The sequence below is a fragment of the Pinus tabuliformis genome, chromosome 2_1, assembly GCF_031772625.1.
Source record: "Pinus tabuliformis cultivar Carrire ecotype Pingquan chromosome 2_1, CPIR1, whole genome shotgun sequence".
Classification (NCBI taxonomy): domain Eukaryota; kingdom Viridiplantae; phylum Streptophyta; class Pinopsida; order Pinales; family Pinaceae; genus Pinus; species Pinus tabuliformis.
In genome coordinates this window covers 931591366-932744798 of record NC_142299.1, presented here as the reverse complement: position 1 = coordinate 932744798, position 1153433 = coordinate 931591366, and the positions used below count along the sequence as shown (strand labels likewise).

At 36.8% G+C, this 1153433-nt stretch overlaps 1 protein-coding gene, 1 long non-coding RNA gene, 1 other non-coding gene and 2 pseudogenes across 3 annotated transcripts; 4 read left to right on the top strand and 1 right to left on the bottom strand.

The window, feature by feature from the left end:
• Nucleotides 1-113253: 113253 nt before the first annotated feature.
• LOC149203707 (U6 spliceosomal RNA) lies at nt 113254-113353 on the bottom strand. Its single transcript, XR_016254090.1, has one exon. It is a non-coding gene; the product is annotated as a U6 spliceosomal RNA (small nuclear RNA).
• Nucleotides 113354-742294: 628941 nt separating this feature from the next.
• LOC149203706 (uncharacterized) lies at nt 742295-743343 on the top strand (annotated as a pseudogene).
• Nucleotides 743344-744100: 757 nt separating this feature from the next.
• LOC149203705 (uncharacterized) lies at nt 744101-745461 on the top strand (annotated as a pseudogene).
• Nucleotides 745462-762724: 17263 nt separating this feature from the next.
• On the top strand, nt 762725-763034 carry LOC149203704 (uncharacterized). Its single transcript, XR_016253636.1, has 2 exons — nt 762725-762817; nt 762848-763034. It is a non-coding gene; the product is annotated as an uncharacterized LOC149203704 (long non-coding RNA).
• A 138990-nt stretch (nt 763035-902024) lies between these two features.
• On the top strand, nt 902025-905372 carry LOC149203703 (uncharacterized). Its single transcript, XM_089400234.1, has 4 exons — nt 902025-902649; nt 904080-904192; nt 904286-904407; nt 904900-905372. The coding sequence occupies exons 1-4, from the start codon at nt 902301-902303 to the stop codon at nt 905066-905068; spliced, it is 753 nt and encodes a 250-aa protein (XP_089256360.1). The 5' UTR covers nt 902025-902300; the 3' UTR covers nt 905069-905372.
• The last annotated feature ends 248061 nt before the right edge of the window (nt 905373-1153433 follow it).

The window sequence follows — 1153433 nt, the reverse complement described above, 5'->3', positions numbered from 1 at the left end:
TAACCCAACTAATTTAAAAGCTTTACTGTGATGTATCGCTTCTCCTCGATATAGTTACTCCATAACTGATAGAAAGATGGACATCAACAACAATATTATGTATCAAAACTTTTGGATATCAATGTTTATATCTCCGCGATGAGTTGGAAGACACTCTTGGATCCAAATCTCAATCTACACAAAATTCCAATGTATCATAATTAAAGAAAAGTAAATATTAAAGTCATTTTAAAGGCCTAAATCTATGTGATGTTTTAGTTAGAGAAAAACCCATTGGATTAATAGGTTTTAAGTGCAATGCTGAGAATATTAATTATGGCCTTCAATGATATGCGAAGGAATCTGATTTTTTTTTAAATAAATTAGATTAGTATTATTTGTTGGGTGTGTGTTATATTTTTTTTCACTATTAGCTTTAAGCGGATTTTTTCATTTCATGTGGAGTTAGTAATAGTTGGGCAACCCAAGGATGGGGCACAGACCCAAAGATGGTGTGTGTACCTATCCATGGTTTTGTGCATGGAGTTTGCACATTGTTTTGGGTATGATGGTTTTCTACCCATGGTATTTTGTAGATCCGGTCAAGAGATTGGTGTTTCTGAATGGTGTGTGTACCTATCCATGGTTTTGTGCATGGAGTTTGCACATTGTTTTGGGTATGATGGTTTTCTACCCATGGTATTTTGTAGATCCGGTCAAGAGATTGGTGTTTCTGAATGCTTCAACACATATATATTTGTATTGTAACATTGAAAGGAATATAATGAAAAATCAAAGATTTGTTTGTATGTAATTTTTGTACCGGGTTAAAGCCTAACCTACATTATTTTTATGGTGGCTAATTAACCATATAAATCTTAGAACTCTTTAGACAATTTGTTTATCCTTAGAGCATGAGCATGATTCTATTGATAAATATAATGATATTTATATATTTATAGTCAACATCCATTTTTTCTTCTTATTGTAACCTAAAATTTTTTATCTTTTTTGTGCGTAACATAATGATATCTCCCCATATTAGGTTCCACAACAACTCCCACTGCAATCATAAAATACTTTGAGGGTATATATTTTTACTTATAATTAAAACATAATATTACAAGTACATTGCTTAAAAATTGAAATGAACACATTGAACATAAGTTGTTTTTTAAAAATAATGATATCATAACTAAATAGAAAAATAAGAACTATGCCTTACTTATTATGGAGTTATAATAGACATTATCGCTTTTGAATGGTTATGACAAGAACTTATTCTTCCTACTTTCTACTCAACCAACATAAATTCATATTAACGTTGGTGTATCAAGCACCAAAAGGGATTAAATCTCTCAAGGTGCAAACCATTTTTAAAGTTCAAAACTTAGAAGTCCTCACAACATTCATAATAATAATCCACCACAAAAAATGTTCATCATTAATATGTATAATTAAAATCCATTATAACCCTAAGATATTTTATTTCCATAGGTAGGGATTTGAGTCATGATTTAGAATATTATTTTGTGAATAAGTGAGTGAATTTAAATGAACATATAATGAGTGGATTGGAGGAGAAATAAACTAATATGAGCAAACTTAGTTTAGTTTAAAATTATTGACTTTAGAGACATTAAAATTTATATAATATAATCAAATCAAATCATTGTAAATAAGATAAGCACTATTGTAAGCCTCCAGTATTAGTTAAATTGGTGAGTCCCAGTCATTAAAAGCACCATCTCTATTGAGAGATCACGGGTTCAATTTTCTCCACACTTTTAGAAATAGGTTCTTTGGTTGAATTGGCTATAAATGATTACCTGGCAAGAAATGATTGAGTTGGCGAGAAATGATTACCTAGCAAGAAATGATCACCGCTTGAGTTGGCGAGAAATGATTACCTAGCAAGAAATGATCACCGCTCTCGATCTTCCTTGAACCACACAGAAATGATTACCTAGCAAGAAATGATCATAGCTCTCAATCTTCCTTGAACCACACACAAAAACTGATCTTATCTTTGGAATTCATGAACCACACAAGAAAAAAAACTATTATTACAACCTTGGAATTTGATGTTGAACCACACAGAAATGATTACCTAGCAAGAAATGATGACAGCTCTCAATCTTCCTTGAACCACACACAAAAAGTGATCTTATCTTTGGAATTCATGAACCACACAAGAAAAAAACTATTATTACAACTTTGGAATTTGATGTTTACATCATACCTACATGGTATGGAATTCATGAACCACACAAGAAAAAAAATACTATTAAAACCTTGGAATTTGATGTTTACATCATACCTACATGGTATTAGGAAAATTGGGAAAATTGAAAAATAAAAATAATCTAAAATTCTTTACTAAATAATAATTTTCAAAAACACTTTTTTATTAAACAAATGGATATATATATATATGTGTTAAAAAACCCCAAAAAAGAATATTTTTAGTTAATTTTTTAAAATTTATTGTATTTAAAAAAGTAACCGGAGTTAATCTATGAATATGAATTCAAAATCATATAGATAAGAAAGGAAACTAAAGTTGCATATAAACTTAGTGGGTGACGATATTTAAATATATAAGTACTTACAAAAACTAATGTAAGGAAAAGACAACATGAGACTATGGAGATAGATTAATTTTATTTCATGATAAACAAGAACCATAGTAGTGGCGGAATTCCGTACTGAAAAGGAAAAGGACCATATGTAACAATTTTTTTATATGCGCTGGAAATGGATCTAAGATCATTCAAGCTTTATTCAAACATTTGTTTGATCAGCACTTGAAAATGGATCTAAGATCATTCAAGTTTTATTCAAAGGCAAAGAGTTTTTATTTGGATAGATCTAAGATCATTTAAGCTTTATTAAAAGACAAAGATCATTGAAGCTTTATTAAAAGGCAAACAACTCTTTTTTGGATAAAAGAAGAAAGAAAGAAGAAAAACTATATTTGACATCTTTCTTTTACAAATTTGCACGAGCCATTATTGGTTAAAGTTCCAAAAAAGTCATCCATATCCTTGTACCAATATAAATATGTTAGAAAAGAAAAGACTATTGTAATTAAATAAATGAATTTAACAATAAAAAAACATGGATAAGATAGACCAACTACGTACAAAATAGAGATAATGAATCTCCATAATGATCTACAATATATATAATATAATAGATAATTCATAATTCATTCATAATAGATAATTCATTCATTTGTGATAATCATGTTCCTCTTAAATAGATATACTATTTAGTTTATATTAGTACCTATATTGTTTTTTTTTACATAGAAATGCGCATAGTTATACGAAGACACAAAAAGAGAAAGATATAGATATTTACGTTGTTACAGTAGATTAGAGAAAGGAACACTTAAATTACATAAGCCCTGTGATGCAAGCTTCTTGATTGTTGTTTTTTGTTTGATTGTTGTTTTTTCCTTGTTTGTTGTCTTTTCCTTCCCATATGAAAATTAGGCACAACGCATATATGCACAAGCAGATTACACATTATCATACCAAGAATTTGAAAATAGAGCTCCGGAAAGTACAAATCCCACAAAGCATCTATCTTCAACCATGTGCATGCTGCTTGAGCCCTGTGATGTGAACTTTTTATGACAATATGACACAACTCATATTCATAATATCATTGCAAGAAATCGAAGAGGTCGAAAAACTACAAATCCAAAATGGCATCTATGCTCAAGAATATGTTGGTTGAGCCCTGTGATCAATGTGAACTGCTTGTTTGTTGTAAATGCACTCTAAAAGAGTTGAATTAAGGATGTTTTAGAACTTCATTACTAAGATTTGTTTGTTGTAAATGCACTCTAAAAGAGTTGGATTAAAGATGTTTTAGAACTTCATTACTAAGATTTTTTTAATAGCAAAAGTTTTATTGTAAATTTTTACTTCATTAAATAAATCTTATTTTGTCAACATTAAACGGATTGTATTCTGCCAACATTGTTGAGAAAGAGTACGTCACGAAGTCAAATGAAAATCACGCCAATCGATGCACAGTTGTACAATACAAAGAGTACGTCATGAAGTCAAATGAAAATCACGCCAATCGATGCACAATTGTACAATACAAAAATCAAAGTGTATTTCCACATCACATAACTGGATAATAATATGTTCAACTTATATAACCAGATTCTCATTAATATCTGGAGTTTACGTAAGTCTTGCTTAATTTCACTTTGCCAAAAACATAATCACAATTGAAAAGAATCAGAAAATAAGATTTGTTCATTCGAAGGATGGCGCAAACATAAATATATAGTTTTACCACGGATTGCAAAGTGATATCTAGCGTTTTGGAATTGTTGAGGGCAAATATTTATGAATTGGCTCCAGCTGCGCAGCATGGAAAAAGCAATATAATTATAACACAAACATGGTATGATGAGATGAGAGTTGTTACCTATTTCAAAATTCCATTCCATTAATAATTCTATTCTTGAGGGATCGAGTAGACAACCTGTCCACCCCTGGTTATCAATTCAAAAGGGAGTTGTAAATGGCCAAGCTATCCAAAAATATGGACACCGGTTTATAATGTCTGATTTCTAGACAGAGAAGGTGCCATACATCTTAATACTCTTTCATTTAATACTATTTCCCTTTGACACATGGAGAAGCACACCGCCAGAAAAGTAATTGATCAACTATAAAATACAATCGGGGGCCATTTAGTGACCACTTGTTTGGCCTGTCGTAAAACATTTCATGCATGTTCGCTTGCTAATCAGCTACCTTAAGATCATCATGCGTGTTTGCTAAGGAGCACCTGCCCGAGGAGCACAAGCGACCTAGAGAACCGCTCTTGTTCTCTGGTTTATTCATTAGTTTGCCGTTGTCAATTATGCAGTTTAGTCAAAATGGGGTTTTACGAAAAAATATGATTTTTTTTTTGGGCTTTTGCTAGTATCACAGCCATAACAATTTTCTAAATGTAATTGGAGTGTGGGATTCCTGAAGGCTTTTGTCATCAACGCTTTCTATATGTAATTGGAGTGTGGGATTCCTGAAGGCTTTTGGCATCAACGGAGGGTACACATAAAAGCTAGACATGGGCAGGTGTCTTCATGCTTGTAACCAGAATTGCAATCAATGGCAGTCCCTGCCGATTCGAAAGAAGAGCCAACCACGGTCTTCACGGTCTGCTCCACTATATCAACGCCGGGCTTTACAGGTCCTGCGTTCTCCCTGGCAGAGAAAGGAAAACAGTTGCCCTCAACACGGCAATTTGGAAAATGCCTAAATATAATAGTCTTTTACCATGCCATCTCTCCTTTACAAGGAGAGATATGTCTCTTATCATAAGCATCACAGTTATACACGAAAGCTGCCACCTGCTAGCATATGGCATTCTGACAGCAACAGTTGGCTGTTGTGCACGACTGAAAGCTGCCACCTACCCTAAGTCGGATGGCTGTTGTGCACGACTGAAAGCTGCCACCTACCCTAAGTCGGATGACTACAAAGAAAATTCCACGCAAATAATCTTTCTTGTATTATAGTATTGAGAATCTGTTCCAAACAAAAAGTGCCACAATCTGAGACACTACGTGATTTATTCACACGCCCCAACATGGTTTTAAGGTGGATGCCATGCCATATGTACTGGGGAAGATGGTTTAATTTGGATAAAGTAAATGCCCATTGAAAACCTTTCAATGCCTCGAATGTTAGATTCTGGACTAACTGAAAAGTGATTCCTGGTATTTGCTGGCTCCACCAGGTCTAGTTAAGGCAAGTGAAAGGAAGAGGATTCAGATATTAAGCCACAAAGTGATAAAGACGGTTCCTCCTGTGAGAAGGTGAGCAAGAAGGACGTGTGCAGTAAGAAGGAAAGCGATAAAGACGGTTCCTCCCTCCAGTGATAACACTGTGATAAAACTTGCACGAATCCTCCAATTATAAGACATTTCCGGAGATTAAATTTCGGAACTTTAGCATTTCTCTCCTTTGCACGTTCCACCATATCTATTAACTTCAACCTAACACATATATATATATAATGTTACAAATATTATATTAAAAATATATAAAAATTAATTAGAAAGTATCGATAAATTCAAACTAAAAATATGGAAAATAACAACACTTTAAAAACTCTATAATAATTTCAAAACGTTACACCACTTATTTATCTAACACACAAAGAAAACGAGACTTTAGGGAAGAAAATAATAACAGACACCAAGAAACGTTAAATATATGTGTATAAATATTACGTGTCATGCAACCCTCGTTATATGTGTATGAATTTTACGTGTAAGACACCTCAACAAGAAATTTATGCTTAACACTCACTAACCATCTACAACGAATCGATAATACACACCGTATCTTACAGGTATTATAATAATAAGGTGACAACCGCCATTCATGGAAAGCGTCCACACCAGCTGAATTAGAGGCGACAGGAAGGTGGCACTAATCAAAACATGCATTACGTTGAAGGTGGCAATCATCAAAACATGCATTACGCCACATGTGAGTATCTAAATCTCAATTCTATTGTTTAATGTTTGACAAAAGTCTTATCGCTCAGATGAATTTTGTTTAAGCCAGAACGAGGGTTTACTATCACTTCACCTATTTCACCATGGTAACTGTAAGCAGAGCGGGCATGCAAAGCCAGTGAAACCTGCGTATGCTACACCCTATTTTGACCAATTGCTATTTCCACCAATTGCAATTGCAGGATTAAAAGAAAGAAAATAATTACATTCTTAAATCCCTTTCTCCGCCCTGATTTCCATTAAGCTGAAAACTTCTAGGAATCTCTTACTCAAAACTGCTTAGGAGTGTGTTTGATATAGCAATAACATTAATGAATCTAGAAATATTTTCTTGGTTAATAATTTTACTGTGGTGTTTTTTTTTTTCACGATGCTTTTTCATAGGGTGCATGTACTATTTGCAGAAAATTTTAAAAGAACTCAATTTCAGAGAGAGTTTTGTCTTGCTAGGAACTCTATCTAGCGTGAAGAGTTGTTAAATATTATTTCAACCCAAGGCTGAATAATCATATCCCGCCCAGGGAATGGACTTGGTAACTTAGTATTCTGTGTTTTTGTGTTCTAATATTTAGATGTGGGGATGCACGCATTCCAACTGTGGTTTTGTGGTACTATGTTGCAAGATTTAGAGGTGCCTATAATGTCATGAAAATCAACCATAATTGATTTTATTCCTTTAACTGTGTTGTAATTACGAGATTGACCACTTCCTCATTGTCTCGTCTTTTGCTCACAGGGATGATGTTGAGGTGCAATGCAACATACATAAGTGTATGAGAAACTTCTTCGAATTGTAGTTAATTATTAGCCCTAGGTTGTCCCGAGGTACCTATCGCTGCTGCAGTCACCACACTCCAGGTATGCAAATCTTCTCATCTTAATTCTGCTACAACACTCCAGCTATCTTGATCTTCTCGTGTTAATTCTGAAGGGGGCATTATCATGAAGAACCTATAAACAAACAGAGAATCATAATATTCATAACAAAATGTAACTAACTAATAACATGTAACTAATTAATTATTGCCAAGCCTCTTCCGGATATCCATCTATCAATTCTTCTCTTTAAACCCATGGAAATCCTAATATCCATCGATTCATTCTAAACCTGTGAAAACTTGTTTATAGCTAATAGCGAGGGCTTGAAGACTGAGTAAATACCACACTTGTTTATAGCTAATAGCCAGGCCCTGAAGAATAAGTACCTCCTTGAAATGATGGGCGGCTTAATTTTGTATTTTATAAAAAAATTAAAATACCCTAGTATCAAAAGGATAACAGAAGCTTTAGAATACAAGAATCAACTCCATGAATTCCATGGCAATTGCAGTGCTCATATTAATGATTACACAGTTTTTGCAGTGCAGTTGATGGCGTGTAAATTGTTGTGAAGGTGCAGAAACCAGTGACAAACAACAATAGTAAAGTAGCAGGCCATCTCCAACTAGAAAATATCAAATCTCAAAAAGCCAAGACAGAACAGAACATATACAAAGGTCTAAAAGGCCAGAGCTATATATTTCCAGAGCAATATATTTCCAGTACAGCAATTGACCAAAATTGCATGAAATATATAGGTATAACTAATTAAATTCCCAAGAAAGCATGTGTTTTAAAACTAATATTTCAATGGAAACAATGAAGAGTGTGGAAAATTTGTGCACATAACAAACTTAAATAATTACAGTCAAAAACTTGATGAAAGAATCTTGCTATTTCTAACCATTTTTATGTTACCTCATTTTTTTCCATTCATCAGGACTTGGAGCTAGTCTTCTCATGACTAATGTATGAAGAGTCCAGAATGGGAGTGCATGAATCAACAAAGAAAGTAGAGAAACCAGAGAATTACAAAGCTGCAAGATGTAGAGAATTACAAATCTGCAAGATGTATTTTGAGATGAAAGGTCTCTGCAGAAGGGCGGTAGAACATGCTGGACAAAGCGCATAGAACAAGATGGCAAACCAGAAGTCTAAGATGAAAGGTCTTTGTGGAAGGGAAAAGCGCATAGAACTAGATGGCAAACTAGAAGTCTGAGATGAAAGGTCTCTGCGGAAGGGCGCTGGAATTGTGCCAGGTGGAACATGTGGCAGCTTGTTGGACAAAGCGCATAGAACCAGATGTCAAGCTAGAGAGAGAATTTTAATGATGCCAAGCTCGGAGAAGTTTAATCGACATCAAGTTGGAGACAGATGAGAATTTTAATAAGCATCAAGCAAATTGGACTTTGGATAAAATTAATTGTCACAACATTTTGCAAATTCGTAAACTTAGGATAAATTAAGTTGCCCACACTAAAAACATCGGGGCAGGCGAGGCCGGCAATAAGACCTCCAAACAGAAACATTGGATAAAAATTTGTTGAGCCGAACATTTTATTTAAAACATTGGTTTGAACCTCAAATGTACGGGTAATATTATTTGGTCAAAGTGAATTAATAGGAAGTCAACTATTGATCCATCGCTATAGTCCTTGCTACGACGGAGGCAGGGACTAATAAGAATGACAAAATTCGGGTGGGGATTTGTGGTTGGAAATAATAATCCCAACCACCGGTTAACACACTGACAAATACCATGTTTTCCCAATCAACCATTCAGAAAATCATTTACTATGTAAATTGGCCCAGGTTGGGTATTAAATATTTTCTTTGTCATGTAATTAATGTCAAATTTATATGTTAAGATAAATATGCAAGTAGAAGTCATTTGTAATGTTGGGCATGTTGGGCAAGTTAGAGAGTGAGAGTGTCTTAGGTAGTGAGGAGAAAATCGTGGAGGAAATTTTGGTGGGCGTGTGAAAACCAATTTTACGGAGTTTTATAGCCGCTAATGCTTAAATCGCAGTAAATTTTTTGTGTTTTTCACTTGGAGCTGCAACCTCCATTTATCACGGGAATGTAATTTCTTTATATTTTGACATATAATATAAAGTGGCTCGTTGTGTTATGGCACTAATCTTACACAAGTAAATTTAAGGCAACCCTCTTTTGTTTTACTCTGTTCCATGAGAACTTCCTGCGTGTGAGCTACTCCTTGCGTTTAATTAAGTCCATGTGTACTCAACAACCTAAGATTTACCTTGCTGCAAATGAAGTTGACTTTGCCTACTTTGCCGCAACGGATTTCTGAGCTCTTTTGCCCTCGTAAAATTTTTCTAACATGGTATCACAGCGGGTTAAATATCGTTAGTGTAAAAACAAATGTTTTTTCCTAGCCATTGAAAATTGTTTTGAGGGCAGATTGTTTTCTCCTTTGGAGTGAATTTACCAGTAGGTAAAAAGTTTTATTCACACTGAGAAATGGAAACATCAAGCACAAGCTTGACTAATCCTTAGATACCTCAGTTTAATGGCATAACTTATGATTATTAGGCTATAACAATGAACACCCTGTTTTCCTCTCAAAACATTTGGGATTTGGTGGAGAATGGTTTTCCAGAACCATTTGGGATTTGGTGGAGAATGGTTTTCCAGAACCAGCAGATGCAGTGGCATACAATGCCTTGTCTCAAGTAGAAAGAGATTTGTTAAGGGACAACATGAAGAAGGATTCAAAAGCCCTGTTCTATATTTTCCAAGTTGTTCATGAAAGTATTTTCCCAAGGGTTGCAGTAGCAACGAAGTCCAAGCAAGCATGGGACACCCTCCACACAGCCTACCAAGGCATGGAAAAAGTCAAGACTGCAAAGCTGCAAATGTTGAGAAGATATTTTCAAACACTTTGTATGAAAGAGTCTGAGAATGTAGACTCGTTTTTTACACATGTAACTGGGTTGGTTATTCAAATCAAGTCTCATGGTAAGACACTTGAAGAAAGAAGAATAATTGAGAAAGATTTGAGAAGTTTGTCAACAAGGTTTGATGCCATTGTTGTGGCCATAGAAGAGACAAAGGATCTCTCACAGTTCATAGTGGATGAGCTTCATGCATCACTGATTTCTCATTAACATAGACTGAATAGAGAAACAAGCTCCTCATTGGAGCATTCCTTCAAGACACAAGTTTCCTTTGGTCAAGCTCGAGGGAGAGGAAGATCCTATGCTAGAGGAACAGGAAGAAGCCCACACAGAGGTGGAAGAAGCAGCCCTTCAAGCTCAAGTGGAAGGGGCAATAATCAAATTCCAAGTCAAGGCCCAAGCCAAAATCAAGCACAAGGTCAGAGGTATGATAAATCTCAAGTTCAATGTCAATACTGCAAGAAGTATGGTCATTATGCAAATGAATGTAGGAAGAAGCAATATGACATAGGTAACAAATCAAGTGTAATTTCACAAAAGAAAATTAGAACCAAGATAGCATGCTTTTAGCTTGTAATGTGGCACAAGAACAACAAAGTGATATATGGTATCTAGATTCAGGGTGTAGCAACCACATGTCAGGGAACATATAAATGTTTTCCAATCTAGATGAAAGTATGAAATTTGAGGTGACATTAGGGACTCATAGAAAAGTCTCTATCATGGGAAAATGAAGAGTTAATATCCTAACAAAGAAGGGGAAGAAGAAGTACATCTCAGATGTTTACTTTGTCCCCAGTCTGAAGCATAACCTCATAAGCATTGGACAGCTCATGCAAAAGGGCTACAATGTTTTTTTCAAGAATGATGTATGCACAATTTTGGATAGGCCTCCAAGTAGACAACTGATTGCAAAGGTTCATATGACAAACAATAGAATGTTTCCCCTAAAGATAAGATCAGATTTGAAAGAAGAAGGTGCACAAGCACAACTCTCAATGAACTCACAAGAGGATGGAAGAAAAGATGCAGTTGTCACACAAGTAAACTTTCAAGCAGAGGTCAAAGATGAAAATTGGTTATGGCATTTGATATTTGGACATCTCAACTTTGGAGGTTTGAATTCATTACATAGGAAAGGCATGGTGAAGGGACTACCATTCATAGAAAAACCAGACAACCTATGTGAAGGATGTATCATAGGCAAGCAACATAGAGAGACATTTCCAGCAAGAAAGTCAGTAAGGGAAAAGACACCTATGGAGATTGTCCACTCATATTTATGTGGACCAATGCAGACACCATCAATTGGTGGAAGCTACTATGTATTGACCTTCATAGATGACTACACAAGGAAGACATGGGTCTATCTCCTAAAACAGAAAAGTGAAGTGTTTGAGCGCTTTCACCAATATAAGGTTTTTGTTGAGACGCAAAGTGGACACTACATCAAAGTCCTCAGGGTTGACAAAGGTGGCAAATACATCTCAAATGACTTCCTTCGATTTTGCAGGGAGCGTGGAATTCACAAGCAATTTACAACAAGGTATGCACCTCAGCAAAATGGTGTAGTAGAAAGGAAGAATAGGACCATTATGGAAATGGAAAGGAGTATGTTGAAGGCAAAGCATTTTCCAAATGATTATTGAGCTGAAGCTGTCGCTTGTGCAACATATATCTTGAATAGATGTCCAACCAAAAGCATCCAAAACATAGTTCCTAAAGAGGCATGGAGTGGAAGAAAGCATAGTGTCACTCACATGAGAGTCTTTGGTTGTGTGGCATATGCACATGTCCCGGATGAGTTGAGGAAGAAGTTGGACAGCAAGGGGGAGAAATGTATATTTGTTGGATACAATGATGAATCCAAGGCATATAAACTCTACAATCCATTAACCAAGAAGGTCATAATCAGTAGAGATGTGCAGTTCATAGAAGAGGAAGCATGGGATGGAAGTTTAGAGAATACAGTCAATGTGAAAGCATGTATACCACATGAGGACAAAGAGGAATTTACAGCAGCAAGCAATTCCTCAACAGTGACTCCCTCTACACCTATTCAAGCACAACAAAACAGGCAGCAAGGAACACCATCAACAAATAATAGGACAACGTCACGCAGTCAAGCAAGTGCTTCTCCAAGCACGCCACAAAGCGCAACACCAAGTGACATGTCAAGCCCATCTTCAGCAAGCACAAGAAGACCAAAATTCAGAAATTTAAATGAAATTTATGAGCAAGATGAGGTTGATAGCAGCATTGGTCTGAATTCATTATTTGCTTTGTTTTGTCATGTAGATGACCCAATCCATTTTGAAGATGCAGTCAAAGATGAAAAATGGGTTGCGGCAATGGAGGAAGAAATAGAAGCAATAGAAAAGAATGACACATGGGAGTTAGTGGACTTGCCGCAAGGAAAACAAGTCATTGGAGTGAAGTGGGTCTATAAGACCAAAAGCAACATTGAGGGAAATATTGAAAGGCACAAAGCAAGGCTAGTTGTCAAAGGATACAAGTAGCAGCATGGAAGAGATTATTCAGAGACATTTTCACCAGTCACGAGGATGGAGATGGTGTGTACAGTTGTGGCGATTGTCGTGCAACATAAGTGGAAAGTGTATCAAATGGACGTAAAGTCATCATTCTTGAATGGAGTGCTGAAAGAGGAAGTGTATGTTGCGGAACCGCCTGGTTATGAGGTAGAAGGCAAAGAAGACAAAGTGTATTAGTTGAGGAAAGCTCTTTATGGGCTGAAGCAAGCACCGCATGCATAGTACAATAGGATAGATGCCTACTTGTTGGAAAATGGTTTTGACAAATGTGACGGTGAGCCTACCCTTTACATCAAAGAGAGCGATGGTAAGATTCTCATTGTTGTCTTATATGTAGATGATTTGATTTTTACAGGAAATGATGATTTTCTCATCGCTAATTTCAAACAAGTCATGAAGAATGAGTTTGAAATGACTGACTTGGGATTGCTAAGATATTTTTTTGGGCATAGAAGTAAAGCAAACAGAAAATGGAATTTGTATTTCTCAAGCAAAGTATGTAGCAGACATTTTGGAGAGTTTTAAAATGTATAACAACAAGCCCGCACCAACCCCAACTGTCATGGGGTTGAAGTTGAGAAAAGAAGATTGCAGTAGCAATGTCAATCCGACATTATACAAAAGCATGATAGACAACTTGATGTATTTGACTGCCACTAGGCCGGATATAATGTATGCAATGAGTTTGGTGTCGAAGTTCATGGAGACACATTGGCAAGCAGCGAAAAGAATTCTAAGGTATGTCAATGGGACAAAACAATATGGAGTTTTATACACCGCAACAAATGATTTCAGGATAGTTGGTTACAATGACAATGATTGGGCAAGAAGTGTTGATGACAGAAGGAGCACGTCAGGATATGTTTTTCATTTGGGTTCCAGAGCCATTTCATGGGCTTCCAAGAAGCAGCTAATAGTGTCACTGTCAACAACAGAAACTGAATATGTCGCCGCAACGACAACAGCGTGTCAGGTAGTTTGGATGAGAAGGACATTGAGGGATCTTCACCGTGACCAAGAGGGAGCGACAACTATTTTTTGTGATAACACATCTGCAATTGCATTATCAAAGAATGCCATTTTTCATAAGAGGACCAAGCATATTGATGTTAAATATCATTTTATTAGAGAGTTGATTAACAATGATGAAATTGTGTTGTAGCACTGCAAGTCACAGAAATAGTTTGTTGATATTTTCACAAAGCCATTGACACGTGAAAGTTTTGTTTATCTCATATATTGTTTGGGAATTGTCAATGGTGACAGTTGTTATTAAGGGGGAGTGTTGGAAATAATAATCCCAACCACCACCTTAACACACTGACAAACACCATGCTTGCCTAGTCAACCACTGCACGGTTGAGTTTTTGTTTGCAAGGAGAAGGGTAGAAGTCAGAACAGAAGTTCACAGCGGACCATTCCACAACACATCACAGAAGTTAAAGCATTTAATGAAGTTTAATAAATAAGTATGGGCAAGCATTCATTCCGAGATTGTTTCCCACACTCCACAAGTAAAAGTTCAGAAAATCATTTACTATGTAAATTCGCCCATGTTGGGTATTAAATATTTTCTTTGTCATGTAATTAATGTCAAATTTGTATGTTAAGATAAATATGCAAGTAAAAGTCATTTGTAATGTTGGGCATGTTGGGCAAGTTAGAGAGAGACTCTATGAGGTAGTGAGGAGAAAATCGTGGAGGAAATTTTGGTGGGCGCGTGAAAACAGTTTTATGGAGTTTTACAGAAGTTTACTCCGCAACCCAGTAATGCGTAAATCACAGTAAGTTTGTTGTGTTTTTCACTTGGAGATGTAGCCTCCATTTATCACTCGAATGTAATTTCTTTATGTTTTGACATATAATATAAAGTGTGTCTAGTTGTGTTATGGCATTAATCTTACACAAATAAATTCACCACAACCCGCTTTTGTTTTACTTTGTTTTGTCGTGACCTACTTCCTGTGTTTAATTAAGTCCCTGTGTGGTTGTGATATCCACTCTACAACCTAAGATTTACCTTGCTGCAATTGAAGTTGACTTTTCCTACTTTGCCGCAACTGATTTCGGAGCTCTTTTGCCCTCGTAAAAATTTTCAACTAATTTTTCAACCTTTGTTAGTTGATGGACTGAATGCAAAGGTGATCAAGAGTGAGGTGGCTCGATACTTCAAGGTGGATGATCATATTTCCTTCTTTACACAGAATTTCTAGGTGGGAACTACTATGTTTCTCATGGTGGCATACATCTTGCTTCTCAATGGAAACTTTCTCACTGATTTGGTCAGTACAGTTGCCAACAGCACGCCCCCTTGTAGTGACTCGTGGGTACCTGTGGTCGTGTACGATCCCAAACGAGACAACGTCAAGCTTTGTGATTCCAGGGGTCGAGTGCAAGTTTCCGCCTGTTATCAAGTACGAGGGTTTCTTGGAGAGAACGAGGAAGGACCTGAGGAAAAAAAGCATATTTTTCTTATACATTTGTGGGTTTCTGTGGCCCTAGTCCATATTCGGCCCTGTACAACTAATACTTAAGGTAGGTTTATTTATTTATTTATTTTGTATTGAAATCTGAAATAAAAATTTAATAATAAAAAGGCTCCCTAGCACCCTGGCGTGCAAGCAAGCTACATGCCCCAACTTTTCTTCTTATGTAAATTTTATATGACCTGCCCTTGTCTCATCACTATACGTTTGGCCCCAATCGAGTGAAGCTACAACTTGATGGATTTGTTATTACTCTGACATAATATAGAAGAAAATAAATTGAACGCTAGTGCAGTAACTGGAAAAGGAACCTACCTGCTTCAGGTCTTTGCTTGAAGAAGTGGCATTCAGGGTTGAACCCCAGGAAGTACTTGACAGACACACAATCATTCTTCCATTGTGGTGCATATGCTACCATGGCTCAGATGGTTTGATACCATCTGAAAATATCAAGGATTCAGTGATATGACTTGCAAAATAAACCTCATAAATGAGTGCCCAAGTAAACCCCAAATGTGACTGTCTTCCCCTGCCAAACTAGCGTCTCCCACATTAATTGTGGGGTTATGCGACTCGTTGGTTGAGTAAAATAGATATGGACAAAGTAAATGAATCTAAAAAGAAAGAAACAAAAATAGTGCATTTTGTTGAACACTTTTTTATGCTGGCTGGTGATTAGAATTTGTGAACCGCGAAATCAATAAATTTTACTTACCAATTCTTCTCTGTAATATGTTGACAGGTTCACTTTGTCTGTCTATGCTTAGAAGAAAGAAGTCCACTGAACCCAGCCATTTTGGCCACCTCTGGTGGGTAATATCTTATCCTGATAACAGAGCTACATCGCTCATCTCCCCATGAGTCTTTGTGGTAATCTTCTCCCAGTGAGCCTCTCTAGTAAGTTTCAGTCTACTCGCATGTATCAGTTGCTCCACGAAGTTTCAGTTTACTAGCATGTATCAATTGCTCCACGAAACAAGGATATTGCGGTGGGAGCCGACACGCGCTCTGGAGCATTCCTGGTCATTGAGGATGAGGCCGCTCAAGGAGAAGTTGAAAGCTCGAAAAGAGAGATGAATGCCATGTTTCTTTGTTCCCTATATTGGTTCAAGAAGGACGGGATCAACATGGGAAGCTGTGGTTGAACCTTGAATCTTGATAATCAAGAAGTGCTCATTGCTTGGTCTGGTCATGGGTTGCTCTACACAGATGCCTAGTGCCCTCACACTATTCCAGGTGATGATGACAACGATGATTCTCAGTCTAGTAATGCAAATGTTGAAAATATCTATTCCAGGTGATGATAACAACGATGATTCTTAGTCTAGTAATGCAAATGTTGAAAATGTAATAAGTCGTGGGGAGCCATATGGAAACAAAGGAAAATCTTGTTAGCCAAAAATTAACAACAAAAGCAAGCCAAGTGGCACGAATAAAAAAAAAACAGATTAGCCATGTGGTGAGGCCAGTGGCCATTATAGCCAAGTGGTGGGGCGATGAGCCTTCAAACTTTAACCATGTATATCACTCAAAAGTTATTCTAGCGTTTAATGTCAAAAGACTAATGCTAGCATTAGTCTAGATATGTAGATATGAAAAATATATGAAAAAAATGAATGAATAAATAAGTGTTTAACCTAAGAAGTGCAATATAAAGTTTGTATATCAGCCTAACGTTGCCTCGATAGAAGTGAAGTTTATAATAAGAAATTCAATAAAAAACTTTGCTTAAATTTTAGTTAACCCAAATTGCCTAGGCGAAGTTTGGTTAAATTTTAATAAAAAAACCGGTCAACACAGATTAATATAAGTTCAACACTCAAGCGATTGCAATAGTCTTTGCATATCTGTAGGCAGGGACTAATAAGGAATTATAGAAAGTAAAATAGGTGTTATAGAAAGTAAAATAGGTGTTACAACATAAGAATGAAGCATATTAATATGATGGATTAATGTGAGAAAAAGAGAACATGAGACTTTGGAGATAGATTAATTTTATCTTATGATAAATAAGAATTATAAAAAGTAAAATAGATGTTACAAGTATGAAGTAATTTATAAAAAGTAAAATAGATGTTACAAGTATGAAGTATATTAATTAGCATATGGTGGATTTTAAGTGCTCAAATTTATAGAAATAAGGAATTAGATTTTCATAGATTAGATATACAATTCAATTAATGTTAGTTATTTATTTTACAAGAAGATCATAATAGTTGTGAGAAATTAATGTTTTTAGCTAGTAATGAAAAAAATGAGTTTGGATAATGTTTTGACGAGATTAAAGGAGATAATTAACATCTAATATGATTTATTAATCATTTGTTAATTTAGGATGAATATAAAAATTAATTAGATGGATTTCATTACTTATTAGTCCATGTTAAGGCAGGACTCTAATAACTGATTTTTACTCATTGACCACTATTAGTTTAGAATTGACAGATGCAACATATAAACATATAATGCTTAACTTTGAAACTTAAATATTTATTTTTCAATATTATTAAAAAATATATTTTTCAAACATTTGATTGGACCATAGCTTGAAAATTTTATTGTAGCCTTTATACAATATAATTCCACATAGAAAATTTCCTCACTTATTTTATATCATAATTTATGGATATGGTTGCAATATCCATGCATGCTTTTTAGATATTTGTGTAGTAATTTTTTATTCTTAAGCTTTATAGGAAAACAATCCAAAAATAAAATCTTTGAAAATAGCTTATATTCAGGTAATAATCTACCATGAGTTACTTCCCACCTTAGTTTAAGCAAGTATTTACATAAATGATATATAGAAATAAGATGTAAATAAATGTATTTACCATGAGTTACTTCTCACTGTTATTTATGTTTTCTTCAATGTTTATGTAGGAGTAAAATTGTAAATGTGTAGACTTACTAGTGGGTACTACACACCAAAATATATGCCCTTGTGCCTCTGCAAGAAATTTATTTATCCACTTCACATCTCAATTCATTAGTTCCTGATAAAGAAAGCCCAAAGAATTTGATGTGCCTATTGAACATTATGAGTGGCAATGAATAACCTAGCTTACAACACTTTTCATTTATCGTTGTTTTACTATATTTTTATTGTTACATATTTTTTTTGATATAAATGTTTTTAACTCATATATTAATTATTTTTATAATTAATAAAATAATAATAATAATATTTTTAAAATAAAGCTGTAATTTAGTTAATTTTATGACTTTTTTGTAATCTTGGCAATGTGAAATGTATATGTGGTAAATGTTTTGATAATCATTAGTCCCTCCCAAGGCAAGACTCTACCAATCTATTTTCCTATTTTCCTATTATTAATTTAAGCAATGCAACTTATAATGTTTAATTCTAAAAAATAAATATATTGTTTTCAATATTATTATAAAGTTAGTTTTCAAACATTTGATTGGACCATAACTTAAAGGTATTATTACAGCATTTACACAATATAATGCCATGAAAATAACCACCTCACATATTTTGTGCCATTATTTATGGATATCATCGCATTTATGCCTGATCTTAAATATTTGTGTAGTGATTATATATTCCTTAGCTTTGCAGGAAAACCATCCAAAAATAAAATCCTTAAAAATAGCTCATGCTTTTGTAAATAACATACCACCAATAACTTCTCACCATAATTTAAAAAATTATTTGCATGAAAAATGAATAAAAATAAGATGTAAATAAATCTACTAAATTGCACTATAACACTTGTTTATTTAGGAGAATAAAACAACATAACTCCATCATTGTAATTCCCATGAATAAATTAAAAGAAATGGCATATTCATCCTAGTTAGGTCTACTCATAAGACTATGAACAAATCTAATATGTTTACGAAGGAATTAGCCAAATAGCATGGAATGTCCAAGGGGATCACCATAATTCACATCAATATTTTCTAATATTTTATTCCAAACATGTAGGACTTAATCGAATTTTAATAGAACTTATCATCCAATAAACATATGAGTATATAATAATTTAGTATTTAAGTATATAAAAATTCAGTGAATAAAAATGTTAAAAATATTATACAAATATATTCCATGGACAAGATTTTTGAAGAAATTAAATACTTTGATTTAGTGGAGATTACATATAATACTAGTCATCAAACATCACTAGAAATAACTCCAACTCCATTAATTAAAGCTTTTGTACGGAGAAAAATATGACACTTTCAATAATTTGAGACACAAAGCAAGCAAGACCACACTTTGGACTATGTAGAAAGAAATGAAAGAACAAGTTCCCAAATGTAAGTTCAAAAAGCTTTTGTATGGAGAAAAATACGACACTTCGATAATTTGAGACAACAATTGCAAGCAAGACCACACTTTGGACTTCTATGTAAAAAGAAATGAAAGAACAAGTTCCCAAATTTAAGTTCAATTTGAAGGAAACGCATCGTAGGAATATAACTCATAAGGAGTTACAAATAGGTGCTCACATGTGTATTCCTAAGTACGAAGTTCAATATGAGCAAATCAATGAAAATAGGAAGTTGTACTAAGTTAGCATATGAACCATTTAGAGTTATAAATAAAACAAGATGGGTTGCAAGTAGGTAGTCACTGCCTTCACAAGGAAAGCTACAACTCGACAACGGAATAGATGATAGAAATAAGAACAACGGATCAAGATTGGAACCTAGGGACTGCTACAAAGCGACGGAGGAATAGATAATAGAAATAAGAACAACGGATCAAGATTGGAACCTAGGGACTGGTTTTTTACCGTAAAAAATGATGGCAAAACAGAGTTCTTAAAGTTAGTTTTCCAAAAGAAGTTCCGCTCGACAGAAACTCGTAATATAATGAAGTTGGTAATGCTTCCTCGATCTGGCAATGGTTAGCAGTGATGCGACTGGGACTGGTCTGGTTCTGCCATAAAATTCACCTCTAAATGTGGAATATTTTTGGTAAAAACCGTGAATCTAGAACCTGCAGCGGAAACATAGTAGGCCAGAATAAAACGTTGGGTTTTCTTTATATAGATACAAAAGAGGCGGGAAAAAACCATAATAATGGGCATTTTTGTGGCATGCATCGTAATAAATATATCGATGACGCTTGTCCCTGTCTTGGCAGGTTTCAGTGTCCCGTTCCCAGGATCCCAGGATTGAGCCATGTGGAACCAAATATTTAAACAATGAAACATGTTGAGAACCATCTGGGCTCCTCACGAGGGCACAACCTTATTTTCCAGAACACGAGGGCCACTTGCCTCACGACCCTATTTTCCAGAAATTTCCAGAAAACAACATGCAATACGTGGATGAATTAGCAACATTCCTTCCAGGTTTTATATAGTTCAAATTGTGTTTAAGAATTTTTTCAGCATTGACCACTCCATCTCTGGTGCATGTTTCAAATTCAGCGAGCAATCATCTTTGGGGGCACTATAGCGTTCTCTTTTGTAATAGAGTCCAAAGATCAAACTTTTCCAACATCTGAAGCCGGCACTTCCAAGGTGTAAGCAATCTGGCTACCGTTCCTAGGATCCCAGGATTGAGCCATGTGGAACCAAATATTTAAACAATGAAACATGTTGAGAACCATCTGGGCTCCTCACGAGGGCACGACCTTATTTTCCAGAACACGAGGGCCACTTGCCTCATGACCCTATTTTCCAGAAATTTCTAGAAAACAACATGCAATACGTGGATGAATAACATGCAATACGTGGATGAATTAGCAACATTCCTTCCAGGTTTTATATAGTTCAAATTGTGTTTAAGAATTTTTTTAGCATTGACCACTCCGTCCCTGGTGCCTATTTCAGATTCAGCGAGCAATCATCTTTGCGGGCACTATAGCCTTCTCTTCTGCAATAGAGTCCAAAGATCAAACTTTTCCAACATCTGAAGTCGGCACTTCCAAGGTGTAAGCAATCTGGCTCTCAAATTTGAAGATTTCACAATTGAAGAAATTGCCGACAATGAGATGACGATGAAATTGATTTTTATTTCTTATTCTGAGCAAATTGATTTACTCGACAGAGAGATTTAGAGAAGGTTTGCTCAGCATGGATAGTGGGATGTTGGAATGGCAATGGGATTTTTGGTCATCGCCGAACATGATATTGGATGCTCTCGGTTTGTGACTGAAACAACAACGGCTAAAGATCATTTCACTTGGTTAATGGTGAGAATGCATCGTACAGACAAGCCTATTCAACTCTCATAGCTCGATGGCTATTTGACTGAGCTTGGCATGCTCGTAAGTAAGGTGGTTGGCTAGGATAGTGGCAATGGCTTGGCATGAGGTGCGGCATGCATAATGCAGACAATGGTGAACTTATTATGTTGAAATAACAGAATGCCAACCCTTATTATGTTGAAAGAACAGAATGCCAACCCGGTAGGGAACCCACTTGCTGCTTTTTATAAAACATACATAGACCTGAAAAACTGTTCTTGGTAGAGCCCGACGATTGAGGGCTGGCACTTGAGAATAACTTCAATATAGGGGTAGTCGAACTTGCAACTTCTAGCCCAGCTGGGGCTAGTCAGTGCCGGAAGGGCAGTTGATAGTCAATCATCGCCAGTGCTCATTACCGTTGCCGAAAGGTAATAATCTAATAATCTGGTAATATTCTGCATGTAAGAACTTCCAAAAACACAGTCATTAATAATCTGGTAATATTCTGCATGTAAGAACTTCCAAAAGCACAGTCATTAATAATCTGGTAATATTCTGCATGTAAGAACTTCCAAAAGCACCGTGTTAATCATTAAAAGAATGCATTTTTACTTTATTTAACAGTGATAAATTGCTTGTTTATTCAGACAGAAGGCTAGAGCCACAAAACAGGCTTGGTTTGAGGGTCACCATACATTTTTTTGTCTGCACAGGTATGTTTTTTTACAGTGAATCTAATTATATACTTCAGATTTAACATTGATACAATCTGAACATTGATACAATAGGTAGAGTTGAAGGACGCTTAAAACACCTTACCTTTTCTTTTGCTGAAAGATTGAGTGTTTGAGTTCACAATAGGTAGAGTTGAAGGACACTTAAAACACCTTACCTTTTCTTTTGCTGAAAGATTGAGTGTTTGAGTTCCCTTTTAATATCCGCCTCTATATACCCGTCTCTGTTCTCTGTGATGACTCCTCTATATACCCGCCTCTGTTCTCTGTGATGACTCCTCTATATACCCGCCTCTGTTCTCTGTGATGACTTCTTTGGCTGTTATCCAGAGGATCCTCTGTTCTCTGTGATGACTCTTCTATATACCCTGACTTAGTGCCCACCGGCATACCCGAGGTCTCTACCAGAATGAGGTCCAACTCTAACTATGATCTTCATTTATTCCATAGACACCACAACAGCATGCAGAACATCTGTTCCGTAGACACCACAACAACATGCAGAGTAGACACATTGCAACAGGTGGCAATTTCAGAGACATTGTTGCTGGCAACTTCAAAGAAAGCCCATCAGTCCCGCATAAACAATATCCGGGAGCTAGCATTTCATACTACTAGATTAATGTTAGCATTAATCAACAACTCCGAAAAATGAACAAGAAAGAACCAGACAAATGCAAGATAATATATGCTTTTAGCGTCTCTGCCTCAAGAAGAGGCCAAATAAGACCGTAAATCACTATGGACTAAAAAACTTTGGTTATAGTCGATAAACAGGCGCGAGCAAGCAGGTCAACTAATGTTAACTACATCGTTTTCGATTACTATAGTCCCTGGCCATTGCCAGATGGCAGGGACTAATAAAACTATTTGCATATAAATATGTGTTGCTTACTAATATTAAGACATAATGATTTTCATGTATTTGTACTTAACAAATATGCACACAATCCTTGTTATGCACTTAGTCGAGCTTTATGTTTTGAGGGAACCAAATGGGGAGTTCAAAATAAATCTCTTATGCATCCATAACAAGAAAGGAAACCGAGGTTGGGTGGAATTGTTCTTATGGGAAAAAAAAGTTTCTTGTAAGACTGCTACGGTGGGGAGTGTCAAAATTAAAATGTTTGATGTTATTATAAGAACATTAACATATGATAGACGATTTTTTAATTTGCTTCGATAGTGTAAAGAAAAAAGGAGACTGCGGGAGCGCTGAAGACGAACGCTTAGGGCTAGGGTTTTGGAACGGTCTGCCTCTGGTGGACCTGCACCTGGTCAGGGTGCAGGGGGAACCTGAATCCACCTGCACAAGATCAGATCAAACAATGTCGGGTCGATTGGAGGAAGAAATCCTAGAAATAGACAGGACTGACAACAAAAATGATGGAGCCGGATGGGGGGGGAGAGATCCCCTCCTATAAAAATGTAGCAGCAGGAGAAACAAGTCGGAATAGATCGAGTAGCGGTGCAGGGAGATGTAGCAAGGACACGTTGGTCATGGGGATAGTATGGTAAGCAAGGACGGGAAATAGATGCTTGCTGAGAGCAACAAAAAAACCTAGGTTTGTTATTCCAAACAATAAACTTGAGGAGTACAAAGGATATATGAAAGATCACGCTCTAATCTGTAAGTTTGTAGGCACATGGTCGTCTAAGAAAGACCTAGCTAAATGGATACAATAGAGATGGAAGTGCAAGGGACATATTGATATAAAACTAGAGGCAAAAGGATTCTTTACAGACATTTTCGCTAACCTGGAGGATAAGGAAAGGATCTTTGAGGAGGGACCCTACTTCTTCAATAATACAGGCCTTTTTATGAGACAATGGGAAGAATGCTATAATCCAGATAAGGAGAAAATGTTAGCAGCACCAATATGGGTTAGACTGTTTGGGCTTCCAATAGAGTTCTGGGATCCAGAGATTCTAGAGGGGATCGGGAATTAAATCGGGACTTTTGACAAGGTGGCATAATCTACAAAAAGAGGTAGATATACGTCATATGAGAGGATCTGTGTCTACTTGAATGTCACAGAACCGCTTCCGGACTACATTGAAGTGGAATACCATGATGAGGTATGGCAATAACCAGTTTATTATGAAAATATTACATTTCGATGTAGACGATGCCATGAATACATCCATCTGTACAAATCCTGTCCGATGATTGCCAATGGAACACCAACAGATTTGGGGGAAAATAAGGAGAATATTGAAAAGGAGGATAGGAAAAGAGGAGAAGACAATGAAGGGTTTACAGAAGTGCCGCGGCGAAGAAAATCCCAAAGAGAACAAACTAAACAGAACCCACCCTCTCCAGAAGGCACTCAGAAAAGTCAGAACCAGTTTGAGATATTACAAGAAGAGGAAATGGAAGCGGAAGGTGAGGATGGCGAAGATGAAACAGTGGAGCATATAAAGGAAGACAAAGGAAAAAATAAGGTGCCAACAAATATGGAGATGGAAAAGGAAGGGGAGAAAACAGAGAGGCCTCAAGATCAGAACCAAATGGAGATAGACCCACAACAGGACAAAGGAAGCGAAGAAGAACAGGTCATGAAGAGACTTCTACAAGAATGGAGGCATTTGGATGAAAGATTCATACCAGAAGACCAGAAACAATTATATAAAGACATGTTCCAAAGATACAAGGAGAAACGAGGGATAGTAATAATAAATCAGCCAGAACAGCTAGGGGCGCAAGGAGGACAAAGCACAGATGTGGGTACTATAGGGAAAGGAGGAAGGAAAAGAGGAAGAAGACCTATGAGTGAGACCATCCAAATGGTTGGAGAGATGCTAGTAAACTTAGGAAGAGTGGTGCCCTTGTCGGAGGTATTCCAACAACCCCTTAAATTGTTAAAATGATCATTACAACCTGGAATATTAGAGGGTTGAATAGTAAGGGGAAACAAAGATATCTGAAAGAGAGACTTAAAAAAGATAAGCCCAATATAATGCTAGTTCAAGAAACAAAAATCAGAGAACAAAAATTAAAAGATGTTATGAGCAATTTCAAGCCGCATTATGAGATAATAGGTCAGGATGCTATAGGTAGCGCGGGAGGCGTGGCAATCCTCTGGAACCCAGAGGAGATTCAATTTGAAGATTGGGTTAGCATACCTCGAATTCTTTCAGGAAGATTCAGGAATATAGGATCCCAGGAATGGGTTCTTCTATCAAATGTATATGGTCCTCACATACCGAGAGAACGCAGGATCTTCCTTCAGAATCTGGAAATTATACGCTCCATGTTTCCAGCCTCTCCATGGATTGTTGGAGGAGATTTCAATATGATTACATCTCTAAAGGAGAAAAGGGGAGGCCTTAGAAGAACAGACTCAGATATGGAAGCTTTTGGAGATATGATAGCAGAACAAAGGCTGGTAGACATTCAAACAACAAATGGGATCTACACATGGAACAACAGAAGGGGAGGTATACACCAAATTGCCTCCAGACTAGATAGATTTTTATTATCAGAACAGATCATAAATCGGGACATATTCATTGAAGCAATGATTCTACCAGGAATGGGATCGGACCACTGGCCGATTAAAATAGAACTTGACATCAAAGCCAGCCCCAAGAAAAGGCCCTTCAGGTTTGAAGCCTTCTGGCTAAGGGATCATAAGTTTATGACGAAAGTAGAGGAATGGTGGAAACAAAGTCAACAGAGGGGAAGAAGCAGGATGCAGACCTTCCAACTAAAATTGAAGGAACTGAAAGAAAAAATTAAAAAATGGAACAAAGAGGAATTCAGAAACATCCTTAAGGACCAACAACTTCTAGATCAGAAGATGAAGAAAGTCCAACAAGAAATTATAATAGCAGGTAGAAGCGAGGATCTAGCTAGAGAAGAGGGGATTCTGATAGGCCAAATGGAAGAAAGAAGAAAACATGAAGAGATTTTGTGGAGACAAAAATCTAGAGTGAATTGGCTACGAGAAGGGGAAAGGAATACAAAGTTCTTCCATCAGGCAATGATCCAACGAAGACAGAGAAATCGAATTTTCTCCATAAAGAATGAAGAAGGAATTCGAGTAACTCAGCATGAGGAAATGGAACAGATTCTGGTAAATCACTTCAAAGATCTCCTCACGGAATCTAATGAAGATCGAAGAGAAGCCACTGAGAGAATATGCAATGAGATTCCAAGCATGATTACCAGGGATCAAAATCTAGCTCTCATGAGGGCAGGAAGAGGTAGAAGAGATTGTGAAAGGGATGAAGAAGAATAAAGCCCCTGGACCAGACGGTTTTACAGTTGAATTCTATTAGGCTGGATGGAAATTTTTGGGCCAAGATATTTTGGACGTGGTGGAAGAATCTCGAAGAAATCAGAAGGTATGTACAGGCTTAAACTCAACTCTCTTATCTCTTATTCCCAAAACTGCTAAGTCTGAAGATCCCCAGGGCTTTATACCCATTGCTCTTTGCAACGTTATTTATAAAATTGTTGCTACTCTAATGGCTAAAAGACTTAAGCCTATTCTCTCTAGTATTATTTCCCCGGAACAAACAGGTTTTGTGGAAGGTCGCCAAATTCTGGATGGTCTAGTAGCCTCCCAAGAAGTAGTGCATTCTCTAAAAACAAAAAAAGAAGCGGGTATGATGATAAAACTGGACCTCTCTAAGGCTTATGATCATTTGAATTGGGAATATTTGAAATCGGTTTTAAGGGCCTTTGGTTTTTGTAATAGATGGATTGAATGGGTTTCCGCCATGATCTCTACCCCAAATTTCTCCATTCTTTTGAATGGAGTGCCTTCTAAAACTTTTAAGGCCTCCAGAGGACTCCGTCAGGGGGATCCCCTGTCTCCCTTCCTGTTCATCATTGCGGCGGAGGGTTTAGGAAGATACATCAAAAAAGAATTGAGGGAAAGGAAAATTAAAGGAATCCAGATCTGGGGGAGTAACATACCAATCACACACCAACAATTTGTGGACGATATCATGCTGTTTTGCGCAGTGTCTCTCAGAGAAGCAAGAAGAATAAAAGGGATCTTAGACCTCTTTATGGAAGCTTCTGGTACACAAATTAATAAGGAGAAGTCTTGTACATATTTCTTTAACACAGCAGGAAATATCAGAAATTATTTAACAAGATTATTGGGTTTCCGCTCAGGAGAGCTACCCACAAAATATCTAGGTACTCCGCTAGCCCTGAATCCGCTAAGAATGACGAATTGGCAACAAACCATTGAGAAAATTGCAAACAAATTAGCCAACTGGTCCTTCAGAACACTGAATATAGCAGGCCAAGTAGTATTGGTCAAGGCAGTCCTACAATCGATTCCGATCTACCAACTCTCGGCAATGGCCACCCCTAAAGGTGCGTGTGCCAAAATGGTGGAGATTTTCAAAAAATTCATCTGGGGAGGACCGAAGCAACAAAGAAAGTGGGCACTGATATCCTGGAAGGGCCTGGTGAAAAGTAAAGCTGATGGAGGATTAGGCCTAAGAGATCCTTACTTCTTGAACCAAGTAATGGGGGCTAAGCTTTGGTGGAGGTGGATGAAGGGAGGGGACGACCTATGGAAAAGAATATGGACAAAAAAATATAACATGCCAACAAGTCCAGAGGAAATCTTAAGACTAAGGGAAACCCTGAAAGGTTCGACAATATGGAATTTGGCCAGTCAAAACAGGGAGATAATATCTAAACATGCTTTCTGGGAAATCAGGAATGGAAGTTCAGCCAAGTTCTGGGAAGAAGCCTGGCAGCAAAGAGAGAGACTGAATGGTTTTCAAGCTTTAAGTGGCACATACCAAAAGGAAAAAGAGGAAGGGATGGATTATGTAAGGGATTTCTGGAATGAAGGAAGCCAAGAAGAATCTTGGAGAACCTGGAAAAACCCGGAAGAATGGGATGGACATATTGCTAGGGAGCAAAGAGAGATGTATATAAAAGAAATGCAGACAAGGAAAATACCTATAAGAACAGGCCCAAACATATTGAGATGGGGTTATACAATGAAGGGAAACTTCATGATTAAAGAAGCATACCATCTCTCCACCCAGCAAGAACAAGATGATATGGCATCTATATGGAAACAAATTTGGAAGAGCAACTGGTGGCCGAAAGTGACTCACTTCTTGTGGATGGTATGTAAAGGTCGCATTCTGACTTGGGACCAACTTCAAAAACGCGGAATTAAGGGCCCTCCCAGGTGTTGTCTCTGCAAACAAGATCAGGAAACATAGGAACATCTCTTGAATTCCTGTAGTGAAGCATAGCAGCAATGGGAAGAAGTAAGGAGACTCTTTGGAAGGACAAATAGAGACCAACAGAACATCAGAGAAACAATTAAACAATGGGGATGAGGTCAATTCATGAGCCCAGTGGTTAGAAGGGCTTGGAGTCTAGCAGCAGGCATGAATATGTGGATGATATGGAAAGAAAGAAACAGGAGAATATTTCAAAACAAAGAGATATCTCAAGAGCAGGTCTGGGAAAAACGTTGAGTCATATACGAGAGACCATTCTAGCGGAAACATGGAGCACAGAGGATTGGAAAATGACTCCGGAAGAAGAAAAATTTTTAAGTAAGCTGAATCTAAAACAAGGAATGGTTGCACCGCAAATGTGGAAACCCCCTAGTATAGGATGCAACAGCCCTATTCACTTCTCTCGCCCCACGGCAGGATTTATAAAACTGAATTTTGATGGAGCCTCTAAAGGCAACCCGGGCCCGGCGGGGTTTGGAGGCCTTTTCCGGGATGACCAAGGCAGAACAAGATGGATTTACTCAGATAATGGTGGCATCATGAGTAATAATGAAGCAGAACTGATGGCAGTTTATCAAGGACTGAAGATAGCGATAAGAAATGGCTACAACAATCTGGAAGTTGAAGGAGATTCCCAAATGGTCACATACATAATAAGAAAACTCATTAATGGGACATCATGGGACAAAGTTACGCAAAGCTGGAGGACGGCTAGCCTGGTCCAAGATCTGGAAACTATCTTAAAGAGATTCGAGTACATGATCATTAAGCATGTAAGAAGGGAAGGCAACAGAGCAGCGGATTTCCTTGCAAATTGGGGAAGTAATGAACAAGGAGGCAAGTTGGACAGTATTTGGGCGACACACTCAGAGAAGCCAGAATTAGAACCTCTCAAAATGATATTAACCCAAGATTATCATGAAGACATGATCTAAGGATAATAGATACAGGTGGCCCCCGATCGGGGTGAGAAGGAAAGAAGGCAAGGGCAGAAGGATAGCTCATGGGAGTGGTAGGATAGAGAGACCACCTTCTACCTGCAGCACCGTCCAAAACGCCATGGTGGAGTACTGCATGTTAGCACGAGTCTCGAGAAAATGGAGTGGAAAGAGTGGGAGGAGAGAGAAGTGTAGAATTGGCGGCGGTAGTGGGATGGGAAGTGGGACAGGTGGGATGAATTACTTGAGGGTGGCGAAGTGGAGAAGGAAACTTAATCTGCGTCGAGAGGAAGAGGAGCAAGGTGCAGCGAAAAATGTTGGACGCCTTAATGGGAAATTGCGATTTCGGGTATGTCTCCTTTGGCCCTCCTTCTGAATTTCACTCTGATTTGCTTGGCATGATGGAAGAGAGCGGTCTGTTGGCAACCTCCAGGGAGGAAGGGAGTATGAGCGGGGTAGTCTTTTACTCCACCATGCAAAGAAAAGAAGAAACAAGGGTTAAGCAAAATGTTACACAAGATGGGCAGAGGATGAATGATCCAGAAAACCTTCTGGGGAGAAATACCAAAGACCAGACTGCTCATACTATGACAAATGGTAAGAGGGGGGTAGAGAGTCTAGATGCGAAAACTATGAACCTGGCCCAGGCGTTGGTTAGTATGACAGAGGGTTTACTTACCTTCCTGCATTTGGGAGAAGAAAATCAAGGGAATTCTCAGAAAAATGGAGAAGATTGGAGTAAGGTAGGAGGGATTAGGGACAAGGAAGTGAAGGAGGATGGAAAGTCTGTAAATCATAGAAAACTAACTTCTGTTGATGAAAATTGCAAACAGGCGACAATAAAGGGGAAAATGGCATGCCTGGGCAGAGGCAGGGGGCGTGGAGGCAGAGGGCGACCAAGCCAGCAAAACAGAGCTGACCAGCCAACCACGACGCCTGTTAGTCAGCGGCGGGGGAGGAGATCCATGATGACTGCAGTCCAGGAAGCCGCTAGAGCCTACCGAGAGGGGACAGATGAAGACATCCACCAGCTTATCCAGGAAATGGAGGAGAATGTGATGGAAGAGCAGTCAGATCCTGAGATAGAGGAATGGGCAGACATCATCCATGACCCTGGCAACACCCGAGGATGTATGACGCTCTATAGGCAAGCACTTCATGTGTACTGGGTGTTAAAACGGCTTCTTGCGAAGGCTCTTGAGCAGGTGGCAGGAGAAGTGGCAGAAATTGCCCAAGGAATGCCAAACCTCAAAAAGGAAATGAAGAATTTGCAGGTGATCATGATAATGCAGGACAACAAGCTGGATGAGATCCAACAGAGGCTGACTCAGATGACCCAAGCACCCAAGGATTCCATGGCAGCTCCTGCTAACGCTGATCTGATCACTGATGACCGGAAGGAATAATCCTTCACTGTTTCTTCTGTTTTTTTTGTAGATAGCTCTTTTTTCAGACGTTTATATGGTAGTTCTTAGTTTGTTAAGTGTTTTTAACTGCATAGTGCATATAGCTTGGATGGAAAGACTGGTTAAATTTTGTTACTGGATGGCTTATAGCAAACTCAGGTGGCCAACAGACTTGGTTTCCCTTTTGGGCAAGTTGAGGCCACCAAAACGTTGTATTTGGTTTTATTGGCTATTATAAATAGAAAAGGAAGGTACTACCCATGCTTACAAAAAAAAAAAGGAAAGGACACCGAGCTTAAGAACTGAAAATATAGATAGGTCAGGTTCTAATGAAGCATTGTACACAAGATTAAACAACTTGATATATGGAAGATGCCATGTTGAGGTAGTACGCATTTTTGTTTATAATTTGTAGTTGTATTAAATGTAATGCTATTTCAAGAAAGTTTTATTTTTTACACATGCAATGCAATAGATTGATATCTAAATATTTTAAATAGATGGATATGTTCCTGGGGTGTGAAGCAGTGTAAACTTTGTACCAATAACACCTAAAACATATTTTTTTTTATAAGTGGTGTCTTCATTAATAAATAATTAGGTACGTAAGTTTTTATTATTCAAATTGAACATGAAATTGTGACAATATAAGGATGCAGTGGTGAAATCTATGTTAATATATGATGTATATGAAATGATTTAATTAAAAATAAAAATAAAAAGAAATTATAATGTGGATAATAATTAAAAGGTATATAGTTAATTTTTTTATTATGGTTATAAGGTAGCACAAAAAAATTGGGAATGATTTTTAAACTTGATATCTCCATATACATAGTCTACATATTCTTTATTTTCTTATTTTACAAGGTTTTATTTATTTTTTTCCCACTTATTTTGTCTCTATGTTTTCATCATCATAATTTGATTTTCAAGTACAAATATTTGGCTCATCATTTTGACTATCAAAAAATGGGAGGAAAATTTGTGAGTGAAGATGAATACCCTATATTACTCTCCTATATCAAGTTTTGATCCATGTAAAGCTAAATCATCATTATAAATCATTAAAATGATTTACTTCCCTAATTGAGCAGAGATTATATAAATTTAGAACTATATTGGAATTATAATTTTGTCAATAACAAAGGTTTCACATTTACTTGTGAAAAAGGTGATCATAAAATTCTCATATTAATTAAAAAATATATATTTATAAACATAATATTAATATAAATATTATTTATTTAATTTATAATATTAAAATTTTGTTAATTTTAATTTATAAATTGAATGTTTGAAACATTATATTATTTTATGTTGGAATGAAATTTTATTTTTTAAATATGTAAAAAAGTGAGTTTATAGGTAAACCCTTACCCAGCCCATATCATAATGCAACTTTAAATTGCTATAGTCTTTCAATCCAAATTTTGAAGTGTTCGTATAAAAATTAAAATGTCTTCATATTATATGTATATGTATATGTGAAGTATTGTAAAACCATTTAAATAATTATTTGAATGCATGTAAAATATTTATTTATTTGGATACACATTTTATTATTGTATTTTACAGTTGTTTATTTAGATACATATTCTATTATCGTTTTCGTTTTGTATTAGTATTTTTAAATCATGCAAATAATTATTTCAATGCATATTTTATAGTTGTTTATTTGGATACATATTTTTTTATTATCGTTTTGTATTTTTTATTTAATAATAATTGGTTGTAATGAATTTATATTTACAGCTAATTTTGAATATTTATGTGTTCTTTTTAAGGTGGTTTAAATATTTTTGCTTTTTGTTTTTAATCAATATTGATTATTAAAATGTTTTTAATATTTTAAATTTATCAATATATTTTATGAAAGATATTTTAAAGTTTTAAATTTATTTATGTTGTACGGAATTGTTTCTAAGAGTTGGGATATCTATTTTGGTGTTTCTCACGTTCCTTGAAATTTTGGAGCTGCACAAGAATGTTTATTTTTAAGAGGGAACGACAATGGGAGCTTTGGACGGTTTTCAGAGCTTTGAAGGCACAAATTGGGAACTTGGGAGTGGACTTTGTAGCATTCCCACTGTTGAATGGATGGAAATTGGTGGGAAGACTGTGGACGGAAATTGGTAGGAATATTTTTTGGCACCAAAAAACCTCTAGTTCCTCCATAAATGCTGGTTCCTAGGCCTCCTTTCACTCCATCGCTGAGGTTGTTGTTTGTTGTTGAGAGAAGGATAGTTTGTTGTTTTCGCTGAGGTCTGTTGTTTGGTGTTGAGAGCGGGAGAGTGAACAGTGTTGTTTGGTGTCGAGAGTGGGAGAGCGAACAATGGCTAACAACCCTTCAACAATAGACAACCTGTTGTTTCGCCCCTTAGAGGTTTAGGTAAGATCAAGCATATTTTATGTGTAAATCATTCGACTTCCCGACCCACACACGAAGGGATATGCAGAGGAAAATATAGTGTGTTGTAGCTTCTTCCTATATCCGTCTTTTAGATATTTATAATTTATTTTGTTTGTAGCATCAATTGAAGGTCCAATAGTAGTTTGTCTCATATATGCATTATCCTCCAGCCAGCATTTCTGCGTGTTCAATTGTGAATTAGCTTTTCTTCGTGAGTTATAGTTGGAAGAGAGCCCCCTTTTTTATTATTTAAAGTATTTTGACTCAAATATGGTTGGATCGAGCAGGTTGTAATGTCGAACATCCAACATTTATGCGTGTTCACTTATAGTTAGCTTCTTTCCACGAGTACTTGGGTGTAAGCCCTTAACCACTTAAAAGTTCAAAGCAAAGATTAGTTTATGCTAATTTATTTCATTATTTTTATGTCAACACTTTTTTTTATAACTAAATGCAAAACATCAAAGTTTTTCCATTTTGTTTTATTGGTATTATCCACATAGATAGTAGTTTTTCCAGTTTATTTTATTGATATTATCCACATAGGTAGATATGTAAACAAAGATCTCTTCCACTCTAACAATGTAAAAGAAACTTCCTTCTCTAGATAATGAAATTTATTTCCTTTCATCTTCCTAGACCCTGTTTTGCAGTAATTTATATGTCATGCAGTAACTTAACAAAAAATTAATTGAACATAGAAAGACTGCATTGTGTTTTCCACTTTCTTTTATTGTAAATAAACAACTAAGTGAGAAAAACATTAAATACTTCAAACATATATGTGATGGTGAGAGTGGGATTTCATATTGGTGATAATATTAATATTTTAATACTTTTAAACATAAACAACGAGGATTCACTTTATCTCAACATGCCTTTTCATTGCTTCTAATAATTTGACAGAAAACTTCGATTGAATATATGTTGGTGTTTCCCTGTATTTTTTGCATAGAAGAATAGATTCATAAGCCATCATAGTAGAAGTATAATAGATGTTTTTTCATTCATTTCATTTTCACTGATGTATTTTAATTGTTGTTAAGTTTTATTTTTGATCATTAGGTGGTGTGCAATTTTTGTTTCATAATTTATAGTTGGTATTCATCCAATTACATTTTCCCTAATCATTGATATTTGACCTCTTGATGGTTTCAACTCAACTTTATTATTCCATTGGCTTTGGTGCTAAAAAAAATTACTTAGTGTGTTTTTTTGTTAAGCCTTATTGTTGGTTCAAATTTTGATTCACAAGCAGAACTAAAAAAAAATTACTTAGTGTGTTTTTTTGTTAAGCCTTATTGTTGGTTCAAATTTTGATTCATAGGTAGAACTTGATAGGTACATTTGTATTTTTGTATATAAGTACAAGTTATTTTTTTATTTCTCATTTTACATTGTGTTTATAATGTTTTTTTTGTCTCCTGTATTAATTAGGGAAATCATGGAGGGTGGTAGTTCAATACCAACAAGTGGATATGAAAATTATTCTCTTCCTCCAATTCCAAGTGGTCAAGTCCAACAAAGCACAAACCCCAAGAAACCATTGTTAAAGTTTGTGAAGAAAATTACTAAAAAAAGAAAAATAATAGTGGTGGTTGTGAAGAATGGATGTGCACATTTTGTAACTATGTGTTTAAAGGAAGCTATACTAGGGTGTGGAATCATCTTCTATCCCTATCTGGTGATGGTGTAAAGGGTTGTACATGTACTATTTTGAAAATAATGGAGTTGACAAAGCATCATATGGCTTCCCTAGGATCCAATGTAATGAAATTGGATAATGATTGTAATATTAAAGTACCTAGATCTTCTTCCCATGATATGGAAGATTCAGTTAATTAAAATGCATCAAACTAATTTGAGTATGTGGGGGGGTCTACTTCTAGGAGGAGTAATAGGACCGCTAGTTTTTCTCAGGAACAAATTGCTAAAATCTACAGAGTAGTACATAGGGATGAGGTTGATGATGATATTGCTGATTTTTTAATGGAAAATGGAATTTCATTTAATGCTACATGTTCTCCACATTACAAAGAAATGATGCGAAAAATCATAGCTGTTGGGCCAGGATATACACCTCCAAATTACAACAAAATGAGGACATCATTGTTAAATAAAGGGGTGACAAGAATGCAGGGGCTTATGGGCCCCTTTAAACAATCTTGGATTTATTCAAGATGTTCAATAGTTATGGATGGTTGGAAAAACATTCAACAGAGGCCATTGTTGAATATTATTGTTACATCTCCAGCTAGGCCCTATTTCTTAAGAGAAGTTGATTATAGTGGGAAACTAAAGGATGCTACCTTCATGTTTGAAGTATTGAAAGAAGCAATTGATGAGCTTGGTCCTTCAAATGTAGTACATGTAATCACAAATGCAGCCCTGTTTGCAAAGTAGTGAGTTTCATGGTTAAAAGTCGATATAGGCATATATTTTGGACCCCTTGTTGTGTACATGCCTTGAATAATGTCCTCAAAGACATTGGAAAAATATCTTGGATTGAAAAACTCATTTTAGATGCAAGAGATGCACAAATGTACATTTTCAACCACCATGCCTCTTTAGCAATCTATAGGATGTATTCAAGGAAGAGTTTTTTGAAACCCACAGAAACAAGATATGCTACATACTTCATTCTTCTTCAATGTATGGTTGAGGTGAATGCATCCTTACAAGCCATTGTTGTTTCCCAAGAGTGGAATGCATGGTCTGAATCTAAATCAATGTAGACAAAGAAGATAAGAGAGCAGCTTCTCAATGATGATTGGTGGTTTGATTGTAAATATGTTGTTTCTTTCATAACTCCAATTGTGGAGTTGATTAGGTATGCAGATTTTGATTCCCCCACCCTTGGAGAAGTTTATAAATGTATTGATAACATGGTAAGCAAGATAAGGCACATCATTAAGGATAGAAAACCCTCTTTGGAGTTCTTCAATGAAATTCATAAGATAATAGGGAAGAGATGGATCAAACTCAATACCTCTCTTCGCATGGTTGCGTATGCCCTTAATCCAATGTGGTATATGGAGAGACCAAACAGAGTTCTACCCATTGATGATGAAGAAGTGAAACAAGGCTTTCTTGAAGCCATATGCAAAATTTATACACCTAATGAAGCAATTGTAATGCAGGAACAATTTATTGATTTTGCTACCTTAAACCCTTCTAAATTCTCTCAAGATGCAAGGGTGGACATCAACATTTATGCACAAAGGAATCCCATTGGATGGTGCAGAATGTATGGGGAAAAGCCCAAGATCTTCAAAATCTTGTCTCACGCTTGCTATCTCAGGTTTCTAGTTTAGCGATAGCTGAAAGGAAATGGTCTACTTATAGTTTCATCCACTCTGTTAAGAGGAATATGCTTACCTCTAAGAGAGTAGAGAAATTGGTTTATATGCATAGTAGTCTTCGACTTCGCTCAAGGAAGCTACCTGAGTATTTAGAGGGCCCTCCAGCAAGATGAGATGTTGATGCTAAGGAGGCTTCTCAAATTGATGATGATGGGGATAATATTTTACCAAATGCAGGTTTAGTTGGCATACCTTTGGGTAGCATTGCAGGTGATCTTGATATTGATGATGGTGATGATGAAATTGGAGTGCCTAACCAGGCTCAAGGTTATATGGATAGTCTTGATGTTGAAGATTGCACTTTATGATCATCTTCAACTTTAGTCTTTAATGTTATGCTTTGGCCCTTGAGCATTTTTGGACCATGTATTACTTTGCCACTTTGAGCATTTGTCATTTTTTTTATTATGTACTACATTGGGCATGCTAGCAATATAAATATTAATATGATGAGTTCTTTTATTTTCACTATGTTTCTTAAATTCAAAGTGTCTCTTGAATCATTTACATTTTCGAATTTTCATTTTTGAATTTGATATTCATATAATGAATTAAAATTTTAAATTGATTTTAATATTTGAATATTTTGATTATTATGATGATGATGATGATGATGATGATGGTTAACGTATGCTGAGACCAAATAATGGTCTATCGGACCTAAAGAAACAAATTATCTATTTTGATTTAAGATTTTATTCCCATGCTCAAAAAGCTTGGAGAGAAGCCTCCCGAGCTCACTATAATTTTGACATTGTAAAAGGCTAGGAAGGTCAGTATTGTAACAAAGATTGTGAAACTGAGATCTAATGTGGTTATACGCGGGGCACTCTAAGAGGAAGTGGTTTTCATCCTCGATGTTCCTATTCTCACATATATGGCAGATCCTTTCCGTCCGTGGCGTTTTAGGAACTGCCCAATGACCTGTTTCACTATGGAGCTCATGAGAATTCGTTCTAATCTTTGCTATATTAATTTTCTTCTTTGAGCTAGTTAAAATAGAGAGATACTTTTGATCTTCTAGGGTGGGGTTGATGACCTTCTTATAATAACTTAATTTTCTTTTAGCTGCTAAATCTTTCTCACACCACATTTTTTCTTTGAACTTAGAAGTAACAATATCTTTAATGTTATTTATGTTTTGCAATGCATCATTTTCGTTGATCTCCCAATAGTTTAACCAGGCCCTTGTGTCTTTATGCCACCCTCGATTGAGCCTTAGGTGGTTTTGGCTAGAATTTAAAGCTATCTTAGGAAGTCTATGATCGTCTATGTCACTGATTTTGTGCTTGTACAACAGAAACCTAAGCATAGCTAGGCTCTCAATAGGGGAAAGCCCTGCTTCTATAAGGATAATATGATAGGGTGTATTACTTTTAATTTTCAGGTTATAAGTTATAAAACACTTCTGGATTTGCTCAATCTTTCTCCATGATTCTTTGGAGACGCTGCAACCCCAAACCTCACAACCATATAAGATAACAGGGGTGACTAAAATTTCAAAAAAAACTTCTTTTTATTATATAAATTATATAATAAAAAAATAAATAAAAATAAAAAATGTTCCTTGGAAATTTTGGAAAAATCTCTAATCGTTATGAATACCGATACTCAAGTTCCCAACATTCCCATGATTCGAAAAAATCATTTAACATAAATTTAAAAGTATATTTCAAGTAACCAACTAATAAAAAAACAAAGATAACAATCACACACATCATCAAAAATATATTTCAAGTAACTAGCTAGGAAAAAAAACAAAGATAACAATCACACACATCATCAAATTAGTACATTAAAAATAGATAAAACGATTAAAATTCCCCGTTATTTTGTAAATGTCATTTTACTTTCATATTTGTCGGTTGTGGCGATCAGGAGAAGATGGATACCCACGTCCACATGAACAATCAATCACGCGATGGAATGTGCCAGAAAGGGTTGTGGCATTATCCGGCAGTCACAGTTCTAATTAAAGCAAAAAGGCGCGAAATTCCCCGTATCAAAATATCCTTATCTCGGAATACTTATTCATCAGTTGACTCTCGCTTGAAGTACAAACGACTGTATCCTCACTCACGACAATATGTCAAGTCACCCTTACTGAATAAAAAGGCACGCTCTCAGATAAAAGTTGGCAATACTTGGAAAACAACAGTATCGTTAAAAGTGGGCAACCCTTAGGACATACTCACGTTAAAATATTGCATGTATAAATTAATGACACGTTGCATTAAAATAATAATTGATTTAATGGTACCAATTACATTTTCCAACAAAACTGTCAATTCATGAAATATTTCATAAGATTTCTTTAAAGTTGACGTGGAATCCACTCAATATTTTAACTGTCAGCCACGTTTTACAAAGTGGGAGGGTTGAGAAATTGTGAAAAGGTGGCAGATATATGCATAGTACATGTCGATTTTCCGACAATGCATTGTCATAGGCTTTCAGGTTCAAAATGAGGTTGGGAATTGTTTACACGGGATAGATGGTAGAATTGTTTACAGTGTTTTGGATAAATGGTAATGGGTGAGTTGTTAAGTCACTTATAAATAGAAAAATATAATTATTTTTATTTTTAAGGAGTTTAGATTTCTGTGATCTAGAACATTGTTTAGATAATTTACGGCAAAATCACATAACCAATCTTTTGTCTACGCGTTTCGAACCAACCAGTGTAGTTCATATTCTATTTTGTAATTTGTTAAATAGATAACGATCAATCGATCATTAAATATGACCACCAAAAAATAATATTCAAATAAATTTAAGTTTTTAAAAATAAAAATATAAACGTTCAACTCAAGAAATGTTTTTAAAGGATTTCATTAGCATGCTTTAAACTTCACATGAAGTCCACACATTTTTGAGCTTCTGCTGCTTCTACGGGAGTACAAGAGTCCAGAAAAGTATAGAATCTGAAAAAGGAGGCACATATATGCAATGTACACCTCGATTTCTCAACAATGCATTGCCCACTGATCAAATATGAAAACGCTTGTTCACATGATCTCGCCAAATCTTCCAAAAAATCTTCCAAAAGCCGTCCCCAATAATACATACGGGCAGAAAGCGATGGGAAATATAGAGGTAACTTGCTTTGCTTTTACACTTACCAACAAAAAAATTCATAATTATTTTTTTAACTTTAAAAAAACGGTGTTTTTTTTTAAATGATTTTAGAATAATTTTAATACAAGTGGTCATTTTCATTTTTCATTAATTTAAAGGTTTTTATTTTTTTTAAGTAATTTTTCCATGATTTTTGGATTCCAAACTTCTTAGTTATCTTAGGTTTTAAATGATGGTGTTTTCTCAATTCTTGGATCAAGCTAGGTTTACTTTAATCAAAAGTCTTAACTCTCTAATCATCGCCTCCAACAAGCTATTGTGTGCCTTAAATGAACATTGCATTGAAATTGTGATAATAAACTATTGTGTGCCTTAAATGAACATTGTATTGAAATTGTGTGTCCCTAGGAAGTTAATGTAACAACTAACCACCTAGAGGCCTACAAATATTTCATGGTGCATCTTCTAGGGTTAGGGTTTTGGAGTTGTATGGTTTTTTATTTATGTTAAAATGTCATTCTTTCAACCTCGTGTAACAGCTTTTGCAAATGAGTGTAGCAACCATCTTTTGCAAATGGTTGTAGCAACCATCTCTTTTTTTTAGATAATTACCACCATTCTATCCAATTTGTGTTTTACAACATTATGTTATTTTATTTATTAATAGAGTTATTATTATTAAATATAAAAAGAATTAGTCTATAAATTAACCATATTCTAACAATGTATCTCACTAGGCAAGGTAAATTTTCCATGGTTTTTGGGTTTCAAACTTCCAAGCCATCTTGAAGCCTTAAACAATTTTTTCACAATTCTAGGGCCAGGTATGTTCTGCTCCAATTAAAAGTTCTAATCCTCTAATAGTACTGTCCATCAAGTTACTGTGTGCCTCAAACGAACATTGTATTGAAACGTTGTGCCTGAGGAAGTTGATGTACCAACTACAAATTTTTTGGTGCTTCATCTTCTAGGGTTAGGGTTGTGATCTCTATGGTTATTTCTTTATGTTTAAAGGTCATTATTTTGGCCACTTGTAATAGCTTTCGTAAATGTGTGTAGTGACCATCTCTTTTTTAGAGAAGCAATCATAATCAACCCTATGTCACACAAGTACAAAAATTGGTTAGTTTCCAATCCCCTATTAACAATACACACACACACATATTTAAAAATAACAAGTAACAAAATTCTTAACCATGGAGATTCACCCCTATAACATGCCCCCTCCCACATTTACCTGCTTTTACAAGCCCTCTAGGCAAATGTGAAGTGGAGTGCCACTATGACATGACCGGACCTCCTAGTTCCAGTTAAGGAACTGGGGCCTACAACTAAGACTTACTGACCATAAACTGGCATCCTACAAGGAATATAAATCACTTAGGCACTGAAGAAACACCTCAAGTGGTCAATCCATAAGTTGGAACCTTATTTCACTAACATAGAGCCCCAAGTGCATGCATGATAAGGACAGGGTGCGATTATAGACCTCCAACTGCATGGACAACACTGCCTGAGTGCCAGGGAAAATTTTAAGGATGGAAAATTATCTTGAAGTTTAGAAACATTAGCGAATCTCACTAGTCCCTAATATGTAAACTATCAAATCTTTATTCATATATTTGTGATTTTTTTCAAATTTATAATGATTTTGTCTATAGTCTCTATATAATTTTGCGATGTTTAAGATAAAATAATTTTATATTGTAAAATTTGGGCGAATCATTTTTAGAAAAAAGGGAAGTTGGCGAATCTTTTTTTTGTTAAAATCATGGAAAATTAGCCCACCTCCAAATATTAGCCTCTAAAATTTTCCATGCTGAGTGTGGTTATAACCCAAAATGTCTAGTTCAGAGGGTGTGGTCTCAAGATCTAAACCACCTTTCTAGGTTAGCCTCCATACCACTTCGGAGAATTGCCTATAACTTCTTAGAATGATAAATGACATAATGACAAAGATAAACATACAAACTTGAGTCATAAACTTGACCTAAACTGACCAAAACATGTTAGGAATTTCGTCAAACTCATGGTAAACATGTAATCTACAGGTCATGAATGCATATTTGAATATTGTAAATATTTTTTCTTTAGTTGTGAATCACCGAGAAGGTTTAATGCCCTCTCAAGTAGTTGTAACAACACTTGTTATCGAATGCATTCATCAACCATTCACGAACTGATCAAAGCATAACAAGGGCCATAGCTAAAACATGTTATAGAACCATGCTTATAACCAGCATATAATCAAAATATTAACCATGATAGAATAGCCATCAAAGTCACATAATAACAAGTATAAATGTCCACAGAGTACAATGGAAAAATAACTCTTATTAACTTATGCAAAAGTCAACCAAGTCAGGGACTTCTACATACCACTCCACCATAGATTGAGTTGAACTAAATCCTTCTTTCATCCAATCACCCTAGTGCCATATTCCAAGCATGAATGTGGCATCTCACGAGATAAAGTAAGACATAAAACTAAGGCAATTGAGAGGTTAAATCACCTCCACCCTCGAACTACTGAGATCTCACCAAAATTGGTCAAGAGATCGTGAAACCAAAACAAACTTGGATGCCTCAGAATTCCTTCACCATCCCTTAAGGAATTCACCTGTCTTCACCCACTTGTCAAGGGCTTCCCGGAGAAAACCATCTCCACCCCAAAACCTTGAGAATTTTATTGTTTCCACCTCACCCAATTCCAAAATTTTCCAGTAACCAAATCTCAACCAAGAAATGAATCCCATCAACCCATGGTTATCTAGGAAATGAAAAGGAAAGGTTGAAACCATTGTCAAACCCGACAAAACCCATGTCAGTGACAACAAATGAACCAAATAAACAAATACATGTACCATGCATTCACACCTCAACTAGGAAATCACACATGAAACCTGTTACCTACAAAATCCTCTCGTTGAAGTTTTTGATCCAACTTTATCCTTGTTTTCCTTGCTTGTCATTTTCCTTCATTTTCTTACTTGTTTGCTTTATCCTCTTAGTGCTCTCTCTCTCTCTCTCTCTCTCTCTCTCTCTTCATTAATTTCAAAATAAAACTAAAAAAAGGTTGTGAATTGATTCTCAAAATCCTTTTTTTATCATTGACGCCTCTATTTTCTTCGTTTTCCTTCATTTTTCCTCTAATTTCCTGATCATGAAAATTTGTGTCTCTTTACCTTCATTTTCTCCTATTTCCTTTATTTTCGTAAATAAAATGTCAATTAATGCCTCTTATCATTTACCAAATTCCTTAGCCATTAATAAACCGAAAGTGATGCCCACTATAGTGCTTTACCCAACATTCATCTTGGAATACGTGTCCTGTGACCTTGGTCTTATTCTTATTGTCTTTATTATACTTTATTACATGACCTTTTAACCTGGGGTTGTTGCAAACCCCTCCCCCTTATGGGAACACCATCCTCTTTGTTTTATGACACCTATGACCAGTAAAACTGCTGAAAATCGAAACATACTACCCATGGAGCTTTATAACATAGCTCGATGTAGTATTTTCAATGAAAAGCTACTGCAAAACACGGCCAACATGAAAAATATGACAATCATACCACTTATTGGAGCTTTATAACACATATCATTGTGGTATCTACAAGCATATTCATATATAGATACCTATACCAAAACTCATTTGCTTGACCTAGAAAATAATGAAGGATACATAGCCCGCATCTGATCCACCGTCTCCCATGTAGCTTCATCAGGGCCAAAGTGCTTCCATTGCACTATAACTTGTTCAATTTCTCAGTTTCGGAGCACGAGTTGTTTCTGATGAAATATGCACTGAGGCTCTTGTTGGAATTCTCCCTTTGGCTCCATATGCACTACAGACCATTCAATCACATGATCAACATCTTAGATATACTTCTTAAGCAATGAAACATGGAAAACATCATAGAATTTCATTATCAGAGGCAGTGCAAGTCTATAGGCCACTGGTCCAATCCTCTCAAGGATCTGGAAAGGACCTTAATACCAAGGTGCCAACTTGGCTCATGATCTAACCCTTAAGGATCTCCTCTTGAGATTGATGCGAAAGTACACATGATTACCAACTTGAAACTTCTTAAATACCATGTGTTGATATGCATAACCCTTCCTATTTTCTTGTGATTCCTTCAAATTTGTTTTAATAACCTACATCTCCTACTCCATATTTTGCAACATATCAGGTCCAATCAACACCCTATTCACTGGATCACTCCAACTGATAGGAGTATTACAACTCTTCCCATAAAGAACCTCAACAAACTCATATTCAAGGACTCCTGATACCTATTATTATATGCAAACTCTACCCATGGAAGATACTCCTCCCACTTCTTCTCTTGATGCATAACGTACATCCTCAACGTGTCCTCAAGATTCATCATGTTAACCCTCTTTGTCTATCCATCTGTCTGTGAATGATAAGTTGTTCAGAAAGCCAAATCTATCCCGAAACCTTCAAACAACTCCTTCCAAAACATGGAAGTGAACTTGTCATATCTATCTGATATGATCTTCTTAAGAACACCACGGAATCTCACTATCTCCCTGATGAAAATCTGTGCTACCTCACTAATTGAATTCATTGACTTAACTGTAATGAAGTGAGCTACCTCACTTAACTTGTTAACCACAACCTTGATGGAATCATGTTGCTTTGATGTCCTTGGTAAACCCATAATAAAGGCCACGGAAATGACCTCCCATTTCCACTCTGGAATCGAGATCAGTTGTAATAAACCACCTTGATTCTTACACTCTGCTTTTACCTGCTCACAGTCCAAAAATCTCGCAAAAAGGTCAACCACCTCTTTCGTCAAGTTCGGCCAATGGTATAATTTCTTGATAGTTGTCAAAGTCTTCTAATATCCTAGGCGACCTGAATACAGATTGACATGAAACTCCCTTAAGATAAGCTTCTTGAGATTACTTTCATCTGGTACATAAATATTTTTCCTGAATCTGACCAAGCCATATGTTGTGAGATGATATTCCTCATCCCTATTACCTTCACCCTTTTGTTGTAACTTGTGCCTCAACTGTTGGTACATGTCATCATGTTGTCCTGCCTGCAAGATCCACTCCTGCAAATATATATCATCATAACTCATTGTTACAATGTGATTTGTCTAAACTCTTCTACTAACAACATATATGACCGTCTTCTCCTTTCCCTTAATGTACCTAATATATAAATCAAACTCACTGAGAGTAGTGAACCATCTAGCTTGTCTGGCATTCAGATTAGGTTGGTCAACAAAGTACCTCAACCCACTGTGATAACTCATCAAGATGAACCTCGTGCCAAGAAGATAGTGTCTTCACATCTTCAATGCATGAATGATAGCTTCCAACTCAAGATCGTGAGTCACATAGTCCTTCTTGTGCTCATTCAACTTCCTTGACTCATGGCATACCACCTATCCTTCCTACATCAGGACTCGAACAATTCCTCTCTTGCAAGAATTTTTACATACCATGAACTCTTTGTCTGGATCTACAATCTTCAAGCAAAGAGAATTTGTAATAAAATGCTTTAACTGCTAGAAACTAGCTGCACACTCCTCGGTCCATTCAAACTTTTTTCCCTTCCTCTGAAAGGATATAATAGGATAGGCAATCCGTGAGAAGTTCTTGATGAATAGTATATAAAAAACTTCTAAACCCATGAATGATCGAACCTCATCCACATTCCTAGGAACTTGCCACTCCATGATATCTTTGATCTTTTCTAGGTCCACTTCTATACCTTCCTTGGAAACAACATGTCCCAAGTAATGACGTTTTGTCTGAAACAAACTACACTTACAAAGATTATCATACAATTGATGCTCTCTTAGCAATCTCAACACTGTTTCTAGGTGCTCCACATTCTCTTTGTCATTCTTAGAATATATCAATATGTCATTAATGAATACTATCACAAACTTGTCCAAATAAGGATGCAACATACTATTCATCAAACACATGAAAGTAGTTGAAGCATTAGTAAAACCAAATATAACCATTACAAACTCATAATGTCCATACCTGGTATGGAATGTTGTATTGTGGATGTCCTCTTCATTGATGTGTACCTGATGATATCTTGATCTCAAATCAATCTTTAAAAACATTGTTACTCCTTTTAGCTCATCAAACAAGTCATCAATCAACGACAAAGGGTACATGTTCTTGATCATCACCTTGATCAACTGCCTATAACCAATACACAACCTGAGAGTATTGTCCTTCTTCATCACAAACAACATTGGTGCACCCTAAGGTGACACACTTGACATAATGTATCCCTTATCAAGCATTTCCTTAAGTTGTTGTTACATGTCGTTTTGTCACCATTAGGCAAATTACTGCAAATCTGGATCTCCCACTATTCGATGAACTCTCGTAAGTAATCCCCTACAATGTTGGAAGAAAAACCATTCTGAAAATAATAAGAATGATGGATTTCATTGCTTAAAAACATAGCTTCAAGCACTGTAGCACTTTTCCTAGTCATTACCTACACAAACACAATTCAAGTCCTTATATCTTACACAATTTTGTGCTTTGTCTTCCATTAAAATTTGTGACAACCTTTTAAACTAGGTGAAAATAAAAAGAAATTTCTAGAAGCCTTGTTGGGCAATATTATACCAACAAGAAGGACTCGATCCCATTCATATTTAGGCCTCATCCCATGGTTCATGAATCTATTCCCTCTCATTATGGAACCATAATCCCCTTCTTTGTGGATCTGTTTAGAAAGAGGATCTCTAACCCTCTCCTCTTGGCTTATAAATTCAACACAGACCAGAGGGGAAGGGGTTGACTTTTTTATGTAAACATATGTTGTCAATTTGAGGCTAGAGGCTTGTCACTTAAGGGAGAATTGAAGGCTATTGGAAGGATATTTTCAACATCAATGCTAGGTTGTATCTCTCCTTTTCATTCAAATATAATACAAAAGAGTATTACTTTCTCACTATATTTTCCATTGGATTTGATGTATTGCTTGTTTACTTTCATTGTCCATTGGTTATGATATTAGGTAGTAGTCTCCTTGATCACTAGCATAGGCCATATTGAATCATTTATATATCATGTGCCTTTGATCTTGTGTTTTTTAGTGCATTTGCAGGTCTAAATTTTGAACATTGGGAAGTTGCATCAAACCATATCAAGGATATTCATCAGGAATTTCATTTGAAAGGTATGGATTTCATACTCATTAATCCTGCTTATGATTCAATAAAATGGACCTAGTGAAAGATTTACTATTTTTCTTGTTTGTTACTAGATTCTGTGATTGAGTCTAGGGAGATTTCTCTTTTCTGCAAGACAAGATTTGTCCACCTAACAAATTGGCAGCCAAACTGGGGAATGATTAAGGTTCTTCAGTGGCTTCCTTTACTTACTATAGCCTTCCAGTACCTTAAGGGTTTTGTTCTGATCCTTAAAATCCAATTTTTTTAAGGCTTGTGAAGTGTTTTTTGTTTTTTCTTTGTGTGTCTTTGTGTCACACTTTTCCTTCATAAAAAGTGTGACATTGTGCACGTTTCCTTCATCAAAAAGTGTGACACTACTCAATTTTCCTTCAAAAAAAGTGAAACATTGCTCACTTTGTCTTTAGCAACAATGTGACATCGAATAGGTGTACATTGTGTATGTGCGACAACCTTAGAAAAACTCAAATTGGTAAGGTTTAACCTTTGGGTTTGGAAATTTCTTTTTGCTATATTTTTTTGGGTTAGTTATCATTAAATAAAATTCAACCTTTGACTTAGATCAATGTGTTTGGTTGTCTTTTTGAGAAAAATCACTTATCTTTACAGTTTAGGGGTTTGAAATTTTTGTTGGTTTACTAATCTATTAAAAAATAATATTTCGCTTATGGAATTGGTTGTCTCAGTCTCTTTTCTTTTAGTGAATCTTGTCATATATTTGTTTATGCTTGTTGTAAAAAGTTATTTTATTAATTGAAAAGTTAGTGCCTCTCATTGAAAGATAGTCCTTATTTGAATTTGTATGTTTTTATACTTGTTTTAAAGATTAAAATGAAAAAATTTATTGGAATTGATTTGCATGAGTATTTTCCTGCCAAATATTAGTGCATCAGAGAACTTGTTATGTTTTCTATTATTTATCAACTCTTTCATTGTTGGAAATGAATGAAACTTTCTCCTTTTCGTAGATAAAATTTCACTAAATTGAAGAGGTTGTAATTTCATATTAGATGCATCAATTCAAATTAAGTTACTATACCAGTTGGTTACCGTACACATTTGACTACTTTAATGAAAAGTGTAACAATAAAAATCACTTAAAATTTACCAAGGCATTAATTAATCACATCATATTTAGTGGATCTAGGTTAGAAGATGTGTTTTGACGTCTATAAACATAGGAGTTGTCATTAATAATCTATGTTACATTCTACGTATAGTCGGTATTCCATGTACATAAGTATATGGGGTCATTCTCCACGTACTCTAGGGTATATCGGATAATGCTCCATCTATGATAAGTATATAAAAATTATTCTTATCATACAAGATGTACTAGATAGCACTAACATAGATTGAGCTTCCATATACTCTCTGGTATATCGGAAGACTACCTCTAGGTTGCAAACCTACCATAGGTAATTGAGTCAACCACCTTGTTGTTTATCATACACCGAACACAACATTCAGGTAGATTTCCTACACGTACATAACATTATATTGCAGTTCACAGCAGCTTGGTGACATTTTATACCTAGTATCTCATTTTTATTGCTCTTGTTTATTTTGATTGATACCAATTGTAAAAATAACTATCATACATTATTAAATTTTTAAATAAAATTCACTTTTCAGTAGACCTATGGTTGAATCTGATGGAAACAATTCCTGAATTTACCAACCAAGGAACCCCTCTTAACGGGGATCCTAGTCCTTTTCCTTACTTTGGAAATGTTGGCCCTCCTTATATGGCTACGCTGTCTCTTCCCAGATTAACAATAGTTTTATCAGTATGGTTGTTTTCAAACTTGTTGGTTTCAAATACTCAAACTACCTCACCTCAACCAGATACTTCTCCTCAACCTCAACCAGATCTTCTATCTTATGTTGATCATTTACCTTCTTCACCTATAATTTCTTCTTCCTTTTCTTCTTCTTCACATGTTGAAAGTCTTAATTCTCGTAACCAACAGGCTAAGACGAAGAATAAAGGGAAGAAGAAGAAGAAGAAATATAAGAAAGAAGTAAATCAATGAACATGGTTGTGACAGTTGAGAATGTGGAAGAAACCTCCAACATGCATTGTAAGACCAAATACCCTTGAAATATTTGTAAGGCAGACCACTTCCTTATCAATTTTCTTGGTATTCCTAAGGTCTTGGAAGTATGGTCTAAGGATTCTCATCAAATAGTGATTATAATGTTCTAGGGAAAAGGGGTAAGTAATTAGGTTTCCTTGTAGGTTATGCGAAGGGAGACATCAAACTCACATTTTCCCTCACATGGATGAAGCCTCAAAATTGTTGGAAAACCTTACTATTTATCAACAATATCTTCCAACTGGTTACCATAATATTTCTCTCAACCTGTCATCAGTTAATGAAGTGATTGATCTAATTCCAAATTCATTCAATTCCACTCTTCCCTTAAAAAGTGAAACCTATACCACTCATGTTGATGAACCATTGGTTGATGAAGTGCTTGACTCAATTTCATATTAATTCACTCTCCCTTTAGAGAGTGAAGTAAATGTCACTCAGGTTCTTCTTGCTACTTCAAATTCTACCACAAAATGCAACATTTCATCTGTTTCCATGGATTCCCCTCAAAGTACTGAGGTTATTTCCTTTGATTGGATTAGAGTGACAGAGTCTCATCTCCCTTCTTCCACCCCTTTACAAATCATTGTGAAGGGTTGTGGTAGAAATGTGCATTGAATAATTGTAGATGAAGGAGATTTGGTTAATATTCTATGCTCAACCACTTGGCAAGCTTTGGGATCCCCTTAGCTTGTGTTTGTTACATAGAATTTGTTAGCTTGTAACAAGAAAATATTTTAACCTTTAGGGATCTTTCTTAGGTTGGCCATTACCTTAGAAGGTAAAACTATTTGTATTGATGTCATGGTAGTCCAAGGCCCCTTGTATTTCAATTTTATCCTTGGGCGAGACTATGTCTATGCTATGAAAGTTGTCACGTCCACACTTTTTCATGTGATATATTTACCTCATAATGGAAACATTGTGACTATTAACCAAATTTTGTTTGGTATCCCTGATATGACTACCAACCATCTAATATCCTTGAATGCTCCCTATATGCACTTGGTATCCACCCCATCACAGGTTAATTGTGTGGTAACTTGTCTCATGTCTTCACTTACCGATGAAAATGAGTCTATGGTTGGATGCTCAACTTCTTTTGAAATAGATCCGGTAAGTGACATGATGAACCCATCAATGGGGAAATTGGACCTTGATCTTCTTGCCCCTAGTGATCCCCTTGATATGTATTTATTCTATAGAATTGTTCTTCCATCTGATGAAGACCTCTTGGAAGAATGGTAGAGTTGTGTCCCTTAGCATGTTTTCCTTCAATAGCATTTTCCTCTTGGAATCCATGACAAGGTTCCATGAGCATAGCTCCTCTTCTTGTGTCAAGCTCGTTAAAAAATGAAACAAGGTCTGAGCATAGTTATTTTCGTTTCAAGCTCGCATAAAAATGAAACCAACCTATAAAGGTGATATGAGCATAATTCTTTTCTTGCTTCAATCATGTTAAAAAATGAAACAACTCGCATGATCATAGTTCTTTTCCAGTGTAAAGCTTATTAAAAAATTAAAACAAATCCCCCTCTAATTGATTTGAGTCTTTGACTAGATCTCATAAATGTTGATTCGATTCTTTCATCTGATCTCGTAAATGAACCTTCCTTTCATCTGCATATTAGTAACCAATAGTCTACTTAGGCAGATCAAATGAAGCTTGGGCGGCATGTGCCTTTTTAGGTTATGCTAGGAAAATGAAACCTATTTCAAGTCCATTTTGGTTATTACTTTCAAGACTCATTAAATCATGGAAATCCCGAGCTTCTTTTGTTGTTTCCCATGCTCATAAAACACATATGAAAATGTTGAGTTCTTTCCATCTTTTCCTGCACGTTAGTTAAATTGAAATTCGGAAATGACAAGTATACTTTTGTCACTTTTTCGAACTCTTTAAACTTGCGAAAAAGTGAAATCTTGCAGTTACCTTTAAGCTCCTTTTTGAATCTCAAAATATGAAAATATTGCCCACTACACTTGATACTTTTGAACTCGTAAAAGTAAATGAAAGGACATCTACCTAGTATAAGTTTACCCCTTTTACTGATCAAGTAGACTAGTGATGAAAAATATATGCTTGTTGGGTTGTGTTATATTCTTTCCACGACTAGCCCACGTAGTTCACCGGGTGGTTAGAGGGGGGGTGGAGTCCCCCCCTTTGTTGCGTCGATTACATAGCGGGGGGGTTGTAGGGGGTTTGAGGGGTGCAGGTAACCCCCTCTAAGGTGTCCAGGGTAGCGGCCCAGAAAATTTTGTTTTTGGACCCTATATTAGGTTGGGCAGACCTATCTATGGTTTTGTCCATGTTTTTCACACATGGTTTTGGACGCGATGGTTTTCGGTCCATAGTATTGGATGCTTCAGCATGTATAAATATGTATTGTAACATTGAAAGGAATATAATGAAAAATCAAGTTGGTAGTCCTGGTTTTGGGATCCAGGGGAAATCTCTGTGTATATGTTTTTTATGTTTTATGCTCTCGCATTGTTTATTTTTTTGTGTTTTAGAATTCGTATGCAGGTAATTTCTGTACGGGGTTAAAACCTACATTTGGTATCAGAGTTGTTTTGGCTTCAAGGGGACGCCTTTGTTGCTGAGGGGTTTTGCTCGGGCCTGTGGTAGACCCTCTTCAATGCGAGATCTACGAGATCGATTCTGGTGGTGAAAGAAGATGGCGAGCAGTGGAAAGATAGGGATCGAGAAATTTAATGATCAGACTTTTGAGTTGTGCAAACTCAAGATGGAGGATCTGTTGGTGGATAAAGATCAGTGGATTGCGGTAGATCTAGGTACTCAACCAACAGGAGTGTCTGATGTAGAGTGGAAGAATTTGGATCGGAAGGCAAAGAGAACAATACGATTCTGTGTCTCAGATTCAGTATTGCTGAATGTATCAGGGGAAGCTATGGCGAAGGCTTTGTGGGACAAGTTAGGGACTTTGTACCAATCTAAGTCTCTGGTGAATAAATTGTTCCTATGGAAAAAGCTGTATAACTTGAGGATGAAAGATGGAGACTCGGTGACAGAGCATATGAACACATTTAATACTGTGGTAAGTTAGTTATTATTTGTTGATATTAAAATTTTAGATGAAGATAAGTGCATCAGTTTGTTGTGTTCTCTACTAGATTTGTGGGATAGTCTAGTTATTACAATAGGTAGAAATACAACTGCCTTGCATTTTGATGAAATAATCTAATCCTTGCTAATGAAGGAGATGAGACGTAAAAATATGGAGAGCTAGAATGGTGATGCCTTGTCTGTATGAGGATGGTCCCTGAATAGAAACAAAAATAAGTCATCGAGTGGGAGATCTAAATCTAGAGGGAGATCTAAATCTCCAGGAAAACTTGTAAAGGTGGTGTGCTGGAAATGCGGAAAGGAAGGGCACTACAAAAGGGACTGTAAATCTAAAGCTCCTGATAGAAAGGGATCTGATGATGCTCCTTCTGCAGAGGCGAAAACCAACTTAGATGAAGGTGGGGATGTGTACTTGGCTTCTTCAAGTACACATGTAGATCATGAGGCATGGTTGATTGACTAAGGTGCATCCTTTCACTTCACTCCCCATAGAGAGTGGTTCTGCGAGTATGAGAAATACGATGGTGGTGATGTCTTCTTAGGGGATGATAGGAAGGCTAGAATCACTGGTCGTGGAAAAGTAAAGTTGAAGTTGCAAGGTTGAAGGGTTAGAACACTTCTGAGTGTTCTGCATATTCCTGCATTGGCCAGAAATCTAATTTCTATAAGCAAGCTGGATGATGCAGGTGTAAAAATAGTGTTCGAGAAGGATACCTGCAAGATGGTTCGGGGAGCACTGATATTGATGCGGGGAGTTCGGATTGGAAATCTGTACAAGCTGCAAGGTAGCACTGTTGTTGATGGGTGCAACAGTTTTGTGGTTCCTCAAAGTGGAGCAGAAAATCTAGCGGTCTCTGGAGAGAAGACCATGCTGTGGCATTAAAGGCTTGGACATATTGGAGAGAAGGGCCTTCGAATACTTCATGGTAAAGGTATGGTAGAAGGTATGAGTAATAGCTCTCTGGATTTTTATTTCTATGAAATTTGTGTATATGGGAAGCAGAATCGGGTGAGTTTCCCCTCTGGTTGTAAGAGGGCGAAACAAATATTAGAACTTGTGTATAGTGATGTGCTTGGACCTGTGAAGGTTCCATTGCTGGGTAAGTCCGTGTACTATATATAATTTATAGATGACTTCTCAAGGAATACATCGATATATTTCCTTAAGAAGAAATCTAAAGTCTTTGCTAGGTTTAAAGAATTTAAGGTTCTGGTGGAAAACCAGACAGAGAAGAAGATAAAGGTGTTGAGGAAAGGGATTTTGGGCAGAGGCGGTGGAGATAGCATGTTACCTGGTCAACAGATCACCTTCATCAGCGTTGGAGGATAAGACTCCACAAGAGGTATGGACTAGTAAGAAACCCTCTCTTTCACATCTGAGGGTATTTGGATGTGATGCATATGTACATGTTCCAAAGGAGAAACGAAGCAAGGTGGATAGTAAATATAAAAAGTGCATATTTATTGGGTATAAGGATGGTTTAAAGGGTTATAAGATTTGGAATCCAGTAACAAGGAAGGTTGTGTACAGTCGAGATGTGGTGTTTAGAGAGGTAAAAGATGTTATTAAACATGAAGTCCAACCAAAGGAACCTGAGAAGATAGAGTTTGAGTTTAAGGAGAAAGAATCAGACTGTACAACAAAGGAGGAATTAGAAGATGAAGAGCCACAAACTCTGGGTGTGAGAAGATCAGATCAAGAAAGAAGGCAGCTAAAAAGGTATAGTCCATCTACTTTCTATTCAAATTTTGTTTTATCTATTACTGACGATGATCCCAAAACTGTGAAGGAAGTAGTAGATTCAGAGGATGGAAAACTCTAGAAAGAGGCCATGGTTGATGAAATGGAATCTTTGCACAAAAATGAGGCTTTGGATCTGGTGGAGTTGCGGTCTGGAAGGAAACCCATTGGTAGTAAATTGGTGTTCAAAAACAAGACAAATGCAAAAGGAAAGGTGGAGAAATACAAAGCTCGGTTGGTAGCAAAAGGTTATTCCCAGCTGTCAGGATTTGATTTTGGTGATATTTTTTCTCCTGTTGCCAAGGTAGCTTCTATTAGATTACTTTTATCTGTTGTTGTTGCTTTTGATTTTGAGGTAGAACAGATGGATGTGAAGACAATATTTCTTCACGGCTATCTGGAAGAGGAGATGTACATGAAGCAACTTGAAGTTTTTGTGGTGAAGGGTAAGAAAGAAATGGTATGCAAGTTAAAGAAGTCTCTATATGGGTTAAAACAATCACCAAGGATGTGGTATCATAAATTTGATACATTTATACGAGGACTTGGCTTCACTAGAAGAAAAGTAGATCACTGTGTGTATTTTAAATTAATTGGTGACCATGTTATTTATCTGGTCTTGTATGTGGATGATATGTTGTTGGTTGGAAATGACAAAGAAATTATCCAAGATTTGAAGACCCAATTGTCCTCCAAATTCGACATGAAAGATCTTGGTGCTACAAACTATATTTGGGCATCGAAATTAAAAGAGACCGGGAAAAGAGGAAGCTCTGGTTAAACTAGAGGAAGTATGTCGTGACAATATTTAAAAGGGTTAATATGTAGGATAGTAAACTGGTGAAGGTTCCTATTCTTGTAGGTGTGCGGTTATCTATTGAACAATGTCCCAAGACATAAGAAGAGGAAGAGGACATGTCCCGTGTTCCATATGCAAGTGCAATCGGTAGCCTAATGTATGCAATGGTCTGTACTAGACCAGACATTGCACACACAGTGGGAGTATTAAGCAGGTTTATGTCAAAACCAAGGAAGGAGCACTGAACAATAGTGAAGCAGGTTTTCAGGTATTTGTGTGGCATTAGTGATTATGGTTTATGCTACCAAGGAAGACCAGGATTGGACAGAGTGTTGGATATTCGTGGCTTTGTTGATGCAGACTGGGTTGGAGATCTAGATCAGAGAAGATATACAAGTGGGTATGTGTTTAACCTATTTGGAGGTGCAGTTAGTTGGATGAGTAAGAAACAATCTTTAGTGGCACTATTAACTACAGAGGTAAGATACATGGCAACCACTCATGCAAGCAAAGAAGCAGTTTGGTTGCAGAGATTGTGTTCAAGTATGGGGTTAGTACAGGGAGCTATAAGGATAGGCTGTGACAGCCAAAGTGCAATTTTCTTGTCAAAGAACCCTGCATATCATTCAAAGACAAAGCACTTTGATGTTCAGTATCACTTTGTGAGGGATATGATAGAAGATAAAAAGATGTTGCTGGTAAAGGTGGACACTTTGAAGAATACTGTCGATGCATTGACAAAATCTGTGGGCTCTGAGAAGTTCTCTTGGTGTAGAGAAACAATGGGCATTGTAGGGCTGGATAAATGACTAATCTCTCTTGTGGCCCCCTTTGGAAAGAAAAAAACAAGTGGGAGAATTTTGGATTGTGTTATATTATTTCCATGACTAACCCACGTAGTTAATTGGGGGGTTTCCGCCACCCCCCCCCCCCTCGTTGCATCGATTGCCTAGCGGGGGCTTGCAGGGGGTGTGAGTGGTGCAGGTAACTCCCCTCTATGGGGTTCAGGGCAACGCCCCAGAAAATTTTGTTTTTGGACCCTATATTAGGTTGGGCGGACCTACCTATGGTTTTGTGCATGTTTCTTGCACATGGTTTTGGATGCGATGGTTTTCAGTCCATGGTATTGGATGCTTTGGCATGTATAAATATGTATTGTAACATTGAAAGGAATATAATGAAAATCAAGCTAGTAGTCCTGGTTTTGGGATCCAGGGGAAAATCTCTGTGTATATGTGTTTTATGTGTTATGCTCTCGCATTATTCAGTTTTTCTGTGTTTTAGAATTCATATGCAGATAATTTTTGTATGGGTTTAAAACCTACTATTACACAGTAATTTGTCACCATTTGTCACCGTCCTTGTTACCCCTCTCCCGCACTTTGGAGGAATCATTCCGGGACCTGTGAGAAGTGACATAACTTGAAAACACTTGCATTATGTTCCCCCAAGTATGGACTTCATATGCCCTGAAGACATCTCCTGCAAAATATCCTTAAAAGGTTCCCTTTTTCCATTAGCACGGATCCAAAGTGTACTACTCGCGCCAATAGGGGAAATCCTCCAAATAGGACGCGCCAGTTGGCGCTCTGTCTCAGATCTATACCTGCGCCAACCGAGTTTGGGAAAGCTTTTTAACAAACGCACGCGCGAAAGTTTTTTCCTTTCGACTCATGAAGCTTTTTAAGGATAATGCCAATCTCATGGATGTCGAGATTCATCGTATCCCCCTTTCCTCTATCCATGATAGCTTTTTGAGGATAAACCCAATCCCATGGATGTCCTGATTCATCATATCTCCCTCTCCTCCATCTATAAAAGCTTGTTCCATTACCTTTGACAAGCTAGTTTGAGCATAGGGAGAATTATACTTTCAGAAGTCTAAGAGATTGCTGTAAGAGTCTTCTTTGCATTCATAATCAAAGAGAGAGAGGCTTGTTCCCAATCCCGACAAGCTTTGCAAGGCATATGTAGCTGATCACCTAGCCAAAGGAGGATTTGAAGTCAGAACTATGGTTGTATTCTTCTTTGTTGTTTATCAATAATAGATGACTATCATTATGGTTCCACTCTTGTTGTTCATTGTAATGATGTTTGAGCTATATCTTTTCTAACCGATATATAATTACATCTATTGGATTTTATGCTTGTATTTGTGTCATTCTTTGCATGTGAAGGTGTCCATTCACGAAGATCGTGAGGATCGTGACCGGCCGGAGCAAAGGAACGGGAGTGTCGACTCTTCTACAACACTAGTGTTGGAATCCAAGTAGGCTCTCATCATTTACCTTTAATTTGTAATTAGGAACCAGCGTGTTAGCATTGTTTGATTGTTGCTAGACCCATTCTGGGCTAGTGGGGATCGCCTCTGTCCACAGAGGGGATTTACCTCGTCAACAATTTGGCGACTCCGCTGGGAAGTTAGCTTGTTGTTTGATTTGTAAACTTTAGACGGAGCCTGAAGTACGGCCAGATAGCCTTCGAAACGCTATTGCTTTGCATTAGCGAAGTAGATCAATGCCACTTCACTCAATCTCTGGTTTGGTTTACGAACTAAACAACTTGGAGTTTGTCTTGTCTCTTTGGTTTTCTCTTGTTTTGATTGCTTAGATAGCTTTCTGGGTTGGATTATTTGTTGTCTCTTGCTGCCTGGTCTGTCTGGATACTGCTGGCTTAGTCTTGGATTGCTTGTTTTTTATTTTAGCATAAAAAACTTGATTGGCGCTCTTTTTTGCATGACAGTCGCACCAATTGGCACCACTTGTCAATGTACAGCGCGTGCCAATCCTCAATTGGCGCTACTTTTAGCCTGAAAGTTGCGCCAGCTCAGGGAAACTTTTAGAGTTTGCTTGTTTTGAGCCTTCCAAGTTTTTTTTTTTGTGTCTGGATACTATTTTTCAATCACTTGAATGTGTTAGAGTCTTGTTTGATTGGTTTTTGGCCTTTACCCTTTGGATGTTTGCTTTTTTCCACCGATTTCACATTTTCAGCCCTAGGGCATCTAGTGGCTTTATGCATTGAGCCTTCCTTAGGAGTTTTGGTCTTTTGTCGATCCAGTCGACTTTTTGGTTACTCTCTTGCACTTGTTCAGTGATTGTTAAAGCTTTTTATTGTGTTATTCGAGTGATTTACCTCTTTTTCGCTTGGATTTCACTTGGCTTCGTTTGGGCTTAGATCACATAGCTCATTGAGGTCTTTGTGATTTTTCTTGGTTTGAAAGATTTCTTTGGTGTTTCAGGGACTTGATTTTGTTTTCATTGAGTGAAATTCGTTTCTTTTACTCTTTATTATTATCTCTCAAAATTTGTTTAGTGCATTTTGCCATCGAAAAGAAAACGAACAATCTCTTTTGCGTTGCAGTAGTTAATGGAAATTAGAGCTTTTCATTGTTATTAGTGATTAGTGACTTTAAAGAAAAGTTTTGTTTATTGCCATTAGCTGCATTAGAGTTATTGTTGATTGTTTTATGATCATTTTGTTTGATTGAAAGATCTCAACTCTCTCGTAGCTAGCGTTCATCGAATGAAATGATATATTTTGGCATATAGCTTGCATTTAGGAAATTGTGAGAGATTACATACGGTAGGACTTGGAAACTGAAACCTAATCAAAGATCAACCGTAAAATGAACTGAATGAATCTAAAAACGCATTGGAACTTAACGCATACATCTAGAGGTCTAGGCTAGAGACGTGTTTCGACGTCGTTAAACCTAGTCACTGTTGTTTCACATTAAGGTTGGGTGATTCCTCCTTTTGTGACTCAATAGTGTTCTAGCACGGATTTGTGCTCCCACGTACCGTCGAGTATATGGGGAGACCCCACTAGGTTATCATCCTTTATCCACAGGAAGCCGTGTATGCCACCTTACAAGCCGTAACGCACTGAACACAACATTGAGGAAGATTGACTGCCGTACGGAAAGTCCTTGGTTTTCATATGATTGCCAAGGTGTATATGCAGTTTTACGGATTTGTTTGGTAAACCCTTTGCCTAGTTTCTCCAGAGTAGTCACTTTTGATCCTTTTCGGACTCCCTAAAAGAAAAGGCTCACTTGAGCATTTGTCACTTCGGGCTCACTAAACATTCGAAGGCGACTAGAGTCACCTTTTCGTCCTTTTCTCAACTCTTAAAACATGAAAAGGTCAAGTTCAGTTCCTTTGTCTTAAAATTTATTCGGCCGCGATTCACATTTACCCGGTTAGATCTTGTTTGCGTTAGCTTGAGTAGGCTTCTTTTTCGATGGCAACCTTTCCGGGGTTCACCAACCCAGGGATCCCCTCTGACAGAAACCCTGGTCATTTCGATCCTTTTGGGAATGTTGGTACTCCTTACATGGCAATGTTGTCCCTCCCAGGGTTAACTGTTGGGTTGCCTGTTTGGTTGTTCCCAACCTCTTTGGTCCCTGCCGTCTCAACTTCTGGTCAATCAGTCCCTCCACCTGAACAACATCATGTTGATTCTAAGGTGGACCTCTCCCCTTCTTCGCCTGTTTCTACGTCCTCATCTTCTACTTCGCCTGGTGAAAGTCTAGATTCGAGTAACTAGGTGACTAAGAAGAAGAAGAAGAAGACGAAGAAGAAGAAGTCTCCTAAGGGAGAGGCTAAAACTGCAGCTAGTCCCTCGAGTACACCTCCCATCGGGCCACCTTCTGCTCCTCCGCGGAAAGTCAAATTTCCTTGTAGATTATGCAAGGATGACCATCTTCTGCGCGATTGTCCTGGCATTCCCAGGGTCTTAGAAGTATGGTCTCACGATCCGGCCCGCCCCTCATCGTCCTCTGAAGCTCACGGTGATGCTACTCTATTAGCTGGAAATGGTAAGGGAAAAGGGAAGATTCGAATCCCTTGTAGACTTTGTGAAGGCAATCATCCCCTTCACCTTTGTCCGCTCATGGATAAAGCCTCCGTTGTCTTGGAAAGTCTTACAGCTCCTTCACCCCAACTACCCATTGGCTATCAACGTCTTTCTGCAGCCGCAGATCGTCCCCCTGTTGACAAAGAGATTGATTCAAATTCTTCTCTTGTCCAGGCCCCTCTTCCCGAACCTGGCTGTGCCAAGCCTATTCCAGACCAACCATTGGTCGGAAAGAGTGTCGACTCGGGTTTCCCTCCCGTCGATCACTCTGTGTCGGAAGAGCATAATTCCCATGTTCTTCTCGTCTCCTCAGATTCTCCTGAGTCCGGAAATGACTCTCCTATCCCAGCTGCTCCCGAAAGTCCTCCTTTGGTTCCTTTAGAGCATGGGGGCAATCATATGATTCCCCCACCAAGTAGTTTGGCCATCTCCTTTGACTAGAGTCACCTGACTGCTTTCCGCCTTCCATCCCATGTGCCTTTCCAGATTACAGTACTTGCCTATGATAAGGCAGTACCTGGCACTGTTTTGGATGAAGGTGCGTCTGTCAGTCTTATGCCGTTCACTACTTGGCAAGCTTTAGGTTCTCCGCAGCTTGGGCCGGTCGCACAGAATCTGCTAACATTTGACGGGGGAACCAGTCAACCTCTAGGGGTCCTCCCAAAATTTCCTATTACTTTGGGAGGCAAAACCGTCTATATGGACGTGCTGGTTGTCCAAGGTGCTTTAGATTTCAGTCTTCTCCTTGGGCGTGACTATGTTTATGCCATGGGGGCCCTGGTCTCTTTACTTTTCTGTGTGGTTTGCTTTCCACATGATGGAAGGATAGTGACTATAGATCAATTATCGTTCGTTCAAACCCCGGGTACCTCCTGCACAGTCATCATCCCCTCCTGGTTTTCATCCACCAGTTGCATTTGCCCCACCACAGATCAACTACGTGGCCACTTATCCCGTGCTTGGATCCAATGATGCCGCCATCGTGCATAGTGTCCTGGGGGTATTGGGTCCTGACTTCCAAGATATTACCCTTCCACCTGGAGTGGCACTCTTGGAAGCCCCAACTTCCTGTTCATTCTAATGAAGGTCTGGCAGAGCATAGTTCGTTTTCCTATGTCAAGTTCCTTAAAAAATGAAACTAGGTGTCGGAGCATAGTTCGTTTTCCTATGTCAAGCTCCTTAAAAAATGAAACTAGGTGGCGGAGCATAGTTTGTTTTCCTATGTCAAGCTCCTTAAAAAATGAAACTAGGTGTCGGAGCATAGTTCGTTTTCCTATGTCAAGCTCCTTAAAAAATGAAACTAGGTGTCGGAGCATAGTTTGTTTTCCTATGTCAAGCTCCTTAAAAAATGAAACTAGGCTTGGTCGGAGCATAGTTCGTTTTCCTATGCCAAGCTCCTTAAAAAATGAAACTAGGCTTGGTCGGAGCATAGTTCGTTTTCCTGTGTCAAGCTCCTTAAAAAATGAAACTAGGTGTCCGAGGATAGTTTTGATCTTGTGGCGATCTCGTTAAAAAATGAAACAAGGGTTATGAGGATAGTTCTTTTATTGCGTCAACCTCATTAAAAAATGAAACAACTCGCTTTCCAAATCGAGTCTTTTGATTAAGATCTTGTAAAATACAAGTCGAGTCTTTCCTAGATCTCGAGAGTGAACCTTCATTCCATCCACTTTGTTGAATGCAATGAAGCTTGGGGGGCATGTACCTCGATTTGCGTTATTATGCTGGGGGCATGCGAATTGATAACAAGCATAGTTTTTCGTTTCAAGCTTGTGTAAACATGAAACCGAATCCAAGCAGAGTTCTCCATGGTTCAAGCTTGTGTAAAAATGAACCCATACCCATTTTACATCTCGTGATTGCCGTTATTTCGCTAAATTCTGTTAGATGAGCCTTGGTTGTTTCATTCCATTGCTACCATCTCTTTGGCTGATCATATGCTTTCACTTGGTTATTTATCCTTTCCTGAGGAACCGCAGCGATGAGCGGTTTTATTAGCCAGCCTCTTCACCATTATATGTTTTGAGCAGTTCCACCATTACCGGAACCAGTTGCTACCCTTTATACCACTCGTTCCTCCAGGACGAGTCTCCTTTTAAGCTCTTTTCTGACTCGTAAAAAATGAAAAGTTTGCCGAGTATTTTTCCCTTTTTGACTCGTTAAAGAGAATAAAAATGGAGGTCTGCTTTTAGCTCTTTTCCGACCGTTTAAAGACGAAAAGATTGCCGAGTTATTCCTCTTGACTCGTTAAACGTGAATAAGGGGTGGTCATCTTTAAACTCTTTTCCGACTGTGTAAAAACAAAAAGATTGTCGGGTCCTTGTCATTTCAGGCTCATTAATGGTTATGAAACGACGTGATTTCGGTCGCTTTTCTACTTTTTCAGGTCGAAGTCACTAAACATGAAAAGTACTCCTCGAGCGTAATGGTCGGGCAGTTCTTTCGAGCATTGTTTTATACTTTTTCGGGCTTGAGAGACACAACCTTACAAAAAAGGACAGCCTTGGAGTTTTCTTTTCTGCTGTCTTTTCAAACTCTCTAAACATGAAAAGATGCCGAGTTCTTCCTCTGTCAGACTCGTTAAAACCTGATGACATTGGATTCTGTCAAAATGACGCCTCACAAGCATATGCTATCCCCGTCAAGCTTGTTAATAAAAATAACTAGGGTACTCGCCAGAAATGGTGGGGGAAAATGGAACCATAATTATTGTTGTGTCGACAGTATGTCGCTCTTGAACATGGCACTTGTCTGCTTTCATGTCTGGGTGGGGACATCTCATCTCATTTTTCTCTTGCCTCCGTGGATTTGGGTGATCCTGTTTGACCTCTCATTTGCTCATTGCCTCGTCACCATGACCTTTGATCCATTGATGTCAAATACTACCAAGTCCACTGTCGTGCCGCCGATATGTTCAAGAGAAGTTTACCTCTGCAGAATAACAACCTCCCTCTGATATCTCGCATAATTCTGATTCACCACAACATTCTTCCTCTGTCTCGTGTCGATGATGTGAGAAACACTATGGCCCACCTTCGATCAAGGTCACTTCCTGTCGACTTCAGCTCATTATCCAGGAAGCTGATCTAGAGACTCCCTTCTGGTTCCTTGGAGCCTGCATGCCTGAATGGCAGGTTCTTCGTGTTCGACGTGAGGTTTTCATCATTGGCCTCCGATCGAATGATTCTACAGGTGTTCGACGCCAGCTCACTGATTCACACGCCGTAGATTGTATCTATAGTACCTTGAGGGCCATTGTCATTATTGGTGGTACCTCTCGCGTCTGTTAACAGTTTTCATTATTGACTGGTAATCAGACAATGTTCATGCATGTTCGACTTCAACTCATGTATTCGCATGATTGAACTTGTACTTTTTTTCGGGTCGAGATGGAGCACAAGACCCTAGATTTTGTCTGTTGGAATCCACGTTGCGATTTTGTGGATTATTGTTACATGACTCATTCACTGGATGGCTGCGACCATGCCTGAGTCTATTCATCGATCCTCACCGGATGGCTGCGCCCATACCTTGGATCTAGATTATTATGTACTCTGTTATGGATGGCTGCGCCCATACCACATATATCATGTACTTGAGATATCAGTTGTACCTCTCTATGCAGATTCTCCGGCGGCAGCATTTTCAGTTGCATGTGTTCTTGTAAAGCATTTCACCCCTCTCTCTCTCGGGCCTCATTCTTTAGGGGGCATCTGTTACACAGTAATTTGTCACCATTTGTCACCGTCCCTGTTACCCTTCTCCCGCACTTTGGAGGACTCATTCCGGGACCTGTGAGAAGTGACATAACTTGAAAACACTTGCATTATGTTCCCCTAAGTATGGACTTCATATGCCCTGAAGATATCTCCTGCAGAATATCCTTAAAAAGTTCCCTTTTTCCATTAGCACAGATCCACAGTGTACTACTCGCGCCAATTGGGGAAATCCTCCAAAGAGAATGTGCCAGTTGGTGCTCTGTCTCAGATCTATACCCGCGCCAACCGAGTTTGGGAAAGATTTTTAACAAACGCACGCGCGAAATTTTTTTCCTTTCGACTCATGAATCTTTTTAAGGATAATTCCAATCTCATGGATGTCGAGATTCATTGTATCTCCCTTTCCTCTATCCATAATAGCTTTTTGAGGATAAACCCAATCCCATGGATGTCCTGATTCATCGTATCTCCCTCTCCTCCATCTATAAAAGCTTGTTCCATTGCCTTTGACAAGCTAGTTCGAGCATAGGGAGAATTATACTTTCAGAAGTCTAAGAGATTGCTGTAAGAGTCTTCTTTGCATTCATAATCAAAGAGAGAGAGGCTTGTTCCCAATCCCGACAAGCTTTGCAAGGCATATGTAGCTGATCACCCAGCCAAAGGAGGATTTGACGTCAGAACTATGGTTGTATTCTTCTTTGTTGTTTATCAATAATAGATGACTATCATTATGGTTCCACTCTTGTTGTTCATTGTAATGATGTTTGAGTTATATCTTTTCTGACCGATATATAATTGCATCTATTGGATTTAATGCTTGTATTTTTGCCGTTCTTTGCATGTGCAGGTGTCCATTCACGAAGACCGTGAGGATCGTGACCGGCCGGAGCAAAGGAATGGGAGCGTTGACTCTTCTACAACACTAGTGTTGGAATCCAAGTAGGCTTTCATCATTTGCTTTTAATTTGTAATTAGGAACCTGCGTGTTAGCATTGTTTGATTGTTGCTAGACCCATTCTGGGCTAGTGGGGATCGCCTCTGTCCACAGAGGGGATTTACCTCGTCAACACCTACAATGCTTTAGTAAATCATGTCTAAACGAGTTCTCTCCTGCATTATTTTACCCTTTTTTGGGGTTGAAGACTAAATTTACAAAAAAGGACATTTTAGAGTTTACTTAAGTTTTTCCCTTGACTCCCTAAATAGGAAAAACACCAAACTTCACTTTCTCTGGGCTCATTAAAATTTTACATTGAAAGAACTACATGAGTTTTATTTTGCCTCTTTTCAAACTCTTAAAATATGAAAAGGATTTGAGTTACCTCTATATTGCACTCGTAAAATTAAATAATTTAAGACTCATCAATCATGATGAGACTGAACTAATCCTTCCTCGGGTTTGTTAAAAATACTCTGAAGGACTCATCTGAAGGATGATCTTACAGGAAAAGCATATGTTATCCTCCTAGAGCTTACATAAAAATAAAGACGTACTTGTCAGTAATGGTGGGGGGAAATGGGAAAGAAATATTTATTTTTGTATTGTGAAAATGTAGTATGTTTCGCTTGAACATGACATTTCGTCACCTTTTTTGTTTGTGTTGGGAAATTAATTTGCCTCTTAGCATATCATATCTCATTGAAAGTCTTTAGAGTGGTTCTTTGAGTCAAATGTTTCCAAGTTGACATGTAGTTTTTCCAATATGTTTAAGAAAAGTCCAACCTATGTCAAAATTATCTTGCAAATCATAGCCTTCAATCACGTCAGTCATCCCTCAGTTAGTCTTGAATTACTCTAAAAATGTATTCTTCAAAACTTGACATGAGTTTCATGTCATAGGCCCTCCTATGACAGATCATTTAATATCAAATTTAGCTCATTATCTAGGAATTTGATATAGAAACCTCCTTTAGTGGCTTGGAGTCTACATGCCTCAATGGCAGGTTTCTCGCTTTCGACAATAGGTTCTCATCATTGACCTTAAATTGGATGAATATTATATGATTGTTTGAATCCAATACATCTATTCATGCTTAATAGATTGTACTGAAGTACCTTGAGAGACATTATTATTATTGGTGGTTCCTCTCGCACCTATTAACAGTTCACATAATTAACCGATAATCAGGTGGTTTCTACCATGTTTGACTTTGAGACATTCACTTGCATGGTTAGATTTGTACTATGGATAAATAGGGATGAATACCAACCTAGATTTAGTTTCATCCATCCAGGCTGTGTGGAGTTTAAAATATTCATGATTGTAAATATATATCCATATTTATGGTTGCATCCATACTAAGTCTATTATTGATGTGTATATTTGTACATTTCCATAATTTTTCTTTGAGATATTTATACTCTGAGTATGGAATGCCTACATCAGTGATGGTTATGTGAAAATCTTGTATTATAATCTTTGATTTTTTGTTTCAGGTCTCTGACTAGTTGGTCTCTAATCCCAACTTTTGCATGATAAAGCGCTTCAGTCCTCAAACACCTATTTCTGACTTTTCACTTTAGGGATAAATTTGTTACATTTAATTTTGTCACCATTAGGAAAATGACTAAAAAAGTGGATCTATCACTATCCAACGAACTCTTGCAAGTGACCCCCTACAATGTTGGAAGAAAAACCATTCTAAAAATAACAAGAATCATGGATTACATTGCTCAAAAACCTAATTTCAAGCATTGTCGAGCTTTTCCTAGTCATTACCTAGGCAAAAAAATTTATGGTCCTTATAGCTTGTGTAATCATTGATCTAACATCCATTAAAAAGTGTGATAACCTTTTAACGTAGGTAAAATAATAATTAATTTCTAGAAGCCTTTTTGGGGAATATTATACCAATAAGGGCTCAAGCCCCTATGTATTTGGGCCTCATCCCATGGTTCATGAATCTATTCCCTTTCATTATGGAACCCTAATCCCATTCTTTGTGGATCTAATCCTTAGAAAGAGGATCTATAACCCTCTCCACTTAAGCTATAAATTCATCACAGACCAGGGGGGAATGGGTTGAGTTTTTTTATGTAAAATTATGTTGTCAATTTGAGGCTGGAGGCTTGTCACTTAAGGGAGGATTAGAGACTATTGGAAGTGTTGAAGAAAGTGTAACTAGGTTCGGTATCCATAATAACACATTCCAATGTAAGTGATGTAAATTGTATCTAGCAAAATATTTTGAAAAATTGAGTCATGGGTTTCATGCTCAAAATTTGTTTTTAGTAGCTCCCATTGAGAGATCTATGATATGTGATAGGTTTGTGTATTTAACATAAACAATTACACTTGTAAATTATATAGTTTGTGTCTCCAAGATCAAGGGCAAAACCATGTGGAATATCTCCTCTAATTCCAAGTAAAAATTGCCAGTAAAAGTCTCCTCCAAGCGAAGATAAAAATACATTATATTTTTGGAAAACATCCACTATATTCATGTCGGCTAAATAAATTATGTAAGTTGGCCTAAGCAAAAGTCATGTCAGCCTAATGAGCAACCTTGAGAGGAATATAAATAAGGGCCTCTCCTCCCTCATTCAAACACACTCTCAACACATCAATTCGCTCTCTCTCCTATGCGAAAAATTCGGTCTAAGAGTGCGAAGAAAGGGTCAATTCAAGGAGCCGTAGGTCAAAAAGAAGGAATTCCATTCTGCCATCTATAACCATAGGAAATCTATCCACATGTGCGAGGCTAGGGCATCATCTTATATGCTTTCTTTGGCAAGGAAAGAGTTCGATCTTGGGGCTATTTGAAGGGCATATTTACTTGAAGAGAAGACACAAGGAGTGTGAAGGTTTAGGAGGGTTAGAGGAGCCCTAAACCTCTCACACGTGCGAAGGAACATGTCACAATTAGGGCTAAATTACAGTCCTAGGGCATCTTCATGAAAAGGGTTGATTTAAGGCCTAAAGAGTTCGATTATTCATCTAGAATGAAGCTCTAAGTATAGCGAGAGAAGGAGGAGGCTGCAAGAACCCATAGCTCACTCACACGTGTGAAGCAAGTGATATATTTAGGTCTTCTGCTAGGGTTGTTGAACACTTCAAGTAAAGGAAGAAGATCATCTTTTTTAAAGACAAATTTTGAGGACAATAACTTGTCTAGAGAACTATTTTTGACAAGTGAAGATTGGAGGAAGAAGAAGGAAGAGGGAAGTTGATCCTACCATCTAGAGTTGCCGATATGATCTATGGTGCAGCATGCTAGAGGACAACAGTAACATAAGGTATTAGCCTTGATCTTGAAGACATAAGTGTCAAAGATTCTTTGTCTAGGTCTTGGAAATTTTTTCAAGTGAAGATTCTATAAGAAGAATTACCATGGGTTTTCCTCTCAGGTTGGAGAGGTTGGAGGGACTTGTTATAGATCTAACCCAAGAATATTATAGATCAGATACGAAAATATAAGATAATGCAAATAAACCCAGAAATAATATGAAATGATTCTTTATAGATCAAACCTTTAAGGTAGGGCAACACCATACATTCACTCCTTAAGGAAGGAGAACACTCCACAAGCCATATGCCTGTTCATACAATATTCCTTGACACTCTTCCTTGACATGGAGTCTCGAGCCTCTATATAGGCCTCATACATACAATACCATGGGTCATTACCATGGTTTCCTCATACCATCAATTAATACCATGGGCCCATTACATTATTATTAACTACTTGTGGTCCCTTACATGATATGGGTTAACCACCTTATTTATTACTATGGCCCATCCCATTATTACATTATTACCTTGGGTACCTCCCTTGGTACCCCATATTATTCCCTCTAGGTATATAACACTCCACCCCGCTTAGCATGTTTCGTCCCCGAAACATGGGAAGAACACAAATAATAAGATCTACTCAAAAGAGTAGTCCACTGGTACCATGCACGTGCATCTAGCCATCTAAGAGAAAGGTGAACCCTCGATCTCGCTGGTGCCTCGCTCGCTTGAGATGGAAGTTGACCATGGCAGCTCTTCTGTGTTGATGTGTAGTAGGTGGATCTTCGCTCCTCGCTATCTGTCATACAGGGGTTGTTGTCCTTGTGGCTAATTGGTTGCCATTTTGTTGGTTGTTTTCTTGCGGGGTGATGTGGGTGATGATATGTTGAAGTTTTAACCCACGGTGTATTTTTCTTTAATTCACCCTGCTGTGGTGCTTGTTGTGGTGTCTTCTTTTCCAATATGACTTCAACCATTGAGCCCTCCTCTGATGTAACAGCACCTGTAACCTTTTCTGCTTCAGCCTCTGTTTGTGTTTGATTGTCTATCATCACCGGCTCATCATCTAATATGTCATACCCTAGAACATCTTCTCCTTCAGCCTCCTTGGACTCTACCTGTTTATTAATGGAAATATCCTGTAATGTAATTTTCTTCTTTTTATACCAGAGCTTCAAGAATTTCTTATGCACATTAATGTTAATAGTACCTGTAGATTCCATCCAAGGATATCCCAAAACAACATCCATATTATCCATCTCTGAAGTATAAAAATCACCTTGCAACACATACTTATCCATAGAAAGTTTCAAATCCTTATAAATTTGAACATCCTCATCATCAACCTGTGTATTTTCAATTTGTTTTGCTGGAACTTGCAATTTGTTTGCCAAATTAACATTGATGAAATTATGCTTGCAACTAGGATTTATAGAAACAATGATTTTCTCCTTCTGAATCAATCCATGAACTTGCAATAAGGAGATACCAGCAGAAAATAACCCTTTAGGTTCCTTGGTTTCCTTCTTTCCTGTAAAAATAAAATCTTTGCTAGGTTGTGTGTCTGTCTATGTGAGCTTATCCACAAGATTAGCTTTACGGTCAAAGTGGTCCATAAGAGCTTTTGTGAATTTGTCCCAAGTCAAGGGCCTTCGATAGCAACGTTGATTCCCTTGCCACCATTGCATTCTTTCATTGTCCAAGTACATTGTTCCCACACTCAGTTGAGTCTCATCATCCATGATTTAATTCAATCTAAAACATTTCTCCATTTGTGCTAGCCATTTGGTTGGATGAGAGCCATCAAATGGATACAAGTCCCTCAAATTCAGATCTAGGCCCGCCATCACAAAAAAATTGGCGAAAATTTGAAATGGTCACAATTCCGTCAATATTGCTCAGAATCCCTATTATAACCTGTTTTCAGAAATGGAACAATCATTCTGCATCTTCATGTGATAGAAATATTGATCCAGACACTAGAATTTCAGATTTGTGCTGCAACTCTCCCGCCGTCACCCAAAATTTATGCAAAAAAGAGCTGATTTTAAATCAGAGATATCTCCTTCATCCGGACTCTGATTCGACTGATGTTTTTTTGAAGTTGGGTATTTTTTCACAAAGAATCCAGATCTACAAATAGATTTTGCAGATCATGCACCATGATGTCCAGATCTGCGCCGCAAACTCGTTTCCCTGAAAAATTGTCTGCAACCCCACTGATTTTTAGATTAGCGGTATCTCCTTCATCCGGACTCCGATTCAACCGATTTTTTTTTGAATCGGATATTTTTTCACAAAAAATATAGATCTGCAATTAGATTTTGCAGATCTTGGACCAAAACATACATATCTGATCTGCAAACTCGCCGCCCCCGAAATCCTGCAAAAAATTAAAAAAAATCTCCACTTTTGTGCCCAAGAAAGTGCTCTGATACCAAACCTGTAAATATTATAGATTTGATATGAAAATATAAGACAATTCAAATAATCCCAGAAATGATATGAAATGATTCTTTATTGATCAAAACCCTTATGGTAGGGCAACACCATACATTCACTCCTTAAGGAAAGGGAACACTCCACAAGCCATATGCATGTTCATACAATAATCCTTGACATTGTTCCTTGACATGGAGTCTCTAGCCTCTATATAGGCCTCATACATACAATACCATGGGTCATTACCATGGTTCCCTCATACCATCAAACTAATACCATGGGTCCATTACATTATTACTAACTACTTATGGTCCCTTACATGATATGGGTTAACCACCTTATTTATTACTATGGCCCATCCCATTATTACATTATTACCTTGGGTACCCCCCTTGGTACCCCATATTATCCCCCCTAGGTATATAACAGCCTTGATCTTGAAGACATAAGTGTCAAAGATTCTTTGTCTAGGTCTTGGAAATTTTTTCAAGTGAAGATTCTATAAGAAGAATTACCATGGGTTTTCGTCTCAGGTTGGAGAGGTTTTTCCCTGGCTGCTGCTTATATCCTTTGTTATTTTTCTTTTGCTTATTGTTTATGGTAGTTGGTTGATGAAGTTAACAAATACACACATAAGAAAGATATTGTTTGAATAAGTAAAAGGGTTAAAAATACTTCACAAGCAGTTATCTAGATCAAGAAATCATTAACATATCAAAACCCTAGATTTCTCAACATGCTATCAGAGGGATGGTAGCACATCAAGGAAGGGATGACAAAGAACATTAAAGAAGAAGCAAGGAAGTTTAATTTGAAGGCAAAGCTAGATCTAGATCCACATTTTAAAACTCCATATTTATGAAAGATAAGACAAGAACTACTATTCAGGAATATCTATAAGAGGAAGGTATCAAGAATCCTCTCACTCTAGTTGAAGAGCATATCCTCAAGGATAGAATATCAAGTTTCCTCACATTCAAGGATAGACAAGCCTCCTCAAAGCTCATACAAGGCATCCATCCAAAGTCAAGCTTCAAGGATCATCACATCAGGTAAGTATCTTATTTATTTGAGTAAATCTAATCTTGAAAAAGATGTCTTCTTGCAAGAAAAGAAATAAGTTAGTTGGAGTTGCCAACTTCCTTGCTTGGAAGAAGAGAAGTGACATCAATTTGAAAGAACAAGAAGTTATAGAACATGTACAAAAGAAAATTGTTGTTCCTGCTGATAGTCAAGAATTGACTAAATACAACAAGAATGAAATAAGATCTCAAAAGATTCTCATAGAATCTATCAAGGACTCTTTGATTCCTTATGTGGTCAAGCTTGAAGCAATGAAGGAAATCTATGATAAATTGATAGAACTATTCTTCGTCAGCACTGCAGGAGAAGGGATCTCTTTAAGGATTGAGTTTCACAAGATGAAAATCAATAGAGAAGAAGGTATAGCTCCATACTTTATAAGAGCTTCTGAAATAAGAGATCAATTACAGGATCTAGGAGAAATCATGTCTCATTAAGAGATGACTACTATAGTGTTGAATGCACTACCAGAGGATTGGGGAAACCTTACAACCAACATATGGGCTAAAAAGGAGGCATCCTCACTCAATTATTTGTTGGTGATATGCAAAGTGGAAGAATATAGATTAAAGGCCAAGGAAGATATTGTAGTTGGATCCAAGGAGCAAGAATTTTCTACCAGGTTCAAGAGAAAAGGGAAGTTTAGGAAGTTTGAGAGATCTAGTCATTGACAACATCCCAAGAAAGACATGTCAAATATTCAATGCTCTGGATGTCACAAATATGGACACTATCAAAGAGATTGTCCCAAGTGAAAGAAGAATCGCAAGAGGAAACATGAAACATCTCATGTCGCCTAGGAAATACAAGACAATGAAAAGAATTCAAAGAAGGAGGAGCCACGACATCTTTACTATGATTAAAAGATCACCTCCTGTTTTCTTTCATAGGTCTTAGTTGCATACCAGATTGTATATAATTTTGTGACATGTTGTGATTCATGAACATTCTTGTGTCTTGATAAAGTAACTCTTTAAAGGATGTATTGATTGATTATGTACATCGTATTCTGTACCATCCATGGATGAACACTTGATGTATGAGGATATGTTGAATCCTTTGTAAATACTGTTAATGGTTATGATTAAAGTATGTTGTATAGGAATTTCGTTGTAAGGATTCAAGGAAGGAATAAAATTGCCATGTGTAGGAAACCCTAAGATGAGAACGCTTTGGTTCTTCGAATCTTTGAAGAATTTTTATAGGAAAATATCCTCTATGAAGAATCCATGTTCATATAATTCAGAATGATGGTATTAAGAGAAGCTTTAAGAATCAAGTCAACTCTGTTGCAGGTCAAATATCCCTCAAGAAGTATGCTGCAAGAATCATGGTATTATTCAAGACTGATGAGATATGTATATTATTATATTTTAAGATATCATGTAAATTTTTTGGTATAGAATATCTCTTTCTCTAGTTTTGCAGGTGAACATAACACATCATTAGGGAAATGAGGTGGAGCTCTGAATTAAATATGAAGAAAGAGATCCAAGAAGATATCATGATGTTAAGGATTCAATACCTAATGGATATGTCATCTCCCGATAGAAGGCATGAAGCACTATAAAAGAAGAAGAAAACCCTTTTACACTTGAACAACCTTGGAGATAGAAGCATGAAGGATATTGGTACAAGATGTCACTAGAGAAGGCCATAATTAAAAAGGTAATATGTGATTTGTTTTTTATTTCTGACTTATTGGAGAAAGTATGGACATATATGCAGGGTTGTGGAAAGAAAAGGGGTGAAGGATTTCACAACCATGTACGCTGTGATCTAGAGAAATCACTGTTGAAGGAAAAGAGAAGATAGATGGCCCTCTGAAGGAAGCTCCACATGCAAAGCCAAGAAGGATACTTTCCGGGAAAGAAGGAATGCCATGATGGATGGCTAGACCCTACATATGAAGAAATTGATGACATCAAAGTCTTGGATCATCAGGAAAATAAAAGACCATATAAAGTGTTGGTGATAGAGTCCCTGTGTGAGAGGGAGCTCTGGGAGGTTCCTATGAGAAAAGGAAGTTGAGAAGGTTTCTGAGAAAAGAGGAACTTGGAACTATTGCCTGGTTAGGAGGGAGAGTTAGACACAAAATTCTTGGCTTCAGTTTGGAAGAAAGAATGGAGGATTGTGTAATTATCTGGCATCCAACACTCTTTGAGGATGTGGTAGGGAATCCAAGACAAGAGTGAGCAAGGGGACCTATATTCTTGAGGGATGGGAAGCCAAGATGAGAACAGTCCTAGTAGGGCATACTCGGAGAACACCTAGGTGGGTATGAACCTAAGAGATACAATGATGACGTGTGTCTATCAGTCATTGGTCTCGCCAACGTTATGCTTTGATCTAAGTGAGAGATAAAGATATTAGTCAAGGCCTTGCTATATGAAAACAATGTTGGTTGAAATGATGCTATAACAGATGGATTGCAAATCTGATCTTCTTATGAGAATTCTTCTGTGAACTTGAAAAATTGTCTAAGTACCATATATGTATGAATACCTCCCTAGTTAAGAGGGAGTGTTGAAGAAAGTGTAACTAGGTTCGCTCTTCATAATGACACATTCCAATGTAAATGATGTAAATTGTATCTACAAAAATATTTTGAAAAATTAAGACATGGGTTTCATGCTCAAAATTTGTTTTTAGTAGCTCCCATTGAGAGCTTTAGGATAGGTGATAGTTTTTGTGTCATTAATGTAAACAATTACACATGTAAATTATATATTTTGTGTCTCCAAGATCAAGTGCAAAACCAGGTGGAATGTCTCCTCCAATTCCAAGTACAAATGGCTAGTAAAAGTCTCCTCCAAGTGAAGATAAAAATACATTACATTTTTGACAAAAATCCACTATATTCATGTCGGCTAAATAAATTATGTAAGTCAGCCTAAAGACAAGTCATGTTCGCCTAATGAGCAGCCTTGAGAGGACTATAAATAAGGGAATCTCCTCCCTCATTCAGACACACTCTCAACACATCAATTTGGTCTCTCTCCTATGCAAATAATTCGTTTGAAGAGTGCGAAGAAAGGATCAAGTCAAGTAGTCGTAGGTAAACAAGAAGGAACTCTATTCTTCCATCTATAACTGCAGGAAATATGTTCACACGTGTGAGGTTAGGGCATCAACTTATATGCTCTCATTGGCAAAGAAAGAGTTCAATATTGGGGCTATTTGAAGGGCAGATTTACTTGAAGAATAAACACAAGGAAAGCAAATGTTTAGGAGGGCTAGAAGAGCCCTAAAACTCTCACATGTGTGAACGAATGGGTCACGATTAGGGTTTCATTACAGTCCTAGGTAATCTTCATGAAAAGGGTTGATTTAAGGTCTAAAGAGTTCGGTTCTTCATCTAGAAGGAAGCTAAAAGTATAGCGAGAGAAGGAGGAAGCTGCAAGAACCCATAGCTCACCCACAAGTGTGAAGACAGTGATATATTAAAGTCTGCTGCTAGGGTTTCTGAAAAATTCAAGTCAAGGAAGAAGATCATCTTGTTTAAAGACAACTTTTGAGGACAATAACTGTCTAGAGAACAAATATAATACAAAATAATATTTATTTCTCACTGTATTGTCTATTAGATCTGATTTATTTCTTGTTTACTTTCATTTTCCACTGGTTATGATATTAGGTACTAGTCTCCTTGATCACTAGTATAGGTCATATTGAATAGTTTATATATCATGTGCCTTTGATCTTGTGTTTTCTAGAGTATTTGCAGGTCTTAATTATGAACATTAGGAAGCTGCATCAAACCATAGCAACGATCTTCATCAGGAATTCATTTAAAGGTATGGATTTCATACTTTGTTTCTCCTGCTTATGATTCAATAAAATAGACCTAGGGAAAGATTTACTAGTTTGTTTGTTTATTACTATATTCAGTCATTGAGTCTATGGAGATCTTGTCTTGTCTGCATGAAAATATTTTTCTTCCTAAAAACTACAACTTTAGTTCCACCAACTTTGTAGTACTCATCCTATAAGGTTCCTTAGATGTTGGTTTTTCTCCTAGTACCAACTCAATAGAGAAGTCCGCTTCCCTATGAGGTGGTAACTCTAAAATATTTGCTGGAAATACAACTTCAAACTGTTGCAAAATCGGACACCTCTTCAAGAATTCAACATCCTCAACCTCCTTCCCTTTTTCACTAGAAATATGAACTGCAAACAATACTCACCCTTTCCTACAATTGTGCTTTGCTTGCATAGCTGTAACCATTCTCACTGATGTCAACTTCTTCTTACCCTACAATATTCTCTTCTCTCCATCATCATCCAAGCACTCAATAGCCTTCTCATAATAATATACCTCAGTCCTATGAAGGGACAACCAATCCATACCTAAAAGTATATTGTACAAACCCAAAGGAAGCACATTCATATGCACTGATGTAGGCATACCATTCAATGTAAATGCACAAGATCTCACACAATTATGAACTCTTCTCTTAGTACATGTAGCCAACTGCACCAACCAAGTCTCTGCATGCACTTCTTTACTCAGGCCACACTTATCCACCAGGTCAGGATTAACATAACTATAATTTATCCAGGATCAATCAAAATGGAAACAAATCGATCACAAATCTTATCTTCCATCTCAATAATGGATGTCTGGTGATCCATCTACTTGTTATCAAATGTTGCAAAGATCCGAGGAATACTCTATCCAATATACTTAACTACTTGTGCCTCCTGAGCATTGTACCTTGATACAATGGAAAATCCTTCTTGTGATGATCCTTGCCACAAATCCAACATTGCAATGGTTCTCTCCTACTACCATTATTTTGTTTCTCTCTAGGATAAGATCCATGTCCCTTCTTTTTTGTATTGAACTTCTTATAAGGAGTCACATTCTCTTTCTCACCTACATCTTGAGGTATTCCCCACTCTAGAGGACATTTTCCTTTGGTATTGTCATTTCCTTTCCAGTCACGCTTAGGCTCAGTATTTCATTTTAATTTCTCATAATAGTGCTTCAAATTCCAAATGACTTCCTCCAACGATCGAGGCTCATCATACTCAATCCAATCCTTCAATGCTAATGGTATTCCATTGATGAATATTTGAACCATTTTCTTCTCATCTTTAAGATATGACACATACCTTAACAATTCCAGAAACTTAGTCATATATTCTTCATCTGTAATAGGTCACATATTCAATTCATAGAAATATTTATCCTTACCATCATAGTACCTATCTAACAAACACTTCTTCCTGAAAAGTCTCTTGAATTCATGCCAACTCAACTCCTTTGTCCTTATACCTCTGACACGCTTCACATCTTCCCACCAAATGTTTGACTTTCCCTTGAGACTGAAAATAATTATTCTAGCCTTCATATTCTCTGTATAAGTATGCAGATCGAAGAACTTATTCATTCAAAGAAACCATGCTTCTGCATCTTTAGGTTTCTTCAACTCTCCATCAAATTTATGAGGCTTGGATTTCTTGAACTCATTTAACAAATATCCCCTCTTACTCCTCCTATAAGGATGATATTGATGATGACCATGATGTCTATATGAACTAGAACTAGAGTAGAAACCATGACCACTACCTCTCTTTTTAGGTGTATCCATCTATCTTCCACCTCTAACTGTGTCATCCCTATTCAACTTGTGTCCTCCATGAGAACTGCTACCATATGCCCCATCTGTGATGTTTTCATTTCCATAACTAATTTATGGTTTTTCCTGTCTCTGAAAATATGAAAAACTCTGAAGGATCTCTACATTGACCTCTACTATTTTTTTCTATGCCCTAGAAAGTCTTTCCTATGACTGAAGGATCATGGCATTATCCGCCTTACAACTCCTGATTTCTACCTTCAAACTTCTCAAGGTATCTATTATTTCATGAGAGTACTCATCTCTTGGATTCTCATATGATCTATAAGGAGAGTCATGTGAAATTTAATCCACCATTATGTTTTTCATCTCTGATCTTCGTTTTGAAAACATACCATGTCAGATAACCGAATATAAACCTAATAAAACTTACCTTAGTGAAGTTTAGGGGAGGCTATCTCATATGCGCAAACTAGTCTAGATTAGCACGATACATATATATACATATTCATATCAACATGTAGACATCATGCATGCTAACACTAATTTCATATAGTGACATCATGCATGACAACCATAACCATGACAATGCATGCATAACAACATGCATAGATCCTATTCAGTCCAAATGTTTGAACCTGGAAGCTCTGATACCAATCTATAACATGCCCCCTCCCACATTTTCCCATTTTAACAGGCCCTACGGGTAAATGTGAATTTGAGTGCCACTATGAATTTACCCGACCTCCTAGTTCGAGTTAAGGAACTGGGGCATACAAGTGAGACTTATTGACCACAAACTTACATCCTACATGGACTACTGATCACCCAGGAGTTGAAGAAACACCCCAAGTGGTCAATTCCTCAGCTATACCCTTATTTCACTGACCTATAGGCCCAGACACACGCATGACAAGTTTAGGGTGTGGTTATAGACCTCCAACCAAATGCCCAACACTGCTTGAGTGTGGTTATAGCCCAAAATATTTAGTTTAGAGGGTACGATCCCAAGATCCGACCCACCTTTCCAGGTCAGCCTCTAGACCACTACCTAAAACTTCCTGTAACTTTTCAGAATGATAAGTCGCATCATGACAAATCTAAACATATAAACTTGAGTCAGAAACTTGACCTAGACTATCCAGAACATATTAGGCATTTAGTCAAACACATGGTAAACATATAAGCTATAGGTCATGAATGCATATGTAAGTGTAAATCTCTATTCTTTATATGTGAATCACTGAGAAGGTCTAATTCCATCTCAAGTAGTTGCAACAAAACTTATAGCCCATGCATTTATCAGCCATTCATAAATTAATCAAAGCATAACAAGAGCCATAGCTAGAAATCATTATATAACCATGCTTATAACGAGCATATAATCATAATATTAACCATGAAACAAAAACCATCAAAGACACATAATAACAAGTATAAATGTTCATAGAGTACAATGGAAAGATAACTCTTATTAACTTATGTAAAAGCCAACCAAGTTAGGGACTTCCACGTACCACATGACCATAGATTGAGCTGAACCAAATATTTATTTCATACAATCACCCCCATGCCATATTCCAAGCATGAATGTGGGATATCATGGGATAAACCAATACATAAACAACCAAGGGAATCCATAGATTAAACCATCACCACCCTCAAACTACTGTGATCTCTTCAAAACTGATCAAGAGATCATGAAACCAAAACAAGCTTGGATGCCTCAGAATTGTTTCACCATCCCTTAAGGAATTTACTTGTCTCCAACCACTTGTCATGACTTCCCAATGGAAACCATCTCCACCCCCAATCCCTAGGAATTTTCCCGAGATCACCTCACTTGGTCTCAAAAATATTTTGACAACCAAAGATCTACCAAGAAGTGAATCCCATCACACCATGGCTATCCAAGAAATGGAAAGGCAAGCTAAAACCAATGCCAAACCTGACAAAACCCATGCCAATGACAACAAATTAACCAAATAAACAAATACAGGTACCATGCATTCACACCTCAGCTAGGAAATCACACATGCAACTTGTTACCTACAAAATAGTTCTGTTGAAGTTGTTTATACAACCTTATCATTTCTTTCCTTGCTTTCCTTGCTTGTCCTTTTTATTCCTTTCCTTGCTTTCATTGCTTGTCCTTTTTATTCCTTTTCTTTCTTTCTCCTCTTGGTGCTTTCTATCTCTTTTAACTAATTCTAAAAAATAAACTAACAAAAGGTTATGGACTAATCCTCAGAATCCTTTTTATCATTGAGGCCTCTATTTTCTTCATTTTCCTTCAATTTTCCTCTAATTTCCTTCTCATGCAAATTTGTCTCTTTTCGCCTTCCTATTCCCTATTTCCCTTATTTTCATAATTAAAATGTCAATGTATGCCTCTTTTCCTTTGACAGTTTCCTTATCCATTAATAAAATGAAAGCGATGCCCACTATAGTGCTTTGGCCAACATTCAACTTGGAATATGTGTCCCATGACCTCGGGCTTATTCTTTTTGCCTTTATTATCCTTTATTACATGCACTTTTAACCTGAGGTTGTTACAACTCCCACTTTACCATGGATATTGTAAATATGCTTTGTTACAATACCATGCACCAATTCCATTTTTTATCAATAACACATGCCTAAAAAACCATAACTCATTTCATATGATATTTGTTTTAATTAATCAATTTAATTGAAAGGAAAAAAAGGAATAACTACTTTGGAGATAAGTCTCAACCTTTGGTTTGTGAATACTACTAAGAATATTATAAAATATTTTTTGGATGTTAAATCCCTACCATCCACTTATTAATTATTGATAATTGACTTAAAATTTTGGAAGCCCTATTCCAAAATAAGCATGCCTATAAGGGTAACAATGATCATGATTAACATGGGGTGGCAGGTGGGCGAAGGGTTATCACTAGTCATGGAGGAACATCAATTTATACATATGAATGGAGTTTGTGTGCATGTTCCAATAACGAGTATAAATCCATCTTAACCACTGATCTAGCCAAGAATAAGAGGTATCAAACTCTTGAGGTGTAAGAGATTTGATCCCCCATCACAATCTATGGTTAATATGGATCTATAATTATTTTATGTGTGTGTGTGTGTTTGTGAGTGCAATTTAAATTGTATATTTGAATGCATAATTGGATTCAATGCCTTGAAAATCTCCTTAAGCACTTTGATTGTGTAGACTACATAATTTCAACTTGTAATTCAAATAAGTCTTTACTCGATTGTAGATAAAATTGATAAAAAAATATATGTAAAAAATGTAAAATAATGAGACTACTTGAAATATTTCAATTGTTTTATATAATATATATGCATAGTTTTTTTAACAATATATAATATATAGATATTTGACATTGAAATATTTTACTTACATGTGCACTGAAATATTTTATTTATAGAGTACATTCTCTACGATAAAATGTTTTCATTCCTTATTCATATATTTATAAATAAAGTTCAATAATACATAACCCTATGTATTGAAATATTTTATTTATAACCGACATTTAATTTTATTATTGTTTTTGTTGTTTTCTAACTGCCACACATTGTTTTTTATTAACAATTAAATGAATTACACATATTTCAGAAGAAAATGTTTTCTTTTACTTATTATGGTAAATGTTGAAATAGTTTCTATACTAAAAAAAAAAATCTATACATATAATGAAGTTGATATTGAAATAAATTAGTTAACATACATCTTTCTCACACTAAGTGGAAATACAAGTTTTTTTTTTTGTATATATATATATATATATATATATATATATATATATATATATATATATTCTCTCTAAAGTTGATATAAAATTATGTTGCTTCACATGGACTTAGAAATATTTTATATGGATGAGTGTGAGAGAGAAATATTTTTATCACAATTTGATATAAAATTTTGTTACTCCACATGGACATAGAAATATTTTATATGGCCAAGTATGAGAGTGAAATATTTTTCCCACGTCTCCTTTATACTGGGTTGTATAATCAACAATGAAGTGAGCATAATGAGAGTGGAATTATTGATGTTTACGAAGTGAGCATAATGAGAATGGAATTATTTATGTTTTATAATGCTTTTAATTAACACTGACCAAAAATTTCATTTTTGTTTTTTATTATAAGCAACAATTTTTTTTATTTCCAAATTATTTTATTTTAATTTTTAAAAGGACACATATCAACTCAAAATTGAGCAAGGAAGGAATTACACATCTCCTTCATATTGAGAATACACCTCTTAGTGCAACTAGAATGAATCTTATGCCCTCTTAGAAAAGTTTATTCAAAATTTAACTATATTAAAGGACCAAAAAATATTATAAGACATATGGTCTCTGACATTGAACCATTGGACTTCATACTTTCTTCATATTTAATAAAATCAAACAAGTCATGCATTTCTTTCCCACTCTCCTTCTAACATGCGCTTAGGGAAAGCAATAATCCCTCTTATTTATATATAAATAAGGAAATCCTTAAAAAAGGGAAATTATTATCATTAGCGACAAAGTCTATTGTCAACCCTATTCTTATTGTTAATTGTAATTTAAGTGGGCATTTAATGAAGGGTCATTAACTAATTGTCAAGGTGATGGGCTCATTGGTCTCATTTACATGACATGACTATTCCCATGATTCATGCCTTAGATACATTCATTCTCAATTATGAAACATTTCTCTAAATCCCATGACCTCTCGATGGGTTTATTCTCCAAGTTATGGATCCATTCATGCATAGGTCTAATAATTTCCACTATGGGAACTAGATCATGGATTACGGTTATGTGTTTGGAATAATGGAGAGTCATTTATTTCTAGATGTTGCTCTTGGTAAGAGGGCACTTCTCATCCTCTCCTCTCTACAAGTTATAAATCTTTTAGGAGGCTTTCATTTTGTAAGTTGGAAATTTTATTTGATATTATTTCATGGATTTTGTTTCCTATGTTATGTCCTTCTCGTCTTTGATGGGTTCTTCTCCCATTGGTTTGACTTAGTCTCTATCTTCAATCTGGTAATTTTCTATTCAATAACCTCTCTATGGATTATCGTACACAAGGTGCTAAGGTGGCATGAAGGGTTAATAAAAGAAAAATGTCAATACATTTAGGCTCTATCTTGAAAATTTTGGATGAAGGACACTAACTTTTGGGATTCTATTGTATCAAAGGAATTTACTAAAGGTGGTCGAAGATAAGTGTGTGGTTCTTCAAAATCAAGTGGATAAGTCTTCTGATGAGCATTAACTTGGAATATGGAATCAAATCCTCTTGGAAAATTCCACTTTTGGACATAATTGACCTGTGTAATAGCTTTCCAATTTAAATTCAAGGTACTTGAGACTCAAAATGAAGTAGGTGAAAACGTTAATAACAAAATAAATGCGGTTATAAGATTCAAAGAATATTTTATAAGTTATATATTCTCAAATACATTTTTTTATTTTGATATCTAAAACTATTTATACTAACAAATATAAGATATACCTTTTTGTTTTATAAATTTATAGGATTCTATACACTTCTTACATTTACCATATATTTTTCAAATATAAACACTTCTATACACTTCTTACTTTTTACAAATATCTACCAATTATCATTGTTCAATGGGAAAAAAACATAACCTAAAATAATCTAATACGAAAACCTCAGTTAATTTTAGTTAACATATTTATTCTCTAGAATTGATGATGATGAAATATACCTATATTAGAAAAAGTCTTGTTCCTTTAAACAAAACATATGAAAAATAAATCTCACTGAGATGGTATGAATCATTTATAAAGAAAAGTTGTTTATCACTTTATGATAAAGTGAAAACTAAATTAAAAACAAATACTTTCCTATTAAGAAAACAAAGCTATTTCAAATCCAAAGATAGGTGGAGATTAGGAATAAAAATATATTTATTTATATTAATTAATATAAATAAAAAATAAGAAAAATACTTTAAATTATATATATAGATATTAAAATGTTATATATAAAATAAAATAGTGAATGTTAAAGTATTTTTTTGCTTAAATACGATTAGTTGTTGGAAAAATAAGGTGATTGGAGATAAAATATATTAAAGAATTACAAAAAGGGGTGTAGAGGCATTTACAAAACGAGGGTGTTGCTTTGAGTGGGGAAGTAGTTGATTCATAATCTTTGTGTTTTGATCTTCTTAAAGCAGACCAATTGGAGATTAACTTACAAATAATTTTCAACTATCATGAATTTTTTACTCCCACAAATATCTTCAAAAGGATTGGATTTTCTACATTTACTGTTTGCATAACCCATGGAGAAAAACAAAGAAATGGGCACAACAACTCATTGTTGATAGGAAGAATGAAACCATAGTCTAAGTGGAATTCACAACCAGTAAAATTTAACATAATTGTTGATTAAAAGAATAAAAAAACGTTAAGGTAACATAATACATACAAGTGCATAGCTAGGTGCAGAAGTAAGAGCACACTGTTGGAAATGACAAGGTACCCAAAACAAATCCATGTCCATGTCAAGTGCTACAAGTAAGGTTACATTGGGTGTACCCAAAACCAACCTATGACGTTCTATGATTTTATGTTGTTAGTACTATTGTAAAATTTAGCATTCTATATCATGACTCTAGCCCAATAGCTTAGTTGTATCCCTTACTAACTACTTCAAAAGTTTGTATCAGATTTGTAAAGTAAGGCAGTGACCTCGATAATTCTATATATTTTATGTACTTTCTCTAAATCTTTGAGTTGAGAAAGGCTCAGTACTATTACGATTGAACCCATCAAACATTATGGCTTATTCATTGCTTCATTCCTTTGAATTTCAATTTCTATTGGTTAGGACAACAAGAGGAAAATTGTTATGACAACAATAGTTTGTTTTTAGAATTAGCCTAACTATATTTGTCACACAAAAAGAAACTACCTAAAAGATAATGCAATGTTTGAAGATGAGTATGACAATTTTGATCTAGTTTTCTCTCTTTCACCTCCACTGCCAAGCGTACTATTTCCAACTCCACTACCGCAACTAGCTTTGGAATGTTTGGGCATTTCTTCTTAATAAATATGGCATACTACCTCCCACACTAATTCTTGTATAAAAGACTCCACAAATGAATGAGTATCAAATAACCATAGCATGCAGATGCAAACAAATTACTCTTCCAAGAAGGTTGGTGCATCCATTATGTAATCCAACCAAACATTTTTCAGTTCAATAAAATTACAGTGAGGAAGAAAAAGGCAAAAGGGACGAGAGTACAAACGATGGTAACAATAGTAATCTCATATTGAAACAGTTCATAGATAACCCAAACCTCATTGAACACAATTTCTGATAATGTGCGAGAGAATCAACAACAAATATGAATTTCACTAATCTCGTTAATCATTGTTAAACCTGTTATATAAGTTCAACTTAAACTTTGCATTTCTGGTATACATATGGAGAGCATGAAGGAAATATAATATGTAACCCTATTATTTTCTTGCTAACACTTAAGAAACGGTTAAGAAATTATCTGACTTCAAGATTATCCTACCCTACATGTCCCCCTACTTGTCACCCTTTCCTAGTTAGAACAATAGCTAAAAAGATGAGCCAAAGTTTTCAGGTATATGTCAGAATAAACATTGAAAAAATCTAAAAGCATATTAAGAAAAGAGTATGGCGAAACACCCCTAAAAAGTCAAAATGTGGAAGAATGCAATACATAAATGCTTTCTTTTGTGGTAAGTAGAGAGTAATTAACTCACGTATAAGTCCAAAGTGATAAATTAAATTCATGCAATAGTATGGAGAGATTTCCCTACAAATTTGAAAATATAGAAGAATCCAAAACAAAAAAGCTCTACTGTGTTGTAAGACTAGAGTAATTAACTCGCTTGTAGTCTAGAGTGATAAATTCATGTCGATCATTAATTTAATGCCTAGAGAGTAGAGTCCTTGTCAGTGAATACTTTGTCAAAAGGGGCCAATTAGGCACAAGCATTCCCCCAGGAAAATGAGGCAGTGTTTCTTTCAGGAAAATGAAAGTATTAACACACCAATTTCTTTCATGGTGATACAATGTTTTGTAATACTGATTGCTTCCTTCCATAGGCCAAATTTGTGTATCTAATCCATGTCTCCAAGTCATACATGACTGAAATTTGGGTTTTTAATGACTAAAAGAAAATATAACAAATTTGCACAAAATTTGAGGCAGTAGAAAGGTTTGTTAGTGCTAAATTGTTGTTGTGTAGGGAAAATTATATAATGACCCTTGCTTATTTGAAGCAAATAAAATATTATTATTAATAGACATGACATGTTGAACAATGGTGATTTAAATATATATCCATTATGATTTCATTGAATTATATTGTACATGAGCAAGTTGAGGAATGAGGTATTTACGACTTAGAAAGTTCTGAGAAGAAGAAATGGTGATTTTGTAAGGTAGATGAGATCTAGGTGCTACAACAACAAACATGTATTTATTCGACCTCAGTAGGGTAACGCATAAAATCTTGTGGTAAGCCCTTAAACCTGAAAGCAGTTGGTTGTATGTGTGCCCAAGATCATGCCATAATGCCTCAATCACTAAGGTATGAATGACAATAACCCATTATGTGTTATATATAAGTATTTGCATATTTAATTTTTTCATCAAGTTCAACAGGGATGGTATTGGCTCAAAATCTTCATAATGGGCACATATGGATTGTATTAGACAAATAATACATATACACTGACATGCCATGGGTTTGTGTTGTTTCTATTTTCTTACAGATTTACAATTGAAAACAAATAGCCCTCTACTAGAATAAATCCAACAATTTGAAATGACTGAAAAGCTAATAAAGCTAGCAATGCTAATGAGAAATCATAACAAATACAAGACAATTATATATAAAAATGTGAAGAAGCTAGAGCACTAAAAGAAGAGGGAACTTAATGTTGAAACTATTGTGTTGAACGAGAGGAAATGATGTCAAGAAATTCCCATGTGAGCTGCCGAGGGCAAGCATGGAGACCAAGTCTCACTCTCCAACTCATCAATGACTCTAAAATCATTGATGCACTAATGAACGGTGTTCTCTAGAGTATAGCATGGATTAGGGGAGCTTGTTGTATGATCCTTCGGGATTATAGTAACAATGTAACCTTGCTCTTCCAAGGCCAAGGAGAAGAAATTCTAGATGGAAGCATGGCTTTGCTTGGTGGTGAGCGTACCATGCCTTTGGGAAGTCTTGAACTGAGTCGTCTATTAGACTCTCTGTCATTCTGGTAGTGTACAAGGATGTGCAACCTGGAGAGGATGCTTCGTAAGGATTTCATGGACAGAGTAGCAATATATAGGTAAAGAAAAAGAGTAAAACTCTAAGAGGAATAAGGCCCTAGCTAAACATCAGTATCATAAAAAAATTTGAAGCAAAGATATCTGAAGAATATTTCAACAAATATAAAGGGTTTGGAAAGAACCCACAAGATAAAATCAATTTTCTCTTAATCATGACAGTTGGATCAATTTTAGAAATCATTATTCCATTTACAATGAATATGCAAAATCAAGATTGTAATAGTAATCCTTTTGTATAGCATGGGATGGGAAGATGATAGATAACATTTAAACATGGTTGATGCATAAATAGTGATTAAAATAACTAGAAGACATCATATGGATTTTCTACATCTATTTTCAAATATTTCCACATTTGCATAACATTCAATTAGCCAGCTGACATACTCAGTAAATAGAAATTTATATCATATGCAATGACTCCTAATATTTTTAGACTCAAATTTTTATGAGAGAATTTGTGAATCATATTTGGAGAATGGTCAGTAAGAACACATATACTCTCAAGAGAGCACGCTTGCTGAAGGAGCTGCGTAACCCTAGCTAACAATCACAGTAAGAAGCTTGCAACTGCCTCCCAGCGACCTCCTGTTGCTGGGGCTTGAGCTCCATGGATGCCTTAGAGGATGAACAACTTCCTTCAGATCAATAGCAAGAAAATGAAGGAACAACAAAAGCTTTTGCCTCTCTCATTTCTGCAATGGGCCTGATAAAGAACAAACCATCAATCACCAAGTTTGTTAAACGACTGGAAGATATTCCTGAAATCTCACTCCCTCCTGCCCTTCCCCATAGAGCAACACTTTCCCAGGCGGAGCGTGGATTAGTGGGGAGTTCACTGGGTTATGGCCATCACCCAAAACTATGCAAAAATGGGTAGAAAGGAACTGGATTGTGTCAATATATGGGAAAATCTAAATCGGGTTTTGTGGAAGAGGTTACTTCACCTTCCACTTTGAAACCAAGGAGGATCGAGATCTGATATTTAGGAATGGACCTTACTTTATGGATACTAGGGGTTTGTATCTAAACAAATGGACACCGGATTTCGATTGAAAAATGGATGTTCCCAATGTCGTCCCTGTTTGGGTCAGATTGCCACACCTTCCCCTTCACTGTTGGGGGGATGATTCAGTCAAAGCAATAGGAAACGCAGTTGGGAAATATATAGACAGGTGCGAGCCAAAGGAAAATATGCATGCATGCACCAGAATATGTGTAGAAGTGGATCTTGGGAAAGGGCTACCAGAAGCCATCAAAATCAAAGCGGACCAGTGGACGCACATACAACAGCTGGATTATGAACAAATCCCCTTCAAATGCAAGGTATGTCATCAATATGGTCATTTTGCAAATAGATGTACAAAAAAAGAAAAGAAAATGAAAATGAAAAGAGTGAATATCCAGCAAACAAATGGGAACAGTTAAAAAGAAAGAATACTATCTACAAATAACCAAATCTCTCTTCCTCGCAACCCTCCACATCCTCTAACACACATCCTCCATCATCCAATGTCCTTCTTGCTAGCCCTTTTGAACCTCGGGATTCTTCAGCCCCCCATCCCCTAGACCAAGATCCAGATCCAGATCTAGATCCCCACAACATGCCCCCAATCCCCCCTCATCCCCTCTGCTTTCAAACACTTATACCCCTCCTCCCCCCTAGTAGATAGAATCCTAACCAGAAAGCAGTCAAAGGAAGTACCCCCAAATGTAGAATACCAAAAAAAATCAAGAAGAAAGACAAAAAAAGAAATCAGGGATGAAGCACCAACAAAGGAAATAGCATTAGGAACACAACCACCTATGGAAACCTTCTTAAGAAGGAATTCAGGAAACAACGGAAAAAAGTCAGCCAAGAGGGAAAGGAGCCATGCACCACCCACCAAGTAAATAATGACAGTGGTCTCCTGGAATTGTAGAGGAATGGGATCGCCCATCTAGGAAAATTCCATAAGAGACATTTTGGCAAAAGAAAACCCAGACATCCTTATGATTCAGGAGACAAAAAAACAGCCAAGAAACTAAAAATATATATATATTTTTTAGAAATTATGAAGGGGAAGCAATACAGGCAACAGGAGCATCAGGAGGCATATGCACAATATGGAAAAAATGAACTTGGGAATTAATAAAATACAAAAAATATCATCACTGGATCCAAATGGATATAATGCAAATCAGTACAAAAGAGAAGTACAATGTCATAAATATATATGCCCCAAATCATTACAAGGAAAAAGAGCAATGTTGGGACACCTTAAAAGAAGCACTAAAAGAAGTGCAAGACGAGAAAATAATACTAGGAGGAGATTTAAATTTGGTAAGAAGCATAGAAGAAAAGTTTGGAGGAACATATCACATAGACCCATCTAGGGATACTCTAGAAGAATTAATGGAACAACACAACTTGATAGATATCCCACCAAACAATGGGAAATACACTTGGAGAAATAAAAGAGTGGGAAAAAGTAACAAAAAAGAAAGGCTGGATAGAATTCTGATATAAGAAAATATAGCAACAGTGCACAGCTCCATAAAATCAAAAATTTTACTTACCACAACATCTGATCATAAACCGGTGATAATAGTCATTGGCAAAATGGAAAATCAAGGTCCGCTCCCATTTATATGTACCTCAATTTGGGACAGCAATGGAGAAATCAGTGACTTAGTCAAGGAAGCATGGGAGACAAGAGTAACAGGATCACCACAATATATTTGGGAAACAAAATTAAAAACTGCAAGAAACAAATTAAAGGAATGGGCAAGAGCAAATGAATTAAAAAAAAAGGAAAAGAGAAAAGAGTTACTCCAGAAAATGGATAGCATGTAAGTTGAAAAAGAAAATAAAGAAGAAAGAAAGCAAGATTATCTAAGAGAGAAGGAAATCTTTTGGGAAATATATAGGGAAAATAGGAAAGAATAAGGGGAGGTAAGATTGAAATCAAGAAGTTTGTAGCTCAAGGAAGGGGACAAAACCACATCATTTTTCCATAACACAATGAAGATAAGAAGAGCAAGAAACCAAATAGAAAAAATTCATGTTGAAAGCCAAGAGGTCAAAGGAGTCAAAGAACTAAAAAAAGAAGCCTATAAGCATTTTAAAAACTTACTTTCAGCCAATGAAGAAATGGTAGAAAGTGAAGACTTCTTAAAGCACAAAAAAAGAAAAATAAAAAAAAACACAAAATGCAACAATGTGCAAGGATCCCACAGAAGAAGAGGTAGTGATGGCCATATGGAGCTTGCACCTAGATAAATCCCCAGGGCTAGATGGCTTCACAATAGCATTCTAAAGATTTCATTGGTATACCATCAGAAAGGATTTCTTCAGAATGGTGAAGAACGTTTTCAAAAAAAAAAAAAATTGGAGGCAACACTAAATCCTCTTATCTTGCTCTTACCCCAAAAGAAGAAAACCCCTCAACTTTCAACAGGTTTTGCCCTATCTCTCTCTGCAATTCATCATATAAGATAATAACAAAAATAATTGCAAATAGAATCAAGGAAGTACTTCCAATAATCATATATGAAAATCAAGGTGGATTCGTGCCCAATAAGAAAATCATAGATAATGTAATTATTGTACAGGAAGCGGTTCACTCTAGTATACTAAAGCAAGAAAAAGGCCTCATAATCAAACTAGATATGGCAAATGAATTTCACAGGGTTATTCATCCTTATCTAATGATTGTCATCCAGAAACTTGGATTCTCTAGAGAAATAGTGGAAGTCATACAGGCATGCATCTCTACTCCATGGATTTCCCCCCTCATAAATGGAAGGCCTAGTGACTTCTTTCAATGCACAAGAGGCCTTAAGCAAGGTTGTCCTCTCTCCCCTTTCCTATACATTATAATGGCGGAAACATTAAGCAGGGCTCTGGAAAATCAAAGAAAGGAAAGAAATATCACAGGGATCAGAATAGCAAAAGGAGTAAAAACAATAAACCACTCACTCTTTGCTGATGACACACTGCTGCTGGGAAGGGCATCAACAATAATAGCAAGGAGGTTCAAAAAAGTTTTGGATGACATTTTACAGGTTTCAGGTGGGATATTAAACAATACAAAATGCAGGATATATGTATGGGACACCCCTCCAAGAATTATGCAAAGGATCTCACAAATCTTAGACATCCTTGTACAGGAAAAATGGACTTTCTTCTTTTACTTGGGACTTCCAATTTCAAAAGAGAACATGAAGACAGAAATATGGACTAAACAAATTGAAAAGATGAAAAACAAAATACAAAGTTGGGGTATGATGTGGCTGAATATAGCAGGAAGAGTAATTCTAATAAAAGCACTCCTTGCAGCACTACCTATCTATCAATATGCCATAATCATGGCCCCAACAAGTGCCCACAAACAAATGGAGCTTATTTTAAGAAGCTTTCTGTGGCAAGGGGGGAAGCAAGAAAAAAAAATTTAGCCTGGTCAGGTGGGAGAAAGTAGTACTAACTTATGAACAAGGAGGCCTATCAATAAGGAAACCTGGGCTCATGAATGCAACACTAGGAATGAAAATAATATGGAGACTAATTACAAGAAAAGGGAGCAGGTGGAAAAAGACTCTTATAACAAAATATATGGATGGCACTAGGAAAACACTGCTCAATGGAAATATCCCAATAAGACCATGTACCCAAGTATGGAAGCTAGTCAAAAAAACAATCCCATTAATGAGTAGATATATTTCTAAAATCCCAGGCAATGGAAAAACAACTTCAATTTGGGAGGACAGAATCATGGGAAAAGAACCATTACAGACTCATCCAGAAACTGAAGACATACAAGAGTGGATGAAAGATAAAGGTTTCAACACCTTACACTCTATATCTCTTTGGGATCAAAAGGAGTGGAAAGATTGGAAAAGCTTAGCAATCCTGATAGATCTAGAAGGGCAATGGAGCAAAATCAGGTAGCTCTTAAAAGGGGTAGTGCCAGTACACTTTAATGAGGAAGATGCTTATCTTTGGGACACAAGCGGTGGACACTACACAGTTAGGACTAGATATAAAATCCTTCAGGAACAACCAAATCAACAAGACTGGGATTCTTGGAAAATGGCTTGGAAATCAAAAAGTCTGCCTAAGATCAAAATGTTCATCTAGACTCTACTAAAAGGGAGAATATTGAACAGTGACAACCTAAGAAAAAATGGCTTTCAAGGCCCAACACGATGCCCATTATGTATGCAGGCTGAATAAAATATTCAACACTTATTCCAAGAATGCACCTTTGCTAAAGAATGTTGGCACTAACTGATAAGTGCTTTGGAAATAAGAATAAATTTTGAACAGCCCTTTCCGAACTTTCTTCAGACCCTCGTGAAGGCCTATCCATACACAACAAAGAAGAAAGTCACAATTTAGAGGATATGGAAGTGCATCCCAGTTGTTCTATGTTGGCAAATTTGGTTGACTCGAAATAAGTGCATTTTCAAAAATCAAATTCCAAGGATAGGGAAGACCCTCTCAAAAACATGGGGTTTAACTTCTGAAATCCTCAATGTCAAAGGAAAAGCACCAACAGATCATAGCACTCTTCAGTAGGAAGAGCGAGATTGACTCAACAAAGCCATAATAAACTATAATTGAGAAAAAGGAAATAGGAAGATAAACTCAGGAAACATTTGGAAAATAAGAATGAGTGAAGAGGAACTGACAAACTGGAGGAAAAATCAGAACAGATAATATCTATACTTTGATGGGGCTTCAAAGCATAACTCGGGAAAGGCAGGGGTAGGGGGAATAATCCTAGATCCTGATGGGAAAGAAAATGTCACATATGAATGGGGATTGGGACAAATCTCAAATAATAAGGTAGAAGCATACAACTTGCTGATGGGAACAAGAATTATTAGAAAAAGGGAAATTCAAAATCCTATCATAATAGTCGATTCAACCATAATAATAGAGGTAATGGCAAGAAAAAAAAACCCAAGAAATGAGTTCATGAATAGAATTCTTAGAAGAATAAGGAAGAACTTGGAAGGCTCTCACAATGTAATCTTCAGACATGTCTTGAGAATTCACAATCAATAGGTGGACTATTTTGCAAACCAAGCAGTGGAAAGAAATGAAGGGCATGTTCATGAAAACCAGGAATAATACCATAACTCTGTTCCTTAATAAGCAACAAAAAGCACAAGTATAAAGATCGCCAAAATCAAGGAAAAACAACAAGGATAAAAGCAATAAATAAAAAACAACAATAAAAAAGGAAAAAAGGACTCATCACTGCAGTAATAGCTAGGAAGTCACAGAAATGAATAAGAAAATCCATGAAACTTTAGACTCTGGCATGAGAAATAACAGGAAGGAAGATCACAATCATGGCCACAAGAACCATGTTGCAAACTATTTCATCAAAGGCAGGGATCGGGTGGCATTAAAGCACTATAAGAATAGAGGGTGCAATCATCGCAGAAGCAATATCAGTGAAGAAATCTTCACCTTCCAGGTCAGTATAGTGCTTCTTTGGCTTCAAAGCCCCTTCCTGCCTTATATAATAGCCCTCAGCATTACCTCTACTAAGCGAGTAGACTTCACATTAAGCCCTCTCCCCTCTTCTTACCCAGCTCGTTCACCCCATATCCCCCCATCCCCTCCGCTCCCTCCACCCAACACCCCATTGCAGCGTAAAGCCTCTGTTATGTCTAGATTTTGGTCCTCTCTCTGGGACCTCATTATTACCGAAATACAATGGAAAATCAGGACTGAGAGCTTAATTCGAACTTCAAATAAGCTTTCATTTGCACCTAAAATTATCTCCGGGTCTGCCCCCCCAAGCCTTCATCGCACCGCTTCTCCCTCCTCTCTCTGATCTCTGATCAAATCTAGATCGTTGATTTGGTGCCTGATCTGACATTTGGCGATCAACCTGCCCTTCCAAACTTGTGCGACTTTCTCCCACTGTCAATTTGTCCCCATCGGATCTGACAGTTCTTATCAATTTCGGGTCGACAACATGCTCAGAGATTACCCACCTGAAAAGCAGTTTTCTCTCTCTCCTCTGCTGCTACGTGTCGCCCGGTCAATGGAATCAGGCACCCTCCCCTTTTTACCACTCATGGTTTCTTATCCACCTGAAATACCACCTTCGCCTTTAATCCTGCCTTTCTCATTGATTATCTTTCGAACCTTTTCGCGCCCAATGACCATTGATTTGATTCATCGACAATAGCGACGGTTCCTCCAAACTGTAGCACCTCTGGATAATATCTACCGTCCTTCCCATGATTCCGATCTTTGTGACTTAATTTGGGTAGTTACTAAACTGAAAACCTCGTTCGTCGATTCCAATGGCCCGAAAAAAGGAAAGCGGTCAACACCAGAAGAAGAAAAAGCACCTCAGGCATTACAAATCCAAGGAAGCACAACAAACAAGGAGCAGAATGCAAATCCAAAGGAAGAACAGGAAATCAACTCAAATGGAACCACAGTGGCACATTAAAAAATCAACATCATAAGTAATGAAGGAGAGAACTCGATCAAATATGAAAAGAAGAAATAGCCAACTCAGGAGCAAACAATTTATAAGCCTTGAAAAACCGTTAGAGAACCCATGGCTTGTAAATTTTCTCTTCCTAATAGGTCAGTTTGTTAGGCAGTACACTAGAATACCCATAAAAGTACATGAAGTCTTGAACACTAGCCTAGGAGAAGAGACTACGTTCCTATCTCCTGGGTTAGATGCTTTTCTTTTTGCATTCATTTGTAATAGGAGCTTGCTCCAACAAAGCTTTTGATAATATATCAACTACCCGACCTTGTTAAAAAAATAAAGAACACCTAGACTCTCAAAATACCACAAACTTTTTATAGAAGCCTCAAGTTTCATTTCTAAAGGCATTAACCATCTAGTTATCTTTAGATTAAATAAGAATACTTCTTTCTCACACTTTCCTTCCTTTTATGGGTATAAAAACAATCAAAACAATAAAATATCATACCTACATAACAATAATTTCATAACCTCTCTTGTATAAACTGAAAATGATAAGCGATCATATTGTTGTTGCATGATCGTTTTAATAATCTTGAAAATGTCACTATTTTCACTAGATTTTCCTACCTGTAGGACCTTTTTCCACTTCCCATTTATTTTGTTTCTATTATCAGAAATATCTCCAAGAGCATTCATTGTTTTCTAGAAATTGTCTTACCAAAAAGCGTCTTTCTCATCTATCACCAAGAATAAGGCATCTCCCCCAGAGGGGAAGAAATAGTGCTGCAAGGGTGTGGGCCGATAATCTGTATAAATAATGTGACAAGGCTATTGGTGTACCTATAGTGGCAAAAAAACCAGATGCAAAGGCATTTTATTTTACATGAACTTATATTTCTTCAATTATGCCAAGAAACCAACAATAAGCATAATGCACCATATCAAATGATGGCCACCATTTGAAACAGTTCCAATACATTAATGTATCCATCTACTATGATTTGACATATGAAACAAAAGTAATGCAGAAATAAATAACCAGAGAATCACTCGACCTACATATCCCCTTTGACAAAATGCAATTAACAAGCAAAATAGAACAATAAAAGAACCATCAATGGTTAATCAAATGCCACAATTCTAAAGAAAAAGGCAGTACGTATTATTTTAATGACACATTCTTTGAATCAGTAATCTAAAGCTATCATGATAGAAAAAACCCTGAACATGCAATGTTATAAGGAAAAAATCGACCTAGATGGCATAAGATAAGAAATTTCATATGACCAACTTAGGTGGAAATAAAGTATCGAAAGTAATCTATTTCAAGAAAATAAATTGATCGAGTATTTCAATAAACTTTTCTTAGCGGTAGAGCATTGCGACATACTAAAATAACAAACAACCAACACATTTTGTAAATACATACTTTTATAATGTACATGATGCTACAAACCCTGACCATCACGAAATTACAAGCAAGCCTCACTAATATTCCCAAAAATGGAAACCTTAATGGCTTAAAATGTGCACATGCCCTTATCATCCTACCAATGGAGAAATAATGACATAAAATACTTCCAAATCGCCAACAAACCCTGCAATACCAAAAAATCCTAACATGGAAACATTGAAGAGACTTAAAACAATTTCAACTCAAAACATGTAGAGATTTTGCGGTCGCCATTCCTCAATTACAATTCTCTTTTGGAAGAATCTGAGCCTCTATTTTGCTATCGATAAAATACTTGAGAGAGGTAGCTTTCGCTTTTTTGACATTTCTTGTAATCCACCTACATGAAAGAGTAAAGTTGTTGGTGATCATTTTTTTAATATATGTAAATTAAAAACAAAATTTTTAAGTAAAATAAATAAATAAGAAATATAATAACTAATAAATAATTTTAAATGAAATAAAATATGAAAGGAACTATCAAGTGGGGCTTGCATGTAGCCACTCTCCATGACTATGTTTTGAAATACATCATGCCTTCTTAATTTCATCTGCATGTTTCCACTATGCCAATATGTCACGTCATGAAGCATAACACATAGAGAAAATACCATGACGCAGAGAGAAAATACACAGAGAGAAAATACCAATTCATTGTTTTGAATATGCAAGGGACATCGAGAAGAAACAAGATTGGATTTGGTAGAGTGGTCTAAAAATCTCCCAAAATAGTTGACAAGGCCCTTACTAGGTAGAAACACAAATTACAATGCATGGCACTGAAATGGGACTTCAATTCGTACAACTCGCTTTCTATCTTGCTAGAACTAAACTGGTCCTTAGTACGCTTTTACGATATGGAGCCATTCAGTAATGGAACTCATAGCTAACCTTAACTTGTAGAAAGTTAGAACTTCTCCCAGGTAGCTTTCCCTTCCTCCTTGAAGATTTCCCTGCTGACTATGTTGTGGGGTAAACTATTTCTTCAACTGCTTCGTTTCTTGCTTATCAGATGTCGTCGCTGCCCTTGCACATGATCAATTGTGAGTTCCATTGCCTCTACCAATAGGTAAGTTGTTGTTTGATGTATCTTAAAACTAAGATTATTATGTGTAGGCCAAACTTAGCAGTGTTTCCTAGCTCTGTCTTTTGAATCGGTCGGGATGCTCGAGCTGTAACTGGCTTAGAAACAAGAAGTTGTTATGGCGGGTAAATGATTGAATCAACAAGCTCTAGATTTCAAACCGACACAGATGCTCGAGCTCTAATTGTCTAGAAACACAAAGATGTTATGGCTCTGTTGTTGGGCGGGCTACTGGACTTCGAATAGACTCTACTACTATACTAAACTTGAGGGTTTTAAACCACACTGGTACATGCACACAACCATCTGGTGTGTCATGAATATACCAAGTAACTACAAACATTCTCAAACAAACATTTAATACCTATTAGTTAATGCTAAAATTACTTTCTATTTCTAAAAACATGAATGAAGTAAGTCCAATGAATGCCAATGAACCCAGAAATAGTATGAAGAATATAATGTTTTTTTTGTATGTGCCTCGGGAAGAGGCCAAATAAGATGATGAAATATCTTATTGGTCCTATGGATCATGAAAAAAACTTGATAAGTTACTAAACCACACTTTATGAAACACAAAAAAAAACTAGCAAAAAACTTTAGGTTGATTTCATCAAGACTAATGCTAGGTAATAATATCGATTACTATAGTGCCATGTCGCATGCAACAAGGACTAATAAGACATCTAGATACTATCAATTCTTGTGAGACAAATGTTGTGCGAAGTGTTAGTGAGGCTCAGGAAAAATATAAATATATGTTTCCAAGATGGAGTTCTAAAAAGGAAAAGATAAATCATAATATATGTATGAAGTGTAGAAAATGGGATTTTTACACATGAAGGTCTAATGCATGTGACCAATTGTATAAAGATAAGGAAATGTATCCATGAAGGCTTAATGCATATGATCAATTTTATAAAGATAATAAAATGTATCCGATGATATGTATGATGATTTTTATAAGAGTTATCCATGTTATATTTTATGTAAAAAAATAATTGAATAATATATTTTTGTTTAAATATGTATATGAAAATACTGAAAATTTTAGGTTGTAGAATAATGGGAAGATCAGATTATAGTAAAAAAATGCATTCTTTGTAGAGAAACATAGGATATCAAAGTACTAAGAAATTCAAAATTAATCATATAGAAATTGAAACGCGGGTCTTTTAGTCTAAGAACTAAATAGAGAAAACAAGACATGATGAAACCAAGACATAACAAGAGATTAGGTAGAGGGGTCTAAATCAATAGCTACGACCTGGATATGATCCTTTTTCTCTTGGGGTGGCTCCAATAGGGGGAGGGATACTAAGGCATTGCTTTATGTAGTCCAACCACTAATCCAAGTCCTTCATGTGGTGATGCAAATGTTCCAATGAATGGAAAAGATTTTCTAGCTGCTCATACCTATCTAATAGGACCCTTCCTAAAAGGAATATCATATTCCAATATAAATAAACCATGTGCATTACTGGATGAAATGTCCATGTGTATGGTTGATGACAGGCATCTAATATACTAGCTCACCTAGAACCTTTGTGTTTGAGAGGTTATTCCTATGGGAGGTTCCTTCTCTCTTAGCCTAGGTATGCTCATCCTGAATGGGGATTGGGGTAATATACTGGAATTGGGAAGTGGTTTCCTCCAATCAATGGTATGTATTTGTGTTACCTTGACTGGCCTATTCCTGGTAATATGTTGCTCCCATGTGAACACAAGCTCGCTGATGGGGAACGATGGGATCATAAAGAAGGAAAAGGAGAAAAATAGATGGAAGAGGGATGCTAGAGGGTTGTCAAAGATCCATGCATAGGAGAGAAGGGATTTTGATGGAACAATGAATGTGGAAAAGATAAGAGGAAAATGCATACTACTAGCAGAGGATAAGGTAGGGGAGTGCGCCAAGGAAAGAGTTGGGAGGGATACTCAGTACCAAAAAAGGAGAACTTTGAGGGGAGATGAGAGGGAAAAAGAGGAAGACTATTGAGAAGCCACGTGGGCACTAACACTAGACAACCAAAAGGAAAAGAAGGACAAATCAAGACATAATGTAGAGAAAAGAAATACGAACCATGGAGGAAGAGGTGAGACTAAGTAGAGAGGATGCTTTGTTATGAATACATATTCATAACACTGCATATATAAATATTCATAAATTAAATAGTAATTAAATATTAAATCTTAAAATATCAATAATTAATAATTTAGTTAATTGAATTTCAATTAATTATGAAATGGAATTATTGTCAAAAGACATGACTTTTAAAAGGTACCTTGTGGCCTGTCAATTCCTATTAAGGTGAACTGCCCAAGGAATTGTAATCCATCATTCATTATTCAGCTTTAATAAAAAATAGTGTAAATTTACGGTGTGTAAATATGAAGAAAATATAGTGCACATGACTCGTTTTCTTAACAATGGTATCAAAACCTTCCTTCCTGGGCGGGTAGCTACACAAAGACATTGTTCGACCACTTCTTGTTTGCGTTTTGTCCCTTCTTATTCAATGGGAATTATTCCATGTCCCCAATCACATGTTGTTTTCCACCAACATAATTTGGAAAAGGCCAAGATAGGATAATTAATACTCAAGACCAAATGGAAAATAATATAAAAAAATAGAGAACATGATGAACTAATTAATGGGAGGAGTCAATCCGTTTTTTAATCTCTTAATCACTCAAGAATCGACACAAAGTCCCAAGACTCTAGAAGACGAAGTTCTTACTAGTCATGAGTTTTCGTTGATGCACGAAATTGCACAAATATCACATATACAGTTCCGAGGAAGTGAGTACTATACAAAGTTTGTCGAAATAGACTATCAAAAAATTAAAAGGGAGTTTCCTAAGTATGATGGTAAGGACCATAGAGGCCCCATTGTGTGGGTAAATAAAATGGATGTCATTTTTGGGGCGAACCCACCAATAGGAGAATAAGAGAAGATCATGAATGCATCCAACAACCTAGTAGTTGAAGCATACAATTGGTTACTATGGTGGTCCAACAGATGTGAGGCTCGTGCGTTCAATTGGAAAAGTTTTGTGGAAGCCCTACTCAAAAGCTTTCATGATGAAGAAGAAGACGATGTTTATGAATTGGAAGTATTAATTGTGAGATAAAGGGGTTTCTCCGACAAAGAACAACTAAAAATATATAGATGTGGGCTTAAAGAGTATATTCCAGGAATTAAAACTATACAAACCTAAATCCATTGAAGAAGCTAGACATGCAACAGTAATTATTGAACATAAGTATAAATTCCATAAAACACCATATGTCAGTAATGAAAAATCAAGCAACTACTCAAAAGGAAATTCAAGTAAGTCTTCTTCAGAAAACATTGGTAAGTACATTCCACCACTGATGCGAAAAGGAGGAAAACAACAGTGAAATTTTGGAAGAAAAAAAGATGGAAAATGTTGGACATGTGGAGATAAATACTCTCCAGGACACAAATGCACTAAGCAAAAACTTTACATCTTCGAAGTAGAACAAGAAGAGGAATCTTCATATCGTAACTTAGACAAAGAAACTAATGAAAGAAACAAGACTCCTGATCCAGATTTAGAAGAAGAAAATATGCCAAGAATTTTGCTATCAGCTATCACATGGATAGATCAACCACAAAATTAAAGCGATTAAAGAATGACCAAAACCCAAGAACGTATCAAAACTAAGAGGATTTCTAGGTTTAATAGGATATTACAAAAGGTTCATAAAGAACTATGTACATTTGACTGCGCCAATGACAAACATGTTAAAAAATAATGCTTCCTACTGGACTAAAAAATCACACGAATGCTTTGAGAATCTAAAAAGGGTAATATCAACCATACCGTTATTGGCGACTCCAGATTTATCCAAACCATTTGTAATCAAATGCGTTGCTTCAGGATTTGGAACTAGAGCAGTGTTATTGCAAGACAACCATCTTATAGCCTTCGAAAGTAGGAAGCTTAACAAATGGGAAAGCTTGAATTTGACTTACCAAAAGGAGATGCTTTCCATCATACATGCATTAACTAAATGGTGAAAATAGCTTCTCAGAAGTAAGTTCTCAATTCGAACTGACCACAATAATCTTCAATTCCCACTTCAACAAAAAAACGTTATCAACATAATAACAAAAATAGATGGAGAAGCTTTCGGCATTCAACTTGGAAATACTACACGAAAATGGAAAGTAAAATGTCATAGCTTATGCGCTCTCATGAAAGGATGATGACAACACAACATGCGTCGCCTTGGTAGTTGTTCATGACTGGTTAGACAAAATACGAGTTGAATATGCCAAGGATTTGTACTTTGGTTCTCTGATTAAAAATATCAGTCAATATGCCAACTTTGAATGGAAAAATGACATATTGTGATATAAATATATAATCTATCTAATTCCATCATCCACATTTAAGATGAAAAATTTAAAAGAATCTCACAATTCTCCTGCATCTGGACATGTTGGATTCTTCAAAACCTACTACAACATTCAACAATCGTTCTATTGGAAAGGTATGAGTAAGGAAATCCAAAATTATGTCATTGAATGTGATGTTTGTCATAGAAATAAGAGTGAAAATATTCCAACTCCTGGGTTACTACATCTATTACATATTCCAAATAAAAAACGGGAGCAAATCTCAATGGATTTCATTGAAGGACTAACTATGTTTGGTGGTAAGGACAAGATATTTGTCGTAGTAGATAGACTTGTCAAATATTCCCACTTCATGGCAATCAGAAAAACAGACACAACCAGGCAAAATTGTGGAATTGTTTTGTAAAAACATTTACAAACTACATGGTTTTCCCAAGGTTATTGTTAGTGACAGAGACACAAAGTTTAAAGGAAATTTTTGGAAATATTTATGCCACCAAGCAAGAATATATCTCAACATGAGTTCGCCTTATCCTCCCCAGACAGATGGTCAAACTGAAGTTGTAAATAAATGTTTGGAAACATATCTCCATTGTTTCGTCGCCGACAAACAAAACAAATGGTCTCAGTTGATACACCTAGTAGAATGGTGGTACAATACCACCTATCATACTTCAACCAAAATGACCCCCTTCCAAACCCTATATGGCTATGAACAACCCAAGTGGAAGAATTTTGCGCTACACAATTCTAAGGTTCAAGTAGTAAGGAACCACTTAGAAGACAACCAAAGAATTATTGACTTGTTAAGAGAAAATTTAACAATGACACACAATAGAATGAAGCAGTAAGCTAACCAACACCACACGGAAAGATAATTTGAAGAAGGAAATTGAGTTTTCGTCAGAATTCAATACTATAGGCAATTATCATTAAAAAAACACGGGGAAAATAATTTATCTCCTAAGTATTATGGAGCATACCAAATAATAATAAAAATAAGTAGTGTGGAGCTACCATACATTTGTTGAATCCACAACACATTTCATGTATCAAGTCTCAAAAAAGTACTAGGTAAAAATCAAATAGCTCAAACAAAGATACCTAAGACTAATGAAGAAGGAAGGATCATATTAGAACCTGAGAGCATACTCACTACTAGAGAAAAAGTACTACGATCCAAGACTATTAAATACTATCTTATCAAATGGAAGAGACTGCTAGAAGAAGATTCTTCGTGGGATACATAACATTTTCGTCAACAACACTAAACCTTACCTATGCTTTGAGGACAAAGAATTTTAAGGGAGAGGAAATGTTATGAATAAATATTCATAACACTACATATATAAATATTCATAAATTAAATATTAAATCATAAAATATCAATAATTAATAATTTAATTAATTGAATGTCCATTAATTATGAAAGGGAATTATTGTCAAAATACATGAATTTTAAAAGGAACCTTGTGGCCTATCAATGCATATTAAGGTGAACTGCCTATGGCATTGTAATCCATCATCTAGTATTCAAGTTTAATAAAAAATATTATAAATTTACAGAGTGTAAATGTGAAGAAAATACAGTGCACATGATTGATTTTCTTAACAGGCTCCTGAATGGGTGCAATCCAGTTCCACAACTACGAAATGCATTGTCTAATGGAAATAGGTGTCATGATCATACATGCATGAAAATTGAGCACAAAAGTTGTGAAATTTCCTTTGAACTCATAAGGAAAATTTGAAAAGGTGAAATCAAGCTCTCGAGTTGCCTGGTGGTGATTGTCTTTAGAGTTTCAATCCAAATTGGAAATGTGAGAGTCTTCCTTATCGAAATTTCAGATATACACTAAAAATTGTAGGTGTGTACCAAACTAAGTGTTAATAAGATGGGTCAATAAAGGGGCCTAACAATATTTAACAAGAGTCGAAGCTTGCTTATGGAATAGAGAGATTAGGTAGTTGGAATCAGTATAACTATGTATCACTTGAACAAAAATATGAATTTCCATACTCGATGTTGCCTCAGATGGATACTTTGCATGGGAGAAGCTTTGATGTATATTCTAGAGAGACATGTGTCAATCAAGGAAGATTGTACTGGTGTATGGAGTGCAAAGGAGTTTAGTTTCCATAGTAAATGTTTGCAAGTGGCATCACCTCAAATTCATTTAGACCATTAACAACTGCTATGTGGGTGTGTTGCCATGTCCTTCGGTCTCTTAGTCAATCCCACCCTCACCCTCGTCTCCCCCCTCTCTGCATTTGCTTAGAAAGCACCCCATCGAGAACTATTTTATGGCAGATTTCAATAATAATAATAATAATTATTATTATTATTATTAAAAATGAACATAATTGTAATTCGATTATTTTTTGATTTTAAAAATGTTAAAATATAATATTGTTATTAGATATGTTTGTTATATTATTTATTATTTTTAAAATAGAAATGGAAGTCAGTTAAAATTATATTTTTTTGCATTTAGAGGAATAACTAGGTTGGGCTCATACTCATGTGATAGTTCCCATTTTAAATGCATTACCCACCCCCTAAACGTAGTACATGGGCTAGACAAGGTTTGAACCAGAGATAGTATAAGCAATGCCTAAATAACACACATTATTGGTTCAACTACACATTCACACTACCTCAAGCTACCCCATAGCTTAAGGCTAGGCCCTTACTAGAATTGAACTTTGCCCAATAATAAAAAAATCCATATTTTCCACCAATAAATCTAGCCCTTTTAAAAAGAAAAACATAAACTAAACTTTGTTCTACTTACATATAGACAAATAAAAAACCATTTAATATAATCTTTTTAAACAATGAATTCTATTATTAATTTAAATAGATATAAATTAATATGACTCTATCATGACACTGGTAAATATATTGGTAAATATATGTTACACAATTAAACTAATATAACTAATGTGTTTTACTTATAAGATCATGAACATGTAATTGACATATTTCTAAAAGTTGTAGTCATGTTGGGTGGAGTTTCGAAGATGATCATTTCACGTCAAACTTCCAAAAAGATTTGTCCCATGCCTTGGGTGCAAGGTAGAGTATGAGTATGGTCATAATTCCTAAAAGTAAAAGGAAATAGAATATGGAAAGTAAAAATATATGTTTTAAAATTTATCTTACAATTTAAAAATATTGAACATAATGTTTTTTATAATTTAGATGGGTTAAAGGTTGATATAGTTATAAAGTGTTTTGGATTTTAGATTTAATATAGATATGTATAAGACACTTTAAAGAAAAATAGTTTTAGTTATCCACATTTTTTATAAGAGGATGATAATTTTTTTTCAATGATATTCAAGAATGCATTTTTTTTTTTTTTTTTTTAAGTTATTTAGAGTATAAATATATTTATGAAATTTTATATGGAGATTAATATTTTAATCTTTTTCCATACCACAATTTTCTTTAAATTTAAAAATGATATTATTATTAAATGTTTATTTATTCTTCAATGATTTAACTAAAATTTAACTCTTCTCTATTATTATATTTAATTATAAATAATTTGAATAAAATTCAAAATAATATTAAAATTTACTTTCTTTTATAAATTATTTTATAATTTTGTTTTAAATATTCAATTATAATTATACTTCAAATATAAAAAAAAAATCGATTTCATAGATTATTATTTAAAAGAAAAAACCATCTTTATTACAATTCTTTTTTTAAGTATGGTAGATTCTTTCTATTTCATTCCAAAAGTAGACAAGGTATACATATCCAACAAGTGTTAGATGGCCTCAACTCGCCTACTAGGAAACCAAATTTGTTGCTCATCTAATTGCATGATAAGCCGTAAAAAATTTAAATGTTTTCATATTGTCTATCAGTGCAATTTACGTCTAAATATCCTTAATACTCCTATAGCTACATATCTAAGCCAAAAATTGAATAACTGTAAAGCCATCTACTCAAAATTTTCACAAAACATGAGCATGTTGATCCTTCAATTACTCATCAAAAGAGTCTACAGACAACAGATCTTTGGTGCTATAACCCAATAACTCTGTCTATGGGAGGCAAGGAAAGTTCTTCTCGATTTGACTGAGGCAAACATTTTGGAGTTGTATTTGACTCTGGATCAAATTGAAATTCCACGTGAATTCCCTGGAGATCAAAATTTTGTTTAGATGGCCCAGTTGAATTGGACCCAATTGCTTTGGCCACAATGTTCTTCATTAGCCAATAGAGATAAATAGTTTGTTGGAATTGGGTGTATCTTCCACGAGGCTGACCAAGATCCTGGACTAAGGACTTCCATTCTTCTAAGGCCAAATCATTATTTTAAGCTTTCTACTTTAGCTCTGATTCCTAAGCTGATATCATCTTACCGACATGAGGAGACATGTTACAGTGTTAAGCTTGAGCGTCTTCCTATGTCTTCCCTAATATGCCACGATGCCCTCTACCCTTGGATTGTGGAGGATGAGCTTGCCCTTCACCATGCCCTCTACCTCTGCTACATCCTTGAGCTTGACCTCCTCGACCCGTATTCCTTTTATGCGAAGCGAGTTGGGCCATAGGGCTGACTTATAGACCATGCAGGGGTAGACTGAACCAGAACTAGAAAATTCTAATAAACACCAATTGAAAACCTGATCGAGCTGACACCTGACCCACAACGAGATAGGGAAGCACAGGAGATTTACCAGGGTGGAGGTGGTCTGAACCTAAAAAATAAGAAAACATGATACAATATGATAATAAGCAATAAAGTTAGAAAACACAAAATCCACAATGACTTTGTCGATTTTTGGGTAGCATCGATGTGCTCTAGCTCTGAAATTTTATGGAGGGGCTAGAACACATGAGATCTCGAAGAATCAGAAATCGTTTGGAGAAATTCCACCCAGAGTACATGTTATTCAAATAATTAATTATTTTTAATGGTGCCTAAGTTAAAACTTAGGAAATTAAAATAATTAAAGTGAATTAATGTAAATATGGGGGAGAACCTTCTAAGTGATGAGGACCAAGTCTAATTTAATATTAGCCATCGATTAGAGATTAGATCATGACCATTGATTTATCAACAGGAAAAGTATGAAGGAAGGCTTGGGGTCAGTTGGAAAACATACACAGGGAGAGCAACACTTGAGCTAGATCAAAATTCTAGGGTGTGGTTTGTTGAGAATTTCAGAGTAAGCTTCTAGTGTAGAGAGGGGAAATTCAGCGGCGAGACTTTCGTCCAAGGATGAGAATGCATAAAAGAGAGGCAACACAGCACCAGGGAGAGATAAAAAAACTCCAGGAGGGTGACATAGAGGCTGGAGGGCTGACACAGTCACACAGAGGCAACGCTCAAGTTTTTGTGAGGCAGATTGGGCATCAATTCAACAGACCGATTTCTGACCTGTGAAGGCTCACCGAGAGGGTGACACAACTCCTAGAGGAGGTGACGTAGTCCCATCACAAAGCTGGGAGTAGCCACCACTGCATGACACTATAGACAACAAAGTCACCTGTGGGTTTGTTCATCCAATTGCTAGATCCGCCAAAATATCTGTCTCCGGATAGAGGGAGTTTTGTCGTGTTTATTCTCTGTTGGGTGAGCTGAATTTGGCACCCTAGTTATATTCATAAATATGCATAATAATAAAACCCTCATGTCTGCTACACCGGTTTTCCCACACTGAATTTTTCTAGGGACGTTTAGTCCAAAAATAAGTGCGTCCTTTGTGTGGCTTCCTCATTTATTTTTTAGTACTTGATCTGTATATTGATGTAGGTTGCTATCTAAGTAACTGGATTTGTTGAAACCCCCTGGCGAATCCGAATCCTACGAATCGGATACAATTCGCCAGGAATTCGAATCCTAGAACAGGATTCGACTTGTCCGTACAGGATTCGTATGAATCCCATACGGGCACATCGAATCCCGATTCTGGGATTCGTATCCCAAAAAAACGACTTCCGCGGGTTAAAAAGCACGCTGTTCCTTTATTCATTCACGCTGTTTCTCATTTCATTTTGCATAGTTTGAGCTGTGGGCAAGGAGCTAAGGGTTTGGAGCAAGGAGCTAAGGGAGTAGAGCATTTGGCAAGGAGATTCAAGCACCAGGTAAGTGCATTTCAGCTCCATTTTTTTGCATTTCTTATTCTATTACAGTAGTTTGTATATGATTTTTTGTTTACAAATTTGTGCATGTTTTGTTCATTTTTTTTTACAGTATTCATGGCTCAATCAAAGGCAACAGTTAGGGGACAAAGGAAGGGGAAGAATTTCTCCATTGGAGATGCCCCTCCTCCCCCAATATCATTAGAGTCTGCTGCAAGTAATGTTGAGGGAATAGGAGGACCTAAAGACAACAATGAGAAATATCCCTTGTGGAAATATGTCACAGGAGAGGATGGGACAAGCACCAAGGGGAAGGGAGGAGGCAATGTGCAATGGAGATGCAACTTTTGTCACATTTCTTTCAAAAGCGCATATTTCCATGTGAAAGGCCATTTGTTGGCTTTACCAAGTTGTGGAATTGGAGCTTGTAAAGTTGTTCCTTTACAAAAGAGGAAAGAAATGGACAAGGAGTCTAATGTTGGTATGGAAAATGTGGCTGCAAAATCAAGAAAAACAAAGAACGAAGACCCCATTCCATTTTTGAGGAAAGGCACCACCAAATTTCCATTTGAGAGTTCTACTTCTGTTGGGGGACAAGCGGCAAAAATAAGAGAAATTGCACTTGGTCCAATGGACAAGATTTTCCAAAAAGAGAGACGAGAAGAGCTTGATCTCACCATTGCCTTCTTCTTCTATCAAAACTTCATATCATTTAATGTTGCACACTCACCTCTATTTATTGAGATGTGTTGAGCTCTAACTCAAGGGGCTCCATCAGGGTATGTGCCTCCTGGGTCAGAGAAGCTGAGAACCACATTGTTGACAAAGGCAAAAAAAGAGGTGAAAAAAATGCTTGATCCTATTGTAGCATCATGGCCAACATCTGGGGTTAGCATTGTTTTTTATGGATGGATAGATCCAGCACGACACCCAATCATCAACTTCATGGTGTCTTCCTTGAATGGTCTATTTTTATTGAAAGTAGTGGATACATTTGGAGAATACAAGGATGCACAATTTATTGGTGAGTTATTTATTAAAGTTATTAAAGATGTAGGTGTTGATTCTTGTGTGCAAATCATTACAGATAATGCACCTATTTGCAAGGCTGCTGGCATGATTGTAGAAGCTAAATATCCACAAGTGTTTTAGACACTTTGCATTGTCCATTCATTGAACTTAGCATTGAAATCCATTGCTTCTGATGTGCTTTAAATTGGTAGCATTATTGAGGATGCACGACATATCCGTAACTTTGTGCAAAATCATACAAATGCCCTCACTATCTACAAGGAGTACACCAATATATCATTGTTGAAGATTGCTGATACATGGTTTGCCTCTTCATTCATGATGTTGAAGAGGTCGAGGGAGGTCAAGACCGCTCTTGGGTCCATGGTTATTTCTGAGTTTTGGTCTTTTTGGAGAAAGACAGATCAGGTAGCCTCTAAAAGAGTGAAGGACATAGTGCTAGATGATGCTTGGTGGGAGAGGGTAGATCTAATTATTCGGATCATAGACCCTATCATTTCTTTGCTTCGATTTGCAGATACAGACAAACACATCCTAGGAGAGGTCTATAAGGGATGGGATTCCATGATTGACTCTGTGAGGAGCATTATTCTACAGAGTGAGTTCCCCGAGTATGAGACATCACCAGAGGCCTTCTGTGATACTATACATAATATTCTTGTTAGCAGATGGGATAAGAATTGTACACCTTTACATTGTTTGGCTCACTCATTGAACCCAAAATACTATAGCCATGAGTGGCTGAATGGTGGACCTTCCCATAGATTCCCTCCTCACATGGATGGTGAAATCTCACAGGGGAGGAAAGAGGCATTCAGGTGGGTTTTTCAAGATATTGCATTGCTTGATGAGGTGGAGGATGCCTTTGCAGAGTTTTCCACTGGCACTGGTCGATTTGTAGGATATGATGTGATTAGATATAGGGAGGCTAAGAAGCCTTATTCTTGGTGGGCAAATCATGGGGCAAAAAGCACTCCTCTTCAGCAGTTAGCCATGAATCTCCTCTCTCAAGTGACTTCATCCTCTTGTTGCGAGAGGAATTGGAGCACATATGGGAATTTGTATAGTGTGAAGAAGAGTAGGTTTGAGCAGTCCAGGGCAGAGACAATGGTGTATGTGCACACCAACCTTCGTCTTATTTACAGGCAGAGGGAAGAGTGGTTGAGGGGAAAGAAAAAGATGTGGGGTGTCTTTCCTGATGATAAGTCTGGACAACAATGTTGAGTTGGCATTGGCCAACATGGATCTCAATGATCCAGTGCTAGAGCTTGTTAGATTTGATGACTTAGAGGGGTCATCCTCCACACTAGTAGATGCATAGGTGACTATGGATACAGGGGAGGAGGAGGATGCAGAGGAGAGCAGTGGTGACCATGATGATGAGGACATTGATGCTGATTCTGATGATGACTTTGAGGATTGATGGCTACCTATTGCCTTAAGGCTTGTATACCTATAGTTGTTTTATATTTTCTATTTCTATTTACCATTGGCATTGCACCAACACTACCTATGTAACACATTTTGATTTGATGACTTAATGAGAAAACTACAGTCGTCACTGTCTTTATCTTACTATCTTGTAGTTGTAAGTTGTCTTTCATTTATGAATTATGAATCATGATTTATGTGACCATTTACAATGACATGTATTTCAATTTTCAATTTTGTATGTACTATGCATGCTATAGATGAAGATCTATGTTTGAAATCAATGAATTTGTATCATTAATTAGAATTTGTGTAAGAAATATCTATTTTTTAATATATATATATATATATATATATATATATATATATACCTATCTATATATATATATATAGATATATATATATATAGGTATATATGTATATATATATATATATATATATAGATAGGTATATACATATATATACATATATATATATATATATATATATATAGATAGGTATATACATATATACATATATACCTATATATATATATATATATATATATATATATATATATATATATATATATATATATATATATATATATATATATATATATATATAACGAATCCTACATGTCCTGTTCCGGAGGGTCAACGTGTCCGAATCCGACACTCGAATCCCCGAATCCTACAAATCCCGAATTCCTGTGTCAGGTGACTTAGGTTGCTATGTATTTGCATTAATATTTTCTGAATAATTCTGAAAATAACTTGTTAAAATGAAGAACACAAGTAGGTAATGAAAATCAGTTTACTGCAGTAGGATTTATGATTGTTAGATTCTGAAATTTTCACGTGGTATTAGAGAAATTGCAGATCAAGGAGGACTAAATCCATCAGTGAAAGGAAAAAGGAAAAATATGTGCGTGAAGATATATGTCCCAAGAGATAGTGCAGTTTCAGGCCAAGAGAGCAGAGGAGGGGTGACGTAGTCACCAAGGGAGGCTCACGTAGAGCCTTCTTTAGCCTGATTGGGTGACGTTGTTGTTGTAGAGGGCAGCGCAGTGGTTACTAGGCCAATGCAAATATTGTTGAGTCTCGGTTTTCCAGTTGCTATGGTTGGGGGTGCAGTGCAGATTTTATCTAGAGTTGCTGGTGGGGTGCTGATTCTGTTGGTGCAGAACAATACCTAATGGGGCAGAAGCAAAGTAGAGGGAATCAGTTCCTCAGAAGATTTCTTACAAAGAAATATAGATCTAGTGCTGAGCAGCGGTAAAGAGGGATCAGAGAGGGGTGGTTCGATAGTGGTTGGTAGAAGGATTTCCGTGAAGGAAATCAAAATTCAGAGGGAGCTTGTTCCTTCGAGGATTTCTAGCGCCAAATAAATCCAGATTCGAGTTTTGCTGGGGCGGCAGTGAAATAGGGAGAAGAGAACCAGTTCGACATTCATTAGAGCTAGAGAAGGGAGAAGAACGAAAGTTTGACTCAAAGGCTGCTCTAGTGTAAGCTCATGGAGAGGATGATGATGATTGCACCATAAGTACTCATGCACCTCTAGAAAAGAAGTGGGGAGATATAGAATTGTAGTTGGAGCTACAGTGAAGTGTGGGGTAGGATCCTTGAGGTGCCCAAACTCTTGTATCACATACGACTACGAGAGCCCTTAATGATATTAGTAGAATAACAAGAGTCAATTGGTGTGAGGGATGATGGAGAAATAATGGCACAGTTAGAGCGCCAAAGTCTCAAGCAACGCAATGGAGTGTTGTAACAGTGCGGAAGGCACATCGCATATACAACATCAATGCAATAGCATCATAGGTTCAACAAAAATTAGCAGCAGAGGTAGCTTCAATGTCAAGGGGCATCTATATTGACTAGCATATCAGCTTTTGGGTGGATTTTCAGTTGCTTACTTCTCAGCAACTGAGTTGCAGTGCAATAGTTAACAGTGGCAGTGCTATGGGCAACATGACGTAGCATATTGAGCATATTGAGAGGGAGTTGCAGTACAGATACGATGTGGATGTGGTAGTGTCATGGGAAGTAGTACATATTGCAGCACCACAGTGGATGAAGGGCAGGAGGTCAAGCATCAACATCGTAGAGGACTGATGTCGTGGATCAATGTGATACTTTTGCTGGGAGGTATTTCCAGAGCACATTCCTCGCTAAGAGGGAGTGTTGATTTTTGAGTAGCATCAGATGTGCTCTAGCTCCAAAATTTTATGGAGGGGCTAGAACCCATGAGATCTCCAAGACCCAGACATCATTTGGAAAAATTCCACCCGGAGTGCATGTTATTCAAATAATTAATTATTTTTAATGGTGCTTAAGTTAAAACTTAGGAAATTAAAATAATTAAAGTGAATTAATGTAAATATGTGTGAGAAGCTTCTAAGTGATGAGGTTCAAGTCTAATGTAACCTTATCCGTTGATTAGATACTAGATCACGACCATTGAATTCTCAACAGGAAAATTATAAAGGAAGGCTTGGGGTCAGTTGGAGAACATACACTGGGAGAGAAAAACTTGAGCTAGATTGAGATTCTGGGGCGTGGATTGCTGAGAATTTTGAAGTAGGATTCTAGTGCATAGAGGTGCAGTTTGACAACGAGACTTTCTTCCAAGGCTGAGAATACATAACAGATAGGAAACACAACACCAGGGGGAGATAGCACAGCTCTAGAAGGGTGACGCAGAGGCTGGAGGGTTGACGCAGTCATGCAAGAGGCAACGTTGGGGTTTCAATTCAACAGATCAATTTCTGAGTCAGGAAGGCTCACCAGGAGGGTGATGCAGCTCCTAGAGGAGGTTACATAGTCCCAGCATAGAGCTGGGAACATCCATCGCTGCACAACACTAGGGACAATGCAGTCACCTGTGGGGTTTATTCATTCAATGGCTAGATCTGCCAAAATATTTGTCTCCAGATAGAGGTAATTATTCTGGGTTTATTCTCTATTGGGTGAGTCGGATTTGGCACCCTAGTTGTATTAAGAAGGTTGCATAATAGTAAAACCCTCATATCTACTGCACCGATTTTCCCACATTGGGTTTTTCTAGGGATGTTTAATCTAAAAATAAGTGAGTCCTTTGTGTGGTTGTCTCATTTATTTTTCAGTACCTGATCTTTATATTGGTGTAGGCTGCAGTGTATTTGCATTAATATTTCCTGAATAATTATGAAAATAACTTGTTAAAATGAAGAACACAAATAGGTAATGCAGATCAGCTTACCATAGTAGGATTTCTCATTTGTTAGATTCATAACTTTTCACAGACTTTGACCCAGTCACGGCCCAATGAGTTGTAAGTGTTTGCCTTTAGAACCCAAAAACCCTCTGCAGATAGGTTTATCCACCGAACAAGGATTTTATTTACCCAGTTAACCCAAGCTGCTTGGAGCAGCTAATGAATACTTAAGGAGACAATTTGTTAAGAAGCCCACAAACCCAGAGCATTAGATAAAATACAGACAATAATGACAAAATGTAGAGCCATGAGGGAGAGAAGGATTCGATAGAGCACAAAGAGACTGTCAAGAAACACGATACTTGGTTCACAATTGACAAAGCTTGCTTTAAAAATGAACTAGGGATCCTCATAACTTTCCCAATTCCTTAATTTAGATACAACCATGTTAATGTTCAAGCAAAGACAAATAACTAGGCATGAGAGGGTGAGATAAGAGCTAACAAAAAAAGCATACCCACACTAATCGCCTGCCGACTGGGCATCAAGGATGTGGAGGAGCCACCCATCCTTAGCTACTCTTGAACCTAGAGAATGCACTTAACCACAATCGATGAGAAAACTATTGCTCTGGAGCAAAAACATATAGCTGAGCTTGATAATCTAAACCCACACCTACCAAGATAATTTACTGTGAACAATACCCTCTTTCAAATGCAGGAAGGTAATTATAATTCGTTATCTGGCCATCTCACTTTATATTCCATTAATGCACTGTCCTTGGCTTGGATCCAACCAAGGCCATTACATCGTCTCTCACCCCAATCGAGGACATCCTTATTACAATTTTAATTAATATTGATGAATTATTTTTTGTTTTATTCTTGGTCACATTGTCTACTAAAGCACAATAGACATTGAGGAATCCCCTTGTCCTTGCCCACATTGTCTACTGAAACACAATAGGTGGGAGAGTTGGGTATGGTGACCTGAGACTTTGAAGACTGAGAAAGGTAGTTGAACAAATATATAAAATGACATGGAAATCGATCACTTAATATTCCATAATTTTCTAGTTTTTTCATCTGGTAGTTGGACTATGCGATGGTGGGAGAGATGACACATTAACCCACACTATGAGTAGATCATTGAGAATTTTGTTTTTCTATTTTCTTATAGATATGTAAATCTTACTCATTAAAGAGTTTTTTTTGTTTGCCTTTTTTATAATTTGGACCATTTCTTGATTTTTGGATGTCGTCCTCAAAGGCCGTACTAATTTTTTGTGTATCATTCCAATTTTATCAGATATCTTTTAAAAAAACTCATTAAAAAATTAAAATAATGATTTCTGAGTAATTTTAGTTTTTCTATGCTCTTTTAACGTATATATATTTAAAAACATAATAAAAATTATAAGTTATAAATCTATATATATATATATATATATATATATAATTAATTATTTAAAATCAAGGTTAGAGTATCTGCCCTTCTCAACCCTTTAATTTACTTTTTATTATCTTTATTTTTTAATATATACAAGTTAAAAACAATTAAAATCAATATAAAAAGTTTTTTGAATTATTAATCTAATAGAGTTAAATAATAATATTCAATAAATTCAATATTTTAATAAATCTATTAAATTAACATAAATAAAATAAAAATTAATTTTAACCACAATGAATAATATATATGAATTTCAATCTTAATTTAAAAGATAAAGAATGTAATCCCTCTCAATTTTCCAATCCTTTCACATACTCAATTTTTTTTTGTGACATTGTGGTTATCTATGTATGGTAGTTGATTTTATATGTATTGTGAAATTTCATATATTGAACCTTTTATTATCAACCTTCACCAAAATTTGTTATTTAAAATATTTTTATTTATTCGCTTTTATTAAGTTGTATTTACCCATTCATGGAGAGAAGGTATATCATTCTTCATAATGTTATTATACATATGGTAGGTAAGATATATATTAAGTTGTATTTACCCATTCATGGACACAAGGTATATCATTCTTCATAATGTTATTATACATATGGTAGGTAAGATATATTGTGTTTAGTTTTTTGTTTAATTTTTTATTAATTTCTGGTTCGCTACCATGCAATGTCAACGTATGGGAAATTAAAGAGGTGAAGGGGGTCGAGGCCCTCATGGATGCAACCTAGACCAACAACAAGGTTGAGAGGTTGTAAAATCCTTTCATGAGACCACCGTTGTTGATGTTCACAATGAAATTTAAAAGTTGGAGAATTTGGTTCTTAGGGATTGACATGTTATGTCGGACTCAAAGTTACTAGAGGAGTTGGGGAAGTCGATTTTGGACCCTGGTCACACCAAGGGCCAAAGAAAGCAAGACTTACAAGCTTTCTTCCTCTAATGGAGAATAAAGACTCTGATGGGCAGAATTCTTATGGAGATGCAAGCATATCAATACAATATCTTTTCCAACCTAGTAGACCTCAAAAGAGAGAAACACAATATGATATTCTATATGGAGAAGATGGAAAATCAGTTGGCTCAAATTAATCATCATATCCCTTGCATTTCTTCTTCATCAACCCCTCCAAGATCCAGTGTAAGAGATCCAATACCAATGAGCTCTTTCAATTCATAGTTGTGTGATGGGTTTTACTGATCTTTTATACTTTGATGTTTCTATAGACTCTTTAGTGATGTTGCAAATGATGCTAATTTGATAGTTTTGGACTTGTTATTATATTAAAATATGGTAAAAAATACTTGGTTTCGAATTAAGTTGGTTGAAACCATCTATTGTTAAGTCTTGATGATAGTGATGAGTTGAATTCTAATATCTTTTGGTTTAAGAAAGACAATACAAACTAGCTTACAAAAAAAATAAGTTTTTGGGAGATTTTATTCTACGCATCAGGGACTTAATTCAACTTTAATACAACCTCTCATTTGTATACATGGGTTAATGAAAACTTAGTTAACATGATTATTAAGGATATCATATGTAAATTTGTGCCATGAACAAGTTGTCTTAGCGGGAAAAGTACATGCACATGCATTTAGTGGACTTTATATATGATATCAAATAATGTATCTTAATAATAATAAGTTCATTAGGGAAGACCACACTTGGTACATAATTGAGGAAGAGGAAGGGAAAAACATGATAAGTTTTCAAAATAATGCAATCGAAAACATCTCATAATTATAGAAAGTATATTCACACCATCATGAATATAATTCAAAAAGAAATACATATGTGTAATTATGTATTCATAAAAATGAAGTTCAATAATAATAAATCAATAAAATTGAAAAATTATGCCAAATCAATATTCATATATTGTGAGTCATTTGAAATCCTAAGTATAATAAAATTGATTATATAAAAACATATGTTATTATATTTTTATATGTATTTTTTCTTAATAAATCTTAATCATACATTTCATGAGAATTTGATTTAAAAAAAACAAATAATGTGTATACTTATGCATAATCAATAAGAAAGTGATCGGCTTAAGAATCTAACAAATCAATAAGTAAACTTCCAAGCTTCCAAGGAAGACATTATACAAGATGAAAAATGGCATACATTTATATTATGAAATACACTAAAACTAATATTATTCTAAGAGACAAGGTAATGCCATCCCTAATTTTTACGATTTACATAGTTTGATGTTTAAATATTATATTTTTAACTTTGTACAAGTAACCACCATAATATATATTTTTCCATGAATGGAATCGTGCATAGTGGTGCATAAACTTACCAATAAAAGTGCAAGGCCTATTAGTGTGCTATTAGATACCTATATTATTTACCTTATTCATATTTCACATAAACCTATGATGCCATTGTGACGTAACGTAATTCTTAACGGCATGTTAGTTTAAAATGTATATGTTAGTTAGAGAAGAGAATTCACCAGGCTGAGAGGGCCTATCAGCAGAATACAAACCCAAAGGTCAGAAGAATTATTCAGAATTTGGAGGAGGAATCTTTACAAGCCCAATCTGATTCAGAGATGGAGGATTTGGAATTCTTACTGCATGACCCAGGCAACACCAGAAGCAGAATGTCTCTGTTCAAGCAATCTCTCCACATTTACTGGGTAATGAAAAGGTTATTGGCAAAGGCATTAGAACAAGTTGCAACTGAGATGGTGGAAATAGTGCAGGGAGGCCCCGAATTGAGAAGGGAACTGAGGTTCATCCACATTTCTTTAGAGATGCAAGAGAAGAAACTGGATGAATTACAACAGCTATTGAAGGGAGAACATCAGGGAGCAGACAGAGGAGCAAACCAGCAACTTGCAGCCGAGGATGTTTGAGAAAAGATATGTATATGAAATTACATAGTCTAGATAATTATAGTTTTTTGCATGTTCTAGATAAGGAAAAATGCTTTATGCAGATCAGTAGGATTAGGAATTCTCAGGACTGTTTAGTTCATCTTGCAGGGATAATCAGACTTTGGTCCTTTTATTTTTGGTCGGCCATTAAAAATTTTAGATGGCTAAAATACTCGGTTTCCCCACGAGGGCGAGTTAATGTTTTTTGATACTCTGTACTATTTTGTTTTCTTTATAGTAATAGAAAGAGATCCATCTCGGCGTACAAAAAAAAAATGTATATGAAAGGAGTTGTTTATGGAGTGGAGGAATTTTATGGATGGGCAAAAAAAAATTAATTTTTTTAGTAGATGCAGTGTTTGAACCATGTTTTTGATGGTCGAAATGGATTCAGCACCATCAATAACTTTTAAGGCATTTAAAATTATGAATTTTGAGAGCTTTTACTTAGATTTACAAAAATCCCTATTAAATTTTTCAAAATATAACTAGAATTTCCATAACTTTCAAAACAAAAAAACATAATCTTCAGATTACATCTTTATAAAATGGTTCCCTACCAATAAAATGGGAGTATGATACGAAATGTGTTGAAAGGGTATGCCCCAATGCGTCAATTCACATTGGTAAACTCGTCTTCTATGATTAAAGGTGGCTAGCGGTTAGTGTTTAAACCTCTTTTTAGTTTTTTCTCTTTTTTATTTTTTAATCCTTGAGGGACTATTATAATAGATATGTCTTGACATTTGAGTAAATAAAAAAAAAACACATGATTAAACCTAAAGTCTTTCTTGCAGGTAATAATTCACCATTCATTTTTTTCGGCCTATTAAATACCTACAATTTTTTTTGTTTGAGGATAAATGTTAGGAAGTTTTATTTGGCCTCAAATGGAGGCAAAACTTAAGATACGTTTAAATGATAGAGAGAAATACCTATTCAAATGGACCAATGCTACTTTAACTTAATCATTAATTTCTTGGCATGGCATGGAATTTTAAGTTAAGTAAATATTTTCAATACTATAATATGACTATTTTCGTTTTGTAAACAGATAAACATATGTTTTGCATGTGTCAAAACTCTTCCATGGCCATGTCAATATGTTCTGTATACATGTATGTCAACACTCTTGCATGGCTCGGACGTGTCAACACTCTTGCATGGCCATGTTGTCCCCTTTGAACCTGTTTCATGAGTCTGTCACCTGTTTCCGTGAGTTTGTGACCTATTCTGCTTTGAAGCCATCCCTTCCATTACCGTTGTTTGAAGTCTGTTATCATAGACTTGTTTGAACGTAGCCATGTTGTTTTATTTTTCTCTGTTCAAGAAGTTGGAACAATGTTGTCTTAATTTTCTCTGTGTTGAAGAAGTTGGAACGAAGGAAGTCTTGTTTTGCCACTCTTTTTGAGAGATATTAAGCTTTCTGCATCAACATCAATAATTCAAATAATCTCAGGTATCATTGTTGTTTAAGTTTTAATTTATCAGCGTTGTTTTATTTTTAATTCCTCTAGCCCTAATCTGATTCGCTATGTCAACTTTGTGTTTGGTAGTAATTTTTCTTTCATCTATACTTGTATTCTTCTATATTAATTAGATAAATAAAGCCATCTTTCAAGATTATTGGTAATAAAGAACTGAATTCACTTGAGAAATAGGAAGTTAACTTAAAAAAAATAAATCAAATATTAACATAGCTACAATTGTGGTGGTTGAAGTCGGTAGGAATTCAGCCACTAGTGCCTAGTCCTATGTTTAAGGAAAATAAAAATCAAAACTAAAATCTGATTTTTTTTTCAATAACGGAAAGTTCAGAACCAAGTGTTAGACAATCTACAATTTTAACAATGATTCTGCATGCGGAATAAACTCAAAGAATCATTAAACCTTATTGCCCAGGGATACGAGTTACCTCCAGCCATTGGTGATGTATTGATGCAGGCCACAGTCCACAAGCTTCTCCTTCAGCACTCCAGCTTTTGTCCAAACAAAAGAACAAAATTCTGAAGGCACTTCCGAGCTCTGCTATCTCAGCTAGATGGTGTAGAACTGAAGGGGGTTGAGATATGAGCTTGGGGACCAACAGATAAACATATAGCTAAGCTTCCATCAAGCTTCTAAAAGCTATGTGTTAGAAAAACCACAAATCAAGGTAGAGATGAGATCAAAGTAATGGACCACTTTAGTAGCTCCCAATTATTAATTTAGTAATTGCAGTTGATTTTCTTAACTTAAGGAAACTACTGCAGTTGGTTTCCATAAGTTAAGAAAAGCTGCAACTCCATAAATCAAGGTAGCTTTTGTGTTAAATTAATGGAGCTTAACATTCTCCCACTTGGTCCATACTTCCAAACTTAATGTCTCAACTTAAAAGCCATTGATAATCTGTATTAAGTAATAGATACATGAATCATGGCGATAAGTCCTCTAATGACGAGTATTACCTTCCATGTATTACTATGCATTTATTCTTATTATAATTTATGTGGCAATAATATCTTAATGAATAAACCCTATGTTTATTCTTGGTCCTTCTTAAATGAATTTTCTCAAATCAACTTAAGGTGCACATAATATGAGAAAAAAAATCACAATAATTAAGAATTTCATTAACATTGTCCATACAATGAAAAAACTGCATAATGGAACCAAGTCCCATATTCAATACATGATCCTTGAAATTAACTGTGGCATGCCCTTAATCAAAGGATCATTGATCATTAACTCAGTGCTGACGTGCTCAATGACCACTTTATTTTCTTTAACACGTTCCCTTATAGCTAAAAACTTAATGTCGATGTGTTTATTTCGACTCCCACTTTTTTAGCCATAAAACCAGCAGCTGAATTATCACAATATATTCTCAATGGCTTAGATATAGAATCCATAATTCTAAGCCCAGAAATGAAATTCTTAAGCCATACACCATGTAAAGCAGCCTCAAACAGGATATACATAAGCATGTAGTCTTTGGTCCCTTGAAGGTACCTCATTACTTTCTTTGCAGCTCTCTAGTGGTCTAAACCTGGATCACTCTGACATCATCCCAACATTCCTACATTAGGCTTCCGACAGCAGAAGCATATGGAATGTTCTTCATTTGTTCCCTTTCTAAGTCGTTCTTCGGGCATTGGTTCAAATTGAACCTATCACCCTTCACAATGGGAGCTATACTTGGTGAACAATCCTTCATCTGAAATCTCTCTAAAATTTTTATTAATATAGGTTTCCTGGGATAGACCCAAGATGCCTCGAAATCTGTCTCTATGGATCTTAATGCCAATGACATAAGATGCCTCACCTATATCCTTCATATCGAAACTTTTTAGAGAGGAATTGTCTCACCTCATGTAGCAAACCCTTATCATTGGTTGCTAGCAAAAAGGTCATCCATTTGTAAAACAAGAAACAAATTTTACTCCCACTAACCTTCAGGTATATACATTGATCCATAATGTTTTCTACAAAACCAAAAGAAGAAATTACATTATGGAATTTCAAATACCATTGGGAGGATGCTTGTTTTAAACCATACAATGACTTCTTGAGCTTGCAAACCAATTTCTCACCATGACTAGAGGGGAATCAATGAAGATGTGTTATTCATGAAGAAGTGTTATCAATCATTAATGAAGAAGTGTTATTAATCATCATCTTTTAGTGCCAGTGTGAACATCCATTGAATCATATGTGACTTTCTTTTGCAGTAAAGACCATTAGACAAAATACCATTCCCAACATAATCAGATTTATAGAATAGACTGAAAGATTCTTCTGAAAAGTTTAAGGAATATCCAAAAGGTACAAGCCTTGAAACTGAAATCAAGTTTCTAGAAAAACTTGGAACATAAAAGGTCTTTTCTAACTCCAAAACAAAGCCACTACTTAAAGTTAAATAACATGTTCTTATAGCTTCCACATGCGAGCCCATCTTGTTTCCTGATAAGATGCTTTGCTCACTTCTCACTGGCTATTAACGTTAACCATATTAGATTCATAACAAACAAACGAGATTACTTCCTCAAGTTCGGGAATGTCAGAACGAATTTCAGAGAAATTTACAGGTTGTACTACTGCATCAAAATAAAGAATCACATGCTTATGTTGAGGCTTAATAAACTTTCATGTTCTACCAATGTAAAACATGGTAAAAAGAATTGAATCAAATGACATGAAAATTGCCTGTGGGCTAAATTTTCAACTCAAACAGATTCAATAAAACTTTATGAACTTTCATGTTTTACCAATGTAAAACATGCTAAAAAGAATTGAATCAAATGACATGAAAATTGCCTGTGGGCTAAATTTTCAATTCAAGCAGAGTCAACAAAACTTTATGATCTTTCACGTTTTACCAATGTAAAACATGCTAAAAAGAATTGAATCAAATGACATGAAAATTGCCTGTGGGCTAAATTTTCAATTCAAGCAGATTCAACAAAACTTTATGATCTTTCACGTTTTACCAATGTAAAACATGCTAAAAAGAATTGAATCAAATGACATGAAAATTGTCTGTGGGCTAAATTTTCAATTCAAGCAGATTCAACAAAACTTCATGATCTTTCACGTTTTACCAATGTAAAACATGCTAAAAAGAATTGAATCAAATGACATGAAAATTGCCTGTGGGTTAAATTTTCAATTCAAGCAGATTCAACAAAACTTTATGATCTTTCACGTTTTACCAATGTAAAACATGCTAAAAAGAATTGAATCAAATGACATGAAAATTGCCCGTGGGCTAAATTTTCAATTCAAACAGATTCAATAAAACTTTATGATAAAACTTATTAATTCATAACTCCTGTGGGTAGGTTATGAAATTTTATCCTAATTAATCACATAAATATAATAAAATTCCTGTGGGATAAAATTTATTATATTCAGTGTAATTAATTACAATTTAATGTCTAAATAATCTTTATGTGATCTTGCCAATCAATATATAATTTTATTTAATTAAAGATGCTGTGGCTACTCTCTAATTAATTAAAATTACACGGATCACTAGACATTAATTTTGTTGCATAAACAAAACTTAACCAGAGAGAAAAATAATGTTTACTGAAAGGGAGTAAGTCAAAATGACATTTTAATCAACTCCATAAAACTGTAATAATTCTCCAGCAAAATCAAAAGCAGGTTAAAGCAGTCAGTATGACTACAAATTGATTGTTCAATTTATAAACTTAACCCGGAGTTTATAAAACAACAAAATAGACCAGCAAACAAGCTATTTTGCTCACAAGATAAATGGAATTAAAATCAAATTTACATTCCTTAGTCTCACTGTCCCATAATTTATTTAAGACTAATTCTTAAATCAATTACTAAATGGGCTCTAAACAATTTGCAAACAAAACTGCAAATTTGAAATATTCAAACACTAAATTATTTCAAATATTCAAATAGTGAAATATTCAAATATTTAAGAATGTATAACTATTTCTTTTAATTTGCGAACACGCATATAACATGTTTCAAAAACCATTAAAAGAAGTACTAGACTATACATCATGTGTCTGATATATTAAAATATGTCAATTATATGCTTATGACGTCCCCACCACATGCACCCAATGTGCGAGTGTGGAGAAAGAAATAACAAGCAAAAAAAAGGGCCACTTCGCATGGCTATGTAATTCAAAAGCAAAACTTTGTTAAAGGCATCCAAACCCTCAGGCAAGAGCAGAAAAAATACTCAGATACAAGTTTAGGCTGTAGATAGGTTTTCGGTTGTTGAAAGTGATTAGTCAACCGCAGCGATTTGGCAGCCCTTTTCCCTCATGATAAGGGAAAAGAAGTAGAAGTTATTTTAATTCCCGTCTACTTTGCATGCAAATATTTTGTAGAGATGTGAGGTAAAACTTTCGTTACCACAATGTTTTATATAAACATACTCTACAGGCAGTCTTCAACCGTAAACCCTCTGCTTCAATTACTCCTTTCAAATTACAAGCCACTTCTTTTATCTGCGAATATATAGTGTCTCCACATACCAGACACATTCATACTCATACCATATGTATGTTGTAATTCATGTATTATTAAATTCTAGTTTCTGCATATACCATTTTCTTATACCCTCGATATTTTATTAAGCATACATCGATAGAAATTACATCTTAGTAATCCAATTACTATTTTCCATAACTAATATTATGGTCAAACTAACATCTTAACAAAACACCATCTTCAAATATTTATTACCATGTTAACAAAACACAATCTTCACAAACACAATATATTAACATTATTGTGATTTAAAAAATTGAAATGTTACCATCTTAATAAAACACAATCTTCGAATATATGTTGAAGATTATCGTTATAGTAACATTATTGTGATATTATGATTTAAAAACTGAATAGAGTGAGATGGCCTGCCTCCGAACCACAAAACAGAAAAGGAAGACGATTTCCGGACTTCCAGAAAATTGAAGGGATTATCAAATTGAACACGTATTTGGCAAACAATTTGGCGAACAAATTCAAAATATTAATGAACGCTAGCACCCAAATAGAATCACCCAATACGGAAAAGCCTTCCAAAACCCTGATAACCAAAATGGGTAAGGCTCCAAAATTCCGCAGATTCAGTTTAATAATGCTCCGAATGTACACACTAAACCTGTCTGGTCCGGTGGTATAAACATAAGAGACATTGTGCTTTCGGTTCGGCTCTTGATGATCATGATGATGATGAAAAAATTTAAATGTCAATTTGACTGGCTGACCTTGAAACACACCCTTTGATTTGATTTCTGAGCATCCATCTAATTTATTGAAGGTATGCCTCGTTATATTAGTCATATAACAGACATAACGTTATATGGTATATTAGGCATATAACTCATATAACAGGCATATTAGTATATAACGAGCATTGGTATATAACAGACAGCGAGCATTGGTATATATCTAGTATAACGATATAACGATCCATATTTACTGAATATTACTAAGAAAGATATTTACTAAGAAATTCGTAGTAATTTCTGAATATTACTAATGATATTTAATGAAGGTATGATTCGTTCCACGAATTATTACTAAGAAAGCCGCAGAGGGCATGTGAAACCCAATAATGTGTATTCATGTTTGATAAATTTATTTATCGTGTATAACATTTAATAGCTTTTGGCATATTATATTGTCTGCAATATTATTCTCAAAACGTCTTTATTCTTTGGCTGGTAATGAGAAAAGGTAGAGACTTTTGTAAAACGCTGGCAAATAGAAAACTTAATTTATCTTAAAGTTATACCATCATCCTGATACATCAGTTCCATATATATAGTAAGAACTCTTTTTTTCTACGGAAAAATGAAGCAAACTAATACAGTAGAAAGGGGACGTTCGATTCAATTAACGTTTTATTGGATCATAATTGCCACACAAACATTTCCTTTCGTAAAAGCTTTGAACCTCGCATCATGAACCATGACAACAAAACTACAAAACGTTTGGACAAATACTTAGAGGTTCAACCTAATGGTTCCAACAATCTAAGTATCGAGGATGTTCAACATTGAAAAATTCTCAAGTATTACAACTAGCAAATTCTTCGATCTATAAAATTTTTATGCATCTAACTTACGACGCAAATTTCATTTGCCGATTGGTAAAATCTCTTTACGCATTTGGCCAAACATGCATATGCAGAACTAAGGTGCTATGGCCAACTACAGCAAGGCAGAGGTAAAGAGGCTCTGATACCAACTGTTAGACAATCTACAATTTTAACAATGATTCTGCATGTGGAATAAACTCAAAGAATCATTAAACTTTATTGCCCAGGGATACGAGTTACCTCTAGCCATTGGTGATGTATTGATGCAGGCCACAGTCCACAAGCTTCTCCTTCAGCACTCCAGCTTCTGTCCAAACAAAAGAACAAAATTCTGAAGGCACTTCCGAGCTCTGCTATCTCAGCTAGATGGTGTAGAACTGAAGGGGGTTGAGATATGAGCTTGGGGACCAACAGATAAACATATAGCTAAGCTTCCATCAAGCTTCTAAAAGCTATGTGTTAGAAAAACCACAAATCAAGGTAGAGATGAGATCAAAGTAATGGACCACTTTAATAGCTCCCAATTATTAATTTAGTAATTACAGTTGATTTTCTTAACTTAAGGAAACTACTGCAGTTGGTTTCCATAAGTTAAGAAAAGCTGCAACTCCATAAATCAAGGTAGCTTTTGTGTTAAATTAATGGAAATTAACACCAAGGAAATGAAATGTAATAATACAAGTCAACTCGCAGTAACAACCAAATATATTTTACTAATTAATAATGGATCTACATTCATTTCATGTTTGTTACAGTGCACATAACAAACACTAATGGCTCCAAAGAACTTTTTTGTCGCCCTCTACCACTAATTCACTACTTCAAAACCGCGTTTTCTTAGTCTTACCTTGTCAATTGTATTAAGTTGCACAGTTCATGTTGATAACTGATGACATTGATCTGTTTCGCATATTTAATTAAAAATGAATATCTTGATTCCTGAAATCCTTAACACAATGCTATCAATACTAAAAGTGTGAAACTTGATAAAAATAAAATAAAATTTCTTGGTCATTTCTTTGTCGGTGAACAAATATACGTTGAAAGATTCGACTTTGCCAGTTGCTAAATGAATCAGTGTCATCTTAATGGAAGTTTCATGCAAAATTTCTTTAATCAATACATGATCATGTCAAAAAAATTTCTTATTAGACGTTACACAGCAATAGCTATAAATATGTAAGCTACATCCTTTATGCTCTACCTGCAAGTTGGGTATTCACGACTCTACATAAATCTCCACCTCTCTCCACCTCTCAATGCCTATTAATTGATCTATCAATATTCTATTCATCTATTTTCAATGCCTATTAATCGATCTCAATATTCTATGCATTTATTTTTTCCGAGACATGTATTCATATGAATTTCTAGCATGAGAAATTAATGCTATGTTAATTTAAATTCATTTTATAGAATATATTAATAGCCATAGTCATCATAATAGTCATAGATTAATAGTCATCTTTGACAATAGGGTACACTTTTTCAGGATATGGTTCTCTCTAATAAGAGATTATTGGTTTCTTCAAACTTATTCTAACCGTGAATGCATGTCCAAATTTACCATTGCGAAAAAAACTCAAACACAACTGGGCTTGCATATAGTCAGGTAAGGGCAATGGCCTCGCTTTATTCTCCTTATGCAGATAGGAATAGAAATATTGAGAACTACACGTCACTGGGTTGTCATTATTATCTATCGAAAGCTCTTGCTCAGGGTGGGCTTTATTCTCAGGGTGGGCTTTATTCTCCTTATGCAGATAGCAATAGAAATATTGAGAACTACACGTCATTGGGTTGTCATTATTATCTATCTAAAGCTCTTGCTCAGGGTGGGCAGCCCATCTTTGTGTTCAGCATAATCCATTCTCTTTTTTGGTCATGAGGGGCTAGCGTTTTATCCCTCCCAGTTTTCTTGCAGAATACTACAGTTGTGGCTCTATTTGTGCGAGCGCCCGTTGGATACTACAATAGACCCAATCTTTTCTTGCAGAATACTAGAGTTGTGGCTCTATTTGTGCGAGCACCCGTTGGATACTACAATAGACCCAATCTTGCATGACAATTCAATTAAGGCATAAGCATATTATTATGACAATAAAATTTGACTAAGCCAGAGGCCCGTTGCATACTACAATAGACCCAATCTTACCTGACAATTAAATTAAGGCATAAGCATAGTATTATGACAATAAAATTTGACTTAATTACTGTAGCAACATTTCCCATGTTCTCATGCAATTTATAATCACGGAATGTGTAAAAGTCACCTCACACAGTCCTCTTTCATAGTTGTAGAATCAAGCTTTGCAACTAGCAAAATAGATGCAATGGCATAGACCCATAAGGGTTGAAGGAAATGAAATTGCATTAATTGCTGTCGCAGGAAAACACAATATTCCAAGTGCAATAGTCCCCACGATGAATCCCACTGTAGTCTAGAAATTTCTCAGATTTCCTAAATCTATTTTGGATTCTTCTTCATACCAGTCTCTATACTTATTGCATGAGATTCAACCCTGATTCAAAATTTCTTTTGGTGGTGCTGCGCTTCTTTATCTCGATCTCAATCTGGTTATGCCATTAGAAGGTATGCTGGTAGGCTAAGACATATTGATAGGTCAGGAACTGCCACTACTCATCGTGCTTATAGCTTTGTTGTATATGATCTCTTAGTAGGTTTTGATATTGACCTGGCATTGGCTTTGGATCTCAATCTATTAGAGATGGAAGAGGTGCTACACCCTGGCTTTAGCTACCGCTGCTTTCCCTAGTGCTTATTTCACTAATACTTTTAGGCAACCAACAAACTTTTCATGGCACTAATACTTTTAGGCAACCAACAAACTTTTCATGACATGACTTTAATTTGTCTATACATAAACTTGCAGCATTGGACATGGGCCAAAGTAGAGTTGTATTCAGGTTTTAATTTGTCTATACCCGAACTTGCAGCGTTGGACATGTGCCAAAGTAGAGTTGTATTCAGGCCCATGACACAATTAAACAGAGCAACTCTGAAAGGAATATGCACAAGTGGGTATCACGGTTAGCTGTTTTATGCAATTACCATAACCAAAGGTTTCTCCGGATGTGATCTACTTTGTAAAATAGAGTAAAAGTAACAAATGGAACTCATGCATAATGATGTCAGATGGAGTTGACAGACATGAGAAATAGACAAAAGCTCCACCATTAAAATAAATTCGTTTTAACATTTCATTTCTAATTTGTCAAAATAAATATTATTAAAAAATAAAATAATACCCTTAACTTTCATAATTTAAATATTATAATTATAAAAACTAAAATAAGTTTAAAATAAATCATTAACTCCTTTCTCACACTCTTTTTAAAACATCACTTATTTTTTTTTTCCTTATATATTTTCTTTTTATCGGAGAAAAAAAACATAAACCATTAACAACTTTCAACCATTTATCCTGTGATTGAACTTTATTTTTTCATTAAAAAAAATTGGTTCTCCCTCGGCCAATTCTTTGGGTCATCCTCTGCCCAAATGTTTTTATCATCCTCTAGCATGAGTGCCTGTGGATCTTTATAGTTCGATCGTGGATTTACCAGTTCAATGTCAAACGCTGTATTTTAAATATTTTTAGTACCATGTTCTATTACATTAATTTCACAACATTTAACAATGAAGTTTAGTTTCATGATAAAGTTCCATTCCAGTTAAATTGGACTGATTTAAAATAAACAGACAAAGGAGTTTATGTCTTTTGCAATTACCAAAAGCCAAAGCTTCTGGTGATGTGATATGAGTGGAGGTCACAGAACGTTGTAATCTGGACTAATAAGAACAATCGGAATTCATGGATAATGAAGTCAGATACGGTTGCCATTGATGTCAGCTCGAGTTGCCAGACAGTTGGAAAATGCACACTTCACAATTAACATAAATTTGGTTTTTTGCAAAGTAAATATTATTAACAAATAAAATAATAAACTTTATTTTTCAGAATTTAAATTTAATATTTATAAAAGCTAAAATCAAGTTGACTCTTTCATTAAAATAATAAAAATTATTATAAAGTTTATCTTTCTGGAGACTATTTTCACACACTTTTTTGTTACAACGAGGTGTAAGTTTTTTAATTAATAATTATATTTTATTTTTCTCAAAAAAATTGATTCGAAAACCATTAACTGCTTTTATACACACTCTCAATCGTTTTTTATAAAAGAAAAAAAAATCGAAAACCATTAACTACTTTGACACACACTCTTTAAACTTAAGAAATTTAAAGCATCATCTTTTTTTAGGTTAAAGAGATGTAAATTTTTTTTGGTATCATTTTAAATCTAAACTAAAATATGATAATTATATTTTCTTTTTATCCAAAAAAAATTGTGTTTTTTTTATATAAAGAAGTGGTTTTCCAATTTTTTGTGTTGACCAATTCTTTGGGTCATCCTGTCTAAATTAGTTTTTGTGAAATTTAAAGCATCATCTTTTTTTAGGTTAAAGATATGTAATTTTTTTTATATCATTTTAAATCTAAACTAAAATATATATATTTTCTTTTTATCCCTTTGCTTTTTTATATAAAGGAGTGGTTTTCCATATGATATTTTCTTTTTATCCAAAAAAAAATTGTGCTTTTTTATATAAAGAAGTGGTTTTCCAATTTTTTGTGTTGGCCAATTCTTTGGGTCATCCTCTGTCTAAATTAGTTTTTGTCATTCTTTGGCATGAGTTTCTATTGATTTTTATAACTCGATTGATTTTTATAACTCGATTTATTTTAAGTCATGGATTTACCATGTTAATGTCAATATCAAATGTTGTACTCTATCACATTACTTATATTATGGAATTTAACTCTATTTAATATATATATATATATATATATATATATATATATATATATATATATATATATATATACTATCACATTACTTATATTATGGAATTTAACCCTATTTAATATATATATAGATGAGTTCAAAACCATTCATTGAGATCTAATTTCATGATAAAAGCTAATTTGGAAAAAAAAACTAGAGAAGGAAGTTTCGGATACGTGGGATGAACCAGGTAACCATTTGCAAGGGAAAATTCTTCCATCAAAATAAATGGGTGTCCTTATTGGATGACACTACCGGTTTACTTGAAACGCTCTCTGAAATTACTGTATAAGCACATCTCCACCGGTTTACTTGAAACGCTCTCTGAAATTACTGTATAAGCACATCTCCAAAAAGACTATTATAGATAGAGGAGATAATAATTTGCTCCTAAATTATTGTGCAAATAAACATTAACTTGATTATTATTATTGTTTTCAATAGATTGATCCTCATATTAACAGTGTAGTATAATAATAAATTTTAATTTCTTAACCATTTTATTTACAAAGTAAGTTTCTCAACATTCTAGCAAAAATTATCTGACCATGACCATGACCTTGTTGTGCACTGTTGTTCTCAATTCATAAGAGATGAATAATACTTCTTTCAACATATTAACTGTGTTATTTCTTTTCAACTCCTCGTGTGTCTATGACTCTATCATTGAAATATCAAAATTTCAAGAAAGTATCATCCCTTCCAGGATGGCTGAGTGGCCCACATCAACCATTGGTTTTCTTCTTTGTTGCGCATTGAATAAAGAGCCGAATCTATTCCCACAATCCCACTAACAGTAAAGCGAGATATCTATTCCCGGGCAATCCCACAATCGCACTCACAGTAAAGCGAGATATCTGTTCCCGGGCAATCCCACTCACAGTAAAGCGAGATATCTATTCCCGGGCAATCCCACTAACAGTAAAGCGAGATATCTATTCCCGGGCAGGGACTTGGTGCTTTGCAGCTTATCTTGTTATCATTATAAAATAACACTAACCCTTTGCTTCCATGTACATAGCATATATTCCTCATTTTTTTCTTCATTAAGGAGGATTTTTTTCATGGATATTTTTAAAGCGATTTTTTTTTAATAGCCATTTTCATGTTGATTTAGGTTAGATAGATAAATTTAGTTCGTCATTTGTAGAAAGAGTTTCAGCGTAAATCACATGTAGATAACCTTTGTCGAAGCGTTTCGAACCAACTAGTGTAGTTCATCGTCAAGACAAGTTGAGGAGTCAGATCATAGCTGCGAGTTAAATAGGGAGAGCAGCGCTTCCAAACGGCTAGATGTGACCATTAACAGCTATAAAAACGGCTAAATTATATAATAATATTTAATGATCATTGTGGGTCTGTTCGTAATAAATAACTTAATAATTTATATAATATATTAAATAATAGAATCTTGTAATATTTCATTTTTATTTTTAGAAATTCAATAATTAATATATTATAACATTTTATATTTTTCATTAATAAATTTTATTAGTAATTAATTTAATTATTTAAGTTCAAAGTCAATCAAGGTTGAGAAGAGTGGTCTCCATAACATTTTATTAAAATTATTATTATTATTATTATTATTATTATTATTTTAATTAATTATTTTTTAATATATTTAAGAAAAAAACGAAGGTCAAGTGAAAGGCTAATTTATTTTATTTATTTATTTTGGGGAAATAATGAAAATTATTAAATAGAATTAATAAATTATTTTTAATTGTTAGTTAAAAATATTATTATTAAATAGAATTAATAAATCATTTTTAATTGCTAGTTGAATTTTTTTAATTTATAAGGGTTAGTTAAAAAATAAAAATAAATAAATAAAATAAAAATAAATAAATAATAATAATAATAATAATAATAAAAATTTTTGGATTAAGGAAAGGGTAAAGAACATAAAATTAAAAATTATAAGAGAAGCCATATAATAGTTCTAATTAAAAAAAGGAACGAGAGACAAAAAACTAAAAACAAGAAGGTCGAGAACATGACCAAAAATTAACCAAAGGAGAAACGAGGAGGATCGAGAAGGATACGGGATAAAAAAAAAGGAACAAATACGGGGAAACCTAGAAAACTAGAAAAGGTCAAACAAGGGAGGAGGGGGAGGGAGGGTAAGGCTAGACTAAGAACAAAGGGCAGGGATCCAGCAACTATTGATCTTCTAGCCATCATCTCTATTGAGATTGTTTGGCCTCCTTTCAATTTCGATGGCTTCCCTAAATTTACGGTGATGGAGCCGCGCAACCTTGGCAATAACCTTGGCCTCCTCAATACAAACCTGATGCTTGGTCTTTTCCGCATGCTCTGCTAACGCTGAAGACTTGGTTCTCCCGTGTCTTAGGTCAGCTACATGTTCGTTGATCCTTTGATGGATGAAGCGTCCTATTTCCCTGATATAAGGGGTCCCACAAGAACAAGGAATCATGTAGACACCCTTCATGTCCTTAGGGTCAATCGGATCCTTCACCGATCGAAGGGATTTACGAATGGTGTTGAGGGGCCTAAAGGTTGAGGGAATATTATACTTCTTAAGAATTTCAACAATCTTGTTCATGGTTCCCTAGACATAGGGAAGATGGACACTTAGGGGATGCTCTTTGGGTTCTTTTTTAATAACAGGATTCTTGGAGGCTTTAAGGAAAGCCTTTAGACCAAGGCACCTACTATAGAAATTCTCCATAAAGACATTAAGGAGATGGGATTTCTCTTGATCGAATCTCTTATTATCAGAAATCCTCAGGGCACGAGTAGCGAGTGTGTTAAGAACACCCAACTTTTGTGTGGGGAAATGATGGGAATTGGCATGAAGATATTGCTCAGTATGCGTTTTCTTCCAAAACACTGAGTGGGAGAGGGAACCATCAACATTCTTAGAGATAAGAATATCAAGGAAGGGGACGCAACCATTAACTTCTTTTTCCATGGTGAACTTAATGGCAGAGGATTGACAGTTAAGGTGATTGAAGAAAAGATCCAACTCTTCTTGGCCATGGGACCAGATGACATTAGTGTCATTGACATACCTTTTCCATAGCTTAGGTAGGAGACAGGCTGAGGCTAAAGCTTTGGCTTCAAAATCTTCCATAAAAATATTAGCGACAATAGGGGATAGGGGTGAGCCTATGGCAACACCACAGGTTTGTTCAAAGAACTCACCCTCGAAACAGAAAAAAGTGGAAGTAAGACAGATCTCAACCAGCCGAGCATTATCAGGATCTGTTAGGCGATAGATCACTTCTAAGGCCTCCTTTATAGGGATACAAGTGTAAAGGGAGACCACATCAAAATTGACAAGAATGTCCTCAGGGTTAAGCTTTATATCCTTAAGCTCCTTGATGAACGATGCTGAGTCCTTTACGAATGACTCTGTACGACCAAGGGCTTAAGTTTAAGGGCAAAGAACTTAGCAAGAAGGTAGGTTGGACCACCAATGGTGTTGACAATAGGCCTCAGGGGAGCCCCTTTTTTGTGAATCTTTGGCAACCCATAGATTCTAGGAGTAATGGGACTGCTCTCAATGAGCTTATGGCTAAGGGAACTAACAGAGTTACTGGACTTGATGGCAAGAGCCACAACCCTAGAAATTTTCTTTAGAGGGTTCTTGGGCAGCTTCTTATAACTGCCACTATCGTAGAGATGATCTAACATCGTCCTACGATAATCATCCCTGTTGAGGATGACAACAACACCTCCTTTGTCAGCCTTCAGAACCACGATTTCTTTGTTCTGGTTTAAGGATTTGAGGGTGACGAATTCCTCATTGTTGAGGTTCTTCTAAGGGGGCTTAGCTTTCCTAAGGACGACAACACAATCTTGCCTAATAGTGTCCTTAATGTTAACAAGAAGACCTCTAATCCCATATTCCACGTCGCAAATAATGTCATCAACTGGGATTTTTCTAGGGGCAAGGGCAAAGTTTAAACCTTTGCCTAAAAGATTAAAAACAGAAAAAGGAAAGGAGAAACTAGATAAGTTAACCACTTTATTATTTAGGGACGGAGGAGGAAGATTATTCTCAAAAGATACCTTATTAATATTAATGTTATTGCTGATTGATTCTTTATGATAATCATTATTATTATTATAAAAATCCCTATTATCATTGATATCATGGTTATTAATATTATCGCATAGCAAATCATTATTATTATTATTATTCTCAAGAGATACATTATTAAAATTAATGTTATTTTTAGTCGATTCTTTAATGTTATCATCATTATTGTCTTCGTTATTAATCTAATTATTATAATCGCATGAATTATTATTAATATTGTTACTATTATTATTAATATTAATATAATCATATGAATTATTATTAAAATTATTATTAATAATATATAAAAAATTGTTATTATTATAATTATAATTATTATTGTTATTATAACATATATTATTATTATTATTAATCTTATTAATATTATACTTCCGTGAACCATTCTAATACAAATTCTGCACTAAACGCTGGGAGCCCTGAACAAAACTACGATGCAGAGGTAAGTTCATACCTTCACTCGGGCTGGCAGCAACACCATTGAGGGCAGAGTAATGGTCTGGCGGCCATGAAAGTTTAATATCACGCTGAGAAAGTGAAATCGAGGGAGAGAACAGGTCATTTGTTGCCTCTGCAAACTGAACAGTGGAACCGATCTGTTCGGACGCGCCAGAACACTGGCTGACAGGCTGAAGAGGAGAACACGAAGGAGAAGCCAAGCAGGAATCACTCATACCAGGTGTTGAAACTGCGCAGGGGGCGGTCAGACTAACTGCATCCACTGATGACAGCTTGCCTTTGCAAAATGAATGAGAGCATAATTTAATGCTAGGAGCAGTTTGTGTTGGAAGAAACTGGAAGTAATTCCAACTACCCAAAACCAATATTCAATAGTGATTTTAATGCTGGTTCTAGAAATTGTTGACAAAGGGGCAAACTTCTTCAGGAATCCACCGCTCGAATTGATATCCAAAACCTTCTTCATCATGTATAAATACCCATTTAATCGATGAATGAAAGCAAGTTGGGAGTTCAAGTTCTGTATTGTGTTAATGTGTTTGCGTCCCTGCTCTCTCTGTCATGGTATCAGAGCGAGGTTGAGGGCTGAGTATGAGAGCCCGCTGTGCATGAGTGTGAGGAATCATTGTGTTGCTTAAGGTGTTCTGTGGTGTGTTCTGCATAAGAGCGAGTCAAGAAGCTGGTGAGTTGTGTGTTGTAAGCTTGGGAGGTCCTGGCTGTACTGGCAGTGGCGGTGGCGGCAGAGGATGCACCTTGGACTGCAATTGCAAGTGCCGTGCTTACTGTTAGAAATAGTACTCCATATGTGTTTTTGTTTGCTTACTGTAACGCCCTTATTGCTAGAAAAAGAGTGCCATCTATGGTTTTGTTTGCTTATATCCTGTAAGTTACTGCTTTTATAAAATGTACAGTTTAATCTGATGGGGAGGTTGGTTGAGTTTTCTCTGGCTCTGGGACGCTATAAGTCTATTATGTGCTAAGTGGCCTTAAACTCTGTCAAGTGTTTATGCATACGTGGCATATAAATGTGGTAATGGATTTTTTTTATAGAGATATGTTGTTCTGTAGTATAAAGAGAGAGTGAAGGTGCCAATATAGTGGAGAGGTAAACAACTATGTGTAACTATAGTTCAGAGTGTTTCATTACGTGTGGTAAACGTAGATCAGAGTGGTTCATAGCTGCTGGTAATAAACGCTTATAGTTTGTTTGGCAATCATTTTTATTAAAATATGAAAAGTATGATTATCTTTTGTTGAGTTATTAAAAAAAGGAGGGGGAAAGTGTTATTATTGGTGATATTAAAAAAGGAGGGTGGTTATTATTGAGTAAGGAATATTGAAGTTGTGAAAAAAATTTGCATTTTGGTGATTGGAGGAAGTTTTTTTTCATCATGGAAAATTTGTTGCTTGATACTTATATGAATGAATCCACCAAACTTGATGGAGAAAATTATGTGAATTGGAAATTCAAGTTAATGACTATTTTAGAAGGAAATAATTTGTGCTCCAATGTGAGTGGGGATGAGCCCAAACCCACTATTGCAGGTTCTATTCCAGATTGGGAGAAAAGGGAGACAAAAGCAAAGGTGTTGCTGCATATGTCCGTAAAGGAAAACATTATTCCTCACATCAAAAATTGCAAGACATCAAAAGAAACATGGGATACGCTGAAGGGTTTGTATGAAACAACAAATACAAACCGAATCTTGTTTTTGAAGACTAAGCTTTTATCTCTAAAAATGGAAGCAAATGAAAATATAAGCAATTTCATATCTCGTGTCAAAGATTTAAGTGATAAGTTAGGAGATATTGGTGAAAAGGTGTCTAGTACTGACTTAGTCACCATCATATTAAATGGCTTAGTGCAAGATTATCAATTTTTTGTTTCAAGTCTTGTAGCTAGAGAGAAACCCCCTACATTTGATGAATTGACAGGAATTCTTCTACAAGAGGAGGAGAGGATGAAGAGTTTTAATTTGGGCTCTAGCAGTTTAGATTTAGCATTAGTGGCCAAGGGCAAATATCCATATAGAGGCAAGCCATGGGACAAGAACAAAGGAGGCAAGTTTCAAGCAAAATAAAAAGGTATGACACAGTCTAAATTTCCAATCCATAAGAGAAATGATGAGTGTTATTATTGTGGCAAACCTGGGTATCATTCTAAAGATTGTTATAAAAGGAAATATAATGAGTCTAGGCAAAGAAACAGAAGGCATAATGGAAATTTTTTGGACAAAGATACCTCAATCAGTGATGGATTTAAAAATCTTAAATGTTTTGTTTCTGATGCTGTATTGTCTGTGGAAAATGATGATAAGAATTCTTGGTTCATTGATTCTGGTGCATCACTCCATATGTCTTGTAATAAGGAGTGGTTTGATGAATATCATGAAAACATTGATGGAACATATGTTTGCCTAGGAGATAACATATCACTTAAAGTTCAAGGTTATGGAGTAATAGGTGTGAATTTGCCTAATGGACAAGAGAAACAGATCCATAATGTGATGTATGTTCCTGATATCAAAAAGAATTTAATCTCTGTTTCTACTATTACTGACCAAGATTTGAAAGTGTAATTTGTTAAATCACAATGTATAGTGAAATACATTCAAGATAAGTACATGGTTATTGCCACAGGAACCAGAGTTGGAGGCTTGTATAAGTTTGATGTGACCAGGAAAAGTCATCAAGCATTCACATCTACAACAATATCAACAATAGATTTATGGCATCAAAGGTATGGACATATAAATCACAAAGATTTAATGCTACTTCAAAAGAACATAATGGTTGAAGGTCTTCCTGTCTTGAAGAATGATCATGTTGAATGTGAAGCATGTGTACTTGGCAAGAAACATAGGGAGGAATTTCCTATACATAAAGAAAAAAGGTAAAGGGAAATACTTGAATTAATTCGTACTGATGTATGTGGACCTATGCAAACTAGATCTATTGGTGGAGCATGGTATTTTCTTATTTTTGTGGATGATAGATTTAGGTATACATGGGTTTATTTCATAAGAAAGAAGAGTGATGTTTTTGAGTATTTCAAAGAATTTAAGAATATGGTAGAAAAAAAAACTGGTAATTACATCAAAATTTTGAGATCTGATCAAGGGGGAGAATTCAAATCAAGAGAATTTAATCAATATTATAAAAGCAATGGGATTCTGGAACAATTTATAGTGCCACATACACCTCAGCAAAATGGAGTTGCTGAGAGGAAAAACAGAACACTAGTTGAATGTGCACGTAGTATGCTTCAAGGTAAAAATATCTCTAATGTTTTTTGGGCTGAAGCCATTAATACTGCTGTTTATTTGAAAAATAGGAGTCCAACCAAAATTTTAGAGCTTAAAACACATTTTGAAGCATTTTATGGGTACAAACCAAAAGTGAGTCATTTAAGAGTTTTTGGTTGCAAGGCATTTGCTCATATTCCAAAAGATGAAAGAAGAAAACTTGATGCAAAGTCAATTAAGTGCATATTTATTGGTTATTGTGATAAACAGAAAGCATACAAGTTTTTTGATCCCAGTACTCATAGACTGCTTGCAAGTAGGGATGTGGTGTTTCATGAGAATAAAAATGAAGGTGATAAAATAAATAATACTAGTGTATGGCATGATATTGATGATTATGTCAAATTAGACACAAGTGTTGAACAAGAATAGGAACAAGCACAGGAACGGGTACAAGTTCAAGAACAAGTAGCATCAAGCAGTCATGACACTCCAAAGAGAGGAGAGGAGACTCTGCAAAGCCAAAAGAAATATGAAAGCAGTAAAACTCCAAGAAGGTCATCACGTCAAAGTCAAGTACCTATAAAGTATAAATATTATGCATTAATGTCTCTTGTTATGAATGTTGTAGAACCTTCAAGCTATGAGGAAGCTAAAGAATATGAAGAATGGAGAGATGCAATGAATGAAGAATATAACTCTATAATGAAGAATGACACATGGGAATTAACAGAATTGCCTAAAACCAAAGTTCCCATAGGATGCAAATGGCTTTATAAATCTAAATTTAATGTTCATAGAAGTATTGATAAACATAAAGCTAGATTGGTTGCAAAAGGATATTCACAAAAGGAGGGAATTGATTATGAAGACACTTTTGCACCTGTAGCTAAGTTGGACACAATTAGAATCATGATTACATTAGCTACAAAATATAATTGGAAAATGCATCAGTTAGATGTCAAATCTGCATTTTTGAATGGTGAGTTAAAAGAAGAAGTTTATTTAGTTCAGCCTAAAGGGTTTGTAAAACAGGGACATGAGCATTTGGTTTGCAAGTTAAAGAAAGCTTTATATGGCTTGAAACAAGCACCAAGATCATGGTATGTGAAAATTGATTCTTTCTTTTATGAGAAAGGTTTTATGAGAAGCAAAAATGATCCTAACTTGTACATCAAGGAAGATGAAGGCAAGAATGTTGCTTTAATATCTGTATATGTTGATGATCTTATCATAATAGGAAATGCATGCAAGTTGATTGAAGAAATTAAAAATCAGTTGTCACATGTATTTGAGATGAAAGATCTTGGTGAATTGCATTATTGTTTAGGTCTTGAAGTTTGGAGAGAACCTGGTAAGACACTGATCACACAAAGCAAATATACAAGGGAAATCCTTAAAAGATTCAATATGATTGAATGCAAGGCAACATCTACTCCTTTAGAACAGAATGTCAAATTGTGCAGTGATGATGGAACCAAAGAGGTGAATGGCACTATGTACCATCAACTGGTGGGAAGTCTAAACTATCTCACCACTACCAGGCCAGATATAGTATATTCTGTCAGCATACTTAGTCAGTTCATGGCTAAGCCTTGTGAAAGCCATTGGAAAGTAGCAAAGAAAGTCGTTCGATATTTGAAAGGAACAGTTAATTTTGGTAATATGTATACTAATGAATTTGATGTTGAGTTGGCAGGTTATTCTAATTCCGACTGGGCTGGAAATTTAGATGATAGGAAATCTACTACTGGATACATGTTCAATATTGGTTTAGGACCAATATCATGGAGTAGTAAGAAACAACCAACTATTTCATTGTCATCCACTGAAGCTGAGTATAAAGCATTATGCAGTGCAACCTGTGAAGCAATATGTCTTAGGAGGATACTTGAAGATGTTGGAGAAACACAATAAGCACCTATAGTAACCAGATGTGACAATCAAAGCACTATCAAATTGGCAAACAATCCTATATATCATGCAAGGACAAAACACATTGAGACACAACATCATTTTGTAAGACAAAAATTGCAATCAAAAGAAATTGACTTATCATATTGTAATACAAATGAAAATGTGGCTGACATATTCACCAAGCCTCTTGGAAAGGCTAAATTTGAAATATGTAGAAGTAAGTTCTGCATTGTAGAGAATCCAAATTATATTGTAAGCCTAGCTGAGACTTAGACCAGCAGGCATGACAATTAAGAGTATAGTGTCTTGTTTATTGTACTAAGAGTATGTTTGTTATATAGTTGGAATTAAGGGGGAGTGTTGGAAGAAACTGGAAGTAATTCCAACTACCCAGAACCAATATTCAATAATGATTTTAATGTTGGTTCTAGAAATTGTTGACAAAGGGGCAAACTTCTTTAGGAAGCCACCGCCCGAATTGATATCCAGAACCTTCTTCATCCTGTATAAATACTTGTTTGATCGATGAATGGAAGTAAGTTGTGATTTGTTTGTATGTGTTTTCTGTTCTGTGTCTCTGCTCTCTGATAGTTTTCTAGATCGCTGGATCAGAGGAGCGATGAGCACTATGAACCACATGATCGTCTAAACCGGAGGGAGCAGAATGATCAAATGCTAAGGAGGACCTGTCTCCTTGAAGGCGTGAGCCAGAAATCAATGAAGAGATGGCTTTTATATGCAAACTGTCCGAGATTCCTTGAATTGCTTTATCAATTTGAAAACCTAGGAAGAAGATCTTTTCCTTGAATTGCTTTATCAATTTGAAAACCTAGGAAGAAGAACTTTGAGTGACAATTAATATCTACGCTATATTTTGATATGGGCGAAATTAATTATTATTAATATGATTTTTTTAGTTAAAAAAATATTTTATGGATTTGGAATCGTATCAAAATTGTAATTTTGATTAGTATTTTTTTAACAAAAAATATGTCATTTTTCTGAAAGATTCTTTGAGTAGGAGAGATGGATGATTATGGAAATGTTAAGACAATAAAGTTAATATTGAAATGATATAAGAGCATGTTTAAAAATATATATTTTTCTAAGTTTTTAATAGAGTTATATAGAATTTTGGACTAGTAGTGTATTGAGAAATTGCTAAAGATTATTGTAACAACCTCCATGTCTTATTTTGAGATAAAAATGGGGATTTTATTTAAAATTGAATGTTGAAGAAGAGGAGTTAGTGTAGCATTTCTTTTTATAATAGAGAATAAAACCTTATCTTAAAGATTCTAATTATTTTTTTTAATAGGTATAAATTAAAATTCTAAAGTGTAGAAGAGAAGTGCAAAAAAAGTGTAGGAGAGAGAAGGGAGACTAACATATCATGAGGATTGAAAGCATGAATGTTTAAGAGAATAAAAGAAGTATGTATTTCTCCATTGATGTAATCCTTGTTGTTATTGATGATTATTGAATGAGAATTTTGACGGTTTTCTTGATGAATGATTTGCTATGTAACACGTTGTACATTATGTAATTGTGACATTTGATGACATTGTATTTTTACTAGTTATTAGTTTTGTGAACATTAACCACATTAATATTTTTTGGCAAAAAAGAAAATATAAAGTTTAAAATTGTAGGTATAATTGATGTTTGTAAACATTAACCACATTAATCCTTTTTGGCAGAAAAGAAAATATAAAGTTTAAAATTGTATGTATAATTGATAAAATGAGATTGAAGAAGTGAAATTTATCCAATTAAATCAGAATTTAGTATATATAGAAGTGGATTATCCAGATATTGGCATTCATGTTCAAGGTTCCATTTAGAGTTCTAAAGTTGAGCCATCCATTAAAATATTTAATAAAAGGAAATCTAGATTTCCATGAACCTTGATTGATGGTTTTGATGGTTAGAGTTCCAAGCTATATCATATCTAGACTTCTTAAAGAGATTAAGTAGAAGGTAAATTTGATAATATAGATCCATGGATTATACAAATCATCCAGATCCAATCACATGTTATAGAACATTTTAAAATATATAGATATATCTCCATGGATTATACAGATCATCCAGATCCAATCACATGTTATGGAACATTTTAAATATATATATATATATATATATATATATTATATAAATATATATTCCATCACATGTTTTGGACATTTATATATTAGTTCCAATATATTTTTTTTTTCATTTATATATATATATATATATATATATATATAAAGGATTATATGAGTAAGGTTCCAATGATAATTAAAAGTTGATTGGATGAGAAATAAATTTCTCAAAGGGTGAGTCTTATAAGCATTCAAATTCCAACCCTTTTCTTAACTTTTTAGAGTTGATTTTGATTGGTGCATGGTGTTAAATATCTTCTTACTTGAGGATAGCTTGGATTGCATATTAGTAGTCATTTTACTTTTGGCCATCCACCATGGGTACCCAAAATGTAAAGTTATAATCATGGAGTTGCAAAGGCAAATTTAGCCATTTTCTTAAGTTTTTAGAGTTGATTTTTATTGATGCATGGTATTAAACATCTTTTTACTTTAGGATAGCTTGGATTGCATATTACTAGCCATTTTACTTTTGGCCATCCACTATGAATTCCCAAAATGTAAAATTATAATCATGGAATTGCAAAAGCAAATTTAGCCATTTAGAAATGTACAAACTCTAACATGGTTTTCAAAGATCAAAAGTATAACCATAAAAAAGGCATACATAACCATAAAAAAGCATACAGAAACCTACCTTATAAAAAAATCTCGAAAAAATATTATTATATATATATATAAATTCTGAATCCTAAATATATATAAATTCATCTATAAATTCCATATCCTAAATCTTACCTTAAATTCTAAATATTTAGATTACAAAACATGATAACATGTCAATCTATACTTTAAAAAGAGTCCAAATAACTCAATTTTAAATTTTAATTAAAAATTAAAACATAAAAAAATATATATATTTCTTGAAATTTATTGTTATAGTCCTTACGACTCTAAAAGTAACTCAATTTTAAATTTTAATTAAAAATTAAAACATAAAAAATAAATATATATGTTCTTGAAATTTATTGTTATAGTTCTTACGACTCTAAAAGTGGAGACTAATAAGCCCTTATAATATATATGTGTCCATGATGCATAAATTTGAAATTAAAGGTCCAAAGTTTATAAGTAGACACCAATACGGAAATAATGATTTCCTATTAAAACGATAAAGGATTGACGAGCCATAAAGTAGGCGACACTCTTGTTCATTCATTCGCAAAACTGTGATGCGATCATGATGTACACCTCACATGTATGTTAAAATAACAGTTATGCGATCATGATGTACACCTCACATGTATGTTAAAATAAAGTAAATATGAAATGTTAGATATTATTTTTGGGATTCAACTGTATTAAGTCATTCACGTATGACCATTTCTATGAGAGGTAGTCGTAAGTGACTAATTTCTCATGATTTGAATAGTTCACTTAGCACTCATTGCATCGGGTGATGCTCACAGGGGTGAAGAAGTGGGATTGAAACTGGTGAAATAAATCACACAGCGTCAATCATCACTTCCGGGGCTTGCACCCGGTAACCAGGACTTCCTGGGGGTCACCCATCCCAGATCCTCTGGCTCAAGCGCGCTTAACTGTGGAGTTTTCCCCACAATCAAGCCCACTTAGCTTGCTACCCCATTTGCAAAACCTTAGCAAGTATTGTGCCTCATAAACCATTCAAGTAGAGATCCCTTCACTCTTTTTGAATTTAAGAATAAGGAGTTTAAAGATGAAATGGTTAGAGATCCCTCCACTTTTTTTGAATTTAAGAATAAAGAGTTTAAAGATGAAATGGTTAGAGATCCCTCCACTCTTTTTGAATTTAAGAATAAGGAGTTTAAAGATGAAATGGTTTCATAGAAATAAAAAGAAGACACGAGATGTGATTTAAGCCAGTGACTTATTTATAATAAAAAAACATTTCAATTAATGTTAATATTAAACATACATTATAAATGATGTTGATTTTTCGGTTTGTTCTTTATGAAAAAATAAAATAAAACCTTACCCTTCTCATTTTACAATATAAATTGGAATGGTATACGCATCAAATGTTTATAGTTGAACAATAAATTGTGTTGGTCTTTAATCAGAAATGTTTAAGTTATTAATATATATTTTTCCTTAATTTGTCGTATACAATGTTTTGAAATTCATCTAAACTTTTATTTAAGTATTTTTATATTTTACATTGAGATGCATTTACAATTTAAGTGAATATATTATATTTATAAGATTTTTTCGTGTGTTTTTTTATGACAAAAAAAAATTAAACCTTACCCTTCTCATTTTACAATATAAATTGGAATAGTATACACATCAAATGTTTATAGTTGAACAATAATTGTGCTGGGCTTTTATTAGAAATGTTTAAATTATTCATATATATATTCCTTAATTGGTCATATACAATGTTTTGAAATTCATCTAAATTTTTATTTAAATAAATTTATATATTTACATGGAGATGCATTTATAATTTAAATCAATCTATTACATTCATAATATTTAATTTACATTTAAATGCTTTTTCAATTTAGATCACTATATTACATTTATAATATTTAACAAAATAAATCGAAAATAATTAACAAAATTAAATAATAATAATAATATAATTAAATTAATTAATATTTTTTTAAAATAATTGTTTTTATTTTTATTTTTATTTTTTAAATATTAATTATATATTTTATATTATTTATTTTTTATAATAATATAAATATAGCATTATCAAAATTAATCAATATAACAAAAAATTATAATAGGATAGATTGTAGATTATATATATTTATTTTCTAATAAATATTTCATAAAATGCAATGATAGGATAGATTTTAGTTTGTCATATCATTACAAAATTTTCTTTTATTATTTTTATTTTAATAATAATTATTTAAATGATTATTTTTTTAAAATTAATAATTATTTAAATGATTATTTTTTTAAAATGTATTTTTTATTAATAATATAGTTTGTATTAAAATGTTTATAATTTAAATAATATTGTGAGTTTTTTTTATTCAAATTAATAGATGATGGTTCATGGGGTCTTGTATAGACGATGATTTGGCACTTTGTTAAGACACTTCTTGATGTGAAGTCACTGATTCAATTCCCCACCCCAATTGGGGTGATATATTGGACATGATGAAGATGTAGTCTCACCAAGCTTACAAAAGAAAAAATTAATAGATGATGATTCCCAATGAGGGTGAATGAGCACATTTTAACTAAGCTCGGGAAGGGGGCAAGTAGACACCTTTTGTCCCACTAACTCACATGGAAATTAAAGGGAGGTTGGAATGGCCTGCCCCCATGCATGATACATGTGAAATGTACTTTTGATCAAAAAAATAACTTGTGGGGTTCCATATTATTCCATAGCCTCTTGTTGAGAGCTAAACTCATTTACCTGGTTATTCGAACTTGCTGGATGCAAGTGATAGTTGTAGACTTTCATGGGAGTCCAATTGTGTGGAGATGTGGGGAAGATCAGTGGGAGAAGGGTGTGGTGAATTGGGAACTTCTAATTTGGTTATGGAAAAATGGTTTTCATGTTCATGTCATGAGGTATATTGGAAATCCTTCCTTGTTGGTTTGGTCTCATGGAGAAGGTGGTAAATTTCTTGAAGTTAGTGTCCAAGATAGAAATTTTGGTTTGAAGGTTAGGCACGAGAATATAGTTTCCCTTACAAAAGGCTAGTGGAACCCTGTGGTACAGGGAGTTTTCTTTGGCCTTTGATGTCAACATACCACATTCTCCCCAAGTGAGGTGCATAAGGTAGTTATATTTCTCTGTAATCATTTACTTCATGTTTTAATTTGTTGTTGTTTATGGGGTTGTTTAAGCCTTGGATTTTAAGTTCTGGTAGTGTTGGTGTCTACTCTAAGTGGCTAGTGTAAGGGGTTTCAGTTTGCTTGGGAATTGGTTATTTCATTTGGGTGGATGGTGTACAGTTAAGCCAAGGGATTCCTAAGATTCTTTGGTTTAGGACTCTATGGTATTGTCTGGTGGGAGAGGTGATTTGGTTGATCTTGATTCTCTGGGCTATGGCAGGGGTTGTGGACGGTTACTCTAATAGTCCTCTTTATCCTTTGTATTCCATTGAGGGGATACCATATCTTTGGAATTCATGGAGAAGGTGTTTTTTTCTATTAATATTTTGTGGGTTATTGGTGGTGGATGGGGTTAATATGCTACGGTAACATGGACATGACAATTGTGGAGATGGGTGGTGTGGATATCTTAGTCAGTCTCGGAAAGAGGTGCAAGTTCAGGAGGCGATGACTACTTACCATACTAGAGCCTCTCTAGGTACCCAAGAAGAAATCCAAATACTAAAGAAAATTGTCATGGGTCTATGCATGGAGTTGGGTTACACTTTTTGGCAAGCAAGGGCACATTGTGGGTAAAAAAAGAAACTTGTTCGAGCCTTTTTAAGTGCTTGATTGGGAAAATTTTAAGCCCTCAATTGAGCTATTTTAGGGCTTAAATATTGCTCATTCAAGCATTAAAAAAAACCCTAGATTGCGCTCTTGTGTAACTCGAGGTTAGGGGCTCGATCGAGCCATTTTTATGAAATTTCCCGCCAATACATCTTGGGCACGAAATTAAAAAAGGTGGCTCGATCAAGCCTTAAAGCTCGATTAAACCATTGCTTAACCACATTAAAGGCCTGATTGAGGGTTTAAGAAAACCCTCGATTCAGCTATTTGAATTTTTAAACACTCAATCAATCATTTTAAATGCTCGATCGAGTTACTAAAAGCCTAAAAAACAGAGTTCTAGCTCCCCTTCTGCATCTTTCTATACAACATCATTTTGTAGCCTAGCAGACCTAAGGCAATACTTGTCTTTAGGTGGCAGAGTTGATCGTGTTGGATTCGTGAAGGAATCCTCTATCTAATGACATATGAGTTTGACATTTTTAAATTCATATTATATTTTTCATCTATTTGCTTTCAAACATTATGCTTGAATTTTTTTGGGTAGTTTCAAAGGGGCTGAAAGAAAATTCAATAACATAAAATATACACAAAAAAAATTCAAAAAATACCACTATCTTCATTTACGAGTCATCTTCAAAAGAGTACTCTTGGTTTTTCAATTTATTTAAACAGTTGAAAAAAATATCATGGGAACACATATGTCTGCAAAATCCAATTGAAATATTACTTCATAAACTTCAAAAAATAATATATATATATATATATATATATATATATATATATATATATATATATATATATATATATATATATATATATTTATTTATATTTATTTATGTTATGAAAAACTTAGTTCTCTTTGTGTAGATCATGTTTATATATATATACACAGAGAGAACTAAGTTTTTCATAATATATATATATATATATATATATATATATATATATATATATATATATTGAAAATTACACATTTTAGACAAAGTTATGCTACACGAACACACACATACCTCTTAATATGTGCAAAAATTTGCAAGGACAAGATTATACGACACTAATTTTTTTGCAAAAATTATAATTAGGACAACAAAATAATTCTCCACAAATTGTTTGTTTAGTATGAATAAAAATTCACAATATTTGTATGAATTTTGAAGGCTTCAATTCGATAAAAGAGTAAAATTTTGAAATTTCAACGCCACATTTGACAAAAAAGTGTAACCCATATTCATGCATTCACTCTCATGTAGGACCGATAGGCATACTTAGATTCTAAACTATTGAATGAGGTCTCTCATTAGCTTCCTAATCCTAGACACATGAGGGGGAGGTGAAAACAATATATGTATGCTATTACTCTTCACTGGCAACTCAACACTATACTGGGACAAGTTCTTCGGGAGAAACATGAAGACATGAACAACATTATTTAATTTTTGAATAACATCCAGAGGAATCAATGACAAATGCAGAAAAGCCTAGACAAATTATAAACCCACTTGGCTCATATTGAGAAAAACATTTAGTGTGAGTTCAAGCCCCTAGTGCCTCGCGGTATGAGTGCAAAAGATTCAGATCCTATAACATTGTTGGATTCCTAAAATGGCCGTTTGTTATGATCTAGCCTCAGTTGTCTATTTTATATGTTTTGGTTATGTGGTCTCTCATGTAATGTTGTTATGTTTAGTATGCTATAGAAACTCAGACTTAGTATACATTGACTAAACTCTGGTTCTTTTTTGGAAGAATGAGGTTGGTTGGTTTTGTAAAGGGGCCATTAGTGATGTAATATGGTTTTCAATGAAATACAAACAACTTAAAACAAAAAAAAAGAAGATGATTGTAATTTTGTTGTTAATAAATTCTCATCAATTTAAAGAGTTATACCTTATAATAATTTAATCAACATCTAATAAATCATTTATATTTTCCAACAAATAGTCACTTAACACATAGATGTCATTATTAATGTGGAATGAGATTTCAATATCATATAAACTAGCACAATTATATATAAATTAAATGGTTGGTAAAGATTGATAGACGTCAACCCATGATATGCGTCAAAACACTTACTTTATGATACATCTCACAATGCCAAGATTTTAAAAATTATAACTTTATTATTATAAAAAGAATTAATATATGAGTTAAATATATATAGATGTAAAAAAAATATAACAATATTCTTAATTTTGGAGATTCTCCCCCACTTTATGTGGATACTCGTAACCTATAAATAGACTTTGTTACAATAGCATGGCTTATCAATACCACATGCAAAAAAATGCATAAACTCATTTCATAGTCAAAATATTTCATATACATTCTATTTTAATTTAACTTAAAAAAAAAATTACTTTAAAAGAAAATAATGTAACATAAATACCATGCAGATAAATCTTAACCCTCTATCATTGACTACAATTAAAAATATTCATTGAATATTTTGTAAGGTTAAATCCATACCATCCACTTATTAATTATTGATAACTAAATTAAAATTGTGAAAGCACTATCCTACAATATATGTAACTATCATTATAATTAAAAATCACTCATAAATTATAACATTAACACTATGTTCACCTAAATCCGGGTGTCCATCAACCATCTCCTAGCCATTAAAGTATGCGTGATGCAACAACTAGATCTTTCCTTTGAACATAGTTACTCTGCTATGGAACAAATTCCTTATTGATTATTTACTTAATCGTTCTCATCGCAATTTCATTTCCTTGGTGTTTCCTTACCATCGCAAATTCCCCTTCCTTGTTCTTTATGCGATGTGATCATTGCAATCTTTAATCACACCTTATGTGATCATTCTAGTGGCTTAAATATCGAATGCCTTAATCCGAGTCTTCTCTTGTTGGATCACAATACTATTTACTACTGTGAGTCTTAATAGTAATGCCATTCCTACCATGTCATACATAGTTCTCACGATTTCATGTTCCTTTAGATTTATGTGGCAAGATCGAGTCTACAATTCTTTCTATCTCCACGGTAGTTGCTAGCACACAACGACTAGAATATCGACATTAAAATACTTATTGCATAATTGGTAGCGAAATATGTGACCATTTCATCCCCTCAGCATAAACAGTCACTACATAACCACTGTTATTCATCGCAACTAACCCATGAATTCTTACGACCGTCACTAATTCTTGTGTTTCCCTGTGAATACTTTTCTTTGAATGTTGTGAAGACCACTATAGGTCGAACACTGCCACAAGATTTTCTTGAACATAGTCAAAGGTTCCATGGGGAATTCTTCATACCCTCTCTAACAAACTCGTGTTCCTTTGTTTCCTAACACAATTTCCCTCTAGCAATTCCAGATCTCATCGTGTTGTTAACGCCTTGATGCCTACACTTTATAGAGGTTTGACTTCACTTTGTAGAATTTATATGTGTTGGAAAAAGTAACTACGTTCGGTCTTCAATAATTTACTTGAGTCATCATGTAATGTACTTGTGAAAAGAATAAAGAAAAGTATTATTATTATTATTATTGTGACTTATTAAAGCATGGGTTTCATGCTCAAGTCACCCTATTTTAGGTCAAAGTCCCCATTGATGGTTTCCAAGATTTATTTTGAGTCTATAGAATTATTTTACATTTAAAGAGACCATTCGTGGGCTTTTGAATCGTGTAAATTGGTTTAGTATTGAGTCAAATATGAATTATGGAACCTCCACACCATGTCGGCCTAAAATAATATCAAGTCGGAATAAGGATCCATTCTAACCCACAAGAAGCCTATAAAAGGAAGGACTACGTATTCATTTGGAGTATCACTTCTCATTCTCTCTCTTCTATGCATAAGTGCAAAAATCTATTTGTCAGGCAGAAGTGCGAAGTAGGAGACTGGGAAAGTTTGCTGCCGAGAAGCCGAAGTGAATGCGAGATTGGGGGAGTCTAAGGAGTCAAGGAAAATTGAAATTTTGGTCGTGGTCTCTCTTTGTTTCATGCTTTGGATTGGGAGAACAAAGTCTCCCAAGTTGGACCACTGCCAAAAGCCATAAACTGGTGCAAATTGCTGCATAGTCAAAATTGTTGGAAAGAGATCAATCTTTTGGAGGCTGACTTGGTGTGGAGGGAAGGTCTGGTCAAGGTCTAGGGTGAAGAGTCTAAAAGAATACTATTGAAAGGAAGAATTAATTTGATTGGGGTTTCCCCTCGAGGGGGGTTTTTCCTTGGCATGTACCTACATCTTGTGTTCACTATTTTGTGTGCTATTTTTTTTGTGTAATTACTTGATGAAATACAGAAAGAACATATAAAGAATCGTAATAATAAGTATCATCACATGTAATTATCAAGATTGAGAAAATATTTAATGCCTTTATGATTTTCCAACAAGATGTGCCCTATTCTTTTCCCTCGACCTGCAAGCTTCATTTGTCCAACATCTTTAATGGATCCACAAACAGGTCCAAGAATTCAATGAGAGGGACTCATTAGATAAGAATGTCAAAATCTTGTTTCAACTTGCAATATTTCTCAATCAATAAAATTGACACTACTGTAATTGTGTTGAGTAGTGAGTTCCCACTCTGCAAAGGATGATTTAAATATCATGTTCCTTGTACGTTTCTCATTCCCTTAACATCTATTGAGTTGAAAACCATCACTTTCAACCTATTTAAAATTCCATAAAACATACAAAACTCTGCCACTAAGATTCTATACAAGCACTTGTCACATGTCAATCCATTAGTTCTTAATTTTCATCAAGCCACTTAGTCATACAAACATTCAAACCCTTCTATAGGAAATTCCTATATCTGTCTCCAAAACAAGTCATTCAATCACTACAATTCATTTTCTCATTAACTTAATCACTTGTTAATCATTCATAAGACACAACAATGGTTAGATAAAAACACACATAAAGGCTTCATTCGATCAAAATTATTGGATAAATCAATGGCATCATTATGCCAAATTGGTGTGTTATGTGTTTGGTCATTATTTTCTATCTAACACATACCCTCTCTAATTTCAGCCTCTCATCCCTATCTTCCATTCTCATTTTCTAAAGTACAAGAAGAATTTGAAGTTCCGAACTACAATCATTTTAGATCCACAAAATCTTCAACAAACCCCTATCTTTAAAATCTTTAGATCCACAAACCTTTCAGGAGATCTAACTACCCTCAATTCTCTCTAACTCTTCAAAATATTATCATAGAGATATGATTAAAATACTAATCATATTTCACTTAAAACATAGGAAATTCAATTAATCAATCAATTACACTCAATTAGGGAACGAACTCCCTTGGTAATCAAAAGATGTCTAAGTCCAGTCAAAATGTGTTTTCACCTAGAAGTAAGATGCTCCTGCATCACACTCCTAACGTGGAAAAAAAATTCATGATCTTCTGACCATGTGTTTTCATATGCTATTGGAAGTCCTCCTAGATCAAAATCTCTCATTTGTAATAGATATTTTTCCTTGTTGTGTTGATGTTGTATTTTTGCCTCTCATTCTCTAGGCTTCCATGTCTTATGTTGTTTCTTCCCATTTTCTTTTCTAATGTAAAGTTCTTCAACCAATTTCTTCTCTTTTCTATCAGTCCTCCTATGTTTGTTGTGTCTTCTTCTAGATGTCTTCCTTATCAGCATCCATAGTTCATCGATTAGTTGATCAATTTCTATTTCTATTTGAACTTTATTGCTGCCACTATTCTCTAGCTGTTGCATATTCTCCTATTTCATAAGAGTAAAACTCTTACTAATCTTTTGTTCACACTTTAAAATCCTATCTTCATTGTTTTTGAACAAATGTTCTCTTTCCCTGACTCTGTTTTTGCAAATTGAATTTGTAGTTTTTAAATTTCTATCCTCTGCTATAAGGAATTTAATTCTTTATACAATTCAACAAAATCACTTTGACTTGTATCCATGTCCTTCATGGAATATCCTTTGTTTGAATTGTCTATTAACCATTCCTCCAAAAATTCTACCTCATCTTCGTTTGTGCTTTCTTCCTGTGACATGAGACTTTCAATTGATATTAAAACTTCCTCAAGGATGTCTTCATGGAGTAATATTTTATCTTCTAATGTTTCTCCATCCTTTACCCTTGCATAATATTCATCAGATGATGTTGGAATAGTAATTATGGCATATTCTCCTTCACTTTCCTTTATCACAACAACTTCACCATCTTCCAAGTTAATAAACATATGTTCACAAAATTTCTCCATTTCATTCATCTCCTCTAGAAGTTACATTTCTTCATCTATCTACATAAGCACATCACCTAAGGGTTGGTCACCATATTTCAAATATGCAAACACATTCAATATGTCAGATTCAAAAACATAAGGCTCCTCTTTCAATGCTTCATTTGCCTCATTTCCATGTTGATCTGAACTAATCACATAGTCCATCAAACTGTCTATAGATTATTCCTCAACATTTCTTACTTCATCTGCATTACGAAACAAGCTTTGTTCAGAAACAAATATTTCATACTTAGATTCTCTGAGTTCTTTCTTTAGTCTATCATGCATCCTCTGCCTCTAATCCTTTTACATTGAAGCCCATTTTATCTTCTTTCTCTCCACTATCCAACTATACCTTTTGTCTCTCTCCCCTTCTTCAAACCACTTTTTTATCCTATTCAACTCTTCTCTTATCTCAGCCATTTCTTTCTCCCTTCCTTCATCACTCATTTTTTCTTTCATGCCAGCTGCTTTGGCATTATTTCCTTTCTCATTATGACCTTCCTATAAACCATTCACATGACTATCAATAGCCATTTTATCATTCCCTCTTGTGAACTCTCCTTGTTCACTTGTGATCTCCAACAAGCCTTCTCTATATCGTAACAATTTTGCTACTTGCTACCAATACTAAGTCTCCCTCTTGCTATCCTTTTCTTCTCTCTCTTCATCTGGGCAATTCTACTCACACTCTCCGTGGAACTGCCTTCAACAAATTATACCCAACTTATGCTTGTTGGAAGTCGTCCCTCTTTTGGTTCTTTGCAATAGAAACTCTTCTCTTCCTTCTTCTAGAGCACATATGCTCCTCCGCTTTCAAAGTTATCAGGACCCTGCACCTTTATCTACTCACTTATCCCTTGTTTTGATAACTTTGTTGTTCTCCCTTCAGCAATCTTGTTTTGCAATTGGGTTTCGTCAGAATTCTCATTTAAACTTTATTACTACTCTTTCTTTCTCTCCATACCTTCTTTGTTATATGGTTGTTGCTCATCTTCTCCGATTTGCTACCTATAAACACTTCTCTAGGACCAAAAGTAGCATAAGAACATCATATTCCCATAGTATTTGTGCCAAGATATTATGTTCAACAATATTTCTTTTGTTGCTCACTCTCCTGAACCAATCCTACTTAAAATCACATCTACTTTATGCTCTTCAAAACAATCAAATTTTAAGAGCACATTAGTTCTCTCAAACCTTTGCAATCACCTTCAAATCCTAATTTTAAAACCTCTAAAGAACTTCAATGTTATTCTCCTTTTCAACTCTATTCCTTTATCTTTAATCAAACTTTATTTCAATACAGAATGTACATAAAACAATTTACCTTCCTCTAATTCCTCAATTTGTTGCTCTGCAAAATCCTAATCTTTCCGAGGGTTGTCACCCTCTTGTCTGCAATTTCCAGCTTAGGCTCACAAATTCTTTGTTTATAAAAATTGTTCCAAGAGTATACCTACAATGTGTTGTAACCTATGAGATCTCTTTTATTCTACGTGTTATTGATGAAACACCCCTGAAATTATGATCCCATTCAATTATTCTTTGAGTTCACTCCATGAAATTTAGATATGTTACTTCTTCTGAGAAACAAACACATCGAATGAGAAATTACTACTTAAAGTATCCAGGCACAATTAATCAATTTTCCTTGCTTTGTAAATAGTTAAGGATCATTGTACATGATCTTTTGTAGATAATAAACTCAACTTCTCCCTTCTCTCTTTAGAAGAAAGTTGCACCAAGAATCATTAACTAAAACCTGCTTGGAATCATTCAATACAACACACTTGTTTTCCCAGAACTCAAGCTACAAAGTGTGAGAATTATGTTGGGTAAAAATCAACAATTTTACAATTCCTTCATTTTAAATAAACTCTTCGATTCACATGGATAACTCAAGTCAAAATTGTCACTAAGGATTTTACCAGAACACCCCATCAACTGTATCAAATCTCTGTTTCTTGAAACCATAAAATACACAAATTTAAATTACCTTTACCACTAAACTTTCCACCAACGATTTGGAGAATACCTCCCTTAAATTGGTTCAAAGCTTAAAGGTAATGGCTCCAAGATTCTACATATTTAATTTCTAAACAACGATTTCCTCGAGTGTTTCATCCCAAATTGTGTGACCACTTCAACGATCTAAAGCATGTTAAGACCAACATTGAAACCCTTTGGTTCAAATCAATATTTGATTCCTATTGTCCCTTTGATGACTAACGAACAACCATTCCCAAATCTTGCCATATCTCGATTAAATCCATTTGATCTGTATCTCATCACCGCTTAGAATCATTCAAATGAGCAGGTTATAAGCGTGCTCTGATACCACTTTGATGTAACAACTAGATCTTTCCTTTGACAATAGTTGCTCCGCAGTGGAACAAATTCCTTATTGATTATTTACATAATCATTCTCATCACAATTTATTTTCCCCGGTTTTTCCTTGCCATCGCAAATTTCCCTTGGTCATTCTTTATGCGATGAAATTGTTGTAAGCTTTAGTCACACCTTTTGTTATCATTCTAGTGGCTTAAATATCGATTTCCTTAATCACAGTATTCTCTTGTTGGATCACGATGTGATATGCCACTGTAAGTCTTCCATTCCTACCATGTCAACGATCCTTTCCATCCCCACGAAAATGGTTAGCGCGCGATGACTGGAATCCCCTCATTACTGCAGAAAATTATTGTAGCATAATTGGTAGAATGATATGCGACCATCGCATCCCCTCCGAATAAATAATCATTGCATAACCACTGTTATTCATCGCAACGGACCCATGAATTCTTGTGACCGTTGTTGCTTCCCGTGTCCCCCTGCGAATATTTTTCTTTGAACGTTGTGAAGACCACTAAAGGCTGAAGCCTGCCTTGAGATTTTCTTGAGCACAGTCCTAGGTTCTATGTTGAATTCTACATACCCTCTCTAACAGACTCGTGTTCCTTTGTTTCCTAATATAATCTCCATATAGCAATTCTAGATCTCACCGTGTTGTTACCGCCTTGTTGTCCATGCTTTATAGTGGTTTGAACTCACTTTGCAAAATTTAGATGTGCCTTATTCTTTTCTCTAAACCTGCAAGCTCCATTTCAACATCTTCGATGGATCCATAAACAGGTGCGAGAATTCGATGAGAGGGAATCAATAGATAGGAATGTCAAAATCCTCTCTTAACTTGCAATATTTAGAACATTTCGCAAAGCATACAAATCTCTGCACTAAGATTCAATACAAGCACCTATCGCATGGATTGCATGTCAATCCATTGCTTCTTAATTTTCATCAAGCCACTTTGTTATAGAAACATTCAAACCCTTCTATAGGAAATTCCTGTAGTTGTCTCCAAAACAACTCATTCAATCACTACAATTAACTCGCCAATTTACTCATCAACTTAATCACTCGCCAATCAGTCACAAGACACAACAATGGTTAGATAAGCGCAAAAAATCATTCGATCACAATTATTACATAATTCAATGGCCTGATTATGTCAAATAGGTGTGCTCTTCCTTTCGCCCCTATTTTCTATCTAACACCCACCGTCTCTACTTTCAACCTCTCATCCCTATCTTCCATTCTCATTTTCATAATTATGTACACTAAGAATTTGATGTTTTGAACTACAATCAGTGCAGGTCCAAAAAATCTTCAACAAACCTTTATCTCTACGATCTCTAGATCCACAAATCTTTCAGGATATCTAACTACCCTACATTCTCTCTAACTCTCCCAAATATTCTTGAAGAGATTTAATTATAATCCTAATCATATTTCACTTAAAACATAGGAAATACAATTAATTAATAAATTACACTCAATTAGGGAACCAACTCCCTTGGCAATAAAAAGAACTGTAAGTCCATTCAAATGAGTTTTGAATTGGAATTAATATGCTCCTGCATCAATTCAATTCTAACATGACTCTAACTACCATCTAGTAGTGATGCGAAAGGGACTCACCTACTCTTAGGAATGCGAAAATCACTCTTGCTTAGAAAATTGATTTTCCCCTCCTCACCTATGCCATCTCGATGGTTGTTCTATGGTGTGGCCTCACGTGCCTCTTATTGATCCCAACTATGTTAATTCCCCTACTTCGTCGTCATTCACCTCATTCCTCAACATCATTCTCTGAAGTCCAGAGTAGTTGGACATACCCAACTCCCACATCTACTTTTATCCAAATTCAACCCTCCTGCATTCTTTTTTCCTACAAGCAGCCATGGTTAGAGAATGTGGGCATGTTCGTCATGGCAGTAGGGTAGAAGGTTTCCTCCCAATTCTTCTTGGTGCAACTATCACATAGTTCTCTTCGACCCAGACATTCCAAACCATATCAGAAGAAGTGTTACCACCCTGGAAGCAGCTGAGAGGAGAAGAATTGGGGATGAGATTTGGGTTGTCCACAATGCTCTAGCAAGGTAACTTTGGGACCAGGAGCGGGAATGCAACCATGCTAAACACCATGTATATGAAGCCAAATTATATGCTAGTTGTATCATAACCATGCTCAGTTGCCTTTCAAAAATCATTGGTGTCAATTTCCCAACCAACATGTCATCATCCACCTCTTCCAGTGCTCTAGATAGGTCTTTTGAGAAAATGTCTCGTGACGTGCTCTCTCATCGAGTCTGCTCTCTGGCCCCTTCCATCATTTTGGCTGGTGATGGTTGTGACAAAGTTTCAAACTTGTGCAATGGTTCATGGTGACTGGGGAAGGAAGTTGTCAAAGGTCTCCAACAATGGATACCCAGCTAGTTGAAAGGCATCCTCCGCCCCCGCAACCATAGCACCTATAGATGCCTCATTGTGAAGGAAACACTGGATATGGATAAGGAAAGCGACAAACTTGACTACACTCCTAAGCCCAAAGGCAAATGTTCACCATGACCATGTCTTCTGGTTCTCTAGTTTTGTCCATCTTTGTTCTCTATTATCGCTTCTTCCAATCTTAAATGTAGGTTCACAACTCAGATATGACTATATTATGGTTAAGTTTTTTCTTTTTTGTATACATTATAACTCAAAACCAAATCATTGTTTTTCTCAGTAGCCCTTCTAGTTTCACTAACATGGGAAGAAGGCAGGGTTCAATCACCTGAACCTAGAAGGACTTTATGTAGAAATTTTTTGCTAATATAATGTCCCATACTTGCCTACAAAAAAATCATTAATATTATGTTATCACATCGATCTAAAAAACTTATTTTTTAAGGCTAATTACAATATCATAAATGATCTATTATCATGAACTAAACTTTTCAATTTATTAAGAATGTTATAACAAAATATTTTCACATCAAATCCAAAAACTTATTCCCTAAAATAAATATTGATGACAATGATGGTTAATGTCCACGAAGACAAAATATGGTCTATTAGACCTTAAGAGGGTCATAGATTACCTAGAATTATTTATAATTTTATTTCTATGATAAGAAAGCATTGAGAGAAGTGTTCCAAAATCACCATATTTTTGTTGAGTTAAAAATTTGAGAAGGTTGGTAATGTCACAAAATGAAATTTAAATTTATTCTATGTATAAGCTAGACAATCTAGGAGAAAGTGTTTTTCATTTTCAATCCTCTTAGTGTCCAAAGGTGAGAGGCTCTTTCATCCCATGGTGTTTTGGAAATTGACTAATGCCTAGTTTCATTATGAAGCTCATGATAATTTATTTTTATTTTTGCAATTTTTATTTTCTTATTTAAACTAGTCAAGTTAGAGAGATACGTTTGGTTTCAAGATTTGAATTGGTTGTGTCTTTATAATATCTCAATTTTATTTTCCCTCTGAGCCTTTATCACCCCGAAATTTCTCATCAAATTTTGATGTAATAATATTTTCAATATTATCTTTATTCCACACAATAATCTCTTCCTTTAACCCCCTAGTACTCCAGCCCAGCCCGAGAATAGGGAAAATTTTAAGAACCCCCCCTAAATTTATAAATATAATAAATGGGCGAATATCCATGGTATATAGGAAAAATGGAAGGCGATTTTATCAATAATATAATATGTATATATAATTTTTTGGCGAATCTCTCACCAGGCATGGCGAATATTTTACTCAATTATAAAATCTTGTAAGATCTTGGCGAGTCTTTCACTAAATAATAAAACTTTGTAAAGTTCTAGTGAATCTTAGCATAGGCTACATGCTGGTTTAATTCCCCCATTTAAATAGGCTACATTCCAGGTGAATACCATGGGTCAATACCATGTGCCATTTTTAATAATGGTTTTTTGCATGGTATTAATAACAATCTAGTCCATGGTATTTGTCCCATAGTATTTTGGCCATAGGTTTCACCTAAATATAACCCATTTTTTGACTGTTCGTAAATATAAGGTGACTTATGGAGTAAATATAAAAAAATGTTTTATTTGTTTACCATACCTCTCGTTTATTTATATTTTTATTAATTTACCATACCTCTTTTACAAATATGGTATTTGGCCCATAGGATTCACTTAAATAAAACCTCTTTCTTGAGCCTTCATAAATAAATAGAATGAGGGTTATGGACAAAATATAAAAAGAGGTTTTATTTATTTACGATACGTCTAGTTTATTTATATTTTTATTTATTTACCATACTAAGTATAAAAAAACGTTTTATTTATTTACCATACCTCCACTTTACTTATATTTTTATTTGTTTACACCCTTACATGTATGTAAAGTGACTTATGGAGTAAATATAAAAAATGTTTTATTTATTTACCGTACCTCTCATTTATTTATATTTTTATTAATTTACCATACCTCTTTTATAAATATGGTATTTGGCCCATAGGATTCACTTAAATAAAACCTATTCTTGAAAATGGGCGAATGGATTCACTTAAATAAAACATATTCTTGAAAATGAGCGAATGGAAGGTTGTAAGTCCTAATTTCAAGGGCTAAATTTACCTTTTTTACCCTCTCCCTTAAAATAAGGTGGGCTATTTGAGGTGATTTGTAAAATGTACTATGATACAAAATATTCGCCCACTAAAAATTTAAAACCCCTTAATTTCTCCAAAGGGCGAACATTCGCCCCTAAAATTATCCTTGCCCGAGAATCATTATGTCATCCTTGATTTATCTCAAGGTGGTTTTGGTTAGAGCTAGAAGAATTTTTATGAAGACTCTTGTCATCCATGCTATTTAACCCCTTCTTACACATGATATACCTCTTTATAGACATAATTTCAATGGGAGAAAGGTTCTCGTAGATGAGGAGAATATGATACGGTGTGTTTCCTTTAATCTTGACATCATAGGTTGTAAACCACTATTGGATATATTTTATATTCCTCCAAAACTCTCTATAGACCTTACATCCCCAAAACTCACATCCATATAAGATAATTGGAGTGGCACTAGTCTCAAAAAGGGTATATATATATATATATATATATATATATATATATATATATATATATATAGCTTTGGATCCTCCATTTATCATTCTCTCAATGCTATAATTCCACTTGATGACAAATATAAATTTAACATATTTATCTGAAGGAAATTCCTCCAAATTGTTGTTTTCTTATATGAAGGTGTTGTATGTGATCTTTTTGAATTTAATTGCCATGAATTTATTTTATTAGTATTAATTTTCATACCCATATTGAAACATAAATATTATAGGACTATTAGATGATTTTCAAGACCATAAGGATTCTTTTCCAAGAATACATTAGCATCAACATAAGAAGTAGAGTGATTATTATATGACTGAGAATGAGGCATGCAATGTCCCTGGATCCTAGCTGGGAAACACCACTCAACCAGTATTACTTACACATAATTAAAATTAACTGTGAAAGCTTATACATTCTCAATTTTCCATAATTTTAATGATTAACCTAAAATTTATATTTATTATGTAAGAAGGACTGCATTTCATGTATATATATGCATTATACATCACATATAATTGTAATTAACCACAACGGAAATAATGAAACATATATAATGCATCTATAAAAATCCATGTACAAGAAGTATGTACCATGCCATAATTAATGGTTTATTCAAAGATTATATCAGTTAAACTCACACAATGAAATTATTACACACACACACATGTCAAACCATGGCTAGGGTTACAACCCAATGGCACATAAATAAACACCTGATACATATATCTGACAAATACCCATTTAGGGTTTATTATCAAAAACACATATAAAATTACACATAAAATGTATCATAAAGCACATCATAACAAAAGGAACACTTATGTATATAAAAACCAACTGAATGTGAACTCTCTGCATTCCTCCCAACCATAGATTATGTGGTTCATAATCTCAAACCACAAGTACCCCTCGAGTTAGGACGACAAATCCAGTAAATGGTTGGAAAAATAATGACAAAACCCTAGCCATGAAAAGCAACCTCAGTATCTGAAAATATGCTCACGTCTCCTTGAACAACACCAAAGTGGCGCAATCTAAGTCCCTTGGTGGTGCTCACCCTCAAAGGTGACTTATAGTTGGAAAAAATGGTCGCATCTTGAAACTCCAAGAGTTTTGTTGCTCACCTATGTCTAAGTACCAAACATCCAAAACCGAATAACCCCTTAGTTAGTTCCAACATCCAAACCAAGACTCACCGACTATCCCCAAACCAATTTCCCCACCAAAAATACATGGTCTCCAAGCCATAACGAGAGCTACCAAGCCCCTGGAGCCACTAGGATCACCCAAACATGATGCATCCAATTTGGTATGGTTAACTAAATAACCACACCTCAATTTCTCCACCAAAATGTGCAGAAATCTAGGGGTAGCTATATTAGGTGATTTATCTTACTTTCATAACTGCAGGTGGTATAATTTTACTTAATTTGATTAACTTCTTCTTTCACTTAATTTTGATTAGTGTTCTTATCATCAAACAACTACCAAACATTAAATAACAATGAGGCAAGAGGACACAAGATATAGGCTACCATCCAGGATCAAATCCTCTCCTCTTGAGAGGAAAACACACAAGAACTCTTCTCTTCTTATATAATTTCAAATGATGAATTCCAAGACCTAATACCCTTGTCAAACTCCCCACCACTTCCAAGTCAATAATTCCTCCTTTACGAGCTTTCCTTCCAGCAAATTCGATCCCAACAAATTCTGTAACTTTGACCCTAGCAGTTTCTTCTACAACTTCAATCCCCAATAGTTTCTTTGACTCCAACAGTTTCTTCTACAGAAACCCTAGCACTTTCACATGTGGGAAAGATGGTGATTTCTTCCTCTTTTCTCCTTAGCTTGAATTGATCCTTTCTTATTGGAAATTCAACTTGTAAAATATGCCAATTGATTCCCTTACTTGGCTTCTACAATTCGGTTTTAGTTGTTGTAATAAATGCCCTAGTTTTCTCCCAGGTGTGAAGAAAATAGCCCAAGAAACAATTCCAAAACTTTTCTTTCTTCTAGTCTTCAATTTTTCACACCTTTTTTGTCTCCTTTTCTTTCTTGATCGAGCCTCTTATGTAAGTGAGTGAGTTCCCTTCAAGTGAAGTCAAAGTCTCTAATATATACGCTTCTCTTCTAGGTAAAATTGTTGTCTTTAGGCTGACTTATCGACTCATGGAGGTCGTTTTGTTCTTTTGATGATGAAAAGGTCTTAGAGGGTCTATTTGACACTTTTGACTTTACATAAATTTTCTTTACAATATGTAAATGCCCAAAAGGGTCTTCCATACATGACAATGACTCAATGGAAAGCCCTAGAAGCACTCAATGGGTGCTTGACCAATAAAAATAAATTTTACTTGAATTTTGAAACCCATGTTGCAAGAATGAAAATAATAAATTTATTTTTTTCTTCACATCAAATGCATAAAATCATGATTACATATGTCATTATGAAGACCGAACCTAGTTACACTTTTCAACACTCCCTCTTAACTAGTGAGATATTCATAATCCATATAAGGCACTTGGAAATTATCAAACTAAAGAATTCTCATAAGAAGAGTCATATTGGTAAGCCATCTCATAAGTTATCTTATCAACTTATACTAGAGCATATCATCATATCAACCAACATTGTCACATAACAAGGCCATGACTAACAATTCTATCTCTCCACAAGATCGTAGCACAATGTTGCCGAGACCAGTGACTGATAGACATCATCATCATTGTCTCTTAAGGCACATACCCAACCTAGGTGTTGAAAGGGTATGTCCTTTTAGAACGATTCTTGTCTTGGAATAACACATCCTCAAGGAATTTCCTCTTTGACTACTCTTACCTATTGGATGTCCTACCACATCCTCAAAGAGTATCAAAATCAATCTCATATTCTTACTCAATCCTCCATTATTTCTTCATAACATGAATACAAGAATGCAGTGTTTATCTCTCCCTCTCAACTAGGGAGGATATACTCATTCCTTTAGAAGGAATATACTCAAGCTCCCTCTTAAGCAAGGACTTTCTGAAGCTCCCTCTCAACTAGGGACTTGTTTCCAACAACAACTCTTTGGTGGAGATCATGTTACTATCAAATTCTTATAGATCTCCTTCTTTCGATTTCATGAACATCATCTTCTTCATTATGGAGCCTTCATCTTTTAGTTATTATTTTTGGGGCATCGACCATCCATCACTTTCCTTCAACGAACCATAGGATTGAATCAATAGTCATGTCATCCTTATTTTCATTGGAAAATGATCTTTCAGTCCACATCTGGATTTTTCTTCATATGGCTACCTCTTCCAAGTCATGTTTCTTTCAAGATCTTCCATCCATTTCCATGAGTACTAGTTGCAGGTGACATCTACAACCCCCTTTTGGTAGCCCTGTCTCAACCCAACTAGATGTTGTTCAAAAGTCAAAATGAATATTAAATCAAAGTTACCTTCTATGATGAAATTTCATCTTGACATATGCTTCTTGCAACATCAAGATCTTGCACATTGAAAGACACATCTCCAAGACATTCAAAGTCAAGGGTCTTCTTCCTTTACAAACTTTATCAAGGTCTTCATATATTTCTCTATGGAGATGTCATAGGTAGTTATTCTAGTCATCAAATGTTTATTTATTATCTTATCTTACATGACAATAGTTGCATCTTTCATGAACTCTTCTTCCTTTCTTCACATATTTCTTTCCCAGGAATTTCTATACATAGTTCCTTCATCTTGTCTTCCACCTCATATTCCATATGAGGATATATTATGTTGATTTCATATTATTAATATGTGAACTAATTCAAGGTATATTCCTTCATGCATCTTTCTAAAGAAACACATCCTTCTTCTTTGATCATGCTCATGAGATAGAGGATCATGCTATATGCAACTATATGATGACTTAATCTATCAGATATATACATACCTCTTTTCTCCTTTTGGGCATCTAGACTTCCTTCGACAATTTCCTTTCCTTGCTTGAAAGTACTTCAACCACCTTGACATGCTACACTCCTTTGTCACCATACGAATCATCTTTCTAAACCACAGGTCCCACAGAAGGTAGACCGTAGACTATCAACAAGGCACTTTCTTCTTCTAAGTAGAGGTGAACCTTCTAATAAAGATTCCAATGCAGGATCTTTATTATCCTCATCCTGCAAGTGCTCCTTCCTAATGATGATGATGTATGATGATTTCTTTATCTTCTAGATGACATTCTTCAATCATATTACCATTTCGGTTGACCCTTTTGATGCTTTCAATAAGGTTACCATGAGCTACTTCCTTTCTATCATGATGACTGCTACAACCATGTAGACTTCTACTTCAACTATCCTTTCAAGCTCCTATAATGATGTAATGAGATCTTTATTCAATCGTATGCTTTTAATATAATATTAACTTCTAATATGATGCATCCTATCACACTTACAATGCTTCCTACCATGATAGCTATCTTTTACAAAATTGAAATGAACTACATGAAGGAAATTATCTCAGTCATAGTAGATATATTTCATTTCCTCCTTCTTTGATTTCTTCTTTTCAGGTTCTTCCATTTCCTCAATGACATGGGCTTCATTCCTTTCTTTCCTTTTCTTGTTGTCCTTCTTGAGTTTATGACAATATCTCTTGAAATGCCCATATTCCTGATAATCATAGCATTGGATCTTTTACATATTGATATTCTTCAATAATGATCTTTAAGCTACCTTTTCTTCTTTTTGTAGTCACCTTAACTCTGATACCATGTTGAGAAATCTAGGGGCAACTAGATTAGGTGATTTCTCTTACTTTGATAATTTATTTTGATATAATTTTACTTAAATTGATTAGATTCTTCCTTCACTTGATTATAATTAGTGTTATTATCATCAATAAATTACCAAACAATGAATAAAAATGAGACAAGGTGACACAAAATATAGGCTATTAACCAGGGCTAAAACCTCTCCTCTTGATAGGAAAACCCACAACAACTCTTCTCTTCTTATAGAACTTCAAATGATGAATTCCATGGCCTAGGACCCTTGTCAAAGTCCCATCCAAGACCAAGTCAATCCTTCCTCCTTAAAGAGCTTTCTTTCCAACAACTTCGACCCCAACAACTTATGTAACTTTGACCCCAACAATTTCTTCTACAACTTCGATCCCCAATAGTTTCTTCTATAGAAACACTAGCACTTGCACGTGTGGGAAATATGGTGATTTCTTCCTCTTTTCTCCTTCTCTTGAATTGATCCTTTATTCTTGGAAATTTGACTTGAAAAATATGCCAATTGATGCCCTAACTTGACTTCTGCAATTTGGTTTTAGATGTTGCAATATATGCCCTTGTTTTCTTGCATGTGTGAAGGAAATAGCCCAAGAAATAGTTCCAAAACTTCGCTTTCTTCTTCCTCTTCTAGTCTTCACTTATTTGTACCTTTTTGGTCTCCTTTTCTTGCTTGATTGAGTCTTATGTGAGTGAGTGAGTTCTCTTTAGGTGAGGTCGAAGTCTCTAATATATAGGCTTCTCTTCTAGGTCGAATTGTTGCCTTCAGGCTGCTTTGTCCACTCATGAAGGCCGACTTGCTCTTTTGATGATGACAAGGTCTTGGATGGTATATCTGACACTTTAGACTTTACATAAATTTTATTTACAAGATTTAACATGCCCAAAAGGGTCTTCCATACTTGACAATGACTTAATGACAAGCCCTAGAAGCACTCAATGGGTGCTTGACCTATAAAAATAACTTTTCATTGAACATGAAACCTATGCCTCAAGAATGACAATAATAAATTTATTTTTCTCTTTACATTAAATACATAAATCATGATTACATATGTATTTATGAATATTGAACCTAGTTACACTTTTAAACACAAAACTCCATAACCACCAAGCCATAACCAGAGCCAGCAAGCTCCCAGAGCCACTCGAGGCTCAAACAACCAAAGCCCCAAACTCTAAAACTGAGATGCATTCAACTCAGGTGGTTAATTGAATAACCGCATCATCATCTAGTTGTAGAGTCCAAACCTCAGGACTCCATTGGATATCAGTCACCAAAATGAATAATAATTGAGCAACTTCCTTAATCCATAATAATAATCCTTCTCAGGAAAACTACACTTCTCTATATACATGGCTCAACCTTGCCTTTTGGCACCCTTCAGAGCCACATGGTCCCCCGGGTGCACTTTTCATCCCAAAGAAACACCCAATTTTTTATTTTTTTCTTTGGAGTTGTGCTCCCATACTCTTTCTATGGAATGAGCTTCATATCCAACCTTATTTTATAAATATTTTGAATAATTAAATTTTATTTACAAACTAGTCTCTTTGGCCACTTAGCTAAATTAGCATAGATATATGGGTATTGTGGCCCCAAAAACCTATCTAACATATCTAATATGACTACATGGGCATGTAGGCCTCATAATGTAACTTCAAATCATTAGCCTAACAATTAAGTACATCCAAATCACCAACTTATGTACCCAAGTACCTATAATTACATCAAATTAGACAAGTGGGGTATTGCATTCCCCCCCATTACTTTATGCATTATCCTTCGGTAATCAAATGTTCACAATCTAAACTGCCGCTTGCAAAGTGACTTTAACTCATAATATGTAGCTACAAGTCCATGTACTCATGTATGGCTCCTTCTTGGGGCAAACTCCACCCTCCTAGTTCCATTTGCACATCAATAGGATCTGGAGGTCCTTTCTCTACACTGTCGAGTGTACAATCTCAGCACCACCATCATGAAACATAGAGGACAACAAAAAAATAACATTAATGTTGGAAACAACTAACTTTATACATATATACATTTTATTTCTTTATAACAACAACCATTACAATCATTAATAAAATATGATATGGAAATCACATTTTTTGTATAACGCAAAAGCCATAGTTGCGCTATAATATGCCAAAACCAAAGGCACTACCCCTGCATATGATATTTGCATACAATCCCTATATACAAACATATTTCTCTAGCTTTTGTGCTCTCTTTTTCGGTTTCCCTCATTCATGTTGTTTTGTGTAAATCCATATAATAACCCATTTTCGAAAAATTGTAGCAAACTTGTTACCAGTTGTTACAACCTATCATAACACATGTTTCTCCTATTATTCATGCTTATTATGACTTGTCATGAAATCTGTCATAACATATCATTGGTCCTGCCATAACACTTGGTTTAGCCATGTAAAAATTGTGTTTTTCACCTGTCAAGACCTGTTGGATGGCATGTTAGAACCTGCATACCAAATCTATTAAAAGACTCATTTTATACCTACTACAACCTACTATCATCTTGTAATAAATTAGTCTCAAGACCTATTATAGTGTGTTATAACCTGTTATGACCTTTTCATCCACCTACAACAAAATCAATAATAACTTGGCATTAATTTGTTAGTAACTTGTGGAAAATCTATAACAACCTATGTATAAACTAGTTGTAGAACTTGTCACTACCTCTGGACCATCTACCTATTGTAGCTTGTTGTGTCTGTTATAACGCTGTCACATCCTATGAGATCCTGTGACATCCAAATGGTACCTATGATCACATCCTGTTATAATTGTACTATGCCTATTAGCTACCTGTGACTATATGGTATAAGTTGTTATAAATCTATCACCACATGTAACCAATTCACTACAAAGGGTTTGTCACCTACCTGCGACCAATTCACCTGGTGCAATCCTATCATGATTTCATCACCTGTATATGAAAACCTACTATAATATGTTATCAATCTTGTATTCTGGTTATACTCCCCATACCTAGTTACACTAGTTTTCTCCTTGTAACAAAACTATACAATATTACATTACAATTTTTTCCTAGATCGTCACTATCCTTGTGGAAACCTATTATGGATTGATTATAACTTGATCACCCACTGGTGACAAAACCATCTATGGTAATATGTCATCTACTTATCATAAATTTGTTACAAACTTGTGCTAATATACCTGTTAGATAACCTATATTTCAACCAAGTGTTCTAATTTTCTAGCACTAATCATGTGTTATTGCACAACTACCTTAATTCTCATGGTCTTTCAATTTCTAACTTGGAAAAAAAAATAGTATTCCCAATGGTATATTTACCAAAATCAAATCCTGAATTTGTGAGAGTTAATGGTAATTTTCTTGCCAAAAGTCCAGTAACCAATTCACAGGTATTCTATTTTTAAATTTAAATTTATAATTCTTACATTCGTAACACAAAAGCATAAGTTATGCTAACTAAACTAATACTTATATGTAAGAGTAAGTATGACGTTGACTTCATGGGGCAGTGACTTTCCAATCATCAGGTACATACTTAGCAGCCTCCACTGGCCAAGGTACCAAACCTCAACACCTTCCAACTTTCTGCTTTTTTGGGGTCTCTAGGTTCAATGAAGCCATATCTCTCTTTTCTTCTCTTCTTTTCATACTCACCCTTCTAGGTTCAGGCATCCATTTCACTAATTAATATTTCCTTGGGCGATCCATCTTGCCAAGCCCTTCGTGTGAAAGAAGAAAGTAGTGCTGACAACTGCATCATCTGCAACATGACAATTGCATCATTAAAAACATAACAACCATGATTAACTTCTATATGAGCTATTGTATAAACACTTCAACATATCGCTCACACACAACATTCAATCATCACACACATGCTCATACATCACACACACATATGTGCACATACACTCAGACATAACATTTAATATCATGAGACAAATAACAAGCAGAATGTTTAGAAAGATTTTCCTGCTCAATGGATGTCATGTTCAAATTTATTAGCCACAAGTACCTCATATAATTTCTATTTTTACAGTTGTACCTCTATCTACTACCCTATTATAATTTAGCCATTTATCCCATATTTACCTATACTAGCAATTCATCCTGAAACTGTTATAACCTATAAATTTCTAGGTAATTTTCCTCAACATTCCTACCCATATCAAATTTTGGGTTCACCAATATGTTATGTTATTCAATAGCTTTCTATTGACTATTCTCTTACAAAATTTTGATTCTTGGGCTAAAGGATATGCCCTTTAGAATTTTTAATTGAACTGCTTACTTTTCATTACCTATAGCTTCCTATGAGAATTTTCTTCACAAATCTCACTCTAATTTAAATTTTGGTTTTTCTATAATATTATCCTTGTCAATAAATTTCTATTTTCTATTCATTTGTGTTATTCTGATACTCGAGTTGAAAGTTACACCCTTGGGAATTTTACAACTTTTTAGGCCATTTTGGCCTCTTTAAGACTCCTGTAGCTTTCCTCTAAATTTTTAGCCCCAAATAAAACTTTTGGGTGGATGATCATAATCAAGTTGAAATTATCTTTCTCTCAACTTGTCATATGTCAAATTCTAACTTCCAAGAAGAAAATTGTGGGCCCATAAGATTCTATCTATTTTACTCTACTTCTTCCATGTCTAAAATTTCAAATGTTGCCTACTTCCAACAAGTCTGTAACTTCCTTTTTTCTAACTAATAAATAACTGCACTTTCAGCATACAAAGCCCTTCTACTTCCTCCAATACTTCCCTGTCCCGCTCAACTTTCCTTCAATTCCTCATTGGAGGCAAATTGGCTTTTACTAGCCTCCTTTTTCTTGCATATGGCCAATATACAAGTCACATATTGAGTTCTTTCCATAGGCATTTTCATATTATATATATATATATATATATATATATATATATATATATATATATATATATATATATATATATATATATATATATATATATATATATATATATATATATATATATATATATATATTTTTAAACTATTAAAATTTCACGTGACGGTCTTGGCCTGCCATGCCACTATGGCCTCCACCTTAGCATCCATTGCATGCCACAAGGTCCACCACATTCCTGGGCCCAAACTATAACCAAAGTAATGAACTATATAAAATAAAATGTGCAAGGGATCCACACACTATAACTATATTTCAATATATATAGATATGAGAGGGCCCTCCCCATAACCTCCACGACCATCAATTCCACCATAAGACATGTTATTATGCAAATAATACATAGTATATATATGGTCAATCCCACATAACCATACATCCATACCATCAATGGTAGCAGAGGGTTCCACAAACATATAATATATATATTGAATGGTGGACCCTTCCCTTCCCTCTTGTTAACATCACTAAGGGGAGAGGTCTACACTATTGGTTCCAAAACCAAGTTCCACTACTTCCATCTGATGGAAATTTGTAGCCCCCCCAATCATATGCTTCATGTTAAAACACATACCCCCCCCTCCCCTCACTAATGTACCAAGGGGGGAGGGGGGGATGGGTTCCACTATCATGGTTCAAGTCCCCCATCAAGGTTCATGTTTTTTGATGTGGAACCATGTCACCGCCATATCCTAAGACTCACCTCCATCGCATCTTATGGCCTATGCCCTGTGGCCCACTCCTCGAGCCAGGCTCACTTTGGACATGACCACATCATGCCCATGGTATGACTGCTCTATTGTGATTGACTCGAGTTACACTCTGCCTGTGGCCCTGCCACGTTGGTCCAATTCCTCCACAGTCATGGATTTTATCAAATGGGCCAACCACCATGTGATGGTCAGCCCACAAAGTTTTATGGCTCCATGACCTAGAACCACACATGAGATTCAGGTCCTAGTCGTCATTGGTCATGGATTGTGGATTTTCCATGGAACCCCCAAACGACACTTTGAACGTCTCGGCTCGATTTGCTGTTGGTACACCACATTTTATTACGTTTTGGTGGGGATGGAAAGAATTCCACCTTGGAACCTCACCCCTATATAAAATTTTATACATGTGTATAAACCAATACGCCTTTTGTTGATTCCTCCAATTCAACATTTAAACAATACATGCACCAATTTGTAACACTAATAAGCCCCCTTGTATATATGCGACAGTTAAAAGGGAAAGGGGGGCTTCTACTCTGGAACCTTTCCCTTCAATGCAAATAAACACTTTATAAATATACACCATTTCCATAATTCTTATATCAACCCACTTTTGGCCCTTCTCTTACATATAATTGTACATGTGATCACTAATTGTAATCGAATTTAAAATTTAGACATTTTAAAGAAGGAAACAAGCTCGTAGGGAAGCCATTAAATATTTCATTTCTAGCATTGGCATTATGTAAAATTCACCCTTGAAGTGATTTAAAAGCTTAGAGAAAGAAAAACCACAAATTAGAGTGAACGTGTTTGATTTCCTCAACAATATGCAAGCTTGTGGTTTAAATCTATTTCATTTTTTAATATATATTCAATAGGTGAAATCCATATGGAAAAATACCTATGCATATCATAATTTGAAACCATTGAAAAAACCATAAACACCACCTTTACTAAAACTACCAACATCATAATGAAACACCACAAAAATATGCAATTATATGTCTATACATGTAGTCCTTTCAACCATCCAATAAATACTACAAGGTGAAAGGAAATAAAACCTAAATTTACCATAATAATGGCAAAACATTCACATTCCCCTCTTGAAATAAATATCAAGCTAAAACAACTGAGCCGATGTGCAATATTTTAATTTTTTGAAGTATAAGTACAATTCACCCAATGCTACATTCCATTTTAGACACTTTTTCGAACAATTGGAAACCCTTCTTCAAACATTACCCCTGTGCATAATTTTGGACCTTTAGGGCATAAATCAACCATTTTTCTTCAATCTTTCCCTATCATTAATCTAAATTACTCATTATCCAAACTTTATTTTCATCTGTAATCTAATTATGAGGTGAACTTATGTCATTCTTGTCATTGGAGATTTTGTCAAATGGTTGATAAAAAACCTACAATTCTTTAATTCTACCTTGAATTTGACCCAGTCAAGCCCCAAATACCATCAATTCTAACCTATAATTACTTTAAACTCTATTATATATCCTTTGAAGGCATCTTCTCTAAAAATTACAAAAAATCTATTATATCCACCATATAACACTTTCGTCAAACAAATGGTCAACATCCTATAAATTTGGCCCAATTTATACCAAGTGTTGTAATCGGGCTTCGATACCACTCTGTAATATCCCTGGTTCCCATCTCAGAAATGCTACTCAACCGGTATTGCCTACACATAATTAAAACTAATTGCAGAATCTTATACTATTCAATCTGCCATATTTTTAATGGTTAATCTGGCATTTATATTTATTATGTAGGTAGGAATACATGCCATGTATACATATGTGTGTGTGTGTGTGTGTGTGTGTGCATTTATACATCACATATAAATGTAATTAACCACTACATAAATAATGAAACATACATAGTGCATGTATAAATAACCATGTGTAAGAACTATGTGTCATGCCATAATTAACAATTTATTTACACAATATATCAGTCAAACATGCATAGAGAAATTATTACACACACACACAAACCAAACCCTATTTAGGGTTTATAACTAAATGACACATAAATAAACACATGATACATAAATAAAACAAATACCCATTTGGGGTTTATTATCATAAACACATAGAATTACACATAAAATGTATCATAAAACATAACATAACACAAGGAACACTTATCTATATAAAATTCGTCTGACTATCAGCTCTCCACATTTCTCATAGCCATAAACCATGTGGCTCATAAGCTCAACCATAGGTCACCTAAAGCTAGGACAACAACTCCGGGAAATGGTTGGAAAACCAATAAGAAAATCCTGGCTATGGCACCAACCCCAACAACCTTATTCTTTAGCCACAGCCTCACATACCCTTGACCGACATCTATGTGGCACAGCCTGAGTCCCTCAGCATTTCCCTCCTTACAAGGTGACTTATAGCTGGTCATAATGGTCTCATATTGCAACTCCAAGGGATCTGTTGCTCACCAGCATCTAAGTACCAAATAAACAAAACTGAATTACCCATTAGTTGGTGCCAAATTCCAAACCGAGGCTCACCAACAATATCCAAACTGAGTTCCCCACCAAAACTCCATGGCCTCCAAGACATAACCAAAGCCATCAGGGTTCACCCAAATAGGATGCATCCAATTTGGCGTGGCTAATTGAATAACCTCACCTTCGAGTTCTCCACTAGAATTCCATGAAAACCATGCCATAACTTGAGCCACCAAGCTCCTAGAGCCACCCTAGGCTCACACAACGAGAGAACCAAGCTCTAAAACTGAGATGCATCCAACCCATGTGGTTAACTGAATAACCACACCATCAACTAGTTCGAGAGTCCAAATTATTGGCAAGAAAGAGTCATCAGGGAGAAAAGACCCTGGGTTCAGGCACAGAGGGCCAAGAATGGTCCGATGTAGTCTAGGACAACGTCGACATTTTCACCTTACCCAAAGGGTAAGGAGTCTCACCCGAGGCATGCCGTGACCGGAAGTAAGAAAGGTTCAACATGGGGTCAAGGGAACACCAACTGAGGCATCATCCAATAACAAAAGTATATCCATTACACGCGAAACAGAGATACAACATAACAACGATTACACAAGAACTACTAAATACATGCATTTGATGGAACATTTAAATTTTTTAGAAACTCATCACACCAGGGGATCCATACACATCATGATTTGCAACCAGTCTAGCTTTCTTTCTATTAACTTAACAATAAAACAGTACAACATGTCTTTGGCATTCACCACAAGAAACTACAAGGAATACCCGGATCAGATCCATGAGTTCGATCTCGACCTCAAGGGCCCAGTTCGCATGGACTCCTGCGTCCTGCTACCCGTCTATCACAACCAGATATTTGCTGCCAGCTCCAACAACCTTGCCCACTATCCCATTCACCAACCAACCTCTCTTCCTTTTTTTCCCTCTGCTTTTATGTTCCTTTCTGCCGCTTGAACTGACAGTTCCCACACAGCTGCTCCTTCACCTTCCCGCCCACTCGGCTGCCTTTGTCTTTTGTTACCACCTTGCCGCAACTACCTATTCTTACCTTTCTGTCTAGCTGACTGTGTTGTTGCCACCCGCTTACTTCTCATCCTTCAGTCAGCCAAAATTGGTGAAAACCTTTTCAACAATAAATGAAGTCCCCAGTAGGCCCCGACCACAATCCTTTGACTCGTCCATGAGTCAATTCATTTTGACCTTGGCCATTTCTGTTGGTATTTATATTGGTTCTACAAGTGGCGGTTGTACTGTCGATTGTGCTGGTTCTACTAACGGCTGGTCTGGTGCTTCTTTTGCCTCGACCATTGCTCGCGAAGTGGCATCTGTCTCTACTACACTTTCCTGCCTATGAGGGCCCCCCATTCTAAATGAAGGCTCCAACTCTGGAACAGTGACCATGGTCTACTGCCTGAACTCTTTGTATCTTTAAATGGCAATGTCCCACGGGCGAGGATTGTGTCAACACGTTGAGCAAATGCCTCGGCTGATTTCGACATTAACTCAGTGGGCCATTGGTTTTGAAGGTCGCCCCATTGTTTTTTGTTGGAGTCACACACCTCCTTCAGGGTCAAAACCTGTATTCACGTCGGTGGCTGTAGATCTCTAATTACCTTCTTTGTCTTTGTATACTCCCCCTCAATATGATCAACTTGGGCCTGAGTGGCATCAATTTGATCGTTGATTTGCTGCAGTTGGGTGGGGTCTGTACAGTCGTTTGTGTTGGAAAATAGGGTCTGTATTTTCTCTCTCATCGGATAGACCCAATGATTCTTCAGTGTCAGGCTTCCTTTCCAGTCATGGAATTTTTTCATTAGAGCGTAGCCATCAGCGAGGGCGTCTGCTAAGGCTTGTTTCTTTGCTTCTCCTTCTGCAATTGTTCCCTCGACTGTTCTCGTGTAGATCTCTATTGGGTCTGTTAGTGTGAATATCACCGTCTCCCGCTTCTTCTTCATGTTGTTATTCGTAGCTACCAGGTTAGATCATGCCGTGTGGATGTGATCGCAACATTTGACCAGCATGCATGTTGTGATGTTCGTCGATGCCTCTGTGTTTTCCTCAATGATTTCTAGCCACAATGTTCAGAACCGCTGCATGATTTGATCAACCTGGGCTTGCAAATCTGAAGTTGCTTACCGCAGGTGATCACACTCTTCTGTTACTTCCTGCAACTACCTTGCTTGTCGTTCATGTTCCTTGGCCAGATCCTCATGGATCATTTCGGCCTTGTGCAGTACTTACTATATAAATGTACATAACTGGGTTGACAACCAGTGTTGGAGTGTGTCGGCTTACATTGTATTGGGTTCAGGGAACTTCTGTCGGATGGGTAGGGTGTTGGCGATGGATTTGTTGGAGTGGGATCTGGGCGAATGAGCTTGCTGTGACTGCGGAGTGAATTGTGGAGCGGGTGGAATGATGCTATGGTTTGGGACTATTGTGAGCTTTGTAGGGAAAGATGGCAGGTACAGTTCAATCCTTGCTTCCTGCAGAATAGTATCTAGGCTTCCCCCTTGCAGTGGGTCTGACCCAAGTGTTGGTGATGCAAGTGATGTTGGTTGTGTTCAATTGGCAGGAGTGGTGCCCTCTGTCCACTCGACTGACTGAACTATTGTTTCCACATTCTCCAGCTTGCCGGGAGGGTCTATGACAGGGTTGTGGAGGTGGAGGCTGTGTGCAGGGAAGACTCTCGCGACTGAGGTAAAGCAGTGGAAATGGAGGGGACCTCCTCAACTATGGGGGTTGCGGAGACTGAAATCTTGGTCTCGCCAGTAAGGTCGACAATCAGGGCTGGTGCAACAATTTTCAGCTTTTTGGTAGCCGGACTACGGACAACTTGTTTTTTCTTTGGCTTGGGGATCGTTGACTGGGAGGGAGCCTAGGCTACTCCGGTGGGGAGTTTCATGGCCAGTGGGGTTTTTATAATAGGAGAAAACATGGTAGAGCCCTAAAATTAGGTAGGGTAATTGCTCTCACCTGATTCGAAACTGGCAATCCATCTGAGTTCAAACATCTTCTCCTCCATATGAAGCACCATTGGTTGGATTTCATCATTGGCTGATCACTTTCTACTACTCTTTGCCACATCTCCCCCTTGCGCCTATTGCTTCAAGGCTCCGAAAAGATAGTTGCATTTCCCGTTTGTGATTTTGCAAGCCACTCCCGACCATGATCCCACCTCTTCATGCAACGCTTTTGCCGTTAGTACAAATCTCTGCGGCGTCATCTTAAATGTCTCTGGGTGGACACATGGTGGCCTCAGGTAGGTGTGTGCATGTGAGGCCCCGAACCAGAGCTCTTCTGAGAATTCATCTAAAAGAGTCTTTGGTATCCTCTCCGTCGACCTTATGGTCGCCATCATCTACTTGTACCAATCTTTGAAAGCTATTTCATTTATCTCCTTCATGCTGGGGTCTCCCAATGCCCTCCATGGGTCGTAACGGAGTGCTATTAGTTGGCCTTCAACAATGGTCACCAATTCCCTCTCCTTCGGCGACCTCAACTTCCACATTTCCAATGACATCAAAATGAATGCAAACATGAAACTGGTACCCTGCTTCTACACATATTCACAAGCTTCAAATAGCTTGTTGAAAACAAAGGTGGACCAGTTCAGTACCTCTCGCCGGCAACAATGTTCCACCACCGAAATGGCATTGAACATGCATTCATTCTTCGTAAAGTGATGCATTGTTTTGCCTGGTATGAGGTAGCAGGCAAACCTGATATCGACCTTGTTGATTATATCCAGCTTCACACCTCTCCCACCTCGCTCAGTCCCATATCTAGCATAGATATTATCCTCAGACTGCTTCTTGGCTCTCTTAGCCCCTATCTAGAATGCTGAACTAACTGTGTTCCCTCCCACGGACAGTCCTATTAGTTGACTAATATCCTCCACATGGATGGGATACTCATTGTCCAACCACAGTGATCGTCTGTGAATCCTGCTCACCAAAAGTTTGGTACACTACATTGCGGCAAATTGGGTGCCGAACACAGGTAAAGTCCTCAAATGCAATAACGTCGATCTTTGTAGCCTTTTAAACTCCTCCCTGACCCTGGAGGTCTTGGTTCCATCCTCCTTCTGGAAATCATCCGCATAAACTTCTCTTTTCATGGTTGGGAACTGTAAATAGTATATAAAATCATTGTCGACCAAATTCTCCTTGTCATATTTTCCATACAGGTTGTCGACCACTGAAATTATTTCATATAATGTGTCCTGTGGGATAGATACAATTCCTTTCGCCATCTCCTTTTGCCTATGATAAACAATCTGCACCCGAGGTTTCCTACTTCTTTATCTCAGCAAATGTTGTTCAAAACAACTCTGTAATTCTTCTGCTATCTGCAATTGAAGTTCTGGAATGCTCTTCATTATCCTGCAAATTTAAGTATCTGGACTTGACACAACGTTTCCTGACTAACTAGACCTTAGCAACTAATTACTCCGACAACTTTCCCATGTGTTCTAGCTATACCTTGCCGCCGTCGGCCGACCTGGACATGACAACCATGATGTGGACTAGGAAGTACAAAGTGGGCTACATGGCATAATTATTTTGCCATGATGGGGTTATTTATTAACTAATTTTATACTTAATGGGAAAATATTTTGCGGCTCCTAATTTGACAGTTTCATTATTGGTTACTTAATATGGAAATGACTATTGGTATGGCGGAAAGAATGGGTACAGCGTGTGATCATAATGTCTAGAAAAAGTGCATGCCTATGTGTACCTTGTTGATGGGGATTACATGTGTGACTACTAACTCTACCTCTTCTCCCCCCCCCCCGACCACAAATGGGTTGTAGCGTGCTGAAATTGTTGTCGCAAGCTTATTTTCCTTTTGCTCCTTTTTATGACATGACTAGACTGAACCTAGTGGCTATTTTTGTTTTTTGTTTTGTTTTTTTTTTAATTATGCGCTGCGGAAGGGCTTCAGGCAAGCGCCATTTACCCATACATGTAGTAGGAATCCGTCCAATTGTGCGAGCCTTACTACTCCCGAATCTTTGATTTACGTGACTATAAATGGGCCTAACCAATGCATCTACAGTTTCCATGGGAACTTTTGGAACTTGCTGTCATATAGGAGTACCTGTTCCCCTATTCCAAAAGAATTCTTCCTGATGTTCCTATCATGCCAAGATTTTTTCCATATCTGCTTCATTGACTGATGAAACTCGACCAAGAAGCGAGTTTCATCAAGTTCCAACAACTGACCCAGTCTGTCCCATAAGGCTATGTTGTCCGTCATTCCTATGGCTTTAGATATGAACATACTTGGTAATATAAATTCCGTTGGAACCACAACTTCTCTTCCATATACTAGTTGAAACAGAGTTTTCTTATGAAGTCTCTTTACTATTGTCCTGTACGCCCATATAGTTGCAGGTATTATTTCATCCCAGTCATCCCTATTAGCTGACGCGACCTTTGTTAGCCCTTTCTCCAGAATTTTGTTGAATGCGTCAACTGCGCCATTGGCCTGTGGGTGATAGGGGCTACTCTTGTTATGTTGAATCATGAAGGTATTCAACAGAGTCTCAATGGTTTCATTCAGAAAGTGTGTTCCTTGGTCGCTTGCGAGGCTCCTCGGGCATCCAAACTCTAAGACTATGTTCTCAAAAATAAATCGTGCAATTGTTTCCGCTGTACATTCTTCGGCTGCTACTACTTCTACCCACTGGGTGAGGTATTCTTTTGTTGTTATTATGTATCTTGCTTGCGAGTGCCTCGCCGGTGGCATAATGGGTCCAATGAAATCTACCACCCATTTATCAAAGATTTGCCCTGTGTGGGTAGGGTGTAGGGGAAGCTCATCCTATCGCGAAGGCTTTCTGACCCTTTGATAAACGTTGCAGGTCTTAGCAAATTCCTTAGAATATTTATGAATAGTTGGCCACCAGAGTCCTGCGTGTAGTATCTTTCTTGTTGTGGCTTTACCTCCCACATGGCCTCCTACAACCCCCATGTGGCATTCCCATAGCACATCATTTCTTTCATGCTGGAGGATGTAGCACCTCAGCATTTGATCCAAGCCAATCTTGTAGAGGTGTCATGTGATCAGCTGGTAATCTGTTGCCATTACTACCAAGTGTCGTCTTTGTGCTACCATATATCCTTCTGGGAAATGACCCACTTTTAATAATGTGGCAATATATTCTAGGTGGTCTAGGATTGCCTCTCTTTTGAATAAGTTGACGTCGGGCAACTGATCATCCACTGCTCCTTCATTCTCCCCTGTCTCTAGTCGCGAGAGGTGGTCTAGTCCCACATTCAGTCTGTCGGGTTTTATGACCACCTCGAAAGTGAATTCTTGGAACAGCAACAACCATCGACATATTCTCCCTTCTAGTACTGGCTTGTTTACCAAGTATTTGAGCGCGGAATGGTCTGTAAAGAATTTGAATGGTGCACCCAATAAATAATGCCTGAACTTTTGGAGAGAATAAACCATTCCCAAGGCTTCTCTTTCGGTTGTTGTGTAGTTTATCTTCGCATTTTACAGCTTTCTGTTAGCATAGTACACCAGTTCATCCATATTCTTCTCCCCTGGCTGTGCTAAGACTGCTCCCAGCGCTATACTCGACGTGTCGATATGCACATGGAATATTTTGTTCCAATCGGGATATACAAGTATCAGTGCGCTTACCAGTCTTTCCTTTAACTTATTCAGAGTTGTCTGACAATCCTCATTCCAAACGAACTCCTCTGTTTTCTTCAACAATTTTTCCAGTGGGGTTGTGATTGATGTGTAGTTCCTGATGAATCGCTGGTAGTACCCCATGTGACCTAGAGTTGATCTTAGTTGTTTTATGTTGCGCAGTGGTTCCATGTGGATGATTGCTGCAACCTTCGTTGTGTCTACACATACTCCATCCTTGCAGACAATATGGCCTAGTAGTGATCCAAACATGATTGCGAAGATACATTTCTTGAGGTTTAAAGAAATTTGCAGTTGCCTACACCTTTCAAACATTACTCTTAATAAGTTGGTGTGTTGTTTTAATAGACTATACACTGTCTAATCATCCATGTACACCTCTAGAAATTTGTGAATATAGTCTCAGAATGCAGCTATGACAATCCTTGAGAAGACTGCTGGTGCATTCTTTAGTCCAAATGGCATCACATTGTATGCATATGACCCCCACTCAGTAGTGAATGTTGTTTTTCTTTTATCCTCCTTAGCTATTCGAACTTGGTGGTACCCTGAAAATCCATCTGTGAATGAATATGCTTCGTTCCTCACCACATTGTCTAGGACTTCATCACTGAAAGGCGTCGGGAATGGGTCATGCACACATGCGTTGTTAAGGCTTCTGTAATCAACACATACTCTGATCTCGGTTGCATCCTTCTTATTTCGTATGACTATAAGGCTTATCCATTCAGCTTCATCTACCAAAAATATGATTCTTGTTTCTAACATTTTGTCGATCTATTTCTTAACTTTATCCTTCACCCTTGGGTTTAATCTGTATGGTCTGTGATTTACCGGCCGAGCATTCGGTCTTAATACAATCTTCATTTCCCCTATATTTTCTTTTATCCCCTTCAACTCTGCTACTGAGGTTGGGAACAGGTCCTGATATTCCTATAGTAGGTCAAAAATATCTTTTGTGGTCTGTTCATCCCAATAGTCTCCCACAGATACTATTTTGGGCTTATCCTTCGTCCCAACATTTTGTTTCCTTAGTTTCACTGGTAGAAGGTGGGAACCTCCTATTGAGGGGCTTTCCTGGATGTCCCTCTCTCCTTCTATTTCCCCGAAGGTTAGGTGTCTCAGTCCATCCAACCCATCCTCCTCTGGCTCTGCTTCCACCTTGTCATAGGTCACATATCTTAGCGACTCCATGTCGTACAAATATTCCAAAAAAATTTCTTTGGGCCCTCCTTCAACCAATGTCTCTAGGGTGAAAAGAACCTGCTTTATCACCTGGAGTGCCTCTGTCATGTGTGCTTCGTTACTTCTGAATGAAAAGTTGCTAACAAATTGTAACTCCAAAGCATCCCAATCTGTCGTCCGCCGACGGAGCTCCTCTTGTACATACCAAGCTTGGGGAACTGTTCCGAGGGTATGTATAAATGTGTGTACCCATCGGTCCTTCAACATTCCTTGGCTCTTCCACTTGGTTATGCAATCTTTGATGTGCTTCTTGGGACTTGAATCCCCCTGGTACTTTGCCTTATCCTATAGCTGATCTTCCTCCTGGGAAAATCTATTCTTCGTGGCTTGCTTGATGCTTGTCCAATCTCTTAGTGCATTGCGGTGTGCCTTCCACCATCTTGCCGGTGTTGCCATGAGGGAGATATCAAGAAAGGGAATCTTTTGATATTTTTTTATTTCCTGGTCTATCCTGTTCAAGAAGGCGTCCACTTGTTCAAGGCCATAATATTTGGGATAGTTTCCCATCTCCGTTCCTATCCAATTTACTCAGGTTACCATTGCACATCATCTAGTATTTAATTCATACCTGCCTTGCTGCCATGCATCCCATGCAGCTTCCGAGCCGGTCTCTGAGATTTGGATACTTCTCCAGTTGACAGAACCTTGTGCTATGGGATTTATATAATCTTCCCTCTTCCCCGTTGTGAGCGTGTAAAGCTGGTCTAGCATTCCTGGTTCAGCCTTCTCATCTACCAACTTTGTGAACTTAGGTCCTTAATAGGGGTCCAAGGATTGGATCGCCCTTAATCCTTTTACTTCAAAAATCATCAGTTCTTTCTTTAGGTCGATGACAACATAGTTTTCGTAGGCCTAATCGATCCCAAGGAGCACCGGGTATGGGTCCTTGTCCCCCATGATGTCAATCTCCTCAAATTTAGTGTGTGTCTTCACCCCCGCTACGTCGACTTCCACATTCTCCAACCACCCAATGGGCAGTATACAATATTGATTTTCCATCCTTAGTTGAATTGGTGAGTATTTTAGTTGTGGCTTCCGCATTGCCTCCCATGTTTTTCTAGGTAGGATGTTTACATCCGATCCCAAGTCTAACATTGTGTCCCTTATCTGGAACCCTGCAACCTACACATTAATTCAAAACTCTTTGCCACTTCTCCTTTTGTTCCGTTTCACTCTTCTAGAGTTCTTTTCTGGAAAATTTGTGAGTGATCGCTCCACTTCCCCTTCTTCTACAAATACCGCAGCCTTCAAACTTTTCTGCAACCCCTTCAACATGCCTTCATCCTCAACAATCTTCGGGAATATTTTAAACCATTCTTCAATCGTCTGGTTGCGCTCACACACGTGATATTTCCGTTTCTAGTTGTCTCTTTTCTCGATCATCTCCTCAAACAGCTTAGATGCCTCATGATAATACTGCCTTTGGCATTCGGGCTGATATACTTTCTATGGAGATGCTGCTTTAACAATCAAGGGTGGGTTCGTTGTGCTATGATCCTCCCCTGTCCTCTTTCCTCCTCAAGTGACTATATTAATATTGGCTGCGAGAATACCGTCATCGATCCACGGTTCAACATTGACCAGGTTATCCCCCCTCTGCTTGGTCCTTTCTTCCCACTTTGCAATGAGTTTCGGACAATCCTCTGTGGCGTAGATATTAATCTTGCATTGTGAGCACCAAGTTCTCCTCGGGAGCGGGAATTCCTTGGAAACATGCCCCTCCTGGTTGCAGTTGTAACACCTCACGTGCCCTCTTCCTCTAGCTCTCCCTCCTCGCCCTTTTCCTCCTTGTCCTCCCTGATTTGACTCATTAATTCTGAATGTAGATTTGTCCAACCATTCTGCTAGAGCATCCAGTGCTCTGCACTAATTAGTGTGATGCGTTGTAGATGCACAGAACTCACAGTTGTTGTTGGGGACATTGGACTATTTTTGTAGTATCAGGCACATATGCGGCAGATGTCCATATGCGCTACAGATTTCACAAAAGTCTTTGATATTCCTTCCCGATAAAGCTCCTTGTGCTCCTATAGCTGCAACTCATGCGGTCGGTGGTGCCCCTCACAACCCCGCGACTCCCCCTGGATGATTAATCCTTCACAAACTGGGGCATTCTATCACAACGTTCCCTTCCACCATGCAGTGGGTGCACCATACATTGGGTCTGGCTAGTCGTACCGGCTGAAGATCCTTCAGCTTCTCCGTTAATGTTGCAATCTAGTTCTAGAGACCCATGATCGACGGGTCTTGCAAGCTCGTCCCTCCCCTGTATTCATGAGGATACCTAGCCATAGCCTCTATTCAGGATGCTTGCTCCAACGCATCTTGGAAGGTTCATATTTTCTGTTCCATCAGCGGCGTTGTGGTTAGGGGCAAGAATGCCTTAATAAACCAGTCCCGTTGGTGATTTGGGTCCAGGTGTAACTCAACTTTGCGATGGCATCCTTAAACCTTTGCATGAGCTCCCAAGCCATCTCACCCTCCTTTTGCTTAATTTCCCACAGCTCTGACAACCCTTGCTAGTCCGTCTGTGGTACTTTAAATTCCTGCACAAATCCTCTCTTGATATCATCTATCGTGGGGTTATGGTTCTACTCCACCCACTTTATAAACCAACGTAGAGTCCTCTCCCTCAATGTGACCTGGAATTCCACTGTCCTAACATTGTCTGGAGTCTGACGTGCTCTCCAAATAGCCTCACAGAGATACCAGTGTTGCTTCACATCGTCGTTTCCCCTTCCCACAAATTCTGGATATTTGGTAAAAGACCTCGCCATACTGACTTGGGTGGAAGCTAGTAGCACAAACCCTTTGTTCCCAGGATGCTGGGATCCCTGCAATCCTAAGTTATTGATATTGTTGGCTCCTTTGTTTCTCCCAATATTAAAACTGGCTTTCTATTTCTCACATGCACTATGTACCCATATTGCCTTGGCTAAGCTAATAACAAATTCCTTCGGATTGTAATATGGTACCAGGGGATGATCGAGGGAAATGCCACCAGTGTCTCGGGGTATTTCTACTGATTCTTAATGGATGGATCTCCTTCATTGAATAATCTCCTCATCGCATCGCCCATGTCTTCTTCTCTTTCCTCTCCATGCCCACTTGGCCTCTGCTCTTGCGATCCACCTTCCACAACCTGTAGGGAAGGTCCCTCTTTATTCCTCTGACTCCTATGTCTCCCGTCACTGCTCTGGCTTTGCCCAGTGTCTTCCTCTTCTCCCTCCTTGACTTGGGGTTTTCCCATCACCACTCCTACTTGGTGGGGGCCCATCCTCCTCTTCCCTAGAGTCTTAATCACTCTCATCTGCCACTTATCCACTAGCAATGCTCTTCTTTGCACTCTGACATCTCTAGCATTCTTCAACTCTTCCACATCCATCCCTTCAGCAGCATCTCTATTCCTCAACTAGTAGCATTCCCCCCTCTACGTCCTTCCCTTAGTACTGGGGTTTTACGCTACCATCCCCTTGGTAGGCGAGGGCAGTAATCCTTCTTCTACGATAAACATCTTAATCCACATCGGGACTTCCTTCATCAACCTCCCTCTTAATCTGGAGCCGAATACAGCTTCTACCTTTGAGAAAGATTGATAACTCTCCGCAAAAAATTCGACTATATATCCTTCCACCTTAGTATTTACCCAAAAATTGACTACTCTTGTCATATCGTTGTCCAATTGTTTGAGCAGTGCGATATCCAATGGAGTCCAGTTGTGGCGAATTGTCGTTAATCCCCCAGACTGGTTCTACCCCTTCAACCTTCTTAACCAATTGTACAAGTCTTCGGGAAACTTTCACCAGAAACGCTCATGCTGATCATTGGTACCATCAGCATATAAAATCCCCTCACTTATCTTGCCAATCGATTGATTTCTATGGGAAGCTTGCTTTGCTACAAAATAATCTACTTTATGATTCCACCAATCCTTGATCTCTCTCTTGAATATCCTCGACACCATGTTCCAAACCAGTTCGTGTAACTTCAGGACCCAAAAACGGAACCATTTGTTGGAACGAAAGAGTCACTAAGGAGAAAAGACCCTGGGTTCGGGCATAGAGGGCCAACAATGGTCTGGTGTAGTGTAGGACAACGCCGACATTTTCACCTTACCCAAAGGGTAATGAGTCTCACCCAAGGCGTGCCGCGACCGGAAGTAAGAAAGGTTCAGCATGGGGTCAAGGGAACACCAACCGATACATCATCCAATAACAAAAGTATATCCATTACACGTGAAATAGAGATACAACATAACAACGATTACACAAGAACTACAAAATACATGCATTTGATGGAACATTTAAATTTTTTAAAAACTCATCATACCAGGAGATTCATACACATCATGATTTGCAATCAGTCTAGCTTTCTTTCTATTAACTTAACAATAAAAAAATATAAAATGTCTTTGGCATTCGCTACAAGAAACTACAAAGAATACTCGGGTTAGATCCATGAGTCTGATCTTGACCTCAAGGGCCCAGTTCGCATGGACTCATGCATCCTGCTACCAGTCTACTGCGACCAAATATCTGTCGTTAGCTCCAACAGCCTTGCCCACTATCCCATTCACCAGCCAACCTCTCTTCTTTTCTGGCCCTCTGCTTTTATATTCCCTGGTTCCACCTAAGCTGATAGTTCCCACTCGACTGCTCTTTCAGCTTCCCACCCACTGGGTTGCCTTTGGCTTTTGCTACCACCTTGCCACAACTCTTGCTGTGTTCTTGCCTTGTTGTCCAGCTGACTTCGTTGCTACCACCTGCTTCCTTCTCATCCTTCGGTCAGCCAAAATTAGTCAAAACCTTTTAAAAATTAAACGAAGGTCCAAACACAAACCCTCAGGACTCCTTAGCTATTAGTGATCAGATTGAATAATAAATTAGAAACTATCTAAATCCATAATAATAATCCTTCTCAGGAAAATTACACTTCTTTATATACATGGATTGACCTTGCCATGTGGCACCCTCTAGAGCCATGTGTGCACCAGGATGCACTTTATACCCCAAATAAACACCCAACTATTGTCTTTTTCTCTAGAGTTGCACCCCCATACTCTTTTTGTGGAGTGGGATTCACAACGAGATTTATTTTATTAATATTATGAATAATTGCATTTTATTTACAAACTCAACGCTCCAACAAAACCAACATAGATATCTAGGCAGGGTGGCTGCAAAAACATATCTAACATATATCTAATATGACTACATGGGAGCACAAGCCTCATAATGTAACTTTGACTCGCTAACTTAATAATTAAGTACGTCTAGCTCACTAGCCTAAATACCCAAGTACATATAATTGCATTGAATTAGACAAGTGGGGGTATTACATGGAAACAAAAACTATTTCTTCTAAATATTCTTGTAACTTATCAATGGATATTCCAAAAAAGGTAGGGGACAAGGGATGCCCTATTTGACTTTCATATTGAAATTAATTTCTTTTGAACAACTCTTAGTGGACCTAACCTCAAGGAAATAACATTAGCATACAACCTTGTCACAACAACCCTCAAATCAAGAGGAATCTTTATCTCTTCCAACATCTTCAAAAGGTTTGTCTGAGGAACCATGTCAAAAGCCTTTTTGAAATTAATGAAACAACAAATAAGATCAATTTAATTATTACAACACTCCTTCACAATGATCTTGAGAGTAAGAAGGTAGTCCACAATAGAATGATATCTATGAAACTAGGCATGACCTTTATCTCTTTAATAATGGCTCTCTAGCTATATGGTAATCTTATCTTCCGAAATAATTTCATATTACTTGGCTAAAATGAGGCTAATTATAATGGTCCTATAATTAAGAGGGAACGCCTCAATCCCCACTTTTAAAAATAGGTACAATGAGGCTTTATGTCAAAAGCATAGGGGATCCTTGCCCCATTGCTAAATTGGAGAGCTTATGTATATGAGGGATGGCGATAGACCCTTCAATTTAAATTTATTAAACAACAACAACAACAACAAAAACAACAAAGCCTTCAATGTTCTTAGCTTTATGAGCCACTTAACCCCAAATTCCATATCTTTTTGAGAAAATATTTCATCCTCTATAAAAATATTATAAATATTTTTTTTAAGGGCGGTTCACGGACACTGAGTAGCTGCTACATCCACAGGAAAGTCCAGGTAAATCAACCTAAAGGGATCTACTCATCGGCCAAACTAGCAAGGCCTAACCCAAAGGGCGTCGAGGAGATATGACACCGTGACCTCCTAACAAAGTACTTAGCAATAGTAACTCGACCAACTGAGCTATCTCTTGGGGCTAAAAATATTATCTATGCAACATTAAAGAATTCATAAATATTTTTAAAGTAAAAATTCCATTCATTCAAAATATATGTGTGAGAGTGATAAAAAAGACGATATTAATCTTAATGAATATTAATCGTCATATAATTAAAATTTTATTAAAATATTTAAACTAATGTAATACTTATCACCAATCTCTACTACTATAATAATATTAATAAAAACAAACAAACTTCCCTTCAATTAAAAAACTACATTCAAAACGTACTTGAATGGAAAAAAAATAACTTCCACATCCATGCAAAAACTACACCCCAAAACATACGTTGAAACATTAACATCAACCCTAAAACAAATGTCGAGGATACACAAAATACCATTCACGTGCGACTTCTCTATTTACCAAAAAGAGATTTCTAGGGTTTGTCATGAGTTTTGGGGACCAGCAGTGTCGTCCATCCGTTGATGGCGGGCTTGAAGTGTGGCCGCTCTTGACATTCCACATGAAAAGTAGAGAGTGAATTATGGAAAGATGTGCAGCGATTTCCATTTCATTCGGCACTTTTGTCCAACGGATGCTCATCAATCAATTACACCCACTCAAAAGTGGGGAAAAAAGTATGTTAATGTGTGCTTAAAATTTCAAGAAAAACTCGGTTTAACATAAAATATATGTTAGTTTTTTTTTTTTAAGGAAATATGATGTTGAAATCTGGTTAAATCTGGTGAACAAAAGAGAAAAAAAACAAACTTCAAATATACACTATGAGAAAAAAAAATGTGCAGAAATTGAACACGATTTGAAATAATTCATAAAGGTCTTGGAATTATTCATCTCTCTGATTGGCCAAAATATATAAATCCAACCAACCAAACTTCATATGCTCTGAAGCCCTGAAAGTCTTGGGGCATATTAACCAGCTTTCTCACCAGTTGATGAGTTTAAGTCGATACATTGGCCCCAGCTAGGGGACTTTCTCACAGGCTGCTGAGAAGTTTTGGTAGAAATGAGACCCCAGCTAATTATGTCATCCTAAAACAGATCACTAACTCATGATGGTTAGAAGTACCCAATTTTAAAAAAAAATAGTGATGGTTAGAAGTGGCTTTTTTTTTAAAAATACGACATATTTATATTAAATATTTTTTCTTGTATGATGTTGTATTAGTGTAATTACATAAATTAAATGATTTTATTTTTTTATAATATTATATTAGTTTAGTTATATAAATTAAATGATTGGTAAATGATGATATGCATCAATGAGAATTAAATTCAAAAAATTCATACAAAACTAATTAAATTAATTTTTATTTTAAATTTTTATTATTATTATTAAGTATAAAAAATATTATGAACATTGAGATTCGCCCTTATTTTACCATGGAATGTTTTAACTTGCAAGTAGTTTTTGATACAATACCATGGACCAATAACATTAGTTATTAATACCACATGCCCAATATAACATGTTACAAGTAGTTTTTTATACAATACAATGGACCAATAACATCGCTTTTTAATACCACATGCCTGATATGACATGTGTTGACCTAACATTTTCTTTAATTTAGAAAAGGATGATTAGGATTTTCCACAAAATAGTTTGAATTTTGTCCATGTTTCAAATCTCAACGAGGATCCATCTTGTGATTCAATCACTGTCCTGAAGATGGATCTCGGTTGCGATTTGAAATATCACCAAAATTCAAACTATACTGTGGATAATCCGAATCATCATTTTCTAAACAAAGACGAGATAAATTTGAAATCTAACATTTTCTAAACAAAGACCACATAAATTTGAATTCTAACATTTTCTTTAATTAATTAAATTGAGAAAAAACACTAAAAAACATAACTTTGAAGATAAATATTAATCCTCAATTTGTCAATGCTACTATGAATATTGACACATTTGTTGAAGGTTAAATATCTATCGATCACCTTAATTACTAATAATTAAATTAAAATTCTTGAAAACTTATTCTAAAATAAAGATATCTATCAACATAATTATAAAGTGATTACATTTTCCACATCAATAAATTTAGCCAATCAATTTCCCAACAATAAAGTGCCAACTCATGAAATATTATAAAAACTGATTTATACTTGGCATGAATTGACACATTTTATTTTAAGAGTCAATCACTTCATTACAAATACGAGAATCCAAAAAATATAAATTGAGATATATCAAGATATATGCATACAACAATATATTGTTAATTCATGAAATTGAAAATGCTTTAAAGTTCTAATGAAATCCAAGGATTTTCCACTGTCAACCACTTTGGTACCAAAATAAGAGAAAAAGATATTTGCACACCAAAAAAAAAGCTATTGCACATTTTTTTCAATTATTAATAGGATACATTTATATAGTTGGATTGAGATCCAAATAGTTCCAGTATTGGAGATTTTTTTTGAGAGAATATCTCAATAGACCCAAACCAACTTCAAACCAATTCCAATGTAAGCATTATTTCCAACACCCAACTTTCATGCTTACATTTCAAATACATTATAGAAAACACATTCAATAGTCACATTTCTCAGATCATGTCTTCATCAACACTTACATCCACTCTAGAATCTCGTAGACAATGCTCTTTTTTCACCACCACAACTTCGAGTTGCCACTTCACCTCCATTTAAAATATAAATACCTTGACCATCATTGATAGATCATGGTAAAAATGGATCATGACAGTCTTAAATACTTTTTAGAACAACTATTATCTTTAGAAGAACAGAAAAAATGTGTCACAAATATGTTGGGTTATGACTTTGACATCATCTATAGAAAATGGAAGCAAAATTTTGTTTCAGATGCACTCTCAAGAAATGATGAGGATCTGAAAGCATTGTTTTGTGCTATTTCTATTATCCAACTAGATTGGATAAACGAAGCAAGTGATGAATGGAAGAAGGACGAACAAGTATGAACACTTATTCAAAAGTTGCAAAAGATCCCAATTTAAACAATATTGCCAGAAATTGAAGAGGAAGGAAAAATCATATTGGAACCTGGCGCAGTCACATAAACAAGAACCCGACAGCTACGAAATCGATCAATTTCAGAGTATCTCATCAAGTGGAAGAACTTACCCGCTGAAGATTCCACATGGGAGGACAAGAATTTTATACGAAAGCATCAAGAACTACTCAAGTTTTGAGGACAACACTTTTTGAAGAAGAGGGGCATGTTAGGCCCCTATACTACTAGTGTAACCCCTTATTGTTATTAGTGCAGCCCCCTTATTATATTGATGTATCCATGTAGTCCCCATATTGTTACTATTGTGCCCCATAGAATCCCACTATTGTTATTATTGTGCCCTTACATTATTATTGTTATGTCGACTCTGATTATATTATGACCCCTTAGACTCCTATATATAGAAAGGAGGTATTTTCATTTGTATCATCCAGGAATTGTTCTTTTGTGTAATGTAAAGGAGGTTTCCCCCTCGAAGAGGCTGAATTCTAAGGTGTTCAACTATCTTTTCTATCTTTTTGTGAGCTGGTTTAATATACTACTTGTAGGGTTGATGTTTCCTGACGACCCTGAAAAATAGTCTCAATATTGAACCACTCTATGGACATGCTTATATCCTAGTAGTATGCATCGAAATACATATTTCTAGTTATAGAGGTAAGCAGTCTATATACTAAGTGTATCTAGTAGTCAATCATACAACAAACCCTTTTTTTAACATACATATGTACACACAAAGATAATATATAATCGAAATACAACAAGAACCACTAGCAATATATCACACACAACTAATAATATATTCTTAGAGGAGTCTGAGAGACTTTGTATTGAACTCACTATCACTATCAGAATCTAAAGAATATTCAAAGATAGTATTTGGTAGGTCATGAGAGTTGGCTATGTAAGAAAATTCTTTTATTTTTCCTTTGAGAAGATCTTTGGCATGGATTTTACAATTCAATGTTGTATGCCCATTTTTTTGGCAGTATAAGCACTCTACTGAACTCTTGTTTTTATTTATTCTACCCTTGGAAAATAATCCAATTTCAACTTGTGAACTAACTTCTGGTTCTGGTTCTCGTGTTTTCATCATATTCTCTTCTGTTATAAGTGTTGTCATCATTTCATCCAATGTTTGAGAGGATAATTGACTTAATGTAAAAATGGCATTTTCATACTTACAAGATAAATTGTTTAACAAGATTGCCTTGGCATCCTCATCCTCTACTCGAGAGCCAATTTTCACCAACTCCCTTATAAGTGAGTTTAAATATTTTATGTAAGTAGACATAAATGTTTCATAATGCATTTTAAGTTTGAATATTTGTAATTTCAATGAAAATTTTGTATTGACAACTTTTTCACCAAATATTTTACTCAATTTTTTCCATATTTCCGTAGATGATTTTTCTAAGTCTATCAGGTGTAGATGTGAATCTGAAAGAGATATTCCAATAATAGATTTAGTTCTTTCCTCCCTTTTCTCTTGTTCTATTAATTGCCTTGGATCTATAGGTGCTTTTTTTATACCTTTGACTATATTCCATAAATTCCTATGCTTCATTTACACTTCTATCTTTACTTTCCATGCATGGAAATTATGGCCATTAAGTTTTTCCACCACTGCATTCTCCATTTTCAAAGGAAACTAATTTTAAAAAAAAATATTACCTTGTGCAATAATAAGGGAGGCAATGACTTCTTCGTGGCAAGCACAACACATAGTGATTCAGCGATTTCTCTGGCCAATAATGAAATTATGGATTGTGGCTGATATAATTGTTGCTCACACCCTTCACATAGAGAACAATGAATTGGATCAGAACTAGGTTTTAACTCGTCAACACATCCAAAACGAAATCGTTTGAATGACAGACACAAGGGATATATGTTAGAATCTCAAATAAAGCAAGCTTGAACATCAAATCAAAGTTTGTTTGAGTGTTGTAGACAAATCTATTGATAGGCTATAGCAAGCATGCTTTTACGAAGCTATTGGGCTCGACAAGCATTCGAATTTCACAACCACCACCAAGTCATTATCTTTCCTTACATGTATTAGACCACCTTTTCTTTAGCATGGGATGGAAACAATCTAGAGATTTTTCTTCATCAAATTAGGCCCACACAACAATTCCCCCACATGGTCTCAACTCCATTGACTTTGCACATCCACGTGATCTAGCTCTACAACTCCTTACACAATATTGTACCACACTATACTACTCTTCACAACACCAAAATTGCACTGTGGACCTCTAATTACATGCACGCTCACATGCCAATTCACACTCACTCTGCCACATTGGTTTTCCAATTGAGAAAACAACAAAATATTTCTCAATCAAAGTCCAACGATGCTTTCCCACGTTACATCGAAAACCGCAGGTGTTAGTAAACTTTCCAAGGTAACTAGGATCCCCAGGGTGGAAATTATGGATTCCACAGAGGTGTGGTGATTCCTCCAACACACCCCCCCAAACGTAGCTCATAGGAATTGAACCTGGGTCTAGGCTCTGATACCATGAAGAGGTTTTCCGTTACACCAAAACACATAGGTGTTGGTAAAATTTTCAAATCGGTAACTAGGATCCCCATGGTGGAAATTATGGATTCCATAGAGGTGTGGTGATTCCTCCAACAAACAACCTTCAATTCTATAGACCAGGGTTTTCCTAATGTAGGTCATCCCTTCACTTATATTAACAATGATTCAAAAAATTCTCACGCTCCAGATATCCTAACTCCCATGACCTCGACCTTAGACCCTACCCATGGAAATATATTCAAGAAACCCTCACATTCTCCCAGCCCTTCTTGTAAGGAGTGAACCCAGAGCAGATAACCAACTCTGATACCAAGACAGATAAATTTTCACACCAAAACAACAAATTATTGCACCATTTTTTCAATTACTAATAAGATACCAACTATTTCACTCATTTTCCATTACTAATATGGTACATTTATATAGTGGATTAAGATCCAACTGGTTCTAACGTTGGATATTTTTCTGAGAGAATATTCAACAAACCCAAACCAACTTCAAACCAATTCTAATGTAAGCATTATTTTAACCAACAGGTAAGAAAAAATACAAATGGTAAAAAAAAGAAAAAACATGGCTCACTAAACTTCTAAAGATGTTCTAAACTAAACATTTTTTTGTGTCATTTATGTCTTCCCAATAATTATTCACCCTTACACCTCACCTTGGGAAAATGTTGCGGAAATATAATATCATTCATTGTGAAAGCATGATATAAACCTATTATTCTAAAAAAAAATGATATTAATTACAAGATTTGGACCACCACATACATGAAAATTTCAAATTAATGGTTCACAAGCGTAAGATTATGGTATTCAAATTACATGTGCTTTATAAAATGATGTTATAATTAACGTAGATATTGTATCATCTTCTATCATATTTTGAATATTATTATTTATTTTAACATTACATTTATCAAGTGCCAAGAGAAATTAAATTTCTGAAGGTACAATTTTGTTTATATTGTGAAACTTTATTGAGGCCTTGCACTTTGAGGAATTTGATTTCTCTCAATGTTTGATAATTTCAGAGTTGGAGTTAAGATTGATTTAGGTTTGTTCCATTTGTATCTAGCTAGTGATAATTTTAAATGATCATCACTATGTATGTGTATGTTTGAGATGAATTTTATCATTTAAAATTTACTAAATATAATTTATAATACAGAGAGCATTATTAAAGGGCCACTTGGAAAATTACATGATGAATAAGTTGAATAATAATAAAATTGTAAATAATATTGAATGATAAAAAATGTAAATAACATGAAATGATAAGATGTATATAGTCAATAGAAAATATATTACATTGTGATAAATCTTAATATATCTTCTTTAGCTTTATTTGTATGCGCATATGTTAGTTTTTTTTATTCTGGACCTACTATTTTTTAAATCTTTTCATATTGATCATATAAAAAGGATGGTTTAAATGGAAAATCATTTATAGATTTAACTTGAGATATTGTAGTATATGTTATATCCGTGATAGATTTCCCCAAAATCAATCCTTATGACATATATATTGTTTAGCCCCAAGTGCATTTCAAGGAAATTACTTTTTATTATCTCTTTCAATATGTTTAAGAAGATTATGAGGGAATGATCATCATAAGGAACCCAGACATAATTATCAAATATTACTAGAACATATATAGGTGGTTTTGGGGGTAAACTTAGATAGTTATATATAATTTGTTTTACAACTTCAAGAGCATCATTGAAAAATCTTACATAATTCTATATGTTCAATGTAAGCATCACTCTAGCTCCAACTACTATAAGTAACTCAAGTTCCAAGTCTTACACATTCGTTTTGATAAAATAGTATCGTCTTACTCTTGTAACAACACCAAATGTAATCAAATAATCTAGTTATCATACACAATGACTTTTATGATTTTCCACATCATAGTTTATCACAGACAAATCTATGACATTATTAAATGACTTTTTTGTGGAATCATCCAAGGACATATTTGTACAAGTCATAAGTAATTTCTAGTGATCTATAGTTAGCATTGCATCCCCAACATTCATAAATATATAATGAAAATACTTATGTTGATTGCTTTGTCCATTTGTTGAAACACATCAAGGGTCACAAATGTTGTGGATGATTTCAATAATTATTTTGCAATGCCTTCAAATGCATATATAGGTTTATCCATAATAGGTGGAAACTATGTCAAATCCCAAACAATATAAGACCTCTCTCCAAAAGAAATAGTAAAATTTTTGAGTAAAGCCTGGAGGAGTCTTGAATCATTTTTTTATTAGTAGATTTCTATTTTTATTTTTCCAAAAAAACATTTTCATCCATCAATATATATTTTACTTGTTCATATCTTCTTGTAAAGTAATTATATGTGATACTTGGAAATTATTTATCTATTTTTCTAGGTATTAATTGCATAATGGACACTTGTTTTAGATGTGTTGAATGTTACAACCCGCATAGGAGCTAAAACAAGGGACTCTTCTATGGAAAAAACTCAGTTTTAAGGGTATTATAAATAGTTCCAATCAAATATGGTTTTCAAGTAACTAGAGTTCCTTGGACTATCATACATATTGGCTCACCAACTATTCCATAATGGCCAAGGATAATATCATAAGTGATTTTTTCTTAAAGCGCCCCCCCCAACAGCAAAAAAAAACTCAAACGAATAAGAATTTGCGTGCTCATTAGGAAGAATGGAATTCAATTTTTTCTTTTACAATTTGAAATGAATTACATTAGTGGACACATTGCTACAAAATTGTGCCAAATTAGGCTATTCAATATGGAAATTAAGAAGTTTTATTTGGTAAATAAATTATATGGTGTAATCCAGTTCAGTTAATTCATGAAATTCATCGGTAAGCTAAGTAGTTGACCTTTACTTTCCATCCACAATCAAACTTTTGTGCCCGCCTTCATTCCTATAATTCGGTATTTCATCACCCAATCAAGGTGATAAAAGGTTGAGTTATTCCCATTTTCTAGTGTCCCTCATCAACTATTATTCTCTTTGCATTGATTACACTAAATAAAATGAATCATATGTATCTAAATATATAGGTATATGAAATATGGTCCATGTCCTTAGATATACCCTTCCTCAACTTAAACACATTTGATATTATCTTTTAGAAACAAATGGTAAAATGAAAATATCTCAATGGAGAAAAGTATTTCAATTAATTTTCAAGAGTCTAATAAATATAATGAAGGGAATAGAGATTTTTATCATTACTATGGGTGGCTTAGAAACATAAAGAAACTCAATATTTTGGCTCTCATTGTGGAAGTTGTAATTATTAAGTCCTATTATAGCCATGATTGTTTAGTTGATTGATAAGAAGTGATGTTTTTGTCAATACTTTGCATTATTTATATTGAGTTTATTCTTTTGTGTTTATAGAAGATATATGAAATATTTTTATTTAAATTTTTTTGTAAATTGATAAATAGTTACCATAAAACATTACAAAATATTCCCTATCCTTTACTGGATTATATTTGAAATAGTAACTCATGAGTATATACTAATGAACTTTCGAAAAAGAAAAACTTAAATTGAAAAGTTTTAATATATCTTTGTTTTGTGTATCATATTGATTTCAAATTCAAACTTAGTCAATCTCCTCATCCACAAAATTAATTTTTTGATTATGCATAACATAATGATCATATATTCGAGCATCTCAAACTCATTGTGAGTTATTAATTTCTAATTTACATGATCCAGAAAGGATCTCCCCCTAATGCTTTCTAGAATCTCTATGCACATCTCCTACACACCTTTCCTAATCCACAATGGTTTTTCACAAAAAAACTCTTGCATGCATGTGTTCTTGGTTCATTTCGATTTTCAATAGAAGAGACATGCATAAAAAATTGTTGAATGCCTCTAGTCCACTTTTATATTTTTGATACATAGTTTCTATGGAATCAATGACTGAGCACTTTGAAATAACATGTTTCCAAACTATTTATCCCTCCACATCGTTAATTCACGATTATGTGTATTCAATCTATCATTATTTCATGTAGGTTCATATTTTTTTTCCATTCTCATAAACATAAATTTTTGACTCGTCAGATAGATCCCATGGTGCCTTGTATCAAGAGATACTGATCTTCTTGTCTTCATTCGGAAGATTTATCATTGTGATTTATGTGACACTAAGAAAAAATAAAGAATTCTTCGTAATCTCTCTTTGGATGAAATTGAAATATTTTGTTGCCTGCACTTTAATCAATGAAGATCATCATCATTTAATATAGCCTAAATATTTATTTGGTGTTGATTGCATGGATTCACTTCATGTACACATCTATCAAACTATTTTTTTTAGATCTAACTTGTGCAAGGTTTTCCCAGTTCAAAGTGTCCTGTAATAGTGTGTTTTAACCATAAAATTCCATGTATATGTGGATATATGAAATGTTTCTATTCATAGTGAAAATAATAATTTTTAACCCAATGAAATGATAAAAAATAACATCTTGAAATATTGTATGTGTTGAGTGCATATAATGTGCTACAATATGAGGATCATATCTTACATTTTGAAGTATGTATTTCCTTGCTTCCGTTGGATCTACAAGGAAAGTACTAAACATACATTTATACGAATTTAATCAACCACTATATATGTTGCACTTAGTGTGAAGAATATAGTGGGACACCGAATTTTCTTAATCAAGTAAGATAACTCTACACAATACTTACTCCAATATGCACATGTAACTAGTAGTACACTTCCAAATCTCATTAATTGTTTTGCAAAATGTGAATTTGGAAGATTGTGTAAAGAAAAATTATAATTGATTCATTTTTGTAGGTAGTTATATCATAACTTAAAAAAAAATATAATAGAAACTTGAGCACAATGTCTCATATTGATATTAAACAAAAAAAAAAACTCTAGTGAAGGTTTCCTTCCAAACATGTTGTCATGATATATGAGAATGTGTCTTGCGTACTTGTGAAGATGAAATTTTCCCATCTATTGTTGTAACCATACTTCACCTCTAGGGAACATTAATGCTATAAATTTAACATCAAACAAACCCTTAGTGTTATACTCATTCATGGGAGATGAGTCAATACTAGGCCAATTAAGCACATTTGTTGATCTTTCATTTAGGTTATTTTCCTATGGATTAGGGTTATTTACCCAAGCTCTAATAAGATCAATATCCCATTGTGTATTTGGATGCCTCGTTATAAAACATGTTTGTAAGTCATCTAACATACTATTTATCACCAATATCTCTTCCAACATGACAATTTCTATCATTTTCTATCATTATTAAAGTAACCTAATTAATCATAGGGGAGACATTGTTACAATTTGAGGTAACTTATCTAGTTCATTGTTATCAACTTAAACATCATGATAATACGGACTGTTCTAAATCTTATATAATAATGCATCCATTACTATTTGTTTGTTGGTAGTAAAATCATTACTTGTTCTTATCATCCTTTCTTCCATACAATAATCATTAAATATATAATACTTTAATATATCATGGTAATGTCATGACAATATCTTTAACCTCTTTGGGAAAACTAATGATATGTCCTCTGTATTTGAGTTGTTCACCTATTGACTGTATAAACTACAAACTTGGAATTATGTATCATATTAACATCTCTTCATCATGCGTGACCGTTACAAGGACTTGAGGTTGTTATCCTAGATTCATATGGTTCCAAGATGGAAAAATGTGATAACCTCCCTCTATTTTACATCTCATTCACTTCAATGGACTTGTATCTGTATTCATTACCTAAATTTCAACATCCAAGTCTTCATGCACACAAAACATTTTAATAATAGCTTAATGATTAATCCTCTCATGGAATTTTTGATGTGTAATATTTGCATCTTAAAATACTACTAGTATAATACCCTCAATTTGAATTTCTTCACCTTGGATTATCTTAGTAGTTTGAATTTCTTTAGTTGGAACTATCTCAATATTTCTTGCATCATTTTTTTCATTGAGAGTTAGATTTTGAGGTTAGGTGTGTATGTTTCAACCATGTATAGTTAATTGTTGAAAATAGATTCTTAATAAAAATATAAAAGATGCAATGGAACACAACACATTAACAAGGAGGTTTTACATTGAAAATCCAAACCTAAAATACCAGAAATATTTTTCATTATACTCTTACTTTATAATGTTATAATAAAATACATATCTTCCATGACATCCATAAACTACCAATCCATTTACCCTAGATTATATTACAAATCTATGTGCTATAAAACTACTCAAAGTAAATGTAATGTGCCAAAACTCAACAAAAACTAACATAAAAACCACCCAAAGATAAAGTTTTCAAGGGAACTTTCACCCGACTATGACCCCTCTATTTCAACTAGTTCAATGTACAACACATGGGGATAATCATGAAAAAAATAAAACTCATACCCAACATTCCCCCTCTTGTTGCTTTCTTTCATATTGGGGGTTGCAAGAGTACATTATCAAAAATCCAAGGTAGTAATGCCCATTATTTATCTACACAATCAATGCTCACATATTGTGTTAATGAGTATGCAAAACTATTCAAAATGTCCACCTTTACTATAACGCTTTCTTCTTTTCAATCATCTCTCTCACAAAGTGATACTAAACATCAATACGCTTTTTCTTCAAACAATAAGCTAGGTTTTTTGCTAGGAAGATTGCACTTTGACTATTTTAGCCTATCCTTATATCTTGATGTACCAATCCAATACCTAAACATAATATCTTTAACCATATTTCTTGCATGGTTGCATGAACACCTACTATGCATTTAGCATATATAGTTGAGAGTGTCACTACAAACTATCTCTTGCTAATCCAAATATTTTCTCCTCCAAATTATTTAAACACATGTCCACTTGTAAATATTTTTCAACCCAAATATCCATGCTAGTCTACATCAATAAAGCCATGTATTTTCAGCTCTCTAGCTAATCCTAGTCTTCCTTGGAAGCACTTTCCATAACCAATAATGCATGAAAATACCTAAAAACCCTATTTACTACAATCCAATGTTCCTTCCTTGGTTTTGACATATATCTACTCAATACTCCTATTGAATTTTCAATGTTTGATCTAGTGCATACCATTCCATATATCAAAATTCCAATTGAAGTGGCATTTGGAACATGAGAAATATCCTCTTGCTCTTCCTATGTATTCAAACTTTGATATGTAAATAAAACCAATGGGAACAAGCACCTTTACCAATTTTCTTTCCTTCATATTAAACCTCTACAATATTGTTTCAATATACTTCCTCTAATTTAACTAGAGTTTCCTATTTTCCAAATCTCTCTTAATTTCCATGCCCAAAAATGAAATTTTCAACACCAATATCCTTCATGTCGATTTAGAGTCAATTGATATTAATATTCCTAGATGATTTCCCTATCATTTCCAATCAAAAAAATATCAACCACATACAATACCAAATAAATGAGATGATCACCAACTAATTTGAAACACACATAGTGATCCACTTTTCTCCTCGCAAAGCCAAGTCCAAAGATAAAGTACCAAATTTTTGATACCCTATCCTTGGTGATTGGTTTAACCCATGTACAGTGTTAGGGTCCTGTTATCACTCTAGGAAACTCTCCTAGGTTGCAGCTCGGAGATGCCTGGTAACATATAATCTTCAATATTGTTCTCTGAACTATTGGAATGAATGATGGTTTGGATCAAGCCAGATAACCATTTCAACTCTGTTTTTAACTCAAGACACGCATGAACACCCTAAGCTTTACAAGGCTTTAGACCACTAATGCTCAATGGTTTATAAATTTTATGAATAGATGGAGAACACCACCTATACCAGCAGATGCATATATAAACACCTATGAATGGCCAACTACAAGAAGTGAAAGAGGCTTGCAAATATAATTTACCAAAGCAGAGATAAGATGACAGTTATTTGGACTTAGACATAAAAGAACACATGAACAAACTGTTCAAGAGCAAGCTTAGAACAGAAGAGGAAATGGAAATTGAACATATAACATAAAAAGAAGCTTGTATTCACTAGAATGAATATTAGAAGCTTGAAGGAAAAGAATCTCAATCATCTCCAGAGGTAGAAATTTTGTTACATTTAGTTTCCAGCCTTTTATAGGCCTTTAATAATGCTCCTGAGCTCTCTAAGGTTTGGAGTCTTAATCTGTCTTATATGTCTTGTTAACTGACTGATGCCCTGACTAGGCAAGCCTGGGTTTCAAAGGTTCCTTCTTCTGACAGAAGAGTAATCGCTTTAGGGTAGTTTTCTGCACTGTCTGGGAGCTCTCTCATGCTAGAGATGCTCCATGATCATTTATTGGCTTTGGATAAGCTGTGTTGTTGATGCTTCAGGACTGATTCTGTTTCGGGCTATGTTACGCTATTAATGCCCATGATTTTTATGTTTTGGGCTAGTTACGTTGTGCTGCTCCATGACTGCTTTGTCGGTTTGGGATGAGCTACACGTGCTATGGCCCTTGTTATCCCCTTTAAATATTTAGAATGACTGTTTTTTATGTTTAATACAGAGAACACAACAACACTGTAAAAATCTTGCCAAGCTCTGCTCTCCTGGACTTCAAAAGTCCTTAATCATGGCCTATCTTCCTATTGGGTCCGCCTTTGTAGTGATATTACCTCTCCACCGTTGATCTCGGAGTTCAAGATTCAATGGTTGTGATCCATTTTGGGCAGCTCTTTTGTATTGGAGTTAACCGCTCAATGAGGGTGGTTTTCTCTCTCCTCATCCTGGACACGTGGCATCCATTGTATGTCATTGGGCGGAGCTCGACCTAAACCACTTATCACCTTTGGCACTCCCAAAATCCTGCCAGTTTTGTTATTTTTCCTTTATATTGGAAAATACATAAAAATGTAAAAATCCCACTTTATCGGACTTGAAATGGTGTTCAACCACCTTAATAGACCCTTTCGGGTCCATAAGGTCGCATCGGTGCTGCTCCCATGTTCCCTTTGTATTTCGTTAAATAACGAAATACATTAAAATTGCATTGAAAATGACTTTGGCGCGGACCTCAAATATTATATATTTCCTTTCCCGGACCCTTTTGGGTCCGGGTCTTATCGCATATTGCAAACCAAGCATACCTTTGTATTTCATTATACAACGAAAATACAAAAAAATGCATTGAAAAAGGCTTTGGCGCGAACCTCAAATATTATATATTATCCTGTATATAACTGTCAGGTTCGGTTATCGCATCGCTCATATGAATGTGTAAAGGCCCCGCCCCTTGGTGCTGCTCCGCTATGATATAGCGATGCGACTTGTCGCAATCTCATATCGCCCATGCCAAAGGTATTTCATATAACACGACCTATGTCCCCGCTGATTGCGATCCTGCGACGCGATGTGGGCCGTTGATCTGCATGCGTGATTGACAGTCCATGTTTAATCGCTGATCACAATCGTAATGCCCATATTGTAATCGTTGATACCTCCGCCGATGCGACCCGCCGATCCAATCATTGGAGATCACTGATCAACAATGTCTTGTGCCCGTTGCCATTGCCCGCTGATCAGATCTGCCAATTGCGATTTGCTGCTTAGATCTAGGCTGTTGATTGGCTAGATCTAATGATTGTTGTGCATTGCTATGCTGAGGCCTGCGATTCGTGTTTTTTCACTGTTTTCCTTTGGTTTCCACCTCCCAATAGTGCTTTTCCGCCCTTCCAAGGGCTCTTGGCATGTGATTGTTGGGATTTTTAAATGATCCTTAGGTGAATTTCGAAGCCTTCAGTAATGTTTTGGATCCATTTTTTGGGCCAAATGCTTCCAAGGCTAACAGGTCCAACCCTAACCCCTTTATTTATGTAATAATCCCAAGGGGCCTTGTCAAAGTCATAATTAGTTAGTTAAGTCAATAAATCCTGTAAGAGGTTATCCGTGTTAATAATGATTGTAAGTGGTTGACCTGCATTATGGAAAAGGGGGCACAATTAGTTACAAATGGGCCATAGTTACTAAATAAGGTGGTTAACATGTGTTATGCAAGTGACCACGATTATTTATGGTTTTGGATGTCCTTAAGCTATATATATTCATAGATAGAAAGGGAGGTCTCATCAAGTTTTACTATAATTGAGCTTTGCTCTATTGGAGGTTGCCCCCTTGAAGAGGCAAGTGAACATTGCATTTGGCTTATGAATAATATATATATTTGTAGCTTGTCTCAATTCATGTGATATTTATGTGTTTCTCGCAATATTGTTCCCATATTTATGGAATTATGATAATATTCACAAGTAAAGTGCATAACAAGTGGTATCATAGTGCTTTCTCGGGCCAATTGCACCTCCAATTTTAGCAAAATTTATTTTTTAGGCTAGCGATGTATTCTAATGTACACGGGATCTGTTTTTGAACACATAAACCTTCGTATTTGGGGAAGCATGCATGCAAGAACTACAAAAGGTGGTCACATTTGTTGGACTCCCTTGTAACCCTTGTGGGTACCCCTTCAAGTAGTAGTGCATTAGATAGAACCGCGCTCGAACTACATTTCCACATACCTTTGGGTATATCAGAATCCCCCCTAGGTTAACCTGAAACCCAACCCTAGATAATTAGTTAGTTGTCTTGATGCTATAGTAAATTGAGAACAACACTCTAGGAGATTACTCGCACGTACAAAGGGCATTTTGGTAGTACAACTAAGGGTATCGTCGATCCTCCTTAGTTGGTGCTATAAAATATTCGACTAAGTAATATTGTCATAACCCTATGTATATCGTGATCTATAGCGCTTGACACTCCTTGTGACCATAATTCCCTTTGTTATCTAACAATCACTCTCTTACATTTCCCAGTGCCCAATAGTTTAGCTTTGGCTGTCGACACCTAGATCAGATCTAACAATTAGGTTTTCAACTGTTATAGTCGAGATCCAACAGTTTAGGTTTTAGTTATTACAATCCATATTAGATTGTTGCAGAACATTGTGCAGTGCCGAGAATTTGGGGCTTCTATTGTTACAACCAAAATTTTCTTAGGACATTTTGCAGTATCAAGTATGTTTCTTCCAAGAGACCTAGCCCATAACAGTTGGGAGGACGAGCTGATTGTAGTGGTACCATTTTCTAGTAAGACCCCAAATTTTCACGTCGCCCAAAATTTCTTCTAGAAGTGACTTCAAGTGACCTACATCAATAGACTCCTAAACGTGACCTATTTCCAACCATGCTACTCTTAAGTAAGCTTAAAATTTTCTAGGAGAAGTGTATGGTAACCCAGGCTCAAACAATGGCTCTCGACAAAGTGGAACACTTAGAGAAAAAATTCCATGACTTAAAAGAGTCCATTGGAGCCAGAATACAAGTAGCAGTACTAGACACTTTGAAAAAGGCTAAAGAAACCATGGGGGAAGAGCACAATGTTGATGCACGTGTAGAAGGAAAATCCATCCACCACCTTCATTTCAATGGGGGTCACCAATATTCGAGCCATAGGACACCCAATCTTAACATGTACAAATTTGATGTCTCTAACGCCACAGTATAGGTGGCACAAATGGAGCAGTATTTCCAACTTAATAGTATCTAGGATGATAACACTAAACTACATGTAGGACCTCTTTACCTGGACCAAGAGCGATGACAGTAGTGGAAGTTGTTGGGTGCTAAAAGGTGTCTTTTAAAACTCCTAGTTACCTCACATTAATCATCAACCCGTGCAAGTCATTTTATTCCAAGAGTGTACACAACCTGTGTATGCTATGAATCCAGAGAGTAATGTTTCTTCAAAATGAAATATAAAGCTCTGATACAAGAGTAAATGGATGCATTTATAAAAATCAAATTGCAACTTGTTAAAGGAAATATTACATCTAAGCATCAAGACTTAATCCTCTACTGAAATCATAATCAAATCTCAAACAAGCAATTCAATTGACAATAACATCAACCGAGAGCGTAGTAGCATTAACCAATCTCTTCTAGTTGATTCTATCTAAATCACACTCAATCTCAATTAAGCAGTTCAAATGGAAATGATGTCAACCGAGAGTTCAGTAGCATTAACCAATCTCTTTCAGTTGATTCTATAATAACCACACTCTTACAAAATTCAATGCCTTAACTGATAATCAATTTAATCTATAGTAAGCATGAATAGAATCAAATGACAATGCTACGAAGCATGTAAAGAAAACGTACCAACTTCAATATAGGAAATCAGTAAATAGAAAATAATATAAACTCACAGAAAATGGGAAAAATATCAAACCACACAAACTTGCGTGAATTAGAAATATATAACACAAAGGATAGCAGTTCGATCCACCAGAGGCCAGGCCCTTAGCCACCAGCAAATACTGTTGATCTACTTCAGAGAATATGAATGAACAATAACGTAAATTATATATTAACCATTGAACTCAAGTCTCATTACAATACGGTCGTGTTCCTCCAACAGCACGAGTCTGTAAATTAAAATTACAATTTGAAATAAACAGAGATCGATCCCCTTTCCTCCTACAGTATTTTTATTTTATAGTTAGAAAGAGGTAAAAGATAAATGTGATCCCTTAGGATCGGGAGATCCTGAGGGATTCGCAACTCAATGCTATCTTCTGACACCCTTCATATTTAGCGTTGATCCTCCTGGTTCATCCCCTGACCTGACCGCAATCGATGCGCCCTGTTCTTCCTTTGTTGGTTTATGTTGTTCTATCTTTGGGGAACAACAACTATTCCTTTTGTTGTTTCTCTACATAAAAAGGAATAAGAGTTAGTTACAGTGGCTAAATATTAATCGAGATTAGTTCATCCGTTTCTTGTCATAATCCATCAATATGTTAGCATATCAAGATATGAAAGAGATAATAAAAGAGGAAAAAGGTGATAGAATTAAGAGTAAATACATACCCATGTCATAACTCAACATACTCCCCTGCTTACCTTGTTTCATGCCCTCATGGAAAGTAAATAGTTCTTATGCAGTGCAGTTAAGGAGTAGGCTGGAGAGAAAGTGTAAAAAATTGGTCTAAAACCATGATGTTGAGCCAGGAGCGCAAAGGTGGGCCCTTCCTTTCCTTTAGGCAATTTGTAGTCAGCCCGATACCCTTTAGGGGGATACCAAATAATGCGGCTCCGAAATCGGCATCCTAACCAATAAGGTCCTTCTCTCAAAATAAGATTGTTATAGGTGACCATACGGGCCACAGTAGCTTTAAAATTTCTGTAATTATATGGTTCCCTATCTTTCATACTATTAGTGGAGATTTTCCATCTGATCTTAGATGCAGTTAGAGATCTTTCTTGAATGGAGAGGAAATATGATATTCCTTTCTGCACAATCTCCTTATGTATGGGCCCTAAAGTTTTAATCACCCCTTCTCGTTTCATCAGACTCTTATGGTTGGCAAACATTTGTAAGGGGTGCTTAGGTTCACTTCTCACCCAAAGATCCAATCCATGTTCCTGTCTTTGAAATGCATTATAAGCTTTAAACCATTTGAGTTGGTTAACTGCAAATGAAATAAAAGCCTAGAATTGAACATCTCCTACAAAAGGGTTAGGGTTCTTTTCCACCTTGTTCTCTAATATAAAATTGTGCAGATAAAACTCACAAAGAAGCCTTTGGACCTTTACACCATGTTGCTTGCAGCAATTTATAAAATCTTCAATTGTTCCTAATTCAATTGGTTTACCAGCTCTTACGGCTTTGATTTTCAATAACAGGTACCATTCTAATAAAAACAAGGCATAATTGGTGGCGGGAGACCTGCATGCTAGGACATCCGAATATAGTGAGCAGATGGTGTTTGTCTAACTTATGACTCTGTCTAGCTTGAACTTGATCTTCTCCATTTTTTCTTCTGCCTTTCTACACCTGTCAAAAGTCTCGCTCTCTGTTATAGTCATTTCCCGAAGTTGTTTCTGCAGCTCTTGATATTTCTACCGGGAAATGGTTTCTTGTTCAAATCATTCCAATGTGAGTCGGGCTTGTGCCAATTCCTCCTGAAGATTTAGTAGAATGGGGTCATGGTGCGTCATAATGTCTTTGGCTTGTATGTTCGTCTAAGTGCCTATGTTATAAGAGGGGATATATTCTGTCTCTACTTCTTTATTGTAGGAGGTCCAAACCTCCATCTAAGTAGCTACGTCTACTAAATCTGCATGTGGTCCTTCTTGAGTGACAATTGTTTTGAGTACGCATGAGCTCAGTTTGAGTTCCTGCAGCCCTACCTTCATATAATTCTGTTTGCACGGCCACATTTACTACCTCAGGGGTATTGTTCGGAACCTTTCCCATTGTGATTTCTTTTATTTTTCTTTGGAGCCTCTTACGAGGCTTCTGGTGTTCTTTTCATAGCTTCTTCAATTTCATTATGGATATGTACCTTTTCTGAGGAGTAACTGGTCTGCTAATAGTCTCGTTAATAGCTTATGTCTCTAAAAAGCTCTGTTGTTCACCCTGGCTTTGTTCCAATAAGAACATGTCTCCAGATTGATTTTCAGACTCCCGAATAACCTATGTCTCTGCTTCCTCTTCTTGGCCTATGTTTTCTATGTCTATACCTTCATGATTGTTTTCCACTAGGAGCGTGTCACCAGATTAGTTCTCTAATTCCTAAATAGCCTCTGTATCTATTTCCACTTCACAGTTTATATCTTTTGAGGAAGACAAAATTCTGGTGTAGCCAGAATTCCCTGGAGATTAGGTTTCTCCTAAGTTAGGATTAAGCGGTTCTTCAGGTTGCATATAGATGTTCATGTTGGCTAGGACCTGGGCCATCCCTGCCTCGAAGTCGTGCAAAATATTGTCTTGAGAACTCATATTTGGTGTTGGAGGAGGCCCCACTTCATTTCTTCATTCATCATTAGGATGCCCTGCCTTACTCAGATTCTGGTTCAGGGTTATCTTGTCCTCCTGACTCTGGTTACAAGTCTTGTACATTTACTGGGTTGGATAATTCTATGGGCTGACTAGCGCTACCTTGAGGATTTTGAGATGTTCCCTGGTTTGACTTCAACCTTGTAGATCATCTGCGTTTGTGAGATTTGTTTCCTGAAAGGGCAGTCCTTTTTCTCTTTGGAACATTGTTAGGTGCTGGCAGGTTTTCACCTCTTTCGAGGGCTGATATGAGATCATCCCAGACTAGTTGTTGTTGGGCAAGGTTGTGACTAACTTAACCTGATCAGAAAATGGTGGCTAACTACTATTTCTATATGTTGAGATCATCTTAGCCTCTTGACAGTGACATGCAATAATGAATTCAACAGTGTATGCAAATTAATAGAGCATTTTTGTTTTAAAACTGCTAAAAGTTTGAGTTGTTGCGGCCTTACCACGTCTCTATGCCCATCGCAGGTAATATAGTTCTGGACAATTCGTGCCAATTATCCCCATGGATCTCCGAGAGAAGATGGCCAAATTCCTTTACCCTTCTTGATTAGCTCTTGTCCTTCATCCCTAAAAGCCTCCATAGCGTCATGTAGCCTTAATTTCTTGTCAGCCCATATTGGTCCTTCTACTGGCAACCCAGACACTTCTATTATCACAGCATCTGTTGCAGTGATTTGTCTACCTCTTACCAAGGATTGTCCATTCTGTAGATGTTGTAAAATTTCGATGTCGATTTCCTCATTGGGAGGTTGAAATCTTGTAAAATATGATGTCCATCTTGTGTGAGCTAGAATTTCCCTGGCTTCATCGGAGACAACCAGTGTTAACGGTTCTCGACGCACTGTTCTTCCTCCCATGATGCTTGAATTTTGCAAATGACTAGTGTAGTGGAGAAAGCATAACAACGGGCAGAGCCGAGAGATGGAACAACAAATGGTTGTAATGGCTCTATCAGGTGATGTTTTATAAACATAAATTTCAGAGGACTGTTATAATGCCACACACTTTGTGATTATGGGACGTCATATTATTCTATAAAATCAAATGAAAAGATGAAAGCGCACACATGAGTATACTGGAGGTCCTTGCCCCCTCTCGAAATGATAGGTCACCTACAACTGAATGGATGAAAAGATGACGTGTTGGCGGTGAAGTACAGGGGTGATGGATTGGGTAATGAAAGTGTTAGGGTACATACATTAATGAAAGGATCATAAAAGGATATTGGAGTAATGAAAACAAGGCATGTAACGAGAATTATTAATAAGTGATAAGATGTCATGAGGTGATGCGATAAAGAAAAAGGACAACATACGCAGGAGATGATACTTTACCGCCGTTATTCCACTTGAAAATGTTGTGATTGATTTTAAAAGATTAACTCATGCATAAAGGTTCAAGGTAAGTTAGGGAAATAATCTCTCCGTAGAAAAAATAGAAACATAAGAAGAAGGCATTGTAATAATTATTGATGTAGAAAATAAAACTTCAATACCATAAGCAGAGCTTCTGTTGCCTGCAGGCATCCATAGCCTCGACAGAGTTGCTTTCTAACCCTTGGGAGCCATGGTCCTCTATGTATAATTGGGGAAGTGCATTATGATGTCCATAGTAGAGACCAATGTGCTAGCATGGTAACCAGATGAACACTGCCATTTACTGGGAAGTAGGGAAAATGGTCAGGGTGGCTCGTGATGAGACCTCCTGTTCCAAGGACTTTGTTTCTTGATGCATCCATTTGATCATATCCCTAGTGTGGTGGCCATAGTGGGAATGCCACTTCGCTCCTTCCTTATGATCATGGTAGGCTGGCTTGTGATGAGACCCCCTATCCTCCATCTGTGGAAAAAAATCATAAAATTGTTAGTGAGTATATATATATATATATATATATATAGATATATATATATATATATATATAGATAGATAGATAGATAGATATAGATATAGATATAGATAGATAGATATAGATATAGATATAGATATATATATATATATATATATATATATATATATATATTTATTTATTTATTTATTTATTTATTTATTTTAAACACCCCCCATTTTATATATAAAGGGTGGATCAGTACTCCTTAAGAGTAGGGATGGCGGAAGAAGTTTGAACATATTAATAGAAAAAAAAATATACCCATAATCTTATTGATAATAAACAAAGAGAATTATATGAAATGGGGGAGAACCAGCATGGTAAAATAATCAATCAGTTTCATTTATAGCGGAAATGAGGACAATGAAGTGATATAGTTAATTGTGTCCTTTCTTTTTCGATCATCACAAAGAAATCTTGTTAAAGATGATAATATTCAAGATATTGGCCTACTTCAGTAGACTCCATACTTGTCCTTAGATATGTATTGCACTTTTATGCCATAAAGAGGATCATAAAGATTGAACTAGGATGGGCTAGGAATGATCATGCAAGGGGGAGAAAGGGTGTTCTAAAAAATAATCACAAGGTGTTGTTCCCTGAAGGGAACAACAAAAGAAAACACACGCAAAAAGTGTTGTTCCCTATAGGGAACAACAGCTGTTCCCTATAGGGAACAACAAAGAAAAACACACACGAAAAGTGTTGTTCCCTATAGGGAACAACAGTTGTTCCCTGTAGGGAACAACAAAGAAAAACACGCAAAAAGTGTTGTTCCCTATAGGGAACAACAGCTGTTCCCTGTAGGGAACAACAAAGAAAAAAATACACGCAAAAAGTGTTGTTCCCTATAGGGTGTTATCACTCACGTTGTCCCCAGGTTGTAAAAAGGGATATGGCCGAGGTAACCAAAGACCAACTTTGGACTGCAGGTTCTAGCCCACCTGCAATCAGAGAGGGCTCTCTCTTTCAAATTTAGCTTTGTTGAAAAGGATTTTAGGCTAGGTTTTGAGTTCAAAGGGTTTTTGTTTTGTTTTTGGTGGGAAAATTGATGTTTTCAGGTAAAGAGGCAAGGCATAGTCTGAAAGTTTCAAACCATTGGGCATGGAGTCGAGGAGGAGAACTGCTGGTGCATTTCTTCGGTCACAATAAGGGAAAAATGGAGCAAGATAGTTGCGCATGAAACAATGTTTCAGGTTTAAATGATGGAAAGAATGCTAAGTAACGAGAGGCAGTTAAGAATCTCCCAATCAGCTTAACAGATGTAGGTAATAGAGCTCTACCTAGGGGCATTTAAGAATCCCTAGATAATTGGCAAACATAGGTGAATAGGGGTAAATATGAGCCAGGAGGAATTCATATTCATAACCAATTCATTCAGAGGAAAACATACAGAAATAGCAGAAATTGAGCATAGAGTGTATTTAAACAAATTCTAAGCTATTCTTTCTTCCTGCTATTTAGACGGTGGTAAACAATAAAACAGAGGTAAGATGCACTTATTGTTTCAGGCTGCAGCACAAGAATTCCATCTTCATTTCTTCAAAACATTCATTAACAACAGGCAGTTTTCTCTCCAAGCTTTCAGCAATCTTTGGTCATAGAAAAAACTCAGGTATACAATGCGAGTCTCTAGTGAAAATTCTCAATTGACCAACGCTTGAAACAATGTAGAGAGCGGTATATATAGGGGAAAAACTCTCTACAACTGCTTTTTTTTACATCTTGACCTAAAACAGGTCATAAAAAATGATTAATTTGACCTAATTCTATCATAAATAAATGCATGAAAATATCTCGGGCTGCGCTGAGGGCGGCCGTATCAAAACTGAGTAAATGATGTAGTCCTCGGTGGCTTGGTGCAGTGTTTTCTGCAATAAATGTGTATGGGTTTCTGCTTCTTTGCTGTCTGTCTACATTTAAAGCTTTAACTGTGATTTGAGGGCAAGGATGGGCTTATGCCTCTTAATTTGACTTTGCTGAGGGGGTTCATCAATGCTCAAGTGCTTCGAGCCCCTAAAAAATCTTCGGCTGATACTCTTTGGCTCTTCTTCCTTCTCTGATACTCTTTGACAATAAATTGGGATGTTGTTCTGATGTGCTATGCGTTAAATCAGCATTTAATGGCCACTGTTCGGCTCTGTCTTCCTTAAAACTGTCTTCGGCTCCTTTTTGAATGCTTCGCGAAGAAAAACGGGTCATTCAGCGCCTTTCGGGCTTGCTGGAGGCTGCATGATGAAAATATTCCCCATTCTGGCCTAATTTATCTAGCGATGAGCGATTTGCGCAAATCACTCATCAAAAATTGCCTCAGAAACTGATTCCGGGGCTCCGGAGTGCGATTTTCGCCCTTCACGCTAAAAACTGATGATGACGTCAGCATGACGGGACTTTGTACGGCGGGTGACGTCAGCAAGATGACGTCATCATGTACGAAGGTGACGTGGCAGTACGAGAGATCTGATGATGTGGCAGGACACGTGGCAGGTGACTCGGCGGTACAGTGGCAGGAGGCCACGCAGGCGGATGACGTGTCATGGTGACTGGGTAGGGGGGTGACGCAGGCAGGTGACGTCATTGCGCATGATTGGTAAATGGTTTTGGGCGCACCACCTTAGCGCCTGGGCGGTTTTGGAGGGAGGGGCTCCGCCACAGCCCAGAAGGCGACGCGTGGCAGGAGTACGGCGGCAATACCGCCCATCTCCCGGACGCTAACCTTCGGGCGCGTCAGGGGACAGGAAGGCCTGCCAGTCGTTTATCTGGGCACAGGACGATCGGACGGCTGGCGGGAAGGACGGGGCGACGGCGGGTTAGTGGGCGGGGATATCCGTGGGAATATTCTGATTTAAATATAGTGCGGCGGGGGTTTTTAGACTTAGGGAAAATGGGTTACATGGTTTAATGAGCGCGGGTTAATGTATTTATGCACAAAAACTTAGGATAAGTGCGAAGTGTGGATTTTTTGAGGATTTTTAGGGCTAGGGGGGGAGGCTATTAGCATGACCAGGTGTCATCTAACTCCTGCTATGACATGGATGGGCTAAAAACAGCCCCAGAAGGACTATTTTTTCCCTGACTTAGAAAATATGGCTATATTGCCAGGGAGGGGATATTTACATAGGGGAGTTTTATATAAATATTTTTAGTAGGGGAAGGGGAAAAACTGATGGGGAGTTATATAGTAGAGTTAGTGGTTAATATGGTGATGATAAGCAGGCGCTAAGGTGGGGGACCTTAGGCTAATTTTGGGAAAAATAACTTGTAAAGAAATGAAATCCTTGAGCGAAGCAGATCTTCACTAAGGAAAATGGCATGGAAAATGATGAAACTAAGAGGAATCAAGCAGATATTGACCTCTTTTGGGGAAATTAGTAAGTGACTTGGGGAATTAGAAGAAGGGGAAGTTAGTGATATCTAGCTTGAGCTCCTCCAGATGAAAAACTGTTTGCACTGTGATCTGAAGAGATAAAACACTTTGTAACACAAAACTGATCATAAATCATCATTCTGCAACCTCATAGCTACCTACCCAGCCTACTCACCTAACATTTTTTCTTCTTTTGATTTAGGTGCACTTAGACTTGCAGACCCAGCTTTACAATTTTTCTTTTGAATATTTCCTATCTAAATCTACACTTATTTCTGTCAGGGCCCAGATTAAGCAGTTGGGTCCCTTTGATTCTCTACCTATCTACAGATCTGCCAAGATTAAACTGTTTGGTCAGATGCATTCTCTACATTCTAAAACAGGAAATTGAAACCTAGGGAGACCAAGGTTAGACTGTTTGGACCTCCCTTAAAAAACTCTTCAAAACTGGAACAACTCATCAAAATTGGAATATAGCAGTGGCATTTGGACTAGCACACTTCATGGCTTTTTGTGGAAATATGGAACACTGCAGCCTGCAAAGTATGACATATTTGGCATGTAAAAATGTCAATCATGAAAGATGAAACCCTGTTGCAACAGGAGGCTAACAGTGGCTCCACTTGGGGATGGCTTTTCCTTGTGAAAAGTCAAGAACAACAGGTCAGACTGCCTTGATCTTCTATGGTTGCTGTAGACTGGAAACATTTGTTCTGGCTGCTAAAAATGTAAAACTTTGAACTATGAACAACCTCCTCCTCAACTGAATTACTGTGAATTGTGTAACATCACCTGCTTTCTTCCGCGTGCTTGATAATTATGCACAATGACTGCAAATAGTTCTTTTCTACCATGAATTGCTTGTAATGTGACAATTTTTTCTCTTGATACTTTGCTGAAAACTAGTGTAGAAACAGAGCTTTAAAAACTGTGTCTTTCACAAATTTACTGCTTTTCCTTAAACAATCGGCCTGCTTATACAAAAATAAAAACAGAGTGTTGATATATACACACAACACTGTACAAAGATATATACAAAACTGCATTGTGTCCCTTAAAAGGGGTCATGCTAATGCTTCAGCATACGACCATTGACAGGGCCTTCTTCAACAGTGCTGTCCTCTATAGATCTGAGAAAATATGTGTTATTTTCCTGAACAGCAGAAATAATCAATGGTCCTTTCCATAAAAAATCAAACTTGGCATGTTTGCCCTTGTCTTCCCTTCTTGAGTCACATCTCAGAACTTTGTCACCAATATTGAAATCCTCAGCTTTAGCTCTCTTATCAAACATCTTTTTAAGCTTTTCTTGCAAAATTTGAGCCCTTTCATAAACTTGTTCTATGGTTTGTTGAAGATGAATGGTCTGATTGATTCTCCTTTGAATGTCATTTGGTTCAGCCTGAATTTCTTGTAACAATTTGATAGTAGGAATGCCCAAGGATGAAGGAAATTTAGCCTCCATGCCATATACTAGCTCATAAGGGCTCATCCCAATGGATCTTTTGCTTGAGAGTCTGTCTACCCACAGGGCATTTACCAGCTTTTTGTGCCAGTTCTTCTTGTTTTCTTCTATCACTTTCTTTATGATGTTGATGAGGCTTTTGTTAGATGATTCGACCAAGCCATTACCCTGAGGGTAATAAGCTGTAGAGTGGCCCAAAGTAATATGAAATCTGTGGCAAAAATTGATCATCTTTTTGGACTTAAAGGCAGCGGCATTGTCAGTGATGATTTTCTCAGGGTAGCCAAATCTAGACAGGATATTGCACTCAAGGAATTGGATAATGATGGTGTCATTGGCTTGTCTGGAGGGAATGGCTTCAACCCACTTGGTGAAATAGTCAGTGGCTGTTAGGACTCATTTGTGCTGGCCTGAGGAAGAGGGATGGATTTCTCCAATGAAGTCAAGACCCCATTGTTGAAAAGGTTGTTCGGTTGAGATGGGTTTCAAGGGTAGGGGTAACAACTTTCTCTTGCCCTCAAAAATTTGGCATTTGTGACAGGACATGGAAAACTTCTTTACATCTGCAAAAAGAGAGGGCCAATAGAAACCAGCCCTTAGAATTTTATCAACAGTGGACTTCCAATATAGATGTCCTCCACAATCACCTGCATGGAATTTTTTCATGACATTGTTAGTTTCATTCATGGTTAAACAATTAAGCAGTATACCTTCATGATTTCTCCAAAATAATGCACCATCTATAACACAAAACTTTAAAGCCTTCATTTTCACAAATCTTTTCTTGGTTCTAGACAATCCTGGGGGAGCACATAGGTTTAACAATACAAAGAAAATATCACTATACCAAGGGCATTGCAGAAATATTTCACTGATCTGTGGAGTCGCCAGCTCCGGTTCATTGTCCAGCTGGTTTATGTCTAGGGCTTGAAAGTTTGTTTCGGACATCAGTTTAGCTAAACCTTGTCCCTTTATCAGCTTGGTTGGTTTTATTTCTATATCATACTCAAGGATTCTTGCAATCCACTTGCCTCTTTTGCCTTCTAATCCCTCTTGGGTCAATATGTCTTTTACAACAGCGTGTGGGACATAGGCAATCACATGTGAACATAAAATGTACACTCTGAAATCCTTGATGGCCTTAACCAGTGCGTAGGCCTGCTTTTCCATGATTGGGTATTTCAAAGGGGCGTCTCTTAAGGCTCGGCTGAAAAATGCAATCGGTTTTTCAGCTCCCTGTTCATCCTTCTGTAAAAGGACAGCTGCTATCGTGTGATCAGATGCAAACGAAAATATGATAAAATCTTTGTCAAACTGTGGACTGGTGAGTACAGGGGTTTGTGTCAATGTCGATTTGATAATTTCGAATGCTTGCTTGGTTTCCAGGGACCATCTTACCTTGGCATCCTTTTTTAACATGTTGCTTAACAGTCTTATTAATTCAGCTAGATTTGGGATAAATCTTCTTAGGAAGTTGGTTTTCCCAAGGAACGCTTGTAGCTCTTTTATGTTTCTTCGATATGGAATTTGGAGGATGGCCTGGATTCTTTCAGGGTCAATTTTGATCCCATCTTTTGATATGATATGGCCAAGTAACTTGCCTTCTTCAAGGCCAAAGAGAGACTTTTTGGGGTTCAAGGAAATGCCATATTTCCTACATGTCATAAAAATTTGCCTAAGATGCTTGAGGTGTTCTTCATCAGATTTGGAAAATGGGGTCAAGTCATCAAGATAAACAACTAGGAAGTCATGTATTTCTTTTGCAAATGCAATGTCCATTTCTCGTTGAAAAGTTGCACCAGCGTTTTTAAGACCAAATGGCATCTTCACATACTTAAATGTTCCCCAGGGTGTGGTAAAAGCTATTTTGTCTTGGTCGTCCGGGTGAACAAGTATTTGGTTGAAACCTGAAAAACCATCTAGCAAAGAAATTCTAGATGACCCCACTACTCTCTGCAAGATGTGATCCATTTTAGGCAAAGGGTAATGGTCTTTTAAGGAGACTTGGTTTAAATTTCTGAGATCTACACAAAGTTTGATTTCACCTGTCTTTTTTCTTGTAGGAACAAGATTGGAAACCCATTCAAAAAATCTGATGGGTGCTATGATGCCTGCTTCAAACATCCTCTTTACTTCCTTCTCAATTGGGGGAAGAAGCATAGGGCTGATTCTTCTAAGTTTCTGCTTGAAGGGTTTCTGGTTCGATTTTAAGGGGATTGTGTGTTGGATCACCGAGGTGTCATAGGATTTCAAATCCTCATAGCTCCAAGCAAATACATCCTGAAATTATTTGAATAGGTCAATGTACTTGGGCTTTTGATCAGGTGGTAAATTTTTGGATAGTTTGATCATTTTTAGATTTTCTGCCGTCCCAATGTTGTGTTCCTCTATATCAATGTTAATGGGTTGCAATTTTGGCTTTCTAGGAACGTCATTGGCGTCAAACATGTCTTCTAATGGGGTTAGGCCAGCAGGCAGAAAGTTATCTTTCAGTTCAATGATTTTTGCCTCTGCTTTGTCAATTTCTTCCAAATGCATTTGTTTCAGGTGTTCTATGTTTTCTTTGTCAAAAATAGTTGGTTTCAGGATTTGTTTGGCTGTTGCAGCTGTTACTGTTTGCTGATTCTCATTTGTTTGCTGTTCTGGATATGTCATAGCATCCATGTCAATGTTGATTTTCGAAAACTCATGCTCAAGGGTGAGGAAATTATTGATCTAGGCATCATTTTCGAACACTTGCCAATCTTTAACGTTATTTGGGACAACGGACCTATGTTTTATTTCAGCTATGAAGTGATGGTTTGGGTCAAAAGGAAGCTTGCATGTACTAGCAAAGGTGGCTAGGCTGTGTGCATGAATGTTGTGTTCTCTTGAAATTTTGTCAAGCTTGAATTCAGTGAATGCATTGAGTATATTAGTGGCAGCAGTCCTATAGGCTCTCATTCTATTGTCATTGGTAACAAAATTACCTTTCATCTGTTGTATGATTAAATCAAAGTCTCCTAAAATAGACACTTTAGCAGCTCCTAGTTCTTTGAGCATTTTAAGGCCTAACAACAAAGCCTCATACTCTGCCATGTTATTTGTGCATTTAAAATTCAGTCTATAGGCATGGCCTTCTGCATGATTGTTACATGTGTTGTGAATCCAAACACCTGCCCCTGCTCCCAACTTGTTAACAGAGCCATCAAATTCTAAATACCATGTGATTTCTTGCTTGTGGTTGATGCCTAAAGTGTCAATCAACTTAGGATTGGGCAGTTTTGAAATTTCTGTTTGGGGAGGTTCTTCTTGCATACTGGTTGCAATAACTGTTGTGACAGTTTCATCAGTGTGTGCAACTGATTCTTCATTAATTTGTGCTTGTTGTTCTTGGGCCAAGGGCTCATTCTTGGTTGGAGAATTTGTGTCGTCATTAAACAAAATAAAGGAATTCATATTGGAATGGATTGAGTAAATGGGAAAATTTTCTGGCTTGCTCTCACTACTTACCACATATTTCATGAGCGTTTCTCTATACAGTCTCTTTGGTTGCCCAAAGACTGAAATGGTGGCATAGGAAAGGTCTAATTGAAGGGATCCTTGAAGCTTTGCTCTCCATGATCTTGATAGGAGCATACCGTATTTTGGTGGAATGTTAGCAACTACCACATCCATGAGGATGGTCTTATTCAGATATTGAACTAAAGAGACACACAAGTCTTTGATGAGGCCTAGACATTTCACTTGACTTGAGTCAAATGAGTACAAGTCTTTGTAAGGTATTGTAACATCAAGGTTCAGTTTTTCCATAATTGCTTTGGGCATTAGATTGTGCGATGCCCCTGAGTCAAACATAGCATTGTGTAAAACTTTGTCATGTGTATGCAGACTGACATAAAAGGGTGGGACAGGTCCATGTGTTGACTTTCCATTAACTTCTGGACCAAACAACAGTTTAGGGGAATCATCCAAAACATTTACATCGTCCTTGTTTTCTGGAATTTGAAGTGACCTTTGAATTTGTTGCCTATATACATCGTGTTTGGCAAGTTCTGAGAGGGGGATGGATATTTTCAACTTAGATATTTCTGCCTCTAAATTAAATGGTTTTTCCAATGGAGTCTTGGTGTTGATAAAGGCAGTTTTTTCCTTTTCATTTAAATTATCTTCGATTTGCTCTTGTTTATCAGCGTTATGAGGACTGATAGCTTGCGGTTTTTTAGTTTCAGGAAAGTTTTTTGGAACACTGTTCAAGCTTTGTTTTGAGGGAGAAGGTGGCAAGGGCTGATCTTTGGAAGGCTGTATTTCTGTTATGTCTTCTACAGTCACTTGATGCAGGTTTGGAACATTTGTATCAACGGGTTCTGTTATGGTAGCCTTGCCTTTGGTCTTGTTGGGCTGTTTGCCATCCTTTGTTTTACTAGGTTCCGAAATGTCAATGGTCCTAGTTCTCATCTTATATTGTTTGTGTACTTCATACACAGCAGTATCATATCCTTGTTTAAAATCAAAAGACTCACCAGATTTAGTTTGAAACTAATTGTAATCGAGTTCATTTTGGTCTTCTCGGGACAGGACAGTTTGGTGCTCACCCTTTAGATCCATCAGGTTCATGTGAGTGTCCTCTATGGGTTCACTAGAAGTAGATCCTTCAACATAGTTGTCTTGAAAAGGGGGTCTTATGTCATGGTCTTGGGTAGACCTACCAGCATTTGTGTTCTGCGTTTTCCTAAAATTTGGATTCCTTATGGTATTGGACTGTTGTCCTTCCCATGATGCTTTTCTCTCAACATTTTCTACTCTTTCTCCTAGCCTTTGTAGGCCATTGATAATAGAATCAAGCTTTTGATCAAAGGCTGAGGGTTCTTCCTTAAAGGTGGTTCTTCTTTCCATTCTAGCTCTATTTCTTTTGGCAATTAAATTGGCTTCTATGCTGACAGCAACATTTTGCATGTCTGCAAGGGTCTGAGGAGCTCTTTCTTTTAACTGATATGCCATATCAAGGTCAAAACCATCCAGAAATTTGTACAAGGCTAGATCAGGGAGAGGCCTTAGGTTCTGTGGTATTGCGTTGTAAACATTATTGAATCTTGCACAGTACTCCAAAATAGTCTCTTGAGGACCTCGTTTGATTGTATCATATTCGGCCAGTATGTGCAAGGGGTCTTTCTTTTTCTCCCATCTGTTGGTAAAGGATTGGTAAAGCTCATCTGGGGTGGTTATCGAATTTGCAGCAAGTGATCTGAACCAAGTTCTCACATCACCTGTCAGACTCTGAACAAAAATTCTCATTCTCACGCTATCATCATCTATTTCGTAGTTTTCAAAATAGTTTTGCATATTTTTAGTATGCTGAATGGCAGTAAAAGGGCCATTACTATCAAAATATGTGATTTTAGATTGGTACTCTTGAGGTAAAGCTCCAGCATTAGCAGGTAATTGCAGGGGTGCATATCTATTAGCCATATTGGTAGGGATAAGTGGGACAACGGGGATAAATGGAACAACTGGAGTAACGGGGATCACAGGAGTAACTGGAAAGCTGGAAACCACAGTAGTGGTAGTATGTGCATTGAATGAAGGTGTGGAAGGAGGAGTTCGAGGTGTAGATGATGAACTAGGGGAAACAGGGGTCGAACGAAACAAAACCTTGACAAGAGTCTGAATACAGCTAGAGTAAGCTATTTCAGGACTTAAATCAGCGAAATTTTCCTGTCTTTCTTGCTTCCTAAGGATTTTCGGAATTATGTTAGGGTTTTCAAAAACAGCTGGAGCGTTTGGATCGGGATTTGGCCTTGTATATTGTGGATTCTTCTTGGGAGCCAGCTTCCGAATTGTTTTTTGGGTATTTTTATGGGAATATTTTTGTAATTAACAAGGGACAGATCAGATTTTGGAATGGCTGTGTATATCTTAAAACTCGCATGAAGATTGACTGAAGCAGCTTTTATTTACTTCTGCTAATGTAAAACAGAAACGGTTTCAAAGGCTTCCTGGCTGACATTCAGGCTTCATCTGTAGTTTTAAGAAATATACAGCAATTAGAAAATTGACCTTTTTAGGGGATCTTTCCAACCTTCTTCATGAAATTTAACTGAGGATGGTCTCCAATGGAGTCACCATTATGTTGTCACTCAGGTTGTCCCCAGGTTGTAAAAAGGGATACGGCCGAGGTAACCACAAACTAACTTTGGACTGCAGGTTCTAGCTCACCTGCAATCAGAGAGGGCTCTCTCTTTGAGATTTAGCTTTGTTGAAAAGGATTTTAGGCTAGGTTTTGAGTTCAGAGGGTTTTTGTTTTGTTTTTGGTGGGAAAATTGATGTTTTCAGGTAGAGAGGCAAGGCATAGTCTGAAAGTTTCAAACCATTGGGCATGGAGTCGAGGGGGAGAAAAGCTGGTGCATTTCTTCGATCACAATAAGGGAAAAATGGAGCAAGATAGCTGCGCATGAAACAATGTTTCAGGTTTAAATGATGGAAAGAATGCTAAGTAACGAGAGGCAGTTAAGAATCTCCCAATCAGCTTAACAGATGTAGGTAACAGAGCTCTACCTAGGGGCATTTAAGAATCCCTAGATAATTGGCAAACACAGGTGAATAGGGGTAAATATGAGCCAGGAGGAATTCATATTCATAACCAATTCATTCAGAGGAAAACATACTGAAATAGCAGAAATTGAGCATAGAGTGTATTTAAACAAATTCTAAGCTATTCTTTCTTCCTGCTATTTAGACGGTGGTAAATAATAAAACAGAGGTAAGATGCACTTATTGTTTTAGGCTGCAGCACAAGAATTCCATTTTCATTTCTTCAAAACATTCATTAACAACAGGCAGTTTGCTCTCCAAGCTTTCAACAATCTTTGGTAATAGAAAAAACTCAGGTATACAATGCGAGTCTCTAGTGAAAATTCTCAATTGACCAATGCTTGAAACAATGTAGAGAGCGGTATATATAGGGGAAAAACTCTCTACAACTTATTTTTTTTACATCTTGACCTAAAACAGGTCATAAAAAATGATTAATTTGACCTAATTCTATCAGAAATAAATGCATGAAAATATCTCGGGCTGCGCTGAGGGCGGCCGTATCAAAACTGAGTAAATGATGTAGTCCTCGGTGGCTTGGTGCAGTGTTTTCTGCAATAAATGTGTATGGGTTTCTGCTTCTTTGCTGTCTGTCTGCATTTAAAGCTTTAACTGTGATTTGAGGGCAAGGATGGGCTTACGCCTCTTAATTTGACTTTGCTGAGGGGGTTCATCAATGCTCAGGTGCTTCGAGCCCCTAAAAAATCTTCGGCTGATACTCTTTGGCTCTTCTTCCTTCTCTGATACTCTTTGACAATAAATTGGGATGCTGTTCTGATGTGCTATGCGTTAAATCAACATTTAATGGCCGCTGTTCGGCTCTGTCTTCCTTAAAACTGTCTTCGGCTCCTTCCTGAATGCTTCGCGAAGAAAAACGGGTCATTCGGCGCCTTTCGGGCTTGCTGGGGGCTGCATGATGAAAATATTCCCTAAAGATTCCCCATTCTGGCCTAATTTATCCAGCGATGAGTGATTTGCGCAAAAACTGCCTCATAAACTGATTCCGGGGCTCCGGAGTGCGATTTTCGCCCTTCGCGCTAAAAACTGATGATGACGTCATCATGACGGGACTTTGTACGACGGGTGACATCAGCGATGACATCAGCAAGATGACGTCATCACATACGGAGGTGACGTGGCTGTACGATAGATCTGATGATGTGGCAGGAGGCCACGCAGGCGGATGACGTGTCATGGTGACTGGGCAGGGGGGTGACGCAGGCAGGTGATGTCATTGCGCAGGAGTGGTAAATGGTTTTGGGAGCACCGCCTTAGCGCCTGGGTAGTTTTGGAGGGAGGGGCTCTGTCACAGCCCAGAAGGCGACGCGTGGCGGGAGTACGGCGGTAATACCGCCCATCTCCTGGATGCTAACCTTCGGGCGCGTCGGGGGACAGGAAGGCCCGCCAGTCGTTGATTTGGGTGCATGACGATCGGACGGCTGGCGGGAAGGACAGGACGACGGCGGGTTAGTGGGCGGGGATATCCGTGGGAATATTCCGATATAAATATAGCGCGAAGGGGGTTTTTAGACTTAGGGAAAGTGGGTTACAGGGTTTAATGAGCGCGGGTTAATGTATTTATGCACAAAAACTTAGGATAAGGGCGAAGTGTGGGTTTTTTGAGGATTTTTAGGGCTAGGGGGGAGGCTATTAGCATGACCAGGTGTCATCTAACTCCTGCTATGACACGGATGGGCTAAAAACAACCCCAGAAGGACTATTTTTTCCCTCACTTAGAAAATATGGCTATATTGCCAGGGAGGGGATATTTACATAGGGGAGTTTTATATACATATTTTTAGTAGGGGAAGGGGAAAAACTGATGGGGAGTTATATAGTAGAGTTAGTGGTTAATATGGTGATGATAAGCAGGCGCTAAGGTGGGGAACCTTAGGCTAATTTTGGGAAAAAGAACTTGTAAAGAAATGAAATCCTTGAGCGAAGCAGATCTTCACTAAGGCAAATGGCATGGAAAATGATGAAACTAAGAGGAATCAAGCAGATCTTGACCTCTTTTGGGGAAATTAGTAAGTGACTTGGGGAATTAGAAGAAGGGGAAGTTAGTGATATCCAGCTTGAGCTCCTCCAGATGAAAAACTGTCTGCACTGTGATCTGAAGAGATAAAACACTTTGTAACACAAAATTGATCATAAATCATCATTCTGCAACCTCACAGCTACCTACCTAGCCTACCCACCTAACATTTTTTCTTCTTTTGATTTGGGTGTACTTAGACTTGCAGACCCAGCTTTACAATTTTTCTTTTGAATATTTCCTATCTAAATCTACACTTATTTCTGCCAGGTCCCAGATTAAGCAGTTGGGTCCCTTTGATTCTCTACCTATCTACAGATCTGCCAAGATTAAACTTTTTGGTAATATGCATTCTCTACATTCTAAAACAGGAAATTGAAACCTAGGGAGACCAAGGTTAGACTGTTTGGACCTCCCTTAAAAAACTCTTCAAAACTGGAACAACTCATCAAAATTGGAATATAGCAGTGGCATTTGGGCTAGCACACTTCATGGATTTTTGTGGAAATATGGAACACTACAGCCTGCAAAGTATGACATATTTGGCATGTAAAAATGTCAATCATGAAAGATGAAACCTTGTTGCAACAGAAGGCTAACATAGGGAACAACAGATGTTCCCTGTAGGGAACAACAAAGAAAAATACACATGAAAACTGATGTTCCCTATAGGGAACAACAAAGAAAAATGCACACGAAAAGTGTTGTTCCCTATAGGGAACAACAGTTGTTCCCTGTAAGGAACAACAAAGGAATAAAGAAAAAAAGAAAAAAAAACCGACAAACAATCATCTCTACTGTTCTAAGCAAATACAATCAAATAGAAAGAAAAACAATTGTATGTACAGGTTTCAAAAATGAATTCTTTACGGGACTGGTGTTGTCAAAGAGTTTCCTTCTTCAGTGAGAATTTGTATCATAGAATCTCCGCGTATCTGTTGGCAAAAGGATTCCCTTGTAAGCGGTTTGTGGTAGAGGCATACCCGATTCCCATTTGATTTAAAAGAGTAGCCAGATCCATCAATGGTGGCTAATGTAAGGGTGCCATTATCGTCTACCTCTTTTATCTCATAGGGACCTAACCATCTATTCTGGAGTTTGCCTGGGAAATCCTGGAACTTGGAATCGTACAGAAGTGCCCTATCACCTTCGTGGAATATATTTTTCTTGATGAGGGTGTCATGCTATTTTTCTCTTTGTTGTTGAATAAGTCCAGTATGCTGAAGAGCTGATAGCCAGATTCCATCCAATTCATTTATTTGTTGTAGTCTATTAATCTGTGCTTCATTCAAACCCAGCCCTACTTCTTGGGCTATTCTCAATGTCTGAATTTCAAATTCTATGGGGAAGATAGGTTCCTTACCAAACACTAGATGATATGGGGAGTATCTTGTGGTATTCCTCCAAGTCGTGTGATATTCACACAGGGCTTCTGGCAATTGGGTAGCCCAGTCGCGTCTATGCAAGGCAACTGTCTTTGTTAGAATGGCCTCGATGACTTTGTTGGTACTTTCTAGCTGGCAGTTTGCCTGTGGGTGGTATGGAGATGTGATTCTGTGCAAAATGTGATGATTTTTTAGTGTAGCAGCAATCTTATGACCTACAAATTGTGGCCCTCCATATGTAATTATTTCTCTGGGCAAGCCATACCGCACAAAAATTTCGAAAAGTAAGTGGATTACTATGTCCTTTGTTGCTCTTGGTAATGCTACTGCCTCCACCCATTTAGTCACGTATTCCGTTGCAACTAGTATATATGACTTTTGATTAGATGATGGATTTATTGGGCCAATGAAATCTAATGCCCAACATTCAAAAGGTTCGATGACTAACTGTGGATGTAGGGGCATCTCATCAGACTGGCCAGGGCGGCCCATTCTTTGGCAGCTGTCACATGCTTGGAAAAATTTCTTGGCGTCCTTAAAAATCGTGGGCCAATAATAGTCCATTTGTAAGATTTTATGTCCATTCCTGTGGTCTGCAAAGTGTCCACTGCAAGGTCCATTGTGGCAGGATTTTAGGATATCGTAGATTTCGTCTTCCCTGATACACCTGTGGATATGCATATCGGCTCCTGTGTGAAAGAGGTATCCTCCAATCCAGGAGAACAAAGTGTTGCGTTGCACTATTAATTTTCTTTCTTTGGGTGTCAGGTGTTTGGTTAGTTTTCCCACTGCTAAGTAACTTGCGACATCTGCGTACCACAGTGTTTTCACGGTCACAACAAACATGTGCTCATCAGGAAACTAGTCTTCTACCACCACTGTGTCATCTGTTCTTGGCACACGTGAGAGGAAGTCTGCCACCATATTTTCCTTTCCTGGTCGATCCTTGATCGTTATGTCAAATTCCTACAAATGGATTAGCTATCGTGTCACTCTTCCATTCGTAATAGGTTTATTAGCTAAATATTTGATAGCAGAGTGATCAGTATACAGGACCACAAGGTATCCTGTTATATAGTGTCTAAATTTTTTAATAGCACAGATTATAGCTAGAAACTCTTTCTCAGTCACTGTGTAATTCAAGTCAGCAGGAGTGAAATTTTTGCTGATGTAGTATATCGCATAGGGTTTCTTGTCATCCTGGCCAAGCGCTCCACTGCCCGTATCTAATGCATCGGATGAAATTTGGAATGGTAAATCCCAGTTCGGACCCCGTAGTACTGGAGTTGTTCATACTAGTTGTTTTAATTCTGCAAAGGCAATGTCACATTTTTCATTCCATATAAAATTGATATTTCCTATCAAAGCATATAATGGTGCAGCAATTTGGGAGAAGTTTTTTATAAATCTCCGATAATATCCAGAAAAACCCAAAAAACTACGTACCTCTGTTTGAGTGCAGGGGGTAGGTAGTAAGAGGATTGCCTGAATTTTTGCTGGATCTACCTGAATTCCAGCTACTAAGATGTAATGAACCAGGATCAGGCCTTCGGTCATCATAATGTGGCATTTCACGTGACTTAAGTAGAACCTAGTAGCAATGCATCTTTCCAGGAATTTCTCTAGTGTCTGTAATTCTAGCTCGAAGTCATCTCCATAGGGTGTAAAATCGTCCATGTACACCTCTAATCCCTCGTTTATCAAGTCTGCAAAAATACTGAGTATGGCTCTCTGGAATGTAACAGGTGCATTGCAAATTCCAAAAGGTAATACCCTGTAAGCAACCATCCCCCAAGGGCAGGTCAAGGTAGTCTTATCTTGGTCTTCAGGGGCAATTTGGATTTGGTTGTAGCCACTGAAGCCGTCCAGGAAAGAGAAGAATTTTTTACCTGCCGATGTGTCTAGAACCTGGTTGATAAATAGAAGGGGAAAGCGATCTTTTTGCGTTTATTTGTTAAGCTCTCTGTAATCGACACATATACACCATTTCCCATTCTTTTTAGGAGCCACAACTAATGGAGAAACCCATTTACTACCAGATATAGGATAGATGAAATTTACATGTAACAGTTTCTGTAGTTCGTCTTTAACAACATCCTTTAGGTGAGGGTTTAATCTTCACTGAGGTTGTTGAATGGGTCTCGTATCTTTTTCAGTGTATATGTGGTTCATACATAATTTGGGGTCAATCCATTTCATATCTGGGTAATCCCAAGCGAAAGCCCCTTTATATTTTCTAAGGATTTGAATAAGCTTCTACTGCTGGTCATCACTCAAATTTTTGTTAATGTTAAGGACTTTCCTTGGCTCAATTTCAATGGGTTTTCTATTATAGACAATTGTTGTTGGCATTGTTTGGTCATTGATATCTCTTAAAGGATCTTCTTCAATTTCATTATCAAGGACTGCTTCAATCATGTGACATTTTAGATTAGATATGACAGCTAGGAGATTAATGTAAGTGTTAATAATATCATCTTCTATTTGATTCTTAAATTCAAGAGCATATATTACAGTTAGTGGTGATCGAATATTTTTGGTTAAATATGTTATAGCTTGCTTCCTAGTTTTTATTATGGTTAGGCTTAGCTGAGCTGGAGGGTATAAAGCTAGGTTCTTCACATTATTTCCTCTAGCTATAGTCATACTACTTGTTCGACAGCTTATATAAGCATCTGCGGTCGCTAGCTAAGGTCTTCCTAATATTAGAGGATGTCCATCTAGCCGGTTTCTAAGATTAATAATCAAGAAATCTACTGGGTACTCCCAAGAATCTACAAACACTATTACATCCTGTAATGTCCCTTCTGGTTTAATAACTGAACGGTCAGCAAGTTCTGGCAAGGTTGTAGTTGGATCTAAGGCTGTGATGCCAAGTCTCTGACAGGTTGTTGTTGTGAGAATATTAATGGCTTCCCCTAGATCGACTAATGCATTGGGAAAGGATCATCCATTTATTTGTACTATGACAATAGGGTTTCCTGGGTCTTCATATTTCACCAGTATCTCTCTTCCTAATAATAAATCAGAAAAAGTTCCGACTACGTGGACAGTTGGTGTTACCTTTATTTTCCTTGTAGGATTTTTGGTACACAATTCCTTAATGGTTTTTTGCATAGATTGGAATGTCCTGAATAGCCTGGAGGAGGGGTATTTTTACACAAATATTTTATAATTCTCCCAGGAGATTGAAGTCAGGATATTCGAATGGGCGAGGTATAATTAATCTTTATGGGAATGGCGGAGAAGACGTAATAGTTTGTTCGTGGCTTTTCTGCTTGACTGTATTCTCCCTTTGAGGTGTTTGTTCTACAGGTAGTGGTTCTTCCAATTGTATATTTTTATCATCCTCTGGCATGATTATTCGTCCAAACCTCAATTTGAGTTCATTACATTCTCTCAACTCAGTTTTCAGATTCAGACCTTCAATAATTTGTCCTGATTGGATTGGTCTATTGTTAGGATTTGGGTTGGGCTGGGTCGGGAGTTGCAATCGTACATTGGGTTGAGGATTCTGCTACAACGTGTAAGGTGTTGGTAGTGAGGTTGAGGTAGGGGGATGTCCCTACTGGCTGGTTCATAGGTCTTTGCCAGCTTGATTTCTAGTTTTAGTTTTGTGAAGTGAAGAGGGACCATTGAGATGGATATGGATTGTTCTGCTAGAATGATGGAAAGTAAGAGGAATTTGGCCAACTATTGTTCAAATTTGACTGATTGGACCAAGGTGGCATAGAAAATGCTTGTGGTGACCAATTAGGAAAAGGTGGTTGGTTCTGCCATGTAGCTCCTGTGTATTGCTGAGAATTATATTGTGAAGGCTGAAAGAATGAAGATGGGTCGGTAGGCATACCTGTTTGTCGTGCTTTCCATTGGCGACGCTGGTTTAACAGGTAGACTGGTTCCGCTTCTTCCTCTGCCTCCTTGAAGACCGCTTTTAATCCTGGGAGCGATGGGCAATTTTCTATGGCATGTTCTTTAGTGCATATGGCATAGGTCTATACCATATCTAGTGGGCATTCTTTATGACTATGTTTCTTCCTGCATCGAGGGAAAAAAATAACCAAGTTTTTTTCTTCTTCGACCTACTTCTGCTTGGCTTGCATGATGTCTAATTGTGTTGTCAAGGATCCCAAGATATCCATTTTGAAATCTTCCAGTAGGTTATCGATTTTAGTACGAGTAATGCTTCCGCCAGAGAATTTGTTGTCCCCGGTGATTGCATCGTTTAGCTAGTTTCAACCTTGTACTGCCCCTCAAGCACCTGATACACAAATAAATAATGTTAGGATAGTATTCTTGATAGATATCACCTTTACCCATGATATTTAATGTCTCTATCCACTGGTATTTCATCCCCTTAATCAGCGTGGTTTTTAGCACATGATCAGGTAGAGGCAGATTTGCATAGGGAGACCTTTGGAGGTTATATTGGAAACACTCCACATACTCTTCCAAAGATTCGCTAGGCCTTGCTACCATTTGGAACATCTCATCTTTTGGCTCTCTAAATCTGCAATAATCTTGATATTTTTTAAGGAATGCAGTTTTCATTTGGTCCCAATCATTGATGGTGCCTCCACCCAGTCCCATAAACCAATGCAGTGCTGCTCCCTTTAAGGTGGAGGGAAACAACTTTAGTTTCTGGTGGTCGGTGGTGTAATATAACCCCGACATAGGACATCGAACTCAAACAGGAACGCATCCGGATCTTCTGAAGTGAGTCCATGAAAGCTGGGAATATTTTGAAGAGGGATAACTTTCATGGGGGCATAGACAGCTATGTCAAAAATAGGATATTGTAATGTAGAGGTCTGGGGTGTTTGCGGATTATTAACCATTTGATCAAAGATATGCCAGTACCCTTCTGGGATCTCTGGAGTTAGATAGTTATCCCTATGATGTCTAGAAGAGGCGGGAATGATCCTAACAACACTCCCTTGATCTATGACACTGGGTGTCCTCTTCTCAATTACTACCTCAGGGGATCTTGGTTCCTCGGATTCCCCTGTTTCTCCTTCTCCTTCACGGATGTTGCAAGAATTCCCTTCTTGTGAGGGAATTGATCACGAATTTTCAATATCTTGAAAACTTTGTTCAATCCCTTCAGTTTTACTGTGGACCTCTGTGTAGGCTACATATGGTGAGCCTGTGGCCTGAAGGGAGACAGTAGGTTGTCTAGAAGCAACGGTTCAAGGACCTGTTGATGGCCGAGATTCAGCTTTTCTTACGATGTCGTCGATAAAATTTGATCATCCAAGGGTCACCAGTCCCTTAGATTTTTCAGGTTTGGGATGTTGGATTGTATTGTTTTCTGGTCTTTTCTTCTTAGTCATTCATGCAAAAATTCAAATGTTTATTTCTACCTTAAATTCCTAGAAATTCTGCTGGAAAGTGGGTGGGGGAGCAGCCATTTTTCTTGCTCCGTACCCAGGTTCTTGCCTTCCATTTTTAATACCCAGTTCTCTCTCAGTAGACAAACATCAAACGCCTACTTCGCTTTTATGTAATTGTGTTGAAAAGCGGGCAGAGGAGAAAGCACTTTACTTGCTCGTTACGTAGGTTCTTACCTTTTGTTTTCAATACCAAATTCTTTCCCAACAACAATTATTAGATATACATCAGTCTTTGTAAAATGGAAAACCTCTCCCCGGAAACAGAGCCAAAATGTTGGGTGCTAAAAGGTGTCTTTTAAAACTCCTAATTACCTCACATTAATCATCAACCCAGGAAACTCCTTTTATTCCAAGAGTGTACACAATATGTGCATGCTGTGAATCCAGAGAGTAATCTTTCTTCAAAATGAAATATAAATCTTTGATACAAGAGTCAATGGATGCATTTATAAAACTCAAATTGCAACTTGTTAAAGGAAATATTACATCTAAGCATCAAGACTTAATCCTCTGCTAAAATCGTAATCAAATCTCAAAGAAGCAATTCAATTGACAATAGCATCAACCGAGAGGTAGTAGCATTAACCAATCTCTTCTAGCTGATTCTATCTAAATCACACTTAATCTCAATTAAGCAGTTCAAATGGAAATGATGTCAACTTGAGAGTTCAGTAGCATTAACCAATCTTTTTCAGCTGATTCTATAATAACCACACTCTTACAAAATTCAATGCCTTAACTGATAATCAATTTAATCTACAATAAGCATGAATAGAATCAAATGACAATGCTGTGAAGCATGTAAAGAAAATGTACCAACTTCAATATAGGAAATCAGTAAACAACAAATAAGATAAACTCACAGAAAATGGGAAAAATATCAAACCACACAAACTTGCGTGAGTTATAAATATATAACACAAAGGATAGCAGTTTGATCCACCAGAGGTCGAGCGCTTAGCCACCATCGAATACTGCTGAGCTACTTTAGAGAATACGAATGAATAGCAACGTAAATTATATATTAACCATTGAAATCAAGTCTCATTACAATATGGTTGTGTTCCTCCAACAGCACGAGTTTGTAAATTAAAATTTTGAAATAAACAGAGATCGGTCCCCTTTCCTCCTATAGTCTTTTGATTTTATAGTCAAAAAAAGGTAAAAGATAATTGCAATCCCTCAAGATAGGGAGATCCTGAGGGATTCGCAACTGAATGCTATCTTCTGACACCCTTCATATTTAGCGTTGATTCTTCTGATTCATCCTCCGACTTGACCGCAACTGACACGCCCCATTCTTCCTTTGTTGGTTTATGTTGTTCCGTCTCTAGGGAACAACAATTGTTCCTTTCATTGTTTCTCTGCATAAAAAGGAATAAGAGTTAGTTACGGTGGCTAAATCTTAATCAAGAGTATTTCATCCGTTTCTTATCATAATCCATCAATATGTTAGCGTATCAAGATATGAAAGAGATAAGAAAAGAGGAAAAAGGTGATGGAATTAAGAGTAAATACATACCCATTTCGTAACTCAACAGAAGTGGCATTAGAAATTATATCTAGGGAGGCCAACTTGGAACATGTTCTTAAGATCCATTTGTGCCCATTTTGATTTTGAATATCACTTTCTAGGTCACCTCACTAAGCTCATAAAAACTAGGATAGTATGAGCCTACATTATAGCCTTTGAACAATTGGCCATCTGGACTAAGGGCCTAGGAGATGCCTTTTACATGGAATGTTTTAGCATCGACCTAAAGGAATCAATCTAAGCCCATGTTCTAATGCGTCAACTGACTACTTGGTTGGAAGCATGCCACAAGGCCTTATATGAAAATTTTTCTCTAAATCCCCAATCCAACGATCCAACTTACGCCTCACGAGCATGTCCAAGCCCTACCACAGGTCCAACCCAACACTTAAGGTTCAAAAGGTGTCACCAAGATAAACAGTTGAAAGAAGGAAATAAGGAATCTTCTACTACTGTGATGACAGATACTCCCCAGGACATAAATGTAAGGAACCAAAATTATTTCAAATCGATGCTACTGAAAACATATCTATTGAGGAAGTTTCGTCAACTGAACTAAATGAGGAGGAAGAGGGTAAAACTCAACCAACCATAGAAACTGATATGGCATATACAACAGATGAGTTAATTATCTCACTCCATTCCTTAATAGGCATTTCTTCTCCAAAGATGCTCAAAATCAAATATTTTATTAAGCATATGTCATTGGTGGTGTTGATTGATAATGACAACATGCATAACTTTGTCCATAAGAGGGTAGTTGAAGTTTTTCATTTTTTTGTGAGGGGGGTATCAAACTTTCAAATCCTTATCGTTGATGGGGGGACCATGAAATGTAAACGATGCTATGAAAATATTAATCTTTAGATGGGGGATTATAACCTTAAAACCCACATGTTTTCCATTTAAGTGGGTAGTTGTGACATTCTTCTTGGCGCTGAATGTCTTCGCACACTAGGCCCTATCACCATGGACTTTTAGGATCTATATTTGAATTTTAAGTAGAATGGACAAACTCATTCACTATGGGGAAGATAGGCAAGTGATCCTATTATCATTAGCTCGCATCAAATGGAGAAGCTTTTAGAAAAGGGCCAACATGGGACACTAGCACAATTCAGTGTCATTGACACCATTGAATCCACTCTTAGTAAGATTCATCCTGATATGCAATAGGTACCAGATCACCACCAACAGGTTTTTTACAAACCCAAGGAGCTTCCACCCTCTACGGGTGAACATGATCATAGCATCCCTTTGTTTCCAGGTATGCAATGTACACCCCGATAGATATCATTTTTCACAAAAGAATGAGATGAAAAAAGGAACAATGAACTCCTCAAAGAAATTGTTATTCGTCCCAACACCAACCCTTATTCATCCCCACTGGTCATAGTTTTAAATAAATATGGTGTATAGTGCATGTTTCTAGAATTTCGGGCCCTTAACAAGCTCACCATCAAGGACAAATTTCCTAGGGAAAGTTGTTAATGATCTACTTGATGAACTACATGGTGCCAATTTATTTACCAAGATGGACCTTCGCTTGAGATATCACCAAATATAGATGAAGGAAGTTGGCATTCCCAAGACAACCTTCAAAACCCATGAAGGCCATTATGAATTCCTAGTCATGTCATTTGGTCTATGTAATGTTGCATGCACGTTTTAGAGCCTCATGAACCACATTCTGAAACCATATCTCATAAATTTTATCCTAGTATTGTTTTATGGCATCCTCATCTACAACATAACATGGGACAAACATCTTCAGTGTGTTGAGAAGGTATTGCAACTTTTGTAGGATCACAAATTATTTGTCAAATTATCCAAGTATTCTTTTAGCATGGAAGAATTAGAGTATTTGGGACACATTTTGGGTCATGACAGAGTGAGGGCTAATCTTAGAAAGATTAAGGAAATGCAATATTGGCCCCAACCAAAAACCCTAAAAATCTTGATGGGATTCTTTGGTCTCACGAGTTACTATCAAAAACTTGTTAACAATTATGGATGCATTGCTAGGCCCCTCACTAATTTTCTTAAGAAAAAATCATTTCTATGGACTTGTGCAACTCAGTAGGCCCTTCTTGGCTCTCAAACAAGCCATGTTCTCCACTCTAGTATTGACCCTACCAGACTTCACAAAATCTCTTGTGATTGAATGTGATGCTTCAGGTACGGGTATTGGAGTAGTTTTAATGCAAGAAGGTTGATCACTAGCTTTCACTAGTCAAGAACTCAATGCCAAGCATTTGGGTCAATCTACGTATGAGAAAGAAATGATGACCATATTACAAACAGTAGACACTCGACGACCATACTTATTGGGGTGACATTCCCAAATCCACACTAACCATCATAGCCTAAAATATTTCCTAGAGCAGCATCTATTGTCACCACAACAAAATAAATGGCTCACAAAAATGTTGGGATATGATTATGAGATAGTATACAAGAAAGGATGTGAAAATGTTGTGGTTGATGCCTTATCTCACCAATTTGAGGAAGATGACACGCTTTTATCCCTCTCGCTACCTAGACCAACTTGGATTGAAGAAGTCCATCATGAATGGGTCTGCGACCCCTCTTTGTCCCATCTCATAAATAGGTTATGAGAGGACCCTAATTCCTCAAAGGATTACTGTAAGGATCATGTAATTCTCTCTCTAAACTCCACCCTCAAAACATGCATATTCAAAGAGCTGCACTCCTCTCCTGTTGCAAAACATTCATGATTTTAGAATACTTATGCACAAGCACACCCTTCTATTTTTGGACTAGAATGAAACAAGACATTCTCAATTTTGTAGTTGAATTTGAAGTCTGATAGTGCAACAAAGGGGAAACAAGCAAGCTACCCAACACCTTAAATTCCTTTCCACTTCCTACTTTTGTATGGACAAATGTCTCCATGGATTTCATTACAGGTCTCCCCAAGTTAGGTATCAAATTAGTCATCATGGTGGTTGTTGACAGAATTTTCAAATATGCTCAGTTTTGTGCTTTACCACACCCGTTTAACCCAACATTGGTCGCTGAAGTTTTCATGGATCAAATATTCAAACTGCATGGCATGCTAAATTTCATTGTGTCTAATCGACACCCCACTTTAACCAGTAATGTTTTGCAAGAACTACTCAAGCTATAGGACACGCAACTCCAAATGAGTATCGCTTATCATCTCCAAACATATGGCCAAATAGAAGCAGTCAACAAATGTTTGGATACCTACCTGTGGTGCTTCATTCTAGACAAGCAACATCAATGGGTACAGTGGCTTCCCTTAGTTGAATGGTCGTATAATACTGACTATCATGAAGCCACCAAGATGATGCCATATGAGGCAGTGTATTTCCAACTCCCACCTTCACCAACTTATTACCTCCTAGGATCTTCCAAAGTACAAGCAGTTGATAAGCTCCTTTAGAACTATGCCACCATGATCACTCATCTAAAAAATAATCTCCGTCAAGATCGGAACCAAATGAAGAAATAATTTGACCAACATCGTTTAGAGAGGTCATTTCAAGTGGCTTACCAAGTCTTTCTACGACTCCAACCTTATAAGAAGACCTCTCTCAAAGAAAAGGGCTGCCATAAATTAGCCCCAAAGTTCTATGGGCCTTATTAGGTAATTCAACGTATTAGTGCAGTAGCTTACAAACTGGCACTATTGACCACTTCAAAATCCCACCCAGGCTTCCATGTATCCTGCCTCAAGAATGTTGCGGGGAACAATTGCAAGGTTTAGACAGTTCTTCCAGAATTGGACGAGGAAGGTTGAGTTTGGCTTAGACCTGAACATGTCCTCGATACTAAAAAAAATACGTCTTCGTGGTCACATGATCAAGGAAGTCCTCATCAAGTGGAAAGAAACCTCTCCAGAAGATATAACATGGGAGCCAACTGTTGGGCTTCAGAATTGATACATTCTCTTACCTTGTTTCCTTATCCTTTTATTAGTTTTCTAGTATTTTTATGCATATAATATGGTAATTTCTGTGATATGAACTTTAGAAAGAGGTCAATAATTGTTTCATCATTTTATTCTCCAAAAGAATTGATTTACCTATGAAAAGGTGAGTTATTCTCACGATTTGAAGTGTTAATGGACAGGGAATTTTGATAGTGGATGTTGTTTCGTGGGATAGATGGATAGGAACTAGTTACATGAAATTGGTTGGGTTAGTTATAGCTTGATTGGGCAAAACCAACAATCATCATGGAAAGATTAGTTGTGAATGATATCTTGGCCACCTATTCCAAGGAAATATGGGAGATTTTGTAATTCAAATTAAGCATCCTAAGAATATCGAGATTCTCAAGATCGCTTTTTTATTTTTAAAATAGACTTGATTGTAATATAAAATCAAGGAACTAAACCTCGGTAGGTTAGGTGGAAATTATTGTCATTTTGATCTATGCTATAATTTTCACCGACATCCTTTGTAATATTGTTCTTGATTAATTTATTGGAGATTTTCACGATTCATATTTAACTCTTTGCACTAAATTAGCTCTAAGGTGGTTGAATTCCAATGATTGTGGGCCCATTCTGGGAACAACTACTTCCCTTCTTTGTGTTATTAAATTTACATTTAAGCTTTCAGTTCTTGCTTTGCTATTATTCAATCACCTTGTAGATCTGATCATTGGTTATTGGATTGCTCATTATAGTGATAGTTGCTACAATAGTTAGAGTGAAAGTCATGAGATTGGATGCCTGATAATTGATTTTTTGAAGCGTTATTTGTTTTTCCATTTCATGCGATTGATAAAGAATTGTTAAGTGCGAGATTTGATATTTCTTTTAGCATAATCATTTCTATTCAGAATTGTTGTTCCATTCTTATAGCTACAGTTTCCTAAGAAACAACTTGTGTGTAGAATAATTGTTTCAATATTCACAGTAGAAGATTCAATTTTCTGATCATCTTAAAGTAGATTTCATTGTTTATGTTTTAATTCTTGAAGTTATGAATAAGTTGTTCTTTTAGGAAATCCTAGTTGTTCCTTTTATTTTACATGCATTTATCTTTTAATAGGGCTAGGCAGATTAGATCACATTAGCACTACTCTTTGCACATACTCTGTGGACATCCTTGAAATAACTAAAAAAGTTCTAGGTTGATAATTTAATGAATGGAAGTCAATTGGTCTTTTAAAGAGAAGTTGAGTAACCCAACATTTTGGCGTCATTGCCAGGGAGGTTGTAAAATAAGTGTTAGTTGTACCCCTGTAGGGTTGGGTATGAAATACTGAAGGTAAGAACCTATGCATACACTATGTAAAAATCTTGTGCCACTGCCTACCCTCAGCTGATACTTTTAGATTGTTTAGTGTGCATGACTAGGAAAATGCCTAGGACTACAAATCAAGTAGCTATAGATTCAAAACCTTTCTCAAAAACCATCAAAATTCACGGTCAGTCTGACCTTGGAAGAAATACCTTAATAGATGAAATCATTCACCATTTTGAGTCTCATGCATTGGTGGGTCCTCAAACAACATCTGGGAAGGGTTCTATTGTTTCCCCTCAAGTGGCAAGATCATCTACAACAGCTCACACTGAGATTCATGAAAAGAATGTAAGGTCTGAGAAAAGTTTCCAAGATACATCCATTAATAATCTCAGTCCTTCCAATAAAGGTGAGGGGAATTCTTGTCATTTAAGAGAAGGGGAGGGTGAGACAATTGAGCCAAATCCATAAATTTTTGAGTCTGAATTTCCAGTGACACCTATTGCAAAGGAAGAAACTAAAATTCCTAATCTAAATAATGTTGTGAGACCTACTCAAAACCTAGAGTTTATCCAACATATAATTCTTCATATAAAACCTCATGAGCACGAGATCCCTGAGGATTACTAGCATATTTTTGACTAAATGGAAAATGCAACACCAGAAGGATAGAATTTGACCATCTAATACCCTCTTGTCGACCCACAGGGCAATGCACCAATGAAAGCCATCCCATTATAGAATCTTCAATTTTTCATAGAATGGCTTCTGAGGACCCTGGTGCATTTTTGTTTGAATTTGATGTCTTATGCTAAGGTTATGAATATACCACTGATCCTCAAAAATCGAAACTGTTTCCTTCCACCTTAAAGGGAGCAGCTCTATGTTGGTTTATGGGATTAGGGGGAGGAACCAGAACTTCATGGGATCAGATGAAAAACACCTTCCTCACTAAATACCATGAATATTGTTAGTCTAGGGATATGAAAGAAGAAATATTTAAAATGATGTCTAAAGAAAATGAGAATTTAGAGGAATATGTCGAAAGATTCCAACATAGCCCACAAAGATCACCTTATACCACTTTACCTAGAGAAATACTAAAAGTTTCTTTGATTAGAGGAATGAAATATGAATGGATAGAAAAACTTAATTTAATGGGAAAAGGTGATATTTCTAAGGAATAATATGAGGACATTGTAAAACTGTGTATCAGGTGTTCACTGGAAGTACACGAACCAAATCTAGGATTTGGGACCCCCTTAGCAGGACCAACAGGACTGCAGGAGGAGGAGTGACTCGTGCAAAAAATGGTAATCTCTGAGAAGACTTTAAACTAATATTTTAAGTTCGTTAACTACATAGTTGGATGTCCTACAGGTGAAGAAAAGACAAGCAAAGGATATACATGCCTTATCTATTTTCTTCCCTCGTTGTTGAAAGAAACATAGCCACAAAGAGTGCCTATCAGACACAGTTGATGTGCCATATGCACTAAAGACCACTCAACGAAACATTATCCCTCATTCCCAGGACTGAAAGTTGTATTCAAGGAGGCAGAGGAAGATCTTGAGCCAAGTTATCTCATGGGATAATGACGGTAGTGGTAAAAAAACCCTCAAGGTATGATCCAATATCCTACTTTATCTTATTCTGGATGATATACCCAACAACAGAGTCCTGGACCACTGTTATAGGGCCATCAACCTTTTAATACCACATGGAAATCTCAATCATACCCTACACCTCCATGGACAAATCAACCATTTATTGGACCCTCATGGCATAATCAACAATATTCTACATCTCCATGGCAAAACCCATCGAATAACTTATACCCATCACATTGGGAAAATTAAACTACACAGACACCAATGTGGTCTCAGAATTGGAAAAACCATGCAGGACCAATCAATCCATTTGTTGGTTCATTGCCTTAGTCACAACCAAAATTACAAACTCCACTCCAATTATCCCCAAATGTTCTGCCTCAATTGCATCCTCAACTACCTTCCCAATTGAATCTGAATCCTAATAATAGACTCGTCCAATATTTGGAAATTGTTCAAAACCTGCATTATGACTCTAGTTCCTTTGAATGTAATGAGATGTGGTTAATATATGGATAGACGATATTTCCAGAAGATGGAATAATGATTTTTTTTTAAAAGAAACCCTTAACAGAGCACTCTTTGTTCACCATAGTTGTTGCTGAAACAGAGACGCCTAATAAATCGACCAAACAACAATATTCCACAATAACTACGGATGTTACTCCATCATACCCTCAGAGACTTACTATAATTAAACCATTGATATATTATGATTTTGATCTTGTAGGGGAATTAAAAAATTTATGTATTAAAATTCCTCTTCTCCAGGCTATTCGAGATGTTCCAATCTATGCTAAAACTATTAAGGAATTTTGTGTTGAAAAGCCTGGAAAAAAACCAAAAGGCCCTCCCACATTCCATGTGTTAGGAACACTTTCTGATCTTATCTTAGGGAAGAAAATACTTGTTAAATATGACGATTATGGAAATCTAGTGGTTACTGTCCAAATCCAAGGACATAACTTCCCAAACACCCTTCTGGACTTAGGAGCTATAATAAATATCTTGATTGTAGAAACTTGTGGGATCCTTGGGATTATAAAATTTAAACCAAACACCATTATGTTGGAATTGGCTGACAGATCGGTAGTCAAACCAGAAGGCACTCTGGAAGGCATTATCTTTTTTGTATATTCCTAGGAGTACCTAGTGGACTTTCTATTCATCAATCCCAGTAATCGGTTGGATGGAAATCTTATGATACTAGGAAGACCATGGTTGGCAACTGTAGATGTGTATATCGAATGCGGAATAGGAAATATGACAATTGAAAAAGGGACTGTTGTTAAAAACCTCATCCTATATCCACCTACCAGACCTAGCCTATCAATTGATAATTATCAATCTTTCCCTCCAAAATATCAGGAAGAAAATTTATGTCCTCCTCTTACTTTAGATGAGGCTCTCACTTTTAAAAGGAAGACTGAGGATGATGTAATTAGTGGCTTCATTAACCAACCGTCTACTATTGGAAATCCAACATGCCAAATGTTAAAAGCAATGTTCGACAATGAGGCCTAAGAAGATCCATTGAATGTTCTGAATAATGATCATATACCCACAACTACAGTTCATAACAATATTCCCATTGAAATTGAACCTGGAAATACTTTGAACATTAATGCTAATCTGGATGAACTACAACGTGAAAAATTAATTTAGATCCTCCAGAAATATAAACAGGCCTTCGCTTGGGAGTATTCTGATATGAAAGGCATTGATCCTCAATTATGTACACATCACATCTATATAGAGAAAGATGCCCATGCCATTTGCCAACCACAAAGAAGATTAAATCCACATCTTAGGGATATAGTAAAACAAGAGCTACATAATCTTCTTGATGTTAATTTTATATATCCTATTTCTGACAGCCAGTGGGTTTCACCTCTGGTTGTGGTCCCTAAGGAAAATGGCAAATGGAGAATTTGTGTGGACTACAGGGAATTGAATAAAACTACACAAAAATATCATTTCCCTCTTCCTTTTGTAGATGAGGTCCTTGATACTCTTATTGGGAAGATTTTTTTCTCTTTCCTGGATGGTTTTAGTGGATACAATCAAATCCAGATTTCTCCTAAAGATCAAGACAAAACCACGTTCACCTGTTCATGGGGAACCTTTGCATCATGAAGAATTTTAGGGGCTAATATTTTTAGGTGGGCTAATTTTCCATGATTGTTCCAAAAAAAATATTTGCCAATTTCCATTTTTCTAAACAAAATCACCCAAATTTTACAATATAAAATTATTTTACCTTAAAAATCGCCAACATTATTTAGAGAATATATATAATCATTATAAATTTGAATAATTTTACACACATATCAATACACATTTTATAGTTTGTATATTAGGGACTAGTGGGATTCACTAGTGTTTTTAAACTTCAAGATAATTCTCCATCCTTAAAATTTTCCCTGTTTTGCATACAGTGTTTTACCATTTGGGTTGTGCAATGCACCAACCAGCTTCCAGAGAGAAAACTTCAATAATTTTTTTTTATTTAATCAGTAAATAAATTGAACTCTACATGGATGATTTTATTCCCTATGGTATTGAATTTGAGCAAGCCTTACAAAACCTGGAGAAAGTTATTGAACAATGCATCGCCACTAGATTATGCCTTAGTAATGAAAAAGGTCACACGATGATGACATAAGGTGTAGTTCTGGGGAATTATATCTCTGATGCAGGTATTCAAGTAGATCCAACAAAAATTAATGTGATGCTTATGCTACCTACTCCTCGTACACAAACATGGGTGCATAGTTTCCTTGGTTATGCTGGTTATTATCGTCTCTTTATAGAAAAAATTTCAAAGATAGCAACACCTTTTTATGTATTAATGGGAAATGTGGAGTTCAAATGGAATAACAAGTGTGATGTTGCTTTTTCAAATCTTAAGAATTTGGTCTCACCAACCCTTGTGTTACGAGGGCCAAATTGGAAATTACCATTGCACATTTCAACTGATGCATCTGATACAACAATAGGATTTACATCGGCGGAGCTAAATTATAAAGTGACGGAAAAATAATTTTTGTCTATTGTTTACTCTATTAATAAATTTCGTCACTATATAACAGGATATCTAGTTTTTTTATATACTGATCTTTATACCATTAGGTATTTAGTCAATAAACCTATTACTAATGGTCGAATAACACACTGGCTTTTGTTATTACAGGAATTCGTTATTACCATAAAATATTGTATGGGAAAAGAGAATCTGGTTGCAGATTTTCTATCCAGAATTCATATAATGGCTGACTCTTCACTTGTGGAAGATCAGTTTCCAGATGAGCATCTATTTTTCGTAGGTTAAAACACCCTAGTATGTAGATGTGTCAAATTATCTGGAAATAGGAAAACTACCAGTGCATTTACCATCACGGGAAAGGAAGATCATTGATCAACGCAGTGCATGGTTCTCTTAGATTTACATATATCTTTTTCACACAGGATCTGATCTTCAAATCCGTAGATGTATCAGAGATGATGAGGTTTACGATGTCCCTAAGGATTTCCATGATGAACCATGCAATGCGCATTTTGCCGACCAAAGGACTGGGCATAAAGTATTGCAAATGTGTTATATTGGCCTACAATATTCAAGGATGAAAATAAGTATGTCAAGACGTGTGATAAATGTCAGAGGATGGGTTGCCCCATTCAAGCTGATGAAATGCCCTTGCAACTTCAAATTGTACTTGAACCCTTTGAAATATGGGCATTAAATTTTGTGGGCCCCTTTAACCCACCATCGAACAAAAAGACATATATTTTGGTTTGCACAAACTACGTAACCAAATGGGTAGAAGAAGTAGCTCTTTCAAAGGCTACAGAAGAAGCAATTATTAAATTTTTGTTTGAACTATTTGTGTGATATGGATTTCCTAGAAAAATCAGAACAAATGGAAGTTCACAGTTCATAGTGCACAAAATTGATGCTACAATGAAAAAGTATCACATCAAACACAGGGTTACTTACCCTTATCATCCCCAAACAAATGGACAGGTGGAAAGTACCAATAAAGTTCTAGAGGCAATTCTAATTAAAATTGTATCTACAAACCCCCAGAACTGGGCCGCCAAACTCACTGAGGCCCTATGGGTCTATCAAACAACTTGGTGCAACACTTATGATTATTCACCATACCAGCTTGTTTCCGGGAAGGAGCCCATTTTTTGGATAGAGTTTTAAATCAAGACACTCAAAACCACAAAGGAGGTTGGACTAGATTTGACAGAAACACAGAAAATACACCTGCAACAACTTAATGAACTGGACGAAATGTGGCTAGTGTCCTTACAACGCATAACATTTTTTCAACAGCAAAGGTACAAATGGCATGATCAACTTATTAAGAAGAAAAATTGTCAAAAAGGTGATTGAGCACTATTGTATGATTCTAGATTTCAGGATTTCTCGAGGAAGGTTCAAACTAGACAGTTGGGACCATATGAGGTCACTAAAGTCCACGATAGTGGTACAATGAGCCTCACTACTATTGATGGGTTTGGCGTCTCTCTCCTTGCCAATAGACATTGATTATGCCTCTCTCACCGGCCGCTTACATAGGAATATTTTATTCATAAGGTAAACAATGATTCTAATTTGCAGGTTTTAGCTGACTGGGAAGGTAACCCCAAAGCTACAACCAGTTGAAGCATTATTTTTTGAAATTATTTTTATTTTGTACAAATCTATATACTTGTTGTGAAAACCAGCTTTAAAAAAATGCATGTAACATATATCACAATAAAACACATATGGAGAATTTTTTTTCCCTTAAGTAACAACTGCTACTCCCTTGGTCATCGTTGTTGTTCCCTTGGTCACCATTGTTGTTCCATTAGTCACAATTGTTGTTCCCTTAGTCACAATTGTTGTTCGCTTGGTCACATCTATTTTTCCCTTGGTCATGGTCGTCGTTGTTCCCTTCGCACAATTGTTGTTCCCTTGGACAAGGTCGTTGTTCTCTCAGTCACGGTTGTTGTTACTTTTCTCATAGTTGTTATTCCCTTAGTCACAGTTATTTCTCCCTTAGTCACAGTGATTGTTCCCTTGGTCGCGATTGCTGTTCCCTTCATCACAGTTGTTATTCTTTGGTCACAATCGTTGTTCCCTTCCTCACAGTTGTTGTTCCCTTAGTCACAAATGTTGTTCCCTTAGTCACAACTGTTGTTTCCTTAGTCACGACTGTTGTTTCCTTAGTCACGATTATTGTTTCCTAGTTTTAATTATTTTTCCCTTTACTCTTGATTGTTGCTTTCCAACCATAGTTGTTTTTCTATAAATAGTTATGCTTTCAAACTGATTTTGAAATCATCCTTTGATTTATGGTAAAATTAATAAGTTCCTTGAATGATTCCCATTATGTTAGGTCCCTATACTACTAGTATAACCCCTTATTGTTATTAGTAAAACCCCCTTATTATATTGTTGTGCCCGTGTAGTCCCCATATTGTTATTATTGTGCCCCATAGAAGCCCACTATTGTTATTATTGTGCCCTTACATTATTATTGTTATGTTGGCTTTGATTATATTATGACCCCTTAGACTCCTATATATAGAAAGTAGGTCTTGTCATTTGTATCATCCAAGAATTATTCATTTGTGTAATGTAAAAGAGGTTGCCCCTTCGAAGAGGCTTATTTCGAAGGTGTTTATCTATCTTTTCTATCTTTTTGTGAGCTAGTTTCATAACATTTGGTATCAGAGCTTTGGATTCTAGGGTTTCACTGCTCCAAACAGGTCATCATGGAATTTTGGCTATAACCTTTTTTTTGCGACATTTCAAAAGAAAAAAAAAACCCATTTGACACAAAATCGCAATGAACCTCGGGTACGAATTTTAGATCTTGTCTCGCTATATTTTCAAAGATATGATTTGAGGAAGTTAGGGTTTTTGCAAGCTCCATAATTTCATCTAAAACCTGTCATCGTGGAATTTTCACTATAATGTTTTCGCTATGAAGTTTCAGAAGCTAAAACAAAAACCCATTTGAGAAGAAGTTGGTCTGAACCTTGGGTCCAAATTGTAGATCTTGGCTCGCTATATTTTTGGATATATGATCTGAGGAAGTTAGGGTTGTTGCAGACTCCAAAATTACATCCTAAACAGGTGACCTTGGGAAAATAGTCATAACTTTCTATCTGAGCATCATATTGAAATTTCATAAGAAGTTATAGAAAGAGGACAAACTTTATTTAGCTTGGGTATAATTTTCAAAACCTAAAGTTGAAACAGTGCCACGTGGCATGTCGTACAAGTTCACTATATTGAACTAGTCTATAATTAGGTAATCACGGGAGATTGGGAATAAATATTTCTTTGGGAATCCAATTGTGATCAGACTTGCGGTGTTAGAAAGAGGACTCAAAGGGCTATTACAGGCCAAAATTTCAGAACTTAAAGATCCGAAATGACAGAGTTATAGTTGTGTCAATATCGAGATCCTAAAATCAAGAAGAAGCGAGATGAGGAAGTTTGATGGCAAGGATCCGGTAAATTGGATACTATAGATGGAGAAATATTTTGATCTAGATGTTGTACCATTGTTACAAAAGGTATGTATTGCATCTAATTATTTAGAACTGAATCAATTTTTATGGTTTAAAGGACTTTGTTCTCGTAAACCACTTTTCATGTGGTCAATTTTCATAGAGGAAATGATAGCACATTATGAGGATACCAAGAGAAGCACCCTCTTTAGCTAGTTGATAAATCTCAAAAAAAGGGTTCAATGGCAGAGCACATTGAGGACTTTCAAAAATTGAATATAAGAGTAAATGATATTCTAGAGAAGCAAAAGATAAATAGTTTAATCTGTGCCATGGAAGCTGATATCAATGGTATGAAAGCATATTGGAAGAAAGGCATAGAAGATTTGAAGAAAGACATGGAAGGTTTGAAGGAAGGTGGGACAAAGCTACTACAAGAAAGGCCTCCTAATGACAAAAAGGATCAAGAAACGTAAAAAGAAGAGGATATACACTGGGAAACAACCATAGAGAAAGAACAAATGAATCTTACCATATCTTGTATTGCAATGGAAAGAATTACCACTCCTCAAACTCTTAAGATAGAAGGACATATCAAGAAGAAGAAGGTCCAAGCAGTGAAATATCAGGAAGAAAAGTATCAAGAAACATGAAAAGAAAAGGATACTCACCAGGAACCAACCCCAAAGAAGGAAGAAATGAATTTGACCATATCTTGTAATGCATTGGTCAGAATTACCACTCCTCAAACTATAAATATAGAAGGACATATCAAGAAGAAAAAGGTAATAGTGTTGATTGATTTGGGTAGTACCCATAATTTTATTCATTGTAATATAGCCAAGGAATTGAATTGCTTCCTATATCTAGCACCAGAGTGTCAAGTGATGGTTGTAAGTGGAGGCACCATTTAATTACTCTGGAAAGTGCCATAATTTCAAGCTATCCATGGGAGAATATGTATTGAATAGCCCAACGCTTTCCGTTCCAATGGGTGGTACTGATGTTTTACTAGGAGTCCAATGGCTACAATCCTTCGATACAATAGATTTTAATTTTGAAGAACTTTTCATGAAATTTTCTTCGAAAGAAAAGGAAGTTGAATTAAGGGTATCATAGAGAAACCAGGAGAGATAATCAGATCTAACATAATGACAAAGATTCTAAAGAAAGAAAAATGAGGTGTAATTGCACAATTATGTTCGCTAATGGTTCCCACATAGAAATCATCTATTTCTCCAAATCTCCAAAATGTCTTGGACAATCATTCCAAGGTATTTGAGACTCCCAAAGGTCTCCCACGTATTCATGCTCATGATCATGCTATTCCAAGATGTGTTCCTCCAAACATCAAGCCTTATAGATATCCATATTCCCAAAGGAGTGAAATTGAACATATGGTTGCAGAAGTGGTAGAGGCTAGTATAATTATCCAACCAAATTTGATAAACAAAGCAAGGGATGAATGGAAGAATGGCTAAGCGGGGTGGGAACTCATTCAAAAGTTACCAAAGATTCGAGTTCCAACAATATTACCAGAACTTGACAAGGAAGGAAAAATCATATTGGAACCTGAAACATTCACAGAATCGAGAAGTTAATAGCTACAAATCGATGAATTTCAGAGTATCTCATCAAGTGCAAGAACTTACTTGCTGAAGATTCCACATGGAAGGATGATAATTTTATACAGAAGCATCAATAACTACTCAAGCGTCGAGGACAACACTTTTTGAAGGAGAGGGGCATGTTAGGTCCCTATATTACTAGTGTAACCCCTTATTGTTATTAGTAAAACCCCCTTATTATATCGTTGTGCCCATGTAGTCCCCATATTTTTATTATTGTGCACCATAGAAGCCCACTATTGTTATTATTGTGCCCTTATATTATTATTGTTATGTCGGCTCTGATTATATTATGAACCCTTAGACTCCTATATAGAAAGGAGGTCTTGTCATTTTTATCATCCAAGAATTGTTCATTTGTGTAATGTAAAGGAGGTTTCCCCCTCGAAGAGGCTTATTTCTAAAGCATTTATCTATCTTTTCTATCTTTTTGTGAGCTAGTTTCATAACACATTAGAGAATATTTTATGAGAAAAAATTAAAATAGACCTTGAAAATATCCTATTTCTATTTAAACAACCCTGATATTGTGAATTTATAAATATATTTATACTACATTTCTTCAAAATACAATTGGAAGAGTTTTCTTTTTTTTCAAAGTTTCCTATATTTATTTGATCTCCTTAAAAAATAAATTTTGGGAAGCAAAATGGAAAACTAAAAGGGTAATCATTGCGATACTTTTTACACCATCCCTAACTCCTAAGAAGTTGATAAGCCACCCCATTCACTAATCCTCTATCATTCAAAAAAAGTATAAGAAGAAAATGGACATAGGATAGGAGGTCTCATCACAAGCCGACCTACCATGATCATAAGATTTAATGTGGCGACATTACCACTTTGGTCACCAAGCCAGGGTAATAGCCTCTGACCATTAGGTTGAAGGAAAATAGGTATCATCATGATTCAGCTTGTTCATCTCATTACCTCTCGTGAATGGCATTATTATCAACTGGTCATCATGCTAGAACAATGGCATTTTGTCGATAATTGAGAAATAATAAAAAGTTATGAATCATTTTTAAAGTGGGATGGGATAGTGTCATATCAATGGGTTAAAATGAAACCCCGTCGAGGTTATAGACGCCTACTGGAAGCAGAGGACATGCTTATGGTATTGAAGTATATCTGAAATTACCATATAAAAAATAGCCATTTTGCTCTACCTCAGTAATAACAAAGGAAAATCATTGAATTACTATCGGAACTCATTTTCTCCCCCTTGGAAGGTGGTAATGATGAATGTGTATTAATAATCAACTTTTTGTTCTACGTATCAAGGATGTAACCTTAGAGAATTATTAAATCTATTTTAAATTTCTTCCATTTTCTTTCTTTTTTCTCTAAACGCAATCTTTCATTGAAATTTATCTTATCCATGATCAGGGCTCAAAGATCTCTCCACATGCTTTTTCCTAATTTTAATGCTTTGGGCATCACAAATATCCAAGTATTCTCATCACATTCCACAATCAATCCCTCCAATAAGTATGTCATATGCCTCACCATTATTTCCATTTATCTGGTGGTTTCTCCATTATGCTGAATTAATGCATTCTTATCTGATTAATCATGTCAACTATCTTACAAAATCAAATGCAAAATGAATGGTTGAGGACGAACATTAATTTTATTTGGGGGGGGTGAAAAGTAAACACATAACCAGATTCTTATAAACTCTACAACAATCATTGTATGCTATGTTCTTTGAATTCTCTACTCTATGCAATATTTTTGACCCTGTATCTACTAAGATTGTTGTTTCTAGTTTATTTCCAAGTTTCTCTCAATAGGGACAACTGAAATGGGTGGTCACTTGGTACGAAGTGAACCTACACAGCTGTAAGTTTCTGAACAGGCACGAAGTATTCTGGACCAGGTGGGATGGTCAGAGTATTTCGTAAGGTTGCAAGGTTTTGATAGTGAAGTGACTTTTGAATTCACGAAGAATATGAGCAATGGAATGACAACAGTAAAAGGCATACAAATCTAGGTTAATGCAGAAGTACTGGGGGAAGCAATAGGTCTACTCTCAAAAGGAAAGAAATTGTTTGATATGCACACTCCATTACAAAGTGCATCATCCTTGTTTGTAAATACTAGGAAGAATTGGTGAGAAAAGGGAAGGATTACAACCCTACCTCATTACTAGAACTGTGGAAAGAACTAGCAATGGTGGTCCAAAGATACATTACATGCGACGATCAGTATGATGTGGTAAGGAAGCAACACCTAAATCTATCAGAGGCACTAAGACGAAAGGTAACCCTGAGCCTACCTCATTTTCTAAGTTCAATACTGCATGATACCACTGTAAGACTTAAGAGGTTGAAGGATCAGCCTTCAGTGGTGGGCCACCATGGGCTAATAAAATTGATAATTGTTAGAAATATGAACCAATCACAGTTAAACTGGGAAGATTTCTTGGGAATTCCTAAGGCTCCACCAAGAAATGAAGCACTCAGTGAAGAACTCAAAAATATATTATTTGATGATAAGCAATAAGAAGGAAATAGAGAAACCAATTAAAATGAGAATGTTATGACAGAAGGGAATTTGCAGATCCCTTCCCCTCAATAATTAACAAGGATAGAAAAGAAGATGGCCTCTCTCTTAGCCTCCTTACACATGAAAATAAGGACATCGACCAAGTTGGCTAAGTCCCAAAATTTCATAAACTTTACAGAACAAACATTGGAGGGCAGTGAACCTCAAAAAGTTCTAAACATATCGGAAACTCACGAGGAGAAGCCTCAAGAACATGAAATCGAAGCAACCCAAGTTTTAGAGGGATTGGAAAACTTTTTGAATTCTATGGACTTTGAAGGAGTTGTAGGTTGTTCAAATTATTCTCCCGATCAAAGGACATTGCCCATATCTCTAGCCTCTCCTTCCAATTTCGTCACTATTGTTATTTTAGAACCTTCAGGAGATCCCGAGAATATGTCTCTTTGGGAACACTGTTGATTTTGTTGCAACCGCCTGGGAACCCTCCTCTTCTGGAGAGGTAGCCTTACAATCTCCTTAGGAAAGTATGGAACAAGAAGTCAACGTAGACTCTCTAAAGGGACCCCAGGATGGAAGAAACATTGTTGAATATATAACCGATCCTACAATTGAGCCTGCTAAGGAACTGATGAGTGAAAACCTAGTAGTCTTTGTTGTTGTTCCCTCTCCTCCAATCACCCTAACCAGAAATTTTACACATAAGGTTAATAGAGGATTGAGAAACAAAAAATAAGGTCAGAATAATAAAGAGATGGAGCTACTAAAGAAATAAAATTAGAAATTGCAAAGAAGGGTTTGAAAACTTAAGAGGTGGTTGCGAAATAGTAAAACCCAAAAGCAGTATGAGAAAATAGATGAGAAAAAGAAGGAAGTTCAAGAAAACGAGACCCAAAATGAAACTGAAAATTATGTTTTTTCATTTACTCTAGGGACTCAAACTGAGTCAGACATGCCAAATATTGTTGTTTTAACTACTGAAGTTGGAGCTCAAACAAAAGTACCAATTTCTATTACAAGAGAAACATAGACTGAGCATGTGCCTCTATACAATCCTCTGATTGTGGAAGCTACTATTCAAGTCTTGAATAAGAAAATAGAAGAAAAACAAGAGATTATATTATGATATCAAAAGGATGTAGTTCCTAAAAAATAACATCATGAGCTATTGAAGAAGTTCAAGGCATTGTTAGTCACAAAAGATGAAACTTATGCCAAGTTGTGAGAAGCTAAGAAAAAGGTTAAATCTTTGGAGAAACAACTTGAAAAGCTACAGAACAAATGAAAGAAGTCTTCTCTATATACTTGGTTGCTTTGTCATGTATGTCCCCAGCCAAGAATTACACCTTATTTTTGTTGGAATGATACTTATTGCTCAAGGTTAAGGCTATCCGGTCTGGGAAACCTTACGAATTTAGCAATGTTCTAGAATTTGTTGATTCTTTCCATAAATGGGATGATAATACAAGGTATTTCTTATGCGAACTTTACATGCACAATTTTTTTATGGAAGAACAAAGAGATGAGAATCCCACCCCTTTTATACGGGATGTATAGTTCCAATATTTCATATATTTTTCTAAAAATTAGATAAGATGGGAAAAATATTATAATGTGTTCCAGAGGAGAGAACTTAGCCTCAAACTCTAGGTAAGAGGCGAACCACGAAGCCCTTTACGAACACTCATTCACCACAAGAGATTTGTGTAGCAGTTTGGTGTTGTCAACGATGTAACACCTTAAGAAGAGTCTTTTCAGTAGAAATCACATAGGCGAAAAAATTTTCGATGCGTTTCGAACCAGCTAGTGTGGTTCATCATCTGGTCCTGATGATGAACCACACTAGTTGGTTTGAAACGCATTAGGAAAATTTTCTCCTATGTGATTTCTACCGAAAAGACTCTTCTTAATGTAATATGGATCACAGAAGCCTGAATTCAGAGATTTAACACCTATTCATAATTATGTATTGCGGTCAAGGTTAGAATATCTACTAGATATCATGTTTGAGGCTTTACAAGGGGACAAACAAATGTGGCAGGCCTCATCTAGGGAAATAAAAAACAGAGAACCCTTCAATTATTGAAATTTCTAGGCCGGAATGGACAGAGAATAGGATTGTTCTCATATGGTATTAGAAGAAGGCCCTAACTGGATAGGGTGTAGGTACAAGTGTCCAATAATTTGGTGTCCTCAAAATGATTATAAGTTTGAGTATGATTTAACTGAAGTAGGTAAGTATGTCGCTCTCCAAGAAATCTAAAGAAGAAAAGGTTTCCGGCATTATGGAGAAGATTCTTACCCAAATTATTATTTAACTTCCCTCCATGTCAATCATTTGTTTGCATGAGGTCATGCAAATAGGTAAGCTGGGGGGTGATGTTGGGATTCAGAATTGATACATTCTCTTACCTTGTTTCCTTATATTTTTATTAGTTTTCTAAGCTTTTTATGTATATAATATGGTAATTTGTGTGATATGAACTTTAGAAAGCGGTCAAAAAGTGTTTCATCATCTTATTCTTCAAAAGAGTTAATTTAAGTATGAAAAGGTCAGTTACGCTTACGATTTGGAGTGTTAACTAACAGGGAATTTTGATAGCGGATGTTGTTCCCTGGGATAGATGAATAAGAAAGAGTTACCCGGAGCTGCTTAGGTTAGTTATAACATGATTGGGCAAGATTGACGGTCATCATGGAAAGATTAGTTGTGAATGAGATCTTGGCCACCTATTCTGAGGAAATATGGGAGATTTTGTAATTCGAATTAAGCATCATGAGAATATTCAGTTTCTCAGGATCACTTATTTATTTTTAAAATAGACTTGATTGTAATATAAAAGTGAGGAACTAAACCTCGGTAGATAAGGTGGAAATTACTGTCATTTTGATCTATGACATAAGTCTTACATGCATCCTTTGTAATATTGTTCCTAATTAATTTAATGGAGAATTTCATGATTCAGCTTTAACTCTTTGCATTGAATTAGCTCTAAGGTGGTTGAATTCCAGTGATCGTGGGCCTAATCCTAGAATGACAACTGCCCTTATTTATGTTATTAAATTTACATTTAATCTTTCCATTCTTTCTTTTCAATTATTCAATAACCTTCTAAATCTAATCATTCGTTATTGGATTGCTCATTATAGAGATAACTACTACAATAGTTTGAGTGAAGGTCATGAGATTGGATTCCTAATAATTGATTTTCTAAAGTGTTACTTGTTCTTTCGTTTCCTGTGATTGATAAAGAATTGTTAAGTGCGAGATTTGATATTCCTTTCAACATAAATGTTTCTACTTAGAAATGTTGTTCCTTTCTTATAACTGCAGTTTCCTAGGGAACATGAAACAACTTGTGTTTAGCAGAATTGTTTCAATATTTGCAGAAGAAGATCCAATGCTTTGATCATCTTAAAGTAGCTTTTATTTTTTATGTTTGAATTCTTGAAGTTGTGAATATGTTGTTCTTTTATGAAATACTAGTTGTTTCTTGTATTTTACATGAATTTACCTTTCAATAGGGCTAGACAGATTAGATCATATTAGCATTATTTTTTCACATACTGTGGGGACAACCTTGAAATATCTAAACAAGTTTCGGGTTGACAATTTGATGAATGGAAGTCATTTGGTCATGTTAACAACAATTCAGTAACCCAACACCTACTATTATTCTTCAGTAGTTTCCATAGCTTCATCCTTGAGGACAATGTTTATTTTGATGGGGGAGGGCATTTTAGGTTCCAACCCCAACCCCTTTATTTATGTAATAAGCCCAAGGGGCCTCATTAGAGTCATAATTATTTATTTGAGTTAATAAAGCCAATAAGCAGTTATCCGCTTTAATAATGATTGCAAGTGGTTGACCCACATTATGGAAAGGTGGCCACAATAAGTTATAAATGGGCCATAATTGCTAAATAAGGTGGTTAACATGTACTATGCAAGGAACCATGAGTAGTTATAGTTTTGGATGTCATTAAGCTATATATATTATTAGATAGCGAAGGAAATATCTTTGATTTTTATTTTAATTGAGCTATGCATCGTTGGAGGTTGGATCCTCTAAGAGGCAAGTGAACATTTCATTATGATTCTGAATAATGTAATATATTTACGACTTGTCTTAATTCATGTGTTATTTCTGTGTTTCTGGCAATATGATTCCTGTATTTTTGGCATTTTGATATTCTTCACAGGTCAAGTGCATAACATAAATACCTTTTCATCCTACATAAAAATAAAAAATAAATATATATATATATATATATATATATATATATATATATATATTTTTTCCTTCCCCATAAAGTATTTTGGGTTCTCCATGTAGATTAATTATTCTAAATCCCCATGTAGGAATGTTTTCTTCACATCCATATCTTTTTTTCAAAAGTAGAAACAAAATATAAAACAAATCTAATAGAAGTTAACTTAGCAATAGGAAAAAAATTATCATCAAAGTTAATTCCCTCTACATAGGAATAACATTTTGCTACTAACCAAGCTTTGTACTTTCCAAGTTTCCTTCTACATTCAGATTCTTCTTAAACACCCATTTGTTTCTAAAGGCCTTTATTCTAGTCAGTAACTCCAGTAGATCCAAAGCCTCATTTTTGTCCAAGTCTACCACTTCTTCAACTATGGCCTTTTACCAAAAATTTTCATCCTTTGAATTCACTACCTCCTTTACATTTCTAGGATCACCATCAATAATATAAAAAGAAAAATTGGATTGAAAATCAGATGGAGTATACCTTGCTGGTTTCCTTCTTTCCTGAACCAAACTCCTCGATACCATAGCATGTGGCTCTTCTTCTTCTTATTCATGTTCTTTTGTAACATCAAGTTCATCATCCTTTGATTCAAACTCTATCTCCTTTGGTTCTTTTTCAATAAGTTGGACTTCCCATTTGATAATATCTTTGATTTCTCTAAATATAACATCTCAAATATACACAACCTTCTTAGTTTGTAGGTTTTAAACCTTATAAATTTTCATACCATTTTTATATCCAATAAAGATACAATTTTCAACTTTTTTTTATCTAGCTTACTCTTATTATCTTTTGGAACATGTGCATAAGCATCGTATCCAAATACCCTGATATGTTTACACTAATACACATGGGAATCAAATCCGATGGTGGAATACGATGGTACGAATAAAATAAAAAAAAATTGTTAGAAGTTAAATGTAGTTTTTGTTTTTTGTTTCTTTAAATCTTGATGGTCATCAGATATCCGATGTCACTTCTGTTAGGGTCCTATAATAACAGGATTCATAATTTTGAATTGGCTATGATTAGTCTTGTAATATTCTACATACTTTTACTTTCTATAAAATGTTTTCCCATATTAAAAAAAAAAAAAAAAAAGCGTAAAGTGGGTAAGTCTTAAAACAAAATTCAAAGGACTAAAAGAAAAGGATCAAAAATGAAAATAAAATATCAACCCCACCAAAAAGAGATAAAAAATAGATTCTAAAAGTGATGCAAATTCAAATGCCACTACTTTTTACTTTACTTGGCAAAATAACATTGTGTGCAGCTTGTCAAAAATTCCACAATCCATGACGGTCAAATAGTTTAATCTTGATTCATTCATGCTTTAAATTTCAAGTTGGTAGATAGAGAATAAAGATATAGCCAAACTATTTAATCCTGGTAGATTAGTAGTTAGGTAGATAATAATAATGAGCTCATCAGTTTAATTTGAGCCATTGGAAGTTATAAGATTAGAATTAGATAGTTTTCTTATCAAAGAAAAAGAAATAAAGGGTCAGAAAGCTCAAATGCACCCAATAAACGAAGAGAAATGCTATGGTAAATAAAGGGTAGGTAAAAGAGGTTTTGGAGTGCACAAGGTTGCAAGCTCAAATGCACCTTCATTATGCTTAATCCTATGTTTATGTGCAGGAATTATTATCAAAGAAGAAGGACATTCACAAAAGTCATATATTACTTTGGTTATTTACCCTCAAAAATTCTATATAATTTTGGGCCTGGATACTAAAGCTTATTCACTAATTTCCCCTCATTTCATTAAACCCTTAAATGTCTAAATTATTAATTTCCCTTCATTACCCCTTCCCCTGCTTGATTCAAAGGACCCTTCCCTTTTCATTTCCCATTATTCTAACACATTTCCATTGTAAAAATCATTTCCCTTCATTTTAACCCTTTTTCCTTTATTTCACACCTTTCCCTAGACATTTTCCTTTAAAAATCATTCTCCCCTTATCAATTTCCCTTTTCCATTTAAACCCACTAAAACCCTCTTATCCTAAGTTTAAATAATGTATCAGGCCCCATTAAACCCCCCCGATACCCTTTTTTAACTCATCCTAAATGTTTTTCTAACACCTGCTCCCGTATTCCCCAAACCCTTTATATTCTTTTAACCTATTGTTTCTATACATTTATTCCCGCTTTGTATATTTCACCCTCCCACTATATTATATTCCCGATCCCAAAAACCTTTGTATATGGGTTATAACCCTCCGTCGTATAACCCATGGTCCCCACCTTTTAATACCCACCGCATATATTATTTCCCCATACAATTAAATTAAACCCGACCCCACACCCCAACTTAGCCATCGCAACTCCACCACGCGATAGCCCTCTAATCACCCACTTCCATATCCAACAACCCATACCCATATCGCGCGCTCCCATCGTCTGACTATTAAAATCTCAAACGCATGGGAGATTCGAGGTTTTGCCTGATCACCTTTTTGCTATGTGGCAACCCCACGTTATATCGTGTGCTCTAAAAAAATACCACACTACTCTCAAAAGTGGTGCGATAAGCCATAATACCGTTCCCCCACATAGGATGAGACTACCTACTATTCAAACATTAACTCCACGCCCAAAATTAACTGTTGTTGGTTAAAAACAAAAAAGCCGCCCTTTTTACCCTTTTCGCTGTTATTTTGTTGCCAACAACCTCTGTCAACCAATTCTAATGCCTGAAAACTCAGCTTGACCGTTTTAACCCATTTACAACCAGAAGATGCCACAGACTCCGAATTGAAGTAGCATAAAGACCCTTCAAGCCTTAGAAAGCCTCCGCTGCTCCCACAGAACCCTGGTTGCACACCAAATCTTTGTTTTCTTGGTATTATTGAAACAACCAGAACGACCCCCTACTCAAGCTCTACACAGTGAAGGTTAATTAGTTGAACTAATTAAAAACCTTGCCAAACTAAAAGAACCCCACTATGCATCCGAAAACCCTTTTCTGCAGACTGTATTCACCTTTTGCACTATTCCAGAAGTCCTGAGCTTACTCCTTAAGCCATATAGTAATTAATTCAGTAAAATAAACAAAACTATGGCTTCCCAAAGCATTCTAAATGAAAAAACCCTGCAAACCCCTCACCTGGATATTGACCACCTCCCATTGGCCGACAGAGATTTCCAAATCAAAGACACAGTTTCCCCTAGCCATCTATTGAAACTCCACTACTGGAGTAAAGACAAATTCCTCAACCACAGTGATGATATTCAGTTATGGGAATCAAATTTTCCCAAATACTTGTTCCCACAAGTATACCAGTTCCTTGAAATCATCCACCTATGCCAACTCTGTTATATCCCAAGCCAAAGAGCCATAGTCTCTCCTAACCAGCAGATTTTATTTACAATCACTGCAAAGTCAATAAACCAAATGTTGCAGATCCAGCCAAAGCCAAATGAAACCCCATTTTCTATTGAAAACCTACTTGAACTATACTTAAAGTTGGACCTGCCTAAGAGGTCTCACATTTTTCAGACTTTCATCCTAGAAGAGGCTCATATTCCTACAAATAGTCCTCCATACTCTGCCACCATTTTCTCTGAGAGGGCCAGACAAATTGTAACCATGCTCTCTTGTATTCTAGGATATACCACTAATGAGCATGTAGATGAGCCTATACTTGCTTTCCTCTCTATTTTTTGCCCAGGCAAGCCTCCAGCTACAGTTTTCAATTTTGCCCAGTTCTTAGTAGACAGAATCCATGATCAATTGATCAGATTCCAAATGAAAGAGTATTCAAATACTCTTCAGTATTGTTCCACATGTTCTTATATTTCCAATCAGACAGGTTTCCAGTCAACATCCAAAAGTTGGACACTAAGGGCCATCCTATATGTGTTATCTTTTGACACCCTTAATCCAAAAGTATTCCATTGTTTTCAGCTATAAGGAGTTAATTGAGTCATTTTTTCACCCAGTTGTTAATATGCTAAGCAGTAGCAATCAACCCAGGATTAGTGATGAGATAAAGAGAGTTTTACAGTTGTCTAAAAACAATACAATAGGAGACTAGTATTTATACCAGGACCACACTGAAATTAGGGTGTATGGATGCCAGTTCAATCCCTATAACATGCCCAAATATCTCCCCGTGAGAATATTTGCATTAGAATATATGAGGCAGATTATAAATTCAAATGATGTGAATTTTCTATCTGTTAGGAAGAAAACACAGTTCAAAATAAAAAACAAGCTTTGTCCTTTTATCTGCAATAATAGGGAAGCTGGAGAAGAATCAGAAAAACGTTTATAGGAAATGAAGTTCATCAATAGCTTCAAATGGCAGTGTGATCCTTTAGGTTTCATAAACAAACTTATACTCAAATTCAAATTGAGCCCTTTTATGCATGAGTCTAGGCCAGAAATTGAAAAATATGCCAACTAGTCAGAGTGGTTGGAAAACACCTTGATAGATATGGAGAAGTAGGTGGGTACTAGTTCCATTCTGCACACTCTAGCCCTACAGGATAGAAATGAAAAAAGCACCAGGGAAGAAGGTTCTTGCTCAAACATAGATACAACAAATGACAGATTTGAAATCATGTATAGGAAGAAGCCCAAGCTAAATCCTGTAAATGAGAAAGAAGAGACAATTGAGACAGTTGAGACAATTAAAATCATTGATACAGATACAATGGTCATAGAGAGTACAACTCCAGCAGTTTCATAGGAAACTCATCAACCACCAACCTCCAATACTCATATTATTCAGAAGCTGCTTAGTATTGAAGTTTCTTCATCCAACAAACCAGTGGATAAAGAAAAAGATATAAAGGATAAGTATAAATAAATCAAGTTGAGAAATGAGGCATTGAAAGCTAAAACCTATGCCCAATATTTCAAACAGACTCCTAGCAATCAGAATAGGTTACTTTCAACTTTTGACATTAAAACAGGGAAAATGCAAATGACCTTTTTGCAGCCCATAGTATAGCAGCCTAAGTCATCATCAGATTACAACAAGACATAATTTGAAGTTTTGGCCAAAAATTTTCATCCTATAGATCAAATTGAATTTCATAAGAAAGTAGGAGAAATGATATACTCAATAATGACCAAAAAAGCTATGAGTCTACAAAAACTTCAAACTTCTCTAGAAAATATCACAACATAATTTAAGCTAGAGAAGGCATCCTCACAAGCAAAGGATAACATAATTAAATCATTAGAAGAATTGGTTATTGAGATTGGCTATAATCCAAATGACATCAAGGCAGTATAAAAGCTCATAAAAAAGAAGAATGAAGACATTGCTACATTAAAGAAGCAACTAAAGTTTCCTCCTTATGAACATCCACAGACCAAGTTCTAGAGAGACAAAGCCAAAAATATGAGATGATGGACCTAATTCTACAGTTAAATGCTCAGTTAAAAGAAATGGAGAATGAGATGGATAAGTTAGTACAGGATAAACAAGCCACCATGAAGCAGCTACTGCTACTGCTATTCCTATAGTTACTACAATAGTTCCTTCTACTTTGGCAGCCTCACTGGCCACAACAACTCTAGTAGCTACAACACTTCCCATTGCATCAAAAACTACATCAGCAACAGGTTCAACAATAGCAGCAACTCATCCTAGTGATGAAGCAAGTAAACTAATCAAAGACTTGGAAGATATGTCCATCCAAACGACTAAAATAAATAGAATTAAGGAACAAATAAAAAGTCTAGAGGATGAAAATAAACTGGCTCAAATCATGCATAAGAATGAAGCTCAGAAGTCAAACAGGTTGAATGAAAGGATACAGAAGTTGGAGAAAGAATTAACACTGAAAGAGCCACTAGCCCAAGCAAAACAACTTTTATGGGCCAATATCATTGACTCAATCAATGATATTTGGCCATCTATACAGGTGATATTTGAGCAGAATGATTTGGTCAAAGAGGCTGGTGAGGCAATTCAAAGGGTTAGAGCTGAACTTGGAAATATGCCAGAAGAAGCCTCAAGAATAATCCAGTTCCTTAACTCAAAGAACAAGTATGAATTGCAGGAGCTTGGAATAGCTGACAGAACTGGGACCATACTAGAGGTAAAGAAGGTAATCACCAAGAGGAACCTGATGATACAGCTTGAGGAGAAGTGCCAAACAATGGAGCTAGCAATAGCTAGGTTTATGGTGAAATTTGATGCTTTGAGGCAGAAAGGTTTGCCTAATCCATTGGTGATTAATGACAGGTTGATGCCACATGAAGACTATGATAAGAAAATCAGAGAAGTGGCAAAGGAACAAGCTAACAATTCCTCCATGAAAGGGATGCCTATAGGAAAATTCCTTTACCAGAATTTCGAGAACCTCTTTTACCTCAAACATGAGGTAAAACATATTTTTGTAAACAACCCCACTTTTGCAAAATACATAGAAACTGATGAAGTCTATAGAAGAATGGTAAATATTAAATTACCAAATGTAGAGACTTGGGAAAAGTTGAATGATTTACTGTAAAAATGCAAGGTAAACAGTGAAATACAGAGTAGTGAAGGTAAAACAACAAATCAACTAATTCAAAGAGTATCAGATGAAAAATAGAGTTTAAAGATGAAAGAGTATCAGTCAAAGGTAGAGTAAAAGGACAGCTAGCGTAGAGCAACAACTAAAGAGAGAAAACAACAAAAGATCAAAACAACAAACAATAAAAGAGGGACAACTTGCATCAGTTACATATCTGTCTCTATCTTCTTGCATGAAGATATTTCTTTTTCCTTGAATAATTCCTAAAACAGTTTAGGATATTTTGTAATAAGTTTTTTTTGGTATAAATACTTCATAATTCGAAGTATAGTGTGTGGATTACTAAACATTTCTATAGTTACATTGATCTAAAACCTGAGGGTTTATTGTAACATTTTCAAGTCAACAGACTGGACTGAGTAATAAAGGCATTGCATTACAAGATTCATGTGTTGGGCCACTTCAGTGAAGTATCTTTCATTTGTTAAATTGTTATTTTCTTAAGTATTTCACATACATACATGTTTTCCAATTTGAATGAAATAACTAGAATGTTACTTCAGAATTTGTTTAAGTACACTCTGTCTTGAACAATTATTCATTTTGATGTTTTATTCTGATATCTAGAGTAGTGAATTATTCATTACTCCCTAGTTTCGATTGACCTCTTTCATTTCCTTCATTATCTAGTTTGAGGAATCCTTAACTGCTCCTTGACTCCGATTGAAAAACCACTTCACCATCCAGCCTAAAAGATTTGAATTTACTCAACTACCTTACCCTGTGAACACTATTTTTAAAACTTGATTCAGTCCTGTTTTCTTGACATTTGGACTCCATAGCCCAATGGTAAAAAGACATTTATCTATCCATCTAAATCAGTGATTCCACCACCAAATCAAATAAAAAACCAACCAAGCTTAAATAACTAGCCTAAAATCAATTAATCCAACAAAGTTAAATCATTAAGAGAGAGCCCTCTCTGAGCATTAGGAAGGCTAGATCCTGATCTCAAAAGTAGGTTTGTGGTTACCTCTATCATTTCTTTAAATGCAACATGACAACCCTAGGGAAATTTTAGAGTGATAACAACTTCCTTTACCATCGAATATCCAATGTTACTTTGACAGCGTCAAACATTCGACGAATGTCAGGTTTTCATTGGATAACGTCAAATTCCACCATTAATGGATTTTTCACTGAATATTATATAACTTCAATGTAGTTACTATACCTGCGACAATTTTGAAAGGTTGTAGCCCTATTTTGAGATTTATTTTTGAAGAAAATCATCACTGAAAGTTTGGTGAGGAAAAATGTCGCATAACATTCCTTAAGGATGCCATGGAGACGTGGATTCGAGATCAAGGGCTTCGAAGGATCGATATTGCACTTGTAAAAGATGGAACGGCTTGGAGATAAGGAGACTTCTAATAACGACAACTAAAAAGAATTATAGTGAGTATGGACAAGCTGAAGGCATGCATGAATATCATCCATTAGTAAGTTATTCATTATATGTCTTTGTATTGTAGATTATTTTTGTAAATGTTTATATGTATATTGTATTTTAGATTATATGTCTTTATATTGTAAATTGTAAATGGGTGAATGCATGAATATGGGTTACACTTTTGGGCCAAATGTGGCAATGAAATTTCAAAATTTTACTCTTTTATGTAATTGAAGCCTTCAAAATTCATATAAGCATTGCGAATTTTGATTTAGAGTAAAAAGAAAATTTTTGGAGAGTTATGTTATTGTCTTAATGATATGTCAATTTTCTATTAAATGAAATGCTTGTCCTTGCAAATTTTTGCACATCTTAAGAGGTATGTGTGTATTCACGTACAACATACTTAATCTAAAATGTGTATTTATATATATATATATATATATATATATATATATATATATATATATATATATATATGCTTTTATATATATATATAAACATGATCTACATGAAGAGAACTAAGTTTTTCATATTGAAAATTTATTTTTTATGCAAAATAATATTTTTAATTATTTTTCGAAATTGGTGAAGTAATATTTCAATTGCATTTTGCAGAGACATGTGTTTACGTAAGATTTATTCTATTATTTAAATAAACTAAAAAACAAAAGAGTACCCTTTTGAAGAGGACTGGTAAACTAAGATATATATATATATATATATATATATATATATAGATATATATTTTAAATTTCGTTTTGTATATTTTATGTTATTGATCATTTATTCAACCCCTTTGAAACTGTCCAAAAAATTTCAAGCATTACGTTTAAAATAAATTAGATAAAAAATATCTTATGAATTAAAAAATGTCAAACGCATATGTCATTAGACAGAGGATTCCTTCCCGAATCCAACATGATCAACTCCGTCGGTTAAGGACAAATTATGCCTAGAGTTTTCTTAAGTACAAAATGGTGTTGCAGAGAAATCTATAGAAGAGGAGCTAAAACTCTATTTTTTAGGCCCTTAATAGCTCGATCAAGCGCTTAAAATTCTCGATCGAGTGTTTGAGGTAAAATTTCAAATAGCTCGATCAAGTTTTTAAGAAACCCTCGATGAAGCCCTTATTGTGGTTTAACAGCGGCTCGATCAAGCTATCATAGTTATCTAAAAAAAGAAAAAAAAAATGAAACCTCTCAATACTTGTCTTTAAGCGAATTATAAAATTTATTTATTCCACAAAAATATTTTTTATAAATATTCAAATATATTCCAAACTCTAATTTTCCTTAATTATAAATCCAAATTTTATTTTATTTTACCAAGAAAATAATTATAATAATATATAGATAACTTTCTATAAAAGATTTTAACTTTTCTTTTTCAATTTTGAAATTCTTAAAAATGATAATTTGTTTATTATTTTGATTTTAAATATAACATATTTTTATACTTAATCATTTTATAATTCTTTTTGTGTAAAAAACTTCAATAAATTGAAATGTAATTACAATATATCAAAAAGAACAATAAAATAAACTAAATTATTTCTCTCATTAAAAAATTTCATATATTATATTTTTTCAAATTATTACTTTAAATTTTTGTAAATTTTATAATATTATTATTTTAAGAATAATTACTTATGCACATTTAAATATAGATTACCCAAATTCAAATTAGTCAAATAATATTTTAAAATTTATGATTTCGTTATGTTTTTATTATTTTAAAAATATATATTGTAAATCTAAGTCATGAGTAAAAATTTATATATGTACTTCGCACTTGTACAACTAAGGCCAAAATTGAGTGCAATCACATTCTACTGGTTGAAAGAGATTTATAACCGCATATCCCATTGCATCCATTACAACTCTATTAATTATAACTTACAACTACGATAATTAATATTGCATTCGTTTCTTTCCATGAACAAGTGGATACTACTGCATTATATATATATATATATATATATATATATATATATATATATATATATATATATATATATATATATATATATATGACCGAGGGAATCGTGACTCATAATTGATTAACTCTTCAGTGAATTTTATAAATTATACATTTCCAGCAGTTTCAAATTCAAATTTATTAGTTACACCTATCTATACAAAAATTATAATATTTGTTAAAATCAAATGGATATTTTTTCTTATGTTTAATCAATTTATTATTTAAATTATATTTATAATTAATTTATTATTTAAATTTTAGCATTGAAAATTTAAATCATATTAAAAACTAATTTTTAAGTTACCAAACTATAAATATAAGAATATTACAATTTCAATTGCAAGTGGAATATAATAATTTTTCAAATATATACACCACATTGCTAGAAATGTAATGAAACATTATTTCACACCACTATTAATTACCTATTTAAATGAAATTAGTAATTAAATTTGGTTGTTGTTGTTCTTGTTTTTAACTATCAAATACTTACAATTTTAAAGTCTGCATATCATTATTGATGTTTAAATTTTAAAATTGTTAACGATGAGAAAAATATAAATGTTATCAAGCTTTAAGGTTCAATAAAGATCCTATCCTAGGGTTACATAAGAGCTTGATCGAGAGTTTGTTTTAATGCTCGATCAAGAAATATTTAAGCCCTCAAACAACTCGATTGAGGGCTCAAATATTGCTTGATTGAGAGCTCAAAAAGACTCGATCGAGCTGCCTTTTTCACTCACAGCACACCCTGTCTTGCCAAAAAGTGTAACCTAGCTTCATGCATAGACCCATTGTCTGTGTATTTTAAATGTTTATATTATTTTAGGAGATATTTGACATATGTTGTCATCTTGACGTGGACAAATATTATTGGATTATTATGGTTAGGGTTAATTAAGGGGTTAGGTCGAGTGAGGGGTTAATTAGTTTATGGGATTAGGGATAAGGGGTTTTTGTTTAAGGTTTTAGGGGTTAGGGGTTAAGGGCGTATTGGTTAGGGGTTTAAGGGCTTAGGAGAATGAGGTTAAGGTGTTAGGGGTTTAATGTATGTTTATGGGGTTAATTAGGACCTAGAGGATTTAGAAGTTAATGGGCTTTTAGGGAGAATTATTAATAAGTTTTTAAAGTATATTATGCACATTTAAAAGATGGACATAGTGAATACAATTTTATTGGAAAGAGGAAAATAATTATATAATATATTGTAATAAAATTTTATAAGACAAAATATATTAAAAAAAATTATACCATTAACAATTTAATGAGATAAAAGAAATTGATTAAAAATAAAAATTATTATAAAAAAATATGATTGTATGAAGATAAAAGGAGCCGATTTTATTTAGGTATGATGATAATTAATTAAAAAAAAATGAGAAAATATCATATAAAAAAAGAGAATACTTTATTAATAATAATAATAAAAAAAATTATAAATCTTTTTATAATATAAAATAATATTGTTTTTGTAAATTTAATTTTCTTGTTATAAAATTACATTTTTTAATTAAAAAATATTACTTGGAAAATATTTTATTACATGTAAAAGTAGAATTTTGTCTCTAAAATAAAAGTGAAGTAATGTTTTATAATTAAAAGCATTGCCCATTTTAACTATTTCTAGCATGAACGTAGATTCACATTGATATCCATGGTTCAATGATATATTGAATGTGAATGGAATCTATAAAATATTTGGAAAAAATATATATTGAAAGTGGATAGTAATTAAAATTATTTTACCATTTTTTATGATGTTGTTTAAATTTGTCTTAAAATAGATAGTTTCAATATTTGGAAAATAATTAATTGTTATAATATTTGGATTTTTATTATAATTATTTAATTAATTTCAGTTATAATGTATGGTTTAATTATAATTCAATGAGTTATCTGTAATAGTGGTTAAGTGTTATGAATTGCAAGTAAGAGATTTAGGAATTAAGTATCTAGGGAATTTACTTAATATTTGATATTATAGACCTAACTAAATTTTTAGAGAAAAGAGAGTTAAAAACACATTGATTTTTTGACCATTATGAAAAAGAGAGAAAACAAGAAGATGTAATGGCTTTTATACTCTTAGAATATGGTTAGGAATTTTTTTCTAAAGTCAATTAGGGTTAAAACTAACTAGCCAAATAAATGTTTCAGGAGATGTTATAAAAACAAAAGAGTCAAAATTTCTAATTGAAACTACAATATATTAATTTCCTATAGTTGATTCAGGTGGAAATAAGGAAAAAGGGTAAACAAGAAGTCGCTATCACCTAGTTCAACTTAGGAAACGCACAATCATAACCTACAAGCAATTTTGGAAAACTATAAATGATTTGGGTAAATAATGTAAGCTTTCAAACTAAAATTTGAGTACAAAAAGGATGTTTAAACCAACATAAAATGAGTTTCCTGTATAAAAATTACCCCAAAAAATTAAATTTACATTTCACTTTGACTTTCTTCAATTTAGCGATAATTTATGGTAGGGGATACGAATTATTGTGTGGTGTTTTTTTTAAATGCAACGACTATGGATTTATATTTTATAAAATTTTGAAGGACCTATTAAACTCCAGCTACATCATCCAAAAAATTTCAAATATAACAGTCTAAAAGTCTAGGAAGAAAGCTTTAACAATTTCCCATAGTTTAGGATTCCATAAGAGAACCAGATTTAGTACCCTAAAACTATAAATTATTCAAAAAACTTTTAGAATCATCATAGTGTTAATCATTGTAGTCCTCCTTTCCCTATATGATAACATTATTGGATTTGTTAGATAACTATGAGTGAGCCACCAACAACTGTTACCTTGTGCATCTTTTCTTTTGCTAGTAATTTAATGTAACAACCCAAAATTTAAATATACAACTAATTACATAGATTATGTGATTTATAATCAACACACAACTATTCAACTAATTAGCATAGAATTTCAAAAGATATAAGTAGAGACAACTTACTTGTAGCGATGATATTCCTTACTTGAAATTCCAGAGTTGAACGCTATTTGAATCCTGCTAATTGCAACAAATTTTTGGGGATGACTCTCCACCCAACTATAGGCTCAACTTCACATTGATCTGAAATGATCATAAACTAAAACTGATGTAGAAGTGATTAGCCATTTATGATTTGAATGTTAGCTCAAAGCACAATAATCGAGGAAAACTGGTTGAGAAGAATACTTTACGACAGCTGATTAAACACAAGATAGATGCATAACAGAAGTGAAAACAGCAAAAACATAGTTATACTAGACAACGATATTGATGACAAAGTTTGTCCCTGATGGACTACATCTCCGGGTCTACTTTCAAGATGGGCGATCATTTTTATTAGGAATGAAAATAAGGAGTTGATTACACAGAGATTTGATCAATATGAATGTGTACTCAGGCACTTCTTATTACTATCATCAGATAACCCTCTAAACCATCTTTCCAACGCCTATCATGGTTCCCAATTCTGACTCCGGATGCTCCCGTAACACAGAAAACAAAACTACCTATGACCTCTAGAATCTGCATAAAAAGACCAAAACTACTCTCCTCCTAATCAATGAATGAAATCTACCTCTTATAGGCCTGTAGATGCATCAAAACCGCCTTGGGCTGATTTCAGGATGAATTGGTTGCTTTAGGATGTGTTTTACAAATTGGTCTTGTTGTTTCATGACACCTAGGCTAGATTCCTAAGGTGGTCGAATTAGTTTGTTGTAACAAAACTTCAACAAAAACCCCAAAGATACCATATTATAAGATATAACCGCAGGCGGTCAGCTAACAAGGCAAAAGGCTAATGGTTTACATGTGATCGACGAGTGGTCGATTGCATGACTGCCACCTAGTGGCTTATCCGCCTGACGTTCACGCCTATTGTTATGTTGACGGTTTACCATGTGTCCACTTCTGTAGTTATCTGTTGCTTTCCAACTAGCGGTTTCGAGACCTAGCGGTTAACCATTACTACATTCACATGTGGCTTGTCACAGTTTCTGAAGACCTGGCAGTTAGCATCTAACCTCTGCGGTTCTGAAGACCCCGATGGTTAACTAATACCCATTTCACATGTTAGACCTCTGATGCGGTTAGGATTGTAGTTGATGTTAACCCAACGGTTCTAACTCAAAATCTTCAGATGACATGACCTCCTCCGACGCGGTTTAGGCTGACAGTTTAGGTGGCGGTCAACTGTGTATTTATATTGTATTGTTTTACAATGTTTAACAACATAGCCCGAGAGCTAAAAAGGTTTTTAGACTTTAGGTTTTAATGTTAGGTTTTTGTATTAACACATAGTGTTGGTGTTGCGATAGCTTAAGACTTAGGTTTTAGGTATAGCATTAGGTTTTTTTTAATGTATTTTGGTTATAATATAATTGTAATGTATTAGGGTTGCAAACTTAGGTTTAGGATTACATTTGTTTTTCACAAAACCCATGTGCAACATATTGTCACAATGTGACATAAAACCATATACATCATCGACATCAGCTACCTTTGCGATGATACCCCTAACGACACATCGAACCTTTGCAATGGATGACACAACCCATGTCGACACCAAAACCTACGAAGAAGAATGACAAAACACATGTCGTCGACCAATCCTAGCAAAACTTTTGATGAACACAAGTCGACAGCCAGGTACACCCATATCAAATGAACACCATAAACATTACCTGAACAACTTGATCCATAACCACATTGTCGAAGTTGAACTGAGTTAACAATGACACTTGAACACCTATGCAATGATCTGACGAGATCCTCCTAGATCATTCCTCTCCACTTGAAACCTTTTGGACCACAAAAGCTTGACTACACAAATAGTCGATGAGTGTAGAAATCCTTCTCTTTCCACCTTGATCTGATGATGTACTAATACATTCGATCACTAACCTGCAAGTGATGATCCTGATGATGCTAACCATGGCACTTTTTAAGTTAGTGACCTGTTTCATCCATCTGCACTATACACAACTTGTGACGATGGGAAAACAACCTATTATCAACATGGAAATTGATTTCTTTCCATGAAGAAGCATCAGTTAGTGATTCATAATCTTTGAAAATAGTCTCTACTGGACTTTGTTTAATACCATCAACATGTATAAACAATCTATTTTGCGAAATGATAGATACAATCAAAGATATACTTGACCCCAGCTATACTTTCCTGATTGTGATTACTAAGTGAACTTGCTACAATGAACCCATCAAATTGTAAGGTGAAATTTGATGCAACTTAGTTTGTCTTTGAAAGTAATGAATTAGCTGTTGATTTATTTGAATCACTTTTTCCTTATTCATTAAATGATGTTTCCATTGATTAGCACTTTCCTCTCATGCATAAGTTCCCATTAGACACTTTGACACTGCTTTAGGAAAGGCTTGAATATGAAAACAAATAGGTTTCCTCTCCACTTAAAAAGATTTTTTCAAACTATTTGAAACATGACATGGCGACACAATACAAGAGAAATTGAACATTGATTTTCCCCAATATTGTTATGTATCCCTGTAATTGTTAAGCTCCAAACTTAAACTGAATTGATTCATTTTGATATTAGGAAGAGGAGCTTTAGGCACACACTGTAATTCATCTTGTAATCCCTACTTATGAATAAGATGTTTGGATTTTCATAGAACTGGAATAGTTTCTATCTCTTTAATCAAAACATCTTTAAGTTGAGTCTCATAACTTAAACAACCATCATGTCCATTGTTATGTTGTCCTTTCATACACATGATTACAAATCTCTTGTTTGAACTTATTAATCGCTTCATCTGATTAACATTAACTGAATTCAAGTGATTTTTGTTTTGATGTGCCCTGACAATAAATTCAACCTTGTCTTTCTTAAGGTGATATTTATGTTCTCTCCTGTAAAATACTGCATCACGATCATAAAGATAAGTACTTCCTAAGACAACTCCACATATGTCTACTGGAACCACGTCTAATTCCACTTCATCAATGTAATCAGCTGTTATGGAAAATCTTAATCGACACTGTTTGGCGACTGTTATCTGAGTTGATTTATTTAGCCATCCTAATGGGTAAGGTCTTGGATGATTCCTTGTTTCCAAACCAAAAGTTTTATCTAAATATTTAGAGATTAAATTCAGCTATGATCTACTGTCAAACATTGTATCTATCTTTGTATGCTTAGAAGTTATCCTTATGTTAAACAACTCAACTCTTTTATCCTCATTTGAAGGATTTATGTTTGAAGAAGATGCAATAGTTTTCGAACTTGAACTAGTGTCAGAATTTTTACATGTTGTAACCATGGCGGTTATCCTCCTTTCATCACCTAAATCTGAACCTGGATCTTGTTGGACTGCTGCAATGGCCTTGTTTTCATCCTTCTCCTTAAGGAACTTTTTAGGCTTAAGTTCTGGATGAAGTTTCCAACACTTAGATTCATCATGACCGATTCTTTGGAAATGAGAACAGGTAGGTCTTTCCTTCTGAACGATCACTGATTTCTTTCTCTTTGAAATGTTCTTCCCCTTACTGTTAATGGAATATTTGGTTTCCAACTTTTTGGATGACTGCGATGAAAAATTGAGTGGTCCGCCCCTTGATTCAATATGTATGGCCTGAACACACACCTCATCAAAATCATCAGGATTAAAAATCAATAACATATGCTATAAATATGAATGTAAATTGTCGATGTATTTTAATAAAGTTTCACATGTATCCAATGAAATACCAAGCGCCAATGCTTTCTTTTTGAACTCCTGAGCAAACTCGTGAACACTCTGCCTTTTACCTTGCCTCAGATGCTGCCAATCAATAACAGCTTGCTGCATGTATCCTAAAGGATAGAATTGTTTCCTAAGAGCTTTTAAAAGCTTAGACCATGAAGAGATGACTTTTACTTTATGCTCTACATCTATCTGAGTTTTACTTTCCCACTATATTAAAGCTATTCCCCCCATTCTAAGTGTAGCTAACTGAATTTTAGTTTTATCGCTAGAAATGTTTTGAATGCGACAATACACTTCTAACTGCTTAATCCAGTTATCTAGCTTTTCAGGATTCATTTCACCATCATAAATAGGTAACTCAAATTTCACATCAAGTTTCAAAAGAGATGTTTTCTTAGGTTTCTTTTCTGTTTTAGATTCTGCAGTGGAAGAAGAATAAGAAGAAGAAGATGATGGAGATGATGGAGGTGAAGGTGGTTTATCAGCCTTGCCTTACCTTTATCCTTCTTCGATGCTTTTGAAGAAGAAGCTGCATCTCTTGCCTTCTTGTCTTTGTACAATTCTCCCAACATTTGCTGCATAGTTAAGAATGCTTGCTAAAAAATTTCTTCGCTCATCTTAGTTTCAACGTTTCACCTGCATCAAGTCCTGACATGGTTGATTTATAAACGACCTGTTGCTTTCCAATCTCTGGGTCGATCTGCTCAAGAATTCCTTCTCCTCGTTGCAACTTTGACTTGGTTAACATTCAATTGCAAATTATACAAATTCAACTTGCTCTGATACCAAATTATATGATCTAAAATGATCATAAACTAAAAATGATGTAGAAGTGATTAGCATTTATGACTTGAACGTTAGCTCAAAGCACGAAAATCGAGGAAAAATTCTTGAGAAGGAGACTTTACAATAGCTGATTAAACACAAGATAGAAGCATAACAGAAGTGAAAATATAAAAAACAAAATTATACCAGACAGCGAGATTGATGAAGAAGTTCGTCCCTGATGGACTACGTCTCGGGTCCGCTTTCAAGATGGGCAACTGTTTTTATTCAGAATGAAAAGAAGGATTTGATTACACAGAGATTTGATAGTATGGATGTACATACAGGCACTTCTGATCACTATCATCAGATAGCCCTTTGAACCATCTTTCCAACGCCTATCACAGTTCCCAATTCCGACTCTAGATGCTCCCGTAACACTGAAAACAAAATTTCCTATGACCTCCGGAATCTGCATACAAAAACCAAAAGTACACTCCTCCTAATCAATGAATGAAATTTGCCTCTTAGAGGCCTATATATGCATCAAAACCACCTTGGGTTGATTTCAGGATGAATTGGTTGTTTCAAGATGTGGTTTAGAAATTGGTCTTGTTGTTGCATGACACCTAAGCTAGGTTCCTAAGGTAGTCGAATTAGTTTGTTGTAGCAAAACTTCAACAAAAACCCCAAAAATACCCTATTATAAGATATAGCCATAGGCGGTTAGCTAACCAGATGGAGGGCTGACGGTTTACATGTGATCAACGGGCGGTGGATTGCCTGACTGCCACCTGGTGGCCTATCCACTCGACGGTCACGGCTACAGTAATGCTAACGGTTTTCAATGTGTCCACTTCCACCGTTATCTACTATGGTTCCAATTGGTGGTTCCGAGACCTGGCGGTTAACCATTGCTACATTCCCATGTGGCCTATTGCAGTTTCTAAAGACCTAGCGGTTACCACCTAACCTCTGTGGTTGTGAAGACCCCGACAATTAACCAATACCCAGTTCACATGTCATACCTCCGATGCGGTTAGGATTGCAGTTGATGTTAACCTGATGATTCTAACTCATCATGTTCACATGACATGACCTCCTTCGATGCAGTTTAGGCTGACAGTTTAGGTGGCGTTCAACTGTGTATTTATATTGTATTGTTTTACAATGTTTAACAACATAGACCAAGATTTAAAAGGGGTTTTATACTTTAGGTTTTGATGTTAGGTTTTTGTGTTAACACATAATGTTGTTATTGCGATAGATCAGGACATAGGTTTTAGGTATAGCATTAGATTTGTTTTAATGTATTTTGGTTTTAATACATTTGTAATGTATTAGGGTTGCAAACTTAGGTTTAGGATTACATTTGTTTTTCACAAAACCCATGTGCAACATATTGTCGCAATGTGACATAAAACCATATACATCATTGACATCAGCTACCTTTGTGACAATAACCCTGATGACACATCGAACCTCTGCAACGGATGACACAACCCATGCCGACACCAAGACTTGCAGAGATGAACGACAAAACACATGTCAGCAACCAATCCAAACTGTCGATGAACATAAGTCAACAGCCAGGTACACCGATATCAACTGAACACCATAAACATTACCTGAACAACCTGATCCATAACCATATTGTCGAAGCTGAATTGAATTAACGATGACACTGAACACTCACGACGACACTTGAACACCTATGCAATGATCTGACGAGATCCTCCTGGATCACACATAGTCTTTCTAAAGTTGGCCACCTGTGAGCCCTCAATCAACCTACTACTATCAGGGAATCCTTTCCCTCACAACACTTTTCTCCGAAGAGAATGGATGAAGGAATGGATGAATCTCATACTCCTCATCATGCATTAAATAGACCAAAAATTAAAAGAGGTATGCATGCACACATTCCATGTGTCAACATACAACTTTTATTTCTTTATTATAAGTTTTACTTAATTTAATATTTATCTTAATTTAACTCTTTCTTATTTTATTCCTTTTTAATTTTTGTTAACTTTACTTATTCTTGGTATTTATATACTTTACTTTTATATAGTTATTTAGAACTCTAGTTTACTATTTACTATTTATTTATTTATTATTATTATATCCACTTAATTATTTATTATTTATTTACTATTATTTTCTTTTCTTTATTATTTACTATTATATCTTTTCTTTATTGTTTATTATTTATTTACTTATATTTTAATACTATATTAAAATATTTTTTATTATCTTTTATATTATTATTAGGGGCATTACACACTCACCCTCTTTAAGGAAATTTGTCCCGAAGTTAAGTTTAATCATTTAAAATTTTATTTTATTTAGTAATTTATTACTTCAGATTTTCGCTACACTCTCTGCTAAACTAGTATACCCAGCGGGCATCAAAAGTTTCCACAATACCCGGGAAATCCCAAGGAACCTCTGCCCTTTTTCCCAACTTTCAAAACTACGCATAAAGCCTCATCAGTATGTACCATAGCCCAAGGCTAGTCCCAAGGCTCATGATCGGCTTAAACCTCGTCTACCCCATGGTAGACACCCAACTAAGTAATCCATGTAGTATTACTCCAGGCATCTTGAAAGGTTGGCACACTACCTCCACACTCACTAAGGTGCACAACCCAGGGCATCAAATTCCTTACACTACCACCAGACTTCGACATCCCAGTCCATTATCAGGAACTTGACCTACAATATCAGGCATTTGGCCTCCTCAAGATGGTCCCATAGCCCCTCAAGAGCTATACAAGACAAAGGAACCACTGACATATGTAGTCTTGACTGAGTATGTCCCCAGGCCCATATGGTTTTTCATATTCTCCCTCACAGGTATGGGCTCCCACGAGATCATCAAATAAACCAACCCTCTAGGCCCATTTATGGATTTCCTATCAATCACCACATTTCAACATACATCCAATGTATTAGCTATAACATCATAGTATCATAAAAAATAATCCACATGCCAAGTATTTCATGCCATCATGAGAACATAACATCATTGTTATCACAAAATTTTGATGTCATAAATCTACATACAATTACCACATGCTTCACATCATAATATCCTCCTAAGTCATAACATCAACATTCAACATCAAATACATATCATCACATAATAAATGAATTGCATGTTAATATACCTCAACATAACATCATAATCCATATGCATATCATGTAAGCATACAACATCATTATCATAAGAAAATAAATGAATAAGAACCACATGTGCATCATTATCCCCACATCCAAAAATTATACTTGAATAGTCCTGTGTTGACCTGGCCATTAATTGACACCATATTGAAATCATAGTGTATAATATAGAGATATTAATAAAATTTTAATAATAAGACATGATTTAGGCATTTCACAAAAGTATCTATCTAATGAAACTTATGCAATCTTATCTGGTTCATAACACAGTTTAAAAGAACATAAGGAACATTATGATGAGTAGTATCCACATCCGGTGAAATCATCACTTGGGCTAACATCAATGCCAACAAAAAATAGTTAATGGTCAAGCAAAACACATAAATCTTGTCCATATATGACTTGAGCCTTAATGCTCATGTATCATTATATCATACACACTTATATGTTAAGACCCTTAAGATCATTTTTTTTCTTGTTTAAAGGATTTCCTCTTGTTGTAGTCACTACAACAACCCTCCAAAATTTTACCTTAGCTTGTTTTGGAGCCTCCCTACCAACCATGCACACCACTTTGTCTTGGTTCCTCAAGTACACAAGCTTCAGTGTTTTTCATGCACAAAGGAAGCCTTTCGAGCATAGTTCGATCCATTCCCTTCACACGTTGTTCACCCAGACTTGGTCCAGCTGCAGGCTGAGTAGCTTCCCCTTGAAAAATGCACATTTTTGGAGGGAAACCAACCTTCCTTCCAAAAATTGCACAATCCTCTTAGGCATCCTGCTAGGCTCCAAGATTGCGCAATCTTTCTAGTCAACACTCCTAGCAGGACTTGCGTAAATTTCCCTAGCAGGGATTCTCAACCCAGGATTTGCACAAATCTGGGTAGCAGTCAGCTGCTCTGCCCAGAAATTATGCAATCCTCCTGGGCAGTCAGCCTAGCTCCTAGCCAGGAATGCGCATTTTTCTCAAGCAGTTGAGCAACTGCATGCATGATCAGTCTGGTTGACCAGTTCCACCCGGGACCAAGGAAACTTGACTTACATGAATGCATGAATTTCTCTTCCTGAAATAGCAATAGGTACATCAAAAAGGCATCCCTTGATTTAGGAAGCTATTTTTAGTAGCCAGTGGTTACATCCAAATTTGTTTTGGAAGTTTCCCTCCAAGTCTCTCTTTTTCCTAGATTTGTGGCATGCGCATCATGAGACCAAAATTATTTATTCGATGCATCAGAGCTCATTCATTCACATCGATATTGGAGCTTTTACATCCCACTGCACATCCAGGACTCTTCGACACATCTGGCTCAGCTATTCACGGGTAAGATGCCTCAACTTATCTTTTTCAACATTTCTGTCTCTTTTTGTGTATTCGCTTGTGTGAGTGTTGTTTTCTTGATTTCTTTGAATGCTTTTTGTCGTTTACATGTACAATAGCATGTCCTAGCTTTGTTTCAGTTTTTATTTCTATCTCACTGATGTCGCGTGCATTAAAATGTTTTGCACGGACGTTCGCCCAACCGGAAAACTGCCTCACCCACATGCATGTTGATCTGTTTGCTAAATATTTCATTCATGTTTTTCATGCACTATTAATCACTTCTGTTATCACTTAGTGTCGGCATGCATTCTGTCTTATTTCCTTTCAGGTTCCCATCGGCAAGTCAGGCCATCCTTGGCCCAGACTCTGCCTACACCTAGGCTGCATTGCGTAATATGGGGAAGGAAGGCTCACCTTCCTCTCCAAAAATGCACATTCCTACCTAGCACTAGCCTCCAAGACTGTTTTGCACATTTCTGGAGGACAGTGGTTGCTTGGCCCAAGAAATTGTGCAAATATGTCCTTGGGCCAGTAGTCCTTCCCAGCTGGAATTATCCATTGCACAATCCCAGTAGCCATCAGCCTGACTGGATTGCACATTTCACAGATCCCAGATAGCCCAGACTGCCTTTTGCGTAGTTCTGGTAGCCAATCATCCAACCTCCCAGTAAAATTTGCGCAATCTTGCTCATTAGTTTCCCTGGCATGTGTTGTGTACTTCCCTGGATTTTCTTTGTTTTCATTGACATATTTCTTGCAATGCATGTTTCTTGTCTCCAGATCTTTCAGGTGTTCATTTGTCTCAATGGCTTCCAAGAGAATAGGATCTCAAGACACTAATGGTATTGTAGTTGGAGCATCAGCTGAGCAGATGTCCTCTATCCTGTCGATCTATGAAGACATGACGTTGTATCTAAACAAGGACATCAAACTGAAGTGGCAAGAGGTTAATGAAACATTCTCAGGCAATTTTGGGGAAGACCTCGAAGACCATCAAGTGTACGTGAACATTCACAAGTCCAGCTTGTACTAGATTGCATGCAGATACCCCGCATTCCCATGCATGGACATGATTCACTGGATCGTCTCTCACACTAACCCCGAGACGATGACCTTAAGCAGTGTAAGTAGGACGAAGCTTGTAACCTTCTAGGCACGAGATTATGATGAGATGTATCAGATGTTGGAGCCTGTGACTGTCATGACTCCTCCATTCATCTTGCCCAATAGGAGAGCTAACTCCAGAGACATTTTGAAGGATTGGGTAAAGGATCTAGCTCATTTCAGGATGACACCCAACCAGAGCTACAAGATGAAGATATTGAGGAAGGTGTACCAATACTTGGTGATTGCATTGGACCTACTGGATAGAGAAGGAAAACCATGCAACTGGTCTGGGATAATGGCTCATCAGCTGAAGGAACAAGTCACAAAGAATAAACAGTCACCTGAAGGTATGCATGCAGAGATTTACATGTCCGCCTACATCCTAGATGCAGTCTATGCCCGACATGAGTTCTCTGGCCTTGGAGTGGGCATGGTCACCAGCAAAGACTGGTTTGAACACATATTTCAAGTTGTTGCCTGAATGCAGCTTCAAAGGAGTAATCATACGGTTGTCCAACCATTTTGTCACCCCAATGTACAAGATGATATTTGAACAAGATCTACCCTGTGTGCCAGAGGAAGCGATGGAGGCATTGTTAGGCATTACAGATTGGTATGCCTCAATGTCCGGCACTTTCATCCGAATGTTCAGTGCGGAGAAGCCTCCACAAGTTCTACCAAAGTTTACCTTGGACATACTTGTCATACAAGAAGTAGCATATCACATCAGCTAGACTGTAGCAAAAGAAGAAGGCACCTTGGCCCACTCTTCCATTGTGGATTGGGTTATATGAGATCTAGAGTATCAAGCAAGCGGATGTCGAAGTAGAATAGATGAAGAAGTGGTTGATCTAAAGATGATCTAAGGTTGTCATTGATGTCAACCCAAGAAGCACCAGGGGCTACCCTGATCTTGCAAGGGAATTTTGACTTGACAAATTACTCTATTTTGAGTAAAGGATCTTCTAGATGGATTCTACTCATCGAGATGTTTCCGTTGATATATGGCATGCCAAGTAATTCTTCATGGTTTGAGAGATATTCATGTTTGAAGTTAGTGGGTTAAAACCCTATGGGGCTGTGGCATGGCACTCATAATTGGTTTTGGTCATTGAATAGCCAATAATTAATAATTTTTTAAGCTTCTAAAATCCCTCCAACATTCTCTATAGAAGCCCCTCTCAACCCTGTAAAAAGAAATCTCATATATCCTCCAAATGGAGTGATCGTGGGATTTTCTCTATAACTTCATTTATGCGACATCTTAGATTCGGAAATTAAAACCCATTTGATTCAAAATCTTAATGAATGTCATGACCGAATTTCAGATCTTGGTTCGCTATATTTTCGGAGATATGATCTGTGGAAGTTAGGGTTTTGGCAGGCTACCGAATTTCGTCTCAAAGTGACCTTGGGAAAATCGTGATAACTCTATTTCTGAGAAGAGGATTCAAATTCTGTAAAAAGTGACAGATAGTACACAAACAATAGTTTTCTGTGTAGTAATTTTAGAGCCAAAGGAGGAAATAATGACACGTGGCAAATCGTACAAGTTCGCTCTACTGAACTAGTCCATAATTAGGTCATTGTGAGAAATTGGGCATAACTTTTTCTTGAAGAGTCCAAATCGGGTTAGACCTATGGCATTGGAAATAAGACTCAAAGGGCTTCTATAGGACCGAAGATCACATGTTGGGGATTTTAAATTGTAGAGATACATTAGTTTAAATACCATGCTCCTAGAAGGCAAGAAAAACTAGATCATGTGTTGTCAAGGGGTGCAAAGGACTAGACTTTCTAGGGCAGCAAAGAGCAAGGTGCAGCAAAATGATGCAGCAGAGGTAAGCTACATGTAAGTATATTCTATATATACATGTTCATTTCTTAATTGCACTAGGTTATTTTTATTCTAGTTTGTTGTTTTTGTTTAGCACTGACATATGCTCTACAGGATGAGTTATGTTTTTCTATTATCATGTCATGGGTATTTCCTTGAAGATTTTTTCTCGGTACTATATATTCATAAAGCAAAGACTCAATGCATAATGTAATGTTTTGAAGAGTGAGGAAGGGTAGCATGACAAGAGCAACAATCAAGGTGAAAAGCAACAGCAAGAAGTTCACCATATGAATTCTTCAAGTGGGAAGCACTACATACAGAAATTGTAAAAGTATCATTGTACAAAGTCATTGTAAAAGCATATTTGTAAAATTTGTACAAGTGTCTATCTGCCAAGTGTTGAAGAGGCAGTGTCGGGAGGTATATGATCATCATTAGGTGGTTGTGTCATAGTTGGGGTTGTGGTCTACTGTGTCTTCTTCTTCTACATCATCCTATATCATTGTAAAATGGACCATTTTCCCTGGTACGGGAGTCCATTCTTCTTTTATTCTTCTATAGGGTGGTAGGGTGGTGCTAGGAAGGTGCATGAAGTTACCAACAGGTTCAAGCCTGTGAAAACTTCAGGGTGGTAGGGTGGTGGTAGGGTGAGTTGTAGCTCATTGGGTGTTGGGGCATCCGTTTAGTTAACTACTGAAGAATCTCAGGCATTGGAGCGTCCATCCAGTGGGTGCTGGAGAAGAATGCTTTTCTATATTCTAGGAAGTTGGAGCTTTCTTTTCAATTGGAGTTGAAGATTAAAGAATTATTAGAAAAGCGTTTGGTGGTTTTTGACCTGGTTGGGGTTTTCCACCTAAAATATTTGTGCCTCCTTGGTTCTTTTATTTACTGTTATTATTGCATAAACGTTAATAATAATTGAAGATTAACTAATTCTCTGAAAAGATTTAAAAGTGATAATTGCTAAGGAATATTGATTAACCCCCCCCCCCCCCCTCAATTTTTTCCAACAGAAGTACCTATTCAACCTCTGAAGTTGTAATCCATATGAACCACATTGCATTGTGAAGGATCATTGCACGAGAGTTCAATTCAAATGGATCCATGGGGAATTTTATTGGGACAAGTAAGACTCATGGAGGTGTTGCTATAATTCTTCCAGGCCTAATGAATAGGTCGGCTTCGCCGTGGAGTGGGTAGAGAAGCAACATGAAGCAACATCAAAGAGAGCACCAGCAGTAGCAGCAACAGTAGAAGCATCATATCCAAGCATACCTATGTGCTACAAAGGGAAGAGGAATATTTTCGATCACATGGAGGAGGAGCAAAGCTGCAAGTTTCGAGCAAATCCACTTATAGAACAAGTAGTTATGGCTATTCAAGCAAAGAGGCAGCAATGCGACAAGCACATCGCGCAAAGGCAGAGGGATAAGAAGAGAATGGAAGAAGTAGAGAAGGAGTTGCATGGGCTAAGGGAGCAACTCCAGAAAGAACAAGAGCTATGCCAACAGGAGAAGGAAGCGCAACAGCAACAGATACAACAGGGGTGCATCATGTAAAGACAGATGAATTAGTGTCCGTGTAAGTAGTTGATTCATTTGAAGAGCTGGCATCAGGAAAATAGGGTGAACCATCACAGGGGCAAGACTTTGCTCATGAGATATAACATTCACTTGAACAGTTGGATGCAGACATGGAGCAGTAGGAGTTGGAACAAGACACCAACCTGATGCCTCACCACAAAGAGGTTGACTCACCTACTTCAATGCATCCAGATGATGAGCAAGTCTCAAATGACCAAGGAGGCACTGAGATCCTTGGAGGTCAGTCGAAAGAGGAGATGCACAACATCTCCTTTAATGAATCTCATCATAGAGCTATGCAGTCTTAGAGAGTACCGACTCTGAAGGACCAAACATCCCCTATGCAAGTTGAAGAACAAGCGATCGTGACTGATGTGCACAAGCATCTAGATAAATTGTCCGGTGCAACTAGAGTGTATGTCAAAGCCACTAGCTCAAGTGTTTGTTTCCTTGTAATTGAGAATGAGTGAGTGGCGAAGGAACTACGTGTGGACAAGTAGGGAGGAGACTTAGTGACAATGTCTGCCCAAGCTAAACTGAATAAGGCAATATTGGACAAAGTATTGTCCCTTGATACAATTATGCGAGCATTGTACTCCATGTTTGGTACCGTGCACCAAGCAGTCGTCCATCTCCACGGATGGCAACAATGATGTGCAAGAAGAGCATGCATCTTGAAGAACATACATGATGTTGTTGATAACATGCAATCATGGACAATGAAGTACAAGGGAGCCCCACTACACTTTCCAAATATGATGAGGGCGAATGCAGTTGAGCTGCAAACACATATTTGGAGTCAGATCCGGAACTATGAGGACCTACCGCAACTCATCACTAGCATACAGGCTTCCCATGTGTGATTATTCAAGAGCATGGATGTTGTGGTGCATTCACATGCAATCCCATCACTTGGGACTCTCACCCAGGTGAAAACAAAGACGCAGGTCCGACAGGAGCTTGACTCATACTTCAACGAGTTGATGCGCATCACCACCATCCCAGACTTGTCTATCAATGTAGACATCACGCGCAAGTATGTTGCTAGTCTAGCCACATTGAATACAACCGTGCACATGCTTTCAGACAAATTGGATAGAGGGTCCTGAGCAGTGTACCCGAATGCTATGGAGGCAAGGTTTAGGTTTCAGAAAGATGTCACAACGGAACACACAGACACTATTAAGGACTACAAATCTTGGCATCAATATGTTAGTATTGATCAACATGAAGATGTTGAGCAATTGGGCTTCTATAGTTGTCTAAGTCAGAGTGATGTCTAGTTTGGCTTGTTCAAGCCATTGTTCACATGGGTACATGCGCATTGTAATGTTAAGTCATGTCAAGTGTAAGTCAAGTGTCAATAGTGGATGTAACAGTCATAGAGTAGGTGAAGAGTCATGAGGGTAGTTGAAAGATCACAAATTTAAATGTTAAGGGTCACCCCACCCTTTTCTATAAATAGTCCCTCATAACCCATTGTATAGGCTTTTGGTCAGCCATGGTTCTATTAAGACTATCTTGAAGAAAGCTTGGACAATGTTGTAATGTGCCTTGGCTTCTCCACTGCATGGAGATAGTTCATCTCTTTGGAGGAGCAAGCAGATGTGGCTATAACATTCCACTAATGGGTCTAGCAAGTTTACATGGATGTATTATATGATTGGAACTTACACTTCTTTATATAATAAGAGCCAACACATTTTCATGCATATGCTGTTATTGTAGTTGGACTGTTCCGGTTTCCTTAATGATATATGTTGTTTAACTTACGTATTTGTGTATGAACTTATTCATATGTAATGATATGAATCTTGTTGCAAAAGTGTTGTTGGTTTAACCATCACTTTGGATTGTCGACTGCTCTACTTTCCAACTTGTGATGCATCTTCGCTCATGTGTTCCCATCCCAACTAAGTACTGATGTAGGTTTTCAAAGGGTGCACTCATCCCACCCACATTATGTTAGAACCTTTCATTCACCTTCCTTGACTCACTGCAGTAGTCACACCCTTTCTACTGACAGGGTTATCTTACTTGCCTCTGTGCGACATCGAAGTCAAGGCATTACCTTACGACCCACTGCCGGGACTCCTACACCAAACAGTCTAAGGTCTAATTGGGTCTTCTTACCAGGGAGATCCCCTTAGCATGTTGGTGGGTCCAGCACCGTCAACACCTCTTTAATTAGCACATTCATTGAAAAAAATTCTTTATGAGAGAGAATTCTTCGACGAAAATCACATTAGGATGCTCATGTCGACGCGTTTCGAACCAACCAGTGTGGTTCATCGTCAGGACAAGTTGAATGAACAGATCTCGCTTTGCATATTAAATAGCCAGAGCAGAATATCCAACGGCTATATTTCATAACCAGGTAACGGCTATGATGGCAACAACTAAATTTGACCGGGGAACAGTTAGTTTGACTAGGGGGATAACCTTTATTTAATTAAATACGTTAAATTTGGAAGGTTATATTCTTATTAAAGTAAATGGACCATTTAATAATTATAAATATAATTCAAAATAATAAAAAAAACTAAATTATAAAATAAGTTAATAAAGAAATTATTAAATTAATTAATTTAAAATTAATAGTTAGTTGACAAGGTAATCATATATATATATAAATAATAGAGTAATTAGTAGTTTGTTGCAAAAATTATTAAATAAATATTAGAGTAAAATAGTCAGTTATACTTTTATTCAAATATAAGTTAAAGGGACTATACTTATATTTTTATATATTTTAAACTAAATTAATTATAAAATAAATTAATAGCTATTTACAAAGGTTATAAATGATCAAACTGACAAGAATGTTCTCATAAATTTTTAATTTATTAAAATTATTAAATAATAATTTTAATAATAAATTAATATTTTAAACTAAATTAACTATAAAATAAATTTATTTTAAATTAATAGTTATATATAAAGGTTATTAAATATATATAAATATAAGTATAGTCCCTTTAACTTATATTTGAATAAAAATATAACTGACTATTTTACTTTAATATTTATTTAATAACTTTTGCAACAAACTACTAATTACTCTATTATTTATATATATGATTACCTTGTCAACTAACTATTAATTTTAAATTAATTAATTTAATAATTTCTTTATTAACTTATTTTATAATTTAGTTTTTTTTATTATTTTAAATTATATTTATAATTATAAAATGGTCCATTTACTTTAATAAAAATATAACCTTCCGAATTTAACTTATTTAATTAAATAAAGGTTATCTCCCTAGTCAAACTAATTGTTCCCCAGTCAAATTTAGTTGATAGTCGTTACCTGGTTATGAAATATAGTCGTTGGATATTCTGTTCTGGCTATTTAATATGCAAAGTGAGATCTGTTCATTCAACTTGTCTTGACGATGAACCACACTGGTTGGTTCGAAACGCGTCGACATAAGCATCCTAATGTGATTTTCGCCGAAGAATTCTCTCTCAAACTTGATATGGATCACAGAAGCCTAAATTCAAAAATTCTTTATATCTTACAAATTAATAACATAACTAACTTTAACTCAGTACTCTATACACTCATTAACAATTTGTATCTACATATAGCATCTATTTTCACTTCATTATATTGTTTCAATACAATATTAATATGCTCATCTTTTAATCTTCCTATCTGAACAAAATATTTACTAAAAGTGGTTGTATTTTATTTTAAAAATATATATATTTATTACTTTTAATTTAAGTTTAGTTAATATATACATTCAAAAATAACCTTATTATTCTCGTAATTTAATTAAATAAAAAAATATTTTCTACCTGGAAAAATATAATACAAAATTATATCTACTCATAATTTTTGTTTTTTTTTTTAAATGTAATTTCCAATTAACTCACATAGATTTACATACATTCAAAAACTTCATTCCTAATTAAATAGATTAACAACACACTTATTTTTTAATATATAATATATATTAAATTAATTAAATATTTAATAACGTTTCAAATTAATGGTTTCAACATGATAGTAAGGGTTTCAAATTATAAACTAGGTTAATGGGTAAAGTATGCAACTCACTCTTCTCTTTTTTAAACCAATGGCTACTCATGCAAGTATTGCAGGGCTACGAAGCTTTTGCATGTGGTTGAGTAGTTATAGCCTGAGTTTTTTTTGTTTTTCCTTAAATTATATTAGAAAAATTAATAAATCATAGAAATTTTATTCTGTAGTCACTTTGGTCCTTCATGTAAGTTATGTGCTTCGGTTTCATTCTTAAAGTTACACTTTTAACATGCATATTCAAAAGAAACTTTATGAAATAAATAATAATAAAAAATGGAAAAAAAATCTAGAAAAAGATTTTTTAAAAAATACGTTAAGTATAAATGAAATAATTAAATCCAAAATACTAAACCATAAATATGTTTCTAACTCTACATAATGTTTATTTATATATTTTTCACTTTATATAATATTGGATTATTGTAAAATTGTTTATTTATTGAATATGGGCAAAGTGAGTTTTTAATGAAAGTTAGCAAGAAATGAAGCACTCAAGTGAGAAGCTCTGCAACTTGATCCAGGTTGGTGTTAGGGTTTTGACGTTGAGCACCATGGCGGAACGCACAAGGGGGAGTGTTGCTCCCTCCTATAGTCAAGTAGTTATGGATAGAAGCAAGGATGTGGGAAAGCAGCATTTCAAGAAACCTCTAAAGAAGGCAACAAAGGTAAGTAACACAGAAATATTGGGAAGAAACAAACCTCATGAACAGGAAGGGGATTAGCAGGAAGCTAGTAAGGAGAAGGAGAAAGGGGGTAGTAGTCAAAAACCTACTTCCATAAGGACAACTGGGGTCTGCAAACCCAAGTCGAACATCATTCCTTGGGTCATCTTAAGCGACCCAGCGCTACAAGCGCATAGGGATCATATGATGGAATATGCGGTCATATGCAAATTCATGGGGATATGGCTGATAGAGAGGGTGTTGCATGTATGGATACGTAGCCACTTGAAGCCAAAGTGGGAAATACACCTTCATATGGGATCTAAGGGCTTCTTCACAGTAGTACTCACAAGCCTAGAGGATAAAGACAGAGTGTTCGAAGGAGGACCATATTTCTATGTTGCTGCAGGCCTCTACATGCGGCCATGGATGATGAACTTTGTCCCGAAATGTGAGACATTCACATCGGTACCGGTATGGATCAAACTATACTCCCTTCCTCTGGATTATTGGCTACCGGAATCTCTGAAAAAAATAGGCAACAAATTGGGGCATTTTCTGAAGATCTCATATGCAACTCTGAAAGGAAAATACACCTCCTTCACCCGGATATGTGTGGAAATGGACTTATCTGGAGCACTTCCGGATGCGATAATTTAGAAGTATATGATGAAGAATGGGTGCAGACGGTGGACTATGAGCACATCCCATTTAGGTGCCACAAATGCCATGAGCATGGGCCTCTATATAGAGACTGCACAACAAACAACATGGAGATAAATGTGAAAACCACTATGGATAGAAATCTCGAGGGTTTTACCAAGGTTGGGGGCAAAGGGAAAGGCGGAAATTGGTCACAAAAGAAGATCAATTAGGAAATACAACCGAGCCATAATAGCTTTAAGATCCTAGAAGAAGAATAATGAAACAAAGAAACAAACTAAGAAATGGAAAACATTATCACTGAGAAGGAAAGGGATGATAGCATGGAAGACATCATAGAAAATAGCCAGCAAAAGGATGATCTGCCAAGCATTATGGAGATAAATAGGGACCATGAGATGACTCCAAGTGAGGTAGGAACGGAGGACCATGAACTGCAGGAGATTCTAGATAGGGAAAATCTAGATCTAGAGAAATTTCTGGAACAAGGGACGACCAAAGGAGTGGACTCCCTGCCAAAAAGGGAATACGATAGGGTTCAACAGCTCTAACTATGGAGATCACAATCAAAGGGATCTAGAGTCAAAAGAAATCATGAAAGCCAGGAGCATAGAGGGGTCAAAATGATGGAGGAGACACAGGCACAATCTCCAAAGAACCCAGGTAGGAAAAGAGGAATAAAAAGACAGAAGGAGTTGTTGAACGAATGTGGGAAACTATTGATTAACTCAAGTAAGATGGAAGATCTCACCAGTTACTCCTTTACAAACCTTTCTTAATGAAGCTGACAACCTCAAATATTAGAGGCATAGGAAATAGAAGGAAACAAAGAAATCTCAGTAATAGAATAAAATAAGAAAAACTAGATATGGTTTTTATTCAGGAGACAAAATGTTCGATGGATAAGATTAGATAAATTCATAATAAATGGCTAATAAAGTATGAGTATCTAGAGGTTAAAGCAAAAACTCAATGGAGGGGATTCTCGCACTGTGGGATCCCCAGAAATTTGGAATCCTGGATGCTGAGGCATCTAGAAACTATCTTTCTTTGGTATATCAACCTTTAGGTGATGAGATATACATGATCACAAATGTCTATGGACCTCAAAAGCATGAAGAAAAACTCAAGCTTCTCACCTCCCTTGAGGAACTAAGAGCAAGACACCCTAATATGCCCTGGATTGTTGCAGGAGATTTCAATATGATAAGATCTCTTACAGAGAAAAAAGGCGGTATCGGACATCTAGGCAGAGACTCCATGGCCTTCTAGAACTTCATAATGAGCATGGGGTTAGTGGTCACTGAAATAATAAATAGGAACTTCACCTGGAACAAAAAGAGGGGAGGGACTTTACAAGTCGCCTCTAAACTATATAGATTCATTATTTCAGAGGACCTCTTTCTCTCAGGCCTTGCCATGACAGCTTCTATTATTCCCTTTGGAGGTTCGGACCATTGGCCTGTACATTTGGAAGCCACTTTTATGGGTACACCAAGAAACAGACCTTTCAGGTTTGAAAATGCCTGGCTCTCTCACCCTGAATTCACCAATAATATTGACAAATGGTGGAGAGAGGATTTGAACATTCAAGGCACTAAAATGTTCTTGCTCCAACAAAAACTTAAGCATATCAAATCCAGGCTTAAAGATTGGAACAAAAAGGAATTTTTCAATATCTTCAAAGCCAAAAGAGAAGATGAGCAGAAACTCCAGGAGATCAATCAGATCAGCATCACAAATGGCTTTACCGAGGAGCGAAAAAAGCTAGTTGATTCTTTGCAGGAAGAATGGGAAGGTTGGCACTTGCAAGAGGAGATTTTTTGGAGACAGAAATCAAGGATATAGTGGATTAGAGAGGGAGAAAGAAGCATGAAGTTCTTTCATAAATCCACCATGGATCATAGGGCACACAACAGAATCACAAAGCTCAAAGATTCTCAAGGGAGAGAACTCATCTCTCACAAAGACATGGAATCTGTCCTTGTACAACATTTCCTCAGTATAGCAAAGGAGCCTCTGGAGGATAGATCCAGTTTCATCAACCATTTCACTCCGTCTATCCCTCAGCTGGTTACTAGAGAGGACAACCACAATGTTAACAATCCAATGTCGGAAGAGGAGGTCAGTGATCAATGAAATGCAAAATGGAAAAGCTCCAGGCTCGAATGGGTTCAATGTAGACTTCTTCAAAGCCTACTAGAAAACAGTCAAATAGGATATCCTTGAGGTGGTGGAAGACTCAAGAATATCCAAAAAGGTTCTAAAGGCTTTTAATGCTTCCCTCATAGCTTTGATCCCAAAACAGGAAAAAGCCATGACTCTAGATTGTTTCAGACCCATAGATTTATGTAATGTGGTGTATAAAATTATTTCCAAGGTGATTGCCAATAGACTCAAGCCCCTTTTACCAGCTCTCATCTCAGAGGAGCAAATGGGCTATGTGGAAGGAAGACAAATCCTCAATAACATCATCCAAGCTCATGAGGTGGTACACTCTCTCAAAAGCAACAAACAAGCTGGTATGATCATTCAGTTGGACCTAGCGAAAGCTTATGACAAGCTAAGTTGGTCTTATATAAGGGCAGTTCTAAGAGCCTATGGCTTCGACCAAAACTGGATAAGATGGGTTATGGCACTAGTTACCATGACTAGTTTTTCCATCCTACTTAATGGTGCTCCTTCAAGACTCTTCACACCCTCCAGAGGTCTTAGACAAGGGGATCCGCTCTCACCCTTCCTCTTTGTTCTCATGATGGAAGGGCTAGGCAGAGCAATTAAAATGGCAAATGTTGAAGGAAGAATCCAGGGTATCAAACTCACCTTGGATGGAGCGAAAAACACTCATCAACAATTTGTGGATGACACAATGTTGCAGGGCATACCCACAGTTAGGGAAGCCAGAACGATCAAACATATCTTAAATGACTTTGCTATGGCAGCTGACACAGAGGTAAGAATCAACAAATAAAAAGTTTTTTCTTTAACATTGACATTGCTATTCAGAGAAACATCACTAGAATTCTTGGGTTTCAAAGGGACCAGCTACCTTCCAAGTATCTGGGCATACCTCTCACAGATAAACCTCTAAGCAAGGAAGTGTGGGAGCCAATAATAAATAAACTTCAGGACAAGATCAGAAAATGGACATGTGGGTCTTTAAATTTCACGGGGTGCCTTGTGCTCACACAGGCTATCCTGTAGGTAATTCCCATGTTCATGTTCTCAACTCTTCCTGCTCCTAAAGGAATTAAGCAATAGATCAGGAGCATGCAAAGGGATTTTCTATGGGGTAGAAGAGAAGAGAAAAAGAAATGGGCTTTATTAGCCTGGGACAAGATCTGCAAACCAAAGAGCCATGGTGGCTTGGGGCTTCATGATCCTAAAACCCTTAGTAGAGTTTCGAGAGCTAAACTCTGGTGGAGGTGGATCAAGGAATCGAAAACTCTCTGGGCTAAGATTTGGAAACAAAAATATGCCAAGAATTTGCAGGAGAAGGATCACATTAGAATTTCAAGACATATTAAGGGCTCCCACATTTGGAACCTTGCCTGGGAGAATAAAGGTATTGTTCAGCAACATAGTTTCTGGGAGATTCGAGCTAGGAACCTAGCACAATTTTGGGAGGATAACTGGCAATAGGAACCCAACTTGTATAAGGATGAATTAGTAGCTCTCAAGAATGACACAGACAACAAAGGTCTACTTATGGTAAATGACTTCTGGGACCAGGTAAGGAACAATGGAAAATGGAGAATTTGGAAGGATTTAGGCCACAGTGAAGAGAGCCCTCTGAAAGCTCAGGCAAACTCTCTTACTCAAGATCTAGAGCATAGGAGGATTCTGGTATCCTCCTTGCCTGACCAACTAAGATGGGGACAGAACACCGAAGGAAAATTTAACCTCAAAGAAGCTAAATAGGTAGTAACAAGATTTAACTACCTAAACCCTTATTAAGTTTGGAAGAATATTTGGCAGAGCCCCCACTAGATGAAAATAAAGTTATTTATTTGGCTAGTTCATCAAAGGAAAATTTTAACTTGGGAGAATCTCCTAAAAAAAGGCTTCACTGGACCATCCAAATGTTACCTTTGTGGCTCACAAGAGGAGACGATGGATCACCTTCTCAACCTCTTCCCTTTCACCTCTACCGTGTGGGAATGGCTGGCCTCAATGTTTAGGCACACTAATAGGGATAGACTCAGCATCTCCAACACTTTGAAGAATTGGAGGAAAAACTTCTCAGGGAATGAAATCATTAATAAAGCCTGGACTCTGGTTCCAGGCTTTGTCATCTGGGATGTTTGGAAAGAACAAAATAGTAGGATCTTCAAGAACAAAGCAAGCAAGCCCTGGCACATAATTGACCAAATTTTAAGGTAGCTCAAAGACACAGTCAGAAGCTTTTTGAGGAAAATTTCTAAGGACCCTCCTCTGCCCCAAGATGTGTGTATTCTACTGTGTTTGGGTCTCCAGTCTATAGTCCCACGAAGCATAATCAAGGGTGTGGGCCAAACAATTGCAGATATAAATATTTGGAAGCCTCCTTCACATGGTTTCTTAAAGGTCAATATAGATGAAGCATCTAAGGCAACCCAAGATTAGCTGGTTTTGGGGGTGTTATAAGAGATGAACAGGGTCAAATAAAGGAGATCTTTCATGGCCACTTGGGGAAGGCTACTAATAACATGGTGGAACTCATGGCCTTAGAGAAATGCTTGGAAATCTTGATGGATTCAAACTCACACAATGTCATCATTGAAGCAGATTCAGAATTGATTATTAAAGCGGCCAAGAAAATATGCAATGGTACATCACCAGATAAAGTGTCGAAACATTGGAGGCTATCGCAGGTCTTTCACCGTATCTATACCCACCTGCAAACCTTAAAATCTGTAAGCTTTTTCCATGTGAAAAGAAAAGCTAACATCTTAGCTGGTCATCTAGCAAATGAAGGAGTGATTAATAAGGAAAGGGACACTTGGCACATTTGGGAGTTGTTACCCCCAGGAAAATTGTTAGAGGATTTTCTCTGTCAGGCTGCCAAAGATAGGGATTGATGGATTGATAGGATGGATTGAAGAGGCTTAGGAGACAGGCGGGAGGATAGGGAAGCCTAAACTATTTTCTTGTTGTTTGGCAGCAGTCCGCAGATTGTATTGGCATTAGTATTCCATTGGATTTGAGCGGATGGTTGAGATCAGCAAAGGAAGACTAAGGATGCAGTGGCATGAGGACTGATTCTAGACCGATAGATCTTGGTTGAGATAGATCTATGGTGTTCGGGTGAGGAAGTTACCCAACAGTTAATGAGCAAAAGTGGGTTGGAGAAAACCACAAGTGGATTTCGAGCGGAGGAAAGGTCGTAAACGGTATTTCCCTGTTGGCTCCGATTCCACTCACATAGTGACAAGTAGCAGCGAGGTGAGAGAGGGAAACCACTTTTTCTGGGCGGACTTGGAGTGCGCAAGTTCACCGTGCGAAATCCATGTGAGCCGTTAGATTTGGGGGAGCGAGATCGAAAGTTGACAAATGAGGAGCAAGTCTCGAAGTCAGGAAGTGTTCTGACTGTTGGATCTTGAATAGATCAACGGTGGAGAAGAGCCGATGTTTCTTTAGTGGGGCGGATTTCAAACTTTGTTGAGAACTATGGTTTATGTTTTCGTCGGGTCAGGGTTGGTAGTAGCGGGTTGGAGAAACCCATGAGTGGATTTCGGGCGGAGGAAAGGCAGTAAGAGGTAATTCTGCTTTGGCTTCGATTCCACTCACACAGTGACACGTAGCAGCGAGGTGAGAGAGGGAAACCACTTTTCAGACGGATTTGGGGTGCGCAAGTTAACCATGCGAAAAATGTGTGAGCTGTTAGATCTGGTGGACCAAGATCGACGGTTGATAGAAGAGGGCAAGTTTTGAAGTCGGGAAGTGATGGGACCATTGGATCTTGAAAAGATCAATGACGTAGAAGAGTTGACATTTTTTCAGAAGGGCAGACTTCAAACTTTTTAACTGAGGTTTGTGTTACCGTCGGGTCTGGAGCAATGGTCTAGAGCTTAGCAGATGCCGTTCAGTTATCTGTGGATGACAGAGAGCCCTTGGGAGTTTAACACTCCTTCCTATTTAATAGGTTTTGAAAGTCCGGGGGATTTGGTTTGTTTCCTGTTGTTGGCATTCCCACAACAGGCTAGTTCTTGTTTTGGTCTCTGCACTTGCATAGATGTGTAACATATGTAATGTAATAGTTCGATTAATAGAAGGCTCCATTCTTACTTGACCAAAAAAGGTAAATGGGCAAAGTGACACGTGTTTCAAAAAATAATTAATATATAAAAAAACTTATGCATGCACTACTTATGTGACTGTTGAAAGAAAGAAAGAAAGAAAATTATTCTTACGTCCACGAGTCTAAAGATAGCGTACGGGACAGATTGCTTCTGCATTTGCTTGATGTATTCGACCCTTTTTTTGTGAAGCCTCACAATAAATTCTCCCAGCGTCTCGAAAAACCCCTCACTAAATAGATTATCCCAAGAACTAGCTGCCAACATATCTGCATAATTTTTCCTATTGTCTTTGAAGACCTGACATTGTAAAATGAAATGATTTTCTCTTTCCACTTTTCTGGAAGAACAAAAAATACATACTCTTTCCTCCCACACATCTTTTGGCCTTTTCCAGTGCCTTGTTTCACAACAGAGTTGATGTTTTTCTGATGTATCATTCAATTATATTTTTGTAGGAGAACTTCCAATTTTGGAATTTATATATTTGAAAATTGAATTAAAATAATTCCAATCTTTGCCTACCATCATCATTCTATTTGTTTGAAAATTGAATTCTGGTAAATTAAGAATGAAAAATGTATCTTTTTGAATCCCTTTTTATTTGAATTTGTTTGAAAATTGAATTTTTGTAATTTAAGATTGAAGAAAATTTACCTAATTTTATTTTTTCTATTCATGCATGGTAACTTAGATTTCTCAATATACTTGTTTTCTGTATCTTTATTAAAGTTACAAGATATAGACATCCAATTTGACAACAATTGATGTTGCTTTATCTAAGAGAGGAAACCATGGTTTTCTATAATACAACTATTATCATTAGTTTCTTTTATCATTCTTATAGTACATATAATAATTTCGCTATGAAATGTGCATGGAATTTTAGCTTAAAATTTTTTACTCCATAAATAAATGCATATTCATGCAACGTGCATGAAGAATAAAAAGAAACACCCACTCAATATAAATAATTATTTATTGAATAAAAATAATTTAATATTAATTAAAATATTAACCAATCATAAAAGAATACCTAAACGTGCAATAGAGTTGAAACCTCACTCTGATACCATATGTAACATCCCACAATTTAAATTCAACCATACCTATTCAACTAATTAGCATAGAATTTTGAAAAATATGAGTAGATACAACTTGTAGCGATGATATTCCTTACTTGTGATTCTGGATTTGAACTCTATTTGAATCTCGCTAATCACAAAAAAAAAAATTGGGGACGACTCTCGATCCAACCATAGATACAACTGCACATATTATTTCTATAGTTGGAACCCCCGACCCCTCAATCAATGTACTACTGTCATGGAATCCTTTGTCTCACAACACTTTTCTCCCAAGAGAATGGATGAAGTAATGGATGAATCTCATCCTCCTCATCGTCCATTAAATATACCAAAAAATGGAAAGAGGTCCGCATGCACACTTTCCATGTGTTAACCTGCAACTTTTATTTATTTATTTTAAGTTTTACTTAATTTAATATTTCTTTTAATTTAACTCTTTCTTATTTTATTCCTTTTTACTTCTTTTTTTTAAATTTACTTATTCTTACTATTTTTATAGTTTACCTTTAGATATAGTTATTTAGAACTTGATTTTATTATTTAGTATTTTATTTATTTATTATTATCATATTCTCTTCTTTATTTATTATTTATTTACTACTATTATCTTTTCTTTATTATTTATTATTATTATCTTTTCTTTATTGTTTATTATTTATTTACTTATATTTTAATATTATTTTATTTTATTTATTATTATTATTTTTATTATTATTAGGGGCATTACATTTAATTCCATGCCATAGAGCCTAAAACTCGCCTTGGTTGGTGGCTTCCCCTAGACCGCATAAAAATTGTAATTTTTTTCGTTCGTTGGGGAAATGGATAACCCCTACCACTCTTGCCACCCTGAATTCGCTCCCACTCATACCACCGTAAATTTATGAGTGATGTTATGTTCCTAACCACAATTTTTTCACTCATAAAAGAGACTCTCTCATATTTTAAGGAAAAAAGTATGGGACACAAGCCTTGCACTTGGTGTTTCAAAATGTTTTAGGTGACAATGAACTTTTTAAGTCCAAGTGATATAGAGTGAAGAATTATATATATAAAGTCTCTTTTTGTGATAAGTAAAGGGCCTCATTTTTTGTAAATTGTCAGAAAACTTGAAGTAATATCAAAGTTGTAATAGTTCTAGGAAATGTGTAGATTAATAAAATGTTTGATAAATCATTAATTGTTAGTTTTTCCAAATATATCTTACTTATTATCACTCATGCAAGGTAGAACATTCCATTTTGAATGTCCTTTTAAGTAGGCGTAATGTTTTTATTCTATAATATTCACTTACCACTAAGTACAAAGGAGTGATTTTTTGACATTTTGGTCAAATCAACCAAGTAGTCAAAAAGAAAGAATACCCCATTTTGTGTAGAGGAAGAGATTGACCCCGTGCTTTAGTAAAATAGGGTTTTCTATGAAAAATGTCTTTAGTAAGTTCCCTACCACTCACCTAAATAAAAAAGGGGATCCTATCTAATTTTCTTGCATAGGTTATTGGTTTCAAAGTTTATAAGTGAAAACATCTGATGAAATTACAAAATAAAATGCAACTAATAAGTTATATCAACAAACACATTGTCGCCTTGATTTTGATAAGCTATCTTAAAGAATATGAGACCTAGATATTTAGGAGAAATGATGTGAAAAATAGGAAATTAGGCATAAAAGTGTATATAAGGGATAATTAGAGAAAAACACAAGACGAAACAATAAATAATAAGAAAGACTTATATTCCTCTTGTACATTCCTAGACCCATCTAGCCACCAACTAATTTTAGTAGTAACTTTCATTGTGAGAATACCTTTCATATAAGATTAAAAGTACATATTCTTTTTATAAATATTTTTTTGATTAAAAAATGATTAAAAAAGATAATATAGATCCACCCTCCACTTTTCATAATCAAATATTTGAGATGAGATGGGGATAAAATACATTTTGTGTCCTTTCTCCTCTCATTATCTTGCCCTATGGAAGGCATTATGAACAATATTGTAGTATTTATCTTGAGGTTTTCCTGCTTGAACTTAATTGGTATTGTGTAGATTCATTGATATTATTGTTGTAATTTGAATGCATTTGTAAATGTGATGGAATGAAAAATGTTTTATGATTTTTGAGTGATTGTTCCTATATTTTTTCAACATAATCTTAAACATCTTGTTAAATTGCAAAAGCTTCATGATCACATTGATTTGTTGTATTTGTTTCTTGCTCTCACCCAACCTCATCATTGCTCTATATAGAATACCAACTCCTAAGTACACTTGACCCTTGGATGGCCAATAACCTATTAAACCCTAAGGCATTAGCCCTTGAGCCCTTATAAACCCTTAAACCATTAAGTACCCCTATTCTTGACCCCTAATTACCCCATCTTAAACCCTAACCTCTATTGCTCAAACCATTGGCATCTTATCCACATACAAGCACATGTTCAAGAACATGGAGTGAATATTCATGATCAAGCTAATGATCCGATGGAAGAAGATAATGATTTTGATAACACAATTGAAGAACATGGGACAAATAGATTCATCCAGGAGACATTTAATAATGTTGGAATGGATGATGATGGAAATCGGTATTATGGTTCTTATGATATACCTGTACTTGAGAGGGAAAATCAACCTCTTTATGAAGGCTCATAAACGTCTCTTCTCTTTATTGTATTGTTGTTGGTCAAATTAAATGTGTGAATGGTTTGTCAAACACCTGTGACAAAGCTCCTAATGTTAGTATGTTGATCATAATTTAATTTATAACATTTGGATGCAATATGTATGATTAATATTGTTTACATTAACCAGTATTATTGATTTTTTTCTGTTGTAGATTGTTAGGTGAATTTATGTTACCACCATCAAATGTTTTACCTCGTATGTACCGAGATTTGCATGCCCTTATGAAAGACATTGGAATGGAGTATAAAGTTATTCATGCATGTCATAATGTTGATATTCTCTATTATAAAGAATATGTTTTGAATTTGATCACCTATACCTATACCTGTACCTGCACCTATGCCTGTACCTACACCTGTACCTGTACATGTAACTATACTTGTATTCTGTTGTAACTTGCATAATCTCCATATAATTATCATCATGTCGTCCTCCCTGTAAGATCTTATCTTTGTAACTCTGTCCCATAAGAGCTCATAGCTGCTATATGATTCACTTGTACCTTCTTGCTAAGAGCATTTGCAACCTGGTTCTCCTTTCCCTTAATATATCTCATCTCGAAGTCAAACTCACTAAGGGTAGCTAACCATCTAGCTTTCCTGGCATTTAGATTTGGCTATTCAAACAAGTATCTCAACCCACTATGATCGCTCATTGATACAAATATATTACCAAGAAGATAATGCCTCCACATCTTCAAGGCATGAATAATAGCTGTCAACTCAAGATCATTATTCATGTATCTCTTCCTGTGCTCATTCAAATTCCTTGGCTCATAGCACACAACCTGTCCCTCCTACATAAGAACTCCACCAAGTCCTCTTTTACATGCATCGGTACATGCTACAACTTATTTATCCAGATATGCAATATTAAGGACTTGAGCATTGGTCAACAATTGCTTAAGCTACTCAAAACTAGCTGCACATTTTTTCCATTCAAACTTCTTACCTTTCCTCTGCAAGGAGGTCATAGGATATGCAATGCATGAGAATTTCTTGATGAACCTCCTATAGTAACATATCAATCCCATGAATGATCTCACCTCATCCACATTCTTAGGAGTTTCCCACTGCACGATGGCCCTTATCTTTTATGGATCTACTGCTATGCCTTCCTTGGAAACAACATGTCCGAAGTAATGCACCTCTATTTGAAAGAAGTTTCACTTGCTAAGATTTACATATAATTGATGCTCTCTTAGCAATCTCAACGCTGTTGCTAAATTATCAACAATTTATTCTTCATTCTTGTAGTATATCAAGATGTCATTAATGAATACAATAACAAACATTTCCAAATAAGGATGTAAAACACTATTCATCAAACACATAAATGTAGCTGGGGCATTAGTTATATCAAATGGAACTACAACAAACTCATAATTCCCATACATGGTCGTGAAGACAACCTTGTAGATATCCTCTTCCTTGATGTGCACCTAATGGTATCCTAATCTCAAGTCAATCTTAGAGAACACTGTTTCTCCCTTCAACTAACTAAACAAATCATCAATCCTCAGCAATGCACACCTATTCTTGATCTTTACCTTATTCAATTTCCTGTAATCAATGTACAATTTGAGAGTACCATCTTTCTTCTTTACGAACAACACTTTTGCACCCCAAGGTGATACACTTGGCCTAATGTATCCCTTGTCAAGCATCTCCTTTAACTGCAATTTCAACTCTACTAGCTCTGGGGTACTCATCTTGTAAGGTGCCTTCGATGTTGGTGCTGCCCCTAGCACCAACTCAATAGAGAAATCTACTTCCCTATGAGGAGGTAACTCTGGAATCTCTGCTAGAAATACATCTTTATACTACTTCAATACAGGGTACCTCTTTAATATTTATGCATCTTGAAAATATTTACCCTTGTCGCTAGATATATGCACTGCAAACATCACACAACCTTTTATGCAACTACGCTTAGCTTGCATAGCAGTAACCATCCTCACTCATGTAGGCTTCTTCTTTCCCTACAAAATTATATTTTCCCCATTATCATCCAAGCACTCAATGGCCTTGTCGAAGTAATCCAATTTGGTCCTATCAAGGTACAACCAATCCATACCCAAAATCATGCTATACAATCCCAGTGGTAGCATATTCAAATGTGTTGTTGTAGGCATACCATTTAACTCAAATGCATAAGATCTTAGCCAATGGTGAACTCCCTTCTTTCTACCTGTATCCAACTGTACCAACGAAGATTCTGCATGCACTCCTTTTCATAAACCACACTTATCCATCAAGCTAGGATTAATATAGCTATAATTAGATCTAGATTCAATCAAAATAGAAACAACTTGATCACAAAGCTTACAGTCCATCTCAATGATAGATTCCTGATGATCCGGCTGTCTGTCATCCACAACTGCATAAATCTGAGGAATGTTATAACCAACATCCCCAACTGTATGTGCCTCATGAGAACTATAGATATGAGGTATATCACCCTGATACTACAGACAATCCCTCTTAGGATGATCCTTCCCACATATCCAACACTATAACCATGCTCTACCATTGCCTCTAATTTGTTGCTCTCCATGTCCCTTCTCAACTGTATTGATCTTCTTGCAAGGGATGAAATTTTCTTTCTCACCTGCATCTTGAGGTCTACCCCACTTTGGTGGCCATTTTCCTTTAACTCTCTCATTTCCTTTCAAGTCATGCTTAGGCTCAACTTTTCACTTCGACTGCTCATAAAAATCTTTTAGCTTTCAGATGGCCTCCTCAACTGATCTAGGCTTGTCAAACTCAATATGGTCTTTGTATGCTACTAGAAGTCCATTGATGAATCTATGAACCTTGGCCTTCTCCTCCTTGAGGTAAGGCACATATCTCAACATCTCCAAGAACTAGCTAGTATACTCATCATCTGTCATGGAACCCATATGAAAATAATAAAACTCCTTAGCTTTGTCATCATAGTACCTTTATGACAAATACTTCTTCTTGAAGAGACTCTCAAACTCATTCCAGGTCAAGTTGTCCTCCCAAATACCTTTAACATTATTCACATCCTCCTACTAGATATCTTCTTTCCCTTTAAGAATGAAAGTGACTATATTTTCTTCCATGTTCTCTGAATAATCATGGAATCTGAAGAACTGCCTCATACCAAGGAACCATGCCTCTGCATCCTGTGATTTATTTATCTCCACATCAAATGTAGGTCGTTTTTCTTTCTTAAACTCATTCGAAAAATATCCCCTGTCACTCCTCCTGTAAGGATGATAACGCTGACGATCATCATTCCTCTCAGAACTCAAACTTACCTATGTATATCACCTCTCCTATCCGGAGTGTCCAAAGGCATTTCATCTTTGATCGTGTCATCTCTATCTTACCCATACTCACCATGAGACCTATTTCCATATGCCCCATTAGTTTTTCCCTCCTTCTCATGGCTAATCTGAATGGGTCCTTGTCGCTGCAATTCTGACAAACTTTGAAGTATCACTGCATTTACCTTTTGTTGTTTCTCCTGTGCCTGTATGATTCTATCATTGTCTATCTTAGAACTCCTTATTTCTGCCTTTAAGATTTCTCAGCATGTTTGCCAAATAAGAAGAGTGTCCAACATCACACTACTCATATGATCCATAGGGAGAGTCTTGAGAACTGTAGTCTACCGTCTTGCTAGTCATATTTGATATTCTTCTTGCAAGGTATATCATGTAAGCTAAACCAAATCACAAGAAACCAACATAACTTAGCATATTTATGGGAGGATACCTCATTTGAAAGGTCAAAAAATCAGCGTAATATATGTATAACATAATCATGACAACATATAGAAATATAACACATAAGCATATGAGCACATAACCATTATTTTGTCTAGATCCCAATCATCAATGCATGACCATATCAACTACACATACCATGATCTCATGCATGACAACAACAACCATATCAATGCACATTTGATAGAATCATAACCAATCATACACTCATGATGACACACTTCACAACAACAACATCCTCTTTCACATGGCGACATCACTACCACCATGATCGACACCATGCATATGCAACAAGTATACAAACCAAAAGGATGATTAACATGTGTGAAACTAACATGAATGCATGACCAACACATAACCCATCTAGTCCAAGGGGTGAACCATGCTCTGATACCACTTTGTAACGACCCTCTTCTCACATCTACCCAAGTAACTGACCAATTGAGGTAAACATGTGATGATAAGTTACTATGATATGGTTTGACTTCCTATGTGACCTTAAGTAAGTGGAACCGATAAAACACACCATACCAGACCTTCTACACCTACTACAAGACTCACAAAATGCATCCCAATCATTCCCCTGACCAGCCCCTAGGTCCCACTGTGCTTTTAGGCCACTAAACCCCTCGACTCTCCCTTTATATGGACAAGGGTGCATCTGGAAACCTCCAGACGCACACATAGTATGGGTATGCATGTGTCTGGGGACTTTACCCCTTAGGCCTGTGCCTATGACTCTGGGATTTGTGCCACTTTTAATGCCTAGAATCTAGGTCACTACCCAGAAACCCCCGTAGTTTTCAGAATCCATAAATTACATAATGACAAGACTTACAAATCCAAAAATTGACTCCAAGACTAGGCTCGACCATCTGCAACTAGGACTGACTTTTTGTCAAACACTTGGCATCAATGCAATCTATAGGAAATTAATACAAGATATAGCATAAATGACGATAACTCATATGAGGCTTGACAAGAAATATCGCCACCCTCTTCATTTAACTGTTTTGACATCAATTGGGTCTTGCATCCATTATCCTTTCATTTACAAGTAAATACATGAAATAACCATGACAATAACCAATCATATAACCATGCTTATAACCAACATTAAACCATGTAAATAACAATGAGATAAAAACTATTAAAGCCACATATTAACAAGTACAAAAGCAAGAGAACTTAGAGTTTATTCAACATAATCAAAGCCAATGAGGTTCAGGACTTCTACGTACCACCCGATCATAGACATGGGTAAATTAAATCTTTCTTTCAACCAGTAACCTCCATGCCATATTCTAAGCATGAATGTTGGATCTCATGGATAAACCAATATAAAAAAAAAAAAGGGAATCTATAGGTTAAACCACCTCCACCCTCACCAAACCATGATCTCACCAAAACTAGCACCAAGATCACAAATCCAAAACGATCTAGGAATGCCTCAAGAGCCTATCACTATCCTTGATGAATTTTCTATCTCCTTGTCTCTCAGGATTTACCACAATCCACACCAGATCACTAGCCCCTGAACCAAGAAACCAATCTCTCAGGATTTACCAAATCCACAATGGATCACTAGGCCCTAAATCGAGACTCCACCCTCAGGATTTACAGTGTATCCCACAGAAACTGGTCAAGGGATTCCTAGGCCTTTGGGAATTTCTTGAGACCACCTCCACTTCGGATTCTGAAACCATCCAATAATTCCAAAGCTAAAAACTAAGAAAACAATCCCATCACACCATGGCTATCCATAAAAAGGCAAGGCAAGGCTGAAAACCACTATCATAACTCAACAAAACTATGCCACCAATATCAAGAGAACCATATACCAACATGCAAAACCATGCATACCAAAACCAACTAGGAAATCACTCATGCAATATGTTACCTGCAATTATTCCTATTGAAGTTGCTTGATCTTGCTATTGTTTGCTTGATCTTTTCTTTCCTTTCCTTTCCTTGTCCTTCCTTTTCTTGCTTTTCCCTTCCTTGCTCCAAACCTAGAATGCTCCAAGAAAACTCTAAGTGTCCAAGAGTGAGAGAGAGAGAAAATAATGAGAGATATCTAAAAATGAACTGATAAAAAGTTAAAAACTGATCCTCATAATATTTTTTATCAATGAGGCCTATATTTTCTTCATTCTTCATTATTTTCCTTCAATTTCCTCCTCGCATGCAACCTGTGACCTTTCGCCTTCCTTTTCTCCTATTTTCCTTTATTTTCATTAGTAAATGTGCCAAAAAATACCTTTTTTCCTTTTCTAATGCCTTAGCCATTGTCGTTGCCAGTTTCCCTTAGCCATAAACACGTCCAGTAATGCCCACTAGGATATATTTGCCCAACATTCATCTTGGAATACATTTCCCTTAACTGTGGTCTTAGTTTTACTTTATTAACTTTTAACCAGGGGGTGTTACAGTCTCTCTCTCCCAAACTCCATCGCTATTTCCCTCCCTCTCTCTTTCTCTCCCACCTTCTCTCCATTTCTCCTTATTTTTCTCTCTATCTAACCCCCAAACATACATACTCTCTCTCCATATCTCCCTTGTCAACCCCTCTCTCTCTCTCTCTCTCTCTCTCTCTCTCTCTCTCTCTCTCTCTCTCTCTCTCTATATATATATATATATATATATATATATATATATATATATATACACCATCCAACCCTATCACTATCTCCCTCCCTCTCTCCTTCTCTCTCTCCCCCTCTCCCCCCTTCCATATTTGTGTCTCCCTCTCTCTCTCTCTCTCTCTCTCTCACCCTTCCCTCCCTCTATCACTCCTCTCCTTCTCTCTCTCTCTTCATTCCTCCTCTCCCCTCCCCTTCACTTTATCTTCGTCTCTCCCTTGTCACTCCATCTATATCACTCTATGTCTTTCTTATTCCCTCCATACATATCTAGAGTTAACATATATAATTATATATTAGTATATATTATAATACAACAAATTTATCTTCGCCTTCCCTCTACACCCCCCCCCCACCCTCTCCCTCTCCGACCCTTCTCTCCCACATTCTATCTCTCTTCCCTCTTGCTCTTCTCTCTCCCTCACTCTCCATCTTCTTTATCACTAAATCCCTATCTATATTCTCCTTTCTCTCTTTGTCTTTATTTTTACCTCCCTCTCTCCTGTTAGAATTATGAATTGGGTGTTGTCCTTGATGGAAACCTACGTGATGAGTTGTCCTTGATGACAACCTACCAGATGAATGTAAACCTACTTGATGATTGTCTTTTGATGAAAACCTACTTATTGAATATGTAAACAGGATGTGATAGAGTGTTTTATAGATGTGATAGAGTGTTTTGACAAAGGCATAGAAGTTCAGAGGAAGAGGTATAATAAAGTTGAAATTTAAGAAGTATATGCGGGTTCTGTTAAGAAAAGTCATGTACACATATGAGTATGAAGAAGAAAAGGCACATACAGTTTCCGCACCATGGTATTCCAAATACCAAGGGTACTTACCATGGTAGTGCCTTATGGTATTGAGCCCAACAACAAATGTTTTGATCCCGTCTAAGAAAACCATTGGCTGGAGTATGTTTTTGACCCGTGGTATTGAAAAAGGTGAAGCTATATAAGGTGATGAAGATCAATGTGATAGTAAGTGTGTAAGTGATAGAAATATTATGAATATTTAGATCTGAAGCAAATATGCATGTTATGGGCTATTGATGCTTTTCTTTATCTAAACTAAGCATGCACCAAGGAGTTTGATGTTGGATCAGATCCAACAGATATGAGATGACAATCATGATTATTATATGATTTGTTTTGTTTCAATGCATCATTTTTCTATGTATGTCGAGATCTGGGTATGTCTGAATTTATGTGTTACAACGAAGATTTGACTCTGATTTTGCATATTTGTATGCAGGTTTTATAGCCTGCAAGGTGCGTACATACGTATTTGTGTTTATGGTAAGTCACATACACGCGGGTTTGGTTCTTGAAAAGTGGGTACATATGCGGATGTTCTTTGAGGAAAGCAAGTACATAAAATAGGGTTTTGATGAAAAAGAATGTATGATCAGTTAATCAGTTTTTGATGTGCTTATGTTGTCTGTCAATGATAGTCTGGTTGTGAATTGATTAATTAAAAAATGTTGAGGTTACTTTCTGATTCAGATTAAATATCAAAGAAAGTTTTGTGATTAGTTTAGATTGTTGTAATAGATCTGTGTACGATTCAATATGTGTTTTAGAGTGATAGTGGTTCAACTTTCAGTTTTTAGAAGTTTAAGGTCTATAGGTGGGTATGATTCATGAAAGGCGGGTACACATATGGGTTTTATACTATAAAGCAGTGTATACATTTTGAAATATTGTTGATCAGGGTTTACAGTAATTAGATCTGGTTTCTGTGATGTGCAGTATGATATCTGATATTCTAGTTACAGTGTTCTGACTAACTGGTTGAGTTTTGATTGAGTTTTAATTGATTAAGTTTTAGTGATTCGTTGATTTAGTTGTGTCAAAGTTTGATGATTGAGTTATAGTGATGAGTTACATTTTGATGATTGATATTGAGCTTAAATGTTGGTAGTGGGTCTAGTTTGAAAACTTGATGAAACGTGGCATACAAGTTATGATGTGTTGTAGCAGGTGGATCCAGTACGAAAATTTAAGAAATTTGGTCCCCGAAGTTGAGGGAGTTGGATCTTCCTTCCAGTAGTTGTCGATAAATCATATCATGGGTTTGGAGATCCCTTCTAGTAGCAAATAGATTACGAGTGAAGGTTGCATCCTTCAACAGGTTGGTGCCTGCATACTGGTACAAGTTTATGCCAGTACAAGAGCCAGGGGTTTAGAGCTCCCTTCCAGTAGGAGTTGGAGAATGAGAGAAGGTTGTATCCTTCCGTTGGTGGGTGCTTGCATACTAGTATTAGGTCTGCACCAGTACAAGATTGTAAAAAGATTTTCTTTATATTAAAATAAGTCATAGATGACAACAACATGTGGTTTTTTCCTGCATTTGGTTTCCACCTTAAATCCTAGTGTTCATGTGTGTGTCTTATGTGTGATGGTTTATTTTTTTCTTATTGCACATGGTTACTGTCTATATAATATTTAATAAAGTACTGATGCACTAGATGAAGATAAGTAGATGATGAATTAAATAAAACATAAGTTTAATAGATGTACACTAGTTATCTTTAGAACAATTGCATACACATGCGTGTTCCTTTCAGAAAAGTCACATATAGAAATCAGAATATAAAATGAAAAGTTTGTGATTTTGAAAACACTGATTTACCCCCCCCCAATAATTTTCCCAGCATCTCCCCCCCTCCAAATCCATCTCTTTCTTTCACTCCCTCTTTCATTCTCTCTCTTCCTTTCTCTCTCTCCCTTTCTCTCCTACTTCCCTCTCTCTCTCTCTCTCTCTGCCCTCAAACTCCATCATTATCTCCCTCCCTCTCTACTTCTCCTCCCCTTCTCTCTATCTATCCTTCTTTTTCTATATATTTAACACACAACCATACATACTCTCTCTCCATATCTCCCTTGTCACTCCCTCTCTCTCTCTCCAGTTTTATCTCTTTATATATTTATTCTTCCCTCCCTCTCTTACCCTCTAACTCCATATCTTTGTCCCTCCCTCTCTCCTCCTCTCTATCCCCCCTTCTCTCCTCCTCTCTCTCATCCTTCCTCTCTCTACCTTTTTGTCCTACCGCCCTCTCTCCCCCCCATCACTCTATCTCTCTCTCTACCCTCCAACCTGTTAGCGTTAGAATTTGCCTCAGGTTGAGGAAGGCAAAACTCGAGGCAACATCAAACCAAGCTCAGCCTCGTAGCTAGCCCTACGAGGACAGGAGAGGGCTCTCTTCGGTCAATCTCGGCAAAAGGTAATCAAAGAGGCTCAAGATGACTGAATTGATGACTAATTTTAGGCTAGGTATGAAGTACAAGGACTATGGAATTTATTTTTTGAAGTTTTGTTGAATTCAAGGGAAAGGCAGTTTTGGGTGCGGGGATGAGGCACAGCTTTTGCAGAGGTCTACTTGGGGCAAGATAGGCGATTGTTTTGATGCCTTAAAAGCAATGAGGTGAATAGATCAGACAGGTGAGGAGCTAAGGAGAGCAAGGAAGTCTCAAGGATTCTCCTTAAACTGAAGAAAACATGGAAAATTAAACAAATTTAAAGGCAGAGCATAGCAAATTTATGGATTCTACCTTAAAACTTCATTTGTTTAATTGCAGAAGATTAAATAAGGAAAGTGGTACAAATACACAACTTACAAGTACTGAGAGAAAAACACCATCAACACATAAGGCCACATGAATCCCAAATAGTGCTGCAAAACCCTAGTCTATCCTTTGCCAAAATTGCAGATAAAATATGTACAATAGTGTATCAAGCTATTCCCAAGAGTCCAACCCTGAAAATGACTAAGAAAATACATAATATAGGCAAGCTAACTCATTCCCTTGCCTCTAGGGGTCGAGCTCATCATCCTAGGAGTTGTTTCAACCAATTCTAAACAAAGCACTACAATCTAGGCAGTCAAAACAACTTGCCTCTATAAGCTAGGAAACCAATTCATTCATTAAATTTTTGCTATTTTATGAATGAATCATCTAGAATAGGTAAATAAGTGTCAAGTCAACATAAAGTTCCATTAATTACATCAAGAAGGGTGAAAAATCCCATCACAAGTCAAAACTGGTCAAACTGGCTACGTTTCCTGAGCTGAAGGTGAAAATTGTGCCAAAAAACCCTGATGCGCCGCGCGCCTGAACCCTACGCGCCGTGCGCCTTTCCACCTGATTTTGGGGCACTTCCAGGCATCCAAATTCAGCTCAGGTTGGCTTGTTGGAAAGCCCTGGATATCTACTTTCTAACCCAAGTGGAATTTTCTAATTTGGTGTCCATTTGCCCCTCCAAAAGTTCATTCTCCCAAGACTGCTTCCTGTGTGTCCAAAAAGGTGCAGTGAGGTCATTTTTTGCATGTTTTTTGACCTTTTGGGGACCCAAACCTTGATGAAATGCCTTGGAAATAGCTGAGCATGTGTATTTCATCATGAAAAATCCAAAAATGCAAACCATTTGTGATTTGGACCTCCCAATCTTATGGGTCGCGCGCGGCGCGCTACGCGTTGAGCCAAAAAACCTGTTTTTTAACCAAAAATTTCACAATTGACAAAATTTTCTCCAAACTTGTTGAAATTTGGGCTGGGGGTCCCCAATCAAGTACCATGCTCAGCCAGAGAAGCCTTGGCCAAAACTCGAAGTGGATCTAGCCTCTTTCGCCGTTTTAGTGCTTTGCTCAACCTCCTTGGATCTGGCGATTGTATTTTTGACATTTCTCTAAAACCATGACACCTGTGTAAAAAGTGAAGGAGGTTTTTCTTCCTTGGCATGTTGTGGACAAAAACCTCTCTCAGGTTTCCCAAATTCATCTTTTATTGCTCAAAAACATCATGTGAGTAAAACCTATCTCGATGTGTGAAACAAGGGATTTTGTCGAAATGAAGCGAAATGAAGGGGATAAGAGGCTTCTAAATTCTTGGGGAAATTTTTAGAAGTAGGGAGGGATGTTAGGAAGCAGGGGAAAGTAGAATTGTGGAGATCGAGTGAGGGGAAGGGGTCAAAAAGGGAAAAACACAGGCCCAACCTAGAAAATTGCCAGGTTGTGGCAAGAAATTAGGGTTTGTGGAAAAATGAGGAATTTGGGGAATCTCAGTGATGGGAAGTGTTTAATAAGGTACATTAATGATAGGGGAAGGTGTATGAACATCAGGATACAAATTTTTCCGATGATTTGACCCTCCAAGAGAATTTACCTCCAAAACCCTAGGAGAGGGAAATGACCTTACCTAGGCTCAACTAAAGCATGAACAAGGTGTAAAATGACCCATTGGAATTTGACATGATGATGGCAACCCTCTAAATGATGATACACTCAGCTGAATGATGACATGGACTGCCATTTGGACAACTTTGAAAAGAGTGAAAACAAACCCTAGACCTAATGCCTAGTGACCAAATTTTTCTTGAAGACTCACTGAAATGAGAAAATTTGACCTTGACACCTTAAAATCACTTTGTAAGAGCATATTTGATCACTGGAGGAAGGCTAGAAAGACTGACACTAACACAACCCTATCACTATCTCCCTCCCTGTCTCCTTCTCTCTCTCCTCAGCCCCCCTCCATATTTTTGTCTCCCTCTCTCTCTCTCTTACCCTCGTCTCCCACTCTCGCTCCTCTCCTTCTCTCTCTCTCTCTCTCCTCATTCCTCCTCTCTCCTCTCCACTTTATATCGATCTCTCCGTTGTTACTCCTTCTATCTCTCCACCTTTATCACTCTATGTCTTTGTTATTCCATCCATACATATCTAGAGTTAATATGGATCTATGTTAGTTTAAAATCTTTGCTAATGAGTCAGACATTTTAGTGTTTCAAATTTTTAAATGCTACTGGTCAATGGTAGTAATTTCACCTGTGGTGTTGTGAAGGGAAATCTTGGCTAAGAAACTGCAATTGGGGGGAACCTAATTTGTAGCCTGCCAAATGTGCTTTGGGATTGGACTTGGCCCCATCAACATGAAAGTTGAAACAACTCCCTACAGAGCCAAACTGGCCCAATGAGGGGCAAGCATGTCATTAGTTTGGGTTGAACCTAAGTGGAGCAGATATAATCACTTTGATTTAACCACCCATGCTAGCCCTTTGGTTGGGCCATACAATTCTAAAAATCTAAGTATATGTTGATGTTGTTCGTGAGACATAGAGGTTTGCATGCAACTATAAACCAATTATGATGCAGTCTTTTTATAAGCCTCAGTGTAGGTCCTTAGGAAGTAGATATGTTGTTCTCCAAGCTATTGCATGGAACCAAGAGAACTACCATGTCCAAAAACATTGCAAAATGGACCAATCTATTGGCTTATTATGCAGACCTAATAATCTATCCCTTTCAAAAATATAAGATGCTTGGGAAGATGGCGAGTGTTAGGGTTTTCTCCTGCAGAGTCTTGTCTGTCGCCACAGCCGTTCCTAAGCCTGCTACAGGGGCCGATGGCGATCCATGGCTTGGGGTTAGGGTGAATGTTTCTCTTTACGATGCTGAAAGGGCTTTCTTAGTGCATTCGCCTACAGAGAAATGGCTCCTCTCTTGCAGCCAAACACTTCAAACCCACCCAGGTCAACGCGAGTATGTATCTGTGGGGTTTTCTGCCACAAGAAATCATGTGAATGTGGACTGGGAACGACCTGCGCGTATGAGCGCTCTCAACCACAATGCCATGATAGCGACCATGGATCACGAATTCAGGGCTTTCGCAAACGGGGCTCTATTTAGAAAATCCGATCAGATCCACGCAATCGGTTCTTCTTCCTTTATTTTGAACCAATTTTTAGCTGAAACTGCCGAGGTTATTGATCTTTGTGACCGCTTTTTGCTGTCAGGATTCCAACTGGAACATGTGGCGAGCTGTGACCTTGAACCATGCCGCCATCATGATGCAACGAGTTTAGAGGCCAGGTCGCGCCATACCCAGAACACACGGAGCAATGGCAGGGGGGGATTGCATGTTACAGATCTGCTCCCTCTCTCAATGCATTGGCCCAAACTTTGCAGATCCGGCCTGGATCTACCTGATCTAGCCAACATTCGAGAACAGCCAGATCCCAAGCAGCAGATCGGTGGCAACCAGCATAGATCGAATAGAAGGTTTGTAGATTTAGACATGCACAAGTAAAAACGACCCAATGCAAGGCCAGATCTGGAAGATTGTTTACAGCCAGAGCAGGTAACAACAACTCGTTTTCAGATTTTTATTAAAACCCCCTGAGGGGAAAACCCGTTTAGTGTGGGTTCATGCAGGAAGCACCATCTTGCAACTGAAACAGCAAATATGGGCAGAGACGGGATACCCAGTTCAGATCCAACATCTGCTCAGTGGTAGGCGGTCCCTCCAGGAGAGTATAACGCTGAAAATCTATGAGATTAGTCCAGGAACAATCATTACTTTAAACCTTAGGCTGAGAGGAGGGGCTCTGCCTCAGGGACAGCCAAGCTCCTCAAGGGGAGACAAGGGGAAAAAGACAGCACCTCAGCACCAACCCAAGGGAGGTTCCTCCTACAAAAACATTTTACAGGGCAACAGAGACCCAGGGTCCTCTCCAGATCAAGGAGGATATACACCTAGGCCATACATAGTAGATCAGCTAGGGCAAACTCCAGCCCTTAACTTTGATTCTACAGGGCTTGATGATTTTGTTAAGTCCTATGAAACGCAGGCCTTAATCTGCCGTTTTAACAGTTTTTGGCCAAAACCAATGGATCTATTCCACTGGACCTTCACCAGCTGGACCATGGAATGTGATATACATCTATGCTCCAAGGGGTTTTTTATCGTAAGATTTGCGTCCAAGGAAGTCAGAGATACAGTCATCAGTGCTGGGCCTTGGTTTTGGGGAACATCGGGGTTGTTTATGACCCCATGGTTTCTAGATTTCGATCCAAACAAAATGACTGTATCCAAAGTGTCGGTCTGGGTCCGCCTATACAACCTTCCCCTTCACTTTTGGAGTGAACGAGTACTGGAAGGCGTTGGGAACAACATAGGGAAATATATCAAAACAGATCTGGAAAGGATTGATGAAAGGGTCTACACTTTCGCACGCATTTGTGTGGAAGTAGATCTAAGTAAAGGGCTGCCGGATAACATAAGGCTGATCTACAAACAACAAAATTGGTTACAAGCACTAGACTATGAAAACACCGCTTTTAGATGCCGGCTCTGCAGGCAAACAAGACACTTGCAAAGCACATGTCCAGAAGCCAAGAAAGTAAACAGTAAAAAGAAGCAGAAAGGGAAACAAAGGAAAGGATGGCAATTTCCCGCCCCAGACTCAGAGGACGAAGAATCAGAAGCAGAGGAGGAAGAGACCCCCGCAGAGAATGCTGAGGATTCACAAGAAATGGAGACTCAGAAGGGAAACATATCGAACAACAAGGCTTCACAGTCTCACTCAAATCAGGCAGAGAAGGCAAGCGAGGATCTGAATACGGGAGGGATCAAAAGGCATCACCACTCAGACACTTCAGACTCAGACAAGGAAAAAGCCTCACAAAAAGCAGAAACACAGTTAGTCATAGCCTCGATTGAGCCCACTCAAGGAGAGTGGCGCAAGGTCGAAAAGAAAAAGGGGAGAAAAACTTGAAGGGTGAGTCTTTACTCACTACCGGATTCCAGTTTTTCTGCCTCTTTCTCCCTTCTTCTCTCTCTCTTTTATTTCTTCTTCTTATACAAATTATTTTTGTAATGTTGCATGGGGTGCGAAAGCACTTGAGCCCAATGGGCATCTTATGGAAATGCTTTAATGCATCTGCTAGTGTAACTTTTCATTTTTTAATAAAAAGTTACCGATTTTTTCCTTGGAAAAAAAAAATTAATCTATTCCTTTCTGATGGTCGTTGGGATGGGGTCCTTGGGGTAAATTTTGTTGAGTTTTGAGTCATGTTTGTAATATATTTTCGTAGCGAAGGTAATGTTTCCATGAAATGTGGAAAGTGAAGCGTGAAGCTAAGTAGATTCAAAGGGGCTTTAGTCCATTAATTGGGTAGGTGATAGAGTTGTTTTGAGACCCACCCATGGTCTGCGAAGCATGGTATTTTAAGCAAAGGCTATATAAAGTTGAGTCATAGCGAGTCTAACTAAATAACATTAAGGGAAGAATCATTTTAAGGGAAAGGTGCTAAGGCATGATAGGTCTATTTCCTATACTTAAGCGAAAGGGGAAGGCTCCTGCAATTGAGTGCGTGGAGACCTTGGTAAGTCAGCAGTTGAATGCACGGGTCCCTGTAGGTGAGTGCGTAGGGTTAAAGAGTCTGTATCTAAATTCTTATACTTAATAAAGACTATTTTGGGCCGAAATTGATGTGTTTGTGTTATTCTATTTACTTTTGTAAAGTTTATGTATATTCGCTATGTAATCTGTTTTATATGAATGAATTTTTATTTACTGCATGAATCTGGTAAATCTATATTCTTTATGCATGATAAGTAAATTAAATACCTTCGTGAAGATCTGAAGGTCATTTTGATAGAATTGCAGTAGTTGACAGTCAGAAGGAATAAATCTGTGCGAAGGTAGATCTAAACCCTAAGAACCTTAGGAAACCATCACACGGTCCTCTGGATGCAGAAACTTGGTTCTAGCATCGCCCAATACTACTTCAGGTGAGGTTATAGCCTGCGCTACACAGGTTGTTGCCACAAGGCCCAGCAGTTAGGGTTTTGTTGGTTGGCACAATTAAATATGAACCTGGGTCAGGCCCCATCAAGCCAACAAATGGTTCTGTTGTCGGGACAAGCTATCTATTATAACTGTGGTGAAGCTGGACATTTTGCGCACAACTGTCCGAACCCAACACATCCATCTTGTCAATATTGCAGACAGTTCGACCATGTGATAGAAGATTTCCCGATACTTATAGAAAATATGAAAGAAAAGAAGACACAGACCCAACAACCTACGCAGAATATCCATATGATGAGGGTGGAGCCTCACGAAGAGGATCATAACATCAATATCATAATGTGCAATGGTATGGCCACAGCTGAAGATATAGGAAAGAAGCCAGAAACTGAGGAATGGGTGCACAAGGCTATTGAAAGGGAAGTTGGATTTGACCTCAACTAGGCTAAAGAAACATTCATGGAAGCTAAGAAGAACTTTGTTAAGGCTTATACATCGGGGATTCAGGAAAAACCGAGTGGAAATAGTGAAGTGCAAGATGTGGATCCTTCATTGTTAGCCACTTTTCTCAAAACTTGTATGAAATTGTTGAGGGCTCAGAAGGCGGTAGAAGGGCTCTAGGAGCTGATGGAAAACTGCACAGGAAAAATTAAGGTTCCTTCATAACAGTGTGTTGTGAGGAAACTAGGTAAACACAAGAAGTGAACCGGGCACGAGATGAGGCTAATCACACAGATCAGGGAGTATGAAATGGACCAAGTCATCCTGGATTTGGGTTCGGATACGAATGTACTCTCGAAGAAGACATGGGAAAGGATTGGGATACCTGCACTACAATGGTCTCCTATACAACTATGCATGTCCAATCAGCAGAAGATCATTCCTATAGGGCGCCTATATGGGGTAACTATGGTCATTGAAGGAGAGAGTGTGTTGGCTAACTTTGAGGTAATTGAAATAGCGGATGACAGTGATCCTTACCCTGCGCTACTAGGAATTGACTAGGCCTTTGACATGGATGAGGTGCTTAATCTGAAGAAGTTGAAAATGACATTTGAGAAGAAGGTGCTCAAGGTTATTGTGCCAGTAGACCCTGCTGAAGGAATGCGGTACACTGAACCGGTCCGCAACTATGAGGAGGATAATAATTTGGATCAAATCTACAAGATTATTGCACATGATGAATATTGGATCAATCCCATTGCAGATGGGTGGATGGTGGTGGGCTCCAGTATTGTAGCAATAATGCTACAACTCCTGGAGCTTCATATCTCTAATTTTATCAACCCGATAGTTCGTAACAAACTTGGAAGCGACGGTGCTGTATGCACAAGTACTAGCTCTTGTCGCAGCTGTCACTTGGTCAGCTGGCACAAGTCCGCTAGGGCTCAAGCCAACTTCTATATGCTCACAGAAGAAGCTTTATGAGTGATGGATGAAAGCTAACTCAAAGGAGGCTAATCTATTTGCAGAAAGAAACTGAAAGCCAACCAAAACATGGAAACCCTAGTAAACCCTAATCTTGACTAGCTTAACCTCTATGATGCAATGGTGGGAGTGCAAGTGTCTGGAAATGATGCCATTACTTCTAATGATGTGAAATGCATGAACTTAAACTACTTCTATTGAAAAGAACATGTTTTTGTATTTTTGCTTAAATGGTTGGAGTGATGATGATTTTGTTTCTTATTAGGGTTTGGTTGTGCAGAGGTGGTGCGAAGGGAAGGAAAGCTTGGGAAAGGTCAGGGGGGCTAGGAGAGGTTCCAGGGGATCTCTAACATCATCCCACAGAAGTTCCACACGTTCAGATGCTCAGCAACCGAGTTTGCAGGCTTCTACAGGATGTCTGCAGGGGTTTCTACAGGATGTTCAGAGATTTCTACAGGATGTTCTGAAAAGAGGATTTTGGAGCATGGATGGAGGGAAAAAGATGATAGAATGAGTATGGGGGTAAAATAGGGGTGTGAAGAGGTCTAGGACTTGGAGGATGGAGTTGAGGAGAAGGTGTGGATGGCTGGACTTGTTCCAAGAAGACTGGAGTAATGTTGCACAAAAAGATGAGAATCATGGCAAAGTAAGCCAATGAGGTAAATGCAAGGTAAGGGTTCTGAGTGAAGGATGAAACATGTCAGTTGGATGGGGTATGTGCAGGTAAGGAAGGGTAATAGGTACTCTGCAAGTGGTTTTCCAAACTAAACGAACACACACATATAAAACCTATGACCTAGTTACTTTAATCTAATCTGACCTAACAGCAAAAGGAAATGGATAGAAGTTTATTCACAATGAAATACGTGAAATGACTCTACAACTAAGCAATCATAAACTGAAGCATGCAATCAAAACTGATATCAAGTTCGACCACTAAAAATCCCACACTATTAACTACATGGTGAAGCAAAGAATGTGTTTTTGGGGGCAGCAAGGTTACATTGGTCCCAGCTCATGATTCCACTGAAGGGGAGGTGAGATCCAAAGTACTTGGTAGCCTTTTTCTGAATATATTCCCTGTGATTAACATATCAAGTAAATCTGAACATGAAAATCTATTTTACTCATCAAAAAGACAAACTAAATAACAAAACAAAATAGCAGATTTTATTCTCAGAATGCAGCAAAACACATAAAGATAAACAAGGGAGGTACTGGGCGCTTGAGATGGGCCCAACCCCAAGAGCTACAACCTCCCAAGAGAGATTTAGAGCTGGTGCAAAGCTGGATTCATCTTTATTAAACAAGAATGAAGAGTTACATCAAAACTGTCCACAAGGAGAACTTGAAAATGAGTTGACAGCAAAACTAATCTATTGCATAAAAATCGAACTACAAACTAGCTAACTAATGGCTAAACAAAATGACTAACTAGCTAACAAAAATGACCAACCGCTAGCTAACCCCAAAATGACTAACTGAAATGAGGTCTCAAGCCCTCTTATTTATACAATTTGAGGACCCAACAGTCCTCCTAAAATTTAGGGACTTGGCTGCCCAAGACTGGTAGTTAACAGCAGTCCAACTTGACTTGCTTGGCTGCCCTTGTGCTCATTGATTTGGTGGCCTTTGAACTCCGATCTGATGGCGGAGAATTCGAGGTAAGGGCCCATAAATGAGGGGGACACCTTCCTACAATCTCTAGCTTGTTCTCCCACGAATTTGGCTGCCAAGTGCTCATTAAGACCTTCAATTTTGTCTCCAAGTTGACCAAAAAGGCTACACAAAGCACCCATTAGACTTGTTGGCATAATGACTAACCAAATTCACTCTATTAACATAAAAATAATCAAAAACATGCAATAAACAAATGAGAATGGTGGACTAAGCCAAATTAGGAGGTTGAATGAGCCCAAATAATTGTACATTTTTGGGGCTCATCATCACCCCCCTACTGAAAGTGTTGCTCATCCTCTGAGCAACCAATCTTTCTCCTCGTCTTTGATGGCCCTGGTGGCTTCCTTGGCTAACATCTCGGCTGATTTCTCCTTTGGCTTCCCTCTTTTCAAACTTCCTGTAGAAACAGTTCGCTGGCTTCCTGTAGAAACAGTCTGCTAGCTTCCTGTAGAAACAGTCTGCTAACTTCCTGTAGAACCAATTTTCTCTGATTTTGCCTGCGGTATTGTCTCAACTTGTTCTGTTTTAGTGGCTTGCTGAAGGCTTACATTCACAGGTACACTGATAGTTTCACCAGATGGATTGGACTCAGACACTGCATCATTCAAATCTGAAACTGCTTTTTCCTCTTCTCTGGAACTTTCACCATCAACTTTTTGTTCAGTTGATAATGTCAAAGATCCATCTACTTGCTCTGCAATGCTGTTTGTTAATACATCCTTTGTCTCAGAAGCTTCAAAATTTTCAGTCTCTTTTAGATATGCAGAATCATTTGCCAAGACATCCTCCATTTCTGCTGCTGTAGAATCCAAAACCTTCTCTTCATCCCCTTGTATGTCACTGATTTCGCTTTTTAGTATTTGTTCAGTTCCTAATCTAACTGATTCATCTATTTTCTCTGCATTTCCATTTGTTAATCCATCCTTAGTTTCAGTAGTTCCAGAGCCTTTATCCTCTGTTTTTTCTGGTATTTCAGGCATCTCCTTCTCTGCAATTTCATAACCAGCTTTCTCATTGGATACAACTTCCTCCTCAGAGTCAATTGTGCCAACAGGTGCTTTTACCTGTTTATCATAATTTTGTTCTTCAGCCTCTACCAGAGGTTTTTCTGATTTACCAGATTTCTTCAGAGTCTCCTGTTCTTTTAAGAAAGCAGAAATAACAGGATTTTTACGGAAAGCCAATTCAAAAGGATTGGAAGCAACTTCAATCTCACCTTGGTTAAGTTGCATATTCAGACCTGCAACATCTTCCTCTCGTTTCATAGTCAAATTCACCCTTCCCCTCTCAATACGCAAAACTCGGACAGTAAAATCTTGCCCAATTTGTAGATCCATATTTCCATCAAGATTTCCATAGCCCTCAGATACTTCAGATGAGCGAAGAAAACCCTCTTCATCATCAGGAAGTGATATAAATGCTCCAGATCTGATTATATTCTTAACTTTTCCTTCTAGAGTTTGTCCCTTTTGGAACTTGGATCTCTTCTGAGTCTCGTCTGTCTTCTTCTGGCCTCATGAGAGAAATTAATTGAGAATGATCTCAATGATAATATCTTATGTGGTAGCACTAAATAAGACCTAGATATTTCAGAAAACGAAGAGCTTCTTAAATGCTTCTTGGCCCTTGAAGTGACGGTTCTTACTGGTGGGTACTGGATAGTCCCAATGGGACAAAGTATTGCAGGAACCATGCCGGGTGAAGCTTTATGGTGACCTGAGATGTATCTTGGGACCTATGAAGCTCAATCTCCTGAGATTAACTTTCTTCAAGCTCCAAACTTGATGAAGAAAAACTCGGGCTTTTCTGCTCTGGACGACTTTGCCATACTTTCCTGTAGAAGACCCCACCCGTTTCCTGTAGAGTGTGATTCTGCCTTTGAGTGAGCCCGATGCACGAGTGAAATTCGAGAACAGGCCGCAAATCTCCATGGAGGTTGATGGGTTAACCGATTGTGGGAGCAGAGGATGCATACTTCAGCTAAGAATGTCACAAATGCAAATTAATCAGCAGATGGTGAGAGTCAGCCGAGCAATTTTTTTAATTACGGCATGATTTGTGGTGAGGGAGTGAAGTGGCCAAGTGTACGTGGCCACATGCAGACGGCAGTGCTGTGAAGCTGCATGTCCTCTTCCCGTTAATCAACTGCACTGGAGTTAAACTCTCTATCACTGTTTTTTTCTTTTAATTTTTTTTAATTTTTACGTGAGTCCATTGTCCACGTGCACTGCGTGACTGCCGGCTGAGTTCTAAAGAAGACAATCAGTTGAGCCTTGCTAATCCGTGGCTTAATTCCACCATTCCATCAATTCATGCAGTTTCCAAATTAAATCTATGCAATAGAAGAATGAGATCAGTCACATACCTCGAAGTTGAATGGCTGCCGTGAAGCTTTTTGCTGCTGCATGCTCTGATTCTGCTGCTGCATGCTTGGATCCTTTGATTGCATGAGGCTTGGCTGATGATTTTGATTGCTTTTCCTTGTGCAGGTGTCCTCTGGTCGGATCTGAGCTGCATGCAATTGTTTTCACGTCCAGATCTGCACCTTCAAGCTGCTGCTGCTGCATGGTCACAAAATCAGAACTTGTTTTCGCCATTGCTCTCAAACGGTAACCCAGATTGAGCTGAAACTCGGTGAGCATGTTCCTATCATCATTATGCATCTCCCATAGCAAAATCGTGATCAATGGATGCACGGATTTCCAGAAAAATGGAAAATGGCTGAAGATTTCAGAGCTTGATTTCTCGGAAACCGTGCATCGGAATCGGCTGAAACTGCTTGGGTAGGTTACTATCAACCATGTGCATCTCCCCATGAAACAGGTTTTGAAACGGATGCACGGATATGGAGAAAACGCAAAAATGGCTGATGGTGATGGAGGCTAATTTCTTGGAAACCATGCACCGGAATTGGCTGAAACTGCTCAGGCATGTTGTCATCAACCTTGTACAATTCCCCATAAAATGGTTTGTCAAATGGATGCATGGTTTTCAAGTTATGGCAAAAACAAATTTTGCTCTATGGATTTTTGCTTCAAGGCACTTTGCATGTGTTTGCATGGTATGACAAAATGAATTTTGGCTGTGATGCAGGTATGGAGATGATGGAGGAGGAGTTGGAAGATTGCATGAGGACTTCTGAACCCTTGAGGAAGCTACCATGTTCGCCAAACCACTTTTTGAAATGCATGCCTAGTTTCCCACAATTTCTACAGGAAGTTCCTGTAGAAGCACAATGAGAAGCACAAGGAGGTGGAAAAAATGATGGATGAAGGCAAGGGATGGACACACAAGTGCTTGTAGGCCTAATAAACAGATTCCCACCATTAGATTCACTTTTGAAATTGGATTTGGCTCGTCCAAAGGTTCTACAGGATGTTTCCTGTAGAAATACAGAGCTTCCTGTAGAAGGCAAGAAAATTCCTTTGACCTTGATTTGAGTGCTCCTCCTGTCATGAAACGTCCTTCTTGCAACCTGCAATGTCACTGCTGCAACATCAAATTATTAAATGGAGATTAGCTTTTCTTTTTCTTTTTCTTTTTCTCTTTTTTTGAAAAACAACTAGGGCGCCTCATGGAGGTTTTCACCCTAATTTCCTGCCTTGGGTGCTTCCAAGGGAGGTTTTCACCCAAAGATCTTATTCTCTTTTCTCTTTTTTTTTCAACCCATTGACCGCCTCATGGAGGTTTTCAATCAATGAGCCAATCTAAGGCGCCTCCAAGGAGGTTTTCACCTTAGATTTCTATTTTCCTCTTTTTTCATTTCTTTTTCTTTTTCTTTTTTTTCTCTTTTTTCTTTTTTCTTTTTTCTACCCTACCCTACTTGAAAAACAAAATCGTTTTCAAGTATAAGAATACTTCCAATGGAGCCATGTGCACATCGAGATTAGAGAAAAAATGATGTGGAGGCTCGAAATGCATGCTTTGATAGGTATCCAGATCTCAGAGACCAAATGATCTGATCTTGAAGGGATCAAACATAGCTGAGGAAGAGAGTACTGCTGCAACTTAGTGACTATCTGGAACCATGTCTCAATATAGCTTTGATATTCTTGGTCCTTTTGCTGATCTGGATCATTCTTCATGTCACCTTCTATCATGATTTTCTCATCTTCCTCTTTTTGCTGATATTTCTCTTGAGTACATGGAGGATTTGATGGTAACCATGAAGGAACTCTCTCGATCTATGATTCTGATCTCTTCTCTTCATCAAGTGCAATCAATGGTTCTTTGATCTCCTCTTTTGAATCTTCTTTTGCTGGATGTGATCCTTCAATGCTTTCAAGATGATCTCTTTTTTGCAATGCTTTTCCTGAGCTATGGTGAAGATCATTGAGCTCAAAAGGAGTCATTTGCACATGTTGTGCCTCAGCTTTGCACTTGTGTTGAGCTGCTCCAATGTGTGGGTTTGGAGATGATACGGGTAGTTGAGTGGAGGTGTGAAATTGAGATGGAGATGGATGGCATTGTGGTTGGGTAGGCATTTGGGGTTGCCTTAGTGGAGGAGGAGGCGATGGTTGTGGATAAGCAGGTGGTGGAGGAAAATGAGCGGGATGAGAGTTGTACTGGGGCCTCCACTCCTGATAAGGTGCATTCCACTGAGGCTGTGGCTAAGCATAAGAGTGAAATGAATGAGCAGCTGGTTGGGCATAATATGGATCTGTGAAGGAACAAGGAGGATATGACCAAGGAGGAGGTGTAGACCAGGAAGGATGAGCAGGGGGACCCCAAGAAGGCATGAAAGTGGCTTGATAGGGGTCATAATAGGTCTCGGTTGTCCCTTGCAGTTCCTGCTGGTAAGATCTAGGTCCATGCGGCCAACTTTGGTTCATGTAATAGAGTGGTTCAGTGGCTCCTTTGGCTCTCTGATATGCAACTTTAAGTCCAGGCAAGGAAGGGCACTGATTTGTAGGATGGTATTCTTCACAGATGAAACACACTTCTAGGGAGTGCATTGGACATTCGTTCCTAGGATGCTTTCTAGTGCACCTAGGACAAAAAATGGCCAAAGCCCTCTTGGCTTCTTCTTGCTTCTTTTGGATCCGCAAGGAATCCAGTTGCATGGCAAGAAACTGCCTCATATCACTCTTGAAATCTTTGATCTGATTTTCAAATTCATCTTTGGACAAGATGTTGCTCCCAACATTTCTGTTTGTAGCCATTTGCTCCAGAGGAATGGTTTCTTCTTCTTCTCCCCTAGAGGTTCTTTAAATATGCCTTGATGTCCACCCAGGGGTTCTTCAATCACAGCCATCGAAGAAGAGAGAAGGCTGTGTGAAGCAGTGGGGGTGTTTTGCAATCATTTTTCTAACTTATCTCTACTCCTACAAGGCATGAAATGAAATCTTTTTGCTTGATTTTTGCTTTTTTCTACTTCTACTTGCAAAACTGAAATAAATTGAACTGCAACTAACTATCTCGCTAAAATGAACATGCGGAATTGAAATGAAAGCAGGAAAAGACTAATCTATTTTGCTCAAATGAAATTGCAAGAACGAAATGCTAGTCTACGCTTGCGGAATTGAAATGCTAATCTACGCTTGCAGAAATGAAATTGCGGAATTGAAATGCTAATCTACGCTTGCAGAAATGAAATTGCGGAATTGAAATGCTAATCTATGAAAGCAAGAAATGCTAATCTACTTTTTCATAAATGAAATTGCATAATGGAAATGAAATAAACTACTTAGCATAAGGTTGTAGTAGAAAATAGAAGAATAGCAACAATCACCAATACTCTGCCGCTTCCCCGGCAACAGCGCCAAAAAGATGGTGGGCTCCAGTATTGTAGCAATAATGCTACAACTCCTGGAGCTTCATATCTCTAATTTTATCAACCCGGTAGTTCGTAACAAACTTGGAAGCGATGGTGTTGTATGCACAAGTACTAGCTCTTGTCGCAGCTGTCACTTGGTCAGTTGGCACAAGTCCGCTAGGGCTCAAGCCAACTTCTATATGCTCACAGAAGAAGCTTTATGAGTGATGGACGAAAGCTAACTCAAAGGAGGTTAATCTATTTGCAGAAAGAAACTGAAAGCCAACCAAAACATGGAAACCCTAGTAAACCCTAATCTTGACTAGCTTAACCTCTATGATGCAATGGTGGGAGTGCAAGTGTCTGGAAATGATGCCATTACTTCTAATGATGTGAAATGCATGAACTTAAACTACTTCTATTGAAAAGAACATGTTTTTGTATTTTTGCTTAAATGGTTGGAGTGATGATGATTTTGTTTCTTATTAGGGTTTGGTTGTGCAGAGGTGGTGCGAAGGGAAGGAAAGCTTGGGAAACGTCAGGGGGGCTAGGAGAGGTTCTAGGGGATCTCTAACATCATCCCACAGAAGTTCCACACGTTCAGATGCTCAGCAACCGAGTTTGCAGGCTTCTACAGGATGTCTGCAGGGGTTTCTACAAGATGTTCAGAGATTTCTATAGGATGTTCTGAAAAGAGGATTTTGGAGCATGGATGGAGGGAAAAAGATGATAGAATGAGTATGGGGGTAAAATAGGGGTGTGAAGAGGTCTAGGACTTGGAGGATGGAGTTGAGGAGAAGGTGTGGATGGCTGGACTTGTTCCAAGAAGACTGGAGTAATGTTGCACAAAAAGATGAGAATCATGGCAAAGTAAGCCAATGAGGTAAATGCAAGGTAAGGGTTCTGAATGAAGGATGAAACATGTCGGTTGGATGGGGTATGTGCAGGTAAGGAAGGGTAATAGGTACTCTTCAAGTGGTTTTCCAAACTAAACGAACACACACATATAAAACCTATGACCTAGTTACTTTAATCTAATCTGACCTAACAACAAAAGGAAATGGATAGAAGTTTATTCGAAATGAAATATGTGAAATGACTCTACAACTAAGCAATCATAAACTGAAGCATGCAATCAAAACTGATATCAAGTTCGACCACTAAAAATCCCACACTATTAACTGCATGGTGAAGCAAAGAATGTGTTTTTGGGGGCAGCAAGGTTACATTGGTCCCAGCTCATGATTCCACTGAAGGGGAGGTGAGATCCAAAGTACTTGGTAGCCTTTTTCTGAATATATTCCCTGTGATTAACATATCAAGTAAATCTGAACATGAAAATCTATTTTACTCATCAAAAAGACAAACTAAATAACAAAACAAAATAGCAGATTTTATTCTCAGAATGCAGCAAAACACATAAAGATAAACAAGGGAGGTACTGGGCGCTTGAGATGGGCCCAACCCCAAGAGCTACAGCCTCCCAAGAGAGATTTAGAGCTGGTGCAAAGCTGGATTCATCTTTATTAAACAAGAATGAAGAGTTACATCAAAACTGTCCACAAGGAGAACTTGAAAATGAGCTGATAGCAAAACTAATCTATTGCATAAAAATCGAACTACAAACTAGCTAACTAATGGCTAAACAAAATGACTAACTAGCTAACAAAAATGACTAACCACTAGCTAACCCCAAAATGACTAACTGAAATGAGGTCTCAAGCCCTCTTATTTATACAATTTGAGGACCCAACAGTCCTCCTAAAATTTAGGGACTTGGCTGCCCAAGACTGGTAGTTAACAGCAGTCCAACTTGACTTTCTTGGCTGCCCTTGTGCTCATTGATTTGGTGGCCTTTGAACTCCGAGCTGATGGCGGAGAATTCGAGGTAAGGGCCCATAAATGAGGGGGGCACCTTCCTACAATCTCTAGCTTGTTCTCCCACGAATTTGGCTGCCAAGTGCTCATTAAGACCTTCAATTTTGTCTCCAAGTTGACCAAAAAGGCTACACAAAGCACCCATTAGACTTGTTGGCATAATGACTAACCAAATTCACTCTATTAACATAAAAATAATCAAAAACATGCAATAAACAAATGAGAATGGTGGACTAAGCCAAATTAGGAGGTTGAATGAGCCCAAATAATTGTACATTTTTGGGGCTCATCATCACCCCCCTACTGAAAGTGTTGCTCATCCTCTGAGCAACCAATCTTTCTCCTCGTCTTTGATGGCCCTGGTGGCTTCCTTGGCTAGCATCTCGGCCGATTTCTCCTTTGGCTTCCCTCTTTTCAAACTTCCTGTAGAAACAGTTCGCTGGCTTCCTGTAGAAACAGTCTGCTAGCTTCCTGTAGAAACAGTCTGCTAACTTCCTGTAGAACCAATTTTCTCTGATTTTGCCTGCGGTATTGTCTCAACTTGTTCTGTTTTAGTGGCTTGCTGAAGGCTTACATTCACAGGTACACTGATAGTTTCACCAGATGGATTGGACTCAGACACTGCATCATTCAAATATGAAACTGCTTTTTCCTCTTCTCTGGAACTTTCACCATCAACTTTTTGTTCAGTTGATAATGTCAAAGATCCATCTACTTGCTCTGCAATGCTGTTTGTTAATACATCCTTTGTCTCAGAAGCTTCAAAATTTTCAGTCTCTTTTAGATATGCAGAATCATTTGCCAAGACATCCTCCATTTCTGTTGTTGTAGAATCCAAAACCTTCTCTTCATCCCCTTGTATGTCACTGATTTCGCTTTTTAGTATTTGTTCAGTTCCTAATCTAACTGATTCATCTATTTTCTCTGCATTTCCATTTGTTAATCCATCCTTAGTTTCAGTAGTTCCAGAGCCTTTATCCTCTGTTTTTTCTGGTATTTCAGGCATCTCCTTCTCTACAATTTCATAACCAGCTTTCTCATTGGATACAACTTCCTCCTCAGAGTCAATTGTGCCAACAGGTGCTTTTACCTGTTTATCATAATTTTGTTCTTCAGCGTCTACCAGAGGTTTTTCTGATTTACCAGATTTCTTCAAAGTCTCCTGTTCTTTTAAGAAAGCAGAAATAATAGGATTTTTACGGAAAGCCAATTCAAAAGGATTGGAAGCAACTTCAATCTCACCTTGGTTAAGTTGCATATTCAGACCTGCAACATCTTCCTCTCGTTTCATAGTCAAATTCACCCTTCCCCTCTCAATACGCAAAACTCGGACAGTAAAATCTTGCCCAATTTGTAGATCCATATTTCCATCAAGATTTCCATAGCCCTCAGATACTTCAGATGAGCGAAGAAAACCCTCTTCATCATCAGGAAGTGATATAAATGCTCCAGATCTGATTATATTCTTAACTTTTCCTTCTAGAGTTTGTCCCTTTTGGAACTTGGATCTCTTCTGAGTCTCGTCTGTCTTCTTCTGGCCTCAGGAGAGAAATTAATTGAGAATGATCTCAATGATAATATCTTATGTGGTAGCACTAAATAAGGCCTAGATATTTCAGAAAACGAAGAGCTTCTTAAATGCTTCTTGGCCCTTGAAGTGACAGTTCTTACTGGTGGGTACTGGATAGTCCCAATGGGACAAAGTATTGCAGGAACCATGCCGGGTGAAGCTTTATGGTGACCTGAGATGTATCTTGGGACCTATGAAGCTCAATCTCTTGAGATTAACTTTCTTCAAGCTCCAAACTTGATGAAGAAAAACTCGGGCTTTTCTGCTCTGGACGACTTTGCCATACTTTCCTGTAGAAGACCCCACCCGTTTCCTGTAGAGTGTGATTCTGCCTTTGAGTGAGCCCGATGCACGAGTGAAATTCGAGAACAGGCCGCAAAGCTCCATGGAGGTTGATGGGTTAACCGATTGTGGGAGCAGAGGATGCATACTTCAGCTAAGAATGTCACAAATGCAAATTAATCAGCGGATGGTGAGAGTCAGCCGAGCAATTTTTTTAATTACGGCATGATTTGTGGTGAGGGAGTGAAGTGGCCAAGTGTACGTGGCCACATGCAGACGGCAGTGCTGTGAAGCTGCATGTCCTCTTCCCGTTAATCAACTGCACTGGAGTTAAACTCTCTATCACTGTTTTTTCTTTTAATTTTTTTAATTTTTACGTGAGTCCATTGTCCACGTGCACTGCGTGACTGCCGGCTGAGTTCTAAAGAAGACAATCAGTTGAGCCTTGCTAATCCGTGGCTTAATTCCACCATTCCATCAATTCATGCAGTTTCCAAATTAAATCTATGCAATAGAAGAATGAGATCAGTCACATACCTCGAAGTTGAATGGCTGCCGTGAAGCTTTTTGCTGCTGCATGCTCTGATTCTGCTGCTGCATGCTTGGAACCTTTGATTGCATGAGGCTTGGCTGATGATTTTGATTGCTTTTCCTTGTGCAGGTGTCCTCTGGTCGGATCTGAGCTGCATGCAATTGTTTTCACGTCCAGATCTGCACCTTCAAGCTGCTGCTGCTGCATGGTCACAAAATCAGAACTTGTTTTCGCCATTGCTCTCAAACGGTAACCCGGATTGAGCTGAAACTCGGTGAGCATGTTCCTATCATCATTATGCATCTCCCATAGCAAAATCGTGATCAATGGATGCACGGATTTCGAGAAAAATGGAAAATGGCTGAAGATTTCAGAGCTTGATTTCTCGGAAACCGTGCATCGGAATCGGCTGAAACTGCTTGGGTAGGTTACTATCACCCATGTGCATCTCCCCATGAAACAGGTTTTGAAACGGATGCACGGATATGGAGAAAATGCAAAAATGGCTGATGGTGATGGAGGCTGATTTCTTGGAAACCATGCACCGGAATTGGCTGAAACTGCTCAGGCATGTTGTCATCAACCTTGTACAATTCCCCATAAAATGGTTTGTCAAATGGATGCATGGTTTTCAAGTTATGGCAAAAACAAATTTTGCTCTATGGATTTTTGCTTCAAGGCACTTTGCATGTGTTTGCATGGTATGACAAAATGAATTTTGGCTGTGATGCAGGTATGGAGATGATGGAGGAGGAGTTGGAAGATTGCATGAGGACTTCTGAACCCTTGAGGAAGCTACCATGTTCGCCAAACCACTTTTTGAAATGCATGCCTAGTTTCCCACAATTTCTACAGGAAGTTCCTGTAGAAGCACAATGAGAAGCACAAGGAGGTGGAAAAAATGATGGATGAAGGCAAGGGATGGACACACAAGTGCTTGTAGGCCTAATCAACAGATTCCCACCATTAGATTCACTTTTGAAATTGGATTTGGCTCGTCCAAAGGTTCTACAGGATGTTTCCTGTAGAAATACAGAGCTTCCTGTAGAAGGCAAGAAAATTCCTTTGACCTTGATTTGAGTGCTCCTCCTGTCATGAAACGTCCTTCTTGCAACCTGCAATGTCACTGCTGCAACATGAAATTATTCAATGGAGATTAGCTTTTATTTTTCTTTTTCTTTTTCTCTTTTTTTGAAAAACAACTAGGGCGCCTCATGGAGGTTTTCACCCTAATTGCCTGCCTTGGGTGCTTCCAAGGGAGGTTTTCACCCAAAGATCTTATTCTCTTTTCTCTTTTTTTTTCAACCCATTGACCGCCTCATGGAGGTTTTCAATCAATGAGCCAATCTAAGGCGCCTCCAAGGAGGTTTTCACCTTAGATTTCTATTTTCCTCTTTTTTCATTTTTTTTTCTTTTTCTTTTTTTTCTCTTTTTTCTTTTTTCTTTTTTCTACCCTACCCTACTTGAAAAACAAAATCGTTTTCAAGTATAAGAATACTTCCAATGGAGCCATGTGCACATCGAGATTAGAGAAAAAATGATGTGGAGGCTCGAAATGCATGCTTTGATAGGTATCCAGATCTCAGAGACCAAATGATCTGATCTTGAAGGGATCAAACATAGCTGAGGAAGAGAGTACTGCTGCAACTTAGTGACTATCTGGAACCATGTCTCAATATAGCTTTGATATTCTTGGTCCTTTTGCTGATCTGGATCATTCTTCATGTCACCTTCTATCATGATTTTCTCATCTTCCTCTTTTTGCTGATATTTCTCTTGAGTACATGGAGGATTTGATGGTAACCATGAAGGAACTCTCTCGATCTATGATTCTGATCTCTTCTCTTCATCAAGTGCAATCAATGGTTCTTTGATCTCCTCTTTTGAATCTTCTTTTGCTGGATGTGATCCTTCAATGCTTTCAAGATGATCTCTTTTTTGCAATGCTTTTCCTGAGCTATGGTGAAGATCATTGAGCTCAAAAGGAGTCATTTGCACATGTTGTGCCTCAGCTTTGCACTTGTGTTGAGCTGCTCCAATGTGTGGGTTTGGAGATGATACGGGTAGTTGAGTGGAGGTGTGAAATTGAGATGGAGATGGATGGCATTGTGGTTGGGTAGGCATTTGGGGTTGCCTTAGTGGAGGAGGAGGCGATGGTTGTGGATGAGCAGGTGGTGGAGGAAAATGAGCGGGATGAGAGTTGTACTGGGGCCTCCACTCCTGATAAGGTGCATTCCACTGAGGCTGTGGCTAAGCATAAGAGTGAAATGAATGAGCAGCTGGTTGGGCATAATATGGATCTGTGAAGGAACAAGGAGGATATGACCAAGGAGGAGGTGTAGACCAGGAAGGATGAGCAGGGGGACCCCAAGAAGGCATGAAAGTGGCTTGATAGGGGTCATAATAGGTCTCGGTTGTCCCTTGCAGTTCCTGCTGGTAAGATCTAGGTCCATGCGGCCAACTTTGGTTCATGTAATAGAGTGGTTCAGTGGCTCCTTTGGCTCTCTGATATGCAACTTTAAGTCCAGGCAAGGAAGGGCACTGATTTGTAGGATGGTATTCTTCACAGATGAAACACACTTCTAGGGAGTGCATTGGACATTCGTTCCTAGGATGCTTTCTAGTGCACCTAGGACAAAAAATGGCCAAAGCCCTCTTGGCTTCTTCTTGCTTCTTTTGGATCCGCAAGGAATCCAGTTGCATGGCAAGAAACTGCCTCATATCACTCTTGAAATCTTTGATCTGATTTTCAAATTCATCTTTGGACAAGATGTTGCTCCCAACATTTCTGTTTGTAGCCATTTGCTCCAGAGGAATGGTTTCTTCTTCTTCTCCCCTAGAGGTTCTTTAAATATGCCTTGATGTCCACCCAGGGGTTCTTCAATCACAGCCATCGAAGAAGAGAGAAGGCTGTGTGAAGCAGTGGGGGTGTTTTGCAATCATTTTTCTAACTTATCTCTACTCCTACAAGGCATGAAATGAAATCTTTTTGCTTGATTTTTGCTTTTTTCTACTTCTACTTGCAAAACTGAAATAAATTGAACTGCAACTAACTATCTCGCTAAAATGAACATGCGAAATTGAAATGAAAGCAGGAAAAGACTAATCTATTTTGCTCAAATGAAATTGCAAGAACGAAATGCTAGTCTACGCTTGCGGAATTGAAATGCTAATCTACGCTTGCAGAAATGAAATTGCGGAATTGAAATGCTAATCTACGCTTGCAGAAATGAAATTGCGGAATTGAAATGCTAATCTATGAAAGCAAGAAATGCTAATCTACTTTTTCATAAATGAAATTGCATAATGGAAATGAAATAAACTACTTAGCAGAAGGTTGTAGTAGAAAATAGAAGAATAGCAACAATCACCAATACTCTGCCGCTTCCCCGGCAACGGCGCCAAAAGGATGGTGGGCTCCAGTATTGTAGCAATAATGCTACAACTCCTGGAGCTTCATATCTCTAATTTTATCAACCCGGTAGTTCGTAACAAACTTGGAAGCGACGGTGCTGTATGCACAAGTACTAGCTCTTGTCGCAGCTGTCACTTGGTCAGCTGGCACAAGTCCGCTAGGGCTCAAGCCAACTTCTATATGCTCACAGAAGAAGCTTTATGAGTGATGGACGAAAGCTAACTCAAAGGAGGCTAATCTATTTGCAGAAAGAAACTGAAAGCCAACCAAAACATGGAAACCCTAGTAAACCCTAATCTTGACTAGCTTAACCTCTATGATGCAATGGTGGGAGTGCAAGTGTCTGGAAATGATGCCATTACTTCTAATGATGTGAAATGCATGAACTTAAACTACTTCTATTGAAAAGAACATGTTTTTGTATTTTTGCTTAAATGGTTGGAGTGATGATGATTTTGTTTCTTATTAGGGTTTGGTTGTGCAGAGGTGGTGCGAAGGGAAGGAAAGCTTGGGAAAGGTCAGGGGGGCTAGGAGAGGTTCCAGGGGATCTCTAACATCATCCCACAGAAGTTCCACACGTTTAGATGCTCAACAACCGAGTTTGCAGGCTTCTACAGGATGTCTGCAGGGGTTTCTACAGGATGTTCAGAGATTTCTATAGGATGTTCTGAAAAGAGGATTTTGGAGCATGGATGGAGGGAAAAAGATGATGGAATGAGTATGGGGGTAAAATAGGGGTGTGAAGAGGTCTAGGACTTGGAGGATGGAGTTGAGGAGAAGGTGTGGATGGCTGGACTTGTTCCAAGAAGACTGGAGTAATGTTGCACAAAAAGATGAGAATCATGGAAAAGTAAGCGAATGAGGTAAATGCAAGGTAAGGGTTCTGAGTGAAGGATGAAACAGGTCGGTTGGATGGGGTATGTGCAGGTAAGGAAGGGTAATAGGTACTCTGCAAGTGGTTTTCCAAACTGAATGAACACACACATATAAAACCTATGACCTAGTTACTTTAATCTAATCTGACCTAACAACAAAAGGAAATGGATAGAAGTTTATTCGAAATGAAATACGTGAAATGACTCTACAACTAAGCAATCATAAACTGAAGCATGCAATCAAAACTGATATCAAGTTCGACCACTAAAAATCCAACACTATTAATTGCATGGTGAAGCAAAGAATGTGTTTTTGTGGGCAGCAAGGTTACATTGGTCCCAGCTCATGATTCCACTGAAGGGGAGGTGAGATCCAAAATACTTGGTAGCCTTTTTTTGAATATATTCCCTGTGATTAACATATCAAGTAAATCTGAACATGAAAAGCTATTTTACTCATCAAAAAGACAAACTAAATAACAAAACAAAATAGCAGATTTTATTCTCAGAATGCAGCAAAACACATAAAGATAAACAAGGGAGGTAATGGGCGCTTGAGATGGGCCCAACCCGAAGAGCTACAGCCTCCCAAGAGAGATTTAGAGCTGGTGCAAAGCTGGATTCATCTTTATTAAACAAGAATGAAGAGTTACATCAAAACTGTCCACAAGGAGAACTTGAAAATGAGCTGACAGCAAAACTAATCTATTGCATAAAAATCGAACTACAAACTAGCTAACTAATGGCTAAACAAAATGACTAACTAGCTAACAAAAATGACCAACCACTAGCTAACCCCAAAATGACTAACTGAAATGAGGTCTCAAGCCCTCTTATTTATACAATTTGAGGACCCAACAGTCCTCCTAAAATTTAGGGACTTGGCTGCCCAAGACTGGTAGTTAACAGCAGTCCAACTTGACTTGCTTGGCTGCCCTTGTGCTCATTGATTTGGTGGCCTTTGAACTCCGAGCTGATGGTGGAGAATTCGAGGTAAGGGCCCATAAATGAGGGGGACACCTTCCTACAAATCCTCTAGCTTGTTGTCCCACGAATTTGGCTGCCAAGTGCTCATTAAGACCTTCAATTTTGTCTCCAAGTTGACCAAAAAGGCTACACAAAGCACCCATTAGACTTGTTGGCATAATGACTAACCAAATTCACTATATTAACATAAAAATAATCAAAAACATGCAATAAACAAATGAGAATGGTGGACTAAGCCAAATTAGGAGGTTGAATGAGCCCAAATAATTGTACATTTTTGGGGCTCATCAGATGGCGTGGGATAGAGACAACTCTTGTACCTCAAACTCAGATGAAGAGCTCGAACAATGGCATAATAGGCTACATGAGGTCTCTACGTTACGTTGCAACATGATGACAAAATCATTGCAATGTGTATCTACGGAGGTAAGGAAACTTCCACATTATGATGGCTTAAATGATGTTAATATTTTTTTGAATGAGTTTGAAAGGAAGGTGCCTAAGGAACATATTTTCCATGCACTTGAATTGGCACTGCACACTACGCCTTCCCGTTGGTGGGGTATGCATAAGGAAAGCTTCGTTGACTGGAAGGAATACAAGTGGATGATGAAGCTAAGGTTTGGATATGCTAATACCTGGATGACTGAGAAATATAGTGGGAAGGATGATCCGCATGAGCACTTCGCACAGTGGACTAAAGCTTGGGGAGAAGAGCCTCAACAGGAATGGGTACATATCTTATGTCATACCCTCGATACTATCCCAATGAACCGGTATTTGGAAATAGAGCTATGCCATGGGACGACTGAATGGGATATCTTGAGGGAAATCTTATTATTGACTTTCAGCTTTGAGGATGGACTCGAGTGCATTGATGAAGCACTTCAAGAAATTAAGGCCACTATCCTTAGAACTCCTAAAGAGCTGGTAGAATGGGTTCAACCGAACTGCAGTACACAGCTACACCATGCACTAGAATGCTACAATGTGACTAGAAATGAAGAAGAAGATGATCCATGAAAAATAAATATTCCGGAGACTTAAGGACAATGCGAGGTTGAAGGACCTAAATCAGAGAACCCTGATATATCAGAACCTTTGAATACTAGACAAGTAAACATTGGATTCGATGCTCAACCTAAGTTGGAAAAGGTAGGAGATTATTGGGATGAAGATACAGTTGATAAAGTCGCAGAGTTGCTTCCTACCAAGACTTGTTGCCTACCAAGTTCTCAGACCTGAAGGGAATAGTAGGGGATCTGGGAGTGATGAAGTTCACTTTAAAGCCCCATGTGAAGCCCATGAAACAGAGACCTTATCAGATGAATCCTAAGTATAAGGAAAAGGTGTGCAAAGAGATAGACAAAATGCTGGAAGCAGGAATTATTGAGCTAGTAGAAGAATCTTATTAGGTGAGCTCTATGGTAGTTCAAGAGAAGAAGCAGTAGGGTGAAATCAGAATATGCGTAGACCTAAGGAAGCTTAATTATGCATGCATCCATGACCCATTTCCAACACCATTTACAGATGAAGTTTTAGAAAATGTTAGAGGGCAGGAAGCTTATTCATTCACTGATGGGTTCTGAGGGTACCATCAGATTAAGATTGCATCGAAGGATCGTAGTAAAATGACCTTCGCGACAGAGTGGGGATGTTTCCAGTACACAATGATTTCATTCGGGATGAAGAATGCGTCCGTGATATTTTAAAGAGTTTTAATTGCAACATTCAAAGAATTTGTCCATAAATTCTTAGAAGTGTATTTTGATGACTGGACTATGTTTGGCTTGGTAAAATGCCATGTTGCAAGTCTTCACCTCATGTTGGATACTTGTCACAGATACCAAATCCCCCTACATTTGAAGAAGTGTATATTTTGCGCACCTTATGAGATACTAGTAGATCATGTGGTCTACAAGTAGGGATTAATGGTAGATCTTGCAAAGATAGTAGTGATTGTCAATTTAGAAGCTCTGAAGAATGTGAAGCAGTTGTGCACAACGTTGGGGAACAATGGTTATTAAAGAAAGTTCATCAAAGATTATGCACAGATAACTGCGCCAATGGAGAAATTACTGAAGAAGGATGTGACCTTCTGCTGGGATGAAGAATTTCAGCTCAGTCTGGATGTGTTAAAGGAAAATATGGTGACTATGCCGATTTTAGTGTTCCCCGACTGGAATAACGAATTTCATGTGCCTGTGGATTCCTCTTGTATTGCTTTTGGTACAGTATTGAACTAACCGGGTGAAGGTAAGATAGATCACCCTATAGCCTTCATGGGTAGGAATTTATCAAAGGCTGAGAATAATTATGCAACTACAAAGCGTGAAGGATAGGAAATGGTCTACGTGCTACAAAGGTTTTGACATTATTTGTTGGGTGCACATTTCAAAATGTATACAAATCACTCTGCTCTCAAGTACCTGGTCAACAAGCCTATGTTTTGGGGGAGATCTGTAGGTGGTTATTATTGTTTCAGGAGTATGACTTCGAGGTGGTTGTGAAGCCTGGATAGTTGAATGCGGGACCAGATCATTTATCTGGAATTGAGACAGGTGAAGAACCAACTAGATTGGAAGAACAGTTGTTGGATGCGCAGCTCTTTGCTTTACGAGTTGCGGATGATCACTTTGTTGATATAATTCAGTTTCTAACTACTAGAACAACCCCAGAAGGATATTCTACTTAGTAGAAGAAGGAATTGGTATTCCGTGCAACTAAATTTTCTGTGATTGCGGGACACTTCTATAAGATGGGTAATGATGAAATACTGCACCAATATGTTCTGGGGTTTGAACGATCTAGTATCCTCATAGAAGCACATGGAGGAGTGTTGGGAGGACACTATGCAGGTAAAGTGACCGTGCAAAAGGTTCTGTGCATAGGATTATGGTGGCCTACGCTACATAAGGATTCTAAGGCATGTGATGCATGTCAGTGGATGGGAAAGCCTTTGCGAAGGGATGAATTTCCTTTGAATCCTCAGATTTCATTACAGGTGTTTGACAAATGGGCTATTGACTTTGGGTGGGCCCAATAGAACCCCTAGGGGAAAAGGCTGGTGTGCGGTATATTATTGTTGCGACTGAATACTTGATGAGGTGGGCAGAAGCACAATCGGTGAAGGATTGCACCACCACTACAGCTGTGAGGTTCCTATTTAAGTATGTCTTGACAAGGTTTGGGTGCCCTACGATATTGATGAGTGATAGGGGTATGCACTTTCTGAATGAAACTATTGTTGTGATGTTCGAAGAATTTTAGGTTTATCATCAAAAGAGTACGCCCTTTCATCCTCAGGCCAATGGTACGGTTGAGGAACTAAATAAAATCTTGGAGAACGCATTGACGAAGCTCTGCAATGCATAGAGAAATGATTGGGATGTGCGTATACCAGTGGTCCAATAAGCATATAGGATGACATGCAAGAAATTAACAGGACAAACCCCATTCAGGTTGGTCTACAGGATAGAGGTTTTGATGCCAATGGAGTATATTGTGCCGATTTTGTGAATTACAGCATTGACTGATATGGCGGACCTCCAGCCTATGGAGGAGCACCTCGCGCAGTTGTTGGAGCTTGAAGGGATAGGTTTTTAGCAGGATTTCACCAACAGGTGCAAAAGGAGTGCGGAAAGTCATGGCATGATCGACATATTAAGTTGGGCATCTTCAAGGTGAATGATTTGGTATTACTTTACGATACCAAGTTCACGAAGTTCCCTGGAAAGTTTCAAATGTGCTGGTTGGGGCCCTATGTAGTCAAGGAAATTACAGATGGTGGCACAGTTCAACTTGTGAAGCTGAATGGGGAAATATTTCCAGGAAGAGTCCAATGGGAGTAGAATGAAGTTATATCAAGGGGATCCAACCCCTGCGCAATGACTACATGATAGTAGGACAGTCTTAGCACTCTAGATAGCTGCAAGGAAGTACAGGACTATAAAATACACTGCTAGAGGAATGGGAAAACAAAGTAAGGGGGTTGCGTGAGGGAAGCTAGAAGTGCACCAGGAGAGCTGCGCCATGGAGGTTGGTGCCACGAAGATGAGTATAAACTAGCCATTGAATTTACTGTATCTAATTGGATGGTGAAAATCCCATTAGGAGGAGTGGGAGGTGACATTTATGGTGAAAATATTTGGCAATATGCTACAAAATATGCATTTATGACAGGATTTTTGAGGGAACGATCCGATTTTAATTTAAAATTTCATATAAAAATGGCATGTTGGCCTGCAGTAGAACACTTGGCCTTCTAGAAATTAGAACTCTATTGTCTAAAACCTTTGAACTGAGAATATTGGGAGAAACTTGTATCACATCCAGCGTTCGTGAATTTTCCTGAGTGGAACCATGAGCTCATCCTTGAGAAAATGACTACAACTAATTCTGCAGAAGCTGCAAGTTCTAAAGCCACTATCTTTGAAACCGCTATCTCTGATGCCGTAGCCCCTAAAATTGTGTCACCAGTGGAAGCTACGACATCTATTCCTATGGTGTCAAGGTCGCCTAGGGCTAAACAATCCACTACTAAGGAGAAGCAAAAGAAACCATAGGTTTTACCGGTGAGGGGGCAGCAAGGAAGAACCCTGCAGAGGTTTGGCAAAAGGGAAAAATGGATAAGGAAAAACAACCATACGAACCCCTAGGTCTTGAAAAATAGGAGCTTCGTGATAGGGTTGAAAAGTTAGATGCTGAGGAGGGCGAGCCTATCACTAGGCTCCCAGAGTATATCCCTCCATGAAAGGGAAAAGTGAAGGTACCCAAGGATCCCGATTTAGGAAAATTTATGGTCTCTACCCCACTATTACCAGAGAAAGTTCCATTTGAAGGTGCATAATTAGGATGTATCCCTGCATTGAAAATGGAGGATTGGGATCTTGCTAATCACGAGAAATTCCCGCATTTGGCTACAAACAAATATCTGGCAAAGATATATTATGAGGAGACCAGAGTCACATGACTGGAGACTATGAAGTGGGTCGCGGGGGTTGAAAAAGTCGAGTTGTTGAATATGTTATGGGTACCACACTTTAGTCGAACCACTATCAACACGGTGTGCATACACCAACTGCTTGTGCTAGTGCATGATGGGTGTCTCTGGCTGGGAGAGCCCATCCCCATCATAGATATGTTGATCCACCATATCACAAGGTTTCCCTACCAAGGGTTGGATCCCACCAAGGAGTTTGGAGGCAAGAGCCAAGAGAAACAAATCGCATACAAAATGAAGTGCGAGTATGGCTTAGTGAAGAAGTCATGCGAATATTATATCTGTTCCATCACCAACAAGGTGGTGCAGTTTTCCACCCAGATATTGGCTTGCAATATTATGAGAAAGTGTCGCACGGATGAGGTGCCAACGCTAGTCATTTCATTGGCTGCACAGTGCTTGAAGTGGGTACAGTATAATTGGGCGCAATACCTCTACAAAGATTTCATGTTGAATGGTAGAAAAGTGTAGTATGACGACAAGGCATTCCATTATGCCTGGTTGCTATTATTGATTTTCCTCATCGCATGGAGGCTCTGAGAGGATAGCCAGTTCCCTCCAGAGGAGGATGAATTACCGAAGGCCGCAAAGTTTGCTTCGCTATGGGCAATGAAGGACCCAGAGAGGGTCATGGAGACGAAAGTATTCTGGGTGCTGGTCGAGATGGACCTTCGCACCATGATCAGCCAGAGGCCAAGGCTATCACCAACATTGTTTGGGAAATTGGAGGCCTACGCAAAGTTTAAAGCAATTTTTCATAATGTATCCATCTGCGCTAGGAGAGACCCTAAGAAAGTATGGTACAAGTTACCATACCTAGTAATGGACATAGATGTACAGGAAGTCACAGGAAAACGGCATGCTAAGTGAAGGCAACCATCAGATCTCAGTGTAGGAACAAGCACGACCAGGGAAAGTTCCTCTATGAAAGCCACAACAACACAAAAGAAAAAGGAAGATGAACCAGCTACTGCTCGTGAGAAGACAGTGTAGAAAAAGAAAGAGGCTAAGCAGGCAACAATCTGAGAAAAAGAAGAATAGGAAAAGAAGGAACTTGCTGCTAAGGCAGCCACTGAAAAGGAGCTTACCACGAAGGAGGCTACGCAGGAAGTTGAGGAGTCCACTTCTGAACATACTGTCGACAAGGAAGGGTCCCAGCAGGAAGGAAGGTGGTGAGGAGCAGAGCACAAAAGCGGACCAGAGAGACCACTTCTAGGTCTAGGAAGAAGAAGAAATCAGACAAGGATGCACATGTGAATCCGATGGTCCTCACTGAGGGGGACTTGGATGAGATTAGCGACAAGGTTTGCGACACAATGACAGAGTTATGGACACAATTTGAGTAGCAGTACATGCAGACACCAGGGAGAATCCAGAAGGATCTTTGTGATTTGCAGATTCAAATGGTTTGAATTCAGGCAAGTGTGGGACAAGCGAGCGGGATTGAAGCGATCTTGCATCTTGCCATCATGTCAGTACTAGACACAGACATGACTCTGGACCTCAGATTTATTCCGTTTCCAGAAGGATCACTATGCGCAAAGGAAGATGAAGCAAACACCCAGCTCTGGAAAATCAAGGATGTGGGTGCCAACTTAGTTGCGTTGCATATTCAAACCCTCGACAAGCTTCATCAGAGGGTCTCAGACAAGCTCAGGATCAGAGAGCAGTGTGCGCTATCAGTCATAAGTGAGTTCAAGATGAACAATGAGAAAATCTTCATAGAAAAGGCTCAGGTGTTGAAAGAAAAGGAAGAATTGGCCATGTGAATCCAGCACTTGGAGGCATCCACTGCACAGGCATGCAAGACACTGCCAGAAATTTACATTCCAGAGGATGCAGAAGGAGCATCGAAGATTCAGAAGTTGGCTACCGCAGTCAGAGAATCAAAGGATGAGATCGGTCGAGTAAAACTTGACTTTCAAATGAAGATCTTAGAGCTGCAGTTGAAATTTCAGGCAACCACTCCACTAGAGGTCCGGGAGCAACGCGAAGCCGCCATTAGGGAAAGCATGGAAAATTTGGATGCAGAATTCATAAGTTACACACTGATATTTGAATAAGCCATGGAGCTATGGAAAACTCTATAGGAGGATCCAAACCTGCATAAACTTGGCATAGACATCCGAGAGACACAACGACAGTTTGATGAAATCAGGGTGACTGTGCACACTTTTACGCCAGTCTAGTGCCTCGCTTGATTGTAGAAAGGAAAACAACTCCAATCACAAATTGAAGAGATGCAGAGAAAAGAGGTTGTTTTAAAGTCCAGAATACAACCATGGAGAGGAATCTTGTCAGCTTACTCTGTTAGTCTAGGACAAGTTGAAGACACTCCAGTAGACACAAATAATGATGCACCTGGCGGTGGAAGGCCTGACTACAAAAAAGCTAGTAGAGGAAGTGCAGTAGGCCGTGATACAGGGTTCTGTTGACTTCACAACATTTCTGATTGAGTTCAGTGAACTCCACAACAAGATCGAGGCACCGGCCGGGTGACTCGAGGATGAGTCACCATATTTGTGTTGGGGGCCTATTGGGATGGGGTCCCTAGAGTAAATTTTGTTGAGTTTTGAGTCATTTTTGTAATATATTATTGTACTGAAGGTAAAGTCTTCGTGAAATGTGGAAAGTGGAGCGCAAAGCTAAGTAGAGTCAAATGGGATTTAGTCCCTAAATTGGGTAGGTGATAGAGTTGTTTTGAGACCCACCCATGGTCTACTGACCATGGTATTGTAAGCAAAGGCTATATAAAGTTGAGTTATAGTGAGTCTAAGAAAATAACTTTAAGGGAAGAATTATTGTGTGGGCAAGGTGCCAAAGCAAGAAAGTTCAGTTTCTAGTACCTATGCGAAAAGGGAAGGCTCCTGCAGCTAAGTGCGCGGAGACCTTGGTAAGTCCACAGCTGAGTGCGTGGGCCCTTGCAGCTAAGTGCATTGGGTTAAAGAGTCTGTATCTGAATGCTTATACTTAATAAAGACTATTTTGGTCCACAATTGATGCATATGTGTTCTTCTATTTACTACTGAAAATTTTGTGTATCTTCGCTCTGTAATTTGTTTTATATGAATGAATGCTTTTTTACTACACGAATATGGTAGATCTGTAATCTTTATGAATGTGAAGTATAATTAAGTACCTTCACGAAGATCTGAATTTCATTTTGATAGAATTGCAGTAGTTGACAGTCAAAAGGAATACATATACGCGAAGGTAGATCTAAACCCCAAGAACCTTAGGAAGCCATCACATAGGCCTCTGGATGAAAATACATGGTTCTCGCATCCCCCAATACTGATTCAGGTGAGACTGCAGCTTGTGCTACGTAGGTTGTTGCTAAAAGGTCCAACAGTGAGGATTTTGGCGGTTGGAGCCAAGGATAATTTTAGGGGCGAATGTTCGCCCTTTGGCGAAATTAAGGGGTTTTAAATTTTTAGTGGGCGAATATTTTGTATCGTAGTACATTTTTACAAATCACCTCAAATAGCCCACCTTATTTTAAGGGAGAGGGTAAAAAAGGTAAATTTAGCCCTTGAAATTAGGACTTACAACCTTCCATTCGCCCATTTTCAAGAATAGGTTTTATTTAAGTGAATCCATTCACCCATTTTCAAGAATAGGTTTTATTTAAGTGAATCCTATGGGCCAAATACCATATTTATAAAAGTGGTATGGTAAATTAATAAAAATATAAATAAATGAGAGGTATGGTAAATAAATAAAACATTTTTTATATTTACTCCATAAGTCACCTTATATACATGTAATGGTGTAAACAAATAAAAATATAAGTAAAGTGGAGGTATGGTAAATAAATAAAACGTCTTTTTATACTTACTCAAAAGGTATGGTAAATAAATAAAAATATAAATAAACTAGACGTATGGTAAATAAATAAAACCTCTTTTTATATTTAGTCCATAACCCTCGTTCTATTTATGAAGGCTCAAGAAAGAGGTTTTATTTAAGTGAATCCTATGGGACAAATACCATATTTGTAAAAGAGGTATGGTAAATTAATAAAAATATAAATAAACGAGAGGTATGGTAAACAAATAAAACATTTTTTATATTTACTCCATAAGTCACCTTATATTTATGAACACTCAAAAAATGGGTTATATTTAGGTGAAACCTATGGCCAAAATACTATGGGACAAATACCATGGACTAGATTGTTATTAATACCATGCAAAAAACCATTATTAACCTTAATATTAGAATTAATAAAAATAAAAATGGCACATGGTATTGACCCATGGTATTCACCAAAATGGCACATGGTATTGACCCATGGTATTCACCTGGAATGTAGCCTATTTAAATGGGGGAATTAAACCAGCATGTATCCTATGCTAAGATTCACTAGGACTTTACAAAGTTTTATTATTTAGTGAAAGACTCGCCAAGATCTTACAAGATTTTATATTTGAGTAAAATATTCGCCATGCCTAATGAGAGATTCGCCAAAAAATTATATATACATATTATATTATTGATAAAATCGCCTTCCATTTTTTCTATATACCATGGAGATTCGCCCATTTATTATATTTATAAATTTAGGGGGGGTTCTTAAAATTTTCCCTGGTTGGAGCAGTTAAAGTTGAACCTGGGCCAGGCCCCATCAAGCCAACAATGTTGGATTATACTAAGAGCATGACAGGAATGAATTTTCTAACTAATTCATTCCTTTGTTATTTCTTGTGACAATGGATCATCTAGGCAAAGTACAAAGAGTAATTTCAGCATGTTACTTGGTTTTGTGGGGAATTCAAAAGTTGAGTCTGCATTTTACACTTTGTTGATATTCTTACTCAACTAGAAATAAGTCTTTTACAAAGATATGTAGATAGATAAACAATGAAACAAATGTTAGTGAAGGAAAGTATTATTTGAATTTCGCTTCGAAGGATAAGAGCATCTAAGAAAGTGAAGCTTGGATTATAAAATAAATTTAGCTGAGACAAGGCCTAAGGAAGTCGAAGTTCAAGAACACTCTAGTTTCTATATAAAGAGTTGTTTTTTATTTAAGTTTGCAATTGTTTTCTATATGGTTGAGATTATTAGACTGATGAATTCAATAGGATCTATGGAAGTTGAATGAAATTACATTTTGGTTTTGGGATATACGGTTGATTTTTAAGGTTTACAATTGTTGGTTATATGGTTGAGATTGGTGGATATATGAATTGACTCTAAATCAAGAAAGTAATTTATTAAATATTTCGTTGTGAACAAGAGGTATCATTGACTTATTTCTGGTTTTGGACAAGCATATGTTCAACAACTAGAAAGTAGTCGACTAAAGATGACTCAACTAGAGCAAGAGCTTCAACATGCAAGGCAACAAGTCTGAAGCTTCATTTTTTAAAATAATTTTGGTTTTATAGACACCAATGGTTCAACCTTTTGGAAATTTAATGTTTCTGGAAAGTTTGCATATTAAAAAGCATTATAGAAACAAATGACATGTATTTACACATATTGTTTTCTTTATGCAGAGAATTTTCATTAGAGGAAGTTGTGTTGGGGATCAAAGTCATTCAATGAGTGGAAATGGTATCCCTTGTTTCTAAACTAATGATTTTGAAAGGAAAAAGTAAACTATTTTGGGATGGTTGTTATTGATTAGAATAAAAAAAATTCATGGAGTTTTTACTATCTCCTATTTGTATGAACTATTAAGAGAGAAATTACTGGTGTATTTTAGGTGTGGGGAAAATGAGATATAGATTTTCCACACTTCTTGTGTGACACCATAATTTTGCACATATATATACTTGTACTAAAATAAAGTTGTCTTCTAAATTTATTATTTATTCTAGCATTCCTTTCACTTTTGTTTGGCAACAGTGGTGACTTTTCATGGATCATAGGAACTTCTTGATTCTCGTGACTTGGAGAAGCAATTTAGGGAGGAGATGCTAGAATTGATGAAGACAAATTTTCAATGAATCCTTCTTGTTTTACCTGATATCGACACCAGAACCTTTAATAACCATAAGTATATAGGAGAGATTAACTTCGTGCCTGTGGTAGAAGGAAGTCTATTTAATGACCTTGCATGCTAATGGAACTCCATTCCATGGGATTCATTGGTTTGGGGCACCCAATTTTATTAAAAATATTACATGTCCAATTGATGTTTTCTTAAAATATTAAAATGAAAGTAACTATGTTAAAGAGGCTAATAGACTTATTGTCATGTACATTTCCTCTGTTGTATGAAATAAAATGAAATGATTTGGCACAAAACATGCTTTAATGTGAAAAGAACTTATTTGTGTATTGTTTTTCCCCACATTTGTGGATGACATCACTAGTAAGCAAGTTGATGTAGACTAGTTTGCCTGACCTGAAGGGATTCAAACTGGGCACTTGTTAGCATGGAACCAACCGAACCAGTTGAACACTTCTCAAGAGAAAGATACCCAAAGGTAAGAAATTTTGTTTAAATCCAAAGAAAAAAAAATCTAGAGCATTCATTATAATTGATTTGATTTGTCTATTTTTTTCATTCTTTCCCTATGCTCGACATGAAAAGAAAAATATATCATTAATCACCTGTAGATAAGAATTCTTTTTTTTTCTCTAGAGTAAGGCTCTATTAGGATGCTCATATCAACACCATAAAATTCATTGGTATCCTCAATGAAGTTATTCCATTCAACCATAGCATTTTCATAGTCTAGCAATTTTTTCTCCCCCTGACCAGACCTGATTGGTGCTAGCCAAATTCGTGCATGATTGGGATACCTACAACATGCAAATGTTTTATGCTACTAGACTTAAAAAACATTCTCATTTTCTCAAAATTGTCCTCCCAAGGGCAGAGTATCTCAGTGAACAAAAAAATAAACAATTTAAAAAGTGGCCCCTTTTGCAACCCATAGAAATTACTTAAGAGTAAAGTGACAACTACGTAGAAGATAGATATCACATGTTATAAGATGAAAAGGAGCACATCCTTATCAGCATATAATATTATAGATCCTAATATATGGCGTTGTGGACTTGACAGTTGAGAGGGGCTTTCATCTTTCTTGGGACCTCCTTTGAGGCTATATCCTTGGCTACACCTATTGGGTGAGATCACAGTTTTTGGTTTTCAAGGTCTCATGTCTTGCTTGGTCATTTTGCTGATGGATTTCCTCCCTCTTTTCAGGTATACTTTGGATATTATTGGACATATTTCGTTTAATAAACAAGTTATGAACACGTTCATCATGCTAGTTTATAGAAGTAAGGTCATCTTGCTCTGTTGGGTCCATATAATACTAGTGATTACCCTATTACTATTGTAGTTATACCCCTTATTAATATTTTTGTGCCCCTATTGCCCCCATATTGTTATTACTATGCCCCATAGAATCCCTCTATTGTTATTTTTGTGGCTTTATATTATTATTGTTAGGTCGGCTGGATTATATTGTGACTCCTTAGACTCCTATATATAGAAAGGAGGTTTTGTCATTTGAATCATCCAAGAATTGTTCATTTATGTAATGTAAAGGAGGTTGCCCCCTTGAAGAGGTTGAATTCTAAGGTGTTGATCTATCTTTTCTATCTTTTCTTGAGTTGGTTCCATAACATTCGGTATCAGAGCTTTGGATTCTAGGGTTTCGCTGCTCCAAACAGGTCATTGTGGCATTTTCGCTATAACTTTTTTTTTTGCGACATTTCAGAAGTTGCAAAAAAAACTCATTTGAGAAGAAATCGCGTTGAACTTCGGGTCCAAATTTCAGAGCTTTTCGCGCTATATTTGCGGAGATATGATCTGAGGAAGTTGGTCTTTTTGCAGACTCCTGAATTAAATTCCAAACAGGTGACCTGGGGAAAATCGTCATAACTTTCTCTCTGAGGATCGGATTGAAATTTCATAAGAAGGTACATAAAGAGGATGGACTGTAGTTTCTTGTATGAATTTTTCAGATCCAAAGGTCGAAACAGTGACTCTTTGCATGTCGTACAAGTTCTCTCTACTGAACTAGTCTATAATCAAGTCACTGTGGGAGATTTCGCATAACTCTTCCTTAGAGAATCCGATTTGGGTTAGACTTGTGGCATTGGAAAGAGGACACAAAGGGCTACTGCAGGTCACAAATTCAGAACTAGATGATTGGAAAGTACAGAGATACATCAGAGGCAATATCGAGCTCCTACAAAGTGAAAAAAGGTGTGTATATTTTCTTAAATTTTTGCTTAAGCTTGGTTTGAAAATTTATTTTGAAGGAATTAAAAGGGCATAATAGAGCATTATTATCGGTAATTGATGCACCGAGGAAAGAAAATGCAAACACCTAGTAAGGAACCTGAAAGCTCTAGGAAGCAATTCAATTCTTTTGCTACCTTACAATGAAAATGCATATTTCTTCAATAATTTTGTTAGAGGAATATGTATTGATTAGCCCAATTCTTTCCATTCCAATGGGAGGTGCTGATGTTGTACTAGGAGTCCAATGGCTACAATCCTTGGGTACAATAGCTTTTAATTTTCAAGAACTTTTCATCAAATTTTCTACGGAAGGAAATGAAGTTGAATTAAGGGGTATTACAGGGAAACCAGGAAAGATAATCAGCTCTAATGATATGACAAAGCTTCTAAAAAAGGAGCAAAGAGGTGTAATTGCACAATTATGTTTGCTAGATGTTTCCACATCGGAATCATCTATTTCTCCAGATCTCCAAAAATTCCTAGACAATCATTCCAAGGTATTTGAGACTCCCAAAGGTCTCCCACCTATGCGTGATCATGATCATGCTATTCATCTGATTCTAGGAAGTGTTCCTCCAAACATCAAGCCGTACAGATATCCCTATGTCCAAAAGAGTGAAATTGAACGTATGGTTGCAAAAATGATAGAGGCTGGTATAATTCAACCGAGTCAAAGTTCTTTCTCTGCTCCAGTAGTATTGGTGCACAAAAAGGATGGATCATGGCGCATGTGTCCGGATTATAGGGAGCTCAACAAGCTCACTATTAAAAATAAGTTCCCCATTCTTGTCATTGATGAATTACTGGATGAATTGCATGGATCAATTTACTTCACCAAGTTGGATATTCGTTTAGGATATCATCAAATTAGAATGAAGACTGAAGACATTCCAAAAACAACATTTAGAACTCATGAGGGTCATTATGAATTTTTGGTCATGCCTTTTGGCCTTACCAATGCACATTCAACATTTCAAGGTTTGATGAATTCAATTTTCAAACCATTCCTTAGAAAATTTGTGTTAGTATTTTTTGATGATATACTAATCTACAGCAAGTCTTGGAAGGATCATGTTGAACATGTTGACAGGGTGCTACAACTATTGGAGGAGAAACAATTATATGCAAAAAGATCCAAATGTTTCTTTGGAGTCTAGGAGGTGGAATATCTGGGTCATATTGTATCTCACAAAGGAGTTAAGGTAGACCCTAGCAAAATTAAAGCCATTAAGGAATGGAAAATCCCCACATCCATAAAGCATCTGCGAGGATTACTCGGGTTGACAGGGTATTATCACAAGTTTGTTAAGAATTATGGGAGAATAGCAACACCTCTAACAAAATTATTGAAGAAATATGCATTTTCATGGACTCCAGAAGCAACAAAGACCTTTGAACATCTTAAAGAGGCAATGTGCCAAGCACCGGTCTTAGCTACACCGGACTTCACAAAAACCTTTATTGTGGAATGTGATGCTTCAGGAAATGGAATTGGTGGCTGTTCTAATGCAAGATGAAAGACCCATTGCTTTTGAAAGTCATCCAATCAAGGGAAAGTTTTTAAGTAAAGCTATTTATGAGAAGGAAATGTTGGCAATACTCCATGCACTTAAGAAATGGCGACCCTACCTAATGGGAAGACACTTCAAGGTAAAAACAGATCATGATAGCCTTAAATACTTTTTAGAACAAAGATTATCCTCTGAAGAGCAACAAAAGTGGGTCACAAAGATGTTGGGTTATGACTTTGAAATCATCTACAAAAAAGGGAAGCAAAATGTGGTGGCAGATGCACTCTCAAGAAAGGATGAGGATGTGGAAGCATTGTTGTGCGCCATTTATATTATCCAATCAGATTGGATAAACGAAGCAAGGGAGGAATGGAAGAATAACGAAGAAGTGTGGGCACTTATTCGAAAGTTACAACAAGATTCCAGTACGTCTGATACATTTAGCTGGAAAAATGATTTGTTATGGTACAAAGATCGCTTATACCTCTGTAAGAATTCCCAGCTAAAACAAAAGATTCTTATGGAATTGCACACTTCTCCCTTAGGAGGGCACTCAGGATTTTTAAAAACTTACCACAGGGTTAAGAAGGAATTTTTTTGGGATGGCCTTAAATCAGATATTCAAAAGTTTGTAGCGGAATGTTTGGTTTGCCAACAAAATAAAGTTGAAACTATTAAGACACTGGGTCTATTACAGCCTTTATCCATTCCAAGCCAACGTTGGGAGGAGGTTTCAATGGATTTTATCACAGGTTTACCCAAGCCTGAGGGAAAGAGTGTCATCATGGTGGTAGTTGACAAACTTACCAAGTATGCACACTTTTGTGCATTATCACATCCATTTAAAGCCAGTACAATTTCTACTGCATTTATGGAAACAATTCAAAAGCTACATGGAAACCCAAAGATTATTGTAAGTGACAGAGATCCCATTTTCACTGGAAATTTTTGGACAGAATTATTTTCTTGTCTTGGTACTCAGTTAGCTCATAGCTCATCTTATCATCCTCAATCTAATGGGCAAACTGAGATAGTAAACAAATGTTTGGAAGGATATCTTCGTTGCTTTGTATCTAATAAAAAGACACAATGGGTCAAATGGTTGCCTCTGGCTGAATGGTGGTATAACACTTCCTTCCATACAACAACAAAAATTACCCAATTTATGGCACTTTATGGGTATCAACCACCATCCATCACATCATATTTAAGAGGAAATTCTAAGGTTCAGGCAGTGGAACATCACATCTAACATCAACAACAAGTCCTCCAACTCTTAAAGGATAACCTCGTGTTGGAACAGAATAGAATGAAACAACAGGTAGATCAACATCACAGTGAAAGAAGTTTTGATGTAGGTGATTGGGTATTCCTACGGCTACAACCATATAAGAAAATGTCCCTCAAGCAAGCTAAGAAGGATAATAAATTATCACCAAAGTATTATGGTCCGTACAAGGTGTTGCAAACGATTGGTACTATGGCATACAAATTGGAGCTTCCTGCAGCTTCTCAATTGCACCCAGTTTTCCATGTTTCATGTTTAAAGAAGGTTATAGGCGACAAGCTCCCAGTTCAAACAATATTGCCAAAACTTGACGAGGAAGGAAAAATTATATTGCAACCAGAAGCAGTCACAGAAACAAGAACTCGACAGCTACGAAATCGATCAATTTCAGAGTATCTTATCAAGTGGAAGAACTTACACATGGGAGGTTGAGAATTTTATGTAGAAGTATCCAGAACTACTCAAGCGTTGAGGACAACAATTTTTTGAAGGAGAGGGGCATGTTGGGTCACTATAATACTAGTGATTACCCTATTACTATTGTAGTTATACCCCTTATTAATATTGTTGTGCCCTTATTGCCCCCATATTGTTATTACTGTGCCCCATAGAATCCCTCTATTGTTATTTTTGTGGCTTTATATTATTATTGTTAGGTCGGCTGGATTATATTGTGACTCCTTAGACTCCTATATATAGAAAGGAGGTTTTGTCATTTGAATCATCCAAGAATTGTTCATTTATGTAATGTAAAGGAGGTTTCCCCCTCGAAGAGGCTGAATTCTAAGGCGTTGATCTATCTTTTCTATATTTTCTTGAGCTGGTTCCATAACATGCTCACTCGAAAATGGACATCAAACCATCCAACAAATCCACTGAATCTCCCCTGTTCAATTATAATGGGAGTTGTAAAGTTTGAATGTACACTAGCAATTTCATCTAGAGTGGCTATGAGGTAATCCATTTCTTTGATGATAAAAGGAGTGCCAATTACTTGATGTGGATGAAGATTGTTCCAAAGAGATGTCTACACAAAATGTTTTACTGTCCCTTAAATCCAAGATACACTTCAAGATATTTAAGCCAAATCAAAAACATACATAAAAGATACTAAAAGGATATATAAAAAGATACTAAAATACCCACTACAAAAAAAGGTACTAAACTTTCATGAGTCCAAACAATGTCTAGGCAAGCAAAGCAAGTAGAGACAAAATACAACACTCTAAAATGAACAGAAGCCCCATTGTCAAAAGATCTAAACACTCTAGAGAGTCAGGACCTTATCAAATGAAGTTCCAAAATACAAAACAATTTAGTGGAGTGAAAGAATCCTAGTTATACTTGTCAAAATTGGTTTAAAGTATTTATCAGAGAACTTTTCAATAAATATCCAGTGGTCTTACACTTCCTTAATCTTTTCCCTAAAATGCTCCAATGCACAAGCCAAGGCCCTTTCAAGGAAATCATTTAGACAAAAATGTGTAAAGAGTGCCTACCTTTGAAGGACTACATCCAAACTTCAAAGCAAACTTCAAATGTGAATCATTCACAAAGAATATACTCTAGAGTCCAATCCATGAGATATCTCAAGATGTGCCAATCTTGTGGCAGTACCAATGTTGAGATCAAGGAGGGAGGCTCTATATATTAATAAAGATAGGACATATTATCATCAACATAAACTGTGTCCTAGACAACAAGTACTGGTATAATGGGTGTTATATTAGCAACAAGTAATCAAGCACGGTAACATGCAAGAATTAAGACACTTCTGACCTTTCTAATTCAGATAGTCTGCGACTTTACTTCTACAGGTTTTTAACAGGTCTTGGATTTTTGAGAAACAAATTATAATATAGATTAGGCAGAACTTGTGGACTCAAACACTTCTCAAGAGAAACATACCCAAAGGTAATAAATTTTCTTTGAATCCAAAGAAAAGAAAGTTTTCTAGAGAATTCATTATAATTGATTTGATTTGTCTATTTTTTGCATTTTTTCCCTATGCTTGACATGAAAAGAAAAATATGTCATTTACTCACCTGTAGATAATACTTCTTTTGTTCTCTAGAGTAAGGCTCTGTTAGGATGCTCATATCAACACCATAAAAGTCATTGGTATCCTCAATGAAGTTATTCTAATCAGCCATAGCATTTTCATAGTCTAGCAATTTTTTCTCCCCCTGACTAGACCTGATTGGCGCTAGCCACATTCGTGCATGACTAGGATACCTACAACATGCAAATGTTTTATGCTACTAGACTTGAAAAACATTCTCATTTTCTCAAAATTGTCCTCCCAAGGGCAGAGTATCTCAGTGAACAAGCAAATAAATAATTTAAAAAATGGCCCCTTTTGCAACCCATAGAAATTACTTCAGAGTAAAGTGATAGCAACATAGAAGATAGATATCAAGAATGAAAATGTTCATGCAATAATCAAGGTGGCTACTTTATATGGGTTGCAAGAAACTGAAGAATATAAAAGACACAAATGAAGACAAGCTCCAAGAAAAGTAGCATTTCAACAAATAGATAGTAACAAGAAAGAAAGCATAATCCCTTTTTGAAATGGTAGAACACTGCACCAAGCAAATTAGGATGAAGAACAGGAAATCAGTACTCTGGGGCAAACCACCTGCAGCTTATTGTAGGAACAAACAAACTACATAGGTAAACCAATCATTGGTTCAGATAATGTAAACCCTACTAATTGATATCAGCAGCGTCAATTTGTTAAATATAGTACATCATTTAACACATCAAATTGGGGAAATCATAACAATGTGCAAATGACTGTAAAGGAAAAACCACAGGAAAGGCTGAATGTGATTTGGATGTATTCTACATGGTTAGGGATAGTTGTTTTTCCTACTGATATGTACAAGTAAAGGGAGTATGGATAGTTGAGAACTGAGATTGGGAGGTTTTAGAATATTGTGAGTTCTGAGATGCCACTAATGTTAGTGGGTGATATAGACTGCATATATGTCTGTTAGATCAATATCACATGTTATAAGGTGAAAAAGAGCACATCCTTATCAGCATATAATATTATAGATCCTAATATATGGAGTTGTGGACTTGACAATTGAGAGGGACTTTCATATTTCTTATGACCTCCTTTGAGGCTATGGCCTTGACTACACCTATTGGGTGGGATCACAGTTTTTGGTTTTCAAAGGTCTCATGTCTTTCTATGGTCATTTGGTTGATGGATTGCCTCCCTCTTTTCAGGTATACTTTGGATATTCTTGGACATATTTTGTTGAATAAACATGTTATGAACACATTCATCATAGATGACATATACAAGTAATATATCTAGGTCTCTTGGCTTGAACCACTAGGATGATTGAAGCCTAAGATGACCTTCTATGCATTTCTTAGAGACATGTCCTCTTTGTTTGATCCCCTTGTTGTGACACTAGATGCATGCACTCTAAGATATCTCTGGGCTAGTTTTGAGTGGGGTTACATAGGCTTTGGTGGAGGCTAAAAAATAGATTCCTCAAGAGAATAGGATTTTCTAATTGTCATATAGAAGTGATTGAGATGGAAAAAAAAATTGTTCTCTTATATACTACGAGATATAGGGATGGTTATGTCACCTTTTTAGTGAATATCAAAACTCTCTCTCCATCTTTTTTTGGTACTTGGATCAACAGTGCTTAGCATTTTTCATGAGGAAGGCATTGGTCCTCCAATATTCCATAGGCCACTACTTTATCGGGCATTACTTGGACAACCACATCCTTTTATTTGGTGTTCTTAGTAGACAAAGGCTTTGAGCAGCAGAGCCACAATACCCACTAGCGAGTGTAGAAAATTATTGTGTGTCTTATAGCCCCACCTGGTTTTAGTTTGTTTTACACATCATGTTTAATGCCCACATCCCATGGTTAATTGTTGATATAACATGAATATAAAATTCAAAAGAAACATTGTTAGGCTACCATTACTCTTTCACTTATACACACAAATTTTTGGACTCTAGTTTTTGGTCAATCTCAAACCTTGGAAAAACCCTAAAGGGGAAAGCCAGTTTGAAGGAGGATTTTATTTTTCTTTTCTTAGAGAATTAATTACAACATTAATTACATCACATAGAGTACTTATCTCTCCCTATTGTTGTCTATGAAATCATGCCATTGTCCTTGAAACTCGTTCATTGTCCAACAATCACTACTTTGGAATGTGTGCCACTAACAGAATTTCTCTGCTTAGAAAATCATCATTGTCCTTGAAACCAGCACCATGAATTTCATGCCACTAACAGACCACTATCCCTTGAAATTCATGCTGAAAGAAATCCTTTTGTTCCTTAAAAAATGGGTTGTCAGACCAGGATTAAATGTCTGAAAATGTGTGCAACCAGACCAACCTTTCAGCCTAGAAATCGGTGTGGGAAAAATTTTCTTGTTCCTTAGAATTTGTGATTCTCTTCCAACCTATAACTCATGTTGCTGATGGTAGGAGCCTCCTCAGTTTGGTGTTGTGGAATCTCTCCAAGCTGCTATAGGTCTCTCCTTGAGAAAAAATCTATTATCTCAACCTCTTCTCCTATAAAGTGGCACTTGTGGCATCATGAGTAGAACTTTCCATCAATAGTCAATGCAGAAGGCCAATTGGAAAATCCCAAGGTAGAAGTAAAATCTACAAAGGAGAAGATGAAACAAAAGTATCAATGAGTGGACATCCTCATCATAATATCTTGGAAATGTGTGCAAGGTGACTTCCTCTCATATAAGGTGTCCTCTCCATTGACTAACAAACTCCTCAAAGGGGTAATGACCCTCAAAATATTTGTTGAAATTGTGAGTGCCTTATAATCATATGTTTGGCCAACATATCAATTTTTTTCCTTGATGAACATATCTAAAAAAGGTGTTTGAATTCCTGCTGGAGATGTAAGTGAGACTTGAACACTGAAATAGATTAGAGAGAAAGTCATATCTTCTTCCCATATGTAGAAAAATTAATCACTGAATGCTCAGAATGCATGTATGACATCTTACCATATTTGTTCTAAATGTTGAGTATAGTTTGTTGGAAATTATTAGCTATTCACTAGTGGCTTGGCCTCTTCAAGTGTGTAAAAACACATCAAATTGTCCTCAAATATTTGCTACAGGTTGTATAAATTTGTTGATTTGTAAGCAGTGATGTGTTGAGCTAGAAACAACCCCCTACACTGTTTTAATTTCCACATCTGATGAAGTCAAATTAGTATGGGGATTCTTCATTTTGTTTTGGATTTCTTAGCCTACATGAACTTTGTCTTGCTTTTATTTTTTTTACTTTGATTTTTTTTGTGAAATTAACTTTAGTTATTTTTGTCGAAACTCATTAGGCTCTAGAAGATGTGCATCAATATTCTCCTTCCATGCTTGAGAGTTAGTTTTGTTTGTAGAAAATTTCCAAAATTTGTCCAAAACTCTCTTTTTCACAGCGTGCAGAAACTTACCTATCTAGTCCATTCAGGCCAATGAACTACTTATGCCAATGAATAATACTTGTTTTGAATGTGCTCTCTAGTGTCATTCTTTTATGATCTAGATTCCAAAGCTATTAGCATCACAAGGAAACTAATTATTGTTAATAACGGCTTGACTATAATCTTGTTGTGCTTTGTTTGCTTCTTCCTTTTTATCCTACACAAATTATAATTCACTGGAAGGCATCTTTAATATGACTAGTGAGAATACACAGGAAAATTATTGTTTTCTCTCTTGCCTTCATCCCTTACTCTTCCGTGTGCAATTTGCATGTGCCTCACATTGCTTGGGCTGCTAATGGATATGAAAAGAAATTTGTGTATGATTTAGTGGGATTCTTAGGTGTATGTTATGTTTTATAAATATTAATGAATTTCATGCATTACCTCATATGGCATGCAAATTATTCTATAAGTAGACCGCATGTTGATTCTTTCCATGCAACTTAATTGATGCCTGGAAATCTAGCATAACTTACTTCTTGAAAGTACTCTTGTCGGTACATATATTTATCTCTTGAATTGGATGAATTTTAGGATTAAACAAGAAACTAAGTAGGATAGTCAGAGAAGCAAATTTGCAATCATCTCACTGTGCCATGGATGTGCTTTATGGATTATGCCATCCTTACTTCTTTAAACAGTCTAAAGACAACATAATGGAAAGGCATCTCCTTTTTTAGTGGTAAGAGTACAAGCTACCAAGAGGTCACTTTTCCTCTCTTAATCTCTTCTCAACTACCATTACACATGGTCGGTGCTATACATACATTTATATGATATTCATAGACAAGATTGTGCTTCAACTACTTTATTATATTAGATTATGACATATATTACCAATCAAAATCCTATTTGATTTCTTTAGCAAGTAGCATCATGTTCCTTCAATTGTGGAGAAGTGCATTGCATATTTTTTAGTTGCATTTCATGTCATCATATGGGACACATTGATGAGCGGATGAGAGTTGCAAAAATTAACAACTTTTTTTTTCAATAAAATTTTGTCTTGTTATAATTCCTTGTTGTTGAACATATATAGATTTATCTGAACAATGAAAAAAGATTGAGAGTCAACAACATATTTACTCTTACTAATCATGTTTGTGTGGATTTCTACAATTTAAGCTTTCCATTTGTTCTTTAAAGGATAATCTAATAATAGAGATATTTTTTTCCAGTTTTGAAAACAACCCATGCCTCTGGGGTCCTAAATTGCAAGGGGGAGAAACATATGATTCAGGATGTTGATGGAAGCAAGCAAGATGCAAGGAAAGTTTTGTGGAGATGTCATTTTGTAAACAAGGATAAATTTCATTCTCTCATATATATTCTCCATGTTTGATTGAAAAGAAATTTCTATGGTTAATGTTCCTTTGTATGCAACTACATGTAGAAAATTCCCACCAACTTCCAGACCTGCTCTATTGGTCTATGCAATATTGTAATTGAACTAGATATGAGATTTACTAAGAAATCATAGAAAATATTTCCAGATACTATGTCTAAGTAGTACCAGTTCTCTACCATATATTGATGTATAAGACATGAATGCTAATAGATAATTAAAATCCTACTACATTAAATGCATGAGAACTTGTGCTCCTATTGTTATGTGTTCAATTGCAATTATGATCTCTCTCTCTGAAGAAAATAATTTAACTCTTCATTTTTTCTTGTCCTTGGTGACATCAAGCATGGAATGTGTCTTTTATTTAGCTCTAATGACAATTCTCAGACTGGGCCTGAAGTTGTTTGTCTCCAATTATATGATTAAATCAGCTAATGGAAGTGATGGGGCAACATTAAGGTAAATAAATTGCTCAATTCAAAAGCATCTTGTAGTTGTGAAGGAAGCAACATCTTTTCTTCGATTTTAAATTTAAGTGTTACATTAATGTAGACATGCATTTGTATGCACTTCCAAAAGGGATGATCACATTGAAGTCAATTTTACAATTTCTTGTATTATTTAGTGTCAATTTATTCCAAAAAGTCAAAAACTATTTTCCTGAATTGTATGAACTGTGGACTAATAAGATTGTGGTCTCATATAACTATGAGGTAACAATAGATGCAACCAAAAATATACATAATAGGGGATTTTTCATCCTTTTCATTATTTCAATATGCATGTCATCTTGATTTGTAGCTTGTGCAAATGATGTGGCATAATTTAGTAAAGAATAGATCCAGTTCTAGAATCTAGGGCATGGTAACCTATTTAAGATCTAATTTTTTGTTTAAGACAGTCTAGTATACGAGGCTATCCTATTATTGTATCCTTTTTACTTCATTTCATTTTATTCTAGACTTAGCTTTGACATTTTCTAGGAGTTTTGTTTGCACTACCACATTGTATAAGTAATCTACAACTTGAACTTTTTAGCATGTAACTTAGTTGGCATGATTGTGCCTAAGCTTTCCTTGAATGTTTAATACTTAGTAGGTGTTATTTTATATGGTGACGTTTTATTTTCTTTGTTTATACAGGTCATCTAGCCACATAGTGGTCACTATTGCCCAACTAAAGAAAACTTTTTGAGTTTCTTGCTTTTATGGGGAAAATGGCATTGACAATATTACTGATGTTGAAGTATATATCATATAAATCCTTTATATTCTTATTTAGTTTATATTCCAATATTCATCATATTTCATGTCTTATACTCTACATTGTATCTTCTTTCCTTTTCAGAAAATGAACTCAGTATTGATGGTAAGAAGCAGGAATTGAAGAAATAGGAGAGAAATAACACTAGAGTAACAAAATGCAAATTAAAGAGAGATAAAAGATAACTCATCTAGTGGTACCTGTAGATCCAATATTTTGCATAATACACACACATAGAGACTAATGGTCAAGTCTTCAAAGTTGGTGAATTCACCTTCAATGTCTTGACAACACAATGACAATGTTTTGAAGTGATGAAACAATATTTAAATTGTATTCCAACCAATATTAAGTTAAAAACTCATATTGTAATACTTTATAGTTGAAATTATTAATATAATATAATTTATGTGGTTGAAATTATTTATAGTTGCACTTGATTTGGTTTAGTATTGTAATTAACATATGTAGCTTTGGGTTTTCATATTAGATTAACATGTACATTGTATGATATTTTGTTTTTTAATTTAGTTGCCAAATCATACTAATTAATCTATGTTGATTAATAATGAACACAAAATTAATCTAAAACTACTAAATTAGTAGTTTATGTTGATTAATTATGAACATAAATAAAATGAATATACAACTAAATTAGTTACTTATAATGATTGTTAATAAAAGTAAATAAATGAATATAAACTACCAAAGTAGTCATTTATATAATGAATATGAAACTACCAAGAAAACATAAATGACTATTGCAGATGATAAATTTGTGATTACAAATGATGACTAAATTATACGACTATTAGTAGCTAATTTAAAGTATCTTATAACACAACCAAAATTTAGTCATATTTCTTTGGTTATTAATTGCTATCAAATGGTGACTAAAATTTGCATATATATAACTATTAGTAGCTAATTTATAGTATCTTATAACATGACTAACATTTTGTCCATATTTCTTTGGTCATTAATTGGTTTTGTTGAGTGATCATTTAGTAGTATATTTTTTCATTAACTATGACAATTAATGACTAAATCATTTGTTAAATGAATAATCAAATTTATGATTAAATATACTACTAGACAATAAAATTGAAACAACCAATTAATGACTAAGCTAAAAACGATTAAAATTTAGTCATGTTATAAGATATTGTAAATTAGCTACTATTGGTCACCAACCGAAAACTAATCGTTTATATGCAAATTTTAAACCTTTTTTTCCTAACTAATTAGCCATTTTGTACTAGTGATAGTCAAATAAGAGATCATGAAAGGAGAAAGGAATTAGACATACCATTGGCTCCATGGGAAGGATCTAGAGTTAATTTTATTTCCTCCCTCAGGGACCGAGAACTAGATGTTACCTGGAAGCAATGTAAGTCCCTCTTTCGATCATTTGTCAGGTATGCAGTTGAATTCCTAGTGCACATGGGAGAAGGATACTTGTTGGAAGACTCCCTTGATTGTGAGGATCCTATTCATCTAATACTTCATGAGTGGAGGACTGAAATTTGATCGCTTATTGATCCAGTCCATGGTTGTTTTGGAGTCTCCAAAAACATGCAACACATCAAGGTTTAGCCACCTGGAACAACACAATAGACCCTAAAGAGCATTAACTTTCGCTCTATTTTTTGAGCTTTTTCCTCCATTCCATCTAAAATTGAAACATAGATATTGACTAGTAGTTATGCTTGCACCACATCCAAAAAATTCATTATGAGTTACTCCATCCAAATAATAGGCACAAAAATAAATTGGAGGTAGAGGATTTAGAACAGGCTATTGTTTGGAGCTGGTGCCTTCCCGTATTCAAAGAATAGTGCATAGGTTTTGGAACCTGTAAATCCTATATCAAAATTTTGTTCATAAAAAATGGATGTATTGTGTCCCTTCCAAATACCCTTATAGATCATGAAGGACAGAATGTTAATTTGTTTGCATTGAAACAGTTGAGTGCTTGATTCTCACCTCCACAGAAAGGAGGTCGCAGTTTAAATTAATTTTTAGATGTTGGGAGATATAAATCAAAGTTCCAATTGCAAGTGGATATTTAAGAAATAAATACAAGGTACTCTCTTTTGCAATTTGACAAAGACTACATCTGTCAGGGCTTGAAAAACCATGCTTGTATAAGTTTTCCCAAGTCAAAATTGCATTCCTGCATAACAACCAGCAGAAGAGTAATATTTTTTTGGGCATGTTCCAAGTCTAGGCCCTTTGAAACCATCTGCTACCCTAATTATTACCACTAGAGTCCTCAATGCGTTTATAAATATTTTTGATCGAGTGGATTCCTATAGCAGAGTCTAGTTGCCAACAATTATTGTGAGCATGTTGATTTAATTATAAGCATGTCGATTGGAGTTCAAGGGTATATTCATTCCATTTAGATGATAATTCAGCTCTGAAGCCCAGGTCTGAGGCATTCAGCCAAATTTGGAGAAAGCATAAAGGATTTTGGTCCTTCTTAACTTGAGACAAGAAAAAAAATATGCAGGGTATTCCAACTCTTCAAACTGTAAATTGGGTCTTTTCCAATCAGGGTATTAGTACCTAACCCAACAAACCACTTCATATTCTCGGTCATTCAACACCTAGTCTCCATAAAACTTTTCCAAATGTATGAGACGTTTTTGGTTTTCATTGCACCTTGTCTTAACCAATTTTTGGCTCTCATATTCATTAAATATTTGTCACTAATGATGTCATGCTAGATGCTTGTGCTAGAAAAAACCTTCCAAAATTTGTTTGATATAAGCTCCAACATGAATAATTATGTTCTCTTGATACCCCATCCACCCCTTTCAATTCTGATAGAAATCTAGTCCATACTAACCAGATAAATTTTCCTGCTTCCCGAGAGCCATGCCCAAATAAAAATTTGAATGATAAAGACAATAAGCCTAATAATAGTCTTTGGGAGTTTATATAGGTGTATCCAATACACCGAGATGTTTTGTAGGATAGATTGAGCAATAGTTAATCAACCACCTAAAGACAACCATTTGTGAGTTGATTTCCCCACTCTTGTTCTGAATTTGTCTAATAATCATTGTCAGTCTTCCAGTTGGTATATATTGGGCTTCATCCTAAAACCAAGATATTTGAATCTAGACCCTAGAGGGGTCAGATTGACTCCCAATATTGCAATAATCTTCAAGACTCTACCTGGCTCCTCAGATGCGTAGATTAGTTCAGATTTTTCAGGATTCATTTTTAGGCCTGGAGCTTCTCCAAAATCCTCAATTATTTGATGTAGATGTATGATTCCAATGATCTTCTGAAACCTAACCAAAGCATAAGACATTTTCAACAAACATTAAATGGCTAATATAAACTCTTCTTGTGATCTAGATGCCTCTAAAAAGACCTTGATTTTTATCATCCATTATCCATAGGCATTCGATAACAAGAAGGAAAAGTAATGGTGAAAGGGAGCATCCCTGCCTTAACCCCATGGATGCCTGAAAGAACACTGAAGGAGCACCATTGATGATGAAATCATAAGAGAACGATTGGAGACATGTCATAATCCAATCTGCCACCGACACAGAGAGCCCTATCTTGTGTAAAATTAGTCTTAGAAATGTTCCATCCAGGTTGTCATATGCCCTGTGAAGATCTAAATTTAGAATGATCATTTCCCTTTTTTGAGTGTTAATGGTATGTGTAGATTCTTGAGCAACTGAAACCGCCTCGTGTATGTTCCTATTGTTTAGAGAAACAAGTTGTGTGGAGATGCTATTTGAGAGACATCTCTTGATCCTATTAGCTATGATATTTGAGATGACCTTGTACACAATGTTGCAAAGTGCAATGGGTCTTAAATCCATGAATGTTTTGGAGTCTGAATTTTTGGGAATCAGTGTGATGAATGTCACATTTATAGCACCCCATACCCTCTTATGGACCTTGGTTTCCTCCACCATCCTCTATAAATCACAATCCATTAAGTTTATAAACTGGATGAATATCTGGATTCTCTAGCCATCTGAACCTGGGCACTTGTCCTTTTTAAAAGATTTAAGAACTGGCTTCATTTCCTCTAAAGTGACTGGGGAACCCACCAAATTTACTTCCTACTCTTTAAACATTTGTGGATAATGTTCAATGAAGGATAATTGATTCTCTATATCAGCATCCTCATTTTCCTTAAGAATAATTTTAAAAAATCCCACTGTCATTTTTTGGATTTCGTTGGTCTTTACAACTTTGTGTCACCTATCATCCTCCATTTCACAAATAATATTTATTTTCCTTATAATGGTGGCAAATTCCTAGAAAAAAATTGTGTTTTTATCCCTTCTAGCAATTTAAATTCCCTGACCTTTTAATCTCCATTTTTCTTCTTGCATTGATAGAATGTATCTTTTTCGGGTCTCTAGTATAGTTAATATTTGGTGTCAATTGAATATGGAAGTGTCTTATTTTTTAAATCCCCAGTTCGGTAAATCTCTACCTCAATATCCTTCAACTCTTATATGTGTTGTATTTTCTTCTTTTCCACCCAATTTCCAATAACCCCTTTTAATGTTTTAAGTTTGGAGACCATCGCGTCCATGCTCAACTTATCAGGGGGAATCAAATAGGTTGTCCCGAATCTCTCAATGAACTCACATAAATATTTTTCTTCTAACTAGGTGTGGTTAAATTTAAAGGGGATACTAGTCCAGACTCTCTCTCGCTACCAATGAACGAAGATCAGATCATGGTCCGAGATTATCATCGAAGAAACCTATGATCTGACAAATCCTAGTAATTCTAGAAAATTTTCATGCATTAGAAAGTGATCCAGTCATTTATATATGTTATGTGGCTACATCCTCTTGTTTCCCAGGTTGGCCTGGTAGGAATAGGGCATATGTTTGTTAAATTGTTTTTTTGTAAGCTTGATAGATGCTTCCATTTTCATTAAAATATAAGCAAGTTACATCCACATATGAATAGTTAGGTGGCCTCAACTTTCCCAAAGGGAAACCAAGTCTGTTGGCCACCTAACAATATGATAAGCCATCTAATAGAAAAAAATAATAAGTTTCTACCCAAGCTATAGGTTTGTATATATTTACCTTGTCCAAATACTATTTTCCTATGAATATATAAAACATCATTCTAAAAATTAAAAGCTACCCACATATATACTAATCAAAACTGAAACTACTCTTCTCCCTTGTTAGATGCAAATTCTACTGAGGTCCGATCCTTAAGATTGGAACCCGATAGTACTGTCTACAAAGGAAGGAAAGGAAGGTGATCCTCAATTCGATGTAGGCTTCTATCCTGTTTTTGCAGCTGGAACTGAAGTTTCTAGAAATATTGCTTATAGTTGGGTAAGTCTTGTACCGTTGTCGCCATACTCACTAAAATATGTTATAGGGCCTTTCCCAAGAGACGTTTCATGGTCCAATACAAATATAAACTCTGTTTGAACTGGGTAACTCACCCGTGGATATGCCCAGGGTTTGGCACAATCGCCCATCAGTGCTCCATCTCAATTTCCGTTGAGCCCACCTGGCGGTTCAAATCTGCTTCTCACTCCTAAATTAAATGCCTAATTTCCTCAATGGTCCCTTCACGATAAGTAGTGGATGCATTGTTTATGATTGTAGCTAGTGAATTGTGGCCCCTTTCTCTGCCGCTTGAGGATTTGAGCTGCTCCTCTTCCGCAGTCACCTGAGTTCTCTTGCCACAACCCCTAACATTTAGAGCCCACACCATTGCTTCAAGCTCACAGTGCCCAATGAAAATATGGGTGTGGCGAGTTTCCTGTACAAGTGGTAGCCCAAGCCCAGAAGCCTTTCGCTTCCAGGTGACCCTACCGCCTGCACACCTACCATGGGAGAACGAAACAATAATTCCCATGATATAAAACATTGAACCTCCACCGGTCTTATCCCATACACCACTTCCTTTCCGCCCATCCCACATAAGAACTCAGCTTCCACACCCCATAACCAATTTTCATAGTAGCCATAAGAAGAATCTAAAAGACCACCATGACCCACAGCATTAGTGTAATCCATTAACCTAGACCGTTGTAGACCTTTGACTGTAACCCCGCGAAAAGGTCCACAGAGGCCAGGGGCACGGAACTTAGCAAGACAGAGAACGAAAGCATTACATTTACAAGACCAACAGTTGTGTAGGTAGGTAAAGTTTCCTCCCAACCCCATGAATTACAATAAAACAAATCCTAGAGATAGAGCTGAAGGCAACCCAACCCCAAACCCCAGGATTATCAAACCAAACTAGACAAAGGCGGGCCCAAGGGCTGGCGACAAAGACACACATCCCATATAACCCCATCCGAGACAAAAGTATTTTGAAACAAACCAACATAGAGGCCATGCTAGTCAGCATGACATACTGCATCAAGGATATAGGCACTGACGGCTGCTAGAAACCCTAATTTCTCCCACCCACAGCAAATTCAACCCCATGTAGACCCAAATCCCATAACTAGACAAGATGATGCATGGAGGAGGGAGAGAAACAACAGTTAACATACTAAATTACCCTCGTCCAAAGAAGATTAGTCCACCACCTTTCCTGGAGCCACGATGTTTCTTTGCATTCAACATCACCCTTCCACACTTCTTTCCCCTAAACACTGAACTAACTAACAATCCTCACAGAGCGCTTGAAACTAAGCCAAACCATAGACAAAATGGCACTGCCACCTCCTGTGGGGGTGTTTACCTCTTGCATGCAAGGAGCCACCGCACCTATCCCCTCGAGCATGTGGAGGGTGGTGGGTTTGTACCATGATGTCCTTCACATTTAAACTATATTTATGAGAGTGTCTTCCAACTCACACGCCGATCAGGGGATATGTTTGTCAAATTGTTTTTTGAGAAGAGCTTGTTGAAAAAACCCCCCAACAGGTCCATTCTTCCAATAGTACACCATACTTCCTCCCTGGAAATGGTTAAGTTTAAATCCTCTACCAGAATGAGGGATATGATCTTTAAGATGCACTAATGTCCAATTTTTCCCAAAATTCCTTTCCTTTAGAGTATGGGGTGTAGATGTTCAAAAGATGAACTTTGTGTGGTATTCCATAGATGAAACCTGCCAACAAAATGCTACAAAAAATTTCAATGTTTTAACCTTAACAACTGAAGGATCCCACATTTAGAGCATGCCTTCGGATAGCCCTTCTAGCTCGATTAATGCCATTTCCCATCCTAGGAAGATGACAAAGAAGTAATGATGATCCTTTTCCCCTTTCACCATGGTTTCCTCAATTAAAATAATAGCAGAGCACAAATAAATAATCAAATGTCTAAGAGAAAGCCATTTTGAGTTATTCCCTAGCCCTCGAATGTTTAAATATAGAATTTTCATCATCTGTCCATTTGAGAAGGTGATTTTCCTCTAAGATATTGAGATGGATTATTGTCAAAGACTGAGACATCACACAGGTTCAGGTTGCCTAGAAAATCTAGGGCTTCTGATGCCTTAAGGCATGAATCTTTTTTAGATTTGCCTCACCTGTTCCCCTTCCTCCAATTTGTGACATTCATCATTGTTGAAGGGTTGAAATAAATTCCTACAAGTGAGTTGGAATGTTTGTGAATAGTGGGGCGGTAGGTCACAACTCGAGTTATGGATAAGAAATTCTAAATCACTACCCATAGATTTTGTAGTCGAAGGGGCAGTCAAAGAGGTTTTCAGATTTGAGGGAAGCTCAGAGTTGTTACCAATCAATAAGTGAGGAGGAGAGTCTAAACTATTGTCTGCAGCCCAATGGGTTTGGGGAGAAATGATAGAAAGAAACACATCCTCTGAGAATGAAAGGGTTTGAAAGATAGTCGAACAAGCAATATCATTTTCCTGGAATCAAGGGTTAATATGCTTCAGGGATGTATGGCCAGTGGCCTGTCTCTAGGAGTCTTGATAGATTATCTTTGTTCGAGACTCAGAAGAAAGATTTTTATTGACAGGGCATAAGGAAAGAGATGAATCATAATTAATAGAGATTGTTTGGATGGGATCTACAAAATTTTGTTAATGGTCTAAGCTTGTTGAAAGAGGGTGTAGAGAGTCCTTTGATCCCTTATGATTTTCTCCTATTTTCTGGTCACCTCAACTCTGAAAATAGAGAGGCAATTTGGATAAAACATGCACAATCTAGTGGTAGATCGGACAAAAAAAGGGGATTCCCCACAAATACAAGCATTTCCACAATCAAGAGTTCCCCATGACTAACTCCATATCCACTGGCATACCTCCGGAAAAACTGAGCTCAACCAAGATCTAGGTGACATGTTTGTCAATCACTACTAGCCCTGCCTTGTCAAGGAAACAAATTTGCCCAGAGCATTAGCTATAGCCTCTAATACTTTGCAGATCCATAATTAGAGTGGTAACCTTGGTAATTTCACCCACACAAGTTTCTGACATAAGATGGAGGAGAGTTGCTTGAACCCAACAAACCATCGACTGAGATTTAAGAAACTCCTCCTGATAACCCAGGGAGACTGCAAAATTGTAGAAGCATCCTCATTGTATTAAAAGTGTATCCCATACCACCCATTCAAAAGGATGTTGACCTTTGGCTTGTAAGAGAGAAGTGGCAACCAAGTGCGGTTTAGCCATTCCTACATCTCTGGTCCGTCCATGTTGTCAACTTCCCATCTTCCAACCAGTATGCCCTTCTCCAAACTAGTTATTCTATCCCAGTATATAATAAAATGAAATGAAATGATATTTTAAGGTGCACGAGACTAAAAATAGTCTATGAGACCATTAGTTCCTTTTTTTTCGCTTTTTGCAATTCAATCCTTTTCCGATTCAAATTGATGATGAGATGACCCAACCTTCCAACAATCCCCTCGCTAAAAAGACAATGCCAAGAAACTGATTTTAACATGTTCTCATAACTTTCTTTGATGTCTCTGAATGCATCACATTCCAAAATGAAAGGTTTTTCCGATTCTACAGCCCCAGACGTGCAAAATGTATACACCCGTTCTTCCCAAGCTTCTTTAGACCTTTTCCACTATCCTCACAACGAAGTTGATGTGAGTTGGTCCTTAATTGAGTAATAAGAACCTTTGCCCTCCACGAAATGCTAGTGCCAATGAACTCTTTTTGTTGTAGATCACACATAGAGTTGAATTCCTCAATGTAATATTTCTTCTTTCTACCCAACTCTTTTCCCTATACCTTTTTACAAAATCCAACCTCATGAACTATAGAGATATTCACTTGTAAAAAAGATGATCATAAAATTTTCAAATTAATCCAATATTAATATTAATAAGAAAGAAATATTCATAAACATAGAGTTAAATGTTAGTATTACCTATCTAATCATAATGTACGATTATCAACAATGTTATGTTTTTGATAGTTGTGTATGAACGATGTTAAGTTTTTTATAGTTTTGTTTACATTGATTTTGGAGTAAACCTTATTTTTTTAAATACGTTAAAAAGTTAAACCGATAGGTAAACCGTTACCCTTCTTTTATCATATTGCAACCTTAGATTGTTGTGGCTTTCAGTTGTTACGTGGCTTTCATTCCAAAGGTTGAAGTGTTTGTATAAATAAGATTTCACTTGATATTATATGTGAAGTATTTAAAATTCATTTAAATATTTATTTTTATAAATATGGAATATTTTGTTTTATGTTTTGTATTTCATAATAATGGGTTGGGATGGATTTATATTTGAGATTAATTTCAAATATTTATATTTTATTTTTAAGGTAGTGTAAATGTTTTATATTTTTGTTTTTTCTTATCATATTTTTTATAATGAATTTTATTTGAATGTGATAAAAATTTATTAAAATAAAAAATTTAAATTATTAAGTTAGTATAAATTAAATATTTCTAAAAAAAATTATTGCTCTAAATTTATTTATTATATTAGTATTTTAAGTTTTTTTTATTATGTATTACTTGGTCTTTGCTATTTATTTATAGTTTAATATTATGAATTAATTTTTTGTTACTTATTATTATTATTTAAATTTATTTATTTGTAAAGTGATTGGTTGAGGTCTTATTATGGATTGTTTAGTAACTTCAATTTCTATTAGTTATTAATTTTTTGTTTTTAATTATATTTCTTTTTTATTTAACTTTTTTTATTTTGATTTTTTCCCTTTTTCTAATATTTCCATTTTCATGAAATATAATTTAAAAAATTCCAATAATATTTTTTTTTTAGTTTTATCTCTTTTTAATTTGACTTGTATTTTTATTTTTTTTGTCTTTTTCTATGGATTTTTTTTCTCTATTTTCAATTGAAATTTCATTCATCATAGTCTTTTTGTCTTGTTGATTTTTAATTTAACGTTTTTTTTTCCCCTTCATCTTTCTATAATTTTCTTTTCCTCGATGCAACAACTATACAACAAAACTTATATTTGATTGAATAAAATTAAATTAGTAAAAAACAATTCTAAAAATAGGAATTTAATAAAATTAAAATAAATTTGGGTGTAATTTTCTCCCGTTGTCATATATATGCACCTCTCATTCTTCATTCTATTTAAATCTTAAAAGACTTTTTGTCATTATTGTTTGCACTCAAATATTATATTAGAGATTTGGAAAATGACAACTTGTGAAGTTAAAGTTGGCAATGTGATTTCTATGATTATTGGGTTATTAATATTCGACATAGATTTTGTAGTCGTTATAAGTAATACAGTTGATATTATTTTTTATTTTTATTTAGAACTAAATATTTAATATATTCATATTTTTATTTACATCTCTATGTTGCATGTTTAAAAAAATATTTAACATATTCATTTTTTCATCTATATTGATGAGGATTTAGTTGTGTTGTGGTGTGACTATTTATATTTTAGCTCAAATATATCCTCATTGATCATTCCAAAATTGTGAATTAGTATATTCACGCAAAAATTGTAATATAGGCAGGTCATGCATTATAAACTAGTCTGATATCATTTTGTGTAACACAAGTCAACCTCAACGAGTTCACCTCTTTTAATAATATACGAGCTATTGCTATGTACTGGGCATTAATATAAGTATTATTATTATTATTTTACATAATAATTATTTGTACACTGATGTGTCTTCAAAGTAGTTTTTTTTATAGAAAATTGTAGCTCTCATTTGAATGATGGCATTGTGGACATTAAAAATTTCATGGGACAACCATGGGTTGATTGCAAATTTTTCTAGTCATCTTCTTCATTATACATTTGTTAAATTATACATATATTTTCAACTAGAAAATGTGTTTTAGTAGCTGGGAAATGTATGGTATAACAAGGTTTTATTTGTAGAAATTTCAACCATCTATTTCCTCAAATATTTTCTATCTTTTGCATGTGCTTTCAGCGAGAAATCATATTGTTTATCCTGGAAATTGTATGGGGCATCATGCTGGAAATTGTAAGGGACTTTTGTAAATTTCATTTATTTTTTATCGTTACTATAATTGCATTGTTTGCCATTGCCATTGGGGCTAGAGTCTTATTTGGTGTATCAAATCACTCGCTACTTAATGATTACCATAATGTTTTTGTTGCAAAAAATGGAGATTTTCAACTTATTTTTTTCCAACTTTTCACTTTGACAAATCTAATTCATTGAAAATTTAAAATGTTAAAAAAATGGCGTTAGATATATTTAAATTAAGTGGAAGGTATTGAAAATTCCACTTTGCATAATACAGATTGTGGTTATGTGTCAAGCCAAGTTGGTCGTGAAGTCGAATTTTGCTCATTCACACCAATTGAGCTAGGGTCCATCTTATTTCAATGCACAAATGCCACTATGAACAAGTTCCTAATTGAAGAATCTTTTCATTGTAGTGTTTTTGCATCCAAATATGATGCACCATAAAAATAGTAATGGCAACATTTTATGCGGAAGTGAGATTCAATTTCAATCAATAACATCGAATGAGATAGCAACAACTTCTCATTGAAGAACCTTTCTAGTATTTTCTACCTTATGCATGTTTACATTTTCTGTAGAGAATATCCTTTGGATAATACATTAGCTTTCAAGCATCAAGATAACAGTTACTTTGCACCCAACAAGTGATTGTATAAGTAACATGAGTAATTAATTGTTCTCAGATGTAGTATTAGGTTATTTTCTTATGCAAACAAGCATGATTATCTTATTGAGTATTGAAGAATTTTATGTTTTTCACTTGAACATATTGAACAATTTGATATTTTTTTCTTGAGAGTGTTGATATTAATAAAATAGCTTCCATATGCATTGAGGATTCAAGCATCAAGATAATAGTTACTTTGCACCCAATAAGCGATTGTATAAGTAACATGAGTAATTAATTGTTCTCGTATGTAATATAATGTTATAATCTCATGAAAACAAGCATGATTGTCTTATTAAGTATTGAAGAATGATTGAACAACTTTATATTTATTTCTTGAAGGTGTTTATATTAGTAAAAGAGTTTCCATGTGCATTGAGGATTCAACATTGAATTATATTATTTAAGAAAATCGTAGTATTTTCTAATTAATATGTGTTTGGTCCCTATGTTATCAAAACAGCTCACAAAAAGATAGAAAAGATAGATCAACGCCTTAGAATTCAACCTTTTCGAGGGGGAAACCTCCTTTACATTACACAAATGAATGATTCTTTGATGATACAAATGAAAAGACCTCCTTTCTATATATAGGAGTTTAAGGGGTCATAATATAATCAGAGCCGATATAACAATAATAATGTAAGGGCACAATAATAACAATAGTGGGCTTCTATGGGGCACAATAGTAACAATATGGGCACTACATGGGTACATCAATATAATAAGGGGGTTGTACTAATAACAATAACGGGTTACACTAGTAGTATAGGGGCCTAACATGCCCCTCTCCTTCAAAAAGTGGTGTCCTTAACGTTTGAGTAGTTCTTGATGCTTTTGTATAAAATTATTGTTCTCCCATGTGGAATCTTCAATGGGTAAGTTCTTCCACTTGATGAGATACTCTGAAATTGATCAATTTCATAGCTGTCAAGTCCTTGTTTCTATGACTGCTCCAGGTTCCAATATGATTTTTCCATCCTCTTCAATTTCTGGCAATATTGTTTGAATTGGGAACTTCTGCAACTTTTGAATAAGTGGCCATACTTCTTCATCCTTCTTCCATTCATCCCTTGCTTCGTTTATCCAATCTAGTTGGATAATAGAAATAGTACAAAACAATGCTTCCACATCCTCATCCTTTCTTGAGAGTGCATCTACAACAAAATTTTGCTTCCATTTTCTATAGATGATGTCAAAGTCATAACCCAACATATTTGTGACACATTTTTTCTATTCTTCTAAAGATAATAGTTGTTCTAAAAAGTATTTAAGACTATCATGATCCATTTTTACCTTGAAGTGTCTTCCCATTTGGTAAGGTCGCCATTTCTTAAGTGCATGTAGTATTGCCAACATTTCCTTCTCATAAATAGATTTCTTGAGATGTAGCAGTAAAAATACCCAATCACCTACATCAAAACATTTTTCACTACGATGTTGATCTACCTATTGTTTCATTCGATTTTTCACCAAAGTGGCGTTATCTTTTAAAGTTGGAGAACTTGTTGTTGATGCTCAATGTGATCTTTCACTGCTTGAACCTTTTTCTTCTTGATATGTCCTTCTATCTTTAGAGTTTGAGGAGTGGTAATTTCTTCCAATCCTTTACAAGACATGGTCGGATTCATTTCTTGATGCTCGATGTGATCTTTCACTTCTTGAACATTTTTCTTCTTGATATGTCCTTCTATCTTGATAGTTTGAGGAGTGGTAATTTTGACCAATGAATTACAAGATATGGCTGGATTCCTTTCTTCTTTCTCAATGTGATATTTCACTTCTTGAACCTTTTTCTTCTTGATATCTCCTTCTATCTTGAGAGTTTGAGTGGTAATTCTTGCCAATGCTTTACAAGATATGGTCGGATTCATTTCTTCTTTCTCTGGGGTTGGGTCCTGGCATATATCCTATTGTTGTGATGTTTCTTGATCCTTTTCTTCCTCCTCTTCATACTCTATGTAAAATAATTTCTTCTCAACACACTTATGACCTTTAGTGCATTTTCTATCACAATTGTAACAAAACCCTTTTTCTCTTTTTTCTTCCAATTGTTGTGGTGTAAGCCTTGTAGGTTGTGGAAGGCTAGGAGAAGAGACATTTCCATAATTATAGTCATGAGTGGTGGGATTCCTTGTTTTCATAATTTTGCTTTCAATTTTTCTTTCCAACTTGAATGCCTCCTCCAATGAATCATGTTCCCAAAAATGAACCTCATGTTGAACGTTATCCTTTAAAGTCCCTATGAAGACATCAAGCCTTTGCTTCTCTGGAATATAATTTACCCTTCTATTCAATTTTTGAAAGTCTTCAATGTGATCTTTCATTAAACCCTTTTGTTTGAGATTTATCAATTGGCTAAAGAAGGAGTTTCTCTTTGTATCCTCATAATGTGCTATCATTTCTTCTGTGAAAATTGACCACGTGACAAGTGGTTTACAAGAACGAAGCCCTTTATACCATAAAAATTGATTTGGTTCTAAATAATTAGATGCAATACATACCTTTTGTAACAATGGTACACCATGTGGGTCAAAATATTTCTCCATCTTTAGTATCCAATTACCGGATCCTTGCCATCAAACTTCCTCATCTCGTTTTTTCTTGATTTTAGGAGCTTGATCTTGAAATGACTGTAACTATGTAATTTTGGATCTTCTAGTTCTGAAATCGCGACTAGCAGTAGACCTTTGTGTCCTCTTTCCAATTCCACCAGTCTAATCCAAATTGGATTCTCCAAGGAAGAGTTATGCCAAATCTCCCACGGTGACCTAATTATAAACTAATTCAGGAGATCGAACTTGTATGACGTGACACGTGTCACTGTTTTGACCTTTGGATCTAAAAAAATGTACACAAGAAACTACAGTCCATCCTCTTTCTGTAACTTCTTACGAAATTTCAATCCAATTCTCAGAGAGAAAGTTATGACGATTTTCCCTAGGTCACCTGTTTGGAATGTAATTCGGAGGTCTGCAAAAACCCTAACTTCCTCAAACTATATCTCCGAAAATATAGCGAGACAAGATCTAAAATTTAGAGTCAAGGTTCAGACCCGTTCCATCTCAAATGGGTTTTTTTTTAGCTTCTGAAATTTTGTAGCGAAATAGTTATAGTGAAAATCCCACGATGACCTGTTTCGAGCAACAAAACCCTAGAATCCACAACTTTGATACCAAATGTTATGAAACCAGCTCACAAAAAGATAGAAAAGATAGATCAACGCCTTAGAATTCAACCTCTGCGAGGGGGAAACCTCCTTTACATTACACAAATGAACAATTCTTAGATGATACAAATGACAAGACCTCCTTTCTATATATAGGAGTCTAAGGGTCATAATATAATCAAAGCCGACATAACAATAATAATGTAAGGGCACAATAATAACAATAGTGGGCTTCTATGGGGCACAATAATAACAATATGGGGACTACATGGGCACAACAATATAATAAGGGGGTTGTACTAATAACAATAAGGGGTTACACTAGTAGTATAGGGACCTAACACTCTAAACAAGTAAAAAAATTGGTTTGTCACTCTAACATATTATTTTTGGAAGAACATTACAAAAAACCTCTTTTTTATACAATAGTAACAATGATGTGGAAACTTTAGAAACAAGTTAACACAAAGTTAAATATTTGTCTTTATTGTTTTTACTTTAATTTATCTATATTTAAACTAAGTGGTAGGGACCAACTATAATGTAGCATATTTTGAGCACATCTTTATTAAAATAATTTATTTAATAACATCAAGTAAGCATAAAGGAACAAAGGTAATAAATAATAAATGTAACAATGACTAGTACATTCTTTTTCTAAATGAAATTGTCTTCTTGTTACAAGATGAGGCATATGTAATTTTAGTTCTTTATTGTTTTTTAATTTAATTTCATTGTATTTAAACTAAATGGAAGGTACTAGATACTATGTAGCAACTATTTATTAATATATTAAAAAACTACATTTCAAAAAGCCAGATAGTAAAATAAAAAATAAAAAAATGTCACCATTATCAAATTTTTACTCAACTGTTAGGTCCCTATACTACTAGTGTAGCCCCTTATTGTTATTAGTGAAACCCACTTACTGTATTGTTGTGCCCTTACATTATTATTGTTATGTTGGCTCTAATTATATTGTGACCCCTTAGACTCCTATATATAGAAAGGAGGCCTTATCATTTGTATCATATAAGAATTGTTCATTTGTGTATTGTAAAGGAGATTTCCCCCTCAAAGAGGCTTGTTTTGAATTCGTTGATCTATCTCTTATTCTATTTTGTGAGCTAGTTCCATAACATTTGGTATTAGAGCTTTGGATTCTAGGGTTTCGCTGCTCAAAACAAGACATCTTGGAATTTTTGCTATAATTTTTTTTCTACGAAGCTTAAGAAGCTGAAATTAAAACCCATTTGAAACGAAATCTTGATGAATAACGTGACCTAATTTGATATCTTTTCTTGCTACATTTTCGGATATACAAACTAAGGAAGTTAAGGTTTTTACAGACTCTAGAATTCGATCTCAAACATGTGACATTAGGAAAATAATCATAACTTTCTCTCTGAGCATCAGATGCAAATTTTGTAAAAAGTGATAGAAAGAGGAAGAATGGTTGTTTTTTGGGTATCATTTTCAGGGCAGAAGGTCGAAACGATGACACGTGACACTTCATACAAGTTATCTCTACTGAACTGGTCTATAATCAGGTCATCGTGGGAGATTGGGAACAACGCCTTCTTGAAGAATCCAATATCGATCAGACCTATGGGGTTGGAAAGAGGACTCAGAGGGTTACCATAGGACGAAATTTCAAAACTTGGAAATTTGAAATTACAGAGTTACAATCGTTTCAAGACCGAGCTCTTAAAAGAAAGAAAAATAGATATGAGGAAGTTTGATGGAAAGGATCCGGTAACTTGGATACTACAGATGGAGCAATATTTTGATCTACATGATGTGAAACTGTTACAAAAGGTATGTATTGCATCTTTATATTTAGAACCGAATCAGTTTGTATGGTATTGAGGGCTTTGTTCTCGTAAACCACTTGTCACTTGGTCAATTTTCACGGAGGAAATGATAGGACCTTATGAGGATACAAAGAGCAACACCTTATTTAGCCAATTGATAAATCTCAAACAAAAGGGTTCAATGGCAGATCACATTGAGGACTTCCAAACATTGAATATAAGGGTAAATGGTATTCCATAGAAGAAAATTGATGTCTTCATAGGGACTTTAAATGATAACATTGAACATGAGGTTTATCTTTGGGAACCTGATTGATTGGAAAAGGCATTCAGGTTGGCAAGAAAAATTGAAGAAAAATTATGGAAACAAGGAATCCTACCACTCACAACTATAAATATGGAAGTTTTATTTCTCTTAGCCTTCCACAACCTACAAGGTTGACACCACAACAATTGGAAGAAAAAAGAGAAAAAGGGCTTTGTTACAGTTGTGATAGAAAATACACTAAAGGTCGTAACTGTGCTGAGAATAAATTATTCTATATAGATTTTGAAGAAGAGGAAGAAAAGGATCAAGAAATGTCAAAAGAAGAGGATATACAATAAGAGCCAACCCTAGAGAAAGAAGAAGTTAATTTGACCATATCTTGTAGTGCATTGGTAGGAATTACCACTCCTCAAACTTTCAAGACAGATGGACAAATAGAGATGGTGAAATTTCTTTTAGAAGGATATCTTCGTTGCTTTGTATCTGATAAATAAACACAATTGGTCAAGTGGTTACCTTTGGTTGAATGGTGGTATAACGCTTAAGCAAAAATGACCCCATTTATGGCACTTTATGGATATCATACACCATCCATCACATCATATTTAAGAGAAAATTCTAAGGTTCAAGCAATGGAAGATCACATCAAGCATCAACAAAAAGTTCTCCAACTCTTAAAGGATAACCTCACTTTGGTGTAGAATCAAATGAAACAACAGGCAGATCAACATCACAGCGAAAGAATTTTTGATGTAGGTGACTGGGTATTTTTATGGCTACAACCATACAAACAAATGTCCCTCAAGCAAGCTAAGAAGGATAATAAATTATCACCAAAGTACTATGGTCCTTACAAGGTGTTGCAAAAGATTGGTACTATGGCATACAAATTGGAGCTTCCTGCATCTTCTCGAGTGCACCTAGTTTTCAATTTTTCATGCTTAAAGAAGGTTATATGTAACAAGCTTCCAATTCAAACAATATTGCCGGAACCTGACGAGGAAGGAAAAATCATATTGGAACCTAAAGCAGTCATGGAAATAAGAACCCAACAGTTAGGGAATCGATCAATTTTAGATTATCTCATCAAGTGGAAGAACTTAACCGCTAAAGATTCCACATGGGAGGATGAGAATTTTATACAAAAGCATCCAGAACTACTCAAGTGTTGAGGACAACACTTTTTGAAGGAGAGGGGCATATTAGGTCCCTATACTACTAGTGTAGCCCCTTATTGTTATTAGTGTAACCCCCTTATTGTATTGTTGTGCCCATGTAGTTCGCATATTGTTATTATTGTGATCCATTGAAGCCCACTATTATTATTGTTGTGCCCTTACATTATTATTGTTATGTCGGCTCTGATTATATTGTAACCCCTTAGACTCCTATATATAGAAAGGAGGTCTTGTCATTTGTATCATCAAAGAATTGTTCATTTGTGTAATGTAAAGGAGGTTGTCCCCTCAAAGAGGCTTATTTTTAAGTCGTTGGTCTATCTCTTATTCTATTTTGTGAGTTGGTTGCATAACACCAACAAATATAAACAATTAAAATTCCCCACTATTTTGTAAATGTGATTTTACTCTCATATTTGTCATATGTGACAATCATAAGATGATGGCAATTCCACGTCCACATCAACAATCATTCGCACACAATGGAATATACCACAAAAAGTGGTGGAATTATCATGGAGTTTTTTCAGAGGAAAAAGAACTTTCTTTTCATTTATATAAAAAAAGAGTACACAATCATGGATTTGTCTATTTTCTTTCAAACAATTCTTATATGAATATTATGTTAGATTTCTTATATTCCTGTGTTTCTATCCATCTACTTCCCCTCTATATTCTATTAGAAAAGTATTGATCCTGTATACATTGGTAGCCAGTTTATGGCCCCTACAGATTGTCAAAAAAACCAAAATGTTACAGCATACATTCTCATCATCATGTCTCCCCAAAAACTACATCAGAGCTCAGAGATAATGCAAAATTTATACCAGAAATCACCTCCTAAGAGAAATTAAAGCGGCCAACATTAATCAAATCATCCTGAGCAAAAGTAGCAAAGTATAACTTGGCGAGTTCCTTAGAGATACCACGTTTGGATAGGAGATCTGCACTCTGATTTTGTTCCCTGTAAATATGTCCAAATTCAATATGTTGAAAAGTACTTACCAGGTTCCTTATTCACAACATCTAGTTTGTTAATATATGAGGATTAAATAGTGAATAGTCCTTGACCCAATCGATGATGCCTTTAGCATCTCCATAAACCTATAAGTTCCCTAGCCCCGACCTTTTTGCACCTATGAGTACACCCCATAATGCTATTATTTCTGCTCAATTGTTAATGTCGTAGCCACTCTCCCACCAAAAATGATAATAGTTGTCTGGCTCTAATACAATGAAAGCTCCACATCCACTTTTTCTCTACATACATGCCCCATCAAAAAGCCACATCCACTTTTTCTCTACATACATGCCCCATCAAAAAGCCTCAAAGGAAAGTCCTCCGAGATATCCTTGTACATGATCTGCCTTTTGTTTGTGAGTCTCTTAGTCGGCCCAATTTCTGCGCAAAATCCCCATTGTCTTGACCACATCTTCCCAAACCATTGCAACTTTTAGTAAAAAACAAGAGCATTCCTGCTTTGCCAAATGGACCATATAATGTAGAAAGGCAGGGATCAATATTGATGCTAAGAGTTGAACTAGTAATATAAGCAAGATTTCAGTTACTGATGTTGTCTATTAGGAGCTATATTTAATGCATCCAATACCCATCCCATACCGCCATAGTGTATGGGCAGCATAGCAACAAATGATCGACATCTTCACAACCCCTCATGCATATAGGAAACATATCGTGAGCTATAAAGACCTAGAGTTGGAGGTTTTTCCAAGTGAGCAGTAGCACACGGTCGTTTAGTGCTAACCAGCAGAAACATTTGAGCTTTTGTGCTATCTCCCATTTCCATGACGCTGGAACCACAAGAAGTAATCGAATTCCTTCCGGCAATCTGTGATAAATTTCCTTAGGTATTGTCGTGCAGTTACAGTTTTAAGAAAAGAAAAAAGACATGAAATTGCACCGTATCGAAATATCTGTTTCTTGAATAATTATTCTCAGTTGCTTCCCGCTTGAATCACGCACCACTATATCCTCACTGACTACAATATGTCAATTCACCCTTACTGAATAAAAAAGCACGCTCTGAGATAAAATCTGGAAATACTTAAATAACAACACAGTATCATAAAAGTGGGTTGCTCACTTAAAAAGAAAAAGTGCATGTTGCATTAAAAAAATATTTGATTTAACAGCACCAATTACATTATTCAACAAAACTGTCAACTCATGAGAATGCTTTAAACTTCACATGGAATCCACTCATTTTTTAACTGTCAACTACTTGTTTACAGGTACGAGAGCCCACGAAACCCTACATTGTGAAAAAGGTCACAGATATATGCATACTACTAGTCGATTTCCCGACAATGCATGATCGTCCAGACAAATATGAAAATATGAAACTGCTTTCAAGTTCAAATGATGTCGAGGAATTTTCCACCGAAATCACTTTATTATAAAAGCAAGTCCACAAAAATAAAAACAGTGACATAGGAATTGCACGGTGGCTGCACGCACCATTGGTCCGGCAACCACACAAAAAAAAGTGTGAACGATGGAAAGAAGTGTACCCATTTTCATTTCATTCTGTAGTTTGTCAAGCGGATGGCAATCAATCAATCATGGAATGTGAAAAAAGAAGGTGGCGTTCATGTGGATTTAAGATTTTAAGAATTGAAATATAAACTGTCAAGTCATGAAATATTTTCGGATGGCAATCAATCGATCATGGAATGTGAAAAAAAAAAGGTGTCATTCAATATGGATTTAAGATTTTAAGAATTGAAATATAAACTGTCAAGTCATGAAATATTTTTGAAGGATTTCATGAGAATGCTGTAAAGTTCACATTAAGTCTACACCTTTTTTTACTGTCTGCTGCTCCTTTGCAAGTACGAGAGTCCACAAAAGTATAGATTCTGAAAAAGGACGCAAATAAATGCAATGTACCCGTCGATTTCTCAACAATGCATTACCCAATCATAAATATGAAAACGCTCGTTCACATGATCTCGGGAAATCTTCCAAAAGTAAGTCCACAATAATACGTACCCGAAGAAAGGGATTAGAAATATAGATGTAAGACGCTTTGTTATTACACTTTTCAAAAAGATAAATCCTATAATTAATTATTTTATTACTTAAAAACAAATTATTTATTTATTTTGAATATTTTAACATTAATTCTCATCTAAGTAGGCATAAATGGTTGTAATTTTTCGATGGTTTTTGGGTTTCAAATTTTTAAGTTGTTTTGAGGTTTTAAATGATGTTATTGTGTTAATTTTGGGGTTAAGGTATTTCACGCTCCAATCCAAAGTCATAATTCTTAGATACTTTTTTCCAAATAGCTAATATGCACCTCAAATAGAGATTGTATTGAAAAATTGTACCCGTGGGAAGTTGATGTATCATCTAAACACCTTGAGACTTGCAAATTTTTTAGTGCTTCATCTTCTAAGGTTAGGGTTTTGGACCTCTAAGGTTCTTTCTTTATGTTAAAGGGTCATTCTTTCAGCCTTTTGTAATAGATTTTATTAATGCGTGTAGCGACCATCTCTTTTTCTAGAGATAACTACGGTCATTCCATCTAAATCATGTTTTACGACATTTTGTTATTTTATTTATTAATAGAAATTGGATTCTCCCTATGTTACTATGCTCTCTATTATATCTTTATATGTGTGAGTTTCATATCCTTTCCTACCTTCAAATTTCATTCCTTGTACAACCCAAATCAGTGGTATCAAAGCAATTTGCTCCTTGTTGTTTCTCAATGCATGTCCCTGATGAAGTCAAGGTACAACGAATTGGGTCTTGAGCTAATTGAATTGGGAACAAATGCTCTAGTCAATACAAGCAGTCTCCCATGGTAGAATATTAGAGATATGTCAAAGCAGGAGATTCTATCAAGTTTTGCTCGAGGAAGCACTTGCATGACAAAGAAATGAGATGGAATTTTTTTCCCAAATCCTTCAATGACTTCCAACAAGGCTTGAGACACCCTCAAGTAGTATCGATTTTGGAGGTGAGACACCTTTTAGGGTACAAGTTAACAATGAAAAGGTTACATTTGCACTCCTAAAATCCATTCAAATCCATGTTAGAGATTAGTGAGAAGGTTACTTGGAGAGACACAACAAAGATGAGTCTACGATATTTAAGGCAGGACCCACTTGGAAAGAATTTTTTGATGCCCTTGAGGAAGAATTCTACCCTATAGGGAACTATAATGCCCAATACACAAGATGAACAACCTTGAAATAAGAGAGAGAGAGACTAGATGGTGCTAGAGTACACAAATATTTTCCATACCTTGTGCTCAAATATTGGTATCGAACACTCCAAGTAGCACCTAGTTCTGAAGTATTGCAATGTTTGACACATGTACATCCAAATGGAGATGAATTTCCTAGACACACCTCATTGGGAGCCACTTATCAATATGTTATTGAAATTAAATAGAAATTGAAGTGGAGGAATAAGTGAGAGTTTGGGTCTGGAAATTCACTATAAGAGAAGCTTTGAAAAGGTCACCCAACCTTGCAACACTAGGGATTGAGAAAAAGGAGTCAACCTCAAGATAACCATCCCAAGTCACAGAAAAAAAAGGATAAGGTGAAGTCCAAAAATGATACTAAAAGGTGGTATGAGTTCTATAAAAACCTATATCGCAACATTAATGAATTTCACTCAAAAAAATCATTGTTGGTAGAGATTAAAGAAAAAGAAACAAACTTTGTATTTAATTCTAATTTAGAATAGTATAAAGGAAAGTGGATCATTGACATAGGACCTAGTGGTACCATCCCAACCATAAAGAGCTAACTAAAAGATCCAGAAGAGCATGAAGAATGGTATCACCCCTTCTATTCATAGATGTTTGTTAAGGTGACCCCACTACATTTCATCATTGACAGTTGGAGACAGAAGAACTTGATCTTAACTGAGGTAACCAAGATATTGAAGTTGTCACTAATGACACATTCCCAACCATACACCATTGGTTGGTTGAACCATGGATGAGACAGATGGACAAACATAAGTTTTCAACTAGATTATTCTTCATACCTTGTGTATGCACAACTCCAAGAATCCATGTACATAGGATGAAAGCCTTCCATATGTCCAACATATCTATAATAGAGTCCTCCATAGTTCTATTAGTCACAGTCCTTTTTAGATGTGCTTAATGTTCCAACCATTCATCCCAATTAATGTAGCTATCTCCATCACATCTTCACTAGAAAAGTCTTCCCATGCTTTGGTTGAGGCAGATAGAGTAGCCAAATTTGTTGAACATATGCAACACCTCCAACATTAGGTTCATGATATCTTGTAAAAATCCAATGCTAAGTACAAGTAGCAACATGACCAATGCATGATTCCACCCAAGTTTCAGGTCGGTGATAAGGTATGGTTTCATTTACAAAAAGAAGTGCCTCACAAGCCCCATAGGAAGCTCATACTACTCCAATATGGGACTTAACATGATTAGAAAGGCTATGGGTGAAAGCACTTTTGAATTGAGTATTCCCCCTTTCCTTGGCTTGCACTCAATATTTAGTGTGGAGTTGTTTTGACCATATTTTCTATCTCTATTGGACACTTCTGAGGTAGATGAGCAACTATCTCCCACAAAACTCAATCCTAGCTAGATAGAATAGGATACAGTGGATTGGATCATGGACACTAAGACAAAGGATACCCTCAAACAACATGATTTTTGAAGAATGAAAACTTATTCACAAAGGCAAGTGGCTCACAAAAACCAAATTCAACAAAATTTTCCCCATCTAATGAGGGAACTTGACTCAGTGGAGAATAATTTTTCCTACAAGGAGAGTATTGATCTAGGGGGATATTGATCGTTGCGCACCTCTTTCTTTGACTCAATATTTATCTATCTTCTTCACATTTTTTCCATGGTTTTCGGGTCCCAAACCTCTTGGGGCATTTTAAGGGTCTAAATGATGTCCTTTGGAAATTAAAAGGGCAGGAGTTGCAAGGCATTCCTTGGACCCAATCTAAAGTTTTAATCCTTGGATGCTTCTTTCCAAGGAGTTATCATGTTCCCCACATAGATATTATATGCAAAAGTTTCACCCCTAGGAAGTTAATGTACCAACTAACCACTTCAAGGCACACAAACGTTTTGGTGCTTCATCTTCTAGGGTTAGGGTTTTGGACCTATAGAATTTTTTCTTTATGTTAAAAGATCATTCTTTGAAGTTCTTACAATGGCCTTTATAAATGTGTGTAGTTGCATCTCTCTCTTTAGAAATAACTACCACCATTATAGCCAATTTGTGTTCTTATTGTTCTACTAATTTATTTATTTATTTATTAATTAAAGTCTAATTTCAATATATTTATGTGATCTCTATAATATTTATTTATGTGTATTTCATTTCCTTTCCTAATTTTCATTTTATTCCTTATACAACCCAAATCAAATTTATTCATTTTAAAGCATGTTATCTTACTATTATTTTTAAAGATCAATTGTGAAATCAACATCCATATTCATTATTTTTCAAGGATTTGATTTCATATATTTGCATAAAAAACCTTGTCTAAATTTTTGTTTTTGTTAATATTTACATCACATTGTGTTGTTATATTCAATAATACAAACAGGTTTGTGACATTGTGTCACCTTTGTGAAACACTACTCTATAATTTTATACCATTATATGTTACACTAATTTTGAATTGGTTATTTAGATGTAATTTGTATTATAATGTTAGTAAATAACAATTTTGAAATCAACATCCATATTCATTATAACTCAAGGATTTGATTTCATATATTTATATAATGGTTAACTAAACTAAAAAACCTTGTTCTACATTTTTTTTATTAATATTTACATCACATTGTGTTGTTATATTCAATGATACAAACAGGTTTGTGACATTGTGTCACCTTTGTAAAAAACTACTCTATAATTTTATACCATTATATGTTACACTAATTTTGAATGGGTTATTTGAATGTAATTTGTATTATAATGTTAGTAAAGATCAATTTGAAATCAGCATCCATATTCATTATAATTCAAGGATTTGATTTCATATATTTACATAATGGTTAACTAAACTACCCAAAAAAAAACCTTGGTTTGTGTTAATATTTAACTCACATTGTGTTGTTATATTCAATGATACAAACAGGTTTGTGACATTGTGTCACCTTTGTGGAACACTATTCTATAATTTTGTAGAATTATATGTTACACTAATTTTGAATTGGTTATTCAGATGTAATTTGCATTATAATGTATTATTGGGGTCACGGTTAAATTATGTTATGTATATTTTTGTTTGATATATCTTATGGTGTCAGTTTCGTGTTGTATGTTGGGCATATAAGGTTTTAATAAGTGGAGTTTAGCATGTATATTAGCTATGTAAATTAGGTGTTTGGCCCCATGTTTGGATTGGGTTATTTGATACTTGTTAGGCCATTGTAGTCGTTTCTTAAAACAATGGCTTGTGAAAAATCGTTCCCACATAATTATAGATAATTTTATTGTTCAAAGTGTTGTTTTAATCTTAGTTTATGACATACTAAAAAAAAGCATTTTGGTACATGGAGATAAAAAATGAAAAAAAGAATGAAGAACTATCATGGGTAGGAAATTCAAAACTTGACCGTAGTGTTATTACATCAAAAAATTGTCAAATATAAAATTATAATTTAACATCAAACCTAATTTTATAAATTAAAGGGCGGTAAAAACAAGCACTTAATTTCTAGAAAAAGTAGCAAATAGAACGTGTAGATTTTGGGAAAATTCATAATAGTTGGAAATAATTTTCGAAAGTTCATAATAGGTGGAAATATTTTTCAAAAAAAATATCATTTTATAATTAAATACTTTAAATATGTTTTTATTGTGTTAAAAAAATTCACACTATAGGATTTTTTAGGCTAAGATTTGAAATTGATTTGTTGACATGGATAAATCTTAGGATGTAGTAATTATAAGAAAATAAACACAACGAATAAGTGAATGAAAAATATCTTGAAATGAAAAATCCAATGGTCATAGGAGCCAAGAAATATGTGAGAAACTACCAAAAACTATGAAAATTTCAATGAAAGATTTCTAATAATTTCAAATGAAAAGAACTAAATTATTTAACTAGAAACTTTGATGTTTGAGAAAAAAGTTAAGGATATTTACATTATAATAATGATTATGATTGACCTAGGGTGGTAGGTGTGGAAGGGGTTATTACTAGTCTTGAGGGAACAGAGTTTGGGTGTCTTTTTCAACAACTAGGCTGAAGCCTATGCCCACTTGTAAAGGTTGCATCTTAAAAAACAATCTTTGTATTCAAAATTTAACTATTTGTGAGGGCTGGAAAAACATTATAATACATATGGTCTTAGACACCAAACCATTGGACTTCAAAATCACTTCAATCTTCAACGAAATAAAACAAGTCATGCATTCCTTTAACATTATTTCCTTTTGACATGTGCTTAGGGGAAGCAATAATCAATCTAATTCATATGCCAATAAGGAAATCCTAGAAAAAGAGGATGCTCTTCTCATTAGCATCAAAGTCTATTATCAACTCATTCCCTAATGTTAATTTTCAATTTATGTAGACATTTAATGAAGGGGAATTGGCTTATTTCTAAGATGATGGGTTCCTTGGTTTCATTCACATGACATGACTGCTCCCATGTTTCATGCCTTAGCTACAATTCATTCTCAATTATAAAGTATTTATCTAAATCATGTGACCTCTTGGTGGGTTTATTCTCCAAGCAATGAATCCATTCATACATAGGTTTAATTATTTCCACTAGTGGAACTAGATCATGGGTTATGGTGAAGTGTTTTGGATAATGGAGAATCATCTATTTCTAGAAGTTGCTCATCGTAAGAACCACTCTTCATTCGCTCCTCTCTAAAGTCAAAATATGTGTGGAGGTGTTCATTTTACAAGTTGGGAATTTTGTTTTGGACTTTATTCTATGGATTTTGTTTCCTATCCTATGTTCTTCTTTTTCTTGTTGGGTTCTCTTCTTTTTGGCTCATCTAATTCTTTGTCTTTAGTCTCGTGGGTTTTGGACCGCCTAGTATGGGGGTAGATCTCAGGGTGGTTTTTGGGCCGAGAGGCACTCTACAACCCAGTATGGGGATAGATCTCAGGTAAAAACGTAAATATAAATATAAATGTAAAAGTGATGTTTAAAATTTAAAATTTAATATTTTTACTCTAATGTTGGCCCTATTTAAAAACAATCTAATTATTATTATGCATAAACACAATATAAATTTAAACTAGCATTCGCACCACATGTTTCTAATTATTATTATGCATAAACACAATATAAATTTAAACTAGCATTTGCACCACATGTTGCAAAGGAAACGCCATATGTTATGTTTCACGAAGATTCCAACCAGTATATGTTCAAAGTGAAGGTAATGCAAAACACTTCACTCCAAAGGATTTATGAAAATGCTCTTTATTAAGATTATGGAACCTTTATAAGTAAATGAATTAAGTCAAACATTTCATAATGCCCAAGACCCATGCTCATATGGATCACATTGTAAGTGTTTTCATTGTTAATTGGTGTTTTTTTAAGGGGTTGTTAAATTTCTGATTGCACAACCTGTGGTTCATATTGAAAAGCAACTATACCTCAATCTTTTCAAATGTGTAGAAAGCTCCATGGCAATTAAAATTACAGTTTGAATGCTATTCACTTGAAAGATGCAACTACCTCAATCTTTTCGAATTGTAAAAAGCTCCATGGAAATTAAAATTATAATTTGAATGCTATTCACTTGAAATACGGGGTCCTAGATATTGAGTTTGAATGTTATTCACTTGAAAGATGCAACTATACCTCAATCTTTTCGAATGTCTAAAAAGCTCCGTGGAAATTAAAATTATAATTTGAATGCTATTCACTTGAAATATGGGGTCCTAGATATTGAAATGTTTATGTGTAGAGCTTGACATATGCCTTTTGAGGTCAGTTCATATTTATGTTTATGCTTGCTTTTAAACAATTTGGCAATTTGTCATAGTGCATATTTGTCTTTGGCTTCAATAATCAGTCAAATATCATAATTTTAATAATGGATTAATTGGTTTTAACATCCAAAAATCAAGCATATAAAAAAGAAATAATTATGTGGGTTCCTTTCACGCTTGCTTTTAAACAATTTGGCAATTTGTCATAGTGCATATTTCTCTTTGGCTTCAATGTTACTATGAGAATTTTTCGATGGATAATCAGTCAAATATCATAATTTGAATAATGGATCAATTGGTTTTAACATCCAAAAATCAAGCATATAAAAAAGAAATAATGATGTGGGTTCCTTATTATTCAATTGGATTTAACATCCAAAAATCAAGCATACAAGAAAGAAATAATGATGTGGGTTCCTTTCACGCTTGCTTTTAAACAATTTTGCAAGTTTGTCATAGTGCATATTTCTCTTTGGCTTCAATGTTACTATGAGAATTTTCCGATGGATAATCAGTCAAATATCATAATTTGAATAATGGATCAATTGGTTTTAACATCCAAAAATCGAGCATATAAAAAAGAAATAATGGTGCGGGTTCCTTATTATTCAATTGGTTTTAACATCCAAAAATCAAGCATATAAAAAAGAAATAATGATGTGGGTTCCTTTCACGCTTGCTTTTAAACAATTTGGCAATTTGTCATAGTGCATATTTCTCTTTGGCTTCAATGTTACTATGAGCATTTTTTGATGGATAATTAGTCAAATATCATAATTTGAATAATGGATCAATTGGTTTTAACATCCAAAAATCGAGCATATAAAAAAGAAATAATGATGTGGGTTCCTTTCACAAGTCAAGATGATCGCTAAACTATGCTCTAATATGGGGAATTGAAGTGCAAATTAGATGGGTAGTCAACCATATATAAACTATGCTCTAATATGGGGAATTGAAGTGAAAATTAGATGGGTAGTCAACCATATATAGAATTTCATTGTAATGCACATAAAAATTAAATGTCATTATTTAATAAACTAAAATAATGAACATTTCACAAGTCAAGACAATCGCTAAACTATGCTCTAATATGGGGAATTGAAGTGCAAATTAGATGGATAGTCAACCATATAGAATTTCATTGTAATGCACATTGAAATTAAATGTCATTATTTAATAAACTAAAATAATGAACACAATTATAACAAACCGAATTTTAACGGGTAAAAATTGATATTTTTCTTCAAAGTAATATTTAATTTTTTTTAATGAACTCATATTTATATTTTAACTTCAAGTAATAATTCATTTTTCCCCGAAAATAAATTCTTTGGGCCAATTGCGTATTTCTCACACCTATGATGCTTTTCTCCAAATTGTTATTTAGTATTTCTGACCGGTAAAAATTGATATTTTTTTGCAAAGTAATATTTAAAAATTTCTAATTTATATTTTAACTTCAAGTAATAATTCATTTTTCTCCAAATTGTTATTTAGTATTTATTGATATTTTTCTGCAAAGTAATATTTAAAAATTTCTAATTTATATTTTAACTTCAAGTAATACTATAAAATCATATTTACAACCATAGAAAATTACCTTACATACAAATATTAACCCTTAAAATTTCCATATTTATAAAATTTGAGAATTATCACATTTTAGTATATTTTTATTTTTGTATTTAAAAGAAAAATTAACTCAAATTATTTTTTATTGATATTAATGTCATATTTGATTTAATTTAATATTTTTTAAATATTATTTTGAATATTTCGAGGAAGCCGCCCAAACTGAGAAAAGTGGGAAAATAGATTTAATGAGAAAATGACCTAAATCCTTTTTTTTTTTTTTAAAAAGGGAGGGGCTAGTTCCCAATTAGAAGCATCATAGGGCCCTCTTTTTTAATTACAATATATGCATATCAGCCAAGCTGATAGCTATCACATCAAAGTCAACATATAACCAAGCTGTCACATCCACATTCGCATAATACGCTGCTGGGCAGCTACACCATAGGGGTCGAACACGGGCGGGGTGCGAAGTATCGACTTACCTGGTGCGAAGTATCGACTTACCTGACCGCTGCGTTTCATTTACTGTAACTATCAAGTACCAAATAAAAAAAGAAGACTTGCTATTAAAATATGTGGATAGATTTAATGAGAAAATGACCTAATTCCTGCATTTCATTTACTGTAACTATCAAGTACCAAATCAAAAATGAAGACTTGCTATTAAAATATGTGGTTAATAATTTCAACCCGCAAACTATGCTAATCTACATGGTATTATGCTGTATGTTATCATGTATGATATCACGAATCTCCAGAAAAATACCAGATGAGGCAACCAGAAAACCCCAACCAAGCATTCCTTATTAAACTTTAAATCTAGAGAATACTTCCAATATAAAATAATAATTGCGTAGAATTACAATCGTATGGTCTAATACCACCATCATCAGAGCAGCGAAATCGAGGTCTTTTGTACAAGCAGAGAAGCAGACAATGCTTTCTGGTCTTCCGAGAGCTCGGCAAGTTTAGAAAGTGAGGCCGAGGAGGCTGTGTCAGCTGAGCAAGAGACTGCTGGAAACTGCTCCAGGGATCAACAGCGCATCCTTCCAGGATAAGGTTGGTTAGCGGGACAACGAAAGGGGAATACTTGTAATTGACACTGTATCACCCTCCTCTCTCCTTTGGTGACCCAGTCTGAACCGTCCCAATCTCGGCCAAGAACTCCCAACCGCAGAACCATTGGCTAGCAGGACAATGAAAGGAGAATTACAAGCCTTGTAATTGACACTGTATTGCCTTCCTTTGGTGGCCCAGTCTGACCGATAACTCCCAAGAACTCCCAACTGCAGAACCAGGTTGTGAGAAAAGCCCACAAACCCAAATACACACCAGAGCCATTGCCAACATCAACAAAATTTTTCCAATACTTCAACCCACAGCGCAACAACAATCTTTCAAAGAATGGTAGGCACAAAGCATTTAGTTTAAAAAAGAAGTTCGCGAATCGTTACAAGTAACCAATGCATACCACTCCACAACCAATTTGTAACTATTCCCAACGAATTTGTAACTATTTTGATCGAACGGTTGAAGCTTTTGTAATCGTCTAACATTTAATCGTATGGCGCACAAGGATGACAGGTAGGCAAAAAGGGGAGTGGATTTCAGAGCGGAGGGGAGTGGATTTCAAAGGGGAAGGCTTTATTGCGTAAATATAAAGAGGTTTACGAATACACAAAAAAAGTGGTATGGTAAATAAATATAAATATAAATAAACCAGAGGTATGGTAAATAAATAAAAATATAAATAAACTAAAGGTATGGTAAATTAATAAAAATATAAATAAACCAGAGGTATGGTAAATATATATATAGATATATATAGATATATATATATATATATATTTACTCCAGAGGTATGGTAAATAAATAAAAATATAAATAAACTAGAGTTATGGTAATAAATAAAACTTCTTTTTATATTTATTCCATTAACCTCTTTATATTTATGAAAACTCTAAAAAGAGGTTTTACTTAGGTGAAGCCTATGGGCCAAATACCATATTCATAAAAGAAGTATAAAGAGGTACGATAAATAAATAAAAATATATCAAATAGGATTAGAAATCAACATCTAATTATATACCAAGCCTATGGGCCAAATATCATGGTCAATAAAAGAGATATGATAAATAAATATAAATATAAATAAACAAGTGGTATGGTAGATAAATAAAAACTATTTTTATATTTACCCCATAAACCTCTTTATACTTACTCACACTCCAAAAACAAAGTTTTTATTTAGCTAAAGCCTATGGGCCAAATTATTATTAATTCTATGCAAAAAAACATTATTAACCCTAATATTCATATTAAAAGATTAATATTATTATTATTATTAAATATAATATTCATATTAATATATTATAATATTAATATTATTAACGTTAATAACTTTGGATTAATACGATATTAAATATTTTTTATATTATAATATATATTAATATATCATGATATATATTAACTCTAGATATTTATGGGAGGGAAGAACAAAGACAAAGAGATAGAGGTGGAGAGATAGGGGTAGTGATAAGGGATAGATGGAGATAAACTGTAGGAGAGGGCTGAGGAGGAATGGAGAGAGAGAGGGAGAGGAATGAGAGAGGTAGAGAAGGGTAAGAGAGGGAGATGGAGACACAAATATGGAGGAGGGGAGATAAGGGGAGAGGGAGTGAGATAGTGAGAGGATTGGAGGGCAGGGAGAGAGAGATATATATGGGGGAAGAGAGAAGAAGGTAGGAGAGAAAGGGAGAGAGAGGAAGGACGAGAGAGAGGAGGAGAGAGGGAGGGATAGAGAGATGGAGTTGGAGGGGGGGAGAGGGAGGGAAGAAGAAAGACATAGAGAGTGAGAAGTGGAGAGAGAGAGGGAGTGACAAGGGAGAGATGAAGAGAGAGTGTGTATGTTTAGGGGTGAGATAAAGAGACAAAGAAGGAGAGATAGAGAGAAGGGGGGAGAGGAGGAGAGAGAAGGAGAGAGGGAGGGACATAGTAACAGAGAGAGAGAGAGAGAGAGAGAGAGAGAGAGAGAGAGATGGGGAAAGAGAGAGGGAGGTAAGAGAAGGAGAGAGGGAGGGACATAGTAACATAGAGAGAGAGAGAGAGAGAGAGATGGGGGAAGAGAGAGGGAGGTAAGAGAGAAAGGGAGAGAGAGGAATAATGAGAGATGAAACTTGAGAGAGAGGAGGAGAGTGATGCGAGAAGAGAGAGGACTGGACGGGAGAGAGAGAGAGAGAGAGGGAGAGAGAGGGAGAGAGAGAGAGGAAGTATGAGAGAGAGGACTTGAGAGAGAGGAAGAGAGAGGGAGGGAAGAAGAAATACATAGAGAGTGAGAAGTGGAGAGAGAGGGAGTGACAAGGGAGAGATAGAGAGAGTGTGTGTATGTTTGGGGTGAGATAAAGAGACAAAGAAGGAGAGATAGAGAGGATGGGGGAGAGAAGGAGAGAGGAGAGAGAGAGGGATAAAATAATAGAGATGGAGGGTGGGGAGAGAGAGAGAGAGGTGGGAGAGAAAGGGAGAGAGAGGAAGGAAGAGAGAGAAGATGTGAGAGAGTGGAGAGAGGGAGAGAAGGAGAGATGTATTTGGAGGGGGGGGAAGAGGGAGGTAAGAAGAAAGAAATGGAGAGAAGATGTGAGAGAGTGGAGAGAGGGAGAGATGTATTTGGAGGGGGGGGAAGGGAGGTAAGAAGAAAGAAATGGAGAGAGAAAGGTGGAGAGAGAGAGAGGGAGTGATAAGGAAGATGGAGAGAGAGGGAGAGAGGACAACAAGAGGGAAGACAGATAGAAGCGGGGGAGAGGGAGAGAAGGGGAATAGAGAGAGAGATAGGGAGAGGAGAAGGGAGGGATAAATAGATAGATTATAGAAAGAGAGTATGTTTTGGGGGTGATATAGAGAGACAAAGGGAGATAGAGATATAGATGGAAAGTGAAGAGAGGGAAGAAGAGAGAGATGGAGAGAGGGAGGGAGGGACAAAGAGATTGATAGATATGGAGTGAGAGAGCATGTGTGTTTGGGGGTTTAGATAGAGAGACAAAGAAGGAGATATGGAGGGAGATATAGATATAGAGGAGGGGGGGTGGAGAGAGAGAGGGAAGAATATTTTTTACACTAGATGCATTGATTTCAAAGTAGATGGTGATTTCTAATGCTATTTGATTGCTTCCACTATATGCATTGATTTTAGAGTAGATGTTGATTTATAATGATATTTGATTGTTTGCACTAGATGCATTGATTTCAATGTAAATGATTTCTAATCCTATTTGATTGCTTGCACTAAATGCATTGATTCCAGTGTAGATGGTGATTTCTAATCCTATTTGATTTCTTGCACTAGATGCATTGATTTCAATCTAGATGTTGATTTATAATTATATTTGATTGCTTGCACTAGATGCATTGATTTCAATGTAGATTTTTCTAATCCTATTTGATTGCTTGCACTAAATGCATTGATTTCAATGTAGATGGTGATTTCTAATCCTATTTGATTGCTTGCACTAGATGCATTGATTTCAATGTAGATGTTGGTTTATAATCCTATTTTGTTACTTGCACTAGAAGCATTTATTTCAGTGTAGTTGTTGGTTTATAATCCTATTTGCTTACTTGCACTAGATGCATTGATTTGAGTGCAAACGTTGATTTCTAATCCTATTTGATTGCTTGCATTAGATGCATTGATTTTAGTGTAAATGTTGTTTTCTAATCTTATTTGATTGCTTGCATTAGATGCATTGATTTCAGTGTAAGCACAAAAAATTATTGACAATGTACATTGATTTTTGTGTTATAGTAATTCAACCTATTAATATTGGAGAGAAAGAGAGATAAGGTATGATGTTTACTACAATAGCTCGAGCAAAAGATTTAGGTGATTTACAATTTAACATGTCCTTTTCATATAATCGATATTAAAAGATAACAAACGATATGAAAATATGACAAAAATAACAAGGGCGACAATAAGAATAGTAGAAGAAAATAGTTTGAGATTAATCACAATGAAGACTATTTTTAATTGACTATATTCTTATTATTCACATTTTCTATCTTTGAATACTATTACATTGTCAATTTACATTCAAAATTTTTATTTCATCATTTTTCATCATTAAAGTTATTAACAATATTTATCATCTCAACAAACTGAATTAAATAAGCAAATTTAAAATTAAAATGAATAAATTAATCTGCGACATATTTAGCATACTTAAAATGATTATATTAATATTAGATGAATTTACATATTATTGATAAAATTAATCATATGTTCGTTAGATTTTCTTTGGCCGCACACAACTGAAACCAGCCTAGATCCATCTTAACTCCGGATCTATCAAGCATCGAGAGGGATACAATCTCTCGAGGTGCAAACCTTTCCTCAAGTTTTGCACTAAAAAAAAAGGTTTGCACCTCGGGAGATTTGATCCCTCTCTGCGCTTAATATATCCGGAGTTAAAATGGATCTAGGCTGGTTTATTCAACAACTCATTTATGGATTATCAAGATTTATAAGAAACACACATGGAATTAAAGTGGCATGATAGATTAATAAAAGAAAACTATCAAAAAAATTTAAATTGTGTCTTAACAAATTCAAGTAAAAGATGTCAACTTTTTATTTCAGTTAGAGAACATAATAGGGATTTTGGTGCAACCTAGGAAATTACTAAAAGTGATTGAAAATAAGTATGTGTTTCTTCAAAATCAACTCGACAAATCTTCTCATGAGCATTAGGTTAGACTTTGAAATCAAATTATCATAAAATATTCCACCTCTAAACCAAACATGGATCACCAATGTAGTGGATTCCCAATTTAAATTTGAAGGTGCTTGAGATTTAAATAACGTAACTAAAAAAGCCATAACCAATAATTATGGGCTAATTCTCGTGTATTCAGGGTTTTATATAAATTATATATTTCCAAAAAAAATATAAGCTCAATTTTTATTTTTATTTTTTTTATTTTATATAAAGTTGTTTTGTTAACTAAATATAAAATAGACCTATTTATCATATTAGATTATAAGACAAATATTTTAATATACTCTTATTATATGCATTACCATAGGATTTCAATTAATACAAATATCTACCAATTAACAATAAAGCCGATCACGATTGAAAAGATGGAAGAGTGATTAATAATGGAAACAACTGTGGTATGAGATCCTCTTCTAATCTTACTTAACGTACTTAGCACCCTTATTACCTAAACTTATTAGTAAAATAAACATATTTTTTTTTTAGGAAATCACATTCCCATGGGAGGAAACTAAGAAAAATCAATTCCCGTAGAACGTAGAACATATTGCAAAGGATAATTTTATAAAACAAAGTCGTCTGCCTTTTGTGATAAAGTGAAAACTAGATTAAAAACTAAAACTTAAATGTTAGGAGTACAGAACTATTTCCAAATCCATGAATGTGGAGATATTATGAATGAAAATGTATTTATTTATAATATGTTTTATTAAAATTTTGTTATAATAATAAACAAATTTGTCCTGACGATGAACCACACTGGTTGGTTCGAAATGCGTCGATAAAGGTCTTTCTATATGTGATTTACGCCGAAGTTCTACTTATAACTATTATGGATCACAGAAGCCTCAATTCAACAATTTAATAAACAAACGTGTAAGGAAAATCAAGAATATTAAAAATATTTCAAACCATACAATATAGATATATTAAAATTTCCACATAATGTTTTAGGGGTAGCTCAATTGGTGATCGAACGAATGTGAAATTTGTGAAAATTGAGAGATTGAAGGTTCAAATACCTCTGTTGTGACCTGATTTACAAAGAGGAGGACAGATTGTAGACCCCCGGATGTTTACTAGTAGTTTTGTGTCACGCAAGCTGCTAGGTTCATCTCGGATACAAAAAAAATCATAAAATATTTTAATTATATATAAATTAAAAATATAAAAATTCCAATTCAACTAAGGTAATAGTTTATATTAATTTTTTTAATTTTTTAAATAAATTTTATATTTTCATATATATATATATATATATGAATCATGAATATCCCCTAATGGGGTGAGTGTTGTAGGGAAAAGTATCCGACTCGGATGACCCTAACCCACTCTAAGGGTGACAGTTCCTTAGCAACAACTGTAAAGCAAACTACTGAAGGTTTTCTTCTTTATGAAAGCAAAAGAGAATGGAGGAAGCACTAACCGTTGCCTTGCGCTTAATGTCGAATCCAAACTCTCCTCTTTGGCCGCTTGCTCCTAGCTCTTTGTCCTTCTGCTCGCCCAGCTACAATGAGATCCTGCACAATGACAAAGAAGGAAACTACAAGAGGCATGCAATCATAACTGGTTCATGGATTAGTGTAAACCAAACATGCAATCATCACAATATATAATTGAACAAAAGCACATAGAAGAACCTCAATAGCTTTTATTAATGAAGAAATAAAGGTTCTGAGAGGATTACAACCATTGCAGGCTCCAACCCAGCAACACCTCCCAGCAGAAAGAATTGCTCTTCTTCACCTCTCTCAAACAATCACCCAATAACTCAAGAATGAAACCAACAGCATATCATTACTTTGCACAAAATTCCAGCCTCCTGAGCTCATAGGAGAGAGCTCAATATATAGATGAATTGAGAAAGGATGAGTCAGCTTGCAACTGATGTGTAGCTGCCTTGTGTCCTCTCTCTCTTCAGTTAATCTTCAGTTGATCTTCAGTTCTTGAGTCCACTTGGTGAACCTTGCTTCCACTTGGAGAAACAAAGCCTCTGACTCATCACAAGGCGAAATACCTGATCCAAGTGTCAATTTTGGAAGATTCCAAAGCTATGACTCACTCTGCCACATGTCCAAACTCGCCCAACGCAGGTGGGCTTTGTTCTGCCTGCTTTGCAACGCAGGTACACCATGGAGAAGTTGTGTTTCAGCGCAAAAACCCAGTGGAGCACCTGCTTTGATTTCAGGATTGCTTGTTTTTGAGTGTTTTCAGGTGGAGAACTGATCTGAGAGCTGTTGGTTTGCTGACCTTGTTCCTCTAGGGGTAGGAACATCATGTTTAGGGAACTTTGGATCCCTTGGATTATTGACAATTCATGCTTGTTGCTGTAAGGCACAAAATTGTCTATAACAGATGCCCCCTAAAGTATGAGGTCGTTTATCGGGTGAAATGCTTTATTGAGAGGATCCGAAGTTCATTCAATCTGCTGAGAAGTGTCCTGTAATAAGATACAATGCAATACATTATTTTTCATACATTTTTCATGATCTAGCTGAGGCGGGCATTCCCATGCTCAGCTTTATAAATACATTTTGGTACATAGAACAGACGATCGTCTGATGCTAGACTGATAATTCTCTGCCGAACTTATCGTCCTTCACTGATAATTCTCTGCCGAATTTATCATCTTTTGAGAAGGATGATCATCTGTTGCAATGATGTACATATCAAATGTCTTTATGTCCTGAATATATATCGCAGCCCGGATGGATGAAACTAGATCCGGGGTCTTCAATCTCTTCTGATCTTCACTCGATGTACAAGTCGATCCATGTGAGAATTTCTTGAAGTCGAACATGGAAAGACATCGCTTGATTACCGGTCAATAATGTAAACCGTTAACAAGCGCGAGAGGAATCACCGATAAGGATGATGACCCTCAAGGTACGGCAGTACAATCTACATGGTGGGAATAAAGGACTTGGCGTCGACCACCATGCAAAATCTTCTGGTCGAAGGTCATTGATGTATACCTGTCGCCGGAAGTGAGAAACTTGCCATTGAGGCATGCAAGCTTCAAAGTACTGAGGGGGGTGTTCCTAGATCAACTCCTTGGATAATGAGCTGATGTCGACAAGGAGCGATCTGTCAAAGGAGGGCCTTAATGAATCCCACATCAGTGACACGGAACGGAGCTAGTGATAATGATGAGGTGAAAACAAACTGTGATGTATGATTCAGGGTGGCGGTCATGAAATGGATGAAGGATAATGTATGGCAGTGGGTGGAACAGGGTTGACTCTTTACAGAACCACATCTCTTGAACATATAACGACACTGATGTGATGGATTGGTAGCATTACCCCAATTGTGGATGGTGTGGCGAGGACCATGATTCTGCGACCGGTGAATGAAACAACCCAACCCGATGCGGACGGAGGACAAAGTGTCATGTTCAAGAGCGACTTGCTACCATTAATACTGTGAGGTTCTCCCAATTTTCCCCAGTCATTGCTGACCAGTACCTCTTTATTTTTGTCAAGCTTGAGGAGGATAACATATGCTTGTTCTATAACCTGCCCTTCGGGCAAGCCCATCGCTATGTTTTAACGAGCCTAGCGATAGGGAAACTCGTTCTCGTCTAAAGACAAGTTTGTCGCTATTTAATCATTTTAACGAGTCTAACGACAAGGAAAACTCGGTCCTTTTTCATTTTTAGAGAGTCTGAAAAGGTACGAAAAGTTAACTCCAAAATTCCTTTTTCGTCATCTAATCCCTTAAGTCCGAAAAAGTTTAAAACAATACAGAAGGGATGAATTTTCGGTTGCTTTAACGAGCCGAGCAAAACAAGCACTCGATCTTTTTGTGCAATAATCCCTCGGGTCCAAAAAGATTAAAATCTAGAGGAGGGATAGCTTTCCGGTCGCTTTAACGAGCTGGAAGGCCAAAACTCGGCAAACTTTTCATATTTTACGAGTCAGTGAAAAGAGCTTAAAGAAGACTCGTCTTTTGAGGAACGAGTGATGAACAGGGATAGCAGCAGATTCCAGGTACAGGTTGGAATTCTCCAATCACGGCAGTGTCACAAGGATGGCTAAGTGAAATCACTCTTCGCAGCTGTTCCTCAAAATGGGTAAACAAACATATGGAGGTGAACGATTGGCCAAATGAACGGATGGAGGTGATGGCATATAAACACGACCAAGGGCTTTTAATATGGCTTTCAAAGGTTACATTTCTCGAGGTTGTTTACCGGTTCATTTTTTATGCGTGAGCTTGAACTGCTAGGGAAAGATTGCTCACATTCTACGTTTATTTTTTAACGAGCATGAACTTCTGCACAAAAACTGCTCGATTCTTGTGTTTATTTTTTAACGAGCATGAACACCGCTAAAACTGCTCGATTATACCAGTCTTAATACAAGGAATGCTTTAGGTGAGGTAATCTTATTTAAGGAGCGATACCTCACTAATTACTCCAATTTGGCAGGTTTTAACTTTTGCCCCTCATCCTTTCTTTATGCAAGCTGGAAACGGCTAATCCTACGAGTTTAACGGGTTAGACCTACAGGTTTAAAGGGAGGACCTAAAAATTTAAAAAAATAAATAGTCGTCCCGTGCTTGCATTCCAAAAGGTTTGCATGCCCCCAGGTATAAAGTATAATTTCGAGATTCTGCCATCTCTTACTTATTATCCGAAAAATGGTTTTGTTTGCTGCCGCAAGCTAAACTCTCTTTTCGGCGATGTCTATCATTAGGTTGCTAAGGATGGTGACCACTTGTTGCAGCAATTTCATCTCTTTCTTTGAAGATTGCCCCTACTTATCCTTCAAAACAGCTTGTTTTAATGGGTGAGGCTTGACATTCAAAGATGGTGGCTTCTTGCTGCCACAAATAGACCCCCTCCTTAGGAGAGCCCACTTCTTTAGACAAAGGGAGTGACCGCTTCGCTCACATAACTTTGACAAAAGAATTTTATCCTAGAACAACCCTCCCTTCCACTGCCGGACGGGGTACGGACTAGTCCATTCTTCTGCGGAAATTAACTTTATACCCAAGGTTTTCTCTGCCCAAGGCAGGCCAGGGTGCATGCCCCCTGGGTCCCAGTTCTTTCTTTCCGAATTACTCGCATTCATCGGGAAGTAGAACCGGAGGCGGTGGCATTCCTTGAGTGAATAAACCGTTAAGGGATGGTATTTGACTATTTGCAATGCGTGATCCTGGAAATGAAAGTTGGTCTACGAGCTGGACCATTCTTCCTTCGTGCGGAAAACACATGACTCTAAAGAGTGAGGACACTATTGCCTCCATGCAATATATATAGTCTCGTCCAAGGAGTAAGTTATATGCCAAGGGTCCCTGGACGACCATGATGTTCATGCGAACTGACTTCCCTTTCAATGTAAGCGGAACATTGGGGAGAATCCCTAACGGGTGACTGGTTCCTTTATCGAAACCTGATAGATTTCTCATCTCAGGTAAAAGCGCCGGGCAACCCAGTGCTTTCCAAGCAACAGAGGAAAGGATACTCACAGATGCCCCTTCATCAATGATAGTTTCAGCCATCACCATTCTGTAGATTTGGACTATGATTCTGAATGGGATACTGGCTAGTAACCGGGGTCTGCCTAGTTGATTCCAATCAAAGGATACAACTAGGTTGCTTGGTGGTGGGACCGAATATACGGCCGGATACGACCCTGACGATGTTCCTTCCTGCGATAAAGGAATGGGCGCATTGCCCTGATGCTCATCGGAGTCTGTGTTGATGAAAAGAATATGGACGGTGTCATCCTTATCCTCTTCAGTGAGGGTGTCATTTGAAGATGGGTCTTCAATGACGGAGTCATTGGACGATGAAACCTCTGAAGGAAGAACCGGGTCAACTGCCGTTTCGACCTTTAAATTTTCGTCTGGTCTGGATTCAGTAGGTTCATTCTCAATGACCGACACTTCAGCTGACCACTTGGGCGGGTCAGCTGGATTTTCAACTATCGAGGGATTAGGCGCAAGTTTTTGGTATCCAGGAGGAAGTCGTAACGGCGAAACCGGACGATCTTCCAAAACTCTCTTTGCCTCATCTAGGAATGGACATCTGTGGATGGCATGCTCGCCTTCACACAATATACAAGGTGATCTTGGTCTCCCTCTTCGTCCTTCACTCTCGCTAGTTGACGGACTGCAATCAACATGACTGCCAGAGGTTGATGCTACCGGATTGTGCAATCTTGGGGACCAGTCCCTTAGTATCCGAGGAATACAAGGACAATCACGATGGAAGTGGGCCCCTTCGCAAATGACACATGGCGATTTAGGCCCGGTCGGTGCAGTGTGTCGGTTTTTGTCAGCTGTCTTTTGCTTGCCCCCAGTCGCCTTCGCCATAGGCCCCTTCTGCTTCTTTTCCTTCTTCTTCTTTTCCTTCTTCTCCATGGGAGGTTGACCTCTGCCGGCTCTACCTCGTGAAGATGAAGGATCAGAGGAAGAATTGTAAGAAGTGGGAGGCTAGCGGGTAGCTCTAGACTGGTCTGACTGTTGATTCGACTGCTCAGGATTAGTGGCGATCTGGACTACATTAGTTGAAAAGAGCCATACAGGTAGGCCGATTGTCAACCCTGGAAGTGACAATGTTGCCATATGAGGCGCACCAACATCTCCCCAAGAGGAGAAGGGATTTGGACTTCCGCCAAGGTTGCCTCCTTGGTTGGTGGGCTCCATACTTTTCAACTGAAAGATCAACGTGGGAATAACAGGTGATTATGTTCCGCTTAAAATAAATTTTATTAACGACTCTTTTAGACACAAACTTGCTTTTTCATGTTTTAAGAGTCGAGAAAAAGCTAAAGATGACTCTAGTCGCCTTCGATGTTTTAACGAGCCCGAAGTGACAAATGCTCGGATGGACTTTTTCAGTTATAGAGTTTGAAAAAGGCCAAAAGAAACTGCTCTGGAGTTCTAGGCAGAGGGTGTGCCAAACTTTTCGCGAAACCACAGAATACGTTTTACGGTACGGGTGGTCGATCTTCGTGAATGCTGTGTTCACTGCATCGCGATCAGTAGGGCGGTCGACACGGCTTCCTATGGATAAAGGATAATTGCCTATAGGGGTCTTCCAATATATACTCGACGGTACGTGGGAGCACAAGTCCGTATTAGTGCCACCGACTCTCAGGAGGAATCACCCACCTTCGTAGAGATCGACAGTCACTATGTTTAACGACGCCGGAACACGTCTCTACCTAGACCTCTAGATGTTTGCGTTATGTTAAAAAGCGTTGTTATGTAAATTGGGTTCATTTTAATGTTGATCTTGCTTATCAGTTTGCCTTTAAGGATCACCACGAGATGTATATAACAAATTCCTGAATGCAGTCTAAGATGAGAAGCAAACTTTTCAATCTTTCAACTTTGAAAACCTTAACTACTGAGGGAAAAGAAAGGCAAATCTTTTCGCACAGATCATAGAGCACACACTAAAATGCAAATTTTTCCTAAATCGTCAAGCATACAGTCAAATGCAAAATGCACAATGCATGTATTTTCTTTTCCCTTTCTTAATGTGGATGGATACAAAAAGAAAGTGGTTATATAACTTTGATTTCGATTTAAAGCGAAAGTAAACAAGCTTGTCCAAAATCAAAAGACACCTTAAGATTCACTTGCTTAATCACTGGAAATACATGAAATCAAACCAAACTAACGAAAGTAAAATGACTAATCAGCTATGGACAGCAAACAAGCTAACTCTTTAGACCAGCAAAATGCCTAACACAGGTTCAGATCTAAGAGGCCAAAAGCATGACTAGTTTACTTTTCGTTATGGGAAATTGTAAATGAGCAAGAAATACAAAGAACAAGTACAATTTCGTTATATAACAGAGGCTGAATGATGGCAAGTAATATTGGTTTCAAACAAGGTACAAGACTGACACTTAGCAGCAAAACTAAGTGAAAACAGGCAAGAGAAAAGAGGAAACCCCAAATGCACTAAGAAAATTTGGGTCAACGCAGGCTCTGCACAGTCAAACTGGCTCTCAGCGCAGGTAGTCAGTTCGGGACCTGCGTTGCAAAGCAGGTAGCCTGTGTACTACCTGCTTTGGAAAACGAGAGTTGCGTTTTCACAGTCTCCGGGTCATAATTTTCTCAAAAATGCACGGTTTTTGCTCAAATCAGAAGCATTCAGTCAAGCACACTCAAAGGGATGATTTAGAAGGTGCAAAGCTATCACTAAGAGCTTACAAGGATATTTGTAGATCAGCTCTTCAAATCATGAATCTGCTCAGAAAATGAGCAAGAGTAGCTGCCCCTCTACTTCGCTTTTGATATAGTCAAAAGCTTTTCGATTCGGTACTCTTTGGTTCAGGATATGAATAGCAAAGATACTACAAACACAATCAAACGGATACGATCCCCAGTGGAGTCGCCAGTTTGTTGTAGGGAAAAGTATCCGACTCGGATGACCCTAACCCACTCTAAGGGTGACAGTTCCTTAGAAACAACTGTAAAGCAAACTACTGAAGGTTTTCTTCTTTATGAAAGCAAAAGAGAATGGAGGAAGCACTAACCGTTGCCTTGCGCTTAATGTCGAATCCAAACTCTCCTCTTTGGCCGCTTGCTCCTAGCTCTTTGTCCTTCTGCTCGCCCAGCTACAATGAGATCCTGCATAATGACAAAGAAGGAAACTACAAGAGGCATGCAATCATAACTGGTTCATGGATTAGTGTAAACCAAACATGCAATCATCACAATATATAATTGAACAAAAGCACATAGAAGAACCTCAATAGCTTTTATTAATGAAGAAATAAAGGTTCTGAGAGGATTACAACCATTGCAGGCTCCAACCCAGCAACACCTCCCAGCAGAAAGAATTTCTCTTCTTCACCTCTCTCAAACAATCACCCAATAACTCAAGAATGAAACCAACAGCATATCATTACTTTGCACAAAATTCCAGCCTCCTGAGCTCATAGGAGAGAGCTCAATATATAGATGAATTGAGAAAGGATGAGTCAGCCTGCAACTGATGTGTAGCTGCCTTGTGTCCTCTCTCTCTTCAGTTAATCTTCAGTTGATCTTCAGTTCTTGAGTCCACTTGGTGAACCTTGCTTCCACTTGGAGAAACAAAGCCTCTGACTCATCACAAGGCGAAATACCTGATCCAAGTGTCAATTTTGGAAGATTCCAAAGCTATGACTCACTCTGCCACATGTCCAAACTCGCCCAACGCAGGTGGGCTTTGTTCTGCCTGCTTTGCAACGTAGGTACACCATGGAGCAGTTGTGTTTCAGCGCAGAAACCCAGTGGAGCACCTGCTTTGATTTCAGGATTGCTTGTTTTTGAGTGTTTTCAGGTGGAGAACTGATCTGAGAGCTGTTGGTTTGCTGACCTTGTTCCTCTAGGGGTAGGAACATCATGTTTAGGGAACTTTGGATCCCTTGGATTATTGACAATTCATGCTTGTTGCTGTAAGGCACAAAATTGTCTATAACAGTGAGGCTCAAGGTTTATGGTGATGTGGAAAACATAGCCCACCACCCTGAAGATGGAGCAGAATGAAAATGATTAAAGGCCCCATGCATGCAAGCACATGTGAAGTAAGTATAATACGACCCTTTGTCATTTTGACAATGTAAACCTCTAGAGTAAGCGACAATATTGGCGGCATCGCTTCCCCACTAATTATTGGGTTTCAACCACAATGTAACAACCTCATCCCACACTTACCCAAGTTCACCAATCCGCCAGGGTAAATATGTGATGTATAGAAATTAATGTGTAGATTCAATATTTCTCATGAAAGTTGCTAAATCACAAGACTTGAATCAACTCTACTGATTTGCGGAAGTTAATTCACCATCTAAAACAAGAATCATAGACATGCAAACATCACATATGCACATAGATTTATCTAGGGGGAAGCAACTGCTCAAAACCCCTTACTATCTATATTGCATTAATAAGAGAATAGAGAAGAAATGCAATGCTTGCTCAAGCTTCAACACACCCTGAAAGTGTATAGTTTATCCCTTTGCCTGACTGGCTGGATCTGGCCAACACTTAGCCAATTTCAAGCCTTCCCAAGTCCCTATTTCCTCGCGTTGTTTCCTTGGAAAATTGCCCCTATTTTTTAGGAATTTCACGCCAAGGAATTGCGCAATTACCTTAGGTCATTCTCCGACTGCATGCACCACCTATACACATGAGAATATGCTACAACTAATAGTACACTGCCTTGGAATCTCCATCTTAACTAGGTAACTCAAATTCTTTGTATGCAACAATTATTTTGGGTTGATTGATCAATTAATTTGTTGATCACTAAGTATGGTTGAAGTTCCACTTTCACAACTTAACCTTCACTAGTTCTTCTGACAGTTAGAACTACTTAAACTGACAATAACTCAAATTAACATAAACAGATTGCTACAAATTAGCAATCAATCATGTAGAACTGAACTCAAGATTCTCCAACTCAAATTTACTAAGTTAACTGAGTGACAAGTGCCATGTCACCTCAGTTAACTATCTCTAAGTATTCTACTCAAATAGAAATTCGAATTTTAATCTAGTTTGACCAAGGCAAAGTCAAAACTATATTTTCTTGTTGCATTTTCAACACTCCCTCTTAGCAAGAAATGGATTATCAACCACCCCTATCTTGCACCTGTGGAACTCAAACTTCCCTCTTGAAAAGGCCTTTTTCAAAATATTTGCATCTTGTTCCTTTGTCGGAATGTATTGCAACAACATAATCCACCTTTGTACACAATCTCGTAGATGGTGATATCAGATATCAATATGCTTGGATCAATCGTGAAAAACAGAATTTTCAGAGACTTTGATACAACTCTGATTATCACAATAAGTCATAGTAGGATCCATCATTTGACTAAACAAGCCAACAAGTATCTTCCTCATCCAGGTCACCTCACATGTTGCTTGAATTGTAGTCATGTATTATGCTTTTGTTGAGCTAAGTGCCACTCATCTCTGCTTGTTGTTGTATTAAGAAACTCTTGTGGATCTGTTGTGGCCAGCAACACCCCCCCCTTTTTTATTCATTTAGTATCAAATCATGACTCCAAATGAATGGGGACCCTTAGATAAAATTTTTGGGAAAAGCTAGACTTTCTTTTTGAAGTTACAAATCATAATTTAGAAAAGGCATCTTAGATATTTTTCTATGGTAGAAAATGGGTCTTTTAAAAGTCACGTATGCAAAAAGATAGGAAACATCTCCGTTACTCTTCTAAAATCAAAATACGCGCCACCCTCATGATTAATAACGACATCGCATCGCACCATACTAATGTCCATAGCGAAAAGCCAAGAAATTCACCGATCTGTGATATTGAGATCGCTAGATCGCATATCGCAGAAACAAGCCAGACGAGGTTTGGCAAGCACTAAGTTTTGCGATCTGCGATACTGCGATCGTGCGACATGCAAGGGTACGTCAGCAAATCATAAAATCACCTTAGTACGAATCTTTCGGGCGCGCCTTTCAAAGGAAAAGCCACTTACCATAACATGACCTGAAATCATGCGCTTTTAATGTTAGTAAATGAATTGGTTGTCAGTTATTAAGAGGATTAAAGATGCGTGCCTTGTTGGATATTTGCTTCACGTAAGGTGGCGTGATTGATTTATCTCTTGCATTTAAAACTCTCCCATCACCTTTTTGATCAGACATTCCATTTCACTTGTAATCTGCAGGAACAAAGTGCAAAGACAACTCAGAAAGAAGCACGAAGTAAAGATGGGAAAGAAGAACAAAGCTCAAAGCTCCGAAGCAAGAGAGAAGACCAAGGAGATGGCGCCCCTATACACAGATACAGCCTGCAACAGAGATGCAGGAATCTCCACATGGGAAGGCATGTACAGGCTATTAGAAGAGGAGAAGCCGAGAATAATGAAGGTGACTACCGTTGCAGGTGCACCACGCTCCTCTGAAGCAACCCTAGAAGACCTAGCATGTTCATTCCTTCACAGAATAGCGGCAAGGCCTAAGATGCTACCATACACAGATATGGTCAAGTGGATTCTGGATGATGCAGAATTAAACAACAGACAATTCAAGATTCAGGGACATGGGCTCGTGGGATCTTTCGCCGCCCAAGATCTGAAGCTAATGTACCATCTGCCCGAACCGCAAGTGACCTATAATGCATAGTTTCTTAGGAAGTTCGCAATGGAGAACCCAGATCTATTGGACACCACTAAAGAATGGTCTAGAAGAGATGAGCCGTTAAAGAAGGATAAGAACGGTATGTACAGCACTGGTTCCCTTACTTCTCCACATTGTTTTGCTGCAGCCATGCTGTGTAGGTTGTTTGGTATGCCTGATATCAACAAGTTTTCATCTGAGTGGCTGCCATTAATTGACGCTGCCACAAATGCTGATATAGTAGATTGGGCTAAAATTCTTTCCGATACTCTATATACGCCTGTGGTTAGTTACAGGTCCAAAAGATCCTTTTCTCAAAGGGTCTATCCTCCTTTCTATTTGGCTGCCTATGTTATGGATTCTGTTTGCCTTGTATCTAATTTCCCCATTATGGGATGGAAATGGACTACCCAAGACCCGTTGCCTATTCACGTCTATCACAAAGTCTCGTGGGATTCCCAGTTTACCCCTCATTTTTACCAGATTTGCAATGGGCTTATATTGCCCATATATAGAATGATATATGATAAGGACCCCCCAAGGTGCTCTCTCGAAGCCGAGACAGACATCATCCCCATCGCAAGATGGTTTGGGGAAGAATGGTTTACTTACATTCGAGTTTATGGAAGCACTGTACCTCCACATGTCCTACCCTTGTATGTCCCAGATAAGCTTTTGGCTCAGGAAATCGCTTATCAAACCTGCTCTGAAGGCGGCTTAACCAAAGAATTAAAAGATAAGAAAAAGGCCATTTGGCCTCAATTTCCCGTCAATTGTGGGGCCTTCTCTTTATTCGATGTAGGACACGCTTTTGGTGAGGTGGAAAACGTGACGTGCCTTCAATTATATAAGTTCCCGATGAGGCCATTCGACCCAAATAAAGTTGCCCAAGAGTTTACTACGAACGTCAAGATAAGAGTGTTCTTCGGACACAAAGATTTGTTTGACGATCTCTTTCAGGGTAAGAGCTCACTCAAAGATATTTTGCAAGAAGCTCAGTCAAGGTTATCTCCAGGTGAACTCCAGAAATTCACATCATATAGAGATAGAAGGCTGGCCAGCATTCCACTAGAAAGGCTGCGAATACCTACTAGAGAGCCAACTCCGAGCATCAGCCTCAGCGAGAACTCCAGCACTTCCAGATCTAAGTCCAACGCCGCGCGAGAAGGTTCCGAACATCCTGAAGAGTCTGTGCATGACAAAAGAATTAATGAAGAAGCAGTCAAAGATACAGCTCGGTCCAGTGTAATGTTTCAGCAACAAGTTATCACCTCGCCACCAAGAGATGTTCCCCCTCCGGTTATCGAAGCTCCTCTTGTCACAGCAGAGCTAGATAAAGAGTGGGAGTCCTTCAATGAATTAATCAACCTCGAAGGGCAAGTCCCAAAGACGCCTATGAACGATACACAGGAGGTGCAAGAAGCTGCTCCAACCATAGTCAGCGTTACCACAGAAGCAGAAGATCTCTCCATCACTCCATCCTCAGAACTTCTACTTAACGTAGAAGAAATTCCCCCACTAGATGTGTTCTACAGTCCCCAGCACAAAGCAGTTGTGAGAAGACAGAGAAAGAAAAGAAAGCTCGAAAATGCACTGTCTCAAGACGCTGAACATTTAGACGTCTTGTGGAAAGACCCAAATAATAATCCAACAGAAAATCTTACGAAGCTGTCTCAAATTGCAGGAGCATATGCTTCCAGCTCTTAAAGGAACAAGAAAACCACATACAACTGCTACAACAACAGTTACAGCAAGCCAACGAAAACAATGAAGCTTCCAGACAGTTCGAAAAGCTCCAAGAAGACTTCCAACAGATGCAAATAGGCTACCAAAAGAGTCTTGAAGAAAAAGAAAAACAACTGCAGACGAAGCAAGAAACGCACAAAGATGAACCTAAGCTTGCAGAGTTTATCTCAGAGTCCATCGGCTTGAACGAGCAACTACTGCAGCAATAAGAAGAATTGGGGCGTAAAATATCACAGTGGAGGCACTTCTGTGAGCTAAGCGACAAAATCACCAGTCAGGTGGTGGAATTGCGAAGTGAATATGATCAGAACGACAAGAGAGTGACAGAGTATCTGACTTGGCAAGACGATGAGGAGGGAAAAAGAGCAGGAGCACCTAGAATTAACGAAAATCATAAAGAAATGCTCTTTAATAAATGGGACGAGCAGATCACGCAAGCAGAGCAAGCAGCAGAGACAGCGATGACACAGGCAAGTATTCTTATCAACTGTGTAAATGAAAATTTACACAGGGCCAATTTGATTTCAGAGACCACCCCGGGATACCTACCAAACAAGTTGCAACTGGAGACAGAATGGAGGCAAAAGGCACAGGCAAAAGGGAAAGCTATCCAAGCACTGGCTAGACTAAATTGGGAAAGTTACTGGATGTACCTGGTTAAACCACATAGCCAATGGATGACGGTAAAGTGTATCATGAATGCAGCCGAGAAGGTAGCGCCAGCTCTTATAGATGCCGTTTTCGCAGCCCAGCTCAGAACAGAAATTAACCAGCCGACTCTTCTCAAGCCTATGTTAGAAACATGCAACTTCAAAGACCAAGTCCACAAGTAGTTTTATTTAGAATGTTGTTTCTTTTTGTTTTTAGTTATATTAGAAAAAGGACGGTCGTTTGAAAACCGAATCCTTAATTTTGTAATAATACTATTATTAGAATTAGGACATAGTATTTTAACCCTTCTCATTGCATTGGAGAAGGGTCCAGAAATTTGTCAAAAACTTGTCCTCAGAACATGCATTTCTGCACCTCAGAGGAGGTTTTGATGAATGGAAGGATCGGATTTATTCATATTTGCATCTTAATGTCTGCTACTGATGTTGCATTTCTGTACTCTTAGTAGGTGTTAAAATTAAGTAGAAGTAAATCATTATTGCTTCAAGTTTGTGAATAAAAATCAGTGATAAATGGTACTTTTATCTCTTGATGAATTTCTACTTATTTGCTTAAAGTGATATACAGCTGATGTTATTTATATGTTAATGTATAAATGCGTGGTTACCATTTGGCACTTTTGTACGATGGAGTCATTTGTTCATGCTTGACATATGAATGATTTATCATGCGATATGCAGTCCACAACTGTCCTGTTTAACTTCTTATGCAGAATGGTTTATCTTAAATGGTTTATATTCTTATAGTAGCTGAATAATCTTCATTACCAATTATTATATGAAATCTTTTTAGATCGCATGATGGAAAAGATATACCCCTGGTTAGCGTAGATTGCATATGTTGTTTTCATTAGATTTCAGCAGCTTATAGTCAAATCATGAGTTAGATTTAAATTAGCTCTCAAAAGTTCTCAAAGAAACAACATAATCAAACCCTACACACACACAAACCCCTTAGATCGGGAAGCTGGTCCCGTTATCCCCAGTCGGACCTGCTACACCAAACGGGCATGGAGCCGCCAACCAGGTTCCTGACCGGGTGGGTATCCCCCTTGTTGTTGACCCGATTTTAGGGCCCTCAACATATTTGGCGCTAGAAGGAGGGCCTGAGCATAATACCTGTTGGAATGTTTTTCGAATTATAAATCTTGAAACAGGATGACTACTCATGAAGTTCCTATTTGGAGTTGCATCTATGTTCATACCTCTTCCAACATTCCACCAGACGTGGTAAGGCTATTGTCTCAGGTAAAGTTCAATGGTAAGAAAAACTCTTCCGCATTCAATCACGCCCTTCAGTTCATGCAAAAAGTTTCAACTTCTGATACTCAGAAGATTGATGAAGGCGTTTTGTGCAGGATTTTTACTCTTACCTTCACAGCAGAAGCTACAAAATGGTGCAGAACCCTCCCAGTTGCATCAATTCACAGTTGGGACCATTTCGTTAAGATTTTCATCTTGGAATTTGATTGTTATGATTACGACCAGATATATGATGAAATTGATTATCTTATAGAACAAGATGAACCCGTAAGGGATTTCAATATGCGATTTCATCTTAAATGCCTACAGTATGATCTCAAGAATGAGCTCACAGACGAAGAATCTTCAGATTACAATGAGTATTTCCTACCTCCTGTGTCTGACCAATCAGAAATTAATTCTACCTTCGCTAGCTTTTCTTCTAATATGAATGATCATTCCAAATCAAATACACAAAGCATCCATAATGAAGAAAATCTACAAAGCCTGGGAGTCATGCATGCTCTACTACCAGAAAAGAGAAATGAGGATGCTAAAAAGAAAATTACCTTGGAAACAAAAGATGACTCTGACAATATCATTTCAAGTCAACGAATGCACATGCCAAGGTTAGATCAATCAACTGTTTCTCTTTCAAAAAGTATCAGCACAAAAAGGTATGATCTAAAGCCCGACATTTGTGATGGATCTGATGAACAAAGTTTCTTTTATGACGTTTTCAAATGCATTGTTCCAGATTTACATTTTTCTCTTTATCCTGATGTTTTTAGTGATGACAATCTTTCCCCTCTTAATATTCAAGATATCTCAAAAACTACAGAGGGTTGTTTAAATGACTCATCATTAGGTTTTCAAGTTAAAGAGATCGCATTAACACAACTTTCGATCAATGATAAAAAGGGGTTTCCTGACCTCCCTTGTCAGAAAACATGCAATGAAAAGGAGGAACCTGAGGAAATCTGTAGAGTCTTTTGTGATAGTTACTTTGACAATGATGATGTTGTTGAGTTTTCTCAGATAACTCAACTAGGGTCAGAAGATAAAGAACATCTTAAATCAGAAATCATGCCAGTCCACCCTCATCTCGAAGTAGAAGACCACTTTAATGATTTTACTATCCCAGGTAATACCCCGATCTATGATTCGTATCATGAAGAAAGCTCCATCCCTGTTTGTAATCATGACCTAGTTCCCTATTCACAAAACCTGGCCAGTTTTTGTGAAAAACAAGATGTCAAAAGTAAAACCCAGTCGTGCTGTAACACTATTTGTATAGATTCCCAATCATTCCTTTTTCACTCAAACTCATTATGTACAAAAACGGATTTCTTTTCAAATCTTCAAACTTTTGATAGATTATGTTTTAGCGACTTACATATGAGAATTTTCTTTTCGAACAAAATCACAAAAAACTCGAAATTAACAGATAAAAGGTTACAAGTCATTGAAATAAAAAAATCTTGTCCACCATTTGACTTGTTATCCTTCCTATTGCGACATCATCAATTCACAACTGCAATTCATTCTGATTTTTATGATCCAATAGGTACCCAGTTGGAAACAACTTTGCATAAGAAAAGAAAATCAACCAGAATTCCAATTGAGGTTCTGTGTTTTTATTTCTTAGCCAACAATTACGATCCAAGAAAAATTCGATTCTTTTTATTAATGCTTGGAAGATTCATTCGGCTAAGGATAAAAATGAATAGATGGTTCCATTGGAAATATCATTTCACATAGTTATTTCCTGTATATGGTTAGAGTAGGAGTAGGAGTAGGAGTAATTTAGTTAGGTTTTTGTTTTTAATAATTGATAGGCAAAGCTATACATATTCCCTTCATAACCTTAGAAAATATTTGCCTATCATTCCTTTTTAATTTCCGCCATAATAATGTTTGTTTAGGTTCAATGAAATTTGACATTTACTGAAGATACCTTGTCTCTGTTGAAAATTTGGAACTTCTGCTACTATCAACAACGAATCTTTTAAAAATTTGGTCTTTATTATCATTAGAACTTCAACCCATATATGATGATAGTTTCAAACTCCAAAATTTTAAAGAAAGCTATCTCAGTATAGGATTTGTTTTAAGTCAGCACAATGAAAGGTATCAATTTTAAGATAAGTATTCTCTGTCAAAACAACCTTTATTGCCCTATCATTGTCGTCCAGAACTTTCTTAAGGAAAAACAATGACTTCCTCCCTGCTAAAAGGGAATTACAGCATTCAGAGAAACAACCCAAGAAAAACACTATATCTCAAAGAATAAGAGGTCTCATCACGAGCCGGCTTATCATGATCACAGATATTATAACTTGCTGACTTTGCCAATACTGTCTATCAAAACAGGGCAACGACTTAAGATTGTTGCAATCAAAAGACAAGAGGTCTCATCACGAGCCGGCTTGTTCAGCAAAAGTGTAAATCAAGTGAATGACTGTGTCATAATTTGGCCACCAAACCAAGACATTGTTCTTTAGAGAATTAAAAAAGGAAAAGTGTGTCAAAAAAGGATTTTTCTCTGGAATGTTGTGAGTAACCTCAAGCAGGATAAAGGGTCATTGCTGGTTAAAAGGTAACCCTGTCGAGGCTATGGACGCCTGCTGGCAGCAGAGGCTCTACCTGCGACTAAGGAGCATACTAAAGGACTGATAAACAGAGAAGACTTTATTTTATGTTTCACAAAGACCAAGTAACAGCTGATTTAAATGCAAAGACGAACTGGGTGTACAAACATCATAGGCAGTTTGAAGTCTCAGTTGTCTTATCTTTTTATAATAAAGCTCAAATTTTTTTAAATCTTTCAGAAGTTAAAAAAAAAAAAAAAAAAAAAAGTGTCAATAGAAATGTAGAGATAACTGGTTCTCCCAAGTGAATCGCCAATTGTTGTGGCCAGCAACAACCCCCCCCTTTTTTATTCATTTAGTATCAAATCATGACTCCAAATGAATGGGGACCCTTAGATAAAATTTTTGGGAAAAGCTAGACTTTCTTTTTGAAGTTACAAATCATAATTTAGAAAAGGCATCTTAGATATTTTTCTATGGTAGACAATAGGTCTTTTAAAAGTCACGTATGCAAAAAGATAGGAAACATCTCCGTTACTCTTCTAAAATCAAAATACGCGCCACCCTCATGATTAATAACGACATCGCATCGCACCATACTAATGTCCATAGCGAAAAGCCAAGAAATTCACCGATCTGCGATATTGCGATCGCTAGATCGCATATCGCAGAAACAAGCCAGACGAGGTTTGGCAAGCACTAAGTTTTGCGATCTGCGATACTGCGATCGTGCGACATGCGAGGGTACGTCAGCAAATCATAAAATCACCTTAGTACGAATCCTTCGGGCGCGCCTTTCAAAGGAAAAGCCACCTACCATAACATGACCTGAAATCATGCACTTTTAATGTTAGTAAATGAATTGGTTGTCAGTCATTAAGAGGATTAAAGACGCATGCCTTGTTGGATATTTGCTTCACGTAAGGTGGCGTGATTGATTTATCTCTTGCATTTAAAACTCTCCCATCACCTTTCTGATCGGACATTCCATTTCACTTGTAATCTGCAGGAACAAAGTGCAAAGACGACTCAGAAAGAAGCACGAAGTAAAGATGGGAAAGAAGAACAAAGCTCAAATCTCTGAAGCAAGAGAGAAGACCAAGGAGATGGCACCCCTATACACAGATACAGCCTGCAACAGAGATGCAGGAATCTCCACATGGGAAGGCATGTACAGGCTATTAGAAGAGGAGAAGCCGAGAATAATGAAGGTGACTGCCGTTGCAGGTGCACCACGCTCCTCTGAAGCAACCCTAAAAGACCTAGCATGTTCATTCCTTCACAGAATAGCGGCAAGGCCTAAGATCCTACCATACACATATATGGTCAAGTGGATTCTGGATGATGCAGAATTAAACAACAGACAATTCAAGATTCAAGGACATGGGCTCGTGGGATCTTTCGCCGCCCAAGATCTGAAGCTAATGTACCATCTGCCCGAATCGCAAGCGACCTATAATGCACAATTTCTTAGGAAGTTCGCAATGGAGAACCCAGATCTATCAGACACCACTAAAGAATGGTCTAGAAGAGATGAGCCGTTAAAGAAGGATAAGAACGGTATGTACAGCACTGGTTCCCTTACTTCTCCACATTGTTTTGCTGCAGCCATGCTGTGTAGGTTGTTTGGTATGCCCGATATCAACAAGTTTTCATCTGAGTGGTTGCCATTAATTGACGCTGACACAAATGCCGATATAGTAGATTGGGCTAAAATTCTTTCTGATACTCTATATACAGCTGTGGTTAGTTACAGGTCCAAAAGATCCTTTTCTCAAAGGGTCTATCCTCCTTTCTATTTGGTTGCCTATGTTATGGATTCTGTTTGCCTTGTTTCTAATTTCCCCATTATGGGATGGAAATGGACTACCCAAGACCCGTTGCCTATTCACGTCTATCACAAAGTCTTGTGGGATTCCAAGTTTACCCCTCATTTTTACCAGATTTGCCATGGGCTTATATTGCCCATATATAGAATGATATATGATAAGGACCCCCCAAGGTGCTCTCCCGAAGCCGAGACAGACATCATCCCCATCGCAAGATGGTTTGGGGAAGAATGGTTTACTTACATTCGAGTTTATGGAAGCACTGTACCTCCACATGTCCTACCCTTGTATGTCCCAGATAAGCTTTTGGCTCGGGAAATCGCTTATCAAACCTGCTCTGAAGGCGGCTTAACCAAAGAATTAAAAGATAAGAAAAAGGCCATTTGGCCTCAATTTCCCGTCAATTGTGGGGCCTTCTCTTTATTCGATGTAGGACACGCTTTTGGTGAGGTGGAAAACGTGACGTGCCTTCAATTATATAAGTTCCTGATGAGGCCATTCGACCCAAATAAAGTTGCCCAAGAGTTTACTACGAACGTCAAGATAAGAGTGTTCTTCGGACACAAAGATTTGTTTGACGATCTCTTTCAAGGTAAGAGCTCACTCAAAGAGATTTTACGAGAAGTTCAGTCAAGGTTATCTCCAGGTGAACTCCAGAAATTCACATCATATAGAGATAGAAGGTTGGCCAGCATTCCACTAGAAAGGCTGCGAATACCTACTAGAGAGCCAACTCCGAGCATCAGCCTCAGCGAGAACTCCAGCACTTCCAGATCTAAGTCCAACGCCGCGCGAGAAGGTTCCGAACATCCTGAAGAGTCTGTGCATGACAAAAGAATTAACGAAGAAGCAGTCAAAGATACAGCTCGGTCCAGTGTAATGTTTCAGCAACAAGTTATCACCTCGCCACCAAGAGATGTTCCCCCTCCGGTTATCGAAGCTCCTCTTGTCACAGCAGAGCTAGATAAAGAGTGGGAGTCCTTCAATGAATTAATCAACCTCGAAGGGCAAGTCCCAAAGACGCATGTGAATGATACACAGGAGGTGCAAGAAGTTTCTCCAACCATAGTCAGCGTTACCAGAGAAGTAGAAGATCTCTCCTTCACTCCATCCTCAGAACTTCTACTTAACGTAGAAGACATTCCCCCACTAGATGTGTTCTACAGTCCCCAGCACAAAGCAGTTGTGAGAAGACAGAGAAAGAAAAGAAAGCTCGAAAATGCACTGTCTCAAGATGCTGAACATTTAGACGTCTTGTGGCAAGACCCAAATAATAATCCAACATAAAATCTTACGAAGCTGTCTCAAATTGCAGGAGCGTATGCTTCTGCAACTATTGACAAAGCCTCTGAAGTTCAACAGCTCTTAAAGGAACAAGAAAACCACATACAACTGCTACAACAACAGTTACAGCAAGCCAACGCAAACAATGAAGCTTCCAGACAGCTCGAAAAGTTCTAAGAAGACTTCCAACAGATGCAAATAGGCTACCAAAAGAGTCTTGAAGAAAAAGAAAAACAACTGCAGACGGAGCAAGAAACACACAAAGATGAACCTAAGCTTGCAGAGTTTATCTCAGAGTCCATCGGCTTGAACGAGCAACTACTGCAGCAACAAGAAGAATTGGGGTGTAAAATATCACAGTGGAGGCACTTCTGTGAGCTAAGCGACAAAATCACCAGTCAGGTGGTGGAATTGCGAAGCGAATATGATCAGAACGACAAGAGAGTGATAGAGTATCTGACTTGGGAAGACGATGAGGAGGGAAAAAGAGCAGGAGCACCTAGAATTAACGAAAATCATAAAGAAATGCTCTTTAATAAATGGGACGAGCAGATCACGCAAGCAGAGCAAGCAGCAGAGACAATGGCGACACAGGCAAGTATTCTTATCGACTGTGTAAATGAAAATTTACACAGGGCCAATTTGATTTCAGAGACCACCCCGGGATACCTACCAAACAAGTTGCAACTGGAGACAGAATGGAGGCAAAAGGCACAGGCAAAAGGGAAAGCTATCCAAGCACTGGCTAGACTAAATTGGGAAAGTTACTGGATGTACCTGGTTAAACCACATAGCCAATGGATGACGGTAAAGTGTATCATGAACTCAGCCGAGAAGGTAGCGCTAGCTCTTATAGATGCTGTTTTCGCAGCCCAGCTCAGAACGGAAATTAACCAGCCGACTCTTCTCAAGCCTATGTTAGAAACATGCAACTTCAAAGACCAAGTCCACAAGTAGTTTTATTTAGAATGTTGTTTCTTTTTGTTTTTTGTTATATTAGAAAAAGGACGGTCGTTTGAAAACCGAATCCTTAATTTTGTAATAATACTATTATTAGAATTAGGACATAGTATTTTAACCCTTCTCATTGCATTGGAGAAGGGTTCAGAAATTTGTCAAAAACTTGTCCTCAGAACATGCATTTCTGCACCTCAGAGGAGGTTTTGATGAATGGAAGGATCGGATTTATTCATATTTGCATCTTAATGTCTGCTACTGATGTTGCATTTCTGTACTCTTAGTAGGTGTTAAAAATAAGTAGAAGTAAATCATTATTGCTTCAAGTTTGTGAGTAAAAATCAGTCATAAATGGTACTTTTATCTCTTGATGAATTTCTACTTATTTGCTTAAAGTGATATACAACTGATGTTATTTATATGTTAATGTATAAATGTGTGGTTACCATTTGGCACTTTTGTACGATGGAGTCATTTGTTCATGCTTGACATATGAATGATTTATCATGCGATATGCAGTCCACAACTGTCCTGTTTAACTTCTTATGCAGAATGGTTTATCTTAAATGGTTTATATTCTTATAGTAGCTGAATAATCTTCATTACCAGTTATTATATGAAATCTTTTTAGATCGCATGATGGAAAAGATATACTCCGGGTTAGCATAGATTGCATATGTTGTTTTCATTAGATTTCAGCAACTTATAGTCAAATCATGAGTTAGATTTAAATTAGCTCTCAAAAGTTCACAAAGAAACAGCATAATCAAACCCTACACACACACACACCCCTTAGATCGGGAAGCTGGTCCCGTTATCCCCAGTTGGACCCGCTACACCAAACGGGCACGGAGCCACCAACCAGCTTCCTGACCGGGTGGGTATCCCCCTTGTTGTTGACCCGATTTGAGGGCCCTCAATAGGATCCAACACTAAAAATTCCACCTGATGTACTCTTCTGTCTGATGGACTTCCCTCCCAATATGCATCAGTGAAGCCACACAACTTCAACCCCTTTGTCCGTCTGTACCAAATTCCAAACTGGGTATTGCCTCTGAGGTACCATAGAACATGTTTACTTACCCTCCAAAACAATTTTGTTGGCCTAACCATAGCATGAAAAAGTTGGTTGACTACATAACACATGTTTGGTTGTGTGTTCACAAGATATATGAGTGAACCCACCAACTACCGGTAAACAATTGCATCCACTTCCTCACCTAAAGTGGCATCCTCTTTCCTCCAATTGGTTGCTAGATGAGTCTCGATGGGTTTGCACCTGTCCATGCGGCACCTCTCAAGTATCTCATTGGCATACTTTCCCTCAGAGACAAATAGTTCCCCACCACCTTTACATACTTCCAATCCAGGGAAGTAGTGCATGAGGCCCATGTCCTTCATCTTGAACTCTCTTGCAAAGTCCTCCTTGCAAAAAGATAATCAGCTACTCATCACCAGTAAGGATGGATTCATCAACATATAAAAAAAATCAATAATTTACCTTCTACCAAAATATGATATAGGTTTGCATCTGCTTCACTTTTGGTGAGGCCCAAATCGGTGAGATAGCTATCGATCCTAGTGTACCAAGCACAAGGTTCTTGCTTGAGACCATACAATGATTGCTTGAGTATGCACACATGAGACTCTCGGTCATAAGTCTCAAAGCCTTTGGTTGCTCGATATATTACTCCTCCTCAATAACTCCATTGAGGAATGATGTTTTCACATCCCTCTAGCATATCTTCCACCCCATTTGCACAACCATAGCAAACATTGATCTAATGGATGAGTGCTTTGCTTTAGGAGCAAAGGTCTCCTCATAGTCAATCTCCTCCACTTGAGAGTACCACTTGGCCACAAATTTGGGCTTGTACTTTTCTATGCTTCCTTATGCTACCTGCTTCACCTTGAAGATCCATCTCGAACCCACAACTAATTTGTTTGCTGGTCTTGGGACCATGTCTTGAACACTGTTCTTCACAATGGATTCGTACTCCTCCACCATTGCATCAACCCATACTGGTTCCTCTAATGCTTCCTCAAAATAGGATGGTTGAGTCTCTATTAGCTTAGTTATGAGAGCCATGTAGCCAGTGTACTTATTTGGTGACCTTCTTTGCCTACACTGATTTGAAGGAGCACTCACATTTTCCCTCGCATCCTACACAAGTCTCTCAACTCCTTTGGTTCTCTTCCTTCCTTCTCTGGATGGTTATGCTTGATTGGTTTAATCCACTCTCTTCTCCTTAGCTTGTGGCTCCTCCACAACATCCTAAGGCTCCTCCTTTAGAGCTAAAATCTCCTCCTCTAGTGAGATTTAAATCTCCCTCTCAAGAGAGAACCACATGGCTTTGTCTTCATCAAATTTGACATCCCGTCGCACAACTGTCATTCTGATGGATGGAAAGTACACAAGGTATTTGTGGGTAGTTTCTGTGTATCCCACAAATACCCCCAACACTGCTATCAATTCCAACTTCTTCCTTGATTCCTTTGAGACATGGTAGTAGACATAGGCTCCAAAGATCCCAAAGTTTGACACATTTGGATTCCTCCCCAAGAAAGCCTCCTTCGGTATGATCATGCTAAGAATCCGATGAGGACTCCTCCTTTTCAAATAGACCATTGTGTTGTGCGCTTCAGCCCACAAGTACAAAGATAGGCTTTGGTCATGCAACATCACCTATGCTTCTGCCACAATTCTTCTATTCTTCCTCTCAGCTGCCCCATTCTGCTGTGGGTTGTGGGGTGCTATTAACTTTCATTGAATGCCTTCTTTTGAAAATAAATTTTTAAACTCATTTGACACATACTCACCTCCATTATCACTCTTGAGATCCTTCACCTTATTTCCTGTTTCTTTCTCCACTTGTGCCTTGAACTCTAGGAACTTGGAGAAATTCTCACCCTTCTTCCACATGAAGAAGATCCAGCACTTTCATGAATAATCATCAATAAAGATAACCAAATACTTGTGCCTGGAAGTGGTAGTTGTCAAGAAAGGTCCATAAACATCAGAATGGATCCTTTCAAGGACTGCACGTGCTCTGTTGTCCCGATCATGGAAAGTGCCTATTTTGTACTTCAACAACATACACCCTTTGCATGTGTCCTGCTACTCTTGTGCTTATTTAAGGAGGCCTTTGGTAATATGTTGCATGATCTTCAAAGCACAATGATGCAAATGGAAAATTCTTCTACGTCAAATTTCACTGACATTGCAGCTCTACACCTTCTCCGCCTTTATGCTCAATGAAGCACAATCCTCCACATCTAGCTTGTAGAGGTTATTCAGACAAACCCCAATTGACTTCACCTGTCTCATGGCTATGTGTCTCAGGAATTTCTTTCCTTTACTGAAGATCACATTGTAGCCACAATCATCCAAAACTATAATGGAGACAAGATTCTTCTTTAGACCTAGTACAAACATCACATCCTTGAGCTTGAGAGGTGAGCCCGGCTCCCTTTGAAAAGTGATTGTACCAATATCGCTTGCAATGTACCTTCAATCACTCCAATCTCGATGTGTATCTAGATATCCTTCTCCTCCAAATCACTGAATTTTTTATTTATTCCCTATCATATGGAATGAGGCACCGCTGTCTAGATACCTCATGCTTCCCATCACTATGATTTCCATGCATGCAATGAGAGTAAAATCAAGCTCAAACTATGAAGCCAAAGCTTCACCCATTGCTCCTCATGTGGTCTTCTTGCTTACCTTCTTGTGTGGACACTTCATTACATAGTTCCTGAATCCATGACAGTGAATGCACCTGATTCTGGGAAAGTCTTCCTTCTTGCCCCCTTGACTCAATTATGCTTTGGATTGGGATTTCTCCCCTTTCCTTTTCTTTGACTTTCTAGCCAAGGCATAGTTCTCCTCTTCCTCATCCTTGGATGAAGTCATGTCTCTCGTATTCTGCCTTATCTCCTCCTATACCAATTCAAAACATAAGAATTCCCAATTTGGTAGTTTCTCCCTCTTGTTCACTGAATCTTGGTGGTTTTTCCAACTCTTAGGAAGGCTCATAAGGGCTAGGCTCACCAAATCATCCTCTGCTACAGTAACAAAAAATTGACCAGGGTTATCACGACACTGTGTAAACCTACTCAGGTACTATGGAATGGTCTCGTTCCTCTACATCTTGATGTTTTGAAGTTTGTCCTTGAGTGCCAATTTCCTATGGTCACTACTTTTTGGGTTCTTAATATGTCATATTATTCATTATATAAAGTCTCTATTCATAGGACACATTCCCGCACTCAGAACACATTTTATAACCATTATACCACCAACTTCTGTTAAATGTACATCTTCTAACATATAGTTAATTATGATATATTTCTTATATTTTTAATGGTTAAACATGTTTTTAACATGATTTTATCAATGATGGTTTAATAATATGGTTATGTGGCCATGAAGCATGTTCAAGTACGAAAATTTCCATCTCTATATCAGTTCTAGTAGTTAGTACCAGTTCAGTCCAGTCTGACAGTTTGGTACTTAGTCCGGTACTTAATTCGGTAATTAGTTTAGTACCAATTCAACAGTTTAGTACCTAATTTTGCACCTGCGCACAAATAGATACAGGTAGTTATGTCTAAGATTCGTAGTTACATATAGAATTGGGAAAAGTCAAACTAATGCCAAGTGGCATCGTTCCCATCTTCAATGAAAGTTCCAATATGATCTTAAATCATAACGAATTTATTTAAAATAATATTTGTTATTTTACTTTAGTATGGTGTTAGATTTTCATGGAAGTCGATATGATCCTCTTTGATCATCGCTTCCTTCACTCTATGTATTATAAAATAAATAGATTTGCATGGTAGTGAGAGGAGAGGATGTAGAGAGGAATTGCATCATTACTCTGAGTTGATTCATTTGTAACAGATTTTAATTTATGTATGTAAAGTCGATGATTGAATTTTTTTGCAATAAATATTTAATTATTTTAGTTGTGCATATTGTTCTGATCTGATTTAGTCTCTAGGCACGTTGCCAGGTTGAGAAGGGCCCCTCAACTTAGGTAGCATCCCATATTTCATTCGTAGAGTAGAATATTAGTTAGATTCAGTTTCTTTCCATGCAACTATATTGATTTTTAGATTTTGTTCAATATTTCATTCATAAATATCAGTTTATATTAGACTTACATTTCAGATCTACTAGTATAGTAATTTCAACACGTTGTGATTAAATTCAAATTGTTTTTTCTTAGGCTTAAGAGTCAAACAAACTTAAAATTGGTTTCTTAACACGTTTTGGTACCCATAATTTTAATCTACAAAAATTTTGTACTTAATTCAGTACTAACATTCAGAAGTTCAATTTCCATACTTTTTGTACTTAATTCAGTACCAAGTTTTAGGATTCTTTAATTCATTAAGATCTTTTAAGTCACTTGGTAATATATTCCTACAAAAAATAAGAACCTACAATATATCATTATGACTCTAAGCCTGCTTAGCATTTATTTTTGATATTTTATTAATACATTTCTTGTAGTTTATTGCCTTGTCTTTTTTACTTGCCTCGCATGCTTTTGCTTATAGTTGTCCACATTTTCTTTTTTGTAATTTATTTTCCTGCAACATGTTTAATGGGTTTTCATCACTAGAGGATTATAATCACTGAAGTCTCAAGACCTAATAAGCTACATAAACAAAACCACATGAACATTCTCTATTTGTAATGAAATATTGTGGTTTAGAACCCGATAAGCATTAGATTCCCATAGTCCAGTGACAAGTGATAATCCTCAGTAATTAGTTCGTTCTAGTGTTAGTTGTTAGCATAACCTAGAATAGGCTCTAATCCTGCATTTCCCGTGCTTTCATCTCTAAGTCTTATGATCCCAGATTCGATAATTAAATGTTGGAATTAGAATACACATAATTCCACCAACACTACTATTTTGGAACAAATATGTTAGCGCTTTCCACATTGCATACATAGTCTCTTTCTTGTGGAGATTTGAGACAATATGGTCTCGTACTCCCTCCTATATGATCCTCCTCACCTTAGCAACACACTTCTTCCATTCTGCTGGATCCTTTGCATTAGATGATGTTGGTTTCAGAATATCATTATCAACGAATTCATTCAACCCATTATCCTCTGGTACTGCCTCCATGCGGTCCTTCCATGCAACATAATTTGAGCTTCCCTCAAGTGAATACTAAAGCCTTAGTCCATTGAAATCCATCTTCTTAGTCCTAAAGAAAACCTGCAGGTTGATCTACAAATTTGAATTTCCTGCAATGACAACTTTGAAATCTCTTCTCTACAGTGATTCAAGCTCTTATACCATGTCGAAATTAATGTGCAGATTCAATACTGCTCATGAAATTTTCTAAGTCACAAGACTTGAAGCTACTCTACTGATATGCAGAAGTTAATTCACCATGTAAAACAAGAATCATAGACATGCAAAAGGAAACATCACTCATAAAAAAAAATTATCTAGGGGAAAGCAACTACTCAAAACCCCTTAGTATCTATATTGAATTAATCAGAGAATAGAGAAGAAAGAAAAAGCTTTCTCAAGCTTAAGCCAACCCTGCAAGTGTATAGTTTATCCCTCTGCATGACTGACTAACCCTGGCCAGCACTTATCCAATTCAAGCCTTCCCAAGCACCTATTTCTTTTTGTTGTTCCCTTGGGAAATTGCCCCTGTTTTTTCGGAATTTCACACCAAGGAATTGCACAATTACCTTACGTCATTCTTTGACTGCATGCATCACCTATACACATGGGAATATGCTACGATAGTACACTGCCTTGGAATCTCCATATCAACTGGTAAATCAAATTCTTTGCATGAAATAATTATTTTTGTTTGATTGATCAATTAACTGGTTGATCATTGAGTGTGGTTGAAGTTCCACTTCCACAACTTGACCTCCACTTGTTCTTCTAACAGTTAGAACAAGTTAAACTAACAATAACTCAAATTAACTAAAATAAATTACTACAAATTAGAAATCAATCATGTATAACTAAAATCAAGCTTCTCCAAATCAAATTTATTGAGTTACCTAAGTGACAAGTGCCATGTCACCTCAATTAACTACCTCAAAGTATTTTGTTGAAATAGAAATTCAAATTTTAATCTAGTTTGACGAAGGAAAAGTCAAAACTATATTTTCTTACTGCATTTTCAACATGATGGAGAGTTACTATGATATGGCTCAACCTCTTAGGTATAGTTAAGGAAGTGGAATCCTCCAACCAAAACTTTACTAACCTTCCCCAGGTGCTACAGGATCCCCAGGAGCTAACCAACCACTCCAGGTGCCCAACCCCTGAGTTAACTTGAATTTTTAATAATATGGACTCCCAGTCGCTCCGCTGACAAGAAAATCTAGTGAGTGCAACCCTCTAGTTTCTCCCATAAGCCTGCTTCCCAACGACTGTAGACTAAACTACTCAATTTTTTGTTGGCTACCTCGATATCTGAACCACTTTTTCAGGGCTAGGATCCAGACCTCTGCCCAGAACTTGATGAAACTATGAGAAATGATAAATGACACGAAAAAAAGCCTTTAATTCTAAATTTGATCAAGGAATTGATCTGACTTATCCTAACCATGACAGACATTTCATCAAACACATCATCGACATGTAATCTACAAGTCATAATTACATATCTGAACATAGGGGTCTCATTCTTATATGAGAATCGTCAAGAAGGTCTAATTCCTTATCTTAATAGCTGTAATGTCATATAATAGGACATGCACTCATTAACCATTCATTTGCTAATCAAAACATGATAAGATCCATAACTAAAGTCTGTCATAAACCATGCTTATAACTAGCATATAACTAGAATAATAACAATAATAGAACAACCATCAAAGCCACGTAATAAAAAAATATAACTACTCATGAAATACAAGGGGAAAAAGAGCTCTTATTAATAGATGAAAAATCCAACCAATTCAGGGACTTCCACATACCACCCAACTATAGATTGGGTTGAACCAAATCTTTCTTTCAGCCAATCACCCCCATGTCATATCTCAAGCATGAATGTGGGAGTCACAACAAAACAACCAGGGATTTCTTAGGTTTTATCGTATATCCCACCATTATCGACCAATGGATTTCTAGGCCTGAAAACCTCATCTATAAAACCATACTTTACCACAATCCCTCCATCACTGGTCAAGGGATTCCTAGGCCTAAACAAAGAAACATAAACTATCAGGCTTTACCGCAATCTTGCCAAATCCGGTCAAAGGATCACTAGGCCCTAAATAAGCTTGGATGCCTCTGGATTTCTTCACTAATACCTTGAGGAATTTTCTCGTCTCCACCCTCAGGATTTACCGTGTATCCCAACATTACTGGTTAAGGGATTCTTAGGCCCTTGGTAATTTTGCTGAGACCACCTCACTTGGTTCCAAAACAATTTGGGAATCCAGCTAAACCAAATGAAAGAAGCCCATCACACTATGCCTATCTAAAAGTGGCAAGGAAAAGATGAAAACCATTGTCACACCTAGAAAAACCCATGCCAATGGCAATAAAAGAACCAAATACACACATGCATGTACCATGCATGCCAAACATAGCAAGGAAATCATACATGCAACTCGATACCTGCAAGTAATCTCATTGTAGCCGCTTGATCCAACTCTTCATTGCTTGATATTTTCTTCCCTTTGCTTCGTTTTCCTTACTTTGACTTCCTTTCCCTAATGATAGAGTGCTCCAAGAATGCTCTAGTCTGAAAAAGTATCATAAAGAGAGAATAGAGAGAGCTCCAACCCAAAACTGTCGAAAGGTTGTGAATTGATCCTCAGAAGCCTTTTTATAAATGACGACTTTATTTTCTTCCAATTTCCTATATTTTTCCTTCAATTTCCTCCTCACATGTAACATGTGACCTTTCACCTTCATTTTCTCCTATTTTCCATTATTTTCATAGATAAAATGTCAATTGATGCTTCTTTTCCTTTTCAATGCCTTTGTCATTGCCTTTGACAATTTTCTTAGCCCTAATAAACTAAATGAACACCCACTAGGATGTTTTTCCCAACATTCAGTTTGGAATAAGTGTCCCATGGCCTCGGTCTTATTTTTTCCTTTATTAACTTTATTACATGAACTTTTAACTTGGGGATGTTACAAACCCCTCCACCTTAGGGGAACATTGTCCTCAGTTTTCTATGACACCTACAACCAGCAAAATCGTTGAAATCCAAAACATACTGCCCTTGAGCTTTATAACTTAGATCAATGTCGTATTTACAATATCAACCTACTGAAAATCAAAACCAGCATGACAACCATAACAACATGACAACCCTATTGCTTATTGGAGTTTTATAACACAACTCATTACAGTATTTACAATAACAATCATACATAAATATGTATATATACCAAGGCTCATTTTCCTTCAACTACAAATAATGAAGGATGCATAGTTTGCATCTTATCAACCATCTCACATGTAGCTAGATGGGACCTAAAGTGGTTCCACTGCACTTTAACTTGCTCGATTGCTCAATTCTAGAGCATGAGTTATTTTTGCTGCAAAATGCATTGAGATTTCAGTTGGAATTCTCCTTCTTTCTCCCCTTACAATACAAACCAATCAATAACGTGATCAACATCCTTTACATATCTTTTAAGTAATGAAACATGGAAAATGAGTCATGGACTTTCAATGTCAAAGGCAATGAAAGTTTGTAGGCCACTGGTCTAATCCCCTCAAGTATATCGAAAGGCCCGCAATACTAAGGTGCCAACTTCGCACATGATCCGATCCTCAAGGAGATCTTATTGGGCTTGATGCGTAAGTACACAAGTTCCCTAACCCGACACTGCTTAAATTCCCCGTGTTGATCTGCTTAACTCTTCTGTCTATCCTATGTAACCTTTAGATTCTTCTTGATAACCTGCATTTCTTGTTCCCTCTCTGCTAACATATTTGGTCCTATCAACACCCTATTCATCGGATCACTCTAACTAATGGGAGTAATATAAATCCTTCCATAAAGTGCCTCAAACGAACTCATCCTCAGTGACTCTTGATAACCATTGTTTTAAGCAAACTCTACCAGTGGAAGGTACTCTTCCCACTTTTGTTTTTGAATCATATCATACATTCTCAACATGTCCTCCAAAATCCTATTGACCCTCTTTGTCTTTTCATCTATTTTTGGATGATAAGTTGTGTTGAAAGCCAAATTTGTACCCAAACCTACAAATAACTCCTTCCAAAACCTGAAAGTGAAATTGGCATCTCTGTATGACATAATCCTCTTTGGAAAACCATGCAACCTTACTATTTCCCGGATGAAGACCTATGCTACATCACTAGATGAATAAGTAGACTTTGCTGGAATGAATTGTGCTACCTTTGTCAACCTGTCAACCATAACCATAATAGAATCATTTTATCTAGATATACTCGATTAACTTGTAATGATCCATGGAAATGACCTCCCATTTCCACTCTAGAATCATAATCGGTTGTTGTAGACCACCTAGATGCCTATACTTTGCTTTTACCTACTGACAATTCAAACATTTAGCCACAAACTCTGCCACTTTTGAAGTTTTGGACAATAGTAGAACTTTTTCACCATTGTCAATGTCTTATGATATCAGGCCGAGTGACCTGAATATGACTTAACATTAAATTCCCTCAAGATAAGCTCCTTGAGCTCGCCCTTTTTTGGCACATATATCTTGTCCCTAAATCTGACCAAACCATCCACTGTGAGATGATAGTCCACATCCTAATCACCTGTATCCTATTGTTGTAACCTATGACTACACTCCCTATACCTGTCATCATGTTGTCCATCATGTAAGATTTGATCCTGTAAATCCATCTCTATAGTACCCCTTTGTGCATATGTAAATATTATTTGATTATGATGAACTAATGTTGGTGTGATGGCTATGAAGCCATAATTAAACTCAATTTGAAATAAGTATGGTGATGTAATAAATAGAATTTGATAGTAAAAATGGACTAGAGATTTAGTTGAGAAAGAAAAATTGAGTTAGTGAGATCATTATCTAGATCCAGAAACTAATGTGGATGGAAAAGGTTTAAAAAGTTCCTTCAATCTACTCCTAAAATCCTTAGGGGTTGCTTGATGAGATTTAATATGATTGGAAGAGAAAAATCTATTAAAACACTTAGTGTGGGAAAAAAAATTAGTAATGGTAAATAAAGCATCGTGGGAGACAAAGGTAGGATTTAACGAAAAAGAGAAGATACTTTTTCGAAAAATAGGAAAAAAAAAAAGCCTAGGATACAAGGTTGGAATACCCTAAAAAGTAGGATGTCACCAAGGAAAGAATGCTATCGAACCAAAACATAAGAATACCTTGTCCAGAATCACAAGAGGTTGTTGATTTCGGGGAAAGAAGATCTCATCTCGGGGGAGAATCTGGGGCAAAGGTTCATGTTTGGGTGGAAATCTATTCATCCCAAGTTGTTCCAATTGATTACGGTTAGAATTTCTGGTTGATGTGTTAATTATTCTACTGTTATTTCATCTACTGTTCTGGTTGTTTATAGCTGAAATGTTTGTTCAGTACTGAGTTATAGAAATGTATATAAAGCTTTATATCTATATATTCCCATGAGTGAGATGTATATAACCATCTATTGTGCGGTTCTATAATTTTTGTATGAATGACTCATAGGTCTTGGAATGAATTGGTTATAATGCCTTTGTTTAAATTTTCCAATTGAGTAGTAATTTTATTAATGGGAGTTTTGTTCATGTATACCAAGAAATGTATGCAGAGTATGATCGTTTATGGGTATATTGGTAAGATCGGTGACTGGAACTCTAAGGTAGTGGAGTGTACAATAGATGTCATATCCAGAGGAAATAGACGAGGAATAAGAGATTAAGTAAGTGAATTATTCGTAAGGTGAGGGTCTCCTATGGGTCATTTAACAGTCGATAAATCATTTAGCAAACTGTCGTTGCAGTTTCTCCTTAATTAGATAGGAAAAGAAGAATTTAAATTTATCCTTAAAGACAGGAAGAGTCATGCAGCTAGGTACGGTATAATTGAGACAAAATAGATCCTACTTGAATTGAAAAGGCTCTTTCAAAAGAGTCATTTTGAAACGTAAATAGATAAGTATAACTATAGTCACTACAAGCGTTGTAAACTGGAGAAGGAAAAGAGTTTCGCCAACCAAGAGTCACGCCCGGTAGTCCTTCTACTCATTATAAATTTTATATATACAAAGGAGAAGCATCTATTGGAAAACTGATGAAATTAAATATAACCATTGAACACTTATAAGTTAACCTTTAGCCATTATTTGGAAAACACTAGATTATAAGTAGAAAATCAAATCTGAAAGGTTACCGTACATGCAATAGCTAAACCCCATATGTAAATTAAGGTAGTTAGGATACCAAGAGGAATTTTTTTCCAGTATGTGTCTAGGAAAAAAAGAGGGTTATAACAAGTATATAATTATGATACCTTAACTAGATGTACTTCAGACAGACGATAATACTAATTGAATGAAGTGCATGAGTTGGGGTATTTTTAGCTATCTGGTTAATAAAAAAGCCATTTCATGATATATAATGTATTAAGGACATAGGAATTTAAAGGCTTAAATAGCGAACTACCATGAACATGGGTGCATCTTCATCATTCTCAACAGAGGATGTCAATTAATAACCAAACATAAGCAATATTCCTAGGGTTCACATTACAGAGCCAATATTAAGTAATTACAGTGCAGGGGAAGAATTACGAAACAACAAACAAGTAATGCCATGGAGTATGCATTAATTTAGCAAGCAACTGAATTGTAACTACATCACTCAGGTCTATAGACCCTTCACTATAATGGTTGTTGATGACAGTTTCAAAAAAAAAAACGTTACATTAATCAATAGTGGAATAATCCTACAAAAAGAGGAATAAACAGTAACCTCGTATATTGGATAAAAGTTTTATCCTCAACAAATAGTTATACCAGGCTTAGATAAGAGCACTTAAGGGTTTTAACTATGGTGATAAGAATATTACAAGTGCCCTTCTTCTAAGAAGAAATCTCTTTCACAGACATTCAATAAGAAAGTCTATCACAAGACATAACATTATGTATAAAATATGGAACAATCCTAGTGTGCTAACTCTCGTGAACACTCTTTAGGCAAGTAGGTACGACGATCCGACCTGTAGTAGTGCAACGCACTATTAGCCATGGATTACATAGCCATGATGAGATAATGGAGTCAATTCAAACATACATAGGATTACCTTACCTGTACAAGGGAAAGAAAACCAAACAAAGATGATGGTAAGTCAATCGATAATAATAGTCGGACTGTAAAGGTTTCACAATCTCAAACAAAATAAAACAAGTCAAAATTTACCTACTACAGGTGCCAATGTCGGGGTATTCGCCTCTCCCATCTAAAGAGGGTTTAACAAGAAGAACAAACATCCATTAAGCTTGCTTACACTAGAAAAAAAGCTGGACAGGAAGGGTTCCTTTTACATTATACAAAATAAAATGATCAATGCAAAATATTAATACCTCATTGAGAAATTGTTGAGAGCTTCGAGCTGAAAAGGTTGTGAGATAGAGCACCTGGTAAGCACCCAAATCCTTGATGCACTTCCTTACTAAGTCATGGTGAATAACTAACCACAGATTAAAGAAAAGAAAAATTTATGAAGAGGAAATGACAGAAACCAGAGTAGGGAAAAAAGAGAATTTTTTTCTTAAAAACAGACGGACAAAGGGATTATATTACCTCTATTGCCTAAATAGACTATTTTCCATAATGGGTAGTGCCGAGCACCTAATGACCAAATGTTGGTATTTAAATCCACAACCCACTCCGTCATCCCCTATGGAGTACAAACCTTTCCCTGGACCTTTGTGGATGAAGCTCATAATAATGTAAAAGGAAAACTCAAGCAGTCATCCACCTGTGAAAGACAATCCATGACATAGAGATGGGGAGAACCAGGCAACTAGTAGTTTCTATGAGCGCTCACTTGGCTTTGCTCAGGAGAGGACTTTGGCAACAAATGACCAAGGAAACCTGCCCAAAGGGGTTTAGGGTTTAGAGACAAGCTCTGTGAACCTATGGATCACCATATTTCATCTCAATTATTCACATATACTAAGACTGCCAAGCCATGTGAAGCGCACATGGCTTAAGCTAAGATGGACGACAAAGATTGGTTCGTGGTTCCCCAAGCACTTCGAAACCCAAACCATATGATTGCTACGCATATGAGACTTTATTATATGAACAAGGGTGAATGACAAAGCATGGTATGTGAATTTTTTATATGACCAAACGAAATAACACCTTTTCCCAACTTACAACATATAGAGAGTTAGAACCGCAATAAGGTAGAGGACCACACGTATCATAAACTTATCCATAATAATAAACATCTCACATATGCAAAATCAAGTGACCTGTTATTTTCAATAGGGGTCATAATCAGTACTTGCCCCTAGGAGATAGATTCATAATTGTATTAACCAAGAAAAATATCAATGGATAACAATAGAAGCCATAACATTAATGGATACTAGTGATAAAACATAAGACTTAATTAAATAAATTTATGTATAAGGTAGGTGAATACCCAATGAAAGTGTCTCAGAAAATTACCCTTCTTGTTAGGACAGATACATGTTTCCTTTGTAAGTCCTTTCAAGAAAAAACAATCTGTGTTATGGAGGTACATGACAAGTGGTATCATAGCCCAATTTTAATATTGGGCCTGCAATTGACCATCACAGTCTAGAAAATTTCGTGTTTAGAAATGTTATTACAAAAATATTGATAGTAGGTTGCACTGGTTTATAAGGTACATAAGTGAAGCAGATTGATCAATATGGCCGAGGAGTCTCCTCCAACCATAACAGGCGGCGAAGAGTTATATGTTGATTTATGAGGAGGCAACACTACACCAAATTCCCAGTTTATGGAGGTTATTAAAATCCTGCAACAAGAACTAACTCAAATCATAAACAACAATGAACAACTATTGAGGGATAGTGAGGAGTAGGAGCATATGTTAAGGGAGTTGACAAAAAAATCCAGTCATAAATTGTAGAACTAGAAGGGTTGAAAAGAAAAGAGGCAGATACAAAGTCAAAAAAGTCTAAAAGCGCATGAGAGTTAGATAAAATGTATTCAAAATCATGAAAGAAAAATAAGAGAAGGGAGTTGTAGGGGGAGTTTAGAAAAATTAAACCCCCTGATTTTGATGGGGAAAAAGAGGAAGACCCGAAAGACCGGCTTCTTAACATGATCATATATTTTTAGGTATACAAGTACGAAAGTAATTTTAAATCCTGACTGGTTATATACTAGATACATGGCAGACCTACTTTCTGGTGGGAAGAGGAAAAAATTTCACATTGGTTGGACTTGAATACATTTTCTTGGGAGGAATTTCAGAAACAGTTTAAGTCTTGATACCTGAGTGAATGATTTATGATGACCGTGCTAAGGAATTCCATGAGTTAAGTTTGGGGAAGCTTATTATGGATGAGTTTGTAGCGAAATTTACAAAATTACTACAGTATGTGCCCTATATTAAGGAGGATAAAGAAAAAGTACAACGATTTTTGAACTATTTACCAGCACCTTACAAAGAAAGGATTGAGTTTGACAATCCTAAATCAATGGATGAGGCAATAAGAAAGGTTAGATTGCAAAAATCACAGCGAAGGCATGAAACCATGGCAAAGTAAGGACAAGACCATATCCGCAATAAAAAAGTAGAAACCTCCTTGTTGTCGCACAAAATGTCTAAGCACCGCGACAACGGCTTAGATCGGGGGTGGTCACTGTGATCCCCATTCTCTCCATTTAAGTTGTCTCCCTATAGCAGGCTAAGGGGGGTAGATCCTATGGAAAAGTGGAATGAAGAAGAACTAGTTGGGAACCAGCCAGTTCGGGAGACACTGTGAAGAGATCAAGTACTTGATTAAGATTTAGCAAGACTTATAGGATTTGATTTGATTTTAAACGATTGATACAAGTCCTTATGGAGTCAACGATCTTACTAGGGAAATTAATACCAAGTAATCGATTAGCAACTACTTCTTAGATGAATGACTATTTTATATGAAATGCAGATCCTAAAACTAATCTGAGATACAAGAATCTTGGTTAATTTTAGTTAAATGCCTATTTAAATGTGAACCCTTCAATCCTTTATGTGTTGATCCTGATTTCGTAGTAATTGGCAAAGAGAAGATCAGGAGAAGCACACTAAGGTGTGATTAACGATACCTCTCCTGAACTTCTAACATACCCGGTGCCTTCGGTGCTACAGAGAACTGTGGCTCTGACGACTGCAAGGTCACCGTTTTAAGTACTATTAAAATAGGCTTCTCAAGCAAAGATTGATGGATATCTATCTCTCTATCGACCAAGATTATGCTTGGAAGTAAATTTTATTTATGCAAAACTAACTTATATGCAAATGCACCAGATGATGAGAAGATGATATGAAGTTCGATTCAAGGATGAAAAGATGCTTATGTCGCAGAAACTTCCAATACCCAAATGAAATGTTCTATTTATGAAATGAAGACTCAAAATTAAACCCCTGAAGATATTACAATTAGTACACAAGCTTATTTCAAATCTTTCTGATACAGTTATAGCTCAAAGAGAACAAAAAATTATTTGTAACTAATATCAATAGATGCTAAAAAAATACTCAGTTTATGAAACAAAGAATATGCATTTTATCAAAATTTCATGACAGAGTACTTAATTTTCAGAAATTAATTTTTAGGACAGTAGTAAGAAAAACTTTATGACAATAGAAATATGACAATGAAAATAGTAAGCTATCAATGATATCTTTATGGCAAAAATTTAATGAAAAATTTCCAAACTTGCCCACATGAATTATTGAAAAATTTCAGCCTGTTGTGATGTGATTTATGGAATTATATTAGATATGATATACTTATTACAGCCTACAGTTAAAACATGAAATACGCCTAATGATGAATGCCCAACTCAAGAAATTAATTCCTTAATGTATTAGACAACTTAGGAACTGATTTTAGGCTAACCCACATGAAATTTTGCCACTGTTATATTTCAGACTTCAGAAACAGAATTATTTAGAGATAACAGTCACCCAAAATGTATATCTAGGCCAAATTTTTGATACACACCAAACATAAATGACTTATTAATGTATTTAGCAATTTTTTAGTTAATTTCAATCCACTTAGATGTGTCTTTCACCACTATTAGAAAGGTATATGAATGTTGTAGCAAACATTGGGGAAATAGATGGTTTAGAGATCAAACCCTTAGGCCCTAGGGCTTGAAGATCACTTGCCCAAGTTGCCAAAAAAATTTCAATATCTGAAACAAAAATTTATACCAAGTTTTCTGCAAAAACCCACCAATGATTAGCTTCAGAAAATAAAATATTCAAATTAGAAATGGAGCAAGGGAATCTAGGGCCAATGAGAGCTAGCACTAGACCCAATAAAACTAGTGTTGGGCTAGGAGAAGGCAGGTCTGGGCTTAGGAGCCCCAAAACTTGAAACCCTTGTTCTGAAAAAAATTATTTTGCTTCAGATCATCAGATTTATTGCAAAATCTTTAATGGCTTGCCTTGTAAAAAGATTTGGGATAAGATATTGCCCTCCAGGGCCTAGATCTGTCTCAAAACCCCCAAATCTGTTTGAAAAATCTCAGATCTGAAGATTTACTTGGCTGATTTCTCATATTTATTCCTACAAACAATCTTTGAGCCCAGATCTTGCCCTCCAGGGTCTATATCTAGCTCAGATATGAAGATTTACTTGGATGATTTCTCAAATCTATTCCTGCAAACAATCTTTGAGCCCAGATCTTGACCTATAGGGTCTAGATCTAGCTTAGATCTGAAGATTTTCTTGGTTTATTTCTTAGATCTATTTCTACACAAGTGAAAAGAGAAAAACCCAATACCCAATATGTACAAAATTAGAGAAAATCCAAAAAACCCAAGTTAGAAAACTGAAAAAAATTACAGATCTATGTGCATAAATGGCAGATCTATCAGATCTAGGGAGTGTGAGTCTAAATCCACTCCCAGATCTGATGATATGAGCCTCTCAACAACCAGATCTAGTGATTTAGCACAGAAAAAAATAATTTTTTTGAATTTTAAAGGAGGCACTGAGCTCATAACCCTTCATGAGTCACCCATAAAAAATATATCTTATGATAAGCCCGGGATCAAATTAAAACTGGGCTCTTCAGAAAACACAGATTGGGAGTTAGCTGGTTCAGTCGAGAACTTCCCCGAATGCCTGATGATCTAATAATCAAGGATTTCCTGCAAAACTCAATTTAACCATAAACACAAAGCAAGAAAACAATAATAAAATTTAGATAAATAGAGATACCTGCTATTATCTTCAAAACTTAAATTATCATTCAGACCCCAACGACTGAGTAAGATAACTGTACTCAAATCACTCTTCAGAAAGCTACATCAACGGCTAAAAATAAATCTTTACATGAAAATGACACATCTTATAGTATTTCCACGAAGAGTAACACTAGCAGAAATTAACCCCAAAGTCTTTCTTTATTGCTCATAAAAAGATTACAAGAGAGCTTTCTCTTAGTACACGATCTAGAGATCAGATGAATTGACTGACAACTTACCTCCTGTTTAAAGATAAATCTTCCAACAGCTAGTTCGAGTGATCTTTGTCAAAGTGATCTCGACCATTCATGAGGATCAAAATTTCTTTTAATCTCATCCGTCGATTTTTTTTTTTTGTTGACTAACGTAATCGGCAACGACGGTGGTATTGTACTCGCATTACATGGCGTTGAATCCCACCGGCTGCCACTATAACCTCTAGGAGGAACCGCCCAGCTCGCAAGAACAACCCTCGGTTAAGACGAGACTCGAACTCGAGACCTTCATCTGTCGAAATTTTAAATATTGAGGAAATATTGAATTTTTCAATTAAATGCATTTTAATTAATTCAGAAATTAAAATTTTGAATTAATTTCCTCAAAATTTTGACTTTGACTTAACCCTAGCGACCAAAGGCATAAAATTTAGCAAAATAATCAATTAACCTTATTCCCTGGACCTCTTAAAATTCAATTTTTTAAAGGACCCACGAATTTTGCCTTTGGAAAATTTAAATTTACCTAGGACCTATAATTAATTAAATTTATGGCTTAGGATTTTGATTAATTTTGTCCAGAAAATTTAATTAATTAACCTATGAGGGGATAAATTATTTTTCTAACCCTCAAGACACTTTACATCATGATTTTACATTTTTTACATCTCAAGGGGGAAAAACCATTTGCAAAAGACCCTCACAGACTACCCAATTATGCGACACAAGTATAATCTAGCAGATCAAGCAATTTGTAATAAAATAACCTAACCAAATAGTTAGGATTATTCCCAAATCACTTTTACATCGACTCGATCTAGAACACTAGGACTCCCCTAAGATCCTAGTGACAAAATCCACTCTGGCTTTGGGGTAAGGCTGAAGGAAAACTCTGTCGACCATTCGAGAATGGATCGGTGAGACAAAAAACCTCTCGGAATGTAGATCGTCACTAGAAAAATAGATTTACCTAGGCAATTACATACACGACACAAATATGCTGAGATTATTTACAATTTACACATATAGAAGGGGTTTAAAATATAACATGATGATCAGGCTGATGATGATAGCTGGACGACACGAACACATTGATCAGGTGCTATCCTTTTTGTGAAAAAGGGGGTGTATTGCTATGAGTTGTCGACACATAGTGGTCAACGTTTGGCTCTACTTGGGGACACGTTGCTACAACGGAGGAATGTGAGAATCCAGAATCTGCATCCACACAACACACAATATAACATAAGTAGTGTCCATCCAATAAATCATCATATAACGTTAAGCACAGGAAATATATAAGCTCTTCATTTATTAACTAGTCTAATAACATGAAAAACACAAATCTAACTACAAAATGAAATAATGAAATAATAGGGCATAAGGTTAGAAATACAATACAAAGATTCCCCAATGGCATCAGGTGCGTTCAATATAGTGCATACTGAGCATTTGCTTGCTTTCAGGTAAATCTATCGGCTGTTTCTCGGATGTGCCATGTCCAATTCTGCATACGGTAGGACTTTTTCCTATCCGAAAATCTAGCTGTTCGTGACCATCTGATGCATCAAATCACTTTCTCATTCACTTTCTCTTGTGCTTTCTCTTTGTGGCAGGCTATATCACTGATGATGTGGAACATTCTACTTCAAAACTCTCAGACGAAGTATGTAAGATATGCATGACATGTCTTTCTTCATTCTGCATCTTCTCTATTAAGAATGATGGATCAGTCTCACAGGTGTCATGAGTTATAATTTGATCTTTTACGACCGGTGGATCAAACATGAAAGCATCAAACCGACTCTTATTAATTTCCATTTTATCTGAGTCACCTTTAATTAGCCACTTTTCAATGGAACAAATGACCTCATAATAAGATGGATCTTGTTGCAAGAGATAGGGAGGCTTATGATCTGTTGACGCTTCCTAGTTTCTTTCATCCTATGACTGATGCTGAAGTTTCTATACTTGTATTGTTATGGCATCCATCTAGGTAGAGTGTTCAACCTTCATAGCATTGACATCCTTGGCATGGTTTTCCTCCATGGTAAATAACTTATTCTGAAGACATATCTGACCAACGTCCATATTTTTTATTACTTTGTCATTATCTGCTTTTAAGGTCAGCAAGCAATGTTGCATAGAGTTTATATCTTTCTCATGATTTACTTGTATGATAGCTAACTAATTATTATAATCGAATCTCATGATGGTCATTTCTTCATCCATAGCTGACAATTTTTCTGAATCGAACTTATTTCTTCCTGATAACTTGCTTCCATGGCAGTCACTTGATTTGAATGATTGAATTCCATGATCATCATCTTTTCCTCTAGGGCTAATAACTTGTTTTGCATAGAATTAATTTCCTTGTCATGATTAGCTTTCATGGTTTCCATTTCCTTAGCATGTTGACTTTGCATGTCGGTTACGTTATCAAAGTGTTTAATTTTCATGATTTCCACCTCCTTATCACGTTTTTCTAGGTGGGTGTATAAAGTTCTCATATCCTTGATGTAATCAGTTACAAATTTTTCTTGATTAAGCTCCATATTTTTTACCAGCCCCATTAGCTCTTCTATAATTTTCTTATCATTTTCCCTTTCATTGTCGACACTGATTTGAAAACTTGTCCCTGTTTTTCCACTGTCATGGATTTGATCTACAACAATACAAGTGGATGGCACATTCTGATATGGAGAATTGTCTTGAAATCTTTCATCGACAACTGGATGCTTCACAAAATCACTTTCATTATGTTGCATAATTTTAGGGGCACAATACAAGCTACCTTGATAACCATATATATCTTTAAAAGCATTGACAATATCTTGTAAAGAAGCGAAAGAATCTTCAGGACAATTATTAAACCAATTCAAAGCATCACCCTCTAAAGAAAAGGAAAATAGACACATTTTAACATCTTCATGATCATACTGGGGAAAACGACAATATCTGAGTATTGTATGAGTAAGCCTGCATAGATGTTTTCTTACAGCGACTAAATCACCACTCGAGAACAAAGACAATTTATGAATGGCCACTTCCGGAATATCATGGAGAACATCAGTAAAATGACATGGGGTAAACAAATCATCCATGATGAATTGCCTGAAGGAATAATGAGGGACCAAATGGATGATAGAGAGAGACCCCTGTTCAAGAAAATCAAGAGATCCACAAGAAGCGAGCTTCTAGTAGAAATTCTTGTAAGAAATGAAAGAAGTGGAGTCGCCACTTGAACATGAATCTAACTCTAGGATCCAAAAGGCAACAAACAACCAGATATAAGGGAGGGCTTCTTGTCTGAGAAATAATAAATGGAAGAAGTGGAGTCGCCACCCAAACAAGAAACGAACCGAAATTTCTAGGTGCTAAAAGTGCAGATGAAACGTTTAACGAGATGACGAAAGATAGGGTGATGAAAAGATCAAATGACGCTATGAAATGTTGTGTCACTTGACCAGCTAATGAATGATGGAAAATATGAGATGATTAAAATGTTGTCGAGAAATCAAGGACAGAAAAACTCTATCCCCGACAACAGCGCCAAAAATGTTGTCGTTTCCGGCTCAAATGAAAAGATGAGAAATGAGAAGAATGATGTCATAAAGCCAAGGCCCAATAAATCAGTCCCCAGAAATGGTGCCAAAAATGTCGTTGTTGGCTGAAAAGATGAGAAATGAAAAGTCGTTGAAATGACGAGAATAATATGTCCCTGGCAACGACACCAAAAGATTGTCGTTTCCGGCTCAAATGAAAAGATAAGAGAGAAGAATGATGAGGAAATGTCGTTGAAATGCCGAGAATAAAATGTCCTCGGCAATGGCGCCAAAAAATGTTATCGCATACAATTTCTAGGTACCACGACAATGGCTCATATCGGGGGCTTTCATTGTGATCCCCAATCTTCATTTAAGCTGTCTCCCTACAACAGGCTAAGGGGGGTAGACCCTATGGAAAAGTGGAATGAAGAAGAACTAGTTGGAAACCAGCTAGTTTAGGAGACACAGTGAAGCAATCAAGTACTTGATTAAGATTTAGCAAGACTTATAGGATTAGATTAGATTTTAAACGATTGATACCAGTGCCTTATGGAGTCAACGATCTTGCTAGGGAAATTAAGACCAAGTAATCGATAGGAAACTGCTGCTTAGATGAATGACTATTTTATATGAAATGTATATCCTAAAACTAATATGAGATGCAATAATCTTGGTTAATTTTAGTTAAATGCCTATTTAAATGTGAACCCTTCAATCCTTTTTGTGTTGAGCCTGATTTCGTAGTAATTGGTAGAGAGAATATCAGGAGAAGCACACTAAGGTGTGATTAACGACACCTCTCCTGAACTTCTAACATACTCAATGCCTTCGGTGCTGCAGAGATCTATGGCTTTGACGACTGCAAGGTCACCGTTTTAAGTACTATTAAAATAGGCTTCTCAAGCAAGGATTGATGGATATCTATCTCTCTATTGAGCAAGCTTATGCTTGGAAGTAAATTTTATTTATGTAAAACTAACTTATATGCAAATGCACCAGATGATGAGAAGATGATATGAAGTTAGATTCAAGGATGAAAAGATGCTTATGTCGCAGAAACTTCCAATACCCAAATGAAATGTTTGCTTTATTAAATGAAGACTCAAAATTAAACCCCTAAAGATATTACAATTAGAACAAAAGCTTATTTCAAATCTTTATGATACATTTATAGCTCAAAGAGAATAAAAAATTCTTTGCAATTAATATCAACAGATGCTAAAAAAATACTCAGTTTATGAAACAAAGGATATGCATTTTATCACAATTCCATGACAGAGTACTTAATTTTCAGAGATTATTTTTTAGGACAGTAGTAAGTAAAACTTTATGACAACAGCAATATGACAATGAAAACAGTAAGCTAACAATGATATCTTTATGCCAAAAATTTACCGAAATTTTTCCAAACTTGCCCACATGAATTATCAAAAAATTTCAGCTTGTTGTGATGTGATTTCCGGAATTATATCAGATCTGATATACTTATTACAACCATCACTTAAAACATGAAATATGCCTCATGATGAATGCCCAACTCAAGAAATTAATTCCTTAATGTATTAGACAACTTAGGAACTAATTTTAGGTTAACCCACATGAAATTTTGCCACTGTTATATTTCAGACTTCAAAAACAAAACTATTCAGAGATAACATTTCCCCAAAATGTAGATCTAGGCCAAATTTTTGATACACATCAAACATAAATGACTTATTAATGTATTTATCAATTTTTTAGTTAATTTCAATCCACTTAGATGTGTTTTTCACCACTATTAGAAAGGTATATGAATGTTGTAGCAAATAGTGAGGAAAAGGATGGTTTAGAGATCAAACCCTTAGGCCCTAGGCCTTGAAGATCACTTGCCCAAGTTGCCAAAAAAATTTCAATATCTGAAATACAAAATTTTACCAAATTTTCTGCAAAAACCCACCAATGATTAGCTTCAGAAAATCAAATATTCAAATCAGAAATGGAGCAAGGGAATTTAGGGCCAATGAGAGCTAGCACTAGGCCCAATAGAACTAGCGTTGGGCTAGGAGAAGGCAGATTTGGGCTTAAGATCCCCAAAATTTGAAACCCTTGTTCTGAAAAAAAATTATTTTGCTTCAGATCTTCAAATTTATTGCAAAATCTTTAATGGCTGGCCTTGTAAAAATATTTAGGATAAGATATTGCCCTCCAGGGCCTATATCTGTCTCAAATCCTCCAGATCTGCTTGAAAAATCTCAGATCTGAAGATTTACTTGGCTGATTTCTAAGATCTATTCCTGCAAACAATCTTTGAGCCCAGATCTTGCCCTCTAGGGTCTAGATCTAGCTCGGCTCTGAAGATTTACTTGGCTGATTTCTCAAATCTATTATTGCAAACAATCTTTGAGCCCAGATCTTGCCCTCCAGGGTCTAGATCTAGCTTAGATCTGAAGATTTTCTTGGCTGATTTTTTAGATCTATTTCTGCACAAGTGAAAAGAGAAGAACCTAATACCCAATATGTACAAAAATAGAGAAAATCCAAAAAAACCCAAGTTAGAAAACTGAAAAAAATTACAGATCTATGTGCATAAATGGCAGATCTATTAGATCTAGGGAGTGTGAGTCTGACTCCGCTCCCAGATCTGATGATCTGATGCTCTCAACAGCCAGATCTAATGATTTAACAAGAAAAAATTCATTTTTTTGAATTTTAAAGGAGGCACTGAGCTCAAAACCCTTCATGTGTCACCAATAAAAAATATATCTTATGATAAGCCCGAGATCAAATTAAAATAGGGCTCTTTAGAAAACACGGATCGGGAATTAGCTGGTTCAACCGATAACTTCCCCGAACGCCCGTTGATCTAATAATCAAGGATTTCCTGCAAAATTCAATTTAACCATCAACATAGAGCGAGAAAATGATAATAAAATTTAGATAAATAGAGATACCTGCTTAAATTATCATTCAGACCCCAACGACTAAGCAAGATACCTGTACTCAAATCACTCTTCAGAAAGCTACATCAATGGCTAAAAATAAATCTGTACATGAAAATGACACATCTTAAAGTATTTCCACAAAGAGTAACACCAACAGAAATTAACCCCAAAGTCTTTCTTTATTGCTCATAAAAATATTACAAGAGAGCTTTTCGCTTAGTACACAATCCAAAGATCGGATGAACTAACTGACAACTGACCCCCTATTTAAAGATAAATCTTCCAATGGCTAGTTCGAATGATCCTTGTCAAAGTGATCTCAACCGTTGATGAGGATCAGAATTTCTTTTAATCACATCCGTCGCAATTTTAAATATTGAGGAAATTTTGAATTTTTCAATTAAATGCATTTTAATTAATTCAGAAATTAAATTTTTGAATTAATTTCCTCAAAATTTTGACTTTGACTTAACCCCAGGGACCAAAGGCATAAAATTTAGCAAAATAATCAATTAACCTTAGTCCCTGGACCTCTTAAAATTCAATTTTTTAAAGGACCCATGAATTTTTCCTTTGGAAAATTTAAATTTACCTAGGACCTATAATTATTTAAATTTCTAGCCTGGGATTTTAATTAATTTTGTCCAGAAAATTTAATTAATTAACCTATGAGGGGATAAATTATTTTTCTAACCCTCAAGACACTTTACATCATGATTTTACATTTTTTACATCTCAAGGGAGAAAACCCATTTGCAAAAGACCCTCACAGACTATCCAATTCTACGACACAAATATAATCTAGCAGATCCAGCAATTTGTAATAAAATAACCCAACTAAATAGTTAGGATTATTCCCAAATCACTTTTACATGGACTCGATCTAGAACACTAGGACTCCCCTAAGATCCTAATGACAAAATCCACTCCGACTTTGGGGTAAGGCTGAAGGAAAACTCTGTCAACCATCCGAGAATGGATCGGTGAGACAAAAAACCTCCTGGAATGTAGATCGTCACTAGAAAAATAGGTTTACCTAGGCAATTACATACACGACATGAATATGCTGAGATTATTTACAATTTACACATGCAGAAAGGGTTTTCAATATAACATGATGATCAAGCTGATGATGATAGTTGGACGGCACGAACACATCGATCAAGCGCTATCCCTTTTATGAAAAAGGGGGTGTACTGCTATGAGTCGTCGACACGTAGTGGTCAACACTCCTTATTTGAAAACTTTGGAAAAAATCATCATAAGAAAAATTTCAGTAAGGGAAATGCAAGTCAGCCTGCACAGTCCTACACTGGGTCAAAGCCCATGGACCTGAACAACCAAAAGAATAGTGGGGTCAAAGAAAGGGAGTTGTTAAAGTGTTGGGGTTGCGGCGAACCCCATTTATTAAGGGATTGTCTACATAATCCGTCGTCTATTTAGAACATTCAAGCAGTTAATGAAGCATCAACAATGAATGATGTCGCTAGAAATATTCCAAAGATGAGTGCGACATTTGAGGATAGGAAGGATGAAAATCAATCTACCATGATAGAAATTGAATGTATCATCTCAAACGAGTTTGTCTCTATTTTAATTGATCCAAGGGCTAGTTTAAGTTATATTAGTCCCCAAATTGTAGAAAAATGTAAATTAAAATTAGAGAAATTTAAAACTGCAAGGTAGGTTGAGTTAGCAACTGGTACCAAAAGAAAGGTGACCAACCAAGTAAAACAGTGCCCCATTGATTTAAATGGTTACCCTACAGAAGCATTTTTAAATATTCTTCCATTAGGATCTTATGATCTATTAATGGGCATGGATTGCTTAGAAAGAAAGAGGGATGCTATAAATTGTTTGGAAACAATGGTGAGTTTTACGAGTACGGATGTGTAGAACTGGGTAGTTAAAGGTAAACCAAAACTAGTATCAGTCAAGAAAATATCAGCTTTACAGTTAAAAAGTACTGCAAGAAAAGGATGTCAAGTATACATGGTGCATGTGGAAAGGGATGAGCAACAAAAAAAAAGAAAGGTTAGGGAATTTACCAGTCATAAGAGTTTCAAAATGTTTTTCCGGAGGAAATTCCCAAGTTACCCCCTTGTAGAGATATATATTTCTCTATTGATTTAGTACCAGGTGCTACCCCCGTGTCTAGAGCCCCTTATAGAATGAGTGTACTAGAGTTACTAGAGCTAAAAATGCAGCTAGAGGAACTGTTAGATAAGGGTTATATCGGACCTAGTGTATCACCATGGGGGGCCCTGGTACTATTTGTCACGAAAAAAGATGGCACATTTAGAATGTGCATCGATTATCGACAACCAAAAAATCTAACCATTAAGAATAAATATTCGCTGCCCCGAATTGATGACTTGTTTGATCAAGTAAGGGGAACAACTCTTTTTTTAAAAATTGATTTAAGGACTGGTTATCATCAACTACAAATTAAAGAGGAAGATATTCACAAAACAACTTTTAAAACCATATATGGTCATTATGAGTTCGTAGCGTTACCCTTTGGTTTCACTAATGCACCAGCAACCTTCATGCGTTTAATGGATATCATAATTCACAAATACCTTGACAGGTTTGTGTCAGTATTCATAGATGACATCCTAGTGTACTCTAAAGATGAAGAAGAGCAACAAGAACATCTCAGATTGGTGTTACAAACTCTAAGGGAACATCAACTTTACGCAAAATTCAACAAATGTGAGTTTTACAAAAGCAAACTACAGTATTTAAGACACATAATTTATAAGTAAGGATTATGTGTAGACCCTAAAAAGGTGAGGGAAATTATGAACTGGCCCGCACCTAATGATGTATCAACAGTTCGTTCATTTATGGTGATTGCGGGATTTTATCGTAGATTTGTGGAAGGGTTTTCCAAGGTAGCTTACCCCATCACCTCCCTTCGAAAAAAGGGAATAAATTTTGAGTTGACAACCAAATGTCAAGAAAGTTTTGACAAGCTGAAACAATTGTTAAAAACAACCCCTATACTAAAATTTACAGATCCAAATAAGGAATTTACCATATGTACTGATGCAAGTTTGGAAGGACTTAGGGGTGTTTTGATGCAGGAAAATGTGGTAGTAGCCTATGAGTCCAAGAACCTAAAACAACACAAAAACAATTACGTTGTGTATGATTTAGAGCTGACAACAATAATACACGCTCTAATAATGTGGAGGCACTATTTACTAGGAAAAAAATTTGTTTTGGTAGTAAACCACATCAGTCTGAAATACTTCTTTAGTCAACTCGATTTAAATGCTAGACAAGCAAGATGGCTAGCTTTCCTCAGTGAATTTGAATTTGATATAAAACACATAAAAGGGAAAGAAAACAAAATCACAGACGTTGTAAGTAGACATGCCCATTTAGTGATAGGGAGGTCTATGAGTAGCTATAGTAGAAATTTCGAGGAACAGATAAAAAATTAAATGCAACAAGATCCTCAATATTGAGAAATTCAACAGAAATTACAACATGAAGAATTTCCAGGATATGATGAAAATTTTAAGAAATTGTTAACCTACCACAACAAATTGTGCATTCCTAATGTGGCTGAGCTAAAACAAAATATATTAGATGAGTAACATAAGAAACCATATGTAGGACATCCAAGATACCAAAATATGTTAACAACATTAAGAAAAACTTGTTTTGGTCATGTAGGAAGAGTGATGTAGCAAAATATTTAGCCATATGCATAGAATGTCAACAAGTAAAGGTGGAACACCAACATCCTGCTAGATTGTTAAATCCATTACCCATTTCTGAATGGAAGTGGGAGGTAATTTCAATAGATTTTATTACTGGGTTACCCAGAATAAAGCACCAAAATGACTCCATCATGGTGGTGGTAGACACCTTGACAAATGAAACACATTTTACGCCAGTACAGTCTACTTTTGGATTTGCCTAGATTGCCAAAATTTTCATGAAGGAAATCTTTCTACTGCATGGTATAAAAAATGATAGTGTCGGACAAAGATGCTAAATTTACCTCCAAGTTTTGGAAAGCTCTATTTGGGGCATGGGACTCAATTAAACTTTAGTACGACATATCATCCCCAAACAGATGGACAAACAGAGAGGACAATCAGATCCTAGAATATATGCTACGAATGTATGTCATGAACAGGCCTACTAAGTGGGAGGTTTTCTAAATTTAACATAATTTTCCTATAGAAACAACTACCAAGCTTCCATCAAGATGAGCCCTTTTGAAGCCTTGTATGGAAGAAAATGTCATACGCCACTTAGCTGGGGGAAACCAGAGGGTATATTAACATTGGGTCCAAATGTTTTGCAGGAAATGGAGTAGACAGTGCGAAAAATTAGATAGAATATCTAAATAGCACAAGACAGGAAAAAAACGTTATGTAGATAGGAAAATGACTCATAAGGAATTTAGCATTGGAGATCATGTCTACTTACCCATAAAACCCAGGAAATGTACTCTCAGAACTGAGACTTGTGAAAAGTTAGCACCACGGTTCTATGGGCCCTTTGAAATTTTGGACAGAGTTGGTCTAGTGGCATATCAGCTATCTCTGCCCAGTCACATTAAATTTCATAATGTATTTCATGTGTCCTTATTAAAAAAATATATTCATGACAAATTGCATGTAATTGATTGGAACTTGGTGAAGGTGGAACCCGAAGGAGATTTTCTGCCAGAGCCACTCTATATCATGGATCGGAAAGAGACCGTGCTCCGAAATCGAGTCTTCGCTTGGGCTAAAGTGCAATGGAGGCACTTTAATCCCGAGGAGGCTACTTGGGAATGAGAAGATATTATGAAAGAAACCTACCTCGCATTGTTCAAGAATGCGACAACTGAATAATAAACATTGTAGACAATGTTATTTCTTTTAGAGGGGGGAGATGTAATACCCCTCTGTGAATATGTGAATATTCTTTGATTAGGATGAACCAATGTTGGTGTGATGGCTATGAAGCCATAAGTAAACTCAATTTGAAATAAGTATGGTGATGTAATAAATAGATTTTAATAATAAAAATGAATCAGAGATTTACTTAGGAAAGAACAATTGAGTTAATGAGATCATTATCCAGATTCGAAAAGTAATGTGGACATATAAGGTTAGACAAAATTCCCTCAATATACTCTGAAAAATCCTTAGCGATTGCTTGATGAGATTTAATATGATTGGAAGAGAAAAATATATTAAATCACTTAGTGTGGGAAAAAACACTGAGTAAGGGTAAATAAAGCGTTGCGGGAGAAAAATGTGGGCTTTAACGAAAAAGGGAAGATACTTTTTCGAAAATAAATAAATAAATAAATAATAAAAAAATAAAAATAAAAATAAAAATAAATAAAAATAAAAAATAAAAAATCCTAGGCTATAGGGTTGGCAGACCCTAGAAAGCGGGATGTCGCTGAGGAAATTCTTCCAGGGAAGAAAAGCATAAGAATACCTTGTCCAGAATCACAAGAGGTTGTTGATTCCGGGTAAAGGATAACTTAGCTCGGGGGAGAATCTATGGCAAGAGTTCATGGCTGGGTGGAAATTTGTTCATCCCAAGTTGTTCCAGTTGATTACAGTTAGACCTTCTGGTTGATGTGTTAATTATACTACTATTATTTCATCTACTTATTAACTGATATGAGATTTTATTTTCTAGTTGTTTATAGGTGAAAATTTTGTTCAGTAATGAGTTATAGAAATGTATATACAATTTTATATCTATATATTCATATGAGTGAGATGTAGATAACCATCTATTGTGCATGGTTCTGTAATTTTTGTATGAATGACTGACAGGTCTTCAAATGGATTGGTTATAATGCCTCTATTTAAATTTGCTAATTGAGCAATGTTAAATTTTATTAATGGGAGTTTTGTTCATGTAAACCAAGAAATGTATGCAAAATAAGATCGTCTATGGTTATACTGGTAAGATCGGCGACTGGAACTATAAGGTAGTGGAGCATATAGTAGATGTCATATCCAAAGAAAATAGATTAGGAATAAGAGATTAACCGAGTGAATTTTTCGTAAGGTGAGGGTTTCTTATGGGTCACTTAGTAGTCAAGAAATCATTTAGCAAACTATCATTGCAACTTCTCCTTAATTATATAGGAAAAGAGGAATTTAACGTTATCCTCAGAGACAAGAAGAGTCATGTAGTTAGATGTGGTATAATTGAGACAAAATAGATCCTACTTGAATTGAAAAATCTCTTTCAAAAGAGTCATACTGAAACATAAATATATAAGTATAACTACAATCACTACAAGGGTTGCAAACAGGACAATAAAAAGAGTTTTGCCAACCAGGAGTCATGCCTAGTAGCCCTTCTACTCATTATAAACTTTATATATACAAAGGAGAAGAATCTACTGGAAGATTGATGAAATTAAATATAACCATTGAATACTTGTAAGTTAAACTTCAGCCATTATTTGGTGAACACTAGATTATAAGTAGAAAATCAAATTTGAAAGGTTACCATACATGCAATAGCTAAACCCCATATGTATATTAAGGTAGTTAGGATACCAATATAAATGTTTTGCCAATATACACCTAGGAAATAAACAAGGTTGTAAAAAGTATATAATTATGATACCTCAACTAGATGTAGTTCATACAAATGATAAGACTAAGTGAATCATGGGCATGAGTTAGTGTAGCTCTAGCTATTTGGTTAATAAAGAAAAACCATTTCATGATATATAATGTATTAAGGACATGGGAAAATTAATTCTTAACTAGCGAATTCCCATGATCATGGGTGAATCTTCATCATTCTCAATAGAGGATGTAAATTAATAACCAAACTGAAGAAACATTCATAGAATTCACATTACAAAGCCAATATTATGTAATTACAGTGCATGGGAAGAATTAGGGAACAACAAACATGCAACGTCGTGGAGTATGTAATAATTTAGCAGGAAGTTGAATTGTAATTACATCACTTAGGTCTATAGACCCTTCACTAGAATGGTTGTTGATGATAGTTTGAAAAAAAATATTACAATAACCAATAGTGGAATAAACAGTAACCTCGTATATTGGATAAAAGTTGTATCCTCATCAAATAGTTATCCCAAGCCCAAATAAGAGCACTTAAGGGTTTTAAGTATGGCGATAAGAATATTACAAGTTCCATTCTTATAAGAAGAAATATCTTTCACAGACATTCAATAAGCAAGTATATCACCAGACATAACCTTATGTATAAAAAAAATAAAAATTCCAGTGTGATAACTCTCGTGAACACTCTTTAGGAAGGTAGGCACGAATCGACCTATAGCAGTGCAACGCACTGTTAGTCGTGGAGTACATAGCCATGATGAGAGGATGGATTCAAGTCAAACGTAGATAAGATCTGTACAAGAGAAAGGAAACCAAACAAAAATGATGGTAAGTTTATTGATAACAGTAGCCAAACTATAAAGGTTTCACATTCTCAAACCAAAGCAAATAAGTCAAAATTTACCTACTACAGGTGCCAATGTTTGGGTATTCATATCTCCTAGCTGAAGAGGGTTTAACAAAAATAACAAACATCCATTTAATCTTGATTACAATATAAAAAACCGGACAGGAAGGGCTCCTTTTACATTACACAAAATAGAATGATAGATGCAAAATAGTAGTACCTCGTAGAGAAATTGATGAGAGCTTCGTGTTGAAAAGGCCGCGAGACAGAGTAGCTGGTAAGCACCCAAATCCCTTATGCACTTCCTTCCTAAGTCATGGTGAATGCCTAACCATAGATTGAATAAAGGGAAAATTTACGAAGAGGCGATGACAAAAACCAGAGTAGGGAAAAAAGAGAAAATTGTTCTTAAAAATAGTAGGACAAAGTGCTTATATTACCTTTGTTGCGTAAATATACTATTTTCCAGAATGGGTAGCGCCAAGTGCCTGATGTCCGAACGATGGGATTTAAACCCACACCCTATTCCGTCATCCACTGTGGAGTACAAATCGTTCGGTGGACCTTTTTGGATGAAGCCCATAATCATGTAAAAACAAAACTCAAGTAGTCATCCACTTGTGAAATATAATCCATGACACAGAGACGGGGATAACTAGGAAGCTGGTAGTTTCTATGGGAGCTCACTTAGCATCGCCCAGGAGAGGACATCACTAGCAAACGACTAAGGAAAATTGCACAAAGGGGATTAGGGTTTGGAGGCAAGCTCTATGAACTGATGATGACCATATTGCATCTCAACCATTCATATATACCAATACTTCCAAACCATGTGAAACACACATGGCTTAAGTTGAGATGGAACACAAAGATTGGTTTGTGGTTCCCCAAGTGCTTCGAAACCCAAACCATACTATTGCTACGCTTATGATACTTTAATATATGAAAAAGGGTGAATGACAAAGCATGGTATGGGAATTTTGATATGACCAAATGAAATAACACATTTTCCCAACTTACAACATATAAAGAGTTAGAACTGAAATAGGGTAGAGGACATGTATCGTAAACTTATCTATAATAATAAACATCTGACATATGCAACTTTGAAGTGACCTGTTATTTTCAATAGTGGTCATAATGAGTACTTTCCCCTAGGAGATAGATTGAGAATTGTATTAACCAAGGGAAATATCAAGGGATAACATTAGAAGTCATAACATTAATGGATACTAGTGATCAAACAAAAGAGCTAATTGAATAAAGTTATGTATAAGGTAGGTAAATACCCAATGAAAGTGTCTTAGAAAATTACCCTTGTTTTTAGGACATAGACATGTTTCCTTTGTAAGTCCTTTTAAGAAAGTAAAAAAAAAAAATTCTATGGAGGTACATGACAACCTCATATTAACTCATATCTACTATGTGAATTACCTATACTCTTTTGCTAAGAGCATATGCAACCCTATTCTCTTTTCCTTTAATTTACCTGATCTCAAAGTCAACTCACTGATCGTGGCCAACCATCTAACCTGTCTGCAATTTAGATTAGGTTGGTCAAGGAGGTACCTCGGCCCACTATGATCACTCATCAGAATGAACCTCCTGCCAAGAAGCTAATTCCTCCACATCTTCAATGCATGAATGATCGATGCCAACTCAAGATCATTTGTCACATAGTTCTACTATGCTCATTTAATTTCCTTGATTCGTGGCATACTACCTGCCCCTCCTGCATCAGGACTCCACCAAGTCCTCTCTTGAAAGCATATATACACACTACAAACTCTTTATCTGGATCTATAATTTTGAGAATTAGATCATTTGTCAAAAACTGCTTCAACTACTTAGAACTAGCTGCACATTCCTCTATCCATTCAAATTTATTTCCTTTCCTCTGCAATGATGTAATGGGGTAGGAAATCCAGGAGAAGTTCCAGATGAACTTCCTGTAATAACCTGTTAATCCCATGAATGATCTAACCTCATCCACATTCCTAGGAGTTTCCCATTCCATGATAGCTCTGATATTTTCCGTATCCACTGGTATGTCTTCCTTGGAACCAACATGTCCCAATTAATGTACCTATGTCTAGAAGAAACTGCATTTACTAAAATTGGCATACAACTGATTCTCTCTTAGTAATCTCAATATTGTTTCTAAGTGTTCAGCATGCTCTGCCTCATTCTTAGAATATATTAATATGTCATCAATGGTATAATAAAAAACTTGTCCAGATAAGGATGCAACGCACTATTCATCAAGAACATGAAAGTACTTGGATCATTAATCAAACCAAAAGCAACTATAATAAATGCATAATTCCCATACTTGGTCCGAAAAGCATTCTTGTAGATTTCCTCTTCTTTGATGCATACATGATTATATCTTCCTCTTAAATCGATCTTCGAGAACATTGTGCTCCCTTCAACTAGTTAAACAAGTCATCAATCCTTGGTAAAGGGTACATATTATTGATTGTCACCTTGTTCAACTACCCATAATCAATACACAACCTAAGAGTGCCATCCTTCTTCTTCACAAACAATGTTGATGCACCCCAAGGCGACACACTTGGCCATGTGTATCCCTTGTGAAGCATTCCCTTCAACCAAAACTTCAATTCCACTAGCTTCAGAGTGCTCATATTGTAAGGTTCCTTTGATTCTAGTGTTTTCACTAATACCAACTCAATAGAAAAGTCCAATTCGCTGTGAGGTGGAAACTGTAAAAAATATTTATTGGAAACACCTACTGAAACTGCTCCAAGACTAGGTACCTCTTCAATACTTTTACATCCTCAACATCCTTACCTCTATCATTGGAGATATGAAATGCAAATAACACACACCCTTTCCTGTGATTATGTTTTTCCTGCATATTTGTAACCATTCCAACTAATGTTTCCTTCTTCTTACCCTACAATATTATCTGTTCTGCATTATCATCCAAGCACTCAATGGCCTTTTCACAAAAATATACATTGGTCATGTGAAGATATAACCAATCCATACATAAAAGAATAATGTACGAACCCAATGGAAGTAAATTCATATGCACTGATGTAGGCACACTGTTCAACTCAAATGCACAAGCTCTTACCCAATGATGAACTCTTTTCTTAGTACCTGTAGCGAACTGCATTAGCCAAGAATTTGCATCCAATTCCTTTCTCTAACCACACTTATCCACAAGGTCAGGGTTAACATAACTATAATTAGATACAACTTGAACACAAATCTTACCATCCATCTTGATAATAGATGCCTGTGATCTTCCTTCCTATTATCCAATGTTGCATAGATCTGAAGAATTCTTTGTCCAATATCCCCAACTGTCTATGCTTCTTGTGCATTGTATATTTTAGGCCTCCCACCCTGATACAATGCCTAATCCTTCTTGAGATGCTCATTGCCACATATACAACACTGCAACTGTCCCTTACCATCACCTTTATTTCGCTTCCCTCTGGGCTATGACCCATGTCCCTTTCCAACTGCATTAAACTTCTTGTAAGGAACAACATTATTTTTCTCACCTGCATCCTAAGGTCTTGGTCACCTCGGTAGCGATTTACCTTTAGTCTTGTCTTTCCCTTTACAACGTTTGAGACTTTGTCTTACGCTTTGATTGCTCATAACAATGCTTCAACTTTCCAATTACTTCTTCAAGCGACCGGGGCTCATCATACTCAATCTGATATTTAAATGTTATTGGTAATCCACTAACAAATATGTGAAATTTTACCTTCCCATCCTTAAGATACAGTACCTCAAAAAATCAAATAATTTAGTTGTGTACTCCTCATTTGTCATCGATCCGATAATCATCTCATAGAAGTCCTTAGCTTTACTGTCATAGTACCTCTCTGAAAAGTACTTCTTCCTAAAATGTATTTTGAATTCATGCCAACTCAACTCCTTTGTCCTGATGTCTTTGAACCGCTTCACGTATTGCTACTATATGTCTTCTTTCCCTTTGAGGCTGAAAATAGCTATCATGGCCTTCATGTTCTTCGGAATAATCATGCAACTCAAAGAACTTCTTCATTCCAAGCAACCATGCCTCTGCATCTTCCGGTTTCTTCAACTCTCCATCAAGTGTAGGTGGCTTGGCTTTCTTGAACTAATCCGACAAATGTCCTTTGTAATTCCTTCTATAAGGATGATAATGATTATATCCATGGCACATGTCCGAACTAGAACTAGAATAAATCCCATGTCCACTTCCTCTCCTATTAGGTGTATCCAAGAATCTACCATGCCTGACGGTATCATCCCTATTTGACCTGTGTCCATCATGAGATCTTCTACCATAGGCTCCATTAGTCATGTCCTCCTATCCATGAATGACCCTAAGAAGTCCCTATCTCTGCAAGTATGATAAACTCTTAAGGATAATTGCATTGACCTCTACTTATTTCTCGTGTGCCCTAGAAAGTCTCTATTGTGACTGAATGTTTATGTCATTATCTGCCTTCAAACTTCTCAAAGTATTTTCTATGTCAGGAGAGTACCCATCACCATGCTTCTATTCTTATCTATAGGAAGAGTCTCGTGAACTATAATCCACCAATTTTCTAGTCATATTTGATCCTCTTCTTCTTAAAACATATCATGTCATATGACCAAACTTAAACATATCCAACATACCTTAGTATAGTTCAGGGGAGGATATCTCGTCTACAAGATCAACCAAATTAGCATGATACATGTGTAATCATAATCATAAAAATATATCGACATCTTTTGAATCATCATCTAGTTACCATGCATGATTTCATAAACTATAACAGTGACATGCATAACAATTACATATACAACTGACATGCATTCATGACAACCTCATCCCAACAACAACATCATCAACTTCTACATGACAACAAAACTATAACAATGACCACCACCATCCATACAAAACAAGCATGTATAAAACCTGCATGCATGCATGAAAAAAACATTTCATCGATCCAGTCCAAGTGTTGTACCATGATTTGATACCACTTTGTAACAACCTCCTCCCATACTTACCCAAGTTCACTTATCCACCAGGGTAAATATGTGATCAAGAGTTACTATGATAGGACTCAACCTCCTAGGTACAGTTAAGGAAGTGGAATCATCCAACCAAAACTTTACTACCCTTCCTCATGTGCTACAGGACCTCTAGTTGCTAACCAACCACTCCAAGTGCCCAACCCTTGAGTTAACTTGAATTTTTAATCATTTGGATTCGCAGTTGGTCCCATGACAAGGCAGGCCAGTGACTGTAACCCTCCAATTTCTCCCATAAGCCTGATTCCTAGCAACTATGGACTAAATTACTTAGTTTTGTACCAACGGCCTCGAGATCTGAGCCACCTTTCTAGGTCTAGGATCTATACCTATGCCCATAACTTGATTAAACTCTCAGAAATGCTAAATGACACAAAGACAAAGCCTTTAGTTCGAAACTTGATCAAGGACTTAACTTGACCTATCCTAACCATGACATACATTTGGTCAAATACATAATGAGCATGTAATTTATAGGTCATAATTACATATATGAACATAGGGGTTTCATACTTATATGAGAATCATCAAAAATGTCTAATGTCTTCTCTAAATAATTGAAATTTCATCTAATAAGACATACATTCATTAACCATTCATTTACTAATCAAAACATGATAAGAGCCATAACTAAAGTCTTTCATAAACCATGTGTATAACTAGCATATAAGCAGAATAATAACAATAATAGAACAACCATCACAGCCACATAATAACAAGTATAAATACTCATGAAATACAAGGGTAAAAAGAGCTCTTATTAATAGATGCAAAATCAAGCCAAGTTAGGGACTTCCACATCCGACCCGACCATATATTGGGCTGAACCAAGTATTTCTTTTAGCCAATCACCCCCATGCCATATTCCAAGCATGAATGTGGGACTCACAACAAAACAACCAGGGCTTCCTCATGCTTTACCGCATATCCCGCCATTACAGTTCAAGGGATTTATAGGCTCGAAACACTCATCTATACAATCAATCTTTACCGCAATCCTATGATTACCGGTCAAGGGATTTCTATGCCAAAACAAATAAACATACACTACCGGTATTTACCGCAATCTCGCCAAAATTGGTTAAGGGCTCACTAGGCCATAAACAAGCCTAGATTCTTTCGGATTTCTTCACCAATACCTTGAGTAATTTTCCCATCTCCACCCTCATGCTTTAGTGTTATCCCGTCATTACTGGTCAAGGGATTCTTAGGCCCATGGGAATTTTCTTGAGACCACCTCACCCGGTTCCAAAACTATCTATAAATCCATCTCAACCAAATGAAAGAACCCCATCACACCATGGCTATCCAAAAATGGCAAGGGAAAGTTGAAAACCATGGTCACAGCTGGAAAAACCCATGTCTATGACAACAAGAGAACCAAATACACACATGCATGCTAAAACTAGCAAGGAAATCATACATGCAACTTGATATCTGCAAGTAATCCCATTGTAGTCAATTGATCCAGCTCTTACTTGTTTGATATTTTTTTCCCTTTACTTCCTTGTCCTCCTTTTTCCTTCCTTTCTCCAATGCTAGAGTGATCCAAGAATGTTCAAAGCAAGAGTAGGAGAGAGAGATAATAGAGAGATATATCCAACCCAAAAATGTCAAAATGCTGTGAACTAATCCTCAAAATCCTTTTTATTAATGAGGCCTCTATTTTCTTCAATTTTCTTCCAATTTCCTCCTCACATGGAACATGTGACCTTTCACCTTCCTTTTCTCCTATTTTCCATTATTTTCGTAAATAAGATGCCAATTAATTCCTCTTTGCCTTGTCAATACCTTTGCCATTTCCTTTGTCATTTTTCTTAGCCAGAATAAACCAAATGAACACCCACTAGGATGTCTTGCCCAACATTCAAGTTGGAATAAGTGTCCCTTGACCTTGGTCTTATTTTATCCTTTATTAACTTTATTACATGAAATTTTAACTTGGGGTTGTTACACACAGGGAGAGGGTTCTGGTTAAAATCCTGGGTAGCTAGTGGCTTAATAGGCAGAGCATGCCCCTCTTAGCATAGTAATTTTGGCAGCTTACTAAAATGGAGTGAGAACATGATTTATCTAAACCACCAAATATTTGCCTTTACTAGTGGAGAGATAGAAATTGACAATATGTAGCTAAAAGGTTTTGTGAGAAGAGAAAGAGATAGTAATTGATGTAGGATTATTCCACTTCCAAGTCAAAAAGTACTTTTGACTAGACGTAGGGGTTTATTTACCAAGGGAGTTGGTTCCCTAAGTGAGTGTCTTTGTTTAAATTATTTGTATATCCTATGTATTTAAATATTTCTAGAAAATATGTAATTAAAGAAAGAAATTGTAATCATATCTATTCCATAGTATGGATCTCGAGAATATTTGAGTGAGTTGGAGAGATTTGAGAGTAGTTGGATTCCTTGAAAGATTTGTGGATCTAGAGAATCGTAGCTTGGAGGTTTAGGTGGGATTTCTGTGAATCTGAATTGAATTAGTCCAAAATTCTCTTTTAATAGTGTAAATTAAATTAATGTGTGTAAGGGATATAGAAGTATAAGCGTGCGGAGAGGAGAGTAGAGAGTATAGTGGTTAGTCCAAAAGGGTCGAGAGCGCCAATTTTATGTAAATCAGGTCAAGGAGAGGACATTTTTATAATTTTGTATAGAGAATTAATTTAATAGAAGAATTATTTTGTTCGAGTGTTCGAGATTAATCTATGTGGAAATATTTCGTTGATTGCATATAAAAGAGCCTTGTAGGTTATATTGAGTGCAGATATATTATAGATAAGCACATATGAGTATGTAGAGGCCGCAAAATCAAGCTCAGTAGGGATAAGATAGATAAGACGAGAGTCCCTTTTCAGTGGTGGGAGTCCTTAATCGATTGATTAATCAACATAGTATATCAACTATCTATTTTGATTATAGTGGCATAACGGAAGCCATAGACTATAAACTCTATGAACAAAGGGGCCGAAGATAGGAAAAGGAGAGAAAAAATTAGTTTATTTATAGTATCATGCTTGAAATAAGTATGCCTATTGACGAAGAATGGGAGACAAAACTTAAGTTCTTTTAGAGAAAATAGTCACCTAATAGTGCGAAGCTGGAGGATCCATCCAAGTGTTCGAGGAAGGAGCACATCAGGAAGGAGGCAGACAGACTAGACACTGGGTCACCCAAGCGTTGATGAAGGTTGCAGTTGACCAAACCATGAGTCCTACCCAAAGGTTCTACCCTGCTAGTTTCCATAAAGATATTTTCACTTGAGTCAAGCCAACGAAAGTAGGCTGGAGAACAGAAGCAGAGGAGTAAGTCGGTCCCTCCCTGAGGGTTCCACCTCGACAGGTTTTGTAAATATTTTTTTTTATAGCATCAGATCTATTGAGGGCGAGGAAGAGGAATGGTGATAGCGGAGAAAGAGTAGAATTGGGATTTTAAGGACATGACCATGAGGACGATTTAATGGCCGAGCGTAAAGGAGCCAAACTAAGCAAGTGGGTGTTGAAGATTTGGAAAAGGGCCTGCGCTTGTGTATTTGGAGAAGCTCTGCTGGTGGTGGTTCTTTGGGGTGGCCTTAACGCCTCCCCTTTGGCTTATTTATATAAACCAGCTTGGTCACGGTGGTTTTGTTATTAATTAGGTTATGCATTTGTATGCATGTTTTGGTTCTGGGGGATGTTTGAACAACTCTTGAATTCGGTGGGATTTATGTCCCACTTAACTTTTAAAAATTAATTTTTCTCCCTAGTTTTAGGATTGAAGGAAGCGTCTTTTGAGGACAGGTTTAGGAACTGTGGGGTTTCAAGCAGACTCAAATTTGGGTTTGCATCATGTGGTATCAGAGCATAATTGCTTTGTAAACTTCAAAATAGAGAATTTATAAAGGAGGAATGAAAGATATAAAAGATATGATCTAGAGGAGCCCAATGAAGTAATTTTATTTTATTTTGAAATTTATATTAAATTTGAGAATTGATGGTTCAAGGGAAGAGTTTGAAGAAATTGTGGAGTGTTTAAGGAGTGAGAGGTCCCTGGGACATGACAGCAAAACCAGAGGTGTTGGCTTTGTAGGAAGGACAAAAAGTGTAGGAACCCAGGATTGAGGACTTGGCAGAAAGAAGAAGGAGTGATAGCCTTTGGAGGGACAAAAACAATGTTCAGGCTTAGAACTTGACATTTAATCATTTTGTCTTGACTATTTGAATTGAATTGAGAATAAAAGAGTACAGAGCAGTTTTGTAAACCTAAATTGAAGATTGCAGACAAGGGGAAATCGAGAGAATGATATCTCTTGAAAAGGTTACAGATTAGTAGAGAGGAGGGTGAAAATGGCTATTGGTTAAAGGAGGAAGTCACAATGAGAAGGAATAGCATGCCAAAGTAGCTAGCATGAACAGGATGATGATTAATGTAGAGAAAGAGGAATTGGTTGAGTTAAGAGAAGGTTTTTGATAAGTGTTTGTTGCTAATTTTGCCTATTTTTACCCACCTTTTTATCCCTTTACTGAACTCATTTCATGCCCTTGTTGGTCGATTTGCATTCTAAATAGTGAAGGTACACCTATTTTCATGTCTTTGTGAAATGTTAATTAATGAAGTGTAGTCATAGGGGATTATTGCCTAAAGTGGCTTGCTAACTTAAGTTTTCATTCAGATTTGGAGGAATGATGATCAAAGGCATGATTCAGCATATGATGACTATTGAGCTGGCAACACTATCTTTGGATATCAGTTGTAACTGTGGATCAACCTATCGACCAACACAAGTGCTATCTTTGAATTATGTTTTATCTCAAGAAACCGTTATGTACTTGTAGGTAGACAACTGTCGTAATCTTAGGCATTGTCAGTTAATTAATGAAAAGTATAAGTAGTGATTACAGGGCTGGGAAATCCACCGCTAGGAGATATACAATATTTGTGAGCTGTAACAACATAAATCTTTAATGATATTTTGATTAAAACAATTGTTGATCCTTTGAGTATTTTATAGATCTCGATCTTTCCACAACCCTGATCAGGGGGTTGGGCCCACTCTCTTGACCAGGCGTTGTTGGATTAGATACGTGTGTAGGTTTATTTGATGTTGTGTTATCTCTTTGTTGCGTAATGATTTCAGTGTGTTACTGTGATTCTTAACTTTTTGTTACTCTTATTTGCTGTTACAATTATAACTTGTTGTTACACATTGTTATGTTATGATTGAATGTTAACTGTTGGGTAGGGAACTTGTGGCTTGCATATACCTTGCATGATAGCCGTGAAATAACTAGTCGAGCCGAAGGTTGACAATTAATGTGGAATTGGATGAATTGCATTATTCATATATGAACACCAACATTTTGGCGTCGTTTTTGGGGAGGCTATCAAAGGCGCGAAAGTATGACTAGTATTGACCATAGGACCATTCTCTCATCCTGGGGAGGGAAGTTTTTTCACCCTGCTCTAGGTCTTGAACATTAGATTGTGTGTTTCTTTCATTAGAAACATTCTCTAGTCCTGGGAAGGGAAGTTTTTTTTTCACCATGTTTCAGGCCCCGAGATTAGAATTTTGTGATTGGTTTGCTTTCCTTATTTTTCTTTCTTTTTAGGGGCCACTTTCTCATCCTCGGGAGGGAAGTTTTCACCCTGCTTCAGGTCCCTAGATTTTAATTTATTTGAATGTTTTCCTTTTATTTTTTGATTGCATGAATAGAGATACAAATATAAGGGGTAGATGAAGACCCCCAAAAAGAGGAAGGAAAGATCTAGGTAGAAATACCTATATCCAAGAAATCATTTCAAGAGTCAAATTAGGGGCATCATCACAAGCTTCTGTTAGGTTGGGATCTCATACGATATCTAGAGGGCAGTCAGTTTCACAACCAGAACCTCCCCTAATAACAGAAGCACAATTCAAGGAAGAATTAGTAAGCAAAGGATCAAGGGAACTGAACACAGTGAGTTCAAAAGAAGAAGAAGACTTAAGGGAATTCACTGCACCATTTGATCAAGGGAGTGTTGTTAAACAGACTCAGCCACACATTATAGAACAACCAAAACCTATTGAGATTCCAAGTGAATATTGGAAGATATTCATAGCTCCTGCAACTTCTTCGATCGAGTTCCTCTGACAACAATACCTAACTTTCATGGTCTTTCTTCTGAATATTCAGACACCTTCCTGTTTGAATTCGACGTTATCTGACAAGGGTATGACTATATTTCTGATGCACAAAAATTGAATATATTCCCCACCACTTTGAAGGGAACAACTTTGAGATGGTTTATGGGTTGAGGAGGGAAATCTATTACTACATGGGATGATATGAAGATGATTTTCCTCGAAAAGTATCAAGACTACTGCAAATCCTGAGATGTTAAGGAATAAATCTTTAAGATTATGCAAAAAGAGGATGAGAACATGGAGGACTTTGTGGAACATTTCCAATACATTTTGCAGAGATAAGGCCATAGTGAATTGGATAAGGACATCTTGAAAATATTTTTTCTTTGGGCACAAAGGGAGGAGTCTTCGGAACTTTTGAATGTAGTAGGAGAGGGAGACATATCAAAGGAATATTTTGGCACCATCTGCGAATCGTGCAATAAGTGTTCACATGGAGCTGTAAGGCAGAGGCAGGGGATCTGAACCCTTAAGACATCCAACGGTGGAGTTACAAAATTAGAAATTGGAAACTTGCTGAACAACTTGAGGACTGATATCTTGAGCACATTATCCTCATAGCTGGACATTTTATAGGTGAAACGGAAGAAGATGGAAGCATACAAGGCCATGTCTATTTTCCACCCTCAATGCAGAAATAAGCACCCGCTGAAGGAATGTCCACCGAATATTGTCGAAACATATGTAATATGTGGACAAAGCCATTCTACTAACACCTGTCCATCTCTTCCTGGGCTGAAGGTAGTTTTTCAGGGAGCAAATGAAGAAGTAGATCAGTTGTACTTCATGGGATCAAGGAAACCATGGAAACCACAACCATACAACATGAATCAAGGTATGCCTCAAGACCCTTCTCAGTATATTTTTAATAATTTAAATTTTGGTCTTGAGTTTGTACCTTTTTGACCTTCATGGTCACAGTCCTATCAATATCCAATGCCCTGGAAACCACGGTTCCCTCAGTTTGGTCCAACTCCTTCATGGTCCTAGAATTGGCGTGGACCTCCTCTTCTTCCTTCAGGGCAATTCTACCAGCCTATGCCACAAAAGAAATTACAGCTGCCCTCTAATGCTTCAACCACTAATTCTCCTCTTCGTCCACAACTGCCTATTCAATCCAACCCAAATTCAAAATATAGGGAGGATCAATAGGTTGAGACACTCAACATTCCTACATACTGTATTTCCACCTCAGAATGTAATGAATTAAATCTTTGGTCCAGTTGGGTGGTAAATACTTAGACTTCACCAATAAATGTTGAACACACTAATGATGAAGTCTCAAAACCAGAATCTAGGAATTCTGTTGGAACAGCTGGGGATGAGTCAACACAAATTCCTATGGAGCAACAACCCCCTTCTCAAACAATTGTTACTTGAGGATTTCAGACTCATCCACCTTACCTGAGAGGCTATCCTTGAGCAAACATAGTCCTCATCCTAAATTTCATTTTTTAGGGGAATTGCAAAATTTATTTGTCAAAATTCCCTTACTTCAGGCTATGAAGGACGTACCAATTTATGCCAAAACAATCAAATAATATTTCTCTAAGAAACCTAGAAGAAAACCAAAGGATCCACTCACTATTCATGTTGTGGGAAAATGATCAAATCCAAGGAACACAATTCTTATAGTATAGATTAATGGGGTTGATATCCCAAATGTGTTGGTAGACTTGGGGGGAGAAATTAATGCTATAACTTATGCAATTGTGATTACATTGGGTCTACAAAACCTTAAACCAACTCCCACCGTCCTAGAATTGGCAGATCGGTCTATTATAAGACCGATAGGGAAGTTGGAAGATATAACTATTTCAATAGACTCATGGCAGTACCCTATTGATATTTTAGTATTACATACCCAATCCCCAGCCAGTGGGCATCCTTTGATTTTAGGAATACCTTGGCTTGTGACCACAGACGCTTACATCGGGTGTCGGTCGAGAAATATGGTAATATCCAATGGGGAAGTTACAAAGAATATTATTCTTTATCCCCTTGTAGAACTGAGTTCGTCAGATAAACCAGGATTTACCTTAACACAAAAACCTCTACTTGCAAAAGAGATCGAACCTGAAAATGAAGAAATTAGACCAACTCTTACTATTGGTGAAGCCCTTTGTTTTAAGGATGAAATGGGGGATGATGCCATTAGTGATTTTATCAACAACCCCAATTTTATTTCTGATTCAACCCTCTAGGTATTAGAATATGTTATGAGTTGCAATGTTCAGGAAGCTATTGAACCAGAGATTGAAGTTGAAAACGTTCCTATAATTGTACCCCGTAATAGTATTCCTGTAGAAATTGAACCAAGGAAGACATTGAACATTAATCCTAACCTTTCACCTTCCTAGTTTGAACGGTTGCTAAAAGTCCTTCGGGAACAGAAAGAATCCTTCGCTTGGGAATATACAGACATGAAAGGGATCTATGTTGATTTATTTACTCATCACATATATAATAAAGAAGAATGTAGACATGTTTGGAAACCACAAAGAAGAATGAATCATGCTTTAAAGAACATTGTCAAAGATGAATTACAGAAACTATTGGATGTGGGATATATTTACCCAATCTCGGGTAGTCAATGGGTATCCCCAGTAATCATTGTTTCGAAAAAGAATGACAAGTGGAGGATTTGTGTTGATTATAGGGAATTAAATAAAGCAACTCAGAAGGATCATTTTCCCTTACATTTTGTTGACTAGGTCTTTGACACTTAGCCAAAAAGAAGTTATTCTCCTTTCTGGATGGATTTAGTGGGTACAACCAGGTCCAAATAGCCCTTGAGGATCAAGATAAAACTATCTTCAAATTCCCATCAGGAACCTTTGCATATCGAGTCCTCCCATTTGGTCTCTGTAATGTTCTTGCTACCTTCCAATGGGAAATATTGGGGATTTTTTCTAATCTAGTCAATGATAGTGTTGAAATCTACATGGATGACTTCACCCCGTATGGGGATTCCTTTGAAGAAGGTCTAGAAAACTTAGAGAAAGTACTTAAGAGATGTAATAAAACACGTGTTTCTCTTAATACAATAAAATTCCATATGATGATGAAGGAAGGAATAGTGCTAGGACATCTGCTTTCAGTTGCAGTAATTTGGGTTGATCCTTCCAAGGTAGAGGTAATATTAAATTTTCCTACACCTAAGACACCAGCGCAGGTACGTATTTTCATCATTTATGCTTGCTATTATAGACATTTTATAGAAAAAAATTCTAAGATAGCATTTCCACTTTTTCAATTGTTACCTAAGGATGCAAAATTTGTGTGGATAGATGAATGTGAAACAACCTTTGTGAAAATCAAAGAACTAGTTTGCAAAGCTTTGATATTACATGGTCCTGAATGGAAGCTCCTGCTTCACATCTCTATAGATTCTTCTCACACAGCAGTAGAGGCAGTCTTGGGACAACAGGAGGACAAGAAACTGTATGTGATTTATTACATCAGCAAGAATTTGACTCCTGCTAAACTGAACTATACGGTAACTGAAAAAGAGTTTTGGCTGTTATTTATGCTATTAATAAGTTTCGGCATTACATTATAGGGTATCCCACTTTCATGTACACTGATCATACAGCCATCAGGTATCTGATGAATAAACCGATAACTCTTGGTCATATTAAGATATGGTTATTACGAATTCAAGAATTTGATATTACCATTGTAGACAAGATAGGGAAAGATAATGTAGTTGCATATTTCCTACATAGGCTGGATACTAGTGATGAAGGTGCACCTGTAGAGGATATTTTTCCATATGAACATCTTTTTGCAATTTCTACTCACACTCTGTGGTATGCAGATATTGCTAACTATCTTGCTACATGAAAAGTACCTCAACACTACCATACTGAGAGCAGAAAAGTATTATCCATCATAGCACCCACTATTTGTGGATAGAGGGATACCTCTTTTATACAGGACTTGATCAACAAATCTGGTGTTGCATAGGTGAAGATGACATCTATGATAATGTAAAAGCTTCTCATAATGGCCCCTGTGGGGGTCATTTTGCAGATAAGAGGACATGTCATAAGCTCTTATAGATGGGGTACTATTGGCCATCTATTTTTCGTGATGTAGGGAAATATGTCTGAAGGTGAAATAACTTCTAGTGAATGGGACAACTTGGTCGGTTGGATGAGATGTCATTACAACCTCAACTAGTTCTTGAGCCCTTTGAGAAATGGGCTATTGATTTTGTTGGACCATTCAATCCATCCTCACATTAGAAAATCCACATTCTGGTATGCACGGATTATGTGACAAAGTGGGTAGAGGCCAAGGTTGTTGTGGAAACAACATAACAGGTTGTCTTAGATTTCAAATTCGAACAAATGTTTGCTCGGTATGGAGCTCCTAGCGAGATAGTTTCAAATGGAGGGGCACAATTCACATCACATCGGATAGCAGGACTTATGAAGAAGTATGGAATCAAGCACAAGGTGACATATCCATATCATCCTCAAGTGAATGGTCAAGTCGAGAGTACAAATAAAGTGATGGAGAATATCCTTACGAATATTGTAGCAAACCATTGTCGAAATTGGGTTGAAAAGCTTCCTAAGGCACTTTGGGCGTATAGAACAACATGGCGGAACACAACAGAATTTTCACCATACGAGCTTGTCTATGGGAAATCCCCTTTTTTTCCAGTGGAATTTGAAATTAAGATGCTAAAGATAGCCCTTGAAGTAGGTTTGAATCTTTCAAAAGCCCAGAAACATCGACTTGAACAGTTAAATGAGTTGGATGAAATTCGTTTGGTAGTTGTCTAGAACACTGTTGCAATTCAACAACAATGAACTAAATGGCATGATAAATTTATCAAGAAAAATGTGTTTCAAAGAGGAGATTTGGCATTGCTCTATGACTCTTGGTTCAAATATTTTAAAGGAAAACTCTGCTCTAGATGAATAGGACCATATGAAGTTGACACGGTGTTTCATAATGGGACTGTTAGACTCGTAACAATCGATGAGGCACATACTCCCCTAATTATAAATGGACATCACCTCAAATTGTATCACCATCCAGTTTCCAAAGACTCCTTTATTAAATATCTCTCTGATAATTCTAGTTTTTAAATTGTTAATGCAAAGAATTCTTCCTTTGAACCTCTTGTTAAAAAAAAAAATATTGTATATATATATATATATAATAAAATGTTGTTACTACTCTATCATTATTTTTGTTGCATGTACTTTGCTGGTATTGTTACTCCTCTCTTGTTGATACTCTGTGAATGATGATTTAATCTAATTACTTCACTGGTGTTGTTACTCCTTTGGTGTTGTTATTCTATGGATCTTGATTTCACCTAAGTACTACACTGGCGTTGTTACTCCTCCGGTGTTGTTACTCTGTTTGTCGTGATTTTGTCTAAGTACACCGGTGTTGTTACTCCTCCGGTGATGTTACTCTATTCATCTCGATTTCGTATAAGTACACTAGTACTGTTACTTCGTCAAGGTAAGTTGACAGGACATCCCCAACTGAATTTGCGGATTTGATTGACATTTCACCTATGACATGACCAAACATGACCGTGGATGGTCATCCCTTAGCTCGAGGGAGGTACCATATTAATGTTAAACATGTCGTATTTAATAGCAATAATGATTCTTCATCATTGTTGTTGAACCTCGCGCCAACTCGTACACTCTACATTAACATTTATATCTCCACCATACCTTGCGCAATTATCTATACGCATTAGAACTTGAGCTATGTATGATTGAATTAAATTATGGTCCTTTCCAACTCATTGTAATAATTGACATTATTTACCCATTAGGGGAATGAGGAGGTCTAAAATTGGCCTCCTAAGAAAAATGTACAACCAAAATAGACTTTATAAGAACCAAAAGGATTCAAGATGATGATGTCAACCATGGGGGATGATTCACCATTTTTGGAGTAAAAAAGTAAAAAGATTAAAAAATAATAAAAGTACTTTTTCAACTCATATTTTCAACTTATCTCCATAAGGTTTTAGTCAAATTTTGAGCAGGAGTACTTGTTGGATGCAAAATTTAATTCCTCATCCAAGGAGTACCCATGTTGCCTACGCTCGATGGACCTTGCTACATGTAAAATAAGAAATACATGAAAAACCATGATTGCAATCATGTTTTTGATGTATTTGTCATTTTTAGTTTAGTAGGGTCCTTTGAAAGTATTCAACATGCATACTTATTGGATGATGAATCAAATTTTGCATCTAATGAGTGTTTCCACTCGAAATTTGAGAAAACCCATAGGGAGATACGTTGAAAAAATAGTTTTTTAATTTTTCCCTCTAAAATTTGATGATGTAATCTAATCTTATTTTCTTATTTCCACTATTATTTTATAATTTCCTTAGGAGGCCCATTTTAGACTTCAAAATTCCCCTAATGCATAATCCACCATGGATTTTTCCATAATATTCACCCATATTTTCCTTTTACTGCATCCCTTGCAACTGCAATCCCTGTCATCGAAATGTTACCAGCTAATGCTCTCATCAACGGTTTTGTTGCTACTCCAAGTTCTGCTACAGAGTAATTTGCAGAATGGGTGGGAAATATGTTAGGCATGAACCTGAATATACAGTGCAGCTTTGACGCCATCCGGATGTATGGCAGGTTTTTTAGAATGCGGGGTGGCATACCTATTTTGAGAGGTTGCAGGGATTCGATGAAGTTATTACAGTCGAATTTGCGTTGAACTTGGACGAGAATTATTCCAGAGTTCGTGGGCTAGACATTCCTGTCACAGAGAAAATTATTTCGACTGTTCGTGAATTTCCGCAATGTGGGCAGAAATGGTTCACCTAGAAATCGCCTCTACTAGAATTTCTGAAATTATTCTTGCAAGCAGGGGAGATTGTGGTTCAAAAGGGAAGGGGATATGATTGGAAGTCTTTTCCACATCCATGGGTCGAGGTCGCGTATTTTATGGTGCGATACATCACTTGTGAAGGGCGGCTTGCTACCCTGTTCAAATATCATTTTAAATTTCTTTCATGCCTTCGGTTCCATCATGTGCATTCTCTGGATATGCCACATTTCTTATGGAATACTCTGCAGTTAATGGCATAGCCTTCTTGTCGATCGCAGCAACCATTGGCGGTCCTCACAAACCATGGGCTTGTCAGGTTGCTGGTGGTGCATGCCCTATCACAAAATTCTATGGCTTGGCCACAATTCACTAAATTGACAGAAGAAGAACTTGTTGCCATGATGCCAACCAGAGAGCAAGAGGGATTCGTGGTAGAAGAAGAAGCCACAGATGACAGTATTACACAAGAACTAGCATCGACTGCCAAATAAGTGGAAGCATTAGTGACAAAGTAGGCTGCAATAGAATCTCCAATTGAGAAAGGGGCCATAGACGATGTTGTTACATTAGACCTGTTATCACCCCAAGAAACTCTCCTAGGTTGTATCTCTAAGATGCTCAGGAACATTACAAACTCAACAAAAATGTTGGAAAAATGGTGGATGAATGAAATGCTTCATATTCATGCCAAATAACCACTTCTACTGTGATTGACCCTAGACATGGGTGAACACCCCTAGACTACAAGGCTTTAGACCACCAATTACTCACAACTTGAGGATAAGGTGATAATGGAGAAGACTGACCACACCAGCAGATGCACAGGACCCTGTGATGGCCGGTTGCAACCAGTTAAAAGGTCTGTAAATCTGTTTCCTTATACACAGACAGGATGACAACTCTCTGGTATTAAAACAACATAAACCTGATAACAAATTCAATGATACATGCTAAATCCTAACACAGAGGTGGGATGACAGCCCCTCTAATGTTAAACATTAACAGCACATGAATAAATGTAAAACAGGCACAGCCTGGAACAAGAAAGAGAAGTGGACAATGAGCAATTAACAACAAAAGAAGATTGCATTAGCTGAAAATAAAGACCAGACGTTGCAGGTATCGCAACAGTTACAATCTCTAGAAGTTGAACCTTACAGCAAAATAACACTCATCAACCTGATTACATCGTTTTTTTGGGTATATATAGAATTTGTTTACAAAATTACTCTGTTAGGCTATGCGTGGAGGTGTCTTAATTGACCACCAACCACATTTACAGTTAGATATGGGTCTTCTGCTACAATCTGAATGTTTTAATGAACAAAATGGCTCTTTCTGTACTCTGGTGTACTCCTTGAATAGGTGAAGTATTATCTGCATGACTTTCAATAACTGCTGCAGTCATTTATCTGCTCAAGGTGGTCCTTTTTGTCCTTCGGAGGTACACTGCGTTGAATATAGTAGCTGAGGGCTTTAATGCGTAGGTCGTTGGATCATGGCTTCCCTCCTTCTCTGCGTGCACGAGACAAGCCGAAAACACTGAAAATTGCATGAAACTGGACGATGACCTGCAAATGAATATTGACCGTTGGATGACAAAATGGACGGCGGAGATCGGAAGTGGGAGGAATCGGGAGGCGGATGATGGAATAAACGAGGACCGTCAGATCATGTAATCAGACGGTGGAGATCATTTGACAGAGGATATCGGAAGATAGGCGGATGAAGAAATGAGGGTCGTCGGATCTGGACGCGGCAGATCCGACGGTGATCGGGAGCGAAAGGAGCAAGCGCGTTAATGGCCGGGGAATAGGCAGGACGGGCGGTAAAAGGTTTTCCCCGCACCACTTTCGGGCTATGGCGGTATTCGTACAGGGCGGTGCGATGGAACAAAAATGTTACGTGTGTCTGACGGGACGACGAGGAAACCGCTTTCCCTCCGCGTAACGGACGAGCGTTCACGGGAGCATGGGTTGCGTATGGTGTTGGATCATCGGATGGTCACGGATTAACGCTCATGTTTGTTGGTTGATTTGACAGGTCCGGGCGGGCCCGGGCTTTATTAAAGCTTAGGGTCATTAATTTTATGATATGTGCAGTTAAATGAACCGATGTTAAAACTTAATTGCCCAGGAATAAACATATAAGGTTTATGTGGGGTTTAAAAGGCTTTCGGGCTTTTATAAAAAGTAACGAAGTTTATAAAGGGTAAGCAGGGTTTGATAACATTGGAGTAGGTAAAAAAGGGTTCAGGCGGGGCTTTAAGACCAAAACAAGGATAAAGGGGTTTAAAGAGAATAAGGAGGATTTAAGAGGAGGGAGGAAACGGAGGTTAGCAGGAGCTATAAGGAGAATTAAATAGAAAAGGAACTGATCTCTGCGAGTCTTCATAAGACATGAAACAAGGTTGCCACCCCTGCTCTCCATCCATCAGATGTCACAAAATGTAGCAGAGCTAACACTGGCTCCTTCTGGGGATGAGATCCTCCCTGTGAGGTCTCAAGAACCTGTAGACCATTGCCTTTCCAGCTGAAAACCAATTAACCAAAATTCCTAGTGTTCCATTGGGCATGGAGTCTACTTTGCCTGCACAAAACTGATAAACACAAAATATTTACAGCCTTTAAGGCCAAAAGACCTTAAACAACATAATTTTTCAAAAACCGCCCATTAATAGAGCCATCAAAAACTGTCTCTCCTTCCATACTTTTCAGTATGAAGGTGTTGTTCCCTTGAACCTATGAAATGATGAAAGGCCCTGTCCAGAAAGCATCGCATTTCCCATGATTGCCTTTCTTCTCCTTTAATGCATCCCACTTCAAAACCAAGTCACCAACCTGAAAATTATTTGTTTTTTCCCTTTTGTCAAAGGCTTCCTTGACCTTTCTTTGATGTGCTGCAACTTTTTCAACTAGATGTTCTCTAATTTGATGTATTTCTGCTAGATCAGTGATCCTTCTTGCCATGTCTTCATTCTCTTCCTGCTCTTCTTGAAGGAATTTTGCCACAGGGAGAGTTAGCTGAATTGGAAACATAGCCTCAGTACCATATACCATCTTGAAAGGAGAATTGCCTGTGGATCTCTTAATGGTCACTCTGTCAGCCCACAACGCATACTTGAGCTTTGAATCCCAATTCCTTTTATTGTCCTCTAACAGTTTTTTAATTATCCTGATCAGACTTTTATTAGAGGATTCTGCTGGACCATTTCCCTGTGGATAGTATGAGGTGGAATGAACAAGCTTGATACCCATTGAGTAACACATTTCCACCAACTCTTTGGCCTTGAAGGCTGCTACATTATCTGTGACTAATTTCTGTGGACAACCAAATCTGGTGAAGATATTCTCTGTCAAAAACTTCATGACCACATTATGATCAGCCTTCCTTGTAGGGACTGCTTCAATCCACTTTGTGAAATAATCAGTGGCTACTAATATCCACCTATGTTGGCCACTGGAATGTGGATTAATTTCCCCAGTGAAATCCAAACCCCACTGTTGAAAGGGTCCTTTTGCCTGAATTGGTTTTAGGGGCAGGGATTTCAACTGCTGTTTTCCTTCAAATCTTTGGCACCTGTCACAAGATTTAACAAAAACAAATACATCAGAAAATAAAGTGGGCCAATAGTACCCAGCTCTGAGAACTTTATGGGCTTGTAGTTTTCTAATAATGGTGCCCTCCACACATGCTGTTATGAAACTCCTGCATAACTTCTTTTGACTGATCTTTGTCCAGACACCTTAAAAATACTCCAGATGGATCCCTCCAGTAGAGCAGATTTTTATTGATGCAATATTTTGCTGCCCTGAGTTTTAAAGTTCTAGCTTGACTTTGAGTAAATTCTAAAGGGATTTCTAGCTTCAACAAGAAATTAATTATTGCAGAATACCAACCACACGAAGCTAGATTCTCGGCCACTGATTGTTTTTTCTCTATTTTAGCTGTTTTTTCCTCTTCTACCTGAAAATCTTTTGCATTTTCATATAGGAAATCAATGTCCAAAGACCTGCAATTTTCTTCAGCCAATAACTTGGCAAGCCTCTAACCTCTTACTAGCTTTGTGGGCCTCAGCTCTATATCAAATTCTATCATTTTAGCAATCCATTTTTCCCTTCTTCCATCAGCATCAGGTTGTGTCAAGACATATTTTATTGCAGCAGAAGGCACATATGCAATTATTTTTGAATGCAAGATATAAACTCTGAAAGCCTTCAAGGATTTAATAAGAGCATATGCCTGTTTTTCTATAATATCATACCTTAATTCAGCATCCCTCAAGTTCTTTCTGAAAAATGCCATTGGATGTTCTGAACCTTCTTCATCTTGCTGCAATAAATCTGCTACAATGGTGTCTTCAGAGGAAAAAGAAAATATGTGGAACTCCTTGCTGTAGTCTGGACTTATTAATGTGGGAGCCTCCATAATAGCTTTTTTAATAGACTCAAATGATTGTCTTGTTGTATCAGTCCATCTTACCTCTGATCCTTTTTTCAACATTGAGGTCACATGCTTAACCAATTCTGCAAAATTTGGAATAAACCTCCTGACAAAATTAATTTTTCCCAAAAAGGATTGGATATCTTTCTTTGATCTAGGGACAGATAAAGTCTGAATTGCTTTGACTCTTTTTGGGTCAATCTGAACACCTGCAGTGGACACAATGTGTCCTAACAACTTGCCTTCATTTAAATCAAATTGAGATTTTTTGGGATTGACTGATATTCCAAACCTTTTGCACTTCAAAAACACTCTTTTCAAATGCTGCAAATGATTTTGATGGTTGATGGAGTAAATTGTTATATCATCAAGTTAGATAAGCACAAATTTTTCTTTATCTCCCACAAATGCTATATCCATAGCTCTCTGAAAGGTGGCTCCAACATTTATCAATCCAAATGGCATTTTGGCATACATAAAAGTGCCCCAATGAGTGGTGAATGCAGTTTTTTCTTGATCATCTGAGTGAACAACAATCTGATTAAAGCCTGAAAATCCATCCCAAAATGACATCAGTTTAGCTCCTGAGACTTTTTGCAGCAAATGCTCCATCTTTGGCAGAGGATAGTTGTCTTTCTTTGAGCATTTGTTCAAATTTCTGAAATCAACACAGTCTGATTTCACCACTTTTCTTCCTCACCACCACTAGATTGGCTACCCATTTTGAATACCTGAGAGGAACAATGATCTTGGCAGCCAACAACTTTTTAATTTCTTTTTCAATTAGAGGAAGAAGCATAGGATTTATTGGTCTCAGCTTCTGTTTGAAAGGAATAGTGTCTTTTTCCAGAGGGATTTTATGCTGAATTATATTCTTATCATAAGTTTTCAGGTCACTATATTCCCAGGCAAACACATCAGCAAACTGCCTCATTAAATTGCAGTATTCAGCACTTTGATCAGCAGACAAATGAGTGGACAGATTTACATATCTAGGCTAACCTGGACTTCCTATATCATGCTTACAGACTGCAGATTGGTCTTCTTTTTTGGCAGCTTTGTAAGGGACATCATTTTGGTCAAACAGTCTTTCAAGAGGAATTAGACCCTTAGGAATATGGTTACTAGGAAGTTGGACAATGTTGTCTTTACCAATTTTATTTCTAAGCTGAGAGTGGTGGCTTTCTTCCAAGACTTCATTTTCTTGGTCAATTTGCATTTCAGAAAACTCATCAATGACTTGCAGAAACCTATTTATCTCATCATCATCTTCAAAAACTTTCCAATGCTGGACATTATCAGGCAAGGAAGGCCTATACTTCATTTGGAATTCATACACTAGTTTGGCAGGCATGGGAGGTATAAACAGATTGGAAGAAACAGCAAGGGAATCGACAAGCTGATTTTGACCTCTAGGAGTATATGAAATATAGAAAAAATCAAAGGAATCCCTGATTCTCCATACCTCATTTCTGTATGCTTTCAGCTTTGGGTGCTTTTTTTGAAATGTTTTATTTACTTGTTGAATGATTAAGTCAGCATCTCCAAATACCTTTATGCTTCTAATTCCTCTGTCTTTTGCTGCATTTAGGCCCAACAGCAGTGCTTCATATTCTGCTATGTTGTTTGTGACTTGAAAAACCATCTTATAAGACAGCTGAATGCTTCCTTGTTGTGGAGATACTAGCACCACCCCTGCTCCTGCAGTCTCCCTAGAACATGCTCCATCAAAGAACATCTCCAAAATCTGACTTCCTTGCTCTTTCTCGGCCTGAACTGTTGGTTTCTTACGCTGCATTGAGTCCTTCTAAGATTCTTCTATTTGGAGAATGCATGCTCCAAAATCAGTGTCCACTGCATAAATGGGATGATTTGTAGGATTCTTCTCATCACTAATGATGTATGCCAACTGTGCTTCTCTGTAAAATCTCTTGCTTTCTCCTCCAAACATTGGGACAGTTGCATAAGATAGATTATTCTGTAATGTCCCACCTAGTCTCTTAATCCACCCTCTGGACAGCAACATGCCAAACTTAGGAGGGACATCTACTACCACAATATCCATCATCATACTCTTCATGGGCAGCTGAGTTAAAGTAATGGCCAGATATTTGATTAATCCTAGGCATTTGACTTTCCTTGAATCAAAAGAAAATAAATCATGATAGGGTCTAGTGATACCAAAGCCTAACTCTTCCATGACAGCTTTAGGAATTAAATTATGGCTGGCCCCTGTGTCTAGCAGGAAATTGTGGAGGATTTTGTCATGAATGGTCCATGAGACATAAAAACATGGGGAATTATTATCAGCAGGTTCAATCATGGGGTTGAGCACAATAGCAAGCTTGTCATCTTGCAAATTAACAGAGTCAGTGGAGGTTTGTTTGGTTTCTAGCTCAAGGGCTTCAAGGATGGGCTTTCTAAACACTTCACTCTTCACCAACTCAACCAGAGGCACAGATATTTTCAATTTTTGAATTTCTAACTCAAAGTTGAAAGAAGAAGATAATTTATCAGAACTTTTTAACTCTTGAACTGGAGCTTTGAGGAAGACTGGATCAGCTGCTGGTCTTCTCTGCTTCATATTCTGTGGTTCTGTTTAAACAACAACTCTTTGGGGAGAATTTTCTTTGACATTCTTTGCATTGGATCTCAGATTATATCTTTGCTGGTCACCAGTTTGTAGAACAGCTCCTTTGTCCCATTCTTGGCTGTCTTGTTCATGCAGCAATGATTGTTCATACTCAGCCAATGTAAAAAATGTAGCGCCGCCTTTATCTTCCATGCAGTGAATTTCATCCTCATCTTCTTCAAATTGTTCCTCCTCCATGACTACATTTTGGAAGGGAGCTTTTACTTTCTGATCTTCTTTTGATTCTTCACCCCTCTACATAATCTATAACTGCTCATTTGCTCTTCTGAATGGATTCTGATTTCTTGAAGCAAATGTATTTTGCTGCCTTGTTTTCCCTGAATTCTGCTCAATTTTCAGCTTAGAAATTTCAGCAGCCAATGACTCTATCATCTTGGTCATTTTATTCAATTTAGGCTCTGAAGAAGAAGCAGAAGCCTGATTTCTCTGTATTCTCCTATCAACTTGACTTTTAAGCTTTTCTGTAGCCATGATATTGGATTCTACTTCTAGGGCTGCATCCTGCATATCTGCCAGCGTAGCACATCTCCTTTCTCTCAATAACAGGTAGAAATCAGAGTCAAAAGCATTGGCATAAGTGAGTTTGGCTGAGGTAGGAGTAGGCTTTACCTTAGCTGGTATCTTACTATACATTCGATTGAACCTTTTATTAAAATCAGGTAAAGATTCACCATTTTCCCTCTTCAGATTACCAAACTCAGTATGATAATACAACAAGTCCTTTTTATCTCACCATTGCTTCAAAAATGCATCATCTAATGCTTCAATATCTATTATAGATCTCTAGGGTAATTCTCTAAACCACTTCCTAGCCTCTCCATCAAGGCTCTGGACAAAAACTCTCATCCACACATCATTTTCACTTATATCTAAATTATCAGCATAACTGTAAAAAGCTTCAAGGTGTTCCTCTGCTGTCACTCCCTCTGTGCCAGTGAATTTAGGCATATATTTTTTATATTCTCCCACAGGCATAGGATTTAAAGGCACAGGCAAGACTAAAGGTCCATATCTGGCTCCTACAATTCTTTCTATCCTCGTAGGTGCTTGTTGCCCTGCCATGATTGGAATATTGGGAAGAATACTGGCAGATTGAATGATAGGCAGTAATGTGATGGATGGTAGAGATAAAGGGATGTTTTGGACTGAATGGGATGCTTTCTTTGGACTAAGATTCAAAGGGGAACTAACTGCTCAAGGGGGGGAACAAATCCCTGAAGGTTTTTCCTTATTAACAGTGTTGATTTCAAAATCTTCAAACTGTAAATCTTCAGCAATAACTTTGTCTTTCAGAGAAGAATGAGATTTTTTAGGCTTACCTGATCCTGATGCCCCTTTTTATGAAGATTTCTTTCCTTTGACAGTCCTCTCAAGTTTAGGCATTGGTTCAGCTGGTGATTTCTGTGGATTTCTTCAAGTTTGTCTCACAAGCTGAGCCAGAACTTCGGTGTGGAGTCGCCAAATGATGTTCTTCCTCCAATGGAGCCGCTAGACAGATAATTACAACTAGAAATTGTGTTCAAACCTTGTCTGTCATCAAAGCTTGACACTAAGTCGTTCTCCAGGGAAGCTGAGCTTCAATTCTCCTCTCCCTGGCAACGGCGCCAATTAATGTTATCACCCCAAGAAACTCTCCTAGGTTGTATCTCAGAGATGCTAGAGAACATTACAAACTCAACAAAAATGTTGGAAAAATGGTGGATGAATGAAAGAAATGCTGCATATTCAAGCCAGATAACCACTTCTACTGTGATTGACCCTGGACATGGGTGAACACCCCCAGACTACAAGGCTTTAGACCACCAATTACTCATAGCTTGAGGATAAGGTGATAATGGAGAAGACTGACCACACCAGCGGATGCACAGGACCCTGTGATGGCCGGGTGCAACCAGTTAAAAGGTCTGTAAATTTGTTTCCTTATACACAGACAGGATGACAGCTCTCTGGTATTAAAACAACAGAAACCTGCTAACAAATTCAATGATACATGCTAAATCCTAACACAGAGGTGGGATGACAGCCCCTCTAATGCTAAATATTAACAGCACATGAATAAATGTAAAACAGGCACAGCCTGGAATAAGAAAGAGAAGTGGACAGTGAGCAATTAATAGCAAAAGAAGCTTGCATCAGCTGAAAATGAAGACCAGACGCTGCAGGTATCACATCAGTTACAATCTATAGAAGTTGAACGTTACAACAGAATAACACCCATCAACCTGATTACATCATTTTTTTGGGTATATATAGAATTTGTTTACAAAATTACTCTGCTAGGCTATGTGTGGAGGTGTCTTAATTGACCACCAACCGTATTTACAGTTAGATATGGGTCTTCTGCTACAATCTGAATGTTTTAATGAACAAAACGGCTCTTTCTGTACTCTGGTATACTCCTTGAACAGGGGAAGTATTATTTGTATGACTTTCAATAACTGTTGCAGTCATCTATCTGCTCAAGGTGGTCCTTTTTGTCCTTCGGAGGTACACTACGTTGAATACAGTAGCTGAGGTCTTTAATGCGTAGGACGCTGGATCATGGCTTCCCTCCTTTTCTGTGTGCACGAGACAAGCCGAAAACATTGAAAATTTCATGAAACTAGACGATGACCTGCAAATGAATATTGACCGTTGGATGAGAAAATGGACGGCGGAGATCGGAAGCGGGAGGAATTGGGAGGCAGATGATGGAATAAACGAAGACCGTAAGATCATGTAATCGGATGGTGGAGATCATTTGACAGAGGATATTGGAAGATAGGCGGATGAAGAAATTAGGGCCGTCAGATCTGGACGCGGCAGATCCGACGGTGGTCAGGAGCGAAAGGAGCAAGCACGTTAACGGCCGAGGGATAGGCAGGATGGGCGGTAAAAGGTTTTCCCTGCACTGCTTTCGGGCTATGGCGGTATTTTTACAGGGCGGTGCGATGGAACGAAAATGTGACGCGTGTCTGACGGGACGGTGGGGAAACTGCTTTCCTCGCTCCCTAACGAACAAGCAGTTCATGGGAGCGGGGGTTGCGTATGGCGTTGGATCAAGCAATGGATCATCGGACGGTCACAGATTAATGCTCATGTTTGTTGGCTGATGTGACAGGTATGGGTGGGCCCGGGCTTTATTAAAGCTTAGGGTCATAAATTTTATGATATGTGCGGTTAAATGAACCGAGGTTAAAACTTAAGCGCCTGGGAATAAACATATAAGGTTTATGCGGGGTTTAAAAGGCTTTCGGGCTTTTATAAAATGTAACAGAGTTTATAAAGGGTAAGCGGGGTTTAATAACATTATAAACAAAATATGCCCGGGAGTAGGTAAAAAAGGGTTTAGGTGGGGTTTTAAGACCAAAACAAGGATAAAGGGGTTTAAAGAGAATAAGGAGGATTTAAGAGGAGGGAGGAAACGGAGGTTAGCAGGAGCTATAAGGAGAATTAAATAGAAAAGGAACCGATCTCTGTGAGCCTTCATAAGAGATGAAATAAGGCTACCACCCCTGCTCTCCACCCATCAGATGTCATAAAATGTAGCAGAGCTAACAAGACCCAGCAATGACTGCTAACCTGGAAGAAGAAGAAATGGAGGTAGAAGGAGGTGCAGGCAAAACTGCTACAAAAGAACTAGCATCGACTACCAACTTGGAAACAGGGGCAATCTAAGTGGAAGGAAGTGTAGTCGATGATGTTAAACAAGAACCAACATGGACCACTAAGCTGATGGAAGAATTTCCAGTAGTAGAAGAAATTGCAGGCAGTGTTGTTACATAAGAAGTAGCTGATGAGCCTCGGTATTGCAATAAGAATGCTACAACTCCCAAGGCTACTAACTTTAATTATCAACCTGGGGTTTGTACAAACTTAAGATGTTTCAGAACTTTATGTGCAACATACAATGTGTCCTTCCTTTGCTATCATGATGTAAGGGAGTGCATGAACTGAAATCAAATCCTAAACTAATTGAGAAAATGAACTGCTCGAAATGGAAACCCTAACCTATTGCAAGAAATAAAGTACAAGGAAAGAAACATATTCTAATTTCATAAAGATCATGAACTAAATGTAAAAGAAACCTAAATCAACCCTATTTATCACATGTGATGATTTAAACTAACTAAGCATGGAATCTAATCTAGGGAGTATTAACTGTTGCATGCATGTGCTAATTAAGAAATAAAAAGAACTATTTTTCTTTATCTTTTCATTTTATAAATGCAAATGCTAATCTTTCCTTGTTCTTTGTCAGGGGAGACATGTGTGGAGGAAAAGGGGTACAATGGTTTTGATGGCTTGGAGGTCAATTAGATGCCTAATCCTAGCTTCAAGGATGATTTTTCTCAATTCGGGCTCAAAACAGGCCGCTACAGGATGTCTACAGGATGTACTAGTTCCTAGAGGAGCCCCTGTTTTATTACAAAAAACAGGTTGAAAGCTTAGGAAGTGGTCTAAAAGGTGGAATGGAGCTTGGGAAAGGTGGATAATAGAAGAATAAGGCATGGAGGTGGTGGACACTACCCAGAACTCAAGCAAGGGCTTCAAGATGGGTAGATTTTCTCAATGGAAATGTAAATTTTTATTATAAAACAAGAATTCAGATTGAGATTTTAGTGGATTTTGGCGACATGGGTGGATGAGGCTTGGATGAGGCGAATGAGATGAGGTCTCCCTGAAATGTAGAATATCCTGCAACAACACACATTATTTTCTGCATCTATCCACAAATTCATCTATAGATGGGAAAGATTTATTAAATAACGGAAAATTACTAGTCTAAAATCTAGAAATTCGAGAGCTAGTGAGCTAGTAAATCTATCAAATGCCTAACCTAATCAAGTGCAAATGCAATGAGGTAATTTTTTTTATTAAATAGAATGTTTTTGTGATATAATTCAAGTGGAACCAACTCAATTTAAGATCGTTAGCGTGCTCTAAAAAATAGTAGAAATTTATTGTTCTTTGCCACAAAGGAGTTCCAGAAATCTAGATTTGGGAATAATAAAACTAGTCCAAGTAGCTCAATGATTAATATGACCTTCCAAATATTTTCCAAGAATGAAATTATGTTGTGATCCTGCAAAAGAACTTACATTAACAATTTAACCAATACTACAACAAGAAATCATTAATACTAAATGCAGAAATTGAAAGAAGCAAGAACAAAAGATACATGTGAATAAGAAGTGACAAGAAGAAAAGAAAATGATACAAAAGGGATCTAAGGCTACTAGGTGATGAGCCCCAAAAATGGGTAACTTATTGGGCTCATTTTGCCTATTTTTCTTCATCAATCCACCATTTTTCATAGTTTATGCATGTTTTTTGAGTATATTTATGTTAGTTGAATGAATGAGAATAGTCACTTGACCAAGAAGGCTAACACGTGGTTATTGTAGATTTTTGGACAAATTTTGGACCAAGGCCAAGCATTTATGAGCCAGATGACAGCCAAGCATGAAGAAGCAAGGGTGAGGATTCGTAGGAAGGGTGTCTCCTGCACTAAATGGCCCCTTCCTTGAATTCTCCACCCTCAGCTCGGAGTTCAGTAGGCCACCGAAAAGAATTCCCAAGGGCAGCCGAGCAGTTTTGTGTAAAGTGACTGATCACTGGCAGTTAGAGCAGCCGAGTCCCTCGAGTTAAGGAGGGCTGTTGGAGACCCTCGTAGTGCATAAATAGGAAGGCTTTCGGCCTTCGTAGGTTACTTTTTGAGCAGTTGTATTTTGCACTATAGTGATGTTAGTCTTTCAGCTCATTTTGTGGTTTCTGCTATAGAACTTTCTTTGTGACATGGTTATTTCTGAATAATGGAAAGCAGTTTCATTTGGCATCAGTTCTGAGCTTTTCTTAGGAGCCTGTAGCTCTTGGGGTTGGGCCCAACCCAAGTGCCAAGGCCTCCTTCGTGTACTGTTATATGCTTTTAATGTCTTTGCAAAATAATTTCTGTTAAGTAGATCACAGTCTTGTTTGGTTACCTAGTTCATTGTTGATGATTAAAAAGGATTTTCATGTTCAGATTGTTTTGATAGGTTAATAACAGATAAGATCTTCAGAAAATGCCATCAAGCACCCCTGATCTCACCTCTCCCTCTATGGGACCATGAGCTGAGACCAAGGTGTCCTTGCCGCCACCAAAAACATTGTTTTTGCTTCATCATGCAATTGTTAGTGTTAAATTTTCATTTGCAGAAGTTGATACCAGTTGTGGTTACATGTTCAGGTTCCTGATTGCTTAGTTTGCATAGCTATTTCACATGATTTCATTGCAATAAAATTCTATTCATTTCCTTTGTTGATATTCAGGTCAGATTAGGTTAAAGTAGCTAGGTCTTTGGTTTTTCGAGTCTTCGATTGAATAGTTTGGGAAAATAACTTGCAGAGCACCTGTGATACCTCTTTGCCTACCCCTACTCCATCAATACCATCTGCTCTGTCCCCCAACTCTGATTCTTTCCTCACAATTGCCACGTTCCCTCACTTTGACCTAATTTCCATATTTTTGTGCAACATTGCTCTACCCCTCCTTGAACAAATCCAACCATCCTTATCACTCACTCGCTTCGTTCGCCAGGTCTTGGACCCCTCCACATCATCATCCAACCTCTATACCCACTTCTTCACCTTTCTTCCACCATCAACCCTTCAAAATTCCCTTTCGGAACATCCTGTAGAAACATCCTGTAGAAGCCACAGAACATCCTGTAGAACCCCTGCAAACTTCCTATAGAAGCTCACGAAAGAGGTTTCTTGGATCCGAGCACTGTGAAACTCTCTGAAAGGGTGCTAGGGACCCTTTAGGCCCTTTTCTAACCTTCCCAACTTCTTGCAAGCACCTACTCCATTTCCTTTCGCCAATCAACCTCTACACAGTAAAAAACAGTTAAAGCACATGCAAAATAATTCTGACAAATTAATCTAAAATGAAAAATGATGTCTTCTTCATATTTCTCTTTAGAAGTAGCTTAGTCACATGCATTTTACCTTTCTAGAAGTTAATGGCATCGATTTCTATAGCTTTCATCCTTTTACTTGCACCAGTAGGGTTAGTCGGTACAACTAGGGTTTGCTAGGGTTTGCGTTCCTTTATAGCTTTCAACTTCTTTCTGCAAGTAGATTAGCCTCTGGTTGAGTTAGTTTTCATCCATCACAGTTAAAAGCTTCTTCTAAGAGCTCATAGAAGTTGGCTTAAGCTCCTAGCGGACTTGTGCCGCTGATCAAGTGATAGCCTGCGGCAAGAACTAGTACTTGTGCATATAGCACCGTCGCTTCCAAGTTTGTTATGAACTACCGGGTTGATAAAAGTAAAGAAGGGAGTCCCAGGAGTTGTAGCATTATTTTTGCAATACTGGAGCCCACCATCTTTTTGGTGCCGTTGCCGGGGAAGCGCCAGAGCATTTGTGATTGCTGCTTTTCTTCTATTTTCTACTACAACCTTCTGCTAAGTAGTTTATTTCATTTCCATTCTGCAATTTCATTTATGGAAAAGTAGATTAGACCTTTCCTGCTTTCATAGATTAGCATTTAAATTCTGCAATTTCAATTCTGCAAGTGTAGATTAGCATTTCAATTCCACAATTTCAATTCTGCAAGCGTAGATTAGCATTTCAATTCCGCAATTTCAATTCTGCAAGCGTAGCTTAGCATTTCATTCTTGCAATTTCATTTCAGCAAAATAGATTAGTCCTTTTCTGCTTTCATTTGAATTTCGCATTTTCATTTCAGCAAGATAGATTTTAGTTAGTTGCAATAATCTATTTCAGTTTTTCAGGTACAAGCAGAAAAAAAAGCAAAAGCAAACAAAAATATTTCATTTCATGCCTTGTAGGAACAGAGACAATACCGGAAAATTCCTACCCAACACCCCCACCACATCACTAAGTCACCCTTCTCTCTTCTTTGGTGGCAGTGATCCAGAAGAACCTATAGGTGAACCTCCTAAGATATACGAAGATCCTATAACAGAAGAAGAGCAAGAAAACATTCCTTTTGAGACCATGGATGAAAATAGAAACGGTAGAGAAGATGAGGAGAGAATAGAAGGTGCCTTTCCCATCCGAGAGACCAACGGGGACATGAAGATGAAAAACATAAGTCCCTCAGCCTTACCTCATTTCCATGGATTGACCACTGAAGACCCTGATACCTTCCTGTTTGAGTTTGTTGTCCTTTGTCGAACTTATGACTATGCAGAAGATGAGCAAAAGTTGAAACTCTTTCCCTCTACCCTCAAGGATGCAGCACTATGCTAGTTCATGGGGCTACCTGGAAACAGTATCAAAATTTGGGCTTAGATGCAGCAAGCCTTTAACAACAAATACCGGGACTACTGTAGGTCAAAGGAAACAAAGGGAGAGATCTTTCGGATGACCATGGGAAGTGATGAGTCTTTAGAAGACTACGAGGAAAGGTTCCAACTTAGCTATAAACGGGCCAGGTGCACGCTTGAACCTGAATCTATAAAGCTGGTTCTGCTCCGAGGAGTCCCCGAAGACCTTCTAGATACCCTCCATCTGCTAGCTGGAGGAGACATCTACCAACTACCTTATGAGGACATAAAGACTGTGTTTAGAAACCACTCTAGGGCAGCCCAGAAACGAGGTAGGGGGAATCCACTCTTAGCTAGTACCACCTTCTCTAAGCATGAGTTTGCTAATCAGATGGAAGACCTCAAAAGTGAGATGAGACAGACCATTGCCATGCAACTAGATACTTTCCGAATCCAATAGAAGAAATAGGAAGCTGAGAGGGCTTTGGCCATTTTTTGTCGCAGATGTACAAGGAAGCATCCTAAGAACGAGTGTCCATTGCACTCAGTGGAGGTATGTTTCATTTGTGAGGAAGACCACCCCATGAACCAGTGCCCAACCTTACCTAGACTTAAAGCCATGTACTAAGGGGCTGAAGGGGCCACTGAGCCACTCTACTTCCTTAACCAAAGGAGGCCGCATGGGTCCAGACCTTACCAGCAGGGGATGCAAGGAACATCCCAAACTTATTACAACCCCAACCAATCCACTCACATGCCTTCTTGGGGGTCCCCTGCTCATCCTTCCTGGTCCACACCTCCTCCTTGGTCTTATCCATCTCAATACTATACTCAATGTGCTGCTCATTTGTTTCACTCTCATGTCCAGCCACAACCTCAGTGGAATGCACCTCAACCGGGGTGGAGGCCCCAATACAACTCTCCTCCCGCTATTTTGCCTCCACCTCCTACTCAACCCCAACCATTACCTCCTGCTCCTCCAAGACAACCCCAGATGCCTACTCAAATGAACCCGAACCCCAACAATAGATAGGCCCAGTAGGTATACACTTGAGAGACAACATGCCCTACCTATGCTGTGGAGATTCAGGAGATCAACCTACGATCTGGGAAGGTCCTTCCAGATCACCAGCCTCCTCCCCTGGAGGAAGAGGAAGAGAATCAGGAAAGTGAACCCAAAGCCATTCCACCCTTTCCTGAGAGACTAATAGTAGCCACGCAACCAAACCTAGAGGAGACCGAACTTTTGGGAGAACTTAAACAGTTGTGTGTGAAAATCCCACTTCTCCAGGCCATAAAAGATGTACCAATCTACAACAAATTGATCAAGGAGAAGTGTTTCAGGCACCCAGGAAGGCGCAAGAGAGATGCCCCGACTATCAATGTCATAGGACAACTGTCTGATCTGATGTTGGGACAAATAATCTGTCCAAAATATTTCGACCCTGGGAGTCCTATAGCTGATGTCCACATCAATGGCACCATAATCCCCCACACCTTGATTGATCTAGGGGCTGCCATTAATGTGATGACCAGGGACACTATGCTTAAACTTAACCTTCAAGGTTCCTTAAGAAAGACCTCGACAGTACTGCAGTTGGCAGACCGCTCCACCGTGACTTCTGAAGGGATTGTGGAGGATGTCCTAGTCTCTGTTGATTCTTGAGAGTACCCTGCGGACTTTTTGGTCCTTCAGCCAAAGGCAAAACTCACTGGATACCCCCTCATTTTGGGAAGGCCTTGGTTAGCTACTGCGGATGCTTACATCAGTTGTCGAGTGGGAAGCATGACCATTAAGAATGGGCCTATGTCCAAACAGCTAGTCCTATACCCTCCTGCCCAACCTCTGTTAGAACATGACTTACCACTCTGGTTGGAGGATGAAGATGAGGGTGAAGTCTACTCAGCACCATTGTGCATAGTAGAAGCCACCAGGGGAGGTCCTTTGACCGAGGATGACTTGATCGAGAATTTGATTCAAAATCCACCTCCCAGTGCACTATCGTTAGAGGAGTTAGTGGAAGGTACCCAAGCCAATGCTTTAGTGGACGTCTGTGTGGCCGATCCGACCTCACCCAGAGTTAAAAATGTGGAATTTGGCCCTGAAAGAACCTTAAAGATCAGCTCATCCCTATCTTCCACTCAGGAGAAGGAGCTCTGTAGCTTATTGAGCCACCATTTGGATGCTTTCGCTTGGAGCTATAAGGAGATGAAAGGAGTCCACCCTTCGGTCTGTACCTATCACATTTACATTAAAGAGGATTGTAAACCAATCAGGTAGCCTCAGAGGAGAATGAATCCAGCCCTTAAGGACATCGTTAAAGAAGAATTGAAAAATTTGTTGGATGTAGGATTCATCTCGGACAGCGAATGGGTTTCTCCTCTGGTGTTTGTACCCAAGAAAAATGGGAAGTGGAGAATCTGTGTAGATTATCAAGAACTTAACAAAGCCACCAAGAAGGACCATTTCCCTTTGCCATTCATAGATCAAGTGCTAGATGGGTTGGCAGGGAAGAAGTTCTTTTCTTTCCTAGATGGGTTCAGCAGGCATAATCAAATCCAAATCAGCCCGGAAGTCCAAGATAAGACCACCTTCACTTGTTCTTGGGGAACCTTTGCCTACCGGGTCCTTCCCTTTGGGCTATGCAACGCTCCTGCCACTTTCCAGAGAGTAGTATTGAGCATATTTGCTGAGCTGGTTCATGATTCGATGGAAATCTATATGGATGACTTTACTCCTTATGGGTCTAACTTCCAAGAAGCATTGTCTAACCTGGGAAAAGTTTAAACCAAGTGTATTGAGATGAACCTATCCCTCAGTCCTGAAAAATGTGAATTCCTGATGACTGAAGGGACCGTGTTAGGTCATACCATTTCTCAGCAAGGATTACAGGTGGATCCTAACATAATTGCTATCATCCAAAAGGTTCCACCTCCTTAAAAGGTAAAGGATGTTCGGAGTTTCCTAGGCTTAGCAGGATATTATAGAAGATTCATTAAAGATTTTAGTAAGCTAGCCTCACCATTGTTTGGCCTCTTAGGGAAAGATGTTGAGTTTAAATGGACTAACGAATGTCAAGGGGCTCTAGATGAGTTGAAAGATAAGCTAGTGTCCGCCCTGATCTTGAGAGGTCCAAACTGGGCCCTACCTTTCCACATCCACACTGATGCTTCGAACAAAGCCATAGGGGCAGCCTTAGGGCAAGTTGAGGAGAAACTACCATATGCCATATACTTTGTCAGCAAAAACCTGTCTAAGGCAGAGATGAACTATACTGTAACCGAAAAAGAGTTCCTGGCTGTAGTCCACTCCCTAAACAAGTTCAGACACTACATCACTGGTTATCAAACATTCGTACACACTGATCATGCTGCGATTAGATATTTAATGAATAAGCCTGATGTAAATGCTCGTAACATTAGATGGTTACTCTTGTTGTAGTAATTTTATCTGACCATTGTGGACAAGCCAGGTAAGGAAAATGTTGTTGCTGACTTTCTGTCTAGATTGGATTTGCCTGTAGGTGAAGAAGGGACAGTGGATGACCAGATGCCAGACGAACACCTGTTTTCTATTTCAGTACTCTCTCCATGGTTTGTTGATATAGCAAATTACTTGGTCCCAGCACAGTTCCCTCCACACCTATCCTTAAGAGAGAAGAGCAAAATTGTGAGGAAAAGCATCCCATTCACTTGGATCGGGGGAAACTTGTTTAAACTTGGCCCAGATCAGATCTTGAGGCATTGTGTTAGGGAGGAGGAAGTTTTTGACATCCTCCTGACCTGTCATGATGGGCCCTGTGGAGGTCACTTTGCAGCGAAAAGGACTGCCTTCAAAATTCTATAGGAAGGCTACTATTGGCCCACTCTTCATCAAGATGTCAGAAGATACATCAGCCAATGTGACCGGTGTCAAAGGATAGGGAAATCGACTCCAAGGGATGAAATTCCCCTCCAACCTCAAGTCACCTTCGAGCCATTTGAGAAGTGGGGCATGGATTTTGTGGGTCCTATCAACCCTCCTTCAAAGAAAAGATCTTACATCATTGTGTGCACAAACTACCTGACAAAGTGGGAAGAAACCAAGGCAATCAAGGCAGTGACAGAAGAAAAAGTGGTTGAGTTTTTAAGGGAAAATATCTTCTACAAATTTGGCTACCCAAGAGAGCTAGTCACCGATCAAGGAAGTCAGTTCACCTCTAACCTGATTGAAGACCTGCTCGCTCATCACACGATCAAGCACAAAACTTCCACCCCTTATCATCTGCAAGCTAATGGGCAGGTGGAAGTTACTAATAGATCATTGGAAGAGATTTTGACTAAAGTGGTGAGCAGTAGCAAGAAGGATTGGGCAGATCGCTTGGTTGAGGCCACCTAGGCCTACAACACCACTTGGAAAACTACAACAGGTTTCACACCTTATGAGCTGGTCTACAGGAAGAAGGCTCTGCTGTCCATAGAATTCGAGTATAACACATTGAGGGTGGCAGCTCAGCTGGACCTAGATCTCAACCATGCACAACGGGAAAGATTACTGCAGATGAATGGATTAGATGAACAGATAATGCAGGCCCTCCTCCACTTAGAAGTAGTTCAACTCCAGAGGAAGATATGGCATGACCGACACCTTAATGAAAAGCAATTCTAGCCAGGAGATTGGGCGCTACTGTATGACTCAAGATACAAGGATTTCAAAGGGAAACTGAGGACAAGGTGGTTAGGACCATATACAGTGGAGAAATGCAATGACAATGGTTCAGTCCTTATCAGGACCATTGATGAAGAAGCCATCCCCATGCTCGTCAATGGGCATCGATTGAAAATCTACAGGAAACCCCTTTTGAGGCAGGAGTTCATTGAAACTTTGGACAAATCAGTGCTGGTAGTGGAGCAGGGCCCTGTCTCTACTCCACCCACACCTTGAGCATCAAAAAAAAAAAACAGAGAAATGAAATAAAAATATCCTTGGGTGAAAACTTCTTAGAGGCACCCGGGGCAGACAGTGAGGGTGAAAACCTCATGGAGGCACCCCAGCTGTCTCTCAAAAAAAAAAAAAAAAAGAAAAAAAAAGGAAAAAACAGGCCTAATCTTTGTGGAATAATTGCAGGTTGCAGGGAATATATTGCAGGTTAGGAAGGTCGCGCAAAACAAGGACAGGGGTCCACACCAGGCTACAGGACACCCTCACAGACACTTCCTCCATGACCACTCGCCTCTCCTAGGATTTGATCACATTCGGGAGCAGATTTCACCTTCTACAGGAAGTTATGCCTATTCTACAGGCAGTTTATGTCTTCTACATGAAACATCCTGTAGAACCTTCGGGCAAGCCAAAATCGATCTTGGAGGGGAATCTAAAGGTTGGAATCTGTTTTTTTAGGCCTGCAACCACCCTTGTTTCTAGCCATCACCATATGGCACCCTGTTCCATCTCTTTACACCTCCGTCACCCACCTGGTTATGTGTTCCTGCACAGTCATACAAGAAACCCTGTTTCCTCAGATTGACAACAAGAATTCTTAGTGACAAGTCAAGTAACAAAGTCTCGCTCACCCTACCTGTCCAAACTCCATCTAGACTCTTCATCAGCGAATCCCTCGTCTGCAATATAGCCCTGCTCGTTTAGCCTGCATCCCAGGAGGAGAAGCAACTACAGGACATCCTACAGTGATCCTGTAGCAGTTGATCCCTCTGGAAAACATACCCTGGAGGCAGGGACAACCGAGATCAACAAAGGGAACATGCAGAAGGCTCCTATTGGATGTGGAAACATCCTCGGTAGCCGAAACCCAACAGAACCTGTGCATGCAACGTTTACAACCGAAGGATCGGGTTCCAAAACCCGTGCATACAACATCAAAAAATGAAGGAATGGGTTCTAACACCCGTGCACGAGGCAGCAGTAAGCGAAGCAGTGGTTCCAAGGCCCGAAGTCTGCATAATGTGTCCACAGCCACGCAGGTAAATGTCTAAACTCATTCGTCAATTGCATAAACTATATTTTGAAAACTGCATGACTGTGAAAATGGTTCAGATTGAACGGGATCAGTGGCCAGTCAACTGGCCACCCTCAGCCAGTTACATAGCTTCGTGGGATCTGAACAAGCTCAGTTACGTTCAAATTTGCCGACGAGACGTGCAGCCGACACATGTGGAGTGTCCAGTCGGGGAAAATCATCGGGACTGGTAGTGGTGGCGGCGGTTAATGGTAGAGGGGAGGTGATGGCGGTCAGAGACACGCAGAAAAATGATGGCTGTGATGTTGGATCAATGGTTCAGTCCAGCCACCTCATCCCCTCGCAACGAATTGCGTCGTAGTTAAAAGATACTCTGCTGAAGACTCTCACCACCCATTGTTCATTTGCACTTGCAACGTCCTTGGCCGAAGTACGCGTCGTCTGCTTCTAAAATCTGTTAACCCGTCGTCCTCCACCGAGTTTTTCGGCCTATTTCAAAAAATCTCCCGCATACCGGGCTTGTTCAGAAGCACAATGACATCCTACAGAAGCTGGCAAGAGTTCCACAGGAAGCAGCTCTACAGGAAGTCCGGCACAGCTTTCCGAAGTAGAGAAGCCTGGACTTTTCTTCGTCGAATTTGGAGTTCCAAGAGAGGTAGGCTCAAAAACACTCTTCCATGCATGGTATGTTTCGAAAAGGTGGTGAATTGAACTGTCTCAAATTGGGGAGTCCGAGAAAAATCCGCCTGTGAGTTGGAAATAGCAGTTTTCCTATGTGTTGCACGATATTTCTCAGTCGTTTTTGCGTCAAAATTCTCCTCCATAGTTCTTGTTAAAAAAAAAAAAAGAAAATTCTCCTGTAGGAAAGATACGCAACTGTGAGGGCTAGCTTGTGTATGAAGAATTTGAATTTGCATGTTTGTATGTATGCTGGGAATAAACATTGAGCTCTGTACTCTGTCTGTGGAAACCCAATTTCTTCCTTCATAATCGGACAACCGAGTTCTGGGCAGCAACAACCTTAAAGCCAGGAAATTGGTGCTAATTGATAGTTGAAATCCCTTCTCAGAGTTCAGGGGAGAGGTCCATAAACAACATTTCCTTTTTCTGATCAGAGCATAAAACAGGGCACCCTCACCATACTAGGAGGGTTTATCAGGAAAGAACCTTCGGATCCCAACAAGCTACGTGAGCATCCGGAGGTGGTGGACCTCTTCACCCGTGCCAATTGGATGTCCTTTTGTGACAAAATTCAGGGTCATGACGATGAGATAACGGAGGAATTCTTAATGTCCCTAAAACCTGAATCAAAGACACAGGCCACAGTGAATTTTAGGGGTTTGACCCTAGAAGTTACCCCTGAGCTCATCAGTCGTGTTACTAGTCTCCCATTAGGGCTCCCTTGGAGTAAAGAAGAAAGGTCATTGGGCCAGGTAGCCAAGAAGGCATTCTTCATGCTTGAGGAACATCCTGTAGAAGACAAAAACGGGGTCCGGAGAACCAGCTTACCTCCTCTTTGGAGCAAAGTCATTTTCCAAATCATGAAATACATTACCTGTGAAGGGAGGTTCAGCATTGTCTATGGCTATCATTTTAGGTTACTGAATGAACTAAGACATGGAATGGATTTACCTCCAGAAGAGAAGTTGAGCATCCCCTATTTTCTTTTGCGGTCATTAAGTGAATGTGGGACAAAATTGAAAGAAGGGACACTGGATCAGTTAGCCCATCATGGGCTCATCTAACTTTTAGTGGAAGATTCCCTCCACACCTACACTGTCCCCCTCTCTTGGGAAATTTTCTGAAACATGACCAGAGATGACGATATTAGAATTCTGGCCAAGGAGCTCACCTCATCCAGCAGTGAAGAAGGGGAACACACTGAAGCAGGAGAGAAAACCAGTGGTAAAGAAACACAGGAAAAACAAGCACAAGCAGGACAAAAAGAGAAAGAGGGAAAGGGCCAAATTGTTGAGCCTAAAACAGAGCAAGGAACAACAGCACGAACACCAAGGGAAAAGAGACTGCAGAGGAGAGCAGAGAAGGCAGAAACATCCCAAGTAAACGCTGGCATAGCCACAGCAGTCACACCAAAACAAAAGGCAAAGACAGATCCTGAAATGGCTGCAATACAGGCAGAAACAATTGACACAGAGGCTTCTACAAGAAGCATGGAAACAGAACAGCAAAGAGGGAAATCACCGAAAATATTGGCAAGAGAGGCAGCAGTTGTGCTGGCCACCTTAAAAACACCTCCAAAACAAAAAGGGAAGTGAAAGAGGCAAACCTCCATGTACTTTAAAGCAAGAAGGAGCACACGGATCAAAGTAGGTAGACCCCAACCGCAATCAAAGGAGCCAATTATCATTGAGGACACAACCCCTAAACCAAAGGAAGGGTCTCCTTCAAAGATTTCCGTCACCTATGAGCGAGGAAGCCCAAAAACTTCCACCTGGAGAGAAAGACTGAAGACAATGGACTCAAAGACAATTCTACAGGAAGTTGAGAAAGCTCTACAGGAAACTCGGGCTAAGCTAAAAGAGACCGAGACATTGGAGGAAAAGGCAACCAAACAACCACAGGAAGAAGAAAGGATAGAAGAAATATTGGAACCAAGCCCTCAGCCCAGTTTGGGCTCATACTATAACCTGTTAGAAGCTGGGAAAATAATTCCCCGAAAATTTGTGGTGCCACTATTCTTTGCACTGGAGGAAGAAAGAATTAGGACTCATACTTGGATGAGGATTTCCAAGTCCAAGGGTGTGGCAGACATAGGCCCCCTAGAAGAACAACTCAAGGAGTTAAGGGGAGAATTGGCCATGGTGAAGCATGTGGGAAGCATTCAGAGGGCCAAACTACAGGAAGAGAATGAGTTGCTGAAACAGTAGCTACAGCTACAGGAAATCCATAAGGAAGACAGGTCCTCCACTCTAGGAGAACAGCAGCAACGGGAAAAGCCTCCAACAGACAAAGAAACCTTGGATGAACAGCAAAGAAAGGATGGGCTGCAGGCTGAGATCGAGGCACTAACAAAACAACTACAGGAGAAGGAGTTGTAGGCAGCAGAGGAGATACAGTCTCTAAGGCAACAGGTACATGAGAAGGAAGCTCAACTGGCCTACATGGCCAGCTGGGCAATAGAGGCCATACAGTGTAGGTAGCCTGCCAAGTCATATGCTTTGTACCTTAAAGATCAATGGTTGCAGTTCCAGATTAACACCTTGGCCCAAAGGGGCACTACTCCATTTCAAAACTATCATCAATTTATGGCTTTATGTGACAGTAGCTCATCAGAGGACAAGGCTAAATTATCAGAGTTTTATTTGCACAACTTGGCCCTTCCAAATATGAATTCGTGGGATCCCAATGCTGTGGTAGGAGATGTGCAACTTATGGCCATGGCCTCTTGGTTGAATCATGAGGAAAAAAGGGCAGCAGAGGTCCGAGATATTATGAACAGGGAACTCAGTGAACCACTAATGATCAGAGCAGAGCCGGAGGATCCCTCAGCATTGATAAGTGCCCACCAGCACTTGGCCAACAACCCTCAGGAGTTACCAGATTACATTGAACGACAAGCTCAAGCTATTGCCCACTTTGAGGACATGGAGAGACTATTGGGGGATAACTGCCTTCATGCTTTCACAAGGAGGTGGAACACACTGCCCCACAGTTTGAAGATAAGAGAATACCACTCTCCAACCAGGATGAGGGAGGCCTTGGCAAGGGTACCCCTCTATAAACAGTCAATGCAAAATCTACAAGCCAATTGGATCGGCCTAAAGTTCAATCCTCCCTTGCTTTTGGGATTGCTGGAAGGAGTTAAGGAAGAAGAGGAAAACAGGCAGTGGGAGGAAGTGGAAAGAAAAGCAGGATTTCATGACCGGGAATAAAACATCACCTCAGAGGCCTGGGACATGAGAGAGGCAGTCAAAGCTATCAAAGATGATGAGCTAGATTAGTTGCTCAGAGGATGAGAAACCCATTTAGCAGGGGGGTGATGATGAGCCCCAAAAATGGGTAACTTATTGGGCTCATTTTGCCTATTGTTCTTCATCAATCCACCATTTTTCATAGTTTATGCATGTTTTTTGAGTATATTTATGTTAGTTGAACGAATGAGAATAGTCACTTGACCAAGAAGGCTAACACGTGGTTATTGTAGATTTTTGGACAAATTTTTTACCAAGGCCAAGCATTTATGAGCTAGATGACAGCCAAGCATGAAGGAACAAGGGTGAGGATTCATAGGAAGTGTGTCTCCTACACTAAATGGCCCCTTCCTTGAATTCTCCACCCTCAGCTCAGAGTTCAGCAGGCCACCGAAAAGAATTCCCAAGGGTAGCCGAGCAGTTTTGTGTAAAGTGACTGATCACTGGCAGTTAGAACAGCCGAGTCCCTCGAGTTAAGGAGGGTTGTTGGAGACCCTCATAGTGCATAAATAGGAAGGCTTCCAGCCTTCGTAGGTTACTTTTTGAGCAGTTGTATTTTGCACTATAGTGATGTTAGTCTTTCAGCTCATTTTGTAGCTTCTGTTGTACAAATTTCTTTGTGACATGGTTATTTCTGAATAATTGAAAGCAGTTTCATTTGGCATCAGTTTTGAGCTTTTCTTAGGAGCCTATAGCTCTTGGGGTTGGGCCCAACCCGAGTTCCAAGGCCTCCTTCATGTACTGTTATATGCTTTTAATGTCTTTGCAAAATAATTTCTGTTAAGTAGATCACAGTCTTGTTTGGTTACCTAGGTCATTGTTGATTATTAAAAAGGCTTTTCATGTTCAGATTGTTTTGATAGGTTAATAACAGAGAAGATCTTCAGAAAAGGCCATCAAGAACCCCTGATCTCACCTCTCCCTCTATGGGACCATGAGCTGAGACCAAGGTGTCCTTGCCGCCACCAAAAACACTGTTTTTGCTTCATCATGCAATTGTTAGTGTTAAATTTTCATTTGCAGAAGTTGATACCAGTTGTGGTTACATGTTCAGGTTCCTAATTGCTTAGTTTGCATAGCTATTTCACATGATTTCATTGCAATAAACTTCTATTCATTTCCTTTGCTGATATTCAGGTCAGATTAGGTTAAAGTAGCTAGGTCTTTGGTTTTTCGAGTCTTCGATTGAATAGTTTGGGAAAATAACTTGCAGAGCACCTGTGATACCTCTTTGCCTACCCCTACTCCATCAATACCGCCTGCTCCTTCCCCCAACTCTGATTCTTGCCTCATAATTGCCACGTTCCCTCACTTTGACCTAATTTCCATATTTTTGTGCAACATTGCTCTACCCCTCCTTGAACAAATCCAACCATCCTTATCACTCACCCACTTCGTTTGCCAGGTGCTAGACCCCTCCACATCATCATCCAACCTCTGTACCCACTTCTTCACCTTTCTTCCACCATCAACCCTTCAAAATTCCCTTTCGGAACAGCCTGTAGAAACATCTTGTAGAAGCCACAGAACATCCTGTAGAACCCCTGCAAACTTCCTGTAGAAGCTCACGAAAGTGATTTCTTGAGATCCGAGCACTGTGAAACTCTCTGGAAGGGTGCTAGGGACCCTTTAGGTCCTCTTCTAACCTTTCCAACCTCCTGCAAGCACCTACTCCATTTCCTTTCGCCAATCAACCTCTGCACAGTCAAAAACAGTTAAAGCACATGCAAAATAATTCTGACAAATTACTCTAAAATGAAAAAAGATGTTTTCTTCATATTTATCTTCAAAAGTAGCTTAGTCATATGCATTTTACCTTTCTAGAACTTAATGGCATCCATTTCTGTAGCTTTCATCCTTTTACTTGCACCAGTAGGGTTAGTCGGTACAACTAGGGTTTGCTAGGGTTTGCGTTCCTTTCTAGCTTTCAACTTCTTTCTGCAAGTAGATTAGCCTCTGGTTGAGTTAGTTTTCATCTGTCACAGTTAAAATCTTCTTCTAAGAGCTCATAGAAGTTGGCTTAAGCTCCTAACGGACTTGTGCCAGCTAATCAAGTGACAGCCTGCGGCAAGAGCTAGTACTTGTGCATATAGCACCGTCGCTTCCAAGTTTGTTACGAACTACTGGGTTGATAAAAGTAAAGAAGGGAGTCCCATGAGTTGCAGCATTATTTCTGCAATACTGGAGCCCACCATATTTTTGGTGTTGTTGTCGGGAAAGCGCCAGAGTATTTGTGATTGTTGCTTTTCTTCTATTTTCTACTACAACCTTCTGCTAAGTAGCTTATTTCATTTCCATTCTGCAATTTCATTTATGGAAAAGTAGATTAGACCTTTCCTGATTTCATAGATTAACATTTCAATCCCACAATTTCAATTCTACAAGCGTAGATTAGCATTTCAATTCCGCAATTTCAATTCTGCAAGCGTAGATTAGCATTTCAATTCTGTAATTTCAATTCTGCAAGCGTAGCCTAGCATTTCATTTCTGCAATTTTATTTCAGCAAAATAGATTAGTCCTTTCCTGCTTTCATTTCAATTCCACATTTTCATTTCAGCAAGATAGATTTTAGTTAGTTGCAATTCAATCTATTTCAGTTTTGCAGGTAGAAAGCAGAAAAAAAAGAAGCAAAAGCAAACAAAAATATTTCATTTCATGCCTCGTAGGAATAGAGACAATACCGGAAAATTCCTACCCAACACCCCCACCACATCTCTGAGTCACCCTTCTCTCTTCTTTGGTGGCAGTGATCCAGAAGAACCTATAGGTGAACCTCCTGAGATATACGCAGATTCTATAACAGAAGAAGAGCAAGAAAACATTCCTTTTAAGACCATGGCTGAAAACAGAAACGGTAGAGAAGATGAGGAGAGAATAGAAGGTGCCTTTCCCATCTGAGAGACCAACGGGGACATGAAGATGAAAAACATAAGTCCCTCGGCCTTATCTCATTTCCATGGATTGACCACTGAAGACCCTGATACCTTCCTGTTTGAGTTTGCTGTCCTTTGTCGAACTTATGACTATGCAGAAGACGAGCAAAAGTTGAAACTCTTTCCCTCTACCCTCAAGGATGCAGCACTACGCTGGTTCATGGGGCTACCTGGAAATAGTATCACAACTTGGGCTCAGATGCAGCAAGCCTTTAACAACAAACACCGGGACTACTGTAGGTCAAAGGAAACAAAGGGAGAGATCTTTCGGATGACCATGGGAAGTGATGAGTCTTTAGAAGACTACGAGAAAAGGTTCCAACTTAGCTATAAACGGGCCAGGTGCACGCTTGACCCTGAATCTTTGAAGCTGGTTCTGCTCCGAGGAGTTCCTAAAGACCTTCTAGGTACCCTCCATCTGCTAGCTAGAGGAGACATCTACCAACTACCTTATGAGGACATAAAGACTATGTTTAGAAACCACTCTAGGGCAGCTCGGAAACAAGGTAGGGGGAATCCACTCTCATCTAGTACCACCTTCTCCAAGCAAGAGTTTGCTAATCAGATGGAAGACCTCAAAAGTGAGATGAGATAGACCATTGCCATGCAACTGGATACTTTTCGAATCCAACAGAAGAAAGAGGAAGTTGAGAGGGCTTTGGCCATTTTTTGTCCCAGATGTACAAGGAAGCATCCTAAGAACGAGTGTCCATTGCACTCAGTGGAGGTATGTTTCGTTTGTGAGGAAGACCACCCCACGAACCATTGCCCAACCTTACCTGGACTTAAAGCCATGTACCAAGGGGCTGAAGGGGCCACTAAGCCACTCTACTTCCTTAACCAAAGGAGGCCACATTGTTATAGACATTTTTGTGCTTTACAGCCTCGAGCATGAAATGTCCATAATCTAAGGGATCCAAAGTCCCTAAACATGTTGTTCCTACCCCTAGAAGAACAAGGCCAACTAACCACAGCAATTCACAGAAGTTCTCCACCTGAAAACACTCAAAAACAAGCCAATTCTGGATCATGTCAACTGCTCCACTGAGCATCTGCGCTGAATGTCAACTGCTCCACTGTCTACCTGCGTTGAATGTCAACTCCAACAAAGGCTACCTGCGCTGAGCGTAATTGGACAAGTGGCAGGCTCATTTCTCAATGTGTCAATGCCCAGGAAGCTTCCAAAATGACACTTGCATCAAGGAATTCGACTGGTGATGAGTGAGAGGTTCCAAATCTCCAAGTGGAAGCAAGAACCTCCAAGTGGACTCAAGAACTGAGAGAGGGAGAGGACACTAGTCAGATCTCAAGCTGACTCATCCTCTCTCCAAAACATCTATATATAGATCTCTCCTCCATGAGATCTGAGGCTGGAATTTGGTGATTGCAAAGAATTTCTGTTGGTTTGTGGCTGGAAATATTGGGTGCTTAATGCTTTGAAGGGAGCTGAAGAAGGAATTCCATTCTGCTGGGAAGGAGATGCTGGATTGGAGCCCTATGGGTTGTATCTCTTCCTGAACCCTGTTATCAATCAATAAAGCTATCTTGATTCTTTCCTATATGCTGGTGTATTTTGTATGATTGCATTAGTGTATTTGATTTACTTCTAATCCTGAATCATTTATGAATATGTATATTTGCCTTTGTATTGTGTTCTTCTCTTGTCGCAAGTAGCTGTTCTCTTGTCACAGGTAGCTGTTCTCTTGTGATCTCGTGGGAGTCAAGTAGCTGTTCTCTTGAGCAAGCGAGGAGACAAGTAGCTGTGGACACACAAAGAGAAGAGGATCTAGATCGAGGGATAACCGGAAGACAAAGGTAAGTCTGCCGATCTCCCCTCTTTCACATTTCATAAAGGAAGAAATCATAATAGCTGTATTCGTTTGTTGCTAAGGCACTGTCACACCTTAGGTGGATAGGATCGTCCTGCATAGGCATTTTTCCCCACAACAAATTGGCGACTCCGTTGGGGAAGAACTTGTTTATTCATTTCATTTGTGTTTCCGTCATTTGTTTACTTCATAGAGTTGACAGCAACTATTGAACTGCATCTTTCCTGGATGCAAAGTAGAAAGTTGCTGCTTTGATCCAGTTGTTGGACTTGTCTATGATCTAAACTAGATCCACAAATGATTTGATGATCCTTCTGATAGTCTTTAGTACCCTATCAAAGTATCCCTCTGTTTATACCTTGCTTGTGTTTCTGATTTGGCATGAAACAGTTGATTTTTGACCATTTTATGACCCAGAACCCAAGGGAAACGAGAGTTTCTCTTTCAGCGCAACTGCTGTGAAGGCAGTCTGCATTTCAACGCAGGTCCCGAAGGGGCTACCTGCGCTGAATTTCAAGTCCTCAGTGTTGAGGTTGCACTGAATCAGTTTGGCCTTGTGCAGCTGGGGTTCTTTGTCCTCTATTGCCCTGTTTTGATCTCTGTTTTTTGCAGCCTTTAACCAGCATAAGTACCAGTCTGATAAACCTTTTTCTTTGCTTAGATTCTGCCTCTTTTTTGTACAAAAAGACTGTGAATGTTTTTATGTGTTTGTGACGTCATTTACAGTTTTCCTTTGCATGAGTAAAGTAGTCATCTTGTAGCCTTTGATTCAGATCTGATTGATAGTGATCTTAGAAGAGAGTTCATTGGCTGTTTTCAGATTGATTATAGATTTACTTTTGCTTATTGGTTTGAATTTGTCTCTTTCAAAGTGTCAAAACAAGTCTTTATTTCGAAAATCGCAAAGTGATTGTAATCTCTTCTACCCTTGTTGATTTCGAAGAAAGTGAACTTGTTTGTATTGATCATTGTAAAAGAAAATTCAAAGTTGTGCAAAAAGCTTTCTTTGTAGGCATTTATACTAAGAAAGTGGAAAACAAACACCTGCATTGTGCATTTTGCATTTGATAGTTTGCATGTCGGATTTAGGGAAAGTGCATTAGAGTGTGCTGATTTCTCTTTGAGAAAAGATAGTGTTATTCTCTTCCCTTAGTACTAGGATTTTCAAAGTTGAAAGATTGTAAAGCTTGCTTATCATCTTAGACTGCATTTAGGAATTTGAATCATACATCTCGTGGTGAACCTTGAAAGGCAAACTTTAAAAAGATCAACCTAAAATAAACTGAATGAACCTAACAACGCTTTGTAACATAACGCACAACATAGAGGTCTAGGCTAGAGACGTGTTCCGGCGTCGTTAAGCCTAGTGACTGTCGATCTCGAAGAAGGTGGGTGATTCCTCCTGAGAGACGGTGGCGCTAGTACGGATTGTGCTCCCACGTACCGTCACGTATATATTGGGAGACCCCTATAGGCATATATCTTTTATCCTTAGGAAGCCGTGTCGGCCGCCCTACTGATCGCAATGCAGTGAACACAGCATTCACGAAGATCGACCACCCGTACCGTAAAAAGTATTCTGTGGTTTTGCGAAAAGTTTGGCACACCCTCTACCTAGATCTCCAGAGCAGTTTCTTTTGGCCTTTTTCAGACTCTATAACAGAAAAAGTCCATCCGAGCATTTGTCACTTCAGGCTCATTAAAACATCGAAGGAGACTAGAGTCATCTTTAGCTTTTTCTCGACTCTTTAAAACTGAAAAAGCAAGTTGTGTCTAAAGCGTTGTTAACAATTTATTTTAAACGGAACAATCACCCTTTAATCTTGCGTTGATCTTTAAGTTGAAAAGATGGAGCACACCAACCAAGGAGTTCCCCTTGGTGGGAATCCTAGTCCCTTCTCCTCTTGGGGAGATGTTGGTGCGCCCCACATGGCCACATTGTCGCTTCCAGGACTGACAATTGGCCTGCCAGTTTGGCTCTTTTCAACCAATGTCGTTCAGAATACCACCATTCCTGAACAGTCGAGTCAACAGTTAGATCAGACAAAAGTTACCTCCCAGCCTTCCACTTCATCTTCCTCCCCTCCTTCCTCTTTGCTTGACGGAACTGGTCGAATTAAAAACCAGGTTCCTAAGGAGAAGAAGGAGAAGAAGAAGAAAGAAAAGAAGAAGAAGGAGCCTAAGGCGACTGGGGGCAAACAAGTGTCATCTAACAAGAATCCACACACCGCACTCGTAAGGCCTAAATCGCCATGCGTCATATGCAAGGGAGACCACTTCCATAGAGATTGTCCCTGTATCCCGCGGATACTAAGAGACTGGTCCCCCCGTTTGCAAAATTCTGTAGCATCGACCTCTGATAGCCATGTCGACTGCTCACCGTCAACTAGTGGGAGTGAAGCTCCAGGACAGAACGAGAGAGCTAAATTTCCCTGCAGACTGTGTGAAGGCGATCACGCCATCCACCGTTGTCCCTTCTTAGACGAGGCAAAAAGAGTTTTGGAAGATCGCCCGATTTTACGAGGCTACGAGCGCATCTCCCTCCTGGATATCAAAGACTCCTGCCAAGTACCTCGCTAGTTGAGAATCCGGCTGAGCCACCTAGGTGGTCAGCCGAAGCACCTGTCATTGAAGAAGAACCTTCTGGATCCATGCCTGACGAAAGTCAAAAGGTTGATACGGCAGTTGACCCGGTTTTGCCTTCAGAGGCTCCATCTTCGAATGACACCATCACGGAGGAGAATAAGGACGACACCGTCCAGATTCTCTTCATCAGCACTGACTCTGATGATCAAGGGGGCAATGCCACCATTCCTTTATCGCAGGAAGGAAGTTCATCGGAGCGATATCCGGCCGTCTATCCGGTCCCACCACCAAGCAACCTGGTTGTGTCCTTTGATTGGAACCAACTAGGCAGACCCCGGTTGCCAGCCAGTATACCATTCAGAATTATTTGTCAAATATACAGAATGGTAATGGCTGGCACTATCATTGATGAGGGGGCATCTGTGGGTATCCTTTCCTCTATTGCTTGGAAAGCGCTTGGTTCGCCAGTGTTTTTACCTGAGATGAGAAATCTATCAGGTTTTGATAAAGGAACCAGTCGATCTTTAGGGATCCTCCCAATGTGCCTATAACATTGAAAGGGAAGACCGTTCAGATGAACGTGATGGTCGTTCAAGGACCCTTGGATTATAACCTACTCCTTGGACGAGACTATATATATTGCATGGGAGCTGTAGTCTCCTCACTCTTTAGAGTAATGTGTTTTCCGCATGAAGGAAGAATGGTCAAGCTCGTGGACCAACTTTCGTTTCCCGGATCACACTTCGCAAATAGTCATGTACCATCCCTAAATGGTCTATTCATGCAAGAAGTGTCTCAACCCACGGTCCGTCCTCCTGATGAGCGCGAGTAATCCGGGAGAATATGACTGGAACCCAGGGGGCATGCGTCCTGGTCTGCTTCGGCAGGAAAACTTTGGGTATAGGGTAGGTTTCCGCGGGAGAATATGACTAGTCCGTACCCCGTCCGTTATTTGGAAGAGGGGTTGTTCTGGAATAAGATTCTTTTGTCAAAGTTAAGCGAGGAGGCGGGGGTCGTCACTCACCTCTGTCTATTTCGGTAGAAATTGCCGAGGAAGTGTTTTGTTTGAAAGATTAACGAGACAATCCTTGGGTAACCTGAAAGAGGTACCTCTCCCGGTGAAACGAAAGTTTCGATGGCAGAAAAGTAGAGGTAACCTTGAAACTCTGTTTTATACCTGGGGGCATGCGGACCTTTTGGAGTGCAAGCAAGGGGCGACTATTTATTTTTTAAATTTTTAGGTCCTCCCTTTAAACCTGTAGGTCTAACCCTTTAAACTCGTAGGATTAGCCGTTTCCGAACTTGCATAAAGAAAGGATGGGGAGCAAATCTTAGTGAGATGAAGCTCCATAAAAAATAGAATCTTGATGAGACACTCTTATCAAATGACTGGGTAATCGAGCAGTTTTAGCATAAAGTTCATGCTCGTTAAAAAATAAACGCAAGATCCGAGTAGTTTTAACGCGGTCTTCATGCTCGTTAAAAAATAAATATAAGCAGTGAGCAGAGTTTCCTCTAGTGTTTAAGCTCATTTTTAACTAAAAAATGAACCTATCCCGGTAAATAACCACTGTGATCGTAAATTTATCAGCTGTTAAAGCCTTGGTCGTGTTTGCACCTGCCACCTCCACTTTTCATTTGGCCGATCATTCACCCCCATATGATTGTTTACCCATTTTGAGGAACAGCTGTGAAGAGTGATTTCACCTAGCCATCCTTGTGACACTGCCGTGATTGGAAAATTCCAACCTGTACCTGGAATCAGTTGCTATCCCTGTTTATCACTCGTTCCTCAAAAGACGAGTCTTCTTTAAGCTCTTTTCAATTGACTCGTAAAATATGAAAAGATTGCCGAGTTTTGGCCTTCCAGCTCGTTAAAGGACAGGAAGAGCTATCCCTCCTCTAGATTTTAATCTTTTTGGACCTGAGGGATTGTTGCACAAAAAGTTCGAGCGCTTGTTTTATTCGGCTCGTTAAAATTATCGAAAACTCATCCCTTCTGTATTGTTTTATACTTTTTCGGACTTAAGGGATTAGATGACGAAAAAGGAATTTTGGAGTTAACTTTATGTACTTTTTCAGACTCTCTAAAAATGAAAAGGACCGAGTTATCCTTGTCGTTAGACTCGTTAAAATTATTAAATAGTGACAAACTTGTCTTTAGACGAGAACGAGTTTCACTATCGCTAGGCTCGTTAAAACATAGCGATGGGCTTGCCCGAAGGGCAGGTTATAGAAAAATCATATGTTATCCTCCTCAAACTTGACAAAAATAAAGAGGTACTGGTCAGCAATGACTGGGGAAAAATTGGGAAAATCAAGAAAACTTTGATGGTAGCAGGTCGCTCTTGAACATGACACTTTTCCTTCGTACCACATTCGGGTTGGGTTGTTTCATTCACCGGTCACATCACCATGGTCTCGCCATACCATCCATATTTGGGGTAATGCTACCAATCCATCGCATCAGTGTCACCATATGTTCAAGAGAAGTCGTTCAGAAAGAGTCAACCGGGTCCCATCCACTGCCATACATTATCCTTCATCCATTCATGACCGCCACCCTGAATCATATGTCACAGATCATTTTCACCTCCATTAAAATCATTAGCTCCGTTCCGTGTCACTGATGTGGGATTCATCAAGGCCCTCCTTTGACGGATCGCTTCTTGTCGACATCAACTCATTATCCAAGAAGTTGATCTAGGAACAACCCCTTCAGTACTTTGAAGCTTGCATGCCTCAATGGAAAGTTTCTCACTTCCGGCGACGGGTATACATCAATGACCTTCGACCATAAGATTTTGCGTGGTGTTCGACGCCAAGTCCTTTATTCACACCATGTGAATTGTACTGCAGTACCTTGAGGGTCATTATCATTATCGGTGATTCCTCTCGCGCTTGTTAACGGTTTACATCATTGATCGGTAATCAAGCGATGTCTTTCCATGTTCGACTTCAACGCAATTCTCGCATGGATCGACTTGTACTTAGAGTGAAGATCGAACGAGTTTGAAGACCCCGGATCTAGTTTCATCCATCTGGGCTGCGATATATATTCAGGAAAGATAAAGACATTTGACATGTACATCATTGCTGCAAATGATCATCCTACTCAAAGGATGATAATTTCGCCAAAATTATCAGTCTACCATCAGACGATCGTCTGTTTTATGTACAAAAATGAATTTATAAAGCTGAGCATGGGAATGCCCGCCTCAGCTAGATCATGAAAGCAGTATGAATCATAATGTATTGTATTGTATTTTATTACAGGTCTCCTCCCAGTAGATGGATGAACTTCGGACCCTCCTGGATAAAGCATTTCACCCGATAAACGGCCTCATACTTTAGGGGGCAACTGTTATAGACATTTTTGTGCCTTACAGCCTCGAGCATGAAATGTCCATAATCTAAGGGATCCAAAGTCCCTAAACATGTTGTTCCTACCCCTAGAGGAACAAGGCCAACTAACCACAGCAATTCACAGAAGTTCTCCACTTGAAAACAATAAAAAACAAGCCAATTCTGGATCATGTCAACTGCTCCACTGAGCATCTGCGCTGAATGTCAACTGCTCCACTGTCTACCTGCGTTGAATGTCAACTCCAACAAAGGCTACCTGTGCTGAGCATAATTGGACAAGTGGCAGGCTCATTTCTCAATGTGTCAATGCCCAGGAAGCTTCCAAAATGACACTTGCATCAAGGAATTCGACTGGTGATGAGTGAGAGGTTCCAAATCTCCAAGTGGAAGCAAGAACCTCCAAGTGGACTCAAGGACTGAGAGAGGGAGAGGACACTAGTCAGATCTCAAGCTGACTCATCCTCTCTCCAAAACATCTATATATAGATCTCTCCTCCATGAGATCTGAGGCTGGAATTTGGTGATTGCAAAGAATTGTTGTTGGTTTGTGGCTAGAAATATTGGGTGCTTAATGCTTTGAAGGGAGCTGAAGAAGGAATTCCATTCTGCTAGGAAGGAGATGCTAGATTGGAGCCCTATGGGTTGTATCTCTTCATGAACCCTGTTATCAATCAATAAAGCTATCTTGATTCTTTCCTATATGCTGGTGTATTTTGTATGATTGCATTAGTGTATTTGATTTACTTCTAATCCTGAATCATTTATGAATATGTATATTTGCCTTTGTATTGTGTTCTTCTCTTGTCGCAAGTAGCTGTTCTCTTGTCACAGGTAGCTGTTCTCTTGTGATCTCGTGGGAGTCAAGTAGTTGTTCTCTTGAGCAAGCGAGGAGACAAGTAGCTGTGGACACACAAAGAGAAGAGGATCTAGATCGAGGGACAACCGGAAGACAAAGGTAAGTCTGCCGATCTCCCCTCTTTCACATTTCATAAAGGAAGAAATCATAATAGCTGTATTCGTTTGTTGCTAAGGCGTTGTCACACCTTAGGTGGATAGGATCGTCCTGCATAGACATTTTTCCCCACAACACACATGGGTCGAGACCTTACCATCAGGGGATGCAAGGAACATCCCAAACTTATTACAACCCCAACAAATCCGCTCACATGCCTTCTCGGGGGCCCCTGCTCATCCTTCCTGGTCCACACCTTCTCCTTGGTCTTATCCATCTCAACTATACTCAACCTGCTGCTCATTCGTTTCAGCATTATTGTTGCAATAATAGAGCCCACCACTGGGATGGCCAAGCCTAAGGAAAATCAGATACCTATGGAGGAGAACAAGACTTAGAAGCTGAACATGACACCAACCTTCATTATTTTCATCAATACAATTACATCCCTGCAAGAAAATACAATGGAGCTGCAAAAATACGAGTTCTCTCCAAAAGAAGACTAATCAAAATCTACCCCTAGAGGAAAATTTGACTTGGTACTTATACAAAATGATTAGGAATCATTCCCCATGAAAGGTGGAATATTTTCCCACCAAAATCCCTTGATTAGTGGATTTGGTTCTCAATGCTAGGAAGTTGCATTAAATGGCAGGGAACACATTCCTATATTTTCTCAATCATTGGAATTCCATAATCTGTGCCATAATTCCTTAATATCTTGTTGATTTATTATTTAATATTGATCCTCCTATAGTAGGGAGAAAGTCCCTAAATTATATCCTCCTCCAAATCTTCATAATCTGCCCAATATTCTCATAATATTCCACAAAAATAAATAATATTAGGCACAAATATGCAATTATTCATAAACCTTCCTAACGAACATATTAAAGTTAAAAATACATTATCCAATGCAAAAAGAGAGGTTTAATATGCTGAAGGATGATTAGATGGGCCTTAATTTATGTTTAATTTAGAGACATGGGCCTTAATTTATGTCTAATTTAGAGGTCCATCATACCCCCTACTGAAAGTGTTGCTCATCCTCTGAGCAATTTAGTGACCTCATTGTGCCTCACTCATGGCCCTGGTGGCCTCTCTCTTGTGTATTCCTCAGTCCTTTCTATTAAGAATCTTGCCTATAAGTTCTGCAAGTACAAGCCCAAAAATATATTTGTGCATAGAAAAATCATTGTTTCTTGAGACCATTAGGTTGCCTTCTTCTTTTCTTTTGAGGCCTAGATGATTGCCTAATGACCTTGCAGTTTTCTGTTTTGATTAGGTCTCTCTTAGGCACTGCCTTTTTTTTTTTGGCACCATTTGTTCATTTCTTCCTTCTTGTAGCAACATTATGTTTTCTTGTAGCTGTCATTCGTTCTCTTTCAGAGTCTTTTAACTGTATGGGAGTGATCAGAAATGATGTAGAGAGTTTGGAGGATGATGCTAGGGCTCAGAGGGAGTTGTGTAGGTGTGTGAAAATGGAGAGGATGTTATGTTTGTTTTTATTTTCTATAAATTTTCAGGGTGAGACAGAGTGTAGGGTTTTTTCTTGAAATTATGAAATGGGATGGATGAATGATGGATAGATAGTGAATATGAAGTGGATGGAGGGCTTGGAGTGCTGTGGTGACTTGGCCTTTGCAAAAATTCTTTCTTTTAACTGTTTTCCCCATTCCTTGAAATCATCACCCTTCATAATTTTACTTTTCCACATTGCATAAGTGAAGGAGTGAGCTGCAATTAACTAGTTGAAGGCAACTGAGATTGTTCACCCATCCTTAGCTTACAAAACCTCATCTCTCATGCACTAACAATAAATTTCTAACTATAATATGCTTAAGAGACGAGGTCAAGAATATTGCATACCTGTACCTACCTGATGTCTGTTGGAGAGACATGCATGATGCTACTAAGTTGATGTTGTTGTGCTGCTAATGACTCAGGTACATCTTCTTGTCTGCCTTTTTTTTTTTTTTTTTATCTCAATTTTTTGATGGGTTGTCTTCTTGTTGATGTGCATGTGTTGGGGGATCTATATCAAACTTCCCTAAAGAATACCTGACCTTTTTACCCATTTCTCCGTCACACTGCCTCTTGTAGCTTCTTCTCGACCTTCCTGTAGAGATCCTGTAGTATTTTAGGACAACCTCTTGTAGCAAACTTGTTTTGTCTATATCTCCCAAACGGTAGGATGGATTGACCTGAAACTTTCTGAGCACGTTTTCATCATTATTATTCACCTCCCCATAAAAAAATGTTCGTCAATGGATGCACAAATCTTGACAAAAACTAAAAATGGATGAAGGTGATGGAGGTCGATTTCTTGGAAACTGTGCATTGGAATTCACTGAAATTTTTTGAGCATGTTACCATCATCCATATGCATCTCCCCCTGAAATAGTTTGAAAAATGGATGCATGGTTTGCAAGATATGACAAAAATAGTTTTCTGCTCTATGTATTTCTGTTTCCTATAGACATCTTGTAGTAATTCAGGACACCCTCTTGTAGCATACTTGTTTTGTCCATATCTCCCAAACGATAGAATGGATTGACTTGAAATTTTCTGATCGTGTTTCCATCGTCATTATGCACCTCCCCATAAAAAATCTTGGCCAATGGATGCACGAATCTCAAAAAAAACTAAAAATGGTTGTAGGTGATGGAGGTCGATTTCTTGGACACCGTGCTCTTGAATTTTCTGAAATTATTTAGGCATGTTACCATCATCCATATGCATCTTCCCATGAAACAAATTTTTAAATGGATGCACAGATATTGAGAAAATTCAAAAATCGTTGTAGGTAATGGAGGTTGATTTCTCGAAAACTATGCACTGAAATTTGTTGAAATTGCTTGAGCATGTTACCATAATCCATATGCATCTCCCCCTAAAACCGATTGGCAAATGGATGCATGGTTTGCAAGATATGACAAAAATATTTTTTTGCTCTATGTATTTTTGTTTCTTGTACTAAAACAGAGCATTCCTGTAGTTTTTTAGGACAACAAGGAAAATGAGTGGTAGAAACTTGGGAATTATGAGTGGATAGTGGAAATAGATGAGGGTGATGTATTTGCATGGCCTTGGTCATGTTGGAGCATTTGAGCAAAGGAGGAGAAAGTCAAAATTTAACTTCTTTTGACTAGGTTTGACCTATTTTTTCTTTTGTTGGTGCCAACTTGTTTTTTTTGCTTGCAGATGTTGGAGGGCACCTACATTCATTAGAGAGATACATCAAGCACATTTTTTTTTTCTCTTTTTTCTTCTAGGCCTACTAGCCGCCTCAATGAGGTTTTCAACTAGTAGGTCTGCCTAGGTGCCTCAAAGGAGGTTTTCACCTAGGATCTTTTCTTTTTCTCTCTTTTTTCTCTTTTTCCCAACCCATTGACCGCCTCATGGAGGTTTTCAATCAATGAGCCAATCTCAAGCACCTCAAAGGAGGATTTCAACAGAGATTTTTTTTCCTCTTATTATTTTTTATCTACTCTACCCTACTTGAAAAACAAAATTACTTTCAAGTATAAGAATACTTCCAATGGAGCCATGTGCACATCAAGATGACAGATAAACTGATGTGTAGGCTTGCAATATATGATTTGACATGTACCTAGATTTCAGAGACCAAATGATTTGACTTTGAAATGATCAAGCACAGTTGAAGAAGAGAGTGTTGTTGCAACTTAATGACTGTCTGGAACCATATTTCAATATAGTTTTGATGCCCCTGGTCCACTTGTTGATTTGGATCATCTTGGATGTATTCTTCTTCCATGACCTTCAAATCTTCTTCTTTTTGCTGATTGTTCTCTTGAACACATGGAGGATTTGATGGTAACCATGAGGGAGCTTTCTCAATCTTTGATTTTGTTGTCTACTCTTCATCAAGTGCAACCCATGATTCTTTGATCTTCTCTTTTGAATCTTCTTTTTCTGCATGTTGTCCTTCAATGCAATCAAGCGATTTTTTTTATTTTTTTTTATATTATTCATGAGCTAAGATGAATACCATTGAGATTGAAAGGAGATATTTGGAAGTGTTGTACCTCAACATTGTAAGTGGGATGAGCTACTTCATTGTGCGGGTTTGGAAATGGTGGTACAAGTAGTTGAGTGGGAGTGGATATTTGAGATGGATGTGGTTGTGGTGGAGGTGAATGGTAGGGATAACATGGAGTTGGGTATGGAGGATATTGAGGATATTGTGGATGGATCCCATAAGTTCCTTTCCAACCTTGTTGCCAAGATTCGTTTTGGGGTTGAAAAGGCCAATGTTGCCAAGGAAAGGGTGTGTTCCAATTACTTTGAGATGGATGTGCATAAGATTTAAATTTTGAATTAGGTTCTTGCGTCATACTAGGTTGAATAGGTTTACGTGGTCCTCTTGGAGCTACATAAGATAACTGCATTGGCAATTGACTTGCTCCATTGTCTTCTTGGTAAACTTCCTTCAACCTTGGTAATGAGGGGCAATACTTAACATCATGTGATTCTGCATGGATGACACAAATATCAACATCTTATTTTTTTCTCATTTTGAATTCTTAACTTTTTTACTTGTTCACGTAGATTGCTAAGAATTTTTGTTTTAAAGTTATCATGAAAAATTCCAAGTTTAGCTTGACTTACCGATCTTGATGTTGATTTACTTACTCTTGCCCTTCCTCTTGATATGTGCTTGCATATTTCACAAATTTCTTCAAATGATATTTGCTATGCATCACCTCCACTCATGAGATCAAGGATATCAATCCACTAATCCCTAATTGTTCTAAGTAAGAGGGTTTTTAGTGTGTCGGATCCTAAATGATATAGTTTTTCCCTCTTAACATTATACATGAACCTCTCTATTAGATCCTCTAGACTCTCATCTTATCTTTGGTTCATTCTAAAGATTTCTTTTTTAAGATCATGTTCTTTATATTTTTCTAGAAATATCTTTTGCATATCATTCCATGATCTTATTGAATTAGTCCCTAAACTCATGAACCATTTAAGAGCTCTATCCTTCAATGTTGCCGAAAACAATCTCAATTTTTGAGTGTTTAATAAGTAACCATAAGATCTACAAAGGATTTAAAATTCAAAGAGAAAGGTTTCCGAATTCTCTGACCTTAGACCATGAAATTTTGGAAGAAAAGATGGAGGGATGTTCTTCATGTTCACACTAACATCAGTATCTTGAATGGGAAATCCAAGAGGATCTTCCTCATTGTCATTATCTCCATCCATTTCTTTTATATTCTTTTCCATCTCTTCTTCTTCTACCTGCAAAAGTGGGTGTTGGTGTGGCTCTTACTAAACCACGTGATCAAATGGGGGGGTGGGTTGGTGTTGGAGAATTTTTTGTTTTTTATGATTGAATGGAAACATTAATGCAATGCACTTTTCTATTTTTGAAATGAAATATGCCTAATGCAAATATTTTTTTGTTTTTTTCAAAAAGTAAAAAGAAATAATCAACTAGGGAAGAAAAAAATGCATACTTTGACACCTCGCCAGCAACTGTGCCAAAAAGTGATGAGCCTCGTTATTGCAACAAGAATGTTGCAACTCCCAAGGCTACTGACTTTAATTATCAACTCAGGGTTCGTACAAACTTAAGAGGTATCAGCACTATATGTGTAGCATACAATGTGTCCTTCCTTTGCTATCATGATGTAATGGAGTGCATGAACTGAAATCAAATCCTAAAATAATTGCAGAAAATTAACTGCTCGAAATGGAAACCTTAACCTATTGCAAGAAATAAAGTATAAGAAAAGAAACATATTCTAATTGCATAAAGATCATGAACTAAATGTTAAAGAAACCTAACTCAACCCTATTTATCACATGTGATGATTTAAACTAAATGAGCATGGAAGCTGATCTTGGGAGTAATAAATGTTGCATGCATGTGCTAATTAAGAAATAGAAAGAACTATTTTTCTTTATCTTTTCATTTTATAAATGCAAATGCTAATCTTTCCTTATTCTTTGGCAGGGGAGACAGGTGTGGAGGAAGAGGGGTATAATGTTTTTTATGGCTTGCAGGTCAAGTAAAGGCCCAATCCCAGCTTCAATGATGTTTTTTCTCAATTCGGGCTCAAATTAGACCACTACAGGATTTCCTACAGGATGTCTACATGATGTACTAGTTCCTACAGGATCCCTTGTTTTATTACAAAAAACAGGCCGAAAGATTAGGAAGTGGTCTAGAAGGTGGAGTGGAGCTTGGGAAAGGTGGATAATGGAAGAATAAGGCATGGAGGTGGTAGACACCACCCAGAACTCAAGAATACGAATGGAGATTTTAGTGGATTTTGGCAACATGGGTGGATGAGGCTTGGATGAGGCGAATGAGATGAGGTCTCCCTATAATGTAGAAGATCCTACAATAACACACATTATTTTTTTCATCTATCCACAAATTCATATATACATGGGAAAGATTTATTAAATAACGGAAAATCACTAGTCTAAAATCTATAAATTCGAGAACTATTGAGCTAGTAAATCTATCAAATGCTTAATCTAATCAAGTGAAAATGCAATGGGGTAAATTTTGTTATTAAATATAATTTTTTTTTTATCTGATTCAAGTGGAACCAACTCGATTGAAGCTCGTTAGCATGCTCTAAAAACTAACATAAATTTATTGTTCTTTGCCACAAAGGAGTTCCAGAAATCTAGATTTGGGAATAAGAAAACTAATCCAAGTAGCTCAATGATTACTATGACCTTCAAAATATTTTCCAAGGATGAAATGATGGTTGTGATCCTACAAAAGAACTTACATTAACCATTTAACCCAATTATACAACAAGAAATCATTAATAATAAATGCAAAAATAGAAAGAAACAAAAAAAAGAGATTCATGTGAATAAGAAGTAACAAGAAGAAAAGAAAAAGATACAAAAGGGGTTTGAGGATTCTGGGATGGCCAAGCCCAAGGAAACTCAGAGACCTATGGAGGATAATAAGACTTAGAAGCTGAACATGATACCAATCTTCATTATTTTCATCAATATAGTTACATCCCTACAAGAAAATACAATGGAGCTGCAAAAATATGAGTTCTCTCCACACGAAAAATAATAAAAATATACCCCTAGAGGAAAATTTGATTTGGTACTTATACAAAATTATTAGGAATCATTCCCCATGAAAGGAGGAAGCTTTCCCCACCAAAATCCCTTGATTAGTGGATCTGGTTGCCAATACTAGGAATCTGCATTAAATGGCAGGGAACACATTCCTAGATTTTCTCAATCATTGGAGTTCTATAATATGTGTCATAATTCTTAATATGTCATTGATTTATTATCTAATATTGATCCTCCTATAGTAGGGAGCAAGTCCCTAAATTATCTCCTCCTCCAAATCTTCATAATCTGCCCAATATTCTCGTAATATTCCACAAAAATAAAGAATATTAGGCACAAATATGCAATTATTCATAAACCTTCCTAATGAACATGTTAAAGTTAAAAATACATTATCTGATGCAAAAAGAGAGGTTTAATATGCTGAAATATGGTTAGATGGGCCTTAATTTATGTTTAATTTAGAGGCACAGGCCTTAATTTATGTCTAATTTTGAGGCCCATAACCAACAACGCCTCCCAAAGTGATGGAGAAACTAGTGGAAGAAGTGGAATTTGTGGTCGATGTTGTTACATAAGAACCAATATCGATTGCTGAGAAAGCGGCTAGAATGGAAAAGCATGTGGCATGGGAAAAGGAGAAGGAAAGTGCAGAAAAGCTAGGGGAAGGAGAAGGAATTAAAGCAGCAGGTGTAGAAAGGATGGAAATCGAGGAGGATATCCCTCGTTCTCCACTTTCTGCCTCCCTGCCAAGAGGGGCAAGGAAATTTCACACCCCTAAATTCTCGGTGAAAGAAAAGATCTCTCCCCTGATATTGAAATTTTTAGGGACAACTAGAGGCACCATTGTTGACATTGTCACACAAGAACCAGTGTCGACGGTGGATAAATTGGACAAATCGAAGGACTGGTGGTCGACATTGTTTAACAAGAACTAGTTTCAACCGAGGGGAAAGTTGAAGAAACTGTGGCTAGTGTTGTTCGCACAGAGCCATTAGAAGAAAACACTACTATTGATATCGACTCGCCAGAGCCAGAACCAATTTTTGAGAAAATGGAGGAGGATAACCAGACAACAGAGAAACCAGAGCAGCCACAGGAAAAAGGTGATGAAAATGCTTCTCTGCAAGGGCTTGCAGTGGCTTCAGAGTCACTCAGGGAAAATGTAGAGGTTTCAAGACCTGTGGAGGAAAATGTTGGGGCCGCCCCTCGAGTTGAGGAGTAGAGAGAGGAAATAAGGGTGAAGCAGGCATGTGGACAATTTTCCTGACATCAACTCACCAAATCCAACACCAGCCACAAGACTAGTGGAGGTGGTTGTTATCAAGCAATAATTTATTGAAAAGTGTGAAAAAAGAAGGGCATCTATCCAAGAAAGGTACTGGTCTCAATTCAAAGAAAATATGCAATTAAAATTGGAGATTATTAAGTTAGGGAAGCAGGTGTTACACTTATAGAGGTAAGTGAAGAAGCACAAGAATAAGTTTTGTTAGGCTACTGTGAATCCTAGAGCTAAAACCACTTCAGCAACAGTACATAATGAACCATTGTCACATTTGTTTAAGTCGCGAGTATACTTATTCATGTTGAAATTCAGAAATGGTAGGTTACCGCATCTCGTCTTTAATGGGGATCTATCTCTCTAGAAGTACACTCGGAAGGAGTGCGACGACTTTGAGAAAAAGCTATGATAGTAGTGATTGATTACACGACTTAGATCGATAAAGCCAAGAAACAACAAGAAAAGCAGAAGAAAAGGATTGAGGAACTAGAAGAACAGGTGCAGCTACTGAAGGTTGACAAACATGAAAGGTTCACTCTAGCGCAACAGGTAATGGCATGCCAACCTCTTGCTCATAGTTATGCTCTATTCCTCGACAAAAAACACATGTTCTTCTGTTCGGAGAGCATCCATTAGGAGATAAGTCAAGAAATTGAAGACCTGATATAGTTTTTGCGGATCTTGAAGGGACACAAAATTCTAAACTAGCACTTGATGTGCGAAATCTACATGCATGACTATTTCTAGGGACCGATCAATCGTTCAATCCAGTGCCAAATGTGGGGGATATTCAGTTGAGATCCTTCACCTCCTTCGCTCTTAACCAAGTTAAGTGGAAGAAAGCCTTCGACATGTTCGAAGAGAACCAAGTGAACATGCCACTTGTAGTTCGGGCAGAGTATTGTCAGGCTATGAATATTTTTAACAAACATCATACCTTATTGGGAATAGAAGGATGAAGGGGTCAGATGTTGGTAATGCAGAAGTGGTGTGCTCACATGTGTACAAAACAAATTTTTACTCGTCAAGAGGAGGCCCGAGCTAACTGTTAGAAACGATGATGTTATCGTCAGCTGCAGTACCAGGAATACGCGAACCTTTTGGGGCCCCTAATTTATTTTGAGCTTTGGACAGAGTACCATGATATATCGCATGTATTCATACCTTTGGGACTCAATGGATGGGTCTGAGATTCCATTTTCCCATTTTTTGGTTGCCATCCGAAGAGTACACACCATCTTATGTGGTACACAAGGATTGGTGGAAGGAAGTCCTTCATATAAGTGGATACAAGGTTCCTGTAACAGAAATGGCTGCGAAGTATGACCTTGCACAACTCCATGCTGACCATAGTGGCTCTAACATAGATCTACACAAGAGACGAGTTGCATGAGAACATGCAGAAAGGCTAGTTGGGGGGAGATGTTAGTTGCAAATTTTGCTTATTTTTACCCACCTTTTTATCCCTTTCTTGAACTCATTTCATTCCCTTGTTGGTCAATTCGCATTCTAAACAACGAAGGTACACCTATTGTCATGTCTTTATGAAATGTTAATCAATGAAGCGTAGTCATAGGGATTATTTCCTAAAGTGACTTGCTAACTTAAGTTTTCTTGCAGATTTGGAGGAATGGTGATCAAAGGAATTATTCAACATATGATGACTATTGAACTGGCAATGCTATCTTTGGATATCAGCTACAACAGTCAATCAACCTATCGACCGACATAAGTTATATCTTTGAATTATGTTTTATCTCAAGAAACCATTATGTATTTGCAAGAAGACAATTTTCATAATCTTAGGCACTGTTAGTTGATTAATGAAATGTATAAGTAGTGATTACGGGGCTGGGAAAGCCATCGCTAGGAGATATCCGATATTTTTGAGCTGTAACAGTAGACCTCTATAATTATATTTTAATTAATACAATTGTTGATCCTTTGAGTGTTTTATAGATCTCGATCTTGCCACAACCCTGATTAGGGAGTTGGGCCCACTCTCCTGACCAAACACTGTTGGATTAGATATGTGTGTATGTTTATTTTCTGCTATGTTATCTCTTTGCTGCATAATGATTTCAATGTGTTTCTATGAGTCTTAACTTGTTGTTACTCTTATTTGTTGTTACAATTATGACTTGTTGTTACACATTGTTATGTTATGATAGAATGTTCAATGTTGGGTAGGGAACTTGTCGCCTGCATATACCTTGCATGATACCCTTGAAATAACCAATCGAGCTTGGGGTTGACAATTAATGTGAAATTGGTTGAATTGCATGATTCATATATGAGCACCAACAATAAGCTCAAGAAACAGTTTGTAGAGTGGAGAAGTTATGGCTGAATAATGAGGAATAAAAAGCTAAGATAGCCTTCATTGCAAGAGAAGTAGAGACATAGGAAGTATAGCAGGCTGACAGAGGAATTCATAGTAGTTGAGTTTGAAATAAATGTGTTTTTTGGTGCAGAAGAAGCCAGAGATATTGAGGAAGAATTTATAGAGAGTCTGCAAGAGGAAGAAAAGGAAACTAGAACCTTGGAAAAGGAAGAATATACTTATGTTTTTTAATCTAACATTTTGTGTATGTATGTAGATTTGGTAGGTAGTGATCAATGCATGACTGATGGATTTGTGTAGGCTAGTGAATAAACGAGACTTCTTTAGGAGAAGGAGAAATTTTTTGAGGATATGTATAATAACTTTGAAGTGGTCAAATTTAATAAGAACGTTGTTATGCTAGAGGAAATCAAGGGAGCATCATCCTTGATTTTTGTCTTAGATGAGGATGAAGCAACATCATTTGAGGAATATGATACAATTTTAGAAGAAGGAGAAGCCTCAGAGGATGTAGCAACAATTGAAGAAGGAGGAATATTTCAAGAAGTTATGCTTAAGGAGATTTTAATTGGAGGTCTCATAACTATAGAAGAAGACATAAGTGAAGATGAGGAGGAATGGTTGGAAAGGAATTCAAGTATGGAGGAAATGGAGACAATTCAAAATAATCTTGAATTGTTTGAAGAACTTAATTTCTTGGAGGAGAAATTAGAAAGCCACCTATTGCACATACCAATTGCAAAGGAAGAATTAGCTAAGGAAGAAATTGACTGCAAAAATAGTGAAGAACATACAACAAATTTTAGAAAAGAAACTAATAAAGAGATATTCAAACCATAAATGAAGATTATTTTTATAACTTTTGTAGAAGAAGAGGGTATGCAGCAGCCTGGGGACAATGAATGCAGTGGAGTTCAACCAAAATTGGAGATTGATGAGGTAATATAGGAAATGTGGATGTTTATGAGGAAGACATCCAAAAAAAGGTACCCCAAAAGGAGAAGGACAACTAAAAAAGAATTGTAGTTGATTGAAGCAATGTCTATCAGCAGAGAAAAATCACAACAACAACATAAAGTATGGAGACCTAGATAGTTGGAAACAGTAAAGAAACAACAATATAGCAAGGAGGAAGCCCAGTTACAAACAAAAGTTTGGGATCCATGAGGATTTTTCATCAGCATATGGAAGCACATGATCAGGAAACCATGATTATCTTTTACCTTGGGAGTCCGATGCAGGAGCATTCCACTTCCAAGTCAAAAACACTTTTGAATAGACCTAGGGGTTTCTTTACCAAGGGAGTTGGTTCCCTAAGTGAGTGTTTTTGGTTAAATTATTTGTATATCTAATGTATTTAAAGATTTCTAAAAAATATGTAATTAAAGAAAGAAATTATAATAAGATATATTCCTTAGGATGGATCTCAAGAATATTTGAATGAGATTGAGAGATTTGAGGGTAGTTGGATTCCTTGAATGATTTGTGGATCTAGAGAATCTTAGATTAGAGGTTTAGGTGAGAGTTTCGTGGATCTGAATTGAATTAGTTCAAAATTCTCTTTTAATAATGTAAATGAAATTAATGTGTGCACCGGATATAGAAGTAGAAGTGTGTGGAGAGGAGAGTAGAGAGTACAAAATTTAGGCCAAAAGGGCCAATTTTATGTAAACAGGACAAGGGGGGGACATTTCTATAATTTTGTACATAGAATTAATTTAATAGAAGAACTATTTTGTTCGAGTGTTTGGATTGATTTGTGTGGAAATATTTGTTGATTGTGTATAAAAGAACCTTGTAGGTTATATTGAGTGTATATGTATTGCAGATAAGCTCAGGTAAGCACACAAGATGAGAATATATTTTCAGTGGTGGAAGTCCTTAATTGATCAATTGATCAAGATCAATGATCTATTTTGATCAGAGTGGCACAGTGGAAATCATAGAATATAGTATTTGGGGTCAAAGATAGGAAAAGGAGCGCAACACTTAGTTTATTGAAAGTATCATGATTGAAGAAATTACGCTAATTGATGAAGAAGGGGAGACAAATATTAATTTTTGTTAGAAAAATATTTCACTTAATAGTGTCGAGCCAGAGGTTATATCCCACTGTTCGATAAATGAGTGCATCAGGAAGGAGGAGATTTGACTATATGTCGAGATAACTAGGCATTCATAGAGGTTGCAGTCAACCAATAATAGAGAACATAGGGATGATAAGGATTGGGCTCATGTGGAACCATGAGTCCTGCCTAAGGTTCTGTTGGCATTATGATTAATGTGTTGTCCTTGATGGAAACCTACTTGATGAATATGTCAACAGAATGTGTCTACATATGACAGAGAGTTTGGACAAAGGAATAGCAGTTCATAGCAAAGGAATGATGAAAGGGATTTTTTGATAGGTACACGTGGATTCTATGAAGAAAAACCACGTACACACGTGGGTATGAAGAAGAAAATATGCGTACAGTTTCTGTACCATGGTATTCTAAATACTAAGGGTCTTTACCATGGTATTGACCCATAGTATTGAGCCCAATAATGGATATTTGATCCCGTTAAAGAATGCCATCGACATTAGTGTGTTTTTGACTTGTGGTATTAGATAAGGGCTAATCTATATAAGGAAATGAAGATCAAAGTACTTGTGTGTGAAACTAATGAAGATTCATATTTAGATATGAAGCAAGTGTGCATGTAATGGGATATTAATGAATATCTTGATTTGAAACTAAGTATGCACCCAGGAATTCGATCATGGATCAGATCCAATAGATCTGAAATGACTGTATTGATAATGGATTGATTAGATCTATAATATTTATGTATGACATGTGTTTTTTATGTATTTCTAGAGATGGGTTTGTTCTGAAGGTTTGATGTGCATCGAAGCTTAAGTCAATAGTTGCAGATCAATAAGCGGGTTTGATAGCTTGAAAGACGCATACATATGTGGGTTTAATTTTGGTAAGTCGTGTATCAATTTTGCACTTTGGATAGATCTGTATGTGGGTTTGATTCCTGAAAAGTGCATATACATGCAGAAGTGTTTTGTGGAAAGCACATATATAATATTGGCCTTTGTTGAATAAGATGTTTGATTAGTCTACTCAGTCTTGTTGTGTTTATGTTGTCTGTCAATGAAGTTTTACTTGATGACCTGGGTTTAAAAGTGATTATTGTAGTTGAATTGATTGATTGAAGAGTGATGATGCTGCTAGTTGTATGTGATTGAAGATCTGTGATGGTTCTATGATTATTTTAGAGTAATTTAGTGGTTCAGGGTGTAACTCAGTGTTTGTTTTAGAATGACAATGATTCAGTTTCAGGGTTTAATATCTTGAGATCTATACACATGTATGCTTGAAGGAAGTCGCGTATACACGGAGATTTTCTAAAGTAAAGTGTAGTATATATTATGAAATTTTATTAATCAGGGTTTTCAGTTGGTTAAGTGAGTTGATGTAGTGTTTGGGTTTGGTATTCGTATTCTGGTTACAGTGAACTAACTCCTTTAGTTGTTTGAGAATAAGTTGATTGATTTGGGTCTCAGTTGGTTCAGTAATTGGTTTATTAAGTTGGTTGAATGATTGAGTGATTTGGTGCAGTGATTAGTTTCGATTTTGATATTTTGTATTCGAATTAAATGATGGTAGTGGGTCCAATATGAAATTTTGATGAAAATTGGCCTATAAGTTGTGATGTTTTGTATCGGGTGGATCCAATATGAAAAATTATGAAACACAGTCCACAGTGGTGTTGAGGGCTGGAGCCTTCAGTAAGGGAGTCAAAGCTTCCTTTCAATGGTAGATGGTAAATCAGATTAGGGGGTTAAGATCCCTTCCAGTGGGTGTTGGAAAATGAGAGAAGGTTGTAGCCTTCTTCAGGTGGGTTCCTGCATGCTGGTATGAGGCTGCACCAATACAAGACTGTAGGAATTATTTTATCATAATAAAAATAAAACAAAGACGACAATATTGGTGGTTTTTTTCCCACATTATATTTCCACCTAAAAATCATGGTGTTCTTATGTGTTGCTTACGTGTGATGATTTATTAGCACATGGTTACTATATATCTAATGTTGATGAAGTACTAACATACTGGTTCAACATAAAATTGAATGAAAAACTAAGTTGACTGGATATACGCTAGTTGTCTTCATTAAAGTAGCGTACATATGCAGGTTTACTTCAGAACAGTCGCGTAGAAAAATCAGAATAAGAAAAATAAATCAAGTTTTATTAAAATACTGATTCACCCCCCATCTCAGTATTTTTCCTAATAATTGGTATCAGATCTAGGTTCTTCGGAAGAATCTTGATCGCTTGAAGGAATATTCATCAAGATGAGAAGTAAAAAGGGGATAACATCTATCAAGCCACCATTGTTCAATGGAACCAATCTAGTTTTCTGGAAGGTAAGAACAAGAGCTTACTTACAGTCACTTGGAGCATATGTATGGGGAATTGTTGAAGGAGGCTATCAATATCCATCCTCCATTCCCATAGATGAAGTAGAAAAGAAGAAATATGAGACCAATGCAAAGGTTTTCGATGCTCTATTAGGAATTTTGGCAGAATCAAAATGTTTCAAAGTCATGCAGCTGAATACGACAAAGACTATATGGGACAAGATCATCCAAATATATGAAGGTGACACCAAGATAAAAAGTGTCAAACTTCAAACTCGTAGAATTCAATATGAAACTCTCAGAATGCACAATGATGAAAGTATCGTAAGTTTCTTTCATAGGGTAGATAAGATCGTGAATTCTATGAGAAATATTGGTGAAGAAATAAAAGAATCATCATTGGTTAAAAAAATATTAAGGTCTCTAACTCCCAAATTCGATTTGAAAGTTCCTACCATAGATTAAATGCAGGACTTGAAGAATCTTACTATTGAACAACTTCATGGGATTCTAACAACCTATGAAATGAGAAAAGTGGGTCCCTTAGATATCAGAGAAGCTGCATTCAAAGCTACTACAAAAGGAAAAGAAAATAAAGAATCAAGTTATGTATCAGAAGAAGAAGAGGAAAACTTCGTAAAGAAACTCCAAGTGGGTACTGGAAGATTCATAGTGTTGACGGTGCTGGACCAAACAACATCAGGGGATCTCCATGGTATGAAGTCCCAACTATACCTAACACTGTTTGGTGTAGGAGTCCCATCCGGTACGATGGCCCAGTTGTCATTATCTTAAAGATATGCCTTAACTCTTTCCTGTTAGCACGTGAGAGTGGTCTGCTTTGTCTCCAAATAGCGAGGCGCGCGTGCCTAGTGACTGCTAGTGTTACTTGTGTTGAGGTTCTTTCATCGGAGAGAGAGGGTGGGAGTGAGTCTCAAGTCGGATGGGAGGAAGCCCCAAATCTGTTAGAAACACACAACACAATAGGACGTGTGCAACTTCCAAAGGAGAAATCCACACGGATGTGGAAGTCACAACACACATGGGAAGATAGCACGTACACCACTCAATGGGTGAATCTGCGCAAGTGCGACGGTCACTATAGCAAGTTACGTGAAATGTTTTGTTTAATGCCCAGGGAGGTAACCAACATGGGCAAGACAACATTAACAACTTATACACCACATTCTCATAAATATATGTATTAGAACAGTTGAATGAGTTTAATTGTTTAACATGGGTTAAAGCAACATGTATAACAAGTGTTCAAGATAAATCTTACAAACAATTACAACACATGTGTGAAAACGTGTTTTCCTATTAGCAGGATTCTGAATTAAGTGAATGTTCCAAGACACATTGGTACACCATTACATCACTAACCCCGTGGGCGGGGCGTTGGAGCCATTGCTCGATCCTCAAAGAAAATATTACAGACTCTCAAGGCTATGTGGGAGGAGCCAAGGTGAAAAGTCCTTTTGCATTTACAAATGAGGGCTATTTATAGCCAAGGGTAAAACTAACCCTTGTCACTGTTCGACTTTCATGACTTTTAAAATTTACATGACTCTTCAGATTACAAGTGGGTCTCTTGGACTTCCACGTTACATTACATTGATTGACACAGTATGGCCCATAGTAGTGATGTGGTCGACATGACTCATGACACGACTCGAGATGACAGTGCTGGTACATTTGTGTTGCTGCTAGTGTGCATGTCGAGCTGAAGTGATGCTGAGTGATGAATGTCCTCACGGTATATCACAACTTCACCTCCGAATGGCAAGGTGTGCGGAGTCTTCAATGGCATTGGGTTCTCTTGATGTTGAGTTCACAAGTTGCTCCTTTATTGTACTTTGGCATGCTTGACATGTTTGTCCGTTCACGAAAATTGCATGTTCATCCATTCATCCATCAGCGAACACATCTTCGCATGTTCGGTTCATCCATCCGCGAACACATCTTCGCATGTCCGTCATTTTGCGAACACATCTCCTTGTATGGATCGTTTGTTCATGCATTCGCGAACATGTCCTTTTGCATGAACTCTCCTTGTTCATACCATCTATCATTGTGTCATGTCTATTAATGTACCTGTATCTTCAATCACTCATGACGAGATGACATCAAATCCATAAACCTCCTAGTTTACCATGATGCATGATCGATTTCGGATGTAGATGACCAGGAGAGAGGAAAAGGTTCTGAAACCGAATGAGGCAAGTTTCAAGCTGGGATGCAGGCTCTGGGCACTACTGGTGAAAATTACTCAGAAGTCACTCGGAGGCGGAGATGGGCAATCTGGATCAGCAACGACTGTTCGCAATATCTGGCTCGGTTGGAGGAAAGATCTGCACAATTTATGGAGGGAACCAGTGTGGGCTGTAGGAAGGCTTGGTAGGCAAATTTGCACAATTTTTGGAGGGAGCAGGTAGCAGCCTGCAGGAGCTTTGCAGTAAAAACTACACAGTTCCTCGAGGGAGCTAGCAACGGGCTATTGGGAGCTGCTGGAGAGAAAAAATGCGTAGTTGTTGGGAGGATGACCTGCTGATCACCTTTGGGCAGTTTCTGAGCTGATAAGGATGTTGGGCTACAGAAGGCTTTCTTATGAAATATGCATAATTTTCTGAGCTGACTGGATGATTGGTTGGGAAAACTGCACAATTTTCTGAGGGAGACAAGGAAGAGCACTAGGTGTCTATCCGGCTTGTCTATGAAATTTTCTCTGTCAGTGGAGCAGGTAAGGTCTACAGCCTCTACACAATTTTTGATGGGAGTGGGTCCCAAGGTGATTGCCCGGTCAAACTCTTTGGTTGATCGATAGGAGGGTTGATTGATCAACTTGCGGGCATCGCAGCTTGAAATGGATTGATGGATGCTTCTGCTTTGTTTTGGGTGACAATCGGTGGAGTCGATGGCAGGCTGAATAAGGTCCGGCTGTTAGAGGGTGATTTGGTTGTAAAAACTTCAAAAAAATGACTAAGTGTGTGAGAGAGTGAATTTGTACATACATGACCTTGCAAACATACACTCACATGACTTGACGACAAGATGCCTCAAACCATTAAGACACACATGCTCAACATGACTGACCGAAGGTGCGAGTGACAAGTGCGATGCTTGTGATAGATCGTTGAACGATGCGACGATGCTTGCGTGACAGTGCATACAACTTTGTGTGTGAGCCTGACAGATGTTTACATAGTGAACACAACATGTACACATGAAGCGAAGACCTTGTGCATGACTAGAAATGGTCGCAAGCGAGATATGGTTACCAACATCCAAAAGTTGTTTGTTGAACAGTCAAGCAAGGTGGGTGGAAAGACTCAACATGAGCCTATGGGCTGAGCCCAAGTTCTTGCAAGCATCAAGTAAAAACTCAAGGGAGGCTCCAAAATTGGATGCGGGCCAAACTTTTGGAGGGTTTTGTAGCCGCTACAACACTTGGCAACACACTGGTAGAACTCCAACTTCTCTGTTTTGGTACATTGACAGCACAGGGCCTTGGTCTTTCGAGGAGTATTGAATCACCGTGCTAGTTAATTCGGATTCCTCACTTTCCCTATGGATAGACGTGGTTCACCTTTTGCCAACAAAGTGAAACACAATAAAAGTTTCAGCTTGATCACAATGTTTCGAAATTGGGAAGGGTAGTTTGGCTCGTGAGTTGAAAATTTTCAGGGTATAAGTTTTCATCTCTGGTATTGCTCCGCTGCTAGCAAGCCTGGTCAGTATCCTGACAAAGTCATGCAGGAACACACACATTGCTCCACTGCTAGCAAGGTTGGTCAATACCCTGGTGGAGTTGCATGCTTCACCTCTCCGCACGGGAAGCCTTTCTCTTATTTTTCCTTTATATATATATATATATATATATATATATATATATATATATATATAAGAGGATTGTGCATAGGCACTTATTTATTTTTGGGGTGGAAGAGGGATCCCGACTTATTGAGATCAGAAGAGGTTGTTCCTTCAGAGAAGCATGTAAGACCTCTGACATAGGTTTTCTCGTTTAGATTTTCCCCTTCTCCGTTTCTACTAGTTGGATGAGCTTGAACACACAGAGTAGAAGGCTGAGTATAGGCATGAGGTTTCCCAGTGTGGACATAGGTTCATGGTTGGAACCAAGCTCCCCTTGCAGACGGCTCGTATTTTCCATCAAGACTTCATTGGTCGAAGGTTACAACCAAGCACAGAGAAGACAGACACAAGACTGACCAAGTGTTGCAGTGTCACAAGACTCTTAGATCTCAACCACATACTCATTCAAAAGGCAGAACTCAGTAAAGGGCAGTAGTTATTTGCAAAACTAAAAATAGCATGATACTAAGCAAACAGAACAAAACAAAACAAAAATAGTAAGCAAAGCCAACAAAACAACAAGCAAGAAAAGAAAACAAGCACACAAACTAAACCAAGTCAGCAGGCAAACAAACATGCAAACCACAAAGCAAAGACAAGCGAAAAAGCAAACACTACTCCTACTCCTACGCTAAATGGTCAGGATTACGTGAAATGAAATTTCCAATGAAGCCACCGTAGGCGTACCTGACATGCAATCACAAATATACGAGAGATTAAAACAGATAAAAAATAGTGTGTAATAGAAAACGCAAAAACTTGACAAACTTGCACACGAGGGAGAAGGTATTGCCTGTGGGCAGAAGAATTTGTCACAACCACCCAATTACCTCTTCGTGACTACCATTTTTCAACGAACCTCAAAGGCCCCTTGCGAGTGTGTGTTGTTCTACACCAAGTTTCTTAGTGAGTGCAAGGAAGGAATAAAGTGTGTTACCTACAACACGACTCACCAAGTAAGATTGTTCTAGCCATTCAATGATTGGATCATAAAATTTGTGATGGCTGTTTTGAAATATTCGTGATCTTTGAGAAGATGGATTCCTAATCCGAGAGAGGGGATCACGATATGAATATGATATCGATAGATATATCTGGACATTCTCGTCAGTCATGTCAAGATAGTGAGGGCCTGCCATAGCCGTCGGTGTAGGACAAAGTTCCTCACTTGCTTGACAGAAGTCTAAGAAGAAAGATGTTACATGGTGAAGATCACAGTGTGCGAAGCAACTGTCATTGGATGTAATGTTGGGAAAATGATAAACTACATGACAACCGCCCAAGATAGAATAAAAATCATACCAGTCGGTCGAGATGCCAAATTCCGAGTTTGACATGAACAAAGAAAATTTTTGAACAATTGTGTGAACACTTTGAATGAGGGAACCAAGCTCATTGTGCGCTAGACATGATAGAACACCCACCTACAACTGGTGAAAAAGTGCACAAGCATCATGGTCATCACAGAAATGTAGAAAGGATGCCAACACTGTGAATGTGTGAAACCAGTTGGGGTGTGGTGAAATGAGAGTAACTTGATTCGTGCAATAGGTTGTGTACTCGTCATCACATAGGGAGATTGTTGGTGTGATGAGTGGGCATATTTGACGTGCAAAATTTGAAAAAAGACCAAGGAGTTGATTACAAGAGAGAACATCCAATAAGTATGATTCTAGATAAATATATTCTTTGAGATGATCAACTTTGTTGTCCCATGATTGCATGAGGGACAAACACTGCCAACCCGAATTGGATCTAAGAGAGGTGCATGAATATAGACATGCTGTAATGGACTTGTGGATTCGATCATTAGCGAAATATGAAATTTTGAAATATCACACTCAAAATAGTAAATATTCTTTACACGGGGATCCACATCGAGTGCAACCATGCAGATAGATGGATTGTGCATGAGAAACAAGATCTGATTTGGTTTGACGGGTTACCAGAGTCACGAGGTCCTGACATAACCATCAAAGGATGTTGACGTGCCTTGACTCCCTGATACGTCTCGAAACTTTCTAGAATTAAAAAATTGCATTTTGAGATGTGAACCAGATCATGCATGGCTTGAGGATGGATGTTGCTACTGATTTCAAAACTTCTCTTAGGATGACAGCCATCTCTATCACAGGCTTCATCAAAATTTTCAACAAGTTGACTTGACGAGCTGCCTTCATGCAACACACAAGATGATGACGAGTGGGAATATTCCTGTGTGTTGAGACTATTTTCATCATGGAAAACCTCATTGCCTTGTGTCAATCAAGGATATAATTCATAAGATGAAGAAGCAAGAGAACGTGGAGTATCTCCGACGCATGTTGATGTGTTGTGAATGATAGGACACACGGGCAAGTGAGGTGTAGAGGAAGCTTCGATATGGATGTTTTCTTTGATCGGTGCACATTCTAGATCTGAGTTAGAGTGTACATGAGATGACATTAGATCATATGATGTGCTGAGGTGGAAGCGTGGGAGTGATGGCAGCCCAAGACTGGAGGTTGATCGAAAGAATTGATTGTGCATGATGTTTCACCAAGATTCGTAGATCGAGAATCGATCAAGAATGGAAGCTCAATGTTTTGAGAGGAATTGATTGTGTCTTCACCATCCTTCTCCTCCGCTTGTATGATGAGATTACCTTGCACATGACTGCAACTTGAGCCAGCAGCTCAAGAATCAAGAGTGTGCAGAGCTAGCTTGTGAAGCAGATCGCTCAAGTGAGTCATGGTGCAAGGAGTCATGGCTCGTAGATGATGGAATATGCTAGAGATGTAGATTAGACTCAAGACTTGGGTTATGAATGGTGATGTCCTCTTGCAGAATGGAGGGATGAGTTTTCCATAGGTTTTCTGAACAATTCTGGAATTTCCTTTGTTGGGGCAGGAGATAGCCGAGCAGATGGATTGGGAACATGCTGCGCTTATTTCTCAGCTTTACAACCACTATGAGGGGTACCCAGTGCGCAGATTTCTTTGCTTTGCGGTCATTGCGAGGGGGCACCTTCTTCGAGACATGAGGTGTATCGTGATCCGCAAGGGTTGAGGAAGAAGGGAAATCGGGAGGTTCACCATTTCGGGAGACATGAACCAAGCATTTCAGCTCTTGTCTCATGAAGTCAAGGTCCACAAACCATTCAGAAATTTTGTGACAGAGGTGAAGGAATTGGGTAGCAAAGTCCTCAAATGATTCGCCAAGCTTCATTCTTAAATGAGACATTATTTCATAGACATCTTGGTGGTCACACTCATCGAAGGCTTGATGGAGATCCTTGAGGAAAGTGAGAAGGGAATGGATGGAAGCAGGTGGCAGGGTATGACACCACCAATTAGCATGACCTTCAAGGGTGAGGAAGAAGAGTACGAAAACAATCTCATCATTATCAATTTCATGAGATTCACAGAAATGAAGAAAATCATAAATGTGCTTGGTTACAGACATTTTTTCCTCACTGTTAAACTTTAACAAGGATAATTGATTGAGAAGCTCATGGGGATTGATAGCTGATTAAGGGAGAAATGAGAGAAACACCTCGAGAGCATGAATTGTGTATGATTCATTGGGTAAGAGATTCAACCTAGATGTACGGGCTAAGCTTGTCACCTGTCCCTCCTTCTAGCGCTAAAATGTTGATAGTGTTGGACTCGCCAATATGAGGGGATATCCCCGGTATGAAGTCCCAACTAGACCTCATAATGTTTCATGTAGGAGTCTCATTTGGTATGATGGCTTAGTTTCCATTATCTTAAATATATGCCTCAGCTCTTGCTTGTTAGCATGTGAGAGTGATCTGCTTCATCTTTGAACATCAAGGTTCGCATGCTCACTGAGTGCTAGTGTTACTTGTGTCAAGGTTCTTTCACCACAGAGAGAGAGGGTGGGAGTGAGTCTCAAGTCAGATGGGAGGAAGCCCCAACTCTGTTAGAAACACACAATGCAACAGGATGTGCACATCTTCCGGAGGAGAAATCCACATGGATGCGGCAGTCACAACACACAAGGGAAGATAGCACGTACAACACTCAGCGGGTGAATCCGCGCGAGTGCGATGGTCGTTATAGCAAGTTTACGTGAAAGGTTTTGTTTGATGTCTAGGGAGGTAACCAACACGAGCAGGACAATGTTAAAAACTTATGCAATGAATTTTCATAAATATATGTATTAGAACATTTGAATGAGTTCAATTGTTTAACACAGGTTAAAGCAACATGTATAACAAGTGTTCAAGATAAATCTTACAAACAGTTACAACACATGTGTGAAAATGTGTTGGCTTGTCAGCAAGCTTCTGAATTAAGTGAAAGTTCCAAGAGACATTGGTACACCATTACATCACTAACCCCGTGGGCAGGGTGTTGGAGCCACTGCTCGCTCCTCAAAGAAAATATTACAGACTCTCAAGGCTATGTAGGAGGAGCCAAGGTGAAAAGTCCTTTTGCATGTACAAATGAGGAACAATGTAAACTTTGAAACGGGAACTGATACTGTTACCCGTTTCGTAGAGATAGCTAAAAAGTGACCTGATTTTGAAAATGGGTGATGCACAACGCACATGTTTTTTCTAGAGCATAGTTTTTGGCACTTTAGTTTTTTTTATGTACATCACGTTTTAGAATGGTAGTGATTTTCATGCTGATTTTAAAAAGTGAGCATTCTGCATCACACTCCTTTTTTAAAAGCCCTATTTTTTGGCTTTAAATTTTTTAATGTATAAAATGTAAATAATTATTTAGTAAATTTGATAATTTTTGAAGTGGTCGTTTTCTTCAAATTTTCTTGTTTTTTATTATAATTTTAATTTTTTTTTCGTGAGGTTTTTACTGTTTTGCATTTTTAAATTAGAAGGTCGATATTTAGACTTTTCGATATTCTACATATTTATACATCCTTAATTAATTTTTCAATCGACATGAAATAATTGTTTCTAAAAAACAATATTTTTTAACAATGGACATAAAAATAACCATTTTTAACATAAATATAACTAAAAAACTACACGTTTTGATAATTTTTTGTTAGAATTGACATGTCAAAATCACAATTTTTATACGATAATTTTAACTAAAAATGGTTAAATAATAGCTTTTTCTATGAATTTCATGTCAAAAAAATAATAAAAATCACTTTTTTTTTTCAAAAAATAATGATTAACTTAAAAATCAATGCAAAAATCACATATTACCAATATTGAACGTATAACAACCCTAATTGAGTGTTTATTCTTCTCATAAAATGTCAAAGTCAAAACATTGCAAAGCTTGATTTACAAGCATAACTTAAATTTAATCAACAATGTCACGTAATCCAAACTCTTCGTCCTCTAGAGTTTCATCATTGTCCTCTTCCACAATATTTTCTGTTTCATTTTTCTCATTTTCCTCTTCTAATGGGTCTTTGATGTCTGCGAAACTCCCAATGTATGTCTTTCCAAAAATTCCATGTAATGGTGGTTGGGGTTCCTTTGCCTTTTTTGCCACACGTGATTCACTAAAGTCCCCTTTCTTCAACCCAATTTCTTGCATTGCATCTGGAAGAAATTGAAGAACATTAATTCTTTGCTGAATGAAATTGCACTGTACTGGATCTTTTTCAATTGCAATGCAATTTCTTCCTTTTTGAAGGCAACATGCTAGTGTTGTACCTAATTTTCAAGCACAAAAGAAATAATGAACTAAATTAGTACAATGACATATTAATTAAAAAAATAACATATTGAAATTCAATTCCATATAATAAAACTTACCTGAGCCAGAAAATAAATCCAAAACCCAATCTCCTTCATTTGAACAAATGTCTATAAGATAGTTAATCAATAACTGTGGTTTTTGATAAATGTTAACTATCTCTCCTTTTGCTTCTTTGTCTTCATATGTTAGTTTTCTCACAACAGCATCATAACTCAGTATTTGGCTATGACTCTTTCTGTCTAGCCGATTAAAAATCATAGACATATGGCTATCATCTTTTGCCCAACTATCAATATGAATGAACTCACAATCATTTATAAATTGTTGATCTTCATTGTGAAGAAGATTTGACTTTTCCCTGTAACATGAAATAGTAAAAGTTAAATTAACTTGTACATAAATAAATTTTTCAACATTAATCAAATATACATTTTAAACGTCTTACCACGTAAGCTGCATCCTTGAATTTGTTTTCCCCTTGAAGCTTGACAATATCATTGCCAATTGTGTGTCTGAATGAAATGTCACAAATCTCCATAATGGTGATGACGTGACTTCTACAAATCCCGCAACCACTTTACTAAAAGCTTGATAAGTATAAGGGTCACTATCATAGTCAATGTTTGGAATATTGAAACCATGGGGAATATCTGCAATGACTAGGGCATAATCCCTTTTAGGTATGAGTTTAGCAATGTCTTCACAGTCGCCTTGTATTACTTGATATTGAATAGTGTCTAGCCCATTCCAAATGAAATTATTAAGAGTTGGATCAAGTTGAATATCCTTAATACGTTGCTTCCTCAGTCTTTCGATCTTTATCTTTTCGATAAAGGTTTTGAAACTATCTGGCACTCCATTATCATCCTTCCTCATATTTTATAAAATAAACAAATATATGTGTAAGTTATAAATTAAAAACAGTACACAGGTGAATAAAAATGAATGTATAAATCAAGATACCTTTTTAAATGCAAGATAAAAAGATTTTAATGTTGATGTAGAACTTGAATCTGGATAGTTGCGTACGACATCATCCCAACTATCTTCATTCAACAATCTAACCATTTGTTCTTGAATTTTCATGTAAACTTTGTCACTGCATAGATAAAGTAACAAAAAGTTAATATAATGATATGTATAACAAATACTACCAAGAACAACATGTTTTATTTAAAATATAATTATAATCTAGAAATAAATAAAAATATTTCAAGAAACTTACTTTTGAAATTCTTCAGACATTTCCTCCAATGATAATTCCCCTGACCTCACACGAGATAATATTGTTTTGACAATTTTCTCATCTTTCACTCCTTGCATCGCCCTCCAAGGTGTGATAGTCATATCGTCTGGAAGATGCTTCATTTCAGGAGCTAATTTACTGTTGCCACATATGAATGGCTTAGACTTTTTGACCTTCTGGTTTTTAATGGCAATGTCTTCCCACATGCCAAAAAACTCATCAATCAACCTCCAAACATCTCCAGTTCTAAATGCCAATTGGAAAATGTTATCAACACCTTTGAATAAATCACTATGTTTGTTGCCCTTTCCACCTTTTGAATTGGTTTTCTCTTCAATTTGATATCCTATTTCCATACAACATTCCTTTCGAAACTCTGCAGTAACTTTTGTCCTATCCCCACCACATTTTTCTTCAAATTCACTATGAATAAATCTAACCCTTTGGATGAAAGTCATAGACATCCTATATTCATTATCTGAATTATGATCCCATGCCACTAACTTTGCTTCTGTATCAGATAAACCAGTGTAAATGATACATTTCATTGTTTCAAAACGTGGGTTATTAGGATATTCCTCCATCAATTGTCTTTGAGCTTCTACAGAATGGTTCCCCCCAAGCACATAATAATTGTATTCAAAACATTTTGACTTATCAAATGCTTCTTTGTTGGGAACTTGAAGTGGATCAACAAGAAGCACATAACTAACCACATGAGCATATGGATTGTACCTCATCAATGTCTTCAAGTTGTGAACATGCAGATGATGTGGCTTTCTAACTTGATATTGACATTGTCCTTCACTTGCTTTATAGGTTTGCCTGACATTAAGCTGAAATGTGCGACCACCATCAATTAAGTTTCTCTTTGTCAAATTCTCTCGAATGACATTTTGTTTTGTTTTGATAATGCCATCTTCTAAATCAGCTCCTGGTGTAATGATTTCTCTGCTTTCTTTTGAAGTTTCACTAGGTTCTTGACTGCTGGTAATGACTGCTTCAAAATCATCAACTCTACTTTTCTTGGTCATAACATTCCCACCAGAGTTATTCTTGGGCATTGTTACTTTTGGATTTTTATGGCTCTTCTCAGTTCCAATGTCATCTTCAGTAATGACAACATATGTTTCATCGTCAATTTCAACTTCATCGTTCTCAAAAGTAACTTGTTTACCCTTGCTAGATTTATCCACCAGAGACCTTTTTTTTCTGATTCTTTGGATGTAGTTTTGTAGCATTATCAATTACTTCATTTTGCCTTTTTTCCATATTTTCTTCTGACACTGAGTAAAAACTGCTGACAACTTTCATGATATCATTCTCAATGAAATGAATGCCTCCCAACCTAATTGAACAACTTTCAACGAAATTCTGCCAAACAAAATATCATATGTCAATAAAAAACAAAGTTAAAAAATATAGTGAGACACTTTAAAAAACGCAAAATACAAATATAAATAATAATACTTACGATGTTTTCTGTCATCTCATTTACGATTTGACTACACAACTTTGTAGATACCTCTCTCGTGTCATACAATGAATATGATAGTTGGTATTTAACCCTTTCATGTGACTTGGGAGCTTTTGTAAGTACGTAAACAACTTCAGTGTCCGGTACCGAACACATATCTACGACTCTTCCCATCACCTCAAAAATTCCATTATCATTCGGTATATCGATATATAGATATATATTCACATTTGCGCTTTCTCTTTCTTTCACATACCACATTCTTGATGGAAATTTCACCTCTTTCGAATTCTTTCAGTCTGAAATCATCTTCTTATCACTTGTGGCACTTGAAAGATTTGTAGTCATGAGCTCAGGTGGAGTTTGTTCACCAATGTTTCTTTTAGATGCACCTTTATGAGTCTTTGGTCCAGAAAGATTCACTGAAATTCTCTTTGATGCCATTTTCCTGAAAAATAGAAACACATAAATCAGTAAATAATAAAAACATATTAACTTAAAGTAACAACGAAAACATATCATAAATTTTAATCAACAATCGCCCCACCCACCACCCCTCATATTCCAAAAGGACATGCATTAACATTCCAGTGTAAAAAAGTAAATCATGAATAAAACATTTTGCTGGGGCGCCCTCACCAACCCACCACCCCCCCGCATGGCATGGGAGCCCTCACCCACCCACCCTCCCAAGCATCCCAACCCCCCACCCCGGCGGCCCGGGCGCCCCGGCCCAACCCCCACAACCCTCTCCAGCCCGGGCGCCCTCACCCGCCCGCCCACCCCAACTCTCTCCCTACTCCGCCCGCCCAACCGACCGACCCAGGTGCCCTCACCCACCCCTCTGGGCGCCCTCCCTACCTCTCACCCAACCTGCGCGCCCCACACCCCCTCACCCGCCCGCTCCAACCCTCCCGACACCCCACCCCTCCGGGCGCCCTCGCCCACCCGCCCGCCCCACCCCTCCGGGTGCCCTCACCCGGCCCCCCACCCGCACCCTCACCCACCCGCCCGCCTCACCCGAACCCACCTCCGCCCGGGCTCCCTACCTCTTCCACACCCGCCCACCCCGCACCACCTCACCCGCCCGCTCCAACCCTCCCGGTGCCCTCACCCCTTCGGGCGCCCTCGCCCGCCCGTCCGCCCGGCGCCCTCACCCACCCACCCGCCTCAACTGAACCCCCCTTCGCCCGGGCTCCCTACCTCTCCCCCAACCCGCCCACCCCGCACCCCATCATGCACCCCTCACCCACCCGCTCAACCCCTCCCGGCGCCCTCGACCGCCCCCCCGCCCGGTGCCCTCACCCACCCGCCTACCTCACCCGAACCCCCCTCCGCCCGGGCTCTCTACTGCACCCCCTCACCCCGCACACCTTCACCCGCACCCCCTCACCCCCCGCTCCAACCCGCCCGCCCCGCCCCTTTAGGCGCCCTCACCTGGCCGCCCGACCCAAACCTTCGGGCGCCTTCACCCCCCCCCCGGCCCGATGCCCTCACCCGCCCCCCCAACCGGCGCCCTCACCCACCCGGCCGCTTCACCCGAATCGCCCTCCGCCCAGGCGCCACCCGGGCCGCCCGCGCCCTCGCCCGGCAGGCAGGGCGACCCTGCCTGCCGGCGAGGGCGCGGGCGGCCCGGGTGGCGCCTGCACGAGGGCGCCCCCCCTCGCGCAGGCGCCACCCGGGCCGCCCGCGCCCTCGCCCAGCAGGCAGGGCGATTCCATGAACCGCCCTGCCTGCCGGCGAGGGCGCGGGCGGCCCGGGTGGCGCCTGCACGAGCCCCACTCATGGGGCTGAGGGAGGGTGGGTGAGGCCGAGGGCAGAGGGTGGGTGACGCGCGAGGGCGGGTGAGGCCGAGGGCGGAGGGTGGGTGAGGCGGGCGGGCGGAGCGCGGGTGAGGCGGGCGGGTGGGCGGGTGAGGGCGCCCGAGGGTGGGTTGGGCGGGTAGTTGAGGGCGCCCGGGTGTGGGTCGGGCGGGTGGGTGAGGGCGCCCAGGGGTGGGTGGGTGGGGCGGGCGGGCGGGTGAGGGTGCCCGCAGGTGGGGCGGCGGGCGGGTGAGGGCGCCCGTGGGCGGGTGTGGCGGGCGGGCGGGTGGGGCGGGCAGGTGAGGCAGCCCGCGGGTGGGCGGGCGAGTGAGGGCGCCCGTGGGCGGGTGGGGCGAACGGGCGGGTGGGTTCGGGCGGGCGCGGGCGGGCGGGTCGGGGCGGGTGGGGCAGGCGGGTCAGGGCGCCCGCGGGCGGGTGGGGCAGGCGGGTGAGGGCACCCGTGCCGTGCGGGCGGGCGGGTCAGGGCACCCTGGGGTGGGTGGGGTGTGCGGGTGAGGGCGCCCGGGCGGGGGGGGGGTGGCCCACTCGAAGGGGTGAGGTGCCCGGGTGAGGGCGCCGGGAGGGGTTGGGCGGGCGGGTGAGGGCGCCCGGGCCGGGCGAGCGGGTGAGGGGGGCATGAGGGGGGCATGGGTGGTTCGACTGGAGGGGTGGGGCGGGCGGGTTAGGGCGCCCGGGCCGAGCCGGGCTGGTGGGTGAGGGGGGACGGGGTGTGTGGGCCGGGCGGGTGAGGGGGCCCGGGCCGGGCAAGGGGGTGGGTGAGGGGGGCAAGCGGGTGAGGGGGGGCTGTCAGGGCGCCTGGAGGGGCCGGGCAGGCGGGTGAGGGGGGGCGCTGTTAAGGCACCTGGAGGGGGCGGGCGGGCGGGCGGGCGAGGGGGGGTGTGGAGCACCCACTGGTGTTAAGAAAATGAGGTTGACCGGGCCCACCATGCTCACGATTTTTCATGAAACTAATTTAATATGAAAGTTTTCAAGAAAAAAATTTAACTTACCTTTTAATTGTGAGAATTCTTCGTTGATTATGTTGTTGATAGCGATTTAGCTGCTCCACAAATTCACGACCTCTTTCAACGATTTTCAGAAAGCCTGGATGTGATGTTAGTAATAGTGATAATGAAATTTTAATATGTAAGTGAAGTTACAAGGATGTTTTACTGTACGGTTAATATGGGATAATTTGTTTTACAATATTATAAAGTGAATATTATTGATTTGTTTTACAACGGGTTGAATGTGGGATAATTTGTTTTAAAATATTTTAAAGTGAATATTGTAGTATTGGAAAGAAAATATTATATGGTTTAACTATTATAATAATTGTAGAAGTTGTAGTGTATAATTTTAATTATGATTTCATAAAAAAATTTAGTTTACATTTTCCAATAAATTGTAGAACAAAGTAATAAAGGTAAATAAATTTAACAGATTTTTTGGAGGGAAATATTTTCGTGAAACTTTTTGGAGGGACATATTTTCGCGAAATTTTTTGGAGGGAAAATTTCATTCTTTAAGCTATATAATATCTTTAGAGACTCTCCATTTGTATCATTCAACATCTTCTATTTGAAAGGGATGGATTGTTCTGATAGTGAAGTTTCGATTTATACACCATCAACTTCTGCATCGCGTAACAACTCTATTCATATTGATGAACATAGCGGGAATTCTTCCACTATGAATAGAAAGTCACTTCTTCCACTTAGTCCTGATTCTAAGGACTATGAGAGCAGCACTGATGAAAGAGGGGATGGAGAATTTCAAATAAATAAAGAGTCACAGATTCCACTTAGTCCTACTTCTAAGGACTATGAAAGCCGCAGTGATGAAGAGCATGATGGTGAAGTTCAAAAGAACAAAGTGTCACGATGTCCACTTAGTCCTAATTCTAAGGACTATGAGAGCAGCAGTTTTGAAGAGCATGATGGTGAAGTTCAAAAGAATGGAGGGTCATGGTGTCCACTTAGTCCTAATTCTGAGGACTATGAGAGCAGCAGTTTTGACGAGCATGATGGTGAAGTTCAAAAGAATGGAGTGTCACGGTGTCCACTTAGTCCTAATTCCGAGGACTATGAGAGCAGCAGTTTTGAAGAGCATAATGGTGAAGTTCAAAAGAAGGGAGTGTCACGGTGTCCACTTAGTCCTAATTCTGAGGACTATGAGAGCAGCAGTTTTGAAAAGCATAATGGTGAAGTTCAAAAGAAGGGAGTGTCATGGTGTCCACTTAGTCCTAATTCTGAGGACTATGAGAGCAGCAGTTTTGAAGCACATGATGGCAAATTTCAAAAGAATGGAGTGTCACGGTGTCCACTTAGTCCTAATTTTGAAGACTATGAGAGCAGCAGTGATGAAAAGCATGATGTTGATTTTCAAAAGTATGGAGTGTCAAAGTGTCCACTTAGTCCTAATTCTAAGGACTATGAGAGTAGTAGTGATGAAAAGCATGATGTTGATTTTCAAAAGTATGGAGTGTCACGGTGTCCAGTTAGTCCAAATTCTAAGGACTATGAGAGCAGCAGTGATGAAGAGTGGGATGATGAAATTCAAAAGATTGCAGTACCACAGTGTCCACTTAGTCCTAATTCTGCGGACTATGAGAGAAATAGTTATGAAGAGCGTGATGATGAATTTAAAAATAATAGAGTGTCACTGTGTCCTCTTAGTCCTAATTCTACGGACTATGAGAGCAGCAGTGATGAAGGACAGGATGATGCACTTAGTCCTAATTCTAATGAGTATAAAGGTAGCAGTGACAAAGGACGGGATGTAGCATCTTCAATAAGTAAGTCACATTTTCAACGTAGTCCTAATTCTATGGATTATGAGAGTAGCACTGGCAATGCATATGAGGAAGAATATCCATTAAACATCGAGTCAGATTTTCCATTCAGTCCGAATTCTAAGGACTACGACAGTAGCACTGAAGAAGCAGAAGATGAAGAATATCCTCCAAGTCAATATTTGAAAAGCAAGGATGATCATAGTGTGGATAACATTCCTCTTAATGATGATGAAAAGCCTTATACAAATGATGATCAAATGATGGATATGTTGCCAAGAAACATTGTATCAAGGAGTAGGAGCAGACCTTTTCGTATCAATGCAAGTTGTTCTAGTTATACAAGGGGTAGAGCAGAATATCTGACGAGAAGAAGTTCTATCAGTGCTCTCATTTCAAGTGAATGTTGCCAAAAAGATTGCTTGAAACATATGGATTTCAAATTTGCATTAGAAAGCAGGAAGAGATATTTGTCAATGAATAAAAGCATGCAAAATTCATATTTAGTTGGGTGCATGCAATCTACATTGTCAGGTTATGATTATCATATTGGGACTTTTTTTATCTGTAGAAAAGGTTTCAAAATGTTTCATTCGATTGGGAATTTTCGTCTCTCGAGAATTCAAGAAAATTTGGAAAAGGATCCCACATTTTATTCAGAAGTACGTCATAAAAGACAGTTTGGTCCATTATCAAATACTGCAATGTCATGGATGAAAGATTTCTTTTCAAAGCATGGAGAGTGTATGCCAAATGGAGAGACAATACATATTCCAGATAATTTTTCAAGACGAGAAATCTACAACTTATACAAAGAAGATGCAGAAGGTGCTGAGGGACATGGCCAGTTTATTACATATCAATATTTTGTGAAGGTATGGAAGAAAGAATTCAACAATGTCCGTATTCCTAAGAAGACAAGGATGGGGATTTGCAGTACATGTGCTTCTCTTAAATCAAAAAGGGACAAAAGTGAAGGCTCAGAAAGAGGTAAGCGTTTATAACTTTAACTTTTAAAATTGTATAGTCATCAACTATGAAAACATATTTCTTAATGAATCTCTTTTATGTTGTGTAGATTTAATTGTCAAACAACTTCAGGAGCATCGCGAACAACAAACAAACGAAAGGAAGAAGTTGTACAAGCATCGAAAAAAGTGCTATGATAATCCGAATAAATATTTGGGTTTGATAATTGATGGTATGGACCAAAAGAAAACACTTTTACCACATTTTGTTCGCACACCCAAAAATTTACAGGAGGAAAACTTTATTCAATTTCACTTGGTCGGTTGTATGGTCTTCAATGGGAAAATGTTTCCAAGGGTGTACTTCACAGCTCCAAATATTCATAATGATGCAAATCTGACCATAACTATAATTCATGATGTGATTTCTCATTGGTCTGGTAATCTTCCTGAAGTTTTGTATCTACAATTGGACAACACTTGCCGTGAAAAAAAAAATCAGGTTGTTTTTGGATATCTAAACATGCTTGTTGAATTGGGAATTTTTCAGAAGGTAAAGGTTGGTTTCCTTCTTGTTGGGCACACTCATGACCATATTGATCAGATGTTCAGCCGTTTTTCACTCACATTGAGGAGGAAGGAAGTTGGTAGCTTGCCATCACTAATTGAATGTATTAAGAAATCATACATGCCAGAGCCTACTTTTGATGTGTTGGAAGAAACTATTGACATGCGAAGGTTTATTCTGGGATCATATGGTGATGGGAAATGCATTGAACAACTTAATGACATTAGCTTCCAACATCAATTTCGTATCAAAAAAATTGATGGGAAAACACTAATATGGGGCAAGAAGTATTCAACTACTACAGAATGGGCACCGTCATCAGGATTGCAATTTTTGAAGTTCATTCCAGATCATCCAATATTTGCATCAAAAATATTGTTATTACAATCAGTTGGTGAAGTTCAGAATGCACGTAGACAGAACAGGGCTATAAATTATTCTGATTGCCTGGAAGAAATTAAAAAATGTATTAGATATACATATGAGTACTTTGACATTGCTGATTCAGTTTGGTGGGAGTCGTTTTTCAATAATCAAAGTGATATCATTTCGACAACAATAAATGAAGATATACCTTTGAAAAATCCATTTATTTGGCCACATAATGTGTCGAATGAACATGAGGAAGTAAACATTGTTGAACAACAACAATCTCAAGGTATTATTAATTCTTCACAGGCAGAGGAAAGAGAGATGTATATTGGTTCCAGAAGATCTCATGCACAACGTGAAGCCATGGAAGACCTTTATAGGGGTTCAGTATAGGATATTAAGGAGGGTTGCATGATTGCAGTGCTAGCAGATGGAGATCCCAATGGCTATCCATTTTGGGTTGCTAAAGTTATAAAGGTCTTTACAGAAAATGAGGATGTTACAAGTGTTGAATTACATTGGTATGCCACAAATACACACCCATTTAATGGTGTGTATAAGCCAGAGATGGTAGTTGACAAAAAAAATCGCGGAAAAAGAAAAAGAAAGGGTACAAATGTAAATCGCTGCCGCACAGACATATTAAAATTGGAGGATGTAGACATACTTGTTTATGACTTCAATTTAACAAAGACAGGAACTCTTCGCTTCAAGACGATAGAGATTCTGAAAAGGTTGTTACCAGAAGGAACAATGTTGACATGGGAGTCACCTGAAACCAGTCGTAGATCTAGAAGAATTTTGAAACCTGAAATGTTGGGCATGCATGTGGACTCAGATGGGGCACTAGTTGATGAAAGAGAAGAATATGGAACATCTTCGTCAGCATCCAGTCACTCATCTGAAGATGTGAATTCTGATGGTGTGCTAGAAAACATGAGTGATTTTGAATAGTTGTTTAAGACAGTTTATATAACTGATGTATGCATCGTATCTTCAAATAAAATTAATGTTTTCCATATGGTGTTAAATGAGAAGTTATGAGGCATTTTTATGTTGTTGGATTATATGTCTTAGTTATGATAAATTTTATTGTTTAAAATATCTACAATGCAATATTAAATTAGAGATATAAAATGTGTTTTATTCAATATACAAATAATGACTTTTGAATGCATTTAGTGATGTAATTTGTTCATAATGTCATGGTTTTTTTTATTTTATAGTTGAAAAAATTTCAATTTTTTTGTATCTAGCATGTTATGGTTGAAAACATGTTAAATTTATACTTAGGAAAGAAAAATGATATTCTACCAAAAACATTAGTGTGTTTTTTCCCGCATAAACAACTTTGTTTGACACATAGAAATTTGGTTTTATTAGCATTTTTTTTAAATACTGAAAATTGACCCTAAAAAAAAAATCATTGTTCCAGTGTCATCAGTTTCATTTTGAAGCTATATTTTGCACGAAAATTTCATAGTAAATTTTGTAGTCACTGCCAATTTTAAAACATGTTCAAAATTGACGCCTAAAAAATAAAAACATCGTTCCAGTATATACACTTTTCGTTTTGAGCATTGTTTTTGATGTTTTTTTGGGGTTTTTTGGCCAGAGTTCCCGTTTTGAGTTTATAGTTCTCGTTTCAAAGTTTACATTGTTTGAAGGCTATTTATAGCCAAGGGTAAAAATCAACCTTATGACTGTTCGACTTTCATGACTTTTCAACTTTACATGACTCTTCAGATTACAAGTGGGTCTCTTGGACTTCCACGTTACATTACATTGATTGACACAGTATGGCCCACAATAGTGATGTGTCCGACATGACTCATGACACGAATCAACATGACAATGCTGGTACATTCATGTTGCTGCTAGTGTGCATGTCGAGCTGCAGTGTTGTTGAGTGATGAATGTCCTCATGGTGTATCACAATTTCATTACGCATAGCAAGGTGTGCGGAGTCTTCAATGATCATTGGGTTCACTTGATGTTGCATCCACATGTTGCTCCTTTCTTGTACTTTGGCATGCTTGACATGTTCGTCTGTTCGCAAAAATTGTATGTTCATCCGTTTGTCTGCCAGGGAACACATCTTTGCATGTTCATTCGTTCGTCCATATGTGAACATATCTTCGCGTGTTCTTCCGTTCGTTCGTCCGCGAACACATCTTCGCATGTCCATCCATTTGCGAACACATCTTCTTGCTTGGATCGTTTGTTCGTGCGTTCGTGAACACATCCTTTTGCATGTACTCTCCTTGTTCATTCCATCTGTCATTGCATCATGTCTATTCATGTACCTATATCTGCAACCACTCATGACGATACGACATCAAATCCATAAACCTCCTAATCTACCATGATGCATGATTGATTTCGGATGCAGGTGACTGGGAGAGAGGAAAAGGTTACGAAACCGCACGAGGCAAGTTTCGAGTTGCGATGTGGGCTTCGGGCACTGCTGGTGAAAATTGCGCAAAATTCACTAGGAGGTGGAGACAGGCAATCTGGATCAGCAATGACTATTTGTGAGATCTAGCTCGACTGGAGGATAGATCTACACAATTTCTGGAGGGAAGCAGTGTGGGCTGCAAAAAGGCTTGGAAGGAAAATTTGCGTAATTTATGGAGGGAGTAGGCAACGGGTTGTGGGAGCTTGGTAGCAAAAACTGCGTAGTTCCTGGAGGGAGCTGGCAGCGAGCTGATGGAGAGAGAAACTATGTAGTTGTTGGGAGGCTACCTTGTTGACCACCTTTGCATAGTTTCTTAGCTGAGCAGGCTACTGAGCTACAGAAGGCTTGCTCATGAAATCTACATAGTTTTCTGGGTGAGCAACCGGCCAGCTGACTGGGTGACTAGTTGGGAAAACTGCACAATTTTCTAAAGGAGACAGGGATGGGCACTATGTGTTTGTCCATCCTGTCTGCACAATTTTCTTAGTCAGCAGAGAAGGCAATTTTTGTAGCCTCTGCGCAATTTTTGAGGGGAGTGAGTCCCGGGGTGGCTTCTCGGTCAAACTATCTGGTTGACCAGTAGTAGGGTTGATTGATCAGCTTGTGGGGAGCGCAACTTGAAATGGCTTGCTGGATGCTTCTGTGTTGTTCTGGGTAACATTCGATGGAGTCGATGGTGGGGTGAAGGTCCGATTGTTAGAGGGTGATTTGGTCATCAAAACTTCAGCAAAAATGACTAAGTGTGTGAGCGAGTGAATTTGTACATATGCGACCTTGCAAACACCCACTCACATGACTTGACTACAAGATGCCTCAAACCATCAAGACACACATGCTTAACATGATTGTCCGACGGTGCGAGCGACAAGCGTGACATTTGTGATAGATCGTTGAACGACCGCGACGACGCTTGCGTGACAGTGCATACAACTTCATGTGTGAGCGCAATATATGTTTACATAGCGAACACAACATGTACACATGAAGCGAAGACCTTCCACATGACCAGAACATGGTCGTAAGTGAGACATTGTTACTAACATGCAAAAGATATCCGTGGAACGATCAAGCAAGATGGGTGTAAAGAATCAACACGAGCCCACTGGGTGAGCCCGAGTGCTTGCAAGCATCAAGTAAAAACTAAAGGGAATCTCCGAAATTAGATGCGGGCCAAAATTTTGGAGGGTGTTGCAATCGCTACAACACATACATAATATTCCCTTTAAGTGGTTTTCTTGTGGTAGAGTTGGTCATTACATTGCTAAGTGTCCCTATAGAGAAAATCATGAGAAAGGGAAAGCAGTCGCAAAAATAAATAGGAGAAGGTTTCAAAACAAGAGAATTTTTATACACATGAATACAGTGATGATCTTTCAAATGGTGAAGAAGGTGAGTCTAATCAAGAACATCAATTACTTATGGAATTTGAAGACAAAAGTTGTAATGAGTATGATAATAATTTAATGGATTCCCTAGAAGAAAAGGATATTTTTATTGAATAAATAACTCAGATTAAGATTTTTTTAGAAGAAACTAAATTAGCAGAAGAAACTTTGAAGAAACAAATCATAGAAAAGGAGGAGCACAATGAAAAGCTAGAATGTGAAATAGTAAGTCTAAGGAAAGAACTTGAGAAAGGAAAAATGTATTAATCTTAGATTTGCTAAGGGATCTGAAACCTTAGATGAAATCATCAAATTTCAAGGCTCTCATCTTATAAAGAGAGGTCTTGGATATAGTGAAGAAACATCAAAGACTGTAAAGTCTTCTACAGAAACAGGAAGCTATCTCAATGTAGTAAAAAGAAGCAGTAAAAAAAACTCCAGCCTACAACTAAAGAATAAAGGACCAAATACTTCTCGAGTAAATTCTCCTTGGCTCAATCAAAAGAAAAACAACACTAGAAGGTGATATGGTCCCATAAACTTCTACTTTAATGGACACTTTTTCACTTGTCACAATTTTGGTCATAAGGTTGCTCAATGTGTTTCTTACAAAACTATCATGACTAGAGAAGCAAGAAAACAAAAGAATGAGATTGGGGTAAATAAATACTCTTACAATGCCTTCTCTCCTCTTCAATATGAAATCATATGCTCTTTTTGCAATAACTTTGGGCATAAAGAATCTGAATGTAGGAGCAAAGGATGATCAACACCTTAGAATGAGCAAATGGCAACAACATCTAAGGTATGGAAGAAGAAGACCATCGAATCTGAGAACTGTGGTCTAGATTTATATGTAGGAGATCAAGAAAAATTGTGGTACATTGACAATGGATGCTCAAAACACATGACAGGTGATAAAGATAACTTATGTCTTTTAATGAAATAAAAAAAGAAAATAACGTAACCTTTGGAAATAATTCACCTATTATTATCAAAGGAAAAGGAACTATTTTGCTAAAAGAAAACGTTAAAGCTAGAAATATTTTGTTTGTTGATGTGTTGAAGCATAAATTCTTTAGTGTTAGCCATATGTGTGACCATGGGAATGATTTTGTTTTCAAATAAAATAATTGTGTGGCTCAAAATCTCGATATAGGCAAAACTATAATAAAAGGAACAAGAACTCCAGGTAATGTCTATGCCTTGGAAGGCGGTCTAGAAAAATGTTACTTAAGAAAAGCAGAATAAAACTGGTTGTGGCACAAAATATTGGGACATCTAAGCTTTACTCAAATACATAAGATAAGAAATCTAGGAGAAGTTCATGATTTTCCCAACATCTCTCTACCAGAAAATACTATATGCAAAGCATTTCAATTCGATAAGAAAACTAGGGAATAATTCAATGCCAAAAAAGGTTCCACACGTAAGCCACTTGAACTTATTCATACTAATTTGTGTCGGCAAATGAGGAAAATATCACCTAGAGGTGAACAATATTTCATCTTATTTATTGATGACTTTACAGAATGTTTTGGATTGGTTTATTAAAACATAAAGATGAATCATTTGATAAATTTAAGGCCTTCAAAGATTTAGTAGATAATGAGTTAGACTTAAAAATAAAATTTCCCAGATCTGACAAGGGAGGAGAACTCATATCAGATGATTTTTTCGACTTTTTTGAACAACATGGCATCAAGAGGCAGTTCTCTATAGCTAAGACTCCTCAATAAAATGGGGTAGCAGAAAGAATGAACATAACAATTCAACAAATGGCATGTGCCATGCTTGATGAGTCTAGGACACCTCATACCTTTCGGGGACAAGCAACACATACATTGGTAACTATTCTCAACAAAGCTCATATCCGTGTAAACAATGATAAAACACCTCATGAACTTTGGTTCAGTAAGCCTCCAACTATCAAGCATTTTAGAGTCTTTGGAAGTAAATGTTACATAAAGAATAATAATGATAAGCTTGGAAAGTTTAAAGCTAGAGACAACGAAGGAATTCTACTTGGTTAATCCCCTAGAAGTAAAGGATACAAATGCTACAATAAAAAACTTCAAAAGATTGTTGAATGTATTGATGTTGTAACCGATGGAGCATGCACAGGTTCCAAAAGTGAAACACCAGTAGATGATGAATGTATTTCCACAACAAGCCAAAGGGATGTAAGGGAAGAAATTAGTGAAGCATCAAAAGAAGGAATTAACAATATCAAAGCATTAGAAAAGACTCCATCCAGGTATGTTCAAAAAAATCATCCAGAATATCAAATCCTAGGTGAAAAGGAAATTGGAGTACAAACTAGAAGAGCCCTTGTTGGAACTCCTAGTTATCTAGCCTTAATATCCACAATTGAACCACAAAATGTGAATCAAGAAAGCAAAGATGAATGTTGGATTAAGGATATGAATGAAGAACTTGACCAAATAGAAAAGAATCATACATGGGAATTTGTACCTAGACCTCATGATAAGAATGTGATTGGGAAAAAATGGATATTCAAAAATAAATTGAATGAGAATGGAGAAGTAATTAGAAATAAAACAAGACTAGTTTGCAAAGGCTATGGTCAACAAGAAGGAATAGACTTTGAAGAAACATTTGCACCTATCGCTAGACTTGAAATCATAAGAAGTTTCTTGCCTTTTAAAGCTTTCATCATTTCAAAGTCTATCAAATGGATGTTAAATATGCAATTTTAAATGGGAACCTAGAAGAAGAAGTCTATATTGAACAACCTGAAGGATTCATTCTATGAAATGATGAAAAACTCATTTGAAAAATCACATTATATGGGCTAAAACAAGTCCCCCTCGTGCATGGTATTATTGCCTTGACAGGTATCTTCAACAACAAGACTTCACTAAGGGGTATGCAGATAGCAACCTATATATAAAGGTGGATGATGGAAAACCTTTAATTGTTGTTGTTTACATGGATGACATCATCTTTGGTAGCAATGAAGAATCCATGAGTCAATGGTTTTATTTTGTTATACAACAAGAATTTGAAATGTCTTTACTTGGTGAACTAACATACTTCCTTGGTTTACAAGTACAACAAGCAAAGAATGACATATTTATCTCACAAACAAAGTACCTCAAGCAGATTTTGAAGAAATGTGGAATGGAAGATTGAAAATTGGTATGCACACCAACGGTGACATGTTGTAGTCATAGTTCAAATGATGATTCTCCCGTAGTCAACCAACCAGAATACATATCCATGATCAGAAGTCTACTTTATCTTAGAGGAATGAGACCAGATATCATGCATGTAGTTGGGATTGTTGGATGATTCCAATCTAATCCAAAAGAAACTCATCTTCAGGCAGTGAAAATAATATTCAAATATCTACAAGGCACTCAAGACTTTGGTTTAGGGTATCCCAAAGATGCAGATCTTATTCTTCATGCTTATACAAATAGAGATTGGGCAGGAAATATTGATGATAGAAAAACCACTAGTGGAGGAGCATTCTATATGGGGCCCCGCTTGGTATCATGGTTTATCAAAAAATAAAGCTCAATTGCTTTATCTACTATAGAAGAAGAATATGTTGTTGTTGCATCTTGTTGCACACAAATTCTTTGGATGATGCAAACATTGCAGGATATTCAAATCAATTGTTATCCACCCATTTCCATTCTATGTGATAATACAAGTGCCATTAGTATTTCGAAAAATATTGTTATGCACTCCAAGACCAAGCATATTCCAATTAAATATCATTTTCTAAGAGAACAAGTGCTTGAACAAAAGGTCAAACTGGAATATGTTCACTCAAAAGAACAAGTTGCTGACATATTTACAAAACCACTTCCACGTGATGCATTTGAATATCTTAGACATAAATTAGGAATGGTCCCTACTTCATCACTCTGTTAATCCTTCAAGTTTAGGGGGAGTAATGTATATGTTATCTTGGTGATGACTCTTATGGTTTCTTTTGATATCCATCCTTTTATTACTAACAATGCATCTGGTATAGTCATAGTGAACAAGATCATATATTACAGGCTTAGGGGGAGCCATAGTTGTGAAGTTTCAGTACTTTATTTTCTATATGCGGATCCTATGAATAACAGTCACGTGTATACGCCAGTTTCCACTTAAAAAGTCGTGTATGTTTTACTATGATGAAGAAAAAAGCTCCAATTTTGCTTGTTGGTTCTGGAATTGGTTGAGTACAGTCTGTTGATATTGCTTGTAGTTCAGGAGGAGAATTTTCATTGCTGGTATTATATTTACTTGCAAATGTATTGATTCTTTATGTTGCTGAAGTTACTCATATAGTTTTTGTTGTTGTTACCTCACTCTTTGAGGTCTCTTTCGTCTTGGTTATAAATGTCATATATGTCTCTTGATGTAAAGGTCATGTAAAGACCTATGGTGTAATAATTATAACATTTAGTCATGTTTGAACTATTGGGGTCAAATCAATTATGAATGTAACCCCAATTTGGGTGGTTGATGTAATAATGAAGTAAATATGTAATAATGAAGTCAAATATGTAACCCCTATATGATTGGGTGATTGATGTAAGTTTGTGTCCTTGGTTATAGGAAAAGTCATATTCAATTGAGTCATAGAGTCATGTACTTTATTGCAAATCTTTCAGAAGTTTCAACATATTCTCACGGGGGGCATGGTAAGTATATAGCGAAGATCAACAGTGCTCATGTCTCTACAAGGAAAGAGAAGTCTTCATTAATCATTGGTTAGCCCTTTTCCCTTGATGTCAAAGGGGGAGAGTAACTTGGTGCTTGAGTTTCCATCAAGGCCAAAGGGGGATATTGTTGGCATTATGACTAATGTGTTGTCCTTGATGGCAACCTACTTGATGATTTGTCTTTTAATGGCAACCTACTTGATGAAGATGTCAATAGAATGTGTCTACATAGGAGAGAGAGTTTGTATAAAGGAATAACAGTTCAGAGACAGAGGAATGTTGAAAGAGATGTTTTGATAGGTACACGCAGGTTCTGTGAAGCAAAACCACATGCGCACGTGGGTATGAAGAAGAAAAGGCACGTACAATTTTCGCACCATGGTATTTTAAATACTAAGGGTCTTTACATGGTATTGACCCATAGTATTGAGCCCAGTAACAAATATTTGATCCTGTCAAAGAATACCATAGTTAGATTTGAAGCAAGTGTGCATGTAATGGGCTATTAATGAATAGTTTGATCTGAAAGTAAGTATGCGCCCTGGAATTTGATGATGGATCGATCCAACAGATCTGAAATGACTATATTGATAATGGATTGACTTGATTTGTAATCTTTATGTCTAATGCATGTTTTGTTATGTATGTGGAGAGATGGGTTTGTTTTGAAGGTCGGAAGTGCAGCGAATCTATAAGTCAATAGTTGCAGATCTATATGCGGGTTTGATAACCTGAAAGACGCTTACATATGTGGGTTTAATGTTGGTAATTTGTGTATCAATTCTACACTTTAGATAGATTTGTATGCGGGTTTGACTCCTGAAAAGTGCGTATACACATGGAAGTTTTTTGTGGTAAGCGCGTATATAAGCTATGGTTTTGTTGAATAAGATGTCTGATCAGTCTAATTAGTCTTGTTTTGTTTCTGTTGTCTGTCAATGAAGTCTTACTTGATGATCTAGGTTTAACAGTGATGATTGAAGTTGAATTGATTGATTGAAGAGTGATGATGCTACTAGTTGTATGTGATTGAAGATATGTGATGGTTCTATGATTATTTCATAGTAATTCAGTGGTTCAGGGTGTAACTCAGTGTTTTTTTCAGAATGACAGTGATTCAGTTTCAGGGTTCAATGTTTTGAGATTTGTACATAGGTATGCTTCAAGGAAGTCACACATATACACAGATTTGCTAAAATAAAGTAGTGTATATATTCTGACATTTTATTGATCAGGCTTTTCAGTTGGTCCAGTTAGTTGATGCAGTGTTTGGGTTCAGTATTGGTATTCTGGTTACAGTGATCTAACTACTTTCGTTGTTTGAGATTTAGTTGATTGATTTGGGTCTCAGTTGGTTCTGTGAATGGTTGATTCAATTGGTTCAATGATTGAGTGATCTATTGGAGTGATTAGTTTCAAATTTTATATTTTGTATTGGGCTTAAAATATGGTAGTGGGTCCAGTCTAAAAATTTGATGAAAAGTGGCCTACAAATTGTGATGTTTTATATCAGGTGGATCTAGTGTGAAAATGTATGAAATGCGGTCCACGGTGGTGCTGAGCATTGGAGCCTTTAGTAAGGGAGTCGAAGCTTCCTTTTAGTGGTAGCTGGTAAATCAGATCAGGGGGTTGAAGCTCCTTCCAGTGGGTGCTAGAAAATGAGAGAAGGTTGTAGCCTTCTTTCGGTGGGTGCCTGCGTGATGGTATGAGCCTATGCAAATACAAGACTGTAAGAATTATTTCATCATAATAAAAAGAAGACAGAGACTACAGTAGCAGTGGTTTTTTTCCCACATTGGGTTTCCACCTAACAATCACGGTGTTCATATGTGTTTCTTATGTGTGATGATTTATTATGTTCTTACTGCACATGGTTACTGTATATTTAATGTTGATGAAGTAATAACATATTGGTTCAAGATAAAATTGATTGAAAAACTAATTTTACTAGATATACGCTAGTTTTATACATTAAAGTCACGTACATATGCAAGTCTACTTTAGAACAGTCACATACATAAATCAAAATAAGAAAATTAAATCATTTTTTCTTAAAATATTGATTCACCCCCCCTCTTAGTATTTTTCCTAACAGGTTCTACCTCGACGGTTTCCATAAATTTATTTTTCCCTTGAGCAGGGCCAACAAAAGTAGGTTGGAGAATGGAAGTGGAGGAGTAATTGGGTCCAGCCCAGAGGGTTCCACCCCAACAAGTTTCGTAAACATTTTTTTGTTATAGTGTTATGGTTATTGAAGGCAGTTCAGAGTCACAGTGATAGCAAAGAAAGGACAGAGTTGGGCTTTTAATGATACGACCATGAGGATGGTTCCATGGCAGAGTGTAAAGGAGCCAAACTAAGCAAGTGACTGTTGAAGATTTGGAAAAGGGATCACTCTTGTGTATTACAGAGAAGTTCGGTTGCGGTGGTTCTTTAGGGTTGGATTAACGCCTCCCCTTTGGCTCATTTATGTAAACCAAAAGTCACAGTGCTTCTATTACTAATTGGGTTATGAATTTGTATATATATTTTGGCTCTCGGGGCTATTTAAACAAATCTTGAACTTGGTGGGAATTATCTCCCACTTAACTTTTAAAAATGGGCTATCTCCCTAATTTTGGGATTGAAGGAAGCGCCTTTCGAGGTCAGGTCTAGGAAATGTGGGGCTTTAAGTAGGCTTAAATTTGGGCTTGCATCAGTAATTATGGAAGTGTGCTGGTGGAGGAGGGCAGAGTTTCATCGTCTATCAACCACCTTGTTCTTTAGATAGTGGCATTTCTACCCTACATGCAGCGTCTAGAGTACTGCGTCGAATTGATAATTATTAAACCTCTCATGTATTCTTATATTTTAGCTGCTTTGTTTTGCAGTGCCTAGTTCATTAGTTTGATAGTTCCCTCAAGCTTTGGTAGTGTGATTTAGCATAATGCTTAGCTTAATTCAACTAACTGGGTCAACTGCAATTGCTCTATGATTTGTCTTGAGATCTCAGGAAGTGTATTTGTTGTGAGGGTTGTGGTACTATGTGATTCCTTCTTTGTTTCAGGTTGTTCCTTTAGCACACTTGACCTTAGTTAGGTTTGTCTACCTATACATTTTGTCATTCCATGAGCCTGATCAAGGTTTGAACATTGGTGCCTTTCCCATCACCTGTTACTCCTTAGTCATAATGGGGCCATCTTGCTTCAGTTCATCCCTATGCAATGTTAGTGCATGAGGGGGCCGGGGGGGATGGTTTCCAAGTGTCCCAGGGCTGCAATCGAGCCTATATTCAAGCCTAGGAGGTTATCGAGTCCTTTCATTTAGTTGTTGCCAGTGATATTCATAGAAAAGTTCAGACCTTGGGAAATATGGCAGCCAAAGATGGGAATTATTTTTGACTTGGAGTTATTAGAAGAATTTGGTCAGATGATTTCAAACGTTGGGCACACCAAAGGTCAGAAAAAACAATATCTCCAAGCTCTTTTTCTTTACTAGAAGATGAAAACCCTGATTGGAAGGATTCTAATGGAAAAGTAGGCAGACCAATATAATATTTTTTCCATCCTTGTGGACATGAAAAGGGAACAAAGGAATATGAGGTTTCATATGGAAAGGATGGACACTTTCTTGGCTCAAATTGAGTGCCACGTCTCGTGCCTAGCTACCTCTTTTGCACCACCAAGATCTAGTGTAAGAGATCTGGTTAAAGTTACATGTTTTGATTCTTAGTTGTCATATGGTTATTGTCATTGTTTTATGGTTTGATGTTTTTGTAGATACTTTTGTTATTTTAATGATGGTAAAACTTTTCCAGTTTTAGACTATTTACTTTATAGATAGACAGTCAAAAACACCTAACTCCTATTGAGCAAGTTGAGACTATCTGCAATAAAATACACTAATAATACATAACTAAACTGTATCCTAAAAACATAACTTAGTTATGTCTTGAAACTTGATTTTAACACAGTAATAAAAATTAAGCATAACAGCTATGTCTTGAAACTTGATTTTAACACGGTAATAAAAATTAAGCATACATATATAATATGTGTTAAAACAATTCAAAGAGTATGTTATATACATCTTTCCATCATTTCATTGAATTTTATTTTTTGAAGGCAGGTTAAATTCAAGAAAATGCTTAAAGTACTTATTACTATTTACACTTTTGTTTGGAAAACGAAGGTGATTGGAGTTCATCCATGAATATGAAGGTAAAATACATTAAAGAATTACAAAATAAGGTTGTATATGTATGTAAAAGATAAGACATCTAGCTAACTATCAATGCTTGTGAGACTAATGTTATGCAAAGCGTTAATAAGCCTCATGAAATATATAAAACAAATGTTATGTAAAACGTTAGAGGCTCATTAAATATATAAATATTTGTTTTAGGTGAAGGAGTTATAAAAAGGAAAAGAGAAATCAAAATTTAAGTATGAAGTTTAGAAAATGGAAATTTGACATGAGGGTGTAATGCATCGACCAATTTCATAAAGATAAGGAAATGTATCTTTGTGAGATGCATTATCGATTATATAAAGGTTGTCAGACGGTTATGGTAAAGTTAAAAAGAAATTAATTTTAATTATAGAGGAATGTAAGTGTAATTGGATATATTTTTAGATGTTTAAAAATTTAATATCTAAAATATAATATCATGATTGTTATATTATTTATTTATTATTAATAAAAATTAGTTAAAATAATTTTTAGTAAGACAATGTGGGCGGAGAGAAGGGCCTTTCTCACTTCATGCCACCGCCGGGAAGACTACATTGTCTACTAAATATAGAATACCAGTCTTTATGATCTTGCGCGCATATATATATATATATGTATGAGAGTTTGAACTTTGCAAATTTAATTTCTTTTCGCAGTTAATAAATCTAAAATTAAAATAAATTTTAATTATATAATATTTAAAATTTATATGATATATTTTTTATATATATAATTGTGTATGATTATTAATTAAATTTAAGTATGAAATTATAAAATATTATAATTATAAATATACATTATTAATTTCTTTTAATATAACATACATATTATATATATTTAATAGAATATTTGTAATTTTATTAATAAAAATAAAAATGCAATATAATAAATTGAATTTAGTCAATTTATTATTTTTATTATTTTTTTTATTTTAATTAATATTATGTTTTATGATAATGGTTTGTAATCACTTTTAAATTATTGAATAAACCATTTTTATGCGCTTTAGTAAAAAAATAATTTAAAAATATAAATTTGAGAAAATATATAAAAATGGCATGTGTACACTCTGTACAATCCTTATTATATCAATCTATACTATAATGACATGACATATGTACTATAATTATTATAGTGTACCATTTATTCTTTAAAAAATATATTTTATTTATTTACCTTTTTATTTAATAATATTTTTTTATATTATAATGGTGGAGCATTGAAGTTGAGAGTGGCCTCATTAGTGTCACATAAATAATTTTTTGTTTAAATCGTTATATATATTATATATATATAGAATTAGATTGTGACGAGACCTCTTTTAAGTATATGTTTTTCCATGAGTTTTTATCTAGATTTTACAAATAATATTTATTATAAAAAAGATTTGTACTCTAAACTCAATATATTAATTAATAAGCTTGATAATAAGATATATTATAAAGATTTGTACTGGAAAGTTAATATATTAATTAATAAAAATAGATATAGTTATTGTATTATAATTAATCTTTAGATTATAATAATCATTATTAATACATTAATTAATTAATAAAATCAATAGCCTGTAATTTAAATTATATAAAACATAATCTGTGTGTGTGTATATATATATATATATATGAAATTATTCACCATGCATATTTAGTGACGATATTAATAACATAATATTTTATTGAAAAAATATATCTTATTATTTTTTTTGGTCTTCTAACTAATTTATTTTTAATATTTAAATTGAAAATTATATAGATTTAGAATCAAATTTAGAATAACTTATTAATGGGGATTGTTGTGTCATTTTTTTTTTTATTTAAATAGAATACTATATCCTTATAGTATTATTGTAATGTTAATAACAATATTTTTTTATAAAAATATTTTTTATTTTTATTGTTTATATTAAAAGTAATATAATTTTTAATAAAAAGTATTTTATTATTTTTGTCTTTTCAAATAACTATAAGAAATGATTATTTCTATGTGCCTATATGGTCACCAAAACTATAACTTGGATTTGTATCTCAAACATATCATAAAACATGCTTCCTCATGGAAGTTAGTGCCATTATAACTCCTAATTACTATAGTATGTTAGTTGTCCTATAACATAGGATTTGTTCTATGTATCTTTGTGATCACCAAAAACTATATCTTAAATTTGTGTCTCAAGTATATCACAAACCATGCTCAACCATGGAAGTTAGTGTCATTTAAAAATCCCAGTTAGTACCTTATGTTAGATGTAAAAAGATAGAAATATACTTTTAAAAAGTAGGTTAAAAAATCACTATAAATATAGACATTTTTTTGCATAGTAGTAGTATTATTTTTATCCTAGTTACAATAAGTTTTCTTATCAAAGTAGGTTAAAAAATCATTATAAATATAGGCATTTTTCTGCATAGTAGTAGTATTATTTTTGTCTTAGTTACAATATGTTTTGTTATCAAAATAGGTTAAAAAATCATTATAAAAATAGGCATTTTTCTATATAGTAATAGTATTATTTGTATCCTAGTTACAATAAATTTTGTAATTAATTATACATAATAGAGAAATACTAAGCAACAACACTACATATTTTACTTATTATTATTATTATTATTGTATTTGACACTTCTTCACTATAACATTTTATCTAACTTTTGACTCTAATATCTTTTCAATAATAAAACTTGCATTAATTTTATTTAAATCTAATACTTTACTGATTTAATACTCTATTACAATATCTCTCACTATAAAAATATCATTCAATAAATTTAATGATTAGATAAAAATTTTCAATTAACATAAATAAAAAACAAAACAAAAATTAATCTTAATAATGTCAATTAAAATTATAAAAAAATTAATAAATCATTTTTAATCTGAATCTCAAAGATCAAGAATGAGATCGTTTACATGTTCCCAATAAGTTCCCAATAATGAAAATATATCGATCACGAATGGGAAGTGTAACGTACCCGGTAACCTCGCATGTAAAAGCAGGGAGTTAGAATTTTTTTATACAAATTACCCACAAGTAATTATCAAATTCACAATTCCACAATTCCTCATTAACCATTAGATATAATGTTCATTAGTACATCAGGTAAATTGCAATAGAAGACAGTAAGTTGCATAACCATTTGCATAACCATCAACCACCACTGTGGTAGTGTAATAATATAAACTGTCTCATGAACCTTTCATCCATTTTATGATTTTCCTTAACCATATTAAGTAATCACGTACTAGGAAATTATGATTATCACATCAAATAAAGAAACATCATCATCAAGGATTCAACATCATCCAACTGACACAAAAGGCAATCACACCATTGGACACTGATATACCCTAGAAACCCCGTAGGGTGAAAACCAACAAACGTTTAATCTTATTATTAAACGCTCGTGAGGGATTTCACCCCTCACTCAATGGCTTATAAGGGATTCCATCCCTTAACCATTGTTATAAAATTATTACAATGAATTATCATTAAGTTGTCACATAACTAGCTAAAAGCTAATACAATTTCCATGTAATCTTTTACTTACATACCGCCACATGCAACATTCCTTGTGGCATGATTGTTCTAGCAATGTACGATTCCCGCAACTCGTACTTATCTGCATGGACCATTAATCCTTTTCCTGCCACAATGTTAAACATCACTTTTCTTTGGCACCAACCGCCATCGTTTCCTGTCAATGTTGTCATCAACAAGCTTTGGCAACAAGATTAGATACCATATTAATCAATCAATAATCAACCTCTAAAAGAGATCTTTAAACATCTACTCATATGCATGAGCAAGCATGACATACTATTTAACTAGTACATATACTCAAGTAAATATTGTTTTACCTCCACAATGTTTATCCACACTAATGCATAATTCTCTTTAAGAGATCTAACTCATTAGTTCTACTAACATGTATAACACAATCGTTATATCTTCATACATGTAATAAACTGTTGTTTCTATGCTTAAGCACACATGTTATTTTCACACAATTATTTTTCGAGAACTCAACATAGTTTATGTATCATACAAAGAACATAAATCTTATATCACAATGACTATTCTTTGTGCATACATTAACTTATCATAATAGCAATTCTTTAATGTATGCAACACATATTCCCTTCACTAGAATATTAACATCATTTCATGTAACAAATCACGTACTTCTTTCTTAAAGGAATTCAATATAACCCCATTTCTTTATCTTCCTATAAGTAAGTTCCTCATGTTTTCTCTTTCAAGAAAATATTGTGAATACTCATCTTTATGCATAAAAATCAAGAAACAATAACAAGGTTAACTTACCCTTTTTATGCACCAAACTAGAAATCGACCCAACTCATCTAGCAAGACAATATTTTCAAGAGATTAATATCTCCAAGAAGGTTAACTTAATACTTTCTCTATGTACACCCAAAATCATATTTCCAATTGTCACAATAGCTACCCTTATGTGCATGCAAAATGTGTTTTTCCTAACACAATTACTTTTACTTTAATGCACATAATCTTTTCATGAAACAAGTATGGATTCTTGATATGATATGAACACTATTCATAGGTCCTTTAAGGAAGGAACCTCTATTTTTGTTTCCAAGAAAACTCTCATAGAAGCCTTCATCTTCATACATGAAGCAATGTTTTTAAAACCGGAACCGGTGACCGGACCGGTCCACCTAATGAACCGGTTTACCGACCGGAACCGGTCTAACCGGGACTGGTTTGGTCTAAACGAACCGGTTTAAAAAAAAATACATTAAATAATTAATTTTTAATGAAACAAAACTATTTTTAAGATGTAAAACCATGATTCCAAGCCAATAGAGACAAAATATGCAAAGTTTGCTCATTTATATACTATGCAAAGGTGAATATATCAAAATGGCACCGAGTGCAATACATATCATTGACAAAATAGAAAAATACATAAGAAATGAGGCTCTAAATGGCCTATAAAGTCCAAAAACAATGTTGCAAGCTATCAGGCCATTGGCCTACTACAAGTCTACAGTGTACACATGATCAATCATCAAGTCCATCACCACTACTAGACACAGGATCATCATCAGGAGCTACATAGACATCATCTGGTTCAGAGTTTGAGGATGCCTCAGCCTGATCTGCAACCTCAGTATCAATGCCACCAATGACAATAGAAGTGGACCTAATGGAAGCACGAGTTTGTCGACCTGCATAACTAGTGCCTTCCATTGGTTCCTTGCCTTTCCTTGATGCCGCTACTGATCCTGGTCAGGAAAAATTTTAAGAACCCCCCGTAAATTTATAAATATAATAAATGGGCGAATCTCCATGGTATATAGGAAAAATGGAAGGCGATTTTATCAATAATATAATATGTATATATAATTTTTTGGCGAATCTCTCACCAGGCATGGTGAATATTTTACTCAATTATAAAATCTTGTAAGATCTTGGCGAGTCTTTCACTAAATAATAAAACTTTGTAAAGTCCTAGTGAATCTTAGCATAGGCTACATTCCAGGTGAATACCATGGGTCAATACCATGTGCCATTTGGGTGAATACCATGGGTCAATACCATGTGCCATTTTTATTTTTATTAATTCTAATATTAGGGTTAATAATGGTTTTTTGCATGGTATTAATAACAATCTAGTCCATGGTAATTGTCCCATAGTATTTTGGCCATAGGTTTCACCTAAATATAACCCATCTTTTGAGTTTTCGTAAATATAAGGTGACTTATGGAGTAAATATAAAAAAATGTTTTATTTGTTTAACATACCTCTCGTTTATTTATATTTTTATTAATTTACCATACCTCTTTTACAAATATGGTATTTGGCCCATAGGATTCACTTAAATAAAACCTCTTTCTTGAGCCTTCATAAATAGAATGAGGGTTATGGACTAAATATAAAAAGAGGTTTTATTTATTTATGATACGTCTAGTTTATTTATATTTTTATTTATTTACCATATCGTTTGAGTAAGTATAAAAAGACGTTTTATTTATTTACCATACCTCCACTTTAGCTATATTTTTATTTGTTTACAACGTTACATGTATATAAGGTGACTTATGGAGTAAATATAAAAAATGTTTTATTTATTTACCATACCTCTCATTTATTTATATTTTTATTAATTTACCATACCTCTTTTATAAATATGGTATTTGGCCCATAGGATTCACTTAAATAAAACCTATTCTTGAAAATGGGCGAATGGATTCACTTAAATAAAACCTATTCTTGAAAATGGGCGAATGGAAGGTTGTAAGTCCTAATTTCAAGGGCTAAATTTACCTTTTTTACCCTCTCCCTTAAAATAAGGTGGGCTATTTGAGGTGATTTGTAAAAATGTACTATGATACAAAATATTCGCCCACTAAAAATTTAAAACCCCTTAATTTCGCCAAAGGGCGAACATTCGCCCCTAAAATTATCCTTGATCCTGGTTCTGATGCCAGCACATAATCTGCCTCATCCCCCGCTAAAACCATGTCGATATCAAAATCAGTCTCAAACACAGGATCTTCAGTCTCCTCCACCCATTCTGATGTTGGATCAATGTCGTCCAACACAATGGGATCTAGATTAGGTGATTTGCTCATCATTTGGTTCCTCCTCAGTCGAAGGTTGTATTGCACAAAAACAAGATCATTTAACCGTTTTTGTTCCAAACGGTTTCTCTTCTTCGTGTGTATGCGCTCAAAAACAGACCAATTGCGCTCACAACCTGAAGCACTGCAAGTTTGACTGAGGACTCTAATTGAAAACCTTTGCAATTTAGGACACTGGCCACCAAATGACTCCCACCAATGTGCTGCAAAGAAAAAGACAATAATTAGTAACTTAGTTTATAATTTGAATTGTAAAGAACGTAAACAATTTTAACTTGAAATGAAAAACAAAATGGAAATTGGAATTGCTTACCTGGTTGGTCCACATCTCTTGCCATCTTTGCCAAGTTTTTGCCAAAAGTACCACTTGCCATATTGAAAATAGTAAGTTGTCTATGTATTTCCAACTGGTCTACATGGTTAGGGACCATGCGCTCCAAGCAATCAATCAATCCAGCTCTGACCTCCCCATCATGCTGATCTCCTAGCCGATTTTTATAGTGATACCTTGGGTTCAAAAAATACCCGGCTGCATGTATAGGACGATGGAGTTGATTGTTCCATCTGTTATCAATGATCTACCATATACGGCCATATTTAGCTAACCTGTCCTTGTAAGCTGCCCATATCTGCTCCTTTGCCTGATCCATAGCTTCATAAATGTAGCCCATGGCCAATCTTTCCCCATCCACCAACCTTAGCACCTTAACAAGGGGCTCGGTAATTTTCACAAGCTCTACAGACCTTTTCCAAAAATAAGTGTCTAACACTTTCTTTTTGGTGTCTTTTCCATCTGGTCTACGAGCCCACCGAGATTCAGACCATTCTTCAGAGGAAAACATTTTCTGCAAGTTTTTATGTTGACCATTGAGACATTGCAACGTGACGAAGTGAGTTGCAAATCTCGTAATTGCAGGCCTAACAAGGTCTTTGCCTCCAGTGTGTTTCCTCATTAGGTTCAATACCCATGAGTGGTTGTAAATGTATTTTGTAATGCACTTGGCATGCTCTACAGTGTTTTTTACCCACTCCACTTTCCCTATATCCTCAAGCATTAGGTCTATGCAATGTGCAGCACATGGAGTCCAAAATATGGTCTTATATTTGGCCTCAACCATCTTTCCAGCAAGAACATAGTTTGAGGCATTATCAGTGATGACCTGCACAACATGCTGCTTCCCAACTTCCTGAATAACGTTATCCAAAAGCTCAAATAGAAGGATTGTATCCTTGACCTTATCAGATGCATCAACTGATTTCAAAAACATGGTTCCTTGAGGGCAAGAAACAAGGAAATTAATGATAGTGCGGTTCTTTCCATCGGACCATCCATCTGACATAATGGAACAACCTGTTTTGAGCCATGACTCTTTAAAATCAACCAAATACTCATCAATGGAAGATATCTCTTTTTGCAAAAGAGCTCCCCTCAAGTCATGCATACTAGGGCCTTTGAAGCCCTTTCCTACAGCTATAACAGAGTCCCACATAGCTTGGTAATAAGGTGAGCGAGCAGCATTAAATGGGATATCTGAATCATACCACCATCTAGCAATGTATTGGTGAGAAGTTTCTTTGCATTGTCTTTTCCAATGTTGATCCAAAGTGGGTTGAGAACTTGGCTGGGAGGAAGTGGGATTAGATTCAGAATAGGCAATGTTGGCAAAAGATGAGAAATAACTTTGGATGTTTGTTCTCTTTGTTCCTTTTGATGGTTGGCCAAGTCCAACAGAAGGATGAACATAGTGAAAGGGGTCATTGGTGGAAGGGATAGAAGTGGAGTCTTGAATCTCATAATCATCATACCCACTCTCTTTCATGGCTTCTAATAATTCCCTCTTCCTTGCAATGTCATCTTGGATGGCATTCTCCCTAGCCTTATCCTCATAAAATTTTTCAAGCTTGGGAATGTATTATGCCCTAATAGGACCTAACAGTGCATTTGGTGCATCACATGGCTTTACTTGGCCTCTTATCCCAGCCAAGTGTTGTTTCAACCTAAGAATACCCCCACCTCCAATAGATTTATGGCATAATTTGCATATCATTTTTCCATCAATTACATCACAATGAGCCCATGCACTATCCTTTCCTTTTGGAGCCATGTTTGCTTTAAATAATAAAAATTTGCAAAGAAATCTGCCATTTAAAAAAAAAATTGCAGCTAAGCAAAATGGAAAACCAAAGATAAATGTAGGAAAACAAATGCACATGCAAGGATCAAGCTACAAAATTTGATAGCATAGAGCTAGAGAGTTTATAGCATACATGATAGATCATAGAAGTGAGAAGTTTATAAGTATAACACATTAAAAAAAAATTCATGGATAGCAGACTCAAATGAGGAATTATCAAGTGCAAATCCTTACCTGGAAATGCAAACTAGCTCCCTTAGCCTCCTCTTGAAGATGGCAACTCCACTGACAGCTACACACTATCTCCAAAATAGCTCCAACTCCAACTCCAAGATGACTACTTCAGCAAAAAATCCACACTCTCCAAGCTCACAAACAAACTCACAAACATTCACAAACACTCCAAATCAGTTGTGTGAGACAAATGAGAGTGAGAGGGGTCTCTTATAGCTTGGAGAGGGTGTTTTTGGAAGGAAAATACCTTTACCTCCCCCCCAAAACCCCTAAACCACAAACCACCAACGCCTTTTTCCAAGATTCGGTGGGCATGCCATAAACCGGCCGGTTTAGGACGGAACCGGCCGGTTTTCACCGGTTAGGGCCCAAAAACGGAGAAATGAAGGGTCTGACCGGGTTTTTTGGCTGGTTCGGACCGGCCAGCTAGCTAACCGGCCGGTTTGACCGGTTACCGGTTTTTCAAAACGGTTTTAAAAACATTGACATGAAGTGTGCACTCTTTTCTCGAAAAAAAACTATAGAAATGAATATCTATGTGCCTAGAAACACATCATTAGCTAATTCTATCATGCATGTAATGCATAATTATTTCACCTGAACTTAGAAATTAGCTAGTATCACAATGCAATTAGCATATATCCTTTTTCAAGAAACTTTTATAAAAATACATATTTTAATTCAAGAAAACTTGGCCACTTTTCACGCTATGTCCTCAGGATGTTTATATGCCTCATCTTCTTTTCTCAAGAAGATATTTTGGTTACATTTAGCAAGGATTTTATTCCAAGAAAATGACAAGAGACAAGCATTTTACACACACAAGACTCACATGTAGTCTTTCTAAGAGGAACTACCTATTTTTTTTACCAAGAAAACATACAAAATAATCAATCTTTAACATATTTTATTTACCAAGAAAACATATTAAATATTCAATCTTTTACTGCATGCACTAACATATTTTTCTTTACCAAGAAAACATATAAAATAATCATTCTTTTACTACATGCATTAACATATTTTCTTACCAAGAAAACATATAATTTAATCATTCTTTTACTACATGCATTAACATATTTTCTTACCAAGAAAACATATAAATTAATCATTCTTTTACTGCATGCATTAACATATTTTCTCTACCAAGAAAACATATAAATTATTCAATCTTTTACTGCACATAAACAAAGAATATTTCAAGAGATCAACTTATCTCTTTCCTTCGACAATTCTGTTGCAGTCTCCCATTGGAAAACCTCCTGGTTGGTTGGTGATCGATGAAATCTCTGCCGTAGGGAGCATAGTTACCACTGAACCCAGACCCTAGCCATCCTCCTTGGCTTTGTACTAAAAGGATTGACGGCTTGTTTTTAAGCAGCTTCAACGGCGCGACTGTTTTAACCTTTCTCCCTCTTCACTTAGGTTTACAGGATATGAAAAACATCAAGGGAAACAAATACAAACAACTGATACCAATTCAATGAAGGGAAAATGATGGATTGGGATATCAAAATGGGTGTGCTCGGAATCCTCAGCATATCCTATAAATTCCTTAACCTCTCAGAAATCTGGATTCCAAAAAACTCATTTCATTCAAGGAATTGGCCGAACATTAATTTCTCCCGTAATACTCCCTCGCCTAGCGAACCAGAAAATGGTTTTCCAAGATCCGTTTCTCCCCGGCCATATCTTACAATTATTGCAAGTGTAGAGGACCAATCGACTCCATGCACAATTCCCCCAAAATATTCCCCTTAATTAGTTTTTACGAATAACAAGAATTAGTTTTTGAAACTAATTCACAACTTTTTAAAAATTACTATTTCATAAATGATTTTACCTTTTTAGGGATGTTACAGAAGTCATTTCACATCAAAACTGATATCTAATGGGAAAGGCATAGAGCACTTTTGACATTATATTGATATATTCATAATATATGTTACTTAAATATGTATGACCATAATTCATATACTAAATTTATTATTATATCAAATTATATTGAGCTTCTTCTTATTATAAAACATACTTTAATTTTCAATACAAGGTATTTAGAATTTTAACAATTACACATTAACCTAAAAATTATAATTTTTTATATTTTTATTTTTTATTATATATTTTTTCAAATTTATTATTTAAAAAGTATTTTAATATTTAATTTAATTTTTAAACTTTAATATTTAAATTTTTTAATTGAAATTACTACATTCTTAACTTATTATTTATCATTCTCATTAAACTTCTTGTCTACAATTCTCATTAAACCTCTTATTTTTAAGATATTATTTACCATTCTCATTAAACTTCTTATTTACAATTCTCATTAAACCTCTTATTAGAAAAAGTCATGACACTTTGTTATTTACCAACAATGTCTTGAATCTCAATATTATTTTTAAAAGTTCTCAAATAGAACAAGAGAATCTCATGATGGGAGTTAATATAACAAACGGAAAGAGAAAGTAACTCAACCCTAAAGGTTATCATTACAGAGCATGGAGATAATGACATCTAATATTTAGAGAAAACTAATAAATTGTCAACTTTGAAAAGATAAGATGATAGCACAAGTATTTATTTTGAGAAAACTCATGGACCTGATTGTGATATTTTTTTGAATAAAAAATATAATTACATAATTAATCATATTAACTTTATTTGATATGTATATTCAAACTTTCAAATAAGTCTATAGATTGGATTGATATGTATATTCAAACTTTCAAATAAGTTCAGAGATTAGAGATTGATTTCATGAGAATACTAATGAGTAAATGTGATATCCTTAAAACCTCAATATTGCGTTTTACCATTTATCAAACTATTGTTGTTGTAACTTGAATTGACATTACGTTAACGGAGAAACAGTTAGGGTTAACAGTTTTTGATAACGACCTTTTCATTCATTATTCACCGTGCATCTATGCTCTAAAATGTTTTTTTATCGAGTGATGATGGATACTCACACTGTGATCTATTTGGGTAAGATATTGTTTTATACTTTCCATTAATTACTTGGACAATGCAGATTCTAGCTCCGCTTACAATCGGTTTGGCAATATCCATGATGCATTTGGAAACCATTCCATCACCCGGATGGATCAATCCTGTAACAAGTAAACTTACTTCGTTGAATTTTAGCCTTTGGAAATTTCATTTTCCTTTAACTGATACTTCATTTTTTATTATGGGTTTTGTGAGATTTTTATTTTATTTTAAGTTAGTGTGATTTTTTGGAAGTTTTTCTGGTGATTTTTTTTTGGGTTTAATTTCTCGAATTTATTGAAATCACAAGTTTGATCGGTAACTTTGAGCAATAAAAATGCCCCCGAAAATTTTCAAAGTACAGAATAATCTCAAAAAACTAATTTAAATAACACAAATCAAAATTTCAACACAATTTTTTTCCACCAATTTTAATATCATAAATTCTAAAAAATCAACTTATTTTAAGTTACACTTCATTTTTTCATTGCTTTTTGTGAGACACTTCATTTTTCATGGCTTTTGTGAGACGTCTTCCTTTTTCTTTAAGCGACTGCCTGAATGATTTATCATCCATAATGTGGATTCCTTGGAACAAAGATCCTAAAATAGATTTAAAGGCCATTTGTTAGAGATTCTCATTATCTATTTGTAATTTTTTTTTTAATCATAAAGAATCTCAACGAGCAACGAAGTCCTCATTTTCAAGATATTCCATAGAATCTCAACCTACATAAATGAATGTGGTACATGTAATTGTTTATATCATCTTTGGAGAAGCATGTGCTTCTATTATTGATATTCAACCATATATTTAACATTTCTTTATGTGTGTTTATTCAGGTTCATAATCATGTTTAATGTCATACTAATCTCTGGAAGAAAAACAATAGTTAATAAGAAAAGTACAATTTTTTAAGTTAAAAATCAATTATATGTTTTTAATTTATGTATTTTTAATAAGTTTATTTTTCTTTTACTTCAAAATCAATTATATGTTTTTACTCTATTATCTAAAGAATATATTTACAACCCCATGCGGGTGTCATCAACAACATCTAAATGATAAGATGGATCGCCGGCGGGTTGGGAAGCCATCTGGCTAAGCACTTCATCTTGAGAGCCCACCGTAGATGGAGAAAACACACCTTGCAGGCGACATTTATTGTCTCCGAAAGCTGCGACGAGCTTATTTCCTTCAACACCATGGCCTCTGCAAACCATATAGTTTCTCCTCCCCTTCTCCATGGCGTTTGTTCTCTGCACGCAGCTGAACCTTGGTAGTCGCTGCCTGATTCTCCCTTGTCAGGATTTTGGTAATGGTATTCATTTCTCGCATTCTCGTCATTGTCATCTTGATTGCGGATCGCCCTCCCTTGCTCTCGCTCAACGTCGCCTTCCTCACAATACTTCTGCTGTCAACTCAATAATGCCTCACCTCAGGCACCGCATGTGCTGTAGACGCGAAGGTTCACGTGGAGGCTTTAACCGCTCGCGAGCTTCTACCAGCTCCTCCTCTGACTCCCCGGACTCAACTATTGAATTGCCCAGCTACCCAAATACCAGAAGTGGGAGAGGTTGGCGGGACAATGTTGTCCACACTGTGGAGCTCCCACTCACTCCTCTTTCTGGCCCTCACAGCACCCAATTTCGTTTCTATAGTTCCCTAAACAGGCCTACAATTATTGCTACCATCATAATTTCTTTCAAGGAGGAATCTGCAGCGCAAGCTACTCTGTCCGATCATGGGAACAAGCAAAACAAGGTAGAGCCAAGAAGTCATGGGATGAGCAACATGCAACAAGGTGAAAGCAGTTAGGCTCTGCATGGCAAAAACAAAGTTGGGGATACTGGTAAGCGACAGATGGATGCTGAGGGCACTATGGATGCTCCAAATGTTTAAGGTTGAGGCGCGTCTGAAGAGGAAGACAATTGGTATCAGTTTGCCTACCAGATTGAGGAAGAGCTAGCTCCGAAGGAACCTCCAACCTAACATGTGGCCTCATGCAAAGGCCTTTGGCTCCTAGATGGATTCATCACACTGTTTTGTGGTTTCTTGGTCTCAAGCATAGGACTCTAGCTTCCGGGTGGATATGTTTCTACGTTTTGTGGTTTTGTGGTCTGTTTGTGTTCTGTCTCCACGCCAAATGTCTTGTTTTCTCTGGTTGTCTCTCTGCCAAGTGGAAATTTCATATTGTTCCTTGGCTTTGTTCCTATCTTTTTGGTTCAGGATTTGCATTGTTCCTGTCTTTTTGGTTCAGGATTTGCATTGTTCCTATCTTTCTGGTTCATTTTGGAAAACCAAGGTTTACTTCGAAATAGTTGTTATGGTTCAATCGCTGGTTTCCCCAATAACAGGGGCAGTCCAACACCAACAGTTACATTTTGAGATGATGACTGATGCTTAACTTCTCTGAGATCAGGTTTCTCTATAACTTTTTTGTATTATATTAATAGATCAATACTACTTAGAAAATATATATATGTTTACAAACTATCATGGGTAATAATAAAATTCGAAGCTTAAAACGATAAAGCTGAAGAGAGAGAGTGCAAACAAATTTGTCAAGATACTTCTAGCAAAGAACTAGATATGGAGGCGGAAACTAATGGAACAATTGGTAGATTTTTTAAAGAGAGAGTACAAACAAATTTGCCAAGAGACTACTAGCAAACACTAGGGAAACAACTAGTAGAGTTTTTAAAGAGAGAGTACAAACAAATTTGCTAAGGCAGATGTGAAGGCGGAAACTAAGGGAACACATGAGTAATTGTGCTATCTTTTTTGAATAGTTGGCATAGCTAGTACACATAAAAGATAAGTTCATACATTTATTCTTCTTGAAAAGAATTTCGTAGTTTAATTTTTGAATATATTTCATAGGTTTGAAAATAAGTTAATGAGTTTTTTAAAAAAAAGTCATGAATAACGTTATTGGATGCAGTTTAGGTTTGACTTTTGGAAATAAATAAAATAGGAACAGAAACAAGTAAAATTGTATTTGCATACATGAAAGAGTGACTACTATGCTTTTGATTTCTTAGAAAAGAAATATGTTCTTGCATGCACAAAAATAGAATTATTAGAAATATTGTAGTTTATCTTTTGAAAGGAAATTTGATCTTTGCATCCATTAAAAGTACAACTATGATGTTGGATTTTTTGAAAATAAATTTGTATGGAAAAAATAATTATTATGAATTCATTTGGAAAAGAATATCTATAGAGGTGCATAAGACTATAACCATGATGTTAATTTTCATGAAGGGAATATGGGCTATTATGTTAGTATTATTTGGGAAGAATTTATATTGTATGAAAGAATGTGTTAATTATTTTGTAGAAAAGATTATGCATTTGCATGCACGATGTAGTTAACCTTTTTTCGGAAAGGGAGATTTAAATCTTCTTTTGTGAAAAGGAGATGTGTGTTTATGCAAGAACAATAACTATCATATTAATAAATAAGTGGTTGCATGCAAGAAATAATTACTAATGTGTTAACTCTATTTTGGAATAGGGCATGTATTTTCATGTACTATAGTTATTGTAAATAGTTCTTCTTTGGAAGAAAATTGTCAAAATGTTGTTGGAAATAACATGCAATTGCATGCATAAGCATAGTATCTAGGGAAGAACATGTAGTCACATGCATAAGAATAATATCTAGTGTATTAGTTCATATGTAAAAGAACACATAATTGCATAATTGAGAGGCTAGTTTCTCTTAAGATATATAATTACATGCACAAATATCAAAGCTAAGATGCTAGTAAGGAATGTGAACAATGTAGTGGTTGTCATTTGGAAAAGAGAAAGAATGTGTGTGTGTGAGGGGAATAATGGTTAATGTGGTATTTATTTATAGATACGTTGTATGTTTTTTTTAATGCCCATGAAGAAGGCAGGCATGTCTTGATATTCGTTTATGTTGTTTATGTTTTATTGATGCACATAAATAGATGTTGAAGCATCACCAATAATGATTTGCCTGTTCACCTTTTGATTTCATCATGATATCAAGTTTGTTGTTATTACTTGATGCTGGAAACATTGCAACATATGCAAAAGATGGATTGGATTAAATGTTCTGGCAGGTGATAAACTAGTGGTTTATGCAGATTGAAAGAATGTCAACTATAGGATGACCCACATAATGGTTAATGTTGTATTTATTTATAGACACATTGTATGCTTTTTTTAATGCCTATGAAGAAGACATGTCTTGACATTTGTTTATGTTGTTTATGTTTTATTGATGCACATGAATAGATGTTGAAGCATCACTAATAATGATTTGTCTGGTCACCTTTTGATTTCATCATGATATCAAGTTTGTTGTCATTACTTGTTGCAGGAAACATTGCAACATATGTGAAAGATAGATTGGGTTAAATGATCTGGCAGGTGATAAACTAGTGGTTTATGGAGATTGAAATAATGTCAGCTATAGGATGACCCACAAATATAAGCTTATAACTAGTGATATTTCATTTAATATGTGTTTCTTTGTAAGATTTTATGACAATGGTCAAGGGATGGACTTTCTTATAACAATATGTATTTCTTTGTAAGATTTTATGACAATGGTCATGGACAAGTTTCTTATAACAATTGAGTGAGCACAAATGTTTAATAATAAAATTAAATGTTTGCTAGTTTTCACCCAACGAGGTTTCCAAGTTATATCGGTAATTAATGATGTGGTTTCTTGTTATACTATTTTTATGATGTTGATTCCTTGCATTATGAGATGTTTATATTATCAATTATTGATTAACTAACCTAGATAAAGAATCATATCATCATGCATTGATATGAAGTTAGGGGTTACAACAGGAAGTTTACCACTGTATACTACAACAATCGTTGTTAAGTTAATATAACTATTCTTTTATTAAAGTTACTATATGTGATGATAAAATTTGATATGGTAGAAAGATTATGCGATAATAATTTGGAAAGTTACATGTGGGTAAATCCTGTAAAAAAATGTAACCTTATGTGTTTTTCCATGAGATTGTATTTTTACATGAGGTTTATGAAAGAATGTTACATTTAATAGGAAAGATAATTACATAGCTAACATTTTCATATGTATATCTTAATTTAAAAAAATAAATAATAATAAAATAAAATCTATTAATCATAACTTGTGAGATTAATTTGAAGAGAAATACCAATAAAACTAGCAAAGATTTAATTTGATATGATTAAAAGATTATGCTATAATAATTTGGAAATTTACATTTGGGTAAATCTTGTAAAAAAAAATGTAACCTTATGTGTTTTTCCATGAGATTGTGTTTTTACATGAGATTAAAAAATGTTACACTTAATAAGAAAGATAATTGCATAGCTAACATTTTCATATATATATCTTAATTTAAAAAAAATAAAAAAAATCTATAAATCATAACCTGTAAGATTAATTTGAAAAGAAATACCAATAAATCTAACAAAAACTTATTTGAAATATACTATTTATCACATATATATAAAAAAAATACCCTAATACCTTAAGAATTATAAATTTATATAAAAAAAATAACCTAATACCTTAAGAATTAAAAATTTATAAGAAATTTATTAAAAATAACTATAAATAAAATATAAATATAAATATAACTATATATATATATATAATATAATATATAAAAAAAAAAATCAAAAAAAAAAAAAAAAAAAATTATTTATTTAAAGTTTTTAATAAAAATGTGAAGACAATTATCCCTCTTATTTCATAGCATTTCTCGTTCTCTTAACTAATCCAGTTATCCCTCCAATCCAATTAAATCCCTCTTGGAGAAGACAAAGAGAGAAATCTCACTCGAAGCCTTTTGGGTTATATTAATTATTATAGTTAAATTTATTATATATATTTTAAATATTGTGATTTTTAAAAGAAAAGATTTACATAATTATATGAATTATGTGGATTTAAAAATTTAAGATTATTATATTTTTTTAATATTTTATTAATAATAATAAAAATTAATAATTTGAATAAAAAATAAAAAATTATGGATGATTATTATCTTGAAAAAGAGTAAATGAATTCCATCTTATAAAAATGAATGAATTAGAAATAAATAACTTCAAAAAATACATTATTTATAAAGGCAAGAAATAAGAGTGAAATTACTTCATTTATTAAATATTGTTTTAAAATATGGTACATTATATTTATGAAGAAGAGAAGATGGAGATAAATTTTTCCTATTTAAAATTTAATGAATTTCATCAAATCATGGTACATTACATATGAGGAATTTGATTTAAAAAAAAAATGAATAAATAAAAGATAGTTTTAAAATATAGTACATTATATATCTATGAAAAAGAGAGGATGGATATAAATTTTTCTTGAATTTCATCGAATCATGGTACATTACATATATGAAGGAATTTGATCTTTTAAAAAAATAAATGAATAAGAGATAAAGAACTTCTAAAAATACATAATTTATAAAAACGAGAAATAAAAGTGGAATTATTTTATTTATTAATTATAGTTTTAAAATACGATACAATATATGCAAAAGAGAAGATGGAGATAGATTTTTTCTATTCAAAGAAGATGGAGATAGATTTTTTCTATTCAAGATTTAATGAATTTCATCGAATCATGGTACATTACATCTATGAAAAAGAGAATCGAGGTAGATTTTTCCCATTCAAGATTTAATACATATATGAAAAAGGGAATATGGAGGTAGATTTTTCCCATTCAAAATTTAATGAATTTCATCCCCTCAATAAGGAATCAGGGAGTAAAAGAAAATTAGTGAACTTTCTAAAAATAGAAAAATGGGGTAAAGTGAATTTATCAGGGAGTAAAAGAAAATTAGTGAACTTTCTAAAAATAGAAAAATGGGGTAAAGTGAATTTTTTTTTTGCAAATTCAGAATACGTTATATATAAGAAAGAGAAAAATAGAATAAAATTATTTCTTTTATAAATTGTAGTTTTAAAATATGATATGGACAATGTAAATTCATATGGATGATTTTAAGAATTTAAGATTAATTAAAATACTAGTTATTTTAAAATTGTATTTTATACAGAGTTGAATAAATATGTATTTATAAATTTTTATTAAATTTTATTATATTGTTTTTTTTCGATAAACATAAAGAACACTTATAATTCATTTTGTAATGGTTGATAATGAAGGAAGGTGACTATCCTATTGTAATGTTTATGGAAAATTTATAGTTCCTCTCCCTTATGTTTCCTCATAAGGGTATAAAGAAAGTTAAAATATTTATGAAAGAAGTAGTTCGGTAGTACGGAATACTTGAGGTAATAATTTTAAATTAAAAAATATAATTCAATTCAAATTAAGTTTTTGGAGGATTGTATTCTAAACATGGGTGATTCAATTAAAATTTAATATAGATCTATTACAAATCTACTATATATATGTTTGTAATCTAGTGACTTTCGTTCTACCAATTAGACTTGGCCCAATCTTTTACCGCTACCACAAAGATTAGTCCAAATTATGTGCGAAGATCTTGGATTTCAGATATTAATATATGGGATTTCTATATATCAATATCTATGTAGATATTGAAGATACAAATATTTAATGAATATGATTATTAAAAATGTTATATATAAATGTGTGTCAAGGAAATGTTGTCGAAATGAGTAAAGTGATCCAACTTAGTGAACTTTACCTATAAAACCAAACATTTTACATCACTAAAAATAAGTCCATTATATAACATCACACTATGGAAAATCATTATCAATTAAGAAAAAATAACAAGTTGCCAAATTAGTGCAATCAATTAAAAAAAAATCACACCAATATTGATATAATCCAGTGGAATTTCAATATATTTGATCATATATGCCTAAAAATAATGTTAAATAAAATTAAATCAATAACGTATAAAATTTATACCAAAATAATATTAATATATTGTAAAACAATCAGAGTGTGGTGTTTAAATATTATGTTTTCTTGAAGTGTCGAGAAATGTAAACTTTCGCTATTCATATTTCACATGATGCCATCATGACGTAATCAAATGGATTCTAATTTCAAATATACAAGAATGAAAATTAGTTGAAGGGGTATCCGGCCCATCCTAAGCGTCAATATTTAAACTCCTCTTTTAGGTGGTTAGTGGTTAAACTATCTTTTATCATTTAAAGTTGGTTAGTGGTTAAACTCTCTTTTATCACGACGAATGATTTCCACACCCTTTTTTCCATGTACATCACTTAATATCCCTCATTTTATTCCTTTTGCAAGGAGTTTTTCCTTTCACTTACTTTTACCTAATCATTCTCAATACGCAAATTTCATCCTCATTTGGGCTAATATGTAAATATTTAGTTGGTCATGATGAGTTTGGAAGCCTGGGAAGAATATATTTGAGTGATTATGGATATCCTAGGTTGGGCTTTAATACGTGTGAAAATAATTATTTTTAACATGATTTTATTTTCTTAGCCAACTAAAGATTATATGAACTTCGAACCAAATTTATATGGATTAAGAATTTTGAATTATACTAGAATTGTAATTTTGATTAGAATTTTTGTATAAAAATTATGATATATTTATGAAGATTCTTTTTTAGCATTGAGAAGGATGTTCATAGAATTGTTAAGATAGTAGATAATGAGATAATGTAAAAGTATATTTCAAATTTGTATTTTCCAAAGTGTTTATTAGATTTTTAGAGAATTTGGGATTGACCACATATAGAGGAGTCATCAAAGATTGTTGTAATAATTTCCACCTCGTATTTTGAGTTAAAGATAATGATTCTTTTAAAATAGAATGTTGATCATGTATTCTGGAGAAGTTAGTGTATACGTTTGTTTTGATAATAAAATATGCAAACCTATCTTAGAGGTTTAAGTCATCTCTTATCAATCTGTATAAATTAAACCTCTAAATTAATAAGGGAAGAAGTGTATAACATCACAAAATAGAGAAGGGAGAGTGTCATAGTAGGAGGATTGGAGTGATGAATTTCTAAGAGAATACATGAATTTTGTATTTCTCCATTGATATAATCCTCATTGTTATTAATGTTTATTAAATGCTAATTTTAGGTTTTTTTATGAATGATTTGTTATGTAACATGACGTACACTATGCAATTATTACATTTGATCCGATACATGTGAGAGATTGTATATTTTCCAATGATTATCTATGTAAACATTAACCCTTATTCATAGGGAATTGAATGCATCCTAAAATTGTAGGTTTGTAATTGATACAATGAAATTGAAAATGAAAGTGAAATGTGTCCCAAATGAAGAGGTGTGGGTTGAATTGGAGTTTAGTTTACATGGGAGTGGAATATCCAGATATTGAATTTGTGTTTCAAGGATACATTTTAAGCTCAAGGGTTGAGCCATCCATTAAAATATTTAATAAAGAGAACTATGGATTTCCATGAACCTAGGTTGATGGTTCTGATAGTCATATTTCCAAGTTATATTCAAATCCAAACGTGTTAGAGAGTTTAAGTACAAAGTAAATTCAATAATCTTGTGCAAGGTTTTAAAGAATCTTCGAATGAAGGATTATACAAGCAAGGATCAAGCGATAATTAAAAGTTAAAAATTGATTGGAATAGGAGCACAATTCTCAAATGACGAGTATTATTAGCATCCAGGTTCTAACCTTTTTTTTTCAAAGTTTTTAAAGTTGAGTTTGATCAACATAAAGTATAAATCTTGAAATAGAAGTTTTGTGGGATCACCAGACTCCAAACAAGTCAAAGATTAACTAAGATTGGCATATTTCCACTACATTAAAGTCCCAACATCATAATCTGTGTATAAAGGATTAGTCATATGTTTTGGATTCCATGATAGAGTTACATGTGAGGTTCCACCATGGCAAAGGGTTTGGAAAAAACTGAGATCTAGTAAAATGGTTTAACCAAAGGATGAAGAAAGTAAGAGAAGATAAATTCGAGGAATATAAATTTTGTGATCATATCTAATCAATCGCATTATATCTTTGTTGGAATCAATTATGAAAATTATGATTGGAAAAAATAATCTTTAAGAAAGCATGGATTTGTGATTTAGAAGTGAATTCGGTCTTTGCATTAGATAAAGATTAGAATATTTTACATATTCAGAGGTTTTGGTATTGGACTTGCATCATTTTTTGTATAAAATAAGGTTTTAACATGTGTCTTGTGAATGTGGAAAAGAAATTATAAGAAAAAATATTTTTGGGTAAACTTGTTAAAGGGTAAATTATGTGAGTGTGTGATTTTATCAAATATTGCGTGTGAAAAATTGGAATTGCAACCTACAGTTTTTATTCTTACATATGGTCCTTACTACCTTGATATGAGATTTTGGATAAATCTCTTACTAGAGGACATATTTTGTGTTTATACAAGTAAAAACACAAAGAAGAAAAAAGAGACAAGTTTTGACAAATATGAAAGAAGAATTGGTCGCAAGAAGAAGCCCTCAAGCTATTGAAGCTTGAATAGTAAAGAGTGAGGAGGAAGAAAAACTCAAAGTGAAGGTCTAAGGAGAATAGTGACCAAAAGAGACACCAAGAAACCTTTTTTAGAGGAAGATCTAGGTGAAGCATTTTTGGTAGCGTGAAACAAACTTGTTAAGGAAGAAAAGGCACATTGGAACCTAAAGTGGAAGTGAAAGTGAGATAAGAAGGTCAACATAGTGAATATCAAAGAAAATTTATAGAAAAATGAAGGGCTTAGTAGCAACACTTCCATAGAAAAGCGAAATAAAAGTGAAGTAAGAAAAAGAAAAATTGTGAAACAAACGCATATGAAAGAGAGTGAAAAATAAGCTTGAAAGGATGGCACTTAAAATAAGAAGGGATAGAAGAGGCCAAAGGAGATAGCCAACAATAAAGGCATTGATGACAAATATGGAAAATATGTAAGCCTATGTTTGTAAACCATGGAAAAAGATTAATGAAGAGAAATTGAAGTCACATAGACGATGTAAAAGAATAAAAAAAAAGATATGGCAATAAAATAAGAATAAGGATAGAAGAAAACATTTTATAAAAAATCATGAAGTTAAGTTCAAGACCTCAGTTAGAAGTTTCTACATAGGAAGGAAGTATTAATGTAGAAGAATTAATTAACTGGCCCACCATGGATATATATTTTTAAACAAAGAGGTAGTAGATAACAAGAAAGTCAATTTTGTTGTTACAAGATTGAAAGGACATGTTTCATTATTGTGGGATAACATTCAAAATGAAAAAATAACGGGAGGAAAGGAATAGATCACATCATGGGATAGAATGGTAGTTAAGTTGAAGTCTAAATCCATGCCAAAATATCACTACACTCAACTATTCAAGAGACTTCAATATTTAAGGTATAAGGAAATGAATGTAAAATATTATATAAACGAATTTTACAAGTTTACTATAAGGGCGGGTCACATAAAAGAGGATGTGAAAAAAGTAGCAAGATATATAAATGATCTAAAATTTAGCATTAAGGATGATATTAATTTATTATCTCCAAGAACAGTTGAGAAATCCTATCAACTTGTATTCAAAGCAAAGGAAAAATTCTCCAAGAAACAAAATCAATAGAAAATAGAAATAGTTATTTCAAACATAAGACAAAATGATGACAAAAATTCACTTCAGTTTTTTGAAGGAAAGGAAGAAAGTCCTCTACAGAAAATTCAAAGTCTAAGAGAAGGTCATTCATAAAAAATAAGAACATTACATTTAGAAGGTGAATATCTTTTGGATAAGTGTTTAAATGCATTGAACATTGTCATAGGTATTATAAAGGTCCAAATTTTCTACATAAAGATCATACTAAGCCAATTGCATAAGCTAAAGAAGAAGAAAGTGTAAATGAAAAGGATACTTCTCAACCCAAGAAAAGAGATCAAAGAGAAAATACGTAGAAAATATTTTTTTAGAACAACTTGCAATTCAAAACGTAAGTGTTGTAAATTGATTATTGATGGTAGTAGCACAAAATCTAGTATCTCTTGAAATGGTTGAGAAACTATATTTGGAAATTTGCATTCATCCTACACCTTATAAATTGTCATGGTTATACAAACAAGATCATACTTTAGTGAATGAAAAACGTAGAATACATTTTAAGATAGGCAAGTATTAAGAAGAGGTACTTTGTGATATAACACCCATGGATATCCAACATGTTTTATTATGAAGAACTTGGAAATTTGATCAAACAAACAATTTATGACGGGGAAAAAATACCCATACTTTTAAAACAGATGGTAAGAGAAACATGTTGTTACCATTGATTAATGAAGATACAATAGTGGAATTAAAAATCAAGTTTGATGACGAGTGAAAAGGAATTTTTGAAAAAGGAAAAAGGCGATGAAGAAAAATATTCATTGCTTGGTAAGGCAAAAACATTTGTTGTATCCATTGAGGTAATTTATTTTCCTTTAAAATATCAAATTTTACTAAATAGGCATGAGAATGTGATGACAATTGAATTTTCAAGTGAATTGTTGACAAGGAAAAGTAGAGAGCATCTAAAGGAATTTATTGCAGAAGTTGATTTGCTAGAAGAGGTTGTCATAAAACGAAATAGCAAAGAAATTTTGACAAGTGAAAAATAATAATGTGAAAAGAAAGAGGATGTCTTGTGAGATAAAAAGATGTTTTGGTGTGAAAAACATCAAATTAATGATGAAAACAATACGAGTAAATATTTTTGTGAGGAAGTTTTGGAAGAAAAAATATTTATGAAATATAAAACCTAAGAATAGAAACAAGTAACTCAAATACAATTTCATGTATATAATATACAAAATGAAGGAGTATGTTGTACATATGTGTTATGGGGGCAACTTATAAAGGGCTTAACATTCCCTTCCCCTTCAAAGAAGTATTTTCCTCAACACTTGACTATTTATGGGTGTTTTTGCATTAATAAATCATCTTCTAACATCACTTCTTCTACTAGTATGTTCTTCCATTTGATGAGGTACTCACTAATTGCTCAATTTATCCACTACTTTGTTAGTTTTTCCAAGATTGCTTTTGGTTATATTATTAGTTTCCCTTCTTCATTAATCCCTAGTTGAATAGTTTGGACTGAGATATTGTCATGGTTTACCTTCTTGAAGAAAGAAACATGGAAGACTGGATGTACAAATGAAGATGGAGCAAACTCCAACTTGTGAGCCATACTTCTAATCCTATACAACACCTTATAGGTGCCATAATATGTTGGTGCTAATCTATTGTGTATATTTTGTTGCTTGAGATACATCTCTTTATATGGTTGTAGTCTAACGAATACCCAATCCCACAATTCAAGTTCCCTTTCACTATGATGTTGATATTCTTATTGTTTCATCTTATTTTGTGCCATAACCAAGTTTTCCTTCAATAGTTTGAGAATCTCTTGTTGGTTATTTATGTGGTCCTATATTGATTGAGCCTTCATAGTCCCTCTCAAGGGTGATTTGATGGATGGATGATGACATCCATAAAGTTCCATAAATTGAGACATTTTTGATGAAGTATGGAAGGATGTTTTGTACCACCATTTTTCCAATGGAAACCATTTTTCCATTCTATTTGTTTAATAGATGCAAAGAAACATAGATATCCTTCTAAATATTTATTCACAATCTTAGTTTTCCCATCATATTGAGGATGGTAAGATGAGTTGTGAGTCAATTGAGTACCAAAACAAGAAAATAATTAAGTCCAAAAATTTCTAGTGAAAATTGGATATTTTTCAACTTACAATAATATTTGGTACTCCATGTAGTGTTTGGATTGTTTGCACAAATGTTTATTCCATTGTAATTGCTTTAAAAGAATGAGAAAGAGAGAAATAATGGGCATAATTTATCATTCAATCTACCATGACCATATTGATATTATTTTATTCATATTTGGATAAACCTATGATAAAATCCATCGACACTTCCTCCCAATGCTGGCTTGGTATGGCTAATAGTTGAAGGATCCATAGGGTCTTGAATGTCTCTCACTTATTTTGTTGGCATATGACACATCATGCGACAAATTTTTGCACATATTATTTAAGTCATTCCCAAAAAAATTATTTCTTGATCCTATGGTATGTCTTCAAGAATCATGAAGGTCCTTCTACAAGAGAAGTGTGTAATTCCAAAAGGACCTTCTATTTGAGTTGAGAATTCTTACATAAGTATAAGTGACATTGATACCACAACAAATCAATTTCCATGTAATATTTTTCTACTACATCAAGGTGCTCCTATAATTTGTGAATGATATTGCATACCTTCTCATGCTTCTTCCATTCTATCCTTGCTTCTTCCACCTAGTTAGATTGTGGAATGGAAATAGCACATAGTAAACCTTATGTGTCTTCATATTTCCTTGAGAGTGCATCTACCACAATATTTTGTTTTCAATTTTTGTAGATAATTTGAAATTCATAACCTAACATCTTTGTGACCCATTTATTTTGCTCTTCTGAAGATAGTGTTTTCTCCAAGAATTACATCAAACTATCATGATCTATTTTTACATTGAAGTGTCTTCCTATTAGTTATGGACACCATTTCTTAATTGCACGTAGTATTTCAAACATTTACTTTTCATAAATGGGTATGAGTACATTATATCATTTTAATTCGCTGCTTTCAAAGGTAATGGGTGTTCCTTCTTTCATTAAAATTGCATGAATGCCATGGACAAATGCAACATACTCCATACTAAAGTTTTTTGTCAAGTCAAGTGTCACCAAGATGGGAGTTGTATACATAGCCTCTTTAAGTTATCCAAAATCTTTGTTTACTTCTTTAGTCTAAGAAAATTATTCCTTCTTCAATATTTTTTTTATAGGTGATCCTATTTGACCATAATTCTTGACAAAATTGCAATAATATCTAGTCAATCCTTAGAATCCTGTGAGTTTCTTCAAGGTATTTGGGATTGGCCATTTCCTCATAGAATTTATTTTTTTAGGATCCACCTTGATTCCTTCACGTGATACAATATGACCCAAATATTCCACTTCATGCACCTTGAAAGAAAACTTGGAATCCTGTGAGTTTCTTCAAGGTATTTGGGATTGGCCATTTCCTCATAGAATTTATTTTTTTAGGATCCACCTTGATTCCTTCACGTGATACAATATGACCCAAATATTCCACTTCATGCACCTTGAAAGAAAACTTGGAAGGATTTTCTTATAGTTGTTACTCTTCTAATAGTGTGAAGACCATGTTAACATGTTGTACATACTATTCCTAAGATTTGTTTCATATTAGTATGCAATCAAACAATACTAATGCAAATTTTCAAAGGAAGTGTTTGAAAATAGAATTCATCCAACTTTGACATGTTGAAGGTACATTTGTAAGTTCAAATGGCATAACCAAAAAATCATAATGACCTTCATGAGTTTTGAAGGATGTTATGGGAATGCCTTCTTTCCTCATTTTGATTTGATGATAGATAAAATGATGATCCAACTTAATAAAGAAATTTTATCCATGCTTTTCATCTAATTATTTATCAATGACAGGAACAGGAAACATATCTTCGATTGCCATTTTGTTGATCTGTTTGAAATCTAGACACATACACCATGAACCATATTTTTTTAAAACCATCACCACTGGTGAAGAGAAATCACTATGCTAGGTTGAATGTTTCCATCCTCTAACATTTCTTGAACCATATGCTCAATATCACTATTTTGTGCATGTGAATATTTGTAAGGCCTAATTTAGGTAGTGCACTTCTAGGGTGCAAATGAATAGCATGGTTGTGATCTCAAGTAAGCATAAGCAGGGAGAATTTTAAGGATATATATTTATTTTAAAGTAAAATTTTACTAGTGCCTAATATGCAAACTATAAGAGGTTTAGCAATATTTTTATAGAAACATTCAAATGTATAATTATTTTCAATAGTGCCTATAAACTTTTGATGATTTTTATGGTAAAATAATTTCATACTATAAAACTTGGGTGAATAATTTTTATAAAAAATGGAATTTGGTGAATGTATTTTTTCAGGAAAGAGAATGGAAAATTATCCCACCTACCTATATTAGCCCCTAAAATTTTCCTTTGTGGAAGACCCATAGGCATCTCTCCAAATACCCTAGAATGTTTTTTGATAACTTTATGGAGATCCATTGGAGCAGAGGATATAAATGTGTGAACATCTAATGGAAAAAATTGTGCAATTACAAGTTGGCATCCCCTTTTTAGCAATTTTGTCATGTTGTTAGAGCTTATCACTTTACTAGCTTTCCCATGGATACCTCTATGCTCAATTTCCTTTTCTTCTGAGAAAAATATTATGAAAATATATTGAATATTAAAGGCCATTGTTCCCAATGATTGTAACCATTGGACCCCTAATACAACACCAACACCTACAATTTGGATTGCAATCATGGAACTATCCAACAAATACTCTCCCATATTCAGCTTAATACTAGAGAAATTCCTTGAAAAATTTATGGTACCTCCATCTACAGTCATTACTTGAAATTATAGTTCTAGATATACAAAACAATTAAGAATGTTTTCTATTTGTAATTGATGAAGTTATGGGTGTTGGGTGTGGAGCTTGATTATCTTCCTAATTCAAAAGTCTTGTTTTAGTGGAAATTAGATCCTAGGCAATGACGGGTGTGGGGGGGCTTTTCCCCCAGCTATTGTTCCCAAGGGGTAGGCTCCCCCTCGGCAGGGATTCGGGGGCAGCACCCCCAAAAGCAAAATTTAGAGGAAAAGTGTCTTGTAAAATATTGTAATTTCATATTCAATTTGGGCCATTCCTTAGGAAAAAGATATGATGATAAAAGTTATGTTAATTTAAGGTTTCTTTCCCTAAAAGGAAACACTTGGTTTATTTGAGGGAATTGTATTGTGGCTATGTATCATTCTGTGTGAGAAAAAGAGAGGAGATTGTGTGAGAGCGAAGAGGAATTTGCATCAAATTTTCTATAAGTTGTATCCCTTCAGTTTATTGGATAATATAAAAGGAAGGACTAGCTCTTTCTCTGTGGACGTAGCCCAAATTGGATGAACCACGTATATCTATGTCTCTCTTGTTTTATGATTTTTTATGTTTCCAATATTTTCATTTCATTGCTTTGTTATTCAATTTCTAAAAATGGGTAGTATATGAATCAATCAATCAAGATTGCCATATTTTCCTTTTTAATATATCCTTATATCTTGAGGGTTTGTGGAGTGCTGACGTTATCCAATGCATGATAGGAGATTGTTGGAGTAGTTTCTTCTAGCTCTATATCTTTTGATGATTTCACTTCTTAATCTTCTTATTCTTCACAATCTATGTATAATAATTTATTCTCACTACATTTGTGCCCCTTATTGTATTTTCTATCACAATTGAAACATAGTCCCTTTGTTATTATTTCATCCGTTTGTTGAGGAGTCAACCCTATTGGTTTAGGAAAAGGGGCACGATTTTGTCTATAGTTATTAGTGACCAATTTTCTAGTTGCCATATGTTTACTTTCAACTTTCCATGCCAAAGTAAAATCATGCTATAGAGATTTAGGTTCAAATATATGCACCGCATGTTGGATGATTTCCTTTAAATTTCCCATAAGTAGGTCTAAAATATTATCCTTTGAATTATTATTTTTTATTTTAGACTCTAATTTTGGAATTCTTGAATGTGCTCTGTAATAGGACCTTTTGTCAAAGATTTACCAATTGATCAAGGACTTTATTTCTCTTAATATCCCCATAATTTGTTATTAATTCCTCTGTAAAAATGGAGCAAGACATAAGAAATGTTTTTTTCCTTTCACAAAGCCATTGATACCATAAGTGTTGGTCTTGTTCTTAAAAAAATGATGTGATATTTACCTTTTGTTAGGCTAACACTTGGTTTAGATAAAAGTATTGTTCCATGTTAAATATCCCATGTTATAAGATAATTACTATTAAACTTTCTCATATCAACCTTTAGAATGTAGTAGTTCCTTGGTGTTGACTTGAAGCCTTGATAATGTGGATATTTGAATGAAAATTCATGATTTTGGTTTTGTGATTCAATATATGTTCTCTCGGATTGTAATGGCATAATATTAATATGTGATTGAGTCTCAACACCATGTTTCTCGTTATGTTCATAATTTCCTTAGATCTCCACATCCTTTTCAGGGAGATATTTTAATATAATGGTTTATAATTATTATATTTATTCCATGATGGATTTTTGTATATTTTACTATTTTCATTCATCTTATTTTCCATTTCATCAATAATTTCTCTTTTAAGTATTTCTTAAGAACTTGATCACTTGATGGGGAATTCTATGAACAAACTTGTGGTGTTGCCATGGGTTCCCCCCTCTCCCCTATGGTGGATAATCTATTCATGGAGGACTTTGAATAAAAGGCCTTGGCATCTGCTTGATTTAACCTAAGATGTGGGAAAGGTTTGTGGATGACACTTGTGTCGTCTAGTCCCATGGTCGGGAAAAGTCAGAACTTTTTTTCCAACATCTTAAAAATCAGTCTAGCTCCATAAAGTTCACCATGGAATGTGAAAGCAATGGTAGTCTACCTCTCCTTGACGTCCTACCATGAATGAGTCTTACCATGGTAGTCTTGTGAAAGCAATGGTAGCCTTGTCATGGTGGGACTCCCTACCTTTCCTTGAAGTACATCTGCTCCACAAAATTTTCATTTGTACCTGTTTTGAAAAGTTGTTAACAAAAACAGAAATACAGACAACAATTGGATGGCCTAAACTCCTGCTTCAACAAAAGAAACAGGTTTTCACATCTTGTGAACACACCCATGTCTTACATATGCATACAAATGATGGACTAGATAACAAGCCCACAAAACATGCCTTTAAAAAAAATGACCCTTCAAGTCAAGCATGTAGAAAAATACCATTAGGACTCTTTTAACAAAAAAAAAGATGAAACACTTCATCATTATCTCCATCTTGGAGACCAAATCAACTTTTCTCAAGTCAATATTACATGCATGTTTAAAGAAATTAGCCCTTCAAGTTAATTACACATACATGTTCAAATACAAGGAAAACATCAACATCCCTGTTCATGCATCTCATGCTCATGCATGCATTTCATCCTTCAACTTTCACTTAAGCACACTATACTTTCGAAGCTGAAATGAAATATAATGTTGCAGCAACAAAGTGAGCCTCCTACTCAACTTTTCCATTCACCTTCTTGGTAGAAACCTACAACTTGCATTCCATTAACAAAGAAATGCAAATAGATGCATCAATAGACATGCAATCTTAATTGGATAAGAACTCTAGCCATTTCTTACCAATCCATTTCAAAGGTCCTTCCTTTGTCTGCACATCAGCATCAACATGTGAATCATCCTGAGACACATCATTCATGGAATCTTCCTTTCCATTTCTGCCATTTTCTCTTTCCACCTTCTTCAGCTTTTATGGAAGCATTGCTGGATTCAAAGTCCAACACTTTTCAGCAAGATGTCCTTGCTTATGGCAATAAGTGCAACACATGTGCATCCTCTTGACAACATGATTTGCCTTGTCCAATGGACCTTCAACTTCTTGCTTCTTTTCCTTCAAAATTTTCCTATATGTGGCCATTCTCTTCCAACATCTAGAAACACGATGGTTATCCAAACCACAAAAGGAACATGCAATTCTTTTCCCATATCTATATGGAAATTTATCATGCTTTGAAAAATCAAAAGGAAGATGATTAGAACCAGATTTATACCTTTCTCTTTCACCTTTATTGCCTTCATGAGGAGGTGAAGCAAATGAAGAGGTGGCTCCCTTTGGAACACCATCAATCTCTTCAAGGCTGTCAGAGTTTTCACAACTCCCTGGTTCAAGTGTGTGCTTCTGAACACCTGCATCCTGCAAATGATGTTTCAAGCCATTGCATTCCTCCTGAATACAATCTTCACACTCTTGAGGTAGAAGACCTGCAATGCAACTCCTTCTTGGAGTTGTTTCAATGGCCTTCATGGCAGCTTTGGAACTTTCTCCATAAGACTCTCCATAACCAAGACCCAAATACTTAGGCCTTTCCTCAACTATTATTGGCTCAACAATACCTTGTGCATGTTTACCCAAGCCCTTTCCTTCATAGCCCATCTTGGACATTAGCTTGGAACCTATGCCTCTAGTATGTTTTTCAAAAGAACCAATATAAGCATTCTTAGAAGAATTTGAAGACAAACTCGAATGGTTTACCTCTTCTTCAAGCTGATACTTGACCAAGGCTTCTTTGGCAACAAAGAGCTATGGCTCCAACTCATGCATCCTTTTCAGGTTCATATTTACAATATGAAGTTGCCTCTCAATTTCATGCAATTTGTTGGAAAGCATCTGCTTCTCTTCCTCCACAGAATTGAACTGCTCTCTAAGTATGTTGCTCTTCCTTCCCTCCTCATACATTTCCCTCACCTTGTCCATCATGATGAACAAGTCTTGCTTCATGTCTCTATCAGAGAATCTTCTGATGAAGGAGGAATTTGAGGATTCACTTGTAGAAGTTGTCATTATGAAAATGAACAAAAGAACTTCAAACAAGACTAACAAAGAGTTTATCCAAGTAACCTTTTGCAACAAACCCCTTGTGCTTCAAGGATTTCTTTGAAGTCCTTTGGGACAGAAGAATGCCTTCAACCCTTCTTCCTTCTTGTCCTTCCTGGATTGAGCTATCAATAGCTTTCCCTTCACCTCTGCAAACTCAAACAATAGTCAGTCTGCAACAAGCATACAATCAATTATACAATCAATCCTTGACTGCCCAAACACCTTTCAGACAAGCAATCCTTTTCTCTGTCAATCAAGCATTTTGATATGATACCACTTGCTCTGGTATAACCAGCTTTGATATCACCTTATTGAAGGTGGGGTTAATCAATCTCAAGATTTGATACCACATTATCTGAAAATGGGGCACTAAAGGCTTCTTGTCAAGTTTACAAGAACTTCTCCCACTTCCAAATCTTAAATGTTTGCAAGATCTAGTGATTAACCAAATGCAGAATTAATAATGCTTGAAAATAGGTGTATGCTGGTGTTTTCTTTTAAACTGTGTATGTGTTTTAAGTTTATTCGCTTGAACTGATATAACACTTATAGAAACAAATAAAGCAGTGAATATAATGCAGCAACAAGTAATCACACATAACAACAATATTAATTTGGAGTTCACCAAAAAATCTTGGGCTACATCTCCTTGAGCTCTAGTCAACTCGACTAGGCTCTCTGGGATTATGGCAGCAATTCTTTTACAAGCTCCACGCTCAACTCCACTGGTTTACACAGAACACAATGGGCTTAGAACACCATCTCGTCCCTGGCTCTGAAGCTCTTGGATTTCTGGCTCTAGCTCTCGGCTCCGGCTTCTCTGAGCTCTCTCTCATCCTCTGCGTGCATTAATGGTTTGATTGAACTCCAAGCGACATTTTGCAACCTTCCAACGACCTTTAGCAGCCTTGCTGCCAGTCAATTGTGCTCTCTGGCTTTTCGCTTTCTCTCTCAGCTAACAACTCTCCTTCAATGACCTCTAGCCCTCGCCAACTGGGCTTTCTGCTCCTTTGAGGCATTTTTCCCAGCTCTGTGGCTTCCCCAGTTGTTTCTCTGCATGTACTCATCCCTCTGCAGCTTCTCTGCTCCTTTTCCGTTCAAATCCCCTCTGAGCGTAAACAATCATTGTCAAACACCTTCAGGCATGGTGGCCACCTGTTTTTAAATGGAAAGGACCACTAGCATGGTTAAAATCCTCGGGAACACGTTTCCCTGTTTACATAGAGAAATACACTAAAAACACGCAAAAACTCTTTCTATCGGACTTCAAAAATCATCGAATCCACCCTATAATCCTTTCAGATCCGCCTTTGGTCGCTATCGCAAGCCCATCGTTGATCTGGGTGATCTCTGATCCAACAGTTGATATTCATTTCGGGCAGCTTATGCACACAGAGATTACCCACCTGAAAAGGCGGTTTTCTCTCTCCAGCGCTAAGCCACATGTCGACCAGTGTATGGGATTGGGCGGAGCCCGTCCAATACCACTTACCCCCTGAGGCCCGCCCAAAATTCTGCTCATTACAGAACTCAAATAATATAAAGCTACATGTATAAACCTTTCGGGTCTGTTTTATTGCTCTGGGTGTATTTCCTTTGTATTTTGTTTTTTTAACGAAAATGCGAAAATACATAGAAAAACCCTTTTTACCGGAACCCAAAATATATTTATTCGCATCCATAAACCCTTTCGGGTCCGGCTTAAATCGAATATCGCATTGCATAGGCGGATTGGCCAAAACCTCAAATACACGGGAATACATTGAAAAAGCTGAATTCCCGAACTTCACAAATTATGTAATCGGGTTTATAATCCCCATCGGGTCCGGGTCCTAATCGCTAATCACAAGTACAACGGCTTGGGGGTCTGCCCTTTGGGTATGCCAATCAGCCGATCCCCCAATGCCAATATCGGCGATCGCAATGTCGCATTGGTCTGGGGTCCTTCCCCTTTGGGTGTGCCGATCATCGATCCGCTGATCCGCCGATCGCAATCGCTCCATCACATAGCCCGGGGTCCCGATATCGCATGCGGGCCCCTCTCTGATGTGATAAGTCGAAGGTTGCAGTCGGGGATCCCCTCCGCCTCAACTTTAAGTCCGCCTCTTGGACCATTCCGATGCGCTATAAAGCCTTTTAGGCCATTTTTTTGAAGATTTTGCCTCTTTTTCAAAGGACAAAAGGGCAACTTATTTCTGCGATAACTTCTGCATATGAGGTCCGTTTTAGCCCATTCAAATTGTAGTAGATTCAGAATGAAAATATCTACACAACAAGACTATTTCTAGGAGCATCCTTAGACTATCATTTTCCTCTATGAGGAACACTTAGACTTAGAAGTCTATCCAAAATCCTTTTTGGATCAATAGAACATGCAGAAAATACTAAGCATCACATCTGCGTTGAAGAGGCCCAGGTCATTGCTAGGATTAGTCATTTCCATCATTGAAAATTCAGGGAAGCCTTAGAAATTGAAAGAATGCCTAGTAATATTAATAGAGATGATGGTTGGAAAATTAGCAGAAGTTGGGTCCCTACCCTATCTTCCTAATTTAATTAATTTAATCTAATAATTTTAACTTGATTGAATTTATACTTCTTTTTATTTTTATTTATCTTATTTTTATTGCAGATTTTTATAGGTATGTTACATTGTATCTTATTTTATTTATTCATTTATTTATTTAGTTTTTTTATTTTTTAATTTTAACTATATTTTTTGTTTTTATTGACTATTCAAGGGTTTTTATTAATTTTGATTAATTTGAATTCGTTTTAATTATCATTTCATTGTTTTTTAATTGTCTATTCAAGGAATTTTTATTATTTCATTGATTATTCAAAATATAATTTATTATTAGGGTCTTGACTCCATTATTTTTTAGGGTCTTAACTCCATGTTTTAAGTTTGACTTTGGAATTTTTAATTTCATTCTTATTTTAATCTAATTATTTGACTAAACATAAACCATAACTTAATATTTGATTTTATTTAATATAATTTGATTTAAGTAATTGATTTTATATATTAAAATATTACTTTTTCAAAAACTGGATGTTTATTATAACCGTTAACATTATTAAGGGTCTATACATTACCCTCTCTATTTAATCTAGTGCCAAGATCTACTTCTCCATCTTGTCTTGACAATGAACCACACTAGATGGTTCAAAACACGTCAAAAAAACTTCTCTTATGTGATTATTACCAAAATTGTTTTCTTAACAGTACACCTTTTTCACCATACAACCATCCATTTTGTTGGCTTTCTTCACTAATTGGGAAAACCTAAATTCTAAGTATTAACATTCTTCAGAAGTCTTAGATGAGGCTTCAAGAGATTTAATTGGTGTAGTAGACTTTGGATGTTACTTTGGAGCCATGTGAGAAAATAATAATAATAATTTTCTTTATTAAAATTTCGAGTCACCCCAAAAAAAAAAATGGATATTCTAATCAAAAGTAGTTTCACTTGTAAGTAATGCACCCTCAAAATTTAGTTGGAGAATATATGAATGATTAAACTTTTTCATGATATATCTATGATATTTTATTCCTTCTGAATCTGAAACTTTGGCTTGTAATACATTGATATGTATTCTCTGTATTTCTGTAGGTTTGACCAAAATTTGATGTGCCAAGTCATAGTTATGGTAACTTTCTCAAAACATGTTGATTTATCGCCTATGCCCACAAGAAAGTTTGTACACATTCCAAGTGTCAAATTATTCAAATATAATTATAAATTTTTTACATATGGTACTTCTATATGTCTCTTCATATCCCTCAAAATTTCACACATTTTAAAAAAGGTTAAAGAAAAAATACCATGCTCACCTGTTTGAAAATGAACTTAGGATCCTTCACACACCCTAAGTTCCAAAAAGTATATATCTCAAGGTACAGTGAACAAAAATATGAATTTAAACTAGAATTTCATCGATATTTCTACTCAGTATCATACAAGTTTCAGTTTTTGAACTTCCTAGAAAGAAACAATATATACTGACTTGTTTGAAATTGATTTTAGGAGCATTCAAGAGTCCTAAATTAGATCATATCTTCAAATTTATTGCGAAAAAATATTTGAAATTTGAACCAAAAATTCCCTAAGGGTTCTCCTAAATATGATCAAAGCTTCATCATATGAAATCTACCAGAAAAAAAGTTTATAACGAAAATCCGAAACTATCTTGTTTGAAATTGATTTCAGGAGCATTCAAGAACCCTGACTTTCTTAGAGCACATCTCTTAAAATATTATGAACCAAGATATAAATTTGAACTAGATTTTATCCAATATTTATTTCTCAATATGGTCTAAGTTTCACTATCTAAAACCTCCCAGAAGAAAATTTATAGCAAAAATTCCAAGATGATCTATTTGAAGTAGCAAAATCCTGGGATTATGAGCTTTAATACCAATATTGTTATGAAACTCGCACCTTAAGAATGATGAGAAACCAATAATTATAGTCCTCTTTGAGTGTCAAATTTATATTAATAATTAATACAATGTACAAGACAAGATTTTATGTTCATAAGACTAGGTCTCCTTAGTGTGTATATATATAGGAGACAAATGGAGCAGTTCTAATAAAATGGGACCATGATAGGTTCTAGCCTACATAACAATATAATAATAGAAATGTAATCACTAATTATCTAGGGCTTAATAATAGGTTATAATTTTAACATGGAGCTTATATAGGGATTAAAAATATGTGGAAGAAAAGAAAGAATGACAAAAGATGAGAAGACAAATTTCTTTCATGTTGTCATGGATTTTTTTTTATGGTTTAGATTTGGTTTCAAAACCCTAATGAACAATGTGTTTTATTTAATATGTTTGTTTCATGTGTTGGTGTGGTAAAAGAAGATAAGGAAAGATTGAAGATAAAAATTAAAGATATGAGTGATGAATATACTTCATTTATGTAAAGAATATTTTTATGTTTTTATGACAATCTAGTTCAACAAGAATTTAAGTTTCATAGTGAAATAACTAAAGTATACATAAGAAGAAATAATGCTTACATCTAATGAGTAGAACTTGGGATCCAAGATAGAAAAGCATTAAATTTTGGAGATACACTCAAGTTTATTTTCAATCTTTAGAGTGGAAAACACAAAAATGGTAGCAACATTGAAGAACTCATGGACAATTGGACACCATGACAATTTTTTGTTCCTTGGGAGTCTGACATGTGAGCATCTTTCAAAACTATATTTTCCTAAGTTTGTATTAGATTTCTAGATAATTTTAGATTGGTCAAGAGTGTTGGAGTTGTCAAAGAATATTTTAATAGCTTCCATCTCACATCTTGAGCCAAAGATAGGGATTTTATTTAAAATAAAAAGTTGAGCATGTACTTGAGAAGAGTTAGTGTAGGATTTTGTTTTGGTCATAAAATATATGAACCTATCTTATAGGTTTATGTCATCTTGTGGCATCTCCTCTCAATATGTATAAATTAAGCTTTTAAATTAGTTAAAGAGGAGAAGTGCAAAAGATCATAGAAGAGAGAATGAAAGTGGCATAGCAGGAGGATTGGAAACATGAATGTCTAAGAGAATACATGAACTATATATTTCTTCACTGATGTAATACTCATTGTTATTAATGTTTATTGAATGAGTTTTTTTGGGGTTTTCTTAATGAATGATTTTGTTTGTAACATGACATACACTATGTAATTGTTACATTTGATCTTATGTATGTGAGAGATTGTATCTTTGCTAGTAATTTCTCTATAAAGCATTAACCCTTCTTTGTGGGGAAATGAATCTAGTCTAAAATTGTAGGTGTTTGAAGACCAACGAATTTTTTTTTCCAATTGAAAAGGAGTTGATTGAATCAATGTTTATTTTTCACAGACGTGGAGCATATGGATATCAAATTTCTATCTCAAGGTTCCATTTGAAGTTCAAGAGTTGAGTCATCCATCAACATATTTATAAAGAAAACTATTTATTTCCATGAACCCAAATTTATGGTTTCAATAGTCATATTTCCAAGCTAAATTTGGATATGAACTTTCCAAATATTTTAATTACAAAGTAAATTCAATAATCCATTTCCTTGGATTATCTAGATCATCTACATCCTATCACATCTTGGGGAAGTTTTTTTTTAAGAAGTAGCTTTTTATTTCTTGAAATCAAAGGCATACATCCATAGATTTTGAAAATTTTTATGCCTACCATTTGGGAAAACAAAATGTTGGGTGTTGAAAATGTATTATTTTTCTCCCTTACCCACCTCAATTTTACTCAAATTTCATCTAAACCTATGGTGTCTATCATTCATTTTGTTGTGGTTTTGAAGAGAGGTATTACAAACATAATATTTTAAAAATCTAGGTAGATATATTTATGTTTAATGCTAGAATGATTCAATTTGTGTTCTTTTCTAAACTTTTTTTTATCTATATAAGCCACTAACCCTAATTTATTCAATACATGTACCTAGGAGGCTTCCTGTATTATGGTTTGCAATCAATGTTATAGATTATGACCTGGAATTCAAGTTGTTTGACAATATTTGGAAGGACCACTTGTTTCCTTCCATCGATGGTAACCGTCTGAGGAAGCAGGGATGAAGACTCCAATGGTTCAATTTTACAAACAAATTCAGTTTTCTATTGTATAAGTCTAGGTGATTTGGTTTCATGTTGACAAAATATGGATCTTGGACCAATAGTTTCTAATATGAGTCAACCATTAGTGCCTCTTTTGTTTTCATAAATATGTATAAATTGTATAATTTGGCTTTGGGCCAAACTAGTGAGGATAAGGAGATGATCATGGAAAAACTCGCTCCTCTACTAGATAAACTCATGGTGTAAATCTTGTTTTAATTAATACAACTTCTATGTCAAGATTTTACTTAAACTGTGAGTAATATTGTTATGCATAACAATTTTTTTTTTTTTTTTTTTTATTTTTTTTTTTTTATGTAAGTTATCTCTTTAATTCGGGTGTGTGAGATGGTCTAGTTAGGGCCCACCATCCCAGCTCCACAACATGCTGTATAATATATGTAGATTTATGTGTGTGCATTGTGATTAAAACATTACTGTGAGTTTTATCTTAAACAAGGTGTGGATTTATTTATTGATCTTTTGTTATCATACTTCTTTCATACTTAATATTTTTATTCCATGTTCACAATAGCTTTGTGAATATACTAGTTGGAACATGAATCCTTATTTTGTTAGTGAAATGCACAATCATTTCCCTTTGGATGACTGCACTGGTTCTGGATATATTATGTTCTTGTAGAGGATTTTGATTTCAACTTAAATCTATTAGATTTGGTTCTATTTTGTTAAGTTATTCATCAATCTAGATTATTGTTCTTGCACATTCACTAATGATCTTGATTTGAGTATTTTTGTGGGTTTGATTATTGACCATTTCAGAGTTGTGATTTGGGTAATGATTGATTCCTTTTACATATGGTAGCTACATTATTATTGGTGGTGATAACCCATTATCTATAACTTGAGTTACTTTGAGCTAAGGCCATTGGTGGCGATAGGCCTAGTCTCGTTGTATGAATTGTTTCAAGTGAACAACTACTCAGATTCTTTGTGATTTGTCCATACCATTGATCTATTTTATGTACTCAACTTTTTAATAATTTATTATTATTTTTCTGTGCTTCCTTGTGACCTAGCTTAACATTGTTTTGAGCGATTATGATCCATATGATAGGTTGAAACATTTAATGTCTCTTTATTTAAGAAAATAGAGGTGTACTTGTTTAAGATTTTTTCTTCTAGTTCCTAATTTTGTCGATCTGGGTTAAGTTGAGGACTCAGGTCATTTTCCTAGTAACTGCATCGTAATGAGTGCAGGAATTAAAGGGGGAAAAAGTCTTATTTAGAAGCTAAGGGATTGAGATTGTGGACTTTGCATTCAATATTGTGTGTTGCACTTCATTTACTAATATTTGTGAGAATATTGTTGTAATTGTGAGTTATTTTATGAAAGTGTGCTAGTAGTTCGATTGATTGGTGTTTAATCATAATTTGAAACAATGGGGTTAATTTCAATTTATCGGGCTTCCCATACACACACATTTGCGTAAAGAGGGTTATGCATCGTTTGAAGATTGATGAGATGTATTTGCTAGAAAAATTTTAATCAATGCATGTGATGAATTGAAATAAAGAGTTAGATTATGAGTGGGTTCCATTCAATTTATTTTGTTTGACTAGTGAGATCATGGCTTTCAGAGTTTTGTCCATATTGAATTTCATTTGTAGTTTAGTTGTTTTCTTTAATAATTTGCCCTCCTTTTATAGACAAGATTGATTAAAGGAGTGGAATTTCGAGTAGAGATCTTTTTTTAAGTTTGGAGGGTAAAGGAATTGTTTATGTTTTGATTTAATACAATGGGAATAAATAGGGTATATAGAGTCTCTGTGGTACATATAATGCTACACCTCGAAGTTGATGATTCTGGATTGAAAAAATAAATGTTCAGTTAAATACAAACCACTACTGCAACCAGCACAGACCAGATGTGAACATCAGTTGTCAAATATCAAAAGATAAGGGAATGTTTGGAGTTCTAAAAGAGAAAACATAGATTTTGATTGTTTGGCCATTAAGGCCATTCCCAACTATAAAAAATATGAAACTAAAATATAAAATAACTAAACACAAAGTAATAGACACATTGAGGTTGATTTATCTCAATGAGTAGCTTCAATGGGGATATTATTGTTGCAGGTGTACCCCATCCAGGGAATGTGAGTCCTACTACATTAAGGGTTGAGATTCTTGCTTGATGGAAGAGTCAAGGAAGGAGTTCCAATAGGTTGACATTGAATGAGTTTGAGAAGAACATCTCTCATTAGTCATCTTAGATCTGATTTTGTTCCCAAATTGACGTATATTCAAGGGGATTATCAATGGGACATTTTGTGGAAAATTTTAAAGAATCTTTAGATGAAGGATTATATGAGAAAGGTTTTGGCGATAATTAAAAGTTAAAATTTGATTGGATGAGTAAAGTTCCCAAATGGTGAGTCTTGTTAGTATTTAGGTTCCAACCCCCTTTTTTAAGTTTTTAAAGTCGAGATTCATCGACACAAGGTATGAAATAAGAAAGGACAAGTTTTGTGGGATCTTTACACTCCATGTAAGTAAAAAATTAAACAAAATTAGCATAGTTCCACTACAATAAAGTTCCAACATCCTGATTTATATATAAGGGATTACTCGTATGTTTAGGATTCCATGGTAGAGTTACATGTAACCATGAAAAATGGTTTGGAAAGAATGAGATCTAGAAAAATGGTTCAATTCAAGGCTAAAGAAATCAAGAGAGGATAAATTTGAAAGCAAGAGAGGATACAGTTGAAGAATAAAGATTGTGCAAACATATATGGTTTATCACAATGTACCTTTTTTGGAATCAAGTATGAAAATGATGAATGGAAAAAATAAACTCCAATATAGCATGGAATTTTATGTTTAATGAATTCGAGTCTCTAAATAATATAAAGGTAAGAAAATCCTTTATAGATATGGACGTTTAGATATTGGACCTACATCATTTTTGGTACTAGAGTAGGTTTTAATTATATATTTATGGGTAAAAAGAATAATATACACAATGTTCATCATGTCACCAATAAAGATTTGAATTTTGGTAGGGAAGATAAAAACCATTCCTATCAATTGCACAGGATATCCCTAATTGATGAAATCAATTTATGTATTGTAAGTTTGTTTTTATCAATAAAATAATAAACATTTTTTTCTAAAAAATCATAATATATATATATCTATATATATATATATATATATATATATATATATATATATATATATATATATATATATAGGGTGGTCTTCCAGGTACAACATGACATGGGGTTGATTCCAATCGCTACTACTATAATCTCTAGGTCCCTACGTTTGTACACGCAAGTGAATCATGTTGATTTTAATCTGAAAATCCTCACGTAAGACTTCGACATTGCCAATTGAGCCCCCTTGTGCTGAAATATATATCTAATATAAATGATAGCTATAAATTAAGATCCATTTGACCATATAAATTAAAATAATGATTCACATTTGTCACCAATATATTTTAAAAGTTCATCTTTAAGTGCAATATATATGTTAAAGAAAAATGCCCCGTGTGTGTAACTATATTTTTATCACAATTTTAATTAAATTAAAAATAAGAATATTTATATATATGAAATTAAAATAAATATAAAGCTGTTTTACAACCTAGTATGAAGGAGATTTTTTCATGTAACATTACATTCAAAAATAACAAAATAATACTTGGTAACAAATTAAAAAATTGTAATAACAAAAAAATAATAAAATAATACTTACACTAACAAATTATAAAATTGTAATAACAACAAAAATCAATGTCGTCCATAAATAAAATACTTCAATTTTCACCTTAATTTTACATCAATTTTATATATAGATAAAGTAATTGAAAGTAAAAAAGAATTAATTTAATTTTTAGTATATTTAATATGGATTTGAAGGATGGCATTGTTAAAACATCCAATAAATTATTTACCAATATAAATACTATTTTTGTGTAAAATGTAGTAGATCAGTAACATAAATAACAGCTCTATGAATAATGTCGTAGATCTATATCAATATGTAAATTAAAATCCCAGATCTGAAAAATAATGTAAAATAAATTCACAAAACCAAATGAACAATGGATTTACGTGGAAAACCCTATAGGGAAAAACCACGGGGAAAGATTTTACAAAGCTAGCTAGGCATATTTATGTTTAATGTCATAATGATTCAATTTGTATGCTTTTCTAAACTTTTGTTATCTATATAAGTCAATAACCATAATTTATGTAGTACCCATACCTAGGAGGCTTTCTTGTACTATGGTTTGCAGTCAACTTTTTAGAGTATGAGCTGGGAGTCAAGTTGTTCGACGAGATTTGATTGGACCACTTGTTTCCCTCCATCGATGGTAACATTTCGTGGAAGTAGGCATGAAGACTCTAATGGTCGAATTTTACAAATAGATCTAGTTTTCTATTGTCTAAGTCTAGGCAATTTGGTTTCATGTTAACAAAAGTTGGATCTCATATCCAATTGTTTTTAATATGAGTCAGACAATAGTGCCTCTTTGGTATTCAAAAATATGTATAAATTGTATAATTCGACATTGGGCAAAACTAGTGAGGATAAGTAGATGTTGCTGGAAATTCTCGCTCTTCAACTGGATAAACTCATGGTGTAAAGACTGATTGAATTAATACAACCTCTATCCCAAGATTTTACTTAATGTATGAGTTATATTGTTATGCATGATTTATTCTTTGTTTCTGTAAGTTATCTCTTTAATCCGGGTGTGTGAGTTGGTCTGGTTAGGGCCCACTAGCCCAGCTCCACACCCATTGTATATCATCTGTATATTTATGTGTGTGTGTGTGTTATGATTAAAAAATTAATGTGAGTTTGATCTTAAACACGGTGTGGATTTATTTATCAATATTTTTTTATCGTATTGCTTTCATACTGAGTATGTAGGAATTTACAGGGTAAGTTCCTCAGACAGAACACCAAAAGGACACCGCTCACAACCAGATCGGAGATCAATACACCAGTATTTTAACGTGGTTAAAACCCTCAAAGAGGGAAATAGTCCACGGCCTGAGCCAACGCGGCCACTTCAAGCAATTTATTAATAAAAGAATGAAAATTTACATATGTTTCTCTCATGCACGGATTACCCTACAAATGACCCTCCATGCGCTTTAAATAGAATTCATGGACCAATCGGGTGTCAAGCCACGGATCAAGTGTCGGTAATACCAAGGAGAGAATGAACCGTAGGATCACTACATATCGTGACCGTCGGATTGTAAGTTACAAAATGTACAATGGTAAAGAAACACACTAGACCAAGTTGTACTTAACTATTTCCTATGTGTCAGAATATCCTAACAGAGTATTTGTATTCAATGCTTGCAATATCTTTGTGAATATACAAGTTCGAACTTGAATCCTTATTTTGTCAGTGAAACACACAATTGTTTCCCTTTGAATGATTGAGGTTCCAGATCTATTATGTTCATGCACAAGGGTTGATTTCAACTTAAATATGTTAGATATGGTTCTATTTTGTTAAGTTATTCATTAATTTGGATGCTTTTTCTTACACATTCATTTTCACTAATGATCTTTATCTGATTATTTTTCTGGGTTTGATTATTGACCATTTCAGAGCTGCAATTTGGGTAATGATTGATTCCTTTTACATATGGTAGCTCCATTGCTATTGGTGGTGATAATAAGTTATCTGTAAACTGATTTACTTTGAGCTAAGGTCATTGGTGGCGATAGGCCTAGTATTGTTGTATGAATTGTTGCAAATGACCAACTTCTTGGAGTCTCTGTGATTTTTTCATACCAATGATTTATTTTATGTGCGCATATTTCTAATCCTTTATTATTCGTTTCTTGTGCTCCCTTGTGACCTGACTTGACTCTGTTTTGAGTAATTATGATCCATATGACAGGTTGAAACATTAAATTTCTCTTTGTTTGAGGAAATAGAGGTGTAACCATTCAGGATCTATTCTTTCAGTTCTTGATTTTGTCGATCTGGGTTAAGTTCAATAATAGGGTCATTTTCCCAGTACAGGCATCATACTGAGTGCATACATTAAAGGGGAACAAAGTCTTATTTAGAACTAGATTGTTAAGGGAATGAGACTATGGATTTTGCATTCAATATTGTGTGTTGCATTTCATTTACTGAGATTGGTGAGAATATTGTTGTAACTGTTAGTTATTTTATGAAAGTGTGCTAGCAGTTAGATTGATTTTTGTTTAATCAAAACATGAAACAATGGTGTTAATTTCAATTTATTGGGCCTCCCATACACAAGCATCTGCAGACTTAGGGTTATGCATGGTTTGAATATTGATTATATGTATTTACAAGAAAACTTTTAATCAATGCATGTGATGAATTGAAACACAAAGTTAGATGTACAAGTGGGTTGCAGTCAATTTATTTTGTTTAACTAATGAGGTTGCGGCTTTAATATTTTTGTCCAGATTGAATGTCATTTGTAGTTTAGTTGTTTTCTTTACGAAGTTGGCCTCTTTTTGTAGACAAGATAAATTAAAGCAGTGAAATTTCGAGTAGAGATCTTGTTTTAAGTTTGCAGAGTGAAGGAATTGTTTATGTTTTGATTTAACAAAGTGAGGAGAAATAGGGTATACATAGTCTCTATGGTACATATAGTATTGTGCCTCAAATTTGATGATTCCAGATTGACAAAATAAATGTTGAGTTAAATAAAAACCACTACTATAACCAAAAATTTGGCATCATTTCCAGGGAGGCTCCTAGGAGATTCTAGTAATATTTTCAGCATTTGTTTCTAGTACTAGAGGTAACTTTTTGTGGTATGTTTTTAAGCAGATGTGCCTCTCTTTTTTGTTTGATAGGAGGGGTAAATTTCCAGAGTGTTGTTAGTGTGTTTTTTAACTGCAACATTGAAATTGGATTGAATTTATTTGCTTATAGCAAGCGTTTTTACAATTTTATTTATCTATTTATTTATTTCTTTTCTGATTTTTTCTTTTAAAGAGAATGACTAGGAGGGGTAGGGGTCCGAAACCCAAGAAGGGTAAGGAAATATTGACAAATCAGAAATATTTTCATACAGTTGGCCTTAAGTTGCAAGAAAAAACTCCAAGCATGTTAGTCACATGTTCCACAAATCAAGGCATCATGTCTATTAATTTAAAAGCAACCTTTACCAAGTCTAACAAACATGTCATAATCAATAATCAACTCACTTTCACTAGTCATAATACACAATGCTACAACTATCACCTACTTACAATCAAGTACATATCAACTATCTCAACACATATGTGTTAGTACAACCATCTTAAAATAATATCATTTCTTCATGCAATCTTACAGACACATAATCATATCATGCAATTAATCAAACATTCAAACAGATTGTAACATACCATGTTAGATAATTCAACTATATGACATAATTGGACACTCAAACACCAAATACACGACATAATCAAATAGTCAAACACCAAGTATATGACATAAGAAAACTCATACATTGATGTATCTCAGGGGAGGTTGTCTTATCTGCAAAATCAATCTAGATTAGCATGATAACTTCACGACATATCAACTCAAACATAAATAAGGTCATGATATCCATAATAGTCACTAGTTAACATGCTCACATCATAATCTCATAACCATTTTCCATTCATGCATAACAATCACATGTGTAAGATCAATCTATATTAGTACAACACAATGTCACGAATAAGTTGACTCATACCTGAATGTCATAACCCTAACCATCTGCATATGCCAATCCAATTTAGCATGTTACATATAACATCATGATATTAATGCTATAACCCTAATCATCGAGTGAAATAACATATAACAACAATAAGTTAACATATAACATGCTCATCAACAACATATAACATAATCATCGAGCTAACTAAAAGTTAACATATAACATATTCATCAATGACATATAACATAATCATCAAGTTAACTAGCATAAAACATCAACAACAATGCATACAACCACAGGTTACTATAATTCATGACTATCTGACACATGTCTATATGACTACATTGATCAACTATCATCTATCATTTTTGTAACCATAACATCAATAGAATGAAAGGCATACACATAACCATAATTCATATAACAACCCGTAACCTACGTACATACATTCCCAACATACAAACCTATATGACGACATGCACTTAACTCGAGGTCCAATGTAGCAAATTCACTTTGATGGTCTGCATCTCCTGCTTTATCTCAACCAACTCATTAGCATCATAACATACCAATAACATCATGATGACCTAATTGCATACAATGACCTCACAATTCATGTTTGGCCTACCGTACATGCATAACCATAACCATGACAACTCATGCATAACAACATATAGACATTGACATGCATAGAAAATGCATGTACAATCAACATTCATTCATGACAAATGCATCCCAACAAAAACATGATCAACTCCTACTCATGGCGACATCACTACAACCATGATCAACACCATGCAAATGCAGCAAGCACATGGACTACAAGCATAAGGAACACATATGCAACTGACATGAATGAATGACCAACACACTGCCCATATAGTCTAAGGGGTGAACCATGCTCTGATACCACTCTGTAACACCCTCCTCCCACATCTACCTAAGTAATCGAACAACCGGGATAAACATGTGATGAGAAGTTACTATGATATGATTCGACCTCCTAAGTCACCTTGAGGAAGTGGAACAGAAGGAAACACACCATACAGACCTTCCACATTAGCAACAATAATCCCAAGAACCATCCAAACCTCTCAGGTAACCAACCTCTAGGTCCCACTAACTTTTAAGACCATTAAACCCCCAGAAACTCTCTTGATATGGTCATGCATGCGTTCGGGAATCTCTGGACGCTCCCACAGCATGGGCATGCATGCATCAAGGGAATTTTCTGCCCAGTGTTGGGCCTGCGTCTCCGAGATTTGAGCCTCTTTTTCCAATCCAGATCCAAGGTCACTACCTAGAACTAAATGACACTTTTCGAAAATGAATTTATACAACATAACAATGATGCATTTGTAAAAACATCAACAAGGATTAGACTGGACCTCTACTAGCCATGATGACATTTCATCCAGCATGTCACAAAGATGTAATCTACATGTTTAAACAATAGATCTGAGCATAGGGGTCTCATACTTATCTTATAATCATTAAGAAACATTATTCCTTTATATCAGTAGATGCAATTTAATCTATTACGTTATAGATATATTGTTCATTCATTTACAAATCAAAACGCGATGAGAGCCATACATCATCACTATCATAAAACATGCTCATAACCAATAGCATAACAATGATAATACAACCATCAAGATCATATAATAACAAGTACACTTACCCATCATTTACAAGAATAAATAGCTCTTATTAACATATGCAAAATGAAACCAAGTCTGGGAATTGCACGTACCACCAGACCGTAGACATGGTTGATCCAAATCTCTCTTCATCTAGTCACCCCCGTGCCATATTCTAAGAATGAATGTGGGATCTCATAAAACACATCAATCAAAACCATACAGTTCTTCTAGAGGCCAAACCACCTCAACCCATCAAACAATTATTCCACCTCACAGTTGGACATCACAAACCATCACCAGATTTGTCTCTACCCAAGATTTCTAGGGCTTTAGAGCATTTGTTCCAACCAAGGCTTCTAGGACTAGTAACTCAACCCACAAATTGCTCTAGGCTTCAAGGGAATTTGTCCAACTAGGGCTTCCAGGACTAGAAGCTCAACCCACCAAGGACTTCCAGAGCATTTGTCCAACCAAGGCTTCCAGGACTAGTAACTCAACTCAAGCTGCTACAGGGATTCTAGAGTGTTTGTCCAACCAGGGCTTCCAAGAACTAGTAACCCAACCCAAGCTAAATGAAACATGAGAACCAACCAGAAAAATAAATAAATGAACCCACAACACCATGGCTATCTAGGAAATGGAAAGGCTAGGAAAATCCACTATCAATCTAGGCAATCCTCCATGCTAATGAAAAATCATAACCAAGAAACCACATGCATGTGTCATGCATGCCAAAACTAGTGAGGAAAACATACATGCAACTCGGTACCTACAAGCAAAACCTACTGCAGTTACTAATCCTAATGTCCTCTTGTGCTTTCCTGCTCTTCGTTTGCCTTCTTGCTCCAAAAATCCAAGTATGTCACACTCTCCAAGAGTGCTCCAAGAAACTCTAAGTGTCCAAGAGTATGAGAGAGAGAATAGAATGAGAGCTCTAAAATTGACCTCACAAAAAGCTACACTAACCAAGCCTACCCACTAATCCTCAAAAGACTTTTTATTAATGAGGCCTCTATTTTCTTCAATTTCCATTATTTTCCTTCATTTTCCTCCTCACATGCAACCTGTGACCTTTCACCTTTGTTTTCTCTTAATTTCCAATATTTTCCTAAATAAAATGCCAATAAATGCCTTGTGCCTTTCCAAATCCTTTGTCATTTCCTTTTCCAATTTCCTTAGCCATAATAAACCAAAGTGAACACCCACTAGGATTTTTTTCCCACCATTCAACTTGGAATACATGTCCCATGACCGTGGTCTTATATATTTTTACATGGATTTTTAACTAGGGCTATTACATCAGGGGTATCTCAGTCATTGGTAGGGAAGAAGGAGACCGTTAAAACTGAAACTTGAAACACAATCATCCTTCATAGTCCACAGGGATAAATCTATTTGGAGGAAGGAAGAAGGAAGATCAGGAGGATGTTCATGGTAAAGAGATTGGTGAGGATCAACCACTTGAAGAACAATCCACCTTTGGATTTACAATTGTGGAACCTCATGCAATCGTTTAAATGAAAAATATTTCACCTTCAGTTCTTTTGTGTTTCCATGGTAAGGTACATCAAGATTCTAATTCCTTTATTTTTGAATTTGACATACTCTGTAAGAGCTATGACTATTCATTAGATGCCCAGAAGTTAAAACTTTTCCTTGCAACCCTTAAAGACTCAGCTTTACGCTGATTTATGGGGTTGGGAGGAAACATTATCACTTCTTGAGAGAAAATGAAGAGGTATTTTCTAAATACATATCAGGAATATTGTAAGACACGAGAAATATAGGATGGAATCTTTACTATCGCACAAAATGATGATGAGAATTTGGAGGATTATTTGGAGAGTTTTTTGTATATCCCTCAAAGGTATAAACACAAATATGATGTGAGTACTATCAAAACCCTATATTTATGGGAACTTTTGGATTATTCCAAAAATAACTTGAATATGTTAGGACAAGGAGACATTTCTCAACTTTCTTTTAACCAAATTTGTTACTTGTGTGGGAAGTTTTCATGAAATCAATCCTGATATGGTAAGGGAATTAGAAGCAATTATAGAAACAACATATTTGGATCCACAAATGCTATGATTATTGGTTTAGAAAAGAAAATGGATAATATGAAAAAAGAAATTATGAATATTGTTAGTAAACAAATAGATTCTTTAAAATTTCAGCAAAAACTAGCAGAAGAGCAAGATTCATTGTCCATTTATTGTCCAAAATGTAGAAAGAAGCATATTTTACATGAATGTCTTGCAGATGACAAGGTTTTTAATAGTTTTGTGATATGTGTAGGTAAACATTCTATCAAGGAATACCCATCTATACCTGGGTTGAAAGAAATATTTGACGAGGAGCATTCAGTACCTGAGCCACTACATGCTATGGTATCTCGAAAATCATGGCCACAGGTAAGTACAAGTATGATTGTTGAAACTGCACCATATTATGCTAATTTTCATAATGCACAACTATATTCTTTTCAAAATATGAATTATCCTCAACCTTGAGAGCATGGGTATCATTCTTAGTTTGGGAAGTCTCCTCCTCCTTGGCAACATGGATGGAGAGGACCATCATATTCTCATTTTTCTTCTCCCATGTCCACCTAGCCATATCCTATATCATATGCACCTTATCCTATGCCAAAATGAACACTACATGCTACTCTACCTCAGTAGACATAACCTATGCCACCACCATTTCCGTTGCCACCACCATTTCGGCCACCTCAGTTGCCAACACAAATTGAGCCCAACCCAAATAATAAAGTAGTACAAATGATTCATTCTTTTGGTCTGCTCCCTTTCCCCACTTATCATACCACGCCAGTTGGGGTCAATGATCTCCAACTGAGATTGGGAAGGGTGACACATTCAGAGAAAGAAAAACAAAAATAGAAAAAACATGCAATAATCATTGAGGAAAAAAATTGAGGAAACTCATAATATTTCAATAAATGATGTTGCTTCACATCCTATTCTCATATACTCAGATTCCTTACCCTGTTCTTCAAACCATACTCCCTTTCCAGAAAGGTTGGTTGTAGAGAAAGTTGACCCCATCCCTAAGTTTGACCTGGCTTCCGAGTTGATAGACCTTTGTATAAAGGTTTCTCTATTGCAGGCTATAAAAGAGATGCCTATATGTTCTAAAATTGTTAGGGAACTTTGTCTTAAAAAGACAGGAAGGAAGATAGCTTAACCCCGCACTATCTAGTTTGTTGGAAGAGAGATTGAGTTGATGAAATGATGTGCACAAGTTGAAAAATATACTTATCCTGAAAGCCATTCGTTTATGATTAGATAGGTCACATCCTTGTTCCCAATGTGTTAATATACCTTGGAGTGGATATTAATGTTATGACTAGGAAAACTATGGAGCAGCCTCAGCTGAATCACATCCGACCTACCCATACCATGCTTAAACTTGTTGATAGATCTAAAATCAAGCCATAGGGTGTGTTAGATGATGTGATTTTCTCAATTAACTCTTGGGATTACATCGTAGATTTTATTTTTTTTCAACTGGAGAGCCTTATTGGGGGACACCCTTTGATTTTGGGATGACTGTAGCTTGCTACAGTTGATTCCTATATAGGTTGTCCCTCTGGTGACATGTATATTTCCCATGGGGAATGCCAGGAAGAAGGTCACCCTATACCCACCTGTCAGATCCATCTAGGAGCTTTGTGATACCTTTTGGTTGTATTATGACAGTAGTGATGAGGAGACGTAGCCTCTTTCCATGATTCACCAATATTATGAGTACAATGAGGAGAGTGTGATCTGGGATTTCTTGGTAACCTGGACACTATGCAAGACTTTGGACTACTTCATCAAATTTTTAGTCCAAATTTCTAAGAAAACTATGACCTGCAATCCTCGTCATGATTACAGAGCTTGGTAGCCATGATAGATATTCACAAGTTGGAAATTACTCTTGTTGAGGTAAGTCTAGGAAAATACTTACATATTAGTGTAGACCTGGACCCATCCCAACAAGTGTATCTTGTGAGACTATCACGAGACCATCTTGATGCATTTGCATGGAGTTACGAGGACATGAGAGGCATCCCTTTTGAAACTTGTACCCATCATATTTATATTCAGGAGGGTACCCAACCTGTCCGATAACCCCAAAGGTGAATGAACCCTACATTTTTAAATGTTGTTAAAGAAGAACTTCAGAAACTCTTAGATGCAGGATTTATCTATCCTATATATGATAACTAGTGGGTCTCTCCATTGGTAGTATTCCTGAAAAAAGATGGGATATGACAAATTTAATTTTATTATAGATAAATTAAATAAAGCCACTCTCAAGGATTACTTCCCCCTTCTCTTCATCGATCAGGTACTAGATACCCTTGCAGGTAAAAAGTACTTATTATTTTTAGATGGCCTGAACGGTTACAACCAGATACAGTTGACACTCGAGGATGAGGATAAGACTACCTTTACTTGTCCTTGGGGAACATTCACTTACTCATTTATTCCCTTCAGACTTTGTAATGTTCCTGCTACTTTTCAAAGGGAATTCTTGGCTATTTTTTCTAACCTCGAGCATGTAGAGGTATATATGGATGATTTTTTGATATTTGGTAACTATTTTTAGGAAGCTCTCCAAAATTTATAGAAATTTATAGATGTCGAGAGGCCCACCTTGCTTTGAGTAACAAAAAACATAGATTGATGTGCAAAGCAGGGGTGGTCCTTGCCAGCCTTATTTTTTATAAGGGCATCTAGGTAGATCCATCTAAGATGGATGTTATCACTCACCTTCTTATACCAAAAACACAAAGGGAAGTGAGAGGGTTTTTGGGTCATGCAGGTTACTACAAAAGATTCATTAAGAATTTTTCGAGGATAGTTGCCCCTCTTTTTCGATTGTTGGCCAAGGATAATAATTTCTCTTGGACCGGGGCTTTCCAATGATCCTTTGAGGATTTGAAGGAGAGACTAGTAAAGGAACCAGTCCCGAGGGGACCTAATTGGTCCCTTCCATTCCATATCTCCTCAGATGCCTCAGATACTACTATTGGTGTAGCATTGGGACAAGAGGAAAATCAACAATCCTATGCCATATACTTCATTAGTAAAAACTTATCACCTTCCGAGGTTAATTATACAGTGACAAAGAAAGAAATACTAATTATGGTTATCATTATTAATAAGTTCAGACACTATATTACAAGATACGAAGTATTTATACACACAGATCACTCTACCATAAAATATTTGATGAACAAACCTTTAACTAGTGGTAGGATAACTAGGTGGTTTCTTTTACTATAGGAATTCAATGTGACTATAATTGATAGGTCGGGAAAGTTAAATGTGGTGGCTGGTTTTCTTTATAGATTAAATAATCCTGGTCAAGAAATTCCTGTAGATGATTCATTTCCAGATGAACACCTTAGTTTCAACAAACTCCCCTTGCTTTCCTAATATAGCAAACTATCTTGTCACGAGAAAAACACAACCACACCTATCTGCTTAGGAGAGGCAAAGGATCATTCATAATATTGATTCATACTCTTGGATCCAAGGAGAGTTATTTTACATAGGACCTGATCTTATTATCCATAGATGTGTAAGCGAGGAAGATGTGTTTTACATTTTAAAATCTTCCCATGATGAGCCTTGTGGAGGCCATTTCACAGAGAAAAGAACGACATATAAAGTCCTTCACGTTAGATACTTTTTCCTTCATCGTTTAATAATTCCAAACAGTATGTTAGGCACTGTGATAGTTTTCAATGGATGGGCCAACTCGATCAAGATGATGACATGCCTTTGTGCCCAAAGGTCATGTTAGATCCCTTTGAAAAATGTTGACTTTGTTAAACCTATAGCCCCAACATCTTTAAACAAAAGATATACCTTGGTTATTATGAATTTTGTGACAAAATGGGTAGAATCTAGTATTATTCCTTATGCCACTGGAAAATCTGTTGTTGATTTCTTATTTAATGAAGTTTTTACTAGATTTGGTGTACCGCGAGAAATTGTTTCTGACAATGGACCACAATTTGTTTCCAATCCAGTGAGAGGAATTGTAGATCATTACAAGATTCAACACAGGAAATATACACCATACCACCCACAAGAAAATGGTGAGGAAGAGTACACAAATAGATGATTGAATCCATCCTTATGAAAATAGTAAATATCCATAAAAAGGATTGGGTAAGCAGGCTACCGAAAGCATTGTGGGCATACAGAACTACTTGGAGAAACAATACGTGCCACACAACTTATAAGCTGGTGTATGGGAAACAAGTAATCCTACCAATTCAATTTCAAATTAAAACTTTTAGGACTACAGTCAATTTTGGATTAGATCTCTCAGAGGCGTAGCAGTAGTGCTTTTTGTGGTTTAGTGAGTTGGATGAGATGAAGGGGCACTATACAACAAACTACTTTGATTCAACAACAATGCAGTAAATGGCATGATAAATTTATTAGGAAAAAGTAGTTATAGTTAGGAAACTGGATGCTCCTCTATGACTCAAAGTTCAAGAACTCAAAAAGAAAGATCCACATGCACTGGTTGGTACCTTAAGAGGTGATTTGAGTTTTCAAGAATGGGGCAGTTGAGATAACGCCCATTGATGTACATGGTACCATCTTCCTAGTGAATGGACATAGACTTGGATTATATCTTCAACCCAGCACCAAGGAAGATTTTATGTAGGAAGTTCAACAACAGTCAAATATAAAATTGGTAAGCTATTGTGAGTACTTATTGATTGCCTCTCTTCAAATTATTATTAAAAAAAAAAAATCATAAAAAGAAAAAATAATAATGCATGACTGTGAAAACTGGCTTGTTGGCATAGTTGTGTAGGAGGTTACTTGAAAACCAGGTCACTGGTAGGTAGACTCCCTTTTTCTTTAATAAAATTGGAACATTAACCAGATCAATATACACACTTTTTCTATCCTTGAGAAGAAGGTCTCTACAGGTAATTCTGGTTGCAGTAGAGGTTAACTAGCCCCTTACCAAAGTTTCAGGAAAACAACTTGTTAAATCTACATGCCACTGGCATGGATAGTTCCTACTGCATTTAGCTCACTTCAAATATACCACAACATCAAAACAACATAGGAATGATAATTTCAAAATACAAGAACTCTGCTTGACTTTGTTTCCCACTTCTTTCTTTCCCATTCTAACATGAAAATTAATTCTTGTCCCTTTCTTTTCTTCCCCTCTATATCCCTTTTATTTACACCTCCCATTCTTTATTCTCCTTATCCCTATTCTACTTTTCCCCCTTTTGGGAAATTTTCTACTACTTATTCCCTTATTTCTATTCCCTAAAATTGATACCCTCCCATTCTAAAAATTACTCCTATTCCCTCTTCTTTGTTTCCCCCTTATTTTGAAATTAACACGATCTATTTTTTCCAAACACTTTGCATGTACAAGCAGACCCTAGAAGTAAACATCCATTATCATAGCTAGATTGACAAGATCTAGTTCGAAAGTAACAACTTTGAATAATTTGAATGGTTTCAACATCATCTTTCTATTGGGTTTTAGATAGTGCAAGTAGGTTATGCAGTGCAGGCAGTGGCCATGTGTAATAAATTTTACCCTGCAACTTGTTTGTTAATATTATTAGTTTTATCTATGTAATTGGTGATCATTCTCATTCCATGTCATATTTATGTTTCCACTTTTGAATTAGGAATGATTTACTTAATATATCATTAGTTATTCATTGTGGTTATTTATATTAAAAATTTGGATAGAACATTAAATTAGAAATTAAATATGGCATATATTTAACCTACTCTAGACTTTAAAGTTAACTATAATGTTTGTGATCACTAATTTGATAAGAAAAATTCATGATTGGGAAGCACAGGTTTGATATCCTCGTTGTCACCATCATACATGGCAATTGAATCAGCTAAAACTTTTTACCATGCCTTTTATCCAACTTGTGACCAAAGTACCGATGATAACATTTCTTGTAATCAGTTATGATGTGAATACTTGTGTTGTGATTATCCTGGTTGGACCTGTCACTTTGTAATAACCCTCGATTAAAAAAATTATTTTTCATGATCCTGATCTCATTATGAACAGATGCTCACATGATCGTCGTCGTTGCTAATTGGTTCAATGGGTGCTGGAGGTGGAATAATTCAGTGAATTGAAAGAGAACGGTAACGAGAAGGGGAAATTACTTATATCTTTACATGCAAGGTTGTAGGGGTGATTATGTTGTCGGTAATGAAAAGGGTTGACGGGAGTATCAATGAAGTAATTGAAATATAAAGCTAGGGGGGGAAGAAACATAGCACAATTTTCAAGTAGGAGTTTGTACTAGAAGTTATGGAGCCAGTGCAATTCGAACAAGGATCAATTGGTGAAGTTAAGAAGCTACCCGAATATAAAAGTGGCTTCCAAACACTGAAGGAAGTAGGGATGGTTACCTTTTATCAAGAAGTTCAATGGGTATGATTTGAAAATTACATAGGTATTTGCTTAAAATTTTGATGGTAAAATGGCAAGTGTCAGGTCTTTGGTATTTAATGTTTCTAAGAAATTTATGGTTGAGGTAACCAATCTTCCTCGTGAGGGGGATAATTGGTTCAAAAAGGGATAATTTGATATGAATGCATGGAGTAGGTTCATGATTAATCTCAATCACAGGGTTCATTGGAGACACGGGATTCATGTGAATTGTTTAATGGAGAAGTGGAGAATCTTATTGCTTATCCTCCAAAAGTTTATGACCTGTGAAGTTTGGTTCTCAATTATACTCCTTTATCATATTTGGCTCTTGCTACATTTTGAATTAGGTTACACTTTGAGCTTTTTCTTATTTTCTTCTTAGAATTTTGATAAGAATGTCACATGGAGTTATAAATAGTTCTGTTAATAAGAGGGAGAAGTGATTATATCATGTTGGACTGATCAAGGTATTAGTTTCTGAGGAATTAAGCCGATGAAGGTCTGACTAGCAGCAATTTCTAGTACAATTCAAGACCGGTGGTTGTAGACTGCATGTCAACATAGTAGAACAATCTCCTAGAGGGTTTGTTATGCAGGCGTGTAAACGTGCTTCTCAGAGAAGACATAATAAACCCTTAGAGGGGTATGAGAATATAAGGATTGAGACATCTTTGGCGTCCATGGTTGGTACTAGAAGAATGATAAGATAAAGGGCATGAGCAAAGCTTGCCCCTTCATCTGTAGAAAATGAACATGTTCCAACTGGAAAAAAAATAAAATAAAATAAAATAAAAATAAAAATAAAATTAAATAAAATTAAAAAATAAAAAAAATAAAAAAAAATAAAAAATAAAAATAAAAATAAAAATAAATAATAAATAATAAATAATAAAATAAAATAAAATAAATAATAAAAATAAAAAAATAATAATAATAAAAAATAAAAATAAAAATAAATAAATAAATAAAATAAAATAAAAAAATAAGTAAAAAATAAAAAATAAAAATAAAAAATTAAATTAAATTAAATAAAATTAAAAAAATAAAAATAAAAATAAAAATAAAAAAATAAAAAAATTAAATTAAATTAAATTAAATTAAAAAAATAATAATAATAATAATAAGAGCCCCAAGAGTTAGCTCAAACGGTCAAATCAAGTGCCTCACCAATGGGAGGTCACAGGGTCGAATCCCGAAAGCTCTTGGGGTTAGGTCAGTAAATAGGCCGAGGGGTGTTGATGCCTTCGGGTGCGTCCACTCAGTGTTGAACAACTCTGGATGTAGTGGCTACCCATTGACCCGAGTATCCGTGAACCAGAAAGCGAAAAGAAAATAATAATAATAATAATAAAAATAAAAATAAAAAAATCCTTTGACAAAATTGAAATATGATCACAACCCTATGTGTGAAACAGAGGTGGTAATTCGTAGTCCTAAAGTGTCGAATCAGGATGGTGATATCCCAGTGGAATCTAGTATGGAAGCATATGTTTGCACTAAGGTCTAGGCGAGTGTGAAGAAGGGAGGAAAGAAAATGAAAGTCGATACTAAGGAGCTGCGAAAGGACACTGAGTTTGAAAGGACTGTTACAGGAGCCATGACAGAACTAGGTCGTGATCATGAGAATGTTCCAATTGAAGATTTAGAATATCAGGTTCCTCTCAAAATCCCACTTAAACAAAAGAAATACACAAAGATAATTTCCTTTTTGCAAAATCAAGTGAGGGAAATTGAAGTCTTGAACTAGTACATTCAAATAAAAATTCAACTTCAAAAAAATGTGGCTAGGTTGACTGTGGAGATAGCAGAACTAAAGGAAAATTATAAACAATTTAAGGATGAATTGAAAACTTGCAAGGAGAAGAACAAACATCTAGAAGAAGAACTGAGAACTTGGAAGGATAAGGGTAAGAGAGTAAGGAAAAATTTGAAGGAAACCTAGGGCTCAGACATGGATATTAACATCAAAGTTATCAAGTGACAGAAGGAGTTCCATGATTTTTTTTTGCAGAGGTTGGAAATTTTGTGTGATGACACACAAGGAGATAGGATTGGGGGAGTGTTGGGTGTTGAAAATGTCTTATTTTTCTCCCTTAGCCACCTCTGATTTACTCAAATTTGGTATAAACCTATGGTTCATATGCTTAATTTTTGTGTGGTTTTGAAGGGAAGTATTACAAACATATTATTTTACAAATCTAGGTATATATATTTATGTTTAATGTTAAATGATTCAATTTGTGTGCTTTTATAAACTTTTTTTTTTATCTATATAAGCCGTTAACCCCAATTTATGAAGTACATATACATAGGAGGCTTCCTGTATTATGGTTTACAATCAAAGTTTTAGAGTATGACTTGGCATTCAGGTTGTTTGACGAGATTTGGAAGGACTACTTATTTTGCTCCATCGATGGTAATAGTCCAAGGAAGTAGGGATGCAGACTCCAATGGTTGGCTTTTACTAACAAATCCAATTTCTATTGTCTAATTCTAGGTGATTTGGTTTCATGTTGGCAAAATAAGGATCTCAAATCCAATAATTTCTAACATGAGTCAGCCAATAGTGCCTCTTTTGTATTCATAAATATGTATAAATTGTATAATTTGGCTTTGGGCCAAACTAGTGAGGATAAGGAGATGATGCTGGAAATTATCGCTCCTCAACTGGATAAACTCATGGTGTAAAGATTGTTTGAATTAATACAACCTCTATATTAAGCGTTTACTTAATCTGAGAGTTATGTTGTTATGCATGATTGATTCTTTGTTTCTGTAAGGTATCTCTTTAATCCGGGTGTCTGAGCTGGTCTAGCTAGGGCCCCCCAGCCCAACTCCATAACCTGTTGTATATTATCTGTAGATTTATGTCTGTGCATCATGATTAAAACATTACTGTGAGTTTTATCTTAAACAAGGTGTGGATTTATTTATTTATCTTTTGTTATCATACTTCTTTCATACTTAGTATTTTTATTCCATGTTCACAATAGCTTTGTGAATATACCAATTGGAACTTGAATCCTTATTTTGTCAGTGAAATGCACAGTCATTTTCCTTTGGATGACCGCACTAGTTCTGGATATATTATGTTCTTGCAGAGGATTTTGATTTCAACTTAAATCTATTAGATCTGGTTCTATTTTCTTAAGTTATTCATCAATCTAGATTATTGTTATTGCACATTTATTTTCACTAAAGATCCTGATTTGACTATTTTTCTGGGTTTGATTATTGACCATTTTAGAGTTGTGATTTGGGTAATGATTGATTCCTTTTACATATAGTAGCTCCATTTTTATTGGTGGTGATAACCCATTATCTATAACTTGAGTTATTTTGAGCTAAGGCCATTGGTGGCGATAGGACTAGTCTCATTCTATGAATTGTTGCAAATGAACAACTACTCGGAGTATTTGCCATTTGTTCATAACATTGATCTATTTTATGTACTCAACTTTTTAATACATTATTATTCTTTTCCTATGCTCCCTTGTAACCTATCTAAACATTGATTTAAGAGATTATGATCCATATGATAGGTTGAAACATTGAATGTCTCTTTCTTTGAGCAAATAGAGGTGTACTCATTCAAGATTTGTTCTTCCAGTTCTTGATTTTGTCGATTTGGGTTAAGTTCAGGGCTTGGATCATTTTCCTACTACATGCATCATAATGATTGAACGAATTAAAGGGGAACAAAGTCTTATTTAGAAGATAAGGGAACGAGATTGTGGACTTTGCATTCAATACTGTGTGTTGCATTCCATTTACTAAGATTTCTGAGAATATTGTTATAAGTGTGAGTTATTTTATGAAAGTGTGCAAGTAGTTCGATTGATTGTTGTTTAATCATAACTTGAAACAGTGGTGTTAGTTTCAATTTATTGGGCTTCCCATACACACACATCTGCGGACATAGGGTTATGCATGGTTTTAAGATTGATGAGATGTATTTGCAGGAAAGGTTTTAACCAATGCATGTGATGAATTAAAAGAAAGAGTTAGATTACGAGTGGGTTGTAATCAATTATTTTGTTTGACTGGTGAGGTTGTGGCTTTGAGAGTTTTGTCTAGATTGAATGTCATTGGTAGTTTAGTTGTTTTATTTAAAAAATTTCCCTCTTTTTATAGACAAGAGTGATTAAAGGGGTGAAATTTCGAGTAGAGATCTTGTTTTAAGTTTGCAGGGTAAAGGAATTGTTTATATTTTGATTTAAGACAGTGAGGATGAATAGGATATACAGAGTCTTTGTGGTACATATAGTACTACACCTCGAAGTTGATGAATATGGATTGACAAAATAAATGTTCAATTAAATACAAACCACTACTGCAACTAACACAGACTAGATGTGAACATCAGTTGTTTCCAAATATCAAAAGATAAGGGAATGTTTAGAGTTCTAAAAAAAAAACATAGGTTTTAATTTTTTGGCCATTAGGACCATTCCCAGCCATAAAACTATGAAACTAAAACATAAACTTAACTAAATACAGAGTAATAGAGATACATTGAGGCGGATTTACTTGAATTAGTAGCTTCGATGGGGATCTTTTTGTTGCATGTGTACCCCATGTAGGGAATGTGAGTCCTAATGCACTAAGAGTTGACATTCCTTCTTGATGAAAGAGTCAACAATGGAGTTCCAATAGGTTGACATTGAATGAGTTTGAGCAGAACATCTCTTATTAGTCATGTTAGCTATGATTTGTTCCTAAATGGACATATATGTGCGGGAATTATCATTGGGACATTTTGTGGAAAATTTTAAAGAATCTTCAGATGAAGGATTATATGAGAAAGGTTTTGGTGATAATTAAAAGTTAAAATTTGATTGGATGAGTCAAGTTCCCAAATGGTGAGTCTTGTTAGTATTTAGGTTCCAACCCCTTTTTATAGGTTTTTAAGTCGAACTTCATCAACACAAGGTATGGAATATGAAAGGACAAGTTTTGTGGGATCTTTAGACTCCATGTAAGTCAAATATTAAATAAAATTAGCATAGTTCCAATACAATAAAGTTCCAACATCCTGATTTATATATAAAGGATTAGTCAGATGTTTGGGATTCCATGGTAGAGTTGCATGTAAGTTTGTACCATGACAAATGGTTTAGAAAGAATGAGATCTAGAAAAATGGTTCAATTCAAGGCTAAAGAAAGTAAGAGAGGATGAATTTGAAGAATATAGATTGTGCAATCACATATGGTTTATCACAATGTACCTTTGTTAGGATCAAGTATGAAAGAGATGAATGGACAAAATAAACTCCAATATAGCATGGATTGTTATGTTTAATGAATTTGAATCTCTAAATAATACAAAGGTAAGAAAATCCTTTACAAATATGGATGTTTTGATATTGGACCTACATCATTTTTGGTATCAGAGTAGGTTTAAATTATTTATTTATGGGTAAAAAACATAATATACACAATGTTCGAGATTTAAATTTGGGTAGGGAAGATAAAAATCATTCATACAAACCACACAGTATATCCCTAAAAGATGAAATCAATTTATATATTGTAAGTTTGTTTTTATCAATAAAATTATTTCAAAAAAATTCATAATTAAAATAAAAATATTTCTAGATATAAAAATAAGTAATATATATATATATATATATATATATATATATATATATATATATATATATATATATGGGTAACAAGGGTGGTCTGTCAGGTACAACAAGACATGGGGTAGATTCCAACCGCTACCATTATAACCTCTAGGTCCCTACGTATGCACACACAAGTGGATCATGGTGATGTGAATCTCAAAACTCCTCAAATAAGACTTATAAGACTTCTACATTGCCAATTGAGCCCCCTTGGGCTGAAATGTATATTTAATATAAAATGTAGCTATAAATTAAGATCCATATATAAATATATATATATATATATATATATATATATATATATATATATATATATATATATATATATATATATATATAAATATATAAAAATAATAAATAAAACATGTTGAAGAAAAATGCCAAGTGTGTGTAACTATATGTTTATCACAATTTTAATTAAATTAAAAATAAGAATATTTCTATATATGAAAGCTAAATAAATATAAATTATTGCTTCTACATGCATTTTACAACCTAGTGTGAAGGAGATGTTTTCATGTAACATTACATTCAAAAATAATAAAATAATGCTTACACTAATATTGTAAAAAATTGTAATAACAAAAAAAATAATAAAATAATACTTACACTGACAACTTAAAAAATTGTAACAACAAAAAACTCAATGTCGGCCATAAATAAAATGCTTCAATTTTCACCTTAAATTTACATCAATTTCATATAGAGATAAATTAATTGAAAGTAAAAAAGAATTAATTTAATTTTTAGTATATTTAATATGGATTTGAAGGATGGCATTGTTAAAACATCCAACAAAATATTTACGAATATAAATACTATTTTTGTGTAAATTGTAGTACATCTGTAACATACATATCAACTCTATGAATAATGTGGTAGATCTCTATCAACATGTAAATTTAAATGCCAGATCTGAAAAGTAATGTAAAAAAATTCACAAAACCAAATGAACAATACATTTATGTGAAAAATCCTACAGGGAAAATCCATTCCATTAAATAAAAAACTACCACCATTAGCTCAACTTCAACTCCAATCTTCTTACCTTCTCACCCCACTCACAATGTCTAACCGATATTGCATATAAATAATATCTCATCTTATAATCTAGAGAAATACTATTGGCACAATACCATGTGTTATGAAAACCACCAATCCAAAACCATGACATCGCACAATACCATGAGCTATGAAAAATATGGGTCCAAAACCACAAACCCAAAGCTACGACTTTAAAATTTTTCAAGAAGTATTAATATTTCATTATGTTTTTATTTTATTTACTTATTTGGTTTCACACACAACAATCTCCCACTTTAGACCAAAATAATTTTCTATCTCTTAGTTACACATCTTTCCCGAGCCTCCTTTATCATCTTTGGAATAACTCATCCAAGGTTCTACAAATATCGTGCTTATGGAAAAAAATTTGTTAACATATCAGCTGGATTTTCCTTTGTGTGTATTTTCTTCAACTGTAGTAGCCCATCATCTAACACTTCATGGATCCAATGGTATCTAACATCAATATGCTTTGTTTTGTAGTGAAAAAGCAGGGTTTTTAGCAAGATGGAGTGCACTTTGACTATCACAATTCAATACATATTTTTCTTGTTGTAGGCCTAGTTCCTGTCAGAACCTCTTCATCCAAATCATTTTCCTACATGCATCGGTTGATGTCATATACTCAACTTTTGTGGTAAAAAGAGCCACCACCTTTTGCAGTCTAGATACCCATGATATTGTAGCCCTTGCAAAAGCATAGTTGTGTCCTGTTGCAGATCTAGAATCCATGTCACTTGTGAAATCAACATATGTAAAACCTTCCAACATTATCTTGAAAGCACAAACAATAAGCAATTGATACTTTAATATATCTTAATATCCACTTAACAACATTCCAATGTTATTTACCTAGGTCTGCAACAAAACTACTTACTACTTCCACTGAAAGTGCAATGTCACGGAAAATACATACCATAGCATAGATAAGACTTCCCACTGCAAAAGCATATGTAATATTGGAAATTTCTTTTTTTTATTCTGTTGAAGTGTGGCATTGTTTATATGTTAATTCGAAATGAGAAGCAAGTGGTGTACCTATATATTTTGCATCAACCATATTGAATTTTTCCAATACTTTTCTAAGGTATTGTTTTGTGACAACCATAATTTCTTCATTTTTTTGTCACGTATAATTTTCATTCCCAAAATATTCCTTGTTGGTCCTAAATTATTTATTGTAAATGCCTTTTTTAATTCTTCTTTTAACCTGTTAATCATCATCTTATCTTTCCCAACAATCAACTTGTTATCAACATATAGTAACAAGATAATGAAATTGTCTCTTTCATCTCTTTTAATGTATACATAATGATCTGCATATAGCCTTTTAAAATTATGATCAAGCATAAAAGAGTCAAACTTCTTATATCATTGATGAGGGGCTTGTTTCAGCCCATGTAAACTCTTTTTCAACCTGCAAACCAAGTTTTGCTTACCTTTTGCAATGAATCATTATGGCTTCTCCATATATATCTCTTCTTCTAAATATCCATGTAGGAAGGACATATTGACATCCAATTGCTCCAATTCTAAATCTAGAGCAACTACAAGAAAAGTATCACTTGTATTGATGAGATTTTGACAACTGGAGAGAAAAATTCTATGAAATCAATACCTTGTTCTTGCCTAAAACCTTTAACCACTAGCCTTGCTTTAAATATTTAGTAATTTTCCTTGCCTTCATGCTTCATTTGATACATCCACTTGTTCTTTAAAATATTTCTTCCTTTTGGCCTTTCAACTAAATCCCATGTCTTATTATCATGTAGATATTTTAGCTCTTCCTGCATAGATTTTTTCCATTTGATGTTATCTTGTCCTTCACATGCTTCCTGAAAATAAGTAGGTTCACTTTCACTAGTCAATAAAATATATTCTACAGGAGAATACCTTTGTGAACTATTATGATGCCTGGTATATTTGTGAATTGATGAGTTTTGTGGTGGAATTTCTTCCAATGGTTGTTGATTTTTGTGTTCGTCATGTTTTTCTCCTTGTTTTTCGTAATTTTTTTCTGCTTGTTGTTCCTCACTTTCATTTTTGCAATGGATGCTCATTATCTTTTGATGTCTCTTCTTGTAATGGTGGTTGATTTTCCTATTGTTCTGGAATTTCAACAATTCTTCTCTCCTCCACATATTTTTCATTAGTTTTAAACATTTTTCTTCATTAAAAATAACATCCCTGCTTCTAATAACTCTCTTTTTCAAAGGATCCCATAATTGGTAACCTAGCTCATTATCAACATATCCTAAGAAAATTCATTTTAATGAATTTTCATCCAACTTGGATCCTTGTTCTTTAGGAATATGCATGTATGCTTCACAACCAAATATTTTCACATGAGAGTAACATAAATCTTTACCAGTGAATACCTTTTTAGGAATGCCACCATCTAATGAAGTTTTGGGTGACCGATTAATTAAATAGCAAGTTGTTTGGAAAACCTCTTCTAAAAAGTATTTAGGAAAACCAGAATTTGAAGGCATGCTTCTCACCTTCTCCATTATTGTTTGATTCATTCTCTCGGTTGTTCCATTTTGTTATGGAGTGCAAGGAATTGTTTTTACATGCTTTATGCCATATCAGCTACAATATTCTTTGAATTCAATAGACAAATATACCCACCATTATCTATTCTAATACATCTCAATAATTCATTATTTTCTCTTTCAACATCCACACGAAATTTTTGGAAAATATCTAAAACTTGATCCTTGCTTTTAATAGGGAAATCCCACACCCTTTTTGATGCATCATCAATAAAAGTAACAAAATAAGCAACTCCTCCTAGTGATTTTATATTGATTGGACCACAAACATCAAAATGTACTAGATCTAATATTTGTGTATCTCTTTTAAGACCATCTCTCATAAATGACACCCTTTTTTGTCTACCCATAACACAATGTTCACAAAATTTAAATTTTGTACCTTTTATACCAAGCAAAAAATTTTGCTCAGCAAGGATTTTCATCCTCTTTCAGTCATGTGCCCAAGCCTTTTGTGCCATAAATCTACTGTAAACTCCTCCTTAACAACAAAAATATTATAATTTTGTAGTTTTGACTTTAATGTGTAGAGAGTGCCAATTTTCTTCCCTTTTGCAACAACTAGTGAACCCTTCACAATTTTCCAACCTCCTTTGCCAAACATTGTAAGGTAGCCTTCATCATCTAACTTCCCATCTAAAATAAAATTCATTCCAAGATCTAGTACATATCTAACTTGTTTAATAAATAAACACAACTATATTTTGTCGTTACTAATACATCCCTTACCCCTTCAATATTACAAATACTTTTATTACCCAAGTGAACCTTTCCCATATTTCCATATTTATAAGAAATAAAACTTTCTCTACTTGGGGTAGCATGGTAGGAGGCTCCAGAATCTAAAATCCAATCACTATCATGACAAGAAGTATAAAGACATGCATCTTCATAAGAAACAGTAATTAATACCTCACCATCTGATGCAACAACAATAGTTTCTTCATTGTTGTTGTTTTTGGTTGTCTTTTTCTCATTTAGTATGCTTTTAATATATTGCAATAATTTTTTACATGGCCAGGTTTTCCACAATGATAGAAGGTTATTCTTCCTTGCCTAGACTTTGATTTGCCTCTAGAGATGGAACATCGTAACGTTTCCCCATCATCATAAAAAAATTGTTTTACATGAACATATATATACATATATATATATATATATATATATATATATATATATATAGAGAGAGATATATATATATATATATATATATATATATATATATTATGGTATTGATTATGTAGTATAGATATCCTAGTAAACAATGGAACCTCATTTAATAAGCATTTGATCAAGTTTCCCAATGGGCTACCAATGCCCCGACCCTTCGAACTATCTAGAACCACCCTGCTCCCTCTGCGTGGCATACTTTACCCTGGGATTGATGCTTGATCAACAATGGAGTTACATCTTGGGATTCTAATCTCATTAACGGTTGTCAAAGGTTAGATCGACTGTCCTTGTTGATGGACGGGGGTTAGAGGGTAACTAACCTCTCAACCCTCGTGACTCAGGTTGCCCATTATGCTCAACACTCATTTCTCAAACCTTTGATGCATCTATGTTAAGGTTTAATCAAGTTCTTAATGCTATGATTCAATGGTTGTCCACCGAACTTTTCTAGGCCGATTGCTACCCAAACGATGTCAAGTCACACTCATAACATGTTCCTAGCAGTGTAATCGAAGGTGAACCCTGTTCATTTTATTCATTATGATTTGTTTTGGTAAGTTTTCATTCACAAGGCTTCATTGTCGTCACTATACTAAAAACAACGACTGTCTGTGTAGGGAAAGTGATGGTCTTACTCCAAAAACCTCCTCTAGAGTGTAGGGATTTCCCCTTTTCATCTTTCAGGAGTTTGGGTGATTTGTTCCTATGGTTTTCAAGTTATAGTTAAAGCTTTTGTTTGTTATTATGCCTTGAACTACAAAATATTTAACTCAAACCCTAATCCCACATTTGTCATCTTCCTTTGTAGGTAAGTCAGATAAGGGACCAGGAGTTCCATAGTGCTCGGTAATCATGGAGGATGACCTATAGAGCCATTTACCTTTTCTTAAAATCCCAAGTGTGATTATATTTCTATGGCTTCTTGCCCTAGTTTTAGTTATGGGTTTCCTCACTATTCTGAGCATGTCTCGGGTGCACCGAGTTTTATGTCTTTATGTTCATGGCTTGTAAATTGTTTTGGGGTGAAGGTTGCAACTTATAGTCACTAGAATTAAAGTTATTGTTCGAGATTCAAGCCAGTCAAGACTGTTGGATATTTTTGAGCTCTAAATTCTAAATGGATTGTATTGTTATTTTTTTTTTTCAAATTGGAAAAATGGTTACCCGAACTGGGTTACCCGCATCTCGGCTCATTTTTGTATTTACGTACATATAAATGTTAACTTATGATTTTACAGAGCACGCTTGAGTTCTGGGGTTTGGCATGCACAGAGAGTTTCATTACTACAATTTATTGTAGAAAATATTATAGATTCACAAGCTCATGCAATTTACTAAAGCACAGGACAAGAATTTACTTCTACTTTCAACTAGTGGAAGCCAATAGATCGATGAAAACAATAAGAACAAGAAGAAGATAAATCAATGACACATAACACAAGATGTATCTGGGGAAATCCACTGCCCAAAACCCTGCTATCTATATTGCATATATCAGAAATGTGAGTGAAGATACAAATCTTGTTCTCACTAGAACAATTCAGCACTATTATGCTCAAATCTCTCAGCTCACAAGAAAGCTCAAGATAAATCCTTAGCCTATTCTACAACTCTCAAAGCCCCTATTTCCTTGGGAAATTCCTATGGATGAATAGCCCATATTAATGGGAATCCAATGCTTCCAAAACTGCGCAATCCAAACTACGCCCCTTTCCTGATTGCATGCATGATCTATACAACTCAGTAAATCATACAAGTGATAGTACATTGTCCCTTGCACTCTAGTCTCAATTGGGTCTTTCTATGAACAAACATGCATGATTTTCTCATGAGGAAATATTCAGTTAACTGGAGTAGCTCTATTGGATGCATTAGTGCACCAATTGATTGTTAGTCCTCTATTAGTTCCAAAAACAATTTAGAACTAATTTCACTGAACTTAACTCAGTAAACTAAGTGATCTAATTTTCAACTCAATTTAAAAACATATTGGACCCCTAAAACTTAGGGAGAACATATACATGACTACAAAAAGACTTCCAACTCTAAATTCCTAAGCTAATTAATTTAATTAAACTTAATTAACTATTTACAAGTTGCTATGAGAATAGAATTTGATTTTAATTCTTAGTTTAATTCAAGGACAAATTAAACTGGAATTTCTTATTGCCATTTCTCAACACTCCCTCTCAACAAGAAAGGGATTATCGGCTACCCCGATCCTATCTATGCGAAACTCGAATTTACATCTTGAAAATGCCTTTTTCAAAATGTCAATATATTTCTTTTCCATGGGAATATACTCTAAAAAGATAATCTGCCTCAATACACAATCTCTGAGATGATGATATCAGATATCAATATGCTTGGACCCATCATGAAAAAATGGATTTTCATAGAGTTTGATATAACTTTGATTATTGTAGTAAATCATAGTTGGATCCATCTGTTGACCAAACAAACCAACTAGGGTCTTCCTCATCCAGATGGCCTCACATGTTGCCTGACTCGCATCCATTTACTCTACCTCTGCCGAACTATGTACAACCGGTCTTTGTTTCTTCTTGTACCAAGAAACTTCCACTAACCTAATACTAAAGATCCCTTCTAATATTCTCTTCCTATCGGATAGAATCCCTACCCAATCTACATCGATGATGCCTTGAAGCTTCACTCCCTTTGTTTGTATGTACCATAATCCATACTAAGAAGTGCCACTGAGGTATCTCAACACATGTTTTTATGCCTTCCAATACAACTTGGTAGGCCTAACCATCGCTGACTAAGCTGCTTAAATGCATAACACATATCCAGTCATGGAGTGAACCCACAAGCTTCCTATAAATAGTAGATTCTATTACTTCCCTTGAAGTAGCATCCTCCTTCCTCCAGTTACCTGTTAGAGGAGTCTCGATGGGTTATCTTCTCTCCATGTGGAATCTCCTGAGTATCTCGTTGGCATACTTTCCCTGAGGCACAAACAACTCCCCATCTCCCTATCATACCTCCATGCCAAGAAAGTAATGCATGAGCCCCATGTCCTTCATCTGAAAATCTCTTGCAAGGTCCTCCTTGCAATATTTGATCAGTTGATCATCACTTGTCAGTATGAGATCATCAACATAAATTGTAATGATCAACAGCTTACCTTCCACCACTATGTGGTTCAAGTTTGCATCTGCTTCACTCTTTGTGAAAACCAACCCGGTGAAGTAACTATCTATCCTGGTGTACCAAGCACGGGGTGTTTGCTTCAACCCATACAATACTCTCTTGAGCCGGCACACATGCGACTCATAGTCAAAGGTTTCAAAATCTTTAGGCTACTCTATGTACACCTCTTCCTCAATCATGTCATCAAGGAAGGTTGTCTTTAATTCCATCTTATGTATCTTTCAACCCATATGTGTTAAGAGTTCCAATATAGATCTGATTGACGAGTACCTTGCAACAGGAGAAAAGGTCTCATCATAGTCAATCCCCTCTACCTGTGAAAAGCCATGGACCATAAATCTATCTCTATGCTTCTCCAAACTACCATCTGCAACTTGTTTTACCTTGTAAAACCAATGGGAGCTCACCAGTGACTTGTCCTCTGGTCTCGAGACAACATCCCAAACACTGTTACGAACTATAGATTCATACTCCTCCATCATGGCATCGACCCAAACTGGTTGCTGCACTGCTTCCTTAAAGGAAGATGGCTCTGTCACAACACATTCACCCATAAGATCCATGTATCCAGTGTACCTCTCATGTGACCACCTCTTCCTGCGCTGAGAAGTGGGTTCTCCCACATTCTCCCATGCATCATCCAATAATATGTCATCCTCTCTGGTGCGCTTTCTCCCATATTTGGAAGACTCTGCCTGAGTGGATGTCTCCACTCCCGGATCCTCTGCATGTGGTTTCTCCACAATAATCAAAGGCTCCTAAACCTTAGGAGATAAAATCTCCTCATCCGCATTTATCTCAAGCTCCCTCTCAATGGAAACTCGCATGGCTTTCTCCTCAATTTATCTCAAGCTCCCTCTCAATGGAAACTCGCATGGCCTTCTCCTCATCGAATCTAACATCCCTATGAACTAGTGTCATCCTGTTGGTCGGCAAGTACACCCAATAGTTGTGAAGTGTATCTGTGTACCCCACAAATATCCCCAACTCTACTTTCAGCTCAATCTTCTTCCGTGCATCTTTGGTGACATGGAAATATACTGATGACCCAAAAATCATGAAGTGACCAAAATATAACCTCTTACCGAAATAAGCCTCTTTTGGTGTCTTCATCTCAAGTATCTGATGTGGGCTACGATTCTGAACATAAACCATAGTGTTGCATGCCTCATCCCACAAGTGTAGTGGTAGGCCCTAATCATGCAACATTTTCTTCACTGCCCCTACTATTCTTATGTTCTTCTTCTCAGCCACCCCATTCTGCTAACGGTTATGGGGTGTCGTCAACTCCTGTTTAATCCCTTATGCTGCACAAAATTTCTTAAACCCATTTGGCACATACCCACCACCATTATCAATTTGTAGAGCTTTAACCTTCTTGCCTGACTCTTTATCCACCAATGCTTTAAACTGAAAAATTTTTGTGAAAGTTTGATCCTTTTTCTGCATGAAAAATATCCAACATTTACGAGAATAGTCATCAACAAATATAACATAATACTTGTGTTTGGCTGTGGATGTTGTCGATAATGGTACACATACATATGAATAGACTCTCTCTAGAATAGCCTCTTCTCAACTGTCTCTGTTGTGAAAGGAAGACTTGGTGTATTTTCCCAAAGTACACCCCTTGTATTTATCAACTTTCTCAAGAGTACCTTTGGGAAGACCGGTAGAGATCTGCTGCAATATCTTGAAATCTCCATGATGCAAGTGGACCAATCGCCTATGCCACAACTCGCCAATGTATAAGCTCTACACCATTTTTGCTTTTATGCTCAAAGCAGTACACTCCTCTACCTCCAACTTAGAGAGATTCTTCACCTGAATCCCTATCTTCTTTACATGGCCCGTGGCTATGTGTCGAAGGAACACCTTTCCTTTCGAGAAGATCACATCATAGCCTCTATCCTCAAGCATGGAAACGGATACCAAGTTCTTCTTCAGCTCAGTCACATAGATAACATTATTCAAGGCGAGTGGAGCCCCATGCTCCCTCTGAAAAGTAATCTTGCCCAATCCAGTAACACTATACTTCCCGTCGTCACCCATCTCGATATGCATCTAGTGATCTTTCTCCTCCAAGTCACTGAATAACTCTTTGGCACCAGTCATGTAGAATGAAGCTCCATTCTCTAAGTACCACACACATCCCATCATTGATGACACCATGCATGCAATGAGGGAAAATTCCAATTCAAATTGAGAGGTTAAAGCCTCACCTGTCGCTCCTCTTGAGGACTTCTTCTTGGAATTCTTGAGTGGACAATTTGAAGCAAAATGGACTAGCTCATGACAGTGAAAGCACTTAAATTTCCTCATGTCTTTCTTACCTCCATGATAAGAATATAATTTGGAATGGGAAGCTTTCCCTTTCCCCTTCTTCTCCTTAATCACTAAGGCATTGTTCTCTTCATCATCAGTCTTTGATGAAGAGCCATCTGTATTGTTCCTCTTGAGCTCCTCATGCATCAAATCCAACCACAGTCATTCCCAATCTGGAAGCTTCTCCCGACCATTGACAGAGTCCTGATAACTACACCAACTTTTTGGGAGTCCTAGAAGAGCAAGATTTACCATATCATCCTCGACAACCATGATTCCAACACTTCAGAGTTCATCACGACATTAAGTGAACTTGGTCAAGTATTTTGGAATAGTCTCACCTTTCTCCATTTTGATTTTTCGAAGTTTTTCCTTCACTATCAATTTCATTTGGTCATTGTTGTTCTGATGCAAGTTCGTCAATGTTTTCCACATAGCATACAGATTTTCCTTGCCATGGAGACTCGAGACAATATGATATCGAACTCCCTCAAGAATTATCAACCTTGCCTTCGCCACACACTTCTTCCATTCAGCCAAATTCTGTGATTTTGATGTCGTTGGCTTAGGATTTTCTTGATCAATGAATTCCTTTAAGCCATTATCCTCTAGCACAACCTCCATTTTGTCCCTCCAGGCTATAAAATTCGAGCTTCCTTCTAAGGAATACATGAGCTGAAAACCATAGAAGGCCATCTGTCGATCCTAAGTATGTATTGCAAATTTGAATTTCACCTGTAATGCAAAACTCAAAACTTCGAAATCTCCTCTAGTATATTGTTCTCAACTTTGATACCATGTAAAAAGTCATGTATATTCACAAGCTCATGAAATTTACTAAAGCACGGGACAAGAATATACTTCTACTTTCAACTAGCGGAAGCCAATAGATCGATGAAAACAATAAGAAGAAGAACACTACAACAAAACCAGGTGATTAGCGTCCCTTTTTGCTTCCTTTTTTTCACATAGAGCCCATTTTTGGTGTTGTTTGTGTCCATTTATCAAATATGGTGCAAAAATTGATGCAAAGTTTGCACCGAATTTTGCACCAAGTCTTACACCAAGTTTAGCACCAGGTATTGTAATAGGTTTTGCCCCATATTTTACACCAGGTTTTACGCTAGGTTTTATGCCAAGTTTTGTGCCATCCTTTGCACCATGTTTTGCATAAAGTTTGGCACCTAATATTTTTTTCCATTTTTTTCATCCTCTATTGCATCCAATTTTTGCGCCTACACATGCATCAACTTTTGCATCATCTCTTGCATCCTCTTTTGCATCATTTTTTAAATCATTTTTTGCATTCATTTTTGCATCATTTTTTGCATCCCCTTCACGTCAAGTTTTGCATTGAGGTTTGTGTCTAGCTTTTCATCTAATTTTGCATCTACCTTTGTTGCATCCACTTTTACATATTGTTTTGCATCCATATTTACATCCTCTTTTTCATCTATTATTGTGTCCACTGTTGCATCCAATTTTATTGTGCCATAATTTGCGCCTAGTTTGGCACCTCCCTTTGCACCTGTTTTTTCTTCTAAATTTTCATCCACGATTGCATCCTCATATACATCTAGGTTTTAATAGACTTTCACATCTATTTTTGCATCCCTTTTTCTATCCACTTTTTCATCAAGATTTGTATCGGGTTTTGTGTCTCATATTGCAGCTACTTTTGCATCCTATGTTGCATCCATTGTTGCACCCATGTTTAAGTCCACTTTTTCATCCATTTTTACATCTTCATTTTTTTATTTTTTTGCATCTATCATTACATCCACTTTTGTTGCGACAAAATTTGTGCCATGTTTTGTACTTACTATTGTACCCACGTTTTCTTCCAATTTTGCATCCATCTTCACATCTCTTTTGCATCAAATATTGAATATATTTTTGCATCCACTTTTGTGTTAGGTTTTGCGTCTCATTTTGTATCTTCTTTTGCATCTACTTCCATTGCATCCATATTTTAAATACAATTTTGTTTCTCCTGTTGCACCCATGTTTGCATTCACTTTTACATCCCTTATTGCATCTTGTCTTGCATCTAAGTTCGCATCATTTTTTGTGTCTGTTATTACATCCACCTTTTTTGTGCCACAATTTGTTCCATATCTTGTGTCTATCGTTGCAACCCACATTTTCTTCCACTTTTGCATCCTCTTTTGTGTCCAAGTTTGCATCAAATATTGTTTATGTTTTTTGCATCCCATTTTGCATCTACTTTTACATCCACTTCTAATGCGTCCAATTTTGCATCTAATTTTGTGTCCACTATTGCACCCATGTTTGGTCCATGTTTACATCCCTTTTTTCATCCAAGTTTTCCTTATTTTTGCATCCAAGTTTGTGTCCTTTTTTGAATTCATTGTTGTATCCAAATTTGTTTCACCACAATTTATGTTATGTTTTATGCCTACTATTGCACCCATGTTTTCTTCCACTTTTTCTTCCATGTTTGCTCCTATTTTGTGTTCAAGTTTGCATCAACTATTGCATCTACTTTTTCATCCACTTTTGTGTCAATTTTTCTATCTTGTTTTGCATCTACTTATGTTGTGCCCACTCTTCATCCAATTTTACGTCTATTGTTGCCCCCATTTTTTTGTTCACTTTTGCATCCCTTTTCCAACACTCATCATAACTTTTGCATTGATTATATTTCTTATGACATTGACAATTATGAAAATTGATGATAATGTCAATAATTATGACAATGATGATAATGAGGATGATGCCAATGACATGAATTGTGATTACTATGATAATGATAATAATGATAAAGACAGTGGGGGTTACAATGCCAATGATGATGACGATGCTAATGACCTTGGCCAATCTTCCAAATTTTTAAATTTTTTCATCTTCATAATCATAGTCATTATCTTTGGAATTTTCTTCCAAGTCATCATCATCTAATCATCATTATCATTATTTTCATATTAGTAATCATCAACAACAATAATGGCATGAGTGATGATTATGATGTTCATGACGAAGATGACAACAGTGACGATATAAATTACATTAATTATGACGATGGGGATGATTAAAATTATAATGATGATGATAATGGTAGTGACGATGATGATCATCACTCATCTCTCAAAAATAAAGTTTTTATTTCTCTTGCATATATCATGTGTCCTAACAACCCTTTTCGAGCACTAGTAACATTTCTTGGGTTGATGATATTTCTTATGAAACCTATAATTATGAACAATTGACGATAATGTCCATTATGATGATGATGACGATGACATGAATGGTGATTATGACAATAGTGAAATCATGAAAATAATGATAACGATGGTGGTGGTGGTGATGATGATAATGAAAATGATGACACTCTTTCTAAACTAGGGAGGTACTCATAATGAGACAAAAAAGTACTCTCAAGTTGAAATATTCATATAAGAAGGGATATGGATTGATAAGCATCAATGATGATTTACATCATCATAACCAACATTGCCAAAATATAAAGGCCTTGACTAACAAGTTCTATCTCTCCATTAGATCAGAGCACAATGTTGGGAGGCATAAATTTGGACACCATTTCCTCTCTAGGCACTTACCCCACTAGGATGTTCACCAGTACGTCCTCATATGATCATTTCCTAATCCACTGTCATAATATTTAACAACAAGAAATGTCAATCCTCATGACTATCCTTATCTTGGATTAATGTGCTTGACTTATGGTGGTTAGTCCTAGTCAAAGTACAAATTCTCAAAGAATATTGGTCCGAGATGTTTATCCAATCCACCATTCTCCCTACTCGTGTCTTTACTAGGCTTACGATTGTTAGTCCTGGCCATAGTACATGACACATGGATAATATGGTGTCCACCCTCACTCCCTCTCAACCAAGGACAAGACATCCACAAGCATAAGCTTTTCTCAAGAATACCCAACATTTTCACAGAGAATAACATCATTAATTTGTTTTCATCACATGACGCCTTTATGATTAAGCATTCATATATTTGTAGAAAAATATTTCCCCCTTTTGTCATTTGTGATGAAATATAATCAAAAAGTGAAAGCCAAAATCATTAAAGATACAATATAACGATTTATCTAAGTCTAAACTTTAACGATTTATGAGTTTTGCAAAATCTATGAAAACCTTATTCCCTAAGTCCTATATATAAGAAAAATAAAAAGAAAGAGAAATAAGGCCCAATGAATGGTAACTCATGTATTCACTCCCTCTTTGGAAAACATATGAATATATGCACTCCTAGTCACACTTGATCACATGTTTTTGATGGTTAAATCATGAAGTCCTCTTTTCCCCTTGCATTTTCACTTCATGATTTAAGCACCTAATTGAGGATATAGGGAATAATTTTTGCCTAAGGGTTTCATGTCTACTCTATTATCCTCCACAATGTCCGAGGTTGAGAGGAATTAATGAAGGTAACCCCAGACCAAGCTTTCAGTTTGGTAGCTAGCCCTACCAAACCAAAGATGGATCTCTTTATGAGATCCAACCAAAGACTTAAGTGGAATATAAAAGAATTCTAGGCTAAATATGATAGGCTCAGGTAGGTTTTGAAAATTTAAGGTTTCGATGCCAGAAAAGGGATGAAAACCAGGTAACTAGGTCAAAGGATCAAAAGGGTAACAGCAACAACAATATAAGGAGCAAGGTAGCAATAGTTTTTTGATGGTTTAGAGTTTGTCAATTTAGTGTAGTGTTCAAAATAAATAAGAGGTCTTACTGAGAATATATATCATGAATTCATTAAGCAAGAATGAAAATAATACATAATGGTATTCCCATCAAAACAAAGCTTTATGAAAAGAATTATGCTTATAAACTTGAGGAAAAAACACTGAAGAATTGATGAATGGAAAGAGAATATGATATATTTCATATGAAACTGTAACAGAGAAAATACAAGATCACAAACTCATTACACATGAATTCTTAAATAATAGTTGCAACTATTCCTTTGATTTCCTGAAAATGCTTAAGCACAAGCTACAAGAGTTCTCTCCTCAAATGTCCAACCCTTCTCTTTGACTGAGGAAATGATACATATATACCAAAATAAACAATTTCCCCACTCTCAGGGGTCGAATCCATGAGTGGTGGAATAGTTCCCAAGAATATTTCAACCAAAAAGTGACACTGAGAAGGTTGAATACAAACTCTTCATTTAGACTTTGATTTTAGTTTTTCTTCATTAATGAGGCCTAATTTAACATAAAAACAACTTATTAAACTAGTTTATCCATAATTACATCATCAAGATATAGAGAAAGCAAAATTACATCATTAGTTCTAAATCTGCTAAAGAAATAATGAAGAAAAACTTTCACAAAGATATGCACAACGCCATTAGACATATGTGCAACGCCTGTCTTCCAACCCACTTTTGGAGGCCTTAAACTACTCCAAATTACAAACTTGATAGCTCGTTGGAAATATCTTGAAGTCTGATACAAGATGGATGCCTCAAGAATGTAATTTGGACACTCCAGTAGGGAGAAAAAATGATTTTCCCAGTACTACTCTAATATGCACAGCGCCTACTTCAAAACAGTGGCATAAAGTGACTTTTTAACCCCTTTTTTGACATTTTCTCTCAACCTGTCTGCTAAAAATCTTGCAAAATTGGATAGTTGATATGATTATGCCATTATATATCCAATGGTAGTGAATTTTTGGCCAAAGGAGCCTTGAGGAAAAATCGTAGTGCCTAGGCACTACGCATATAGTTGTTTCTGAGCTTCAAAACAGGGTAAAAACCACCAAAAATTCCAAAATGGTAAAACAATTCTCAAAATTTCTTCAAAGTTGTCAAGTGAAGTCATCATATGATATGTCATGCTATGAGAGAGGCCTTAGCAATTAGATCAAGCTTGTCTTTGTCCTTTTGGTTTGTTAGGGTTTCCTTAAGATTTTTCTTCAATTGCTTGATTCTGACTTGGGATACCCTGTTTCTTGTGTAGGAATGCATGGCCATATGTCTTTTCAAGTTATTTTCCCTACTTTACTTTTTTAGGAGTTTCTCTAAGTGGCCATTGACCTTTTCAAGCCAATATATTTTTTTTGCAGTGATATCTTCAGTTATTAAATCATTCAAAGTGATCTGGCCTCTAGGTGGAGAAACTTCTTTTTGTAGCTCAAGGGCTCTCTTGAGGCCTCCTGTTCTTGGTTTCCCTAATGTTCTTTGCTCATCTTTATCTTCTTAATCATCCAACTGAACCACTAATTTTCCCTTTTCATCCTCTTTCTTCAAATTGGCTATGTGTTTGTTTTGGGTAATTTCGTTTACTTTCAATTGCATGTTTTCTTGTTGTAAGCATGCTATCAAAGCATTTTCTTCTGTCAACTTGCCTTCCAACTTTTTGATCAGCTTCCTTATCCATCATGATTTTCTTTGAAACTTTGTCTTCATGAAATTTCTCCACATCCATCACATTGGTAACTAGGTGAGTGAATTCCTCATGTTGTGGGGATGCTCTTTGTTCACCTGTTGTAGGCTTAGCCCTTTCAACACTCTTTGGAGAAAACACAAGCCTTTTGCCTCTAGAATAAGTCTTAGTCAATTCTACCCTAAAATTCCTCTTAGTAGGTCTACTTGAAGAAGCAACCTCTTACTGAACTGGTGAGTTTAGAGGTGTTGATTCATCACTAGAAATAGCTAGAGAAGCTGGGGGAAAAGATGAATTTGCAAAGTCATCCCAAGACAAATTTACCCATGCCAATTAATGACAAACCATAATTTTCACCAATCCATGATGAAATAAACTAATATGATGATTTTATCCCATGTTTTGTACCTTCTCTGTCATTTTTGTTAGGCTTCTGTAAATATAGTAAGGCAAGTTGAGTTGCTTCACACCGATGAAATGCATCAAAAGCCTCATGTGGTATTGATACAGCCTTGAATACCTACCTTCACATGTAAAATATTTCATGATCCATTTCATGATAGGGGCATATTTATCCAACAAATGTTTGAATGGAAAAACATGTTTTGGAGATGTCTTATATGGTGTTTTCAAGTACATCTTGTAACTTTGAAGGTCAATGTCTCTTTTCTTGAACCAAATTTCTCTAGTGTTTGGAATCCATGTGAATATGGAGATGATTTTCCTTGAAACAGTGAAATCAACTCCTGCCATAGTCACTTTGTCCCTTCTTAACTTGGTCGCAAAAGCACTGGTCATTTGATCATGAAACCTAAGTTGCTCAATTTTCTGGAAAAAGGCAAGACAACCTGCATCTTCAAATGATTTTTTGATGAAAGGAGATGACATGATTTCTTGAGTTGAGGTAGGCTCATTTATGATGACCTACCCTCCCTTATGCCTCCTTTTTTTCAGATGTTTCAGACTCCATAGTAACACTTAGCTTTATGGGAGCGAAATTAGGGTTTTACTTGTAGGAAAACAGGGGATTTAGATATCTTGAGAAAATTAATGGAAATGAAATGGATAGGGAATTGGTAAATTCTTGGGAAAAATTTGAGGATAGTGAGGGATGTTAGGGATCTAAGGAAGGTGGAATTTTAAAATTTGGGTGAAGTCACGAGTTTCAAAGAAGGGAAACACAATCCTAGCCTAAAATAATGTACTCTGGTTAGGGTTTGTGTAAAAATGATGAAATTTAAGGATGGGTTTAATAGAGGATGTTTGGGAATGTGTGATTATGATAGGGGAAGTTGTATAAGCATCAGGATACAAGTTTTTATAATAATTCTACCATTAGGATACAAGTTTTTATAATAATTCTACCATGGATTCATGAAATCATGAAAACTATTTTCAAAACTCTAAGAGAGGGAAATGAAACTTATCAACACAACAAAGAGATTAATTTAGCAAATTAGAGGCCACTAACCTAGATTGAATATGAAAGAACTAGAATATGATGAAATAAACCACTGTAAGTAAGTTCACAGCCCTTCGATGAAAAACACAGCAATCCAAGGAAATGTGCAACACAACATGAGGATTTGCGCAGTGATGGAGAGAAACTGGACTTGGGGATGAAAAAATTGATCTTTAGCTGACAAATTAGACTTGTTTTAGTGGAGCAATGTCTTGCAAAATGGAATGAGAAAATGGAGAGTGAGTGGGGCTCCTTTATAGCTTGTGGAAATCAATTTTTTCACTTACATGTGGTAGTGGACCCACCATCACTTTTCATAACTTGACTTTGATAATGCAACTTCATAACTTTATAAAAGTATTTCATTAGAAATGAGATAAAAAACATGCTTTAAATCCTTTATTGAAAACTTAACTTCTACTACTCCTTTATAAAATGAGTTCAATGGTGAAATGACCAATTTTCATGAAATTAACTCTATGACCTAGTGATGACCTAGCATGGACTTATGAAACAAATTAAGACCATAATGACTATGAGACTCTTCTAACATTAATTTGACTTTACTATGATGGTGATGATTGACCGGAACTGCAAGGAGTGGTAAAGAGTGAACCTCTCTAACCAGTGACCAAATTTTTATTGAAAAGCTTTCTGAAACCATACAAATTTGACCTAAGACCCTAGTAAAAAAAAAAATAAGATCACATTTGATCACCGGTGACTGACATGACTGACAGGAACTAACATACTCTTGGCTTAATTATGTCACACTACGATCAATTTATGTGACAGAGTGAAATAATTACGTTTGTAAAGTTATTAGAACAATGTATTAAGTTAGTCACCACACACACATGTATTACATCTAATTGATCCACATTTGTGGGTTGGAGACTCATTGTCTGAGAACTTGAATGGAGACTATTTTAGGGCTTTGATGATATAGCTTACAAAATCTTTTGGTAAACATTTTGGTTCATCCTTTCTTTCCCTTGAGACACTTGATAATATTGAAGTCACTCCTGTTGGGCGTGGGATCCCCCAAGGGTAGTTTTGGGGCTAAGAGCCCATATTTTGGTCCAATTTTGTAATCCAAATGTAAAGACTCCGCATTTTATGGTCACAGAGCGCGTAGATGTTAAAGAGTCATAGGGTTGTCTGCCCTTATTTTGATAATGTAATGTTGGTTATAAGAGATGTACCCATGGTCCGTGAACCATGGGTTGTATAAATAGAGCTAAGCTCTAAGTAGTTAGAGGCATGGAATCATGGACTAATCAATAATGATGTATGATAGATAGCTCTGAAGTGTAAGTCTAAGTTTTGGGTCGTAGCGTAGTTAGAGAATTTGCAGCTGAGTGCACAAAGGCCTAGAAGTCGACACCTGAGTGCGCGAACCCCTGCAGCTGAGTGCGCAGGCTGAGTCAAGTCTGTAATCATCTAGAATTATCAATAAAGAGAAGTATTCTATAAATTCTGCGTCTTTATTTCCTGTTTATGCATCTATTTTATTGGGTATGAATTTCACTTCTAATGCTTATATGATGCGTGAATATATGTAAATGTATTGGTTAAGTGAACGCAAGTAAGAACATCTATTTACGTGAAGCTAACTAAGATCTGTTAATGAGATTAGTAAGATACTTAGACCGGTTTAGGAGATATCGCATTTTGCTTCCCTAGAAGCGCGACAGGACTTCAGCCCCTGGTTAGGGCTATGCGGAACCCGATTGTAACAATGCGCGAAGGTACTGAAGGGTAGAGTAGAGGGATAAGAAACCTGTGTGAAAGCAGGTATAGTTGGAATAAACTGACATCACAACCATCTCAAGGGTGTGGAAACTTGGTTCTAGGATCCCCCCATACTGCTTTGAGTGAGACTTCAATCCGCGCTCTGCGGACTGATGCCGAAAGGGCCAGTAGTGTAGGGATTTGTATGGCTAACTAACGTTGAACCTGGGTCAGGCCCCCTCAAGCCAACAAATGGTCCCGTTGCTGGGACTGGAATCTGCGTAAGAGATGTGTGATGTTGTATCACTGGAATTCAACTAAGAAAGAAATCAAAGGCTGGTTGGACAGAAGGATTCACGAGTTCACGGCGCAAGAAAATAGAAACCCGCGACTGTCAAAAGAACAGTGGTTGGACCGATACCTGTATATGGAGATCTACAAAATCTTTTTTGCGTCCTTCCCTACTAAGTTATACGAGTGGATTGCGAAGCTAGCAGATAGCCAAGGAAGGTGGAAGCTTGATGGTCCTATTGTGTGGACACCAAATCTAGTGCGAAGGTTGGAAGCATCCAAGGATAAGATCACGCGCGCCATTGATCATTGGCTCGATCGCATTATAGGAGGATTTGTTACTGAGTTCGCAGTTGACACCTCAATCAGCTATAGCGAGGCAGAGCAATGCTTTTTCAAAGGACCTCGAGGTGAGTACGTCAAGTCTTTGAATACTTGGATTAAAATGTTGTTGTGTGAAAAGCGAGTTATGTAGCTACCTTGATGTTTGGGTCTACACAAAGCAGAAGGATTTACAGAAATGAAGGAAATAAGGGTCTAGAGCATAGCCCCTTGATTTCACCTCCATGAGGTGATGAAGAAGGGATCGTGATAGTCTCTCTGCGAAGTGCTATTCAGTTGATAAGACAAGGGTTTCTACGAATTCCACCTCCTCCCACACCACCACCAACTTCACTGCCATCACCTCCAACTTCACCTGTACCACCTCCACCTCCACCGCGCTTCAGTATGGCGAACACAATGAATTCTCCTTTGTTCAAAGGCTTGGGAAATGAGGACCTGAACCAATTCTGGTTCGTTGTGAGGGTTGTATGGGAAGCTCAAGGTGTTACAAATGACCTTATAAAGAAGGCAACACTGGTTAGTGCTCTGCAAGATCATGCACTAACCTGGTATATTAAGTACTCCTATGATAACCTGAATGCTAGAGTAGCAGACATCCAAGCAACACTAAATAGGGAATTTAGCAGGCCTAAATCTGAAGCACAGTCGATTGTTGGATTCAAAGAAATCACGATGCTACCAGGCGAGATTCCTTCGGAACTAGATCAGAGGTTGAAATGTACGTTCTGCAAAGCCAACATGAATTTGACAGATGGACAACATCGTGAGTGGTTTGTGGCTTCGCTACTACCACACTTAAGGAGTACGCTGTCACAACAGAAGGTAACAACGCAGGCAGAAGCCTTGGAGATTTCCATGAGACTACATGAGACTCCAATGCAGGATCCTAATTTTGGATTCCAGCAGATCCATGCGCAGCTAAAAAACATGTGCCTTGAGATGCAGAGTCTAAAACGGGACATAACGGGTCAACCCGAGGTAAGCGAAGAGGTTTGGTGCTTGAAATGTAAGAGTCGGGGTCATGACAAAGACCACTACCTAGTCTTTACAAATTACCTTGCAGGAGGAGGACCGATGCCTTTAAGGCCGAAAGCTCAACCAGTACCAGCACGACACCTGCTTTGTGGTGCGCTATCTGTCAAATAGCCAGAAAACATGCCACAGATAACTGCCACTTGTTACAGAAGTATACGCAATATTCGCAACAGTTGTTCTGCAACTTTTGTAGGTCGGTGGGACATGACGAGCGTACTTTTAGGAGCTATGAATTGATGATGGATAGAACACCGACCTACAGAGTTTAGGCCGAAATGTGGCCCCTTGACCAGAATGCAAGGATGGTGCAGATAGGATTTCAAGGGCATGGACGAGGCCGAGGCAAAGGAGGACCTGGTAGAGGTTGAGGACAGTTGATTTGCTACAATTGCAGAGGACCAGGACACTATGCTCGCGATTTCACTAACCCAACGCATTCGTCATGCAAGTATTGCACGCTATTTGATCATGAAACAAAAGATTGTTCTATGTTGACAGCCAGGATACAAGGCAAAGGAGCGCTACCACCTCCCCCGACTCAGAACCTACAAATGACGAGGTCTGAGCTACACGAGGAAGATCTGAACGTAAATATAGTGCTTCGAAGTGCAATGGAGATGAGAGATGACAAGGGGAACAACCGGAAGACGGTACCTGGGTTCACAAAGCCCTGGTGAAAGAGGCTGAGTTTGATTTGGAGAGCGCTTAGGAAACCTTAATGGAAGCTAAGAAGAGCTTCACTGAGGCCTCCACTTCAGGAAGCAAAGACAAGCCTGAGCTGGAGATGGACCCCTCTATGCTCACTACTTTCCTGGAAACCTGTATGAAGTTACTGTGCAATAGTAAGGCTGTAAAAGGGTTACAAGAACTTATCAATAGATGTGTTGGGACCGCTCCAGGTGAATCGTGCGTAGTTTGAAAGATCGGAAAGCATAAAACAATGACGGGGTGTGAAATGAGACTCACCGTGCATATCAGAGAATATGAGATGGATCAAGTCATTCTAGATTTGGGATCAAATGCGAATGTTTTATCGAAACAGACATGGGAGCGAATGGGGAGACCTATGCTACAATGGTCTCTGATTCAGCTGAGAATGGCGAATCAGTGGAAAATCATACCCATAGGGCAATTGAAGGGAGTAACCGTGGATATTGAGGGAGAAAGTGTGCTAGCAGATTTTGAAGTAATAGAGATTGTTGATGACAGCAATCCCTACCCTGCGCTCTTGGGAATTGACTCGGCTACTGATATGAACGGGGTAATCAATATAAAGAAGTGAAAGATTATCTTTGAGAAGAAATCACTGCGCGTAATAATACCCCTAGATCTTGCTGAAGGATCGCGCTATATGGAACCAGTCTGTGACTATGAGAGTGATGATGATCTGGACTACATCTACAAGATAACAGCGCAAGACCAAGACTGGGTGAATCCCATCATGGATGGGTAGAATACATGGAAGCGCGAGAGTTCCTGCACTTTGGATTCCAACAAAGAAGTAGAATGATAGCAGAATCAGTTACATGAAGTAACTACGTTGAATTGAAATATGATGACCTGGTCGTTGCGCTGTGTGTCGTCCAACGTAAGAAATCTGCCTAACTATGATGGTCTAAATGAGGTAGATACCTTCTTGGATGCATTTGTAAGGGAGGTGCCAGAAACACAACGCTTCGAGACCTTGGATTGGGTACTACACGTTATGCCCATAAGATGGTGGGGTACGCACAAAGGAAGCTTTTGATGATTGGCGCAAATGAAGGAGAATGATGCAAGCACGATTTGGGAAGCCTAATATGCAACTGATAGATAATATGATGGGCAAGATGATCCGCCCGTGCATCTGGCCAAGTGGACACATGCCTATGGAGAAAAGCCGAAACCTGAGTGGGTGCACTTGTTCTGTCATAACCTGGATGTTATCCCAATGAACTGGTATATAGAAACATAGCTCTGCCATGGGGCAGGTGAATGGGATATCCTGCGTGAAGGGTTCATGATGACCTTCAGTTTTGAGGATGGGTTTGATGGTGTTTATGAAGAGATATAAGAGGTGAAAGCAACCATCTTTAGGATACCATAGGAGCCTTTAGACCTAATTTAGCATGAATGGGTAGAAGGAGTCTAGTTCAACTAAGCGAACTATCTATGTGGCGAGTTCCTTGTGAACTATCGTGAGGCACAGGAGTAGGGCAAAACATTTCATTATGCGTGGCTCCTATTGTCGATAGTACTGGTTACATGGGAGCTGCTCGAAGATAGTCAATTCCCATTTGTCGCACTAGACCTTCCAGTGGCAGCGAAGTACACTTTGCTTTGGGCAACCAAGGATGCGCAACGTATCAGATAAAGCAAGATATTCTAGGTCCTAATGGAGATGAATATCTGATGGGGATCAATCACAATTCGTGGTTGTCACCCATAGTATACAACAGTTTGTAGAGCCTTGCAGAGTTCAAAGCAGATTTCCACCATGTCTTCATCAGGGCGTGGAAGGACCCTATGAAGACGTGGCATGATCCATACCTGGCGACTGACGATGTCATATTTGCAGTCCTTAATTCTTGGCTACCGGAGTGGTGCACTCCAGCTAGCTCCGCAGTGGACACGGACAAGTCTGCTATGCAGTGCAAGAAGTAAGAGACAAAGCTTCGAATGACGCAACTAGCGAAAAAGTGCAGAAAAGAGGAAGCATCAGCTAAGGCCCAAGCAGCATGCGACGTTGTAAAGTTGGCGGAACAACAGAAAACAGGAGAGGAAGAGCGTGAAGGACAAAAGTCATCTTCGCCTGAAACAAAGACAGACACAGAACAAGGTGGCGCAGACCCGCAGACGATGTCCACCCAGCTCAAGCGTCTGTGACCATGAAAGCAGATAGTGCCATGAAGGAAAATAATGGCATCAAAGACTTCTTTCAACCCAATCACCCTCACTAAGGGGGATTTTCGTGATATCAATGAAACAGTGAGGGATGTCACCGCAGAGGCCCTCCGAGAATTTAAAAAACAACATTAGCTGGTATTGGGGGCTCTCCAGACAGAAATATAGGAGTTGCAAGTTCACACTCCATAGGTTGGTGCAGTGTCCTCCAGCTTCGCAGTCGGCACTTCAGCTGCTGAAGAGATGTTGCGCAAAAGGGTGACCAACATGATAGTGCTACCAGATGGGGCACTTACTATAGAGTAGGAGGCCTATAGACCCATGGTGAGAAATTTGAAAGGGGTAGGGTTGAACATGGCTGTGCTTCCTTTGGAGATGCTCTATCTCTTATAAGATGGAGTCACCGTAGAACTTCGGGCCAGGGAGAGTCACGCTATATAGAAAATGAGCAAGTAGTGCATCAACATTGAGCAGTTGGGCCTACAACGCAATGAGGCAGTGGAGCAGAACAAAAAGATAATGCAAGTAGTGGAGGAAGCCTAGTAGATGGTCCTAGAGTTGGAGATTCAGGCAGAAGAACCATTGGAGGCGTGCATCCATAAGTTAGCCACAAGGGTGCGCGATGTAAGAGCAGAGATGGCCAGGGTTTAGCTAGAGCTGAACCCGCACATCGCAGAACTGCAGTTGAGGGCTTAGTGTTCAACTCCGCCAGAGGTGAGAGAACAAATTACCACCACGGTCACAAAAACAATAACGGTGGTTGATAGTGCAGTGGCAGACTGCATGCAGCTCTTCGAACAGTCATTCGAGGTCTTAAGCACCCTGCAGGAGGACTCGAATGTAGAGTGCCTAGAGACAGAGGTGCGCGAACTCCAACAGATGTATGATGAGGTAAAAGGGACTGTGCAGATGGTTGCCCTTACAAAAAGGCTTGCACGGATGTAGCAGCCAAAGGCGCTCAAGGAACAGGTGGATGTTGCTCAGAACAAAGAAGCATTCTTAAAAGAGCGCCTACAGCCATGGATAGAAAAGGCTTATACAATGACAACCTCCATTGAAGGAAATCTCACCAAATTGTAGGTATCTCAGCAGAGTATTTAGAGCAGTAGTTCAGCATCAGTCACTAAACAATGCGTGGAAGAAGTCTAGCAGGCGGTCGCTCAGTGCGCTGCCGAAGTTGTAGCGATTCAAATAGAGCTGGGAGGTCTTTGCGCTAAGATCTCCGCACCTGCAGAGTGACTTGAGGGCGAGTCAAAATGTTTGTGTTGGGTTCCTGTTGGGCATAGGATCCCCTAAGGGAGTTTTGGGGCTAAGAGCCCATATTTTGGTCCAATTTCATAATCCAAATGTAAATACTCTACTTTTTGTGGTTGCGGAGGGCGTAGATGTTAAAGAGTCATAGGGTTGTCTGCCATTATTTTGATAATTTAATGTCAGTTGTAAGAGATGTGCCCATGGTCCACGGACCATGGATTGTATAAATAGAGCTAAGATCTAATAGTTAGAGGCATGGAATCATGGACTAATCAATAATGATGTATGAGAGATAGCTCTAAAGTGTAAGTCTAAGTTTTGTGTCGTAGCGTAGTTAGAGGCTCTGTAGCTGAGTGCGCAGAGTCTGGGAAGTCCGCAACTGAGTGTGCAGACCCCTGTAGATGAGTGTGCAGGGTTAGTCAAGTGTGTAATCATTTGGAATTATTAATAAAGACAAGTATTCTATAAATTATGCGTCTTTATTTCATGTTTGCATTTGTTATATTGGGTATGAATTTCACTTCTAATTCTTATATGATGCGCAAATGTATGTAAATGTGTTGGTTAAGTGAACGCAAGTAAGAACATATGTTTAGGCAAAGCTAACTAAGATATGTTAACGAGATAAGTAAGATACTTAGCCTGGTTTAGGAGATATCGCAGTTCGTTTCCCTAGCAATGCGAAAGGACTTCAGCCCCTGGTTAGGGCTGCATGGAAGCTGATTGTAACAATTTGCAAAGATACTGAAGGGTAGAGCAAAGGGATAAGAAACCTGTGCGAAGGTAGGTATAGTTGGAATAAACTGACATAACAACCATCTCAAGGGTGCAGAAACTTGGTTCCAGCATGCCCCCATACTGCTTCAGGTGAGACTTCAGTCCTCAATCCACGGGCTAATACCAAATGGGCTAGTAGTGTAGGGATTTGTTTGGCTAACTAACGTTCAACCTGGGTCAGGTCCCCTCAAGCCAACAACTCCCAATAATCCATGGATATGGGGAGTATAAATTACTTAAGCTAGAAATATAATTTATAAATAGAGGTTTTCCATTTGTGATATTGGAGTCATATACATTGGATACATGGTAGTAGTCCTTGATGTCAATTAACTAAAATTGTATTGTCATAATGCTAAAAGAGGTAAACATATTGCTAGCCTTGATGTCTTGATCATTCCAAATAATAGCCATTCCACCCAAGTATCTCTAAGCATCAATCACTACTAGTTGGAAACTCCTCTCCCATTTTCTAATTATATGAGGTAGAACCTCACTTAATCATTTTTTTTCTTATATCAACATTATTTATGGGTGCTTTGTGTACCAATTTTATTTTAGGAGTCTTTGTTTTCCTTTACTATTGAGGCCCCTCATGTTTGATGAGAATATTTTCATGGAGAATTTACACAAAAAGAAAGTATAATGTGACTAGAAAAACATGTTTTAAGATTTAAGTGCTTTGACAATGCCACTTCATGACTCCTATATTTCCTTAACCTGGAACCGAATAGTGAACTTGATGGCCTTAAGGGAAGTTGACCAATGAAAATCTCAAAAAGAGGTGAATTTTGACTTAATCAAATATAATTTAATATACTAAAAAAAATATCCATAACAATTTCATCAATCAATGAATCATTAAAAAAATATCCAAAACAATTTCATCAAGCAATGAATCATTACATTATAAAATAAAATCTATAAACCTATTGGGAATTTTTTTCTAAACCATGCTCAAAACCAACATATTTAATATTAATATTTAACAATAATATGGACAATAACACATTTTCATAAATTAAATAACAAGTTATCAAGCCTAAGAAATATCACTAACAGAAAACTAAAAAGCATGCGACTAATGGGAGTGACCACTCAAGGCCACCATAAGACAATTAATCTATTAAGACCAAGATTAATGGGGACAAATCTCTACAAAGGAAAAAGGGAAACCTATTTTAACTTTATTGTTTTATTAGGTGCAAGTTGAACATCTCAAGATATAATGAAGAACATAATTAATTTTATTGCATTAAGAAAACCCATGCACATTTTATTAATTAGAAAGGAAGAGATGTATAATACTCATCTCAACAACACAACACTTGGCATTAAGTTACTTTTTATATGTAATTTAAACTTATATCATAAAATCACAAATTTAGCATGAATGGAATCTTTAAAATCCATTTTTATAAAAACAAAATATGATTTTTGTTATAAAAAAAATAACAAAAACTAAATATATTTTTTTAGAAAATAAAAAAAAAATACTAAAACTAAATATATATTTAAAAAAAAATTAAAACATAAGCAATTTTTTTTTTTAATTTAAAATAATTTTAGAATTTTTTTAAACACTTCCCTTCTTTCTAAGAAGCAAAAATAATAACAGAAATAAGGACGGACCAAAAATCTTCCTTCCCCTAGTAAGTGTTTCCCACCATTCATTCCACTCACTCGACATATTCCATAAAACCGAGATAAGTGTTATTTCACGCTCTTTTGGCAAAGCCTATTGAGATTTGCATGTCATATATCTATTCCTTGATGGATTCCTTGATATATTGATACATTTTTTATTCCTTGGAGATTAATTAGAGCAAAGAAGACATGAGTACTCATAATTCCAAGTTCAATGACTCTGATGGTGGGCACGAGGCAAGGCGGGGGTTGCTATTGTGGTCATAACTCCAAGTTCATTGTCTCTGATGGTGAAGGAAGCAAGGGAGGGGGTTGTGGTCGTGGTCATGGTTGTGGAGTTTTCTCTTTTACATTATATTTATGGAGTTCAAAGCAATTTAAATGGAATCATTGTCGTCACTAAGTATAATGGATTAAGTGTGCTAATGCATAAAATGAAGTAATTTTTTGTGAGCATTTTTTCTTGAATGAACATTAGGATCCATTTTATCATAGATAGAAGTGCATGCATTAAAACAACTCAATATTTCATGTGGCATTCATATTGTATGCGACTTGTTTTTCATTAAAAACAATTTATTTTTCCATGTGACATTCTTTTTTTGTTAAAATTTCTTCTATTTCTAATATGAATTACAATCATAATTTCAAATAAAGCTTCAAGTAACTCTTAATTTACCAATTGTGCATGGACATCATAAGAAACATTCACAATATAATATAAAGAACAAATGGGTACCTACTTCATATGCATTAAAAAATGCTTCTACTACTTAATGTGAATTACAAGTGTAATCTTAGTTGGATCTCCAATATATCTTAAACCATATTTTCATTTTATTTTTTAGTACTATTAAATGTTAATATGTCCTACCTCATTTTATGGATATAATTTTAATAAAAATATGCATTGTACTATAGAATTAGTTCTAACATGTAATATTGATTTTTTTTCGAGAACGCTACAGGTAATGACCACGAAGATGATGATACAGACTATGTTTAGATTAAATCATATATCAGAGATGTTGATGATGAGGATGGTGATGGAATTGTTGATGATTATATGGATGATATTATCAGGATGGTCGGGATGATGATCATGGAAATGATCATGAGGACGATCTTGACTATGATTTTCATGGTGCTAGCTAGCCATGCATTATTTTTTTTATTTAGTTGGGATGCCTTAATATGGTAATCATATATTTCAATTTTAGTTGATTCGAATAATGATAATGATACTATCGGTACTATCTTGTTTTTTTTTTTCTCGGCAAAAACTAATATCTATTAACTTAAAATAAAAATAATTTTACAAGTAATCGAGGCCTCAGAAGATTCATGAGGGCTCTCTACACAGCAAGTTCGCCCCAGAATGGAAGGATTCTGGGCATATGTGCTACAAAAAACTACATGACAGAAGAACATATCAGAGAAGGACCAGTAGATAAGAAGACTGTGCATGAGAACACGGAAGCGAGTATCCATAGCGAGTCTGACTGTAAAAACTTTGCCACTGCCCTGGAAATGACCAAAATCGTCAAGCCGACGGAATTGAGTCATGTCTGTCTTCAATGAAACCTGGAAGCGATCATCTGCTTGACAACCAAAAAGCAAAATGAGACAAAACTGAGCCGCGTGGCCTTAGGCTTCCTTGTCCCCGCCAGGAGTCTTCTCTTCTGCTGGACAGTCGCTAATCAAAGACAGAGCTTCATTGCTGGACTTTGTTGGAAATAATACTGAGAGGGGGGTGAATCAGTATTATCTAGCAATTTACCAAATCTTCCTTATTTGATCTTTTGAAATATTCTTGCATATCAGTACCATAAAACAATGAGCATGAATAAAGAAAATAGACAGTCACACCAAAGAACACAAGATGTAAGGTGGAAACCCAATGCGGGAGAAAAACCACCTGCTGCAATAATGTCTCTATCTTCTTTCAAGAATTTCTTTTTACAATGATTTTGTACTGGTGCAGTCCTTTACCAGCACGCAGGCTGCAACCTGCAAAGAGCTACAACTCTTTCTCGTTTTCCAGACTTCTCCTGGAAGGGAGCTACAACCCCCTACTTCTTTTCATGAAGAATCAAATGATCAACAAGTATACAACAGATACAGTCTACTATAGATATCAGATCAGTAATTACAGAAACAACCCAGAACACCTTATGAACAGAAATATACAGTCAACAAATCATCTTAAGACAGGGACGCATATTTTCTTTCTGTGGCCTGCGACTGGACGCAGTATACCTTATGCTGTTCTGCGTGCCGACGCACTGTTCCTTTTTGCTTGTCTGCGACCGACGCACACATCAACACTATCGCGCCGCGTCTTTCGCTTCAGAGACGCACCCAATACCACAGTCGTGCCGCGTCCTTCGCTACAGAGACGCACCTGATCCTTTACTGTACTGCGTCCCGGCGCACTTTCCCTTCACTGAATCTGCGTCCCTTTAGATATAGAAGATAAGAGGACTTCAGAACCAACCCAAACACTCAGATCCACAGATCTGATCATGCGCCATATAGATCGTAGTCCATTAGAAGATTTACCCTTAAAGATATGGACTAGATCTCACCAAGAGATGATCAACCAAGATGATGTTTAATCCAAATGAACTCCTTTGCTTTATATAGGCAAGCTTCTCCCCAAAGCGTGGAACAATACCACGAGCCGACACCATAGAAACACACAACCGTCGGCTAGATACCACACAAGAAGCCCCCACGAGCTTTTCTCTACCTTGAAATGTGTGCACTGGGCGGACGCACCTTCTGAACGGCTGGCCAGCGTCCTTGGACGCGGGTTCTGTATGGTAGACTTGTGGGGACACATTTGCTGAACATATTTCCTGCGTCCTTCTTGATTTACCACCTGAAAGAGTTTGCCATCAAGGACAACACCTGAAACATAATGCCAACAAACTCCCCCTTTGGACTTGATGGCAACCACATAAGCTTCAGCTTCATCATTCTCCCCCTTTGACATCAAGAGCAAAGGGTATGCTCCCCCTATGCTCAAGCTTCTCCAGATTTGTAACCAGAAATCCATCATGAAGGAGACAGAGACATATTGCAGCTATTTCCAAGATCTCCTTCTCCATAATGCCAATAATGCATTATGTGCTCCCCCTGAGCCTATACCATCAATAGGAAGATGGTCAACAGTGAGATGATGCATCAACAACCCCCAGCTTTTGCCTGAGGTATTCAAAAGTGTCCCTGGGCAACGGTTTGGTGAAAATATCAGCAACTTGTTCCTTAGAAGGAACATACTCCAACTTGACCTTCTGTTCAAGTACTTGTTCCCGGAGAAAATGGTACTTGATTGGTATGTGCTTGGTTTTTGAATGCATAACCGGATTCTTTGAGATGCTGATTGCACTTGTGTTGTCACATAAGATAGGAATAGGAGGTGTACAAGTGATTTGATAATCCTGCAAAGTCTGCATCATCCAAAGAAGTTGGGTGCAACAAGATGCAGCCGCAACATATTCCGCTTCAGCTGTAGACAAGGCAATTGAACTCTGTTTCTTGCTGAACCAAGATACCAGTCTAGAACCCATAAAGAATGCACCACCACTTGTGCTTTTCCTGTCATCCACGCTTCCGGCCCAATCTGCATCTGTATAAGCATGAAGAGTGAGATCTGTATCTCTAGGATACCATAGGCCATAATTTTGAGTCCCTTGAAGATATTTGAAGATTCTCTTTACTGCTTGAAGATGAGTCTCCTTTGGATTTGCCTGAAACCTTCCAACTATTCCAACTGCATGCATGATGTCTGGTCGGGTACCTGTCAAATATAGTAGACTTCCAATCATAGATCTGTAGGTTGGTTGATGAATTGCTGCAGATTCGTCATTTGCACTGAGACTACATCCTGTAACCATGGGTGTACATACTGGTTTTGCATCTTCCATGCCATATTTCTTCAAAATCTGCTTGAGATACTTGGTTTGAGATAAAAGGATTCCTCCTTTCTTTTGTTGGATTTGCAAACCAAGAAAGTATGTCAGTTCTCCTAGCAAGGACATCTCAAATTCTTTCTGCATGACTGAGGCAAAGCTTTGACTCATAGCTTCTTCATTACTGCCAAAAATAATGTCATCTACATACACAACAAGTATTAGTAATTTGTCATTTTCAACTTTTATATAAAGATTGCTATCTGCTGAACCTTTTGAAAAACCTTGTTGATGAAGATATTTGTCCAACCGGTAGTACCAAGCCCTTGGAGCTTGTTTGAGACCATAGAGAGCCTTTTTTAATCAGCATACAAGATTTGGATCGTTTCCAAGAATGAAACCATCTGGCTGTTCAATGTACACTTCTTCATCCAAGTCTCCATTCAGAAAAGCTGATTTCACATCCATTTGAAATACTTTGAAGTTCTGACAACTTGAGAGAGCAAGAAACATTCGGATGGCCTCAAGTCTTGCAACAGGAGCAAAAGTTTCTTCAAAGTCTATTCCTTCTTGCTGTGCATACCCTTTACAAACAAGTCTGGCTTTGTTTCTAATTACTTCTCCATTTTCATTCAATTTATTTTTGAAAACCCATTTTGTTCCGATAACATTCTTATCCTTTGGTCTAGGAACCAGCTCCCAAGTGTTGTTCTTTTCGATTTGCTCAAGTTCTTCATCCATTGCTTTCACCCAACATTCATCTTTGCATGCTTCTTTCACATTTTGTGGTTCAGTAGAGGAGAGTAATGCCAAATAACTTGAAGCTTCTGCAACTGTTCTTCTAGTTTGTATACCTGCTTCCTTTTGTCCCATGATCTGAGATTCTGGATGGTTCTTTTGAACATATCTGGATGGAGTCTTTTCTTCTATTCTTGTTCTTTCTTCTGTTTCTTCGTGAGGTCCGTCTTGAAATTGTTCTTGCGGTTCTTCTTCTTCATCATTCTGTTTTTGAGGGTAGCTTTCATCTTCTTCAATGTCTTCACGATGTATTTGCCTAGGAATGTATCCTTTCTCATCAACCACTACATCAATGCTGTCAACAATTCTGCCAAGTCTTTTATTGTAGCATTTGTATGCTTTGCTATGTGGAGAGTAGCCAAGAAGAATTCCTTCATCTGCTCTAGGATCAAGTTTGCCAAGCTGCTCCTCAGTATTTTTGATATAGCATTTGCTCCCAAAGATTTTGAAGTGCTTTACCGAAGGAGTTTTACCACTCCAGAGCTCATGAGGAGTTTGAGTGCTGTTCACTCGGACATTTGTCTTGTTGAGAATAATAACTGCCGCATGTGCAGCTTCACCCCAGAAGGTTGCAGGAGTTCCTGATTCATCAAGCATAGCACGAGCCATTTGTTGGATTGTTCTGTTCATTCTTTCCACTACTCCATTTTGCTGAGGAGTTCTAGCTGTAGAAAATTCTCTCCTTATTCCATGTTCATCACAAAAATCAAAAAATTCATTTGAAGTAAATTCTCCACCTCTGTCGGATCTGAGGCACTTAATCTTGTGACCTGATTCATTTTCAGCCAAGGCTTTGAAGGATTTGAATTTTTCGAAAGCTTCATCTTTGTGCTTCATAAGTCCTAACCAAACAAACCTGGAGAAATCGTCAATAAATAATATCAAGTATTCCTCTCCTCTAGGTGTTCTTTTTCTGAATGGTCCACATACATCTGTATGTACTAGCTCAAGAGGCATGCTGGCTGATCCTTCTTTCTCTGGAAAGTTAGTTCTAGTCTGTTTTCCAAACTGACATGATCTGCACATGGTGTTGTCAGGAATCTTGATATCTGGAAGATCGCGAACTGCCTGATATTTGCAAGCTTTCCTTATTTGTGAGAAGCTTAGATGTCCCAACCTTCGATGCCATAACCAGTGCTCTTCATCCTTGCTTAGATAGCATTGTTGTTGTTCTTCATCAAAAATGTATAGATTATTTGAAGTTCTTTTTCCTTTGAGAACTGTTTTACCTGTATCAAGATCACGAACAAGACATCCATTTGATCTGAATATAACCTCGGTTCTTTGATCACACATCTGGCTTACACTTAGAAGATTATGCTTTAGTCCATCAACAAACAAAACATTTCCAGCCTTAACATCTTCTTTTAAAGGAGCAATACCTTTTCCTTTTATAGTTGCAGGAGTATCATTTCCAAAAGAGACTTTCTTTCCCTTTTCTAAATTAGAATAAGATTCAAGTTTTTCTTTATCACCTGTCATATGCTTTGAACATCCACTGTCAATGTACCATAGATTTTCTTGTCCTTCTGCATAGAATGCTATCCCACATCTTTCTGTTTGAGGTTCCTTTATTTTCCATGTTTTGGTGCCTGAGGTTTGTTCCCTTTTTTGTTCTTGTACCTTTCTTTCCGGAAACCTGCTTCTGCATTCAACATCTTCATGTCCAAAATTATTGCAAATAGAGCATTCAACTTCATTTTCAAGAGCTAAAAAATTGTTATAGGTCCTTTTTGTAATCCCTGTCATGCTTCTTTGTTTTTGAGCTTCCCTAGTCATGATTGTTTTATACGCAACACATTGGGCTGCTTTGTGACCAAAGTTATGGCAAGAAAAGCATTGTCCATTGAAGAAGTTTCTGCGATTATTGAATCTACCAACCAACTGATTGTAATTTCTATTTTCATCTATTCTTGAACCAAATTGAGAAGATTTTACCTGTGGCTGGTTGTGGCTTTTGTTCACCCTTAAGCTGGATTGCCCCTGATAGTTTGAAGTTTGTCCCTGCTTTACCTGATGATCTTCCTTGTGTTCTTGCTCATTTCTTCTTGCTGCATCAAGATAACTTTTTGAAGTGGAAGCTTGAGAAGTTTCTCCATTGTAGCCCAGACCTGTCTTATTTAGTGGAGACCGCTGCACACTGATAATCTCATTCAACGTTTCAGATCCTTTGACAAACTTGAGATTAATAGTTTTTGTTTTCTCAATTTCTTTTCTAAGACCAACAATTTCACCTTCTAATTTTTCAAGATGTTTTTCCTTTTCATCAATCTGAAATTGTAGAGTATCAATAATCATGTTCTTTTCTTCTATACATCTCTTGAGTCTAGTAATTTCATCATAAAGGTTATCCACATCTATAGCATCCTCATAATTATCATCTTCAAATGCCATTAACAATCTATATTTGTTACCTTGTTCATCTTCATCACTGTTTGATAAGCCATCGCTATCTTCATGGGTGTAGTAGCTTTTCTTATTTGTACCCTGTTTCTTGTTCCATCTAACTGGTTCCTTTCCTTTATCCTTATAAGAACATTTTGCAGCATAATGACCTACTCTTCCACAAGCAAAACATTTGAAAGGTAGCTTACCTCTGAACCTTCCAGAACCCCTTTGAAGATTTCTGACAAAGTTTGATTCTTCTTCCTCTTCTTCTGGAACATGACTTGCTTCATAGTGATCTTCTTTGCCTGATGCTTTAAAAGCAGCTTCCCTTCTGTCTGATGGACCTCCCTTTCTCATTTCATAAGCAGTTAGAATTCCATGCAGCTGAGACATAGTGAGAACACGGAGATTTTCCTTTTCTTCTACTGCAGATACTTTAGATTCAAACTTGGGAGATAAAGATCTTAGAATCTTTTGAACTACTATAGTCTCTTTTATTTCTTCACCCAAATTTTTCATACAATTAACAATCTCATCTACCCGAAGAAAATAATTAGCCACACTTTCATCATTATACATCTTGAGAGTCTCATATTGAATCCTGAGAGTTTGAAGTTTAGCTTCTTTTACCTGTTCATCTCCTTCATAGCTAGTGATCATTTTGTCCCATATTTCTTTTGCTGATTTGAAGTGCATGACCTTCATGAACTCTGTTTGAGATATACTTCCTAATAGAGTACTGACTGCTTTTGCATTTGTTTCATACTGCTTTTTCTCAGCTGGATCTGTAGGAGTAACTGAAGGAAAGGCATAGCCTGATTCTACAATGTTCCAAACTTCTGTACCAAGAGATTGAAGATATGCAGTAACTCTTACCTTCCAATAATTGAAGTTTGTCCCATCGAAGACGGGTGGCCTGATTGATGCTTCTCTCTCGTAGTTGCTCATGATGATCGATCTACCTTCAAGCGATCAAGCTGTTCTGAAGGACCTGCTCTGATACCAATTGTTGGAAATAATACTGAGAGGGGGGTGAATCAGTATTATCTAGCAATTTACCAAATCTTCCTTATTTGATCTTTTGAAATATTCTTGCATATCAGTACCATAAAACAATGAGCATGAATAAAGAAAATAGACAGTCACACCAAAGAACACAAGATGTAAGGTGGAAACCCAATGCGGGAGAAAAACCACCTGCTGCAATAATGTCTCTATCTTCTTTCAAGAATTTCTTTTTACAATGATTTTGTACTGGTGCAGTCCTTTACCAGCACGCATGCTGCAACCTGCAAAGAGCTACAACTCTTTCTCGTTTTCCAGACTTCTCCTGGAAGGGAGCTACAACCCCCTACTTCTTTTCATGAAGAATCAAATGATCAACAAGTATACAACAGATACAGTCTACTATAGATATCAGATCAGTAATTACAGAAACAACCCAGAACACCTTATGAACAGAAATATACAGTCAACAGATCATCTTAAGACAGGGACGCATATTTTCTTTCTGTGGTCTGCGACTGGACGCAGTATACCTTATGCTGTTCTGCGTGCCGACGCACTGTTCCTTTTTGCTTGTCTGCGACCGACGCACACATCAACACTATCGCGCCGCGTCTTTCGCTTCAGAGACGCACCCAATACCACAGTCGCGCCGCGTCCTTCGCTACAGAGACGCACCTGATCCTTTACTGTACTGCGTCCCGGCGCACTTTCCCTTCACTGAATCTGCGTCCCTTTAGATATAGAAGATAAGAGGACTTCAGAACCAACCCAAACACTCAGATCCACAGATCTGATCATGCGCCATATAGATCGTAGTCCATTAGAAGATTTACCCTTAAAGATATGGACTAGATCTCACCAAGAGATGATCAACCAAGATGATGTTTAATCCAAATGAACTCCTTTGCTTTATATAGGCAAGCTTCTCCCCAAAGCGTGGAACAATACCACGAGCCGACACCATAGAAACACACAACCGTCGGCTAGATACCACACAAGAAGCCCCCACGAGCTTTTCTCTACCTTGAAATGTGTGCACTGGGCGGACGCACCTTCTGAACGGCTGGCCAGCATCCCTGGACGCGGGTTCTGTATGGTAGACTTGCGGGGACGCATTTGCTGAACATATTTCCTGCGTCCTTCTTGATTTACCACCTGAAAGAGTTTGCCATCAAGGACAACACCTGAAACATAATGCCAACAGACTTATCGTCCTCTGGGATCGACATTGGGTGATTAGTATCATTCAGAATTCCATCCCCAACAGCAGGGAAATTTTCTACATGGGGCAGAATGATTCTTGGGCTGTCAATATGACCTGGTTGATCAACCAGATCTTTCTCCTGGCTTCCCACTGTCAACTGCTGCTCGCTGCTCTGAGAGGGCTCCGGAGCGATACAGGCCAGAGGATGGATCTGGTTTTCTTCTTCCGAGAGAATGATGGTGATATGGGCAGAAATTAGAGGTCTGTTGAGGTTGCTTTGGAATTTAAAATGGGTGGTTTGAAAAGCACTATTCGGGATTGAACTACGAGCAGGGCTAGGGGGTTTCACATTCGCCTGAGAGGGAGGGATATTGGCGGGTGAATGTTCAGGGTTCTCAGAGCTGCTGGCTGTAGGCCGAGAGCTATCACCATGGTGCCCTCTGGGTTGCTTCCTAACACCTTGGCGAACCATAATGAGGAGCGTATGGATGGCCACAGAATCAACAGAACAAGCAAAGAGGGCAATTGAGAGACAGAATGCTTGAGCCAGAGAACAGGAAATACACACTGAGAGGGTTTGAGAAGGATGAGAGAGCCGCTTACCCCTGAAACGAGCCTGAAACCTGTGAAGTGTGCCTCTGTAAACGGAGACCCTCTCGCCCCCCGGAACCTTCGAAGACCAGAACTCAGAGCAAGAAGAATGAATACGCACCATGAGAGGGAAGAGCCGGGATGTGTTGAATATAACAATCCTTGCCATGCTTCGAACAGAGCAAACCATAAATGCCCAGATACCGCCATCTCCGTCGAAATGTTGTCTATCTGCTTTACTTAAGGTGAAGTTCTGGGGAGCCCCGTTGCTCTGCAGCATGCGGTACTCACCATTAACAGTTGGCATGAGAACCATTTATGACACCTGTGTCACCCGCATCCAGGGATCGGTACTATCTTGTTACCTTATGAATATGTTCAAAATTGTTTACATTGTTTTTATGAAGAATTATTGTGTATCATGAGATTCCTGTTTAATTATGGATGTTGTAAATTTACCTTAGAATAATGATATCCATGAAACATTTTTATTTGGTAATCATACATTGACTTTTGGTTGATTTGATTAAATATGATGATGACATTATCATTTTTATCTTGTTATTTTATGTATATATTCAAAACTATCAACATTATTATGATGGAGAATTATTACATATGATGATATTACTATCTTTTGATGGATGTTGTGAATTTACTTTAGAATAATGGTGTTCACGAAAGATTTTGATATGATAATCACACATTTGAATCCTAGTTGATTTGATTAAAGATGATGAGGATATTATTAGTATTATCATGTTACTTTATATATGTGTTGAAAACCATCCATGCTTTTTTTATGGAGAATCGTTATGTATGATGATATTACTATTTTTGGATGTAATGTTGTGAATTTACCTTGGAATAATGGTATCTGCGATAAGCGTTGATTTAGTATTCATATATGTATATTGAAAATTTTCAATGATTTTTTGATGGAGAATTGTTATATTTGAGGATATTGCTATCTTTTTTATGAATGTTTCCAATTACCCTTAAATTTGTTTACAAATATTAAGTTATCATTTTGAATTGTGATATCTTCTTAAATGTGTTATACATGAAAATACCTCATCATCATCTTGGAGGAGAATACTATGTTGTTGGTTGAAATACTCCTTTCTCCTAGACTATATAAGACTATAATACAAGTTGTGTACCATGAGGACCATGTTATCGTAGTCTATGACAAATTGTTCCCTTCATCTAACTTTTATTACCAAAACTTTCACTCGGTCATGAGGAAAAAAGCTCGAATTAACTAGAATTTGACACTCTTTTTCACTTTCGGAAACAAATATGGTGGAATGTGATCTCTTTATCCTCATATTTAGCTTTTTCCTAACAAACAAAAGCATACAAAAGCGGGAAAGAGCCATAAAGCATGGGGAAGCTTTTTCCTAAGCACAAAATCATCTAAAAAGTGGAAAAGGCCATTTTTATATGAGGAAACATTATTCACCCAAGAGATTTTGCCCAAATTTAACTAATGAGGAATTTGGGAAATCTTCATAGCCTTCACTTTCCTATATATTGGAGGCTTGGCCATTGAGAAATGGATGGGAATTCTTGTATTGTCACGCTACTAAGATCTATCTCGAGAGAGAGAGAGTTTTAGAGCTAGGATTTGGGGGAGGTGTTGCTGCAAGTGCATCTAATGGTTGTAACTTTCCTCTGACTCCTATATTAATATAGATCGGTTGTTCTTCCTTCCATATGCTGCTATTAATTCTTTACTTATTCTATTTAATTAATGAATGTATAGGATTTTGGTTTAAATTTATTTATTTAGTAATATTTATATGTTTCTAATAGCTTCGATTATCAAGATATTATGCTGTGAAGGTTGCTTTGTTCTCTCTCTTATGTGTAGGACCAAGCTTTGGAGCTAGCTATGAGTGCTTCCCAGCTACACTAAAAAATCCAACAATACTTGCATGCGAGGACTCACAGGTATTCCTTCTCTTTTTCTTAATCTATACTTGACATCTTGATCTAATAATAATCTTGAGCCTTAGAACAACCTTTCTCTTAATCGTCCTGTCCTAGGTTTCCGGGATAAACTGAGAGGGTTTTATGTTCATCTAACTGTGCATTAAATCCTACAACAAAATGATATTTAGAAACTGTAATATATTTCACTATGTAATTGAAATTATTAAAATGAACCCATAAAGGGGGTCATAAATGGAAATAAAAGTAAAACTCTAAAAAAGAAGCCAAAAGTGGATGTAACCATGGAGTAGAATTGGATGTTAAACTAGCCATCAAAACAAGATGCAAAAATGGACACCAAAATGACGATGCAAAGAATGGTGTAAAATTAGGATGCAAAATTGGGTGCAAAAAGTATGTAACAAAAGATGCAAAAAAAGATCCAAAATGGGACTAAAAAAGGGTGAAACCAATGATGCCAAAAATGATGCATAACTAAATGAAAATTCAAACTAAAATCTAGGTGAAAAATGAGATACAAATGTGGACACAAAATGTGGCAAAAAAAAGGATAAAAATTTGGTTGCCAAAAAGGATGCAAAATTAGACACTAAAAAGGATGCAAAATTGGACATAAAAAATGGTGCAAAATTGGACACAAAAGTAGAAAAAATGGGAATAAAAATGGCTCAAATTTGGATGCAACATTGGATGAAAAATGAGGTGCAACAAATGATTCAAAACTTGGTGCAAAAACAAATGCAAAAGAAGACGAAAAAAATGGCTCAAAATTGAGTGTAACATTAGACACAAAATGGGATGCAAAGGTGGACGCAACACATGGTTCAACATAGGATGAAAAATTAGATGCTCAAAAGGATGAAAAATTGGATGCAAGAAATGGTGTTAAAAAATATGCTAAATTGGATGCAACAAATGATGCAAAATTAGATGCAAAATATGGTGCAAAATAGGATGCAAAAAAGGGAGACAAATAAAATGCAAAAGTGGATGCAAAAGGGGTGCAAAAGTGGATGCAAAATTTGGCACTAAATGAGATTCAACATATGGTGCAAAATTGGATGCAAAAAATGGTGTAAAAAAAGGCAGAAAAACTGGCGCAAAAATACATGTAAAAATAAGTAAAAAATTAGAAGCAAAAAAATGCCATAAGACTAGATGCAAAGACTGGCACAAACTGGATGCTAAAAAGGCACTAAATCAGATGCAAAAGATGGTGTAAAACTCAATGCAAATTATGACACAAAAACTAGAAGAAAAGAATGGAACAAAACAGGAAGGAAAAAATGATGCAAAAAATGGCACAAAAGTAGAAGCAAAACCTATTGTAAAACCAGATGCAAATCTTGGTGCAAAATATGATGAAAAATTTGGCGTAAAAAAAGTTGCAAAATTTGGCACAAAAAAGGATGCTTTAAAAATTGTTCAATAGAGCCATATTTAACACCAGGCTACTCATCCCAATAGAGAAAAAAATGCACTAAAATCTGGTGCTAGATCTGGCACAAATTGCCTGTTTTGTTGTAGTGGAGGCCAAGAGTGCAAATCCCTATCTTCTCGATTGGTTTTTGAAATCCCTTCTCCCCGTCATAGCCAAGGACGTTGCATTGAAGAGTCCTCGAACCGAAGAACAAGCTCTTTTTGAATCCTAATGGTTAGATTTCATCTATGCCCAGTCAGGATACCTTTACACAGTCCTTCCTGACACCCCTCGGTCTAATTATACTCATTCAGTTCCACCAAGGGCATCCCATCCTATGGATGGGGTCATTGGTTTAGTCACTTGTGGTAAACCTTGCTTCCCTACTAGTCATAATACATATGGGAATCCCTATGGTGGGGAGGTTATAATGTTGGCCATCCTTCTTATGGGCAGCCTGTTCAAACTCACGATCCTTCGCGCGCTGCCTCGCACGCAAGTGCCAGTTCGACCACTCACCATCATGTTCATGGTCCTTCTTTTAGTGGGACTGCCTGTGGTAGCGCCATCGCAAACCCGTATTATCCTTTTCCTCAAGCACCCTCCGCAGAAGATAAATCAATGGCACATAACACAAGATGTATCTAGGGAAATCCGCTGCTTGAAACCCCGCTATCTATATTGCATATATCAGAAATATGAGTGAAGATACAAAGCTTGTTCTCACTAGAACAATTCCACACAAATATGCTCAAATCTCTTGGCTCACAAGCAAGCTCAAGATAAATCCTTAGCCTATTCTGCAGCTCTCCAAGCCCCTATTTCCTTGCACAATTCCTATGGTTTACTAACATATTAATGGGAATCCAGTGCTTCCAAAACTACGTAATCAAAACTAGGTCCAGTTCTTGATTGCATGCATGATCTATATAACTCAGTAAATCATACCATTGATAATACATTGTCCCTACACTCTAGTCTCAACTGGGTCTTTCTCTGAACTGGCATGCATGAGTTTCTCATGAGGAAATCTTTAGTTAATTGGAGTAGCACTAGTGGATGCATTAGTGCACCAACTGATTGTTAGTCCTCTATTAGTTCTAAAAACAATTTAGAACTCATTTAACTAAACTTAACTCAGTAAACTGAGTGATTTAATTTCCAACTCGATTTTAAACTCATACTGCACCCCTAAAAATTAGGGAAAACATATACATGACTACCGAAAGACTTCCAACTCAAAATTCCTAAGATAATTAAGTTAATTAAACTTAATTAACTATTTACACGTTTCTATGAATTCAATTTTAATTCTTAGTTTAATTCAAGGACAAATTAGACTGGAATTTCTTGTTGCCATTTCTCAACATTTATTACTTAATATAAATTGTATTATAAATTCTTTACTTGTTGGTCCTGCATGATTTCTTTTAATGGGGTTTCCCTTTTCCAAAACCATATCCTGGGAATCCAGATGTAAAGGACTATCCCCAAGTGGAAAAGCCTTCGGCTCAACTACGAGACTAACACAATTCTATGGTTAGCTTCCATTCATACGATTCACGTGTAACCCTGAACCCTAGTAATTAAGTTCCCTCTCCTCGACCTGTATTAATTTCACCAATACAAAAAATGAAAATTCTTTACTCTATAACCTCGTATTGTTTAACATTCCTGGAGTGACTACACAATCAATTTATTTCCTTATTACATATTTGGAATCTATAATATTTGCATTATATCTTGCATCACATATTTACTTTCTCACACACTCTTATTTTTCCAGTCAACACAAAATTAGACAATAACACTTTTAATGGATAAAAATTCAAAGTTTCCTATACTTCAGTGCTCAAGACTATTCTATTCATACCCATTAAATACAGTGCCATGTTGGTAGATGTATACTACATAGATTAGAACCCTCTCTTTTATGCAGTATTTATTTCCAGTTCAAATGAATTCCTTTGAATAATTATCAAGAGTATTAAGTCTAAAAATACTTATCTGCAATGTCGGGTTGTTAGCTATAGACCATGGGAAAATAGGATGCACCTCCCAACCTACAAGTACCAGATTCACTTATGGTTCTACCTCTGAGCCAATCTCACACTCAGGAATAGAAAAGAAAACTGATTTTCCTTTAGACTACTTGGTCCTAACCACCTCCAATCACAAGCATTCAATGAGTCTCACTAACTAACCATCTCGAGAACTCTGAATGAATAATATGCCAATCACCTTTTTCAGTGTCCTGTCAAGGCTTGTTCACCTCTCGTGCCTCAAATTCCTCTAACCCTTTTTTCCTCCTTCCCATTAAGAAGGTTGGGATGCCAATTGTCAATTTTTAACTATATTTTAACTATTTTGAGTGTGAGAATTTTTCTTACATCCTTTTTTTCTCATAACCTATAGCTAACCCCCCACTTTTATTTTCAATATATATATATATATAGAGAGAGAGAGAGAGAGAGAGAGAGAGAGAGTGTGTGTGTGTGTGTGTGTTAATTCTTCATTCTACTTATTACTGTAGTAAAATAAGGTAAATTCTGAAAGATACCCCAGATACTGAGGGGCATTACATCTTCTCCCCCTCAAGAGAAAAACCATCCTTGGTGTTTATTTGCCTCCAGAATAGGCTTGGATATGCTTCCTGCATAACTTGTTCATTCTCCCAAGTGGTCTCTTTTGGGCTAAAGTGTTGCCACTGCACCTTAACCAGGGGGATAACTCGTTTCCTCAACAATGTTTCTCTTTGATTGAGAATGCACAGGGGCTTGACCAAGAATTCCCCATTCAGTTCGACCTGCTTTCAAACACATTATTGTTGCATTTGTAATACACCACTAAAAATCAATTTTACCATAGAGTTTTTAGTTACACTACCTGAACATCTTGCCATTGAATTATGTGTCTAGGATCATGTATGTATTTTTTTTTAAGGGAGACATGAAACATGTTATGAACATGTATATGGCTAGGTAAAGCTAATTGATAAGCTACTGAACCAACCCGAGCAATAATATGGAAGGGGCCACAAAACCAAGGCGCTAATTTAGAGAAAATTTTCCACCTCAAGGTACTTCGCCTGGGTTTTACTCTTATATACACATGATCTCCTACTTGAATCTCCCGATAATATCTTCAATGCTCGGCATAATTCTTCTGCCGAGCTTGGGCCACTTTTAAATTGGATTGTACCTTTTGCACTGTAGCCTACATGTCCTTGACCATGTTGGGCCCTAGCATTAGCTTATCCTCCAGGTTATTCCAAATGATAAGCACTCTACATTTCCTTCCATACAACACTTCAAATGGACTCATTTTTAACGATGCACGGTAAACATTGTTATAATAAAATTCCACCAAGTGTATATAGTCTTCCCATTTCGTGGATTGTTACATCACATACACCCTAAGCATATCCTCCAACACCTAGTTTATTCGCTCAGTTTTCTCATCCATCTATGGATGGTAGGCGGTACTGAATTGTACCTGAGTGCCCAAACTAGTGAATAGGGCCTTCCATAAGGCGAAGGTAAACATTACATCTTTTTTTGAGATAACCATCTTGGGGATTCCGTGTAATTTGAAATTTTATTTTATGAAGATGTCGATGATTTGTATGATCTTATACATTGATTGAACTCGAATAAAATGAGGAAATTTTGTCATGATGTCTACTAGCACCATTATAGAGTCATTTTTTCTTTTAGATTTCGGTGGTCCAGTAATAAAGTCTAATGTCACAATCTCCCATTTCCATTCAGAAATGGGTAGAGGGTGAAGCAAGCCAACTAGATGTTGATGTTCTACTTTCACTTGTTGGAATTCCAAGCACTATGCCAAGTATTGGGTTGTTTTTGTCTCCATGTCTGGCCAAAAATAGTTCTTCCTTAATGTTGTGATCACTTTTTGGTATGCCGGGTGTGTAGTATATGGATTTTTGTGATATTCATCCAAAATTAACTGCTTAACAACTTGTTGATTTGGCACGTAAATGTGATTCCTATATATCAGCATCCCTTAGCTGCTAACATCATATCCTAACTTCCTTTTAGATTTGTCTCCCTATTTTCCTTGTTTCCATAAAAATTGGTATTTTGAAGCTTTTAGAGAAACTTCTTTTATCTGATTTGAAAAGTAAAATTTTATTCTACTAAAAGAAATCTCATAAATATAGTTCGGTCCTCGACTTATAGCATCAGCCACCCGATTTTCCTTTCCCTTCAAATGCTTAATGTTAAAGTCAAATTCGCTTAAAAATGTTTTCCATCATGCTTGACGAGCATTCAGGTTTGGTTGACGGAAGAATTTTGTTAAGATACTATGGTCGATCATAGGAATAATCTTCTGTCCTAATAGATAACTCTGCCAAATTTTCAACGCACGAATTATTGTGGCAAGCTCTAAGTCATATGTTGAGTAGCATTGTTCATGTTCCTTCAACTTTCATGACTCATATGCCACCACTCGACCCTCCTACATCAGTACACCCCCAATTCCAATTTGGCACGCATCGGTACAGACCAAGAACTCCTTATTTGGATTTTCTATCCTTAGAACCGATGTTGTAGTTAGTAAATGCCTTATTTGCTCAAATCTTTTTTGGCATTATTCAGTCCACTTAAATACTTTCCCTTTCTTTTGCAAAGACATTAGGGGGTAGGATACCTTAGAAAATCCTTTTATAAAGTGGCGGTAATACCCAGCCAACCCCAGGAAAGAACGAATATATGCCACATTCTTGGGGATAGGCCACTCCATGATTGTTTTAATTTTCTCTAGGTCTACCGCTATGCCCTCTTGTGTGATAATATGCCCGAGATACTATATCTCTTCCTTATATAATTCACATTTACTATATTTTTCATACATTTGATGTTCTCTTATGGTCTACAACACAATTTCTAAGTGCTTGTGATGTTCCTCCAAACTTTTAGAATAAATTGAAATACCATCAATAAAAATCAATACAAATTTGTTAAGGTACGAGTGAAATATCCCATTCATAAGACTCATGAATGTAGTCGGGGCATTATTCAAATCGAAGGGCATAATTACAAACTAGAAATGTCCATAGCAAGTGTTGAATGTATTCTTACATATTCATTTATTCTGATCTAATGGTACCCCGACCTTAGATCAATTTTCGAGAATACCTTGGCACCCTTGAATTGATCAAACATATCGTCAATTCTGGGTAGTGGATATTTATTTTTAACATTCAATTTGTTTAGTTGCCAATAATCGATGCATAGTCTTAGTGTGCCATCCTTCTTTTTAACAAACAACACTGGAGCTCCCCATAGTGATACAATGGGGCGTATATATTTTTTATCCAACAATTATTGTAGCTGAGTTTTCAGTTCCGTGAGCTCTAGTATACTCATCTTGTAGGGTTCTCTTAACACTTGGGCAGCCCCTAGAACTAACTCAATGGTGAAATCTATATCCCTTTTCGGTGGCAACCCTAGTATCTCTTCAAGAAATACATTTGCAAACCCTTGGATTATCAGTAGATTCATCAGTTTAGTTTTTATTGCATCATATTTAGCATAGCCCACTTTCACCACATAGATATGATAACCCTTCCACAAACATTTCCCCAGTTGAGAGGCAATAATTTTCCTCAATTGTTAGGCCTCTTAATTCCTTGAAATTTGCACCTAATACTTGCCTCATTTAAATAAGTAATAGACTTTTCTTTAAAATTTACCAAATACCAGTGAACCTCCAACCAATCCATTACGATTAGGAAGTCATAAGATCCCAAAGGTGGGACATTCAGGTTCACTTTAATGGTTTGGTCTACTAATTCGATAGAATAGTCTTCTACTTTATCCCCCACTCGTCTCTTGGCTCCTGTGGCTAGTTGAACTAGCCAAGGGTTTTTAAATTTATGGGTTTGTAACTGAAAAAGTTATACTACTCTAGGAATTATGTAACTTAAGCTGGAACCAGGATCTACCAAAATTGAAATAGCATGTTTAAAAATTTTACCTTCCATTTCTATCATGCTGGGTTGATAATCTACTTGACGATCCTCCAAATCCGCATTGATTTTCGGTATACTTATTTCCACTTTTCTCATTGTTGAAGCCTCTTGTATGTTAGTTATTGGCTCCAATCTCCCATGGTGAGGACAATTTTTAATGTAGTGTGGTTCTTCACAACCCCAAAATTACAGGGGTGATTTTTTTCCTTGATTACCCTTAGACTTAGCAGATGGTTCCATCGGTCAGGCTTCATTCAGTGGTCAAAAATTTTGTTTGTTTTTCTCCATGTTTCTCCATTTTTGCCCCTTAAAGGTATTCCTAGGATTATCAATTATGTTATTTCTACTGTTTTGTGCAGCTTTTTGTCCCTTCTTGTAGGTCTAGCTTTTACTGTTAACCTTTTTCTACATTTGTTGATAGTAGATTCGTATTTTTCTTACAATGTCATCCATGGTTTTGGGATAGTCAAACTCAATTCATTCCTTCATATGCATTGGTAAGCTACTAATAAAGCTTTGCACTTTAGCTTTCTCCTCTCGTATGTATGGTATATATCGCAACAAAGAAGTAAACTTGGCCACATATTCATCCATAGTCAACTGACCTAGCCTTAGCTCATGGAACTCTTTAGCCTTATCATCATAACATTGTTTTATTAGGTATCTATTCCTAAAATGTATCTAAAACGCTTCCCAAGTAATGGATTTCTCATCAACAACATGCACCACTTTTAATATTTCCCAACACAAGGTTTCCTTTCTTTGTAGCTAGTAAATGACTAGTTGTGCTTTTAAGTTTTCATCGTACTCATAGATTTGGAAGTACTTGGTAATATTTATTAACCAAGATTCTGATGTCCCCTCAACTTCACCATCGTAAATTTTGGGCTTAATCTCTTTTAATTCACCTTGCAATTCAAATTTTGATTTCTTTGCATTTTTCCATCTGTCAATGTCTGATGTGTCTCTAGACTTGTTTTACTACGTGTTATGATTCCCTTCCTGACTCTTGTGTTTGACTTTCTTCTGGTATAGTATCTTCTCTCCCTCTCTAAGGATTGACTCAATTTCCATTGTCAGAACTAGGTTTATAATTCTGATGATTCTGTGTATCTGTCAAGCTCTTCATAATACGCTCTTGTTCACGTATTAAACATTCATTTTCAATCCGAAGGTTTGTCATTTCTGCCTGGATTTTTTGTATTATTTCCATCATTGCGAAAATTACATTACGAGATTCATTCTCCAGTTGAATCCATAGTTCAGGATTAGTCCCTTCCAATGGCATTGATTCAGACTCAGTAATGGGTCTTGTTAATGGTGTAAAATATCATCCACATCTTCTCCTCATAATGCTCTCTCTCTCTCTCTCTCTCTCTATGGACATAAAACCTATATTTTCTGCACCCAATCAAGCCATCAGTGTAGAACCTAAGCTCTGATACCACATATAACATTTCCCCATCATCATAAAAAAAAATTGTTTTACATGAAAATAGTTATAAATGTAAATATGCTCAAGCTACAACTTAGGTACAAATATTATTATTACAATCACAATGTGTCACTAGTAAACAATGGAACCTTATTTAATAAGAATTTGATTAAGTTTCCCAATGGATTATCGATGCCCCGACCCTCCGAACTATCTAAAACCGCCCTGCTCCCTCCGCGTGGCAGACTTTACCTTGGGATTGATGTTTGGTCGACAATGGAGTTACATATTAGGATTCCAATCTCATTGATGGTGGACAAAGGTTAGATCGACGATCCCTATTGATGGGTGGGGGTTAGAGGTAACCACCCTCTCAACCCTCGCGGCTCAGTGTTATAGACATATTTGGGCACTACAACCCCAATCACATATGTCCATAAACCAAGGGCTTCTAAGTCCCTAAAAGTGTTGTTTCATACCCTAAAGGAGCAAGGTCAACTGATTACATCATCTCCCAAAAGTTTTGCATGAAAAGCTACTCAGAACTGGTCAAAGTAGGACCATACAGACTGCTCAGTGCTAAAGGTGTGATGCATCTTACCTGCCACATGCAAAAAGTACGATGCATACTGGAAAGCCCTTCTATAGGGTGCGATGAGTGAGAGCAGACAAATGGCACAAGCAGTTTGCTAGGTGGAAACCTAGAGAATCTTCTAGAAACTGCTCATTTGACACTTGCCTCTATAAGTTCGCCGAGGGATGAGTAAGAGATCTAAAATCTCCATGTGGAACTAAGAACTATCAGAGAGATGACACTAATCAAAATCCCAGAAGCTGACTCACCCCTCTGCAAATATCTATAAATGGATCCCTCATCCAAGAGATCTAAAGGTTGGAATTGGGTAATTTGCAAAGAGGTGCTGTTGGTTTCTCTTTGAAGACATTGTTGGGTGATCTTACTTTGTGTGAGGTGAAGAGGGCTTTCAAGCTGGGAGGATGGCACTGGGTCAGACCAAGTGGTTGTAATCCTCTCTTCTATGACTTTTACTAATAAAGCTATTTGATTTTTCCTCCATATTCTTGTGTATCTCTGAATATTATGTTTGTTATATGCATTTGTATGGTCAATATATATCTGATCCTATATTGTTTACAGTGAAAGATCTCTATGCTTTTATGGTATTATGTTGTTGTGAATCTACAGGTACTCCTTGAAGCTAGACAAGTAAGGAAGCAGTGGCGAGATTCTGTCAAAGGGGAAAGGAAACAAGCAAGGAGCCAAGTGGAAGACTGAGGTTGGTACTCTCTGCTTCTTTCTCATCTCTCTCTTGTAAAGGAAAAACAAGTGACTTTAATCTATTTGTTTCTAAGATAGCTACCCGTCTTAGTGGGATTAGCAGCTCTGAATAGACACTAGATTTCCCGATAACAAAATGGCGACTCCGCTGGGGAGCTATTAGTTTGATTGCTTGTCTCTATTTGTTTGATTCATAAACCAAAGATGGAGCCTGAATTCAAGCCAGCTAGCCTTCGAACTGCATTTGCTAAGAAAGTGCAAAGTAGATCAACGCTGCTTCAGTCAATCTCCGGGTTTGTTTATGAACTAAACAATTGGCTTGCAAACATCCTAAGTGCCCTAGAGGTAGCTTGAGTAACGTCATTAGATTAGCCGTATACTTTGCAGTTACTGACTATCATTTTCTCGGCCTAAATCCCTGAACTAAACTGCAAACTGTGACCAAAAACCAAGTTAAAGTCTCGTTCCTTGACCATCGTGTTATCACTTAGGACTAAAATTGATATATGTAACTTTTCATCCTAGCCCGATGACAAAGGTCAGTGCTAGTTTATTTTTGTTTTAATTTTCTTCCCTTAGAATCTGAAGTTTTGAAGAGTTTTTGAGTCAAGTTATTCTCAGCTCCCATTGGTTCCCCTCCATCTACCATTGTTTTATAGCCACTTGTTATCTTATGTCAGTCACCGTGCCCTTTTGTAATTTCGCAGCACAATCCTAATTAGGCAGTTTCGCAGCGCATCATTCAAATTTAAAACTGACAGCGCTGCGAAATCATGGATTCGTACATTTCGCAGCGAATCTTTCCCGAAATGTCAAATCCGTTAGGTGAGTCATAGGCCGTGTCTTCTCATGTCAGCTCATGTACCCGTCTTATCACATTTCACCACTCATTGCCACTATCACCACCACTAGATCTGTGGATACGCATGAATCATCATTTCCAAGAAAGACCACCGTGCATAAATCTTAATGATGGTCGTAAGTCTTGCATGAAATGACAAATCTGCAAGATTACAACTTGAAAGATTTTAAACGGAAAAATTTAAAATTTAACTGCAAAGATAATCAAGCGAGGCTGATAATCAAGCGAGGCTGAATTCAAATAAAAGCTGAATCACAATTCCAACCGGAGCTGGTAGTCATAGTTTGCGAACATTTGGAAGAATCAATGGAGAAAAAGGAGCACAGATCCGGCAAATGTCTAAGGACTGAGCCTAAAGGCTTAGATATAACGCTGAGAAATAAAGAGGTGGAGAAAGCATTTAAAAAGGCCGGGTGCTGGAATTTTTGCAAAAAGTTACAAGGAGGACACGCACAGGTAACTAAAGAATTCGCACTTAACTTCACAGGCTTGAATTCAAAAGTAGCCATGATAGAATTGCAGGTTTCGCCAGAAGTGATATCTACTGTGACAGAGATCCCACGAGGACAAGAGCAATGGTTTAAAAATTTCAAGTTTGACATGAATCCTTGCAAGGAGTTTTTGAAGGATGAATTTGTAAATGAAGATTTAAGTAAGGCAGTGCCCAGGAGTTATGTCAAAGAATATTATGCTCATTTACTCACCTGCATACAGAATATCTGACTTGTGAAGGAAGGTATAACAAGGTTTACTCTTACCATTTTAAACTCCTTTTGCATTTCACCGAGAAGGTCTCCATAGACGAGTAAGATGTGTGATAAGGTACAGCTGAGGAAAGAGGATTGTGAAACCTCTTTGTTTCATCATGGTTTGATCAAACTACTGGTTTTAGATGGGCTCCAAAAGATAGACAGAGATTGGAATTCATTCATTTTTATGGCTGGTTTCAAAAGCCAGACTAGCCTCACTCCTTTACCTGCTAGAGATTTTACAGTAGCTGAGCTCCAAACAGAACCAAGAGCTAAAAGAGTTCCACATTCACAAGTAAGAAAACAAGCGAAGCCACTCATCATCCAAGATCAACCTCAGCAATCAACTAAGGAAAAAGCTCATGGTAAAAAGACTGTACCTGAAACAAGCACATCTGAAGTAGTCTCAAGGATAAGAACAAGAAGCCAGATGAATAAGGAAAAAGGTAAAGCTATAGCAGTCGAAGACAGTCCAGTGTCCAAGGGAAGTTTAAATGCCTTATTACAGGCTATTGAATTTGAGCAGTCTCTACCAGTTCAAATTGAGTTGATACAGTCAGAACAAGAAAGCACCAAGAAAGCCAAGGCCTCAAAAAGGCTTAAATTTGATGAGCCAGCTGAAGAGTTTGTTTTTAAACCTAGAAGACCTATGACAAGGAGATTCCAGCAAGTACAGGAAGCACTGTCAAGAACAGAGGAAACAGGGGAAGGGACACAACGTTGGCAAAAGAAAAACACAGGAAAAACAGTCATCACATCTAAAGAAGATAATATAGCAGACCTGAAGAGCCAATTAGAATCAGCTAAGCATGAGATTGCCAAATTGAAGAAAGCTGCTAGAAGACATGCGGTCATACAAGCAAACTATTATAAAACTCTATGGGAAGGGAATGCAACTGTAGAAGCCCAGGTGAATTCAGTGGTTGATTGCCATTCACAATTTCACACCTGGACAGTACCAGCAATCAAAGAAGCCAAGTACATCAGAAGGATCAATATGCAACTGAGAGCTAGGAATAAGGTTATGAAGAAACAAATTGAAGATCTGAAGGCACAACTAAGCCAGCTTAAAGGACCTGCTAAATGAGTTTTCATTTCAAGTAAGATTCTATTTCAAAATTTTGATAAGTTTGCTTGATCTTATCTTTCTGAATAAATCTAAATCCCTATTCGGCCTTTGGAAAGACTAAAGAAGTTTTTGGCAATCAAGCACTCGGTTAATAAAGGTCTCAGGTTAAAAACAAGTTGTTTTAAATAACTCAGCAGTTTCGTAGCGCGCTACGAAACTGCTGAAAGTGATGATTTCAACATAAATCAAGCAGTTTTGAAGTTGAAGTGGGAAAATTTTGAAGGACAGTTGTATAGAACGAGAACACCTGAAGTTACAACAGCCAATCAGACTAGCACAAGTGGAAATAAATAGTTTGAATCAAAAAGTGGCATTTTGTCATATCATAAGGAAATTGAAGCATGTATCAGACAGCTTGAATACGTTTTCCTTTTTGTTTTCGAAACAGTGGATGACACATCATCAAATCAGGTTTCATAACAGCGAACAGCACATCAAAACGTGGCCACCGTCATATTTTGAGGGACAACAATTAAAAAAAACCGACTTATGAAGATTCGAAGATCATACAGCCGAGAAGCAAGGATAGTCTCCTAATTTTTCTGGACAGTGAAGAAGATACAGCATCCAAGGTTAACATGGAGCATTAAACACCCATCTCAGCCAAACTGAAAGAGAACCAGATGTCATAGAAAGGAATCATCTTAATTAAAGCCATCATGCATGTAATATGGAGTTAGAATCATAGTTGATTTAGATCTCTAAAAAAATCCAGTCAACACTTTGTTGTATTTATTAAGTAGTTAGAGTTTAAGAGTTGTCAGTAATAGAAGTAGTTTTCGAATTCCCCTCATGCTTGAGGAGGAATCTCGATCAGTTAGAATAAGAGCTCTATATATAGCTGAAACAACAATGTAATCAAGGTTGGAAAATTTTATGGAAAAGCTGGTATTTGGCCTATGTAAGACTCATTTTCAGTAATACATGCTTGACTTTACTTCTCAGGATTCATGAAGGATTTTTTATGTTCAGAATATGTGATGTTGTCCTTTTATTAATTCTTACAGTGGTATGGATGTATAATCACTCAGAATTCATTGAATGTGCTCTGACTTCCTGCATACATTTATAAACTGTGTGGTCCCATATGAGTTTATGTTCTGAATGTTTAAATGCTGAATGCCCTGACTTCCATGTAGGGTTGAGTTCATTGTTATATTGAGGTGTTGTTGACTCCATAAGTCCAATGGATAGTTTTGTTTAATGTGTTTCCACCATTCATATTTTTCACAGTTGTTCTATAAGAGTTAGCCATCTTATCTTTAATCAAAATCATTAATCCATCAAGAGAGAGCCCTCTCAGGTTGAGGAGGCTAAGCCTCAGCCTAAAGTAGGTTGAAATAGTTACTTAGAGTCAACCTGACCAGCAGCCTATCATGATCTGATTTTGAGATAACACATCGCACCCTCTCATTTAGGAAATCTGGATGCATCGCACCTCCCGTGTGCAGTAGGTGGGATGCATCCTCTTTTCCCTGTGTTTCAGGTGCGATGATCAGACAAGACTAGATCTACCTCCAAATTGTGGGTTTTTCTTCACTGTCTTCAGTTTTGTTCAAGAGTTTTGCTGTCTGTGATCAGTAGACCACTATTGAAACCCCCTTCTTTGCATCATCCAAGCTCCATTGTACAAAGATTTTTGAATGTTTTTATGTATTTTTCGCCATTCACAGTTCTCATTTACAAAATAGTAGCTTAATCAAACTGTCATCTTTTGATTTGAAAGTGTCGCAAGTGTCGTTTTCAGTCAAAGAAAAGAATACTTCTCTTTTTGATATTCGATTACTCTGTTACTCTTGTATTTTATCTGAATTAGTAGTATTTCAAGTGTCAAAATCAGTTTTCAATTAAAAATCGCAATGTGTCGTCTTGCCTTCCTGTCGTTTTTTGAAAAGAAAATCGTTAGTATTGTCGCTTTGAAAAAAGAAATGATTCAGATTTCTATTTAGCATTCTTTTTGTCATTCACACATTAAGAAAGTGGAAAACAAATACATGCACGTGCATTTGCATTTAGACTCCTTGTTGATTTTTATTTAGGACAGTGCATCTAGTGTGTGCTCTCTGCTCTGTGTTGAAAGGATTTCATTTCTCTTTCCTTAGTAGCTAGGATTTTCATTGCAAAAAGAAGATTAAACGATTGTTTAACATCTTAGATTGCATTTTAGGAATTGTATATCTACATCACGCGGTGAACCTGAAAGGAAAATTTCTTAAGAAATATCGACTATAAAATAAATTTAATGAACATAAAAACCCTTTGGAACCTAACGTACAACATCTAGAAGTCTAGGCTAGAGACGTAATCCGATGTTGTAAAGCCTGGTAACTGTCGCTTTCATCGTAGGTTGGGTGATTCCTCCTCTTTGAGACGATAAGTGCCAGTACGGACTTGTGCTCCCACGTACCATCGAGTATATATTGGGAGACCAAAATAGGCTATATCATTTATCCTTGGGAAGTCGTGTCTGCTGCCCTATCGATCGCAATGCACTGAACACATCATTCAAGAAGATTGATTGTTGTACCCTAAAAAGTATTCTGCAGTTTTGCGATTGGTTTGGTAATCCCTCTGTCTAGATTTCTAGAGAAGTCTCTTTCGCTCCTTTTTAGACTCCTTAAAGGAAAAGGTCCATCTGAGCACTTGTCCGTTCAGGCTCATTAAAAATTGAAGGTGACTAGAGTCATCTTTAGCTTTTTCTCGACTCTTAAAAATTAAAAAAGCAAATTGTGTCAAACCATCTAAAATTTATTTTAATTGGAATAATGTCACTGTTCCCTCATTGGTCTTACGTTGAGAAAATGGAGTCCACCAACCAAGGATTTCCCTTTGGGGGAAGTCCTAGTCCTTTTTCCTCCTAGGGAGATGTTGGTGCACCTCATATGGCCACATTGTCCCTTCTAGGACTGACAATTGGCCTGCTGGTATTGCTTTTCTCGACCTCTGTCATTCAAAGCACCGTGATTCCTGAACAATCGAATCAGCAACTAGATGATACCAGAGTTCCCCCCCAACCTTCTACTTCGTTTGTCTCTCCCTCTCCTTCTTCCTCTTCGCTTGGTAAATATAGTAAAACTAAAAACCAAGTAACTGAGAAGAAGAAGAAGGGGAAGGAGAATAAGAAGAAGTAGCCAACAGCAAAAAGGGGCAACCGTGCATCGTCTAGTGAAAATCCACACACTGCACCATCCAAACCTAAATCTCCATGTGTCATTTGCAAAGGAGACCACTATCACCGAGATTGTCCTTGCATTCCACGGATTCTAAGGGACTGGTCTCCCCGCTTGCACAATCCGGTGTCATCAACCTTTGACGATCATGTTGAAAGTACACTATCAATTAGTGAAAGCGAAGTCACCAGACAAAAAGGAAAATCCAAATTTCCCTGCACACTGTGTGAAGGCGACCATGCCCTCCACCATTGTCCGTTCCTGGACAAAGCTAAAAGAGTCTTGGAATTGTCCTGTATCACCACAACGACTCTCTCCTGGGTACAAGAAACTCTTGCCGAATCCATTGCTAGTTGAAAATCCGATTGACCCACCTTTGGAGTCGGTCAAAGCACCTATCATTGAAGTTAAACCCTCTGAATCCACATCAGACCAAAGTCAACAGATCGATGGCAGTAGACCCCATCATGACTTCAGAAGATTTACTTTCATATGATATAGTCACCGAAGAGAATGAGAACGACATCGTTCAAATTCTTTTCGTAAACACAAACTCCGATGAACATGGAGGCAATCTACCCATTCCTTTACTACAGGAAGTAAATTTGTCGGAGTTGTATCCGGCCGTTTATTCGGTCCCACCTCCAAGAAAGCTAGTTGTTTCCTTCGATTGGAATCTACTAGGCAGACCCCATTTACCATCTAATGTACCATTTCGAATCATAGTGCAAACTTACAAAATGGTCATGGTTGGTACCATTATAGATGAAGGGGCTTCTGTGAGTATCCTTTCCTCAACTGCTTGGAAAGCGCTTGGTTCACCATCGCTTTTGCCTGAGATGCGATATCTGACAGGCTTCGATAAAGGAACCAGTCGACCATTAGGGATCCTTCCAAGTTTGCCTATAACTTTGAGAAGGAAAACCGTTTATCTGAAGGTAATGGTAGTCCAAGGACCTTTAGATTACAATCTACTCCTTGGGTGCAACTGCATTTATAGCATGGGAGCCATCATCTCCTCACTCTTTCGAGTAATATGCTTTCCGCATGAAGGAAGAGTGGTCCAGCTCATAGACCAGCTTTCATTCCCCGGTTCACACATATCTAATAGTCAAATTCCATCCCTAACAGGTCTTTTTGCACAAGGAATGTCTCATCAATCTCCAGTCTGTCCACCTGATGAGCGCAAGTGATTCGGCAGTCAAGACTGAAACCCAGGGGGCATGCACCCTGGCTTGCTTCGGTAGGAAAACTTTAGGTATAGGGTAGGTTTCCACAGAGGATATATGACCGGTCTGACACACCCGTCCATTTAGGAAAATGGGATTAGACCGGAATAAGATACCTCTGTTAGAAGGTAGGCCTTTCTCGATAGAACAAATGTTTTGTCTACAAATTGAAGGGTAACCTTGAAAGGTAGGCCTTTCTTGATAGAACAAATGTTTTGTCTGCAAATTGAAGGGTAACCTAGAAAGGTAAGCCTTTCCCGATAGAACAAATGTTTTGTATACAAATTGAGCGGTAACCTAGGAAACTCTACTTCGCTATACCTGGGGGCATGCAAACATTTTGCGTGAAAGTGAAAAGCAACCATTTATTTTCTTAGTTTGTAGGTTCTTAACCCTTTAAACTCGTAGGATTGGTCTTTCCTTGCTTACATAATGAAAGGAGTTGGAGCATAATTTCGAATGGTGCAAGCTCCCTAAAAAATGAACCTATCGATGAGACAGCCTTGTTATATGACTGGCACGAGCAGTTGTATGCGAAGTTCAAGCTCATTAAAAATTAAACCTAGCAATGAGCATATGTTCCACCAGAGTTTAAGCTCATTAAAAAATGAACCCAACTCCGGTAAATAACCATTGTGAATGCATTATCTTCAACTTTTGAGCCTTGATCGTGTTCTTACCATCACCTCCACTCCGTTGTTGCTGATCATTCACCTCCATTTGATTGTTTACCCCTTTTGAGGAACAACTGCGACGAGTGATCCTATTAGCCACCTTTTTACACTACCATGATTGGAAAGTTCCAAACCTTACCTGGAACCAAATGCTATCTGAAAACATCACTCGTTCCTCAAAAAACAAGTCTCCTTTAAGATCTTTTCATCTGACTCGTAAAATATGAAAAGATTGCCGAGAAATTGGCCTCTCCAGCTCGTTAAAGTGATTGGAAGTGCTATCCCTCCTCTAGATTTTAATCTTTTTGGACCTGAGGGATTATTACACAAAAATATCGAACTTTTGTCTTGTTCGGCTCATTAAAACTATCGAAAAGTCATCCCTTTTGCATTGTTTTATACTTTTTCAGACTTAAGGGATTATGTTATAAAAAATGAATGTTGGAGTCTTCTTTCCATCTCTTTTCAGACTCTCTAAAATTGAAAAGGACCGAGTTATCCTTGTCGTTAAACTCGTTAAAACAATAGCGAAAAACTTGTCCATTCAGACAAGAACGAGTTTCACTCTCGCTAGGCTCGTTAAAACATAGCGACAGGTTTGCCCGAAGGGAAAATTATAGAAAAAGCATATGTTATCCTCCTCAAGCTTGACAAAAATAAAGAGGTACTGGTTAGAAATGATTGGGGAAAAGTGGGAAGAAAACTTGAAGAAACTTTATGGTAGCAAGTCGCTCTTGAACATGACACTTTCACTCCATCACCATGATTGAGTCGGGTTGGGTTATTCCATTCACCGGTCATATCACCATTGGTCCACCGTACCATCCACTTTTGGGGTTAACGCTACCAATCCATTTCAGTGTTGCCGATATGTTCAAGAGAAGTCACTCAGAGAATTCACCTACCCAGCTTGTGTCTCATCCGCTGCAATACCTTCACGCTTCATTCTTTCATGACCGCCATCCTGAACCTTGTACCATCAGATTGTTTTCGCCTCTACAAAATCATTTGCTCCATTCCATGTCGTAGATGAGGGATCCATTAATGCCCTCCTACGACGGGTCACTTCTTGTCGACATCAGCTCATTATCTAAGAAGCCGACCTAGGGACAACCCTTCCAGTACTTTGAAGCTTGCATGCCTCAATGGCAAGTTTCTCACTTCTAGCAATAGGTTTACACTAATGGCCTTCGACTGAAAGATTTTGCGTGGTGTTTGAAATCAACTCATGTATTCACACCACGTGAATTGTACTGCAGTACCTTGAGGGTCATCATCATCATCGGTGATTCCTCTCACGTCTGTTAACAACTTACATCATTGGTTGGTAATCAGGGGATGTCCTTCCATGTTTGACATCAGCACATCTTTTCACATGGATCGACTTGCACTTTCAGGCAAACATCGAACGAGTTTTGAAGCCTCGGATCTAGTTCCATCCATCCAGGCTGCGATATAATCAGGAAAATAAAGACATCAAATGTACATCATTGCTGCACAGATAATCATCCAAACTAAGGGATGATGGCTCTACCAGAATCATCAGTCTGCACACAGACGATTGTCTATCCTATGTACATGAAAATGAATTTATCAAGCTAAGCATGGGAATGCCTGCCTCAGCTAGATCATGAAAATATTATAAAGATAATGTATTGTATTGTATCTTATTACAGGTCACCTTCTAGTGCGAAAAACCTCGGATCCTCATTGTAAAGCATTTCACCCGACATCAAAAGATTTATGACCTCATGCTTTAGGGGAAACTGTTATAGACAAATTTGGGCACTACAACCCCAATCACATATTTCCATAAACCAAGGGCTTCTAAGTCCCTAAAAGTGTTGTTTCATACCCTAAAGGAGCAAGGTCAACTGATTACATCATCTCCGAGAAGTTTTCTATGAAAATCTACTCAGAACTTGTCAAAGCAGGACCATACAGACCATGGAAAATTTTAGGGGCTAATGTTGGCCCAGTGGGCTAATTTTCCATGATTTTTCCAAAAAAAAGATTCGCCAATTTCCAATTTTATAAAAGACGATTCGCCCAACCTTAAAAATCGCCAACATTATAGAGAGACTATATATAAAATAATTATAAATTTGATTAATTTTACAAATATATCAATAAACATTTATAATTTGCATATTAGGGATTAGTGAGATTCGCCAATGTTTTAAACTTCAAGAAAATTTTCCATCCTTAAAATTTTCCTTGATACAGACTACCCAGTGCTAAAGGTGCGATGCATCTCACCTGCCACATGCAAAAAGTGCAATGCATACTGGAAATTACTTCTATAGGATGCGATGAGCAAGAGCAAACAAATGGCACAAGCAGTTTGCTAGGTGGAAACCCAGAGAATCTTCTAGAAACTACTCATTTGACACTTGCCTCTCTGAGTTCGCCCAGGGATGAGTAAGAGATCTAAAATCTCCATGTGGAACTAATAACTATCAGAGAGATGACACTAATCAAAATCCCAGAAGCTGACTCACCCCCCTGCAAATATCTATAAATGGATGCCTCATACAATAGATCCAAAGGTTGGAATTGGGTAATTTGCAAAGAGGTGCTGCTAGTTTCTCTTTGAAGACATTGTTTGTGATCTTGCTTTGTGTGAGGTGAAGAGGGCTTTCAAGCTGGGAGGATGGCGCTGGGTCAGACCAAGTGGTTGTAATCCTCTCTTCTATGACTTTTACCAATTAAGCTATTTGAGGTTTCCTCCATATTCTTGTGTATCTCTGAATACTATGTTTGTTATATGCATTTGTATGGTCAATATATATCTGATCCTATATTGTTTACAGTGAAAGATCTCTATTCTTTGATGGTATTATGCTGCTATGAATCTACAGGTACTCCTTGAAGCTGGACAAGTAAGGAAGCAGTGGCGAGATTCTGTCAAAGGGGAAAGGAAACAAGAAAGGAGCCAAGCGGAAGACTGAGGTTGGTACTCTCTGCTTCTTTCTCATCTCTCTCTTGTAAAGGAAAAACACGTGACTTTAATCTGTTTGTTTCTAAGATAGCTACCCGTCTTAGTGGGATTAGCAACTCTGAATAGACACTAGATTTCCTGATAACACTCAAGTTTCCCATTTTGCTCAACGCTCGTTTCTCAACCCTTCTCTGCATTTATCCTAGGGTTTAATTAGGTTTTTAATGCTATAATTCAATGGCTATCCACCTAGATTTTTTGGGTCGAATGCCACCCAAACAATGTCGATGCACACTCAGAACCTATTCCTAGTGGCGTAATCCAAGGTAAACTCTATTCATTTCATTTATTATGTTTTGTTCAAGCAATCTTTCATTCAAGAGGCTTCTATGTCGTCACTATACTAACAACATTGAATTCCTGTGTAGGGAAAGTGATGGTATCACTCCAACAAAATTCTCTGGAGTGCAAGGCTCTCCCCTTTTCATCTACCAGGAATCTAGGTAAGTTGTTCCTATGGTTTTCATGTTATTGTTAAATCTTCACTCTTTTATTATTCCTTGGACTACAAAATATTTAACTCAAACCCTAATCCCACATTTGTCGTCTTCCTTTGTAGGTAAGTCAGATAAGGGACCAGGAGTTCCAGAGTGCTTGGTGATCATGAAGGATGACCTACACAACCATTTTCCTTTGCTTAAAATCCCAAGTGTGATTATATTGCTATGGTTTCTTGCCCTAGTTTCAATTTTGGGTTCACTTACTATTCTGAGCATGGCTCAAGTGCATGAGATTTTATGTCTTTTTGTTCATGGCTTGTAAATTGTTTTGGGGCCAAGGCTGTAACTTATAGTCACTAGAATTAGAGTTATTGTTCGACATTCAAGCCTTCAAGACAATTGGATATTATTGAGCTCTAAATTCTAAATGGATTCTATTGTTATTTTTTTTTCGAATTGGAAAAATGGTTACCCAAACTAGGTTACCTGCATGTTGGCTCATTTTTGTATGTACACACATATAAATGTTAACTTCTAATTTTACAGAGTACACTTGAGTTCTGGGGTTTGGCATGCACAGAGGGTTTCATTGCTACACTGTATTACTTAATATAAATCCATTTATAAACTCTTTACTTTCTAGTCCTTCATCACTTCTTTAATGGGGTTTCCCATGTCCCAAACCATATCCCTAGAAGTCAAATTTAAGGGACTGTCCCCAGGCGGAAAACCATCGGTTCAACTACGGGACTAAACCAATTTTGTGGCTACTTTCCATTCATATGATTCACATGTAACCCTTAACCTTGGTTATTAAGTTCCCTCTCCTTGGCATGTGTTAGTTTCACGAGTACAAAAGATGAACATTCTTTATTCTGTAACCCTGTATTGTTTAACATTCCTGGAGTGACTACACAAATCAATTTATTTCCTTTATTACATAGTTAGAATTTTTAATATTTGCATTATATCTTGCATCACACATCTACTTTCTCACACACTCTTATGTTAATGTCACGCTCACATAAAAAAAAATCAATAAGTCCAAACTATTCAAAATAATTAAAATTGTAAATCTTGGATTAATTCCTACTTATCTATTCTAGAATGTGAATTTTCCTCAAACCTGGGAGTTTGTTTAGGTCTAGTTGGTTGAGAGATTCTCTCCAACTAGTTAGGCTCTTATATTAGTGTATGGTTGAGATATTTACCCAAGCAACGTGATTGAGTGTCCAAGATAGAGCACTATCTTGAGACATACTCCTGATGTATTAATATTGTATCATTCTCATTATTTTTGTGAGAGAGTGTGAGAGATAATATACATTAAGGATTCAAGCCTTTTCCAACATGTTTTTGTTGTTTTATGTATCTGATATTTTATTTATTTATATTTAAATTCCTTTATTAGGTATGAGAGTTAGGTTGAATGAGAGATAGTCTATGTGTGATTGTTTGTCTATGAAATCGATTGTGTGATAAATTTATGGCTAAGATGGGATACTGCATGAGTGGGAGACTGCGTAAAGTTATCGAAGAAAGGGACATTTTTTTGTAATCGAAGTTTGTGAGTGTTTTGAGACTAGTGTTGTTAGACGTATGATTTTGTAAGTTGGACCTGCAAGTTACTCATAACAAATATTTGGATTGATGGTGTGGTTTTGAATTATCTATGCACTATGTATGTATGAATTCCTGGATGAGTAAATTCATGGTAGTGTGCCAACGTGAGGTGATTCATTGTTGCCTTGTCAACCTGTGGCTTTGTAAATAGTGTTTGAATGCATGTCATGTATAGAGCGTATAGAATCTAAGAGCCAACTCAACTCGTGAAGAAGAGACTGCGTTCTAGCCATGCGACGAGCCATGTTGATCATGGGTGAATGAGAATCAAAAAATTTAATAGCCCCTCCTTCCATGGCCATAGCAAAAAAGAGTCCTTGTTGATCATATGCCACAACTGGCTTCCCATGTAGTTGCAACAATCTCTGGCATGCATTCACACGAAGGTCTGATAGTCGCACAGTGTGGTCCATTGATCTTGAAAAAGATATCTTTTGTCGAGGACATGCATAGTGATACCACCCTATTTTGATGTCCTTTTAATAATTCGATTGTCATACAGAGGTTTATGGCACCTATGATGAAAGCGAATGGTGCTGAAGGAAAATTCGTCGAAGGGTTGTTGTTAGAATTCATTTCTGGCCATGAAAACTGTTGAAACTATGGGGTTTTCTCATCTGTCTTAGAGCATTCAGTTCATTCAGAGCGTTCAAACCGTAGGGAATCCTAAGGGTATTTAAAGGCAACCAATTAGCATTGTTGTGGCATTTTAGTTTTGGGAGTAAGGCGACCATTTTGTAATTATTTTTCGACGGATATTTAGATTCGATTGAGACAAGGTTTTTTTTGAATTTTTTTATGTTGTAAAACCATCTGTCAAATTCTCATTTGAAAAGTGGGCATTTGTGCTGCAACGCGCTCCATTTCTGAGGTGGAAGGAATGTCTATGGCCTCAACACCTGAAAGCAACTAAGAACAGTTTGGTCAAGATATGAAGAGCCATCTTTTGAATCCGAAATTTTGGAGGTTTTTTGTGTGAAAAATATAATCCTGGAGGCGAAGTTCTTATTAGCTCTCCACGTTGAGTCCATTCTTCTATGCAAGCAATGTTTATTGATAGTTAGGGTGCCGAATTCCTCTAGTTTTATTTGAGCTTGGATTCATGAATGCACTAGGAGTCAATTTTTGAAAGTTGTGCCAATAATACTTTCCTTGTGGTTTTTCCAAAGAGACACAGACATTTTCCTCCATACTTAGCTTTGATTTGCACCACACCCCATTCAAGCTAGCTCATTTGCGCACTCATACCGATGTTAGATATGACCATTTTGCTGCAGCCATTAAAATCAAATGTGGTAGTTTTTAAGATCATTCTTGACAAGTATGTTTCAAATCCCTCCATGTTTGCAATGTCATTCCTATAGCAGTGACCTGAGCATGATATTTTTTCTATAATCTCATAAGTCATCTTTGGTGAGGGTAAATTTTTTGGTATTCTAAAGGTTTGTGCAGGTGGGAAACTTTGGCCTAGTCTGTAGCATTCTAAATTGAAATTGTACATGGACATATCCTTCCCAATAATGCTATTAACCACCAGAGTTTTGTGTCATGTTAGTTCGTTGATGTGGGTTGTGTTGTGCTTATGAATGACATGCACTGGTAACATTTTTGATATGACATATCTAACTCACTCTGCGTTGTAGGCATTTTCATTCTAGGTTTCTTCAACATAAAATTCATGTACATGGCCTCTGATGGTTGCAATCATATCACAAATTTTCTTCTTCCATGCTTGTTGCATGGATTTCTGCATATCAACACCAATGTCTCATCCTACAACCTTCAGAATCGGTAATAACACAGCTTCAAACACCATAAATCGTTCCTGTCATGCAATTCTACATCTGTTGATGTGAATATTTTGGATTTTCACCAATTATTCCTTTGCAATGCCACATATTTGGGAACCAAAAGTCCAGGGCACAAATTTCGTTGTTCTTCCAAGGAGAAATGTACCACGATATTTTCATACATTAAGGATTTTTAGTTGATGACAAGATACTTTGTCTGGCGAAAAGGTTGCACTTTATACTATTGCTTCTATGCATCTTGGTATTGGAAGATCACATCAATAGGTAGTCCAAGTTCCACATTAGCTTCAACAGTATCACACCCTTCATCTTGGAGATTGTAATCTCGACTTCTATTTACCAAATCAATACCCCTACCCTCACATATATCAAATCTCCAAAGTCAAAATTTTTAAAGCACTCTTAAAACGAAGTGACACAATTTTTTATATAGTACTTTTAAACTTAAATATTATAAAATGATAAGTAATGTTTTAGAGTGAGAGCATATTTTCTGTAGGAGTGATAAGTGATTTTTTATATATTTGTAATTTTTGGAATGATAAGGTTGAACTTCAAGCGGTGTTTGAAAGGTTAGAGCTGACTACAGTTATAAAAGTTAAAAGTCAATTAAGTCAAAATCAAGGTTAAGCTAAAGTTATTGATTATAACAAAAAGGGTGCATTCTTGGTTGAACCCGACACCCAAGGTTTAAATTTTATGCTCTGAAGTCAAAAGTCAAATTGACAGGGGGTTGATCATTGTCATTTTTCAAGTGAGTAAGTCAAGGAATTAAATCATTGTAAAAACGTTTTTGGGTGCATTTTCGGTTGTATCCAACAACCTCATCCCATTGAAGCATAAGCAAGTGAGCGAGTACAAGAAAAAAATGGGTAAGGAGGAAAGCGTCTTCAAAGTGCAGAGCTACAAGTCAAAGAATTGCAAGAGTGCAATCATGAATTACACAACACAATTGAAGTGCTTGAGTGGAACTTAAAGAAAAATCAAAACTTAATAAATCAGATGACCAACACATTAGAAGCAACAAAATATTTTCACACTGAGCTAGACATGAAAAAAAACACTCATTAATGCACTCTAGATTAAATTAAGTGAAAAAAAAGACCTACTTAATGCACGATGTATAGAAAAGGTAGATGTAGTGTGTCACACAGAAGACCTCATCCAAACAACAAATGCAATTTCTGAAACAGATGACCTCATTCAACATGTTGATTAAAGTTGTGACACAAATGATCTAATCCACCAAGTTGATGAAAGTTGTGACACTGATGATCTCATCCAGCAAGTTGTACTACTAAATGATGAAACTACTAGTACTGAAGATCTAATTGAAAATTTTGATGCAGCATGTGATATAGATGAATTGTTAATAGAGATGTTTGATGCTCAGTGTGATACAGATGACTTAATGAATGTCAGCATCAACAATAGGTGTGAAGAACAACAACAAAATGATATTTCCAAGAAGGTGATCAAACCTTGGGAAGAAATTTCTTTCAATAAAGATCAACATGGCTTGGGATACAACAAAGAAAACACTTTTTATGTTCCATATTTCTCAAAACCAATTTAGTTTGTAAGTGCAGGTTTTCTAGAAAATACTTAGAATATTGTTAAGTGTAACCATTGTAAGAGAAATGGTCATATGGAAAGGAAATGTTTTGACCTCCATCATTGTCTTCATTGTGGGAAGACAAATCATCAATCAAATAAATGTTGAATGCAGACTAAATTGACAGTTAATTATGGCTAGATAAACCTTTGGAAATGGAATCTAGAAATGAAGAAACTGCATGATCAGGTACTCAAAATTATGCTCAAAGATCAAAGTTGTCAGAATGGTGTGGAACTTGAATGACCGCATAGTGCTCGTTATCCTGAATCTGGCACAACTCGTTCGCACGAAACAGACACTGTATGCTCCCAGGAACACGATCTGTTTGTTTTCCCAAACAGTCAAATTTGGTGCATGAGTTGACAGGGATGTTGACTGGGAAACCGTACAACCCAGTCAGCAAAAAGAATATTCCCCAGAATATTTTGTGGAATATCCTTAGACTATTCCTTGCAAGTGGCGAATCAGAAGGTGACAAGTGTCAAAATTTCATTGGTCCATGTGTTTTTGGTTTGGACCAATAAGGAGGTGACATGTGGCTAAGTCGTAGGCCGCCACATGTCCTCCTAATGGTCGATCAAAATTTTATTGGCAAGACAGGTCAAAGGCCGAGCTCGACCCCATGACCTACCACACAACAGACCAAAGGACTAACCACTCCACCTACGCAATGTTTCTTAATAAACATATCGCAGGCAGGTCGGCAATTAAAGAATCGGCCCCAGAGCAAAGTAAGGGTATGATGTGATAATCAAAATCACACATCACAACAGGGAAAGGTTATAGAATCGGCCTCGACAGGATCATGTTGCAATTTCAATATCGCAGTCACATATCGCACAATGCAAGTTCCGTTATATGAATTACCTTAGCTCCGTCAATTGCGATATATCCCGGATGTGATACAAATTATACTGTAGTTGATAGTTTCATCAGGTCCACTGGTTATTGCAATCACACATCACCCACGACCTCATTCACAAACCATAAGACCCACTGATTATTGTTGATTGCGAGTTGTGATGGGGTTGCAGCAACCATTGCCTTAACTGCAGGACCTAACCACCTTGCATGTAACCACTCGACCTTAACCGCGATATAGGTGGGGAATTTGGCGGGACCACCAATTTCGGTGGAACTACGAGAATTAACTCCAGATAATGAATTTAACTGTCAGTTAGCCAGATTTGGAGGAGGAAATTGTGGAAAGACTAGCAAAAGTCATAACTAAGGCAGTTTTCGACCAAATGGGGAGAAAAAGGAGGCTAGGGGACCATCTTTGAGTATTTTGTACTCATTGGAGCAGGTTTCAAAAGCATTTGAGCATTGTAAACACATCAATTTACACTTTTGAGCATAATAGAGAGTCCCAAGCCATTGGAAGTTGGACCAAGGAGATGTAGCCCAGAATGGGTGAACTCCTTTATCATGTTCCTATTGTAATGTGTTTTTGATGATGTTATATACATGTTTATGTTGTTGCTCGGTCTCTTACTTATGCTAAATTTCACATAAAATTAACATAAAAACTCATCATTTCACTTGCAAAAAATCCATGGATCCTTAAGCACAATGAAAGCATTTTCTTTCTAATCTGAGGAGGATCTTAGCACAACAATCTATATTATAAATTAGATCATTTTGGTATCAGAGCACTAGGTTTTCTTTGTGAAATAAGGATTTAACTGTTTGCAAGTCTATGCCACTCTTACAAGGTTAAAACTCAAAAGAGGAGAAGGGAAGTTGGTTAGAAGCCCTGAAGTTGGGTCAAGGGGAAGGAGAGTAGGTTTACCACAATCTTTAACACCAGTTCAGCGTCAAGTTGCGGTTGAGACTCTAGAGATCATGTCTCATGAAGGAGAACCTACAAACAAGATAGAAGATGAGAAGACATTTAGAAAGTCTTTCTTTTATATGACAAAGAGGTAAAGGTCCTCTATGAAGAGAGGAATACTAGGCTACAAGAGGAAAGTTCCAAACCTCCCAAAGGAGAAGGCTTTTTAAGAGGAGGTAATGGAAATGGAGACAAACCTCCACCCTCTCCACCATCTTCTTCATCTTCTTCTTCACAAGCATCTTCACCCTCTTCCAGTAACGCAACCCTTCTCATATTCATCATCATACTTCAAAAGGAACTAGTAAATCACCTTTTTTAAAACTTGATGTTAAATTTGAGCTGCACATGTATAATGGTGAAGTGAATGCAGAGAAGCTTGATAATTGGATTCATCATTTGGAGGTCTATTGCAGGATTCAAAAACTTTAAGAGGATAACATAAAGATTCAGTTATCTTCCTTGTGCAGCACTAGTATGGTAGGAATCAAAGACCCGAGAGGAGATTCAAAAAAGGGTAAGATATAAATTTCCGGGAATGGCTTCATTGCTGCAATCAAAAGACAATTCTACCCTCTAGCTTATATGTGGAAAGCCATCATGAATTGGCAGAACTTTAGACAACTTAAAGGTCAAAATGTGCAAGATTACACCCAATAATTTAGAAAAAGGTCTTTGATGTTAGGTGTAGATTTGCAATCATAGGACACATTGTTGAAGTACATAGGGGTTTTACATAGTTACCTTAAGCATATTATCTTAATGTTTAATCCCAAAAATCTAGATGATGTGTGTGTGCAAGCCACTCATCTTGAGGCAAGAGGGAAAAACTCTCCAGAAGAAGGTATTAAAAAGACATTTAAGGGTAAAGAGAAAGAAAAGGGTTTCAAGAGAAAGAAAATGCATCCACTAAAAAGGAATAAGAGAAAACAATATGTAAACATTGTTCGAGAGAGGGTCACTATGAAGCTCATTTTTGGAAGCTTCATCCCAAAATGAAACCAAAGAAATTCAACAACAAAGGAAAAGAAAAGATAGCTATCGTCATTCAAGAGGATTTCACATCTGATTCGGGTGATGAAACTAAAATTATGGGTATAAAACGAAAAGGATCCATTGCTAGCACTAGTATATCAAATGGTCACACTAGCACTCCAAATGAAGAAACAAAGATTAAATCATTTCATGTGAGGGTAATCTCAAAACATACAAATCGACACACTTTTTAATAGTGGGTCTCAAACTAATTTGATATTTGATGAATTAGTCAAGAAACTTAATCTTGAAACCATTTTACATCCCAAGCCATATCCATTGGGTTGGATATGCAAGGACACAAACTTACAGGTTACAAGAAAATGTATTCTTCGGTTTGCAATCACAATAAACTTCATTGACAAAGTTGAATTAGATGTTGTATCGCTTGATATATCAAGAATTGTTTTGGGTAGTCCTTACCTCTATGATAGAAAAGGAATCTTCTATCATCATGGAAACAAGTACCACTTGTTCAAGGATGATGTGGAGTATGTTGTGAGATCTCATCACAAGAAACTAAATCTTTCATTAGTTAATGCAGGGCAAATGAAAAGACTAGTGAATTCAAGTAAGAATTTAGTGCTTCTTATGATCAAACCCAATGTTGATATTGACTATGAAGTGTTTTATGGTTGTAATTCAAAATTCAAAATTGAAAATTGATTTGGTTGATGTAGTTAACCATGATGATGAGGTGTTTCAGAAAGTAAAAGGATTTCCTTCCAAGAGGAGAATCCAACATGAAATACCATTGCAGGAAAAGTGTCTTCTTCCTAACATTGACCTGTATTTTGGTCTTTGTTTGAATGGCTTGTTATGCTTTTTGGTATTTTCCATGCTCCTACTAATTTCATGCATATGAAGCAAGATGTATTGCAGCCATTTCTAGACATGATATTCTACTTGGATGACATTTTCATTTTCAGAAAATTTCATTATGAACATGTCATGTACGAGAAAGAAATACTTGATCAAGAACATTTTTTTATTGAAGATGTCAAAGTATATTATGTTGGATAAAACTTCTTTGATGTACTTGGTCCATGATATTGGATAAGATGAGTTGAAGTTAGACTTCTCCAAGATTGATGCCATTATGGATTAGTTAATGCTCAAGATAATCATTTGGATAAGAGGTTTTTTGGGTGCAACCCAATGTTGGAGGAAATATTTTGTTAATTTTTCTTCTATTGTAGCTCATTTTCATTTTTTGGCAGTTGTATAAAAGGTCTTCCAGTGGGGAGGCAAATAACAAGAGGCATTTCATGCTTTAAAAAAAAAGACCAGTTCAACCTTTATACTTGCTCTTCTAAACGTGAAAAAAGTCATTTGAGTTTCAGGTTGATGTATGCGACTATGCCATGGGCGCAGTCTTTATGCAATGTGGTAAGCCCATTTCTTTTCATTCAAAAATTTTCGATGGTGAAGTGTTTAAGTTGCAGTGACAAAGACACTTCCATTGGATGGGTTTTCTTCTACTATTCCACTCAGTCAAAAGGTATAAGAAAGGTATAAGTGACAAGTTTGTTGATGTACTTTATAGGTCTATAGTTTGTATAACTACTTTCCTCAAGCATCATATTCTTTTACATGAAATTTATGTTCAGAAAATACATACTTTCAAGATGTATATTCAAGCTTGAGTTAAAGGAATCAAGTAGAGGAATTCGATTACCAATTGCATCATAATGTATTTTATCATCTTAGTAAGAAGGATGTTGCTACTAATAGTAACATGGAAAAAGCCAAATGGATAGAGGTTGGAAAAGTGATGGAACTATACACTCACCTATTGGACAACTAAAAGTGATCTTTTGGGGTCCAAAAGGCTTCCAGTGGGGAGGAGTGATCAGGTGCTCAAAATTATGCTCAAAAATCAAAGTTGTCAGAATGGTGTGGAACTTGAACGGCTATGTAGCTCTCATCATCTTGAATTCAACACAACTCATTTAGCACGAAATGGACACCGTATGCTCCCAGAAATGAAATCTGTTCGTTTTCCCAAACATGCAAATTTTGTGCAAGAGCTGACAGGGATGCTAACTAGGCATTCTTACAGCCAAGTCAACAAAAAAAATATTCTATAGAATATCCTCATAATGTTCCTTGCAAGTGGTGAATTGGAAGGTGACAAGTGTCAGAATTTCATTCGTCTGTGTGTTTTTGGTTTGGACCAATAAGGAGGTGACACGTGGCTAAGTCGGAGGCCGCCACGTGTCCTCCTAATGGTCGATCAAAATTTTATTGGAAAGACGGGCTGGAGGCCGGGCTCAACCCCGTGACCTCCCACACAACATACCAAAGGACTAACCACTCTGCCTACGCATTGTTTCTTAACTAACATATCACACACAGGTCGATGATTAAAGAATCGGCCCCAGAGAAAAGCCAAGGTGCGATGCAATAATTGCAATCGCACATCTCAACAAGGAAAGGTTACAGAATCATCCCCAACAGGATCAAGTTGCGATTGCGATATTGCAATCGCATATCACACAATTCAAGTTCTGTTATATGAATTACCCTGACTCCGTCAATTGCGATATATCCCGAATGCGATACAAATTATACTGCAGTTGATAGTTTCATCGGCTCTATTGCTTATCGTAATCACGCATTGCCCACAACCACATTCACAAACCATAAGAGCCGTTGATTCTCGTCGATTGCGATTCGCGATGGAGTTTCTAGAATCGTCGCCTTAACTTCCATACCTAATCACCTTGCATGTGACCACTCGGCCTTAATCGTGAGATAGACGGGGAGGTTTGCAGGACCGCCAATTTCAGTGGAACTACTAGAATTAACTATAGATAATGAATTTAACTGCCATTTAGCCATAATTAGAGGATGAAATTGTGGAAAGACTAGCAGAAGTCATAACTAAGGCAGTTTTTGACCAAATGAGGAGCAAAAAGAGGCTAAGGGACCATTTTTTAGTATTCTAGACTCATTGGAGTAGGTTTTAGAAGCATTGGAGCATTGTAAAAACATCTTTTTGCACTTTTGAGCATAATAGAGAGGCCCAAGCCATTGGAAGTTGGACCAAGGAGACGTAGCTCAGGAGGACTGAACTCCTTTATCATGTTCTTTTTGTAATGTGCTTTTGATGATGCTTTGTACATGTTTATGCTACTGTTTAGTCTCTTATTTATGTTAAATTTCTCATAAAATTAACATAAAAACTCATCATTTGACTTGTAAAAAATTCATGGATCCTTAAGCACAATGAAAGCATTTTGTTTCTAATCTGAGGAGGATCTTAGCACAACAATCTAATATTCTAAATCAAATCACTACTTAAGTCCTACAATCTACTTAGGACAGAGATAAAGTTTCCTCAAGAATTAAAAAGAGAAACTCTCATACACCTTAAGGTGGGGGAGCTCAAGAATAAAATGCAGAGGATTGTCTCTCCTTTCAGCTAACAAAGAGGGGAAATGATAATGGAATTGAAGATGGTTATTAGACTAAAATTTTTGACAAACTCAACAAATCTGTCAGTTGGAATCAACAAATCGTCCAGTGGGTATTACCAAATTTTCTAGTGGGAAAGTGATTGGGAATATCAACTTTAAAAAATATGCCAGTGGGAATCATAAAAAAAAAATCAGTGGACAAGCAATTGTTCCAGTGGGCGTCATCAAAAAAATTTCAGTAGACAAGCAATTGGGATGTTGATTGAGAGCATTTGTGGACATTCTTTTGTTCACTTTGATGGTCATTGGACCAAGAAAAGGATAAATGGATCCTTTTGCATTGTAGCTTGGAATTTGATGGAGTTGTCAAGCAATTTTCAGGGATGTATCAGACTTGCAGTTGATTCATGTTTCTTAGTTTGTTCTATTCATATTGGATTTTTTTTAGCACCCAGTTTTGGCAATTTTTCAGACAGTTTTCATTGAGGATCAACTCAACAGTTTCAGCATGAAGACTTGGAGATGGTACCAAGTTCTTACTTTGGAATTATGATTGAGGGAGGAAATGTTAGCCTCACTCTCACATAAAATAAATCGATAAGTCAAAAAGCTTCAAAATAATTGAAATTGTAAATCTTGGATTAATTCCTACTTATCTATTCTAGAATGTGGTTGTTCCTCAAAATTGGGAGTTTGTTTAGGTTTGGTTGATTGAGATATTCTCTCCAACTATTTATGCTCCTAGATTAGTGTATGGTTGAAATATTTACTCAACCAAAGTGATTGAGTGTCCAAGATAGATGCATTATCTTGAGACATACTCTTGATGTATTAATATTGTATCATTCTCATTATTTTTGGGATAGAGTGTGTGAGATAATATACATTAAAGCTTAAGCCTTTTCCGACATGTTTCTGTTATTTTATCTCTCTGATATTTTATTTATTTATATTTAAATTCCTTTATCTTATATCCCTGTCAACACATAATTAGACCATAACACTTTAATGGATAAAAATTCAAAGTTTCCTATGCTTCAATGCTCAAGACTATTATGTTCATACCCATAAAATATATTGCCATGTTGGTAGATGTATAATACACAAAATAGAAGCCTCTCTTTTACGCAATATTTATTTCTAGTTCAAATGAATTCCTTTGAATAATTATCAAGAGTATTACGTCTATAAACACTTATCTGTAATGTCGAGTTGTCAGCGATAAACCACAGGAAAATAAGATGCACCTCCAAACCTGCGAGTGCCAGATTCACTTATGGTTCTCCCCCCGAGTCAATTTCACACTCAGGAATAGAAAATAAAAGAAATTTTCCTTTAGACTACCTGTTGCTAACCAGGTCCAGTCACAGTCATTCAACGACGCTCACTGGCCAACCAACTCGATAAATGTGAATGAATAATATGACGATCACCTTTTTCAATGTCCTATCAATGCTTGTTCACGTCTCGTGCCTCAGGTTCCTCAAACCTTTTAGCCTCCTTCCCATCAAGAAGGTTGGGTTGCCAACTACCAGCCTTTTAACTGTCTACTATTTTAAGTGTGAGATCTTGTGTGAGATTTTTTCTTACATCCTTTTTTCCCTAACCACCTGACCCCCTTTTATTTTCAATATATATATATATAGCCATAATTATTTAGCTAAATCTTCATTTTACTTATTACTAAAATCAACATATATCCAAACCCGGATCTAACATGAGCCAAGAGGATCCAATTTCTTCAAGTGCATATTTTTATGAATAGACATTATTTAAATGTTTTGTATAGTTATTTAATTTTTAAATTTTTAAATTTTATTTATTTTTTTGACCAAAATGGGAAAATTTTCATTTTCAACTTTGATAACAGACAGATAGTTACACATCATGCTCCACTCTAGAATGAGCCTCTTGGCTCAACAAGATAAATTCTAAAAGTTACCCCAACAACTAAGCGGCATTACAAATGCCTTGATTTCCTTCCATGTGGTTGTCACATCATGCTCAGGTGTAGAATAAGCCTCTTGGCTCAACAAGGTAAATTCTAAAAGTTACCCAACAACTAAGGGGCATTACAAAGGCATTGATTTCCTTCCATGTGGTTGTCTTTCGTTGTCTGGGTCGCTGTCACCAAGTGTTAATGCCTCCATATTTGGTGTTTCCTCCTTCATAGATTTCCTACACATTTCTTCATTTAATAAACTATTAGAAACATCTTCAAAACACAAATTACCTTTTGGTGTCGCATTAAAGTTTTTCCAACTATCTCGCATTAAGCTCAAAAATAACAAAGCCTCTATTTCATCATCAAATACTATTTTCAGTGAAGTGAGTTAATTTAATATTATATGCAACTCATTTAAATGTTATGCTATTAGACTACCTTCTATCATTTTGAGATTAAACAATCTCTTCATTATTGTTGTGGCTCGTTCATATAAATCATGAAGTTTTTTCCATAAATATTTGGTTGTTTTCTCTTGAGAAATATGGAAATATATTGTATCTACAAAATATTGCATAATAGTGGCAATTGCTTTTCGATCTAGCTTCTCCCAATATTTATTGGTCATGGGTGAAGGTTTCTTTGATTTACCCTCAATCGCCAGGTGAAGATTTGAATATCTTTCAATGTCAAAATATCTTCCATTTTATACCTCAATATAGTGAAATTTACCCCAGTAAGTTTCTCAATACTTATGAGTGATTCTATTACAACTACGTGTAAATAAATCCTACATAAATCAAATCTCTAACGAGAACCTTTCTCTAATACCATTTGTTAAAACAACCAACAAATTATTTACCAATATAAATACTATATTTGTGTAAATTGCAATAGGTCTGTAACATAAATATTAGATCTAAAAATAATGTAGTAGATATATTTCAACATGTAAATTTAAATCCCACACACAATATCTAACCAATATAAATAATCTTTCAACTAATAATGTAGTGAAATATGATTGGCACAATACCATGTGATATGAAAACCATGGGTCCAAAACCATGAACCCACAGGCCCGCACAATACCATGTGCTATGAAAACCCCCTGTCCAAAACCACCAACACAAAACCATGACTTTAAAATTTTCGAGAAGCTTCAAAAAATCATAATATTACATTATTTTTTTATTTCATTTATTTATTTTTTTATTCACACACAACAAACATGCAAAAGTAATATTATTAATGTTCTGTGATGTGCAATTCATTTTATGTTCAATTAATATGTAATATTTAAAATAAAAAAATATTAATAATAATAAAAAATTCAATTATAAATAAAATATTTAAATGTCTATATTAAATAACATAATTTTATATCAAATTTATATAGAAAAAATAAAATAACTTAAACTAAGAGTTGTTATTGTTATTTTCTATTATGAAAGAGATGCATAATTTATTCCATTCTTAATGTGAAGTTGATATATAATATTTAAAAATATTAATAATACAAAAAATAGTTTAATATGGTTTATAAATCAAATATTTCAATACCTATGTTGAAAAAAAAAATTAACCTCAAAATTTTTATAGAAAGATTATTTCATTAATAGATTATTTTTTATTTAAGATGTGAGGGAGATTTGTAAGTCTTTCAATATTTAATAAGAGTTGGCATGTAACATTTAAATAATAATAATAATAATAACAAACATAATTGAATGAGTACATATGGAAAGAGAGATAAACAAATAGTGGGAGGAACATGTCACATTTTAAAATTTATTAATAACAAAAATAATAGAGAGAGAGAGAAAGTTTATTGAATGTCAACTATGTATATATTATATAAAATGAATGGAAAAATAAATTATAGTCAAATAATTATTTTTTTTGCTCAAAAGTAGCATAGATTGATCTTCACTCCAAATCTACCAAGAGTCTAGAGGAATTAAATTTGTGGAGGTATAAGTCTTTTTTTCAAGTTTTGTACTCAAGAAGAAGTTCACACCTTGATAAAAAAAAATTCAAGTTTTGTACTCAAAAAAAATCTCACACCTTGATAGATTTGATCCCTTTCAACAATTCCTAAATCTAAATTTTTCTAGAACAATAGATTTGAGTCAAATTATTAATAACAAAATAAAATACAAAGAAAAAACCAACTAAAAAGTTAATAATTAACTTTAAAAACCATAATAATTAAAGTAAACAAGTCAATTTAATAAAATAATTTTGAGGAACAAGAGATTTGAGTCAAATTATTAATAATAAAAGAGAATACAAAGAAAAAATCAACTAAAAGGTTAATAATTAACTAAAAAGTCATTATAATTAAAGTAAACAATTCAATTTAATGAAATAATATTAATATATTTGTTGACATGCTGAAAGGTTCCCAACAACTCAAAATAAAAGTGATGCACGTAATGTTACATTTAAAAATAATAAAATAATGTTAATTTCTTCATAAATAAAATACTTCAATTTCTATCTTAGTTTTCCATCTAACTTATACAAAAAGAAATAATGTAATTGAAAAAAAAATTGATTTACTTTTGAACATGAAGAAAATACTTAATTCCTTCAATCCTTATATGGAATTACAAAAGAGATGTAAAAATAATATTATTAATATTGCATGATGTGTAATCAATTCTACGTTAGTATATTTTCACTTTCCATTCTTACATAAATGTATAATTTATTCCATTATTAATATAAAATGCATATATAACATTTGAAAAATATGAATAACTGAAGATAAGTTATAAATCAATTATTTCAATATACACCATCCAAATTGGAAGAAAAAGTAGGCGGTGGAAAAATTGGACACTAATTAAAATAATGGATAATTGTCTAGAAATTGTTCATCCGGCTTAAAGACTCTTCGCTGGTTGGCCAAAATATATAAATCCAACCCACCAAACCTGTGAAGAAACATCATATACTCAGAAGCCATGAAAACCTTAGGGCATGTTACCCACCTTTCTCGCCAGCTGATGCGTTTCAGTAGACACAGTGGCCCCAGGTACGGGACTTTCCCACCAGGCTGTTTAGAAGTTTCGGTACAAATGTGACCCCACCTAATTATAACTCATGATATTAATCCTTCAAAAAATAGGACGTACCCACATTAAATAATGTCCTCGCTTCATCGTTTGTTATAATATTATAGGGTAATGACATGTTCCGAACAGCTAAATTCAACCATTCGATTTGTGCGGTAAATATTATGAAAGATCTAATCATTGGTTAAGTTTCAAGTCTAATAGGTCAAGGGTTCACTTAAAATTTTGGGCAAATCGTGATCAAAATATATAATTTTCGAGAATTCTTCATCAACAATAATTTATTGACTATGGAAATATCTATGCTCAAATATTATAAAAAATATTTTATACTTTGGCACGAACATCTTCTAAATAGTCAACTATTTCATTACATGGAAATCCACAAAGTGAGTTTTCTTGAGTTTTCTATAAAGTTTTGGGTTAGAATAATATGAAATAATATTTGAACCAGAAATAATTGATGGTTTTTTTTTAAGATCTTCTAAATAGTCAACTAGATCATTACATGGAAATCCACAAAGTGAGTTTTCTATAAAGTTTTGGGTTAGAATAATATGAAATAATATTTGAACCAGAAATAATTGATGGTTTTTTTTTAAGATCTTCTAAATAGTCAACTATTTCATTACATGGAAATCCACAAAGTGAGTTTTCTATAAAGTTTTGGGTTAGAATAATATGAAATAATATTTGAACCAGAAATAATTGATGGGTTTTTTTTAAGATCTTCTAAATAGTCAACTATTTCATTATATGGAAATCCAAAAGTGAGTTTTCTATAAAGTTTTGGGTTAGAATAATATGAAATAATATTTGAACCAGAAATAATTGATAGGTGTTGTAGGCATTAGATGTAATGTAAGAAAGATTTTATATCAACATTATATATATATATATATATATATATATATATATATATATATATCTGTGTGTGTATGTTTTATTTTATATGTTTTAATTTTACTCAATGGTCAACATGCAAATGGAATCCTATAGTCTTACTTTCGAATGAGTAAATAGATTGAGATTGAGTGGATAAATTAATTGATTATTGAGGCACAAGGACTTGCATGATTTCTGGTGGGTAGTAACCACTAGTAAGTTACACATTTACAATTTACTCCTACAAAAGTGCCACGAAAACATAAATAATAATGGGAATTTACTCATAAGTATATTTATTTACATCTTATTTTTATCATGTTTTCATGCAAAGACTTGCTTAAATTAAGTTGAGAAGTAATTGATGGTAAATATGTTATTTACATGAGTATGAGCTATTTTCAAGGAATCTATTTTTGGATTAAAAATCCACTACACAAATATATAAAAAACATGCATGAATTGAAACCATATCCATAAATTATGGCATAACATATGACATGCAGACATGGCATTATATTATGCAAAGGTTACAATAAGGTCTTCAAGTTATGGTCTTGTTGTCGCTGCTACAACACCCTCCAACATTTCACTAGATTTGAATTTTGGAGCCTACTTCATCGTCGTATCAAGTGTCGCCTCAATCGTCAAGTGTCCTTTTATGTTGTTTCACATGCCTTAGGTGTTCTTGTGTGTTCTCAACTGTGGTCGCATTGATTAGAACATGTCTATATAGGTGTTCTTGTGTGTTCTCAACTGTGGTCGCATTGATTAGAACATGTCTATATGCATTTCATGGTTATAACACATTTTCTTGTTGTAAATGACACATTCGGGTCGTAGCCGCACACACTTCATTGGTTATACTTAGGGAATGTGCATAAAGTGGTGTTTTGATGTTTATTCATTGTTGATCAAGTTTGTCTAAGTTTTCTCGATGATTTAGTATGTGTCGCATGTGGTTTTATGTCTACAACTCATCTTCCTCACCCCTTGACCAATCATCCAGAATTAGACAATTTACAGTTCGAAAATGATCCCATTAAGGCCAAGAGTGCATGAGCACACTCTGAAGCCTTGATAGGAGATCCTTCGTTGTCATGGGGGCTTCACTCAATGAATATATGACATATCACGTGCGTTCGTGGCATACTAAACAATACCCTTAATTTGACTACACATTGGAAATTACCTCTAAAAATCACATTATTTAACCCCCTACCAATATGAACCCAATAAACCTTCTCAATTAAAAAACCCCTAGTTTCACGAGATATTATAGGTATTTGTTTTTTATTAACATTTGTATACCCCTTTATATTTTTTTATTAACTTTTAGCTCTATTTTTTATACCTGATGATATAAAAACCTTTTACCCCCTATTATATGCTCAATATATTATGTCATTTTTCCTCAATATATATCCCCCAATATGAATGCACATGATATGATATTTCTCCCCCAGTGAATCCCATGTGTTTGTTGTTTAGAAGTGCCCCCTACACCGTTCTTGAGAGCTAGGCGCACTCCAAAACCACCAATATCCTTCCTTGTTCCAAACTACGCCCTCCAAAAAGACTAAGTTTTCCTTTAGTGAACACCTTCAACTCGAAGAAGTGCACATTCCTCGAGCACACTGGCTCACCCCGAAGACCTGAAGCTTAATCCTGCAGCCTTCCCTAGTGCACCATGTGCCCTCCTGAACTGCTTGAGCACATCAGTGCACTCTAAACGCACGAAGCCCCAGCCTTCAGCCTTCAAGAGTACGCCCTACACCCTTCCTGAAGCGTCATAAGCATATGAGCGCACCATAAAGGTGCAAAACCTCAACTTTCAGCCTTCAAGAATGCGCCATGCACCCTCCTCTCCCTTGAGCACATAGCACACTTGGGAAGCCCCAAGCCTTCCCCTTTGTCCTTCAGACACTTGACATGCACCCTCCCTTAACTTCCTTTTTCCTTTGAGCGCATGCCAAAGCCTTGAAGCTCCTCCTCCTTAGTCCTTTAGCCTTTCTAAGATCACCCTTGTGCCTTGAATCTCCTTTGACCATTTTCAGTACATCGAAAAAGAAAGAACTAGAAAATATGCATAAAACATGGTAGAGTGGAATATTTTCAAACTAATAGTTGCTCATCATGAGTGATTGCAGAAACATGTATCGTAGGGACCTCATGGCAAGCACACAAGAGGAAGATCAAGCAAAGAGGATAAACAAAGGAAGCACCAAGAACACACCTGAAACTTGATGATGGAAGCACCCTAAAGACTCCAAGATTGAAGACCCTTTGGAGGGTGAATGTGCTATGATTAGAAGATGAACAAAGAGCAGAGAAACTATTTCACCACTGAAGGAAGTCCATGCCATCAGTCACGTCAATCTTAGTCATCCAAGATAATGACATATCTAGTCTCATCATACGGCAGTGTGGAAGTAAAAATGTATTATTGTAACTAATGTAAAAGAAAAACAAGTAGAATTCCAAGAGTCATTGAAGTCCAAAGGACATGTAATACCAAAAGTTATATGAAATTCGAAAAGTCATTTGGATCTCCAATGGTTGTAGAAGTCCAAAAGTCACCAGAAGTTACAAAGTCAAGAGTCGTGAGGATATGAAAGGTCACTCCTCAAGTTATAAATAAAGCCTCATTTCTCATGTATGGGACTTTTAAACTTGGCTTCTCCCCTAAGTCATAAGAGAGATAAGTTAGTACTTTTGCGGAGCAAGAAGTGACTCCAATGCTCCACTATTGGAGCAAGTGATATTCATTGTATTCATGCATCTTGGGACTTTTACTTAATATTTGAAGCCTGATGGCCAACATGTTTTCATACATGGATTATGAATGTTTGTAATAATATTCCGTGAATGTTTATGATTCATGTTTGCGTTCACCATTTTTAAGGGAGTTGAACCTATTTCGGTTATTTTAGTGCTTATCCTATTAAGAATGTGTTGTAATGGTTGTGACGATCATCAAGTGTTTGTGGACTATTCCACTAGATGTTAGATGAAACATTCCTATTTATGTGTGTCTTTATTAGGGTGGTACTATTACCTTTCTCTTAGAGGCTCACTTTCTCTCCCATCTGCAGTAGAAGAACCTTAATGCACCTACAACTGAACATTCACCAGGCACACTTGCTTTCTTTTTGAAGGAACATATGTGATTCTCTCTCTTACTGACAGCTAAATCCAAGGCAAATCTTTAAATAGATGGCGGATGGGTCGTATTCTGGATGGGGCTCCTATACTAAATGGTGCGAGGTCTAATTGGGACCACATATTGGGGAGACCCCTTTGAATGTTGGCAATTCCAACACTATCAACATTTCTGATGGTAGAGGGAGGGGAGCCATAATGGTATGGCTGATAAATCAACCCACCCACATCATACTTCTTCTAGACAAGGCAGTAACATTCTCAACACGCATCCAACTCATATTCCTAAAGTAGGCAGATCTTCTCAACCTAGCTCGGAGAAAACTTACAAAGTTTCCTACCAGCACATCTGCAAAATTCAGCCTATAACATATCGCTTTGTGAAGGCTATTCAATTAATTCTCAAAGCACATAATCTTCCTTATTTTCCAAATAAGAAAGAAAAACTCCTAATGGGATATTTATTTCTACAGTAAAAGATTTAGTTTTTTCTACCCTTGAAGAGCTAGTGAAATCCGTAGACAACATAGAACAACCCCCATCTCACAACAAAGGGGACGAGGTCAACGTTTTTCTCTCAGAAGAATTTTTTCCTGGGTTAGGTGGTCAAGGAGGATATTCCTTAGATTCTAAAGAGGATGATGAGCACAGAGACGAGAACATGGCAGACCAAGATCTAGATTGGATGTCTTAGGGCCCACTCACTCTTTTGAGTATTTTACATAAGATTCCAATACACCCAAAAAAATTGTTAATGAAATATGACCCTGAAAAAGCGATCGAGTGTAAGACCATTTGGATAACTTTTACCTACACCTACAAATGGTAGAGCAGATGTTTTGTATCACAATCTTCCTGCAATGTAACAACCCTAGTTAAAAATCCATGTAAAAATATAAGGCCACGGTTGACGGGACACGTATTCCAAGTTTAATGGTGGGTAAGAAATCCTAGTGGGTTTTCATTCGGTTTATTATGGCTAAAAGAAATTGGCAAAGGAAATGGCTAAGGATTTAGAAAGGAAAAATGACATTTTTGCCACATTTATTTATGAAAATAATGGACATTAGGAGAAAAGGGAGGTGAAAGGTGACAGGTTGCATATGAGGAGGAAAATGAAGGAAAATAATGGAAAATTAAGAAAATAGAGGCCTCATTAATAAAAAGGCTTATGAGGATTAGTGGGCAGAATTGATCAGTGTAAGCTTGGTCAGTTGAGTTTTAGTGAAGCTCTCTTCTATTCTCTCTCTCTCTCACTCATGGACACTTAAAGTTTTCTTGGAGCACTCTTGGAGGGTGTGGCATACCTGGAGTTTTGGAGAAAGAAGGAAAAGGAAGAGTAGGAAAGTGCAAGTGGACATCGGGATCAGTAGCTACAGCGGGTTTGGCTTGCAGGTACCGAGTTGCATGTATTTTTTCCTCACCAGTTTTGGCATGCATGACATATGCATGTTGTTTATTGGTCATGATCTATCACTGGCATGGAGGATTGCCTCAATTGATAGTGTATTTTCCTAGCCTTGCCATTTCCTAGATAGCCATGGTGTTTGGGTTCATTTTCTTTGTTTTCTAGTTGGTTCTCATCTTTCCTTTAGCTTGGGTTGAGTTATTAGTCCTGCAACCTTGGTTGGACAAATGCTCTAGAGCTCAGCAAAAACTATGGGTTAAGTTACTAATCTTGGATCCTTGGTTGGAAAAACGCTCTGGATCTCAACGACAGCTATTTTTTGAGTTACTAGTCCTAGAGCCTTGGTTGGAATAAACAATCTGCATCCTTGGATGGCTGGGATAGATATCAATCTGATGGCGATTTTGGTGATGTTAGACCGTGAATTGGAATCATTGTTTAATGGGCTGAGGTGGATGACCTCTAGAAGCCCTAGATGGTTTTAGATTGATTTGTTTTCTGAGATACCACATTCATGCTTGGAATATGGCATGGGGGTGAATGGCAGAAGAGAGATTTGGCTCAACCATTCTATGGTCAGGTGGAACGTGGTAGTCCCATAGCGGGTTGGATTTTGCATCATTAATATGAGGTTATTTCTCCTTGCTATCCCATGAGTATTATATTGGTTTATATGTGGTTTATATGGTTGTTCTTTCCTTGGTATTTCTATTGCTATTATGTTGGTTATGAATATGTATTATGACAGGAGCTATGTATGGATCTCATCATGTTTTTGCTTGTATATGACTGAATAATGTATCTATGGCCTAATGGTTGAAACTGTAGGTAACATGATAGGGAAACAATGCCTCATAGCGAATCTCATATAAGTATGAGACGCCTATGCTCAGATCTTCTATTTACACCTGTAGATTACATATTCATGACATGTTTGACAAAAACTCTGTCATGGCTAGTAGGCGTCCAGTCAAGGTCTTACTCAAGTAATTGCATTAGTACTATTATTTCCCTATTATCATACTATTCTAAAGGTGTCACTCAATTCTAAGTAGTGACCTGGGCTCTGGGCCTGAAAATGTGGCTTAAATCTCGGGGACGTAGCCACAAAATTGAGCAAAATAGTCCCTGGACGCTGCCTTGTAGGCCTATGAGAGCATCTAGAGGTCCCTATACACTGGCATGCCCATGGCATGACAACGTCCAAAGGTCAAGTGGTCAAAAATCTCATTGGGACCCTGGGACTGGTTGGCAAAAAGGTTGGATTCATTCCTGAGGGTCCTAAAGATGATATTGAATGTCTATATGGTGTGTTTCTGTAAATTCCACTTCCTTAATGTGACTTAGGAGGTCGAATCATATCATAGTGGCCTCTCATCACATGTTTACCTCGACTTCCCAGTTTCTTAGATAGATGTGGAAGGAGGGTGTTATAGAGTGGTATCAAAGCATGGTTCACCCCTCAAACTGGATGGGAAGTGTGTTGGTCATGCATTCATTTCGGTTGAATATTTGTTCCTTATGCTTGTAGTCCATTTGTTTGCTGCATTTGCATAGTGTTGATCATGGTTGTAGTGATGTCGCCATGTGAAGGTTGATGATTTTGTTGTGGAATGTGTCGTCATGAGTGTATGTTGTATATGCATTTGTTATACATGTCAGTGTCTATATGTTGTTATGTATGCATTGTCATGATTATGGTTATGCATGTATAATAGATTAGATATGCAATATAAGGTCATTGTATGCAATTAGGCCATCATGATGATATTGGTATGTTATGATGCTAATGTGTTGGCTGAGATAGAGCAGGAGATGCAGATCATCAAAGTGAAGTTGCAGCGTTGGACCTCAAGGCAAGATCATGTCGTCATACAGGTTTGTATGTTGGGCATGCAAGTATGTAGGTTGAGGATTGTTATGTGCATTATGGTTATGTGCATGCCTTTTATTCTATTGATGTTATGGTTACATACATGATAAATGCTAGTTGATTAGTGTGGTCATATGCACATGTGTCGAATAGTCATGAATGATAGTAACATGTTCCTGCATGCATTGTTGTTGATTGTTTTATGTCAGTTGACTTGATGATTACGCTATATGTCATTGATGAATATGTTATATGTTAACTTGTAGTTATCTTGATGGTTAGGTTATATGTTGTTGCTGAGCATGCTATATATAACTTGTTGTTGTTATATGATAGTAACTTGATGATTAGGGTTATTACATTAAGATCTTGATGTTATATGTATCATACTAAGTTGGATTGGTCTATGCAGATGGTTAGGGTTATGACGTTCAGGTATGAGTCGACTTATTTGTGACATTGTGTTGTGCTAATCTAGACTGACTATATAGATGTGATTATTATGCATGAACGACAAATGTTTATGAGATTATGATGTGAACATGTTAGTTAGTTACTCTTATGGATATCGTGATCGTATTTGTGGTTGAGTTGATATGTTGTGAAGTTATATCGTGCTAATCTGGATTGATTTTGCAAACAATATTGCCTCCCGTGAGACACATTAAGGTATGAACTTACTTATGTCATCTACTTTGTGCTTGGCTATTTGATTATGAGGTCTATTTGGTGTTTGAGTGTTCGGTGTCTATTATGTCGTCCAATTGATTTATTTAACACGTATGTTCGCAAGTTTGTTGAATGCTTGATGAATTGCATAATATGAGTATGTAGTGTCCTATCTAGGGTGCTAGACTAGGCTATATTTATTATCGACCAGGATGCGTAGACTTAGAGGCATGCGTCTACAATATATAGACATAAAGGATTATTAGCTAAGTGGTTATGATGGTAGGTTACAGGACTTCTTTACGGAAGATTGAGGTGTGTTACCTATCACCCAAACACTTAGGTCACTCAGTTAATCTACCTAATTAAAACACTGTCATTCAATTCATTTACCAAATTAAAACACTGTGTATCACTTTAAACCAAGATTTCAATCTCCTTATGGAGATACTGTGCATAAAACCCCTGTTCAGCAAATACTCAGCATTCAACTAATATTCATGGAAGATAAAGACATATTGAAATCATAAGCATACCTTAAAATGATAATAGAGTTCATGACATTGCTTTAAAAGACAACAAAGGATCGAATCCCTTACAGGATACGATTCACGATCTCAGTGATGAACTGTTCAAGCACTATCATAAACATCACTCATACGCATTCTAGTGAAATCAAAAACCAATTCTAATTGTTGTGCATATCATTTAATATCCTAAGTTGCGAATAAAAAGAAATGACAGTATACCAGTTTAACGCAGCGCCCGTCCGCGTTTCAGAGGTATACTGGACTGTGATCAACCAATTATAGAATCAACGCAACAAGGAAATCGTGACTGCAACCGTGTTCTTGGTATTAAGTTCAAAACTCTGTTTTCAAAACAATACAATGATAATCACTAACTGACCACACAGAACTGTGTTTACATATGTTTTTACAACCTTTACATTTCGAAACGAATGTACATTCATGATGCGGTTGTTGCCGCTTTTATCATGTCATGACTTTTTAAAATGTTTCTATTCTGAACTGATTTCAAAAAGGAACAAAACTAAATCAGTTTAGAATGCTATGCTGTTGCTGCCTTTGTCGCCAACATGTTGTGCTTTGACCATCGTTGACCACGCATGCGGAGGGTCGGTTCTGCTATAGGATAGGTATTCGTCCATGCTTGGACATTCTACTTTTCATCCCTACCCTTCGCTCTAGCCTAGCTATCATGCCACATGTCAAACAATAAACCAATTACAGGATGTTGTAACTTCCTGTAGTCATTTTATCAAAAATTGCTAATTCTTTAACATAAAACTCTTAAATCAATTTTAATGCATTTTAATAACTATAGTACTATTAACTAATCAATTTCAAGGAATCCAAGAGATGTATGACGGAAAGAGGTAAGCAAATGATATGTTTTAGGAGGAAAAAGGAGGTCATGGGATGGTACCAACATCTCTCCCCAACTTAATGAATTAGCATGACCTCATGCTAACCCCGAAGTGCTTCCCTTGAACTCTGTCCCTGCCTGTACCTCTACTGCCTTCAGCAATGTATCCACATTCTTTTTCACCTGGGCATCTTTCTGACCATGGAGCTCCTGCTTCAATCTTTTGTATTTTTCTTTGAGGGTCTTCTTCTGGTTGTACCACTTAGTGGCCCATTTACAGATATCTGTTTGCTCAGCCTCAAGTTCATTGATTCGCTCCCTTAACTTTTCATTCTTCTGTTGAGTCTCTTTACTCTATGCTCGGAGCATTTCGTTTTCTTTCTTGATAACCTTTTCCAGCATATTAGCCTCCATGAGTTCTTCCTTTAATTTCTCAATTTGTTTCTCCAGTTTCTTCTGTTTCTTAATGGGAGGTGGTGAACTTTTTCTTCCCTGTTATTGCTTTCAACCTCTATATCAGCTCCTGGTCCTGGTTGTGAGTGGGCACTACTCTCAATATCCATCGGTATAGGTGCATTGGATTCAAGCTGGTCTTCTTGTAACTGGGCTTTTGATGCTCTCCTTGTTCTTCTTGAATAGGTGGTGAAAATTTTATCTTGCTCTGCTTTCTGGGCATCATCTTTTCTCATTTTCCTAGTCCTTATGCTGCTCACAGGTGGAGGTACCTTGCTTGCTTTGGGTACTGGGATCTCTTCATCGATATCCTTCATGAATCCTGAGTTTTCTTGTGGTTCTTCCTTGTCCTCTTCGTCTTTAATTTGGTTAGCAGCTAAGAACTCCTTCCACATTTTCCCTCTTCTCTGCAATTCATGCTCAATAAGAATTTTAATTAACCCAAAGTGATATAAGCTCTTGTCTTCATTTCCCTTCTACTTTTGGATGGTCTTCGACATCTTGGTTAGGCTTTGCAATAGGAAGTATGGTAGACTGATAACACACTGCCTTTTCAAGTGTAGCAGTAGTTTAATATGGTACAGATAAACAATACTATAACGGCCTTCACAAGTTACGAATTTTTGGAGGATATAGACCATCTCATCCCAGGGATGCATCAGCCAACTCCTTGGGACGCCTTTCTTCCAATTAACTGATGAGACTCTAGATCTGGACATAAATTGAGTCCATGACTTCTCTTTAAATTGCTTTGTCTTGAAGTACTTCTCCCCTTCTGGGCTGACCCCTATTGACTGGGTTATGGTGTCTTCCGAAACCCTGAATGAAAAATTACCTATCAGGGCTTTCTCTCCGTTGAATGTGAAAGCGAATTGTTTGGTAACCTCTTCATTACTTCCACGAAATTTTTGTAAAAAGGGCAGCCACTATATCTCTTTGAGAATTGAAATGCAATCTTCGTGATACTGGGAACTGTCGAACATGCTCAGCTCGACCCTATTGGTCATTTTGGCATAGAGTTGTGCTCTAACTCTTCTCTGTTTATGTTTTGCAATTTCAACAAAGAAGTTTCAATTTGTTACCTTTTTGTCTTCCGCCCCAACACTGATGACCTGGTGGTGTCGCTCCCTTAGTAACCCATATGATGCTCGGTTGACTGTCTTGTGATTATGGTGGAAGTCGAACCCGAATGGCTATATTTCCCTTTTGTGGCGCTCACTGCTTTCAATCCTTACTGTGGAAGTCACTGGAGTCGAATGCCAACATGAAATAACTGAGAATGATGGTGAAATAACCAACTACACTTACTTCATAGCGTATTCATCTTTTGGAACAGAGGAATGGCTGTACTGCTTGTATGGATGCCATCATAGAAGCGCTGGAAGCGTATATGCAGTACTGGGGTATGATTTCAGGGAGTCCTCTGTATCATTTGGCTACGTCGGGTGGTGGAATCATAATTCGGCCGTGTGGGATACAATGAATAAGCCCGCTTAACATTTGTTTCTTTCTTTTTTAAAGAACAATTCACCACGTGTCCTGCTTCTATTGGTACTCGGCCAAATGGAAGATGTTGGTATGGCTGTAAGATCCAATTGACATAACAAAGTTGATATGAAAAGGGGGTAACGAATTTAGAGGTATGAAATAGGTTGGAGTATGAAAGATGATAAGAATTAACAGTAAGACAAGGGATGATGGAAAATGTAGTGTCTTTGAAATTGATCATAACAGTCACAGTTATTAAATTCAACATTAAAAATTAAATGTTAAGAATAAGGAATACATTACACTTTTGTTGGTTGTTCAAGCGTTACATTGGCATGCTGAGTAGACCTAGTCTCTTTTGACTATTCTTTGTTGTTCATAACAGGTCCCTCTGAGATCTTGAAGATGTTCATGCAGCTCCTTTGAAATTCGGAGAAAGAATTATATGTATACAGGTTCCTTGATCTTTGGTATTTGATGAAGTCTTGATGCCCAGCAACCTGTGGATCCTTGTAGAAACTTGATGAAGCTTTGTTGAAGTAATCCTGAAGTAACAGTCTCTTAACAGGTCCCTTTTATGTGTCTTAAACAAGTCCCATTACTGCTGGTGTTGGTAACATGGTCTTCTGGACAAAACAGGTCCCCCTGCATAATGTTTATAACCAGGTCCCTCTGAGATAAAAACAATGAAAAACAACTTCTTTATTGAAATCTGGAATGCTGAAACAAATTGCTTTGGAAATTTACAGTGAGGAGATGAGATAAGAAATCTTTAAGAATTTACAATGGAGAGATAAAAGAACAAAATGCTGATGCTTCTCTCCCCCACTAAAGTTTTGACTTGTCCTCAAGTCATTATTCAGTTGATAAATCAAACAGGGAACAAAAGAAAAGGAATTCTTACCCGCCAACGAATTGGTTTTCAAGTAAGAATTCGGGGTTAGAGTGTGCCAGAGTCTGGTTTTCACATCTAACCCATTGTTATTATTTTTTTTTTTGTGTTTGTTTTTTTTTTAGATTTTGTTTTGTTTTGTTTTTTTTTTTTTTAATTTCTTTTTGAATTTCTAAATTGAAATGAAATGAACCTCTCTTTGTTGAGATACTGTTTGGAGAAAATTTTGCTTGCTGATGGGCTTAGTGTATAGTTTCAGGCGATGACCGTTGACAGTAAAGGAATGACCTTCTCCATCAATAGTTTTGAGCTTGACTGAACCATTGTCGTAAGCCTGAATAATTTGGCATGGGCCCATCCAATGGGTGGTAAATTTGGCTGTATGATCTCTGAATTTAGAATCAAAAAGTAAAGCCCAGTCTCCTTCCTTGAACTGCTTCTTCTTGATATGTGCATCATGCCACTGCTTCCTTTGTTTTTGCATGAGGATTGTGGTTTCCTCTGTTTGCTGCCTCATTTCATCCAGCTGGTTCCACTGCTGAATTCTTTCTTGTTGTGCTTGGTCCAGGTCAATTTGAAAATCTGCAACCAGTTTAAAAGTATGTGTTTGAAACTCAATAGGAAGCATTACCTCTTTGCCATACACCAACTGATATGGTGTAAATCCTGTAGTATTCTTCCACATAATTCTATAAGCCCAGAGTGCATCTTTGAGCTTCTCTTCCCAATTCTTCCTATTCATTGCCACAGTTTTAGTAATGATCCCTTCCAAAGTTTTGTTTGTGGATTCCACCTGCCCATTGGCCTGTGGATGGTAAGGTGTACTTCTTCTGTGCTTGATTTGGTATTTGTCTGTGATGTCCTTCACTAACTTTGAAGTGAATTGAGTACCTTGATCAGTCACTATCTCCCTTGGTACTCCATACCTTACAAAAATCTCTTCAAAAAGGAAATTTACCACTATTTGTTCGGTGGCTCGAACCAGTGCTTTTGCTTCAGCCCATTTTGTGACGTAATCAGTGCATACTAAGATGTACTTCTTACCATTGGAGGTTGGGTTAATGGGTCCTATAAAGTCTAGAGCCCATTTTTCAAATGGCTCTAGGTGAACTTGGGGCTGAAGTGGCATCTCGTCTGTAGCTATTGGCCTGCCCATTCTTTGGCAGTTGTCACAACTCTTTACATACTTCTTGGCATCCTTAAAAATGGATGGCCAGTAGTATCCAAGAGTAAGAACTTTGAATGCTGTTCGCTTACCTGCAAAATGCCCACCACACGGTTCATCATGGCAAGATTTTAAAATATCAATTTTCTCATCATTTCTTACACATCTTCTAATAATCATATCATAACCAGTGTAAAATAAATCGCCATTAAGCCATGAATATCTAGCACTTTGTTTGACTAGTCTCTTCTTTTCCTTTGCAGTAAAGTGTGGAGGTGTCCTTCCTGTAGACAAATAATTGGCCAAATCAGCATACCAAGGATTCACTATGGAAATTGCAAATAAATTTTCATCTGGAAAAGAATCTTCAACCGAAACAACCTCACCTGAATTTTGCAGTCTAGAAAGAAAATCTGCCACTTGATTCTCTTTACCTGGTCTATCTAACACTGTGATGTTAAATTCCTGTAACAATAATAACCATCTGGTAACTCTGCCACTAGTTATTGGTTTATTCATTAAATGTCTAATGGCAGAATGATCAGTATGTACAAAGACTTCATAACCAGTTATATAATGTCGGAATTTATTCACAGCATATATGATGGCAAGTGTTTCCTTTTCTGTGACTATGTAGTTTGACTTTGCAGGTGTTAGATTTTTGCTAATGAAATAAATGGCATAATTACAAGATTCCTCTTTTTGGCCTAATGAGGCACCCACTGCAATGTTAGATGCATCTATAAAGATATGAAATGGTAGGCTCCAATTAGGCCCTCTTAAGACTGGTGCGGTTGATAATTTCTTTTTGAGTGCTTCAAATGCTTGTTGGCAGTTCTCATTCTAGTTGAAAAGTACATCTTTTGTTAGAAGTTTAAACAAAGGTAAAGCTATTTTACTAAAATGTTCAATAAATCTTCTGTAATAGCTTGCATACCCAAGGAAACTTCTTACCTCTCTTTGATTCTTTGGAATTGGCAAATCAACAATGATCTGGATTTTTGCTGGGTCAACTTTGATGCCTTGAAAAGAAATATAGTGGCCTAATACTATCCCTTCGTTTAACATCATAAAGCACTTTTCATTGCTCAGGGACAGATTAGCTTCAATACATCTTTTCAAAACTCTTTCAAGGTTCTCTAATGCATGTTCAAATGAATTGCCGTACACTGAAAAATCATCCATGTAAACTTCAACACAATCATGAACTAAATCAGCGAAAATAGCTAATACAGCTCTCTGAAATGTAGCTGGAGCATTGCAAAGTCCAAATGGCAAAAAATTATAAGCATAAGTGCCCCAAGGACAGGTGAATGTGGTTTTGTCCTGGTCTTCTGAGGCTATCCTGATCTGGTTGTAGCCACTGAAACCATCAAGAAAAGAAAATGATGATTTCCCAGTTAAGGTGTCTAACACTTGGTCAATAAATGGTAGTGGGAAATAATCTTTGAGCGTTGCTTTGTTCAGTTGTCTGTAATCAATACAAATGTGCCACTTACCATTTTTCTTGGGCACTATAACCAATGGGGATACCCACTGACTGTCAGAAATAGGATATATAAAATTAACTCTCAACAGTTTTTTCAATTCTTCTCTGACAATATCCTGGAGCATGGGGTTCATTCTTCTCTGCGGTTGCCTCACTAGTTTGATAGTACTATCTGTATAAATATGGTGAGTGCATGTGTCGGGGTGAATCCCATGCATATCGGTGTAGTCCCAAGCAAATTCTTTCTGGTATTTTCTCAATAGTCGAATCAATTTCTCTTGCTGAGATGAGTCTAGGTGATTGCCTATGTTCAGAGTTTTCCCTGGACTAATCTCTATGATCTGACTCTGTGTGTTTGTGATGGATTGAACTGGAAAAATATCGTGAAATGTGGTTTGCAAATATTGAATGGTGCATGTTTCCTGAAAATTTTGGGCTAAAAGTACATCTGCAGCATGATATTGGTCGTTTCTCAAATTTTCGGAAATATCAGGTTGAGAAAGGAACAATTCTACCAAATCATTATTATTTTGTTCTTGGAAATCATAGATTTGGTCAATGCTAAAAACAGATTGTACTTCTTCTTTATCATTGTATTTATCATCAAGCCACAAATTGTGTGTTACTGCTGGTGATTGTGCCGATGGATAAAGAGTGAGTTGTTTTCTTTCGGTCCCTCTTGAAATGATCATGTTGCCCGATCGACATCCTATGAATGCATCAACAGTCGCTAACCATGGTCTACCAAGGATGATAGGGTGCCATCCTAAATTGGATTTGGGTTGAAGAACTAAGAAATCCACTGGATACTCCCAAGAGTCCAGTGAGACAATTATGTCCTCCAAAATCCCTTCAGGAATCACTTTAGACCTATCAACTAGTTCTAGAACAATCGTTGTATGTTGCAAATTTATGAGCTGGAGTGTTCTCATGGTTTCAAGATTCATGACATTTATTGCAGCCCCAAGATCTATTAAAGTGTTTGGAATCTGTATGTTGTTAATGATTGTGGTAACTCTGGGGATACCAGGATCAACATACTTTTCCATTGAGATGGTATTTGTCATAAGGCCAGCTAAATGTCCTATAACATGAATCGTTTGAGGATCAATCCTTTTCCTAGTAGGCTTCTTGAGGCACATGTCTTTGATGGCTTTAGTATATATGGGAATGTCTTTTATAGCTTGTAGCAGCGGAATTTTTATATAAACATTCTTGAGTTCATCTAAGACATCAAACTGTGGTATAGACATTGGAAGTTTCATTTGGACCAATCGGTCTGGAAAAGGTGGATGAAATGGTTGCATCTGCTTATCTTTGGTATCATCGTTTGGTTTTCTTTGATTTGTCATTTCATTTTCATTTTCTGTGTTTTCTTCTTGCTTATCTGTTATTGGAGAATCTTTGTGGAGTACCCTACCAGACCTCAAGTTGATATTTTGCAAGGGTAGTGTGGGATATGAGGTTCCCTCTTCTACATTGTAGGCTAGCCTCTCTACTCTGTTATTTGGATTTGGGATAGTTTGAGCAGGAATTTGAGTAGGTCTGGGAGGTTGTGAGTTAGATGGAAATTGCAGTTATGGTGGATTTATTGGTGGAGGAGCAGGCAGTGCTTGTTGAGTAGGTTGAGGTTGGTAAACAACTTGCTGCTGAGGATACTGTTGATATGATTGAGAATGTGATGAGTATGGCTGATGATATTGTTGATATGGCTGTGAATATGGTTGGTATGATTGAGGATATGTATGATAGGATTGAGAGTATTGTTGAGATGGTCTCCACTGTTGCTGTGGGTGATTTTGGTGCTGCCATGGCATGGGTACATTCCATGAATTCTGAGCATACATTTGATCATTTACAGGGAATTGCAAATTTTGATTTGGAAACATACCTTGAGGTGTTGGCCTTGGCTGCCATGGTCTCTTTGTGCCCATGTAATACACGTTTTCCATCTCTGCATTAGCTGCCATATTACAGTTACGCAAAACCTTAACTTTAGGACAATTAAATATATCATGATGTTCAGTACAGAAAGCACAAGCTTGGATGTTTTCTAATGGGCAGTCTTTTAAGGCATGTTTCTTCCGGCATTTTGGGCAGAAGATAGCCATTATCTGATCTTCATCTTCTTATTTCTTCTTAGCTTTTAGAGTGTCAATTTGGTTCCCTAGGGTGCTTAACAGATCTGTTTTAAACTCTTCTAACAGATTCCCTATTTCAGCCCTTGTGACACTTGCTGAAGCAGATTTTGTGACTTTGGATGACAGGGTTCTTTTTCCAATTTTAGCTTTGCTCCTTGAATACTTTTCGCATAACTCAACGATTTCTTCAAAGGGTAAGGCAGAAATGTCACCTTTGCCCATCAAGTTAAGATCATCCATGTATTCCTCTCGGATGCCTTTCAAGAATATTGTGCGGATCAGATCAAGAGGCATAGTTCGGTGTTTGGATTTTTGTAAGTTGTAGACAAACCGTTCTAAGTATTCCTCTAAGGTTTCATCCTCTTGTTGGCTCATTCTAAAGATATCATCTTTGGAATCTTTGGATCTAAAATAAGGTTGATATTTCCTTAGAAATATTCTTCTCATGCCATCCCAATCAACTATCGCATGCTCACCAAGCCTCATGAACCATCTTAAGGCTGATGCCTTTAATGTCGCTGGGAAGAGTCTAAGCCTATGGGCATCATCTGTATAGCCATATGTTCGACATACAATGTCAAACTCGAACAAGAATGAGTCTGCATCTTCCGAAGCCATACCATAAAAGTTTGATAGCACGGATGGAGGTATGTTTTTCATTTTTATCTCATCATCTTCTTGTGGTTCATGTATAGGAAACTTAAAAGTTGACTCTTCTTCGTCTCTCTGTCCTTGATTTCGTACTGATCCATCTCCTTCCTCAGCCATTCTAATAGGTTTCTCTGTGTCAGTGTCACTTGTTTTAAAGAGGAGATTAAAAAAAGATTGTTCAGTCACTGTGCTACTTTCTCCTTGTGTGGAGGATCTAGGAAAGTGCTTCTTCTGCAATTTATGTGCTAATAAAGTTTGCCTTTTGATGAGAGTAAGTATTTGTCCTGACTTTTGTTTATCCTCTAATGCTTGTATGGTGACTTCCTCAGCTGGTGTTGTATTCCCTAAAGAGTCTGCTCCTGATGATGGGTTAGTTTTTGAATGGTGGGGGGTTTTTATGAATCTACCTTGATTGCCTCTAAATATAGGCATAAATGAACATGATTTCTAAATCTATGTTTTTGCTCGTTTTTGTTTATTGATTTTTTTTTTCTTTTTAAATCCTTTAAGTACGCCTCCTCGGAAACGACGCCAAAATGTAGTGTCCTATCTAGGGTGCTAGACTAGGCTATATTTATTATCGACCAGGATGCGTAGACTTAGAGGCATGCGTCTACAATATATAGACATAAAGGATTATTAGCTAAGTGGTTATGATGGTAGGTTACAGGACTTCTTTACGGAAGATTGAGGTGTGTTACCTATCACCCAAACACTTAGGTCACTCAGTTAATCTACCTAATTAAAACACTGTCATTCAATTCATTTACCAAATTAAAACACTGTGTATCACTTTAAACCAATATTTCAATCTCCTTATGGAGATACTGTGCATAAAACCCCTGTTCAGCAAATACTCAGCATTCAACTAATATTCATGGAAGATAAAGACATACTGAAATCATAAGCATACTTTAAAATGATAACAGAGTTCATGACATTGCTTTAAAAGACAACAAAGGATTGAATCCCTTACAGGATATGATTCACGATCTCAGTGATGAACTGTTCAAGCACTATCATAAACATCACTCATACGCATTCTAGTGAAATCAAAAACCAATTCTAATTGTTGTGCATATCATTTAATACCCTAAGTTGCGAATAAAAATAAATGACAGTATACCAGTTTAACGCAGGGCCCGTCCGCATTTTAGAGGTATACTGGACTGTGATCAACCAATTATAGAATCAACGCAACAAGGAAATCGTGACTGCAACCGTGTTCTTGGTATTAAGTTCAAAACTCTGTTTTCAAAACGATACAATGATAATCACCCTGACCACACAGAACTGTGTTTCCATATGTTTTTACAACCTTTACATTTCGAAACGAATGTACATTCATGATGCGGCTGTTGCCGCTTTTATCATGTCATGACTTTTTAAAATGTTTCTATTCTGAACTGATTTCAAAAAGGAACAAAACTAAATCAGTTTAGAATGCTATGTTGTTGCTACCTTTGTCGCCAACATGTTGTGCTTTGACCATCGTTGACCGCGCATGCAGGAGGGTCGGTTCTGCTGTAGTATAGGTATTCTTCCATGCTTGGACATTCTACTTTTCATCCCTACCCTTCGCTCTAGCCTAGCTGTCATGCCACATGTCAAACAATAAACCAATTACAGGATGTTGTAACTTCCTGTAGTCATTTTATCAAAAATTCCTAATTCTTTAACATAAAACTCTTAAATCAATTTTAATGCATTTTAATAACTATAGTACTATTAACCAATCAATCTCAAGGAATCCAAGAGATGTATGACGGAAAGAGGTAAGCAAATGATATGTTTTAGGAGGAAAAAGGAGGTCATGGGATGGTACCAACAGAGTATGTGTTACAATGATCTTTTTTTAGGATGATTGTACTAATACATATGTGTTAATACAATTTATATGTACTTGAGTGTATTAGGTGATAGTTGTAGAATTATGTATAATGACCATGAGTTAACTATGGATTATGACATGATTGTTAGTCTTGGTAAAGGTTGATTTCAAATTGATAGATATGATTGGCTTGATATTTGGAACATGTGGTTGACATGTGTGAAGAGTTGCAAGAAACATGCTTGGTATTAGAATGACAAGGTAATATTTGATGTTTTTATATAACTAACAGTTGGGTGATGTGACAACACATAGAAAGCCTCGATTCCAACAAAGTAAAAAGGTAGAAGAAAGGAATTGGGCAAGAATTCCTTTAGCTATGTTTGGAAACTCTAATTCCAAACAAATGAGTGCTTTGCATACATGAAGTATTCTTAACCTTGATTTTGTCTGACATTATGTGGATATCTGCTATAGTCATGAACATATATTTGACACGTATATCAACTAGTTTCCAATTATGGATGGATTTGTCAAGGGAATTGGAGCCCTTTGAGAGATGGCATGGACGTGTTTAGTTACAAGGCAATGTGTTTGGCACAATAAGGTAAGGTAACTAGTATGTTGTTATGTTTATTTATGCAATGGAAGTTATGCATTCATGGCAATATGATGCAGGGGATTGGATGGCAAAGAAACTTCCATGAAATCCTGAAGAAGGCTCGGGTTGATCTTTCCCTTGGAAGCACTGAGAACCATTTGGATTGAGTCATGGTGTCTATTTTTAGTCTTGTGCTTTTGGTATTTTGTGATTTTCTTGCGCTTGATTTACAGTTTTGTTATGTCAGGTGCATGATCATGCCACTTTTTTTGTGGTGTCGTATTGTTGTCGGTTTACCATGGTTTTCTTCTTGTTTTCTTCTCATTCTTTCCTTTATTGTTTTGAGAGTCTTGGGAATTGGTTTGGAAAAGAGGAAAGGTAATGGACATTGGGAGAAGTTGAATGAAACCCAACAAGTAATGTGAGACCTAGATGAAGCATGGTGCATGTGTAAGGGAAATTGAAGGTAATAGTATGACATCCAGTTGGACTAGTTGGGTCCATTTGTGTAAATGGACAATGAAGGGATAGTCATGGGAAAGGTAATTAAGAAAGGTGAAGTAAATGGATCTGAGGCAATAGATGCCTTAGCTATGTTGGGAACGATTGTTCTCAATGTAGTGCATGGTGTGCATGGATAAAGGGAGTTCTCTTAACCTCGACCGTATGATATCTAGTAATTAGGTTGTGATCATGATTATGTTGATGTCTATATCTGTATACATGTATGTCATGTCAGATAGGGTCATCATGGATCATGATTATTTTATGCTAATGTTTATAGGTACATATGTATGTATGTATGTATTTCGTTGACTGACTAGATCATTATTATTTCATGTTGATGTTTATATGTATGTATGTGTATGTGTGCATATCGTTGTCTAACAAGATTGTGATTTTTTATGCTAATGTTTATGTACATGTATGTATGTATCCATGTATCTATGTCACTATCCGGCAAGGTCATCAGGGATCATTCTTGTCGAAGAATGATTGCTTATGTAGGTGAATGGCATGAAGAGGTTCCTGGTCTTACGAGGAATCAATTGAGAAGAGTAGCCCTGACAAATCTATGAGTTCAGTATCTTGTGTTTATGAGTTGATATTATGTGATTATATTATGTCTATGTTATGGGCACTCTATACCGAGAGATACATCAATGGAATGAAAGCAGTGTGATCTGAGGCATGCTAAGACAAACATGGATAAGACACTACAAGAAAAGTTTCTTTATAGAGACAATGTGGTTTGGATGTACAATGTTATTGTTATGCATATGTTGTATATGTTGTACATGTTTGCATCTGTAATGTTGTGTGCATGTGGTGTTGTGTATATATAGTGTGTGCACATGTTTTTTATACAATGTTATTTACAAAGTGGTATGGTACAAATAATGTTGTGTGAATGTTACATATGTAGTGTTGGGTATAGATGGCGCTATGTACATGTTGGATATGTAGTGTTGTGTACATATATTACTGTGTCCATGATGGATATGCGGTGTTGTATGCATATGGTGTTGTGTGCATGTTGGATATGCAATGTTGTGTACATAGAGTGCTATGTACATGTTGTATATGCAGTGTTATGTACATATGGTGTTGTGTGCATGTTGTACATATGGTGCTATGCACATATGGTGTTGTGTACATGATTGTACAAGTGGTTTCATGTACATGTTGTACATGTATTGTGTGCATGTCGTGTTGTGTCCATGTCGCGCATGTGGTACTGTGTACATGTGGTATTTTGTACACATTGTACAGGTGGTACGGTGTACATGTGTCATTGTGTACACATTGTGCAGGTGGTGCCGTGTACATGTCATGTTGTGCACACGTTGTGCAGGTGGTGCTTTGTACAGGTGGTACTATGTATGTATTGTACATGTGGTATTCATGTGCATGTGGTATTATGTGCATGTCGTACATGTTGTTTTGTGTACATGCAGTACTATGTATGTGCATTGTGTGGCTTTGTAGATCGAGTATAAATGGATGTATTTTGTTGTAGGCCATGTGTAGGTACATGTATTGTGTGGCATTGTACATCGAGTATAGATGAATGGATTGTGTTGTACATCGGGTGTAGGTGTATATATGAGTTGTGTTGTACACCGGGTGTAGGTGTATGTGTGGTATGTTAGGTGTAGGTGCATGTATTGCATGGTGTTGTATGTCGTGTGTGGTTGTACGTGTGATTTACATTATGTGTATGTATACATGGTTGAGGAGAAGGCATTGGGTGTTTATCAGGTGTGGCAATCAATTCAGAGTGCGTATAGAATAAGGACACAGGTAGAAGCTAAGGAGTGATTAAAGGATAAGTATCAATATTTTACTTTAGTTTTATTATGCATGTGATTTATGGTTCTAGTCTATGATGATTACATGTGATCTATGATTCTGGTTTATGATGGTTACATGTGATTTATGATTTTGATCTATGATGGTTGTGCTTTGAGCTAACCTGATGTGATATGTTTATACATGATGATTTGGTCAAAGATGCTAGTTTGACTTGTTGTGATAGGAAGTAAACAAAATTGTAAGTATAGCTTATTGACGGGTCACCAATGAGGTATGATTTGAATTTATTTCAATTTATTTTAAATCTAATGGAAATTATGTGCTTGGTACAAGAATGCATGAACATGCTTGGTTGGGTGGATGAAATGATTGCAAGAATTTGCAACAAAAAAAAGAATTGGAAAATGCAACAATATGCTCGTAGAGTACTTCAGAAGCAAGGCCATTGTGGGACACTAGTACCCAATAGTGTCCATTGATTTCCATGAGCATGCTATGACCGGTATGATGGTTTTAAGGCATGGATATGCCTTGGTTTTTTTATCTTTTGATGCGATGACGCCTTGCCAAGGGATGTACTGCCCAGGATGGGGGTGCCAATGGAACTTGGAAGGTGCGTGACTGCATAGGCAGTGGGCGATTGGATTTCCCGAGGGACTATGTAGCAAAGAAGGGAAGGTTGGGGATATATTTGTTTTGGTCATTAGCATTTCCATATGGAATCAAATGCACATTGGGAGTGCACCCTGGAACAATGAGTCGATAACTGTTCACTGAGAGAACAAGTGGTGCAGGATTGTAGCGTTAGTCATTGGATGCAGATTTGAATTTGTAGTGGATTCTCAAATTCGTAGGAAGGGGGTGAATCTTGGGGTTATTTTAAGGGTGGAGGTGTGAGCTTCTAGATTCCCTTGTTGCGGATGCAAGCATCGTATCCTTTTATTTGTGGTTGAGAAAATGTGCATATGTGTGTATTATTGTAAATATTGTATCGAGCTAGATTTATAAAGCTTCATAGACAGTATGGTTATTTGCTAGTTGAAGAAAATGTGTAGAAGTATATGTGGATTTTAAATATCATAATGAGTTGTGTTATAAAGCTCCAGTAAATGGTATGTTTGTCATGTTTTAATAGATGGTCATTGTAAATAGTGCAACAAGCTATGTTATAAAGCGCCATGGGCATTATGTATTGTTTTTAGCAGTCTTATTGGTTATAGGTGTCATTGAACACTGAGGAGGGTGTTCCTGCAAGGAGGAGGGTTATGTAACAACCCTATTTAAAAATCCATGTAAAAATATATAAGGCCATGGTTGATGGGACATGTATTCCAAGATGAATGGTGGGTAAGACATCCTAGTGGGTTTTCATTCGGTTGATTACAGCTAAAGGAAATTGGAAAAGGAAATGGATAAGGCTTTGGAAAGGCAAAATGACATTTTCGGAACATTTATTTATGAAAATAATGGAAATTAGGAGAAAATAGATGCCTCATTAATAATTGGGCTTCTGAGGATCAGTGGGCAGGCTTGATTAGTGTAAGCTTGGTCAATTTAGTTTTGGTGGAGCTCTCTTCTATTCTCTCTCTGTCATACTCTTAGACACTTAGATTTTTCTTAGATCACTCTTGGAAGGTGTGGAATACTTGGAGTCTTGGAGAAAGAAGGAAAAGGAAGAGCAGGAAAACATATGAGTACATCAAGATCAACAACTACAACGGGGCTAGATTGCAAGTACCGCATTGCATGTATGTTTTCCTAACTAGTTTTGGCACGCATGGCATATGCATGTCATTTATTGGCCATGATTTGTCACTGGCATGGAGGATTTCCTGGATTGATAGTGGACTCACCTAGACTTTCCATTTCCTGGATAATCATGGTGTTGTGGGTTCATTTTCTTTGTATTCTAGTTGGTTCTCATGTTTCTTTTAGCTTGGGTTGATTTACTAGTCCTAGAGCCTTGGTTGGACAAATGCTTTAGAGCCTGACAATAGTTGTTGGTTGAGTTACTAGTCCTGGAGCCTTGGTTGGGCAAATGATCTGGAGCTCGACGAAAATTGTGGGTTGAGTAACTAGTCCTGGAGCCTTGGTTGGAACAAACGTTTGGAGCCCTGGATGGCTGGGATGGAGACTGACCTGATGATAGTTTTGGTGATATCCCATTGTGAGGTGGAATCACTATTTGATGGGTTGAGTTGGATGGCCTCTGGAAGCTGTGGATGGTTTTCGATTGATGTGTTTTATGAGATCCCACATTCATGCTTGGAGTATGGCATGAGGGTGAATGGCTAAATAGAGATTTGGCTCAACTATTCTATGGTCGGGTGGAATGTGGTAGTCTAATACCAGGTTGGATTTTTCATCATTAATATAAGGTTATTTCTCCTTGTTATCTCATGAGTATTATATTGGTTTATATGTGGATTATATGGTTGTTGTTTCCTTGGTATTTTTGTTGTTATTATGTTGGTTATGAATATGTATTATGACAGTAGCTATGTATGGCTCTCATCATCCTTTTACTTGTATATGAATGAAAAATGTATCTATGGACTAATGGATGAAACTGCAGGTAAAGTGATAGGGAAACAATGCCTCATAGAGAATCTCATATAAGTATGAGACCCCTATGCTTAGATATGTTATTTATAGCTGTAGATTACATATTCGTGACATGTTTGACGTAAATCCTGTAATGGATAGTAGGGGTCCATTCAAGGTCCTATTCAAGTAATTGCATTAGTACTGTCGTTTCCATGTTATATTACTGTTATGAAGGTGTCATTCAATTTTTGGCAATGACATGGGCTTTGAGCCTGAAAATGTGGCTTGAATCCTGGGGACGCATGAAGAAAACTGAGAAACATAGTCCCTGGACGTTGGCTTGTAGGCCTGTGAGAGCACCTAGAGGTCCTTAGATGTTGGCATGCCCATAACATGAGAGCTTCCAGAGGTCAAGTGTTCCAAAATCTCAGTGGGACCTAGGGGCTGGTTGGCAAAAAGGTTGGATTGGTTCCTAAGGATCCTAATGCTGATGCTGAATGTCTATATGGTGTGTTTCCGTCGGTTCCACCTCCTTGATGTGACTTAGGAGGTCGAATCATATCATTGTGGCCTCTGAACGCATGTTTACCCTAGCTAGCCAGTTGGATGGGTAGACGTGGGAGGAGGATGTTACATGCAAACTCAATTCAAAATTGGAAGGGGTTTAGAAAGTTGTTCCTTGAAAATTTCGCTGATGAAAAAACCCCAGCCATGTTATTAAAGGAGTCAGGAATCTAAAGATAAAGCATAAATAAAAGGTTAAATATTTTAGTCAGAGGTTCAATAGGATATTGAACAAATTTCCCATGGATATGAAGCCTTATCACTCCATCACAATTGATTACTAGACTTCTTCCTTTCCAACAAGCATTGCGCAGTTTGCAAAGAGAACTGTGAAAGAAACTTTGGCAGAAAATTTTGAATAAGCCATTGTTGTGGAAAAGGACTTGCATGCAATTGGATTCATTTTCGATGATGAATCATCTAAATACTCCAAGGAGACAGGTAAAAGGTCTCAAGCCTCTTCGAACAAGGCCAAGGATAAAGAGGCTACTAATCTTGAAAGCTTGACCCAAACTATCAAGACTCTTTCCAATGAGTTGGCAGAATTAAAAAAAAGTACAACAAGACAACTATCAGTAGCAAACCCCCAAAATTCAACTTCTTGAGAAGGTCTAACAACAACAATAGCAACAACAATAATCAACCTGCTAAGTTTGCACTAATATGTCGAAAGCATATGCATGGACCAATATTATTCTTTTCATTAAGAATATCACTCATAAAATACATGCCCGCAGCGGAATCACAACATGAACACTTTGGTTGTGCACATTATTGACTCAATACTTTCAGATGAGAAGACTGAGCAAACGAAAGAAAAGGGAAAATTCGATGTGGCCGAAGAGACTGCAGGTGTTGGACACACAGTAAACACTTTTAGTTGTTTGTTCACCACCGAGAAGAAAAACATTGAGGAACCACCATTGAAAGAGGCCCTGACTCAAAAGAAAAACAACTGATACAAGTTGAAAAGTCAAGGGCCTATTCCTGAACAAGAGCTGACAAGGCAAAAATTGAAGGAACATTTTTTAAAGAAAATTAAACAACTTGTCAACTCAACTCAGAAAGCTCAAGACAAGTTTGGAGATGCTTCTAGAACAAAGAACACTTCTGCCAATAGTAAAATAAAGTCTACCATTTCGGAAGTGTAAAAAAAAAGTCACTTCTCTAGAAACTACGAAAATCCATGTTGCACTGGATTACAACATAGTGGAAGATATTAAGAAAGCTCGTGAAAATATTTCAATATTTGAGCTTACAAGGATCAAAATCTTGTGGGAACTTCTTGTCCAAGACTTTGCCCAACCTTCATTAGGTTGTAATGCTTCTTCTTCCTAGAAGGTGTCTGGTAAGTCGTTTGGTCCCCTAGAATCAATCGTTAACACTGTAACATTAGAATCTAGTACACTTTTCCCTCTGTTTCTATTGACTTTTGAAATTTTTAATTGCAATGTTCACAATTGTTTAGTTGATTCTGGTGCATCCGTAAATGTAATTCCATTATCTGTTGCTAAGAAAATCAATTCCAAATGGGATAACACTGATTCACAGATTATTCAGCTAGACAAGTCTCTTGTCCAGGCTATTGGTGAACTCCAAAACATTCTTATTTGTTTATCATCTAATCACCAAGTTCACCATTGCATAAACATAGTAATTGTGGACATCCTGGAAGCCTACGATGTATTGCTGAGTAGAAACTAGTCTAGAAAACAACATGGGTATTTTTCTACCAATTTGTCACATTTATGGCTTTCCTATAAGGGAAAGAATAACCAAATCCAAGTGGAATCATAACCTTACATGAAACACATTGTTACACCTTTCTAAGGGAAAAATGAGATTGTTTCTTTCACAGACTTAATTTTCGGTAACTACTTTTTAAATACTGGCCTTGGGTTCTACAATGCATAACCATCACCCATTCCACCTGATACATAGCTGGAACTTCTTCCTTGTTATCCAGTTTGTGCAAATGAATTATGTAATATAGATGTATATAATAGTAGTAATGCTAGTATTAGTAGGAATAATAATATAGGAAATAGCTTAGTAGCTAGAAATTTTTGGACTCTTTATTTTGATGATTCTAAGATGAAGGACGAGCTGGTTTTTTACTTACAGACTTGCATAACTAGAAATATATACTTCCATGCCATATATCATTCGAGTGAACTAATAATAATGTAGAATATGAAGCAATCATAATTGGATTAAAGAAATCTATATACCTAAACGTAGAGCTCCTAAAGGTAATCAATGATTAAGAGGTATTCACTCGTCAGGTACAAGATACTATACACTATGTTTCATCTCACCTTAAAAAATACCAGTAGGAGGTATTACGTTTGATAAATCATTTTAAATCTTTCAATATTGTTTATGTTCCAAGAGTTAGAAATGCGACAGGTGATGCATTAGCAAATGCCACTACTAGGATGCAGTCACCATTGAAAATGGTTTTTCTGTTGAAATTTTATATAAACCATCTGTCCCCGATAATGTTACTAATTTATGTTTTTTCAATGACGACCAACAATACTACACTGTATGGTAATGCTGACATATTCAAAGATGCCACCAGAGACAAGGATGAGCATGAGCAGGCTCTGCAGGAAGCATCCCAAACACTGAAAGGAAACACTATGCCAAAAGGTGTGATGTCCCTAGAGAAATTATATGACATGCAGAACCGATTCAGACGACCTACTAACACAAAGACTTAGAATTCAAAGCTCGCATTTGAAAAAGTCAACCTTGGAACCCCACAAGATCTGAAATATGTGAACCTTTGTACGTGTTGTTCCCCGTAGGAATTACAAGCATTTATTCACCTATTCAAGAAAAAAGATGTGTTCACATGGACATATGACGATTTAGAGACTTATGATACTCGTATCATCCAACACATAATTCCTATAAAAGAAGGGGTGAAACTGTTCTAGTAGAAACTACGAAAATTCCATCCAACAGTGGAACCCCCAGTTTAGAAGGAATTGAGAAAGCTACTAGATGCCTAGATCATCTTCAAAGTTAGATATTCCACGTGAGTTTCCAACTTGGTCCCGGTTAGAAAGAAGTCTGGTGAAATACGTTTATGTGTTGATTTCCGGAATCTTAACCGAGCTTATGACAAAGATAACTATTTAGTGCCATCCATGGAGCAGATACTCCATATAGTATATGGGTCTAAATGTTTTCGCTACTAGATGGAGTTTCAGGCTATAACCAAGTTCTAATAGCAGAACCTAACATATTGAAAACTACATTCCGAACTAAATGGGGAAGGTTCGCATTCAAGAGAATGCCATTTAGATTAATCAATGCCAGTGCAACTTTTCAAAGAGTGATGTAAATCACATTTCGTGGCCTTATAAGTCAACACATTGTTGTTTATTTAGATGATGTTACTATGTTTTCAAATAAAAGGTCGTATCATGTACGTCATCTAAAGTAGATATTCGAATGGTGTCAGAAGTATGGGATTTCCCTTAATCCCAAGAAGAGTGTCTTTGGTGTGTCTAAAGGGACTCTACTAAGGTACATCATAGAAAAGAGTGGAATCAAGATTGATCCCTAGAGGGTCAAGGCCATCCGACAGATCGCATTTCTAGTAAACAAGAAAGCCATGCAATATTTCTTAGGGAAAATTAATTTCCTCAGAAAATTCATCTCTGATTATGCACAGATAGTCAAACCTATATAGGAGATGATCAAGAAAGATGTAGTATAGTTATGGGACAAATGGGAGAAAGACGCTTTTGCTCAAACCAAACAAGTTATCATCGATGCACCTGCACTATTCGATCCAGACTATGGAAAAGGTTTCCTTCTCTATACATTTGCTTTAGATTTATCAATTACGGTCGTATTGAGTCAGAAGGACAATGAAAGAAATGAATGACCTATTTATTTTATGGGTTCCAGTCTACAAGTACGAGAATTAAACTACCCTAGCATTGATAAATACACATATGCGGTATACAAGGCAGTTAAGTATTTTAGGCCCTATTTACTCAAGGCTCATACAACTTCATTCATACCTCATACAGAAGTGAGAACACTAATTGTGCAACAAGATTTTGGTGAAAAAATTGCTAATTGGATGACATGTATTCAAGAATACAACCTAGAATTCAAACCAGTTCATACCATAAAATTTCCTGGTATATGCAGACCAGAAGTTGAAGCTAAGGGTGCTCCCGAACAAGATATTTTAGGATGGGCGTAGGAGATAGAAATGTACAATATTGATCATGTTCCTTGGTCCACATCTATAGCACCCAAATACATAGATCTACAACAATTTTTGGAACATGGCACCTTTCCCTCACACTTATCGAATAAACAGAAAAGGGAAATCATTTAAATGCTCTATCATATCAATTGGTCCTTGGAGTGATTTTTCAGAAGCACCAAAATGGAGTTTTGCTAAGGTTCCTTGAGCCACAAGATACAGAGAAGGTCCTTAAGGACTTACACGATGGACCGATAAGTGGCCACTATGTGGGCGACACCACAGCACGAAAATTTATGAGAGTCGGTTATTATCGGCCCACTCTTTTCAAAGATGTGCATGCATATGTCTACAAGCAATCTTGTCAAAAATGTGTTGGTCGTGATCAAAAGTTAGTCGCCCCGTTGCTACCAGTAGCAGTCGAAGATTCCAATAGTGGGGCCTAGATTTTATCGGAGAGATTTTTCCACACTCGTCAAAGCAACTGTTAAGGCAAATTAATTACCTATCATTTAATTGTCAACTCGGGGGTTTTGTAAAACTTGCGAAACATGCGTGCATTGTATATGCTAGAAATTAACTTCCAATTTAGATCAATCTAACTAAGAAACCAAATAACGACAAACCAAATTCACCTATTCTAATTCAACACTCAATTCAAAAGAAATTATAGTACAATTATAGTACATCGCACAGAATTGAAACCTTAATCTTTCACACTTGCAGGAATTGAAATTACATGAAATGAAATATACTCTAAGGGATCATGTGTGCATTATCAAATCAGGATCCTACAAACTGAATAATCAAAACCACATGACATGAAATGAAAGCAAAAACAATCATTCTTAACCTCTCACACAGGAAAAGATATGAAAGCAAATAAAAACAATCGCTCTTAACCTCTAGATAGGAAAGAAAATAAAAACAATCGCTCTTAACCTATAGATAGGAAAGAAAATAAAAACAATTACTCTTAACCTCTAGATAAGAAAGCAAATAAAAACAATCGCCCTTAACCTCTCACATAGGAAAAGATATGAAAGAAATAAAAATAATCACTCTTAACCTCTCACACATGAAAAGATATGAAATAAATAAATCTTAATCTATGAAAGCAATAAGTCTTATTCTATGAAAAACAATAAATCTCACACATCGTAGGTGGCCAATCCAAAAGCATGAGATATGGCAAGTTGAGGGGCTCAAAGTGAAAGCATTACCAATCAAGGTGAACATCACTCATGAGCATGGTGCTAAATCTAAATTCCCTTCATAAGTAATATTAATTTTCCACCTAAGTATATCCAACTTTACACATGCATTTGAAAGGAGAAGGCTCTCCTATTTATACAAGAACATAAGAAGCTACCTCATTAATGGAGGTCCATTATTCTCTCCCTATATCCCTAGAAAATCTCATACAGTTAAAACTCATATAGGTAATGATGAGACTCATATCCTCTTTGACTTTTATCCAAATCTTCTTCCATATCTTGAAGAGAATTAGAATTTGAGAATTGGAGACCACATAAGGGTGCCTTGGAAGCTTCCAAATGACCTACACATGTCATGAAACTCAAGCCACTTTTAAGTATTAGCAAGTATATGTCATTTTTCTAAGTTTTAACCATTTGATTCACTTATAATACTGGAAATCATTAAATTTTGGAAAACACAAATGGAACCCATATAATTATGAAAATGGAGGCTAATGAAAGATTATATGGCTATGGAGTTGTGACATGTGAGTGAAATAATGGCGAAAAAGGTGAAAGTGGATGACTTTTTGAAGACATTTTGAAGACTCTACATACCCCCCAACTGATGTTATTTCATGTCCTCGTGTAATCTACTGTATTGCTTAATCATGATTTACTTTTGAATGAGCTTGGCTTATATCAGTTGTCCTTAAACTTTTCATTTGACAATTTCATTTCTTTTTGCAAGGTATTCCTTGTCATACATTGAATTGCAACATGTTTGGTTGGTTCTTGTGTGACAACCAAATCTTAATTTGTATTGGTCCTTGTGTATCAATACCTTGTTTCTTTTTGTTGTAGCAAGATTCATTGAACATATTTAAGAATGCATCTTTAAATCAGCCATATAATATACTCATCATTTAGGCATTTATTTGTGAATCACATAACTTTTGAACCATAATGAAATCATAATGATTAGGACAAGTATGTTAGTATGAAATGAAGTGAAATGGAATGAAGTGATATGGATATGATAATAAATGGGTGTCCCTCCACCCAACTAAAGGTGTTTACAGTTTTTGTTCAAATTGGAAAGAAAATATGGTGAAGTATTTTCCAAAAAGTATACTTTCAGTATTCAAGGAATTCTATGATTAAAAGCTAGAAAAGAACATACCTTTATTTACCTAGGAAGTGGACAAACTGTGCATATGTAGAGAAGTTGTAGCTGCTGCTGGATCATGGAATAGAATGCAGAATTTCATCTACTTGATTGCATAAATGGTGGATGAGGTGGTTAAAGTGGATAATAAATCCAATTTCACAATTGTGATAATAAATCCAATTTCTAAAAGAAAACAATTTCCTCAATTTATGTTTGAATCATAGCATTTCATAAAGATAAAGAAATATTATTTGTGAATGCTTAATGATTCTTGTAGAACAATCCTCAATCAAAAGTTCATCAATCGATCGTGCAAATAAAGTGCCTTCATAGTTCTTCTTCTATCCTGCATCATGCTTGAAAACATAATCATTAGACAAATCCAATAAATTTTGATCATGATTTTCTGATTAGAACGCATTGTTGACAAATAGATCATTGAGTTAAATGCAGAGCTGTAGAATTGTGCAGTTTCTGTAACTAAATCCTGAACAGATAGTTAAGTACACACAGCTATGCCTTTTGTTATGAATAAATAACCAATCCAATCTTCAAATTGATCAATACCTCTTCCAGAAAAATTAGCAAATAGAACATTTTTTTTTTTGACAGGTGTGTAAGTGAATCATCTCAAAAGTTCCCCTTTTTTTTTACTTTGCTCCAATCATGAATTGAATTTCATATCAAAAAAAATTTACAACATGTTTTCATGGCAATTTTCTTGAAAAACAATAAATTAATGAAATAATTACAAAACTAAAAAAAATAGAAAGAGAAAACAAAACATATATAGACATTATACATATAAGACATATGTATAAACTAAAATACATATACAAATAAATTTAACAAAAATCATAAAAAAATATAACATAAATGTATAAATGTTATAAAAACACTATAAAAAAAATGTAACAAAACATTAAAACATATGTATAAACCAAAATATGTACAAAGTAAAACATCACATATAACATTCGCATGTAATTACACTACTAAAGCCCAGAATATAAAGAAGCATCACCATCAAAATGAATAGAGATAACTCAGCTCAGTCCCAGGAATCTCAAAATGAAAACCTAGAAAAAAACCTTGTCAAATTGTCGCCCTCCAGTATGATAAACTCTACATAGTATGCATAGAGTTCACAGTACAAAATGATAGAGATTAAAAAAAAAATGACCAAGTCTCCCCAGAGCAACCTCTCCAATATCTAGATAAGTATAGATGCCTTCCTCGCTCTCAAAATAGTAACGTAAGAGAATACCTGTGTAGTAGCAAATGAAGGCAAACAACAACAATAATGCTAGACTTATCCAACCTACTTCTAAAATAGTATATGGGGTAGAAAGAAGGCCAACACCAACCAGTACATTCACTCCATTAAATACTGCTTGCACAAAGTTGCAGCCTTGTCCTTGATATTCTATAGCATGTCCAGGAGGACAATGGTGAAATGGAAAAACGTTTTTATGCCCATGAGAATGTCAAACAGATATGTGTTGGTCTTCATTTAGGGTTAACTGGTTGACTAGGCAACATTGAATCAATCATTTTGCCATGTGGCTTGACCATTACGTATGGATAGGTTGCATCATTACCACACCGAAAACCAGTGGCAAACAAATCTACTTCTAGAAAACTAATGGCAAACAAATCCCCGTCACTAGTTGTAATAATAACCTCTGCTCCTTCAATCGCTGGAACTCGAGAAATCTCTTTGGTGGATCTCCTTCTGTAGATCAGGAAAATCAAATCCGTTGCATGGCCGTAACTGAAGCCTATGCATTTAATTGAAAACCGTTTTTCTCACGCAATCTCTAAAATAAGGCTCTAGAGAACCCCAAAAATCTCTCAAACGGTTACAAATTTGAGAAAATCACTCCTGGGTAATATAATTAACCCCATTATGAAGAAAACCCACGTTTTAGTATTTTTAAATTCGTTTTAATTTTGCCAAAAAACGTGATTTAAAATGACATATCGAAAACTACTACGCATTTGTGGAAAATTCTCACATATTTCTTCTAGAATGACTACTAGATCTGGAGATTTGGCATGAAATGAATACTCCTCAATAGCTAACAAAGGAGGCACCCCCAATATGTTCTTTCTTGATCAATCTATCAGCAGGATGCCAACAATTGTGCCCAATGCATTCACACCAGCAACAACTAATGACAGCAATAAAGCTATCCTATGAGAGGCAAATCGTGCCAGCTCCATGATAGATGGACTCGATAAGATGAAAAAAATGTTCAATAACCAAGGGCTTCCCTTTAGGATGAGGTTCATGTTGAAGGATATGATTGATCTAATAAATAATGGATGGTGACAAAGGAGGAAAGTTGAGGGCTCCAAGAAAATAGAGTAAGTGCATCGGAATGTTGTGCAAGAATTACATGGATAGGGAGCCCACTCTCGAGGGACCAATATGGATCATTTGGGTTAGAGCCTTATGATACTTGGATTGTGGATAGGGCTTAATTTAAAAATCGGTCTATGCCAATCCCTTGAACAAACAGAGTTTTTGATGATGGACGTAGAATCAAATCAGGCTTGGCTGCAGAAACGAGTCATGTCTACAGCTCCTCAAAGAAAAGAATAGATATGCAACAATCTGAAGCAAGATTTGTATATATATTTTTTATTATGATGGATTTTTGAATTTGGATTCCAAGCTAACGCAATTTTTTTTCTTTACAGGTTGCATGATAGCCTAAATTCTCAATTTCTCAATTCTCTTAAAAAAAAAATTAATCATTTTTATTTAAAAATTTACATTTCCCTTATTCAAAAACATGAAGAATATTTGTTTTTATGTTATTTTTTTTATTGAAAATCTAACATGAATTTTTTAATTTTTTAATATATTTAAAATCAAAACATGAATTTTTTATTGAAAATATTTGTGATGATAATGAAAAAAATGCAAGAAAATAAATAAAAATCTAAAATATTTTAAAGTCTAAAAACTTAAAAAAAAAAAATGCAATCAAGAACTTTAAAAAATGCAATCAATCTTGATTTTATTTTTCCTAATTTATCTACTTTAAAGATTTTTTTTTTTTTTTTAATTTTTAAGTATATGAATGTTTCCAATGGAGCCATTTACAGATTAGACTTTCTAGAACATTCATATCCAAATTTGCGAAATGTAACTGATTGTGTATGAGGACATGAAAAATCGTTTTAACCTTTAGATTTGCTGCAAAGATCTCTTGAAGAATGGATGAATGTCGTGGCACAATCACTTTTTGATACCTTTCCTCAATGTAGTCCTTGTGCTCCAAAGAATGTTTAATCTGGATTTGAGACCTCTGTGGTGCAATATTTTTGATTTAGTCATCGGAGATTTAATCTGCATTATAGATCCTTTCATCCATAAATGGTTAGTATCGATTTTTTTTTTATATATATTTTTATAAAAATGATATGCAGCTAAATGATTTATGCATCTACATGCTTTAATCATGCATCTAAAAAAAAACTGAAAAAAAAAAATATGAACTCTACACTGAAAGCTAGTTCCTACGCACACTTCCCAGGCAACGACACCAAAATGTTGAGGCAAATTAATTAGCTAGCATTTAATTGTCAACCCGGAGGTTTCGTAACACTTGCAAAGCATGCATGCACTATATATGCTAGAAATTAACTTCCAATTTAGATCAATCTAACTAAGAAACCAAATAACGACAAACCAAATTCACCTATTCTAATTCAACACTCAATTCAAAAGAAATTATAGTACATTGCGCAGAATTGAAACCTTAATCTTTCACACTTGTAGAAATTGAAATTACATGAAATGAAATCTACTCTAAGGGATCATGTGTGCATTATCAAATCAGGATCCTATGAAATGAATAATCAAAACCACATGACATGAAATGAAAGAAAAATCAATCATTATTAACCTCTCACACAGGAAAGGATATGAAAGAAAATAAAAACAATGGCTCTTAACCTCTAGATAGGAAAGCAAATAAAAACAATTGCTCTTAACCTCTAGATAGGAAAGAAAATAAAAACAATTACTCTTAACCTCTAGATAAGAAAGAAAATAAAAGCAATCACTCTTAACCTCTCAAACAGGAAAAGGTATGAAAGAAATAAAAATAATCACTCTTAACCTCTCACACAGGAAAAGATATGAAATAAATAAATCTTAATCTATGAAAGAAATAAGTCTTAATGTATGAAAAACAATAAATCTCAGACATTGTAGGTGGCCAATCCAAAAGCATGAGAGATGGCAAGTTGAGAGGCTCTCAGTGCAAGCATTACCAATCAAGGTGAACATCACTCATGAGCATGGTGCTAAATCTAAATTCCATTCATAAGTAATCTTAACTTTCCACCTGAGTATCTCCAAATTTACACATGATTTGAAAGGAGAAGGCTCTCCTATTTATACAAGAACATAAGAAGTTACCTCATTAGTGGAGGTCCATTATTCTCTCCCTAGATCCCTAGAAAATCTCATAGAGTTACAACTCGAATAGGTAATGATGAGACACATATCCTCTTTGACCTTTATCCAAACCTTCTTCCATATCTTGAAGAGAATTCGAATTTGACTATTGGAAGCCACATAAGGGTGCCTTGGAAGCTTCCAAATGACTTACACATGTCATGAAACTGAAGCCACTTTTAAGTATTAGCAAGTATATGTCATTTTTCTAAGTTTTAACCCTTTAATTCACTTATAATACTATAAATTATTAAATTTTGGAAAACACAAATGGAACCCATATAATTATGAAAATGGAGGCTAATGAAAGATTATATGGCTATGGAGTTGTGACATGTGAGTGAAATGGTGGCGATAAGGTGAAAGTGGATGATTTTTTGAAGACATTTTGGAGACTCTACAACAACACTGGTATATCCTTACCACTACATATTACTTTACCTAATGGGCAGAGGTAGTTCCTCTCAGACAAGTAAATGACCATGAAGTTATTCATTTTTTGCAATAGAACATCATAATTAGTTTTGGGATTCCTACATCACTTGTCTTTGATAATGCAATGCACTTTTAATCATTAAGACTTTATAAATTTGCATTAGAGAATGGGATTTTTTTAAAACATGCATCTAATTATTATCCCTAAGGGAATGGTTTGGATGGATCAACAAATAGAAACCTTTTTCACATAATCAAGAATACCATTTTCTCTTAACAGAAGAACTCGCATACTGCTTTGACTAATACACTTTGGTCCAATCATGTAACTCCAAAACCTTCCATTAAACCTTGACATAATTTCTAACGTAAGGTAATGAATTTATCTTTCCCCTGAACCTATATCCCCCAGCCTTGCATCTTTCCCAAGTGTCACAAGGAAAACATTTCCTACTGGTTTATAGCAATATAGACACTTTACTCAAACTTGAGGAAGAGAGGCTCAAAGCCAAAGACCAACTTGTCATACATCAAAACCGTGTAAATCATTGGTTTGACTGAAAATATCTAGGGGAAAAAACCTTTGATGTGGGTGACCTACTTCTGAAATGGAATAAACCCCATGAAGACAAAGGTAAACACACTAAGTTCTAACCATTGTGGATTGGACCATTCAAAATTAAAGAGAGGCTCTGCCACAACGCCTTCAAGCTGAAATATTAGGACGAGACAATTGACCCCCTTCCCGTAAATGGATGAGACCTTAAGAAATATTTTTAGTAGCAGTTATGAGTTGCACTTCTTGTTTATATTGTTTTGTGTTTTCTTTCCTTTTTATGTCAGTTGTGTGTTTGTTATGTAATCATGTCATGTTGTGTATTGTTGTCATTCATTGTACTTAAATAAGACCTATGTGTAAATTGCATGGCCCAAAGACTTTATAGTGAAATCAAAGAGAAGTGTGACAACTGCAACGCATGGCTTTTTGTTTATTCTCCTTCTTTGTTTGGGAAAATTCCATAGGTTGAGGTAAGTCCAGATGGAAAACAAGATTGATCCAATAAAAGAACCTTGAGGAAACCTATTAGATCTGGGCTTATGCTAGCACTGAACTTCTCAACTTGGTATATGTCTACTTGTGTGTTAGTGCTTGTCCAGTCTAGTAGAGAAGGGACAAATGGAAAATATAAAGAGAGCAAACCTAAATTAAGGTCTTAAAATACTTCTTTGAAGAGGAAACCTCCTCTGCTCTCAATAAGTCGGGATCCCTCTTTTGCCCATTAAAAATAATAAGTGCGAATGCAAAGTTATAATAAACAAATAAATAAAGGGTGAAAGAAGAGAAAGGCTTCTTGCACTGGGAGGTGAACCAAGCGACTTCACTAGGGTACTATCCAGACTTGTTGGAAGTGAAGCAATGTATGTGATCCTAAAGTGACTCTGTCGAGGTACTGTCTAGGCCTATTGGCAGTGGAGAAACACTAGATATGAAAACGCTATACTCTGAATATTATAAATTCGTTGTGCACATTACCCTTTCCTGAATTGATTTGATTCTAATACAATGTATCCTTGTGAGAGCTCAACCAACTAGAGAAAAGAAAAGATGTTAAATATGAAACTGGGTCAAAAGGGGGAACTTGGGGCAATGGATATTTTCTAAAGTTCTGACCCTTAGCTGAAATCTATTCCGAGACAGAGAACTTGAAATCCACCTAGTGTGTCGTCAAGTGTTGTTTCTTCTACAACACCCTCGAAAATTTCACTACATCTCAATTTTGGAGCCTACTTCATTGTTGTATCAAGTGTTGCCTTGATTTTCAAGTGTCCTTTTATGTTGTTTCATATACCTGAAGTGTTTTTGAGTGCTCTCAAGTGTCGTCACATTGATTAGAACATATCTATATGCATTTCATGGTCATAACACCTTTTGTTGTTGTAAACGACACTTTCGGGTTGTAGTCGCACACACTTCACTAGTTATACTTGAGGAATGTGCATAAAGTGGAGTTTTGATGTATATTCATTGTGTGCAAATTTAACATGTACAAGATCTTCCCAATACAAAGTCTATTTTAAATTAGTAGTGTGTTTTAACCATAGAAATCCATATGGGGATACGAAATGTTGCTATTCATAATGACAACAATATTTTTTAACATACTAAAATGATAGAAAACTACATCTTGGAAATTTGTACGTCTCAAGTACATATACTGTGCTACAACATGAGAATCATAACTTACATTTTGAAGATTCCATTTACTTGCTTACAATAGAACTATGGGACAAGTATCAGGCATAAATTTATGCAAATATGACCACTACATATATGCTACACTTGGTGTGAAGAATATAGTGGGACACCCAATTTAATTAATCAAGTGAGATAACTATACATAATACTTACTCTAATATGCACATGTGCCTCTTATTACACTTCCAAATCTCATTAATCTTTTTGAAAGATGTGAATTTGGAAGATTTTGTAAAAAAAAAAAAAATTGATATCTCATTCATTTTTGTCGGTAGTTATGTCATATTCTTTTTAACAAAAAACTATAAAAACAATGTAAACTATCCAATGGGAACTGTACCAAGTACCCAATTTTTTGAGGAACCAAAAAATCATCTAATTTTGAAAAGTCATAATTCAGAATACACATTCTTTTAGCATAATTTTTACACTTTAAATTTTCTTATCTATCAAGTATGAACGTTTTTTTTAAATGTTAGTGATTTTCATGCTAATTTTGAAAAGTGTTGATGCGGCGTCAACCCCTTTCTTTGGAAGGCTTATTTCTGACACTTTAAATTTTCTCATGTATTAAGTGTAGATAATTTTTTTTAAATGTTGGTGATTTTCACGTGGATTTTGAAAAACATCAACAAATTTTTTTAAGGCATATTTTTGACACTTTGAATTTTCTATTGTCCTAAGTAAACATAAAGAAAATAAGAATAATTAATAAATAAATAAATAAATGTTAACTACTTAACCATTTTTCAAGTTGTCTTATTCCTCTTCATGCTTTTCGTCCTAAGATATTTGGTTTTTAAGGGTTTTCCAAAACAAAAACAAAAAAATTGTTTTCCTTTGCAATGTTTTTTATATAATGAATTTTTTTTTTTTTTTTTTCATATTTTAAAAATGATAACACAATTAATATATTGAGGTTAGATTTTTTATACTTATATATCGTTAATTAATATTTCAATACACATGTCCATGGGGTCTTGGATAGACGGTGATCTTGTACTTTGTTAAGGTACTCCTTGATGTGAAGTCACAGGTTCAATTCTCTGCCCCGATGGGGGTGATATATTGGACATGGTGAAGATGTAGTCCTGCCAAGTTTACAAAAAAATATTTCAATACACATAAAATAATTATCACTAAAAATAATAATTATAAAAACTCGACAAAAAATACACATTTTGCACATAGATATAATTTTAAAAATATGTATTTTACGACATTTTCAATAAAAACATGTTAATTTTTTTTAATGGAAAATTTGAATTAAAAAATTGGAAAATAACAAATTTTATGAATTTTATATAAAAAATGATAGCACTTGAAATATAAAAAATCCAAAAAAGAAATGATTATATTAAGTAAAAATTAAAAATTAAACCATACAATTTAAAAAAACAGTAAAAATAAGAAACACAAAAAAATAAAACAAAAATAAAAAAATACAATTAAATTAAAAAATAAAAAATAAAAAGAAGAATAACAAAAAATAAAAAATAAAAAACATTGAAAAAATAATTAAAAAGAAAAAACATTAAAAAGAAAAAAAAACATTAAGAAAAAACAAAATATTTAAATAAATTAAATAAAAAACAATTAACATAAACATATATAATAAAAACAAGTTGCTTAGAATGATTTTTTTTCAAAACGATGGCTCTGAGCGCGCGCATGGCCGCTCTGCTGTAACCCTAGCCGTGCCCGACTGGTTACTCCCTCCTCCGCGTGGTCTTCTCCACTATGGATCTCGGAGGTGGCCCTAAGGACCCTCCTCCCCCGTCTCCGGAGCTCGAAGCTTTCAAATCCCTCATCGCAGCTGCTGGGAAATGTTCGATCTCCAGTTCACAGCAAAAGTTCGTCAAAAAGTTGGAAAACATCCCCACGGTGACCTTGCCTATGGAGGAAACTTGCAGAATAGTGCTAAACCTAGCCGAAAGAGGCCTCATCGGCCAGTTCACAGGGCTATGGCCATCCCAGAAAGTAGTTGAAGAATGGGTTAAACGGAACTGGATACCTCTGGTTTCGGAAGGAATAAAAAGCCATTTCGTTGGCAAAGGGTTTTTTGTATTTGTGTTTGATAATGCGGAAGATAGAAGCCTGATCTTCAGAAACGGGCCATATTTTATGGGTCCTCAATGGCTATCTGAATAAATGGTCACCAGATTTTGATCTAGCACAGGACGTGCCCATAGTAGTGCCTGTATGGGTGCGTCTTCCACATCTCCCCCTTCACTGTTGGAGCTAGAGATCGCTGCAATCCATTGGTAATGCTCTAGGCAGATACATAGACCAGGTGCCAAGGAAGGATCAATTCTCCTGCGCCCAAATATGTGTAGAGGTCAATCTGGAAGTCGGATTACCTGAAGCCATCAAAATTTCGGTTGCAGATTGGACACATATCCAAGAGCTTGACTACGAATAGCTCCCCTTCAAATGCCGACACTGTCACGAACACGGGCACTTCATAAGATATTGCAAGAAGAAAAATGAGGAGGCAACAAAGAAAGAAAAAGGACAACAATGGAAGCAAGTAAAGAAAACAGCAAACAACAGACAAAATAATAAAAACAAAGGCAAAGAGACAGGGAAAAAATCAGGGCAAGAAAGTGCAAACATTCAGAACACGAGAAGCAAGGAAACCATCAGTATCGAGGAGGACAAAAATCCTTTTGAATCTCTCAAAACGCCTTCAGATTCTCTAGAGGTAGAACGGGACAGTCTCCCTAGCTGAACAACACTGACTCTCAAGATCCAACTAATACTACAAGCCCGATTCCAGGCAGTACTTCTTCCCCTTCATATGCAGACATAATAAAAAAAAGAAAAAGGATGTAGAAAATGCGGGCTCTTCGGATGACGAGACCTTCAAGAGGCCATCAAAAAGAGTCGGAAGGAAATCAAATAAGGAAACTAGGGAAGAAGAATCAGAAAGACAAAAAACCCTTGGAAGTCAAGCCACCATTGAGATGACGGAATACCAAACCAAGGGTTCCTAATGGAGGTGGACCCACCCCAACAAGTTGTAAATGATGCAGCTGGTCTCTTGGAACTGCAGGGGTTTTGGGAATCCCACTAAGGCAGAGGCTATTAAAGATCTATTGAAAATGGAATCCACAGACATACTCAATCTTCAAGAGACAAAAATAGAAGGGGAGATCCTTCTAAACACAAGCAACACAAAATGGAAATTTGATTCAGGAAAGGTAGTTAGTGCTAGAGGTTCGGCTGGAGGAATAGGCACATTCTGGTCTAAAACCACCTTTTCTCTTGAAAGATCCTATGAGACTCAACACTGGATCTATACTGAACTGTGCCATAAAACAAGCAACTTCATCTTAGCTCTTTTCAATATGTATGTTCCCATGCATTATGTTGAAAAGAAAGAGTGTTGGAAGACACTCTTGGACTATTTAGAACTCCTCAATCCTAAGAATATAGTCATAGGAGGAGATCTGAACATTATTATGGATCCCAAAGAGAAGAGAGGTGGGACCTTCACAAGGGATCCTCTCCTCTTCACAGTGGAAAATCTCATTCTCCAGTGGGATTTAGTAGATTTCAAGCCAGTGAAAGGAGAATACACTTGGACCAACAATAGAACAGGGGAAAATCATATTTCAGCAAGGCTGGACAGATTTCTCACCAACAGCTCCATCATGATGGACAAAAGAATTATTTTCACCAAGATTCTTCCAAAACTTACCTCGGACCACAAACCTATCCTTTTTTGCTTAAAGGAAGAAGAAGACTTAGGTCCTCTCCCTTTCCGCTTTAGCCCTCTCTGGGCTGAAAGAGAAGGGTTTTTCGAAACAATTCAATCAGCCTGGGAAAAAGATGTAACAGGCTCCCCAAGCTTTGTGTGGGAACAAAAAATGAAAAATGCAAAGAAGGCCCTAAAAGAATGGATAAAGAAGGCTTTAAAATCCCCCACCAGCCAGAGGAAAGAAGTAGTCCATCAGCTGGTAGAATTTCAATTCGAACTGGAAAAGAAAGAAATCTCCCCCATGGAATTAGATAAAGAAAAATATTCTCAAAGGAAAACATATAGCTCCTTTAGAAGTGAAGAAGAATATTGGCGTTTAAGGTCTCGTAGCTTGTGGTTCAAAGCCGGGGAGAGAAACACTACATACTTCCACAGACAGTATAGGGCCCGCCTTTCATAAAATTATATTGCAGAAATCACTACATCCAGTGGACAGGTGTGCAAAGGATTTCATCAAATAAAGGAAGCTGCTGAGAAGCATTTCCAAAACCTTCTTAGCGCTGCAAGGGATGGGAGCGAGGAGGATATATCAAATTTCCTCTCAAATGTTCCGAACCTAGTCAGCCCAAATGATAAGGACATACTCTTGAACCCAATTACAGAAGAAGAAATATCAAAAATTGTTTGGTCCATGGAGCCAGACAAAGCCCCTGGGCCTAATGGATTCTCAATCCATTTCTATAGAATATTTTGGGAGCTAATCAAACCAAATCTTCTTAGCATGATATATGGATTCATGAGGAAGGCAAAGGTCGGAGGCAGAATAAATTCCACCTTTCTCGCCTTAATCCCCAAGGAAGCAAACCCAGGATCTTTTGAAAGATACAGGTCAATTTCGCTTTGCAATGCTTCCTACAAGATTGTGGCTAAACTTTTGGCGAATAGAATCAAACTTCTTCTGCAAAAATTAATTTCTCCAGCACAAGGGGGGTTTGTGACAGGAACACATATACTGGACAATGTCATCCAAGTTCAGGAAGCTTTGCATTCCAGCCACTCTCGCAAAGAACAAGGTATGCTTATCAAATTGGATATGCGCAATGCTTTTGATAGAGTTAATCGCTCTTTCTTGTACAGGGTTCTTTCTTCCTTTGGGTTTAGCCAGGACTTCATCAACCTCATCAAAGCTTGTTTAGAGAAGATATGGATTGCTCCAGTGGTAAATGGAAGACCTACTAATTTCTTTATAGCCACCAGGGGATTGAGGCAAGGCTGTCCTCTATCCCCATTCCTCTACATACTGATGGCAGATTCCCTGAGTAGAAAGTTGACCTTGGAAAAACAAGATGGCAGCATACCTGGGATTATAATTGAGAAAGGAATTGACCTAGTGAACCATGCACTATTTGTAGATGATTCACTTTTGCTTGGGGGAGCATCTCCAAGAATAGCAAATTCCTTCAAAAACATCCTCCAAAAATTCTGTAGCATCTTGGGAGCTCTTATAAGCAAGAGGAAAAGCTTTGTGTATGGTTGGAACATAGAGCAACACATAATTGAGAAAATATCAAATGATCTGGGCTTTACAAGATACGCTAGTTGGGATAAAATTAAATATCTGGGCCTCCTAATAACGTTGGGCTCTAACAGAAATAAGCTACGGGAGGAAGTAATTTCAAAATTCAAGAAGAAAATTGTTGTGTGGGGAGGCTCTTGGCTCACTACCGAAGGCAAACTCAAGCTCATCAAATCAGTCCTAACGGTTCTTTCTACATACCAAGCTTCTCCAATGTTGGCTCCAAAATCAATCTCTGATCAAATCTCCAGACTTATGGGCAACTTTCTGTGGAATGGAGGACGCGGAAACAACAACATATTCCACTTGATAAGTTGGGATACAGTGAAACGACCACTCGCAGAAGGAGGATTGCAAATCCAAGATCCCTTGCATGCAAACTTAGCTATGGGCTGCAAATTATTATGGCAGTTTTACACTGAGCCAAATCATCCAGTCAGCCAGATTTTCAAGCTCAAATACCTCAAAAATCAGTGAATAAAACTCTTTACAGTGGAGAAAAAACCCAAAGAAATGCAGGCCTGGAAGTTGTGTAGCAGAGACATAGAATTCTTCAGATCCTACTTGGTATCGAATTCCTAGAAATGGTAAAAACACAATGCTATGGAGAGACAGTGTCATGGGTCATCCCCCTCTAGCAAAAGTTAACGAAATATCCGAGTTAAGAGCCTGGTTACATGCGAAAGGAATCCAGAAAATAGAGGACATATCAAGCTGGGATAGCAACGGGAATTGGCAACGCTGGACTTTCCCTAGAATCCCAGAGCATTTAAAACCTCAGTTAGATGCCCTTAAAGACGCTATTTCTAATTTTGCTCCGATGCACACAGAAGAAGAAGACTCCTGGGGATGGGGTAAGATGGGGGTGTATACGGCAAGTCAAGGGTATCTTCAGATGCAAAGTAAACAGGAATCGTCTCATATGGATTCCATGTGGAAACAGATCTGGGATAGCTTCAGCATCCCCAAAATTAACTTCTTCTTCTGGACTTTGTTCCACAAAAAAATTCTTACTGGGGAAAACCTGTGCAAAAGAAACATAGCAAGCCCACATCAATGCGTCCTCTACAAATGTGCACTAGAAACTTCAGATCATCTATTTATAGAATGCGATTTTGCGAAGGAGGTCTGGTCCATATTTCTGAATGGACTGAATGTTCGTCTTCCATCTCAAAGCTCGATTGACATCATGTTTTCCTCTTGGAAAGCCAGCTACCCTCACAACATAGTTAGAAAATCTATATGGCACCGGGTGTGGATAGCTGCCCCTAAGTATGTCTGTTGGAAGATTTGGCTAGCCCAAAATGAAATCATCTTCAATAACACTGAATTGCCAACAACAAAAGTGGCTAAGCGGGCAAAGAACCTCCTCCTAGAAAACTTGAATCATTGTTCAGACAAAGATGACAACTCTCTCCGAATTGAAGAAAGGATGTGGTTCGATGCTTACACTTGTAAGGCCAGACACCCAGCAAACACACGACCAATCCATAAGGAAAGATGGCAGATCCGAGATCCAGAGGACAGATTCCAATAGTGGTGGAAATCCCAGGGCAAGTGCACAATCTTTTTTATGGAGCCTCAAAAGGTAACCCAGGGAGGTCAGGAGCGGGAGGGACGATCTTCTTTCCGAATGGGAACAAAGAAGACTTCAACTAGGGTCTTGGACTGAAAACCAACAACCAAGCAGAAATTCTCAGTCTATTGAAAGCTTGCCAAATGGCCAGAAAAGAAAATCCAAGCGAAATCTTAGTTTTTGGAGACTCATAAATGTTGATAAAAGCAATAGTAAGCAAGAAATGGCTTAAGGATCTGGTGCTAAACAAACAGCTAACAAGAGTGAAAAGAATCCTGAAGGATTTTCCCTCGGCTCAAATTTTCCACATTCTCATAGGATTAAACAAGGAAGTGGACAAATTGGCAAATATAGGATGCACGCTACAAAATGGAATGATCAGTGTAAATGCAAATACACCAACCAAGGCATTTATCCCTTAAGTGGGATACTGTGCTTAAGTCAATCTGAAGAATGTAATGGTTGATTAGGCTTTGCCCAACCTATCTTTTTATCAATAAAACATAACCGTTCCAGTTCAAAAAAACAAAAACAAAAACAAAAAATATATATATAATAAAAAAGAATTAAATATAAAAATTAAAGAAAAAATAAGGATTATAAAAAAAAAAATTGTAAAAACAATTCAAAAAATTAAAAAAGAAAAATAAAACTGTCACCCATCGGGACCCTAGGCGGGCTCAACCCGATTCCAGGAATCAGGTTAGGCTTGCCCAAGGGCCTAAGGCTATGCCACCCTAGGCAGGTGGAGCTGTGGGCTGAGCCTAACCAAGGACCCGAGGGGTCACAACCCTGGGTAGGTGGAGCTTCCCAAGTCTACAACCTCTTAGTCCCCTGGGTAGGCTGAGCCCATTCTCATAATCGGGTGAACCCCTCGGGGCCCTGAGCAAGCTAACCTGATTCTCGGAATCAGCTAGCCTGAGGGTCGCAATTTTTTTTCCATATATTTTATAAGTTATTTTTGTTTTTTATTTTACATTTTTATGTCTGATTTTTTTTTGTCTTTTTTGTATATTTTTATATATTTGATTTTTTTTGTCATTTAAAAAAAAATTCTAATATATATTTTTATTTACTTTTTATTATTTTTTAACTTTTGCTTTTTGTTTTCTTTTCATTGTTTTAATTTTTGTTTTTAGTTTTTTTGAAATTTTAAGGTTTTTCAAAGTCATGATATTTTGTCGTTTAGCCATTATTTAAAAATGTTGAAAATTTATCCTGGCAAAAAAAAACAAAAAAAAAGTGTTATTTCAGCATGAACACTTTTCATTTTCAAGGCATTTTTTGCACAAAAAAATTGGATTTCACTGCCATTTTTAAAAAATGTTGAAAATTTACCCAAAAAAAATATTCCTCCATCAACACTTTTCATTTTCGAGCTGTTTTTTCAGGTTTTTTTTGGGTTTTTTGGGGTTTTTTTGTTAGAGTTCCCATTTTGAGTTTACAATTCCCATTTGCTTGTTTACATTGTTTAAAGGAAACTTGAGCACAATGTCGTATATTGATGTTAAGTAAAAAGTACCTAAAGTGAAGGTTTCCTTCTAAACTTGTTGTCACGATATATGAGAAACTGTTTTGAATGCTCATGAAGATGGACCATTCACATCTATGGTTGCGACCATTCTATTGTATTTGTAACTATGGTCAGTCTCCATAATGTATATTTGGTCACTTTATGTACTTGTATTTATTATTGAAAAGCATATTTTAAATGTTAGAGTCAAAAGAAAATTTATTTTGAGTCAAAGTCCCATTCTAACTTTTTAAAGAAGAAAAATTAATTTTTTGAAATGTAATTTTTGGCTCCAAAATTTGTCAAGTCAGCCTCCCTCCTTGTCAAGTCCACCCTGGCTAAACACACACCCATTCAGCCAAGACAGACTACTATATAAAGTTAGTTCAATCTCCTCCACTTTGGCATTTGTATTCTTTCACAAAAGATAAGCTCCGAGCAAGCAAGCGAAGGACAAGAAGGACGCATAAGACAAATAGAAGGATGAATTGACTCTCTCTTCTCTCTCTTGCAACTCACAAATGTGGATAGGCTCTTCTCTCTCTAGTTTATAATTTTTCTAGGTGTTTTGTTGCAGGGAGTGAAATTTTGGGCAATTGCAGCAGCCAAAATTTATGGGGTGATTGGCAATTGCAGGAGGGTTGAAATTTTGAGTCAAGATAGGCAGAGCGAATTTCTAGATCAGATTGGGAATCTTGACTTGGAAGGGAAGACCAAGTTTGACCATAGGTCTAGGTGTGTCTCTCATTAAATAAGAAGAATTTATTGTAACTTAGAAATCGGAGAACCCACAGTAAAAACCATTTTTCGTCAACGTTTCAAATCCCAACAAGGATCCATCATCAAGACTATTTTGAATGTTGATAGTAGAGGAGCTCAATTGTGAGATTTAAATAGTTATGAGGTGAGCTTGTTTTATCTTGAATTTGAGATGCCAAAAAGTCCATAGTAGACATTTATGAATGCCAAAATTTTTAGTCTATATCAAGACCCATCATCAAGAAAAAGCTTGATATAGACTCCAAACATTGTCATTCAAAAATGGCTATTGTGGAATTTCCGGCATCTCAAATTCAATCATTTTTGTATGAAGAGGTTGTTGGGGTTTTCCCCTTGGTGGGTTTTCTTGGGGTAAATCTTGTCTTCTTTTGTTTATTATGATCTTTAATGTTCTACTATTCTTTAAGGTTGAATTTCTGAAATATAATTGGTGAATTATATATTGGAATAATTTAAAATAAAATCTACATCAAAAGTAATTATTAAAATTTCAGAAGTATTTTTCTAATCTCTATTACACGTAGAAAATAAACATGGTATCAAAGCTTTGGTGAAGGAAGGAAGGAACATCGAGATCACCCTTGTAAAAACCCTAGAGAGCATTTTATTGAATTCCTCCTTTTAGAATGGAATCAATGGCTTCCTCTATGAAATATAAAAGCAAGTTAGAGGGAGCATCATACTTTAGAGCTTGGAAACTTACAATAGGTCATATTCTTGCCAAGAACAAAGTTTTGAACATTGTGATAGGAAAGGTTGTTGAACCAGCTGATGCAAAATGGAAAGAAAAGTTTAAATAGGATGACATTACTTCTATGAGTCTTATAGTGGACTCCATTACAGATCATTGGATTCCCTACATTAAAAACATGATACTTCAAAGAAGATGTACGATGCCCTAACAAAACTCTATATTATCAAGAAAGTTGGTCAATCCATGAGTTTGAAGAATGAGCTTCAAAACTCAAGAATGGTTAATGGCAACACTATGGCTTCATGCTTCAGGAAGATTTCCCAAGTAAGATATCAAATTCAAGCAATCATAGAATCCATTCCTCATCAAGAACTCATGGCCACAACACTTAATGGTATTCTTAGGTCATGGGATACTTTTGCAGCAGGTATAATAAGTTATAAGGAAGCCCCTTCATTTGAAAAACTGTGTACATCTTTTGCTCGAGAAGAATCAAGGTCGATGAAAACATGCCATCAGGAAGAGGAAGCTCAAGCATTTGCAGCTCGTTTCAAGAACAAGGGAAAAAAGAAGTTTGGTCCTCAACACATAAGTCAAGAAAGGGATCTTCTTCCTCCCAAAGGAAGAAGGATTTATCAAAGATCCAATGTTATGGCTATCAGGAATTCACACACTTCAAGAGATATTGTCCTAAGATGGATAATAACAAGAAGAGAAAGGGAAAACATCTTTCTTCTATAGAATATGTTGAAGACGAGAACCTAAAGAAGCCTAAAGGTGACAAGGATTTCCTTTACTTTTTTTCTCTAACAGATTATAGTGTAGATGACGATGACATGCTACTGGTAGATAGTGGAGCACCAAGACACATGACTGGAGAACATGGAAATATTCCTAGCATGGTGGAAAATAGGCTTTCCCAAAGGGTTGAGCTTGGAGACAATCATATCAATGCAGTCAATGGAGTTGCAAAAGCATCCATAGAGTTGGAATCTAGTAATAATGTGCATCTTAGCAATGTTCTTTATATATCAAGTTTGATAAGAGAAGATTGTCTATATTTCTTGTTTGGAAGATAAACGAGATAAAATAGTTTTTGTGGATGGAAAAGTACTTGTTTGGTCCAAGAGCTCTAGTATAGATGATTCTAGGGTTTTTTGGATTTGTGATGGAAGACTATATATACTTGTAATTCAACTAGCTCAATCACTAGGTCATGATGAGATTAATCCAAGTGAGATATGGCATAGAAGGTATGGAAATCTTCGTTATAGAGAATTGCCTAAATTAAGTCAAATAGTTTTATGGGTTCCTGAATTGAAGATAAAGAATGATGGTGTGTGTAAGGATTGTGCTCTTGTAAAGAACGTCAAGAAAACATTTCCAAATAGTTATAATAGATCTTAGGAAACTTTGGATTTGATTCTCTGATGGATGTGGTTTGATGCCTATGAAATTGCTTGGTGGTTCTTTGTACTATGTGACATTTATTGATGACTTATCCCATAAGACATGGATATATTTCTTTAAATACTAAGGATGAAGCCTTTGACAAGTTCTAGGAATTCAAAGCTGAAGTGGGAAACTTGATACGAAGGAAGATAAATATATTAAGATCTAAAAATGGAGGAGAATACACCTCAAAGGAGCTTATTTACTTCAATAAGAAATATGGGATTAAGAGGGAGTTGATTTTCCCCTATAATCCATAATGGAATGGTGTATCAGAACAAAAGAAAAATTCCATTGATGAATATGTCAAGGCCATGATGCATGATTTGGACTTGTCATTGTTCTAATGGGTGAGGCATCATAGATAGGTGTGTACATTCAGAATATAAACCCTCATAAAGTTATGAAAGTTATGACTCTTGAAGAAGAATTCTCCAGAAGGAAGCTAAAGGTTGGACATATAATAATCTTTGGTTGTCTTGTCTACATCCATGTTCCTAAGGATAAGAGGAACAAGCTTCAGCCTTCAGGATAGAAAGTAATATCTTTTGGTTATAATGAACCGTCAAAGTCCTATAGAATATCCATTATATAGCAGTGACAGATTGAGGTCAATCGAGGTGTCATCTTCGATGAGAAAGTGGTATATTAGAAGTCTAAGGAATTCTCCAAAGGAAGAGAGTTTGAGTTCTACAGATTGTCCCGAAAATCTTGAAAGGCCTTATGATCTAGTCGAATTGGTTGTTTTCCTAGAGATCTAGAAGAGCCCAGTATGGCTTAGATATATTTTGGTAGAGGTATAAGGACATGCATCTCCTAATGGCACATGTCTAGAGAAGTTAAGAAACCCAAGAGGCTTTCTAGCTATTCATCTCTCATCACTAATCTTATTGATGCAAATCCTTCCACTTATGAAGAAGTAGCTAGATAGAAAGCGTGGAAGGAAGTGGTGAATGAAGAGTACCAATCTATTATCAAAAATGATGTCTCAGAGATTGTGACAAGTCCTAAAGGGAAGTCAATGTTGACTTCCAAATGGGTATACAATATAAAGCATGTTGCAGATGGTAGTATTGACAAATATAATGCATGGTTTATGGCTAAATGGTTCTCCGAGAAAGAGAGAGAATATTATGATGATACATATTCTCAATTTGTCAGGTACACCTCCATTAGATCAATCATTTCTCTTTTTGCTTTGTTGGGATGGAACTTGCACTAGATGGATGTAAAAACTACTTTCCTAAATGGCATGACTGAGGAAGAGGTGTACATAGAGTAACCTCAAGGCTTTGAGGTACATGGGAAGGAATCTAATGTTTTCAGATTAAATAATTCATTATATGGACTCAAACAAGCTCCAAGAGTTGTGTATGCTCGCATTAACAACTATTTAATTAGACTTGGATTTACCAATAGTAATGTTGATCCAAACCTTTATTTTAAGTTTCTGAAGGATTCACCTATGATCTTATAGTTATATGCTGATAATTTTCTTCTAACAGGTGTCGATCCTCTTATTATTCAATGCAAGAAGCAAGTGGATTTTGAGTTTTATATGAAGGATCTTGGGTTGATGCATTATTACTTGGGACAAGAAGTGTGGAAAAAACTTGGCAAAATCTTCCTTGTTCCAGGAAAGTATGTGATTGAGATCCTTCAGAAGTTTGGTATAATATACTATAAATCCATGGTGACACCTATGATGACTAACTTGAAGAATTTGAGAGGCTTTGACTCCATTTTGGTAGATCCATCTGCGTATCAGTGTTTGATTAGTTCAATGATGTATTTGGTTAACATCAATTTGGAAATATGATTTTCTATGAACACTTTGATTTAGTTCTAGGTAGAACTGAGACATGAGCATTGGATTGCAACAAACCACATTTTGAGATATTTGTGTGGTACTATGAAACTTTTTCTAAGATATGTTGCAAACAAGGATGTACAAATTCAAGAATATATGGATGTTGATTGGGTTGGAAGTACTGATGATAGAAAGAGAACATCAATAATATGCTTCATATTTGGCTCTACTATGATATCTTGGATGAGAAGGAAGTAAGAATCAATCACACTGAGCTCAAAAGAAGCAGAATATAATGCAGTGAATGAAGCATGTAAAAATGCAGTGTGGCTTTGGAATTTGTTTGCAATATTATTCAACCAATAGTTGGAAGCGATGGTGATAGAGTGAGATAATAAAATTCGTGTGAATCTTTCGAATAATCTCATGTTCAATGATAGGTTGAATTATATTGAGATAAAGTAGCACTACATATGTGATATGGTGCAGGGGAGAGTAATAAGGCTCGAGTACATCTCCATTGATGAGTAGGAAGTTAATATTATAACAAATTCAGTGCCCAAGGACAAGTTCATGTACTTCAAAGAAAATATGGGGCTCATGGAGATTACTCATCTCATTAAGAGGGATCATTAATATGTCTGCAACACAAATGATTGTTCTCCCAAAAATGAAAATGGGTCTAAGAGGCCCATAGTGCTCAAACAAGCAATTTTGAGTGAGTTCCTTTTGGAGGAGACTCGGTATGTTAATATTTGGACCCGAATCACACACCAAGAAGGGTGGAGTGAGGCCCTGGAGCTTGATCACATACCAAGAAGGGTGGAGTCAGGTCCTTCAACATTTGAATCTAATCACACACCAAGGAAGGGTGGAGTGAGATCCTGGACCATAATCACACACCAGGTACAGTAGGGTGAGGTCCTCTCATCATCTATACATGATCACTAGCTAGAGAGGAGTTGACTAAGGTTTTGTCCTAGAGTCCTCACTAGGAAGGGAGGGTGAGTTCTTAGTAGTTAAGGGTCTCAACCTTCTAGCCTAGGGAGAGACCTTGGGATTTGAGGACCGATCACTCTGGAGAAGTGAATCCTAATATGCTCATGGCATTGCCATGGGTTTGATACTACCACAAAAGTGCCCAGTAGAAGATGTTGATTATAGAAGATGATTTGGGTGATGATGTATAACCTTTTATTTAGAGAAATTTGTGAACTTGAGATAACCTATGATAATTATTATGAATACCTCCCTAGTTAAGAGGGAGTGTTGAATTTGTAACTATGGATGGCATTAATAATGTATATTTGGTCACTTAATGTACTTGTATTTATTATTGAAAAGCATATTTTAAATGCTAGAGTCAAAAGAAAATTTATTTTGAGACAAAGTACCATTGTAACTTTTTTAAAAAGAAAAATTGAATTTTCAAAATGTAATTTTGTGAAAATTCAAGTAGCTATGGTCGGTATTTTTCATTGGCAAGCAAAAACAATGTAAACTTTGAAACGGGAACTGTAAACTCAAAACGGGAACTCTGGCCAAAAAATCCTGAAAAAACATCAAAAACAGTGCTAAAAGTGAAAAGTGTGTATACTGGAACGATGATTTTATTTTTAAGGGGTCAATTTTGAACATGTTTTAAAAATGGCAGTGACTAAGAAATTTATATGAAATTTTCGTGCAAAATATAACTTCAAAACGAAAAAGTGATGATACTAGAACGATGATTTTTTTTTTTAGGGTCAATTTTCAAACTTTTTAAAAAATGCTAGTAAAACCAAATTTTTATGTGCCAAACAAAGTTGTTTATGAGGAAAAAAACACATTAATGTTTTTGGTAGAATATCATTTTTCTTTCCTAAGTATAAATTCAACATGTTTTCAACCATTACATGCCATGGTTATTATACCTAAACATAGATGGAAAAATTTACCATATCACATCAAGCACATTTTTCTGATTATCCTTATTTTAATTTTGAGCATGACAAATTCATAGGAGGCTAGGATTTCGCTAAAAAGAGGAACTGGAGTCAGATTACAGTGAATCTCCTCTAATGACCCTCGCTAAACTGATCACCCTCTCCATAAAATATGTTCACAAAAAGTTCACAAGGAATCCCAGAAGCAAGTTTCATTTGTGCTAAAGCAACTCAGTTACACCTCAAGAACCTTATTACTCCCTCATAAATGTGTTCCTGAGAAATGAAGGTAGGATAACTTCATTTGCTATCAATAAATCCCAAACCTAGATGCCAGAGGATTTTCTCTCAAGAATGAAATAATTGGAAAAAACAAGCAAGTTCCTAGAAGATAACTCTAGTATCAATCACAATCCTAATAATGTATCATCAGTGAAATCATGCCCCACATGTAGGGAGAATATGATGAGCTACCTACGACCACTCGATTTACTTTGATTAGAGTATCTAAGGCCATAATAATAATCTATTTTAATTTATTTCCAAACCTTTAAAGGAAGGTCACTGTCACTGTCATCTTATGAACCACAATAATAACTTTGATGGCGTTTTAAATATAGTTACATGGTATTTTGTGTTTGTCTTATTTTGTTGCAGGTGACTCATGAGGAGCACATGGACGCTAATACCACAATGGGAAACACAACCAAAATGAGCAAACTAAGTTTGGACCTCCGTTAACATAAATTACCATTGAGAAACAATTACATTTATCAAATTCACTACGAATATCTTAACAACAACATAAAAACATCTCCCTTGGCAACAATTCTAAAAAGTCAATTAGGTCAAGAATTTACACCCAATATAAGGAGACACCCCTATTAATATGGTTATTGAGTGTGTTGCTTCCCCCACTATTATCAATTAGATGTTACCCATCCTCATATCTAAATAAAAGAAAAGGGAGAAATAAAATAAATGAAAAGCACCCCAATGGGGGAAGTAACGAGGGATATAAAAACCTTTTATGGGGCTATGAACATCTAGTTGGTAGTAAATGCTTATTATTTTATTGTGGTGATTACATTGTAGACATAGAAACTCATTAATATTGGAAGAATACTTTTAGAAATCCTTGAGTCATATTTAAGGAGTCAATAATAACCCTAATGACTTCACAACACACCCTATTACCAACTATCTTATATCTGACATTGCCTTCACAACACACCCTATTACCAACTATCTTATATCCGACATTTAGTCATTAATTTGATCTTATATCTATCATTTAGTCATTAATTTGATTATTTTCTTATTATTCAGTTATATAATTATATCATATTATGTTTGATCCTAAATCAAATATTTATGAGAGTGAGGAAAATCGGTAGTAAAAGATATTTTACTTAGTTTTTTAAATTGACGACAAGATTATCCATTAATTCAATGTAAAAGATATATTACTTAGTTTTTTAAATTGACTTCCGCTTAATATTCATTCGCAGTTTCCGTAAAGAAAAACTTGGCAGAAGTACCTATAACAAGTGGTGAATTGTGAGAAGAATATGTACAAGATCTGTGGGAGTCTTATCTTGCTGAATGGACACACTGTAAGATGTATCACACCTCATCTCTTTTCTCATTGATCGTCATTGTCAGTATTAACATGAAAACAACATACAAACAATTATATCCACAAACAATCAAATGGCCGGTCACATACTGCCATGTCATTTCCTGAATATTATTACTGTGATACCATTTCTGCCTCAACTTTATGCTTAAAAATTCCATGGAATTTCCCCAATATTATAGATATGATACCATTTCTGCCTCAATTTTAAAGACACACACTACAAAATATCCACCTGAGTGACCCTTTCCCACAAATCTTTCGCAGTGCTAGGATTTTTCCACACAACAGTACCAAATCTAAGATAAGTTAAGGACAAGGCAGCATGTAGAGTATGAAAAATATGGGATTCATAAAGTGAAGGCACTTGCTACTAAGTACCCACAGGATTATTGGAAATATCTTTTCCTCTGAAAATATCAGAAGATTGAAAGCGAACCTCATGTCAATTCAGAAGTGATAGGTTTTATATTATTTATTTGATAGAGACTAAGGTTATAGGTGATTGGTAAATTATTATTTATGGGATAATTTATCTATTAAATATAAATATTTTAAATTTGGAAGATGGTAAATAATTTTTTTGATAATCTAGTTGGAGGATGTTTTTTAAAAAAAAATTGACTTTGTCATGAGTTTAATATTTTAGTTTGAAAATCAGAAACATGCCATAAAAGTAAAAGCATGTAGGTTACCACCATTGATAAAAATAATTGTAGATAACATATTTTCATTGTGATAAATAATAGTATGTAGAGAAGCTATAAATGGCTCATATTTCACAATTATTCAGAATTATATTGTATGTACAGAAGCTGAATAGAAGCTATATATAATTATATTGTATGTACAGAAGCTGAATAGAAGCTATATAGCTTCTATATATAATTATATTGTATGTATAGAAGCTTAATAGAAGCTATATATAATTATAATTATATTGTATGAACAGACGCTGAATAGAATCTATATATAGCCCATGGTTATATTTCACAATTATATTGTATGTACGGAAGCTGAATTGAAACCATAGGAGCAGAATTATATTGTATGTACAGAAGCTGAATAGAAGCTATATATAATTATATTGTATGTACAGAAGCTGAATAGAAGCTATATATAGCCCATGGTTATATTTCACAATTATATTGTATGTACATGATTTTCATCGAATATAATAATAATGAGTTAATTATATTAATGAAACTTCAATTAATAATTTCGCTCCAGAGTAGATGGAGGACACCAATTTTTTGGACTTTGAAATGGAGGACTTGACGCCCCCAAGGCTCTGCACAAGGCTCCGGACCGAAAAAAAAGTGCAATTCTCATTGGTTTGGACGAGCTTCTTCATGACCATTATCAAGAGAAGATTAAAATTGTTGAAAGAGAGTCGAAAAAAGCAAGGATGTACTCATCTGATAGCTCAGATGAGGATGATGATAAACGAGGAAAGAAGAAAGAGGAGCAATTGTCTGAGTTTGTTAGTGAGTGTGAAAGGCAGGTGCATAATATTGCTGCAACAGTTGAGGTTGCATCATGGGGTGAAAGAATATTTGGTTCTCAGAAATCCTCTCCAAAACTGGTTGTTCCAACAGTTGATGTGTGTCCCCTACAGCACAAACTTTCAGAAAACAGCGAGCTCAGATTAATGACAGGCTTGAGTGCTGAAAATGGAGAGTCTTTCATGGTAGAGCTTTTAAGAAGTGGTTGGCTTCTCAACTTGATTTTATCTCGTAGTCACTGTGATGAGTTTACTGTATGTTGGGCCTTCAATTTAATGGTACACACGTCAAATGAAAATGTGGAGATGTCTGCTTGTGATTTCTTATGCAGCATCATTCTTTCAGGAACTGAGGGTTCATCAAGCTATTGTACTCTTGATTGGGTTCCTACCTATGATCAAATTAGAGAAACTGTTCAAATATACGGATATTTGGAAGATTGTATGGGAGATGAGCGGATGCTCTCAGAAGATAAAGATGATTTTGCCTACGATGGGCCACCAGAGAATATTCGGTCTTGGGTCAAATTTGTGGTTGCTTATTGCCGAGCAAGGAATTCGAGGACTATTTTAACAGCCTCTGAAGCAGAGAATTTGGCAGTCATGGTAACACGGTTCTTTTTAGATCGTAAACTTCTTTGTCTTTCTGGCATTTTGCAAGAATGCCTGGCATCCATTGTGAATTTCTTCACAGATGAAGAATGGGTTTCCATCTCAGACATAATTGCTTTCTCTCTTTCATGCAGCCTTCCTGAGATGAACTTTAATTGCTTGAAATGAAACTTCAATTAATAAGGGCTGCAGCTCTGGTATGCATCCATAACTTCAATTCTGAAACTTGAGGGACCCAGAGTGTTCCCCCTCAGAAGCCTTGAAAGTGATTTGAAAACCAGTTGGTACTCCAACTCTATTGCTTGTCGAATAACTGCGTGCCAGCATAATTCGTTGCATTGACAAATTTATACTCTCGGCAGTCCTGTTACTCGGCTCTGGGGACGCATTTCCAGCCCGTATCAATGTCTTTTACCACCCTTTCATGGCTTTGCAATTGTTTGAAAGAGAAATTTAACATTAATAGTGACATTGACGCACATAGCATTTCAAAGGAGAAAGAAAAAGATATACTGGTTACACTAGCTAGGGCATGCAGACACTTGCGTGACTTGGGGGTGGTTTATGAATATGTTGTTCTCCTGATAATGAAAAACGATTTTATTAGTCACTCAGCGGGGAGAACTGTCCACACCGCTGATTTGATTTGAATGTGTAAAAAATCATTTTTATATAACTAAAATAACCTAGCAAATTCAGTAAAACCATTTGAAAAGCTTTGGGTTTTGAAATTCTGAGAATCGCCGGGTGGTGGGGCGATTCTCAGAATCGACCCGCCACCACCCCGCCACCAGTGGTGGTGGCGGGGTGGTGGCTGGTCGATTCTGAGAATCAGCCCACCACCCGGCGATTCTCAGAATCGCCCCCATCTACTACAAATTGCCCCATCTGCTATTTTAATTATTTTGTTAACTTTATAAAAACAATGCCGAATTTTGAAACACATGGTATTGAACTCATATGCAATGTTTTAGATTCCCAAGGAAATGGGCTTTCACAAATCTGCGATGTTTTCTTATCACTAAAGAGTGCAGGTATGAAAAGATCCTTGTTGTGCTCATCGCATTATTAGCTAAAGTATTTTTGTATATGTGGGGGTTTATAGTCATATCTCTGATAATCGTTTTGGTAGACTAAGTCATCATGGGGTGAAAGAATATTTGGTTCTCAGAAATCCTCTCCAAAACTGGTTGTTCCAACAGTTGATGTGTGTCCCCTACTGCAAAAACTTTCAGAAAACAACGGTGGTGCAGTAAATTACCAGTTTGACGGCAAGGCTCCGGGTAGATTTGGCTTCAACCCCGTCAACAGCCTGCAGTTGCACCCAGTTCAGGCACACAACCGTCTTCCATTATGAACGGCTTCATCACGTCTTCTTATCGAACTGTCACAAGCAAACACGTCATCGCAAACAATAGACGAGATCCACCACATGTTGCAATATGTTCAATGCCTGGATGTTGTGTCCAACAAAAGCGGATGCGAGAAAACAAACGGCACTGGACGACTTGATCTCTGACATCAATTTCACGATCTCAAATAATTCGGCACGTTCAGGTACAAATCCTTCGACCCGCCTCGCATTTTGAAAAAAAAAACTCAAAACACTATAGGTGATGTCCACAGGAATAAGAAAAAGGCCCATGATCCGTTGACAACAGGCTTGAGTGCTGAAAATGGAGAGTCTTTCATGGTAGAGCTTTTAAGAAGTGTTGGCTTCTCAACTTGATTTTATCTCATAGTCACTGTGATGATTTTACTGTATGTTGGGCCTTCAATTTAATGGCACACACGTCAAATGAAAATGTGGAGATGTCTGCTTGTGATTTCTTATGCAGCATCATTCTTTCAGGAACTGAGGGTTCATCAAGCTTTTGTACTCTTGATTGGGTTCCTACCTATGATCAAATTAAAGAAACTGTTCAAATATACGGATATTTGGAAGATTGTATGGGAGATGAGCGGATGCTCTCACAAGATAAAGATGATTTTTCCTACGATGGGCCGCCAGAGAATATTCGGTCTTGGGTCAAATTTGTGGCTGCTTGCTGCCGGGCAAGGAAGTCGAGGTCTATTTTAACAGCCTCTGAAGCAGAGAATTTGGCAGTCATGGTAACACGGTTCTTTTTAGATCGTAAACTTCTTTGTCTTTCTAGCATTTTGCAAGAATGCCTGGCATCCATTGTGAATTTCTTCACAGATGAAGAATGGGTTTCCATCTCAGACATAATTGCTTTCTCTCTTTCATGCAGCCTTCCTGAGATGAACTTTAATTGCTTGAAATGAAACTTCAATTAATAAGGGCTGCAGCTCTGGTATGCATCCATAACTTCAATTCTGAAAATTGAGGGACCCAGAGTGTTCCCCCTCAGAAGCCTTGAAATTGATTTGAAAACCAGTTGGTACTCCAACTCTATTGCTTGTCGAATAACTGCGTGCCAGCATAATTCGTTGCATTGACAAATTTATACTCTCGGCAGTCCTGTTACTCGGCTTTGGGGACGCATTTCCAGGTTACACTGGCTAGGGCATGCAGACACTTGCGTGACCTGGGGGTGGTTTATGAATATGTTGTTCTCCTGATAATGAAAAACGATTTTATTAGTCACTCAGCTGGAAGAACTGTCCACACCACTGATTTGATTTGACCGTGTAAAAAACCATTTTTATATAACTAAAATAACCTAGCAAATTCAGTAAAACCATTTGAAAAGCTTTGGGTTTTGAAATTCTGAGAATCGCCGGGTGGTGGGTCGATTCTCAGAATCGACCCGCCATCAGTGGTGGCGGGGTGGTGGCGGTTCAATTCTGAGAATCGACCCACCACCCGGCGATTCTCAGAATCGCCCCCATCTGCTACGAATTGCCCCATCTGCTATTTTAATTATTTTGTTAACTTTATAAAAACAATGTCGAATTTTGAAACACATGGTATTGAACTCATATGTAATGTTTTAGATTCCCAAGGAAATGGGCTTTCACAAATCTGTGATGTTTTCTTATCACTAAAGAGTGCAGGTATGAAAAGATCCTTGCTGTGCTCACCGCTTTATTAGCTAAAGTATTTTTGTATATGTGGGGGTTTATAGTCATATCTCTAGTAATCGTTTTGGTAGACTAAGTCATCGAAAAATTCCCATGGAACAACAGTCCAACCCTTTGAAGGGGGTGTTCTCCATTTAAATTTATTAAAATGTCAAACTTCCACACAATATCGCAATTTTAAGTCATATTCAATTTTCTAAAATAAATTAAAAAACTATAACATATCATTATAGTTAAATAAAATTTAATAAAAACAAATATAATTACCAAAATTGAAAAGAAAAATCTTCATTTCATTGAAACACCCTGAAATCATCTTATGATATCATGGAATCCATCATATTTTGAATGGTAACCTGAGAGAGGGAAATTGTAATTTGAAAATCATGCTCCTAATATCACTTTGTTTTAAATCTAAAAAAATACCAGTATATATGACACAAATGTGTAATCAATCACATTATCTTCACCATAAATATTTGGCTAAGATGTCAATAAAATTCCTTCTTAATAATGTATTTAATCTTATTTTGTATTGACAAATTCAAAGCTTTTCAAATGGTTTTACTGAATTTGCTAGGTTATTTTAGTTATATAAAAATGATTTTTTACACGGTCAAATCAAATCAGCGGTGTGGACAATTCTCCCAGCTGAGTGACTAATAAAATTGGTATAAAATGTTTTAAAGTGATTTCATGTTTGTGAAAATATTGAATTTTGATAAAAATGAATGTTGAGTAGAATGATAAATACATTTTATTTTATAAAAGTGTCATGGGCGTTGAGGAGGTGACATAAGGTTTATAATATGTTTATTGATTTTGGCATCATCATGAATAATAAGGTAGAAGTGCTTGTGGTTTTATAGGACCTTCTTGTGCCCAAACAAAAAGGAGTTTGTAAAGTCACAAGTTTTGACAATTCTATTAAGCTTAGAATTATAACCTATCCAAATCTCTTATTCATGATGCATAGATTAGGCATCTATGCCAGGTTTGCAAGCAGTTATAAAAATCTGCAATATGTTTAGTATTTATGACTTTTCTTTTTCACCCATGGATCTGCCACATCTATTTGTTTTCTTCCCATCCTGTTTTTCATTGGGTATGACGCAATATTTTCCAATCATTGTGTATGACACAATATTTGCCAATCTTCCATTGTCAGATATTTTTTGATGCTAAATAATATTGGCAAGCTAAAAAGAGTGGTTATTGGTGTGTATTGTGAAAGAAAAAGAGACAATCTAACACGGTTTACCTCTTCTCCATGTTCTAGATGAACACATAGGTTTCTTTCTCTTTTCCAAAATAATGAACTCCAAATAAGATAGAAATGTAGGTGTCTTTTTATTTTGCTAAAATAATTAACATATGATGAGATAGAAATAAATAAAGAATTATGAATTGGGATCACAAATTTCAAGATTTGAGTATACTCAAATGTTCATTTTTACATTCTCTTGTATGTTTGTTTTGATTAGGTCTATTGAATCAAATTGGTTTTCAATAGGTTTGTTTTGAGTACGTGAGGTTTCTAGTGTCTTATTAATTCAAGTGGAAGAGATCTTTCTTACATATCATTAGATTATGAAGTGACATTGGACATAATTAAGCTTTGGGCCATACCCTTTTAGAAACAACAACCCAAACTAAATGATTAGTTATTACACCTTTTTATTTAGTTGATCTAAACTAGAAGATTACAAAAAAAATTCCTTTCATTGCTCCTCATAAACCAAGATAGATTGATTCATCCCTCCTTTTTAATGTACAAAGAGGAGTGCTTGATTTTTACTCAAAAAGATGGGGTGTTGATGTATCTATATATGGATGCTCAGGTTTTTATATTAAAAATTTTCTCCAATGCTTGATTTGTAGTCAAAGAGATGTGGTGATAATGTATCTAGATATGGGTGTTGAGTTTTTTATATTGAAATTTTCTCTTTGTTTCAATTAGAATTAGAAGGGTTTTTTCTTTTTGTTTTCCTCATAATAAACTATTGTTCTCAATTGAAATTGGATCATTTGTATTAATGTTTCTTTTCAATGTAAGTTTGAGGTGCAAGTTACTTATTTTATTTTTAGACTATGATATTTAACACATAGTGACCTATGCTTAATAAACTAAAATTAGGAAGGTTTAATAACTTGCTTAGTTTTTTTTTATGGTTTTGGTGTAGCTTGTTTGTAGAGAGACTAGATATTTGTCCACTAGGCAATAACATTCTCTTGCATCTTTGAAATCTTATTTATTGGTTCTATGTGCTTGCATTAACATCTTTTCATAAATGGTATTTGAAATAGTTATTCAAGAAAATTTTTAAACATTTCAACCTTTCATTTAACAAAGAATTATGCTTTTCAATTTCTTCCAGATGTAATGCAAGAAATTGGGTTGAAGGGGACTTTAGTGAATCACGTGTAGCAAAAAAGGTAAAGGAACCCCGCCCACCATTACATGGAATGTTTGGAAAGACATACATTAGGAGATTCGCAGACATCAAAGATCCATTAGAAGAGGAAAATGAGCAAAAGGAAGCAGAAAATATTGTGGAAGAAGACAATGATGAAACCCTAGAGGACGAAGAGTTTGGATTACGTGACATTGTTGATTAAATTTAAGTTATGCTTGGAAATAAAGCTTTGCAATGTTTTGACTTTGACATTTTATGAAAAGAATAAACACTCAATTAAGGTTGTTATGCGTTCAATATTTCTAAGATGTGATTTTCGCATTAATTTTTAAGTTAATCATTATTTTTTGAAAAAAAAAGTTATTATTATTATTTTTTTAACATGAAATTCATAAAAAAAACTATTATTTAACCATTTTTAGTTAAAATTTTCGTGTAAAAATTGTGATTTTGACATGTCAATTCTACCAAAAAATTATCAAAACGTGTAGTTTTTTAGCTATATTTATGTTAAAAATGGTTATTTTTATGTTCATTGTTAAAAAATATTGTTTTTTAGAAACAATTATTTCATGTGGATTGAAAAATTAATTAAGGATGTATAAATATGTAGAATATCGAAAATTCTAAATATCGACCTCCTAATTTAAAAATGCAAAACAATAAAAACCTCATTAAAAAAAAAAGTTAAAATTAAAACAAAAAACAAGAAAATGTGAAGAAAACGACCACTTCAAAAATGATCAAATTTACAAAATAATTATTTACATTTTATACATTAGAAAATTTAAAGCCAAAAAACAGGTCTTTTAAAAAAAGGGGGTGATGCAGAATACTCACTTTTTTAAATCAACATGACAATCACTACCATTCTAAAACGATTCTAAAACGTAATGTACATAAAAAAATTAAAGTGCCAAAAACTATGATCTAAAAAAAACATGTTCGTTCTGCATCACCCCTTTTCAAAATCAGGTCACTTTTTTGCTATTTCTACGAAACGGGTAACAGTATCAGTTCCCGTTTCAAAGTTTACATTGTTCAAAGGAGAAAATTCAAAAAAATTGAAGTTTGATCAAGTTAGCCTCATGTTTTTCAAGTCGGCCCCACATTTGCTAATTATACTTACTCACACATATATAAATATGGCATTTATTGGATTCATTTGGAGCATAATCACACAACACAATTTGATCTGGAAATTTCAAAGAGACATCACACATGTGAAGGATAGAGGAATCTTTTTCTGACTTTTGTTGGTTATCTTCTTTGAAGATTCATTTACCTTATTTGAATTTGGAAATTCAACATCTATTTTATTTATGTTTCGACTATCTTGGAGGTTCGAATGCTGTAGACATATACTTACATTGTTTGACTGAGATTTCGTCTCTATTATGGCTTGTTGACTAGCATTTACTAGAGGTTTGAATGAAGTTTTTGACTAGTTCATTGAATATTTTCTAAGGCTACTTCATGCCCAAATTTTAGTGGTATGTTCAGCCACCTCAAGGCCAAAATTTAGCCTCTCTATGCAAACTATAATTGTTGACCAGTGTTGACATTTCTCTCTCCTAATTGACTAGCTTTAATTGGAACATTATGGAGGTCATATTTGAATCTTGTTGTAATATTATTTGATGTAATATCGAAACAAAATCTCTCTCTCATAAGGAAAAAATTGGTTTAATTCTCCCCTTGTCGGTTTTTACTGGCTGTGAGCCTAATTATTAGTGTCTCTTGTCTATTATTTATCACTCATTGTGATCTTTATATTGCTCTATTGATGAAATGAATGGTTGAATTTTTTCATGTATAGCTACTTGATGATTGAAATATAAAGTGAGTACTAGTTAAATCATTAGAAGTAGTTATCAATTGTGAAAAACTACTCTAGTCTTAATTGCACTAGAAAAAGATCCATCCTAACCCCAGATCTATCAAGCACCGAGAGGGATCAAGTTTCTTGAGGTGCAAACCTATTTTTTGAGTGCAAAACTTGATGAAAAGTTTGCACCTCAAGATATTTTATCCCTCTCGGTGCTTAATAGATCTAGTATTAATATGGATCTACGTTGGTTATATAATATCTATATTTGTATCTATGTGTATCTTTCTTATTCCCTCTTTCTATCTCACCCCCAAATATACACACTCTCTCTCCATATCTATGTATCTCTCCCTTCCTCCCTCTTCCTCTCCCTCTCTCTCTCTCTTCTCGTTCTCTCCCTCTCTCTCTCTTTCTCTCTCTTTTCCCTCCCACTCTCCTCTCTTCCTCAGTCTCTCCATCCATCCCTTGTCACTCCCTCTATGTATTTCTTATTCCCTCCGTCTCTCTCCCCCTCCAACTCTCTCTCTCTCTCTTTCTCTCTCTCTTCTTTCCTCACTCTCCCTTTATCTCCCACCTCCCTATGTCTCCCTCCCCATAATTCTCTCTATGTCTCTTTCCTCCAACTCTGTCACTAGATCCATCCATCTCTCCTTCTCTCTCTCCCCTCCATCTCTATATCTTAATCTCTCTCTTCCCATTCTCTCCCTATCTCTCTCTTGTCCTCTTCTCTCTCTTCCCTCTTCTCCTCTCTCCATTACTCTCTCCCCTCTCCCTTGTCACTCCCTCTCTCTGTCCACCTTTATCTCTTTATGTGTTTTTTCTTTCCTCCCTCTCTCTCCCCCTCCAACTCCATGTCTCTCTCCCTCTCTCCTTCTCTCTCTCCCCTCCTCTCTCTCTTCTTTCCTCTCTCTCCCTCTCTCTCCCACCTCCTTCTCTCTCTTCCGCCATCACTCTCTCTCTCTCTCTCTCTCTCTCTCTCTGCCCTCCATCTCTGTCATTATCTCCCTCCCTCTCTCTCTTCCCGCCCCCCGCCCCTCTCTCTTAAATTTGATCCCATTGTATTGTGTTTAAGAAAGTATCTAAATTAAAAAAATTCAATTGGTTGTAAAATATTAAACCTATATTTTGGATCAATCATGTCAAATAAAATACAATAATGAAAAACTTAAAAGAATCACGCACTATCTTTCCTCTATTATTGTTAGTCACTTTTCTTTCTCTCGTGGCTTGGATCCTTAGTTAAGGTGGATCTATGCTGGTTTTTAATGATATTATTTATATTATATATATTTCACATCTTTATATATAAAAGTATTCTCATTTTTAATGTATTAAAAGCTTTATTTAATTTCTATGGGAATATTTTTAATAGTAGTGAGGATAAAGGGTTTAGATATATCTCAAAAGTAATTATAACCTTTTACCTCTTAGATTTAATTAAAAAAATGTTATAAAAAAAAATTAAAATAAAATATTTATAAAATATTTTGATTGTGAAATAAGTTATGGTTTTTGGGCATGTGGTATTAGCCCATGGTATTGTAACAAAGTCTATTTACAAGTTAATAATATCCATGGTAAAGTGGGAGTGAATATCCATGGTTAAGAATCTTGTCATATTGTTATAAAATATTTTGATTGTGAAATAAGTTATGATTTTTGGGCATGTGGTATTGATAAGCCATGGTATTGGCCCATGGTATTGTAACAAATTATATTCACAAGTTCATAATATCAATGGCAAAGTGGGGGTGAATATACATGGTTAAGAATCTTGTCATATTGATTGTGAAATAAGTTATGTTTTTTGGGCATGTGGTATTGATAAGCCATGCTATTGGCCCATGGTATTGTACCAAAGCAATTTACAAGTTAATAATATACACAGTAAAGTGGGGTGAATATCCATGGTTAAGAATCTTGTCATATTTTCCATGGTATTGTACCAAAGCAATTTACAAGTTAATAATATACATGGTAAAGTGGGGTGAATATCCATGGTTAAGAATCTTGTCATATTGTTATAAAATATTTTGATTGTGAAATAAGTGATGTCTTTTGAGCATGTGGTATTAATAAGTCATGGTATTGGCCCGTGGTATTGTAACAAATCCTATTTACAACTTATTAATATCAATGGTAAAGTGGGAGTGAATATCAATGGTTAAGAATCTTGTCATATTGTTATAAAATATTTTGATTATGAAATAACTTATGGTTTTTTGGCATGTGGTATTGTCATATTGTTATAAAATATTTTGATTATGAAATAAGCTATGGTTTTTTGGCATGTGGTATTGATAAGCCATAGTATTAGCCCATGGTATTGTAAAAAAGCCTATTCACAAGTTAATAACAAAATCAAAATATAATAAATTGAATTTTTTTATTCTTATTACTTTAACCTTTAATTATTAATTGAGCCAACGTTTAAATGTTTACACTAATGGGGTTTATATTACTTTTAACTTTTTATTTATTACTTTTAACATTTTAACATTAATTGAGCTAACATTTAAATGTTTACACTCATCCTAGATAATGGGGTTTATATTACTTTTAACTTTTTGTTTATTACTTTTAACTTTTTGTTTATTACTTTTAACTTTTTATCAATAATTGAGCCAACATTTAAATGTTTACACTCATCCACAATATCACTTTAACTTTTTATTATTTTTTTAATTGAGTTGATATTTAAAATTATTTATGTACTTACATTACAGGTACACATCTACCCTTACTAGATTATAGAGCACCTCTTGGTGCAATTAAAAACTTTTGGCTCCAAAAGTTGTCAAGTTGGCATCCCTCGAATTCAAGTCATCCATGGCTAATTAAAAAACCATTTGGCCAAGACATACTACTATATAAAGGTAATTTGATCTCCTCCACTTGGGCATTTGCATTCCCTCACACAAGGCAAGTTATAAGCAAGCAAGCAAAGGACAAGAAGTATGAATATGATGAATAGAAGGATAAGTTGACTATCTCTTCTCTCTCTTGCAACTCGTATGTGTGGATAGGCTCTTCTCTCTTTATTTCATAGTTTTTATCGTATTTTGTTGCATGGGGGAAAAATTCTGAGCAACTGTAGGGGTCATAATTTCTAGGGTGACTAGCAATTGCACGAGGGTTGAAATTTTGGGGCAAGGCAGGCTGAGTGAATTGTTTAATGATATTGGGAGGCTTAGCTTGGAGGGAATACCATGTTTGACGATAGTTCTAGTTGTGTCTCTCCTTGAACAAGAATAATTTGTATATTGAAAAGGTTGTTGTATTTTTCCCCTTGGTGCGTTTCCCTAAGGTAAATCTTGTTTTATTTTATGCATTGTGACCTCTATTTTTATACTATTCTTTTTGGTTGAATTTTTTAAGTATAATAGTTAAATAATATATTGGAATAATTTAAAAGAATATTAACATCAAATGTAATTATTAGAATTTCAGAAATATTGTGTTAATTTCTATTGCACTTAGAAAATCAACACAATTTACTTCACTTCTAAGGAACAATGCTATAAATTCATAGCAAGTAAACCCTTATTGTTTTACTCATTCATGGGAGAAGAGTCAATACTAGGCCAATTAAGCACACTTGTTGATCTATCACTTGGGTTATTTTCCTTGAACTATTATGGTTATTCACCAAAGCACTAATAAGCTTAATCTCCCATTTTGCATTTAGAGTCCTTGCTATAAAATATGTTTGTAAGCCATCTATCGTATCATTGATCCCCAATAGCTCATCCAACTTTGTAAATTAGCTATCATTTTATATCGTTGTTAAACATAATTAAGCATATGTGAGACATTATTACAATTTCATGTAACTTAGCTAGTGCATTGTTATCAACTTGAACATCATGATAATATGGATCATTTTGAATATTATATAATAATGCATCTATTACTCTTTGTCTGTTGGTAGTGAAATCATAACCTGATTCTTGCCATCATTTTTTCCAAACAACAATCATTAAATCTAAACATTTAATATTTATTGGTAATATCATGGAAATATATTTAACCTCTTGGGGAAAAATAATAGTATTCCTTCTATATTTGTGGCGTCCACCTATTGAATGCATGACTTACAAACTTGGAATTGTTTATCTTATTAACATCTCTTCAACTTGTGTGAGCATTGCAAGGACTTGAGGTTGTGATCCTACATCAAAATAGTTCCAAGATGAAAACGTGTGATGAGTTCCCTCTATTTTACATCATTCACCTTGGATATATACTTGTACTCATTACCTAAATTCCAACATGTGAGTCTCCATGCACATGACAGATTTGAACATTAGTTAATTGATCTATCCCATCATGGATTTTTTTATGTGAAATGTTCGCCTCTTCAAATGCTACTAGTATAATATCCTCTCTTTGAATCTCTTCAAGTATTCAAGTAGGATTAGTAGTTTGAATGTATTCAGTTAGAATTATCTCAATATTTCTTGCATCATTTTTTGTAATAAGAGTTAGATGTTGATATTAGGTGTGTAGTTTGTAACCCTATATAGTTTTTTGTTGCAAATATATTCTTAATAAACATAGAAAATATTAAACACACACACACACATTCAGAGAGATATTTTACCCTAAAAGCCTAAACTATAAAAACAGGAAATATTTTTCAATATATTATCACTTTACAATGATATAGTACACTATGTATATTCCATAGCACATATAAACTACAAATCCATTTACCCTAGTTTAGAATATAATTGTAATTCCTTAATTGGAATCACAAAATCTTAGGAAAAACCACCATGCACCCTAAGACTTCTCAAAGTAAAAATCATGTGTCAAAGATGGATGCAAAAACCACCCCAAAAATAATTTCAAGGGTGTTTCCACCCACCTACGACCCACCCATTGCACCTAGTGCAATGTACAACATATCGGGATAATCTTGCAAATAATAAAACATATACCCAATATTCTCCTACTTTTTTGTTCTTTGCAAGAGTACATGATCAACAATCTAGGCAAGTAATGCTCAATAGAACTTCTATGTGGTCACATATTTTGTTAATGAATATGGAACATTCTTCAAAGTGTCTACCTTTACCTTCTCTACACCAAGAGAATATCCCAATGCTCATATATTTTGTTAATGAGTCTATAATATTCTTCAAAGTGACTACCTTTTGTTTCTTTACACTAAGAGAACTTCTAAGTGCTCATAGATTTTTTCAATGAATCTGCAACATTCTTCAAAGTTTCTACCTTTACCAATATCATTTTCTTCTCTTTAATCATCTCTCTCACAAAGTGATACTCAACATCAATACGTTTTGTCTTCAATGATATGTTTTGTTCTTCGCTAGGAATATTGCACTTTGATTATTTCAATATATCCTTACTTCTTGTGGTACCAACCAAATACCTTAATAATAATCTCTATAACCATATGGATTCCATGCTTGCATGAATACCTACTATGGATCTAGATTTTATAGTTGAGAGTGCCATGACAAAGTATCTCTTGCTCATACAACTGATTTCTTCTCCAAATATGCTAGATACAAGCACACTTATTTATCTTTTGTGATCTATATAATCTCCATCCTTATCTACATCAATAGGTCCATGTATGTCTAACACTCTAACCAAATCTTAGTATTACTTGGTAGCACATTCCATAACTATTAATGCAAACAAATCCCTGAAAAACTTCTTTTGTTGTTATCGAATGCCTCTTCCCTGGTTTTAAAATATACCTACTAAATGCTTCTATTGCATGTGTGATGTTTGATCTAGTACAATATAGTCCATACATCAAACTTACAACTAAATGGGAATTTGGAAAATGAGACATGTCCTCTTTCTCTTCCTATGTATCTACAGATAACTTTACACCAACAAGAATAGAACCTTTACCAGTTTAAATTCTTGCATGTTATTTTTCCCAACATACTTCCTATAATTTAACTAGAGTTTCATATTTTCACAATATCTCTTAATTTCCATGCCCAAATATTAAATTTGCAATACCAAGATCCTCCATGTCAAATTCAGAGGCAAATGAGTTTCCACTTCCTAGATTATTTCAATGTAATTTCCAACCAGAAACATATCAACCACATACAAGACCAAATAAATGAGATGATTACCAACTAATTTGAAATGCACATAGTGATCCAATTTTCTCCTTTCAAGGTGGAGTCCAAGTATATAAGTATCAATTTTTTTATTCCCATCCTTGGTAATTATATTAATCCATGCAGGGAATTTTTCATCCTACATACCATCTCTTTCTTTCCCTTCACCACAAAGCCTTATGGATAATTCATGTATATTATTTCTTCTAGATACCCATGTAGGAATGGTGTCTTCATGTTTACCTTTTTTACTTCAAAATCAGAAGTAGAAACAAAATATGAAATAAATGTAATATATGTCAACTTAGCAAAAGGAAAAAAAATCTCACCTTAATCAATTCCCTCTACCTATGAATAACATTTGTTACTAACCAGGATTTATATTCTTTACTTTTCCTTCTACATTCAACTTATCCTTAAACACCCATTTTCTTCCAATTGTACTTCTTCTAGATGGAAGCTCCACTAGATCCAAAGCCTCATTTTTTTCCAAGGCTACCATTTCATTAGTTATGGCCTTTTCCTGAAGTTTTTCATCCTCTGAATTCACTACCTCCCTAACATTTCTAGGATCATCTTCCGTAATAGAAAGAAAGAAAAAGAAAATTTAGATTGAAAATCAAGTGGAGTATAACTTTATTATTTCCTTCTTTTCTCAATCAATCTCATCAATACCATAGTGTTTGGTTCTTCTTCTTCTTATTCATGTTTTGTAGAGTCTAGTTCATTACACTTTCATTCAAAATCTATATCCTTTTATTCCTTCAGCATAGGTTAGACTTCTTGTTTGACAATATCTTGGATTCTCTAAATACCACATCTCAATTATACACAACTTTATTAGTTTGTGGGTTCCAAAGCTTATATCTTTTAATACTATCTTTATATCTATTAAAGATAAACTTTTTAAATTTCAACTTTCTTATCTAGCTTACATCTATTATCCTCTAGAATGTTGGCATAAGAATCATAGCCAAATACCTTGAGATATTTAAGAGAGGGTTTATTACTAGTCTAAACCTCATGTGTATTATTGTAGTCCAACACTGATGAGGGTGATATATTTACTAGGTAACTTGTCGTATCCACTATTTGTATTCCTAACCAAACACCATTCACCATGCTTCTTTCTTTTCTTGTCAATGCCTTTTTCATCCTTTCTATAACTTAATTCTACTAAGGAATGTATAAATTAGTATTCTACCTCATTATATTGCACTTCTTATAGAATTATTTGAATTCATTCCCAAAGTATTCTCCACCCTTATCTATAGTCAATACATTAATTTTCTTCTCTATTTGATTTCCCATATCAACCTTAAACTCTTTAAATTTGTCAAAGAATTAATATTTATTCTTGATGAAACAAATCCATCTATTCCTCAAGAAATCATCTATAAATGAGACATAGTATAAATAGTTACCCAGTGACTGAACTAATATAGGTCCAGACACATCATTACACACTAGATTTAATATTCCCTCTACCCTAGTAGCACTAAAGGAGAACCTTATTCAATTTTTCTTTCTATATAAGAAATTTTCAAAAAAATAAAAATCTAAAAGAGAATTAGACACGCCTTCTACCATACCATTACCATGTAGTAATCAAAGGCTCTTCTCTCCAATGATTTCATATTTTTAATGCCACAACACAATATTTTCTCTAGAGACCATAGGAGTTTTTCCGTCTACTCCATTGTTAAGAAAATGAAATTGTTGCACTCATCACTAATAGTGCTTCCTAAAAGCTTATACATAGTTCCAATCCAAATTCCCCTTATTATTACCATTTCTCCTAGGACCATATTACATATATACTTTTCAAACATTGCTTTTACACCTACATTGCTCATATTGCTTACAAAAATCAAATTTTTAGCCAATATTTGGATATGGAAAACACCAAGGAGGATACTAATCCTTCCATCCATGAGCTTCAACCTCAACTTATCCCATATCATGACACTAATTTTTGAGTCACCTCCTAATAAAACATCACCATCATCATATCTTTCATACTCACAAAATCACTCCCTATGAGGAGTCATATGAAAGGATGCACCCGATTCAACTATCCATGCCTCATGATCTACATGTCTACTTGAAGAATCATTCTACACAAACCTTTGTTTCATATGAAGAAGAGTTTGCTTCTATCAAAGTATCATCATCATATCCCTTGTCTTTCTCAGAAATTTTACAATCTTTCTTGTAATTTCCTTTTTCCACATATCCTTACAAATTTCCTAGGATATTTTTATCATCCTCTAGATTTAGATCTCCAATTTTGGACTTATTTGTATTTATATCTAGTAATTTCCTCTTATAGATAAGGCATCTACATTCTGACTTTCCATGTTTTTCCATCTCATCTCTTATGATAAAAATAGTGAGACTATTTTATCAAAACAAAAATTTGCATTACTACCTATAGAACCAACTAGACTATCCCATGAGTTTGGTAAAGCAAATAAAAAATTGATAAACTTATCTTCGTCTAAAATCTTAATATCAATAGATAATAGTTTACTTACCATAGTATTGAAGCCATTTAAATGTTCTATCACTGATTCTACAGAATTCATCGTTGGGCTATACAAATTATTTCATGGGAATATTTTTTTCATCAGGGACTTATACTAATATAACACCAGTAATTTGTTCCATGATTCCTTCATTGTAGCTTCTCCTAAAATATTTAGTAATACTAAATCTCAGTTGAACAATTGCATTGTTATCTTTTTCGTTCTGATCTAACATGGCACAAACTTTTGTCAACATCCCCATTGGTGTGGTATTGGGATCTGTAATAATCCATTAATCTTTCTCCACCAATAAATCTTCCATTTTGAGCTTCCACAAATCAAAACTTTTCCCATTAAATTTTGTGAACTCTCTTTTTGACTACTTGCCATTTCCTTTCACCACAAGAATATATATTGTAGATCCCCAAGTATAACAAGTTTTTCCATAGGCCTAAGCCAAACCCCTTAGCCACAAAGGTCTCCCTTGAATCCATACAACTTTGATACCAAATGAAGGTTTTAACCTTGTACAATTAACTGTTGTAAATATATTCTTAATAAAAAGGTAAAAGATGCACATTTAGCACAAACACATATTAACACAAATATTTTAACTTGAAAACACAAAGTTAGAAAAAAAGAAATGTTTTGCATTATATTCTTACTTTACATTGTTACAATACAATATATATATCTTGAGGAATCTATAAACTATCATACCATTTACCTTGGATTAGAATACAACCATAGTTCCTTAATGTGAATTACAAAACCACGAGTTGAGCCTTCATGTACAACAAAACTACTCAAGGAAAAAATCATATGCCAAAAACCACCAACAATGGATGTACAAACTGCCAAAAAATTAGGTGCAGGGTGGATAATTCCCCCAAACCTTTGTTCATGAGGTCTTCTAACCCCCAATTGATTCCCCCACGATGCTCGCCACAATGTATAAAGCATCGAAAGAATAGTGCAAATAATATAACGCATACCCAATAAAATGTAGATATTATATTTTTCTTCATGTTTTGCATCTAGTACTATGGTTATATTGATTGAATTTTTTTCCTTTATCATTCTAAATTTTATTTTCTATATTGTTTTTGTTAATCAATTGTGATTTTCTATTCCTAAATTTTTTGATATGTCATTTTTCATTCAAAGTTTGTTTTCTCTATTTTTTTTTGTTGTCCATTTGTCATTTCTTGTGATTTTTTTCTTGATATGCTCAATATCATTTACAATTTCTTTTTACATGTTATTCTTGTTGGTGACTTGTCATTTGTTATGACTTTCTTTGTTGATATGGTCTTTGTTATTCATAACTTGTATTTCTTTGTTCTTATTGTTGGTCAATTGTCATTTGTTTTAACTATATTTTTTGTCTTGCTCTTTGTTTTTCATGTTTTTGTTTTCTTCAATACCCATGTTATTCATCAGTAATTGATTCTAACTTCTCTCTTCATTACCTCACATATTCTCTTATTTTCCTTCTTATGTCTTCCAGATGTACATCATATATATGTTCATTATAGTTAGACATGATTGTAAATACAACTATGGATAAAAAAAAAACATTAAAGTCAATGCAATAGACACTAAAACAATAAATAAACATCAAAATGGACCTTTTTCTTTTGGTATGTTACAATTTTCTTTTTCTTATTACTATTACGAGAAAACATTTTATTAAAATTATTGTACATAATTAAAACCCCACATCAAAGAAATAATATAACATATAAATCATTAAAGGATAAGAAGCATATGGAAATGAATGTAATAGACATTGAAACCAATATGTGTACATTAGTTTCAATCAATACAACCGACATTAAAATCAATTCAACATGGATTAAAGCCATTTTCAAATGTATCTATTTTTTATTTATTATAAATTTAATAAATATCTTATTAGTCCCTGTCATCCCGACATGGGACGACATGTAATCGGAAACGAGGAGTTTAGTATTATTTGAGTCGTTTGTTAGTCCTCTCTCATCAACTATAAACAAAGTTTCATCAACTATAAACAAAGTTTTTAGACGCGTATTGGTTTATCATGTTATTTGGCCTCTTCCCAAGGCCTAAAGCTAATCTGAAGCTAAATTTTTTGTTTGTTTGATATTTTCAAACTTGTAAAATACATTTTTTGTTTGTTTGATATTTTCAAACTTGTAAAATACTACCTAAATTAATGTTGGCATTAGTGGAGGGCATTAAATGTTAGCTCAGCTTAAATTAATGTTGGCATTAGTGGAGGGCATTAAATGTTAGCTCAGCTCATGAACATGCTTGTATATACCAACATATAAGTAGCAGGACATAGCACCTCGCTGGCTACACCACATGGCGGTTGCACAACACATCTATAGTCGTATTTCCGCCAGTGCATGTTTGTGCCATGGCATGGCTTGGCCAGGCCGGATATGGTGGGCTAGACACCTCACATCTTGAAGACTGACCTTAGCAAACTGGACACTATAATCTAGTAACTGAAAAACTATCATGAAACTATGCGCTCGCAAGAATAAAAAGGCTACCAAACCACCTCTCCCTTCGGTCGAGCGACCTACGTGAGCTTGCCTCTGTTGGCCATGATTCCTCGGGGTTTCTTGTTGTGCAGGCCTCTGATCTTGTTGTTTCTGTCTATCTTTGTTGCTGGTGAGGCTATCTCTATTGTTGCTGATGTTGCCTTTGCCGCAGTTGTGTCGGTGGTTGTCTAGATGAGGAGTTGTCCTCTCCCTTCGGTCGAGCGGCCTCAGTGAGCTTGCCTCTGTTGGCCATGATTCCTCGGGGTTTCTTGTTGTGCAGGCCTCTGATCTTGTTGTTTCTGGCTATCTTTGTTGTTGGTGAGCCTATTTCTATTGTTGCTGATGTTGCCTTTGCCGCAGTTGTGTCGGTGGTTGTCTAGATGAGGAGTTGTCTTTGTTGTTGCTGATGTTGCCTTTGCTAACCGAGCCCGAATTCACTTGGCTAGACCTTATTCATGCACAAGTATGAGAAGATGTTGCCTTTGCTAACCGAGCCCGAATTCACTTGGCTAGACCTTATTCATGCACAAGTATGAGAAGATGTGGACCTTGTTCTAGCTGTTGGGCTTATAATCATCCTTACCTGATATATAGATTATCCCTGAAGCTCTGTCCAAAAGAAAGAAATAAGCAACCGTAATGGTCTGCCTAACCACTGTGAGACTTACTGGTCGAATAGAGATGAGCTAGAGGTAGACCTGCTTTGATGAACCTACTATTAATACCAGGATCAATTGCTTCTGGGTCTAAAACTGGCGGGGATGCTACCTTTGCTTCCCCTGCCTTTCTTGGAACCAACTGAATGGCCCTATCCCATTCGTAAGTGATTTTCTTCAGATAGACAGACATAACCTACTCCATACTCAATTACTTCGTTTTTGGTCTGGTCGGGTCAATCCCATCACATGCTTCATCACCAAATATGAAACGCCTTGGCCAATTCCCTTATGCTCTGACCGATAACTCCACTCCTCTATGATACGACAATAAATCACTATCATGATCGAATTCCAAGCGTAGATCCTAAATATCCAGCCACAAAAATGCCAGGGAAAGCAAGCTGAAACAACCGTTGTTGTTGTGTTTTTATGGTTTTTTTTCTCTTACCACGTGGTCGTCTTCCTCAGAGACATGAAGACAGGTCTCATTTTCCTCAGACTCATGAAGACAGGTCTCATTTTCCTCAGACTCATGAAGACAGGTTTCATCTATGAGCATGCCACGTTTCATTTTCTTTCTCTAACCATGTGGTTTCCTCTACCAGGTGTGAGTCCCTACAGTGTGTTTCAATTGTCGCTGCTAACTCTATGGGGCCTGAAAGTAACTCTATGTGTTAGGCTTCTCACTCTATTGGTTGGCTAACGAACCTGGGTTGTCCCGCTTGTCTATTTCTCACTTGCCGTTTTGATTCTGGAAATTGTCAGTGATAAAAAAGACACTTTGTCTCTGCTAAAATGTCACAGAATCCATGTAAATTTCTTAGAGATGGATTTCACATAAAATCTGTATTTCATTTCACTTAATCTTTATTATATTTCAACCAGTTTCATTGAAATAATCTCTTTTGAAGATTGGTAGTTAGCTCAGCTTAAATGTGTTAATTTCATTATTATCTGGATCTTCCGTTGGGGTTGTTTCTTCCTCGCGCAGCGAACCTGCTTCATATGCTTCTGCTTAAGGAATCAATATCTATTGAAAGGCTTCTGTTGATGAAAGGAAAAAGGCAAGAGAAGGTTCTGGAACATGGGACAATTGAACATGACTTGCTTTGAGTTAGTATAGGCAGAGTTGTCAGTCGCTACTTGCTTCGTTGCTGGTCCAAGCGGGTTAGGTTGAATGGTGAAAGGCATCTTCTTTCTATTTAGATATGGTGTATCTTTGGCTAGGTCAACCCCTTTCAGTGTGGTAGGTCATAACCAAGGCCCAAATTCACTTGGCTAGACCTTATTCATGCGTAGGCGGGTAAACCACCCTCGAGAAATTCACGTTTTTATATCCTTTTTCTATTATTAGGGAAGTTGTCCAAACCTCTTAATCTACATCTAGCCCACTCATAAATAAGGTTCGAGCTTCAAATGCTCTCTATTCTAAAGCCCTTCTTCACCCACGTAATAATAGATACGGTTGGAATATATCTCTATGAGTAAGTTGCCTTGAAAATATTTCTTCAAAAGCATCATATAATAGAGCTTCAAATTCTCTCTATGAGGATCATATTTGTAAGTAGGAATCGAGGAGCCTAGCCTATAGGCAGGCCGACCAAAGGGAAGGGAGAAGCTTGCAACCTTATTCATGCCACTTGGCATGAGAAATCAATTACTTGGTGAAGCTGGTTATGAAGGCTAAAAAGGTGTCTTATTCGTGTATTTCCCAAAGACTGCTACAGGTGTTCCAACAGAATGGATGGATAGATGGTTTGATGAATGGTTACTGTCACTCACTGGGTTCACTATCAATACCCCAATGGATGGATGGTACTATCACTCACTAGGTGGGTTCACTGTTAGGCGCTCCTGAACGCTCGTTGATTCTGGAAGCACTGAAAAAAGCTCGTTGATTCTAGAAGCATTGAAAAAATCCGGGGTACACTTATGTTGTTGAAGAATCAGCTAGATCAATAAAATATCAGTGATGATGATATGTTACCAACTGGCTAGTCGTAATACAAGTAAGATATCTTACCAACTGACAAGATTATGACTGCTTCGGGGCTGTGACTAGTTCGGCGCTCAAGCCCCGCTTCCCACTCAAGGCAAGGACTAGCTGCCATGCATCCTCCCTTGTTTATTATTTGGTTATATACCATATGAACACTAAATATATCTAATTGTCAAAAACAACCCACAACTTCAATATGACTTTACAATGAACAACTATTGAAATATTACAAAATTTTCTTAAGAAATAGCAAGCTAATAGCTCAACCAAGGTAAATAACGACAAGTACTCTCATAAAGTGAAGATTTCATTTTTGGATATATATATATATACACGAAAATAGTCAAAAGACCAAGGTAATTTAAAAGATCTACTATTAGAAGATCTACGGTAGCCCTATGTATTTCTTCTCCTCGATATAGTTATTACGTAAATGATAGAAATATTGACCTGAGGAACAATATTATGTATCAAAACTCTTGGATATCAATGTGTATATCACCGCGATGTGTTGGAAGAGACTACGTGCTTTGGATCCAAATGTCAATCTACACAGAATTCCAATGTATAATAATTAGAGAAAAGAAAACACAATTTTGAAATTATGTTAAATTCATTATAAAAACGTATGTTATGTGATGTTTTAGTTATAGAAAACACGTTGGATTCACACGTTTTAAGTGTAGTTGTGAGAATAAAAAGTATGGCCTACAATGATATGTGGAGCAACATGACTCATCATACAAATTAGATGAGTATGGTTTCTACGGCAGCTAATTAATTATGTAAATCCTTAGAAATGTACTTATATTTGGAGACATCTCACTCCTCGAACACTTCACTCATCATAGGAGCATGATTGTATTAGTAAATTTATTGATATTTATATATTTATAGTTAACCTCTAATAAAAATTGCATTACATAATGTATTAGGACAATATCTTCTTATTTTCCCATATAGGGTTAGAGCAACCATCAATGCAATACTTTGAGGGTACTTTATATTTTTACTCATAATTAAAATGTAATATTAGAAGTATATTACTTATATATTGAAATAAATTACTAACATAATGAACACAAGTTTTTTTCTAAAAACAATAATATAATAAACCCAAAAAAATGAGAATTATGTCTCAATCTTTTTAGTTTGTTTGAGATATATAAGTTGGACTCATTATGGAGTTATAATAGACATTATAGCTTGAGTAGCTACAATAGAAACTTTTTCTTCCTCTTTTCTACTTAACCAACATAAATCCATATTAACTCTGGTGTATCAAGCACTAAAAGGGATCAAATCCATTAATGTGAAAACCTTTTTTAGAGTGCAAAACTTTGAGGTCCTCACAAAATTCATAATAGTAATACACCATTAAAATTGTTCATCAATGAAATGTAAAATTAAAATCCATTGTAACCCTAGGATTTGATTTCCATGTGTTGGGATTTGAGTCAAGATTCAGAGGATTATTTTGTGAAATAAGTCAGTGAATTGAAATGAACATATAATGAGTGGATTGGATGAGAAACAGACTAATATGAGCAAACTTAATCTAAAATTATCAATTTTATAAACATAAAATCTATGCAGTATAATAACATCAATGTAAATAAGAGAAGAACTATTGTGAGCCCCACAGGTTAACTCAATTGATCGAGTTCACAAGTTCAATTCTCTTGACACTTTTGAGACTTTTGAGATCAGACTCCGTGGTTGAGCTGACAGGAAATGATCCCTTTGGGTGGATATGTCTCATACAAATATTACATAGGTGTATTCTTTACTACATAATAATTTTCAAAAATATTTTTTTATTAAAAAAATATAACATTGTACACCTACCTCATTATCTCTTTCATCAAAAATAAAATGTCCCTTTAGATGGATCTGCCTCATACGAATATTACATAGGTGTATTCTTTACTAAATAATAATTTTCAAAAATATTTTTTTATTAAAAAAAATATAACATTGTCTACCTACCTCATTATCTCTTTCATCAAAAAGAAAATGTCCCTTTAGATGGATCTGCCTCATACAAATATTACATAGGTGTATTCTTTACTAAATTATCAAAAATATTTTTTTATTAAAAAAAATATAGCATTGTCTACCTACTTCATTATCTCTTTCAGCAAAAAGAAAATGTTCCGTTAAATGGATCTGCCTCATACAAATATTATATATGTGTATTCTTTACTAAATAATAATTTTCAAAAATATTTTTTTTATTAAAAAAAATATAACATTATCTACCTACCTTATTATCTCTTTCATCAAAAGGAAAACATTTATACTTCCAAAAAAATCGTAAAAAAATTGAAAAAATTGAATCCCTTTTAGCTAAATATCTGCTTCATCACAATTCAAATTTTGTCATTAAATTTATTCTATAAATATGAATTCAAAATCATATAAATTAAAATAAAATAAAATAAAAAATTGCATATAAACTTAATGAATGAAAATATTTAAATAAATAACTACTTATAATACTAATGTGAAGAAAAGAGAACATGAGACTTTTGAGATAGATTAATTTTATAAAAAGTAAAAAAAAAAAAAAGTTATAACATAAGCATGAAACATGTTAATTAAGTTAATAGGCGTCCCCCTTATCGGAATCGGCAACTTAATCATTTTCTTAATTAATCTTTTTGATCGGATGGCCTGAATTGAAAGATGCCAGTATATTCTCGTAGTCATCACTAAATCAATGAATGAAATTCGCAACAGTAACTTTCTTGCATGTCTAGATCACATGTTTAAACCATACTTAAATTAATTTTTTACAAAGCATGATTAAAAATTTACTGTGCCTCTTGTTGATAACCACGTATGTTGATTAGTGAGAAATGTATTTAAAAAAATTATAAAATATTAACCTAAGAGACATGGATCAAAGAGGAATGACCCACCAACAGTTTTCCTCAAGCTTGTGAAATGATTAAAATTTGAGACATGCGCCTTATACCTCTTCATATTCTGAAACGTATGTCTATTCAACTATTTCTGAAGTGTTTTGTCCATTAATTTAACGATTACCTTACGTGGGTGGTTTAAACGTATCCGTGTTCAACCATACCTTTTCACATTCTGGTTTCAAACGTGCGCATGCTCAACCATGCCTTTTCACATTCTCAAACATACCTGTGTTCAACCATTTGCCAAGTGTTTTCTGACACCTGTAAGGATTACCTGAGTGATTTCCTATTCGTTACTAATTCTCAAGCAATTTGAAGGTGTTTGCACTACTAATTCAACAACACAGTTTTTACTATTGATAGTCCAGATGATGTAGGTCTCTGTGGGCACTGCAAACTGTGATTTTGTGATGTAGTTTATATTTATGTTTGTATAGATAATTAATTTGAGTGTGGAACTATGTAATTGATGCATCCCTTTCAGACAGAGGGTTTTTCTATGTGATGAGGCCTGAGGCCGGGACTCTATAATGTGTTTATGGTGAATAAATCAATGTTGCGTGTATTATTATATAAACAGCTTGTCGAGGCCTCAAATGCTTGTTTTCTCTTTGTATTCGGCTAAATTTGGTGTTGGCCCTATGTTTTCATCTTTTGTAGTGGAAATCCCTATGGGTAAGGCAAATTTGGTGTAATCTGGGTTCGCAGACAGAAAACCCAAAATACACTAAGTATCGGCTCAAACTGCGTTTAAACTAAGAATCCGAACCTTAAATCTTTTAAATGTAGGTTTTGAATGATATCGGGTCCATAGAACCCCAAACCGCATCAATCCTGTGTATTTCTTTGTCGCATCGCCGAAAGCCATTTACAAAGGAAAATCACGCTAACACTTAGCGGATTCAAGAAAGCGGATGTGAAAATCTATGCATAGGAGTTTTGGACCTTATCGGGTCCGACACTTAAGTCACATCGCGCAGTTGGATCGGTGATATGCGATTGTTGACTCGTCGCATCGGCATATTGGAGCGAAGGTGGTCAATTGATAATCGGTGTGATCGTCGATAGCGATTAGCAATAATCGCATCGGACACCACGAAAGGATAGCGCCGATATTACAGACTATTGAGACTGTCGATCGCGAATATAGCGATTGACTCTGAGCTGTTCGATCGGTCAGATCTTGATCTGCGACAATAACACATATCATTGTGTAAAAAGGCGGAAAAGCGTTGTTTCCGCATTTTGGAGAGTATTTGGTCCTGAGAGGGAAAAACATAGTTTTTAAGCTTTCACGATTTTAAGTGATATCGAAGGGCTTTCTAAAATCCTTATATGCTAATTGACAAGAATGCTAAGCTCAGAAGAAATATGAGGTACTGAATTTGTTTGTTATTAGGGCCGTTGATGATTTACTTTGTTAATGATATTTTCGTGGGTTTACTCTATTAACAATTTAAGGGTGCAACTCTTTCTTTGTTGATGGGGTTGAGAGTTATGAGGAAGCGTGCATGGAGCTAGGGGATCGGATCCTTGAGCGGTGGAACACCGAGCAAGTGGAGTATTAAACTGACGGAACCTGTAGGTGGTTTTCAAAATTCGGAAAAGTCCTTTTCGCACTGCTTCCACGGCCTGGGTGGTAATTTATTTTTTGACCCGATAAAACGTGGAGCTGCCACATAGCATTACAAAACCACTCTTTTTGGGTGATAACGTTTATGCAGCTAGAAGAAGGGATGAATGTGATAGTCATCGGATTGGAAGAGTTAAGGATTGACGGCGAAGATTATATTGTGTTGGATGTGCAAGTTTGATAGAGAGACGGACACGACATGTTGGAGAATTATTAATGACATTAATATTATAACTAATATTAATATTAATATTTATGAAAAATATTAAAAACATTTGGTATTAAAAATACTATTAATATTGTTTAATTTACAATATTCTTCTTTTATTATTATTATTATTATTAATTAATATATTTTAGTATTAATATAATTCACATTAACAACATTAAATATAAATAAAATTTTAATATTTAGTTTTAATATTATTTATGAATATGAATATTAATATTAATATTAAAATATTATTAATATTAATATTAATCTGAAAATTAATATGAAAATTCATTATATATTATAATATATAATATAAATTTAAGTTATTTTAATTTTAATTTATTTAATGTGGTAATTTTAAATTATTTTAATTTTGTGTTATTTTAATTTATTAATTATATTAATATTAATACTAATAAATATTGTTATTATGAATATCATTAACATTAAACTTGTCCTGACGATGAACCACACTGGTTGGTTCGAAACGCGTCGACAAATGGTTTCTCATGTGATTTTCGCCGAAAAATCTCTCGCAAACTTGTTATGGATCACAGAAGCCTCAGCTCTACAATTTTAATATAAAGTTTTAATATTATTTATAAATATTAATATTAATTTTAGTTTTAATAATAATATTAATTAATATGAATGTGAATATTAATATTATTTTTAGTATTATTAATATTTATGTCAATATGAAAATCAATCATGGTCAACTATGGTCCAACGTCACATTGTGACAAAGATTGTCACAATATGAAAATAAACCATGGTCAACCATCGTCGACCATGGTCAACCATGGTCAACCATGGTCAATCATGGTCAACCATGGTCCAACATCTCATTATGAAAAATATTTTATCAATATGAAAATCAACTCTGATCCATCATGGTCAACCATGGTCAATAATCATGGTCACATTGTAACGAAGATTGTCTCTTGGTCCAACAACAATGGACAATGATTGTCTCACCATGAAAATAAATAATAATCCCTTGGGTTTATTATTCCTTTGGATTTAAAATCATGGTCAATCATGGTCAACCATGGCCCAATGGCACACTGTGACAAAGGTTGTCTCGATATGAAAATCAACCACCGCCAAGCATTGTCATTCATGGTGAACCATGGTCCAATGTCACATTATAACAACGATTGTCTCAATATGAAAATCAATCATTGCCAACCATAGCCAATCATGTTCAACCATGGTAAAATGTCGCATTGTGACAAAGTTTGTCTCAAAATGAAAATCAATCATGGTAAAACATGGTAAATATGAAAACCACACATGGTCAACCATGGTTAAATGTCACATTATGACAAAAATTGTCTCAATATCGAAATCAGCCATTGTCAACCATCGTAAACCATTATCAACCATGCTCTAATGTCACATTGTGATAAAGATTTCCTCAATATCAAAATCAACCATGGTAAATCATGGTCAAAGATCATCAATAGGCATGTTTACAGTATGAAAAAGATTGTCTCATAGTACAACGTTACATTATCACAACCATGGTCATCCATGGAAAACTATGGTTAACCATGGTCCAACATCACACTCTGACACAGATTGTCAATATGAAAATCAACCATGGTCAACCATGCTCCAACATCAAGTTGTGACAAGGATTATCTTTATACAAAAATCATGGTCAACCATGGTCCAATGCCACATTTTGAAAAATATTGTCTCAATATGAACATCAATCATGGTCAACATGATTAACCATGCTTGTTTTAGGGTTATAAAATTTTAATATAAAGTTTTAATATTATTTATTAATATTAATATTAATATTAATATTATATTAATTTTAATTTTAATAATAATATTAATTAATATGAATGTGAATATTAATATTAATTTTAGTAGTAGTGGCATTTCGGAAGTTGATGATCTGACACTAGATCGAAGATGTCTCAACGGACGGCTCTGCGCTCTGCGTTCTAGGGTTTGAAAACTTGCAGCGATGGTAGACTGTGCTAGACTACAGAATACCTACAAATTCTGACGGCTTCAGGCCCTCTCATTCACCGGACAGAGGGTACACTTTCTCATGGAGCCCCCGCGGGGGGAGGGTGGTGAGCCTCCCCCACAAAATGACAATGAGCAGCTACTGAATAAGGAAGAAAATGGAAATGCAAACCAGCACGAGGACAATGAGGATCTGATATTTCAACGGACAAAACAAGATGAAAAGCCACCAGAGGTACGCTCAGCTACATGCAAACCTGTTGCCTCTGTGCGTCCAAGGGTTGAACTACCAGGCCATCGAATCAATGCGAAGATACAGTACATGAAAGATCATGCTTTAATAGGGAAGTTCATCGGTCTGTGGCCAACTGAGAAGGCATTAAGGAGCTGGATAAATGTGAAATGGCACCCAAAGGGTCATATAACCCTACAGTTAGGCCCAAAAGGGTTCTTCACTGCTATCTTCAATTTCCTGGAGCACAGAAATAGGGTCTTGGATGGAGGGCCTTACTTCTTTAATGCAGTCGGTCTGTTTCTTAGAGGATGGGTGGAATGCTTCGACCCGGACAAGGAGGATCTTAGCTGGGCTCCGGTTTGGATCCGCTTATACTCGCTGCCAGTGGAATATTGGGAGGAAGACTCCCTACAGGCGATTGGAAATGCTCTGGGCGAGTTTGTAAAGGTGGCAGAGGAAACGAAAACATGCAGATACACCTCCTTCGCTCGTATCTGCGTCTATATGAACCTCAACCAGGCTCTTCCAGATGCGGTAAGTATATCTCACTATGATATTGAATGGGTTCAGACAATTGACTATGAACATGTGCCCTTTAGATGTAGAAGATGTCATGCCTTGGGACATTTATTCAGAGACTGTCCATTAACGCAAAAACCCTCTACTGCCTCTGGTCCGGAAGCATCTGAAGCAGACGGCTTTATCAAAGTAACAAATCGCCGAAAATCTCACAAGAAACAAGCTCCAAAGCCCAAAATGCCGCAAACCAGCCCCTCTGTGCCCTCAACAAGTAACAGTTTTGGGGTTTTATCTCATCAGCAGGATCAGCAAATGGACTCACCTACACCACCAAAGCCAGAGCCATTGAATCCCACAATACCCCATGCAGATACTCAAGGTAAGGAAGCTTCTACCTCTGACAAGCAAAAAGAAACTGTATGGAACACCCAAGTCATGCAGATGAAGATACCACATTTGAACGCCAGACCAGAAGTGGAACCGAATGAAGAATCAAACTATCCACAGTTCATGGAGGAAGAAATAGATGCAATAGATATTGGGGACTTGGACATCCCAAGTCTAGAAAAAGCTTGCACAACAAACAACTTTGACAACATTCCAGTGGGACAACTTAAGAACCTGGAGGAAGTCCTATCTCGGGCGCAGCGGCAAAAAACTTTAGGTATACATACTGGAGGCCCCTGGGATGTAAGATCCATAGCCAAAGATATCAAAAAGAGGGGAAGGAAAACTCATCTACAAAGAACAATCACAATAGGACAAATATTGGTGGATTCCGGTAGGTATTCCAAGTTAACCAAGTACTATAGTTCTAAAAACACCCCTTCCCAATGAAGTTAATCTCTTGGAATATTAGAGGGCTCAATGGCCCAAGGAAAACTTGAATTCTTAAAAACATGATAAAGCAAGAAAATCCTCAAGTCCTATTCTTGCAAGAGACCAAATGCAATTCTAGTGCATTAGATAAATTTGCTGCAAAAATTTGGCCAGGGAGTCTTAATATAGCAGTGGATGCAGATGGAGCCTCTAGAGGCCTAGTGATCTTCTGGGATCCAAGTGCTATCAGGCTCAACAATCTCCACACACATAGGAATTTCCTTCAAGCAATCTTTCACATCATAGGCACAAATATACACGGGCTCCTAACTAATGTATATTTTCCACAGGAAACATCCCTTAAAGCGAGTATCCTTAACTCTCTCTCTGAAATTAACCATAACAGATCGCTCCCTCTTTGGATTGTTGGAGGAGACTTCAATATGATTACAAGACTGGAAGAAAAAAGAGGAGGATGTAGAGGAAGTCAGGAAGGGTCACTCTTAAAAGACTTCATTCAGAATAATTGGCTCATCGACCTTCCTTTCAATAATGGTGTATTTACCTGGAATAACAAAAGAGCAGGGAACCAGCAGATAGCTTCTCGGCTGGACAGGTTTTTGCTCTCGGACAATGCTATTCATCTCGGTGGAGACTTCGCAGCTTCCATCCTACCTTTCTCAGGTTCTAATCACTGGCCCATTTCCCTCCAATGGTCTCGTCCGAGAAACAAGCTCCGCAAGCCATTTCGCTTTGAGGCCTTTTGGCTATCTCATCCGGACTTCCAAAAATTAATCAGTACATAATGGAACAGCTTCTCTCCTCCTCCAGGCTCAAAAATGTTCCAATTCCAGCAAAAGCTCAAGCATCTAAAAGGCAAGATCAAGCATTGGAATCATACATCTTTTGGCAATATCTTTCAAGGGAAAGCTGCCCTCGAGCTAGACATGAAGCAGCTATAACAAAGAATTATTATTGATGGCCGCTCAGAGGACCTGATAGAACAGGAAAAAATTCTTGAAATGCGATTAGCAGAAAAGGATAAGCAAGAAGAGACGTTGTGGAGTCAAAAATCAAGGGTCAGATGGCTCAAAGATGGAGAGAAAAACACTAACATAGCACCACAATCCAGCGCAGGATGCATAATAATATAAATCATATTCAAAACGAGTAGGGAATCAAAGTGGAAAAGCATGAATAAATTGAAACTGCATTACTAAATTACTTCAAGCAGATGCACCGAGAGCCAAGCGGTGACCGATCACAGGCTATAGAGAAAATCACTCGAAATATTCCCAAACTTATCTCAGAAGAGCACAATCAAATGCTTCTCAAGCCTGTTGACCTTCAAGAAGTGGAACTTGCAGTGCGACAACTGAAAGCAGGCAAAGCCCCAGGCCCGGATGGATTTACCTCTAATTTTTTCCATAACTTCTAGGATCTGATCAAGATGGAAGTCTGGCAAGTGGTGGAGGAGTCTCGATCTTTGAGATGGATGTTTCCGGGGGTGAATGCTACTTTCATAGCCCTGGTTCCCAAGGTGGATCTGCCAAGCACACCTGACAAATACATACCGATAGCACTATGCAACATAATCTATAAGATTGTTTCTAAAATCATCGCCTCCAGGCTCAAACTTTTGCTTCCTCTCATCATCTCGCCCGAGCAATCCGATTATGTTGAGGGGAGGTAGATCACGGATGGGATCATCCTGACTCATGAAATAATTCACTCTCTGAAGACCTCTAAGAAGCCAGGTATGCTCCTCAAACTAGATCTTTCAAAGGCTTTTGATAGCCTAAGTTGGATGTATATTGAAAAAGTTCTAATGGCTTTTGGATTTGCTGCTCCCTGGGTTCGATGGATAATGAGCCTCATCTCCTCCTCTTTTTTCTCTGTTTTAATCAATGGTATACCCTCTTCTACCTTTCATCCTACTAGGGGCATCAGGCAGGGAGACCCCCTCTCCCCCTTCATTTTCGTCATCATGGCTGAGGGTTTAGGTTGCAGCATTAGGACAGCTCAACAATCCCAGTGCCTCAACGGCCTTTCCTTTCATAATCCCCCCGCCTTCACTCACCAGCAATTTGTAGATGATAACATGCTTTTTGGGCATCCTTTGGTCCAGGAAGCTCGTTAGCTCAAAACCCTTTTGATGAACTTTTCAGAAGCCTCTAGAGCCTCTATCAATAACTCCAAGTCACAAATATTTTTCTTTTATACTCCCTCTGTAACTCAGTCTGCCATTATCCGCATTTTGGGATTTTCTTCAGCTAAACTCCCTTCCACTTATTTAGGAGCTCCTCTGATTGCCTCGGCCATAAAGCACTCTTCCTGGAAAATTCTCTTAGAAAAGCTGGAGGCACGACTTTCCTCTTGGACTCACAGATCTCTTAACATGGCAAGCAGACTTGTACTCATAAAAGCAGTTCTTCAAGCCATGCCCTTATATCTTTTCTCCATCCTTGCTGCTCCCAAATGGGTTCTTAAAGAAATTAAAATACTCCAAAGATCGTTTCTATGGGGCAGCAGTGGCCACAGGCGCAAGTGGGCTCTGGTTAAATGGGAAACGACTTGTCTTCCAAAGAAAGGAGGAGGTATTGGTTTGAGGGACCCCTCTCACAGCAATGAAGTAATGGGAGCTCGAATCTGGTGGAAGTGGCTAACTGAACCTCTCACCCCTTGGGCCTCGCTATGGACAGCAAAATATGCAAGAAATTGCCCAATGGAGGAACTAATCAGAATATCAGAGGTCAGCACAGGTTCAATCATGTGGAACTCGGCCAAGCAGCATAAGAATCTCATTCAGCAGCATAGCTTTTGGGAAGTGAAGAATGGCAGCAATGCAAGGTTTTGGGAAGATTCTTGGCAGCAGATGCCCAAACTCAAGGACCAACTCCCTCTTAGTCCTCATCTGGAACAGGATATGCAACCTTACGACACGGTGGGAAACTTCTAGAGAAATTCATCAAACCAAGATTACAGAGAATGGCTCAAAGCGACTCAAATCTTAAGACAAGGGCCGACACAGATCCAACAAATCCTGGACACAAAACTAATGAAAAGAAGAATTCAATACTCTGAGGAAAAGGATATTCTTAGGTGGGGATATGAAGAAAAAGGCACTTTTTCCATGAGATAGGCCTACAACATCCAGATCAAGGAACACATGGTGACAGATTCACTTTGGAGAAAAATATGGGACCCCTCCATTTGGCTGAAAGTTTCCACCTTTCTTTGGCTCCTTTGCCACAATAAGATTCTCACATGGGACAATCTAAGAAAAAGAAATTTCCATGGACCCTCCATCTGTCCCAACTGTAAACAAGAAGAGGAAACCATAAAGCATATCATGCATTCCTATCCGCTAGCACACAAGCTGTGGCAAAAGATCAGCTTCCGATGCCAAAAGGAGGGAAGATCTAACGGAGATATCACTGCAACTGTGCGCAACTGGGACCACAACCCCTATCAAAGTAAGATCTTAAACTTTCTCTGGAAGCTCATTCCAGGCTTTACTATGTGGGCCATATGGAAGGAGAGAAATGGTAGAATATTCAAGAACCACACCAGATCGCTGGAAGATATCTGGAAAATAATCAACCAAAATATTGAAGAAACCATATCTCTCAAGACCTGGTACCAAGAGGATCTCCCAACTATCCCCCAAGAAGAATCAATATGGAATAATTGGAATTTCCAATGGAAGCGAGAATAGCTCATCAAAGGAACAAAGCCTCCGAGGAGTCACTCACCTGAGAAATGGCAACCTCCCCCCATGCATATGTACCAGCTAAATTTTGATGGGGCCTCAAAAGGCAACCCAGGGAATTCTGGCTTTGGAGGGATCTTCAGAGATCACAAGGGAGCTCCTATCTTAACTTACTTAGGTTCGAGAGGGTGGGACACCAATAACTCAGCAGAATTGGAGGATCTCTGGCAAGGGCTAATTCTAGCGCAAGACAAGGGTCTATTTCCTCTTATAATAGAGGGAGACTCCCAAATCATCATCAAAATGGTCTCAAGAATCCTACAGGGCTCCCCCTCCTGCAAAGTAAGTAACAGTTGGAGAATGGCAGACAGGCTACAATCTATTGAATGTTGGTTCTCCACCCACAGGGCGATCACTTTGAAACATATTCACAGAGACGGGAACAAAGTTGCGGATTTATTGGCTAATATGGGGGTTGAATGCGGGATGCATCTATTTGTTGGATCACTTTCTAGCTTAGCCTCTGAATCTCAACTCCTGGATTATAACAATCTAGTGCAGAAGGATATGCCTCAAATAGAAGAAGCACCCCCGGATGCGGGTGGCACAAATGAAATAAATGATAGTTATGACAGTTTGTAAAACCCAGTACTGCCAGCTGCAGGGCAGCGTGGCTTCCCAGGCTTTCACCTCGTGCAAGAGGGATGGCATTATTAAGGCAGGATACAGTGGGATTTCTGCATTAATGGAGTACGTTGTTCTAGGCAAAACTGTGGTTGTTATAATCATGGCAATCCTCTATGTTATCTTCACACCTCGCGCTCAGTCTTATTGCTCCGGGCTCTGGTTTGATGTAGTTTGTGGTGACAGGCAGAACCTTGCAGACAGAGGCAATCTCCAGGCCGGCTCTCTGTTTTTCTGGAAGAGATACTATTTTTCTCAGGCTCCCCAAGGCAGGATCAGCACGGCTTCAGGGGGTAAGCTATCAAAAACTCTTGAATTTAGAATTGGGCGTGTTGAAGCTCCATCTCGGGCATTCTCTGTGCGTTTGATTCGGTCTCTGTGTCATTCATTTTATCCCTCGGTTGTTGTCTCTGGTTTCTCTGTGCCTTCCCCCTCGCTATTCATAATGGTTCGCCAGGGTGGTAGGAACCGTTCCGGGGGGCGACGTGGAAGCGGCAAACGACCAACAGCTAGTCACTCTGTGGACCCTGAACATTTGCCCATCAATCCTCCCTCCTCTCATGTGAATTCGCCTTCTCCAAGCCCTGTGCGCAAGCCAATTCCAAACAGTGCTTTCCAAACCACACACTTTAAATTCCAAAGCAACCTGAATAGGCCTCTGATTACTGCTCACATCACTATAATCCTTTCGGAAGAAGAAAATCAAATTTCTCCTCTGTCTTGCATGGCTCCTGATCCTTCTCAAAGCAGTGAGCATTCAATGGGTAAGGGAAGCAAGGAGAATTGGACGAATGACAAGTCTGTTCAGGAAGACATGCCCAAAAGCATTCTACCTCTTGAAGACACAAATCCAGTGGCCCAGGAAGAGACCCTTGGAGCTTCAAGTCATTCCCTGGCGGACCCACCAAGCGAGACGGGTGGCAATGAAAATTTAAGGTTTGGTAGCGTGTGCCTGATTGCGGAGAAGACTCCTGGTGAGGATATGGAAGGCTAATGCCACCTGTGTCTGTTTCTTCTCCTTTTTGGTTATGATAACGTTCAGCTGACCACTTCCAGGAAAATATTCTCACAGTCAAGGTTCAACATCTTTTACATGTTGTTTTTTGCTCCCCTATGGGGAAGTGGTTGTCTATTTACAGGCTGGTCTGCCAAGTTCTTAAGTTTTTGTTGTCAATGTCTCTAACTATGTTCTACGAGTCTATCACCGGGGTCTATAAATGTTTTCTAGATCTTTGTAACTGTTCTCTCCAGGTTCCTTTTGTACGGGGGCAGTTCTGCTCTGTTGAGTGCTCTCAGATTCTGATCTCTGAGGCCTCAACTTATTATAAAATTATTCCTCTTTTCAATTAATAGATTTTAGTCTTTGCAGAGAAAAAAAATATTACTTTGAGTAGTATTAATATTTATAATTAATATTTATGTCAATATGAAAATCAACCATGGTCAATGATGGCCAACCATGTTTATTTTAGGGTTTATAATATTCATTCAAACATCACATTGTGAAAAATATTGTCTTAATATGAAAACCGATCATGGTCAACTATGGTCCAATGTCACATTGTGACAATGATTGTCACAATATGAAAATAAACCATGGTTAACCATAGTCGACCATGGTAAACCATAGTCAATCATGGTCAACCATGGTCCAACGTCTCATTATGAAAAATATTTTATCGATATGAAAATCAACTCTGATCCGTCATGGTCAACCATGGTCAATAATCATGGTCACATTGTAACAAATATTGTCTCTTGGTCCAACGACAATGGCCATGCATGGTCAACCATTGTCCAACGTCAATTGTGACAAATATTGTCTCAATATGAAAATCAACCATAGTCTAATGTTGCATTGTGACAAAGATTGTCTCAAAATGAAAATAAATCACGGATAACCATGGTCGAACGTCGCATTGTGACAAAGATTGTGTCAATATGAACATCAACCATAGTCAACAATGGTCGACCATGTTTATTTTGTGGTTTATAATATTTATCTTAAGGTTTATATACCTAGGGTATATAATATTATGCCCTTAGATTTGATATTATTCCCTTGGGTCTATAATCCTCTCAGTTTTTGGTATTAATTCCTTTTGTTTATTAGTCACTAGGGTTTATAATATTAATCCCTTAGGTTTATTAATCTAAGGGTCCATATTCCTAGGGTATAATATTATTCATATGGTTTATAATATTAATCCTAGGATTTAATATAAATCCATTGGGTTTATAATCATGGTCAATCGTGGTCAACCATGGCCCAATGGCACATTGTGACAAAGGTTGTCTTGATATGAAAATCAACCACTGCCAAGCATTGTCATTCACGGTGAACCATGGTCCAATGTCACATTATAATAATGATTGTCTCAATATGAAAATCAATCATTGCCAACCATATTCAATCATAGCCAATCATGTTCAACCATGGTCAAATGTCGCATTGTGACAAAGATTGTCTCAAAATGAAAGTCAATCATGGTAAAACATGGTAAATATGAAAATCACGCATGGTCAACCATGGTTAAACATCACATTGTGACAAAAATTGTCTCAATATCAAAATCAGCCATCGTCAACCATCGTCAACCATTATCAACCATGCTCTAATGTCACATTGTGATAAAGATTTCCTCAATATCAAAATCAACCATGGTAAATCATGGTCAAAGATCATCAATAGGCATGCTTACAGTATGACAAAGATTGTCTCATAGTACAATGTCACATTATCACAACCATGGTCGTTCATGGCCAACTATGGTTAACCATGGTCCAACGTCGCACTCTGACACAGATTTTCAATATGAAAATCAATCATGGTCAACCATGCTCCAACGTCACGTTGTGACAATGATTCTCTTTATATGAAAATCATGGTGAACCATGGTCCAATGCCACATTCTGAAAAATATTGTCTCAATATGAACATCAATCATGGTCAACATGATCAACCATGTTTGTTTTAGGGTTATAAAATTTTAATATAAAGTTTTAATATTAATTTTAATTGTAATTTTAATTTAATTTTAATTTTAATAATAATATTAATTAATATGAATGGGAATATTAATATTACTTTTTGTATTATTAATATTTATAATTAATATTTATGTCAATATGAAAATCAACCATGGTCAATGATGGCCAGCCATGTTTATTTTAGGGTTTATAATATTCATTCAAACATCACATTGTGAAAAAGACTATCTCAATATGAAAATCAATCATGGTCAACTATGGTCCAACGTCACATTGTGAGAAGGATTGTCACAATATGAAAATAAACCATTGTCAACCATCATCGACGATGGTCAACCATGGTTAATATGAAAATCACGATGGTTTCTAATATTTTTCCCTTGGCTTTATTAATTCCCAATGGTCTATAATATTAAATTATTGGTTTTCTTCGTTCTTCAACTTTTTAATATTAAGAATTCCTTGGGTTCATAATCCCTTAAGGTTTTAGTGTTAATCCCTTGGGTTTATTATATCAATCCCTTGGGGTCTTAGTATTAATCCCTTCATTTTATTATTCCTTTGGGTTTCCCATATCAATCCCTTGGGTTTATTATTCCCTTAGGTTTACAATATCGATCATGGTAAACCATTGTCAATCATAGCCAGCCATGCTTGAATGTCACATTGTGACAAGGATTATCTCACCATGAAAATAAATAATAATCCCTTGGGTTTATTATTCCTTTAGGTTTATTATATCAATCCCTTGGGTTTATTATTTCCTTAATTTTATAATAATGATCATGGTAAACCATTGTCAATCATAGCCAACCATGCTTAAATGTCACATTGTGACAAGGATTCTATCACCATGAAAATAAATAATAATCCATTGGATTTATTATTCCTTTCAGTTTATTATTCCTTTCAGTTTATTATTCCCTTGGGTTTATAATATTTGTCCCTTTTGTTTAATAGTATTCCCTTTTGGTTCATAATCCCTTCGGGTTTTAGTATTAATCCCTTGGGTTTATAATATCAATCGCTTGGGTTTATTATTCCTGAGTCAAACATGATTTATTATGATGTCGAGCATGGTCCAACATGGAATTGTCATAAGGATTGTCTCAATATGAAAATCAATGATGGTCCATCATGTTTATTTCAATGTTTATAATATTTGCCTTAGGGTTTATACACGTTGGGTTTATAATATTTGTCCATTGGGTTTAATATTATTCCCTTGGGTTCATAACCCCTTGGGGTTTTAGTACTAATCCCTTCATTTTATTATTCCTTTCGATTTCTCATATTAATCCCTTAGGTTTATTATTCCCTTAGGTTTATAATATTGATCATGGTAAACCATTGTCAATCATAGCCAACCATGGTCAACCATGCTTGAATGTCACATTGTCACAAGGATTTTCTAACCATGAAAATAAATGATGTTTATTTTAGTGTTTGTAATATTTATATTTGGGTTTACGAATGTTGGGTTTATAATATCAGTCCCTTGGGTTTAAAATATTCCCTTGGGTTCATAATCCCTGGGGGTTTTAGTATTAATCCCTTGGGGTTTTAGTTTTAATCCCTTGGGTTTATTATTCATTTGGGTTTATAATATCAATCCCTTGGGTTTATTATTACCTCATGTTTATAATATCAATCATGGTCAACCATGGTTGAATGTCACATTGTCACAAGGATTGTCTCACCATGAATAAATCATGTTTATTTTAGTCTTTGTAATATTTATATTTAAGTTTACAAAGGTTGGGTTTATAGTATTAGTCCCTTGGGCTTAATATTATTCCCTTAGCTTCATAATCCCTTGGGGTTTTAGTATTAATCCCATGGGTTTATTATTCATTTGGGTTTATAATGTAAATAAGTTGGGTTTACTATTCCCTTAGGTTTATAATATCAATCATGGTCAACCATTGTCAATCATAGCCAACCATGGTCAACCATGTTTGAAAGTTGCATTGTGACAAGGATTGTCTCACCATAAAAATAAACCATGTTTATTTTAGTCTTTGTAGTGTTTATATTTGGGTTTATCAATATTGGGTTTATAATATTAGTCCCATGGGTTTAATATTATTCCCTTCGGTTCATAATCCCTTAGGTTTTAGCATTAATGCCTTAGTTTTGTTATTCCTTTGGGTTTATAATATCAATCCCTTTGGTTTATTATCCCCTTAGGTTTATAATATCAATCATGGTCAACCATGGTTGATTCTCACATTCTGACAAGGATTGTCTCACCGTCAAAATAAATCATGTTTATTTTGATGTTTGTAGTATTTACATTTGGGTTTATGATTGTTGGGTCTATAGTATTAGGCCCTTTGATTTAATATTATTCCATTGGGTTCATAATCCCTTGGGCTTTTAGTATTAATCCCTTGGGTTTATTGTTCATTTGGGTTTATAATATCAATCCCTTGGGTTCATTATTCCCTTTGGTTTATAATATCAATCATTGTAAACCATTGTCAATCATAGCCAAACATGGTCAATCATGGTTGAATGTCGCATTGTGACAAGAATTGTCTCACCATCAAAATAAACCATGTTAATTTTAGTGTTCGTAGTATTTATATTTGGGTTTACCAATGTTGGGTTTATAATATTACTCCCATGTTTGAATGTCACGCTTTGACAAAGATTGTCTCACCATGAAAATCAAGCATGTTTAATTTAGTGTTTGTAATATTTATAATTGGGTTTACGAATATTGGGTTTATAATATTAGTCCCTTGGGCTTAATATTGTTCCCTTGGGTTCATATTCCCTTGGGGTTTTAGAATTACTCCCTTTAGTTTATTATTCATTTGGGTTTATAATTAGTGTTTGTAGTATTGATATTTGCCTTTACTCGATGTGAAGTCTATAATATTAGTCCCATGGGTATAATATTATTCCCTTGGCTTCATAATCTCTTGGGTTTTAGTATTTATCCCTTGGGTTTACTATTCATTTGGGTTTATAATATCAATCCCTTGGGTTTATTATTCCCTTTGGTTGATAATATAAATCATGGTAAACCATTGTCAATCATAGCCAAACATCGTCAACTATGGTTGAATGTCACATTGTGACAAGAATTTTCTCAGCATCAAAATAAACCATGTTTATTTTAGCATTTTTAGTATTTATATTTGGGTTTACCAATGTTGGTTTTATAATATTAGTCCCTTGGTTGAATGTCGCATTTTGACAAAGATTGACTCGCCATGAAAATAAACCATGTTTATTTTAGTGTTTGTAGTGTTTATATTTGGGTTGAACAATGTTGGGTTTATAATATTAGTCCCATGGGTTTAATATTATTTCCTTGGGTTCATAAACCCTTGGGGTTTTAGTATTGATCCCTTAGTTTTATTATTCCTTTAGGTTTATAATATCAATCCCTTGGTTTTATTATTCCCTTAGGTTTATAATATCGATAATGGTCAACCATTGTCAATCATAGACAACCATGGTCAACCATGGTCAACCATGGTTGAATGTCATATTGTGACAAGGATTGTCTCACCATGAAAATAAACCATGTTTATTTTAGTCTTTCTAATATTTATATTAGGGTTTACCAATGTTGGGTTTATAATATTAATCCGTTGGGTTTAATATTATTTCCTTAGGTTTATAATCCCTTGGGGTTTTAATATTAATCCTTTGGATTTATTATTAACTTGGGTTTATAATATCAATCATGGTCATCTTTATTAATCTCTTGTATTTGTAATATCAATCCCTTGCACTTCTTGATCCCGTAGGTTTTTAATATTTATCCATTGGGTTCAATAATTCCTTGGGTTTATAATATTAAATCATTGGGTTTATTAGTTCCTCAGGTTTATAATATTAGTCCCTTTTGTTTATCTTAGGTTTTTGATGAAAAGAGATCTTGGGGGTTAACCAAAATCCATTTCCTTAAAAAAAAAAACGATCTTGAGGCCTGTGGGTTATGGCCCACTAAACCTATCGGAAGCATTTCTTTAAGCCTTGAGCCTTTCTACCATGGACTTACATTAAATCGAAGCCATATAATTTTATTAGTTATTAATAATCCTAAACCTGTTTGATAATATTTATATAGTTATTAATAATCCTAAATACTAATAATAATTAACCCTATGTATACAAACACTAAGATAAATATTAAAAATACTAAAACCTAAGAAGAAGAAGAAGAAGAAGAATATGAATTTAGGTTTATAATAATATTAATATAATAATCATAAATATATAATTATATAAGAATATAGCTGCTATTATTTGTATAGTTATTAATTATCATAAATAATAAATAACTGGTCTTTATTGTTTTTATTATAATAATATATTATAATAATATTGGTTATATTATTATTATAATAATATAATAATAATATAATATTATTATAATATTATAGTCAAATATTATTAATAACTATATAAATATTAACAACCAGATTATTTCTATATATTATTATATAAATATTATAATAATAATAATATAAACTCCTAATAATATTATAATAATAGTGATTATATTATTATGATAATATGGTAATTATATTTCTATATTACTATAATTATATAATAATAATATAAACTCCTAATAATATTATAATAATAGTGATTATATTATTATGATATGATGGTAATTATATTTCTATATTACTAGAATTATATAATAATAATATAATATAATATTATTATTATTATTATTATTATTATTATTAGATTATTTAAATAATATAATGATAATCTATTATTATTATGATCTTATTATTAATTAATATATATTAGGAGTTTATATAATTGTTATAATATTAATATAATATTTATACCGATATATATATAAATAATCTCATTGTTAATATTTATATAGTTATTACCCGGATGCGGGTGACACTAACAGCAATCAATGACAGACTCCGCTATTCAGACATCTGGCTTGACGGATGGCAAGCGGATGGGATGCAGGGTACGCGTCGTAGGATGGCGTATTAAATTTAGGGCAGATGAAGTAAATTTCGAGCAGTCTCGAATTTGGTCTGAAATTAATGCGAGCATGGCTGCACTGCAAACAAGTTGGCTTATTGGCATGGATCCGCTCAACGCCCCTATCGCAGTTAATGACTCTTTTTATTATGAAGCAAAGCTGCTTCAGCTCCCCTGTCTGGTCTTTCGCATCTGGATGTTAGCTTGGCTCTGGAAGCGCCCTGAATCTTTCAGCGCTCTTACTGTTTCTGGTCTGCTTTGTCTCAATCGATCTCCCAGCTCATGTGCCTCTTTGATTATGCCTCGAAGCCGAGGAATCCCACGTCGAGGAAGCCATTCAGGGAACAGAGGTCGCCCTTCTCGCCCTGCTCCTCAGAATGTTGCTCCCATCGCATTAGCTCCTCCTTCATCTCCGCCTTTGGATCAAGATAGGCTTATCCTGAACAATTCATACCAGACCTCCAGGTTTACGTTTCAAAGTCAGCTCAACAGGCCTGTGGTGACAGTAAATTTTACCATATTTGTCTCGGAGGAGGAGAGCAACCAGCTCAGTTCGACTCCATCCATCTCCTCACACTCTCAGGATGATAGTGTTCTGCTAGGGGACTTGACAGGGATAGTGTTCCATGTGGATCACATGCAAGAGGATGCCCCTGTTTCGGAAGCGCCTCAGCAGCCAGTTGATCCGACTCAGAATGATGCTTTAGTCTGCGGGCCATCTCAAAGGGCAGTTAGTATTTTACATCTGGTTACTACTCCTGATGGAGGTGCACCGGCACTGGATGAAGACGGTTTCGTGACCTGGGCAGCTTCTACTAGCCAGGTGAATGAGGATACGCCAGCTTCACCAAAACATGCAGATTAATCATGTCTCCTCTCTGCCGGGTGGCCTTCTCGCCTATATGCTATGCAATTTTGGTTTTGTGTCTTTGATTCTGAAGTTAGATGTCTGTGTTTGGTTCATTCTCATGCTACAGGCGGTGGCAACAACCAATATAGGTTCTACTTTTTGTCTTAAATATGGATATGCTAGTTGCTCTTTTGCTTTTTTGGTCAGTAAAGGGCATGACGATTGTAGTCCTGGTAAAAATTTTCAGTATGTCAGAGTCCAAAGTCAAAATTTTGAAATCTGTACTGTAAATCTGGTTGAAGGCCTGAACTGTAATGTCTCTGAGTTTCTGGTTGAGGAATGGCCTCGGCCTCCTCTGAGGTCTTGACCTCATTGTATATATTTTTTCACCTTTTTTAATAGAATTAGTATTTACGAAGAAAAAAAAATATTTATATAGTTATTAATAATCTTATATAGTTATTAATAATCCTAGATACTGATAATAATTATTAATGTGGTTGATATAAGCCTATCCGCGTATATCAACCACATTGGAATATGTGGTTTTATATATGCTTCATATATGTCTATTGTCGTATATCAACCATATTGGTAAATATGGTTGTGCTAGTTATTAGTTACAATATAAACATGCCCATATAATTTGTAGAAGAGTAGCCTACACGAGAGAGCAACATCAAATAGACCGTACGGAGAGTAGAGAACACTCTGTCGAAACACAAAGAAAATAGGGATAGAAAATATGGCAGAGAATCATAGGAGTTACATGCATACAGAAGTTAATTTTGGACTTGTGCTTTAATAATACTTTAGGTCAAGTGAGTAACTCCAAAAATTAATTATTTTTTTAAAGAGAATATGTAAATATATACAAGGTGAGGGAGATTATTGAGATTTATTTTCCAATGTTTTTTTATTTTGCTATTTATAATATTTATACTAATTTCCGAGTTTTTTTAGGATTAGGTGTCAATAGTTCAATGGTTCTTAGTAAGAGTTGGATTCCAAGAGGAGAGAAAGACTATTGGGATCATTTTCAAATATCTCTTTATTTTGTTATTTACAATATTTACACTAATTTCCCAGTCCCTTAACATTAGGCGTCAATAGTTCAACAATTCTTAATAAGAGAAGGATTACAAGTCTTCATTAATGAATAATTATGTATCTAAATTTTTCTTACCATAAAATTGTAATACCATCAAAATGTAATGGTGAAATGTATGTTAATATAGCATGAATATGATATTATTTAATTTGAAATAAGAAGGGATGATTTAATTTGAAAGAAGGGACTATGATGCGGATAATAGTTAAAGGGTATGTGACCTATGTTCAATATCAATGGTTAATTTATTTATTTTTTATGGTTATAAGGTGGTGCCAAAGCTTTGGGAATGTTTTTCAAACATGATATCCCCATATACATAACCTACACATTCCTCATTTTCTTATTTTCGAAGGGCTTTTTTTCACTTATTTTGCCTCTATGCTTTCATTATCATAATATCATTTTCGTGTTGGTTTACTTTAGAAATATAAATATTTGGCTCATCCATGGGAGGAAAAAATTTAAATGAAGATCAATATCTTATGTTAATAAGTCTTGATCCATATAAAGCTATATCATCATTTTTATGGTTTGTTTCCATAATTAAACAAAGATTATATAAACTTAGAATTATATTAGAATTGTAATCTTGTTTGAAATTGTAATATAAATTTAATATTTACTTGTGGAAAAATAATTAAAATTCTCATATTAATAAAAAAATATTCATAAACATAATGTTTATATTAATATTATTTATTTAATCTTATACCATTATTTAATCTTACACATTGTTTATTTTTGTTAATTATATTTTGTAAATTGAATCTTTGTAACATTATTTTATGTTTGAGTGAAACTTTGTTTTTTAAGTATGTAAAAAAGTTATTCCATAAGTAAACCCTTACCCATTCTATAGCTTACAAGTGGGAGAGTTCAGGAAAGTGTAATTTACGAAATGGGCGCAGATATATGCATAGTACCGGTCGACTTCACGACAACGCATTGTCTTGTCTACACTCGTAAGAAATATGAAAATGGTTTCAAGTTCGAATGAGGTCGGGGAATTTTCCACTCTCATCACTTTATTATAAAAAGCATAGTCAACAAAAATACAAACAGTAAGACAGGAATTGGAGGGTGGCTGCACGCGCCGTTGGTCCGGCAACGATGGAAAGATGTGTAATCATTTTCATTTCATTTTGTAGTTTGTCGAGCGGTGGCCATAAATTATGGAATGTGAAAAAAAAAGGGTGGTGTTTCTAGTGAATCAAGATTTTAATAATTGAAATATAAATTTATAATAGTTATATGAATTTTGAGAGTTTTAATTTAATTTGATAAAAAAAAAAAAAATTGAAATTTCATTCGGTGTAACTTATTTTCATGTATTTACCTTTATACTTCACAAATATGCACACAATTCCAGTTATGTATTTAACCAAGATTTATTGTTTTAATGAACAAATGGGGAGTTCAAAATCAATCTTTTATGTATTGATAATGAGAAAGGATAAGGAGCTTAAAAATTGAAAATATAAATAGGTCAAGTTCCGATGAAACTATCATATAGAAGATTAAGCAACTTGGGATATGGAGGATGTCATGTTGGGTAGTATGGATTTTTGTTTATACGTTGGTTGCACCAAGTCTAATGCTATTCCAAGAAAGTTCCATTTTCTATTTTTTACACCTGCAATGTATATCGCTTGATATTTAAATATTATAGATAAATGGATATTTTCCTTGGGTGTTGTACCTAAAACATATATTTCTCTATAAGTGGTGTGGTGTGGTGTACAAAATTCTTAATAGGACCTTGATTTTCTATTAATAAATAATTTGGTACCTAAGTTTTTCTTATTCAAATTGAACATAAAATTGTGAAACCATTAAGATGTAAGGGTGAAATGTATGTTAATATACCATGAATATGAAATGATTTAATTACAAAAGAAAAAAAAAAGACTATGATGATATGGATAATAATTAAAAGGTGTGTGACCTAGGTTCAATATTGATAATTAAATTTGTGTTTTTATGGTTATAAATGTGGCACAAAAGTTTTGGGAATGTTTATGAAACATGATATCCTCATTTGCATAACTTACGCATTCCTCATTTTCTTATTTTGCAAGGTTTTATTTCTTTTTTCACTTCTTTTAATTTGGACTATAAAAGGATGGGAGGAAAAATTTTGACCATCAATATCTTATATCAAGGCTTTATTCATGTAAATTTAAATCATCATTAAGATGATTTTCTTTTTTAATTGAGCAAAGATTATATGAACTTAAAACTATATTAAAATTGTAATCGTGCTTGAAATTATGTTAAAGATTTCACTAAAAAAGATGATCATAAAATTTTCATGTTACTCAAAATATATATATATATATAGATAGATATAATCTTACATTTTTCTAAATGGATCTTTTGAACATTACTGTAGTGAAACTTTATATTTTAAATATGGAAAAAATGTAAATCCATAAGTAAACCATTACCTTTTCTATATCATGATGCAACGTTAAATTGTTAAGTGGCTTTCACTTTAAATGTTAAAGTGTTTGTATAAATAAGTTGCCTTGAGATTATTGCTCCTAGAGACGCTCTTTAGGCTATTATAGAAAACACATTGTAAAATTATGTTATGTGGTGTGATGTTATGTTATGTAAATATTTTCACTGGTTCACATTATATAACAATAAAAATAAAATAAATTTCAATTAAAAAATAAATAGAATAAAAAATTATTAATTATTAATTATTAATGATAATTATTAATTAAAACATGTTGACTAGGTCAAATTATATAAAATAAGGTGCAAATTTCTTTTAGATTGAAAATAGATTTGATCTCTAGACTTGGTAAATAGGAATTCATCCCTACGTGTGATCTACAACAAAAAGAGTTCATTGGAGCTCAAAAAGAGTTCATTGGAGCTAGCATTTTGTGGAGGGCAAAGGCTCTTATTGCTCAATTAAGAACCAACTAGCATCAACTTGGAAAAGGCCTAAAGAAGCTTGGGGAGAACGATTGTGTACATTTTACACTCGGGCAGTGGAACTGTTAAAACATTTCATTTTGGAATGTGATGCATTCAAAGATATCAGATAAAGTTATGGGAATATTTCTTGGCATGGAATATGCTAGCATCAGTTTCTCGGCATTGTCTTTTCACTGAAGGGATTGTTGAAAAAGTTGAGTCAGCACATCATCAATTTGAATAAGAAAAAGATTGAATTACAAAAGACGAAAACAATGAACTAATAGTCTCATAGACTATTTTAATCTCATAAACATTAAAATATCAGTTCATTTCATTTCATATATATATAAAATATTCAAAAATCATTTAAATAATTATTTCCATACATATTTTATTTTATATTTAATAATAATTTATTTATAATAAATTTAGATTTGTAATTGATTTTGAATATTTTTTTAATAATTTAAATATTTTATATTTCTTTTTAAAATTAATATTAATTATGAAAAAAAAATGATGTTTTAAATTTATTAATATATTTAAATGAACCAATATGACAATCTCACGCATCATCATATTATTACCTTAAAAAACATAAAATAATTAAAATTCCCCGTTATTTTGTAAATGTGATTTTGCTTTCAAATATGTCGGCTCTGGCTATCAGAAGAAGATGGAAATCCCACATCTACAACAACAACCAATCCCACGCGATGGAATGTGCCACAAAGGTGGTGGCAGAATCGTGTAGTTACAGTGTTAAGAAAAGCAAAAGGACGTGAAATTTTCCGTATCTTGGAATAATTTTCTATCAGTTGATTCTAGTTTGAAACATAAATGACCGGAAAATTTTCTAGTTTGTTGTGTTGTAGTTAATGCTCACGAAAGTATTAGTTGGATAATTTATTTTCAAACTTATTTGATTCCAGCTTGAATCACGTAGAAATTATTTAACTTATTAAGCTGTAGTTAATGAGAAAAAATTATATATATTTATCATTAAATAATTTATTTACTTACTTAAATCTAATAGTGAAGATATACAGCTCTTTCCATTAAGTACCATTTAATAACCTAAATAAATCTTATTCACAAATGACTATCCTCACTAAGTATCCTCACTAAGTAGAGGATGTCAATTCAACCTTAGTGAATACTTTAAAGTCAAAAATATTTCAATGATACTTTAAAAAACAACCCACAGTATTATTAAAAGTGGGCAATCCTTGCTAGAAAGGGACATATTCACGTTAAACAGCTATTGCATGTATAAATTAATGGCATCTTGCATTACAGAATACTTGATTTAACCGTACCAATTAGATTTTCCAACAAAGCTGTCAACTCATGAAATATTATGAAAGATTTGATGGGAATGCTTTAAACTTCACATGAAGTCCACACATTTTTAAGCATCTGCTACTTCTTCGCTCACAAGTAGGAGAGTCCACAAAAGTATAGATTCTGAAAAAGGAGGCACACATATGCATTGTACCCCTCGATTTCTCAACAATGCATTGCCCACCCACTCATCAAATATGAAAACACTCTTTCACATGATCTCGGGAAATCTTCCAAAAGCAATTCCACAATAATACATAGCGGAAGACAGAAGCTTTCTTATTACGCTTTTCAAGGAAATTTCCCATGAGTAATTTAAAATAAAAAATAAAAAAAAAAATCAGAATTATTTATTTATTTTAACAATAATTTTCATCTAAATAGATATAAATGGTTCTTTATCTTTTGGGTAATTTTTCCATGGTTTTGGGTTTCAAATTCTTTAGATTTTAAATGATGTTATTTTGTTAATTTTGGGGTTAAGATAGTCATGTTTCAGTAATATTGTTATTTTAGGAGGTCAATTCTATAGGGTACTAGACGTTGTTAGTTGCAACTATTACAATTTCGTTAATCTCAAGAAAATAGTACTTGAAGGTAATCTCTTATATTGAAAAGTTTTTCCACTTTATGGTTTAGTTAGAATATTTTCCCTCCTACCAACCACGGTAATGATTGGATGTTTTTGGTTAGCATTAGTTCTCTAAAATGGCCATTTTGACACCATCAAAGAAGAGTATCATAATTGAAGCCATTGCTAAAATCTTCTTTGAGCATGTTTGGGTTCACTTTTGGGATACCAAGGAACATTATTTTAGATAGAGACGATAGATTCCTCAATATCAATTGGTCTAGCCTATGGTCCTCAATGGATACGAAGTTGACCAAATTGATCAACTTTCATCCCAAACAGATGGAAAAACCTAAGTTGTCAACTAGATGATTCTGCATACCTTATGTATGCACAACTCCAAGAATACATGTACATAGGATGAAAACCTTCCATATGTTTAACATAGCTATAATAGAATCCTCCACAATTCTATTAGCCACAATCATTTTTAGATGTGCTTAGTGTTCCAACCATTCATCCCACTTGATGTAGTTATTTCCATTACATCTTCACTAGGAAATTCTTCCCACGATTTGATTAAGGTAGATGAAGTATCCAAATTTGTTGAACATATTCAACACATGCAACAATACATTCATGGTATCCTATAAAAATCCAATGCTAAGTATGAGTAACAACATGACCAACACATGATTCCACCCAAGTTTTAGGTTGGTGATAAGGTATGGTTTCATTTATAGAAAAAGTGGCTCACAAGCCTAATAGGGAGCTCATACTACTCCAATATGGGACTTACACAATTAGAAAGACTATGGGTGAAAACACTTTTGAATTGAGTATTCCCCCTTCCTTGGCTTGCACCAACTATTTAATGTGGAGTTGTTTTGACCATATTTTTTATCTCTATTTGATCCAGTTGGCTCCAGAGACACACACAGGACAAAGAGGGTTAAGGAAGCTCAAAAATCAAAGTGATCGGAATGCTTTCAAACTAGGACCAAAGCGTAGATCTTGTCGTCATGATGGCAGCGGTGCAAACGGTTCATCAATCCAAGCTCGAATGAGGGAGAACGAGCTAGTCAAAGTTTTGGTCAAAGTTGGACTGTGAGCCAGGTTTAAGTGTCCTACAATTTGACCGACCCTGGGGCATGAAACCTAGCTCTCGAAAGCAGGTGAATTTGTTGGATCGTTAATTTGTCAAATATCCCTTATATTAGACAAAATTGAAAAAATGTGTTGGTTTTAAAAATATAAAAATATATATATAAATGAGGTGGCGGGCCACCACCCCCGCCACCCCAAACTATATAACAATAAAATCAAAAATTTTATGGGCCGACGGGCCATGACCCCCGCCGCCCCTCCCTCAACCATTGCATATATTACACCATATTACATATGGGGTAGGCAGGCCACCTCCAGTGGACCCGGCCCACACCCCCCCAACCCACCATAACGTGCATGCCAAGGAGTGAATGCGGGGCCGGTGGGGATTGAACCCGCCTGGCCCACGTGTGTTGGCCCCCACCGGGTGGCCCCATGTACCAACCATTGAACTCAAACAAACGTGCCACCATTAATGCACCCCAACGACCAATCCAAACAGCACTCCATGCAAATTCAAATTGTCGTGAAGGTTAAGGGGTGGGTTGCCCAATGCAGACCTGACCCCAAAAAAAAAAAATGTTAAATGTGGTTTTTAAAACGAAAATATGTTTTAATATGGAGGGGTTGGGGTTTGACCACCCAACCTCCTCCTTATAACTCGAAGTTCATAACAATTCGCCTACAACCGCTGCCGTGTAATATTCACCCACAAACTTCACTATAAAAACTTCATTTCGTCAGTGTGTCCAGATAGAGGAGAGCGCGTTTTTATTTTTTTTAATTAATTTGCAGGTCGAACCATGAGCCCAGAGAAAATGCAGGGGGAACCATGATTGGGCGAAATTCTCAAGAGGGTGAAATTTTTGCAATGCCCAAATTGGACAACCTTTATGTGGATCTTAAACCTCTCAGCGACACGAACCTGATGGCGTAGTCAGAATTTTGATTTGAGCAGAAGATTTTCAGAGGACCCGGAGGAAGGAATATTTGAGGAATCTAGGGAGAATTTAAAAGATTCTTTAAGCCCCAGATTTTCACTTTCTCATAATTCAGAAATTTGACAGTCGATTTCGCACTATTCGATGCCACAAATCTAATGGTGCATTCAGATTTTCCATTTGATCATTTCATTGTTCGACCACTTTTCAAAGTGGAGTGCAGGTGTTAGCATTCAACATGCGAGCAGTCATTCCATGAGATTCGACATCGCGAGATTGATGGTACGGCCAACTTCCGCAGTTTGACATCCTTTTCTTCAGATGGCCCCAGGATGTGAGGTATATGATATATGTTAATGTACTTCTTTTGCTATGAGATGCATTGTGCTACACAAATCCCTATTTGATGTTTGATGTGGGATCTTGTTTTCTTATTTGTTCAAGATTCCTGTTTGATGTGACGCAAAATCATCTGTGGGATGTACTTGTTGTCATGATTCGTCATGTTTTGTTTGAGATCCCTTTGTCGTTATGTTGATGGGATACTCATTTTTCGCCATGTATGTTTGCATTGAGATCCCTTTTATGCCATGTTGGCGGGATGCTCATTATCATCATGCATGAGTTTAGGTCATACTGATAGGAGTCCTTTCTGAATGAGAGTTCCTGCAGCGGAACATCTCTTGGAGCCACTCCTATGTGAGGGCATTTTCCTTGTATGATAGTGACGTCACCACCTATGTACATCATCACTATTGACAGCACCTAATGCAGTGGCCTACACCATCTTGACACCAGGGCCCGGAGACATAGTCCCTCATCGACGAACTCCATTATCAATGTCTTGTGTTTTATGTTGTTGATTCTTGTCATGTTCCTTCTTCTTTACAGCATGCATTTATGTTCCTTTATGCTATTTTAATTGCAATTCTAATCACATCACGAAAGCAAAAGATCTTGGTTAAATTCGGGAGTTGAGTCAACTCGGATCAAGTTTGGTATCAGAGCGGTCTTTGTGTGGATGTGAATTGCAAGCGTGAACAATGGAACATGCAGCGATAGAGGATGAAAAGGCGATGTACGAGACCATACTCAAAATTTCCAAAAGGGTGTAAATAATGTATGAAACTCTACAAAAAGAGACAGAGGAAAAGGAGCGATTGTAGCTTCAGTTGCGAGCCACAGAAGACGCCCTGGAAGAGATAAAGCACAACAAACAGAATCTTCAAATAGAGCGTTGAATTGAATATTCTTCTACATGAAGAGAAAGAGGAAAAACATAGTTTGCTACGACAGCTGCAAGCTAAGGACGAGGCCTTGAAAAAGTTGTAGCATGACCCATGTGAGGTAAAAAGTACTTCTCTAAATTCATGTATGTGTCCTGATGATGATTTCACTATTTTTGAAAATCATACCACAAGAACTGGTTCCAAATTGTTGAAGAAAATGGGTTATGAAGGAAAAGGCTTGGGCATTAATGGCCAACGCATTGTCAACCCCATCAAAGCAGAAGAATTACCCCATCAGGCAGGACTTGGGTATGTCAAAATTAACATTGTTTTAAAGAAAATATTATGCAAACAAACTTTTATCCAAAGTTTCCATTTGGACCTCCTATTGTCAACTAGACCGTATAATTTTCCTAAAACTTAGGATAACCAGTTTGAAATTTTAATTCAATCCTAATTTAATGTTAATTTAGAGTTAGCATTACTTCAAAAATGTTTCAATCCTCTCTCACATCTTATATAAGTATGGCTATCTCATTCATCTAGCATTTCAATTAAGTGTCATTTGGAATTAAAGAACCTCATCATCTAACCACCTTTAGTTAAATGACACCATATCCTTATCTTATATACGTATGGATAGCTCGTTAATCTAGCATTTCAATTAAGTGTTAATTGGCATTAAAGAGCCTCATCGTCTAACCACCTTTAGTTAGACGACACCATATCCCTATCATCTGACACGACAACATATTCCTACCATTTTTCCGCCTTTTAGTATCATATAAATGGCTTTTAATGTCATAATTTTTTTTGCATAGAGAACTAACTTGGTATTTCGAAGGGGCAGTTGGTGATGTTATCATAGGAGTTATTAGTGTTATCAGAGGAGATGTTGGATATATTTCCAATGTTAAAGCACGTGGCTTAAACAAACTGACTTACGAATCAAAAGCTCTCTTGAGTACATGCTTTCCATAATGAGATTACCGAGAGTAAACAGTTGTGTAACTAGCTCTAGGCACCATCGCCCAGTACTGAGATAGATGTCTTTGAGCCATCGCTGAGAAAATGAGAGTGATGTCTTTGAGCCATCGTTGAAAATATGGTACTAGGCAGTTCCAGTTATGGTCAATGTCATTTCTCACTTTCGAGCTAAGAGTGGTAAAGAAGGTAGCTCTCCTTCTCTCCCTTTGAGTGGTATTATCTGGTAGCTACTTACTCTCTAGACTTAAAACCCTCGAATGGGAGAATTGTCCACTATAGAAGTGAGGGAGTTTTACTTTCATGTATTCATTTTAATGTAGAGATAATGTCAGTTGGTCCTATCAGTGGAAACACGACAATAAATGGGAGTTAGTTAGACCTCATGTAAATAAAGAATCAATAGATATAACATCGTTGTCATGGAATTGATCAGGACCTCACATTGATCAGGGTAGCTTAGTGAGTCATCATGAAGGATGATTGATCCTCTTTAGTTACCTCACTTAGCCATAAACAGTTTAGGCATCTAAGGTACTCCCCACTTTGTCAAATATGGAAGTTTTTTACTCGAGCCTAAACCTTGACCTCCAGTATAGCCAAGCGGAAACCCAGCCTATAGAGCATAGCCACAGCCTGTAGACAATGGAAACCCACCACACTCTTTACCATCTCCATACCTAATTATTGTTATTCTTAATAAAACAAAGAGAAAGTCAACTGAACCCCAGAAAGCCTTGATTTGATATGTGATGATAAAGCTACCAGAGGCATAAAAGAGATGGGTACTAGATCAACCTCGCAAGTAAGAATAACTACTCTCTACAACGACTGCCATATCTCCCCTTCATAACTACCACTAAACTATATATCTAAGCTTAACGTAAGCTAAATAGTCGTTTACTAATCATTCTGAACTAAAGAGAGAGCTAAGCATTTAAAGAGCATCTGACCATCCTTCAACTAGTTCATTCAACTGACCATCACCCCATGTACTAGTTCATTCGGTTGACCATCACCCCAAGCATGGGATGAGTTAATGAAGGTAGGATTCTCTATTATAAGCTTGGATGGGAAAAATATCTTGCCTTACCCCTAGACCACCGATGAAGGATGGAAGTAGTAGTAGCTCAGTTCTGGCACTTAGCAATCAATCTTTAGAATCACAATACTTCCGAAGCCTTTATTCTCATGGCAAACAGGATTAAAACTGAGAACTAACCACTTATGCATCAAGGAATCTATGGAGTACACTATGCATCTAGGGAAACAAGAGATAAAATATTAAGGTTTGGTTACTATTGACCTAATCTCTATACCAATCTCATATACAAAAAGATAACTAGGAGCAGAGAACATAGGAAAGGTAAACATTTTCATCACATCGGAGTGGGAGGAGGTATGTATACATTTTTGTATGTGATAATCGCTCATCCTCGCACCCTATAGCCCTAATAAATGCTTCAGTAAAGGATTTGCTATTAGATTGTATTTCTAGCCATGAGGTTCAAGCTCGACCATGAGGGAGAGGAATAGATCTACCTCCTATAGACATATCCTTAATTAATTGATTAGGAAGGAGGGGATGCTCAGAACTTATCTTAGAAGCATCATATGGATCAACCTACTGCTCCACACACTTACCAACTACCATAATACCTTCACTCCCCGTACCCCCCATATGCCTTATTTTTGTTTTATCTCTTATGATCATTTTGTGTGAAAATATAGTTAATCTTCCCATGGTGAACTAAGATGAATATAGGTGTCTATATATATAACAATACATATTGTGGAAAGAAGCATTGTGTTGGACTGATTGTGAAGATAATCTTACACATTGTTATAAACAATAATTTTTGTTAATTATATTTTGTAAATTGAATCTTTGTAACATTATTTTATGTTTCAGTGAAACTTTGTTTTATTTTATGTTTGAGTGAAACCTTGTTTTTTAAATACGTAAAAAAGTTATTCCATAAGTAAACCCTTACCCATCCATATCGTAAGCAACCTTCCATTGCTATGTGGTTTTCATTCCAAATCTTGAAGTGTTTTTGTATAAATAAGTTTTGTATTGATATTATATGTGAAGTATTCTAACACCGTTGTTTATTTCCATACATATTTTAGTGTTGTTTTGTATTGTATTTAATAATAATTAGTTTGTAGCGAATTTATATTTGTGATTAGTTTTGAATATTTATAGTGTTTTTGTATAAATAAGTTTTGTATTGATATTATATGTGAAGTATTCTAACACCGTTGTTTATTTCCATACATATTTTATTGTTGTTTTGTATTGTATTTAATAATAATTAGTTTGTAGCAAATTTATATTTGTGATTAGTTTTGAATATTTATAGTGTTTTTGTATAAATAAGTTTTGTATTGATATTATATGTGAAGTATTCTAACACCGTTATTTATTTCGATACATATTTTATTGTTGTTTTGTATTGTATTTAATAATAATTAGTTTGTAGCGAATTTATATTTGTGATTAGTTTTGAATATTTATATGTGTTTTGTATTATATTTAATAATAATTAATCTGTAATGAATTTATATTTGTGGTTAATTATAAATATTTATATGTTTTTTTTGTGGTTTAAATATTTTATATTTTTATTTTTTAATCAATATTAATTATGAATTTTTTTTTAATGTTTCAAATTTATTGATATATTCTCGCTCACTGCAATATGTCAATTCACCCCTACTGAATAAAAAAGCACACTGTGAGATAAAAGTTGGAAATACTTAGCGAACAACACACAGTATCATTAATAGTGGGAAACTCTTGGGACATACTCACGTTAAACAGATATTGCATGTATAAAATCAATGGCATGTTGCATTAAAATAATACTTGATTTAACGGTACCAGTTACATTTTCCAACAAAACTGTCCGTTCATGAAAGATGGAATCCACATAATAATGCTTTAAAGTTCACATGGAATCCACTCAATTTTTTGACTGTCAACTACTTGTTTACAAGTGGGAGAGTTCAGGAAAGTGCATAGTACCGGTCGACTTCACGACAATGCATTGTCTTGTCTACACTCGTAAGAAATATGAAAATGGTTTCAAGTTCGAATGAGGTCGGGGAATTTTCCACTCTCATCACTTTATTATAAAAAGCATAGTCAACAAAAATACAAACAGTAAGACAGGAATTGGAGGGTGGCTGCACGCGCCGTTGGTCCGGCAACGATGGAAAGATGTGTAATCATTTTCATTTCATTTTGTAGTTTGTCGAGCGGTGGCCATAAATTATGGAATGTGAAAAAAAAGAGGGTGGTGTTTCTAGTGAATCAAGATTTTAATAATTGAAATATAAATTTATAATAGTTATATGAATTTTGAGAGTTTTAATTTAATTTGATAAAAAATAAAAAATAAAAAAAAATTGAAATTTCATTCGGTGTAACTTATTTTCATGTATTCACCTTTATACTTCACAAATATGCACACAATTCCAGTTATGTATTTAACCAAGATTTTTTGTTTTAATGATCCAAATGGGGAGTTCAAAATCAGTCTTTTATGTATTGATAATGAGAAAGGATAAGGAGCTTAAAAATTGAAAATATAAATAGGTCAAGTTCCGATGAAACTATCATAGGGAAGATTAAGCAACCTGGGATATGGAGGATGTCATGTTGGGTAGTATGGATTTTTGTTTATATGTTGGTTGTACCAAGTCTAATGCTATTTCAAGAAAGCTCCATTTTCTATTTTTTACACATGTTTTTTACACATGCAATGTATATCGCTTGATATTTAAATATTATAGATAAATGGATATGTTCCTTGAGTGTTGTACCTAAAACATATATTTCTCAATAGGTGGTGTGATGTGGTGTACAAAATTCTTAATAGGACCCTGATTTTCTATTAATAAATAATTTGGTACCTAAGTTTTTCTTATTCAAATTGAACATAAAATTGTGAAACCATTAAGATGTAAGGGTGAAATGTATGTTAATATAACATGAATATGAATGATTTACTTACAAAATATAAATAAGACTATGATGATATGGATAATAATTAAAAGGCATCTTACCAAGGTTCAATATTGATAATTTTTTTTTTTTTTTTTTTTTTTGGTATAAAAGTGGCACAAAAATTTTGAGAATGACTTTGAAACACGATATCCTCACACATTCCTCATTTTCTTATTTTGCAAGGTTTTATTTCTTTTTTCACTTCTTTTAATTTGGACTATGAAAGGATGGGAGGAAAATTTTTGACTATCAATATCTTATATCAAGTCTTTGTTCATGTAAAGTTAAATCATCATTAAATGTAAATCCATAAGTAAACAATTACCTTTCTATATTAAGATGCAACTTTAAATTGTTAAGTGACTTTCACTTTAAATGTTAAAGTGTTTGTATAAATAAGTTGCCTTGATATTATTGCTCCAGAGAGGCTCTCTAGCCTATTATAGAAAAGACATTGTAAAGTTATGTTATGTGGTGTGATGTTATGTAAATATTTTCACTGGTTCACATTATATAACAATAAAAATAAAAATAAATTGCAATTAAAAAATAAATAGAATGTAAAATTATTAATTATTAATTATAATTATTAATTAAAACATGTTGACTAGGTCAAACAATATAAAATAAGGTGCAAATTTCTTTTAGATTGAAAAGAGATTTGATCTCTAGACTTGGTAAATAGGAATTCATCCCTACGTGTGATCTACAACAAAAAGAGTTCATTGGAGCTAAAAAAGAGTTCATTGGAGCTAGCATTCCGTGGAGGGAAAAGGTTCTTATTGCTCAATTAAGAACCAACTCGCATCAACTTCCATGGAAAAGGCCTAAAGAAGCTTGGGGAGAATGATTGTGTACATTTTACACTCAGGCAGTGGAATTGTAAAAACATTTCATTTTGGAATGTGATGCATTAAGATATCAGATAAAGTTATGGGAATATGCTAGCATCAGTTTCTTGGCATTGTCTTTTCAATGAAGGGATTGTTGAAAAAGTTGAGTAAGCACATCATCAATTTGAACAAGGAAAAGATTAAATTGCAAAAGACTAAAACAATGAACTAATAAAGTTGAGTAAGCACATCATCAATTTGAACAATGAAAAGATTAAATTGCAAGAGACGAAAACAATGAACTAATACTCTCATAGACTATTTTTAATCTTATAGACATTAAAATATCAATTCATTTCATTTCATATATATAAAATATTCAAAAAGCATTTAAATAATTATTTTCATACATATTTTATTTTATATTTAATAATAATTAATTTATAATAAATTTAGATATATAATTGATTTTGAATATTTTTTTAATAACTTAAATATTTTATATTTCATTTTTTAAATTAATATAAATTATGAAAAAAATTGATGTTTTAAAATATTTAAATGAACCAATATAACAATGTCACGCATCATCATATTATTACGTTAAGAAACATAAAATAATTAAAATTCCCCCTTTTTTTAAATGTGATTTTACTTTCAATATGTCGGCTCGGCTGTGGCTATCAGAGGAAGATGGAAATCCCACATCTACGTCAACAATCAATCCCACGCGATGGAATGTGCCACAAAGGTGGTGGCAGTATCGTGTAGTTACAGTTTTAAGAAAAGAAAAAAGACGTGAAATTTTCCGTATCTTGGAATAATGGTCTATCAGTTGATTCTACTTTGAAACATAAATGACGGTAAAAATTATCTAATTTCCTGTGTTGTAGTTAATGCTCACGAAAGTATTAGTTGCATAATTTATTTTGAAACTTATTTGATTCCAGCTTGAAACATAAATAACCATAAAAATTATATATATTTATCATTAGATAATTTATTTACTTAAATCTAATAGTCAACATATACAGCTCTGGCCATTAACTACCATTTAATAAACTAAATAAATCTTATTCACAAATGAGTATCCTCACTAAGTAGAATATGTCAATTCAACCTTACTGAATACTTAAGAATATTTCAATTCAACCTTGGACGCTCCGACATAAAAGTTAAGAATACTTTAAAATACAACCCACAGTATTATTAAAAGTGGGCAATCCTTGCAAGAAAGGGACATATTCACGTTAAACAGATATTGCATGTATAAATTAATGGCATCTTGCATTACAGAATACTTGATTTAACCGTACCAATTAGATTTTCCAACAAAGCTGTCAACTCAGGAAATATTATGAAAGATTTGATGAGAATGCTTTAAACTTCACATGAAGTCCACACATTTTTAAGCATCTGCTACATCTTCGCTCACAAGTAGGAGAGTCCATAAAAGTATAGATTCTGAAAAAGGAGGCAGATATATGCATTGTACCCCTCGATTTCTCAACAATGCATTGCCCACCCACTCATCAAATATGAAAACACTCTTTCACATGATCTCGGGAAATCTTCCAAAAGCAAGTCCACAATAATACATATCGGAAGAAAGACGCTTTCTTATTACACTTTTCAAGAAAATTTCCCATAAGTAATTTTTTTATAATTAAAAAAAAAAAATTCAGAATTATTTATTTATTTTAACAATAATTTTCATCTAAATAGATATAAATGGTTCTTTATCTTCTAGGTAATTTTTCCATGGTTTTGGGTTTCAAATTTTTTAGATCTTAAATGATGTTATTTTGTTAATTTTGGGGTGAAGCTATGTCACTTTTTAGTGACATTGTTATTTTAGGAGGCCAATTCTATAGGGTGCTAGATGTTGTTAGTTGCAACTATTACAATTTCGTTAATCTCAAGAAAATAGTACCTAAAGGTAATCTTTCATATTGAAAAGTTTTTCCAGTTTATGGTTCAGTTAGAATATTTTCCCTTCACCAAGCACGGTAATGATTGGATGTTTTTGGTTATCATTAGTTCTCTAAAATGACCATTTTGACACCATGTAAGAAGAGTATCATAATTGAAGCCATTGCTAAAATCTTCTTTGAGCATGTTTGGGTTCACTTTTGGGATACCAAGGACCATTATTTTAGATAGAGACAATAGATTCCTCAATATCAATTGGTCTAACCTATGGTCCTCAATGGATACCAAGTTCACCAAATTGATCAACTTTCATGCCAAACAGATGGACAAACCTAAGTTGTCAACTAGATGATTCTGCATACCTTATGTATGCACAACTCCAAGAATACATGTACATAGGATGAAAACATGTACATAGGATGAAAACCTTCCATATCTTTAACATAGCTATAATAGAATCCTCCACAATTCTATTAGCCACAATCATTTTTAGATGTGCTTAGTGTTCCAACCATTCATCCCACTTGATGTAGTTATATCCATTACATCTTCACTAGGAAAGTCTTCCCATGATTTGCTTAAGGTGGATGAAGTATCCAAATTTGTTGAACATATGCAACACATCCAACAATACGTTCATGGTATCCTATAAAAATCCAATGCTAAGTACGAGTAACAACATGACCAACACATGATTCCACCCAATTTTTAGGTTGGTGATAAGGTATCGTTTCATTTATAGAAAGTGTCTCACAAGCTTAATAGGAAGCTCACACTACAATATGGGACTTACACAATTAGAAAGATTATGGGTGAAAACACTTTTGAATTGAGTATTCCCCCTTCCTTGGCTTGCACCAAGTATTTAATGTGAAGTTGTTTTGACCATATTTTTAATCTCTATTTGATTCAGCTGGCTCTAGAAACACACATAGGACAAAGAGGGTTATGGAAGCTCAAAAATCAAGGTGATCAGAATGCTTTCGAACTAGGACCAAAGCTAGATCTTGTTGTCATGATCGCAGCGGTGCTAACGGTTCGTCAATCCAAGCTTGTATGAGGGAGAACGAGCCAGACAAAGTTTTGGTCAAAGTTGGACTGTGAGCCAGGTTTAAGTGTCCTACAATTTGAACGACCCTGGGGCATGAAACCTAGCTCTCGAAAGCGGGTGAATTTGTTGGATCGTTAATTTGTGAAATATCCCTTATATTAGACAAAATTGAAGAAATGTGTTGGTTTAAAAAAAATAAATATATATATATATATATAAATGAGGTGGCGGGCCACCACCCCCACCACCCCAAACTATATAACAATAAAATCAAAAATTTTATGGGCCAACGAGCCATGACCCCCATCGGCCCTCCCTCAACCACCGCATATATTACACCATATTACATATGGGGTGGGCGGGCCACCTCCAATGGACCCAGCCCACACGCCCCCAAACCACCATAACGTGCATGCCAAGGAGTGAATGTGGGGCCAGCGGGGATTGAACCCGCCCGGCCCATGTGATTCGGCCCCCACCGGGTAGTCACATGTACCAACCATTGAACTCAAACAAACGTGCCACCATTAATGCACCCCAATAGCCATTCCAAACAGCACCCCATGCAAATTCAAATTGTCATAGAGGTTAAGGGGTGGGTCACCCAATGCGGACCTGACCTCCCAAAAAAAAATGTTAAATGCGGTTTTTAAAAAGAAAATATGTTTTAATATGGAGGGGTTGAGGTTTGACCACCCAACCTCCTCCTTACAACTCAAAGTTCATAACAATTCGCCTACAACCACTGCCGTGTAATATTCACCCACAAACTTCATTATAAAACCTTCATTTCGTCAATGCACCCAGACAGAGCAGAGTGCGTTTTTATTTTTTTTATTAATTTGCAGGTGGAATCATGAGCCTAGAGAAAAGGCAGGCGGAACCATGATTGGGCAAAATTCTCAGGAGGGTGAAATTTTTGCAACGCCCAAATTATACAAACTTTATGTGGATCTTAAACCTCTCAGCAACACGAACCTGATGATGCAGTCAGAATTCTGATCTGAGCAAAAGATTTTCAGAGGACCCGGAGGAAGGAATATTTGAGGAATCTAGGGAGAATTTAAAAGATTCCTTAAGCCCCAAATTTTCACTTTCTCATAATTCAAAAATTTGACAATCGATTTTGCACTATTCAATGCAACAAATCTAATGGTGCATTCAGATTTTCCATTTGATCATTTCATTGTTTGGCCATTTTTCAAAGTGGAGTGTAGGTGTTAGCATTCAACGTGCAAGCAGTCATTCCATGAAATTCGACGCCGTGAGATTGATGTTATAGCCAGCTTCAACAGTTTGACATCCTTTTCTTCAGATGGCCCCAAGATGTGAGGTATATGCAACATGTTAATGTACTTTTGCTATGAGATGCATTGTGTTGCACAAATCCCTATTTGATGTTTGATGTGGGATCTTGTTTTCTTACTTGTTCATGATTCCTACTTGATGTGACACAAAATCATCTGCGGGATGTACTTGTTGTCATGATTCATCATGTTTTATTTGAGATCCCTTTGTCGTTATGTTGATGGGATACTCATGTTTCGCCATGGATGTTTGCATTGAGATCCCTTTTATGCCATGTTGGTGGGATGCTCATAATCATCATGCATGAGTTTAGGTCATATTGATAGGAGTCCTTTCTAAATGAGAGTTCCTACAGCGGAACATCTCTTGGAGCCACTCCTGTGTGAGAGCATTTTCCTTGTATGATAGTGACATCACCACCTATGTAAATCATCACTATTGACAACACTTAATGCAGCGGCCTAGACCATCTTGACACCAAGGCCCAGAGACATAGTCCCTTATCGACGGACTACATTATCAACGTCTTGTGTTTTATGTTTCTAATTCTTGTCATGTTCCTTCTTCTTTACATCATGCATTTATGTTCCTTTATGCTATTTTAATTGCAATTCTAATCACATCACGAAAGCAAAAGATATTGGTTAAATCCGGGAGTTGAGTCAACTCGGATCAAGCTTGGTATCAGAGTGGTCTTTGCGTGGATGTGAATTGCAAGCATGAACAATGGAACATGCAACGATAGAGGATGAAAAGGTGATGTATGAGACCATGCTCAAAATTTCCAAAAGGGTGGAAATAATGTATGAAACTCTACAAAAAGAGACAGAGGAAAAGGAGCAATTGTGGTTTCGGTTGCGAGCCACAGAAGACGCCCTGGAAGAACTAAAGCACAACAAACAGAATCTTCAAACAGAGTGTTGAATTGAAGATTCTTCTACATGAAGAGAAAGAGGAAAAACATATTTTGCTATGACAGCTACAAGTTAAGGATGAGGCCTTGAAAAATTTGCAGCGTGACCCATGTGAGGTAAAAAGTAATTCTTTGAATTCATGTATGTGTCCTGATGATGATTTCGTTGTTTTTGAAAGTCATACCATAGGAATTGGCTCCAAATTGTTGAAGAAAATGGGTTATGAAGGAAAAGGCTTGGGCATTAATTGCCAAGGAATTGTTAACCCCATCAAAGCAGAAGAATTACCCCATCAGGCGGGACTTGGGTATGTCAGAAAGGAAGTTGGGGAATGCATTGAGAGAGCTAGAAAACCACCAACAACAGATGATGAGAAGCCCTCATCAGTTCTTTCCAACTCGACAGTGGAGGTAAAATATGTTGATTTCCTTTCAGGTTCGTCTTCACATACTATGATTTATGTTGGAGATTTGGAGATCCCAATTACAGGGACAAACACGAGGCTCCTTAGTAGGACGAGGCACGAGGAGGAAAAAGAACTTGGTGTTAATAACCAAGGCATAAATCCACCATTGGAGGTTGTGCAGAGACCTAAATTTGCAGGCTTGAGATACACCAAGGGAGAATGCTCGAAGGTGTCAAATGCTTCCGAGACATCGTTGAAATCATCGAGGAAAGAGAATGATGGGAACACATCCCCATCATACCATGGCATGGAAAGAGTTGAGGCAAGAGCTTATCACCATAATTACACTAGAGACGGCAAGAAAAGGTATAACCATTTTTTATATTTGAATATTCATTTTGATTATAATCATGTTGTTAATGATGAGCGTAAAACATGGAATCAAAATACATGTACCTTTTGTGGATTACATAACCATACATTTTCTAAGTGATGGAAAAGAATAGCAACACAAACAAAGAAGAGGCGTGAAAGACCCTCTGAACAGCAGGTAAAGAAACATGGTAAGCAGATCTAGAGGAAGAAGATGTATTACAGTCATTGCGACAAAGGTGGCCATCAAAGGGCCACTTGTTGGAGACTCCAACCAAAGCAGCGCCTTAAAGACAAAGCGTCGGTGCATGAACCAGGTGAAACAATTGTTTGACAAGCAAAACCACCACAGGGGGATGACCCATTCACATTGATAAGTGAAAAATGGTTTCTATATATGTTAGCTTGTCATGGTCATGCTTTTGTAAATCATGTGTTGCATTTTAAAATGTAAAAGTGATGATGTCTTTTTCCATCACTTATTAGGAAACAACGATATCTGGTCTTATTTTGAGTTGCATGATAAACTGTGAAAGTGATGTCGTGTTTGCATCACTTGTCAAAACAAAATGGTGTTTGGCCTTATTGTTGTAAATCATGTGTTGCAGTGATGATGTGTTTTCCATCACTTGTTGGAGCAACAATGGTATGTTGGCCTTGTTTTCATAGCTAGGGGATTGTTTCCATTTCGGTGTAAACTTGACCATGGAGTATGTGTTATAAACTCGTGGCAAGTGTGGGATGCTTGGGTCATTAGTTGGTCATGAAATTCAAGCATCTAATTTTCAAAAACAATGTACTAGAGGTTGCAGAGGTTATAGGTGTCGGCTCATCACTTAAGGCTCCAAAGAACAAAGGTGAAGGAGATGGAAGCGAGACCTTTTTTAGGACGCTTGTGATGCAGAAAATGTACAGAGAAGTTGCAGATTATTTTTCATGCTTTTGGAGGTCCAAAATCTCCTTAGTGGGGAGGATTGATCCAGGTGGCTCGAGAGACACACACAGGACAAAGAGGGTTATGGAAGCTCAAAAATCAAAGTTATCAGAATGCTTTCAAACCAAGACCAAAGCGTAGATATTGTCTCCCTGATCACAGCGGTGCGAACAGTTTGTCAATCCGAGCTTGTATGAGAGAGAATGAGCTAGACAAAGTTTTGGTCAAAGTTGGATTGTGGGCCAAGTTTAAGTGTCCTACAATTTGACCGACCCCAGGGCATGAAACCTAGCTCCCAAAAGTGGGCGAATGTGTTGGATCGTTAATTTTTCTAATATCCCTTATATTAGACAAAATTAAAAAAATATGTTGGTTTTAAAAAAATAAAAAATAAAAAATTAAATGAGGTGGCAGGCCACCACCCCCACCACCCCAAACTATATAATAATAAAATCAAAAATTTTATGGGCCAACAGGGCATGACCCCCACCGGCCCTCCCTCAACCACCACATATATTACACCATATTACATATGGGGTGGGCAGGCCACCTCCAGTGGACCCAGCCCACACCCCCCAAACCACCATAACGTGCACACCAAGGAGTGAATGCGGCACCGGCAGGGATTGAACCCACCCAGCGCATATGGGTTGGCCCTCGCTGGGTGGCCCCATGTACTAACCATCCAACTCAAACAAACGCGCCACCATTAATGCGCCCCAACGGCCAATCCAAACAGCGCTCCATGCAAATTCAAATTGTCACGGAGCTTAAGGGGCGAGCCGCCCAATACAGACCCGGCCCCAAAAAAAATGTTAAATGTGGTTTTTAAAACGAAAATATGTTTTAATATAGAGGGGTCAGGGTTTGACCAACCGACCTCCTCCTTATGACTCAAAGTTCATAACAATCCGCCTACAATCGCCGCCTTGTAATATTCGCCCACAAACTTCACTATAAAACCTTCATTTCATCAGTGTGCCCAGGAAGAGGAGAGCATGTTTTTCGAGACATTTTTTTTTTATTATTAATGTGCAGGTGGAACGATGAGCCCAGAGAAATGACAGGGGGAACCATGTTTGGGCGAAATTCTCAGGAGGGTGAAATTTTTGCAGTGTCCAAATTTGACAAACTTTATGTCTATCTTACACCTCTCAGCGACATGAACCTGATGGCATAGTCAAAATTCTGATCTGAGTAATAGATTTTTAGAGGACCCGGAGGAAGGAATCTTTGAGTAATGTAGGGGAATCTAAAAGATTCCTTAGGCCCTAGATTTTCACTTTCTCAGAATTCAGAAATTTGATAGTCGATTTCACAGTATTCGACGCCACAAATATGATGGTGCATTCAGATTTTCCATTTGATCATTTCATTGTTCAGCCACTTTTCAAAGTGGAGTGCAGGTGTCAGCATTCAACCTGCGATCAGTCATTCCATGAGATTCAATGTCGCAAGATTAATGGTACGACCAACTTCAACAATTTGACATCCTTTTCTTCAGATGGCCCTAGGATGTGAGGTATATGCAATATGTTCATGTACTTCTTTTTCTATGAGGTGCATTGTGTTGTAGATATCCCTTTTTGATGTTTGATGTGGGATCTTGTTTTCTTACTTGTTCATGATTCCTGCTTGATGTGACGTGGAATCATCTGTGGGATGTACTTGTTGTCATGATTCATCATGTTTTGTTTGAGATCCCTTTGTCGTTATGTTGATGGGATACTCATGTGTCGCCATGTATGTTTTCATTGAGATCCCTTTTATGCCATGTTGGCGGGATGTTCATTATCATCATGCATGAGTTTAGGTCATACTGATAGGAGTCCTTTTTGAATGAGAGTTCTTGCAGCGGAACATCTCTTGGAGCCACTCCTGCGTGAGGGAATTTTCCTTGTATGATAGTGACATCACCACCTATGTACATCATCACTATTGACAACACTTAATGCAACGGCCTACACCATCTTGACACCAGGGCCCAGAGACGTAGTCCCTTCTAGACGAACTTTGTTATCAATGCCTTGTGTTTTATGTTGTTGATTATTGTCATGTTCCTTCTTCTTTACAACATGCATTTATGTTCATTTATTCTATTTTAATTGCAATTCTAATCACATCATGAAAGAAAAAGATCTTAGTTAAATCCGGGAGTTGAGTCAACTCGGATCACTATTGGAAACTTCAAAGGTAGATGAGAAACTATCCCCTACAAAACTCAATCCTAACTACATAGAACAGGCTAAATTGTATTGGATTATGGACACTAAGAGAAAGGATACCCTCCAACAACATGATTTCCAAAGTAGGACAACTTCTTCACAAAGGCAAGTGGCTCACCAAAAACCAAATTCAACAAAATTTTCCCCATCTAATGAGGGAACTTGACTCAGTGGAGAATAATACGTCCTACAAGGGGGAGAATTCATCTATATGGATATTGGTGGTCACCCATCTCTTCCATTGACTCAATATTTATCTATCTTCTTCACAATTTTTCCATGGTTTTTGGGTCCCAAACCTCTAGGGGAATTTTAAGGCTCTAAATAATGTCTTTGTGGAATCAAAAGGGAAGGATTTGCAAGGCATTTCTTGGCCTTGATCTAAAGTTTTGATCCTCAGATGCTTATTTCCAATGAGTTATCTTGTTCCTCATATAGATATTATATGCATAAGTTTCACTCTTAGGAAGTTAATGTATCAACTAACCACTTTGAGGCCCACAAACCTTTTGGTTCTTCATCTTCTAAGGTTAGGGATTTGGACCTATAGAATTTTTCTTTATGTTAAAAAGTCATTCTTTCAACCTCTTGTAATATCCTTTGTGAATGTGCGTAGCCACATCTCTCTCTCTTCAGAAATAGCAAGCACCATGATAGTCAATTTTTGTTCTTAATTTTCTACTAATTTGTTTATTAATAAAAATATGGTTTCAATATATTTTTGTAATCTTTATTATATTTATCTATGTGTGTTTCATACCACCCAAATCAAATTCATTCATTTTAAAACATGCTATCATACTATTATTCTTAAACATCAATTTTAAACTCAACATCCCATATTCATTATAATACCAGGATTTGATTTCATAGCTTTGCATAATGTATGCTTTATTAAGGTTAACTAAACTACAAAAACCTTGTTCTACATTTTTTTTGGTTAATATTTACATCACATTGTGTTGTTATATTCAATGTTACGAATGAGTTACAAATGAGTTTGTGAGATTGTGTCACCTTTGTGGAAAACTACTCTATAATTTTATATCATTATATGTTAAATTAATGTTGAATTGGTTATTAGGATGTAATTTGTATTATAATGTATTATTGGGATTACAGTTAAATTATATTATGTATATTTGTGTTCGATATATTTTATGGTGTCTTTTTCATGCTTTATGTTGGAATATAAGGTTTCAATTAGGTGTTTGGGCTTCATGTTTGGATTGGGTCATTTCATGATTTCTAGGTCATTATATTCATTTCTTAAAACAATGGTTTGTGAAAAATAATTCCACATAGTTATAGATAATTTATTATTCAACGTGTTGTCTTAATCATAGTTTATGAGACATTTAAAAATGCATTTTGGCACATGGAGATGAAAAATGCACAAAAAAAAATAACAACTACGATTTGTATGAAGTTCAATAACCATCTTATATATATATATATATATATATATATATATATATATAAACCCAATCTTATAAATTAAGGGGGAGTGAAACCAGACACTCAATTTCTAAAAAGAGTAGAAAATATAACATGTGTAGATTTTGGGAAAGTTCATAATAGTTGAAAATATTTTTTAAAGAAAAATATCATTTTATAATTAATTACTTTAAATATGCTTTTATTTTATTAAAAAAAATCATAGCATAGAGATTTTGGGCAAACATTTGAGATTGAATCGTTAACATGGATAAATCCTAGGATGTTGTAATTATAAGGAAATATACACACTGAATAAGCGAATGAAGAATATCTTGGAATGAAAGATCTAATGGTCATAGGAACCCATAAATATATGAAAAAATTCCAAAAACTATGAAAAAGGTTTAATGAGGGACGTATGATGATTTTAGATGAAAAAAACCAAATTATTTACACCATAACAATGATTATGATGTACCTAGGGCGATAGGTGTGGAAGGGGGGAAGGGGTTATCACTAGCCATAGGGGAAGATGGTTTATACATATGTGGAGTTTTGGTGTCTTTTCCAACAACTAGGGTGAAGCCTGTGCCCTCTTATAAAGGTTGCATCTAGCAAGCAATCTTTTTATTCAAAATTTAACTCTCTTGGGGGGCTTGAAGAACATTATAATACATATAGTCTAAGGCACCAAACCATGGGACTTTAAAATTGCTTCAATCTTCAACAAAATAAAACAAGTAATGCATTCCTTTCTTACTGTCGCATTTTAACATGTGCTTAGGGAAAGCCATAATCAATCTAATTCATATTCCAATAAGGAAATCCTAGAAAAAAGGATGTTATTATCATTAGCATCAAATTATATTATCAACCCATTCCCCAATGTTATTTTTCAATTTAATTGGGAATTTAATGAAGGTGCATTGGTTTATTTCCAATATGATGGATTCCTTGGTTTCATTTACATGACATGATTGCTCCCATATTTCATGCCTTAGCTACAATTCATTATCAATTATAAAATATTTCTCTAAATCACATGACCTCTTGGTGGGTTTATTCTCCAAGCAATGGATCCATTCATACATAGGTTTAATCATTTCCACTAGTGGAATTAGATCATGGGTTACGATGAAGTGTTTGGGATAATCAAGAATCATCTATTTCTAGAAAGTTCTCATGGTAAGAGTCACTCTTCATTCTCTCCTCTATACAATTCAAAACATGTGTGGAGGTGTGTGTTTTACAAGGTTGGAAATTTTTTTTGGACTTTATTCTATGGATTTTGTTTCATATCCTATGTTTTTCCTTTCCTTGTTGGATTCTTGTCTTGTTGGCTCATCTAAGCCTTTGCCTTTAGTCTGGTGGTTTTTTATTCACCAACCCCTTTATGGATTATCAAGATTCATGGGAGAGACACAAGGAGTTGTGGTGGCATGAAGGTTTAATGAAAGAAAACTATCAAAGAATTTCGGCTCTATCTCAACAAATTCAGATAAAGGATGTCAACTTTTTATTTCAATTAGAGAACATAATAGGGATTTTGTTGCAACCTAGGAAATTACTAAAGGTGGTTGAAGATAAGTATATGTTTCTTCAAATTCAACTAGACAAATCTTCTCATGCGGATTAGGTTGGACTTTGAAATCAAATTCTCATGGAAGACTCCACCTTTAAACGAAACATGGATCATCAATGTAGTGGATTCCCAATTTAAATTTGAAGGTGCTTGAGATTTAAATGAAGTAGCTGAAGAAGCCACGACCAATAATTTTGGGTTAATTTTTGTGTTTTATAAGATTCAAAATTTTCTATAAGGTATATATTCTCAAACATTTTTTTGAATTTTGATATCCAAAGTTGTTAGCTAAATATAAACTAGCCCTATTTATCATATTAGATTATAAGATTTTTACCTTGAACAATTATTTTAATGTACTCTTATTATATGCATTTACCACAAAAATTTTAATTAATACAGATATCTAACAATTAACATTAAACCCGATCACGATTAAAAAATGGAAGAGTGATTAATAATGGAAACAACTATAATATGAGATCCTCTTCTAATTTTACTTAGCATACTTAACACCCTTATTAGTCTCTACCTTTGACATAGCACGGACTATAGCAATCGATAAGTGTTGACTTAGTATTAAATAACTCTGACCAACTAATAGATTCCATGTTTAAAACATTGTTTTAAAGAAAATATCATGCCAAACAAACTTTTATCCAAAGTTTCCATTTGGACCTCTTATTGTCAACTAGACCGTATAATTTTCCTAAAACTTAGGATCTAACCAGTTTGAAATTTTAATTCAATCCTAATTTAATGTTAATTTAGAGTTAGCATTACTTCAAAAATCTTTCAATCCTCTCTCACATCTTATATACGTATGGTTATCTCATTCATCTAGCATTTCAATAAAGTGTCATTTGGCATTAAAGAGCCTCATTATCTAACCACCTTTAGTTAAACGACACCATATCCCTATCTTATATACGTATGGCTAGCTTGTTAATCTAGCATTTCAATTAAGTGCCATTTGGCATTAAATAGCCTCGTTGTCTAACCACCTTTAGTTAGACGACACCATATCCCTATCATCTAACACGACAACATATTCCTACAATTTTTCCGCCTTTTAGTATCATCTAAATGGATTTTAATGTCATAATTTTTTTTTACATAGAGAACTAACTTGGTATTTCAAAGGGGCAGTTGGTGATGTTATCATAGGAGTTATTGGTGTTATCACAGGAGATGTTGGATATATTTCCAATGTTAAAGCACGTGACTTAAACAAACTGACTTATGAATCAAAATCTCTCTTGATTACATGCTTTCCATAATGAGATTACCAAGAGCAAACAGTTGTGTAACTAGCTCTAGGCACCATCGCCCAGTATTGAGATAGATGTCTTTGAGCCATCACTGAGAAAATGAGAGTGATGTCTTTGAGCCATCGTTGAAAATATGGTACTGGGCAGTTCCAGTTATGGTCAATGCCATTTCTCACTTTCGAGCTAAGAGTGGTAAAGAAGGTAGCTCTCCTTCTCTCGCTTTGAGTGGTATTATCCGGTAGCTACTTACTCTCTAGACTTAAAACCCTTGAATGGGAAAAACTATCCACTATAGAAGTGAGGGAGTTTTACTTTCCTATATTCATTTTAATGTAGAGATAATGTCAGTTGGTCCTATCAGTGGAAACACGACAATAAATGGGAGTTAGTTAGACCTCATGTAAATAAAGAATCAATAGATATAACATCGTTGTCATGGAATTGATCAAGACCTCACATTGATCAGGGCAGCTTAGTGAGTCATCATGAAGGATGATTGATCCTCTTTAGTTACCTCACTTAGCCATAAACAGTTTAGGCATATAAGGTACTCCCCACTTTGTCAAATGTGGAAGTTTTTTACTTGGGCCTAAACCCTGACCTCCAGTATAGCCAAGTGGAAACCCAGCCTACAGAGCATAGCCACAGCCTGTAGACAATGGAAACCCACCACACTCTTTACCATCTCCACACCTAATTATTGATATGCTTAATAAAACAAATAGAAAGTCAACTGAACCCCAAAAACTATTGATTTGATATGTGATGACAAAGCTACCAGAGGCATAAAAGAGTTGGGTATTAGATCAACCTCGCAAGAAAGAATAACTACTCTCTACAACGACTGCCATATCTCCCCTTCGTAACTACCTTTGAACTATATATCTAAGCTTAACGTAAGATAAATAGTCATTTACTAATCACTCTGAACTAAAGAGAGAGCTAAGCATTGAAAGAGCATCTGACCATTCTTCAACTAGTTCATTCAACTGACCATCACCCCATGTACTAGTTCATTCGGTTGACCATCACCCCAAGCATGGGATGAGTTAATGAAGGTAGGATTCTCTGTTATAAGCTCGGATGGGAAAACTATCTTACCTTACCCCTAGACCACCGATGAAGGATGGAAGTAGTAGCAGCTCAGTTCCGGCACATGACAATCAATCTTTAGAATTACAATACTTCCAAAGCCTTTATTCTCATGGCAAACAGGATTAAAACTGAGAACTAACCACTTATGCATCCAGGAATCTATGGAGTACACTATGCATCTAGGGAAACAAGAGATAAAATATTAAGGTTTGGTTACTATTGACCTAATCTCTACACCAATCTCATATACAAAAAGATAACTAGGAGCAAAGAACATGGGAAGGTAAACATTTTCACCACATCGGAGTGGGAGGAGGTATGTATACATTTTTGTATGTGATAATTTCTCATCCTCGCACCCTATAGCCCTAATAAATGCTTCAGTAAAGGATTTGCTATTAGATTGTATTTCTAGTCATGAGGTTCAAGCTCGACCATGAGGGAGAGGAATAGATCTGCCTCCTATAGACATTTCCTTAATTAATTGCTTAGGAAGGAGGGGATGCTCAAAACTTATCTTAGAAGCATCAGATGGATCAACCTACTACTCCACACACTTACCAACTACCATAATACCTTCACTTCCCATACCCCCCATACGCCTTATTTTTGTTTTATCTCTTATGATCATCTTGTGTGAAAATATGGTTAATCTTCCCATGGTGAATTAAGATGAATATGGGTGTCTGGATATATGGAAATACATATTGTGGAAAGAAGCATTGTGTTGGATCTAATTGTGAAGATATACAAGCCTTTAGCAAGTTCTTCAATACTCTATGCAGAGTGACAACGCTTTTATAGAAGGATCATATATAATGTATTCCAGCTATATCTTTCACATCAATAAAAAATATAACATTGACATGACATTTCACTGTGGCTGTGCTTGGTACAAGCTCATGGAAATTGTCACAATGCAAATATGTTGCTAAACCACCATTTCAGCAACCAGAAAGAAGAGCCTTCTCCATTCCCTTTTACTAAAACACCAGTTGAGCATTCTCCATTCCCTTTTACTAAAACACCAGTTGAGCAACCAGAAAGAAGAGCCTTCTCTGCTTTTTCTATTCCCTTTTCCACAAGATATAAAGGCTTTATTTCATGATAAGAGCCTTCTCTACTTTGTCCATTCTCTTTCCCAGAACATATGAAGCCTTTATTTCATTAGTATAGTAAGATGTGAAAATCTATGATGGTCCCCGCTAATCTAATATTCTTCTATCTATTTGCAAACGTTGCAGCATGTAAGACAGAATAGATTTGGTAAACTTATTTTTAATGTTTAGTAGTGTCACTCCACAATGGTTATTTGCTTGCGATATAATTGTAGTAAGGTTGTTAGAAAATTGGTTGACAAATGTTATTTGGTTAACTCTTCATTTGCGAGATTCTTATCTGTTAGGTCCCTATAATACTAGTAATATGTTCATCTATTTTTTCTATTTTTTTGTGAGCTCATTTCATAATATTGTCTTTCCATTACCAACGGTTCTCTAAAAAAAATAAAACTCATGCAAAAGATGAAATATAAAGTTGACAAACAAATCATGAAATTGATAAAAATTTCACAAATTTACAAAATACTTGGGCAGGTAATGTTCCCATGAGTCTCTCGTCAAACCAGTGGGGATTATCACCGCTTAGAGCCCTTGTTACTTAATCTTACCGGTAAAATAAACATATTTGTTAGAGGAAATCATATTCCCCCTCGAGGAAACTAAGAAAAAACAATTCCCGTAGAACGTAGAATATATTGTAAGGGTAATTTTATAAAACAAAGTCGTTTGCCTTTTGTGAAAAAAGTGAAAACTAGATTAAAAACTAAAACTTAAATGTTAAGAATGCAAAGCTATTTCCAAATCCATAAATGTGTAGAGATTATGAATGATTATTTATTTATAATATGTTTATTAAAAAGTGATTGTGTTGAGATAAAACTTAATATGTGGTAAATATCACATAAACATGTAAATATAAAAGTAAATGTAAATGTGAACATAAACATTTTCATGTTGTAATTGTTTCTAGAGGCGCTTTATCGTCCATTATGAGATAGATTTCATATAAACATGTAAACGTAAATGTAAACATTTAACATTTTTAATTTAATATCGGCTCTATTTAGAAATCAATCTAATTATTATTATGTATAAACACAATATAAATTTAAAATATAAATAGGTTTATCAACACTAATAAAAATAGGTATGGTAAATAAATAAAAATATAAATAAACTCGAGATAGGGTAAATAAATAAAAACATCTTTTTTATACTTACTCCAAAAGTATGCTAAATAAATAAAAATATAAATAAACTAGAGGTAGGTAAATAAATAAAACCTTTTTTATATTTAGTCCATAAACTTCTTTATAATTACGACTCAAAAAAGAGTTTTATTTAGGTGAAGCCTATGAGCCAAATACCATTTTAATACCATGGGCTAAATACCATGGGCCAAATACCGTTTTAATACCATAGGGTAAATACCATGGGCCAAATACCATATTTATAAAATAGGTATGGTAAATTAATAAAAATATAAATAAACGAGAAGTATGGTAAACAATTAAGATATTTTTTATGTTCACTTTATATTTACGACACTCAAAAATGAGGTTTTATTTAGGTGAAGCCTATGGGCCAAATTATTATTAATACCATTCAAAAAACCATTATTAACGCTAATATTAATATTAATAAAAATAAAGATAGCACATGGTATTGACCCTAATACCATTCAAAAAACCATTATTAACGCTAATATTAATATTAATAAAAATAAAGATAGCACATGGTATTGACCCATAGTATTGAGAACCAATAGTACTGACCCATGGTATTCAGATGGAATGTAACCTATTTAAAGGGGGAATTAAACTAACATAGATCTATCTGTACTCTGGATCTACTAAGTGTTGAGAGGGATCAAATATCCTGATATGCAAACTAGCATAGAGTGAAAAAAAGGTTTGGTTTGATCTCTCTCGACACTTGGTAGATCCAGAGTAAAGATGGATCTATGCTGGTTATAATAACAACAAAACGTGTAAGGAACATTAAGAATGTGAAGAAAAACACACACACACAAACACATATATAATTTTAGGGGTAACTCAATCGGTGATCAAAGTAATTGTCGAGGTAATTAGTGATCAAAGTAATATGAAATCTATGAATATTAAAAGATTCAAGATTCAAATCCACTTGGTTATGAGTCAGCTTACTAATAGTTATATATCAAGTGAATAGTTACATTCCTTGAAATACAAAAAAAATTCACATAATATTTTAACTATATATAAATATAAAATATAAAAAATCAAAGATTAAAATATTTTTTTATATTAATTTTTTAAATATTTTAATAAATTTTATATTTGAAAAAAAAATTATATTTTCATACGTATATAAAAAAAATCAAGAATATCCCGGGGTGAGGCTCGAGGTTTATGGAGATGTGGAAAACATAGCCCACCACCTTGAAGACAGCGGAATGAAAGTCATTAAAGGCCGCGTGCATGCAAGCGCATTTGAAGTAAGTTTAATATGACCTTTCGTATTGGAGTAAGCGACAGTATTGGCGACATTGCTACCCACTCGAGTATTGGTTTCAACCATGGGGAGAAGCTTCTGGTTAAAACCTTTGGTAGTCGGTGGCTTGACAGGGAAAGCATGCCCCTCTCAGCATAGGAATTTTGGCAGCTTACCAAAATGGAGTGAGCGCATGATTTATCTGAACCACCGAATGCTTGCTTTTACCAGTGGAGAGATTATCTCAGATCAAAAATTAGTTCAAATCAAACTTCTAAAAAAGTTATCCCGTGCATTTGGTGCAAGGTAGAATATTAGTATAATTATAGTTTTGTGAAAAAATGGTAGGTAAAACAATACTATAATCATCGTTTATAAAATAAAAATAAAAATGGTGTGATAATATGTTTTAAAATTTTGTTTTATGAGCGTAAATAAAATATTTTATTTTTTTGGTTTGTCAAGTGGTCCCAGTTTATTAGAGATTATATTAAATTTGATTTATGGCTTTAAAAACAGTGACTCATATCTTTCAAAATTATTTGGGGATTGCACTTGGCCTAGGCCATACCAACCCTTAACATCACTGTATTTTTGCCCACAGAATTTCAAACTAGTGACCTTCACGTCACAGAGTGACTTTACAGTTTAATATATACACATCATAACGGTCTATTCTATACACATTTAATTTTTCATATTATTAAAAAGATAGATACATTATTGTTATCTTATGATATTTAGGAATTATCAAATATCTTTTTTCTCAATAAAACTTATAAAAAATTATTTTTATTTTAATATATCAGAACCAGAATTCATTTTAATATTAAAAATACATTTTAAAAATGAAAAATTATCTATATAAAAGATTATAATAGAAAGAAAAAGATAAAAGTTTAAAAGATATTTCTCATTGAAGTGCATTTTAAAAGATATTTCTCATTGAAGTGCATTTATTTTTAACGGTGTTGAATCCATTTCCATAATCAAAAACAAGATTTATGTTAACACAGCAGAATTTAAAACACAAATAAGACACACAGCATTCAACCATAAAAAAACACAAATTTTAACGTGGTTCACCCAACCAATGTGGGACATCCACCAAACAGAGGCATCAGCAATCTTATTATTCAATAGGAGATTACAACACATAATTCCTCACACAATCTCAGCCCAAACATCCTCTACGAGCTTACATTTTATAGCTGGGAGTAGAAAACTGAATCATAAATTCTCTCACAACAAATATAGGAAGCAATAGCTCCTCCTCGGGAATAACTGGAGTTAACTTAGCAACAAATCCTATTGTTGTCACATACATGAGATTTTTTCCAAAATTAATTAACAGAAAATCTCAACAATCTTCACCTTGACAACAATTAGCTTGATACCCTGTTTCTTTATTATTTTATTTTTTCTGCAAGCCAAGAGAAGCCAGACACCAACGTAGCTTCTCTAACAAAACTGGTTTTGTGAACATGTCTGCACAGTTTTCCTTTGTATGCACTTTTTCAAAAGAGACTCCCCTTTCAGTGATAACCTGTCTTACAAAATTGTACTTAATAGGTATATGCCTTGATTTACTATGATAGGCCAGATTCTTAGCCAAATGAATTGCACTTTGACTATCACAAAATAACTTGATGTTGTCCTGTAACCTACCAAACTCACCAAACAAACCTTTCAACCAAATCGCTTCTTTGCAAGCATGGGAAGCAGCTATGTATTCTGCTTCAGTAGCGAATAAAGCAACAATGTTCTATAGCTTTGACATCTAGCTAATAACTCCACCTGCAAGAGTAAAGACATACCCTGAAGTTGACCTTCTCTTATCCAAATCACCTGCAAAATCGGAATCAACATATCCGCAAACAAATTCTGCCTCTCAAATACCGAAGCACCCATTTCACTGCTGACCAGTGTTCTTTTCCTGGATTTGCCATATACCTGCTAACAACCCCAACTGCATGTGAAATATCTGGTCGAGTACAAACCATCGCATACATCAAACAACCTACTACATTGGCATATGGAATTCGAGACATATATTCTTTTTCTTCATTTGTATTAGGACATAAACTAGAAGAAAGCTTAAAATGGGAAGCTAAAGGGACTGAAACAGGCTTCACATTGTTCATACCAAACCTCACGATTATTTTCTCAATATACTTCTTTTGTGATAGCCACAGCTTACCATTGCTCCTCTCTCTGAAAATCTCCATGCCCAAAATATGTCTTGCTGCTCCTAAATCTTTCATATCAAATGTCCTAGCCATCTGAGCCTTTAACCTGTTGATCTCTATTATGTTTTTGCTTGCTAAAAGCATATCGTCAACATACAACACTAAGATAATGAACATGCCATTACTTAATTTCTTAAAGTAAACACAATGATCATATTCACTTCTTATATAATTTTGACTCATCATGAAAGAATCAAATTTCTTGTACCATTGTCGAGGCGACTGCTTCAGACCATACAATGATTTCTTGAGCCTGCAGACAAATTTCTTGTTGTGATTTTGAACAAACCCTTCCAGTTGTTCCATGTAAATCTCCTCATCTAGATCTCTATGTAAAAATGCAGTTTTAACATCTAGTTGCTGTAATTATAAATCAAGTAAAGCAACTAATGCTAATACAATTCGAATTGAAACAATTTTTACAACTGGTGAAAATATCTCATGAAAATCAATGCCTGCTTTCTGAGAAAAACCTTTTACGACCAGCCTTGCTTTGTACCTATCCTCTGTATCATCAACACCCCTTTTCAATTTGTAAACCCATTTACATCCCACAGTTTTTTTGTCTTTAGGAAGTTCTACCAGATCCCATGTGCCATTCTTGACTAATGCCATCATCTCGTCCTTCATAGCTTCTTTCCACTTTTCACTTTTAGAACCTTCTACAGCTTCCTGATAGCACAAAGGTTCATCATCATTAGCGGTTAAAGCAACTGAAGTAACATAATCATCATACCTTTTAGGAGGACGTTTCATTCTTGTGGACCTCCTTAAAGATGTTTCTGGTACTTCCACAATTTGCTGATTATTATCTGTAGGAACTTCTTCATGATCTGCATCTGAAACATGTTCATGATCTACATCTGAAACTTGTTCATGATCTCCGTCTGAAACATGTTCATCTTGACTATCATCAATATTTGAACTGGTTTCAAACTGAATGTGTTGAAGCTTAGATACATTATCATGTTTCAATTTATCATCTACCTCTGGATTTTCAAGTGAAGATTCATTAAATTTAACATCTCTGTTAATGATGATCTTGTGAGTAGTAGGATCCCACAATCTGTATCCCTCCCTCCCATAACCATATCCAATAAAGATATATCTTTTTTATTTAGGATCTAATTTAGAACACTGATGTTTCGGAACTAGAGCATATGCATCACAACCGAAAACTTTTAGTTTAGAATGATCACAAGGATGACCTTTCCATACCTCTTGAGGAATTTTGCATCCTATTGCAGTTGATGGTGATCGATTTATCAAATAGCAAGCTGTAGACACTGCTTTTGTCCACAATTCCTTCTGCAAACTGGTGTTACTAAGCATACTTCTTGCTCTCTCTAAAAGAGTCATGTTCATGCGTTCAGCAACTCCATTTTGCTGAGGAGTATATACAGTGGTTTTATGTCTTTCGATCTGAGCGTCCTTGGAATAATTATCAAATTCCTTTGAAGTAAACTCACCACCATTGTCAGTTCTTAAACATTTAATGGTTCTTCCAGTGATATTTTCAACTAATGCTCTAAACTGTTTGAAAACTGTGAATACATCAGACTTCTTCTTTAACATGTAGACCCACACTTTTCTAGAAAAATCATCAATAAAAGATACAAAATATGACGATCCTCCATATGAGGTTGTAGGAGATGGACCCCAAACATCAGAATGGATATAATCAAGGATTCCCTTATTAGTATGTTTTCCAGTTTTAAACTTCTGCTTGCTCTGTTTCCAAAATAGACAATGTTTGCAGAAATCTAACTTAACAGACTTTAAATTAGGAAGTAACTTATGATCAGATAAAATCTTTAAACCTCTTTCACTCATATGGCCCAACCTTTGATGCCATAAATGAATAGAATTACTGTCATTTTCAGATACTGTAGAAACATGATCTGATTCTGTTCTTCCTTCTAACTGAAAAAGATTTCCAACTTTCTTTGCTTTCATTACTAGTAAAATTCCTTTATAAACTTTCATTACTCCACCTTGAATAAAAGTTTTATATCCATTAGTGTCTAGTACTCCTAGTGAAATGAGGTTTTTTCTTAGTTCAGGTACATGTCTTACATCAGTTAGAATTTTATTTGTCCCATCAAACATTTTAAGTTGGATGCTTCCAATTCCCACAATGTTACATGTGACATCATTTCCCATGTAAACTACTCCATCATTGATTGATTTATAAGTTTTAAACCATTCTCTATGAATGCACATGTGATTTGATGCACCAGAATCTAACAGCCAACATTGATCATGATTAGACAAACTAACTGATAACACTTCATCACTCATACCTGAAATGGATGCCGAACTTGTATCTGTCGTGTTTGCTTCTTTCTTCTCTGTCGAAGAGTCTTCTTTGGATGTTTGTTGTCTCTTCCAACAATCCTTCTTCAAATGTCCTGATTTGCCACAAAACCAGCATTTTACCTTACTCTTCTTCCCTTTCGATTTTGAACACGAGTTGTTGTGCTTACTGAAGCGTCTTTCTTTAGAACGACCTCTGACCATCATTGCTTCTAATGTAGAGATTTCTGAATTTGCCCTCTTCCTTGTTTCTTCAGACAACAAAGCTCCAACAACATCATCAAACTCAAGGGTTTATGATGAACTAAGACTTATAGAAGTAACAAAATGATCCCATGACTCAGGCAACGAGCATAATAAAGTTATAGCTTTATCTTCTGATTCAAATTTTACTTCTATACTTTCTAATTGCACCAGGAGAGTATTAAAGGTATTCAAATGATCAGTAATAGATGTACCTTCCTTCATGCGCAAACTGTATAACTATCACTTCAGAAGAATCCTATTGGTTAAGGATTTTGTCATGTACAACTTTTCAAGCTTTGCCCACAAACCAGCAACAGTTTTCTCTGACACGATGTTAAACAAAACATCATCCGCCAAACACAGTCGAATGTCGCTCAGTGCTCTTTGATCCAAGTCATTCCATTCATCATCTGTCATGGTGTAAGGCTGTTTGGCTTTTCCCAACAATGCCTTCGCCACGCCTTGTTGCACGAGTAGATCATACATCTTCACTTTCCAGATCTCGAAGTTGTTTTTGCCATTGAACTTCTCGATCTCAAAACGAGCACTTTGAGTTTTTGCCATGTTGTAACACACAAAATCTCCAATTCCAACTTTTAATAAATGAAGTTTTTTATTTAAAAAAAATGCCTTTGCCTTATACTATAATGCCTTTACCTTATAATAAAAATTCCTCTGCCGTATCATGTCATGGCATATTACAATTTCAACAAACCAAAATATGATATAAATTTAATATCATATACAATACAAATCTTACAAGTCATTTCTTTTGTTGTGTGAAACAAAAAACATTTCATAACACTTTAATAACAACTGCAAATCGACCTGTTGATTTAATGTACAACGGTGCCCATTTGAAAACGTTTTTGTTTTGAAATACAGCAATTGTGAATAACTCGTGGCATCACAAATTAAAACAACAGCATTTAAAATGAAACATTCCAAAAACATTTCAGCAGAGACAGTTTAATACTCATTTCAGCAGTTCACCACCACGTAGTTCACCGCCACACAGTCCACCACACTGCTTAACCTGGCCACGCAGTTCAATACTCTGTTCAACACTGCCTTTCAAACGATAACTGTGGGATTTTTGTGAAGAAACATGGATAACAAAACGGCATGAGACAAACTCTTCTGCTAACAGAGATATGCAATCAGAACGACATGAGACAAACCGGGGAACTAATTAAGGAGATTATCGATCAGAGTAAATTGAAACCATTTACGAATCTTCGATGTCATTCCTTAAAACTGGTGCCATATCTTGTTTTGTTTTCAGGCGCCATGATGATGAGCGCAGTTCCAACCTCCAGTCCACCGCCCTGAGCACAGTTCAACACTGTCTGGCTCTGCCAGACACAGCAATTCAATGCCTGGTCAATGCTCTGGTCCTTGCGCATCAGACATGTAACAAACGCCACATTATTGTGTGGTCGCTCAGCAGACTTGGCCTCTCAGTTTCTGATACCAAGTGTTAGAGTTAACACAGCAGAATTTAAAACACAAATAAGACACACAACATTCAACCATGAAAAAACACAGATTTTAACGTGGTTCACCCAACCAATCTGGGCTACATCCACCAAACAGAGGCATCGACAATATTATTATTCAACAGGAGATTACAACACATAATTCCTCACACCCTCTCAGCCCAAACATCCTCTACGGGCTTACATTTTATAGCTGGGAGTAGAAAACTGAATCATAAATTCTCTCACAACAAATATAGGAAGCAATAACTCCTCCTCAGGAATAACTGGAGCTAACTTAGCAACAAATCTTATTGTTGTCACATACATGAGATTTTTTCCAAAATTAATTAACAGAAAATCTCAACAATCTCCACCTTGACAACAATTAGCCTGATACCTGTTTCTTTATTATTTTATCTTTTCTGCAAGCCAAGAGAAAACAGACACCAACGTAGCTTCTCTAAAAAAACTGGTTTCATGAACATGTCTGCACAGTTTTCCTTTGTATGCACTTTTTCAAGAGAGACTCCCCTTTCAGTGATAATTTGTCTTACAAAATGGTACTTCATAGGTATATGCTTTGATTTACTATGATAGACCGGATTCTTAGTCAAATGAATTGCACTTTGACTATCACAAAATAACTTGTTGTCTCATGATTTCTGCTGTGTGTATAATTTGTTTTTGTTTCTGTTGTGTATACTCTGACAATTTAAACACTCCAAATTTTTTGAGGAAAAATTAACTAGATTTTAGTGATTTTTACTGTGCAAGCAAATTTGCTACCAAAATAACAATGCCATTTTATTTATTTACCATATTAATGTAATAAAAATCATGTGAATAAAATTACCCATATTAATGTAATAAAATTCATATGAATAAATAAAAATAACCAACGGCCAAAATGGTGTCTGGGAGGACCAGCTCATTCCGCGGGTTGACATGTGGCCGCGCCCCAGCATTGAAGCTTGCACCACTCAACAGACGAAAATAGTATGCGACCAATTTCCATGTCATTCTACATATTTGTGGACTAAAATGTGTAAGCGAGCATAAACTCCATATGCTCAGTAATCTATCTTCAAAGTCTCAACTCACCTTTCTCAACTCACTTCCTGCTGCGTTTCAGTAAGACAATGTGGGCGGGGAGAAGGGCCTTTCTCACTTCATGCCACCGCAGGGAAGACTACATTGTCTACTAAATATAGTCTAGTCGGGCTTTAATACGATTCTGTATTATCTTGCTCGTATATATGCCACTTATAACTTGCATGATTAATATAAAGGTTATTAAATCAGTTTAAGTTTAGTGTTAAGGTTATTAAATCATTCTAAGTTTAGTATTAGATGTTTCACGTTATGTCACTTGAATTTCAATTTTGATGTTTAAATTTTGGCGAATTTTAAAAAAAATTAAGTTCTGGAACTTAATAGTTACTAGCATTTGTATCAGATATTGCAGAGGCATAACTATGGGTATTAACGGGATATTTTTTTTATGAATCAGTGATTGCCCATATATTCTGGGGTCATAGGATGGCAAGGGATGACCTGGATCAAGAATAAGAAGAGAAATCACATTTATTATTTTTTATACGCCGTAGCACTTACTGCTGCACCCAAATTCAGGAGTTAAAAAACCACTTACTGCTGCACCCAAATTCTATCCTTGAAAAAATTCTAGCTGCTTTTGAGTAAGAGGATCGAGAATAAGAAGAGAAATCACATTTTTTATATGCCTCATATCCTTGAAAAAATTCTAGCTGCTTCTGAGTAAGAGGATCGAGAATAAGAAGAGAAATCACATTTTTTATATGCAGTAGCACTTACTGCTGCACCCGGAGTTAAAAAATCTCATATCATTTAAAAAATCTACTTCAAAATCAAATGCATTGTCTGTGATTATGCCTATGGTGGTCATATAAAAAAACAAAAAAGAAAAGCCTCAAATATTCCATAATGGCTTTAGATCCCAAATGGACTTGATGATCTTCATATAATGGATTTCGTCTATTTTTCATGCCACAATACTTAGGATTGAAGCATAGACCTGTTTGACTATACACATGGTGAGACTCATTTACAATCTATATCAGAGGAATCATACCCAAGGCCCTTCCAAATTCAATTACTATGTATAATGTTGTGCCATTAATATTGCTAATAAGTGTTGGAAAAAATTATGGTGTCACATGAAAAATTATGCATCTCAAACATAGCATTTGAAGTGCAACAAAAATGCTTTTTAATTTGATTGAAGTTCCATCTGCATCATGCAATCAAATTGTTATCTATAAAACCCTATCCCTATCGTTAATACAAAATCACATCATGATGTGATTACATTGTATATGTCCTTTTTTTACCTTTAATTATTTTCTCTACTTTCTCTTTTTAAAGTTGATGTCAAATTATATTATGTCATGTGGACATGAAATATTATATTTTATTTGCAACCCATACTGAGTGAATTATTTGTAATATCAAGAACAAATCTACTTATCATAATAAGATTGGGATTATTGATGTTTTATAATATTTTTAATTAATTAAAAATAACTCAACATGCATATTCATTTTTCATTTTTGTTTTATATTATACCAAATATTGCTTTTCTATTTAAAAAATTATTTTGTTTTTATTTTAAGAAGGATGTGTCAACTCCATATTTACCATTGATAGAATCACACATCTCCCTCATATTGAGTTGTAAAATAAGACTCTAAGTGCAATTAATTATTTTTTAATAATAAAAATAAAATTAAATATAGTTAAATTTTTTAATTTTATTCTTTATTTTAAATTTGATAATAAATGTTTATTAGCTTTTATCAACAAATATGTTAAACTATTCCGAAATAAATAAACCTAATTAAGTGAAATAATCCCTAATATACAGACTAATTATGAAGTTTAGGGTTTAAAAAATTTGCATTCCTTGAAATAAAATTTTGTGAAGTAAAATGAACTACTTGCGCTTAGTTATTTCTTGATGAGTTAAAAAATAAAACCACTTGTTTAAATAATTAATCCTCATAATAGGGCCACATGGCAATAAAAACCATACTTATATGACAAACATCTTGATGACTTAAAAAAGAATACCACTGTTTGTTTAAATAATTAATCCTCATAATAGGGCCAGATGGCAATAAAAACCATACTTATAAAGAATGACAGGCATCGACGGCCAAATAATCCGCCAAAATGAGCCTTCCTAAAACCTTTTTGCAAGGCATCCGCTGCCAAATAATCTGCCAAAATGAACCTTCCAAAAAAATTTTCAAGTAATTAAATATTGTCCGATGATCTAAAATAAATATTTAGCAACAAACATATTTTCTATAAATAAGACAAAATACTGGAAAACAACCATCACAAAGCAAAAAAAAAGGAATTTACAGAGTACGTTGCCGGGTTGATGCCGAAGAATATTCTATTTCAATTTATTATGAAATACCGTGTTGCTGAAGCCATTAAAAATACCTTTTGCAATATCCTAAACTAAAGTTGACCTTACAATGCTAAATAAATAAAATATTGTCTATATTAGTAATAAAATTATGTGAAGCCATTAAAAATAACTTTTGCAATACCATAAACTAAAGTTGACTTTACAAGGCTACATAAATAAAATATTGTTTATATTAGTGATAAAATTATATTTTTATCAGATAAAACAGATAAGAAAAATATATATAAGTCGAATTTCAATTTTATTGCAGATCACCCGCCTGCTAAATTTGTGAGAACCTGTCATGGCATTTATAATAAAAAAATAGAAGTTAAAAAAGCACAAAATTCTGTTCATCCACAACTGCTTTTTCTTCCAACCAAATAACGCAACCCACTAAGCGGTCTGACATGAAAGAATAGGGGTGCGGATTTGTCTACGTTGAAGTGGTTTCTCTTAAACTGTCAAAACTTTCTCGACTTCTTCATTCATGGTTTCTTTGCGCGGTTTAAATTTCTTAACATTCGCATCGTATTAAGAATTAGCATTAGCATCATTAGACAAGAGCTCTGAAATCTACGGGCCTCGAAGTCAAGTCGTCAATTACTGAACCAGAGAGATGGATCTCCTATCCGTACTGCGTGACTACACAATCAAAGAGACCTGGAGAGCATCAAGATTGTGGGAGAGGACATCCACCTCGGGGAAGATTATAAATTCCCCTCCAACATCGAGACAACCTACAGATCCAAACAAGGTAGTCTCTACACTCTTGAATGCCTTGTTTTCTTTCTGAAAAATTGCCCATCTCAAGCACATTGAGTACATGCAACAAGCCCGAACACATATCCAAACAAGGTAGTCTCTACACTCTTGAATGCCTTGTTTTCTTTCTGAAAAATTGTCAGTCTCAAGCACACTGAGTACATGCAACAAGCCCGAGCACAAATCCAAACAAGGTAGTCTCTACACTCTTGAATGCCTTGTTTTCTTTCTGAAAAATTGCCCATCTCAAGCACACTGAGTACATGCAACAAGCCCGAGCGCATAAGTTCCACCAGCCAGAGTAACTATCCAGAGCAGTTGCAACTGATTAGCTATCCAAAGCGAAACATGGGGGGAAATAAACACGTTTGACTCACCAGCCAAAGTAGTTTGTACAGTTGGGAAAGCTAGCAACCGTCATGCAATTCAAATGGATGGATCATCTTAACTCAATCGTCTAACAAAATATCTAATGGTACAGATTATGACATGGAGGTAGTTAGGATAGTTGATTTCAGAGGGAACGCCTTACGACGTACTTATCAAATCTATGGATTAAAATTCATAACTTCATGTCACAACTCAAGTTTGTAATCTATCTTAGCTATTGACCAAGTCCATAAATCAAAACTCATAACCTCATGTCACAACTCAAGCTTGTAATCTATCCTTACAATTTCTATGTTCGTGATAACATTTTTTATTTTTATTGATGTTGATGTCTTACCCTTTTATCCTATATTTCATTTTAAACTTAATATATGTATATGTATAGAAATGTATATAGATTTGAACACGAACCAAATCTAATCATTGTCCAACTAACCATATGACTTAACTTTCAAGATGGTTTTTTGTGTGTGTGAAATTTGAGGAAAATTTTACACTTTAAAAGCTTTAATCCTCTAGTAACACTTAGTAAACTAAGATTAAAATTAAACTGAAGATTATTTTTTATTTTTATAAATATGAAATTTTGAAATATTATATTTATTAATTCTTTTTAATACAATATGCATATCATGAATTTTTGTTTAAAAAAACTTGTATACTTTTATTAATGAAAACAAAATTGTAATATAACAAATTAAATTTAATAAACTTACTATTTTTATTTTAATTAATATTATATCTTTTTATTAATATTTATCCAATTAATACTTTATTATAACATTTCATCTAACATTTATTATAATAATAAAACTTGCATTAAATCTAAACTTTATTGATTTAATGCTCCGCTGTAATATCTAAACAACAAAATAAAAAAATAAAAACAAAATAAAAATTAATCTCAACTATATCAATTAAAATTACAACAAAAAATATTTATAATTAATATGGATCATTGTCAATATAAAACTCAAAGATCAAGAATGTGATCGTTTACATGTTCCCCACTAATGAAAATATATTAATCATAAATGGCAAGTCATTTCACATCAAAACTGATATATAATTGGAAGACATAGAGCATTTACGACGCTTTTTTTTTCAGAAAGAAAAAGCTGAATATATTTATATGAGGGATATAATGTTCAAAATTTACATCATGTGTACTCCCATTTTAAGAGAAAACCAGATGAAATCACCATGGGAGTTTCCAGCGAAATAGTTAAGGAGAAATTGACTGATACATAGAGTTCTGGGAGATTACCAAAACAAAAACTTGAGCATAAGAGAAACAGGAAGCATATGGTTGTACAGAAACATCATGTACACCATCCAAAAACAAGATGATAAAGAAAGACATCCACATAAAGATCAGAGACCCGTCCATGAAAACCTGTTATGAGAAAAAGAAATGAAACTAGAAGTCCGGCATATTAAACTCTTGGATATGATAGCTTATTCCCTCAGAAAGTACCTGCAAAAACCAAGAACCAGTAGCCTCCTGTAGACCTGTTTTAGACAAAGAATCTGCCAGATAATTTTTGTCTCTGCGAATATGGTGAATAGAACTACCATCCATGGAATCCCAGTAGTATCTAATCCTGCCCATCCAGCCATTCAAGTGAGGTGTTGTAATATGGATCTTACCAGAGATGTAGTCAACCATAACCTTCGAATCCCCATAAATCGAAACATGTTGTAGATTAAGGAAGAGGAAAAATTTTAATAACCCTGCGAGAGCCATGGCCTCCGCTTTACTATTAGAACCACTAACCCCGTTCTAGTGAATGGAGAACTGAGTGCTTTCATCTACCATGATCAGGATGCCACATCCACATAAGCCTTGCTGTTCAGCACCATCGAAAAACACCTTTGGGAAGGGAGAGTTTTCCAAAGATTGGTCAGAGGATTCGCCCCTTCTTTGGTTAATAGCTTTCAGTGGAAGGGCTTCATAAGTAGCAACGATTTTAACAAAGATATCAGTGCTGGCCATTTTTGAATCGTTAAAAATAACGGAGTTCCGCCATTTCCAGATGTGCCACAGGGTAGAGATCAATAACCTTTGCCAATTTAACTTCTGTACGGTGCACCAGAGGAGCGTATCCAAAATTGTAGCATGAGCCTTGAGTTTAAGTCCGTAACTGTTCTCCAGAAACTGCCAGATTTGCTGAGAACGATAGCATCTTATGAACAGATGATCATTATTTTCCCCATCAGATCTGCACAGGGGACATATGCCTGGACCGGTCCATCCGCGCTTCCTCAAATTCTCCCAGGTCAGAATCTTGTTATGAAAGTTGAGCCATGCGAAGTGTATCATTTTCGATGGACAACCATCCTTCCAGTAAATGTGAGGAAAGATCGAATTGAGTAGGGATCGTTTTGATTGCATGATGTGTTGATAAACTTCTTTGACCCTGATATTATTCATCTCCTTTGAGTGGCTCCATATTAAAAAGTCAGATTCCACATTGCGAAATATTCCACAATTTCTTAGACTCGCCTTTATGAGATCCCATTGATTTGCTATCGGGTGAGGCATCTGAAGTGTGTCTGCGCTTTTCCATATTGGAATAGGCCCCTGCCATTCATCAATCAGACTATCCCAATAGAAATGTCCCCTTCTGTGGAAGAAATTCAATAGTGATTCAGGTATTTTAGGCACCCCACTGCTTCCCTTAAATTGATCTTTGCCAATAAGAATCTTGCTTCCATTTTGAAAATGCCAGATATGGTTCTTCAGAAAATAAGATTCATTTTTGCAGAGGCTATTCCAAATGAAAGATCCATATGGCACCCCGATCATTCCTTTTCTGTACCAGAAAATAAAATCCTTCTTTTTTAAATATTTCGCCTGAATCATGTTACACCATGAACAGCTCTCCACAGAGATTTACATAAAAGGGCCCTTCCAAACGATTGCATATCTAGTAAGCCCCAACCGCCCATGAACTTTGGCAAAGATATGCTGGCTAATGTTGTGAGATGAAATTTCTTCTTGTCTGCTTGTCCTCCCCAGATGAAATTGGCAGACATTCTATTCAAGCTTTTAATAATGCTTACTGGAATAGCAAATAAATGAGCCCAGTAGACCGAGAGTTGGTTCAAAACTGATTGAACAAGAACTACTCTTCCCGCCAGTGTTAAACACCTGAATTCCCATGCTGATATCCTTCTGTGGAATCTGTCAAGGATCCAACTCCAGTCCGATTTTGTGTAGCCATTTGCTTTGATCTGGAACCCCAAATACTTCATGCCACAGCTGATAGGTTGCGCTTTGATTCCAAATAGTTCTGATAACCATTCTATAAATTCTTGATTATTTTCATCATGGTAAATTGCAGATTTCTCCTTGTTGACTATCAAGCCCGTAGCCTTCTGAAAGTTTTTTATAATTTCGTAGTAACATGTCCAAGTAACCCTGCAAAGCAAGCCAAATAATATGATATCATCAACAAATAAATTGTGTGATATAGAAATGTTCCTGCATATTTTAAGTGGGCGGCACAAGTTTTCATTGACAACCTTATTGATGTGCAGGCTGAGGGAATTCATAGCCAGAATAAATAACAGCGGGGAGAGTGAACATCCCTGACGTAGACCCCTTTCCGCCCGGAAGAAAGGGGATGGAATCCCGTTGATGATAATTGCATAGTCCACTGGCTCAACACATGCCATGATCCAGTTGATCATGTTGGAGTTCAGACCGATCCTAGCCAGCATGCATCTGATGAAGCCCCATTCCAGGCAATCGTATGCCTTCCAGAGGTCGATTTTAAGAATAGCTGCATCACATTTCTTCTTATGAATTGCAAACAGTCCCTCCTGAGTACTAGCCACAGCATCATGAATGTTCCTACCTTTCAGAAAACCGTGTTGATCCTTTGTTAAAAACTCTGATAACACTCCTTTGATCCTTTCAGCTATAATCTTCGAGACAATCTTATATGAAATATTACATAGCGAGATTGGTCTAAAATCCTGAAAATTTTGTGCATCCCCCTTCTTAGGAATAAGAGCTATGTAGGTAGAAGTGAGTTTTTGATTAATGCTGCCCGCCAGTCTAGTGCCCTCGACCATCCGCAACAGATCATCTTTTATGATATCAAAGAAGTGAATGAGGAATTCTACCGTCCAGCCATCTGGACCAGGACTCTTGTCCTTTTTGAAGGATTTCAAAATAGTCAGCAGCTCATCCTCCGAAACTTGCTTGAAAATAAGATCATTTGACTCTTCATCAAACATGCAAGGGAATAGTTCAATTCCCCATAAAATGTCCTGGATGTTGCAGTTTCCCGATCTTTTATACTGGTTTTTGAAATATGCCACCGCCTCATCAGAAATATCCTGCTGGGAATAAATATAACCCCCTTTACCATCGCTGATTTTCCAAATCGAGTTTTTCTCCCTTCTGGAATTAGCATAATTATGGAAAAATTTTGAATTTTTATCTCCTTCGTTCATCCACAAGGCTCTACTTTTTAACCTCCAGTAGGTTTCCTCTTGTTTCATAATCATCAATTTTTCCTTATGCAATTCCTTAATTCTACATCTCATTTCAAATGATAATGAGTCGTTTGCCATGGATAACGCCGCACTGTCAAGTTCCATTTGTATTTTCCGGAGATTTTTTTTATTTGCTTGTCTCTTTTGGAATTGCCACATTTTTGTAAACTTTCGAACCGATTCCATCTTCTCCCTGAATGTTATTAAGGCAGGTGGCGATTTTGAGGACGATAGTTCGGACCATGCTTTTTTTATAGCGATGTTATACTCAGGATCCTCCAAACAGTTCCTGTTGAATTTAAATGAGTATCCATATCTGAATCCCTTATTTCTCCATCCAAGGATGATCGGACGATGATCAGAGATGAAGATATTTTCTATTGTAGAGAATGGCATGCCCAAAATGTCAATCACACTGGCGTGCAGGATGAACCTATCGATTCTTTTGGCAACGTAAGCGCTCCCAATCCTTCCGTTTTCCCATGTTGGAAGTATTTTGGCCGGGAGAATGTCGATATAGTTCCTGCAGAGTAACTCATTTCTGATCTTGACCGCAATAGCATCTTGATTTTTATTATTCCCCCATATTTCATCCCTACTAAGCGTGATATTCAAATCCCCTGCGATCAATAACGATTCCACATCAAAAATTTCAGATTCAAACAGACTATCCCAAAAAATCGACCTATTCTTATACGGTGCATAGACATTCAATATATTAATAGGACATTTTTGCCCCCTTATCTGCGCTGAAATGAGGATGCCTGCAATGCAACTATAGGCTTTTGCATTGATCCACTGAGGATCCCAAATCGCTGCCAATCCACCAGATTGTCCATTAGCTTCCACAGCCGAAATATGCCAGAGGGGAAACATTTTCCTAAAATATGACACAGTAGCAGAAACAGCGTGCATGGTCTCTTGTATAAGAATGATTTTAGGATTTGCCGACAAAAAAAAGTTTTTCAATGCCAAAAACTTCAGGTCTGGCCCCAGACCTCGGATATTAACCGATACAATGAGATTCATTTGGAAGGAGAACCGGCCTTGCTTGCTCTAAGGGGCCAATCATCAGTCATGTCAATTATAGGAATGTCAATCAGAGAGAGATTACTGATACCACGACCAGTAGCATCTCCCCTCCCTCTAAAATGCCTGCTGCCGCGGTTGTTCTTTCTTCTCACAGTGATGTTAGATGCCGAATTTGGACTGATCTTAGGAGAGCTGTGTTTATCAGGTTTATGAACGGTGAGCGGCCTAAGGTCGAGAGATTTTTTAGACAGGAGATAGTCAAGGTCACTACCGATAGAGTTGGTAGGCGACGATACAGGGGAGTTGACCGGAGTGGGAGCAGTCAGAGGAACAATCATCTTGCCAGCAGAAGATTTATTCTGAGACGGAGGAGACAGCGAAGAATGCAGAAAGAGAACTTCCTTGTTAATGGAAGGTTTAGGAACAGGGGGAGGGCTAGGAACAGCCTGGTCGGGCAGAGGTTCCAAAGGAGGTTTCGGGGGGCAAGGGATCTCATATTCAGAAGCAGTCTCCAGTGCGGGCATAGAAGGAGAAATTCTATTCAAGGGATCTGGATCATCAACCGGCTGGGGGGATTTCTGATAGTCCCCATCAGAAACAACAAGGAGGGGAGACTTGGAAAAACTCTTAGGTGAATCCGATTTTCCGGAATATATCATATATTATGGTATATTCATAATATATATTTAAATATGATCAAAATTCATATATTAAATTTATTATTATATGAGTTTATGTTGAATTTATTATTATTATAAATCACATATTAATTCTTAATACAAAATGGGTTTAGAATTTCAAAAATTACACATTTATGAGTAAAAAGGGTATAGTTTTATATTTTATTTTTTATTATATAATATTTTTTTATTTAATATTTTAAAAATATCTTAATACTTAATCTAATTTTCTAAATTTTAATATTCAAATTTTTTTAATAAAATTACCACATTCTTAACTTGTTATTTACCATTCTCATTAAACCTCTTATTAGAAAAAGAATTGACTCTTAACATTTTGTTATTTAAAAAAATGTCTTGAATCTCAGTAAGTTCTCAAATAAAACAAGCGAATCTCCCGATGAGAGTTAAGATAACAAATTGAAAAAGAGTAACTCAATCATTAAGGTTACCCATATAAAGCATTGAGATAATGGCATTAAATATATGGAGAAATTTAATATATATGTGTATGTATATGTGTGCGGTATAAATTGGTATTGGATTGATTTTTACAATTTCAGTGTCAAAACTAATAAGTAGCCTATTTTTAAAAGAATAAATGATAGAACAAATGTTTATTTTGAGAAAATTCATGGATTTCAATGTAGTTTTTATTTAATAGGAAATATAATTGCATAGTTAATTATTTGATATGTATATTTCTATTTTAAATAATTTTTATATTATAGATTGATTTTAAGAGAAATATTAATGAGTAAATTTATAAATATCGTAAATTTATATTTAATGGGAAATACAAATATGATGGGTATTTTAATTTTCAAAAAAATATTAATTATAATTTGTGAGATTAATTTAAAGAAAAATGTCAATAAAATTAGCTAAAATTTATTGAAATATATTATTAGTTATATATAAAGAAATATCTGAAGAATTAAAAAATATATATGAGAAATTTCATTAAAATAATAGTGATGTATTTTTTTCATTGAAGTTATCAGGACTATATCTTTATCATGTTCAATATATCACTCCGATCAAGATGGGGAATTAAACCAATAACTTCACATGAAAAAATACTTTACCAAAATAGCGTCTGAACAAAATAACAATAAAAGAAAAATGATAATTAATTTTTCTAAACTTTTAATAAAATGTAAATACAATTACTTATCCCTACTTTACCAAATAACATCTAAACAAAATAACAATAAAAAAATGATAATTAATTTTTCAAACTTTTAATAAAAATTAAATACAATTACTTATCCCTATTTCATACATTGCTAATTACAAATATGTATCACATACTTCTCTTACTTAATCCCTCTTGGAGAAGACAAAAGAAAAAAAATTCACTTATGCTTCTCTTAACTAATCCCTCTTGGAGAAGACACAAGAGACAAGAATCTCACTAGAAGCCATTTTGGGTGATATTAATTATTACGATTAAAATTATTATATATTTTTCAAATATATTGATGGTTAATGTTTTAAAAAAGATTTACATAATTATACCTAGAATTATGTGGATTTAAAATTTTAGTTTTTATATTAAATATTTTTTTATCTTTTTAAAGTTTTGGATCAAGTTGTAAGTATATTTTGATTATTATATTTTGTAATTTAATAATAATAATAAAGTTTATGAAATTTTTAAAGACATATTTTTTATAAAAAAAAATTAAAAATAAAATTGTTTTTATTATTAATTATAATCTAAATATGATATATTACATACATGAAAAAAGAAATGGATTAGATTTTTTCCATTAAAAATTTAATGAATTTCATCTTCTTAATAAGGAATCGGGAGTAAGAGAAAATTCGTAGAACTTTTAAAAATACATTATATATAAGAAAGAGAAAGATGGGGTTGAAATTGTTTCTTTTGCACATCGTAGTTTTAAAATATGGCGTGGACCATATAAATTCATATGGATAATGGATAACTTTAAGATTAATTAAAAACACCAATCTGGAATTGGAGAAATATGTGTTTATAATTTTTTGATGAAATGTTACTATATTGTTTTTCAATAAACCTAAATTTGTAATGGTTAATAATGAAGGAAGATGACTATGTTGTTGTAATGCTTATGGAAAATTTAAATAAAGTTGATAGCTCCTTCTAGTTTCTTCATAAGTTTGTAAAGAAAGTTAAAGTGTTTATGAAAGAAGTAGTTAAGTAGCCTGCGAGTAATAATTTTAAATTAAAAGGTAAATTTAAATTTAAATTATTTTTTTGGAATATTTTATTTTAAGCATGGGCAAATCAACTGAAAACTAATATAAATCTATTACAAATTTACTATATGTATATACAAATGTAAATAAAAACTTAGTAAATATGATTATTAAAGATATTATATATATATATATGAAAAAGTTGTCAAAGTGGAAAGAGTACTTCAATTTAGTGTACTTTACCTTTAAAACTAAACATCTTACATCACTAAAAATAAGTCTATGCAATAAGATCACTTTAGGACATCATTGCTCATTAAAAAATATAAGTTGTCAAAATAGTGAAATTCGAAAGCAACCCATAATTATATAAAAAGAAAATTCACATAAATAATATAATTCAATGGAATTTAAATATAGTGATCATATATTAAATAAAAATAAATCAATAACTTATAAAATTTATATCAAAATAATATTAATATATTGTAAAACATTATTTTTAAGTTTAATAGGACTCTCAGATTTTACCCTGCTAGGGGAACGGAGGCTGAAAATATATTGTAAAACATTTGAAATTCTCAATAAAATTAAATTAATTATATAAATTTATATTATTAATTAATATTAAATAAAATATTTTTTTATGTAGTTTTGTTTTCTACTTAATAAATATATATATATATATATATATATATATATATATATATATATATATATATATAATTTTAACCGATTAAATATTAATTTAAAGATAAACAATTAGATAATTAGATATGTGTAGTTTTATACATCATCTATAAATAAATAAGGGCTACAAAGGCTACATAGTAGCTAGTACTTGTCACTTAGCTTAAATATAGCTTAATGAAACAAAAACATAACAAAGACTAAGATTTCATCACAAAAATAAAATAGCTAATAAAATATTATATTTTCTACTTCTGTGATCCATAATAAATTAAGCAAAGTTTTTGGGTAGAAATTATATAAGATAAATTTTTGGTTGACTCCTTTCAAACCAACAAGTGTGGTTCATCATCAAGAGCAGATGAAACCAACAAGTGTGGTTCATCATCAAGAGAAGATGAAGAGGTAGACCATGAAAAAGGGTTAAATAGAGAGCAATATAGAGACATAATCTTGATGAAACCAACAAGTGTGGTTCATCATCAAGAGCAGATGAAGAGGTAGACCATGACAAAGGGTTAAATAGAGAGCAATATAGAGACATAATTTCAAGTAACGGTTATATTTGAACAATAACATTTAAATTGGTTGGTGCCTAATTCTACCAATGTGATTTCTTCCGAAAATGTCTTCAAATAATCAAAATATGGATCACAGAAGCTTGAGCTTAATATTTAAATTATGATATCAATTTATTAATATATTAAAAACAAATATTATTAAGTAACGGCTATATTAAAGCGCTAGTTTTTGAAAATAATATTTAAATTAATTTATTAAAGTTGGTCAAAAATTTCATTTCTACTAAAAGAATTTGCTTAGAATATTATATTGGTGAATGTCATACCAAAAATTAAGAAATGTGATTAACTAATATTGTTTATATTAACATAGATATATTTATATGGTGTGCTTGTTTTATATATATATATATATATATATATATATATATATAATTGTCTATAATTAAATTTATTAAAATATGTTTTTAATACAAGGGCTACATAGTAGCTAGTACTTATCTCTTAGCTTAAATATAGCTTAATGAAACAAAAAAGTAACAAAGACAAACATTTTATCACAAAAATAAAACAGCTAATAAAATTAAGCAAAGTCTTTAGAAATCACATAAGAGAAATTTTTGGCCTATGCTTTTCGAACCAACAAATGTGGTTCATCATGAGGACCAGATAAAACAACTAATAAAATATTATATTGTTGAATGCCATCACCAAAAACTAAGAAATATGATTAAGTAATATTGTTTATATTAAAATACATATATTTATATATGTGTTTTTTACTTTTATTAATATACATAATTTTTTATAATTAAGTTTATTAAAATGTGTTTTTAATATAATAAGGAGTTACCTTAAATTTAAAATATTGTGAAAAAATTATAATTCATAAAAAATTAAAAAAAAAAATCAAAAAGTTAAATAAAATTGAAAACAAAAAAAATAGTAACTAATAGAAATGGAAGTTATTAAAGAACCCATAATAAGACCTCAACCAATCACCTTACAAATAAATAAATTTCAATAATAATAATAAAATAATAAAAAATGAATTCCTAATATTAAATTATAGATTAACGTCATAAACTTTTAGTCTAAAACCAACTAATACTCAATGAAAAAATAAAACTGAATAGCTTATGCCAAACCTACGAAAAAAATATAATAACAATAAATAAATATAAAATAAATTCCCATAAAAACATTACCCAAAATGAGAAATAATGTGATTAATAAATATGCATTTTTATTTATATTTTGAGATTACGTTAAAAGTGAGATAAGGTAATGCAATCCCTGATTTTAACAATTATGATGTACACAATTTAAATATTATGTTTTTTTTTTTTGAAGTGTCAAGAAATGTAAACTTTCCTTATTCATATTTCACACGAGCCTATGATGCCATCATGATGTAATCCTGAAACGCATTCTAATTTCAAATATACAAGAAATTGTTTTCTAAGAGCGAAAAGATATGAAAATTAGTTGAAGGGGTATCCTGAGCGTCAATGGTTAAACTCCTCTTTTATCATTGTAAAAGTAGCATGATGAATGATTGCCACGCCCTTTTTTCCTTTCACTTACTTTTACCTAATCATTCTCAATACGCAAATTTCATGTTGATTTTGTTTTCTTAGCTAACTAAAGATTATATGGACTTGGAATCAAATTTATATGAATTAAGGATTTGGAATTATATTAGAATGGTAATCAAAGAATTGTAATTTTGATTATAATGGTTGTATAAAAATTATGATATATTTATGAGGGATTTTTTTTTTTTTAGTGAGAAGGATGTTTATAGAATTGTTAAGATGGTAGGTAATGAGATGATGTAAGAGTATATTGCAAAATTGTACTTTTTTAAAGTATTAGAGTTATAGAGAATTTTGGATTGGCCATGTATCGAGGAGTCATCAAAGATTGTTGTAATAATTTTCATCTCGTATCTTGAGTTAAAGATAATGTTTTTTAGATAGAATGTTCATCATGTATTTGGGAGAACTTAGTGTATAAGTTTGTTTTGATAATAAAATATGCAAACCTATCTTAGAGGTTCAAGTTGCCTCCTATCAATCTGTATAAATTAAACCTCTAAATTAGTAAGGGAAGAAGTGTAAAAGAGCACAAGATAGAGAAGGGAGAGTGTCATAGTAGGAAGATTGGAGCCATGAATTTCTAAGAGAATACATGAATTTTGTATTGCACTATTGATATAATCCTCATTGTTATTAATGTTTATTAAATAATAATTTTAGGGTTTGTTATTAATGTTTATTAAATAATAATTTTAGGGTTTTTTATGAATGATTTGTTATGTAGCATGATGTACATTATGTAATTATTACATTTGATCTGATACATGTGAGAGATTGTATATTTTCCAGTGATTATCTATGTAAACATTAACCCTTATTCATAGGGAATTGAATGCAGTTTAAAATTGTAGGTTTGTAATCAATACAATGAGATTGAAAATGAAAGTGAAGAGGTGTGGGTTGAATTGGAGTTTAGTTTGCATAGGAGTGGACTATCCAGATATTGAGGTTTTGTTTCAAGGATACATTTGAAGCTCAAGGGTTGAGCCATCCATTAAAATATTTAATAAAGAAAACTGTGGATTTCCATGAACCTAGATTGATGGTTTTGATAGTCAGATTTCCAAGTTATATTCAGATTCAATCTTGTTAAAGAGTTTAATTACAAAGTAAATTCAATAATCTTGTGTAAGGTTTTAAAGAATCTTTGGATGAAGGATTATACAAGCAAGGCTCAAGTGATAATTAAAAGTTAAAAATTGATTGGAATAGGAGTAAAATTCTCAAATGGTGAGTATTATTAGCACCCAAGTTCCAACCTTTTCTATAAGTCTTTAAAGTTGAGTTTAATCAGCATAAAGCATAAAATCTTGAAATACGAGTTTTTTGGGATCACCAGACTCCAAACAAGTCAAAGATTAAATACGATTGGCATATTTCCACTATATTAAAGTTCCAACATCATAATCTGTGTATAAATGATTATTTAGATGTTTGGGATTCCATGATAGAGTTACATGTAAGGTTCCACCATGATAAAGGGTTTGGAAAAAACTGAGATCTAGTAAAATGGTTTAACCAAAGGCTAAAGAAAGAAAGAGAAGATAAATTCGAGGAATATAAAATTTTTGATCATATTTAATCAATTGCATTATAGTTTTGTTGGAATCAAGTATGAAAACGATGAATGGAAAAAATGATCTTTAAGAAACCATAGATTGTTGATTTACAAGTGAATTTGGGTCTTTGCATTAGATAAAGATAATAAAATATTTTACATATTCAGAGGTTTTGGTATTGTACTTGCATCATTTTTGGTATCAAAGAAGGTTTTAATATGTGGCTTGTGAATGTGGAAAATAAATTATAACAAGAAAAAAATTTGTTGGGTAAACTTGTTAAAGGGTAAATTATGTGTGTGTGTGATTCTATCACATATTGCATGTGAAAATTGGAATTGCATCCTACAGTTTTTCTGCTTACATATGGTCCTTACTAGCTTAATATGATATTTTGGATAAAGCTCTTACCAAAGGATATATTATGTGTTCATACAGGTAGAAACACAAAGAAGAAAAAGAGACAAGTTTTGACAAATATGAAAGAAGAATTGGTCACAAGAAGAAGCCCTCAAGCTATTGAAGCTTGAATAGTAAAAAGTGAGGAGGAAGAAAAACTCAAAGTGAAGGTCTAAGGAGAATAGGGACAGAAAGAGATACCAGGAAACCTATTTTAAAGGAAGAGTTAGGTGAAGTACTTTTGGTAAGGTGAATCAGACTTGTTAAGGAACAAGAGACACATTGCAACCTAAAGTGGAAGTGAAAGTGAGAGAAGAAGGTGAGCATAGTGAATCTTAGAGAAAATTGATAGCAAATTTAAGGGCTTAGTAGCAAGACTTCCATAAAAAAGTGAAAGAAAAGTGAACGAAGAAAAAAGACAAGTTGTGAAATAGAAGCCTATGAAAGGGAGTGAAAAATAAGATTGAAAGGATGGCACTTAAAATAAGAAGGGATAGAAGAGGTCAAAGGAGATAACCAACAATAAGGGCATTGATGACAAAGATGGAAAATATGTATGCCTATGTTTGTAAACCATGGAAATAACTTAGAGAAGAGGAATTGAAGTTGAAGTAAGTCACATAGGTGATGAAGAAGAATCAAAAGAATATATGGCAATAAAAGAAGAATAAGTGTAGAATAAAATATTTTATAAAAAATCATGAAGGTGAGTTCAAAACCTCAGTTAGAAGTTTCTACATATGAAGCAAGTATTAATTTAGAATAATTAATTGATTGGCCACCATGGATAAATATTTTGAATGTGAAGAGGTAGTAGACAACACGAAGGTCAATTTTGTTATTACATGATTGAAAGGACATGTTTCATTATTGTGGGATAGCATTATGAATGACAAAATAACGAGAGGAAAGAAAGAGATCCCATCATGGTATAGAATGGTAGCTAAGTTGAAGTCTAAATTCATGGCAAAATATTACTACACTCAACTATTCAAGGGACTTCAATATTTGAGGCAAAAGGAAATTAATGTAAAACCTTATATAAAGGAATTTTACAAGTTTATAATAAGGGTGGGTCACATAGAAGAGGATGCGAAAAAGGTAGCAAGATATATAAATGATCTAAAGTTTAGCATTAAGGATGACATTAATTTATTCTCTCTAAGAAAAGTTGAGGAAACCTATCAACTTGTAGTCAAAGGAAAGGAAAAACTATTAAAGAAACAAAATCAATAGAAAATAGAAATATCTATTTCAAAGGTAAGAAGCAACATGATGACAAAAATTCAATTCTATTTTTTTAAGGAAGAAAAGGAAGTACTCTACATCAAATTCAAAGCCTAAGAGAAGGTCATTCATAAAAAAGAAGGACATCGCATTTAGAAGGTGGACATTTTTGGATAATTGTTTTATATCATTGAATATCGTCATAAATATTATAATGTCCAAATTTATACATGAAGATCATACTAATCCAATTGCACAAGCTAAAGAAGAAGAAAGTGTAGATGAAAAAGGATACTTCTCAAGCCAAGCAAAGAGATAAAAAAGACACTACATAGAAAATATTTGTTTAGATCAACTTGCAAGTCAAAAAGTAAGTGTTGTAAATTGATTACTAATGGTAGTAGCACAAAATTAGTATCTCTTGAAATGGTTGCAAAACTAGATTTGGAAAATTTTATTCATCCTACACCTTATAAAGTGTCATGGTTAGACAAACGATATCATGTCTTAGTGAATGAAAAATGTAGAATACATTTGAAGATAGGAACTATTAAGAAGCGGTACTTTGTGATAGAATACCCATGGATATTAGTCATGTTTTATTAGGAAGAACTTGGAAATTTGATCAAAAAATAATTTATGATGGGAAAAAATACCCATACTTTTGAAACAAATGGTAAGAGAAACATTTTGTTACCATTGGCTAATGAAGATGCAACGGTGGAAATTAGCAATCCAATTTGTTGATGAGTGAAAAGGAATTTTTATAAAAGGAAAAAGAAGATGAAGCAAAATATTCATTGCTTAGTAAGGCAAAAACATTTGTTGTAGCCATTGAGGTAATTGATTTGCCTTTAAAAAATCAAATTTATTAAAAGGGCATGAGAATGTGATGACTCTTGAATTGTCCAGTGAATTGTTGACAAGGAAAAGTATAGAGCATATAAAGGAATTTATTGCAGAAGTTGATTTTCTAGAAGAGGTTGTCATAGAAGGAAATAGTGAAGAAATTTTGAAATGTGACACTACAAGGAAAATACCTTCTAGCGGAGTTTTTTGCAGAGGCCCCTATGAAAATAGCCCAAAAATTTGTTTTTAGCAGAGGTCACTAGTGAAGGTGGGTGGGCGGAAGTTTTAGCGGATGTTTCTTTGATGGTGCATCTAAATTATTCAAGTGCACCAGTGTTTTACCATCCATACACGCACCAGAGTTGTATATAACATGGTGCACCGTGGATTTTTTTTTTGAAATATAAAAAACCACAGTGCGCTAAATATTGAGACACATCGGTGCTTCAATATTTGCTAGCACTAGACTCCATCTAGTAAAACGTCTCGATGTTATTCAACAATGACATCCTAGTGTGGTAAACGTATAACAACACCCTGGGGCATCTTATAAAGCATACCGATAAACGATTTTTAATTTCTAAAAAAAGACTGATGATATTGTAAAACCACAACACTGATGTGTTACCAGTAACATAAAGCTCTAGGGCATCTTGATAAAGCACCACGATAATTTTAAATTAAAAAAAAAACATAGTGCTTTTGGATATATCTCTCCTCGGTGTGCTTCGCGAAATGCACCAGAGGAGGGATATATCCAAAAGCACTATGTTTTTTTTTTTTAATTAAAAAAACCCTCCCAACCATGCGAGAGATCTCTAAAGCACAAGTGCTACTCTTTCCATGTACAAGTATCGTGATGTTGGTGCCTCTTTTTCTCACCACCTTTCAGTATTGTGCTCACTATTTGAGTTTCCATTTTTTTCAAACAGTGTTAAAATTTGTTTTTCTACATTATGTGTCCACAATGCCTCCCTGACGACCAAATGTCTAGGTAATTTAAGTTTTTAGCGGATTAGAATTGAAAATTAGGTTGAATTTCTCATTTATTTTGAAAAAAAAATATTTCGATGTGCGGTGCGCTCAATATGTTTGGCTCGCACCGGGAGTGGTAAGCCCTATAAATTTACAGGGTGCACTGCATTTCGATGCATGAACATAACACACCACCATTGTGGTAGTGCATTTTGTAAATATAAACGCACCAGGAAAGATGCGACAAATTGTACATCGGTGCATCACTCCTGGTGCATTTATATTTACCAAACGCATCGCAAATAAATATTTAAAAATATTCCTATAGCTCGTGTGTTAGATAACCTGAACGTACCATATCGGTGCCAATAGGTTATACGTGCGCACCAACGTGCAAGTATGTCACACTGCTATGAAAAGATAAATTTCTTAAACCCCTACAGTGCATCATACTTATGTGTGCACCATTATGCCTGTGTTTTGAGCGCACTGGTATTTTTTTCTTAATGGAAATGTATGTTTCCATAGTTATAATTACATGTTTCATTTAATAATATATATATATATATATATATATATATATATATATATATATATATATATATATGAGGTTGATGTATTTTATATTTCAATCATGTAGCAGAGATGTCATCATAGGGAGTAGTAGTAGCAGCAGCAGTAGCAGGTGGACCCATAAAATATGGTCTGGCCATGGCAGGTCAGAGAGAGGGAGAGGGATTTATACCCTCTCCCTATTATTGCAGTGATCTGAGCGCTCTTCAGGAATGTAGATCTCCTCAAGTACTATGAGAAGGGTACATCCCTGAAGGTGCACTTTGTATTATTGGTGCATCTGATCCCCCGAAGGAAGGTCCAAGAGCAGGCTTTCAATGTCGATCCTGACTTGTGGTATAGGCCCACTCAGGAGGACATATACTTTATCACCGGCCTATCTGGGAGAGGGGAGGATTTTCCTCAGTTCCCTGATGTCCCCCATGGTTTTTCAGTTGAGAGTCAACTTGCATACACTTAGAGATATGTTGGGCCTCATGCGGTCCGTCCATCCGATTTTCAGGTTAGTGGTGGAGAGCTATGGATTTCTTCTTTTGCTACAGAGGAGGCTAGGTCCCTCTCATTATTAGTTAACACCATTACACATTCTTGTGGTGATGGGAAGTGCATTAGTTTACCTCTTTTTTATTATGTTAATTCTTTGATTCAGGTGCCACGTTGCATCAGATGATCTGCCATTTTTTTGAGCTAGTTTTTCACAGCTTTAGATAGATGTTGTGCATTTTCAAGACAGGGGAGGGAGACTTTCCCTTTTACTTTCTATCTTTTTTTTTTTTAGAGGTTTCCATATATGAGACCTACATTTGATTTTCTCCCTCCTATGCAGATCACTAAGGCCCAGATGTGCATGTCAGGGTAGATGATGTCAAAGAGGGGCATGAATGCACTTCTAAAATTTGCCCTAGCACAATGCTTGAGACACATAGACACACTTGGGAGTTAAATAACAACAATATGCATTGTTATGCTATTTTCTTTATATATATATATATATATATATATATATATAGAGAGAGAGAGAGAGAGAGAGAGAGATATCTATATATATATATATATATATATATATATTGCAAGCAAAAGTATTAATCATGTGGTGCTTTTGTTCCTAAACACACTAGTGTGTGTGACTCTTTCTAACACACTGACCAAAATCTTTTCTATATTGTAAAAACATGAGCCTATATTATTATTGTGTGCAACATTAGTGTTTGGAATGTAGTAATATTTGATACACATAAGGGTAATATATTAGTGAAGAGCATTGATAATGTTTTATGGTTTTTAAAATTAATTTATTTTATTCAATAGTTAAAACAAAGATCTATCATGATCTGATGCATTCTTGTCAAGCTTACCAATGCTTTTAATTTAATTTAGAGCTCCTCTATATATCTTTGTGTGTGTGTGTGTGTGTGTGGTGTGTTAATTTTTTAAACATGTTAGAGTGAGAGATTGGTGAAGCATATTCTTAAAGTTTTATGGTTTTTAAAATTATTTATTTTTAATTGAATAGTCAAAAAAATTATACCGTTATTAGGTGCATTCTTGTCAAGCACACCCATGCTCTTAATTTATTTGGAAGCATCATCATGCATTTATATATTGTTTAAGATAAAAAATAATAGTTTAGTATTTTATAATAATAACGGTCATTAATGCACCTTATTATTTAAGCATCAGTGCATTCTTTCTTAAAGGGAATTGGGGCATGCTTATGATCAGTAAGAAGCAATAAAATATGTCTACAAATAGCTCCATCTGCCCACCTCTGCTAGAAAATGTTGGGATCTTGGCAATATTGAGAAGGGGGTGCGAATCAATATTGTGCTTAATGGATTATCTTAAATAATTTTTACCTTTTCTTCAAAAACCATTAACTGAATCAAAAATTAATTAGTATCATATATAAAAATATCAAATAATAAATGTAATGTAGATCATATAAGCAACAAGTAATAAACACATGAACAGATGGGAAAAATGGCTCCTTGCTCCACCAAGAAGGCCGCTGCAGTAAACCCAAGAAGGAGAAAGCTGGAGGTGCTAAGTCGAAGCAGACAACGCCAAAGGCCGATTCAGGGCAGGCTGTTACTGTTGAAGCCGAAGAGCCGAAGCAGTCACCGGCCAAACCTAATGGAGCAGAGGTGACACCTGACACCGACATAGAGGAGGGAACCGAGATGGGTCACGTTATTCGAGCACAGGGAAAGGGAGTAGGTTCCGTTTACAAATCCCACACCCATCGCAGGAAGAGACCTGCACATTTTAGATGCCTCGACTATAGCGAGCGCATTGGCTTCATCAAGGGAAATGGCACGGACGTCATACGTGAACCAGGCCACGACACTCCTCACTCCAAGGTGAACTACAGGCACCCATTCCGTTACAAGCAACAGAAGGAGCTCTTCGTAGCGGCTGAAGGTATGAACCCGGGACAGTTTGTTTACTGTGGAAAGAAGACCATTTTGACTATGGGTAATGTGCTGCCCTTGAGGCCTATTCTAGAGGGAGCCATTGTCTGCGATCGAGGTTCTTTTGCTAGGGCTTCTGGCGACTACGCCATCAATGTCAGCCACACTGACATTTACCCTCGGAGCTATGTGGACAATAGAAAGGAGTCCGCGGAAGAACCAGAACCTGAATCGCTGGTAAGCCCTCTTCCTTTTCAAGTTTTTATAAAAACCCCTAATGGGAGGACACATCTGGCCTGGGTACAGATCACCAAATCAGTATTGCTTTTGAAGAACAACATCTACCAGCATACTGGTTATCCTATAGGATCACAGGTTTTAATCTATGGAGGCAGAGTACTCCAAGACTACAAAACCCTCATGGATTACAAAATCCTACCTGAGTCTACCATCACACTCAACTTGTGGCTGAGGGGAGGCGTGGAAGACCATCACAAAATAAATCCCTCAGGCAGTGGCATAGGAAGCAGCACAACAAAATTCCCAGAAACACATCAAAAGCAAAAAAGTGCAGGGTTATCCTTCAAAGACATTCTAGAAGGAAATAAACCAGCTACAAACTCAACAAAACAAGCTGGCACAGCACCAGCCCCATACATTGTGGAGCAACTGAGTTACACCCAGAAATAAATATGGATATACCAGAAACAGACGATTACTGTTCTTCATTCGAAAAACAAGCTTTAATCTGCAGATTCAACTGTTTCTGGCCCAAGTCTATGGACCTTTTCCTTTGGGTTTTCAGAACTTGGACCCCTACATGTGACATTCGTCTCTGTTCCAAAGGTTTCTTCATTGTAAAATTTCAGACAACAGAGGAAAGGGACATCATTATGAGGGAAGGACCATGGTTCATGGGATCCACGGGTCTCTTCATTACTCCATGGTTCCCAGAATTTGATCCAAATACAATGGTTGTATCTCGGATGCCGGTCTGGGTTCATCTTCACAACCTACCTCTACACTTCTGGAGCCCTCAAGTCCTGTCTATTATAGGCAACACCATTGGGTGATTCATCAAAATGGACACAGAAAGAACAGAGGAAGGAATCTACACATTTGCATGCATATGTGTGGAAGTAGATCTCAGCAAAGGATTGCCAGACCAAATACAACTCAAGTATAAACAGAGATGCTGGACACAGATACTAGATTATGAAAATACTGCATTCAGATGCAGAATTTGTCGCCAAACAAGGCATCTTCAAAACACATGCCCAGAAGCCAAAAAAGATACGCGTAGGAAGAAGAAAGTAGGAAAACAGCCCAAGGGATGGCAATTCCCTCCACCAGACCCTGAAGATGTCCTAGTTAAGGAGGGAGATATGGAAAAGGAACACCCCATTCCCCAAGAGAACAATCAGATTCACAAGGAGCCAGAAACTGTGGAATCTGTATCACCAGATCTGATGGACTCTTTGCCGGCGAAGATACCAGATACAATGGATACCAGTGGAGCCAAAAGACATCATTCTTCAGACCACTCGGATTCAGACAAGGATAATCCTCGCCCTGAGGAGGACACCTCACTTGTATTGTTTTTGATCTGAATTGGATCTATAAAGAACTGTCAAGGAACGATGACTGTATTAGGTCGGGACAAATCTCTAAGAATTCCAAAACAGCGATCAAAGACACCCTGAACTAATGGCAATGGCAGCCAGCGTGGAATGACGAGGACCTCGGTCAAAGCGCGCTGACCAAGGTCCATGGAGACTGCGCGGGAGGCCGAATTAGCCCCTGGGAGCCCTGGATCAGGAGACAGAGGTGGAATTTGATGTGCGCTTAGCGCTAATCGTGCATCGCTGGGCGAAATGGCTCAAGATGGGGAAGCCCTGAGCACTTAGACGCATGGGGAGCTGGAGAACCGTGGGCGAAAGGCAAAAAGTGCTAAAAATACAAAGGCAGGACCCGCGCTGTGGAAACCTGCGGTATTGATCAGGGCGCCCTCAAACGGTAAGCGGTTTTGGATGGAATCGGAGTGATCCCACTCAACGATCGACGCGTGGCAAGCGGAGGTGAGAGAAAGCCGTTGTTGATCGCGCGTTAAAGGTCGATCAAGTCAACTGCGTGAAACCTGCGTATGACGTCGGATCTGGAGGCCCCAGATCTAACGGCTGAGATTGCGCCCGATGGGGGAAGCAAAATCGATGAAGGATTAAGTCGCAATTTAGAAGGATTTGAAGTCTGTTTTGACCGCCATAGTGGAGGAAGACTTCATCCACGATGTAACCGAAGAAACAAACCAACGAAGCAGGTTGGTGCCATTTAGAGGAGGACATGTGTTCACTCCTTGAGCGCTGATGATGACGCCGAGCCAGGGAACTCCAAGCGCAGCTGCAGAAGGTGATTCGACAGAGGCGGAAGAGGAACTGAACAAGCATGGGAACGAATGGCTTCAAAGCCATGAACAGAGACAAAATACACAGTCAAGTTAGTCAGTCACCGAGAGGGACAGAGAACCCCGCGAGACAGAGAAACCAAAACCCCGAGAGGAGGACGGGAAACACATAGAAGAAGACAGTGAAGCAAAAGCAGGAAGAGATAGAGGGTCGAGCTGACCAAAGGGAGCGCTGAGCACGAGAGGCTTGAGAGATCTAAGCCATCCCAAAGAGGATCTGTCCAGACTGAGTGCCACATTGGGCTCTTTCCACTATAGACCAGAAGGTCACAGAGCTGGTAGGCAAACAGAGTCTGTGCACTCCAGTGGCTTGGGGAATCCAAGAACCACCCTGCTAAGCAAAACCTGCTTCAGGAAAACTCACCCCTGCATTGTAATTTCTCTACTTAAGACACAATAAAACAAGGCCACCATTGAAAGTTGGACCGGAGATGTAGCCCTGGAGGATAGGGTGAACTCCTTATTAATTTCTTGTGTTCTTGTGTTTGTTTATTGTATTTCTCTGTTGTCTTTCAATTTAAATGTCTATGTATTGGCAATCTGATCAATCCATTGCTTAAATAACATAGACACACACCAACACATGAGTCTGTAATACCTTTGTTCATTAAGTCTTTAACTGAGGTCACTCATAGTGTGATTATCAGATCAAGTGGTATTAGAGCACTAGGCTGTAAGGTTAGACAATCTTGTGTTGGTTAGCTATTGAATGCTTACTAGATCAAATCTCAAATTAGGAGAAGGAGAGTTGGTGGAAACTAACCCTGAAATTGGGAGAGTCTATCCTCGGAAGACAATGTCAGAGGAAGGTTCTGTGGGGCCAGACCCTCAATTCATAGAAAGTTTCCTAGCTAAAAGTCTATGGTAGAAGAAATGTATAGGGACTTTAGAAAGCATAAGGTTGAGGATTGATCAGGTTCTAAATAAGATAAAGAAGAAGATGAGTCTCACTTCCATGACCACTCAAAAGGAAATGGGAAAGAGGAAAGCTTTCTCACACCTCCTAATAGCCCCATAATAAGAAAGCATCTTTGATTAAGCTAGATGTTAAATTTGATTTGACTATATATGATGGAGAGATAAATGCTGAAAAGTTGTACAATTTGATTAGACAAATTGATGTTTATTGCAGGGTAGAGAACATAGACTCAGAGAAGAGTAAGATTCATCTAGCAAGCCTATGCCTAGGAGGCGCTGCCTTGGTTTGGTGGGAAGGTAGAACCCAAGATGATATGAAAAGAAATGGTAAGACCATCTTTGTCTAGAGTGAATTTGTTGCCGCAATCAAAAAGTAGTTCTATCCATTGGCCTACATGCAACAAGCCATGATGAGTTGGCAAACTCTTTAACAGTTGAAAGGGCAAAGTGTGCAAGGGTATACTTAAGAGTTCAGAAAGAGAGAATTGATGTTGGGTATCTCATTAGACTCACCAGAGACTCTTTTGAAGTACATTGGTGGTCTACACAGCTACATGAGGCATATCATCCTCATGTTTAATCCCACTATTATAGATGAGGTATCTGTACAAGCTACTCATCTAGAAGCTAGAGGAAAGAATGGAAATTCAGAAGTTGGGGGACCATCCCAACCCACTGTAAGCAAGAGCAAGGAGAAAAGAAAGCAGAAGTGGAAAACAAGGAAGGCTAACACTGAACAGAAAAGCAAAGCTTCATGAATTCGCTGTAAAATGGATGGGCATGATGATGAGCATTGTTGGATTCTACATCCAGAGTTGAGACCTAAGAAGTCTGAGGGCAAGAAGAAGAAGACTGTTGTAGCTATTCAGAAAGATTTGGGGTCAGACTCAGGAGATGAAACAACTATAGCAGCCATAGGTATAAAAGGTAAGAATTCTGAAGCATCTACTAGTAATTCTGCTCAATCTGTTATTGATGAAGAAAATGAGAGAAAAAGGCATGAGCTTTTCCATATTCTAGTTATTTCCAAAAATCAAAAGATTGATACTTTGTTTGATAGTGGCTCACAAGTAAATCTAATTTCTGAAGCAATTGTAAAGAAATTGGGATTAGCAACTACACCTCACAAGAAACCATACCCATTAGGATGGTTGAATGATAAAGCACAACTACAAGTGACTAGACAGTGCAAACTCAAGTTTTCTTTTGGGTCAGCATTTGTAGATGAGGTTGAGTTAGACATAATTCCTTTGGATATATGTGGAATTGTTTTAGGAAGTCCTTCCTTGTATGATAGAAAGGCTATTTTCTATAGAGCTGAGAACAAGTATCTACTTATTAAAGATGGAATCGAATACCTTGTAAGAGCTCATAAGCTCAAGAATAATTATACTCTCATAAACTCAGGTCATATCAAAAGAATGATAAATTCATGCAAACAATTCTTACTGATGGTTGTAAAGGAAAAGAAACCTGATAAAACCAAAGTATTTGAGGGCTGTAATGCTGAACAACAAGCTGATATAGAAAAGGTTGTTTCAGAGTATGATGTCTTATTTCAAGAACCTAAAGGTTGCCATCCAAAAAGGGAATAGTACATGAGATTATTTTGCAGCAAGATGTTCCATTGCCTAACATTGGAATGTACATGTTGTCTTCTTTAGAGAATGTTGAAATCAATAAGCAAGTGTAGGAGTTGCTCGAGAAAGGGTTCATCGGGCCTAGCACATCACCACGTGGGTCACCAATCGTTTTGGTGAGAAAGAAAGATGGCTCATGGAGAATGTGCATTGACTATCGAGCACTGAATAAGATAACAATCAAAAATCGTTATCCCCTTCCTTGCATAGATGATCTTTTAGATCAATTGAAGGAAGCTGTTTATTTCACCAAGTTGGATTTCCACAGTGGATACCATCAAGTCAAAGTTGCAGAGCAAGATGCATGGAAGACTGCTTTCAAAACAAATCAGGGATTGTATGAATGGCTGGTTATGCCTTTTGGCTTAACTAATGTTCCTACTACTTTCATGAGATTAATGAATGATGTACTCAAACCTTTTCTTGATGATTTTGTTATTGTGTATCTAGATGACATTCTGATTTTTAGTAAAATGTGGGAAGAACATTTAAAGCATGTTAAGCAGACATTAGATGTTTTGAAAAGAGAAAAACTTTATGTTAAACTCTCAAAATGTGAATTTGGAAAAGCATCTCTAAACTACTTGGGTCATATAGTAGGGGGAGGTGAATTGAAAATAGATCCCTCTAAAGTGGCAGTCATTGTGAACTGGCCTAAACCCAGGTCTGCTACAAAAGTGAGAAGCTTCTTAGGAGTAGCACAATATTGGAGGAAGTTCATTTCTAACTTTTCCTCAATTGCATCTCCCTTACATCCTTTAACAGGATTGAATAAGGTGTTTCAGTGGGGAGGCAAACATTAGAAAGCCTTCGACACCTCGAAAGAAAATATTAGTACAACACCTGTACTAGCACTACCAGATCTGCAAAGACCATTTGAGATCCAAACTGATGCCAGTGACTATGCCATGGTAGCAGCGTTGACACAGCATGGTAAACCCATATGTTATCATTTTGAGACTTTTAATCCTGTAGTAGTTAACTATCCTACATATGATAAAGAATTGTATGCATTAGTTCAGAGTGTGAAAAAGTGGAAACATTACCTAATGGGCAAAGAGACAGTAATACATACCGATCATCAACCACTTCAATATCTACACTCCCAAACTAAGTTGTAGCAATCAAGACATTACAGATGGATGGGTTTTCTACAACAATTTCATTTATTCATCAGATATAAAAAGGGCATACATAACAAGGTTGCAGACATGTTATCTAGACCCATTATAAATGCATCTACCATACTTAAGCATAATTTTGTGCTACATGAAAGCTACATTGAACAATATGTTCAGGATATGGACTTTAGAGATGTATATGCAACTTTCAGTCAAGGAAAAAGAGTAGAATAATTGGACTATCATATGAAGGACCGACCCTCATATCATTTTGGGAAACTATGCATTCCAAAAACTGAGAGGATAAAGATAATTAGGGAAGCACACACTTCTATGATATCAGGTCACTTTGGGGTAAGTAAAACAGTTGCATAGCTACAAAGGTTCTGCTATTGGCCGAAAATGAATGAGACAGTTTCTAGATATGTAAGAGGGTGTGCTATGTGTGCTAAAAGAAAGCCCAGGAATAGAAAAATAGGCTTGTACACTCCATTGCCAGTTCCTTCTCACCCTTGGGAAAGTGTTTCCATGGATTTTGTTGGAGGACTGCCTAAATCTAGGAAAGTTCATGATTATTTATATGTTGTTGTGGATAGGTTTAGCAAAATGTGTATTTTTATACCTTGTACTAAACAGATTACAGCTGAACAGACTACAAAATTGTTCTTTGAACATGTATGGGTTCATTTTGGATTACCCACTTCCATTGTATCTGATCGAGACACCCAATTTGTGGGGAAGTTTTGGTCGAGTCTGTGGGGACTGATGGACACCAAATTGAAGAAAAGCACAACTTTTCATCCACAAACAGATGGCCAGACAAAAGTAGTTAATAGGACAATGATCTAGTTACTGAGAGGTTATTGCAGCAAACATCCTAAGCTTTGGGATGAACACTTGTGTTATGTGCAGCATGCTTACAACAGAGCAAAGCACTCTTCTACAAAGAGATCTCCTTTTGAGACCTATTTTGGTTTCACACCAAGGTCTCCATTGGATTTTGTCTTTGGTAAAGATACCATGGTTGATGGACACAGTGATGTGGACAAGGCAACTAGGTTCATTGAACAGATCCAGGAGATCCACCAGGCAGTACAGGAACAGTTGGAAAAGAGCCAAGCTAAGTACAAGGTTAGGCATGATAAGCATCGGATGGAGCATAGTTTTCAAGTTGGAGACCAAGTCTTGTTGTATATCAGCAAGGACAGGATGCAAGGTGAAGGTAAAAAGCTAAAGCCTATCAGGTATGGACCCTTTAGGATACTTGAGAAGATTGGTGAAAATGATTTTCACCTTGATCTACCATCTTACATGCACATCTACTCAGTTGTAAATGGAGATTGCTTGAGATTGTTTGAACCTTCAATGATTGAGGACCCTGAAGAGCAGAGTCAATTGCCTTCTATTGATGAACTACTACCTGAATATATTAATGAATTGCAGGAAGACATAGTGCTGGACAGGAAGGTGAGGACAGCGCACAGGGGAGATGTTGAGTACCTCAGGATTGGGCTCAAAGGTTTGAAGCCAAGCAGTGAAAAGTGGATTGATATTGGGCAAGTGAGAAAACAATACCCTCACTTAGTCGATGCTTGAAAACCAACTTTTGGTGGTCCAAAAGCTTTTTCAGTGGGAAGGCTGTGATCCAAATTAGATCCATAAAGAATTGTCAAGGAACCATGATTGTATCAGGTTGGGACAAATCTCTAAGAAATCCAAAACAGCGATCAAAAACACCCTGAACCAGTGGCAATGGAAGCCAGCATGGAACAACGAGGACCTTGGTCAAAGCACGCTAACCGAGGCCCATAGAGACTGCGCGAGAGGTCGAATTAGCCCCTGGGAGCCTCGGATCGGGAAACAGAGGTGGAATTTGATGCACGCTTAGCACTAATAGCGCATCGCTGGGCGAAATGGCTCAAGATGGGGAAGCCCCGATCACTCGGACGCATGGGGAGCCAGAGAACTGCGGGCGAAAGGCAAAAAGCGCTAAAAGGACAAAGGCGGGACCCGCGCTCTGGAAACCGGCGGTATTGATCGGGGCACCCTCAAACGGTAAGCGGTTTTGGATGGAAGCGAAGTGATCCCACTCAATGATCGATGCGTGGCAAGCGGAGGTGAGAGAAAACCACCGCTGATCACGCGTTAAAGGTCGAGCAGGTCATCCGCGCGAAACATGCGTATGGCGTCGGATCTGGAGGCCCCAGATCTAACGGCCGAGATTGCGCCCGATGGGGGAAGCATAATCGACGAAGGATTAAGTCGCGATTTAGAAGGATTTGAAGTCTGTTTTAACCACCATAGTGGAGGAAGAATTCATCCACGATGTAACCGAAGAAACAAACCGATGAAGCAGGCTGGCACCGTTTAGAGGAGGACATGTGGTCACTCCCTGAGCACTGATGATGACGCCGAGCCAGGGAACTCCAAGCACAGCTACAGATGGTGATTTGACAGAGGCGGAAGAGGAACTGAACAGGCATGGGAACGAATGGCTTCAAAGCCATGAACAGAGACAGAATACACAGTTAAGTTAGTCAGTCACTGAGAGGGACAAAGAACCTTGAGAGACAAAGAAACTAGAACCCCGAGAGGAGGACAGGAAACACAGAGAAGAAGACAGTGAAGCAAAAGCAGGAAGAGATAGAGGGCTGAGCTAACCAAAGGGAGCGTCAAGCACCAAAGACTTGAGAGATCCAATCCATCCCAGAGAGGATCTGTCTGGACTGAGTGCCACATTGGGCTCTTTCCACTGTAGACCAGAAGGTCAGAGAGCTGGTAGGCAAACAGAGTCTGTGCACTCCAGTGGCTTAGGGAATCCTAGAACCACCCTGCCAAGCAAAACCTGCTTCAGGTGAACTCACATTGAGTCCTGTTGTGCTCTATAACAACCCCCCATTTCATACTAGTTTTATTTTCATAACTATAATATGAAATGGGTCCCTTTTAGAATTAAATTGGTATCAACTTATCATTATTAAAAAAGGTCCAAAACAAAATAAAAAACATCATAAAACCTTTTTGATAAACCAATTAACCAATCTTATAATATAAAAATAAGTAATCTTTTATCATTGCAATAAAGCGATCGCAAGATCGCATATCGCAATGACAAGGGAAGCATGACTTAAAAGACCCATTGATTTTCCCCAACACGACAATGCACAAAAGGCTATCGGATATCAGAAATGGCAAGCTATCTTAACAAAATCCCTTTTCGCTCCGATGCGATGCAATATCGCTATTGGCAATCGGGGATGTACCATGCATGCATTTCAAAGCCCTCATTTTTAACTCCTGATGCGATTTGGCGATATCGCTATCGGCAATCAAGGATTCCGAAAGGAACCAATATAAAAACTTAAGCTTTCCCCTGATCGTCGATTGCGATAAAGCCAAAAGCGCAGATTTCAAAAAAGATTGGTAAAGCCGGGATATTTTATGGTTATTTAGTATTAATGGCCTTTCTTTTCCCGATAACGATTCACTTTCACTCAACTGCCAAAACATCGAAGTCACGCTTAAGTGAATCATTTCGCCAATAAACGACATAATGAGCATTTAAAGGATTGACAGGTTTAAACGGTCATTTAAAGAAACCGTAAGTCTAAAATCTCTTCGGAGATCACATTTGTGGCCACCTTAATTCAAATCCTCCACTATTCATTGATTGATATATCTCGTTCTTCTTTGGTTTGTGCTATCAATTCTCCACATTACGTTCATTTTCACTCCTGTGCAGAGCTCTTCCGAAACAGTAAATTCAAGCAGAATGGGGAAGAAATCTAAGAAGACCGCAACAGATTCCACTTCGCCAGCTACAGGGAAACCCACCGCCGATCCAGAAACAAACTGAAAAGGACTGATATCCGACACTACATGTCTAGGACTCGGCAAAACTACTTGGCTAAGCACCTATAATTTAATTGAGGCCGAAGGGCCTGAGGTAACAACAGTGCAAGCCACAGCAGACACAACTCGGAAATCTGATGCTACTCTAAAGGATTTAGCCGACTCTTTCCTTCATCGAATAGCAGCCCGTGAACAAATTCTCCCACATACAGATGTGGTGAAGTGGGAAATTGAAGAAATCCCAATCACAAACAGAACATTTTGCACCATGGATGGGAGAATCTTCGGTTCATTTCAACTTGATGATTTGAGGCAAATGTACCATTTTCCTGTACCGGAGAAGAAGTACAACAAGGCCTTCTTGGAGAAATTCAGAAATGAGAACAAAATTGAGTTTGAACCCATTCGGGATTGGAGGCAAAACCCAGAAAAACACAAGCATGAGTCTTCGGGTAAGTACTCTGTCGATTCTTTGTGTTCTCCTTATTGTTATGCCGGGATAATGATGTGTAGATTGTGGGGGTTACATAATTCCGCAAATTTCACTATAGAGATGGTTCCTTTGATGGAGGTAGCATGTAATGGTGAAATAATGGATTGGGCAACTATATTGTCTGATAAGCTAGCGACCGCAGTCCTTGAGTTTAGAAACAAATCCCGCAATACCGAAAGGGTCATTCCCCCATTCTACTATAGTGCCTATATCTTGGACACCCTATGTTTTAATTATGAATTTCCTATGCTTGGATGGAGATGGACTCCAAAATACCCCATGCCCATTCATATATACCATCAGAAGTTATGGAAAGCTCACTATAAGCACCATTTATATCAAGTTTGCAACGGTTTTATGTTACCCATTCACTATTTCATTTTTGATAAACCTGCTCCTAAGATTTCCTACCAAGCAGGGGTTGACTTGACATCCGTAGGAAGATGGTTCGGAGAAGAAAAATTCACCTATGTAAGAGTTTTCGGCAGCCAAGCCAAACCTCATGTCCTCCCTTTGTACATACCTGATAAACTGTTAGCCAGGGAGGTAGCCTATCAGATTACATCTGAAGGAGTTACACAGACTCTGAAGAGTAAAAAGAAGCAGGTTTGGCCTCCTTTTCCTCTAAGATGTGGTGTCTACGCTCTGCATGACTTTAAACATGCAGAGAAAGAAGCTGATAAAATCAAGGCACTAAGTCTAGCAACTCTTCCTAATAGGCGATTTGATCCAAACAAAGTCACCTACAATGCACTTGAACAGGCAAAATTAACTAAATTTGATCATAAAGAAGATATGTTTGATGACCTGTTCTCCTCAGCCGAGTCAATATTCCAAGTTAAATCGCTGGCCAGAATGAAATATCAGGATGACGGGTTAGTTGAATTTAATAGACTTAGAGAACAGAGGTTGCAAACTCTGCCTCTAGATCTGTTAGCAACGACCCCAACGACAGAATCAAGTGAGCCTGAGCAGCGACTCACTAAGGAACCTCCTGCTACATCAAAAGAGTAGGAGGAAGTGCATGCAAAAGAGCAAGAGGAAACCCAGAGAAAAGAGCAAGAGGAAACCCAGGGAAAAGAGCAGGAACAGAGCAGCACAGAGGTGAATGTAGATGCCCAGATTGACCCGAAATTGCTCCAGGAATGGCAGCAATTCGACTCAATCATAAGCAATCTTGAGAGCTTGAAGGAAGCCGAAACATCAAAAGCGGCTGACACACAGGAGACAACATCTAAACAGGTTCCAAGTGGAACCAGCGGCCTACCCAGTTCTACAGGAATAGAGATAATTCCTAAGGATCCCTCCGATCAGATTGTTTTGCAAGTAAAAGAAATTCCTCCCTTGGATGTCTTTTACAGCCCAAAGCACAAGGCTGTAGTAAAACGACAGCGGAAAAGGAGAAGGACTGATCAACCTTCCCTATTCCCTGAACAAACAGTGACAGGCAACGTGGTTTGGAAGGAGGAGTTTTATCCCTCTGATGACCTAACAAAATTGTCCCAATATGTTGGAGCCTATTCGGCAGCCACCATAGACAAGGCATCAGAGGTGAGTAATCTATTAAAAGGAAAAGACCAGGAAATCATTTTGCTACAAGCACAACTATTGGAGGCACATCAGAAGGCAGAACAAGCAGAATGAAAATTGTTTACACATCAACAAATAAATAATCAATTGAATAAAAAATTGCAGGAAGAGAAACAGAGAATTGATTCGAGTGCAGTTCAGAAGCAGAAAGAGCTGTCGGAAGCATTGGCAAAACTAAAAGCAATGAATGAACAAATGTTGAAGTCAAAAGATGAGAAAATTTCTCAAATATCAACTCAAATAGAGAAAACCAAGAATCTTCCACAGCCAGCTGAATTCAGAGCAGAGGCATTACAGATAAACAAGGCATTGGTGACACAGATAAGGTTATTATGTCAACAAATCACCCAAGCAGAACCTTTATGTGACTTAACAGCATCAATAAGTGATAAATCGGCTGATTCTAAAACAGACTTGGAGCAGGCTGATGAGACCTTGACTAATTTTCTCGAGTGGCAAGACACTAATGAGGGACAGGCAGCTAATTTGCCAAAAATCCTAGAATCACATAAAGAGATATTATTTATGGAATGGCAGTCCCAATTAATGAAATCAGAGAGAGCAGTTTCCAGATGCAAATTAACCACAAGTAATTTGGTTGAATTGATTAATGATACTCTCTATTTATCTAACATGATCTCTCAATGTACCCCAGGTAAATTACTATCGGCTAAAACATTGGAGTAGTCATGTTATCAAGAGCTGGAGAAAAATGGGAGATTAATTGTAGGAATTAACAGTTTGACATGGGACACCTATTGGTTGTTCTTAGTCAAACCATACAGCCAGAGAGCCGCCCTCAAGTGCCTCACAGATGCAATCGGGTGTATCATTCCCGATATACAAGATGCCACCTATGCTGCCCAACTCAATTCTCGCCTCAACCGACCACTAGAAGTGGAACCAATGCTTGCGATATGCCAGCTCAGGTCTAAAGGCAAACAGCCTAAGTGATGAATCATGTTCTCGACTACCAGATTGCCATGAGGAAGATATTCCGAATCAAGTTGTACCAATTAAGTAGGATTTTAGTTTCATAGTTAGTTAGTTTTAATCAAGTATTTATAGACCTTTTCATGTATTTAGAAAGGGTCGTAAGTTTTTGTATATGACTTAAACCTGAAGTTGCACTACTATACTTCAGACATATTCTTTTATAAAGACTGGGCCAATTATTCCAATTTTGATAACGAAGCTTTTATGTGAATGTGCACTACTACCTTTGTTTAAAAGTGTTTCTGCGTCGGAAGAAGGAATCCAAATAGCGATTGATATTGGGAGTGATTCACAGCTCATATGGTACTACTATCCATGTCTGATTTCATTCCTTTTATGTGAATTGTTGTTTGATCGCTCTTGCTATTATCAGATATATGCATGTGTTTTAACAGCATTCTTTATACTTTCCATTACTGGATGTTTACAACATGCTTTCCTTTTAATCATACATGTATCGGTAATATAAAAAGGGTAGGTGTAACAATGTGTTAATCAATTTGTTCAACTATTTGAACAAAGTAATCATTAAGTAAAGGAATGTCTATTTTTATTGCTTAGAGTCATCTATATGCCTATCAATGAACACAGATCATCAAACATTGCACTTCAAAGAATAGAAGCCTCCCGGGATAGAATAGTTATTTATATTTTCGCTGATAGATTAGGTCATCCATTCATTATCATTTATTAGAAATCAATCACTCATCCATCCCCTTTTATTCATTATTGGGAAACTGGTCCCATTATATCCAGTCGGAGCCACCATTCCAAACGGAAAAGGAGTTGTATTAGGGTCCGGACCGGGTGGTTATCCCCCAATGTTGATACAATGATTTTCGGGGCATCAACATTTTTGGCGCTAGAAGGAGGGCAGGAACTATGAATGGTGAGCAAACCCAAATCTACAGACCATTCTCAGAGTAAATCTCCCTCCACATCACCTCGTACTTCCCAATTGCATGATGGTTCTCCAGTATCCAAGCAAGAAGAAGAGGAATCAACTACCACTGCCCTCACCCACAATACTCCGGAACGATTAAGTCCTGAGTCCCTTGAAGTTCAGTTACTCATCCAGAAACTTCAAGGCTTCTCGATAACACCACAGAAATATGAAGTATCTCAAAGCAGTGAGACTTCGCAGTTCAATTTACCTCATCCCCTCACTAGACTTCAGAGCGGAAAGCTCGGTATTGAACCCACTGAGTTCCCTTTACCTAAAAGGAAAAGGGCCAAGAAGAACACTGAAGGATCTGACAGTGAAGCACTTTCATCCACATCCTCCATCTCATCTTCCCCTGTGCGAAGTCAACCATCCACCCCTTCATTACATATTGTTGTTCATCAAGGATTAGGAACTTCAACATCCCAACCTGCGCAATCCTCAATATCAACTCCTTCTCAAACATCTGGAATTTCAACAGTAGTATCATCCACTACTGGTGTTACAATGGCTGATCCATGGACCAGGCCTGGTGCGGTCAATATGCTTGCACCATTACACGCATTACCTGATGCTCCTGAAAAATGGCTACCCAAATTTAACCCAGATGATGGAACACAAGCCGAGGAACATATTAATAACTTCATGTTATCAGTTAATCTCAAAGGAGTAACTGAGGAAGATGTTGTAGTTAGGCTCTTCCCTTATACTTTGCAAGGATCAGCAGGATCCTGGTATTTTTCCTTGCCATCTGGTTCCATTACCAGTTGGACCACTTGCCAAGAACAGTTTCTCACTAAATATGGAGATGATAGATCGTTAGCCACATTAATAAATGATCTCTCCAATCTTAGGATAGAGCATAGGGAACCGATTAAAGAATTCAATGCGTGATTTAATAAACTCTTGAATAAAATCCCAACGGCCTCCAAACCAAGTGAACAAATCAGAAGCGAATGGTATATAACTGCCCTACCTGCCAATATAGCTATTTTTGTAGACAGGGCTGCAAAACCAACTTTAGATGAAAACATGAAAGAAGCACTTGCTGTGGAGAAACGTATTAATGCTCTAGAGAAGAAAGCTGCTCTGGAAGGTAGAAAAGCCAAAAAAGTTTCGTTTAAAGATGATTCAAAGAAGAAAACACCTAAAGATCCCTATGATATGGAAGGTCTGCAAAAGGTCCTTAAGACTTTGTCAAATGAAATGGTTGAAATCAAAAAGCAAGTAGCAGAAACCTCAACTAAAAGGCCCTTTAGAACTTTCAAGAAAATTGAATCAAAACCATCGAATGCTATATCTAATGCAGATTCAGACCCTGAAGAAGAAGAAGAGGAAACAATCTCACCAACTGATGATGAAGAGGAAGTTGTTGAATGCCATGGAATGTGGGATTTCATACTGCCTAACTCCGATACAGAAAATGAAGAAGAAGCTTTTCCTGTCACCACTAGGAGTAAAGGTGCCCTTGAACCCGTCTAGGCAACTTCAAAGAAAAGAAGTGCAGGTGCCACAACAACAAAGGAAAAGGTATCCACAAGGAAGCCAGCTGCAACGGTTTCCCAAAACCAACCTTCAACCTCAAATATGCCTTCAACATCTAAAACATTAGTAGTATCTGATTCAATGGATTACAATATCGTTGATGATATGAAGAAAACTAAGGCAAACATTACTATGTTTGAACTTAGTAAACTAAAACATCAGCAGAAATTGCTTCTCAAAGAATTGAATGTTGTTCCTTCCTCACCTCTTCCCAGTGCTAAAGCTGCAAATGATTCAGGACAACCACCTTCTAGCAGGATTGAAGCTACTGATACAATTCTGATCGGAGACAGATCCAATTCCCATACTCCTCCTTTCCTATTAACCTATGAGATTTATAATCATAATCTGCACAATTTTTTGATTGATTCAGGGGCATCCTCAAATATAATGCCAGCTTCAGTTTGTTCCAAACTAAACATTGAACCCCAGAAATCTGTAATTCACATTGTACAACTAGATAGAACCAAGGTACAAGTTGTAGGAGAAATCAACTCTATAACGATCAGGTTATCGGCCGATCCGCGAGTAGTTCAAAGAATTGATATCCTAATCGCCGATATACCTGAATTTTATGGTTTAATATTAAGTAGGGATTGGTCCGAGAAGCTCCATGGGTATATTTCTACCGATTGGTCCCACATGTGGCTACCCTACAATGGAAAGCCAAATCAATTAAAAATCAATCGGGAAAAGCACATGACCCACACTGTCACAGAGTTCGAACACAAAAATCAACCCATAGCATTTAATAGCAATATCTTAGGGAATTATTCGTCGGAATCATTTTTCGGAAACTTCACAGCCCAACCATCTCCTTTCTCAGTAAACAATCTTACATCTCAGATCGAAAATTATTCACAAACAGATAGATCAAGATGTTTTAATGATACTGAGAAAACTGTAAATACAATTGTTGATAATTCTTTATTTTGGTCTTTATATTTTGATGGCTCTAAATCCAATGAAGGCTCGGGAGCAAGATGTATCTTGGTTAACCCGCAAGGAGAAAAAAAAATGTTGTCCTGTAGGTTAGAATTTGAATGCACAAACAACACAGCCGAGTATGAAGCCTTAGTCCAAGGACTGTACAAAGCAATTGGCCTTAAAGTGCAATATTTGAAAGTGTTCGGTGATTCTGAAATTATTGTCAAACAGGTGAGAAATACGATTCATTGTCTTTCAAATCACCTCAAGCATTATCAATTGCTGGTGCAAGAACTCACTTCGCACTTTTCAGCATTCAATATCTCTTCCATTCCCAGGTCTCAAAATTCGGTAGTTGATTTGCTAGCCAATGTTGCTTCCAAACTCCTACCTTTCGAAGATTATAGCCCATATAGATTTTCAGTAGAATTGCTTTTTAGGCCGTCAATTCCTGACAATGTCACTAATTGGAGAGTATTCAATCACAATGAAGACATTTTACAATTTTTGACTTCCGAAAAGTCCTATGATGATCAGATTATAGAGGAGAGCAATCATGATCTTCAGATGAGAGAAAAGCATGAGGAAAACTCAATACAGAATCCTGTGGTGAAGCTGGAGGATCTTTATGATATTAAAGACATATTTAAACCTATGATCAATACAAAGCTCCACATTTCCACCTTGAGGTTTGAGTTGATTAATCTTGGCACTGAACAAAATCCTCAAAACATTAATCTAGGATTAGGACTTTCTCTAGAAGAAGAAACGACATTCATTAGACTATTAAGAAATAATAAACATGTCTTCGCTTGGAAGTATGATGATTTAAAGACGTATGATACATCTATCATCCAGCATACTATTCCAATGCTTGCAGAACAAAAACCAGTTCAACAAAAGCTCAGGAAAATACATTCGAACCTAGAGAGTCAAATTAAAACTAAACTTAATAAACTCTTAAAGGCCAAGATTATTTTTCCCGTTCGACACTCGAACTGGGTCTCCAATATGGTGCATGTTAGGAAGAAAAATGGCGATATCAGGATTTGTATAGATTTCAGGAATCTGAATAAGGCAAGCCTAAAAGACAATTTCCCATTACCTACTATGGAGCAGATACTCCATTCAGTAGCAGGCTCTGAATTGATGTCCTTTTTAGATGGTTTTTCAGGATACAACCAAGTTTTGGTTCATCCTGATGACAGACTTAAAACTACATTCAGAACAAAATGGGGAACTTATGCCTATCAGAAAATGCCTTTCGGACTCATTAATGCAGGAGCCACGTTCCAAAGAGAAATGGACATAGCTTTCAAAGGATTGATCAATAAAACAGTAGTTGTCTACTTAAACGATATTACTGTATTTTCTAAAAAGAGAACCAATCATTTGCATGATTTAAATCAAATCTTTCAATGCTGCAGAAGGTACGGTATTTCACTCAATCCTAAAAAATCCTTCTTTGCTCTTGATCAAGGAAAGCTTTTGGGCTTTATTGTGTCCAAATATGGCATTTATATTGATCCGAGTAGGATTAAAGAGATCTCTGAAATCCCTTTTCCTCATAATAAAAAATTCATGCAGTCATTTTTAGGCCAAATCAATTTTGTTAAAAGATTTGTTCCAGACTTTTCTCACATCATTTTGCCACTACAAACTATGATTAAGAAAAATTCAGTTTTTAGATGGGGATCAATAGAAAAGGAAGCGTTTGATTTAATCAAACAATCAATAATCAATGCCCCCGCCTTAAATACTCCTAATTTTTCTAATCATTTCACATTGTATACTATCGCATCCGATTTTTCTTATGCAACAGTACTCACTCAGATTAATGATCACAACTTGGAAGCACCCATTTCATTCTATAGTTCAAACTTGCAGGGTGTCGAACTGAATTACTCCGAAGTAGAAAAACAAGCCTTTGCTGTATATAAAGCTGTCAAACATTACAGACCCTTCCTTTTAAAAGCCCATACAAAAGTCATAGTTCCTTTCTTTGTAGTAAGGCAACTATTAATCCAAAGGGAATTAGGTGAAAAAAGGGAAAACTGGGTTACAGCACTTCAAGAATATGACTTGGAAATCAAGCCAGCAAAGATTGTTAGAGGCCAAAGTTTTTGCAGGTTATTGGCAGGAGCATCCAACATTCAACAACCAGGTGATATAGAACATTTCGAAGAAATCAATCAGATAAGTATTACTGATTCTGAATCACAATATGCAGACTTGATCTTTTATTTGAAAAATGGATATGCACCTCCTAACCTGTCTTATAAAAGCAAGAGGGCCATTAGATTGAAAGCAATAAATTTCACAATTGTTGATGATGTACTTTTTAGGCAAAATTATGATTCAATCTTATTAAGATGCCTAGAAAAACCTGAAGCACAAAAGTTTTTGCAGGAATTACATGATGGACCAGCAGGAGGACATTTTGGAGTTGACACAATAGCCCACAAAATCATTCATGCTGGATATTATTGGCCCACCCTGTTTAGAGATGCTCATGAATATGTAAGGAAATGCCGAAGTTGTCAAACTTCTAGTGGAAGACAAAGAAAGCCAGCTTTCCCTTTGCAACCAGTCAACATTGAACAACCATTTGAGCAATGGGGATTGGACATCATCGGAGAAATCACTCCACATTCTTCCAAACAGCATAAGTATATCCTTACTGCCACGGATTATTTTACTAAGTGGGTTGAAGCAATTCCGTTAAAGACAACAAATTCTGAGGCAATTATAGAATTCATAGATCAATTCATCATTACCAGGTTTGGTGTCCCAAATGCTCTTGTTTTTTATAATGCATCTTATTTCTCAGGAAATGCTATGTTTGATTTCGCTATTAAAAGATGATTTAAATTGAAATATTATGCTAATTACTATCCCCAAGGTAACGGTTTAGCAGAATCTACCAATAGAAATCTAATCAGGATTATTAAGCGAACTATCGAATAGAACCATAAAAACTGGCATAAATCTTTAATATTCGCACTATGGGCTGATAGGATAACACAGAAAGCTTCCATAGGTTCTTCTCCATTCAATCTTGTGTATGGAAAAGAAGCAATGCTACCAACAAATCTTGTCCTTCCTTCTCTAGCCCTAGTTCAGTTTATTGAAGAAAGCCCTTCTTCTTCTATTCAACTTAGACATGATCAAATCTTAAAATTAGAAGAGGAAAGAGAAAAAGCCAAGGTTACTCATGCAAAACATCAGCAAATTATCAAGTCATCCTTTGATTCAACTTCATCCGGTTCAAAACAGTTTCAAGTCGGTGATTTAGTTCTGAAATGGGACAAAGCCCATGAAGATAAAGGAAAACACACCAAGTTCCAGAAAATGTGGCTTGGGCCATTTCAGATCTGCAAGAAGATAGGCCATTCGACCTTCATATTACAAGATTTATCAGGTTTGAGAGATTCTCTCCCTGTTAATGGCCTTATCTTAAAGAAATTCTTCAATTGAGGAGGTAACCCCTTCTCCTTTTTAGTTTAGTAAAATTCGTAGTTTGTAGGACCATTAGGAAATAAAGTTGTAAGGTATCTTCCATTGACCTTTTGTTGTATTTAAAAGTTGCTCAAAGAAGTAGTGTTGATATTTGCTTTTAAAATAATAGAAGCCTTAGACAAAAGGGATAATTTCTAGGAAACTAGGTATAATTGCATTCTGAAACCGCATTTCAATTTTTGTGAACTCTTCTCAAAATTTAGAAGTATTGTAAATCATTTTATGTTTTCAAATTGGTCACAAAAAAGGTTATCAATATCAAAACAGAAACTAATCCAATTTCAGCATCTTCAACTCTTACCCTGTCATCCATTCTCTCTTAAGGAGAAAATTGTCCATCCCATTCATCGAAGTTTGTAATTTCTTAGAGTGTAATTCTAAAATATTTGATATAAAAGATAAGGGGTCTTATTACATGCCTACTTACCATGATCATCAAGAAATAGTTTAACCGACATTACCAACACTGCATACCAAAATAGGGTAATGGCTTAGAATTATAAGACAAGGGCTCTCATCACGAGCCAGCTTGTTCGGTTAAATTACTACCAGTGAATGGCATTGTCACTTAGCTGGCCACCAAACCAGGACAATGACTTTTTATCTTACAAAATAACAGAAAAGTAAAAGAAATACAAAATATGAAAGCATGTTTTGAATTCATTCTGTTAATCATACTCTGAAGTGGATGGGATAATGGACAATAATGTGGTTAAAAGGTATCCCTGTCGAAACTATGAACGTTTGCTGGTAGCAAAGGCTCTACCTATGACAGACGAGTCAATTCTAAAAGCTGATTTGAAAAGGTTTTTTGTTTTATCATTATCAACCAATATAGGCCAATTTAAAGCTTAGAAATTAACAAAGATAGTTTTATTTTATTTGGAATGCATATATACCTAATTATATTAGAATTTTCCTTTTTGATGAGATTCCTATTTAGAAAAAGTTTAAGTATTTCAGTACTTTTCAGAGATAACTGTTTCTTCCAGCGAATCGCCAATTGTTGTGCTCTACAACAACCCCCCATTTCATACTAATTTTATTTTCATAACTATAATATGAAATGGGTCCCTTTTAGAATTAAATTGGTATCAACTTATCATTATTCAAAAAGGTCCGAAACAAAATAAAAAACATCATAAAACCTTTTTGATAAACCAATTAATCGGTCTTATAATATAAAAATAAGTAATCTTTTATCATTGTGATAAAGCGATCGCAAGATCGCATATCGCAATGACAAGGGAAGCATGACTTAAAAGACCCATTGATTTTCCCCGACGCGACAATGCACAAAAGGCTATCGGATATCGGCAATGGCAAGCTATCATAACAAAAGTCCCTTTTCGCTCCGATGCGATGCGATATCGCTATCGGTGATCGGGGATGTACCATGCATGCATTTCAAAGCCCTCATTTTTAACTCCCGATGCGACTTGGCGATATCGCTATCGGTAATCGGGGATTCCAAAAGGAACCAATATAACAACTTAAGCTTTCCCCTGATCGCCGATTGCGATAAAGCCAAAAGCGCAGATTTCAAAAAAGATTGGTAAAGCTGGATATTTTATGGTTATTTAGTATTAATGGCCTTTCTTTTCCCGATAGCGATTCACTTGCACTCAACTGCCAAAACATCGAAGTCACGCTTAAGTGAATCATTTCGCCAATAAACGACATAATGAGCATTTAAAGGATTGACAGGTTTAAACGGCCATTTAATGAAACAGTAAGTCTAAAATCTCTTCGGAGATCGCATTCGTGGCCACCTTAATTCAAATCCTCCACTATTCATTGATTGATATATCTCGTTCTTCTTTGGTTTGTGCTATCAATTCTCCACATTACGTTCATTTTCACTCCTGTGCAGAGCTCTTCCGAAACAGTAAATTCAAGCAGAATAGGGAAGAAATCGAAGAAGACCGCAACAAATTCCACTTCGCCAGCTACAGGGCAACCCACCGCCGATCCAGGAACAAACAGAAAAGGACTGATATCCGACACTACATGTCTAGGACTCGGCAAAACTACTTGGCTAAGCACCTATAATTTAATTGAGGCCGAAGGGCCTGAGGTAACAACAGTGCAAGCCACAGTAGACACAACTCAGAAATCTGATGCTACTCTAAAGGATTTAGCCGACTCTTTCCTTCATCGGATAGCAGCCCAGGAACAAATTCTCCCATATACAGATGTGGTGAAGTGGGCAATTGAAGAAATCCCAATCACAAACAGAACATTTTGCACCATGGATGGGAGAATCTTCGGTTCATTTCAACCTGATGATTTGAGGCAAATGTACCATTTGCCTGTACCGGAGAAGAAGTACAACAGGACCTTCTTGGAGAAATTCAGAAATGAGAACGAAATTGAGTCTGAACCCATTCGAGATTGGAGGCAAAACCCAGAAAAACACAAGCATGAGTCTTCGGGTAAGTACTCTATCAATTCTTTGTGTTCTCCTTATTGTTATGCCGGGATAATGATGTGTAGATTGTGGGGGTTACATAATTCCGCAAATTTCACTATAGAGATGGTTCCTTTGATGGAGGCAGCATGTAATAGTGAAATAATGGATTGGGCAACTATATTGTTTGATAAGCTAGCGACCGCAGTCCTTGAGTTTAGAAACAAATCCCGCATTACCGAAAGGGTCATTCCCCCATTCTACTATAGTGCCTATATCTTGGACACCCTGTGTTTTAATTCTGAATTTCCTGTGCTTGGATGGAGATGGACTCCACAAGACCCCATGCCCATTCATATATACCATCAGAAGTTATGGAAAGCTCACTATAAGCACCATTTATATCAAGTTTGCAACGGTTTTATGTTACCCATTCACTATTCCATTTTTGATAAACCTGCTCCTAAGATTTCCTACCAAGCAGGGGTTGACTTGACATCCGTAGGAAGATGGTTCGGAGAAGAAAAATTCACCTATGCAGAGAAAGAAGCTGATAAAATTAAGGCACTAAGTCTAGCAACTCTTCCTAATAAGCGATTTGATCCAAACAAAGTCGCCTACAATGCACTTGAACAGGCAAAATTAACTAAATTTGATCATAAAGAAGATATGTTTGATGACCTGTTCTCCTCAGCCGAGTCAATATTCCAAGTTAAATCGCTGGCCAAAATGAAATATCAGGATGACGGGTTAGTTGAATTTAACAGACTTAGAGAACAGAGGTTGCAAACTCTGCCTCTAGATCTGTTAGCAACGACCCCAATGACAGAATCAAGCGAGCCTGAGCAGCGACTCACTAAGGAACCTCCTGCTACATCAAAAGAGCAGGAGGAAGTGCATGCAAAAGAGCAAGAGGAAACCCAGGGAAAAGAGCAGGAATAGAGCAGCACAGAGGTGAATGTAGATGCCCAGATTGACCCGAAATTTCTCCAGGAATGGCAGCAATTCGACTCAATCATAAGCAATATTGAGAGCTCAAAGGAAGCCGAAACATCAAAAGCAGCTGACACACAGGAGACAACATCTAAACAGGTTCCAAGTGGGACCAGCGGCCTACCCAGTTCTACAGGAATAGAGATAATTCCTAAGGATCCCTCCGATCAGATAGTTTTGCTAGTAGAAGAAATTCCTCCCTTGGATGTCTTTTACAGCCCAAAGCACAAGGATGTAGTAAAATGACAGCGGAAAAGGAGAAGGACTGATCAACCTTCCCTATTCCCTGAACAAACAGTGACAGGCAACGTGGTTTGGAAGGAGGAGTTTGATCCCTCTGATGACCTAACAAAACTGTCCCAATATGTTGGAGCCTATTCGGCAGCCACCATAGACAAGGCATCAGAGGTGAGTAATCTATTAAAAGGAAAAGACCAGGAAATCATTTTACTACAAGCACAACTATCGGAGGCACAGCAGAAGGCAGAACAAGCAGAACGACAATTGTTTACACAGCAACAAGTAAATAATCAATTGAATAATCAATTGCAGGAAGAGAAATAGAGAATTCATTCGAGTGCAGTTTAGAAGCAGAAAGAGCTGTCGGAAGCATTGGCAAAACTAAAAGTAATGAATGAACAAATGCTGAATTCGAAAGATGAGCAGATTGCTCAACTATCAGCCCAAATAGAGAAAACCAAGAATCTTCCACAGCTAGCTGAATTCAGAGCAGAGGCATTACAGATAAACAAGGCATTGGTCACACAGATAAGGTTGTTATGTCAACAAATTGCCCAAGCAGAACCTTTATGTGACTTAACAGCATCAATAAGTGATAAATCGGCTGATGCTAGAACAGAATTGGAGCAGGCCGATGAGACCTTGACTAATTTTCTCGAGTGGAAAGACACTGATGAGGGACAGGCAGCTAATTTGCCAAAAATCCTAGAATCACATAAAGAGATATTATTTATGGAATGGCAGTCCCAATTAATGAAAGCAGAGATAGCAGTTTCCAGATGCAAATTAACCACAAGTAATTTGGTTGAATTGATTAATGATACTCTCTATTTATCTAACATGATCTCTCAATGTACCCCAGGTAAATTGCTATCGGCTAAAACATTGGAGTAGTCATGTTATCAAGAGCTGGAGAAAAATGGGAGATTAATCGCAGGAATTAACAGTTTGATATGGGACACTTATTGGTTGTTCTTAGTCAAACCATACAGCCAGAGAGCCGCCCTCAAGTGCCTCACAGATGCAATCGGGTGTATCATTCCCGATATACAAGATGCCACCTATGCTGCCCAACTCAATTCTCGTCTCAACCAACCACTAGAAGTGGAACCAATGCTTGCGATATGCCAGCTCAGGTCTAAAGGCAAACAGCCTAAGTGATGAATCATGCTGCCGACTGCCAGATTGCCGTGAGGAAGATATTCCGAATCAAGTTGTACCAATTAAGTAGGATTTTAGTTTCATAGTTAGTTAGTTTTAATCAAGTATTTATAGACCCTTTCATGTATTTAGAAAGGGTCGTAAGTTTTTGTATATGACTTAAACCTGAAGTTGCACTACTGTACTTCAGGCATATTCTTTTATAAAGACTGGGCCAATTATTCCAATTTTGATAACAAAGCTTTTATGTGAATGTGCACTACTGCCTTTGTTTAAAAGTGTTTCTGCGTCGGAAGAAGGAATCCAAATAGTGATTGATATTGGGAGTGATTCACAGCTCATATGGTACTACTATCTATGTCTGATTTCATTCCTTTTATGTGAATTGTTGTTTGATCGCTCTTGCTATTATTAGATATATGCATGTGTTTTAACAGCATTCTTTATACTTTCCACTACTGGATGTTTACAACATGCTTTCCTTTTAATCATACATGTATCGGTAATATAAAAAGGATAGGTGTAACAATGTGTTAATCACTTTGTTCAACTATTTGAACAAAGTAATCATTAAGTAAAGGAATGTCTATGTTTATTGCTTAGAGTCATCTATATGCCTATCAATGAACACAGATCATCAAACGTTGCACTTCAAAGAATAGAAGCCTCCCGGGATAGAATAGTTATTTATATTTTCGCTGATAGATTAGGTCATCCATTCATTATCATTTATTAGAAATCAATCACTCATCCATCCCCTTTTATTCATTATTGGGAAACTGGTCCCATTATATCCAGTCGGAGCCACCATTCCAAACGAAAAAGGAGCTGTGTTAAAGTCCGGACCGGGTGGTTATCCCCCAATGTTGATATAATGATTTTCGGGGCATCAACAAGTCCCTACATTGTAATTTCTATGCTTAAGACACAATAAAACAAAGCCACCACTGAAGTTTGGACCGAAGATGTAGCTCTGGAGGATAGGGTGAACTCCTTATTAATTTCTTGTGTTCTTGTGTTTTCTTACTATATTTCTCTACTATCTTTCCATTTAAATGTCTGTGTATTGGCAATCTAATCGATCCGTTGCTTAAATAACATAGACACACACCAGCACATGAGTCTATAATACCTTTGTTCATTAAATCTTTAACTGAGGTCACTCATAGTGTGATTATCAGATCAGTTTTCATCCTTTCCAACTCAAGGGGAGTGGCGAAAGGTTGAGAAGAAAAAAGGGAGAAAAACATAATTTTCTCCCCAAATGTACATTATTTTCCTGGTTATTTTCTTTCTGGTTTTATTTGAACAACAAGTTTTGACCTGGTAATGGATATGTGCTTTAGCGTCTACAAAATTTAATTTTGTTATTATTAATAAAATTACGATTTTTCCTAGGGGAAAAAAACGTATTAAACACATGAACCATGAGAGAAAACACCATCAAACACATATGGACACTAAATATTAGGTGGAAACCCTTCTAGGAGAAAAACCGCCATACAATTTGTCTTCTTATTATTATTATTAAAATTATTCTTTAACTGTTGAGAATGCAACAAGATGATGGAGCTTAGTGGAAAGGAGTCGTCTTCACTAAGTGGGCCCCCAGGCTATTTTTGGCGCAAAGTCTATTTTTAGATTATGTCTATTTTTAGACATATGGGCAGAGTCTATTTTTAGACTGCCAGGCTAAAAATAGAACAGTCGAATATTATTGGCTCATAATAATATCTGGACTATAAACATTATCTTATCCTCTTGGAGCACTTCAGTTCGAGCTACGGATGTGGCACATGCAGCTATCAGAAGGAAATACGCTTTTCTTATGGGTCAGTTTAGCTATTGCATGATGGACTTCAGTAAGAACTCAAGTGATTGAGTTTGGTGGAGTTGATTGAGGAGTTGATGGAGTTGTGTTCAGTTTGACTTGGTTGAACTAGTTGTATTTAGTTTAACTGCAAATACACTAGTGATGAGTGATGTGAATTAATTGTTAATTAATTCACTAATTATTAACTCATAAAGCAACTAAAGAATACATCAGTTAACTCAGTGCATGGACAGTTCAGTGGAGACAGGTGTTAGAGGTTAAGATTGCTATCAATTGTGACTATAGTTGTGCATGATATTTGCACAATCAATGGATTGAGTATTGCCAATGAGGATTGCATGGTTCAGCCAAGGGAAATACGAGTTTGGATCAGCCATTCTCATCTATTCTCATGTAGGATTGCGCAGTGGAGGCAGGCAAGCAGTGGAGGAGATTTGAACCTGTGATTGATTCAGATCTGAGCTAGTTTGTGTGTAACAGGTGGAGATACTACTGAGTACTTGTGAGGAGTATTGTACTATGTATTGTTACATGTTCTCAATCATTATAATATACAAATAGTGTGGGGTTTTCAGTTGTATGCTTTCCCCGGTTACATACTGTGTTGGTATGTGTTATTGATGTGTTTCAATGTGTGCATGCAAATGTTTTGATTTTGTAAATTGATGATCAACGTAGAGGAGGTTATGTATTATGCATGCATTCCGAAATAGTGTATAATCAGGATAATCTCTACGAATAAGTTTCATATTATTCAAAATTTCTACATGGTATCGGAGCAGAGTTGATCATCAGATCTATTATTCAGAAAGTGTTTACATTTTATTTATTCAGGCAGAGTCTGTAATCGGGCCAGGTAGCCTCTGGATTCATCCTTCCCTTGCAAGGTGAGATATCTGGTAAAAGCCCATACATTCAATCTCTGTACGAGAAATACTTTGTTCTCACAAATTTTAGATCAGAAGCGGTTGAGTTTTGAGCTAGTGGAATTCAAATTTGCAGCAGTGTTTTCTTGGTGTCAAAGTTGAAATGTCTTTCAACGGATTGCGATTGGAGTATGCTCTTGAGGGCAGCTCAAATTATATTGCATGGAAATACAGGATGGAGGCGGTGTTAGATGACAATGGACTGAAGGAGTTCATAGAGGCTGAGGTCCCAAAGCCTACTGATGCTGCTCACGTTGAGGTTTGGCAAAAGAAGATAGCAAAGTGTCGAAGGATTCTGTTGGAGGGTGTGAAGGATCACATTGTGTCCAACCTGCATGGAAAGGCTTCTCCATACTTGATGTGGAAAGCGTTGACAGATCTATTCCAAAGCAAGAGTGACCAAAGGAAGTTGGCACTCAAGGATAAAATCAGAAACATTAAGTGTGAGAAAGGAGACAGTATGCCCAAGTATCTCACGAAGTTCACTCAATGTCGAGATGAGCTGGGAAGTGTGGGGGTGACTGTCGATGATGAGGACTTGGTGAGCTTGGCTCTTCTTGGTCTTCCGAAGAGTTGGCATTCCTATCAGGACTCTGTCAATGGTCAGGAGAAATTGCCAGGATGGGAGAGACTTTGGTCAGATCTTGTGCAGGAGGAGATCAGGCGGAATACCAGGGACGGATCTTCATCAAAGGCACTTGATGAAGAAAATTGCGCTTTGGCTGCCAAAGAAAAGAAGGGGAAGAACAAGAAAGCTTCTCATTCCGGTGCAAAAGGCAAGAAGCAGGACATGTCCAAGGTGAAGTGTTTTCACTGTCACCAACATAGACATTATGCCACAAATTGTCCGCAGAAGAAGAAAAATAAGCAAGCCGTTGGATCTACAGTTGGAGAGGCCTTAGCCTCATAGTTTGAGCTGGATTTTTCGTTGATCACATGCTTGGTATCAAGTGTGATGGGATCGGTATGGTCTTGGATAGTGGTGTGTCTTTTCACATGATAGGAGATCGAGATTTGTTTTCTGATCTGGAGGAGAAAGATCTTGGAGTGCACATCGAGATGGGCGATGATGGTAGATACAGTGCGACCTGTATCGGTACCATTTTCTTTGAGAGGGAGTCTGGTAAACCCTTCATATTGAAGGAAGTGATGCATGTTCTAGGATTGAAGAAGAATCTTATCTCTGTGGCGATGTTAGAAGACAAGGGATATGATGTTGTTTTCAACGAGGGAAAGGCTTTCCTACGCAGTAAGATAACTGGAGAAACCCGGAAGATAGGGGTTCGAGTCAGGAACCTTTATCAGTTGCATGTAGATGGCTGCGCAGCAATGGCATGCAAGGCAAAAGCATTGGTGAGCCGGGATGATAGTGACCTGTGGCATAGGAGGTTGGGTCACCTTCACCATGGAGCCTTGAAGATACTGCAGCAGATTACTGTTGGGCTTCCTAAATTTGCACAGTTAGATCAGTGCAAGGGGTTTACTTTGGGAAAATTTGTGAAAGCCACCTTTCACGAGAAGGATAGTTGCGCCACGAAGATCCTTGAGAGAATTCACACAGACGTGTGTGGACCTTTCTCAGTAGCTTCAACAGCAAAGCACAGGTACTATGTGATCTTTGTTGATGATTTCTCTCGGAAGTGTTGGATCTTCTTCATGCAGAAGAAGAGCGAGACATACTCAAAGTTCTGTGAGTTCAAAGCACTGGTTGAGAAGGAATCTGGGAAGAAGGTGAAGGCTCTTAGGAGGAGCAATGGTGGTGAATTCATCTCTGGTGAGTTCAAGGACTTTTGCAGCGCAGAAGGGATTCAAAGAGAGCTCATAGGTCCCCATAACCCACAGCAGAACGGGGTTGCTAAGCGGAAGAACAGAACGATCGTGGGTGCTGCACGGGCGATGTTCCATGATCAGGGCCTACCCCTTCACTTGTGGGTGGAAGCATGCAATACTACAGTATATGTGCAGAACCGTTGTCCTCATAGGATACTTGGCATGAGTACACCTGAGGAGGCTTATTCTGGTAAGAGGCCTGATATTTCTCATTTGAGGATTTTTGGTTCTAACGTTTACATGCATGTGACGAAGGATGCCAGGAAGAAGCTGGAGCCGATCACAGAGGTGGATATTTGTGGGGTACACTGATAGGCCCCACAACTATCGTGTGTATTTGCCAGACAGTCACAAGAATGTTGTGCGACGGGATATCAAATTTTAGGAGGAGAAAACCATGAAGTGTTCGCTTGAGAGGGAGCCACACTTGCATGAAGATGAGGAGCTATTAGTTCCTAAGGATGAGCTTCAGGACGTGGATCAGCCACAAGATGAAGTTCATGGAGTGGAAGAGACCACTCATGCAGCGCCAACCTTCAGAGGGCGAAAACACATTACAGAAGCTGAGCGACTGGCTCAAGATGCAGAGAAGGTTGTAGGACCACCTACAGGACAACGCAAACAGAGACAGTCACCTGATCGGTACACTGGATACATGGATCTTGTGAGCAAATGTGTTATGACTGAGCCATCCTCCTTCGAGGAAGCTGTGGAGGATCCCGCATGGGTATATGCCATGGTGGAAGAGTATGATTCGATTGTCAGAAACAGTGCATGGGAGATTGTCCCAAGACTAGAAGGGAAATCAGTGGTGGGTTCGAGATGGATCTACAAAGTGAAGCAGGCAGCTGACGGGAGTGTGGAGAAGTACAAGGCAAGATTTGTTGCCTGAGGCTTTTCACAGATAGAGGGGATCGATTATGAGGAGACCTTTGCACCTGTCGCAAGGTATTCTTCCATACAGACGATTCTTGCTCTCTCAGCGCAGATGGGGTGGCACATTCATCAGATGGATGTGAAGACTGCATTCCTCAACAGAGTCATTGAGGAGGAGGTGTACATAGAGCAACCCGAAGGTTTCGAGATCTTCAGCAGCGAGTCGCATGTGTGCAGGCTCAAGAGAGCGTTGTATGGGTTGAAACAAGCACCACGTGCTTGGTACACACGGATAGACAGTTATTTCACCGGACTTGGATTCTCCAAGAGTGAGGCGGATCCTAACCTATACCAGATTGTGGTGGAGGGTAAGTTGCTTATCATTGTACTTTATGTAGATGATTTGATTCTGACAGGTGATGAGCTATTGATACTTTCATGCAAGGAGGATCTTGCTAAGGAGTTTGAGATGAAGGACTTCGGCCACCTTCATTATTTCCTGGGATTGGAAATTTGGCAGCACAATGATGGACTATTTGTTTCTCAGGGTAAGTATGCTCGGGAGGTACTGGAGAAGTTCAACATGCATGGTTGCAAGCCTGTTGATACTCCTCTTCCTGGAGGATGGAGGAAGGAGGATGCTACTTCAGCGGAGGTAGTGGATGCCACTGTTTATCGACAGTTGGTGGGGTCGCTTATGTATCTGGTCAATACACGACCCGATATATGCTATGTTGTTAACTAGCTTTCACAAGCTATGGTTAAGCCAACCAAGCTCTTCTGGAAGGTAGGCAAGCATGTATTGCGTTATCTTAGAGGCACATCGGGATATGGATTGTGGTACAGACAGGACGATGAGGTGAAGCTATGTGGCTTCACGGATGCAGATTGGGCAGGGAGCCCAACAGATAGAAAGAGAACATCTGGAGGGATTTTCAGTATCGGGTCGACAGCGGTTTCTTGGTACAGCAGGAAGTAGAGATCCATGGCACTCAGTTCAGCAGAGGCCGAGTATATGGCAGCAAGTTTGGCTACATGCGAGGCTATATGGATGAGGAAGATCCTGGTCGGGTTGTTCGGTTCATACTTGGAGCCTACAGTGATTTATTGTGATAACCATAGTTGCATTAAACTCTCGGCTAATCCAGTATTTCATGATAGATCCAAGCACATTGACATTAGGTACCATCATATCAGAGATTGTGTGCAGCGAAGAATCATGTTACTTTCATACATTCCAACGGAGGATCAGGATGTTGATATCTTGACGAAGGCGCTCACCAGGAGAAAATTCAAATACCACTGAGGCAGGATAGGGGTTGCTAATAATCCATATCTTGTTGAGAGGGAGTGTTGAGAATGCAACAAGATGATGGAGCTTAGTGGAAAGGAGTCGCCTTCACTAAGTGGGCCCGCAGGCTATTTTTGGCGCAAAGTCTATTTTTAGACTATGTCTATTTTTAGACATATGGATCATGGTCTATGAGTTGCAAGATGCTATTTGTGGATGATTGGTCATGTTGGTAAAAATAGATGGACTTATATTTTTATACATATGGGCGGAGACTATCTTTAGACTGCTGGGCTAAAAATAGAACAGTCGAATATTATTGGCTCATAATAATATCTGGACTATAAACATTATCTTATCCTCTTGGAGCACTTCAGTTCGAGCTACGGATGTGGCACATGCAGCTGTCAGAAGGAAATACGCTTTTCTTATGGTTCAGTTGAGTTATTGCATGATGGACTTCAGTTAGAACTCAAGTGATTGAGTTTGGTGGAGTTGATTGAGGAGTTGATGGAGTTGTGTTCAGTTTGACTTGGTTGAACTAGTTGTATTTAGTTTAACTGCAAATACACTAGTGATGAGTGATGTGAATTAATTGTTAATTAATTCACTAATTATTAACTCATAAAGCAACTAAAGAATACATTAGTTAACTCAGTGCATGGACAGTTCAGTGGAGACAGGTGTTAGAGGTTGAGATTGCTATCAGTTGTGACTATAGTTGTGCATGAGATTTGCACAATCAATGGATTGAGTATTGCCAATGAGGATTGCGTGGTTCAGCCAAGGGAAATACGAGTTTGGATCAGCCATTCTCATCTATTCTCATGTAGGATTGCACAGTGGAGGCAGGCAAGCAGTGGAGGAGATTTGAACCTGTGATTGATTCAGATCTGAGCTAGTTTGTGTGTAACAGGTGGAGATAGTACTGAGTACTTGTGAGGAGTATTGTACTATGTATTTTTACATGTTCTCAATCATTATAATATACAGATAGTGTGGGGTTTTCAGCTGTATGCTTTCCCCGGTTACATACTGTGTTGATATGTGTTATTGATGTGTTTCAATGTGCGCATGCGAATGTTTTGATTCTGCAAATTGATGACCAACGTAGAGGAGGTTATGTATTATGCATGCATTCCGCAATAGTGTATAATCAAGATAATCTCTGTGAATAAGTTTCATATTATTCAAAATACATTAACCACCCACTTTAGGGCACTACCTGAAGGAAGCCACCACTTCCACAACTATGCAGGCCCCAACCTACTAGAGGCCCATACCTCTAATAGTTTCTCAGCCTACCACGTGAAGGAAGCCACCATTCTCTGAGCAAGCCACCACTTTTCACTAAAGTCCCCAACCTTCAAACCCTTGTGGACCACCTTTTATACATTTTCAAACTAGGACCGCCTCTACTTAGCTCAAACAATTATGGATCTTGTTTCATCTATTTTCATACTAGACTTATTTGGTCAATCTGAATACAAAATCTCTCTACAATACCAACAACATCAAACCCTAACTCAACAACCATTATCCTCAATGCATCAACAACACACTACAAAAACTTAATGGAAGTATACTCACATACATCTTTGCAATATGAAACCTCTCAACAAACATTGTTAACTCAAGCAGTAACATACCTCATCAACTCAACTGGAAAAGACAACAACACCATACCCTCTCACTTAGCTATACACATCAAGACACATATACCCACATCTAAGAGCAACATACACATGGCATGAATGGATCTCTGCAACATATAGACTCAGCCACACAAAATGTTACACAACAAACTATCAATATTCCAATATAAACATGAACTCATAGTAGTAGCTACACCCAAGCAAATTGCACATCCTCATTCTACAACATGCAGCCAAGACTCTGATCCAACGTAGGGGACACATTGAGCTCCAAATCGATCATTGATCCCAACAGCTAGAAAATATACACTCCACACCATATGCAAGTCACTCCAAACACAATGATTCATAAAACTATATATGTGATAGATATAAATTCAGTGGCCTCTAATCACACTATCTACAGTCCAAATGCATTAGCACTTTGACCTGACATTCTCTTCACACACAAGAAACCACAATTTGATCCAACACTTGGCATCTATGTGCACAGGTATACAAATTACTTTTCCTCATCCATCACACCAACATCTTGATCCACATTAGATATCTTTTGAAATTTCACTATCAACAACTAGTGTGCAAACACCACAATTCGTACACTTTATCCAACCATAATTTGATCTACAAATTTTATTCACTAGTTCTCCTTTAATACACTCGATCAATAGTCATGTGCATACTCAATCACTAATTTCCTTCATTACATTGCCTTCTACACTATTTCCTACCCTCAATCGACCCATGTCACTCTATCCATATACAGGTAGACACATAATTTTTACATAGGAGCACAGTTCCAGAACCTACAGCTGGATTCAGGTTCTAATTACTCACGATCTCACTCATGACGTAAACATTTAGCTCCAATCAGACTTCACCTTAATTCTGGCACACATTACAACATCTAAGACATTTCCCCTAGTAGATCCACGACTCGGCCATTCGTTTACCCAGTAATCAAGTCGGACTAGATCGATGCAATAATGACATTCCATAATTTCTAATTACTTTGGACCAGATGAAAACAACGCATTGAATTTTCTCCTTGGTGACTAACTCAAATAACCAATTATAACCAGATCAAATATTATGGCCGACTCCAAGGCATTCACACCTCCTATACCATTTCAACTAGATAGGGATGTTATATATTGAGTTGACCACTTCAATCTTGCGAAAATCCATGGGCAATTTCATTGGTATAATTTGTGGTATTGATTTTTCCTCCATTGATAATATGGGAAGTGTACACTCTTTCGCCATTGGTAATCTGGGTAGTCAAACTTACAGATATTGAATTACCCATTCTAAACTGTGTTTTTTCCTGAATTGAAGGAAAACTCAAAATCCTTGATCTAAATCTTCCATTATTGGTTCATACCTTCTATGACCCTCCTTCCAAGACATGTACACCTCTAGAACACATTAGCACAAACATCTGGAACATGCACAAGCCACTAACGTGTTGACATCAATTCTCAACACCATTTGAGTCCATAATTGACATCAACCCCAATACCATGCTATCGACAATCTCCCCCTTTGGCATTGATGTCGATGCCACATCCACTTCACTAATCTAATCTTCTTTAACTGGCCTTCATTCTCCTCTGACTGGATGGCTTATTCTCCATTGGTGGTTGGTCTCACTCTCCCCCTTTGACTGCAATGGCAAAGGGTGACCAGTTCTCTCCTGGAACCATGCTAACACCATACTATGTTGTTTCAAATTGTTTTATGATGAAACATAATCAACTATAGTACTCCTACAACATATACATTAGAGCCAATGAAACATTCAATTTCTCACTCTTTCCAATAATGATTTGCTTGTAGAATTTGGAAATGATGTGTGTGCTCCCCCTGAACATGTACTAGGGTTGCACTCAATTCTTGATTTTGTTGTCCAATGAATTTGTTGTTGTCTTTGCCTTCTTTCCACATGCAAGAGACTACATAGCTAGACCAAAGACTCACAACAACCCATGACCAATGATAAAAACATGAGATAGTACATGGCTTAATCATGAAATACAAAGCTAGAATTTGAAACCCAAAGGCCCATACATGGTTGAAATATGGCTCTATTTTATGCATGCCTATCACAAGTATTACTCTAACAACAACAAAAAAAAAAAACAAAAAAAAAAAACAAAAAAACAAACAAACAAACAAACAAACAAAACAAACAAACAAACAAACAAACAAACAAAACAAACAAACAAACAAACAAACAAAACAAAAAACAAAAACAAAAACAAAAAACAAAAAACAAAAAACAAAAAACAAAAACAAAAACAAAAACAAAAAACAAAAAACAAAAAACAAAAAACAAAAATGTTGAACAAGAATATACATGGTTGAAGCTACATGCTCTTCCATTCATGAAACATCATATGGAAGTGCTACAAAATAAACTAGTGAAGGAAAGATAAATTAACATACAACCCTTGAAACCATAGTTTCACGCATAGCTCCCCCTGAGCTAATATACCTTCCAATCTACATGTTGATCTTGCAAACCTTGTCTTTCTTTTAAGCTCTTGATCACACCATGTTTTTGTTTCCACTTGTCTTCATGCCTTCTTCATGTTTCCATATTGTTTCCATATGTGATCCTCTTGAGACCAAACACTCTTCTGCAGTATTTCTTGTGAACGTATCTGAGATAAATGGGTTGCAATGGGGACAAACTTCTCCTACTCAAGATCTGAGGAGGAAGAGATTGTATTCAATCTCTTGCTTTTACTTACTCTTCCCTTCAGCGTGTACACGTTATCTGGAGTCCTGATTCCTTTAGTTATCAATCTCTTGGACCCTTATTTTTGGATGTTGCAACCTTTGGAGTTGAAGATCACTTCCTTTCCCCTGTCAACCATATGGATCACACTTAGGATGTTATGCTTCAAACCTTCAACCAACAACACATCAGCTACATTTGTCTTTTTGTCACCAAGGTTGGCCTTTCTTTTTCCCAACACCTTAGCAGTTGTATTTGTATCCAAGAAAAACATGGCCAGTAGTTGTATTTGTCTCCAATAATAACATGGCCATATTTGGTTTTCTTTACGAAGAGTATTTTTCTATTTTCCCCTAACATATGATGGGGAACAATGTTGTTAATGTACCACTAATCATCTTCATGAAACATGCACAGAGCAATTCCTCACTTCACTAGTCATTTCTCCTTATTCTTTCATACGTTGGTAGGCTACTTGCTTGCATGTGCATTCTCCTATGGTTTTCTTATATGCCTACACTGGTAAAAATGCTCCTTTTTCCTAATTTTCTTTGAAAATTTAAACAATTTATAGGCTTTATCCATGTGACCAAGATTGTCACTAGTGTAGCACCTTGCATGACCAAGATATGAGGCAAGGGGATCAAACCAACTATTTTTCACACTATATCTCAACGTTTCCTTGATCATACTTCCATTCCATGCATGAGATCTGCAATCAAACTCCTTGTGGTCAAATAGGTTACATGAAGAAAAAAAATGCATTACTATACCTGAAGGTTATTGCTCTCCTTTGCTACCCATATTGTTGCATACTTTTTTGGTTATATCTAAATAGTGTGCTTCTACAACTTCCTACAACATGTCCAAAGTTGTGGCAAATATAGCACTCGACCTCATCCATCAAATGAGCAAAGGGGTTGTTGCTTCTCATTTTAAATCTGCCAAATATGTTATCATGTTCTCTTGGAGTGAATGGTCTTCTTGTCATTGGTGCTCCTCTTGGTACATTTTTTTGTTGTTGGATCTATTGCGTGCTACCTTTCTTGCTGCTCACTTTGGTTCCATTTTCTACCACAAGCTTCTTAGGCTTCACATTGTGTTTGCATGTGCCTTTGATCTATACTCTCCCTTATGAAAGCTAAGAGAAAACCTAATCAAGGGATATCTTTGGTTGCTAAGAATGTTTTCCAAGACCTTGATGCTCTTCTCCTGCTTCAATTGATTGTCCTTTTGTTCTTGTTATTTCCTCATTGAGACAACTTCCACCTCAAGATTTTCAACTCAACCATCGCTCTCTTTTATGTGGCTACTCTTCACATCTTTAATTCTTTTCACTTCCTCTTTTTGGACCTTCAAGGTGAGGATTTATTCTCTGATCTCATTCTACTTCTCATAAAAAAAAATCATTAATTTTTCTTGATCTCTACACATAGTGGTCATCCTCTCTACCTGAATAGCTAGCTTATTTATTACAACCATGGCTAACTCAAGTTCAACTTTAAGAACCATTACATCATCATCTTGACTTTTCAAATCTGAAATGCTACCACCAGGACTATCTAATGCATAACACAAAAATAACTCATCATCATTCATATGTCCATATATGCTTTCTCGCATCACAATTGGTTCTTTTCATTCTCCATTTTTTATTTCCCCTTATGATGATCAGTTGAAATCCCACTAGAAGGATGGACTTGATTGCGTTGAGACTCTTTCTTCTCAATCTCTCCATTTTTGCTAATATTGTCTCCTCCATACAAGATTTTCATTTTTTTCCCATATGTCCTTTGCACATTTCAGATCCATTATCTTCTCAAGATTTGCATTATGGATATTTTCATATGTTTTACTTGGGAATTCTACTACGGCACTTTGGCTGAGAGAGGATCTTTGCCACAACCTTCACACACTAACTTCCAAACACCATATCCATCAGCTAACAATAAAGATTTCACATTTTCTCTCCATACTTGATACCTTGTAAAATTGAGTAGAGGCACGCCTTAATGATCCATTTTTTTTAAATTACTAGATCTATCTTCGAGCGGTCAAGATGCACTTAAAGACACTTGTGTTGATACCAATTGTTGGATCATCTTAAACACTTTTTACCTCTTCTTCACAAACAATTAACTGAATCAACAATTAATTAGCAGCATATATACACATAGGAGATAACACATGTAATGTAGATCATATAAGCAACAAGTAATAAACACATGAACCATGAGAGCAACACCATCAAACACATGAGGACACTAGATGTTAGGTGGAAACATTTCTAGGAGAAAAACCACCATACAAATTGTCTTCTTCTTATTATTATTAAAAAATCTTCTTTACATCATTCACTGGCCACCACAAGTGTACAAGCCCTAACTTGTGATGTACACAAGAAACCACCCGCTTTAGGCCACTACCTGATGGAAGCCACCACTTCCACAACTATGTAGGCCCCAACCTAATGGAGGGACCTACCTCCAATAGTTTCTTAGGCCACCACCTGAAGGAAGCCACCACTCCTTGAGCAAGTCACCACTTTCCACTAAAGGACCCAACCTTCAAACCCTTGTGGACTACCTTTCATACATTTTCAAACTAGACCCACCTCTACTCAGCTCAAATAATTGTGTATCTCATTTCATCTATTTCATACTGGACCCATGTAATCTTCTTTTCTCAATCTGAATACAAAATATCTCTACAATACCAACAACATCAAACCCTAACTCAACAACCAATCTCCTCATTGCATCAACAACACACTACCAAACTCTAATGGAAGTATACTGACATACATCTTTGTAATATGAAACCTCTCAACAAACATTGTCAACTCAAGCATCAGTATACCTCATCAACTCAATTGGATAAGAAAACAACACCATACCATCTTTCTCATCCATACACATGAAGAAACATATACCCATATCTAAGAGCAGTATACACATGGCATCAATGGATCTTTGCAACATATAGACTCAACCACACAAAGTGCTACACAAAAAACTGGAAATATTATAATTTGAACATGAACTCGTAGCAGAAACTACACCCAAGCAAATCCCACTTCCTCAATCTACAACATGCATCCAATACTTTGATCTAATGCAAGGAACACATTGAGCTCCAAAATGATCATCAATCCCAACAACTAGACAATATGCACTCCAAACCATATGCAAGTCACTCCATACACAATGCTTCATAAAGCTATACGCGTAGATATATATTTAGCAGCCTCTAATTTCACTAGCTACAATCCACATGCACTAGCACTTCGACCTAACACCCTCTTCACACACAGGAAACCATGACATAATCCAAATCTTGGAAAAATTTACTTTTCCTTAGCCATTGCACTAGAATCTTGATACACATTATATATCCTTTACAATTTCACAATCAATAACCAACATGCAAACACCACAATTCATGCACTTCATCTAACCATAGTTCGATCTACAAATTCTATGTGGTGGATCTCCTTTAACACACTCAATCAATTTCCATGTAGATACTTAGTCACCATTTTCCTTCATCGCATTTCCTTCTACAATATTTCATATGCTCAATTGACCTATGTCACTCTACCATGTATAGGTAGGCACATAATTTTTACATAGGAGTGTAGTTCCACAACCTAGAGGTGGATTTGGGTTCCAATTATTCACGATCTCACTCACAATGGAATCATTTAGCTCCAATGAAACTTCACCTTAATTATGGCACATGTTGCAACATATAAAACATTTCTTTTGGTAGATCCATGACTTGACCATTTGTTTACCTAGTAATTAAGTCGAACTAGATCAATGCAATAATGACATTGCACCATTTATAATCACTTTGGGCCATATCAAAACAACACATTGAATTTATTCCTTGGTGACCAAATCAAATAATTAATTATGACTAGATCGAACATTATGGTCATATCCAATGCATTCACACCTCTTGGACCAGCTCAACTCGACAAGGATGTTATAGACTAAGCTAATCACTTTGATCTCAGTGAAATCCTTAGGATTTTTCTCTTGTATAGCGTGTGGTATTTGTTTTTCCTCCAATGAGAAACTGGGAAGCAAAGGATCTTTTGCCATTGGCAATATGGGAAATCAAACTTACAAATGTTGAATTACCCCTTCTAAACTGTGTCCATACTTGAATTGAGGGAAAACTCAAAATCCTCAATCCAAATCTACCATTACTGGTTCATACCTTCTACAAACCTCCTTCCATGACCTCTACACCTCCAAATAACATCAACACAAACATTAGAAACATGCCCAAGCCATTGAAATGTTGACATCAATGCCAAACATTGTTTAACTCCATATTTAACACCAATGCCAACACCATGATGTCAAAAAAAGGCTCTAGTATAAATAGAGAATGGATAAATTTTTGGGGAGATTTTGTAAAATTCCCTGCTACAATGTGTTCTCCTTGTAGTGATTATAATTAATCATGGGAATTAGAATTGGATATGTGACATGTGCCTCTTGGCACACCTCAACCCCCTTATACTATGCTCATAGTGATTTTGTGACATACACTTCATTCTTCTTCTTTCTATAGGTGCAACTAGTTCTTAACTTTGATTGATGACTTCTCAAGAAACACTTGAGTTTATTTATAAAAACTTAAGAGTGAAGCTTTAGATATGTTTTTGGCATACAAATCCCTTGTATAAATACAATTTGGACATCAAACTACAAATATTAAGAACATATAATGGAGGTGAATGTGTAAACAACAAATTCACAACTTACTACATTACTCTATATATTTGAATGCACCTCATTGTTTCTTCATACACTATTAAAAAAGTAGTGTTGCTAAGAGAATGAATAGAACCTCAAAGGAAATGGAAAATTGTATGATTCAATCTAAGAGATTAAGCCTTCATCTTCTATGTGGAAAACTTTAATTATGCCAATTACATATTAAATCACACTCCCACAAAGGCTTTAAAAATATATAATAAAAATAAGCATGGACTAAAATTAAGCTAAATGTAAGCCACTTCTATGTGTTTGGTAGTGAAACATGGGTTCACATTCATAATGAAAAAAGGAAAGAATTAGTGTCTAAAACTGAGAAGTGTCATTCTATTTGATATTATGAATATGTCAAAGGTTATAGAAATATTCTATCTCATTCCAATGAAATTATTATTAGGAGAGATATTAATTCTTATAGAAATATCTCAACCTGCAAGATTAATTCGATGTTTGTGCCATCTTTAGTTTGTAAAACATATTTTGCATCTGTTTCATATTCTCTTCCCAAATTTCATGTTAGTGAATCTTATTCTATTCTCGTCTTTATATGATGACAATAAAGATGAAAATATACCTTTGCACGCTCACCTTCCTCTATTTGGGTCCATTAAATATGAACTTGCACCAACACTATCACTTCCTACATGGGTACATGCAACATCAGAAGTGGCTAGTGATCTTGTTGGTGATCCTATATATTAGCATTACACATGTTCACATTTTTAGTGAGCCTCCACTCTTTTGGATCAAGTTTAAGAGATTCGTGATCCATAAATATTTACAAAATATTATAACCATCCAAATTAGGAAACAACAATGAATGAAGAACACCATTTCTTAATGGTGCATGATACTTGGGATCATGTACCTCTTTCAAAAGGAAGAAAACTTATCAAATGAAAATATGTGTCTAGAATTAAGTATGTATTATATGTAAGTGTTGAAATACATGAGGCTTGATTAGTTTCCAAAGGATTTTCCCAAATTGAAGATATTTACTATAATGAAACATTTCCCCCTGTAGCCAAAATGAAGTCCATTGACCTTCTTCTCGCTGTTGATGCCTCACATAATTGGGAGGTATTTCAAATAGATGTTAGATCCTTATTCTTACATATGAATTTACAAGAAGAAAATTTGCATGAACAACCTCTTGGTTATGTTCAGAATGACTCAATATTTGTTTTCCACCTTAAGAAATCTATTTATGGACTTACTTAAGCTCCTTGGTCTTAGTGTGTGAAAATGGATAGATTTGTTCTTAACACCAACTTTTCTAGATGACATTCTCACCCCACAATGTCTACACCAAGAAAATAGGAAACCATCTCATGATACTCTTTCTTTATGTTGATGACAATATTCTCACTATTAGTGATCATGAACTCATGAACCATGTGAAATCTAGCCTAAGAAGAAAAACTTAATTTATTTGCAGTGTTTGCTTGGCCTCCAAGTATTTCAAACTAAGGAAGGAATTGTTTTTCTTAGAATATGTATGCATGTGACCATTTTAATCACTTTCACATGGAAGATTGTAAACCAAACCCATCTCCCTTCTAGTTTGGAGTCAAACTTCCTACCACCTGTACTAGACCTAAAGTAGATGTCACTTTATGTCATTAGTTATTTGGTATCCTTTTATATTTAAATAACCTTCCTAGTATTTCCTTTACTATTAATCATGTTTCTCAGTAGATGCAAACACCCCATAAGAGGTATTAGAGAGCAATGAAAAAGATACCTTAATATATCTAGGATACATTATAGCTTTGGGAAGGTCCTTTATTGGTTAGCTTCGTTAATTCAAATCAAGATAATAACCTTAATGGTTGAAATTTTACTACATATTATATTTCAATCTTGGTTCCAGACCTATCACTTTGGTTTTTAAGAAACAACAAGATTTTTCTCTTCTTCTTTTCTAAAGCATAGTATTTAGTAGCGGGTAATGCAAGTAAAGAAACCTTATGGCTTTGGAAAATCCTTCAAAGTTTGTATTCTAGCAATGAATATAACCACACTCTAGTGTGACAATCAGAGTACCATTGAGATCACCAAAGATTCAATTCAACATCAATGCAACAAACACATTAAGTTACAAAAAAACTCTGTCTTAAAGCTCATTCATGATCACGAAATGTTATTTTTCCCTACAAATGATATTCAACTTGTTACAAACCTTTTCACAACGTCTCTTTTGAAAATGAAGTTTTCCAAACCTAGATCTATGATGGGAGTTCAAGAAGTTTTCATTTGGGGGGGATATGCTCTAATGCCTCCTTCCTTCTCCTATTGTGTCACCTTTGTAAATCCTTCAATATTATCACAAGTTGTTCTTAAGGAGGAATATTAGGATATTAGGTACATAGAAATTATTTAAGATCAACATGGTCTAATATCTATTTAGGTAAAATTATGATTCTTTAGTGTGTTTCTTTATTATGCATTAAATCTAGTGATGTAAATTAACAACTACAATATGTTCTAGACATAAAGCGATACGATGGCTCATATTCTCCTAGATACTAACAACTATATTCATACATTGCCTACACCCAGTTGGTCCATTATCTCTATTTAAATAGCATGGAAATTTGTTTGCTAAGATCGATTGTGAGAAGTTTTTATGTACAATATTTTTCTTTTGCATTAATATATTTCCTCAAGTGGTTGTGTTGAATGGGGCCATGGACTATTTCCCTCTTTGAGGGATTTAACCACATAATACAATGGTGTACTAATATTTGATCTAGGTATATAAGAAGTTTCTTAAAGTGTTCATCCTTTGTGGAAATTCCATGATTTATTGAACATAAACTAGATGGGTCCAAAGCCAATATTTTCAAGTAGGTAGCTAAAGTTGGCAAGAAGCACTTCAAAAGTACTTTAAAGGATCCAAAATTAGCTAATATTGGTGAAATTATGGAAATTATTAGGTTATTCTCTAGGTTTATCAATAATGAAATGAATAAATATTTGGAAGTAGAGGTATCTAAGGAGAATACAATAACTATTTTAAGTTCCTTCAAAAAAGAAATAACTCCTAGGCTCAATGGCTGATAATAAAATTGTTTAAAATGGCTTATTTTGATTTGTTGATAAATGATCTATAAAGAATGATAAAGGAGTCTAGAACCTCAAAAAGGGTGTTGTTAGATATCATATGTACTTCCACATCCCTTATCTCGAAGGGATAGAATCCATATGAAGAGTGTAGACCTATTTCTTTGTACAATTTGGTTTATAAATTGATTTCCAAAATCAATGCATACATGCTAAAAGAGATATTTTCTAAGGTAATTTTTGAAAATAAATTCAGGTTTCTCTTTAATAGGCAGATCCATGATGTTGTTGGAATATCCCAAGTTCAAGGTATGCATATAGTGAAAACATTAAAGCTCCTTATTGTAGTGATGAAACTGGATCTTGCTAAGGCATATAAAATAATGAGTTGGCCCTTCCTTAAACTAGTATTGATTCAGTTAGTCATGAATTTGCAAATAGTAGAATGGATAATGGGATTCCTTTCATCAACTTCCTTTACAATCCTAATTAATGGTTCACCTACTAGTTTCTTCAATGTTGATAGAAATCTACATCATGGATGCCCACTTTCTCACTTTCTTTTATTGTTAGTGGTTGAAGGATTAAGCATGCTAATTGAGGATGAAAGGAGAAGATGAATAGTGAAAAGACTAATTGTTTTTGACTTCATGATCATTTCCCATATACTTTTTGTTAATGATATCACAATCGTTGGTCAATATATTTTAGGGAGTTAAATAACATAAATGAGATTACGAGCATTTATTGTGAAGCTACAAGTATGGAAATAAATATGTGGAAATCCATAGTGTTGTTCAATGTTGTGGCTAAGGAAGGAAAAAAACATTTTTTGAATCTTTCGTTGAATAAATCTAAATCAAAGAATAAAGTACTTTATTTTTAAACCTAATGATAATAGTTATGACCATTAGACTTGGATGTGTATAAATATTGGAACTAAAATCTCCTAATGGTGTAATAGATGTTTGTCTAAGAAAGGGATATTAGTCTTGGTAAATGTAGTGCTACAAACTATCCCAATGTTTGGATATCCATTAGTCAAATCCCTAAAGACATTCTATCTAAGGAAAAAAATGTTTTAGTTTCCTTTTTATTGAAATAGGGAATTCCTTTAGTAAAATGGACCAAAGTGGTAAACTTGAAAGAGGCTAGAGCTTGGGATCTAAAAAACATTAATCCTTTTCATTTTAGCTCTTGTTGTTAAAAGTATATAGAGATTAATATACGATGAATGTCTATAGGGAAATTTATGAAATACAAATGCTTGAGAAAGATGTTTATAGTAGATCGGTTCAAACAATAAAGAAATAACTAAGCTAAAGATTATATTGTGTGGAAATCCCTTGCAAAATATTTCCCTTTTAGTTAGTAACTGGAAAACATGGAATAAAAATATGAGAATAGAGGAAGACTCTTGGATTGGTTGCAAAGGAAATTCAAACCATTGGAGGATCTAAAAAGAGACCTCCATCTCTTAAGAATTTACTCTAGAAGATGCAACTTCAAATGATGGAAAAATTGTTTGAGCTTAAGGATGGAAGTTGGCAAGGATTTGGACTTGCAACGAGAAAAAGATAAGGAATGGAATGATTTTGTTTGAAGCCTAAAGTATAGTTCCATAAAACCATTTTATCAAAAATACCTTAATTAAGTGGTCCAAAAATTATGGGGAGAAATGTCATAGCTATCTTAAATTATTGTGATTTTTCCTCATAAATTTTTGCTTTGGATATTTCAAGTGAGGCATATTATCTTGGGGAAGATATGTTTTGAATGGACGAATTTTACATGGATTGACAAAGTGACTCCAGATGAATAGCATTATTTTATTATAAGTATTCTCTTCCATTTTTCTATAATTATTTAATTGGGGCTTATCAGGTGCCATATTAAAAATTGCAACATCTCTTATGAACTCTATTTTCTTCATATGAAAAATTTGTCATCAAGTATCCATAAAGGAAACTAGATTTGTCTTCCTTAAACTTAAGTCTCTTGGTTTAGAGAGTCACTAAGGTTGTATCGAGAAGTTATCCTTCTCCCTTTTTATTCTCTATCCAAGGCCTTTAGTTATTTACCTAATCCTTATTTCAATCCATATGTCTAGAATTTCATTGATAAGTCAAGGCACTAGTCCCTCATGCTCCATCACTTTATACTTTCATAAAATCGTTAAAATTCAAAATAGTATGTGTTTGGAATATATTGGATATTCTCCAAGCCTATCTAGAGACACCAATTTATTGACCTCACTACTTCATTCCACCCAAAGCCATACTTTATTGAAGATTTAAAGGTCACGGTATTTATATAGCAAGGTCCTTAGAGGGTATTTATCCCGATAAATCCTTGGGTTATATAATCTCTAAAACCAACCTAGGAAGGATCCCTTGTAGGGATAACATCCACCCACAAAATAATAGGGGATATTTCTACTAAGGTCACAATGATGGTGGATCCCATTGTTGCAGGGGATTTAATGTGGTTTAGCATGAGGGTGTTATATTTTGTGGTAACATTCATATCTTAGGAATTCATTCTCTAGAAGGTGAAACTTCAAATGATGGAAAATTTGTTTGGTCTCAAAAATTGAAGTTGGAAAATGATTTGGACTTGTAAAGGGAAAAATCTAAGGAATTGAATCATATGTCTAAAGCCTAAATTATGGTGTCATAAAACGTTTTAATCATGATACTTTAATTAAATGGTCCAAAAGTTAGGGTAAAAGTTAAGATTGAAGAAGGTTTTATGGAAGGTTTGAGAGATTGCAAATGACAAATGGTAAAAATAAATGGGATTAGATCACATTGTTAGAATATTTTCATTCTTGGATAGTAGAAAATATGTGAAGTTCCCAATTCTTTACCTTGCTTTGTGATTTTGGTTATCTACTTATTTCGAAACAAAATGACTTTGCAAGGTTTAGTGCTAGGCCTAGATCATGCATCCCATAAAATTAGGTGCACCTACATCAGAAACTAGTCTTATCCAAAAGATAATACAACCATAGTTTTAAAGAAACCTAAAATCAAATTTGACCAAACATGGGGATTGCTTAATGGATCTAAATAATGGGGATTAGGTTCATCTCATGCTAGTGTTGTTTTGTTTCTAAACCAATGCACCATTTTAAGTGAAATTTAACAACATGGCCAGGCACAAACAATTAAGTGTAACTTTTTGCAATGTGGCTCCTTTCGAAGACAATAGCAAATAAGGGTGCAAAATGCTTACAACTATTTGGAGACATGAAACATGTGGTTGATTGGGCTAACAAGAAGTAAAAAGATAACAATGTGTTACTTGAGCCTCTCATGAATCAGATCATGGAGGTAAAAATATGAAAATATTTAGTTTGTTCATGTATTTATAAAGTTTAATAATGTCACAAATTAATTTTCAAAAGAAGATCTATTTTTGGATGAACTGGTGTTTTACCAACAAGAGTTTGGGGAAGGGACACAAGTTTCAACTATTGGAAGTGCTATATTCTAAAGTGGAGTTTCAATCCCCTAGTTTTCTATTTATGTACTAATTTGTTGTTATTGTAACTTTGTGTTGCAACATTTGGATTGAATGTTAAAGGAAAATGTACCTTTTGTAAAAATTGCCTTCAAAAAGCTTTAGAATGCTGCATATAAATAGTCATATTATCAACATAAAATCAGTTATAAAACAATTCTAAAAATTATTATTATTTGAGCCTAAAATACATAATATATATTCAAATTTCTCTTTTAGAATATCAAATAAAAAAAAATATATCTCGGTAAAAACATCACAAAAAACAAACAAACACCTCATATAGAATTTCAAAACAAATAAACACCTCCTCTAGAATTTCATCCAGGTGAGCACTTATTCCCAAAAATGAAATTGAAGAAGAAAGAATCATTAAAATTGGGAAATTGACTTTTTAAACCGTGTAAATCTCATATAAACTTCCATCAGTTGCTAATATTATAGCACATAATGATTTCCATGTATCATTGTTATACAATATATACACGATCCTAAACATGTATTTGATAAGACTTTAATTTACATGGAAGAAGATGTAAAGTTCTGAATTGAATTGTTGTACATCCTCAACATGAAAGTGACTAAGTTAAGGAATCAAGCAATTGGACATGTTAAGGTCCAATGGAGTCACTGCAAATAGGATGAGATGATTTGTCAACATGAAGGTGGCCAAGGTAAAAAATCAAGTAATTGAATATGTCAACGTGTTCAATAGAGACATTACATATAGAGTGAGGTGATCTCGGAGCTAAAAGAGACCATGGTGGAGAAATATCCCAAGCAAAATTCAAATTCGATTTTTTTGCTAAAGTTAGAGCTAATAACTTATTTGGCCCATGTGATATAGATAGTATGCTATGTAATTAATTTGTATATATATATACAAATTAAGTGTTAATTTATATGTGATTTGTATTAAAAATACTCAGATTATATATTTTTTACTATTAATATGTATCAAAATAATTGTGATAAGAAGTGTATTTTATAGTTTAGTTTAAGGCCGAAGTGTGATTTTTCTATGTTAAAGTAGAGTTCACACGTATCTTTTTACATTGGCAATAATAAAAAACAAAAATGAAAAAAATATGTGTGATAGGTAGAAGATATCGTAAAAATATTTCTTACTCAACAGTAAATAAAATATTTTGATATTTATATGAGGTAACGGTTTTGTATTAGCTTTAGAGAAATAAAGTAATTAAAAGTAAAAAATCTTATATATAATTTTTATATTTTTTTTAATTACTTCAAAACACTTAACTAAATTATTTGATTATTCTATGAATTAATTTATTTCAAGATCAGTTTCATATATATGTATAGACGGAGTAAAAAAATATGTTAATGTTCATCATAGTAAAATATTTCAATGCCCCAAAAAAAAGTAAATGAAAGTAAAATTAAAAATTAAAAAATTGTAATAAAATTAATAAAAAGAAGATGTATAATTCATTCAATTCTTAATATAAATTTAACACGCTGAATTTAAAAAATACTACCAATAATAAAAAGATTCAATGTGGATTATAGGTAAATTATTTCAATGTCCATATATATATATATATATATATATATATATGGAGTTAAATATATAAAATAATTAAAAGAAATAAAATCATATAGTGTGTGGGTGGTTAAATATATAAAACAATTGAAAAAAAATAAAATCTTATGTTTAAAAAATTTCAAGTAGTCTCACTATTCTAGGTTTTGATCCCTTTTCAAGTATATATATTTTTATCAATTTTGTATGAAATCAGGCAAAGATATGTTCGAATAACAAGTTTAAGCTAAGTCATCTACACAACCCAAGTGAACAAGTGGATTTTTAAGATATTGAATCTAACTATGTATTTAACAATACAATTTAAACCATGGAAAATCATATTTATATATAAATAAATCTATTTTATCAAATGGAAAATAAGACTAAATCTCTTGAGCTACAAACATTTTTCAAATTTCACACTCTAAAAAAAATTAATTTAAACCACATAAAATTAATACCATATAAAAATTTATAGCAGTGGGCACTTACTAAATTCGTGATTAAGATGAATCTTGTAAATAATATAATGCATAAATATTGTTTATATGCGTGTCTAAATTTTGTGGTGTCAACTTCGTGTGCAGTATAATGCATAAATATTGTTTATATGTTTGTGTAAATATTGTGGTGTCAATTTCGTGTGCACTTTTTATTGAGAAGACTCATACATATTTTCTTAGGTGTCAACTCATGTGGAATTTGTAGTTATAACGCGCACATTATATATTTCTAAATAAATAGTATGATGTGCAAAATTTCTAATAGGAGTGAAAGGCAAAGATTCTATCAACAAATAATTAATAACTTTAATTAATTAGTTTAATTTTATTTTTTTTTCTTTTTCTTAGAATTGGATTAGGCTGGGATATAAAGCTATGATGTCTTCACGAGGTTATATGAATATGAAAATAGTTTCCTAGGGGCAAGTGGGACTGGTGATGTGATGTGACCAAGGGTTAAAGTGTAAAGAAAAAGAATGGCTAACATATCGGACCAGTATGGCCACAGAGATTATGGCCTTGAACTTTACTACCTTTGCCATTATTTTTTGGATTTGTGGAAACGGAAATGTTATTACTTTTTAAATTCAAACCCATTGATATAATATCAATTTTTTATGAATAGTTTTCGAGTCTTAATTGTTTTGCATATGGATGCTTCACAGTATATTTAAAATATATAACAATGAGGAGCGTATTAATATTGATTGGTTTATCTTTTAATTATAATATATTGATATTATTTATATTATATAATTAAAAATATATAAACATATATTTAATTTTAAAATATAAATATAAGTAAGGAGTTTTGGATAAATAGTGATTGGTGTTTAGTTAAAATATTTTTTAATATAAAATCATTTGTTCAATTTTTATTTTGATTAAAATAATATATTAAATATAATAAAGATATAAATCAAACTTATATATATATATATAAACATAATTTTTTATTATAAAAAAACCATCACCAAACAAAAAAATGTGATGGACCTAAATTTTATATCTAAAATATAGAGAAATGGTGGTTTACATATCACATTTAAAATGTTTTGACCTAAATTTTATATCTAAAATATAGAGAAATCGTGGTTTACATATCACATTTAAAATGTTTTTAAAATTATAAATATCTTTAGCATATTTTTTAGGATATATTATAATAAAAAACTAAAAATTTCAAAAAAAAATATTATTCTATATTTTGTTTAAGAATTGTTGTGAGTATAATTTGTTTTCTCATTTATCAATGGTTCAATTTCAATAGATACTTTTAGGTGGTTGTGATAAAACTTAAAAAATTAGTTCCAATAGGCTCCCACCACATAAAATCTAAACACACCATAAATTATTAATATATTTAATTTACAAAATATTGCATATATTTTTAATATTATAATGAAATTCCATAAAAACTCATTTATATATATATGTTGCGTTATTGAAAATAGGTAACCGACGAAATAGTGACATCGACCCGCGCCCATTGCGGGGGTTAAAGTGTCCCGACGACTCGCCGGCCACTGTTGCAGAGGGTTGAAGTGTCGCGGCGCCCACCATTGCAGGGTCCAGCTACGGACTTTAAAAAGGAAAACGAAAGGATGGTGGAAATTCCGTGTAACCATTTCTAATTTATCGTATGCACCTGTCGGCGTGCGATGCGATGAGAAGAGAAGGGGTTGAGAATTCCATGGTCAACCTGAACAGTTCCCCCGATCATAGAATTTGCAAAAGCGGTGGCGTTCACGTCGGGTCTCAAATTTTCAAGAAAAAGCAAAACAGACCCCAAGTTACGCACGAATTGAATTTCACCAGTATTTTGGCTTTAGTTCATCCGCTTGAAAAAATACACGACGCCTTCCTTACTGCCCAAAAATATGAAAACCTAACCAGTCAGCCCTTCAGTAAATTTTCATATAGTCTGAATTCCAGAAGTCTGAGGGCACAGTAGAGTTAGAATTTAGATTGATTGCTTATTCTTTATATCTCTAGTTTATCTATTAGACTTTTTGGAGGTAGATTTATTCTTTATATCTCTAGTTTATCTGTTAGACTTTTTGGAGGTAGATTTTTTCTGGTTTTGGACTTTTTGGATCTTGTTAGACTTTTGGTAGGTTTTTCAGGTCTAGAGTTTAATTTGTCAAAAAATTTCAAGGATCTGTTGGAATCATATTTTGAATTGTGAACTTCTTACAATCTGAGTGCTCCGAATTTTTTAGGGTGCTAAATTTATATATACAATCAAAACCTAATTTAAACAACAAAAATAAAAATTTAACCAATTAATTTTTCCAAAATTCTAATCAAAAACTTTAAAATATCTAATAATTACTAAAACCCTTCTAAATATTTTTTACAATAATATCTATCAAATTTCAAAAACCTGTTACCATGAAAAATAAATGGCATTTAAGTTGGTTTAAGACCTATACAGTGTAATCTATACAAATTATGAAAAATCCAAATAAACCTAAAACACTAAAATTTGTCAGAATACTCTACCCTATATCAAACTCCGGGTAGCCTAGCTGAAGAAGAAGAATTAAAATTTCACTATTCAGTCAATGGATTTGTGCGGATGGCCTAAAGCGTTTAGAATAGACTAGAGACATGGTGTTACGTCAAGGGAGTTGTGGTAAAAATTTACTATTCTAAAGCGCTAGTGTGATTTAGTTATTATAATGCGTTTTTTAATGTATTTTAAAAAAATAGATGGTATGGATAAATATCGGTTGTTTAAGTTGATTGTGATAGAACAGTTAAAGTTTAAGAAGAAAATTTGGAAAAAGCAGAATGATAAGTGGATGGAAAAATGGGTAATCAATTGGAGGGACTGTCTTACTTCTAAAGTGGAAATAAAATTGGGTACTTGAAAAATTCAAGATTGCCATATGGGAAAAACAAGTTGGCCGTAAAAAAAATGATATATGTTAATAATTTCAACCCAATATGGTCACATAATGAAAAGACCTATTTGAGTCCCGCAATAAGAGTAAAGGCTAAGATTTTAATAGCACAGTGAAGGACCCGATCCCATCTATCTTAAATGTGAAATAGGTAGATAGGTATTTCCCACCTAAAAATAGGAAGAAAGAACTTGTGTTTCTGTGAGGAGGGATTGGTTGAAACTGAATGGCACTTCATCATGGAGTGTCCTTTGTAGTCAGTTAAAAAGCTACTTGAAAGTGGACAATCTATGTGAGTTATTTATGAAAAAAAAGCTTCACAAAACGGTAAATTTTTTTATCATGATTCAGCACCAAAAAAAAGTGTTATGGAAAGAAACATTGTATAATATTTTGTTAATTAAATAGTGATTTTCACATTATCCTGGAATCGCGGATAAACTAGCAAACAAAAAAATGAATATGTGCACATAGAAAATAGTAAGAGTCATAACATGTATAGGAATGCCAACATGAGATGGTGAAAAGACCAGAAGGTGTTGCCATGACGTGGGGCCTTGTGGGTTTGCCTTCCTTTTCCTCGTGGGAATCTGGGTATCCTAGCAAGGTAGTCATTGGGCGCCCCACTTCCTTTTATGGTCCCAAAACCGCACCAAACTGCTATTCAATTCTGCACAATCTCAACTGATTATGTTCCTGTTAGCGCCCCAAAATCAGCCTGATAAGCCAGGTCCGATCCCAATCCCGATCAGCTCTGGACTTTGCCAAACGTGAACTAGCTATGAATCTCTAGTTGGGCTTCAGGTCTGAGAATGATATATATAGAAGAAAAGGACTGTTATAAGGACTGGTAGCTGACAAGGATTTGAATAATGGGAGGCCGAAGGCTGGCAGGATTTTGCTTGAACAGAATTGCAACGCATGCCAGGACTCCCAGCGAAGCGAAACCCATTGCAGAGGGGCCTCGCAGCACCATTGCTGATAATCATATCGCAGACACAAAAGCTACGCTGCAGCAGGATGACCATCATGCCTACAATGAGGCGACGAATTGGGACAAATTTGATGAAAATTCTGCGAGCAGGAAGATAATGGTGGTGGTGGATTCCAGCCCTGAAGCCAAGCGTGCTCTGCTGTGGGCTCTCTCCCATACTGTGCAGGGGCAGGATACTCTGGTTCTTCTGCATGTCATTCGTCTTTCCAGGCCCTCCAAGCCTCCTGGTCTGTCAATCTCATCCTATGTTTTCCTAAATACAATATACAACGTTTTTTCACTAGATAAGTCCTTCATAATCAATCAGGAATTTCTGCTCAGTTTTCCAATTTTTCTATAAGTTTTGTATGTGTTTGGAAATTCATGGTCATGGTATTTAAGTAGACCATTTTTCTGTGATAATGCTTGTGAAACTTGGATGTTCACAGGTTTGTTTTCTCTCCAATCAGACCCAACAGCACAAGGGTAGAAAACATGGGATGGCTGATGTTTTGAGTTAAAAATTCATCTTAAGAGAGCTAAGTCTTGTTTAGGAGTTACAGGTAGCAGTGTCCCAAACGCGACTTACTGACGAAGTTTGAAAAATAGGTTTTATCGAGTACAAGAAATCTTGATCCCAATTTTTTCAATAACTATTCAATTGATCATCAAGTTATAACTGAATCACATTTTAATGAAGCCCTCCTGGTTCCAGAAGCCCATGGAAGCAAATTTAGCAAGTGCAGCAATCCAAAGTCGTTGGATGGTATCAGGTTGTGGCCCTGCAGGGCTGGATTGCTTGTTTTCTGCAGTGGAAACAGGTCTTACAGCCTGAATTTATGTAACATTGGAATAAGCTGTAAGACATAGCATCTATACTTTTCTCCATTCTAAATTCAGGGAAAATTTTTAAAACGGTAGTCAAATTTTTACCATAAAACATGTTTGAAAATCAAAATTAGATGTTAAAAAGAGCATAAATATATTCCCAGTCATCAAAAACTAAAACTCTGAAGTTTCTGGATTAGATCATTTCAGCAAATAAATTAACCATTACAGCTGAATTAAAGTCCAAAATAACTTTCTTAAAAAACGTTTTCCAGAAAGGGCTGAAATACTGTGCGTTATCCTAGACCAACAAATATAGTTGTAAAAGCCAATCAGTCACAGCAGTGGGCTTTCTGAGTTGTCTATCTATGTACAAATTGGTAAAGGGTCCCTTCTATGTCCAAATTGAATGAGGCCTCAACAGTTAGGAATTTCTAGCCTGTCAGGTATTTGTCAGTTTGCTGTTGTACTTCTACCAGGACATTGCATTAATGTTTTACAAAAGGTTTTGCAGTGGGGTTGGTAGTATTGCACTGTTTTGGTTTTTGTCCTCTTTGCATTTACATCTCAAAATGTCTATAGATGAAGGTATTTTCAAAAAGGATTTCCAATAAATATATTATAATGGTGTTACAATATACACAATATATTGTGTCACATGGTAAGTTATTCAAGTTAGAGGTGGCAAACTTTAGTTGAATCATTTGCAGACTTTCTATAATGGTGTTACAATATGGACAACATGTTCTGTCAAATGGAAAGTTACTCAAGTTGAAAGTGCCAAAGTTTAGTTGAGAAATTTGCAAACTTTTTTAACAGTATGTGTAATCCAAGTTTCCATGCGCTGCAGGGAGCGTTTCTCCTCGTCTCAAAGATCCACGGGAATCAGAAAACCAGATTGCTCAAACAGATTATGAGGTTCCCAACAAACTGAAAATGCTCTCCAAGACAAAAAGACCAGAGGTATGTTAAAATAGTTGACACCCATTCATTCATAGACAGAAAGATAGATGGATGTATTGCATCTGGCAAATACTCACTTTGAAGAAATGACAGGTAGAGGTGGAGGTACTGGTGGTGGAGGGGAAGGAGAAAGGTCCAACAATAGTCTCTCAGGCCAAAAAGCAGGGAGCATCTCTTCTCATTCTGGGGCAGCGAAAGCCATCACTTCTATGGAGGTATGTTGTAACTACCTTAGTCAAAACATTTGCATCACAAAAGTTTGAACAATGACTACAGTAATTCTGAGACTATTCACATATTAGATTATCCAACAATCAAGAGGATATATATCAATGGCGACCCTATATCCAACCCTATAGCAAAGTTAATGCGGCCTGACATGGTCGCTCGATACCCAGATATAACACGCGCGCGGTGATGACTAGGGAAAAAAAACGGCGTGTTATATCGGGCTATCGAGCGACCATGTCAGACCGCATTAACTTTGCTATAGGGTTGGAAATAGCATTTCCCTATATCAATTTGGTGTCTGGTTTAGCAATATAAATATCATATATCAATTTGGTTTTTGGTTTGGTAATGACTTTAAAATTAAATTATTATTACCATTAACTAAGATTAATCTGCTTCTTTTCCATGTTCAATAAATTACTTTAATTTATCAAATTGTACTGAGCAATCATATATATTTCCCTCTGGCCATGCAGATTACTGATTACATGGGCAGGAAACAAGAGAGCTGATGGAGCTGGAATGGTGGAATACTGTATCCAAAATGCCCACTGCCTCACACTGGCTGTGAGAAGGAAAAACAGAAGAACTGGTGGTTATCTCATCACTAGCAGACGCCAGAAGAACTTCTGGCTACTGGCCTGACACCAAATTCCCCACAATTTCTGTTACTGTTAACTGTTACTGAGCGTAGGGTATGGTCAGTGATTTGGATTTTGTGTTTCTCTTTGTATTTTTAACCTTTGAGATAATCTCATGTGTGTGTACATATAGGCTGTGATTATTTCTATGGGGAGAGCATATAATTATTCAGAGAATCTAATGCAGTGGGGGACTGATGAGTGTGTTTGATCCCTTTGACCACTGCTCCTGGACAGGATACTCATGTCTTGCCATGAAAATTTTATATATACATAGAAATTGAAGATGCTTTTAACACCAATGCCTCGCCAGAATCTTATGATGCCTGCCTCTTTTTCATCTAAAATTATTACAACCTTTTAATTATTATGTTCTTTAAAAATTATGGACACCTTTGGGCTAGAATTATTGTAACTTTTTATGTTTTTTTTAAAGATGAACCTTCTTATTATTAAAATCATGTTTAAAAATATAAACCTGATCATGATGTTGCCTATTAAAATCATATTTTAGAATTATTGCAATATTTTATTTGTTTGGTTAAAAAACTCATCATGATGTTAGTTACAATACCTTTTTCCCTATGCGTCGGTGGCACTCTCTTTCAGCTCTGTAATTTTTTTTTCTTCCCTCGGGAATCGAGTGTCACTGGCCATCGCCACCTCTCTCAAGCTTTGTTTGGGCCGACCTTTATTCTTTATTTCAATATCTTTCATCTCGGTGTACTGCATCTCTACCTCAGTGTCACAATCATTCATCCACTTTAAATGGGTGGTATTCTTTCGGACAGCTATTTTATATTATTTCTGGAGTATTTAAATGGGGGAGTGGTTTAATGGTTAATCCAAAAGAATATATTCTAGTTTATGAATATATTCTAGTTTATTTTATAGTTATGTCCTGAATTATTTTAGTATTTTTAGTTTTTTACTAATTAAAAAAATATTATATTTTAATTAAAAAAATATTATATTTTATATTTATGAGGTATAGATTATTTGGTTTATTAAAGTTTAGTTTTATTTAGGTTTAAATCAAATGGGAAGAGGTTGAAGATAGGAGCCCACTAAGGGTAGTCTAGACTTGATTGAGTCTAGTATAATTTTGGTGACAACATTTAGTTGTTAAGCAAATAATTTTTTCATCCAATATGTGGCCTAACCCACGTAAACATAGCCTAGCATAAGAAAAATTTAAAAGAGAAAATGAAACAAAAAACAAATATGATGTAACTTGCATGGTGTGGTTAGAAATCATCTAATAGCATATTTTATGTAACTTATAAGCTTCCAATCCTTATCATGGAATATTTTAAATATACAATTAACTAATCAAAATTAGATGAGTCATTTACACCTTTGAGCATTGACCTTTCAACATACAAAGATCGCAGTAGCTTGAAATGAAAATTAACAAATTATAATGCCTTTATATGATAAACAAAGTAAATTTATTGATAAAGAATTAAGTGGAAGATTTAGAGATTTGTATAATAGATTCATTTATGAGCCCTAGTTTTGAAAAAACGTAGACATAATATGAGTAGTAAGGTGTTTTTGTTATGTGCTAAGTTTTTGTTGGTGTTTATTGTGCAAAACAAATTATCCACCCTATCCCTAGAAGATTTGGTGATTCCTTATCATGAGATTAATGCTTATTCCTCATTATACTTGACTCCTCATATGCAATCACCACCTGAATTTTGGTGTGTCAATTAATTGACCAATCTCAACACCATATCCACATGGTGACAACTTCAACTCATAAATCAATAAGTGCTTGACTATGCCACATGCATCATATGCTAGAACTTAACAAGTCAACACAACCAACTGGTTCGGTTACTAAATGTAACCAAGTTCATGCACATCCTAAGTGACCTAATTACAAGAAGAATCCCAAAATCACCTTGCATATGTGCATCTTCATCCAATATGCATAAGAACAAACTTAAGGATCACCTCTTTTGATCATATAGTCCTTCCTTCTCTTATTTAAATGTTATAATGTCTCGGGGAGCTTGGCAAGTCGATGGAAATGGCATATTATTATTGCTCTTGCTAGGTTTCAAGTCCCTCAAGAAGTAACATGCTTTCCCTCATGCGCCCACCATGGGTCAATTTTTCTTGTAAGGGAGTCCTTGTTAACCAAGGTTGTCATGATTGTTATTAAGTCCAAATAGGTGGTCACGCGTCATAATTGCAACATAGTGTCCCACCGCTTGATAAGTGGTTAATGATCAATAGTCAAAGTATGAAGGAAGCATTTAAAATCTCCTCCTAAGTATTTCATAATGACAACCCAATCTATGTGATCAAGTTATGAATAAACCAACTACACTTATTGGCTTAAAATAACTTAAATATCAGGAAACTTTGTTTGGAAGTAAGTGGCAAGTTATCTATTCATAGATACCAATTGTCAAAATATTTAGATGATGTTAGAGAATTTAATTGAGAAACTCTTAAAACTAAATCCTCTATAGTAGTCTATCCATTCTATTGGCTTAAATAAATATCATGTACAAAATTTGAAAAGTTTGTGTATGTCTTGCCCCCTAGCCACTTTATCCTAATATAAATAAAAGAAAATAGTATTGACTATAGCTTAACCTTGGCAATTAATTCTTAATTGAAGCAAAATATAATGGTCTTAGATATAGTTTATCCCATAGCCACTAAATCCTACATCATTATTGCACTTGAAATAAAATGCATGAACTAAAGCCTTAGAGTGAGAAGGAAATGACATGTTAGGAGTCCTCTCCAAATTAGTGTTCTTCTGTTTCTCCCCCGTTCCTACACTCTAGAAGAAACTCTGAACCTTGAGGGATTTCAACAAGTAGTATTTATTAAGTTTTTGTAGCTCTTCTTTGATATCATTTAACATGGAGTTGTTATTCTTTGAATTTGAATCCATATAATAGACTATCATTTCCTTCGTACGTTCATTACCAGGAAAAATTTTGGGATCCATCTTTATCTTAAAGTGTGAAAACCTTGGTGGCTCTTAATAATTCTTAAAATGTGGAAATATGTTTGTAAAAAATTTACAATTTCTAAGGATTATATTAGATTCTAGAAAATTTTCATGATTTTTAGAGTAAAAATGCTTATATGCTATAAAATTCGGTAAATAATTTGAAATTAGAAAATCAGTTTTTGGAAAAAATACATGGAAAATCATCCCATGTGCAAAATTTAACCCCTGACATTTTCCTTATCAGTATATATTTAGGGTCAAAGAGTGTTTGGTGTTTCTACTTCCTGGAAACCCTATACACATGATGATGTGAGCTAGTTCATTGTTTATCTAGTAACTGCTAGTAATAGCTCTACACACTAAACCCTTCTATTCTAATTCTCCTTGATTATGAATTATGATGGCCTTCTAGATATTGTTGAAATCGTGTGTTATAGATTGGACCATAAAATTTATTCCTAGTTCAAATATATATGGGGGTGGCTTCCTAACAAGTCCAACATTTGGGGACTATACCCCTACCTTTTTGTGGTTGGGATGCATTCGGTCAACCTCCTTTTCCTTCTCCTTCGTTTGGTGTTCCCTTGTCTCTACTTCCTCTTCCTCCTTGATATGGTGTTTTTATCATAAATTATAACACCTATTTATTGACAAAACAAATGTGCCTTCTCAACTTCACAATTTCGCTCAACAAAAAGGACACAATTAGACCTTCCTTTGTTGAAAGGGTGAATCCTCTTATTATGGCCCAATTTCCATAAACTAGGGTAAGAGAAATGAAGCATACTACCATTAATAAAAAGTGAAAAATGAAATGTATCGCACTAATTTTAGCTAGGAAGGATAACTAAGATTAGTAATACAATCGATAGAAAAGGAAAAAGTTCACTTATTCTATAAAAAATGACCCTTCCAAAACCCTCTCATCTTCCTCATGAAACTAAAAGGAATTGACCACCTCATAAAACCAAAAACTTGAAATCAAACAAGTTAGTCAAACAACATAAGGAAGAACGGTATACAACTAAATGCAAGTGAATAAGTAGAGACTTTGAGCACTCAAGAACATTCAAATAGTAAGATACTTATTGTTCCATATCTGATGTTAGTAGGTAAAAGAGAAACGAGCAATAAACAAATAAGTTGTAGAATAGCCTACATGATATTATCGTTAAGCCCACAAGCACTAAGAGAGATAGTGAGAGGAGAATAAAGTCGAAAACCAAGCCTAGATCTATAAGAGTATGTTAACTAGTTTAAAATGCTCTCTTTATGAAGATGGGAAGAAAACTAAGAATTTAAAGAAAGAGACTCTTTCAAATGAATATATTAGTTCCCTTTATACAGAATAAGGTGACCCTTGACCTTATAACTGACTCTTGGTCTTCCAAGTGACTCGTACTCTTATTACTAAATTTTGGCCTTCAAAATGATTGTTTATTACATTTTATGACCAAAATTAAACTTAACTAATAATTAAGTTATCCATACTAGAAGTATAATATTTTGATTAGATGAACATTTCACCCAAAGTTTTCCCATGTGCTTAGATGCATTCCATAATTGTTGGATTACATTAATCTAATCATTGAATTACAATAGAGGATCTTTAAGGGATCATATGGAAATAAGCTTGGTGAAGTAATCATTCACCAATGGGATAAGATTGTTTTGTAGCCATGTGGCCTTCCTTATAAGTGTCATATTTTCCTTTGTTTGAACTCTCTAGAAGTTCAAGATTTCTCTTTGATTTCAATGGCTTTCATGAGTTTCTCTTTGAGCTCAATGTTTTGTTTGCTCATGGTTAAGAGGTTATAGTGGATTTTCATTAATTTCACCTTAGAAAATTGTGCAAAGGGGACTTGTGATGTGCCTATTACTAGAGGAGAAAAAATATTAAGTTACTTAGATTTCTATTTTTCTACTTTTCATTCTACTTCCTCTTATATGACACCTTTTTAAAATCTTGGTGCATGAATACAAACTCAAAGGTTTTTATTTGGCATTAAGCTTTTATCTCCATCTTAGGATACATTAGCTCTTCCATGAACCATTGTGCTAACCCTACTACATTAAAGTTTTCCTCTACCATGGAACCATCATCTTAATTTGTATTGATGCTACCCTAAATCATGATTTTCCCATTACATAACCAAGATGATCCTATCGATGTGGTCAAATTCTTCTTCCCTAGACACTCCTTGAGAATTGAGCAACCTAATTCTTAAAGAATATGAATGTTGGCTAGCTCAATATTTCTCACACAAATGGATCTTAGATCATTTATTCTTATTTCAATTGTAGAAAATCCCTTGTTAGTATTAGAACTTTGATTCGATCTCTTAGTGGAAACAATGAATATGGCACCAAATTTCATAAGGAGCTCAACTAATGGACCTATATCTACTAAAGGAAAATATGTGATCGCTTTTATGCACTTTCTCCCTATTTATTCCACTCCCGCATATTTTATAGCTCTTCTATACAATTCTTCCTTCGTATTCTTTTCATGACATAACCTCTATACCAAGGCTTAATATATGAAGAATTTCTCAACTACTTGATGGGGGTCATGGATCTTAGTTGAATTTGATAAAAGGTTAAAGTATAAAAATCTATATATATCTCTTCTCAATGAGATACATCAAAGATTTGATACCCTTCAATTTTTATAATCAACTTTAGCCATAGTTTTTTTTTTCTCTTTTTCAACATCATTGCAACCCCATGTAATATAGTCTGAAAGGCTGCCTCTCATATTAGTAGTCAATATGACATGTGCTTAGGTAAAAGTGAGGAACAATGGACACCATTTACACCCTTATGTAAGAACTTCATTCCAGTGGATATTAATCACTAGTCCATTTCAAAAACTTGATGGCTTTTGATGGAGAGGTGGTCATAGCATATCATGGATCCTCTCATACAAGTGGACTAGGACAAAGTGGTATATGGTGCAATAGTACCATGCATAATTAGTTTTGTACCTTTCCTAAAATTATGCATGCTCTAGTGCAAATCAAATGCTATTAAGTGAACCCAGAACCTAAGAAACCTACACAAGCATAGACACTATCCATAAGGTAGGATGCCATGTAGAACTTAGATGTGCTACTATCTAAGGGAATTTTTTCTTCTTGAATGCATTGAGTGAGGGTTTTAGATATGATTTCTACCAAATTAAATATAACCACATGCTTAAGAACCTCATGTATGATTGAAATCTCTCTAAACCATATGCACCATGGGTCTATTTTCCCACATATGTGGTTCTAGAGCAATGTTAAGGGTATTATTTCCTATCATAGGTTCCTAACCAAGTACACTTTTTATATGATAATTTGGAAGGGATTAATTGAGATACATAGTTCCTTTACAACGTTATGGACATCGTGCACTTTCCCATACTCTTGCAACCACCCTACACTCATAGACATTGTGGGAGGTTGGAACATTGACATTCCTTAAATATTAATGATGCTAAATTACCCAATCACATCATTGATTTGTGTTTCCAAGTGTGTCTAGTGACATTTGCATTCTCAAATAAGCCCTACAACATGCCTCTGTATGGAAATAATTCTTTTATAGCTTCCACCTTGTAGAGACATGATATTTTGATGTTAAAACATCTACATATTTATTCTTGGTCATTCTATCAATTTTCAATGATTTGTGGTGGCTTAGCATCATTGGGAATGTGATATACGAAGGAATATGTGGGCTTCAAGGGTGTTAAGAAACAATATTATATTCTCAAAAAGATCTATCTAGGTCTAAAGGTAGTGCTTTACTCCCACTCACCATAGTTCTCCAGAGTTCCATACATAAAATTTAGCATAGGGGATCATGTAGTCTAGCATATTAGGAATATTCATACTAATCTATGCATCATCCTTACTAAAATACATTCAAACAAAATGTGAATGAAGGGAATAAGAAATAACACTTCATTTTTTTATCACCGATATATATCTATCTTAACTTTGATCTATAATGTGCCAAGAGGGATCAAATGCTTCGAGATGCAAACCTTATTTAGAATGAAAAAATTTAGGAAAGAATTAAACCTTTAGGGATTTGATCTATATTAGCACATAATAGATCTAGAGTTAAGATGGATCTATGCTAGTTAATATCTATTTAAATCTTGCATGTCAAATCCATGTTGAGCCTAAAAGCAATTACATATCTCCCTCAAACTTAGGAACATAGAACTGAAATGTTTTAAAAAACTAAATATTTTTACTTTCAAATACTTATTTTTGTCATTATTGAACTCAACAACTTGGGAAATCTAGTACTCACATGACACAAGGTCGATTCCATTCGTTGCCACTATAACCATTAGGTGCAACATGCCTACCCCTAACATGGACAGAAGAAAGTCATTATTTGAACCATAGACCTCATAATATTTACATAATGTGCTTTACCAAGTGACCTACTACTTGGGGGCTTACTTTGAACTACTTTACATATACACATTCATATATATACATTAGGTACATGTGTGTGTGTGTGTAAAGTTGATATTGAAATATTTTAGTGAAAATGAACATTAAAATCTTTAGTTTATGATTGACATTAAAATATTTTTGTTATTAATATTTTCCCTAAATGCCATGTGTCAACTGCATGTTGAGTAAGGAATGAAGTACAAATATTCCTCATATTGAAATGTAAAAAGTGCCTTTCTACCCAATAAGATTTTTTTTTGCTTGCAATAGTTCTACATACATACATACATGCATGCATGCATATGTGTCAAATCCATTTTTTTGGAATCAAGATATAATTATATTATATCAAAAAGGTTGTGTTAGAGATACCAATGTTACATACACAACAGTTCAAATACAATAGTAAAATTAAAAATATTTCTATCGACTCTATTACATGCTCTAAGTTCTTATCCACATAGGAGTTACAAATTTTTCTACACATGAATTGTATTGAGGGGTCTAATTTTAATACTCAATAGTAAGTATCATACCCAAGGATGATGCCCAATTAGACTCTCTCATATTTGGTGTGGAATGATCCTCTAAGTTAAGTTTTTGAAACCTTTACAATGGGCTTTATGAATAAATAAAAAGAATAATCTTTTGTCTTTTATGATTTAGAATTTCAAGAAATAAAACCAATGAAGGAGTTTCAGATAAAGTTTGTAACTAAAGGATAAACTTCAAGAAAAGTTAAAATAAGTGACCAACAACTCTCAGGTCTCTAAGAACTAATTCTACTAAGAAGCAGTATTGCACGATCACCTACATAAAATATAAAAGAAGAAAATAGAAACCCTTGCTCCTAGAAGTTAACTCTTCAAAACAAACATTAGATATAACTTAATAACAATATTTTTTTTCTTCTAATAAATAATCCTTTGAAAAAATACAACTATCAATGTACTCCCAAGAAACACACAATAATTTGTAATTGTTGGAAATGTCGATCACTACTAAGAGGGGGAGGGTGAATCAATAGTGATGGATCTTTTACAATGTTTTTCTAATTAATTATTTACTTAAACATTTATCATCTGTAGCACATGAGTAGACGTCATTGCATCAAAACACAACACAAAACCATAAAAAATAATCAACGCATGAGACACCAATGATTTGTGTTGCTTCTTTTCTCTTATCATTAATAAATCAAATCATTAAATTTTTAGCTAACCTCCACCAGCTAGGACACACTACACCTTTGAACAGTATTATTGGCCACCACCAAGTAGGAAGTCTTTACTCACATGACTTTATAGGCCACCGCCTGCTAGAAGCCACCACTCCCAATAAGTCTTTCCCAACAACCACTGGATGGAGCTTCCACTCCCTAAATATCATTTTTTTGGACACAACCTACAAGGAGAAACTACGCCTTTCATGTTCAGCCACTACTAAATGAAGGCCCCAACCTCCTCAAACTATCGAAGCCAAGATTTCATTTATTTTTAAAATGAGCTCCAAGGAGAACTTCACAACTCATCGACAACATGTCAATCCTCCTTGCAATATAATAAATCTATCCAAGAACAAACTCTGCATATAAAAAAATATTTTAATGAATGCACTAGAAAAAAAATACACTAAATTATATTCATTCATTCCTTACTCCATCTACTCGCTCCCTACATAAGATTCTGGTTGAAACAAGATTCTGCTACCTTCTACAACTTCTACAAACTACTTTAGATTCTCTACATAATGTTCCTCATAGCTTGCACACTCTTTTGTTCTCACACACTTGCTCAAGCTCACAATACATCCAACCAACCTCTCCTTTATATAATTTCCTCACATAAATAATTTTCCAAAGTGATTAAAACAATAATTACAAAAGAGTACAGAGCTTAACAATTAAGTTCATACACTCTTGAACTGGTCCGATATTCTAAACATTTCTCCTCCTTAACCTTATCCTCCTTGATCTTCATTAAATGAGGGGTATTTTCAACATTAACCGCTTTCTAGATGAATATTAATGTTTCACAACCTTTTTGAGCAAATAACACGTGCAAATACAATAGAAAATACCTAAGGAATTAATTGAGTGTGTGCACAATTTGGAAATTCTACCTACAACTATTGTCATTGGGATAGAATTGGCACCCAAAGAATATTTCCACTTGGATAATATGGGAATCCCAGTGATGATATTTCTATATTTTCTATGTGCGTAACTACCTTGCAGAGAATATTCCTTAACACATAAAGATGACATCCTTCCTTCACCAAAGTTGCAGCTCAGCGTCAGGACATTAACATGTAGACTTAGACGTTGTTATAACCATAGAATATCATACATGAAAACGATTACAAAACATAGAATACATGATTACAAGGAAAACAATGCTAAGTTCTTGTTAACATCAACGCCAACACTACAATGCCAACATGCTTCCCCTTAGGCAGTGATGTCAACTTGAACCTGATCTTCCCTTCTGAACTTGACCTCTGAAGTTGATTTCCATACTCTCTCCCCATTTATCATCAATGGAAAATGGAAATTCATAGAAATTCCAATACACAATACATAGAAATGACAAGGTACAATGCCAATATTAGCATACTCTCCCTGAGTTGTTGAACAATCTCCCCCTGCATGAATGAAAAACTATTCTCTTTTGAACCAAAAATGTCAACATTTTCCTGCAACATCTCATCCAAATTGTTGTTCATCAACATTCACTATTTCCTATGCCTCCTTGCCTCATGCAAGTGACTACTCCTCATAGACTAAGACTTCAACTAACTTTTACCAATGATATATAATGAGGTGCAATACAAATACAAGGTTCCATGGAGAAAATACATGCATGTAATAAGCAGATATGGCTGATAGATGACTCTCCTATAAGAATTCCTATAATCAACCAATGACTCTATGGACCCAAGTTTACATTATTCACCCAATGCAACATGGATATATCAATGATATACAAGAAAATACATGAATTTGACACCAAATAGCTCATACATGGCTGAAATTTACACACCTATACAATACATGTTGGACACAATGTGTCTCTCTATGACCAATGCACCAAAATTTGAAAGAATAATGATACATGGATTTTACAAATGCACACGAGTGTGCTCTCTATGCATGAAAAATACAATGATATGCAGAAAATACATGGAATCCATGAGAAATAATATATGCTCTATGCAGCATCAACAATAGGAGTACAATACACGACATATGATAGCACATGGCTACTCTCAACACCTCGGCCACAAATAAGGATCTTAGTAGCAACAATTGTGTAGTTCTCAACAACATATAAATTTAATCTCAATGAATACTATTGCAACATCTAAAATCCTCACAAGCCACTAAACATAGAATCAAATAAAATTGACTAGTAACATATCAAGTAGCATAACATAGTGACAACAACATATATATCCTCACCATCAATAAAACACTTATAATCTATGAAGCTCAAGATCATATAAGCATACCCTTGTAGCACCAACTCTAGCTCCGAGAAACAAATTAGCAAGCAGAAAAACATCACTGGTAATAGATAGGTCAATATAACAAAAATCTCTACAACATCATCTATAAGTATCCAAGAAAATAGTGCATCAAAGAATCAATAAAATATAACTGATCTATGCAATAACAGTAACAACATAAGATCTTATAATATAACACCGTCAACAATTCAAAAACTTGACATTTCCTTGATTCCATGCTACCAAGGTCAACGCACTCTCTCCTTGTACAATGAGATCAAAATCTCAAGAAGTAGACGTATATCAATCTCTTGAACCGAAAAATCATAGGAAAAATGCATACTCTCATGAGACTCATGTAGCATAATACTCACTCCATGCATTAGAAACAATATACTTCTCTCATAATTTCTACCATTTACACCATATACTAATATGACATCAATACTCATTAGTAAATCCATTAAGCTAGCTCGTTTTAGCTCATAAAATCATCACAACCTAGCGATCCAAATGCAAAACATCCTATCAACGACATACACATTGAAAATATACTCTCTCAACTCAATCAAATCATCCCTCAATACATCAACAACAACATATTCTCATAGGAAAATCACTGACTCTTTGCACTCCAGACTATGTCACTCTAGAAGAATTACATTAAGACTCATCTACACATTTCTAAGGACAACATTCAATCCCATACACATGGCATCAAAACATCTCAACAATCTAGACACAATCATACAAATCATATACAATACTGCACCCATGTAATATTTATGCTACAACCAAAATATGCTCAGTTAGGACCCCATGCCATCACAAATATGTCAGCATACTAAACAAAAATAATGTGTTGCCACATCCTCTCAAATTTTGCACATGCTTTGTCATTGCACAAGAAACTTTGTTCCTCAGTTGCCTAATGCATTCCTCTACTCTATTCTCTATGCAATTAACTATACTTCCATTAGTCTCTGAGGCATGCACCCTAGTTCCAATTTTGGTCTTTGCATCACCTACCCAACATGACATGCAATCATAATTACACATCTTAATATCCCTAAGGCAACTAGAAAAAAACTTTTCTCAACATCTTCCTACAATAAACCAATTTCAAATAGATGCATAACAAGCTTCTCCATAATGAACATAATGCCAACAATTTGTTGGTGCATTGGAAGCAAAATTTATCCCCCTCAATATGTTCTCTTCCTTCACTCCTTTGTGTTGAGAAAGCTAGGGCATTAGCATTAGTTGATTTCTCTTCTCTCAGTAATTGCTTGTGAATTCTTTTTACTTTTTTAGATTAGGATCTTATTCAGGTTAGATTATTAGTGTTCTTCTTCATCAAAAAATAACCAATGTATGAACATAAATAGACAATATACACAACATGTAGGCTATGATCCAGGGCCAAAACCTCTCACTCTTTGAGAGGAAAACCCGCACAAATTCTTCTTATAGAGATTCCAATTGAGATCATTTCCAATCTGAGCATAATATATAGCAATGAACTATTGACACACTTGAGATGGCAGTATATCACTGTCTTGACACCAAACTATCCTTTTTGCACATTAGCAAAACAATGTAATACTTCTCTTAATGGCAGTGCCTTCACATCACCAAATTGTGGCTTCTATACATCATCTAGTTGTGATATAGATACATCATCATTGTCATTGTCTACCCAAAATTATAGAGAGACATATAAGAACTTCTTTCATTGTGGAGATTCAAACAAACCCTTGATGTCACTTTTGTTTAGTCTGAACAATATATTGTGATATGACATCTGCAATTATCCATCAAAACAAAGATCCAAACTACTGGGTGACTATGCTGGGAGTCTGAATTCATCACTGTCCTCTCCATCTGAAAATATATGAACTATTGACTGTATCTATCATCGAAAATCTCAAAGGAATCTAAGTTTTGTAATGTATTGATGCGAAGTTCATTTACCTTGTATATATAGTAGTTGGTATTCATAAATGAGCCGACATGAGCCATGTGAATCGTTATGACTCCATAAGTTAAGACCAACATGATCTTTACTTCAACTAGAATCCGACATGAGGAAGAGAGCTAGTGCTTGTCATTTGGAGGGCTTGTAGACTTATATACATTTAATGCATATTCTCAAGAAGAGCTTCTTTATACATGACATTGACTCTTCAACTCTAGTGATAAATCCTAAGGCTCTCAATGGGAGGCACTAATAAATAAAATATCTTTCTCATGAAACCATGAAGAAAACTTTACAAAAATAGATTTATTCTCTTCTTTTTATCATTTACAAAAGTCACAATTACGTGTCATTATGAAGACCAAACCTAGTTATATTTTACAACACTCCCAATTAACTAGGGAGTTATTCATAATGGTACTTGCTTATTCTCATTCTGAAGAATTTCTCATAAGAAGAATCAGATTGGTAACCCATTTGTTTAGCATCATATCAACTAGCATTATCACATAGCAAGTCCTCGACTAAGAGCTCTATATCTCCACAAGATCTGAGCTCAATGTTGGTGATACTAATGATTTATAGACACACTCATCATTTTCTCTCTCGGAACATGCCCCACTCGGGTTCTCAGGGTGTGTTCTATTAAGATTATTCTTATCTTGGATTCCCAATCCTTAAAGAATATCGGTCCTCCATGACTACCCTTATCTTGGATGCCCTATCTCATCCTCAAAGAGTATCAGATGCCAAATGATTACCCAGTCCTCTCATTTTGTCTTCTCACGTGAAGACTAGAATGATGTGTCTATCTCTCCCTCTCATTTAAGGAGGAAATATTCCAATAAAGGAATGTACCTAAGCTCCCTCTTGGCTTAGGAATTTCCAAGTTTCTTCTAAATAAGATACTTTTTTTCAGGATCCCTCTTAATTAGGGACCTATAGAAGCTCCTTAGGTGGAGATAATGGGACAACCAATTGCTTTGAAGAACTCCTTCCTTTGATGTCATGAATTTCTTTGTCACGGAGTCTTCATCTTTTGGGACTTCTTCATAGGACACAGACCATCCATCACTTTCATCCATGAGTCATTCATGTCATCATTCCTTTCATCAGAAAGTGATCCATCAGTCTACATCTAGTGTTGCTTCATGTCATGCTTCCTTATTCATGTTGTCTTCTTCATAAGGATATTACATCCTTCTACATGGTCCTCTAGGAAGACATCCATAGTTCTTCCCTTTGCAGTTCTACATAAGCCCATCCATATACTTGTTCAAAATAAGAAATGAACACTTAAATCAGACTTACCTTTGTGATGGTCTTTCATCGTGACATCTTCCTATAGGTATCAACATCCTGCATACATGTTGACACATCTCCCAAAGATATCCATTATCAAGGGTCTCCATCTTTTTCAGACTTCCATCAAAGTCTTCCTATCTTTCTAGGAGATTTCTTAGTCAAATCTTCTTGGTCTTTCAGATGTTGATTTCCTTTACCATGATTACATTTCTCACAATATCTTCCTTCCTTTCTTCACACGTTTCTTTCCCAGGAGCTTCTGATCAAATTTCCTCAATTGCACTCAACCACCTCATACTTCATATGAGGACAAATTATGTTGATCTCATCTAGTATGACTCATGCCTTCCAACATTATTTCATAGGAGGATATTTGTTTCCTCTGATCATGCTTCTCAAATTAGAGTAGTGATCCAAGTTACTTGCAACCATGCAGTATGACTTTATAAAATCAAACACAAGCATACATACCTCATTTACCTTTAGGTCATCTAATCTTCTTTCAACAACTTAATTGATTGAAAATATCTTCAACCCCTTGATCTTCTTCATTTCTTATGTCATCATACAATCATCCCATGAATTCCACAAGTTGGAGTTCTTGATGAAACAGTTGCTTCCTCTCTTGGATCAATGAATCTTCCATTGAATATTCTACCATAGAATATTGAGGATCTTGCATATCCTTATCTAGTAGATGCTTCCTTTTTTACTTGATGTATTATAAGCCTTGTCTTGGATGAATTCTTACTTTCCTTAATTTTCCAATGAGTTTCCCAAGAGCTATATCCTTCATAGTTGATTATCATACATCCTTCATGTTTCCTATGGTGAGGTCACGAGCTCTTACTTCTAATGCTTTTCTTCTTCCTTGGACTTTCTTATTTCAGCTTCCTCCACTTCTTCGGTGAAATGGATTTCTTCTCTATTCTTCTTGTTATTTTCATTCTTAAGTTAATGACAATCTTTCCTATAATGTTCATATCATTGAATCTTAGCTATGTTCTTCTTTCCTTTCAAAAAAATGTTTGAATCCTTTCATTTGATCCTTCAACACTTTTTCCCTCAACTTGCCTTCTTCTATCTTGCATAGAAACCGCAAGTTGTTGAATGGGATAGCCTTCTTATCCTCATAGACATGATTACCTTGTTCATCAATTAGTGCATTTAGAACAATAAGGATTATCTCTCCTAGATTACAATTGAGATCTTATGAAGATAACCCTTTATCCTTTGATACCTTCAATTTGTGCGGATCAGATCTAAGTGATGTGACCTTCATTATCGCATCTTTAGAGAACAAATCTACCAACCTATCATATATCTTTCTTTGATGTCTCCAATACTGCAATATAGGGATGAGGGATCTTTGACTAATTACATAAGAATCCCTTGAGCCCTTTGATCCTTGCCATGTATTTAGAGGAGACCTTTCCCTTTATATGTTCATGACTTCACTTTCTTCTAGGACTATGTCTATCCTCCTTTTCTATGCAAGGAATTTCGATGACCCAACCAGCTTATAGATCTCCTTGCAAAATGAAGTCATTTTACCAAATTTAATTATATAATGAAAGACACTTGAAAAGTGAAGATGAAATCTTAAACTTGATCACTTTGATGGTGGTTGAAGAAGATGTATTAGTGCTCATTTTGGATGATCTTCTTCCAAATGAAAAAACCCTTCTTCAATAGAGGAGATTGCTCCTTTTATGATGTCAATGCCTTTAGATCTAGCTTCCTTTGTGATGGTGATAGATGAGGATGTTTTTTTGCTTCCTTGGATGATATTCTACAAGGATAAGGAGGGGATCCTTGCTGAAATGATAGGGATCTTTCCGTATAGCTTTGAAGATGATGATAATGCCTTCTTGCCTCCAAGATACTTCGACTTCTCTTATAGTGTAGATTAGAAATGCTTGTAGGATTTCGACTCTCTACAAGATGATGTGATCTTCAACTTTAAATTACTTCGAGCTACCTTGATTTGTAGATAGCTTGATGAGGGTCTTTGTGGTATTTTGATGATGAATATAGGATCCACCACTTTTGTTGGACTAGACTTCTAACTTCTTTAATGTGTAGATCTATTTTCCTTGAGTAGGAATAAGGTTTTGTCCTTGATTGATAATCTCGATACTTTTCCTGAATTAAACCTTCTTTTACGATCTAGGGTTTGATTCTCCAAAGAGATCTCGACTTTACTTTGATATTCTTCAATCCTTCTTTCATGCCTTTCTTGAAATTCAATCCTTGAGTGTCTCTTGATTTCTTGCCCTTTTTCTTGAATTTGACACCTTAGCTCTAATACCATGTTGAGAAATCTAGGGCATTAGCATTACGTGATTTCTCTTTTATTAGTTACTTCTTGTGAATGATTTTTACTTGTTTATATTAGGATCTTCTTTAGGTTAGATTATTAGTGTTCTTCTTCATCAAACAATAACGAATGTATGAACATAAATAGACAAGAGACACAACATGTAGGCTATGATTCAGGGCCAAAATATCTCACTCTTTGAGCAGAAAACCCGCACAAATTATTCTTATAGAGATTCCAATTAACGAATACCAAGTCCAAGACCCTTGACCTATTATCTGCTTCCAAGACCAAGACACTAGATCTCTTGATTGTCTTATTCTTCCTCCTTTTGGTTCTTCTTACACATTGAGATCATTTCCTTTCTGAGAATAATATGATAGCAATGAACTATTGACATACTTGAGATGGCACTATATCACTATCTTGACACCAAAATGTCCTTTCTGCGGCATTATAAAAGCACTGTAATACTTCTATTAATGGCAGATCCTTCACATCACCAAACTGTGGCTTCTATACATCATCTAGTTGTGGTATAGATACATCATCACTGTCATTATCTACCCAAAATTATAAAGATATATATAAGAACTTCTTTCACTGCGAAGATCCAAACAAACCCTCGCTGTCACTTTTGTTTAGTCTAAATTGTATACTGTGATATGACGTCTGAAATTATCCATCAAAACAGAGATCCAAACTGCTGGGTGATTGTGTTAGGAGTATGAATTCATCACTTTCCTCTCCATCCAAAAATATCCAAACTGTTGATTGTAGCTATCACCGAAAATCTCAAAGGAATCTGATTTCTATATTGTATTTATGTGAACTTCCTTTAACTTGTATATATAGTGGTTGGTCCTCACAAATGAGCCAAAATTAGCCATGTGAATCATTGTGACTCCATAAGGTAAGGCCGACATGATCTTTACTTCAACTCGAAGCCAAAATGAGGAAGAGAGCTAAGGCTTGTCGTTTGGAGGGCTTCTAGACTTATATACATTTGATACATATGCTCATGAAGAGCTTATTTATACATGTTATTGCCTCTTTGACTCTAATGATAAATCCTAAGGCTCTCAATGGGAACCACTAATAAATAAAATATCTTGATCATGAAACCCATGAAGAAAGCTTTACAAAAATAATTTTTTTCTCTTCTTTTCATCATTTACAAAAGTCACAATTACGTGTCATTATGAAGACCGAACCTAGTTACATTTTACAACACTTTGTGTCCTCCTCTTTGAAGAGTTCATGCACTAAACCTCATGTAGTTCCCTCTGAGATCACGCATCACCTTCCTAACATGCATATTTGTTCTCATACACTCTCAGATACGACTTCACCTTCAATGGTCCTCCATGCAACTCAAGATGCAGCCATATACTCCCCCTGAGACCATACAGGCCTCAAGTTTTAGTGGGGATCTCGTGTTGCTCCTTTCTCCTCCAAAATTTGATGGGTTGATCTTTGACATGTGCAACACTTTATTTTTTTGTGTGTGCTTGGCTTGGAATAATATTGTTTCTTTGAATTAATCGCCTATAACACATGGAAAGCTTGCAATATTTGGTCTTATGCCCAATATTGTCACACACATGACACCTTATGTGACCAAGAAATGGTGTAAAAGGCTCATATTGTTTTTTGATCTACCTTTGATTATTCTTCTTCTTTTCATAGGTCCTACATTCAATAGCTTTGTGCCCAAAAACATTGCATAAATTACAATAACCACAAAAAGGAATATTATACCTGACTATTGATGATCTTCATGATGAGGGAAATGTTCCTTGCATGCTTGCTTGAGGATGCTTATCCTTTGGTTTCTCCTTTTGTTGAGAGGACTTTATCTCTTTCCTTCTATAATATTCGACAATATGTCTAGGTTTTTTTAGAGTTAAAACATCTAACATATCCCAAGGGTGTGAATGATCTTCTTGAAGAACATTTTTTCTTTGGCATGTTCTTTTGCTCCTTTCTTGGTTGTTGGTTTTGTTGATGGTTCTCCTTTCTCATGGTACTACTATTATTTTTTTATTTGTTTATAGATTCTTATGCACCAGATCTTCTCCTTTTTAATTCTTCTCTTGCAGAAATTGCTTCAACTCTCAGTGCTTCGCTTTTCCTTAGTATCCTTCATCTGACTGTTCGCTTCCTCTTCAATTCTCCTTGCCTCCTCTAGCTGGGTTTTCAAATCAAAATTTTCTTTCTTGAAAATTTTCTCTCTTTCTTTAAGTATTTAAAGCAACTATTTTAGAACTTTGTTTTTTGAAGAGAAATTTTCTATGTAGTCGAATGCTAAGCTTAGATTAGCTTGATATTTTGTTGATCCTTTCTTTTATCCACCATTACTACTGATTTATTTTCCATGCAATGCATGCATCCTCTCCCATATCTTCTTTGCAATCTTGATATCCATAACTTTCTCGATGTCTCGATCATGAAGATTATTATAAATTGCACATTGGGCCTATACATCTCATTGGAGATCTTGTTTTAAATGGGATTTACCATCATAAAAATTCATCAAAAGTTTCATAAATTCAGATCCATGAGCATATATTTCTAATTTCACCTTATCTCACCATTCTAGAAAATTTGCAGCATTTAGTAAGGTAGGAGCTTGATATCCCATGATATACTCTTGAGCGGTTAAGCTTCACTTGGACAGAATCGGCTTTGATACCACTTGTTGGAAATGTAGATCACTACTAAGAGAGGGGGTGAATAAGTAGTGATGCCTCTTTTACAATTTTTCACTAGTCCTCCTTGCCTCCTCCAGTGAGGTTTTGAAATCAAAACTTTATTTCTTGAAATTTTTTTCTCTTTATTCAAGTATTCGAAGCAAATTTTTCAAATCTTTATTTTTTGAAGAGAGATTTTCTATGTTGTTGAATATTGAGCTAAGCTTGGCTTGATCTTCTGATGATCCTTTCTTTTCTCCACCATTGCAACTAATTTCTTTTCCATACAGCGCATGCAACTTCTCCTAGATCTCCTTTGCAGTCTTGAGAGCCATAATTTCCTCAATGTCCCAATCATGAAGATTTTAATAAATTGCACACAGGATTGTGCAACCCATTGGCAAGCTTTTCTTTACGGGGATTTACTATCATAACCATTTATCACAATTTTTAGAACTTCAGAATCATAAGCAAATATTTCTAATTTCACCTTCTCTCGTCATTATAGAAAATATGCAGCATTTAGCAAAGTAGAAGTTTGATATCCCATGATTTACTCTCGAGAGTTAGCATTCACTTGGAGAGAACCAACTCTAATACCACTTTTTGGAAATGTAGATCACTACTTGGGGGGTGGGGGTGAATTAGTAGTGATGGCTCTTTTACATTGTTTTATGTATCAATTATTTACATAAACACTTATCATATGTAGCACATGAGGAGAGGTCAATGCATAAAAACATAATAGAAAACCACAAAAAATAATCAAAACATGAGACACCAATGATTTCTAGTGGAAACCCTGAAGGGAAAAAAACCACCCATTGTTGTTATGTTGTTACTCGCTTTTTTATCATTAATAAACAAAATCATTACATTTTCAGCTAGCCTCCACTAGCTAGATGCCACTACCCTCTGAATAATATTGCTTGTTACCATCAGCTAGGAATTCTCTACTCACATGAATTTGCATACCACCACCTACTAGAAGCCACCACTCCCAATAACTATCTCTCAACCACCATTGGATGGAGCTTTCACTTCCTAGTAAATATTGTTTTGTTGGCCACCACCAGTAAGGAGCAACTACTGTTAAATTATACAACTATGGTTAAATTCCACTTTTGACATCTCGTTTGATGGAGATGATGATTACATTTAATTCCTCTTTTAGAGAGGACCAAAATCGACCTAAATATCATCAAATTTGGACAAGGGAATGTGTACTTATGAAGAAAAGCCCACATATGCACATTTGGACATGTTGGCCCTAAAGCAAATTGGACACCCATGGAAGCCTATAAATACAAGTGACCTCAAGCTCATATGGACATCACCAAGCATATTCTTCTTCTCTTCTTCATTGATTGGTTTGCACAGGTCTGAGGCTGGGACGACAAAAGAAGTTTGCAAAAGTCCAGAATTATAAGGTATGAGGCTGGCATATGTTTTAGGGTTTTTGGGTTACAACCGGTGGCTTGTCACAAGACAAATTAGACCACATTCATTGTCTTGTAGGCTCAAGTGAGTGACTGGAAGCCTTCAATCGCCTTCACATCTCCTCCTCCATGTGACCGGGAAGTTTAACTTAAATTTGATCATTGACCGAAGTTGACCGCAAACAGGAAAATTTGTCTTTGATATATATTTGATGTTAGAAACATATTTCTTAATGTTATTGGTGTTTTTTTCTGGATGATATTATATTGGGCTCATTGTACTCTCAGTTGAACATTTTATGACAATCTAATAGAAGAATAATTTCAAAGGGTTTTCCCTCTTGTGGAGTTTTTCCTTGGTCTTTGACCAAACCTGGTGTCTCTTGTTGATGTGTTGATTGTCTCCTTTATCATTGCATTTATTGTAATATCTTTAATTATTGTTAATAATTAGAAAGAAGAATTATTGTTGGAAAGATTTCTAATTGAAGTATTGATTTGGGATAAAGTAATTGATACAACATAGAACAATCTGAAAATTTAACATAGTATTAGAGCTAAGGTGAAGGACAAGCCCAAAAGGAGACAAGAATTCAAGCAATCATATTTGGGAAAGTTGAAGGAGCCAATCTAGTCAATTCAATATGTTCTCTTTCTTCAAGTAAAATGAGAAGTTGGGTGACTCATCCAATTTTATTGCATGGAAAGTCAAGTTGGAAATCATAGCTGATAACAATGATGTTTGGGAATACATTCAAGGAAAATTACCCGATCCTCTCGAGAATGATTCCGCTACTGCCAAGAAAAAATACGAGAAAGGTTAGTTGAAAGCAAAGAAAATTATAGCTGATGGTTTACAATATAATTTTCTTGCATATGTTGGAAATTTGAGGAAGTCTAAGGAAATGTATGATAAGATAGCTGGCATGTATGAAGTCAATGATTTGAATGAAATCATATCTTAAAATATTAGCTCAAAGACACTAATATGAACAAAAGAGAGTATTTGCAATCTTACAGAATGAGGATATCTCATCTTAGAGATCAATTGCAAAGAGTTGGGGAATATGTGCCTGACAGGGAATTGATGATTGCGACTCTAAGAGGTCTCCCTCCTATTTGGGAAACATTTATTACTATTATAAGCAACAATGATGCCCTCCCATCCTCTGATGAAATTGTTGGAAATCTCACTCAAGAAGAATCAATGATGATATCAAGAGTAAGGATTCAAAAGCATGAAGAAGGAGAGCCAGCTGCATTCATCACTCATGACAAGAAGAAGAAGAAATTAAAAGGAGGTCTATCAAATTCAAGAAAGCCTCCTCCTTGAAATCCAAATAGAAAGAAGGAATTATTGCACATTGAATACTACAATTGTCATAAGAAAGTCCATTATGCTCGAGATTTCCTTGAGAAGAACAATGGACCACGCTACAATACCAGAAGTAAGAACAACAAGTTCAATGATAAAAGAAGGAGAGATGACCGAAGAAATTATCGCAATGGAAGAAATGAAAGAATGATAAGAGATGCTCCAAGTGATCATGAAGAAGATTGTCGTCCACAAAAGAAGTCAAGATTCTCCATGTATGATAGTAATGTTGTGAATGAATCTGAATATATTCATATTTGTGCCATTATTAGTTCATCTCCTTCGGATTCATGGGATAGTTTGTTGGTTGATAGTGGTGCCAGTCATAGTGGTTATAAGGAAGCTCTCTCTAAATTGGTAGAGAGGGAGTCAAATTTGAAAATTATCCTTAGAGACAACTCCACTCATCTCGTTAAACATTTTGGGTCCATTAAATTTCATTTGAATTTCAAGGAATCTATTTTTCTCCATGATGTGACGTATGTGTCGGGATTGAAGGAGAATTTGGTAATAATATACGCTTTGGAAGAAAAAGGGATGAGGGTTTCCTTCATCAAGGGAAAGGTTCTTAATTTTCCTATTGGATCACGTGTGAGAGATGCATTCACATTGGGATCAAGATATGAAGGACTCTATAGGTTTACTAGAATACCTCTCCTAGCATTGGTTCATGATAATAATCATATAAGCGATGTATGGCACCAAATATTGGCTCATCAACATTATGATGCTCTTTCAAAATTGGAGAAATTTGTCTCAGGGATTCACAAGGTTCAAGCCCATCATGATGGAGTATGTCTAGGTTGTACCAGTGGAAAGAAGACAATGCGACCATTCCCCTCTAGGGAGAACAAGGCAAATGACATCCCCCATCTCATCCATTTGATATATGTGGTCCAATGTCTGTTCATTCTATTGGTGACCATCTCTATTATATCACCTTCATTGATGACTTCTCTAGAAAGACATGGATATATTATTTGAAGCACAAGGATGAAGCCTTCTAAATGTTCAAGGAGTTCAAATTTTTTTATCGAAAATCAAATAGGGAAGAAAGTAAAAATATTCAGGTCTGACAATGGTGGAGAGTAACATCAAAGGATTTCATTGATTTTTGCAAGAAGGAAGGTATCAAGAAAGAGATAATTGTGCCATATACTCCTGAACAAAATGAAGTGGCTGAAAGAAAGAACAAGTCTATTATAGAAGTTGCCTATGCCATGCTCCATGTTCAAAAGTTGTCGAAGTTGCTTTGGGGAGAAGCAACAAATGTTTCCATATATGTTCAAAATAGGGTACCTCATCAAGCATTGGACAACAAGACCCCCAAAGAAGTATTCATAGGTGCAAGCCCAATGTTGTTAATCTTTATATCTTTGGTTGCCCTGTATAATTTCATGTGCCGAAGGACAAAAGAAACAAATTGGAGGCCACTGGAAGATAATGTACGTTTGTTGGATATTTTGAAAACTATAAAGCATTTAGAATATATATCCATGGTCAAAGGAAGGTTGAAATTAGAAAGGGTGTTACATTCGATGAAGAGGTCACCCTTGGAAAAGCAAGGGACCTTCTTCTGCCTCCTCCTCCTGAGAAGAATGATGATATGGATATTTTAGATGTTCCTTTCATGCCTGAATCTGAGACAGATATTGTTGATGACCCCATGGATCCCTTGGATCCTCCTCCATTTGATCCTCCTACCATGAAGAGGCCACTTTGGCTTCGAGACACATTACAGGATGATGAGAGATGAGAAAGGAATAATCCATGCAAGTACTAGGGATATGTTGCATCCATGAGCACTATGATTCAAGTCGAAGCTCCCACATTCAAAGAAGTTGTAAAAGAAAACATTTGGAAAGATGCTATGGCTGAATAATATGAATCAATTATGAAGAATGACGTATGGTATGTTGTGACGAGACCAAAGGGGAACCTTTGGTGACTTCAAAGTGGTTATTCAAGATCAAGCATGGATTTGATGGTAGCATTGAGAAATACAAGGCAAGGTTCGTAGCTTGAGGATTATCCCAGAAAGAGGGAGAATATTATGATGATATATTTGCACCTGTGGCTCTATATACAACCATTCGTTCAATAATTTCCCTTTCTACAAGTCAAGGAAGGACCCTTAATCAGATGCACATGAAGACTACATTCCTTCATGGCATGTTACAAGAAGAAGTAGAGGATGTTATATGCCATGATTTGAAATCTACTACTTACATGCCATGATCCTTTAATTCAAATCCATGCCATGTAACAGTCCTTCGATCCTCTACTTTGATCTATTCTTGACAGATAGTGAGCCCCTTATGATCAAGTGTAAGAAGGATCTAGCCTCTGAATTTGAGATGAAGGACCTTGGACTCATGCATTACTTTCTAGGCCTTGAGGTGTGGCAAAGGCTCCGTGAGATTTTCCTTTCATAAGGAAAAAATGTTGTGAAGTTGTTGGAAATATTTGGAATGATAAAATGAAATTCGCTACCCACACCAATGGAAATGAACTTCAAGAAGTTATGTGGAGAAGTTGCGAGACCTAATTTGGCGAATCCATCCAAGTATAGACAGTTGATTGGAGCTCTAATGTTCCTAGTGAACACCCATCCAGACATATGTTATGCAATGAATACGTTGATTCAATTCATGACTAAACCTCTCCATGCACATTAGATCACTTCCAAACATATTATGATATATTTTCATGGGACGATCACACTTGGTATCAGATATCCTGCCAGAGTGTTTGACTTCATGAATACCTCGATGTTGACTGGGTAGGAAATGTTTTCAATGGGAAGAGTACGTCTAGATGTTGATTTAGCCTTGGATCTACCATGATATCTTGGATGAGCAGGAAGCAAAAGTTTGTAGCATTGAGTACTGCCAAGGCAGAATATATTTCCACTAGCATGGCTAGTTGCAAAGTAGTTTGGATGAGGAAGCTCTTTGGTGAGTTATTTAAGTAGTTCTTAGGCACTACATTGATATATTGCGACAACAAGAGTGGGATGTGTCTAGTAGAGAATCTCATATTTCATGACAAGTCCAAGCACATAGAGATATGATATCACTTCATTCAAGACATGGTGTAGAGAGGAACCGTTAGACTCCATCACATATCGACAGATGAGAAGATTTCAGATATTCTCACCAAGGCTTTGTCGAAAGGGAAGTTCTTGGTCTTTTGAGAGCAGCTTGGACTGATGAATGTGATCCCTCCTGATAAGGGGCATCACTGATCGAGGACATTGAGCTAACTCTTCTCCCTTGTTTGAGCTCCAGGGTGAGGAATTGAGATGGAGGGCTCTTGAGGTTGAGGGATCTCTCGAAAATAGGGTATCATCCCTATCTGTTACTCATAGGGTTGGAGATGTTGCTCCCCTATCTTGGTCTTTGTAGAGTATACACCAGTTGGCATCATACCCATAAGTTGGGCTTATTGGGATTGTCCCTCCCCATCTAGCCAATGGGTTGAGGAGGCTTGGGGCATGTGATCCTTACCATTTGGTAAGTTGGGTATTTAGCCCAAGCTCCGATTAGGATGCACATGTTCTACCACATGACTCTTGAGGGTAATTGTTGGGAATAACAGTAGATAATAATATGGGTTGAGATGTGATCCCCAATATGACCTATTGCTCAATATGGGGACAGAGATATTTAGCTCCCCCATGAGAACTCGAGTTGAGATGTACTCCCTGATGTGGTTTCAGATTGATATATGGTCTCTGACAATGTAGAGGGTGGTATTTTTAGCTCCCCGATGATTCTTATTCTTTTAGTTTGAGAATGTTTTATCAAATATAGTTGAGAAGAGATGGGGCATGATATGACGATAGGATATACATGACATATTGTTCAGTGATCAAATATTGATAGGTGGAATTCTCCCTAGTTGAAAGGAAGTGTTAAATTATAAAACTAAGATCAAATTCCACTTTGGGCAAGTCATTCAATGGAGATTATGATTTCATTGGATTACTCTTTTTTAGAGGACCAAAATCAACCTTAATATCATCAAATTTAGATAAGGGAAAGTGTATTTATGAAGAAAAGCCCACATATGCACATTTGGATAGATTGACCCTAAATCGAATTGGACACCCATGGAAGCCTATAAATACAAGTGACCTCAAGCTCATTTGGAAATCACTGAGAATTTTCTTCTTCTCTTCTTCATTGATTGGGTCACACATGTCCAAGGCTGGGATGACAAAGGAAGTTTGCAATCCGAAATTACAAGGTCTGAGGCTTGCATCTGTTTTATGGTTTTTGGGTTACAGTCGTTGGCTTGTCACAGGGAAAGTTAGACCACATTCGTTGGCTTGCAGGATCATGGGAGCAACTAGAAGCCTTTAGTCGCATGCACATATCCTCCTCCATGTGATCGGGAAGTTTGACTCATATTTGACCGTTAGCCAAAGTTGACTGTAGTTGATCGCAAACAAGAAAATTTGTCTCTGATATATATTTGATGTTGGAAACATATTTATGAATTTTATTGGGTTGTTTTCTTGGATGATATTGTATTGGGCTCATTGTACTCTCTGTTGAACATTTTATGACAATCTAATAGAAGAAGAATTTCAAAGGGCCTTCCCCCTTGTGGGGCTTTTCCCTCATCTTTGACCTAACTTGGTGTCTCTTATTGATGTGTTTATTTTCTCCTTTGTCATTGCATTTATTGTTGTAACTTCGATTACTGTTGATAATTGGAAAGACTAATTGTTATTGGAAATATTGCTAATTGAAGTATTGATTTCGGCTAAAGTAATTGATAAAACATAGCACAATCTGAAAATTAAAAAAATACCATTTCTTATTCATCCATTACTAAATGGATGCCCCATCCTCCTCAAACTCTTGGAGACACAATTTCATTCATTTTCAAATTGAGCTCCAAGGAGAACTTCACCTCTCAACAACAACATGTCAGTCCTCTCTGCAATATAGTAAATCTCTCCAAGAACAAACTCTGCATATAAAACAATATTACAATGAATGCACTAGCAGAAAAAGTACACTAAATGATATTCAATCAATTCCTTACTCTATCTCCTCACTCTCTGAATAAGATTTCGGTTGAAACATGCTTCTGCTACCTTTTGCAACTTTTGCAAATTGCTTCAAATTTTTTGCATAATGTTCCTCACATCTTGCACACTTTTCTCTTCTTGCGTTCTTTCTCAACCTCACAATACATCCAACCAACCGATTCTATAGAGAATTTTCTCACTTAAATAGTTTTCCAAAGTGATTAAAACAATAATAATAAAAGAGTACAAAGCTCAACAACCATGTTCATACATTCTTGAACTGGTAGAGTATTTTTAACATTTCTCCTCCTTGATCTTCATTGAATGAGGGATACTTTCAGATTTAACCACTTTCTATATGAAGAGTAATGTTTCACGTCGTTTTTAAACAAATACCATGTAAAAATACAGTAGAAAATACCCATGGAATTGTAGAAAAACATGTAGATTCACAAGCTCTTGTAATCTACTAAAACAAGAGACAAGAATCTACTTCTACTCTTTAAAGTGGAAGCCCATAAACATCGAGCAAACAATAATCAATAGAGGAATAGAATCAAAGGCACATAACACAATAAATATCCGGGGAAAGCCACAGCTTAAAACCCACTATCTGTTTTGTATTAATCTGGAAAATCAAGATGAAACTACAATGCTTTTTCTCTCTAGAACAATCCCAACACTCAGAAAATTCAATCTCCAACTCATAAGCAAGCTCAAGGCCAAAGCTTAGCCAATTCCAAAATCTCTCCAAGTCTCTATTCCAATGTGTAATTCCTATGAAGGATAGCTTGTATTTAAAGGGAAATAAAGCCTCTAAAAATAGCACAATCCCTCAAGGATCAGATCCTGATTGCATGCACTATCAGTGCAACTCAAAAAAATCTAAAACTAATAGTACATTGTCCCTGCACTCTAGTCTCAACTAGGTATTTCTTAGAATCAACATGCATGAGTTTCTGATGGTGGAACCTTCAGTTAACTAGAGTCGCACTAATTAGGTCACTAGGGTCCCAATTGACTGTTTACTCACTATTAGTTCTTGAAACTAATTGGAACTAATTTAACTGGACTTAACTCAATAAACTGAGTTAACTAATTACAACTCATTCATAACTCATCCTGAACTCCTATAAGTTAGGGAGAACATATACATGTCTTCTAAAAGACTTCCAATTTGAATTTCCTAAATTAATTAAGTTAATTAAACTTAATTAATTATTTTCAAATTGCTATGAGAAAAGAATTGTATTTTAATTAACAGTTTAATTCAAGGACAAATTAAACTGGAATTTCTTGTTGCCATTTCTCAACACTCTCTCTCAACAAGAAATGGATTATCCACTACCCTGATCCTTTCTTTGTGAAACTTGAATTTACATCTTGGCAATGCATTTGCCAAGATTTCAGTATCTTGCTCCTCCGTGGGAATGTAATCTAACAACATGATCCGCCTCAATACACAATCTATGAGATGATGATACCAAATATCTATATGCTTGGACCGATCATGAAAAACTGGATTTTCAGAGAGTTTGATACAACTCTGATTATCACAATAAATCATTGTTGGATCCATCTGCTGACCAAAGAAACCAACCAGGATCTTCCTCATCTATATAGCATCACATGTTGCTTGACTTGCAACCATGTACTCTGCCTCTGCCAAACTGAGTGCAACCGATCTCTATTTCCTGTTGTACCAAGAAATTGTCGCTGACCTAATACTAAAGATCCCTCTTGATGTGCTCTTCCTGTCAGATGGACTCCCTGCCCAATCTGCATCGGTGAAGCCTTGAAGCTTCACTCCCTCTTTCCATTTGTACCATAATCCAAACTAAGTAGTGCCTCTGAGGTATCTCAATACATGCTTTTCCTCCTTCCAATACAGCTTGGTAGGACTAACCATCGCTTGACTAAGTTGGTTAACTTCATAACACATATTTGGTCGTGTGTTCACCAAATACATGAGTGAACCCACAAGATGCTTGTAAACAGTAGCTTCCACTACTTCTCCTGAAGTAGCATCCTCCTTCCTCCAGTTACCAGCTAGAGGAGTCTCCATGGGTTTACTGCTCTCCATGCGGAATCTCCTGAGTATCTCATTGGCATACTTGCCTTGAGAAATAAACAACTCCCCATCTCCCTACCATACCTCCATGCCAAGAAAGTAATGCATGAGCCCCATGTCCTTCATCTCAAACTCTCTTGCAAGGTCCTCCTTGCAAGATTTGATGAGCTTCTCATCACATGTCAGTATGAGATCATCTACATAAAGTACAATGATCAAAATCTTACCTTCCACCACTATGTGATACATGTTCGCATTTTCTTCACTCTTCGTGAAGCCCAACCCAGTGAAGTAGCTATCTATCATGGTGTACCAAGCATGAAGTGCTTGCTTCAGGCCATACAACTCTCTCTTGAGTCGGCACACATGCGACTCACGGTCCAAGGTTTCAAAACCTTCGAGTTACTCTATGTACACCTCTTCCTCAATCATTCCATTGAGGAAGGTAGTATTCACATCCATTTGATGGATCTTCCAACCCATTTGTGCTTATAGTGCCAAAATAGATCTGATTGATGAGTACCTTGCAACAAGAGCAAAAGTCTCATCATAGTCAATCCCCTCTACCTGTGAAAAGCCATGGACTACAAATCTGGCCTTATGCTTCTCCACACTACCATTTGTAGCTTGCTTTACCTTATAAGGCCAACGGGAGCTCACAACTAACTTGTCCTCTGGTCTCGGGACCACATCCCAAACACTGTTTCGAACTATGGAGTCATACTCCTCCACCATTGCATCAACCCAAACTGGTTGTTGCACTACTTCCTGAAATGAATATGGCTCTGTCACAACACATGCACCCATAAGTTCCATGTATCCAGTGTACCTCTTTGGTGACCTCCTCTATTTTTGTTGAGAAGAGGGTGCTCCCACATTCTCCCTTGCATCATCCAACAACCTATCATTCTCTCTAGTGCGCTTTCTTCCCTCTCTGGAAGACTCTACCTGAGTGGATGTCTCCACTCTCGGAACCTCTGCATGTGGCTACTCCACATCAATCTGAGGCTCCTCAAACTTAGGAACTAAAATTTCCTCCTCTACATGTAGCTTAAGCTCCCTCTCAAGGGATACTTGCATGGCCTTCTCCTCATCAAACTTGGCATCCCTGCGAACCACTGTCATCCGACTAATTTGCATGTACACCCAATAGTTGTGAGGAGTATCAGTGTACCCCACAAAGATTCCAAACTCTACTGTTGGCTCAAGCTTCTTCTGTGCATCTTTGATCACATGGAAATAAATCGATGACCCAAAAATCTTAAAGTGACCAACATCTGGCCTCTTACCAGAATAAGCTTCCTCTCGTGTTTTACTCTCAAGTATCCAATGTGAGCTACGGTTCTGAACATAAATCATTGTGTTTCATGCCTCAGCCCACAAGTGTAGTGGTAGGCCCTGATCATGCAACATTTCCCTTTCTGCCCCTACTATGCTCTTGTTCTTCCTCTCAAAAACCCCATTATGTTGAGGGTTATGAGGTTGTCATAAACTCTTGTTTAATCCCTTCCACTACACAGAAGTTCTTAAACTCATTGGAGACATATTCTCAACCGTTATCACTTCATAGAGATTTAACCTTCTTGCCTTCACAAAACTTTGTGAATGTCTGATCCTTTCTCTACATGAAAAATATCCAACATTTACTAGAATAGTCATCTACAAATATAACATAATACCTATGTTTGGTGGTGGATACTATTGAGAATGGTACACACACATCTAAATGGACTCTCTCCTTAATAGACTCTACTTGACTGTCTCTATCTTAAAAGGAAGACTTGGTGTATTTTCCCAAAGTACAACCCTTGCATGTATCAACTTGCTCAAGCATACCTTTGGCAAGACCGATAGAGATTTGTTGCAATATCTTCAAATCCCCATGATGAAATTGGTCAATCACCTGTGCCACAAATCACCAATGTCTCGGCTCAACATCTTTTCTGCTTTTTAACTCAAAGCAGCATAATCCTCTACCTCTATCTTATAGAGATTCTAAACTCGAATCCCTATCTTCTTTACTTGACCCGTGGCTATGTGTCGAAGGAACGCCTTTCCTTTCGAAAATATCACATCATATCCTCTATCCTCAAGCATGGAAATGGATACCAAGTTCTTCGTCAGTCCAAGTACATGCATAACATTCTTCAAGGTGAGTTGAGCCACATTCTCCCTCTAAAAAGTAATAGTGCACACACTAGTAACACTATGCTTACCGTCATCACCCATCTTGATATGCATCTTGAGATCTTTCTCCTCCAGTTCAATGAATAACTCTTTGTCACCAGTCATGTGGAAATAAACTCCACTATATAAGTACCATACACTTCCCATCACTGAAGACACCATGCATGCAATGAGGACAAAGTCTAATTCGAACTGGGAGGCCAAAGCCTCACCTGCCGCTCCTCCTGAGGACTTCTCCTTGGAATTCTTCAATGGACAATTTGTAGCAAAGTGACCCATCTTATGACAATGAAAGCATTTAACTTTCGTCATGTCCTTATTCTTACCTCCATGATAAGAATTTAATTTGGAATGAGAAATTTTACCTTTCCCCTTCGTTGCCTTAATCGCTAAGGCACAATTCTGTTCATCATCAGTCTTTGATGAAGAGCCATCCCTGGTGTTCCTCCTAATCTCATCCTGCATCAAATTCAACCATAGTCATTCCCAAGGCAGCTTCTCCCGAACATTGACAAAGTCTTGATAACTATGCCAACTCTTTGGGAGTCCAAGAAGAGTAAGGCTTGCCATATCCCCCTTCACAACTATGATTCCAACACTTCCAAGTTCATCCTGACATTGAGTGAACTTGGTTAAGTACTTTGGAATCGTCTCACCTTTCTCCATCTTGATTTTACGAAGTATATCCTTCAGTGCCAACTTCCTTTGATCATTGCTATTATGATACAAGTCCATAAATGTTTTCCACATAGCATGCAGAGTTTCCGTGCCATGGAGACTCGAGACAATTTGGTCTCAAAATACCTCAAGGATTATCTGCCTTGCCTTTGCCACACACTTCTTCAATTCGGCCAAATTTTGTGCATCCGTAGTTGTTAGCTTGGGGACCTCTTGATCAATGAATTCCTTCAAGCCATTATCTTCTAGCACATCCTCTATCCTATCCCTCCAGGTTATAAAATTCGAGCTTCCTTCCAAGGCATACTCAAGCCTCAACCCATGAAACGCCATCTGTCGATCCTGAAGTATGTATGCAAATTTGACTTTCATTTGTAACCCAGAAACTCAAAACTTCAAAATCTCCTCTAGAAAGTTGATTTTAAATCAGTGATATCTCCCTCATCTGAACTCTGATTCGGCCAATTTTTTTTTGAATTTGGGTATCTTTTCCCAAGGAATGCAAATTGCTTCATATTTTTGCATAATGTTCCTCACATCTTTCACACTCTTCTCTTCTTGCATACTTTATCAACCTACAAATACATCCAACCAACCTATTCTATAGAGAATTTCCTTACTTAAATAGATTTCCAAAGTGATTAAAACAATAATAATAAAAAAGTACAAAGCTCAACAACTATGTTCGTACATTCTTGAACTGGTACGATATTTTAACATTTCTCCTCCTTGATCTTCATTGAATGAGGGATATTTTCAAATTTAACCACTTTCTATATGAAAAGTAATGTTTCACGACCTTTTTAAGAAAATACCATGTAAAAATATAGTAGAAAATACCCATGGAATTGTAGAAAAACTTGTAGATTCACAAGCTCATGTAATCTACTAAAACAAGAGACAAGAATCTACTTCTACTCTTTACAGTGGAAGCCCATAAACATCGAGCAAACAATAATCAATAGAGGAAGAGAATCAAAGGCACATAACACAATAAATATCCAAGGAAAGCCACAGCTCAAAACCCCACTATCTGTTTTGTATTAATATGGAAAATCAAGATGAAATTATAATTCTTGTTCTCTCTAGAACAATCCCAGCACTCAGCAAATTCAATCTCCAACTCATAAGCAAGCTCAAGGCCAAAGCTTAGCCAATTCCAAAAGCTCTCCAAGTCTTTATTCCAATGTGTAATTCCTATGAAGGATAGTTTGTATTTAAAGGAAAATAAAGCCTCTAAAAATAGCGCAATCCCTCAAGGATCAATTCCTGATTGCGTGCACTATCAGTGAAACTCAAAAAAATCTAAAACAAATAGTACATTGTCCCTACACTCTAGTCTCAACCGGGTCTTTCTCAGAATCAACATGCATGAATTTCTGATGGTGGAATCTTCAGTTAACTAGAGTAGCACTATTTAGGTCACTAGTGTCCCAACTGACTGTTTACTCACTATTAGTTCTTGAAACGGATTGGAACTAATTTATCTGGACTTAACTCAATCAACTGAGTTAACTAATTACAACTCATTCACAACTCATCCTAAACTCTTATAAGCTAGGGAGAACATATACATGTCTTCTAAAAGACTTCCAATTCAAATTTCCTAAATTAATTAAGTTAATTAAACTTAATTAATTATTTTCAAATTGCTATGAGAACATAATTCTATTTTAATTCATAGTTTAATTCAAGGACAAATTAAACTGGAATTTATTGTTGCTATTTCTCAACAGGAATTAATTGAGTGCACGCACAATTCAAAAATTCCACCTACAACTATTGTCACTGGGATAGAAATGGTTCCCAAAGAAGATTGTAGCTTGGATAATATGGACATCCTAATGATGATACTTTTATCTTCACTCTATGCATAACTGCCTCCTAGAGAAGTTTCCTTAACAAATGAAGTTTACATCCTGTTAACTCCCAGGTTGTTCCCTTTGACTCCCAAGGGAATACGGCCGGGGTAACCACTAACCAATCTTTGGATTACAGCTTCTAGCCAAGCTGTAACCAGAGAGGGCTCTCTCTTTAAGGTTTGTCTCTGTTTTGTGAAGATTTTAGGCTAGTTATGAGTTCAGGGTTTGGTTTTATGTTTTGGTTGAGGGATGTCTTCTGTACCTAAGGTGGAAACCTTCAGATAGTTCTAGTCCATTGGGCAATGGAGTCTTTGGCTACTGGTTGTTTGAGAGGTGGATTGGGATTGCTGAAACTGCAGGGCCTTTTGAATATCTCATGAAACAAACTTGAAATTATAATGATGAAGTGTGTTTAACCAGTGAAAAGCAATTAAGAATTTTCCACTAAGCTGGGTTGTGAGAAAGAGATATATTGTAAAGGAGCAGATTTGAATTCCTAAAACAATAATCACTGTGAAAGATACAGTGCAGAGGTGCAGCAATTAAGAATTACACCTTTATAACCATAACTGAAGAAAACATTTATAATAGCATAGATTGAATTCAGGGTATTCTATGAATAAATCCTGGAATTAGTCTTTTTCTCTGCCATTAACTGTGAAATCTAGAATATGGATGAGTTATGAGAAAATAACAGAAAGAACATAACGAAAGTTTAAAGGAAACTTATTGAGCCATGAAAACACGCAGGAATCCTGTAGCACTCAGCAATCGCATTACAACCCCTCAGACAACACAGACTTTGGAAATTCCATCAGCCTTTGTATTAAACTCTGAAAATTTACAGCAAAAGAACTCTTGAAGGGAAATCAACAACAACCCCCTGCAAACTTATGCGAGGGGGGAATATATACAAGCGGTCATACAAAATATCTGAGGCATTGAGTCTTCTGAGAAATAAATACATTCACCAACCTGTACAGAAAGTAGATAAGAAGGTTTAGAATACAACATAAATGCTCTTTAATGTTGTCAGAAAACTTTTTGACCTTTGGAGGTCATTGAGTCGGTTGAACGCTCTGTTATAAATGATGAATGACGTGTCTTTGTAGCTCTGTTATCCTGTAACTTTTTGGCCCTGCCACCTGTGACTGTCACTGCTGCTTTGGTGGCCGAATAGTTTTGCTGAGTTGGCTCAGCCCATTCTTCTCTATGCATGCTGATTTTATCAAAATTTTCCTGTGCATGATAACTTATATTTTTTGATGAAAAACTTAGTGAATGGCTTCTTATCTATAATATCATCTGTATTGCCTTAGTCCACCATTCCTGTGTGGGCAATTGATGTCTCAGAATTGCCTCTAAAGTCTCATCTGCCTCTGTGTATTTGTAGAAGTTTGGAGGCACTTCAAACAGATGTTTAATTTCATTCATTATAAAGAATAAGTTCTCTACCCTGTTGTAGAGACTTTGTCCTGTTGCTGGTCCTGTTTCTTCTGAGGTGCTGGGCCTTTCAGTGATCTGATTAGTAGCGAATGTATTGACCCTCTTGGCATAATGCTCATGTGAAAGTAGTCTGCCTACGCTGTTCAGTAAGCTAGGAAGACCTTTGCCCTATAGTGCTGTGAACTTGTCCATGAACTTATTTACCTCTGTCTGCATGTCCTGGCTTCTTCTTTCCAGCGTTTGTACTAGGCTTCTCAGTGTAAGGACCCTCTTTATCAGCTGGATGGTCTCAGTTTTGCTTGTGATTCCCATTGTCGCCAGCTGGGCACTTGTTCTGTTATTAAGCACATTAATCATTCTGTTAGCAAACTCAGGCATATTGCCTAGAGATGCCCTTGATCTCTGGATTTCCCTTTGTGCTTTCCCTATGAGCTCTATTTGCTCATGAATGGTCTCAATGTATTGCCATTGATCAGTTATGGATTGGCCAATGTTGGCCCATAAAACTGTCTTAAGCTCAGCTGTCACTTTGTCAAGTGTGAGCTCCTTCTCCAGCTCCTTTATCTTATCCTTAAGGGCCTTTATTTCCCTGCCCTTTTCTGCTACAGTCTACTTGGATTTATCATATCTTTCATTGAGCTTGGCTAGACTCTCCCTGGCCTCATTTAGCTCTGCCATTTGGGCTTCCAGGGCTTGGATTTCATTCTTGAGCTTCTGCATATCCAGGCTTGGAGCCTGCTCTGTTGTTGGTGCAGTTGCTGATGTAGATGGTGTTGTCTGTTCAGTAGGAGGGGCTATAGTCTGAGGAGGTTCCTCCAGGTTAATTATTTCTAGAGGAGGCTGAGATGTTTGTCCTCCTTCTTTTTGTTGTAATGCTGCCTGCAGTGTAGCCTGTGCAGCCTCTGATTCTCCCAATTTTTCTTGTGTTTGGATCAGCTGTTTGTATAGGGACACCAGCATAGCTGATGCATCTTGGTCATGTCTCAGCTGGGTAACTTCTTCAGTTTGTGGGTGAATGGTTGCTGGGACTTTCACCATTTTTCTTAATGCTGCCATATCTGCATCTCTCAATTTCAACAATGCCTGCACAACCTTGATGTCCTTGGGATCATGCCCAAGTTCTATGATTATCTCCTCCAAGGCTTTGATTCTGTTGTCCTTTGCTTGAGAGGATGCTCTCTCCAACTCAAGTTGGGCAGCTGTATTATTTAGGCTATTTTCTAGCCTGTAATTCTCCAATGTCTTATCTGCCAAGGAGGCATACACCATCTCACCCGTTTGCTTGTGTAATTCGATTTTATCCATTAGGTGGATGTCCTTGGCAAGGACCTCAAGGTTGGTCCTTATGTAATCTGCAGCTGACTGCGGCTGCAACACGGCTGGCATAAAGTGGCTCATGATCATCTTGCCCTCCTGGACATCAAATGCGGACATTAGTCTTTGCTGGTTAGTGGGAGCCATTTTCAACAGATGATTATACAGCTGTACTCTTATGGGCTCATTCCTCTTCTTTATGTCAATGAACTGCTGCTTGATGCCCACCTCAGCTCCTCTTTGCTGGCTTGAGGAGCTGACTTCTCCTCCCACTGTCCTCTCCTGTTCCTGCTGGAAGGAACTTGCAGATGCCTCCATGCTAGGTGGGCCCATGCCCAAAGATTGCCCTATAGGCATTTCTTCCTCTGAGAAGGGATTCATTCTATGTCTTTTCTCCCCATGAGTTGTTGATGTTGTGAGGGGAGTCTCTCTGTCCCTCTTTCTGCTTATGTCTTCTTTTTGTGGGGTTTGGAGGACTGCGGCCTCCACTGCTGTCTCCTGCCTAGGAGGCAGGGTGTCCTGAGCTTGCTGCCCGGTGGATTCTGGGGCCTGTGATATATTTTCTTGCTGCCCTGATTTCTCCTTTTCTTGCTGCTCCTCTTGTTGTTGCTGCATTTCCTGTTGCTGTACCTGTTCATGCTGCACCTGTTCATGAGGTGGCTGCTCTGGCTCCATCTCTTTCTCTTTTCCTTTGTTTGAGGTTTGATCAGTAGCTTTCGCTGCTTGCTGCTGTGCTGTGGAAGATGAGGCAGCTGCTCCCACTAGAGTGCTTGGAAGAGCAAATACCTGTGAACAAAGCTCCAAGTCAGCCATCTTTTGGAGATTTCTAACTGCTCTTTGATTTAATTCTTCTTGTGTAGCAGCCTCCTCTAAGGTTCCTCTCCTCCACTTAATTTGATTTGCATACTTTTCTATGTGAGGCAACCTTACATGGTCATAACCGGACAACCTATATTTGACCCTTCTTAAAGTTATGAAGTGATTGGGGTCATAAGGTTTCCAAAGGAAACTGGTCTGTAGGCCAAGGGATTCTAACATGCTGTTGGCTTCTTTCCAACCTTCCTCCCTTTTGTTGTAAATGAAGTGGCCTAATTGGTTTCTTACTTTGAGTTGTGCTTTCTTGCCTTTGCCTGAAAAATGTAGCACATCAGCATTCCCAAACTGCCTGAAGTATTCAAGGGAAAATAATCTCATGGGCACATATCTGGGCAATCTGTATGGGGGCAACTCACACCCATATATTCTAATGACTGTGTGGTGTTGGTAATAGTATCAATCCCCAATGTTGTATGCCTTGGACAGCTGAAGAATCCTCTGCATCTCATCAGTTAATCTAGGAGGAGGTGAGCTCATGAGCAGAGACATGGCTGGGTGGATGAAGAGGTCTATAAACTCACAGTAAGTATATGGAGAACAAGATCTGCAGTGGAAGGCAGAGGACCAATAAACCACTGACCTTGGATTGCCTTGTGCATCCACTCTCTTCATAGCAAAATGAAACTTCTCATGTTGATAATACAGAATTAAGTGGTAGATGTAAGAGGTGTATCTGAACACCCTTTCTCTTGCCAAGTTCATTAATTTCTCATGTATTTTGTCAGATATGTAGGTGGAATAGTCATAGCAGATTGGAGACTTGCCAGGGGAAAACATGAGCATCATCACCAGCACAGTTTCATCAACAAACTCAATTGAATTATAGCCCAGAATGGGACTGATCATATCTACAAGGTCCCTGCCCAATTGGTTGAGATAAACATGAGAAATGGGAGGGTACTTCACAGTGTCAGAATTAATGTACAATTGATTTAGTTTGGTGACCTGGGCATCTGTCAACTTAGCTCCTTGCCTTATCAGATCAGCCAGTGATAAAGGGACTAACTTCTTCTCAGTTTTGAAGTGCAGCATCTCTCTGATGGCTTCAGGGGTGACGTGGAAAACAACTGAGCCTGAAGGGTCAATCACAACCCTCTGAGTGGCATCGTAGGATTCAGCACATAGGTGGATTAGGTCAGGAAACTGGTTGACCTGAGGGAGCTTGAAGAGAGGGAGGAAAGAATCCCAAATGCCCAATACATCTGTTACAGCCTCATGTTTAATCTTCAACTCATTCAGCAAGTGAATGTGGTACTTGCTGTGCATTAGCATTTCTTCTGATATCTGATAATCCAGGTTTGCTAATGGTTGCCATTCCAATTGTCTCTGAGGAGAATTTAAAGGGGCAATGTTCAAGGCTACAGGAGCTACTGGAGCATCCATGGTTACTTTAAAGCTCCGTTTGTATGTGCACTGGTGTTAATGAATAGAACAATACCAAAGGGGTATTTTTGCAATAGAGAGGTGAATTGCAAGAAACAAAGGGTAAAATGGCAATGGCAGCAATTTGAAATACTTCCCAAGAACTGATAGGGCTAATGTCTGGCCTTAAAAACTCTTTTTCATAGCAAATTGGTGCAGCTCGGGTTCCCCATTCACGATTGCGCGAACAGCATGCAGGTTTGTGAAAACTCGGGTAAACAAGGCTTAGCAGGTGAATTTCTACCTTACAGTTGCAAATGGAGACTAGGCACAGAGGATTTGCCGGTAAATTATGTGTTTTTTCAGTGTTTTAAGTTATCCTTGGAGAATTATGGACAAACTTAGGCGCAGGGAGGATAATTCGGATAAATACCTGGTACACTGCGGCAATGGTGACAAATACAGGTGGGTTTGCCGCGCCAACGGTCTCCGGTTCGAATTTAGCAGGTTGGTGAGAGCTTGGACGTAAAATGCATGCAGAAGAAACAACAGTCGTTTTTGCAAAAAGTGAAAAAAACACGGTTTTTTGGCCAAAATATGGATTTTTTGGAACATTGGCGCTTTTTTTGGATGACGTCAGCATGACGTCATCAAGTGGGGTCAAGGTCGGATGACGTCAGCATGACGTCATCAGGTGACGTGGCGGCTTAAGAGTGGTCCACGGGGGTGCTGACGCGGCGATGACGTAGCAGTGACGCTGGCATAGCGGGTTGACGGAAACCGGAAGCGGTAAGCGATTTGATATCCCACCGCCCTCTATACGAAAGCTGAATTGTCAGAGGGGGCTCCGATACGATGTGGGGGTGACGCGTGGCAGAGGCCTGACGTCACCCTCTGACAAATATCGGAAGCTATCTTACGGACGTCGGGGCCGCTCCGATATGCATGTGGGCCATCGGATGAGAAGGGCCCGATCCGACGGTCGACAGATCGTTAAGCTGCCAGGTCGATACAGATAGCGGGCGGGGAATATTTTAATATTTTCTTTGAAAGGTGTGCCCGGCGGGGACTTAGGACTTCGACAAATTCATATGGTTTTCAATGTGTTTTTCATAAAAATGCGCATAGCGCCCGAACTTTGGGTAAAATGAAAAAATGGGTTTTTTCATATGTTTTATCGAATGAAGCGGGTTAGGGGTGCAAATGGGGGTTTTTCACAAGGCTCTTTTACAAATGAAAGGTTTCATGGTTTGGAAAACTTCTGAAGGGGAAAGAGGGGTAAGGCTTTGGGTTCTTAAACTGACCAGATGTCAATTTAATCCCTGATAGTGAATCATATGGCTATAATGCCAGGGGGAAGGGATACTTATAGAATGCTTGGGGTTTATACACCATAGTGTTTATAATAATAGGGAAAGGGTAACATAGGGGATTTAGATAATAAGAATTAGGGGTTAATATGAATGTAAGAGGAGAATTAAGAGTGAGATCACTAGGTTGATATAGAAACAACTTAGCTAAGGGAGTAGATCAAAATGAAAAGAATTTTAGACAAGAAATGTGGCTTTTAAAGGAATAAGAACCAACATAAAACTTGGATTCTCTTTCATGAACACAACTGATGAAGGGATGTTAGTAATGAAAGTGAAAGGGGAGAAAAGGGAGTTAGTCATGCTCCTTTACTTTGCTGCAACATGATGGAGAAGAGGAGCTTCTCTATCCACTGATTTTCCTTTATGCTAGACCAGCAAGATCCAGTTAAAATAAATGACACTTCTGCAACCCCATCTACCTACCCATCTACCTGTCTAGCATTTTTTGTTTCTTCATGGAGGGTGCACTTAGACTTGCAGACCCTTATGTGCCTTTTCTTTTCTTTTGGCTTTTTCTTTTGACTTTCTATCTAAAGCTACCCTTATTGCTTCCAAGGTCCAGATTAAGCAGTTGGAAACCTTATTTTCTCTACCTAGCTACTGGTCTGCCAAGATTACACAGTTTGGACAGACTTCTTTCTCTATTCTACAACAGAAAATTGAAACATGGCATGATCCAGGTTAGGTTGTTGGACCATCCATCAAAATTGAGACAACATCAAGCTTATGTACATACCTTGTCTTATTATGGAAATATGGGATCTTTGAATCACCAAAGCAGAGCATATTTGGAACTTTTATTTGCCAATCATGAAATATGAAACCTATTGGTATAGGTAGCTAACAGTGGCTCCACATGGGGATGGCTTTTCCATTTGAAAGGCCAAGAACAGCAGGTCAGAATGCCTTGGCCCTTGACTGCTTTTACCAAAACTTTGAAGTATGCTACTTTGAAATGCCAAATTGTACTCTTCCCATCTTGGTAAATCTCTGAACTTATTTGCCTTTTGCTGATAACTAATAAAACTTGAGAAAGTGCATTTTTACATTTTAACAGAAAGTAATATATACACCTGAATATGTACAAGGGAAACTCAGGCTGCACTTATGGATAGTAGTCAAAATAGTGCTTCAACATCCTGCCATTCACAGGACCTTCATCCAAATCAGCTTCATCAAGACTTTTAAGGAAGTAAGTATTGTTTCCTTGTACTGCTTGGACAGCAAATGGTCCTCTCCAAAGGGAATCAAATTTTCCATGTTTTCCCTTATCTTCTCTTCTTGAATCCCACTTGAGGACTTTGTCACCAACGTTGAAATATTCTGCCTTGGTCCTTCTATCAAAAGCTTTCTTTAACTTTTCTTGTAACACTTGAACTCTGCTGTAAACTTGGTCTCTAGTTTGCTGCAAACATACTATTTGATTGATCCTTCTTTGCACATCATTTGGCTCTGCCTGGCTTTCTTGAAGAAGTTTCATGACAGGGATCCCTAGTGATGAAGGAAATTTGGCTTCTAATCCATAAACTAACTCGTATGGGTTGATCCCAATTGATCTTTTGGTTGTTAGTCTATCTGCCCATAGGGCATTGACGAGCTTCTTATGCCAATTCTTTTTATTTTCTTCCAACACCTTCTTTATGATGTTTACAAGGCTTTTATTTGATGATTCAGCAAGGCCATTTCCTTGGGGATAGTATGCAGTAGAATGGCCCAAGGTAATGTGAAATTTGTGGTAGAAATTCACCATCTTCTTAGATCTAAAAGCAACAGCATTTTCTGTTATTATCTTATCAGGACAACCAAATCTAGAGAGAATATTGGTCTCAAGGAACTGAATGATAGTGGAATCATTTGCTTGTCTGCATGGAACAGCTTCAATCCATTTAGTAAAGTAGTCTGTAGCTGTTAGAATCCATCTATGTTGGCCTGAAGATGAAGGGTGAATTTCCCCAATGAAATCCAAGCCCCATTGTTGAAACGGTCTCTCTGTTGCAATAGGCCTCAAAGGAAGTGGCAGTAACTTTCTCTTTCCTTCAAACACTTGACATTTATGACATGAGGTGGTAAATTTCTTGATATCAGAGAAAACAGTGGGCCAATAGTAACCAGCCCTCAGTATCTTATCCACAGTGGACTTCCAATACAAGTGTCCACCACAGTCACCTGCATGAAATTCTTTGGTGACATTATTAGCTTCATTCTCAATCAGGCAGTTTAACAATATACCCTCATGGTTTTTCCAAAGCAAATTGCCATCCATGACACAAAATTTTGAAGCTTTCATTTTTAGGAACCTACATTTAGTTCTGGACAATCCTGGGGGAGCACACAGGTTTTGTAATACATAACATATATCAGAATACCAAGGGGATTGTTCAAAGGCTACATTGATCTTTGGAGTCGCCAGCTCCAGTTCATTGTCCAGCTGGTTTATGTCTAAGACTTGGAAGTTTGCTTCTGTCATCAGTTTGGCCAAACCTTGCCCTTTTATTAGTTTTGTAGGTTTTATTTCAATATCAAATTCTAAGATGTTGGCTATCCATTTTCCTCTTCCGCCCTCTAAGTTTTCTTGAGTAAGTATGTCTTTCACAATGGGACTTGGCACATAAGCTATAACATGGGAATAAAGGATGTAAATCCTAAAGTCTTTAATGGCCTTGACCAAAGCATAAGCTTGCTTTTCCATGATCTGATATTTCAGGGGTGCATCTCTGAGAGCTCTACTAAAGAAAGCAATGGGTTTCTCATTTCCTTGGTCATCTTTTTGTAATAAAACAGCAGCAATAGTATGCTGGGAGGCAAAGGAGAAAATGATAAATTCTCTGTCAAATTGAGGATTTGTTAAGACTGGGGTTTGGGTAAGGGCCAACTTTATACCTTCAAAGGCTTGATTTGCTTCTACCGTCCACTTTACTTTTGAATCCTTTTTTATCATGTTGTTAAATAATCTGATCAGTTCTGCTAAGTTCGGGATAAACCTTCTTAAGAAATTGATCTTCCCTAAGAAAGCTTGCAATTCTTTGATATTTCTTGGGTGAGGCATTTGCAAGATAGCTTGTATCCTGTCTGGGTCAATTCTGATGCCATCCTTTGAAATTATATGTCCTAACAGCTTACCTTCTTCCAAACCAAACAGAGACTTCTTTGGATTCAAGGAAATTCCATATTTCCTACATGTCAAGAAAATTTGTCTCAAATGCTTCAAATGTTCTTGGTCTGATTTTGAGAAAGGTGTGAGGTCATCCAAATAAATGACAAGGAAGTCATGAATCTCTTTGGAAAAAGCAATATCCATTGCTCTTTGAAATGTTGCCCCTGCATTTTTCAATCCAAAAGGCATTTTTACATATTTGAAAGTTCCCCAGGGGGTTGTAAATGCAGTTTTGTCTTGATCATCAGGGTGCACTAGGATTTGATTAAAGCCTGAGAATCCATCAAGTAATGAAATCCTTGAGGCCCCTACCACTCTTTGGAGAATGTGATCCATCTTAGGTAAGGGATAGTTGTCTTTGAGGGACACTTGGTTTAGATTTCTAAGATCAACACAAAGTCTTATTTCACCAGTTTTCTTTCTTGTGGGCACCAGATTTGAGATCCAATCAGAAAACCTGATTGGTGCTATGATACCAGCTTTAAACATTTTTTGTACCTCTTTTTCAATTGCAGGGAGAAGCATAGGGTTTATTCTTCTCAATTTTTGCTTAAATGGCTTTTGATTTGGCTTGAGAGGGATGGTATGTTGGATAACAGAGGTGTCATAGGATTTTAAGTCCTCATAACTCCATGCAAAGACATCTTGAAACTCTTTGAAAAGGTCAATGTATTTAGGCTTCTGATCAGGAGGTAAGGACGCAGACAATTTTATTATCTTGGGTTTTTCAACAGTTCCAATGTTGCATTCTTCAATGGCAGAGTTAAGGGGCTGCATTTTTGGTTTTCTAGGGACATCATTTGAGTCAAAAATGTCCTCTAATGGAGTCAGGCCTGTTGGAAGAAAATTGTCTTTCAATTGTATCACTTCAGCTTCAGCACCAGCTATTTCTTCATAACTGATTTGTTGAATTTCTTGTATGTTGTTTTTGTTAAAAATTGTTGGATGTAGGATTTGGTGAGCTGTCTTGGGTGATATTGGCTTATGTTTCTGTTGATCAAGTATTTGTGATTGACTTGCTCTTTCAAGTATTTGTGATTGACTTTCTCTTTCAAGTATTTGTGATTGACTTGCTCTTTCAAGTATTTGACTTGCTCCCTCAGTGTCAATATTTAGTCCTGCAAATTCCTGTTGTAAGGTCAAGAAATTGTTTATTTGTTTATCATCTTCGAATACTTGCCAGTCCTTGACATTGTTTGGGACAGAAGGTCTGTGTTTTACCTCAGTTGTAAAGCAATGGTGGGGCTCAAAAGGTAGCTTGCAGGTACTTGCAAATGTGGCCAAACTGTGAGCATGAAGATTATGGTCTCTAGAGATTTTGGTGATTTGGAATTCAGTGAAAGAGCTTAGTATTTCAGAAGCAGCAGATCTATAAGATCTCAGTCTTTTATCATTGGTGACAAAATTACCCTTTACTTGTTGGATAACTAGGTCTGAGTCTCCTAGAATTGAAATTTTTATGGCTTGTAAGGATCTTACTAGCTTAAGGCCTAGCAAGAGAGCTTCATATTCTGCCATATTGTTGGTGCATCTGAAGTTTAACCTATAGGCTCGGCCTTCTGCATGACTGTTTTGTTTATTATGTATCCAAACTCCAGCTTCTGCCCCTAATTTGTTGACTGACCCATCAAATTCAAGGAACCATAAGATCTCTTGTTCTAGGGGAGACCTAATAACTTCTATGTGATCTGGGCTTGTGAGTTGAAGTTCTGGTTCTTCATTTAGTTTGTCTTTTAGGACAGTCTCATCACTTGATTGGATCAGCTTTATTTCTAGAGCAGCAGCTTGTTCATTAATGTCCTGATCTTGTTTAAGTGTCTTGGTTTCTTCATCATTTGTACGACCTGAATTATCATTGAAGAGGATATATGAATCTATATCAGAATGGACGGCATATATGGGAAAGTTTTGAGGTTTTTCTTCACTGCTGACCATGTATTTCATAAGTGAATCTCTATATAACCTCTTGGGTTGACCAAAGACCGAGATGGTTGCATACGACATGTCTAATTGTAGGGAACCTTGGAGTTTAGCTCCCCATGACCTTGATAATAGCATCCCATATTTGGGTGGGATATCAGCAACTACAACATCCATCAGGATTGTCTTATTTGGGTACTGAACTAGGGACACACAAAGATCTTTTATCAGACCTAAACACTTAACTTGGCTAGAGTCAAATGAGAATAGGTCCTTGTATGGTCTTGTAATATCTAGATTCAATATTTCCATGACTGATTTAGGCATCAAGTTGTGAGAGGCACCTGAGTCAAACATTGCATTGTGTAGTATCTTATCATGAACATGCAGACTGACATAGAAAGGTAAGATACCTGTAACAGCTATCTTTCCATCAACCTCTGGACCGAAAAGAAGTTCAGGGGTGTCATCCAACACATTGACATTGTCTTTATTACGAGTAAGTTGAAGGGACTTCTTGATTTGTTGTCTATAAATGTCATGCTTGGCTAGTTCTGAAAGAGGAATAGCTACTTTCAATTTGCCAATTTCAGCTTCTAAGTCAAAGGGTCTTTCAGATGGTATCTTAGTGTTGTGGGTGACAGCCTTTTCCTTATTCACTAAGTCTTCTTCTTGTTTCTTTTCTTGATCTGGAAGCTTGTCCTTGTTCCTCATTTCTTGAGGAGTTTTACTTGAGTTGTGTTGGAAGGGTGTTGTATTTGCTGGTTGCTGTTTTGAGGGGGATGTTTCAGTTATTTCCTCAACTGTTACCTCATCTGTAATTGGACCAGTTTTGTCACTTGGTTCTGTGACGATAGCTTCCTTAGGCTGCTGGCTATCCTTTGTTTTTTCGGGCTGTGTTACATTTATAGTTCTGCTTCTTAGCTTGTATTGCTTATGAACTTCATAAACAGCTGTGTCATATCCTTGTTTAAAGTCAAATGACTCACCTGACCTGGTTTGGAATTGCTGAATGTCATCATCTTTATGATCCTCTTGACTCAAGAAAACTTGCTGCTCATCATTCAGGCCCATTAGGTTAATGTGGGTGTCATCTGTTTGCTCATTTGAAGTGGATGCCTCAGTATAGTTTTCCTGGAAAGGAGGTCTTATGTCTGGATCAGGACCGGGCTTGCCAACGTTTGGGTTTTGATTTCTCCTAAAATTGGGATTTCTGATAGGGTTATTTTGTGGTGCTTCCCATGATGACTTTCTCTCAACTGATTCTACTCTATCACCTAATCTCTTCATACCAGTGAGTATTGCATCCAGTTTTTTATCAAAGGCTGAGGGTTCTTCTTTGAAGGTGGTTCTCTTTTCCAATCTTGCCCTATTTCTTTTGGAAATCAGGTTGGCCTCTACTGTGACAACAACCTTTTGGGCATCTTCAAGGGTTTCAGGAGCTCTTTCCTTCAACTGATATGCCATATCAGGCTCAAAACCATCCGGAAATTTGTACAAGGCTAAATCGAGAGGAGGTCTTAAATTCTGTGGTATTGCGTTATATACATTGTTGAATCTTGCACAATATTCCAAAACGGTCTCTTGAGGACCTCGTTTGATTGTATCATATTCACCAAGTATGTGCAGTGGATCTTTCTTTTTCTCCCATCTATTAGTAAAGGCTTGATAAAGCTCATCAGGGGTTGTGATGGTATTTACAGCCAGTGATCTAAACCAAGTTCTTACGTCCCCTGTGAGACTCTGAACAAAGATTATCATTCTCACACTGTCATCATCTATCTCATAGTTCTCAAAATGGTCTTGCATCCTTCTAGCATGCTGAATTGCTGTGAAAGGGCCAGTGAAGTCAAAATATGAGATCTTGGATTGATAGTCCTGAGGTAGAGCTGCAGCATTGGTAGGTAACTGCAGGGGTGCATATCTATTAGCCATATTTGCAGGATTTATAGGGTTGACAGGGATGACAGGGATAGCATGAATGACTGGTACAACAGGGGTAGTGGGAACGGTAGAAACTAGAGTGTTGGTCAAGGGAATATGTGCAGTGGATGGAGGTGTAAACGGAGGACTTTGGGATGTGGATGGTGAACTAGGGGAATCAAGGGTAGACCGAAATAGAACCTTGATTGGAGTTGGAACAGGGTTTGGATAGGCTGTCTCAGGACTTAAATCAGCAAGAGTTTCCTGTTCTTGCTGCTTCCTAATGATCTTAGGGATTGTATTAGGATTTTCAAAAGCAGTTGGAGGATTTGGGTCAGGATTTGACCTTGTATATCGCGGATTCTTCTTGGGAGCCAGCTTCTGAACTTGTTTTTGAGTATGCTTTTTAGAATAATTTTGTGTCTACAAGGGCCAGACAAGATTTTGGAGTGACTGTGTATATCTTGAAGCTAGGATGAAAATTAACTTGAAGCAGCTTTAAAGAAATATACAGAAATTAGAAAATCCTGAGGAAGTCCCCAGCGGAGTCGCCAATTATGTTAACTCCCAGGTTGTTCCCTTTGACTCCCAAGGGAATACGGCTGGGGTAACCACTAACCAATCTTTAGATTACAGCTTCTAGCCATGCTGTAACCAGAGAGGGCTCTCTCTTTAAGGTTTGTCTCTGTTTTGTGAAGATTTTAGGCTAGTTATGAGTTCAGGGTTTGGTTTTATGTTTTGGTTGAGGGATGTCTTTTGTACCTAAGGTGGAAACCTTCAGATAGTTCTAGTCCATTGGGCAATGGAGTCTTTGGCTACTGGTTGTTTGAGAGGTGGATTGGGATTGTTGAAACTACAGGGCCTTTTGAATATCTCATGAAACAAACTTGAAATTATAATGATGAAGTGTGTCTAACTAGTGAAAAGAAATTAAGAATTTTCCACTAAGCTGGGTTGTGAGAAAGAGATATATTGTAAAGGAGCAGATTTGAATTCCTAAAACAATAATCACTGTGAAAGATACAGTGCAGAGGTGCAGCAATTAAGAATTACACCTTTATAACCATAACTGAAGAAAACATTTATAATAGCATAGATTGAATTCAGGGTATTCTATGAATAAATCCTGGAATTAGTCTTTTTCTCTGCCATTAACTGTGAAATCTAGAATATGGATGAGTTATGAGAAAATAACAGAAATAACATAACGAAAGGTTAAAGGAAACTTATTGATCCATGAAAACACGCAGGAATCCTGTAGCACTCAGCAATCGCATTACAACCCCTCAGACAACACAGACTTTGGAAATTCCATCAGCCTTTGTATTAAACTCTGAAAATTTACAGCAAAAGAACTCTTGAAGGGAAATCAACAACAACCCCTGCAAACTTATGCGAGGGGGGAATATATACAAGCGGTCATACAAAATATCTGAGGCGTTGAGTCTTCTGAGAAATAAATACATTCACCAACTTGTACAAAAAGTAGATAAGAAGTTATTACAGCTTTGAATACAACATAAATGCTCTTTAATGCTGTTAGAAAACTTTTTGACCTTTGGAGGTCATTGAGTCGGTTGAACGCTCTGTTATAAATGATGAATGACGTGTCTTTGTAGCTCTGTTATCCTGTAACTTTTTGGCCCTGCCACCTGTGATTGTCACTACTGCTTTGGTGGCCGAATAGTTTTGCTGAGTTGGCTCAGCCCATTCTTCTCTATGCATGCTGATTTTATCAAAATTTTCCTGTGCATGATAACTTATATTTTTTGATGAAAAACTTAGTGAATGGCTTCTTATCTATAATATCATCTGTATTGCCTTAGTCCACCATTCCTGTGTGGGCAATTGATGTCTCAGAATTGCCTCTAAAGTCTCATCTACCTCTGTGTATTTGTAGAAGTTTGGAGGCACTTCAAACAGATGTTTAATTTCATTCATTATAAAGAATAAGTTCTCTACCCTGTTGTAGAGACTTTGTCCTGTTGCTGGTCCTGTTTCTTCTGAGGTGCTGGGCCTTTCAGTGATCTGATTAGTAGCGAATGTATTGACCCTCTTGGCATAATGCTCATGTGAAAGTAGTCTGCCTGCGCTGTTCAGTAAGCTAGGAAGACCTTTGCCCTGTAGTGCTGTGAACTTGTCCATGAACTTATTTACCTCTGTCTGCATGTCCTGGGTTCTTCTTTCCAGCGTTTGTACCAGGCTTCTCAGTGTAAGGACCCTCTTTATCAGCTGGATGGTCTCAGTTCTGCTTGTGATTCCCATTGTCGCCAGCTAGGCACTTGTTCTGTTATTAAGCACATTAATCATTCTGTTGGCAACCTCAGGCATATTGCCTAGAGATGCCCTTGATCTCTGGATTTCCCTCTGTGCTTTCCCTATGAGCTCTATTTGCTCATGAATGGTCTCAATGTATTGCCATTGATCAGTTATGGATTGGCCAATGTTGGCCCATAATACTGTCTTAAGCTCAGCTGTCACTTTGTCAAGTGTGAGCTCCTTCTCCAGCTCCTTTATCTTATCCTTAAGGGCCTTTATTTCCCTGCCCTTTTCTGCTACAGTCTGCTTGGATTTATCATATCTTTCATTGAGCTTGGCTAGACTCTCCCTGGCCTCATTTAGCTCTGCCATTTGGGCTTCCAGGGCTTGGATCTCATTCTTGAGCTTCTGCATATCCAAGCTTGGAGCCTGCTCTGTTGTTGGTGCAGTTGCTGATGTAGATGGTGCTGTCTGTTCAGTAGGAGGGGCTGTAGTCTGAGGAGGTTCCTCCAGGTTAATTATTTCTGGAGGAGGCTGAGATGTTTGTCCTCCTTCTTTTTGTTGTAATGCTTCCTGCAGTGCAGCCTGTGCAGCCTCTGATTCTCCCAATTTTTCTTGTGTTTGGATCAGCTGTTTGTATAGGGACACCAGCATAGCTGATGCATCTTGGTCATGTCTCAGCTGGGCAACTTCTTCAGTTTGTGTGTGAATGGTTGTTGGGACTTTCACCATTTTTCTTAATGCTGCCATATCTGCATCTCTCAATTTCAACAATGCCTGCACAGCCTTGATGTCCTTGGGATCATGCCCAAGTTCTATGATTATCTCCTCCAAGGCTTTGATTCTGTTGTCCTTTGCTTGAGAGGATGCTCTCTCCAACTCAAGTTGGGCAGCTGTATTATTTAGGCTATTTTCTAGCCTGTAATTCTCCAATGTCTTATCTGCCAAGGAGGCATACACCATCTCACCCGTTTGCTTGTGTAATTCGATTTTATCCATTGGGTGGATGTCCTTGGCAAGGACCTCAAGGTTGGTCCTTATGTAATCTGCAGCTGACTGCGGCTGCAACACGGCTGGCATAAAGTGGCTCATGATCATCTTGCCCTCCTGGACATCAAATGCGGACATTAGTCTTTGCTGGTTAGTGGGAGCCATTTTCAACAGATGATTATACAACTGTACTCTTATGGGCTCATTCCTCTTCTTTATGTCAATGAACTGCTGCTTGATGCCCACCTCAGCTCCTCTTTGCTGGCTTGAGGAGCTGACTTCTCCTCCCACTGTCCTCTCATGTTCCTGCTGGAAGGAACTTGCAGATGCCTCCATGCTAGGTGGGCCCATGCCCAAAGATTTCCCTATAGGCATTTCTTCCTCTGAGAAGGGATTCATTCTATGTCTTTTCTCCCCATGAGTTGTTGATGTTGTGAGGGGAGTCTCTCTGTCCCTCTTTCTGCTTATGTATTCTTTTTGTGGGGTTTGGAGGACTGCGGCCTCCACTGTTGTCTCCTGCCTAGGAGGCAGGGTGTCCTGAGCTTGCTGCCCGGTGGATTCTGGGGCCTGTGATATATTTTCTTGCTGCCCTGATTTCTCCTTTTCTTGCTGCTCCTCTTGTTGTTGATGCATTTCCTGCTGCTGTACCTATTCATGCTACACCTATTCATGAGGTGGCTGCTCTGGCTCCATCTCTTTCTCTTTGCCTTTGTTTGAGGTTTGATCAGTAGCTTTGGCTGCTTGCTGCTGTGCTGTGGAAGATGAGGCAGCTGCTCCCACTAGAGTGCTTGGAAGAGCAAATACCTGTGAAAAAAGCTCCAAGTCAGCCATCTTTTGAAGATTTCTAATTGCTCTTTGATTTAATTCTTCTTGTGTAGCAGCCTCCTCTAAGGTTCCTCTCCTCCACTTAATTTGATTTGCATACTTTTCTATGTGAGGCAATCTTACATGGTCATAACTGGACAGCCTATATTTGACCCTTCTTAAAGTTATGAAGTGATTGGGGTCATAAGGTTTCCAAAGGAAACTGGTCTGTAGGCCAAGGGATTCTAACATGCTGTCGGCTTCTTGCCAACCTTCCTCCCTTTTGTTGTAAATGAAGTGGCCTAATTGGTTTCTTACTTTGAGCTGTGCTTTCTTGCCTTTGCCTAAAAAATGTAGCACATCAGCATTCCCAAACTGCCTGAAGTATTCAAGGGAAAATAATCTCATGGGAACATATCTCGGCAATCTGTATGGGGGCAACTCACACCCATATATTCTAATGACTGTGTGGTGTTGGTAATAGTACCAATCCCCAATGTTGTATGCCCTGGACAGCTGAAGAATCCTCCGCATCTCATCAGTTAATCTAGGAGGAGGTGAGCTCATGAGCAGAGACATGGCTGGGTGGATGAAGAGGTCTATAAACTCACAGTAAGTATATGGAGAACAAGATCTGCAGTGGAAGGCAGAGGACCAATAAACCACTGACCTTGGATTGCCTTGTGCATCCACTCTCTTCATAGCAAAATGAAACTTCTCATGTTGATAATACAGAATTAAGTGGTAGATGTAAGAGGTGTATCTGAACACCCTTTCTCTTGCCAAGTCCATTAATTTCTCATGTATTTTGTCAGATATGTAGGTGGCATAGTCATAGCAGATTGGAGACTTGCCAGGGGAAAACATGAGCATCATCACCAGCACAGTTTCATCAACAAACTCAATTGAATTATAGCCCAGAATGGGACTGATCATATCTACAAGGTCCCTGCCCAATTGGTTGAGATAAACATGAGAAATGGGAGGGTACTTCATGGTGTCAGAATTAATGTACAATTGATTTAGTTTGGTGACCTGGGCATCTGTCAACTTAGCTCCTTGCTTTATCAGATCAGCCAGTGATAAAGGGACTAACTTCTTCTCAGTTTTGAAGTGCAACATCTCTCTGATGGCTTCAGGGGTGACATGGAAAACAACTGAGCCTGAAGGGTCAATCACAGCCCTCTGAGTGCCGTCGTAGGATTCAACACATAGGTGGATTAGGTCAGGAAACTAGTTGACCTGAGGGAGCTTGAAGAGAGGGAGGAAAGAATCCCAAATGCCCAATACATCTGTTCCAGCCTCATGTTTAATCTTCAACTCATTCAGCAAGTGAATGTGGTACTTGCTGTGCATTAGCATTTCTTCTGATATCTGATAATCCAGGTCTGCTAATGGTTGCCATTCCAATTGTCTCTGAGGAGCATTTAAAGGGGCAATGTTCAAGGCTACAGGAGCTACTGGAGCATCCATGGTTACTTTAAAGCTCTGTTTGTATGTGCACTGGTGTTAATGAACAGAACAATACCAAAGGGGTATTTTTGCAATAGAGAGGTGAATTGCAAGAAACAGAGGGTAAAATGGCAATGGCAGCAATTTGAAATACTGCCCAAGAACTGATAGGGCTAATGTCTGGCCTTAAAAACTCTTTTTCACAGCAAATTGGTGTAGCTCGGGTTCCCCGTTCACGATTGCGCGAACAGTATGCAGGTTTGTGAAAACTCGGGTAAACAAGGCTTAGCAGGTGAATTTCGACCTTACAGTTGCAAATGGAGACTAGGCACAGAGGATTTGCCGGTAAATTATGTGTTTTTTCAGTGTTTTAAGTTATCCTTGGAGAATTATGGACAAACTTAGGCGCAGGGAGGATAATTCGGATAAATACCTGGTACACTGCGGCAATGGTGAAAAATGCAGGTGGGTTTGGCGCGCCAACAGTCTCCGGTTCGAATTCAGCAGGTTGGTGAGAGCTTGGACGTAAAATGCATGCAGAAGAAACAACAGTCGTTTTTGCAAAAAGTGCAAAAAACACGGTTTTTTGGCCAAAATATGGATTTTTTGGAACATTGGCGCTTTTTTTGGATGACATCAGCATGACATCATGAGGTGGGGTCAAGGTCGGATGACGTCAGCATGACTTCATCAGGTGACGTGGTGGCTTAAGAGTGGTCCACGGGGGTGCTGACGCGGCGATGACGTAGCAGTGACACTGGCATAGCAGGTTGACGGAAACCGGAAGCGGTAAGCGGTTTGATATCGCACCGCCCTCTATACAGAAGCTGAATTGTCAGAGGGGGCTCCGATACGATGTGGGGGTGACGCGTGGCAGAGGCCTGACGTCACCCTCTGACAAATATCGGAAGCTATCTTACGGACGTCGGGGCTGCTCCGATATGCATGTGGGCCGTCGGATGAGAAGGGCCCGATCCGACGGTTGACGGATCATTAAGCTGCCAGGTCGATACGGATAGCGGGCGGGGAATATTTTAATATTTTCTTTGAAAGGTGTGCCCGGCGGGAACTTAGGACTTCAGCAAATTCATATGGTTTTCAATGTGTTTTTCATAAAAATGCGCATAGCGCCCGAACTTTGGGTAAAATGAAAAATTAAAAAACTGGGGGAGACGATGGAGCGTGCAGGTGATTTTTCTCCAGCCCTAGGGTTTCAGGTTAAGATAGCTGCTGCCGCTTGCTGGTTCGCGCCGCCCTGGAGGTGCGGCCATGGTTCTAAGCGAAGGGAGGTTTATGCGGATTTACCCTGTGATGGAGTCGGAGCTTGCATGGTCTGCAAAACTGTCCCGCCAGACAGTGACGCGTTGTTCTGCAATGGCGGCGTTAGCTCCTGGCATATGCAGTGCCTGAACCCTCCTTCGACGGATCCCCCTACCGGAGATTGGTTCCGTCCCGACTGTCCTCTCCCATTTCAGGACAACCATTCTCAACCTGTCGGTGTTAATAAGTTTTCCAGCGAGCCTGATGATGATTTGATAAGCCAGATCAGGGCGATCCAGGCAAATCTGAATCTTAGCAAGGATGAGAAGGCAAGGAAGAGGCAAGAGCTCCTGGCCAGAGGATACTCCAAGCAGCAAGGAAGCGGCGGCGAGGTCAAAGGTTCCAATCGGGAGGCCACACCGAAAAAGGAGCTGGAGATGTTCGACGAGAGCTTGAACTGCGTTTTTTGCATGCAGCTACCCAAGCGACCCATTACGATCGGCGAAGATCCTGAAGGCCTGCTCCCCAGGATGGGAAATAGCTACGGCAGATCTACTCTAGGAAGCTCAGGAAGCCCTGGCATTGCCTCATTTCAGATCCAGATCAAGCTTATATCTGGCAAAACCCTGCTACAATGGGTGAGAGCGTCGGATCTAGTGCAAGACCTCAAGCAGGGTCTAGAAATCAAGCTGGGGATTCCCTCTGCAGCACAACGACTTCTCCACGAAGGTAAACAACTCGAGGATCTCTTCCCCCTGTCTTTTTACAACATTCAGAGAAATTCCACCATTGCTCTCACCCTTCGTCTAAGAGGGGGTGCTACAGGACAGTCATCCTCAACTAAGGCATTTTCTTACAAGGATGCTGTCCATGCTAAGATGCCTAAGAGAACAACTCCACCTGCTCAAGCTCCCAAGCCTTTCCTGGTGGATAAACTGGAGGAAACCCCCTCCATAGAAATAAAGCATCCATCGCTGGATGAGAAAACCCAGCATTTTGCGGAACATGGCATTATCTGCAGGTTTAACGGGCTATGGCCACGCACAGCAGACCTTTACCAATGGATCCAATCTAACTGGACCAACAACTGCAAGGTTCTGCTATGCTCAAAGGGATTTTTCATCGTAGTGTTTGCCTTCGATGAGGACTATCAAAAAGCCTTAACTGGTGGCCCATGGTTCTGGGGTGCAGCTGGTTTATTCCTCACTCCTTGGTTCCCAGATTTCGATCCCTCTATAGCAGTTATCACCAAACTCCCCATCTGGGTCAGACTTCCAAACCTCCCAGCGAATCTATGGCACTTTGCGGTATTCCAAGGGATTGGAAACTCTCTAGGCCGCCTTTTAGACACAGACGTCTCTAGAGGGGAAAAGGGCTTATACACTTTTGCTAGGATCTGTGCAGAAATAGACATAAGCAAAGGTCTCCCGGACCAGATCAATCTCAAAATTGGAGATTTCCATTGGACTCAGACTTTGGATTACGAGAACACAGCCTTCTGCTGCCGCAACTGCCATCATACAGGCCACCTTCAGAGCTCTTGTCCCACGATGCCAGCCCAAAAGAAGAAAGCCAATACTAAGCAGAAATCCAAAAGCTGGAAGCCTCATGATCCTCCTCCCATGGACGATTTTGACTTCAGCTCCGATGAAGAGGAAGAGAATAAGGAAGGTGAGGCAGCAGCGTCGGAACCGGATCCGTCCTCGGCAGGTCCTGTGGTTTCGTCCGTCATACCAGCCTCTCAGAAAAGGAACCATGAATCCTCCACCTCGGACTCAGACAAGGAGACCTCTCCGTCGGCTCATCTCAGTTTGCAAATCATGCCAGCTCAGCAAAATCCTCCTGAGTGGGTCAAAGTTGGTAAAAAGAAAGGGAAAAAATGCAGAATAGTGGATTCCACACATGTTGGGTAGAATCCTCTGTTCAGATCCTGCTCTTTTGTTCCTCTTGTTTCTTCTTGTTCAGCATTGTTCTCTACTCTTTCTCTCTTAGGAGCCGAGGTGGACAACCAATCCTTTCCGGCTGCCTATGTTCTTGCTTCTCTTGTTTGTAACCTCGCATTGTACCATACGTTTTCTTAATAGAATTAGTTTTTACTGAGAAAAAAAAACTTTGGGTAAAATGAAAAAATGGGGTTTTTCATATGTTTTTTCGAATGAAGCGGGTTAGGGGTGCAAATGGGGGTTTTTCACAAGGTTCTTTTACAAATGAAAGGTTTCATGGTTTATAAAACTTCTGAAGGGGAAAGAGGGGTAAGGCTTTGGGTTCTTAAACTGACCAGATGTCAATTTAATCCCTGATAGTGAATCATATGGCTATAATGCCAGGGGGAAGGGATATTTATAGAATGCTTGGGGTTTATACACCATAGTGTTTATAATAATAGGGAAAGGGTAACATAGGGGATTTAGATAATAAGAATTAGGGGTTAATATGAATGTAAGAGGAGAATGAAGAGTGAGATCACTAAGTTGATATAGAAACAACTTAGCTAAGGGAGTAGATCAAAATGAAAATAATTTTAGACAAGAAATGTGGCTTTTAAAGGAATAAGAACCAACATAAAACTTGGATTCTCTTTCATGAACACAACTGATGAAGGGATGTTAGTAATGAAAGTGAAAGGGGAGAAAAGGGAGTTAGTCATGCTCCTTTACTTTGCTGCAACATGATGGAGAAGAGGAGCTTCTCTATCCACTGATTTTCCTTTATGCTAGACCAACAAGATCCAGTTAAAATAAATGACACTTCTGCAACCCCATCTACCTACCCATCTACCTGTCTAACATTTTTTGTTTCTTCATGGAGGGTGCACTTAGACTTGCAGACCCTTATGTGCCTTTTCTTTTCTTTTGGCTTTTTCTTTTGACTTTCTATCTAAAGCTACCCTTATTGCTTCCAAGGTCCAGATTAAGCAGTTGGAAACCTTATTTTCTCTACCTAGCTACTGGTCTGCCAAGATTACACAGTTTGGACAGACTTCTTTCTCTATTCTACAACAGAAAATTGAAACATGGCATGATCCAGGTTAGGCTGTTGGACCATCCATCAAAATTGAGACAACATCAAGCTTATGTACATACCTTGTCTTCTTATGGAAATATGGTATCTTTGAATCACCAAAGCAGAGCATATTTGGAACTTTTATTTGCCAATCATGAAATATGAAACCTATTGGTATAGGTAGCTAACACATCCTTCTTTCACCAAATTTACAAATTAGCTTCAAGACATTAACATGTAGACTTAGGCATTGTTATAACCATAAAAGGTCATACATGAAAACCAATACAAATCATCGAAGACATCATTACAAGGAAAATAGTGCTAACTGCTTGTTGAAATCAATGACACCAACAATCTACCCATCAATGCTTACAAAAATAATTCTAAAATGATTTAATGTATTAAATGAAAAAATCAAAATTACAAAATATGAGAAGCTAATTAATAAATAATACTAAAAGTAATGCACAAAAATATATTCAATCATACGAGGTAACTCAACATAATTTAAATCCTTACTAAATTCCCATGACATCAATTCAAGTGTAGAATAATTTGCAACTGAGAATTAATACATAAAGAAATATTTAACCAAAAATGCTCCTTGACTCCAAGAGAGTCTTCAATTTAGCTTGAATTATTCTAAGATATAATCCTTCTTTCATCATTCTAGAGTCAAAAATATTGTTTCTTACAGAATCGACCCTCTATTTATTATCATTACAATACTAAAATTATTTTGGGTTGTGTTATATTCTTTCCATGACTATCCCACGTAGTTAACTGGGGGTTTAGAATGCGCGCAGAGCCCCATCTTCGTTATGCTGATTGTGTAGTGGGGGGAGTCACAGGGGGTTTGAGGGGTGCAGATAACCCCACTCTATGGGGTCTCAAGTAGCGCCCCAAAAAAATTTGGTTTTGGACCCTATGTTAGGTTGGGCGGACCTACCTATGGTTTTTTGCATGATTTTCGCACATGGTTTTGGACGCGATGGTTTTCGTTCCATGGTTTTGGACGTGATGGCTTTCGGTCCATGGTATTGGGTGCTTCGGCATGTATAAATATGTATTGTAACACTGAAAGGAAAATAATGAAAAATCAAGCTGGTAGTCCCAGTTTTGGGATCCAAAGGAAATCTCTGTGTATAGGTGTTTTATGTGTTATACTCTCATGTTGTTTATTTTCTATGTTTTAGAATTCGTATGCAGGTAATTTCTGTATGGGGTTAAAACCTACATTTGGTATCAAAGATGTTTTGGCTTCAAGGGGATGCCTTTGTTGCTGAGGGGTTTTGCTCGGGCCTGTGGTAGACCCCGTTCAGTGGGAGATCTGTGGGATCGATTCTGGTGGTGAAAGAAGATGGCAAGATTGGAAAGCTCGAGATCGAGAAATTTAATGGTCAGACTTTTGAGTTGCGGAAACTCAAGATGGAGGATCTGTTGGTGGATAAAGATCAGTGGATCACGGTAGATCCAGGTACTAAACAAACGGGAGTGTCTAATGAAGAATGGAAGAAGTTGGATCAGAAGGCAAAGAGCAGAATACGATTGTGTGTCTCAGATTCAGTATTGTTGAATGTGTCAGGGGAAGCTACACCAAAGGCTTTGTGGGACAAGTTAGGGACTTTGTACCAATCTAAGTCTCTGGTGAATAAACTGTTCCTATGAAAAAAGCTGTATAACCCGAGGATGAAAGATGCAGACTCAGTGATAGTGCATCTAAATGCGTTTAATACTGTGGTAAGTTAGTTATCGTCTGTTGATATCAAAATTTCAGATGAAGATAAGTGCATTAGTTTGTTGTGTTCTCTACCAGATTCGTGGGATAGTCTGGTTATTGCAATAGGTAGCAATGCAACTGCCTTTTAGTTTGATGAAATAGTCTCATCCTTGCTGACGAAGGAGATGAGACGGAAAAATATGGAGAGATAGAATGGTGATGCCTTTTCTATACGAAGACGGTCCTAGAATAGAAACAAAAATAAGTCATCGAGTGGGAGATCTAAATCTAGAGGGAGATCTAAATCTCCAGGAAAACCTGTAAAGGTAGTGTGCTGGAAATGTGGAAAGGAAGGGCACTACAAAAGGGACTGTAAATCTAAAGCTCTTGACAAAGGAAAGGGATCTGATGATGCTACTTCTGCAGAGGCAAAAACCACCTCAGATGAAGGTGGGGATGTGTACTTGGCTTCCTCAAGTACACAAGTAGATCATGAGGCATGGTTGATTGACTCAAGTGCATCCTTTCACTTCACTCTGCATAGAGAGTGGTTCTGCGAGTATGAGAAATATGATGGTGGTGATGTCTTCTTTGGGGACGACGAGCAGGCTAGAATCGTTGGTCGCGGAAACGTAAAGTTGAAGTTGCAAGGTGGAAGGGTTAGAACACTTCCTAGTGTTTTGCATATTCTTGCATTAGCTAGAAATATGATTTCTATAAGCAAGCTCGATGATGCAGGAGTAAGAACAGTGTTCGAGAAGGATACCTGTAAGATGGTTCACGGAGTGCTAGTATTGATGTGGGGAGTTCAGATTGGAACGTTGTACAAGCTGCAAGGTAGCACTGTTGTTGATGGGTGCAACAGTTCTGTGGTTCTTGAAAGTGGAGCAGAAAATCTAGTGGTGTCTGGAGAGAGGACCACGTTGTGGCATCAAAGGCTTGGACATATTGGAGAGAAGGACCTTCAAATACTTCATGGTAAAGGTATGGTAGAAGGTATGAGTAATAGCTCTCTAGGTTTTGATTTATGTGAAAATTGTGTATATGGGAAGCAGAATCGGGTGAGTTTCCCCTCTGGTGGTAAGAGGGCGAAACAAATATTAGAGCTTGTGCACAGTGATGTGTTTGGACCTGTGAAGGTTCCATCACTGGGTAAGTCTGTGTACTATGTATCATTTATAGATGAATTCTCAAGGAATACATGGATATATTTCCTTAAGAAGAAATTTGAAGTCTTTGACAGGTTTAAAGAATTTAAGGCTTTGGTGGACAACTAGACAGAGAAGAAGATAAAGGTACTGAGCACAGATAATGGTGGAGAGTTTTGCAGTAAGGAATTTGAAGAATTTTGTAAGAAGTGTGGTATAGCACGGTAGAAGACTACTCCATATACACCTAAGCAAAATGGAGTTGCAGAAAGAATGAGCAAGATGTTGATGGAAGGGCAAGAAGCATGCTCAGTGGTGCCAGGTTAGGATAGGAATTCTGGGCAGAGGTGGTGGAGACAACATGTTACCTGGTCAACAGATCACCTTCATCAGCGTTGGAGGATCAAACTCCACAAGATATATGGACTAGTAAGAAACCCTCTCTTTCACATATGAGGGTATTTGGATGTGATGCATATGTACATGTTCCAAAGGAGAAATGTACCAAGTTAGATAGTAAATCTGAAAAGTGCATCTTTATTGGGTATAAGGATGGTTTAAAGGGTTATAAGCTTTGGAACCCAGTAACAAGGAAGGTTGTGTACAGCTGAGATGTGGTGTTCAGAGAGGTGAAATATGTTATTAAACATGAAGTCCAACCAAAGGAATCTGAGAAGATAGAGTTTGATCTAAATGAGGAAGAATCGGACTCTACAACAGAGGATGAATTAGAAGATGAAGAGCCACAAACTCCGGGTGTGAGAGGATCAGTTCGAGAAAGAAGGTAGCCAGAAAGGTCTAGTCCATCTTCTTTCTGTTCAAATTTTTCTTTATCTATTACTGATGATGATCCTAGAACTGTGAAGGAAGTGGTAGATTCAGAGGATGGAAAACTCTGGAAAGGGGCCATGGTTGATGAAATGACATCTTTGCACAAAAATGAGGCTTGGGATCTGGTGGAGTTGTCGGTTGGAAGGAAACCCATTGGCAGCAAATGGGTGTTCAAGAAGAAGACAAATGCAGAAGGAAAGATGGAGAAATACAAAGCTCGATTGGTAGCAAAAGGTTATTCCCAAGTGCCGGGAACTAATTTTGGTGATATTTTTTCTCCTGTTTCCAAGGTAACTTCTATTAGATTAATTTTATCTGTTATTGTTGCTTTTGATTTTGAAGTAGAACAGATGAATGTGAAGACAACATTTCTTCACGGGGATCTGGAAGAGGAGATCTACATGAAGCAACCTGAAGGCTTTGCGGTGAAGGGTAAGAAAGAACTAGTATGCAAATTAAAGAAGTCTTTGCATGGGTTAAAATAGTCACCAAGGATGTGGTATCAGAAATTTGATACATTTATACGGGGATTTGGCTTCACCAGAAGCAAAGCAGATCACTGTGTGTATTTTAAATTAATTTTTGACCATGTTATTTATCTGGTCTTGTATGTGGATGATATGTTGCTGGTTGGAAATGACAAAGAAATTATCCAGGATTTGAAGACCCATTTGTCCTCAAAATTCGACATGAAAGATATTGGTGCTGCAAACTATATTTTGGGCATGGAAATTAAAAGAGATCAGACAAAGAGGAAGCTTTGGTTAAACCAGAGGAAGTATGTCAAGACAATATTGCAAAGGTTTAATATCCAGGATAGTAAACCGGTGAAGGTTCCTATTCCTGTAGGTGTAAAGTTATTTGTTGAACAGTGTCCCAAGACACAAGAAGAGGAAGAGGACATGTCTCGTGTTTCATATGCAAGTGCAGTCAGTAGCCTAATGTATGCGATGGTATGTACTAGACCAGACATTGCCCATGCAATGGGATTATTGAGAAAGTTTATGTCAAAACCAAGGAAGGAGCACTGGACAACAGTGAAGCAAGTTTTCAGGTATTTGTGTGGCACTAGTGATTATGGTTTGTGCTACCAAGGAAGACCAGGATTGGACAGAGTGTTGGATATTTGTGGCTTTGTTGATGCAGATTGGGCTGGAGATATGGATCAGAGAAGATCTACAAGTGGGTATGTGTTTAACCTATTTGGAGGTGCAGTCAGTTGGATGAGTAAGAAATAATCTATAGTGGCACTATCAACTACAGATGCAAAATACATGGTAGCCACTCATGCAAGCAAGGAAGTAATTTGGTTGCAGAGGTTGTGTTCAAGTATGGGGTTAGTACAGGGAGCTATAAGGATAGACTGTGACAGCCAAAGTGCAATTTTCTTAGCAAAGAACCCTGCATATCATTCAAAGACAAAGCACATTGATGTTCAGTATCACTTTGTGAGGGATATGATAGAAGAAAAAAAGGTGTTGCTGGTAAAGTTGGACAATTTGAAGAATACTACAGATGCATTGACAAAATCTGTGAGCTCTGAGAAGTTCTCTTGGTGTAGAGAAACAACGGGTGTTACAGGGTTGGATAAATGACTAAGCTCTCTTGTGGCCCCATGTGGAAAGAAAGCAACAAGTTGGATAATGTTGGGTTGTGTTATATTCTTTCCACGACTAGCCCACGTAGATAACCAGGGGGTTAGAAAGGGGGCGGAGCCCCATCTTCGTTGCGTCGATTGAGTAGCGGGGGGAGTCATAGGGGGTTTGAGGGGTGTAGATAATCCCACTCTATGGGGTCTATGGCAGTGCCCCGGGAAATTTTGGTTTTGGACCCTATGTTAGGTTGGGCGGACTTGCCTATGGTTTTGTGCATGATTTTCGCACATGGTTTTGGACGTGATGGTTTTCGGTCCATGGTATTGGATGCTTCGGCATGTATAAATATGTATTGTAACATTGAAAGGAAAATAATGAAAAATCAAGCTGGTAGTCCCAATTTTGGGATCCATGGGAAAATCTCTATGTATAGGTGTTTTATGTGTTATGCTCTCGCATTGTTTATTTTCTTTGTTTTAGAATTTGTATGCAGGTAATTTCTGTACAGGGTTAAAACCTACAAATTAGTATATTCAGAAAGCAAATGAAAATTAAAAAAATCATAACAATAGTCTGAGTAAGGTGAATCCAGTGATTTTCATGTTTCTAGGTATGCATGTCTGCCATAAAAGGCAACCCACTGACAAAATAGGTCCTCACACTTTTTCCTATAGGGGAACTTGTGTTGATCCATTGGTGCACTCAAGTTCTCTTTCCTCGTTCTATAACATTGAGTGTAATGTTTAATCCTTAGTGTTAGCTACTTGAATCTATCAATCACTTTGATTTCATTGACCATGATATTCTAGAAGTGTCCCCATTCAACCAAAATTATTTTCTTTGTCTTCTTGGCACTTATCAACATTTTATTTGAATTCCACTCACACCTCCTTAATTATCCATATTGTTAGCTATGACTCTCCATCTTATAACTACATTGAGCTAGATGTCTCTATTAGTTCCTCGATTCTTGGTTTCTTTGAATATTTACAAATAGGGGTTTCCCATGGAGGAATTTTACCTACAATCACTACATTTTAAGCATAATTAATCTATTCCTGTCACTAAGAAATTATCCAGACTAAAGAAAGGTAAAGTTGTGAAATTGAGTGTATTTGACGTCAATAAACCTAAAATTGAATATGTTTGTTGCACATTGGATGAGAAAGAAAGAAATTTGTTCTATGTGGATAATAAGCAAGTTTCATAACACTTCTAGATGTAGGATTAAAAGCAACTTTGCCTTCAGTGCTTTTGAAAATATTTATTTGTCATGTTTTACCATGTCCATCAACATTCGAGGGAAAGGTATGAATTTTCAACTTTTCAGTGGATTTGGGGAAAATATTGACAACATATTCTTGGGAAGACTCTCATGAAGGATCAACAAACTTTATCCGGTTCATTGAGCTTCAACCATTTTCTTGGGTTTAGTTATGATAATTTGGAGCATTCTACCAATCATTAATCATCAGCCTTTAGGAGAATAATTTGAGTTGAAATCCTTGACCATAGAGGTGATGATGTAGAGTGTATGAAAGATGACATGGATGATGATTCATCCAAATTCCACAAATAAAATTTTTATGTGATTGATGATGTGGACTATACAAATATGACATAAACTAGATCTACATGACAGGATCAATAAATGAGATTTAATCTTGCTTGAGGAAATAGATGGATAGTACATCCTATCATCACTTTGCTAGAAGGTCCATCGACATAGTTGAAAAAGGTGACATTTATTTTTTGGTACTCAAAGTATTTCACCAAATGTTGATGGGTTCTTCGACAATTAGTGAAATAGTTGTGGTTTGTAATCATAATTATCAAAGGATTTCATTAAACATCAATGGCTTCATTTTCCAATTGTGAAAAATATTTTAGTCAAAAACCCTTTATTTTAATAGGATGACATGGAGTGTATAGAAAAATGGTGTGGATGATGACATGTGTAAAATCCATGGGGAATGTTTTATGTGGTTGATGACATGGACTATATGAAAATATTATGTAAACAAAGTCCACATGGCAGCACCCAACAAGTGAGATTTAATCTTTTTTGATGAAATAGATAGCTAGAATGTCCTTTTGGCACTTTGGTATAAGATCCATCAACATCAATGCAAAAGTTTTCATTTAGATTTTGATACTCAAAGTATTTCACTAAACATTAATATCTTCATTGACAATTGGTGGAATATTTGTGTTATGTTGTTGTGACACCCAAAGGATTTCACCAAACATCAATGGTTTCACTGGAAATCAACATAATATTTGGTGTTATTATTAGCTCACCCTAAGGATTTTGTTGAATTCCAACAATTTTTTCATTGATTGGTAGAATCCTTGTGGATTTGGTCATTGCACTTATAAGATTTCGTTGATTGTTGATGGTTCCATTTAAATTTTAAGAAATATTTGGGATTTGTTTTCTTTATTTAATGTTTTGGTTTTTTCCTCTTGCTCAAGTGAGGGAATGTAATTTTCTTGGGGTTTCTAGTATTTTTCAAGCTCTAAAGAGAAGAAAACTGAATTGAATCCAAACAAACTAGTAAAAGAAAAGAATACAATTCCTAGATAAAAATAGGCATGACAATGTTAAAAATGTAACAAAAGATGGTGGAAATATGACAACATATGGTGGAACCCTAAAATTGAAAAAATTTCAAAGGGTGTGTTTAGTACTCAAAAAATGACAATTCACTAGATATATTCTTGATTCTTCATGAATTAAGTCTTTCTATCGAGGTTACCTTCATTATTACTTGTGATCTTAGACTAGTGCATGACTACAATGGGGAGAAATGGATTGAATTGACACATTCTCTAACTTTCACCTTACTACCAAATTACTCATAAGAAAACTAAAAGATACACCCATTGATGTTTTTTAGTATTACTATAGATTATTTCCTCATATTGGTATCCTCGCATAACTAAGATCTCGCATACTTGAATATGAGTTGTATCATGCTTTCCTACTACCTTTTCAATCTCTTGGTGTTGCTCCACTAACCACCAACATCCATAGACCTAATGAAGTCATCCCAACATCATAAGCCTTACTTTACTACTAGAAAGTTCCCATATCCTTGGAAAAAATATCTACATTTCCTTGTGACCTATGCATCTACCTACATTCCCTCTAGTCTCTTTTCTCTTTCAAATTTTCCCTTTTTTGTTAAATTTATCAAGCTTTGGGGAGGAGAGTATCCATTTGTATTTAACTCAACCAAGAGGGGGACGGTAGCGTCTAGAAGCAACAAGGGTGATTTTTAATATTTGATAATAATATTAGTTGAGCAGTGGTAATATATGCACATTTTAAATCAGGCAAGGTGACATCTATGTATTCAAACAAGCCTTGAGAAGATGTTGGGGGTATTCTTTCTAATGTGAGAGATACTTCCAAAACTCTTATGAATAGAGGGTTGAGAGTACTTGTTTGAATCAAGAAACTCAAAAGGAGTTCTCATTTTTCTCACTCACACCTATATATACATTTCTATGACCTAATACCACCAAGTGTACCATGCTCATAACATCAAGTTAAATATTCTAGTTAATCACACTTATGTCTGTGTGTCCATATATTCCATAAGGAAAGTGGCCATATAATGAAAATTCAAGTAATAAAGAAAGTAGAAAGACACATTTTGTACAAAAACATGTAAAAAGAAAAATGAAATAAACAAAATTGAAACTATGCTTGAAATTATAATACAACTGAAAATCACAATGATAGGAAATTAACAAGGAAAATGTTCTAAAACAAGAAAATATGAATGTTTAGAGATGTGTTCATCTTAAACTTTATGCAACATCTCATAAATGATTGATACTTATTCAAAATTTCCTAATTATGATTGTTAGTTACTTATTTCTAGCTACCAATGCTAAGTTGAACGTGAATAACTGAAGCAATGGAATATTATTTAATTTGTTTTTAATTTCTACACATGACACATTTATGAAATTAAAAGCTAGCCAAAACCAAGTCAAGTTTAAAAGTAAAAAACTAAGCAAAAGACATTAAAAGAAGAAAATCTTATATAACAAAAACAACAACCTAATCAAACCTATGATGGCTTTTATTCAAGAAACCAAAATAAGCCAACATCTTATTCGAAAAACAAAATGAAAAGAAAAAGTATACCACTCCTCTAGCCTACAAAGGTTATGCCACTATTATATGAAATCATAGATCCAATGTAACCATTTAACTACGTCATTGTTAATTAATAGGAAAATGTTTAAGGGCGAAATCTCACCAATTGGCTATATTTGGGCCATTTAAAAAATATTTTCTCATTTGGTTAAAAATTCACCTATTTTTACATAGATATGATTAAATTGGTAATATTCACCAAAAAATTACCATTTTTAATAGTAAATTACATATTCTTTTATTTAATATTTCCTACACTCTATATGTATTATTTTCCAAACTGGAATAGTCATATGGAATACCATACATAAGTATAATATTTTAATCCTTAAAAATTACCCTCTCAATTAGGATATCATGACATTGTGTGTGTATAGTTGAGGCATTAGGTAGTGTTTGATGTCAAGAATTAAAACATTATGAAATTGACTCAAAATAGAAAGCATTAGATATTTATTGTTTTGAAACAATCGTCTAGCAAAATATGACTCCAAGAGGTCTTTAACAATATCATCAAAAACATTTTTGACAATACTGGAATATTGAAAAGGAAGGAAAAGGTGAGTTATGTACCTAATCATGGAGATTAACTTGTGATTCTAAAACAAATATAATTAAAATATGTTTTTTTAGATCAACTTGTTACTTCCTTTACTATGCATGATGATGGGTAGCCTATTTGTTGTTGTTCCTCCATGGAGATATACAGATTCTTTATGAATTCCATGCTATGTTTCTTGTACCATTGACATATGTTGGAAAAGCTTAGTAGTTTAGGTTATATGGGATAAATGAATAATATATTGGTGCTTAAACCGATTTTTGAGAAACAAAAATAGACATAAAAATTAGGGTTATCATAATGAAACTTCGTTTCATTGTATTCAAGAAATTTTGATTCCAAAGAGTTTTCATAAAGTGGCACATTGAATGGATTGTCATTATCAATATCTCTCTTATTAAATGAGGTTTGGTATTGTTCCTTCTTTCCTTTATCTCTCAATGTTCATTAAGGGAATTTTGAGTTCTAAAATGGACCTCCTAAAAAAATATACAACCAAAATAAACTTTATAAGAACCAATAGGATTCAAGATGATGATGTCAAACATGAGGGATGATTCACCATTTTTTGGAATAAAAAAATAAAAAGATTAAAAAATAATAAAATAATAAAACTACTTTTTCAACTCATATTTTCAACTTATCTCCCTAAGGTTTTACTCAAATTTTGAGTGGGAGTACTCGTTGGATGAAAAATTTAATTCTTCATCCAAGGAGTACCTATGTTGCATACTTTTGATGGACTCTGCTACATGAAAAATGAGAAATACATGAAAAAAACATGGTTGCAATCACATTTTTCCATGTATTTCTCATTTTTTGTGTAGTAGGGTCCATCAAAAGTATGCAACATGGGTACTCATTGGATGAGGAATCAAATTTTACATCCAATGAATGTTTTCGCTCAAAATTTTAGTAAACCCATAGAAAGATAAGTTGAACATACGAGTTGGAAAAATAGTTTTTTTCCCCTCTAAAATTTGATGATATAATCTAATCTTATTTTATCATTTCCATGATTATTTTATAATTTCCTTAGGAGGCCCATTTTAGACCTCAAAATTCCCCTAATGATACTCAAAATAAAGTCTCACTCTATGGTAAGTTGGTGGATTTTTTGTAAGTGAACATTAACAAAATCTATGTCTAGGTCATACAAATTTTCAATTTTTGAAAATGTCTTAATTTTTTCAACAATAGATTCTTTATATACTACAATGTATTTATTATTCTTGTGATATTCAAAGTGAAAATATGATATAGTTTCAAAAATAATTTGCTTGGTTTGTCCACTCCCTAAGCTTTTAAATTTTGCTAAAAATTCATCTATTTCAATGACAAAGTACAATTCAAAAATCATGTCTTTTCCACCCTCTTTTATCTATTCATGATTCTCATTGGAAGATACCTACTCTCTTTTTTTTAATGTTAATTTATCATTTAAATCTACAATAACCTTAGAAATTGATTCTTTGTTAAATATTATTTTGAAATCATACTTAAAAATACTACCCTTAGGGTTTTCTTTAAAATTGGATTGTAAAGTAAAAGAGGCATGAAGATCAAAATGTGATGTTTCTATTGCTAGAATGATTTATTCATGCTGGGAGATGGTTGAAATCTCATTGTGTAAATCTAAAATATCACAATACTAAGAAATAACTTCCAGCAAGTTGGATACCTTTGCACTTTCTAGGTTATCTGCTTCTATAAAATTTTCCACATTACTAGCTTCATCAAGGGGCATGAACATGCCTTTCAGTGATTGTACTTCCTCTAATGATAGCTATAATGAATATGTTTCAAAAAATAATGGGAGTTATATGTCAAGTGGTAAGAATTGGTATGTTGGGTATCTTCTCTTTGTCAGAGAGAAAAACTTTATTCTTCAAGGATAAGGAGACGATACTCAAACTAGTGGCTGATTTCTTGAGTTGTATTCCTATGATTTTCAAGAAATCTACAACATACTTGTGTGATTTTTTTATTGGAATCATCCAAGTTTCATTTATGTTCCTATGTATTTTTTCCAATACACTACAAATATATTTCTAATCATTTTCTTCTTGATTACCTTTAAGAATTTCTGGTGGAGGATAACTTGGATCTTTCTCATTGTTCATCAATGATTTTTCTTCTTTCAGAAGAGAAAATATATATGAACTCCAAGTAAAAGGTTCAAGTATAGGGGGTTTGTTATTGTGACTTAATCTATCATATGTTTGTAAATTTGTTATTAAGTAGTCATAATAAGATTCATTTTTCATTTTCTAAATTTTGGTATGTTCAAAACATAATTCATCATAGTGATAATTATCACATCCATTTAAGCAAACTTCCATAAAATGTTTCCAACTATAAATTGATCGAGTTGGTAATGTTATATATTGGGTATGAGTTCATTCTTTCAATATGAGGGTGAAAACCCCGCATACTTCATTATCTTGAAACATTTAAGATTGCAACATGCATGATTAAACTTGCTAAGATACCTAAATGCATATGTCTTCCCATTACCATCAATTTCATTTTTAGACAAGAGGTATATTATCTTCTTTGAGATAATATGTAATGGTCTTAGGAGACTAAAAGCATAATCTGATAAGGTAATATGGAAAGGGGAAATTGACCATTAATTCATTATAGAACAATAGCTCCACATGGACCATATTGTCATCCTAGCCCTGCATATACCACCAACTTTTTTGAGGGGTCTAGATTCCCAATACTTAATAGTAGGGATCAAAACCAAGGATGAGGCCCAATAAAAATCCTCCCTATTTGATTTATAATTATCCTTGATGTTAAGGTCTAACAACCTTTACAATGGGATTTATGAATCAGTTAAAAGTGTATTTCTATTCTTTTATTTTTTTATGATTTATCCAGCAAGAAATAAAACTAATCTAAGATGTTTTGTAAAAAGTTTGCCACTAAAGGAAAACCTAAAGAACAATGAATGAAAGTGATCATCTCAGAAGCAATACTGCATGATCACCTTCATGTAACATAAAATAGGAAAGAAGAAAACCTTGCTCCCAAAAGATAACTCTTGAAAACAAAGGCTAGAAATAACTTAATAATTTTAATTTGTTCTTCTAAGAAATAATTCTACAAAATGATACAACTACCAAGATACTCCTAGGAACACACAATAGTTTTCCATGTACTCCATCAATGATTACATAGATAATTCTACAATAATTTAATGTCTAAAATGGAAAAATCAAGATTACAAAAGATGACAAACTAATTAATAAAGCACACAAGAAATAACACCCTATAATTTATTCAATCATACAAGATAAGTTAGTAGAATTGAAATACTTATTAAATTCATATAACATTAATTCAAGAGTAGATTAATTTACAAATAAGAATTAATACATAGAGAAATATTTAGCACAAAATGTTCTTCAACTCCAAGAGATTTTATGTACTTATCTTGAACTAATTTCTAAGCTATAATCCGTCTTCCATCATTATAAAGTCAAAAGACCCTTTCTTAGAGAGTCAACCTTATTTTTATCATCATTATATTGCTAAAAATAACATCTTTAGAAAAAATATGAAAACTAAGAAAATGTTAACAATAGTTTAAGTCAATATGGCTACAGTCATTTTGGTGTTTCCATATTTTCATGTCTTTCATCAAAGGTAACCCACTGAGAGAACAAGTCCACTTTCTTTCCACCATAGGGGAACTTCTACTAATTCATTGGTACACTCAATTTTCCTTTACTCACTCTATAGATATGAGTCTCCAAAACCATAACCATTCATTCATGAAACATATAACTTGTTCTTTGTTCACGCATTTTTCGTTCTTGCATGCTAGAGCCCTTAATCATATGATATATATACTTATGCATGTGGTCCTCTGGGGCCAACAATGAACCGACGATCACATTCATATGACCATGTTGAAACCGAAATGCTTATACCATGCCATTAAAAAAAATTGTGGTCCTATATGACCATGCCTTGTGACCAGGTCCTTAGTGTTAGAATTTTGGGTAGCTCGGAAGGTATTTCCAAGAGAAGGAAACCCACCAAAGGAAGTATGTTGGGAAATTTACCCAAAAGTGGGGTTTTGGACCCAAAGCAGTGGGTTTGGGACCTAAGAAATCAATTATTTATTTTAATGGGTTGAGAAGTTAAAACCCTAAATATCTAGAGGTTTCCTAAATGACCCAAGAGAAAAATATAAATAGAGCTAAAGGAGAGGCTCCATATGTACAAGAGAGATGTGACTTCTCCTATGCAAGGAGTTTCTTAGAGGAGGTATGAGCTCTATCCAAAAGGAATCAAGGTTGATAATTAGTTTCTCCTACAAGAGGTTGGGTCTAGCAATGTGACCGTGGGGCTATTCTTGAGAGGCCAAAGCCTAGTTTTGGTGGGACAAGGTTGTTGTGGCAGGAAGAGGGCTTATGTTGGTAGGACACAATCACAAAGGAGGTCTGTAGTAACTTGAAAATGGTTGCATATTGGTCAACATTTGGACAGAATGGGTCAAATTTTCCTGAAGGCATGGCAATTCATCCTTGTGTGAATACTAAGCCAAGATAATAGTCACATCTAATGGATGACGATGAATGAAGAGGTATGATTTTTGTCTAGAGGAAAGTCAATTTTGATCTATCTGCTTAAGTCTAGGATTTTGTTTAGGAGAAGGGGGCCAAAACCCTAAAAGGAGGCCTTAGCCTCAAGTTTCCTAAGTAGAGGCATATTGGACAAGCCATGGGCATATTAAAGAAGGTTGCAGGCAAAAGTGAGTGGTTTGAAGCTTTAGAACTAGGCTACAAGCCTCTATGTTTATTATGGAAGGCTTTAGACTAGTTTAAGGAGAGTCTAAGTAACCTGGAACCCCTAGGAGCAGGATTGAGGTGTCTTAGCCTAAGAAAGAGGCAAGGGAAAGTGGCATTTTGTGAAGGAACTTTGATTGTTGGGTGTTCTAGGTGAAGTTTGTTTGGTGAAGGACTACAAAACAACTAATATTGGATGTTGATTTATACAATGGATTGAAGGACAAATTGATGGTGAGTAGTTGGTGTTTTTTTGGATAATATGCAATGAAGTTGAAGGGCCAAACTCACTATGAGTATCTGAAGTGTTTTGAAGGCTATAAATGTAAGAATTCTTAAGGCTCTAACTTATTGTGAGAAACTATGTATGACAAAGATATAAAAGGAGCCATATCATTGTGTGAAGGAGGTGAAGGATAGCCAAAAGTAATGGACATGGGGGCTGAAAGGATTGAAGATGAAATATTGCCTTTAATATGTAAGTCAATACTTGTCTCTTTATTTTTTGTTGGGCAGATTGTAGATCTAAAGAAGAAAATATCAAGCCCTATTTTTGTATACCATGTATATTAGTTGTACTAGTGATCTAAAGGGACATGATCCCTGGTATGATATCCCTAATGATTCTTTTATTAATGGACTAATAAATATTGAGCTTTGGGCTCAAATATCACTGTGTACTTGATTTCAATGTTGTATATTTCTTATGAGAAAAGTGCTTGTAAGTTGAGGGTTCCTAATGTGTTTGTGTGGTTGGTTATCCATAGATCATATCTAGGGCCCAAGGAAAATTCAACATGGTATGAAAGCTACTTTGAAGAGCATGTGGATCACAGTGTACGCAGGAAGAAAAGTGAGCCAAAGTAGGTTGTGTAGGCTTAGAGGGAGACTGCAAATGATTATTAGCTACCCAATGAAAGTCTGAATCTTTAGATTCTAATGAGAGAGAGGAGTTTTCATCCCCTACAAGGGAATTCACAGACCATGCGAGAATGTTCATTGTGGTGCAAGGAAAATCCATGTTGCATGTGAGGACAACCATGCATCATGCAAGTTAAATCTTGATCAACTACAAAAGAAGGTGTGGCACATGTAAAGACATATATGGCTATGTAAGGAAAGTCATGACTCATGCCAGGATAGTTATGGGCATGCAAGGAAATTCATGGATATGAATATTTCAATGTGTGAAGGAAATGCATTCCTCACTAAGAGGGAGTTATATAATTTTGGGTAGCTTGGAAGGTACTTTTGAGAGAAGGAAACCCATCAAAAGAAGTTGGTTGGGAAATTTACCCAAAAGTGGGGTTTTATTCCCAAAGTAATGGGTTTGGGACCTAATAAATAAATTATTTATTCTAATGGGTTAGGAGGCTAAAACCCTAAATATCTAAAGGTTTCCTAAATGACCCAAGTGAAAAATATAAATAGAGCCAAAGGAGAGGCTCATTGTGTTCAAGAGAGATGTGACTTCTCTTGTACAAGGGGTGCCTTAGACGAGGGTCAAGTTTTGTCCAAAAGGAATCGAGGTTCATGATCAGTCTATCCTACAAGTGGTTGAGTCTAGCAATGTGACGGTATGACTACTCTTGAGAGGCCAAGTCTTATTTTTGGAGGGCTACTTGGTTATTGTGGCAAGGAGAGAACTTATGTTGGTAGACCACAACCACAAAGGAGGTCTATAGAAACTTGAAAATGGTCATAGATTGTATAGTATTTGTACAAAAAGGGAAGAGGGTTCTTGAAGGAATGGAAATCTGTCCTTGTGTGAATAGTAATCCAATAGAAGATTCGTAGCTAATGGAGGAGGACGAATGAAGAGGTATGATTTCTGTCTTAAGGAAAGTCAAGTTTGATCTATTTGTTGAAGGCCAAGATTCTATTTAGGAGAAAGGGGTCGAAGCCCAGATTTATTTTTCATTATTTTCCTTTCAATATTAGAATACATTATATACATGTCAAAGCATTCATAAACCCCATTCCATTAACCCTGGATTAGAACATAACCATAGTTCCCTTGATCGGATCTATAAAATATCATTGGAAAAAACACCATGCCCAAAAAACCATGTGCAAAAGCCATGCGCAAAACCATGTATAGGTTCATCCACCATCTTTCGGTCCACCCACCATCCTTGAGTCTACCCAACTATTATTGGGTCCACATAAAAAAATTCCAAGGGTGTTGCCCCAAACCCCATGCAGGAGGGCCATCGCCCCCCTCCAAACCCCCCTGCAAGGGGGCTCCTGTGTGCAGCGTAACATAACAATGTCTAGAGCTAGTCGTGGAAATAATATAACACATACCCAACAAATTTTGCTACTAGAGGATTGATAATCATATCTTTCATAGGCTTTGCAATCCCTAGCGTCATGCCCATAATTTGTACATAAAAAGTAATAACAAAAAAATGTACTTTGATACTTGGATGAGAAATATTTCCTAGAATATATTTTGAATATATTCTACCTTGGAGGAAGATTGAACCTTTGATAATGCTTATTCTTCAATATATTTTTTTCTTCTTTCTGATGGGACTTCTTGAGAACATCGACACAACTTCTTGTAGTTACAATACTTCCAATCTAGACCTCTTTATCTTTGTCTTCAAACTTTTCTTCAAATTCAACCTTTGGAGACTTGGAGCTTGAGTCTGCTTTGTAAGGAGACATACTTGTATAACCAATACCTATGTTTCCACTTAGATATATCTAAGAACTAATAATGTTATCCAACACTCGGGAACTCTTCAAATTCTTGTTGAGATTGTTAATTTCATCCCTTAATGAAACAACTTCTTCAAATTGGGATTTTAGGGAGATGAATTCTTCTTCAACCTATACTTCATTTTTTTTCAAGTCCTAAATTTTTTCTTTAATATGATTTGTCAAAATTTCTTCTCTCTTTCTTGCATATTTTACCTTGATTTTAAAGCAACCAATTTATTCTTCTACTTTTATAAGCTTTTAGTTCTTCCCTTCAGAGTTTTGTGTCTTTTCTTTTAGCTTATTCACCAAGACATATTCACTTCTTTTATATTCTTTCAATTGTACTTTAAAGAAATTGCATTATGGTTCCTTTTATCTACCTTCAAGTAGTTATTTGTTCCTGAAGGTACCTGCTCTAATACCACTTTTTAGACCAAAGATCGGAAAAAGAGGGGGGGTGAATGAGTGTGGTGGAAATTTTATCATTTCAACACAATTTATCAATTAGAAATTATGTAGAAATGTAACATAACCATTAGCAACATATCATTAAATAGGACAATGCATCAATAAGCCATCATCACATCAACAATTCATCAAGAATCCATCACATAAATAGAAGAGGACACAGGCTCTTACGCAGAAACTCATATGGGAGAAAACCATAAATTCTTCTTCTTCTTCTTCTTCAATTCATTACATAGATTTGTAGGCACTGACATGCTAGAGGCGCCCACCCCCGAGATATGCGAGCAACTACTTGCAATAGCCTACAACCTGATTAAGGTACCAACCTCGAAAAGTGCAAGCAACTACTCATGATAGGCTACAATTTGATTGAGGCACCAACCTCAAAGGTGAGCATGCTTCAACCTATAGGCTTTGACCTAATTGAGGCACCAACCTCAGTGATATGAAAGCTTTGACTTGCCATAGGCTCCACCGTAATTGAGGAACTAACATCAGTGGAGGCACCCACCTCCTTCTTCAGCTTCACGTGGATCACTTTTCAAAATATTTCAAACTAGAAGAGCCCCCTCTTCAATCAATATAGATATTTAAACCAAATTATTGTTTTCATACTACTATAAAAAACTTGTCATACCCTATCCATACTCTATTCCAACTTGCTCATCAACCTGGTCATATAAAACCCTTCTCATAACCTATTCTTGCCATATACTAACATCAACTACAACCTGCTCATAAGCTCCCAAAACACATAACATGGATTTTCAATATCAAAAATACATCATATTGACTCTTCATGCTTCTAGGATTGTTCACCACTGAACCTTGATCATCATACTTCTTCCAAAATCCAATTTGGCCTTGTAATGATCCCAAAAATCCCCAAAAACTAGATAAATCCAAATATCAATTTAAATATTCTACAAAATGACATTTTCATGGGTCGCTCTATAGCATGGTAATTTTCTAGTGTCAGTTCTACAAATTGAATTATTTTTGTCTCTTAATTATTCATCAAAACGAAAAGTATGAACAATAAAAAAATATTTTGAATTGACATCCATCAGGGATCAAACCTAGGTCTCAACTAACATAACACAAATCCACTACTAACTAGGCTACATGATGATGTTTGTAGTGTTATGCTTTTGAACTTCTTTTGTTATGAGTGAACCAGATTCGAAGGGTAGTGCATAGGGATCCGACCCCATGACTGGTCAACATCGATACAACTCAGAACTACGTGTCAATATGCTCATTAATACAATTCCAACTCATACAATACTTCAATCTACCCACCAATACGAGGTCAACTCAACTGACATGTTAATTTATCCACCAATACAAAGTCGACTACCCATCTGATGTGTCAATGTTTTTGTTGGAAGATGACTTGGTGAATAATCCAACATGTCATGACACCAACATTCATCCATAGCCATCACTATGTGTGTGTGTGTGTGTCTATGTGTGTGTATTTCACCCTGCAAACATAAATCTTCCCTCGAACTTCAACAATTTAGTTCTTCTCTGCTAAACATAGTTGGACCTTTTCTAACATAGCAAACTCCATTATGTTTATAAACTCGCCTTCCAGTCATTTGTAACTCCACTTTGTATTACAAGGGTTGGGCTTCGCCAATCCATAGAACTAGACTTCCACCATTGGACTACAACATATATAACCACCATTCTCTATATGTAACTAGTCACTAAACCTTATCAAATGTTAACACTGCTTCTGCCAAAACCCTGCTATCAGAATTCCGCAAAAACTAGACTTAGCCAAACTTTTGCCAAGGCTTTGTTATCAAATCAGAATTCTGCCAAGAATAGGGTTATTCTGTTGTAATTGATCTTTCATCGGGGATTTGAACAAAACCAACCACACTTCATGGTTTCCCCTTAGACATCTCAACAATGTGATTGTGAACTAGTTCTAACTCAAGAGGAACCATTACAACGAAACAAAACAAACAAAACCAAAACACTAAACTAAATTTTAAGAAGCACAATCTTAACTTTGTGTCTCCAAAATGAGAACCATTCATTCGTCAAACACAGAACTTATCCTTTTTTCATGCATTTTTGGTTCTTGCATGCTAGAGCCCTCTATAATATGATATATATACTTGTGCATGTGGTCCCAGGGGCCAACCATGAACCAAAGATCACATCGATATGACCATGTCAAAACCAAATACTTAGACCATGCCATTAAAATTTGTGTTGTGGTCCCATATGACCATGCCTTGTGAATCAGTGCTCAGGGGTCCCTAGTCACCTGCATGATGATTTCAACATGATATCATCATGCCACATGGTAGCATGTGAATGGTGTCACATATCACCAATATTTAAACTTTTCACCAATAAAAAACTACCAAATGTACATGCCATATGGCAGCTCCTAGTGGTGCCACATCCCCCTATTGACATCATCTTATGACATGTCATTCCACGCCATACATGCCACCACGTCATTTCCTTCATCCAATCAATGTGTGCCATGTGTCCTGAAAATCCACTTGGCTCTACCACCTATGCCTCCATTGAATGCCTACCACGTGTCAACATTTTATTGGATAAAAGGGAACAATTAAACATCATGCACTTCTATCATCATCCATTATTTATGTTTTGTGATCATCTTTGGATTAACTTAAAGATGTACATTATTTAATTGCATCAAATAGTGCACAAGTTTGTGTGCCTAAAGCCATCGATTGACTGTCAATGACGGATCAACCCAAAAGATGCATGCTCTTTAACAAATTTGGTGTCAATATTTGTGCACTATAGCTTAAGTCTTTCACCCAATGCCCATCTTCAACTGGCCATAACCTCTCATCTGGGAGGAGTTTTTCAAAGTGCAATATATTGTTGGAAAGGTCTCGATGAGAAGTATCCAACCATACTATCCATAAGCTCATTAGGACATCATGACTTCATCAAAAACCTAATATACTTAAAACCTCTTTAACTTCACTTAATGAGGTCACGTGAGAGATTAGGATATCATATTGTTTCATGGATGATATTATTGCTTCCTTAAGTATCCCCTTTAACATCAATGAAACTTGTTATCATCAATGACAATTCTATGTGCAACAATCTTTATATGGAAGATTGTGGTCATCTTCTTCTCTTATTGTCACTAAAGGCTAATCAAATTCACCCCCTTTGGCATTGATGTGTAAACAATATTCTCATCCATATCCAAGCTACTTTTTCACCTGATTGCTTGAATATATTTGTAATGATATTTATCTTGTTCTTTTCCTTTTTTGGTTCTTTGAGTTTAATTGTATATGTAATTTCCAACACTTCTCCTTTGTGTGGTGATCAATGCTATAATGGTTGCAATTGTTGCTAGGATCTTTTCACTAGTGTGTTATGGTTGTTGTCCTCTTATGCTCCCCCCCCCCCCCGTTCCATTTCTTCTTCCCTTATTTGGAAGCTTCCTAGTGTTCTTTCTGCTTTGAACAACTCAAATGCCCTTTCTTTTGGCCTTTATTTTTCAGGTATTGCGCCTACACAAAAACCTCGTCAGTTGTTATGGTTTTGAACAACATCACTTGCTTTAGTACATGGCTATGTAGAACCTCAGATACTTAAGGAGTATGTCTAGGTTCTTGCGAGAGATACCTAGCATTATTTCATCTTCCTAAATTTTGTGGTGTACTCATGCACCTCTACCCTTGTCTTTTCCTGAAGTAATGCCACTGGATCCACTAGTCCTTACAATTTCTTATAGGGTAGAATTGGGACTTTATGAGAGGTTTAAAACCCCCCATTTAGTCACTAGAGGACCCCCCTTCAAATTCAAGTTTTTTGTATGCCTTCCCCATGAGGTTAGGGCATTTCCTTTTAATTTTAAACAAGAAAATGAATTTTTTTTGTTCCTCATTTATTTGGAAAACATTGAAGTAAACATCTAATTAATGCAACCAGTGATTTAATTTCAAAGCATCGATCTCACCTTGATATCAATTGATGTTCACCTTTGCTTTCATTTTGAAGAGGGACTATGAATGGTTCATGACACTCAAACCTCACTACTCTTTATTTAGTTTCCTAGATTTCTATGATTCTTCCTAATCCCTTGATTTCCCCTCCAACCTAACCTCTGTGTTGAAACCTCCATATTCTCCAAATAGTCTAATTTTCTTGGTAAGGGCTGCCATGAGGAGGATAATATTACACTTTATATATACAACTTGCATTTCCAGTCACCCAAACCTCTCGTTTTCCATATCGCAAGGGTTATCATAAATTGATTCATTGGCCAAGACTAGGGTTTTATGAATTTCTACTTAATACTAATCTAATGACTAAGGTTTTAAGAGTTTCTACCCTAAAAAAACTTACTTAAAACCAATATGATCTATAAATTACCGTATATATTTCATTAAAAAATTTGTCACAACAAATTTATTAAAATAATCTGAAATTTATACTATAAAAAAATTAATTAAAATAATCTAAAAACTATATCATAAAAAGATAACGCTCGTTTCCAATACCAACATGAAAATATGAGTTTATACTATAAAAAAAATTAATTAAAATAATCTAAAATCTATATCATAAAAAGATAGCGCTGGTTTCCAATACCAACATGCAAATATGTCTCCCTATAGAAGTTAGAGTATAAGCCACATTAGCATATTAATTATTTACTTCTAAGAGGGTTTTCTTTCATCCATTCTCAATTTATCCATTAGTTCTCTCCCTCCCCTAAGATAGTAATGTGATATGCTCGCTTGTTGTTTTGAATCTTTTGTTTATAATATTATATTGTGTGAAATAATATATGGTGATCAAAGTTTTGGACTATATCATATTTATGTTACATTAATTATCAACGTATAAAGGATTGCAAGGATATTTTCGGTTGTACCCGAGCTTGTTAATGACATCCCTGAGTGAAGTGAAATCCTCACAAAGTTGCCTTCTCTTACATTTATCATAAACTACCTTTTACATCATATAGTGCTTCGGCCCTTGCAATTTTTTTTTTGTACCTCATGGATTACGTACGTGGGCTTTTGCGCCCTGTTTGTTCATTTTTAGGCAGTTCTTGATCGGTTTGTATTTGGGGTTTCATACGTGTAGTTTCTGCTTGGCCTAGAATACTTGTAGTTTCTACTTGGACTAGAATTTTTTATTAATATTTGTAATGTGTCGCATTATTTTTTTTGGAATAGTCTTCATTGTGATTTTTTTGGGTTTTTGTTTGATGATCGGTTTGGAGTAGATTTTTTTATTAATGTTTGTAATGTGTGGTATTATTTTTTTTGGAATAGTCTTCATCGTGACTCTATTGGGTTTTTGTTTGGATGATCTACTTGGAGTAGAATTTTTTATTAATGTTTGTAATGTGTGGTACTATTTCTTTTGGAATAGTTTTCATCGCGACTCTTTTGGGTTTTTGTTTGGATGATGATAGTTATCTTTTTATTATGTATCTCTGGAATGTGTTTACGCATATGAAAAATATAATTTCATTTTTATTTGATGAATAAAATTATACACATATGAAAAATATAATTTCATTCTTATTTGATGAATAAAATTATACATTTTTTTCTACGAAAAAAATAATTAAAATGAGAATTTGTATTGTCATTTATATGTGTTTAATGAGATTTAATTTATTGGTTGAATATAAATGAAAATACAAATTAATAAAATCTCAAGTTCTTATGTCTGGTTGCACTTATATTTTTGCATAATAAAATAATTTGAGGCCCTTAGTTTGCATATGTATCTTGGGTTACTTGTAATTTCTGCTTGGGGTAGAATTTTTTATTAATGTTTGTAATGTGTGGCATTATTTCTTTTGGAATAGTCTTCATCATGACTCTTTTGGGTTTTTGTTTAGATGGTCTGCTTGGAGTATAATTTTTATTAATGTTTGTAATGTGTTTCATTATTTCTTTTGGAATAGTTTTCATCGTGACTCTTTTGGGTTTTTGTTTGGATGATGATAGTTATCTTTTTATTATGTATCTCTAGAATATGTTTACTTATATGAAAAATATAGTTTCATTTTTATTTGATAAATAAAATTATATGTATATGAAAAATATAATCTCATTCTTATTTGATGAATAAAATTATACATTTTTTTCTACGGAAAAAAATAAATAAATAAATGATAATTTGTATTGTCATTTATATGTATTAATGAGATTTAGTTTATTGATTGAATATGAACGAAAATACAAATTAATAATCTTGAGTTCTTATGTCTTGTTACAGTTATATTTTTGCATAATAAAATAATTTGAGGCCCTTAGTTTGTCTATGTATCTTGGGTTACTTTGAAAATGAGACCCTCCCAGACTTTTATAAAGAGGAGATGGACATCTTAGTAAATAAGGAAGGCATAACTAGGTTCTTCACTTAAAATTCAATTCCATGTTGTTTTAATTTCTCAAGTGTCCTTATGAAAGCTTTTAAAGGTGGGATGACTTATAACATAGGTCAATATTAAGGATGAGTATGCTTCCTTTTAAATGTGTGTTTGTATTTAATTTTTATTCATGAGTATACATTTGTGTTAAATTTTCAAGACTAATTCAACTACGTATGTAAATACATTATAAATAAGAGGAATAGTTGTATAGCAATATAGTCTCCATCTCTTTTGGTAGTTATTGATATGTTGGTGTGATTAAAGGTTATGTAGGGTCTGTTATCACTCAGAAGTTTTCCCTAGAAGTTATAAAAAGAAGGAATCATCCGAGATAACCACAAACCAATCTTTTAGGCTCGGGTTCTACCCAACCCAAGATCAGAGAAGGTTCTCTCTTTATGATTTAGCTTTGTTTTCATTAGATTTTAGGCTAGTTCTTAGTGTTCATGAGGATTTTGATTTTAGATTGAAGGTTGGGTGGTGGAATTCTTGGAACATATGGATAGAGCTAGGTCTTCAAACCATTGGGCTATGGAGTCAATCAATGGATAGCATAACTGGACCAAATCATTAAAGGGAATGTTCACAGGGCAAGCTAGCAAAGCAAAAAAGAAAATCTTCAGGTCTAATGGATGAGATGGTTCTAACCAGGGGAAAGGGCAATGAAGAATCCTTGGATCGGGATCAGAATGAAGGAAAGAAGGTGATCATGAACAAAGGGCAATTAAGAATCCTTTGCTATAGACCAGGGGGAGAAACTACGGAAGCTAGGGAGCAGTTAAGAATTCCCTAACTAAGATAGTTTAGCAGAAAACATTCAGAATGTAAATCATTCAAGACAGATTGCATTAAAGCAATTTTTTAAATATCATTCCATGTCATACATTTAGATTTTAGACAAACAAACAAGATTATGGAAACACATAAGAGAAATAACAATAAACATGAGAGAATACTTATTTGTATATCGCTTTACACAAGAATCCTGTAAAATATCTTAGCTTTATTCCTTGATCAGCAAGCCAATCCAGTCATTGATACAATAGAACTTAGAATTGAGAGAAAAAGTCTATAGAAATGTCTTGGAATCCACCCTAAATACTTCAAAATGTGAAGTATTTATACAAAAAATATTTACAAAATATCTCATAACAGTTTGAGATTTAATCTAGGAAATAGAATATCTTCAAGCATGAAGATAGAGACAGATGGAAAACTGCATCATGCTATCCCTTTTATTGTGGTAGTGTTGGTTGTTGCAGTTGAGTTGGAGCCCTTTAAGCTGGCTGATATTTGTACGCTGGAATCATCTTCACTTTGATCTTTCACTAATACTCTTTGACCCTGTTACTCTTTGACCCTGTTGATCTGTCTTTTACCTGTTTCATCTGGCTGCCTTCAGATTTACTGTGGTAACTTTCTGCTGTAAAACTTTTCAAAGTAAATCTGTCATTTTTTCCCACCATTCATCCTCAGGTAACTTCACTTTCAACATTCTTCTGTAAATTTCATCTACCTCTGTGTATTTAGCAAAATTGGGCTTGGTGACAAACAGATGTTTCACCTCATGTTCTAGGAAAAATAGATTTTCCAAAGTATCATACAATACTTTTCCAGTTGGCAGGGCTTTTATACCTGAAGTACTGGCTTGTTCCTTAGCCAATTTCCTAAGTCTGTCAGTGTAGTCCAATTGGGTCATGAGTTTATCATGGATGACCATAGGACTGGGAAGGCCTTTGTCCCTCAAAATTTGAAATTTTGCCATGAACCTGTCAATGGCCACCTACATGTTGTGGCACTTTTCTTCTAAATTGAGCATAAGGTTTCTTTTGGAAAGAACCTTTTTAACCTCTAAGATGGCTTCGGTCCTATCCTCTACACCAAGATCATTGAGCTCATGTCTGTTCTTACTGTTCAGGAAGTGGATGAGTCGATTAGCATCCTCTGGTTGATCTCCTAATTCCTCTCTTACTTTCTGGATAGCCTCAGTGGCTATCTTCACCAATTCAATTTGCTCAAATATAACTTGAATTGATGGCCAAATATCATTGACAGAGTCAATGATATTGGCCCAGAGCATTTCTTTGGTCTGTCCTAGTGGCTTCTGCAGTGTTAAATCTTTTTCTAGGACTTTGATTTTCTCACCCATCCTTAGGGCTTTCTGTGTTTCTTCTCTCTACTGAATTTGGGCAAGCTTACAGTCAGTTTCTAAGCTTGCCACTTTCTCCTTTAGCCTTTTGACCTCCATTGCCTGGATTGACATTTCCTCCATGGCTTTTACTAGCTCTGTTGTTTTCTTTGTTGATGTGCCTGCTGTTGTAGATTCAGTTGTGATTGGCAGTGCTGTGGCAGGTGGAGCTGTTGGTGCCAATGATGCTGCCAATGTAGAAGGAACTGTTGTTGTCACTATGGGAATGGCAGTTGTGGAAGTTGTTGCCAGGTCACTTTGTTTGGACTGAATCAAAATGTCCAACTCTTTCTTTGTCTCTTTTAGTTGGTCATTTAGCTTTAGGACCAAGTCCATGAGCTCTTCATGTCCTTTTTATGCCTCCAGGACATTTTTTGTTTGTGGGTGATGCAACTGGGGAATCTTGAGTTGTTTCTTCAAAGCAACTATATCATCATTCTTCTTCTTTATTAATTTTTCAGTGGCCTTTACATCTTTGGGATCATGTCCCAACTCAATGACTAAGTCCTCTAAGGACTTGATTCTGGTATCTTTCGCCTGTGAGGAGGCGTTATTTAACTGGAACTGTGCTGATATATTATTCAGGGAGTTTCGTAATTAGTGGGCAGCGATGGCTTTCCCTGTCAAGGTGGAGTAAATCATCTCCCCTGTCTACTTGTGCAGCTTAATCTGGTAAATAGGATGAATGTCCTTTGCCAGTACTTCGAAGTGTATCTTTTTGAAGTCTCTTATCGTTCTCAGTTGCTGAGTAGTGGGCTTCATGAATTCCATCTGCATTTTCCTCTCTTTTACATCATACGCTGACATAAGCCTTGTCTGATTGGTAGGGGTCATCTTCAAGTACTGTGCATAGGTCTGGGCTTTTAACCTCTCATTCCTGGCCTTTATCTCTTTGTATCTTTCTTTGATGTCCTATTCCTTGTCTGTTGACATCCTGAAAGAGGATACCTCCACACTTTGTTGTCTTTCTAGTATATGGGTATGTGAGGTGGATGGTTTTAGGATGCCTCCAGAGGGAGTGGCATGCCTGCTCCCTTCTCTTTCTGTGCTTGTAACATCAACTGTCTCTTCTGTATATTCCTGCTTAGAGGTAGGATTTATTCTGTGTCTTTGCCTGTCTTGTCTCTGCATAGGCCTTTGATGTTGCTCTTCTTGAGGGAGTAGCCCCTTCTCTATTTCTTTTGATGCTTTTCTCGTCATTTAGAGGAGTCTATAAGATTGGGGGGTTACTCATAGTGGTCTCTGGTCTGTCTATTTTCTTTGATTATTCTGGTTCTTCTGGTGCTTCTGATTCTTGTTGTACCTATGATTCTTCTTGGGCTTGTGATTCTTCTTGGACCTGAGATCCTCCTGGCACCTGCAGGAAAGAACCCTCATCAAGTTGTTTCTCTAGATCAATTAGAGTGTTTTCAACAGCAACTTCAGTGTTATCCTTGTCCACTAAAGTATTCTCCACCCATTCCAATTGATTTGCATATTTTTCTATTTCAGGGATTCGGTGGTGAATGTAGGGAGCCATCTTGTTTTTTTGTCTTCTGTTGCAGATGAAGTCCAAGGGATCATATCTCCACATGAAGCTCTGTTTCAGATTTAGTCTTTGAAGAATTTGGTCTGCCTCCTTTCCAGCTTCTCTATTATTGCAAATAAAGGGGCCTAACTGGTCTCTGATCCTAAGTTGGGCCTTCTTTTTGGCTCTGACAAAGTGTACCTCATCTGAATTGATTATATACCTATAGTACTCCAGAGAAAATAACCTCATTGGGAGGTATCTGGGTAGTTTATATGGGGCCATCTCACAGCCATAAATTCTAATCTCAGTGTGGTTTTGGTACAAGTACCAATCCCCCACTTTGTGTTGTTTTGAGAGTTGCAGGGTCCTCCTTATATTTGAACTGATTCTTGGAGGAGGACTTCCTAGCAACATTATCACAATGGGATGTACAAATAGGTATATGAAGTCTATATATGAATATGAAGAATTACATTTATGAATCAATGGAGTCCAAAAAATTATTGATCTAGGGTGACCTTTTGTGTCAAGTTTCTGGAGAGTAAAGGGGAACTTATCTGCTTGGTAGTATAGAAAAAGGTGATACAAGACAGAAGAATACTTAAAGACTCTCTCATTACTCATCCTTAGAAATTGGTCATGCATCCTATCAGCTACAAACTTGGCATAATCATACATGACAACAAGAGGTTGTCCTGGAGTGAAGATGGACATGAAATCCAGCATGATTTCATCTATATACTCACTGGTGGTGTAACCTAGGACACTAGATATCATGGCTACAATGTCCTGACCAAATGGGGAAAATATGGTGGCCACATATGGAGGAGGATCTTTTGGGATATACTTTTCCTCCCTGATGAAGGTTTGGAACATCTCAGCAAGTTTTGCAGTGGTAAGCTTGGGGAATCGGTCTAATAGGTCTCCAATTGAGATAGGGGTTAGGTTTTGGCCAGGTTGAAGTTGCAGCATCTCATTTATTGATTCAACAGTGATGGTGAAAAGTACAGTCTAGTTAGGGGACATCACTGCTCTTTGGCTGGGGATATAGTTTGCATGGCAGTAATGGACAATTTCTGGGAAAATGTGAACTTCAGGGAATTGGTACTTAGGCAAATTGGACTCCCAAAGACCAATTTTATTAGCATGGTTTAGGTATTGATCTCTATATTGGCAATATAGTTTGAGAGGGGATTCAAGGACAGAGGTGTCCTTGATTTGGAAATCTTTATCAGCCAGGGGGAGGTGGTCTAGGTCTAGGTGAGGAGTGGAAATAGGTCTCACATCCATGGCAATTGGGGCAACCATTCTCAGTTCTTGTGGATTTGAGAATGGGGGAGGTGATTTTTAGTTTTTTAGGGAAAAGGTGGTTGAGTACAGTGTAAGGTCAAGTTACTTGAGTTGCTTTAATTAATTTTTACTTTAACTAACAAACTCAGTAACTGGTTCTAAAATTTGAGAGGTTTTCCAGTGAATTATGGCTTAAATACCTGGAATTAGGGAGAACTAGCTCTGAACAGGTCGGCTGGAAATTGTGAATGGTTGAAAAGGTTCTGAGTAGGCTGGAAGGCAATCTGGGAGCTTTGTGGCATCTTCAGGGTGCAATTGTACATGGGTTGACAGCTTCGACGTCCGCAGGTGCGTGCATGGAGGTTTATAGTTGAAAAAACGATAAAAACGAATGATTTGGGGCTTTTTGGCTTTATGCGGGAAAGTCAAAATTGGCGGGTACAGGTGAACAGTGGTCATTTGTCGTGTAGCGGGGTGAACAGTAGTTATTTTGGTGCGTAGCGAGCGGGCAGTAAGTGGTTTCCATCGCACTGCTTTTGGGCACTCAGTGGTATTGGGGGGAGGCTGCCCGATTCCATTCACTGAGTGACACGTAGCCTCAGGGGCCCAACGGGAAACAACCTTTTTCGGGCGGGTAACATTCGGACATCGGGCCCTTCCGAAATGGATGAGGACCGTCAGATGTGGAGGGGGGCGATCGTGCGACAATTGGGTAGTGGAGTTGCACGAAAGGTAGTGGGGGGCCCGGCGGGCGTTTAAGCGCGGTGGTTTTTGATTTAATGAGGGGTTAAGGTATCGGGGTGATTAGTGGTAGGATTTAATTGGGTTTTTAGACTAACTTAATCGCAGGTCGATTAGTTAGTGGATTTTCGGGGTTTTGGGTAATATTATAGTTTATATAATTAAACTAGGGTAGGGTTTATTAATATTGCAGGAGTTAACTATATACGGGAAACGGGATTTTGTTTAGGATTTAATAAATAAATTAGTAATTAGTAAAATGAGCGGAAAGGGGCACCACACCCTAAGTATACGTTATTTCATGTTTTTAATGCTTTTCCATAAAACTTAGGATATAGTGTTTTTTGCAGGTTTTTGATGTGAAAATGAGTTATGTAGGGGAAAAACACCTTTTCCTAGGTAAAAGTAATTTAACCTTAGGAAAGAATATTATTTAGAGAAAATGATTGAACTGAATTGGGTGAATGAATGTTTATGAGGGGGTTTAGTACTTATTGCCTATAAGTCATTGAGTCGAGGGTCTGGTCCCTCCAAAAGTCAGAGAAATGCTCTGAGCCTCTTTGACTTAGGGTTTTTAAGTACTTTGAACTTTATTGTGGGAAATTAGTTAAGTAAAAGGTGAAATGAATGAGGGAAATTAATTAATTGACTTTGATATCCATCTGCATGCTTGAGTGCCCATTCACATTTGGAACTTTTATGATGAAAAGATGATACACATGCTTTTGTCTAATCAATCATCAAAATTCTGCAGCCTTTCTACTACTTACCCATCTACTCATCCTACCATTTTTACTTCTCTTTATTAGGGTGCATTTGAGCTAGCAAACCCTTATCAAACATTTTTCTTTCTCTTTACAATATTAAACTGACTAATTCTAACCTTATTACATCCAAGGGCTCTAATTAAACAATTGAACTCCTTTTATTTACTCTACCTATCTAATTATCTGTCAAGATTAAACAGTTTGGTCAGATTTTATTCTATATCTATAGACATGAAATTGAAACATGAAATAGCCAAGTTTAAACATTTTGACTATCATGGATTGTGGCAAATATTACAAACTGCACACAATCATTTATTTTGCACAAAAAATAAATAGTAGTGGCATTTTGACTTGCTCACTTTCATGGTCTTTTCCTTTTTTGGGGGTTCATATTTTTTTATCTTTTTTGACCTTTTTATTCTTTTTTTCCTTTGATTATTCTTTTAGGACATACCCTCTTTACATTTTTTAATTTTTTGAATATGGAAAACATTTTCATAAAGCAAAGGTATGTACATATTACAGGTTTGATCTCAGCCATTCAAAAATTATGACTCCTATTGGTATAGGAACCTAACAGGGTCCACGTTTTGTCGTTAATCAAAAATTCTCCCATTTTTGCAATATTTTCGGCAATCTATTGTTATTTTTGCCTAATATGCCTAATCACCACCTCCATTAAAAAAACATATGGTTTTGATCTCTAAAACCATTCTTCCCCCATGAATCTTAAAATGGCCAAATCATGTGCTCAATGTCACATAAAATATTGATTGGATAACAATTTCAGAGTGCTCACTCTTTCACTAGAATTGAAAACCAATTTTAGAAGTACAGTGCATTGGTCGAGGTAGAGATTGTGGTTACTTATGGGTGAAGAAATTTCTTTAAGTAGACTATGTATGTAATGTATCATTGCTAAAATAAGCTAATGCAACCTCACAATTTTATAAAAAAAATCTTTGATAATTTTCTTCAAACAATTAGTGTGTAGACATTTTGTCAAACATTTAGGATGCAAACACTTCAACAAGAGATTTGAGGGAAAGTCAGTATCTTGTATTAACATGACTAGAAACTTTTAAAATGCAAATTCAATGGAGAACCTGAGATCCAACTTTAGCAATAGAGAAGAATGACATTGACCCTTGCCCACAAGACTTGGTACCATAAGAAATTTGGCTTATTTAGCAAATTAACTTCAGTCTTCAGCAAATTGACTTCTACAATAAGTCTGTCCTTCTAAAAGATGATTACCTGTCTCTCCCGGAATGATTCCAACCTCTAATAGAAGATCTCATATTCTCAATAATCTAGGTTGAAGATGATCATAGTAACACGAGTACCGCTCCCAGGAATTGGAGAGCACGTATCCCACGCTCCCGCGCTCCTCGAAGCTTGGGAGATGGTAGGAAACTTTCCAAAATCGTACAGAGCTTCAAATGGTACTTTGGAGATTTTTGGGAGCTTCACTACAACATATTTTGATGTTTCGAGTACTTATTTTGAGTAGATTTTCACCTTTCAGGTAACTATTTTGAGTAGAGAAGGTACCATTTGTTTATTTTCTAAGTGATACATGAAAGTTCAAGAGGTTGGACTGCATGGGCTCTGTAAAGTGACTAAGATGTGGAGATGTAGCAAAGGTTTCAAAAAAATATAAATAGTTTCCAGTTATTCCTTGGCATCGTTTGTTGCAAATCTTGAAGTTCAACAATTGCAAATAAGTCTACTTTCTTGAAGTCTATCTTGAAGCTTTAATGACAAGATTCAACCAATTATAGTGATGGTCAAAAAAAGAAAGAGTAGCGTGTTAGTCAGTTTCATTTTATAAATTTCCAAACTTGAATTTCGAAGTTGAATATAATATAGTGTTGCATGAAATCATATAATAATCAAGTAATAATGGCCTTTTTCAGTTTGGAAGTTCTGCATGTTTCTTTGCTGGCAAGGAATTTCATTGGAAAATTATTGATGGATTAATATTTTGATTTTTTCTGGCAGTGTTTTAAAGTTCAATATTTTACATATTTCATTGCAAGGTGGAAACTGCAGGGTGGTATTTAATTGGCAAGTTTTGGATGGAAACAAATAAATTATTTTGTTTTTTATTTTTAATATATATTAAATTTTAATATATTATATTATTGTCGCTCCCAACTTGATGTTTATTGTATATTTTGGCAAAGCTTCTAGCCATACCAGATACTTGTTCACTCGTACCCAAAGTACCTGAGTACCGGAAACTCGTGCAACATAGAAGATGACCATTTGACAGTGAATTTGGCCTCTCATAATTACAAGCAATAACTTGATCTAGTATAGAACTCAGCCCCTAGACTGTGAGGAATTTGATCTCCTTATAAGAATGGGATTCGACCCTCCTATATGAGTGATTCAACCTCAATAGAAACACAAATAAACCCTCGAGAAACTGATGCACTTTAGCTAACCTCCAAACAACATTGATCTATCAAATAGTAAGGGAATTCTACTCAAATATGTAAGCACTTAGACCCCATGGAATAGATGAACTCAACCCCTTCAATGATAATAATTTAGTCTTTGAAATGTTGGAACTCGACCTTCAAGATGGGTGAATTTTGGTCCTCTTCAAGAATGCATTCGGCCTGCCACAAGAGATGGATTTTTTCCTCCACAAATAATAATTTTAGACCCCAAAAATAATATCAAATGCACATTAATTCGTCCTCTACAAAGATTGAACTTGACCCCAAAGAGAAAATCGGCCCTCCTAAATGATTGTCCACAATATAAACAAATTCGGTCCTTAAAAGGAATGTGATTCAACCACCTTCAGAATTGTAGATTCGACCCTTTTTTATGGAGATAATTCATTCCTCTAATCAGAATGGATTCAGTCCCTTATAGACTAAAAACATGTCCTCTGAATCAATAACCAATTTGGCCCCTTAAATAAGGTTACTCAGCTCCCAAAAATGTTATATAAACTTAGCATCTTTGAACTCTGACAAATATATATATCTTTGGCATTTTGGAGAATAGTTGCAAATGACATATAAATAACAATAATTGGAAAATTTATGTAACTTCTTCTCAATGTCAACTAGGGTGGCATTCAAATTCCACCAAAATTAGCTAAGGACTGGCTAAGGTGACACTTGAAGTTCACTAAAACCAATTAGAGACCTCCACCTGAAACGCTCATGTTAGACCCACTTGAGTCCCAATCAATCATCAAGATAATAATCACCAATAAGAATGAAGAGAATGGCCTACTCTTCCCTTTTTATAAGCCTTTGTCAGATCTTCTCTAATATTCTAGAACTCCCTTTTATAGTATTTTATTCATGAAGCCACTTATTTTCTCCAAGTGGCTTTGCCCCTTTTTATTAATAATAATTTTCCCCTTTATTTATAATAATAATAATAATATCAACGTCCCCTCAGTAATTTCCCATCTCGCTAGCCTAAAGGAGACTGTTAGGCAAGTGGAAATGATATCTTTGTGCTCAAGAAATCAAGGACAATACAAGGTATCTTTGTCGCACAGTTGAAAATTTAAAAAGAAAATTTGACTAAACAAAGAATTTATGGAATACTAAAAATCCAGATAGCTCATTTATTTCTATTAGATACAGTGAGCAAGATTATGATCCTCATCATTTTGGAATGCTTCTAACTGCGATAATAAACAAAGGTTTAGTGTAATATAGTCTAGACCCCTTCTAGACAAGCATAATCTTATATAGTTCCTAAAGGTTTTTCAAGTTGGCTCCATGTGAAAAAAATGGAGAACAGGACAACGTGCTCCCACGTGACCTTGTGTTTGAATGGTGGCCAAAATTGGTAAGCTAGTAGCAGAGTGGCCTATAGATTACTTATTTCATGTGTCACTTTTCAGTGGTGAATCCTTCAACTTCTTCTTGCTTATAAGCTTGAGTATTAATGTCCTATGATTGTCGTGAATACATATACATAAAAATGGAATTATCTTTCATCTCACCATTACTATCCTAAATTGTACATGTTCAATGCAAATATATATTCGAAGGGATTCATAAATGTTATGTCTACAAATTCTATGGACATATCTAGAGCTAATTGATCAGCAAGAAGGTAAAACTCTATCACTGATAATATGGTGCATATACATTGCAGGATATTAATTAGGAATGGTGTATCAATGGGTTATGTATTAATACAACTTAATTTCATACATCTTCTAGATCACAAACACGAGGATAGCTAACAAAGCATGGTCGACAAAAAGAATCGCAGAAATAAAATGTGATAATAGTAATTTAATTTAAGCTAGTCATGTGTGTTCCTTGTCAATGGAGAGTGTTTCTTCATGCCTACTTATAAAATCAACCAAGCTGAGGGGAGACGGTCATTTTATATATGGAGTCAATAACTCAGCTCCGGCCTCCACAAACAAAACACATCAAATAAGATTCGAGTCATATTTAAGCAGCACTACATGTCTTTGCACATGCACATGGAAGCCACAGGGATAGTGATCAAAGCAAGTTGTAGAGAGGAAATGTGATAACACCAATATAATTTTAGGTACCCATGTGTGCTCATTTTCTATGGAGTTTGTTTCTTCTTGGCCAACAAAATTATGAGACAAGCCTAGGAGGGATTGGAATTTTACATTTGTAATCAATAAATTATTTTATTGCTTCCACAGACATAAAGCATAAAATAAATGTGGAGGTGTGGAGGTGCAAGAGTGTAGAGAAGTGCATAGAATCAGCTCTTTGTTACAATGATATGTCTTATCTTTGAATTCCAAGTATTACTTGTAACTTTACAAGAGGAGTGGAATATTTTTTACCACTAGAGAATTTGTTCATATCAAATCAAGAAGATACTGGTGGATTGGTGTGTCTTGTGTTCACATCTTCAGAGCTGGTAGGTTTGATATCAATATTTGGAAAAATTTAGTAGCCAAATTTCCACATCGTCTATAATCTTGGTCGTAACAACCTTTACTTTACTCCAATTACATGTGATTCTATGTAATATTATTCTCCATTAGCTTTGCAGCTTTGTAATATTGCTTTTTAATGATCCACGGTGGTATTTTAGGCCCTACACAGTCGACTCTGAACATTTGGCTCTACATTGTAGGAAAAATCACCTAATGCGCACAATTTTTTTTAGGACTAGCCTCATTCAGGGCCCCGCACAATGTTGGTTGGTCCCGCACAATCAGGTAGATTACAATCATCTTCAAACTTACAAGTACATAAGGTGATTAGAGGTGTAGAAGTGTGGATGCCCCCCCCCACCAACCCCTCACTTACATAATGGACTTGGTCAGATCACTAACAGTGTCAAGTTAATAGTGTGGTTGTTAGTGTCAGAGCACTCACCGACAAGCTGGTCATTTAGAAAATTAGTCTTTTTTCATTTTAAAATTATTTTTAGACACTGAAAAATACCAAAATTAAATCACCCTCCACCAAGGGAATTATGTTCGACCAAGGCTCGCTCAGCGAATAGAAAATTAGAAATAAGATTTTCAAAAATTATAAAACATTTTTCAATTTATGGAAAAATGAAAATATTCAACATTTTCTCAAAATTTTGGTTATAGTTACAAAAACTCGGCAAACTAATCAAGATTCAAAGGACTTTGACCGCGCGGCTATTGCTATAGTCCCTGGTAGAGACAAGGACTAATAATTTAGGTGTTTGTTTTTTAAAGAGTCTTCATTACTTAAAGTTTCTATTGTTTCAATATTTGTTGTTACGAGTGGCATATGATTCTAAAACATTTCATTTGTTGGAAACTTAACTAATTATTAGTTTAATTTTTGGTCTATGTATTTTGATTGCACAAACAACTTATCAATAAAGATTATATTCTAGGTATATCTATTGTTTATGTATTTTATGATAATGTTTATATATTTTATGATAATTCATTTCTTGCTTTAGTTCTAAGATATTTTCTTTGATGATTATTTACTTTCAAAATTTGTATAAAATTTTCCTTAAATAAACGTTATGTATTGTGTACAATTATATGTATTTTGTTTCATGTTTTTTCTTTGATTTAACATATATTGATCCATGTAATTGGCATGTTAGGCATGTTAACCTTTATTCATGCTAACACATTGTAATTTAACATTTAATTTAAGCTAATAGCTTGTAGTTTAAATTAAAATCACACTAGTGGCCCGTAACTTAATGATTTAATTCGTGATATAGATATTATCCTAAAAATTTAATGAATATATCACAAACCTAAAGCACACATTAAAATAAACCTTGAATCATTAAGGAGACCCAATACTCATCATTCAAATGAAATCTAGTAACAACCTTAACAAATCAATTTCCAATGAATAATTGGTTTTTGAGTTTCAATTCCCTCTTGTTTTTGACTAGCCCTCAAAGATTGTTATATGTTAATGAATATATCACAAACCTAAAGCACACATTAAAATAAACCTTGAATCATTAAGGAGACCCAATACTCATAATGCAAATGAAATCTTGTAACAACCTTAACAATTCAATTTCCAATGAATAATTGGTTTTTGAGTTTCATTTCCCTCTTCCTTTTGACTAACCCTTCAAGATTGTTCTATATATTAATTCTCTAATGTATGTTTTGAGCATCAACATGACATAATTCTCTACTTGAAGTGAACATAATTTAAGGAAGTCATGAAAAGGTTATAACTAGTAGGTTTTAGTTTGAATATTCTCCAACTAAAGTTTTCCCTCTTTATTCACATCGACCCTTTTGTGGCTATACAAATTAACTTTTTATTCTAGATAGTCCTAATATATGGGTGGAAGAGTATTTGGATACATATGGTTTTGGTAATCATCTTAAGAAAATAACTCAATGATTCACCATTTTCATGTGTCATTAATGTAGAGCAAGCATATGCACACATACATGGGACCTAGGCTTATGGACACACTTCGTAGACTACTACATTCTCGAAATTGATGGAAACAACAATAATTGGGACCTGTGCTTATGGATGTGTTTCTTGGACCAATTATTTCTTACGATTAAAGTAGCACCCATATAGGGAACCTTGGCTTGTGGACATAAACCATAAACATAAGCATTGAGTACAATGGTTCTCAAATGGGGGTGGAATGGTAGGATACTCCTTGTGGATGTAATAAGGGAATAAGGGCCCATTAGATTGATTTTAGGATAATTACGGTGGCCAATTAACATAATGTGGACTAGATCGACAACGTTAATTATTGGATAAGACCCACTAGGTAGTCCAAGTGTAAACTAGTGTTAACCATTAACAATGTCCAAGTCACAAAGATAACATTTAAGGGAAATGCTTCCCTTCTTATTTTTATAGAAGTGATATTTCTCTTCTAGGGATGATTGAAAACTCATAATGATACATAAATCAAAAGATTGTATACACAATGAGATGATATTCACAATGATATTTATAAATTAAGATTCTAAATAAAAAAAAATGAAATGAATATATTTTTTTTTAGCATAGAAGTAAATAGAACACGCCATATCATTTAGCAAGATGAAAGAAAAAATATCACATTCACAAAGAAATTAACATTATATTTTAAATTATTTATATTAATAGGATCAAGATGAAACACACACTAGAAATACCATGCTTTAAATCAAAGTCTTGAGATTGCAATAGTTACGAGTTCCGAAGAGTTCTATGTGGAACATCCAATATACAAAAACTAATAGGTTTATAAGGGTTCATGAAATAAAAACATGTTCATCCAAATGGACTAGGATGGGATTGTCATGGACCATGTAAATGGAAAGACCTAGAAAGACTAGGACAAGACACTCAAAAAACAACCTTCGAGTTTAGACTAACTCTAAAAAAAAGGTAAATGAGTGCTAACTAAGAAGAAAGTGTTGGAAGACTCAATTAAGGGAACTATTATTTATAATGCTAAAAAAAAAAATCTCTATTTTCTCCACTTGATGAAGTCTCTATTTAATGTTGCACCTCTGGAAGAAAATGTAACCGCTCCAACTATATTTGCGTTATTAAAATTAATTAGCCTTCAACTACTTTTCATGGTGACTTTTAACCACTTTTAAATGAAGTCTCACAATGATTTTATGGTTTGCTTCATGCTTCACTCATATATTAGAGAATTTATCCTCAACTTCATTTAATTTGGCACTTAACTTATGTATTGCATTTTCTCAATCATAATTCTTGTCTACGTTATTTATTAACCATTTTTTAATCTTACTTTGAAGTATTTGTAACTGTTTCAAAGGTTTTGGCCCAAGAGATATGCATTTCATATATTTTCTCTTTTATTCTTTCTTTAGTTAGTATGGCATCCACCACCATATGTGGACCATCTATTTCCTTTTCCATTTTAATATTTCTAAAGAATACACAAGTCATTATTGTAGCAACATCATCACAATCAATGATAAATTGTTTTAGAGAAATAATTATTTCATTCCAATAAGCCTTTAGGTGTTTGATATGCAGACTTTAAGGAAAATTCTATTATTTCCTCTACATTTCATTTATATCAGAGACCCCAACAATGAAAACACTTCGATCATTTTTAACAAAATACTCATCAGTTTAAAGATAATTTTGTAAAATCTCTTTATAAGAAGTAATTCTGGAAGCAACAATAAGTGAACTCTTTGTTAGTTCCCATAGCTACAAGATTACAAAAACTCTTTTGTTTATATTTCCAACCACATATTTTCTAATCTCCACCATTAGACGTGATTCCCCTTTCATTGGTTCACCTGGTTTAAATAATTCTTATGTTATCTCTTAGAGGAAACCTTGGTTGTGGGAAAACCTCTAAGGTAACCTCAAACCTCTTTGAGGTTGAAATCTGGCCCTTCAACCTGGAGAGGGATCTCTCCCTAAACTCAACTACTCAAGGTCACTGTAGTAGAAAGTTTGCAATTGAGTCTTATGGCCAAATTTATTGAAAAACGACTGAAATTTGGTTGGGCTATGGGAAAGTTCCACCATTGGGCATGGAGTCTAACCCAATTAGATCTCATACAAACACAGTTTCGATGAGAAAAACACAAAATAAGGGTAGCAGTAATTCCTTTGACACTTAAGTGATTTAGAGGAAGATGAAGGAAATTAGTGTAAGGGTTAAGTGAACAACAATTATTAATGTCTAAGAAATAAAGAAACAGGAGCATAAAACATGAATCTCAATCTCATACACTTGTTTTTTCAGACATGAGGAAATATAAAGCGAAGCAAAAGACAGACAGGGAAATACAACACAAAAAATTCTGTAAATGCTCATGAAGATTGCTTTCATTAATGATATGCTCAAATATACACAAGGGATGATGTATATCAAATAAACTCCAACCCTTTTTTCTTCTAGTCTTTGTTTATATAGACATTACAATAACTAAAACATTTTCTTATATCAAAAAATAATTACAGTAATCAAAAAATAGAATAAATATCTTAGGTACATGCATCTCAAAATATGTTTTTAAACATATAAAAAATCATAATAACTTGCTGAAAATTATGCTACAAATGGGGCTAAGAAAATGTATCATGTTTGTATTCCCCTCGCTATAGATTAGCCTTGTCATCCTCCAAAAACAGGTTTATGTTTTTTCGTTATCTTCTTTATCATCCATGTTGTAATACGTTGATATCGTCATTGCCAGTCTTTTAGTTGCCTGAATCGATAATTTTTATAATAGGCCGACTGTCAACGCCCTTTCCAAATTGTTTATTTTCAGAATGCGTTGGCAATGGAAATGTCAGTGCTTTCTATGAAAAAAATCACTGACAAGGGAAATGTCAGCTCAGCTTTGTGCTTCTATGTATCTAAATGCTGACAGGTGTTGTAATAGCCCTGGTGAAAATTTCGTGTAATAAAAGTTAATAAAGGAAAAATAATAACCACGGTTGATGGGACACTTATTCCAAGTTGAATGTTGGGAAAAATTGCAGTGATGGGAATCACTTGTGGTTAATTAATGGCTAAGGAAATTGGAAAATGCAATGGCAAAGGATTTGGAAAGGCAAAATGGAATTTTGGCACATTTATTTATGAAAATAATGGAAATTAGGAGAAAAGGGAGGTGAAAGGTCTCAGGTTGCATGTGAGGAGGAAAATGAAGGAAAATAATGGAAAATGAAGAAAATAGAGGTCTCATTAATAAAAAGGCTTCTAAGGATCATTTCACAGAATTTTGTACGTTCAGTTTTGGAGCTCTCTCTCATATTCTTGGGCACTTAGAGTTTTCTGGGAGCACTACTGGAGAGTGTGGCATACTTAGAGTTTTGGAGCAAGAAGGCAAAGGAAAATCAGGAAAGCGTAAGAGGACATCAGGAACAGTAGCTACAACGGGTTTTTCTTATAGGTACTAAGTTGTATGTATTTTTTCCTCACTAGTTTTTGCATGCATGGCATATGCATGTGGTTTATTGGTCATGATATGTCACTAGTGTAGACATTATGTTTGTAGATTAACCTGATAATGCAATATAACTAAAGAAAAATACTTTAATCTACTTCTACAATCAAACTTGCGGAAGCTTAATAGATTTTAGCAATATCAAGCGGAACACATATAACCAGAGAAGAATCAATGCACATGAAACATAGAAGAATACTCAGGGGAAAGCCTCAGCTAAAAACCCACTATTTGTATTATCATACAAGGTGGAAATACATCAGAATTATACAAAGCCTTAGCTCTCACAGCTAGCCAGCTCTCAGTACAATCCTCCTGGATGCTCACAGGCAAACAAAGCTTCTCACAACCCTTCTCCTCTGCCATCCAAGCTCCTATTTCCTTGTGTTGTTTCTCCTGGGTGATCCTACTTTTACCAAGTGTAACACTGATCACTCACACCGATATCACACCCTGTAAAACTGCATAATCCTCAAGGAACCTTATTCCTTCTACATGCATGAGTTTCCTTTATAAGAGAAAACATGCAACTGATAGTACATTGTCCTTGACATTTAGCTCAACTGGGTCTTTCTCAAAATAGACAAGCATGAGAGAATCTTCAGTTATATGGAGTACACTAGTTGAGTGCATGCATGCATCAATTGACTGATAACTCACAATTAGTTCCTCAAACAGTTTGGAACTAATTTAACTGGACTTAACTCAGTAAACTAAGCTAACTAATTACAACTCAAATATAACTCAATTTTATCTCCTTAATTAAGGGATAATCTCCTTAATTAAGGGATAATCTCCTTAATTTAAGGGATAACTATTGCATGACTTCAGAAAGACTTCTAACTTGAATTTCTCCAACTAATTAATTCAAGATGAATTAATTAATTTTTTTTCAAGCAGCTGGTGAGACTCAATTCTAATTTTAATTCAAGGACAAATTAAAATTGGAATATTTTGGATTCTATTTTCAACAACTAGCATGGAGGATTTCTTGGATTGACAGTGGATTTTCCTAGCCTTGCCATTTCCTAGATATCCATGGTGTTGTGGGTTTATTTCTTTATTTTCTGGTTGGTTCTCATGTTTCCTTTATCTTGGGTGGATTTACTAGTTCCTAGAAGCCCTGGTTGGATAAACACTCTGGAATCCCTGTAACAGCTTGGGTTGAGTTACTAGTCCTGGAAGCCTTGGTTGGACAAACACTCTGGAAGCCCTTGGTGGGTTGAGTTACTAATCCTAGAAGCCCTGGTTTGAAAAATGCTCTGGAAGCACGGAGTAAGTTGTGGGTTGAGTTACTAGTCATAGAAGCCTTGGTTGGAACAAACACTATGAAGCCTTGGAAGGATTGGGTAGAGACCAATCTAACAATGGTTTTGTGATGTCTAACCATGAGGCAGAATAATTGTTTGATGGGTTGAGTTGGTTGGCCTCTAGAAGCTCTGAATGATTTTGGATTGATGTGTTTTAGGAGATCCCACATTCATGCTTGGAATATGGCACAAGTTTGATTAGCTGAAGAAATCTTTGGCTCAACCATGTCTACAGTCAGGTGGTTCGTGGAAGTCCCACAACTAGTTAGCCTTTGCATCATTAATATGATGTTATTTCTCCTTGTTATTTCATGAGTATTGTACTGGTTTCTATGTGGACTATATGGTTGTTGTTTCCTTGGTATTTCTATCGCTATTTTGTTGGTTATGAACATTTATTAAGACAGTAACTATGTATGGCTCTCATCATTTTTTAATTGTAGATGAATGAACAATGTATCTATGGCCTAATGGATGAAACTACAACTAATGTGTTGAGGCATCAATGATTCTTAGCGATTCTCATATGAGTATGAGACCCCCTATTCTTAGATCTGTAGTTTACACCTATAGATTACATATTTGTGATACGTTTGATGAAATGCATGTCATGACTAGAGGGGTCCAGTCAAGGGATTGTTCAATTACTTGCATTTGTATCATCATTTTGTTGTTATATTTCATATCTGAAGGTGTCATTGAGTTCTAGGTAGTGACCTGGGCTCTGGGCCTAAAAATTGGCTCAAATCCTGGGGATGCTGACACAATACTGAGTAGAAAAGTCTCTGGACGTTGGCATGGCATGTTGTGGGAGCATCCAGAGCCTTATGGATGCATGCATTCCCATATCATGGGAGCATCTGGGGGTTAATTAGTCTAAAAAATCAGTGGGACCCAAGGGTTGGTTACCTAAGAGGTTGGGATGGTTCCTTGGAATCCTTACTAATGTGGAAGGTCTGTATGGTGTGTTTTCGCCGGTTCCACTTCCTTAAGGTGACTTAGGAGGTCGAATCATATCATAGTAACTTCTCGTCATATGTTTGCCCCGGTTTGTCGGTTACTTGGGTACATGTGGGAGGACATTGTTACAGAGTGGTATCAGAGCATGCTTCACCCCTCATATTGGATGGGTTGGGTGTTGGTCATGCATTCATGTCGATTTCATGTGTGTTTCTTGTGTTGTAAGACCATGTGCTTGTTGCATTTATATGGTACGGGTCATGGTTGTAGTGATGTCGTCATGGGAAGTTGATTGTATTGTTGTGAAGTGTGTCTTCATGAGTGTATGGTTGATTATGAGTTGCTTATGCTCGTTAGTGTTCACATGTGGTCAAGTGTACAATGGTGTGGTGGTTTTTTTCATCCATGAGGTCACAGTATGTGTAGTTCCTATGGTCATGCATTGATGACTGGACTCTAGCTAGAATGATGGGTTGTATGGTTATATGCTTATGTGTTATATTTCTATATGTTGTCATGATTATGCTATACATGTATTATGCTTATTTGTTGATCCTATAGATGAGGTATCCTCTCCGAATTATGATAAGGTATGTTGGTTTATTGTGATTTGGTTTAGCTAACATGACATACCTTGTAGGAAGAATATCAAAGATGACTAGCAAGATGGTAGACTACATCTCTCGAGACTCTCCCTATGGATCAAATGAGCAGTGTGGTGTTGGGCACTCTTCTGATTTGGAAGACACACTGAGAATATTAAAGGAAGAAATTAGGATTTGTAAGGCAGACAATGACAGAAACATATAGGCACAGGAGAAACAAGCAGAGGTAAATGCAATGCTACTTCAGAGTTTTTTAGAATTGCAATCACAGGGACCACTTCGGATCAGCCATGAGCGGGAGGAAAAAACTAATGGGGCATATGTTATTATGTCTCATGGTGGTCACAAGTCAAATAGAGATGACACGATTAGAGATGGAAGATTGTTGGATACTCTAGATAGAAGAGGTTATAGACACAGGTATTATTCTAGTTCTAGTTCTAACATGGATGATGGTCAACACCGTCATCATCCTTACAAGAGGGGTGATAGGGGATACTTACGAGATGAATTTAAGAAAGAAAATCCACCTTCATTTGATGGATATATGAAGAAATCGCAGGCTATAGAGGCATGGTCACTTGGCATGAGGAAGTTCTTCAGGTTGCATGATTATTCAATGAATATGAAAGCTAGAATAGCTACATTTAGTCTCAAAGGTAAAGTGGATATTTGGTGGGAAGATGTGAAGAATGTCAGAGGTATTCATGAGGAGGACTTGACTTGGAATGAGTTCAAGGGACTATTCAAGAAGAAGTATCTATCATAGAGATACTTTGATGACACAGAAAAGTAATTCTATGAGTTAAAGATGGGATCCATGACCGATGAGGAGTACACTAGTAAATTCTTGGAGCTACTGAGGTATGTACCTTACCTCAAGGAGGATAAGGCCAAGATTTAGATATTCACTAGTAGACTACTGATTTCATTCAAAGACAGGATTGAGTTCGATGAGCCTAGATCATTGGAGGAGGCCATCTGCAAGCTAAAGCATTGTTATGAGCAATCAAAGTGCAGATCTGAGACTAAGTCGGGCTTGAAAGGTAATGCAAAGAACAAAGGAAAATGGGACAAGAAGTGAGCAAGACCTTAGGGGACAAGTAATAAAGAGAATGTAGCGCCATCTAAGAAGTTCAATGCATATGACAAAGGACAAGGACATCGATCTGAGGAGCAGAACAAGGATTCAGGTTTGAAGCCTTTAGAGTGTTGGAATTGTGGCAAAAATCACCGTAGGAGAGATTATCCGCAGAATCAGAGTGGTAGGCCTCATATATATAGTGCAAAGGAAGCGCATATTGTTGGGGATGTTGGTCAGAGTGTTCCTCATATCTATGCAGCACTAGATAATAGACAGGTAGACCATCAGGCATTTATCATTGAGATGGACGGTAAGATTGGTGATCAAGTTAGTTCTATTTTGATTGACCCTGGATCTAATTATAGTTATGTTAGTCCTAACCTAGTGGATAAGTGTGGTTTGAATAAATAAGTTCATGTAGAGTCTTGGTTAGTGCAGCTGGCTACAGGTACAAAGAAGTGAGTTCACCATTGGGTAAGAGCTTATGAATTTGATTTGAATGGCATGCCTAGGTCGGCACATTTGAATGTATTAGCATTGGGATCGTATAGTATGTTGTTGGGCATGGATTGGTTGTACTTTCATAGACCCAAGGTGGATTGTTATGACAAAGCCATTGAGTGCTTGGCTGACAATGGGGGACCAAGAGTCTGGCAGGGAAAGAAAAAAGAAACATCAGTTAGAATGGTGAAAGCTATGCAGGTCAAGCGTATTCACAGAAAAGGGTGTGTGTTATTTGCAGTGCACATTTCTAGTGACAAAGGTAAGGAAGTTGAGGATTCAAATGTTTTGAGAAGGTACCCAATTCTATAGCAGTTTTAGGATGTATTTCCTGAGGACATTTCAAAGTTTCCACCTCACAAGGAAGTAGACCTTTTTATTGAGTGGGTTTCAGGGGCAGCTCCAGCATCAAAAGAACCTTACAGGATGAGCACACCTGAGTTGGTAGAGTTAAAATTGCAGCTGAAAGAGATGCTTGACAAAGGATACATTAGGCCAAGTGTATCGCCATGGGGAGCACCGATATTATTTGTGAAGAAGAAAGATGGTACTCTCATATTATGCATTGATTACAGGAAGTTGAACAAAGTTTCCATCAAGTAAAAGTATTTGTTACCAAGGATTGATGACATGTTTGATCATTTAAAGGGAGCAGCAGGTACGCATTAATAAAGAGGACATCCACAAGATGACTTTTTGAACCAAGTATGGTCATTATGAATTTTTTGTAGTTCCATTTGGTTTAACTAATGCTCCAACTACCTTTATGTGCTTGATGAATAGTGTGTTGCCTCTATATTTTGGTATGTTTATTATTTTTTTATTAGTGACATATTTGTATATTCTAAAAATGAAGAAGAGCATGTCAATCATTTAGCAGCAGTGTTGAGGTTGTTAAGAGAACATCAGTTGTATGCTAAGCTCAGCGAGTGTAGTTTCTTTTAGCATGAGGTACACTACTTGGAACATGTGGTTTCCAAGGATGGCATAGTAGTGGATACAGAAAAGATAAGAGCTATCGTGGAGTGGGAAGATCCTAGAAATGTAGATGAGGTGAGATCCTTCAAGGGATTGGCAGGTTATTATGGAACTTCTCACAGATTGATTATCTTATTACATCATTGTAGAGGAAAGGTAAGAATTTTGAATGGACAAAGGAGTGTGAGGCCAGTTTTGAGTAGCTTAAGTAGTTATTGACACATGCTCCACTGTCAAAGATTGTATATCTGGACAAAGAGTTTGTAGCGTGTATAGATTCTTGCAAGAGATGATTTGGTGGATTCCTTATGCAGGATGGACAGGTGGTATGCTATGAGTCATGAAAACTGAATGAGTACAAGCATAACTACCCCACAAATGATCTTGAGTTGGTGGCGATCATACATGCATTGAAGATGTGGAGGCACTATCTTCTTGGCAAGATGTTTGTATTGATGAGCGATCACAGTGGTTTGTGGTATCTATTTGATCATTTGAATCTAAATGGAAGGAAAGATAGATGGTTGGCCATGATCAATTAGTTCGACTTTGAGATCAGGTATATCAAAGGTAAAAAGAACAAGGTGGCAGATGCTCTTAGCAGGCGGATACAGGTAAATCACATAGCAGCTATGAGCTCCTACGGGATAGGCTTACAGGATAGGATCTTGCAGGTAGGTCAAAAGGATGACAGGTATATGGAGATTGTGCACAGGTTGTAGTAGAGTACAGGTACAGCTACAACTAGTGGTATAGGTATAGGTGTAGGTGCAAAGGATGTAGACTATTGTCTCACGGTAGATGGATTGGTTAGATTTAGGGATAGGATATATGTGATGGATAGCAGTGAGCTCAAGAAGGTGATATTGAGGGAGTTTCATGTGAAACCATATTCAGGTCACCCAAGTTATTAGAAGACATTGACAACAACGAAGAAATTCTATTATTGGCCAAATTTGAAGGGAGACATAGCAAAGTTTGTGGCTAGGTGCTTAGATTGTCAGCAGGTGAAGGCATAGTATAAGCATCCAAGTGGACTGCTATAGCCGATTGTGATTCTAGAGTGGAAATGGGAGTTCATTTCCATGGACTTTATCACAGGTTTTCTGACTACTGTGAAATAGCATGATTCCATCATGGTAGTGGTGGACAGATTGACAAAGGTAGTGCACTTCATTCTAATGAAGTATACATTCTCAGTGAGTGATGTAGCATAGGTCTTCATCAGGGAGATGGTCATATTTCATGGAATTTCGAAGAAGATTGTGTCAGATAGGGATACGAAGTACACTTCCAAATTTTGGAAGAAGTTATTTGCAGGTTTGGGCACAGAGTTAGCCTTCAGTACAACTTATCATCCACAGACAAATGGACAGACGGAGAGGATCAATAGAATATTAGAGTACATGTTGAGGATGTATGTGATGCATTAGAAGTGGAAGTGGGAAGAGTACCTTCCACTAGTAGAGTTTGCTGACAACAGTGGGTACTAGGGGTCACTGAGCATGAGTCCATTTGAGGCATTGTATGGGTAGAGTTGTAATACTCCCATCAGTTGGAGTGATCCAGTTAATAGGGTGTTGATTAGACCGTACATGCTAGCAAACATGGAGTGATAAATGTAGGTATTCAAGAATAATTTGAAAGTAGCACAGGATATGAAGAAGAGCTATGCAGATAGGAATAGGTTGGTCAAGGACTTCCATGTTGGGGAACAGGTGTACTTGTGCATCAAACCAAAGAAGAAAACCTTGTGGATTGGATCATGTGCCAAGCTAGCGCCTTGGTTTTGTGGACCTTTCAGTATTATTGAAAGGATTGGGCCCATAGCCTATCAACTTGCACTACCTCCGACAACATAATTCCAAATTTCTTTCCATGTGTCATTACTTAATAAGTATGTTAAATATGTTGATCATGTGATTGATTGGTCTGTATTGCAGGTGGAGCCAGATAGAGAATTCCAACCAAAGACTTAGTGTATATTGTAGAGAAAGATGCTCATGCTATGAAACTGAGAAATCGAGCAAGTTAAAGTGCAATGGAAGCACTTTGGGCTCGATTAAGCTACATGGGAGATTGTGGATCAAATGTGGGTTATGTATCCTTCCTTATTCGATGGTTGAGCAGATGTTTGGTATATGTTTTGGTAATGTTTAGTATATTTACATATGCATATGTATGTAAATATCGTCATGAGATATGTTATAAATATACAATAAGTGGTATGGGTGTCATGTCATTATGATATTATACTTGTTATGTTGTCATGTCAGTTTGCTTCTCAGCAGGATGAAAATTGTAAATACTGCATTGAGCTAAGTTATAAAGCTCCATGGGAAATATGTTTTTCGTACAACATTCTTGTGGCTGTAGGTGTCTTTGAACGTCGAGGACAATGATCCCCCAAGGGGGAGGTTTTTGTAACAGTCGTGGTGAAAATTCCATGTGATAAAAGTTAATAAAGGAAAAATAAAAACCACGGTTGATGGGACACTTATTCCAAGTTGAATGTTGGGAAAAATCATAGTGATGGGGATCACTTGTGGTTAATTAATGGCTAAGGAAATTGGCAAAGGAAATGGCAAAGGCTTTGGAAAGGAAAAATGGAATTTTGGCACATTTATTTATGAAAATAATGGAAATTAGGAGAAAAGGGAGGTGAAAGGTCACAGGTTGCATGTGAGGAGGAAAATCAAGGAAAATAATGGAAAATAAAGAGAATAGAGGCATCATCAATAAAAAGGCTTATGAGGATCAGTGCTCATACTTTTGTCAATTTAGTTTTGGAGCTCTCTCTCATATTCTTGGGCACTTAGATTTTTTTGGGAGAACTCTTGGAGAGTGTGGCATACTTGGAGTTTTGGAGCAAGAAGGAAAAGGAAGAGTAGGAAATCGCAAGAGGACATCAGGATCAATATCTATAGCGGGTATTTCTTGCAGGTACCAAGTTGCATGTATGTTTTCCTCACTAGCTATGGTATGTATGGCATATGCATGTGGTTTATTGGTCATGATTTGTCACTGTCATGGAGGATTACTTGGATTGACCGTGGATTTGCCTAGCCTTTCCATTTCCTGGATAGCCATGGTGTTGTGGGTTTATTTCTTTATTTTCTGGTTGTTCTCATGTTTCCTTTAGCTTGGGTGGAGTTACTAGTTCCTGGAAGCCCTGGTTGGACAAACGCTCTGGAAGCCCTGTAATAGCTTGGGGTGAGTTACTAGTCCTGGAAGCCTTGGTTGGAAAAACACTCTGGAATCCCTTAGTGGGTTGAGTTACTAGTCTTGGAAGCCTTGGTTGGACAAACGCTCTGGAATCTAGGAGTAAGTTGTGGGTTGAGTTACTAGTCCTAGAAGCCTTGGTTAGAACAAATGCTCTAGAGCCCTGGAAGGCTTGGGTAGAGACCAATCTGACGATGGTTTTGTGATGTCCAATCGTGAGGTGGAATCACTATTCGATGGGTTGAGGTGGTTGGCCTCTAGAAGCCTTGGATGGTTTTGGATTGTTGTGTTTTATGAGATCCCACATTCATGCTTGGAATATGGCATAGGGGTGACTGGATGAAGATATTTTTGGCTCAGCCATGTCTATGGTTGGGTGGTTCGTGGAAGTCCCACAAATGGTTGGCCTTTGCATCATTAATATGAGGTTATTTCTCCTTGTTATTTCATGAGTATTTTACTGGTCTATATGTGGATTATATGGTTATTGTTTCCTTGGTATTTCTATCGCTATTATGTTGGTTATGAACATGTATTAAGACAGTAGCTATGTATGGCTCTCATCATGTTTTTAGTTATAAATGAATGAACAATGTTTTTATGGCCTAATGGATGAAACTACAACTAATGTGTTGAGACATAAATGCTTCTTAGCGGTTCTTAGATGAGTATGGGACCCATATGCTTAGATTTGTTGTTCACACCTGTAGATTATATATTTGTGGTATGTTTTAAAAAATGCATGTCATTGCTAGTAGGGGTCCAGTCAAGGGCTTGTTCAAGTAATTGAATTTGTATCATCAATATGTTGTTATTTTTCATATCTAAAGGTGTCATTAAGTTATGGATAGTGCCCTGGGATATGGGCCTAAAAAGTGTCTCAAATACCAAGGATGTTGGCACAGTACTAAGTAGAAAAGTCCCTGAACACTGTCATGGCATGTTGTGGAAGCCTCTAGAGCCTTATGGATGCATGCATGCCCATATCATGGGAGCATCTGGGCATTAATTGGTCTAAAAACTCAGTGGGACCCAGGGGCTAGTTACCTGAGAGGTTGGGATGGTTCCTGGGAGTCCTATTGCTAATGTGGAAAGTCTGTATGGTGTGTTTTCATTGGTTCCACTTCCTTAAGGTGACTTAGTAGGTCGAATCATATCATAATAACTTTTTGTCACGTGTTTACCCCAGTTGGAAAGTTACTTGAGTAGATGTGGGAGGAGGGTGTTATAGGTTTATGATTAGTGATAGATCAATAAAACTCACTTTAGCAGTGAATTAAATGAAAACCCAAAAAATGGTTATCAGCTTCCTAGCTGACGGTACTGGCTACCTCCAAAAGAACATCCAACTTTCTCATTCCCTGCCTCTTACTCTATATGGTTTCCATAGGGATTTTATTTTTAGTCTCCTTGGCCTTTGATATTTTAGAACCTTCAATTTTCCCTGTGTTTATTATCAAGTCCTTTAATGGGACAATGTCCACGTCTATCACTTCCCTGGCGAGGTCAGGATTTTGTTTTACCTTTATTTTCATCCTTATTTTGTTTAAAGGTCTGGTGTGAGGTCTCTTACCTCCCTTGAACATTTGAAACATAGAGGGTTCTTCTTCATCCTTGGGTTTAGTTTCAATTTATTTTCCCTTGGTCTGCTCTGATGGATCAGTTTTTGCAGGGGAACTCTCAATGGGTGACCTTTCAGGATGAGGGGAATTCACAAAATGAGGTAGATTTTCAGTGGAATAATTTTTATCAGTAGGTTGGGTATTCTTTAGTTTGTCACTTCTTCTGGCGTAAACCTTAGGGATTTTAGTACCATAGGATGAGGAAATATCTCTCTCCTTTTGGCTTTGGGTTTTAGTGGAGGTGCCCTGAGTGAAGGTTTATGATTGATTTTTATTACCCTCCTTAGTACCCTTTTTCCTCCCTCATTTGGCCTTAGGGGGTTGGGGTTGAAACCCTCCCTAAAAGAAGAAACGACTCCAAGTTCTACTAGGTTTTGCCAACTAATTCTCAATCAATAACTTAATTAAGGCCTTGTGATAAAAAAAATGAGGATGGGTTTGTCCTGGTCTGGAAACAAGCATCCATGTTATTAAGACTCTCCAGTAAATAAAAACAAACATTCATTCTTACTTGCCCTGCTAGATGAGCTAGGAAATGAAAATGGTAAAGATTTACCTGGTTAAAATGCCCTTCACATGTGAAGTATGATTGGGTAATGTGTAGCATCCCATGCCATTTATCCTCCAGCCAGGATCTCTGCACCCTGCCTTCCAATTTTTTTCCTTGAATTCGACCTTCAAGAAAAATGGGACATCAATCCCAGCTAGAATGTGGCTTTTTAAAACATTTCCCCCATCCATAGGCAAGGATGTAACTTCTGTGATTAATTCCTCTGTGACTAAGAATGAAAGTCCTCCTACTTCCACACGTTGTTGGTCAAACCCCTGGGTGAATGCTTGATCCACATCGTCATGGTAATCAGTGCATTGGTGGAAAAATTATTGCCACCCAACCTGTTGGAATTATTGTTGAATATCTAGATAAATCTCCAGAAGGTCGGGACCTTTGACCTCGTTTTTGTTATTTTTTTCCCTCTTCCTCATTATCCCTACGATTTGGTGACTTACACAAAATAGAGACTAGGATCGAATTTTGCATCTATGCCAATAAATTTGAAACTAACAGTCTTTCAGCGCTTAAACTAACACAACTTTTCAAATGACAATGGTGAAAATAATATGCGGTAAAAACAATGAGATTTTTCAAGTGGAATAACTAATTGATAGGTGAAATGATTTTTTGACCCTTCAATAATTACAAAATCACACCATAGCTCTTCAGGATGGAAAAATTCACTTTCAATACGTACCTTTCACCTCTAGATAATTTGTGGCGTGACTGAGCAATGATTACCGTATCGCTGACGTGGAATGTGTCAGCGCAATTTTAAAAATTGAAATTGAAATTTTACTTTTGGCATTGATATTCCCATTATCAACTAATACTTGATAATGCTGACACTCCCATTGTCAATGTATTCATGTAAATCATTTTTTGAAGTTAATAAGCGTTGATAGTCCCATTATCAGCATTCTCCTGTTTATTACAAAATTGTTTCGCTAACACTGAAATTGTCAGCATTTATAGAAAAACTTTCAAACTCAAACTAAAATGTGATAACATCTTCAATGGCTCTCAATGTATTCAATGGTTCAAAAAATAGTTTTCTCGAACATGAAGCGCCTTCTAGTCCATTAATTCTCTTCTTTAAAAAATGATTTCCCTATATTTCTTATTTATGGAATACCCAAGAGCATCCCCGGTCACCTAGTGAAACTTTAAAACTTAAGCATCTTTGATTTCTCTGATATTGATGTCAAATTTCTATTTTTCACTACTTCCTTATTTTTTACATTGGCCCTTTCAATTTGTGATTTCTTTGAATTCCTATCAAGTTTGACATCATGTAAATTCAATGATTCCCCTTCAAAAATAATATTCCTAAGTAGAGAGCTCTTTAGCAAGCATTTTTTTCTCGTATTTGTTTTCATACCACATAGGGACTTCAAGGGTGGCATAAATCTCCATATTTTGGGAGTCAAATTGTTCTTCTAGGATTTTTTAGTATCATTTTCTTTTTCTTTCCTCTTTTTCTTTGAACGAGTAGAAATAGTATGATATTTTTAAGTCAAACTTCTTGGAGGGTCTTGATCTCCTCCACCACCACCACTTTTTGCAAAAGTCCTCTTCCCCTCAAATGTATTTGTTTTTCCTTGACTTTTAGGAATTAAAGATACATTATGGGAATTATTAGGGAACTATGGCTAGTACTAGTTGTAGGTTATCCCTAATGCTTCTGTTTTTACTTTGTATTATTCAAATTATTAATATCATGATGGAGAGGGTTATCTTCATGTTCTTCTTATAAATTATGAATTTTCCCAGATCCTTCATCTAAGTTCTTACTAATAGAATTCATATATGCAAATAATATTCCATGTGGGTCAAAGCCTTTACAAGAGTTGACTTTCCTCAAACTTGAAGGTGTCAAAATATGCCAACAATTTCATCTAAATAGACAATATATTTCACTCTAAAATCTTAGTTTTGAAATGATTAAGAATGAACTATTTTTTCCTCCTTTGCTTGATGAAATGTGACTAATATTTATGTTGTCAACATGCTTCAATAGTGAATAATTTATTAGAAACTTCATAAGGAAGGAACATATGTTTTCCTTAAAAGCTAGAGATTCTAATGTAAGAAAAAATTCTTAACACTATGTTGATAGTGTTGGACCCACCAAATTTCAGGGGATCTCCCCAATATGAAGTCCCAATTAGACCTCACACCATTTGGTGTAGGAGTCCCATCTGTAATATGGCTCGATTTTCGATGCAATGGGTTTTAATGATGTGCCTTGGATGTAATAATGCATAGAGTTATGTATAGTGACTTTGGTGAAAACAAATTTGTGACCCTGCAGAGAGTCAAGTGTGATGCATGAAGGTTTTACCATGTGGAATGGAAAATAAGTGAGCCCCTTAAAAGTGTGTAATAGTATGCAGCTTGAAAGAAACACACGAACATAATTACATCACAAGATAATATGTGAAATAGTTCACAAGTTAACAATGATGAATTAATACAACAACATGCATTCAACAATATTTGTACCAATGCAAACGAAATATTTCATAAGAATAAGAGTAAGTTAAATAACATACATTGCAAACATAACAAGAATAGTCCTACTATATTTACAACATATGCATGAAAATGTGTCGACTTTGAGCTTTTATTAAGTGAAAGTTTCAATAATACATATACCATTGATGGACCACTAGCCCCAATAGTGAAACATGAATTCAACACCACCTGATCCTCCAAAGAAATATATTTCCTCTATGCTACAAAGAAGCTATGTCTCTCACAAACTCCCAAGATCCTGAATCTAAGCCTAAGCCTAGCAAAATCCTTGGCTCCCAAAAGCCATTTACATGATTAATGAGGTTCCATTTATAACAAGAGGGCGTGACTCTTCAACTCCCCTTTATGAATTTTGGACTACCCTCGTGACTCTTCAACTTCTTTACAAAATGACTCATTACATTACATTGTGACTCTTCACATTCCAATATTGACACTTGGAATTCCTCTTGCAAATTACAAAATAATATTACGATTTACACTCATACCCACATGAGACAAAATTGGGTAGATCCAACTAGATAGCCTAATAAGACAAAAAATTATCATGCTTGATTTTGGGGAAACTCAATCTCAAAAACTTCCACTTGATGTCTCTTAGTGACGTATCGATGCCAAACTTGCGACTATGTGATGACATCCCTGAACTATGTGAGGGTGTCTGGCTGGAAGCGGACTCTAGACTCCATGGCATCCGGGTACAATGATTTGGAATTAGTTTGAACTTCCTTCTAGAGCATGAGAAACATTGTTCTCACTTGGACAGGGCCACCGATGTAGTTCTGCATGTTCTGTCTGTTCACCTCCAAATCTTCCTTGGTGGAAATATGTCTAAGTTGCTCCAAGTATTATTCTATCTCCTTCCTGACCTGGTTCCTGGGTTTGGCTTTAGTGAGTGAGCCAACTGATGGGATCTTGTGGGACTTCACCAAGAAATCCAAACCATCGTATAACCGTGCATACGAGGCCTAAATGTTACTAATGAATGAACATCTGTACTCTTGCTTCTCCAGCTCTACATTTTGCTTCATTTTATTGCCCAAGTCAAGTAGTGCCCCTTTGTATTGCATTGACCATTCATGCATGTTAGCGATTTCATCTTTTACATTCCTGAGATTTTTGACAAATTCTTTATATTGTTGCTGCAAGCCATGCACATGGAAAAATTCCTTATGCATGGTAACAAGTTCCTCATACAAATTATGCATGGTCTCTCCAAGTGTCGATACTTCACTAAGTATCATTGCCTTCATTTCCTCGATATGGACCTGTGTGAAAATTGCATTCTGAGTTGTTGCATGGAGTTGTTCAACCTATTTCCTAGTAGCCTGCAAGTTCTTTGCCAATTCATTATTATCGGTCATCAAAAAATCAGTATTCGACTTTGTTGCACCTGTGAAGGCCAGGTTGGTTGCGGAAATGGAATTTGGATTCTTCCTAATGTCAACCACAATCACCCTTTCTCTCATAAAAATAGGAGATACAAGGTCATCTAAAAATTCTTCTTACGCACTTGTACAATATTCTTCTGAATTTCGTCGTATGATATATTGTATGTGTCCATAACCGAATCATCATCAAGAGGAAAAAATTCCCCTTCCTCGCTAGAAATTGACTCTACTACTAGAGGTGGTGGAGACTGAATGGTGACTTGTTGTGTGCTTAGCATCAGGTCGACATCTTGATTCTATAGCTCTAGTTCCTCCTCCATGTCTATGATCTCTATCAATTGTTCAACCTGTTGAGCAGGATTCATGTCTTGCATATGTACACTCTCCTCCTTTGTTGGTGGACGGTTTTGTTCTTGCTCTTCAACTTGTTTACGTGTTGTTTCTTTTGCAATTGTGCCTCGCCTTTCTTCTTCCTAATTCTACTTCTCTTCTTGTTCTTGCTTCTGCTTTTCTTCCTCCAATCTCCTCTTCTCTTCCCTCTTCCTCTGTTCTTCTCTCTACATCATCTATTTCCTCTTCACCTCTACTATTAAAGCTACTTTCATAATAGCTGGATCCACTTTCATCTTGCGGCTTCGTTCTCCCCCTAGACTATAAGAAAAATTTCTCTTTCCCTCATCCTGTGCGGTTTGCTCCCTTTTGCTAGCACTCCTTCTAGAGTAGATTCCTTCTGTGGAGTCACCTATGAAGTTCCTGCAAAACTAATTGGCTTGCAAGACTTGGAGGCATTATAGAAATTCTTTCATGGATCCTCCTCCTGCTAGTGAAATGTCTCGCTGAGCCACTGGAAGTGAATTATAGCACAATGGTCTTTGCAAATACCACAAGGATCGTATAGATTAAAGTCTCTATTACTTAATGTAAACTTCTCTATCACCTTTCCTTCGGTATCTGTGACTTTTAGGTTCTTTATCTCGTACAATCCAATTTGCATAGGAAGAGTTGGCCAAGGTGCTTTCTTCTTCATGTGCAAAGCTATTGACAACCCTGTGGAGAGATGATATGAAACTTCTTGCATGACAAGCTTATCGGTGGCATACCTTGGCAAAATATGCGACGACTTATGATCGTCGAACACTCTAAGGAAGGTGCCATCCGGTGAGGCAAACCAATCTACGATCTCCGATACTTCTTCCATTGCCCCACATGACATGCAAGGTAGTTCTTCCTCAAATATCATATTGTATGGCGGAATGAGGAAGTGGTCAGTTAGCTTCTCCATTACTCGTCGATGGCTACAATCCCAAATAAATTTGCAGTGAATGTGCACAGTAGGATATCGAGGTATCCAAGTCTAGTTCATGTCAGGGAATGCTTTATGTGCAAAGATTGTATCTAATAGATATGTGGACATGTAAAATTTTGCTTGCCCGCCCTTGGGAGGATTCAGGTTGTTCGCTACATGGATACTTAACTGTCGAGCCAACAAGTATGACTAGTTAAATGGCTTCCCCTAGTTCACAATCTGGTTCAATAAGATTTCCCACCCTTAAAGAAAGGTCTTCGTGCCCTGTTGACCATAGATTCTGCAAGCTAGGATGATCAACAACTGATAGGCCCTCCTGAGAGACTTTGTCTTTTAAGTGTTGGTGGGTGTCTTTCGAAACTTTGATGGCTCTTTCACCTAGATTTTAACAACATCTTTCGTGCCCACATAGTTTTTGATGGCATAGAAGTATGAATCTATGAGATTTTCTGGCTTGGGCAAATGGTACATACGATGGTAATTTGCTGCCAGAAAAGTAGAAAGCTTTTACCCACTAGTACTACTCAAATTCATGGTATTCACACCAATATGTGAAACAATCTAGATAATAATGTCTGTACATGGGAAGGTTGGATATCTACATGCAGCCCTGTGTAGCCCTGAAAAATTCTCTTTATTGAAAAAGCTTCATTCACTTTCTGCCATGTAAGATCTGATTCATTTTCTACATGCAATTGAGTATTTAAATATACTAGCAATTTTACTAGCGTAATCTCAACTGCTTTCTCAGTACTTCTTTTTGTGGTATCTTTTGAGGCATCTCTCTTGGGTGGCATGATAACAATGATTGTTTTGATACATGTGGGATGGAAAAGGAACTCATGGAAATAATAAATTATCTTTTGCAAATCCACTTTCAAAGCGAGATCACGTAGTAAACCAGTGAACTAATGAGAGATATTGCACAATTTTCATTAGTAAGGGAGGGATATTGGTTGAGGGAGTTGTGCATTATGTAGTCTCAGTAGCTAATGATGCAGCCCGAGGTTTGAGAGTGTACAATTCACAGTTTAGCTTAGGCAGTGAAAGGGAGTGACTGCGAATTGCACAGTCTCAGTGGCCAAGATGGAAGGACTGAACCCTGGGACTACACAGTGTGCAATTGGGCTAGCATGTACCATGCATTATGCAGTCTTAGAGGCCAAGCTCTTAGCTTGAGCCTTGGAATTGCGCAATGTCGAGTTGGGCAAGGAAATGCATGGCCAAGTGAAGTGCAAATATGCCTGGTGAGGGTGTAGGAAATAACCAAATCTAAGTGATAATGAAAATTACAGTATGCATCTGACTAAATATGGATAGATCAATGTGAATCAAGTGGAGAAACTCAACAAATGGAAGGAAAAACAAATATGCAAGGAGAGTCACCAAAACGGTGATCACTGGTGTGCAAAACAAGAAAACTGATGCAACACTCATGAAAATCGAATGACTAATTGAATCAACACTTCTAAAAGCTAATATAAGTTAAAACACTAGAAACTATGAAGAGGAATAAGAAAAACAACACTCACAGAAGTGAAACGACAAAAAGCGATAGAAAAAGTGGCAAAAGATGACAAAATAAAAACTCACCCAGAAAAGCAATGCAAACTCCATTGAAGGCTCCTTGATCTCCTTCGAAATGCTATAGCTCCAAGATCGATGTAAAAATGAGATCTAATGGTGTCAATTAAATAGATTTGGTGGATTAGGGTTTATAACATGCATGCCTAAAATCAAGGAAAAAGTGACACTTGGTGGAAATTTCTAAAAATAGGGATTGTGCCACCTTCGGGAAACTAATAATGAATCCCTATTTTCTAGGGATTACTTTTGATACTTTTTCTTTTTTTGCTTTTTTTCCTTTTTTTAGGAAACTTTATATGCACACTACCAAGGAAGATTATGCAATTCTGGGGAACTGGGCAACTTCCTGACTCAATGCATTTCGTAGTTTTTGATCTCAGGGAAAGTATTTCGCATTTTCTGAGCTTAGTTTCAGGCTATCATCCATGACTGCACAATTCTTGAGCTCAAGGTTGGGCTTCCATTCTGGATGTTGTAGTTTCCAGCATCAAGGCTAGCTTGCCTTCCATGATTGCGCAGTTTCTAGAGGCAATCCCAAGACTGCTGCAAGGTCAAGTCATAAGATTAGATTGTGACTCAAACAGATCAGATAAGTATGAAAACAAGAAAACAAAAGCACATATGAAAAGAATAAGTCTTGATAAAATCATGAATACTTGATGACATTAAAAAATAATCTCATGTGGACAGAAGGGAAGGCTCCAAAATGAAAGCGAAGGAAAAAAATTGGAGGGTGGTTGTAGCAGCTACAACACTTGGTGACACACTAGTAGAAATCCATCTCTCTGTATGCGTGTTTTCTCATGTAAAACAGATTTAAATATTTAGGAATTATTGTTCATTTCATTGATTACCATAGCTTCTTCACTTAGCTTTCGTTAAATATATAGTCACTACCATCCTCTTCATCGATGACAGACTTAACCAAGCCAAGTAAAACTAAGTTATTTCGATTATGGATGAGGAGTATATAGATACACAAGTGAAAAGAATTGTTAGAGTCTTATTTTTCATCTTTGGTGTTGCTCTCCTGCCAGCAGACCTAGACAGTACCAAGGCGAAGTCACTTTAGGAACACAAACATTGCTCCATTGCCATCGAGCCTAGACCGTATCTTGGCGGAGTTGCTTGCTTCACCTCTCTGCGCAAGAATCCTTTCTCTTATTTCACCTTTATATTATTTTTTTCAAAGAACTGTGCATAGGCACTTATTTATTTCATGAGGCAAAAGATGGATCCTGACTTATTGAGAGTAGTAGAGGTTGTCCCTTCGGATAAGGATATGTATATATACCTCTGACACACTTGTGATGAGCCCCATAAATGGGTAATTATATGGGCTCATTTTGCCTCCTAACATAGTTAAATCAACCATTCTCTTAGCTTATTGCATGTTTTTTAATTATATTTATGCTTATGGAGTGAGTTGGGTTAGTTATGATTCCATGAGGTCTAATATGTGTTTAATGCAGATTTTTGTTGAATTTTGAAGACAAAGTCAAAGATTCAATGGAAAATTGGCAGCAATAATTCAAAGTGGACAAAGGAGAGGATTTATAGGAGGGAATCCCCCTCATTTATTACTCCCCACTTCGAATTCTCCTTCATGCAGCTTGGAGCACAAACAACCAAATCAATGCACTAGGAGGCAGCCGAGAAAGTGGAGGATAACTTATGTTTATCTCGAGTTTTGGGAGCCAAGCCTCCCTGATTTTAAGGAAGATGTTGGGAGCTTTAGTTGTATAAGTAGAGAGGCCTAGGGCCTCACTAGGGTCAGATTTTTGTTGAAATTTTGCTGCTGTTTTGCTCTGCTCAACTTTGAGCTTACTTTTGGTGAGAGTTTCATGTAATCCTATTACTATTTTGATAATAAAGATGAGATTCTTCTTGAGCTAGCACTGAGTTGTCTCAGAGGGCTGAAGCTCTTAGGTTAGGGCCCAATCCAAGCATTCAAGCTCCTCTTGTTTGTATTTATATGCTTTGTTTCAGTTTATGGAATATTTGTTGTTAGATGAATTTCTTTCTTGGTTAAGAATAGGTTGCTTTTGGTGATTTAGAAGGTTGTTTCCATTTATGTTTTCTATAGTGGATAAACAGTGATAGAAAGAATATACAAAAGGCCAGCAACAGTGCCTTGGCCTCCTTTCCTCCCTTTGGGACCATGAACTGAGGACAAGACCCTCTTGCTACCACAAAAACACAGATTTTCCTTCTCCATAGGATTTCTAGTGTTGCAGTTTGTTAGAAGGTTAATGCTTTGCTTTAGATCTCTTTCACCATGCTCATTTCTATCTTTTCAATAAGTATTCTTCCATGCTTTCTCTCATTATAGCATTTTTTAGCATTTCTTTCCATAGCTCATAATTTAGATTAGCTTGATGCAAAATTCTGTTTTTTTTTATGTACTTAATTTCCTTGCTTGCTTGATTTCATTCTTTTACTGTCAATTATTTTGTAGCAAATTTCTTCTCACAGCAAGTCAGCCTATCAGCCATCACATTCTCTCCCTAATCTATGCCCCACAGGTCACCCAAAGTTCACCTCAAATCTTCCTTAGTTTTCTGCGTTTTTCCATAGGATTTCTTCCTCTCTCCCGACCATCTTTCCCTCTCATAGTGATCAATGGTGAACCCTAGGCACCCTAACACATCATCCAGTCTTCATCTACCCTTTCCACCCACTCTCACACCTTCAAAACCTTCAAAACTGCTCTCGGCATCCTCCTGTAGACCTCTTGTAGACCTCCTGTAGATCCCCTGTGTCCTCCTGTAGATTTTCCTGTAGGCTTCCTTTTGAAGGCCAATTGTGGGAAAAGCCTCCAAAAGGCCACCTGAGACCTCCTAGGACCCATCCACACCATCCTACATCCTCTCAAGTCCCAAAACCACCCTCCATTGCCACCTATTCACTGCCACATTCACAAACAAATAAATTACATGCATGACAAATTCACATAAAATACATAAAAATCCAAAAAGATGTTTTTTCCTCATTTCCTTCTAGAAATAGCTTGAGTAGATGTTTTTTACTTCCTTGAGTAGGTAATGGCATTTATTTCATGGTTTTCATATTTCTTTCTGCAAAAGTAGGATTAGTTGGTTAAGTAGGGTTTGCTAGGTTTATTTTAAATTTCAATATTTTTCCTTTCTGCAAATAGAGTAACCTCTGTAGAGTAAGCTTTCCTTTCTTTCATCACATATAGAGCTTCTTCTGGAATCCATGGAAGTTGGCTTGAGATCCTAGTGATATTGCGCCAGCTGACCAAGTGACAGCGTGCAGTAAGAACTAGTACTTGTGCATATAACATCGTCGCTTCCAAGTTTGTTACGAACTACCGGGTTGATAAGAGTAAAGTAGGCAGCCCAGGAGTTGCAACATTATTGCCGCAATACTAGTGCTCACAACTTGTTAAGATTTTCCTCCCCTCCTTACTCTACTCAACTTAGCTGACAAGGATTAACCGAAAATAAAAGGCCGATTAGAGTAGGCGGTACTAGTTATAGGTTCAAGCATCGTGATTCTACTATGGTTTTCTCTGAAAATGACCTATTTTCCATTAGATTATCATCAACTAAAAGATGCAAGATTCACATAAAGAGAGAGAGAATAAACAAATAACTAAGCTTTGATAGTAGCACAAATTCCTCGTGAACTTCACCATGCTTGCTTCAGAAACCAAACACAGTCTCATGTGGAAGTTATTCTACAACTAAAATGAAACGACAAGACAGAAAAAGGAGCAAGACTGAAAAGTAAATCAAAGAAAAACAACACAATGAAAACAAACAAACTACTCCTACTCCTAAACTAACCAAGAATAAATCATACCTACGTAAAATGATATTTCCAGTGTAACACCGACGCATCGTTTGGCCTATGTAAGTAAGGGAGTGCATATCAAGAAAGATAATCAAGCATAACAATAAACAAAAAATATAATGCAATACATACCAATACGTTTGAAGTTTGAAAATGAGCGCAAAAAAGTATGAAACAAAAGTGCATGCAAAGCATTTTTTGGATGCATTATAGTGTTCAGACACATTACGACTCAAATCAATGCAAGAACGAACTTTCGAAATGCAGAACTGGGTGAACATGAAGAAAGAAGAAAAATTGCATTTTGCAATAGTGCTCGCCAAGTATGACTCCTCGAATGACTAAGTGATAGGATCGTGCAATACAGATGGAGGATGCAAAAATTGTGAAACATAATTATTTTCAATGTGTGTGACAAAGTGATGAGGAGCCTTGAAAATTACATCGTTATTATGATCGAAATTGGAATTGGCCTCAAGAATACGAGAACCTGACATAACCATAAGCTCAAGTTGAAGTGCCTTGACAGCTTGGGGAAGTTCCAAATCATCAGAAGATAGATCATCAAAGACCAGTGGCTTAGAAAAATCAACAACAAAAAAACCATAGTCATGATCATATGAATGGGTGAAAAGATCACGACAGCCATGATCAGAAAGATCATGATTAGAAATAGAGGCATCCTCATGATCTGACAAATCATAAAGAGGGGAAGATTGAAAACAAGAAATTTCACCCTCTAATTATTCATAATGATGAGATGATATATTGGGAAGATTAAGAAGAGAATATTTTTCCTCCCCGCATTACGATGAAAAAATAACATTCCACGAGTTTTGAGAATGATCCAAAGTAATAATATCGTCAGATGGTAGTTCTTCGCAAGATTCAACAAGAATGAAAGAATCATGGAAAATGTCCAGATAATGAGGGAGAGGTGCGGAAGGAAAAGAATCAAACTTTATCATAGATTCTTGTTCATATGTGGACTCCCACACATAGTCGCCATACATGATATCGCAAGTTCGCTACTCAACACCAACTCCATCCATAACTTGATCATCATGAATATAAAAAGAAACATTCAAAACAGGTGAACACGACAACTCACATTTCGCAGGACCAAAGGATGGAGGACGAGGAGGTAAAACTTCATCACAAACATTAGATTCTCAGTCCAAACTTGTATTGGAATTCTGAGTTTGTGGGGTGGGAGAAGATGGTGGTAATTTAGGGGATGTATTCTCAAGTTCTCCTACCTCAACCTGTGGAAATGGAGTTTTTTTATTATAGGTAGACAAAGAGTCACTTGGTATAGAAACCTTGTCCATCACAGATTTAGAAGCTCTAATACCGAGGTATGTTGGGAGGCATTCAAAATATTCATATTTGTGCAGATTCATTAAAATGTGAACAAGAAATTCAAATTTCTCTTTCATTAAAGGCCAATCAACATAATCTTCAGAAAATTCAAAACAAAAATGAATGAAATGATCATGAAAATCATCAAGATATTCATTAGGTTCTTTTCACAATCACATAATTTTCTTGAACACAAATTTATAATCATACCTATTAAAGGCGCAGTAAATTTCTATGGAAAGATGTTCGAAAGAGTGTATTGAAGCAGTTGGAAATGTGTAACACCATTCCCTTACACGCCCTTCAAACGTGAGAATGAACAACCTACAAGCATCATCCTCGCAATGAATATTGTGTTTCGTACAAAATTCGAGAAAACAAGTGGCGTGCTCAAAAAAGGTTGTTTCACCCTTGCTTTGAATTTCAGATTTGACAAGTGATCAATGATTTTCGTCGGAACTTTTTGATTTTCGGTTCTAGAAAAACATGTCGGGGCTGTGAGTTGGGGAGAAGCCATTAATGAGTGTGGAAAGTGATATCAGACTTCATGGGCTTATCTTTTCATCTGGCCCTCCTTCTAGCACCAAAAATGTTGACGGTGTTGGACCCACCAACATTCACCAGATCTCCCCGATATGATGTCTTGATTAGACCTCACACCATTTGGTGTAGGAGTCCCATCCAATATACGGCCTGGTTTCGAATGCAGTGGGTTTTAATTATGTGCCTTGGTTGTAATAATGCATAGAGTGATGTATAGTGACTTTGGTGAGAACAAGTGTGTGACCCTGTGGAGAGTCAAGTGTGATGCATTAAGGTTATACAACACGGAAGGGAAAATAAGTGAGCCCATCAAAAGTCTGTATTAGTATGCAAATTGAAAGGAACATGTTATCACCAAAAAATGATCACCTAGCCATTTCTAACTAGGCGGATTAAAATACACCATGTAGGATTAATTTTACCACTGTAAAATCACTTTCACCATGAGAAATAATTTAGTAAACCATTTTTATTAAAATATTTTCTTATTAAAATTTATAATAAAAAAAAACCATGAGAATAATTAGATAAATCGTTATTTATTTAATTTTCTCTAGGAACAATTATTAAATCATTGTTTAAATAACTATTCCTTGTCACATTTCACTAAATCCCCTAGAAATAGTTAAATAAATCACTATTTATTTAGTATTCCTTATTTATATTATTTGGAATAATTGTTAAATCACTATTTAATAATTATTTCAATTTCACGCCATTCTTAATCCTCACGAAATAATTAATAAATCATTTTATTTGTTAATTATTTCTAAATAAATATATTTGTCCATTTTGAATATCTTTTCCCTCGCCAAAAAATATAATAAAGTATTCCTAACGGTTAGATCTTGCTTTGGTCAATATTATTTTATTATTCTCTATTTTTTAGATTAACTCAATACTTTGTTATAAATAGGAGGGTTTTTCATTCATTCTTCACCATGATCATTATCATCATCACCATTATCATCTCTTTTCTTTAGAGCTCCCATTTGAGTTCTCCACATTGTTTTGGACTTTTTACACATTGAGAGAGAAGATCAACTTTTGAAGCATCAAGGACATCAAAGGACCCATCCCACGGAGGGGGGTTTGCAAACCCTTTTATAGAACTCCTTCAGCAGGCGTCATTAATAAAATAATTTATTCATTTTAAATCTTTCCATTTGGGTTGGTGCATTGGATATCTATATTGTTGTTTGCTTCTTTGGATCGTATATGTTTGTTGTAGGTTTTTCCGCTTTTTATTGCAAATCTGAAGCGTAAGTAGCCACAAATTGTTGTTAGTGTCACTTGTCACCTAGTGACTTAAGTGAAGTGTATTTGGTACATCTTCCAAGAAATTTCACACTAACAAATAGCGAATCCGTTGGGGATTTAGTTATATTTGTTGTCAACAAATGAAAACTCCACTGGTGTAATAACAACATTCTTGGGTGATTGAAGTTTTAGTAAATTTCATGGTTTTCTACAGCTATTTTTAGCCTCTCAATTTCTTTTTATAGTATTATTTCCTTTTTTTCAAATTTTCGGATTCTGGTCGTATTCTAGTTCTTTTTTCGGGTGACAAGTACAAGTCGAGCAAGAGATGGAAAAATATGTGTGATATCTGTCAACTGAGAGTCCCAGGAGAAAAACACACTTTTCAGCCCCAGCTCTGCGTTCTAGATTGCACTTTTTGGCCCAAAAATAGCATTTTCCACTGTTCTAGGTCAATACCTGTGTTTTGATATTTTTCTCGAATTTTTTTTCAGATTTGCCAAGAGTGATGTGTGCAGACTAGGAAGGGTACTTCACCTCTATTTTCATCCTCCCCTAGGCCTATATTCTCTTAGTTTTTCTCTTTGAGGAAGGAAAAATCCCCCTAGGGTTTAGATTACACCTCCACATTGTTAGGAAGAGATTGGTCGAGTGAGGATTCTAGGGTTTCAGCATTTTTAGTCGCTGATTTTAAAAGTCTAATCCATTACTTTTCAACATTTTTGGATAAGTTTATTTTACCTTTTCTCCCTTTAGAGTTTGGTTTTTTCCTTCCCCCTTAGGATCACCTTGAGCATCCTTGGTTTTGGAGCTTCACACCTATCCTTTACAGCATTTTTCACCTCTATTTTTTGTTGTTTGTCTACACCATTTACAACAGATTAGTGCCTCTATATCTTAGTCCCTTTGACATTAGGTATTTTAGGCATTTTATGTGTCTTTGAGTAGCTTGTTTTCCCTCTCTTGCTTAGTTTCTTGATAACCTTTCTAGGTGGGGTTTTGTGTGCTTGATTGGTAGTTTTTTTTTTTCATTTTCAGCATTATTTACAGTGTTTTGATACTTTATTTTCAGCAACACATGACATCATCAAACATGCTCAGTTAACTCATCCACTTGACACATTATTTTCACACACTCACACACTAAGCAAACGTGAGCTTGGTTAACACCGCCAAAGCAAGACTTGAAACACTACAACTTAATAACTCAACACACATAGATTAAGCGCACTTAGGCACCAGGGCCAAATAATATTTGTAGTGTAGGGGTACCATTAGTGGGATAGGCTTCCAATAACACCCATTGATCACTTTTATTAAGACATAGAAATTGGCATATTAGGGAGCTTAAAATCATTCACCATCTGATCCAGATTTAAACAAGAACAAAACAAATGACAGATATAACCATAAATACAAAGATGCAACATAAATAATACTTTAGTTTATTAATATCAAATACTTAAAATAAATGGAAATAAACTAGCTAGGGCATGGTAGTTTACCTTTGAGAAGAGATGTAGCGGCTACATGCCTCTAAACCGTGTTACAATGAGGCTCGAAGGCCTATTTATTATTGAGAAATAATGGAAAACCATAAACATCCAAAAACCTAACCCTAGGAGATGAAGCGCCAAACTATGGGCCCCATTTGGGTAAATTGGTACATCAACTTCCCGGGGTCATAACTTTGGCATACAATCTTCGTTTGACTCGCACAATACCTTGTTAGAAAGATCTATTCGATTAGTACAACTTTCGAATGGACAACATGGTATACAACCGATGTTAGCCCCCATTTTCCAAAACAAAATGTCGTTTAGGGCCTCAAAATATTTCAAGTCCCGAAAAACTGCCAAAAATAGTAAATTGTGCTACAATTAAGGAAACTGAAAAGCTAAAAGAGACAGTTTTGGGGGTCCAAGTGGGATAGGCAGGTGGCCACCAACATCCACCTAGATCATTCCTCCCCCTTAGGAAGCAATGGTCCCCATTGCATTGAGTGCCTCCATGAGATTGGGAAACTTCTGCTAAACTTTGTCCCTGGTGAGATGTTCTGCAATCTCTGATGTGTCCAGTAATGGTGGGAAGCATGGTCGAGGGTGTTCCACATTGAACACTCAGTGCAAGCCAAGGAATGGGGGAATGTTGTGCTTCAAAGCATTGTTTCCCACAGCCTTGGTAATGGTGTAAGGACCATATCAGAGCGGTCTCAGCTTCTGATGGGCTCTTCTAAGGCGCTCTTTCTGTATATGCAACCAGATGTTGTCGCCCACTTGAAACTTGTGTGGCACCTGATGTTGATCATGTCACTACTTGTATTTGGCATTTTCCATAATGGAGTGGAAATATATCATCCCATTGGGTAGAGGTGCTATGGGAGTCACATCGGACGAATGCTTAACCTGACAATGCAACGGTACCCCTGTGGGTGAGGAGAAGATGTCCCTGTATCCTTTCATATTTGTATCCACCTGCTTCTGTTGCATGGAGGAGCCCTTCCCAGGGGCCATCGATGTGGCTACGATATTCCCCTTACTTTGAGAGTGAACCAGAAAGAAAATAAATTTCATAGTATGGGAGATTATCTTACTACATTTCTTAGCATAGATCAAAGAGGTGGCAGTAGGTGGGAATACCTCCAGTATCATGTATAATGAATTACCCAAAGAAATAATAACAATCTGAGGCCTTGATTCATACACAGCATGTCACTTCCACAAGTATGGTTGGCCTAATAATACATCACAAAAATCAAGAGGTGCAACATCACACAATACCTCATATGTGAATGGCTTGATGTTGTAGGGAAGGCGGCACTGCTAGAAGACTCGGAGATCTCATCCTTGGTGAAGCCACCTGATGTTGTATAATTACGGGTGTGGTGTGGTTGGTAGGCCCAACCACTTCACAACCTCTGCTAAAATGAGGTTCTTTTGGCTGCCACTGTCAACAATGAATTACAACGTCAAACTCTTAACCCACATTCGTGAGTGGAAAAGATGCTCTCCCTTCCCTGGATCTTCGGGTTCATTTTTTTGGATCTTCGCAGTGACAACATTGGCATTGGGCTCTGAATCAATGATATACTACCCTTTGTCATTCCTCTTATCAAATTCTAACTCACGGTCAGTTAATGCATCTGATTCTGAAGCCTTCATTTGGCCACCAGCGACTTCTTGGCCCGACACTCACTTGGGTTATGAGTCAAGCTCTTATGGAACTCACACCACTTTCCTGCGTCCTTCTTTGGCTTTGTGGTGTTGTTCTTTTCTTGCGGCTTCGACGGGTTTTCTTGGGTCACACCGTCTTGGCTTTGTCCTTAGTTCTACGGTTTGGGGAAGAATTTTCCTTGCTTCGGATTCGCGGATCCAAAGTCTCGCTTCTTCTGTTTAAACTTCTTCTCGATCTTGATAGTATATCAGTACGTCGTGTCAAGCTATGAGATGTCCAGGAACTCTATCTTGTCCTGGATGTACTTGTGTAGGCAGCTGCAGTATTTGAGTATCAAATGCTGCTCAGAATCCTTGATACCCAACTTTGTGTGAATGGTATGAAAAATTTTGGTAAAATCTGGCATGTCTTGGTCCCTTCCCTGTCGCAACGTGGTCCACCTTATGTATTTATCCTCATAGCTTCTAACAAGGTAGTGTTGCTCTTTGATGGCATCCTGGAATGAATTCCAAGTGGGTGCAGCTGAAAACAGTTAGGTCGTACTTTCATCCTTTTGTTTGTAGTAGGTTTCCCACCAGTCCTTGACGTGGGGGGCGACTTTGAGAAAAGTGAAAGTAATCTTCTCCCAGCTGGAAAAGTCATGAACAGAAAAATACCCTTCTAGCATATTTAACCATTTATCTAAGGCATCTGCATCTATCTGACAATCGAATATGGGGATTTCAAAGTTAACTTGTACCTTAAAGGGTGTGGTGTTTATAGAGTATCTGTTGGAAGTAGATGTGTCACCCCTAGGTAGCCACTAAAGGATCTTGGCAAAGTTGTCCATCATCACGTTCCTTTATCTCTCAAGGGCTTCTTTGAGAAAGATTTTGATAGGATCTCCTGCCCCCTCATCTTTCTTTTCTTCCACCATGGGAGGTCATCGGGGTTTGCGAGGCTGGTCTTGCAAAGGTTCAACCAGATCAAGCCCTAACTCCTTATATCCTGACCTCGTTGGGGACAAGAAAAGAAAAACAAAGAAAGAGAAGACCACTATGAAACCATTGATCCAGATTTAAACAGTAACACAACATATGATAGGTATAACCATAAATACAGATATGCAACAGAAATAATACTTCATTTTATTAATATCAAATACTGAAAATATGCTTACAAGCAGAAATGGAAATAAACTAGCTATGGCGATGGTAGCTTATCTCTGAGAACAGATGTGGTGGCTACATGCCTCTGAACCATGTTACAATGAGGCTCAAAGGCCTATTTATTGTTGAGAAACAATGGAAAACCCTAAACATACAAAAACCTAACCCTAGGAGATGAAGCGCCAAACTATGGGCCTCGTTTGGGTAAATTGGTACATCAACTTCTCGGGGCATAACTTTGGCATGCAATCTCTGTTTGAAGTGCACAATACCTCGTTAGAAAGATCTATCCAAGGAGTACAACTTTAAAATGGCAAACATGGTCCACAACCCATGTTGGCCCCTATTTTCAAAAAAAACGTCGTTTAGGGCCTCAAAACAGCTCCAGAAGTTCAAGACTTGAAAAGCTGCCAAAAATAGTAAATTGTGCTACAATTAAGGAAACTGAAAAGCTGAAAGAGATAGTTGTGGGGATCCAAGTGGGATAAGAGGGTGGCCACCAACATCCACTTGGATCACCATCCCACAGTCCAAAGCCAGAGTGTGTCATATACTCAAGTGAGAGGGGGTTAGGTTAGGTCATCGTGCGAGTGGTTCTCCTCGGGGCTACCCTACTTGTGGTAGGGGATCTCGTGCTCTCAAGACTCGACCACCCCCATGGGATAAAGGTAACCATATTGAGAAATCTTAGGAAAACACCCTATAGGGCTAGTTGTGGGAAGCAATTAGTTCTCTACCTCACCTTTCTCTGGACAACTCTGCTTGCGAAGATGAGATTTCGTCAAGTAAGAAGTTCTTCGGAAGGCCATCTAAAAAGGTATATTTAGGATTGTGTGAGGATTTAGATCACCTATAGGCTAGAGGTATGTTTCTTTGATAGGACGTGTTTTCTTGTATTAGAGTAACATCATTAATATAGTTAGTTTACACTTGGCACCACTGCACTAGGTATTTGTTTGTTGTTTTTTGCTCTTTTATTCCTATCATCATCCTTTAGTCCTTAAAGTCATTATTTTCTTGACATCATTGTGCCCCCTAGGTGTTTATCATAGATACTTCGAGGTCTTAACCCTCAGTTCCCATTAGGACATATTACCCCTCCCCGTCGAGTTAGAGTACATCCTCTGAGTCCTTCATCGTGTCATCTTTCTGATTCTGATTCAATTGATTCTTCCAGTTCTTCCTTTGATTCCATGTCTTCTCAACCCTGTACTGCCACCATGTTAGGCACCAACATGGGTGCGAGAAACCAAGGTGGTAAACCAGGTACCAACCAGGGTAACCCCACCAACGGAACCCCCACCAATGTAGTCACTCCTCCTCCATTGCTTCCTTTTATGGTTGTTTTGAGTCTCCTTGATTTTAGCTAGCTCATCAACGATCCTTTTCTCCATGATTCCACTTGGCCAGTTATACCTACTAAACTCCCTTCAGACATCCCAAATTTGGAAGATAGTCCTAGAGAATATCCCACTAATGATGTTCACTCATTCCACGTGTGGTGTTCATCCAATTCTATCACTGAAGACTCCATCTGTATTCATTTGTTCCAATGCATGCTTACTGGAGTTGCTACTAAGTGGAATGTCAGTCAACCCAGAGCCACTCATTCCACTTTTATGACTCTTTCCAAAGCTTTTCTTGCCTATTTCCAGTTACCTCTTTGTTATGACACTGGTATTGAATTATTGAATTATTTCCTTCAAACTTCTACCACACGCCAATCCGACCATGTTCAGGAATGGTGTAGAAGAAGAAGCATTTGTAGAGCTCCTAAATTCGAAGACCGTGTCTATATGGATTGGTACCTTAGATATCTTTTTTCCCCCATTACCAAATATGCCATGGCACACTTCCCCTAGTCCGAGGAATGTGCGCTCTAAGTAGCCTTAAAATTTGATTTGATTTACGCCCAGTCAGGTTATGTTTATATTGTCATCCCCGATCCACCTTAACCTAGTGTTACTAATGCACTGAGGGAATCCCATGCCATGGATGGCATAGTTGGAACCATTTCACACCCTCCACCATATGCCCCACCTTCGATGAGTTATGGTCAACCTCAGGGAGGGACTAGTTCCTCTTACATTTATCCCTCCCCCAATCCTCCACATGGAAACTCTTATCCAGGTCCCAGCACGTCATATGCATATCCCCATCCACATCAAATATGTCAGGGCCAGTTGTTGCTCCACTTGTTTATCCCAATTTTTCCGCTTCTCCTTATTATATGTGTGCATCGCCTAGCACTCCATCCCCTCCGGCACCAGTGCCCTAGCCCCCCATGCCTACTCCCCCTCTGCCACCGTAGGAACCTCCTCCACAAGGTCAAGTGTATGCTCAGTAGAGTAGACCCAATACTCTTAACCCTAAGAAAAGCAACAAGGGGAAAGGTAACTGGAACAAGTAATCTCAAAGTAATCAAGGTAGCTAGGGTCCAGCACCCAGTGCACCTCAGGGACCCCCATCCTAATCCCACAACCCAATGACAAGGCAGCCAGCCCAAGGAAAACAAGGGTCTTCATACGAAAAAACCTTGTGCTTGTTGTAGTGTATATGATCATTATACTCATGAGTGTCCCCATTTACCTCAAATTCATCAAGTATGGGAAGCTTAAGTAGTTTCTTCTCGAGGATCATAGCCCATCACTCCTCCTCCCCCTCCTACTTCATCTCAAATGGTAGTGCTTACCGATCCTTTTCCTCACCAAGGATATATTGTTGCCCAACCTAAATAAGTTCGGGAAGGTCCGCCAACTCCACCATCTGGTCACCATGATTATCGGATTCTTATGTTGAATTCTGATGAGGTCAATACCAAGCAAGTCAACCTTCAGACTCGATCAGGCCAAATATGACAAGGCATCCACCAAGTCATCAACTGAGTCCCAACCCCAATTTTCCACTGAGCCTTTGTCATCATCCAATGGTACCTTAAAAATTCATTCACCTAATGTAGATGTTATTCCCAAGATCCCCAAAGGACCATTACGTCAAAAAATTGCTTCTGCTAAATTTGCCCATACCTATAGCATAGTAGATGACTTGGTGCAATCTCTTGTTGCCATGTCAATGCTGGAAGTTACCTAGATGTGCCCATCCCAATGGAAAGCTCTACTCTCTACTTTGGGTGTCATGGATTCCCAAGACAATCATATGATCGTCTTTCACGTTGAAAAGTCAAAAGATCCTCCCTTGCCTTCATATGTTGCATTTCAAATACTAGTATCCATAAGAAATGCCATTGTTCAGTGGTGTATCATAGACGAAGGCTCCTCCACCTGTGCAATTGCTTCTAGTGTTTGGAAGCGACTTTGTTCCCCAGATCTATCCCCATCCACCATCGCTCTATGTTCTTGGGACAGTCATCCCTCACTTCCCCTTGCCTTATATCGCAATTGTCCAATCATTGTTTATGGCAAGACTGTATTTATTGATATTGAAGTCATCGACGCTCCCTTAAACTATAACATCCTTTTGGGTCATAGTTATACCTATGTTATCTCAGTTCATGTATCTACAGTTCATCGTAAGATGTGCTTTCCTCACAATGGAAAGATCATCACCATTAATCAGTTGACGTACTATGATCCCAAATCTCAGACTTCACCTCAGTCCAACATATCCTTTGTGATTAAAAATAAGACTGTCTCATCCCTCGCAAATGCTTGTCATGGATTCTACAAAGATTCCATTCTCCTTGGTGATTATTATGGTCCACCACCTACTCCTTATGAGCCTAGTTTATCTAGTGTTGTGCATGCTTCAAGCATCATGGGCTGCCCACAAATGGTCTATTATGCCTTTGTAGCAATCAACACATCTGCAACCTGTTGTTTCTAACTCAACCCAGCCTTCTAGTATTACTCCTTAAGGACCATTTCCTTCTGTTGGTATCTCTCCTAATCCTATTACGCCCATAATCATTTCCCTAGGTCTTAATCATCTCGGAGCAATGCCTCCAGGGAATTACCCTTCTAGTAGGATATCGTTCTTATTTCCACCCCCTGGAGTTTATTTTACACCTTCCATGGCCACGTTGAGTTTTCTTGACATTACCTTGGGGATCCCAGTTTGGTACATCGATCCTCCTGCAAACACTCTCCCCAATCAACTCAAACCTTACACTACTTTGACCCCGGTCCAACCTATTGTTCCTACCCCTTCCTTTGCTTTAGTTCCATAGCAACCTCAACGGGAACCTACTCCTATTGTGAAAGCATCTGGAAAGGGGGTAAAAACCCAGAAAAAGGGAACCAAAGATAACACACCCCCAACAACTCCAGCTCCTCCTAAGCCACCAAAGCCTATTCCTCCTTGCCCTTTGTGTGATGTTGTTGGTCATGCCACCAATAATTGTCCTAAAATCCCTCATGTCAAGAATGTGGTCTCTAATACCTTCCCTGATTCTAACATTCCTGAGGTCCATGTCACCTTACCAGAGTTAACTAAGAAGAACATATCATTATGCATGAATCACCCATGTTATTTGTGTGATAATTATGGCCATTATTCTCATCGTTGTCCCCATCTCAAATATTTTCGTGATACACTTCAAGTGCTTCATGAATTAGAGGCCACTCATAGTGAGTCCACCTCTCCTATACCTATGGATTATGGTCCCACTCCTACACTGGAATAAGAGGTCTCTCAAACACACATTGTGATCCCTCCCCTTGATGTCGAGATGATGGATAACACCGCTACCATTCTCTCTTTTTCATAATCCATGAGATCGATGCAGTGGAACTCCCTTGATGTCTCCTATTATGATTCGGTTTAACCTCCTTCGACGAACACCCCAGTCTTAACATCGGTAGATATTCCATATACTAGTCATATGTCTCCTAACCTTGACGATGCATATGTGAACCTTGTCTCTCATGAAGATGACTCAGGTATCTCTTCTTCATCATGTGGTCTCTCTTCCTCTCGTACCCCCATCTTCCATTCTGATGAAGACATCATGGAAGCCCCAACCACTTTTGATTATCCTTCGGATGATATGCACCATCGTGCATACTTCCTTCCGCAGCAAACCAATGACCAATATGTTGTGGATTCCAAAGACTTCATACATGGCAAGATTGATTTGTTTAATCACCCCTTACTTCGAACCCATGGATTCAAGCCACATGCACCTTGTCACCATTACATTTCCACACAATGTTTAGGTAAGGGCGAATCTACTTTGAGAGTCCAGGAGAAGCAATTCTCCCCAACCCTCCTAGTGCATCTGGTAGTGTTAACTCTAGTACCATCATTCTTCCCCATTTTGAAGAATCTCTAGAGTCTCATTTCACTTTAGATCACTCTAGGGATGATCCACTTAATATTTCCTCCATCTTCCATCAACAACCCGGCCCCCCAGACATTGTTTTTTTTCAACCCTAGTGTTGTATAAGTGAGCATCAGTTCATTATATCTGAAGCCACTCTTTGGTATAATGACACCATGTATGTGAACCCAAAAATTCAGTCCATTTGATTCATATATGTAGTGCCAAGTGAGATTGGTAAGCCATTATTTCATTTCTCCTAATGAATTTATCCATTCTTCCCACAAGAATACATCCATAACATCAACAAATGGTGAACCACATCATCAAAATATGTTTGGAGTCCACTACTCTAAATACATCGGATACATCAGCATACTACATCTATCTATACAAAACTAGGGGGAACATATGCCCCTATATCTCCTCATGATCCTATGCAAGATCTTGTGATAGTAGGGTTGAATGCTTGAATCCATTATTTGATCACTTGAAACAAAATGGCACTCATCCAGATAGGGGTATCATTCCCAACTTTTCATACCAGATCAGTCTGTCCCATCACATATGTTTGGGGGAAGTATCTCATGTTTGGGAGCATGACGGAAACCCTAGCCATCCTCTCACTAGATTAACAAAAGTATCGACCTATAACCCAACGATCTAGGTATGGTTGATTATCCTCTCATTCCTTGGATATTTTTTCCTACCGGTCGCTCTGGCGAGCCATGTACACATCACATATTGTAGACGCTTGCTACCATATCCTCAAACATTCTACTCTATGTGATGCCACACTTACGACCCAATCCCCATGTTTGACTTCATGGTCGTGGATGATCCTAGACCTTCTCTAGTATTTCATTCTTGTATTCCTATCTTCCCTTGATTCTTCACCAGGAACCATCCTTCCAAGAAGAATTAAGGCCATCTTTAGACAAGTAAGTCTACCTACCTGAAATTCCCAGATCTAGATTCCGCCAGTTGGTTTTTCTGCTACGATCTCCACAAAATTAAGGGCCTTCTCCTCCTCTCCAAACTCTCCAACAACTCCCTATGAAAATGAATTGGATTTGGGGGAAAAAATCCCTTTTATAGGAAAAAGCCTAGTTTTTTTGTCACCCATTGTGACCAAACCGTAGCTCTGTTTGACGAACCGTCAGAATCATTGGAAATCTATCACCGAGTTCTATAATGGGTCTCCCTTTGTTTTTGGTAATTTGAAACTTCACTAGGAAGCCATTTTTTCCACGAGGTCTCACTTTGCTGCCTCTTAAAATCAAATTTCTTCATTTGAGCCACCCGTACTATGGTACCACTTTACCTGTGCAATGGTTGTCACATGTTTCGATTTTATTCATGAGCAACCATCATTTACTCATGTTTTTATGGTCCCCTCTGGGCCTCCCCTACATGGTAGCATCATCGAGTCACCCTTGCTCAGAGCATTCGAGATGAGTCACCCTTGTATCTATGGATTCTATTTCGAGTCCCCTTAAGTTCAGTTATAGTGCCCCATACATCTTTGTATCACATCCACCCTGTTATATTCATATATCGCCTCCATCTCTACTACTTCGTCTCTGCCAAACCCTGTTTGAGTCATTGGCCATCCCCTCCGAAATCGAGTCAGTCATTTCTAGATCAACCATACATATCATTCTCTAACAAAGGAATTCGTCAGTCTGCCACTCATCTTGTTTCCTTCCATCATCATCCCTAGTGTCAGTCCATTAATCACTCTACTATGATTCCTCACGCCAGTTTATTAAGGATTCCTTAGTGCCTTAACCCTGGTGGGCCCTCTTCTATCGACCTCGGCAAATTTATTCCAAAAGTGTGGTCTAGAGGGTGGTGTACCTTGGTTCTAGCTTCCATCTTTGTTAGGTGCCTTGAATCACTTAAAGGGAATCATCATTTCCCTTTGACTTGGTTTTTCTCACGTGCTCGATGTCAGCTCCTTATCGCACGATTAAGAATCATACACTCGATGCTTCAGTGATCCAGATGATTATCCCAATGATTCCCGAGTGTGTGTGATATGTTTTAGACCTCATGAGGGGGTGGCCCTTCAGGTAGCCCCCCACATGATCGAATGTCTATCGATGTTGATCCAACCTCAGATGCAATTTCGTAGATGTGATGGGTTTGGTTTCTGCCGCTTGTAGTTCCCACAACATGCATATCTCATTCAGATGATTCATTCAGATCTTCAAAGCCCTTTCCTTTCCAATAGGGCTTCTTTGGTTGTGATCACCCCTCACGATGTCAGCTTGAGAGCCATTATGTCTCATGTACTCATATGTTATTGTATTTACTCTTGGCCTATGTTTTTCTAAGTACATTATGTACATGGGATTCATTGTGTTATTTTCTAGCCCATTGATGCCAGCATGTCATGTATCATGTACTTTATAGCTCAGTTCCACATTGTTGGGCACACCATTATTCTTTGTATGGATTTATCTCGGTGGGTATGGGTATGCCTCCCCCATCTCATTTGATATCATGTACTCCAACATAAAAAAGGAAACTTATATCAATTTAGTAGGCCTTGCCCCCTCTATTTTTGTCTGTCCTTGTATTGCTTCAGTTCTCTCTCTCTCTCTCTCTCTCTCTCTCTCTCTCTCTCTCTCTCTCTCTCTCTCTCTCTCTCTCTCTGACTCCCCTTTGGTGTCTCATGGAAGTGTAACCTACAACGTATTTCGGTCATATGATTTTCTCCTAACACTCATACGTTGGGGGGGAATTTGTTATCACCAAAAAATGATCAACTAGCCATTTCTAACTAGGTGGATCGAAATACACCATGTAGGATTAATTTTACCACAGCAAAATCACTTTCACCATGGGAAATAATTTAGTAAACCAATTCTATTAAATTATTTTCTTATTAAAGTTTTAAAACCCCGTGAGAATAATTAGATAAATCATTATTTATTTAATTTTCTATAGGAATAATTGCTAAATCATTGTTTTAAATAATTATTCCTTATCATGTTTGACTAAATCCCCTAGGAATAATTAAATAAATCACTATTTATTTATTATTCGTTATTTCTATTATTGGAATAATTTTTAAATCGTTATTTAATAATTATTTCAATTTCACACCATTCTTAATCCTCACGAAATAATTAATAAATCATTTTATTTGTTAATTATTTCTAAATAAAGATATTTGACCATTTTGAATAACTTTTCCCTCTCCAAAAAATATAATAAAGTATTCCTAACGGTTAGATCTTGATTTGGTCAATATTATTTTATTATTCTTGATTTTCGATATTAACTCAATAATTTGTTATAAATAGGAGGGTTTTACCTTCATTTTTCACCATGATCATTATCATTGCCACCATTATTGTCTCTTTTATTTTGAGCTCCCATTTTAGTTCTCTATGTTGTTTTAGCTTTTTTACACATGGAGAGAGAAGATCAATTACTGAAGCATCAAGGACATCAAAGGACCCATCCCATGGAGGGGGATTTGCAGACCCTTTTCTAGATATCCTTCACCAAGTGTCATTAACAAAATAATTTTTTCATTTTAAAGTCTTTCCATTTGGGTTATTCATTGGATATCTATATTGTTGTTTGATTCTTTGGATCGTACATGTTTGTTGCAAGTTTTTCCACTTTTTATTGCAGATATTAAGCATAAGCATCCAAAAATTGATTTTAGGGTCACTTGTCACCTAGTGACTTAAGTGAAGTGCTTTTGGTACATCTTCCAAGAAATTTCACACTAACAAAACACACGAGCATAATGACATCACAAGATAATATGCGAAATAGTTCACAAGTTAACAGTGATGAATTAATACAACAGCATGCATTCAACAAAATTTGTACCAATGCAAATGAAATAGTTCATAATCATAAGCATAAGTTAAATAACATACATTGCAAACATAACCAGAATAGTCCTGCTATATTTACACCATATGCATGAAAAAGTGTTGGCTTTGAGATTTTATTAAGTGAAATTCCAATCATACATACACCATGGATGGACCACTAGCTCCAATAGTGGAACGTGAAGTCAACACAACCTACTCCTCTAAACAAATATACTTCCTCTATGTTACGAGAATCCAAGGCTCCCACAAACTCCCAAGCTCCCGACTCTAAGCCTAATCCTAGCAACAAGCTTGGCTCCCAAAAACCATTTACATGAGTTACGAGGTTCTATTTATAACAAGAGGGGGTGACTCTTCAACTCCCCTTTATGAATTTTGGACTACCCTCATCACTCTTCAACTTCTTTACAAAATGACTCATTACATTACATTGTGACTCTTCACATTCCAATATTGACACTTGGAATTCCACTTACAAATTAAAAAATAATATTACAATTTACACTCATACCCACACGAAAAAATTGGGTAGATGCAACTAGATAACCTAATAAGACAAAACATTATCATGATTGAGTTTGGGGAAATTCAATCTCAGCAACTTCCACTTGATGTCTCTCAGTCATGTATCGATGCCAAACTTGGTAATGTGCGATGAAATCCCCGAACTGTGTGAGGGTGTCTGGCTGGAAGTGGACTCTAGCCTCCATGGCATCCGGGTACAATGATTTGGAACCAATTTGAACTTCCTTCTGGAGCATGAGAATCATTGTTCTTACTTGGACAAGACCACCGATGTATTTTTGCATGTTCTATTTGTTCACCTCCAAATCTTCCTTGGTGGCAATCTGTCTAAGTTGCTTCAAGTTTTCTTCTATCTCCTTCCTGACCTGGTTCCTTGGTTTAGCTTCAATGACTGAGACAACTGATGGGATCATGTTGGGCTTCACCAAGAAATCCAGGCTATTGTATAACCATGCATACAAGGCCTAAATTTTACCAATGAATGAGGCAAGTTGTTTTATGTTCTGGATCAACATCCACACTCTTTCTTTCTCTGGCTTTGTCTGATTCTTCATTTTGTTGCCCAAGTCAAGCAATGCCCCTTTGTATCACATTGACCATTCATGCACGGTAGCGATTGTAGCTTGTACATTCCTAAGAGTTTTGACAAAGTCTTTACACTGCTACTGCAAGCCATGCACATGGACAACTGCCTTATGCATAGTAATAAGCTCATCATATAGATTTCGCATGGTCTCTCCAATTGTCGATAATTCACTAAGTATCATTTCCTTAATTTCCTCTAGATGGAATTGTCTGGAAGTTGCGTTCTAACCTGTCATGCAGAGCTGGTCAACCTCTTGCCTGGGATCCTGCAAGTTTTTTCCAATTCCTTATTCTCGGTCGTCAAAAACACAGTGTTCAACTTTGTTGCACCTACGAAGGCCAAGTTGGTTGTGGCAATGGAATTGGGATTCTTCCTAGTGTTGACCACAATCACCCTTTCTCTCATAAAAATAGGAGATACGAGGTCATCTAGAAAATGCTTCTTACACGCTTGTACAATCTTCTTCTGAAGTTCATCATATGATATATTTTATGTGTCCATAACCGGATCATCATCAAGAGGAACAAGTTCCTCTTTCTTGCTTGGAGTTGACTCTGTTGCTGTAGGTGGTGGAGACTAAACGATGACCTATTGTGTGTTTGGAATCAAGTTAACATCTTGAATTTGTGGCTCTGGTTCCTCCTCCATGTTTATTATCTCTATCAATTGTTCAACTTTCTAAGAAATCTCTGTGTCCTACATTTATCCGCTCTCCTCCTCTGTTGGTTGTTTGTTTTGTTCTTTCTTTTCAACTTGTTTCTATGTTGTTTCTTTTGTTATTGTGCCTCACCTTTCTTCTTATTCCTACTTTTTCTTCTCTTCTTGTTCTTGCTTCTTCTTTTCTTCCTCCAATCTCCTCTGATCTTTCCTCTTCCTTCGTTCTTCTCTCTGCATCCTTTGTTTCCTCTTCGCCTATACTACTAAAGTTGCTTTCATAATGGCTAGATTTTCTTTCATCTTGTGAATTCGTTCTCCCCCTAGACTATAAGAAACCTTTAGCTTTCCCTTATCCTACTCGAGGTTGCTCCCTTATGCTGGCACTGCTTCCAGAGTAGCTTCCATCTATGGAGCCACTTCTTAATTTTGAAGTAGCTCCCTTTTGCTGGCATTATAGACATTCTTCCATGGATGCTCCTCCTGCCAGTCAAATGTCCCACTAAGCCACTCAAAGTGAATTCTCGCACAATGGTCTTTGCAAATACCACGAGGATCATAGAATTAAAGACTCGAGTAGCGAATGAAAACTTCTCTATCACCTTTCCTTCGGTATCCATGACTTTGAGGTTCTTTATCTCATACAATCTAATTTTCATAGGAAGGGTTGTCTAAGGTGTTTTCTTCTTCCTATGCAAAGCTACTAACATCGATGTGAAGAGATGATATAAAATTTCTTGCATGACAAGCTTATCAGTGGCATACCTTGGCAAAATATGAGGTGACTTCTGATCGCAAAACACTCTAAGGAAGGTGCCATCCGGTGAGGAAAACCAATCTACAATCTCTGATACTACTTTTGTTGCCCCACATGACATGCAAGGTGGTTCTTCCTCAAATATCATCTTGTACAGCAGAATGACAAAGTGGTCAGTTAGCTTCTCCATTACTCCTTGATGGTTGCAATCTGAGAGTTGTTTGTAGTGGATGTGCACGACAAGATCTCAAGGTTTCCAAGTCTAGTTCATGCCAGGGAATGCATTATGTGCATAGATTTCATCCAGTAGATATGCAGACATGTAAAATCTTGTTTGCTCACCCTTGGGAGGATTCAGGGCATTCACTACATGGATACTTAACTGTCGAGCCAACAAGTCTAACTAGTTGAATGACTTCCCCTCATTCACAACCTGGTTCAATAAGATTTCCCACCCTTCAAGAAAGGTCTCCATGCTCTGTTGAGTGTAGATTTTGTAAGCTAGGATGATCAACAACTGATAGGCCCTCTTGAGATACTTTTTCTTGTAAGTGTTCGTGGGTGTCTATCGAAACTTTGATGGCTCTTCCACCTAGCTTTTAACCTCTTTCGTGCCCACATAGCTATTGATGGCATAGAAGTATGAATCCATGAGTGTTTCTGGCTCGGGAAAATGGTACATACGATGGTAATCTGCTGCCAGAAAAGTAGCAAGCTTCCATCCGTTGGTACTGCTCAAAGTCATGGTCTTCACATCAATATGTGAAACAATCCAGCTGATAACATCTGCACATATGAAGGCTACATATCTGCATGCAACCATGTTTAGCCCTGATTTATGGACAATAATGTATACATGTCGATCCTCTAGATCTACTTCGAAGCTCTTTACTAAAAAATCTTCGTTCACTTTTTGCCATGTAAGAGCTTATTCCTATTCCACATACAGTTGAGTGTCTGAACATATTGGCAAGTTTACTAGCATACTCTCAACTTCTTCCCTAGTACTACTTTATGTGGTATCTTTTGAGGAAGCTCTCTTGGGTGCCATGATAACAATTATTGTTTTGATTCCTGTGGGAGGGAACAAGCACTCATGGCAAGAATAAATTAGCTTTCGCAAATCCACTTTCAAAACAAGATTAGGTAGCAAACCAATGAACTAATGAGAGAGATTGTGTAATTTTCATGAGAAAGGGAGGGAGACTAGCTAAGGGAAATGTGCATTGCATAGTCTCAATAGCCAATGATGCAGCCTAAGGACTGATATTATGAAATGTGCAATTCATCCTGGGTAGTGACAGGGAGAGACTGCACATTTTGCAATCTCAATGGCCAAGGTGGTAGGACTAAGCCCTTGGATTATGCATTATGCAGTTGGTGTAACACCCTCCTCCCACATATACACAAGCAACTGTCCAGTTGAGGTAAACATGTGACGAGAGGCCACTATGATATGATTTTACCTACTAAGTCACATTAAGGAAGTGGAACCAACAGAAACACACCATATAGACTTTAATCATCAGCTACAGGACCCTCAGGAACTAATCCAATACTTTAGATAGCTTTCCTTGGGGTCCCACTATATTTTAAACAATTTAAGTCTGAGTCCCTCCCATGTTATAGGCATGAGTGTGACAAACAACCCAAAGTCTCTCTCACAGGCTTTCCTGTGAGCGACCAAAGACCAAAATTTGAGCCGCTTTTTCAGGCCCAGAGTTGAAGTCACTGCCCAGAATTGAACCATCTCTTCAAATAAGTAAAATAACATGTAAATGATAGTGCTAAATCAAATACTTTTTGAAGACCTTGACTGGACCCCTACTAGCCATGACAGGCATTTCATCAAACATATTGTGAATGTGTAATCTATAGGTGTAATTAGCAGTTCTGAGCATAGGGGTCTCATACTTTTCTGAGAATCGCTAAGAACCATTGATGCCTCAACACATCAACTTCCATTCCATCCATTAGGTCATAGATACATTGATAATTCAATTACAAGTAAAAACATGATGAGATCCGCACATGGCTCTTGTCATAAAACACATACATAACCAACATAATAGCAGCAGAAATATTCATGAAAGTACAACCATCTAGACCACATACAATCCATCAAAATGCTAATATAAATACAAGGAGAAATAACCTTTCATTAATGATTCAAAATCTAAACCCAGGATGGGACTTCCATGTTCCACCTGATCATAGAATGGTTGAGCCAAATATCTCTTCAACCATTCACCCTCATGCCATATTCCAAGCATGAATGTGGGATCTCATAGAACACATCAATCAAAACTCATCCAGGGCTTCCAGAGGCCCTCCGCCTCAACCCATCAACTAGTGATTGCACCTTATGGTTGAACATCACAAAACCATCATTTGATCGGTCTCTAACCCAGCCATCCAAGGCTCCAGAGCGTTTGCTCCAACCAAGGCTCCATGACTAATAATTCAACCCACAATTTTTATTGGGCTCCAGAGTGTTTTTCCAACCAAGGCTCTGGGGCTAGTAATTCAACCCACCAAGGGCTCCAAAGTATTTTTCCAACCAAGGCTACGAGACTAGTAACTCAACCCAAGTTATTATAGGGCTCCAGAGTGTTTGTCCATCCAAGGCTCCAAAAACTAGTAACTCAACCCAAGTTAAGGAAACATGAGAACCAACCAAAAACAAGCAATGAAAGTAAACCCACAATCACCATGGTTATCTAGGAAATGGAAAGGCTAGGTAATCCACTATCAATCTAGTCAATCCTCCATGCCAATGACAGATCACAACCAAGAAACCACATGCATGTGTCATGCATTCCAAAACTAGTGAAGGATACATACATGCAACTCGGTACTTGCAAGCAAATTTGCGGTAGTTGTTGATCCTGATGCCTTCTTGCGCTTTCCTACTCTTCCCTTGCCTTCTTGCTCCAAGAATCCAAGTATGCCACACCCACCAAGAGTGCTCCAAGAAAACTTTAAGTCTCCAAGAGTATGAGAGAGAGAGAGAGAGAGAATAACAAGAGAGCTCCAAAACTGAACTGAAAAAAGGTTACCAACTAATCCTCATAAGCCTTTTTATGAATGAGGCCTCTAGTTTCTTCATTTTCCATTTCCTTCAATTTTCTCATCACATGCAACTTGTGACATTTCACCTCCCTTTTCTCCTAATTTCCATTACATTCCTAAATAAATGTGTCAAAATGCCATTTTTCCTTTCCAAAGCCTTTGCCAATTTCCTTAACCATAAACAATCATAATTGATCCCCGTCACTAGGATTTTCCCAACATTCAGCTTGGAATAAGTGTCCCATCATCTATTGTTATTATTTTGCCTTTATTTACTTTTATTACATAGAATTTTCACAAGGGTTGTTATAGAACCCTCCCACTTGGGGGAACACTTTCCTCGGTGTTCAAAAACACCTATAACCACAAAATTGTTGTAGAAAAATATATATTGTCGATGGAGCTTTATAACTTTGCTTGTGTTGGGTAGAAGAGGCCCCATGTAACAGTTTTGGGGATCAAAGCCCACAATTTGGGGTAAAGTATGGTAAAGACTCTGCGAAGTGCACGGAGCACGAATTGTAATGAGTCAAGTCAAAGGGTTGTCTACCTGAAAATAATGTAAGAAAATAGAAAGTGAGTCAGCCTACCCATGGTCCGCGGACCATTGAAATGTATAAATAGAGTAAGGCTCTATGGCTAGAAGGCAGTTCTTGTTTTTGATCTTAATGTTATGGGTTTATGAAGGCAATATTCTCTCTGTGTCTGTAAGTCCGAGTCAAGGGTGTTGGTAGATAGATAGAGGCTCTGTAGCTATGTGCGCAGAGGCCTGGTAGAGTTTGTACCTGTGTGCACAGAGCCCTGTAGCTGAGTGCGTTGGGCGGATCTGGCTGTACGGAAAAGGGGATCAATAAAGATAATAATTTCTTAATCATTGTGTGTTTTATCGCGAATCTATCTATTGCTTATGTTCTAAATTTATGCATATTTATGATTACGCGCACTAGTGGTTATTGTTAAATGTTTTCTTAAAGACCTTAAGAAGTAGATCAGATCTATAATAAATTCAGCAATAAGAACGTGCCTCTATGTGGATCTATGCGGAAGTCTGACAGTAGCACAGAGTGGCGCGAGGCTGTAGAACGGTTCACGACCCCTCCAGACCACATCAAGACATCCCAAGGGTGAGGAAACCTGGTTCTAGAACCCTCCCCTGCTACCTTGGGTGAGACCTTAGTCCGCGCTCTGCGGACTGTTGCCGAAAGTGCTGGTAGTTGTGGGATTTTTTTGGCTAATAACTCTTCTGAACCTGGGTCAAGGCCCAATAAGCCAAAAAATGGTTCCATTTCCACGACCGGGATCTGCCTAAGGGATGTCTGATGTCAAAACACTGGAACCCTACGAAGAAAGAACTTGAATATTGGTTGGATCAGTAGCTTCACAAATTTGTGGTGCAAGAAAATATAAATTCGTGGATATTTGAGGAGAGGTGGCTAGATCGCTACATATACATAGAGATCCACGAGATCTTCTTCGCGTCCTTCTCGACAGAACTATATGAGTGGATCATGAGACTAGCTGACAGTTAGGGAAGGTGTCGACTGGATCAGCCCATTGTGTGGACTCTAGAGTTGGTGCGTATGCTATAAGCATCTGAAGAAAAAATCGCACGAGCAGTAGATCACTGGTTGGATTGAATAATAGGAGGGTTTATCACCAAGTTCGTGATAGACACAACGGTGAGTTACAGCAAAGCAGAAAGGCGCTTTCTCCAAGGACCGCGAGGTAAGTACATAAAATTGTTCAATACTCAGATTAAAATGTTGTTACAGGAGAAACAGGTTATGCGCATCCATTGATGTCTGGGGTAACGTGGAGTGGAAGAGGCTACCGAGGAACTGAAGGGTTAGGAAACAGTTCTCTGATTTCTATTTCGCAAGAAAGGGAAGAGGAGATCGCAGGGTTCTCTTCGAGAAGTGTAGTCCAATTGATAAAGCAGCGCATTCCACTGGTACCACCGCCATCCATGTCATCCCCCACTTCACCTACATCAAACCCATCTTCGCCTACCCCACCTCTGCCACCACCAAGGGTTGGAATGGCAAGAGCGATCAAGTTGCTGGTATTTAGAGGTGTAGGAAAGGAGGAACCAGATCAGTTCTAGTTTGTGGTAAAGGCTGTATGGGAAGCCCAAGGCATAATGGATGATAATATCAAAAAGGTTACCTTGATAAGCACATTGTAGGATTACACGTTGACATGGTATATAAAGTACTCTAGCGATCACCCGAATGCGGGAATAGCGGCGATCCAGGATGCATTAAACAAAGAATTTAGCTGCCAAAATCAGAGAAGCAGTTGGTCATCGGGTTTAAGGAGATCACAATGCTACCTGGTGCAACCCCGTGGGATCTAGATCAGAGATTGAAGAGTACAATCTGTGAGGCTAGTATTACATTGACGGATGCACAGCACTATGCGTGGTTTGTGGTGTCTTTGATACCACATCTGAGGATGGTGTTATCACAGCAAAAGATCTCAACCCAAGCTGAAGCATTAGAGACAACTTGCACGAAACTCCAATACAGGATCCGGGGTTGGGAGTTCAGCAAATCCACGCACAACTACAAAACCTATGCTTAGAAATGCAAAGTTTGAAGCGAGAAAGGGTGCCCTGACCGGAGGCACATGCAGAAGTGGGGTGTATCAAATGTAAAGGTCAAGGTCACGACAAGGATCACTGCCCCGTATTCGTGAACTATCTAGTGGGATGGGGGCCGATGCCATTAAGATCAGACGTACAAGCAGGGCCAAGTGTGGCGCCCACGCTATGGTGCACCATTTTTCAAGTATGAGGAAAGCACGCAACAGACAACTGTCACCTATTGCAAAAGCATACCCAGACTCCACAACAGTTATACTACAACTTCTATAGATTATTGGGTCACGAAGAACGAATGTGTCAAAGCTATGAGCTAACAATGGAAAGTACCCCAACCTATCGAATGTAGAATGAGGTGCGGGGTTTCAACCCAGCCATAGGGCCACGCGGTGGATTCCAAGGACGAGGGCAAGGAAGGGGAGGAATGGGGCCTGGATGAGGGTGCGAATAGTTGATCTGTTATAATTGCAGAGCGTCGGGGCACTACGCTCGCAACTGTACTAACCCGACAAGAATATCCTGTCCATACTGTGAGCATTTTGACCATGAAATGGTAGATTGTCCGACATTGATTGCCCAAATGTGCGAAAAGGGGGTACTACAGCCTACGCCAACTCAAAATGTCCAAATGATGAGATTTTAACCATGATAAGAGGACCCCAACGTAAACATGGTACTAAGAAGCGGCACAACCATGGGAGGAGAGGCGAGGAAACAACCCAAGGAAGATGAGAAGGGTCGCGATGCTCCTACAAAGGAACCTGACTTTGTGGTGGAACAGGTGAATGGGACGTCTAAGGAAGCTCAAAAGAGCTTCACGTAAGTCTCTACTCTAGGTAGTAGGGATCTGATTGAGCTGGGAATGGATCCCTCTATGATTACTACCTTTTTAGAGACATGTATGAAGCTACTATGCAACAATAAGGTAGTTAAGGGACTGCAAGAGCTGATTACTAGGTGTGCAGGATCATGGGATCTGCGCGTAGTCTGAAAACTAGGAAAACATGCTCTGCGCACTGGGCAGGAGATGCGAATGACTGTGCCAATCGGTGAGCATGAGATGGATCAGGTCATCCTGGATTTGGGGTCGGATGCGAATGTGTTTCCTAAGAAAACGTGGGAACGTATGGGTAGGCCCACACTACAGTGGTCTCCTATTCAACTATGAATGGCCAACCAGCAAAAGATCTTACCGATGGGAATATTGTAAGGGGTGACAGTGGACATTGAAGGCGTAAGTACACAAATGTATTTTGAGGTAATAGAAATCGTGGATGATAGTAGCCCGTACCCCACGTTGTTAGGAATAGACTGGGCCATAGATATGAATGGGGTCACTAATTTAAAGCAGAAGATGATATTTGAGAAGAATTCCCTCCACGTAGTCATTCTGCTAAACCCAGCTGAAGGAGTGCGCTACACCGAACTGGTGTGCGACAAGGACAGTGACGGATGAACTAGACTGCATCTACTAGATAATAGCGCAAGACCAGGATCGGATAAATCTGACAGCAAACGAGAGAATCTCATGGGAGCACGATAGTTCCTGCACCTCGGATTCAGATGAGGAGATCGAACGATGGCAGAACCGATTGCATGAAGTCACAACACTCAACTATAACATGATGATTAGATCACTATGACGCATGACAACCAAGGTACGGCAACAGCCAGCAGACAACGGCGCAACAAAGGAGGAGGATTTCATCAACCACTGCGGAACTTCAATCATGGAGCAGAAGCAGCATGGTGCGACAGAAGAAGCACTACATGCAGAAATCACACCAGGGTGGCGTGCACATAGGAAGATGAGGTGGAATGAGCGTGAAGGTAGAAGGCAGTTCTGGGTATGGATTGGAGGACGTGCGTGGCGAATGCAGCCACGGAAACCACGCCAGAGAAGTTCGGGCTAGAAGGGAAAAGGAATGCTCGCACTAGGGGTGCGACCACCTGAATATCTGTAGGAGGCCCAATCTCAGTGCTCCATGTAGTTGAAAGAGGGTGCAGGACTATAAAACAATCTGCAGGAAGGTTGCACGATTCGTCTGTGGCACGCAGGGCCAGTAAAAAGTATAGAACGCATCCGTGTACTAGGGGCTGCTCTGTCACATGGGAGGGATGGAAGGTGACCGTTACAGTTACTGTTCATGACAAGATGTCCCATTTAAGACATCGAGGAGCAGACGACGGGAAATTAAGACATAGGGTTAACCGCCAAAATCGCATTAATGAGCCACGAATAGGGAACAAGGCTGAATTTGAATTCGAAATAGTATATAAAAAACAAGTGGAGTGTCACAAAACAAAGTTTGGTCATTTAAAGATTAGGACGTTCTGGGTTCAAAACGATAGGAGCAAGATGAATGAAAAGTTGTTGAAAGAAAGCTCGTGGTTTCAGGAATTGCCAAAGGAACTGCAAGAGTCATTACTTAGGTCGATAACCACCACCAAGGATGTTACACAGAATCCTATGCCGCAGGTAGCCAAAATCCCTAAATCGCCCAGGACACCGCAGACCAAGAAGGACCCCTAGGTACTAGGACCAGTAAGGATGTCGTCGCGGAATCCACGATTTAGTAATCTATCAATGGAAGAAAAGGAAAAGTTGTTACTATTGAAAGCGACAAGGAGGAAGAGGACCCTCCGACATATGTCAAAGAAATGGAACCCGAGGAAGAAATAGAGGAAGATATTCCACCAGTGTCGGGCCCCGTAAAACAACCCAAGTACATCCCTCCACGAAAAGGAAAGGTCTGGGTACCTAAAGATTTGGATGTTTTTCAAAGCAAACTCATAACCCCGTCCCTCCCAAAAGGGGTTTTGCTTGACGGATTGGTGTTTGGCCACATCCCCTTGATGAAATTTGAGGACTGGGACCTCGTGGATACTGAGAAGTTCCCTTATTTGGAAACTAGCGAATTGATGGACCTCAGCATGGAGGGGGGTGTCACAACACTACAACCAAAGGAAGGGCTGCGAAAGGTGGAGGAGGTCGGGCTACTTCACCTCCTGGCGATTCCACATTTTCATCAGCCTCCAATTACAATATTGGTCATCAGGCAATTGCTCTGCCTACTGCATGATGGGTACTTATGGCTCGGCACACCCATCCCCATCATAGTGGAACTCATTCATAGGATCTCTTGGCTTCCCTGCAAGGGAAGGGACCCCACAGAAATTGTGGGCACAGGCGGTGACTTGACAATTGCAGAAACTATGAAGAAGAAATACAACTTGGAGAAAAAGCAGCGAGGGTATCTTATCACTAGCATTCAAAACACAGGGGTCTGCATCACTACCCAATTGCTGGCCGGGAAGGTAATGAGAAAGTGCCAAGGCAGTGAGGTACCAACAATGGTCATTGCATTAGCTGAGTAATGCGCGGAAGGGGTACGCTTTAATTTGGTGCAGTTCCTCCGCAACGAATTCCTAACGAACTGCTGGGAGGCCCAGGAGGAGGGTAAGACCTTCCACTATGCATGGTTACTCTTATCCATACTATTGGTTACAACCGAATTGCCCGAACATAGTCAGTTTCCTCACTTAGACCAGGATTGGCCAAAGGCAGCCAGATACGCGTCACCCTGGGCAACAAAGGATGTTTCCAGAATCTATGAAGTCAATCTTTTCTGGATACTAATGGACGCAAGCATACAACAATGGATCAACCAGTAACCTTGCTTAACTACCGAAGTATATGATAGTGTGAAAAGTATTGCTAACTTTAAGGCAGATATGCACCACGTATATATCAGGGCGCGCAAGGATCCAAAGCAGACATGGACCATGATTTCATTCATTGCTATTGATGATGTTGTTTACGCAGTGTTAGATACCTAGCTGCCAGAATGGCGTGGACCAGATGCGGTAGGATGTGATGAGGCCATAATTCGAAAGTAGAAGGTTGCCGCCAAATCCCTATCACATCAAAAGCAAAATGAGCAGCTCGCTGAGGAAGTACGGGCATCCCGAGAAGCAGCACGGGCTGCCATAGACAAGGCGACAACAGGAGAGGCTACAACAACAAAAGATGACAGTTGCACGCATGTAACTATAGAGCCAGAAATGGATACTGTGATGGAAGGTGCGGAGCCTAGCACCATTGGTGCACCCTTAAAATGACTACGCGTAACAGAGTAGACAAAGTCAAGGAATAAGGCTACGGAATCCAAGCTGGATGCAGATCCTAGCACACTGACTGAGGGTGACCTAGGTGACATTGGGGATACAGTGTGCGAGGCTACCCGAGAGGCGCTCGATGAAGCAAGGACAGAGCAACAGACTGTGTTGGGGATGCTAAGGACGCAGCTGCAGGAACTTCAAACAAGGGTCCCACAGTTGACTGTGATAGCTGCCCATGGAGCTACAGGTACGGCAAAGACTGAGCAGCTGTTGCAGGCCAAAATGGCTAATACCATCGCACTTCCGGCTCAAGCATTGACAGCAAATAATGCGGACGATCGAGCCATGGTAGGCCAAATTTCGGGACTTGGAATAAACTTTGCTACCCTTCCGTGAGAGGCTTTATACCGAGGATGGCGAAGCTCCATGCAAGGGAAGGCCACGTGGTACAGCTACTCAGTGAGCAACGAATTAACATCGAGCAGTTGAGCCTCCAAAGAGATGAAGCAGTAGCACAGAACCAGCAGTTGGAGAAAATTGTGCAGGAAGCATGTTGTCGCGTCCCTAAACTCGAGATCACAACAGAGTTACTGGTTGACATCCGAATCCACAAATTGGCCAGTGGGTTCCGCGAAGCAAAGGAGGAAGCCGCGAGGATCCAGTTGACCCTCAGCTTGCAAATCGCAGAGCTGAAACTGAAATCACAGCCCTCTACACCACCGGAGGTCACAAAGCAATGGAAAGGCATCATTCAATCCATCCAGGAAACAATAGCACATGTTATGCAGGAGTGCGCCGACTTGTTGGTTCAGTCACTTATTATGCTCACGTCACTATAGGAGAATCCAACCTTACAGTGGTTGGAAACAAAGGCAAGGGAGCTACAACAAGCCTATGACAATGTCAAGGGGACCGCGCAGACAATTGCTATTACGCAGCACTTGAACAAAATGAGGGAGGCTCAAGCTCTTAAGATACAAGTTGACACCGCTCGGCAGAAGGAAGCAGTGATTAAAGAACGTATCCAGCCTTGGCTTGATGAGGCATTCATGGTTTCCACCAACATCGAGTGAAAGATGGCACACATGCAGGCAGTATATGAACCCGGACAAGCAACTAATACTGATACTGATGCATCGATGGCTCGCGTAGAATAGGTACAACAGATGGCGGAAGATTTTGTTGCAAGTGTAAGCGAAGTGCAGAATTTGTTGCATGACCTCCGTGCGAAGATTGTTGCACCATCCAAGTGACTCAGGACGAGTCATGATGATTGTGTTGGGGGCCTGTTGGGTAGCGGAGGCCTCGCGTAATGGTTTTGGGGCTCAAGGCCCACAATTTTGGGTAAAAGTATGGTAAATACTCTGCGAAGTGTGCGGAATGTGAATTGTAATGAGTCAAGTCAAAGGGTTGTCCGCCCAAAAATAATGTAAGAAAATAGAAAGTGAGTCGGCCTGCCCATGGTCCGCGGACCATGGAAATGTATAAAGAAAGCAAGGCTTTATGGCTAGAAGGCAGTTCTTGTTTTTTATCTTAATGTTATGGGTTTATGAAGGCAATATTCTCTCTACGTCTGTAAGTTCGAGTCAAGGGTGCTGGTAGATAGATAGAGGCTCTGCAGTTGTGTGCACAGAGGCCTGGTAGAGTTCGCAGTTGTGTGCGCGGACCCCTGCAGCTGAATGCGCAGGGAAAATCTAGTTGTACGGAAAAGGTGATCAATAAAGATAAGAATTTATGAATCATTGTGTGTTTTATCGCGAATCTATCCGTTGCTTATGTTCTAAATTTATGCATATTTATGATTACGCGCACTAGTGGTTATTGTTAAATGTTTTCTTAAAGACCTTAAGAAGTAGATCGGATCTATAATAAATTCATCAATAAGAAAGTGCCTCTGTGTGGATCTACGCGGAATTCCAACAGCAGCACAGAGTCGCGCGAGGCCGCAGAACGATTTGCGACCCCTCCAGAACACGTCAAGACATCCCAAGGGTGCGGAAACCTGGTTCCAGCACCCTCCCCTACTACCTTAGGTGAGAACTTAATCCACGCTCCACGGACTGTTGCCGAAAGGGCTGGTAGCTACGATATTTGATTGGCTAATAACTCTTCCAAACCTGGGTCAGGGCCCAATAAGCCAACAACTCGTTGTAGTATTTACAATGATCACACTACTGAAAATAAACCCAACATAATAACATAATAACACGACATCATAACCCATACCACATATTGGAGCTCTATAACACAGCTTGTGGCGGCATTTACATCCATATACATATGTACATAAACCAAAATCATTAAAACATATACCAAAACACCAAGCCAAAAAATTTTTGCCTCAACTGGCAAACAAGGAAGGATACATAGCCTGCATCTAATCTACCATCTCCCATGTAGCTTCATCAGGCCCAAAGTGCTACCACTGCACATTAACTTGCTCAATTGCTAGGTTCCAGAGCATGAGCACCTTTTTATGCAATATACACTGAGGCTCTGGCCGGAATTCTCCATTTGGTTCCACCTGCAATACAAACTAGTCAATCACATGATCGGAATCATTAACATACTTCTTAAGCAATGATACATGTAAAACATCATGGACTTTCATTGTCGAAGGCAGTGCAATTCGATAGGCTACTGGCACAATCTTCTCAGTGATACTGAAGGGTCCACAAAATTGTGGTGCCAGCTTGGCACATGATCCAATCCGCAAGGAGCTCTTCTTCAGTTTGATGCACAAGTACACCTATTCCCCAACCTAGAACTCCTTGAACAACCTGTTCCTATCTGCATAATTGTTTTATCTATCGTGTGTTACCTTCATATTCTTCTTTATTACCTGCATTTCTTGTTCCATGTCTGCCAATATATTTGGTCCAATCAACACCCTTCTAACCGGATCACTCCAACTAATGGGAGTGTTGCAACTCTACCCATAAAATGCCTCAAAATGACTCATCCTCAATGACTCTTGATAACCATTGTTGTATGCGAACTCTACCAAAGGGAGATACTCTTCCCACTTCCTCTGTTGATTCGTCAAATACATCCTCAACATATCCTCTGATATCATGTTAACCCTCTTTGTTTTTCCATCGGTCTGCAAATGATAAGTTGTTCTGAAGGCCAACTCTATTCCCAACGTACAAATAACTCCTTCCAAAACTTGGAAGTGGACTTTGCATCCATGTCTGACACAATCTTCTTCAGAACACCATTTTCATCATTAATGAAAGGTTATTTCTCCTTGTATTTCTATGAGAATTTTAATGCATTTTATGTGGTCTAGATGGATGTACTTTCATGAGTATTTATGATGCTATTATGTTGGTTATGTATGTGTTTTATGACAACAGTCATGTGTGGCTCTCATCATGTTTTTACTTGTAATTGAATGATCAATGTATCTATGACCTAATGGATGGAATGGTAGTTGATGTGTTGAGGCATCAATGGTTCTTAGTGATTCTCAGCTAAGTATGAGACCCCTATACTCAGAACTATTAATTACACCTGTATATTACACATTCACAATATGTTTGAAAAAATGCCTGTCATGGCTAGTAGGGGTCCAGTCAAGGTCTTGAAAAAATATTTTCTTTAGTACTGTCATTTCTAGGTAGTGACTTAGGCTCTAGGCCTGAAAAGGTGGCTCAAATCCCAGATTCGCTCACATAGCACTGACAGTTTTGGTCTCTGGTCACTAGTAGGCAAGCCTATGAGAGCAAATTTGGGTTGTTGGTCGCACTCATGTCTATAGCATGGGAGAGACTGAGGCTTAAAGTGTCCAAAAGCTTAGTGGGACCCCAAGGCAAGATGTCTAAAGTATTGGATTGGTTCCTAAGCATCCTGTAACTAATGATTAATGGTTGTATGTTGTCTTTTTGTCGGTTCCACTTCCTTAACATGACTTAGGAGGTCGAATCATATCATAGTGGCCTCTTGTCGCATGTTGACCCTGGTTGGCCAGTTGCTTAGGTAGATGTTGGAGGAGGGTGTTACAAAGTGGTATCAGAGCATGGTTCACCCCTCGAAATGGATGGGCTATGTGTTGGTAATTCATGCATGTCAGTCGCATGTGTGTCTCTCACCCTTGAATTCCATGTGCTTATTACATTTGCATGATGTTGTTCATGGTTGTAGCGATGTCGTCAAGTGAAACTTGATGTTTTGTTGAGGAATGTATCATCCTGAGTGTATGACTGGTTACATGTTGATTTATGTCGCTTACATGTATCGTTGTAGTATTCTTGGTTACATTCTTTCTTGATTGGTTACATTCTTCTGTGCTTGGTTGCATGTACCATTCTTGCAGGTTTGATTTCAAGTATTATTAATTCATGCTTGATCATACGTGTTTATGTATATGTGTGGATGATTATACATCACTTATGCATGTTCATGTTTGCATGTGGTCAAGTGTATAGTGACATAATGATGGTGCTTGTCATGCAAGAGGTCGTGGTGTGTGTTGTTGTTGAGGTCATGCATTGATGACTGGACCATAGCTAGAATGGTAGTTGCATGGTCATATGATTATGTTTTATGTTTCTATATGTTGTCATAATTATGTTATACATGTATCACATTGATTTTTTGATCTTGCAAACAAGGTATCCTCCCCGAGCTATACTGAGGTACATTGGTTTATTGTGATTTGGTTTAGTTTACATGATACACCTTATAGGAAGAAATATCAGATGGCTAGCAATATGGTTGACTACAAAGACTCTCCCTATGAATCTAAAGAGTAATATGGTGTTGGGAAATCTTCCGATTTTGCAGTTACACTGAGAAGCTTAAAGGAGGAAATAAGGAGTTGTAAGGAAAATAATGACATAATCATGCACGCATAGGAGAAACAAGCAGAATTAAATGCAGTAATACTTAAGAGTTTGTCAGATTTGCAATGATAGGGACCACGTCGGATCAACTATGAGAAGGAGGATAGGACTAATGGGACATATGGTAGTCGGTTGCATGGAAATCATAGGTCAGATATGGATGACACAATTAGAGACGGCATATTGTTGGACACTGCATTTAGGAGAGGGGATAGACATAGGTATTATTTTAGTTCTATTTCAGATAAGCATCATGATCATCATTTTTATCATCCTTACAGGAGGAGTGATAGGGGATATTTTCTAGGTGAGTTTAACAAATCAAAGCCACCAACATTTGATGGAGAGATGAAGAAACCACAGAATTCATAGGCATGGTTTCTTGGCATGCGGAAATTATTCAAGTTGTATGACTATTCAGAGAACATGAAAGCTAGAGTGGCTACATTCAGGCTCAAAGGTAAAGCAAACATTTGGTGGGAAGATGTGAAGAATTTCATATGTATTCATGAGGGATATTTGACTTGGAGTGAGTTTGAGTGACTATTCAAGAAGAAGTAATTACCATAAAGATACTTTGATGACAGGGTGAAGGAATTTTATGAGCTAAAGATGGGATCTATGACAGATGATGAGTACACTAGCAGGTTCTTGGATTTACTGAGGTATATGCCTTATCTAAAAAAGGAAAATGCCAAGATTAATAGGTTCATTAGTGGGTTACTGGTTTCATTTAAATATAGAATTGAGCTCAATGAGACTAGATCAGTGGAGGATACCATTTGGAAGCTAAGGCGTTGCTATGAACAATTGAAGTGCAGAATTGAGACTAAGCCAGACTGGAGAGGTAATGCAAAGAACAAATACATATGGGATAGAAAGAGAGAAATGCCTTAGGATACAAGTAACAAGGAGAATGTCGTACCACCTAAGAGGTTCAATGCATCAGAGAGAGGATAGGGACACCGATCTGAGGAACAGAATAGGGAGCTCGTGCAGTGTTGGACTTGTGGAGGAGATCATCGCAAGAGAGATTGTCCATAGTACCAAAGTGGTAGGCCTAAGATATAAAGTGTGCAAGAGGTACAGATTGTTGGATATGTTTTTCAGAGTATTCCACGTATCTATGCACCATTGGATAAAAACAGGCAGAGCATTAGGCATTTATCATTGAAATGGATGGTAAGATTTGTGATCAAGTTATTTCTATTTTGATTGACCCTAGATCTAATTATAGCTATGTTAGTCCTGACTTAGTGAATAAGTGTGGTTTGAGTAAGGAATTGCATGCAGAATCTTAGTTAGTGCAGTTGGATACAATATGAAGAAGTGAGTTCATCATTGGGTAAGAACTTGTGAATTTGACTTGAGTGGTATGCCTACCACATCACATTTGAATTTATTATTGTTGGGTTCATACAATATGTTTTTGGGCATGGATTGGTTTTATCTTCATAGAACCAAGTTGGATTGTTATGATAAAGCCACTGAGTGTGTTGATGACAATGGGGAACCAAGAGTCTTACAAGGTAAGAAGAAATATACATCAATTAGGATGGTGATAGCTATGTAATCAAATCGTAGTCGTATGAAAGGGTGTAAGTTATTTGCAATGCACATTTCTAGTGATAAAGTTAAGGAAGTTGGGGATGTCGATGTGTTGAGTAGATATCCATTTTTACAGAAGCTCAAGGATGTATTTCCCGAGGACATTACAGAGTTTCCACCTCACAAGGAGGTGGACTTTTCTATTGAATTAATGCCAGGGGCAGCTCCAGTATCAAAATCACCTTACAAGATGAGCACAGCTAAGTTGGTTGAGTTAAAATTGTAGCTAAAGGAAATTTTGGACAAGGGATACATTAGGCCAAGTGTATCACCATGGGGCACACCAGTATTGTTTGTGAAGAAGAAAGATGGTACACTCAGATTATGCATTGATTAAAGGCAGTTGAACAAAGTGACTATCAAGAAAAGGTATCTATTGTCGAGGATTGATTACTTGTTCAATAAACTGAAGGGAGAAACAATGTTCTCTGAGATCGACTTGAGATCTGGATATCATCAGGTACACATCAAAGAGGAAGACATTTACAAGACCACCTTCTGGACCAGATATGGGCATTATGAGTTTGTCGTTATTCCATTTGGCTTAACTAATGCTCCAAATACATTTATGTGTTTGATGAATACTGTGTTGCATCGGTATTTGGATAATTTTTTTAATGTGTTCATTGATGAAATACTGGTATATTATAAAAATGAGGAAGAGCATGCCGAGCATTTAACAGTAGTGTTGAGGCTGTTGAGAGAGCATCAATTGTATGCTAAGCTCAGGAAAGTGTATTTTCTATCAAACTAAGGTACACTACTTGGGGCATGTTGTCTCCAAGGAGGGAATTGCAGTAGTTCCAGAAGAGATAAGAGTCATCATGGAGTGGGTAGCTCATAAGAGTGTGGATGAGGTGAGATATTTCATGGGTTTGGCAGGCTATTTTAGGAGTTTCATCGGGAACTTCTCGCGGATTGCTTATACTATCACATCATTGCAAAGGAAAGTTAATAATTTTGAATGGACTGAGTGTGAGGATATCTTTGAGAAACTCAAGTAGTTATTGACACATGTACCAGTGCTACAAATTTCATATCCAGACAAAGAGTTTGTGGTATGCACAGATGCTTTCAAGAGAGAAATTGGTGGAGTTCTTATGCAGGATGGATAGGTTGTATTCTATGAGTCCCGGGAACTAAATGAGCATGAGAAGAACTACCTGACACATGATTTGGAGTTAGCAGCAATCATACATGCATTGAAGATGTGGAGACATTATCTTCTTGGCAGGAGGATTGTACTGATTAGTGATCATATTGGGTTGAGGTATTTGTTTGATCAGTCGAATCTAAATGTCAGGCAGGCTAGATGGTTGGCCACTATCAACAAGTTTGATTTTGATATCGGTTGCATAAAAGGTAAATAGAATAAGGTGGAAGAGGCTCCCAGCAGACGGATATAGGTACATCACTTGGTAGCTATGAGCTCCTATGGGACAGACTTACAGGATAGAATCTTGCTGGCAAGTCAACAGGATGTCAAGTATATGTAGATTGTGCATAAGCTACAATAGGATGCTGGTACAGGTACAAGTGATATGATAGGCACAGGTCCAGTTCCAGGTACAAGTACATGTCATGGTACAGGTATAGGTGGTAGTATAGGTACAGGCACAGGTATAGGTATAGGTATAGGCATAGGTGCACAGGGTATGGATTATTGTCTTACAATGGATGGATTGGTCAGGTTCCAAGGTAGGATATTTGTATCGGATAGCAGTGAGCTCAAGAAGGTGATATTGAGGGAGTTTCATGTGAAACCTTATTCAAATCACCTAGGGTATCAAAAGACACTGACAATAGTGAAGAAATTTTATTATTGGTTGAATTGGAAGAGGGATGTAGCAGAGTTTGTGGCTATATGTTTCAACGATGAGTGAAAGCAGTGTGTAAACATCCAGGTCGACTGTTACAGTCGACCACGATTCTAGAGTGGAAATGGGAGGTTATTTCCATGGATTTCATCACAGGGTTTTCGAAGATAGTGAATCAGCATGATTCCATTATGGTTATTGTGGACAGGTTGATGAAGGTTGCACATTTCATTCTGGTGAAGCTTATAAACCCACAATAACCATGGCTATTTAGGAAATGGCAAGGCTAGGAAATCCATTGTCAATCTAGGAAATCCTCCATGCCAATGATAGTTCACAACCAAGAAACCACATACATGTGCCATGCATGTCGAAACTAGTGAAGGAAACATACATGCAACTCAGTACCTACAAGAAAATTTGATGTAGTTGTTGATCATGATTCCTTCTTGCACTTTCCTGCTCTTCCCTTGCCTTCTTGCTCCAAGAATGCAAGTATGCCACACCCACCAAGAGTGCTCCAAGAAAAATCTAAGTCTCCAAGAGTATGAGAGAGAGAGAATAATGAGAGACCTCCAAAACTAAACTAACAAAAGGTTACCAACTGATCCTCGGAAGCCTTTTTATGAATGAGACCTCTATTTTCTTCATTTTCCATTATTTTCCTTCAATTTCCTCCTCACATGAAACCTGTGACCTTTCACCTCCAGTTTCTCCTAATTTCCATTATTTTCATAAATAAATGTGCCAAAATGTCATTTTTCCTTTCCAAAGACTTAGCCATTTCCTTTTCCAATTTCTTTAGCCATAAACAATCACAATTGATCCCCATCACTAGGATTTTGCCCAACATTCAGCTTGGAATAAGTGTCCCATCATCCGTGGTTATTATTTTGCCTTTATTTACTTTTATTACATGAAATTTTCACCAGGGTTGTTATAGTTGGGCTATCTTGTACTATGCATTGTGCAGTCTTAGAGGTCAAGCTCTCAGCTTGAGCCTTGGACTTGCACAATGCCTAATTGGGAAAGGAAATGCATGGCCAAGTGAAGTGCATATATGCTCGGTGAGGGTGTAGGAAACAAGCATATCTAAGTGATAATGCAAGTTAAAATATGGATCTGACTAAGTATGGATAGATCAATGTGAATCAATTGCATAAACTCAACAAACAAACGGAAAAACAAATATGCAAGGAGAGTTGTCGAAACAATAACCATTGGTGTACAAAACAAGAAAAATGATGTGACACTTATGAAAGGAGAATGGAAAACTGAATCAACACTTCTACAAGCTAATATAAGTTAAAACACCAACAACTATGAAGAGAAACAAGCAAAACAACACTCACAAAAGTGAAATGACAAAAAGCGATAGAAAAAGTGGCAAAAGACGACAAAATAAAAACTCACCCAGAAAAGCAACGCAAACTCCACCGAAGGCTCCTTGATCTCCTTGGAAATGCTAGAGCTCCAAGCTATTTAAGCAAAGTAATCCTTGAATGAGTAAATGTCCATGTTTATTAGATGGAGTCATCTACATGCCTGTCAATAGACATAGATCATCAAGCGCTACACTTCAAAGTACAATAGTTCCCGGGATTAGTAGTAGTTCTTTTATTTTGTGATAGATTAAGTTATTCGCCTATCATTAGATTAGACAATCAATCATTCATCCATCCATTTTATAAACGAATGTACAAATGAGCTCTAGATGAATCAATTAAATATATTTGGACATATTAGGGTCTATGACACACATGCCTAAAATCAAGGAAAAAGCGACACTTGGCATAAATTTCTAAAAATAGGGATTGTACCACCTTTTTTTCAGGAAACTTTCCCTGCACACTATCGAGGAAGGATGTACAATTCTGGGGAGCTAGGCAACTTCCCAACTCAGTGCATTTCACAATTTCTGAGCTTAAGGAAAAGATTGTGCATTTTCTTATCTTAATGTTGGTTTGACATCCATGACTGCACAATTCTTGAGCTCAAGGTTGAGATTCCATTCTATTTTGCATAGCTTCCATCATCAAGGTTGGCTTGCCTTCCATAATTTTGCAGTTTCTGGAGGCAAGCCCAGGACTACTGCAAGGTCAAGTTAGAAGTTTAGCTTGTGACTCATAGAGATCAGATAAGTATGAAATCAAGGAAACACAAGCATAGATGAAAATAATAAGTCTTGATCAAATCTTGAATACTTGATGACAGTAAAAGATAAGCTCCTTTGGACAAAAGGGAAGGCTTCAAAATAAAAGCAAAGGAAAAAATTTGGAGGGTGTTTGTAGCAGCTACAACACGTTCAAAAATTCCCCTTCCTAAAAGAAAACCTTGAGCCTCATTAAATATTTTGGTCGTATTAGGAAGAAAAACCATTTTCTTCAATTTTGTAACAAAAGAATATTGAACTTAATAAAAGTGAAAGGGAACCTTGGGCTTCAATAATACTAGATACCAAAATTGAGCAAGCTCTTTGTCTCTATTCACATTTTGAGTAGTAGATAGCCCTTTAAATATGTTTACATAGAGCAAAGAATAAATTAAATAGGAAGCCATGAAAAATATATTTGCACTTTCAAAATTATCTAATTGGAAGGAAATATTGTTGGGGATAATACCAATCCAAACAAATATGAATCCCTCACTGACTTAATAGTAGAGAATGTAAAGAACATGTCTATGTCAATGTTCAATGGAATTTTAACCAACAATTCTTGCCAGAATCCATGAAAATTCTTTATAGGGTTCATCCAATGTATTTACCTAAATTTGAGTAGTGTTTATTGAAGTAAGGTAAGGATTCTTTAGGAATATTCTTAGAAATTCACTACATACTACTGAACTCTTAATAAATTCATCCGTGTTACCAATTTTGCAAACTTTGTGTGGAGTGGATAGTTGTAACATTCTTCTAAAAATATTTAGTGTTAGTTGTACAATATTTATACCAATTTCTTTGAGGTGAACCAGCCCTTTCTACTTATTAAGCTTTTTTTTACACCATGAAATAACATCCATGAAGTTAGATACTTCAAGTATGTAGCCTAGTTTTGCTATTATAGTCACCCAAGCTTGGTTGGTGCTTCATTTTTCTTCTGGTAATTCAAAATACAACTCATATGCAATAGACCAATAAAATTCATGGTTTCTGATTCCAAGTGTATTAAGAGTATCTTTGAAATAAGGGTCCTTCTTCCAACTCACCTTCTTTTCTTTTGATTTCCTCAAGGAACTTATTGGTAATAAATTTCTAATGTCCACTTAATTATGAAAGTTACACTGAATATCACTAAATTCATCAACTACTTGCAGTACGATTTAAAAATGGTATATTAATGGTAATTATTTTCCTAAGGTAATATCCATGTGATATCCTTATCTAGAACCATGCCATATTGAATTCCTAGTTTAACTAAAATGTGCATGGTAGTGAGCCTTTAATTCACCTCGGAAGTGATGCTTTGTGTTAAAATTATTGGAAAGTGGTTAAGTATTAAAATACATGGAAGTCGAGATATAGAAAGGTAGGTAAATCGGGATGTATGTAATTCAAGATGTAGGGAAATTGTGGTATGAGATTCAAAATGGATGTAGTCAAGATGGCTAAGAATCAGGATGTATGGGAGTCAAGATAGTCGGGATCAGGATGGTGTGTAAGGGTTGAGTCAGATTTGAGTCATCCCAACTTTTGAAAAAGCAAGTATGGAATCGGGGTGTTGGGGTCAAGATATGTGAATGGAGTAGTGAGTCATCTTGACATCCCAACTAAGTTAAAAATGGCTAAGTATGGATGTTTTCTCAAGAGAAGTATTAGACACTAGGGACCAAATAAAATAAAAGTATTTGAATACATGTATAAAGGATATGGAAACATAAAAGTTTAAAAGGTTTTATTGTTGATCAACAACTTAGTAATCCCTTGTGGCCTCCTTAAAGAATATGCATTGGCTGGTTAGTATGTCTACTCAGCAATGTAAGATGGCCTAATTAAACAGGACCCACTAGGTAGTTATGATTATAGTTTGATAGAAACTATTTATAAATTTAGAGAGTTATGTAATGGATGTTAAGAAATTAATATTGTATTGGAGCACTTACCATTTGATGGTTCCCCCTTAGACGAGGGACACAAAAAAAATCATATACCAAAAAGGGATTATTACATGTTGTTATTTTACCTTAGGGTTTTTTCATTGTATAAAGTATTGGGTATTTTCCATCATATTCTCAAGAGTAATATTTACTATAAAGGATCATAATGGATTCCTAGGATATGATATTGAACTTTGCGATCATTTGTTTGATTTCAAATACCTAATTCTCTTCCGACTTAACCTCCTTTTGTAGTTCTTAGTACACGTGCTCAAATAATTTTCATGAAACCTTAAAGTGCTAATGAGCCTTGTTACTCAATGGTTGTAAACTTGTTGTGGTAAATTTTATAATTTTTGGTACCCATCATTAATTGAGATTTATCTATTGCCTTAAAAATAGCCATGGTTGTTTTTAGGGTGCCCTACTTGTCATAAAAAGACAATTTCATTAGGGCATATCTCAAAATGTTAGATTTTCCCTCTCAAGCACTTCAACCATAGATTCATCCATCCTCAATCCATCTTATGTTCAAAGCACCCCCTATCTACACTATCCCAAAAACACACATATATATATATATATATATATATATATATATATAAACTCAACTATAATAATTAAAAATACTAGTAATAATAAAATATAACCAATTTAAATCCATCTTAACTTTGATATTTTAAGCATAAAAAAGTTTGTGTTCTGATTTCATTTTTATCCTTGTTGGGGCTTAATAAATTTTAAATTAAAATGGACCTATGTAAGGAATTATATATTTGTGTGTGTATATGTATGTATGTATATATGAACATCAATAGAAAACGAGGATGAGGAGCTCTGCCTGCGGAGGAGTTAGGGTTTTTTGACCTACTGCCGTCGTTGCGCCTGCGGCGGCAGGGCCGCCTCTGCTCTGCGGTTCCTGCTCTGCCTTGGGCGGGGACATCGTCAGCCTTCCCTCCTTCCTGCTGAACCGAACCGTTGTTCCATAGCGCGGCTCTATTCCTTTTTCTCGACTTCGGCTTTGACGTTCCAGGTTTGGAGGTCCGCACTTCTTGCTTTCTGAGATCATCTGAAGAGTTCCTGGGGACTTTCTTCGTGCATTAAGTCGGGAGGCGGCGGCGTGGGTTTTTACTTCCTGGTTCTCGGCGGATACTGCTCGCCTCTCCGCGCTACTCTGTTTTTGGCGGACTATACCAAGGTTTTTGGCCTTTGGCGTTATTGGATCTGAGCCGCGGCGCGGGTGTGGAGTGCTTCTGGTCTCTAGTTTTTCTCTTCTTGGGGGCGAGGTGGCTGCCCTAGCTGCCTCTGCCCCCGGATCGCCTCTGCTCTGGCTGGGACCTGATGGTTTCCCCTGCTGAGGCTTTTGGTCCTATTTTTGGTCGAATGCTAGCATACCTCTGCAGTTATCTGGAGCGTTGAGGGAACTGGGGTGTGGAGTCTATCTCTGCATCGTTTCGTGCCGCTTCATATGGCTGTTTCTGGTTTTTTTTCTGCGGGCTGCTGAGATATATGGGTGGCATCTTCCTATGGTTTCTTCGGTATTAGGAGGAGAGTTTTGAGGGGGTGGGGGAGGAGTGGCTATCTTGCTGCTCTCTACCTCATTTCGTGCCTCTCCTCCTTGTCTTGGCGGCCATTTGAATCTTCTACACATTCCTCTGGAGCTGTTTACTTTTCTGTTGTTTTTGTTTGTAATGGGTATGGCTATCCTCCTGGTCTGTCCGCAGACTAGTTTGGGGTTTACATAACCTTTTTTCTTGCTGCCCTATCTGAGGGCTTTTCTGTATACTTCTCTTGAAGTATAGTTATTGTAAGTGGCATTGCCCACACTTCTGCATATGCGTTAAGCATCTACAACATGTAATTTTCTGAAATTAATGGAAATTACGGATTTTTTCCTCGGAAAAAAAAATGTATATATATATATATATATATATATATATATATATATATATATATATAGATATATATATATATATATATATATATATATATATATATATATATATATATACATATACATATACATATACATATACATATACATATATATATACATATACATATCTATACATATATATATATATATACATATATATATAGATACATATATATACATATATATATAGATATATATATATATATATATATATATATATATATATATATATATATATATATATATATATATATATATATATATATATATATATATATATATATGTATGTATGTATAAGAGAGAGAGAGAGAGATCCCAAAGAAAAAAATGAAGTTTATATTCCAGTGAGAAAAAAAACATATATTCATGTGCTTATGCACAATACATATCATGAGGATACAAGTACTTTATATCCTTCAAGATCTAAACAGATCAAAAATATTAAAGGCATAGTCCTTTAAGTACTAGGAACTTACTAATTTCAACTAAAACATAATAGATTAAAAGTCCAAACACTAACATATTATAGATCCATAAGATTTAAAATTGCATAGACACAAACATTTCAAATATAAGTTCATAATTTAGTAAAGTCCAAAAACTAACTTATTATAGACCCATAAGATTGAAAATTGCATGGGCACAAATTGATCAAATATATGCCCATAATTTAGCAAAGTCCAAAAACTAACATATTATAGGCCCATAAGATTTAAATTTACGTCGACATAAAATAATCAAATATAAGCTCATAATTTAGCCAAATTTCTTACCTAACTAAGATGTAATTGTTAAGAGACTCCTCGAGTAGAAATTGTCCCAAAGAAACTTGTATGCGTACCTTTTAAAGGCATCAACTATTGCATTCCATTCTCTATACACATGAGTATATGTGATTACCTGAAGGTGATTGGAAATGACCTTAAACTACTCAGCCAAAGGAAGTAAAGAAATGTTATGAAATTGGATATAATTATTCATCTAATTTATCATCACAGAGTCTCCAAATACCTGGAGTTGAACTTCTCATTTATACAAAATGATGTTTAACAAAAATTTAAGAGCCATAAACTAACCAAAGTTTTTAGTTCCCCTACCCGAGATAACTTTAAGCTGAAAATAATGAGCATATAAGAGAAATATATTACCTCCAGGTATTACAAATAGACTCTAGTCCCTTATATTATCTATCAAAATATACCCAAGAAAAATACTTATTAGCTAGAAATTCATTCCACTAACTGGAAATTACAAGTTTTCAAGTAGGTTTACAAATATGTGAAAAATTTTGGAATGATGGAATTGACTTACTCCAATAAAATGGCATTTCTAGCAATCAAAATGCTCTACAATACCACTAAATGAATTGATTGAAAAGGTTTCAACTCACCCCAACCACACCAAATATTCAAACAACCCTCCATGCCCACTTCATTCAAAGGTTTTAAAATCCTAGCCACAACTCCATATCCTTCCAAATTTAGCAAAAGGAAATTCTAAAACAAAGATGTAAAGATTATCCAGTTCCCTTTCAATAGAGAAGACATACACCAAGACTAACTTTACTCTTCTTCTGCAACATTTCCCATGTGAGGACCTTATTGTGCAAGTTAACCACATTAACAATTTTGTTGTTAAGGGAGCTTTCTCCTCTAGGATTTTCAACCACCACCACTTGGCCTCTTATTTTATAATCCTTTTATTTCATAATATCCCAATTTGGTTGTGTAAAAACTACTAGCCTTGTTCTTTTCCCATATCAACTCATCAAATCCATCTTTGAGCTTTACATGGGCTTTACTCATCTTAAATGGTAACATATCCCAAAGTTTATTTAAATATTCTACCAACCCTAGTTCATATATAATTAACTCACCCCAATGTGAAAGAGTAGTTCAAACTCAATGTGTATTTAGCAATCCCTTGAAAAGATTGTACCATGTTATCTAGGATAAAAACACTAGTAGCGCATTCGATAATCGCATCATCCCCGCATATGTCTGAGAACCATTGCCAACTTTCCATGTTGAATAAGTTTCAACTACAGGAAAATTATTTTCAAGTCTTTCCATTGATTTGACACACTATTAATGATCTTCATATACTACCTTATCTAATCTATAAGAGTTCCATGAGATATATATTTCTAATTGTAATCCTATTCCAAATACTTTCTATAGTAATTAGGTTCCATACTAATATTTATACTGAGGAAATTCCAAATAAGTGAATATTCTTCAAATCCCAACCTCCCATGTCATTAGGCCTAGTTATGTCATCTAGTAAGGTGAGTGCCTATTTTGTAACTATTCCACTTCCATGGAAATTTCAAGCAAGTATTGCTATGTTTTTCCAAAATACCCTTAGGAATATGTGCCAAAGAGAGCCAATATATAGGAATAGCCTCCAAAATGGGTTTTACCATAAGTCTACCACCTCTTTATATCCCCCTATTACACTAGAAATATATTATATTCTCAATCTTGGTAAGTTTTCGAGACCAAACCTTCTTACAATAGCCATTTGGTTTGAGAGTGAAACTTAAATATTTCATTTCTTTCTGTAATTTAAAGTTTTGATAAGGGAAAATTCATCTCATATATTGAACCATCCCATCTTCCAAAGTTTTAAAGAATATTGCATACTTGTTAATGTTAATTACATCCCTATATTTGTATTATAAACCTATAGTATGTGTTTGTAGTAATTGTCCTCTACCTCTAAGAAAAATCAAAATAAAATTACATCATCCACAAATAAAAAATGAGTGAAAGTCCCATCCCCACAATCTTTATCATTTAATTATTTATTTATTTATTTTCCTCTAGAATAGCCTTCATCAAGCCCTCAACAACTAATAGAAATGAATAAGGAAGTAAAGGGAAAAGTTATATTAATCCATATATTGGCTTAAAAAATATGGAGACTTAGCCACTGATGAGAACATCATTGAAGTGGACGTCACACACCCCATAATCCAGTTGATAGTAGGTAAAGTGAAATCTATAAGGATCAAAAATAATCTAAGATATAACCAACAAACCATGTCATGATATTTTAAAGGATCTAGTTTAATCATCATAGTAAGTACATATGATATCTTGATAATATGAAGACCTCAATGATTTGTATCTATAGCCTCATAGATTTGGCACCCCTCTAAAAAATCAAAATGTTCAGGTGAAATGAATAGGGACAACAACTTATTCAATATGGCAACTAACATGATGGAAGTGGTCCTATATATATTTGCATAAATAAATAGCCGTAAATCCATCAAAACTTTCTAGATATATAACCTTTTGGAATATGAGCTATAAAGGTGACATTGAGGCTACCTATGACTTTGCCTAAAGTTCACGCTTCTTCTACCACTCTGAGCATAACATCACCTAATAAATAAAAGAATCCAATGTAAAACTCCATAGTCCACCCATCAAGTCTCAAGCTCATATCTTTATGAAAGGATGGTAAGACAACCAAGAGTTCCTCTTTGGTGATTACTTCAAACATAATCAGGTTTTTCTTCTCATTTATTATCTTAGGCAATAAGGTTGCAACCTTAAAAGTCTATGAAATGTTAACTTTGTTACGCTCATTATCAATTTACTCAAAATTTCTAACTCCTCAATTATCCAACTGATCAAAACTTCTAGCCTTTGAACCATCTTCATTTGTATCTCCTAAATTTTATTTATACTCTTCTCCTGATTAGCAAATTAGTGGAATAATTTGTATTTTAGTCACCTAATTCCAACTAGGTGGCCCTACTTTCATTCTCTGATCCATTTCTTTCTCCTTAAATAATTTTTCTTTCCTTGATTATAAACACTTTAGCTTAGTCATTTCCTCATCATTGTAGATGCGTCCTACATTAACAGTGAAAATTTCCTCCAACTACTTTTCCACCTCATATATAAGTTTGTCTCCCTCCCAATTATCAGATTTCTCTTTTATTTCATTTAATGAGGCAAAAAAATTCTCACATGCAAAGGTATCAAAGTTAGAATTAAAATTTCTCTCTTATTCTTTGACCAAATTCCAAAACTTCTCTTCCTCATTCCAACTAGGTTAAATTTGAATGATGTCCCTATTTTGAATTACTAAAATCCAATTCTAAGATGATAGGGTTATGATCAAAACATATAAAAGTGACAAATAAAGACCTATAACTGTAACCTACCCTATATAAAACTAAATCAAAAACCATGAGCCTATCTAAACATTTTGAGATTCCCTCAGCACCTCCCTTGTTATTCCTCTAGGTGGATCCCATATTGATAGATTCAATATCCATTAACCCAATTACTTCAAAATGAAACTGAAGAAATAAAAAAAGAGTTAATTTGTCAATTTTTCATAGTTACCTCAAACTTCCTTTATGCTCAAAGTAACATTTAAATCACCACAATATTGGCTTACCTTTAAAAGTGCATTGCAAATAAAAAATATTTTCTAAAAATGTTTGTTTATCTTCATATGATTTGTGAACATTTAATGATGTGAGAGGGATATAGAAATTATCATTAAAGAAGTGTGTGCACAAACCTAACAAGATAAAGTAAGAATTAATTAAAGTTGAATCCTAATTCCACCTAGTGATGATAGCCCTATATAACCCATCAAATTCTAAAGCTAAAAATTCCCAAACCACAAATGTTTTCTCCAAATCACTAACCATGGCATCTCCCTTCCTCGTAGTTTCTTGTAAAAGTGAAAAGTCAAGCTTATCATTCTCCATTAATATTTTTAGGGCTATTTTTTTCGTCTTGGTTCTCTGATATTGAAAGAATATTCATTAAAGCACAAATATAGGGTGTAAATTTACTCTAATAACGTCATGATTAAACACTAATTACCTTGATTTACCTCCTTTGTAGCCTTCTCATATGCATGTTTAGGGGAATAATTTCTACCTATGTTAATGGAGTCATGATCTCTTGGAAAATTGATCCTAGACTACAGTCTCATTAGATATTCTTAAACAAGTTGAGAATGGGTCTAAATTTCATGGAAAATGTATAGCTCTTCCCTTCCCTTATAAGAACATTTTTTTCTTCAATTTAATTTTCGGTTATGCATTCCTACCACAACATTCTTATACCCATCAAAATTAGCATTAGAATTTACCTCACTTTAACCTCACTTATGACCAATTTATGGGAGAAGAGTTGTACTGAATGTAAAGGACTTAACTATCAAAGAGTCTCTAAGATGATAAATATCATTTGGTAAGTCCTTTTTCATTATCAACAAATAATTGGGACAAATATACTTATTAACCTCAAAAGTCTCTCCCCATATAACCTCTAGTAAGTTCAAACTGTTATATAGAGGGATCTATACATTTCCTACAACCTCTTCATCTCCAATGTTATTAACTAAAGCCATATTTTCCTCATGGGTCAAATGAGATTTTTCACCCACGTCCTTCTTAGCCAAACTCAACCTATTCACTTCGTCTACCTAAGTAACCTTGAAATCATGATCAAATCCAATAGAAACATGTGACCTTTCTTCCCTATTTTTTTTAACAAAGGATCTATCGTAGTCCTTTGTAACAGCCATATATGTGACACTAAGAGCATTAAAATGGAACATTAGCATAATCAAAAGTTTGTGATTAGACACAAACACTAACCATCACATCAATTAATTCAAATAATCCTCTGTTCACATTGATTTCATCCAACATTCAAACAACAATATGATATACATTGGCTTTATATGATTCATCTACCAATACCACCTTTCCCAAATTGTTGGGCACAAAATGTGCGGAGTCATTTCATAACTCAAGTGGTAAGCTCAAAATTTTAATCTAGATGGGTGTTTGGAAAAACATTTCCACCCTTGCATCAAATAGATAATGCCATGGCTTCAAATCAAGGTAATCGATACCTTCAAACCAAATGCCTTTGAAATTGTTTATGGTATTTTCGGTCAAATACAAATTAAAACCTAATCAAGCATGGGTAAGATGTAGAATATCAATCCTTATCCTAGCACTAGAGTCCACCTAATTTGAATCTACGAGTTTAATGAATCCATTTGTCACATATCCAACACCCTAAACGTCATCAAACAAGTGGGATGTGTGAAAATTTCATAATTTATTACAAATCCACTTTTTTAAAACACAACCCAAATACCATTCCAAGTTCACCAACCAATTTTTTTCTTCGAGATATTCTAATAGCTATACTCTTTCTCAATTCTAATCTTGGATGAAGTTAGGGCCCTTTGAATTTTTCATGCATTTTAATTTTATATTTTCAACATTCCTACATGGCATCCCTTGCTAAGTAGTCATGACACATGCCAACTGATGTGTCATATACACCTATATCATTAGAACACTAGAGTCACTTCAACTTTTTGATGTGAAATTTGTTTGAGTGCATCGATAGTGGAGCTATTTCAGAGTGCCAAGACATATATTTCCACTAAGCATAAAATGAACCAATGCACTAATTTTGAATAGGAATTGAACAATTTCATCTAAGGCACCAATGCATGAATATTTTCTTGGCCACTGAAATCCTAACATTCTCCTAAGCATCGAAACATAAGCTTCCAATGGGTGCCAAATAATAGAATTTCCCATGTGTCAGGCGGAAAGAGTTGATAGTGCGGACACAACCAACCTCCCTAGGAGCCTAAGACTCTCTAGTGACAAACAAGACAAATAAGAGCAATCCTTCTCTAAACATGCATTTACTATACGAGAAATCAAGTGTTTAGATCCTACCTGTAGTCCAACGCCGTTGTAGCATTCCAGCGCCGCTGATTCGGATGAGCTCCTCCTTCACTTCGAAACCTGCATCCACTAACAATCAAACGATTAAATAGCACTTGATAATCTCATAAAATAAAACATATTTAACACATAGACCAAGGAGTACATGAAACAACTCATAAATAACAAGTTATTGAGAAGAATGGACTCATTTGCATTAATAGGAAACAAAAGGAACAATTACAACCTGAGCCTTGGTGTTGTGCAAGTTCCTCCCAAGGTCCATCAAGAGTTCTCCTTTACTTTGACAAAGCTCACCCACTTCCAAATAGAACAAGCAAAGATGGAAATCTCTCCTCACAAGCTTCTAAATGGGAGTCCTAATTCCAGCAGCATCTACCCTTAGAAATGTTTAGCTTTCAACCTCCCCTCCTTCTGGCCCAATGCCTGTATTTATAGTGCTCAAGAGGAAGTTAATCAGGTCCACCATCAATGGGGTAATCCCCTCTTTGGATGGGATAGCTCCCTTATTGATGGGATAAGTTCCTCTTTGGTAGGGGTACATGAACCATCTGGAGGCGCTCAATACACGTCGAACAACCTTCTAGAATGCTCTAGAAATGACCACAAGTAACTTTTTAAAGATGAAACTTGCGCATTTTGACCTTTACAGGGGTACACACCTGCCCCTTTACATACAGAGCGTACAAGTACGCAGCTTTTGTGAACATTAGGTGCGTACCCGCAGGTAAGGCCGAGAGAACCTGCGTACCCAGAGATAAACACATTTATAAATACTTTCTCTCTTTTTGGAGTTTGACATGGAGAGCAGAGGCATAAGACTTGCCCAGGAGGATAGTATGACTGTTGATAGAGCCATACTAACTGTAAATAGTCATGGTGACATTTTTTAGTGTAACAGATTGCCCCCTAAAGTGCGAAGCCTGTAATAGATTAGGGTTTTTTATTATCTAGGAAGGGTGAAGCGCTTTATCATTTCAAGGATTATCTCGTGGAGAGCCTGGTCAGAACCTGCAATTTTCAACACAAAATACATGTATAAGATTATATCATCGCTGAGGTAGGCATTCCCATACTCAGATCAAAACTTTAACTAACAGACTAACTACTCTGATACAGGAATGATCTTGCAGTACATCATAATCATAGACTTTTGTAGACACAGTATGGGCGCAGCCATCTATTTATGATTATTCTACTTAGATAATGAATACAAAACTCCTCGCAGCCTGGATGGTGGAAACTAGATCCAGGGTCTTCATTTCTACTTCCCGAATTGGTACGATTCTAGCCATGCGAATAAATGAGTTGATGTCGAACATGGTAGAAACCACTTGATTACCAGTCGATGATGTAAACTGTTAAAAAGTGTGAGAGAGACCACCAGTAATGTCAATGGTTCTCAAAGTACCTAGTACAATCCATGAGATGTGAATGAATGAGTTGATGTCGAACATTTCACGGAATCTTTCGATCGAAAGTCAATGATGTAAACTGACGTCAAAGGCGAGAAACCTGCCATTGATGCATGCAGACTTCAAGGTACTGACGATTTCTAAGTCATCTCTCTAGATAATGTGTTGATGTCGATAGAAAGCGACCCGTTGCAGGCAAGCCTACAACACAAAATCATTGTTCAAGTTGAAGAAATGTTGCTGTAAGGACTGACTCAGGGATGGTCAAATGGATGACAAGTATTTTGCAAATGAAAGTTTTTCTTGCAGGGATACGGTTGATACTGGTAAACCGGCTGCTGGACAGCTTGCCCAGGTTGGTACTGTCCCTGGTACGGTTGATGAACAAATTGAGGTTGAGTAGTGACAACCGTACTTATACCAGGCTGACCTATAGGCATCTGGACCGTGGTTTGAATCGTAGATCCAGACAACGGTAAAGATGTCTGAGGAGTGGTTGCAGAGACAGTAGAAACCGGAGCTGTCGATACTCCAGAAGTAAGCGCGGCAGATGTAGCGGTAGTTGCAGCAGTCGTTTGAGATGGAGTACTAGGTGCAATTGGCGGCTGAGTAACTACCGAAGTTACAGATGTTTGAACATTTGACTGGAAAGGTTGTGGTTGCTGGGGTGGACCAGAAACTACGGGTTGTCCAGCTTGAGGTACCAACTGTATACTTGGCTGCAACACCTGTTGACCCTGTGATGGATCCCACACCATCATTCCGGGGAATTGACCCGTAACAGGTTGAGAATACTGAGATCCATAACCGGATTGAGGATAGGATTGATAACTGAAAGGTACAGTTCCCATACCTGGAACATATAACTGACCTTGAGGTGGTTGATAACCTTGACTCGAGTATTGACCTTGAGGTTGATAACCTTGAGGTAAATACGGATACTGGGGTTGACCTTGACCTTGAGGTTGATACCCTTGAGGTTGATACCCTTGGGGTTGATACCCTTGAGGCATGTATTGCACCATAGGTACATACTGACCTTGAGGTTGCCCCCCAGACACAATTTGTGTACCTTGAGGTTGCCCCCCAGAAGTTAATTGAGGCTGCCCCCCAGGCGGTAATTGGCCACCTTGAGGTTGAGAAACGGGAACCGAACCTGACATCATGTAAATGTCTCCTACACCCAACGGTATATTACCATTATTTCCAGCTAATAACCCATGATCAATGGGTTGAGGAGATGCTCCCGCAAAGGTACCAGAAAGTGATTGATACCCGGTGGGAACATAAGGACCGTCGTGTAAGAAAGATTCAGGAGTTTGAGTAAACACGGACGACTGACCAGACATATTTACAGGAGTATAAATACCTCCAGGTGGAAAAGGAGTACGAGGTGTAGAAAAACCTATCCCTGAGTTGTCTAAATAATTGGTTAACAAAAGGTACCAAGTAGTACTTCTAGGAGGACTGTAAAAGATAGATTCACGCTCCCTGAGTTCAATAGTAAGTTGATATTCAAGGTTAGAGATGCCTATTTCTTCCTCTGGAGCAAGTTCTTCAATAGCAATCAGACCAGTAGGAAGATTTTCGGTGATAACTCGTTCTACTCTTGGTGAATCTAGAACACTAGAAGTCAGAGTAACAGGTTCAGATATTTCAGGTTCTTCGCCTGTATCACTAGTAGACGAAAAACTACCAGCAAGCTCAGAAACTGTAACAGCTTCAGGATTATAACCTGTCTCTAGGCTTTGGTAATCTGGATGGAATACCAAGGAAGATTCTCCTTCTTCAGGTGAACCTACTTTACTGCCACTAGGAGGAGTTACAAGGACCTTCAATCCTTCGTACTGACCCGGGACATTTTCAGGAGATCCACCCCGTGATCTACGGAGTTTTCTCAACAAATCAGTTCCGGTGACAATCTCAGGTGACTTGCCCCGAAGTCTACGGGACTGTCTCGGTAATTCCGCCACAGCTAAAAACTTTTAACTACCACACACGAAAACAAAGTAAAATCTCAAATCAAACCACCTAAAGTCTCTAAAGAACCAAACAAATTTGAATCACACGCCTAAAGAATCTAGGGCGTCAAACCAAGCACAAACAGTAGCCTTCCAGACCGAAAACGCTAGTTGGAGATGAAACCCAACATCGCCGGATTCAATACAAAAGTGGCGGGTGGAACAGTTACCCCAGCAACCTGCTTAATGAATAGACCGGCACAAGTTCCTCCACTTTAACCGTCTCGAGTGAAGTGAACCCCCTAGAAAATCCAAGTGAGTCTAGCCGACGTCTGCTCCAGGTATAGTGGGATCTTCCCTCCACCGTCACCTCGGTAGAATCCTAAAGATAATGGTCACTAAGGTTACCAACCGCAACAAATGCACCTGGGGGAACATTCTACACTCCGACAGCACGCAAGGGCAGAGTATCAAGCTCAATCCCCTTGCCGGTTCCTTGACAATAATCCAAGGTTTACCGACAAGTGACCCCTGGCTCCTCGACAATGGTTAATCCAAGGTTTACCGTTTGTAATACGTGCGTGTCTGGCGTCGTTCCCAACGAGGGAGGATTGATCCCCTCACTGGTTCGGACACGAGCTCGTGCTTCTCCTTTAAGAGGAGCTTTCCCAGAGTACAAATGAGACAATTGGATTTATTCTATCACAAGATAAGCTACTTGTTTGGTTTTGTTGTCTTGGAGAGTTAATTACTCTCCTACTCCAAGACACTAGCCTGATCTAAATTGGTGTTTCAGAGCCCTAGTAAATAAAAGTTACTAAATTGATTTTACTTTAAGCGTTAATTTTATGGTTTTTCTTAAAGACAAAAGGTAGCGGAAATGAAACCAATGGTGTGTAGACTCGACTCAAACCACTACAAAGATGCACCTAAGATGATTTACGCTACTTTTCTCTTTCAATGAAACTCTTAACTAAGAGAGTTGGAAGATGCAAATTTTATAGAAAACAACTTTCTTAGTAAAGACAATCAAAGAAACAATTCTCTTTATCTTTCCAAGCATACAAACATGACCACTCCTTACGTGCACGAAAAATTCTTTTTCTTTCAAAATGCCTCAAAGCTACTTGAAACAAAACTTTTGAAAGGAGATGTTTTTGTATTTTCTCTTATTTAATAAAGCATATAAATCTATTTTAACGAAAATCAATCTTAAAAACTATAAAATCTATGAAAAATTGACTCACAAGCAAATCAAAAAGAAATTTACTCTAAAGCAAACCTAACGAGGCAAAAGCCTACAAAGATGATTCTAGGTTGTTTTACTTGACCACAATCAAGCCAAGGACCAGCTAATGCAGAATCAAAATACCAGTCAAAACAAAACTCAAATCTTTTAGTTCTTTTTGTAAAATGGAATTCAATACTCAATCAACAAGCACTTCGAAATTTTCCAAAGAGACAACTCAAAGGTAAGTCGCTCTCACAGGTAGACTTTATGACAGGTCCGACTCCTAAGAAGGCTGACAAAACCAGAGAGATCTAAGGCTTGACAACTTCTACCGCTAAAGTCACAACAGGACCTACTCAAAAATCAAACCCTAGGGCTTAAACTTCTATGAAATCCACTAAAACACTCAATGCTATCGAAACAAGTTCAGGTGAAGATCTTTGACAAGAGACTAATGGATCTGGGCAGTAAAAACTAAGAAAAAGCAAAATCTAAGAGGAAAAATGTAAAAAATGGAAATTTCTTAATTTTTAGCAGGGTACGCAGGCAACCGGTTAAGCTAGGTGCGGGCCCGCTCTGTGCACACAGCAACAGTGCGTACAAGTACGCACTGTGCAATACTCAGAGGGTGCGTACTACTGAAAAAACCAAGAAAAACTAAATTCAATCTAACCCTAAGCTAACCCACCCAAATACAAAGTCACAGAGCCAAAAACCAGAAAATAAATGACTTTTCTCAGATCAAAGTTGCATACAAAGGAAAAGACTTTCACATCAATGGAGTCCCCAGCGGAGTCGCCATTTTGTCAGGCGGAAAGAGTCGATAGTGCGGACACAACCAACCTCCCTAGGAGCGTAAGACTCTCTAGTGACAAACAAGACAAATAAGAGCAATCCTTCTCTAAACATGCATTTACTATACGAGAAATCAAGTGTTTAGATCCTACCTGTAGTCCAACGTCGTTGTAGCAGTCCAGCCCCGCTGATCCGGATGAGCTCCTCCTTCACTTCGAAACCTACATCCACTAACAATCAAACGATTAAATAGCACTTGATAATCTCATAAAATAAAACATATTTAACACATAGACCAAGGAGTACATGAAACAACTCATAAATAACAAGTTATTGAGAAGAATGGACTCATTTGCATTAATAGGAAACAAAAGTAACAATTACAACCTGAGCCTTGGTGTTGTGCAAGTTCCTCCCAGGGTCCATCAAGGGTTCTCCTTTACTTTGACAAAGCTCACCCACTTCCAAATAGAACAAGCAAAGATGGCAATCTCTCCTCACAAGCTTCTAAATGGGAGTCCTAATTCCAGCAGCATCTACCCTTAGAAATGTTTAGCTTTCAACCTCCCCTCCTTCTAGCCCAATGCCTGTATTTATAGTGCTCAAGAGGAAGTTAATCAGGTCCACCATCAATGGGGTAATCCCCTCTTTGGATGGGATAGCTCCCTTATTGATGGGATAAGTTCCTCTTTGGTAGGGGTACATGAACCATCTGGAGGCACTCAATACACGTCGAACAACCTTCTAGAATGCTCTAGAAATGACCACAAGTAACTTTTTAAAGATGAAACTTGCGCATTTTGACCTTTACAGGGGTACGCACCTGCCCCTTTACATACAGAGCGTACAAGTACGCAGCTTTTGTGAACATTAGGTGCGTACCCGCAGGTAAGGCCGAGAGAACCTGCGTACCCAGAGATAAACACATTTATAAAGACTTTCTCTCTTTTTGGAGTTTGACATGGAGAGCAGAGGCATAAGACTTGCCCAGGAGGATAGTATGACTGTTGATAGAGCCATACTAACTGTAAATAGTCATGGTGACATTTTTAGTGTAACACCATGCACTAAAGAGATGAATTTTCCTAAAGTTTCAAAAGGGTAATTCTTTCAACCCACCAAAACCAAGTCAATTTTAACCACCAAAAGAAAATTATTTCAACCTATTGAAAATATATCCTAACATCCATTTCATGATTAGAATTAAATATGAGCCATTGATTTCTCAACTACTCATTGTCACTTTATCCTTGCTAGCGTGGAATTTTCCACATTGGCCCTATCCATGCCAACCATTGTATGATACACGTAATCATATGTACACTAATATTTCTACTATGGAACCTATACACGTTATCATTTATACATTACATGCCAACATTCCATACTAATCGCATGCCATCATGGACTATGTTTGTATTAAGCCTCAGATAAAAACCCATGTTAACCATAAATCTCAATGTAAATCCCTAGATAGTGAGTTATATTTCTATCATTATGTTATTGTTGTTGGTTAGACCCTTTAATTGTAATTACACCCTTTGTCTCGTTTATGTATAGAGTAATGAGAATTAGTTTTAGAATGATCTCATCTCACTTTTGTACATTTTTTAATTACAAAAGCGACCTTCCCCTTTGAATATGCTTATCTTTCATTATTACATCTATATATCAAGGAGTGGAGTTATTTCTCTTTATGTTTTCAGGTTATTTTGGTAATTTGTTTCCTAACACTTGTTTTAAGATACTATGATATTAAGGTTTTTCTCTTTCACTAGAAATTGTTCAAGGCTTTATATGATATCCATCATTCAAACAACAATATGATATGCATTGGCTTTATATGATTCAGCTACCAATACCACCTTTCCCAAATTTTTGAGCACAAAATGTGCAGAATCATTTCATAACTCAAGTGGTAAGCTCAAAATTTTAATCTACATGGGTGTCTGAAAAGAAATGTCCACCATTGCATCAAATAGAGAATGTCATGGATTCAAATAAAGGTAATAGATACATTCAAACCAGATACCTTTGAAAATGTTTATGTTATTTTACCTCAAATACAAATTGAAACCTAATCAAGCATGGGTAAGATGTGGAATATCAATCCTTAGCCTAGCACTAGAGTCCACCTAATTTGAATCTAGGAGTTTAATGAATCCATATGTCACATATCTTGTTAGAAAATTATATATTACAGAGCAATGGAACACATAAAATATTGCATAAATATAAACACAGAAAACGCATAAAACAAGAGAGACAAAGATATACATGGTTCACCTAGTTTGGGCTACGTCCACAGAGAAACAAACAATCCTTCTTTTTATATATATCCAGCAAACTGAAGAAATACAACCTACAACAGATCCACTGTAATTCTCTCTTCGCTCTCAATCTCCTCTCTCTTCCTTAATCAGAATACAGATATACATAGACGCAATACAATTCCCTTATATATAGCGAGGGGTTTCCTTCTAGGGAAAAAGCCCTAAATTAAACATAACTTCTACCGTCAGATCATCCGCCTAATGAACGACCCAGATTAACTAGAAATTACTAGACTTTTACAAGGCAATTTTACATCTGTTTTTAGCTTCGGGGGACCGCTGGCCCCTGGACCCCCCAGCCGGGGGGGATTAGCCCCCCCACACCCCCCTGTGTGGAGGGGTGTACAATCTTCCTGGGGTATACATCCGGCTGAAACCTTTGAATACAGAAGATAATCAGGCTCCACACCCAAAAATATCCCACTTGGAGACTGATTATAGAAACTCCATTGCTGCTTAGTTTGCTAGACAATGACTCCACTTTGGACCTGGCTGTTTCTCATCTTCTTCATCATACTTGAATACCAATTGAAACTGAGAAGATTCTCAGTTTCTCCCTGGTTACAAATTTTGTTAACATATCTGCACGATTCTGGCTAGTGTGTATCTTTTCCAGCTTCAACTATCCATCTTCCAATGTTGACCGTATGAAATGGTACTCGAGCTGTATATGCTTAGTCTTGGAATGAAATGTAGAGTTCTTTGCAAGATGTATGACACTCTGGCTATCACTTTATAACCTGCCCAACTCCTGCTTCTTACCCAATTCATCCAGAAACCTTGTAACCAAATCATTTCTTTATTAGCCTCTCTAGCAGCAACATATTCTGCCTTTGTTGTTGAGAGTGCAACAACACTTTGGACTTTTGAAACCCAACTGACAGTTGTTCCACCTACAGTAAATACATATCCTGTAGTGCTCCTCCTGTTATCTATGTCACCTGCCATATCTACATCAACATATCCCTGTAGAGAAATGTTTGAACCACCAAAGCATAATGCTTGATTTGTGGTACCTCTCAAATACCTGAGAATCCACTTCACCGCCATCCAATGTTCTTTTCCTGGATTGTTCATGTACCTACTTACAACTCGCACTGCATGTGCAATATTAGGCCTTATGCATACCATTGCATACATTAAGCTTCCAACCGCTGATGCATATGGAACTTTAGACATATGAGCCATTTCTTCCTAAGTCTTCGAACACGCCTCCTTACATAATTTGAAATGACTAGCCAAAGGTATACTAACTAGTTTTGCATTCTGCATATTAAACCTTTTCAACACCTTTTCTATGTACTCACTTTGAGACAATGTTAATTTGCGATTCTTCCTGTCTCTAGTTATTCTCATACCAAGGATTTGTTTTGCAGCACCCAAATCCTTCATTGCAAATGAGTTTGGCAATTTCATTTTGAGCACATTTATTTCTTGCATGTTAGAACCTGCAACAATCATTTCATATACATATAATAACAATATAATATAGTTGACATCATTTTGCCTTTTGAGATAAACACAATGATCAGAGTGACATCTAGTACAACCTTATTCAGACATAAACCTATCAAATTTTAGATACCATTGCCCTGGAGGCTATTTTAAGCCATACAAGCTCTTCTTCAACCTGCACACTAGTTTCTCCTTCCCTTTTACCTCATATCCTTGTGGCTGCTACATATATATATCTTCCTCCAAATCCCCATGGAGAAAGGTTGTCTTTACATCTAACTGCTCAAGATGCAAATCTTCAGTTGCTACTAGACTTAGAATAGTTCTAATTGAAGTCATTTTAACAACAAGAGAAAATATTTCATCAAAATCAATACCTTTCTTCTGTGCAAACCCCTTCACCACAAGTCTATCTTTGTACCTTTTTCTACCTCCATCTTCTTCCTTCAACTCGTAAACCCATTTATTCTGCACTGTTGTTTTACCTGCAGGCAACCTGACTAAGTCCCAAGTCTGGTTATGTGCTAATAGTCCATCTCTTCTTTCATGGCTTGCTCCCACTTCTTCATAGTTTCTACCTACACTGCTTCTTCATAACATTCTGGTTCACTAGAATCAATCAACAAGACATAATATAATGAAGGAGAGTATCGTTCAGGGGGTCTACTTATCCTGATAGATCTTATAACACCACTTTCAGGTTGTTGTTGTGGTTGTTGTTGTGGCTATTGATCATTATGATTTTTAGGCGCCATCACTTTTCCTGTGATATTGTCAAGCACTGCGTATTTTCTGTTTTCTTTTTCCTGTTTCTTTTCCTGTAGCTGATTCTTGTACAAAAACTTTTCATTGAATATTTCATCTCTGCTCCTAATGATTTTGTGATTTTCATAATCATATAAGTGATAACCAAAATCATTAACACCATATCCAATAGAGGTACATTTCTTTGATTTTTCCTTAAGCTTTGTTCTATTTTCTTTATTAATATGGACAAAGGCTTCACAACCAAAAGTCTTTAAAAAAAGTATTTTACCTTTTTACCTGTCCATGCCTCCTCTGGAATACCACAATCCAAGGAACTCGAAGGCCCTCTATTTATTAGATAAACAGCAGTATCTACAGCATTTGCCCAAAATTGTAAAGGCAATCCTGCATGCAATCTCATGCTCCATGATTGTCTTGTTCATCCTTTCTGTCACGCCATTTTCTTGTGTGTTCTTGGAACTGTCTTCTCTCTACGAATTCCATTCTCTGAACAATACCTATCAAACTCTTTGCTGCAATATTCACCTCATTTTTCTGATCTAAGACACTTCAACCTTTTTCCTGTCTCATTTTCAACCAAAGCTTTCCATTTGTTGAAAGTATCAAATACATCAAATTTATTTCGAATACAATAAATCTAGGTTTTTATGGTTTCATCATCAATAAAAGTAACATAATAACGAGAGCCACCAAGAGATGATACTTGAGCAGGTCCCCATACATCTGTATGCACAAGCTCTAATTTTTCACTCTTCTTTTCTTTCCCAACTCTAAGGAATCTGACTCTCTTCTGTTTTCCATAAACACAATTCTCACAGAATTTTAAATCAACATGCTTCAAACCTGGCAAAAAATTTCTTGAGTGAAGAATATGCATCCCCTTCTCACTCATGTGCCCGAGCCTATGATGCCATAATGTCGTATCTTCTCCTATAAAGGTTAAAGCATTAATATAATTATAAATACCATTGCATAAATACAATGTACCAACATTTTCTCCTTTTGCTATTACCAAGGATCCTTTAGTGACCTTCCAGGTTTTATCTGTGAAAGTAGTTACACAACCTTGACCTCCCAACTGCCCTGTTGAAATCAGATTTTTCTTCAGATCTGGAACATGCCTTACCTCCTTCAATAGACATTGATTTCCATTTTGTTGTTTTATGAAAACTGTACCCATTCCAATGATTTTACAGGGTTTATCATCACCCAATCAAACCTGTCCAAAATCTCCTTGAACATAATCACGAAAATGTTTCTTATCAAGTGTGGCATGGAATGAGGCCCCTGAATCTACCACCCAGGCATCAATAATATTTTCTAATGAAAGAATCAAAGCATCTTGCAACACATCACTTGTTACATTCGCTTCATGATTAGTTTCTTGTTGCATGTCTCCTTGTTTTCCCTTTCGAGACTTGTAGTCTTTCTTCAGGTGTCCTTTCTTCCCGCATTTCCAGCACACTATCCTCGGTCTGGACTTGGAACTGCCTTTTCTTGACTTACTGCGATATCCTAAGCTCTTTCCTCCCTCTTTCCATTTCCCCTAGTCTCTGCAGTCAAATCATTACATGATGTCTCACTGGAGCTTTTCTGTCGCATTTCCTTGCTAAGGATTGCCTCGACAACATCATCAAACTTTAAAGTACTAGATCCAGAGACAGAGTTAATAATGGCCATAACTAAACCATTCCAACTTTCTGGAAATGAGCACAGAAATAACAAAGCCCTAACTTCATCATCAAAATTTACCCCTACAGAACTTCACTGACTTGTAACTATATTAAAATCATTTAAATGGTCTACTACAGATCCTCCTTCTGATATATTCATATTAAATAAACGCTTCATAAGAAATACCTTATTTGAGGCTGAGGGCTTTTCATATAGTTTGGTCAATGCCCACATTAAACCCTATGTTGTCGTTTCCTTTGAAATATTAAATGCTACCGACGCCGCTAGGCACAACCGTATTTTTCCAAGTGCCTTTTTGTTGAGAATATCCCATTCTGTGTCTGTCATACTCGTCGGCTTCTTTGTCTTTCCACTCAATGGTAGTGTTACACAGTAATCTGTCACTGTCTTCGTTCCAGCCTTCCTACTGTGTCATGTGTCCAAGTCATACATGTTCATATTAGACAAATGCTCTCTGATGTTTCCAAATGACCCACTTTTCCTAAGTTATCTGCCTCATCGCATCTGTTGGCTAAATAAACGCGCTGAAGGGCACTCCTAAACAGTCCAGAAGCACTGCCATTGCGGAAGTACACCTGATTCCTGCGATGGTCCGATTTTATGTGCCAGCGCGAGGTCACTTGTAATATTCAGCAATGACCTAACTAGCTACGTTATTCAATGGCAATGTCAGTGCAGAAGATCAGTTATGGACCCACGATGATCCAGATTGGGCAAATTTGTTCCAATAGTCGGCCTCCAAATGACTCCAGACCTGGTTGTTGGCATAGTTTATGTTGCCCTCCTTTCTCTGGCGTGGTTGTTCCGTCATTTGTGATACCTTCCTTAGAGATAAGCTCATTCTTCCACCTTTCATGGAGACTCCTTCTCCTATTTAAACTCTCACCATTGCTATGTGCGTCTAGTTTTTGGAATGGTTGTTGATAGTTGGCTAGTGGAGCAGTGCTATTAGTGTTTGTGAGTTTGCTAGATAGCTGGTGTGAGTGTGACAAGTGTGGGATTGTTGATAGCTTGTGGAAGGTTGTGAAGTGCCCTTAATCTTGTGTAAAACTTGTGAGTGAGAGAGATTTGTATGTTGGGAGATCCATCTTCAAAGAGTGAATGCTTGAGGAACATGCTGGCTGGACCCTTCTGAGAAGGCTTGTGATGTCAAGACTTTGGTTGTAAGCTTACTCTTATTTCATTATTAATGCAATCAATGATGTTTTCCTATGTCTTGTATGTAATGTACTTGATAGCTCATGACTTCTTGACTTTGTGAGTAAATAGATCATCGTTGTTCCAGTTACGTGTTTTTTTGTATTTCCTTTGCATTGTTTCAGGTTGATTACTCATTAGGAGAAGGAAGCAGAAGCTGGAGCAGCGCAATGGAACTCCATCGACCATAGGTTGAGGTAGGCCTCCAACTATGATTGTTTAAGGAAAACTATTGTTGATCTGTCCTTGTTTGTGACTAGACCCACTCTAGGGCTAGAGGGGTTGCCTCTGTCCGCAGAGGGAACACTTTCCTGCATCACAAATTGGCGACTCCGCTGGGGAGCTTTGGCATTTGTTATTTTCTTGTTTACTCTTGTCTTGATCTTTGTTTTGGTCTCTTTTGGAGTTTTGGGGATTAGTTATCGGTCTTTTGAGTTTCCTGGCATGATCTGGGAACGCCCCTGATTTGATTGAAGATTTGACTATTTTGATTTGGGAGTTTTTGCTTCACCTGTTACTGTTTTGAACATCAACTTGGCTTTAAATTTAATAGTCACATTGTCATCGCATCCACCCTTTTGTAATATCCTGTTCATCACGTGATTACGCCTAACAGTCGCGACGGTTCTGTAAATCGTACCATCGCGGGAGAGTCATGTACTTCCGCGCTAACATCGCTCTGTTTCTGCGGCGTTTTCTTTATCAGCGCTTGTTGCTTGTGTATCACCCGCGCTGATTGCTGTAGAATTGATTTTTTCAATTCTGCTTCCTGAATCCATCAATCTTGCTAGTCCCTTGCTGTTCTCACTTGTTTGATAACTTGTTTTTCACTGTTAATAGGTTGAGGCACTCTCTTGTGAGCTTTGTTGAATGAATCTTGTTTTTCTTGCTTTGTGACCTAGTTTCATTGTTTCAAGTCTTTTGGATCAGTTTCGCTTGGTTGCTCAAAGATTTGTTTGCAGCTTGCTGTTGGTTTGATTGAGCCTTCCCCTTTTCTTACTTTTGGTTGATTGTTTAGTGATTGTTATTGGACCAATCTTGGCATTGATTCGATTTCTCTTCACTACCCAGACATAGATTACAATTGTTTGGATCAACCATTTTTCCACATTTGCTTGTTGCTTATTTGTTTTTTTTAGATTTAAGAGACATCAAAATCAAAAGAATTGCATTCATTATACGAAAGTGAAAGTGAATTTGCATTTCAAGTTTACATATTGGAAAGTGAATGTTTGAATCTCTCATTAGTAGTATCTGTGCACTTTAGGAATTGATGTCTGCTTGCATTGAGTGACTGCTTTGTTGTCTTGGTTTTCTTGGTTTGGGAATGATCTCTCTACCCTCCCATAGGTAGGTGTTCATCGAAGGAAAAGGATATTTCATTCATTCTAGCTGCATCCTAGGTTTTGTTATATACATACGGTAAGGCCTGAAAACTGAAACATAATCCAAGATCAACTCTAAAATGAACTGAATAAATCTAACAACGCATTGGAACATAACGCACACTATTTAGAGGTCTAGGCTAGAGACGTGCTCCGGCGTCGTTAAACCTAGTCACTTTTGTTTCCACTCAAGGTTGGGTGATTCCTCCTTCTGTGACTCAATAGTGGTCTAGCACGGAATTGTGCTCCCATGTACCGTCGAGTATATGCTGGGAGACCCCACTAGGTTATCATCCTTTATCCATAGGAAGCCGTGTCTGCCACCTTACAAGTCGTAACGCACCGAACACAGCATTCGGGAAGATTGACTGTCGTATGGAAAGTCCTTGGTTTTCATATGACTGCCAAGGTGTATATGCAGTTTTACGGATTTGTCTGGTAAACCTTTTTGCCTAGTTCTCCAGAGTAGTCACTTTCGTTCCTTTTTAGACTCCCTAAAAGAAAAGGTCCATCTGAGCACTTGTCACTTCAGGCTCATTAAATATTCGAAGGCGACTAGAGTCATCTTTTTGTCCTTTTCTCGACTCTTTAAAGATGAAAAGGTCAAGTTCTGTTCATGTGTCTTAAAATTTATTCATCCACGATTCGCATTTACCCTATTAGATCTTGTTTGCGTTAGCATGAGTAGGGTCCTTCCTCGTTAGTTTTCCTAGGATCTTTTAATCATCATCTTGGCGGAATCACCGGTCCTGTCTCCCATTCCAAGTGACCAAGGGTCTCCTTCTTCTGTTGCTCCTGAGGTACCGATTGTCAGTGATACTCTCCCTGTCATTCTAAGTATCCAACCAATTAACTCTCGCGCTCCAGTGGACGAGACTTACGATATTCATCGGCACCCTGTTTTGGAGCCTTCTAAAGAAGATATTCCCGGTACTCCTCCTAGCATTTCGGTCCCAATGTATTCTTTTGATATGGAGGACACATCCCCTGTCACAAGTGAAGAATCTGTTGCGACGAGCGGTGAAATTCCCACCTCAATGGAAACTACACCTTTTCGTATTACCCCTCTTGATGTTACGTTCTCTTTACGCTATAAGGCTTTGAGGGATGTTACGGGTTCTAGGACCCCCCTTACGAGTTCTATGTGGTCTCACACCATCACCCCGACCTCGAAGTCCTTTGTTCCTCAAATTCACAATGTGTCTGTCACCTCAGTCCCGACTATTTCAACTGTCTGTGTGGCTTCTTCAACCCCTGTTGTTGGTGTCGTTACTGCATCCTCTGTTGTGACCTTTGTTGTTGGACCTTCTTCTGGGTCAACAAATAGTGGCCCATCGGCATCTTTATCCAGAGTTGTTGATCCTACACTAAGTGCCCCACCTTCTTCTGGTTCCATTCTAGCAGGGGGGGCATACGATCAATATCTGCATGCTCTTTAGAATCCAGATCCTCAAAATCCGTTTCATTATTACGATTCTAGAGGGGCTCATCTCTATCATCACGGACCTTTGCCACCTCAGCCTGCGGTTGAAGTCACGGTCCCGTTATCTGTTGCTTGGACCACCACTGGTTATGGCGGTGGCCAAGTATCGCCTGCACATCTTCAAGGACCACCTTATCAAGGCCAGCCATCTTACGTGCAACCCTCTTATGGGCAGTAGTATTATGGACAGTCTTATCCAGGGCAACCTAGAGGCCCACAAGGACAACCCTTCCAGGGACAACCTTCGGCCTCTGGTGGTCTGTCTTTTACCTATTTCGCGCAACCTTCTGGTAATCCAGGACAACCTTACATGCAACAAGGCCAACCTGGTGTCCAGCAAGGCTACCCTTCTGGGCAAGTCATTCAACCTTATGTTCAGCAAGGCCAACTCACTGTCCAGTCTGGTAAACCATCTGGACAAGTCAGTCAGCGTCAAATCCAATCAGGTCAACCAATTGTCCAGTCTGCTCAGCCATCTAGTCTATTAGGATAACCCTCAATTGTGCAAGGACAACCCAACACCCAGCAAGCTCAACCTTCTGGGCAGATGGGTCAATCTCAATCTCAACTAGGTCAACATTCTGGCCAGGTGGCTCAGCCTCAATTCTCTCAAGGACATCCATCAGGGCTTGCTCAACTGAGCACTCAAATGATTGTTGCTTCTCAAGCTCAACCCGGTTTTCAGCCCCAGGCTGGGCTCCCGACCCAATCTGGTCTTCAAATATAGGTTGGATCTCAATCCCAACCGGCTTATCAAAAGCCGCCTGCCTCCCAGGCTCAATTTGGAGCCCAGCCACCTTATGGTTTCTAGCAATCCCAAGGGCAAACTCAATTTGCCCCGTATTAAAATTATCAACAACTGCAGGTGAGTCCTTATCAAAATTACCAGCAACCGTGTGTTGCTCCTGCAGGCCAAGTCGGTAATCAGTGGAATGCTGGGGGGAAAATCAAGGGTTAGCCATCCTATAAACCCTACTGACAAAATCCCTACGGACAAAACCCTCCTGGGCCAAATCCGTCCGGACAAAATCAATGGGGGCAACCGGCGGCTGACTGGAACTCCGGTACTACCTCTTACCCGTGGCCTCAGATGTCCTTTAAAACTCAATTACCCTTTTTAGCAACGTTGGAATTACCGGATGTGTCCAAACTGAAAAATGATCCTATCCTTCATAATCTGTATTGGCCCCCGATTCCAACTAAGATTCTCGGTGATTGTCCCAAATTCGATGGTAAAGCTAGAGAAGATCCCCAAGCTCACGTCATGACTTATCATCTATGGTGTTCATCGAATTCGTGGCTTGATGATTCAATCCGGATTCGCCTTTTTCAAAGGACCCTCACTGGCTCTGCTGCTAAATGGTATATTGAGTTAACTCGCGAATCTTTTTAGGATTTTAACTCATTGGCTATGGAATTTTTAACTCATTATCAGTTGCCAATTCGATATGAAACGGGCACACACCTCCTGACATCCTTAAAACAGACAACGGCTACACATATCTCTGATCATATCAATGAATGGAGATGGCGTCGTCATTTGATTAATTTTTGGATTCCCGATCAGCTTCTCACCGACTGGTTCACGACCTCATTTTTCGGTCCGATAGCATGGGACATTGCTATGGGAGCATGTGTAACTGAAGAGCAGGCTATTGCGCGCGCTCAGTACCTTGACTTGGTTTACTCCCAGTCTGGTACGCTATATGATTATTTGCCTGATGCCCCGAGACCCAGAACTTCCAAATCCCCGCCAACACCATCCATTGATAGTGTCATTGGTTCTATTAATCCACCTTCTAAGAAATCTTCTACGAACCCTAGGAAGAAAAAGTCGAATGATCCGAATGAAAATACTTCCCAGGCTATATCCAATTCTGGTAGTATTTCCGAGGTTAACGTTATCTAGTCCACCACGGCGAACAAAGCCTCAAAAGGAAAGAAGAAGGGAAAAGGAAAGAATAAATTGGATCAACCTAAGCAGGATTCCCCTAAACCTCCACCCGAGGAAGGTGCCAAACGCAAGCCCAAGTATCCTTGTCTTATTTTTGACGAGGATCATTATACCAAAGACTGCCCGAGGCGGTCTGAAGTTAGTCATTTGTTGAAAGGTTCTCCTTGGACTCCTGCCGTGCTCAAAGAGCCTTTTCCCTCGCAGCAAACGCAAATGGTGGCTAACCCATCCCAATCCTCTTCACCCTTTGGTTCTCAAGTATTTATGGCTAGGACGATTCCCGTCCACATTAGTACTCGGCCAAAAGAGTATCTGTCGCCTGCCAGGAAAGAGCCTGAGGTTCCCTCTAGCGCTCCTCAGCGCAGTTCTGGTCTGCTCCATATCGAGAGACCTAGCACTGAGGCGCCCGTCTGACTCCCTCCTAAAGATGTACTCCGGGAATCTTCTTACAATCCTAATGCTCGTGCTTCTTAGCACTATAGTATCGTTGAGGACTTAGCCCAGGCTCCGTCAGCTATGTCCGCCTTAGAAGTTCTCGAGAGCTGCCCCTCTCAAAGGAAGTCCTTGCTATCGGCCATCAGTGGCATAGACCCGGCTGACTCGGATCTGATTACTTTTGACCTCGAAATCCATATACCGAGACCGCCTCACCAAATTGCCTTCCTTATTCAGGTCATCATCAATTCAAAAACGATTCATCGTACAGTCATTGATGAAGGCACTTCAACTTGTATCATGTCTATTGCCTGTTGGAAGGCTATTGGTTCTCCGACTCTGAGCCAGTCTCCTACGACCTTGGAAGCCTTTGATGGGAGAGAGTCTCGCCCTTATGGTATACTCCAACGTTTTCCCATTACTTTGGAAGGGAAGACAGTCGAAGTGGAAGTTGAAGTTGTTGATGCAAATCTTACTTACAACCTCCTTCTGGGACGTAGCTGGACATATGCCATGCGAGCCGTGGCTTCATCTCTATTTCATGTCATTAGTTTCCCTCATCAAGGGAAGATTGTCACATCAGACCAGCTATCTTTCTTCGCCTCCTCTTCCGAAGGAAACGTGCCTTTTGTTGAGCATACCTCTATCCCATGTGAGAGTGTGGGAGCTGGAATTTTTAAATATCCTACCCTTATGGGTGTTTTTTCACTCCCACCTCCTAACGTCACTCCTATTAATATGATCTCTGTGTGCTCTGATCCTTGGGTCCTTCCTCCCACTGATCAGATAGACTCATGGGGCGATGAGATGTCGTTGAGTCCTGCCGAGCTCAACTACGTCGAAATTGTTACTGCATCGGCTCCACCTTCTGAACCTGCTCTTTCGAGCAGAGCTCTCGACTCGTACGCTCATTCCCCTTGGCTTGGAGATGACGCTTCTTCAGACCCTTTAAAGGAAATATTTCCTTCTGATGAAGCTATTATTGAGACTATGTCTCTCAAGGAACCCCCTTGGTCCGATCATCACCATCGTTCCTCATTTCTCCCTGCCCACTGGGAAATGCTTACCTGTCTCGAGCGGTTTGCTCCTTGTCTCCCATCCCAACCCCTCCAGACACCCGTTCAAGTCTATCAAGTGTCTTCTGAAGGGAACATGGGGAAGATCATGCAAACCCAGCTGATCAACATCTCTGTTAAACTAGGGATTGTCGAGCATATCCATGTTGGAGTAACTTGTACTCCGGAGGAGATTTAGCTCTATACTGATCTTTCTCACGAATTTCGTGATGTCTTTGCTTGGTCTTATAAAGAAATGCCTGGCATTGATCCAGCATCGTGGTGCATGAGATACCTACGTATCTGGGTGCTAAGCTTGTTCGCCAGTGTCTACACCTCGTGCACCCCTGAAAGGCTACAGCAATTAAAGCGGAAGCTGAAAAGCTTCTTAAGGCTGGTTTTATTTACCCCATCCCACTCATATATTGGGTCACCAATATCATCCCTGTGACTAAAAAACAGGGCACTATTCGCGTCTGTGTTGATTACCGTGATATTAATTGGGCCTGTCCCAAAGATAACTTCCCCACACCCTTCATTGACCAGCTCATTGATGAGTGTGTTGGGAGTGAAATGTATTCATTCATGGATGGTTTTTTTGGATATAATCAGATTAATATAGTGCCCGTAGATCAGCATAACACTGCCTTTATCTGTCCGTGGGGCACTTTCACCTACAAAAAGCTCCCTTTCGGTTTGAAGAACGCTGGTGCTACCTTCCAACGCGCATTGTCTTATGCATTCCATGATATTCAACACATCGTGCAACCGTACATGGATGATCTACCAGCTCATTCAGCTAAACAGCAGGACCACCCCGCTCATCTTAACGAAATCTTTCTCCGCTGTCGACACTATTGCATCATGCTTAATCCGCATAAGTGTGTCCTCTGCATTGAGTTAGGCAGACTTCTCGGGTTTATCGTCTCCTGAGAGGGCATCCGTTTGGATCCCCTTAAAGTCAAGGCTATTCTGAATCTTCCTCCCCCTACTTCTTTGCAGCAATTGCAGAGTTTGCAGGGCAAAGCGAATTTTTTATGATGATTCATCCCCAACTATGCCAAAGTGGCTAAAGTTTTTACACGGTTATTGAAGAGGGATACCCCTTTTCATTGGGATGCCACTGCTCAAGAGTCCTTCGAGCATCTCAAGATTCTCCTTGTTTTTGCTCCGTTGTTTCATCCTCTGAATTATCATCATGACTACACTCTGTATTTGGCTGTTTCCGATACCACTATGGGCATGGTTCTCGTTCAAGATGATGATGATGACACTAAGCATGTCATATATTATCTCAGCCGCAATCTTCTAGATACGGAAACTCGATACGCTTACATCGAGAAGTTGGCATTGGCCGTTGTTTTTGCCGTCCAACATTTCCGCCATTATATCTTGTTGTGCACTATGACAGTGGTTTCTTATTGCAACCCAATGAAGTACATCCTGTCACGTCAGCTGCTGGGGGGAAAGTACTCGAAGTGGATCATTATCCTCCAAGAGTTCGACTTGGAATTCACCACTGCCAAGTCTAAGAAATCCCTCATTTTTTCTGAGTTTCTTTTCTCTTTGCCATCTTCTACTGCGTCCTCTCGGTCAGAGGACCATATCCCAGATGAAACTCTGTTCTTAATTAGCACCCTCGATCCCTGGTATGGGGATATCATTGTCTATCTGCAGACGCCCTCTTTTCATCCCGATGTGTCTAAGGATGCTCAGCGACGGATTCGTCATCAGTCGCAGCCCTACCATATTATTAGGGACACCCTGTACCGTCTCAGCGCCGACTTTGTTCTCCGCCGATGCCTAACATTCGAGGAAGCTGAGCGAGTTTTGAATGACTGCCATTCTGGCGCTTATGGTGGTCACATGTCCAAATATGCTACTGCTCAAAAGATCCTCCGCGCCGGTTATTTTTGGCCCTCCATCTTTAAGGATTGCATTCTTTTTTTCCACTCCTATCACGAGTGCCAGATCTACCAGCAAAAGATGCGTGCGCCCCCCGCTCCATTGCACCCTGTTGTTACCGTCGGCCCTTTTGCAAAATGGGGCATTGATTATACGACCTGTAACCCTCGCTCGACCGGGGGGCATGGGTATATCATCGTTGCCGTTGATTGCTTCACAAAATGGGCCGAGGCGATGCCCAAATTATCTGAAGACGGTCACACAGCAGCGCAATTTTTATTAATCATGTCATTTCACGATTTGGAGTCCCTCAAGCTATTGTCACTGATCACGGGAGCATTTCCATAATCACATGATGACTGAGCTAACAACCCAACTAGGCTTGTGGCATGATAGTTCGACTCCATACTATCCTCAGGCCAATGGCAAAGTAGAAGCCGTCAACAAGGTTCTAGTTACAATGCTTCAACGTACCGTTGGCATGCACAAGTCTAACTGGCACTTGATGTTGTTCTCTGCCTTGTGGGCCTACCAAACTTCTGTGAAGGATGCCACCGGTTTCACTCCATTTCAATTAGTTTATGGACTGGAGGCTACCCTTCCAATCAAGTGCGAGATCCCTTCTTTGAAATTAGCTATCGAATTACTCCCCGACACTACTCCGGTAGAAGAACGCCTTCTTTACCTAGAAAGGCTGGACGAGACCCGTCGGCTAGCCTCTCTAGCTATCGAATCACAGATGAAGAGAGTGAAACTCACTTCAGTCTTACTATCCATCCTCGTTCTTTTGTTGAAGGAGATTTAGTCCTGCTCTACAATCAAGCGAATGATAAGCTCGGGGCAGGAAAATTTGAGCCCATGTGGCACGGGCCTTATATTTTGAAGAGATTTTTGCAGAAAGGGGCCTACGAGCTAGTTGATTATGAAGGGAATCCTCTTGATAAGCCCTGAAATGGGATTTACTTGAAAAAGTATTATGCGTGAATTTCATGCACTTTGGTTTGTACATACGTGTGTTTTTAACAAGTGTGTTGTGTGTGTGTTTTCATTTCTTGGCTTGTTGTGTAGGTGTGATTGTTTCTTATTGTGTCTTTTTCTTCTTGCGCAGATGTCTGGTGCACCTTACTTTGGTTTCGCTGATGGTGCCTGCCGCAGTACCCGCAATTTGTCCTCTGCGGCATGGGTGATCTACGATCCTCATGGTGAGTTGATAAACCTTCAAGGTGTTTGTTTAGGTTGTACCACGAACAATGTCGGTGAATATAGTGTTGTTATTGAGTTATTGGCCGAGGCAATTAATCTCAGTATTCGTACATTGGTTGTGAACCTGGACTCTCAGCTTGTCATCCACCAGCTCAATGGGCGATATTTCGTCAGAGACCATCGGATTTTAAGGTTGTATTTACATGTTAAATTGTTAGAGAGTAATTTTGATTTCATTACATATCAGCATATTCCACGATGATTAAACACGTTAACTAATGCATTGGCTAATCATGTATTAGACAGCCATTTGTGTAACATGTAATCAAAACAACATACAAGAAGCATGTAAAACACAATAATAAACCATAGGAATATGTACATATATATATCTCGTGTGGCGCACTAAGGCACTCAAAAAATAAGTGTACATGTCCCAAAAGAGTTTGTGTTCTCCATACATCTAAGACACATGTCTCTCAAAAAATCAGCAGCAGGAAATAAAAACCTAGGTGTCTACTGTGGTGGGTTATGCTCCTTATAGCATACCACCGCTCGTGCCACCTGCCTTAACAGGCGGTGCACCCTGGGTTCCACTCCTACTTTGTGGATCTGGAACGCTATGGGGACCTCCTCGATCCCCATAAAATCTGGAATCCTTGCTGTGAGGCCCTCAAGGTTTCGGGCCACTATCTCCACTGTATCATCAGCTGGACGAGCCAAGGCTAGTGCCATGATGCCTTGCGCATCCCTCTGCACCTTTGGAGCCAACCCGACGAGTCTCACTGGTCCTACATCTGCAAACCATAGTGTTCGTCATTAGGACATATACATGAAAAATTCAAAAAACATCATAAAAATAATAATCCAAAAAATATGTGATCAAGTGTCTTACCACCATCATCCCACTACTCTCCAGCATGCAGCTGCATGTCAGGATCTCCGCGGAATTCCATGCCGGCATACGGCCAATCCTCCACAAAGATCATCTGGCGCTCCAGCCACTCTCGGAATAATTTCCCCATGCCACTGGTCATCCGCCACCTCCTCATGGCATGATGTGTGCCCATCGTGTGGCCCTAGTCTCATGTGGTCTAGGCAAATCCAAATCCATGTCTTGTAACTGCAGTGCCAGCACCCGCTCCAGCATGAGTGAGACTAAGATGGATCCATAACCAAACAACTTCGTCTCTCCTCGACGGCAGTTGGTGAGTTGCCTCTTCATGTTCGCTGTCACCATTTCTGCCCAGTTAAACATGGTTGGGTTGAGACATTTGAGAGCCAGCCGGAGATGGGTCTTCGAAGCCTCATGTTGGGCTTGGGAGCCTGCTGCCCATGTCACCATGAAAAGCATAGCACAAAGGACTACGTCGTCCACTATTGGGATTGCCACCTTCCCACTCCTCGTCTTGCATGCTTGTGGGCACACTTGAGCCATCAGCATCTCTAAGGAATCACCCCCGGGTCACTGCCCCTCCAAAATGGGCCTCTCACCTCGACGGGACAGCCCGGTCAAAAAATATATGTCTGTAGCGTCAAACTCGATATCCTGGCCTCGAATGATGAATTTCCCATCTATGGGATTCCAGGCCCGAATCAGTAGCTCCAGCAAATCAGGTTGTGATTGGAGATGTGGAGTTAGGAAGAATTTGAGCAACCCGCATGCTCGTAATGCATTTCGGCACCCCGCATCGGCGAAAGCTTCTATATCGTTGTCATCATGCGTCCACTCTTGCCAGACAAATGCCATTATCACCTGCATGATGAAGAAAATTGAATTAGCACTTCGTTTATCAAAATTCAATGCGTAATTTGCATAAAAAATAAGTTCGCGTCATCATCACGTCTGTTTTTAAAACAGACACGATGACGCGAGGTCGCTAGTTGTATTTTTTCACGATCATCGTGGAAGTACATCACTTTTTCGCGATGATCGGAGCGCGCTATGTGTCAATTTTTTTGGCCATCGCGGACCCGAAGGCTATAACCGTGATGACCGAGCAGCGGAGCTCGGTTCAAAAACCCGCCCAAATTAACACATTTAACGTTCAAAATGCATGAAAAAGGTATGAAATTGAAGTGCAGGATAAGGACTAATTACTTAGAACAAGTTTCGGGGTGAATTATCGATGGATAAAGCCAAATTTATCTCGTCAACTTTGGTGCTCCAAAATGCTCCATAGTGCAATGAACAGTAACTATGGTAAAAATGGTTGGATTAACCCCCTTTTGTAGTAATTTTTGGAAATTTAAAAATTTTACTTCGTAAATGTGGGTTTTTTCTCATTTTTTATCACATGGTTAGTTAAAATATGGTTTTTAACTATGTTTCTATGTATATTGTTCATTTTATATCGAATGGGTTTACGTTTGACATGCTTTGTGCAGAGCTTCAGGTAGTGGAATTATGTCAGCTTCGTGAGCACTTGATCCAAAAAAGTCATCTTTAAGCTCTTTTCCGACTTGAAAAATGAAAAGATGGCCGAGTTCTTCCTCTTGACTCGTTAAAAGAAGTAAGAGGCGGTCACCTTTAAGCTCTTTTCCAACCGTGTAAAAACGAAAAGATTGTCGGGCCTTTGTCGTTTCAAGCTCGTTATTGGTTCCAAAATGACGTGATTCCGACCACTTTTCTACTTTTTCAGGTTGAAGTCACTAGTTATGAAAATTACTCCTCGATCGTAATGGTCGGGTGGTTCTTTCGAGTATCGTTTTATACTTTTTCAGGCTCGAGAGACACAAACTTACAAAAAATGACCCCCCTGGAGTTTTCTTTTTCGTGTCTTTTTTGAACTCTATAAACATGAAAAAGACTCTGAGTTTTACCTATGTTGGACTCGTTAAACCTTGACGACATTGGGCTCGTCACCATGACGAGACTCGATCTTCTCCTTCCTAGGGCTCGTTAAATTATTACTAGGTTGGACTCAACAACAGGTTTATCATTGATTGTCTATGGCAGCTAGTCACTCTTGAACATCGACACTTCTGCTTCTTGTCAAGTTGGGACATCCACACATCGTCATTTGGCCTACCGCGGGTTTGGGTTGTCATTCAACCTCATTCCATCTGATTCATGCCATCTCCATTGAGCCTCTGATCCCTTCGTATCTGAATGCTGCCACCCTCCATAGTCGTGTCACCGACATGTTCAAGAGTATAATCCTTCTGCGGTTTACACCCTCACCGTCTCCTCTGATACTCTGTTTCGCCATCTACCACTTGTTCCTCATCTCGCATCATTGATGGGGGAAAAATTATGGCCCTCCTGCGACAGGTCGTCTCCTTTCGACATCAGCTCATTATCCAGGAGATTGATCTAGAGATCCCCTTTGGTACCTTAGAGCTTGCATGCCTCAATGGCAAGTTCTTCGCACCTGACGGTCGACTTTCATCATTGGTTTTTGATTGGGTGATTCCACAAGTGTTTGACTTCAGCTCCTTTTTCACACTTCGTGGATTGTGCTAGATAGTACCTTGAGAACCATTGGCATCATTGGTGGTTTCTCTCGCGCTTGTTAACGGTTTTGATCTTTGACCGGTAATCAAGAAACTTTCTATCATGCTCGACCTCAGCACGTCTATTCGCATGTTATAATTTGTAGTATGATTGGATGGGTTCAATACCCCGAACTTAGATTACATATGTTCGGGTTGCATGGATTGGCTTATGATTACATGACTCATTGATGGATGGCTGCAACCATGCGTGAGTCTTCATGGATGGCTGTGACCATACCTTTATCATCATCATGGTCTCATTAGCTGGATGGCTGCGTCCATACCACAGACCTATTTCGTATGTCTTTTGGATGGTTGCGCCCATGCCTAGACTACATGTACTTCAGTATCAGAGATATCAGTTGTACTTGTATACAGGTTCTTCCATATGGTGTTCTAGCTCAGTCAGTTTCGTAAAGCATTTCACCCCTCCCTCTCTCTCGAGCTTCATACTTTAGGGGGCACCTGTTACATAGTAATTTGTCACTGTCTTCGTTCCAGTCTTCCTACTATGTCATGTGTCCAAGTCATACATGTTCATATTAGACAAATGCTCTCTGATGTTGCCAAATGACCCGCTTTTCCTAAGTTATATGCCTCATCGCGTCGGTTGGCTAAATAAATGCGTTGAAGGGTGCTCCTAAACATTCCAGAAGCGATGCCATCACAGAAGTACACCTGATTCCCGTGATGGTCCGATTTTATGTGCCAGCGCGAGGTCACTTGTAATTCAGTGATGACCTGACTAGCTACGTTATTCAATGGCGATGTCAGCGTAGAAGATCAGTTATGGACCCACAATGATCCATATTGGGTGAATTTGTTCCAACAGTCGGCCTTCCAGATGACTCCAGAGTTGGTTTTTGGCATAGTTTATGTCGCCCTCCTTTCTCTGGTGTGGATGTTCCGTCATTTGTGCTACCTTCTTTGGAGATAAGCTCATTCTTCCACCTTTCATGGAGACTCCTTCTCCTATTTAAACTCTCACCATTGCTATGTGCGGCTAGTTTTTGGAATGGTTGCTAATAGTTGGCTAGTAGAGCAGTGCTGTTAGTGTTTGTGAGTTTGCTAGATAGCTGGTGTGAGTGTGACAAGTGTGGGATTGTTGATAGCTTGTGGAAGGTTGTGAAGTGCCCTTAATCTTGTGTAAAAATTGTGAGTGAGAGAGATTTTTATGTTGGGAGATCCATCTTCAAAGAGTGAATGCTTAAGGAACATGTTGGCTAGACCCTTCTGAGAAGGCTTGTGACGTCAAGACTTTGGTTGTAAGCTTACTCTTATTTCATTATTAATGAAATCAATGATGTTTTCCTATGTCTTGTATGTAATGTACTTAATAGCTCATGACTTCTTGACTTTGTGAGTAAATAGATCATTATTGTTCTAGTTATGTGCTTTGTTGTATTTCCTTTGCATTGTTTCAGGTTGATTACTCATTAGGAGAAGGAAGCGGAAGCTGGAGCATCGCAACGGAACTCCATTGACCACCGGTTGAGGTAGGCCTCCAACTATGACTGTTTAAGGAAGGCTATTATTGATCTGTCCTTGTTTGTGACTAGACCCACTCTAGGGCTAGAGGGGTTGCCTCTGTCCGCAGAGGGAACACTTTCCTGCATCACAGGTAGGTATAGATCTCTCTGATACAGATAATATTCCATTTGCATCTTCCACAGCTGGTAGTTTTAGCCATTGAATTTTTCGACCCTAAACCTACCATCTTCTGCCATTTCTCCCACTTGAACCAGGAACCCTTCTCTCCTGCAAGTTTATCAACCAAATAGACCTTTGGCTCTGATACCAGTTGTTAGAAAATTATATTACAAAGCAATGGAACACATAAAATATTGCAGAAATATAAACACAGAAAATGCATAAAACAAGAGAGACACAGATATATGTGGTTCACCCAGTTTGGGCTACATCCACGGACAAATAGCCAATCCTTCTTTTTATATATATCCAGCAAACTGAAGAAATACAACCTACAGCAGATCTATTGTAATTCCCTCTTCGCTCTCAATCTCCTCTCTCTTCCTTACTCAGAATACAGATATACATAGACGCAATACAATTCCCTCATATATAGCGAGGGGTTTCCTTCTAGGGAAAAAAACCCTAAATTAAACATAACTTCTACCATCAGATCATCTGCCTAATGAAAAACCCAGATTGAATAGAAATTACTAGACTTTTACAAGGCAATGTTACATCTGTTTTTAGCTTTGGGGGCACTGCCCCCGAACCCCCACCAAGGGACCGCTGACCCCTGGAGCCCCAACCGAGGGGGATTGCCCCCCCCCCCCGTACCCCACCGCGTGGAGGGGTGTACAATCTTCTTGGGGTATACATCCAGTTGAAACCTTTGAATACATAAGATAATTAGGCTCCACACCCAAAATATCTAACAACCTAAACATCATCAAGCAAGTGGGATGTATGAAAATTTCATAATTTCTTGCAAATCCACTTTTCTAAAACACACCCAAATACTCATTCTAAGTTCACCAACCAATTTTGTTCTTCGACAGATTTCCAATAACTATACTTTTTCTAAATTCTAATATTGGATGAATAATTTATGGCCCTTTGAAGTTATCATGCATTTTAATTTTATTTTGTCAGCATTCCTACATGGAATCCCTTGCTAACTAGGCATGACACATGCCAACTGATGTGTCATATCCACCTATATCATTAGCACACTAGAGTCACTTCAACTTGTTGATGTGAAATTTGTTTGATTGCATTGATAGTGGAGCTATTTCAGAGTGCTAAGACATATATTTCCACTAAGCACTAAAGTGAGTTTATCCAAGGCACCAATGCATGAATGTTTTCTTGGCCACCAAAATCCTAACATTCTCCTAAGCGTCGAAACATAAGTTTCCAATGGGTGCCAAATAATAGATTTCCCATGCACTAAAGAGATGAATTTTCCTAAAGTTCCAAAAGGGTAATTCTTTCAACCCACCAAAATCAATTCATTTTGACCCACCAAAAGAAAATTATTTCAACCTATTGAAAATATATCCTGACATTGATTTCATGATCAAAATTAAATATGAGCCATTGATTTCTCAACTACTCATTGTCACTTTATCCTTGCCAACGTGGATTTTTCCACATGGTCTCTATCCATGCCATCCATTGTATGATACACATAAGCATATGTACACTAATATTTATACTATGGACCTATTGAAGCCTCAAAAATTGTTGCGGCGACATGGGGGGAAACTTCCCAATCCGGACCTTGGTTAGCAGCTCCTTTTTCGTTTGGTGTAGTGGCTCCGACTGGGGATAATGGGACCATTTCCTAGAAAAGATTTTGATAGTGTTGGTGGGGTGATATATGATGTAACAGGAAAATGATTGAGCTAAGTGTAATCTAATCTAACTAACAAACACATACATATATCATAATTTAAAACTATTTAACTATAGATATACGCATAAATTAAATACAATATGTGATCTACAATGATATCTTACAAAAATTGGTAATAAAGATCATTCAATTACAATAAGAAGTTAACTCGTTTAACAATAATCGCTTTGGATAAACAGTTAGACAAAACAATTGAGAGAAATATATAGCATATAAAATCATTCATGTATTCAGAATAGAATCGGAGCTAACATCATACAAAAGTAAAATAATGCTAAACTATAATTCAAAATTTCATAAATAAAACAATTGAAAGAAGGATTATTGCTTGATACATAAAAAAAACATGATCATAAGATAAAAGTACCATGTATGATAAGTCCCTCTCATGTGCTTTGGCAATATTGACCCAATTTCAATCAATCCAACACATTATAAGAGTACAAAAGTGCATTTCAGTAGAGCATGCTAGATATTTGAAAGAAAATAGATATTATTCCATTCATTTCATCAAAACCTCCCCAAAAGTACAGAAGTGCAATGCTTTGAAGAATTTTTTTGATAAAAAATCTGGACCCCTCTCTAAATGCATAAGAGGGGTTTAAATACTAAACTATATGTCTTAAAATAGATTATTACAAAAAATAGTTGAGGAGGTTTAAATGACCTTCCTCATAATATGAAAAACTAAAACTAAAAGAAAAATAAATTAAATGACTAACTCCTTTGGACTTGATCTCTAATATCACAAATATCAGTCATTGGATTGAGTTGAGTCGGTTGGCCGATTGCAGATTTCAACTGCCCAAAAAATATGGCATCTGTTAGTGTTGGCACCATCTTTTGTGTATAGGTTGTTAAGAACCTCAAGGTCATCCACTAACTGTGTGGTTTCACTAAAAAATTCCATTATGCTTCCCAATTCAGCCTATTTACCTGTTTGATTGCCTCCTCCTTTTCCTGCGCTACCTGTCTCCACTGCTACTCTAACTGTTTGAAATTCAGAAGAAATCATGTTATACATTTCGTAACAAGATTGGAAACATGAATATTTTCGTTGATTGATTCTATTATGTTGTTTGTTGTTGTCATTACTATTATTGTTTCCATTTTCTCTTGTACACTTCTTTATGGATGGGTAGCATAACTCCTTGACAGATTTTATAAAAATGGGGGTGAAATTGAGATTCCCACAAAATCTTATGGTACATATGGATGGGAAGCGGGTCTTGTACAGTCCACTTCCATCCCATATTGGGAAATTTAGAACTAAAATAGATTGCATCCATTACAAAAGAACTCATGAAAAAGGGGGGAACACTCTTAGAGAATAATTTCTCTTCCTTCTATATTCTATAATAGCCTTAGCCAAATTGTCTGATAGAATTTGAGCCCAGTTCATTATTGTTGCATTCACTGTTGCATCTATCAATGGGAGCCATTCCGGGGAAAACTTGGTGCTATTGGGTTTACCGAACAATCTACATATCATTGTTGTTGTGAAACTATGAGGGGGAGAAATGGATGCCATAGAGTACATACCTGTTTTATCCCATTTGAGCTTGCCTTTGTTTGATATCCAAGTCTACGTGATGTATGTTGGGTCTTCATTTTCCTTGGAAAATTGCTCAAGGAACTATTTGTTGTAAAACTTTTGTGGCTTAGGTAATTGGTACATCAATCGTAGGTTGTTGGCTGAGAAAGACCCCATGACCTCTTGCCTGTGATTCTTGAATGTTCGGTCTGCAATGTCTGCCCCGTCAATTACCCATTTGACCATGTCCGTGTATGGGATTATTTTTGGTCATGTAGCTATGTGGTGCAGGAAAGAGCATGTCGTTTCGAAATAGGAGGCATCATATGACTCCTGGGCATCTATCATGGCCTTTGTTTCCAGTGACCTAGGGTGCTCCTCTTCTAACAAGTTTTACATGGCCTCCCATGTCGTAGTTCCTCCGTCTCTGCTACACATAGTATCAAAGAAAAGAGGGATCATTTCTGATTTCTAGGACACGGCTACCATTCCCTTCTTTCCCATTATTTGTAATGATGTTCTCTGCGTAATTTTCCTGAAGTGGAGAAAAGTGGAAGTTATTGGATAAACACAAGTAAGAATGACAATGAGAATGAATGATACAGATAACCTGAAAAGGTGACAAGAAAGGAGTTTTAATCAAACGCAGATGAAAAGATATCATATCACATCGAGCCACTTTTTAACATAAATTCCATTAACCTATATTAAATAGCCATTAATGGTCCCTTATTAATGCCTTTATTACTCATTAATGTATCGCATCACAAAAATGGGAAGGAAAACTTTTAAGGTGGCAGGCTTAAGCTGCAAGAATGTTGATTTTGTGATTGCAATGAAATATTGCAAATCGCATTATCGCACATTTGATTGTGTGCTTTCTTGAAGTTTATTAAGATTTTGTGGGATGCGGGATGTGGCATAAGCGGCATATTCTTTTTCACTTAGAGCGTAGTTTTTTTGATGGAGTAATTACCTTATAAAGTGCTTTTCACTACATGGCAGACTTAATTACCATTTATGACAATGGCTTCTATCAAGTCCGAGCTTTTATCGCATTTTGCAAGATTGCGCAGTTCATAAGATTTAGAACTTTTTTGAATTATTTTGATGCGATGTGATAAGGTTGACTTGTTCTATCACAACATCACATATCGCACATTTCATCATGTTTTATAGGTTTGTGTCCTTTGTGAGCACTGATGTGCGATTGCGATAAGGGCTTTATTTATTAAGAAATGTCTTAGGTCTTTGATCAGATATTGATCTAGGACTTTAATGAAAACTAAAATTTCAAAGTATTAGAAATAGTGTCAAACTTAAACGACCGGATAGATCTTATCTCCTGATTTCGGCGCCATGAACGATTCGAAAAACTGACACCGTATGAAGGATTTATCCCAATTTGCAAAAGTCCAGTAAACTACAATATCAAAGAATAAATTGATTTTTGGGAAATATTAAAAAAATATATATTCCAAGGAATATTCCTTGGAATATTACCTAGAATATTCCTTTTGGCTGACCAATCATGTGTTGACACATGGCAAGCCCGAAGTCCACCACGTGGCCCTAGAATGGTATGGTAAAATTTTGTTGGGGTCCGACGAAATCGAACCCGTGACCTCCGGCAAGCTAAACCAGCGCTCTACCAACTCTGCTCTACATTTGTTTCTTAACAGCTTAAGGTTAAATGTTATATTATTTTTTAACGGGCGGAAGTTTGGGGGTTAGGACTGCTAGCGGTCCCATAAAAACTATTCACATGCCCGTCGATTGAAATGCTCCATACGCGGTTTTCGTGTTAACCCGATTGCCAGAACTGCCAGAATTATCCCCTAACCAGCGTATTAACCCATCACATGCGCGCTGGCAGTTACGGTCACCTCCAATGGATAGTTTGGCGGAGCAGAGAAATTTAGGGGATATGCCAATTTTAACTAGAGTTAAGTGCCTGTTTGCCAAAATTAGTGGAGGATCTCTAGGGAAAATTGCCTAAAAGCACTCCAGGAACAGTTTTCGACCTAAGAGAGTGAAACAAGAGGCTAGCTAGGCTAATTGGAGCCTTCTGAAGCCAATGGAATAGTCTAGAGAAGCTGAAGAAGCCATCTTCAAGGAGATTTCCATCCAGGGAGATTTTGGGGCTCAGGGCCACCAAGGGTTGGAGGCCGTTGCAGGAGCTACTAGTATTCATTCTCAGTGAACCAACAATCATTCCTGACTGTAATGAGCCTTCTAAATCCATTGCAAGGGATTACAAAAGCATCTGGAAACTTCTAAAGTCCGAGATGCTATAGGGAATTTCGAGGCAACCTAGTGCCAACCGTGGAGGAAGGTCTAGATTGGGGATGCAGTGCTCATTTTGAGAAAATGAACAGTTTATTGTTGATGTTTGATATGTGCTAGAGATAGTAGGAGAGGTTTCATAGACAGTTGAAGAATTCCGAATGAGTTAATGCCATCAAGAAGCTCAGGGAAGCTCAGTGCACCGAATGAAGTAATCAAGTCTAAGGGATCTTAGATCTGTTTGTAGAGTGATGATAGCCATGATAGGGATATAGATGGTTTTCTAAGCCCATTGGTTCAGTTCAGTAACCTTTGGAGTTGAGTGTGGAACTTGTAAAAGAAACTTTCCATAATCCCAAAGAGCCAAGTCAAGATGACAAAATCTCAAGGAGACGTAACCCACGATATTCGGGTGAACTCCTAGTTTAAATTTGATGTTATGTGTTGATGTTTATTTGTTGCATTATATGGCTTTTATGTGTGTTTGATATCAGCAAAAACAAATCGACTTAAAGCACTTAAAAAGTTAAAAACAAACAAATACATACACCTATTTCAAGTACTTAATTCTGCAATTGACAACATAAGCTAGATCATATATTTGTTAATATTTGGAGTGGGAGGTTCTTGTAAGTATAACAAGATGTTAAACCCCCATTCCATATCAGGTGGTATCAGAGCAGGATGCTTGATTGACAGAACAAAATATCGATTGTTTGAAAGGTGTTCAAATAGTCAAATTCTACTGTTTGATTGTTTGTAAACTGACTATTGTTTAAGTTCGCAACGGTGAAGGGAAAGATACTGAAAAGCTAAGTCCAGGAGAGGACAATAAGGAAGAAGGTATGAAGCCATTCTCCTTACCCAAGGGACCTCAAGGTAACCCTTGAAGCATAAGAGGGTTTGTTTACAAAAGGTTGCTTGAATAAAGATTTGATTCTACTGACATCTAGTTCAAAAATTTGTCATTAGTTCTTTGAAACCTTTGTGAATTTTGTTGAAGTGCTTTTGTTCATTTAGATGATGAAAAATTCTACAAGTGAGTTTTCCAAATCCTCCTCCTTCACAATATTTTTTTATGAAGACTTGAAGCGAGATTTGTTCATCATGATGGATATGGTGAGAGAAATGAGCACGTTACTTTGAGAGCAGTTGAATTCCATGAAGGAAGAGAAGCAGTCGCTTTATGACAAATTAAAAGAAATGGAGAGCCAACTCCATATTGCAAATATGAACCTATAAAAGATGCATGAGTTGGAGACACGGCTCCTTATTTCCAAATAAGCCTTAATCAAGTATCAACTTGAAGAAGAGGTAGACAATTCTAGTTTGTCTTCAATTTCGTCTAAAAATCTTTATGTTGGTTCTTTTTAAAAACATACAAGAGGCATAGGGTCCAATTTGATGTAAAAAATGGGCTATGGAGGAAAATGATTGGGAAAACATACATAGGTCATTGTTGAGCCAATAATGGTTGAGGAAAGGTCTAAGTATTTGGGTCTTGGCTATAGACAATCTTATGGAGAAAGTTCCAAAGCAGCCATGAAGGCAATTGAAACAGTTCCTAGAAGGAGTTTCATTTCAGGTTCTCTACCTCAAGTTTGTAAGGATTGTATTCTTGGGGAATGCAATAGTTTGAAACATACTTTGCAGGAAGAAGGTGTTCATAAGTATACACTTGAACCAGAAAGTTGTGAAAGCTGTAAAAGCATTGAAGAGATTGATGGTGTTCCAAAGGGAGCTACTTATTCATTTGATTCACCTCCTCATGAAGGTAATAAAGGTGAAAGAAAAAGGTATAAATCTGATTTCAATCACACTTCTTTTGATTATGTTAAGCATGATAAATTTCCACATAAGCATTGGAAAAAAATTGCATGTTCCTTTTGTGGTTTGGTTAACCATAGTGTTTCTAGATGTTGGAAGAGAATGGCCACATACATGAAACTTTTGAAGGAAAGGAGACAAGAAGCCAAATGTCCATTGGACAAGGCAAATCATGTTGTCAAGAAGATGAACATGTGTTGTACTTATTGCCATAAGCAAGGACATATTGTTGAAAGGTGTTGGACTTTGAATCCAACAATGCTTCCACGAAATTTGAAGAAAGTGGAAAAAGAGTATGGTAAGAATGGAAAGGAAGTTTCCATAATTGATGTGTGTCAGGATGATCCACATATCAATGTCGATGTGTAGTTAAAGGAAGCACATTTGGTGTGGATTGGTAAGAAATTGCTAGAGTTCTTATCCAATTAAAGTTACATGTCTTTTGATGTGAAAAGAAATGTGTCACATCTATTTGCATTTCTTTGCTAATGGAATGCAAGATGCAAGATGGAAAAGTTGAGTATTTAGACTCACTTTATTGCAGCAAAATTATATTCATTTCAGATTTGAAAGTACATGTACATGTGATTGGGGATCTTGTACTTATGATTGTACTTAAGAGAATGTTGAAGAATCGAATACATGCATGAGGATGGAATGTATGAACACGGGGATGTTAATGATTTCCTTGTATTTGAACATGTATGTAATTGACTTGATGGAAAGATATCAACCATAATATTGTTTTGCTTAAACATGCATGTAATGTCATGTCGACTTGGAAGAGTTGATTTGGTCTCCAAGATTGTAAAAGGGAGATAATGATGAAGTGTTTCATCTTTGTAAAAGAATCATTAAAATTATTTTTGTACATGCTTGACTTGAAGGGTCAAATGTTTGAAAAGGCATGATTTTAGTCGGCTTGTGATTTAGTCGATCATTTGTACACAAGATGTAAAGACATGATGATGATTCACATGATGTGAAATTTGTTTCTTTTGATGGAGCAAGAATTTATGTCATCAAGTTATTTTCTTCTTCTGACATCGTCTGCTGAAGAAGATTTGCAGCAGTAAAGGTCGCCATGGAAGTGGCTTGGAAGCAATGTTCAACTACCTTCTATAAATTTTGAATGAGTTCAAGGAAGACAGTTCTTAACAGGAGGACAAGCGCATCCAGGAAGGGAAGTGTCGACTACCTTCAAATTTTGGTTCAAAAGCACCAGCCATGTAGGGAAGTGTATGAAGGCTGAAAGAAGAGGGTGTTGTACTCTCATCTATTTTTCATATCATTATATCATTATTTTTGGGTCCAAAAGATCCCAATGGGGAGGAGTGATCAAATATTGATCCAGGACTTTAATGAAAGCTCAAATTTCAAAGTGTTTGAAAGAGTGTTGAACCTGCATGACCGGATAGATCTCATCTTCCTTATTTCGATGCTATGAATGGTTCAAAAAACCGACACCGTATGAAGGAGTTATCGCAATTTGAAAAAGTCCAGTAAACTGCAATTTCCAAGAATAAATTGATTTTTGGAAAATATTAAAAAATATATATTCCAAGGAATATTCCCCAAAATATTCCTTTTAGCTGACCAATCAGGTGCTGACATGTGGCAAGCCTGGAGGCCACCACGTGGCCCTGGAATGGTATGGCAAAATTTTGTTGGGGTCCGACGGAATCGAACCCGTGACCTCCGACAAGCTAAACCAGCGCGCTACCAACTCTGCTCTACATTGTTTCTTAAGAGCTTAAGTAAATTTTATATTTAAGTTTTAATGGGCGGAACTTTGGGGGTTAGGACCGCCAGTGGTCTTACCCACCAGCGGTCCCATAAGAACCATTCACATGTCTGCCGATTGAAACGAACCATACGCAGTTTGCGTGTTAACCTGACGGCCATAACCGCCAACATTATCCCTTAACCGTTGGATTAACCCAACACATGCACGCTGACAGTTACGGTCACCTCCAACGGTTAGTTTGGCAGAGAGGAGAAATTTAGGGGATATGTCAATTTTAACTAGAGTTAAGTGCCAGTTTGCCAAAATTAGTGGAGGATCTCTAGGGGAAATTCCCTAAAGGCACTCCAAGAGCAGTTTTCGACCTAAGAGAGTGAAACAAGAGGCTAGATAGGCTAATTGGAGCCTTTTGAAGCCAATGGAATAGTCCAGAAAAGTTGAAGAACCCATCTTCAAGGAGATTTTCATCCAGGTAGATTTTGGAGCTCAGGGCCACCAGGGGTTGGAGGTAGTTGCAGGAGCTACCAATATTCATTCTCAGTGAACCAACAATCATATCTAATTTTAATGATCCTTCTGAATCCATTGCAAGGGTTTATAGAATCGTCTGGAGACTTCTAAAATCCGAGATGCTACAGGGAAGTTCCAGGCAACCTAGTGCCAACCGTGGAGGAAGGTCTAGATTGGGGATGCAGTGCTCATTTTGAGCAAATGAACAATATATTGTTGATGTCTGATATGTTTTGGAGATAGTAGAAGAGGTTTTAGAGATAGTTGAAGAATTCTGAAGGAGTTAGTGCCATCAAGAAGCTCAGGGAAGCTCAGTGCACCGATTGAAGGAATCAAGTCTAAGGGATCTTAGATCTGTTTGCAGAGTGATGACAGCCATGATAGGGATATAGATGGTTTTCTAAGCCCATTGGTTCAGTTCAGTAACCTTTGGAGTTGAGTGTGGAACTTTTAAAAGAAACTTTTCCATAATCCCAAAGAGCCAAGTCAAGATGACAAAAGCTCAAGGAGACGTAGCCCACGATATTCGGGTGAACTCCTAGATTAAATTTGTTCTTATGTGTTGATGTTTATTTGCTGCATTATATGGTTTTTATGTGTGTTTAATATCAGCAGAAACAAATCGACTTAAAGCACTTAAACAGTTAAAAACAAACAAAGACATACACATGTTTCAAGTACTTAATTCCGCAATTGTCAACATAAGCTAGATCATATATTTGTTAAGCTTTGGAGTGGGAGGTTCTTGTAAGTATAACAAGATGTTAAACCCCCATTTCAAATCAGTCTTAGTTTTTGAATAAAAGGTCCAATGATATCTAATTTAAGTACGGTGATCCTTTTGATCACAATTCACGGGTTTTGTTCGTTAATAAGACTTTTAACACATTTGGTCTAGTGGTATGCGAAAAGGCGAGAATTGCTAGTTTTCAAAGGGTTTTGACTCGATATCTCAATTTATTCCTAAAAGTTCAAAGGAAAGTGCCTAAGTTTACTAAATTTGTTTTTTGGAGGGTTTTTATTAAGGGTCCCCATTTATTAATGGAATATTATCTATTAAACTAATAAATGGGGGGTTTTGGAATAGCACAACAATTAGTGATTCACTCAAAGAACTAGTTATCTCTGATAGTGTTTTGAAATTTCAAAAACTTCTAAAATACAGATAGTTCAGAAATATAGGAAACCCATGCAATATAAGATAAGTAACATTTCTCTGAATAATAAAAACAAAATCTACCTAATTATCATCCATTTGATTATCCTCTTCAATATGAAAATTTCTTTGTCTACATCAGTCATTACTTGGTTTTAAAGATAAAAGTAGGGGTTCTCGCAAATTAGCTTTTAGATGTACTCAGTTGTCATAAGCAGAGCCTCTACTGCCAGCAGGTGTCCATAGCCTTGACAGGGTTACCTTTTAACCAGCAATGATTTTGTATCCCATCCAGATAAGATTGCAATTTTTAGAGATAAATTCAGATTCATATACTTGCTCATTTTTCCTTTCTTTTCTAAACAATCCCTTTTTCTTAAAAATTTCACTTTTTCTCCTTAAAGGTCATTGTCTTGGTTTGGTGGCCAAAATTGACAATGCCATTCATTGGTTGTAACTTAACTGAACAAGTTGGCTCATGATGAGACCCCTTGTCTTTTGATTAACATAATCTTAAGTTGTTACCATGTTTTGATGTACAGTATTGGTAATGTCAACTTGTTACTTCCCTATGATCATGGTAAGTCGGCTCTTTGATGAGACCTCTTATCCTTTAATTTTAAGTGTATTTTAGAATTACACTCTTAAAAGAGAAAATATTACTTGATGGGGAGAATCATTGACTCCTTAAGAGTTTTTGGATGACAATTTTAGAGTTAAGGATGCTTTTCTATAGAGATTCTTTCCTTTGTTATAGATACTTTTCTTGACTAATGGTAGAACAAATGTTTCTTTACAAAGTTGAATTTTAGCAAAGGATAAGTAATTTTGGTAGCGAACAAGCAGATTTCAAAGTAATAGAACTTATCTTATGTTTCAAATGTATAAATCGTCTTCTTAAAAATCCCTACTTATACAAGCGTAAAGTCAAAATATAAAAGAGATTGTCGTAAAGGCCAAAAGTAAATGCTATCCAACTTTTATTTTCACAAAAAGTAAATATAGTAGTGTACAAGGGATAGAAGAGGTTATCTTCTATGAAAAATATTATTTCAGAATCTGCCCATTAACAGGAAGAGAATCTCTTTTGCTTGATAAATCTTGCAATAAAAAGGTTGATGGGCCTATTTGTTCCACAATCTAAAATGGGCCAAGCCACATTCTTTGGAATTTGGTATGCTTACCTTTTTCCTCGTGTGCTTTATCCCACTTTAATACCAGGTCTCTGAGTTGAAAGGATTTTGAACTTACAGAATTCGCATCAAATGATGATTTGACTAACTGTTGATGATGTGCATGTGTGATTTTGGCTTTTTCCCTTTCTTCTTTGAGCTTAAGAATTTGTGATTGTCTTAATTGCATAGAAGAGGAAGGAGTTTCTTCAATAAATTGAACCAGGGCTAGAGAGGGAATAGTTACATTTGTAGGGAGGACAACCTCTTTCCCATAGACCAAATTAAATGGAGAAGTTCCTATTGAGGCCTTCTGTGTTATTCGATCTACGTATAGAGAAAATGTTAAAGATTTATGCTAGTTTTTCTGACTTTGATCAATGGTTTGTTTGATGATTCTTATGAAAGAAGAGGATGTTGATTCGGCCAAGCCATTTCCCTGAGGATAATAGTTAGCAGAATATTTAAGTTTAAAACCTCTTTTAAGAGAAAATTTTGTCATAGCATTGCCTACAAAATAAGACGCATTGTCAAACATGAGGGCAGATGGTAGACCAAATCTGGTTATAATAAATTGATCAATGAATTCAATGATGTTTTTAGAATTTGCTACCTTAAGTGGAATTTCTTCCACCCATTTCGTGAAGTAATCAGTTGTTGTAAGGATATATCTATTTTGCTTTGAAGAGTGAGGAACGATATCACCTATTATGTCCAATCCCTATTGTTCAAATGGTTGTTTAATGTTGACTAGTTGCAATGGCAATGTGGGTTTCCTCTGTCTTCCAGCAGCTGTCTGACAAATTTTACTTTTACTTACATATTCATGTGCATCTTTGAATAAAGTTGGCCAATAATAGCCAGCATGCAAGATTTTATGTGTTGTTGTGTCTCCTCCAAAATGTCCACCAGCTGATCCATCATGGAGTTCCTGCAAAACCGTTTCTGCCTCAGATTTTTCAAGACATCTAAGAAAAACATAATCATAATTCTTTCTAAACAACACATCATTGATGATCTCATATTGTTTAGCATTTATCCTCAAAGCCCTTTTTTCTTTTGTAACTTAGTTGCATAGGGGCATATCCATTTTTCAAATAAAAGATAATGTCAGCATATTTTGACTCAATGTCATTGAGGCTTACCTCATATACTTGTATATCATCACCTGAATCTTGTAGTGTTGGTAAGTTGGATGCTCCTGCTAACATTCTGCAAAAACCTTGACCTTTAACAATTTTAGTTGGTCTGATCTCAATGTCATATTCTTGCAGTGTTATTACCCAATTTGCTCTTTTCTCACCTACATCTCTTTGCATTAATAGATTTCTCATTGCTGAGAATGGGACTACTATCTTGGTGTGAGTTTTGAGGAGAAAGGGTCTAAAATGCTTTATTGATTTGAAAATAGTGAAAGCTTGTTTTTCAACATCTGAGTAGTTTAATTTAGCCCCCTACAAATTGGAGCTAAAGAAAGAAATTGGTGCTTCGGCTTTGTCATCATTGACCTGTGTCAATATAGTTGCATATGATGTCTCGAAAGCAAAGGTATATAAAGTGAAATAATTAGAAAAATTTGGGGTTGCTAAAGAGGGAGCATTTATGATTGCTTGTTTAATCAGATTAAAAGCTTCGTGCTCAGTATATCCCCATTTAAAAATAGAATTTTTATTAATCATAGATTGAGAGATAAAATAATTTGCGAAAATTCAGGGACAAATCTTTTGAAAAAAATTATCTGACCTAGGAAAGATTGCATGATTTTTTTTATTATGAGGTAAAGGGATCTCAGAAATTTCTCTTATCCTATTAGGATCAATAAGAATTACTTCTCTGGATACGATAAATCCAAGGAGCTTTCCTTCACTCAAAGCAAAGAAAGATTTCTTAGGGTTGATAGAAATTCCATACCTCTGACAACGCTCAAAGATTTGTTTTAAATCATTTAAATTATTACTGTGCTTTTTGGAATACATAGTTATGTCGTCTAGATAAATTACTATTGATTTGTTCACCAAACCTTTGAAAGCAATGTCCATGGCTCTCTGAAATGTTGCACCAGCATTCATTAATCCAAATGGAATCTTTTGATAGGCATAGGTTCCCCATTTGGTTTGAAATGTAGTCTTTAGTTGGTCATCTGAATGTACTAGAATCTAATTATAACCTGAAAATCCATCCAGAAAAGACATTAGTTCTGAGCTTGCAACTAATTATAGTATCTATTCCACAGGAGGTAATGGAAAGTTTTCCTTCTGACAAGCTTTGTTGAGATTGCGAAAGTCTATACATATTCGAATATCACCATTCTTTTTTTTTTACTAGGACAAGGTTAGAAACCCACCTTGAATGCCTGATAGGGAAAATTAATTTGGCTTTGAGAAGCTTATTCAGTTCAGATTTGATCTGGTTTTCTAAATTCAGATGAAACTTTCTCAACTTCTGTTGCACAAGATTTTCATCGGATATCATGGGAATGGTATGTTGAATGATGGAAGTGTCATATGTCTTAAGATCTTCATAGTTCCAAGCAAAGACATTTTTGTATTTCTTCAACAAATGAATAAAGGCTGATTTTTCATCTGACGTAAGACCAAGTCCTAGATTGATATTTTGAGGTTTAAGGTCAGTTCCAAGATTAACTAGTTCAAACCTCAAAGTTGAACTTTGAAGTTTTGAGTTAGTGGGTTTCTTGAACCTGTCCTTGAGATCATATAAATCTTCCAGCTTAACAACAGATTTAGGTATAGAATTTATTGTTGTTTCTTGCTTAAGCTGGTTGTCATGTTGATCTTCATCAATTATCTGGTCGTCGTAAGAACCTTCGGATGTTAGAAAACTTATGATATATGGATCATTATTAAAGACTCGCCAATTGGTGATATTGTTGGGAATAGAAGGCCAAAAAATTAATTCAATAGAAAAGCGATCGAGGCTATAATCTCCTAGTGGAATGAGCTTGGATGCAACATTAGCCAAAAGATATGCACTTTCATTTTGGAGTCTTGGGATAGGGGAAATATTAAATGCTGTAAAATGAGAGGTGAGGTCCTGGACTAATGATTGATAATGTTTCAAGTGTCGAGAGAGGCAGTGTATAGTATTCCTCACTTGCTTAATTACAATTTTTGAATCTCCAAATACTTGAAGATATTTGATATTAAGGTTGATAGGTTTATACAGCCCTTGAACTAATGCTTCGTATTCGGCAATGCTATTTGTACATTCATATTCAAGTCTGCATGCTAACATATTCTTTTCCCCTCCTGGGCTAACTAATATGCATCATTTTCCAGCTCCATCATTAGATCTAGATCCATTAAAAAATAATTTCCAAAATAAAGAGCTAACTACAGGTTTATCTACAAATTTTATACACTTAGAAGCATATGTTTTAGAATATTTTCAACTTGTGATATAACAGAATTTTCTAAGAAGGGTGAAGTATTTGCATTAAAATTTCCTAGAAATGATTCCACTAAGTAATTTCCAATGATATTACTGTTGTATGTGACTAGTTCATTTTCTCCCTCTAAGTCTGTGACGATATACTTTTGATGTTTCTCTCAGTCAACCCTTATTTGATTCAGCTTATAGTTATATGGAAGCCACATGTGGGACCAGTTAGTTGTGAAATAGCCATGAAGCTTTTCTGACCAGTCTCTACTGAGGATTAGGTCGTAGAATTCTGGGATATCAGCCACAAGAATGTCAATGCCTTGACACACTTTCAGGTTTAATGGGAGTCGAATATTGACTTGATTGAGTTCCCCTATAACTTCGACTTGAGAACGATCTAACTGTATAATGCGAACAATAGATTTTTGGGGCTCCACATTCAATTTTTCACAAACCGTTCATGGTAGAATGTTGGATGAAGCTCCAAAATCAACTAAACAATTGTGTATATTTTTATTGAAAATTTCAAAAGTCAAAAGAAATGGAGGAGTATGAGATTTGGATCTTCCTCATATCAGAGCGATATCAGTTGAACTGATTTTATCTAATGAGGTATTATGAGGCCTTCCCATTTCTTGAGAAGCCTGTGAGATAACAGCAGCGGGAAGAGGAGAAGTAGGGGATACTTTTAGATCTTTGAGCAATAGCTTCTGTTGATGTTTTAACTTGCTAAGCTTGTGGAATGTAATATTTTCCCCGGTATTTTTCATATATTCTACGATGTTATATTCCATTTCATCAGAGACTAATTGGTTTTTAGCTGAAGGTGAAGAATTTGATTGAGGAGGAGTGTTTTGAGTGGATTTGGAGGAATGTTTCTTACCTATTACTTTATCTTTGGGGGTTGGAGTTGAGATTTATGTTGTGGATTTGTTTGTTGCAAATCAATAGTGCTTCTACTCCTAGTTGTGACAGGTAATGCTTCTTGTGTTTCTTCATTAGGGAGAATGAAATCCCACATTCCTTGTAATTCAACCACTTCTTCGTCATTAGTTTTTTCTTCAGCCATTGAGATATCTTCTTCCTCGACATCTGATTCAGCATTTGATATGGTACCTGGAGGCTTTTGATCAAAGGAAGGGTTTCTTTCGTAAGGTCTGTAAGCTTTCCTTGGGGAAGTCGTTGCTACTTGTTTCTTGACATCAACCATTTCATTGGACATGGTTTTAAGGACTTTTTGTAGACCTTCAAGATCAAAAGGATCTTTAGGTGATTTTTTCTTGGATTCATCCCTAAAAGTAACCTTCTTGGATTTTCGTTCTTCTAATGCATTATTTTTTTCTAAAGATAAAATGTGTTTTTCTACAGCTATGGCTTCTTTCATATTTTCTGCCAAAGTTGGTTTGACAGCCTTATCGACAAAAATAGTTGTGTTTGAGGGAAGAGTAGAAATGTACCATTCATTTTGGACTTCATCATTGGGCTTGGATGTCATCGGGATTTTATTCAATAACTTATTAAAATGTGAATTGAAATCTTTAATTGGTTCTCTAGGTTCAACTTTCAAGTTGGAGAGATCATTGATAAGAGTAGTTGTCGATCGGTCATCTCCAAACTTGGTTAAGAACTATTCCTGAAAAGCATCCCAACTATTAATGGAACTAGATGGTAATGAAAAATACCATGATCTTATTGATCCTTGTAAAGTATAAGGGAATAATCTTACAACTTCATCTTCTTCTACCACTGCATTCAAATTTATGGACAACATAAAATTGTTTGTATGTTCTTTAGTAGGTAGACCATCATCGGGGTTAAATTTTGGCAACCATTTCATTGGATGTGCGGGTAATGGATGTAATGGCCCTGCATTCAAATAGCTCATGGATTTTTCCATGGTATTTGAGCCATAATGGGTATCTGTGTAGAGGAAGATGTTCCAGTAGTTGAAGGTGATTGGGTAGAGGAGGTCTGCGCTCCAGTACCAGTGTAAACCACGATCTGGAGTTGTGAGTTGGATGGTTGATTTTGTGATGAAGTGGATGGAATGAATGAAGGTGTTTTAGGTGATGATGAAAGAACCTCACTATGAGCTTCAGACTATGTTTTCTTAGTTCTCCTTCAGTTTGGTAGAGGGAATTCAAATGGGGGGATCCCAAATTTTTTGCTCTGTGATCTAGTTAACCTTTGAGAGGAAGGAAACTGAGAAGTAACACTAGCTTGAGATAACTCAGATTCTTCTTGAGATATTGAAATCCCTTGCAGTTTATGGATTAAAGACTACACTTCAAGAGTTTCAATAGAAGAATACTGATCTGACTTCTTTGGGACCTCAATAGTGGATTCTAGGGATTTATTTAAAACTTCTTGCTTAGGATTTGGGGATTTAGAATGTGACCGAGAAGTTGGAGGTGATGGTGAGGGAGTTTTACTCTTGGAATGGCTTGCTGATTTAGATTTGCTTGCCATTCATAGTTAGGCCCTCCTTCTAGTGCCAAAATGTTGAAGCCTCAAAAATCGTTGCGACAACATGGGGGAAAACCACCCAGTCTGGACCTTGGTTAGTAGCTCCTTTTCTGTTTGGTGTAGTGGCTCCAACTAGGGATAATGGGACCAATTTCCCAGAAAATATTTTGATAGTGTTCGTTGGGTGATATATGATTTAACGGGAAAATTATTGAGCTAAGTGTAATCTAATCTAACTAATAAACACATACATATATCCTAATTTAACACTATTTAACTATAGATATACCCGAGAATTAAATACAATATGTGATCTACAATGATATCTTACAAAAATTGGTAATAAAGATCATTCAACTACAATAAGAAGTTAAATCATTTAACAATAAATGTTTTGGAGAAATAGTTAGACAAAATGATTGAGAGAAATATATTACATATAAAATTGTTCATGTATTCAGAGTAGAATCGGAGCTAACATCATATAAAAGTGCAATAATGCTAAACTATAATTCAGACTTGCATACATAAAACAATTGAAAGAAGGATTATTGCTTGATACATAAAGAAAACATGATCATAAGATAAAAGTACCATGTATGATAAATCTTGCTCATGTGCTTTGGCAATATTGACCCAATTTCATCAAGACACATTCTAAGAGTACAAAAGTGCATTTCAGTATAGCATGCTAGATATTTGAAAGAAAATAGATCATGTTCCATTCATTTCATCAAAACCTCCCCAAAAGTACATAAGTGCAATGTTTTGAAGAATTTTTTAGATAAAATTTTTGTACCCCTCTCTAAGTTCATGAGAGGGGTTTAAATACTAAACTATATGTCTTAAAATAAATTATTAAAAAAATATTTGAGGAGGTTTAAATGACCTTCCTCATAATATGAAAAAATAAAATTAAAAGAAAAATAAATTAAATGACTAACTCCTTTGGACTTGATCTCTAAGATCGCAAATATCAGTCATTGGCTTGAACTGAGTCGGTTGGCTAATTACAGATTTTAACTGCCCAGAAAATATGGCATCTGTTAGTGTTGGCACCATCTTTTGTGCAGAGGTTGTTAAGCACCTCAAGATCATCCATTGATTGTGTGGTTTCACTAAAAACTGCCAGTATGCTTCCCAATTCATCCTGTTTACCTATTTGATTGCCTCCTCCTTTTCCTGAGCTGCTTGTCTCCACTATTGCTCTAACTGTTTGACAGTTAGAAATCTTGGTATACATTCCGTAACAAATTTGGTGCCATGAAGATTTTCGTTGATGGCTTCTATTATGTTGTTTATTGCTATTGTTATTTCCCTTTCCGCTTGCTTCAACCGAGAATCCCAATCCGTGAACAGGATGTATTTATGAGATTCCTCCATCTTTGGCAAGTCAGCCTTTCTCCCATCCTCTGATTCTTTCTAGGTGATAAAGTCATAAATCCTTTTATCGTTTTCTTCATAGTCAAGTCTCATGTCAACGACTTGGTTTGTTAAATTCTTACTGGTTTCAAATATGGACTTATCTGCAAGATTTTCTGGCAAAGTAATTCCTTTTGTTGCATTAGTAGGGAATTAAGGTTGAGCGCTTCCTTTATGAACTCATCAATTTTCGGATTATCCTTAAACATATCCATCATAGCTTGTATCCACGCATATCTTTCTACTAATCTGACCTATTGTTGTATTCTCATTTGTTCGAATTCCTTTTGGAGTTGGGCTACTTGTAATTCTACTTCTTGGTTGGATTTTTCCTGAGCTAATTGTTTTTCTAACAGCAGAATTCTTTGTTCCTTCTCTTTGAGCAGCATTTGGACCTTCGTTGCTTTTTCAATAGGTGTTGTGGCATAGGCTCCTGTGTATTGTGACAATTTTGTGAGATTTTCATATGGGTCCATGGGCGAGTCCTTCAATTCGATGTCCATTGGTTCATTTTCGAAAGTTGTAATAGCTACAGCGTCCAGCTTTCTTTTCTTCCTTTGTCTCTTGACAACATCTTTGTGGGTAGGACTATAAAATACATCTAGCGGAGGTATTTTCACAATGCTCAAAACAATTTCTGAAGTGGGAGTAGCAAGAATAATCTCAACGTCCCGAGTGCCCATAGCTCTTTCCCCTGTTGTTTCCATATTTGACTTGTGTTGGGTTTTCTTAGGAGTCTGTATCTCATATGTTTTCTCAGGGTTTGAATTTGTGTGAAACTTTTTGTTGAATTGTTCCCATTCTTGTTCCAAATCAATAATTGGGCTTTTACCTGACTAAGTTGATGTAGAGGAATTTTTTCTTGTTTCTTGGTTGAGGTTTGCTTGGCCGTCTCATCTGTAGTTCTAGTTGTGTCTTTCTCGAACTCTTTATTTGTGCTTCCTCCTCCATTTTGAGACTGTTGCTTTGAGTTCTCTGACTCATGCGTAGATCTCTTTTGGGTTTCTTCTCCAAAGTTTTCTTTGGAGTTGTCCTCCATGCTTACACTAGGAGTTGGCTCCCTTATTGGTTCTATCTGCAATAGGTCCAATGGGACCTTCAATAATATTTTTTCCCTATAAACAAGGAAAGCCTTAAGATCATCTAGGGTTAAAAGTACCGTTTCCAGATGCAACACTTGTGAATATGTTTTTGCCTGTAGAAGAGGTCATCAAAGGTGTCCCCTTCGTGGGTGAACTGCTTTACTTTTACATAGTAGTATAATCCTTAATAGTGTCGTTTGGGTCATACTTCCTTCCTAGAAATGTAGCTAATTTCATATATTTAATAATCTTTGCTTCTTTGCATGCATGTCCAAAATCATGTAGCGCGAATGCACCACATTATAATGGAAATGTAGGCCAAATGGCCTTCTTCTACTCTTTTAGTCCTCTGCTTAATCCACCTTCCCTGTTGTTTGGTAGGCTATTTCTCTGGCCATTAATTTGTCGGGGACATAATATGGGAGAACATGCGGTGAAGTGATGCTCCCAAATACTCTAATGTAGGTAAAGGTTTCTTCCCCAAACCATCTGGCTACTGGCAAGATATCTACCTCGGCCTCTTTAGAAAACTTAGGGGCGGTTCTATTGTACACTTCTTTATGGATGGGTAGCATAACTCCTTGACATATTTTATAAAAATGGGGGTGAAATTGAGATTCCCACAAAATCTTATGGTACATATGGATGGGAAGCGGGTCCTATACAGTCCACTTCCATCCCATATTGGGAAATTTAGAACTAAAATAGATTGCATCCATTACAAAAGCACTCATGAAAAAGGGGGAAACACTCTTAGAGAAGAATTTATCTTCCTTCTATATTCTATAATAGCCTTAGCCAAATTGTTTGATAGAATTTGAGCCTAGTTCATTATTGTTGCAATCATTGTTGCATCTGTCAATGGGGGCCATTCCTGGGAAAACTTGGTGCTATCGGGTCTACCAAACAATCTACATATCATTGTTGCTGCGAAACTATGAGGGGAAGAAATGGATGTCGTAGAGTACATACCCATTTTATCCCATTTTAGCTTGTCTTCGTTTGATGTCCAAGTCTACATGACGTCTGTTGGGTCTTCATTTTCCTTGGAAAATTACTAAAGGAATTGTTTGTTGTAAAAATTTTGTGGCTCGCGTAACTGGTACATCAGTCGTAGTTGTCTGCTGAGAAAGACCCCATGACCTCTTTCCTGTGATTCCTGAATGTTCAGTCTGCAATGTCTACCTTGTCAATTACCCATTTGACCATGTCCGTGTATGGGATTATTTTTGGTCGTGCAATTATGCGATGCAGGAAAGAGCATGTCGTTTCGAAATAGGAGGCATCAGATGACTCTTGGGCATCTATCGTGGCCTCTGTTTCTAGTGGCCTGGGGTGCTACTCTTCTAACATGTTTTACATGGCCTCCCATGTCGTAGTTCCTCCGTCTCTGCTACACATAGTATCAGAGAAAAGAGAAATAATTTATGATTTCTTAGACGCAGTGGCCTTTCCCTTCTTTCCCATTTTTTCTAGTGATGATCCCTATGGATTTTTCCTAAAATGGAGAAAAGCAAAATTTATTGGATAAACACAAGTAATAATGACAATGAGAATGAATGATATAGATAACCTGAAAAGGTGACAATAAAGGAGTTTTAATCAAACACAGATGAAAAGATATTATATCATGTCAAGCCGCTTTTTAACATAAATGTCATTAACCTATATTAAATAGCCACTAATGGCCCCTTATTGTTGCCTTTATTGCTCATTAATTTATCGCATCGCAAACATGGGAAGGAAAAATTTTAAGGTGGCAGGCTTAAGCTGCAATAATGTCAATTTTGCAATTGCAATGCGTTTTGGTCAGTGTTTTGTCCTGGAAGTAGAAAAGAGACCCTAAAATATGAAACCAATTTGTGGCATGGTCCATACATAGGGTATGGATCCTATGATGAGAATGATGCTTGCAATTTTTGTCGGGATCTGAAATATTCTCCTTATGTGCCAGTTGGTAAAAGTGGTTGGCTAGAGACATCATCCACTTATTCATCAACATTTGAAATGAAAAATATGGTTGGTTGGCCAAAGGATGTAATTAGCATTTCCAGTTCTACTCCTTCAGTTAATGTTGATAACACATCTTTTGCAACTTTTGAAAAGCATACCAAGGGTATTGGTATGAAGCTTTTAACTCAGATGGGTTATAATAGAAGAATCCTTGAATTCAACGTCCAAGGCATCATTAATCCTATCAAAGTGAAGGACTGACAATGGTATGAAGGATTGGGTTATGGCCATGAATAAATTGGAGGGTGCTCCAAAAATTTTTAATAAAAGAAATGATCAAGTATGGATTTCATGCCAAAGGGGCTCCTACAAAGTGATGGTACAACATACCATGATGGTAGTGATAGTGACAAGTTGTCTCTGTCGAGAGATGAACGTTCCAAATACATGCCAAGTCTAGTTCTTTTCGTCAATGTCACATCCCAAAAGACAGGTATAAGCATCATGTGGATTCCAGAAATGTTTGTGCTTATGATCATTTATGGGAAATGTTTCCCTGTACATTTTATGATGCATCTGACCATTGTGTGGCTAAGTGTGTGAAACGTAAGGCGATGGTCAAAAAAATGGAACAAATCCTTGGGACAAGACATTAGGAGCCTCTCTGAGTTATGAATACTTCCTTGTCAATGGGAAAGCGTAAGAATTTTTGTACCCATTGTAGCATGAATGGGCACCAGATTTATAAGTGTTGGAAACTTCATCCTAGGAAGGACAAAGAGGTCATGTGATCCACTACAAGGGAAGCGACAAGTGGCAAAGTGGAAATTGGTGTAGTTCCTGAAGAAGTCTTTGAAGCAGAGTAGGTGCAGAAAGAGAGCCCATAAGCCTGGTTAGGAAAATAAGGGGTAGACTATTTTGTACAGTTAGTTTTCTTTATAAAATTGTAATTACTTGTTGTATGTCCCTATTTGGGTAGTTTGTAAACTGAAGTCAGGTTCAAATCACTTATGTGAAAGAGTATTTTCTTTGGTGTGTTATGCTATTTTGACTTGAAGATTAGTCAATTTTTATGGGACTTTTGGGATGAGCATCTGCTTTTCATCCAACATGTCTACAACTATGTCAAGCACTCACCTATAAAAGTATTTCTATTTGAAGCTTGTTTGTGAATTTGATCATTGGTAAATATTGTGAAGAAGATGACCATAGAAATGTGGAAAAATTCAAGCATGTCATTTAACAAATGCATTAAGTGCATCAAAGAGTACAAGTGCATCTAGAGGATAGCAAAGCAGAGTACAAAGCAATGCATGGCAAGCATTGAGTTTCTTATGATTTCTAGGTGGAAGATCTAGTTTGATTTCAGCAAAGAGAGACTTCAAGGTGAATATTTTTTGAGCCAAAGAAAGATGGTCATGAAGAGAATATTCAGATTCCATCGATTGTAGAGTTTATAATGCATGTTTAAGAGAATTGTAGCAAGCCACAATTCTTGTCAGGAGGATAAGAACTTCATGCTAAGGCAATGTGGAGTACCTTGAATGGGACTCAAAGGAACCAAGACAAGTAGAGAAAGATGGATTGATATTGTTAAAATAAATTAGTTTCTTCCTCACTTATTTGTTGAGTGAAGATATATTTTTGGAGGTTCAAAAGTGATGAGCCTCAAAAATGGGTAATTATATGGGCTCATTCAGCCTCCTAATTTGGCTTAATCCATCATTATCATTAGTTTATTGCATGATTTTGATTATATTTATGTTAATAGAGTGAATTAGGTTAGTCATTATGCCAACAAGTCTAATGTGTGCTTTATGCAGATTATTAGTCAATTTTGAGACAAAATCAAAGGTTTAAATGAGCACTTGGCAGCCAAATTCGTGGAGAGGATTTGTAGGAAGGTGTCCCCTTCATTTATGAGCTCTTACCTCGAATTCTCCACCACCAGCTCGAAGTTCAAGGGCCACCACATCGATTATCACAAGGGCAGCTGAGCAAGGGCTAGTAAAGTTGTTATTAACTGCAAGTTTTTGCAGCTGAGTTCCTAAAGTTTAGGAGGGTTGTTGGGGTCCTCAATTTGTATAAATAAGAATGCCTAGGGCCTCAGCTCAGTTAGCTAGTTTGTAGTTCAATTTTAGGAGGAGTTAGTCAGATGTTAGTTAGATTTTAGTCAGTAGGTTAGCTCTGCATTTCAGCACATTTTCAAGCTTTTTCTTGTGGACAGTTTTTGGGATGTAACTATTCTTTTGATCAATAAATATGAAGCCAACTTTGCACCAGATCTAATCTTCCTTAGGAGGCTGTAGCTCTTGGGGTTGGGCCCAACCCAAGTGCCCAGTACCTCCTTTGTGTACTTTTATGTGTCTTTGCTGCATTCTTAGAATAAAATCTGTTATTTAGGTTAAAATCTTGCTTTGTTACTTAGGTTTCTTTTGATGATTAAAATAGCTTTCCATATTTCAAGTGATTTAACAGGTTGGTAACAGAAAATATCTTTGAAAAAGGCCATCAAGCAACCCTTGATCTCACCTCTCCCTCCTTGGGACCATGAGCTGAGACCAAGGTGTCCTTGCTGCCATAAAAACATTGTTCTTGCTTCTTCATGCAATTTCTAGTGTTAGATTCTTAGTTGCAAAAGTTAGTACCAGTTGTGATTACATGCTTAGATCCATTCTTTCTTGGTTTCCATAGTTTTTTTACATGATTTGCTGCCAATAAACTTCTGTTCATCATGCTTATGGTTTCTAGGTCAAATTAGGTTAAAGTAGCTAGATCTTTGGTTTTCCTAGTCTTCATTTGATCAGTTTGGAAAATAACGTGCAGAGCACCTGAGATACCTCCTCCCCTACCCTTACCCCATCAATGCAACCTGTTGTGTCCTCTAACTCAGATTCTTGCCTCTCATTTTCCACGTTTTCTCACTTTGCCCTAGTTCCTACATTCTTGCACAACATTGCTTCTCTTATCTTTGAACCAATCCGATCGCCTTAACCACTCCTCATCCTCATTCACCAAGTCCTAGACCTCCCCACACACTTATCTCACCTCCATACCCACTTCTTCACCTTTCTTCCACCATCAACCCTTCAAAATTCCCTTTCGGAACATCCTTTAGAAACATCTTGTAGAAGCTACAGTACATCCTGTAGAACCCCTGCAGACTTCCTGTAGAAGCTCACGAAAGCGGTTTCTTGAGATTCGATCAATGTGAAACTCTCTGGAAGGGTGATAGGGACCCCTTAGGCCCTATTTTCACCTTTCCAACCTCCTGCAAGCATTTCCTTTCACCAATCAACCTCTGCATAGAAAAAATAGTCAAAGCACATGCATAATAACTCTGCGAAATTACTCAAAAATGAAAAAAAGATGTTTTCTTCATATTTCTCTTCAGAAGTAGCTTAGTCACATGCATTTTACCTTTCTAGAAGTCAATGGCATCCATTTCTGTAGCTTTCATCCTTTAACTTGCACCAATAGGGTTAGTCAGTAAAACTAGGGTTTGCATTTCCTTTCAACTTTCCGCTTCTTTTTGCAAGTAGATTAGCCTCCTCTAAGTTAGCTTTCGTCCATCATATTTAAAATCTTCTTCCAAGAGCTCATAGAAGTTGGCTTAAGCTCCTAGTGGACTTGTGCTAGCTAATCAAGTGACAGCCACGGCAAGAGCTAATACTTGTGCATATATCACCGTCGCTTCCAAGTTCGTTACGAACTACCGGGTTGATAAAAGTAAAGAAGGGAGCCCTAGGAGTTGCATCATTATTGCTGCAATATTGGAGCCCACCAAAAATTTCATAGTAGGGAGGTATGATCGGGAGATCAAAAGTAGGCTCAAAAATGAAAGTGCTTACAATCTCCCGAAACTAGTTCCAAATCATAGTGTTAGTCATCATGATTCCAACGATGTTTGAATCGCCTCAAACCAACATCGTATGAGAAAGTTCTGACATTATGAAGTTTTTGCCCAACAACTAAAAAATCAAACAACAGGGTTGACTGGGTTGCTGACTGGGCAGGTTGTACATTGATGTCAGTAGCTAACTGAGAAGGCATAGTAGAGAGTACAGACCAATATGGTATTAACATGTGGCATCACCATACAAGTTGGAATGGTGGTTTTTATTGGTGGTCAATGGTTGAGGTGCACAAGAGTCGAGTACAATGGTCAACGCCATGACGGCAGTTGGTTGAGGTAGTCTACAACATTATTGGTGTTTCCTTTCTTATACTTAATGTTCAAATGGATTTTTTGCAGGTATGTGGACCAATTCTGATGGTGATTGTTCTCCAACTTTCCTTATGTCTGTATCAACTGCAGGGGTCGGTGGTCTCTGTGGATGACTATTCCCTTCCCTATAATGTAATACTTCCATTGTTGGCAAGCCTGCATAATGGAATACATATTTTTGTCATAGGTGGGATACTTTCAGATTATGTCTAAAAGTTCCTCACTGTGATATGCTATTGGTTGCCCCTATTGAGTAAGAACTACACCAATAACTTAGTCGGAGGCATCTGTCTCAATCTCAAATGGTTGTTGCAGGTTTGATAATGTGAGCACTAGTGCAGAGCAAAGGTGATGCCTCAACTCAGCAAATTCATTATGTTGGGGCTCAGACCAAAATAACTTTGCTTTTACTCTGCCCTTGGTGACTTAACTCAAAGCTCAAATGATATCATACAAACCCAACACAAAGCTACGATAGAAATTGGAAATACCCATAAAGCTATGGAGCTTTGTTAGAGTGGTTAGGGTTGGCCAATCCAAAATAACTTGTATCTTCATTGGTTCGACATGCACACCATTCTCATCAATGATGTACCCCATATATTGAACCTGGGTCATACCAAAAGTGCATTTCTCTAAATTGGCACACAATTTGTGTTGTCCCAGTGTTTGGAGGACCTAGAGAATATGGTGTAGGTGCTCTTCCCAACTCTGGCTAAAGATTAGGATGTCATATACATTACCATGAATTAGTGGTGAAGGACCAAAATATGCCATCCATCAGCCTCATGAAGGTTGCAGGGGAATTCTTCAACCCGAAAGGCATGACCAGCCATTCAAAAAGGCCTCCTTGGATTTGAAGGCAGTCTTCCACACATCGAAGGGTTCGATTGGTACTTGGTGATAACCAGACTTCAAGTCAATCTTGCTGAAATATTTGGCCCCCTTAAGCTGGTCTAGAAGGTCATCAATCTGTGGGATTGGATACCTATTCTAGAAATTGATCTTATTCAGTGCTTGATAGTCAATACAAAGCTTCCAGGTTTTGTCTTTCTTCTAAACCAACATAATCGGGCTCCCACAGGGTGATGAACTTGGCCTAATGTGCCCTTTCTACAAAAACTCTTGATTCTGCCTTTTGATTTCATTGTTCTCTAGAACAAAGTGTCAGTAGATCAGTCCATTAGGTAGCGGCGCACCTGTTATAGACATATTTGGGCACTTCGACCCAAATCTTATATGTCGATAAACTAGGGATCATAAGCCCCTAAAAGAGTTGTTTCATACCCTAAAAGAACATGGTCATCTGATTACATCATTCCCCAAAAGTTCCACCTGAAAAACCATCCAAAAATGGCCTAAACTAAACCATACTGAGTGGTACACTGGCCAAGTGCGATGCATACTGAGTGGTACACTGCTCAGGTGTGATGCATACTGATTAGGCCTTCTATAGGGTGCGATGGGCGAGGATGGACAAATGTTCAAGATAGTTTTCTAAGTGGAGGCTCATGGAATCTTCTAGAAACTTCTTCTATGACACTTGCCTCACTGAATTCGCCCAAATATGAGTAAGAGATCTAAACTTCAGCTATCTCTTCTCTTGTGGAACCAAATGTAACAAGTGGAATGACACTAATCAAAACCCAAAGATGACTCACACCCTTGCACACATCTATAAATGGATCCCTCATCTAAGAGATCCAGAGGCTAGAATATTGTGAATTGCAAGTAAGTGTTGATAGTTTGAGGAAAGAGCATTGTATTGTTGGTGTGATCTTGCTATTTCATGAGGTGAAGAGGGCTTGATGCTGGATCAGACGACTGGGTTGTAATTCTCCCTTCTATTTAATAAATTTCTTCAAGTTTTCTTCCATATAATTGTGCACTTGTGAATGCCATTATATGTTCATTATATATCTGATTCTGTAATGCTTATGTTATAATAGATCAAGATGCTTTGACGGTTCTCTGTTACTGTGTTTTTACAGGTACTCTCCAAGCGGGATAAGTATGGAGAGGAGTTGCAAGCTCTATCAAGGGGGAGAGAGATCGATCAAAGGATTAAGCGGAAGATCCAGGTTGGTCCTAGTGTCTTTCTCTTATCTATTATACATAGAAGAAATCGTGAAGGTCTTTAAACTGTTGTTTCTAGGGTAGCTGCCAAACCTAGAGGGCTAGTCGTTTGAAAAGACACTAGTTTTCCCAGAAACAAATTGGTGACTCCACTGGGGATCGAATAGATGTTTTTTTGTTGTTATTGTTTGTTTTATAAACTATAGACAGAACCAGAAGTTAGCCAGGTAGCCTTCAAACTGCTCTTGCTCAGCAATTGCATAGTAGATGAATGTTGTTTCAGTCAATCTCTGGTTTAGTTTATGAATTAAACATTTGACTTACAAACATTCTAGATGCCCTTTTGGTAGCTCAGTAACCTCTCGAGACATTCCTCTGTGCTTTGCTCTTTACTATCTGTTAGCTCTGCTACATAATTCGATTTTTGTTTGGTCGAAGGCAACTTGGCAGTGTTGTTGGTGCTTGAAGAAATCTTGCAGCAACCTTTTCCTCCCTCCTCCTTCTTTTCCTTTATATTCTCTTCACTCCCGTTGTCCCTATTTTCCTTCTCAAAATCCTTTGTAAACCTTAAATTCCCTGTTACCCCGTTGTTTCTGTTTTATTCCAAAAATCTGCATAACCCCTTTTCTTTAAGCCCCGGGCGCTAAACTTATGAGCCCGCGCCCACGTGACCCACCCCTCCATAACCCTTTGCCACCTTTTTCTCACGCGCTAAGCCTCGTTCTTTTCCCCACCGTTGATCGCATCCATCGCCAGATCTAACGGTGGATGCTTCCCCCCATCGCGCGGCCTGCGCACACGTTAACCCGCGGGGGCGGTGGTTTTTGTCTGCCACGTGTCGTGATCTTACGGGATCACGCCATCGTATACGGATACCGCCGAGCCCCGGTAAGTGGTGCGGGGAAACCGCCTGCCGCCTGAAACCATTGTTCTCCCGCGCGTTAAACTTTTTGCATCTTCCGCTTTCGTCAACCGTCAGATCTGCCGCGTCCATATCCGACAGCCTGCGCTTCTCCAATCACGCTTTCTCCCAATTCCCTCTGTGAGTTGATTGTAGTCGTTCATCCCTGCGATCCGATGGCCCACATTCTCCTGATCCCTCATTTTTCGATAACCTCTGGAAAGTGTTTCCCGTCATCGAATCACGCATATCAACGATTGATCCTTCTTCGTCGAGCCTCCGCCATATTTCCGGTGTCCTTAGCCTGTTCAGTGTACCCGAGGAAGGACGAAGCCATCTGCTACCTGTACCCTGCGCAATAAAGCTTCAACAACTGCATTTAAAGGAGCAGCATGGCCGAAGAGGAAAATGCAGAGTTCGAGCAGTCAGCGGCATTAACCAGTTATGGCGCTCCTCTCAGGCAACATTCCACCTGCTCAGGAAGGACAGCAAAGTATCAGAAAAGATCAGATTTGTCCATTAAAACTAGCAGATCATAGCAGAGGCCCATTTCAGAGAATTAATGTGGTTGGTGGTCAGCTATGACCCTCCACGCATAAGCCTGGAAAAATATCTTTGTAATCAATCTCTATATATATCGAGAAGACAGAATGTAATAGGGGTTGATGATGGATGAATGTTATTTTGTTGTAAAGTTCAACTTTTGGAGACTGTAACTACTGTAATACCTGTAGCTTCTGGTCTTCATTTTCAGCTAATACAAGCTTCTTTTGCTATTAATTGCTCACTTTCCACTTCTTCTTCTTTGTTCCAGGCTGTGTCTGTATGCATTTTTCATGTACTCTTCATGTTTAGCATTAGAGGTGTTGTCATCCCACCTCTGTGTTAGAATCTAGTTAGTATTATTGAATGTGTATGCAGGTTTCTATGGTTTTAATGTCAGAGAGCTGTCATCCTGTCTATGCATTTGGAAATAGATTTACAGACCTTTTAACTGGTTGCAGCTGGCCATCACAGGGTCCTGTGCATCTGCTGGTGTGATCAGTATTCTCCACTATCACATTTTTCTTAAACTGTGAGTAATTGGTGGTCTAAAGCCTTGTAGTCTGAGGGTGTTCACCCATGTCTGGGGTTAGGCATAGTAGAAGTGATTATCTGGCTTGAATATGCGTCATTTATTTCATTCATCCACCATTTTCCAACATTTTTGTTGAGTTTGTAATGTTCCCGAGCATCTCTAATATACAACCTAGGAGAGTTTCTTGGGGTGATAACATAAATTGGCGTCGTTGCCGGGGAGAGGAGATTGAAGCTCAACTTCCCTTGGAGAATGACACAGTTCCAGATTTTTATGATAGACAAGGTATGGGTACATAATTTGGTTGCAATCATCTATCTGGCGACTCCACTGTAGGAAGACCATCCTTTGGCAACTCCACATGCAGTTTTGGCTCAGTTTGTGAGGTATGTTCAGAGATATCTTCAAAAATCACTAGCTGAACCAGTGCCTGATCCTGAGAATATCGTTCAGCAGAAGAAAATATCGCAGTAAGGAGCATCAGGACCAGGTAAGCCTTAAAAGTTCCATGTATCTCTGTTAGTGAATGTCACCTTCAGAGATTCATTTAGCTCCTCAGTCATTCATTTCCCTTTCGGACCTCAGTTCAAAGAATCATCCATGTTGTCCATCATATTCCTCTATTTTTTTCATTCTTTTCATTGATTCATACCACTCAGTCTACCAGTATCCTGTTACCTTACCTCAGTCCTAGCAAGCCAGCAAGCTCTTACAAAGATAGAAAGAATCGTTGCTGCTAGGTATGGACTCTTGGTCTTGTCTGTCCCTCTGAATGCCATGCCTACAGGAGATTATCAAGAATTCATGCCTAGGTTTACTGGTACAGAAGGAATATCAGCTGAAGAGCACCTTGAGGCCTTTTATAGTTATGTTGATAACCTGGATATCAATGAAGAGGATGTCTGGATGAGGGTTTTTGTCCAAAGCCTAGATGGGGAAGCTAGAAAATGGTTTAGAGAATTACCCCCTAGGTCTATTGCAGACATTGAGGCCTTAGATGATGTGTTTTTAAAGCATTGGGGGAATAATAAAGATCTGCTCTTTTATCATACTGAATTTGGGAACTTACAGAGAGAAGATGGTGAGTTGTTGTCTGATTTCAACATCAGGTTCAATCATATGTAAAGCAAAATGCCAGCTGAAGTAAGACCCACCCCTGCTTTTGCCATGCTTACTTATGCTAATGCCTTCGATTCTCAGTTCTGCCTGCTGTTAAGAGAAAGAAGATGCACTTCTTTGGCTAATATGCAAACTGCAGCCTTTGAAGTAGAAGCAAACATCATTGTTGCAGAAAGACTCGAAGGTGATGATGAAAGGAGAAGGCAGGGAGGTGAATCCTCATCATCCTATGATTCTGAAATAGATGAATTGGCTAGGATGATTGAATTTTTGGCCTCTGTTTCCAAACTAAAAACTGAGTAGTATTATGAGGAAGCTGAAGCTCATTGTTTTTTTTCTCTTTCAACTCCAAATCCTTATAGAGGAGCAAATGAGCATTTGCAGATTCTGCAAAGAAATAAAGTTACAAATGAAGATAAAGGGGTCAAGACCCTTTTACAGAATATAGTCATGGAAGAAGTGCAGCATGAGGAGGAGGTCCATGGTTTGCAAGGTGCTCCTTTCCTAACAAGGGTTGCTTTTGAGAAAGCATTATCTAGAGGCTCTGCTTGTCAATTTGTTGTACCTGCAGAACAACAAGCTTATCAGCAGCAGCATTCAGCAGAAATCCCCTTCATTCTCTAAGAATTTGTGCCCGAAGCCAGCTCATCTTCACATGGTTGTGCAGATCTACAAATTTTCCAGCCTGCTTTGGTCCCCATTCTAGTGATTAAAAAGGGAGAAGAAAGCTCCCCATAATTTTTTTTCCCTCTCTCTGCTCAAGTGAAACTCCCTCACAGTTTCCCCTTAAACATTGAGGCAGAACATAATTCAAAGCCCAAGGTTGATACTGATCATCTCAGTCTTGATATTCTAATACCTGCTCAGTTAACCTCCACACAGACTGAAAAGGCAGCTTATTAGATGACAGAGGAAGACGGTGTACAATTGTGGGACTCCTCCTTGGATGAGGATTGTTCAAAGAAAGATTCAGGAGCAGTTAGTGTTTCTGTGTCCCCTACACATGAACATATTGGCACACCATTTATATTTATTGTGCAGGCCAAAGAAGACATAGACAAGTACATAGCCACAATGGTTATTCACCAGGTGTATAAGGGCTCCCATGAAGAACATCCAAGGAGGAAAATAAACAGAGGAGAAATGAAATTTGATCAATATCTACCTCTTAAGCTAAAATATCCTAAATTGTTTGTGGTAGATGATCAAATCAATCATGTTTTGCAGCTCTATGATGAAGGGGCCGAGAGCAGGAGAAACAATTTTGATGGCCTATCAATTGGCCAATTTTTGAGTAATTGTGTTGATTATGAGCAGTTTCTTTTTCAGGTTTTAATGTAGGCTTAATTTGACTCCATGCCCAATGGATACTAGGCAGTGTTTTTAAGCTGATTTTGTATGAAGGCATTGGTCTGCAGTTCTTGAGACCTCACAGGGAGGATCTCATCCCCAGAAGGAGCCAGTGTTAGCTCTGCTACATAATTCGGTTTTTGTTTGGTCGAAGGCAGCTTGGCAGTGTTGTTGGTGCTTGAAGAAATCTTGCAGCAGCCTTTTCCTCCCTCCTCCTTCTTTTCCCTTATATTCTCTTCACTCCCGCTGTCCCTATTTTCCTTCTCGAAATCCTTTGTAAACCTTAAATTCCCTGTTACCCCGCTGTTTCTGTTTTATTCCGAAAATCTACATAGCCCCTTTTCTTTAAGCCCTGGGCGCTAAACTTATGAGCTTGCGCCCACGTGACCCATCCCTCCATAACCCTTTCCTACCTTTTTCTCGCACACTAAACCTCATTCTTTTCCCCACCGTTGATCGCATCCATCGCCAGATCTAATGATGGACGCTTCCCCCCATCGCACGGCTTGCGCACACATTAACCCGCGAGGGCGGTGGTTTTTGTCTGCCACATGTCGTGATCTTATGGGATCGTGCCATTGTATACGGATACCGCCGCGCCCTGGTAAGTGGTACGGGGAAACTGCCTGCCACCCGAAACCGCTGTTCTCCCGTGCGTTAATCTCCGTGCGTCTTCCGCTTTTGTCAACCGTCATATCTGCCGCGTCCAGATCCGACGGCCTGCGCTTCTCTAATCACGCTTTCTCCCGATTCCCTCTGTGATTTGATCGTAGCCGTTCATCCCTACGATCCAACGGCCCACGTTCTCCTGATCCCTCATTTTCCGATAACCTCTTCAAAGCATTTCCCGTTGTTGATTCACGCATATCAACGGTTGATCCTTCTCCTTCGAGCCTCTACCATATTGCCGATGTCCTTAGCCTATTCAGTGTACCCGAGGAAGGACAAAGCCATCTGCTACCTGTACCCTGCACAATAAAGCTTCAACAACTGCATTTAAAGGAGCAGCATGGATGAAGAGGAAAATGCAGAGTTCGAGCAGTCAGCGGCATTAACCAGTTGTGGCGCTCCTCTCAGGCAACATTCCACCTGCTCAGGAAGGACAACAGAGTATCAGAAAAGATCAGATTTGTCCATTAAAACTAGCAAATCATAGTAGAGGCCCATTTCAGAGAATTAATGTGGTTGGTGGTTAGCTATGACCCTCCACGCATAAGCCCGGAAAAATATCTTTGTAATCAATCTCTATATATATCGAGAAGACATAATGTAATAGGGGTTGATGATGGATGAATGTTATTTTGATGTAAAATTCAGCTTCTGGAGACTATAACTACTGCGATACCTACAGCTTCTGGTCTTCATTTTCAGCTAATACAAGCTTCTTTTGTTGTTAATTTCTCACTTTCCACTTCTTCTTCTTTGTTCCAGGTTGTGTCTGTATGCATTTTTCATGTACTCTTGATGTTTAGCATTAGAGTGGCTATCATCCCACCTCTGTGTTAGAATCTAGTTAGTATTATTGAATGTGTATACAGGTTTCTATGGTTTTAATGCCAGAGAGCTATCATCCTGTCTGTGCATTTGGAAATAGAATTACAGACCTTTTAACTGGTTGCAGCTGGCCATCACAGGGTCCTGTGCATCTGCTGGTGTGATCAGTATTCTCCACTATCACATTTTCCTTAAACTGTGATTAATTGGTGATCTAAAGCCTTATAGTCTAAGGGTGTTCACCCATGTCTAGGGTTAGGCATAGTAGAAGTGGTTATCTAGCTTGAATATGCAGCATTTCTTTCATTCATCCACCATTTTCCAACATTTTTGTTGAGTTTGTAATGTTCCCGAGCATCTCTGATATACAACCTAGGAGAGTTTCTTGGGGTGATAACACTGTCCATCATAACTCAGCTTGACTCACTGAAAACAGCTACAAATTTGAACCAAAACCCACTTCAGTTGTGCTCCCTGGCCCATCGCACTGTGTGTCATTGTCAACCAGTATGCATCACACCTCCTGAGTCTGAAAAGTGCGATGCATCCCTGTTTCTATGAAGCCCAGGTGCGATGATTGACTAAACCTATTTCCATTCTTGAAATTTGGGGTTTTTGTTCTTGTTTTCAGCTCTGTTTAGTTGTTTTTGCTGCTTATGAACAGTACCTCATTACTGAAGCCTGCGTGCGTCACATAGATCAGCCTCCATTGATTAGGATTAGTAAATGTTTTTATGTATTTTTCCATCATTTACAATCCTTTGTCGAAAAGTTGCTTAAATCAATCTGTCGTTTTGGTACAAAAAGTGTCGTAACTGTCGTTTTGTGTCAAAAAGAGAAGTGGCATGGAGTCTTCCTTCCCTGGATAGTCGATTGAACTTTTCATCATGTATTTTATTTGATTTGTTGATATTTGAAGTGTCGGAAGCATTTTATATTCGAAATTGAAAAGTGTCGTTTAGTCTTCCTTTCTATTTTGAAAAAGAAATTGTCGAAATGTCGCTTTGAGTAAAATATTTCAGATCTTTGCTACACTTAGTTTTCCTTTTTGGCATTTTTCACATTAAGGGGAACAAAAAACAAATACATGCATTTTCATTTGCATTTAGTTTGTATGCAAAAAATGATTTAGGAAAATTCACTAGTGTGTGCTCTTTGCTCTTTGTTTGAAAGAATTGTAATCTTCTTCCCCTATTAGCTAGGATTTTCATTGATCAAAATAAACAACGATTATTTATCATTGTAGATTGCATTTTAGGAATTTCAAATCAACATCATGTGATGAACCATTGAAAGGAAAACTTTAAACAAGATCAACTCTAAAATAAATTTCAATGAACTTAACAACGCTTTGGAACTTAATGCAACATATTTAGAGGTCTAGGCTAGAGACGTGTTCTGGCGTCATAAAAACTAGTAACTATTGTTTTCATCCAAGGTTGGGTGATTCCTCCTCCTTGATATGACAAGTGCTAGCACGGACTTGTGCTCCCCGTACCATCGCGTATATATTGGGAGACCATAATAGGCTTATATCCTTTATCCATAGGAAGTTGAGTCTGCAACCTTATTGATCGCAATGCATTGAACACAGCATTCGAGAAGATTGACTGTCGTACATAAGTCCTTGGTAATTTCTCTTTAATTTATCACCAAGGTGTATTTTGCAGTTTTCCGATTGGTTTGGTAATCCCTCTGTCTAGATTTCCAAAGTAGTCACTTTTGTTCCTTTTTTACTCTTTAAAAGAAAAGGTCCATCTGAGCACTTGTCACTTCGGGCTCATTAAAAATCGAACGGGACTAGATTCATCTTTAGCTTTTTCTCGACTCTTAAAAACTGAAAAAGCAAAGTTGTGTCAAAGCGTCATTAAAATTAATTAAATTCCAAATAACATCCCTGTTCCTTAGTTGATCTTAGGTTGAGATATATCGAATCCACCAATCAAGGAATCCCTCTCGAGGGGAATCCTAGTCCTTTTACTTCTTGGGGAAATATTTGTGCTCCTCATATGGCCACATTGTCCCTTCTGGGACTTACCATTGGCCTGCCAATATGGCTGTTCTCAGCCTCCGTGGTTCAAAATACCGTGATTCCTTAGCAAACAAATCAGCATCCAGTTGATACTGAAGTTGACCCTTCGCCTTCTTCTTCGTTTGTTTCTCCCTCCCCTTCTTCCTCTTCGCTTGGTGAAAATAGTGATGCTAGTAACCGGGTGTGTTAGGCCCCTATACTACTAGTGTAACCCCTAATTGTTATTATTACAACCCACTTATTATATTGATGTACCCATGTAGTGCCCATATTGTTACTATTGTGCCCCATAGAAGCCCACTATTGTTATTATTGTGCCCTTACATTATTATTGTTATGTCGGCTCTGATTATGTTATGACCCCTCAGACTCCTATATATAGAAAGGAGGTATTTTCATTTGTATCATCCAAGAATTGTTCATTTATGTAAAGTAAAGGAGGTTGCCCCCTCGAAGAGGCTGAATTCTAAGGCGTTGATCTATCTTTTCTATCTTTTCTTGAGCTGGTTTCATAACATTTGGTTTCGGAGCTTTGGATTCTAGGGTTTCGCTGCTCCAAATAGGTCATTGTGTAATTTTCGCTATAACTTTTTTCTGCGACGTTTCAGAAGCTAAAAAAAAACCCATTTGAGAAGAAATCACACTGAATCTTGGTTCCGAATTTCAAAGCTTTTTGTGCTATATTTGCGGAGATATGATCTAAGGAAGTTGGTCTTTTTGTAGACTCCTGAATTACATTCCAAACAGGTTTCCTGGGGAAAATCATCATAACTTTCTCTCTGAGCATTGGATTGAAATTTCGTAAGAAGGTATAGAAAGAGGATGAACTGTAGTTTCTTGTAGATATTTTTCAGACCCAAAGGTCGAAAAAGTGACACGTGACACTTCATACAAGTTCGTTCTTCTAGAAAGGTCTATAATCAGTTCATCTTGGGAGATTGTGCATAACTCTTTCTTGGAGAATCCAATTTGGATCAGACTAGTGGCATTGGAAAGAGAACATAGAGGGCTACTATAGGTCACAATTTTAGAACTTAAAGATCTGAAAGTACATAGTTACAGTCGTTTCAAGATCGATCTCCTAAAATCAAGAAAAAGAAAGATGAGGAAGTTTGATGGCAAGGATCCGATAAATTGGATACTTCAAATGGAGCAATATTTTGATCTATATGGTGTACAATTGTTACAAAAGGTATGTATTGCATCTTCATATTTAGAACCGGATCAATTTTTATGGTATGAAGGGCTTTGTTCTCATAAACAACTTGTTACGTGGTCAATTTTCACAGAGGAAATGATAGCACATTATGAGGATACAAAGAGCAACACCACAACAATTGGAAAGAGTAAAAGGGCTTTGTGACATAGTGGAAAGCAAAATTATGGAAACCAGGAAGCATACCCCTCACAACTATAAAGATGGAAGTGTTGTTTCTCCTAACCTTCCACAACCTACAAGGGTTACACCACAACAATTGGAAGAAAAAAGAGAAAAATGGCTTTGTTACAATTGTGATAGAAAATGCACAAAAGGTCATAAGTGTGCTGAGAAGAAATTATTTTACATAGAATATGAAGAGGAGGAAGAAAAGGATCAAGAAACATCAAAAGAAGAAGATATACGCCAGGACCCCACCCCAGGGAAAGAAGAAATGAATCAGACCATATCTTGTAAAGCATTGGCAAGAATTACCACTCCTCAAACTCTCAAGATAGAAGGACATATCAAGAAGAAAAAGGTGCAAGAAGTGAAAGATCACATCGAGAAAGAAGAAATGAATCCAACCATATCTTGTAATTCATTGGTCGAAATTACCACTCCTCAAACTATCAAGATAGAAGGACATATCAAGAAGAAAAATGTTCAAGAAGTGAAAGATCACATCAAGCATCAAAAAATGAATCTGACCATATCTTGTAAAGGATTGGAAGAAATTACCACTCAAACTCTAAAGATAGAAGGACATATCAAGAAGAAAAAGGTTCAAGCAGTGAAATATCACATCGAGCATCAACAAGAAGTTCTCCAAATTTTGAAGGATAACGCCACTTCGGTGCAAAATCAAACAAAACAACAGGTAGATCAACATTGTAGTGAAAAATGTTTTGATGTAGGTGATTGGGTATTTTTACTGCTACATCTCAAGCAAGCTATTTATGAGAAGGAAATGTTGGCAATACTACATGCACTTAAAAAATGGTGACCTTACCGAATGGGAAGACTCTTCAAGGATGAGTATGTGGAAGCATTGTTTTGTGCTATTTCTATTATCCAACCAGATTGGGTAAACAAAGCAAGGGATGAATGGAAGAAGGACGAAGAAGTATGGCCACTTATTCAAAGTTGCAAAAGATCCCAATTCAAACAATATTGTTAGAAATTGAAGAGGAAGGAAAAATCATATTGGAACCTGGAGCAATCACAGAAACAAGAACCCGACAGCTACGAAATCGATCAATTTCAGAGTATCTCATCAAGTGGAAGAACTTACCCGCTGAAGATTCCACATGGGAGGACAAGAATTTTATACAGAAGCATCAAGAACTACTCAAACGTTGAGGACAACGCTTTTTCAAGGAGAGGGGCATGTTAGGCCCCTATACTACTAGTGTAACCCCTTATTGTTATTAGTACAACCCACTTATTATATTGATGTACCCATGTAGTGCCCATATTGTTACTATTGTGCCCCATAGAAGCCCACTATTGTTATTATTGTGCCCCTTACATTATTATTGTTATGTCGGCTCTGATTATGTTATGACCCCTTAGACTCCTATATATAGAAAGGAGGTCTTTTCATTTGTATCATCCAAGAATTGTTCATTTATGTAAAGTAAAGGAGGTTGCCCCCTCGAAGAGGTTAAAAATGTGTTGATATATCTTTTCTATCTTTTCTTGAGCTGGTTTCATAACAGGGTGGCTGAAAAAAAGAAGAAAGGGAAAGAGAAGAAGAAGAAGCCAATTCAGCAAGGGGGCAACCATGCTTCATCTGGTGAAAATCCGCACATTAAAGCTCCTAAACCCAAATTTCCATGCATAATTTGTAGAGGAGACCATTTTCATCGAGATTTTCCTTGCTTTCCTCGGATCTTGAGAGAATGGTCCCCCCGTTCGCACCAACCAGTGTCATCAACCTCTGGTGATTATGTTGGTAATACACCATCAACTAGTGATAGTGAAGTTCACGGACATAAAGGAAAGGTCAAAGTTCCATGTAGGTTATGTGAAGGTAATCATTCCCTTCACCGTTGTCCTTTTTTGGACGAAGCCAAAAGAGTGTTGGATAACCATCCTGCTTCACCGCAGCGACTTCCATCTGGTTACCAAAAGATTTCCCCGAGTCCTTTATTAGTTGAAAACCCAATGGACTTAATTCAATCTTTGGTCAAAACCACTGTCTCTAAAGGTGAAACTTATGAGTCTATACCCGACCAAAGTCAACAGGTCGAGGCAGCACCCGACCTAGTTTTACCTTCAGAAAATCGTACCCTTCCCGAAGAGAGTGAGAACGATACCGTTCAAATTCTATTTGTTACATCAGAATCCGATGAACTTGGGGGCAATCCACTCGTTCCTTCACAACAGGAGGAAAATCCTCTAGTTCTTGAAACTCAAGGGGTTATTTCTCCCGTTTATTCGGTACCCCCTCCAAGCAGTCTAGTCACTTCCTTTGATTGGAATCAACTAGCAAGATCCCGCCTTCCTTCTTATGTACCTTTCCAAATCATAGTACAAGTTTACAAAATGATCGTATCTGGCACTATCATAGATGAAGGGGCATCAAGGAGTATCATTTCTTCAACTGCTTGGAAAGCGCTTGGTTCGCCATCGCTCATGCCTGTTACATAGAATCTGTCGGGCTTTAGCAAAGGAACCAGTCAACCGTTAGGGATCCTTCCTAAGTTATCGATAACTTTGGGAAGGAAAATCGTTCATATGAATGTGATGGTAGTCCCAGAACCATTAGATTACAATCTACTCCTTGGATGTGACTATGTTTATAACATGGAAGCTATTGTTTCAACACTCTTCCGAGTGATGTGTTTCCCGCATGAAGGCAAAGTTGTCACCATTGACTAGCTTTCATTTCCCGGTTCAAGCATAGCTCCAAGTCAATCATCCTCCCTAAATGGTTCTTTTATATCAATAGTGTCTCTTCAACCTTCATTCCATCCACCTAATTTCCATGAGTTGTCTGGTGAATGTAACGAAGCTTAGGGGGCATGCACCCTTGTCTATTCTTCGGACAAAGCCAAGGAAGTGTTTTGTCTATTATGGGGATGAAACCATCCTGCATAACCACAGTAAGTTTCCATATAGCTACTGGAGACTCTCCTTTTCACCATGTTGGGGGCATGCAAACTTTTCATTTCTTTTTTCAATTTTCATTTTCTAGCTTTTTAGCTTTGTCATTTTCTAGCTTTTTTAGCTTTGTTGCTTCTAGCTTTTTAGTTTTGAGATTGCGTAGAAATAGAAACTAGTTCAAGCATATCTTTCCATTTTAAGCTTGTAAAAAAATGAAACTGAAAATCAAGCATATTTCCCCCAGGATTCAATCTCATTAAAAAATGAACCTTCGAGTAAATACCCTTTTTTATTGTCGTTCTATCAGCGTTTTGAGCCTTGGTTGTGTACCTCCCATCACCTCCATTCTTTTGGCCGATCATACGCTTCCACTTTGTTGTTTACCATTTTGAGGAATATTCGCAATGAGCGGTCTTGTTAGCCAACCTCTTCCCAAAAGCGACCATGTTTTGATAAGTTCCAAGATTACCCAGAACTAGTTGCTACCCTAGACACCACTCGTTCCTCAAAAACGAGCCTTCTTTAAACCCTTTTCAGACTCGTTAAATATGAAAAGATTGTCGAGAAATTGGCCTTTCCAGCTCGTTAAAATGATTGGAAGTGTCATTACTCCTATATATTTTAATATTTTTCAGACCTGAGGGATTATCTCACGAAAAAGTTTGAGCGCTTGTCTTTTTCGGGCTTGTTAAAGTGATCGAAAAGTCATCCCTTTTGTATTATTTTAATCTTTTTCAAACCTAAGGGATTACTCGACGAAAAAGAACCTCTAGATTTTTCTTTTCATCCCTTTTCAAACTCTCTAAACATGAAAAGGACCGAGTTATCCTTGTCGTTAAACTCGTTAAAACAATAGTGACAAACTTGTCCACCCAGAAAAGAACGAGTTTCACTGTCGCTAGACTCGTTAAAACATAGCGACAGGTTTGCCCGAAGGGAAAATTATAGAACAAGCATATGTTATCCTCCTCAAGCTTGAAAAAAATAAAGAGGTACTGGTCAGAAATGATTGGGGAAAAAGGGAAGAAAACTTGAAAACTTTATGGTAGCAGGTCGCTCTTGAACATGACACTTTCACTTCGTCTCCGTGATTGAGTTGGGTTGGGTTATTCCGTTCATCGGTCGTCTCACCATTGGTCTTTCACACCATCCATCTTTTGGGGTTAACGCTACCAATTCATCTCAGTGTTGCCGATATGTTCAAGAGAAGTCATTCAGTCGAGAATTCACCATCCAGTTGATGTCTCATCCACTGCAATACCTTCAACCTTCATTTTTCATGACCACCATTCCTGAACCTTGTGTCGTCAGATTGTTTTCACCTCCAGAAAATCATTTGCTTCGTTTCGTGTCGTAGATGTGGGATACATCAAGGCCCTCGTATGACAAGTCACTTCTTGTCAACATCAGCTCATTATCCAAGAAGTTGACTTAGAAACAACCCTTTCAGTGCTTTGAAGCTTGCATGCCTCAATGGCAAGTTTCTCACTTCCGGTGATAGGTTGACATCAATGGCCTTCGATTGAAAGATTTTGTGTGGTGTTTGACATCGGATCCTATATTCACACCACGTGAATTGTAATGTAGTACCTTGAGGGTCATCATCATTATCGGTGATTCCTCTCGCGTCTATTAACAGCTCACATTATTTGCTGGTAATCAGGTGATGTCTTTCCATGTTCGACTTCAAAACATCTTTTCACATGGATCGACTTGTACATGGGGCAAAGATTGAATGAGTTTGAAGACCCAGAATCTAGTTTCATCCATCCGGGCTGCGATATATTTAGGGATATAAAAACATCAAATGTACAAAGGCGCTACACAGATGGTCATCCTAACCAAGGATGATGAATCTACATCTAAAGAATCACCAATCTGCATCTGCCAATGACTATCTGATCTATGTACATGAAATGAATTTATAAAAGCTGAGCATGGGAATGACCACCTCATCTAGATCATGAAAATTATATTATGATGATGTATTGTATTGTATCTTATACAGGTCACCTTCCAGTTTCGAAACCTTAGATCCTCATGATAAATCATTTCACCCGACATCAAGATTTACGACTTCATGCTTTAGGGGGAAACTGTTATAGACATATTTGGGCACTTCGACCCCAATCTTATATGTCGATAAAATAGGGCTCATAAGCCCCTAAAAGAGTTGTTTCATACCCTAAAAGAACATGGTCATCTGATTACATCATTCCCCAAAAGTTCCACCTGAAAAACCATCCAGAAATGGCCTAAACTAAACCATACTGAGTGGTACACTGGCCAGGTGCGATGCATACTGAGTGGTACACTGCTCAGGTGTGATGCATACTGATTAGGCCTTCTATAGGGTGCGATGGGCGAGGATGGACAAATGTTCGAGACAGTTTGCTAAGTGGAGGCTCATGGAATCTTCTAGAAACTTCTCCTATGACACTTGCCTCTCTGAATTCGCCCAAAGATGAGTAAGAGATCTAAACTTCAGTTATCTCTTCTCTTGTGGAACCAAATGTAACAAGTGGAATGACACTAATCAAAACCCAGAGATGACTCACACCCTTGCACACATCTATAAATGGATCCCTCATCTAAGAGATCCAAAGGCTGGAATATTATGAATTGCAAGTAAGTGTTGATAGTTTGAGGAAAGAGCATTGTATTTTTGGTGTGATCTTGCTATTTCATGAGGTGAAGAGGGCTTGATGCTAGGAGGATGATTCTGGATCAGACGACTGGGTTGTAATTCTCCCTTCTATTTAATAAAGTTCTTCAAGTTTTCTTCCATATAATTGTGCACTTGTGAATGTCATTATTTGTGAATGCCATTATATGTTCATTATATATCTGATTCTGTAATGCTTATGTTATAATAGATCAAGATGCTTTGACGGTTCTCTGTTACTGTGTTTCTATAGGTACTCTCCAAGCGGGATAAGTACGGAGACGAGTTGCAAGTTATGTCAAGGGGGAGAGAGATCGAGCAAAGGATTAAGCGGAAAATCTAAGTTGGTCCTATTTTCTTTCTCTTATCTATTATACATAGAAGAAATCATGAATTGCTTTAAACTGTTGTTTCTAGGGTAGCTACCAAACCTAGAGGGCTAGTCGCTAGAAAAGACACTAGTTTCCCAGAAACAGCACCTAGGGTCAGATTGATGGAGTGCTTGACCTGACAATGTAGGGGTACCCCTATGGGTGAGGTGAAGATGTCCTTATATTCCTCTGTGGCATTGTCCATCCATTGTTTTCATGTGGAGGAGCCATGTCTGGAGGTCGTGGATGTGGCCACAATCTTCTTCTTTCCTTGAGGGTGAATCATAAGGAAGACAAATTTCTGGGTCTAGGAAATGATATTATTACATTTCTTCGTAGAGATCAAAGAGATGGAGGTAGGTGGTGCTACCTCTAGTTTCCTGTATAACTTATTGCCCAAAGTAATAATCATAGTGTGAGGCCTAGTCTCATACACGACATGACACTTCCACAGGTATGGTTGGCCTAATAATACATCACAAACTTCAAGAAGAGCAACATCACATAGTACATCATCTGTGAAGGGCTTGATTCTATAGGGAAGGTGTCTCTGCTAGCTGATGCAGAGATCTCGTCCTTAGTGAAGCCACCCAATGGTGTTGGATATGGTCGTGGTGTGGTTAGTAGGCCCAACCGCTTTACGACCTCTACTGAAATGGGGTTCTTTTCGCTCCCACTGATGACAATGAACTGTAGTGTTAACCCTTCACCCACATATGTAAGTGGAAGAGACGCTCCCCCTCCATTGGATCTTCGAGCTCAATCTTCTGGACCTTGGTGGTGGAAATGGTGGCACTAGGTTCCACATCAATAATATGATTCCCTTTGTTATTCCCCTTGTCTGGTTTTGACTCAGAGTCAAAACATGCATCTGAATTTGAAGGATTCAACTCTGATCCGGATTTAAGCAGGAACGCAATAGATTACAGAGATAACCATAAATACAGAGATGCGATAACCATAAAAACAGAGATACAGCGGAAATAATACTTCATTTCATTAATGGAGAATACTGAAATATGCTTACAAATAGAAATAACCCAGCTAGGGCGATTGTAGCTTATCTCTGAGAAGAGATGTGTCGGTTACATGCCTCTGAACTGTTTCGAACTGTGTTTACAATGAGGCTCGAAGGCCTATTTATTATTGAGAAACAATGGAAAACCCTTAACATTCCAAAACCTAACCCTAGAAGATGAAACGCCCAACTATGGGCCCCGTTTGGGTAAATTGGTACATCAACTTCCCGGGGTCGTAACTTTGGCATACGATCTCCGTTTGACGCGCATGATAGCCCGTTGGAAAGATCTCTCCGAGGACTACAGCGGAGAAGATGATTTTTTATTTAAAAAAATGTGGAGGTATATTTCCCAAAAAACGTCGTTTAGGGCCTCAAAACGGCTCCAGAAGTTTAGGACCCAAAAAACTGCTAAAAATAGTAAACTACGCTATAATTAAGGAAACTGAAAAACTGAAAGAGACAGTTGTGGGGGTCTAAATGGGATAGGTGGGTGGCCACCAACATCCACTTGGATCATTCCTCCCCCCTTATGAAGCAATGGTCCCCATTGCGTTGAGTTCCTCCTTGAGATGAGGAAGCTTCTGCTGATCTGGGTCTCCAGTGAGTTGTTCTGCAATCTCTGATGTGTCCAGAAATGGTGGGAAGCATGGTCGACGATGGTCCACATTGAACAATCGGTGCAAGCAAAGGAATGGAGGAATGTTGTGCTTCAAAGCATTGTTTCCCACAGCCTTGTTACTGGTGTAACGACCACGTCGAAGCAGTCTGACTTTCTGATGGGTTCTGGTAAGGCGTTCTCTCTGCAGATGTAACCAAACTTTTTTGCCCACCTGAAACTTGTGTGGTACCCCTCTGGGTAAGGAGTAGTTGTTCCTGTGTTCTGTCATGACTGTATCCCTATGTTGATGCTGCTGCGTGGAGGAACCCTTTTCGGGGATCATGGATGTAGCAACGATCTTCCCCTTACTTTGGGAGCGAACCAGACAGAAAATAAATTTCCTAGTCTGTGAGATGAGCTTGCTGCCTTTCTTAGCAGTGATCAAAGAGGCGGTGGTAGGTGGAGCTACCTCTGGTATCCTGTGTAATGAATTATCCAAAGAAATAATGACAGCGCGAGGCCTTGACTCATACACAGCATGTCGCCTCCACAAGTATGGCTGGCCTAATAGTACATCACAAACATCTAGAGGTGTAACATCACACAATACCTCATTTGTGAAGGTCTTGATGTTGTAGGGAAGGCGGCACTGCTGGTGAACTTTGAGATCTCATCCTTCGTGAAGCCACCCGATACTGTATGGTTGTGGGTGTGGTGTAGTTGGTAGGCCCAACCGCTTCACGACCTCTGCTGAAACGAGGTTCTTTTGGCTACCACTATCGACAATGAATTGCATCGGCGAACCCTTCACCCACATCTGTGAGTGGAAAAGACGTTCCCCCTCCTCTAGCTCTTCGGGCTCATTCTTCTGGATCTTGGCAGTGGCAACAGTGGCACTAGGATCCACATCAATGATTTGCATCCCTTTGCCATCCCCCTTGTTGAGTTCCGGCTCAGAGTCAGAACATGCATCTGATTCGAAAGCCTTCAACTCGGCCACCAGCGACTGCTTGGTCCGACACTCACTTGTGTTATGAGTGGGACTCTTGTGGAACTCACACCACTTTCCTATGTCCTTCTTCGGCTTCGTGGTGTTGTTCTTTTCTTGCAGCTTAGAGGGGTTGTCTTGGGTCACCTCGCCTTGGCTTTGTCCTTTGGGCTTCGGATTTGCAGATCCAAAGTCTCGCTTCTTCTGTTTGAACTTTTGCTCAATTTTGACAGCGTATCGGTATGTTGTGCCGAGTGAGGAGATGTTCAAGAACTCCATCTCTTCCTGGATGTATCTGTGTAGGCAGCCGCGGTATTTGAGTACTAGATGCAGCTCAGAATATTTGATACCCAACTGTGTGCGAAGGGTATGAAAAATATTTGTGAACTCTGGTACATCTTGGTCTCATACCTGCCACAGTGTGGTCCATTTGATGTATTTGTCCTCATAGCTTTTGACAGGGTCGTACTGCTCCTTGATGGCATCCCGGAAGTCATTCCAAGTGGGGGCGGCTAAAAACAGTGAGCCTGTACTTTCATCCTTCTACTCGCAGTATGTTTCCCACCAGTCCTTGACGTGGGGGGCTGCTTTGAGAAGAGCGAAAACAATCTTTTCCCGACTTGAAAATTCATGAACAGAAAAATACCCATCTAGCAGATTTAACCATTTATCTACGGCATCTGCGTCTATTTGACCCTTGAAGATGCGGATTTCAAAATTAACTTGTACCTTAAACGGTGTGGCGTTTCCAGAGTAGCTGTTGGAAGCCGATGCGTCGCCTCTGTATAGCCGCTAAAGGATCTGCGCAAAGCTATCGATCATCGCATTCCTTTGTCGCTCGAGGGCTTCTTCGAGCAAGATTCTGATAGGATCTCCTGCCCCCTTGTCTTTCTTCTCATCCGCCATGGGAGGTCATCGAGATTTGCAAGGTTGGTCTTGCAAAGGTTCGACCAATTCAAGCCCTAACTCCTTATATCCCGACCTCGTTGGGGACATGCAAAGAAAAACAGAGAAAAAGCAGACCGCTCTGATACCACTGATCCGGATTTAAGCAGGAACGCAATAGATTACAGAGATAACCATAAATACAGAGATGCGATAACCATAAAAACAGAGATGCAGCAGAAATAATACTTCATTTCATTAATGGAGAATACTGAAATATGCTTACAAATAGAAATAACCCAGCTAGGGCGATGGTAGCTTATCTCTGAGAAGAGATTTGTCGGCTACATGCCTCTGAACTGTTTCGAATTGTGTTTACAATGAGGCTCGAAGGCCTATTTATTATTGACAAACAATGGAAAACCCTTAACATTCCAAAACCTAACCCTAGAAGATGAAACACCAAACTATGGGCCCCGTTTGGGTAAATTGGTACATCAACTTCCCGGGGTCGTAACTTTGGCATACGATCTCCGTTTGACGCGCATGATAGCCCGTTGGAAAGATCTCTCCGAGGACTGTGACGAAAAAAATAATTTTTTACCCCAAAAATTGAGGAGGTAGATTTCCCAAAAAACGTCGTTTAGGGCCTCAAAACGGCTCCAGAAGTTTAGGACCCAAAAAACTGCTAAAAATAGTAAACTGCACTATAATTAAGGAAACTGAAAAACTAAAAGAGACAATTGTGGGGGTCCAAATGGGATAGGTGGGTGGCCACCAACATCCACCTGGATCAAACTCGACCAACATTGAACGCTTAGCTCGACACTCACTTATGTTGTGAGTGGGTCTCTTGTGAAACTCACATCATTTTCATGTGTCCTTCTTTGTCTTCGTGGTGTTGTTATTTTCTTTCGGCTTCAGTAGGTTTTCCAGGGTCACCCCGCCTTAGTTTTTCCCTTTATTCTGCGGCTTGGGGGTGTATTTCCCTTACTTCAGATTCATAGATCCAAAGTCTTTCTTCTTCTATTTAAATTTCTTCTCAATCTTGACAGCGTATTGATAGGTGGTGCCAAGTGAGGAGATGTCCAAGAAATCCATCTCGTCCTGGATTTAGTTATGCAGATATTCATTTTTCTTGAGTACCAGATGTTGCTCAGAATCCTTGATACCCAACTTCGTGCGAAGGGTATGAAAAATATTTGTGAACTTTGGAATGTCTTGGTCCCTTCCCTACTAAAGCATGGTCCACTTTATATACTTGTCATCATAGCTCCCGATAGGATAATAATGCTCCTTGATGGCATCACAAAAAGAATTCCAAGTGGGTGTGACTAAAAATAGTGAGGTTTCCCTCTCGTCCATATTCTATATCTAGCCTTGAAATATGGGTATGTAAAAGTTTACTTGTACCTTAAAAGGAGTGGCACCTCTAAAGTGGTTGCTGGATGAAGATGTGTCACATGTGGGTAGTCGCCAAAGGATTTGGGCAAAGTTGTCCATCATCACATTCCTTTTTCACTCGAGGGCTTCTTCAAGAAATATTTTGAAAGGATATCCTACTCCCTAATCTTTATTTTCTTCTTCCATGGGAGGTCATCAGGGTTTGTGAGGTTGTTCTTCTAAAGGTTCAACGAGTTTGAGCCCTAACTCCTTATACCCTGACCTCATTGGGGACATGCAAACAAAAATAGAGAAAGAGAAGACCACTCTGATACCACTTATCTGGAATTATGCAACAATGTAATAGAATATAGATATAAACATGAACACAGAGATGTAGCAAAAAAAAAAAAAACTTCATTTCATTAATATCAAAGAACTGAAAGATGCTTACATACAAAATGGAAATAAACTAGGTCAGGAAATGGTAGCTTATCTATGATAAGAGATGTTGTGGCTACATGCATTTGAACAATGTTACAATGAGGCTCAATGGCATTTTTTATTATTGAAAAACAAATGGAAACCTTAATGAACCAAAAAACTAACCCTATGAGATGGAACGCCAAGAGTTTGTGGGCTTCATTGGGGTTATTTGGGCAGCTAACTTCATGGGGTCGTAACTTGGTCATATGATCTTTGTTTGGCACGTACAATACCTCATTAGAAATATCTCTCTAAGTACTGAAATATTTATGGAAAACCTCTACCTATGGATATGGGCTTGTTGCAGACCTCAAAAAAATGTTGTCTAGGGGTCAAAACAGCCCCAAAAGTTCAAGACCTGAAAACTGCTAAAAATAGTAAATTGTGCTATAATCAAGGAAATTGATGAAACTGGCTGGAGGTCCAGGTGGAATAGGAGGTGCCACCAATATCCACCTGGATAATAGGTGAAATCAAATGTCTATGTTATTTTATGCTACTTTGCAGAATTGAAAGTCTAAGTTACTTTTGCAGAATTGAAAATCTAGATTACTTTTACAGAATTGAAAGAAATCTAAATTACTTTTGCAGAATTAAAAGTCTATGCTATTGAATAGGAAAGAAATGATTCAACTCAATAATCTACTAGTAGTGGAAATAAATGAAATCAACTTGAAAAGCAATGAATGGTTAATATTCACAAATTACTAGTGTGCGCAGTCTTAATGAGAGTTAATTCAACCATGAAAATAAATCTAAGACTAAGCTATGAAAGCATTCGAACAAGCTATCAATGAAGGAAATGTTTTTGTGATTTTTAATTTTATTTGAGTGCTCAATCTTGTAACAACCAAAGCAATGATGAGTATATGAAAGTTTCTATGATTGACTAAAAATCTAACTAACTACAACCAAATTAAAATAATTTCCAAGAAAGAAATGAAACTTAAATATCTATGCTAGCTTATGACTCTTCAGGGGGCCCTCTGTCGAGCACAAGGATCAAATAACTCAGATCAATGAAATAATCACCAACACATCGGAACATAAGAGGAACAAAGTACTTATAATTATAGAAACAGAGTCTTGATAGCAACAATTACAAACTTAAAGCTCTTAATGATTGTCCTCATCTTCCAGATTGAGGCTATATTTATATTGTCTCTAATTCTTAACAACTAAAGAAATAAATGTTGAAAGGTGAGTTCACTAAGTGACAGCTAGGTGTTTTAATTGAAATAGAAATCGATTTCTCATGATTTTCTCTTTACATAGCAAATCATGAGCAAGATCTTTGTTTACGCATCATCAATTTTAAATCAAGTGCTCGTTCAATTGATGTCATGATTTTCCATGCTCACTTACTCTTGAAGCTATTTTCCTCAAAACCCTGCACGTGAACAAACCAAATTTGAATTCATACTTGGATCGATCAAATTCTCGAGCTTTATGATATTTTGAGTAATCCTAATAGGTGGATGTCCTTGTATTCAACATTTGACATCTATCCATGTATTTTGTTCTTCTTCAAAGTCTTTGGAACCTATCTAACCATGAATTGAGCTACAAAAATTATCATTAGCTACAGAAATTGCACAATTCAGTAGCCATAGCAATATTTCAGTCATTTTCATAAGGAAAATCTAGATTATGAGCTACAAATGTTTGATACCTTATGTTATAGTTGAGGATGACCCAAATGATCTTATAACCTGTAAAGATGTCAAAAACAAGTATGGAATAGATTAAAAGAAGAGAAAAGATATTGAAATTGAGGACAATTTGACGCT

Coding starts and splice junctions, on each gene's coding strand:
- LOC149203703 (XM_089400234.1), top strand. CDS start 902,301: ATGGGAGGCCGAAGGCTGGCAGGATTTTGCTTGAACAGAATTGCAACG. Junction 902,650..904,079: donor CAGGCCCTCCAAGCCTCCTG/GTCTGTCAATCT, acceptor CATGCGCTGCAG/GGAGCGTTTCTCCTCGTCTC. Junction 904,408..904,899: donor AAGCCATCACTTCTATGGAG/GTATGTTGTAAC, acceptor CTGGCCATGCAG/ATTACTGATTACATGGGCAG.